This window comes from Sitophilus oryzae, unplaced genomic scaffold (assembly GCF_002938485.1).
Source record: "Sitophilus oryzae breed Bouriz unplaced genomic scaffold, Soryzae_2.0 scaffold_1693_pilon_pilon, whole genome shotgun sequence".
NCBI classification, from domain to species: domain Eukaryota; kingdom Metazoa; phylum Arthropoda; class Insecta; order Coleoptera; family Curculionidae; genus Sitophilus; species Sitophilus oryzae.
In genome coordinates, this window is record NW_022146383.1 from 2,672,350 (window position 1) to 3,611,554 (window position 939,205).

At 32.2% G+C, this 939,205-nt stretch overlaps 8 protein-coding genes and 1 long non-coding RNA gene across 12 annotated transcripts; 4 read left to right on the top strand and 5 right to left on the bottom strand.

The window, feature by feature from the left end:
* Positions 1-9,102: 9,102 nt before the first annotated feature.
* On the top strand, positions 9,103-12,196 carry LOC115881042 (gastrula zinc finger protein xLCGF3.1-like). The gene has a single exon (XM_030898403.1). The coding sequence runs from the start codon at positions 9,201-9,203 to the stop codon at positions 10,083-10,085; it is 885 nt and encodes a 294-aa protein (XP_030754263.1). The 5' UTR covers positions 9,103-9,200; the 3' UTR covers positions 10,086-12,196.
* Positions 12,197-12,352: 156 nt separating this feature from the next.
* On the bottom strand, positions 12,353-28,453 carry LOC115881009 (GPI inositol-deacylase). 2 transcript variants are annotated; one of them, XM_030898361.1, is made up of 16 exons: positions 28,288-28,453; positions 28,022-28,169; positions 27,712-27,935; positions 27,395-27,649; positions 27,168-27,341; positions 26,849-27,108; positions 24,705-24,855; positions 24,337-24,599; positions 22,427-22,537; positions 22,147-22,368; positions 18,647-18,838; positions 18,428-18,590; positions 15,678-16,186; positions 14,946-15,047; positions 14,524-14,807; positions 12,353-12,708 (listed from the first exon to the last, which is right to left on the bottom strand). In XM_030898361.1, exons 1-15 carry the CDS (start codon positions 28,426-28,428, stop codon positions 14,573-14,575), a joined length of 3,150 nt encoding a protein of 1,049 aa, XP_030754221.1. In that variant the 5' UTR covers positions 28,429-28,453; the 3' UTR covers positions 12,353-12,708; positions 14,524-14,572. The 2 variants fall into 2 exon arrangements, with proteins under 2 accessions (XP_030754221.1, XP_030754220.1); XM_030898360.1 differs by having other exon boundaries at positions 12,353-13,489.
* A 434-nt stretch (positions 28,454-28,887) lies between these two features.
* LOC115880991 (amyloid protein-binding protein 2) lies at positions 28,888-35,454 on the bottom strand. The gene is made up of 6 exons (XM_030898339.1): positions 35,189-35,454; positions 34,768-35,123; positions 34,536-34,704; positions 31,634-31,689; positions 31,239-31,574; positions 28,888-30,180 (listed from the first exon to the last, which is right to left on the bottom strand). The coding sequence occupies exons 1-6, from the start codon at positions 35,333-35,335 to the stop codon at positions 29,376-29,378; spliced, it is 1,869 nt and encodes a 622-aa protein (XP_030754199.1). The 5' UTR covers positions 35,336-35,454; the 3' UTR covers positions 28,888-29,375.
* A 308-nt stretch (positions 35,455-35,762) lies between these two features.
* LOC115880992 (hydroxysteroid dehydrogenase-like protein 2) lies at positions 35,763-54,918 on the top strand. The gene is made up of 7 exons (XM_030898340.1): positions 35,763-36,004; positions 36,223-36,386; positions 39,899-40,112; positions 44,130-44,335; positions 44,388-44,533; positions 48,941-49,212; positions 54,483-54,918. Exons 1-7 carry the CDS (start codon positions 35,991-35,993, stop codon positions 54,703-54,705), a joined length of 1,239 nt encoding a protein of 412 aa, XP_030754200.1. The 5' UTR covers positions 35,763-35,990; the 3' UTR covers positions 54,706-54,918.
* Positions 54,919-58,563: 3,645 nt separating this feature from the next.
* LOC115881017 lies at positions 58,564-59,694 on the bottom strand. Its single transcript, XM_030898369.1, has 5 exons — positions 59,517-59,694; positions 59,310-59,456; positions 59,166-59,253; positions 59,004-59,111; positions 58,564-58,806 (listed from the first exon to the last, which is right to left on the bottom strand). Exons 1-5 carry the CDS (start codon positions 59,556-59,558, stop codon positions 58,682-58,684), a joined length of 510 nt encoding a protein of 169 aa, XP_030754229.1. The 5' UTR covers positions 59,559-59,694; the 3' UTR covers positions 58,564-58,681.
* Positions 59,695-59,981: 287 nt separating this feature from the next.
* LOC115881046 (DNA polymerase subunit gamma-2, mitochondrial) lies at positions 59,982-71,420 on the top strand. 3 transcript variants are annotated; one of them, XR_004049971.1, is made up of 6 exons: positions 59,982-60,397; positions 60,458-61,068; positions 64,145-64,306; positions 64,378-64,564; positions 70,801-71,024; positions 71,309-71,420. XR_004049971.1 is itself a non-coding variant. In XM_030898408.1 (6 exons), the coding sequence occupies exons 1-6, from the start codon at positions 60,747-60,749 to the stop codon at positions 71,366-71,368; spliced, it is 885 nt and encodes a 294-aa protein (XP_030754268.1). In that variant the 5' UTR covers positions 60,626-60,746; the 3' UTR covers positions 71,369-71,420. The 3 variants fall into 3 exon arrangements, 2 of the variants coding, with proteins under 2 accessions (XP_030754267.1, XP_030754268.1); XM_030898408.1 differs by lacking the exon at positions 59,982-60,397 and having other exon boundaries at positions 60,626-60,749; positions 60,820-61,068; XM_030898407.1 differs by lacking the exon at positions 59,982-60,397 and having other exon boundaries at positions 60,623-61,068.
* A 20,076-nt stretch (positions 71,421-91,496) lies between these two features.
* Positions 91,497-104,381, top strand: LOC115881038 (tryptase alpha/beta-1-like). Its single transcript, XM_030898399.1, has 7 exons — positions 91,497-91,560; positions 93,581-93,753; positions 94,749-94,903; positions 95,047-95,139; positions 95,230-95,366; positions 101,984-102,181; positions 104,248-104,381. The coding sequence occupies exons 1-6, from the start codon at positions 91,504-91,506 to the stop codon at positions 102,161-102,163; spliced, it is 795 nt and encodes a 264-aa protein (XP_030754259.1). The 5' UTR covers positions 91,497-91,503; the 3' UTR covers positions 102,164-102,181; positions 104,248-104,381.
* Positions 104,382-162,897: 58,516 nt separating this feature from the next.
* Positions 162,898-836,705, bottom strand: LOC115880997. Its single transcript, XM_030898346.1, has 7 exons — positions 836,412-836,705; positions 685,787-685,957; positions 684,856-685,053; positions 444,695-444,812; positions 424,459-424,622; positions 179,736-179,819; positions 162,898-163,218 (listed from the first exon to the last, which is right to left on the bottom strand). The coding sequence occupies exons 1-7, from the start codon at positions 836,440-836,442 to the stop codon at positions 163,208-163,210; spliced, it is 777 nt and encodes a 258-aa protein (XP_030754206.1). The 5' UTR covers positions 836,443-836,705; the 3' UTR covers positions 162,898-163,207.
* On the bottom strand, positions 545,159-545,997 carry LOC115880998. The gene is made up of 3 exons (XR_004049964.1): positions 545,780-545,997; positions 545,621-545,728; positions 545,159-545,568 (listed from the first exon to the last, which is right to left on the bottom strand). It is a non-coding gene; the product is annotated as an uncharacterized LOC115880998 (long non-coding RNA).
* Positions 836,706-939,205: the final 102,500 nt, after the last annotated feature.

Sequence of the window (939,205 nt, forward strand, 5' to 3'; positions counted from 1 at the left end):
TATTTTTAAGAAATTATGATACAAACATAATCAAAGTAGGTAAAATGTCAAAAAACCTATAAAAAAAGGTAAAAAACCTCTATCTCCCATTGACGTACGTGTGTATTGTTCTATAAGAACTCGTCATGGTAGTACTTCAATACATCAATATATATAATCAAAACTATTGTTGCCTGTAAACAGCAATATAGACTTATAATTCTAATAAGTTTAAAACCATTAAGAAAAAATCCGTAAATGATAATATTTAATTCTAATGTAAATATATAAATAAATGTTATTATTATTACAATTTTATATACTCATAATAAAGACTCATAATACTTTCATTTCACAATTTTCATTATCCTTCTTACCTTAGTTTTGGATATCAAGATAAATCTGAAATTATAAAATTAATTATAGAATTTGTATTTTTATTGATTAATTAACACTCAAAAATTAGAAACTTCTTCTAATTAATCTAAAAAATAAAAAATCGTTAAAAAACGAATTAAGGCGGGCTCTTAATAAGCATATTAATTTTTTTCTTGACAACCGTTTGATGAACAAGAAAAACTCAAAAGATCAATTTTGTTGAAAAAGGATGGCCAGTCAAGAAAAAATAATTTTTCTTTAAAAAAGCAGTGGTGTACCATTTATGTTAAGCAAAAAAATCGATTGTAACTTTAAAAATAAAACCTTTGAATTCAAATATAAACATAAAAAATATTTACAGCAGAAAAGGCGAAGGCGCTGGGTTAAACGCAGTCTCTAGTAAAAACACGGAGGGGCGCTTTGACCCAAAATTTTACAATTAAGTTTCACATCTATCTTAATCTTTGAATAAGAAGACCAGGGCCAGTTAACTGAGATATACGACCTTGAACGATCTTTTTTTGGGGTAGTAATTTCCTGGGGCGCTAGATGGCGTATTTTTTATTTTAATTTTTTTAGTTGCCTAACAATTGCGTACAAAATTGTTTTTATAGTTGCCTAAATAGGCCTATTAATTATGTTCTGTCATTGTTCTGTATGTCAAATCAGTTTTCCGTTTCCGGCTTCCTCCTTCCTCTTCAGTCAGAGACAACTTCGAGACGTGAAAGTAAACGTAAATAATTTGTCCGCGAGAGAGACAGACTATTTCCTCTCTCTCCCTCAACTGCAAGGCAGGTGAAACCAGAGGGCGCGCGTGAGGTCGATACAGGCGTCTGCCCGCGAAATTCAAACTGCACTCCTTTTTATTCCGTACTTTAAATTATTTTATAGATCGCAGGCAAAATGAATGGAACACTACATTTTCGAAAAAAATTAGTAGTGTTCCATTCATTTCAACCACCGATCTTCCTGATAAGAATAAAAACTCCGAAGATTAATTTCAAAACTTATTTATTTTTTATAGTAAATAAAAACAAATATAATTGGAAACATCATGTACAGTGGAAACCAACAATATTTGGACTGGAATAAAAACACCTCTGTGTATAGCAAAACTGTTTAAATGAATAGACAAAAATTGTAAGCGATAAGAAAGTTACAAAAAGTTATAGTACCTATTTATATTTAAGTACAAGTACAAAGTATACACATTAAATACAATGTGTTTACTTTGCACATATTACCGTATGATTGAAAAAGAAAGAAAAAAAATGGTGTCCAATTGGCTTGGAAATGAACATCGATGACATTCCCCATATAATTTTAAATTTAACAAAAAAAATAGTGTTTTTATACAAGTCCATAAATAACAAGATTAATAATTCTCTGTGTTGTAATATACATAATATTGAATTACGAGGAACAAAATAAGAAAAATTTAAAAAATGGCAAAGTTTTAATAAACAGTTATAATTTACTTAACCAACCACACTCCATATTTACAAAAAAAATCTAGAGGGGGGCTAGTGTTGCAACCAGGGAAGAAAAAAAAAGATTAAAAAAATGAAGAACAAAACGTTTACATGAATTTCTCTATAAAGAAATTTGATAGACTTAGTGATCAACTCGTGTTTCCATAAATTACTTACATACCCGCAAATTTTTAAAAAAAAAATAAAAACTAACACACACTATTTGAACAACACAAAATGTTAACTAAACAAAACTAGAAAAAGTAATTTTAACTACATCACAAGCAAATAAAAATTAACAGCTGCAGTGCGATTCTGCAAACATATTTTCTTTCTAGTGACTCATCAATTGTATAAAAAAAGAATAGGCTAGACAGGAAATTTCTTGCTACAGAGCTTACAGAATCCCACTGCCGATCTTTATGGAAATATTTTAAAACCGGTTCAATATCCACACTTAATAGAACAAAATTAAAACACTAGTTCACCAATACACCACACTACTACATTTAAAGCTGAACGCGCTACCACTTTTAAAAATAGTAGTTTGATATATTATGGTGAACTAGTGTTTTAATTTGCTGTTGTAACACCAACGTCAACAATATTCTACACTTGCTCTATAAAAAAAGGACTGCTATGAATTATTGTTAACAGAATGTGCCACTTTGTTCAAAACGAAGAAATGAACATGCATATACATATATACAAAATACAAACGAAAAATTAAAAAAAAGTTAAACTTTTTTAATATGCAGTATTAAACGAAACAGCATCAAATCAAATGCAAAAATATTATACAACCTTTAACATTGCCTAAAGAATTAAAGTTATATAAAAATTATTCAATTATTCAAAAGCATTTAGCAATTTTTTTAAAATAAGAAAAAAATTATGAATTCAAAATCGTAATCAATTAATTCCCCACAACAAAATATAAAGTTCAAGCATCTTTAATTATTAAAGATGCTTGAACTTTTTTACTTTCTTTTTTGTAGATCTTTTTTCTTTTTTTAATTCCTTTAAATACTGGTTCTGTCTTCGACACCACCAAGGAATGCCAATTCTGCATATAGATTTAATTGTAAGGGAAGCAATAATACTAGTATGATTGCTGCATGTGAGCCAATCAAAATTTGTATTACTCATTAAGTGGTGTTGTGCTTTAGACATAATTCCTTTTTGGGATGCAAATTTGTCCAGGTAGGATTCCAAAAGTGTCACACCATTTCCAACAACAATGGTAAATGCCTCTGAAGGATATATTAGTGACTTTTTGGAATCCACCCATTCTTTGTTTGATATATATAAATTGTGCAACTCAAAGTCATGTGACACCAATAATGAGTTGCACAATTCACAATTATGATTTTTAAAAATTGTTTTAACAATAAAGCCTGCGACATATGCCACTGATAATATATTTATATTGCCTGTACATACATCTGCCGACATATTAACTACTAATTCATCTAAAACGTTTTCATCAGAAATTTCCGATTTTTTTTGGCCCTGGCTATGTCCTTCTTCAAATTGTTCGGTAGTTATATCTAAAAATGATCGAAGATTAGACAACAAAATGTTGTCGTCCTCTTCACAATTTGTTCCAGAAAAATTTTGATTTGTTAATCCATTTAAAATCTGCGTTTTCAAACTTCCAATAAATTGCTTCACATTTGGGTTATCATTGCAACCACAACCGTTTCGAATAGCCCCAAATAAATTTTCTAGGGGGTCCTGGTTTAGGGACCTGGGACGTAGCATGGAGATACCTTTTGAAGCCAATTCCTTCCAAATTCCTTGAATAGCATTTAAGGAAACCAACCATCCAATTTGTGAAGGGGGTCTTGATGATTTTATGGAACCACTTTTGTTCAATCTTTTAAATGTCCAATTTTTTACAATATCTGATGCTTCGAGCCAATATTTGTGGTGAGGAGAACCTTCATATACCGCAGAACGAAGCTTTTTTCCTTCAGGAGCATTTTTCGACCTTCCATTGAAGCTGTCAAAGAGTGTGTCCACCTCTTTGACAAAAGTTGCGGTAGCAACAGCTCTCGACTCCAAAACACCTACAAAGACAAAAAATCTGTTGAAAATATGCAGTGTACAGGCTGATTAAAACTTGGAGCTTTGCGTTAATAAAAGGAAAATGATAAATATAAATATACAATTTGGTGACACTATTCAAAAGGACTGGTTAAGTTAGGTTAGATTGACTGGTTAAGTTATATCTTTTTTTGTAGTAACCACCTTAGACTTATATAAAAGTAGCACATTAGCGCAAGGTGCCAAGCTTAAATCGCAATAAAAAAATAATTAATAAAATAAATACCTAGACTAACTAACGAATATAGGAAAGCTCCAGTTGTGTGACTAAGGACTTGTGCTGCCACACATACCTTCATTGCATACTTCATTACTGGTTCTAAATGCGTATCTTTAATTTTGTGCATTGTCCTGAATACATATGGATTATTTTTGTCGATAAGGTAGGCTTTTCTAATGTCCTGAATACGAGCTTCCATCATGGTTTTTGTTTCCTCATTCCCAATTGAGCACGGTAAAAGAATATTATGCTTTCGAAATAACGAAAATGTGCATTTCAGCAAATGAGGAGGATCGTAGAGGGTATATACTTTTTTGCTCTGAAACATAAAAAAAGGTGTCTCTACAGTCACACCCAATTGCTTCATGCATTTTACATTGCTGACACCCATGTCACACACTGTTGCAACAACATTCAAATTTCCATAGTTTTTTGCAGCTTTTAAAACCGCAAGGATACATTGTTGCAATATGGTTGAATTACAACCATTACAATTAAAATAGAATGCCACTGGTTGCTTCCACTTCATGTTCAGCCCAACTAACATAAAAACTAGAGCTTTATTTGCAAACTTTCTCTCGCCTGGACTGTCAATAGAACCGAAATCTTCAAAGCCCAGTATTTTATCTGCAGCCAGATCATACTGGACATTCTCTTGGAGATCGCATTCGTCAAATAATAGCACACAGCTTCTATCCAAACCCTCAGGGAGCTTTTCATTTAATTGCTTAAAGATATGGTTGTTAATTCCTGCATCAAATGGTATTTTTTCTAACAATGCCAACAATGTTCTTTTGTGTGGAAGTGCAAAAAATCTTCTTAGCAAACTATAGCACCTAGGGCTTCTCTTAAAAATACAGAGAGCTAAAAGCTTATCCTCCAACGTCCATCTTCTTCCCATAACACTTTTTGCTCTTGAGTTTTTAATTTGCGATATCATAAAATTTGCTGTTACAGATGACATATTTTCAAATAGACTATGTACCACATTAGAGTCAGCAAGATTCGAAACAGATTTCATATCAAATAATCTTTTCTTACAAAGATATTTAACTTTTCTGAGTTGGTCAGTTTTCTTGTGAATTATATCTACAAGTTTTTTCTTTCTTGGTGTAAAATCTTTTAATTGCAGATCTCCAATTGTTTTAAATATTTTTTTCCTGCTTTTTGTGAAACCAGATATCACTGGTTCCATGGTCAATGAAGAAGATGCTACAGGTGTGGAAGTTGAAGGAGTTGCACATATAATACCGCCGCTCTCATCTGGTCCCATGATCGATGAAGATGCCTCAGGTACAATTGAAGTGCAAGGATCTGTACAAATAATGCTGTTACTCACATCTAAAATTAAAAAGAATAGTTTAGAAATTATTATCTGCCCAATAAATATAACATGTACATGTAAAAACCAAAATAATTTTTATTAAAAAAATCAGGAAAATATTAATAAATAAAGATATTTTTTATGAGATGATTACCAAAATATTAAAGTAGAATTCGAAACACTAATAAATAAATAAGTAAATAAATAATACAAATTTAATTTACAACATGCCAAGCAATAATGTCAATATAAAATAAGACATTGCGTAAATATCTAAATTGTCTACACAAACACTATACAAAAATGTTACTTATAACAGGCCACATGTATGTAGGTCATTTTTTATATTTGACAAATTTTTGTGACTGGTTGTATGACAAAGTAAGGATAAATTAATTTGTTTTAAGGTTCATAATTTTTTTCTTTTCATAGTATTATTAGAATAAAAAATTAGTTCTTTCCAGACCTGTTTCTAGACCTGTAGATTAGTCAGATTTAGTTTGATTATTAACTTGATCTACTGTTTATCCTTGTTATTACTATTTACAATGTAATATAAAGGTTACTATGTTATTATAATTACCAATTATTGTTATAGTAGTAGTGTCAAAGTAGATAACACCACAAAAAAAAAAAAAAAAAAAAAAAAAGTTGTCACCGACAAAAATATTTTTAAGTATTTTTTGTGGTATCCAAAAAAACAACTAAAATTTGAAAGGCCACTCGTATTAAGACCTCTTGTATTATCTACTTTAACCTAGCTAGAAAGCGTAAAAACAAATTATTTTTGTGTAATCAAGTTTCACCCTTACATGCGCAAATTAAATCTGTAAGGTCAAGGTGATTAACCCTCCCATTCTATATTCACCCTTACATCACAAAATTGACACCTATGCTGTAATTTGTATGGTATTGGTGACATAAAGGTCAAACATGAATACACAACATTATGTTAGTAACTAATGAATACCTTGACCAACCGTATATGTTTCTGTCAACTCATCATTTTTAATAGTTTCCTCCGAAACAGGTATTACTTGAGAAGTTGAGGTGGTGGTGGCTGGACTGACGGATGTAGACGGAGTACCTACAAAAGGATTTGGAACTGCATCCCTTCGAAGCTGGTATGTTGCCCTGTTTATATAAGCATCACTTGAAAAATGGTTGGAACAGATTCTTCTGTTTTTCAGTGACTGCCCAGTATACTTAAAGCCTAGCGTCACTTGCCAAATTCTAGACCTACAAATAAAACAGGGTTTGAAAATATGATATTTATATAAATATCATATCACATGGTATAGGTATATGGGATATATTTATATCCTAAATCTAAATACTACATAATAAACTAAGAGTATTTGTATTTTTTTTTCAAATCTGTCAAAATCTTCACTGTATCATTTGACAGGCTTAAATTATTGCTTAATATCATATATTTCAATAAAATTAAAGAAAAAAAAATATTACAGAAATGTTGCTTTTTTAGAATGATTTGGGGTAGGTATTTTTTAGTTTTCTTTTGTATAAAGAAAATAATCAATAACTTTAATAATTGCTAGTGCTACTTTTTTTTATAATTACCAATATTTTCTAGCTAATTGCTAAATACTCTGACTTTATTCCAAACATGCAATATTTAAAATATGGCTCTGATGTGTTCCTCGTATTGAAATCGCACTTGAGTAAGATAAGCGAGTATCGAAGTAGGCACAAAGTGTTCCATATAAATTGTTGAGTTGACTAGCTGTCTATGAGTAAGCCGTGGTATCATGGTAGTTATAGGTTCTTACATTGTATGTCTAGATTCTAAATATATTTCTATAATTACACTTGGGTAACTTAATCACTGTGTACTGTGTGTAAAAATATAACTTAACTCCTCAGCTTAACTCATAATTTTATTATTTGGTAAAAAAGCATAGTTTTAAATTATATTTTATACCGTATAATCGAAAAAAAAATAGCGTCCAGTTGGCTTGAAAATGAATATCGATGACATTCCCCATATAATTTTAAATAATATAAAATGACAGCGATCTTCATTTCATAGCCATCACTGACGCCGTTTCTTTTTCGATCATAGGGTACATATACCTACAAGCACATTGGAAAGCGGATGCCAATTAACATTAGCTGACTGGCGAGGATTATATTTACATTAATAATTTTGCAAGCAAAGTAAATATCTGACTGCCTTTAAAATAACTTTGTCAGCAAAGTAAATTATATTAAACATTTTGCGGCACAGTCAGCTAAAGTAAAAAGGAACTAGTGCCGAAAGAAGTGTATTTTTCGTTTACTCGAAGGAGATAGGAAAATGAAAAAATATTAATATTTACCTTTCTAGATTCGCAGGAAAGTAATGCATTTTCGCAACTTCGTACTCCTTAGCACCGCAAACTAAGCATGTATGAGCTCCCATAATAGTAATAGCAGCAGCAGTTGGCTAGGTCCTAATGTATAATTAAAAAAATATTAAACATTTACACATTATCACCATTTACCGTTGTTACCTTTAATAGTTTTAGAATAAACACACACTATTTCACTAAATCACCACAAAGAGTCAATGTCTCAAAAGAAAATCCGGGAAAACACAAAAAACGTAAAAAACACACACGAAAAAAAGAAAACCACAAACAAAACTGTTCGAAACGAAAAGAAAGACAAAATGGCGGAGAAAGACCCGGAGACGCGGAGTTCGATCCGTCCGTAGAGTCACGTGTTCGTCGATATCGATATTTTCTACAGCGTTGCCAAATTGAAGTAATTCAAAGCATAAATATTTTTTTAATTCAGAAGTCTGAGTGAGAAAGACAAAGATAACAAATTTAATGTACTTAAAACGAACACAATTTGACAACAGGGAAATGGGCGACAATTGCGCCATCTAAGTTCCCCTGCCTTGATGTGATAAAAGGACATATTTATTGGGGAATATGCGAGGTAAATAGAGAGGAAAACTCTGGACAAATATTCCTATCTACTTTCACGTCTCGAAGTTGTCTCTGCCTCTACACTCCATACAACGGAATTTACGGAATATATGGCACGTCAACGTTGTCAGATTGAACACGTGTAAAACAGAATGGTCAATTTTTCTGCACAAATAATGCTGTGTCTAAAAGAAAATATATTATTTCTACCGAAACAAAGTTTGTATTAAATGTATATTAGATTTCTCAAGATTTTGTAACGGTTCAATTTATTTTACATTTTAGACTTACAAAAATATTGATTTAGATTAATTTCAGGATTTTTCTAATATCTTGGCAACCTTGGAAATACATTAGTTCAAAATTTTCTCACTTTTTCCACATTAGCGCCACCAGCGTTCTTCTTCTTTTTCGTATTTTAGGTCTAAAGAGATCCGTAACCACAGAATAAAAGTAACATTCTTCTTCTTTTTAAGAATTACGGATCGAAACATGGACAACCACAGATTAGACATAGATTTGCTCTTCTTTTCCTTTTAAATGGCATGAACTTCTTAAATCATATGGCCAGTTCCCAGAAAAATAATCTAACGAGATTCAAAATTTGAATCTGTGGTTAATTATTAGACAAGGACAACAAAAAAAAAATAAACAAGGACAGAAATAATAAACACGATTTGACATTTCGGACAGTAAACAAAAAAGCTAACCTACGAATTTCGATTTAAAATAGTTTTAAAAGATTTTATTATTGTGATATTCTAACGTATTAGTTTTAAAAAATGAATGAGAGTCTAGATATTTCCTTCGTGGATATTAACAAATTTATAAAAACCGACATCTTGGAATCGCCCGAAGGCTGTGAATTTAATCAAAGTGCTACAAATCCGAACCAAACAACCGCAGTACAGGATGTAGAAACATCTGTAAGTACCGGCGAACGGTACGAAGTTAAATGTGAAGTGTGCCGAGTCTCTTTTAGCTCGAAAAGACTATTTCACAAACATTCAGAGACACACTTGACCGAGAAAGGGATTAGCGAAGCTAATTCAGAAGCAGAGATTGAATTAGATGTGCAAAAATACGAGTGCACCCAATGCGGTAAATGTTATAAGCACAAAACAAATTTAATTGCGCACACAAAGATTCACCAAGGATACACGTATCGCTGTGATATATGCGGTCAGACTTTCAATTATAAACAGCAATTGAAGATTCATCAACTCAAACACAACGATACCAGACAGTTTGTTTGCAACACTTGCGGTAAAGGATTCAAATTAAAACAACAGTTACAAAGGCACCAACTTACACATCAAGATTATCGACCCTTTCCTTGCGATCAGTGTGAAAAATCCTTCAAACTCAAGCAACAATTACAAAATCACCAGGTTATACATTTGAATATAAAGCCTTTTGAGTGTAGTCAATGCTTCAAAAGATTTCGTTTGAGACCACAGCTAGATATCCATTATAGGGTGCATGATAAATTGAAACCTTACGAATGTGAAGTGTGTGGCAAGTTTTTCTCGTTGAAGCAAAACTTAAATGTACATTTATTCAATCATACCGATGACAAACCGTTCAAATGTGAGCATTGTTTCAAAGGGTTTGCTACTAAACAAAATTTAACAGTTCACCAAAAAACTCACAAGAAAGGAAAATGAATTTTAGGATAGTTGTGATCAAGTTATAAAACAATACAGTTTCTCATTGAAGGGAGATATTGTGGTTCTTCTGGTCATCATTTTTCAGTAAATCAGATGAACTAATGTACAAAAATCTGTTCAAAAAAAATTGTGTGCACTATGTGCGCATATTTGAGTGAAAATTCTTACTAACAGCTATTAAACTGAAGAATTTAAAGGACATTTTGAAAGTGTAGTTTGAAATGTCGAAAAAGTAATAAATTAAAAACTTGCATAATATGCAATTTGTATTAAATTATCAATATTTTTGATTAACACGTGGGGTCTGGTCCACTTTAGGTACGTAAAAATTTAACAAATTTTCTATACAGAATTGAGAAGAGGAACACTTATAATGACATTTTCTAACAAAAAAAGTGCGGATCGTCCATAAATAACACCAAAAACAAACCCCCCAAAAAGAATGTTGTAACCAATGCAATAAAAACTCAGTTACGGCGGACGTTTTTACCATTGTGATCCTCTTCTCAACCTTTAACACAGATCAGAATATAATATCTATTCTTATCAGCTTAATATCGCTACCGCTATTTTTCAAAATTAATATGAAAGTATAAATAAAACAAAATTCCGATTTTCAATATTTCATTATTACCGCCAGCGATATACGCAGACGCGAGCAAAAGACAAATAAACCTAAATCTGCGTCTTCCTTGTCACTCTTATTAAACTTAATAAGGAAAGCTAAATTCTAACCTCAAAAAATAAATAATTTTATTGCAGAAATCTCAAACATTTAGCCGAGTATCCGTACGATCCGTACTTAAAACGTTAAAACATTAATTGTAGAATATATTAATATCAAATTTATATCAATAACTTCAAGATTGACGACGTACCTAAAGTGGACCATTACCAACTAAGGTCCTAAGGACCATCACCAACTCTAAGCCGTAGGCTGTATCTCACTAGCTTCTGTGTCAAGGCCTTGAATTTTTATTCCCGGCGTGCGTAAAGAAATTCAATTTAATAGCTGTTAGTAAGAAGTTTCACTACATAATTTTTCTACACGTATCTCTAGGCTGAAAATAATTTAAAATATGGCTTTCCAAAATTAGTTTGTTGTGTCAAAGTGTCAAATGCATCATAAATACCTACTATATCTTCGTACTGGCAACATTGTAAAATCATGACGTCAGTCGTTTGTAAGTGGCACTAAAAAGATTTCAGAAATGTTTCCTAAATTAAGTCTTTACTGACTGATATACATATTTCTAGTCAAAAAATATATTAAAAATCTAGTTTTCGTAAATTAATTTTGCTGTAATAACAATGTGCGCGTTCAGGGAACACAGCGGCTGATTGACCGTTGAGAATTCAGCGGCGTTGAGAGCTCAGCGGCTGACCGATTTTGTGTGTCAAAATAGACCGTTTAGCGAACTCGCTTACTCAGTTTCTCAGCCGCTGACCGTCCCTGAACGCGCACAATATCTTAGAAAGTAAAGTAAAAATCCTCATACTGGCAACGCTGTTCAGATTTGTCAGTGGCACTAAAAAGTTTTCAGTCGTTTTTAAAATAGGGGCTTTAAAAAAGGATTTATTACCTTAGATTAAAAATATAAAAGTTATTATAGTCTGTCGAAGGAGAGGACACATGACAGTGACAGTCGTGTCTGTCATTTTCCTTCACAGGTAAATTGTATTTTCTGTCATTTTTTGGATGTAGTCTGTCGAAATCTTCCCGGACTCGTTGGCCAGACTTTAGTATGTACTGAAAGTAGAGATTGAAAGACAGAGAAGAGATTTCTGTTATCTGTCTGTCATACTTTAAAATAAATAAGTATTTATTGGTGTATAAATAAATGCTCTGTAGAATTCTACAAACAATGTGGTTTATAAATTTGTAATAGGACTTTTAATGGACTCATTGCTTGTAAAAATTTTATTTTTTATTTTATACCGCGAGTTTCAAATCCGACTCGTAATAATACGAGAGTTAAATTTGAAACCACCGGTATAGAAAAATTAAATTTGCCTATAAAAAAGTGTCAAATAATTTTTAAAAAATAATAGCCTGTTTCATGTTGTATTTTTTTCCAAAATTTGTATATTTTATTAATTGTTTTTTTTTAATATTGTACCATCATGTGATGTAATTTATTGAAAATAAAGAAAATATAGAAGAACATGTTTTTTTCTTCAAATTTTGTAGTTATTATATTAATAAATAATCTCTTAATCATATTACTCTAACAGCCATATGATCAAAAATCAAACACGCTAACTAACTTAATTATACATATATTACAGTGAACTTTATAAATCTAACGTTCCGGTTAAAGATATGATTATGTCTAATTTTACAACAATTATAGACGCTACATATCACAGAAAACAGTAATTTGGTGTTTGTCAATAAACTTTACTTTCACATAAAAATACTGCAATGCAACTCTTTTTTTTACATCTATTAGTTATTTATACCTATTTGTGCAGGATATATATTATAGGTATATATGAATAGATTTTTTTTCATCAAATTTATATACAATATTAAAGTTTCTGCTTTTAAAAAAACAGTATTAGGCAATTTACAGGCTTAAGTATATTTAGTTCTTGCCTTTGAGCGAATTTGTGAAGTCTATAAATAATTAAAAATATGTTAAATTTTTGGTAAAAAAAATTAGACCTAAACATCTTAGTTCCTATAAACCGCGTGGAAAAAGCTATACAATAAGTGTATTACATACAACTTTGCTTTTATGAGTATATGACATGCATTTTTCTTTTTTTTATAGCTTTATCAACGAAGTTTATAAGGATCTGATGCTCTAAATTACTTATAAAAGCACTACATTTCTAAGGCATGGCAAAAATTACAAGCAACTTTTTAAGAAAATATGTAACATTAATAATGGTTTACATACTTTGACGAACACTTAATATGTCTAAGAAATAAAAATAATAACACAAAACACAACCATATAACTTACTAAGAAAATATCAAAGTAAAAAAATCGTTAACTGAAACTTTATAAAAGAAATTCCTAATAAAAAATTAAGAAAAAAAAACCTTAATTAACATTAAACCAATTTATATAGTAGAAGAATAGAATTTTTGGTATTTTTACATTTTCTAAACTATCTTAAACAATTCCGTACTATATACAAAGTGTTGGAAGCACTTTCTGTAATTTACTGCTAAAATATATTGATTTTTTTAAATACCTCAGAAACAGCTATAAAAAATATAGTTTATCTCACTGTACTTTGAGTAATATTGAAATATTTTTTACTTCCTTTTACTATATTATTTTTAAAGGTTCAAAAATTGAAAAACTTTTCTGAGACATTGTATAGTAAGCAGCTGAGAATAATCAGTTTTTTAGTAGTTGTTAGTAGCCTGTGGAGTTCTCACTTAACTGAAAACAATTTATTTATTAAACAACGAATATACAGAGTGGTTGCTTTTTGGTGTGAATTTTTTTATGAATGGTGTAACGCTATGTTTAGGGAAAAATCATTCAAGTGAATTTGATTCTGATGAAACCGAAAAACGGAAAAAAATTGTCCAAAGTGGCAACGTTGCATGATAGTGATGTTAGTCGGTTACCTAAATCAGTGGCTCTAAAAAGTTTCTGATGTCAACGGGTATAAATATTATGTATTTTAATATTTAATTAAATAATAATTTAATTAATTACATTATTGTGTTTTATTGAATTCTTGTTCTGCCCTGAATACTTGATGTACTAAAAATATTTCTTAATAAATCCTTATTCAAAAAGTTAAATTTTCTAAGATCTATCCTATCAATTGGTAAGAAATGGCAACATTGTCGGTTGTGACATCACTCAATTATCTAAAACAGTGGCACTAAAAAGTTTACTGAACTTTTCGAGAAGTAAACCTATCTATACAGGGCGTCTTATAAATTTTCAGGCATAATTAGTGGAAAAAGTTACAAATTTGTTAACTTTTTTTACTAATTAAAAAATTACTGCTACTAATTTTGACGTATTGAATGTTTTACATTGAAATTAGAGGAACAAACTTCTAAATGAAGCTTGTTATACAAGGTGTCCCAGAAATAAGTGCAAGTATTTTAACTGGTAGTATAGTTCAACCCCAGAAACTATGAGGTCTTTTCGCGAAAAAAAATTTGAAAATTCGGAATTTTTTGAAAAAAATTTTGGAATTTTTTTTAGTTTTTAGTTAAAGAACATAATTTCTTGATAATATGGCAACATAGGTAGTAGATTAAATTTACAAAAAAGAAAATCCAGAAAAGATCCAGTGGTTCTCAAAATTTGAGCAAAAAATATTTTTTTTGGAAATTTTCAAAGTAAAATAACTCCGTTATCTACCATCCCTTAAAATACTTGCACTTATTTCTGGGACACACTGTATAGCAATGTCTCATCGATAATATATTAATCAAATAAATTTAACTTACCTTTTTAAATATAATTTACGTATAATCCGCCATTTTGTTCCCTCGCGAGTCAGTCCATCTTCATTTTCATTTCTTCGTATTTGTCTTCGTGCTGCTTTGTGTCGTCACTATCCGAAGGTTCCTGCGCGGTTTGCGCCGTTGCCAAATTGTAATACTGTTGCAGAACGACGAGCACAAACAGGATGGTCAGGAGGTAGTTGACTACGTATACCGAGACAGTGGCGTACACCAGTAATATGATGGTAAAATATAAGGTTATGAGGCGTAGCTCGTGAGTAAATCTCCTGAAAAGATGGAAGTAATATATTTTGAATTATTTTTTTAGCTAAAAACTTTTTTGAAGCAGAAATATTGCACGTATTTTATAAAAGCGATAAAAAATAAATTTTAAACTTTTATTAATTTTTTTTTTGTTCACTTACCTATTGTTTGAGGGAAATTCAAACTGCCATAGAGGAAATGCGCCGATACTGAGCAACAATCCAGGTAAAAACGATTCGTCATGAGGCAAATGTTTACTATACCTAAAAATGATACATATTCTTGAAATCCTAACCACAGATAAAAGAAACAAGTTTAGATTGGAATGCTCGGCTTGCCGCCAAAAGTTATAATTGTTTTGGTGCGCATACGTTGTAGGGCGCTGCTATAGCGGTTGCTAAGAACAACCGCAAACAAGAAAAAAAATAATTTTCTTTTGTCAAAGTCGGAATCTTCAAAAAATATGAAATTTTTCAAAATTTAAACCGCCCTCATTGAAAAAATAACCAATTTAAACCGCCCTCATTGAAAAAATAACCAAAAGTTTAAAGCGTCAATTTTCAAAGTAATTACTGCCATCTTGTGAGTTTAATTTAAATTTTATTTACTCAAACCCGTGATAATTGTGAAAAAGTGGCATTAAAAACTTAACCTAATCTAACATAACGTCGGTTTCCAATGTTTCATAGGTATTTCATACGTCTTAAAAAATTACAATATATATTATATCGTAATTTTTTAAGCTCGTTTTTTATTTATGAATTGAATAATGACAAGTGGCATCTGTCTAAGAAAGACAGCAATTTAGAGTGACAATTTGGTTATGTAAAATTTAGAGTGATAAAAAAAGTAAACAATGGAACCCTAGAAAACCATAAAGTTCTTTGACTTACTTAAAATTATGCGCCCATGTCAACACTGCTGGAAAATTCAAACCCATCACCATCACCCAAATGAAAAACATGGAGGAATGGAAGAAAATGGCGTTGTTCGTCTCGGACAACCCCTCAAACGAAAACCCTTTTGAATTTTCCGATTCTTCCTTTTGTTCTGGCTGTTCTTCATTAATTTCCTCACTAGTTGAAGGATAGTTAGGTTGTTCCTCCGAGTTTTCTTCAACCTTTTCCACTATTTCCATTGTATTCTCTTCACTGTCGTCATTTTCTTCATTTGCTTCGACAGTTTTAGGCGTAATATCGGTGTCTGGCTCTTCTTCCTTGTCTTTTACGCTTAGTTCTATCTCTTCTCGTTCATTTTCGATCTCTGAACGTTCGGTGAGTTGATTATTGGTAATTTGTGGTGGTGGCGGTTTTTTACTGAACAATTTTCGTATTTTTCTTGCTACGTTTTTCAGTATGAACCAAGTGACGTGTTCCACGTAATCTTGTGACATTTTCGTTAACTAAAACAGATATATCACATTTTGTTATACTCAATGCAAAGGTACTTAAGAGACACAATCCACATGTAAACCGAAAAAATGCTAGGATGCAAGTTATTTATTAAACAAATATTAAATAATTAAAATGTTGCGCGAAAATTTTTCTATTTAAAGATTTATAGATTTTTTGTATCTATTCTACACGTTACTTACTACTACCACAGATTAGGTATCCTATAAATATACAGATAAAAATCTTGTCCGTAATTCGTGGTACGAAAATTGTTTTTTATGACGTTGTGCAAACGAGTAAAATTTCGTGTGCGCAAAAATAAACTCGCGTAAAATAACAATAAACAGCGTAATAGAGATATCGCTAAACCGAATAGCGTGCATGGACGTTATTAAGGCCAGGTGTTATTTCCTTTACGTGAGGTGCTATTAACTCTCTTCATTTAGAGTTATCGGATCGGAAAGAATTCTGTTCGCGTCGCGTCCGCTATTTAAACTTAACCTAACTTTGAATTTAAAACTTTGAAATTGTTTTCTTTACTAGATATTTTAAAACTAAAGGGCTAAAGTGCTTATTTTCAGTGTTTTATTGTTCAACGTCTGCCAGTGGGTTTAGGGAAACAAGCAACAAATTCTCTTAGAAGGGCTAAGTCGTCATCTGCTGTAAACCTAAGCCTCTTTATAGGTTCTTTAATATTGGAAGAGGTGGAATCCATATTTTGGGCCATATTTATTCAATTAAAACTAATCCCAGCTACTTAAATATCAAATTACCTAATAAAACTAAAGTAATAATTCAAAACAATTCAAACATAACCTAAAATAAAAGATCTCGCCGGCCGGCCCCGGTTGTCAAATACCCGCACATGCCCATTTTTTTAAACGTTATTTAGAAATAGCGCTTGGTGTAATTGATCCACAAATTACGTCAGGCGGTAACGTTATTAGCGGGTGTTGCGTTAAAAACTGACTCGCGCATATCGCAACCATGATAAGGTACGCGTAAATACTGCATGACGCTATTCGGTTTTCCGATATCTCTCTAACAACTGTGCCGGTCAGGCGTTGTGCACAATTTTAGAGGCCATAAGTGGGCGTGCTATGTGCGCAAACTAGTAACCTAACTAGTGCCCGATTCCGAAAATTGGAACCACGAAAAACAATAAAGAAAAAACAAAGTTTATAATCTGTATAATCTGTGCTACTACTACACGTTAGACCTTCTGAAGATTATCAAAAGGTTTACCTCTCTATTTTTTAGAATTTTCCCAAATTGCACTTATCAAATTTTTCGTGTACTTGCTATTTAAGCTCGTGTATCCTTTGAATAAAAAAAATAAAAAAGGAGTATAATGCTATCATGTAATCATGCATGGTAGACAGACGTAGACAGACAAAGGGCCCTAGGGTGGGGATCCTTGACAATTCTGTTTGACGATTCATTTGACACATTTGAATATGATTTGAAATTTTGTGTATTGCTGTGTCTTTACTGAGCTTATTTTATGTTATTTATTATTTATTCTACAACTGGTAGTTGTTTAGAGGGAGTAACTCTACAATAAAATTGTGGTAGAACTCAAATTAACAGCGACACTATTGCGATCTATCGAAAAACACTGTAAAATAGTTGATTGTGTAGCGTGCGGTAGATCTCGGTCAAAAATCGAGAGAAATAATGGAATAACTTTCCGCTAGTAAGTGACTATATAACATACATACGTGTAGTAAACCGATCATTTATGAAGTTCACTTAAAATTAACTAATGATATATTTTTTCTTGCATTTTTGTTTTTATTTATATCCTACTTGTCAAAGATTAGATGTCAAAGAATTTAGATACGTCAATCTGACTTACCTGTTTCAGTAGCGTATCGGATGTTTGTGTTAATAAATTTTTATTATAACTTATCTATTTTTATTAGAATTATATATTTTTATAAAAATTATAAACTATCAACATTTATTGACAACGTAAAATAAAACAACAAATTATTGAGTCTACCCCACGTCTACCCTACATCATAAAATTAGAACGGCACTGATAAACCGGAATTTAATAAGTCGGCCATTTTAGGAGCCCGTCGCGTTCAGTCTAAGATTTTTGATATAAGGAGTATATATTAAGCTTTTTATTCAAAGTCGTGTATCTGTATAAGTCGGTTTATTATGAGATTTTCCGTTGGTGGCAGCACCGTCGGATAATGCACCAAGCCTATAAAAATAGAGTATAAAACATTCATATTTACCTTCAAGAAATAAAAGACAGTTCCAACACATAGAGCTAAACCGCCGCAAGTAGAAAAACACAATAAAATCAAAACAGTGGCTACTATAAAGGGAACTTTTTGTAAAAAAGCCATAAAATAATCCGAAAATCGAATAGTCATTGTCACTGTTCTGGCCAACAATCTAAAACAACCAAAAAATTAAAAATGGATTTTGTTACACTAAAAACTTAAACTTACTTAAGTGTCAATTTATGTACAGTCGATTCCAGAGTGAACAAAGAAACACAGTACGTGCACACTAGCACAAACACTACCACAACGGATATAATGTGCAGTATCAAAGGCATCACTATTAAATCGATGAAATCGCCTTTGTTTGGAAATGAGGTTACCTCAGGTTTGGGTAGAAACCTTGTCCAAAATGGGTAACTAAAATTAAAATTTAAAATGAACAAAATTAATAAAACTCTTAGTTAAAAATTACAACAAAATGTTGTAAAAAATATTTAATTCCAGATTTGTTTTATTTAATTTTTTTTAAATATTTTACTATATTCGAAACCAATTAAACTTTTAATTACATAATCGAGGGCGCGATTTTTAAATTCATTGTTGCCAACCATGGACATATTCGGCGCCGGGTTGACTAACTGGAATTTAAATTTCGCGCTGGGGATTCAGGTGGTACCTCTGCTGTAAAAATCTCGAGTTGTCACATTTATTTATTTATTTCCCGGCATTGTCATTCGTTTTGACATTTTAGTTTTGTATTACGAATTTTTGGTTTAGATGAATTATGATGTGATTAAAACCTCTTTTAGTGCAAAGTGTACAAGATAGCTTAATAGCCGTAAAAAACTCATCGCAACTTTATTAGAATATTCTGAACGAGAAAGCGGTATAATGGCCCTTTGTGCCACCTAAGTGCTGTTAGGAAGGTGAGTTTTGTTGATGTAAATAATAACTGTTTATATACACTTCCCCAATAAATTAACGCACCACCAAAAAATAACCACAAGTTTAAGTTAAGTTTTTGTCAAAACCACTTATCCGATTTGGACGATTTTTTTTTGAATGATAGGTTATTCTTTCCACAGTGTTGCTATACTAACTTTATTTTGATAGGAACCCTTTTTATACTTATACCAGGTGTAGCAATTATAACGTGTTTTTTTAATAAAATTTGTGACACCCTGTAGAGTTGATCAGTTACAGTATCAAGTAAGTAAAATTAAAATCACATTTTAGCCTTATCTTTTTTTTACATTTTGTTTTTTTATTTACTCCATTATCTTCCTTATTACACGAGAAACAACATTTTATAGGATGGCATGATTTAATATTGGTTTTAATTAACATTTTTCCATTTTACTCACTAAAATAAGTAGCAGGCTATGGAAAAACACGGATTACCAGTAAATGTCAAATAGAGATAATAGAGATGCTAGTTTCTGTGCAAACTTGTAGACCATTAGTATCTCTGAGCTGAGTTTGAAGGGTCCGAACTGTTACGAAATGTTGTCTTAATGTTGAGAGTTTTAAAAAACGTTCCTGAATCGGATTGGTTCTTAGATTCCTGCCTTGTCCCGGCCTGCGATAATTACTCCCAGATCTCTATACCGTTGTATAACTCGTGAAATGGTTGAGTGAGTTACATTAAATTGTTCACCAATTCTTCGGTAGCTCCAACCTTCCTCAGACAATATTAATGCTTGAGCACATTCTTCGCCAGTAAGATTTCTTGTTTCACGTGCACGTTGCATATTTTTGGTATAATAAAAGGACGAAAGCGACTGACACTGACAACAAGCATCTCTATTTGACATTTACTGGTAATCCGCATGGTACAAAGAATACAAGGTATGATCGATAGCGGCTCCAATTTCGTTCAGTTCGCGCATACCACCTGTGACGTCACTAGGAAAATAATGAATAAATAAAAAATAAAGAAAGTTGACAGGAAATTTGCATTTTTTGGGGTTATGGTTAAGAATTGTTTATTTTTAAGACTTTTTAGTTCGTTTAATTTAATAATTACTAAAACCAGCAGTTCCAAAAATATATTTAAAGATAATAATTATATATTAACATGGATTTGGACGATAATAGGTAAGAATACTAAATTTATTTCTATATTCGGTATAAAATTGTTTATTAGGTTTTTAGTTTGCGATGTTTATGGTAAATAATTTTCATGTTCATTGCCTCTGAATTCACATGAGGACAGAGATGAGGATATCTATGGAAAAGTAACCACAAGAGGAATTGTTACATCATTTAAAAAATGTTGGGAAGTTGAAGTTTCCCATTGAAAAGTAGAAAATGCCAATGCAAATGAATGTATTGTAATTGTGATAGAAGTAATTCCAAGGGTGAAGTTTGTTATAATTAGTGGAAGTAATTTCAAGGGTGAAGAGTTTATTATAATTAGTGACCTGTGCTTCTTTTTATATGTAGATGTTTCAGGTTTTAAGAATAAATCGGTTGAACGAAACCTAAAATTTAGAGGAAGTATTTGCATACCCAGAAAATGCCCATCAAGTATTATATAGCTCAAATTTCCTTTAATGGTAGGCAATTATTCAATGCGAATTAACTTTTTAAGTGACTGAAATATTAAATAGTTTACAATATGATATATCACTAAAAATATATTGCTTTTAGGTACAATTAGGGCCCGATACATTTCAAAAAGTAGAATATTATTTTATATTAAATGAGGTATTGTACCAACAATCAATTTATATTAATACCGGAGATTAAAAAATAACAGAATAAATAGTTCTTTTTTTATACTATAAAAATAAACTATAGAATACAACAGTATTTAAAAAAAAAATAAAAAGTTATGTCCCGGCCGAGATTCGAACTCCGGTCTCTCGCTTCCTAGCCCGACTCCTTACGCACTGCTCCACAGTAATTTGCTTAGCGATAATTCAATGACGGTATATAAACAAAAAAACAGGTTTATATCAATATCTTAACGATTTGAATTGGCGCGCGGAGCGTGCTGACCAATAGCGTCTGTTATCACCTGTGACGTAGCGACCAACCTGCGCAATATCATACCTTGTATTCTTTGTACCATGGGTAATCCGGGTTTTTCCATAGCCTGCTAGTTACTTTAGTGAGTAAAATGGAAAAATGTTAACTAAAACCAATATTAAATCATGTCATCCTATAAAATGTTGTTTCTCGTGTAATAAGGAAGATAATGGAGTAAATAAAAAAACAAAATGTAAAAAAAAGATAAGGCTAAAATGTGATTTCAATTTTAACTTGATACTGTAACTGATCAACTCTACAGGGTGTCACAAATTTTATTAAAAAAACACGTTATAATTGCTACACCCGGTATTAGTATAAAAAGGGTTCCTATCAAAATACAGTTAGTATAGCAACATTGTGGAAAGAATAACCTATCATTCAAAAAAAAATCGTCCAAATCGGAAAAGTGGTTTTGACAAAAACTTAACTCAAACTTTTGGTTATTTTTTTTTGTGGTGCGTTAATTTATTGGGGAAGTGTATTTATAATTAATTTATTTTTATTTCCTAAAATATTTTGATTAAAAGAAAATATGTAAAAGTGGGCAACGCTGTGCCGGACAAGCTTAATCACGTGACTAAAAGTTTATTTGGTATGAACTGTATATGGATGGAAAATACTGAATGTAACAAATAAAAAAATACCGTCATAGCAAGGATGCATTTTTACCCAAAAAACTGCGTTCTTACCTTAAAAATATTGACAAAACACCAGCCAATACAATCACTAGCCAACTGTACTTGACAATCTCCAACAAAGAGCTAAAAAATAGCGGCATAGCACCCGTCTTGCCCAGACGATATATTTGGTTTTGAAAGGCCAAAAGAAACACTACTGCCACATTTGTTATGATGAACGTAGAGTAATATCTGGCTATATGGCTGAATACTCCGAACATATTTAGCTTTATGCTTAAAAAAAAATGTTAAATTAATTATTTTTGAAAGTTTTTTCAGGAATATAACCTACCTTATTTGATACGTGCATGAAGGTTCCAAAATAAGTCTAACTTTCGCGTGAGTTGCGTTGGGTGGTTTCACGTTTTGTATCCTCAGATTAAAAGGCTTTTTTAACGTCTCCCTGTAAATAATTCTGACTTTAACTCACCTACTATACCGGGTGCGGTTCGAAAGTGGCTCACATAATTTTTATTTTTTTGGATAAAAGAACGATATTTGGTATGTTTGTATGTATATGACATAAATTAAGATCGATTGACGTATTCAATTGTTTTTGGTCACTTCCTGTTTAACCGGAAATGACTACAACTTTGGATTTTTAAATGGCACCCTCGGTATATTTCTACTTTATTCGATAGAAAATGACACTCGGAATAGAATGACATATCATATGTCAAATTTTGACATTTTCGCTTTTTAAAAAATTGCATTTTAAATTTCAATGCCATATGTGCCATGACTGTGTTAAAACACTAATTTTTAATCAAGCAGTTTTGGAAAAATAGAAAATTGCTTACTATGTAGAAAAATGTTTTTCGTGTCTTCTCCTGGTTGGTTAAAAAATGCACATAATATCGTATTTTTAATCATATCTCAATTTTTTCAAATGGAACAAGGGTGGCTCATTAGCCCATATTTAGAAAAAGCATTTTTTAAGAATAATTTGATACCATACACTTGGTATTTCAAGTCAAATTGTCGTTATGAACCGTATGGTACAATTCCAAATAAACCATATGTGAAAATGTCAAAAGTTGACATATGATATGTCATTCTATTCACACTCTAAATATTCTATCGAATAAAGTAAAAATATACTGAGGGTGTCCAAGAACGGTAAACTAATAGGATTGCTCATCCTCATAAGACGTACGTTTACCTCTTCCCGCGCTTCAGCTGACAGTCGTGACGTTATTGTAGTACTTGTCATGATAAGGTGTATTATTAGTTGCCTATGGTAAACTTATAAAAATAATAATAATAAAAAATAACAGCTGAGAAATTTTGCGTTAATTATTTTGTCAATTTTAAATGTGAAAAAGCTGTTTTTAAAGTTTTTAGAGCTATAGAGTGTATAAATACGTTCATTTTGTGTTGTGGATTGTGACAAAGTGTTTACTAAGTGCCTACGATATTGTTTATTATTTTAAAGCAAAATATGGAAGTACTCTAAAAAGAATGCCTGCAAAAGGTGATGCTGGGAACTGCTGTTCTTAAAAATGCATTATCCGAGTATTTAATATGATTTATACAGTTAATTTTCTAAACTGCATACATATAAGGTGTAAATAAATAAACTAAATAATGAACTTTTTGCATCCGGCAACCAATAATGAACGTGTGTGTATTATTGGTTGCCGAATAAGGACTAATAACCAAGACAAGGACTACAATGACGTCACAAAGCGAGGAGTTTTCGCATGCACCTGGCAGACACTTTTGGCTGAATGAGCAGTCCTATTAGGTTAACTGTTCTTGGAGGGTATATCGTTATTTATCAAAAATATCGTTATTTATCAAAAAAAAATAAAGTTATAGAGTAAATCACATAATTAAAGTGACGCTATAAAGTTTTACCATTGCTTTATACCGTATGATCGAAAAAAAAACGGTGTCAAAGACAGCTAGGGAATGACAACCGATGAAAATTTTGGCAACGCCTATCTCTAGATGTCATTTACTAAAAATTGGCATTAAACTTGTCAAAAATTAACACTAATTATAGAAAGACTAAAAATTTATTTTAAACTATACTATTTCAAAATCATTTTTACTCAATATAAAAATAAATTACAATGGCTTGACCTTGCCAAAATTAACATCGATTGTCATTATCCAGCCGTCTTTGACACTAGTTTATTCACTCATGCGGTACTTTTTAATACAATTATTAACAATTCAAAATAGACTTCTACTTACGTAAAATGTGCGTAAACCATTTCATTTGCCCAAGGAATAATCAAAGTAGCTGTGGCATGGTGCTGTTCACTCGCACAGCTCACTGGCTGGACGAACAAATGGTAAGACTGAAGCAAATTATCAAGTTCTGGAAAAATAAGCTCTACGTAAACCGATTTTTCTGGAGTGCGCCATATCACTGTGTGTTTCCTTAGGGAATACTTGGGCAAGGTTACTTCCATGCGCCTTTCAGCGGAATTATATATGTCTACATGAAAAACTACCTAAATAAAAGTAACATACGGTTAACCTTATTGAAACACGTTATTAAAAAATAAGTAAAAAACATTAAAAGATATTTATATCTAAATAGATCCATTACTACTTACAGGTTCTGATGTAGGTAAAGCTTTGAATACCACGTGCGTATATTCTGAATGATTTCTTTTAATTTCGTTCAAATTCAAAGTCACTAATCGTCTTTTGTATCTACTTGTTGCGGCTATTTCTGAATACTGAGTCAAATGCTCTCCTTCAACACTACAACGAAATTACACTACAGTTTATCCAGCGAAAGAATATATGACAATTACAGTTATCTGTCACTTTAATTTAAAAATAAACTGCAATTTTCAGCGACTCACTGAAAATGACGAAGACCTTAAATAAAAAAGAACGAAAATTTCTCATTAAACATTGATTTTGGGCATCTATATTTTATACACATATTTATGATATAAAATAAAGAGCCTTATTCTATTGGAAATATCAGAGAATTCATTTTATCTAATTTTGACTCACCCTGTATAGTACGTATATAGCAATTTAGCCTATCAAAATCTATATAAAAAAATCACTCGGTATAGATTTTGACATTACGGTATTTTTGGAATGAAAATTTTACAGCAAATCTACCAACGAAAAATTAGACTAAGTATTCCAATAATTAAAAAAATACAATTTTAAGGAAAAAAAATGGATTTGAACCACTCTGTATATATGAAAAAGTTTTGAAAATGTGCTTCCTACATAAGATTTTGAAAAATTAGAGTAAAATCTCAAATTTAAAACCTGATATAGGGCATTTTTAGTACAAACAGGTTACACGGTACATTTGAACTACTCAATGTGCATTACTATTTAAATGTATAAAAACCATTAAAATTGTATTTTATATACCAAGACAAGAATTTTATTACAACTATACAGCCATTCCATTGAAAAAACTACAATTTTAGTAAAAAAATATGTTTGAATCACTCTGTATATGTGACAATATTTTTAAAATATGCGTTACTATTTCCTGATTAAGTTATAAAAAATTAGAGTAAAAATCTCAATTAGAAAACCGGATATAGAGATTTTTTGGAACACTGGGTCTCAATACATTTGAACTACTCAATGCACGTTACTATTTTAATGAATAAAAACAATATAAAATTACATTTGATAATCCAGTCCGTATAGATTTTAAACTAAATTTAAAAAATTACAACTCTAGCACAATAATACATTTGAATACCTCTGTATACCGGGTGCGTCTCAAAAGTGGCTCACCTGTTTCACCGGAAATTACTACAACTTTTGATTTTTCAATAACACCCTCGGTATTGTTTTACTTTATTGGATAGAATATGACACTCCGAATAAAATGACATAATATCATATGTCAACTTTTGACATTTTCGCATAAGGTTTATTTGAAATTGTAAAATGCGGTTAATAACAACAATCTGACTGTGTGTGTGGTACCAAATTATTCGTAAAAAATGACTTTTTCAAATATGCTAATGAGCCACTCTTGTTCAATTTGAAAAAAATATGATTAAAATACGATTTGGACATCTTTTAACTGGTCAGGACAAAACACGCAAAACATTACACGGTTAAATCTATTTTTCCAAGGCTCCTTGATTAAAAATTAGTGTTTGGCCATTAATAGTCATGGCACTCTAGATTGAAATTTAAAATGCAATTTTTTAAAATGCGAAAATGTCAAAATTTGACATATGATATGTCATTCTACTCAGAGTGTCATTTTCTATCGAATAAAGTAGAAATATACCGAGGGTGCCATTTAAAAATCAAAAGTTGTAGTCATTTCCGGTGAAACAGGAAGTGACCAAAAACAATTGAATACGTCAATCAATCTTAATTTATGTCATATACAAACATACCAAATATGGTTTAAAACAAACAAATTAAACAAACAAACACACAAAAGAGAATACAAAACATTATACAAATTACATTGTGAGTAATTTGCTTACAATGTCAAAGAATAAAAAAATAAAAATAAGATTCAAAAATATTTAGTAAGTTTTTATAGTTTACTAAAAATTACGATTAAAAATCTAAAATAGAAAACTTGATGTAGAGCTTTTTTGGAACACTACATCACTAGGTACATTTGAACTACTCGATGCACATCGCTATTTAAACAAATAATAACAAGAAAAAAAGTAATAAAACACTTAGAAAATATTTTGTTAATATTAAACTTTCTTTAAAATACCACATTAACACTACTTACCAAACTCTACTGGGTCCTCTTGGATAAGCAGCACTGCACGCAAAAATCCAATCGGTCACTTCCAAATTTATAGCCAACACTGTCAACATTTCGTAGGTGTGCTGCGTTGTAAGCCCAACCATATACCAATGGGGCTGTTTCAACCCTTTCTTCAGATCTACTGTATACTGTTTCGAAATACTTTCAACCCATTCACCTCTATAATCTAATTTTGTTACCAGGGATTCTTTTGGGTCTAATTCTAATTTGGTACCAGTATTCTAAAGAACATTAAACATTTGTTTAGAAATTAATAAAAAATATGCTAATATCAACTTACATGAACCAAATGATGGTGAAAAACTTGTTGAACAAAGGTACTGTTTGAAGAAATTTGAGATGTTTTTATATCAACACTACCAAACAATGCTCTGTTGATAGCTAGAACTGTTTGCTTGCACCAAAGAATTTGAACATGGTTGGATTCGACCCATGATAATGGTATATTAGTAGCCTGATAACAAATATATCATAAAAAAATCATTAAAAATAGATTTATTTACTTACCACAACATTTAAGGTGTTATTTTCTTCAATATTTGTCAAATAGGATGGAACTAAAAAGTCGCTGTATCCACCAGCAATGTTTATTGTACTGTATGTTTCATGTTTTAAGTAAATATTTTTATAAAATTTGCTTGCATATCTGTCGAAATACAGAGGGTTCCTTTTCAGAGGTGCTGCCAAAGTGATAAGAACTGATACCAAGTCTTGCTTATTTGCTTCAAGATAAGATATAGCTCTTCTTGCTACTACACCACCCTATTACGTAAGAAAAATAGTCTGTTAAGTCTTTCAATCAAGCACTTCATATAGTCACTTACAACTGAATGTCCAATAAGAATAATTTTCTGAGGTGCATTTGGTTTATTTTTATACAGTTCCAAGATCGTTCTTATTGAACTGTTTACGTACATTAGCTGTTCGTATAAAATAGGGCCATACAAAGCACTGAATTCGTCATTTAAGTCAACAGCAAAGTAATCAAAGTGATAAGGTGTGCCAGAGTTTAGAGATTTTCTCAATGCGACAGAAGCTAGTGATCTTACTAAAATATATATATAATATTATAAGTAAACTCAATAAACTGATGCGATATTTCAATATTTTAGGTCATAAATGTGTTTAAAAAACCTTGCTTGTATGATCCTGCGTTCCCGGGTACAAACAGTACAGGAATACCATCAAAATACATGTTCCTAGCTTTCTTCGTGGTTCTACCTTCTCCGTAAGCATACAGACCATATTTTACATACTGTTCGTCAATTTCCTGAGATATCCTCTATAAAAATCGAAAAAACGTTTAGTATGAAACAAGAAAACTAAAGAAAACAGACATATACAGGCTTAATATATTTATAGTTTTTGAGTCATTGAATAGTCGGTGCCAAGAAACTCACCACATACTGAGGATACTCGAACATGTACGTCATTTCGCAATTGTTGCCTGGTTCATGGTCCGTTAGAAACACTAACAGACCAACAATATAAAATACGGTCAATAATAAACAGAAAAATAACAACAAACTGGAGAATCTCATCCTTAAACAATTAGGTTAGAGATGTTTTTCGAAAATTTCGAATAAAATATTTTTGACAACTTTGTCAAATTTTGTTTATTCGTTGCTATAGGCAACTAAATATACACAACAGAAAATTTTTAATTGTCGAAATACTTGCTTTATTTATATATTTCAAAGTCTCATAAAAATTCACAGAGACGAAATAAATCAGAATTTAGTTTCATAACTCCAAATCCCTTTATTCTTTTGAATAAAAATATTGAAAAAGTTAATTAATCGCTATAGACAACTAAATATAAACAAGATTTTTATAAATAAACATTCAAATATCAAGAAATTCAAAAGGACAAAATAAATCAAAATATAGTTTCTTAAAATGTATTACATAGCTAAGAATTTGACTAAAATTAACCTATATTATAAATAATAATTCTAAACGAATAGGTATCTAAAATAGTTCTCACAAAATCATTTACCTACAAATAAGTTGATTTATTTACAATTAATTAATTACATTTCAAGACATTATCTAAAAGCACCTAAATTCTTTGTTGACATAATTAAAATACTAATTACAAATATTTAAAAAAAAGTTAATTTTTGAATACATCAAAGACATTAATATATTAAAAATAAATAGATTTATAAATAGCACATAAACTGATCAAAAGATTATTTATTTTTAAATCGAGAAGGCAATGAACGTTTGACAGCAGAGCTCAACTGGAATAAACGAACGTCGCAGCGTTGTCAGCTTTCCGGTTTCTTCAGTAGATTTAAGGAAAAACCGTATTAATACAAATAAGGCGTTAAAAATTATCAACACTGAAATTGAGCGACCGCATTTAGTTATCAGTTATAAAAAGAGCCTGAAATGTTTATTATTTTTAAAATCATTTTTTTTAACCTTAAAATTATTGGACAGCCTGTTGTAAATCAAAGCATTTTTTACGTATTTCTTATTATTATTCACTTCCACTTTTTACTTGACTATTTTTTGTTAGATCACTCAAACTTTCCATAGTTTTCTGCGATATAGTCTGACTGTTTTTATCCGTTTCACTATTACTGACATATCTGTCGTTCTTGTCAAAATTCTTGTTTCCGTTTCGAGCAAAAGCAAAGAATTTAGTGGATATTTCTTCAGGAGATAACAGAGGTTCTTTGTATTTCACAGTGGAGACTTTCTCTCTAAGATTTTTCCATTCTCTCATCTTCCTGTTGTATTCTATTGACTTTTGATGGTCTGACAGCTTGTTGTAAACGTGCGATAAGCCTCTGTAATCGTATTCTAACCCTGAATACGCCGTGCCGAACAGTTTTACGTTGATATCTATCGATCTCAAGTACAGTGTCTCCGCTTCCTTGTATTCCTTCATGTGGTAGTTGTACAACGATGCCAAATGTCCTATACTTAACCCCACTTCGTAATCGTCAGGACCGAGGAGTTCTTCCTTAATCTTAATAGCTCGAAGGTGCATTTTTTCGGCCTCATCGTACTGTCTCATGCTTTGGTATAACCTTCCTAAATTCCCGTAGTGTTTGGCTGTTTGGACGTTCTTTTCTCCGAAATTATCTCTACTAAGTTTCAAGGCTGCGATGTGGAGCATTTCGGCGGCTTCAAGGAGACCTTTCTTCAACTCGTCGGTTCTTTCGTCTAAGGCTATTTCCTCTAGAATCAGGGCTTTAACACGCTTGGCCGAGGCCAACATTAAGTGGTCTTTGGGAAGGAGTTTTTCCATCATGGATATAGATGTTTCTGCGTGTTCCCTACAAAATATTTACGAGTTTTTAATTTATAAAGTGTGCCCGGTAAACGAGTCGCATAAGATTTCGACAGAAAATACAAATTATCTACGAACTAAAATGACAGACACAAATTATAAGAGTGCGTCATAAAAAAATAGTGTTCATAAGCTTCTTGACGGTCATAATCTTAAAAATATTGCATCATGGTATTTAGAAGACTATAGTAGTATACTAGCCCTGGTCACTTTATATCTGTGGTCTGTATTTTACGACACGCTATAATAAAAAACGAATTTAGCACGACAATATTTTATATTATTCCATGACATCTGCGGCCATTATTATATGATATTCGAACAATTTAATTTTTGAAATAGATAGCCACATGCCTTCTCTTTATAGTTCAGTGTCTGTGGTTATCACTAAATTTAACGTTTAGGCTATACAAATATTTTTGACAGGCGGTTTTTTTCGTCCAAAAATTTTAAATATTATTTTCTCAAAAACGGTTAAAGTTAGGTATAGAGAATTTAATATAAAAAAAAGTTTTACAGAGAATTTAAGTATGTAATAAAAAATGGAGGCACCCATTTAAAATAAGATAGTTGGTGTCAACTTCCGGTATTTCCGGAAGTGCCGCCATATTGAATAAATTTTTAATCGATAGATCTCGTTGTGAAACAATGATGTGCAAAAAAACTCCGATCTAGATTGTGTAGTTCTCTAGAAACTTCCAATGCACGCTCAGCCTGGGACACCCTGTATATAAATTATATATGATATCATATATAAATTTTATATATTTTATCTACAATCGTCATACATAAAAAATATCATATATAAATTATATATGATCATCATATATAAGTTATATAATCATCATATATAAATTATATATGATCATAATATATAAATTATATATGATCATAATATATAAATTATATATGCTCATCATATATAAAGTATATGACGATCATATATAAATTATATATGATCATCATATATAAATGATATATGATCATCATATATAAATTTAGGAAGTTAAGAGTCAAAATAAAAAAAATAAGTAAATTACTTACTCGGCAGTTTTAAACCGTCCAGAACTATATTCGGTAACGTAGAGGACGTAGGCGAAATCCTCGTGGGCTAGCGCAATATAAATATTGTTCCTCTCGAAAATATGCAAGCGATAATTCAAAGCTCTTTCGTACGCCTGCATACTTTCCGCCATTGCGTCCGAATACAGCAGATAAAATCCGTAGTCGGCCAGCACGTTAGAGAAGGTAGGCAACTGGTCCTTGCCGTGCAGAATTTCGCCTAGGTTCATGGCCTGACGAATGAGCAGACCGCTTTGAAGAAATTCTCTTTTCACCACGCACGATTTCGAGGCTTGTCTCAATACTTCGATGACATCCCTAAAATAGTTTAAAAAATGATAATTTTGAGTCTATCTATAAACTGGAAAGCGAAATACCTTTTCGGGAGATCGTTTGTTAACAATGATACAGATTTTTGTGCCCATTTGTATGACTAAAAAAGAAAATTAAATTTAAGTGAAATTTTATTATTTACAAGGGACCCAATATTTCAAAAATGCTCCATATGATGTTGCTTATTCGAGATTTTCGTTTAGATCTTCATTATAAAACACTTAAATATCTTATAAACATCGTGGATCAAGCTAATACAAAGGGATGTAATAAGTAACTACAATTAACATTTTACCAACACAATAAAGTTTTTTCTTTTTTTATTAAAATTTGTAATTTTAAAGTTTTTTTTTGTTTTTTAAATAAAATACAGAAAAAATAATAAATAAATAAAAATAAATAAAATAAAATAAAATACAGAAAAACTGCAACAGGTTAAAAAAATAATCAAATCAATTTAAAAAAGAACTAAATTTAGGTAAAAAACAAAGCTGTGAACGTATCTGTTGATTACTTTGAATAAGTAGACTAAGGAAGGAGCATAATGCTATCCATGTATTCATGCATGGTGGGCGGAAAAAGGACTGTAGAGTGGGGATCCTTGACAGTTCTGTTTGACGATTCATTTGACACATTTGAATTTGATTTGAAATTTTGTGGATTTGTCAGTCTTTATGGAGCTTATTTTATGTTATTTATTATTTATTCTACTACTGATAGTTGTATAAAGGTAGTAAATCTAGATAGAAATTGTGGTAGAACTTAAATTAACAGTGACACTATCGCGATTTATCGAAAAAGAGTCTAAAATAGTTTATTGTGTAGCGTGCGGTAGATCTCGGCAAAAATCGAGTGAACTAATGGAACAACTTTTCGCTAGTATGTGACTATATAATATACATATGTGTAGTAAAACTTAAATTAACTAATTATATATTTTTTCTTGCATTTTTGCTTTTATTTACTACTTGTCAAAGATTAGTTGTCAAAGAATTTAGATACGTCAATTTAACTTATCTGCTTCAGTAGCGTATCGGATATTTGTGTTAATAAATAATTATTAAAACTTATCTATTTTTATTATAATAATATGTTTTTATAACAATTTTAATAACTACCAACATTTATTCACAACGTAAAATAAAAAAAAAATTATTGAGTCTACCCCACGTCTACCCTACATCATAGTTTTACATTTTTTAAATAAAATTAGAACGGCACTGATAAACCGGAATTTAAGTCGGCCATATTTGAGTTCCATCGCGGTGGACCTAAGATTTTTGATATGCTCCTTCCTTAGTCTTCTTATTCAAAGGTTGATTACATATCTGATTTTAAATTTTAAAATTAAGATCAATTCTTCTAGTATTTTTTTATTATTTAGTTTTGTTTGATTATAAAATGTGTGTTGACACTATGGTCCAAATATTTTATAAAGATTGCATTAAAAGTCTCAAAATATGATATGGACCTTTTTGAAAATGGTGGCTAACGCTGCACAGTGTTGTTATTTTATTTTGTCCCTATTTTAAACAGGCTTTAGTTTCTCTTTAGCAGGCTAGAACATTCGTTTAAAATAAAATTGTAGGGTCCTTCAAATAGTAGGTATAGATTTTAATAATGATATAAAATGTCAAATATTGCTGGCAAATATTGATATCAACTATATGTTTTAAATAGGTCACCCTGTATATTAGTGTGAAGTGGATAAAATAATCATAAATTTTTCATTTCAAACATATTTCACAAGTTTCATTTAATGGTTACATGATAAAAAAGATGTTAAAAAAAAACATAAAAAAAACGTAAAAATTTGACGAAAAACAAATAATTCTTTCTTCTCAACATATACTATTTTTGTAATTTTTCACATTAAATTTCAATTTCCACAAAAAATATCAATATACAGGGTGGTCCAAACTATACTCCGGAAACTTTGGCAGTATATTTTGCAAATAAAAATAAGTAAAAAAGTTTGTACAAATGCATGTCCTGAAATGCTTAGTTTCGGAGATACAGGGTATAGAAGTTTCATCAGTATCTGTACAAAACTACTGAGTAAAAAAGTAAGTAGGAGTTAAAATCAAATTTCTTATGTCAAAAAACCCCCAGACACCAATTTTCATCCAGATATTGACGTTACTTCAATACGTTTCCTTGTCTAAGAACTATTCACTCAACGTGTTTATTTTTTGTCAATAATAACATGTATTACCTATTTCCATTCTAAATATCTTGAGAACGGTTGCTCATGGCGATTTTTACCAAGAGACATTTTTTACGCAAAAAAATTACGGAAATGTATATTTTTTCACTCAGTAGTTTTATACAGGTACGGTCGAAAAGTTATTCCTCTTCAAAAGAGTTAAAACACATGTAAGTGGCGCACCCCTACAAATAGGAGTCATATTGACATCAATATAAAACTTCTTATGTCAAAAAACTCCCAGACCTGTTCTGTGTCCCAGACACTAATATTCATCCAAACATTGACGTTACTTCGGAAATTACTTGAAAAAAATCGAAATAAAAATGAAACTTCTACACCCTGTATCTCCGAAACAAAGCATTTCAGGACATGCATTTGTACAAACTTTTTTACTTATTTTTATTTGCTGCCCAAGTTTCCGGAATATAGTTCGGACCACCCTGTATATCATAAATAAAATGATCCAACATAGTGAAATAAAATAAAATACCTCTTTTACAATTGTTATTAATAGTTACCTATTAGCGTTTTTAAAGTAGTTTTACTAAACTCTTATTAAAAACCTACAGCATAAAAAACTGTATTTTTAAACGTAAAAAACGTCAGGATTTTCATTTGCCTATTTCTGTCAAAAAAAAGTTTAAAAAGCCTATTAAAAGTGGCACAAAATAAAACGCAAATATACATTTCAACTACTTCAGTGAATATTACTACCTCTACATTCTATCAGTACAAACCTCATCATATTCGCTGCAAAGAAAATAGAACGCAGAAAAATTCGAATAGAGCACTGCTAAATTAGGAACCGATTCCAAGTCCTCCAGCTTTTTCACAACATCCTGGGCAGCTTTCATCGTCGACTTGGCTGTATTGAACTTACAGTAAAGGGATTCTGCATAGATTTTCCTTCAAATACATTGAACAGTAACCTGTTTCTTATACGGACAAAAAATTAACAGGCATACTTACAACTTATAACATTCTAAAAGATTCTTAAGCATCTCCTTAGATTCCTCTAGTTTTAAAATTAAAGTGGCAGTGAGAGTTAGAAATATAAGACTGTAAACAAACCATCCACCGTCGCATAGGAAACTACCTATTCTCAATCCCATATCGATGAGGATTTTGTCGGGTCTGCTTTGTAACTTGATGTATTGCGTAAAGGTATTTACTAAAGTTGTGGAAATATTTGAGCCGTGATTTAATATTGTTTGGTAGCATCTTAAAAGGAATGATCTTTTGCCTTTAACGTGCAGTAATCGAGAGAATACGTCTAATTCTTTAAATTCTATCGTTAGAACACATAACCTTCTTTCTTGGAATAGCTGAAAGTAAAAGGAGTGATATTTATAGTAGATACAAACAAAAAAAAACAAAAGTCCTTTCTTACCCTTTCATAAAAATCCAAGAGAGTTGTGGATGGCAGTAGTCTAAAATCCTTGCTCCACAAAATACATGCTGGCGTCGAATCCACAATCGCGGCGTTTATACATAAATCGTATAGTTTTAACGGAGGACCATACCGTATTTCGTCCATATTTTACTAAACTATTTAATTAAATATTGTAACTAGTTGTTATTTAATTTTGTCACATTTTAAAATCACCTCGTCAGCTGACTTAAATCAAAATATCAACAAAGACAATCGTACCACGTTGCCAAATGACACGTGATTTAAAAAGAATATAAAAACATGATAAAAACTATTTTTAAGCCTAATTAAGCTATAAGGGTTATTTAGAATTAACAGAACTCCAAAATCAATTATACTACTGAATATAATGAGTAAAATAGTCTAGCCAGTGTAAAAATAAATATGAAAAACCAAGTTGTGTTTTTCTGGTTGCCTATATAGTAATAAAAGAAAATTTTCCTTACTAATGAAAATATCGATAACTCAAATTTATTAAGAAAAATCACGATAGTCGCTCCCATTCCTCGCATTTTTTTACTTAACCTACTCAACAACAAACGTCACCAACTCACCAAACAGCACCTAGGTTTTATTTTTATTTTACATATTTTTTGCAGTAGCTTTTAGAACTTTGGACTTTGATTTGTGTTTACATTATTCCAGGATAAAGTCTAAATACTCCCATTTAAATTAGATTAGATACTCCTTTTCTGTCGCCAAACGTTATATTATATACATTTTTTCCCAAATTAATATTACTTTCATCAGTATTCCGAAAATGATTAACACTGGGTAAGTAGCGTTATTTTGAATTCATTATACATTTCTGAATTAATGATCTGTTAGTTTGTTATTTTTCGTGCTCCTAAATTTAAATTATGCCTTGAACAGTTAATATGAATCATTAGAAAATCATTAAGTGTGTCACATTTAGCAAAAATATTTTGATGGAATATAACGAATAATTAACTGATATAGAAGTGTGTTTTTTTGTTTGTTTGTTAATTTAGGAAGTTAGCTGGTCGAACAGTATTCATTACAGGAGCTAGTAGGGGCATCGGCAAGGCAATTGCCCTCAAGGCGGCCAAGGATGGGGCTAATGTTGTTATCGCCGCTAAAACGGCAGAACCACATCCAAAACTGCCTGGGACAGTATATTCTGCTGCTGAAGAAGGTATTTTTTCTTGAATAATATTAGTTTTTAACATTAATCTATTAAGTTTAAGCTTATTAGTGTTGGTATGTTTACTGGGGCTGATTTTTCATATTTTTCTTCTTGTTTGGGCTTGGTACAAGTTCATTTTGCATATGTTAGCCTTGTAAATGATTTTATTTAATACCCCTACCAAGGATAATTAAATTACCATATTTAGTTAATTTTTTATTACCTATTAGTGCTGTAAAATTCTTGATAATTATTTAGAAAAAATATAATATAACTGTAGTTGTTATAATTTTTCTATTAAAAACTGTAGTTATAATAAAATAAAACTATAAAAATAGAAATTTTTTTATTATTAAAACAATAACTGAAGTTCTTCTAGAATTACAGTATTTTTAGCAGTCAAACTTTACTATAGTTTTTTTTTGTCATTGTAATTCTATTGAAATAAAAGTATTAAAATAGAAATTCTAATAGAACTACAGAATTATCTATCAACTCATTATTTTCTAAAAAAAACTGTAATTTTATATAGCAACAATTTTATTGGGAAATTTCGGCAGCATATTTTCCAGATAAAAATAAGTAAAAAAGTTTGTATGAATGTATGCCCTAAAATGCTTAGTTTCGGAGATACAGGGTGTAGAAGTTTCATTTTTATTTCGATTTTTTTCAAGTAATTTCCGAAGTAACGTCAATGTTTGGATGAATATTAGTGTCTGGGAGTTTTTTGACATAAGAAGTTTTATATTGATGTCAATATGACTCCTATTTGTAGGGGTGCGCCACTTACATGTGTTTTAACTCTTTTGAAGAGGAATAACTTTTCGACCGTACCTGTATAAAACTACTGAGTGAAAAAATATACATTTCCGTGATTTTTTACGTAAAAAATGTCTCTTGGTAAAAATCGCCATGAGCAACCGTTCTCAAGATATTTAGAATGGAAATAGGTAATACATGTTATTATTGACAAAAAATAAACACGCTGAGTGAATAGTTCTTAGACAAGGAAAGAGAGGGGACAGCCATACTTTGGTGACAAGATTTCGAGGTGACACCAAGCGAATTTTTATGTTTTTTGTGAATACTGTTTTGTTTTAAATTTATAAACTGTGTTGTTTAGTATGGTGAGATGTTCGGCGTATGGCTGCAAAGGCTGAAGCGAGAAAAAAATGACTGGAATTACATTTTACAGGTAAAAGTTGATACACAACTTGTGCTATGTAGTTATAAAATGTACATTTTTTTCATTATAGCAGTAAAAATAGGTAAAATGCTTTTAATATGTCTTGTACCACATCCAAAGCAAACTATTTTTATTAATTCCAAGTAGTATTTTCAATATCCTATATTATAATTAATGTTTGAAACTATAAATAATGCTACTGAGACAGGATTTCCCCAGTGGCGTAGGGCATTATAATCAGAGAAATACAATTTCTGCAATAAACATTTTTTTTATATATTTTACATGTAAAAAAATGTATAAAGTATTGTTATCAAATATGTAAAATAATAATTGTAAACTATAAAAAAAAACATGAACCTGCCAAGTTTTGCTGGGGGTGGACAAACTTGTGGTGGGATACTTATAATATTTTTTTATATATCCTTTCAAAAATTTGCTAGTTTAGGTGTATAATAATAGTTTCAGTGAGTAATTAATAAAAATTTAAAAATAAATAAATAAAATAGTTTATTTTTTTGCGGAAAATTAGGATATTCTTATGATTGAAGGTAAGAAATATTAAAAATTACATTATTCATTGAATCCGTAGGCAAGTGCGAAGGGGATTGGCTAGATTCATTATTAAACTGTATGATCGAAAAAAAACGGCGTCCAGTTGGCTTGTAAATGACTGTCGATGACATTCCTCTCACTATTTTTTCGGTCATTTTATATAGTTTTTATGTCATTTTATATGTAGAATTATATGGGGAATGTCATCGATCGTCATTTCCACCCAAACAGGATGCCGTTGTTTTTCAAACATACAGTATAATATGTATACAGTTCGTCTGTTGGATCTGTGTCTATGAAAGGAATGCGGACAAAAAACATCTAAATAAACAGCAATATATTTTATACGTCGACTTGACGAGTACGTCACCGCAAATCGCTCCGCCCACTCATTTTATTGGCTACTTGCAAATTTGTCGAATTTTTATTGATGGGACGCGTCGTCTAATTTTTTACGAAAAACATCGAGAGAATATCGTTTCCCCTCTCACGGATACCCCGTAGCCCCAGAACGGACAGACGTACTGTATACACGTTTAAAACATATATATTTACATTATTTTTTATTTAATTATACATTATACACACGTTAATCAATAAATAATTGTCTTGATGATCAGTTTACAGTGACTGTTAAATAAATTTTGCATTATCAGCTTAGATATTCTAATATTATAAAGGTGATACTATAAAATACAAAATTGTATATGCATTACTCAAAAATAAACGATATATTAGTTAACGTTTTAATAAATATTTTTTATCGTCTAGGTACAAGCTAATTTCTGATGCTACGCCATTGGAGAATTTCGAGTGGTGACAAGTGGCCTCACTTTCAGCTGCCGTGTTACTTAGATCTTATCCGTGTTACCTGTCCCCTCTCTTTCCTTGTTAAGGAATAGTTATTTGACTGGAATGATAAATTCGGGAACTTTTTATTGTTTTAAATTAATTATAAATTTTTCTTCAAAAAAATGATGATAAAACAGTTTCTGTTGAACTTTCGGCGCAAAAACATTTCAAATTTATGATTTCAGTCTAATAACTATTTAGTCAACATGTTTATGTCAATGATGACAGGTATTAATAATTTAGATTCCAAATATCTCCAGAACCATTACTTGTAGCGATTTTTCTCAAGAGATCTTTTTTACGTAAAAAACGTCGTAAATGTTTATTTTTTTACTTAGTAGTTTTATACAGGTACGGACGAAAAGTTATTAGTCTTCAAACCAGTTTAAAAATATGTAGGTGGCGCCTTCTACAAGTAGGAGTCATAATGACATCAAAATAAAATTTCTCATGTCAAAAAACAACCAGATACCAATTTTCATCCAAATATTGACGTTACTTCAGAAATTATTTGGAAAAACTCGAAATAAAAATGAAACTTCTTCACCCTGTTTCTCCAAAACTAAGCATTTTGAGACATACATTTATACGAACTTTTTTACTTATTTTTATCTGTAGAATATGCTGACGAAGTTCCCGGAATACAGTTCGGACCACCCTGTATATGCGTAACAACTACAGTTATACAAATATAACTGTAGTAGTTATAAATTTTTCAATTAAAATCTGTAGTTCTAATAAAATAAAACTGTGAATCTACAAAATGTACATAAGTACATCTTCTTAGAAACTCAGTATTTTAAATCAGATATAATTATGTGATATTCTATAAGGGTATTTTTCTATTAGAACTACAGTTTTTAATAGAAATAACAAAATTTTTACCTATAAAGAGATTTATAATTTTTAATAAATTCCTGTGCTATAGTTGAGAAGGCTGGCGGAAAATCGTTGCCCTGTATAGTCGATATTAGGGATGAGGGCCAAGTGAAAAAAGCGATACAGGATGCGGTGAACAAGTTCGGCGGTATCGATATTCTTATCAACAACGCATCCGCTATATCTTTGACTGGAACTGCTGAGACTGATATGAAACGATATGACCTGATGAATAATATTAATACTAGAGGAACGTTTTTAGTGTAAGTATAATTTGGTATAAATATTATACAGAATATGCTCAGGGGTTGGTTATACAGGGTGTCACTACGTATTTTTTGAATCAAAATAAGTTCATTGGACACAATTTACCTCTATCAAACTTTAAAAAATAAACACATTTTTAAATACAGGGTGGCCCACCTCATTCACCTCGGTTGATTATACGAAAACGGAAAGATGTAGAAACAAAATATTTTATGGGTATATGTAGAGAGGTAATGTGCATAATTTAAAATTATTTTGAAGTGTACAGGGTGTCAGAACTAAGATCCTTACCAAAGTTATATATTTTGTCTTATGGAACACCCGGTATTTTATATCATTTTTGGACTCTTGGGCATAAAATAAGGCATTTATCGTAAGGGTTTAATATGTTTAAAAGCTTTAGTTTTTGAGATATTTAAAGATTTTTAAATATGCATGCTTTAATAAAAAAAAGTTTGTCAACACCCTGTACATTACTTTTCAGAGTTAGTTCTTGTGCTGACTTAGAATCCAGAGAAATAAACTTTACTAACAAAATGTATTGCTTCCGTAAATGTATACAGGGGTATCAAAAATTGCTAGTCTATTTTAAATATTTCTTTTACATAATAACTTCGCGTTATTTCAAATACAACTATATATTTTTTTAAATAAGTCGAAGCAGATTTAAATGCTCTTTCAAACTATATTAGGGTTTTCTATACCTATCTGGCTCAGATTTTGAATAAAACGCGATTTTTCAATAAAATGGCCATCATGATGGCTTGTGTTGCCATGGCAAGTTGCTAGTGACAGTTAAGTAACTATTTTCAAAATCGACATTAGTTTATGGACCTTATTTAAATTTATAACAGTTTATTTTTATTTAATTTATCTACAATCATAGACTTAAAATAAAATATAGACTACACTATTTACATATGAACGCGGTCAAATAATCATTTTTGTACACATGTTTACTTCTGGGTACACTCGACCGCAGCCGACCAAACCTTCCTCGTCCAGCCTATGTTGTCACGTCTTTAATATTATCAATATTTTTTTACTTATTATACACATATATTGAGATATTAATATTGCACTTTAATAAAGTAGGTTTTAATATTCCATAGATGTATTAAATAGTCCTTATACTACTTAATTATAAGTCGAATACTATGTAAAAAGGATAAATCCTTTACAATATAACAACACCGATTAGCGGCGAGGTCGCCTGTTCATTCATCTATTAACTTGTAGTACGCGTCGCACGTGTGTAGTAAAGCATTGTTGCCGCTACTTCTTTCTGGTTGTATTATTGCATTTTCTTAGTTTGTAGTCCTTAAATGTTTATTTTATTTATTTTTTTGTATTCAACAACTATAAAATATGGTTCATCAGTGTCAAATTTGCAAGAAATTTGACTTAAATAATCCATTTGAGTCTCGAAGCGACTTTCGACCGGTAGGCAACTCTCAATTTACCAATTGGGAGCCAGTGGCGTTGTTGTAGAAAGGCGCTTATTTATATAATATTTTAGTAAAATGTAAAATCTCAATTTTTTCTATTACATAATCATTTATATAAAAGTTTTTGTAACAAAATCATAATTATAACCCTGTTATTATACAAGATAAATGATATTAGGCATCGGTTAAAAAATTAATAATGTTTTTATTAAAAATATATTCCGGTTTATTCTAAAACTATCTTCAGAATCTAAAATAACATACAAGAATTTTAAAATGATATTACATTATGAAACATTATTTTTTAATATACCGGGTGCGTCGCAAAAGTGGCCCCCTATGACTTTTCTATTTTTTCAGATAAACAAAAACAGATTTGTATGTTAGTATATGACATAAATTAATTATTTTTAATTATTATTAATAGAATGACATATCATATGTCAACTTTTGGTATTGTCGGATAAAAACAAATCGTATTTTAAATTTCAATCCAGGGTGCCATGATTGTTTTGATCGTCTAATGTGTAGTTTCGTGTCATGTCTAGGCCGGTTAAATTAGATGCACAAATCGTATTTTTAATCATATGTCAATTTTTTTCAAATGGAACAAGGGTGACTCATTAGAAAATTTCGAATGTCGTTATGAACCGCGTGTTATAATTTCAATTAAACCATATGAGAAAATGTCAAAAGTTGATATATGATATGTCATTCTATTCAGAGTGTCATTTTCTATCGAATAAAGTAAAGATATACCTAGGGTGCCATTTAAAAATCAGAAGTTATAGTCATTTCCGGTGAAACAGGAAGTAACCAAAAACAATTTATGTCATATACTAACATACCAAATCTTGTTTTTTTATTTGAAAAAATAAAAAAATTATGGAGGTGAGCCACTTTTGGGACGCAGCCGGTATAATAAAGACAGTAGCGAGTTAAATAAATGTAGTCTTCATTTTATCCACTTCCTAAAAGCATGCTTTAAAGGAACAGATTTTTGTTTTCCCTAATTTACATAATAAGACATCACTTACCAGAAAAAAAAATTACAACAATCTTGAAGTTTTTTCTCCTTTCCATGTCGCCGATTCTATTATATCTATAGAATAGTTCCTGTTTTGATTTTTAGATAATGTTTGACTAGTGATAAATTATTAATTTCAAAAATTAAATACGTAATTTCGATTATTAAATTTTTTTCTATAACATGTATTTTATTATTTTTATCGTTTTTGGACGTTTTTTCTAAACTTTTATTTAAAAAACTTCTTCTAAATCGTAATAAAATATAAAAAAGTTAAATACGATATATTTTTAATTGAATTATAGCTTCATTAAAATAAAAAAATTACCCGGCTATGGTACGGAGAGTTCAGGTGTACTGAGGAACGAAAGACAGTGCTGCATTCTTCGTCAGAGTAGTCAGAGAACGACCGTTACGACGGAGACAACTTATCTATCGCTCGTGTCGCACTTGTTAGAGTCTAAAACAATAACACAAAAATAACAAGACATTGTCTGACCGCATGTTCCAGCTATTTATGAATGAGATGCTCAGTCTATATTTTATTTTAAGTCTATGTCTACAATAGTTTAATAAGTAAGTATATTTATTATTTTATCAAGAAAAATAAAGAAGTAGTTCTTTGATTTATATTACGATGACTTGTAGATATATTGGATTTTCTATAAAAGAGCCAATTAAGAGAAATTCATTTTCTTCACTTCCAACGACAGGTTTCTGCGTAATAGGGTTTTCATATACTATGTACACACCACACTATTCTATCACACTATTATTTTTCTTGATAAAATAATAAATACTTACTTATTAACCTTGTTGTAGGTAAATTAAATAAAAATAATCTGTTATAAATTTAAATAAAGTTCATAAAAAAATGCCATGGCGACACCAGCCATCTTGATTACAATTTTATTCAAAAAACGCTTTTTATTCAAAATCTGAGCCAGATAGGTATAGGAAACCCTAATATAGTTTGAAAGAGCATTTAAATCTGCTTTGACTTATTCAAAAAAAATACATAGTGTTGTATTTGAAATAACCAAGTTTTTATATAAAATAAATATTTAAAATAGACCAGCAATTTTTGATACCCCTGTATACATTTAAGGAAGCAATACATTTTTTTTAGTAAAAGTTTATTTCTCTAGCTTGAAAGTCAGCACAAGAATTAATTCTGAAAAGTAATGTACAAGGTGTTGACAAACTTTTTTGTTATAGCATGCATATTTAAATATGTCAAAAACCAAAGCTTTTAAACATATTAAACCCTTATAATAAATGTCTTATTTTATGTCCAAGAACCCAAAAATTAAATAAAATACAGGGTGTTCCATAAGAAAAAATATAACTTTGGTATGGATCTTAGTTCTGACGCACCCTGTAGATTTCAAAATAATTTTAAATTATGCATTTTGCCTTAACACATATACCCATAAATATTTTGTTTCTACATCTTTCCTTTTTCTTAAAATCAACCGAGGCGAATGGGATGCGTCACCCTGTATAAAACGTTTTATTTTCTTTTTTTTTGTAAATAGGTCTAAGGAATGTTTACCATATTTAAAGAAAAGCAATCACGCCCATATCCTGAACCTCTCGCCACCTTTAAATTTGAACCCGCAGTGGTTCAAAAATCACGTGGCCTACACCATGGCAAAATACGGAATGTCCATGTGCGTCCTAGGCATGCACGAAGAGTTCAAACCGTTCAATATTGCCGTGAACGCGTTATGGCCCAGATACGGTAATTATTAGCAAAATTAGTTGATGTATGTGATGGAGTATGGGTGTTTTAGCTATCAAGACTGCAGCAATCGATTTGATTGCTGGCGCAGAAACAGGAAAGTATTGTCGCAAACCGGAAATTTGTGCTGACGCAGCCTATGCTATTATCACTAAAGACCCTAAAGCAGTGACTGGTAACTTTTTCATTGATGATGAGGTAAGTGATCTGTCTTTATTAGCGATGGGAACTATCGAATGAATTAGACTATCGAATGGTTACTGAATGAATGATTTCAACTATCGAATGGTTTTATTCGAATAAAGTCATTCATTCATTTGTATACTAAAGCATATGTGACAACCTCGCCGTGCGACTTAATGGTTATCGTTGAGCCACGACTATCGAATGTTTTTGATAAATGAAATTTAGTATTCGTTTGATTTTTGTGTGCGTCAGTGCATTATTAGTTCTTCCAAATTTTTATAACTTCGCCTTCTAAATACTGTGCTATTTTTGCGTTTATTAAAATATTTAAAATACTGAAATAATAGTGTTTTTTTTTTAAATTGACGATTGTGTGGCGTGTGCAGGTGGTCAAAATTTTTCCGAAAATTTGTGTGATTTTCCATTGCCAGATCTTTCAATTATTTAATTTTATATGGTATATGGTCTATTTTTTTAAGTAGCAATTTTTAAGAGAGGTGAGGTGAACTTACAATTAATTTTAAAAATACATAGGTATTTGTATTTTAGATGTAATAATATGAATTAGTTGAACTTAATAATCATATTTAAGTAATGTGGTTTAGTAAATGTGGTTATCGAACTCAAATTTTGGGATGAGAAAATTAAATTGATTGATTAAAGTTTTATACGTGCCAATTTAAAAAAAAGTTAACGATATTTGTATTTTGTTTATGCTAATTCTCTTACATATAGTTTTTTGAGAAGAAATATTTCATTTATTTTTTAAAGTAAATGCCAGTAAAAGCAAATATTATTTTTAAATAGTAATACAAAGTAATATATATAATTTTGATTTCTAATTCTGCAGTAAGTACTTTACACTTAGATAATACATACTAATTTCATTCCCGACAAGACTATTTCCGAACAATAGTATATTGTTTTATTAGGAGTAAAAATTATACTTTTTTTGAGGTTGCTGTACCTTTGCAGGACCATCGTAAAGCTATTCCGATGTTACAGGGAGGTACAAAAAGTACTTTTTACTCCGAATAGAACATACTCTATTTCTTTTAAATCATTACAAATATTTTTTTAATTAATTTCAAACATAATGCAAATAATATGAACAGTAATCGAGCAACAATTTGTACAGGGTGTCCCACTAAGAATAGCTCTCGGCTGTATCTCGGAAAGTATTAGCCGTAGGGGCTGCGGAAAAAAATATTTATAACTAAAGAGGCTATGAGAAATTGCTGGAAATTATCTCCAAGTTTGTAGAATGACCGCTAGGGGCCCCAACTGCAACAAAAAATAAGAAAATGGAGTTTTTACACAATTTTGCCTAGATAAGGTGTACTATAAATAATAGCTTCTTAATCTTCAGTAAATTTTGAATAATTTTTGTTAGAGCTATTTTCCCCTATCTACCAAAATAAAGTGGTGGGGGAAGGTTAGATCTGTTTTTATTTAAATATTAATAACTCTGGACTGGATGATCGGAATCCAACAAGCGAGGGCTCGTTTAAAAGAGCGTTTCTTACTCTATATTATACCATATAAACAATAATAATAAGATTTTGCACGTAGACGCTAGGGGGCGTTGTCTTACAATTTAACAAACATTGCGCGTTTTTTCAAAAAAATTAAATGCAGTAGTATATGTAATTTTAGCTGATCGGAAAGAGTAGTAAAAGCTTAAAAAGTCAGCGAAAACCGCATCTTGATATCTTCTTTCAAACCGAAGATAATTAGCAAAATTATAATAAATACCAAAAATAAGCCTTTAATTACCTTATTTTTAGAACACGGTATCAGTAGTCCTCTTGTTTAGGCCCATTCTAACAAAAAATAAGATAGAAACAGTTAGTTTATTATAAAATCGACGAAATACCAGAATACCATAATACCAGAGGTATTAATATCTAATAATTAAGATATTAATAACAGTGGACAAGAAACGATGATTCAGTGAAGTCATGGTATGCTTTGGAAAAAAGTTGCTTTTGACGTAATAGTATAAACGTCAAATTGTTATTAGATCAACATTTTGATAGTCTTATGAGCGTTTTTTATCGTTTAATTTTTTCAAAATGCCAACAACTTCAACTACTTCAAATAATAAAAGCAATAAAAAACGCTGCTGTGTCAGGCAGAGTTATAAAGATTTAGCTATTTAGGATAAGACTTTAATTGGAAATAAGTCCTAGTCATTTGGAAATCCGATTTAAATATTGTTTTAAATTAAAATCAAAAAAATCTGATTTACATAAATAAAATCTGAATTTTTTTATTTTTTTTTAAATCATGATTTTTTCCAACCCTGGTTTGAATTAATACCAAAGCCAAATTTCACCTAAATCAATTTAAATTTTCCAAAAAATTACAAATATTTTATAACTACAGTGTTTTTACAGTTTGTAGTGCAATTTTTTGCATAAACATTTGAAAATTTTTCTTATTGAAACTACTTTGGTTAGAAATACTGTTTTTAAGACTCCTAAACCCTGTTGTTTTATTGGAACTACAGTTTCCAATAGAAAAACTACAATTTTGTTACAATTGTGGTTTCTTCTATTAAAATCAACAGTGAAACTGTAGCATGTCTATTGAAAATTACAAATGCTTAACTTATTCATTGATGATGAGCTAAGTGGTGTTTGTTTATGGTTTGAATTAATGTCAAAGTCGAATTTCAGGTAAATCAATCTAAATTTTCCAAAAAATTAAAATCTGTTAGAACTACAGTTTTTTACAGTTCGTAGTGCAATTTTTTGTGTAAAAATTTGAAAATGTATCTTATTGAAAGAGCAGTTCTGTTAGAAGTACTGTTTTTAAGAGTCAACTGTTGATTTATTGAAACTACAATTTCTAAAAGAGAAACTACAGTTTTGTTATAATTGTGGTTTCTTCTATTAAAACCAGCAGGTTAAACTGTGGCATTTGTCTTTTCAAAACTACAAATAATTCACTTAGTCATTGCTGATGAGCTAAGTGATGTTTCTTTGATGGTTTGAATTAATACCAAAGCCAAATTTCACCTAAATCAATTTAAATTTTCCAAAAAATTACAAATATTTTATAACTACAGTGTTTTTACAGTTTGTAGTGCAATTTTTTGCATAAACATTTGAAAATTTTTCTTATTGAAACTACTTTGGTTAGACTACTGTTTTTAAGACTCCTAAAACCTGTTGTTTTACTGGAACTACAGTTTCCAATAGAAAAACTACAATTTTGTTACAATTGTGGTTTCTTCTATTAAAATCAACAGTTAAACTGTAGCATGTCTATTGAAAATTACAAATGCTTAACTTATTCATTGATGATGAGCTAAGTGGTGTTTGTTTATGGTTTGACTTAATGCCAAAGTCGAATTTCACGTAAATCAATCTAAATTTTCCAAAAAAATAAAATCTGTTAGAACTACAGTTTTTTACAGTTCGTAATTTATCTTATTGAAACTACAGTTCTGTTAGAACTACTGTTTTTAAAACTCAACTGTTGTTTTATTGAAACTACAATTTCTAAAAGGAAAACTACAGTTTCGTTAGAATTGTGGTTTCTTCTATTAAAACCAGCAGTTAAACTGTAGCATTTGTCTATTGAAAATTACAATAATTAACTTAATCATGATGAGCTAAATGATGTTTCTTTTACGGTTTGAATTAATGCTAAAGTCAAATTTCACCTAAATCAAATTAAATTTTCCAAAAAATTTAAAATATTTTAGAACTACAGTGTTTTACACTTTGTAGTGCAATTTTTTGCATAAAAAGTTGAAAATTATCTTATTGAAACTGCAGTTTTGTTAAAAATACTGTTTTTAAGACTCCTAAAAACTGTTGTTTTACTTGGACTACAATTTCTAAAAAAAACTACAGTTTTGGTAGAATTGTCGTTTCTTCTATTAAAACCAGCAGGTTAAACTCTGTCATTTGTCTATTGAAAATTACAAATGGTTAACTTTTTAATTGACGGTGAGGTAAGTGATCTTTCTTTTATGGCCTGAAATTTTCCAAAAAATTAAAAATCTTTTAGAACTACAGTTTGTAATGCAATTTTTTCATAAAAAGTTGAAAACTTGTATTATTGAAACTGTAGTTCTGTTAGAAATACTGTTTTTAAGACTCCCAAAAACTGTTGTTTTACTGGGATTACAGTTTCCAAAGAAAAAATTCAGTTTTATAAGGATTATGGTTTAACATCAGCTGTTAAAACTGTTGCATTAGTCTGTTGAAAATTACAGTTCTTTGGAATGTCTGCTTTTCGAAAACTGTAGTTCCAGTTTTCTTTCTTTATCTGTAACACTGTTACAGGTGTAGAAAGTATACTAGGTGTTTTAGTTTTTGTAGATCATTAACAAGAAAAAAAAAAGAAAAATACTTTAAGGACCATTTTGTAGTTTGTATTATATTTCTCTATAATTTTTTCTAGGTGCTTCAAAAAGAGGGTGTCACAGATATGGTCCAATACGCGGTGGATCCAGCCAACATTGACAGTCTACTACCTGATGCCTTTTTAGACAACGTCACTAGTAAAAACATTTTGGGACAGACTGCGTTCTCTGACAAACCAGCTGCCGCAGAGCCAGTAGGCGAGGTTGCCAAATTGTTTAAAACGATAGGAACGAATTTATCGTCCGATTCCGTTGCTAAAACCCAGGCAGTTTTCGCTTTTGTCGTTACAGGAGATGAAGCTGGCAAATGGTAAGTTACATATTAATAATTAATAATTTTAATATTAATTTCTTTTTACAATGTCAATCGCAATGTCAAGCTTTAAGAGAACTATTAGTTTAATTTTTTAAACTGTAGTTCTATTAAAATTGAACTATGAATATAGAAATTAAATACAATGCTTTTTAAAAAACTCTATTCTCTGTAAACTCCCAACCTTGCATATATATATTTTTAAAGTAGATCAACCTAAGACGTTTATGGACTAAGACTACTAGATGGCAGGACCGGTTTCCCTACAAAAAAATATTTTTTGTTATTCTGAATTTTGAAGCTACCAATAAAAACAGAGAAAATAAAAATCGATAATTTTCGAAATGTGCCAATTGGTTACTAATCGACCAGATACTTTTTGTCTATTAGATATGCTATAAAAGCTGGCAATTATACAATTCGACCATTGTAAATACCCGACAAATTCTTCAAGGCCGACGAGGCTGATGCTTCTCACTGATAAGAAATAAAAATGTTTGTTTCGAGAAATAAAAATGATAATTTTCGAGGTATTTTATATTCTTTGTCCCTTTGACCTATTATCCTGGTAGCACGTATGGAAGTTCTGTTTCTTCTAGTTTTAGAAAATGTTCTTATTTCTTTTTTCTTTGTAGTTGTAGTGTAAAATTAGATTAATTTATTAAGTTTAATTATAGTGTTTAGTGTAGTCTACCAAAAATAGTTTAGTAGTGTTTTTATAGTTTATTTTGTAGTTAAGTAGTAGGTGAAGGGATAATTTTGTTATTTTTTCTTTTTGTTTGATAAATTAGTAAGTTTGATAATTTGTTCAGTGTAGAATACAAGAATAAGTAGTTGTGTAGTGTTTTTAAGAGATTATATTCGTTTATTTTGTAGTTGAGTAGTAGGTGAAGGGGTATTTGGGTATTTCTTCTTTTTGTTTTTCTTGTAATAATTGTAAAAAAAATTGTAAAAGTGCGTTATCATATAATCTTGGTTTTCTGGTAGCAGAATATACGAAAAAAAAGCTGATCAAATTTATTTGAAATTAAATTAATCTAGGCTTATTAATCAAATTAAACTAGTCAAATAATAATAATAGTTAGTTTCAAAATACTATACAGGGTGAGTTTCCTACGATATGTTCTCTATGGGTATCTCGGAAACTACTGGAGATAGAGAGTCGGTTAATGGAGAAAGAATTGCAGTTTTGTGGGGTCATAAATATGCGCCTTCCGGATTTTTGAAAAAGTTCGCTTACTAGATATTTCGAAAAAAAAACAAATTTTGGCTATTTTAAAACTTGACAAAATTCCATTATAATCTATTTTAGACAAAAAGTTGTAGATAATCACATACCTAATGAGTTTGTGTTTTCCGATTTTTTCTAAAGCCTGTAATTTTTGCCATAGTTGGCCATGACTTCATAAATAAATAAATAAATGCCTTTATTGTCAAAAAATTTTTCAATTTGTAGACAAAGGTAAACTAACAAACAAAGTAAAAAAACAAGGTACACAAACAAACAAACAAAAGATAATACAAAACATTATACAAATAATATTGTCAGTCTTATTGTTTAAAATAAACATTTATAAATGTTTACAATGTCAAAGTAAAATCACATAAAAATCGCCATTTTTAAGCTTTTCGGCGATATATATGTTTTTTTCGAAAAATTACAGTTAGATACAGAGTTATAGTTATAGCCAATTCTTTTCTTTCTTGGCTAATTTCACTTAGTTAGCATGGTATTCTTACTATATTATGATTTATAACATAAAAACATAGAATATATTATTAAACGGTTCTTTACGATTTACATTACGCAAACTAAAACTTCATAATATCACTACCCCATACACTTAAGTTATTTTAGAAACTGTTCTCCCGTACCGCCTCTTCGAGGGGGCCCATGCAATTGGGCCACCTCTTCCGATCCCTGAGTTTGCATAATTGTGATATAAATCATTTTTAACATTTCTTTCATTATGGGGGGGGAGAGGTGTCATAATGAAAGTCATGTTGGAACCACCCTATTGATGCGCGACTATCTAAATTTAACTTTTCTAACATGTCTTGAAAACCGTTCTCTAAAAAACGTAAATAACATTCACCGGTCAACGTATCCTGGAAAATGTATGGCCAACAAAAGTTGAACCAATAATCCTACACGCTTTTCTTCATTTAAAAAATTCATATTTACAATTTTTGTTTAAGCAAGTTGCAATTTTTTGAACATTTAATTAAGAATGTAAAAAGTTTTATGTTTTCAAAAAAAAAATATCGTAAAGTTCGTAAAACACTCAATTTAGAATAAAATAATCTAAGAGTGAAATGATTCTTTTATAAACTTGCATTAAATCAAATTAAAGTAGGTATGTAACTTTTTTTAAATATTAACTAACAGTAATTAGCATTATCATAAATTATAAAAAATGTACCACCATATCGAAATAATAATTTCTTTGTTAATACGGTTTAGAATTTTTAAAATAACAGGCAAAAATAATCCACAATCTACAATAAAATAAAAGTTTCGTTTAAATTTCTGAATCAACTGATCACTATTAAAGATGCAGAAACCCGGGCTATATTATTACATTACTCTGAGGAAAATAACGAAAATAATCGATATTTTTGACTCCGCCCCGAAAGGTTCACGATTTGTCCTCCAGCTGGCAGCACATTTTGTCTAGCCGGTTGTGAGCAACTTAAAGAATATACACACACCGGAAAAATCTAGGGATATCATTTTATTAAAGTTAAAAATAAATGTTTTGAATAAGCAACCACATATTTGTAGGCCGATTCTTTCTACTTCGATTGAAACGAAGTAGTCACACTAGTTATTTCTAAATTTGGGATATTTGCAGAAGTATTTCTGCATTTTTTGTCAAATGTATAAAAAGCACCAAGCATCAATTGTTCGAATTTAACCTGTACTGGCTATGTTTCTATGATAACTGACCAGAATTCATTCAAATAACTCTGTTTAGTATTAAACGACATTATGGAGCGTAGACATCTTAACAGAGACGAAATGCTAAGGGCCATGGGTATGCTCGAAGCTGGAATACGCCAAATCGACGTAGCTAGAGTATTAAATACAACGCAAAGTGTAATATTGCGATTAAGTGCACTCTACCGTGAAAGTGGTGATGTTGCTGAAAGGCACACAGGGCGACATCGCATTACTACCCCTCAGCAAGATCATTTTTTACAATTAAATGCTCGAAGCCGACCGACTCTTACAGCACCAGAGCTTAGTTTAATTCTCCAGGAAACACATAATGTAACCGTTAGTCCTGACACTGTTCGCAATAGATTAAGAGAGGTCAACTTAAGAAGCAGACGCCCCTGGAGAGCTCAACTCTTAACGAGAGGAAATCGAGAGGTACGATATTTGTGGGCTCAAGATCATGTTCAGTGGTCGAATGAACAATGGGCCAATGTTCTCTTCACGGATGAGTCACGCTTTGGAATTCATCCGGATTCGAGAAGGCTTTGGGTATGGAGAGAACCGGGAAATCTTATTCGGTTGGATCATGTTCAGGAAGTGCACCCTTATCAAGGTGGAACAGTTATGGCCTGGGGAGGAGTCCAGTTAGGCCGAAAAACCGATCTCGTTTTTCTTGAAAGGTTTCTAACAGGAATCACATATCGTGATTTAATTCTTGAGCCTATCGTGTTACCATATGCCAATGATTTTGGGAGAAACTTCATTCTCATGCATGACAATACACGGCCTCATACAGCCAGAGTGGTAAGTGAGTTTATCAATGCTCATCAATTAAACATCTTACCCTGGCCGGCACAATCTCCTGACCTCAACCCCATCGAGCACGTATGGGACGCGGTCCAAAGAATTTTGAGAATGGGTATGCCTCGTGAAACTCGTAGGAATCTGGTTCGGGCCGTGAATGCAGCGTGGCAGGCTGTACCTCAAGAAGAGATCGACAACCTGATAAGGAGCATGGAGAGACGATGTAGGGCTGTAATGAACAGTAGAGGAGGCTATACCCTTTATTAAGTAAAAATGGTTTTATCTTTTTTTTTAATTCACAGTTTAAAATTAAAAAAAATGTGTGTATTTTTTTGAGTTCAATAAAAATCAAGGTAAATTTGAAAAATTCGGTAAATTTCGCATTTTTATTTCCAATACGTCCTGTAAACTATTTGTTTATTTTAATTTTATTATATCAGAAATGCAACTAATAAAATTACTGACGATGGCTGGATAAAATTGTAATATCCCTAGACTTTTCCTGTGTGTGTATAAACACTAGACATTAAAAGTCTAAATCCTAAGATAACTATAGTTCTACAGTGGTTCAAAACCACAGGTTAGGTAGAAAATTGAGAGTTTAATTATAATACTGTAGTTCTATTAATATACCTTTATTTTTCTATTTTCATAGAACTACAGGTCTCTTTAACTTTTAAGTAACTGTAGTTAACAGAATTACGGAATTTAACTATAATTCAAAATATTGAAGTTCTATTAGAATATTTACTTTTATAGAACTACAGTTTTAACAGAACTGTAGTTAAAAATATAGTTAAAACTAAACAGTAAAAAAACAGTTTTAACTAAACTGTAGTTCTTCCAAAAAATGCTAGTTGGGAGCCTAACTAGCATTTTTTGGAAGAACTACAGTTTTAATACAAAAACTACAGTTTAGTTAAAACTGTTTTTTTACTGTTTAGTTTTAACTATATTTTTAACTACAGTTCTGTTAAAACTGTAGTTCTATAAAAGTAAATATTCTAATAGAACTTCAATATTTTGAATTATAGTTAAATTCCGTAATTCTATTAACTACAGTTACTTAAAAGTTAAAAAGACCTGTAGTTCTATGAAAATAGAAAAATCAGAGGTATATTAATAGAACTACAGTATTATAATTAAACTCACAATTTTCTACCTAACCTGTGGTTTTGAACCACTGTAGAACTATAGTTATCTTAGGATTTAGACTTTTAAAAACTACAGTTTTATTAAAATAAAGCTATAAAAATAGAAGTTCTAATAGAACCACAGTATTATCTGTTAATTCTTAAATTGTAATTCTGTTTTTAAATTTAATTAGAACTACAGTTTTCAAATGAAGAACTACAGTTTTGTTAGAATCACACTTTCTTATATTAAAATCAGCAGGTAAAACTGTAGTATTTATCTATTAAGAATTAGTTTTGTGGAAACTCTGCTTTCTTAAAACTGTAGTTTTCTTAGAACTACATTTTGGTGAGGTAAAACTTAATTTGTAATATGTACCTTATTACAGGTACATAGATCTGAAAAACGGCCAAGGTGGATGTGGTCAAGGTGAACCACCATCTGCTCCAGATGCTACCTTAACCATGGACAGCAAAAACTTCTTCAACATGTTCTCGGGCAAGTTGAAACCAGCGACGGCGTACATGATGGGCAAACTGAAGATCAAGGGCAACTTACAGCAAGCAATGAAACTGGAGAAGCTCATGTCTAGTCTTAAATCTAAATTATAATAATAATAATAAGGCAATTTTTAAATATACACACCCATTGAAACAATTGACTTAAATAATGTATCATTATCATTATATTATATTTATAAGATGTTAATTACTGTACGGTTTAAGTTTAACCTCATGTTTTTTATTGTTGATGTCATTTTTATACAAGTACCTTTTTATACAAATCATAGTTTCATTATTTTATTCATTAAAGATGGTTAAAGTTCATAAGACTATTTTTATACCCATCACCTTGTTCAACTGTAGTTTGAGTAAAACTACAGTGTCTTAGGAATCAAACTTTTAACAATTACAGTTTTATAAAAACTGTAGTTATAAAAACGCTTTTGTAAAAACTAGTTTAATTAGTATAAAACTGGAAAAGGCTGAAATTTTAATAGAGTTATAGTTTTATCTAACACAATTTATCTTTTAAAAAATTGTAGTTCTTGTTAGAACTACAGTTTTCTTAGTTGTTAGGCACTTTACAACTACATCTATATACTAATATATAAAATCCTTAAGTGACTGACATACTGATTAATCACGATCCTGCTCAAACCACTCAACGTAAGAAGCCATAGATAAATGCAACAAGTTTAGATTGGAAAGACCGTAAAAATTTTGGGTCGCGACCGTTATACGCGATCTGGCGCTGCTATAGCGGTCGCTAAGAACAACGGCAAACAAAAACAGAAATAATTTTCTCTTGTCAAAGTCAGAATCTTCAAAAATCGTAATAATCTTTCAAAACCTAAACCGCTCTCATTAAAGAAATTCCGAAAAGGGTTTATAGCGTCCATTTTCGAAGTAATTATTGCTATCTTGTGAGTTTAATTCAAGTTTTATTTACTCCAACCGGTGATAATTGTGAAAAAGTGGCATTAAAATCTTAAAAAACTGTGCTGTGAACTGTGAACTGCAAAAACCATCGTAGATCGTGGCATAACGTCGGTTTCCAATGTTTCATAGGTATTTCATACATGCGTCCTTATATAAAATAAAGTTTCTTGTATGCAACACACTGTATTTTATTTATAAAATTAAACGAAAATAATATTAAATTTGAATAAACAATATCTGGCGATAAAATTCCGGAAGAAGCCGAACCGCTCCGAAATTTTCAAAAGTTTTGGGTCGCGACCGTTGCAAGAATAGCGCCAAATAGTGTTTACATTGTCCTTATGGGCACTTTCCAATCTAAACTTGTTTCATTTATCTATGTAAGAAGCTCAATTTTGGCATACAGGGGGGCAATTTTTGGCTATTCGTTTCCTTGCAAATTGTTCGCAACTTTTCGATCAACACTAAAATCCAATTTTTAAGTGTTCGTATTTTTGCGTATTAGCAAATTTCCCTGCGTTCTCTTGCGAGCGGATCGACAGCATCGTAAGGGTATGTTTTCTAAGTGCGCTTATTAGATTTGATAGTTCCAAGTTTGTAGTTGGGTTTAGGTGTATCAATAATAGTAGTGATAATGAATGTTTTGGCCATTCGAAACCTAGAAAATGCAGAACTGCAATACCGCCCTAATGTTTTGCGCAATCCGGGGAATGCGTTCATAGAACTGAGTGAAAGGTAATTTATTAAAAATAAAAATATTTCGGTTATCCAAAGACTTGTGCCGTTTTTTAATTCAGTTACTTGAGCCGTACATGCGACCACAAAGAAGACTGATTGGGATGTGCAAAGCCGGGTAACATTTTTCTCTATTATTGTATATCTATGAAGTAACATTAAATTTCAGATTTTAGCTTTAGCTGCTTTGAAATTTTACGGAAGTGGTTGTTACCAGCCCGGATATTGCTTTAAATAAATACATCGATATGTACCAAGCCTCGGTTTCTCATTCAATTGATGAAGTTACCAACGGTCTAAACCATCCAGAGATATCCGATCAATGGGTTGAATTTACAAATAATTTTGAAAAACTCAACAGAATAGAGAACAGTATGGTTTTGCAATACGGGTATTTATTGCATTGCCTATTGCAATTGCAATTTCTTTACAAATATTAACGTTACTTTTTGCTTTTCTCTAACATTAGTTCCACGTTTTTTTTCCATTATTAACCCACTTGACCAACAACACAACAAACCTCGATTATCGATACCAAGTAATGAAAAGTAAATAAACAGTAAAAAATACGGTTAAACTGGAGAGAATTTAGTTTTTCACTGTGATTTGCGACGTTGCCACAGTTCCGGCTCGTAATTTTGCGTACGCTCACGACGATCGCAAATTAAGATGCGAAGATGGCTGAAAAATTGAATTTTTAAAACGCATTCGTTTTCTAACACTCGCAAAGTTGCGCGTTCGCATGTAAACGATCAATTCCAAAAATTGCCCCCCAGGTTGATTCTAGGGTGTAGAGGTTCGATAAGAAGGGATTTTTCGAAATTCCAGTTCCAAGAGGGTGTAATGTTGTAATATTTGAGGAACCTCTTGGAAATTCCAGTTCCAAGAGGATCCTAAAATATTACAATATTTTTCATTTAAAAAACGGTCAAGTTTCCAAAAAAAACGCTTAAACACGTATATTTTATTTTGTTTTTTACATATTTTAAGATTTTTTAAAAATGTATACAGGGTGTTTCGAAAAATCTGGTCATTGATTAATCACGATGATCCTGCTTAAAGCGCTTGACGTAAAAAGCTGATTTTTGGAAAACAGATTAACTTTAGGGTGTAGAGGTTCGATAAGAAGGGATTTTTCGAAATTCCAGTTCCAAGAGGGTGTAATGTTGTAATATTTGAGGAACCTCTTGGAAATTCCAGTTCCAAGAGGATCCTAAAATATTACAATATTTTTCATTTAAAAAACGGTCAAGTTTCCAAAAAAAACGCTTAAACACGTATATTTTATTTTGTTTTTTACATATTTTAAGATTTTTTAAAAATGTATACAGGGTGTTTCGAAAAATCTGGTCATTGATTAATCACGATCCTGCTTAAAGCGCTTGACGTAAAAAGCTGATTTTTGGAAAACAGATTAACTTTAGGGTGTAGAGGTTCGATAAGAAGGGATTTTTCGAAACTCGAATTCTATGGGGGTGAAACTATCCCTCAAATATTAAAATATTTTTTATTTAAAAACCGGTGAGTTTTTCGGAAAAAACTCTTAAACACGTATATTTTATTTTATTGTTTTATATATTTTAAGATTTTTATAAATTTATACAGGGTGTTTCATAAAATATGACCATTGAGTAATCACGATTCTGCTTAAACTTCTTGACGTTTAAAGCTGATTTTTGGCAAACGGATTGACTGTGGGGTGTAGAGGTTCGATAAGAAGGGGTTTTTCGAATCTCAAATTCCAAGAGGGTGAAAAACGCCCCTCAAATATTACAATATTTGTTACTTAAAAAAAGGTTAGTCTTTCGGGAAAACGCTTGGACAAGCATAATTTATTTGTTTTTTTTACATAATTTGAAAAAATCATACAGGGTGTTCCAAAAAGTAGGGTAATTTCTTAACCACGATTCTGCTTAAACTGCTTGACGTAAAAAGCTTATTTTTATCGAAAGTCAATTTCCAACAATATGAAACTACCCCTCAAATATTACCAAGTTATATAATAATATCGCCATATTGTTTTTTCTCATGCTGACATAAATGTGAGAAAATTTTATCCAGTTTGTATGTTAATGGAAATTCTTGCTTTGCTTTATCATCACCATTACAAATGATTAATTCGACGCGAACGGTGTCGCTGGCAAACGCTAGTTTTATTATATAATATTAAAAAACTTAATAACAGCATATTTATTTTATTGACTATCAATAATATTTATTACAGCCTTATATACATAATTATAAAACTTATTTTTAAGTTATTTGCTTACAAATAAAGACACTTTTTACATATTCTATTTGAGTAAAATTATTTATACTATTCATATAATGTAATGAAGAAATTAAACTTATATTCTTATTAATATAAATGAAAATTAGTTATTTGGTAGTCTAAATAAAAAGATACAGATTAAATGGGCTGAGCTGATGCAAAAGTATACCCATCTTGTGCAGTATTTTGTGAAGCAGGAGATGGTCTATCTATATCTTCGTATGATTCAGTTCGATTAGCAGCAAACATATTTGATATAGTTCCTAAAAAAAGTTATAATTTGGAAAAGATCCTTTAAATAAAGGAAAAATCTAATTCAATCTTAATATATATAGTAGCAAGCAAGGGTAAAAAAAATTAAAACAAAATATATTACCTGAAAAGCAACACAATTGGAACGGTAGACAATTATTACACTTAGATTACGAGCTATCAAAAATAATGCTGAATTAAAATATACCTGTGTTTCCTCCTCTATCTTCGAGATTCCTTACTAACAGGTAGGTTAATACTGGTCTTATTAGCAAATGTATTATTGCTATTGCTGCTGAAAATGTATTACCTGCACCTATAAAAAATATATTGATATACCAAATTTAGATTGTTTTGAAAATAGCCTTACTATAATGGAGAATATCATCACGCGTTGGGAAGTTCATAATTAGTAATATTATATCTAACATTACTGAAAATCCATCAATAACAATAGCCTAAGGAAATAATAGTTATAGACAATATTATATTCGTTTTGTATTTCTATACTGACCAACTGTAAGGGCTCTTGACTTTCAGAATGGAATATACTCCACAGCAGGAGAAATATTAATAACGAGTTATAGAATAAAAAGCCGTTGCCTGACCACGATCCCATACAACTTATTGAAATAAATAAGAAGTGTACTAAGAATATTACCTAAAGCAAAAATAAAATAATGTAGGTAATTGCATGCTTTACAAAATTATATTTCATTACCTTGATATTAAAATTTGGAATTTGTGGTATCCCTGAAGGCATCCTGATTGTATTGTTATAAAATCTAAGATATACTTAATGTAATTTAAATACTCTGGTTATTATTAAAACAACAAAATTAGAATATTTATCATAACAAAGCAGCTTAATCATCCAAAGACCAAAAACAAATGGAAAATGGAATGAGATAATCTGTCAGCTGTCATGAATCTGTCACAAAATCATATATATTCGAAGAGGTTTCATATAATAATAAATTTTAAAATAAATTCAATCTAAACTAATTAAGAAGATTCTTGCTTATAATTTAAAAGGAATTTAAAAATAATTAAGTACTTCAATTTTCTATTACAGAATCTTACATATTTTCCTACATTTTAGTAAAATTTAATTTAATATGATGTCATATTCTTGAAATACATATACCAATTGAAACACCTTAAGTCAAAGCGACACAACTTTGTTAGGTTATGTTATTTTTAATTTTCAGAGGTTATAATTTTTTAAATATTGTTATATTATGTTTGAATAAAATTAAGTATAACTCGGCTTTATAAACGAATAGTAATGAATCGTTTAAGATTCTATACGTTCTCGCAAGTAAGGCATTATTGTATAGCAAAAGAGTCGACGAAAAACTTGTTAAATCAGAAGCAGCTCGTTCCAAAGAATCCTGTCTCTTCCAAAATTGATCCTACAAAATTACCCGAAAAGACTCGAATTGATGCGGACACTATCGCACTTTTAGAACGGTTGTCTTTGGTAGATTGTGCTAATAAAGAAGGAATTGCTACTTTGGAAGCTGCTATAGAATTTGCTGATCAGATTCAACAAGTCGATACTACGGGGGTTGATCCTTTAGTTACAGTTCTAGAAGACGTGTATGTATTAATTTTTTATTTTAGAGAGGGGTTTATGTATTAAAATACTTGTTTTTTTAGTCATCTAAGATTAAGAGAAGATATAGTTGCCCAAGACAGCACAAAGGCTGATGTTCTGAGGAACGCTGCCCTAACAGAGGAAGAATATTTTGTGGCACCTCCAGGAAATATTGCACTGGAACCTAGAGAGGATCTTCTTTACGAAAAAGATCAGAAAAATGTTTAATTCTATTATAAATTTATCGGAAAAGCATGGTTTTGTAAAAAAACTAGTTTTTCCCACATTAAATTTTTTTCAATTAAAAATCGGACCTGTTGGAAACTTATTGATGCACAATCTAAGAAACGAATGGTATAACAATATTGTTATTAACAATGATATAAGTATGTTCCTGGATGAGGAGTTTGAATCGACTTTTCAGTTTGGTAGAAAATTATGTCTTGAAAAACTACCTTTTGGTATATGTCAGAATATTGTAATAAACAATAAGAGGTCACAGACTGTAGATGAATTAATGGAGACCTATAAGGAATCAGATAAAATCAATTTTGAAAAAATGTTTGATGATAACGATAAAGTATTATTAAAAAGCACAGTTTTTGTGTCGAGTAACGAATCTCAGAGTTTCTTTTATAAATGGCAAAGACATAGAAGAATGTGGTGGAGAAAGGTGAGACATTTTCTTTTTTAGTATTTTAAGTATCTTATATTTTTAACATGTTTTTACTGTATTTTGTATTTTTTTAATTATACTGGACCAGTTTTTGTTTTTTTTTGTTTCTGTATATATGAAATTTATAATATTGTCGATCTCAAGTTAAGGGCTTTTCAGATTTTCATATTTTTAGTCGACCATACCTACAGGTATGGTAGGCTATTAAGATAGGCCAAAAAAAGTTATTTTAATTTCACTCAAAATGAGTTATTTGGGTCATAAATGACCTAAATACAAAATATTTTCATGGTGTCTGTCTGTTTGTCCGTCTGTCCGTCTGTCTGTAACACGATAACTCAAAAACCGCTAAACCAATTTTAACCAAATTTGATACAAAAATACTGTAGCACCCGAGAATCTGGCCATTAGTTTTTTGTGGGGGTGGGGGGTTGGTAAGGGGATATGGGAGGGGGTTAAAAATTTTAAAAAATCGTAACTCCAAAATTACAGTAGCTAGCGAAAGGCGGTTTTCAATTTAAGATTAGGAATAATATTTGCAGCAAAATTTGTAACAACATCAAAAACAGATTACAGTTGAGGGTTGGAACCTTTGGTGTTGCACAGCAAAATAAAAAACATTAAATCACCACAATACACCAAAACACTTTTACTTTTACACTAGACGTGCGTTTCGCACACCATGTTAGCATCATCAGCAGATGATTATAAACTAAAATACAATCTACAAGTTGAGCGTTTATATACTCGCTCAGTGGGCACCGAGTGGGCGTGGTAAGATCTAGCCAACCGAGTCAGAGCCCACCGAGCGTAACTGTTAAATTTCCGCCACTAGAGTAGTAGGAACAAAGAACTTGAAGGAATTGGACCGTTGTCTCTGTTTATACTATCTTTACATTTATTAATTCTGATGCTTTCATATGCATCTAATTGCCTGTAATTTGAGACTTGATTAATTAACATTAAATTATTAAGATCTATACAATATTCTTTATCAACAATATGTTCGGCAACGCAAGATTTATCCGGTCTACCATATCTTATTTGAGCTAAATGTTCTTTAAATCTAGTTAATATTGATCTTCTAGTTTGCCCAACATATTTCTGATTACAATCTTTACAAGAAATTTCATAAATACCAGACCTTTCCAGTGGAGGCGTTTAATCCTTTGGATTACCTAATAATTGTTGTAATTTATTATTAGTACTATACACAAGTTTATAATTGACATTCTTAAAAATTCCTTTTAGACCACGGGATAACTCCATGGTACAAAGAAAACAAGGTATGATCGATAGCGGCTCCAATTTCGTTAAGTTTGCGCATACCACCTGTGACGTCATACGCCATACAAAAAATATCCCTGTTGAAAGACATAACCCCCAAAAGTTATGTCAAATCATCGAGCTTGACATTTGAAAAATTATTTTCACATTTATTATGTCAACTGTTTGACAATTTGAAACTGGCGCGCGGAGCTTGCTGACCAATGGTGCCGTTTATCACCTGTGACGTAGTGACCAACCTGCGCAATATCATACCTTGTATTCTTTGTATCATGTGATAACTCTCTATCAAACGGTATTGAAAAATATTTTGACGTATCTTTCTCCACTTGAAAAGTCGAATTTTCAGAAATCATTAACCTATACCTACGTTTTCTATTATTTTATCAACTAATGAAGGAGAATATCCATTACACTCAGCTACATTCCCAATGTAATCTCTTTCTATTTCATATCTTTCGCTGGAAAGTGGAAAACTAAGTAATCTATGAACTAAGAAATTTAAACTAGCCATTTTATGTTCAACACTATGATATGATTCATTAGGAATATATCTGCGTGTAGTGGTATTTTTCCTATAGATATCAAATTCCAGGCAATTATTATTATTTCTAATAACTAATACATCTAGAAATGGTAATCTGTCGTTGTTCTCAATTTCATGCGTAAATTTAATGGAAGGAGAACGATTATTTAACTTAGAAATAAAATTATCTATGGTGTCTGAATGTGTGTCAAAAACAGCAAAAATATCATCCTCAGAAACTCATCCAATCAAAAACAGTCAAAGTCGCAGTTTTTGAGATAAAAAAAAATGGAAAAATTTCTTTACTTTGAAACTAAAAGAATTGCTTACCAAGTTTTTATTAACATATTTTAGTATGGGCGGCTATACGTGCCTCCCGACGCCAATTTTTTGTATATTTCTATATATTTTTCAAATACTGTATATTTTTCATAAAATTGCCAACCCAAAAATTCAATCATATTATAATCTGTACTGGGTGTTTTTTTAAGTATTACTTTTTTTTATTAAATTGCCTAGTTTTATTTTTTAAGCTTTTTAAAAGTTTAAAAATTGCTATTATTGCTGATTTTTAAATAACGGTATTTTCTTAAGCAGTAAGTGTATAGTAAGTTTCTTGGTGTATACAGGTTGATTCAGAACTAGATATGATGATTTTCTGTGCTATTTCAAATGGAACATACTGTAGGTACTTTATATTAAAACAACTTTTATCGAACATTTTGTTTTGTTAAGCATTTTCTCTATTACCTAAAATTGATAACTTTTGCACTGTTTGTTATTACCAATATAGTTTTTTTATAGAGCTTTAAATTTGCAGAAAAGTTAATATACAGTATGTCCCCGGATTGTCTTTACAACAGGAAAAACTTTTTTATTTTTGACATTTTCAGAAAAATGCATTCTCCATAAAAAAATTCTTGTTCTAAAATGGTTAATCCCTTTTATACTTTTCCAAATTTCCATACCATTTTATTAAAAAAGGCATGAAAATATGGTTGATTTTTTCTAAATGTCCTAAAAATCAAAACGCTCTGTAGTAATATAATTTCGATTTCATTCTTTGATAGATGGTTATTAATTTTGATTAACGTCATATTTTTAGTATTAAAGTATCACATTTTCCAATAACTATAACCCTTTCCCAAGCTTTGAACTAAATAAATTTTGTGCTTCTTTAATATTTGAAAACAGCAAAAAATATGACGATAATTAAAATTCTATCGTTTGAAACACCCGGTATAGTATTATTTTGTTTAGTTTTCTCCAAACCCCGGAAGATATTCACTCTCCGACATAAAAACCAACAGTAATAACATCCAAACTGTTGAAATTGTTGCAAAATACCCTTGGCAAGACGAAATAGTAGAAACATTAACTCTATATCCATCTTGTAATAATTTAACCATCAAAGATCAACAGGTATAATGAAATAATATAATATTAGACTAAATTAGATTTTACTTAATATATTTTTTTTTAATTTGTAATAGTTTAAAGAAGGTAAAAAGACAATTCAAGCTCATAACGTTGTTAGTGAAGTTAGTTTAACCAGTTTATTTCTTAATACCATTTGCGATGCTTACGACCAATCAGCATATAAGGGAATTTCAAGAACTTTATTAAGGTTTCACAGGAAATTAGCTCCATACAGGATAAGTTTTGCCATTTCCACGTCAAGTGAGTATCCAAATACCATTTTTATACAGGTCAAACTATATACAGTTGAGGGTGCATCCACACTATCCTAAAAACGGCGTATCGGTGTAACGGCGTAACGACCTTGAATCGATTTCCAGTAATTCTATTGGCTGCAATTTTTGACAGATGAATTTGACAGATAAAATATCTGACAGATGAATTTTTCAGCCAATTACTGGAAATCTATTCAAGGTCGTTACGCCGTTACGCCGATACGCCGTTTTAAGGATAGTGTGGATGCACCCTCATCAAAATAAAATTACACTAAATCACCACAATACACCAAAACACTTTTACTTTTACACTGGACGCGCGTTTCGCTAACCATGTTAGCATCATCAGCAGATGATTATAAACTAAGTTTATTCATTTTATTTAACTCATCTTTTTAACAGCACTTAAGGGACATAAAGGGCCATTACTACCGCTTTCCCGTTCAATATATTCTAGTTAAGTTGCGATGAGTTTTTTACCGCTATTGCACACTATCATGTACACTTTACACTAAAAGAGGTTCTAAAAAGAGCAATGTTGGACTGCAAGGTTTACTAGTAAATATTTTTAAGCTTAAAATATCACAACATTATACCGTGCTGGCAACTGTTACTTTTGGGTCGGCATATACATGTGTTGAAGTAAATCGCATAGGGATCTTATTAAGTCGGAGTGAGAGAAATGCGAATGACCAACGCGACGCACAGTGCTTCGAACATATGGCTCTAGAGGACAAAAATGCAAAACTTCTCTTTTATTGTAGGCAATTTATTCAAACTAGGTTTATTTGATACAAATGATGAGTACTCTCATTGTACTAAATGATGATGTGCTTAGTCCCACGTTTATGAAAAAAAATTTTATAAATAATAAAAATGTTGTAGCTGTGTTCCATCTAAGGAAATAATAATTTATAGTATGAAAACGGTGTAAGTATTAAATAAATCCCTGTGATAAAAAATAATTGAAATAATATTAGAACATGAGATAAAAATTTTTTTCTTTAATGAAAAAGAAACATTAATGCTATATTTAATTAAAAAGAAAACTTAAGATATTATAAATTTACTTTAGGACAACAAAATGTATAGATCGTAACTACTCTGATTCAGAAGAATCACTGCTGACAGAATCTTCCAAATTTATAGTACCCAAATCACAGGTAGATGAAATATCCTCACATATAAGATATTTCTGTACATCATTTTCTAATATGTTACTTTTTCGCGTTGTTACTGTTCTTTTTGTTGGTATGAGGGGTTCGGATGTTAATTACCTCTTTAATAGACCATATCCATATATTATTTTTTCCTTTTTTTTGGGTATTAGGTTTTATAATAAATTGAAAAATGGAAACTTTTTTATGCGATATTTCGCTCCAATATAGTGGACTTTTTCAGGCACAAGTGGTGTCTCATTTGACTGGAAGGTTCATCAATATCTAATAAAGAACATATTTTTTGAAATACAAATAATTTTGAGTTCTTGTCCTTATGATCAAGCCAAGTATTAACCAGATCGGCATTGCTAATCAATGTTACTCCATCTGAAAAGTATTATAAAATAAAGTTCGTCGCAAGCAGACGCAGGTGAACTATACAAAAATTAAAAGTGTATGAATATGACAACACAAATATTCAATAAATACGATATGTTTTGATATGTTTTTTTTAAATGCCTTTTCATCATCTAAGAATCATCTTAAAAAATAAATAAAAACTAAACAATCACGAACTTGTTTAGAAATAAATTTAAAGCACATACCTTGTTTAACAATATCCATAGTGGCTTTCAATTAAGTACGTACCGTTTAACTCCATATACAGAACTACTATGAATGCTATTCTTTTCACTGATATAAGATAATGATCGCAAGATTTATTTTTAGTGAAAATATTTGCTAACAAAAAACGCTGTTTATGAAAAATAATATACAGGATGGCTGAACATTTCTATAAGTATAAAATTACATATTCAGATATTATTAAATTTTAACTTTTTTTTTCGATTTTTGTCCATGGGGCGAAGCACTGTGCGACGGTGTGCTGTCGCGGCGTTGCCGATACACCTTTCCCTATCAAGTAAAGTAAAATCACGATCGCAAACCGCTTATTTTTAAAAGACTTTTTTTCAAAAGGTAACTAGATAAAATCATTAGACATGTTTCTCAGCATCTGAAATGGAATTATAAGGATATCGTTAGGATGTCATTTTTTTTATAACGAGAAAACGTCAGTAATCGCGATAATTTAAAAACTCAAATTTTTAACACATAACAGGCCATAACTCAAGAACCACTTTAGATATTGAAACTTTTTTTTTATTTCCAATATCGGATATTTTAGAATATGTTTACATAAGAAAAATTCGATAAGGTTGTTTTTTCCATTCAAAAATTGTAAACAATCCATCCATTTACTTTTAGAGCATAGCAATTTTCAGCAATCGTGTAATTTTTTTACTGATAAAGATTTTCACATACTGTCTACAAAGAAAATACAGCAGAAATATTAACAAAGTTCTTGAAAAAACTACAATCTATTATTTCTAATAGATTTCGAGATATCGATTTTTGAATTCAGAGTTCTAATAGCGCGACCACTATCGAACACCCACTCAATTCCACTTATTTTTACCAAAAATGCAAGTGTTTCTAGCTTGCACTTAAAAAAAATTCAAGCTATAGGGAAAATTACAACGACTCGTTAATAAATAAACAAATCAAGTATCACGAGACGTAATTAAATCGTGAAGCCGAACGCATGACGTACACCTTTCCCTAGAACTTTAAGTACTGACAGAGGTAATTGGGTCGACCGGTCAACTGCGACAAATCTGCTATATCCCCTTCCACGTCTCTTGGCGATGTGCACAGTTTCTCGGTTTATTTCATACGTTTGGCAACGTGTTTACTGTCCTTTCTTTGTTCAGTACATTATATACGCATTGTACTCTTCTTACATACTAAAAGTTTAATTGATATCGAATATACATTTAATAAAATAAAATAATATTAAGTTTACTGGAAACGTTACAGAAATTTTTGATATATTTTTATAAAACGCCACACGCCTTGGGATATTTTATGAATGAAATCGGCCATGTTTTTAGAAAACTACGTTCTCCTTACCGTTGTCTTGTTGTTTCAAATCCGTTTGTCAGGTTTATTTTTAACTATAGTTTCTATGACATAACTTTTCCTTGAAATATTGAAAGAAATACGCAAGAGCAACTGTACAGGGTGCAGTCCCAAGTAGCATCTATCTGACTTCGAACTAAATCTGACCTGAAGCGACGTCAGACTTTGTGCAAATTTAGGTCGGGTGCTCGTGATACGACCTGTGACGTCGCTTTCCTATTAAAAGCGACGTCGTTGGATCCGAGTCGGTAAATCCAATGATCTGTCGACGTACAAAATAACAACGTACCATTTTTATTAATTTCCCAACGTCGTTCCCACGTTGGCTTGCACGACGTACATATACTTGAACTAGCCCGACGTCTACCCGTTGTCCGAATAGGATACGTCTCACTGATAATCCCTAAACTAACGTCCAATTATATTTTGTTGTATTTTATGTTCATATTTATAACCTAATTTACCTATCTCTATTTAAGTCCGTAAATACAACCCATTAAGTAGCATTTGCGACCTAATGTACATCATGAACATAACCTAATAAAAAGTTTTTGTAAACAAACTTATTTTTTTTATTACGCCTAAAAAAACACTAAACAGGCATTTAGACATTCATCTACATTTTACAGAAAGAGGTCGAGGCTTTTGCAAAATAACAATAGTAGTAGTTTCATCTTGCCTCCACCCACGAATGTTTTTTTATCCGGAAGTGATGCTGCATTACACTAGTGCATCTTAATTTCATTTTTAAGCTTAGGAAACTAGCAGACCCCATCCTCCTCCCTCATGTGAGGTACTGGTTCCAATTCTTTTAAATTTTGTATTGTATATACTATCTTAAAAAAGTGGCTGCCCATTTTTTTAAGGAGAAAACAAAAACTAAAATATAGTTGCACAAATCCACAAATCACTGATACGCAAAGTGAGGTTACGTGGCATACGTCATAATACGATTGCCGGTCGTCCGGTTTGATGACTTCGGTCGTGTGAGACGATTAATGTTGGAGATCCGGTCGGAATTGGTATATTGGTAGTTCATATTAAGTCGGACACAGAAATCCGCCATTCTTAACAAGTATCCGATTGTTAGCCATTTTAAAATCGTTTTTTGTGTTTAAAATTTATATTCACATTCCGATTTCTAGTAGAATAATATTGATAAGGTTGATTTTGGAGGGAACCACCGTACAGTTTTATGATTAAACCAGCTTGAAAATAAAAAAAATATTTTGCGAGTTACTTTTTTATAGATATTTTTATTTCATAAATCTACGTAATTTTGAAGGCGCTCGTTGTTTTCCGGAGTATTTTAATCAGATATATAAAAAAAGTGACTTCCGTTGAGAAAACTGATGTCTGGATTAATGATTCACAATTATTATAATATGAAATTAGGTAGGCACTTATAGTTATATTCGAGGAGTTATTATGAATCCATTGGTAATTAGGTAGTTTGGTTAGGTTTTTATGTATTCTTGGTAGCGAATATGAAACCAAAAGTAACGTAAGTGCTTAGCGACGAATTTTAAGTAACTAAAATCCAACGTAATATGACGTTGGTAATTGGTAGAATTAGAATCCCTATTAGGTCAGATACCGACGTCGAGGCGACCCGAATCTGTATTCCCCATTTAGGTGCAAATAAGGGTCGTCAGGCGGTCGAACCGACGTTGGTACCCGACGTCGGGTTTATTGAACGCGACGTATACCCGACGTTAGATAACGTCCAAATGCTACTTGGGAGGGGGGGGGGGTTTGGTTTGGTCACTGCGACCTCAAAGAATACTTAAATGCTCCTGATATTATTTAGTCTGGATTTTTTATGGGGATATGTTAAAGAGAGTGTTTACAAAACTCGACCAACTATTGTCTACAACATGAGAGAAATTATTGTAGCTGCTTTTGAAGGTAGAACTCCACATATGCCTTTTAAAATGAAAAGATCCTTTTGAAACGACAATCATTTTATGTAGATAACAGGAAAGGATATTGAGCACTTGATTTCATGTAGCTAATTTTTGTCACATAATTATAGGTTTATATTGTCCCATTGCTGCCAAAAGTCACTAACTTACTTTTTATTACTTCCGAGAAAAATGCGTCTAAAGATGAATTGCATTGCATAAAGATGTTATAGTTAGTAACTATTCGGTATTAAAATAAAACATAAATAGCCAAAAATCGTAGTTAATGACTTTTGCAATCGATTCTCCGCTTCAAAACATAGTTAGTGATTGAATTTGGTTGTTCGGAAAAATGTTAGTTAGTGACTTTTGGCAGCAATAGAACGATATCTAGTTTTTATTCTGTAATAAATAAAATATGTTTTAAACGTGTATCTTTTTATTACAGATGAATATTTTACTTTGAAATCTTTAATTTTTGTTAAATTAACAAAAGTTATATCACCCAGCCACCTAGATTTTTTCAAATAATCAATATCTACTGACGCAAAATCATAAAAATTAAAACATCTAGGAAAATATTTGTGTGGGGGTAGGCAACCTTAATAATATTTTGAAGATATATAAATTCCCCATTGAACACCGGAAAAATATACTGGGTGTTCCATTTAAAATAAAGGAGTAACTTGCTTTTAAAAGTGACTAATGTTCCATATTAATTTTGTCTCACCCTGTATAACTTTTCGTGTCAAAATTTAATTTGGTCTAACATAGAATGGTTACTGTAATTAAATATCGGGCTATACAAGGTCAATTAAAATTTAGGTAGCTGTTACCGAAATTTAAAATTTACTCTTCATTTTCACAAAATGTGAAATATGTCGAAATCCTTAGATTTTATGTATATGCTTCTTTAATAAAACTCACCTTAATTTTTTTCCTAGAATCCGAAAATCAATTATTATATAGGGTGTTCCATTAGAAAAAACATAACTTTGATGTGTAACTTTTTTTGGGGACACCCTGTATAATTCTATATATTTTTATAAAATGCTTTCAGTTAACCTATATATGCCGCCAAAATTTCATTTCGATATAAACTACCGTTCTCCTTGGAGCTTCCGCGGCGTATGAGAGGCCAGCCTGTATATATTTTTTTAAATATCAATCATTTGTAGCATATTCTCTTATACCTGAACTGAGTGACCTGGCTCTATATTTGACAAAACAATTAAGAGCAAATCAAGTTTCAACGCTTTATATACCGAGCAGTTCAAAATTGTCTCTAGAGGCTCAATGGAGGCAGTACGATGAAATGGGAATCCCATACAATATTATTTTGAACGAAAATACTTTGAAAAATGGCATTTGTTTGATGAGAAGTAGAGACACAACTTTGAAGGTATGTAAAATCAGTTTATATGCTGTTTTTTCATATTTTTTAAATTTGTGGATTTAAAAATTCAATTCCTTTTGTATATAATCCCTTATCTAGCTATTTAATATAAGATAGATGTTTTTATTTTTGTGTATTTGTGCTTGATAATGGTCTTTCTTACTATTCATTATTTTTATTTACATCTTTGTCTTTATAATTTAAATATTAATTATTTTTTTTATTGATTAGTTGTTTTTTTGTAAATTTTAGTTTTCAAATATTTATATTTTGTTTATTTTTCTTTTCAGGAGCAGGTACATGTGGCAGATATAACCAAATATGTAGAACAGTTATTTAAGAGTTATTGAATGGTAGTTTATTTGTAGGAATATTTTTATAAGTAAAAAATGTTGTTAATTTCCTGTTTTGTTTTACTTAATGATCTTATGAATAAAAATGAACGAATAACTTGTTTTTTGGCAACAGAAACATTAAGAATTGGTGAAAATATTTGATTTAAATTAATGGTAATTTTCAAGGGTTTTTGATTATACAGGGTTGTTCACCACATACGACACGGAGTATTGTAGCTAAACGACTAGATTTTTACAAATTGTAAGTTTTGGGTTCGTTGAAGAACTATTAGAGCTACAATTTAAAAATATTTTTACAAGATACAGAGTGTCCCAAATAAATAAAAAATATTAAAGTTGTATTTTTTTAAATGGAACACCCTATATATTATTACATTTTTAGTTTCTACGATTAAAATAAAGGAAAATTTGATTAAGTTTATTACACTTAAACCTTACCGTTTTTGAAATATTTTTAATTTTGTGAAATTGCAGTATAAATTTTAAGGCTTCATTTCTCCGAGGGTACCAAAGTTTTTAATACTAAATATTTACTGAAATTTATTTATTGATCAGTTATTGTGTTGCATTAATAAAAACTTTACTACCTTATACAGAGTGTCTAAAAATTTATTTTAAATAATGACTAGCTTTAAATGGCAATAACTTGTTTAATTTAAATGGAACACCCTGTATATTTTATGAGAATCAGATGCATAATTTAATTGTCTATCAAATTGTATTATACCATGTTGTACCTATCTCTTCAAGTTTCCGTAGAAAATGCATTTTCTTGTAATTTAGCTCATTTATCAATATACCCATGGAATACTAACATTTTAGATTATTTTTAAAGATGTAATTTTGAGTTTATAATCATCTGCTGATGATGCTAACATGGTTAGCGAAATGCGCGTCCAGTGTAAAAGTAAAAGTGTTTTGGTGTATTGTGGTGATTTAGTGTTTTATTTTGCTGTGTAACACCAAAGGTTCCAACCCTCAACTGTAATTTAAATATGTACCAAATTTTTAAAGAGTGCAGATACTAATATTGTCGATATAGTTCGATTATTTCATTAAAAAATAAAAAAAAACTTTGTAAATAGGTATTTGTTAAAGAGGACCAATTAATATGATTCCAGTATTCAAACTACATTAATTGACTGTTTGCGTTGATTAATAATAATTGCTCCAAATACTAAAAAACTGAATTATGTATGTGTATTAGACAGTGTGGTAAAAAGTAATACCTTAAAAATGATATTTAATTGTTTGACAAATGCTTAATTATAACAACAGAGACGTTCATTTTCATAACTTATTATTATATTGATTTCTGATTCAAATCCACATTTATTTAGAATAATTTATTAACGAACAAAATTAAGTATGTAGGTAATTATTATTTGGGCGGAAATACTGGTGGTATATTTAATTAATGGTATACTCTTTTATAAAGATTTAAATAGTTTTCTTTTTGCATACAAATGGGCTAGTAATATTATCGTTCTATTAAAAACAATAATATTACTAGCCTGTACATTTTGTACATTTGTTGTTTTAAAAACAATCGAAAATGTCAATATTCCATAGGTAGGTATATTGATAAATGAGGTCTAAATTATAAGAAAATGCATTTTCTACGAAAACTTGGAGGAATAGGTAAGAAGTGGTATAATACAATTTGATAGACAATTAAATTGTGCATCTCATTCATAAAATATACAGGGTGTTCTATTTAAAGTAAATAAGTTATTGCCGTTTAGAGCTAGTAATTATTTAAAATAAATTTTTAGACACTCTGTATAAGGTAATATAATTTTTATTATTGCAACACAATAACTGATCAATAAATAAACTTCAGTAAATATTTAGTATTAAAAACTTTGATATCCTCGGAGAAATGAAGCCTTAAAATTTATACTGCAATTTCACAAAATTGAAAGTATTTCAAAAACGGCAAGGCTTAAGTGTAATAAACTTTAATCAAATTTACCTTTATTTTAATCGTAGAAACTAAAAATGCAATAATATACAGGGTGTTTCATTTAAAAAAATACAACTTTGATATTTTTTATTTATTTGGGACACTCTGTATCTTGTAGAAATATTTTTAAATTGTAGCCCTAATAGTCCTTCAACGAACCCAAAACTTACAATTTGTAAAAATCTAATCGTTTAGCTACAATACTCCTGTCATTGTTATTTCTAGTAAAAATAGTGTAATTTAGGTCTAATTAAAATTCCTACTACTAATTATTATAAATATTAATAACACATTTTTTACACTTCTTCAAAACAATTCCTGCTGTTGATGATGATGACGGTGATAATAGTGAAGGTCTAACTGAAAGGTCTAAGGTCTGTCTGTCACAATTATAAATAAAAAAATGTGAAAAATGTCATAGTTAAAGGTGTTAAAGGTGGGCGACAAATAAACGAAAATGAAAACATTTTTTTTCTTATTTTTCGGTTGTAGATAAAACGTTGTACATGACACGTGCGTTTAATAGTTATTTACAGTACAAGTGTGTTTATGAAGATGACTACAACAACGAGTGTGAACAATTAGAACGACGAGGTCGTAGACCGAGTCGTTCTAATCACACGAGTGTTGTAATCATGTTGATAAACACCCTTGTACTGTAAATAACTATTATTAAAAGCTATTAAAAAGTAGTATAAAATCTTCCTATAAACCAAACAACGAGCTCCGAACTTGTTAATGAAGAAATAATAAACGACTCCAGCTAAATTCCTTGCTTCTATACATTCTAACCGTTTACAAACACCGCAGAATACACGCCAGCTTAATTTGGAGCAAACATATCTGGGCTCGGAACCGCTTAAACTTTTCCCATACACAATCTATCAAGTTTCACTCTGGAAACTGTCCCCTATCCACCCACCAGGCTGGTGGGGGATGCGTTAAAAGTTCGATAGATTGACTTCGGGGGGCAGCAGGGCATCGCCTGATTGCTATGTGTAGTTCAGAGTGATAAATAAGATAAAAAAGACATCATCCTGTATACCGGGTGCGTCTCAAAGTGGCTCATACCTATAACTTTACATTTTTTCAGATAAAAAAACGATATTTTTTTTCCCACTTCGGGGACCTAGTGATTTTCGCACTGTAGGGACCTAGTTATTTTCCCACTACGGAGACCTAGCGATTTTCCTACTGCTGGGACCTTGTGATTTTCCCATTGCAGAAACCTGGTGATTTTCCCACAGCAGGACCTGGTGGTTTTTACACTTCAGGAACCTGGTGATTCTCCAACTGCAGGGACCTAGTGATTTTCCCACTGCGGGACCTAGTGATTTTGCCACTGCGGGAACCCGGTGATTTTCCTACTGCAGGGACCTAGTGATTTTCCCGCTGCTGGGACCTGGTGGTTTTGGACCACTAAATGATTTTCCCACAGCAGGACCTGGTGGTTTTTACACTTCAGGAACCTGGTGATTCTTCAACTGCAGGGACCTAGTGATTTTTCCACTGCGGGACCTAGTGATTTTGCCACTGCGGGAACCCGGTGATTTTCCTACTGCAGGGACCTAGTGATTTTCCCGCTGCTGGGACCTGGTGATTTTCACACTGCGGACACCTAGCGATTTTCCTACTGCGGGACCTAGTAATTTTCCCACTGCGGGGACCTGGTAACTTTTCCACTGCAGGGACCTAGTGATTTTCCCACTGTGGGGAACTGGTGATTTTCCCACTGCGGGGACTTGGTGATTTTTGAACCGCGAGCACCTAGCGATTTTCCCACTGCTGGACCTAGTAATTTTCCCACTGCGGGGACTTGGAGATTTTCCCATTGCGGGGACCTGGTGATTTTCCCACTCCGGGGACCTGGTGATTTTCCCACTGCAGGGACCTAGTGATTTTCTCACTGTGAGGACCTGATGATTTTCCCACTGCGGGGACCTGATGATTTTCCCACTTCGCGGACCTGGTGATATTCCCACTGCAGGGGCCTAGTGATTTTCCCACTGCGGGGACATGATGGTTTTCCCACTGCGGGGACCTGGTGATTTTCCCACTCCGGGGACCTGGTGATTTTCCCACTGCGGGGACCTGGTAACTTTTCCACTGCAGGGACCTAGTGATTTTCCCACTGTGGGGAACTGGTGATTTTCCCACTGCGGGGACTTGGTGATTTTTGAACCGCGAGCACCTAGCGATTTTCCCACTGCTGGACCTAGTAATTTTCCCACTGCGGGGACTTGGAGATTTTCCCATTGCGGGGACCTGGTGATTTTCCCACTCCGGGGACCTGGTGATTTTCCCACTGCAGGGACCTAGTGATTTTCTCACTGTGAGGACCTGATGATTTTCCCACTGCGGGGACCTGATGATTTTCCCACTTCGCGGACCTGGTGATATTCCCACTGCAGGGGCCTAGTGATTTTCCCACTGCGGGGACATGATGGTTTTCCCACTGCGGGGACCTGGTGATTTTCCCACTCCGGGGACCTGGTGATTTTCCCACTGCGGGGACTTGGAGATTTTCCCATTGCGGGGACCTGGTGATTTTCCCACTTCGGGGACCTGGTGATTTTCCCACCGCAGGGACCTAGTGATTTTCTCACTGTGAGGACCTGATGATTTTCCCACTGCGGGGACCTGATGATTTCCCCACCTCGCGGACCTGGTGATATTCCCACTGCAGGGACCTAGTGATTTTCCCACTGCGGGGACCTGGTGAGTTCCCACTGCGGGGACCTGGTGATTTTCCCACTGCGGGGACCTACCGATTTTCCCGTTGCGGGGATCTGGTGATTTTCCCACTTCGGGGACCTGGTGATTTTCCCACTGCAGGGACCTAGTGATTTTCTCACTGCGAGGACCTGGTGATATTCCCACTGCCGGGACCTGGTGGTTTTCCCACTTCGGGAGCCTGGTGATTTTTACTCTGCGGGAACCTAGTGGTTTCCCACTGCGGGGACCTGTTTATTTTCCCACTATGGGGACCTGTTGATTTTTCCACTTCGGTGACCTGGTGATTTTTGCACTGCGGGCACCTAGGGATTTTTCACTGCGGAGACCTTGTGATATTCCCACTGCGGTGATCTGATGATTTTCCCGCTTCGAGGACCTGGTGATTTTCCCACAGCAGGGACCTAGTAATTTTCCCACTGCGAGGACCTAGTGATTTTCACACTCCGGGGACCTGGTGATTTTTACACCGCGGGGACCTAGTGATTTTCCCACTGCGGGACCTAGCAATTTTCCCACTGCAGGGACCTAGTGATTTTCCTACTGTGGTACTTAGTGATTATCCCACTGTCAAGAACAGCAATTTAAGAATTATCATTAAAGTAAATCACCCATTATAGTAAATAAGATATATTTCTATAAACAAATTATTTGTACAATGAAAATTAAACTAGAACAAGTTTACGTCAGACTAAGCTCTGAAGGTGAACTTTGTTTAATTGTTATTGTTGCAAATATCAATATGATCGAGAGTACGGGGAGAATGAATCAAGAAGTTATGCTGGTTAGTTGAGTTGAGTTCTCAAAGTATTATAATGACAGTAAAGTAAGTTTATCATTTTTTATATATTTTCTCTTAGTAATAAAATTATTGGTCAAAAGATATTGTATTTGACATTTGTCCTAAATAAATTTATGTATTTAATTCTGTAATAAATTTGTATTTTGTTTTTATATTGATTGTTTTACTGATCTTCGATACCTAAAACGTCCTTAGCCGCAACCCTCTAAATCAGGGTCAGTATGTTAGTATATGACATAAGTTAGGATTGATTGACGTATTCAATTCTTTTCGGCCACTTCCTGTTTTACCGGAAATTACTACAACTTTTGATTCTTAAATGGCACCCTCGGTATTTTTTTACTTTATTCGATAGAAAATGACATTCTGAATAGAATGACATACAATATGTCAACTTTTGACATTTTCGCTTAAGAGAAAATTGAATTTTAAATTTCAATCTAGAGTGCCATGGCTGTGTTAACACCAAATATGTTTAAAAGGATTTGACTAAACAAGGATGAACCTATGTCTTGAAACCATTCGACTTGATTTTCTGTCATCCTTCAATACTGGGACATAAATTCTCTCATTGCTCTTATGGGGAGGCCGCGGTATAGGTAATTTAAACGTATTTGGTTAACACTAATCTTTAATCAAGGAGCTTTGGAAAAATAGATTTGATCGTCTAATGTTTTTCGTGTCTTGTCCTGACCAGTTAAAAAATGTTCAAATCGTATTTTTATTCATATCTCAATTTTTTCAAATGGAACGCGGGAAATTCATTAGTAGGAGGTATATTTGGAAAAGGCATTTTTTTACGAATAATTTGGTACCACACACTTGGTATTTCGAGTCAAATTGTCGTTATGAATCGCATGTAGCAATTTCTATAAACCATATACGAAAATGTCAAAAGTTGACATATGATATGTCATTCTATTCAGAGTGTCATTTTTTATCGAATAAAGTAACAAAATACAGACGGTGCCATTTAAAAATCAAAAATTGTAGTCATTTCCGGTGAAACAGGAAGTGACCGAAAACAATTGAATACGTCAATCAATCCTAATTTATGTCATATACCTACATACCAAATCTCGATTTTTATCTGAAAAAATAAAAAAGTTATAGAGGTGAGCCACTTTTGAGACGCACCGGGTATATAAAAATGAATTCCAAACACACAATAAATTGAGATTATAGTTCACCCTGTACATACAGCATATTTTTCTCTCTGGAAATTATATTTCTGTTCATTTAGTTTCTCATAAAAATCACGTAAATCTCTAAATAAAGACGCTCTGTATATATCTTCAGCACATTTTTTCTCCAAAAATTACACTACTACTACTTCCTGTACTCCCCCTCAACTTCTCTCTATAATTACCAACTTCACACTTTGCCAAAACCTAATAACTTAACCATCCCAAACAGTGTCGTCCTACAAGGACATGTTTCTGTTTCATAGCAGGGTCCCAAATTAGCCCAATCTTCCAGAAGGGGCGCTCATTTTCGACCTGGTCTCTTTCCCGGGATATTCTCTGGACGATTCTTAGATAATGTGCTTGCAAAGTAGCTGTTTAGGTCCTGGCCTGATATACTGGTCCCGCGGGATACCAATAAAATCCTTTAGGTACTAATAAGGCACGACGCTGGTTTATTTATGAGCCCCCGGATGCGGCCATGATTTAACTGGGACTAGGAGACGTGACGGAATAATAAAAAGAGTTTAAACGTCGTATAACTACTATACAGGGTGTAAAAAATGGTGTACCACATTTCAGTTGGGTAATGTTACAGACAAAAATAACAGAAAAAAAAATAAAAATTCCAAAACAAAGCCTGTATTGAACCCTACTTGTATACTAGGGTGGGTCTAGGAGGAAAAAAAATAAATATGCGAAAATTTTCGTTTTCTGTTTTGGCATTTCCATATCTATAGCTACCGGTACCAGTGGTTGTTATGGCGCAAGCCTTCAACAGCAAAACAAACAACTAAGTGACAGTTTTGAATTTCTCGTTCGCTTTTTATATAACATAGAAAGCCAGAATATTGTCGGAAAGTTCTGATAATGAAGACTACTTTAATATTGGTACTCCACCAGAACCTACAGAAGCTGCAAAAAGAGCAGAAGCCAGTTTACTTTCAGAGAAAAGTAGGGGGCGATATGAAATAGCACTGAAAGTATTCGAAAAATGGCGTGCCGAAAGAAATGCTAGGAATATTGCTTCGGAGACTTGATGGCATATTTTAGCGACATGGCAAGGCAGAAAAAGCCATCTACTCTTTGGGCTACGTACAGCATGATACGGACAATGCTAGAATTAAGGGAAAAGACTGACATATCAAAATATCACACTTGTCGTTTTTTTAAAACGCCAGAATGTAGGTTTTAAGCCAAAGAAGTCTAGCATTTTTACCTTCAACAAATAAATGTATTAAAATCTTCAATTATTATTGTTAATCTGCTTGTTTATTTTTGTTGATATTAGATAAGTATTTAATAAAGATATTACAAGAATATTTTGCTTAATTAATAAGAAAAACCGAAATGGATGAGGAAAATGGGCGAGGGAAATGCAAGAGGGAAGAAATGTAGATAGTTTGACCCATAAAATAATTAACTAGAAAGAAGTGTCAACTCTGTGTTAAATCGTGGAAACACGATACGGCACCGAAAGCCTTCGTTGTCGTCTGGAGAACTAATTTTCCAATTGACAGGTTAACATGATAAGGACATGATGGCTTAATTTTCATTTCCGTTTCCGGTTATTCAATGGCGGGTCCTCTTTCAGTTCAAATGTATTTTGTATTTTTTCTTTTCATAAATAAAACCAAAAAATAATTTATTCACATATATTTATTTGAAATATGGAACAACGTGACTAAATAAATATAAAAATATAGAGGATTGTATTGTTTCAATACCAATTAGTTAATTATATGTACTTTTAACGTAAATTAGTTAAGGTATAAGCATGACTCAAGTAATTTGTAAATAAACACACGTATTCGCAGACTTCAAGGACAGAAAACGGACACAGGAACATGAAAACGGAAGCCTTATACAAAAACCTGAAAACAGAAAAACAATTTTTTTTATACTAAAATTAACAATGTAAAAATATCAATAGGTATAAAATATAAATATACTGTTTAAAAAAGCGTCCATTATTCCCAAAGAGGCTTATAAATCAAAAAGAAGCAAAAAGAGACTTTTAGTCGGATAACATAATCAGATTATCAGTCCGATTTATTGCATTATTGACAATAAATCGCACGTACAGGAGATAACTAATGTAGGCTATAGTTAAAAATGATCTTACCTTGCTGTAAATTGCTTCTATTTTCAAAAAAATCGCCGATCAAAGAGATTATAACACCATTTTCTTGCATTTAAAAAATGTAAAAACAGTGTTTATTTACTACCTATTTTTCATATACATGGGACATACCTACTACTGCAGAAACGTCATTTTCTCCAGGATTCTTCATGTAATATATATTTTATATACTTTATTACCATTATATTTATAAATTTCAGCCGAAATATTAAATTGAACTTCCAAAACGAAACTAAACGGAATGAATTAAAATGGCGTCGAATATTTTCGAATTTGTTCTAGAACAAATCTGAAGTTGTCTCTGAAACTGAAATCTGTCAATTCTAAACTGTGAAGTTAGACAATAGTTAGACAAAAACAATGCTGTCCTTGTCTAGGCGGCCATACTTGTCGTGAGGAGAATGACAGGAATGACACTAATGACTGTTTCCAATTTTCCTATTTCACTGTCACCTCCCTGGTTTGACCCTTTCAAATTTTTTAAAAGTCAGTAATACGGTCAGTAATGTCAGTATTACATATGTCGTCGGCTTTATGACGAAAAGGCGTATCTCGATTTTTGGCGATTTTGAGATATCAACGTCATGACATGCTCAATGGGCCATATTTTAACATAGCGAATTTGCGCATCTCAATATTGTACCTTTTTCATTTTATATTCGTTTAAAAATTTGTCCCATTTCAAATACTACAATTTTTCGTTATGACGAAGAGACGTATGTTAAGATAGAGCTCTTTGTTATATCAATTGTTATACCAATTGTTATACTACAAGAAAGATGGAATTTGAGATAGGGCCTTTTGTTTTAAGTTATGAAAATGCATGCGAGAGAAAAGCACACCATTCTACCTAATTATTTTCTGATGGTTGCTTGGGACAAAATAAAACTTCTATCGTGGCAGCAGCTCTCTTTTACAGTGTGTTTTTGAGTCTGTTTTTTTGCCAAAAACCATTGTTAGAATGAGCTAGACTCTGCACATAACTGTATCGGGTATGCAAAAGATTGTCCGAGAATAAATGGCCGAAGAAAAATTGATCGAAAGCAAAACAACGAAACGAAACGAAATTGCCCTAATGGAAAAATTCCCGAAATTATAATTTCCATAAGAACATTTTAGCGAACCAAAAACTTGCCCGAAAAATACAATAATTTTTATCTCATTATGATTGTCAGGCCATTGGCATTGTCATCCCTGTCAATTTCTGGAAAATTTTATTTATTGTGCCTATCATCATCCTGCATAAACACGTAGAATGGAAGTCGAATTTGTTATCATTGAACAGGGAAAACAGAAACTGTTAGTCCCCAGTTATTTGTATCAAAAAGGCGCGAATGAAGAAACATGTTTTGTTTTTGTTTAGTTTGGTTTTTATTAAATGGATCGTGAGTTTAAATGCCTTATATTAATGCCCTCAATTAACTGAATAATTACTAAAAATATATTAGTTAAAAAAATGTATTTTGTATAAAAAACAATATTATTAAAATAAGCTAGATAAGTGTATTTTAATTGATTATTGTCTTTGCTTCTGGAATGAAATTGTCTTTGTTTTCAGTTGATCTAATTCAACGCGAATAAAAGTATTTAAAAATATTTGTGTCTGATTTTTTGGTGTTTTTCAGATTTTTTTCTGTATGTATGTATTGTATTTTCTTGTATGTATTCCATAATGTGAATATTGTATTTTTTTCCCTTATTAAGAACACTTTACCATCATTTTTAAATTTATTTTACATGGGCGTATGTATACTATTCGTTCGGAAATAAATTTATTATTATTATAACAAAAAGCCCTATCTCTATTAAACAACTAAAAGAAATTATTTATTAGAATTTTCGCACAATTTATCTTCAGAACGTTTCCTCAATGTCTCCGTTTAAGTGTTAATACAAAAAAAAAACTATTAAAAAATTAAAGACTTTATATTTATTGGCCGAATAAAGTAAGTGATTTTCTTTAAATTGCTCTCCTGAAATGTAGCAAAAATCGAGATACGCCTTTTCGTCATAAAGCCGACGATATGGTTGTAAATAAAACATGTTTGGATTCATTAATGCCGAAATTCATAATTCCCCGAAACTGATAAATGAAATTGAAATTGTTCGAATTATTAATGAAAAACTGTTAAAATTATTGGGCATTGAAGTTTGACGTTGAATATCATTTAAACATGTTTATCTTCAAAACACTTTTGTAAACCAAGTACAATTACAACACTCTACTACAATTTGTTGACTATGCTAGTTTCAGGCTATTTTTTAATTTGTAGAAAAAGGAATGTAATTTTATCTTTTCGAACTTAATGAAAATATTAATATTAGATGTAGAAAAAACCCGAAAAATCCCTAGAACAAAAGCAATTCCGTGTTTTCACGTTTACATTGTCTGGACGGCAGAATAGAAATAACAAAACTAATAATAGTTTTTATCAGGAACCTGCACGTGTGCATCAACAATGGCGTTTTCCAAAATTAAAAATGATATTAAAATGTTTCCAGTTCTTTGTTTCATTTTTCTCCCTATCTACAGAGTGTACATTTCCTTGAGTCATCACACAGTCTATAACTCATCATACCCTGTTGTAGAGGGGACATGGTATTTCCCATCCTTCTCTGACGACAGTTCTTCCTCCGAGGGTACACACAGGGGGGGGTGACAGTGAAATAGGAAAATTGGAAACAGTCATTAGTGTCATTCCTGTCATTCTCCTCACGACTAGTATGGCCGCCTAGACAAGGACAGTATTGTTTTTGTCTAACTATTGTCTAACTTCACAGTTTAGAATTGACAGATTTCAGTTTCAGAGACAACTTCAGATTTGTTCTAGAACAAATTAGAAAATATTCGACGCCATTTTAATTCATTCCGTTTAGTTTCGTTTTGGAAGTTCAATTTAATATTTCGGCTGAAATTTATAAATATAAAGGTAATAAAGTATATAAAATATATATTACATGAAGAATCCTGGAGAAAATGACGTTTCTGCAGTAGTAGGTGTGCCCATCTATATGAAAAATAGGTAGTAAATAAACACTGTTTTTACATTTTTTAGATGCAAGAAAATGGTGTTATAATCTCTTTGATCGGCGATTTTTTTGAAAATGGAAACAATTTACAGCAAGGTAAGATCATTTTTAACTATAGCCAACATTAGTTATCTCCAGTATGTGCGATTTATTGTCAATAATGCAATGAATCGGACTGATAATCTGATTATGTTATTTGACTAAAAGTCTCTTTTTGATTCTTTTTGATTTATAAGCCAGGTCTCTTTGGGAATAATGAACGCTTTTTTTAAACAGTATATTTATATTTTATACCTTTTGATATTTTTACATTGTTAATTTTAGTATAAAAAAAATTGTTTTTCTGTTTTCAGATTTTTGTATAAGGCTTCCGTTTTTATGTTCCTGCCCCCGTTTTCTGTCCCTGATGGCTATGAATACGTGTATTTATTTACAAATTACTGTAAGTCATGCTTATACCTTACTAATTTAGGTTAATTGCTGCAGAAATCATTCAATTCTTTATTTTTTATATTTATTTAGTCACGTTGTCTCATATTTCAAAAAAAATGTGTTTGTATAAAATTTTGTTTTGTTTTATTTATGATAAGAAAGAGTACAAAATACATTTAAACTAAAAGAGGGCCCGCCATTGAATAACCGGAAACGGAAATAAAAATGAAGCCATCATGTCAACCTGTCAATTGGAAAATTAGTTCTCCAGACGACAACGAAGGCTTTCGGTGGCGTATCGTGTTTCCACGATTTAACACAGAGTTGACACTTCTTTCTGGTTAATTATTTTATGGGTACACACCTTTCCAGGTGTCCGAGTTTGGCCCTCCGTGCCTTTTACAGTCGAGGAGCTTGCCTCCGGCTGAGGTACCCGTGAGGTGGAGGCTGAAGAATCCGTCTCCATTTTCTCCACCTCTTTAACTTTGTCTCTCCTTAGATCTGATACCGGTGTTGTCCCGTATCTGAAATAGAGGATATGTCCCTCTTTCTCTATTGCCTCCTTGGATTTGAGGTCAATTCGTATTGTGAGGCCCTGATCATGACCCTCCTCCCTCGAGTTGATGACTCGCCAACTCGATGACATTGAAGTTCTGACCATGGATAAGACTCAGTAGGTAGGTGGTGTCTTTCCCCTTGCTCCTCGGCAGAAAGACAATGGCCGCTCCTTGAGGGATGTTTTCTCCCTTCACTGCAACCAGTTTCGGCCCTTGCCAATTTTTAAGCTTAAGTGCGATTTCCACCAACCAATTCGCCGATTCTTGAGATACACAATCTATGAGGATCATGCCCACAAAATCAAAGATTTTCTTGATTTCAGTGGGAAAATCTTCGGATTGTCACGGTTTTTTTTTAACAGGACACTGTCTCCTCAACGAACACCTCCGTAGAATGAAGCTAAGAAACAACGGCGAATGCAGATTCTGTGGGAAAAAATGGGGAAACACCAGAACACCTTATCACTGAGTGCGCCGAGACGAGAACCATTCGTGCCATAAACTTTGGTACGTCTAGTATCGTAGAAGGAGAACTAACCTCTATAAAACCGTCTCAGGTACTGGCTTTTCTCAAAGCCCTAGGACTGAGTGATACCCAATAAAGGGGAACACAATAGATCTCTAAGGTCGCGCTGAAGCCATTTCTAAATATCTCAAATAGTATTTTTTTTATGTAAAGCTTCTTTGGAACAGCAGTATCACCCTGTACGTTTCTACCTATTTATGTGTGTGTACTCTGGCGTGAGTCTGGCAGATGAAACGGACCTTTGTGCAGTCGAAAATGAATAATTTAAATGTTTATTGTTCCGCTACAGACAGCTTTCCGTTAATTTTTAATCGTTTAATTAGAAAAATGAATACGGACCGGTCCGCGGCTTCTCTCGCTCTACGTCACGCTTTTTTTGTTCTTGTTTAATTAGTTTTAAATTGGAATGGGCTTATTTCCTATTTTAGTCTAGTTCTCTATTTACCCACCTGAACGAAGAATTGTTAATCGCTTTAGGTAGTTGATAATGAGAAATATGACGAGAGTTGCCCTAACTGTTTAAAGATTCTCTCTATAAAAGTAACTTCAAAAATGTATACTAGAAATTTTTCTTGCTAAAAAAAAAGCTGTATAATAATAATAATAATAATAAATAAACAGAAACGGAATTATAGAAAGACCAAACTTAACTCCAAAATTTTTGACCGAAGGAGTAACATATATTAAACCAAAAAATAATGAAACACAAAACCCCGCCAATTATAGACCTATCACTTGCTTACCAACATTATATAAAATTATTACAGCAGTCATATGTCAGAAGATAAATCAGCACTTATCACAGCATAATATCCTTACAGAGGAACAAAAGGGATGTAGAGAACAGAGCCAAGGATGCAAGGAACAGTTAACCATTGATGCGGTAGTAATGGGCCAAGCTGTCAAGGAATGTAGAAATCTCCACGTAACTTATATCGACTATAAAAAAGCGTATGACTCCATCCCACATAGCTGGTTAAAAAGGGTTCTTCAAATCTATAAAATCCATCCAATGCTTCAAAATTTTCTCAATCAAAGTCAAACAATGCAGTCATGGAGAACAAGCATCCATCTAACAACCTGTAATGCAAATATACAAACAGATACAATCCCAATCAAAAGAGGAATCTTCCAGGGCTATTCCCTAAGTGCACTGTGGTTTTGTATATGCCTTAACCCACTCTCCAATACTTTGAACGAAACAGCATATGGCTTTAACATTAAATACGAAAAATCAGTAAGACATAAAATTAACCATCTCCTATACATGGACGACATAAAACTATATACAGCGACAAAAACAGAACACACCGAGCTACTTAAAATTCTAGAAAAATCCACAAACGACATAAAAATGGAATTTGGGATGAACAAATGTAAAACACTACACATAAACAGAGGTAAATGGCAAAACGAAGAGCAGGCATCTACATTAAACAATGAACACTTAGACAACATGCAACCCAACGAATATTACAAATACTTGGGAATTTTACAAAACAGAAAAGTTGACCATACCGCACTCAAAACCCAACTAAAAGAACAATACAGGAAAAGACTAAGTAAAATACTGAAAACCGAACTAAATTCAAAAAACACAGTTAGAGCGATTAACACCTACGCCATACCGCTGCTCACCTATTCATTTGGAATCATTAAATGGTCCAAAACAGATCTGGAAAATTTAAATATTCTGACAAGAACTCAGCTAACTAGATTCCGACAGCTGCATCCCAACTCTTGCAAGGAGAGGCTGACCATTGAAAGAAAAGAAGGAGGTAGGGGCCTGACAGATATTCACGAAATACACAACAAACAGATTAATTCACTAAGAAAATACTTTAAAGAAAAAAATACCTCATTACACCAAGCAGTAACTATAGCGGATGCTAACTACACACCATTAAATCTTAACGCAGAAAATATTCCTGTTTCAAATATACTCACATTAGAGGAAAAGAAAAACAAATGGTCCCAAAAGCAACTACATGGAAAACACTGTCATATTATGAACAACCCCGACATCGATAAAGAACTGTCATATTCATGGCTACAAAAAGGGCAACTGCAACCGGAAACGGAGGGATTCATTATAGCGATACAAGATCAAGTAATAGCAACGCGCAACTACAGGAAATACATAATAAAAGATAGGGCCCAACAAACGGATACCTGCAGGCGTTGCCACCTCCAAAGTGAAACAATAGAGCATATTACAAATGGTTGTAAAATACTCACTGGTACAGAATACACTCTAAGGCATGACTTTGTTGCGCGTATTATACATCAAGAAATAGCAAAAACATATAAATTTATACAAGAAGAACAGCCCTATTACAAATACACGCCGCAATCTGTCTTTGAAAACGACACTATAAAACTCTACTGGGACAGAACGATCCATACTGACAAGACAGTAACATGCAATAGACCTGATATAACGTTAACACTAAAAAAAGAGAAAGTAACATATCTAATAGAAATCAGTGTTCCGAATGACAACAACATAACAAAGAAATATGAAGAAAAAATTAGCAAATACATTCCACTAACACAGGAAGTAGAACGAATATGACAACAAAAAGAAGTTAAAATCCTACCATTTATTATATCTAGCACGGGCCTCACACACAGGAAATTTAAAGAAAACCTCGATATTTTAAATTTAAAAGGTCATATTCACACACTTGCTCAAAAAGCAGTAATCATTAAAACCACAAACATAACCCGCTCCTTAAAACAATAGAAACAAAACAATAGAAACTCTGACAGTACTTGGTAATGAACACCCGTCTGTCAGAATATACCACCAAGAGTGAGAAAAAAAATAAAAAATAAATAAAGCTGTTTTCTTCCTCTTCCGGAGACTGAAGCTTTTATGGTCGCTATTCAAGATCAAGTTGTAAATACACTTAACTACAGAAAATACATCATAAAGGATCGCACAGTTCTGACAAATAAGTGTAGGAGATGTGGAAAAACTGCCGAAAGTATATAATATATCATAGGTTCGTGTAGCATGATAGTACAAACAGATTATAAACAGAGACACGATAATGTAGGTAAAATAATTCACAAGATACTGATACAGCTACAACGTAAAAGCAGATAAAACTAACTAATCTTACTACAACTACATACCCGAACCAGTCCTAGAAAACGAAATACATAGAATCTGTTGGGATAATACTGTAATAACAGATAAACACATTGAACACAACAAACCGGACATAATACTGACGGATAAATTTAAAAAAAACGTACGTTCCTTATAGATATAGCTATTCCAAATAATAACAATTTGCAAGCAACATACCGAAATAAATTCGAGAAATACATAGATCTGGATAACGAAATAAAGGAACAGTGGAGACAAGAAAAAAATTCCATAGTTCCAGTTACAGGAGTGATTCCAAGAAATATCCTAGAATCAATAAAAATAGTAGACCTCCCATCAAAAATATATATAAACTTGCAGAAAGCGGCCATACTTAGTCCGTGTAACATAGTTAGGAAATTTTTAGGCTAAAAACACAAATTGACAGATTTATGCCGTAAAAGGCCGATTTGACAAAACGGCTTAAAATTTAAGAACGCTTTAAATACAAAAAATGTTTACCTTTTAATTCTACATCTGAAAGAAAAATAATATACAAGGTGTTGCATTTAAAAAAAAATGAGGTACAATATTTTAAATATTACGATTTTGGTGACGCCTTAAAAAATATCCTGTATACGATAAAGTAAATTTTTCTATACGAATTTATTTTGGTATCCTTCGTGTTTAAGAAAACATAGTTAAGTATTAATAAAGTTATATTCACTCTAGTTTTTTACCACCTTTCGTATATAATGTTTTTAACCAAAGTTTTAGTAAATAAGAAATAGAATGGCCACACCGCAGTGTGCTTCTTTTGAATCCAGTTATGTACAAAAAATTAAACTTGTTTTAAATCAAAAAAAAGTTGTAGAAAATCTCTGAAATAGATAATAATATAAAAATATGTCATTATATATTTTTCCGCATTTCTTCCAATCAGAAGATTTTCAGATACAGAAGAATTTTTACCTACGCGAAATGTGAAAATATTCTGTTTTCAAGCAAGTTTTTACTCGATGATCAATTTTTTAATTTTATTTTATTGTGAACTCATATTTTCCTAAATACATATCTGTGAAACTATGGCGAGTGCCACGACTATATAGTGTGACCAACGGATCTGTAGCTACGGGGTATCGGCAGGGGAACGCAGTTGTAAACAAAACACGCCCAATTTCATTCATAAAATAGGCATGGGCGTACGGTGTTTTATGAAAATAATGTGTATCATAAATATAAATTCTGATTAATAATTTTTTTTCAAAAAACTTTATCCTGTTTGAATCGTTACTGTTGACTTAGCAGATAAACACACTAAAAGCTTTTATTAAAGCTCCCTTAAATATTTTGAATAATTTTATTATTATGTGTTGTTAATATAATAGAAGAAATAATTACAGCTGGGGGTTGGAACCTTTGGTGTTACACAGCAAAATAAAACACTAAATCAGCACAATACACCAAAACACTTTTACTTTTACACTGGGCGCACGTTTCGCTAACCATGTCTGCCATCAGCAGATGATCAAGACTGAGTTTTGAGGTATATTTATTTATATATCTGTACTAGCTATATTTTTTTCTACAATACATAATTTTAGATATAACTATTTCCAGCAAAAAAAAATCTTGAAAGTAGTTAACTTTGGAAGCGCAAACAAAACATAATTTTACTCACCAGTAGATCCAATATTGCCTATTACACCAGATATGGTATCGCTCCGCTAGCACTTTTTAAAGGTTAGGTCATTGTCTACCCATGTTTCATCCAAATAGATAATACTTGGCGATATTTTCGAATTTCGCGTGTATATTTATATCTCTCTCTGCAATATAATGGGCCGCTCCATTAATATTTATCTGTTATTTTGTTATTTTAACATTTACGCCAAAAAATCTATTTGATTTTAATAACCCCCTAAGCGTTTCCCTGCCAAAGAAAAATTCGATTCTTCCTGCAATTTTTGCAAAAGCTTTCTAATTGTGGGGATGACTATGAATTCGAGATAAAATCTATTTATCAAATTCCTGACCACTTGGAAATCAAAGTCGTCGAGCTCACGTAGCCGTTTCTTTCTAGGGCTGGATATCATTTTATCGGGGTTAGTTTCCAGTCTTTTTTTATGTTCTGTGTGAATTTTTTTATATCCGATACGCTAACTCCGGTATAAAGAGATATCCGCTCAAGTTTACGTTTAAGCGGCAACTTAAGCGAACTCTGTGTAGCTTCTTCGTCGCAAACCCTGTTATGAACACAAGGAAATAAACCAAATGAGATTTCATCCACGTTTATTTACATTTATTTTAGTTTAGCTAAAATATTTAGGTAAATGGATGCTTTTCATTTTAGCCAACATTTAATTTTAGTATTCTAATAATTACATTATTATTATTCTACTTACCTATATAAATTAGCTATTATTTCTCTTGTCTATGTAGCGTCTTACCCTTAACAAATTGATTCATTTTAAAACACAAATATACGATCAAACTTAATATTAATAATTAAAAACTACGAACGAAAAACATTATAACAAGATAACAAAACAATAAAACACATTTTAACTATTAAATATACGAAAAATATAGGAATAAAGTTTAGGATAACCGGTATTAAATAATGAAAGAAAGTAATAATGATCAAAAGAATGACACCGCCACTGGATATTTCAATAGTATTCAATATTTCTACTCTTTTCAGAAGTGACCGTGAAGTTGGGGATAAGGCTAGCGAATAGGAAAGGCATAAAAGTCATGGCAACCGCGTGGTAACAAATCCTGTGACGTACTCTCGCCAATCATCTTCGATGAATAGGCGGCCATGCGCGGCGATGCCGGTTTGCCAATGATATCGTTGAAATATCTTCACCTTTCGTAATAAGCAGATTATACAGAATGAAAGAAATAAGTTATTAAATAAAACATATCCAACAATATGAACTACTTAAAATTCCTTAGTAATATACGTCAGAATATATGCTAAACACATTATATATAATAAAAATATATTACATTTATAGTTCATGTCTGGCAATTTTGCAATTTTATAGATAAACGTGGCAATATCGATTTTTTTTTCTTGCATTCCTTCCGTAGCTTCAGATCCGCTGGTCAAACAGTACTTTGTCTAGTTAATAGACCACGACTATACAGCTATGTCAGTTGTCACGGGAGGCGAGAACAAGGTCATATAAAGTGGCAGAAAAAGAACAAAGGATTTGACAAGGAGTAAAACTACTAGTTTCCTTATACTATGGTATTATTAGCGTCTCTAGGTTTACCTATTTCTCTAGGATTTAATTCTCTGAAAAAATTAAATGAGAAAAAAATTTGATATTTTTTTATTTATTAAAATCAATAAATTTATCAGTAAAATTAAACTACATAGTTGAAATTTAATAACAGGATTTTATTATTCTGTCTCCGAATATCCTTGAATGAAGCCATCCGAGCTTAATTATCCGTTAAAAAAGTCATCATAATCTAGCTTTCATTCACAATGAAGACAGACAGGCATTTGAATAATTTAAAAATTTGTATTGTCACACTGAAGTCGTTAGGAATAACGTTTATGCTCTTGGGATTTTTAAAAATAATACCTATTAGAAATATAAGTTTAAATGAACTCATACATTGTTGCTTTAATAATTATTGTAATGTGGACTTGTGAAAACAGCCAAGGGACAACTGGAAACGGAAGATTTATTGTGAACGTAAGTTTATATAAAAATTAGGTATACTTAGTTTTATTTTTAGTAGCTTCTAAATTTATTATTTTAAATAGAATATCCTCTATATATTTTTTTATTTTTGAATTCTCAAAAATTCTGAATGGATGTTTTTATTGAAAAAAAATTGTGCGTACACTATGTGCATATTTGAAGTGAAACTTCTTACCAACAGCTATTAAATTGAAGGATTTGAAGAGCATGTTTGAAAAACTGTAGTTTGGAATGTTGAAGAAGTAATAAGTTAAAAAATATATTTCTTACGCGTAAAAAATAGTTTTTACGTGTAAAAAATAGTTTTTGACTGTAACCAATAGTTTTTTACGAGTAAAAATACTTTTTAATCTGTAACAAATATATTTGTACGTACAACCAATAGTTTTATACGCGTAAAATAAAACATTAATAAAGTAGCATAGGATGCAACAGGGACAAAGGGCCCTAGGGTGGGGATCTTTGACAGTTCTGTTTGACGATTCATTTGACACATTTGAATTTGATTTGAAATTTTGTGGATTTGTTAGTCTTTACTGAGCTTATTTTATGTTATTTATTATTTATTCTTCAACTGGTAGTTGTTTAGAGGTAGTAAATCTAGAAGGAAATTTAGTGGCAGAACTTAAATTAACAGTGACACCAGAGTGACACTATTGCGATTTATCGAAACCTTTAAATAAGAAGACTAAGGAAGGAGCATATCAAAAATCTTAGGTCCACCGCGATAGGCCTCAAATATGGCCGACTTAATTTCCGGTTTATCAGTGCCGTTCTAATTTTATTTAAAAAATGTAAAACTATGATGTAGGGTAGACGTGGGGTAGACTCAATAATTTTGTTTTTATTTTATGTTGTGAATAAATGTTGGTAGTTATTAAAATTCTTATAAAATATAAAATTGTAATAAAAATAGATAAGTTATAATAATTATTTATAACCATAAACATCCGATACGCTACTGAAGCAGGTAAGTCAAATTGACGTATCTAGATTCTTTGACATCTAATCTTTGACAAGTAGTATATAAAAGCAAAAATGCAAGAAAAAATATATAATTAGTTAATTTAAGTGAATTTCATAAATGATCGGTTTACTACACGTATGTATATTATATAGTCACTTACTAGCGAAAAGTTGTTCCGTTATTTCACTCGATTTTTGCCGAGATCTACCGCACGCTACACAAACAACTATTTTAGAGTCATTTTTGATAAATCGCGATAGTGTCACTGTTAATTTAAGTTCTGCCACAATTTCCATCTAGATTTACTACCTTTATACAACTATCAGTAGTAGAATAAATAATAAATAACATAAAATAAGCTCCGTAAAGATTGACAAATCCATAAAATTTCAAATCATATTCAAATGTGTCAAATGAATCGTCAAACAGAACTGTCAAGGATCTCCACCCTAGAGTACTTTTTCCGCCCACCATGCATGAATACATCGATAGCATTATGCTCCTTCCTTAGTCTTCTTATTCAAAGATTGAAACAGACTGTAAAATAGTTGGTTGTGTAGCGTGCGGTAGATGTCGGTCAAAAATCGAGGGAAATAATGGAATAGCTTTTCGCTAGTAAGTGACTATATAATATACATACTGGTAGTAAACCGATCATTTATGAAATTCACTTAAAATTAACTAATTATATATTTTTTCTTGCATTTATGCTTTTATTTACTACTTGTCAAAGACTAGATGTCAAAAAATTTAGACTTATCTGCTTTAGTAGCGTGTTAATAAATAATTATTATAACTTATCTATTTTTATTAGAACTGTATATTTTTATAACAATTTTAATAACTACCAACATTTGTTCACAACGTAAAATAAAACAACAAATTATTTTGAGTCTACCCTACATCATATTTTTACACGTTTTGAATAAAATTAGAATGGCACTGATAAACCGGAATTTAAGTAGGCCATTTTTGATTGTTCCTTCCCTAATCTTTTTATTAAAAGCACTTTATCCATGATTCTGTCACATTTCCATCTTGCAGGGCCATGGCAAACCCATCCACCCACCTAAAGGCGTTTTCCCATACCACGCAGCTCTCACCCTCATTCACCCCAACGGCACTCACGTGATATTCTGCGGTGGCAGCCTAATACACCCCGCCTGGATCCTAACGGCGGCTCATTGTCTGGAACGGGACAGTAAACGGTTTCCAGAGTAAGTTTAAACAGCCCCTCTTCAGGACTCTTGCCCTCCGCGCCCTCTGGCTTCGTTTTAAACCAATTAACGTTGCAACAACAGCGATTTAAACTTTGGCGCCAAACGGGATTAAGTCAACTTTACAATAAGTTCGGAGCGGGACGGATGTGATTTACTCTGTGGTTGTTTGGCTCCGTCTAATAACCGTTGCCAGATATTAATGATGCGGGTAGTTTGGTGTAAAGAGGGCATTAGTTTGTTAGTTGGGGTTTGTAAAAAACCTTTCCAAGAAACAAGAAATTACTCTATTTCTGATTTTTTTGAATTCGTCTTCGCATGGCAACTAATAAAATATCGAAAACATACAAAAAATATTACAGAAATATAATTTTTACACAAATTACGTTTGGAACACCGCCATCTTCCTCAACTGACCAGCATAGATAAAAGAAACAAGTTTAGATTGGAAAGTGCCTATAAGGATAAGGTAAATACTATTTGGCGCTATTTTTACAACGGTCGCTCTCCACAGCTTTGGATAATTTCGGAGCGGTTCGGCTTTTTCCGCAATTATCTCGCCAAATATATTATTTATTCAAATTTATTATTATTTTCTTTTAATTTTTTAACTAAAATACAATATGTTGCATATAAGAACCTTTATTTTATATAAGGACTTGTATGAAATACCTATGAAATATTGGAAACCGACGTAATGCCACGACCCACGATGGTTTTTGCAGTTCACACAGCTTTTTAAGTTTTCAATGCCACTTTTTCACAATTATTACGAGTTTGAGTAAATAAAATTAAACTCACAAAACAGTAATAATTACCTTGAAAATGGACGCTTTAAATACTTTTCGGTATTTTTCAATATGCTTGAATCCATTTTTGCTTTTGATCACCGGAATCAGCGTTACATCACACAAACCTCATACCTGAGTTTTTTGTGTTATAGAATATAGAATTTTATGTATGATATTATGTAAATACCTATATTTGTTTTATAGAAATATGTTAAATATCGCTTTGGGAACAATCTACTACAGTTTGAAAGGAGCTGAAATATTTTCCAGTAAAAAACTCTTAATTCATCCTTTGTACTTTTCTTCTGGAAGACGTCATGATATTGGCCTGATCCAACTTGAAGAAGAAGTTACATATAGTAAGTACCTGTAAGTACAACCTTCTTGGATATGCGTAATTTTTTAAAATTTATTTTTTTGAAAGTATTGGATTCAAGTATTGAGAATACAGATTTAGGTAAAATATAATGTATTATATTAAAAAATTTTTTTTTGCATTTAGGTGATTCAATAAAACCGGTAATATTACATACAAACATGGAGGAATCTTTAATGAATGACGTGGTATATCTTACAGGATTTGGGATTGTTAATGGTAAGTGTAATTTTTTTTAAACCTTTAATGTAGAGTTTGAATTGATATTATTTATTTTTTTAAAAAATAATTTGCTTAAAAATATTTTAGATTTTTATAAGAAACCGACAAGATTGAAACAAGCTATTCTACATGTAAATACACCAGACACATGTTTTCTAAACCAAAACGACACTATTAATACCTTGTGCTGTACATCAACTATTACAGAGGGCAAAGCCTGTAAAGTGAGTAATATTTTTGACTTATTTTATTAATATAATTTAAAATTATTATAGAATACCCAAAATACAATTTTCGAAATTTATTTTATAGAAAATTATATTTATAGTAAAATAATTATTTGCACAGAATATGCAGCAAGGCTTCGATAAAACCAGTAAAAAAATGTTTCAGGATAGTGAACCTACCAAATCGCATTTTTTTTATCAGCGAGCCAATTTGAGAAACACCCGGTAGAAAATACTTAAATTGAAATTTAAAACAAAATATATACCGGGTGCGCCTCGAAAGTGGCTCAGCCCTATAACTTTGTTATTTTTTTTTCAGATAAAAAAAAACGAGATTTGGTATTTTAGTATATGACATAAATTAGGATTGATTGACGTATTCAATTATTTTTGGTCACTTTCTGTTTCACCGGAAATGACTACAACTTCTGATTTTTAAATGGCACCCTCAGTATATTTTATGACGCTTGAGAATGACGCTCTGAATAGAAGGACATATCATGTGTTAACTTTTGACATTTTCGGTTAAAATCGTATTTTAAATTTTAATCCAGAGTACCGTGGCTGTGTTAACAACACTAATAATTTTTAATCAAGGAGCCTTGAAAAAATAGATTTGATCGTCTAATGTTTTTCGTGTCTTGTCCTGGCCGGTTAAAAGATGCCCAAATCGTATTTTTGATCATATCTCAATTTTTTTTCAAATGGAACAAGGGTGGCTCATTAACATATTTGAGAAAAGCATTTTTTTAAGAATAATTTGGTACCTCACACTTGGTATTTCGAGTCAAATTCTCGGTATGAACCGCCATGTTACAATTTCAAATAAATTTTATGTGAAAATGCCAAAAGTTGACACACGATATGTCATTCTATTCAGAGTGTCATCTTCTATCGAATAAAGTAAAAAATATCGAGGGTGTCATTTAAAAATCAAAATTTATTGTCTTTTCCGGTAAAACAGGAAGTGACCAAAAACAATTGCCAACATATACAATATATATAAATTGCCAAAACAATATTTTGCAAAATTGTCTACTTAAAACTACATTTTCCTTAAGCTTATAAACTTTTATGAATAATATAAGAGATGCGTACACACATACAAGCAACCCAAATAACAGAAATCGGGAATCTCGTCCCATTTAAACGCCTCCTCCTCTGAATAAACAATAGGCAGTTGTGTTTAATAAAATATCAACGCGGAATGTGGGGCTATATTGGTTTTTATTGCGTAAATAGGTCTGGCAAGCATCGCGTGATGCTTTTTCTCCCTTATATTCGTTTTTCTGTTCAATTTCCACACGATTACGAGCTGCTTTTCTGCTTTCCTTTCCCACACTTTAATTAAGCAATAGAGTTTTAGCTTAGACGCGACAGAAAAAAAAAGAAGAACATAACAACGTAATAAAGAAATGTGTCAAAAGGATCTTTTAGTTAATAGCTGTTTCAAGATCATTTATATACAGTGTGTCCCTGGATCGTGTTTGAGGAAAACTGCTGGAACTTTTTTATTATTAATTCTTTGAGGAAAATATATTATTGATAATAGTTATTTATGTACAGTTCATAGTGATATAAAATTTCCAGAAATATATTTTCGGAAATATTTCCTGAAACATTGGAAATATATGGAAATATTGGAAATATATGAAATATTTTAAAAAATAAGAAAAACTGAAATATTTATTTATAAAAATCATAACAAAACATCGCAAAACACAAAATGCTTATACATAAACACAAATAAAGAGTTATTCTTCAAATTAAAAAATAAATTAAAGTTAAATTTGTACAAAAAAAAATATTTTTGGCACACTAGTCGAGCAAGAGGCATATCTTTATCGCTGTCATCAGCATCACACTCAAAAACATCTTCTTGCCAGTCTACTTCCTCAAAATCTTCAATAGTATCGGAAATAAAAATTAATCTATTGCCGTATCCTATTTTCTTCAGCAAGTTTTCATTGTGGGAAACATAGAGTACTTAGCGGCTCTATCATAAGTAAGCCTGTTTCTCTTTTTTGAATGAATATGACTATAAACGCTAAAACTGCGTTCCGTGACAGTCGAAGATGCTGGCATCATCAACATTCGTGAAGCTACTTGTGATAATGAAGATGAAGAACACAGTCCTTTCCACCAGGAGACTGGGTTATTAAAACTACTTTTCCATATGAAGTTATTTCCAAATAACTTGCCACTTCTACAACGGTAATCTGATATTTCATCTATTATTTCTTGCTCCTTTATATTGAGTTTATTTTTTGATATATTAAGCATTCTATGGCAGAAAGAATTTGGGTTTCATCAAGTTCAGAACCTTGTGATTTTGGATTTAGTAATTCTGCAGCATAATGAATGGGTTTAATAGCAAATTTTTCTCTGCTTCTTGACTAACTGGAACTCTTTGTAAACTGAGCCTAGTATTGTATACACTTTTTAAATTGGTTAAAATTGAAGACCAGCGAGTTTTTACTACGCTACGACTTACGAGCTCGGGACTTTCCCGTAGAAATGCGAGATTGCAAATAATTTTCATTTTAAATCATTTAGAAAAAGTTCAATCGTATTTTTATTAGCGATGGGATCTATCGAATGAATTAGACTATCGAATGGTTACTGAATGAATGATTTCAACTATCGAATGGTTTTATTTGAATAAAATCATTCATTCATTTGTATACTAAAGCATACGTGACAACCTCGCCGTGCGACTAAATGGTTATCGTTGAGCCACGACTATCGAATGCTTTGGATAAACGAAATTTAGTATTCGTTTGATTTTTGTATGCGTCAGTGCATTATTAGTTCTTCCAAATTTTTATAACTTCACCGTATAAATACTGTGCTATTTTTGCGTTTATTAAAATATTTAAAATACTAAAATAGTAGTTTTTTTTTAATTGACGATTGTGTGCGTGTGCAGGTGGTCAAAATTTTTCCGAAAATTTGTGTGATTTTCCGTAGCCCGATCTTTCAATTATTTAATTTTATATGGTATATGGTTTATTTTTTAATGGGAAATTTTGAGAAGTCGCAATTTTTAAGAGAGATGAGATGAACTTACAATTAATTTTAAAAATACATATTTGTATTTTAGATGTTTTAATAATATGAATTAGTTGAACTTAATAATCATATTTAAGTAATGTGGTTGAGTAAATGTGGTTATCGAACTCAAACTATGGGGTGAGAAAATTAAATTGAAGGTTTTACACGTGCCAATTTAAAAAAAAAAGTTAGCGATGTTTGTATTTTGTTTATGCTAATTCTCTTACATTAGTTTTTTGCGAAGAAATATTTCATTTATATTTTAAAGTAAATGCCAGTAAAAGTAAATATTATTTTTAAATAGTAATATAAAGCACCTAATATAAATAATTTTGATTTCTAATTTTTTATTTATATTTTCCTTCCAATACACTGCATGCCTAGAAAATTGATAAATGTTTATATTTCATGATTTTAAAATTTGTTGTTAATATAACAAATTAGTTAGTAAAAAAAATGTAGAGACTATATTATTTTTAAATAGGATCTAATATAAATAATTTTGACATCTAATTTGTTGTTTATATTTTGCTACTACCTAAAAAAAATGTTTATATTAAATGATTTTAAATTTTGTTGTTAATAGGTATAACAAATTATTACTGTTATTATTATTTATTAAACCAGTCTTTGCTTAAAAACATTAAAAATAATTTTCCTACATCCAAAATAACAAGTATTATTGCAGTGTAACAGAATATTAATAAAAAAATGCAAAATATATAGACATACTATCCCTAACTAACTAAAGCCAAACAATAATATTCCTTGCTAATATCAACTAATACCAATATATGGCAACAGCGCTCTTCATAATGTATTTTCTGTGTAAATACTAGCACCTCAATAAAAAAATAATGTGTCCTTATCTTTATCGGACTCCGCAAAAAATCAAAGATGCCGGCTTCTTTCATAGCATTGCCACCGACCGCTGTCGGGTTTCTCGGAAAGAAAACTTACGTCGCCGGGCGACAACTGAAATTCAGTTAATATTTTATTATATTCGATCCTGACGAATAAATGAATGAATTTTATAAATGGATGGTTTTTGCTGCCGAATTACCAGAATACATTATTTCAAGGCAGATGACGCATCTATTCGATAAGTTCTATTCGAATAGTTTTCAACGAATGTTTTCTTACTAGCTATCGAATTATTCGAATGAATTGCAACTATCGAATGTTTCATTCGATAGTTCCCACTACTAATTTTTATATATTTTTATTTTTGTCTAAAACGGTAGAGAAATGTGAAAAGTAAACAAAATTAACTATTTTAGAGCACAAGCAATTTTTTATAAATTGATTAATAATTACATTCTTAGAAAAACTTATAAACTCCCACACTCCATTCTCCTGAAAATATATCAGAAATAGATTATTTCCCCGGAAATATGTATTCCGTCGCATATCCCAGCCTGCACGTGCACACATATACCGCGGATTTTAATATCCAGTGCCAGATAGGTTTGTGAGAGGTTGATAGGTGCACTGAATTCTCGTTCCTTCGGAATGAAATAGATATGCCGGGCTAGGAGTCGATAAAATTTAACATATAATACCTAACCTATAAGGTAACTTCGGGGATATTAGGTCGTGGATTTTGTCGTAAATATTACTAGCAGGTTCGTAATATGATCTTGGATATAAATTGGATAGTTTTTGGCAATGTTTAGTTTAAATTAAAGAGAATATTAGAGACTAGCGTGTACCCGCGACTTCGTTCGCGTCGAATTAATCATTTGTAATGGTGATGATAAAACAAAGCAAGAATTTCCATTAACATACAAACTGGATAAAATTTTCTCACATTTATGTCAGCATGAGAAAAAACAATATGGCGATATTATTATAGAACTTAATTAATATTAAGTAATATTTGAGGGGTAGTTTCATTTCGTTGGAATTTGACTTTCGAAAAATCCGTTTGCCAAAAATAAGCTTTTTACGTCAAGCAGTTTAAGCAGAATCGTGGTTAATCAATTACCCAACTTTCTGGAACACCCTGTATAATTTTTTAAAAAATTTCAAAATATGTAAAAAAAAAACAAAATAAGTTATGCGTGTCCAAGCGTCTTCCCGAAAGACTAACCGTTTTTTAAATAACAAATATTGTAATATTTGAGGGGCGTTTTTATCCTCTTGGAATTTGAGATTCGAGAAACCTATCCTTATCGAACCTCTACACCCCATACAGTCGATCCGTTTGCCAAAAATCAGCTTTAAACGTCAAGCAGTTTAAGCAGATTCATGATTACCCAATGGTCATATTTTATGAAACTGTATAAATTTTTAAAATACTGTATAAATTTTTAAAAAATCTTAAAATATGTAAAACAACAAAATAAAATATACGTGCTTAAGAGTTGTTTTCCGAAAAACTAACCGGTTTTTAAATACAAAATATTCTAATATTTGAGAGGTGGTTTCACCCCCTTAGAATTGGAATTTTGAAAAATCCTTTCTTATCGAACCTCTACATCCTAAAGTCAATCCGTTTTCCAAAAATCAGCTTTTTACGTCAAGCGCTTTAAGCAGGATCGTGATTAATCAATAACCAGATTTTTCGAAACATCCTGTATACATTTTTAAAAAAATCTTAAAATATGTAAAAAACAAAATAAAATATACGTGTTTAAGCGTTTTTTCGGAAACTAAAATAAAAAATATTGTAATATTTGAGGGGTGGTTTCACCCCATTAGAACTGGAATTTTGAAAAATCCTTTCTTATCGAACCTCTACATCCTAAAGTCAATCCGTTTTCCAAAAATCAGCTTTTTACGTCAAGCGCTTTAAGCAGGATCGTGATTAATCAATAACCAGATTTTTCGAAACATCCTGTATACATTTTTAAAAAATCTTAAAATATGTAAAAAACAAAATAAAATATACGTGTTTAAGCGTTTTTTCGGAAACTAAAATAAAAAATATTCTAATATTTGAGGGGTGGTTTCACCCCCTTAGAACTGGAATTTTGAAAAATCCTTTCTTATCGAACCTCTACATCCTAAAGTCAATCCGTTTTCCAAAAATCAGCTTTTTACGTCAAGCGCTTTAAGCAGGATCGTGATTAATCAATAACCAGATTTTTCGAAACATCCTGTATACATTTTTAAAAAATCTTAAAATATGTAAAAAACAAAATAAAATATACGTGTTTAAGCGTTTTTTCGGAAACTAAAATAAAAAATATTGTAATATTTGAGGGGTGGTTTCACCCCCTTGGAACTGGAATTTCGAAAAATCCCTTCTTATCGAACCTCTACACTTTAGAATCAACCTGTTTGGCCAAAATTGAGCTTCTTACGTTGAGTGGTTTGAGTAGGATCGTGATTAATCAGTGAGTTAGTATAGATTTTTGCTGATAAAATATTATTAGTTTATAGAAATTTGCGAATTGAATAATGTCATCGAAGACATTTCAAAGTAAAGATGCGATCAAAGAAAATGTAATGCGGTAGCTAAAATTTTATACAAAAGCAACAATGATTTAATCGAATTTTGTGTAAAATTAACTTTTTATAATAATATATTTTAAGTTTTGTTTATTTATTTTTAGGGAGACAGTGGAGGAGCTCTAGTCCTAATTAAAAATGGAACTATTATTCAAGTTGGAATTACCAGTCATTTAGCTCTGTTAACATCATGCAAGATTACTTTCAATCACTCTGTATATACTAAAGTTGCAGCGTATATTGATTGGATATCAGCAGAAACTGGATGTAACTTTCTAACTTGAAGAGACAAAAATAGCAATGTAAGAAATTTCGATGTTCATAATCTTTTTGTACGTGAGACACCTTTCTTTATTTGTGATATATTATAATTATAATATTAAATATTTAATGACTCATATTATCCGGTTTCTCTAGGAAATATTCCCTTTAAAATTAACGCTATAAAATATAAGACTATAGATTTCTAAAGAACCGGTCACAAACCAAAAACTCATCCTTTCCGACATCATAAAACGTTTAGAGGGCCATCAAAACTTTTAAAAGCTTCTCCTAAAACTATGTTCCGTAAGATCCAATTTCTATTTTTAATAACTTTGCGGAAACTCGAACATATTGATCTCGCTATCTTAATAGCCGACTTTAAAATTCATATTAAAAGCGAATCAAATGGGAATTTAACTTATCTGAAGGGTACAAAACCGATAGAAAAAGAACGAAATGAGCAGGGAAAGAAAGTTTTCAAGTTTTCGAATTAGATTTGCTGTTAGTCCCCTAACTATTTATTTCTTTTTTCAACAAGAAAACAAGACGTCAGTCGTTAAAAGTTTATTAGATTTGTTGGAAAGTCTCGAACTTGAAGAGGAACTTACAGTTTAAACGTTTATTTATATTATATATTTAGCTGTAAGTTGCAAGAATAAAGACTTGTAAAATTTTTAATTATTCTCATTTGCATTTCACAATTATTTTGTATCTGATACACATTTCTTTATTTTTTTAAGTTATCTAGTAAAATATTATAATTATAATATTAAATATTTGAGAACTCATATTCGTTTTTTTAGGAAATATTCCCTTCAAAATTAACGTTTTAAAATACCAGGCAATAGATTCCTAAAAAACCGGATACAAACCAAAAACTCATCCTTTCCGACATCATAAAACGTTTAGAGGGCCATCAAAACTTTTAAAAGCCTCTCTTAAAACTATGTTCCGTACGATCCAATTTCTATTTTTAATAACTGGGCGGAAACTCGAACATATTGATCTCGCTATCTTAATAGCCGGCTTTAAAATTCATATTAAAAGCGAATCAAATGGAATTTAACTTATCTGGAGGATAGAAAACCGATAGAAAAAGAACGAAATGAGCAGGGAAAGAAAGTTTTCAAGTTTCCGAATTAGATTTGCTGTTAGTCGCCTAACTATTTATTTCTTTTTTCAACAAGAAAACAAGACGTCAATCGTTAAAAGTTTATTAGATTTGTTGGAAAGTTTTGAACTTGAAGAGGAACTCACAGTTTGAACGTTTATTTATATTACATATTTAGTTGTAAGTTGCAAGAATAGAGACTTGTAGAATTTTTAATTATTTTAAAATATATTCCACAATCTTTTTGTATCTGATTCGCATTTATTTATTCTTTTTATTGTCTAGTAACATATTATAATTATAATATTAAATATTTAATAACTCATATTATCTCTTTTTCTACGAAATATTCCCTTTAAAATTAACGCTATAAAATATAAGACCATAGATTCCTAAAGAACCGGTCACAAACCAAAAACTCATCCTTTCCGACATCATAAAACGTTTAGAGGGCCATCAAAACTTTTAAAAGCTTCTCCTAAAACTATGTTCCGTAAGATCCAATTTCTATTTTTAATAACTTTGCGGAAACTCGAACATATTGATTCCGCTATCTTAATAGCCGGCTTTAAAATTCATATTAAAAGCGAATCAAATGGGAATTTAACTTATCTGGAGGGTAGAAAACCGATAGAAAAAGAACGAAATGAGCAGGGAAAGAAAGTTTTCAAGTTTTGGAATTAGATTTGCTGTTAGTCCCCTAACTATTTATTTCTTTTTGCAACAAGGAAACAAGACGTCAGTCGTTAAAAGTTTATTAGATTTGTTGGAAAGTCTCGAACTTAAAGAGGAACTTATAGTTTGCATGATTATTTATATTGCATACAGCTCTGGAAGTTGAAGGATTAGAGACTTGAAATTTTTAATTATTTTAATTTATATTTCACAATAATTTTGTATCTGATTCACATTTCTTTATTTTTTAAATTATCTAGTAAGATATTACAATTATAATACTGAACATTTAATAATTCATATTATCTCTATTTTTAGGAAATATTCCCTTCAAAATTAAAGCTATAAAATATCAGACAACCGATTCCTAAAGAACCGGTCACAAACCAAAAACTGATCCTTTCCGACATCATAAAACGTTTAGAGGGCCATCAAAACTTTTAAAAGCCTCTCCTAAAACTATGTTCCGTACGATCCAATTTCTATTTTTAATAACTTTGAGGAAACTCGAACATATTGATCTCGCTATCTTAATAGCCGGCTTTAAAATTCATATTAAAAGCGAATCAAATGGAAATTTAACTTATCTGGAGGGTAGAAATCCGATAGAAAAAGAACGAAATAAGCAGGGAAAGAAAGTTTTCAAGTTTCCGAATTAGATTTGCTGTTAGTCGCTTAACTATTTATTTCTTTTTTCAACAAGAAAACAAGACGTCAGTCGTTAAAAGTTTATTAGATTTGTTGAAATGTCTCGAACTTGAAGAGGAACTTACAGTTTTAACGTTTATTTTTAATATATTTAGCTGTAAGTGGCAAGAATAAAGACTTGAATAATTTTTAATTATTGTAATTTATATTTCACAATATTTTTGTATCTGATTCACAGTTCTTTATTTTTTAAATTATCTAGTAAGATATTACAATTATAATAATAATATATAGTTAGTCCCCTAACTATTTATTTCTTTTTTCAACAAGGAAACAAGGCGTCAGTCGTTAAAAGTTTATTAGATTTGTTGGAATGTCTCGAACTTGAAGAGGAACATCTACATACATTATATATTTAGCTGTAAGTTGCAAGAACGTAGAATTTTTAATTATTTTAATTTATATTTCACAATCTTTTTGTACCTGATACCCATTTCTTTATTTCTTTTTTAACAACCCTATGCGCATTTTAGTTTCGAAAATTGCGAGACGTTTAGTGAAAAACTAAAGTTTCTTAATTAACAAATAGTTTAAGCAGCAAAGTTTCACTATTATATTAACAATATTTTGATATCCCGCGCCGGGGAACATTTAATGAAGTTACCTTGAGTGCAGCCACTTGCGCTCCAACTGCACATTCGCCAAAATCATTTCGAAACTTAAAAGTTTATTAAAAACTTCGGTTAGATGAGACGTCTGGAAATTCGGAGTTTTTGCAGCTCGAAATTATAATTGGAAACTTTTTAATTAAGGATAATAATTTGGAAAAAATCCTGAAACTTATTGCGGGCGAAAGAAAAAATGGTTTTATTTTTATCAAAAGATAATTAGGACGTCGTTCATGCTAACGAAGGATTTATTTTTTGTTTCTCCTTGATTTAGTTTTATCCGACTTAACTAATAATTAGATTTAGCTAAAATTAGAAGATTATCTAATAAAATAGATAACAAAAAATATTAAAAAAATGATTAAGAACGATTGGACGCATTTTAATTATTTTATTATTCTCATTCTCTCTGATTTCAGTATTATGTAGTGTTTCAGTATTATGTATTCTTTATTGCATATCTTTTATACCGGGTGTTACTCAAAAGTGAGACTTACCCTTATAACTTTTTTATTTTTTCATTAAAAAAACGAGGTTTTGTATGTTAGTATATGACATAAATTAGGATTGTTTGACGTTTTTTTGATTGAATGAACTTTTGATTTTAAAATGGCAGCCTCGATATATTTTTGCTTTATTTGATAGAAAATGACGACACTCTGAATAGAATTATTTCATTTCACGTTTGATATTCTCAAGACGCTCTACGCCATCTAGCGGCAGCTGTGACAATCACAGATCGTACCGGTAAAATTAAAACCAGCGGCCTACTGGAAAACATGCTTGCTTCATCCACGTTACCGTAGATGGAGCTAAGAAGGCTTAGGTATGGTATATATAAATAAACAAAATACGAGTAGCGGAAAAAGGGGCCAAAATTCATTTCGTTGGTCGGATCGAGGGTTACAGCAAAGTCGGCCTGACGATGGAGAAAAATCTCCGAAACCGGTCGTCGAATGGCTGTTCCCTTCGGTCTGATGAACTTAATGCTGAGAATAAGCATATATGTAGGGTTTTTTGGCCCCTTTTTCCGCTACTCGTATTTTGTTTATAAATATATTATACTTTAAAATACATGAAAATTTTAAGGTGCCCGTTTTTCGTGCCGGTGAGTTGTTTTTGACATGTCTCTTTAAAATGAACGAATAAAGTTAAAGAACAAGAGCAAGAGAATTTTTATCAATTATGGCATTAAAATTAAAAGCATCCGTCATTTCGCTGGAACCTCATATCACTCTCATATATCACTTTTACACACTTCCCACCCTAACTTCTCATCCGAAACTTAGAGCAAAGTTAACGGGTAATTTATGAAACGAGGGTGTCGGAGTGCTTAACGAAAGGGCCAACTTTTAATAGGCTTTTAGATGTGCCCCTTAACTACGGTGTTGCCACATATTATTAAGCTTACGGGTTTGTTATTATTCAGCTTGTTTCTAAATGTATATACTTGTGGAAAGTAAATCTTAAATATAATGTATAGTTTGTACCGGGTGGCCAACCAAGAATGGACGCCGGCTGTATCTCAGAAACTACTTATCGTATAACTTTGGGCAAAAAATTCTAATAAGTAAATCGACCAAGAGAAATCGCTGAAAATTATTTTTAAGTTCGAAAATGCCCGCTAGGGGGCGTTTCTCTAATAGCCAATCAGAAAACAGGGTTTTTTTCAAAAATATGCAGGTGAACAGGTATTTTAAATATTACTATTGTAATCATCGATAAATTTGTAATTTTTTTGATATAGAGTATTTTGCTCCATCACATAAAGTAAAGTGGTGGGGGAAGGTTGAACTTGCTTTTATTAAAATAAGGATAACTCTGGTTTAGGTTACGCGATTTAAACAAACTAGGGCTCGTTTAAAAGAGCTGTTCTTCCTTAATGACCTCCAGTATAAATTTTGTTTCCATAATTTTTTTCGTGGTAGCTAGAGGGCGCTGTTTGGTTTGGTTTGGTAATTATTTTTGGTAATATGTTTGGTTATCAACAATATGTTCGGCAACGCAAGATTTATCAGGTCTACCATATCTTATCTAGCATTAAGATATGAAATGGAAAGAGATTACATTAGGAATGTAGCTGAGTGTAATGGATATTCTCCTTCACTAGTTGATAAATTAATTAGAAAACATAGGTATAGGTTAATGATTTCTGAAAATTCGACTTTTCAAGTGGAGAAAGATACGTCTAAATATTTTTCGATACCGTTTGATAGAGAGTTATCCCGTGGTCTAAAAGGAATTTTTAAGAATGTCAATTATAAACTTGTGTATAGTGCTAATAATAAATTACAACAATTATTAGATAATCCAAAGGATAAAACACCTCCACTGGAAAGGTCGGGTATTTATAAAATTTCTTGTAAAGATTGTAATGAGAAATATGTTGGGAAAACTAGAAGATCAATATTAACTAGATTTAAAGAACATTTAGCTCAGATAAGATATGGTAGACCTGATAAATCTTGCGTTGCCGAACATATTGTTGATAAAGAACATTGTATAGATCTTAATAACTTAAAATTACTTAAACAAGTCTCAAATTACAGGCAATTAGATGCATATGAAAGCATCAGAATTAATAAATGTAAAGATAGTATGAACAGAGACAACGGTCCAATTCCTTCAAGTTCTTTGTTCCTACTACTCTAGTGGCGGAAATCTAACTGTTACGCTCGGTGGGTTCTGACTCGGTTGGATAGATCTTGTCACGCCCACTCTGTGCCCACTGAGCGAGTATATAAACGCTCCAACTGTGGATTGTATTTTAGTTTATAATCATCTGCTGATGATGCTAACATGGTTAGCGAAACGCGCGTCCAGTGTAAAAGTAAAAGTGTTTTGGTGTATTGTGGTGATTTAGTGTTTTATTTTGTTAAGGAATCTATGCTAACTTAATTCTTCTGTTGATTTCTGGTAGTAGAGATCCCGAGCTGTGTATTAGTTGTCCTAAATATATATATTTTTCTACTATTTCCAGTTGTAACAGTCTTTTTTTCTAGAGAACCATTACTAACGCCGAGCAATCGGTCTTTTGCTTCTCGGGCGCCACCCTCAAAATTTAAAGTGTTTGAGACACTACTGCCAGTACGGGTAGCTTTTCTACAATGGAGAATCCAGGGAAATGGGGTGAAAGCCAGTTAAAGTCGAATATATCCCATAACGAAGTTTATTTAAATAAATTAAATATGAATACAATATATTCAGGTTCAACGTACTCAAATTCAAATATGAAAAGAAATATTATAATGGTAAAATAAAATAGAAACTTTAATTAAATTCACATCTGTAAAGAATGCTGTGCTGAATCTAAAATTTGCCATTACTAGAATTCTAATGGGGTATCTGGCGGTTAAAAAAATAGAAAGAATGCGATTACCTTTTTTTCTGAGGAAAATCGGCGTCGTAACAAAACGATTCGGTCTGGTTGTATGAAGAAAATGGGCGTCGGACCTAAACGAATCGGTCTGGTTGCGGGATCGCCTACAGCAGCCCGGAATTCGGTCACACTAATTATTCACGGTCAGGTATTAAAAAAAACTTAAACGCTCGGTATTTAACTATTTATACTCAGAAATCAGAAATACGGTTTATACTTATTTAAAATCAAATCTCTGGAACCACGATTTATACTTAATAACTACCAAAAACGGAGATATGGTACTTTTACTTATTTAAACTCAAAGATTTAATTTTTTACACCATCGTTGATAAAAAAAAACGGATCAGAATCGACTTAAACTCACGAGGTTTACTCGTTAAAATTCACCGGCACTCAGTCTCAGCAGGAAGATCCCTGTTTTCACGCTCCCCCCCGTCTCTTAAATAATCTTTCCCGTCGGGAACCACGAACCACGTTCGGCTATCATCGTTCTACGACCCATCAAAATTCCTTACAGTACAAAAAACGGTTTTACCCGTTGATTCTACAAAAACCTTCTTCAAAAAAATTCTTAGGGCTTGTTGTGGACAATTCTCTGAAATGGGACATACATATCGAAGCTTTATCAAAAAAATTGAGCTATGCCTGTTTTGCATTAAGGTCTGTTTCTAAGGAGTTTAACTTGTCAGTGGCTACTCTAACTTTATTATGCACTTTTTGAGTCGCACCTCAGGTATGCCCTTCCATTTTGGGGTACGTGTCGTGCGACTCAATTTGACCGCATTTTCAAGCTCCAGAAGAGAGCTGTTCGATATTCACTGGGACTAAACAGCAGAACTCATTGCCGGGACTTTTTTAAAGAATTAAAAATATTGACTCTTCCTTCCTTATTTATATTTGAATCCGTTTGCCTAATACGTAAACATGTATCAGCTTCTCAAGAAAATCCATCTCACACTTATCCACTCAGGAACGCGGAGCAAGGTCTTTACCTACCTACCCCACGCTCAGAGTTAGTTAAAAGTTCAATATTATACAACTCGAAAAAAATGCACAATCACCTGCCATTTGAAATCAAATCCATAACATCATTTTTTTCATTTCGCAAAGCATTGAACTCATATTTACTAAGCAAGGCTTTCTACGCCGTAAATGAATTATATTTTGAAAATCGAAATTGATCTTGTAAACACTGGTCTAATGTTTGCTATTGCTATATTTACTAATGACATCGAAATAAATTTATTTAGGGGTCATTGATATTTTACTATAAACTAATTATTTTTATTTTTTGTTCTTTGACATTGTTTATTTTATACAATAAGGCTGACAATATTATTTGTATAATGTTTTGTATTATCTTTTGTTTGTTTGTTTGTGTACCTTGTTTTTTTACTTTGTTTGTTAGTTTACCTTTGTCTACAAATTGAAAAAAATTTTGACAATAAAGGCATTTATTTATTTTATTTATTTATTTATTTAATTTAATACATTTAAATTACGGGTCCTAAGAAATTTTAACATTTTTTTAATTAACAGGTGGAAAAATTAAAAACGAAAAACACAACTCAAGCTATAATTAATGCCGTAAACGTTAAAGTCTAAAGCTTAAGTAGTTTTCCTTAACAAGTCGCTCCCAACACCAAATAACTTATAATTAGGTTCTTTTGAAAAGGCGCTCCGTAAAGCAGGGAAATTACTTTAATTATTTTATTTTAATTATTTTCGCTCGTTTTTAATAAGGCTTGAAGGCTGATTATCCAGCGCTAAGCAGAGATTTTTCATAGTTATTAAGTTTTCTAGAAAGAAAATTTAATAAATTTTTTAAAATTATTAGTTGCAAATATCAGTGTATTTTCAAATGAATGTCTACTATCATTTGAAAAGAAATGTCTGTCAGATAGCACGCGATTGTGAAAAATCTCACATTGAAGAAAAATCAAAGAGACTACTATTATTAGTAGTCTCCTTGATTTTTCTTCAAATTAACTGTAAGAGAATAACACTAAAGGAGTGTTTAGACTTTCAAATAATTTGGTAAAATTGGTTTTAAGTAATCTATGACTATTACTTAGTTTTTCACTTACCAACGAAAGATATGAAATAGAAAGAAATTCATTAGGAATGTAGCTGAGTGTAATGGATATGCTTTTTCATTAGTGGATAAAATAATTAGAAAACGTAGGTATAAGTTTGCGGTTGCTGAAAATTCGACTTCAAGTGGAGAAAGATACGTCAAAATATTTTTCAATACCGTTCGATAGAGAGTTATCCCGTGGTTTAAAAATAATTTTTAAGAATGTCAATAATGAACTTGTGTATAGTGCTAATAATAAATTACAATTATTAGGTAATACTAAAGATAAAACACCTCCACTGGAAAGGTCGGGTATTTATAGAATTGCAATTAGATGTATATGAGAGCGTCAAAAATAATAAATGTAAAGATAGTATTAACAAAGATAATGACCCAATTCTTTACAGGTCTCTGTTCCTCCTGCTCTAGTTTCGGTAATTAATTGTTTTGCTCGGTTGGTTTTGACTATTAAATATGATTATCTCTACAGAAAAAACTAAATGCTTAACTTTCTCTAAAGAACCGGTAAGACGCAAAATGGTAGTAAAAATTATTGAGCAAGTATCACAGTTCAGATACCTAGGAATAGATTTGTCGCACTACCATGAGCCAGAGAAAGATCTGAGAAGCCAGATAAACAGAGCAACGGCCATGTCAGGATGTCTGAGACAAACCTTGTGAGGTTCTCTTCCTTTTTGAGAACGCTTACGGACGCCGAGTTGCCTTGGTTCGGTACCTCGGGCGCCGTCCTCAAAATTTATAGTGTTTGAGAGACCACTAGTGCCAGTACGGGTAGCTTTTATATAGTGGCGATACCGGGGAGTGATGAGATGAAAATAAAATAAAACACACAATTAACTATAACGTAACACTAGGTTTTTATTTAACAAATTAATTATGTACAAAAGTAATCAAGGAAAGTTCACGTTCTCGAATTGTAACAATAGTAAAATGAAATGAATGTTTAGAACCTCGTAAAGCAAAATTTACAATAACAACCGTGTACCTCTAGAGTTCTGATCGATTATTCCCAATACGCAACTCTCTGACTGACTCTATCACTCGAACTCAAGACGCGTTCCCGAAGTGACGTTCCGTTAGACACGACGACGCGAGTTCCAGATCGGCGTCGAAGTTAGCGGCGTCCCATTGGGCACAGACACGTAGGTACCGGAGCAACATACTCTACCGCGACGCGACTCTCTAAACAGCGGCGACTTCGTTACAATCGTCCCGATGGTCACAGCAACGTATTTATAGGAGCGGCGTCCTTTTTGACAGCGAAACACGGAACACACCAGTTGGACACGGATGTGAGTCCCGGATCGATCTCCAAGTTAACAGCGTCCCGTGACACACAAACGCGAGTCCTGGATCGACGTCGAAGTTAACAGCGTCCCGTGGCACACAGACGCGAGTCCTGGATCGACGTTGAAGTTAGCAGCGTCCCGTTGGATACAGACGCGAGTCCCGGATTGACGTTGAAGTTAGCGACGCCTCGGCGAGTTGTACGCCGTTCGGATAAGCGCAGCACGCATACACACAGCCCGGTCAGGACAGCCTCGGGATTTCGGCGAGATCCCGTCCAGCGTCACTGTCGCAGGGTGCCGTCCGGACGACACACCTAGAGAAAAGCGGGGCGACAGAACCAGCCTCGGGAGTTGGGCGAGGTCCTGTTCAAGCACTACAAACATTCGCGACCCGTGCGTTTACTGAACCACTTTAGCTGTCCCTTAATAAATAAAATAAAAAAATATTAAAGATTAACCCTTAACTAGCTTTTCCCGAGAGGTACGTTATACCTGAGCAGTTGTCAGACTACCCTTAAGGGACATATTTTCCTGCACCTGCCCTAGCACCCCGTATTTCCTCTTTTGCCTGCTCGGCAACCTTCGCTCTCCCTTATCCCCAAAACGCGCCTAGGTGGTACAGTAACCGCTAGTAATCATAACAAGAATACGACCTACCTTCGAACACTTCGGTGGCTGGTGCTTACCTAACGCAGTACGGCGGCGATCGGCGGCTGGCAGCTGGTCACTTGGCACTCCGGACTCGAACTCACTGTTTCGCGTGCGACCATAAACTGTGGTTTTGAACTGCTGCAGCCAAGGTACTCGACTGGCGCTCCCCTCCACTCAGCCTGCACTAGCAGAGTAGGGCGAGCGGCGTAAACGGTTCGTTTTCTCGCATTAAACTATAGCGACCAAAACCGATCAAAACTCTCTTACAATATGGCAATTAAATATTTAACTTATTTAATTTAACAATCGGAACACTAATGAAGTTCATTACAATAATGATTTAATAATTAACAATAAAATACATTGACTGTCATTATTAAAAGAAAATGAAGTCCCTTTTATTCTAGCATAATGTTGCGGGCCGGTGTGGACTCGACCTAACCTCACAATATGGCCCGCCCTCGGATGACCTTAACATCGCATAGACACCGCAATGATTCATTCGTTCGAGAAGAATCGAGTCCCACTGGAATGGACTAGTACATACGAGAACATTCGAAAACCTTCTCTACGCACCTAACGATCTATGGACAATTCTAGAGTTCTTTACCTGTCGGTATAAAAGCCGGCGGCGGTGGCCTACAGGGGGCAGTTATAAATATACCCGTGCAGTTGACGCGCTAAAATTCAAAATAAATTCTTAGTTATAAATCGTTTGTAAATAGTTCTCTAAGTCTTTTATCGTTATTGTTTTTGTTAATTAGTGTTAAATAAATAGTGTTTAAATAAATTGTGACTTTCTATCCACACGGAACCGACGAAAAACGTAACAATAATATTAATTAACACAATATACAGGGTCTCCCAGGAATAAGTGCAGAATCTTTTATGAACTTCATTACAACCTCTTCATGCGAACAGACAGAAAAATTAAAATTTATAAGACCTGCTTCAGACGAATAATGACATATGGCATAGAAATCCGGGAGGAAACAAACAAGACCAAAGGCATGTTAAGAGTCGCTTAAAGAACCTAAGAACCATAATAAGGGAAGACTAGAAGAGACAGAATTAGAAACACAAATATCAGACAACAATGTGGAATACAGGACGTAGTGAGATAGGGTAGGCAAAGAAAGTGGTTCGCACACGTAAAGCGCATGGAACAGGCTACCACGCATAACTCTTGAAGGGAAACCCATGGGCAAGAGACAACCGGGAAGACCTCCAAAAAGATAGAAAGACAGTTGGCAGTCCATCTCCCAAGAACTCCTACAGAGGCAACCTTAAAACTAAGAGATCGAAAGGTCTCAAATAAGTAAAAGAAGAAGAAGAAGGTTTTGACTCTCTTGGCTAGTTTTTGCCATGCCTACCCGGAGCCAACTGAGCGAGTATATAAACGCCCAATTTGTAGATGCTAGTTTAGTTTTAATCATCTGCTGATGCTGCTAACATGGTTAGCGAAACGCGCCTCCAGTGCAAAAGTAAAAGTGTTTTGGTGCATTGTGGTGATTTAGTGTTTTATTTTGTAGTGATGGGTTGTTATTTAAATACCTGTTATTTTATAACAATTATTTATAAATAACATAACGCAACCGTTACTACTTCTAAAAAATAACAGATATAAAATAACGACACGTAGAGATCGGCCGCTCGTGAAACGAAAAACGAAGTCGGCGCTCTGCACCGCCACGAAATTCTATGCTGCTCGAAGCAATTCCAAAAAACAACTAGTATGGATGGAAAACATGTTATTTCGTCAACCATCGATACAGGCGGCGAGACAACGGACAACGGAGTGGAGAATGCGCTACGGCAAACGTAGCTGCTTCGGTCGATGCCGTCGATGGTCGTATTGGGTTTGCAACAGCTTAAAAATAATAGAATATAAAAGAAGCAGGTTTTTTGAAACAGTTGCGGGCATAACGACTGGCGGTCGAGATAACAGGAGTGGGAAGGAACGCTGCTGCATCGGTCGATTGTCTATGGAGGCTCGCATCGGGTTGGAGAAGCAGTCATTTTAGATACGTTGTTTTTCAACCTGTTACGAGCATAACAGGGCGGCGGTCGAGATTTTATCCAGTTTGTATGTTAACGGAAATTCTTGTTTTGCTTTATCATCACCATTAGAAATTATTAATTCGACGCGAACGAAGTCGCGGGTACACGCTAGTTTAAGTGTAAAATTAATTCGAACTCTAGTGTGTAGTTGGTTTACTTATGAAGAATAGACTACACATTTTCTTATATTGCTATTTTTTGACCGCAAATGGTAAAATCATAACTAAGAGCTTCTCGCCCGTCGAGTCAGATGCACCCTGTACACTGCTACGCAATTCAGGATCCACGCGGATCGAGGGGCAGGGCGTAGGTAGATCGGAATGTATAGGTATAGACGAGTGGCGGAATTTTGGCTTTTTTTATATCGCAATTTGTAAATAGCGTTTATTTGCAAACAACCACCGTTTTTAGAAAGGTATTTTAGATAACAATCGATATTAGGAATGTTTTGACACCCTGGAAATACTACCACCGAGCACGTCATTGTTGCAACTTTCAACTGCGTTAATACGCCTGGCGATGACCGCCTCATACTCTTTCAGATATATAGTAGTAAAATAAAGAAACCTGTTATTTTTAAGTTGTTATTTTAAGCTGTTTTTTATAAATAACTATTCTCTAAAAATAACAGTTTTGCCCATCACTATTATTTTGCTATAGTATAACCAAACAAACAATATTCTTAATAAAGCAATTAAGAATTGTCGAGAATATTTTATGTTGAGCAAACGTATATCCGACTGAGTTTATATTTGAAGCGACCCAGTCAGAACGAAAATAATTTATTAAAAACAAATTCCTCCTTTTATATTTAATGAGAGCCAGCCTCTCCCTTTGTAACCCCTTGGAGCAAATTATGTTGTTCCTCCGTCCGAGAGCCAGTCGCTCTAATTAAGATGGGCAAGAGATGAAACAAATTTGCCTCATTCCAGACTCTAAAATTATGAGAATTCAGCTTCCCTCATTCCAGTGGCGTCTCATATAGTTTCTGTCGGGCATTTAAAACTGTAATTAACTTTTTGATATAGGCTTGGTGCATTCTCCGCCGGTGCTGCCACTGCCGGAGAATATCGTAAATAACGAATACATACAAATACACGGATTTAAATGGCGAGTAAACGAAAAAATTAGTATATGAATATCCGGGAAAGTTGAGTTATTGAATGTTATTGTACTCAACAATACCTTAATTACGCTCTCCTTTACGCGTTAACATTTTTTGGGCAATTTTATTAACATTTGAAATTGTCACAACACAAGAAGACGCCTAGTTCGAATTATAGATTCGTAATAGATTCTTAAATGAAGGAAATTCTTTGACTTTTTTCAGTCATAGTCCTCAGAAATTTCCGCGAGTGTCTTAGACCGTTAGAGGATTCCCATTCAACGGTCTAAGACACTCAAAGAAATTTTTCGTACTGAAAACTATACGCCACTGTGTTCCTCTGTTTTTCCCGGAATTGCCGAATTTTTGAACGCTCCGGAAAAGTTATATACTTTTCTTTGCCTGCGCGGATTTTGCCCAAACTTATAAGCTAAAGTTAAATATTAAATTAAATTCTATGCTAACTTCTTCGGGTTCGATTTTAGGGAGGGTAGCACCAACTTAAACTCCGGGTAGGATCGAAAATATTAATTATAAAGTTGGTTAATTCGGAACGGAGAAGGAAATATCGTCGCAACTATAAAGCCTCACTTTTATTTATTCAAAGGTTTAATGAGTTTCGCCGCGACTGGTGGTGGTTGTTTACCACAACAGGACCAGAAAGTCTATTTACCCTAAACTTAAGCAATAAATGTCTGATATAACGACCTGGTCATTCTTGATCTGTGCTTTGTATTTCAATGCATAAAATAAAGATATATTATCATCGTCTTATTATAACCAGTTGATGTAGAATGTTTAGGAGGGGATCTTACAGATCTATTGTGTGTTCCCCTTTCTTGTGTTAGAAAGAGTTATAACTCATCATGTGGTGGCTGGCCGTAGTGCAAGAAGTAGTGTGTCGATCTGCGGCGAGAGAGGTATCTACTGGGTTCGATCCCCAGACAGTACGGTCGCTTTATTTATTTAAATAAAAATATTGATTTATGTAAATAGAGCTACCAGTGATCCGCCACCTCAAGGAAGGCAACGTCAAACCACCTTGAGTACTGAGATGAAACGTCTATTTAAAAATAAACATATTTCTTTAAATTCAAAACATTCAATTTTAGGGCACTCTGTATACATACATAAATAAAATTATTGGTTTTTATAATATGGTTCGCAAAACTAGGGAGAGGGAAATCAGGCGACGACCAGATATAATAATTGTTAAGGGATAGCTGGTTGTTGCAATGTTGACTATAATTAAAGTTGCTAGACGTCTAAACCAAGGGGGTGACAGTGAAATAGGAAAATTGGAAACAGTCATTAGTGTCATTCCTGTCTTGTTCCTGTCATTCTCCTCACGACAAGTATGGCTGCCTAGACAAGGACAGCATCGTTTTTGTCTAACTATTGTCTAACTTCACAGTTTAGAATTGACAGGTTTCAGTTTCAGAGACAACTTCAGATTTGTTATTTGTTCTAGAACAAATTAGAAAATATTCGACGCCATTTTAATTCATTCCGTTTAGTTTCGTTTTGGAAGTTCAATTTAATATTTCGGCTGAAATTTATAAATATAAAGGTAATAAAGTATATAAAATATATATTACATGAAGAATCCTGGAGAAAATGGCGTTTCTGCAGTAGTAAGTATGTCCCATGTATATGAAAAATAGGTAGTAAATAAACACTGTTTTTACATTTTTTAGATGCAAGAAAATGGTGTTATAATCTCTTTGATCGGCGATTTTTTTGAAAATGGAAACAATTTACAGCAAGGTAAGATCATTTTTAACTATAGCCAACATTAGTTATCTCCAATATGTGCCATTTATTGTCAATAATGCAATAAATCGGACTGATAATCTGATTATGTTATCCGACTAAAAGTATCTCTTTGCTTCTTTTTGATTTATAAGCCAGATCTCTTTGGGAATAATGGACGCTTTTTTTAAACAGTGTATTTATATTTTATACCTATTGATATTTTTACATTGTTAATTTTAGTATAAAAAATTTGTTTTTCTGTTTTCAGGCTTTTGTATAAGGCTCCCGTTTTCATGTTCCTGTGTCCGTTTTCTGTCCTTGAGGTCTGCGAATACGTGTGTTTATTTACAAATTACTGTAAGTCATGCTTATACCTTAACTAATTTAGTTTAAAAGTGCATATAATTAACTAATTGGTATTGAAACAATACAATCCTCTATATTTTTATATTTATTTAGTCACATTGTTCCATATTTGAAATAAATATATGTGAATAAATTATTTTTTGGTTTTATTTATGAAAAGAAAAAATACAAAATACATTTGAACTGAATGAGGGCCCGCCATTGAATAACCGGAAACGGAAATGAAAATTAAGCCATCATGTCCTTATCATGTCAACCTGTCAATTGGAAAATTAGTTCTCCAGACGACAACGAAGGCTTTCGGTGGCGTATCGTGTTTCCACGATTTAACACAGAGTTGACACTTCTTTCTAGTTAATTATTTTATGGTCTAAACTTGCATTACCCAGTAAACTTAAATATACAGGATGGGCCATTGAAAACTTACAATGGCTATAAGGGGAATACATATGACGTATTTTTTGAACCACCCCGACCTACCCCTTAGGCGGTACCCCTACTCACTTGAAAATCTTAAATGGCAATACCCCACTTGTGGCGCCTTTTTGGAAAACCCATGAAAAATGCTAAACAACGATCATAACGTTTTTAGGGTGAAATTGAAGAACTACCCCTAACGAAAAAAGTAATTTTTTCAGCGTAAGTTACAATTTGGGACCCAGCTAAATGAGGCAAATGAGGCATTGTTTAAACCACCCCGACCCACCCCTAGGTGCCATCCCCTCACTTCTAATCTCATTAATGCCATTTTTAAATGTAGATAATAAAAAAGGCAACACAAAGATGTTTTTACAGCCTAATTTTGCGATAACGCAAATTCTTTCTTATCATCTATTTTTTTACTTTCAACAAACAGGAATCTTCAACCGGCATATCTTTGCGTTTTTGCACTGTCTTCTATCGATTTTCAATCGTTTGCAAATTTGGTGGTATTTTAAACGTTTATTTGATTCGCTTATTTGAAAGAAAAATGGTTTATACTGTGGAAGAAAGAATTCAAATAGTTTTTCTTTGTGGTGCTGAAGGTATGTGTTATTTGAGAACGGCCCGTGCTTTCAATGAGAGAAATCCCGATAAAAACGTAAGTCACGTTTATGTTAGAGATTTGATTTTAAAGTTTCAAGAAACTGGTTCGGTCAAAAATAAAACAAGGACAGGGCCCAGGGTACTGAATGAACAAATGCAGATGGAAGTTATTGGTCAGGTATCGGTCAATCCAGAAGCATCAACACGCCAGTTGGCATCAATCACAGGTATACCTCGAACATCTGTCAGGAGAGTATTGAAAATGCACAAATTCCATCCCTACAAAATGAAGATTCTGCAGGAACTTGGCGACGACGATCCAGATAGAAGGATTCAGTTCTGTGAACTAATGACGGAGGAAATTCGAAGGGAACCTTCACTTACTAAAAATATTTGTTTTAGTGATGAGTGCTCATTTTTTTTAAACGGAATTGTGAATAAGCAGAACTGCAGATACTGGAGCGATGAGGATCCACATATTGTTGTGGAAGGACACACCCAACATCCCCAAAAGCTCAATGTTTGGTGCGGAATACTAGGCGATAAAATTATAGGTCCATTTTTCATCGACGGAAATTTGACTGGTGATGCTTATGTGGAAATGCTGAACAATTTGATAGAGCCAGCCATTGTAAATGAGGTTGAAAATCAAAGAGATTTGGAAGGAAATTTAACTCTTAATGAAGACCTCATACACTTTCAGCAAGATGGAGCCCCTCCGCATTATTCTATTGTCACAAGGCGGTGAAACTTGGGTTGTTATACTACAGTATATTTGCCTTTTACAGCCTCTGAAATAGTGCTGATGCCGTTCGGATTCGGCAATAAACATGTAGATCCCGCGTACTTGTGAAACACTGATGACACAGATCACGAGTACATGCGAGAGGTAGCCCACGCTCTGTATAGAGTATGGCACTGTAAGGAGATAACTCATCATACAGTCTTAGGGTTTTGAGAAATATATTTTCTGTTAAGAATCTAATCTTATATTTTTTAGACTTTTAATAGTAGTACCAAAGCGCCGCATATCAGGGTTCCGCTAGGTGTCACTTCTCTCCTAGAATGCCATCGAACCCTAAATAAGGCACTGCAAAGCACGACACAGAATTGCTTGGAAATGCACCCGCAGCGACGTTAAAGTGCATTCCAACAAACGGGAACGTACAGGATATTATTTTGAGTAGGAATTTTTATTCCCCTTTTATGGTAATTCTTGTCGACGAGATGTCTGTATACAGAGTGGCGCCATTGAATTGCATTTTAAAAAAGAGTAAACGCAGTATTAGACCAAATAAAGAATTAATATTATTTCGAATTGTTTTTTTTATTTTGTTTTATGTGATATAAATTATGAGATGAGATTTGATTGAGTTGACTGCAGGCTCAATTAATGTTTAAGTTATATTTAGGTTTTATTTTACTTAATAACGCAATACATATTATGATATTAAATATTTATACTTAGCAGCAAAATAGAGACGTTAAACACCATTTTGAACTTTACTTTGGATTTTTACTTAAGAAAGTTGTTATAAACGTCAAAATTCACACCTGTAGGTTATTTCCACAGCGAATAGTCACAATCATATCTATATTTGAGAATGTGAATGCACGTTTAAGTCCATCTCTAGTATTAATAATAGTACTCATAATTAAACTGCATATGGAAGGCATTTCTTTATTTTATACATAATATTTTTTTCGATATTTATTTGTAAAATATTTTGTTACTTTTAATGTTTTTTGTTAATTCAATTTTATGAAATTTTTAACATAAAATTTCCTAATTTTCTGTTAATTTCTTTTTAATTTTATGAGAGAAATAGTAATTATATAATAGATTTTTTGAAGAAAAATTATAAATAAGAGAGAAAGAAGAAAATATGTTATAGAAGAAATATATTATATTTATAGAAGAAAATATCTAAAGAAGAAAATATGTCATTAAACTGACATAAAGTGTCAAATTTAACGAGCATAGCTATAGTTTCTCGATATATAATTACTTACAAGGTTTTACTATTGAATCTTTTTATATTATTTGAAACGTTTAAAATTGTTTAAAACATTATTTGTGATGTTTGAAAAAAATTTGCATGTTCTATTCGGAGTAAAAATGACTTTTTGTGTTTCGCCTCTAATGTCAAAACGTACAGCCTCTCCACAAAAATTATTAATTTTCCTCTTAATAAAACAACATACACACACCGGAAAAGTCTAGGGATATTACAATTTTATCCAGCCATCGTCAGTAATTTTATTATTTGCATTTCTAATATAATAAAATTAAAATAAACAAATAGTTTACACGTATTGGAAATAAAAATGCGAAATTTACCGAATTTTTCAAATTTACCTTGATTTTTATTGAACTCAAAAAAATACACACATTTTTTTTTTATTCTAAACTATGAATTAAAAGAAACAAAGATAAAATCATTTTTACTTAATAAAGGGTATGGCCTCCTCTACTGTTCATTACAGCCCTACATCGTCTCTCCATGCTCCTGCTCAGGTTGTCGATCTCTTCTTGAGGTACAGCCTGCCACGCTGCATTCACGGCCCGAACCAGATCCCTACGAGTTTCACGAGGCATACCCATTCTCAAAATTCTTCTTTGGACCGCGTTCCATACGTGCTCGATGGGGTTGAGGTCAGGAGATTGTGCCGGCCAGGGTAAGATGTTTAATTGATGAGCATTGATAAACTCACTTACCACTCTGGCTGTATGAGGCCGTGCATTGTCATGCATGAGAATGAAGTTTCTCCCAAAATCATTGGCATACGGTAACACGACAGGCTCAAGATTTAAATCACGATATGTGATTCCTATTAGAAACCTTTCAAGAAAAACGAGCTCGGTTTTCGGCCTAACTGGACTCCTCCCTAGACCATAACTGTTCCACCTTGATAAGGGTGCACTTCCTGAACATGATCCAACCGAATAAGATTTCCCGGTTCTCTTCATACCCTAAGCCTTCTCGAATCCGGATGAATTCCAAAGCGTGACTCATCCGTGAAGAGAACATTGGCCCATTGTTCATTCGACCACTGAACATGATCTTGAGCCCACAAATATCGTACTTCTCGATTTTCTCTCGTTAAGGGTTGAGCTCTCCAGGGGCGTCTGCTTTTTAAGTTGCCCTCTCTTAATCTATTTCGAACAGTGTCAGGACTAACGGTTACATTATGTGTATCCTGGAGAATTAAACTAAGCTCTGGTGCTGTAAGAGTCTGTCGGCGTCGAGCATTTAATTGCAAAAAATGATCTTGCTGAGGCGTAGTAATGCGATGTCGCCCTGTGTGCCTTTCGGCAACATCACCACTTTCGCGATAGCGTGCACTTAATCACGATATTACACTTTGCGTTGTATTTAATGCTCTAGCTACGTCGATTTGGCGCATTCCAGCTTCGAGCATACCCATGGCCCTTAGCATTTCGTCTCTGTTAAAATGTCTACGCTCCATAATGTCGTTTAATACTAAACATAGTTATTTGAATGAATTCTGGCCAGTTATTGAACAATTGATGCTAGGTGCTTTTTATATATTTGACAAAAAATGCACAAACACTTCTGCAAATATCCTAAATTTAGAAATAACTAGTGTTACTACTTCGTTTCAATCGAAGTAGAAAGAATCGGCCTACAAATATGTGGTTGTTTATTCAAAAAATTTATTTTTAACTTTAATAAAATGATATCCCTAGATTTTTCCGGTGTGTGTACTATTACAGTCTGTTTCAAATATTTATAGGTAAATATATTTAACCATTATTATTTAATGTTTATTAGGGCATCTTTCGGTAAAATGCAATTAAGGAAATTTACTAATGCAAATAGGAAGCTCTCAATTTCAATCGGAACGTCAAGAGGTTAATTTTAATAGGTCGATTGCAAGGGTCGCTAGAATGCCCTACGGTGATGTTTACTCCGGTCAAAAGGCTGTCTAACGCCAAGCCGGTAACTGGAAAAGCCACATAGGGTCCTGTTGAAATGCAGCTGTAGGTACATTAATGTGTATTTTACTGGACGAAATGGAACTTAACAGAGTTTGGTTTGGTCTTAAATATGTGCAAATATTTTCAGGGTTTATATTCAGAGTTATTTTACTTTGAAAATTAAAAAAAACTTATTTTTTGCTTAAATTTTGAGAACCACTGGATTTTTTCTGGGTTTTCTTTCTTGTAAATTTAATCTACTGTTTATGTTGTCATATTATCAAGATATTATGTTTTTAGCTAAAAACTAAAATAAACAAATTTTCAACTTTTTTTTAAAAGTAAACTAAAGAAGTAAAGACCTCTCCTTTTTGCTGCCAGGGCTAATCTGGACGGGGCCTACTTTTTTTTACGCGGAATCCGAACCGCGGTCCTCGGCATATCATGGTCAATGGCCTACCGACTTGGCAAGTGTCTAAATCAATTCTTATTCACGAATTATCCGATCTCATCCGGCCTTGAACCGGCGTGAATGAGCAGTGTGTGTCAGTAGATTTTACACTTTTCCCTTTATTGGATAACGGCACGATATAGAGTTTCGAACCGGTCACCCGTCCATCCACTAATATCGCCTTCCGTCGCTTAACTTCGGTGTTCTAATGGGAACCGGTGTTTCGACGTATATAGCTGGGCCGTTGCCAATTTTTTTTAAAAATAAACCTTAAATTACTAATATACTACCGCTCAAAATATTTACACTTATTTAAGATTCACCCTGTATATTAGTTTTTCCCAAAGCAGAAAAGTCAATAGTCAATATAGTCCGTAATAGTTTATATAACAAATGATGTCCTTTATTATTATTGTTATATTCTTTGTTCTCTCCAAAAAATCCTATAAGGGTATTTTGCCATTACAAGAAAATCTACAAAATAAAATAGTTATTTTTTGTAACTGCGTTAATCCAAACGGATTTAACTTGTCAGAAGTTAGGTTTACAGATATACAAATTTGCCTAACGAACAAATAAATGCTTAACGTTTCGGAAAGTTTATCTCTTTCCGTCGTCGGAAGCAAAAAAAAATACAAAGAATAAAGAAAAAAATCTATTTAAATTATTTAAATTCAACTATTTGAGAACACTTTAGTTTTTTAAAACAGGTACGTCTACAAAACCCGTTGACGTTCTGTTAAAATGACATTATATCATGTTAAACTTCAAAATTAACAATTACTACCTGATTCTTCTTCTTAAGGTGCCGACTTCTTGCGAAGGTTGGCGACCATCATGACTAATTTTATTTTGTTGACTGCTGCCTTGAACAGGTCGTTTGATGTACAGTTGAACCACGTATGTTATCTTTATTTATGTTATGTTCTTTAAAATCAAAGAAGCGATTGTCATACATTTCTAATATCTACAGATGCATGAGCAATACATTTATTTTTATTAGATTGAATTAAAAAAGCCTCTTTTCTTTTAGAGGCTATTGCTTCTTTCATTATAATTTTAGCTTTATTAAAATTTATTCTGAGCCCTGTGTTCCATGAATGCTGAGAAATCTTAGATTTGTGAAAATCTCCCTTTCTTAAATTAATCTCTATGTTCTTTAATTCGAACATTTAAGGGTCTAGATGTTTCACCAATGTAAAATTTATCGCATTCACATGAATTATATGAATTATTATTATTATTACCATCAATCAGGGAAACTTAACGCTTATTTCTCGCATATTTTATCATATTCACTTTTTCTTTATGTGTATAACAATAAATTATTACTAGTAGTGAATATTAAAATTTTATTAAAATTACGTTTGAAAATGACGCTGGCAATTTAAGGAATGTCGGTTTTTGACTGGTGTTTGATTGTTACCTATTTGTTTGATTGTTACCTATAAAAATGTTTTTCTCAAATTACTCAAAATCGGCTTGCCCAAAATTGTTTAAATTTGGCATGTGTGTTTACCAAACTTAGACCTTTAAACAGACCTTTTTTTTATCTATTTACGACTTCGCTATAAAATCAATAGGGAAGCCAATATCTGTTCAAATCACAGTTCATTTGCATGGGATTTCCTATGTTTCCAAGATAATGCACCACCCGGTATAAAATCAAAATACACCGTAATATTATCATAATTTATTTGTACACGATAAACTTTTATTTATATACCTTCAAATTTTTGCTAGATGTTTATCATTAATCTGAGATATCAATAATTTTACTATATATGGGTCAGCGTAGCTTAAACCGAGAAAACATATTACATTTTTATGGCGATATTAAAGACAAATAAAGAGGGGAATATCCGATAGCAATCTAGAAATCAATAAATTATTTCTGGTTTTATTGCTTATGGCTCGTTTGTTTTTCTCTTTTATTATGTTTGGATACTTAGGGGATATAATGAAAAACGATTTCGAGCTTTCGCTAATTAAAAATATATTAGGTATAAAACTAGCTCTTGAAGTTTAATGGTAGATATAAAAATAATTGTGTGCACTATGTGCCCATATTTGAAATGAAACTTCTTACTAACAGCTATTAAATTGAAGGATTTGAAAGACACGTTTGAAAAAGTGACATATAATGCTGTTTTAATATAAATATTATTTTCAATTTATTTCTGAAATCTGTACATTTTCTGTTTTCTCAATAGCACCAAAACTGTAGCTGTTAAAACAACGCAAGGAACTCCACAAGGTGGAGTAACCTCCCCTTTGCTGTGGAGCTTGGTGGTGGATGAACTACTAGATGAATTAACTCTAGCGGGAATACACTGCATTGGGTATGCAGATGACATAGTCATGATCTCTCGGGGGAAACATACAGGCACCTTGTGTGATATTATCCAAAGAGGACTCCGCATCACTGAGAGATGGTGTCGGGCTGAGTATCAACTCAGACAAAACCGCGATAGTGCCATTCACCAGAAGGCGAAGTCTGAAAAACTTGAAAAGAATCCAACTAGATGGAAAAGAAATACTGCCAACACAGGAAGTTAAATACCTGGGAATAACCCTGGACAGTAAACTCCTGTGGAACAGGCATATTAAGAACACTACCAGCAAAGCCATAAAGGCTCTCATATATACTCTATATACTCTCATATATACCATGATAGTAAGACCCATGATTACTTATGGAGCAGTTGCCTGGTACACAAAACTAGAGCAACGGACGGCAAGGCTAAACCTATGCAAAGTCCAGAGACTAGCATGTGTTTGCATCACAGGAGCCATGAAAACCTGTCCAACAGCAGCAATGGAGGTCATTCTAGATCTAACACCACTGCACATTGTCATTGGTAGATATGCCAATGCGACAATGATTAGAATGGTCACTAACGGAATTAGTACTGGGAGAATTGTCAGATCAGGGGCTTGGAACACCCTCAAAAAGGAAATACCACTCCTGCAACTCCCAGTGGACGATATGCCAAGAACGTACAACTTTGACAAACATGTCAATGTAGTATTGAACAATAAGAAGGATTGGAAGAGCGAAACGCTTGCCCAGCAGTTAAAAGACCATACCATAACTTGGCATACTGATGCTTCCAAAACCAATACGGGAACATGGATCGGAGTGTTTGGGCCGAGAGCTAATTACTCGCATAGAGAAGCTGAATAAATTAGGCAAAGAAAACAAAGTCCTCCTACACTGGGTGCCTGCTCACCAAGGGATAGAAGGCAATGAAAAAGCAAATAATCTAGCTAGAAAAGGAGCGAACACTCCACTAACTGGACCAGAACCGTTCTGCTTTCCAAGTGGTAACCAACTCAAGGCGGAACTCAAGAACTTGGAAGATTCCATCCGCAACCTGGAATGGAAATCTTGCAATGGTCTAAGACACTCGAAGAAGTTTCTGAGGGCTTATGATCAAGAAAAATCACAGATCTTCCTGGGTCTGAGTAAGAACAATCTTCGGATTGTCACGGGGTTTTTAACAGGACACTGTCTCCTCAATGAACACCTCAGTAGATTGAAACTAAGAAGAAACGGCGAATGCAGATTCTGTGGGGAAGATGGTGAAACACCAGTACACCTCATCACTGAGTGCGCCGAGACGACAACCATTCGTGCCATGAATTTTGGTACGACTGATATTGGAGATGGAGAACTACCCTCTATAAAACCGTCCCAGATACTGGCTTTTGTCAAAGGGACTGTATGATGAGTTATGATTCAAGAAAGGGGGACACAATGGATCTGTAAGGTCGAAGTGATTAACCCCCCTCCCACTCATTCTAAATTCTAAAAATTGAAAAAGTGACATATAATGCTGTTTTAATATAAATATTATTTTCAATTTATTTCTGAAATCTGTACATTTTCTGTTTTCTCAATAGCTTGCAAATTTTGTGGAATACCACCAAAAATACACACTTTTATGCAAATGTCTAATAATGTTAACGCATAAATTTATTTAAGAAGAGAAAAATTTTTGATCCTAACCAACAATTCGTACTTATAGTGGTTTACAGTAATTTTATTAAATTATATGAATATTCTCATTGATTATTGGTTTGAAATAAATATAACAATGTCCTCCAATGAAAATGCGAGTTGCTTAGCTGTAATAATTCTAATTCTGAGCTAGGAAATGTGCTAGATGCTTTAACCTAGACTGTTATTCAGCAGCTTGAAATTTATCGATGAAAATATGCATGAACATTTACTTCCTACTCCTAAAACATGTCCCTCAAATTTTTCAATTTAATAAGCTGTTAGTAAGAAGCTTTACTTCATTATCAGTTATTTTTTAGACAAGACGATAAAATGGTATATTTTTTTCCATAGCGAGTTACGTTTTAAAAAATATTCAGAAATTATTATTTCAAGGAATTTATTACGAGTAGAAAAAACATTGTGCTGGATTGGCGTTGGTTTCTCTGTAATTTGACAAATAAATAAAGCTGTCTCTTTAGTTGTCAGTTTTGAATCAATCTTTTTTAATTCTCTTTCGTGCCGATTGCTGACTGAATTGGAGCCAGAAATAGCTCAAACCGAAATAAGTAAATTACCAACAGATATTCAGGCTGAGGCGACAAACGCCATATCCAAACTACTTTCATTTAAATCCCGAATAACTAAAAGGAATACAAAAAATTTCAACAATTTAAGCAATTAAAAAACGTGCGAGAAGAAATAAAGTTTTTAACCTATCCTCGCTGTTAAAGTATCATTTAATCTACCCTTGGGGTTAAAGTACTATTTTATCTACTATTTTTGATAGATATAAGGCAATTTTAACAGTTACTATGGAAAAATATTTTTTTAATTTCAATTTCCATTGATTGCTCAGCAATAATTTTACCATTCAACTGATTTTTTCGAAAATAATTACGACAAATTCTTTAATTATTAGTCGATTCCTAATTACCAAACAACCTTATACAAACAACCTTTTCCTTCCTACCTGTTAATTAAAAAACTTGAGGGTCCCGTCGAAATTGGAAAATTTAAACAAATAAAATATTTATACCTCAGGAAACAGAACAAGAAGAAAAATAAAGACAAATAAAAGAAAAAAAGCAGCGGGAAACAACTTACATACCGGATTGCTGATAATTAGGAAAAAAAAGAACCCGAAAAACGTACTTTTGATAATTTAAAAAGGGTGAAAGGGTCCAGAGAGCACTGCCCGTCCTGTCTTTTGTTTCTTTTCCTGCCGTTTTCAGATTAATGAGTTTAATTTAAACGGTATTAAAAAAGGCTTCGGAGCGGGAAAGCAGTAATTAATTGGAGAAAGTGCGTGGGATACCTTTGCGAGAGGGGAATGGTTATTAGATATTTTTAAGCCATCCATTGTTCTGCCTTGGATAGTTAGGCAGATTTTTTATATGTAACATTATAAGAAACAACATAACAAGTGAAAAATAATGTTTATGATTTTAATATCTAACTTATACATATATAACATATGCAATATATTATTTAGGGATATTCTATTTTTTAACTTTGTTTACATGTTTATAATGTTCTTTTTTCTATTATTTTGGTCTAACGGTCAATTAGGTTTGTAGGTGTCCGAAAAAAAGTTACACATCAAAGTTGTGTTTTTCCTAACGGAACACCCTATATATTAATCGATTTTTGGATTATAGGAAAAAAATAAAGGTGAGTTTAATTAAAGAAGCATATACCTAAAATCTAAGGATTTTGACGTATTTCACATTTTGTGAAATTGAAGAGTAAATTTTAAATTTCGCTAACAGCTATCTAAATTTTAGTTGACCTTATATAGCCTGATATTTAATTACAGTAACGAAAAAATTTAATTACAGTAAAGAAAAGTTATACAGGGTGAGACAAAATTAATATGGAACATTAGTCACTTTTAAAAGCAAGTTACTCCTTTATTTTAAATAGAACACCCAGTATATTTTTCCGGTGTTTAATGGGGAATTTATATATCTTCAAAATATTATTAAGGTTGCCTACCCCTCGGACAAATATTTTCCTAGATATTTTAATTTTTATGATATTGCGTCATTAGATCTTTATTATTTGAAAAAATCTAAAGCTGTGTGATATACCTTTTGTTAATTAAAAAAAAAATAAATATTGTAGAGTAAAACACTCAACGGAAATAAAAAGATACACGTTTAAAACATATTTTAATTTTTAAACAATTAAAATTAGATATAAACCTATAATTATGTGACAAAAATTAGCTAGATGATGTTAAATATGCCAAAAACCTTACATTTTAGTCATATACTTTTCTTATAAAACCCACCTTAATTTTTTTCCTAGAATCCAAAAATCAATTAATATATAGGTTGTTCCATTACAAAAACCACAACTTTGATATGTAACTTTTTTTGGGGACACCCTGTAGAACTCTCCATATTTTTAAAAAGTGCTCTGAATTAACCTACATACGCTCACAAAATTTCATTTTAATACAAACTGTCGTTCTCCTTGGAGCCTCCGCGGCGTATGAGAGGCGCCACCCTGTACAATTTTCAACAGTTTGTCAACTTTTTTCACCCATGTCTAAGAGCTAGCAACGTTTTCGAGAAAGTATTTTAAGACGTCTGGCTCTTTGGTATATCTTTTACTATGCTCTCTGGAACAGCATGCGGCCCGTCTTGCTGCCGATTCGCGGTGAGTTCACTACTGCGCATCGGAGGAAGATCCTATATTTTTTATTAATTTGGTCCTATAAATTCTAGTATTGAATATAAATCGAACATATCTACATGACAACATGGACAAAGACTTTGAATACTTTACTATCAGAATATAAACGAAAATAAAACAAAAAAGTGGTTGCTCTGACCCAGATTCGAACTCTGAATCATCGTTTCGTGGCCTGAAACTCTACGCACTGCGCTATGGAGACATGTTCGATTTATATTCAAAAATCAGGAAATCAAAATAACGTGGAAATTTGAATAATATTCAAAAATCAGGAAATCAAAATAAATTCAAATCAGGAAATCAAAATAACGTGGAAAACTATCGTCCCATCTCAATCTTATCAAATTTTGCTAAACTGCTAGAAATAATTATGTATAATCGAATATATAGTTCAGTACGTGGTGTAATATCTAGTAACCAACATGGTTTTATGACGGGTAGATCTACCGTTACGAATTTAGCATGTTTTACGCAATATGTATCTGAATGCATTGATAGTAATGGGCAGGTGGATGTTATATATACGGACCTTGCCAAAGCATTTGACAAACTAAATCATTCTATATTACTGGACAAACTTAACTCTATGGGTTTTACTAGACCATCTTTATTATTTTTAAAATCTTATCTCTCTCAAAGAAAGCAATTTGTCTCATATAGTGGCTACTGTTCGACTGACTATATTGCTACGTCAGGAGTTCCTCAGGGATCAAACCTGGGCCCACTTTTATTTCTATTATTTATTAATGATCTAGATAATATCCTTAAGTGTTTTAGACTATTTTTTGCTGATGATTTAAAAATTTTCTTGCGTATATCGGATAGAGCGGATTGTAGTTTCTTGCAGACACAGATTGATCGCGTTGTAGAATGGTGTGATGGGAATAAACTAAAGTTAAATGTTGATAAGTGTAAGATAGTGACATTTTCCAGAAAAAAGAATGTACAGTATTTTAATTATAATATAAATAATACCGAATTGGAACGACTTAGTGTAATCAAAGATCTTGGAGTTTATTTTGATTCGTCTTTTTCATTTAGTGATCATATTATAACCAAGGTACGAGAGGCTCTTAAATTTTACGGCTTTATAGTTCGCAACTGTGCGTCTTTTACTGACTCAAATGCATTTTTAATATTATACTCAGCATACATTCGATCTAAACTGGAATATGCTTCATTGATTTGGTACCCTGTGTATACCTGTTACAGGCAGCTTATTGAGAGAGTACAGAGAAGATTTTTGAAATTTGTTTCATATAAAGTTAGCGGAGTGTATCCTGAAAGGGGTATTCCCTACATTAATTTAATTAGCACCTTTCAGTTGCAAACTCTCGATTTGAGAAGAAAGTGCGCATCAATAGTCTTCCTGTATAAGCTGTTGCATAATGCGATAGATAGTTCTGAGCTTGTTGCACATATAGATTATTTGGTTCCTTCTATATCGACTAGATCGCATAGAACATTTTATTGTGCTAGAGCCAGAACTAATTTGTTGCTTAAATCTCCAGTTTATGTCATGTGTAGCAATTATAACGTAATATCTGATAAATGTGATATTTTCTTTGATAACTTAAGTCACATAATTGCTTTAGCTAATAATATGCTGCACAGCGGTGTGATTTGAGTTTTTTTTGTTTATATAGTGTTTTGTTTTTATAGTTTGTTTAATTTGGATTTTTTTTGTTTTGTTCATCTGTACTTGGTATCTGATTTTTGTATCATTCACCTTTCAGTGCTTTTTACTTCTGTTAATTTTTAAGATTTAATTTACATTGATATGTTTTTTTTCATTTATTTTTTATTTAGAGGTTAGTGTATTACTAATTTATAGATATATATTGTAAAATTGTCCTATAATTGGTTTGTAACTGTTGGGCAATAAAGATATTATTATTATTATTATTATTATTAATACTAGCATTTAAAGGACTAATAAAAATATAGGATCTTCTTTCAGTGCGCAGTAGGGAAGGCAACGTTTACCGGCAGTCAGACGGGCCGCATGCTGTTCTGGAGAGCATAGTAAAAGATATATCAAAGAGCCAGACGTTTTAAAATACTTGTTTTTCCGACGTTAGCTAGCTCTCGTACTACTACATTCAAACTTAATTCCTTAAAAACATATTGCTAAGTTTATATGTTTAAATAAATATATTTTCTTGGTTTAAACGAATTTTATCAAAGCGATCCCTAATTTGTTTTGACTAGTTTAGAACAACTGACCTAACCAACCTGTTACGTTATTATTAAGAAAGCATCGACGTTATCTCTGTCTGGTAGAACGTTTGCCATTCGTTAAAGCGAATAAATAGAGGGAATTAAGGTAACGCGGCGGCTCTTTAGGGCCGGGAGCTCGTTTTATTTCCCCACTAGCAGCGCGCGAGAAGGGGCAAATTGCATAGAAACGTTATTTAATTATTTAACCTCGCTGATATCTCGTAATCGGGTTGATGATTCGCGGCGAATTTGCGTCTTTATCGTTCGGCCGGATCTGGTGGTAATTTCCGCAACTGAGAGACGGAATTATTTCACCTGTTTATTCAGACTAGGGTTAATATGTACAGGGTAGGTTAAGGATAGAGGACGTTGCGTGGCGCACACACGGCAAAATATTATATTTTGTTGACAAGCTTGACAAAAATCCAGATTAATTTTTTTATCGTATGGTTTTTTCACACACTGTTTTTCTTGTTACATGTAGGGCTAATTTTAAATATTATAATTTTTTCCATTCAAATAGAGTAGTCTAAGCGTTACCGAAAATTGATGCAGTTCGCACCTTTCGTGTAGCGCAAAAGAATGTTATTTACACCCAGCACAGCCATTTGAATTTTTTTCTACTGTCAAAAATATATGAAAAAAGCTTGTAATAAATTTAGAAATTCATAATTTAGTATATCTATTTTCTTAAAACTAGAAAAAATTTTTCTTGATATTACAGGACCGGTATAGAAATTAGTGCGACTCCATACAAATAAAGGGCTATTTCAAAAAAAGGGCAGATTAACCAAAATATTGTGTTTAAAATATATCTTATAGTCTATAAAATTAATAACTTTGAATTTTGACCGTTATTTTTTACCAACATGGCAAATATAAAATCCCTCTATCAAAAAAGTTACTGATATTCTTTAAATTGAGTGCCTGAACGAATCAGATAGCTAACTCTGTTTACTTTTGTGAAATAGAAAAGGAAAATAATAAAACAAGTGACAGTTCTCCTCTTCTTGCAAAAATCAACACGAAATGTCAGAATTGTCAAAAGTAACATGTCATCAGCTTTTGACATTTCTAAATATCAGACCGATGCCGTCTCTAATAGAACAGCCTCGGAGCGAGATTTATGACGTCATGCTAGTTAGATATATATACCTATTTATAGTAATAAATACTTTAGTAAATAAAACTATGAACCATACAAATGCAGCAAATGTTTTACAATATACAAATAATGAATAGGTACATAAGATAATGGGTAAAATGTAAAATATATTTTAAATTTTGGGGTTTGAAAATCGATCTAATTTAACAAAAAACATTCAATATCTACTAATAGTGATGTATTATTTGCATTCACAAAAATTTATATGTATATTTTGCAAGTATCAATGTTCGAAAAATTATATTTGCAAATATTACAATATCATAGAAAAAAAAGGCGTCAGCGATGGCTATGAAATAAAGATCGCTGTCATTTTATATGTAAAACTATTCTAAAATTTTTGATTTTCTTTGAATTTATGTTCGTGAAAAATGCTGATTAAGTTTTCATTTGGTTTATCATTATTTTTATTTGGTTAAAAAAACGTTTCGGCTAACATTATAGCCTTCATCAGGACACATCGTTGTGTCATATAAAAAAGATAGTGTCTGTGAATATAATTAAAAAAATGTCAATTTTATATGTAATTTTTTGGATATATGTTATGATGTTAGTGCAATAATAATATCTATAAAAAAGTAATACTATTACAAGACATAATGCAATGAAACCCAAGATCTAAATTATATTTTAACTACTAAATCGACATGAATGTTCTTAACAATCTAACCACTCGACATAGTCTATACGATATTATTTAAGATGTACGTTATTGTTTAAGACTGTAAATGTTTTCAATGTTATATGCAAAACTATAACTTAAATCTACACTTAGCTGTTCTTATGCAATCCTGCTTTAAACAGTAACAGCGTGAGGTGGTCTCGCATCTCTGTACTCAGCCATCCAACACAACCAAAGGGGCCAGAATGAGGGCACCATGAATTGGTATAGCCGTAACGAACTAGCTTACAGCTGGGAACGAAGCAGCATGGGACTCAAGCTACATCCACGCTGTGACACTTTTATGTAAGAAAAAATCGTTCTTACTGGGGACACTCGTCCACAGGACATCCGTACATAAGATAATGTCCGTACATAAGACACTACCCGTACCTTGGACACAGTCCGTACCTTGGACACAGTCCGTACCTTGGACACAGTCCATACCTTGGACACAGTCCGTACCTTGGACACAGTCCGTACCTTGGACCCTAAAAATATGAAACTCTTGTTTAAAACCAAACAAGGTCTAATAAACAAAATAAACCTACCTCGAAATACTTCCGAGGGCTCAATAAATAATAAACAACCTGTCCTTTCTTCCATGTGACATTCTGGAGGACAAAAGAAAAGGGACGCCAACGTGCCAGCAAAATACAAATACAAGTTGGGACATCTGTAACTCTACCCTAAAAATATTCAATAATAATATCGAATCTAAAAGGATAATATTTCATCTTTACCTGTTGCTTTGAAATAGCAGCTGATTCAGATTATACAGCAAGATTTAAATAATCACCATTTCTAAAAGCTGGGATACAACAGAGCGTCAAAACAAAGTGAGGTTAAGCACGGAGAGAGTTGACAGAAGCGATGTTGACAGCGCCTCCTCAGAGCGATAACAGGGTTGTGTCGAACGATAACAGGGTTGGTGACTAGGGAACGTAAAAATTACACGTCAAATAAACTATCCGGCCTGAACGAGAGGGAATCCGGTGATGATAGGCCAGACATCATATATTATATATAAAAAAGACATGTAACAAACTAAAAACGTTACAGTATATTATGTATATTTCATGTAAACTATATCATTTTTAAAATACAAACCAAAAATACTGCTTTTCCTAGAAAGTGCGTACTCCATCAACTTTCGGTAGCGCTTGCACTGTTATAGTTGCTCGGAAAAAATTATAACATTTAAAATTAAGTCCACAGGTTTTATAAGAATAACAGTGAGTGGATGAACACACGAAAAGAAGTTTTTGTAGAGCTAAACATAGCATTTTGCCGTATGTCGGCTGTAATTGAATGTTGTAAGATTTTTTCATAATAGGTAAATCCATGATTGTCATTTTATATACAGGGTGGTCCGAACTGTATTCCAAAAGCTTCGGTAGCAAATTTTGCAACTAAAAATAAGTAAAAAAGGTTCGTATAAATGTATGTCCTAAAACGCATAGTTTCGGAGATACTGGGTGTAGAAGTTTCATTTTTATTTCGATTGCTTCCTAATAATTTCTAAAGTAACGTCATTATTTGGATGAAAATTGGGATCTGGGAGTTTTTTGTCATGAGAAATTTTATTTTGGTGTGAATATGACTCCTATTTGTAGAGGGCGCCACCTACATATTTTTTAATTGGTTTGAAGAGTAATAAGTCCGTACCTGTATAAAAATACTGATGATTTATGATGTTATCTCTCTTCCGCACTCCAGACATTCAAAAATCTCATTAGTTTGTTGCCTTTTTACTTTTTGGTTGTCGCTGTTAACTGAGTTTACAATTCTTCTCCATTACATTCTATTGTGCGCTGCTTCCTTCTACTGATTCTGCATGCTTTATGGAAAATATCCTTTTGAATTGTCAGAAGATATTTTGGTAGGCGGTTTTTTTGCATCCTACATTCGCGACCAGCCCATCTTAAGAGGGATTTAGTAATCATAACTTCAACGTTCTAGCAGCTAGTTTTTTGAAGGACCTATACGTTAGAAATATGGTGGAACCATTTTAACCTTAAGAGTTATCTAAGGTGTCTGTTGTTGCCATTTGTTTAATGTAAAAAAAGTAAGTTAAAAATTTGCTAAACAAAAAACTTTAACAAAAAAATTACTTTTCTCTTTTATTTGTAAAATACCCAGTCTTTTTTTTCAAGAAACGAATACGCAACAAAGGCATACACATTTTTTAATCAATTTTTTCCTTTACCTATAACTAAATTATAAAGTTATAATCCCGAAAAGAAACCAAAGAAAGAAAACAAGATAAAACTGGTAAGAAGAAGCAGCGAACACGTTCCAAAAGTAATAAAGACTAATCTGATTCCGAGGTGGAAACAAATAACACCTGCAAAAGATGGGGCGCTAGGCAAAGCGGGGCAGAATCGCGCCTTTTTCCATTAATACGCCCCTACAAATCATTTTGGAAAGGGGGGGGGAAACGGCTGGCTTATTAAAAGTTCCAACGCGAACCGATTCTTGGATGGCGGCCGCTAGGTGGCGTCTTAAAAGCTGGATCATGCCCATAATTCAGAGTAATTTTTGATTAGGTCCTTGCATTCTGCGTTCGCAGCATCCTCGTTAAATTTTATAGAAGGAATTTTGGTGAATGAAAAGTTTTAAGCTCTATAACACAAACTAATATTTTAATAATGAAATAAATATCTGTTTGAAATACAAAAACACATTTTTGCTTGAAAATCGTTCTCTTTTTCTTTTTCTTTTTTTTTCTTTTTCTTTCTTTTTTTTTTCTTTTTTTTTCTTTTCTCTTTTCTTTTTTTCCTCTACTTTGTATTTATTATTAGTTAATTATTTATATAATTAACTAATAATAAATAAAATTATTTATATATTAATATTTATAATAAATAGCATCTCACTAACTGATTATGTTTATAAATCGATAAGATGGTTATCTTTACCAAATACTATTCTAACTATTCAGAATTTCCTTTGGCATACAATAGATATAGGAGGCACTGGCGTAGAAGTTTCTGTCGAATGTGTGAATAATTCAAGTGAGAATGTTTAAACGCCGCATTCCTTATTTTAAAATTTCACAAACTGTTAGCGGAATTTAATCAGCTCAAGAGCTTTTATCACCGCACGATGTTGCCGGTGTTGCCGTGATTATTTATGTATTCCTTTTCCATGTTGCAGACACTATAGTTGTAATGGAAAATAGTATTTTTTACATTTGAAAAGTATGTATTGTATTTCACAAATAACAGTCAAAAGTTGTAAATTTCCAGGAAGACAAACAAGATGACCGAAAAATGATTTTTGCTGAAAAAATTTATCCTATAATTTGATTTAGTATTAGTAATCCTAAAGTAATTCCAAAATAGTAAATAAAATCCTAAAGTCCTATAACACAGTCATCTATTTTATTGATTTTATGATCTCTTTTATTGATGCCCTGTGACAGGGTCCGGCAACAGGGCAATGCCATGTAATTGAATCTATACTAATATATAAAATCCGTAAGTGACTGATTCACTGATTAATGACGGTCCTGCTGAAACCACTCAAAGCTTATTTTTGGCAAACGAATTTTTCGAAAGTCAACTTCCAACGAGATAAAACTACCCCTCAAATATTACCAAGTTATATAATAATATCGCCATATTGTTTTTTCTCATGCTGACATAAATGTGAGAAAATTTTATACAGTTTGTATGTTAATGGAAATTCTTGCATTGCTTTATCATCACCATTACAAATGATTAATTCGACGCGAACGAAGTCGCGGGTACACGCTAGTTATTGTATATATAAGAATATTACTATTCTTAATAATAACTAGATACCAATATAAAATTATTCATATGCTTTATAACTTTTTATAAGCAATGCCATGAGATTTTGGCACTGTTACTTATAAACTGGTTAAAAATGACTAATAAAATTTAACATTCATTTATATGGTATTTTTAAACTATCAAAATTATTTGGAATTGAGTATCTGGTCGATAATGTTAATATGGTAATACAGAAACACCATGGCATAACCACTGGCTAGACATGAAAGCATTTATTCAAAACAGGGCCAGGCTCGCTGCGGCTTTTTCAAGAAAATAAATACTTTTATGACGTGACGAAAGCCCGATAACGTCACAAAAAATTTAACAAATGGCCGAATGAAACGAACAATCGCACTCCGCTATGTGGCCGCGTCGAAATCATTTTCATAAAAATCGTATGAGTCCACTTCTTTTCCGCCTTACAGCTCTTTTTTCCATTTTCTTTCTTGTTTCCAAGAAGTTTCTTGCGGTAATTTGAATATTTCTTTGCGAAGGAAACAGTGATAATTTGTCTACGTTCGGTTTTGTACGAATTTTCAGTTCAGAAAAGACATAAATTTTGTTTCTTTCATTTCCTCTCCATTATGCGGATCATAAATTTGCTAAGTAAAACAAACTTTTAGTTTCCATAATACGGTATAGCTAAATATAAAGAAAATTAATTGATTCAAACACAGAAATATATTTAGGATATTTTTTGCACTGATTTTTTTTGAAAAAAAAAATTGCGAGTTTACTGAGTAAGTTCTCAACTGAAATAATAAGAAATAGAAGAATAATTATTTAAGGGTCTATTACACTGTACTTTCGGGTTACTCTCAGGGGTCGGGTAAAGCGGCTATGTGGCTGAAAGAAATATATATAATACTAGCGTGTGCCCGCGACTTTGTTCGCATCGACACCATTTGTAATGGTGATGATAAAGCAAAGCAAGGATTTCTATTAACATACAAACTGGATAAAATTTTCTCACATTTATTTCAGCATGAGAAAAAACAATATGGCTATATTATCGTCGCGACCTAGCTGGGGGTTGTTTGCTAGGGTCGCTATACCAGGTTCTCTCTCTCTCTCAATCAAAACAACTATTGGATAAAATATGCATTTATTTAATATAAGGTTTACAGTGTATAACAATTTTGGGGAATGCCAAGACTTAACGGTTTACTTAAAGAAGTACTTACAGGAACATCTTCACTCTGTGCTGTCTTCTACTAACGGACTGATAACGCGAATTACTGACCGTAATAATGCGACTCACATCGACGGACTAACTCTCGACTCTCTTCAGCATACATTTTTATATTTTCTATCCCTCGTGGTCATCGCCGGTTACGTCGTTCAATCTGTTTTCATCTAATTACATTCACGCGGCTATGACCATGAGGAAATCGAACTTTGGTAGCCTGCGTTTGATTATCGACCCGAGATTGTTGTATTTTAATTGTTTAATTATCAATGTTATTTTAAAACATATCTGGGTCGATGTCATGCAGGTAACCGATCTCTTGGGCCTATATCAAATTGGTTTACTCGAATTATATTTTATTTACTAGAATTATATTATTTGTGTTTTTTTCCCAATTTGATCTAAATGACTTGACATTATATAACTTGGTAATATTTGAGGGGTAGTTTCATCTCGTTGGAATTTGACTTTCGAAAAATCCGTTTGCCAAAAATAAGTTTTTTACGTCAAGCAGTTTAAGGAGAATCGTGGTAAATCAATTACCCAACTTTTTGGAACACCCTGTATGATTTAAAAAAAAATCAAAATATGTAAAAAAACAAAATAAATGATGCGATTTCCCGAAAGACTAACCGTTTTTTAAATAACAAATATTGTAATATTTGAGGGGCGTTTTCACCCTCTTGGAATTTGAGATTCGAGAAACCCCTCCTTATCAAACCTCTACACCCCATAGTCAACCTGTTTACCAAAAATCAGCTTTAAATGTCAAGCAGTTTAAGCAGAATCGTGATTACTCAAAGGCAATATTTTATGAAACACTCTATAAATATTAAAAAAATCTTAAAATATGTAAAACAACAAAATAAAATATACATGTTTAAGAGTTTTTCCGAAAAACTCACCGGTTTTTAAATAAAAAATATTTTAATATTTGAGGGATACTTTCACCCCCTTAGAATTCGAGTTTCGAAAAATCCCTTCTTATCGAATCTCTACACCCTAAAGTCAATCCGTTTTCCAAAAATCAGCTTTTTACGTCAAGCGCTTTAAGCAGGATCGTGATTAATCAATGACCAGATTTTTTGAAACATCCTGTATATATTTTTAAAAAATCTTAAAATATGTAAAAAAACAAAATAAAATATACGTGTTTAAGCGTTTTTTCGGAAACTTGACCGTTTTTAAATAAAAAATATTGTAATATTTGAGGGGTGGTTTCACCCCCTTGGAACTGGAATTTCGAGAAATCCCTTCTTATCGAACTTTTACACCCTAGAATCAACCTGTATGCCAAAATTGAGCTTAAGTCACTTAAGGATTTTATATATTAGTATAGATTTTAAATACTATACTATACAGGGTTGTTCATCACATACGACACGGAATATTGTAGCTAAACGATTAGATTTTTACAAATTGTAAGTTTTGGGTTCGTTGAAGGACTATTAGAGCTACAATTTAAAAATATTTTTACAAGTTAGAGAGTGTCCCAAATAAATAAAAAATATCAAAGTTGTATTTTTTTAAATGGAACACCCTGTACATTATTGCATTTTTAGTTTCTACGATTAAAATAAAGGTAAATTTGATTAAGGTTTATTACACTTAAACCTTACCGTTTTTGAAATATTTTCAATTTTGTGAAATTGCAGTATAAATTTTAAGGCTTCATTTCTCCGAGGGTGTCAAAGTTTTTAATACTAAATATTTACTGAAGTTTATTTATTGATCAGTTATTGTGTTGCAATAATAAAAATTTTACTACCTTATACAGAGTGTCTAAATATTTATTTTAAATAATTGTTAGATTTAAACGGCAATAACTTGTTTAATTTAAATGGAACACCCTGTATATTTTATGAGCATCAGATGCACAATTTAATTGTCTATCAAATTGTATTATACCATTTTTTACCTGTCTCTTCAAGCTTCCGTAGAAAATGCATTTTCTTGTAATTTGGAACTCATTTATCAATATACCCATGGAATACTGACATTTTAGATTATTTTTAAAGATGTACCAAGTACAGATACTAATATTGTTAATATAGTTCGTTTATTTCATTAAAAAATAAAAAAAGACTGTTTAAATATTTGTTAAAGAGGATCAATTAATATGATTCCAGTATTCAAACTACATTAATTGACTGTTTGCGTTAATTAATAATAATTGCTCCAAATACTAAAAAACTGAATTATTTATGTGTATTAGACAGTGAGCTAAAAAAACCAACACCTTAAAAATGATATTTCATTTTTTGACCAATGCTTATTTATAACAACAGAGACGTTCATTTTCATAACTTATTATTATATTGATTTCTGATTCAAATCCACATTTATTTAGAATAATTTATTAACGAACACAATTAAATATGTAATTAATTAGTATTTGGGCGGAAATACTGGTGTTATATTTAATTAATGGTATACTCTTTTATAAAGATCTAAATAGTTTTCTTTTTGCATACAAATGGGCTAGTAATATCATCGTTTTACTAAAAACGATAATAGTACTAGCCTGTACATTTTGTACATTTGTTGTTTGAAAAACAATCTAAAATGTCAATATTCCATGGGTATATTGATAAATGAGGTCTAAATTATAAGAAAATGCATTTTCTACGAAAAGTTGAAGGGATAGGTAAAAAGTCGTATAATACAATTTGATAGACAATTAAATTGTGCATCTGATTCTTATAAAATATACAGGGTATTCCATTTAAATTAAACAAGTTATTGCCGTTTAAAGCTAGTAATTATTAAAAATAAATTTTTAGACACTCTGTATAAGGTAGTATAATTTTTATTATTGCAACACAATAACTGATCAATAAATAAACTTCAGTAAATATTTAGTATTAAAAACTTTGATACCCTCTGAGAAATGAAGCCGTAAAATTTATACTGCAATTTTACAAAATTCAAAATATTTCAAAAAGGGTAAGGTTTAAGTGTAATAAGCCTTAATCAAATTTACCTTTATTTTAATCGTAGAAGCTAAAAATGCAATAATATACAGGGTGTTCCATTTAAAAAAATACAACTTTGATATTTATTATTTATTTGGGACACTCTGTCAAAAAATATTTTTAAATTGTAGCTCTAATAGTCCTTCAACGAACCCAAAACTTACAATTTGTAAAAATCTAATCGTTTAGCTACAATACTCCGTGTCGTATATGGTGAACAACCCTGTATATGTTTTAAATAAAACTAAAATCACTAAAAAGGAGTACAAAAAAGAAAAAAAAAACATAAATTAAATTCTTCTTGACAAACAGCTTATTACAAAAACTCTTCAGTGGCTGTTTATATCCCATCGCAAGCCAAACTTTGTCCCACAACTTTCCAGGCACCCCACAGAGCTTCCGAAGTTCTCGAGCGAAGAATCCCGAGATATATTGGCGTGTTACAGTTTGATAAAATCCCTAAATCAGAGTTAATGGGTCAGTCACGAGGGCTATAAGTTTGCCCTTTACACCGAAATTGAAAGTTTGGAGGGCCTGCTAGTGTCAGTAGTGTCACTCTATACGCCGAAGAATCGGAATTAATCATTGAGGGATTAACTAAAGGTTTCCGGGTTACTGTGTAACGCCATAATTATTCGAATGTAATAAAAATAATTTGAAGATAGGGCTTATACAAGGTTCGGCAATAGTGCGTCGGGCATCTGTAGCTCCTAGAATAAAAAAAACTTAGGAATTTTGTTTAAGTGTAAACCTTAAAGTATGTACAGGGTGGGTTAAATTCGACGCCTTTAAATGGAAACACCCTTTTCTATAGGAGATAGACGAAAACTAATATCGGTGTCTGGAGCTCAATTTTCATCAAAAACATGATGGTGAAAACCGTACATCAATATCTGTTACCGTTTCGGAGTTACGGGGTGTTTTTCAAAAATGTGCATTTTTAACAAATCGCTGTAACTTTTTTGCTATGGAAAATTTTGTATTTCTATGAAAACATTTCCAAAGCACCTTTTCACGTAGAATTTAATGCTTTAAGTATATTTTTTTTAAATTAATAATTTAAGAGTTATCAACAGAATAATTGATTTTTTATTTGGGACACCCTCTATATTTTTAATTAACTGAAAAGAATTGAAAATTACCTTTCCAAAAATATAGCAGACTTGATATTTTGTTATAATCCCATTCGAAATACAGAATTTTTAAAAGTTCGCCACTTTTAACTAGTAGGCTTTGGACCCCTTATTGATGGATATGCTCTTAATGGAACCCGAAAACATATTTTTCCAGCAAGACGACGGACGCACCGCCTCTGAACGCTGAAGTTATCAGCAAATTTTTGTAGCCAATTTCAAGAATAATTGAATAGCTAACAAAGATCCCAGCCGTTGGCCGTCGAGGCCGCCTGGCTTAGTGCCCATGGATCTAATCCTATGGATATATTTGCGGAAGAGTAAAGGTTCCTTATTCTTCCATATAATCTAGACAAAAATTAGAAATACTTAGCAGTTATGAGAGGGTATCTTTCACCCCCACTGAGTTAATGAATTCCGCGAGAAATGTTCAAAAACTGCCCCGTCTGTCCATAACAGAAGACGGTGGATATGTCGAACACCTGTAGCAAAATCTCATGTCTTGGTTTGCTATTTACTTTTATTGTTATTAGATATAGTTTAAATGTGTTGATGTTGGTTAAATATATTTTAAATTGTTATAAAATTCTGCATCTCTCATAGCAAATATTATTTTCGTTTTAATTGATGCTCACAGCTAGATTTTTTTTGCATTAAAGCCGGTGCCGTTCAAAGCCTACTTATTTAAAGCGGGCGAATTTTTATATACCCTATATCTCGAAGAGGAATTGAGCAAAATATCAAGTGTGTTATATTTTTAGAAAGGTAATTTTAAATTCTTTTCAATAAATTAAAGATATACAGGGTGTCTCATATAAAAAATCAAATTTTCTGTTGATAATTCTTAAATTATTAATTTAAAAAAAAACATACTTAAACCATTAAATTCTACCTAAAAAGGTGCTTTGGAAATGTTTTCATAAAAATACGAAATTTTCCATAGCAAAAAAGTTACAGCGATTTGTTAAAAATGCATATTTTTGAAAAACACCCCGTAACTCCGAAACGAATCAAACGAAATGCGGTTTTCACCATCATGTTTTTGACAAAAATTGAGCTCCAGACACCGATATTATTTTTTGTCTATCTCCTATAGAAAAGGGTGTTTCCATTTAAAAGCGTCGAATTTGACCCACCCTGTACGAGAATGTATTTCAGGAAAAAACTTCTATATGGTGGTCAAAAAAGTGTGAGTGGATCGGCATGATTTTTTTTAAACCGAACACTCTGTATATTATTGCATTTTTGGCTTCCTTTTATATCATTTCACATAAAACACCCCAAAAACAGTTTAAATTTGGGTTATAAGTTATGGAAAGTCGATATATTCGATCTGTCTAAAGCAACCGATGGAATATCACACAAGGAGATAAAAAAATTATGTTTGCACTATGTGTGCATATTTTTTGAAGTGAAACTTAAAAAAATAGTAATTAAAATTAAACATAATTAAGGAAAATCCTGATGATTTCGTCCATTTAGAGGCATATCGATTCGAAAATTCGAGGGCGTCATCCTCTAGCCCGTCCCCAATTATGCCGAAATCGACTCACATTTCTTCAATATCAAATTGTTAGCTCCTCTCTAATGAAGATGTAAATGAAACATCGTATCAAACTTTGCAGGGTGCCCACCATAGAATAACTAACTGAAAGAAATGAAAACTCCTGTGTTAAAGCCTGGAAACACGCGCTCGACGCGATCCAAGCGGGCTACTGGCAGAACTAAAAGTTCGCGCCATATTTTTAAATGGACCTTTACTGCCAGTTCATAAGTTTTTTACTTATATTTGGTAATTTCAATCTAGATTATGAACTTATTTGTAACAAAACATTTTACAAAAATAAAATAATGTATTTTGATACAAATAAATTAATAATTAGGTTGAAATTATCCCTGAAATTAGAATAAAACACGAAAAATTTGTAACTTGATTATTTTATTATAACATTGTTAATAAAATTACATATAACACATTCAACACTATACAAGTATATATAAAAGTTATCAGAATTTATACAATCAGTTATAAGTAATTATAAAAAAGGTTATAAATTATAAATAAATAATTCATTATATAAAAGACATATAGTTACCGTGAATATAATTTGGTATAACTTTAATCTCAACTTTAATGACCTATTCAAATAGAAACATCTTACAATTCACATTATATAATACACAAAGCCAAGGGACAAAATTGTTATTAAATCTATTCTCGATGACTCGAAGCATTTTTTTTTCAAATAAAACAGGACATATAGGGCTTATAAATAATACAAGGGTATAGAAAATATATAAATAAGTAAATACAAATATATTTTCAACCTAATGATTAATGATTATACTCGTTTAAATAAATAAATGATCTTTTTAAAATTACTTGTTTGTCTTTGCAAATTTGTATATTTAATATTTATCTAAAAGCGTACACTTACATAAATTACTGCACAACCTTTAAAATTAAGCTTTTAATATGTTATACAAATTCTTGATTCGATATAAATACACTTAAATAAAACTTTAAAATTAATGATCTTCCAAATTTCTGAGACAGCCATTTTTTGAAAGAATTTGTTTTGATTATGAGAAATTTCATAAAAATTATCACAGGGATCAATTAATCTTATATATTGAACTACTTGGCTCTTAAATTTCACAATCCTATCGTCCAAAATACTCTAAATTCGCGAAAATCCGTAAAATATTCCCATAAAAACAAATCAGAATTCACTTTCACTTCACAGAAACTGACATACTGGCCAAATATGGAATGACGTTTATTTTTCAATTTATTTTACAAATCTAACTGATCCGGGTCACTTAGAAATTAAATTTTTATTAAATTATTTAATTATAATTGTTTCTGGCGAAAGCAACTTCACACCAATATTTATTCATAGAGTAACAAAGCACATCACTGTTAAATTATCAACATTTTATATAAATATTTATATTTTTCAACTACTCCAATTACTCCAGACAATCAAACGAATTGTTAATTAAACTATACTCTGTGGATAACTTGATAAAATCATGATGAAATTAAAGTCCCTAGATGAATATCTAGGGACTTTAGATGAAATTTCTACGCAGCGTCATCTATCCCTCTACTGGCAGAAACTCCGCCGTGTTTCCAAAATTCAAATAACAGTTTCATCCGCCTGGTGCCCACCAAATTTAGTCGCAACTGGACGACATCAACTTTTGATGTTTCTTACGTCAAAACTAACTGTCACAGTATACACGATCAAGTGAGCTTTGGTCCAATCCAGAGAGAACACTAATAACTAAAGTGAGAGAGACCGATCAACGTTAATTTTTGAAAACTGTGTTAGTGGCGCGGCCTTTGGCGTCTAACCCGAACTATGAGCGCATTATCGATATAGTAGGTTGCATTCATGCCTATATACTGGCGCCAAAAATTTAAAATTTGTATATTTGAACCGAATTTTAATCTTTCAAGTTTATAATAAGAAATCTTCGTAGTTTTTTTAGATTATTTTGTTGACAATGAAAATTTATTATTAGACTTTAAAGCATTAAAACCTATAAATAAAATACTTGTTAGGAACATATATATATATATATATATATATATATATATATATATATATATATATATATATATATATATATATATATATATATATATATATATATATATATATATATATATATATATATATATATATATATATATATATATATATATATATATATATATATATATATATTTTTTAATTAACTTTTCTTTGACCAATCTAATATATTTTTTATTTATAGGGTTCTTGGCTTTTGGTCAATATTAAACTTTTTCTGGGTTTAGGAAGTGTTTATTATATAACTAACGTTTCGGTTCAGTTTTAACCTTTTTCAAAGCCTACAATACGATATTATCAAACTACAACTGTGTAAAAAAAAATATAACTAAAACTTACCACAAAACGTACATTTCCTTCGTCAAACTTGTATTAAAACATGGGTGCATAAAATAACAGGTGATAACACATAACATTTAACTTAAAATTATACTCATACAATATCACCCACATGACACAATAATTAACATATACAGTTTAAAATTTTAATAAATTGTGATAGCCGGCTCAATGTATTTTCTGTACTGAAGCGTTTCTATTTACAAGATTGGTGTGTATATTCTACTTAGCTTATCGACATCTTTTTTTTCGTTAATTGCATTTTTGTTTTTTTGTATCTGAATCATTAATATATATATATTTGTTTTTTGTATCTGAATCATTAATATATATCATATCACCTAACAACGCCAAACAACTCAAAATTAGGAACGCTCTTCCACCAAAAATATATGGTTTACCAAAATTACACAAGGATGGCATACCTTTACGACCCATTGTATCATGTGTACAATCCCCTTTTAGTTCGTTATCCAAATTTTTAAAAAATATTCTGAAGAATGTCATTTACAAAAATCAATATTACATAAAAGATTCTTTCCATTTTAAACAAAAAATTAAACATATTAAGGTTCCAGTTAATTATAATTTAATCTCTCTTGATGTCACGTCATTATATACAAGCATACCCATAAAATTAGCAACAAAAGTTATCAACAAAAAATGGAATGAAATACAAAAATTCACCGATATACCAAGAGAAGAATTTATATATGCATGTGAACTAACATTAAACTCAACATATTTCCAATACAAAAACAATTTTTACAAACAAATCAAGGGTTGCGCAATGGGATCATCCATCTCTAGTGTAATAGCCCAACCCGTTATGGAAAATCTAGAGGAATCTGTATTAAAAAAAATTTAAATTTGAAATACCGTTATACTATCGTTATGTAGATGATTGTATTATGCTAATTCCTAAAGAAAAAAATGAATACGTTCTGAAGGAATTTAATGCATTCCACAAACGAATCCAGTTCACCATCGAAACACAAAAAGATAATTCAATCAGTTTTTTAGACACCATAATCTATAATACCCAGGGAACTCTAAAAACTATGTGGTACACTAAAAAAACATGGTCCTCCAGATATCTGAACTATAATTCAAACCACCCAAAAAAACAAAAAAAATCAGTTATCATAGGTCTCGCTGATAGAGCGATATCATTATCTGACCCGGAATACAGGGAAAATACAATAAAAAAAGCAAAAGATGCACTAATTTTAAATAATTACCCTACTCAGCTTATGAACAAAACATTTAAACAAAGAATTCACAAATATTATAATTCTGATACAAAAAATAAACAAAAAATTCTTACCAATACCATATATAGAAGGCTTATTCCATCAACTAAAAGGTCTATTTAAAACAGATAATATTGAAGTGTGTCACAAAGGCTTTAATTTATTATCGGAATGTTACACAAAATTAAAATCAAAGACTTCTAAAAACAAAAAGAGCAACATAGTGTACCAAATTCCTTGTAATAATTGTGACGCTGTATATATAGGTCAGACAGGCCAATATCTGGAAAATCGTCTAAAGAGTCATAAATATGACAAAAAAAACATTACAGCACTTGTTACTCACGAAAAAAATAATAATCACACCTTTGATTACAATAAAACAAGAATTTTAAACACCGAAATTAATTTGAAAAAACGAGAATTCCTTGAAATGATTCAGATACAAAAAAACAAAAATGCAATTAACGAAAAAAAAGATGTCGATAAGCTAAGTAGAATATACACACCAATCTTGTAAATAGAAACGCTTCAGTACAGAAAATACATTGAGCCGGCCATCACAATTTATTAAGATTTTAAACTGTATATTTTAATTATTGTGTCATGTGGGTGATATTGTATGAGTATAATTTTAAGTTAAATGTTATGTGTTATCACCTGTTATTTTATGCACCCATGTTTTAATACAAGTTTGACGAAGGAAATGTACGTTTTGTGGTAAGTTTTATTTATATTTTTTTTTACACAGTTATAGTTTGATAATATCGTATTGTAGGCTTTGAAAAAGGTTAAAACTGGACCGAAACGTTAGTTATATAATAAACACTTCCTAAACCCTGAAAAAGTTAATATTGACCAAAAGCCAAGAACCCTATAAAAAATATATATATATATATATATATATATATATATATATATATATATATATATATATATATATATATATATATATATATATATATATATATATATATATATATATATATATATATATATATAGATTTGGCTTAAGTGATGGACACTCATTTCCAACTACAGCCTATTCCTGCCTTCCTGTTACCCTACGCCACACATCTCGATTTAGAGCGTCAGCTTCTAGGTTACGAGCTTCCATTGCTTCCTGCAATCGTTCCGTTCCAGGATTTCTAGGTCTACCTCTCTTTCTTCTGCCCTGGGGAGCCCATTGAAAACTCTTTTGGCCACCTGTTCTCCGGCAAACGCAGAACATGTCCAAACCATTTTAAGCTGGATTTTTCGATTCGATCCAGTACTGTCTCCTCCGATGCATTCATGATACGCCTGACCTCGATGTTTGTCTTTTTTTCCATCCTAGATATATCTGCACTTCTTCTAAGGTAGTCAACAACATTTCAACAACTTGGCTTCGCGTCTGCACTCAGAGTCTACAGCTCTGAACCATAGCAAAGAACTGACTCCACCAATGTTCTTCCAAGTCTCTTTTTAGTTGTTGCAGATAAGTTTCGGTCCCACCAGAGGCTGTTAAGACATTCAATAACTTGCTTGCTCTTCTGAATTCGGGTTTGTATTTCTTCTTTGCCCAAACCCCGTTGTTGATAGTAGCACCCAGGTATTTAAATTTGTCTACTTTGTTGAATCTGGACGTTATCATTAATGAAGACTTCAAACAAGCGTTGGAATTGATAGCTAAGTATTCGGTCTTCTTTTTAGACTAACCTGAAGTCCCCATTTGTTGTATTCTTGATAAAGCCTCTTAGTCATGAACTCTAGATCGTATGAGTCCTGCGCAATCACGACCTGATCGTCTGCAAAGCTCAGGGTAAATAGTGTGTTGTCCTCAATGGGTATTCCCATACCTTGACATTTCGTCTTCCATTCCCTAAGGGCTACTTCGACGTAAGCGTTGAAGATCAGAGGAGATAAGCTGCATCCTTGTCGCAACCCTTTTGTGGTGTTAATTGGATTAGATAGCCTGTGTCCTATCTTAACGTACGATTCATACGTTAGGAACATAATAATTTATTTAACTCCATACTCCTTGCCATACTCGAACTCAAGGCTGCAATCTTGAGTATCTTTTTTATCTAACTTGGTTGGGAGTGAACAGGGAAGCACGGTTGGGAGCTTGAACAGAGTATCAGTAGGTATCCCGTAGGCATTCAATGTTTTTGATAGTCTTTATTCTATCACAAGAACCTAGCAGTTGAAGAAAATAATTTGTATTACTGGAAATAATACCAGGTATAATACCTAGTCGTTCCATAGGTATCAGAAAAGAATGTGATGTTTTAAATGAAAAAAATTAAATTAACAATGTACGATTATTATGTGCATTCACTATTACTATTAGGTATGTTAAAATAATTACCGAGATAAAACTTACCTTTAAAGGAAACGTTTTGTCTGGGTCTCAACCACAAAACAAAAATTACAAAAATGCCGAATAATCCTGGAATCTGAAATAATCAATAATGACAATAATCTTCTTTTCTGACAAGCTAAAAGAACAGCTACATTCAGTCAAAAACACTTTATTACTCCAATTTGCTCCGATTATCAACAAATTTTAGTTATCTCCTTCTAGAACTAAGAAATAGAAAAAGCTACTGACAATCTAATTAATCCTGTCAAATGTTTAACTTGCAAAGTTGAAAACTCCCTTTTTTGACCGCCTAAACGCTATGCGCGTCTGGGATGCGCGGTGACAAAATAAACTTGTCTAAGAAATGCCCTATTCCACAAGCCCTCTCACTTTAGTTATTAGTTTCTCTATGGTCCAATCTATCCACATACCAAATTCCATTTAAAACGGACGCCCAAATTCCATTAAACGGTTTCGTAGAGCACGAAACGTCGTCAAAATATAATGTTACGATGCTCCAAAGACCCATTAAATCGGACCATCTTTTTGCCATTGATGATGGGGTTTCATAATGCATGAAACGTCGTCAAAATATCTACACAGCTCAAAACAACTAAAACAGTCTTAACCTCCGATCGTTACCACTTTTCCTGACGCCTCTCGTGTGTCACGGCCTTGAATTTTTACTCCCATCGCGCTAAAGAAGTTTCACTTCAACAATATATTTATTTTCCTTTGTTATAAAATTATTTAAATCTTTGTAAATTTAAGAACTGAAACGACACGTGTGAATAGACCTTAAACGATGTTTTTTATATACGTTTTTTTGTTTCCCTTTTTTCTTGTCTTGTTAAATAATATTTATTTATAAACCTGATCGTTATCTTATACTAGAACATTAAGAAAAGCTAGGAGAGAAGTAGGCTTTTGTATCCGGAATGTTTAGCTCGCATGCCAAGAGGAAACTTGCCTTTTGATTTAGTACATCTATTAATACGATTATTAGTTTTATTTTTTAGTTAAATACCTTCTGAAGCACGACACTTACGAACAAAGGGATACATCAATAACTATCTTCCAGTTTAACTAACAATTTGTTCGGTTTATTTTTTATTAAAAATATGTTTTGTAGTGATGCATTTCTGAATTTGTGGAAACTGTTTAATAGTAAACAGTATCTGAAGGTTTATCTTAAGATCAGGTACTATGCAATTGTGAAAATTCTTTTAACCTAAAATAACATTTCCAAAAAATGTTAAGTTCTTGAACCCTGTATCGATATATTCTTAAATTAATTTTCTAGTATTTTTCTTTTTCTTGTGCAAATTTATATCGTTTGACTAACTTTAGTGAATATTATGTTGTTGTACTGTGATAGATTGTATGTTTTTGGATATTAATTTTTTGTAAATTCTTTTATGATATACAGGGTGGTCCGAACTGTATTCCGGAAACTTCGGCAGCGTATTCTGCAGACAAAAACAAGTAAAAAAGTTTGTATTAATGTATGCCCTATAATGCTTGGTTTCGGAGATACAGGGTGTAGAAGTTTCATTTTTATTTCGATTTTTTCCAAATAATTTCTGAAGTAACGTCAATATTTGGATAAAAATTGGTGTTTGGGGTTTTTTTTACATGAGAAATTTGATTTTGATGTCAATATTACTCCTACTTGTAGAGGGCGCCACCTACCTATTTTTTAAGTAGTTTGAAGAGTAATAACTTTCGCCCGTACCTGTATAAAACTACTGAGTAAAAAGATATACATTTATGACGTTTTTTTACGTTAAACAGGTCTCTTGGTAAAAATCGTTATGAGTAATGGTTCTCGAGATATTTGGAATCGAAATTATCAATACCTGTCATCATTGGCATAAATTAAACCTGTTGACTAAATAGTTATTAGACTGAAATCATAAATTTGAAATGTTTTTGTGCCAAAAGTTCAACAGAAACTGTTTTATCGTCATTTTTTAGCAGCAAAATGTATGATTAATTAAAAAAAAACAAAAGTTTTCTAGATTTATTATTTCAGTCAACGTTTATTTTTTGTCAATAATAACATGTATTGACTATTTCCATTCTAAATATCTTGAGAACGGTTGCTCGTAGCAATTTTTACCAAGAGACGTTTTTTACGTGGAATTTCATAAAATATATATTTTTTCACTCAGTAGTTTTATACAGGTACGGACGAAAAGTTATTACTCTTCAAAACAGTTAATACACATGTAGGTGGCGCCTCCTACAAATAGGAGTCATATTGACATCAAAATCAAATTTCCCATGTCCAAAAACTCCCAGACACCAATTTTCAACGAAATATTGACGTTTTTTCAGAAATTATTTGGAAAAAATCGAAATAAAAATGTAATCTCTACACCCTATATCTCCGAAACTAAGCATTTTAGGACATTCATTTACACGAACTTTTTTAATTATTTTTATCTGCAGAATATTCTGCTGAAGTTTCCGGAATACAGTTCGGACCACCCTGTACCTATAACACTGATGAAGGCTGTATTGTTGGCCCAAACGTTTGTCTGGAGACTAAATAAACATTTTTAAACAAAACCTAATGTCTCATGAAAATTAATTAGAAATAATATTTTTATATAATAAACATTTTTATATAAATTTGGACATTATAATTGTAATATTTTAGTAAACTTATTCTTTAATATGAAACTGGATTACATCAACAATTCCCAGTCCCAAAGCAATCAATTATCGAACATTCCAACCTCAATTCAAAGCAATACCATTAATTATTAACACCCAATACACCTGTAAAGGAGATTTACGCCTGCACACAGCCCGAATTGCTTCTTATTTCGCCGACCTCCGTATTTCAATGATCCGAAAACTACCCTCCTGAAAAAAAGAGAGAAAAAAGAGTCGGTGTATCTGCCGCAAAAACCATTAAGGTTTCATATTGTCCCTGGGGAATAACGCTGTGGATTTCTGGATTCCGCCGGGATACCTTTGCTGCGGAATAGACGTGTCGAAATAGAACTAACATCGGTCTAATCAAAAACCAATCGGGGCGACGTCAATTTAGCTGTGTTTTCACAAAGTAATTGTTTTCTCTGTTCAGTGCGTTTGAGTTTTTTTTTCTGGTTTTGGATAAGATGGAATAAAGAAATAGGTATAATATTGTCAAATACTAGTATTTATCCTAGATCATATAAACTTACGTGGATAAGTAAATCACTATGGAAACTGTCGCAAACATATCAACGACTTTTGTTGTTTTTTTTGGTGCACACGCGGTGCTTCTACTCTATCTATCCTTGTCGAGGACCTATCGTATGCGCGCCAAGTTTGAACATTAATTTTAAAAATCTAGTTTGTAAAAAACTTATATTTGAACAATAAATTAAATGTTTAATGTCACAGAAATTAAATTATATAGAAAATACAATTAGCCACTCCGTACGAATATCAATATTCTTAGGAAATCTAACCAGAAAGTATCCATGTGGTTTAATATCAATAAAAGAACAACTGAATACTTTACTTGCCTATGAAAAGATAATTCGGGGACCTTTATATTAGAACTTCTACACACCAAACACTTTCTAGTCATTTTTACGAGTATTTAGGAAGTCCAAAGAAAAAATAAATAGAATTATAATTGCACAAACTTAAAATTAATTTCTTACTGAACACACTTGCATCCTTGGCTATACAGGGTGGGCCACTGAAAACTTACAATGGCTATAATTTTTAAACCAAAAAAGATATCAAAAAAATACAAAATACCGTTTCTATAATATCGAGGGGGAATACATATGACGTATTTTTTGAACCACCCCGACTTACCCCTTAGGCGGCACCCCTACTCACTTGAAAATCTTAAATGGCAACATCCCACTTGTGGCGCCTTTTTGGAAAGCCCACGAAAAATGCTAAACGATGATCATAAAGTTTTTAGGGTGAAATTGAAAAACTACCCCTTACACGAAAAGTTAGGTGGACATTAATGAAAAAAGTTATTTTTTCAGCATAAGTTACAAATTGGGACCCAGCTTAATGAGGCAAATGAGGTATTTTTCAAACCACTTCGACCCACCCTTAGGTGCCACCTACTCACTTCTAATCTCAAGATAGCGATACACCACTTGTGACACTTCTTTGGAAAGCTAATTGAAATTGCTAAGTCATACAGATTTCAACTTCTGTCTTCTTTCAACAATTACTGGTAAATAGTGATAAGAAATGTAGGTTTGACAATTTGAAAGAAATTTAAAATGATAATTTATTTTAACAATTGCTCAAAATGACAGCCGTTTTGTTCCATACAAAAATACAAACGATTTTCAAATTCTTCTCTCACTTTTTGGAAAGTCTCTCTCGGAATATTTCGACATGCTTCAGTTATCCTCTGCCGCAATTCTTGGAACGAACCTGGTTTTGTCTTGTAGACTATGGATTTAGTGTAACCCCACAAGAAAAAGTCTAAAGGAGTGAGATCAGGTGACCTTGGCGGCCACTCGATTGGACCCCTTCTGCCAATCCAATTGGCTTGGAAAATATCTATCCAACCACCGCCTTGTGACAATAGAATAATGCGGAGGGGCTCCATCTTGATGAAAGTGTATGAGGTCTTCATTAAGAGTTAAATTTCCTTCCAAATCTCTTTGATTTTCAACCTCATTTACAATGGCTGGCTCTATCAAATTGTTCAGCATTTCCACATAAGCATCACCAGTCAAATTTCCAGTCGATGAAAAATAAACCTATAATTTTATCGCCTAGTATTCCGCACCAAACATTGAGCTTTTAGGGATGTTGGGTGTGTCCTTCAACAACAATATGCGGATTCTCATCGCTCCAGTATCTGCAGTTCTGCTTATTCACAATTCCGTTTAAAAAAAAGAGCACTCATCACTAAAACAAATATTTTTAGTAAGTGAAGGTTCCCTTCGAATTTCCTCCGTCATTAGTTCACAGAACTGAATCCTTCTATCTGGATCGTCGTCGCCAAGTTCCTGCAGAATCTTCATTTTGTAGAGATGGAATTTGTGCATTTTCAATACTCTCCTGACTCTCCTGAGATGTTCGAGGTATACCTGTGATTGATGCCAACTGGCGTGTTGATGCTTCTGGATTGACCGATACCTGACCAATAACTTCCATCTGCATTTGTTCATTCAGTACCCTGGGCCCTGTCCTTGTTTTATTTTTGACCGACCCAGTTTCTTGACACTTTAAAATCAAATCTCTAACATAAACGTGACTTACGTTTTTGTCCGGATTTCTCTCATTGAAATCACGGGCCGTTCTCAAATAACACATACCTTCAGCACCATAAAGAAAAACTATTTGAATTCTTTCTTTCACAGTATAAACCATTTTTCTTTCAAAAAAGCGAATCAAATAAACGTTTAAAATACCACCAAATTTGCAAACGATCGAAAATCGATAGAAGACAGTGCAAAAAGGCAAATATATGCCGGTTTAAGATTCCTGTTTGTTGAAAGTAAAAAAATAGATGATAAGGAAGCATTTGCGTTATCGCAAAATTAGGCTGCAAAAACATCTTTGTGTTGCCTTTTTTATTATCTACATTTAAAAATGGCATTGATGAGATTAGAAGTGAGGGGATGGCACCTAGGGGTGGGTCGGGGTGGTTTAAAAAATGCCTCATTTCCCTCATTTAGCTGGGTCCCAAATTGTAACTTATGCTGAAAAAATTACTTTTTTCATTAATGTCCATCTAATTTTTCGTTTTTCAATCTCACCCTAAAAACGTTATGATCGTCGTTTAGCATTTTTCATGGGCTTTCCAAAAAGGCGCCACAAGTCGGGTATTGCCATTTAAGATTTTCAAGTGAGTAGGGGTGCCGCCTAAGGGGCAGGTCGGGGTGGTTCAAAAAATGTATGTCATATGTATTCCCCTTTGATATCATAGAAACGGTATTTTTTATTTTTTTGATATCTTTTTCGGTTTAAAAATTATAGCCATTGTAAGTTTTCAGTGACCCACCCTGTATAAAAGCGGTCGATAAAAGAGTAATTAATACAATTTCTAAATTAAAAAACGCAAAAAACAAAAGCGTCGTTACACAATGGAAATAAGATATATGATTATGACAATATGATGACAATGAAAAGTTGGTTTCCATAACAATTTACAATTTGTACTTTCTAAACCGTATAAAATTGTGATTATTTTGGAAATACCTGCAACTTTTAATCTAATTTTACCTATTTTTTCTCTTCCTATCTTTACTCTACTTTCAATTTTTCGAAATTAGAAAAAATACACAGCTAAAAGCAAGAAAATATTATTTATTAATAATTTTACCTTATAGATTATCAATTATCGCTAGTTAAAGTTCTTTAATTTCGATAGTGACACACTTCTAGATCATCGAAATTTCTAAGGTACTTCTAGAAGTCTAAAAAACTTCAAATTTTAAATTTTAGTTAATGTTAAACCTTCATTAAACTAAACGAAGGAAAACATTAGAAATATTCAGAAATTTCGTTATTTACCAAATCAACAATAATACATATTAGAATTTATTTAAAAATTATAACAATAAAATAAGCAGTTTAATTTTATTATTATATATTTTTTTTAATTATTATAATAACTCTAAACAGGTGGAAATAAAACAGCAGTCATTGTGTTTATTTATAATTGTTTATTTCATTAAGCTACTCAATATAATATTTACAATGGCCAACATATAATAAATGAGAATTTCTGTCGTTAATTTATAGTATATTTATACAACATTAATCCAATAATTTTTTTATCACAAATAGATTCATGAGACATTCACACACCTTTCTTGACATCTATGAAATATCGATTTCTTGATTGGCATTTTGACAAATCAGTGTTTTTCTTTCTTGTACAGTGCGTTAAATAAATCTCGACATTTTTTATAACATGTATAAGTTATTTATTTCATGATTCTTATTAGTTTTTATTCTTTATCTCAGAATTTTTATTTCAGCAGTATTAAGCTTGATTCCACCGATTTTCAAAAACGAGGCGGGAAAATATAGAGAATAGAAAGCTCTTTTCATTGCGGCGCCACTTGGGGGGTCAAGTGGCGCCGCCGCCCCATTCAAGTGGCGCCGTTTCCATTTGAAAAAAGTTGGGGGATGACACCCTCGCTTAGAGGGTTGAAGATTTTGCAATCATTTTTGGAGCAAAAGTTGCCCCCCTCACAAACAAAATTGGCGTGTTTTTGGATTTTTGGATTTTTTGAAAAAATAAATACCCTGGCCGTTATGCCTTGCGGAACGTTTTCGATGGGCCACCCTGTAGATACAAATGACTATAAAGTATAATTGAAACCACTAATTTATTCCCCTAATTTTGTGGTTCTGAATAAGGTTTATTAAAAACAACTTTTCATGAATATTTTGATTTAAAAATGATCGTAATTACAAGCTACTGATTTGTCAAAACGTACATTTTTAATAAATATACAATATTTGCTATACGAAAATAAATAAACGATATACCAGAATAAGCTTTTTTATAATTAAATTATATTATTTAGATCGATAAGAAATATAAAAATTCGAATTCTCTTATTTAATATGTACAAATAACTTTATTTTAAAATTTTTCTCTTTCAGTTCTGTGCTTAAATCTCAATATAATATAGCTAGTTTTCTTTTCTTTAGTATTACGTATATTTTCTTTGTGTATATGTTATAGTGTTTGAGGAATAGAAATAAATTCGAGAGCACAAATAACACGAACAAAGATTCATTAGTTTGAGTTAATAATAATACTTTGGTTGAAGTTAGAAAAAAAAAATTGTTATTGAAGCATTTTTCGTCGGTTAGACAAATTTAAACAATTACTAGTAAAAAGTTACTAACGATACTGATATACTGATATACAGTGTCAGAGAAAAAGTCTGCATTATATGCGAATTTATTCACTCAAAGGTACAAAAAAACATGTACCTTAAAAAAAAATTAGTAAATTTTGATGTAATTTAAAGTTTTATATACTGTGTTCTAGTGGGCCAATTTTGAGGATTTTTTAAGTTGTTTGTAGGTAAATTATTTCACTTTTTAGTATCTCATTCTAAATTTAAAATGAAAGTTCCCATTTATCTATTATACGAGGGAAAACAAAACGTTCATATATTGGTGAAAGTTTGACACACCCTGTGAAATATGTTAACAAAGCAAGGAATTTAAATTAAAAATATATTATTAAAAATGATTAGCTTTTGTAGAACACACTCGCATTTTTTTCGTAATTTTTACATTAAAACCATATGACTTTGCTTTTGTTCCTAGTCAACAGACATATAAAATACACACACCGGAAAAATCTAGGGATATTATTTTATTAAAGTTAAAAATAAATGTTTTGAATAAACAACCACATATTTGTAGACCGATTCTTATTACTTCGATTGAAACGAAGTGGTCACACTAGTTATTTCTAAATTTGGGATATTTGCAGAAGTGTTTGTGCATTTTTTGTCAAATGTATAAAAAGCACCTAGCGCCAATTGTTCGAATTTAACCTGTACTGGCTATGTTTTTATGATAACTGGCCAGAATTCATTCAAATAACTCTGTTTAGTATTAAACGACATTATGGAGCGTAGACATCTTAACAGCGACGAAATGCTAAGGACCATGGGTATGCTTGAAGCTGGAATGCGCCAAATCGACGTAGCTAGAGCATTAAATACAACGCAAAGTGTAATATCGCGATTAAGTGCACGTAAAAATGAAAGGCACACAGGGTTACATCGCATTACTACCCCTCAGCAAGATCATTTTTTACAATTAAATGCTCGACGCCGACCGACTCTTACAGCACCAGAGCTTAGTTTAATTCTCCAAGAAACACATAATGTAACCGTTAGTCCTGACACTGTTCGCAATAGATTAAGAGAGGTCAACTTAAGAAGCAGACGCCCCTGGAGAGTTCAACCCTTAATGAGAGGAAATCGAGAGGTACGATATTTGTGGGCTCAAGATCATGTTCAGTGGTCGAATGAACAATGGGCCGCCAATGTTCTCTTCACGGATGAGTCACGCTTTGGAATTCATCCGGATTCGAGAAGGCTTAGGGTATGGAAAGAACCGGGAAATCTTATTCGGTTGGATCATGTTCAGGAAGTGCACCCTTATCAAGGTGGAACAGTTATGGTCTGGGGAGGAGTCCAGTTAGGCCGAAAAACCGATCTCGTTTTTCTTGAAAGGTTTCTCAGAGGAATCACATATCGTGATTTAATTCTTGAGCCTGTCGTGTTACCATATGCCCATGATTTTGGGAGAAACTTCATTCTCATGCATGACAATGCACGGCCTCATACAGCCAGAGTGGTAAGTGAGTTTATCAATGCTCATCAATTAAACATCTTACTCTGGCCGGCACGATCTCCTGACCTCAATCCCATCGAGCACGTATGGGACGCGGTCCAAAGAAGAATTTTGAGAATGGGTATGCCTACTGAATCTCGTAAGGATCTGGTTCGGGCCGTGAATGCAGCGTGGCAGGCTGGACCTCAAGAAGAGATCGACAACCTGATCAGGAGCATGGAGAGACGATGTAGGGCTGTAATGAACAGTAGAGGAGGCCATACCCTTTATTAAGTAAAAATGGTTTGGTTTCACAGTTTAGAACAAAAAAAATGTGTGTATTTTTTTGAGTTCAATAAAAATCAAGGTAAATTTGAAAAATTCGGTAAATTTCGCATTTTTATTTCCAATACGTCCTGTAAACTATTTGTTTATTTTAATTTTATTATATCAGAAATGCAAATAAGAAAATTACTGACGATGGCTGGATAAAATTGTAATATCCCTAGACTTTTCCGGTGTGTGTAGTTTTTATGATTTATGTACCTAATGTCACTGTTATTGAAAATAGTTAATTATGGTACTAGTGTGTTATCTTACATACTGAGGGCTGGCAAAGGTTAGTCTTGGGTCGAGATTTCCGTATGTAAGAAGAGTACAATGGCGTTTTATAATGTACTAGACAAAGAGAGAACAGAAAACACGTTGCCAAACGGATGAAATAAACCGAGAAACTATAGCTTTGTTCGGGTTCTTGTTATTACCGACACTGAACCGTCCTAGAACTCTGCAGCGCATGCGCAATTGAGTTAGTTGAGTTAGTGTTCGACAGTGATTGCGCTATTAGAACTCTGAATTCAAAAATCAATATCTCGAAATCTATTAGAAATAATTGATTGTAGTTTTTTTCAAAAACTTTCTTAATATTTCTGCTATATTTTCTTCGCAGACAGTATGTGAAAATCTTTATAAATAAAAAAGTTACACGATTGCTGAAAATTGGCACTAAAAGTAAATGGGTTATTTAAAATTTTTGAATAGAAAAGATCAACCTTGTCGAATTTTTCTTATTTAAACATATTGTAAAGGATCCGATCTTCAAAATAAAAAAAAAGTTTCTAAAGTGGTTCTTAAGTTATGGCGTGTTATGTGTTAAAAAGTTGAGTTATTAAATTATCACAATTACTGATGTTTTCTCGTTATAAGAAAAATGGATACCCAAACGATATCCTTATAATTCCATTTCAGATGCTCAGAAACATATCTAAAGATTTTCATCTAGTTATCTTTTCGAAAAAAAGTCTTTTAAAAATAAGCGGTTTCTGATCGTGATTTTACTTTAATTGATAGGGAAAGGCATACCGGCAACGCCGCAACAGCACACCGTCGCACTTATCTCACTCCGACTTAATAAGATCCCTATGCGATTTACTTCCACGCATGTAAATACCAAACCAAAAGTAACAGTTGCCTTAAGCAGCTGTACTTAAACTGCCGTTAAACGGTAGCTTACTAAAATGCCGTTAATAGGTATGACGTCGTTGATGTGACGCACTTGACGGCTTTATGAAATATAGAAATTTTATAAGGACTAACCAACGCTATCCACCCCACCAAATAACCAACTTAACCAACGCAACTAACCTCGACACTGATAAAAAATATAAAAAAACAAATATAAATTAGTAAAAATCAACCAACCCCACCAAATAACCAACTAACCAATGAATTAACACCCTCCAAATAACCACGCTAACCAACCCGCCAAATAACTAAACCAATCTAAATAAAAAGAGTGAAACCAATGCAATAAGATCACGCTATAAGCAAAAAAAAATATAAAAAAGTCTTGGTCGGCGTGAGATTTGAACCCGAGCATTCGCTTAGGAAGCGATAGCTTCAGCCACTGACCCACAGGTGCTCTTGCAGAAAGCTTAAGTCCAGGCATTACTTTCCGCCGACCTGAACGACGTCACAATATCTATTAACGGCATTTTAGTAGGCTACCGTTTAACGGCTGTTTAAGTACATTGTAAATTATATTATTATTGTCTGCTCGGCAGTTACTCTAGCAGATATGGCTTTAAATTAGGAAGTTGCATTTGCTATAGTTGCTTTAATTGAAGATGTTATAGATCAAAATTATGGCCTTAATAGATTTATGTATTAGTATAATTTTTTTTGTTATATTGGTTTGTGTTTTTTTCCTTCATTTAATCAGAAATTCTGTAACATTTTACTGTTAGAACAAAAATTAAGATAAAATGTTAAGATGTCTTCTTCAAAAGGGAATATATTCAACAAAAATAAAGCTAATGAGATGAACCAAAAAACAAACCATCAAGAAAAGATGTACCTAGATAATAAAATTATTTATAAATTTCTTGCTGTGTTAACGTATTCCACAGAGTGTTTCAAACTTTAACCAATAACTCAATATTTTGTTTCCCTCGTATAATTGACAGATGGTAACTTTCATTTTCAATTTAGAATAAAGTACTAAACAGTCAAATAATTTAGCTACAAATTGCTTAAAAAATCATCAAAATCGGTACACTAGAACACAATATATTAAAATGTAAAATACATAAAAATTTTAAGGTGTTCGTTTTCCGAGCCTGTGAGTGTATCACATTAATCGGCTGTTATTAGTTAAAAATTATTATTTTTTTTTATTTAAGTAGGTGAAAATTAGGGTTCATGCATGTTAAATATGTATATGAAACTAATTTTTTTGCTATTTATTACTTTAAATGTCAAATTTGATAGATACCCGAGAGCAATATCTATTGCCGAAATCAATTAACAAAATAAAACATATATGCGGATTTATATGACTGTGTGACACTGTAGAAACACGTATTTTTTCTTCTAACTTCATTGATAAATAAAATATAAAGAACAAACATTGAAACAAATGGACCCATATTTAAACCTCTGCACGTCGTCATTTACCAGTAACAATATTACATTAAACACGGATTATTTTTATGACGGTAAAACATTTAATGGATTTGGATAATTTATTTATAGTTTTTTTTAATTTTTTTAGATAAATCTACCCTAAGAAATGTGGAAGATTGCCGGCCGATCTTCTGGGGTAATCTTCTTCATTTATTTCTCTTCATTTTTTCTAAAATTAATGTACACCTGGAAAAAAAAGAAAAAAATATTAGTTTTATGAAACCATACCAAAATATTGCATGTGATCAATGGAAAGATGATATAAAAATGATATCTCAAAAAAAACTGGAGGAATTGTCACAGAGTAAACCATATACAGGGTGTTTCAAAACAAATGCGAAAAACTTCAGCAGGCGATTTCTTGTTCAAAATAAAGGGTAGCCATTAGGGAGATATCGCGGTACAAAGATGGCGGAAAAATAATGTTTTTATTTTTTATCTTGAAAACGAAAAGAGATACACTAATCGAATTTTATGGGAGCATTTCTGTTATGAAAACACACTTTCCAGTAAATTTTTCACTTTTTTAAAATGAGTGGAAGGGGTTGAAATAAACTACCCCTATGATTCTTGTTAACGAAATTTAAAGAAAAATCTTATCAAACACATGCAAAAAAATTAATTTGGATAGCTTGGTTTGTTTAGAAACTTTTTTATCTCTCGTGTTTTTTTGATAAAACTCACCGATTTGAAATTAAAAAATAAAATGTAAAGCATTACATGTCAGGACAAAAGACATTTTTGGATAAAGAATCTAGTGGGCTGCTCTAATTTTTTTAGGAAAATATCTAGTCCGCCGCTGTCACTTTTTAGGATGTTTCTAATATTATTTTATTGACATTATTCTACTGCAATACATTATTATCTAGATTCTTATTATTATCGCTATTATCGCTAGATTCTTTATCTAAAAATGTTTTTTATCCTGACATGTAATGCTTTACATTTTATTTTTTAATTTCAAATTGGCGAGTTTTATCAAAGAAACACAAGAGATAAAAAAGTTTCTAAATAAACCAAGCTATCTAAATTAATTTTTTGCATGTGTTTGATAAGAATTTTTTTAAATTTCGTTAACAAGAATTATAAGGGTAGTTTATTTCAACCCCTTCCACTCATTTTAAAAAAGTGAGAAAATTACCAGAAAGTATGTTTTCATAACAGTAATGCTTCCATAAAATTTCATTAGTCTATCGTTTTTCGTTTTCAAGATAAAAAATAAAAACATTATTTTTCCGCCATTTTTGTACCGCGATATCTCCCTAATGGTTGATTTTTGACCCAACGTTTATAAAGCAAACTACCCTTTATTTTGAACACGGAATCACCCCCTGAAGTTTTTCGCATTTGTTTTGAAACGCCCTGTATATTTCATATCAATTAAACTTTTAGTTACGCAATCGAGGGCACAATTTTTAAAATCATTGTTGCCAACCATGGATATATTCGGCGCCGGGCTGACTAACTGGAATTTAAATTTTGCGCTGGGGATTCACGTGGCAGCTCTGCTGTAAAAAATGTCAAGTTGCCGCATTTATTTATTTATTTTCTGACATTGTCATTCGCTTTGACGCTTCGGTTTTGTATTACTTGAGTTTTTGGTTTAAATAAATAGTGTTCTGCTACTTTAAGCTTGAAAATGTTTACTAGCAGACCTTGCAGTCGAACATTGTTCTTTTTAGAACTTTTTTAGGTGTACAAGATAGCTTAATAGCCGTAAAAAAATCACCGCACTTTTATTACAATATTTTGAACAGGAAAGCGGTAGTAATGGCCCTTTATGTTCTTTAATTGCTGTTTATATATTTATAATTAACTTATTTTTGCTTTCTAAAATATTTTGATTAAAAGAAAATATGTAAAAGTGGGCAACGCTGTGCCGCACAAGCTTAAATCACGTGACTAAAAGTTTATTTGGTACGAACTGTATATTTTTGAGTTTTGTTGTTCTCTCTGGTATGGTTTTTAATAAATTTATTTTTTCCTAGCCAATTTTAGTTTTGGCATGTGGAGGCCCACATGGATGGGACCTAAATTATTTCCACTAAACTAGTCCTGAATTATGGAAAGTGTTTAATATTTAAAGAGCGGATCCTGGAAAGGTTTATGGTTTCTAAATCGTTACCCTGGATTCGATAACGCTATTAATAATTTACAGCGTCTTCTAGGAATTGGGGGTTTCACCTTAACCCACATGACCCTTGGAGTTATTATCAAAAAGAAAAATATATTAATAAGTATAATCTTAGTTTCAGAATATTATAAACAAAGTAGAATATAGATAGAGATAAATATAGTAAGATAGAGTGATGCTATAACAAATTATTGGTTGAAACATTTTCTTAAATTATGTCAATTCATTGTCGATCTTTTTTGCTTTTTTTTTATTAGTATAGTATTAACACGTAAAAAAAACTGAAATGAGATCAAACTGAGGAAATGGAGGTAGGGCTACTGAGTGGAGTCCACAAGGCAATAGAAGAACTAGTCGCCCAAGACACACATGGCAAAAGACAATTAAAAAGGAGATCGAAGTAATAAACCGATCATGGCGAGATGTCAAATCAATTGCAAACAACCGAACTCGCTGGAGCATTTATTGAAACCCTATGCTTCACGTAGGAGCAAAGATCAAAATAAAATGAACCTAACATAAGTATATTTTTTAATACATTAATTCAATTGTTTATTTTGTTTTGATTATTCCGAAATTACGGAAAACGAATTTACATATTATTAAAGTAAAACCTCTGAAGGCGGGTAAGTGGACAAATATTAGTTATAATTAATATTATAATTAGAGAACGTTTAGTTTTAGAATTTACATATATATGTATAGCTGCGTATTATGACATATATGACATGCGCATCATACATACAAAAATTATGTCACAGTGTAAAAATTAAGTTAATTAATCTCTCCAAAAAATAGGTACTTGCACCACAGTAAGAAAATCTACAAAATGTAATAGTTCTTTATTGTAAATACTGTTGCGTTAATACCAAAAAATCATTAAACGAAATACAAACCCCAAATCATAAACATAATCATACAATTCCATACATACGAGGCGTTTTGGAAAAAATAAGAATAGGAAAACAATATAACATACGAACATCTTTCAAAACACAAAATATAGGTTCTTAGATCCATTTTAACACACACTAAACCATTGAACACTGGGCAACAAACAAAAAAATACAATAGTAATATACAAGATACCATGTGAATGTGATCAATTATATATATCCTTTTTTTGCCCAGATGTTTAAATGTTCGAATTAAAGAACTTAAAGATTAAGAACGACGAAAGAAAAGGCGGCTTTCACAAATCTAAGATCTGTTAGCATTTATGGGACACAGGGCACAGAATAGATTTTAACAATACCAAAATTATAATGAAAGAAGCGCTAGCCTCTAAAAGAAAAATAAAAGAAAGTTTTTTAATATAATCTAAAAAAATAATTTGAAGATTTTTGGTTTTTACCTTATTAAGTATTGTTATCAGGTAGTAATTGTTAATTTTGAAGTTTAACTTGATATAATGTCATTTTAACAGAACATCAACTGTTTTTGTAGACGTTCCTGTTTTAAAAAAGTGTTCTCAAATAGTTGCATTTAGATATTTTAAATAGTTTTTTCTTTGTTCTTTGTATTTTTTTTCGCTTCCGACGACGGAAAGAGATATATTTTTGGAACGTTAAGAATTTTTTTGTTCGTTAGGCAAATTTGTTTATTAGTAAGTGACTGCTGACAATTAGTCTCCGTTGGATTAAGGCCAGCAGTGTTTACAAAAAATAACTATTTTATTTTGTAAATATTCTTACAGTGGCGAAATACCCATAGGCCTTTGTTGGAGAGATAAATCCGCCACAGATGTATAGACATTTTTTAAAGTTAATTAATAATTACAGTAATAAAACGTAAAAAAAAACAAATATTTTAATAAAATACAGATAAACAATACTATAACTAAAAAAACGAGGTTTTTACTCTACGATATATCCCCGGAAAACGAAATGATTTTACCATAGAAACGCGTTTTGATTTTTAAGACTTTCAATGGTATTTTAATTTTTTTTATTTTGCTCAAACTAAAACGGTATGGAAATTTGAAAATGTAAAAACCGGATTAACCATTTTAGAACAAGCAAATTTTTATAAAGAATGCATTTTTCTCAAAATGATAGATATTAATAGTTTTTCCCTTATAAAGATCATCCGGGGGCATACCGCATACCAATTATAATAGACAAAACTACTTTTAACTACGCTAGACAAATAAAATTATTAATTAACTCAAACTAATTCCCTCAAAATTTCCTCTCCTTTCATAAAATAAGCGCCTGCAAGTCATTACCGAATTCAAATTAGCTCCGCGACCTTAAAACAACCTACTTATGACATAAATTAGCGTGTTCCTGCGTGTATTTTGCTTATTTTATCGTTCCACCTACCTATGCACGTCTTTTGATAGAGGATAGAGACTCCTAGGAGGTAAAGGAGGCAAGCGATGAGGGAACGAACAAAAGCGCCACCAGCGGGAAGTTTGCTTACTAAGCGGTAACGATGACAGCGTCGGTTAATTAGATACCTAATAATACGCCTTGTTTGTTCGGGCTCGGGCCAATAGAGAGCGCTCGGAGAGCAGTGGCGTAGAGAGTTAAATTGTTGATTGAAGTTTATATTTTAGACGTTAATTTAATAACATAAGAAGTCTGTTCGACATAAAAAGACACGTATAAAATTAATCTTCTTCTTCTTCCTGTGCCTTGTATTTAACCCCACGTTGGCGATTGTCTGTACTCTTCATACAATATGTAGAGTGCCGTTTTCGGGTCTTTGAAATATGGTGGCTACGTCGTTGATGTTACACCAATCCCGTACGTTTCTTAGCCAGGAATGTTGTTTTCTTCCTGGGCTTCGCCCTCCCTCAATTTTTCCTTGTAGAATTAGTTTCTTCTTCTTAGTGTGCCGTATTCATTTAATGAATGTTGGCGACAATTCTGGCAAATTCGTCTCGATCTTGGGCGACTCTAAAGAGTGAATGGGCATCGAGACCAGTCCAGTCTCTGATGTTCTTAAGCCAAGAATACTTCTTTCTTCCGATGCCACGTTTTCCTTCAATCTTCCCCTCCATAATCAGTTTCAGGAATTGATATTTGGTGTTTCTAAATATGTGGCCCAAGTAAGCTGTTTTCCGTTTTTAACTATTTGAAGCAACATTCTTTCCGTTCCCATACGTCGCAGAACTTCGTCATTTCTCACGCGATCAGTCCAAGGAATCCTGAGCAATCTTCGAAATATCCACATCTCAAAGGCCTCTAGTCGGTTCATAGTTTTTGCCTTGAGGGTCCAGGTCTCCACGCCATATAGTAGTACTGAGTATACGTAGCCTTTTACAAAACGGTAACGTAGGCGTAGACTCAGGCTTTGGTTACTCAACAGAGTTCTCATGTTCGTGAATATTGCTCGGGCTTGTTCGATCCTGCTTCGAATCTCCGTGTCTGGATCTAGGTCTTCGGTAATCCAGCTGCCGAGGTACTTAAACTTCGGGACCTGTTGAATCTGTTGGCCGTTTACCGAGATGTTTAGACGGTCGATCGGGGTTCTGCCAACCATCATAGTCTTCGTCTTATCGATGTTGATTTTAAGACCGAAACGATTTCCCATGTCCTCTATCTTATTTATTATTTCCTGGAGATCCTCTAAAGTTGGTTCTAGGATTGCCGTATCATCTTCATATCTTATATTGTTAATTGGTACTCCGTTAATCTTAATTCCTTCACTTTCTCCTTCCAGGGCCATTTGAAATATCTAATAAGAATTAGTTTAGGAATGTAATATTTGTCTCCTCTAAGGATGTGGCCGAGGTAGGAAACTTTTCTTTCTTTAACTATATTAAGTATTTCTCGTTCATTGCCTGCAGTTCATAAAAATTCTTTGTTGGTGGCATGTGCGGTCCATGACACGTAAGAGTCTTCGGAGAGTCCACATTTCGAAAGCCTCGCTGCGGTTCAGGGTTCTAGCCTTTAGAGACCACGTTTCTGCGTCGTATAGTAAGATGGGCCATATGTAGCATTTTACTACCCGTAGTCTAAGTGCTAGCGGGAGACTGCGTGCTAATAGGAAGTTTTTAAGTTTGAAAAATGTAGTTTTTGCATAATTCGTTCTAAGTTTAACTTCTTCATCGCAGTCCCATCGATCATTGATCATGGCAACTAGATATTTAATTCGTGGTACTCGCTTTATAATATTTCCATCCACCGTCAATGCGGTGTTGATTATAGGCTGGCGTCCTATTACCATAAGTTTGGTCTTGGTAGGGTTGATTTTAAGACCGAAACGATTTCCCATGTCCTCTATCTTATTTATTATTTCCTGGAGATCCTCTAAAGTAGGATTGCCGTATCATCTTCATATCTTATATTGTTAATTGGTACTCCGTTAATCTTAATTCCTACACTTTCTCCTTCCAGGGCCATTTGAAATATCTTTTCGACGTATGTATTAAAAAGTATTGGTGACAGTATACAGCCCTGGCGGACTTTACTTTCTTTACACACATTGAAGGTGTCTGTGGATAAGTTTTTGTTAATTCCTATCTCCGCTGTTTGGTTCCAATATAGTTTCTGTATAATTCTAATGTCTTTGGCGTCTATTCCTATCTCGAGTAGTCTATTTAGGAGAATATCGTGTTTAACGTTGTCGAAAACCTTCTGATAATCTATGAAGCACACAGAGACATCTTGGCGTTGATTATAACAACTTCTGGATCAGTAGCTTGACCGAAAACAAAGCCTCTCTCGTACCCAGCCCCTTGATGAAGCCGAACTGTGTCTCTCCGCTCTTTTCTTCACAGTTCGAGTATATACGAGCATGTATGACTCGAAAAAAAGGTTTCAGGGCATGGCTCATTAGACTTATCAGTCTGTAGTCACTACAGTCTTCTTAAAATTCATCACAGAACTTCAATATGCTGATGACTGCGATCTAGTTGCAAAAACGTTACACCAATTACAAGAAATGCTGAACACATAATATACCTGAGATACGAGGCTTTGGGCCTGCCTTAAGTTGGACATCGATAAAACTAAAATCATATGCACTCTCCCGGAAAATCACAACAATTAAAAATCGGAGGGGAACTATTGGAATATGTAGCGGAATTTAATTACCTTGGCAGTCTGATTTTCGGAAAAGGCCAATATCGACTCTGAAATTCAGCACAGGATTAGCAGCGCTTCAAGAGCATTCCGGAAGTTAAAAGACAGGGTTTGCTACAATCATGACTTGAAATAGAAACTTGCAGGGTACCGAGCAATAATAATCCCCACCATGTTAGATGCAAGCGAAACTTGGGTGCCGTATCGCCGTGCCGGCACATGAACATATTAAACAAGCTGTAACAGTATATATCAAATGGTTTCACCATATCTGAAACGTATGAGCGCTGAAGTTATGATTACTAAATCCTGCTTAAGATGGGTTGGTCACGTATACAGGATACAAGAAAACCGCTGTAGGGTTTTTGAAAGCCGTACGACGTACGATGCGTACAAGGCCTTAGCGCAGGACCTTGATCGCCGCCGGCGGGGAGCGCGTCGCTGGCAGAAGGCAGAAGTCACGTAGGCCCACAGCGCAGCCGAAAAGCTTACAAAAACTTAGTATTGCCTGGTGTTTAAGGGGGAGTGCATCGCACTACCATTTTTCTATTGTCGTGTTATTCAGTAAATTAGAAATAAAGACCATATTGACAAAGACACGCGATTTATTGTCTGTAGCCGTATATAAAAAGTAAACATCATTGAAAAAGACGCTCCAACCGCCTACCAAAATCTCTTCTTTACGGCGAGCTTGTAGGGTAAGAGGAAACCGGGTGGATAACTCAAAAGGTACAAAAAAAATGAGAAACATGCAGAATCAGTGGAAAGAAGCAGGGCACAATAGAATGCAATGGAGAAGAATTGTAAACTCAGTTAACAACGACAACCAAAATGTAAAGAGGCAAAAAAGTAATGAGATTTTTGAATAGCTTCGCATAATTAATAATAGCTTAGAAAAGCTTAGAGATAGTTAATAATTAATGATCTTATATCGCCTTAGATATTCTCACTCCTAGACATGATAATATGGACCTAAAACTTCTCTTGCCGATATGGTATTTGTTTAATTATTGGGAAAATTGGAAATCGTCTGATTTTCACCAAAATTGGTATAAACCCTATTTTGAGGTCGTAGATTACGAATCTGAACTTTTTTTGGCGGTCTCTTACCGTTTTTTAGAAAAACGGAAAATTATTTCAACATCGATTTTTTCTTAATTTCTCATATTTTTCAGGTTTTCTAGGACATATTTTGTTAGGTATTCAATAAAAAATGAGGTTTTTGTTATTTCCTGTTAGTTTTTTAACCAATTCTATGCATAATAGAAGAAAATTTGCTAAAATAATTGTTTCTATAACACAGTTTCTATAACATTGAGGTCCGGACTACTTGCAGGATGGGATAGAACTTTTATATTATTATTACCGAACCAATTTTTAGTTGATTTTGCTGAATGGCACGATGCTCCATCTTGTTGGAAAATATAGTCTTCGTTTGGAAACAATTCTTGAACACTAGGCAAAAGTGAGGTCTCAAGTATATGTTGATATTTTTGGGCGTTAACAGTGCCATCTATAAAATTTAATTTGCCCAAACCTCTTGCTGACATGCAATCCCAAACCATAATCCCCTTAGGAAATTTAACAACCATCTTTAAGCAATCTTTATGAAAGGCTGCTGCTTTATTTCGTATTATTCGTTTTCGATGATTTCCAACGCAAACATCAAATTTAGATTCATCGCTAAATATGACCTTATTCCAATCATTTTGTGTCCACGATAATTTAGATTTTGCCCAATTGTACCGATTTTTCTTTTGAATTTCTGGTTTTTTTTCGGTTTGTTGTTTTCTGTCGGTTTTTCTTTGGCCTAAATAAGAATTTGTATCAATAATCTTCAGATAATTGATTATCCACACAAAATAAAGTTTACCTTGTAAAACCCCAGACCGTATTTACGGATATATTTTCGGCAACATTCTCTTGATATATTTAAACCAGTTACAGTATTCCATTTAACTGTTACTTCGCGAAGAGTACTTCTTCTCACAGACTTGCAAATTTTAACTAAATTTCGTAAATCTCTCTGAGATACAACTTTTGGCCTTCCCGAACTTTTACTTCTAACGTCTATATTGGCAGATTCGCCATATTTTTTTATTATATTAAAAACCGTGGTTTTTGGAATACTTAAATCATCAGAAATTTTTCGAATTGTTTTTCCCGTACTGTATTGACGAATGATAATTTCGGGTAGTTTTTGATTTGTAGCTTTTCTACGGATCATTGCTTTGAATTAAATTAACAAAATTGAAAATTAAACAAATTAAAATTACTTACAATAAATCTCACTACTCAAAGTATCGAGTAACAGACGTTTTTCAGAAAAACGGAAAATTATTTCAACATCGAATTTTTCTTAATTTCTCATATTTTTCAGGTTTTCTAGGACATATTTTGTGAGGTATTCAATAAACAATGAGGTTTTTGTTATTCCCTGTTAGTTTTTTAACCAATTCTATGCATAATAGAAGAAAATTTGCTAAAATAAATTTGTAAACAATCTGAAAATGTTGGGTTATGTGTTTCTGGCATTTAAAGCAACGTTGTCAATGCTAAACCTAAATTTAGCGCGTTTTTTTGCTCATTCTGGGATTACAAAAGGCGGTCGCCAGAGGAACGGCTCCTTCCCATAACTGCTATTTTACCAACGAGATCTAACTATTTATAACCACGAAGTTGCCCGAAAGAGTTTTGATTGCATTGGTTACAACTTCTAAGCGGAGGGGGTTAGTCTTTTTTTTTGTTATATTATATCAAAAAAAGATTAAACCCCTCCGCAAAGAAGTTGAAACCAATGCAATCAAAACTCTTTCGTGCAACTTCGTGGTTATAAATAGTTTTTATGTAACTTCTTTGCGGAGGGGGTTAATCTTTTTTAATGTAATATAACAAAAAAAAATTAACCTCCTCCGCATAGTTGAAACTAATGCAATCAAAACTCTTTCGCGCAACTTTGTGGATATAGGCAAGATATAGGTATATTTAATGTTTAACTATTGTCAGGGTATATAATTTATTAAAAATCACTCAAAAAATACAAGATATGGCAACGTTGCAAATTTTCAAATTTTAAGATTAGTTCTAGAATATATTTGTCTCTCTCATTACATAGGAGAGAGAAAGAAAGATATATGAAATGTCAAACTTCCATCTGGTCTTAATTTTCTTTGTTATTTTGTCAAGAAAAGTGCTTTTCAGTGAAATTTTGGATATTTTTCGATCCTCAATCAAGTGTGGCTTTTAGATAAACTATAATATAATGAAAATATAATGAAATTATTACTTTATAGGGCTGAGATAAAGGAAAATTCGATGTTGAAATTATTTTCCGTTTTTCTGAAAAACGGCAAGAGACCGCCAGGAAAAAAGTTCAGATTCGTAATCTACGACCTCAAAATAGGGTGTATACCAATTTTGGTGAAAATCAGACGATTTCCAGTTTTCCCAATAATTACCTTTAATTATTTCTCAGACCCTATAACCCAGCCTCACGAGACGGCACTGGAGATGCCTTTTAACGCCGCGTCGTCGAATGTTAAGGCCCGGTACACAGCTTGCTCTCTATTGTCAGGCGTTATTATTGTGTTCGGTATTAACTTATTTACTAATTACGTAACTTCATAAACAATGGGCGGGGAGTTTGGTTCTTCGGCGGGTAGGTAAGTTAAGAAAGTTGCCGTATAAGGCTTTTTAATCGTATTCAGTTCGTTGTGTTTCCTTGCGGGTTAATTAATATTTCTTGCCAGGTTGTGCGTAAAATAATTACGAAAAGATTGTATAATTTAGCGCTTAGTTGAAACAAATTTGTTTTTAGAATTTCGGAACAATAGACATTGTAATTTAATCAGTTGTCTAATAAACATATAGCAAATAAAAGCAACAAGGCAGCAAATTAAAAAGTTATAATTATTAAAGCAGTTATTGATATTTAGATACTCTCTTTGTAGTTGGGTCCATTGCTGTCTATTGTTCGCTATGGGTATCTAAGTTATCACTGACCTCAAAATCAAATTTCTCATGTCAAAAAAGTCCCGGATACCAATTTTCATCCAATTATTGATGCTACTTCAGAAAATATTCGGAAAAAATCAAAATAAAAATGAAATTTCTACACCCTGTATCTCCCAAACTAAGCATTTAAGGATATACATTTATACGAACATTTTTATTTATTTTTAAATTCAGAATATGCTGCCGAAGTTTCCGGAATACAGTTCCGACTACCCTGTATATTGTGAAGCGTTTCTATACAGGGTGAGTTTTCTACGATGTTCTCTATGGGTATCTCGGAAACTACTGGAGATGGATAGTCGGTTAAATGCAGAAAGAATTGCAGTTTAGTGGGGTCATAAATATGCGCCTTTCAGATTTTTGAAAAAGTGTATGGCTTACTAGATATTTCGAAAAAAAACAAATTTTGGCTATTTTAAAAATTGTCCCTAATTCCATTATAATCTATTTTAGACAAAAAGTTTTCAGATAAAAGTTGTAGATAATCACATCCCTTGTAAGTTTGTGTTTTTTTCTAAAGCCTGTCATTTTTGACATATGACATAAACATATGTTTTTTAAATGGAAACCATAGTTGGCCATGACTTCACAAAAAGTGGCATTTTTTAAGCTTTTCAGTGATATAAGCTATAATAGTTTTTTTTTTCAAAAAATTACTGAGTTATTATAGCCAATTCTTATCTTTCTTGACTAATTTCACTTAGTTGGCACGGTGTTCTTGTTTTATTATGATTTATAACTTATACTTTACTCCTTACAATTTACATTACACAAACTAAAACTTAAAATCACCACATATACTCTAAATTATTTTAGAAAACGTTCAAAACTTCTCTTGAACCGCCTCTTCGAGTGACTCTTTTAATTCATAAGTTCTTTTGTAAATCTTGATGTTAACTGTACCGCAAAAAAATCTAAAATGGATAGGTCAGGTGATCGAGGAGGTCCATGCAATTGGTAATTGGTCCATCTCTTTCTTATCCCTGAGTCTACATAATTTTATGATATAAATAATTTTTAGCATTTCTTGTGTCATAATGAAAGTCATGTTGGAACCACTCTATTAATGCGCGAGTATCTAAATTTAACTTTTCTAACATGTCTTGAAAACCGTTCTCTAAAAAACGTAAGTAACGTTCACCGGTCCACGTATCCTCGAAACTGTATAGCCAAGAAAAGTAGAAGTCAAGAAAGATAAGATTTGGCTCAGTAATTTACTATCAGATAACTCTCTAACATATTATAGCATATATCGCTGAAAAGCTTAAAAATTGACGCTTTTTATGAAGTCATGGCCAACTATGGTTTCCATTTAAAAAACATATGTTTGTGTCATATGTAAAAAATTACAGGCAAAGTCGGAGAATACAAACTCATTGAGGATGCGATTATCTACAACTTTTATCTGAAAACTTTTTGTCTAAAATAGATTATAATGGAATTAGGGACAATTTTTAAAATAGCCAAAATTTGTTTTATTTGGAAATATCTAGTAAGCCATGAACTTTTTCAAAAATCTGAAAGGCGCATATTTATGACCCTACAAAACTGCAATTCTTTCCCCATTTAACAGACTCTCTATCTCCGGTAGTTTCCGAGATACTCATAGAGAACATCATAGGAAACTCACCCTGTATAAGGCCTGTCTATTACTTTTTTCGTTAGGCTTCGTTAAGGCTTCTACGAGCCCTAACAACTATATGTTGGGACAAGGTCATATTTTGGAATTATTGCCCTGGTTTTTCAAAATGACTGAAAAATATATGTTTAATTTTTTAAATATAAACATAGCCATATATCCTAAACAACTTGACAATATTTTTATGAATTTGTAAATCAATCCATATTTATTGTAGCGGATTTTGTTCATAAAAGGGACACATTTGCTGACAACTAAACGTTGGGACAAGTATTTTTAAATAATTAATATCATCATAGGCGGCTTTGCTATAAACGTCACAAATGTCGCAAACTGTTTACTTCAGCATTGACAGCTTGTAAGTTACTCGATACTTTGAGTAGTGAGATTTACTGTAAGTAATTTTAATTTGTTTAATTTTCAATTTTGTTAATTTAATTCAAAGCAATGATCCGTAGAAAAGCTACAAATCAAAAACTACCCGAAATTATCATTCGTCAATACAGTACGGGAAAAACAATTCGAAAAATTTCTGATGATTTAAGTAATCCAAAAACCACGGTTTTTAATATAATAAAAAAATATGGCGAATCTGCCAATATAGACGTTAGAAGTAAAAGTTCGGGAAGGCCAAAAGTTGTATCTCAGAGAGATTTACGAAATTTAGTTAAAATTTGCAAGTCTGTGAGAAGAAGTACTCTTCGCGAAGTAACAGTTAAATGGAATACTGTAACTGGTTTAAATATATCAAGAGAATGTTGCCGAAAATATATCCGTAAATACGGTCTGGGGTTTTACAAGGTAAACTTTATTTTGTGTGGATAATCAATTATCTGAAGATTATTGATACAAATTCTTATTTAGGCCAAAGAAAAACCGACAGAAAACAACAAACCGAAAAAAAACCAGAAATTCAAAAGAAAAATCGGTACAATTGGGCAAAATCTAAATTATCGTGGACACAAAATGATTGGAATAAGGTCATATTTAGCGATGAATCTAAATTTGATGTTTGCGTTGGAAATCATCGAAAACGAATAATACGAAATAAAGCAGCAGCCTTTCATAAAGATTGCTTACAGAGGGTTGTTAAATTTCCTAAGGGGATTATGGTTTGGGATTGCATGTCAGCAAGAGGTTTGGGCAAATTAAATTTTGAGATGGCACTGTTAACGCGCAAAAATATCAACAAATACTTGAGACCTCACTTTTGCCTAGTGTTCAAGAATTGTTTCCAAACGAAGACTATATTTTCCAACAAGATGGAGCATCGTGCCATTCAGCAAAATCAACTAAAAATTGGTTCGGTAATAATAATATAAAAGTTCTATCCCATCCTGCAAGTAGTCCGGACCTCAATGTCATAGAAACTGTGTGGCATAAAATGATCAATATTTAAGAAACCTCACTAACAAAAAATCGCAAATTTGTGAGAGATGAACTTCGCTTAAGGCCCCCTAACCATACTAAATCACTCATGCAGATTTAACTGAAACTGGCAAGGTATTAGACTAAATTAAATTATACCTCCGGAGCTGGTGTAGTTTCCGTCTGAATATTGATAATATTATGCCCGATAGCGAAATTGGCAGCGTCTTCGTACGTGAGTCGCAGCCCCAAACATTTTTAGGCTCATGTTTATTAAGGCCTTGATTAAAAATTTAACGTCTTCGCTCAAGTTTATGGATACGGATCTGTGTTGGCTGAATATATATTTCGGATCGATCGATGCTTTGGAATAATAATAAGTCGAAAATAAAAAAATGAAAGAAACTTTATGTGACGCGAAGCGAATTGGTATCTTGCTGTTAAAATATTGATTGTTTAACTAAATTTATTTACTAGAAAGTGCTTAGCTTGTCGAAAATTCTTGTCTTTGGGATATATCTCAGTTATATCTCAGCGCTGTAAACAGAAATCCTAGGTTGTCTTTAAATGTTACTTAAAAAGTTTATTAACAAAGATCGTTATTGCTCATTAAAGTTCTTTAATTGTGACAGTGACACACTCACCGATACTTCTAGGGGTCTCATAAACTTTAAATTTGGAATTTTATTTGGCGTTTATCCTATAAAAAATAAAATAAAAAATCCCGAAATTTTATTATTAATTAAGTAAAAAATAACCCTTATTAAAAGTCAAGTATCGAGCTGCTACCGACACTACTACTACTGCCATTACTCTCTGACGAGTATTTGACATGCATCAGAAGATGGTTATGCAAGGCGTTTTCTTTCATGAGCTTTTCTGTGACTGAAAAGCCCGATACGTGATGTTATCTCTCTTCCGCACTCCGGACATTCAAAAATCTCATTACTTTGTTGCCTCTTTACTTTTTGGTTGTCGTTGTCTGAGTTTACAATTATTCTTATAAATAAATGCCTTTTTTGTCAAAAAAATTTACAATTTGTAGACAAAGGTAAAGTAAACAAACAAAGTAAACAAACAAGGTACACAAACAAACAAACAAAAGATAATACAAAACATTATACAAATAATATTGTCAGTCTTATTATTTAAAATAAACATTTATAAATGTTTTACATTGACACATTAACACAAATGACATTTACAATGTCAAAGAATAAAAAAAAATTAAAATAATATTCAAAAATATTTACTTAGTTTATAGTAAATATCAATGACCTCTAAATAAATTTATTTCGGTGTTATTGGAATATATAGAAATAGCAAATATTAGACCAGTGTTTACAAGATCAAATTCGATTATCAAAATATAATTCATTTACGGCGTAGAAAGCCTTGTCTAGTAAATAATTATAATAAGTTCAATGCTTTGCGAAATGAAGAAAATTATGTTATGGATTTGTTTTCAAATGGCAGGTGATTGTGCATTTTTTTCGAGTTGTATAATATTGAACTTTTAACTAACTCTGAGCGTGGGGGAGGTAGATAAAGATCTTGCCCTGCGTACCTGAGTGGATAAGTGTGAGATGGCCTTTCTCTTGAGAAGCTGATACATGCTTACGTATTAGGCAAACGGATTCAAATATAAATAAGGCAGGAAGAGTTAATATTTTTAATTTTTTAAAAAAGTCCTGGCAATGAGTTCTGCTCGGTACGCTGCAAGTTTCGTTTTTGTGCTCAAGTCATGATTGAAGAAAGCCCTGTCTATCAATTTCCAGAATGCTCTTGAGGCGCTGCTAATTCTGTGCTGAATTTTAGAGTCGATATCGGCCTTTTCCGAAATCAAACTACCGAGGTAATGATGTCGAGGTAAGTTTTGATTTATTTGTTTTTAACTGTCTTTAATGGTTCACTGTTTTTTTAGTTTTGATGTTTTATGTCAAATTTTTATTCAGCTGCTGCGCTGTAGCGATCAGATAAAATAGCTTAAATTGATACATTATTACCATTAATTCATTTGATCATATATTTACCTATACTATAATCCATATAATTATTAATCTATACGAGTATATTAGGTTTGAATACCCAATTAATACTGCTTTTATGCCAGTCGCGTCTATTGGAACACGTTAGAGCATGCAAACATTCTAAAGAGATATAATATAATTAAATTCAATTCATCATTCGGTGTATTTACTAAATTGAGATGAAATTGTGTTGGTATAGCTATCAAAGTCTTTAAACGCCCGAATAGCAATTAATTTTCGTAATGTAAACAAAGATAATCAGCCCATTATGTCTGAAAATCCTTCAAAATTAGTAGGTGACATTATAATAATAAGATAAAATACGAACACAAATAAAATCAAAAATATCATTTTTTTTCTAACTTATTCTAAATTATTTTTTATTTTATTTTACGTCTGAACGTTCATAACATTATAATATATGAAACCCACTTTGTTATAATATAGAAAAAATATTTTAAAGTATATTATTAACTTTAACTTACCGAGATAATGTAGGCCCATAATACAACTGACTAGTGACATGGATATTGTTAACCAGTAGTTGTTTGAAGTTGCACTAGCCAAACCTGCAAACAGAAAAAAAATGTAGAATTTCAGTATTCTCAAATATAAAATACAATTGAAAATGTTTGTGCATTTTCTTTTTTCATATTGTCATTTTTCATGACTTTTATTTATGATATTTTTTATTGTAATATTTAGTATACTGAGCCACTCAGAATTTTTTGGTTATATTTAATTATAAGTGATCTCTGAATTGAAGTTATATTTAATTATAAGGGTCTCTTTTTTTATCTAAAATTACAAAACCCTTTTTTTGCTTCACTTATATCAAATTATTCAATAATTATATTTTTTAATAATCTATCTCTAAAATAGAGCATAGCCTATAATAAACATAAAATACCAATTAAAAATACCAATTTAAGTTTTCACAAAAGATTTATTGTTTATTCTTAGGATTATAAGGGATATTTGGAATGGCATTAGTACCATATATAATCTTTCCTTCACAAAATGGCTGTAAACAACTACAATGAACTTTTAAAGTAGGTTTCTCTATTACTCTACATCCATTCAGACCACAAATGTTGTATCTACACAATGAATAAGGCAATGGAGGTATATAACAAGTTGGAAACCCCACAACTTGCTTCATATCTTCACCAAAAAGTGTTGGAATACAATGACAGTCATCATAGTATCGTATAATATTAAAATCACACAATCTTCTATGCACTCTGTTATGATAATGTCTGTTATTTTCAAGTTTTAACCGGCATTTCTTCTTGTTAAATCTCGTGACTTCATCAGAACATAACTTCCAATCTTCTAAACTACTCGTATGGCAGATTCCCAAAAAATGATGTTCAGTTTCTTGAATATCATCGTTCTGAAGCTCAACAAACATGGCAAAATATTTTAGGCCAATTCCAACAAACACGCACACTTGTAGGTCTAAATTATTTACAAAGTCTCTAACATCATACGGGGCATCTTCGAGTTGATTATTCTCTTCAGATTGCACCAAAAAATTCTCGTGAAAAGAAATTGCGTGGAAAAGAGTTGTCAAAAGTGTCAAAGTTTGAAAATGCATTGCGTGTCAGTTTTCATTTTAGGTTATATGAATTTAGGTACGTGGTGTTACCTGAGATTGGCATGTTGTTTTAAAAGAAGACACCATACCGGGTGTTGCATCATCGAGCGGGATATAGAAAATCCCATGTAAATTTTAATGGGGTCAATTATTGGCTTCCCTAATTATTTTAGAGAATAATTCTATTTAGGTTTATTGAAGAGCACTAAAACCCAAATTCAAAAGAATAACTTTAAATATTTTTGATTAGCCCGTTTACGAGTTATCGTCGATTTCTTTTTAATTATTTCTCCTTTCTTATAGCCCTGTATTTACTTAGTAGTATAATTTATCTATTTAGTGCTTTATTATTATTATTATTAAAAACTCATACCTGCATCGAAAATATTAGCCATAAATTACACTACCGAAGAAAAAGTATTGATGATTAAATGGTATTATCAAGGAAACAGTTATCAAAAGGTGTCGGACATGTTTGCTGCTCTGTATCCAAATAGACCGACACCTGGAAAATCTAGAATCGCAAGGAATATCCAGAAATTTGAGACCAAAGGTACCCTAATAAATAACTGCAGATGTGAAGCAAGGCAGGAACAAAGAGAAGGAACAAAGAGAAGATTTTTGGAATCATACGGACTTGGAAGTTTTATTGTGCGTGGAAGAGAACGATGGAAAGATCAGCACAAGGAAACTTGAGGATGAAATAGGAATAGATCACACTACAGCGTTTCGAATTTTGAAACGACATAAATACTATTCCTTCAAATATGAAAAGCACCAAGAGCTACGAGATGGGGACGAAATACGGCGGCAGGCGTTTTGTTTTGATATGATGGAAAGAGCAAACACGGATAGGGAATTTTTAAAAAACATATGTTTCACTGACGAATGCACGTTTACCTTAAATATTGAACCCACAGTTCAAAATTATCGATATTGGAACAAAGAAAACCAACACAGGTTTGTCGAAACAAGGACGCAATATCCACAGAAAGTAAATGTTTATGCAGGGATATTCGGATACAATATTATCGGGCCATTATTTCTTACGCAAAATTTAAATGCAGAATATTATTTGGAACTACTCGAAAATCATATTTTACCTGCTTTACATGATGCCGCTAGAGAAAATCAGGAAGTTTGGTACTAAATTGATGGCTGCCCGGCACATTAAAAAGAAATCGGCGATAACTTGTAAACGGGCTAATTAAAAATATCTAAAGTTATTCTTTTGAATGTGGGTTTTAGTGCTCTTGAATAAACCTAAATAGAATTATTCTCTAAAATAATTAGGGAAGTCAATAATTGACCCCATTAAAATTTACATGGGATTTCCTATGTCCCGTCCGACGCGACGATGCAACACCGGGTATACCGAGTGACCCAATGTTAAAAAAGCTTCAGACCAGGATTTCTTAAACATTTAATGTGTTTGAATAAAAATATGAAAAAAAAAATCAAATTAAACACTTCAAAATTAAAAAATCTCAACTCGTTGCTAATTTCAAACTAGAAAAGTACTTTCATTTAAAAATCATTATAAATACATTTGCGTATTGAAATTTATAATGAAAAAATTGCAACTGCATGCTGAAATTTAAATTAAAGTCAATAACAGTTTACTTTAATCGTTCCTTTAATTAAAATTAATTAATATAACTTTTTAAGAAAGCGACAAAGGGAGAAAAAAAGAAGAGCGTGGAGCCAACATAAAAACTTTTCCCGGCCATCTGCGATATAAGGATATTGTTCTGAAAGTTTGCCTCTCTCAGCTGCAAAGTTATAAAAGTTTTGCACTAATTGCCGGACCAGTTAAGAAAGTGGCCGGCCTTCTTATAAACTATTTTAAAAATTGGTCTTTTACAGTTTCGATATATTTAGGAAATTACCTTTTCAACGTTTACCCGGAGTCGCTCTGGGAAAATATAAGGAGTTACTTAGTCGGAGTTTGTTTCGAGTTAAGAATTAAACTTTTTTCGTGTTCTTAATTGGAACTAACTTAAGGGACGTCAGCGTTTAATTTTTAAGCTATTATATAGGGTTCTGTAATAGTGCGTCGGGCATCTGTAGTAGTGATGTAAACTTTAGTTACTTTTATGGACTCGTAACTACTAGTTACTTTTGGTAATAGGATAGGACTCGTTACTTTGGGCTCGTTACTTTAGTTACTCGTTACTTTGGTACTTAGTATCGTTACTTTATAATCGTTGTTTTGTGTACAGGTTGGAAGACTTGGGCTTGACGTGGAACTTCGTTACTTGTTGTGCGCGGCGATCTTCGTTGCATGCTCGGTTTAACCTATAAGGGGTTTCTACTTTCTTCTAGTGTAAGGGCTTAATAGGATAATTTCAATACTCGGTATTCAAGTACTGAATAATATGTTTTTAATAATATGTATAATATTTTTATAATGATATGTTAAATAAAACTATGTACTATTAATAAAATTAAAAATAAAAGAAACCAAATCAAACAAAGAAAATATGTGTATAATAAATATAAAGTATTTTTCTATATTTTCTCTCTCTCTCTCTCTCTCTCTCTCTCTTTGTATTACATTAATAAATAGGCAAACATTAAAGAGTAAAAATAAAAAAAATGTATATATTTTTGTTAAAATGTAAAAATATTAAAAAAATGTATATTCCTCTGTGGCGGATTCAACTCTTCAAAAAAGTTCTTTGGATTGCAGCAGTGTTTACTAAAAAACTATTTTTATTTTGTAGATTTTCTTACAGTGTATGTGGCGAAATATGTATTCTCTTTTGAGGAAAAAAAATATTTGCTCTGCTTTTTCAGATGTTAACATTTTTTGTGAATATAACGTGAATCCATTTTTAATTAATATCTAAGACATGTTAATCTAAATAACCAATTCTATTCTATAAATAAAAAGCGCCAACAAACGGCAAAGGGACAGACCGCCTCCGGGTCGGCATGAGCCAATCATAATAATTGTAATAAAAATATCACACATTTGCCATCCAAAACACCGGCCGGCGCGGCGTCAAGTCAACACTTTAAACATAAACATATTGATAACAACTAGACCTACGTCGGAGTAAGGAATATTTCAGTATCGAATTTCGAGTCCTCGGTTCGTGCATTTCCAGGGATTACGATTACTGCCGGCGCAAAGGTAACGAATTAGCTTAGTAACGAGTAACGAGTCCTAAATTCAAATAGTAAGCGTTACTTCGAGTCCTCGTAAAGTAACTGTTACTTTGTAACGATTACTTAGAATTTTTACATCACTAATCTGTAGCTCCTAGAATAAAAAACTTGAGAATTTTGTTTAAGTGCAAACCTAAAGTATGTATTACGATGTATTTCAGGAAAATATTTTATCTTCTACAGGGTGGCTCAAAAAAGCGTGAGTGGATTATGATGATTTTTTTTAAATAGAACAGCCTGTAAAATCTCGTGTAAAAAAAGTGTGCGATCTAATAATATGCATAATATTAATCGTAGTTATTATAAATAAACCAACTTCTACAAACTAGATTTAATGATCTACATGTTCGAAAAGGATACCACCTTCCCTATTGCACAAATTTATTTTTTGTTAAATTTTCTTTATAGCTCTTTGAACTTTCTTCTTATACTTTCGAATACATTTTGTACTCTTTATAGCAAGTGTTGAGACGTATTGATTCCACTTTTACAAATGACGTTAAGTAATGTCCCCGATATGTACTCAGCAATCCTTGAAATTTTTAAACCTTTTTTGATGGCATCTTGGTGAACATCCCAAAGCGCAACTTGCCCCAATTTAACCATGTTCGTATCTCTTACAGTTACCGAGATACCAATGTTCGTTCCCCGAATTGTAGCACTCTGTATAGTTTTTTCCATTAAATTAATTAATATAGCCGAAAACGTAATTGAACTTCAATCCTATGAATTAGTTAAATTCATAGGATTGAAGTTAGTCAGAAGCTGTCATTACCAAGGATTATTAAAATCTTATGAATATATAGGTCCCTTTTTTGTCACTCGAGTATACAGGGTTGTTCACCACATACGACACGGAGTATTGTAGCTAAACGATTAGATTTTTACAAATCGTAAGTTCTGGGTTCGTTGAAGGACTATTAGAGCTACAATTTAAAAATATTTTTACAAGATACAGAGTGTCCCAAATAAGTAAAAAATATTATAGTTATGTTTTTTTAAATGGAACACCCTATATATTATTCTATTTTTGGATTCTACGATTAAAATAAAGGTTAATTTGATTAAGGTTCACACACTTATACCTTACCGTTTTTGAAATATTTTCAATTTTATGAAATTGCAGTAAAAATTTTAAGGATACATTTCTCCAAGGGTATCAAAGTTTTTAATACTAAATATTTACTGAAGATTATTTATTGAGCAGATATTGTGATGCAATAATAAAAATTTTACTACCTTATACAGAATGTCCAAAAAGTTATATTAAATAATTACTAGCTTTAAACGGCAATAACTTGTTTATTTAAATGAAACACCCTATATATTTTTCATGGATCAGTTGCACAATGTAATTGTCTATCAAATTGTATTATACCGTTTTTTACCCATCTCTTCAAGTTTTCGTAGAAAATGCATTTTCTTATAATTTAGACATCATTTATCACTATACCCATGGAATATTGACATTTTAGCTTATTTTTAAAGATGTAACAAATTTTCAAAAGGTGCAGATACTAATATTGTCAATATAGTTCGTTTATTTAATAAAAAAAATAAAAAAACTGTTAAAATATTTTTTTGTTAAAGAGGACCAATTAATATGATCCCAGTATTCAAACTACATTAATTGACTGTTTACGTTGATTAATAATAATTGCTCCAAATACTAAAAAACTGAATTTTGTGTGTGTATTAGACAGTGCGTTAAAAAGTAACACCTTATAAATTTTATTTCATTTTTTGACGTATGCTTATTTATAAAAACAGAGACGTTCATTTTCATAAATTATTATTATATCGATTTCTGAGCCAAATCCACATTTATTTAGAATACTTTATTAATTAAAACAATTTAAAAGCATGTAATTAACTAAATTTTGGTATTTTTGGTCGGAAATAATGGTGGTATATTTAATTGGTATACTCTTTTACAAAGATTTTTTTTCGTATGCCAGTGGGCTTGCAATATTTACTACCTGTACATTTTGTACATGTACAAATCTCAATATTCCATGGGTATAGTGATAAATCAAGGCTAAAGTATAAGAAAATGCATTTTCTACGAAAACTTGGAGAGATGGATAAAAAATGGTATAATACAATTTTATAGACAATTACATTGTGCATCTGATTCTCGTAAAATATATAGGGTGTTTCATTTAAATTAAACAAGTTATTGCCGTTTAAAGCTAGTAATTATTTCATATAACTTTTTGGACACTCTGTATAAAGTAGTAAAATTTTTATTATTGCAACACAATATCTGATCAATAAATAATCTTCAGTAAATATTTAGTATTAAAAACTTTGATACCCTTGGACAAATGAAGCCTTAAAATTTTTACTGCAATTTCATAAAATTGAAAATATTTCAAAAACGGTTAGGTTTAAGTGTGATAAACCTTAATCAAATTTACCTTTATTTCAATCGTAGAATCCAAAGATAGAATAATATATAGGGTGTTCCATTTAAAAAAACACAACTATAATGTTTCTTACTTATTTGGGACACTCTGTATCTAATAAAAATATTTTTAAATTGTAGCTCTAATAGTCCTTCAACGAACCCAAAACTTACAATTTGTAAAAATCTAATCGTTTAGCTACAATACTCTGTGTCGTATGTGGTGAACAACCCTATATAATGACAAATTCTATGTTTTACTAGTACAAAAAAAAATAAAAATAATAATTTTTTATACAAGACGATGAAATTGTATTTTATTGTCGAGCGAAAAGATTAATTTCGGGAGACGATAATACAATTTTATCGTCGTGTATAAAACAATATTTTTTTTCCATAACGAGTTACGTTTTAAAAAATATTCAGAAATTATTATTTCAAGGATTTTATTACGAGTAGAAAAAATATCGTGCTGAGTTGGCGTTGGTTTCTATGTAATTTGACAAATAAATAAAGCTGTCTCTTTAGTTGTCAGTTTTGAGTCAATATTTTTTAATTCTCCTTCGAGTCGATTGCTGATTGAATTGGAGCCAGAAATGGTTAAAATGAAATAAAGTAAATTACCAACAGATATTCAGGCTGAGGCGACAAATGCCATATCCAAACTACTTCCATTTAAATCCCGAATAACTTATGAAAAGGAATACAAAAATTTTCAAAAATGGATGCAATTAAAAAACGTGCGAGAAGAAATAAAGTTTTTAACCTATTCTCGCTGTTAAAGTACCATTTAATCATCTACCCTTGTGGTTAAAGTACTATTTTTGATAGATATAAGGCAATTTTAACAGTTGCTATGGAAAAAAATATATAAAAGCATCAGTAGCTATTCTCTATATTTTACAAAAGAAATTCTGTTATCTCTTCAAATTCATACCTTTCGATATGTCTGGCGTTGCACGTGTTCCCGCCACGTGACATGCTAAAAATATGACAATAAAACCGTCGGGATCGGTTCACGTATCTTATAAAACCGACGAAAAAAAGAGATTTAAGCAATTGCCGCGAGCACGTGTTAGGGACGTATGTGAGGCCGATAACCTAAGTTGACGTGAGTAATAAAAATCCAATTTTACGTATTCCCTTTCACTTTTATTTATTTCCACGACTCTCCTTCTCACTTATTTCTGTCATTTTCCCTTTCATTTTTCTACACGGTGTAGTTTTATTTATTATTCCTTAGTCTGAAATATACTGAGTTTGACAAAAAAAGGAGTACATCTATATAATTTATAAGATTTTAATGGGCAATGGCCCAATTATTATTTTAGAGATCTGACGACCATTAAAGAGCTGACATAAATGCAGTTAAAGGTTTTTTTTACATTCTAAATTCCACTGTTAAAAAAGTTCTATCTTTGATTGAAGAAATAAGAACGCCAATCTTATTACAACGTCAAACGTATTACAGATATTACAAATTTTAATATGGCAACACTGTCGCTTTCAACACTATGCCTTCGCTAGCCGAATGGGCTGTTTCACTATATGTTGGAATTAGCATAATTGAATAAAGCAATTAATTCTAGAATTTTCTGCTATCTCACTTTCGAAAAATTTGAAGTCGTTCTTACGAAAATAAATAAAAACAAAAAAGCTCAGAATAAAAATCCGCACTTTATTTTTAATACGTCACACCTGGCATGCTGAAAAGCGGCAACACGGCCGGGCAACCATGCTGACTGCTGACCCGCCACCACCTCCACACAACCTTTTCCAATATGGCGGAGATAGAAGTGCTTTATTTGGCGCGTATTTTAAAACATGTTTTATTTCTAAATAGACATTTTTCACACAAATGTCGGGTTAGATTACGTAATATTTCACTAACTTTTTAATATACAGGGAGTCTAAAGCTCTCCACATAAGTATGGAATTTTTTGTATTATTACTTTTATGAAAACATCAGTTAGTTACTTTTTATAAAAAGGTCTGATTTCTCAGAAAATAAGTAGGTAGTGTACTAGTGTGTAAATATTCAAACTTGAGGTAGCATATATAGGGTGTTCAAAATCATCGGAAAAAGAAATAACCAGAAATATATGACAGAAAATAGCAATATAAACTAAATATTCAATTGCAAACACTTACCTACCATAGTTTAGAATTTACTGCACGTTTGATAAATATATATACTATTATGGACAGTATAGGAAGTTACTTGTATTACTAAAAGCCTTGGTAAATACTCTTGGTGTAAACTACACTGGCTTGGGTTAAAAAATATGGAATATTTTTCCTATGTTTTGCAGCATTACACAAATGGAAATAAATTTAAACTATAATAGGTGAGGATAATTAAAAAATATAATATGTGTTTCAAGATTTCATATAGAAAAAAAACTAAATACCTTTTTATAAAAAAAAATATTGGATATTCTGAACAAGATGGATTTAATAATAAATTCTGACGTATGTGAGGGTCAATTGTGACCTGAAAAAAGACTTACATCCAGGCCACTTATATTTTCAAATGTGAATGTTGTCAATATCTGGTAAGGTAAGTGTAAGCAGTAGCCATAACTACATCCTCACTAGGGTATCAAAGGCTTTGGAGCCTTTGGCCTTTTGGAGGCATATTTAATGTACTTCTTACCCGAGAACTACTAGTAGGAGTAAAATTATCTCTTTTAATAGCTGTCAACCATTTTTTACGAAGCTCGTCATTTTTGGGAATATAAAAGCAGAAACCTTGGGACCCCCTCTATAATTCTCGTGACAATTTGGAACAGAGCATGTAAAAGGTATGCTACAATAAAATGTTAATACCTACCCTTTAATACCTATCTTTTGATTTTTGTAAGTAACCATTATAAAGTACTATGCAGACTGGCGGTGAAGGCTTTTTACTCATTTAGGTGTAATAAATTGATAAATACTTCTAGTTCTTACCTTAAAATAATTAATAATAGAGGAGTACAACAAGCACAAAAGTTTGAAGTTCCCTATGTGGAATGTCTGGTTTGGATTTTTATTACATTTTTTTGTTATTTTATCACAATTTTCTGATCACACCATGCACTGAACACTAAGAACTAAACAAACGTGTTGCAGAAGCACAACAAACTACAGATAATTAATTATTTCTGGTATGAAATCGGAACGAGAAACCACTACCGGCTTTTCAGTTTAAAGGTAAACAATTTAATAATGCGCTGCCTTCGCCGTCATATTTGCCTTGCCCATATCATGTTGATTAGCCTTGAGTTGAGGTGGTGCTGGTCAAATCAAATCGCAATGTTGCCAGTTGTTGGCTGGCGCACGAGCACGGTTCTGCAATGCGATTGGGCGTATTTTTCATACGTCATCAATTGGCGCTTTAAAATTATTTCAAATTAAAGCAATTTTGAGAGCCTATAAAAAAATATTCAATGTCATGGAACTATTTTTTCTGGATAAATATACTGAAAATAGTCTTCTATTTCAGATTTTGTCCTTGAATTGGGTATTTTATTTTTTGTAAAAGAGCCCATTAGAGCTCCACCGAGGCGGCAAGGGAGGCAAACCAGCCTTGTCACGAATTTGCCCATTAGGTAGCGTATCTTCCCAATTCTTTCAATCAATCGTTTTATTTAAATAAACTATTAATAATATTTTTCTCTAAAATTTTCTATATTATCGATATTATAAGTTAAAATTAACCACCCAAACGATATTCAGGACCGGCTTTGGAAATATAATGAACAAAATCCAATAAAATAACAAGGGATGATGAGCAGCAAAGTAGCGGGAGGTGGGGAAGGTTATGTTGAAATGAATTTACATGAATTTGACTGAAACGAAAACAATTTTACTGGAATTCGTTCGACAACAATTTTGTTATCCGGCAAAAACGGTTATTTACGTTATAAAAATTGCCATTATTCGCTTATCGAGTTATTATTTAAATGAGGATTGTCTGTCTTGAAAATTGGATTATAAACGACGGATGACGGTATAAGGTAATTGTGTTAACGTTAATTTTTTCTAGAATAAATGTCAATTAAAGTTTTAATTGTTATCGTAAATACGTCAACTGTAAGCTTATTAACTTCAGTACTATACGTTATCAGCATTAAAACGTTAATTAATGAAAATAACTGTATTTTCTTTAATTACTTTAATTGTTAAGTGTTTTGTATTAGGGAGAAAAATTTGTATTTGTACAATAATGTAGGTCAAAAATATCAATATTATATGACCGACAACTTAAAGTTTTCATGTATTTTAAAATTCAACATATTTTGTTCTACTGTTCCGATATTGATCGTTTTTAAAGCAATTTGTATTTAATTTTTTTTTTATTTTTTAACTTCTTTAGTAGCTGCCTAGGCTTATACTGTTCTAGTAGTAGTAGTAGAGGAGAATATAGTAGAGATATATAGGAGTAGTAAAGGAAATATATTGTATTAGACAGGTTTCTAATATAACCTGTTTCTTAATTTCCTCCATAGAAAGAAAAAAAAAGAAAGTTGAGTTTTATTGGTACTGACTTCTCCAAAAATTTTTTGTTCCACTTAACTGTGCAAACGCTTCAGCTACAACTCGAAAACTGTGGCCAGTGGTAGATAGCAAAATCACAAAACAACTACTAAAGCACAAAAAGAATCTAGTTCCTATGCATAACTGAGGTGTCATCACTGAAGACTGCCCCACGGGGGTAAACCTCGTGAGATGGAAGATTTCCAACGACAAGTACTGCAGAGAATGCGGAGAGGAAGAAGAAATCATAGAGCATCAGCTGTGCCACTTGTAGCGTTTTTTTAAACAACTACCACTGCGAACGGCAGCTTTTCATCGGAGAGCAGTCGTGGATAAGGTATTTCACTAGAGAGAAAACTAATCAATAACAATAAACAAAAAAATATAGATATTGGGCGCCAGGCATGTACAGAGAAAGAAAACACAGTTGTATATTACTTAAAACTAATGACTATATTTTATGATGTTGGTACATGACATTGTAGAATTCTAATAAATACATAGTGGTTATATGTCAAAAAAAAATGGTGTTAAGAGTTGTACTAAATATCTATGAAAGTAATACCATTACAAGACGTAATGTAATGAAACCTAAGATCTAAATCATATTTTAAATATTAAATCCACATGAATGTTCTTAACAATCTAACCACTAAACATAGTGTGTACGATATTACTTAAGATGTACGTTATTGTTTAAGACTGAAAATCGACTGAAAACCAGAACCTAAATCTACACTTAGCTGTTCTCGAGGCAATCCTGTTTCGAAGAGTAGCAGCGTGAGGTGGGCTTATATCTCTGTACTGTCTGTCGGCGATCCTGTTGGCCAAAACAACAAAAGGGGCCAGAATGAGGACACCATGAATTAATACAGCAGTAGCTACTAACTAGGCTTAGATATGGGGGCGAAGCAGCATGGGGCTTACGCTGTATCCATACTGTGGCAATATGGGGACACTACCCGTACCTTGGAACACTACTAGGACGTTGGATAATGTCCGTAACTTGGACCATAACCTTGGACATAGTCCGTCCATAAGATAACGGTACAGGGGAACACTACCCGTACCTTAGACACAGTCCGTCCATAAGACCCTAAAAATACGAAACTCTTGTTTAAAAAACCAAACAAGGTCTAATAAACAAAATAAACCTACCTCGAAACACTTCCGAGGGCTCAATAATAAACAAAAGAACTGTCCTTTTTTCCATTTAACATTCTGGAGGACAACAGCAAATGTACACCAACGTGTCAGCAAAATACAAATACGAGTTAAGGTGGGTCAATCCAAAACTCTACCCTAAAAATATTCAATAATAATACCGAATCTATAAAAGATAATAACTCATCTTTACCTGTAGCTTCGAAATGGCAGCTGATTCAGATTAAGCAGCAAGATTTAAATTGCCATTTCTAAAAGCAGGATTTGCAACCGTGCCGCAAACTGGCTAAAAAAAAAGTGAGGTTAAAACGCAGAGAGGCGCCTTGACATATAACAAGTATCTTGACAGCGCGCGCCTCCACAGAACAGTGAAACGATAGCAGGGTTGGCGACTAGGGAACGTAAAAATTACGCCAAGCGTGTCAAATAAATTATCAGGCCTGAACGATACGGAATCCGGTGATGATAGGCCAGACATCATATATTATATATAAAAAAGACATGTAACGAACTAAAAACGTTACACACTGTTCGCACAGACGCTTTAAAATTTTAGGACAAGGTTTTTTGGAGGGACTAGAATTTTGCAAAGAGCTGGAAGTGATTTGACGCAAAGAAAGAATGAGAGGAAGGTTTGGTACAATAACAACAGGTGTATCGCAATGGGCCCAAGGCCTCCGAGTTAAAGTAATTTAATAAAAGTATAACTACAAAATAAATAATACAGGCGTATAACTTTAACCACACTACTTTATGTTATGAGATTCGCAAAATGAGAACAGGAAAATTCGTTATATACCAGAAAAATTAGAAATCGACTACAATATTTAAAGGTGCACATTTAAAAAAAAACTTTCTGACTGGCCATAACAGATGCGCCATCTGGAGAATATTTCTCAAATTTGAAATTAATTTCCAAAGATTTTTCTTGACCGATTTACTTATTAGTCTTTTTTTCCCAAAGTAATACGTTGTTGGATTTTGTATTATGTTTATCTGTCACGCCACTGATCACATTTAATAATTTATTTGAGTACACCACTGTACACATTTTTTGACATAATTCATTCTTGATAGGTTCTTGGTAGACGATAAAAGTACACGGTGAAGAATTACGTTATATTTATAAAATCAGTGTAAATATTGTTAGTTTGTAATACCCAAATAAATAATCCAGTCCACTAGAAGAGAAGTTTAATTGGTACCATAACCAGCGCAAAAGATACAACATAATTTTTGGTCCAAACGAGCCGGATTTCAAGGTACAATTCAGTTATCAATCCAGTTATTTCCGGATCAGATCAAGGACGACGCCGTGCAGCCGTGCGACGCCGCATTAGCAAGTATTCTACCCACAATACACGAAGAAAATCGTATCCTTACCTGGCGCATTCGCCATATATCAACATATTTTCGCCATCTTAATTGCCTTGCGCAGTCAGCATTTTTAAGAATATACAGATATCAAGTTTGGTCCCGGCGCATTCGGCAGATTCAAGAAACTGAAAAATATCCATTTCATCATTTTGTCCTCAAGCAGACCATTTACCATATATTATCAAGCATATCATCAATCAGTCATCATATTATCAAGAAGCGATCAAAGTCATTCACCACATTCATCATCATTCACCATTTCTGCATACATCAAGTTCGTCACCAACAACCAACATCAGTTCAAGCACTCTACCAAGCAGCTCAAGCAACATAAACCAACCAAAAGCAAGCACATACATGTAAGTCACTTCCTTTATTTCTCCTTAACATTCTCATTCCTTTAACATTCTCAATTCTAGTTATCAGTCTATTAAAACAATAACAAACAATAATCATAATAATATAAAAAACTAATCATATCAATACGTATAAACATATCATACAAAATTAATCATTTTACATTTCAATCATGTCAGAACTAAAGAAATTGAAAGCTAAGCGTACCAGCCTGTTCAATCAACTGGAGCGTCTTAAAGAATTTGTTATCAGCTATACAGATAGCAGCGCATCTCAACTTCCAGAACGCATCAAGCGGGGTGAGGAGCTATGGGATTTATTTGACACTGTACAATTTGATATTGAAACTTCAGACAAGTCAGATATACAAGTAAACGAGCGCGTAAGATTTGAAGACATTTATTTTAACGTTATATCTCAAGCGAAAAGTTTAATTCCAACTCATGCTGCTGATGTCACTAATACTGCAAATTCTGATTTACTTACTGATCAATCATTTCAAAATTCAAACAACATAAAGTTGCCTGCAATTGAACTCCCCAAATTTGGAGGGTCTTATGAGGATTGGTGGCAATTTTATGAAACGTTTAATTCTTTAGTTCATAGTAATCAAACTTTAAATGATATTCAGCGTTTTTACTATTTAAAATCATATTTAAAAGATGAAGCAGCAGATGTAATTCATTCACTTGAGGTCACCTCCTCAAATTACATGGTAGCTTGGAATCTTCTGAGGGAACGTTTTGAAAATAAGCGTTTAATCATTCATAGTCATGTGCGATCTTTATTTGAATTAAGTCCGTTGGATAAGGAATCAGTAACAGGTTTAAAAAGAATGCTGAATGATATTCGAAAGAACTTGAGAGCTCTAAAAGCGTTGAAACAACCGACAGATCAATGGGGTACATTGTTAATACATTTAATTTCAGCTAAGCTAGACGCAACGACAAAACGCGAATGGGAATCGCATAGTCTTACCATAAAGACAGATTTACCTGATATGAATGATTTTTTGAGCTTTCTTTCAGATAGATGTCAGCTATTAGAGACGCTAGAGAGCAAGCTAGACAAAATAGACACAAAACAAGGCAACAAGCCACGCATTTCAACAAAGTCAGGAGGACATGCAATGGTGGCAAACATCAATCAACTCATATGTACTTTTTGTAAAGGCAATCATACTATTAACAACTGTGAGTCATTTTTATCAAAGCCTGTGTCCACGCGTATCAACGACATAAAGGCACTACATCTGTGTTTAAACTGTCTAAGATCGAATCATAGTCTTGAAAATTGCAGAGCAGGAACGTGCAAAAAGTGCGGAAGGCGTCATAACACACTGTTACATATTGAACGTCAACTGCAATCAGGTAGTTCATCGAACAATCGTTCAGATCACAATCATCATACCAACAGGTCAAATTCCCAACACAACACTCAAAATAGATCAGGTCATCTAGAGGAATTGAAAGTTATACCAGTCAACAAAATCAGATAACCATATCAGGTTATGAAAACAAAAAGGAGACAGGGAGGTTCTGTTATCTACTGCTATTGTAGACATCATGGATTCAGCTGGTAAATATATCATAAAGCCAGAGCGTTACTCGATTCAGGATCGCAATCATGTTTTATTTCTTCATCACTTGCAGATAAACTACAGTTACAGAGAACACCTGTGAACGTACCAGTCTCTGGAATTAACCAAATTAGCACATTTATAACAAATAGAGTATCAACAATTATACAATCACGATTCAATAATTTTTCTGTTAAACAATCATTTTTAGTTCTAGACAATATAACAAATCATATTCCATCAGTTAGTTTTAGCAAATCTAGATTTGAAATTCCGAACAACATACAACTAGCAGATGAAAACTTTAACATAGCCAGTACAGTTGATTTATTATTAGGCGCTGAAGTATTTTATGAACTTCTTTGTGAAGGCAGGATTAATTCTAAACCAAACTCACCTATCTGGCAGAAAACGAAGCTAGGATGGATAGTTGCAGGATCCATACCAGAGAGGCAAGGAAATAAGATCATATGTAATCTAGCAACTAATGATATCAACAAAGAAATTCAATCACAACTACAGAAATTTTGGGAAATCGAAAATTATCCTGAAAGAACCACATCATACACAATGGAAGAGCAGTATTGCGAAGATTTGTTCTCTGAAACCACAGAAAGAAATTGTAAAGGACATTTTATTGTAGAGTTACCTTTTATCCATAAAAAACATGATCTAGGTGAATCAAAAGAGATAGCACTAAAGAGATTTAGTCAAATTGAGGAAAGATTTAAGACAAACTCTGAATTTCAAGAGCAATATCATAATTTCATGAAAGAATATGAGGATTTAGGCCACATGTCCTTAATCGACCAAGAAGATGATGAAAACTTAAATTTTATTCCACATCATGCTGTACAGAAAGACACCAATAAGTTTAGAATAGTATTTGACGGATCGGCAAAAACATCTAATGGTATTTCTCTCAATGATATTCTCATGGTAGGACCTAAAGTCCAAAGAGATTTATTTGATATTGTTTTACGATTTCGACAGTATAAGTTTGTATTAACTGCAGACATAGTCAAGATGTACAGACAAGTATATGTCAAACCAGAACATAGAAAATTTCAGTGCATTGTGTGGAGATACAATAAGTCAGATCAGATACAAACATATAAACTCAATACTGTAACATATGGAACAGGTTCTGCACCTTTTCTGGCAGTGCGATCACTACACCAACTTGGGATTGAAAACGAAGTTAAATACCCAACTGCCAGTAATATCATTAAAAATGATTTTTATGTAGACGATGTTCTTACAGGATCAAACAGCCTACTGAAATTGTCTCAGACAAAACAAGAACTTGAACAAATTTTACAATCAGGTGGATTCACATTGTCAAAGTGGAAATCAAATCATTCCTCACTTATTGAAGAACATGGCACAGGTGAGAAAACAATCTCTGATAAAATTCAGAAAACTTTAGGTATAATCTGGGATGCCACCTCAGATACCTTACAATATTCATTCAATCAAACAAATACGAACAATCGGATCACTAAGCGAACTATTCTATCAATGGTATCGAAAATTTATGACCCTATGGGATTGATAGGACCAGTTACAGCAAGAGCAAAAGAGTTTTTACAGCAACTGTGGTTATTATCCTTATCATGGGATGATGAAATTCCTGCAACACTGAATCAAGAATGGTCTCACTATAGCACACAACTATGCGAAATCACTAATATCAAAATTCACAGACAAACAATTTGCAGCAATCCAGTTAAGATTGAGCTACATGGGTTCAGCGATGCTAGTGAAAAAATATACGGAGCAACAATTTATATTCGATCAACCAATCAAACAGGTCAACATACCATTAATCTTATTTCAGCAAAATCAAAAGTAGCACCAATAAAAACGCAAACAATACCTAGGCTTGAACTTTGTGGTGCATTAATATTATCAAGATTAATGCAGTCTGTTTTAAATTGTTTATCGGTACATATTGATAAAATCTACTACTGGACAGATTCATCAATAGTTTTAGCTTGGTTAGAATTGGAACCTTGTAACTTGCAAGTGTTTGTAGCAAACCGTATTAGAGAAATACAAGAAATCACAGAAAATACTAAAGGTGTATGGAATCATGTGTCAACAGAGTGTAACCCAGCAGATATTATATCCCGTGGTGCAACACCATACGAACTGAGTCATTCAGAACTATGGTGGTATGGACCAAAGTGGTTGAGAGAGAATTTCGATACATGGCCTTCAACACACACTCAACTCGCCACAGAAGAAATTCCTGACAAGAAAAAGTCATCAATAGTATGTTTTAGCAAGCAGTTAGACACCACTTTATTAACAAGATTTTCATCACTTATGAAACTCCAAAGAGTCACAGCATACATTTTCCGATTTAAACATAATATATCAAAAACAACTATCAAGCAAACCGGAGAACTAACTGTTGCTGAGCTACAGAATAGTTTATGGTTCTTATTAAAACTTGTGCAGCAAGAATGTTTTGCAGCAGAACTACATGCATTACAGAATGGCAGATGTATTCCCAAACAAAGCAAACTACTAAGCTTAAACCCATTCTTAGATAACAACAATATTATCCGAGTAGGAGGAAGATTAAAACATGCCAAAGATATTATCTATGAACAAAGACATCCGATAATCCTTCCGGGTAAACATCATTTTACTAAGCTTATTATCAGACATGAACATTATAAAATGCTTCATGCAGGAACTCAAACCCTATTAGCTACTATCAGAACGAGGTATTGGCCTTTATCAGCAAAAAACACTATTAAAGGCATACTAAGAACATGTATTGTTTGTTTTAAACAAAAGGCCAACAATGTAACACCTATAATGGGTAACTTGCCTATACACCGAGTTACGCCATCAAGACCTTTTCAGAATTGTGGAGTGGATTATGCGGGTCCATTTAACATAAAACTACATAAATACCGCGGTAATCGAACAGTCAAGGGTTACTTATGCATATTTATATGTTTTTCAACAAAAGCTTGTCATTTAGAATTGGTAAGTGACCTCAGCAGCGAATGTTTTTTAAACTGTTTAAAGCGTTTTATATCCAGACGTGGAAAACCTACCAATATCTATAGCGACAACGGCACAAATTTCGTCGGTGCTCAAAATAACTTACAAGAATTTTTTAACTTTATTAAATCAAGACCTGTTCATACCTCATATACAGATTACTTAACTTCTGAATTTGTACAGTGGCATTTTATTCCTGCACGATCGCCTCACTTTGGTGGGTTGTGGGAAGCTGCAGTCCGTACTGCTAAATATCATATTAAACGAGTTCTAGGTAATTTAAATTTAACGTTCGAAGATTTTTCTACAATCACTTGTCAGATAGAAGCATGTATGAACTCACGACCTATTCATCCTTTGTCAAATGATCCTTGCGATTTTTCCGCACTGACTCCTGGATACTTCCTACTTGGTTCCCCCCTTTCTTCCCTACCCGAGAGTGACTTACGGGACACACCAACAAATAGGTTATCAAAGTATCAGCAGTTTGCCCAGGTGCTCCAACATTTCTGGACCAGATGGTCAAAAGAATATATTTCCACACTCCAAGAACGGGGCAAGTGGAGAATCAACCAAAATCATCAACTGAGCATTGGATCTCTGGTTCTACTGAAAGAGGACAACCTTCCCCCTCTCAGATGGAGGTTGGGGAGAATAGCACTGCTTCATCCAGGGTCTGATGGTGTCGTGCGCGTTGTGACGGTGCGCACATCGTCTGGTGAGGTGAAGAGATCAGTGACAAAAGTGTGTGTCCTACCAGTGGAAGAAGATGGAAGAGAGCTGTGACCGCATAATGACATTATATTACTCTGAATGTTTATTTCGTGCTTATTATCACACCATATATGTTTTTTAAATCATGTTTTTCTTAATGTTCATTGTTTAACTTAATGTTCATTGTTTTCCTTTTTTGTTTAACTATCTAAGATAGTTCAAGGCGGGCGGTATGTTGGATTTTGTATTATGTTTATCTGTCACGCCACTGATCACATTTAATAATTTATTTGAGTACACCACTGTACACATTTTTTGACATAATTCATTCTTGATAGGTTCTTGGTAGACGATAAAAGTACACGGTGAAGAATTACGTTATATTTATAAAATCAGTGTAAATATTGTTAGTTTGTAATACCCAAATAAATAATACAGTCCACTAGAAGAGAAGTTTAATTGGTACCATAACCAGCGCAAAAGATACAACATACGTTAAGTAGTTTTTGATATCCAGCCGGCGCGGCGCGATGTCTATTCTTAGTTGGCCACCCGGTACATGAAAATTTTACTCATAGACAACGATAAGAGCTGTAAGAGTTGTCTGGCTCGATGTCCAAGAAAAATGCAAATACCTCTATTAAAAATGATTTAAAGACAATATATCTACTAGAAATTAATATTAAAAGACGAGAACATACATAAAATAAATTATTTCTTATTTCGTAGTGGTCCAGGGGTGAAATAAAAGTAAACAAAATAATTTGGAATACATTTAAACGTCAACCGTTTTAAAATTCGCTTAATTTCTTTTGGGGGGTCACTGGGTGGGGGGTCACAGGGTGGTCACTGTCATTGAAAAAGCATATTATTACTCATTATTATTACTGTTTATTGGCAGCATTTGGCAGTAACTCTAGCAGAGATAGTTTTAAGTTGTATCAGCTATTGTTGCTTTAATTGAACATGGCAGATATCAAAATAAAACACTAAACTAGCTCCAAATAAACCATAAAAAATCTACTGGCATGCTGAAAAACAGCGACTGTATAAAAATAAAGCAATTTTGCGGTAGTATACTACCAAAAACGGGAGACAAATGCTCTTCCTGTGTTTTCACTCGCCTCGCAAGCGAGAACTAACATAAAAATAAAGGGATTTTTATACGACGTTTGTCTACTCATACCCAGTCGGGTGGGCAAAGCCAGGAGACTGAGGATGAGAGAAGAAAGTAGAAAAAAAAAACGTATTACCGAGGCTTTATAACGGGGAAAGGACCCGGAAAAAGTTATTGCTGTAAATATTTGTCTTGCCGGAATACGGAATTAGATGTGGGAATATGGGCTCTCTTTTTATATCAACTTTCGTTGCTCGCGTCGAGTTTCGGGGCCCTACGCGTGGGGGATATTAAACGGGAACCGCAGAATGACGTAGCGCCGCAATGCTATTTATACAAAGCAGCCAATTGTGGCGTTTACAATTTTGGATATACAAAATTGGCTTTATAAAAATAGATTTGCTTCAGAATGTCCTCCTTTCTTGAGTTATGACTGATCATACAGTCTCAGGGCTTTGACAAAAGTCAGTATCTCAGACGGCTTTAAAAAGGTTAGTTCTCCATCTCCGGTTTCAGTCGTACCAAAGTTTATGGTACGAATGGTTATCGTTTTGGAGCACTGGAAACACCAGGTGTTCTGGTGTTTCCATTTTCCCCATTTTTCCCACAGAATCTGCATTTGTCGTTGTTTCTTGGCTTCAATCTACTTGAGGAAACAGTGTCCTGTTATAAACCCCGTGACAACCCGAAGTTTGTTCTTACTTAAATCAAAGAAAATCTTGAATTTTTCTCTGTTGGAATGTCACTGGCCATCAGTTGTAAAGCTTCATTCAGAACTTCGCAATTAGTGGAATAAATTAGTGGTTTAAATTACACTTTATACTTGTAGCATTAGAAGTTATAAAAAAATGATGGAATGTTTTTTTTATAAGAATTTTCTTTTAGAAAAAATATTAAAACAACTAATACTATGCGACGGAGCTGTTCGCCGGTGAGCAATGGTTCGTAAGCTAGTGAAAATTAAATTGTGATAATTACGTCTTTATAATATACTGGGCGCCACTCTTGGGAACTGAGAAATCAACTCAGAATATAGGTATTACTTATTTTAGGAATTACACAAATGAAACGCTGAGATAAACTAACAACTAAGTATAATTAATAATTAAATGTTAATTAGAATAAAATAAGACTATGAATAATTTGATGTTTGAAAATGTTGGTTGGTAAATAGTATGTATTAAAATAGATCACTCAAGATGGTAGTTAAATCTGCACGCTTCTGAATATTAATATTTTATTAATTATTCCGCAAAAAGTCTGGCGATCTTGGTACCAAAATATAAGGACTCTTTATATTAAAAAAAACCGTACTATGTAGATATCAGAAATATGCATAACATGAATAAAATATTTCAAGTGACTCTAAAGTAATAAAATATCTAATATGCCTGAAGGGCTTAAAGCATTAAAGTGAACTTAAATTATATAATAAGAAATGATCTGGCCTTTTATATCCGTTCTGGTCACAAGCTGGTTGTGGTGAACTGCTGGAACTGGATCGTTATTATAACGTCTCCACACAGACAGGATCGGAAAATGCTGTATATTCAGGAGATTCCTCCGTTATTCAACGTGTATATTGTAGGGACAAACGTGGCCCAAATGTCAGATACAATAAACAAAATGGTACCAGAAATGCGTACCATAAAATAAAACCCTGTACAAATAGAAAAAGGGTATTAGGAAACGTTATGTAAAAAAAATAAAAGTCTTACCTCCGCTCAGAGGGTTTTCCCACACAAATTTCAAAAATGCCAAAAAAAACGCCGATAATTCTATCGGGTTCAGCTTCAACCACCAATATAGCGATAAAGGTAGGCACGAGGTATATACCTATACCGTCAGAAATAAAGTGACGAACAACTTCGACCGGACTGAAATAACTAGCCAGAAATAAACTTGTAGAAAAAATAAAAGATAATAACAATACTTATAATGCCATCTCGGTGCGAGGACTTAAACTTGAATTGTTTAAATAAAATAATTCTGTACATTTATTAAATTGTGTAAATTTTAAATAAAATGCTACATACTTTTTAGTTTACGATATATTAATAAATATTCTAAAGCCCCATACTCACACTTTGTTCCTTCCTCGCGTCCCTTCCTCGCGTTACTTCCTCGCGTTACTTCCTCGCGTTACATCCTCGCGTTACTTCCTCGCGTTACTTCGTCACTTCGCTTCCTTCCTTCGTCCATTCGATGCTTGGAAATTAGTCAATTATGCAACAACACACCACAAAATATTTTTAATATAGCAGCTACATGTTTATTACGAAATATCTAGTAACCTCTAAAATTTTTAAAAAATCCGAAAGGCACATAATTTTTATTTTATAAAACTGCAATTCTTTGTCGTGTCAAAAATAAAAATTCAATTTTAATAATATATATGTTTTTTTAATAAATCCGAATATTTCAGTATCATGTACAAGGTATATCAGTACGAATGTACAAGGCGAGTCAACAATAGAGTAAAGTTTATTATGTAATTTATATCGAAACTATGAAATATGACATATTAATTAAACGTTGATGTCAATCCCCATTTCTTCAGATATTTTTGTAAAGGCATCATGCACACTATTTCTATTTTTTTATTTTTGTCGCTACGATTACATAAATATGGACATGTATTTTTTCATAAATATGAAGACAATGTTGTTTTTTTCTTCCATTTTTTAGACTACTGTGTGTGAATTATTTTTATATCGACTGGCGATTGCTAGATGTACAGGATGTCCCATTTTTGTGTTTTTATGGGGTTTCTGGTTTATGAGTAGAGATATAAAGATGCCGTTTTCACATCATTGTTCTACTTATTATGAAACTAAATATGCTACACACAGATTTATCCTAACCTTCTTAGTTGAAAGTTATTCCTCATTTCTTTCTTTTACTTTTTATTTTTTTAATTAGCAGAAATTTTTGCAATTTTCGATAACCTTTGGATCTCAATTATCTAATAACTTATCGAAAAGGTGAAAATGATCAGCGATGGGCGGTGGGTAAGTACCTACCCAATTTGTAGATAAATAAAATCTGGGTATATATGTATATACCTACCTGTAGATTTAGATGAACATCCTAATTTTAATAAAATGAGTTTCCGACGACCGCATAGGTGTAACCCGGTAGGTATATACCCGGTAGGTATAATACCGGGAATAGAAATATATATAAGGAATATTGTAGATATACTCGTATCCTTGATATTACTGGTATTATACCGGGTATTTACTATGCGGTCGTTGAAAATACCTTTTATAAAATTAGACTGTTCATCTAAATGTACAGGTATATACCGGATACCCTGATTTTGTTTTGTTCTACCTATTGAGTACTTACCCACCGCCCGTATCTCATTTTTCAGGTAGAATTCAGTGACGAAACTAGTTTTTCGTTGGGAGCTGTCTATTTCGAAAAATGACTCAAACTTATGTTCTTTTTTTTTTAAACAGGACACTCTATATATTATTTTTTATTTTATTTGCCTTGTTATGAGCTTTCTAAAATTATAATATACTCTATATTTATTTATTTAGGTAGTGGTAAACTGCTAATCGGCTCTTATTTTATTTAACTTAATTTTACCAGATAACTTTGCTTTGCATCGTGATATTTTGATAAACTACACGGAAACTGAAGTCGTGCTACTTTTAAATAACATGCCAATAACCAACATTTTACATCGAATAAATTAGTTGATTGTTCTGATTACCTAATTTAAACCGGCCGACTATGTAATAAAGTTAAATAATGCATTTTTACCCCGTTTATGAAAATAAGTATTTTAGAAAGCCCGTAACAAGGAAAATGAAATAATATTCAAAATATCGCATAAAAACATATAAATTTTAATCTATTTAAAAAAGACAGATTCCAACGAAGAAATGGTTACGGCACTACATTCTACGTGAAAAACTGTACGGGAGACCGTTTCCACCTTTTCGAGAAGTTAGGATAAAAAGGGGATCGAAAAATGCAATAATTTCAGATTGACCCTGTATTTTAGGAAGTAAGAGAGCTAGGACATATCTGTATGTAGCATCTTTAGTTTCATAAAAAAGTAACAGCGTAATGTGAAAACCGCATCTTTGTATCTCGACTCATAAACGAAAAACCCTGCAAAACACACGAAAATGGGATACCCTGTACATTTTATTATCTACGAATGAAATCCAAGATCGATTTATATATTTTATATATTTTAGTATTTTTTTGTGTTCGTGATAATTCCTTTGCTACTTCCTCCAAAAACCGACAGTTACGTGGAAGGAGCGTTTCGAGGAAGTAAACGGACGAAGTAGTGTTTTGACGAAAGAGGAAGGAACACACACTCGCATAAAATCGACATTTTCCCATAGTAAATATATGATTTTTGGACGAAGGGACGCGAGGAAGGAACGAAGTGAAGTAGCGAAGTGTGAGTATGGGGCTTAACGCATTTGAAATGGTAAATCGATTGTCTTTACTACAAAATATTATGATTATGCAATCGTCTTCTTTCCTGATTCAGAGTTTATATGATACTAGGATAATACATATATTATTATCCTAGCAACAGCTTGCGTTAATCAGTTGTATCCATAGAGAAAGTCTAATATTTAGCTTATAAAACAATGAACTTTTGATTTGTAACCATTTATTTATTTATTTATCGTATGGTTCATATACATGCAAGAAAACCAGACTCTTAAACATAGACATAAAATAAACTACAATATAAGTGAAAACATTACAATGTAAATATAAAAAAAGCAAGTATATGATGAAAAAGCAACATAAAAAACGTATTTACGAACACTATATATTAACATCTAGATGCCCTATCCATTCCAAAGCTGCTGGAGAAGCCTCCAGAAAGTCCTTCCAGTTTTCATCATAAGCGCGTAGGTTGCACTCTCTAGTTATGTGATCGATTGTTTGGTGAGGGGATCCGCAATCATATTCTGGGGAAGGTATTTTTTCCCACTTATAAAGGGAATCCGCACATCTTCCATGGTCAGAGCGTATCCTATTCAAAATTGACCATGTTTTCCGGTTTAGATCGATACCCGCGGTGTCTGGCAATAGTTATTTTTGAACCAGGAGTATAGGTGCGCATCGGCCACTTCTCTCCATAACTGAAGCCACTGTTCTCGAGAATTGTAGTTACTGCTTTTTAGTTGTTCAGCTCTTCGCAAAGGTGGATTTCTCGACTTCAGTCTATTCACCCGTAAAGCAGGAAATGTTTCATGAACAGGTAGCGTTGGGTAGTATTTTATCAAATTCTCTAAGAGCCTCGTTTCTGCGTATATTTGGAGGTAGGATGTTACTCAGAACTGAAAGCCAGTAACTAGGTGTGCATCTGATTGTCCCTGTAATCAGACCCATGGTGTTGTTCAGCTGTCTGTCTACGAGATTTGTGTGGTGGCTGTTGAACGACACGGGGGCACAATATTCTGCCACAGTGAATACCAGGCCAAGGGCGGAGATCCGAAGTGATTGATTTGTAACCATAATTTCTCTTGAAGGAAGATAATCAAAGGCCAAAATAACATTTCTCGCAAATTTTGAAGTATAATTAGTGGAAAAGTTAAAAGTTTGATAACTGTTTCTACTAATTGAAAAAAAGTCTACCACTAATTATGACGTTCTGAATGCTTACATTGAAATTAAAGGAACAAACCTCTACGCTAATTGAAACCACTAATTTAGTCCACTAATTGCGAGGCTCTGAATGAAGCTTAAGTCTTGAAACATTTTTTTGAATGTTGGAGGATTCCTATTCCAGGTTACAGATAGAGTCTTCCAGGTTCTTGAGTTCCGTCTTAATTTGGTTAACATGGGAAGCAGAACGCGCGCGCGCGCGGTTCTGGTCCAGTTAGTCGGGAGTGTTCTATTCCCCCACCCAGAGTAGGAGCACTTTATTTTCTTTACCTGGTATATTCTTGGCATGTTATTTGGCACAGTATTTTGGTTTTAACTTTTTTTAGTAATATCAGGAAAATTTTCAGGGCAATTCAAAACAAACGCAAAACATTTTAAAGGAAAATAATTTTGAATTTTGCTCCACTAAAAGAAAATCTATAAAATGAAAAAGTTATTTTTTGTAAACACCACTGGGCGTTGATTTTACAGAGACCAATTTGAAAGTGCAATTTTACTAATAAAACAAATTTGCCTAAAGGACAAAAAATGCTTAACGTTTCAGGAGTTATACCTACTCCCGTCATCAAACAGACTTTTTTTAAAATTGAAAAATATGTCGATTGCACAAATAGTAAAGTCAAAGTTTTTCAAAATCAAAAAAATAAAGAACTTTTAAAAAATGACTCCTATGATTTGACTCTTATGATATGATCCTATGATATGACATAATTTGCGAAAATTTTTCGATGGATAATTCGTTTGACCATCAGTACCAATCATTAATCTTAAAATTATATAATACAGTCATTATCATTTAGTTTGTTTTCTTATAACGTCTGTTTTAAGTGTCCAGGTTTGGAATTATTACCCCCACAACCGAAGAATTATAATTCTTCAGTTAATGGAAAACTGCTGATGGACACATGCATTCCAGTTTGAAAGGACCCAGTCCAGGAAAGTTTTCTCGTTATAATTCGGTTTTAATATATTCTTTTGATGGTAATAATTTTATTTAATAATGAATTTATACCCCACAACCGAAGTATCATACTTCTTCAGCTAATGGTAAACTGCTGATGGACACATGCCATCCAGTTCAAAAGGACTCCGTCCAGGAAAATTTTCTTGTTATAATTCGGTTTTAATATATTCTTTTGATGGCAATAATGTTACTTAATAATGAATTTATACCCCACAAACAAAGAATCATACTTCTTCAGCTAATGGTAAACTGCTGATAGACACATGCCATCCAGTTCGAAAGGACCCAGTCTTGGAAAGTTTTCCCGTTATAATTCGGTTTTAATATATTCTTTTGATGGTAATAATGTTATTTAATAATGAATTTATACCCCGCAACCGAAGAATCATACTTCTTCAGCTAACGGTAAACTGCTGATGGACACATGCCATCTAGTTCGAAAGGACCCAGTCCAGGAAAGTTTTCTCGTTATAATTCGGTTTTAATATATTCTTTTGATGGTAATAATGTTATTTAATAATGAATTTATACCCCACAACCGAAGAATCATACTTCTTCAGCTAATGGTAAACTGCTGATGGACACATGCCATCCAGTTCGAAAGGACCCAGTCCAGGAAAGTTTTCTCGTTATAATTCGGTTTTAATATATTCTTTTGATGGTAATAATGTTATTTAATAATGAATTTATAACCCACAACCGAACAATCATACTTCTTCAGCTAATGGTAAACTGCTGATGGACACATGCCATCCAGTTCGAAAGGACCCAGTCCAGGAAAGTTTTCAATCATACATCTTCAGCTAAATTGTAAACTGCTGATGGACACATGCCATCCAGTTCAGCTGAAAGGACCCAGTCCAGAAAAGTTTTTCTCGTTATAATTCGGTTTTGTTTTAATATATTCTTTTATGGTAATAATGTTATTTAATAATGAATTTATACCCACAACCGAAGAATCATACTTCTTCAGCTAATGGTAAACTGCTGATGGACACATGCCATCCAGTTCAAAAGGACCCAGTCCAGGAAAGTTTTCTCTCGTTATAATTTCGGTTTTTAATATATTCTTTGATGGTAATAATGTTATTTAATAATGAATTTATACCCCACAACAGAAGAATCATACTTCTTCAGCTAATGGTAAACTGCTTTGATGGACACATGCCATCCAGTTCGAAAGGACCCAGTCCAGGAAAGTTTTTCTCGTTATAATTCGGTTTTTTAATATATTCTTTTGATGGTAATAATGTTATTTAATAATGAATTTATATCCCACACCAAGAAGAATCATACTTCTTCAGCTAATGGTAAACTGCTTTGATGGACACATGCCATCCAGTTCGAAAGGACCCAGTCCAGGAAAGTTTTCTCAAGGTATAATTCGGTTTTAATATATTCTTTTGATGGTAATAATGTTATTTAATAATGAATTTATAACCCACAACCGAACAATCATACTTCTTCAGCTAATGGTAAACTGCTGATGGACACATGCCATCCAGTTCAAAAAGGCCCAGTCCAGGAAAGTTTTCTCATTATACTTTGGTTTTAATATATTCTTTTGATGATAATAATGTTATTTATTAACGAATTTATACACCTCAACCGTATAATCATACTTCTTCAGCTATTGGTAAACTGCTGATGGACACATTCTATCCAATTCGAAAGGACCCAGTCCAGGAAAGTTTTCTCGTTATAATTCGCTTTTACTATATTCTTTTGATGATAATAATATTATTTAATAACGAATTTGTACCCCCCAACCGAAGAATCATACTTCTTCAGCTAATGGTAAACTGCTGATGCACACATTCCATCCAGTTCGAAAGGACCCAGTCCAGGAAAGTTTTCTCATTATACTTTGGTTTTAATATATTCTTTTGATGATAATAATGTTATTTATTAACGAATTTATACACCTCAGCCGTATAATCATACTTCTTCAGCTATTGGTAAACTGCTGATGGACACATTCCATCCAGTTTGAAAGGACCCAGTCCAGGAAAGTTTTCTCGTTATAATTCGCTTTTAATATATTCTTTTGATGATAATAATGTTATTTAATAATGAATTTGTACCCCTCAACCGAAGAATTATACTTCTTCAGCTAATGGTAAACTGCTGATGGACACATTCCATCCAGTTCGAAAGGACCCAGTCCAGGAAAGTTTTCTCATTATACTTTGGTTTTAATATATTCTTTTGATGATAATAATGTTATTTATTAACGAATTTATACACCTCAACCGTATAATCATACTTCTTCAGCTATTGGTAAACTGCTGATGGACACATTCTATCCAATTCGAAAGGACCCAGTCCAGGAAAGTTTTCTCGTTATAATTCGCTTTTACTATATTCTTTTGATGATAATAATATTATTTAATAAGAACTTATACCACCCAACCGAAGAATCATACTTCTTCAGTTTATGGTAAACTGCTGATGGACATAGACCATCCAGTTCGAAAGGACCCAGTCCAGGAATGTTTTCTCGATATAATTCGGTTTTAATATATTCTTTTGGTGATAATAATGTTATTTAATAATGAATTTATACCACCCAACCGAAGAATCATACTTCTTCAGCTTATGGTAAACTGCTGATGGACATAGGCCATCCAGTTCGAAAGGACCCAGTCCAGGAAAGCTTTTTCGATATAATTCGGTTTTAATATATCCTTTTGATGATAATAATGTTATTTAATAATGAATTTATACCACCCAACCGAAGAATCATATTTCTTCAGCTTATGGTAAACTGCTGATGGACATAGGCCATCCAGTTCGAAAGGACCCAGTCCAGGAAAGTTTTCTCGATATAATTCGGTTTTAATAAAGTCTTTGGATGATCATAATGTTATTTAATAATGAATCTATACCACCCAACCGAAAAATCACACTTCTTCAGCTAATGGTAAACTGCTGATGGATACATGCCATCCAGTTCAAAAGGACCCAGTCCAGAAAAGTTTTCTCGATATAATTCGGTTCTAATATATTCTTTTGGCGATAATAACGTTATTTAATAATGAATTTATACCGCCCAACCGAAGAATCATACTTCTTCAGCTTATGGTAAACTGCTGATGGACATAGACCATCCAGTTCGAAAGGACCCAGTCCAGGAAAGTTTTCTCATTATACTTTGGTTTTAATATATTCTTTTGATGATAATAATGTTATTTATTAACGAATTTATACACCTCAGCCGTATAATCATACTTCTTCAGCTATTGGTAAACTGCTGATGGACACATTCCATCCAGTTTGAAAGGACCCAGTCCAGGAAAGTTTTCTCGTTATAATTCGGTTTTAATATAAATTCTTTGATGGTGTATAATGTTATTTAATAATGAATTTATAACCCACAACCGAACAATCATACTTCTTCAGCTAATGTAAACTGCTGATGGATTTATGCCATCCAGTTCGAAAGGACCCATCCAGGAAAAGTTTTCTCGTTATAATTCGGTTTTAATATATTCTTTTGATGGTAATAATGTTATTTAATAATGAATTTATAACCCACAACCGAAGAATCATACTTCTTCCAGTTAATGGTAAACTGCTGATGGACACATGCCATCCAGTTCAAAAGGACCCAGTCCAGGAAAGTTTTCTCGTTATAATTCGGTTTTAATATATCGCTTTTTGATGGTTAATAATGTTATTTCAACAATGAATTTATACTAGCCGAAGAATCATACTTCTTCAGCTAATGATAAACTGCTGATGAACACATGCCATCAGTTCAAAGGACCCAGTCCAGGAAAGTTTTCTCGTTATAATTCGGTTTTAATATATTCTTTTGATGGTAATAATGTTATTTATTAATGAATTTATAACCCACAACCGAACAATCATACTTCTTCAGCTAATGGTAAACTGCTGATGGACACATGCCATCCAGTTCGAAAGGACCCAGTCCAGGAAAGTTTTCTCGTTATAATTCGGTTTTAATATATTCTTTTGATGGTAATAATGTTATTTAATAATGAATTTATAACCCACAACCGAAGAATCATACTTCTTCAGTTAATGGTAAACTGCTGATGGACACATGCCATCCAGTTCAAAAGGACCCAGTCCAGGAAAGTTTTCTCGTTATAATTCGGTTTTAATATATCCTTTTGATGGCAATAATGTTATTTAATAATGAATTTATACCCCACAACCGAAGAATCATACTTCTTCAGCTAATGATAAACTGCTGATGGACACATGCCATCCAGTTCAAAAGGACCCAGTCCAGGAAAGTTTTCTCGTTATAATTCGGTTTTAATATATTCTTTTGATGGTAATAATGTTATTTAATAATGAATTTATACCCCACAACAGAAGAATCATACTTCTTCAGCTAATGGTAAACTGCTGATAGACACATGCCATCCAGTTCGAAAGGACCCAGTCCAGGAAAGTTTTCTCGTTATAATTCGGTTTTATTATATTCTTTTGATGGTAATAATACTATTTAATAACGAATATATACCCCACAACCGAAGAATCATACTTCTTCAGCTAATGGTAAACTGCTGATGGACACATGCCATCCAGTTCGAAAGGACCCGGTCCAGGAAAGTTTTCTCGTTATAATTCGGTTTTATTATATTCTTTTGATGGCAATAATATTATTTAATAATGAATTTATACCCCACAACCGAAAAATCATACTACTTCAGCTAATGGCAAACTGCTGATGTACACATGCCATCCAGTCCGCATAGGTCACGACTGGTAGTACAGATTGGTCGAATGTTTTCTTCTTTTGATGCAACCCCTACATGAACAACAAATCTAAACATACCAAAAGAAAAAAAAACGATATTTAGGCACTTAAGAAAAAACCTTTTCCTCGCAACAAAATAAAAACATTAAAACACTTTTACGCAAAACACATCCATCCCGAACCGTTTTAATAACGCTTCGTGTTGAAAAAGCTCGGTATTTTCTCCGTTTCTCTAAAAGGCTGATAAATTAAAGAAACAGACCCTAAACCCTTTATCGCACCTTTTAATCTAAATACAGTAATCCGCTTGGGGAATATTTCCACGAACGGCATATCTGCGCCGTGTAAATCGTAAAACTTCAATTAAATCGCGACATTTTACGCCTGGACAAACAACACGACTCGATAAGGTTGCGGATAAAAGTATACACAGGGTGGTCTAAATATACAATATGTCCCAGGATTGTTTTTAGAAAAGGAAACACTTTTTTATTATTGGCATTTTGATTCCTCCTAAATTTTTTGCTTGTTCTAAAATAGTTAATCCCGTTTATACTATTCTAATTTCCCATACACTTTTAGAGAAAATAAAAAAAACATGAAAATATGGTTTAATTTTTGTATAAGTATAAAGTTAGTGGAATAATTTAAATTAATCTGATGCTCTTTAACCAAAAATAAATTACACTTTCATCATCACCTGGAAAAACACATTGAAAAACTGATTAACAGCAAAGCAGCGATAAATAACAGACTTTCTCCTTGTTCTCAAAGACCTGGTCTTTGTACCGTTCTGCTATCTCCCAGTTTGTCTTCTGAATTTAAAGGAGTCCTTTTGGCCGTGGCAAAAGAAAACATTTTTAACGACTTTACCTCCAGTTCGACCTTCTTCCCTGTTTGGTTTGGGCGAAATAAGAAAAAAAAATGGGGAAAGGAGAGAGGCATTCGATAAAAAGTTTTCCTTTTGTTATTTTTTCTCCGCGAATACGTTGTTCTATATCTAAGTACTTTTCGGTAGACGATAAAAAGTTGGTGTTTTCTTAGTTCAAAGGGATCTTTGTTTTGAATTATTTGTATATTTAGGACAAAAAAATAAGTTTGATGCTGTTCCAGGCATTCTGAAATGGCTTTAAAGCCGAAAAATTAGTTCAAAGTGTTTAATAAAATAATTTTACAGGATGTTCAAAATTCTCCGCCATACTTTCTAAAATATAAAAGAATTTTTCTTCAGTTGTTTAAAAGAAACACCCTGTATATTATTTGTTCAATAGATGGAGAATTAAAAAATAAACATTTTTTTTATTTAGAGTATATCACAAATTTTAATGGTTTTGCAGATATTTTCGGTATTATATTTTATATGGCATTTTCCACAGTAAATTTTTATTAAAGCCAGTTAATGATTTTTCTCTCGTATTTTACCGTTGAAAAAGCCATATGAAATAAAACTGCCCAAGTAGCATTTTCACGACTTGCGACCACATGTTTACTAAACACAACGTTGGATTAGTTACAAAAAATAGTTAGCTCCCTACCTTGGGTATTAAAATAAATTTGAACGTTTTTATAACGTTGTGCCGACGTTGGACTAGTACTACAGCAAAGTAGAAGCTTCTGCGACGTCGAATAAACGTTGTCTTGTAACCTTTTTTGCTTAAGTGATCTTTAGGTGATTCGGACAACGTAGTTACAACGTTGGACAATATAGAGTTTTCCGACGTCAGTTTCAGGACCTATTCCAACGTTATGCAAACGTCGTCTGTTTTACTAATTCCAACGTTGTTTAGATTTCCTTATTCTTACGTTGGTAGGACGTCGAGTCACTACCTTTTTGCAACTGTATTGAACCATAACCTTAAATTTTAAATTTTCACTTCATTGTTCTGTTCAGTCAGACAGTTCAGTGCTGTTTTTGTTTTTATAAAAAAAAACTTAATTAAAATGGGACATAAGAAAGGTACATATAAAACTAAATTTAAATATACATCGACATATATTACCGATAGTTTATCCACTCCCTCGTTTATTTATATTATAGAGGGCGGCACAAGCTAGACTCTAGGATGACTAAATTAGGCAATCTTGCGACTAGTATACTACCTGTTAAGGCCGAACTGCGACTTTATTAGTCAGTATGCGACTACTCGAACTACTCCATCTTAATCTCAAAAACAACAAAGTGAAAGCCGCCATGTTGTTAAATAAGAAAATGTTTCGTTCCTAAAATAGCAATTCCTGCTTTTTGAATACATTAACTTGAAATATTTGACCCTAAAAAACACGCGGAAACAATTTTTTCGACTGCGAATAAATTATTCTCATTTTACTAAAAAAACATTCAAGAAAATTTTTAAAACTTCTTTAATTTTAAGGCTGATTAGTATTTTTCAAAGTAGAAACAATACATTTATCAATAAAGTTGTTTGCGTTTAGCTTTTTTGCCTTGGGTAACGAGTTACAGAGTCGGTTAAAGTGTTTCAATAATTAACATCCTCCACACTTAAATACTTTTGTTTTGTTTTTCTTCACTGCCATCTGACATATGTCTCTAACTATATCACAAAAGTAATATTTTTACTATAATTATCCCAATTTAGGATAAAACGCGACTTAGACGCCATATTAGTTTTGTATTTCTGTGAATTAGGATTTTAAACAACGTTGCAGTTTGTACTAAATTAGGCTTCTAGACAACGTCGGTATCCAACGTCGTTTCGACCCAAACATTATTCTCCAAACTAGTGCAGACTAGGGTTGGCACGAGGTAGTGCCGACGTTGCGCCCCGACGTTTGGTCGCGTGACACAACGTTGTCCCGACGTCCAAATGCTGCTTGGGTGCGTGTATCTACGAAACCATTAAAAAATTTAAGATATTTAGATTAAATACAAAAAATGTTAATTTTTAAATTTTCTATCTAATAAAAAAATATACAGGATATTTCAATAAAAAGAAACAATGAAATACCCGACATTTCATCAGCCGACTATTTTTATTAAAATAAAAATAGTTTGGGTATAGTCTGTGAAATGATTAACTTTGAATTTGACAGTTCCCGCGGACTTTTTTAGTGTTTATTTTATTAGGTTAGCAACTTGCGGCCATGCTGACGCAATGCCGTCTCTAATAGAACAAACTTTGAGCAAGATTTATGACGTCACGCTAGTTAGATACTACAGATTAATAAATATGTTGTAGAATACATGAAAAACATAATTATTCCTGGTATTTTTGGTTTGAATTTGAAAAACAAACTTTGATTTTAAAATACAAACCAAAAATACGAGGAATAGTTATGTTTTCCATGTATTCTACAACATATTTATTAATCCGTAGTATTTAACTAGCGTGACGTCATAAATCTCGCTCCGAGGCTGTTCTATTAGAGACGGCATTGGTGTGATATTTAGAAATGTCAAAAGCTGATGACATTTTACTTTTGACAATTATGACATTTCGTGTTGATTTTTGGAAGAAGAGGAAGAACTGTCACTTCTTTTAATATTTTCCTTTTCTATTTCACGAAATTAAAAAGAGTTACCTATCTGATTCGTTCAGGCAAAGGTTCAGGCACTCAATTTAAAGAATATTAGTAACTTTTTTGACAGAGGGATTTTATATTTGCCGTGTTGGTAAGAAATAAAGGTAAAAATTCAAAGTTATTCATTTTATAGACTATACCTAAGTCGACTCAGCCTTAAATGAGTACTTGGGATTCACAATTCTGAAATAATAATAGGCGGTTGAAGCGTAGTGCTAGCCACAATACCTTCCTTGAATACCAAACGGCTCTAGTATGGCAAGCTGTACCTTGCTACTCCCAAGGCGTTAAACGCTATATACGGGAGCTATTATTATCATAATTTCTATTGAACACCCTGTATGATTTAAGATTACGATATTTATAGCAAAGTAAGTATAGATAATCTAAAGTAAATACTTAATAATATAATTTTGGTTTCAGGACAGTTTTTTATTTGTAATAATTTTTTTCAGGAAGGTTAAAAAAATATTTTTTTTATTTATTATCTTGGGAATTATCGAAATATTACTCATTATTATCTTAGGATTATGTAAAGCGATCTGAAAAGAAGGAAAAAATGCAATAATATACAGGGTGTTCCATTAAAAAATTATCCCGATCCACTCACACTTTTTTGAGCCACCCTATAGAAGTTAAAATATTTTCCTGAAATACATTCTAGTACATACTTTAAGTTTGCACTAAAAATTCTCAAGAAGTTTCTTATTCTAGGATGTACAGGGTGACTCGAATTCCACGCTCATCATTGGGATTTCGGAAACCGTAAGAGATACAGGATCGGTTAAATGGAGGCAAAGTTGCGCAATTTGATGCTCAATAAAATGCCGTATTGCATTTTGAAAAATTCCGAATACTTCCGAATAATTCGAAAAAAAAACGGAATTTTTAATTTTGTTTTCTATTGTTTCCTGGCTTTATTTGTTAAGATAACTTAAAATGAAAAACACATTTTCATGGCCACCTTTTCTGCTCTTAAACTAATGTGTGATTAAATATTGACTCTGACGTTTCTGCTTCTGGCGACCATCATCAACTTAATTTTTTTAAATACGGACCCGATTTTTTTTTCAATTGAATTAAATCCTTTCATCACTCTTAAAACACTATATAGAGTCACTTTGATATTTGCCGACGTTTCGTACAGAAAATTCCATCACCAGAATATTTTATGCAAAAAAATAAAAAAAATAAAAATGCAATACGGCATTTTATTGAGCATCAATTTGCGCAACTTTGCCTTCATTTAACCGATCCTGTATCTTTTACGGTTTCCGAAATCCCAATGATGAGCGTCGAATTCGAGCCACCCTGTACAGATGCCCGACGCACTGTTGCCGAACCCTGTATGTTCTATGTATTTTATGAGTCATAATATTATGAATAATTGATGCCAAAACAAAGAAACTTCATAAGTGTATCAACAAATAAAAATAAAAATACATACATTTTTGTACCTTTGTTTTATATGTACAGGGTGGGTCAAATTCGACGCTTTTAAATGGAAACACTCTTTCCTATAGGATATAGACAAAAACTAATATCGGTGTCTGGAGCTCAATTTTTGTCAAAAACATGATGGTGAAAACCGCATATCGACATCTGTTACCGTCTCGGAGTTACGGGGTGTTTTTCAAAAATATGCATTTTTAACAAATCGCTGTAACTTTTTTGCTATGGAAAATTTTGTATTTCTATGAAAACATTTCCAAAGCACCTTTTTACGTAGAATTTAATGGTTTCAGTATAATTTTTTTAAAATGAATAATTTAAGAATTATCAACAGGAAATTTGATTTTTTATATGGGACACCCTGTATATTTTGAATTTATTGAAAATATTTTAAAATTACCTTTCCAAAAATATAACACAGTTGATATTTTGCTCGATTCCTCTTCGAGATATAGAGTATATAAAAATTCGCCCGCTTTAAATAAGTAGGCTTTGAACGGCACCGGCTGTAATGCAAAAAAATTCTAGCTGTGAGCATCAGTTGAAACGAAAATAATATTTGCTATGAGAGATGCAGAATTTTATTACAATTTAAAATATATTTAACCAACATCAACACATTTAAACTATATTTAATAACAATAAAAATAAATAGCAAACCAAGACATGACATTTTGCTACAGGTGTTCGACATATCGACATATCGTCTTCTGTTATGGACAGACGGGGCTGTTTCTCATAACTGCTAAGTATTTCTAATTCCTGTTTAGATTATACGGAAGAATAAGGAATCTTTATTCTTCCGCAAATATATCCATAGGATTAGGTCCATGGGCACTAAGTCAGGCGGCCTCGATGGCCAACGGCTGGGATCTTGGTTAGCTATTCAATTATTCTTGAAATTGGCTACAAAAATTTGCTGTCTTGCTGGAAAAATATGTTTTCGAGTTCCATTAAGGGCATATCATCAATAAGGGGTCCAAAGCCTACTAGTTAAAAGTGGCGAACTTTTAAAAATTCTGTATTTTGAAGGGGATTATAACAAAATATCAATTGTGCTATATTTTTGGAAAGGTAATTTTAAATTCTTTTCAGTTAATTAAAGATATAGAGGATGTCCCAAATAAAAAATCAATTTTTCTGTTGATAACTATTAAATTATTAATTTTAAAAAAAATATACTTAAACCATTAAATTCTATGTAAAAAAGTGCTTTGGAAATGTTTTCATAGAAATACAAAATTTTCCATAGTAAAAAAGTTACAGCGATTTGTTAAAAATGCACATTTTTGAAAAACACCCTGTAACTCCGAAACGGTAACAGATATTGATGTGCGGTTTTCACCATCATATTTTTGATGAAAATTGAGCTCCAGACACCGATATTAGTTTTCGTCTATCTCATATAGAAAAGGATGTTTCCATTTAAAAGCGTCGAATTTGACCCACCCTGTACAGTTACCTAAGATTTATTTATTTATTTATTTTATTTGTCTAAGCAAATACCTTTCATCTGTTGTTTCCTCCATGATTCAAAACTTCAAAAAGATAATTACGTCAACACACTGTGTCGTTTTTAAACACTTCCCTTACACACTGAAGTGTCTTTGAGCCTTTCGAAAGTTTTGTCTTTCTGTTAGTGTTTGTCGTTCTGTTGTTCTCTATAAATTTTATTCTGTCAATAGGGGCCCTAAACGCTCTTCCGTTCAGGATATTTGCAAAATTCGTTTTTGTTTAGAGGGATGTACCAAACAAAGACAAAATAAAACTTTATTCGATTTGTTTTGGAGAACAAAACTCTGAAAGGGTGTATAAGGGTTTGTAGCGTCAGAAACAACCCTTATTTTGTATTAAAATTGTTTGTCTTTGAATTATAGGTTTGTTTGTTAATTAAAACGTTATTAGTTTCAATCATCAATAGTAGAAATAAAATAGAGATATTCGCTTTTAAAGAAGACAGTTACTTTTTTTGAAATTGCACTTTTAAGCACAAACATTGCTTTTAAGAATTAAATTTTCGAGTTTATGTATTACATTTTTTGAAATTTGTGTATTGAAAATATGGCGAAGCACTTAAACAGTCGAAGGAAAGAGCTTGTAGCTTCCCTGTTTTTTCAAAACTATTTTGAACGAGTACGTGATTATAAAAGTCCTTTATTACCCGTGAATGCAGTCAGACAAGTAGGTTTGATTGATAAGCACATTCTACCACTTTCAAAGTTAGTTTTTATTAAATTCTGTGATTATTAGTTTGTGGATTAATATATCCTCTTACTTGTTATTACCACTTATGGCGTTGTAAAATGTACATCAATAAATAAGTAACATAATCTTCATAATGGACTAGTTTTGCCAATATGTAATAAGTAAAATAAGCTATAAAATAAATAAATCAATTAATGACTAAAATATTAGTTATTAAATTAAAAATAAAACCTAAAACTTAAAAATTATATAATAAATATGTTGTTTGTCAATTTTAAATCAAGATTCATCACATAAATACATCACAATCTGGCATCGCTGTCTCCATCGCTTGTCACTCAAAGTTGATCACGTGCATCGGAAATTGTTTTGCGATTACTATAGTTATGATTTCAGGACATTTCTTGTATTTTAAATATTTTTTTTATAAAAGGCTGAATTTTTATTTTATTATTAATTAATATTTCTGAAACTATTTCATAAAATCTTAGGATTGTGTAAAGTGATCAGAAAGAAAGACAAAAATTTAATAATATACAGGGTGTTTTATTTAAAAATAATCATCCCGATCCACTCACGCTTTTTTGAGCCACCCTGTGGGAGTTAAAATATTTTCCTGAAATACATTCTAGGTAGTTTTGGTTTGCACTTATACAAAATTTCTAAGTCTTTTATTATAAGAGTTACAGATGTCAGACAATGCAAATGATCTCCAAATCCTTCTAAATAAGGTTAACAGTGAAAGTCAAAGAGTGGGTTTAAACATAAATACTACAAAAACTAAATTTATGGCTGTTAGCAGAAACAATATTCCGAACACCAGAATTTACTTAAATGGAGAGGTCATCAAGAAGGTCACACAATTTAAATATTTGGAATGCATGGTTAACGAAACGTGGGATCCGGATCAGGAGATCAAATGCAGGATCGAACAAGCAAGATCTACTTTTCTGAGACTGCGAAGATTTCTCACAGATAGGAATTTGAACTTCGGCTTTAGATACAGAATGGTGAAGTGCTATGTCTGGTCCGTTTTGTTATATGGTGTGGAAGCATGGACACTGAAGGTAGCAACAATAAACCGAATTGAAGCCTTCGAAATGTGGACTCTACAACGAATGCTAGGAGTGCCCTGGGTCGACCGTGTGAGGAATGAAGACATTCTCAGAAGAGCTGGACTGGAACAACGTGAACTCTTCGAAATCATCAAGAAGAGGAAAATAGCCTATTTGGGACACATACTACGTGGAGAACGCTATTACTTTCAGCGTCTAATTCTCCAGGGTAAAATAGAGGGGGGTAAAAGGAAAATAGGACGAAGGAAGCTGTCCTGGCTGAGAAATATTCGTCATTGGACAGGTATACAGGACTTCCAAGCACTCCAAGTCGCGGCAGTTAACAGAACCCTCTGATGAGGAAGAAAAAGATGAACGCCTACGCATAAATCTGCACGGCACCTTAAGAAGATGTCCGACGCACTATTGCCGGATCCTGCATATGGTTAGTCTATCTTTTATACATACCAATGTTATTTTCTATAAACTTACAATACAATGTTAACTAAGGACACCCTGTATACATCTAAAAACATCCACGTTTATCAAGCAAAACATGAAAAGTTAAACATTTTCCTTCATTTTCCTCATTAATTAACCAGAAAGATAAGATAATGAAAACATGTGGGATGCGGGAAAATTAACTAAACGAAAAACCGTTTTCCTTTTTAAATTATGTTTTACATAATAAATCTGACGTAAACAGATTACGTAAAATGTCGGGCGGAATTTCCTTTCCGCTGCTGCTGGGTTGCGTAATTGTTTCTTTAAAGCGAGTTTCTGATTGGCTCGAATTTAATTATGTTATTATTTTTATCGTTTGTTCGGGTTCAGCCGGCAAATACCTGAAACGTTGTTATGAAAGAATATGTTTGTGACGTTATCATTAAGTAAATGAACGTTGATTTCTCTTTACGTTATATTTTTATGTTAAGAATACAGTTTATAATGATTAAGTATAATAATTCATAAGAGTATAATAATAAGCATAATAATGACAAGATTTCCGAACCGCAGTCTTTAAATTCAATTACCTATAAAATTTAAATTGTATCACCGTATCGTCGGATAACGGATGTATGAAAATCAAGCTTTAATCATAAAATAAATTAATATATCAGCATAATACTAAAATTTATGATTCACATTTCGTTATTTTAATAAAGTCTCAATATTTTCTAATATTCCTCCTTAGGTAATTGTTTATTATCCTTTTTAGAACATTTTCCATTATCTTTCTTACTAGAAAATTATTTTCTAACGGCGGAAGAGCGAGCGGGAGAAACGAAAGACGAGGAAGGCGAAGCATAAAATTTAATTAAACTTCAACATTTAATGGCGCGAACTTTCATCAAATGTAAACAATTGTTTTCCTTCCAGTACCGGCTCTAAGGTAATTGAATTTCGCAATTTATCAACTGGGTAAACAAATATATATCATTCGGAGATATAGATATGGATGGAGTTTACTGGAAGAGAGAAAGACAGAGAGTGGTAGGAGAGTTTAACAAGTTTTTGTTTAACTTTGCGGTTTAATGGAATCCAGAGGGTCTCTGAAAGTGCAGTTGGGGTTTTTAGGAAGTTCTGATTGATAATTTGGGTTTATTGGAAAGTTATTGTTTATATCTATATAATCTAGTGTAATTATTAAATTATTTCCATATATTTTAAAATATTCAATTGCAAGTACTTAAAAACTATTTAAAATATTTAAATTGAACTATTCGAGAACACTTTAGTTTTTTAAAACAGATACGTCTACAAAAACCGTTGACGTTCTGTTAAAATGACATTATATCAAGTTAAACTTCAAAATTAACAATTAATTACTCCCTGATAACAATTACTTAATAAGGTAAAACCAAAGAGCCTCAAACTTTCTGTATGATTATTTTTAATTTTTACGTATGTTATGTTTATTTATGTTATATTCTTTAAAATCAAAGAAGCGATTCCATACATTACTAACATCTACAGATAGTAGATTATTAGTTTTTTCTTTGTTCTTTGTATTACTTTCCGAAACGTTAAGCATTTTGTTGTTCGTTAGGCAAATTTGTATATCTGTAAACGTAACTTTTGACAAGTAGTTTCAGTTTGGGTTAACGCAGAAATGTTTACAAAAAATAACTATTTTATTTTGTAAATTTTCTTGTAGTGGCGAAATACCCATATAGGATTTTTTTGGAGATATCATTACCTAATAAAACTATTCATAAGTTACATTTCTTAAAAATTGAAATATTCTGGTGACTACAAATCCAAACAAAATGCCACACAAATATAAACAAAAATAAAATCATTTTTGGTAAAAGTTTCCGTGAAAGTCTAACGAGGTTTTTCCACTGAGCTCATTGTTATTCTTCAAAACACATAAGCGACATAAAATTTTGGCGACATTTTTTTGTCTTCACTGCGCTGCAGTAAAGAGCGAGGTAGAGATATAAAGACGAGACTAGAGGTCTACAGAGTGTCCCACTCTCTTTTAAATGTTTACTGTTATTATATCTTTTTGGTTGATTTAAAAGCTTTAGTGGGGGTTAAACGTATATATATATATATATATATAATAAAGTTAAGTTTTTTATATAGAATAAAGTTAAGTTTTTAAATAGAATAATATTCTTTTTTTCCATAGAAACTGTTAAAATTGCCTTATATCTATCAAAAATAGTAGATAAAATAGTACAAGGTAATAGTGGTAGATTAAATGATACTTTAACAGCGAGGATAGGTTAAAAACTTTATTTCTTCTCGCACGTTTTTTAATTACTTCCATTTTGGAAAATTTTTGTATTCCTTTTCATAAGTTATTCGGGATTTTAATGGAAGTAGTTTGGATATGGCGTTTGTCGCCTCAGCCTGAATATCTGTTGGTAATTTACTTATTTCGTTTTGATCCATTTCTGGCTCCAATTCAATCAGCAATCGACACGAAAAAGAATTAAAAAATATTGACTCAAAACTGACAACTAAAGAGACAGCTTGTTTTATTTGTCAAATTACATAGAAACCAACGCCAACCCAGCACAATATTTTTTCTACTCGTAATAAATTCCTTGAAATAATAATTTCTGAATATTTTTTAAAATGTAACTCGTTGTGGAAAAAAATATTGTTTTATACTATAAAAAATAAATAAAAGACTACTGGAAATGAAGTTCGTCCATCAATTACCTTAGTGAATTTTTCAAACAGCGACATTAAAATTAAAATGTTCAAAAAAAAACTCAAAAAAAGTTATTAAAAAAATAAAAATAATATTTGTTTATAGTGTCACTATTAGTGGTAATATTATTCTGTAAATTACTGTAAAAACTTTTTAATAAACATTTAAATAAGAATTTAAATTCGATCTGAAATGTTGTGTGCAACATGTGCAAAAAGCTATTTCTTGCACTCAGCATGATTGCAGCTCCCTCTCTCTTTTGCACTAGTTACACAAATAACTATTTAGCCAGGTTTGATATAAATTACTCTACAGGGTCCGGCAATAGTGCGTCGGGCATCTGTAGCTCCTAGAATAAAAAACTTGAGAATTTTGTTTAAATGCAAACCTAAAGTATGTACCAGGATGTATTTCAGGAAACTTTTAACTTCTATAGGGTGGCTCAAAAAAGTGTGAGTGGACCTGGATGATTTTTTTAAATAGAACACCCTGTATATTATTGCATTTTTGGCTTTCTTTCAGATCACTTTACATAACCCTAAGATATGAATAAATAAATTTCGATAGTTTCAGAGATATTAAAAAATAAATCAAAAATATATATTTTTCAGCCCTTCAAAAAAAAATTATTAAAAATACAAGAACTGTTCTGAAATCAAGACTATTTTAGGTATTTACTTTAGATGGTCTGTACTTACTTTGTTATAAATATGAAAATCGTAAATCATACAGGATGTTCAAAATTCTACGCCAAACTTTCTAAAATATAAAATAATTTTTCTTGGTCTTTTTAAATGTAACGCCCTGTATATTATTTTTTCAATAGACGAAGAATTAAAAATTGAACATTTTTTGTATTTAGAGTATTTCAAAAATTTTAACGGTTTCGCAGATATTTGCGGTTTTATATTTTATATGGCATTTTCCACAGTAAAGTTTTATCAAAGCCAACCAATGATTTTTCTCTCGTATTTTACCACTGACAGCGCTATATGAAATAATACTGCGCGTAGATTAACTTTACTTAGATTAAAATTACAGTGCTCTATAAAGACAAATAGACAGGCGGTATTGGAAATTAAAAGAACCACCCTGTATAAAGGGAGAAAAATGGGAAATCTCTGGTCACGTTTTCGGTCGTCTCTTATTTTCTTTTTCCTTCCTGTTTTGTCTGTCGTTTTCTCGCTAGTCGCACGTGCATTTTCCACGTGCTATCGTAAAAATAGCGCAACGGGACCTTCTTGAATTGGTTCACGTAACGTGTTTAATAGAAAAAAGAAAGCACTACAATAACTGCACAAAATATACGATTTTGTAATAAAAATAATAGTAATGAAGAAAAGCTGTTTTAATAAATATTTATTATTACTCACTGAAATTTAAAAAGTTTTTTTCGCTTTTAATCTATACCAATATATATAATCCTTAAGTGACTGACTCACTGATTAATCACGATCCTGCTCAAACCACTCAACGTAAGAAGCTCAATTTGGTTGATTCTAGGGTGTAGAGGTTCGATAAGAAGGGATTTTTCGAAATTCCAGTTCTAAGGGGGTGAAACCACCCCTCAAATATTACAATATTTTTTATTTAAAAACGGTCAAGTTTCCGAAAAAACGCTTAAACACGTATATTTTATTTTGTTTTTTACATATTTTAAGATTTTTTATAAATGTATACAGGGTGTTTCGAAAACTCTTGTCATTGATTAATCACGATTCTGCTTAAAGGGCTTCATGTAAAAAGCTGATTTTTGGAAAACGGATTGACTTTAGGGTGTAGAGGTTCGATAAGAAGTGATTATTCGAAACTCGAATTCTAAGGGGGTGAAACCAATCAGTCAAATATTAGAATATTTTTTATTTAAAAACGGGTGAGTTTTTCGGAAAAACTCTTATACACGTATATTCTATTATGTTGTTTTATATATTTTAAGATTTTTTAAAAAAATATACAGGGTGTTTCATAAAATATGACCATTGAGTAATCACGATTCTGCTTAAACTGCTTGATGTTTAAAGCTGAATATTAATTTGCAAATATTTTCAAAACTATTTGTTAAAGGTTAACAACTTTAAAACCTTTTTAACTTTGTGACTTTATTTTTGACGGTTATTAAACTGTGTTAATGTGTGTTTTCATTGGATTATAGAACACTTTTAATATACACACACCGGAAAAATCTAGGGATATCATTTTATTAAAGTTAAAAATAAATGTTTTGAATAAACAACCACATATTTGTAGGCCGATTCTTTCTACTTCGATTGAAACGAAGTAGTCACACTAGTTATTTCTAAATTTGGGATATTTGCAGAAGTCTTTGTGCATTTTTTGCCAAATGTATAAAAAGCACCTAGCATTAATTGTTCGAATTTAACCTGTACTGGCTATGTTTTTATGATAACTCGCCAGAATTCATTCAAATAACTCTGTTTAGTATTAAACGACATTATGGAGCGTAGACATCTTAACAGAGACGAAATGCTAAGGGCTATGGGTATGCTCGAAGCTGGAATGCGCCAAATCGACGTAGCTAGAGCATTAAATACAACGCAAAGTATAATATCGCGATTGAGTGCATGCTACCGTGAAAGTGGTGACGTTGCTGAAAGGCACACAGGGCGACATTGCATTACTACCCTCAGCAAGATCATTTTTTACAATTAAATGCTCGACGCCGACCGACTCTTACAGCACCAGAGCTTAGTTTAATTCTCCAGGAAACACATAATGTAACCGTTAGTCCTGACACTGTTCGCAATAGATTAAGAGAGGGCAACTTAAAAAGCAGACGCCCCTGGAGAGCTCAACCCTTAACGAGAGGAAATCGAGAGGTACGATAATTGTGGGCTCAAGATCATGTTCAGTGGTCGAATGAACAATGGGCCAATGTTCTCTTCACGGACGAGTCACGCTTTGGAATTCATCCGGATTCCAGAAGGCTTAGGGTATGGAGAGAACCGGGAAATCATATTCGGTTGGATCATGTTCAGGAAGTGCACCCTTATCAAGGTGGAATTGTTATGGTCTGGGGAGGAGTCCCGTTAGGCGGAAAAACCGATCTCGTTTTTCTTGAAAGGTTTCTAACAGGAATTACATATCGTGATTTAATTCTTGAACCTGTCGTGTTACCATATGCCAATGATTTTGGGAGAAACTTCATTCTCATGCATGACAATGCACGGCCTCATACAGCCAGAGTGGTAAGTGAGTTTATCAATGCTCATCAATTAAACATCTTATCCTGGCCGGCACAATCTCCTGACCTCAACCCCATCGAGCACGTATGGGACGCGGTCTAAAGAAGAATTTTGAGAATGGGTATGCCTCGTGAAACTCGTAGGGATCTGGTTCGGGCCGTGAATGCAGCGTGGCAGGCTGTACCTCAAGAACAGATCGACAACCTGATCAGGAGCATGGAGAGACGATGTAGGGCTGTAATGAACAGTAAAGGAGGCCATACCCTTTATTAAGTAAAAATTGTTTTATCTTTTTTTTTTAATTCACAGTTTAGTTTAATTTTAATTTTATTATATCAGAAATAATATAATTACTGACACTGGCTGGATAAAATTGTAATATCCCTAGACTTTTCCGGTGTGTGCATATAAGCCAGTTGCACGAAAAACCCTGTATAGTTTTTGTGGACTTGAAATTTTAACTATATTTTGTATTTAATTGTTTTAATTATTTGTACTTTATTACAAAATTTTACTTGGTATAAACCACAGAATAATTAACATGCTATATAAAAGTTTTAGGTTGACGAAGCATATTTTTATTTGTATGCAAACGAGGCAAAGGAAATTATCAAAACAGATGCCTGTAATCACCTAAATGGAGAGTTTTATTACGCAACTTCCGTGCCAGCGTCGAACGCTGGGCTTTTTTCAATTTTCGTTTTAGTTAATTGCAGCGTTCGTTAATTGCAACAATTCCTGCCTTTTTTAATGACCCAATTGTTTCTAATTTTGGCTAAATTGCGTTATTGATGTAGGCCTAACCAAAAAAGTTGATTTTCGTGCATTTTTGGAAAACTAAAATTTATTAAGCGACACTATTGAAAGATGCGTACCGGATGGCCAACTAAGAATGGCCGCCGGCTGTTTCTCAGAAACTACTTACCGTATAACTTTAGGAGAAAATTATAATAAGTAAATTGGCCAAGAAAAATCTCTAGAAATTATTTTGAAGGTCGAAAATTTTCCGCTAGGGGGCGCATCTGTGATGGCCAATCAGAAAACAGGTTTTTTTTTTCAAAAATATGCAGGTGAAGGGGTGTTTTAAATATTACCATTGTAATCATGGGACATTTGTAGTTTTTTTGATACAGCGTATTTTGTTCTATCTCATAAAATAAAGTGGTGGGGAAAAGTTAAACTTGCTTTTATTAAAATAGGAATAACTCTGATCTGAGTTAGCCGATTTAAACAAACTAGGGCTCGTTTAAAAGACGTTTTCTTCCCTAATGATCTCCAGTATAGATTTTGTTTCCATAGATTTTTTCGTGGTAGATAGAGGGCGCTATTTGGCATCATAACAAATATAGCGCTTTTGCATAAAAAATGTAAATAGAAGGTTGTGTTTTTCTTTGAACAGTAAAATAGAGCACACAATTTTCAAAATATCAGCACAAACCGTAACTAACTAAGAAACAAAAAAAGGTAAGTTGGTTAAGTCAAAATATCAAAACGTATGCTTTAGTTTCATTTCAATGTCATTTAATTGTTATTTATTCATCTTTGTTCTTGATTCTACCTCCTAAATAAAAAGCCAGGCATGTTAAACCCGGTGACCTAGCTGGCCACGGAAATATGCCGTTAGAGCGTTTCTATCTACTAAAGTAAGTGGTATCCAAGAAGCCCCACACATTGACCACACAACTGCACCAATTCAACCATCTTGCTGAAATGGCAACAAATGCAATTGCATCATAATGTATCCCCTAACAAAATTGGCAATTCCTTTTTTAGAAATTGTGGATAGTTCATTCCATTCAGATGATTAAAAAAGTCCAATCATTCACGCTCTTAGAATTCCTGCCTAAACCTTTACCGACTAGCGGTTTTGGTGTTGAACTACTTGCATCAAGGGTAGATTTGGACCTGTCGTGCATATTGTTAAGGAAAAGTGCCCTGAACAATACAAACTTAACAATATAATAATGAAAAACGTAAATAACAGATAAAATAGTAAAATAAGTGAAATCAAGGACGAACTTGGATTAATAGCTAAATGTTGATAAATTTAGTTTTCGGCCATACGAAATTCGGGCGTTTTCTGTTAAAATCAATATAGCGGCACAAAATACCTAAAAATTTAAATAAAACTATTATGTCCGACTTTCGGATATTTTAATCTGACAACTACCTACATAAAATTAACCAGGAAATTCGTAAAACCTATATGGATGGAGGATAATGTTAGATACTACTACTACTGCCATTACTCGCTGACGAGTATTTGACACGCATCAGAAGATGGTTATGCAAGGCGTTTTGGTACACTGTTGTTGTGGTACAATGATAAAACGTTTGAACAGAGAATAATTAATCGTGCAAGACGCCATGATCAGCTGACTTCCTACTGATGTTTTTCGTTTACCTATTATTACCTTTTTAACATCCAGAACTTTAATTTAGTTATGGTATGTGTATATGTATAATAAAACGTGTTGAAAGATAAACTGTACCTATTAATTTTTTTGATAAATGTTAAAAGCTTTCGAATTCTTGACAGCAACATCGCTTTAAACTGAGACATCCTTAACAAAACACAGTCAAAATAAAGAAAATTGAAGTCCAAAATTCTTATAATTACAATACTAAATCATTATCTACCATATTCAAACATTAAAAAAAGTCACTTGTTTAAATTTAAATTCTATTATAATTATTATAAGATACTGGTTGTTAGAAAGTCACAAACTAACAAGCTAGAAATCGAATTTGTTCTTATCGCCGCTCTCTGTCGTTTACTCGAAAACGTCTTTGTCTAATCAGATTGTTCGGCAGGAAATTAAGCATTCCTCGGATTTTCTCCCGGAAGAAAACCTCCCTAAAAAGACGTCGGGGATGGATTCAAATCAATGTATTATTTAAATTCGGTCTGTTTTAATCAGTCAGTTTTCTGCTCAATTTGTTTTGCAGGAAATCGACTTTGGTTTAAATGAATTTCTAGTTGAGCAAACGTTTTCTTTTAAATAGATTTTTATTTTTTTCTAAGGTTTTTGTTTACTGTAGAATTTGTCAGTTTATTTTTAGTTAATTTTGTCTTTTTATTTTGTCTTTTTTTTCTTTTATTTAGTTTAGTAATTGTCTTTGACTTTCTATTCATTAAATTACAGATCAATCAAGAACGATTGAAATAGTTTTTTATTCTATTTATTCGGATAAAATTAAATATACTCAGATCCAAAAAAAACGCAATGAAAATTTTTTTTATCAAATTTAAAGTGTTATTTTTTCTTATATTTAGCTCAAATTTCGTGATTTTTTTGACAAACTGTATACAGGATCCGGCAATAGTGCGTCGGGTATCTGTAGCTTCTAGAATAAAAAAAAAACTAAAGAATTTTGTATAAGTATGTACGAGGATGTATTTCAGGAACATATTTTAACTTCTATAGGGTGGCTCAAAAAAGTGTGAGTGGATCAGGGTCATTTGTTTAAAATAGAGCACTACAATAGAGCACTAAAATAGAGCATTTCTTAAAAATTATTACAAATTGTCATGAAATCAAAACAATATTAGGTATTTAATTTAAATGGTCTATAATTACTCTGCTATAAATATCGTAATCTTAAATTATACAGGGTGATTAAAATTCTACGCTAAACTTTCTAAAGTATAAATTAATTTTTCTTTGTTTTTTTAAAGGGAACACCCTGTATATTATTTTTATTAGATAGAGAGTTAAAAAATGAACATTTTTTGTATTAAAGTATTTCAAAATTTTCAATGGTTTCGCAGATACATAGCTAGTATTATTTCATATGGCTCTTTCAACGGTAAAATACGAGAGAAAAATCATTGGGTGGCTTTGATAAAAAATTACTGTGGAAAATGGCATATGAAATGAAATGAAACTAAAAACCGTAAAAACCTTCATTTTGTAATTCTCCATCTAATAAAAAATAATATACGTGGGTGTTCCATTAAAAAAAAACCATTTATTTTATATTTTAGAAAGTTTGGCGTAGAATTTTGAACATCCTGTATGATTTACGAATACCACATTTATCACAAAATTAAGCACATACTATCTAAAGTAAATACCTAATATAGCTTTGATTTCAAGACAGTTCTTGTATTTTTAATAATTTTTTTAAAGGCTGAAAAAAATTATTTTTTATTTATTTATTAATATCTCCGAATTTGCAAATTCAGAGGATTGCAGTATAGGCAGTCTGGTAGGCATCACTGCTGTCTAGTAGGCGTTGGCATCAGTCTAAACGGCAGTCGACTATAATTATGGTCCAGACATAGGCAGTCTTCATGGCAGTCATTGGCAGTCGCTTGACAATAAAATTATATTTTGGCAGTATGTACATCGACATTTTTTACCCCTGCGAGACACTGCTCGAGAAACTCCTCGATAGAATCATTAAAGGACCCACATAACAAACAAACGTCTCAGAGTTCCCAGAATGTCAGTCCTCAGTTCAATAGATTTTTTACTCTATCTCAGGTTATATTCCGTCGATCGCCATAATACCCAATCGGCAAATGTATCCAGAGGCAGCCATAAATAAGTCAGCTTAACTAAGCAAAAAACTACGCTTGAAAATTTCAGTTAACTGTTACCTAATTTAAATAAACAGAATCTATTACAAAGAGTGTTTGAAATGTAGAATTTTATTACAAAGAGTGTTGAAAATCAGTATTTTTCTTTCTATAAACAGTCACCTTTGTGACGCTTCTATATTAATTACTTAGTAGTAATTAAAAACTTCAGACTATAAACAAAAATAAAACGATATTCTCATTGTTGTTTCATCAACGAACAAAACCACCAATGTTGTATTATTGAGAACGCTTCAGAAGTCCACAACAAACGATCTTTCGTTTATGAAAACCTCTAGAACTAATCCATAAAGATTAAAACCCTTTCGTTACAGAACAAGCGTTGAAATGTTTTTCTTTTTCTCGAAAAAACCTTTTTCTTAATTAAGCATTCTCTTTATTCTCTTAAAAGGGGCTTTTCTACAAAGAAAATCTGAAAATTGCCTGCCAAAAATCGATAAGTCTCTCGATACTTTTATCCATAAAAACCGCTCGCGATTTTTCAAAGAAAATTGTTTATTTTTTGCGAAGGGTTTTGGGCGCCTAATCTGCTTTTGTCGAGAAGAAAAGATGGAAAGTTTGGTGGGAAAACCACGACAAAGAGCGGACAGAAACAAAAGAACGGAGCCTCGTAGTTTTAGGGATTATGCAAACACTTCGTCCTGGCTTCTTTTTGGTCAGTGACAATGGAATCATTTATTCGGTTTTAGAAAGTTTGATGCAGCTATCTATAAATATCTTGAAAAGACTTCTGGGCTTTAAAAAAAAAATTACAAAATAAAATATTTTATTTATTAATTAAATAGAATTCGCATTACAAACTACTGTCAACTTTGAAAGCACTGTTTGTGCATTAAATTAAATAAGCACACAATTTTCCATTAATCTTAACCTTTATTACAGAAGTTTTTATATTTACAGTGCCTTACAAAGTTCTGTATTTCCTATCTTATTAAATTTGCTCAAAAATTTAAATATTACGTTACCATCATTATTTCTTTGTCAACTGTCTGTCCTAACTGTTCTAATTTGGCAAAGCTACGAAATATGACCTCGGAAACCCCAAATAATCCTGAAAGGACGCACTTAACACTAACGAACGAACTTCTAGCCAGATACGTGCAGTTCGTACAGTTGCAGGGAGTTCCCAGTTTGAGAGATTTACTCTAATCTCAGGTGATATTACGTCGGTCGCCACAATACCCAATCGGCAGCTATATCGGGGTCAGCCATAGATAAGTCAGCTCATCAATTTAATTGGGTTGCTTCTCAATGTCACACTACTAAATTCTATACGGAATCGATTGAGTTCTATTCTGACAATTGGCTAGAGGTTGCCGTGTATGTAGGTCTTGCTCCTGTATATGGATAATTAATTGGTAATTATAGTGTTAATTAATAGAGTCTAACAAACCGCGAACGACCCATTCGGATCAATGCATTTATTTATTGATATTATTGATATTAAATGTATGGTATCTAAGTTAATAACGGTATTAATTATTAAACTAAGTATATATATCAGAGTATTACAATTAGAGACAAAAGCAAGTCTTAGTTTTGTGTGTCATTTGTCTAACACAAGACGCTGTTTTAACAAAAAGAATTAGGCATCCTAGTTTTTAAGATTATGTAAACATTATAATTTAGCCTCTTTAGTCAACAATAATAAAAACTTTATCTTTGATCATAAAAAGTATCACTCTCTGTATTATATTTGTCACTCTCTGTATTATATTTATAACTGTATTATTAGAATTTATTATACCAAAATTATATGTACTAATGTATAAATGTCATTGTTATCTTAATTATACAGTCTATTTTAATTTAAAAATAAAAGTATAAACATATTTAATTATAGTCTAGTTCGCAATACAAACCAGTGTCAACTTTGAAAGCATTATTATTTACGTCAAATAAAATAAGTACACAATTTTCCATTAATTTTAACTCTTATTACACAAGTTATTATAATTTATAGTGTCTTACAAAGTTCTGTATTTCCTATGTTACTAAATTTACACAAAAAATTTAATATTACGTTACCAAGCATAATTATTTCTTTGTCGACTCATTGTCCTAACTGTTCTAATTCGGCAAAGCTACGAAATATAACTCCGGAAACCCCAACTAATCCTGGAAGGACCCACTTAACACTAACGAACGAACTTCTAGCAGGATACGTGCAGTTTGTGCAGTTGCAGAGAGTTCCCGGTTCGAGAGATTTACTCTAATCTCAGGTGATATTACGTCGGTCGCCACAATACCCAATCGGCAGCTATATTGAGCTCGGCCATAGATAAGTCAGCTCATCAATTTAATTGGATCGCTTCTCAACGTCACACGACTAAATTCTGTACGGAATCGATAGAGTTCTAATCTGACAATTGGCTAGAGGTTGAGGCGTATGTTGGGCTTGTATCTGTATATGGATAATTAATTAGTAATTATAGTATTAATTAATAGAAGCTAACAAACCGAGAACGACCCATTCGGATCAATGCGTTTATTTATTGATATTATTGATATTAAATGTATGGTATCTAGGTTAATAACGGTATTAATTATTAAACTATGTACATATATCAGAGTATTACAATTAGAGACAAAGGCAAGTCTTAGTTTTGTGTGTCATTTGTCTAATACAAGACGCTGTTATAACAAAAAGAATTATGTATCATAGTTTTTAAGATTATGTAAACATTATAGTTTGGCATCTTTAGTCAACGACAATAAACACTTTATTTTTGATCTTAAAAAGTATATTGTTACTCTGTATTATAATTTATAACTGTATTTTTAGAATTTATTATACCAAAAATTTATGTACTAATATATAAATGTCATTGTTATCTTAATTATACAGTCTATTTTAATTTAAAAATAAAAATGCAAAAATATTTAATTATAGTCTAATTCGCATTACAAACCAGTGTCAACTTTGAAAGCACGGTTTTTGCGTCAAATAAAATAAGTACACAATTTTCCATTAATTTTAACTCTTATTACACAAGTTTTTATAATTTATAGTGTCTTACAAAGTTCTGTATTTCCTATGTTACTAAATTTACACAAAAATTTTAATATTACGTTACCAAGCATAATTATTTCTTTGTCGACTCATTGTTCTAACTGTTCTAATTCGGCAAAGCTACGAAATATAACTCCGGAAACCCCAACTAATCCTGGAAGGACCCACTTAACGCTAACGAACGAACTTCTAGCAGGATACGTGCAGTTTGTGCAGTTGCAGAGAGTTCCCGGTTCGAGAGATTTACTTTAATCTCAGGTGATATTACGTCGGTCGCCACAATACCCAATCGGCAGCTATATTGAGCTCGGCCATAGATAAGTCAGCTCATCAATTTAATTGGATCGCTTCTCAACGTCACACGACTAAATTCTGTACGGAATCGATAGAGTTCTAATCTGACAATTGGCTAGAGGTTACAGTGTATGTTGGTCTTGTATCTGTATATGGATAATTAATTAGTAATTATAGTATTAATTAATAGAGGCTAACAAACCGAGAACGACCCATTCGGATCAATGCGTTTATTTATTGATATTATTGATATTAAATGTATGGTATCTAGGTTAATAACGGTATTAATTATTAAACTAAGTACATATATCAGAGTATTACAATTAGATACAAAGGTAAGTCTTAGTTTTGTGTGTCATTTTTCTAATACAAGATGCTGTTAAAACAAAAAAATGATGCATCATAGTTTTTAAGATTATGTAAACATTATAGTTTGGCCTCTTTAGTCAACGACAATAAACACTTTATTTAAGATCTTAAAAAGTATATTGTCACTCTCTGTTTTATAATTATAACTGTATTTTTAAAAATTTATTATATTAAAAATATATGTACTAATGTATATATGTGATTGTTATCTTAATTATACAGTCTATTTTAATTTAAAAATAAAAATGCAAAAATATTTAATTAAAGTCTAATTCGCATTACAAACCAGTGTCAACTTTGAAAGCACGGTTTTTATGTCAAATAAAATAAGTACACAATTTTCCATTAATTTTAACTCTTATTACACAAGTTTTTATAATTTATAGTGTCTTACACAGTTCTGTATTTCCTATGTTACTAAATTTGCTCAAAATTTTAATATTACGTTACTAAGCATCGTTATTTCTTTGTCAACTCATTGTCCTAACTGTTCTAATTCGGCAAAGCTACGGAATATGACTCCGGAAACCCGAAATAATCCTGGAAGGACCCACTTAACACTAACGAACGAACTTCTAGCAGGATACGTGCAGTTTGTGCAGTTGCAGAGAGTTCCCAGTTCGAGAGATTTACTCTAATCTCAGGTGATATTTCATCGGTCGCCACAATACCCAATCGGCAGCTATATCGGGGTCGGCCATAGATAAGTCAGCTCATCAATTTAATTAGATTGCTTCTCAACGTCACACGAGTAAATTCTATACGGAATCGATAGAGTTCTAATCTGACAATCGGCTTGAAGTCACAGTATAGCTATCGCCTCTGTATCTGGATAATTAATTGGTAATTATGGCGTTAATTAATAGAGGCTAACAAAGCGTGAACGACCTATGCGGATCGATGCGTCTGTTTACCGATATTGTTGATATGGTATTTGTGGGTTAGGCTTGATAATCATATTAATTCTGAGTAGCATACGCACATATATTTAATACTAAAACGCGAGGCAACAACAAATGAGTATTATCTATATGTTTTACAGTTTTGTATTTTACGAGCATAAACGTTTTTAATAATTAATGAATTTTAATTTTCATTTTAATTAATAAGCACATTTAGGCCTGGTTTTATATAGCTTAAACTTGAGTTTATGTGAACTGTAACAAACGCTAACCTTGGCAAATTTTATTTGGATATATTTTTCTTTGGGGCAACTAATACACAGATCGGGATCTTTACTACCAGAAATTAAAAGAAAAATTAAGTTAGCATGGAGTACTTATGAAAGAAGCTCAATCTTATTCAAATATAGAATGCCACTTTATCTAAAAATATATCGTTCGACCAATCTGTACTAACCAGTCATGATCTATGCATGCAAAATTTGGACACTTAAAACGGACATTATAAGAAATCTACAGGTAGCACAACGTTCAATGGTACAAAACATGCTTGAGGCTCTTTTGTGTGCCATGGACCGCAAGAGCTACCAACGAAGAAGTTTTAAGAACTGCAGGCTATGAACGAGAAATGCTTAATATAGTTAAAGAAAGAAAAGTGGAGACAAATATTACATTTCTAAGCTGATTCTACAAGGAAAAATAGAGGGGGACGCCGAGGCGCAGGAAGAAAACAACATTCCTGGCTAAGAAACATACGGGATTGGTGTAACATCAGCGACGCAGCCACAATATTTCGAAGAGCCGAAAACGGCACTCTACACATTGTATGAAGAGTACAGACAATCGCCAACGTGCGGCTAAGCACAAGGTACAGGAAGATGCTGGAAATAACCATGAAGCCATAAAAGAATGAGTGGATACGACGAAAAATCCAGGTAATAGATGTCATCCACAAAATCAAATCCCTCAAGTGGCAATGGGCAGAACACCTGACAAGAAGGACGGATAACAGATGGATTACAAAAATTACAGCATGGTACCCACGAGGAATCAAGAGACCTAGAGGGTAATGTGATACTGAGATGGGACCCCCCAATGATATTAGAGAATTAGCAGGGATAACTTGGGCCCACAATAAACAAAAATGTGCTAAAGAATATTTTTATTTATATCTATCTTATTTATAATATATATGAATTCCCTTCTTAAGGTAAGTGTCGATGGAACTCTCTTATCTTATGCCGATGACACGGTTTTGATTGTCAATGGTAATTCCTGGGAAGAGGCTAAAGAAATAGCAGAAAATAGCTTCAGTAAGGTTTACACTTGACTGAACAATCTTCAACTTACTATTAATATTGAAAAAACAAAGTTTGTAGCATTTTCATTAACCGAAAAAAACAGACCTGAATTTGACACTATTAATACAAATCAAAACTCAAAACGAATACAAGGAGTCAGCGAAGTAAAATACCTAGGAGTTATTATTGACGAACATCTGAGATGGGATAGACACGTGTATAAAGTTGCAAAATCAGTTAGAATTTTGATTTATAAATTTTATCTATTGAGAGAATTTATGAACACATCTCTGATGATCCTAATATATAGATCATTTGTTGAGTCTATTCTGAGATATGGCATTCTCGTGTGGGGAAATGCATCCAAAACACTTTTAAGGCCTTTGAACATTCTACAAAATTATATATTAAAAGTAATATTTAGAAGACCGAAGTTATTTCACACTGAGTTGCTATATTCGGAGACTGTTCCCAATCTTAGACATATATACATCCTAAATGTCGTTAGATTCATGCAATTGGACACCAAAAGGAAACAATACATCATAACACAGGCCGACAAAAAAAAATTTTTTCGATGTAACACAAAGCTCAATAGGATATTGTGGTAGAATGAACCTATCTAATCACGAAAGTGGCAAAAAAAAAGTCGTAACACGTAAGGTTTTTTTGTTACATTAATAAAACATCATTCAATATTACAATATTCAATATATTAAGATAGCTATTCAAAACATGATTTAAGAACTTCTTAAGCCTATATACCGATTATATTTTATAGTTTACACTCCTCAAACATTACTTATACCTAAAAAGTACAAAAACAATCGAAACGAGATCAAAACATAAACAAAAACTTTTACTTTTCCTTTTATGAGGGACCGCGTCTTCTCTCTTCAAAACCAACAGTAATCACCCATCATGGCTGGATCCCATCGTCCTTGATAACGAATTTCCATTGTCCTTATGTCTTGATGGAATCTCTCATCTTGCTCATCACTGACAGCACCCATATTTTCAGGGAAAAATGACAAATGAGAATGGAGAAAGTGAATTTTTAAAGACATTCGGGCACCAAGCGATTTATAAGCATCTAAAAGCTCATTAACCAATTGTTCGTAGTTCGCATCCTTATTGTTTCCCAAAAATCCCCTCACTACACTAACAAATGAGGTCCATGCTCTGAGTTCCTGCCTGGTAAGCGTGTCTGTGAAATTTGTGTCGTCCAACAATTTCCTGATTTGTGGTCCAATAAAAATACCCTCTTTCAATTTGGCATCACTCAACTGGGGAAAGACTTGCCTTAGGTATTTAAATCCATCACCTTCTTTATTCATAGCTTTCACGAAGTTTTTCATGAGGCCAAGTTTGATATGAAGAGGAGGCAGGAGGACGTCTTTGGGGTCTACAAGAGGGATATACTTGACATTTTGGGAACCCGGTTGAAATTCACTTCTTTCTGGCCAAATTTTCTGTACATAATGATGATTTACTGCACGACTGTCCTACAAACAAAGAAAACAGCAATATTTTGTAAATCCTCCCTGAAGTCCCACTAAAATTCCTATAACTTTCAAGTCCCCACATATCTGCCATTTATACCTGTTGTAGTTGATTCTATCTAAAAGCATGCGCATATTTTCATAAGTTTCCTTCATTGTCACTGAATGGGCAACTGGTATAGAGGGTTTTAAATTTCCGTTATGCAATAACACAGCTTTTAGGCTATATTTCGACGAATCTATGAATAAGCGCCACTCACAGGGAGAATGTTCTATAGAAAGTTCCTGCATTAAGCCATCGATATCAGTACATGCACACAACGAATCCTCCATACTGTAGAATGCAGAGAACGGAGCATTTCTTTTTCTAAAAGTGGTGATTTTTGTTTCATTGGCTAACAGATTCCATTCCTTAAGCCGGGATCCAAGAAGTTCTGACTGCTGCTTTGATAACCCCAAGTCACGCACTAAGTCATTCAACTCGCTTTGAACAATCAAATGTGGCTTGTCGGAACCGCCCTCTGGGGTAAAGGTAGGATCAGTACACTGGTCTCCAGAGCTGTTTGATTCAATATCTTCCTTATCTTTCAAAATAATACCTTGCCAGTCTAAGGGCGCGATCGGCACTGGGAGATCTGCACCATGAAGAACAGGTCGTATGGCAGACGGCAAATTGGGATACTCGATCTTGTGCTTTTGTTTTTTGGAAAAACCTTCAGTTTTCGTCAGGCAAAAATAGCAATCGTCAAAATGGTTAGTTGGTTTTCGCCATACCATTGGAACCGCAAATGGCATTTTTTCCTCTTCCCTTTCATCCACTGCACAAGCGACACGCTACAAGTAACGCAGCACACATGAGGAGCCCACTGCTTGTCTTGATCTCCAACCAAAACTCCAAAATACTTGAAGTAGGCTTTCTTCACATTTTCAGAAAATGGTCTGGCTTGTGATTGCACCATAAATTCTCCACAAATGTAACAAAATCGATCAGGAGACACTTTACAACTGCGGCGCGTTTGACTTGACATTTTCGTACTATTTATCTACACGCATAGAACAACTCACGTCGAAAATCAACTGAAAACTGAACTCTCTTATGTTTTTCACAATATATTATAGTGCACAAAATGCGTCCCTTTCAATCATCCCATCATAAAATTTACCTGTATGTAAACGAATCTACCTAGACTTAATACCTGACATCTATAAAATTGACTACCTGCAAAAAAGAGGCGTAATTAGGCAACTGAAAAGTGGTACGTGTAGGAGCTTCAGGAGTATTTTTTCTGTTATTAGAAGCATATTTTTATGAAGAAATTCTGCAACTGACTCGTGTTACAAAAATCATGTCGGCCTGTGTAATTATAGCACTAGAGCTAATACAAAAAAAAAACACCTTATGCTCCCGGAAAACAGAACTGCGATGAGTCTAAACGATATACACTACATATTAAAACTAATTTTGAACTAATTTCAAAGATAAAAAGTCATTGAATAACCTATTAAAATTTTTAACTTGGTTTAGTTCTGAACATATCCTGAACCAAGTATGTACCAGCGAGTCATAATATTCTTAGAACATTTTCTCAGTTGTGTAGGACTACAAATTAATATCTTCACATCTTTATTGTCACGGGGTTTCTAACAGGATACTGTCTCCTCAACAAACATCTCAGTAGATTGAAGCTGAGAAACAACGACAAATGCAGATTCTGTGGGGAAAATGGGGAAACACCAGAACACCTTATCACTGAGTGCGCCAAAACGATGACCGTTTGTGCCATGAACTTTGGCACGGCAGATGTCGAGGATGGAGAGCTGGCTTGTGTGGAGCCGTCTCAGATATTGGCTTTTGTTAAAGCCCTGAGACTGTACGATGAGTTATAACTCGTTATAACTCAAGAAAGGAACAATAGATCTGTAAGGTAGCGGTGATTAACTCTCATTCTAAACATTTTCCATTCTGCAAGACTACAGAGACCGAATGGTTATAAACAGTTAAAAGTCTAACTTTTCCATCCCTAGGGACAGGGTCTCAGAGTGAGTGGTGTCAAAACGACAATTCTGCTAATTGGAGTTTGACAAGCGGTCGCACTCGCCACTTCAATCAACCAAGCAAGACTACGAAGAGCCGAAATGACCTAAAAAAATCTAAAGAATTGAGAATCGTATCTCTAAAAATTATGCGGAAACTTCTGACAAAGAAACTAAAAGAGCTGAGAATCATACTTTTAAAGATTATGGAAGAACTTTTTATTGACTTTTTTTAAACCAAACCTTTTATTTTTTTAAATATGAGTATAAATTAGGTTTCATTTTAAGTGCTTATTATTACAAAGAATATCTATTGTATGTAATCTACTAATAATTAATCATATAATTTATTTTTTTATTCTCCTGTCGAATTATCGAGAGCAGAAAACTATCCGACGCCCTGACCGACGAAGATTAAAACCCTTAAACTCTTCCTACGTTCTCTAATTTAGTTTTTTTATTTCTTCCCAACTGCGGTCTCTCTCTCTCTCTAATCACATTAGCGCACACCGTTTTCTACTTCCGTTCTCTACTTCCGATGGCCCGTTTTTTTCACCCCCACACCCCGTCGGCAAGAGTTAACGTCTGCAGAGACACGTACATGCATCGATTCTTCTAATTCATTTCTCGGTCGAGAGAGCCGGCGCTGGCGGTTCGCTATCGGACAAACCTCGTTTAGTGAGCTTCGAAATGGCCGCGCGAGTGTTCTTTTTTCCTTCTTTTATTGTTGCCCGGCTAAAAGAATCGACTCGGTATTCGGATTAAATGAAGTTGGCACATGGGGTCAAGAATTAAGAGAGTTAAAATAGCTAGACTAAATTATACAAACTTAGTTTATCTAGATAGAGATTACAGGGTCCTGCAACAATTCGTCAAGCATCTATAGCTCTTGTAATAAATTGAGGGATTTTATTTAACAAACAAACAGACAAACAAACAACGCTTTATTGTGCAAAAAGCCAAAACAGCTTCATCGACAAAGCACTCACAAACAACAAAATCGCAAGAAAAATACAAACAACAAAAAATACACAATACAAATAATACAATTCAAAAAAAAATTACGTCTTTAAAATTACAAAAAGGATAAGAAGTGCTGACTGGCCTCCGGAACGGCTGCTATTCGTTGACAATGGAGAAAATCAACTAGATGTCTGAAAATTGGTACACAATTTATTTAAATAATGTTTTTCAAAATTCCTAATTTATTTCATTCAATGTCGAATATAATAGATATCCCAAAAGAAATAGGTTAATTTTTTATATCATTTTTAGCACAATTTGTAACGGAATGTAATAATAAAATCGTATAAAATATTATTTCATTAATACATTACGGCGATGGTGCTGTTCGCCTGGAGAGCATTATAGGGTGAGTAAGGTTCGTGCTCAAATGAGCGCCACTGAATCTACCTAATAGTTAAATAACATTAAAGATTCAGAAAACTGTTATTAGGAAAAGATATTTGCCAAGATGGAACCTCATTCATGCAATAAAACAAAAAAGTTTCTACTCTACTAAATCTAAATATATTAATTAAAATTAATATTTGGTTATAAAATATGTTTGTTTTATAACAACCAAAAAAAGTAAATAAATAGTTAACATGTTACTTAAATTTGTAATTAAAGTATATAATTAAATTGAAAAGTATATAATTAAATGAAATATTACAGATGTTCAGAACTACTTATAAAAAAATTAATAAAATTAAATCAGACTTTACTATCTATACCTTTTTATAGTGTACCCCAAAATAAAAGTATACAAGCCTGGGTAACTTATCCATCAGCACCAGCTGAGCACGGCAATGTTGAATAGGGTTGAACAGGGTGAACACTAGGAACTACAGTTGCATCAACAAAGCCACAAATCTTTGTTGAGTTAAAAGACAGAGTGGATGTCTCGACACCATGTAATCACGTGCAAGAGAATAATTACGTGCAAACAAAACCATCCAAAGCAAGAAAGGAAAACCAGGAAAAGTAAAAAGCAAAAGGAAATAACCAAAACCCTGTGAACAATATTTAAATTAATATTTGTGGATTTTAGATTATGATACCTTACCCTAAAGCGTAACTAACAATTCATCCAGTTACCATTGACAATTAAAAAAATTAGTGAATCCATTCCAAAATTATTGTCTAAATCTAATGAAAATTATTAAGAATCAGAATTGAAAAGGTAAAAAAAACGTAAACAAGTTAACTTACCCAATATCTGGCCACATGGCACACAAAAAAATTTATACTATTTTGTTTCAATGTTTCTTTGTAAAAATTTGTAAAATTATTCAACAGCATCTAAAAATTAACCTGGTAATCCTCACAGGAACCAACAGGCAAGGATTCCACCTAAAATGACGATTTCCTCCCGATCGCTACGTCTATATGGCGATCGGAGGGAAAAGAACAATCATCAACCAGAAATGAACCTCCAAAGATTTTGACAATCCAGAAATGACATCAGAAAACGGAAGTTAGCGGCGTTGCCGTACTGACCAAATAAACAGGTATTTTGGAGAAAAATATTAGAAAAATAAATTGAAAAGAAACTGTCAACACTGCGTAGCTCACTCGCTGCTGCTAAATATATATAAAATAGTTATAAAGACATATTTAAATATTATATTTTTTGAAAAAAAGGTAGCAAGTTTAAAAAACATGCTACAAATTCAGAACAAAAACTATAGCCGTAATCAAACTTCGTCTGAAACAATAAATAAAAATCAATCAGGAGTGTTTGCATAATTTTTAAAACTATGAGACCCACTTTTTTAGATTTTTTTAGTTTGCTATTCGTAGTCTCACAAAACTAAGAAAATTTTCTAATTATATTAAATGTGCTTATCACAGACAAAAATGAATATAACTGCTTTCATTTTTTTTATTTCAATGCATTGCTTAAAATTAATTATTAACAAAACTGTAAAACTTAATAATATTAAATATATGTGCGTATACTACTCAGAACTAATATGATTATCAAGCCTACCCCACAAATTCCATATCAACAATATCGGTAAACAGACGCATCGATCCGCATAGGTCGTTCACGCTTTGTTAGCCTCTATTAATTAAGCCATAATTATCAATTAATTATCCAGATACAGAGGCAATAGCTATACTGCGACTTCAAGCCGATTGTCAGATTAGAACTCTATCGATTCCGTATAGAATTTAGTCGTGTGACGTTGAGAAGCGATCCAATTAAATTGATGAGCTGACTTATCTATGGCCGACCCCGATATAGCTGCCGATTGGGTATTGTGGCGACCGATGTAATATCACCTGAGATTAGAGTAAATAAATCTCTCGAACTGGAAACTCTCTCTAGCTGCACAAACTGCACGTATCCTGCTAGAAGTTCGTTCGTTAGCGTTAAGTGGGTCCTTCCAGGATTATTTCGGGTTTCCTAAGTCATATTCCGTAGCTTTGCCGAATTAGAACAGTTAGAACAATGAGTCGACAAAGAAATAGTGATGCTTGGTAACGTAATATTAAAAATTTTCAGCAAATTTAGTAAGATAGAGAATTTTGTAAGGCACAATAAATATAAAAACTTGTGTAATAACTGTTAAAATTAATAGAAAATTGTGTGCTTATTTTATTTAACGAAAAAACAGTGCTTTCAAAGTTGACACTGGTTTGTAATGCAAATTAGACTATAATTAAATAGTTTTCCACTTTTATTTTTAAATTAAAATAAACAATATAATTAAGATAACAAACGCATATAGTAAACATTGTTAATTAAAACGATTAAAATCAGGTCGATGTGGCGTGATGTTTGAAGGCAAGCTCGTACTAAAAATAGAATAAAAGAAACTTTTTACGACGATGATTGGGACAAGCGGACAAATATAAAAGAGCATGCTGAAGACAGTCAAGTGGTTAGTCAGATGTCAGTCAGTTCAAGGGTTAGTCAGTTCATAGCGAGTTAATAAGCAGTTGGTGAGTTAACCAGTCAGCCAGTCAGCTGAAGAGTCAGAAGTCAGTCCGTCAGCTAAGGAAGTTGTTGTTTTGTAAGTACCATCTCAGCATACTCTGTAAGTATTGAAATTTCCAAGAATTGTTTCTATATTTCTAAAACTGTTGTATATTTTATAATAAATAAATATATTTTTTATAATGGTTGTTTTGATCAAAAGAGGTATAAGCGAACCTAGAAAGCAACCTTCAAGCTAGGTTGCGACAATATACAATAAATATTCCTTTTGTAATAATAAGCATTTAAAACAAAAACGTAATTTATACTTATATTAATAAAAAATAAAGAATTTGGCGTAAAGAAAAGTCAATCAAAAGCCTTTTGATCATCAACCTTTTCGGTTCCTTTGTCAGTGTTCTCTGCATAATTTTTAAAACTCTGATTCTCAATTCTTTAGATTTCTTTAGTTCATCTATGTTCTTTCTAGTCTCAAAAGTCTAAAAAAAATTCCTGAAATTATCAAATTTGCACATTATAGACAAAAATATATACAGTGTCGTAAAGAAAGTCAGGTTTTAGTGGAATCATCATATCGTATTAAATCCAGTTAGTTTTTTTTGAAAAAACACTCAATTTTATCGATTAATTTTATAAAGGAACGATAAAGATCTCGTAATTTTTGCCTAGCGAGTTATTTCTAGAGAGCTTTTTTATCAAATTACCTAGACAGCTAACCTAGACTTCTTTGTCTGGAGATTAAGCTCCGGAATATGTAATTTTCAAGTTTGTCTACGGAGTACTCTAATTCCGCTTCATTATTCACGATGCATATAAGCAGAAAGTTACGGGGCCACAAAGGAAATTAGATCCATTATAAGTAAATTTAATTGAATAAATTACTATTCGTCTGCAATTCGTAATAACTTTGTCGTGTCTCTAACGAATTATTTTCTCTAATTGGGCCAGAGTGAGACTTCTATTACTATTTTCATCAGAATAATCAACCTTTATAAAGACTAAACAATATATTTATATACATAGTAAAGTAATAAAAAAATCTATACTAATATATAAAATCCTTAACTCACTCACTGATTAATCACGATCCTGCTCAAACCACTCAAGCTCAATTTTGGCATATAGGTTGATTCTAGGGTGTAGAGGTTCGATAAGAAGGGATCTTTCCAAATTCTAGTTTCAAGGGGCTGAAACCACCCCTCAAATATCATAATATATTTTATTTAAAAAACGGCCAAGTTTCTGAAAAAAACGCTTAAACACGTATATTTTATTTTGTTTTTTGCATATTTTAAAATTTTTTAAAAATGTATGTCGCGGGTATACGCTAGTTATAATTTATCAGACAAGGCACAAATGAATAAGTGCGAAAAAATTCATGAGTATTTCCTCAACATTAAAATAATGAATTTTGATGTGTTACTGTAGCAGATTTCTGTAATTTTCTTTAATTAATTATGAGTTAAAAAGTCAAAGAAAAACCCTATTTATTTTCTGATATAAACACAAATGGAAAGTCAGATGGTTAAACATAGTTATTAAATAAGGTTAGGTTTATTAGATACTTAATTTTACTACAGCACTCCATTAATTAAGCACGAACATATTTCAAAATTATAAGGTAATTATGTTTTATGGATCTATTAGTTTCTTTATGAATGTTGTTATGAAGTTAATTGTAACTTTGAGTTAAGTGATTAAATGAATTTAATTTTCATTAAATTACGGTGTTCGTTTATTCTAATAGTAGGTACTCTTAAAATTTTATACAGGGTGGTCCGAACTGTATTTGGAAAACTTCGGCAGCAGATTTTGCAGATAAAAATAAGTAAAAAAGTTCGTACAAATGTATGTCCTAAAATGCTTAGTTTCGGAGATGTTTATTAGATTATCAAAGCTATGTATAAAAAAATATTCTTTAAATTCCTTTCCGTATATTTGCTTGCAATAATAATAAAATTTAATACCGTATGATCGAAAAAAAACAATGGCGTCCAGTTGGCTTGGAAATGACGATCGATGACATTTCCAATATAATTTTACATATAAAATGACAGCAATCTTCATTTCATAGCCATCGCTGACGCCGTTTATATATATATATATATATATATATATATATATATATATATATATATATATATATATATATATATATAGTTTAGTTATATGGTTTAGAACGTCTTGCGACTTCCACGTCTTCCGATCGTTCCATTGTCCCTCGCTTAGATTTCTGGCACTCATTGCTCTTGTGACACCCTCCTTCCAAGTCTTCTTAGGTCTTCCACGTTTTCTTCGATATTGGGGTATCCATTGCATAATTTGTTTTGGAAGTCGTGTGTCATCCATCCTCTGGACATGTCCGTACCACATAAGTTGTTGGCGTTCGATGTCGGTTGCCAAAGATCCCTCTATTCCTATCCTCTGTTGGATTTCTTCGTTTCGGACTCTATCTTTTCGGGAAATTCCTAAGGTTCTTCTATAGGCATCCATTTCTACCGCTTCCAGTTTTTTTTCGGTTGGCTTCCGTTATTCGCCAAGTCTCTGCACCATAAAGTAGACTGCTCTTTACCAGGGTCTCGTATATATTGATCTTCCGTTTCTTCCCTATTTCATTACTCCAAAATACTCCATTCAGACAGTCAATTGTTCTTCTAGCTTGTGATATTCGTTTTTTAATTTCTTTGTCATCTTTAACTGTTGTATCAAATATCACTCCTAGATAGGTTTGGTTTGGTTTGGCAGGTCATTGCAGGCTTCTATCTCTTCATTTTCTAGATGTACGCTAGATAGTTCTGCACCAATAGGTAGATATTTAGTTTTTCCTGTATTTATTTCTAAACCCCATCGTTGATATTCCTCTTGTAGTTTCCTTGTCATGTACTCCAAATCATCTTTATCGTTGGCCATAAGAACTTGATCATCTGCGAACTGCAGGGTATATAGACAGGTATCTCCCAGATTAATGCCCATTCCATTACATTTTCTCTTCCATTGTCTCAAGGCCTTTGCTACATATATTTTAAATAATGTGGGAGAAACACAGCATCCTTGTCGTATACCTTTATTGACAAAGAATCTTCCAGATAATGTGTTGCCTATTTTAATTTGTGATGTCGATTCTTCGTACAAGTTTTTCAGAGCTCTAATTAAGGTGTAGTTAATGTTGGTGTCCTGTAGTACCTTGAATAGTCTGTTAACTGGAACGGTATCATATGCTTTGTGAAGGTCAATAAACATGAAGTGTGTCTCCTGATCAATACTACTTTTTTTCTCTATTAGTTGTTTCAGACAGAAAATATTATCGGTACAGGTTCTCCCAGTCCGAAAACCAGATTGTTCCTCTTCTTCTTGTTGTTGGTATTCCTGTTCTATTAAATCTCTAAGGATCCGTCCGTATAATCGACTTAGGGTACTTGTTACTGATATACCTCTATAGTTGGAGCACACTTGTTTATTTCCCTTTTTGTGGATTGAGGATATATAGGCGATTTTCCACTCTTTTGGTATTGGGGCGCCGTTCAAGAATCTATTTATACACCAGGTTAAGGCTTTAAATAGTTTTTCTGTTCCACATTTTACCAATTCACCTGGAATATTCTCCGGTCCCGGGGTTCTGTTATTTTTCAGTGCTGCCACTGGCTTTTTCGTTTGCGGTATGTCGATGTTAATAACTTCTCCGGAAATATTTATCTCTGTAAGTGATATTGTGGCGTATTCCTGCCGTTAAAAGTTCTTCGTAGTATTCCTTCCATTTATTCATTGGTATTAATTGTAGCTTGGCCGTCTATTTTTCTGAGGTTTTGACTTGGTTTATGAACTTCCATGACTCGGCACACTTCCTTCCTCCCAAATAGGCATTTATTTCTTGACATTTCTTATCCCATATTTCTCGTTTTGCAGTTCTTATTTTTTGTCTTGTTGTTCTTTTAACTTCTAGATATGCGACTCTATCTTGTTGTTGTTTACTACTTAGCCATTTTTTGTACGCGTTTTTTTTTCCTTAATTAAGCAATCTATTTCTTCATTCCACCATACGTTGTTACTTTGAACCTGAGCTCTTGATCCAAGAGCTTCTTCCGCTGCACTGTGAAGACTGCTTAGAATATTTGCGTATACTTCTTCAACGCTATTGTTCTGAGTTATACTTATTAGTTTTTCATCCAATCTTTTATGGTAAAGTTGCCTGGTACTCTCGGTTGTTAGGCTATCCAGATTATATCGCTTAGATTCAATACGTTCGGTATGCTCATAATTTCGATTGGTTTCCTCCCTTTTGTCGCGTCTGAATGGGAATATAATTTTGCTTTGACTAAGTAATGATCTGATCCACATGTAATGCCTCTATATGGTCGTACATCATTTATCTGAAGTGTCGTTTGTTGTCTTACTATGACGTAGTCTATTATTGATTTTAGATTCCTGGTTGGTTGTGTCCAAGTGTATTTATGTATATCCTTGTGCTTATAAAAGCCATTTGTGAGTTTGAATAGGTGACTTTCACATATTTCTATTATTCTTTCGCCATTATCGTTTAGATTTATTTCTCCATGTGGGCCCACTACTTTATGGTTTGTCCTTCGTCCAACTCTACCGTTAAAATCGCCAAGGATTATAAGTTCTCTGCCATTCCCTATTTTTGTTATTTCTTCATTGAGTTTTCCAAAGAAATCGTCCTTCTTATGATAATAAAAACAACTTTATTCAATATTCAACAACAATCTTATTCGATCATACGGTATAATATAATAATAACGATATATTATACATAGCAATAATTTAGGCTATGTGTGTATTTATTTTAATGCTCAATGAAAAATTTATTGGTACTATCTAAATATCCAAAATTATTTAAAACGCCCTTTTAATATTCTTGCTAGCCGACGTGGGAATTTTTCAAAGTTTTCCGCAAACCTGGAAACCGCCCCGGAATGACTAATAGTCCGGCGGCGAATTTGAAATGGTAATAGAACAAATTCTGTTCTCACCGGAAACCCCGGAGCCAGACAAACTATCGGTTTATGCCCGCCACGGCTCGATAAAAATACGAAAATTCCGGTCTAAGTCTGGCCGATCCGATTTTAACATAATCGATATTCGGAAACATTGCAAAAGCGAGTCGCTATGAAGTTCTTTACGGCCTGTTGAATCTATTATTCGCATATTATGTTATTTAAGAGTTTCGGGATGGTTTCAATGGAAAACTTCCTCAGGAAAGTGTCGGGAAAACGGTTTTAAAGTTTCCACGGAAAGTAGATAAATTAATAAGTAAGAGTAACTTTGAATAAATACAAAAAGTTTAAAAATAAATAAGGAAATAATAGACCTAACACAACAACTTGAGTTTCTGTTTTTTTTTAAAGAATGAAATATTCATATTTCAGTCAGTCTCTGTTCAATTGAGTTTTGTAAACTTACAAAAACATACAGGGTGTTTCAAAAAACATATGCCATCTCTCGTGGGGAGATTCTTCACGTAAAAATAAAATTTATTTTTCATATGATGATATGAATGAGGTCCGATTCTGCTGTGTTTCTGCAGGGTGTTTGTCTTAATAATCTATTGATTTATTATAATTTTCCTCCAAGTACTTTTAGAGATTCTTATGAAATTTTGAGGGTAAAAGTAACTATAAGTGCTACATATTTTCATGCTAAAAAAGTGTCGATAAATTCATCAGAGACGTGCATATGGGTTATCACTGGAATATTTTTCAAAAAAAAACATGCATGCCACTGACTTTTTTCTTTTGATGTAAAAATTATGTAGGCCGATGTCAATTAATAGTTATCTCTTGATATTTTGTCCAATTTGGCCTCCTTGATGAGATAAACGCAATTTTATTAATCACAATTAATAAAATTAAAATAAAAATAAAATTAATAAATTATATATTCACCTAATTTATTATTAAATATTGTTATTATTAGTTATTATTACTATTAGTCCAACCTACAGAAATTTCAAATAAAAAAATAATGGTATTTAAGACAATTACAAAAAATCTAATTTTACAAAGTTTTAACATCCTGTAGTCATGGCCGGAACAGCGATTTTTTAGTAACAGGTACAACCTGTTCCAGTTGCAAAAGATACCTGTTTCAAAAAGCCTGTTCAAATTCCAAACTGTTCCAAATCGTAACTTAATACCGTACTGGTATCATTCTGTTTCGGTTCTCCCTGTTTCGCAAGTAGAGTCTTCTCCGAATTTTTGCCGACGTTTCCTTTATATTACACGCGTTGTGTTTTAAATAAGTGCACATTTTCTCTTTATCGTTTTTCAAATAAATCCAAAATAGTCGAGTTATTTTTCTTTTTAAATGTATATAAAAAAATATTTGTTCTTAAATAATGAAAACTACTGAATTTTTTCTTTGTTTTCGTTCCTCTAATCTACTATCTGTGTTGCTAGATTAGCAAATATAATGTATTTTTTAAATAAAAATTTAAAAAAAAACCTAACCTAATCTAACAAATTTTCGAAAAATATAAACTTTTCAAAAACATTTTTTCGCGAAAAACTTCATGAAAATCGAAATATACCACCCCTAAAAATATGTGCACTTATTTAAGACCCACCCTGTATATGAATAAATATAGATTTATAATTCTGTTATATATTAAAAAATAAATTCTGGAAGTGTTTAAATTATATTTACAATATTTATGAGAGATGCAAAGGAACAGTGGATGACCGAGAAGTGTAGTGAAATCGAAAATCTTCAAGAAAAATACGACACATTCAATTTACACAAGAAGGTGAAAGAAATGGTAAACTGTAACAAGAAACGTTCCACAGCTATCTTACGGGACCAAAATAATGACATCATCTTAGGAATAGAGAATAAACTACAACGATGGAAGGAATACGTAGAAGAACTATTTAATGATAGCAGACCGAACACTCCACCGAAAGCGGATGAAAACATGAACGAAAAAGGACCTGAAATTACCAAAGACGAAGTAATTCACGCAATACGATCCCAAAAAGGCGGAAAAGCAACTGGCCCAGACAATATTCATGCCGAAGTTATAAAACTGATGGCTGAACAGGACAGAAGGGGGTTGCAACTGCTGGTATTCATATTCAATAAAATCTACCGTACAGGGACTATCCCAACGGATTGGCTACGCTCGACATTTATTACCCTTCCAAAGAAAACCCACGCTTCGAACTGCGATGAATACCGCATGATAAGTCTGATGTCCCATGTCCTCAAAATATTTCTCAGAATATTCACACCAGAATTTATAAAAGATGCGAATACCAACTAGACGAAACTCAATTTGGATTTCGCAGTGGCCTAGGTACTCGTGAGGCGTTATTCGGATTAAACGTTATCACTCAGCGTTGCAGAGACATGAATGTCAATGTAATCGCTTGTTTTATAGATTATAGAAAAGCCTTTGACTGCGTTAACCATCAAAAACTTATAGAAGTCCTCAAAACAACCGGAATAGATAGAGAAGAAATTCGATTGATTACAAATCTCTACTGGCAGCAAAACGCAGTGGTTAAAATTGAAGGAACATCGTCAGAAGAAATCACGATTAAACGAGGTGTAAGACAGGGCTGTGTGCTGTCACCGCTCTTATTTAATATATATTCAGAGGCTATCTTCAAAGAAGCTCTAGAAGGAATCGAATGTGGAATTAAGATTAACGGGAAAGTGATCAATAATATCAGGTATGCCGACGATACAGTTGTGCTGGCCGAGAATGAACAAGATTTGCAGAGGCTAATGAATGAATTAGTTCGGCATAGTGAAAACTGCGGTCTCCTCATAAATACCACAAAAACGAAGGTTCTTGCATTCACCAAAACACCTGTGCAGATTCACCTGGATATCAACGGTGACCCAGTAGAGCAAGTGTCTTCATACAAGTATTTGGGGTGTATTGTAAATGATAATGCGACCCGAAGAAAGAAATTAGAAGCCGCATAGAACAGGCTAGAAAAACATTTATAAATATGAGACAATTTTTCACAAGGTCAGATTTGAGTTTGGAGCTACGGGTACGCATGGTCAGATGCTACATTTTTTCAGTTCTCCTGTACGGGTGTGAGAGTTGGACTCTTGACATATCGTTAGAAAAGAAACTAGATGCCTTCGAAATGTATATTTACCGCCGTATATTAGGAATATCATGGGTCCAAAGAGTTTCAAATGTGGAGGTTCTTAATCGAATGAGAAAACAGAAAGAACTCATGCTTACCATCAAAGAAAGAAAAACACGCTACATAGGCCACATAATGAGGGGTAAAAAGTATTAACTTCTCAGATTAATAATTGAAGGCAAAGTCCAGGGCAAAAGATCTATCGGCAGACGCCAGAATTCCTGGCTAAAGGACATTCGTAGATGGTTTGGTTGCTCATCAATCGACATATTTCGTATGGCTGTATCTAGAATGACGTTAGCTATTTGGATCGCCAACCTTCAAAAGGAGACGGCGTCGTAAGAGACAATATTTATTGTAAAATACAATAACCAACTGTTCTACACTGTATTTTTCAAAAAACGTATTGCATTTGGCAACATCACCAGCACTTTTTTTATTATAAAAAAAATTCTTCACCTATTCTGTTTACATTAAAAAAAACTCTTCCTATTTACAATTATTTACAATAAAAATTTAGTTGAATTTCAATTAAATATACTAAATAGCGGCAACGCCGCGCAAATCGTCACACTTGTTTTTTAGGTCTCTCTTCTCTATCTCGATAACAGATAACAGGTGAACGGTCCCGTCCGCTAAACTAGCGAAAGCGATATACGACCTCGATTCTCAACTCAAACCAGTTCTTTTTACTTAAATGTTCGAAACAGTTCCAGGTCCCTAACTGTTCCAAGTCCTAAACTGTTCCAAGTCCCAAGCTGTTTCACATCTGAAACTGTTCCAAGTCCCAAACTGTTTCACGTCTCAAACTGTTCCAAGTCCCAAACTGTTCCAAGTCCTAAACTGTTCCAAGTCCCAAACTGTTCCACTTGAATAAAACAGTTCCAGTTACACTCGTCTTTATATTTATTTTCCTATGCTAATTTATTTGTGCCGCAGTGTTTTAAAACAGTTGGAACTGGAACTGGTACAGGATAGTACATGAACCTGTTCCAAGCTCGTTCCAAAACAAACCTGTTTCGAAAATAACAGATCCTGTTCCAAAGCATCATGACTAACATCCTTTCATTTACCCATAATCATAGGAACTTATTTTTAATATTTTTTGATGGGGAATCAATGAGTACTTATTTAAAACTTTGGCAAGTTAATGATATTAAATTTTTTAAAAAATTGCTATGAGACTTGTATCAAAGCAAATTAATAAAATTGCGATTATTTTATCAAGGAGGCCAACATCGACAAAAAGGATACACCTTTATAAGAATTTTTTACTGATTTTTATCTGCAGGATATGTTGTCGAAGTTTCCGGAATACAGTTTGGACCACCCTGTATAGTCAGCAAATAACGATTGAGAATGTTGTTACCTTAGAAAAATATCTTGTCAAAATCACTACAATGCCTTCAAAACTGAACAGTTTTCTCTTAAGTTTCTATAAATAATTATAATTTTGCAGATTTAGTATTACCTAAAAATTTGAAATTAATCAAAATAAAAGTTCATTTCGCAAAGAAATCAAAAGAAATAGTTATTTTTTATACAAGACAATTTTATCGTCGTGTATAAAACAATATTTTCTTTCATAGCGAGTTACGTTTTAAAAAATATTCAGAAATTATTATTTCAAGGAATTTATTACGCGTAAAAAATATTGTGCTGGGTTGGCGTTGGTTTCTATCTAATTTGACAAATAAATAAAGCTGTCTCTTTAGTTGTCAGTTTTGAGTCAATATTTTTTAATTCTCTTTCGTGTCGATTGCTGATTGAATTGGAGCCAGAAATGGCTCAAAACGAAATAAGTAAATTACCAACAGATATTCAGGCTGAGGCGACAAACGCCATATCCAAACCAGGGGGGTGACAGTGAAATAGGAAAATTGGAAACAGTCATTAGTGTCATTCCTGTCATTCTCCTCACGACAAGTATGGCCGCCTAGACAAGGACAGCATTGTTTTTGTCTAACTATTGTCTAACTTCACAGTTTAGAATTGACAGATTTCAGTTTCAGAGACAACTTCAGATTTGTTCTAGAACAAATTCGAAAATATTCGACGCCATTTTAATTCATTCCGTTTAGTTTCGTTTTGGAAGTTCAATTTAATATTTCGGCTGAAATTTATAAATATAATGGTAATAAAGTATATAAAATATACGTATATATATATAAAATATATGTATATATATGTATATGAAAAATAGGTAGTAAATAAACACTGTTTTTACATTTTTTAGATGCAAAAATATGGTATTATAATATCTTTGATCTGCGAGTTTTCTGAAAATGGAAGCAATTTACAGCAAGGTAAGATCATTTTTAACTATAGCCAACATTAGTTATCTCCAGTATGTGCGATTTATTGTCAATAATGCAATAAATCGGACTGATAATCTGATTATGTTATCCGACTAAAAGTCTCTTTTTGCTTCTTTTTGATTTATAAGCCAGGCCTCTTTGGGAATAATGGACGCTTTTTTAAACAGTATATTTATATTTTATACCTATTGATATTTTTACATTGTTAATTTTAGTATAAAAAAATTGTTTTTCTGTTTTCAGGTTTTTGTATAAGGCTCCCGTTTTCATGTTCCTGTGTCCGTTTTCTGTCCTTGAAGTCTGCGAATACGTGTGTTTATTTACAAAATACTGTAAGTCATGCTTATACCTTAACTAATTTACGTTAAAAGTACATATAATTAACTAATTGGTATTGAAACAATACAATCCTCTATATTTTTATATTTATTTAGTCACGTTGTTCCATATTTCAAATAAATATATGTGAATAAATAATTTTTTGGTTTTATTTATGAAAAGTAAAAATACAAAATACATTTGAACTGAAAGAGGACCCGCCATTGAATAACCGGAAACGGAAATGAAAATTAAGCCATCATGTCCTTATCATGTCAACCTGTCAATTGGAAAATTAGTTCTCCAGACGACAACGAAGGCTTTCGGTGGCGTATCGTGTTTCCACGATTTAACACAGAGTTGACACTTCTTTCTAGTTAATTATTTTATGATCCAAACTACTTCCATTTAAATCCCGAATTACTTATGAAAAGGAATACAAAAATTTTCAAAAATGGAAGCAATTAAAAAACGTGCGAGAAGAAATAAAGTTTTTAACCTATCCTCGCTGTTAAAGTATCACTTAATCTACTCTTTCAGTTAAAGTACTATTTTATTTCCTGTTTTTGATAGATATAAGGCAATTTTAACAGTGGCTATGGAAAAAATAAACAAAACTAATATCTGTAATTTTTTAAACCTCGGAGCGTTCAAAAAAAAGAATCCCCGGATTAATTGAATGTAGAATATATGTTTTAGATGGCCGTGGACGATATGAGGAGCGAAAAAAGCGGGGAAACAGAGGGGAAAGTCCGGGAAAACTCGGAAAACTTTTCCGGAGAGCGGAGCCTCTAATTTATTGGTCGTAAATCTAGCGCGAATAAAAAGAGATAACTTATGTCGGCGCTCTTTGATTACGCTAGTTATTATCTTAAGTAATTTCAAGCTAGATATGACTTCGAGTTAATAATGTTCGTCATCTGTTACTTTTTATGTCTATTATTTCCCTGATTACTACGATTTTTCTTTTTAATTCATCTTTAAATTTATCAAGTAAGTATCCTGAACGAATAAATTGAACTAAATATACTCAGTTATAAGGGTCTGTTAATCTTCACAAACTTGTTTTTGATAAAACTTAATGTGATAAAAAAAATCAATGCCAAACCACTTTAAAAAAATGTTTGTGCGCTATGTGTGCATTTCTGAAGTGAAACTTCTTACTAACAACTATTAAATTGGAGCATTTGAAGGACATGTTTGAAAAAGTGACATATAATGCTGTTTTAGTATAAATGTTATTTTCAATTTATTTCTGTAGTCTTTACATTTTCTGTCTCCTCAATAGCCTGCAAATTTTGTGGAATACCGCCCAAAATACACACTTTTATGCAAATGCCTAATAATGTTAATGCTTAAATTTATCTGGAAATGAAAAAAAATTGAACCTAGAATTTTTTTTTAGAATTTAGAATGAGTGGGAGAGGGGTTAATCACTGCGACCTTACAGATCTATTGTGTCCCCCTTTCTTGAGTTATAACTCATCATACAGTCCCAGGGCTTTGACAAAAGCCAGTATCTGGGACGGTTTTATAGAGGGTAGTTCTCCTTCCCCAATATCAGTCGTACCAAAGTTCATGGCACGAATGGTTGTCGTCTCGGTGCACTCAGTGATGAGGTGTACTGGTGTTTCCCCATTCCCCCACAGAATCTGCATTCGCCGTTTCTTCTTACTTTCAATCTAATGAGGTGTTCATTGAGGAGACAGTGTCCTGTTAAAAACCCCGTAACAATTCGAAGATTGTTCTTACTTAAACTCAGGAAGGTCTTTGATGGAGTCTTCCAAGTTCTTGAGTTCCGCCTTGAGTTGGTTACCACTTGGAAAGCAGAACGGTTCTGGTCCAGTTAGTGGAGTTTTCGCTCCTTTTCTAGCTAGATCATTTGCTTTTTCATTGCCTTCTATCCCTTGGTGAGCAGGCACCCAGAGTAGGAGGACTTTTTTTTTCTTTTGCTAATTTATTCAGCTTCTCTATGCATTCTTTGACCAATTTCGAATTGATTGATACTAAGTTGATCGCTTTTAACGCTGCTTGACTATCAGATAAGATGGCTATTTCTTGTTTCCAATAGTTCCTATCTAAGATAAGTTATCTATCTTTCGATAGAGTAGATTTCTGCCCATATTCCCCTGGAGGAGGATGCTAGGGTAGGTGCCCATTGGTTCGGAGTATTTAGTCCTCGACCCAAATACTCCGATCCCTGTTCCCGCATTGGTTTTGGAGGCATCAGTATACTAAGTTATGGTATGGTCTTTTAACTGCTGGGCAGATGTTGCTCTCTTCCAATCCTTTTTATTGCTCAATACTACATTGAGATGTTTCTCAAAGTTGTACGTTCTTGGCATATCATCCACTGGGAGTTGCAGAAGTGGTATTTCCTTTTTAAGGGTGTGTTCCATGCCCCTGATCTGACAATTCTCCTAGTACTGATTCCGTTAGTGACCATTCTAATCATTGTCGCATTGGCATATCTACCAATGACAACGTGCAGTGGTGTTAGATCTAGAATGACCTCCATTACTGCCCTTGGACATGTTCTCATGGCTCCTGTGATCTAAACGCATGCTAGTCTCTGGACTTTGTACAGGCTTTTAGCCTTGCCGTCCGTTGCTCTAGTTTTGTGTACCAGGCAACTGCTCCATAAGTAATCATGGGTCTTATTATCATGGTATACATCCAGCGCAAAATGTTAGGGGAGCAGCCCCATCTATTTCCGGCCAGTCTTCTGTATATCATGAAAACCTTTGTGGCTTTGCTGGTAGTGTAGACAACCTACCAGCAAAACTGATATTTAACTTCCTGTGATGGCAGTATTTCCTTTCCATCTTGAACAATTGAACCTAACCAACAATTCGTATAAGTGGAGGGAGATGGGTGTTCTCGGAGGAGGAGGAGGGAGTGAATTGGCTAATAAACAAGAATAAACAGGTTTAAACAAGAAACAACCGCTTTAAAAGAGAAATAAACAGGTTAGAACATAAAATGAACAGGTCTGTTGTTTTAAGATAAAAAGCGGTTCAAAGTAGTTCAAAAGCGGTTCACAGCAGTTTAAACCTGTTTATTCTTGTTTATTAGCTTATTTTACATATTCCTAGCTGATGACGTCAATCCCTCCTCCGAGGAAGAGGATGCAGAAACCCCCATCTGTGTCTTTACTCGAATTTATATTGGTTTACAGTAATTTTGTTAAATTATACGAGTATTCTCGTTGATTATTGGTTTAAAATAAATATGACAATGTCCTCCAACGAAAATGCGAGTTGCTGAACTCTAATAATTCTAATTATGAGCTAGAAAATGAGCTAAATGCTTTACCTAGACCCTTTTTCAGAAGCTAAAAACTTATCGATAAAAATATGTATGAATATTTTACTCATGTACAGAAAATCTCATATGAAGCAGGTAATTTTTGGCGAAAATTGGCCGCTAAAATCGAAAATTACCGGGCGAAAATTTTCCGCAGATTGTCTAAGTGACAATGACACATTTGTCACTTAGACATAAATTATTTTTAATAGGTATTCTAAAAGTGTCTCGATTTGGAAACGATTTTTTAAGTGCAATTGAAGAAAAAGTTGCCGAAAGTAAGCCGAAAAACACTATAATTAATCACCAGTATGTATGGAAACAGTTTATGAACTTTATAAAAGATAGAAACTACATTTTGGATGCAAACATCTCAATCAATAATAATATAAGTTTCATTTTATTGTTTCATTTTTAAATAGATTTTTTCAATATGTTCAAATAAATGTTTTTAAAAAATCTATGTATTTTCATGTTTTTCATTCGGCAAATATTCTACCGAATTACACTCGTGCATCAAAATTAACGTGATAATTTTTCATTTAAGCATGTTGTCAATAAAAAACAGCATTCTTTTATATTCATATTTTTGGATCTTATGGCAAAATGTGAATATAAACTCATGCAGGTTTTAGACAACATGCTTTCATGAAAAATTATCGGTAATTTTGATGCACTTGGGTAATTGCTTCCGAAAATTTACTTTCTAGCACACAACCAGAGGATATTGGAACCCAGGTATAGTATCAACTTTATTATAATGCTTTTCTTAGCTTTAAATAAAATGTTTTTGGTGTTTGCGAGATCCTTAACACTTTTTTTTTTCTCAAGTTCTTCTTGTTTAATTTTCATTATGCAAATAATTTGTTTATAGAAATAGAAATATATTTTATTTAATATATTAAATGATTTATTTTAATGATAATTCTTAAAATTTTTGTTCTTGACAATATCTTTGACTCAGACTCAAACCTACAATAAAATTTTTTGTCGACTGTAACTTAAATATTCAATATCTGCTTCTATACAACGCGATATTTTTTAACGATTACCCTCACGGAGACTGTTAGAGCCTCAGGTGTTTTTACAAAATTTCTAAAGGAGTCCCGGATGATAGCTTTGAAGGGTCTTAAGTCTGTCGAAAAACTTTACCCCGCTAAAGTGGGTAAAGGCGCAGCATAAAAGGTATTTTCTCTCGTTTAAATTTGATCCCGTGAAATTTTTAAGCTTTCACAATGGCTTTCGAGAGGCGATATCGACGACATTTTTTTCCTTAAGTGTAACAGTAATTTTTTGATCCACTTTGCTCTCAAGACGAAAGGGTTCGGGAGCTTGGGATGATTAAAAATTCATGTTTTGAGTGAAGGTAACAATAGCAATATTTTATTCCTCGTTCTTTATTTTCTTTGACAAAAATTTTGAAAAACTCGGTCTACGACCTCGTCGTTCTAATCGTTCACACTCGTTGTTGTAATCATGTTCATAAACACACTTGTACTGTCAATAACTGTTATAACAAAATCCATCATGATATAGTATTAGGGCTTTATTTATAGCCTATGTATAACTTAATTTAGAAAGTTGTTTTTAACTTTGCTATAATAAAACTGTAAGAAAATAGTCGAAAATATTGTTTTCTTTTTGAGTGAGTCAGCAGGGTGGGTATATTTAGCAGCCCCAGGATGTGTTCTTTCTTCAACAAATCAGAGAACCGTTTAACAAGTTCTGCATATATACACAATCAGTTTTAATAAACTTTGCGATCTTTCCGTTTCGCGTAGGGAAAACGAGGCTTTCCGAGGGTAATACACAGGAAATTTTCATTATAAAGTGTCTTCCATTATGCAACAAAGGGAAAACTTTTAATAACTTTCCGCCCGAGCCTCCTTCGACGAAATGAAGAAAAGCCGAAGGGAAAAAATATCGTAAATTAATATTGAAGCTGATGCAACAGCGATGTTTTAGCGTCGTTGAGACAAGCGGCTTCGATGTTAAACTTTATAAGCTTCTGTTCTTTCTCGATGTGCATCCAGTTACTTTAGAAAACTTAATTAAAGGTCTAAAATAAAATATGTTCTCAGAACTTCAGAGATTGCCTTTAATTTTTACATGTTGTGGAATATAGAATGTTTGTAGGGGGGGGGGGTTAATCACCGCGACCCTCCAGATCTATTGTGTCCCTTTTTCATAAATTATAATTCATCATAAAGTCTCAGGATATTGACAAAATCCAGTATCTGAGAGGTTTACAGAGAGGTTAGTTCTCTATCTCCGATATCAGTTGTACCAAAGTTTATGACACTGAATGGTTGCGTTTTGGCGCACTCATTGATGAGACGTTCTGGTGTTTCCCATTTTCCTCCCAGAATCTGCATTCGCCGTTGTTTCTTAGCTCTAATCCTTGTTTATATATTTTTAAAGTTGCTCAACCGAGTAGACAAAATGTGCTGCCAACTGGAGGAGAAATCGTGAACCTTTTGGGGCGGAGTCAAAAATATCGATTATTTTCGTTATTTTCCTCAGGGTAATGTAATATATAGCCCGGGTTTCTGCGAACTTTAATAGTGATCAGCTGAGGGCAACGAAACTATTTTATTGTAAATTGTGGATTATTTTTGCCTGTTATTTTAAGAATTCTAAACCGTATTAACAAAGAAATTATTATTTCGATATGTTGGTACATTATTTATAATTTATGATAATATTAATTGCTGTTAATTTTTATTTAAAAAAAAGTTACATACCTATTTTAATTTGATTTAATGCAGGTTTATTAAAGAATCATTTCATTCTTAGATTATTTTATTCTAAATTGCTTTACGAATTCTACGATATTTTTTTTTTGAAAACATGAAACTTTTTACATTTTTGATAACAGTATTATTTGTATGGAAATTAGCCAAGAAAGAAAAGAATTGGCTATAACTTGTAATTTTTCGAAAAAAACATATACCTATATTGCTGAAAAGCTTAAAAAATGGCGCTTTTTATGAAGTCATGGCCAACTATGGTTTCCATTTAAAAAAAAACATGTTTGTATCATATGTCAAAAATGACAAGCTTTAGAAAAAAAACAGAAAATACAAACTCATTAGGTATGTGATTATCTACAACTTCTATCTGAAAACTTTTTGTCTAAAATATTGTATGATCGAATAAAAACGGCGTCAGCGATGGCTATGAAATGACGATCGATGATATTTCCCATATAATTTTACATATAAAATGACAGCGATCTTCATTTCATAGCTATCGTTGACGCCGTTTTTATTCGATCATTACAGTAGATTATAATGGAATTAGAGACAAGTTTTAAAATAGCCAAAATTTGTTTTTTTTAAATATCTAATAAGCCTTGAACTTCTCCGAAAAATCCGAAAGGCGCATATTTATGACCCCACAAAACTGCAATTCTTTCCCCATTTAACCGACTCTTTATATCTGCAGTAGTTTCCGAGATACCCATAGAGAACATCGTAGGAAACTCACCCCGTATAGTATTTAGAAACTAACTATTATTATTATTTGAGTAGATTAATTTGATTAATAAGACTCGATTAATTTAATTTAAAATAATTTTGATCAGATTTTTTTTTGTATATTCTACTACCAGAAAATCAAAATTATATGATAACGCACTTTTCAACGAAGCTGAAGGAAGATATAGTGTATCACAATACTTAATAGAATTACTACAATTAGAAGAAAAACAAAATGAAAAAATACCCAAATACCTTCACCTACTACTCATCTACAAAATAAACGAATATAAGCTCTTATAAAAACACTACACAACTACTTCTTGTATTCTACACTGAACAACTTATCATCAAACTGACTAATTAATCAAACAAAAAGAAAAAATAACCAAATTATCCCTTCACCTACTACTTAGCAACAAAATAAACTATAAAAGCACTACTACTAAAGTATTTCTGGTATTCTACACAACATTATAACTAACTTAATAAAATTAATCTAATTTTACACTACAACCACTACAACTACAAAGAAATAAGAACATTTTTTAAAACTAGAAGAAACAGAACTTCGATACGTGCGACCAGTATAATAGATCAAGCGGACAAAGAATATAAAATACTTTAAAAATGTGCATTCAGAAAGAAAAAATATCTCGAAAATTATCTAAACAAACATTTTTTTTTCTTATCAGTGAAAAACATCGGCTTCCTCGGCCTTGCGGAATTTGTCGGGTATTTACAATGGTCGAATTGTATAATTACCAGCTTTTATAGCATATCTAGGAGACAAAAAGTATCTGGTCGATTAGTAACCAATTGGCACAGTTCGAAAATAATCGGTTTTTATTTTCTCTGTTTTTATTGATCGCTTCAAAATTCAGAGTAACTTTTTTTTAGAGTATTTTTCTGTAGTAAAAGACTGTGAGATACGCCCCGCCATCTGGTGCTTTACATCCATAAACGTCTTAGGTTGAGCTACTTTAAAAGATCATATACAAGGCTCTAATCTACTGAGGTTTTCATTAAGGTTAAAATGAAGGTAAATTTGATTAAGGTTTATCACACTTAAATCTTACCGTTTTTGAAATATTTAGATTTTTGTCGAAATACAGTAATAATTTTAATGCTCTAAGCGTATTTGAGTTTTTAAAACCAAATATTGTACTCAAGTATTTCTACTTACTGAATTTTGTATTGCAATAATAAAAATTATACTAAGTAATACTTAATAAATACAGAGTATCTAAAAACTTATTTTAAATAATTACTAGCTTTAAACGGCAATAACTTGTTTAATTTAAATGGAACACCCTATATATTTTATGAGAATCAGATGCACAATTTAATTGTCTATCAAATTGTATTTCGCCACCTATCTCTTCAAGTTTCCGTAGAAATTTTTTTTGTAATATAGAACCCATTTATCAATATACGCATGGAATACTCACATTTTAGATTATTTTTAAAGATGGACCAAATTTTTAAAGAGTGCAGATACTAATCTTGTCGATATAGTTCATTTATTTCATTAAAAAATAAAAAAAAACTGTTTAAATATTTGTTAAAGAGGACCAATTAATATGATTCCAGTATTCAAACTACATTAATTGACTGTTTGCGTTGATTAATAATAATAGCTCCAAATACTAAAAAACTGAATTTTGTATGTGTATTAGACAGTGTGGCAAAAAGTAACACCTTAAAAATTATATTTAATTTTTTGACAATTGCTTATTTATAACAGAGACGTTCAATTTCATAACTTATTATTATATTGATTTCTGATTCAAATCCACATTTATTTAGGATAATTTATTAAGGAACACAATTAAGTATGTAATTAATTTACTAATTAATTACATAATAAAAAAATACGTTGGGCGGAAATAATGGTGGTATATTTAAATTATGGTATATTCTTTTATAAAGATTTAAATAGTTTTCTTTTTTCATACAAATGGGCTAGTCTGTACAACATTACTAGTCGACAATATTACTCGCCTCTACATTTTGTACATTTGTTGCTTTAAAAACAATCTAAAATGTCAATATTCCATGGGTATATTGATAATTGAGGTCTAAATTATAAGAAAATGCATTTTCTACGAAAACTTAAAGGGATAGGTAAAAAATGGTGTAATACAACTTGATAGACAATTAAATTGTGCATATGATTCTACTGAAATATACAGGGCGTTCTATTTAAATTAAAGAAGTTATTGCCGTTTAAAGCTAGAAATTATTTAAAATAATTTTTTAGACACTTTGTATGAGGTAGTATTATTATTATTATTGCAACACAAGAACGGATCAAAAAATAAACTTCAGTAAATATTTAGTATTAAAAACTTTGACACCCTTGGAGAAACAAAGCCTTAAAATTTTTACTGCAATTTCACAAAATTGAAAATATTTCAAAAACGGTTAGGTTTAAGTGTAATAAACCTTAATCAAATTTACCTTTATTTCATATTTCAATCGTAGAAACTAAAAATGTAATAATATACAGGGTGTTCCATTTAAAAAAATACAACTTTGGTATTTTATATTTATTTGGGGAACTCTGTGTAAAAATATTTTTAAATTGTAGCTCTAATAGTCCTTCAACAAATCCAAAAATTACAGTTTGTAAAAATCTAATCGTTTAGCTACAATACTCCGTATCGTACGTAGTGAGTAATAAGCAACCCTGTATAATTAACATATTGTACGTATAATTATAGCAGTAATAATACTTTTAATTAAAGATAACATTTTAAAATAATTAAGTAGTGCAGTATAAAGGGTTGTAAAATATTATGTACCCTTGGACTTTAACTACACACATAAAGCAACAAATTCCATTAACGGTATATTAAAAGTCATAATTTTTCAAGACACATTTCAAATATTACGTAAACTTCGTGGGTTACGAGTTGCCAACGACAATGCGAAATGGCCCATAAAAGCCAAACGAAAAAAGTCCATCAAAACGGGAATTTTTAGTTTCCATTAGGTTACAAAAAGGGTAATTTTGAAGTTGACTCGAGTTCATATACGAGACCTAAAAGCTTTAATAAGAGTCCATTCGTTATTTATAGTGTTCGATTTAAGGTTATATAGTTTGGGTGATATATAATTTTTTTATTGCCTAATAAAAGGTGAAGGTGGGTGAAGTAAAAGAGTGTTACTTTAGGTTAAAGCATAAATATTGTTAATAAAGTCTGTCCTATATGACATATTTCAGTTATTATTTGTTTTTCAGGATATAATTTGTAAAGTAAAGAAGTTAATCACATCCTAGGACTGATATCTAAGCTTGGTGCATTTCAGCTGATTTTAACAAATTCCGACCGCAGCGCTTCGACGGCGAAAATCAGAAATTATCAGTATATAGTTCACGCCGCCGCGCCGTCATGTTGATCGTATTAAAATTGACGAAAAAATGTTAACGCGTAAAGAAGAGTGTAATTAGAGCGTTGTTGGATGCAATAACATTCAAGAACTCAACTTTCCCGGATATTCAACTCTCCCGAAACAACATTTTATAGCTTCATAGTTTCTCACACCGATTTGATCAATAGCAAAAATGTATTCAAGCAGTTTGACGAAGCGAGTAAACAAAGTGCTTGTTACATAATAAAAAAATTAAATAGACGTTATACTATAAAGCCCCATACTCACACTTCGCTACTTCACTATCTTCCTTCGTCGCGTCCCTTCGTCCAAAAATCTTATATTTACTATGGGAAATGTCGATTTTATGCGACTGTATGTTTCTTCGTTCCTTCGTCAAAACGCTCCTTCGTCCGTTTACTTCCTCGAAACGCTCCTTCCCCGTACTGTCGGTTTATGGACGAAGTAGCAAAGGAATTATCACGAACACAAAAAAATATTAAAATTTATAAAATATATAAATCGATCTTGGATTTCATTCATAGTTGATTTCTTGATTTGGCAGTACGTCTGTACAGGGTGTCCCATTTTCGTGTGTTTTGCAGGGTTTCTCTTTTACGAGTCCAGATACAAAGATGTGGTTTTCACATTACGCTGTTACTTTTTTGTGAAACTAAAGATTCTACATACAGATATGTCATAGCTCTCTTACTTCCTAAAATACAGGGCGAATCTGAAATTATTGCATTTTTCGATCCCCTTTGTATCATAACTTATCGAAAAGGTGAAAACGGTCTCCCGTACAGTTTTTCACGTAGAATACAGTGACGTAACTATTTCTTCGTTGGAATCTGTCTTTTTTTAAATTGACTAAAACTTATATGTTTTTTTAAATGCGGTATTTTGTATATTATTTTATTTTCCTTGTTACGGGCTTTCTAAAATACTTATTTTCATAAACGGGGTAAAAATGTATTATTTAACTCTATTACATAGTCGGCCGGTTTAAATTAGGCAATCAAAACAATCAACTAATTTATTCGACGTATAATGTTGGTTATTGGCATGTTATTTAAAAGCAGCACAAGTTCAGTTTCCGTGTAGTTTATCAAAATATCACGATGAAAAGCAAAATTATCAATATAGGTAAAATTAAGTTAAATAAAATAAGAACGGTTTAGCAGTACCTAAATAAATAAATATAGAGTATATTATAATTTTCGAAAGCTCATAACAAGGCAAATAAAATAAAAAATAATATATAGAGTGTCCTGTTTAAAAAAAGAACATAAGTTTGAGTCATTTTTCGAAACAGACAGCTCTCAACGAAGAACCACTTTCGTCACTGCCATTCTACCTGAAAAACGAGACACGGGCGGTGGGTAAGTACTCAATAGGTAGAGCAAAACAAAATCAGGGTATTCGGTATATACCTGTACATTTAGATGGACAGTCTAATTTTATAAAAGGTATTTCCAACGACCGCATAGTAAATACCCGGTATAATACCAGTAATATCAGAAATACGAGTATATCTACAATATTTCTTATATATATATTGTAGATATTATATATTGGTATATTTTTATTCCCGGTATTATACCGGGTATTTACTATGCGGTCGTCGGAAACTCCTTTTATTAAAATTAGGATGTTCATCTAAATCTACAGGTATATACATATATACCCAGATTTTATTTATCTACAAATTGGGTACTTACCCACCGCCCATCACTGACCCTTTTCACCTTTTCGATAAGTTATAAGATAATCGACATACAAAGGTTATCGAAAAATGCAAAAATTTCTACTAATTAAAAAATAAAATGTAAAAGAAAGATATAAGAAATAACTTTGAACTAAGAAGGCTAGAATAAATATGTGTGTAGTATATTTAGTTTCATAATAAGTAGAACAATGATGTGAAAACAGCATCTTTATATTTCTACTCATAAACTAGAAACCCCATAAAACACACAAAAATGGGACATCCTGTACATCTAGCAATCGCCAGTCGATATAAAAATAATTCACACACAATAGTCTAAAAAATGGAAGAAAAAAACAATATTGTCTTCATATTTGTGAAAAAATACATGTCCATATTTATGTAATCGTAGCGACAAAAATAAAAAAATAGAAATAGTATGCATGATGCCTTTACAAAAATATCTGAAGAAATGGGGATTGATATCATTAACGTTTAATTAGTATGTCATATTTCATGGTTTCGATATAAATTACATAATAAATTTTACTCTATTGTTGACTCGCCTTGTACATTTATACTGATATACCTTGTACATGATACTGAAATATTCGGATTTATTAAAAAAAATATATTATTAAAATTCAATTTTTATTTTTGACACGACAAAGAATTGCAGTTTAATGAAATAAAAATTATGCGCCTTTCGGATTTTTTAAAAATTTTAGAGGTTACTAGATATTTCGTATTAAACATGTAGCTGCTATTTAAAATATTTTGTGGTGTGTTGTTGCATAATCGACTAATTTCCAAGCATCGAATGGACGAAGGAAGGAAGCGAAGGGACGAAGGAACGCGAGGAAGTAAGGCGAGGAAGGAGCGAAGTGTGAGAATGGGGCTTTAGAGCATAAAATATAATTTGCAATATTAATGGTATACTTTTTTTAACTAGTGATTAAATGTTTTATGAACATCTTCTAAAATTATAATTACGTACCTTTAAAAAAAATCGTTATAGCCGAAATAGCCCCAATTATGCCTCACTAGCAAAACCGGTGATTAAAACTATGCTCGCTACCGTAGTCGAACTCATCTTAAAGTTTTTTAACTGGAATAATAAATTACAATACAAGTTAGAGCTGAAGGTATCAAAATATTTACTTTTTATTTTTATTTTTAGAATTTTCACAAATTCTACTTTCTAACATTTTTGAATAATTACATAATAATTTTTTTTATTTTTGCTATTTAAACCCGTGTATTTGGAAGTACTAGTTGTTTACGATATTCTCCGATAGTGGCAGCACCGGCGGAGAATGCACCAAATCTATAGACATTTCTTAAATGTAGGAAGACTTAAGGAAGACTTATTAACCTAGGAAAATTATTTGGAAGATCGACCGTGTAAATCGATGATTTAACGTTAGATTTGGGGAAATTTATGGTCCTCGGGGCATATTTAATATCGACTTGAAGCCTTCGCGCCGTTTATCTTCGGATTACATCGCAAAGGTAAGTTGGCAGCTGCTGTTCCAACGACACACATACGCTCCCAGACACGTCCACTTAATAATGTATGCAATCCGGCCGATTATACTGCGCTATTAGTGCAATATGTATGCGCCCAGTATCTGAACGGGTTTCAAGCTATTATGCATTTTAATAGTGCTTTTGGTTAGTGTGGATGGTGCTCCCGTCAATATATAGTTAAAGGTGGCTTAGAAGGTGATGAATATTAATTTGCTTATGCTAGCACTATTTTCTAAAAATAATAATAATAATAATAAATAATAGTGTGTGCACTATGTGTATATATTTGAAATGAAACTTCTTCCTAACAGCTATTAAATTGAAGGATTTGAAGGACATGTTTGAAAAAGTGACGTATAATGCTGTTTTAATATAAATATTATTTTCATTTTATTTCTGTAATCTGTACAGGGTGGGTCAAATTCGACGCTTTTAAATGGAAACACCCTTTTCTATAGGAGATAGACAAAAACTAATATCGGTGTCTGGAGCCCAATTTTTGTCAAAAACATGATGGTGAAAACCGCATATCGATATCTGTTACCGTTTCGGAGTTACGGGGTGTTTTTCAAAAATATGCATTTCTAACAAATCGCTGTAACTTTTTTGCTATGGGAAATTTTGTATTTTTATGAAAACATTTCCAAAGCACCTTTTTACGTAGAATTTAATGGTTTAAGTATCATTTTTTTAAAATTAATAATTTAAGAATTATCAACAGAAAATTTTATTTTTTATATGGGTCACCCTGTATATTTTTAATTTATTAGTTACGTTATTAAGAATTTAAAATTACCTTTCCAAAAATATAACACACTTGATATTTTGCTCGATTCCTCTTCGAGATATAGGGTATGTAAAAATTCGCCCGCTTTAAATAAGTAGGCTTTGAACGGCACCGGCTGTAATGCAAAAAAATTCTAGCTGTGAGCATCAGTTAAAACGAAAATAATATTTTCAAAGAGAGATGCAGAATTTTATAACAATTTAAACTATATTTAACCAACATCAACACATTTAAACTATATCTAATAACAATAAAAATAAATAGCAAACCAAGACTTGAGATTTTGCTACAGGTGTCCGACTTATCGACAGTCTTCTGTTATGGACAGACGGGGTAGTTTTGAACATTTCTCGCGGAATTCATTAACTCAGTGGGGGTGAAAGATACCCTCTCATAACTGCTAAGTATTTCTAATTCTTGTCTAGATTATACGAAAGAATAAGGAACCTTTATTCTCCCGCAAATATATCCATAGGATTAGATCCATGGGCACTAAGTCAAGCGGCCTCGACGGCCAACGGCTGGGATCATGGTTAGCTCTTCAATTATTCTTGAAATTGGCTGCAAAAATTTGCTGATAACTTCAGCGTTCAGAGGCGGAGCGTCGTCTTGCTGGAAAAATATGTTTTCGAGTTCCATTAAAGGCATATCATCAATAAGGGGTCCACAGCCTACTAGTTAAAAGTAGCGAACTTTTAAAAATTCTGTATTTCGAAGAGAATTATAACAAAATATCAAGTATGCTATATTTTTGGAAAGGTAATTTTAAATTCTTTTCAGTTAATTAAAAATATAGAGGGTGTCCCAAATAAAAAATCAATTTTTCTGTTGATAACTCTTAAATTATTAATTTTAAAAAATTATACTTAAACCATTAAATTCTACGTAAAAAGGTGCTTTGGAAATGTTTTCATAGAAATACAAAATTTTCCATAGCAAAAAAGTTACAGCGATTTGTTAAAAATGCACATTTTTGAAAAACACCCCGTAACTCCGAAACGGTAACAGATATTGATGTACGGTTTTCACCATCATGTTTTTGATGAAAATTGAACTCCAGACACCGATATTAGTTTTCGCCTATCTCCTATAAGAAAAGCGTCGAATTTGACCCACTTTGTACATTTTCTGTTTCCTCAATAGCCTGGAAGCCTTTTGTACCTAACCAACAATTCGTATTTATAGTGATTTTCAATAATTTTCTTAAATTATACGAATATTCTCGTTGATTATTGGTTTGAAATAAATATGACAATGCTCTTCAATGAAAATGCGAGTTGCTTAACTGAAATAATTCTAATTCTGAGCTAGGAAATTAGCTACCTAGACCGTTATTTAGAAGCTCTAAAAACCTATCGATGGAAATATGCATGACAATGTACTTCCTAGCACACAGCCAGAAATAATTCTAAATTATTTGTTAGTAGAAATAAAGGATCTATTGAGATCAAAATAAGTGTAAAATAAAGACAATGGAAGTCCAATTTTTTTTAGTTTTATTGATATAATTGAAATTATATATATTATATGATATTATATGATAGTGCAACCTTCCAAGTTAAATTAGATGATGACCTCAAAACAGAAAAAATACCACTCGGCAAGGGCGTGAGACAAGGAGATACCATCTCTCCCAAGTTATTTACACTGGCACTGGAAAATGTCTTCAAGAAATTAGAATGGGAAAATAGAGGTCTAAACATCGATGGGGTACACCTTAGCCATCTGAGGTTCGCAGACGATATTGTCTTGCTGAGCACCGACATTCAAGAACTAAACACCATGCTAAATGAGCTAAATGACCAATCCCAGAAAATTGGCCTTAAAATGAACTCGAAGAAGACCAAGATAATGAGCAACAATATCCATAACATTACCGTTGACAACGTTATTATTGAAAACGTAGACCATTATATATATTTAGGTCATAAAATCAAGCTGGGCAAGGAAAACCAAAATACGGAGATCAAACGCAGGATCCATTTGGCATATGTAGCATTTGGAAATATGAGCAATATTTTCAAGGATGAAAAGGTGCCCATGAACCTAAAGAAAAAGGCTTACGACAGCTGCATTCTACCTATGCTTTCGTATGGCTTAGAGACTATGGCAATTACCCGAAAAACAGCAGAACAACTACGTGGCACAAAGAGCCATGGAAAGAATCATGTTGGGAGTCACCATTAGGGAAAAAATACGGAATACCCACATACGTCAAAAAACAAAATTAATAGATGTCGTTAAAAGAGTGGCAAGTCTGAAGTGGCAAAGGATGTGTAACATGTGGCAAGGCAGGATCGAGACCGATGGCCCCAAAAAGTAATCCTATGGAGACCTAGGGGAACAACAAGAAGTGTGGGCCGACCAAAAAAGAGATGGGTCGATGACGTCAGGGCAGTGGCGGGAAGACAATGGATAAGATTGGTTACAGATCGCGAAGCATGGAAAAACCTAGAAGAGGCCTATATCCAACACTGGATGGAACCAGGCTGAGAAAGAAGAAAGAAGAATTGAAATTAGAAAAAATATTATTTCATCCAGTATACAAGGTGGTCCGTACTGTATTCCGGAAACTTCCACAGCATATTCTGCAGATAAAAATAAGTAAAAAAGTTCGTATAAATGTATGGCTTCAAATTCTTAGTTTCTGAGATACAGGGTGTAGATAATAATCTGTCATCATTTTTTTGAAGAAAAATTTATGATTAATTAATAAAACTTCTACACCCTCTTTCTCCGAAACTTAGCATTTTCGGACATACATTATACGAACTTTTTTATTTATTTTTATCTGCAGAATATGTATGAAGTTTCCGAAATACAGTTTAGACCACCCTGTATAACGGAAGTAGTTGTTTTGCGAACGAATAATAAAAAATGGCGGAAAGTTGAGTGCAGGACCCGTTGACAAATTGAGCCGTAGGTGTTTCCGGCAAGTCGACTGCTGAAATTTAAACGCAACCATAAAATGCAGAAGCCAAAAGCATCATATATACCGTTTTGTTTCACGGGCAGAGGCCAAATAATGCGGTTTGCACTAGGCGAGGCTTCCAGCGCACCGTATGACCATAAATAAACATCAAAAAGTCGCTCGTGATTTAATCCGCCTTCTTTTAAAAGAAATCAGGTCATACACAATGGTACACTTAGGAAAAGTTTAAAATAAAATGTATTTTTCTACGATCGTGCAAAAAGTAACTACTTTTTATACTATCTACTGTATTAAAAGGCAAATTTTTTACACTAATGCAATAAACACCTTCATATCATTAATGAAGAGTTTAAATAAAAAGATAAAAATTGTAATTTTTTATAAAAAATTGTCAAATTCTAGAAGGTAAACAAAGTACCAGAACTGGACACCTCGCAGCAACATTCTGGAAGAAAGTTTTGAGTGAATAGCAAGAATCCGCGACCTCCACGAGCAGAAATAAGAATAAAATTCAAAAAAATTACTGGAAATGAAGTTTACCCATTTCCTTAGTGAATTTTTCAAATTGCGACATTAAAATTAAAAGGAACTGAAAAAAATTGTATTAAAAAAATAAAAGTGTCATTGTTAGTGGTAATATTATTCTGTGGATTACTGTAAAAACTTTTTATCTACGACAGTGAGTAAAGAAGCTCTTAACTCACGCATTTTGTGTGAGTTAAGAGCTTCTTAACTCACGCATTTTCATTACCGCACTCCTTGTTTAGATGAAACCAAAGAAAAAAAAATATTTTGTAAAACATTTATTTTGCACTAAATTGGAAAAATATGTTATGAATACCTTTTCATTTCCATAGTTGTGTACTTTTTTTTCGGTGCACTACTTCTCATTCTTAGAGTATGTATATTCATACTTCTGTTTCGATCTTACTGGTAGCAATCCAGAAATGGCTCTGGATGCCCCTTCTTCAATGTCAGAGGGAATACTTTCCGAATCGCTCATTTTTTAAACTAGTGACATCAATATTATTTACTGTCGTATTGGCATTGCCATGCATGGTCTTATTTGAAGGTATTAAGGTAATTGATACAATGATTTTTGAAATACAATAATTTTTAAAATTCATTGCTCGTGTTTTTATAGTTAGATGTAGATAAAATATTGTACAATACGCGTAAGTTAACTCCATTAAGATACTTGTGTGGTTACACAACTCAGACAACTAAGTCACACGCTTATATTAATGACGCTGTTAACTCACTTGTATAGTAAATATCTATTAATAATCATTTAAATAAGGATTCCAATTCGATCGTAGAAAAAATATTGTGTGCAACATGTGCAAAAAGCATATTTGTTGCACTCGAAAGCATATGATTGTAGCACTCGATTCTTATTCGTCTCAAGTTGCAAAACTCTTGCGTCGTGCAACAAATATGCCCTTTTTACACTAGCAAAGGCAAGTCTTAAATAAGTGCAAATATTTTAGGGGTAGTATATTTCGATATCAGAAACACGATTATGAGGTTTTTTCGCGAAACATTTTGGAGATTTCTTTAGTTTTTAGTTGAAAAACATGATTTCTTGATAATATAGCAACATAGGTAGTAGATCTCCAGCTAAATGCGACAACTTTCGTACCATTGCGCTAATTTCACATACCAGTAAGATTCTTCTTCATATCATTAACGAAAGGTTAAAACCGTATATTCAACCACAAATCCCTCCAGAGCAAGTAGGATTCACAAGAGGTCGAGGAACACGTGAACAAATTTTGAATGTCCGTCAGATTATCGAAAAGGCCCGAGAATTTAACAATCCGCTCTATATTTCTTTCATAGACTATCGAAAAGCTTTTGACAAAGTCAAATGGTCAAAACTTTGGATGGTTCTTAATGAAATGGGCGTGCCTCTTCATTTGATTTCATTGGTCCAGAATCTCTATGTAAATACCAAAAGTAGAATTACCATCAATGGCGTTACTTCGGAAGACTTCCAGCTTACCTGTGGTGTTAGGCAGGGGTGCATACTATCTCTTCAGTTATTCAATATATATACTGAATATATCATGAGAAGGGCATTGGAACATTGGCAAGAGGGGACAACAATTAATGGTCACAAAATTACCAACCTCAGATTTGCAGACGATACGGTTCTTCTTGCAGGAAACGAAGAAGAGTTACTGCAGCTTCTAAAATTGGTTGAAGACGAAAGCGAGAAACTTGGACTTGAAATTAATCCCTCTAAAACAAAAATTATGATTATCGACAGGCAAAACAACAACAAACCTGATGTAGAGAGCATTGGTCGTTTTGAGGTTGTAAGTCAATATATATATCTTGGGTCACTTATAAGCAAGACGGGATCGTTAGAAGGGGAAATAAGAAGAAGATGTGAAATGACAAGAGTGGCAGTGCGAAAACTCTCAAAGATATGGCGAGACAAAAACATATCTAAACACTTAAAAAAAAGGCTTGTTCACTGCCTAATATTTCCTATATTAATGTATGGCTCCGAGTCCTGGACGATGAGACAGTCAGAAATCAAAAAAATTGACGCAACTGAGATGTACTGTTGGCGGCAAATGCTCAGAATTCCCTAGATTGCCCGGCGAACCAATGAATCCATAATCCAAGAACTGAACATCACAGAACGCCTCTCAACTTCTATACAGTCACGTATACTTAAATATTTTGGTCACGTTATGAGGAGGGATACTGGCTTTATGGAAAAACTCATTATACAGGGCAAGGTTCCAGGAAGAAGACCAAGAGACCGCTCGCCCTCCCGATGGATAGACCAGCTATGAAAGATAACCCACAAGCCATTGCACACGCTTGTACATGAAGCACAAGACAGGGAATTATGGAGACAAACCTCACACATCACCTAGCCACTACATTCCTCTTATAGGAATAAAGACACAGAGAGAGAGAGGTAGTAAATTAAATTTACAAGAAGGACAACCCAGAAAAGATCCAATTTAATGCTCTCAAAATTTAAGCAAAAAATCAGTTTTTTGGAAATTTTCACTTATAATATCACAAGAGTTTAAATTATTTTCGGAAATTTTTTTGAGGGCACGAATATTTTGTAAATTATCCCGAGTCGAAGACGAGGGATAATTTTCCTAAAATATTCGTGCCCGAAAGAAAATTTTGAATGTCCTTCAGATTATCGAAAAGGCCCGAGAATTTAACAATCCGCTCTATATTTCTTTCATAGACTATCGAAAAGCTTTTGACAAAGTCAAATGGTCAAAACTATGGATGGTTCTCAAAGAAATGGGCGTGCCTCTTCATTTGATTTCATTGATCCAAAATTTCCAGGAATAATTTAGGCTTGCGTGGTATTCGGTAAGAAAATTTCACACCTAAATTTGAAAAAAAAAATATTAATCCAACATGACATTTTAAAATAATTTCAATTTGTTAAGTTGGCCAAGGTATTGCTAAAACTCAAATGGGTAATATTTCAATATATAGACAATGTAGTTCATTCGCATTATGATTGTAGATCTTATGTTTACCTTTTCAACTGTCAAAAAATTTCCACTAAAGTTTCGTGGCGCCTCGAAAAAATTTCCGGAAATTTTTTCAGTTGCCATGGTAACTAGTCAACATTAAAGCATGTTATTGGTTGAAAAGTAGAGGTGTGAAATTTTCAAAGTAAAATAACTCCGTTATTTTGGACCTATTTGAAAAACGGCTAAGAGAAAATATGTTTCTTTTATCGAGATCTACCAGCCCTGAAAATATTTGTAATTATTTAAGACTCACCCGGTTTATGGTAGATTTTAAGTTATAACTCATCATACAGTCTCAGAGCTTTAACAAAAGCTAATATCTGAGCAACTTTTATTTTGTATCAACGCAAATTTTGTTGCAAATTTTTTAAGTTATTTTTTCTGGAACAAATAGAGGCATATAAAGAAACACCCCATTTACTGAAATCTGATTTTTAAAGTTCTACAATTTATACAAATCATACAAACCACAAACAGATTTAAACAAACGATATGCCTATGTCCTTATCATATTACACAGAGGCCCTTACAAACGCGAAGAAAAACCTTTATATTTGATCTAAAAGTTGACATAACCTTTATATATCATATTACATTATTACGTACGCTTTCCAAACAGACTATAACAAGCCGCTTGTGTATAACGTTAACCAAGTGTTTACTTTCCTGTCGTTTTGTATTATATTCCTACGCAATGGTGTGTGTGTTTTCCATCAAAACTAAATAAAGTAAAAATGTCTGCTTAGTTGTGTTTGTTACAACAAGATTAAACCGTTATTATGTTAGAAAGAAGAAACAAGGGTTTTTTAAAATAAATGTTAATAGTTTTATAAATAAAAGGTATATCTTGATAAAAGAAATATGTTTTCTATTAATTAGTCTTTTTCTTATTTTATTTCTTAATATAATTGACAAGCTATATTTGATACCAACTAAACTTTTAGTTACGTAATCGAGGGCGCGATTTTTGAATTCATTGTTACCAACCACCCAAGTAGCATAATTACGTTGTTCAACGTAATCACAACGTCGTCAGGAGCAACCCAACGTTGCTGGACAACGTCGAAGCGACGCACAGTGCTTTGAAGGATAGGGTTTCCGGACAAAAATGAAATAAAGTATAAAAACGGGTTTTTAAAAACATGTTTAATTAAGAAAAAATCTTGATTGTAAATAATAAATCAAATGAACTCAATTGTGAACGAAAACTAAATAAACTGTAAGAAAAATTATCTTCTGTCTCAAAAACCAATCACAAATCACAAAATTCTTTGCTCTAAAAAAATATACACACACTAACAAAAAAAATCAGAAAACTTTATTGTAAAAAATGTAAATTACAGAACACATTCGTAAACTATAACAAAGTTTAACAAAGGCCTCATAAGAATATTGACCGACGTTCAGTAGTGATTGGATTTTCAATGAAATTTTATTTTTTCGGTCACCTTTACCACTTGCAATCCACTCTTCTAATAGGTCAATATTTTTTATGGTGTGGTCAGCATCTAAAATAAATGGATCCATGACATCACACCTCCCTAGTATGCTAGCAGAGCGCAATATAATTTGAATCTGTCAAAAACAGGTTTTTGTGAGAACAAAAACTCCTAATTTTTTTTTGGTATAACATACTTAAATAGTTGAAAAAAATACGTGTTATTATAATCTAAAAACCGCATATTTTTTGTTCAAAAGTCACAAAACTTTTTGAAATTTTAACTGTAAAAAATTTCTTAAAGTTGATGAATTTTAACTAAACTTCATTCGGCTTCTTAGAAGCCCCAACAGTATTCTCCCTGAAAATTTCATCACAATACCTCCAGCGGTTTCGGAGCTCTCGTGACACAGACATACAGACAGAACAAAAATCATACAAGCATAAGTTGCCAGTAGTTGCAAAAAACCTTTACAATTTCAATAGCCCAAGGTCCACATTATTTAATAAAACTGAAAGTACAAGATGTTTGGTATAGTTTGGCTCAATAAAAGTTTAATCAAAGTTAATTACAACAAAAGACTAGATTATTTTCAGTCATTTTTTACTGCCGTATAACGTCGTACCCAAAAATAAAATTGTATATTTCATAATGTACAAAAATAATACATACCTTGGTTATAAATAGCTTCCATGGCAGGTTTAGTTTTTTTTAATGAAAAGGCACTTGTTGGTACGATTTCGTTTTAATCACAGTAAACGATTGATAAGACAATTTTATTTCTTCTACATTTTTATCATTTTTCATAATGTTTTGTAACGATATCGAGTATCCTAACAATAAAAGTAATCCTGTTTGTGGAATTTCGATTATTTATCTCTAATATGGAAGCAAAAAAAAATTATTTTGCACTCAGAATTTTGATTATTGTCCATAGGCGAAGCACTGTGCGACGCGACGTCTAAGCGACCTATATTTGTACCAAAATGGTGGATGTTTTTAAGGTCGCTACAACGTCGCCAACGTTAGCGACGTTGTTTGAGGCGACGTAGTACGTCGTGTGCTAAAAGTTTTTTTCATGCCGATTCGCGATATTTTGAGGTTAGAGTTAAAAATATTCGTCGTCAAATATTACTATATTCAACAATGGGGAAACCAAAACATTGATTTCGATTAACTTGGTGATGGCTGATGATGTATGAATTAGAAATGGAATATATTATGCTCCATTAAAAAATAACGTTTAAGGTTAGGCTAGGTGTAGATAGTTCCGCTTCCACAACAAAAATCGATATGGCGCTCGTCGCCGAAATCCAACGTAGTAATTGGTTATAATTTTGAAGTTGCTTTGGGTTGTTTAATGAAACGTTGTATTACGTTGTAGTTAGCATGTACTTACACTCGTAATTTAAAAGTAAGTTGCACAACGTTGTACTACGTTTGTTATTCTATAGTACAATAAACATGCCTTCTGGCGACGTAATGACAACGGTATAAAACCCCACTTCTAACAACGTTGTGCCCTACAACGTGTACCAACGTTGTTAAGGGTCAAAATATACAACTGTTTTAGTGCAACGTCGTAGCGACGTTTTGGCTACGTAATTTGAGGTTTGGGTATGCATAGGGTAGGGAAAAGTACGAATTTCAACGTTGCGCGTAGTCAAAACTAGTCGGAAGTCGGAATTTTGTTACTTGGGCATGGACATATTTGAGGCCAGGCTGACTAACTGGAATTTAAATTTCCCGCTGGGGATTCAGGTGGTAGTTCTGCTGTAAAAAATACGAAGTTGCCACTTATTTCCTGATATTGTTATTCGTTTTGACACTTTAGTTTTGTATTACGGGTTTATGGTTTAAACAAATTTTGTTGCTATACTTTAAGCTTAAAAATGTTTACTAGCAGATCTTGCAGTCGAACATTGTTCTTTTTAGAACCTTGTTTAGTGCGAAGTGTACAAGATAGCTTAATAGCCGTAAAAAACTCATCGCAACTTTATTAGAATATTTTGAACGAAAAAAAAAATGTTTATATATTTATAATTAATTTATTTTTGTCTCCTATAATATTTTGATTAAAAGAAAATATATAAAAACGGACAACGTCAGGCTATCATACTGACATTAAATGTGTTTTCTTAAATTCATTGTTATTTGAACACCTAGTGTATAATTTACACGCGCGGGTATTTCTTATTTAAACCAAACGAGGTAAAATATTCTACTCATTTGTATTTGTGACATCAAAATAGATTCAATATTCTGCTGGAAAATTGTATATATTTTTCTTCCCTTATAATAGGATAGGAAAGTACACGGAAAATAAAAGGAAACTTTCCCAAACTGTGTTAACACTTTGCTTAAGTTTGTGAAAACTTGTTTCCTAGAATATGTCCTTGTAGTTCCTATGTGACGAGAAAAGTTTTTGTATTACAGGAGAAATATGTGCCTGTAATATATTTTTTGTTCGATTCAGCTAAATTTGGATTATTATTTCGACTAAATATTAAGTAAAGTTTTGTTTTTCTTGAATATAATACTATTTTATTTAAAATTTGATATTTTTAATCTATACTAATATATTAAATCCTTAAGTGACTGACTCACTGATTAATCACGATCCTGCTCAAACCACTCAACGTAAGAAGCTCAATTTTGGCATACAGGTTGATTCTAGGGTGTAGAGGTTCGATAAGAAGGGATTTTTTGAAATTCCAGTTCCAAGGGGGTGAAACCACCCCTCAATATTACAATATTTTTTATTTAAAAAACGGTTAAGTTTCCGAAAAAACGCTTAAACACGTATATTTTATTTTGTTTTTTTAAATATTTGAAAATTTTTTAAAAATGTATATAGGGTGTTTTGAATAATCAGGTCATTGATTAATCACGATCCTGCGTAAAATACTTGACGTAAAAAGCTGATTTTTGGAAAACAGATTGACTTTAGAGATGCGATAAGAATATTTTTAAGGATTTTTAAAATTCGAATTCTAAGGGGATGAAACTACCCCTCAAATATTAGAATATTTTTTATTTAAAAACCGGTGAGTTTTTCGGAAAAACTTTTAAACACGTACATATATTTTATTTTGTTGTTTCACATAGTTTAAGATTTTTTAAAAAAATATACAGGGTGTTTCATAAAATATGACCATTGAGTAATCACGACTCTGCTTAAACTGCTTGACGTTTAAAGCTGATTTTTGGCAAACGGATTGATTGTGGGGTGTAGAGGTTCGATAAGGAGGGGTTTCTCGAATCTCAAATTCCAAGAGGGTGATTAGGGTCAATAATATTCAAATATTACAATATATGCCCTCACATATTACAATATTTGTTATTTAGAAAACGGTTAGTCTTTCGGGAAAACGCTTGCACACGCATAATTTATTTTGTTTTTTTACATATTTTCAAATTTTTAAAAAAATCATACAGGGTGTTCCAAAAAGTTGGGTAATTGATTAACCACGATTCTGCTTAAACTGCTTTACGCAAAAAGCTTATTTTTGGCAAACGGATTTTTCGAAAGTCAAATTCCTACGAGATGAAACTACCCCTCAAATATTACCAAGTTATATAATAATATCGTCATATTGTTTTTTCTCATGCTGACGTAAATGTGAGGAAATTTTATCCAGTTTGTATGTTAATGGAAATTCTTGCTTTGCTTTATCCTCTCTGTTACAAATGATTAATTCTACGGGAACGAAATCGCGGGTGCACGCTAGTATTATTATAAATTAAAATCTCTTTACAAAGATATGTGTATCATACTTTTAAAAGTTGTGAATACATATTTTTATTTGTTTTTGTGTTTCTTTATTGTATATAATTAAATTTAATTTTAAAATAGTTTGCGTTTTAGAACAGATTTAATAATAATAATTGTAGCTTTGACCGAGTGCCACAAAAAAAATGAGGAAAAAAAAAATGTTATAATAAATTAGATTTCATTAAGTTTTTCGTTTAATAAAATTTTTATGAGCACATAAAATGGCGGCTGGACCGGAAATAAAAACTTCCCGTTAAAAATTACAGCTAAAAAACTTTCTAAAAAACCTCTCACTTTTATCGGCTCGACTTAATGCCCCAGACTCTCGAAAATCGGAGGTACAAAGACGATTGATTGAAATTTCTTCTATAAATTTTCTCGGCTTTCGCAAACCTGAGACGATCTTTATTATTAAGGGATAAAACCAGCCAGGGCTGCATGTTCGAGTCGATAATAATAACGAATAGTTATTATTCGTTATCGAGGAATTTCACTTACCGAAGACCTTTCTTAATTTATTAACTAGGTAGTTATAGAGGAACTTTATAAGATTTAGTTTTCAGAAATTATGAATGTGCCCAATTTTTTAAAAAGGATTTAAAAAATTAACTAGGAATTGCGCTTTTGCCAGGCTGTTGTAATAATAATAATAATAGCTCCCGTATATAGCGTTTGACGCCTTGGGAGTAGCCAGGTACAGCTTGCCATGCTAGAGCCGTTCGGTATACAAGGAAGGTAATGTGGCTAGCACTACGCTTCAACCGCCTATTATTACCTCAGGATTGTGAATCCCTAGTACTCATTTAAGGCTGAGTCGACCTAGGTACCCAAACTATTTTTATTTTAATAAAAATAATCGTTTGATGAAATGCCGGGTGTAGGATTCGAACCCACTACCTTGAGATTGGTAGACGAGAGCCTGTACCTCTACGCCACCGGGCGCCGTTGGGCTGTCGTACTGACATAAAATGTGTTTTATCGTTTTTTCTTCTGATTGACACTAATTTACATATGCCTTTTTTTGGACACTGTCTTCTCAATGAACCTCATTGGAGCAACACAATGTGGCTAAAACGATGAAAAATGTCAATATTACGTAAATTTCATAATCTATTGTTGAGTTATGTCAACTTATTTTTCTATCGATATGTCATTATTCTTATTATATTGTAGCGTTTTTTATAAACATTACCACTATGAACGGCAGCTTTTCGTTGGCAGAGCAGTCGTGGATAAGGTATATCACTGGAAAGAACTAATTAACAATAATAACTCGAAATTATAAATATTGGGCGCCAGGCATGAACAGAGAAAGAAAACACAGTTGTTTATTACCAAAAACTAATGACTATATTTATTCATGATGTTCTTTGCTGGTACATGACATTGTAGAGTTCTAATAAATATATAGTGGTTATATGTCAAAAAAAAAATGGTGTTAAGAGTTGTACTAAATATCTATGAAAGTAATACCATTACAAAACGTAATGTAATGAAACCTAAGATCTAAATCATATTTTAAATATTAAATCGACATGAATGTTCTTAACAATCTAACCACTAAACATAGTCTGTACGATATTACTTAAGATGTACGTTACTGTTTAAGACTGAAAATGTTTTAAATGTTAAATGTAAAACTAGAACTTAAATCTACACTTAGCTGTTCTTTATGTAATCTTGCTTCAAACAGTAACAGCGTGAGGTGGGCTCGCATCTCTGTACTGTCTGTCGGCGATCCTGTTGGTCAAAACAACAAAAGAGGCCAGAATGAGAGCACCATGAATCAATACAGCCGTAGCTACTGACTAGGCTTAGAGCAAAGCAGCATGGGACGCTGTATCCATACTGTGGCAGTATGGGGACACTACCCGTACCTTGGAACACTACTAAGACCTTGGATAATGCCCGAACCTTGGAATCAATATATAGATATGGGACACCTGCCCATACCTTGGACACAGTCCGTCCAAAAGATAACGGTATAGGGGAACACTACCCGTACCTTGGACACAGTCCGTCCATAAGACCCTAAAAATACGAAACTCCAAAAAAATCCGTTTAAAACCAAACAAGGTCTAATAAACAAAATAAACCTACCTCGAAACACTTCCGAGGGCTCAATAATAAACCAAAGAGCTGTCCTTTCTTCCATTTAACATTCTGGAGGACAACAGCAAAAGTACACCATCGTGTCAGCAAAATACAAATACGAGTTAAGGTGGGTCAATCCAAAACTCTACCCTAAAAATATTCAATAATAATATCGAATCTATAAAAGATAATAACTCATCTTTACCTGTAGCTTCGAAATGGCAGTTGATTCAGATTTTGCAGCAAGATTTAAATTGCCATTTCTAAAAGCAGGATTTGCAACCGTGGCCAAAAACAAAGTGAGGTTAAAACGCAGAGAGGCGCCTTGACATATGACAAGGACCTTGACAGCGCGCGCCTCCACAGAACAGTGAAACGATAGCAGGTTTGGCGACTAGGGAACGTAAAAATTACGCCAAGCGTGCCAAATAAATTATCAGGCCTGAACGATACGGAATCCGGTGATGATAGGCCACATCATATATTTTATATAAAAAAGACATGTAACGAACTAAAAACGTTACAATATAATAGCTCTAAAAGCCTAAAAGGCTCATGGTTCTTTCTCCATTTGTTTCTGTCTTTCGCCTTTATTCTCCACCCATCCACTGTTATCCTTCTCAAGTCCTCTTCTACATCCTTTTTCCATCTGATTTTTGGTCTACCCCTCCTTCTTTTCCCACCTATTTCACGTTTCATTATCATATTAGGAACTCTTGCTTCAGCCATTCTTTCAACGTGTCCCAGCCATCTCAGTCTTTGTGCTCTTGCTACTCCCGTTATACTCGGTGTCCGATATAGTTGCTTTAATTCTTCATTTGTTCTTCTGGTCCATATGTTGTCAATCTTCTTTCCTCCAAAAATCTTCCTCAGTATTTTTCTTTCCCAAATCTCTAGCCTCAAACTTTCCGTTGCATTGAACGTTCACGTTTCACATGCATACATCACTATTGGTCTTATTCTTTGGTACATTCTGATTTTTAACTTCTAGAAATGTTCTTGCTCTTAATAATTTTCTGTAGTGCGCTGACACTTCTTGCAATAATTTCTTGAGTTACATTTGGATTCCTTAGAAATATGGTTCCTAGATATGTGAATGTATCTACTTCCTCAAATTTGTATCGTTTAATTCTCTCAGAATTCAATTGTAGAAATCTTCCCTTCTCAAAATCCCAACAATATTTTTGATGTTTTGAACAATATTTATAGCTGCCAAGTCGTCAATTATCAATTATTTATTGAGGAATTTATAGAAGAAGAAATAGTTTTTACTAGAGAGCAAGAGAACGCATAAAATCACAATTTTTTCTATTTTTACTGACAGTTCGGCAAGTAAAACGATCAATAAGGCAGTAGTTTTTAACCTTTCCGGGACCGTGCTACAAAAAGTTACGTTTCAGGCCGTGTGGGGTAACTACGATACCCCACTGAAATATTTCAAAAACTATTAATATTTTGTCACTCAGGTAAATTATTAGTAATTATTTGTAAAGTTTAATAATAAAACGTCAATAAATAATTTAAATATTTTGTGTTTGTTTAATATAAAAAACATTTAATTTTAAAACTAAACTTTTATTAGTTTTCTACACATTATTTTGGAAAAACGTTTTAAATTCTTTGCCAAGAATATTAAAAATGGAGTTTTTACATGTATTACATATTTCTGTTTTTCTCTTACGTGATCTGGCGCAAAAGCCGCATCTTCGGTTTGAATTAGGTTGAATCTCTTTAGCAGGATTTATAGGAACTGTGCTTGTGACAAGAAATAATTTTATTGCTGTTTTTACAGTTTCGTAAAATTTGTTACTATTTTATTTACTTTTAAGGACGTTTAGAAGTACAAGTCCTTGTGCTGAAGGATTGCTCTTCGCAGCTCTCGAAGCGAATTCGGCAGGAATTCCTTTTTTGTTAGCCCATCATCAGTATATTCCTTTTGCGCCATTTTCCAATAAATACACACACTAACTTACTACATCACAGTAAATACCCATACTAAACTGAATATAGAACTTGTTTACGAGTTCATACAAAGTCACCAACACAAAAAAACATGAATAGTGCGTGTAGGACATCGAATCACTGCAGGCCGTGCGGGGTAACGGAGGTACCTCAGGTAGTAAATTTCAGTTTTTCGCCGAAAATAAAAAAAATTATTTGGCTATTTTTGTTAAAAAAGGGTTTTGTAATATATATTCTAGGATTACCTGATTAAAGAAAAAACGCATCTGGGGTACCTAAAATACCCCGCACGGTCCCGGAAAGGTTAAAACAGCTTAGCGCAATGGGTAAAGACGCTAAGCGTATCAAATGAGAATACCCAAATCGGTAGTCAAGTGCGAGATAAGCGAAAATTAACGTCAGCTGAGTGTCTAAAAGTGCTTAGCGTTTTCAAAGTTACAGAATTTGAGCCCTGCATTGTGTCTGTTTCTGTAATTATTAGATAATTAATTTTCTTAAATATTTCGCAAAATAAATTCCTTCTCTTTCTAGAACTACACCGTTTTACTAAAACTAATTTAATAATGTTCCCCAACATTTTTCTACAACTTATAAGATCCCAAACTATTCCATTACTCCTTTATAATTGCGCTATAAAAGAAACAATTACACAGATATAATAAACAGACTTAAAAATAAGAAACGATCCTGTAGAGACCAAGGACTACAGCTCTCCGAGAGCGCATAAAAGGAGAACGAAAAGCTATTCAAACCAGTGGGGGCGTTTATATTTTTGGGACGATTTATTTTTCTTTATTACCGGGCCACGCTGACCCCACTCGGCAATTGTTTTTGCTTTTATTCACTCCAATAAACTTTAGTGGACCTAAAGGAGTATTTTCGGCGTGACTGATGCAAAGGGAACGGTTTAATGGTATTGTATATTTATCAGAGAAGAGGTTGGGTTTTTATAAAGATCAATTTAAAATTCATTTACCTATAGATATAAGGCAATTTTAACAGTTGCTATGGTAAAACGTAAAAATACAATAGTTGTTGGTAAAGTCTTTTGTAAAATGCTTTCGCTTTCAAAATTTATTAGTTGTAATACCGGTGGAACACTGACATTTTCAATTAATTTCACACCATTATAACTTCATTAGCTATTACGGCAAACTGAAAATACTCTAAAAGCCATTGTTTGGCAATGTGCTATCGCTAAAGTCGGCAACTATAACGACCTTTCTAATAATTTAGTTGAAAATTATCGCACAAAAGGCTAATAATTTCGATTAAGTTATCGCAGAGAGGTCGATAAATCATGTACAGCCGATAATTTAGTACACAGAGAGCCGATAAAACCTTGTTACTAACTCTAATATATTTCAGTAATATTTTGTATTTTTTATTATAAATGGTGTTCGTAATAAACAGAAAATTATATTAAAATAAATAATATAGACAGGTAAAATTATAAAATTATTGGAATGATCTCTTAAAGAAAATGACTATCCTATATTACTATGTTATGATAAGTTAAAAAAAATATATTTATTAATTATTAAACAGTAGTTTAATAATTACCTACCAATTGTTATTATTTCTATCTATTGATTATTATTAACCTTCTCCAAAGTAAATTAAAATGGTAGTTTTGCGGTTCTTATTTATTTGCCATATTATGAAAAATGACATTTGTATCTTCGCTTGGTGCTAATGGCAACATAGGCGCTAGATTAAACCTATATGGACGAAAAAAAAAGAAAAAAAATCCAGTGGTTTTCAAAATCTAACTAAAAAATAACTTTTTTTTAAATTTTGAAAGCAAAATAACTCGGATCTTTTGGATTTATTTGGAAAACAGTAAAGAGAACATATATTTCTTTTATCTAAATCTACCAGCTATAAAAATATGTGCACTTATTTAGGACTCCCCCTGTATAACATTCCCGTATTCGTTTTAATGTATAAAATTAACACATGTCGACAGAATGTTTTTGCCCTGATCAGATTAACCGTAAAATAATGTAAATCGGCCTCTCCTTTGCGAAGGGAGGGGGTTGTTAAGGGATTTGCGGTGCCAGTTGAAGGTCAGCAAGGGCCTTTAAGGGTTAGGCCCTTAAGCCTTTTGGATTTGCGGCAATTTGAAAATAAAGTAACGGATTAGACATACAGACACATATTAAGTAAAGTAATCTTTAGAAATATCATCGTTTTTAGTAATATATTTTTTTCTATAGATTCAGCATAATAATTTTTAAAGCATACTTTCAGTGTCTAAAATCTCATTTTATGTTATTCTGATATTAGAGTAACTTAGTTTTAGCATTGATTTGAAGTTAGGAACTATCGGAAACAAGAAATAGCCATTTTATCCGGTAGTCAACCAGCCTTAAGAGTAATCAATTAAGTAACCATCGAAACAGTAACTTGCGAAAGTTTTAAATAAGTAATAATAATACTCAATGATTCCCCATCAACAAATATGAAAAAAAAAGTTCCTATAAACATGGGTACAGGATGTTAATTTTTTTTAAAAGTAGTTTTTTTGTAATTTACTTAAACACCATTATTTTTTATTTGAAATTACTGTAGGTTGGGCTAATATTAATAATAACTGATAGTAATAGTATTTAACAACAAATTAGGTAAAATATATAATTTATTAATTATATTTTTATTTTAATTTTATTAATTGTGACTAATAAAATTGCGTTTATCTCATCAAGGAGGCCGAATTCCACAAAATATCAAGAGATAACTTTTAATTGGCATTAAAAGGCCTACACAATTTTGACATCAAAAGAAAAAAGTCAGTGCACATTGCAGTTTGCAGTTTTTTTTTGTAAAATATTCCAGTGATAACTCATATGCATATCCCTGATGAATGTATCGACACTTTTTTAGTGTCGATACTGTATATAGTACTTATAGTAACTTTTACCCCCAAAACTTCATTCAAACGATAAAAGTACTTGGAAGAGAATTATAATAAATCGAAAAAATATCCAATCTTTAACACCCTGTACCTACGATACAAAGCAGAATTATCAATAGTAAATTTTTGTCAAAGCTTCATAATAATATTTTACCATATATTTTACTATTATATTTCCACATAATATTTTGTTTATTATAGTTAGTAATAACAATGTTTACTATTGTTCTCTAAATCTCAAATTCCCAAACATCATAATACAATACAAACAAGCCAAATTTAAACAAAATATTTGCAACAGTATAAATTATCGTAGTCGTACGTATATATTTTAAACTGGTTTAATTTGTGATATTTTAGTTGTGTAATTACATAATTTCGGTAAACTTTACTTTAAAATGTGTACAAGCGCACATACGTGAATAGGGCTAAAGCGAATAAACAGAAACTATGGCATGGAGGCATCCCAGAGGTCATTCCGGTTATTTAAAACTCGTTTTAGCTATGCTTTCGAGCGCTTTTAGTTGATGCGGAAGCTCGAACTAAGCGTAACTATTTAAAATGTTCATACAAGCTTCGTAGGAAATTAGTATTTAACTCGTTCTCTATTTTAAAATCGGCTACTTCTAATTTTAAATTTCTTTTATAAAAACCTTACAGAGTCTTAAATCCTCATTATTCCTACTAGTTTCTATAAGAGTATAGTGACATATTATGAGGCAATAGCATCTTATTTGAAAGTCAAGCAGCCTTAAAAGTGACCAAATCAGAAATTATCAATTCGAAGACGGTCAAGGAATGCCTAGAGAAGCTGAACAAATTAGGATCAAGAACCTGTTACTGAAGAACGACAATCATAATAACGACAAAACTATAAATTACTTATAATTTGCAAATAAATTATTTATTATTGATCTTGGAGTTGGCTCGAACCGCAGTAACCGCATAGCGACTTGTTTCGCTCCTATGGTCGCGATTTCGTCGGTCGCCAACAGTAGTAACTGAATTGCGTAGCGACATGTTTCGTTCCAGCTGTTGCGCTCCTAGAGTTGCGTGTTCGTTTGTCGCGAAGAAATGTAAATGGTAACGACCTATACCGCGACCTGTTTCGCTCCAGTGCCAGTGGTCGCGCGACTGCTGGAGCGCTCGTAGGGTCCAGTTTTTGTCAGTCATGCATTGGTCGGTTGTTGTTGGCGTTAATGCTCCCGTTAAAGTCATTACGTTACTTTCGAGATAGCGATATTCTATAGGTCTAGGTACTAATAAATACATGTTACGTACATTAGATAGTTAGAAATACACACTTTTATAAAAATAAGAAAAAACAAAGAAGAAATATTTGTGATGGGATTGAAATAAAGGTAAATTTGATGAACGTTTATCACACTTAAACCTTACCCTTTTTTGAAATATTTTCTCAATTTTATAAAATTGCAGTAACATTTTTAACGCTTTATTTCTCCAAGGGTATCAAAGTTTTTAATACTAAATATTTACTGAAATTTATTTCTTGATCAGATATTGTGTTGCAGTAATAAACAAAATACTACTTTATACAGAGTGCCTAAAAATTTATATTAATAATTACTAGTTTTAAAGGGCAATAACTTGTTTAATTTAAATGGAATACCCTGTATATTTTACTAGAATCAGATGGACCATTTTATCGTCTATCAAATTGTATTATATCATTTTTTACCTATCTCTTCAAGTTTTCGTAGAAAATGCATTTTCTTATTTTTAAGAACTTATTTATCATTATATCCATGGAATTTTGACATTTTAGATTATTTTAAGATGTAACAAATTTTCAAAGAGTACCAGATAGTAATATTGTCGATATAGCTATCGCTTATTTCATAAAAAAATAAAAAAAAACTGTTTCAATATTTTTTGTAAAGGGGACCAATATGATCCCAGTATTTAAACTATATTAATCGACTGTTTACGTTGATTAATAATAATAAAATTGCTCCAAATACTAAAAAACTGACTTTTGTATGTGTATTAGACAGTGTGGTAAAAACAACAAACACCTCATAAATTTTATTTCACTTTTTGACGAATGCTTATTTATAACAACAGAGACGTTCATTTTCATAACTTATTATTATATTGATTTCTGACTTAAATTCACATTTATTTAGAATAATTTAGTAATTAAAACAATTAAGTACGTAATTAATAAATTTTTGGGCGGAAATAATGGTGGTATATTTAATTGGTATACTATTTTTCAAAGATTTGAATAGTTTTATTTTTGTAAACAAATGGGCTTGCAATATTATTATTTTTACCACCTGTACACTTTGTAAAAAAAAAAAATCTAAAATGCTTGCTTTAAAAAAATCTAAAATGTCAATATTCCATGGGTATAGTTATAAAAAATTATAAGAAAATGCATTTTCTACGAAAACTTAAAGAGATAGGTAAAAAATAGTATTATACCATATGATAGACAATTAAATTATGCATCTGATTTACGCAAAATATACAAGGTATTCCATTTAAATTAAACAAGTTATTGCCGTTTAAAGCTAGTAATACACTCTGTATAAGGTAGTAGTAATTTTTATTATTGCAACACAATATCTGATCAATAAATAATCTTTAGTAAATATTTGGTATTAAAAATTTGATAGTCTAGGAGAAATGACAATATTGAAAATATTTCAAAAACAGTAAGTGTGATAAACCTTAATCAAATTTACCTTTATTTCAATTGTAGAATCTAAAAATAGAATAATATATAGGGTGTTCCTTTTAAAAAAAATACAACTATAATATTTTTTACTTATTTAGGACACTCTCCTTGTGACGACTTTTCTGTCGTTACCCAAATAGAATGAAAAAAGAATCCGTTGCTCAGGGTTAGAGGAAAGCTGGGTTCGTAGGTAAGGCTTCTGACTCACAGTGACTTTCTAATGTTGTTAAAAAATAAAAAAATGATAATATGTAGGCTGCAGAGATTTTAATAATGATGTTAAGAATTCAAATAGGTATGGTCAAAGACAGTGAAAAGGGCGCCACTTACTTTGTTTATGAGAGTGGTAAAGTAAGAAACCAAAAAGAAAAATACGATATCACAACATAGCTAAAATAAAGTAATCAACAGCATTAAGGGTCTATTATGTTTATCAGGAATAAAAGTCAGAAATATAACTATCCTACATTAAACATTTATTGAAAACGAATACAAGTATCATCAATTAGTCACAGTGATCCCAATAAAACCGCAAGTTATTTTAAATAGATTCGAATTTAGTAACTCTATTCTTTGAACTAAGTAAGCTACTTGATAAAAACAGGTGAAATTTATGTATGTCTCAATACGATGATGTTTCGAAACATGTCGTGTACAAAAACCTTTAAAATGAATACGTGTTAATAATTTTCATATAAAATATCATATAGTAAGTAAGAGTGTACTGTACGAATCAAATTATAACTTATAACGTTAAATAAAAAATAATTTTGACTACAATATGTGGGATAAATAGTGATAATTTACCAGGTTATTAAATCTGTTGTCTCAAAAATTATAAAATAAAAGCGTACCTTGTGTATCAAACTTAAGAGAGACTTATCTGTATATAGTTTCTTATGATGTAAACAGGTAGGTAGGTATTCTCCAGACTAACAGAAGTGGATGCAGATGACTATGGCAGGATAAGTCTTCGATATCAAACCAAACCAAACCAAAAGAACGACTGTAATGTCAGGAACACTGTCTTAAGGTCTGCATAGGTCCATACAAAATGAAAGTGGGTGAAACATACAATAATTACTGCATTATAACTGCATACCATGTGGTAGTTACTGAGTACCAGGTGGTAGTTACTGAGTACCATGTGGTAGTTACTCTATAAATAAAAAAAAATAGTTCTCAGGACAGATACTCAATAAAAGAAACAACTTACGGTCTGAAAATCAGCTTTACATAAATATATTCAAACCATATGCCGATCCAAACCAGTAATTAAATACTCAAGTAAACGAAATAACAAACGGAAATAACTGAAATAGAATTTAGTTAGATAGGGCTATATAAAATGGCGGATAAACTTACGGTGATCATTCCAAGAAGAAACCAAACAAATACGATCTATACTCTGGATTGCATACTTTACAAGGTTTTCAAATTTCCAAATCGGATACCCATGCAATCGAAATCGAAAAGTGGATGCAGAGTGCTTTTCACTGGAAAATTTGTCGGACGCCGAAACACGCATCTTCTTCAGATCCAAATTCCCGGAAAAAAAAGAGAGAGAAAAAAGTGATATCATATGATCGAAATCATTAGAACAGAAAATCGCAATCCACAGCGAAGTGAGATTCAGACAAGTGAAATGCAATTAAGGAAGTTTGGCATATAGCGAATAGATGGCGCTAATAAACAAGACAAGTAAACTATAAGAAATGAAGTTTGACATCTAGCGAATAGATGCGCTAATAAAAATTAAATATCGAAACAAGTGAGCTGTAACAAATGGAGTTTGGTATCTTTGGCATCTAGCAAATAGATGGCGCCAATACTAAGAAATTTAAATAAAAATAGATTTTTAAATTCAATTTTATTAAAGGAAATAAAAAATGCTACATCCTTTAAACAATTTTAACACAAAATTTACAATTTGTCAAAATCTAATCGCTTAGCTACAATACTCCGTGTCGTATGTGGTGAACAACCCTGTATATTAACGCTGCTTTAAACCCAACCAGGATGTTTCTAATATTCAACTAATTTCATAGAACCTTTCATAACTAAACAACGCAAACTTTCCGCTTCTCGTTGCAAATCTGCATAAAGTTCACGCTCCGCATTGTCGGCGAGCCTTTCTTTGCTCCCGAACGCCACCTCTACGCTATTATTATATCTAACTTCGCAACCTACTCGACGCGATTGTGGCCAACTTCACTCGGTCGAGGTGAATATTTGACGTCGCAGCGAATATGCTTTGCGGCGTTGCGTTGTTGAGCCAACGCAAAAATAACGGCTATTCTCTCTGACCGTGTATATCCGGATCCGGTGTTTGTTACCGTTTGTGGTAAGCTGTGTCTTTTTAGGTTGTGGCTGGTAAAGGGGAAAATTTAATTGAGTTAGTTGGCTTTAATATAACAACAGGCAGAAAGAGTAATTAAAATCGAGTGTAGGCTGTCCTGGAATATACGGTGGATTATTCAAAGTTTGTTTGAAATTATATTTAGTATTATTCCAAATTATTAATGTCAATATCAGTAGAGGTTTCTCTATAAGTGAGTTGTTTTAGGTGAATCTGCAAGTTTAATGTCTCTTATTGAGAGAAAAAAAAACTGACTACGATTTTCTTTACCTATAATGAGATTGTGTTCTCCGTTTTTTTCTAACGCCTGTCATTTTTGATATACAGGGTGGTCCGAACTGTATTCCGGAAACTTCGGCAGCATATTCTGCAGATAAATTTAAGTAAAAAAGTTCGTATAAATTTATGTCCTTAAATGCTTAGAGTTTAGTACAGGGTGTAGAAGTTTCATTTTTATTTCGATTTTTTCCAAATAATTTCTGAAGTAACGTCAATAATTGGATGAAAATTGGAGTTTTTTATCATGAGAAATTTGATTTTGATATCAATACGACTCCTATTTGTAGAGGGCACCACCTATATGTATTTTAACTTTATGAAGAGTAATAACTTTTCGTCCATACCTGTATAAAACTACTGAGTGAAAAAATATACATTTCCATGCTTTTCTACGTAAAAAATATCTCTTGGTAAAAATCGCTGCGAGCAACCGTTCTCAAGATATTTAGAATAGAACCAGTCAATACATGTCATTATTGACAAAAAATCAACATGTTGAGTAGATAGTTATTTGACTAAAAAGATAAATTTGGGAACTTTTTATTTTTTTAAATTAATCATAAATTTTTCTTGGAAAAAATGATGGTAAGACAGTTCTGTTAAACTTTTGGCACAAAAACATTTCAAATTTATGATTTCAACTATTTAGTCAAAATGTTTAATTTATGTCAATGATGACAGGTATTGATAATTTCGATTCCAAATATCTCGAGAACCATTACTCGTAGCGATTTTTACCAAGAGACCTGTTTTACGTAAAAAAAGGTCATAAATGTATATCTTTTTAATCAGTAATTTTATACAGGTACGGGCGAAAGTTATTACTCTTCAAACTAGTTAAAAAATAGGTAGGTGGTGCCCTCTACAAGTAGAAGAAATATTGACATCAAAATCAAATTTCTCATGTCAAAAAAAAACCAGACACCAATTTTTATCCAAATATTGACGTTACTTCAGAAATTATTTGGAAAAAATCGAAATAAAAATGAAACTTCTACACCCTGTATCTCCGAAACCAAGCATTTTAGGACATACATTTATACGAACTTTTCTACTTATTTTTATCTGCAGAATATTCTGCCGAAGTTTCCGGAATACAGTTCGGACCACCCTGTTTTATGATACAAACATACTGGGTGTTCTAGAAATAAGTGCAAATATTTTAAGGGGTGGTAGATCTCGATAAAAGAAATACATTTTCTCTTTGTCTTTTTTCAAATAGCCACTCGATCTTTTCTGGATTTTCTTTCTTGTAAATTTAATCTACTACCTATGTTGCCATATTTTCAAGAAATTATGTTTTTAACTAAAAACTAAAAAAAAATCCAAAATTTTTTTCAAAAAATTCCGAATTTGCAATTTTTTTTTTCGCGAAAAAAATTTCATAGGCGTGTTTCTGGGGTTGAACTATACTCCCAGTTAAAATACTTGCATTTATTTCTGGGACACCCCAAACCAAACCATACCATGGCTTCATAAAAAGCGCCATTTTTTAAGCTTTTCAACGATATAGCTAGAGTTATAGCCAATTCCTATAATTTTTAAACAATTTCACTTAGTTGGTATAGTATTCTTATTCGGTTATGATTTATAACTTGTAAAAAGACACAATATTTTATTAAACGGTTCTTTACAATTTCCATTACACAAACTAAAAATTACACAAAACTGAAAAGAACTATGCCTTTCCTCCTCAGTTGGTTGAATCAATGAGTCGGTTTTAGAAGTTGATATAATTTTGTCTCGGACTTCTCAGGGTAACCATTCTAAAACAAATTCATTTTAATATTATTTAATTCAATATTAAGTGATGCTTGGCCACTGCATATGGTGTTTGCTCGATGATATAAAGTTTTAATTGTTTCTTTCTTTCAGAATGGTTTGACTGAAAACTTAAATATTGTTGTATGTGTGTAGCTTTTTTTTAGAAGCTTTAATATATCCCCCATTACTACTAACAAGGACATCTAGAAACGATAGAGAAAGGCTCTTCTCTAATGAAAAAATTTCAATCTCTAACTTAAAAATGTACAGTAAATATAGATAATAATATAAAATTTATTGATACAAAAACTTATTTAGTATAATTTTGCAAGAAAGTAGCTCAATTTCAGCATGGCAAATTGAAATTTAACCGTATCAAGTTGTCTGTGATGAAAATTCACGATTAAAGTTATTATTTCCTCTAACTTTCGGTAATTATAAGTTGCAAATACACTGGTAGCACGCTCATTGGTAAATAATTTCGCGTGGAGTAGTTTAATATTACTTCAGTAGTTCGAAGTTATCTGGATTATTAATGTTTGTTCTGGAAGGTTTAGGCAGAGCTACATTAATCGGCAGAGGTTCATGATTTGTCCTTAATTAAAATCGAAATTAGATTCTGCGTATAAAAATATTTTGATTTTTTTTGTTGATATTTATTTTTTTCATTAATTTTCTATGTAAAGCCTGTATCGCCTAAGAGTTGAAAGTTAGAGTTTTTTAGTTAATCTTGTGGTATGAATGACCGAACGATCTGTAATGATTAAGTCTTAAGTCAGCTTTAATAAGTAATAATAAATAACGCTTTATTGTACAAAAAAACAAAATAGCTTCATCGACAAAGCATTTACAAACAAAGAAAAACCTAAAAAAATATACAAATAATAAAAAATATTATACAATACAAATCATGCAATTCAAAAAATTTACGTCATTAAAATTACAAATAGAACATACATGGATATTGCAGAACACAAAAAAGGCGTATCAATAAAATTGTACAATAGGAAAATTGTAAATGGATATAATCCTTTAAGAGTTATACAGAGAAGACCAGGCTACTAGTAACATAGCAAGTTGCCGGACGAATTTACGTTTACCCGTTTTGCGTCCGTACTCGAGACTGCTCGAGATTCACTGCCGGCTAGTCGGCTGGTCAGTTGTGACAGACTAGGAATACGACGCGAAGAGTGTCGAGTATTTATTATTTTCATTTTAAGTGTTTACCTTCACTTAAGGTAACATTAAAAATGAAAATACTTAAATATTTATTATTTGAGTGTGTTTACAAGCCAAAACTAAAAATAAATAAATTCTCTAAACCCAAAAAAAAAACAAAATATTACTCTAAATAAAAAAAACGTTTTAACAAGTGTTCAAAAAGACCATCTTCTTGTGCTAGACAGAAGCCTAGGCGGTCGTAAAATCCCCGTCTGACATATTAGGGCTAATAGTTTGGAAAAGCCTCTCGTATTTTTACTTGAAGCTCATCCAGATTATTAGCCCTATTATGACCATACACTTTGGATTTTATATAACCCCACAAAAATAAGTCATTGGGAGAAAGATCTTGTGATCTAGTGGGTCACAAAATAGTTCCATATCCACTAATTAAACGGTTGGAAAAAGTATTGTTCAAATATTCTTGAACAATACGGGCATTGTGGGCAGGATAACCACCTCAGCAATTTGATTACTTGAAAACGTGGGATTTTGATCCGCGGTACACTTGCTTTAACTCCTGTTCTTCATTAATCAACACATCAGGCTTTTTGTGTTTTTGTGGGAACACGCACCCATGTGTTTCAAAATTATTAATACCTCTTGATACAGTAGGTAAAGGTGGAATTGGCCTGTTTACAAAAGTTTGTGGAAAAATTGTTTGTATATCCCGATAAGAGCTATTTTGGAAATACCATTTTACAATTTGAATTTTCTTACGAACTTCGTAAACATCCATTATTTTACTTAAAAAATAAGTTTTACACGAGAATTGTCTCGAGAATCTGTGTATTCGTTTTGGCTATTAAAACACGTATAAATACAAATTCTGAAACATTCTTATTACACTATTTTTTCGCCTGCTTTTTATCCGGCGGACGGGTATACGCTAGTTTGTCCGGTTCTGCCTATGTTACTACTACGGTGGTCTGGTCTGTATAATATTAAAAACTAGACTTTTAACCAGTGTGTGAGATGATCCAAATTTTAAAACTCAAAATTGTTAATGATTAAACATCAACAAAAATGACTAATAATCAAACGAATTTAAGTAATGAAAATTATAAACTAGTAGTTTATAATCATCTGCTGATGATGCTAACATGGTTAGCGAAACGCGCGTCCAGTGTAAAAGTAAAAGTGTTTTGGTGTATTGTGGTGATTTAGTGTTTTATTTTGCTGTGTAACACTAAAGGTTCCAACCCTCAACTGTAATGACAATTATTACTAAAAGGAATATGCAGTCACCGATCTTTTTCATTTGGTTGGCAAGTGATTGAGAGAGTTCGACAATATATGACGTGACTTTTGATTCAAGAGTGACTCAAGATTGTAAAAATATCAGTACTTCATTTAAAAATGTGTAGCTCGTAAAAGAATATTTTAGATATAAATAAATTAATTTTCTGTAGTTATTCAAAATTTATTAAAAACGTTTCTGCACAATATTGTCGGATACGATTAACACGTTATTATTTTTTCTTAGTTTTATTTTTAATGCTTATTAATCTTTCTGTAATATTAAAAAATAATTGTAAAAATAAAATACTATCTAAACCCAACAAGTATTTCTGTGTTACGTATTGTAAAACTTATCACAAAACATGATAAGAAGCTTAAAACAAATTTCTCAGTAAATACTTTATAAATAAATCTCTGCAAATACTTTCTCTAAAATCGATGTTATAATCTTAACACCCACTCCAATGCATCATTATAAATTTAAAGTCATATTACGAGCAACAACTTTCTCGAATATTGTGCGAAGCTGTGTATTAAGCCACACCTTACTAAACTATTACTGAAGCTAAATGATGGTTTCGGCAAAGTTTTCGACACATGATAAAGCTTCTCGCAAACTTTAAGTATTGATTCTACAAGTTGTTTATTACAGTTTGATTTGGCACGTAGGGTCTTAGCGAGAGAGTATGTGTTATAATTTTTTTAACAGAAACACATTAATTTGATTAAATTATTTTTGCCCAGCATCTTTTTAGAAGGAGAAATTCTTTTGTAATAGGGCAACGGCCCAGCTACGTCGAAACACCGGTTCCCATTAGAACACCAAAGTTAAGAGACGTAAGGCGATACTAGTGGATTGACGGGTGACCGGTTCGAAACTCTGTATCCTGCTGTTGTCCAAAAAAAGGCAAAAGTGTAAAATCTATTGACACACACTGCTCATTCACGCCGTTCCAGGCCGGATGAGATCGGATATCTCGTGAGTAAGAGTCAATTTAGACACTTGCCAAATTCGCATACTTGGGACATAGTCTTAAGAACGACAAATACCACTTACTACACCTTATCATAAAGGTAGATTGGACAAGAGTAAAGGTTCAGAAACTCATCATAATAGAGACGAAAAAATTTTTTTGTGATTATAACCGCTCTTCCTTGAAAAGATATATATCAATTTTTTTTCTTTTTGATTGACTTTCCTTGTATAACTGTAAGAATGTTTTCCTTTGGTTGTGGTAGACAATGATTCAATATTGATACGGAAACAATTTTTAGTTTATGTGAGAGCAAGAGTGAGAGCATTATTTGATAGAGAAACAGAACCTTTTTTGGTTTTTGTTTGATATTAGAAATTATTAATATTAAAATTAATTTGTAACAGATTATTTCCTTTATATTATTATTTATATTATTAACAGATTATTTCCTATGTCCTTTACGTTCAAGTCGATGTTTTCGGTTGTTAGTTTCGGGAGAGGGTCTTTTTAACAGGAAGTCATAAAACAAACATCTTTCAAACGTGAATACTTTTAAATTCCCAAACTTATAGAAGGACAAAGCAAATAAACTGTAGAACTTAGAAGTAAACAGAAAAATTGTAAAGATAGACCTTAGATAAAAACGTTGGGACGTTGTAAAACCAATAACCACCCTTGATAACATGCTTAACTATCGCCGGATGTTTGTAATGGATCTGGGAACTTTAGAAAAGCACGTATCTAGATGTAAATGGCGCCAAATGAAGATTAAATATGTAAAAAGGTAATAGTACTGCCATCTAACAACGGGAGGTTGAACCAAACTTGGTTTGAAGGGTGGTGTCAAGCTGACCAATCAAACAAAGAACAGTACCTTCAGGGATGACCTCATTGGCTAAGTACCGGATGCACCACCCTTCAACCCTGTAATGTTGGAACCTTGGAGCTATTTTTAGGCAGAAAATTTAGTTCGCTTTCAGTTTCTAAAAGAGACGGTTCTCCCTGGGGTTCGCAAAACTCGGTAAAATTCACGATGTGACCCCCTCTATTTTTTAAGTCTGGTGTCTGCTAATGTTTTTTTAAGTCCTTTTGTCAAATATTCTTAATTTCTGTTTTATTATCCTTCTTTAAAATTATTTTAGTGTGTAATATCTAGTAATAAAAGATTCAATTGATTAGGTAATTATCATATTTCTCAATAAAAGCAGACACCAGACAATTTTCTTGTATTTTTCTATCTATTTTCTATTTTGAGTAGTAACAAGTAACTTCGATCATTTTTTGTTGTTCTTTATTTTTTTAATATTAAATTTAAATGTTTTCCTACAAACTGGGCGGTTTCATTTCTATAGTAAAAATAACCAAGTGTTTTAAAAGTATATAAATAAAATCATTATGAACGGGCAGAATATCTCAAGAGCAGCCCAGAAAAGACCCGAGTAAAGAGCTACAGATTTTCGGGCAGAGGTTGGGCCGCAATTAAGGTAAGTTATAATAGATTTGAGAGACTCACATCACTAAGACAAAGCATTAAACATACGTCCCAAAGAGTCGGTGTACTTCTTATTCAAGTTTGCCTTCCGCTCAACTTTATTGATTTTTTTATAATAATTATAAAATAGTCACGCTACCCATAACAAAAAATGATGAATCTGAAAAGATTTGTCACAAATTAAATGTCAAAATATTTTAAAACAGATGAATTTAACCGCCTACTAGACGAATAACATTAGCAAATTTATAAATTTACAACGATAATAGTAATAGTCTTGTTCGAGTAATAGTGATAATAAAAAAACTATTTGATAATTTTGTCCACGAGTGTATAATTAATCTGTTACCATTTATTTAAATATAGATTTTATTGACAATGTATATGAAGAAGAAAATAAACAAAATTACTTATAACAAATAGTCCAATTTACTCATTACTGTACCAGCGACGTTTTATATATTTTTGTAGAGCAAAAATCGACAGAATATAAACAGAATTAATTGTCTATCGGACGAGAAAAATTATTGCATTATTTAAAACGAACAACAATGGCATCGATGTTACTAAAACATCCGAAATGAAATTAAACCAAAAATTATGGAGCTCGAAAATAAATCGTTCGTTTTTCGTTGAGTTATATCTCGATCGACTTTAAATTTAAAATATCGACAACATTATTAAAACAGCCACGGTATCTGCGCTTAAAATATGGCCAGCGCAATTCGATTTGGCCATGTTTCCATGTTTTGCTTGAACCAATAAACTAGATTCTTTGTTGTCATGAATTAATGATAAAATCGAATCCTACTAGATTTTTTATTAAATTTAAAATTACTATTATCTGAATGATTTTAAATTTCTATTTTTCATATTTTATGTTTTTGATGGGATGCGGCTTTACTATACTTATTTTTTCCAAAACGCATCGGATGTATGGAATTTTAAGTTGTATACAGGGTGTCCGAACATTCGGTGTACATACACTACGTATACATACTACTACTGGAGATAGAAAGTCGGTTAAATGGGGGCTTGACCAATCAGGTTGTTTAGCGTGGTTATTTGGAGGGTGTTAACAAGTGTTAATTCATTTGTGCTTGTCAAAAACTCTAACGTGATTGGTCGGGCTTAATAGTTGCCTGCTGGGGCTAGACACAAGTGCAGTTTTGTGGGGTCATAAATATGCGCCTTTCACATTTTTGAAAAAGTATGGCTTACTAGATATTTCGAAAAAAACAAATTTTGGCTATTTTAAAAATTGTCCCTAAGGTAGATAATTATATCCCTAATGAGTTTGTGGTCTCCGATTTTTTCTAAGACCTGTCATTTTTGACATATGACACAGACATATGTTTTTTAAATGGAAACCATAGTTGGCCATGACTTCATAAAAAGCGCCATTTTTTAAACTTTTCAGCGATATAAGCTATAATATGTTTTTTTTCTTCAAAAAATTACTGAGCTATAGCCAATTCTTGTCTTTCTTGACAAATTTCACTTAGTTGGCATGATGTTCTTATTTTGTTATGATTTATAACTTATAAAAAGACAAAATATATTCTTAAACGTCTTTTTACAATTTACATTCATTCAAGTTCTTTTGTAAACCTTGTTGTTAACTATACCACATAAAAAATCTAAAATGGATAGGTCAGGTGATCGAGGAGGCCCATGCAATTGGTCCACCTCTTTCTATCCCTGAGTCTACATAATTATAATATAAATAATTTTTTTCATTGTGGTCATAATTTTGGTGTGTCATAATGAAAGTCATGTTGGAACCAAATAAATAAATGCAATCAATTTTGAAAATGAGCTTTCAGAAAACTCTTGCATGTTTTTGCACTCGGCTCTTGGACTATTACATAGAATTTTTTGACCCAGGGATCATAAAAGTTAAATAAAAAAGCTTTAGCTTCTGTCAACAGTGCCCCAAATAAACTTTGATTTTAAACCTGCATAAAAGTTATATGAACGAGGCAGAAAAGAACAGAATTTCTAAAACAAAACCGACACCGGATTTGCAACCAAACTCTATCCGGCACAATTTATATCAATTTAGCCGGTGCAATGTTGGGCTAAGTTAATAATTCTCGATATTTAGCGTCCCTGGGGCGCGGTGGCCATTTTAAATATGTTCGGGGAACCATAAAGTTGGCCGCGCCGGCCGTTCCTAATCCCGTTAGTGTTTTGTTTAGGGCCAGTTAGTTAATACGCTGGATAAATATCGGATTTAGTTCACTTCGGTATAAGTAAACGAGAACGAGATCGTGTTTAGAAATTTAATGGTATATTTAGGTGAGTGAGCGGTATTTTTTGTCGACCATAAATTAAAATAACAAAAATGTATCTATTACAGTCAATGACAACTAAAACTAAGTAAAATCCTATATGGGTATTTCGTCACTGCAAGAACACTTGTCAGAAGTTAGGTTTACAGATATACAAATTTGCCTAACGAACAAAAAAATGCGTAACGTTTCGGAAAGTTTATCTCTTTCCGTCGTCGGAAGCAAAAAAAATACAAAGAATAAGGAAAAAAACTATTTAAAATATTTAAATTTAACTATTCGAGAACACTTTAGTTTTTTAAAACAGATACGTCTACAAAAACCGTCGACGTTTTGTTAAAATGACATTATATCAAGTTATACTTCAAAATTAACAATTACTACCTTAATTACTTAATAAGGTAAAACCAAAAAACCCCAAACTTTCCATTTTTAATTTTTACTTATGTTATGTTCTTTAAAATCAAAGAAGCGATTGCCATACATTACTAATATCTACAGATGCATGAGCAGTACATTTATTTTTATTAGATTGTATTAAAAAAGCCTCTTTTATTTTTCTTTTAGAGGCTATCGCTTTTTTCTTTATAATTTTGGCGCTATTAAAATTTATTCTGTGCCCTGTGTCCCATAGGTATAGACACATATGTATACAGCTGATAAATGAGCTAGATGCTTCACCTAGATTGTAATTCAGAAGCTACAAACCTATCAATGAAAATATGCATGAAAATTTACTTCCTATTACACAAGGTTGGTACAATATCAAGGCACAGATCATTGCCACAAGCTTATTTTTCATAGGGGTAGATTATCACGAGATAGCGGGGTTAAATTGTTTTACAAAGGGGTAGATCTACCCCAAGTGGGGTAGCTGTGGCAACACTGCCGCTATCACTTTTCCTCTCGCTAGCTCGAAATATTTCGTGAAACACTGTAAATTATTTTAAAAATGTTCAGATCTAATACTCCTTAAGACACTTCCATTTATTTCTGATGCACCTTGTATAAAACTCTACCAAACATCAGACAAATTAATGTCCGTGAAAACCCTCTAACAATAACCTTTTAATGGTTATTAAGATCTTTTAATGTTCGATAGGAGCGTAATTAATATTGCGGCGCGCACTTTACAAATTGCCAATAAACATTTTACACAAAAGCATCCAATTAACTGCGGGCCTTACAAAGATTAGCTCAAAGGCCTCCATTATGTGACATAATTCCGAAAATATTACCCCGAGTGTATGCCGATTAATGGCGATGTAATTAAACCTTATGCAGGCAACGAACGGCTGGCACAGCTATACGTATTCATACGTTACGTTTGTTCGGTGCAATAAAATGGCAAAGATAATATTAAAATTGATGCATAGAACGTATTAGGTAGTTAATTTTAATTATTGCAATTTTTTTCAATGTTTGTTGAAAATATGGATTTTTGGAACTGTTAGTGTCTTCCAGTTATAATATAAATAATTTGAAACTTGATATAAATGGAAATAAATATGGTCCTTAAAGATATTCAAAATTTATTGTAAACATGTGTGCATAATATTGTTGTATCTGATACACACTTTCTTATTTTTTGTTAATTTTAACTTAATTTTTTTATTTGAGGAGCAGATTTACTAAATACATTGTGTCCATTTTTTAAGATTTTCAACCAAAGGTAGCATAGCAAACTACATACAAAGAGTTACAATATTACGTAATTTTTCAAGTCTATTAGTTTTTCAGCAAGTTTCCTGAAAAAAGCGTATCAGATTTCCTTTGTTTCCAAAATTTGAAAAAAATGGACAAAAATGCGTCTCGAAAGTCTACTCCTTATTTATTCCTTCAGTAATGTTAAAATCTGTTCCTAATTACGGAAATACGAGTAATAATAAATAAACATAATTGTAATAATCAAATCATTTTTAGCAATAAAAAGTATAGAAATTTATACAATATGGTAACCGCTTATAAAATGTACCAGTGTTAGTTGGAGTCCTCAGTGAATGGTGGCATCATATTACTTTGATTGCATCTCACTCCATCACAGGTGAATATACAGGGTGGCCCATCGAAAAGTTCCGCAAGGCATAACGGCCAGAGTATTTTTTTTTCAAAATTTGTGAGGGGGACAACTTTTGCCCCAAAAATGATTGCAAAATTTTCAACCCTCTTAGCGGGGGTGTCATCCTCCAACTTTTTTCAAATGGGAAGGGGGTTCAAGTGGCGCCGCAGTAAAGAGAGCTTTCTATTATCTATATTTCCCCGCTTCGTTTTTGAAAATCGGTCGAGTCAGTGAAAAAATATGAAGGATTGAAATTTGAAAAATTTATTTAAACATTTATCAGAATAAATGATAAGGATAAGTTCCTTCGACTAATTTGCTGTTTTTTCTTATTATTTCTAGATGTTTACGCATTTTTTCACTTGCCACAAGGTTGAACCATCAGGTGCGGTAGTTGCTAGATAGCTGTTTTGTGACTTTTGCGTTAAAGTTCTTCTCAATATCGTTAAACTGACCTACAATAGGATTTCCAAAAATACCAGCCCACACGTTCAATTTCTGAGGGTTTTGTGTGTGTACCTCGTGAAAAACCCTGGGGTTGTCCTCAGTCTAGTACCGACAGTTGTGCCGATTAACTACACCGTTCAAAAAGAAAGTACACTCATCCGAAAAACACACATTAAATAGGAAATTATTATCATTCGCCACTCGTTCACTCATAGTTTCACAAAATTGCAAGCGACGATCAAAATCGTCTTCGTTAAGTTCTTCTACCAACTGAATTTTGTACGGGCAGAACTTGTGTTTTTTTAGTATCCTTTGGACACTTGTACGTTTCACGCCGGTCTTATTGGCTAATTTTCTTGTACTCAGCTTACTATCCATGGCAACTTGGCCCAATACGAATACCTCCATAGCTTGATTTACTACAGGATTTTCCCTTTTTGCCTCTTTTTATTCATAACGGAACCAGTTTCGCGAAATTTTGCTACTAACTCTCGAACAATTTTGCCATAAAGTTGTTTGTCAGTACATTCATTATTTTTAAAGTAAAGTTTGATTATTTCCACTTTTTCTGCAGGTGAGTACACCATAATTGTTAAAAAGTTTAACGATATTGAAAAGAACTTCAACGCATAAGTAACAGAACAGCTATCTAGCAAGTACCGCACTTGATCGTTCAACCTTCTGGCAAGTGAAAAAATGCGTAAACATCTAGAAATAATAAGAAAAAACAGCAAATTGGCCGAAGGAACTTATCCTTATGATTTACTCTGATAAATGTTTAAATAAACTTTTCAAATTTCAATCCATATTTTCTCAATGACTCGACCGATTTTCAAAAACGAAGCGGGGGAATATAGAGAATAGAAAGCTCTTTTCATTGCGACACCACTTGACCCCCCTACCCATTTGAAAAAAGTTGGGGGATGACACCCTCGCTTAGAGGGTTGAAGATTTTCCAATCATTTTTGGGGCAAAAGTTGTCCCCCTCACAAACAAAATTGAAGTGTTTTTGAATTTTCTGAAAAAAAAATTACTCTGGCCGTTATGCCTTGCGGAACGTTCTCGATGGGCCACCCTGTATTGCTCTGGTATACTACTACCTCATTAGTTAAAAGCTCTATATTTGTTAACACTTGATAACGGTTAGTGTTACATCTGATCGAATCGTTGTAAAAATTTATTTATTTTATTTAATTGAATATTTTAAATATTCACAGGAGGTGGAGATTTGTAAAAATGAATCAATCCTTTTTTTTTGAAAAATGCAAAGGTATTTTTAACACTGAATATTGCCAATCTTATCCGGTAGTCAAGCAGTAAAAATAAAAATCGATTTAGGGTGGCTGCAACGACGCATAGTGGATCGACGCAATGCAATTTGCTGGACATCCAGCAATTATGCAAAATTTCTAACTTAAGACATTTTTTTGAATAAATGTGTTCTAAAATCTTCAAATTTGTTAAAAATAGTCATAACTTTATTATAGATAACTTACTGAATAGTGCAGGGGTGTTTTTCCAGGATATATATTTTATTTGAATTTCCGTATTAAATTGACTATTACAAATTAAACTGCATAATTTCATACTTATTCCAAAGCTTAATGAACTTTTTATCATATTTTTATTCTATATGAATTATGACCTTGCAATTTATCCAGTTCTTTAATACCAACATGTATTCAATAACAATAATTCCTTAATTAATGTATAGTGTATCACAAAAAAATAAATTTTAAACAAAATTTTCCATAGACATCTTTGCTGCAAGCGGCTGCAATAAAACTTTGTATTCATAAGTTTAACATAAAATAGGGAAGTCATACTCACCAACAAATAATCGGGACTCGGTGGGACTTTTTGATAATTACGAAAGAAAAATGCAAACTATAATAAATTTTGCTGAAAAATGTATATTTTTACGGAGAATAGAGTCAAATAAACACCCAAGTGTTTCAAACACATGAATTAAGTCATTTATTTAATCCATAATTTGCTCTATAAACTTCCCACATATTAAATATCTTTAACAGGAAACGTATATATTCTATACCATAATATATGGCTTTGGGTGAATTTTTCAATAAAATGCGATTTTCGTTTATTAAATTATGGCCTTCTAAATATGTATTTGAAGAAATTTGTATTAAAAGTTTAAATATGATTTTAAGTGTTATGTCCAGCATCAAACATACGATACGATGGTTCTACTGTGCGACGTCCCATAATCCTGCTGCTGAAACATAACAGCTGTTTTTTATATATAAAAATCAATTGTTATGTTTTAAAAACAGGATTACGGGACTTCGTTGGAGCCATCCTAAGCCAGTAACCATCAATTCGAAGTTGGTCCAATAATTCCTAGAGTGCCAGCCCATCAAGGGATAGAAGAAAATGACATAGAAGCAATTAGATCGAAGCAAACGATCTAGCTAGAAAAGGAGCGAACACTCCACTAACAGGCCCAGAACCATTCTGCTTCCCAAGTGAAAACAAATTAAAGAGAAACTTAAGAACCTGGAAGACTCCATCCGTAACCTGGAACGGGAATCGTGCAAGGGTCTAAGACATTCAAGGAAATTTCTCAGAACTTACAACCGAAGAAATTAAAGATTTTGAACTTTCATGAACACCTCAGGAGATTGAAGCTAAGAAATAACACCGAATGTAGATTCAGTGGGGAAAATGGGGAAACACCAGTACACCTCATCACTGAGTGCGCCGAGACGACAACCATTCTTGCCATTAACTTTGATACGACTGATATCGGAGATGGAGAACTAACCTCTGCAAAACCGTCTCAGATACTGGCATTTATCAAAGCCCTGAGACTGTATGGTGAGTTATAACTGAAAAAGGGAACACAATAGATCTGTAAGACCGCGGTGAAACACTGAACATTTGAAGCAACATGTTGACATAATTAAAAATAATATTTTTGAAATATGTTTTGTAGCGTTTTTTTAAAACATTATCACTGCGAACGGCAGCTTTTCGTTGGTAGAGCAGTCGTGGATAAGGTATTTCACTGGAAAGAAACTAATTAACAATAATAACTCGAAATTATAAATATTGGGCGCCAGGCATGTACAGAGAAAGAAAACACAGTTGTATATTACTTAAAACTAATGACTATATTTATTCATGATGTTCTTAGATGGTACATGACATTGTAGAGTTCTAATAAATATATAGTGGTTTATGTCAAAGAAAGTGGTGGTAAGAGTCGTACTAAATATCAATGAAAACAACTACGATAAAATACAAGACATGTAAAGTTTAAGAGAATATATGAAATGTAGCATTACTTTAATTAATTTGATATATTCCATATGATGCTAAATCGAAGATGTTGCAACCTGTAGATTCTAGAATCTATGTTTGGTTATTCATCTGTTAAAATAGTGCGATAATAATATCTATAAAAGTAATACCATTACAAGATGTAATGCAATGAAACCTAAGATCTAAATTATATTTAGTATTAATTATTATATTAAATATTAAATCGACATGAATGTTCTTAACAATCTAACCACTAAACATAGTCTGTACGATATTATTTAAGATGTACGTTATTGTTTAAGACTGTAAATGTTTTAAATGTTAAATGTAAAACTAGAACTTAAATCTACACTTAGCTGTTCTTTATGTAATCTTGCTTTAAACAGTAACAGCGTGAGGTGGTCTCGCATCTCTGTACTCAGCCATCCAACACAACCAAAGGGGCCAGAATGAGGACACCATGAATTGATACAGCCGTAACTAACTAGCTAATAGCTGGGAACGAAGCAGCATGGGACTCAAGCTACATCCACGCTGTGACACTTATATGTAAGAAAAAAACATTCTTACTGGGGACACTCGTCCACAGGACATCCGTATATAAGATAATGTCCGTACATAAGACACTACCCGTACCTTGGACCCTAAAAATATGAAAGTCTTGTTTAAAACCAAACAAGGTCTAATAAACAAAATAAACCTACCTCGAAATACTTCCGAGGGCTCAATAAATAATAAACAACCTGTCCTTTCTTCCATGTGACATTCTGGAGGACAAAAGAAAAGGGACGCCAACGTGCCAGCAAAATACAAATACAAGTTGGGACATCCGTAACTCTACCCTAAAAATATTCAATAATAATATCGAATCTATAAAAGGTAATAACTCATCTTTACCTGTAGCCTCGAAATAGCAGCTGATTCAGATTATACAGCAAGATTTAAATAATCACCATTTCTAAAAAACTGGGACTAATGGCGTCTGACAGGCCAAACGGTCAAACCAAAAGTGCCGTTAAATCACAGAGAGTTGACAGAAGCGATGTTGACAGCGCGCGCCTCCACAGAATAGTGAAACAATAGCAGGGTTGGCGACTAGGGAACGTAAAAATTACGCCAAGCGTACCAACAAAATGATCAGGCCTGAACGAGAGGGAATCCGGTGACGATAGGCCAGACATCATATATTATATGTAAAAAAGACATGTAACGAACTAAAAACGTTACAGTTTTTTAGAAAGAAACAAAATGCATTAAAAAAAACTAAAGTAAAAAAGAAAAAGTGTCATCAAACTAGAAAAAAAAAGAATTAGCCCTAATTCGAAACTGACGTTTAACAGAGCTAAGTTTCCAACAATCTTTCCAGGAACTTTTCGAATCTTTACGTTTCTTTCCTGCGTAATAAGGTCATCCAGAACATGGATTTTTCGCTTTAAACTTTTTCCCAGTCGAAAAAAAAACGGCTAAAACTACTTTCTCTCTAATTTTTTTCGTTTCCCGCTTCTTTTATCACGAATTCAATAGATTTTTTCCGAAAATATTCTAATTAAAATGAAATTTGCACTCATCTCCTTTTATTCCTGCAGTTTATAGCCTAGAAAAATGGCTCGGGGAGCTATTAGTGACCGGCTATACCGGTCTTTCAAACCGGGAAACTCAGTTTTCTTCGATTTTTCTTGTATTTAACGAGGAACAATAGATTCCAATTTTAGAGCGGGAGGAGAATTGAATATTAGGACGGAGTTTCTTTAAAACGCAATTAAAATGTAAATTAAAAATTTTAGAGAAGCGGTGACTGGAAAGGATTCTAATTAAATATTTTTAATAAAAAAGGGTCTAAAAAAACTTGATTTTTATGAAAATTGTACTCTGAATTCTGTTTTATTTATTAACTAGCTGATTCGGCCAATTTCGTACGGCCTAAATGTTAAAACGGTTTGTAAAATTCTGTGAAGTGATATAGAATTAATGTAGAGGTTTATTTTATTAAGTAATTACTGGAAAATTTGTTTTAAACTTTATTAAAAAGCAGATATATTAAGCTTAAAAAAATGTTTGTTTGAGAAAGTGTTTTATTTTCACAATTAGGAACAGATTTTAATTTTACAGAAAGCAAATACAACAAATAAAGATAAAATTAATAAAAAAAATAATAACGGTCGAATCATATCCAAAAATATTGTGCAGCCTTGTTTTTACAGGGTGTCATGTTATATATAACATGTTTTAAGTACTCTGGTAAATCTGGTCAAAAGAAACATTTTTTAAAAAATGCCTATACCTATGTGGCGGATTCATCTCTCCAAAAAATCCTTTATGGTTATTTCGCCACTGCACTGCAAGAAATTCTACAAAATAAAATAGTTATTTTTTGTAAACACTTCTGCAAACTTCACTAAACGGACGCTGCTTGTCAGAAGTTATGTTTACAGTAATACAAATTTGCCTAACAAAGAAAAAAATGCTTAACGTTTCGGAAAGTTATTTCTTTCCGTCGTCGGAAGCAAAAAAAATATACAAAGAATAAAGAAAAAAACTATTTAAAATATTTAAATTCAACTATTCGAGAACACCTTACTTTTTTAAAACATATACGTCTACAAGAAACCGTTGACGTTCTGTTAAAATGACATTATATCAAGTTAAACTTCAAAATTACCAATTACTACCTGATAACAGATTACTTAATAAGGTAAAACCGAAAAGCCCCAAACTTTCTGTATGATTATTTTTAAATTTTACGTATGTTATGTTTATTTATGTTATGTTATTTAAAATCAAAGAAGCCATAAAAAAGAAAATGAAAGAAAAATTGTGATGAATTTTTTTAGAAAGTTTGGGCCTTTTTGGTTTTACCTTATTAAGTAACTGTTATCAGGTAGTAATTGTTAATTTTGAAGTTTAACTTGATATAATGTAATTTTAAGAGAACGTCAACGGTTTCTTGTAGACGTATATGTTTTAAAAAGTAAAGTGTTCTCGAATAGCTGAATTTAAATATTTTAAATAGTTTTTTTCTTTATTCTTTGTATATTTTTTTTGCTTCCGACGATGGAAAGAGATAACTTTCCGAAACGTTAAGCATTTTTTTCTTTGTTAGGCAAATTTGTATAACTGTAAACATAACTTCTGACAAGCAGTGTCCGTTTAGGTTTAACGCCAGAAGTGTTTACAAAAAATAACTATTTTATATTGTAGATTTTCTTGCAGTGCAGTGGCGAAATACCCATAAAGGATTTTTTTGGAAAAACATTTTTTCTCTTACAAAAAGAAAAATATAACGTCAAATTTATAAAAACTAGACTTACGCTATAAGCGTGCCTGACATGAGCTGTCAGTTGCGGAAAATGGCGGAATTCTACAATTAAAATTTGGTAAACAATATATATAATATATATATTTTTTTATATTTGGCCAATATCTACATATATAAAATCCTAATGGTTATCTGTGTCGTCTCTACTGAAGTAACGACTTGCTCTAGAAAGTTGTTTTTTTACTAAAAGAAAGCTAATTGTCTCTTCTAAAAACTGTCGTCGCCGGATTTTGTATTTTTTATTTAATTAAAAAAAATAACGTATTTTTTCCTGATGTCGTGGCGGATGCGCCAGGCTTCAACTAGTTCTATTATACAATGTTCAATACATGTTCTTGTATAATATCTATATTTTATTTTACTGATAATGTGAATAAAGAATAATTTTGATAAAAAATGATTAATATTTTTTCATTATACAGAGTGAGTCCTAAATAAGTAAAAATATTTTCAGGAAAGATCTCAGTAAAAAAAAACATTTTCTTTTTACCATTTTTTAAATAAGTCTAAAATAATCGAGTTATTTTACTTTGAAAATAAAAAAAATATATTTTTTTGCTAAAATGTTCAAAACTACGGCTTTTTTTTTCGGTTTTGTTTATTGTAAATTTAATCTACTACCTATGTTGCCATATTAACTAAAAACTAAAGAAATTTCTAAAAAAAATAAAAAAAAGTACAAATTTTCAAAATATTTTTTTGGCGAAAAAAACCTCAGACGTGTTTCTGTGGTCGAAATATAATACCACTAAAAATATTTGCACTTGTTTAAGACACGCCTTGTATACTTTAAAATAGACTTATGAATTAGGAACACACTAAATATTATTATATACACTTAGATACATCAGGAATAAAAAAATAAACAGTTCATGTCAAAAGCATTTCTCGATCGTTATATACTTAATTTTATTCCATTTCCCACAATTTAATTTATATATAAAAAGAAACCTGTCAAATCAATCATCCGAGTTTATCCAGTGAAGTTATTTACGGAAAACCGGCACTGAAAGTTTGCCAATAATATCAGTAATATTTCGGTAAATAAGATAAATTATATCAACTTCTAATTTTTTTTTACATAAACATGTAAAAAATAATGTGAAATAATGGAAATCAACGTTATATCCTATTCATAAATTTTAATTATTCTAATTACATTTTGTTTTAACAGACACACTTTTTATAGACGGAAAATTATAAAAAACATCCAAGAAACTTTTTGTTTCTATATCAATTTTCAGAATGTGTGGGGACACACTGTATATAGTTAAATAGATTCTTCGTATGAATACTCTACTTAATGAGATACTGCGTGGTCGTTAGTATAATAAAAAGAAAATAAGTAATAATATTCTGTTCATATAAAAAATACACCAAATTGATGACATAGATGATTAGAAAATTATCTGAGAAGTTAATGGGGTTCAAGAAGGAAACGATAAATTTTCCTTTATGTGTACATTTTCTAATGAATTTCGTGTTTTGTCGTAGTTAATTTTGGTTTATAGTACATTCTGGTATTAGTTTGCTAAAGAGTCATTGTCTAAACACTATACTTACTGGTAATAATTCTACGAATTGAGTATATTGCTTTATATAATTAGTTCTAGGGTATTATTAGAAAATCAGTCAATGTCTAAAAGTCTTAGTTCAGTGTTTTTAAGATTTACCGATATTAGAATATACTTGTATTGTATATAAAGTAATCGCAAAACAAGCTTCGTAACTCACGCATTTTCATTACCACTCCTTGTTTAGATGACTACCAATGAGAAAAAATATTTTGTAAAACATTTATTTTGCACTAAATTGGAAAAATATGTTATGAGTACCTTTTCATTTCCATAGCTGTGTACTTTTTTCGGTGCACCATTTTTCATACTTAGGGTATGTATATTCATACTTCTGTTTCGATCTTGCTGGAAGCAATCCTGAAATGGCTCCGAATCCCTCTTTTCAATGTCAGAGGGAATACTTTCCGAATCGCTCATTTTTTAAACTAGTGACATCAATATTATTTACTGTCGTATTGACATTGTCATGCATGGTGTTATTTGGACAAAGGTATTAAGGTAATTGATTTTAATGATAGGTATACAGGGTTGTTCACCACATACGACACGGAGTATTGTAGCTAAACGATGAGATTTTTACAAATTATAAGTTTGGGGTTCGTTGAAGGACTATTAGAGTTACAATTTAAAAATATTTTTACAAGATACAGAGTGTCCTAAATAAATAAAAAATATTAAAGTTGTATTTTTTTAAATGGAACACCTTGTATATTATTACATTTTTAGTTTCTACGATTAAAATAAAGGTAAATTTGATTAAGGTTTATTATACTTAAACCTTACCGTTTTTGAAATATTTTCAATTTTGTGAAATTGCAGTAAAAATTTTAAAGCTTCATTTCTCCAAGGGTATCAATGTTTTTAATACTAAATATTTAATGAAGTTTATTTATTGATCAGATATTGTGTTGCAATAATAAAAATAATACTACCTTATACAGAGTGTCTAAAAATTTATTTTGAATAATTATTAGCTTCAAACGGCAATAACTTCTTTAATTTAAATGGAATGCCCTGTATATTTTACGAGAATCAGATGCACAATTAAATTGTCTATCAAATTGTATTATACCATTTTTTACCTATCCCTTCAAGTTTTTGTAGAAAATGCATTTTCTTATAATTTAGACCTCATTTATCAATATATCCATGGAATATTGACATTTTAGATTGTTTTTAAAGCAACAAATGTACAAAATGTACAGACTAGTAATATTATCGTTTTTAGCAAAACGATAATATTACTAGCCCATTTGTATGCAAAAAGAAAACTAAATAAATCTTTATAAAAGAGTATACCATTAATTAAATATAACACCATTATTTCCGCCCATATACTAATTAATGACATACTTAATTGTGTTCGTTAATAAATTATTATAAATAAATGTGGATTTTTGAGTCACAAATCAATATAATAATAAGTTATCAAATTAAAGTCTTTGTTGTTATAAATAAGCATTTATTAAAAAATGAAATATCATTTTTAAGGTGTTACTTTTTATCACATTGTCTAATGCCCATACAAAATTCAGTTTTTTAGTATTTGGAGCAATTATTATTAATCAACGCAAACAGTCAGTTAATGTAGTTCGAATACTGGAATCATATTAATTGGTCCTCTTTAACAAATATTTAAACAGTTTTTTTTTATTTTTTAATGAAATAAACGAATTATATCGACAATATTAGTATCTGTACTCTTTAACAATTTGGTACATCTTTAAAAATAATCTAAAATGTCAATAGTCCATGGGTATATTGATAAATAAGTTCTAAATTACAAGAAAATGCATATTCTACGAAAACTTAAAGAGATAGGTAAAAAATGGTGTGATATAATTTGATAGACAATTAAATTGTGCATCTGATTCTCGTAAAATATACAGGGTGTTCCATTTAAATTGAACAAGTTATTGCCGTTTGAAGCTAATAATTATTTAAAATAAATTTTTAGACACTCTGTATAAGGTAGTATTATTTTTATTATTGCAACACAATAACTGATCAATAAATAAACTTCATTAAATATTTAGTATTAAAAACATTGATACCCTTGGAGAAATGAAGCTTTAAAATTTTTACTGCAATTTCACAAAATTGAAAATATTTCAAAAACGGTAAGGTTTAAGTATAATAAACCTTAATCAAATTTACCTTTATTTTAATCGTAGAAACTAAAAATGTAATAATATACAGGGTGTTCCATTTAAAAAAATACAACTTTGATATTTTTTACTTATTTGGGACACTCTGTATCTTGTAAAATTAATTTTAAATTGTACCTCTAATAGTCCTTTATCGAACCCAAAACTTACAATTTTTAAAAATCTCATCGTTTAGCTACAATACTCCGTGTCGTATGTGGTGAACAACCCTTTATAGTTAAGTACAATAGTTTTTAAAATTAATTTTTGTGTTTTTATAGTTAGACGTAGATAAAATATTGTACAATACACGCGAGTTGTACAATACACCAATATTGTACAATACACCAAACCAAACCAAACCAAACTCCATTAAAATACTTGTGCGTTACTCACTTGTATCGTAAATATCTATTATGGCTTTTTTGTGCACATCTTATCTCCTAATTCAGTACTACTCTATTTTTAACAAATTACCAATGTATATACCAAAAATATCGCCCTCTTTCATTATCTCATTACTGAGTTAATTAGAAATAGCAAACTTTAGCTCTCGGACGTTTAACGAGATTAGCTTCGAGACAAGGAACACCTAGTTAATTCGATCAGGCTGGAAATTGGGTCTCCGCTTGTCAACTAATTTGTAGCCAAAACGGCGCGGATTTGAATATTCACGGTGGAAATGCGAGGCGGGACAAAGCCAGACACCGGTCGCCGGTAACAAGGGCCGACTTCCGGTAACTATATAATTACCCGGGTTCAATTTGAGACTTAAAACGGTGTCTGAAAGACAGGTAAATGTCCAGCGGGCGTCAAGAGTTTAGATTTAATATAATATAAGAACGGTAATTCGATACTAAGGAATTATGCAACTATTAATACTGTCGCGACCCTGGTCTAGAGGGTTGCGGTTAGGGATGTTTTTGGTATCGAAGATCATTAAAAAATCAATATATACAGGGTGAGCCTTAAATAAGTGCAAATATTATCAGGGCTGGTAGATCTTGATAAAAGAAACATATTTTCTCTCTTTGCCGTTTCTCAAATAAGTCCAAAATAACCGAGTTATTTAAGTTTCAAAATTAAAAATAAAATGATTTTTTTGGAAAAATTTTGAGTTACCGGATTTTTTTCTGCAATTTGTTCCTATCATTTTAATCTACTATCGATGTCACGTTTTTAAGATATTAAATTTTTTAACTGAAAATTTCAAAGTTTCACCGTTTGATAGACAGTTATCCCGTGGTCTAAAAGGAATTTTTAAGAATGTCAATTATAAACTTGTGTATAGGCTAATAATAAATTACAACAATTATTAGTTAATCCAAAGGATAAAACACCTCTACTGGAAAGGTCGGGTATTTATGAAATTTCTTGTAAAGATTGTAATCAGAAATATGTTGGGCAAACTAGAAGATCAATATTATCTAGATTTAAAGAATATTTAGCTCAGATAAGATATGATAGACCTGATAAATCTTGCGTTGCCGAACATATTGTTGATAAAGAACATTGCATAGATCTTAATAACTTAAAATTACTTAAACAAGTCTCAAATTACAGGCAATTAGATGCATATGAAAGCATCAGAATTAATAAATGTAAAGATAGTATGAACAGAGACAACGGTCCAATTCCTTCAAGTTCCTTGTTCCTACTACTCTAGTGGCGGAAATCTAACTGTTACGCTCGGTGGGTTCTGACTCGGTTGGCTAGATCTTGCCACGCCCACTCTGTGCCCACTGAGCGAGTATATAAACGCTCCAATTGTAGATTGTACTTTAGTTGAGTTTATAATCATCTGCTGATGATGCTAACATGGTTAGCGAAACGCGCGTCCAGTGTAAAAGTAAAAGTGTTTTGGTGTATTGGTGATTCAGTGTTTTATTTTGCTGTGTAACACCAAAGCTTCCAACCCTTAACTGTAATATTCATCTAAATGGTAGATATTATGGTAATATGATGGTAAATTCTGTAGTTGCCAGGTTTACGACAGAATTGTTACTGAACCAAAAGACTACAACCCAAAGTGACAAATATTGCTAAATAAGCACATTAAATGGCACCACCGATCTACGTCCAATGGATATTTTGTTTGAAATAAATTAGTAAAATTGCGGTACAAAATTCCGAATACGCCCGCTGCGCTCGAGGCTTAGTCAATGTCAGTTTAAGTAGAAAAAGTCTTCACGGAAGATTTTTACAAACAGACATTCAAAAAATGACAGAAAATAAAATCTGTCCTGAATTATAATGAGAGATAACTGTGATGTATCTACTCGTTGTATATACAGGGTGAGACTTAAATAAGTGCAAATATTTTTAGGGGTAGTATATTTCGACCCCAGGAACACGTCCATGAGGTTTTTTTGCAAAAAAAAAGATGTTGAAAATCGTACATTTTCTTTTAAATTGCCCTGTATATTTTTCGAAAACTTTTTAGAACTGCCTGTTCACCGCCAATTTTCCCACGGTATTATTTCTTAATCTCTGATATTACCATAGTTACGGCTTTACTCTATGGTTACTGTACTAAAAGGGATGCAAATAGAGAAAAATCCGGTGGCTCTCAAATTTTTTTCAAAAAAAATCATTTTTTTTTAAATTTTCAAACTTAAATAACTCGGTTATTTTGGACTTATCTGAAAAATGGTAAAGAGAAAATATGTTTCTTTTATCGAGATCTACCAGCCCTGAAAATATTTGCACTTATTTAAGACTCACCCTGTATATGGTTTCTTCAAAAAAGTCCTATCGAAAATAAAATAATTAATTTTTCTAAACACTGCTCCGTTAATCTAACGGAGACCGAAGAGTAGACGTTAAAAACGCAAAAATTATTACGAAAGAAGCGATAGCCTCTAAACGGAAAATAAAAGATTTTTTTAATACAATCTAATATAAATAAATTTATTGCTCAGGCATCTGTAAGGATTAGTAATGTATGGCTATCGCTTGTTTGATTTTAATGAACATAACATAAATAAACATAACATAAGTAAAAATTAAAAACAAATAAATAAATCGTATACAGGGTGAGTTTTCTACGATGTTCTCTATGGGTATCTCGGAAAGTCTGTAATTTTTGACATATGAGACAAATATATGTTTTTTTTTAAATGGAAACCATAGTTGGCCATTACTTCATAAAAATAATTTTTTAAGCTTTTCAGCAATCGGTCGTTCTGCGAGAACAGGTAGTAATTCAGTTTTAAATAGATGCATTTATGTACTCAAAACAATGACGGATTTTTTGAACGGTTTCTAAAATAACTTAAAGTGTATGCTGTGATATTATTTTCTTAAGAGTTAGTTTGTGTAATGTAAATTGTAAAGAACCGTTTAATAATATATTCTGTCTTTTTATAAGTTATAAATCATAAAAGAATAATAAACCATACCAACTAAGTGAAATTAGTCAAGAAAGATAAGAACTGACTATAACTCAGTATTTTTTCAAAAAAAAAATAAATATCGCTGAAAAGCTTAAAAAATGGCGGTTTTTTATGAAGTCAGGGCCAACTATGGTTTCCATTAAAAAACATATGTTTGTGTCATATATGTCAAAAATGACATGATTTAGAAAAAATCGGAGAACAGAAACTCATTAAAGGGATGTCTTTTATTTTTTTTAAATTTTTTTTATTTTTACGTTTTTAACGATTATCTACAACTTTCATCTGAAAACTTTTTGTCTAAAATAGATTATAATGGAATTAGGGACACTTTATAAACTAGCCAAAATTGTTTTTTTTCGCAATATATAGTAAGCCGTGAAATTTTTCAAAAATCTGAAAGGCGCATATTTATGACCTAACAAAACTGCAATTCCTCCCCCATTTAACCGACTCTCTATCTCCAGTAGTTTCCGAGATACCCATAGAGAACATTGTAGGAAACTCACCCGGTATAGAGGATTTGAGGCTTTTTGATTTTACCTCATTAAGTAATTTTAATTATGTAGTAATTGTTAATTTTAATGTTCAACTTGATATAATTATGTCAGTTTAACAGAACGTTAGCGGTTTTTATGGGACTTTTCTAAAGATATGAATCCGCCACAGAGGTATAGATATTTTTTAAACTTTAGTTTATTTTAACAACCCATTAGTTGAAGTTCGTTAAACATGACTTCATTTTGTACAAAGAATATTTTACATTTAAATTTATATTATTTATAATTTATATTACAGACGTTTGAGTATACTTTCCAACGTAATATTTCATCCTTCAACGTGCCCTATATCGATATTATTTCCCCTTCAAGTATTACACGGAATAGGATAGTTTAAACAAAAGGAATCGAAGGGAAAATTTTATTGAAAATCCCCGATCTCCGATCCTAAAGTTGATGATTGAAGTTACGAACAGACAGAGATCGGGCGCATGTATATACATATACCAAAGCCCGTGTGTGCATCTAGTGAAACGTTCAATTTTCGTACGGTCGAAACACATTTTTCGATATTGCCTTTTTCATAAGAATGGAAATGCATGTTCTACCGATATGAAAGTTTATAGGTTTGCGTCAAAATGTTTGCAGCAGGCAACATAGTTCGAGAAAATACTGCTTTGACTTGGCTTTCGAACTTTTTGTTATTAAATTTTGCATGCAAAAGGAAAAACTAGGGAATATGTTTTAGTAGATATAAAAAGTATTTCTCGTGATTTTGAGTTATATTTTTTTATTTTTGTCATACGCTCCCAAAAACAGCTATTTTACGGACTCATTTCAGTCCGTAAAATGTTTCTTTTTCGGCCTAGGCCGTAAAGGTCGTCATGGCAACCTTTATGGACTAAAATGTCTAAATTCGTTATTTGGTTGTTTTATTTTGTCATTCGAAATTTGTCACAAAATCACATAAAATTATTACCTCCAACCTCCTAGGCGTTTCAGCGATGTAAAATCCACATCTGCATCTGCAGCAAGAGTAGCAGAACTACGTCGGAAACAATGACCTGTATATTCGTTTGGGTTCGACAACTTTAAAAATGCTGCTACAATCGATGGCATCTTCCCCAAATGAATGAATGCCGACTTCGTTGCACGGTGCATTTTCCTTTACGATAAGAGATGAAGACATAATCATGTGGTACATTTTTGGCCTAAGACAAGCATATTTTCTATACAACTCAACTGATTGACAACGTTCCTTCTGTTCACCACCGGAAACACTCTTTTGATATTAGTTTTTGTATCCGCAAGGGTAACTAAAAGGCAGCTGTTGTCTTTTTTCTATGATGTCTTGCACTCGTAGAGAGTACAATTCTTCTCTTCTACATGCTCCACAAAGGCCAATGACAAGAGCTACCTAAAAATCAAATACAATGGAATAAGAAACCATCTATATATTTTAAAAATCATTATCGCAAACTTACCTTAGTAAGTAAATAAGTTTCATCACTAGCCGTGGCCAAAAAATCACCGATCTCTTTTATGGACAAAACCTTAGACTTTTTAGGCTCGTAACCAACCGAATTCCTCTTCAAAAAGCAATAAGTTTTGGAAATTTGTCAATATAAATATCTTCTTTAACACTTAACACTGCTCTCAGCATGGAATATTTCGACCAAATTGACGATGGTTTGAATGTTTGTGACTGTAATTTAAGAATATTTTAATTTAAAAGCCTCTTTTAAATAGGTACCTAGGTACTTACTTTTCGTGGAAATAATTTAGCAATACATCTTCATTTACAACGAATACGCCATTTTTGTCTTTCCATTCATTAAAAACATCATATTCTTTCTGGTAAATGGCACGAGACTTCACAGGAAGTAAATCCAACACGATTTCTTTGGCCTTATTAGCAATATGTTCGGGATTTTGGAACATTTTAAAATTGTTGATGAATTTGTGTGATTTTGTGACAAATTTCGAATGACATGTCAAAATGCGATGAAATAAACAAACTCGTTACTAAGATATGAATTTATAAGCCAACTTTTTTCAAACATTATAATTTCAAATATGGAAAATTTGCAAATATGCGTTCTAAAAAACTGTAAAAAGCGTATGACAAAAAATAGTGTATGTAACACGTACCTAAATTATGTTTTTTAGGACTCATCTACTATTTCGGACTCGGCTAACGCCTCGTCCGCAAACAGTAATGATTCGTCCTAAAAAACATCATTTTAGGTACTAGTTACATAAATAGCTATTAAAAGATATTTTTTGAATATTGACTACATTTATTTGTTGTAATCTATAGTGATTGTATCCTCTATATCATATAGAATATGTTACAATACCTAAAAGAAATTAATATAAAAATAAAAATAAAAACGTTAATCATAGCCCAACAAATTATGTTCATAATTAGGTCTTATTTCCAAAGTCTAACTTTTACAGTATGAGCAAGTGTTTATTTCAAAATTTGAAAAGAAATACAATTAATTTAATTATTTAAGACCGTGACACACGCTGTGACGCAAGCTATCAAGAGGAAAAGTGATAGCTACTCCATTCAGGGTGGATCTAACCCTTTGTTTAACAATTTAACCCCGCTAACTCGTGATAATCTACCCCGATAAAAAATAAGCTTGTGGCAACACTGGGTAACGATCTGTGCCATACGCGGCTAAGAAAATCACTATAATAAACTTGATACTGTACCAATCTTGATTTCATGCATATTTTCATCATCGATAGGTTTGTAGCTCCTGAATAACGCTCTAGGTAAAGCATCTAGCTCATACTTACTACAACCACCTCAGAACTAGAATTTAGAGTTAGTAACTAGCATTTTACAGCTCGAAGACTATGGCCAGTGGTAGATAGCAAAAAGACAAAACAACTACTAGAGCAAAAAAAGGACCTAGTACGCATAATTAAAGGTGTCGTCACTGGAAACTCTCCCACGGGGGTAAACCTCGTGAGATAGAAAATTTCCGACGACGACTACTGCAGAGAATGCGGAGAGGAAAAAGAAACCATAGGGCACCTACTGTGCCACTGTCCGGCATTGGAATACCGACGCTTTAAAACTTTAGGGCAAGGTTTTTTGGAGGGACTAGAGGAAGCAGCAGAAGCCAATATCAGCGACATCGGGAAAGAGCTTTGCAAAGAGCTGGAAGTGCTTTAACGCAAAAAAAGAATGAGAGGAAGGTTTGGTAAAACAATACAGGGGTATCGCAATGGGCCCAAGGCCTCCGAGTGAGGGATCCAATATGAACCCCAACAACCTAACCTAACCCAACTTAACTCGAATTTTTATTGGAGGACACTATCATACTTATTTCAAACCAATAATCAACGAGAATATGCGTATAATTTAATAAAATTAATGTAAATTACTATAAATAATAAATTGTTTGTAATTGAGCTCTAATTTCTGTATTATTAATCCAGCAAATGATGAAGATAAACAATTGTGATTGATTAAAATTTTAATTTAAGATGATACTTCTGTTAACAACATTCTGAGAATTCGAATAATGAATTGAATAATAACAAGTCAAGTGACATCTGTCTAAAAAACAGCGATTTAGACTGACAATTTGATAATGTAAAATTTAGTGTGACAATTTTGATTATGCAAAAAATATACATATTCTATGAGTTTACCTGTTGCCTAACGATTATCATTAATTTAAAAATAAATCCCCAACATGAATATTGAACAAAACATTTAAACAAAAACATACCATAGACCACACAAAACAAATCGTTGGTTAGTAGCAGTTAATAGTAGTCACAGATATAGATGTAGTAGTACTTTCGTTTAATGGCCCCAGCTATCCGGCCGGGTAATAGAATTATCGTTTTTTAATAAAAATTAAAGAAACATGATAAAATTATAAAGCTAGAGCTAGATTGACACGGATAGTGAAGCACGATCGTGGCCCACACTTTCGTGGACCACGCCTCATGTCAACAGTAGATTCGTGAAAGAAGAATAGAAACGAATCAATACGAAAAACGCCACGATCGTGAATAAGCAAATCGAACGTATTAGATATTTCACGAACCAAATCGATATTTCTTATTCACAAATTGCAGAGCAAGTTGAAGTAAAAAAATATTTTGCACTATTCTCGCATTAGAAAAAATTGATTGACTTCAGATTATAATCTTTGTTGCAAAAAAAAGTTCGAATATTTAATTGTAACCTTTTTTTTAATATATTTTAGTATGATTATAAAAATTAACTTTATATGCCTAACAAAATCATAATTAAAATAAATATAAATTCAATTTTTATATACAGTAATGACTCGCATGTAAATTAGAAATGTCTGATGAAAAGACGTAAAATAGTAAATATTGGCAAACTCTGTGAAGAGATATTGACATGAATGCCACAATTAATTACTTTCACTCGTCTTTTAATGCAGTAATATTTGGCATATTAGTGTACAACCTTCCACGAAAAGGACTTTATAGAAAATTGAAACGTTTGCCGTGTAAACAGCCTACGATCACTGGATGATTTTCGTTTTTCACGAATGGCTTTTTGGTACTTTTGTAGCTCACTAAAGTGTGGGCTACGATCGTGCTTCACTACCTAGCTTAATACACGGTTTTATATTAACAATATTAATTTTTTTAAAGTTTATAAAAAGCATTTATAAAAAAATATATATCCTTCAAATCCTTCAATTTAATAACTGTTAGTAAGAAGTTTCATTTCAAATATGCGCACATAGTGCACACACAATTTTTTTTATTTGGTTAGTAACAAATCACATTAAGTTTTATTTTCTGTATTTATACCTTTTAATATAAAGTTCTACCTTAAAATTTTCGGGATTATTCTATCTTTATTCTAGATTATTTTAGACCATTCTAAACCTACAGAGCTGCTATCTGGACACATTCCCCGACATAAACTCTAAACTTAAAATAAAATCTGTAAAACAGCAAGATATCTCTATCAATTTATCTTAAAACGCATCGTTCTAGCTTCGATTTTCTTTGTTGGCACATTTTGTCACGACAGACCTCCTCTTTGCATAACAAAACTAGAATTATTTAACGTGCCTGCATCCTCCTTTTGTTTCCGCCATCTTTACAGTCCATTTTTCTGGCGTCTGTCATTTGCATTAACACAACCCGAGCGCGAGCGGCATCATTTTCAACCGGCGACATTCTGCCGGGGTAAAACATAAAATTTATAATTTTGCTCCTCTATCTCTTTGTTTTTGTTTCGCCGCTTTTTTTTCACTCGCTCACTCGTCGTTTTTATTTTTCACTTGTCAGCGAGATATTTTAAAATGAATATTTACAATAATGGACCGAAATGCGGGACAAGGCTTTGTTTTAAATAGATTTTTTTATGTTTTTGTGTCTGGGAAATTAATATATGGTATCACCTGGTCGTGTAGAGGAATTTTTTTTTGTAAATATGTTAAATAATGTATGCTTTGTTTTCAGCTAATGGAAAAAAGGTGTAGGTGGGTTATCATTATTGTCAGAGATAAACAGAGAAGAGACAGAATACTAGTGTGTAGAGGTGGGGTGTAGAGGTTCGATAAGGAGGGGTTTTTCGAATCTCAAATTGCAAGAGTTTGAAAACGCCCCTCAAATATTACAATATTTGTTATTTAAAAAACGGTTAGTCTTTCGGGAAACGCTTGGATACGCATAATTTCTTTTTTTACATATTTTGAATTTTTTTAAAAAAACCATACAGGGTGTTCCAAAAAGTTGGGTAATTGATTAACCACGAGTCTGCTTAAATTGCTTGACGTAAAAAGCTTATTTTTGGCAAACGGATTTTTCGAAAGTCAAATTCCAACGAGATGAAACTACCCCTCAAATATTACCGAGTTATATAATAATATAGCCATATTGCTTTTTCTCATGCTAACATAAATGTGAGAAAGTTTTATTCAGTTTGTATGTTAATGGAAATTCTTGCTTTGCTTTATCATCACCATTACGAATGATTAATTCGACGCGAACGAAGTCGCGGGTACACGCTAGTATCATATAGAAATAGAGGTCAGAAAGTCTTTACATGGAACAGATTACAGAAAATAATACGTAGTTGACTATTCATAACCTACAGTGTTAAAATTGTGTTCAAATAATTTATTTTGATTCAAAAAATGCGTAGTAGTTCTATGTCCACGGAATATTGGGACACCTTGTATATTGCACATAATTTGAGGGGTCATGATAACCCGTTTTTTAAAATTTTTATTTACGTTTGGTATCGTATCTTACAGTTATGTTTGGATGTTGCAATTTTTAATGAAATGCAGTATTGTGTATCTCCCCAAACACAGATAATACTTTGCGACGCACGTAATCAAGTTTCTTTAATAAACAGAACGCTAACCACAGATTACCCACGGGAATTCACGCGATGCCATCTACCTAATTAAACGAAACTCAGAACAGACCCTAAACGTTCCCTAAACTACACCGGTGCATGTTTTCAACTAACGAGAAAGAAGGTTCTGGGCCTTTAACGCGTTGTTTTGAGAAATGGTCGCCTTGGTGTCGCCATTGTTCGAGCGACGGGAACAAATGTTGCAAGAGACGCGCCCACGTAATAAATTGAAGCCTTGTCTTGATTAAATTTCAGCAAATTGTTCTCGCTTTTTTTGGCTGTCCAAGGGTCAAACAAATCGTTGTCGTCGTCCGGTCAATCGAATCATGATTCTTGAACGAATTTTTGTACAACGTTATTTGTTTTTTACGAAATAGAGAGATGATTTGAAAAACAAGTGGCTTGAAATACTGGTTTTCCTGAAACGTGTTTGAATATCTGTTTTTGTGATGAATGTTCATTTTCTCTAAATGGAAATGTTAACAAATAAAACTGTTATTTATTGAAAGAAACTTGACAAATGATCTGTATCTTAATATGCTTCAATAGATTATTGATCATCTTATCACCCAAAAACTAGAAACTCAAATTGATGCAGAGGGTAATCCAGTTTTACAGGAGGATTTGTTAACATTCCAGCAGGTCGGTGCTCCACCTTGTTATTATCTTCCTGTTCGACGGTGGTTAAACGAGAGATTTCCGGGTACATGGATTGGAAGAAAGGAACCAATTGAATAGCCTCCGAGATCACCGGATTTAACACCCTTATACTTCTTTCTTTGGGAACATCTTAAATCCATTGTTTATAAAACACATGATTTGTAAAACACATGATATTGATGACCTTAAAAGGTCAATTACAGAAGAATGCCGGTCAATTCTTGGTGAAGTTTTCCGAAATATTGGGGAGGAGTGTGAAAACAGACTTTATTATTGTTTAAAGGAAGATGGACAATATTTTGAACAACCTATAAGATAGGGCGTAAGTGATGTAACATAATCTTTTAATCATTTGTACTACAAGGAGATTCAAGAATATAAGAATATAACAAATGGGCACTTCAAGTTGGTCTAGAAAACGGAACACTTAGCTGTCAATTCCAACGTTTGTTTTGAAGTTTTCATTGATGATAACGTCCAAATTCAACAAGTAGACACATTTAAATACCTGGGTGCTACTATTAACAACGAAGGTTTGGGCAAAGAAGAAATACAAACCCGAATTCAGAAGAGCGAACAAGTTATTGGATGTCTTAATAGCCCCTGGGGGGACCGAAACTTGTCTGCAACAACTAAAAAGAGACTTGGACGAACATTTGTGTAGTCAGTTCTTTCCTACGGTTTAGTGTATATACACTTTCGTTAACTTATAACTCAAATTTCACGTTTTAAAATGTTAAATTCATGATTTTAGCAATGCTTATTTAAGATCAATTTTTTATTTATAAAATTCTTTTTCAGTTGCAAAAAACAGTGTTTCGATACACAAATTAAAATGTTTGCACTTTTTGAGATTTTCAAAATTGGGATTTTAAACGTTATACACTACTGAATTCTATGTTTCTTCACGTGCTTCATATTATAATTTTGTACGTTTAAAATAGATTGAATTGGATTAATTTCAGGGTAGTTTATACGGTATCTACGAAATGTTGTTTTAACATTGTACAACATGCGGAACGCTGTGTTAAATTGAATGGTAAATTATTAATTCTGTTGTAACAGAGGCCGTATGTATGTCAGTAATGCATTTGAATATGGGGTTATGTAAAATTCGCCATAACATTTGCGGTATTCGCACGCCTCATATAATCACTGTTATTTGAAGGAATATTTGCTTTGGCTGTTATAATTCAATTTATCGAAGATTCAAAATGCATGAAAATATGTATTTCAATATTGTTAGTTTATGATTAAAGCAGATTACAGTGTTTAATAATATATACAATGTGTCCCAATATTCCGTGGACATAGAACTACTATACTCTGTTTTTTTTTTCTCAGGTAAAATTTCGACAGACGATGATAGAAGAAAAGCAGATGACGTCCCATACTAATCTATTTATTTTACTAAAAAAGTTTTTAATGTTTTTTAAGTTAACTCTGGATGGGTTTAAATATAAATCCGTCATGCGTCGTCTCCTGTTGTTTTAACCAGTTTTATTGGTTTCTTTCAAAAATGACAGATCATATTTCAATTTTATTGGTTTGACGGAACGATGAACGACAAACGGACGCCGATGCGTACGAACTCGCCTTTAGATTTTTGAGGCTTGTCAAAGTCTTGCCAAATTATAAGTTATAATTTTGTGTCAACCTATGTCAAATACCCTGCGTTTTGGAAGATGATGCATTTTAATTCGTGTTATTAATTGTTTTTTGTATCTTTTGAGGTCAAGCGGAGGAAAAATCGAGGGAAAATTAACTGTAGACCCAGAGCACAGTTTATAGTTAATACTTGCTGCCCAGGCAGAAAGTGTTATACACCAATAAAGTTTGTATACCATCTCGTCGTAGATAAATGCATCCCGTATATGTTACAAGGATTGTACTAAACATATACTACTGGAGTAGCTGTAAAATATCGACATCACACGGTAGGTAAATAATGGATTTTAGTACTGCAGAAAAATAATGTCAAAAGGTACTGGTTTAAAAAAATAAGATTAAAGTTAATTAATCAACCTTTAAGGTATAACATTTGGTAAGTGTTATTATTAATAAAATAGTTTGTTTTATTGATGTTGTTTATTTATTCTTGTGGAATATTACAAATTTGTATTGGTACATAAGTGATATTAATAAATATAATAATAAATGCGGGAACTTTCTTGAAGCTTGAAAGTAAGAAATAGCTCTTTTTATATTTTTTTGGTACGTGGTGTTTTGTTTTTGTGGTTTGTATTAACATATACCGTTTTTTTTTAAATAAAATAACTCGATTACATTTTTTCAGTTTTATAGTGTTTTTCACTATATTTTGAAGAAATAACTTATCAGTCAAATTTTAAATATAATAATTTCCTGATATGCGTTTCAGTTGTACCAACTTATTGCTTGGTGAAATAAAATAAACTACTTTAAAATTAAAATGACAGACACATCTATCACTGTCAAAGATCTTGTTGGACAGACTATACGTATTTCGGAATCTAAATAAGTTCATTGGATACAATTTACCTCTATACAAAAGTGTTTCCTTTGTCCGTTAGAGGGCGCCAAACTTAAATAAAAAAAAATAAACACATTTTCTCAGATATTTTAAGAACCCTTATCCCGATTTGAATGAGATTTTGGGTGTCTATTGTAACGTTTTTAGTTCGTTACATGTCTTTGTATATGATATATGATGTCTGGCGTATCATCACCGGATTCCCTATCGTTCAGGCCGTATAATTTAATTGACGCACTTAGCGTAATTTTTACGTTCCCTAGTCGCCAACCCTGTTATCGTTTGACACAACCCTGTTATCGCTCTGAGGAGGCGCTGTAAACATCGCTTCTGTCAACTCTCTCCGTGCTTAACTTCACTTGGCTTTGACCGTCCGACTGTCACCGTCAAAAAAATCCTTGCTTCGAGAAACTGCAATTATAAAAATCTTGCTGTATAATTTGAATCAGCTGCTATTTCGAAGTTACAGGTAAAAATGAGATATTATCTTTGTTGATTCGTTATTATTACTGCGTATTTTTAGGATAGAGTTTTGGATGTCCCAACCTAACTTGTATTTGTATTTTGCTGCCACGTTGGCGTCCCTTTACTTTTGTCCTCCAAAATGTCACATGGAAGAAAGGACATGTTCTTTATTATTTAGTGAGCCCTCGGAAGTAATTCGAGGTAGGTTCATTTTGTTTATTAGACCTTGTTTGATTTTAAACAAGAGTTTCGTATTTTTAGGGTCCAAGGTACGGAATATTTACAAGGTACGGGCATTATCCAAGGTCCTAGTAGTATCCAAGGTACGGGTAGTGTTCCCCTGTACCGTTGTCTTATGGACGGACTGTGTCCAAGGTTATGGTCCAGGTTACGGACATTATCCAAGGTCCTAGTAGTGTTCCAAGGTACGGGTAGTGTCCCCATATTGCCACAGTATGGATACAGCGTAAGCCCCATGCTGCTTCGCTCCCATTTCTCAGTCTAGTCAGTAGTTACGGCTGTATTGATTCATGGTGTCCTCATTCTGACCTCTTTTGTTGTATTGGCCAACAGGATAGCCGAGAGACAGTGCAGAGATATGAGCCCACCTCACGCTGCTACTCTTCGAAACAGGATTGCCTCAAGAACAGCTAAGTTTAGATTTAGGTTCCGATTTCCAGTCGATTTTCAGTCTTAACTTAACGTACATTTTAAACGATATCGTCTAGACTATATTTAGTGGTTAGATTATTAAGAACATTTATGTCGATTTAGTAGTTACAATATGATTTAGATTTTAGGTTTCATAACATTACGCCTTGTAATAGTATTACTTTTTTATAGATATTATTATTGCACTAACATCAAATAAAATATATCAAATTAATTAAAGTAATGCTACATTTCATGTATTCTCTTAAACTTTACATGTCTTGTATTTTATCATAGTTGTTTTCATAGATATTTAGTACAATTCTTAACACCACTTTCGTTGACATATAACCACTATAATAATTATTAAAATTGTACAATGCTATTTACCATCACAGTCCATCATGAATAAATATAGTCATTAGTTTTAAGTAATATACAACTGTGTTTTCTTTCTCTGTACATGCCTGGCGCCCAATATCTATATTTTTTTGTTTATTTATTGATTAGTTTTCTCTCTAGTGAAATACCTTATCCACGACTGCTCTCCGATGAAAAGCTGCTGTTCGCAGTGGTAATGTTTTATAAAAAACGCTTCACTATGTTTTGAGTGTCTAAGTGTTTTAATATTTGTGTTTTAATCTAACTGTTCATAAGCCAAATACTAGTGTCAGCAAAAAAAATAAAATAAAAATCCTAATTCCATTGAAACGATTAAAATAGGTGCACGTCGCATATAATACGGCCAGGTATTCGGCCGTCGCCATTGAAAACTGCGTCGACATTTCAGCTATTTGTTAACGGAGCACTTTAAATCCCACATATCGACATTCCTGCTCTTTTATTAAAATTCAACAGGGCGAAATACTGTCAGTGTCCGCCTACATATTTCTATGTACAAAACAGCTACGAAACATTGATGCTGAAGTTGCCAAGTTTTAAGCGGAATTTCCTGATTTTGTTATTCGAAGTCTTATTCTGGGTTTTAGTTTTAACGCAGATTATCAATTATTTTAATTACTGTTGTCCAAAAGTCGCTCGTCTATATATCCTATAGAAGAAGAAGAAGAAGGAGATGCACTTCCCCTAGGAGATGAAAGACCTTGTCGTTGGTGGGGAAGCTCCTGGTCAGGTGCCGGGGGGAATCCCCCCTAGCACTTGGCTTGGTCTAAGAAGCATCTCACTCATCGTCTTATCCCTGACTGTAGTGTCGTGGCCAGGGAATTGCACCAAGACATATAACGATACCGGGCGGGGCTACGGACAGCCTCAACCTTGGGGCATCGGGGGGCACCCCATTGTATTTTACCCCTTACTTCTACATGCGGGGCTCTGTAGAAGTGGACCGACTGTCCCTAGCGACTCATGGGAACACTATGAGATCTGGTAATAATAGTAATAAAAACATCACCGGTGAAGCTGTGGGGAGACCCCCTAGCAACACTGGGAACAGTAACAATGAAAGTTCCAAGGGGCCAAACCCAAAGAGAACTGCAGGAGAGGTGGCTGACACTTGCGTGAGACCATCCTCCGCAAGTGGCATACAAGTTACCACCTCCTCCAAGGGTCGGGAGCCTACCTCCTACCTCTAAACCCAACAGGCGACACAAGCTACCGTTTCGTCTACCCGGCCTGGGTCGTAGCTCCTCGACTGTGAAGGACACGGGTCTTCGTAGGAAGTCCTGAGACTGTATGATGAGTTATAACTCAAGAAAGCGAGACACAATAGATCTCTAAGGTCGCAGAGATTAACCCCCCTCCCACTTATTCTTATTCTATATATCCTATACATTATACGAAATTCTCAAAAATACTACAAAGTGGGAGTACTTTGTAGTAGTGATGTAAACTTTAGTTACTTTTATGGACTCGTAACTACTAGTTACTTTTGGTAATAGGACTCGTTACATTGGACTCGTTACTTTAGTTACTCGTTACTTTGGTACTTAGTATCGTTACTTTATAATCGCTGTTTTGTGTACAGGTTGGAAGACTTGGGCTTGACGTGGAACTTCGTTACTTATTGTGCGCGACGATCTTCGTTGCATGCTCGGTTTAACCTACAAGGGGTTTCTACTTTCTTCTAGTGTAAGGGCTTACTAGGATAATTTCAATACTCGGTATTCAAGTACTAAATAATATGTTTTTAATAATATGTATAATATTTTTATAATAATATGTTAAATAAAACTATGTACCATTAATAAAATTAAAAATAAAAGAAAACAAATCAAACAAAGAAAATATGTGTATAATAAATATTAAGTATTTTTTATATTTTCTCTCTCTCTCTCTCTCTCTCTCTCTCTTTGTATTACATTAATAAATAGGCAAACATTAAAGAGTAAAAATAAAAAAAAAAATATATATATCTTTGTTAAAATGAAAAAATATTAAAAAAATGTATACAGTGCAAGTATACTTACAAAAAAGTCCTTTGGATTAACGCGGCAGTGTTTACTAAAAATTACTATTTTTATTTTGTAGATTTTTTTACAGTGTAAATGGCGAAATATCTATTATCTTTTGAAGAAAAATATTTGCTCTGCTTTTTCCGATGTTAACGTTTTTTGTGACTAACGTGAATCCATTTTTAATTAATATCTAAGACATGTTAATCTAAATAAACAATTCTATTCTATAAATAAAAAGCGACAACAAACGACAAAGGGACAGACTCCGGGTCGGCATGAGCCAATCATAATAATTGTAATAAAAATATCACACATTTGCCATCCAAAACACCGGCCGGCGCCAAGTCAACACTTTAAACATAAACATATTGATAACAACTAGACCTACGTTTTGCCTACGTCGAAGTAAGGAATATTTCAGTATCGAGTTTCGAGTCCTCGGTTCGTGCATTTCCAGGGATTACGATTACTGCCGGCGCAAAAGTAACGAATTAGCTGAGTAACGAGTCCTAAATTCAAATAGTAAGCGTTACTTCGAGTCCTCGTAAAGTAACTGTTACTTTGTAACGATCACTTAGAATTTTTACATCACTACTTTGTAGTACAGGGTTGTTCACCACATACGACACGGAGTATTGTAGCTAAACGATTAGATTTTGAGAAAATATAAGTTCTGGGTTCGTTGAAGGACTATTATAGCTACAATTTAAAAATAATTTTACAACATAGAGAGTGTCCCAAATAAGTAAAACATGTTATGGTTGTTTTTTTTTAAATTGAACACCCTATATATTATTATATTTCTAGATTCTACGATGAAATAAAGGTAAATTTGATTAAGGTTTATAACACTTAAAACTTACCGCTTTAGAAATATTTTCAATTTTGTGAAATTGCAGTAAAAAAATTAAGGCTTCATTTCTCCAGGGGTATTAAAGTTTTTTATACTAAATATTTACTGCAGATTATTTATTGATCAGATATTGTGTTGCAATAATAAAAATTATACCATATTATACAGAGTGTCCAAAAATTTATATTAAATAATTACTAGTTTTAAACTACAAACTAGATTACTAGTTTAAAACTAAACTTGTTTAATTTAAATGGAACAGCCTGTATATTTTACGTAAATCAGATGCACAATTTAATTGTCTTTCAAATTGTATTATGCAATTTTTTACCTATCTCTTTTTCGTCTATCGCATTTTTTTTGGCCCTGTTTTTTGGCCTCTTTTTCCGCTACTTGTATTTTGTTTATTTATATATATACCCTACCTAAGCCTTCTTAGCTCCATCTACGGTAACGTGGATGAAGCAAGCATGTTTGTCCAGTAGGCCGCTGGTTTTAATTTTGGCGGTACGATCTGTGATTGTCACAGCTGCCGCTAGATGGCGTAGAGCGTCTAGCACTCTTGCCATAGTAGTACGTTTTGTACTCAAATGCTATTCTCTGCTTTTCGTTGGTCAGATCGAGGGTTACAGCAAAGTCGGCCTGACGATGGAGAAAAATCTCCGAAACCGGTCGTCGAATGGCTGTTCCCTTCGGTCTGATCAACTTAATGCAGAGAATAAGCATATATGTAGGGTTTTTTTGGCCCCTTTTTCCGCTACTCGTATTTTGTTTATTTATATATACCCTACATAAGCCTTTTTAGCTCCATCTGCGGTAACGTGGATGAGGCAAGCAAATATAATAATAATTTATGAAAATGAACGTATGTTGTTATAAATATGCATTCGTCAAAAAATAAAATAAAAATTATAAGGTGTTACTTTTTACCACACTGTCTAATACACATACAAAATTCAGGTTTTTAGTATTTGGAGCAATTATTATTAATCAATGTAAACAGTCAATTAATGTAGTTTGAATACCGGGATCATATTAATTGGTCCTCTCAACAAAAAATATTTGAACAGTTTTTTTTTATTTTTTTAATAAAATAATAGAACTATATCTACAATATTAGTATCTGGTACCCTTTGAAAATTTGTTACATCTTTAAAAATAATCTAAAATGTCAATATTCCATGAGTATAATTATAAATGAGGTCTAAATTATAAGAAAATGTATTTTCTACGAAAACTTGAAGATATAGGGAAAATATGGTATAACACAATTTGATAGACAATTAAATTGTGCATCTGATTCTTGTAAGATATACGGGGTGTTCTATTTAAATTAAACAAGTTATTGCCGTTTAAACTAGTAATTATTTAATATAAATTTTTAGACAGTTTGTATAAAGTAGTATTTTGTTTATTACTGTAACACAATATCTGATCAATAAATAATCTTCAGTAACTATTTAGTATTAAAAACATTGATACCCTTGGAGAAATAAAGCCTTAAAATTTTTACTGCAATTTCATTAAATTGAAAATATTTTAAAAACGGTAAGGTTTAAGTGTGATAAACCCTTGATTGTCTTTATCTCAAACGCAGAATCTAAAAGTAGAATAATATACAGGGTGTTCCATTTAAAAATATACAACTATAATATTTTTTTCTTATTTGGGACACTCTGAAAAATATTTTTAAATTGTAGCTCTAATAGTCCTTCAACGAACCCAAAACTTACAATTTATAAAAATCTAATCGTTCAGCTAAAATACTCCGTGTCGTATGTGGTGAACAACCCTGTATATGGAATAGTCAAAAGAGAGTACTAATATAACCATTAATTAAAAATAAGGTATTTTTTTTAAGCCTGTCGAGATTAACAGATTTGAATAATACAGGCAGGTACACACCGTACGGGAACGATGACTGAATACATTTAGGGTTTAGAGCGTTACAGTTGGAGAATTCTCCATGTTATATTTATTGGTCTGGAGTAGGTTCCATTTAGCTGTGCAATTTCGGCCTTGTTAGACAAGTGGGATTGAATCCGACTAGATATATCGGATCCCCTATTGCAAACAGAAGCGTCTGTTTAATGTAGAAGCGGGCTGATTGAGTCATAAATATATCTGGCTGGAGCAGAAGTCGTTGGAATTAATCTCCTATTCGAAATTATATGGTTATTTAAATTATTATTAGTTAATTAAGTTTTATTTAATTATTTATTATTATTATTTTAATTTTTTTTTATTTTTATTCAATTAGAAATTCTACGGAAGACAGTGGGAAAATAGCAAACTCAAATGAGAAAGATATTGAAATAAAAAGAAAATTAAAAGATGGCTCTATAATTATTAAATCAAAAATAAGAATAAAAATAATCATATTCAAAAAAGTCATAAATGATATTTAGGTTGTTTTTTTCCATAGCAACTGTTAAAATTGCCTTATATCTATCAAAAATAGTAGATAAAATAGTACTTTAACCGCAATGGTAGATTAAATGATACTTTAACAGCGAGGATAGGTTAAAAACTTTATTTCTTCTCGCAGGTTTTTTAATTGCTTCCATTTTTAAAATTTTTTGTATTTCTTTTCATAATTTATTCGGGATTTAAACGGAAGTAGTTTGGATGGATATGGCATTTGCTGCCTCAGCCTGAATACCGGTTTTACAGAGGTTAGTTCTCCATCTTAGATATTAGTTTATGTGATGAGGTTGAATGGTGTTTCCCAATTCTCCTCACTGAATCTGCATTTGCCATTGTTTCTTAGCTTCAATCTACTTAGATGTTCGTTGAGAGGGAGAGGGAGAGGGAGAGGGAGAGGGAGAGGGAGAGGGAGAGGGAGAGGGAGAGGGAGAGGGAGAGGGAGAGGGAGGGAGAGGAGAGGGAGAGGGGAGGAGAGGGAGAGGGAGGAGGGAGAGGGAGAGGGAGAGGGAGAGGAGAGGAGAGGGAGAGGGAGAGGGAGAGGGAGAGGGAGAGGGAGAGGGAGGGAGAGGGAGAGGGAGAGGGAGAGGGAGAGGGAGAGGGAGAGGGAGAGGGAGAGGGAGAGGGAGAGGGAGAGGGAGAGGGAGGGAGAGGGAGAGGGAGAGGGAGAGGGAGGGGAGGGAGAGGGAGAGGAGAGGAGAGGGAGAGGAGAGGGAGAGGGGAGGGAGAGGGAGAGGGAGAGGAGAGAGAGGGAGAGGAGAGGGAGAGGGAGGGAGAGGGAGAGAGAGAGGGAGAGGAGAGGAGAGGGAGAGGGAGAGGAGAGGGAGAGGGAGAGGAGAGGGAGAGGGAGAGGGAGAGGAGAGGGAGAGGGAGAGGGAGAGGGGGTACTATCCACTAAGTGGACATTTTAAGAAAAATTTGAAATATTGAGGTTAATAGTGAAAATAAATATAGAGTGTTATATATTTTCGAGAAGCCCATGCCAAGCTGAATAAGAAAATTTAAAAATATACAGGGGGTTCCATTAAAAAAAAAACATAAACATAGTTAATATCTCAAAAAATATTTTTTACGAAAAAAGTCTGACTACGCCACTGCATTGTACACAGAAAAGTGCCTTTAGAATGTATAATTCATTTTTCCGTGGTTGCTGAAATAAACAAACTATCGAACATCTTCAAAAAGTACAAAATTTGAGAATCCCCCTGTAGCTTCGAAACCGATCAAGATAGCCACGATCCGTTTGCGCCATTGTAATTCTTTCAAAAAAATAATCCGAGACTGCAGTATCAAAATTTGAATATTTCTTACGGTTTCCTAGATACCCTATAGAAACAATCAAAATGGTCCACCCTGTACAAAATATATCCTTCTTATCTTAAACATAAAAATTAAATAATAACATTTTGTAGTAAGAATTGACGGGATATTTTCTGGAACTGACAGAAATGACTTCTGAATTAATATTTCAAAAAATAACAATTACAATATGGCCACCAAGCGATAATCACTTATTAATCACATCCTTCTATATAGCAAAATATACATAGAGTTGTATAATCTTATGGATCTAAAATCAGCAGGTATTAAATAGCTACATTTAAAAGTTAATTTACGCGAACAGAAAAAGAAACTAATTTTTTTTTCTTTTTATTGCGAACAGAGAGAAAGTTTGTTTTCCGCTCTCGGGAACAAGTAAAAGCCACGTGAAAACCCTTATTACTCTATTGTCTCAATTTTCCCGGTCGTTTTCCTGCGCCCCCGCTCGAAGAAAAGTTACACATTGTCCTCGAATTATTTAATTTAATTAGGACGGCGAAGCAAGAAAGTTCCGCCGAAGAAAGCGCTCCCCGAGGACGGGGACGCTTTCCCGACCGAAACGCTGGCAGAGAGAAAAAACGCGTGATTTATTTAAGCCGATGCTATTACGAAATAAAGGCGAGGTATTAAAAGTTGGGTTTGCCGGACAAAAAGTTAAAAATTCTCCCGGGGAGACAGAATCAGGAGGAGGTTATGGAGCGAGAAGGAAGCCAGAGATGTAGGGGTTTGAAGAATGAGCTTCCACGAGTGCGCATCCAAAAATTTTCTTATCCCATTTTTGAAGTGAAACTTCTCTACGCGCGATGGGAGTATAGTGTGACCAACGGATCTGTAGCTACGGGGTATCGGCAGGGGAACGCAGTTGTAAACAAGACACGCCCAATTTCATTCATAAAATAGGCATGGGCGTACGGTGTTTTATGAAAATAATGTGTATCATAAATATAATACTCAGATTAATATTTTTTTTCAAAAAACTTTATGCTGTTTGAATCGTTACTGTTGAGTTAGCAGATAAACACTAAAAGCTTTTATTAAAGCTCCCTTAAATATTTTGAATAATTTTATTATTATGTGTTGTTAATATAATAGAAGAAATAATTACAGCTGGGGGTTGGAACTTATGGTGTTACACAGCAAAATAAAACACTAAATCAGCACAATACACCAAAACACTTTTACTTTTACAATGGGCGCACGTTTCGCTAACCATGTTAACATCATCAGCGGATGATCAAGACTGAGTCTTGAGGTATATTTATTTATATATCTGTACTAACGAATTTTTTTTCTACAATACATAATTTTAGATATAACTATTTCCAGCAAAAAAAAATCTTGAAAATAGTTAACTTTGGAAGCGCAAACAAAACATAATTTTACTCACCAGTAGATCCAATATTGCCTATTACACCAGATATGGTATCGCTCCGCCAGCGCTTTTTAAAGGTTAGGTCATTGTCTACCCATGTTTCATCCAAATAGATAATACTTGGCGATATTTTCCAATTTTGCGTATATATTTATATCTCTCTCGGCCGCTCCATTAATATTTATCTGTTATTTTAACATTTACGCCAAAAAAATCCATTTGATTTTAATAACCCCCTAAGCGTGTCCCTGCCAAAGGAAAATTCGATTCTTCCTGCAATTTTTGCAAAAGCTTTCTAATTGTGGGGACGACTTTGAATTCGAGATAAAATCTATTTATCAAATTCCTGACCACTTGGAAATCAAAGTCGTCGAGCTCACGTAGCCGTTTCTTTCCAGGGCTGGATATCATTTTATCGGGGTTAGTTTCCAGTCTTTTTTTTATCTTCTGTGTGATTTTTTTATAGCCGATACGCTAACTCCGGTATAAATAGATATCCGCTCAAGTTTACGTTTAAGCGGCAACTTAAGCGAACTCTCTGTAGCTTCCTCGTCGCATACCCTGTTATGAACACAAGGAAATAAACCAAATGAGATTTCATCCACGTTTATTTACATTTATTTTAGTTTAGCTAAACTATTTAGGTAAAATGTGGTGCTTTTCATTTTAGCCAATATTTTAGTATTCTAATAATTACATTATTATTATTCTACTTGCCTATATAAATTAGCTATTATTTCTCTTGTCCTGGCTATGTAGCGTTTTAAAACACAAATATACGATCAAACTTAATATTAATAATTAAAAACTACGAACGAAAAACATTATAACAAGACAACAAAACAATTAAATATACGAAAAATATAGGACTAAAGTTTTGGATAACCGGTATAAAATAATGAAAGAAAGTAATAATGATCAAAAGAATGACACCGCCACTGGATATTTCAATAGTATTCAATATTTCTACTCTTTTCAGAAGTAACCGTGAAGTTGGGGATAAGGCTAGCGAATAGGAAAGGCGTAAAAGCCATGGCAACCGCGTGGTAACAAATCCTGTGACGTACTCTCGCCAATCATGTTCGATGAATAGGCGGCCATGCGCGGCGATGCCGGTTTGCAAATGATATCGTTGAAATATCTTCACCTTTTGTAATAAGCAGATTATACAGAATGAAAGAAATAAGTTATTAAATAAAACATATCCAACAATATGAACTACGTTAAAATTCCTTAGTAATATACGTCAGAATATATGCTAAACACATTATATATAATAAAAATATATTAAATTTATAGTTCATGTCTGGCAATTTTGCAATTTTATAGATAAACGTGGCAATATCGATTTTTTTTTCTCGCATTCCTTCCGTAGCTTCAGATCCGCTGGTCAAACAGTAAACATTCAAGGCCGCGACTCGGCCTTGATTGACGGCTGCGGGACGGCATGACGCTAAGGCCATGCGAAGCATCAGATCGAAGAAGTAATCGGAGATGTAAGATCGTGCGGTATCGATGATGTTCAGTAAACCGGGAGAAAATTGACAGGAGATATATGCCTTATTTTGATTATTTGATAGGGTTATGGCACAGGTTATGGCTGAGAATTGTTTTTCTAGTTCGTTTAATTTAATAAATAATAAATAGAAATACTGTTAAAATTGCATAGCAACTGTTAAAATTGCCTTATATCTATCAAAAATAGTAGATAAAATAGTACTTTAATCTCAAGGGTAGATTAAATGATACTTTAACAGCGGATAGGTTAAAAACTTTATTTCTTCTCGCACGTTTTTTAATTGCTTCCATTTTTCAACATTTTTGTATTCCTTTTCAAAAGTTATTTGGGATTTAAATGGAAGTAGATTGGATATGGAGTTTGTCGCTTCAGCCTGAATATCTGTTGGTAATTTACTTATTTCGTTTTGAGCCATTTCTGGCTCCAATTCAATCAGCAATTGCCACGAAAGAAAATTAAAAAATATTGACTCTAAACTAACAGCTTTATTTATTTGTCAAATTACATAAAAACCAACGCCCACCCAGCACAATATTTTTTCTACTCGTAATAGATTTCTTGAAATAATAATTTCTGAATATTTTTTAAAACGTAACTCGCTATGGAAAAAAATATTGTTTTATACACGACCAATGAAAATAACTATTACGCAATATTTTTAAGATTAATTAAGATGACCCTCAAGACACTTATAATCGCTAGTACTTTCTGACCTCCCCCTATATATCTAAGCGCGGCCTTCCTATCTCTATATCTCTGAAGACAGCAGTGAAAGTCTAACTTTCTGGATCACGTGGAGCGCTGTGGTTAGCCTTAAATTATGACGGTGTAATATTTTCCAGACCAAAAACGTAAAAAATACGTTAAATTTATCCCCGCGTTTATGGCTTTTAATATACTAAGAGAATTATTAGTTTATTTACAGCAGCGTAACGGGAGGTAAGGGTGTAATATAGAGAAGGCAAAAAGTTCGGTTTTACCTTTAACTTAGACCATGTAATAACTAGAAAAAAAATTGGCAAAGAATCTTTATAATTTAATTAAATATTCTAATCCTTATATAATAATCATATACGATCTTCATTAAACCTTTTTTTGATAAATAAGTATTAACCTAGATCATTTTTCTGTTTACATCTGATTTCTGTTTACCTTGGGCTCCTTCCTTTTATATAGAAATTTTTGTCTAATTATATTATTTATCTGAGGGTATTAGAAATATCTTGCTTAACTACGCCGGTAGGAGAACTTAAAAAAACCAGCTGTATAAGGAGAAAATATATACCGCAAGACTGGAATAGCGCCAACATAATTCTAATTCATAAGAAAGATAGCAAAGAAGACATCAGAAACTATAGACCAATAAGCCTACTACCAGTAACATCCAAGATATTCACAAAAATAATAAATAACAGAATAGAAAACACGCTAGACGCTGCAAAACCATGAGAACAAGCATCAGGCTTTAGAAGCGGCTTCTTTAGAATTTAGAATGAGTGGGAGGGGGGTTAATCACTTCGGCCTTACAGATCCATTGTGTCCCCCTTTCTTCATCAATCAATAACTCATCATACAGTCCCAGGGCTTTGACAAAAGCCAGTATCTGGGACGGTTTTATAGAGGGTAGTTCTCCATCTCCAATATCAGTCGTACCAAAATTCATGGCACGAATGGTTGTCGTCTCGGCGCACTCAGTGATGAGGTGTACTGGTGTTTCCCCATCTTCCCCACAGAATCTGCATTCGCCGTTTCTTCTTAGCTTCAATCTACTGAGGTGTTCATTGAGGAGACAGTGTCCTGTTAAAACCCCGTGACAATCGAAGATTGTTCTTACTCAGACCCAGGAAGATCTGTAATTTTTCTTGATCATAAGCCCTCAGAAACTTCTTCGAGTGTCTTAGACCATTGCAAGATTTCCATTCCAGGTTGCGGATGGAATCTTCCAAGTTCTTGAGTTCCGCCTTGAGTTGGTTACCACTTGGAAAGCAGAACGGTTCTGGTCCAGTTAGTGGAGTGTTAGCTCCTTTCCTAGCTAGATTATTTGCTTTTTCATTGCCTTCTATCCCTTGGTGAGCAGGCACCCAGAGTAGGAGGACTTTGTTTTCTTTGCCTAATTTATTCAGCTTCTCTATGCATTCTTTGACCAATTTCGAATTGATCGATACTGAGTTGATCGCTTTTAACGCTGCTTGACTATCAGACAAGATGGCTGTTTCTTGTTTCCGATAGTTGCTATCTAAGATAAGTTGTACGCATCTTTCGATAGCGTAGATTTCTGCCTGTAGGATACTAGGGTAAGTGCCCATTGGTTCGGAGTATTTAGCTCTCGGTCCAAACACTCCGATCCCTGTTCCCGTATTGGTTTTGGAAGCATCAGTATACCAAGTTATGGTATGGTCTTTTAACTGCTGGGCAAGCGTTTTGCTCTTCCAATCCTTCTTATTGCTCAATACTACATTGACATGTTTGTCAAAGTTGTACGTTCTTGGCATATCGTCCACTGGGAGTTGCAGGAGTGGTATTTCCTTTTTGAGGGTGTTCCAAGCCCCTGATCTGACAATTCTTCCAGTACTAATTCCGTTAGTGACCATTCTAATCATTGTCGCATTGGCATATCTACCAATGACAATGTGCAGTGGTGTTAGATCTAGAATGACTTCCATTGCTGCTGTTGGACAGGTTCTCATGGCTCCTGTTATGCAAACACATGAAGCGGCTTCTTACATATACTAGAATGTAGAATGAACGAATTTTAACCACATCTAAGATTCGCTGATGACATAGTCCTGATTTGCCAATAGTCTTAAAGAATTACAAACACAAATAAACAAACTAAATACAGCCAGCAATACGGTAGGTCTTAAAATGAATTTAGCAAAAATTAAAATAGTGTAAAATAACTATTACAGTTGGAGGTTGGAACCTTTGGTGCTACACAGCAAAATAAAACACTAAATCACCACAATACACCCAAAACACTTTTACTTTTATACTGATGGACACGCGTGTCGCTAACCATGTTAGCATCATCAGCAGATGATCAAGACTAAACTAAAAAGTATATAAACACTCAAATTGTATATTTTAGTTTATTAGCCTCGATCATCTGCTGATGATGCTAACATGGTTAGCGAAACGCGCGTCCACTGTAAAAATAGAAGTGTTTTGGTATATTATGGTGATTTAGCGTTTTATTTTATAATAAACTAATTGACAGAAAAGACATTCTAATAAATAACAACTCTGGAAATAGAAGAATATAATATACAATGTGTTTGGTTTGGTTTATTCAACCATTAGGGAGATATCGCGGTACAAAGATTGCGGAAAAATAATGTTTTTATTTTTTATCTTGAAAACAAAAAGAGATAGACTAATGAAATTTTATGGAAGCATTACTGTTATGAAAACACACTTTCTGGTAATTTTTTCACTTTTTTAAAATGAGTGGAAGGGGTTGAAATAAACTACCCCTATCATTCTTGTTAACGAAATTTAAAGAAAAATCTTATCAAACACATTTTTCCGTCACCTTTGTACCGCGATATCTCCCTAATGGTTGACTTTTGACCCAACGTTTATGAAGCAAACTACCCTTTATTTTGAACAAGGAATCACCCCCTGAAGTTTTTCGCATTTGTTTTGAAACACAACCTGTATATTTGGGACAACTAATACACAGCTCGGAATCACTAACAGAAATCAACAGAAGAATTGAGTTCCCATGGAGTACTTATGAAATCCCAGAACTTATAATTCTAGTTAAATTTTGTTTTGGCCAAAATGGCAACAACACAAAAATTACAAAAATTACATTCCTTTTTTTTACACCCTGTATATAAACTAAATCTCATACAAAATTTAGAAAAATCAGATCAATCTACGAAGAACGATCTTTAATATGCTAAAAAAATCAATAAAATTGGTCCATTTTTTTCAAAGTTACAATTCTTTGAAAATGAGTAAAAAAATCGCCGTGGTATTTAATTTGACAGGCAGTTTAGTATATTTAATAAATCAAGTTAGGAAGCAAATAACGTATGATCGAAAAAAAAAACGGCGTCCAGTTGGCTGGGAATTAACGATAGTTGAGATTTCCCATATAAATTTAGATATAAAATGACAGCGTTTTTCATTTCATAGCCAATATGTATCATACTGCAACGAAACCCGCCTTATCCGAATTATTTTTGTGTTTTTTCTGTTTAAAAATTTAATATTAATTTTTATTTCTAGTAAAACGAGATACAAAACAACGATTCAACTCAATAGACACGGTTTTTTTTCTAAATTAACTCTTCAAACATTTGCTAAAACAGTTTTTGCTTATTATCTTTGTGGGATAAGGTCGGTTTTGCAACTTGACGCCCCATTTACTTGTTATAACACGTAACATAATACATTAATACGATAAAGAAACAATACACAAATTAATAGCAATCACCAATATAAATTTTATAATATAAAAGACATTGAACGATAAAAAATCGAAGCGAAAAAATAAATTTTCGAGCGAAACAGCTCGCGTGCTTAATAATGATACCTCTTCTTTGAAAAAAAAGATAAAAATTGGTTTTCCAAACTCAGAAGTAGCAAAACTGCATGCAGACATGCAAAAAATGCATAAGTATTGATTGGGTAGCGAAACATATGGCAAAATGCTTTTCTTTTATCAAGCCAAAGCAACCAACCTGAAATATCTATAGATTTAACTGAAAAAATAAGGTTTAAAAGGTGTGGCATAAGTTCAATTCATTTATATTTAATTTAATTTGGTCTTTATCTTTTTTCAAGATTCATTCAATTCTGTTACAAGGGTTCTGCAGATATTTATTGAGGGTAAAATACATAAAATCATAAATAAAACAGAATCAAATAAAATAAAATTGCCAATAATGTTTATTTTTACATTTTTATAGAGGTCAGAGATTTATTGGGATGTAAGACATAAATACTTTAATGCCTTTCTATCAATAACAGATGTAAGTAAAAGATGGGGGGTGTAATAAAAGGATATTTATGAGAAAAATCTTTTTATTATAAGTGCTGGGACCATAGGTGAGTTTTTTTATAGAAATATATGAGTCAAACGAAAGTTTATACAGTATGTCCCCGGATTGTCTTTACAAGAGGAAAACCTTTTTATTAATTAAGACATTCTTCATAAAAAAATTTGCTGGTTCTAAAATGGTTAATCCCGTTTATAGTTTCCCAAATCTCGATACCGTTTTCGAGAAAATTTATCAATTAATCAATCATTGCTTTATTGCTATGAAATTTCTCTTTTGTTACAAAGCTGTGGCAAATAATAAATAAACATAAAACAAATACAAAAATATACAAAACTTTGTCAAAATAATAAAAAAAAACAAAAATCTTACAAATACTTTAGTTACAAATAAATTATTTTCTGTTTTTATTTAATTTCTTGCAGTATTGATACATCAATTATAAAAATTATTTGGTAATATTTCTACCGTTATTGAATTAAAAAGGGCTGATATATTTAAAAAATAAGCAAACAAGCCTATAGTGGCTATGCCATTGGTAAGAAAACTGTACGTGATGGAATTTTTCTACTATTTTTGCCGTAATCAGCGCTAAAAATACTACAAAAATCACTGGTAATAGTTCAGACAATTTTTTCGTCGCAGACCTGTGTAATAAATATGTAAAAAGTAAAAATAAATATGTAAAAATGAAAAACAAAACGATTAAAAAAAATCGCCTTGACTAGGATTCGAACCTGCCTTACTACGGCTCCAACGTCATAGCAGCGTAAAGTCCTAACCATAGACTTAAAATAAGATATAGACTGAGCATCTCATTCATAAATAGCTGGAACATGCGGTCAGACAATGTCTTGTTACTGTTGTGTTATTGTTTTAGGTTATAACGAGTGCGACACGAGCAATAGATAGGTTGTCTCTGTCGTAACGGTCGGTCGTTCCCCGACGACTCGCAACACTGTCTTTCGTTTCTCCAGTACACCTGAACTCTCCGTATCATAGCCGGGTAATTTTTTTATTTTAATGTAGCTATAATTAAAATAAAAACATATCGTGTTTAAACTTTTTTATATTTTATTAAGATTTAGGAGAGGTTTTTTTTTAATAAAAGTTTAGAAAAAACGTCTTGAGTCCAAAAAGGATAAAAATAATAAAATACATGTTATAGAAGAAATTTTATAATCGAAATTACGTAATTTTTGAAATTACTAAAAAAATATTAATTTGAGTCAAACATTTACAACCCCTAATATTAATCAAAACATGATCTATTCTACAGATATAATAGAATCGGCGACAGGGAGAAAAAAAAATTATGATTGTTGTAATTTTTTTTTCTGGTTAAGTGATGTCTTATTTATGTAAATTAGAGAAAACATAAATCTGTTCCATTTAATCAAGGAAGGTGATAGGAAGTAGATAAAATGAAAAACTACATTTATTTAACTCGGTACTGCCTTTATTATACCGGGTGCGTACCAAAAGTGGCTCATCCCCATAATTTTTTTATTTTTTCAAATAAAAAAACAAGATTTAGTATGCTAGTATATGACATAAATTAGGATTGATTGACGCATTCAATTGTTTTTGGTCACTTCCTGTTTCACCGGAAATTACTATAAGTTTTATTTTTTAACTTCATTTTGGCACCCTCGGTATATTTCTACTTTATTCGATAGAAAATGACACTCTGAATAGAATGACATATCATATGTCAACTTTTGACATTTTCACATATGGTTTACTTGTAATTGTAACACGCTGTTCATAACGACAATTTGACTCGAAATACCAAGTGTTTGGTATCAATATATTCATAAAAAAATGCTTTTTCCAAATATTCTAATGAGTCACTCTTATTCAATTTGAAAAAATTGACATATGATTAAAAATACGATTTGTACATCTTTTAACCGGCCTAGGCAAGACACGAAACCCATTAGACGATCAAAACTATTTTTCCAAGGCTCCTTGATTAAAACTTAGTGTTTTTAACAACACCATAGCACCCTGGATTGAAATTTAAAATACGATTTGTTTTTAAGCGACAATGTCAAAAGTTGACATGATATCTCATTCTATTCAGAGTGTCATTTTTTATCGAATAAAGTAGCAATATACTGAGGATGCCTTTAAAAATCAAAAGATGTAATCATTTCCGGTGAAATAGGAAGAGACCAAAAACAATTGAATACGTCAATCAGTCCTAATTTATGTCATATGCCTACTAACATACAAATCTGTTTTTTTATCTGAAAAAATAAAGTTATAGGGGTGAGCCACTTTTGAGACGAACCCGGTATATTGAAAAATATTGTTTCATAATGTAATATCATTTTAAAATTCTTGTATGTTATTTTAGATTCTGAAGATAATTTTAGAATAAACCGAAATATATTTTTAATAAAAACGTTATTAATTATTAACAGGGTTATAATAATTATGGTTTTGTTACAAAAACCTTTATATAAATGATTATGTAAGAAAAAAAAATCAAATTTTACATTTTACTAAAATATTATCTAAATAAGCGCCTTTCTACAACAACGCCACTGACTTCCAATGGGTAAATTGAGAGTTGCCTACTGGTCGAAAGTCGTTTCAAGACTTAAATTAGACTTAAAATGGATTATTTAAGTCAAATTTCTTGCAAATTTGGCACTGGCGAACCATATTTTATAGTTCTTGAACAGAAAAAGTAAACAAAATAAACACTTAAGGACTACAAGCCAAGAAAATGCGTTAATACAGCCGGGGAGATAGCGACAACAAAGCTTTACCGCACACGTGCGACACATACTACAAGGTAATAAATGAATGAATAGGCGACCTCGCCTCTAATCGGTGTTGCCATATTGTAAAGAACTTATCCTTTTTAAATAGTATCCGACTTATAATTTAGTAGTATAAGGACTGTAGTAGTTTAGGCTTTCGCGGCCATCGTTTGAAGAATTTTGGTTTTTCGGGTTATTAGGCCGTCGTCGGTTAGATTTGCTTCCTAACGTTTCGCTAGCACGAGTGGCTAGCATCTTCAGAGGTGTGTTTGCTCCGATTGAGCAATCGATTGAGCAATCGGAGCAAACACACCTCTGAAGATGCTAGCCACTCGTGCTAGCGAAACGTTAGGAAGCAAATCTAACCGACGACGGCCTAATAACCCGAAAAACCAAAATTCTTCAGTATAAGGACTATTTAATATATCTATCGAATATTAAAACCTACTTTATTAAAATGTAGTATTAATATCTCAATATATTATGTGTATAACAAGAAAAAAAATATTGATAATATTAAAGACGTGACAACATAGGCTGTATGAGGAAGGCTCGGTCGACTGTACCCAGAAGTAAACATGTGTACAAAAAAGATTGTTTGACCGCGTTAAGATGTAAATAGTGTAGTCTATATTTTATTTTAAGTTTATGGTCCTAACGCTTTAATCATGCGGCCACCGAGGACTTGAAAGATTCTATGTAAAATTCTTACTTAAAAGATAATGTTTAGTGAAAGTACTTTTTTATTTATAAATATTTATTTAATTCTGTTTTTAGTATTTGTTCTTATAGCGGCAACACACATACATTATCTGTAAAAATTTCAACTGTCTAGCTATAACGGTTCATAAGATAGACCTTTGTGACAGACTGACGGACGGATAGCGAAGTCTTAAGTAATACGGTTACCGTTTTTACCCTTTGCGTACGGAACCCTAAAAAAGAGTAATCTACCATTTGGATTACGAAGTAAATCTAAACAGTGCCCCTAAAAATAAAGTTGTTTTAATTAGTATACAATATCATATCGTTCATTTGAAAAAGTCATTATAATTATTACAGAAATAAAGTTCTCTATGTTTTTGATGGGATATTACACTTTATATTTGTAATAAATTAATAGATTTAAACAAAGATTGTTTTAATTAATTATTTAATTTCAGTAACAAAGTTTTGAAAAAATACAGTCAAAAACTGGCCGATACTAAGACCAAACTCGAATTTTAACCTGGCAACTTCTGTAACGCTGTTTCTCCTATTGACTGCAAACTTTCTTCAATCCAACTCCCTAGACTTCTCGAGCGGAGGAGTTTTACCCGGGTATACTTTAATAAATTTAACACCTTTTTGAATTTTTCACCGTTTTACTTTGCGCCTTTCGGCAAAGTTCTCGTTACTTTGTTGCCCCTTGTATGTGGGAGTGTGTTGGGAAAGTTTTTTCGCGAATTTTTGAGAGCTTGATAAAGTTCAAAGAGCGTTTTCGCGACGGAGGTAGTGGTGAGGCGGAGTCGGGCTGTTAAAAATTCAGACTTCTCTCTGAAAAATTATAAAAGTTTTTTGTTCCCGAATGCGATAGGTTGAGAAGAGGTAATTTGCTTTCTGGTATTGTTTAGTTTTTCAAGTAACATTAGGGTATAAAAAAGTTTAGCAAGATCCTTTTTAACGTTTGAATTTTTAAATTAGATTACCGTGGCCCGGTGGCGTAGAAGTACAGCTCTCGTCTACCAATTCAAAGGTTGTGGGTTCGAATCCTACAGCCGGCATTTTATCAGCCGACTATTTTTAATAAAATAAAAATAGTTTGGGTACCTAGGTCGACTCAGCTTTAAATGAGTACTTTGTAACAGTCAAATTTCCTCGCAACGACCTCTGTGTGCTAGCTCATAAAATATCGCAAATAGCTATTATTTTTGCATCATGTTTACTATAATTTTATTGTTAAATATTATTTTATTTAAATTTTACGATTATGCAACCCGATATACACCGCGCTATAGAGCCACAGAATATTATCACTGGATGCCGCCCAGCATTAGAATTTTTGTCCATCTCTCTAAATCTTTGGTTATCACTTGTCCCTTGTCACTGTCAGATCAAATCAGATGTTTTTGGATTTATTTATCCTTTGTTTTGGTTATTGAAATTTTATAATTATCAGATAAAATTTCGTAGTTAAATTGGTTATTTTTGATGTGGATCGCAGTGTGCAATTCGTTCATTTAATGGTGGGAATTTGTGAATAAGTTCGTTCATTGACCGGATATGAAATATGACAATGAAAAATATCCTAGAACGTCGTTTTTTATTTATGCCTTTTTGTGAGTTGGACTAGTCGAGATATATAGTTCTCTATCTATATCCTGGAGGGAGATTTCCGGTTGAAATCTGATTTTGTGAAGGAAATCGAATCCTTGCATCACTTCTTGTGCACCCACCGTCCGAATGTCGTCGTGAAGAACTGGCTGCCGTTTCGTGAAGCTTTCCCTGTTGGTGAATAGCAGGTCTTCGTAAAGAAGGATTAAGGCTTCCGAAACACATTTGGTCAGAGACGTGGTTGGATTGTGTTGAGTTTACATGGACCACCGACCAATCTCCGTAAGGGATTAAATAGCCAAATTTTTCCGACCGATATTCCGATTCCACGTGCCGAAGTCCACGTGCAGAAGTCCCCGATTCCACGTGCAGAAGTCCCCGAATATTTCCAAGGTATGCTATAATTCTTCTGCCTATTCCAAGTCAATGCTCAACTGATTTTTGTTCATATTGTTGTCTGGTTTTCGACTTTTCCACGCCCACGTGGTGTAGAAAGATTAGTTGAGTGTTATCTTTCTTAAATCTTATTTGGTTGTTCGTAATTGTAGAGCAAGAAGACCGATCCAGACCGTAGCACAGAACAGTCCAGAATTCCATCCGTTCCTGTTGCCCGTGTGTAGAGTTACCCGTTGGACATCATAAACCCTCATTGAGGTAAAGTTCAGATTTGATTAGTCCTTCTTTATTACCTTTATTAACTCCTACACGTTGTGCTAGTCCTTGTTCTATAATTGAGGCTCTTTTCTAAGACAACCAATATTATTTAGGGTTTTTATGTTCACCTTTTGAAGTCCTACACCTGGCCGGCATCCGTACGTCTGCTGAAATCCGTGGGCTCCAGTGACAGTACACCGAGCTGCTGTGCACCGCCGTAGCCACCCTGTAGCTATACACCGTAGCTCAGCCGGAGGAACTTCCGAGTTGTTTCAAGATTATACATCGATTAGAGTAAGACTGTTTAGATTTAGATTTGCTTATTGTAAACCACCCTGTTTATATCTAGTATTAAGTTAGATAAGGGCGTTTGACGTCATAGGTTTAGTACTTTTCATTTAATTTTTTTTTTAGTACATTATTTCATTTAACTTCAATTTCATTTCTTTAAATATAAACTTTTTGATATTTTAATAAATTGCTTAAATATTTTTAGTAGTATTATTTACAGTCTGGTCTCATAGTTAAGTTAGAGTCACTTAAGTTTAACGAATTATAGTAATATTTGAAGTCCGTGGTAGTTGCACTCAACAGTTCGAGGTTAGTGTTGAAGTCTACTTAATAGTAACATCTTTTATGCCGAGTTCATAGAGTATAATCTCGTGGCGCCCTTTTATTAATATCTTTGAACCCCGACCACCCGGCTGTTAAAATTAAAAAGCTAGTGGCCTCTATGTAACTCATTCAGATTAAGTAAACTTTGTGTTTTAATGAACTTCGAATAAGAAAGGGCGTGGCAACTTGGGATTCACAATCCTGAGATAATAATAGGCGGTTGAAGCGTAATGCTAGCTACATTACATTTCTTGTATACCGAACATACAGCAGTCAACAACGTCTGTGCAAAAAGATAGTTAACCAGGGATCAGAGGATATACCGGAAATAACCACAGAAGAAATCAGAAACTCCTTAAAAGAAATGAAAAATAACAAAGCCCCGGGCGAGGACGGCATAGTGATTGAGGCTGTAAAACTCGGAGGAGGAACACTATTAAAATGGATTAAAGACTTTTTTAATCTATGCCTTGAAAAAGGAATAATCCCGTCTCAATGGAACAACGCCATAACGATACTTCTCCATAAAAAGGGCGATATCACCGAGCTTGAAAATTATAGACTTCTTTGTCACTTGTATAAGCTGTTTATCAAAATCATTGCCAAACGTCTCGAACGTAAACTAGATGTCTATCAACCAAGAGAACAGGCAGGCTTTAGGAATGGTTATGGAACAAACGATCATCTTCAAGTAATTAAAGTCCTGATAGAAAAATCTGTGGAATACAACAGGCCCCTAGCATTGGTGTTCGTTGATTTTCAGAAAGCATTTGACACAGTAGAATTAACATCAATAATAGCAGCATTGGAGCAGGGAAGAGTAGATTATAGGTATACAAGGCTTATAGAATACATATATAGTAATGCCACCACAACTGTAAAACTTCACGAAACAACAGATAAAATTGAGGTAGGCAGAGGAGTTCGACAAGGGGATACTATTTCGCCTAAACTTTTTACAGCTGTCCTTGAATACGCAATGAAATCACTCTCTTGGGAGAATAGGGGTATAAATATCGATGGTGAAAGGTTGACACATCTCTGATTCGCAGATGACATCGTCCTTGTCTCAGATAACATCGGAGATTCAAAGCAGATGCTCGAGGAATTAGTGCAGGCCTCATTAAAAGTCGGTCTCCGGGTAAATACGAGTAAAACGCAAATAATGACAAACTTACCGCTGACACAGAACATCAGAATAGGTGACGCCGACATAAAAGAAACATATATACAAATATCTCGGGCACTAAATACAAATCGGAAAGAACAACCAAACACACGAGATACAGCGCAGAATAGGTTTGGGTTGGGCTGCTTTTGGCAAACTGCGGGAGACCTTTAAAAGTGATATACCCATATGCTTGAAGAGGAAAGTTTATGAACAATGCGTCTTGCCGGTAATTACATACGGAGCGGAAACTCTAACATTAACGAAAAAGTCAGCAGAAAATTTAAGAGTAGCCCAGAGAGCCATGCTTGGAATAACTAAAAGAGACAAAATTCCTAATAACACTATCAGACAAAAACCAAAATTAAAGACATAGTGGAACACGTAACTCGAATGAAATGGAGATGGGCAGGTCATGTGGCGAGAACATCTAAAGACAGGTGGACTAGAAGATTGTTAGAATGGCGACCTCGAGCAGATAAACGTAGCAGAGGCAGACCACCGACACGCTGGACCGATGATGTAAAGAGGATTGCTGGAAATTGGATGATGACGGCACAAAATCAAGAGACATGGAGAAATATGGAGGAGGCCTACGTTCAGATCGCCTTTAATGCTGCTTGACTATCCCATAAGATGGATATTTCTTGTTTCCGCACATAAAATACGAAGTTTCCAAACCATATTAAATAATGAAATAACGTAAAAACTATTTTAAATTTGTTATTTTTACATAAAGTCAAACAACGATAACAATATTTATTATACAGACAATATAATACGACATAATAATTCAATAAGTTTTAATAATGCCCCATTTGTTTGCTCTTTGTAAAAAATGTCATTACCAATTTTACGATCATAAAATAATGGAAACGTACATTAAATTAATTTTATGTGATAATATTGATCTGGAGTGTCAACACAAAAACGAATAATGGTATTGTTTGTTGTAATAATTTGTTTTAAGCATGGCGACCAGCAAATTGTTAATTTACTCGTGTTTTGTTGAAGCTGGAGTTTTGTGTTAAACAATAGTTAGTTATAAATATAGTAAAAAATTTAACTAGTCTATTAATATGTAGGTAGTTATTTTATTTTATAAAATTTATTAATGTAAACTGTCAAGTTTCTTATGGAATCTATACTAATGTTGCGAGCCGGTGTGGACTCGACCTAACCTCACAATATGGCCCGCCCTCGGATGACCTTAACATCGCATAGACACCGCAATGATTCATTCGTTCGAGAAGAATCGAGACCCACTAGAATGGACTCGTACATACGAGAACATTCGAAAACCTCTCTATGCGCCTAACGATCTTTTGGACTATTCTAGATTTCTTTTACCTGTCGGTATAAAAGCCGGCGGCAGTGGCCTAGAGAGGGCAGTTATAAATATACCAGTGCAGTTGACGCGCTAAAATTCAAAATAAATTCTTAGTTATAAATCGTTTGTAAATAGTTCTATAAGTCTTTTATCGTTATTGTTTTTGTTAATTAGTGTTAAATAAATAGTGTTTAAATAAATTGTGACTTTCTATCCACACGGAACCGACGAAAAACGTAACACTAATATATAAAATCCTTAAGTGACTCACTGATTAATGACGATCCTGCTCAAAACACTCAACGTAAGAAGCTCAATTTTTGCATACAGGTTGATTCTAGGGTGTAGAGGTTCGATAAGAAGGGTTTTTCAAAATTCCAGTTCCAAGGGGGTGAAACCATCCCTCCAATATTACAATATTTTTTATTTAAAAAACGGCCAAGTTTCCGAAAAAACGCTTGAACACGTCTATTTTATTTTGTTTTTTTATATATTTTAAGATTTTTTAAAAATGTATACAGGGTGTTTTGAAAAATCTGGTCATTGATTAATTACGATCCTACTTAAAGCGCTTGACGTAAAAAGCTGATTTTTGGAAAACGGATTAACTTTAGGGTGTAGAGATTCGATAAGAAGGGATTTTTCGAAACTAGAATTCTAAGGGGGTGAAACCATCCCTCAAATATTTGAATATTTTTTATTTAAAAACCTGTGAGTTTTTCGGAAAAAACTCTTAAACACGTATATTTTATTTTGTTGTTTTACATATTTTAAGATTTTTTAAAAATTTATACAAGGTGTTTCATAAAATATGACTATTGAGTAATCACGATTCTGTTTAAACTGCCTGACATTTAAAGCTGATTTTTGGCAAAGGGATTGACTGTGGGGTGTAGAGGTTCGATAAGGAGGGGTTTCTCGAATCCCAAATTCCAAGAGGGTGAAAACGCCCCTCAAATATTACAATATTTGTTATTTAAAAAACGGTTAGTCTTTCGGGAAAACGCTTGGATACGCATAATTTATTTTGTTTTTTTAAATATTTTGATTTTTTTTTAAATCATATAGGGTGTTCTAAAAAGTTGGATAATTGATTAACCACGATTCTGCTCCAGTTTGTATGTTCATGGAAATTCTTGCTTTGTTTTATCATATCACCATTACAAATGATTAATTCGACGCGAACGAAGTCGCAGGGACATGCCTAGTACTTTTTATAAACAAAATAACAGAATATGACGCTCAAACCAACACGGCATAATTCGTTATGGATAAAGCAATCATCTTAATTTATATAGTGATCAAGTGAACATACTAAAATATGATAAAAAAAACGGCATCGGCGATGGCTATGAAAGGAAGATCGCTGCCATTTTATAGGTAAAATTATATGGAGAATGTCATCGATCGTTATTTCCAAGCCAACTGAACGCCGTTTTTTTCGACCATACGGTATAACTGGCTACATTGACAGTTCAGTGTATACCTTAATCGTACAGTGATACCCTAATCGATTATCAAAATTCTAAGGTACCTCTATAGAAGTCTCAGAAACAGCACATTGTGAATTTTTTCTACTTGGATTGCTAAAAATTATATTGTTTGATATAAAAAAAACAATTTCTTTAAGTTTACGTCTTTTTCAAAGATGTTCTTTGTGAACAACCCTGACTAGTTTATGATTTATTAATTATTCAGATTGTATATTTCTAATAACTTACCTTTCTGTAATGTTCATGATAGTTTGTTGTTAACACTCACCTAAAACAAAAGAAAAAAAAAACTAATTAGATCAATTGAAGACTGTGTTTCTTTAAAAATTATGATATGAGCAATTAATATACAGGATCCCCTGTGTGTGTTAGGTGTAATAGTTAGTGTTAGGTTGTGTTAGGTATAATAGTTAATAAGATGTGTTAGTTAATAATCCATTAGGTAGTAACATACAGTTCATACCAAATAAACTTTTAGTGACGTGATTAAGCTTGACCGACACAGCGTTGTCCACTTTTACCTATTTTCTTTTAATCAAAATATTTTAGCAAACAACAACAAATTAATTATAAATGTACAAACAGTTATTATTTACAGCAACAAAACTCATTTCCCCACCTGTATATTAATTTACACAAAAAGAATACATAAACATGTATTCTAAAGCACAAAACAGACCTTTATTTATTTTTGGTATCATTCCAACCACGACACTAGCAATTAATAATGCTTTTTGTTCCTTTTCAAAAAACGGCGCGAATATATTTAACGTTGCGGAAGAATAGAGGAACAAAAAATGAGGGAAGCAACAAGCTCTAATGGTTTTTAAGCGAGAAGCGTAAGCCAGTGTTCCTTAATGCGCTACTTATCAACAGCTTTAATGTCTTCTAGCCGGGAAACAAATGTCGAGAGATTGATGTTGGCCCGTTCTTTGCCCTTGTTCGAAGAACGAACAAAGGAAATCACTGTGTTGGATAAAAGGATATAAGTAAATTAGAAGTGGCCTGTGTTTAAATATACCGGGCGCGTCCCAAAAGTGGCTCACTCCTATAACTTTTCTTTTATTTTTTGAGATAAACAAAACGAGATTTGGTATATTAGTATATGACATAGATTAAGTTCATTTTGATATACTTATAAAAATATTCTTTGGAGCCTCTATGTCGTATGAGAGACGCCACCCTGTATAATTTACTGGTATGTCAATCAATTATTACACTGAACCAAAAGTCGACATAAATATAATGAAAAAGTTCATTAATATAATGAATTAAATCATTAATTTTGAGCCGATGAACGATTTCATTGGCACAATGAAAAGTAATGCATTAACTCTATGAACTTTAAGTTCATTAAATCAATAAACAGTGTTCATTAATTTGAAGAACACATTCATTGGTGCAATGAACAGATTTCATTAATATAATGTACCTGAATCCTTATATTAATGAACCGTATCATTAATACAACGAAATAAATAATATGGCAACATACGGAGTAAATTAAATTTACAAAAAATAAAACCCAGAAGAGATCAGAGTGGTTCTCAAAATTTAAACAAAAAAAAATTATGGAAATTTTCAAAGTAAAATAACTCAGTTATTTTGGATTTAGTTGAAAAACGGTAAAGAGAAAATATGCTTCTTTTATCGAGATCTACTATACTTGTTTTCACCTAAAACTTCCCAATATGGCGGACTTCAGTATAGGAGGCTTAAAAAACGAAAATCTCTAGACTGGAATCGACTGTAGTTCAAATCGTTCAAATTGATAATCTGTGGTAAATCTAATTGAGCTCTGACACTTGGCTGACTGACGTTTACGGTTGCTTTTTCTAAATATTTTCATTATTTTTTGAGTTTTTATTCACAAATTCTACTTGATTTTGTTCTTTTATTTAACCTGCAGCCTGCAGTACTAATTATATACGTATAAATAATCTTTTCACCGATCAAGAACTGTGGAATAGGCTGGAAGATATTGAAAAAAGGTGTAAAACGCTTAAAAACGTATTAGAAAACATTGACTCGTCCACAAGTTCGTGAAAATAAATTAGTCCAGATGTTTGTAAAAAGGTCTCTAATTATTTTGAGAAGTTTCCTCGTATCAGTAATTTTCAGGTTTGTAATATGTATATGATAATAAATAGATTAAAACTTATACTAATTTCAGGAAACAGCGCGGGCATTACAGATTGTTGTAAATTAGTTTTAAAATATAAAGAAGGTTTAAAACAGGTTTAAAAGTTGAGTTAGTAGAGAAGACCTGAATAAGGTAATGTTGGTAATGAGAGACCAAAGATCAAATAACACTTCAAATATATAATATGTATAATTGTATGTATTTACAAAATGTAGTTTTTATGAATCTGTTTGATGTCTATTGCATTGTTTTTATATTTCTTGAAATATATATTTTTTTACTTTACAGGATTCACAAACAATAATAAAAAATACAGTTACTTACTAAAAGCACTTAAGGTTTGTAATAGATGTAGTTAGAATATCAAACACCAAACCAAACCAAAAATTATGTTTTATTTTACTGGTATTCCTCACATCGTATAGTACACTCTATATTAATAATTCTTTTATATCCTATACTTGTTAGTTGACGCATCACTAGGTATAAAATTTAGTACTGATTCCAAACCTATAGTTGTGGTTGTGACATATTCTGATGTGTTTCTGGCAATTTAAAATAAGTTAATATTTAAACGAACATTTCTGGCTTTCCTGACAGGTGTGTGAACACAAATTTAATAAAGGTATAATGTGGATAATGTTCTGATTATTACAGTTTGCATGGATGACTGTTTTTGTATGTTATTTTTAATAAAGTATATTTAATGAGTTTTTCAGTATTTCTTTTTCCCTCAGAGGTTTGTGTTCTAATCTTTATATATAAAGTTTCATGAATTATATCTACAAAATTTATTACATTATTACTTTTTGCTAAAGACTTTGTAGTTGATACATTTTAACAGTATATAAAAGAACTATTTAAATAAGATGTTTGAAAATATATAGCTGTTTTTGCACACATCAATTCAATTTGTGAATAACTGTACTAAAATAAAAACAAATTAAGAGAAATGGGGTGATCTATCAACTATAACATGAAACGCATCATCCTATTTCCAAGTCTTCTATTAATTTCACTTATTAAACAACTATAATTATTCAATAATCTTGATAATTCTAGGAACTCTCAGATATCGTCAAAACATGACAACAAAAATTCACTTCCTATAGTTCTTACGTCCCTTTACTTACACTGAAATATAAGAAACAGGGGAGTTAATATTCTGACTGAAAAAGTATATAAAATACCTTTAAGCAAAATCTCTTCGGATATGCGGTAAATACTTTTATTCTTATTAAATAATTTCAATAATCTATGTTTTTATTTATGATTTATGACAACCACCTAATAACCTAACTTTAACGTCAACTTGACAATCCTGAAAAATGTTATTGTTAACCAAAGAGTAAATAAATTTCTGAATTCGCTAACGCCAACTTATTTTTCATTAAAAAAAATACCAATTTTCGTAACTAGGTCGGCCATATTGAGAAACTTTTAAAAGAATTGTACTATAGCCTTTCAAAATATTTGCACTTATTTAAGACTCACCCTGTATATCCTTATACAAACTAAAAGACCAATTTTAACATCAAACGAACGCTGTTTATTTTAAAAACTCTATAAGAAAATTTTATTTACCTATAAAAATGAACAGCAAATGAAAACTTGTTCTCAAAGGTCGCCCAAAGCTCAAGCAAAGCAGTTTTAATTAATTACTTTTACGTAATTTCTTATTTAATACTATATCAAAGGTGTTTAACTTCTTTTTTAATTAATTTATGAATAGAAACACCTTTTTACTTCGTTTTTACTCTCCTTTGGGCGTTGCAAAGAGCAAATAATGAAATCTTAATATTTCAGTAAAGGGGCTTGAAAAAACAACGTTAATTAATGATTTATTAAGGTTTCGTCTCCTTCTTCAAAATATCAAATAAACAATTCAAATTAAATTTAAAGCGTTTTATATATATTTTTCAGTTATATTAATGTTAATTTTGTTAATGATGTTTGTTTTGATAAATATTTTGGATATTATTTATTAGTATATAAATTTTATTTCTGTTTAAACTTAATTGTTTTATATGAACTTGGAGTGATTACTTTCTCTAACTGGTGAAGCCCAAGTTAAGAAAAAGTTATCAAAAAAGAAACATACCTTTTTTTAAACAACTCACAACACTTTTGACCCCCTTGTAATTTCGTTGTGGATCAAGAATCTTAATTTCTAGTGATTAAGAAGATATACTATAATTGGCTATATTGCTAATATTATCTAATAATTATACCACATAGTTTATTCAATTTTCAATAGCTAATCAATTTTCAATAATTTTGACAGTGATCATAAAGGAAACAAGTTTAGATTGGAATGCTCGGCTTGCCGCCAAAACTTATAATTGTTTTGGGGCGCATACGTTGAAGGACGCTGCTATAGCGGTTGCTAAGAACAACCGTAAACAAGAACAGAAATAATTTTCTCTTGTCAAAGTCAGAATCTTCAAAAATTACAAAATCTTTCAAAATTTAAACCGCCCACATTGAAAAATACCGAAAAGTGTTTAAAGCATCCATTTTCAAGGTAATTATTACTGTTTTGTGAGTTTAATTTAAATTTTATTTACTCAAGCCCGTGATAATTGTGAAAAAGTGGCATTAAAAACTTAAAAAGCTGTGTGAACTGTGAACTGCAAAAACCATCGTGGATCGTGGCAAAGAATATACCTAACTAGAAAAAGAATGGACTCTGCCATACTGAAAAACGGTCCTACAGAAGTGGCGCCATCTATTGAGTAGGGCTTGTTTTAAATGGATCGAAGCGCGGGCTTTTTAAATGAGCCCGCGCTGAATGAATTTTATTCTAAAATAATTAAATTTGATTATTAAATCTTATTTTTTACACAAATTCAACAATACTAATAACAAGTATCGTTGTGATGTGTAAAAAATAAGATTTAACTATTAAATAAAATTAAAGCCAAACATGTGTAAATATTATTTATTATTTAAAGTTTTTATTTATAAGTCAAATATTTAAACATCGTTTATTATAATAAAACAAGACCAACCTAATATTAATAAATGATGGCAAAAATAAAAGACTTACATTATATTTTTAGGGCCACAAACAAACGGAATTGTTTAATAAAAACACATATAACAAATTATAGTCTGAAAAACGTTTTGATAATCATTTTTGATAATATTATGATTGGCGCTATGACAACGACAATATTTTTTGAGAATTTGACAATAGTATGACAATGGCCGTTGGAAACTATGGAAACTACAAAAAAAATCTGATTGAACGTCATCTGGTAATAACTAGTAGCAACTTCTTAACCTAAAAATTAATTGCACTACCACCTAGCGCTCGAGGCTGGAACTATTTTATTTGAAATTTCCATGGAAACGGTTTTTTTTCCAGAGCGGTATTTTATTTCCATAGCAAAAGCGGTTCCACCGCTTTTGCTATTTCACTTTCCGGCCCCTGGATCGTGGCATAACGTCGGTTTCCAATGTTTCATAGGCATTTCATACATGTTCTTATATAAAATAAAGTTTCTTATATGCAACACACTGTATTTTATTTAAAAAATTAAAAGAAAATAATAATAAATTTGAATAAATAATATTTGGCGACATAATTCCGGAAAAAGCCGAACCGCCCCGAATAATATCTCCAAAGAATAACGCCAAATAGTATTTATAGACCATTAAATTATGCATTTGATTCTCATAAAATATACAGAGCGTTCCCTTTGAATTAAACAAGTTATTACCGTTTAAGCTAGTAATTATTTAATACAAATTTTTAGACACTCTGTATAAGGTAGTATAATTTTTATTATTGCATCACAATATCTGATCAATAAATAATCTTCAGTACATATTATATATAGTATTAAAAACTTTGATACCCTTGGAGATATATCAAATTTACCTTTATTTCAATCGTAGAATCTAAAAATAGAATAATATACAGGGTGTTCTATTTAAAAAAACACAATTATAACATTTTTTACTTATTTGGGACACTCTGTATCGCACTCTGTAGCTGTAATAGTCCTTCAACAAACCTAAAACTTACAATTTGTAAAAATCTAATCGTTTAGCTACAATACTCCGTGTTGTATTTGGTAAACAACCTTCTGTAGTACTTGTAACCAACGCAAGATTTTTGTAGTTTTTTAAAAAAATAATTCTTACTATGACTCTCTAAGATGCTTTTTAATTCGTTTATTGTATAGAAAGAAAATAACCCCATTATTGTAGCTATAAAATAAAGCTTGCAATAAATGCGACAAGCATTGCTTTATATCTAAAAGCAAATCTTTGTCACAAATAGTAATGTTATTGCCGGCCATAAAAATATTAACGCCTTGTACTAATACAAATCGCGCCACGGCCATAAATTCCTAAAATTGTAACCGTTAAACTTGTTTATAAGTTAATATATGTCCGGGACAATAAAACTATTCGCTTAATTTGCTCTCTCGTTTTATTTGTCTCCAGTGGCGTAGGTGTCATAAGAGCTGCAGAGCTCTTACGCACTTTATTTAAGATAAATATCTTATTAAATTAAGTGAGATGGAAGATTTCCAACGGCGACTACTGCAGAGAACGCGGAGAAGAATAAGTTCTGAACCAAACAAAACTAACTGTTCCGTACTGGAATACCGACGTGACACGACGCTTTAATACTTAAGGGCAAGTTTTTTTGGAGGGATTAGAGGACGCAGTAGAAGCCAACAAACCGTTGCAAAGAGCTGGAAATGCTCTAACGCAAAGAAAGAACCAGAGTTTCAAACGGAAAGTCAGAGTACCAAACCAAGGTTTGGTAAAATAATACAAAGATATCGCAATGGAGCCAAGGTCTCCTAGTGAGGGATCAAACAGGAACCCAAACTCCAGCAACCTAACCTAACCCTTTTATTAAATTATTATTAGATTAATTTCGTCATGATTTTATCATGTTCATTAACATTTTCCATTGCATCTCTGTTCGGGGCGGTGTGTATTAACGACTGAACATCGTGTAGCCCTGTGCACTGTTTAATATCCCTCAGCCAAGACATTTTCTTCTTTCCGATACCCCTCCGGCCTTCGATCTTGCCTTCGATCAACAAATGCAAGAATTGCTATTTGGGGTTTCGCATTATGTGCCCCAGGTATGCGGATTTTTCTTTTTAATCAATTCAAACAATTCACGCTATTTGTCAACACGTCTGAGAACTTCCTCATTTGTCAACCTAGCCGTCCAAGGTATCTTCAGGATTCTGCGATATAGCCACATCTCGAAAGCCTCCAATTTGTTGATGGTTGCTGCTTTCAATGTCCAACCTTCCATACCATAACGGAGCACCGACCACACATAACACTTTACGAATCCCGCAGTAGCTAAAGTTTGCTAATAAGTACAAATTAAATAATTATTGTGGTATGTTTTTCATAATTACTTAGTGTACGATCCACGTTTTTTTAATATATTTATTGATTTTTAGAAGGCTTTCAACTTAATATATCCTAAGGCAATAATATATGCTCTAACAAAACAAGGAATTGACATGCTTTATAAAGAAACTCTAGTCGATATATACAAAGAAGCCAAAGCAAGAGCAATGATATATATAATAACCCCGGAGATTTGAACTGGCAAAGGAGTACGACAGGGAGACGCAATATTCCCAAAGTTGTTTACTGCAACACTAGAAAAAATCTTCGGTCCACTGGATTGGACCAACAAATGATTAAAAATATACGGAGAATATCTTAACCATCTAAGATTTGCTGATGACAATAGTCCTGAAGGACTACAAGCACAAATTAACGAACTAAATTCAGCCAGCAATAAAGTAGGTCTCAAACTAAAGTAATGTACAATAAACTAGTAGACAGAAAAGACATTCTAATACATTCTAATTCTAATAAAAATATATATTGTTTATATTTAATTTTTTACTCAGGGGTCTCCAAAAAATCTTGCACCGAGGCCCCCGGTTATCAAGTTACGCCACTGTTTGTCTCCCGGTTTTGTTGCAACAGCGCGGAGGGTCTGTTACGGCAACAGCCACTTTTATTGACTACTACTTAAAACAATTACTTTATGGCAGTAAAATTAAAAGGCGTGCGGAGAGTACAGTGGCGTAACTGAGTTAATCGGTCGTTAAGATTATGTTTACGATTTGGAGGAGATCGGCCTGAGCTTTTTATGATTTTGACATGGTTTGAAGAAAATGTAGTAAAATAATGATTTTTATTTTAATTAAGTTGTCTCGTCATCGTCGTAAAATGTCATTTAATCATTGTAATTTTGTGTCAAGACTTTGAATTTTTAGTCCCAACGCGGCGTTAAGAAGATTCAAAAAAAAATTACCCCCCTAAGAAAACCCTGTACAGGGTGTTCCATTTTGGTTGAAATTATACGGTATCTCCGTTTTTAGTGAAGATAGAAGGGTGCGGTTTGCACAAACCTGTCCCACTTTTTTTTGTCAAACGGTAGATGCTGTAAACAAAATTTTCATAGACCTTTTCGTTTCTGAGCTACAGGGTACAAAAATTCTGCAATTTGGGACACCCCTGTAACGATGTTACTTAATTTTTGTGATGATTAATTTGTAGTGATTAAATTATTTAGCTTTTAATTATCAAATTATTTATAAAATAATTATTTTGTTACTTGCTTTGTAGAGTCTTGGTTCGTATCGATCGATACTCGAGGGGATACGGCGCGCGCCGTTGTCCCTACTGTGTGCTGCTTTCCCCACTCCTGTAGACGAGAGCAGTACCGTTAGAAAATCAAAAGTTGTCAGTTGCTTGGTACCTGGGTTGGCGATTAGACGACAGCTGAACTCCGCTCCTCCGAAGGTAAAAACTCGACAGAAAGCCTCGCTTTCTAGAAAGTGCTTAGCCGACCACTCCCCGCACCTTTCGTAAAAACCTGCCATCCTGTCTTGCGCAGGGTCTGTTCTAGTGTAGTGCTACGCCACGTTGTTCATCAAGTGAAGCTTGTCCTTTGAAAACTTTCCTTTCAGTTTTCCTCGCTCAATCACGTGAACGTGTCTCTTAGCTAACGCCTTCGGAAAGCGGTGGGCGGCTTTACATTAAATTGTGAATGGCCGTTCTCTGTCTTTCAAAAGGTGTCTGACTATGAAGAGCAGTATGTAGCGTCCTCTGGTCAGTATTTTCACAAGTACTGTCGGGAGGCGTTTCCTGTGCCTAATCCATTGAAGGGAAAGCGTGAAAAACCTATAACTTTGACCGTGGGGTGCTGTTTTCACGTACGGTTGGATTGTGGGCTAGTGAACAAACGAAAGACAAGTCTCGCGCTTGCGTAGGATCTTACTCCGCGTCATTTTGCGCTAAACCCCTGAGCCAAGACGGCTGACTTTACGACTGATTAGCCTGACTTTACGGCTGCTTCTCAACCAATTTTAGTTTAATAAAGATTGTTTATATTATTTTAATTTAAACTGATTGTTTTATTTTGACTTTACCTGCACCCCTTCATACGTGGAGTCTCCACTGTTTAAAGGCTACCCGTACTGGCAAACGTGGACCTTTACCACTATAAATGACAGAGGTGGCGCCCGAGAGATCTATATTTACCACTGGGCGTCAATAAGGCTATTTTTCACAGAACCAAAGAAATAGCCTTACACCCCCTGTATCTTTGTTATTGCGGTAGAATACAGTGGCGTCTGTTATTCTACAAAAATAATATTTTTAAAAATATGAACTAAAGTTATGTTTTCTTAAATGGATCACCCTGTATATTTATAAATTATATGATATGGCTTGCCATAAGCTTCTCAAAAATATTATATCACTCTATATTTATTTTCACTATTTATTGCAATATTTAAAAGTTTTTATTAAAATATCACATTTTATAGGCCATGATTGATAATAAAAGAAATTAAAGAATTATTAAAAGTATACTGCTATCTGTCTCTTGGTTTATTTTGGCAGCCACTAATAAATTCTCTATATATTAGGGAAACTTTACTCTCTACCGCTGTTTGTAAATCTTGGAAGCTATCGTATCGGGACTTTTAAATATTCCTTTAGCTAATATAGGGGAAACATTTTAGGGGAAAATTTTTAGAGAAAATTTCTTAATTTCTGAAAGAAAAGTTAGTTAGGTTCCCTTTTAATGTAATTTTAATATAATTTTTGTAAAAAAACTGTTGTTTTCTATTTGTGATTTGTGATTATCTTGAACTTTTCTTTTTGTTAAACTTTTTTCATCATTATTGTTATAATTTTTTGTTGATTGCATGGAAGAGCAGCAATTATGCTGAATGTCGCTGTATTCTACGTAAAAAGTTCTACAACAAACAGTTTCCACCTTCTCGATACCTTTAACAATAACAGGGATACAGGGGGTGTCCCAAATTGCATAATTTTCAAAAATACCCTGTAGCTCTGAAACGAATAGGGCTATGAAAATTTTGTTTACAGCATCTACCGTTTGACAAAAAACAGGTTTGTACAAACCGCACCCTCCTATCTTCACTAATAGCGGAGATACCGTATGATTTCAACTAAAATGGGACACCCTGTACAGCGCCGCGGTCGGGATTTTTTGAAATCAACTGAAATGCACCAAGCCTATACTTTTCTATTAATTTTCATAAATAGCAGTAAGGATAAAAAAAACCATTGAAATTTTATCCCCAAAAAAATTTACCTCCCAAAAAAAAACCTGTACAGATTTTTTCTCCCTAAATTTAAGGAAAAAAACCCTAACTTGGTAACATTGAATACACACGCCTCTACAAATTTAACTAAAATTCCCTCTACTTCCGCTGAACGCATCGCACACAACCGAACGAAAATTACAACCGAGGATATAAATTTCGAATCTTTCCTCGACATTAACTTGGAGTAGTTTTAGTCCGTCTATTTTCCCAACTAAATTAGGCAGACGCGTTAGGAGCAATTTAATTAAAATCGGAATTAAACAAATAGGAAAGCTGCAATTACACGGAATCCCGATTCGAACTGGTGTTGGGGGGGAGAGGGGGGTGGGAGTTACTTGCTCTTCTCTCTGGCCCGGATCATAAATGTAAACTTTCCGGAATTTCGAATGGAATGGGAAAGAATCTATCGGAAAGAATAATTGGAAAAGGCAAAAAAAGAGGGAAAAAAGGAAGTGGAGGAATCAATTTGCTTTGTTGAATGGAATGGATATTCATTAAAAGAGTTTTGTAGAATTTTTATTGTTTTTAATATAACATTATGAAAAAAGTTATATTTAAAAAAAGTTGTGTGTGCACTATGTGCGCATATTTGAAGTGAAACCTAGTACTAACAGCTATTAAATTGAGAAGGGGGGGGGGAAGCGGAGAGATACCTCAGGACTTTTGCAACGCGAATATAGTGAATATATTTAAGAACAAAGGAAGTGCATCAGACTGCGGAAACTACCGAGGAATTTCACTACTGGCTATCGGAGGAAAAATTCTTGCAAAAATTATGTCAAACCGCCTGCACCCACATATAGAAAAAATCCTCCCAGAATCGCAAAGGGGTTTTCGCATCAACCGCGGTACCGTTGATTCCATATTCTCCTTCCGGCAACTACAGGAAAAAGAAAAAGAGCAGCAGTCTAAACTTTACGTTGCATTTATCGATCTAACAAAAGCCTTCGACTCTGTGAACAGAGATGCACTTTGGGCAATTATGAAAAAGTTCGGAGTACCCATCAAATTTCTTACAGTGTGTAAAAGCCTCCATAACAACAACAAATCAAGAGTGTCATATCATGGATCACTTGAGCGATCCCTTCCTAACAAACACAGGCGTTAGGCAGGGATGTGTCTTAGCGCCTCTCCTATTCAATATATTCATGGCAGCTCTCTACATTATAGTGGACAGCAAACTGCAGGAGAGAGGTTTGGGCATTAGGTACAGATACGATGGCGGTCTGTTCAACATAAAAAGACTCAGGGCAAAAACACGTACAAAATTCATCACAGAACTTCAATACGCTGATGACTGTGCTCTAGTTGCAAATACGTTACAGCAATTGCAGGAAATGTTGAACACATATACATGGGCATACGAGGCCTTGGGAGTTCAGCTGAACATCGAAGAAAAGGCCAATATTGACTCTGAAATTCAGCACAGGATTAGCAGCGCTTCAAGAGCATTCTGGAAATTAAAAGACCGGGTTTTCTACAATCATGACTTGAGCACAAAAACGAAACTTTTTGAATTTGGTCGATAGATTGGATCAAGACCAACTTAACCCTGTACGACACGTGTCACTGTGACAGTTAGTTTTGACGTAAGAAGCGTCAAAAGTTGATATCGTCCGATCGCACCCAAATTTGGTGGGTAGGCTATGTAAGCGACGGTGTACACGGTCACGCCCTGCAAAGTTGGATACGACGTTTCATTTACATCTTCATCGGGGTGGGAATAACGATATGATATTGAAGAAAAATGTGGGTCGATTTCGGCATAATTGGGGACGGGCTACAAAATGACGCCCTCGACGTTTCGAACTGATGCCTCTAAATGGACGAAATCATCAGGATTTTTCTTAATTATGGGTCGATTGGAACCAAACTCAGCACGTGGGTAGAGGTACCCGAATGAAGTCCTCAGATGGACAGACAGACAGAAGGAAGTTTTGCTTCAAATATGCGCACATAGTGCATACACCATTTTTTTATATTCCGTTTTTTATTTCACTTACGAAGGCTTATAAAATATCAATTTAATTACACGATCAAAAAAAAGCTTCGAACTAACGATGGAATATCAGGTAGACGTCGCATCGAACGATGAAAAATTAAACGCAATTTCCTCACAACATCCACTAATAAATCTACATCAAACACGCGCCATGAAACTTTGAACGAGAGCCCGACTAGCTGAGCCGGCTGACGGACTAAATATTGCACAAGTAGTGTCTGGATGGAACCGCAACTCAAGGCGGCAAAGCCTCATTAGGAATTCTTATTTGAGGTTAGAAAGGAATCTTTAATACACCGCAGGTTTGTTTGCGAGTTGAAAAGAAACACAATGCTGCAGTTCCAGGCTTATTTTCTTGAACTGAAGAGAACTGTATAAATTATTCAAACATTTAATCGTTTTGAGTTAGTTTTAATTTTTTACGAATCTAATTTCTTTCAGAGAGGCTACACGATAATTTGAAATGTTTGAATAAGCTGAAAATGACGATGATAATGATAATGATGATAAAATATTGACAGATCATTACTATAGTTTGTAGATTGTATGGGAGTTTTGTTTTATCCTTATTTCTAAATTTGAATGCATAAAATATCTTACTGGTAATAAATAATTAAAAAAACGATTCGTTACCTGAGGTATACTTGAAATAAAGTATATAGAGATATTTGATAAATGGCAACAGTGACAACTTCGCTTCTTCGTATGACAGATAACCTACTTATTTCGCGCAGCCGCAAAGAAAATTGAAAACGGGACTGTCGCTACTCGTCGGTTTAGATACTCTGCTCGAAAGTATTCGACTGTAATTCTTTATCCCGTATACAGAATCTCGCATACAGTATCCTCGTCTGAAAGAGCTCTTAAACGGGTTGCAACAGAGACACCTTGGACAACTCTTAAGAATCAAATGGTTCCACCATGTCTCAAATGTTTGTGATCAAAAAAGTTGAACAGCGGGAAGGTACAGCAATGGGTAATCCATTGTCTCCATTTTTGGCTAATTTATTCATGAGCAGGTTTGAAGTGGAGGCTAAGAATCAGTTTGAGTATTTTCCAAGAGTATGGTTTAGGTATGTGCATGGTATTTTTGCTGTTTTTGACACACATTCAGATACCATAGATAATTTTATTTCTAAGTTAAATAATCATTTTCCTTCCATTAAATTTACACATGAAATTGAGAACAACGACAGATTACCATTTCTAGATGTATTAGTTATTAGAAATACTAATAATTGCCTGGAATTTGATATCTATAGGAAAAATACCGCTACACGCAGATATATTCCTAATGAATCATATCATAGTATTGAACATAAAATGGCTAGTTTAAATTTCTTAGTTCATCGATTACTTAGTTTTCCACTTTCCAACGAAAGATATGAAATAGAAAGAGATTACATTAGGAATGATTAATAATTAGAAAACGTAGGTATAGGTTAATGATTTCTGAAAATTCGACTTTTCAAGTGGAGAAAGATACGTCAAAATATTTTTCAATACCGTTTGATAGACAGTTATCCCGTGGTCTAAAAGGAATTTGTAAGAATGTCAATTATAAACTTATGTATAGTGCTAATAATAAATTACAACAATTATTAGGTAATCCAAAGGATAAAACACCTCTACTGGAAAGGTCGGGTATTTATGAAATTTCTTGTAAAGATTGTAATCAGAAATATGTTAGGCAAACTAGAAGATCAATATTAACTAGATTTAAAGAACATTTAGCTCAGATAAGATATGGTAGACCTGATAAATCTTGCGTTGCCGAACATATTGTTGATAAAGAACATTGTATAGATCTTAATAACTTAAAATTACTTAAACAAGTCTCAAATTACAGGCAATTAGATGCATATGAAAGCATCAGAATTAATAAATGTAAAGATAGTATGAACAGAGACAACGGTACAATTCCTTCAAGTTCTTTGTTCCTACTACTCTAGTGGCGGAAATCTAACTGTTACGCTCGGTGGGTTTGGTTTGGTTGGCTAGATCTTACCACGCCCTACTCTGTGCCCACTGAGCGAATATATAAACGCTCCAATTGTAGATTGTATTTTAGTTTATAATCATCTGCTGATGATGCTAACATGGTTAGCGAAACGCGCGTCCAGTGTAAAAGTAAAAGTGTTTTGGTGTATTGTGGTGATGTAGTGTTTTATTTTGCTGTGTAACACCAAAGGTTCCAACCCTCAACTGTAATATATAATAAGTAAAATAAGCTATAAAACAAATAAATCAATTAATCACTAAAATATTAGTTATTAAATTAAAAATAAATCGTAAAACTTTTTAAAAATTTATATAATAAATATGTTGTTTGTCAATTTTAAATTAAGATTCTTCTCATAAATCCATCACAATCTGGCAGCGCTGTTAGCATCGTTTGTCACTCAAAGTTGATCACGTGCCTCGAAAATTGTTTTGCGATTACCATATGTAAGTATTTTCCCAAAGTTATCCTCTAGCTAGCATTTCTAAAATTGGTATGATTGAATCTTAATCCCGATTAATACAAATTTCCTGACTTTTATGATTTTAACTTTAATTTAATTTAACTCCAGATCCCTTTCCAGTTGAAGTTCGTTCCCTCTCGACCTTATCTAAAACAAATAAAGTTTATCAAGTAAAAACTAATTACAATATTAATTCGGAATTAAGCTCGCCGCCCTGGAAAAACTTAAGCTTCCAATTTCCATAAAATTAATTCGATTAAGGAAGTCTCATTTCGAGTTGAACGACGGCAAAAATATTTATTTTAAAATTTTAGCTTGGAAAATTGAAAAGCTAGGTAGAGAAGCTTTATTGAACGTTTTAGTTCAGGTATATAATCCGTGTTTATGCAGTCCCACACGTAAAGGCTATCATACTTTACTCCTTTAATTATTGCATTAGTGAAATTTGACTCGGATCTTTGTGTCATCATTTTTTAATTTTACACAAGTATCCAATTTTTGACGTCATATGTGCCAAAGGCTGGACAGCTTAAACCAGAGGGATGTTAAAAATTGTTCCGGTCAAAAAATACACCCGACGCAAATTGATTGATGTACGTTGGCCCCTATTTCGAAGGGTAATTGAAAAGGGATTAAAGGGCTGAATATGTTATTTTGCTTTTTGAAAAATCAGAGGGATTTTACTTGCGCGCGTCTGTTTCAAAAACATTTCTAAAAATTTTTACTATTGATTTCATTCTTTTATTTATCCAGTATTTAAATCAAAGTCAGGTTAGATTTTTTAATTTTTAACCACTTTTAATTCAAAATATGGCTTAACCGATTTTAATGGTCAATGATTTGTAGGATATTACTTTGAATGTAGTAAACAATAAATCAGTATTAAAACTAAAAGAATTTCGGACCTCCATTGTCTGTCTGTTGTATAGAGGTAAATTATGTCCAATGATGTCGCGTCCTTTTCTTATTCGAAGTTCAATAAAACAGAAGTTTACTTAATCGAGATGAGTTGCATAGAGTCCACTAGTCTTTTAATTTTAATAGCCGGGTGGTCGGGGTTCAAAGATATATATATATATATATATATATATATTAAAGGGCGCCACAAAATTATACTCTATGACTCGGCAATAAAGATGTAACTATTAAGTAGACTTCAACACTAACCTCGAACTGTTGAGTGCAACTACCATGAACTTCAAATATTACTATAATTATTTAAACTTAAGTGACTGTAACTTAACTATGAGGCCAGACTGTAAATAATACTACTAAAAATATTTAATCAATTTATTAAACTACGAAAAAGTTAATATACAGGGTGCAGGTAATTCTACAGATAAAAATAAGTAAAAAAGTAATATAAATGTATGTCCTAAAATGCTTAGTTTCGGAGATACAGGGTGTAGAAATTTCATCTTTATTTCGATTGTTTCCAAATAATTTCAGAAGTAAAGTCAATATTTGAATAAAAATTGGTGTCTGAGAGTTTTTTGACATGAGAAATTTGATTTTGATGTCAATATGGTTCCTACTAGTAGAGGGCGCCACCTACATATTTTTTAACCGGTTTGAAGAGCAATAACTTTTTGTTCGTACCTGTATATAACTACTGAGTAAAAAAATATACATTTACGACATTTTTTACGTAAAAAAGGTCTCTTGGTAAAAATCTCTACGAGTAATGGTTTTCGAGATATTTGGAATCGAAATTATCAATACCTGTCATCATTGACAATTAAACATGTTGACTAAATAGTTATTAGACTGAAATCATAAATTTGAAATATTTTTGTGCCAAAAGTTCAACAGAACCGGCGCCCTCTACTAGTAGGAGTCACATTGACATTAAAATAAAATTTCTCATATCAAAAAACTCACAGACACCAATTTTCATCCAAATATTGACGTTACTTCAGAAATTATTTAGAAAAAATTGAAATAAAAATGAAACTTCTACACCCTGTATCTCTGAAATTAAGCATTTTAGGACCTACATTTATACGAACTTTTTTACTTATTTTTATCTGTAGAATATGCTGCCGAAGTTTCCGGAATACAATTAGGACCACCCTGTATATTAACTTTTTCGTAGTTTAATAAATTGATTAAATATTTTTAGTAGTATTATTTACAGTCTGGACTCATAGTTAAGTTACAGTCACTTAAGTTTAAATAATTATAGTAATATTTGAAGTTCATGGTAGTTGCACTCAACAGTTCGAGGTTAGTGTTGAAGTCTACTTAATAGTTACATCTTTATTGCCGAGTTCATAGAGTATAATCTCGTGGCGCCCTTTTATTAAGATCTTTGAACCCCGACCACCCGGTTATTAAAATTAAAAAGCTAGTGGACTCTATGCAACTCATCTCGATTAAGTAAACTTCTGTTTTATTGAACTTCGAATAAGAAACGGACGCGACATCATTGGACATAATTTACCTCTATACAACAGACAGACAATTGAGGTCCGAAATTCTTTTAGTTTCAATACTGATTTATTGTTTACTACATTCAAAGTAATATCCTACAAATCATTGACCATTAAAATCGGTTAAGCCATATTTTGAATTAAAAGTGGTTAAAAATTAAAAAATCTAACCTGACCTTGATTTAAATACTGGATAAATAAAAGAATGAAATAAATACAGGTTGATTCTTGGGTGTAGAGGTTCGATAAGAAGGGAATTTTCGAAATTCCAGTTCCAAGGGGGTGAAACCACCCCTCAAATATTACCATATTTTTTATTTAAAAAACGGCCAAGTTTCCGAAAAAACGCTGAAACACGTTTATTTTATTTTGTTTTTTTACATATTTTAAGATTTTTTAAAAATGTATACAGGGTGTTTCGAAAAATCTGGTCATTGATTAATCACGATCCTGCTTAAAGCGCTTGACGTAAAAAGCTGATTTTTGGAAAACATATTGACTTTAGGGTGTAGAGGTTCGATAAGAAGGGATTTTTCGAAACTCGAATTCTAAGGGGGTGAAACTATCCCTCAAATATTAAAATATTTTATATTTAAAAACCGGTGAGTTTTTCGAAAAAACTCTTAAACACGTATATTTTATTTTGTTGTTTTACGTATTTTAAGATTTTTTATAAATTTATACAGGGTGTTTCATAAAATATGACCATTGAGTAATTACGATTCTGCTTAAACTCCTTGGCGTTTAAAGCTGATTTTTGGCAAACGGATTGATAAGGTTCGATAAGGAGGGGTTTCTCGAATCTCAAATTCCAAGAGGGTGAAAACTGCTTGACGTAAAAAGCTTATTTTTGGCAAACGGATTTTTCGAAAGTCAAATTCCAACGAGATGAAACTACCCCTCAAATATTACGAAATTATATAATAATACCGCCATATTTTTTTTTCTCATGCTGACATAAATGTGAGAAAATTTTATCCAGTTTGTATGTTAATGGAAATTCTTGCTTTGCTTTATCATCACCATTACAAATGATTAACAAGCTAGTACTAAATAAAATAATATTTAACAATAAAATTATAGTAAACATGATGCAAAAATAATAGTTATTTGCTATAATTTATAAGCTAGCACACAGAGGTCGTACCGAGGAAATATTTGACTGTTACAACATAACATACTTTATGTGCACGGTAAACTATAAAATAACTATATTTTAATTGAATTCTAAAAATTTATATAATTACAATAATTACTTTTCGTGTAATTTGAATTAAAACAATTATAAATTAAATCAAACCTTATAATTTATTAAATTAGCTTTCAAAACAGGCAGCGGAATAAATTAAAAGAATATAAACATTCAATGTTCTGTTTTAATTTCCTATATAATGGCCAAACCGGAAGGGCGTATTATATAAACGACCAAATAAATGTTGCCCTTTGTGTTTTTAAGGTTCGTTAAGTATCGAATTTTATTATGAAAAGAAATGGGGAAGAGGGATATTGAAATTTACTGCCCGGGGCTATTATAAACGGCGGACGTAGCACGGATCTATTGAAAGGATTTAAACACAAATTAAGTTTTTGATAATACGTTGTGAACTTGATATATTTCGCATGAAAAAAGAATTAGGCGATGCGATGGCGATTACTTTTTTGCGTCAAAATAATGGAGAAATTTGTTATTTTCAATTAAAAAAAAACATTTTGCTTTCAATAGTTAACATTATTTTAACATAAGACTTAAAATACTAATAATTAGATATTAGATTGGTTGCAGTAGCTAAAGCTTGATAATAAGTACAGATTAATAGTATATTAAATACCGTGGAGGGAAGTGTTTCATTACTGTCGAGAGATTAACTAAATCTCGAGACAATAATGAAAACTTTCCTCCGAGGTTTGTATACTATTTTATTTTCAACCACATCATTAATTGAAAGATAGGGACAGTATTTTATTTTGAGAAAAAAAATAAATATGCTAAAATTTGTTGTTTTCTGTCTTGGCATTTCCATATCTATAGTTACCGTTTGGTTGTTATGGCGCAAATGCAAACGGCGCAAACCAAGCGCAAACCTTCAACAGCAAAACAAACAACTAAGTGACATTTTTGAATTTCTCGTTGAATTTATATAACATAGAAAGCCAGAATGTTGTCGGAAAGTTTTGATAATGAAGACTACTTTAATATTGGTACTCCACCAGAACTTACAGGACATTGTAGCACCGATTGTAGTTTGCTTAAAAGAGTTTTCTATAAAAAAGTTGCAATTAAAGCAGCATTTTATCAAAATAAAATCTTTAAAAAAATGTTTTCGTCCTAACTTAAAAATCTCTATTTGCTTCCCGCCCACGGGAGGGAAGTAAACTTTCCACCCGTGAGTGGGAAGAAAAAGTTAGAAAACTGACATTTTCCAACCTTCAAAAAGTCGGAAATATCAACATTACTTATATAGTTGTAAATAAATAATTATTACAAAAAATGTTTGTCATAATTGCTTGGTATACGATGAACGTTTTGTTTATTTTTTTATAGATTTCTATAAGGCTTTCAACTCAATATATCCCAAGGAAATAATATATGCTATAACAAAACAAAGAATTGACATTCTTTAAATAGAAACTTTTCCCTATATACAGGGTGTCCCAGACGGAGAGTGCATTAGAAGTTCTCTATTAGAACTCTGAATTCAAAAATCTATATCTCGAAATCCAATTAGAAACAATTGATTTTAGTGTTTTCAAAAACTTTCTTAATATTTTTGCTATACTTTCTTCGCAGACAGGATGTGAAAATCTTTATAAATAAAAAAGTTACATGATTGCTGAAAATTGCCATGTACTAAAAGTAAATGGATGTGGAGCATCTCTATTTGACATTTACTGGTAATCCGTGTTTTTCCATAGCCTGCTATTTACTTTAGTGAGTAAAATAGAAAAATGTTAATTAAAACCAATATTAAATCATGTCATCCTATAAAATGTTGTTTCTCGTGTAATAAGGAAGATAATGGGGTAAATAAAAAAACAAAATGTAAAAAAAGATAAGGCTAATATTTGATTTCAATTTTAACTTGATACTATAACTGATCAACTCTACAGGGTGTCATAAACTTTATTAAAAAATACGTTGTAATTGCTACACCCGGTATTAGTATAAAAAGGGTTCCTAGTTATATAGTTATCGATATATCAAAAAATAAACTCATCCCTATTTATAAAAACACAGTCACATCATTTTTAATTCAAATATTATATATTTTTTTAAATAAATCCCCGCTTTATACTAAAACATTTTTTCCTAAAATAAGAGAGCCTTTTGAACACACAACTCTAATAAATATGATTTGATTTCGCTGTTCCATCCAAATTACGCACATCAAATATTAATTATGATTTAGTTATAGACATATTATTTTACTGAATCAATGCAAATACCAGCGCTAATTGGCTGGAGCTTTTCATGGTGCTAATTCGCTCGATCCGTCGCATAAATATAAAATGGATTTTAAATCAAATTTAATATTTACACGGTTCCGTATTTATGCTCATATTTTATGGATTTCGATATGACTCTGCCCTGTTTTTTCTATATAGTTAATATCAAATTTTCATGTTAAATGTTTATTTTTCAAATTTGGTGAAGGATAGATTTAGAGCATCAAGTAAATAAACGTTAATTTATAAACAAATAAATAATAACTATACTTGGTAAGCTCTGAAAAAATTTTATAATCTATTTTATTTTTTTTAAATAACATTTGTTATAAAAAAACATGTCATTATCATCATCATTAAAATTTCCAGCTAATTCAGCAATTTTCAATTATTTTTGCCTATTGTTCGCTATGCGGGCCCAAGTTATGGCTGCTAATTGCCCAATATCATAGTCCCATTTTACCAGCACGTCCATGCATCGTTCATCATTACGTTACGCCAATAATATTGAAATAAACTCACCGGCAAAAAAAACCGGCCACTAAAAACTAGTCCCAATTTCAAAGTTGGATTTCTCGCGAACCTCTCATTAGATTTTGATGATTCTTTTTTAAATTGTAAATTAATTTCTTCTTAACGGATGCTACGTCAGAAATTTTTATTCCGAATTTATTTTGAGCATATACAGGGCACAACAATAAGCTGAAGTTTTTTGCCCGAACATTGTAACACCCTGTAGAGTGCAGCAGGTGTAGTAGCTATTGCTAAATCAAATAACATTGTAGCCTCATCTTTTGTGAGCATTTTGTTTTTTTAATCACGACGTTATCTCTCTTTTTATTGTGGATGCGCTGCTTTAAAACGAACGTCTCGGAAAAAGCTTTGCAGGCAGAAAGTTTTATGTTCAAGGCGACATAGACGAAAACGGATTTATGAGTATTTGCAATATGACAACAAAGGTTGTCAAATTAAAAAATGCCATTATCTGTGACGGATGTTGCTCGTATTGTGGCTTTAATTAAGGATGGCCGAAGTCAACGTTATATGTCCGATACTCTGGGCATACCTCGAACAACAGTCCAGGATGCCTGTAATCGGTATATGTATGGAAACGAGAAATTTCACCAGGCGAGTGGGGTCCGGAAGAAAACGGAAGAGAAATGCAATTAACGATCGCTTTATTCTGTTATCGCTCTGAGGAGGCGCTGTCAACATCGCTTCTGTCAACTCTCTCCGTGCTTAACCTCACTTTGTTTTGACGCTCTGTTGTATCCCAGCTTTTAGAAATGGTGATTATTTAAATCTTGCTGTATAATTTGAATCAGCTGCTATTTCGAGGCTACAGGTAAAGACAGTTATTACCTTTTATAGATTCGATATTATTATTGAATATTTTTAGGGTAGAGTTACGAATGTCCCAACTTGTATTTGTGTTTTGCTGGCACGTTGGCGTCTCTTTTCTTTTGTCCTCCAGAATGTCACATGGAAGAAAGGATATGTTGTTTATTATTTATTGAGCCCTCGGAAGTATTTCGAGGTAGGTTTATTTTGTTTATTAGACCTTGTTTGGTTTTAAAGTTTCATATTTTTAGGGTCCAAGGTACGGACTGTGTCCAAGGTACGGGTAGTGTCTTATGTACAGACAATATCTTATGTACAGATGTCCTGTGGACGAGTGTCCCCAGTAAGAATGATTTTTTTTCTTACATATAAGTGCCACAGCGTGGATGTAGCTTGAGTCCCATGCTGCTTCACCCCCATTTCTAAGCCTAGTCAGTAGCTACGGCTGTAGTGATTCATGGTGTCCTCAATCTGGCCCCTTTTGTTGTTTTGGCCAACAGGATCGCCGACAGACAGTACAGAGATGCTAGACCACCTCACGCTGCTACTGTTTGAAGCAAGATTACATAAAGAACAGCTAAGTGTAGATTTATGTTCTAGTTTTTATGTTTTAGATTTTCTATATTTTCAGTCTTAAACAGTAACGTACATTTTAAATAATATCGTACAGACTATATTTAGTGGTTAGATTATTAAGAACATTTATGTCGATTCAGTAGTTATAATGTGATTTAGATTTTAGGTTTCATTATATTACGCCTTGTAATAGTATTACTTTCTATAGATATTATTATTGCGCTATATTAACAGATGAATAACGAGACATAGATTCTAGAATCTACAGGTTGCAACACATCAGATTTAATACCACATAAAATTTAACAATTTAAATAAAGTAATGCTACTTTTCTTATATTTTCTATAACGTTACACGCATTGTATTTTTTCATAGTCTTTTCATAGAACATATTTAATATTATTTACATACATAGTTTTACTCAACAAATAACCACTATAATAATTATTAAAATTGTACAATGCTATTTACCATCAGAATTCATCATGAATAAATATAGTCATTAGTTTTAAGTATTATACAACTGTGTTTTCTTTCTCTGTACATGCCTGGCGCCCAATATCTATTTCTTTGGTTTATTGTTATTAATTAGTTTTCTTTCTAGTGAAATACCTTATCCACGACTGCTCTCCGATGAAAAGCATGCCGTTGCCGTTTGCAGTGGTAGTTGTTTAAAAAAAACGCTACAGGGTGTCACAAAGTTCGAGCAAAAAACTTCTTATTGTTGTGCCATGTATATGCTCAAAATAAATTCGGAATAAAAATTTCTGACCTAGCATCCGTTAAGAAGGAATTAATTTAAAATTTAAAAAAAATCATCAAAATCTAATGAGCGGCTCGCGAGAAATCCAACTCTGAAATTGGGACTAGTTTTTAGTGGCCGTTTTTTTTCCGGTTAGTGTATGATCTGTCATTTTTGAAATAAACTAATAAAACTGGTTAAAAACAGCAAGAGAAAACTTAAAAAAATATTAGAAACTTTTTTTAGTAAAACAAATAGATTGGTATGGACGTCATCTGCTTTTTTTCTGTCATCGTCTGTCGAAATCTTACCTGAGAAAAAAAACAGAGTATACTTAACCATACATATCGATGTAACGATAGTTAGAGATATATTGTGTTACCGATATATCGATATCTGAATTGTCGGCCATCCCTAACTTCAAATATTTAAGTCATTCAATATTTGAAAACGACATGCATTCAAATTGCTGGTATTCCCCGAGAACGACAATAAGGAAGTGTCAAACTGAAGAGATATACATGACCCGATCAAGCGAGAAGCCGTTTCGAATATATATTTTAAAAAACTTTAAGGGAATATAAATGAAATTCAGCGACAAATACATTATAAAGACAAACGGAGATCTGTCAAAGAAAACATAACAGTCGTCGATACGACACGGAGGCCTCCGAACGACAATTTGTCACGGAGAATAAAAAACCTGGCACGTACTTATTTATCAACCTGCCACTCCGACGATAACATGTCTGGAAAAGCCATTTTCTTAATATACATGCGGGAAAAGCGACAAAAGGAGGGGAAAAGGAACAACAGAACAAATCGATAAAAGTTAGAAAAACGTATTTTTTAGATTATTTAACTCGGTTGTTATACATTGAAGAAATGTGCTGCTCAAACTATTTGTAGAATATAGATTGTATAGAAGTGAAGATGTTAATTTTTCTTGAGATATAACTCGTCAGACAGTCTCAGGACTTTAACAACAGCCAGTATCTAAGACGGTTTTACAGCGGTTAGTTCTCCATCTCCGATATCAGTCGTATCAAAGCGCATGGCACGGTTATCGTCTCGACGCATTCAGTGTGATGAAATGTTCTGGTATTTCCCCATTTTCCTCACAGAATCTGCATTCGCTGTTGTTTCTTAATTTCAATCTACTGGGTAATTCATTGGGGAGACAGTGTCCTAACCCCGTGACAATCTGTAGATTGTTCTTACTTAAATCAAGGAAAATCTTTGAATTTTCTCGGTCGAAAGTCCTGAGCGATTTCTTCGAGTGTCTTACACCGTTGGAGGGAGGATTCCCATTCCAGGTTCTTGAGCTCTGATTTATTCCTCATAAACACAGGATATAAAGTACTTTCTGTAATCCTATTGGAACAATTAACTGCGTATATGAATTACCAAATAGAAGATTACCAATGTCAGCATCATGATCATCATTAATCGGCCACTAAAATCCACTGCTGGACGGCCTCTGCTCCTGAATGCATCATGTCTTGGTCTCCATTCTATTATTTTCTTCGTTCATCGGTCATCGTTTAGCCTTGCAATGTGCCCTGCCCAATTTAAAAGTAGTTAATTTCTCTATGGCATCTATGACTTTTGTTCTGTTTCCCCCGTACTTTGATATTCGGTACTTTGTCTCTCAGAGATAGCTCCAACATTGATCTTTGCGTTATTCTGATTTTGCTTACAGTTTTCTTGGTTATTATTAGGGTCTCCGCACCATACGTTAGAACAGGTAGTACGCATTAATTGAATACCTTTTTCTTCAAACATATCGAAAGTGCTCCTTCGAAAATGTGTTTCAAACGTCCTGTAGGCCTAAGTCAATCCTGTTCGTCTGTTAAGCTGGCAAGTTTGGTTATCGCGGCTTATACGTATTACCAATGTAGGTTTAAACATACGATAGCTTCATAAGAGTAGAATTGTGAAACCCATGGCAGAACTGGGCATACCGAAAAACTTAAATAATCTTAAAAAAACTTGTATAGAAGAATCTACAAATGTAGTAAAAATTATCAATCTTCTTTATAATCAAGAGTGACCTCAAACAGGAAGATGCTTTATCTCCACTCCACTTTAATATTGCTTTAAAAAGTATTGTGAGAAAAGCCAACACAAAAATGCTTCTGTTTAGAAATTGAGATCCTTCCACTTTGTTAGTTTTCGCCGATGAAAAAGATATAGAAGGAAATACAACAATTAATGTGAAGAAAAGTTCATTAAGATTTTTTATGTTCGAATCAACGAAGATCAAAAAAAAAATATATGACTTCAACAACGTGACTATAGACCAATACAATTTTGAAAGAATTTGCCAGTTTAAATATTTGGGAGCTACTATCACTTCTGATAATAACATAACACAAGAGATTAAAAACGGAATGTAAGGAGGAAATCGCTGTTGGTAATGATCAAAATAAAAACAACTTTCGCTTTTGAAACCCGACTCTTTTAGCTGCTCGAACGCAACGATAAACAATTTCTATCGCGATTACAGCTTCGACTTTTTCACTGTTTGCTTAACCATTTTTGCGTGATGTCATTAAAACTGGTAACCACCATTACCTCCTCGAATATAAAGCCACAGAATTTTATTCAGAAAATTTACTTAGGCAATTTAAAGCAAACATTGGGATTTTAGTCTAATTCTAATAATTAGTTCTGATTTTATTTATTACTCTGGGTGCCAGCCCATCATAGAATAGAAGGCAATGAAAGAGCAAACGATCTAGCTAGAAAAGAAGCGGACACTCCACTAACTGCACCAGAACCGTTCTGCTTTTCAAGTGAAAAGCAACTTAAAGCAGAACTGAAGAACCTGGAAGACTCCATCCGTAACCTGAAGAGCTGTCGTAACTTACCGATACCGACGATTTTACAGAATAGCGCCTCTGGAATGGGAATCCTCCGACGGTTTAAGACACTCGAAGAAATTTCTCAGAATTTACGACCGAGAAACATCAAAGATTTCCCTTGATTTAAGTAAGAACAATCTTCGGATTGTCACGGGGTTTCTAACAGGACACTGTCTCCTCAACGATCACCTCAGTAGGCTGAAACTGAGAAACAACGGCGAATGCAGATTTTGTGGAGAAAATAGGGAAACATCAGAACACCTTATCACTGAGTACGCCAAGACGACGACCATTCGTGCCATGAACCTTGGTACGTCTGATGTGGAGGATGGAGAGCTGGCCTCTGTGGAGCCGTCTCAGATACTGGCTTTTGTTAAAGCCCTGAGACTGTATGATGAGTTATAACTCGTTATAACTCAAGAAAGGGGAACACACAATAGATCTATAAGGTCGCGATGATTAACTCCCCTCCTAAACATTCTACATTCCACTTTCTACATCCGGCTACTACGACCTGCTCATTATCCAGCTAAAATATTAATAAAATATATTTAAATTGAGTGGGTAATGCAAGTTTAGACGTCTAGCAACTTTAATTATTATAGTCACCATTGCAACAACCAGCTATCCCTTAACAATTATTATATCTGGTCGTGGCCTGATTTCCCTGTCCCTAGTTTTGCGAACCATATTATAAAAACCAATAATTTTATTTATGTATTATCAATCTTCTTTATAATCAAGAGTGACCTCAAACAGGAAGATGCTTTATCTCCACTCCACTTTAATATTGCTTTAAAAAGTATTGTGAGAAAAGCCAACACAAAAATGCTTCTCTTTAGAAATTAAGATCCTTCCACTTTATTAGTTTTCGCCGATGAAAAAGATATAGAAGGAAATACGGATTAGGATAAAGAAATATGTTTTTTTTTAAATAGGCGTTTCATCTCAATACTCAAGGTGGTTTGTCATTGCCTTCCTTGAGGTGGCGGATCACTGGTAGCTCCATTTACATAAATCAATATTTTTATTTAAATAAATAAAGCGACCGTACTGTCTGGGAATCGAACCCTCTCGCACTGCAGATCGACACAAAACTTCTTGCAATACAGCCGGCCACCACATGATGAGTTATAACTCTTTCTAACACAAGAAAGGGGAACACACAATAGATCTGTAAGATCCCCTTCTAAACATTCTACATTCTACATCAACTGGTTATAATAAGACGATGATGATATATCTTTATTTTATGCATTGAAATACAAAGCACAGATCATTTGTGTCCGGGAAGGGATCAAAGTTTCATAGTTGTCGATTATTTTTAATTTTATTGATTTTATGGAAAGTATGTACGATGAATTATACCTCAAGAAAGAGGAACATGATAGATCTATAAGGTCACGGTAATTAAATTATCCTTTACTATACAAGTTACAATCTACAACTATTTTCATGTAAAATAGTTATTTTTTATACAAGACGATTCATTATATCGTCGACCGAAAAAGATTTTCTCTCCCTCTTTTTTAACATTGAAAATGTTTCTGTTATCCTATATAAGGGAGCCCAAATCGAATTAAAATGCTACATTTGCCACACCATGACGTCATATATACAAGGGTATAGGAAATCTCGGCGCAGCGGCGGCAGTCGGCCAGCGCGCGCGCAAAAACCATTACATCGCTAATTGTTTATTGATATATGTTTGCTTTGATACCTTGTCAAGACATACGCGAAACTTTTAAATTGTTTCTTTTTTCATTTAGGCCTTCGTTTTTCGTTAAATGAAAGTTATATTAAAAAAATCTATTTTTAAACCAAATTTTCGCATGATTGAAATGATTATTCATGTTTAAAGTTTTTTTTTGGTCATAAGCGCTAATGGAAATGTTTTTTGTAAATAATTATAAAAAATTACTCCCTACGAAGACTTATTGTGTACTGGATCAAAAATAAGTATTTGTTTTCTATACGGTGGTATTAATATATCGATTTTTGATGATAGTGCCCTTTTACCCGGTCTAGTTTTGTACTACTTTCGGAATAAGGGTCCCCATATCATGTACTGTACTTCCATCCCTGAAAAATTCAGCTTGTGACACCGAAGTGAGAGGTAACGTCAAAATAAGCTTTAATCTACCTACATCATACTTAGGTGTAGGTACTCTAGGTATATTCAACCTAGATAGTAGCTGAACTAGCTGACAGTAGTAATTAATTTGTTATCCGATAAGTAGTTGTCATTATATAAGTTTAATCATTTTATACCTCCTATAACGGTAGGTTTTGGATTTTTCCTGATTGGTTTGTTAAACAAAAATATACTGGGCATATAAATGTCTGTTACAGGTTAATTCGTTAAAGAAATATGTTACACACATATTATTTTAATAATAATAGTATAATAGTAATGGCTATATTATGTTATAACACATACATAAAAATTGGCACAAAGGTAAAGCGAATTTATGAAATTTATACCCTTAGGGAGTAGAATAGGGAATGAAAGTTTGCTGTACGAAAATGCAATACTATAACATTATAAACCAGACAGTATAAAATTTTATACAAGGGTTTATTTAGTGACATCATAACGAAATATATCTTCCTCAATTATCCTTCAAAGAATAAAATAACCTATAAAGAGAGTATTAGTGCTCTTAATAAATAAAAAAAAAAAGATGAAAAATAAAAACATCTATGCTCACTAGCTCTCTATAAAAAAGTAAAAAATCATTTAAATCAATGCATGAACGATTCGAGGTGTAACGCGAACGTAGTCGCGAGAAAAAGCTAGTAATTTATTAAATTATTTTATTTAGCTCATTCATTTTCATTGAAAAGGAATTTTTGTAATTCGCCACTATATCAGTTAAAAACTAAGAAACTCATATCAAATTTAAGTTTTGCGATTTTGACTTATACTTTTTACAAAATCTGAACACATTTTAAAAGAAAAAAAGTTTTTGATAATATTTCTGTAGATTGACTACAAGTTGTATACCATAAATTTCTACGACCGGTCTACCTAGTGGTCTGCAGCATCGCCTTGTGGTGCAAACGTGGGCCTGTTAATCTGTGACGTGACGCACAACAGCCAAGAAAAACAGAAACGTGGTTAAGAATTTAGTAATTTAAAAAAAGTCTTTTAGATACAGTAGTAGGTATTAAAAAGTTTTGTGTTTAAATGGGGTTTGCCTTTAACTTAAGTAAAACTTTCCGTAAAAATTCTTTATCTGTCATTGATCATGATCTGTCATCATGTTAACCTGATGTTTTGTATGTTATTTTGTTTTTTTCGAGGTTTTTTTGCTTGCTTGTTTTACGGATAGGTGCGATCGCATAATTATTATTGATAATGTTTTATTTAATGTTAACACTACTACTTTTTCAGTGAATCTTTAAATCAGTTGTTTTTTGTTAAGTTCGTTATTTAAACATATGTATGTAATACACTTATATTAACACTAATCATATTTTTACGTTTTTATTCATCATTTTCAATGCCCCCCCGGTTGCATCTTTGTAAAGGACTGTGAATTTTTATTTACGGAAAGCCGATAAAGTCGATGTGATATATTTTTGGAGTAAAATCTACAAAGAGAAAGCGAAATATAGTATTTTATTGTGAGAAGGAATGTCCTAAAGTGAATAGTTTTATTCACTTTAAGACAATAGTTATTTTTTATATATTTTATCGTCGGAAGACGGTAATGCAATTTTATCATCGTGTATAAAACAATTTTTTATTCCATAGCGAGTTACGTTTTAAAAAATATTCAGAAATTATTATTTCAAGGAATTTATTACGAGTAGAAAAAATATTGTGCTGGGTTGGCGTTGGTTTCTATGTAATTTGACAAATAAATAAAGCTGTCTCTTTAGTTGTCAGTTTTGAGTCAATATTTTTTAATTTTCTTTCGTGTCGATTGCTGATTGAATTGGAGCCAGAAATGGCTCAAAACGAAATAAGTAAATTACCAACAGAACAGATATTCAGGCTGAGGCGACAAACGCCATATCCAAAGTACTTCCATTTAAATCTCGAATAACTTATAAAAAGGAATACAATATTTTTCAAAAATGGAAGCAATTAAACAACGTGTGAGAAGAAATAAAGTTCTTAACCTATCCTCGCTGTTAAAGTATCATTTAATCTATCCTTGCGGTTAAAATACTATTTTATATACTATTTTTGATAGATACGAGGCAATTTTAACAGTCGCTATGGAAAAAAGATACATAATATAAATAACTAATAAAGTTAGTTATAAAGAATGGATCAAGCCTTAATTTTACAGGAGGTATTTGCCAGTGGCCGATTGCTTTTTAGCAAAAACCTTTTAATTTATTTCGGCCAGAGAGCCGATTTAATTCTGAAGCCGCGGGCGGTAAAAAAACACGACAAAATAGTGGTTGCGGCTGCGGCTGGATAACGCGGTAAATGAAATAAGTTCGCCAGGAATTGGTATATTTCCGCATTTTTTCTGGATTTCTAGCAAAAACGCTTTAAATTTAATATCGTTTCATTAATGTATTATAAATATTTACCTGACTGACATTTTTAATTTATGATTCATTGTTTACTTATATTATTTTATAAAAATCAATAGAAGAATGTAGAATGTAGAATGAATGAGAGGGGGGGGTTAATTACTGCGACCTTAAATATTTATTGGGCTTCCCTTCCTTGAGTCATTACACAGTCTATAATCCATCATACCCCTGTTGTGGAGGGGACAGGTTATTCCCCATCCTCCTCTGACAACAGGTGTTCTTCCTTGAATGAGGGTACACATCCTTCCATGGTTGGAGTTTGGCCCTCCGTGCCCTTCACAGTCGAGGAGCTTGCCTCCGGCTGAGGTATCCGTGAGGTCTAGGCTGGAGGATCTGGCTCCATTTTCTCCACCTCTTTAATGTCTCTCCTTAGACCTGATACCGGTGTTTTCCCGTATCTATAATAGAGGATATGTCCCTCTTTCTCTATTGCCTCTTTGGATTTGAGGTCAATTTCTATTGTGAGGACCTGACCATGACCCTCCTCCCTCGAGTTGATGACTCGCCAACTCGATGTCCTTACATTGAAGTTCTGACCTTGGATAAGGGTTAGCAGGTAGGTGGTGTCTTTCCACTTGCTCTTCGGCACAAAGACCGTTATGGCCGCCCTTTTAGGGATGTTTTCTCCCTCACTGCTACCAGTTCCGGCCCTTGCCAATTTTTAAACTTAGGTGCGATTTCCACCAACCAATTCGCCGATTCTTAAGATACACAATCTATCAAGATTATGCCCACCCGAAAGTGTATCCCCGCAAAACGCACCTGACCCACATTTTGTAGATCGTTATGTTGCGATCCGATCGCCACTACATCTCCAGTAAAACCTCTTCTAGAGACGTTTGCTGGTCGGTGGTCAGAGCAACTTCTGGGAAATCCTTTGGCAGCACCGCCATTTCACTTGTCTAGCAATAGCGGCAAAGCTGGTGATACGTCCCTGCTTGCCTCCCGGTGTTGGACGACTTTCCATCCTGGCTTTTTTCTCTCCCTGCCGGAGAAGAGGTGAGAGGTTCTCGCTCCCTCTCTTGCCCTTTGATGGAGATGAGTCAGGTTGTTTCTTGGTTTTTTTACTCTCCCTTTTTCGGAGGAGTGTTTTTGTTTTTACTTCCTCTGGAGCAAGTCCTTCGTGGAGCAGTTGCATTTTTTCCATATATTCTGAATTCGCCGTTGTTTTTTAGTTTTAATCTACTGAGATATTCATAGAGGAGACAGTGTCATGTTAAAAATTCCATGATAATCCGAAGATTTTTCTAGGTCGTAGGTCCTATTATCGTAGGTAAATTTTTTCGAGTGTCTTAGAATCGTTAGGGGATTCCCATTCCAGGTAACGTATAGAGTTTTCCAAGTTCTTCAGTTCTGTTATAGGTTGGTTTCCACTTGGAAAGCACAACGGTTCTGGTATAGATCCTGGAGTGTTCGCTCCTTTTCTAACTAGATTGTTTGCTTCTTCATTACCTTTTATCTCTTGGTGGACTTGGGTACCCAGAGTAGAAGGAGATTATTTTCTTTGCCTAATTTGTTCAGTTTCTCTAGAAATGCATGTTACTTATTCATTAGATAAAAATTGTTGATTTGATTCTTAATTGAAATTGTTAAATGTGATTCTAATTATTTTATTTTTATCCTGTAGCGTTATGTACATCATACGGATTATCACAAAACTACTAATTTGTCACAGCATATTACTCAGTAAAGTGGTTAGTTAAGATAATTAGAATTTAAAAAAAAAACTAAAAATAGAATGGATTGAAACAAGAAAACAACAGAATACAATGGTACAAATAAAAATAAATTTAAAAGAAAAACGTCAAAATACTGTTTTTATTATAAAGTGTGAATCATAAATATACAAATTATGTTAAACCAAGTTTTTTCACTTAATTCATCTTCCATGTAAATTATACTACCAATTTTATGAAACTATTTTAGAAGTTGATATTACACGGGTATTATAAACTATAATACTAATATTGTAAGTACCAAAAACTCGGAGTTAATATTCCGTGTAATTTTGAAACTGGGAAACCGGAGATTATTGAAAATTTATTAAAACAGGTTGTTCTGCTTCACTGCGCTTAGTTGCATAATCGTAATGCCCGTGCAAAGTTAAACAATATGATCTGAGGTGGTAAGTTTCCATTAAACGTTGCTGAATATTCAAATATCGAAGTTATATGTACGTTACGTAATATTGGAGAGATAATTATGTTAGTAATACTCTTTGGAGAAAAGAACTTGAATGTTGGCGGTTTTCGAATAGCATATTATTGAACATTAAACATAACAGAATAGTTATTTGTGTAACTAGTGCAAATCTTTGTATATCATGCTGAGTGCAACAAATATGCTTTTTGCACATGGGGCACACAACATATTTTCTACGATAGAATTAAAATTCTTACTTAAATGTCTATTAAAAAGTATTTACAGCATATTTCACAGAATAATATTACCACTAACAATGACACTATAAACAAATATTTTTTTTATTTTTTAATAACTTTTTTTTGAGTTCATTTTTATTTTAATGTCGCAGTTCACAAACTTCATTTCCAATAGTCTTTCAAATTTTAATTTCATTTCTGCTCCGTGGAGGTTTCGGAGGTTTCGTGGAGGTTTGTTCTTCACTTAAAACTCTTTCCCAAACCTAACTTAACTGTATGTTAAGTTATAACTCAAGGAAGTTATTATACAGGGTGGCGCCTCTCTTACGCCGCGGAGGCTCCAAAGAAAACGACAGTTTGTATTGAAATGAAATTTTGTGAGCATATGTAGGTTAATACAGAGCACTTTTTAAAAATATAGAGAGTTCTACAGGTTGTCCCCAAAAAAGTTACATATCAAAGTCGTGTTTTTTTGTAATGGAACACCCTATTTATTAATTGATTTTTGGATTCTGGAAGAAAAATTAAGGTGAATTCTATAAGAGAAGTATATGACTAAAATGTAAGGTTTTTGACATATTTAACATTTTCTAGAAATAAAGAACAACTTTATTACAATAAAAGCTACCTAAATTGGAATTTACCCGGTATAGTCTATTATGTAATTAAATTAACTATTGTACTTTAAATCAAATTTAAACTTGATTCAAAAAGTTATACAGGGTGAGACAAAATTAATATTGAACATTGGTCACCTCTAAAAGCACGTTACTCTTTTATTTTAAATGGAACACCCAGTATATTATTCCGATATTCAATGCAGAATTCATGTCTCTTTAAAATACTATTAAGGTTGCCTACCCCTCAAACAAAGATTTTCTTAGATATTTTCATTTACATGATTTGATCTCAGTAGATCTTTATTATTTGATAAAATCTAGGGCGACTGTGATATATGTCTGACGTTACTTCAACATAGCTGTCTAATTAGTCCAACTTTAACAACTAGTTATCATTTTGTGTCAGTTAAAACAAAAAAAAAATCTTAGAAATTTACCGAAAATGCAAACTTATTCTACATCAGAGAGAATTGATATGATTCTATTAGTTTGAACTAAAAAAAAGTCAACTAAAAATTACTTAGCTGCTATCGAAATTTAAAATTTACTCTGCATTTACACAAAATGTGAAATATGCCAAAATCCTTAGATTTTAGGTATATGCTTCTTTAATAAAACTCACCTTTATTTTTTTCCTTGAATCGGAAAATCAATTAATATATAGGGTGTTCTATTAGAAAAAACACAACTTTGATGTGTAACTTTTTTTGGGGACACGCTGTATAATTCTATATATTTTTATAAAATGCTTTCAGTGAACCTACATATTATGCTGCCAAAATTGAATTTCGATATAAACTACCGTTCTCGTTGAAGCTTGCGCGGCGTATGCCTCTACATTTAGTACGCCACCCTCTACATTTACAATCTACAATCAAACTCTCTTTGAGTCTCTTGTACTGTAAACACGCTAGGTACTTGTAATCTCCCTGTTTTTCCAAACATACAGCCTTTTAAACTATGGTTATATCTATTCAACATAATATGTTGATTAAGCCTGCCCTGTTAAAATAGAGAAGCCTTTTATACTAAACTCATTACATGAATATATAAAAAGGGAATTCATTTTATCTAAACATTCGGCCTCAAATTACACATCCTGCAAATAATTAGTATTTGAATGCCTCTAAATACCATCAAATAGAAATGAGAATTTGAAAGCCAAACGCTCATTTCCAGTTACAGTCGATTTTCTGGATGTTTTGCTGATATGACGTAGCAATCAAATTTGACCAGTGAAAATCAAAACTATTGTTTGAAATTAATTAATCAAGCTGGAAAGTTTTTTCAATTAAATTAGAGTATTCATGATCAAATTACTTTATTTTAATTTTAGATTAATACAGCATGCACGAAAAATTTACGTAGGAGTACGTGGCATTATGGTCATTATTAAATTATTAACTATTTTAAATATTTATACAGCAGTTTTAATATTCAATTTTAAAGAAAAGTAACCTGCTGATAATTTAATTAATAATTATATACCGAAGTAGTATACAACAACAAAAAAAAACATAAAATACACTTTCAATTTTAATCTATTTTAACCCACACTGAACCAATGAATACTGGACAAGAGACAATAAATGTAATATATAAAATACCATGAAAAATAAAATATAAAATACCATGAAAAAAAGAGCGATTTTCACAAATCAAAGATTACTCAACATTCATAGGACACGGGGTACAGAGTAGATTTTAACAACGCAAAAATTATTATGAAAGAAGCGATAGACTAAACGAAAAATAAAGCAGGCTTTTTTAATATAGTCTAATAAAAATAAATGTATTGCTCAGGAATTTGTAGAGGTTAGTAGTGTATGGCTATCGCTTCTTTGATTTAAATGAACAAAAGTCAAAATTAAAAACAAATTAAAAAAAATAATCATACAGAAAGTTTGAGGCTTTTTGGTTTTAACCTCATTAAGTAATCGTTATCGGGTAGTTAGTTAATTGTTGTAACTTGATATAATGTCATTTTAACGTCAACGGTTTTTATAGGCGTATCTGTTGAAAAAAAAATTGTTCTTGAATAGTTGAGGAAGAGGAAGAGGAAGAGGAATAGGAAGAGGAAGAGGAAGAGGAAGAGGAAGAGGAAGAGGAAGAGGAAGAGGAAGAGGAAGAGGAAGAGGAAGAGGAAGAGGAAGAGGAAGAGGAAGAGGAAGAGGAAGAGGAAGAGGAAGAGGAAGAGGAAGAGGAAGAGGAAGAGGAAGAGGAAGAGGAAGAGGAAGAGGAAGAGGAAGAGGAAGAGGAAGAGGAAGAGGAAGAGGAAGAGGAAGAGGAAGAGGAAGAGGAAGAGGAAGAGGAAGAGGAAGAGGAAGAGGAAGAGGAAGAGGAAGAGGAAGAGGAAGAGGAAGAGGAAGAGGAAGAGGAAGAGGAAGAGGAAGAGGAAGAGGAAGAGGAAGAGGAAGAGGAAGAGGAAGAGAAGAGGAAGAGGAAGAGGAAGAGGAAGAGGAAGAGGAAGAGAAGAGGAAGAGGAAGAGGAAGAGGAAGAGGAAGAGGAAGAGGAAGAGGAAGAGGAAGAGGAAGAGGAAGAGGAAGAGGAAGAGGAAGAGGAAGAGGAAGAGGAAGAGGAAGAGGAAGAGGAAGAGGAAGAGGAAGAGGAAGAGGAAGAGGAAGAGGAAGAGGAAGAGAAGAGGAAGAGGAAGAGGAAGAGGAAGAGGAAGAGGAAGAGGAAGAGGAAGAGGAAGAGGAAGAGGAAGAGGAAGAGGAAGAGGAAGAGGAAGAGGAAGAGGAAGAGGAAGAGGAAGAGGAAGAGAGGAAGAGGAAGAGGAAGAGGAAGAGGAAGAGGAAGAGGAAGAGGAAGAGGAAGAGGAAGAGGAAGAGGAAGAGGAAGAGGAAGAGGAAGAGGAAGAGGAAGAGGAAGAGGAAGAGGAAGAGGAAGAGGAAGAGGAAGAGGAAGAGGAAGAGGAAGAGAATGTCGAGTATAAAAATTGACTTCACCATATCATTTGTCTCAATCTCGGCCTTTAGTTTTGGAGATATCGTGATAAAGGCGGACTCGTGTACTTGTACAAACATTGGTTATTGGCATATACTTGCCATGTCGTGTGAGCGGATTTCTTATGCAATTATCTGTCAATCGCTGCGCCGCGTGAGCGCCAAGCTTGTTGCAAAAAAATGTTGTTTACAGAGATAACATACTTGCCAAGTACACGAGTCGTGAGAATCCATCTTCAGTTAGTAAGTGCCAAGTAGCCTGGTATATAAATACACATTTAAAATGTATATCTGTTATATATTTTATATAGGGTGAGTTTTAAATAAGTGCAACCATTTTCAGGACTGGTAAATCTCGATAAAAGAAACATATTTTCTCTTTACCGTTTTTCAAATAAGTCCAAATAACCGAGTTATTATGCTTTAAAAAATACCAAAAAAAAATTATTGATTACATTTTCAGAACCACTGGATCTTTTCTGTGATCTCTTGTAAATTTAATCTATTACCTATGTTGCCATATTATCAAGAATATATATTATGCTTTTTAACTAAAAACTAAAAAAGAAAGAACCATAATCGCGTTTTCGGGTAGGAATATAAAAAAATTGCACTTACTTTAGACTCACCCTGTATATTGTTCCAATTTAAGCTAGAGAAAGCGATATATTTGTATTCTATTTATCCCGCCGTCGTAAACAGAATTTTATCCGTGTATATATTCAAAAGTTCGCAAACATTATCGCATTATCTGGCAATACGGATCCACGGGCCCATATTGCATTATCTTTGCAAACACTTTACGATATTCCTTCGCGTTCGGCTTACTCGAAAGTGACACGTTAGACCGAACCGTCCGGACGGATACACAAAACGAATTACAATAAAATATTTATGTGTTGTTTATGCGATCCGTCTGCTCGCCGAAACGAATACGCTATATCTAATATCTCGCTTGATTGTTATTCGTTATATTGGGAATAGCAGTTTTACGTTATATACGACGTAGGATATATTTTAATAAATCATATTGAAGTTTAATATGAATATTACAGTTGGGTGTTGAACATAAGATGCTAGTTTAAATTTCTTAGTTCATAGATTATTTATTTTTCCACTTACCAGAGAAAGAGATTATATTAGAAATGTAGCTGAGTGTAATGAATATTCTCCTTAGTTAGTTGATAAAATAATTAGAAAACGTAGGTATAAATTTTTGATTTCTGAAAATTTGACTTTTCAAGTGGAGAAAGAAAATATATTTCGATACCGTTTGATAGAGAGTTATCAGTTATTATGTACTCCTAAGGATAAAACACCTCCACTGGAAAGGTCGGGTATTTATGAAATTTCTTGTCAAGATTGTAATCAGAAATATGTTGGGCAAACTAGAAGATCAATAGGTATTAACTAGATTTAAAGAACATTTAGCTCAGATAAGATATGGTAGACCGGATAAATCTTGAGTTGCTGAACATATTGTTGATAAAGAATATTGTATAGATCTTAATAATTTAAAATTAATTAAACAAGTTTCAAATTACAGGCAATTAGATGTATATGACAGCATCATAATTAATAAATGTAAAGATAGTATGAATAGAGACAAAAGTTCTATTCTTCCTACTCCTATTCCTACTACTCTAGTTGCGGAAATTTAATTGTTACGCTCGGTAGGCTAGGTAGGCTCTTGCGATGCCCACTCGTTGCCCACTGAGCACGCTAAAAATGTAGCCCTGCCCCTCGATCCGCGTAGATCCTGAATGGCGTAGCAGTGTACAGGGTGCATCTCACTCGACGGGCGAGAAGCTCTTAGTTCTGATTTTACCATTTGCGGTAAAAAAATCGCAATATAAGAAAATGTGTAGTATATTCTTCATAAGTAAACCAACTACACACTAGAGTTCGAATTAATTTTACACTTAAACTAGCGTGTACCCGCGACTTCGTTCGCGTCGAATTAATAATTTCTAATGGTGATGATAATACAAACTGGATAAAATTTTCTCACATTTGCCAAAAATAAGCTTTCTAACGTCGAGCAGTTTAAGCAGAATCATGGTTAATCAATTACTCAACTTTTTGGAACACCCTGTATAATTTTTTAAAAAATTTCAAAATATGTAAAAAAAAACAAAATAAATTATGCGTGTCCAGGCGTTTTTCCGAAAGACTAACCGTTTTTTCAATAACAAATATTGTAATATTTGAGGGGCGTTTTCACCCTGTTGGAATTTGAGATTCGAGAAACCCCTCCTTATCGAACCTCAAGCCCACAGTCAATCCGTTCGCCAAAAATCAGCTTTAAACGTCCAGCAGTTTAAGCAGAATAGTGATTACTCAATGGTCATATTTTATGAAACACCCTGTATATATTTTTAAAAAATCTTCCTCGAGTTTCGAAAAATCCCTTCTTATCAAACCTCTACACACTAAAGTCAATCGGTTTTCCAAAAATCAGCTTTTTACGTCAAGATCTTTAAGCAAGATCGTGATTAATCAATGACCAGATTTTTCAAAACACCCTGTATACATTTTTAAAATATTATTCTGAAAATTTTTCAGAATAAATAAATACCTAAATATTGAAACTTAATAAGTAAGTACTGAAACATACAGCGCCATAATATCTCGACCTGCGTCCTTTATGCTCGTAACAGGTTGAAACAGAATGTATCTAAAACAACTGATGCGTTATTCCCCAACCTGTTTCAAACCTCCATCGACAATCGACCGATGCAGCAGCGTTCCTTTCCCACACCGATTATCTCGACCGCCGCCCTGTTATGCTCGTAACAGGTTGAAACAGAATGTATCTAAAACAACTGATGCGTTATTCCCCAACCTGTTTCAAACCTCCATCGACAATCGACCGATGCAGCAGCGTTCCTTTCCCACACCGATTATCTCGACCGCCGCCCTGTTATGCTCGTAACAGGTTGAAAAGCAACATATCTAAAATGACTGCTTCTCCAACCCGTTGCGAGCCTCCATCGACAATCGACCGATGCAGAAGCGTTCCTTTCCCACTCCTGTTATCTCCACCGCCAGGCGTTATGCCCGCAACTGTTTCAAAAAACCTGCTTCTTTTATATCCTATTATTTTTAAGCTGTTGCAAACCCAATACGATCATCGACGGTATCGACCGAAGCAGCTACGTTCGCCGTAGCGCTTTCCCCACTCCGTTGTCCGTTGTCTCGCCGCCTGTATCGATGGTTGACGAAATAACATGTTTTCCATCCATACTAGTTGTTTTTTGGAATTGCTTCGAGCAGCATAGAATTTCGTGGTGGTGCAGAGCGCCGACTTCGTTTTTCGTTTCACGAGCGGCCGATCTCTACGTGTCGTTATTTTATATCTGTTAATTTTTAGAAGTAGTAACGGTTGCGTTATGTTATTTATAAATAATTGTTATAAAATAACAGATAGTTAAATAACAACCCATCACTATTGTTCATACATAACTCGAGAAAAAATTTTGATTTTTCTCAATCGTAAGTCCTGATCAAACAAATCATTGAATCTAGAAAAAAGTAGAAAATAAAATAACTTCTTAAACTACTTTACAATCATTAAGAAATACACATGATATATTTGTAATCTTTTAAAACTGTGTCGTTTATTAAATATCCCATTTACAACTTCATACGTCGTTAGGCCCCCACCCTTCGTTTTACTGCCACCCTCAACCCTTTAATATTAATGCATTTTACACACCGTGCGGGTAAACATTTCGAAGTTTAATTTAAAACCACTTAGTTTACATTACGCCCCTGGCGCCGGGGACGCGACGTGTGTTTCTTTATTTTGAGAAATTAAATATTCCTCAGACATACCTTGGCTACGTTCCGAATTTACGATGAGTTTTTTATTTTGGCCGAAAAAGGTAGAAAAAAGATATAGAAACAAGAAAGGGTGGTGCATATACAGAGTCTATTGTTTTCTATGATAACAGTTGTTCAAAAATAATATCTGTATTTAAAAAAGCCTGAATATTTCGCCACTGAAAGAAAAAATCAAACCAAATCAAACCTTGTTGCAAATTGCAAAATTTTTGAAAAGACCCTGTAGCTCAGAAACGAAAAGGGCTATGAAAATTTTGTTTACAGCATCTTCTGTTTGACAAAAAAGTGGAACAGGTTTGTGCAAACCGAATTTTTCTATCTTTACTAATAACGGAGAAACCAGTATGATTTCAACCCGGTGCTGCCACCATCGAAGAATATCGTAAACAACTAGTACTTACAAATACACTGGTTTAAATAGCGAGAATAATATAAATTTATTATTTAATTATTCTAAAAGTGTTAGGAAGTATAATTTGTGAAAATTCTAAAAATAAAAATAAAAAAGTAAATATTTTGATATCTTTAGAAGGTCTAATTTGTATTATAATTTATTATTCCTGCTAAAAAAACTTTTTAGATGAGTTCAACTATGGTAGCGAGCATAGTTTTAATCACCGGTTTTGCTAGTGAGGCATATTTTTTATTTGAGCTATAACGACATTTTTAAAAATACATAATTATAATTTTAGAGCGTTTGACGCTTTGGGAGTAGCAAGGTAGAGCTTGCCATACTAGAGCCGTTCGGTATACAAGGAAGGTAATGTGGCTAGCACTACGCTTCAACCGCCTATTATTACCTCAGGATTGTCAGAAGATGTTCATAAAATATTTAATCAGTAGTTGATTAAAAAAGTATACCATTAATATTGCAAATTATATTTTACCTTCTCATGGTATATGTCTAATTAATTAATTTTTTGAATATGTAACAAGCACTTTGTTTACTCACTAGTTTCGTCGAACTGCTTGAATCCAATTTTGCTTTTGATCAAATCGGTGTGAGAAACTATGAAGCTATAAAATGTTGTTTCGGGAGAGTTGAATATCCGGGAAAGTTGAGTTATTGAATGTTATTGCACCCAACAACGCCCTAATTATTCTCTCCTTTACGCTTTAACATTTTTCGGCAATTTTATTAAAATTTGAAATTGTCACAACACAACACGAGGTCTAATTCGAATTTATTTTCGCTTATTTTTTTACTACCCGAAACAGCGTTACATCACACAAACTTCGTACCTGTGTGTCTTATATTCTCAACAACAGCACTAGCAAAAAACTAAAATACTTGAATATTATGACAAAACCACGATTTCAATATTATTTTAATGCGATCAACATGATAGTGGCGTAAAATAAATACTGATAATTTCTGATTTTTCCCTTGAAGCGCTGCGGTCGGAATTTGTTGAAATCAACTGAAACCTTTAACGCAACGGCAACGATACCCGACACAATCCAAGTTACACATTTTTATTTTATTCTCGCTTTTTTTCAAGTCGACAACTTGAGTATATTAAACATAACGCTCGTGAATATTCTACTGGAAGGTGCTACGTAACGTGAGAGTAAAAAGAGGGGCGAAACACGACCTCAAACGTCTAGAGTTTTAAAAACCGTTTTAGGTAAAGTGCTTGTCTGGTGTCGTTTAGGCGACGCGTTAAAATATTATTCTGTTTCCAGGATCGTCGACTTCCGTTGACATTATTATTATTTGTACTTTGTGTGTATTCAGACAAGGTTTCGGTTACATCTCTTTGTGTTGCTCGCTTGAACTTATCTTTTTAGCAGAGAAAGCTTCTAGATTACTGTTAAACATAGAAAAGAATATTGTATGACAAAAAAATAATATTGCCGTTTTTAAAAACAGCAAGTTTCTTGTAGCGTTTTTTAAACAACTACCACTGCGAACGGCAGCTTTTTATCGGAGAGCTGTCGTGGATAAGGTATTTCACTAGAGAGAAAACCAATCAATAACAATAAACAAAAAAATATATATATTGGGCGCCAGGCATGTACAGAGAAAGAAAATACAGTTGTTTATTACTTAAAACTAGTGACTATATTCATTTATGATGTATCCTGATGGCAAATAGCATTGTACAATTTTAATAATTATTATAGTGGTTATATGTCAACGAAAGTGGTGTTAAGAATTGTACTAAATATCTATGAAAGTAATACCATTACAAGACGTAATGTAATGAAACCTAAGATCTAAATCATATTTTAAATATTAAATCGACATGAATGTTCTTAACAATCTAACCACTAAACATAGTCTGTACGATATTACTTAAGATGTACGTTATTGCTTAAGACTGAAAATGTTTTAGATGTTAAATGTAATAAACTAGAACTTAAATCTACACTTAGCTGTTCTTTATGTAATCTTGCTTCGAAGAGTAGCAGCGTGAGGTAGGCTCATATCTCTATACTGTCTGTCGGAGATCTTGTTGGCCAAAACAACAAAAGGGGCCAGAATGAGGACACCATGAATCAATACAGCCGTAGCTACTGACTAGGCTTAGAAATGCGAGCGAAGCAGCATGGGGCTTACGCTGTATCCATACTGTGGCAATATGGGGACACTACCCGTACCTTGGAACACTACTAGGACCTTGGATAATGCCCGTACCTTGCAAATAGTCCGTCCATAAGACAACGGTACAGGGGAACACTACCCGTACCTTGGATACCACTAGGACCTTGGATATAATGCCCGTACTCATATGCCCGTACTAATATGAAACTCTTGTTTAAAACCAAACGAGTTCTAATAAACAAAATAAACCTACCTCGAATTACTTCCGAAGGCCCAATAATAAACAAAGAAACTGTCCTTTCTTCCATGTAACATTCTGGAGGACAAAAGAAAAGGGACGCCAACGTGCCAGCAAAATACAAATACAAGTTAAGCTGGGACATCCAAAACTCTACCCTAAAAATATGCAGTAATAATATCGAATCTAAAAGGATAATATTTCATCTTTACCTGTTGCTTTGAAATAGCAGCTGATTCAGATTATACAGCAAGATTTAAATAATCACCATTTCTAAAAGCCGGGATGGTTAGGTTAGGCTACAGAGCGCTAAAAGCCAAAGTGAGTTTAAAACGCAGAGAGGCGCCTTGACATATAACAAGGATCTTGACAGCCTCCACAGAACAGTGAAATGATAGCAGGGTTGGCGACTAGGGAACGTAAAAATTACGCCAAGCGTGCCAAATAAATTATCAAGCCTGAACGATACGGAATCCGGTGATGATAGGCAAGACATCATATATTATATATAAAAAATACATGTAACGGACTAAAAACGTTACATTCTTAACATATTTTGATATTTTAATTTTTTCATAACCTTTAAGTATAGGATACACATTTTGTTGTTTGCAAACAATATCAAAAATAAAATATCATTTTGGATAACATTCTCTCGATATTTTAGATTTAATAAAAATGTGTGTGCACTATGAGCACATATTTGAAGTGAATTTTCTTACTGACAGTTATTAAGTTGAAGGATTTGAAGGGTATATATTTTTTATGAATGCTTTTTATAAATTTCAAAAAATAGAGTTAATATAAAACCGTATCCTAGCTTTATAATTTTATGTTTTTTTAATTTTTATTAAAAAACGATAATTCTATTACCCAGCCAGATAACTATCGCTATTAAACCAAAATACTAGTACATCTATATCTCTGACTACTACTAACTGCTACTAGCCAACAATTTGTTTTGTGTAGTCTGGGTTTTTTTTTAGCTTAAATATTTTGTTCATTATTCATGTTGGGGATTTATTTTTAAATTTAAGTTAATCGCTAGGGAACCAGTAAACTCATAAAATATGTATTTCGTTTGCATAATCAAAATTGTTACTCTAAATATTACTTAACCAAATTGTCACTCTAAATCTCTGTCTTTTTTAGACCGATGTCACTTGCCTTGTCATTATTCAATTCAATATTCGAATTCTCAGAATGTTGTTAACAAAAGTTTCACCATAAAATAAAATTTTAATCAATCATAATTGTTTATCTCCATCATTTACCGGATTAATAATACAGAAATTACAAAGTAAAACCTCTGAAGGCGGGTAAGGGGACAAATAACTCACAATCTTTAAGATGTTTATTTAAATTTAAATGCTTCAAAAAAAGCAGGGGGGGGGGCGGCATGTTTCAGGACTTAAACAATTCCCATCATCAGGCCTAGAAAGCTAAAGCAATTACAATCAGAATAATAGAAAATTCCAATAGTCAAACAGAGGTCAAAATTATAAAATACGATCATAAAACAAGTTAAAAAGTTATTTTTTTAAAAGGTTTAAAGGTTATATCTATCACAATAATTGTTCAATCACAGATAACAATATGGTAAGCTTAATTTGAAAATTAAAAAACAACTAGACTAAAATCATAAGATGAGGGGAGCCGTATAATCCACTATAATTAGATAAATTGACAGATAAACAAACAAGGCAATAATCAAATCATACCATACAATGCACAATTCAAAGAAATTTACTTAAACATTAGTAAAATGTATTTTGAGGGATAATTTTTTTGTTTTTTTGTATTAGTCATGTAAGTTAAGAATTATGATTATTTCAATTTGTATATGTAGATATTTAATTTTGTAGGATAAATTTTTTAGTTATGTTAGTTAGGAGGAAGTTCAGAATTATGTTTATTTTTATTAATTTGTACATGTAGAATTTTAATTTATATTTCAATTTATATATTGTAGAAAATTAATTTTTATTTTAATTTACATATGTGGAAATTACAGTTCAGTTACAAACAATTCTTTATTTATAGTGATTTACAGTAATTTTGTTAAATTATACGAATATTCTCGTTGATTATTGATTTGAAATAAATATGACAGAGTGTTCTCCAATGAAAATCCGAGTTACTAACTCCAAATTCTAATTCTGAGCTCGTAAATGAGCTAGATGCTTTACCTAGACCGTTATTCAAAAGCTACAAACCTATCGATGAAAATATGCATGAAAATTTACATATTTTTACTTATAGTGATTTTCTTAGCCGCGTATGGCATAGATCGTTACCCAGTATTGCCACAAGCTTATTTTTCATCGGGGTAGATTATCACGAGATAACGGGGTTAAATTGTTTTACAATGGGGTAGATCTACCCCGAATGTTATAGCTGTTATAGCAACACTGCCGCTATAAATTTTCCTCTCGCTAGCTCGCGCATCACGGTCGTCTCGTGGCCAAAAGTTAATTTTCCTGGTAATTTTATGTACCTAATTTGTTTGTAAACTAAACTTAAAATTATAGCAACAAAACGTAACATTTAAAAAACATATTCTTCCAGAATTAAATCACGTTTTCACTCGCAGTATGACGGATGGATCCATTCCAAAAGCGCCATTAAAAAACCGACGCTCCGTCCATTCGAACGGTTGTAATTTGCAAATACCCACCGATTTCAGTTCACAAAGTAACAAACATAATCGGTTATACGTTGCGCGGCGGCTCGTTCGCGTGATCCGGCATCGTTTCATGAATTTGCCTGGCAAATTTCAAAAAATTGACACGCCACGATGATTCCGAACCGTATCTTTTTTATTTGCCACCACTCTTTTTAATTTTCGTCGTGTTTTTTCATCGCAAAGTTTTTTTTTTCTATTCTAGATAAAATTCGGCCTCGGGCTGGCTTTGGCCGGCATTCGTTTGGAACGCATCGGTAAACAGGGCTTTTTGATCGGGCCACTTGCCATTTTAATTCCACATTAATTGGATTTTTGTGCTGCGGATAAAAAATCGTGTCGGTTAACGTATGATGGTTTAATCAGGGCTATTATTGATAACCCGGACGTTGGACGTTGGACAAAAAATTGCAAAACAGGTAAATTGAGTGATTAGTACAATAATACATGGATTATTTTCTAATTAGTTTTTCCAGTTTGTAGATTTTGTATTTTTTAATGAAAACTGATATGATTATTTAATTTTTAGATTATCATCATCATCAATCTTTGCTTATTCAACCATTTAAAATTATGGTGTAGCTTCCCTCACATATTTAGGTACTCTCTTTGTAGTTGGGCCCATTGTTGTCTATTGTTAGCTATGCGGGCCCAGGTTATCCCTGCTAATTTTTTTTCGCATCCACTCTATTCTTTTAGGTCTTTCTTGGATATTCCCAGCATATTTACTTCCATTGAGGATTATGCGACCCACAGTTTTCTTATAATGTCCGTTTTAAGATTCCAGGTTTTGCATGCTTAAATCATGACTGGTAGTACACATTTGTCGAATGTTCTCTTCTTTAGGTAAAGTGGAATTCTAGATTTGAATATGACTGAGTTTCTTCTTCGTTTTAGTAACATACAGACGTTCATCCACACAGCCGGAGATAGGGAAGCCATGGAAAGTGTGGTCGCAAACATCCATTAATGGATAGGCAGAGAAAGAAGAAGAAGAGTTTCTTTCATAAGTACTCCATGCTAACTTAATTCTTCGGTTGATTTCTGGTAGTAGAAATCTCGAGCTGTGAATTACTTCCAAATATATGTATTTTTCTACTATTTCCAGTTATATTTTATTTAATAGAATGTCTTTTCTGTCTACTAGTTCGTTGTAAACCAAACCAAAACTGAAGTAATGCAGTTTTGGCTAAATTCATTTTGAGAGCTATTTTATTGCTTGCTTTAGTTCGTTAATATGTGTTTGTAGTTCTTCAGGGCTATTGGCTATTAGGACTATGTCATTTGCGAATTTTATATGGTGTTAGAGATGTTGAAATAGATGGAGAATTTCTTAACCATTTTAATTTTTAAATTATACACTTCTTTAAACCAAACCAGTTTGATTATTGCCACTGGGAAGTATTAGATCTAGAAAATAAAATTTTGAATGTGGAAGAAAATGATTCAGTATTGATACTGAAAGGACTTTCATCGTCTTTTTAATTTAACTTACACATCCTTTCTGTCAGATGTAGTACTGGCCCTTATTAAATGTGATCTAATCTATATCCTTAACAACTGAGCTTATACATATACTAGAGAGAGGCATTTATTTGTGATGGACTTGGGTGCAGTCAAGCGTGGTGTTATTTACTAAAAAAACCGTATTGATACGTTTCATAAGTTACTGCTACTGTTGTAGATAATTTAATGCTTAGACTGCTTAAGATGTTATTATTGTTTGCTTTAAAAATCGCTTATTTAAATCTGCTCTTTTTCCAATGGGTTTCTAGTTGACAACCTTAGTTTTAGACCACTTTCTGTTATGTTGCTGGGACCATGCATGGTCTACAATAATAATTATTTTTATACAAAACGATAAAATGGTATTTTATCGTCGTGTATAAAAAATTGGGTTGGGTTGGCGTTGGTTTCTATGTAATTTGACAAATAAATAAAGCTGTCTCTTTAGTTGTCAGTTTTGAGTCAATATTTTTTAAATTTTCTTTCGTGTCGATTGCTGATTGAATTGGAGCCAGAAATGGCCCAAAACGAAATAAGTAAATTACCAACATATATTCAGGCTGAGGTGACAAACACCATATCCAAACTACTTCCATTTAAATTCCGAATAACTTATGAAAAGGAATACAATTTTTTTTGTATTTCTTTTTAGCTTTAGACCACTTTCTTGCTTGGACCACACATAGTCATAGCAATAAAAGTATAAAAAACTACTTTTGTTAATCTTCTTTGTTAGTTAAACTTTCTGTTAAATTTGGCGCCCAACGTGGGGTTTAAAATAGAACAGAAAAGTTTGAAATGCTGGTCAATTAACAAACAAAAAGTTTAAGCTTCTTCTTTTCACTCCATTAGGTATTTGTTATCAGATAATTATTGTTAATTTGAAGTTTGACTATATGTAATTTTATTTCACCAGAACCAAACCGTTCTTGAGTAGTTGCATTTAGATATTTTAAACAGTTTCTTCTTTTTTTGTGTATTTTTTTTGTTTCTAAAGACTCGAGAAGATACTTGTGTAACTTCATGTTAAACCAACTAACAAGTTGGTTTCCGCCTAGATTCAAAGCAGTACTTTTCTAGTATCAAAAAGCCCAGACTTTTTTCAAGAAACATTACCTAATTTTAAAATCTCTTTTTAACTAGCGATAGAGTATTGATGATAACTTTAGTATTTCCGTTGTTCCCGCTATCTACATGCAAAGCAACAACGTAAACTAGCGCTGCTAATGCGATAGCTACATAATCCCGACAGCGTCGAAAATCGTAAACATACACGTCGGCAAACAGACGAACAAAAGCCGGGTCGAAGCGGGCCGCGCTTTTTAATTCGGCAAATCGGGACCGGATTAGATGCGAAACGCCAACCGAAAAAGCGATCGGAGCCGCATTTAAATGGCAAATGCAGCACGGCTTTCCTTCCGTAAGCGATAGTTTTGGATTTTAAAAAGCTTTTACGTCCAAATAAATTAGGGAGGATTTGTTTGCAGACTTTTCCGGATGCTTTTCTAAAGGTTCGTTTTGTTTTTGGGCTCTTTTGAGTTTATATAGATTGAAACGTTATTGTTGGTGTATCGTAGAATACCTCGAAGCTTACTTATTATTTATATTTTTGTGACAAATCTTGATGTGAATTCTTCAATATTTCGACTTATTTTGAAGACGGATCCAACACTAATTACAGATAATTAAACAAAAAAAAACAGTTCTATAAAATACAGAAAACCAAGACCGACTAGTCCGATACTTATGCAAGACCAAGACTAAGGCCAAAACTACTTATTAACTGCAAGATCAAGATCAAGACAAAGATAGTCTTGGTTTTCATCTTGAATTTGTTCATCACTCTTAAGTATAGTATAAAACACTGTTTTGGTTAGCCTTCTAAACCTTTTCTTATATTCTGGTGCCCAACGTGGGGCGCCAAAATATAACAGAAATGCTCGTTATTCAGAGAAATAGTGTGTATGCTATAATTTAGCAAAAGATACATAAAATATTTAAACTCATTAAAAATAAATAGAATTTCTAATGTTTCTTTATTATGCTCACGGGTAATCTAAGATCAAAATATTTAATTTTATATATTTTATATTATTATATATATGTTGTCTTAGCTTTCACCCAAGGTATAGTAATAATAAAATACAGATTGCTGTGTCAATATGTCTTTGGTTATGCTTTAACTATTTACTACTAGTACTTAACTACCAAACAAGTTACAAATAAAAAAATAAATTATGCCTAATCAATAAAAAATAAAATTTAAAATAATACAAAATTTGTTTAAGCAGGATTAATTTTGGAGAGCAATAATCTAAACAAGTTATCATTTTAGCTTTGCGGTTATTTTATCATACCATTCAAAGAAAAAATATTAAAATAATTTGTATGCACATTATTTGTATAGGTTGTTTATTTATATTTAATATATTTATTTATCTATTTCATTTCAATATAAAAGAAATATATACGCTATTTAAAAAGATATTAATACGATATACCCAAAAATTATTGAGTTAATGAAAATATCTATTTTGTTTATAGGTTTTTGTATATTTTTTCATATTTTCAACAAAAGTCTTTATGTTTTTAGAATCTCTTTTTATTATAAAAAATCTATAAAAGCGTCAATTTTTTTGTAATACACTGCCAAAATATATTATATACGTCTGTGAAAGAGATAGCGTCTTTATTTTCATTATCTCTAAAACGTTTTCGCTATATATCATAGACGCTGTCTTCTCTCGACCAGAATCATTGTGTTCCTTCACGAAAATCCATTTTTATTTCTCTGCTTCGTATATTTTCTAATTTGTAGAGTGGACACTTGTTATTGGAATAAGGGAAATAATTATAGTTCACTGTATGTGGCAACATAATTCAAAAGTTTTGACTGTTTAGCCAAAGTTTTAGATGATTTAATAAGTCACGCTACTAAACAATACCAAAATTTTTGCTAATGAATGATGAGAACTACATTATTTTGAAATAGGAATAAAACATTAATTAAAGGTTTTCTTTGTAAGAAAATGCTGGAAATTTCAATAGTAACAACCTTGTTTTTGCGAAGTAAATTATAAGCGCATTATTAAATTTTTTAATGTTTTTGTGCCAAAAGTTCAACAGAAACTGTTTTATCATAATTTTTTGAAGAATTAATTAAAAAAAAAATCTTTTAAAAAAAAGTTTCGAATTTTGTCATTTCAGTCAAATAACTATCTACTCGACACATTTATTTTTTGTCAATAAATGACATGTATTGACTATTTCCATTCTAAATATCTTGAAAATGGTTGCTCGTAGCGATTTTTACCAAAAGATATTCTTTAGGTAAAAAATCACGGAAATGTATATTTTTTTACTAAGTAGTTTTATACAGGTACGGGCGAAAAGTTATTACTCTCCAAAACAGTTTAAACACATGTAGGTGGTGCCCACTACAAGTAGGAGCCATATTGACATCAAAATAAAATTTCTCATGTCAAAAAACTCCCAGACACCAATTTTCATCTAAATATTGACGTTACTTTAGAAATTATTTGGAAAAATTCGAAATAAAAATGAAACTTCTACACCCTGTATCTCCGAAACTAAGCATTTTAGGACATACATTTATACGAACTTTTTTAATTATATTTATTTGCAAAATAGGCTGCCGAAGTTTCCGGAATACAGTTAAGTTAAGTTACCCTGTATAAAGAAAAAAAAAGAAAAAATCTATAATAAATATTTAAAAAACTACAAACTTCTAGATGTACTGTTAAAAACATACCATTAAATTATTTTGTTCACTACGTATGTTTTAGTCCCATTTACACTCTCTCCGTTTGATTACAACTAACGTAATTGAAAGAAATAAAAAAACCTTTTGCATAGAGCAGCACGAAATTCTCGCCTGTTTTATCGGAAAACGTTTGATTCGATTAATGGACACCGAACACTGGGAACAGTTAAAACACACACCCGACACCCATTACAGGCAACGCTGAAAGAAGAGAACGTCAAATCACCAATGAAAGACCGACTAATGCAATTGTTTTCGCTTTGCGAAACAATTTCGTCACGTTTGTCGTGTTTTTTTTCTATTTCAGTCTCGCTCTCTGTGTCTCCGTCTCTTTCCAGTTAACAAATTGACAGTCGGTTGGCTTTTCATTTGTTCCCCCTGGAAAATTGACGCTTGATGAGAGGGCAAGTTGGGAAAAACTGGATAGAGCAGATACATCGGGAATTTAATTCCTAAATTATTCCTGTGAACTTGGAATTTGTTGAGTAGTACAATTCATCACGCAAACCTTCGTAAAAAATCAGCCAAAATAAAATGATGAATTTCGAGATTATATTAGAGTTGATAATCGTAAGAAAGGCAGCAAAGAAGAAGCCTACTACCGTAGCATACAAGATATTCATAAAAATAATAAACAACAGAATACAAAACACACTAGACGTGGCACAACCACGAAAACAACCAGGCTTTAAAAGCGGCTTCAGCACGATTGATCACATACATATACGCTAAGAGAATGAATGTAGAATGAGTAAGAGGGGGGGGGTTAATCACTACGACCTTAAAGATCTATTGTGCACCCCTTCCTTGAGTCATCACACAGTCTATAACTCATCATACCCCTGTTGTAGAGGGGACATGGTATTTCCCATCCTCCTCTGACCACAGTTCTTCCTCCGAGGGTACACACCCTTTCACGGTTGGAGTTTGGCCCTCCGTGCCGGCTTTCACAGTCGAAGAGCTAGCCTCCGACTGAGGAACCCGTAAGGTGGAGGCTGGAGGATCTGTCTCCATTTTCTCCACCCCTTTAACTTGGTCTCTCCTTAGACCTCATACCGCGGTGTTGTCCCGTATCTATAATAGAGGATATGTCCCTCTTTCTCTATTGCCTCCTTGGATTTGAGGTTAATTCCTATTGTGAGGACCTGACCATGACCCTCCTAACTCGAGTTGATGACTCGTCAACTCGATGTCCTTACATTAAAGTTCTGACCCTGGATAAGGCTCAGCAGGTAGGTGGTGTCTTTCCCTACGCTAAGAGAAACTATCAGCCAAACAAAAGAATATGAACTTCCACTAACCGTAGCCTTTAGAGACTTTGAGAAAGCTTTTGACTCCATATATCCTAAGGCAATAATGGAAGCCCTAGCGAATCAAGGTATTGACAGGTCTTATATAGAAACTCTCGCCAATAAATACAAAGAAGCCAAAGCAAGAGTAATGATTTGGCTTCAAAAGTATATATAATAATCAAACAACCCCGGAATTACCAACTGGCAAAGGTACGACAGAGAAACGCAATATCCCCAAAGCTGTTTACAGCAACACTAGAAGAAATCTTTCGTCAATTAAACTGGACCAACAAAGGATTAAAAATAGATAGAGAATATCTTAACCATCTAAGATTCGCTGTTAACATAGTCCTAATAGCCAATAGCCCCGAAGAACTACAAACACAAATTAACGAACTAAATACAGCCAGCAATAAAGTATCAACTCAATCAAACAAATCAAACATGTCGAGAATGTAACAGAGTTTACTTACCTGGAAAGTATTGTAACAGCAAACGGTGGCGCAGACGCGGATATTATCAGCAGGATCAGAAAGGCGCAGCGAGCCTTTGGCCAACTGAAATCAGTTTGGACCTCCCGTCAACTCTCCATACAAACAAAATTAAGAATATTCAATTCCAACGTCATACCAGTTTTATTATATAGCTGCGAGACATGGAGAGTGACAAAAATATCCATTAATCGTCCACAGGTGTTTATCAATCGCTGCTCGCGGAAAATACTTAAAATCTTTTGGTCATACACTATACGTAACACCGACCTGCTTCATCTTACAAACCAACAAGAAGTAGGCATTGAAATCCGCAAAAGAAAATGGGGTTGGATAGGTCACACTTTGCGGAAACCTGATAGTAATATAGCGAAATCAGCGTTGGAGTGGAATCCCCAAGGAAAAAGAAAGCAAGGACGACCTGCTCAAACATGGAGACGTTCCATACTGGATGAGCTTCAACAAGTAGGGTCAACATGGATGGAAGCAAAAACAACTGTATACAATATATAATAGATAATATAAAAATAATATAAAATACATAAATAATAGATTCCACAAACTAAAAAAAATATTAAAAAAATAAAAAAGGCCAAGCACGTTCTACAATTCATTTTAGAAAACAATTACATTTTTAGGACAACTTAAATATACCTAAGGAATTACAAAAAAAATCCCATTCACACTTTTGGAAATTCTATTTGCAAGGCAATTTTGTGCATAACATGTTGATCTTAAGTGTAGCAACGATTGTGACCTCAAAAAATGTCGAGAAATGTGAAAGTCTGCCAAACAAAGAGACAAAAATAGATTTGTCAAACAATCTGGTGACAAGCGTGAAAACAACGCTTTATTGTATAAAAAGCCAAAACAGCTTCATCGACAAAGCATTCACAAAACAAAAAAGCACAAAAACAAATATACACATAATAAAAATAATGTCATACAATAAAAATCAATTCAAAAAAATTTACGTCATAAAATTACAAATAAAACATATATGGACATTGCAGAACACAGGTGTATCTAGAAAATTTTACAAAAGGAAAACTGTAAATGGATAAAATCATGTTATATATCATTAAATCAAGAGTTATAAAATATTAAATATTAAATACTAGACCTTTAACCAGTGTGTGATATGATCAAAATTTTAAAATTCAAAATTGTTCATGATTAAACAACAACAAAAAAGTCGTTTACCGCATATAGGGCTCTCTCCAGTAAGTGTGATTTCAAAGCTTTGCGAAATGCGGGAAAGAATGAAAGTGACTTGATATTCGAAGGCAAATGATTGTACATTTTCCTGGCATTGTACAGTATTGAGCCCTTAACTAGTTCTGAGCTCGGGGTTGGCACATAAATATCAATACTATCGATAATGAATCAATAATAATCAAAAACATACAGCTAGACAATCCCATCTAAGCTCCAACTTTTGGAAGTTTAGATACCATAAAGTCTCAATCACATTCTACAGAATGTTATTTTTACAAAGAAAGAAATTCATATATTTTAAAAACTCAATTTGAAAAAACTTATTTTTATGTGTTTCATGCTGTGGCATCCAGATTATGGAAGAGTACTCTAGTGATGATATAGTGTTATATAACGTTGTTACCGAGGATATCGCATGGAACACAAAAATCACATCATAGTACCTACAAGGAATCAAGAGACGTGGAGGAAGACCAAACTTGAGATGGGACCATGATATCAGAAAATTATCAAGGATAACTTGGGCTCGCATAGCCAACAGTAGACAATAATGGGCCAATAATATAGTTAACAGATTAAACTGGATGGAGAATAATCTGTTATTACTGACCAGAAAAAAAAATATCCCCGGTGCAGTTTTAAATACTAGGAGTGTGGCTGGATACCAAATTGAATTTTGCGGACCATATTACTAAAACCATCACCAAGGCCGAGAAAACTGTCACCGCTTTAGCCTTACTCATGCCAAATGTAGGATGTGCTAGAGCGTCCAAAAGAAGAGTATTTGCTAGTGTTGTACACTCACAGCAGTTGTATGCTGCACCGGTATGGCATAAAGTCACTAACAATCGCAAGCTAATGCAAAGACTACGCAGAATACAACGCATTATGTCTATTATATTAGGGTATACAGCACATACAAAACTATATCTGGAGAGGCTATAGGAGTTATAGCTGAAACAGCGCCTATTGATCTGCCCATACAGGAACGATATGATAGATACCATGGGATGGATAAAAATCTAGCCAGGACCAAACTTCTCCAACAGAAGCAAGAGAAATGGAATAACGGAATATATGGCAGATGGACTAACAGGTTAATACCCTACAAACAACTATCGTTAAACAGACAATATGGAGAAATCGATTACTTCATGAGTCAAGCATTGTCCATGGGTGTTTTAGAAAATATTTATACGATCGTCGTAGGGTTGATAATGCATCATGCATCTACTGTGGTCAAGATGATGATGTTCAGCATACACTATTTGCGTGTGAACGATGGCAGGTCCGTAGGGAACAATTCCGTATAGAAACCGACAGAGACTTTGACTTACCTGCCTTTAGGATGTACCTAGTTAAAGGGGAACTAGAATGGAAGCTAGTATATCATTTTTAACACACATTCACTAAATTTTAACACACATTCACTAAATTTAAGAAATGATTTTGTTTTCTATCCATTTAAATTTAGTATTGACATTATATACAGTTGTTTATGTATGTTTATATTTTATTTATATTTAATTAAATAAATTTTTGACAATGTACAATTTCTATAATTGTATAAAGTATTGTTTTAGTTTTGTATGTTTGCTGTTAGTTTTATATGTTTTTTTTTTATTGTTAAGTGAAGTTTTGTATGTTTTTTATATTCTTTTTTTTAAGCTTTGTCAACAAAATTGTTTAATTTTTTTATGACAATAAAGCAATTTCTTTCTTTCTTTCTATCAGATAGTCCGAAATATAATAAGTTCTAAAGAGATGGAAGAGAGACAACGAGCATCATAAATCTCTAGACACCTTTTGCACTGAAGCAATGCGAGAGCGGATTCCAGTGTAAAGCGGTAGTTGGAGGAGGGTTTTTTAGCCGGTAAGAATCCGGCACTACCCAACTGTGGGTGTCTTATGCAAGATTTTTTCCCTCATCACCAAAAAAAAAGACAATAATGGGCCCATCTGTAAAGAGAATATCTAAATATGCGAGGGAGGCTACCCCATAATTGAAAATGGTTGAATAATCTGAAAATAATGATGACTTTCTTAAGAAAATAAATAAAGAGAGTCTTTTATAAAATGCGATGTTGCGACAATGTATAAAAATATTCTCTATTTCCTCAAAACATCTACTAATAAATTTACATTAAAAGCAACTATGAAAATTTTAACACAGAGCATGTCTGGTGGGTAAACTGGGATTATAAATATTGTAGAAGTACTGTCTGGGAATAAACCGCAAGTCAAGGAAGCACCTCGTTAAGAATTCCTATTTGAAGTAATAAAGGAATCCTTTATACGCCCGTGCTTATCTATTAGTTAGGAGTGTGCGGTTTAGGTTTTATTTCTCGAGGAACTATAAAAATTACTACAGTTTTTGAATAAATCATGCACTGGATTTTTTGTACTATATTTTTGCATCAAAAAATATTTTTTTAAGGTTTTTCTCTATATACAAGATTTCTAGTATTTTATATATTAAACCATACTAACATTGTATAAAACCTTATTTAAATAAGCACAATAAGTTTCCATTATAATATTTTAAAAATCTGTTTTCATAAAGACATAATAAGTTTCAAAAGAAAAGAGTACTATATACAATTATATAGTTAATATCATCAATCGTTATTTCTAGCCTAGTTGACGCCGTTTTTTTTATTATACAGTAGTTTTTTTATTTTTCCCCTATTTTTTTTTCATAGCGGTATTATTTAAAATGTACTGACCTGAATAATTTAAAATTCCAAACTAAAATAATTTTATCATAATTTTTCTGGATATGAATAACCTTTTATATATATTTTTTCTATTTTCATTTATTTAGTGTCTTAAGAGACCAAATTCTTTTCCGATTTAACAAATTAACCTTATTAACTGCATTTTTAGACTTATTACTTCTTCGGTTGTAGAATGTAGAATGTTTAGGAGGGGAGTTAGTCACCGCGACATTAAAGATCTATTGTGTGTTCCGCTTTCTTGAGTTATAACGAGTTATAACTCATCATACAGTCTCATGGCTTTAACAAAAGCCAGTATCTGAGACGGCTCCACAGAGGCCAGCTCTCCATCCTTGACATCAGCCGTATCAAAGTTCATGGCCCGAATGGTCGTCGTCTCGGCGCACTCAGTGATGATGAGGTGTTCTGGTGTTTTCCCATATTCCCCACAGAATCTGCATTCGCCGTTGTTTCTCAGCTTCAGCCTACTGAAGTATTCGTTGAAGAGACAGTGTCCTGTTAGAAACCCCGTGACAATCCGAAGATTGTTTTTACTTAAATCAATGAAAACCTTTGATTTTTCTTGGTCGTAGGTTCTGAGAAACTTTTTCCAGTGTCTTAGACCGTTGGAGGACACCCATTCCAAGTTGCGGTTGGAGTCTTCCAGATTTTTCAGTTCCGCTTTCAGTTGGTTTCCGCTTGGAAAACAGAACGGTTCTGGTCCAGTTAGTGAAGTGTTCGCTCCTTTCCTAGCTAGATAATTTGCTTTTTCATTGCCTTCTATCCCTTGGTGAGCAGGCACCCAGAGTAGGAGGACTTTATTTTCTTTGCCTAATTTGTTGAGCTTCTCTAGGCATTCTTTGACCAACTTCGAATTGATGGTTACTGAGTTGATCGCGTTTAGTGCTGCATGACTATCGGATATGATGGCAATTTCCTGTTTTTGATAGTTCCTATCTAAGATAAATTGTACACATCTTTCGATAGCGTAAATTTCTGCCTGAAGGATACTGGGGTAGGTGCCCATTGGTTCGGAGTATTTGGTTTTCGGCCCAAATACTCCTATCCCTGTCCCTGCTTTGGTTTTGGAAGCATCAGTATACCACGTTATGGTATGGTCTTTTATATGCTGAGTAAGCGTTTCTTCCTTCCAATCCTTTTTATTACTCAATACTGCAGTGAGGTGTTTCTCAAAGTTGTAAATTCTTGGTATGCCATCCACTGGGAGTTGGAGAAGTGGAATTTTCTTTTTGAAGGTGTTCCAAGCCTCTTTGCTATCGGTTAGAATAAACCTATTTTAAAAGGTAAGAACATAATAATAAAGGCTTGGGGTTCATAATAATATATCACTGGATTTTGCAGGAGCTTAACTTATTTATTTTTTTAAATCCTTTCAATCCAAAAAAATGTAGATGTTTACAGAAAACCCACTAATACAGACAGATACTTAAATTTCACATCTAATCTATTAGTGTAAAAAAAGGGATATAAAAAGTTTATATGATAGGGCAAAAATAATATGTTCAGACGACAATTCACTAAACCTACCCATCATCTTTTATTGACAAAACATTAACCGAAATACCAACCCCAAATGATAGACAGAATACACACAATGATAACCAATACACAATATACAGTATGTCCACGGATTGTCTTAACTATACCTGTAAACTTGTTTATTTTCGATTTTTCGAAAAAAAGTCATTCTTTGTAACTTTTTTTGCTTGTTATTTATTTAAATATGATTGAAGTTGCGAAATATAAATTTTAAGAAGACCAAATGTAAAATTGGAGATATGAAAAATTTAAAATTCTCGATCAGACTTTTTTGAAACATTAAAGTAAAAGAGCATTGAAAAACAATTCGAAATACCAAATAATTTTTTTATACGAGTTTTAGTTAGTAAGATATTTGATATTGAAAATAAACTAGGATTTTTTTTTATTTCTATATCATACGTAAAAATTAAAAACAATGTAAGTAATTGTTATCAGGTAGTTAATTGTTAATTTTGAAGTTTAACTTGACATAATGTCATTTTAACAGAACGTCAACGTTTTTTGTAGACGTATCTGTTTAAAAAAATACTAAAGTGTTCTCGAATAGTTGCGTTTAAATATTTCAAATATTTTTTTTTGTTTTTTGTATTTTTTTGCTTCCGACGGACGACGAAAAGAGATAAACTTTCCGAAACGTTAAGCATTTTTTCGTCCGTTAGGCAAATTAGATTTTTAGTGAACCACTGCTGACAATTAGTCTCTGTTGGATTAACGCAGCAGTGTTTACAAAAAATAACTATTTTATTTTGTAGATTTTCTTACAGTGGCTTAATACCCATAGGACTTTATTGGAGACAAAAAAAATAAAATTTAATCTGCAAATAGTTCTCTACTGATAAGTATGTAACAAATTAAATGAAATATTTTCTTTTTATGATTTTTTTATTTGTTTAATAATTTATTTTCCAACATAAATTATCACAAAAATTTTTGTACAACAATCCAGAAAATCAAATTAAACTGAACCTATTAATAACACATAATGACATAAATATCTTAAACGATAAAATTCAGGTAAACATTCCATTCTCCCATTGGACCGGAACAAATTTCGAACTATTTCATTTATTCAGATCCCCAAATTAATACTACCCCTCTAATTCCTCTTCCTTTCACCCCGCTAACACCCCCCCCCGCTCACTGTCCCACCTTAACTGGCCAAAATAATGACCGTAATAGGTCACTGCGAGTAATGCGACCCAAATATTAATCATCGCAAAATGACCGAGATATTTCCCTAAAGGGGGGAATTCCCTAAAGGGACTGGAGAGTATAGATGGAGAAGGAAACGGCGGTGGGGAAATAAAAACAAGGGGGAGGTTAAATAGGGGGTAAAAAGACGTTCGGGAAAGGAATTCTAAAATAATTTTCAGCTTTTTGTGGTGGAAGAGTGAGGAAAAGGGAGTGAAATAACGAAGGGATGAGGGAGTTAGAGGGGTTTAGTTTATCTGAAGAATTTTAATAAGGGCGGGATTTTTTAGGGATATCTGGGTCGATGTGTTTTTGCTTTTGCTACAAAAATAACCTGATATTCTTTGCTTAAAAATTGACTCGTATTAAAGATTTATATTTGAAACTTTAACTAAATATTAATATTTATTAAGTTCTTACAGTTTATTGGTAGTTAAATAGTGTCTTAATACTTCGTACAATTTACTAGATTTTCTAGATAAATCATTAGCATATTTAGAAAAATATTTCTTACGAATAATTTGGTACCACATACTTGGTATTTTCAGTCAAATTGTCGTTGTGAACCGCATGTTACAATTTCAATTAACCATTTTTTTCAAAATTCAATATTTTTCAAATATCAATAAACAATTTCAAATGAACCAAAATTTCAAAATTTGACCTATGATATGTCATTTTATTCACAATGTCAATTTCTATCGAATAAAGTAAAATATACCGAGGGTGTCATTTAAAAATCAAAAGTTGTATTCATTTCTGATGAAACAGGAAGTGACCAAAAATAATTTATTATGTCTATCAATCCTAATGTAAGTGATATACTAATATACCAAATCTCATTTTTTTATATGAAAAAATAAAAAAGTTATAGGGGGTGAGCCACTTTTGAGACGCACCTAATTGTTAAAACGCGCTTTTAGTATTATTTAGTTTTGATTCTTTGATGATCATTAATAATTTAGGATTAACATCATATTTCTTTGCTGTTTTAAAATTTAAAAAAAGCACAAAAATTATTTACTTTGATTACCAAGAAAAAGGTGATACTAGTTCCTCCAGATTGGAGATGGGTGTAGTGAGAAAAATGAATCTATTACAACTTGTAACGATATGGAAATTTGAAAAAATATAAACGAATCTATCTATTTTAAAAGAAACAAAATTTTTTATGAAAAATACATTTTTTTCAAAAAAGATAATAAAAAAATCTATTGAGAATACGATTGGTTAAGTAGATAACTGTGTTTAAAGAATTTTTGCTTTGAATGACAGAGTAAGATCTAATATTTTTTTGAAAATTTAAGAGTCTTTCATTGGTTAGGCATATTTGTGTAAAAATAAAGAACTACTGTGAATCTGTCTCTGTAAATTCTGAATACAGTGACATTTACACAAAACAGCTGTTTCGATTTTTAATTTTAATTTTAAAGTATTTATTATATTCTTAGAATTTTGTAAGAATAAATATATAGTTTTGTATATACTGTTTTCTGTTAGTAGTCACGACCTATGCATGCGAAACCTGGATAAAAAACATTAGAACGAAAAGCAGATCGCACAACGCTTGATAGTACTAAGTATGCTGGGAATAACAAAGAGACTCTAAAAAATAGAGCGGATACGACAAAAAAGCAAGGTAATAAATGTCATTTATAGAAGTGACACTGGACAGGACACCTGACAAAAAGGATGGACAACAGATTGACCACAAAAAGTACAGCATGGTATCCATGGGGAATTAAAAAGACCCAGAAGAAGGCTAAACTTGAGACTATTAGGAAATAAGCAGGGATAACTTGAACCCGCATAGCCAACAGTAGACAGCAATGAGTTCAACTGCAGAGGGAGTATCTAAATATGTAATGGAGGCTCCACTATAATTAAAAATGGTTGAATAAACTGGACATGATAATGACGATAATTTAATTCTCGTTATTTACAATACATTTAAAAGAAGTAATAAAAAAAACTATCAACGAGAAAGGGTTTAAATTAAATTAGAGAAATTTTCTACAAACATTGGACCTTATTTTAATTCAACAAACATATTACTTCTCCTTTGTCTTCCTCCAAATTTACCTTCAACATAATAATCCACATTAGAGTGCAGATATATCCAGATGAGACGCGCTTCCCCCACTGTTACTTATGAATATTAATTTAGTTTACGTAGATATCGACACGTAAAGGAAACATAAAAGGAGATTATCTAGCGCGGAAGCGCGCGGGCTAGACAGAGAAGGAAGATGTGTCGTGCGATGATTATATTAAACTATTCGGGACCGGTAACAAATCTAGGACGGCTTTGATACTAATGCTTTTTCGCTAATTTGTCTCTGTTGGGAGTTACTACCTTGTATGGATTGTTATATAAAATATAGTTGCGCATATCTGAAGTGAAACTTCTTTCTGACAGCTATTAAACTGGAGGATTGGAAGGACATGTTTGAAAACGTGACATATAATACTGTTTTAATATAAATATTATTTTCAATTTATTTGTCTAATCTGCACATTTTTTGTTTCCTCAGTAGCCTGCAAATTTGGTGAAATACCACCCAAAATACACACTTTCATGCAAATGCCTAATATACTTTATTCTTCTATGTGTGACGACTTTTCTGTCGTTACCCAAATAGAATGAAAAAAGAATCCGTTGCTCAGGGTTAGAGGAAAGCTGGGTTCGTAGGTAAGGCTTCTGACTCACAGTGACTTTCTAATGTTGTTAAATATTAAAATAAAAAATGATAATATATAGGCTGCAGAGATTTTAATATTGATGTTAAGAATTCAAATAGGTATGGTCAAAGACAGTGAAAAGGGCGCCACTTACTTTGTTTATGAGAGTGGTAAAGTAAGAAACCAAAAAGAAAAATACGATATCACAACATAGCTAAAATAAAGTAATCGACAGCATTAAGGGTCTATTATGTTTATCAGGAATAAAAGTCAGAAATAACTATCCTACATTAAACATTTATTGAAAACGAACACAAGTATCATCAATTTGTCACAGTGATCCCAATAAAACCGCAAATTATTTTAAATAGATTCGAATCGAGATTCGAATTTAGTAACTGTATTCTTTGAACTAAGTAAGCTACTTGATAAAAACAGGTGAAATTTATGTATGTCTCAATACGATGATGTTTCGAAACATGTCGTGTACAAAAACCTTTAAAATGAATACGTGTTAATAATTTTCATATAAAATATCATAACTAAGTAAGAGTGTACTGTACGAATCAAATTATAACTTATAACGTTAAATAAAAAATAATTTTGACTACAATATGTGGGATAAATAGTGATAATTTACCAGGTTATTAAATCTGTTGTCTCAAAAATTATAAAATAAAGGCGTACCTTGTGTATCAAACTTAAGACTTATCTGTATATAGTTTCTTATGATGTAAACAGGTAGTTAGGTATTCTCCAGACTAACAGAAGTGGATGCAGATGACTATGGCAGGAGAAGTCCTCGATATCAGCCAAAAGAACGATTGTAATATCAGGAACACTATCTTAAGGTCTGCATAGGTCCATACAAAATGAAAGTGGGTGAAACATACAATAATTACTGCATTATTACTGCATACCATATGGTAGTTACTGAGTACCAGGTGGTAGTTACTGAGTACCATGTGGTAGTTACTGAGTACCATGTGATAGTTACTCTATAAATAAAAAATAGTTCTCAGGACAGATACTCAATAAAAGAAACAACTTACGGTCTGAAAATCAGCTTCACATAAATATATTCAAACCATATGCCGATCCAAACCAGTAATTAAATACTCAAATAAACGAAGTAAAAAACGGAAATAACTGAAATAAAATTTAGTTAGATAGGGCTATATAAAATGGCGGATAAACTTACGGTTATCATTCCAAGAAGAAACCAAACAAATACGATCTATACTCTGAATTGCATACTTTACAAGGTTTTCAAATCTCCAAATCGGATACCCATGCAATCGAAATCGAAAAGTGGATTCAGAGTGCTTTTCACTGGAAAATTTGTCGGACGCCGAAACGCGTCTTCTTCAGATCCAAATTCCCAGAAAAAAAAGATCTTCTTCTCCGTTTCAGAAACGAAAACAAAAAACCCTTTTCACCACAGACAAGTGAAAGAAAAAAGTGATATCATATGATCGAAATCATTAGAACAGAAAATCGCAAACCACAGCGACGTGAGATTGGGACAAGTGAAATGCAATTAAGGAAGTTTGGCATATAGCGAATAGATGGCGCTAATAAACAAGACAAGTAAACTGTAAGAAATGAAGTTTGATATCTAGCGAATAGATGCGCTAATAAAAATTAAATATCGAAACAAGTGACCTGTAACAAATGGAGTTTGGTATCTTTGGCATCTAGCAAATAGATGGCGCCAATACTAAGAAATTTAGATAAAAATAGAATTTTAAATTCAATTTTATTAAAGGAAATAAAAAATGCTACAATGTTAACGCTTAAATTTATTTAAGAAGAGAAGAAATTGTGAACCTAACCAACAATTCGTATTTATAGCAGACTTGGGTAGTATTCGAATACTCGGTATTCTGAATCCTATTCAGAATACTTTTGACTGGTATTCGAATACTATTCGAATACATTTGTGTATTTGGTATTTGATATTCGACTGAATACTTTTTTGGTCAGTAATGAGTATTCTGGATTCTGAATACCGTTTTTGAATCCCAGTATTCAAATCCTGTATTCGAATCCCGGTATTCGAATCCTGTAATGGAATCCCGGTATGTATTCGAATACTGTATTGAAATCCCGTACTCGAATCCTGTTTGATTTTGTTTATGAAGATTGCGTTACGCTTTACGCAACTTAAGCTTGTTAAAACACGTTAATTAACGTTAAACACGTTACTTGTTTAAACTTGTTAATTATTGATGTTCTTCGCAGAGACAAGACTGTCTCTGTGCTTTGCCTGTTTATATCTATGTAAGTAAAGTACCAATGCGCCGTTAAGAGTTTTTTTTAATTAAAATTAAAATATTTTTGTTTTAAGTTTTATTTATTATTTAAGATTTTTTTAAGATAAGCTTTTTTTGCTATATGTACAGTTATTTTTTGTTACCTTATTGTGTTCCATATTTTTATAACTTAAGCACGTAAATAAAAATCAAGTTCAAAGTACGGATATGTTTTTTTTGTTGGAATATTTAAAAAGTATTCGTATGTAAATGAATCCAGGTATTCAAATACAGTGGTATTCGAATAATTTTTTTCTTTATATTCGAATCTTGAGTATTCGAATACAATTTAGAATACAGTATTCAGGATTCATATTCGAATACCGGATTTCAGTATTCGGCCCAAGTCTGATTTATAGTAGTTTACAGTAATTTTGTTAAATTATACGAATATTCTCGTTGATTATTGGTTTGAAATAAATACGATGATGTCCTCCAATGAAAATGCCAATTGCTTAACTCTGATAACTCTAATTCTGAGCTCGTAAATGAGCTAAATGCTTTACCTAGACCGTTATTCAAAAGCTAAAAACCTATCGATGAAAATATGCATGAAAATGTACTTCCTAGATCACAACCAGAGGATATTGGTACCCAGGTACAGTATCAAGTTTATTATGTTTTTCATAGCTTTAAATCAAATGTTTTTGGTGTTTGCGCGAACCTTACCATTTTTCTTCTGGCTAGTTTATGTGTCAAGGCATGGTCAAGGTCATGTAGTGTTATGGGAGTAAAGAAGTTTCATTTATTGTATTATTACAAAAAAAGAAAATTTATTTAACTTGTTACATACTTATTAGTATAGAAGCGATTGATGTGATTAAAAATATCTTGTTTTATTTCTACTTAAATTTTTCTTAGAACTGATATAATTTACTACTAAGCTATCTTTCAAATATTTATTTACTACTTGTCTATATTTATGTAGTTTAATCTTGCCTAACCTAAATTTTATCTTTAAACTAAGCTAAAAATACGTTTCATCTAAATTTAAACGACAGAAAATCTTTTCCTAGATCTTTTTCATTAACTTTCAGCTTTCTATGTCCTGTAGCCTTATCTTAAAACATTGTATAAAAACAAGTCACATTGTAATGGAAACTATTCCCGGATAATAGAAAAGTTCCTTTATCTTGCGGGTCTTTTAGATATGGAGGTTGTAAAAAAGTTTGGTCGGAGTTAAGCTCCTGCGAAATCCGGTAATATATTATTATGAACGCTAAGCCTTCATTATTATTTTCTTATCTTTTAAAATAGTTTTGTCCTAACTGATGGCTTGTAGTAATAACTAAAAGTGGATTTAAGAAGGTTTATTTGTAAAATCCTGTAAAAAATTGGTCTATTAGAACAGTAAATGAAAGGAAATCAAAAGGATATAAAAATGTTTATCGTAGCCAGAAAAATTATGATAAACATTTTCTGGTTGGATTTTTTTTAATTTGAGACTTAAGAAAATTTAAATCAAGACTTTTTAAAATAATACTACTATAAAAAAACGGAGAATAACATAAAATAAAGATCGTAATGAAAAAATAAACGAGTTACATTTTTTTTGGATATGGTTCAAATAAAACTCAAGTTTTTAGTTTAGAATGAAGTTAACGTTTCGACAAATATATTATTTTTCAAAGCACTATTCTATTATGATATTGTCTTGCCAAAGTATTTCACAAAACTTTATGACATGTTACTAAACTAAAAATCTGAATTATTTCACCCGAATTCTACAAAAAAAAACAACTTTTTGAACCTTTTTGACGTAACATAATTTTGTTTCACTTAAAATCCGTGACCTAAATTTTAGACACCAAATTGCCCTTTGTGATTTTTTAAACCACATTAAAAATAACCCTTTTTTTCTTTCCCCGCAGGCCTCTGTTCATTTGCACCCTTATTTCCCTTTATTTGTCCTTCTTTCCTTACTCCCATTACACTCCCCAGTGAATCACTCTCCAGTTTAAAGTTTCATTTCTGCGAAATGTGATACACGAGGTCATGAGACAGCAACATTGAAGTGCGGTAGAAAGCAAGAAAAAGACAGAGAGGGAGAAACGCGTCAGCTTTGGCCGGCAAGGCTGCCCCCAGCGCCGAGCTTTATTGTGATTAAAGTCTTCTGGTGTTTGCGAACGTAGCGCCGGACTAGGAAGAAATTGGATGGAGCAACTGGCCGGGCCAGATTGGACCGAGGATACGTCTCGTGTGACGTGAGATTGTGTGCGGGAGAGGAACAGCCTCGGGACCGAAAAAAGGGAAAAATAAATAAAGGAGGATTATTAGATTTGAAAATGGAGTACGCGGACTTGATTGTTCTTGTTTCTTTTCTATTATTTCCTGGTAAAAATCTTTATGGCGCGGTAAATCGCTATAGATAGAGAAGAAGGGTTGTCCGAACTGTATTCCGAAAACTTCGACAACTATTCTACAGATAAAAAGAAGTAAAAAAATGGTCGTGTAAATGTGTGTCCTAAAATATTTAGTTTCGTAGATACAGGGTGTAGAAGTTTCATTTTTATTTCGATTTCTTTCAAATAATTTCTGAACTAACATCGATATTTGGATGAAAATTAGTGACTGGAAGTTTTTTGACATGACAAATTTGATTTTGATGTCAATATGACTTCTACTTGTAGAGGGCGCCACCTACATATTTTTTAACTAGTTTGAAAAGTAATAACTTTTTGCCTGTATCTCTATAAAAGTACTGAGTAAAAAAATATACATTTAAGACGTTTTTTATTTGAAAAAGGTCTCTTGGTAAAAATCGCTACGAGTAATGGTTCTCAAGATATTTTAAATCAAAATTATTAATACCTGTTATTGATATACATTAAGCATCTTGACTAAATAGTTATTAGATTGAAATTATACATTTGAAATGTTTTGTGCCAAAAGTTCAACAGAAACTGTTTTATCGTCATTTTTTCGAAGAAAAATTTACAATTAATTTAAAAAAACAAAAAGTTCACAAATTAATCATTTTAGTGAAATAACTATCTACTTAAAATATTTATTATTGTCAATAATGTATTGACTATTTCCATTCTAAATATCTTGGGAATGGTTGCTTGTAGCGATTTTTACCAAGAGACATTTTTTACGTAGAAAATCATGAAAATGTATATTTTTTTACTTAGTACTTTTATACAGGTACAGACAAAAAGTTATTACTCTTCAAACAGTTAAAGCACATGTAGGTGGCGCCCCCTACAAATAGGAGTCATATTGACATCAAAATCAAATTTCCCTTGCCAAAAAACCTCCAGACCCCAATTTTCTTCCAAATATTGACATTAATTCAGAAATTATTTGAAAAAAATCGAAATAAAAATGAAATTTCTAAACCCAGTATCTCCGAAATTAAGCATTTTAGGACACACATTTATACGAACTTTTTAACTTATTTTTATCTGCAGAATGTGCTGCCGAAGATTAAGAAATACAGTTCGGACCACCGTGTATATTAGAACTGATATATTTTCTGCTCTAAAACATCTCTTTAGAGTTTCTCTATATTTTTTGTTTTGTATTTAGTTAAATCTTGTTGAAATTTAGTTTTATCTCTAAAGCAAGCTCTTAATATATTCCAGATAAATTTAAAATATATAAAATCTCATCATTGATCTTTTTCATTAACTTTCTACTTTCAATGTCTTGTAGCTTATCTTAAGAACATTGCAAGGGAAACTATTTCCGGATAATAGAAAAGTTCCTTTATCTTACTGGTCTTTCAGATATGGAGGTTGTAAAAAAGTTTGGTCGGGGTTAACCTCCTGCAAAATCCGGTAATATATTATTATGAACGCTAAGCCTTCATTATTATTTGCTTATTTTTAGTTTGCATAAAATAGTTTTGTCCTAACCCATGGAATGAGGTAATAACTAAAAGTGGGGGTTTAGAAGGTTTATTTGTAAAAAATTATCTATAAAAAAGAAAAAGAAATAAGATTGAAAAGATGTAATAAAATGAGGATCATAGTCAAAAAATTATAATAAAATTATTTTTATCAAAAATTTTTGTAATTTCAAACTTTAGATGTTTTAGATGAAAACTCTATAAAATATATGGGTGTTGTTTATTATTTAAAATACTCGCTTTATAAAGTAATAGTAGTTGGTTTGAACACAATTTTTAGCTTTTCTAAAAACATTTGAAATAATTAGCCCAATTATTAAAGTATAAATTATAAAGCGTATAACTTAAAACTTTACTGTATAATTTTAATCATCGCAAAGAAACTCGCCAGATTTTACTACACTGCATCTTTCAAACACGCCCCCCAAAAACTATATAATTATTTTTACGCTGCTCTCGAAAGTTAGTTTGCGAGAAATCGGAGCCTAATTACTAATTATTCTCTCTATTTTCGTAGCCAACCCATTCGTCAGTCACCCTAGAACCCACCTGGATAAAAGACTGTTTCTCTGCGCGTCGTGTAATTCGCCTGCGGAATATGAAGCTTGCAGGAGAACTCTTCCGGCCTCTCTAATTCGGGCATGGTAACCTGAGCCGAGATCTCGTAGAGGTGGTTTAGTTTTCGGGATTCGACGGCTGCTTCGGGAATCTCTCTGAAAAAGAAAATCAAGATTATTAAAAACAAAAACAATTTTTTTTATAAAAGAAATTTAAATGTTTTTCGCATTGAAAAAGAAATCTAGAAAATAAAAAAATATTTATTGTCAATATCACTGACTATTAGGGTGTCCGTTATTTACGAAGTTGATTATTTCTCCCACGACGCCCTTTAAATTTTTAGTTTAATGTCTAAAAAATATTGTAAACCCTTAATATTCACAATAAACCTTACCTCAAAGACGATTTCCCATTTAAATTACATGGGATTTTGCTACTTTTTGCAAATAATTTTTTTTCTCTCGATTTTGTTCTCTCATAGCCATGAAATTACATATTCTGATACAGAATTGAACTCTCTACAAAAAAGGTATCTTACAATTTTAACATTTAAAATGTTTCTGTTATCCTATATAAGGGAGCCCAAATCGAATTAAAATGCTACATTTGCCACACCATGACGTCATCACACGTATAGGAAATCTCGGCGCGGCGGCGGCAGTCGGACATCGCTAATTGTTTATTGATATATATTTATTAGTTTAAAAGCAAAAAATATGGGGTTTGCTTTGTTACCTTGTCAAGACATAAGCGAAACTGATAAATTGTTTCTTTTTTTTTATTTAGGCCTTCGTTTTTCGTTAAATGAAAGTTATATTTAAAAAAGTTAATTTTTAAACCAAATTTTCGCATGATTGAAATGAGTTATTCATGTTTAAAGTTTTTTTCGGTCATAAGCGCCAATGGAAATGTTTTTTTGTAAATAATTATAAAAAATTACTCCCTACGAAGGCTTTATTTTGTACTGGATCAAAAAATAAGTATTTGTTTTCTCTATACGGTGGTATTAATATATCGATTTTTGATGATAGTGCCCTTTTTCCGGGTCTAATTTTGTACTACTTTTGGAATAAGGGTCCCCATATTATGTACTTGTACTTCCTTCCCTGAAAAATTCAGCTTTGGACACCGAAGTGGGATACATATACAAAAGCTCAAAGGGTTTTTTTGTTACATCCATCCCGCCGAAACTGCCTCACCAATCTTGATGATTCTTTTTTTAAATGAAAGGTATATATGTCTAGATTTGTTATGAAGTATTATTATATCGTTTAATCGGTATTTCTTTATGTAAAACGAATAAATATTAAAACATACCTGAAAAACACCTACACAAAATACCTCTAGAAATAAATTATTTGTCATTGTCAGTGGTGTGTCAGTTAGATTATAGAGATTATATATCAAGTTTTTAGATATTTTAGGGGTCAGTTCATACCACCAGCTTTAGATACATCAATATTAGCACAAAGGTTCGTTCAAAGAACATTAGTGATTAGTGAATTAGTTATGCAAAGCGATTTTAGAAAATTCATCCTCTTAGAGTGTAAAATTATGTCGAACGATTTGTTGTATGAAAATCATTTACTATCTGGTCTAGAAGAATGAAATTCTACAGAAAGAATAAGAAAAGATTTTTGAAATTCATCAACCAAAAGGGTAAAGTTAGTAAAAAATTATATAAACCTTCGTGACCTCTGGATTATACACATAAAATTTTGCACAAAGGATCATTTAAAAGACATGAGTTAATTATTTGGACATAGGAATTTATGAAATTCATACCCTTAGGGAGTAGAATAGGGTATGTAAGTTTGCTATACGAAAATGCATTACTATAACATCTAGAAGTATAACATATTATACAAGGGTTTATTTATAGTGACATCGATAATATGAACGAAATATTTCTTCTTCAAATCATCCTTCTAGGAATAAAAAATAACATATAAAGAGAGTATTAGTGCTCTGGAAAAATAAAATAAAATCAGGGCAGTATATCAAGAAAAGCGACAATTAAAAACTTTATATGTAAAAGCTATTTATTTTAGTAATACAGTTTATATGGGACCATAGGTAGGGTTTTATCCATAGAGGGTAAATGTCATTTCACTATTTATTATTTTCGAGAGATCTTTTTTGAAATTTTGCAAAATCTCGACTTTGGTTAGGTTAGGTCGAGTTCTAAACTACTTTTCTTTACTACTACACTTTTTCAGTGAATGTTTAAATCTGTTGTTTTTTGTTAAGTTCGTTATCTAAACATATGTATGTAATACACTCATATTAACACTAATCATATTTTTACGTTTTTTATTCATCACTTTCAATGCCCCCCCGGTTGCATCTTTGTAAAGGACTGTGAATTTTTTGATAAACCTACTCCTTCAAATGTTATTCACTGTTAAAATTAACCACTCGGTAAATTCCTAAATCTCACAAATATCTTCAAAAAACCTCTAAAATATATGACTCAAAAATTCCATACATAGTCACTTCCTAAAACAGAAAACCGCGTAATTATTAAAGAATGTCGAGAGGTCCTTGAGGTGGTGCACCAGCAACACCTATAGGCAACGACGCCGGCCCTAAACAACTTCCGCCAGACCTTCAAAGGACGACAGAGAGACCTTCAAAGAAAGACAGGGAGAAAACGATGAAGTCGAGGGACATTTAAAGGTGCAGGGACTCTATTGTTTCCTTGATAGGCAACAGGGATAGGGCCGCGCCGAGCCGAACGACTTTCATGACATTTTTGTAACCTTGTTTCGTTTTAGACGAGGGATTACGGGAAAGGTTGGGTCAGTGACAGGAGATTATCAGTTGTTTTAGAGGTCACTGTGTCAGAAAAATTAAGAAAGTTTTCTTAAGTGTGATTTGGTAATAATATTTCTGTGTTAAAATTTGATATAAATAATATTAATGATCTTTATGACATATATCAAAAAATATAAATGTATCTATTAAATACAGGATTGTTCACCACATACGACAAGGATTATTGTAGCTAAACCTTTGAATAAGAAGACTAAGGAAGGAGCATGTCAAAAATCTTAGGTACACCGCGATGGGCCTCAAATATGGCCGACTTAAATTCCGGTTTATCAGTGTCGTTCTAATTTTATTTAAAAAATGTAATACTATGATGTAGGGTTGAGGTGGGGTAGACTCAATAATTTGTTGTTTTATTTTACGTTGTGAATAAATGTTGGTAGTTATTAAAATTGTTATAAAAATATATAATTCTAATACAAATAGATAAGTTATAATAAGTATTTATTAACACAAACATCCGGTACGCTACTGAAACAGGTAAGTCAAATTAACGTATCTAAATTTTTTGATATCTAATCTTTGACAAGTAATAAATAAAAGCTAAAATGCAAGAAAAATATATAATTTAGTTAATTTAAGTGAATTTCATAAATGATCGGTTTACTACACGTATGTATATTATATAGTCACTTACTATAGTCTGTAAAACTAATAACTTTGAATTTGGCAGTTCCCGCGGGCTTTTCTAGTGTTAATTTTATTAGGTTAGCAACTTGCGGCCATGCTGACGCAATGCCGTCTATAATAGAACAGCCTCAAAGCGAGATTTATGACGTCACGCTAGTTAGATACTACGGATTAATAAATATGTTGTAGAATACATGGAAAACATAATTATTCCTCGTATTTTAGGTTTGTATTTTAAAAATGATATAGTTTACATGAAATATACATAATATATAGTTAATAAATACAATAATATACCTATTTATAGTAATAAATATTTTGGCAGATAAATTATGAACCATACAAATGCAGCAAATGTTTTACAATATGGCTGAAATCGTACTCCATAGTCACTGTAGATAGTTTTTGTGTTAAGAATAATAATTTTTTAAAAATATGTGGTCGACTTTTGACAAGTTTGTATTAGTTTATTAATTGCAGTAAACATTATAATATATAAATAAATTTTGTGAATGTAAATAATAATACATCACTATTAATAGATATTGAATGTTTTTTGTTAAATTAGATCGATTTTCAAACCCCAAAATTTAAAATATATTTTACATTTTACCCATTATCTTATGTACCACCTATTCATTATTTGTATATTGTAAAACATTTGCTGCATTTGTATGGTTCATAGTTTATTTGCCAAAGTATTTATTACTATAAATAGGTATATATTATATTGTATTTATTAACTATATATTATGTATATTTTATGTAAACTATATCATTTTTAAAATACAAACCAAAAATACGAGGAATAATTATGTTTTCAATGTATTCTACAACATATTTATTAATCCGTTGTATCTAACTAGCGTGACATAATAAATCTCGCTCCGTGGCTGTTCTATTAGAGACGGCATTGGTCTAATATTTAGAAATGTCAAAAGCTGATGACATTTTACTTTTGTCAGTTATGACATTTTGTGTTGATTTTTGCAAGAAGAGGAAGAACTGTCACTTGTTTTATTATTTTCCTTTTCTATTTCACGAAAGTAAAAAGAGTTACCCATCTGATTCGTTCAGGCACTCAATTTAAAGAATATCAGTAACTTTTTTGAGAGGGGGATTTTATATTTGCCATGTTGGTAAAAAATAACGGTCAAAATTCAAAGTTTTTCATTTTATAGACTATAGCGGAAAGTTGTTCTATTATTTCACTCGATTTTTGCCGAGATCTACAGCACGCTACACAACCAACTATTTTAGAGTCTTTTTCGATAAATCGCGATAGTGTCACGGTTAATTTAAGTTCTGCCACAATTTCCAACTAGATTTACTACCTCTATACAACTATCAGTAGTAGAATAAATATTAAATAACATAAAATGCGCTCCGTAAAGACTGACAAATCCACAAAATTTCAAATCAAATTCAAATGTGTCAAATGAATCGTCAAACAGAACTGTCAAGGATCCCCACCCTAGAGTGCTTTTTCCGCCCACCATGCATGAATACATGGATAGCATTATGCTCCTTCCTTAGTTTTCTTATTCAAAGAGCTAAACAATTAGATTTTTACAAATTCTAAGTGTTGTATAAATTAGTTGTGTCCCAAATAAATAAAAAATATCAAAGTATTATTTTAAATGGAACACCCTATATATTATTACATTTTTAGTTTCTACGATTAAAATAAAGGTAAATTTCATTAAGGTTTATGACACTTAAACCTTACCGTTTTTGAAATATTTTCAATTTTGTGAAATTGTAGGAAAATTTTTAAGGCTTCATTTCTCCAAGGGTATCATAGTTTTTAATACTAAATATTTACTGAAGTTTGTTTTTATCGAAGTTTATTTATTGATCAGTTATTGTGTTGCAATAATAAAAATAATACTACCTCATACAGAGTGTCTAAAAATTTATTTTAAATAATGTCTAGATTTAAATGAAAATAAATAATGTTTAATTTAAATGGAACACCCTATATATTTTAGGAGAATCAGATGCACAATTTAATTTTCTATCAAATTGTATTATACCAGTTTTTACCCATCCCTTCAAGTTTTCGTAGAAAATGCATTTTCTTATAATTTAGACCTGATTTATCAATATACACATGGAATATTGACATTTTAGATTGTTTTTAGAGCAACAAAATGTACAGGTGCTAAAAACTAGTCCATTTGCATAAAAAAAAGAAAAGAATTTAAATCTTTATAAAAGAGTATACCATTAATTAAATATACCACCATTATTTCTGCCAAAATATTAATTAATTACATACAAAAATTGTGATAGTTATTAAATTATTCTAAATAAATGTGGATTTGAATCGGTAATCAATATAAAAATAAGTTATGACTTGGTTATTTTAGTATTTGGAGCAATTATTATTAATCAACGCAAACAGTCAGTTAATGTAGTTTGAATACTGGAATCATACTAATTTTTTTTAACAAATATTTAAACAGTTTTTTTTAATAAAATAAACAAACTATTTTAACAATATTAGTATCTGTACTTTTTGGTATATCATTAGAAATAATCTAAAATGTCAATATTCCGTGGATATATTGATAAATGGGGTCTAAATTATAAGAAAATGCATTTTCTACGATAACTTGAAGAGATACGTAAAAAATGGTATAATACAATTTGATAGACAATTAAATTGTGCATCTAATTCAGTAAAATATACAGGGTTTTCTATCTAATTAAATTAATCAAGTTATTGCCGTTTAAAGCTAGTAATTATTTAATATACATTTTTAGACACTCTGTATAAAGAGTTATACTTTTTATTATTGCAACAAAAAATTTTGTAAATAGAAATACTTCTATACAATATTTGGTTTTAAAAACTTAAATACGCCTAGAAAAATGAAGCATTAAAATTATTATTGTATATCGACAAAAACCTAAATATTTCAAAAACGGTAAGTTTAAAATGGGGTAAACCTTAATCAAATTTACCTTTATTTTAATCGTAGTAACTAAAAATGTAATAATATAAAGGTTCCATTTAAAAAAATACAACTTTGATATTTATTTCAGACACTCTATATCTTGTAAAGTTATTTTTAAATCGTAGCTTTAATAGTCCTTCAATGAACTCAAAACTTACAATTTGTAAAAATCTAATCGTTTAGCTACAATATTCCGTGTCGTATGTGGTGAACAACACTGTATAGGGTCGCGGTGATTAACTAACCCTCTTCCCATACAATCTACAAACTAATGTTATCAATTAGTATTTGCCAATCCTATTTCGTCAAACTGCACTCTGTCAAAATGCAAAATAGTCGTCTCCCATAATAAATTGCCAGCGACAACATTTCTTTCCGAAACCGTCAAAAAACCCAGACGTAACGGACGGATTCCGTTCGTTCCATAATAACAGTTCGATTCAGCGGTGTGTGAAAAGATAAGAGCGCGCCCTGCGGCCACTAAAAGCGTCCGCCGTCCGGCTGCGGCGGCCATAATTCGACGGGAGCGGCCAACGACAAAACGGAATAAGGAGGTGATGTATGGGGACAGCGTCCGAAAAATACTTCCTAGAAATTGTATGTGTGTCTGTCGGTTTGTTCTATTTTCGGAGAAAAGTGGTCGGGCCAAAGAAATGCTTTTAGTCTTGGCCGAGCGACCGCCAGCGACATAGCACTAATAACGAGAAAATAGATCCTGTCAAGATTATGATTAAATTTCGGTCTGGGAGAATAGAACAAAAGAAAGAAATAAAAATGTAATAAGACAAGTATTTCGTTCGTCTGGTCTGGAAAAATAAAATAGTAATAGTTTTTAATCTAGAAATTGCGTATCATATGTTGGATAATTGTAAATTCTAAAATTGTGATCCTATTATCTATTATAATTTACCAGTCTATAAGTATCATATTATTATATCTATATATCCGTTATTATATATATATACAGGGTGTCCCAGAAATAAGTGCAGATATTTTAACTGGTAGTATAGTTCAACCCCAGAAACACGCCTATGAGGTTTTTTTTGCGAAAAAAAAATGTTGAAAATTTAAAATTTTTCTTGACATTTTCCGGGAAATTTGAAAAAACTTTTTAGTGCCACTTGTTTATTCACCTGAGATTTCTCTACGGTGTATCTAAACCATGCAGTGTTGTAACCTCCTATGTTATCCACATTCTACATAGTTCTACATTTATAAATTCATAGAAAAATTTCTACTCAAAAATTAAGAATGTTAAATTTTCATCAGTGCTCATTATTAATAATTATTATAGAAAAAAAACACATTAATTATTTTTAGTACTTACCCTTTCAATGAAAACTTAACAAAAACCACCGAAAATTAACTAAAACATTACGTTTATGACGTTTACGAAAATGATTCTTCATATTATTCACAACCAGGCCACAAAAAAGAAATTCCTAAAATGTTTATTGTAATTTAGAATTCAATATTTGTTTTCTTTCATGTTTCTCTGTTTTATTTGAACCACTGATTTACAAAACACCTTGAAAAGCGCACATTACTTTGAATACCGTCTCTTAACGCCACTTTACGAACTACTTTCAATTTAAGACATGTTTCATTCAACAATTTTAAATACGTATTTTGTTTTTTCGATGTATTTTGACAGCCCGACCGTCGCGCGTCGACCAAGAGTGCCACGTGTGAACTGGTCCTTTGAGCCGCGCCGTCGTGGCAGGCTTGCGTCAGACGACGATGTTAAGCAACGTTGCCGTAGTTACAACAATTTCAAATTCAAGAGATTTGAAGCAATCAAATTTGTATTAAATTTTAAAAATAAAACAGAGAAACATGAAAGGAAACAAACAAAACGAAAATGAATTGATTATTCGTCGGGCTGTTTTCGATATATTGAATTCTGAATTACGATAAACAATTTAGAAATTTCTTTTTTGTGACCTTATCAATTATCAATTCATTTGTGTTTTGTTTGTTTCCTTTCATGTTTTTCTGTTTTATTTTTAAAATTTAATAAGAATTTGATTGCTTCGAGTGTCTTGAATTTGAAATTGTTGAAACTACGGCAACCTCGCATGACGCAAGCTCGACACGCCGGCGCGACAAAGAAGCAGTGAGCAGTTACCAACCAGTGATGCGTGGCTGTCTAGGCCGACGGATGGTTGGGCTGTTGACGGAATTGTCGAAATACATCGAAAAAATAGCGAAAAAGCAAAATACGTATTTAAAATTGTTGAGTGAAACATGTATTTTCTTAGATTGAAAGGAGTTCGTAAAGTGGCGGTAAGAGACAATAATTCTCAACATTTATTCATTCAGAAAGATATTCAAGGTAATGTGTAATGTGTGCTTTTCAAGGTGTTTTGTAAATCAGTGGTTCAAATTGTGATGAAGCCTATACGAAAATAATGTGTTAAGTTAAAAATGGGGACTGTTATTTTAGCAGTTTTTATAATAGCACGTACAAGTAAAGCAGCACAATGAAGTGTATTTAGTTAAGTGTGTATCGAAAAAGAGAACTGTCGCAGTTACATCGATCTGTCATAAGTATCTTTTTAATGTTGGGTAAGTTTTTTAATTTAACTTTTAAACATTTAACTTTTAATTTATTTTATGTAATAATATCACAATCTTAAAAATGTAATGCATCTCTGCAAACTCCTCAGGTGTTGTGATTTTATGACTTACTTGTAAACATATACTTTCTTGTCCATATGGCAACACAGTGCGTCGAATTAACTGAAATCCGGGCTTGATCCGGGTAATTGGATGTAGTTGGCAATATCTGCCGGCGGTTCTCAAAATGTTGCGATTATTTTTTTAAATTTTCAAAGTTAAATAACTCAGTTATTTTCAATTTATTTTAAAAATGGTAAAGATAAAATATGTTTATTTTGACCAGATCTACCACCTCTTAAAATATCTGCACTCATTTCTGGGACACCCTGTATATATAAATCCGTTATTATTTGTTATTTATATTAACGATCTACTTACAATTAATACAAAAGCAGAAATTTTTAGCTACGCAGACGATACAGCGATATTTTATAAATCTAACTCTTGGTCGAATTTGAAAAGATTAGCAGAGGAAGACTTTCAGACAATTAATACTTGGTTTATCAAAAACAAATTAACATTAAACTATGACAAAACCAAATATATATCCTTCTCTATTTATAAAAATAATGAACCAGATTGGGACAGATTACAAATAACCAATAATAATGTAATACCGGAATGTGATTTTATAAAATATTTAGGGGTTACAATCGACAAACATCTTAAATGGAATATTCATATTAATAATGTAACTAAAAAATTGCGAGGATTGTTGCCGAAATTTAATTATTTGAAAAGTTTTTTGGACGTCAAACAGCTTAGAATCCTGTACTCATCCCTTGTACAATCTCATTTGACATATGGAATTCTAGGGTGGGGTGGTGCGGCTGAATGTCATTTAAAGAGCTTGTATTCTGTTCAAAAATGGTTCATAAAAATTATTTACAATAAAAAGAAAACTTTCTCTTCAAACGTTCTCTTTAAGCAGGCGCATCTACTGGATATACGTCAGCTATACTGCCTAGATGTTTTAAAATTCATTTATCAGGGGAAAATATCTATTGAACATGTTGACCATGAATATGAAACTAGACATAAGGCGTTTTATCCTAGTTTATGCTCTAAAACTGTTGGACAAAGATCTTCAAAGTTTTTTGCACCTCGATTATATAACATCTTACCAACCTTCCTAAAGGATGTTAAAAGTTACTCTGGTTTTAAAAAAGGGGTATGCAAATGGATGGTTGATCGAGGTAGAGATATATTTAATGACCTAGTTAACTTAAAATATACAAAATAAATTTTCATAAGTGCCAGTGAACATTATATATTGTCATAATTAAATTGTATTCCTTTCCACATACAAGTAATTCTATTACTTTGTGGTAATTCTTTTAACGTTTATTTTGATTCTTAAAATTTAAATATAGTCTTAGTTAAATTGTACTTAGATAATGTGCATTAGATATAGTAGCATATTATGTTGTATTGTACTGTACTATTTTATATCTGTTTTAATTTCAAGAGAAAATGTTTAATAAACGTTATTATTATTATTATTATTATTATTACAGTGTGTAAAAGCCTCCATAACAACAAGTCAAGAGTGTCACATCATGGATCACTGAGCGATCCCTTCCTGACAAATACAGGAGTTAGGCAGGGATGTGTCTTAGCGCCTCTCCTATTCAACATATTCATGGCAGCGCCTCCATTATAGTGGACAGCAAACTGCAGATGAGAGGAATGGGCATTAGATACAGATACGACGGCGGTCTGTTCAACATAAAAAGACTCAAGGCAAAAACACGTACAAAATTCATCACAGAACTTCAATACGCTGATGACTGCGCTCTAGTTGAAAACACGTTACAACAATTCAAGAAATGTTGAAAACATATACATGGGTATACGAGGCTTTGTGCCTTAAGCTAAACATCAACAAAACCAAAATCATGTGCACTCCCCCAGAAGATCACAACAATGCTATAAAAATCGGAGAACTATTGGAATATGTGGCGGAATTCAATTATTACCTCGGCAGTTTGATTTCGGAAGTTTTCTACAATCATGACTTGTCACTGAAACACGTGTCACTGTTTAACTTAATATAAACGTTGAGACCGAAACTTTGAGTGTTTTTTATACTTCTTTTTAATAATTAATTAGAATTTTCGTGACGGAATAAATAACGATATTTTACCCTTTTAATTTAGCGTTACATCACACAAATCTCGTACCTACGTGTTTTATAGTCTTAAAAACTGCACCAGCAGAAAGTATAATACTTAAATATTATGACAAAACCACGATTTCAATATTATTTTAATGCAATCAACATGAACTGTAAACGGGAGGGCGTAAAATACATAGTGAAAATTACTGATTTCTGCCGTATACAGCGCTGCGGTAGAAAACTTTTGAAATCAGCATATCCTTTAGTTTACCAACGTGAAACACAAATTTGCATATTTCTACTCATAACTAGCAAAACTATGATATCAAACTGTTTGATTTGTGACGTCTTTGCCACAATAAGTTTCTCCTTTGTAAGAAACGAATTATAACTACTTTAAACCCGAGTAAATATTCAAAAACACCGGTAATCATAAATAAACTCGCCCAGTTATTCATTTCTATCCGGGATCGGGAATCGCTTTAAACTGATAATGCTGATTTAGCGAGCGGCTAGCTTCATTTCGGCTCATTTTACGAGCTCAGTCGCTTAATACCGTAACTTTTTAGATATAATCTGAGGTCCTAAATCGTAGAAGGGATAGAGAAAGGAAAGGGGAAAGTAAACAGGGGTAGAGTATGGGTTGGCAGAGGATAGAAGTGAAGTAAAAAATATGTTCGAGGTTAGAGCAAGTCGACTTTTTTTAGTTAATTTAAAATATTTTTTGTTAATTGGTAAAAATTTACGTTTTTTAAATTACAAAAAAAATATTTTATTTGATTTTGGTCAATTACCTTGAAATTTTCAATTTTAACGTCTATTTCCAAGCCAACAAAAACCAAAAAAAAAAGTGTTAAGCAAACAAAAACAAACCCGATCGATAAAGAAACGCAAAAAAATTCTTACGTGCTTTTAAAACGCTCAGCCCGATTCAAAGTCGCCGCCACCGTCTCTATTTTCCGCAATTAACCGACGAGACGGGTTCGGCCCGCTACAAAAGAGCATAAATCTGACCTCTGCCACCCTCTAACCTCCCTCCTCCAGCCCTTTCTCACTCCGTTTGTTTCGTTCTCCATGTTTACTTCCTTCTCGTACTTTATACTCGGTTTCTTTCTGTAACCCGCACGATTTAGGGTTTCAGATTTTATCTGGAAAGTTACGCTATTAAGGGAGGGTCGTTATTAAACGTGCGAAAATGAATGTTGAAGTCCGGTTAGTTTATCAACATTATCAGAGTTTGGCAATATGGGATAGGATGAATATATGAAATATGTTTATTCCTATCAGTGTTTTTGTGTATATGCTTGGACATTTTTGCTCTTTTAACTTTTTATACAGGGTGTCCCAGAAATAAGTGCATGTATTTTAAGGGGTTTATCTCGATAAAAGAAACATATTTTCCCCTTATAGTTTTTCAAATAAGTCCAAAATAACGGAGTTATTTTACTTTGAAAATTTCCAAAAATGTGATTTTTTGCTAAAATTTTGAGAACCGCCGGATCTTTTCTGGATTTTCTTTCTTGTATATTTAATCTAATACCTATGTTGCCATATTATCAAGAAATTATGTTTTTTTTAACATAAAACTAAAAAAAATTCCAAAAAAAATCAAAAAATTTTGAATTTTCAAAAAAAAAACTCGCGGCGTGTTTTTAGAAAAAAACAGGCGTGTTTCTAGGGTTGAACTATACTACCAAATAGAAGGTATAGTCCAAAAGCCGGTGAAAAAACATGCAAGAGTTTTCTGAAGGCTCATATTTTCAAAATCGATTGCATTTTAATGTTAATACTAAATACTAAAAATAATTGCTACATTGTTGTTTCGAGCTTGATCAAACAGTGTATTGTATTGACCAAGAGTGGGTCCCGTGGGACCCTCCACTGCGGCCGCGAGCGCCTATTGTGGCTCAGTTTCTACAAGCTCTTTAATATACAAAGAGCGTTAAAGTTCACCCTCAAGACCCAGCCTTTTAACATAGGCCGTTATGTCCGAGGGTGATATGTCTCTTAGGTCTGATAGGTCTAGCATGGGTTTGCCAAACATCTCAAACCTGGTCCTGCCCCCAGCGGAGCAGGTACACATAACGTGCTTATTTGTTTCGTCATCTTCCATACAGAGTCGGCATTCGGCGTCTTCCACCAGTCCCATCCTCTGTAGGTGTGATCTCAGCCGGCAGTGGCCCGTGTACACTGCAGTGAGTGTACGCGTTCTATTCCTACCAGTCTTTAGGAGTTCTCCTGTTCTATGTTTGGATGGCCCTGCTAGGATTTTTTTGGTATGTTCCATTCCGGGACTGTCATTCCAGTCCCGGAACGTCGTACCCCTAACCCATTCACAGAGCATGTCGCTTGCGAGATTTTTAGGAACGCTAAGTGTAAGTTCTGTGCTCACAAACGGCGTGTCTGCCTCAATTTGCCGAGGGAATCAGCACGTTCATTTCCCTCTAGGCCGACATGTCCCGGTATCCATATTAGCGACACGTTGTTCCTATCTCCTAATGTATTGAGTAGTTTCTTACAATGAAGAATCGTCATAGACGTGCTTTTCGTTGCCTCAAGTGCTTTCAGCGCGGCTTGACTATGTTTTCCCGGTGTATTGCTGTTCTACCAGTAGTTGCACACAGGTTTCATTAGCATATAGCTCAGCTTGGAAAATTATCATCATTATTATCATCATATCATTATCAAACAGTGACTCCTATAAGTTTGAATATTTATCATGGCAACGATTTTCTTTAAACAAAATAATTATAATAGAATTATTATCTTTTAAATGGTATTTACTGAAGAAACCAGAAAGTTAGGTATAGAAACATGATATATCGTTGAAAAGCAATTTTATTTGGGTTTTGATTTTTTAAATAATATTCATAGGGTTGAATTTAAAATAACAAGATTTGAGTAATTTATTTTCAGTATTTATAGCAAACGAAAATAATAGTTTTTTTTTATCTCCCTGTTTGATATCCAATCAGTTGATTTAGATAAATTGGATATACCGACTTTCCTTAACCTGTAAACCAAATTTCAGCTTCCAATATGCCGAATTTATTATTTAACTAATGATTTTTCAAAATCATGTTTTTGTCAATTTTACACATTTTTTATTTTTTATCTCGAAAACTATCCGAGCTAGGTATAGGTTATTATAATATAACAATAATGAGATATCCATAAGGGTGTTCCATTTAAAATAACAAAGATGCTACCACTTTTTAAATGATATGGCAACATTGTAACTATGAAAATATTTTAGACAGATGGAGCAGGTGCCTTTATGCAAAAATCCCAGTTTTCAGGTTCTCCATAAACGTCGAAAGTGCCATGGCCGTGAATCATCCTGTATATCTGTTAAAAGATAGAACATCCCGATTTTTGAAAGATATTTATTGCCTCGTTGCCGTTCACGTGATCCAGGACCGTATATATGTAAACGCGGCCAAATTTACGACGCAGATCCGCCCACTTCCTTGGCAGGAAGTCTTTAATTTCTTCCGAAACTCCAGCGTCGGCGGCAACGCAGCGTACAATGCGAGCGAAGGAAGCCAATTAAGTAATTAATGGCCGATATATGTGGCTTTAATGGGAACTTATTAGACGGTCTGGGGGCGAAATTAGAGCCGTGTTGCCGCGTTCTTTCCGGATTTAATAAGAAAATCGAGCTATTTAAATAAATTCAGAGGTGTTTTGCTTGTCGTCCAATTAGGCGAGAGGATAATTCGTTGGATTTACGATATTAACTTTGTTTCGTAAAGAACCTTGAATTAAAAATGAATGATAAAATAATTATTAAAAACATTTACTTTAAAGTTAATAAAAAATCTATTTGTTTATTTACGTTTTTGTTTAAATAAAAGGATGTTGGATAATATACGGAGCAATCAGTAATGATTTAAATTGTTGGCAATACGTATTCTCAGGGTATTTTAGGATTAAAATACGCTAAGATAAATAAATATCAGAAACGTATAGTTATACCGTGCTGGCAACTCTTACTTTTAGGTCGGTATTTACATGTGTGGAAATAAATCGCATAGGGATCTTATTAAGTCGGAGTGAGAGAAATGCGACGAAAATTATAAGATACTAGCGTGTACCAGCGACTTCGTTCGCGTCGAATTAATCATTTGTAATGGTGATGATAAAGCAAAGCAAGAATTTCCATAAACTGGATAAAATTTTTTCACATTTATATCAGCATGAGAAAAAACAATATGGCGATATTATTATATAACTTGGTAATATTTGAGGGGTAGTTTCATCTCGTTGGAATTTGACTTTCGAAAAATCCGTTTGCCAAAAATAAGCTTTTTACGTCAAGCAGTTTAAGCAGAATCGTGGTTAAGAAATTACCCAACTTTTTGGAACACCCTGTTTGATTTTTTAACAAATTTCAAAATATGTAAAAAAAACAAATAAATTATGCTTGTCCAAGCGTTTTCCCGAAAGACTAACCGTTTTTCAAAATAACAAATATTGTAATATTTGAGGGGCGTTTTCACCCTCTTGGAATTTGAGTTTCGAGAAACTCCCCCTTATCGAACCTCTACACTCCTCAGTCAATCCGTTTGGCAAAAATCAGCTTTAAACGTCAAGCAGTTTAAGCAGAATCGTGATTCCTCAATGGTCATGTTTTATGAAACACCCTGTATAAATTTTTAAAAAATCTTAAAATATGTAAAACAACAAATTAAAATACACGTGTTTAAGAGTTTTTCCGAAAAACTCACCGGTTTTTAAATAAAAAATTCACTCCCTTAGAATTCGAGTTTCGAAAAATCTCTTCTTATCGAACCTCTACACCCTAAAGTCATTCTGTTTTCCAAAAATCAGCTTTTTACGTCAAGCGCTTTAAGCAGGATCGTGATTAATCAATGACCAGATTTTCCGAAACACCCTGTATACATTTTTAAAAAATCCTAAATTTGTAAAAAAACAAAATACAATATACGTGTTTAAGGGTTTTTTCGGAAACTTGACCGTTTCTTAAATAAAAAAATATTGTAATATTTGAGGGGTGGTTTCACCCTCTTGGAACTGGAATTTCGAAAAATCCCTTCATATCGAACCTCTACACTCTAGAATCAACCTGTATGCCAAAATTGAGCTTCTTACGTTGAGTGGTTTGAGCAGGATCGTGATTAATCAGTATGTCAGTCACTTAAGGATTTTATATATTAGTATAGAGTATAGATTGTTAGGGTACCATATTTTTTATAGCGACAGAACGTCAGTAACCGCTATAATTTAAAAACTCTTTTTTAAATATAGCACGCGATAACTCAAGAACCACATTAGATATTGAAACTTCTTTTTTTATTTTAAAGTTCGGATCTTTTATAAGATGTTTGAATGAGAAAAAATTTTAAGGCTGTATTTTTTTCCTTCAAAAATTTTGAACCCGTCCATTTACTTTTAACTTTAGTGCATAGCAATTTTCAGCAATCGTGTAATTTTTTTATTTGTACAGATTTTCAAATACTGTCTGCAAAGAAAATATAGTAGAAATATTAAGAAAGTTTTTGAAAAAAACTACAACGAATTATTTCTAATGGATTTCGAGATATCGATTTTTGAATTTAGAGTTCTAATAGCGCGACCACTGTCGAACAACAACTCACTCATTTTTACCAAAAATGCAAGTGTTTCTAAACTTGCACTTAAAAATTTACATACTATAGGGAAAATTACAACGACTCGTTAATAAATAAACAAATAAAGTGTCAAAGGACGTAATTAAATCGTAAAGTTATAAATTTATAACAAAATGTTGAAATTCTTACTAATAATTTCATATGTATTTCATTATAAAGTATATCCACGGATTGTTTTTACAAAGAAAAACTTTTTTATTATTGATCTTTTGAGAAAAATGCATTCTTCATAAAGCTTGTTCTAAAATAGTTAATCCCGTTTATACTCTTTCAAATTTCCATACCTTTATAGAGAAAATAAAAAAAAACTAAAAATATAGTTGATTTTTTTCCTAAAAATCAAAACAGAATTTTGTTTCTATGGTAAAATAATTTAGTTTTTATTCTTTGATAGATTGTTATTGATAGAATTTTAAGTAACGTCATAATGTAATGATTAACAACAGCGAAAAATATGACGATAATTAAAATTAATATCTACTAAAGAAAAAAATTAAAATGATATTATCACAGAAACGACTTTAATAATTTTTAGGATTTCAAAAAAATTCAACAATATTTCCATGTTTTTCTTAATTTTCTCTAAAACAGTATGGGAAAAACAGTGGGAAAGTTTAAATAGGACTAACCATTTTAGAACAAGCAAAACTTTTTATGAAGAGTGTATATTTCACAAAATATAAATAATAAAAAAGTTTTTCATCATGTAAAGAGAATCCGGGGATATACTGTATATTGGATACCTTCTTACAAATATTTTTTAATAAAAATAATTTATGATACCTTAGTATGCGATATATAATCAAAATTCTAAATAGAAAACAATCTATATAAAAATATAAAGACAAAAAAATGTAATTTTGCTTTTAAATTAAAGGAATTTCAATTATAGGAATGCTTGCAAGAATTAATTTCTCTACGCTTCAGTAACGCCAGCTCATTTTCATTTTCCATGATGTGCTTAATTTGATTGCTCTTGCCATTATACAGAACTATTATAATTTTACATTGCAATAATTGCTAGTGGAAAACGAGGAGTACAGTTCTATACTAGAAACAAACGTAAAAAAGTATTAGAGAAAGATATGAACTCCGTGTTTTTATATTTGTAATTTTGTACAATTTACTATAGTTAAAAAGGCAAAAAATCGTTCTGTTTTTTACCGTTTCGTATAACGAAAATTGTAATGTGAATTATTACATTTTTATTTGTTTTTAATATAATTTTTCTAATAATAAACGTTTAACTTTAGATTTTCAATTATGTTTTTTAATTATCATAATGACGTTTAAAATTTAATTCGTAATTAAGAAATATATTAATTTTAATCAGTTACAACTGTGTCAAAACTTAATAATAACTAAAATAGTTTGTTCTAGTGGGTCCATTTTGGTAATTTTTTTTTATTAATTTGCAGCTGGGTTATTTGATTTTTTAGTAAAATGGGTTAACAAAGTAAAAAATTCAAAGCCAATTTATCATGATTTTGTATTTTTTTCCATAATTTGTTTCTTGTTTCATCTCAATAGTTTTTTTTTGTTTGAGATATTTGCTTCTGAAAGAGACTGTAACAATTAAAACTATTTCTTTGTTGACTTTGAAAACACAAACTATTAAAAAAAGATGCAATTCCTTACTTTGTTCAACCATTCTACAGAATGTTTCAAACTTTCTTTAATTTATGTCTATTTTTGTTTTACATTGCAATCGAATGTTAAGCTTCTTTACGCGAGTTGGGGGTAAAAATTTAAGGAATAATTAATAGAAAAGTGATAGCGCGGCAGTGATACCACACCTACCCCGTTCGGGGCAGATCTACGCCTTTGTCAAACAATTTAACGCCGCTACTCGTAATAATTTACCCAGATAAAAAAAAGCTTGTGGCAACACTGGGTAACGATCTGTGTAATACGCGGCTAAGAAAATCACTATAATAAACTTAATACTGTATCAACTTTAATTATTACCACCAACCTGTATTATAAATCTGGTATATGATGGAGATAAACAATTGTGATTGATTAAAATTTTATTTTAAGACGAAACTTTTGTTAACAAAATTCTGAGAATTGGAATAATGAATTGAATAATGACAAGACAAGTGACATCTGTCTTGTCAAAGAAGACTGCGATTTAGCACGATTTAGGTATAGCAGATTTAGCGCTATACTTGAAAAATTTACCTCGCTTTTCAGCGGTATTCATGTTAAGAAACATGTAAAACCGTCTAACGGCGGTGGTTTTTTAGTCAGTTTTTTATACCGCCGTAAAATAATGGCGGTATTTCTAAATGAAAAAATAAGCTATCGAAAGAAGATGCTTCTTTTTGGCACCAGTAGTTTTTATACTTCTTACTTTGTTAAAATCATTCCAAAAAGTGTTTTAAACTGTCGCCAAAACATGAACATTTTGTTTTTCCTCGTATAATAGACAGATAGGTTCTTTAATTTTTAATTTGAAAAATGAGGCTCGAAAGTCAAATAATTTAGCTACAAATTCCTTTAAATATAATATATAATCAAAATCGGTATTCATATTAATAAGTATATAAAACCGTTTAACGGCTGTTTTTTATTCGTCAGTTGTCTATACCGCCAGCGGTTATTTAGCCAGTTCGTATTTATTAACTCAACACATAAAATTTAAATTAATATGGGCGGTATTTCTGTTCTTTAAGAAAATATACTGGCGGTATTCTTAATATATTAACAATCGCTATACTTGAAAAATTTACCTCGCTTATCAGCGGTATTCATGTTAAGAAACATGTAAAACCGTCTAACGGCGGTGGTTTTTTAGTCAGTTTTTTTATACCGCCGTAAAATAATGGCGGTATTTCTAAATGAAAAAATAAGCTATCGAAAGAAGATGCTTCTTTTTGGCACCCCCCAGTAGATTTTATACTTCTTACTTTGTTAAAATCATTCCACAAAGTGTGTTAAACTGTCGCCAAAACATAAACACTTTGTTTTTCTTCGTATAATAGACGGATAGGTTCTTTAATTTTTAATTTGAAAAATGAGGCTCGAAAGTCAAATAATTTAGCTACAAATTAATTTAAAAATCACCTAAATCGGTGGGCGAGTTCAAAATATATTAAACTTTCAAATACACTAAAATTTTAAGTAGTCTGTTTTTCGTACTATATTAACTAGCTTTATTAGACTAAAATGCAAAACCATTAAATTCAACAAACGCCCAAAACGAAAACCATACACCGAACTTAAATTAATTTTCAGCCGACATAAAAGCTAACGGTCTTTCCTCGGTGTGCACTACACACACAGGCATACTCATCCTGCTAGGCTACACTATTATTCCTGGGAGGTCGATAAAAGCAATAAGGTGCAACATAAGGTGTTTATTAGACCCTTTAGGTTGTCTCTTTGTTCTCTATTAAAATTACCTCTGTTGGGAGTGGAGGCTGATGAGGGGCGCGGGGTAGATGCCGTCTGCGCGGCACTGAACTCTGATGAAGCCCTCGTCGGCTTTCAAGCGTTTCAGCTCGAAGTATTTCTCGGAAACTGTAAAAAAAAGAAAGAGTATTAAGGAGACTGTTAGGAATAATCGTCATAATTTTAAAGTACAGTAGTGACACAATAACTGGGATAAATTAAAGCTAGGGTTAATAAAAAATCCGGATTATCGCTTCTTGCATTTTTGAATAGGTACATTATACAGGGTGTGTCTTAAATAAGTGCAAATAGCCTAGAGCTGGTAGATCTTGATAAAAGAAACATGTTTTCTCTTTACCATTTTTTAAATAAGTCCAAAATAACCGAGATATTTTACTTTGTAAATTAAAAAGAATGATTTTTCGCCTCCATTTTGAGAAGTGCTTTCTTTCTTGTAAATTTAATCTACTACCTACGCGGCCATGTTATGAAGATATTATGGTTTTACAAAGAATTCCAAATTTTCATTTTTTATGCGAAAAAAAAATTGGTGAAACACAGGTGTGTTTCTGGGGTCGCAATATACCACCCATAAAATATTTCCATTTATTTAAGATTCACCCTGTACAATACGGTTGAAATAAATAACCTTTCTTCAGAAATGTCCTCCGGTTATTTCGCCACTTGCTCTGTAAAAAAATTTACAAAATAAAATAATTATTTTTTGTAAACACCGCTGCGTTAATCCAACGTAAACCAACTTACCGGCGGTATTTTTCTAATATAACAAATTTCCCTAACGGACAAAACATGCTTAACGTTTCGGAAGTATATCTCTTCCCGTCATCAGAAACAAAAAAAAAACAGAAAGAACTAAGAAAAAAACTATTTAAAACATCTAAATTCTACTATTCAAGAACACTTTAGCTTATTATACTTTATATTTTTAAATATACTTGGTATTTTTTTATATACTTGGCAACAACCGCCGTATTTGAAAAATTTACCTTCGGTGGTATTCGACGCGGAAGTCTTTCTTTTGTCAGTTGTGTATACCGCCATCGGTTATTTAGCCAGTTTGTATTTATTTTTTGTGCTGAGTTAAGCACATAAAATTTAGTAAAATAAGGACGGTACTTCTGTTTTTTAAAGTATACTGGCGGTATTCTTTATATATTTGGAATCAAACACCATACTTGAAAAAATGACATCGCTGTTCGTTGGTATATATATTTAAAAAATATACCGGCGGTATTCTTTATATATTCGGCAACAACAGCCGTACTTGAAAAATTTACCTTGCTGTTCAGCGGTATTTATATTAGTAAATATATTAAACCGTCTAATGGCGGTCTTTCTTTTGTCAATTGTTTATACCGCCGGTGGTAATTTAGCCAGTTTGCATTGATTAACCCAACACATAAAATTTGGTAAAATAAGGACGGTATTTCTGTTTGTAAAAAAAGTATACCGGCGGTATTCTTTATATATTTGGAACAACCGCCGTACTTGAAAAATTTACCTTGCTGTTCAGCGGTATTTATATTAATAAATATATTAAACCGTCTAATGGCGATCTTTCTTTTGTCAATTGTTTATACCGCCGGTGGTAATTTAGCCAGTTTCCATTTATTAACCCAACACATTTTGGTAAAATAAGGGCGGTATTTCTGTTTGTAAAAAAAGTATACCGGCGGTATTCTTTATATATTTGGAACAACCGCCGTACTTGAAAAATTTACTTTGCTTTTCGGCGATATTCACGTAAGCAAATATGTAAAACCGTCTAAAGGTGGTATTTTTTCCGTCAGTTATCTATACCGCCAGCGGTAATTTATCCAGTTTGTATTTAATAATTCAACACATAAAAGTTGGTAAAATAAGGGCGGTATTTCTGCTTCTAAAACGAGTATACCGGCGGTATTCTTTATATATTAGGCGATAATAAAAAATATAATAATCATTATAATTGAAAAATTTACCTCGCTTTTCAGGGATATTTATGTTAAGAAACATGTAAAACCGTCTAACGGCGGTCTCTCTTCCGTCAGTTGTTTATACCGCCAGCGGTTATTTAGCCAGTACTTATTAACACATAGGTAAAGTAAAAGCGGTATTTCTGTCTTTTGAAAAAACGGTACCGGCGGTATTTTTATATATTTGGCAACAACCGCCATACTTGAAAGACTTACCTCGCTTTTAATAAATATGTAAAACCGTCTAACCGCGGTCTTTTTTTTGTCAATTTTTTGTAACAACCGCGATAATTTAGCCAGTTTGCATTTATTCACTCAACGCATAAAATGTAGTAAAATAAGGGCGGTATATATGTTTAAAAAAAGTATACCGGCGGTATTCTAATTAAAAAATTTACTTTGCTTTTTGGCGGTATTTGTGCTTGTAAATAAGTAAGGCCGTCTAACGGCGGTCTTTCTTTCGTCAGTTGTCTATACCGCCAGCGGTTATTTAGTCAGGTTGTATTTATTAACTCAACACAAAATTTTGTAGAATAAGGGCGTTATTTCTGTTTTTTAAGAAGTATATCGGCAGTATTTTTTTAAATATTTTGCAACAACCGCCGTACTTGAAAAATTGAATCTCCTGCTCGGCGGTAATCATATAAATATGTAAAAACCGTTGAACGGTGGTGTTTCTTTCGTCAATTTCCTATACGGCGGGCGCTAATTTAGCCAGTTTATTTTTATTAACTCACCCTGTAAACGTTGTTTAATTTATTACTCCAATTAGCCGTATAATAAATCGGTAAATCGAGATGACGAGCGGCAAAAATTATATAAAATAAATCTCCGCCCGTTCGAATTACCATTTAGAATAATTGTTAAAGCCCACCGGAGCGCGTTCTTCAAACAAAATATTCCGAATTCGACTAACCGACCCTCGAAAATGAAAAATTCAGTATATTCAGCCCGATTCGGTTTGTTAACTTATTTATAAAATCGATGAATTTTGCCACGGAGTTAATGGAGCGAAATTTTTATGTTTATTTATACCGAAACTTGATTAAAAACAATACTAAATCTATATAAATAAATTTTTATTGCTATAATATTGAAATAAAATTCAAAATAATTCGGTTATATGACGTTATACAGAGTATAAAAGAAGTGTGAAGAATTTAAAATTTAATTTTTAATGAGATGATAATCAATCAGATGCTTAAAAAACAAAAAAAATATCCATATATGGACGTGTAATATTTATCCCTAGAAAAATATTGCAGTAGAATAAAAATATATCTCAATAAACTTGATAGTAACTTAATCTTCATATAACAAGTTCGTTACTCCTTTCCATAAGTAAACAAACTCACAAATATCCCCTTTCATGCTCTTTCTTCATAACCTCAATCACTCTTTCCTTACTTATCAATCTTATTTCTTCTACTTTTATTATTGCTATTACGTTGCTTTGAATATTTAATCCGATTCGCCGTTGCAAGTTTATTGTACGTCTTCAAGTCAACGTCAGAACTACAGCTTTTAGTAGAGACTCATGAAACCGTATCGTGCGGCAATATTTTTTACTGTTTTGACATAAATTCAATTTGTTCCGATTTTACAGGCAAACGAAACTTATTCGGAACGATTTAAATGAAGACTCTCGAGAAAAATAATTTGCAATTTGTATATCTTGATGTTTCGTTACTTTATTGATGATGTTTTAATTTATGTTTACTATAGATAAATCTATATCTCTTAGAGCGTATTTCGAAAATAATTTATCTATTAGATGCGATATCTAACTCTATTTAGTTATTTATAAAATTGACGAATTTTGTCACGGATATGATAGAGCGAAATTTTTATGTTTATTTATACGTATCATCATCATTTTCAGCTTATTCAACCATTTAAAATTATAGTGTAGTCTCCCGCACATACTCTCTTTGTAGTTGGGCCCATTGTTGTCTATTGTTGGCTATGCAGCCCTAAGTTATCCTATATTACTAAAGTTATATAGTACTTTTAGTACTTTTAGTACTTTTAGTACTTTTAGTAATTTTAGTAATTTTAGTAATTTTAGTAATTTTAGTAATTTTAGTAATTTTAGTAATTTTAGTAATTTTAGTAATTTTAGTAATTTTAGTAATTTTAGTAATTTTAGTAATTTTAGTAATTTTAGTAATTTTAGTAATTTTAGTAATTTTAGTAATTTTAGTAATTTTAGTAATTTTAGTAATTTTAGTAATTTTAGTAATTTTAGTAATTTTAGTAATTTTAGTAATTTTAGTAATTTTAGTAATTTTAGTAATTTTAGTAATTTTAGTAATTTTAGTAATTTTAGTAATTTTAGTAATTTCAGTAAGTGGTGAGCTGGCACTGGAGGACTTTATTTCCTTTGCCTAATGTAACGTACAACAATAAGTTTGTATCTAACTTTAACTGTATAAACTTTTCTGTTTTTCGTTCTTCTTATACTATTACATATGTTATTTTCGTAAATGTCAAGGTTTAAATTCTATTGTACTCGTGTATAAAAAGTCTTTTCCTTTGCATATACCTAAAAGTGAAAGAGAAAAAGGTTTGGCATTTTCCGCTTAAATCATTGCGCAACGTTTAAACCCCGCTTTGAGCTAAAACAGTGTATGTAAGATTTTATAAATAACTTATTCATGAGAGAGGAAAATAGTTTGCCTTCTGTAGGCATTCGCCTTGCATAATTTAATGGTTGGAAACGGTTCCATGTAAATTTGCCCCTTTTTCGGCTGAAGGTTTACTTAGCTCGTTGGTTCTCTTCAAAAAAGACTAGCAGTGAAATCGTTATATATAGCTGGATAATACGTACGTAGTTGTAAATGGCTTAGTTTGCGCTGCTCCCGTGCATACTGATTTAATAGAACTGTTTTAATTAGAATTAATATCTTTGCTTTAATTATAACTGCTGACTGCTGTAATTAGGACGATAATTAAAATAAACATATCCCAGTTTCAAGTGTATACACTCACCGCATCGTCACAAAAAACGGACAGCTTAAAATTTTGACTTAATTTAAATTTCCAAATTATGTGATTTTTTTAAGCAATATGTAGTTAAATTATTTACTTTTTACTATCTCTTTCTGAATTAAAAATAAAAGTTCCCATCTGCAAATTATACTTGGGAAAACAGAATGTTGATATTTTGGTGAAAGTTTGAAACAACCTGTGGAATATGTTAAAAGAGCAAGGAAGTTACAAATTATAGGATTGAGCCGATTTTTTAAAAACACCCGGTATACGTTCATCTTTAAAAAATTATATTTTAGTTTCCCTACTCTATGGTTAAAATTTTTTATCTCGCCATTTTTCTCTAACTATTATTATAGTAATAGGTACTAATACAAAAATTTTCAAATTCCTTTAATATAATTTATCACGTACAACAAAGACCTGGATATCGACCAAGTTAACAATATCGTAATCCCCCCGTATGATGAACGATCCGAATTGAATGGGCCGAAGAACTAAGGACAGAGCAAAGGAGAAACGTCTTAGGCTAATGTATATTGAATCCTTGGCGTCAGCAGACAGTACGACGTGACAACGAGCCCACAAACCGTCCTTTTCGGACAATATTACGGCAGCGTCTTTGAGCCGGGACCCTTGTTCTTGTCCGGTGTCTTAAATAGTCGCTTAAATAATTAAAATCTAGGAAGAAAATAACCTGTCAGGTATATAATAGAGAATTTGGGAAGATTGTATAACAGTATTTTTCTTATTTAACCCTCAATTGGCGTGGTGGGGTCCAGCGGACCCCAAGCACTATTTAAACCTCTATAAAATGTTTACGTTTAAGAATTAGGCCTCGCCGCACCATTTACCTTTAAGTTAGGATACCAATATGCAACTGTTAAAGGCGCACTTGATTTTATCAAGTATTGTTCCTACCAGCGGGGACTAAAGTTTTATTGGGATCTCTGTGGCACCACCACGCCAAAAATGTTTCATTATTAAGATGGTGGGTAGTCTAAAAAGTGTGCCTCACTGGGACGCTAATTTTGAGGAAGCATTAATTAAGTGGTTTGATCAACTTAAAGAGGCTTAAGTCAGATGAAGACCATCAAACCGAAGAGTAACCATAGCTCCGATTCTGAATCTCTTACTTGGCCCTATTTTATTTCTGGTGTTTATCAATGACATTGCAAATCTAGACATTAGCGGTAAAATCTGTCTTTTTGCGGACGATACTAGTTTCACTTGGAGCGGCCCAGATGTTACGGCACTATATAATACTATATCCAGTGACTTCTTTCTCTTTCTCGGCCTGGTTCCATCCAGTGTTGGATATAGGCCTCTTCTAGGTTTTTCCATGCTTCGCGATCTCTAGCCAATCTTATCCATTGTCTTCCCGCCACTGCCCTGACGTCATCGACCCATCTCTTTTTTGGTCGGCCCACACTTCTTGTTGTTCCCCTAGGTCTCCATTTTTTTTCCGACTTCTTGGGGCCATCGGTCTGGATCCTGTCTTGCCACATGTCCTATCCATTGCCACTTCAGACTTGCCACTCTTTTAACGACATCTATTAATTTTGTTTTTTTCCAGTGACTTACGCACCATTAAATCTCGGTGCGATTCTAATCTCCTATGCCTCAACCTTTCAAAAACTACAGTTTTGTCATATAAAAGTACTATACAACCTTTTGTACTTAATAACACCACTATTGACGTCGTGGACTCTGTGAGATTCTTAGGACTTGTTGTAGACAACTCGTTAAAATGGGACTTGCACATCGAAGCCTTATCAAAGAAACTAAGCTCTGCCTGTTTTGCGCTAAGATCAGTTTCTAAGGAACTTAACTCATCAACCTCTAGAATGGTCTATTATACCCTTTTTGAGTCGCATCTTCGTTATGCCCTTCCATTCTGGGGTACTTGCTGCGCGACAAAATTTGATCGTATTTTCAAACTTCAAAAGAGAGCAGTTCGATATGTATTGGGACTAAACAGTAGAACTCACTGCCAGAATTTCTTTAAAAATTTGAAAATACTGACTCTTCCTTCCTTATTCATTTTTGAATCCGTTTGCTTAATCCGCAAGCACATATTCTCTATTCCGGAAAGGCCTTCTCACAACTATCCACTTAGGAATGCGGAGCACGATATTTATCTGCCAACCCCGAGCTCAGAACTAGTTAAGGGCTCAATACTGTACAATGCCAAGAAAATGTACAGTCATTTGCCTTCGAATATCAAGTCACTTTCATTCTATCCCGCATTTCGCAAAGCTCTGAAATCATACTTACTGAAGAGAGCCCTATATGCGGTAAACGACTTTTTTGTTGATGTTTAATCATGAACAATTTTGAATTTTAAAATTTTGATCATCTCACACACTGGTTAAAGGTCTAGTATTTAATATTTTATAACTCTTGATTTTATGATATATAACATGATTTTATCCATTTACAGTTTTCCTTTTGTAAAATTTTCTAGATACGCCTGTGTTCTGCAATGTCCATATATGTTTTATTTGTAATTTTATGACTTACTTTTTATTGAATTGATTTGTATTGTATGACATTTTTTTTATTATTTGTATATTTGTTTTTGTGCTTTTTTGTTTTGTGAATGCTTTGTCGATGAAGCTGTTTTGGCTTTTTGTACAATAAAGCGTTGTTTTTTTTACTTATAGAAGAGAGAAAATTGAATAATCAATACCAGAAAAGAAAGAGATGTGGTATATGGCAACCATATGTCAATGAAGAAATGGCAAAAAACAAAAATCTCATGAATCAAATGTGCACGATCCATGTGCGGCAAATGCAGATACTATATTAACATGAATTATATTTGAATAAGTTATGTACATTCAAGGTTTGCAGTTTTGTTGAAAATAATTTATGTTTAATACTTTAGCTTCACATTTCAGTTGTTCGTACTTTTAGTAATACGGTAAAATCATAAAATATATGTTTTTAATTTCTATGGGTTTCTTAGCCAAGTTATATTTCTGTTGTCAAAAATTCCTAAAAGATGCGTTTTACTTTATTTTTGTGTCCGTTCGTATTAATTTGTTCAAAATTAGTGAAATTGTTTGTTCACAAGTTTGAATATATTGTAAACAGTGTTAAAATAACAAGCTTTTTGTAAAATCTCTTCATCATGTATTTTAAACTGAAAGGACTTGAGGATGAAATAGGAATAGATCACACTACAGCGTTTCGAATTTTGAAACGACATAAATACTATTCCTTCAAATATGAAAAGCACCAAGAGCTACGAGATGGGGACGAAATACGGCGGCAGGCCTTTTGTTTTGATATGATGGAAACAGCAAACACGGATAGGGAATTTAAAAAAAAACATATGTTTCACTGATGAATGCACGTTTACCTTAAATAATGAACGCAATGTTCAAAATTATCGATATTGGAATAAAGAAAACCAATACAGGTTTGTCGAAACAAGGACGCAATATCCACAGAAAGTGAATGTTTGGGCAGGGCTATTCGGACATAATATTATCCGGCCATTATTTCTTACGCGAAATTTAAATGCAGAATATTATTTGGAACTACTCGAAAATCATATTTTACCTGCTTTTCATGATGCCGCTAGGGAAAATCAGGAAGTTTGGTACCAAATGGATGGCTGACCGGCTCATAGTACCCTGGCTGTTCGGAAATATTTAGACAATAGTTTTAACGGAATTGGCCTAAATCATACAGTAAATTGGCCAGCAAGGTCTCCTGATATTTCGCGAAATGATTTCTTTCTCTGGGGCCATTTAAAAAACATGATATACAAGGATAAAAAATACCCAAATCTAGACGAGTTAAAAAATGCTATTTCTGCCGAATGCAATAGAATTTCAGTTTACCAACTAACGAATGTAAGAAGAAAATTTTATGATCGCCTGGGTTATTGTCTAGCAGTCGATGGAGCAATATTTGAACATCTTCTTAAATCCTAAAGTTCTAACAATTTAATAGTACCTAAATTAATAAGTTATTGAATATTGTAATAATACTATTATAATTAGCCTTGTAATTGATTACTTTATTTTACTTTAATTCATATTAATTTGTATTTATAAATACATCTTTAAGATTTCCGATGTAGGAATGAGTTTTCAATAATAATAAAGCACTAAATAGGTAAATTTCTGAAAATGACAACTTCATTTGACAGTTATTTTTTACCTTGGCTGGTGCTCATAAGTAAATACAGGGCCATAAGAAAGGAAAAATATTTAAAAAGAAATCGGCGATAACTCGTAAACGAGTTAATCAAAAATATCTAAATTTGTTCTTTTGAATGTGGGTTTTAGTGCTCTTCAATAAACCTAAATAGAATTATTCTCTAAAATAATTAGGGAAGCCAATAATTGACACTATTAAAATTTACATGGGATTTCCTATGTCCCGTCCGACGATGCAACACCCGGTATGTGCAAAAGTTTTGCTTAAAATATCCACAAAATTATAAGAATATGGATGTAATAATCTGTAATAAAAGTATACCGTTCTATTACTTCACTTAACGCATTCCATTTCAGAAGCCACATAAAATTACTTACACAAATTTTAATCACACAAACACAACAATAATTTTTAACACCAAACCACACACCGACAGCAAAAACAATAAATTAACCAAAAAGCTTAACAAACATAAATTATTTAAAACGATTTCTTCACAACGCCCCTGCCCTCTGTCCTATTATTAATACGTCAGGACCGCACTCGACCCTGACCGCCGCCAAGCCGTACCTGTATGCATAAATAATTCCCAAAATGTAAATTCAAGCGCGCGGCAACGGCCCTTGAGGTCGCCCAGCGGAAAGTTACGACCGAGGAATTTACGATTTTTTTATTTTCCGGTCTCTGAGGCCGGCAGGGGTCAATTCCGTACCCTCGGGGAGGTTAAATGGCCTTAAAAGTGGTTTATAATTTAAAAGAAAAGTTGCCAGAGTTCCTCTTTCTGTGCTAAACGAGCGGTTAAATTAAATGGTTTGGAATGGTACGGATCTGTTTGGAATGTTTTGGGGTGGTTTTGGTTTACTGTCTTTTTTATTTTGGTTTTGTGTTTTAAAGGAAAAAAAAAATTTGGTAAAGGCTTTAAGGCTAAGGATTCATTCATGTGACGCTTAAAATATAATTTGGTTCGAGAAGATTTTTCGTTATCAAACAAAATTGCACTCATAGATAAAGGCAGCAAGTTTAGATTGGAAAACCCGTAAAAATTTTAGGTCGAGAAATTATTTTGGGTCGCGACCGTTATACGCGATCTGGCGCTGCTATAGCGGTCTCTAAGAACATAGACAAAGAAATAAAAAGAGACTGACAAATCTGATGGTAAAGATTGGGACCGTGTTCCCGTAGCGCAACTCAGAATAACAATTTTGAAACCAATTAGCAGGACCATGGCAGGACGTACGTCTTTATTGCTAACTTTCTTTATTATGTGTGCTTTATATGAAAAAGAAACAGATACGTATAAAACGTATCGTAAGACATTATCGCACATTCTGGCTGGCGGAAAATTTAAATTAGCCATTATTAGTAGTATTCTTTCATTCTGAAACTGAAAATTTTCACTTAAACTGATTTATTCCCTATACCACGTAAAGGGAACGTGGTGTAGGGAATAAATCAGTTTAAGTGAAAATTTGCAGTTTCTTTCATAACGAAAGAATACTACTATTATAAGGGAAATTATAAAAAATGCAAAAATTGTACTGTTTTATAGACATATTTATTTATACATAAAAATAAATAAACTTTTTATAATATAATAACAAAAATAACAGTGTTTATTCCACCCACCTACCAATTTTAAATGCAGAAGAACTGACTGTTGCAGGAAACGATCGGCCAATTTTTTTAAAGGGCATTAAAAATCTCATTTTCGAAAAAACTGCCTACTTAATTGCAATAACAAAGTGAATATCCAAGCAAAGAAGACTTTACGAGAATCATGATCCTGAACCATTTTCAAGTCCAGTTTTAATCCTAAAGCAAAAGTAAAATAGGTATATTAATAATGTTTCTGGTTACTATAAACCAGCTATAAACTACCTACCCATAAAATGAAAAAAAATAATTTTATTAATTTGTTATGTTAAGAGAGATTCGAAATATTTTTGACACTACTACTTCTACTTTTTTCTTAATAAGATGATAAATATAACTACTTACTTTTATTTTGCCGGGTGTCTTTAACATATCTATCAGAGAAAGGGGGCAGCGATACATATAGAAAATAGATGATACTGGCTCCTGCAGCAAATAAAATAACAAATAGTATAACCTAAAATTATAAGTAACAAAATATACATACCTATATGGAACAAAGGAATTTGTTCCCTATCCATATTCATAAGTCAATAAAATGGAGAGTTTAGAAAAAAAGGTAAATCACCAAAAGAAAAATTAACAAACATGACGAATTGTCATGATGTTGTCATCTTGGTTGTCATGATGACGAAAACGAAAGGCGATTGTTCTAATTTCTATTTAGAAATTACGTTTTATATGGCTGCTTCTTTCTATCTTGTTATATTAGAATGAGATAGTGGGCCCAATAGACGCAATGCGCAGATCAACATAAATAGAACGAAATTTTGCGTTCTGAGTTGCGCTACGGAAACGTTGTCCCTCTCTTTGCCATTTAATTTGCCAGTCACTTTTTATTTGTTTGTCTATGGCTAACAATAACGGCTAACAAAAACAGAAATAATTTTCTCTTGTCAAAGTCAGAATCTTCAAAAATCATAATAATCTTTCAAAATCTAAACCGCTCTCATTAAAGAAATTCCGAAAAGTGTTTATAGCGTCCATTTTCAAAGTAATTATTGCTATCTTGTGAGTTTAATTCAAGTTTTATTTACTCCAACCGGTGATAATTGTGAAAAAGTGGCATTAAAAACTTAAAAAGCTGTGCTGTGAACTGTGAACTGCAAAAAACCATCGTGGATCGTGGCATAACGTCGCCGTCGGTTTCCAATGTTTCATAGGTATTTCATACATGCGTCCTTATATAAAATAAAGTTCCTTATATGCAACACTGTATTTTATTTATAAAATTAAACGAAAATAATAATAAATTTGAATAAACAATATTTGGCGATATAATTCCGGAAAAAGCCAAACCGCTTCGAAATTTTCAAAAGTTTTGGGTCGCGACCGTTGCAAGAATAGCGCCAAATAGTGTTTACATTGTCCTCATGGGCACTTTCCAATCTAAAATTGTTTCATTTATCTATGATTGCACTGTGCTAAAAGTAAATGACTTACCATTACTAATATAACGTCACATTTTAGGCACTGACAGCAGGCGTTAAAAATGACATTTTTACTGACGTTTGTAGAAAAAAAACTATTTTTTACCTTTAAATTGCTTTAACACAAATCGTCACAAAAATATTTAAAAACTATTTTTTCTCAATCATTTTAAATTCACAGACATTTAAACTTACCAATTGGCCAATCTGCAGTCACCCGAAAGATTAATATCGTTTCGAATTTTAACGCGAGCAATAAACATCCTAATTAGTTGTTTCTATAATACGGCTGAGGTAAGTTTAAATAGTCATAAACGAAGTGCAGAGGCAGGTAATTACGAGCGCCATCGCTGTGTTTCGTTTTGATATTCACCGAGGCGCGCTGTGGAGGTAAGTTGCTAATTTGTCTGAATAATCGTGCGCGGTTTGCTGTTAAATTCAGAGTGGGTGTCGCGAAATTATAGTCGTAACAAGTTTTCCCTGGGTTTTTACAGACGAAGATAATGTTGATAAAGCCAAGAATTAAGTTAAAAAACACGTCAAAGATCGGTTAAGTCGATTAGGTTATACAGGGTGTTTCAGAAATAAGAGCGAGTATTTTAACTGGTAGTATATTTTGACCTCAGAAATACGCTTATGAGGTATTTTTTTTTTTAAATTTGGAATTTTACGAAAAAATTTTGGAAATTTTTTTAGTTTTAAGTTAAAAATTTAATTTCTTGATAATATGGCAACATAGGTAGTAGCTTAAATTTACATGAAAGAAAATACATAAAAGTTCTAGTGGTTCTCAAAATTTTAGCAAAAAATCATTTTTTTGAAAATTTTCAAGTAAAATTACTTGGTTATTTTGGACTTACTTGAAAAACGGTAAAAGGAAAAAACGTTTCTTTTGGCCAGATCTACCATCCCTTAAAATACTTGCACTTATTTCTGGGACACCCTGTATACAGGGTGGTCCGAACTGTATTCCGGAAACTTCGGCAGCATATTCTGCAGATAAAAATAAGTAAAAAAAAATCGTATAAATGTATGTCCTAAAATGCTTAGTTTCGGAGATACAGGGTGTTGAAATTTCATTTTTTTTTCAATTTTTTCAAAATAATTTCTGAAGTAACGTCAATATTTGGATGAAAATTGATGTCTGGGAGTTTTTTGATTTAGAACGTTTTTTGATTGAAAGACTAACCGTTTTTTAAATAACAAATATTGTAATATTTGAGGGGCATTTTCACCCTCTTGAAATTTGAGATTCGAGAAACCCCTCCTTATCGAACCTCTACACCCCACAGTCAATCCGTTTGCCAAAAATCAGCTTTAAACATCCAGCAGTTTAAGCAGAATCGTGATTACTCAATGGTCATATTTTATAAAACACCCTGTATAAATTTTTAAAAATCTTAAAATAGGTAAAACAACAAAATAAAATATACGTGTTTAAGAGTTTTTCCGAAAAACTCAGCGGTTTTTAATTAAAAAATATTCTAATATTTGAGGGGTGGTTTCGCCCCCTTACAATTCGAGTTTCGAAAAATCCCTTCTTATCGAACCTCTACACCCTAAAGTCAATCCGTTTTTCAAAAATCAGCTTTTTACGTCAAGCGCTTTAAGCAGGATCATGATTAATCAATGACCAGATTTTTCGAAATACCCTGTATACATTTTTAAAAAATCTTAAAATATGTAACAAAACAAAATAAAATATACGTGTTTAAGCGTTTTTTCGGAAACTTGACCGTTTTTAAATAAAAAATATTGTAATATTTGAGGGGTAGTTTCACCCCCTTGAATCAACCTGTATGCCAAAATTGACCTTCTTACGTTGAGTAGTTTCAGTCACTTAAGGATTTTATATATTAGTATAGATTGTAATTAGCGTATTTTTTAACGCATCTACATTTATTGATTATTGAAGTTATTCCATTGTGCTGATATATAATTTAGTAATAATTAGGTTGTTACATTAAATGTATTGTTAACGCGCAAATTCCAAGCCTTAATCCGTAGCGATTAATAGGACACGAATCTGGTAACAGCTCTAGTATTTAATTAAATTTACTAGGAATATATTATTAATGTCGGTACACAGACGTAGTGCATAATAATTAAACCGAACCCAGTGTCGTACCCACCGAAACAGATGAATAAATCATGTAGCTACGTGTGTATTTAGTTGACGCTGGTGTAACAAAAGGCCGTAAAATACGTCCTTTGGCTCATTGTGCAGCAATGGAAAATTTGTTTAATCAATGCGGGGCAAATCAGAAGTTCGTTTTGCAGTTATTACAAGCTTTTACTTAACTTAGCATGTTAGTATGTTTGTGTATGCTAATGCGACAATTATTAGAATGGTCATTGACGGAAACAGTACTGGGAGTATGTTAGATTAGGAACTTGGAACACCCTCAAAAGGAAAATTCCACTCTAACTCCCAGTGGATGACATACTAAGAATGTACAGCTTTGAAAAACACCTCACTATAGTATTGAACAACAAAAAGGATTGGAAGAAAGAAGTTTGTTTAATTTAAGAATTTTTCCAAAATTAATTCTAAACAAAATAGTTTAATTTTCCATTTTTTTCATCCTTATCTATGTAAAGAAAGAATAACCCATAAAATTTGTTAATCTAAAATTTAAATTTTCAATTTTAATTAGAGTTTACAATATAAAGAAACTTTCCGAAACTAAGCACTTTTGGACATACATTTATACGAATTTTTTTACTTATTTTTATCTGCAGAATATGCTGCCGAAGTTTCCAGAATAGAGTTCGGGCCACCCTGTATTATTTTGCATCTAACAGGCCCTCTATTAAAACGCTTATTTTTGTATGCAATATAATATAGATTTATATTGACAACGGTACCTAATAGCGGAACTACTTTGGAAGAAGCTATAACCCATAAGATTTGTTAAAATACGGGCGGTATTCCTGATTTTTAAAATAGTATACCGCCTGTATACTTTTTTAAAAATTACAAATATATATATATATAAAATGTCTTATAATTTAGTCAGTTTGTTTAGTTTAAGAATTTTAACAAAATTAATTCTAAACAAAATTTTAAATTTCCATTTTTTCATCCTTATCTACGTAAAGAAACAATAACCCATAAAATTTGTTAAAATACGGGCGGGATTTCTGATTTTTAAAATAGTATACCGCCGGTATACTTTTTTAAAAATCACAAATACATATAAAATGTCTTATAATTTAGTAATTTAATCAGTTTGTTTAGTTTAAGAATTTTTCCAAAATTAATTCTAAATAAAATATCATTTTTCCATTTTTTCATCCTTACCTAAGTAAAGAACTAACCCATAAGATTTGTGAAAATACGTTTTTTAAATAGTATACCGCCGGTATACTATTTTAAAAATCACAAATACATATAAAATGTCTTATAATTTAGTGATTTAATCAGTTTGTTTAGTTTAAGAATTTTTCCAAAATTAATTCTAAATAAAATTTTATTTTTCCATTTTTTCATCCTTACCTAAGTGAAGAACTAACCCATAAGATTTGTGAAAACACGGGCGGTATTCCTTTTTTTTTAAATAGTATACCGCCGGTATACTATTTTAAAAATCACAAATACATATAAAATGTCTTATAATTTAGTAATTTAGTCAGTTTCTTTAGTGAAAAATTTTTTCCAAAATTAATTCTAAATAAAATTTTAATTTTTTTTCATCCTTATCTACGTAAAGAAACAACAACCCTTAAGATATGTTAAAATACGGGTGGTATTTCTGATTTTTATAATAGTATACCGACGGTATACTTTTTAAAAAATCAGAAATACATATAAAATGGCTTATAATTTAGTAATTTGGTCAGTTTGTTTAGTTTAAGAATTTTTCAAAATTAGCTAAATAAAATTTTAATTTTCCATTTTTTCATGCTTGTCTACGTAAAGAAACATAACCCATAAGATTTGTTAAATTACGGGCGGTATTTCCGATTTTTAAAATAGTATACCGTCGGTATACTTTTAAAAAAATCAGAAGTACATATAAAATGGCTTATAATTTAGTAATTTGGTCAGATCAGTTTGTTTAGTTTAAGAATTTTCCCAAAATTAATTCTAAATAAAATTTTAATTTTCCTTTTTTTATATTTATCTACGTAAAGAAACAATAACCCATAAGATTTGTTAAAATACGGGCGGTATTTCTGATTTTTAAAATATTATACCGCCGGTATACTTTTTTAAAAATCACAAATACATATAAAATGTCTTATAATTTAGTAATTTAGTCAGTTTGTTTAGTTTAAGAATTTTTTAAAAATCAATTCTAAATAAAATTTTAATTTTCCATTTTTTTCATCTTTATTTACGTAAAGAAACAATAATCCATACGATTTGTTGAAATACGGGCGGTATTTCTGATTTTTAAAATAGTATACCGCCGGTATACTTTTTTAAAAATCACAAGACCATATAAAATGTCTTATAATTTAGTAATTTAGTCAGTGTGTTTAGTTTAAGAATGTTAAAAAATTAATTCTAAAAAACATTTTAATTTTCCATTTTTTTATCTTTATCCACGTAAACCCTCTCACCTCTTTCGATGCTTCGCATCCGTAATATCATTTATGAATTTGCCCCATGCAAATATATTGCCACCGTACACGCACATGCATCCACACACACAGATACACGCCGCCACAACGGCCAGCCATTTTTATTGATATTAATAGATAGGTGCAGGCCGGAAACTGCAACCATTTGCAACTCTATTATTTATCGTTTTCCCCTGATAAACATTGGTTTAGAGACGGCCAAAGCTGTGTGCGGCTGCAGCGTGCGTTGCTCTATCGAACTATGCGCTCGATAGAGGGCGATATCGGTTTAGTCAGAAGACCGATATGTTTTCATTCAATTTGGTTCGTTTAACGTCCCTTTCTAGATCGTTATTGAACGGCGATGTAATAAAATTAGTTCATAGTTAAGCTCAAATTCCATTTAATTTTAACTAAATATCAGATTTTTGAGGTGCCCTATTCCACTGCGATCTTTTTAGAAAAAAAAAATTATACACCAAACTCAAAATCTAAAAAATATTCGTCTATGGCCACAATTCTCAATAAAATTGTTATTTTGGCAAAAACGTGTCTTTCGCTACTTCCACTGGTTTGAATAGAAAATACATTTTTATGTACAGGGTGGTCGAAATTGGTCTGTTTTAACAGAGAAAACCTATTTCCTGACTAGATAGAGCAAAACCGACGTAGATGTCATGGACTCGGTTTCTGCGACACGTTTAATGGCATAAACCGCCTGTTGATATTTTCACTGCCAACTGAGATACGGGAGCCATACGGACCATTAAAGGTGTGGCCATACGGGCCATTAAAGATGTCTCAGAAATCGAGCTCATGATATCTATGTTGGTTTTGCTCTGTCTAGTCAGGAAATAGATTTGCTCTGTTAAAGCAGACCAATTCCGACCACTCTGTACATAAAATATTTGTGGATGCGATAAAGGTGTTTAGCTTTTTCTTGTTCAGTGATGTTAACTTATGTTTTGAAATAAAAAGTTTTGCAGATTTTTTTTAGGTAAAGGTAATAAAAGGCATTTAAAGGTTATAAAAATTAGTAAAAAGTAATAAAAACAATAAATGACAATAAAACACAATAAAGGTAATAAAAGGTAATAAAAGGTAAAAAGGTAATAAAAGGTAATAAAATGTATTAAAAGGTAATAAAAGGTAATAAAAGGTAATAAAAGGTAATAAAAGGTAATAAAAGGTAATTAGGTAAAAGATATACAATTTTTACTTCAGTTTAATTTTATGATTATTTCAATTTTTTTTCAATCTACTTTTTTAAGATTTAGCTTTATTTAAAGAACGGTAACTGTATTAAAATATGGTAATAAAATCCAGACCATATAATTCCAAAGCATTTCATTCAATCCACTTTCCTGCCGTTGTATGCAATTCAAATAGAAATGAAATTTAAATTAAAAAAAAAAATGAAAGGGATTCGAAACAGACGGAAAATTACTAATTGCTCTTAAGATATTTATGACTTCTTTATTATACAGTTGAAACATAAAATTTTACATTTTTTTTGTAGACCGAAATAAAGATCCCATCAAAAACATAAAATGTAAAAAAATGCCATGTTTCAAATCGCGGGCAAGTCGCGGAAATATCATCGATCGTCATTTCCTAATCAACTGGACGGCATTTTTCCACATATCTGCCAGATATTGCCAGAAGAACGGACGATAGATGGACCAAGCTAATACTTGAATGGCGGCCAAGACAGAATGCTCTCAGAAGCCGAGTCAGATCTCCGACAAGATGGTCAATTGACTTAAAGATATTTTATTACAAATAAATCAAATAAAATATCATCATCATTATTATCAGCTTATTCAACTATTTAATATTATGGTGTAGCTTCTCTGACATATTTAGATACTCTGTTTGTAGTAGGGCCCATTGTTGACTATTCTTGTTGAATATGCGAGCCCAATTTATCCCTGCTAATTTCCTAATATCATGGTCCCATCTCAAGTTTGGTCTTTCTCTAGTTCTCTTGATTCCTCGTGGGTACCATGCTGTAATTTTTGTGGTCCATGTCTTGTCTGTCCTTCTTGCCAGGTTTCCTGCCTATTGCCACTTGGGGGATTTGATTCTGTGGTTGACATCTATTACCTGGGTCTTTTGTCGAATTCACTCTATTCTTTTACGCTCTCTCTGGGTTATATCCAGTAAATTTCGTCCAATTGAGTGTTGTGCGACCTGCAGTTTCCTCATAATATCTGTGTTCAGTATCCAGGTTTCATATGCATAGGCCATGATGACTGGTAGTACACATTGGTCAAATGCTTTTTTCTTTAGATAAAGTGGCATTGTAGGTTTGAGTATGATTGAGTTTCTTCCATAAGAACCCCACGCTAACTTAAGGTAGTCGAGATCTCGAGGTGTACATTGGTTATTCCCAAATATATATATATACATATATATATATATATATATATATATATATATATATATATATATATATATATATATATATATATATATATATATATATATATATATATATATATATATATATATATATATATATATATATATATATATATATATATATATATATATATATATATATATATTCCAGTGTTGTGTATATATATATATATATATATATATATATATATATATATATATATATATATATATATACAATGTGTCCGTAAAGTAACGGATAAATTCATTTAAAATTCAACCGTTTTTTTTTTGAAAAACGCTCGACACGTCAATCTTAATTTTTAGTGGCGCTACTTTTAAACTAATTTGCTGTTATACAGGGTGGCCCAAAAAAAGATATCACGTGACACTTCAATTTTTTAAATGGAATGCCCCGTATATATTGATGAATATCGATAGAGCTCATCGAGACGAATTCAACGATATATGGGTTAATAGGTCTATCTTGAACCGTTTGTTTACAAAAAATAAAAAAAACTTTACACTATCAAAAAACATCTTAATATTTTTTTTTGACTAAGTCTTATTGTTAGCCTTGTCACTTGAGTGTCAGAGCATTTTGTTATCAATTAAACATTCCTTTGCCTTGAAGTACAATGCCGTTATCACTTACACAAAGAATTGAAGTTTTAATGATGATTGGATATGGGGACCGAGTACGCACACAGAAAGAAGTATGCGTTTTGTTCAATAATAAATATCCTGAAATGAACATATCTCAATCAACAGTAAGTAGAATAGAAAATAAATTCCGAGAAACCGGTTCTGTTGATAATTTGTCAAAAAGCGGACGTCCTTCTGTCAGTGAGGAAGCCAAAACGAACATTTTTTTATCTTTCGAAGAAAATCCACATAATAGTGTCCGTCAGGTTGGTCGAGAATATAATGTTTCGAAAAGCTGTGTTCACAGCTTGCTAAGACTGGAGAGGTGGCACCCATACAAAATGAAGTTAGTACAGGAGTTATCCGAAGATGATCCAGATCGTAGAATGCAGTTTTGCCAAATATTGATGGATAGGTGCAATAATGATCCATTATTCGTAAAACGTATAATCTTCTCAGATGAATCTACATTTACTTTAAACGGAGAAGTCAATCGCCAAAACGTACGATATTGGTCCAACGAAAACCCTAGGTGGATGAGAGAAAGCCACACCCAATATCCTCAGAAAATCAACGTTTGGGCGGGCATTGTAGAGAATCGTATTATTGGGCCTTATTTTTTTGACGACACTCTAACTGGGATCAGGTATCTTCAATTTCTGCAGACTTATCTTATACCTACACTAAGGGGATTATTTCCAAATAGAAATAATCCTGAAATGTCACACGAAAATTTGTGGTATCAACAAGATGGCGCACCGCCACATTATGCAGTTTATGTGAGACGTTTCCTAGATCAAGTTTTTCCAGGGAAGTGGATTGGAAGGCGAGGAAGTATCGAATGGCCGCCAAGGTCACCTGACCTCACACCCCTTGATTTTTTCCTCTGGGGTCACCTGAAGAACGTCGTATTCAAAACTAAACCTGATAATCTCGAAGAACTAAAAAACAGGATTCGAAGAGAATGCGATAACATTTCTCGAGAAACTATAAGCAGGGTTCAAGAGGAATTCATTAACCGCTTAGGTTTCTGTCAAGCTCAAGAGGGATTTCAATTCGAACACTTTATTAAATAATAAGTTATTACCTTATCACCATTTCTTAGCACTGTCATTAAAATAAATCATAATTGCTGAGCGTTGCAACAGCTGTAAAGTTTTTTATTTTTTGTAAACAAACGGTTCAAGATAGACCTATTAACCCCTATATCGTTGAATTCGTCTCGATGAGCTCTATCGATATTCATTAAAATATACGGGGCATTCCATTTAAAAAATTGAAGTGTCACGTGATATCTTTTTTTTGGGCCACCCTGTATAACAGCAAATTAGTTTAAAAGTAGCGCCTCTAAAAATTAAGATTGACGTGTCCGAGCGTTTTTCAAAAAAAACGGTTGAATTTTAAATGAATTTATCCGTTACTTTACGGACACACTGTATATATATATATATATATATATATATATATATATATATATATATATATATATATATATATATATATATATATATATATATATTCCAGTATTGTATTTCCAGTGTTGTGTTATTTTCTAAAACCCATGCGTAAACAAATAAAATATATCTCTAATAAAACTTAAATAGTTATTTAAAAATATTAAATTTTATTCTACGTCGTACGATTTTACATAATTCAATTGTTCATGAGGGGCATTTTATAAAACATGACTTTCGAGATAAACAAGTAAATTACTAATATAAAATTTGCCGGCGTATTGCGGAATTAAAATTTAAAATATTTAAAGTTGCGTTTGGCGTTGAAGCGGGACTAATTTTTGGTGGCTCTATATTATAAATGAGTTATTAATTCGGCTTTATGGCTATTCGCTTTATGCCGTTCAAAAGAAGCTATTAAAGTGCTTTAAATGCGTTTTATTTTATGGCGAGTTGATTCATTTACGAACCTTTAAAAGAGTTGTTTGTTTTTGACGTTTTACTTGACGTGATTTTAAACGCTAATATATAAAAAATATGTCTCTCCGAATAAATAGATAATTAGTTCTTGTCAGTTGTTGTAGTTAGAGAGTGTAGTTTAGTTAACAGGCATCTATTCAAGCCCTCCCCCTTTGTAGCTTACCCATTTTTTTTTTCGATGCTTTTATTTTTTTATTTTAGTAATTTTAGTAAATTCTTAATTATTACCTTCCTAATTTTTTGATTTTTTTAATTCTTTTTCTAAGTAAATTTATTGAAATAAATAAATCTAATGCATAAACTATACATATTCTGCTTACATTCTAATCATTCCAATTTTGATTGAAATCGAATTATACAGGGTGGCGCGTCATATACGACGCGGTTTTTGCAAGGAGAACAAAAGTTTATATTGAAGTAAAATTTTCTGAGCCAATAGTAAGTCAATTTAATGCATTTTCTAAAATTATGTAGAACACATCCAAGTTATGTTTTTTGTAATGGAACACCCTATATATTAATTGATTTTTGGATTCTAGTAAAAAATAAAAGTTTGTTTCATTAGAAAAGTATATAATAAATGTATTTCAAAAACTATACATTTTAGTTTTTGAAATACATTCACCTGCACCAAAAATGGGCACCTTAAAACTTTGATGTATTTTAAAAAAGTTAATATATTTTGTTTTGATGGACCGATTTTGATGATTTTTTAAGCAGTGTGTAGCCAAATTATTTGAATTTTTAGTATCTTTTGTTAAATTAAAAATGAAACTCCCCATCTGTTAATTTTACGAGAGAAAACAAAATGTTGATAATTTGGTGAAAACTGCAACCAAACACCCTGTGGAATATGTTAAAACAGCAAGGTATTTAAAAATCGTTTTATCATCTAGATACATCTTTTTCGATGGTTTGTTTTTTGGTTCATCTCATTAGCTTTACTTTTGTTGGAAATATTCGTTTTTGAAGAAGATACTAACATTTTTTCGTAATTTTTACATTAAGACCATGCCTTTGTTTTTGGGCCTAGTCAACACATTTAGTAAGTTCTAGTCCCGAAGTAGGCATTTTTGACAGAAGATTTGCTTCATTTAATCTTCTTCTTATATGTGCAATTCATTATCAATTTGAAAAGCTGGCAAGCGGCGGTTTCTTAGCGATTAACTTACAATAAGTCGATCGTCTCGATTAGAGGTTCTCATACGAAGGTCCCTGGACGTCTAGATTGACATCCTCATGGACGTGGTCATAATTCAAAACCGATTTTGGAACCGGAATTTTATAGCAAATTCACTCACCCTGTATATCTATAAAAATATTTTTGAAATGTGAACTTTCAATAAACACATATTTTGTAAAAGGTTTGGAGTGAAAATCTCAAATATGAATCCTAATACAGAGCTTTTGCGGAATACGGAGCCATCTTGTATGTATGCATTGGTATATGTTTTTTTTTTAAATACTAAAGTAAAAGCAACGAATTTAAATGGGTAAATTTTGTTATATATCTTATTAACAATACAATACAAAAAGTTTTATAAAAATTCGTTCACAGTAAATGAATTCCGAGATTTGTATCCTATAAGGGCTTAAAGCACTCCACTATTGGTTTTAGTGAAGTAATACGATATTGTTAATATATTTTGTCACAAATGACTCTAGAGTATGTACTTTCAGTAAAATTTTAAGCCTAGCCGCAGTGGTCCGCAATAGCTGACTTTATTGTTTCACCTTTACACATACATACATACATACAGCCGTTACTCGCTGACGAGTATTCGACACACATAAAGAAAATGGTCACGCAAGGCGTTTTCTTTCATGAGCTTTTCTGTGACTGAAAAGCCCGATACGTGATGTTATCTGCCTACCGCACTCCGGACATTCAAAAATCTCATTGCTTTGTTGCCTCTCTACTTTTTGGTTGCCGCTGTTAACTGAGTTTACAACCCTTCTCCATTGAGTTCTATTGTGAGCTGCTTTTTCCCACTCATTCTGCATGTTAATTCCCTTTAAATTTTCGTGGAAAATGTCCTTGTATCTTTTCAGTTGTCCACCCGGCCTCCTCTTACCGTCCACAAGCTCACCGTAAAGCAGAGATTTTGGTATGCGGTTTTCTTGCATTCTGCATACGTGACCAGCCCATCTTAAGCGGGATTTTGTGACCATGACTTCAATACTCTCGCAGTTAGATTTTTCAAGGACCGATACGTTTGAGACATGATGGAACCACCGGACTCTTAAGAGTTGTCTAAGGTGTCTCTGTTGCAACTTGTTCAATGCGTTCATGTGTCGGCGGTAAGGCACCCAGGTTTCGCTCCCATATATCATGGTGGGGATTATAATTGCTCGGTATACTGCAAGTTTTGTTTTTGTACTCAAGTCATGATTGTAGAAAACCCTGTCTTTTAATTTCCAGAATGCCCTTGAGGCGCTACTAATCCTGTGCTGAATTTCAGAGTCAATATTGGCCTTTTCCGAAATCAAACTGCCAAGGTAATTGAATTCCGCCACATATTCCAATAGTTCTTCTCCGATTTTTATAGCATTGTTGTGATCTTCCGGGTGAGTGCACATGATTTTAGTTTTGTCGATGTTTAGCTTAAGGCTCAAAGCCTCGTATGCCCAGGTATATGTGTTCAACATTTCTTGTAATTGTTGTACCGTGTTTGCAACTAGAGTGCAGTCGTCAGCGTATTGAAGTTCTGTGATAAATTTTGTACGTGTTTTTGCCCTGAGTCTTTTTATGTTGAACAGACCGCCGTCATATCAGTATCTAATGCCCAATCCTCTCTCCTGCAGTTTGCTGTCCACTATAATGGAGAGCGCTGCCATGAATATGTTGAATAGGAGAGGCGCTAAGACACATCCCTGCCTAACTCCTGTATTTGTTAGGAATGGGTCGCTCAGTGATCCATGATGTGACACTCTTGACTTGTTGTTATGGAGGCTTTTACACACTGTAAGAAATTTGTTGGGTACTCCGAACTTTTCCATAATTGCCCAAAGCGCATCTCTGTTCACAGAGTCGAAGGCTTTTGTTAGATCGATGAATGCAACATAAAGTTTAGACTGCTGCTCTTTTACTTTTTCCTGTAGTTGACGGATGGAAAATATGGAATCGACGGTGCCGCGGTTGGTCACCTTTATATAAATTTAAAGAAGTACAAAAACATATCTAAGCACTTAAAAAAAGGCTTGTTCACTGCCTAATATTTCTTATATTAATGTATGGCTCCGAGTCCTGGACGATGAGACAGTCAGAAATGAAAAAAATTGACGCAACTGAGATGTACTGTTGGCGACGAATGCTCAGAATTCCCTGGACTGCCCGGCGAACCAATGAATCCATAATCCAAGAACTGAACATCACAGAACGCCTCTCAATTTCTATACAGTCACGTATACTTAAATATTTCGATCACGTTATGAGGAGGGATACTGACTGTATGGAAAAACTCATTATACAGGGCAAGGTTCTAGGAAGAAGACCAACAGGACGCTCGCCCTCCCGATGGATAGACCAGCTATCAAAGATCACCCACAAGCTAATGCACACGCTTGTACATGAAGCACAAGACAGGGAATTATGGAGACGAACCTCACACATCACCTAACCACTACATTCCTCTTGTAGGAATAAAGACAGAGAGAGAGAGAGTCTTTCCAATATACGACTCACCGCATTCACAAATTACCTCGTTACGCTTTCCAAAAACCTCTTTATTGCGTACGTAAATCTAAATTATTAATTCAAAAATAATTGATGACTTTCTGTTAAATTAGCCCAACTTTCCAATCTCCTGCATATTTTATTCAACCGACCATACCGAAACATTTTTCTTCATCGCAAAAATTGCCTTAATAACTCAGCATTACACTTAAGCTTTAAAAATCTATAAGCTTTTTTAAGCCGCCTTTTTCAAGATTTATACCGAAAAGCACTGCCCCTATCCTGTTAATGTATTTCAAAGTGCGATTTACTGCCTCACTCTTTTAAATGCCCCCTCTCTCGCCGTGCCGCCGCCATATTTCTTTCGCTCTTGCATGAAATTTAAATTTATATACTAAGAAAAAGAGATAGGACGGGCCCGAACTTTCGACCGGTATAAATTCAAAAAATGCACGTCTTTATTTTTCCGTGGGACATAATTTGCGTCCTCTTACTGGGAATAATGTCGGCATTTTACTGCGAATATCTGAGATTTATTTAAAAGGAGTTTGTTTAAAAAGGTAATAAGGTATTTTTTCAACGTACTGATAAAGGTTTTGAAATTTTATTTGAGTTGTGTCTAGTTTGAACAACGAAGCATAAAATTCCAACGTTTTCCCGTCTTCCTATTCCTAATCTCTACCTCTCTCTATCTCCCGATTCATCTACTTCCAAACCTCTGTACAACACTTCTTTATCAATACCCTTTCTCCAGCTCTTGCGTGGTCTTCCTCTTTTTCTTCTACCTTGAGGGTTCCAATTTAATATTTTCTTTGGGATTCGATGTTCTTCCATTCTTTGCACATGCCCATATCATATTAATTGCTATAATAGTTGGTGTTATTGCTCAGACAAATCACCATCGCATTGCCGTCACTGGTCACTACGGAACATAGACCTCTTCTGTGTTCTTTCATGTCTTAAGCTATTCTCTTTATGTCATCACTCAAGCGCGTCGTTACGTTTATATATCTCTAACTAATATATAAAATTCTTTTGTCACGGTTTTTGTTACCATACTCCTACGAAACGGCTTGACCGATTTTGATGACATTTTATATGTATATTCAGTAGGTCTGAGGATAGGTTGTTATCAATTTTTTATACCCTTAGGTGATAAGGGTGGCCCACCCCATTTATTTTTAATTTTTGGATTTATTATATAAAAATAAAAATTTTAAGATGAACCTTAAAATTTTAAGATAAAAAAATAAAAATTTTAAGATGAACTTTAAAATTTTTATTTTAATTTTTTTTATGATCTGGCATTAAAAAATAAATACAACCCTAAATTTTTTCTTTTAGCACCCTTCTACCATCAACCGCTATATTTAAATAGCAATATTAGTAGGTCTGAGAATAGGTTGTTATATATTTTTTATACCCCTAGGTGAAAAAGATGGCCCACCCCAATTTTTTTTTAATTTTTGGATTTATTATATAAAAATAAAAATTTTAAGATGAACCTTAAAATTTTAAGATGAAAAAATAAAAATTTTAAGATGAACCTTAAAATTTTTATTTTTATTTTTTTTATGATCTGGCATTAAAAAATACATACAACCCTAAATTTTTTCTTTTAGCACCCTTCTACCATCAACCGCTATATTTAAATAGCAATATTAGTAGGTCTGAGAATAGGGTGTTATATATTTTTTATACCCATAGGTGATAAGGGTGGCCCACCCCAATTTTTTTTAATTTTTGGATATATTATATAAAAATAAAAATTTTAAGATGAACCTTAAAATTTTAAGATAAAAAAATAAAAAATTTTAAGATGAACCTTAAAATTTTTATTTTAATTTTTTTTATGATCTGGCATTAAAAAATACATACAACCCTAAATTTTTTCTTTTAGCACCCTTCTACCATCAACCGCTATATTCAAATAGCAATATTAGTAATTCAATAATTTTAATTTAATAAAATACATGCTGATCCTTTACAATTTCATGTATTTTATATATCTCTAATGATATTCCGCTGGTGCATCATTTCTGGGGTTATAATCATTTTAATATGCCAGATACAAATGTGCGTCTCCGTGTTTCTTCAACATTCTACTATAATATAATGGAAGAAAAATCTAAAATTTGAAATCGGTTTATTTTCCACAAGTTGAGTTATTGAAGGGCAGGTCGTACCTAATATATCTAAACAATAGAAGACTTCCGCGAGGTAATTATAATAACGGTACTGATGGTCACATGTTCACATTGGTAACAAGTAGCAAGATGAAATTTTCCCATGAACACCCTTGATGAAGTTACAAGACTTGATGAAAGTTTTAAAACTGATGAAAACAGTAGTGTACACGAATTTGTAAGTAAAAATATAATAAAAGAGTAATCAAATTTTCAGTAATTTTACTTAAATCGCCCCAATATAAATCTTATCTAACCTATAGATTTGATAGGCGTCCTTTACAAAATATGTATTAAAATATATCTAGAAAATTTTTCTTTGCTTTTTAAAAGTGTTACCTGAATTAGAAAAGTTATGTTTAAGTAAATACTTAAACATATCATTTTTTTATGCCTTATCTTTTTATATCGTAGTATTTTATACCTTTAGAATATTTATATTAATATTTGGAATATTAATACTACAAAGTATATGTTTAAGAATTTACTTAAACATAACTTTTCTAATTCAGGTAACAAGAAAAACTTTCTATAGGATATATATTTTAATACATATTGTGTAAAGGACGCCGCGCCGTCAGCATGTATATCGGTACGATAACGAACCGACAAATTAACTTTATTCAATCTAAATCCAGAATGTATAGTGGCGGTAAAGTATCAATACAGGCAAACTTTATTCAGTACAGGCTAGACTGTATTCAAGCACGTATCGTCGCTGTACCAAAAGAATAAAGGCTGCCTTTATCAACTAAAGATTTTAATATAGGCTCGATAGAGGTATTATGCTGTTTAGTTATACGGGTAGCCTATGACTTTAAACGTCAAATGATGTAAAACGATATATTTGGTTATGTCACGCTTCAGAATCATATGTGGTCATATTGTGACACTTCAGAATCAGTGTCGATTGTCATTTCCAGACCAACTTTGCGCCGTTTTCCTTCGAACCTGCGGTATATTATTAATAAAATCATTGATTAGATATCACTAAGGAGCAAAAATATAAGATATATTTTTGTAAATACACTTTATAAAGCCTTAAACAGGCAGTATTTATAATATATGAAATTCAAGTAATTAGTTTTTTGACAGAACGAAAGAATTTATCTGATTTTTTGACATTTAATGTCAAAGGAAGCTAGATAAAATCAAGAAAAATATACGCTTTGAAACTAAATCTTACATAACTTAAAAACGATTAATTTTAGGTATAGGAACATGTATACCTAATAAAAAAGTAACGAATTGAAAACCCTTTTTACTAGTGAAATAAAAAATAGTGTTCCATTTGAAAGAAATGGTTTATGATAATTTTTTAATCGCTCAATGTCTTGACAGCTACGGCCTATATTATATAACATTCGAACAATTTAATTTTTGAAATAGGTAGCTACATGTCTTCTCTTTATGTCACAGTGACTGTGGTAATCACTAAGTTTGACGTTTAGGCTAAACAATTTTTTTGAGATTACCTTTTGAGATCTTTAAATATTCAGCTCAAACTTTACCATATTTTTTTTTTCATCGTCCTGAACGATATTTTCACGGTAACTTAACAGAAAGAAAATCATTTTTTTTTGCTAAATCTACCTAAAATTAAATCTGCCTCAACATAAAAGTAAATTTTTCAAAATTTTAAACTTTAGTTTTAAACAAAGCAGCACATTTTACGTCTCTAATTTATTTCCTTATCTTTTAAGTCATGTATTACAAAGTGAGCATCGTAAACAATACAATTATGTAAAACATCTCAGGGGAATGAAATTTTGCGTTTTTAAATTTTATCTAAACAATTTATTCACAAACGTGGATAATTTAATACTCCTTGGAGTTTACTTGTGGCTGGGCACCTATTAAAATTATTAGTACGCAGTATAATTTTACTGCAACCAGGAAAAAGTTATACTTTAGCATATTTTAAATGAGTTATCTCTTGGCGAGACTTTTTTTATTTCGTTGAAACGCAAAAGCTTTAATTGAAGCTGTATAATAGCAAAGTCAAAAATATATTAAATGCAATTTAATATATTTATAAGTATAATATATTTATACATATTTAGAAGCGTTTAAAGATTGCTGAATTTTTTTCATTTCATTTGTAAACCAGAAGTTTTAATACAGGTTCAACAATAAGGCATTTATTTTTATCTACCTAAATTTGGATGTAAAATCTTATGGAGTCCAGATAAAAACACCGAATCGGAGCAATTACACGATTCCATGGCCAGAAATTGTGTCCCATTCTGTCCGAAAAAGGGCAGAATGACCCTATTGATCGACCTCAGCGATAAGCCTCAGCAACGGCTCACACAACATCTGATAACTGGAAATCCAGCGACAAAGTTCAAGCCAACTGGGTCAGATGGGGCTTTGTCCGAAATTTTCCGATGGTTTTCTCTTTCTGTCGGGGGATTTCGCAAAAATATTTCCACCACACTGTTAGTTGGTATCTTTTCAGGTCGAGAAGGTAATAATGCAGAAGATATATTTATATATGTCAAATAATGTCAACAGTACTCGTTTTTCAATAATTATTTTCCTTTTTGAGAGAGAAACTAATTTAAATTTTATTAAAGCATCTTTACGCGCGTTGAAAGTAAAAATTTACCTCTCCAAAAAGTTCTAAATGCGTATTTTTGCCACTGCAAGAAAATCTACAAAATAAAATAGTTATTTTTGTAAACACTTCTGCGTTAACCCAAACGGAAACTACTTGTCAAAAGTTAGGTTTACAGATATACAAATTTGCCTAACGAACCAAAAAATGCTTAACGTTTCGGAAAGTTTATCTCTTTCCATCGTCGGAAGCAAAAAAATACAAAGAATAAAGAAAAAAAACTATTTAAAATATTTAAATTCAACTATTCGAGAACACTTTAGCTTTTTAAAACAGATACGTCTACAAAAACCGTTGACGTTCTGTTAAAATTGCATTATATATCAAGTTAAACTTCAAAATTAACAATTACTACCTGATGACAATTACTTAATAAGGTAAAACCAAAAAAAGTAAAGTAAAGTAAATATTTCAGTTAAAGCAAAGAGTAGATAAGACAAGAGACGACAGTGAACAAAGAAGTCGAATTTCGCGAGAGAGACGCAGATATATTAAAATTTAAAGGTCCGATCAAGTCCCATTTTGTCTGTTGCCAAGTATATTTCTTTGAAAAATAAACAAGATTTTCTGAAAATAAATTAATAATATAAGAAGGATATAAGTAACGTATGTTAATACGGAAATGTAAATTTTTAGTTTAGGTTGGTTTAGGTTCTTTTTTCGCAATGTACTGATAATATCAAAGAAACAGAATGACTAAGTTGATCGATTTCAAAGATAAACAAATAAAATCTCAAAATCTGACAACGGCGTATTTTATCTAATCTAACCTATGATTTTAGGACGCTAATCAGCTGTGCTAACCAGGCTTAAACATAAACAAATCTGATTAGTTGTTTTCTTGCATTTTTGCCTTTTTAAAGTGTGTTTTCAGAGTTTTTCGATATATTATCGTTTTGAGAGTTTTTAAGGTTTAATTTTAGTATCGTTTTTGTTGCGTACTAATTTGTAAATAGTGTTAAATATGAATACTGAACAGGACACGAGTAGCAGGAAAAGACGAGATGGTGGTAATGTGTGTGCTTATAAAGACTGCAAAAATAGGTCTTATTCTTCAACAAACATAATATTTCACTCTATTCCAAAGGATCCTGAAAAGAATTTTTATAGAAATATACTATATAATTATGTTATTAAACTCAATGTAATCCATAGATCGAAGACATGGTTAGAAGCTTGTAATATATTTTTACAAAAAAAATTGAGCAACTCTATTTTTTTGTACATAAACTCCACATTGTGATTTTACACTTGTTCAAGTCCATATATGTAAAAAAATACACGTAAATAAAACATTTCTTACAAATCGACTTGGTCACTTTATTTTGTTTACCAACGATATACAAAATATTGCTTTTATTATTTTTATTCCCCGACAAATATGTTTCTAATTATAATTTATTTTATATAATATTTAGAAAACTCATTTTTTTTTTCGTTTCTATTTATTTCTTTACCCATACAGTAACTATTTATAAGCTATACAGGCAAGTTTTAAAAATAGTCTATTTCAAATTTCCTGCGAAATAATTACGAAAATTTAAAGGGACAAGCGAGACGAGGTCACTCTCCCCACCACTCAAACATGAAAGGTACCGCGCGAACTGTCGTCTCTTGTCTTATCTACTCTTTGGTTAAAGTCTCATTTTTGCTGCCAGGTCTAATCTGGACGGGGCCTATTTTGTTTACGCGGAATCCAAACCGCGGTTCTCGGCCATATCATGGTCGAAAAAAAGTGTCTAAATCGACTCTTACTCGCGAGATATCCGATCTCATCCGGCCTCGAACCGGCGTGAATGAGCAGTGTGTGTCAATAGATTTTTCACTTTTGCCTTTGTTTGGACAACAGCACGATACAGAGTTTCGAACTGGTCACCCGTCCATCCACTAGTATCGCCTTACGTCGCTTAACTTCGGTGTTCTAATGGGAACCGGTGTTTCGACGTAGCTGGGCCGTTGCCCTAAAACCAAAAAGCCCCAAACTTTCTGTATGATTATTTTTAATTTTTACGTATGTTATGTTTATTTATGTTATGTTCTTTAAAATCAAAGAAGCGATTGCCATACATTGCTAACATCTACAGATGCATGAACAATACATTTATTTTTATTAGATTGTATTAAAAAAGCCTTTTTTATTTTTCTTTTAGAGGCTATAGCTTCTTTCATTATAATTTTGACGATATTAAAATTTATTCTGTACCCTGTGTCCCATAAATGCTGACAAATCTTAGATTTGTGAAAATCTCCCTTTCTTAAATAATCTTTATGTTTTTTAGTTCGAACATTTAAGGTCTAGATGTTTCACCAATGTAAAATTTATCGCATTCACATGGTATTTTGTATATTATATTTTTTGTTGGTTGTTCTGTATTCATTGTTTTAGTATGTGATAAAATGGATTTAAGTGTATTTTGTGTGTTGAAAGAATCCTTCTTATTTTTTCCGTAATGCCTCGTATGTAAGGAATTGTAAGTTGTATATATATATATTGTGTATTATTAACATTGTTTCTATGATTTGGGGTTTGTATTTTGTTTAATGTTTTGTCAATAAAATGTGGTGGTTAGTCGTTTTTTATTAATGTATTTTTTATGCGATTTATATCTCTGTTTAGTGAAATGTCGTCTGAATATATTATTTTTGCCCTATCAAATAAACTGTTTAAAACACCTTTTTTTACAGTTATACTGTGATTAGATGTGAAATTTAAGTATCTATCTGTATTTGTGGGTTTTCTGTAAACATCTAAAACTAGTTTATTTTAAAACTTTGACACTAAAACATCAAGAAATGGCAAACGATTACCTCTCTCTACTCCTAAAGTAAATTTTATGGTAGGTTCGTGACAATTTTGACTATGCAAAAGAAATATTTGTTGCCTAACAAAAAAATAAATCCCTAATATGAATAATAAACAAAACATTTAAACAAAAACAGACCACAGACTACACAAAACAAATTGTTGGTTAGTGGCAGTTAGTAGTAGTCAGAGATATAGATGTAGTTGTATTTTTGTTTTTATACAGGGTGATCCGAATTGTATTCCGGAAACTTCGGCAGCATATTCTGCAGATAAAAATAAGTAAAAAAGTTCGTATAAATGTATGTCCAAAAGTTTCATTTTTATTTCGAATTTTCCCAAATAATTTCTGAAGTAAGGTCAATATTTGGATGAAAATTGGTGTCTGGGAGTTTTTTGACATAAGAAATTTGGATTTTGATGTCAATATGACTCCTACTAGTAGAGGGCGCCACCTACATGTGTTTTAACTGTTTTGAAGACTAATTACTTTTCGTCCGTACCTGTATACAACTAGTGTGTGGAAAAATATACATTTGCGACGTTTTTTACTTAAAAAAGGTCTCTTGGTAAAAATCGCTACGAGTAATGGTTTTCGAGATATTTGGAATCGAAATTATCAATACCTGTCATCATTGACATAAATTAAACATGTTGACTAAATAGTAATTAGACTGAAATCATAAATTTGAAATGTTTTTGTGCTAAAAGTTCAATAGAAACTGTTTTGTCATCATTTTTGCAGAAAAAATTATGATTAATTTAAAAAAATAAAAATTTCCCAAATTTATTATTTTAGTGAAATAACTATCCTCTCAACGAACGTGTTTATTTTTTGTCAATAATGACATGTATTGTCTATTTCCATTCTAAATATCTTAAGAACGGTTGCTCGTAGCGATTTTTACAAAGAGATATTTTTTACGTAAAAAGTCACAGAGATGTATATTTATTCACTCGGTAGTTTTATACAGGTACAGACAAAAAGTTATTACGCTTCAAAACAGTTTAAACACATGTAGGTGGCGCCCTCTACCAGTAAGAGTCATATTGACACCAAAATCAAATTTCTCATGTCAAAAAACTCCCAGGCACCAATTTTCATCCAAATATTGACGTTACTTCAGAAATTATTTAGAAAAAATAAAAATAAAACTTCTACACCCTGTATCTCTGAAAGGAAGCATTTTAGGACATACATTTATAAAAAAAATTTTAACTATTTTTATCTGCAGAACACGCTGCCGAAGTTTCCGGAATACAATTCGGACCACCCTGTATATTCTTTTATATTGTATATTGCGTAATAAATTTAATATTTTCGTATAACACTGGAGCTTCCAAACTAAAGTATATTATTTGTACGAAATATGGCAAATAAAATTTGAGTTAAATGCTCCCAAACGGACAATACATTATATTTATCACCACCCTCCTAGTGTCAACTGAGGACGATCAAACTTGTTCCAACTTTTATCTATTCCAAAGTATATTTAAAGTGCGAGACAATTTAACTTTTGATGAACAACTTGAAAAGTCGATAGTTTAACGATAAAAGAGCAACTTTAGACAAATGCGGCAAAAGAACAAAAACAGAAGAGTCAAAAAGAGATAGAGCAAGACTCAACTGTCTACACTTTACCATCCATACGTTCCGGGGAATTTTAAGTTTTGATATAGCACCAAGGCTTCAACCCGCTCGAAGGTTTGATATTGGAAAAATTACAAAACTTTTACACCAAGAACATTTACTTTTTCTTTTGAGTTAAGTGCATTCGCACGTAAAGTTTATATGTAACGTGTCAAGTCAACAAATATAGACTTGAGGTAAACTTACTTTCGATATTGATGGTTTACAAGTTTTGTAAATTTCTGAAAAAGTTTTAACATCTTTAAAAATAAAGACATTTTAAAGTTTTTGCTTTATCTCTATGTTAGTTTATTTGCACAGTAACAACAACAGATGGACTACAAAAATTACAGCATGGTACCCACGAGAAATTAAGAGACCTAGAAGGAGAAGAAACCAAAGGTGGGACCATGATATTAAGAAATTAGCAGGTTTTGACTACGCGCAACATTGAAATTGGTACTTTTCCCTACCTTATGCATACCCAAACCTCAAATTACGTAGCCAAAACGTCGCTACGACGCGACGTTGCACTTAAAAAGTTGTGCATTTTGACCCTTAACAACGTTGGTAAACGTTGTAAGGCACAACGCTGTTAGAAGTTGGGTTTTATACCGTTGTCATTACGTCGCCAGAAGGCATGTTTATTATACAGAATAACAAACGTAGTACAACGTTGTGCAACGTACTTTTAAATTACAAGTGTAAGTACATGCTAACTACAGCATAATACAACGTTTCATTAAACGACCCAAAGCAACTTCAAAATTATAACCAATTACTACGTTGGATTACGGCGACGAGCGCGATAATATCGATTTTTGTTGTGGAAGCGGAACTATCTACACCTAACCTCAAAAAATTCTGTACTGTACTGTCACAGAGCAATTGGTTGGTATTTTTCTGCGGTACTTACTGTGAAAAGCGAAAAGAAAATATATAGGAAAAAAGTATATAAATACTATACAACTTTTTATAGAAAAAGGAAAAAGTATTTAGAAGAAAGTCAGCGAGCAAGTCGGTGTACAAAAAGCCAAAACAGCTTCATCGACAAAGCATTCACAAAACAAAAAAGCACAAAAACAAATATATAAATAATAAAAAAAAATGTCATACAATACAAATCAATTCCAAAAAATTTACGTCATAAATTTACAAATAAAACATATATGGACATTGCAGAACAAAGGCGTATCTAGAACATTTTATAAAAGGAAAACTGTAAATGGATAAAATCATGTTATATATCATAAAATCAAGAGTTATAAAATATTAAATATTAAATACTAGACCTTTAACCAGTGTGTGAGATCATCAAAATTTTAAAATTCAAAATTGTTCATGATTAAACAGCAACAAAAAAGTCGTTTACCGCATATTAGGGCTCAATCAAGGCTCTCTCACCTTTGCGAAATGCGGGAAAGAATGAAAGTGACTTGATATTCGAAGGCAAATGATTGTACATTTTCTTGGCATTGTACAGTATTGAGCCCTGAACTAGTTCTGAGCTCAGGGTTGGCAGATAAATATCGTGCTCCGCATTCCTAAGTGGATAGTTGTGAGAAGGCCTTTCCGGAATAGAGAATATCTGCTTGCGGATTAAGCAAACGGATTCAAAAATGAATAAGGAAGGAAGAGTCAGTATTTTGAAATTTTTAAAGAAATTCTGGCAGTGAGTTCTACTGTTTAGTCCCAATAAGTATCGAACTGCTCTCTTTTGAAGTTTGAAAATACGACCAAATTTTGTCACGCAGCAAGTACCCCAGAATGGAAGGGCATAACGAAGATGCGACTCAAAAAGGGCATAATAGACCATTCTAGAGGTTAATGAGTTAAGTTTCTTAGAAACTGATCTTAGCGCAAAACAGGCAGAGCTTAGTTTCTTTGATAAGGTTTCGATGTGCAAGTCCCATTTTAACGAGTTGTCTACAACAAGTCCTAAGAATCTCACAGAGTCCACGACGTCAATAGTGGTGTTATTAAGTACAAAAGGTTGTATGATAGTACTTTTATATGACAAAACTTTAGTTTTTGAAAGGTTGAGGCATAGGAGATTAGAATCGCACCAAGATTTAATGGTGCGTAAGCCACTGGATATAGTATTATATAGTGCCGTAACATCTGGGCCGTTCCAAGTGAAACTAGTATCGTCCGCAAAGAGGCAGATTTTACCACTAACGTCTAGATTTGCAATGTCGTTGATAAAAACCAGAAATAAAATAGGGCCAAGTACTCAACCCTGAGGGACACCACATTCTATAGGCTTACAAGAAGACATAGACGTATCAATCCTCACAAGCTGCCTTCTGTTGCCAAGATACGACTTAAGCCATTCGAGCGGCACTCCCCTGAATCCATAGTATTGCAATTTGTTAATTAAGATACTATGATTTACACAGTCGAAAGCCTTAGAGAAATCACAGAAAATTGTAGCTGTAGATTGATGGTTATTCAGGCTAGAGTATACATTATTAAAAAGGTCGAACATAGCATCATTTGTGCAACTGTTACTTAGAAATCCAAATTGATGGGTAGAAAGTACTTTATATTTAAGGAGAAAAGATAGAAGCCTTTTTTTAACCAATCTTTCAATGATCTTAGATAATGTGGGCAGGAGAGCAATTGGGCGATAGTTCGAAGCTTGATCTTTATCTCCTCCTTTATGCAGAGGAATAATTATTGCTGTCTTAAGGCAGTTTGGAAAATGAAGTGGAAATAACGAGTTTAGGTTCGTCATCCACATCCTCGCAATCATGTATCGAAGGAACGTCCACTTCAATTTTGAAAAGTAATAGTGCTGCTAGTGGTAGCTTATCATCAATGGATACTATAGAAATAAATAACAGTACACCTGAAGTCCATACAACAGAGAAAAAGTATGAGTATAATGATCCTTCAGCAGAGCAGTCAACTGAAGTTCATTATAATTTTCAAATGAGTGGTAAAATCAACAACGCTTCCTGTACGGCTTTTTTAGCAATAAATAAATAGAAATACTGATCTAATGTCAAAGATCTTATTAACGAGTATTTGACCATAACCACCAAAAGATGACCCAGATTTCTTCTTTATTTTATTGTTCCTAAGTAAAAAAGAGTACTGTAAGAAGGAATTTTCTTATTTCGCCATTTTAATACGATTTATCTTTTCGTGCGTTGTAGACGAAATAAAAATAAAATATTAGAAACCATAAAATACGATTGCCGACATCTCAAAACTTTGCAGAATTTTCGAAGTTAAATTCACCTAGTTATTTCTTAATGGTGCATAATATATTCAATTTCTAATTCATACATCATCAGCCATCATCAAGTTAATCGAAATCAATATTTTGGTTTCCCCATGGTTGAATATAGTAATATTTGACGACGAATATTTTTAACTCTAACCTCAAAATATCGCGAATCGGCATAAAAACAAATTTTAGCACACGACGTACTACGTCGTCTCAAACAACGTCGCACAGTGCTTCGAACATATGGCTCTAGAGGACAAAAATGCAAAACTTCTCTTTTATTGTAGGCAATTTATTCAAACTAGGTTTATTTGACACAAATGATGAGTACTCTCATTGTACTAAATGATGATGTTCTTAGTCCTACGTTTATGAAAAAAAGTCTTATAAATAATAAAAATGTTGGAGCTGTGTTCCATCTAAGGAAATGATAATTTATAGTATGAAAACGGTGTAAGTATTAAATAAATCTTTGTGATAAAAAAGAATTGAAATAACACTAGAACATGATTCCTACAATATAAGTCTAATATAAGATAAAAATGTTTTTCTTTGAAAAACAAACAATGAAATAATGAAAAAGAAACATTAATGTTATATTTAATTAAAAAAAAACTTAAGATACTATAATTTTACTTTAGGAAAACAAAATGCATAGACGTAACTACTCTGATTCAGAAGAATCATTGCTGACAGAATCTTTTAAATTTATAGTATCCAAATCACAGGTAGATGAAGTATCCTCACATGTAAGATATTTCTGTACATCATTTTCTAATATGTTACTTTTTAGCGTTATTACTATTCTTTTTGTTGGTATGAGGGGTTCGGATGTTAATAGTTACCTCTTTAAACCATATCCATATAATATTTTTTCCTTTCCTTGGGTATGAGGTTTTATAATACATTGAAGATGGAAACTTTTTTATGGGACGTTTCGCTCCAACATAGTGGGTTTTTTCAGGCATAATTGGTGTCTCATTTGAGTGGAAGGTTCATCAATATATAATAAAGAACACATTTTTTGAAATACAAATAATTTTGAGTTCTTGTCCCTATGATCAAGCCAAATATTAACCAGCTCGGCATTGCTTATCAGTTTTACTCGATCTGAAAAGTATTGGAAAATAAACTTCGTCCAAGCAGACGCAGGTGAACTATACAAAAATTAAAAGTGTATGAATATGCCAACAAAAATATTCAATAAATACGATATGTTTTGATATGTTTTTTTTAAATGCCTTTTTGAAGTTTGAAAACGTAAAATGTTTATACCCATTTAAGCATCATCTTAAAAAATAAATATAAACTAAACAATCACGAACTTGTTTAGAAATAAATTTAAAGTACATACCTTGTTTAACAATATCCATAGTGGCTTTCAATTAAGTACGTACCGCTTAACGTACCGCTTTTCACTGATAAGATAATGATCGCAAAATTTATTTTTAGTGAAAATATTTGCTAACAAAAACGCTATTTATGAAAAATAATAACAAGATGGTTGAACATTGTTATAAGTATAAAATTACATATTCAGATATTAGTAAATTTTAACTTTTTTTTTCGATTTTTGTTCATGGGACGAAGCACTGTGCGTCGCCCCAACGACGCACACTGGTCGATTTTCAAAAATAAGTGGAATTAATTAACGATATTATAGTTTAACGCATGCAATTAAAATTCCATCGGACGTAGCTCAATCTCTTGATAATAGTTGGCCATGACTTCTGTCATATTCCGCAGATTTTGTTTTATTGGCAGGAGACGTCAGTTTGCTGATAAATTTAGTTAGGTAAAATATTATTGCTTATTAAAAAGCATAATTGTCCATCACACCTTTGCGCAACAATATTGCAGATATATAAAAATATAATTAATCAAGCTGTCTTCACTCCTAAAACTTCAATGACAAAATAAGATTATATTTTATAACCTTCCGCGTCTCACGCGAAAATTAGCAGCGGCACCTGTGCTTAAAATATTGCCCGTCTCCAAATCATAACTCCGCCCCATTTCTTAATAGAGTCTCGGCAAAAGTTTGCCCATTTAAGTGGAAATTTCTCGGCACGAGGAGTTGCATTTATTTTGATAGAACAATTTAAATCTGGATAGAGAGCGCGCGCTTGACGAAACCCACCGAAAAATGAGACTTTGTTAATTAAGAAGTTTTGAATATAATTGAGTTTGTTGGGGCGGAATTGAGCAAAAGAGCCTCGCGGTTGAGTTTTACGATTTTGGCTTGAGATCGTGATGAAAGAAAATTGTGAGGAGTATTGGAGAACCGCCTAGTTAGAAGTTAAACGGCCTACACAATTTTGATATTAAAAGAAAAAAGTCATATATATATATACTTCCTAATAGTCCATATTTTAACAATCATGAAGATTTTTTAATAAAAACGGGCTCATTATTAATCCCTGATAAGAAATGTTTGAGCTTTTAAGATTATTAGCTGAAGCTAAAAATTTTGATTAAAGAAAATTAGTGCGTTTAACGTAGGTGATAAATTAGCTAAAAACTGATGGTACTCTGAGAAAGTAGAATTTTTTTTAACTGTTTTTTCTTTCCAGTTCATATACCGTGTGATGCATCGGAACACGGGACATAAAAAATTCCATGTTAATTTTGAAAAGATTGTAGCGTTTTTTTAAAACATTATCACTGCGAACGGCAGCTTTTCGTTGGTAGAGCAGTCGTGGATAAGGTATTTCACTGGAAAGAAACTAATTAACAATAATAACTCGAAATTATAAATATTGGGCGCCAGGCATGTACAGAGAAAGAAAACACAGTTGTATATTACTTAAAACTAATGACTATATTTATTCATGATGTTCTTAGATGGTACATGACATTGTAGAGTTCTAATAAATATATAGTGGTTATATGTCAAAGAAAGTGGTGGTAAGAGTCGTACTAAATATCAATGAAAACAACTACGATGAAATACAAGACATGTAAAGTTTAAGAGAATATATGAAATATAGCATTACTTTAATTAATTTGATATATTCCATATGATGCTAAATCGAAGATGTTGCAACCTGTAGATTCTAGAATCTATGTTTGGTTATTCCTCTGTTAAAATAGTGCGATAATAATATCTATAAAAGTAATACCATTACAATATGTAATGCAATGAAACCTAAGATCTAAATTATATTTAATATTAATATTTATATTAAATATTAAATCGACATGAATGTTCTTAACAACTAACCACTAAACATAGTCTGTACGATATTATTTAAGATGTACGTTATTGTTTAAGACTGTAAATGTTTTAAATGTTAAATGTAAAACTATAACTTAAATCTACACTTAGCTGTTCTTTATGTAATCTTGCTTTAAACAGTAACAGCGTGAGGTGGTCTCGCATCTCTGTACTCAGCCATCCAACACAACCAAAGGGGCCAGAATGAGGACACCATGAATTTATACAGCCATAACTAACTAGCTTATAGCTGGGAACGAAGCAGCATGGGACTCAAGCTACATCCACGCTGTGGCACTTATATGTAAGAAAAAATCGTTCTTACTGGGGACACTCGTCCACCGGACATCCGTATCCGTATATAAGATAATGTCCGTACATAAGACACTACCCGTACCTTGGATACAGTCCGTACCTTGGACACAGTCCGTACCTTGGACACAGTCCATACCTTGGACACAGTCCGTACCTTGGAGCCTAAAAATATGAAACTCTTGTTTAAAACCAAACAAGGTCTAATAAACAAAATAAACCTACCTCGAAATACTTCCGAGGGCTCAATAAATAATAAACAACCTGTCCTTTCTTCCATGTGACATTCTGGAGGACAAAAGAAAAGGGACGCCAACGTGCCAGCAAAACACAAATACAAGTTGGGACATCCGTAACTCTACCCTAAAAATATTCAATAATAATATCGAATCTATAAAAGGTAATAACTCATCTTTACCTGTAGCCTCGAAATAGCAGCTGATTCAAATTATACAGCAAGACTTAAATAATCACCATTTCCAAAAGCTGGGATACAACAGAGCGTCAAAACAAAGTAAGGTTAAGCACGGAGAGAGTTGACAGAAGCGATGTTGACAGCGCCTCCTCAGAGCGATAACAGGGTTGTGTCGAACGATAACAGGGTTGGCGACTAGGGAACGTAAAAATTACGCGTCAAATAAACTATCCGGTCTGAATGAGAGGGAATCCGGTGATGATAGGCCCAGACATCATATATTATATATAAAAAAGACATGTAACGAACTAAAAACGTTACAAGATCAAATATTATCACCCCAGATTATGTAAATGTTGTATTAGACTTTTTTGAAGAGTTATTTGCAAAAATCTGCCTTCAAATTAGTAAAATTTATAATACGGCCCAGAGAAAGTTACAATTAAAATACCAACAAAAATGTGATTGTGTCATTGTCAAATTCCATGTCACATTTTGTTTACAAAAATTTGAAGGTACCAAACAGAGTGATCTATACTAATATAAAAAATCCTTAAGGGTTAGGTTTATTTGACACAAATGATGAGTACTCTCATTGTACTAAATGATGATGTTCTTAGTCCTACGTTTATGAAAAAAAGTCTTATAAATAATAAAAATGTTTGAGCTGTGTTCCATCTAAGGAAATGATAATTTATAGTATGATAACGGTGTAAGTATTAAATAAATCCCTGTGATAAAAAAGAATTGAAATAACACTAGAACATGATTCCTACAATATAAGTCTAATATAAGATAAAAATGTTTTTTCTGAAATTTGAAGGTACCAAACAGAGTGATCTATACTAATATAAAAAATCCTTAAGTGACTCACTGATTAATTCAAATTCAAATTCAAATTCAAATTCAAATTCAAATTCAAATTTCTTTATTAGACCCCATTAAGTTTTACAGAATAATATTAGTATTAATAAATGTGTGTCTAAAGGGATCGCACCGCAATTAAAAAACCGATACAATGGTACAAAGTGCCAGAGTGGTGCGACCCCATATACAAAATAGAAATAAATTAAATTATAGAAATAAACAGAATTAAAATTATATAAAAAAAGTGAAAATATAATTTTATCAGGGACGAGCGGAGATAAGCAGAGAGGCACAATGAAACAGTGTAAAAACCGGAACAGCAACCAATGACGGGCATATCAGAAGAACAAGATCTCACAAATCAGTGGAAGAAATTATAATATTTACGAATTTAGTAAATCATTTTTAATTTGTTTTTTATAATCTGTAAATGATTGAAATTTAAAGTTATTAGAAATATTATTCCACAAATGTGGCGCCATGAAACTGAAAGATTTTTGGAAGTTAGCTGTTTGGTGTTGAGGAATTTTAAAATAATGCACTTGTCTAGTCGAATGATCATGGTCAACGTAGTGAAACAATGAGAACAAATAGGGAGGCTGCTCTGTAGTTAAAATTCGATAAATGAATGTCATTAAATAAAATTGTCGTCTGTTAGTCATGGATAAAATATATAAATTTTTAAGATGTGGCGTTATATGATCTCTAAAAGGAATGTTAAAAGAAAACCGTAGACACGAGTTTTGAAGTATTTGGATTTTTCTAGAGAATCTAGCGTTTATGGATGTACCATAAACAACATCGCCATAATCAAATAAAAAGATAAAATAAGTGTGTCACATAATTGATACTTAGTCTTTGATGGTATATATTTCTTAAGAGACGAAAAATTCTTCAACCGTATATAAGCAGCCTTTAATTTAGTAGTTATATGTGCCTGAAAAGAAAGCTTCGCATCAAAATAGACTCCAAGATTTTTAGTCTCTGTAACAATGGGTATCGCAACATTATTAATCACGATCCTACTCAAACCACTCAACGTAAGAAGCTCAATTTTGGCATACAGGTTGATTCTAGGGTGTAGAGGTTCGATAAGAAGGGATTTCTAGAAATTCCAATTCCAAGGGGGTGAAACCGCCCCTCAAATGTTACAATATTTTTTATTTAAAAAACGGTCAAGTTTCCGAAAAAACGCTTAAACACGTATATTTTATTTTGTTTTTACATAATTAAAGATTTTTTAAAAATGTATACAGGGTGTTTTAAAAAGCTGATTTTTGGAAAACGGATTGACTTTAGGGTGTAGAGGTTCAATAAGAAGGGGGTGAAACCACCCCTCAAATATTAGAATATTTTTTTTTATCTAAAAACCGGTGAGTTTTTCGGAAAAACTCTTAAACACGTATATTTTATTTAGTTGTTTTACATATTCTAAGATTTTTTAAAAATTTATACAGGGTGTTTCATAAAATATGACCATTGAGTAATCACGACAAAATAAAACACTAAATCACCACAATACACCAAAACGCTTTTACTTTTAGACTGGACGCCCGTTTCGCTAACCATGTTAGCATCATCAGCAGATGATTAAAAATTGAGTTAATTGGTTATTGGCCTTAGAGGTGTGTAGTTCGTGAACGAACTAGTTCCAATGAACTATTCCGACCCCGGAACTAGCTCCTGGTTTCTCAAAGGACTATTTCCTCAGGACCTATTCCGGGATCGAAACTGTGTCCGATATAGAATAATATGTGAAGGCGACGGATCGGCTAGCGCGCGTAGCCCGATGGTTTGAAACCTAGAGGAACTAAACTAAATAAAAGACTAGTTTACGTACGAACGGATCGGACCAGCGCGATCGATGCTAGGTAGGAGTGGGGAGTGTCAGCCTTATGCCGTATGTTATCGGATCCGGACTTAAAGGAACTAGACGAATTAAATAAAAGACTAGTTTACGTATGAATCAGCCAGCGGGATTGATGCTAGGCAGGCGTGGGGAGCGCGAAGCGTATGTTATCGGACCCGGACATAGCGGAACTATTAAAAGACTAGTTCACGGGAAATATCTTATAAAACGAAGTAGATATTCTGAAATTTTAGACAAAAACAAAAAGCTTGAAGTGGGAAAAAATGCATTTTTTCGTAAAATTTTTGTAATATTTGCTCTAATTGATTTGTGATATAGTTTTTTATATTCTGATTTGAGTCTTTTTTTAATTTTTTTTTATCTGCTATAAAACTTACCTATATGTTTTTAGCATACACAATTATACGTCTCGTTATATCTCCGTACATTATAAAAATTATACAGATCATACTGTGAATAGTTCTGACTGACAACGAATCGCATTAGCAAGCAAGGGGGATGTCAATGTTAGTCGGGAACTATTGTGAACTAAAGACCTAGTTACTAAGGAACTAGTTCCTCCCAAGGAACTAGAATTCCCACCTCTAATTGGCCTGATAACAGATGGATCACAAAAATTACAGCATGGTACCCACGAGGAATTGAGAGACTTAAAAGAAGACCAAACCCAGACCAAATCAAAGATGATTTTGTTTGATTGAGACCATGATATTTTAGCAGGGATAACTTGGGCTCGCATAGCCAGCAATAGACGACAATGGACCCAATTAAAAAAAGATTATCTAAATATGTGAGGGAGTCTCATGTTACTGATTTGCAGTAAACAGTGGACATTTAAATTATTTTTTTTTCTCAAAAAAGCAATAAATTTAGGGGGTACATGTGTATTTGACACTTATCGACGAACTGCCGCTGTTTAACATTTAATTTTAATAAAAACTTTTGTTTTAAAAAAGATGGAAAAGTATGAATAATGACTGCAAAAATCCGTCTCGCAAGAACGACGGCAAATTCTCGAAATCGATGTAATAATATAAAGCTAAGGCAGTGTATGGAGTAATACATTTAGAAGCTGTACTGAGATATAGCCAGGAAATTTAAAATGCCAATTGTAAGAACGGGAAATTGAAGTTTTAAATCCGAACAAGATGCAATTTCTTCTCTCTCTCTCTAGGCAGACAGCATCGCTTTTATCTTTAGCGCAGATTTAGGAATTTCTTTTGCTTTATACAAAGCTGAAGACGGAGTAGTTTTTCGTACGTATTTTTATTTTATTAAGAAAATTATATTAAGTTTTATAATGTTTGACTAAGGAAATATATAGAGTTTTAAACTTGTACTGCGAGTTTTATATAGTCGATTTCGAAATTTTTATTCTCATCTTAATAAGAAATAAAATGTAAATAAATAAGTCGGGTTTGGTTTGATTTATTTATTTATTTTTTTTGAGTTATTTTACTTTGAAAATTTCCGAAAAAAATAATTTTTTGCTCAAATTTTGAGAAACACTGTAAATTTAATCTACTACCTGTGTTGCCATATTATCAAGAAATTATGTTTTGTGACTAAAAACTAAAAAAAATTCCTTGAAAATTTTTTGAAAACATTTTTGGATTTTTTTTTAGTTTTTAGTCAAAAAACATAATTTCTTGATAATATGGCAACATATGTAGTAGATTAAATTTACAGTGGTTCTCAAAATTTGAACAAAACATAATTTTTTTTGGAAATATTCAAAGCAAAATAACTCCGTTATTTTGGACTTATTTGAAAAACCATAAAGAGAAAATATGTTTATTTTATCGAGATCTACCATCCCTTAAAAACTTGCACAACTAAACAAATACTTGCACTTATTTCTGGGACACCCTGTATATTATTAAGGACATGCATACAAACCCTAAACCTTTTATATAAATACTTTTGTGTTTTTTTCTCTCATAGAAATGGATCCAAAAACAGTCAAGGTCTGTTTATCCTAACATTTGTTTTCATTGAAAACCAACTGGCAAAAGAAAACAGACAAAAACAAACCGCTTCGACCTAAAAAACAAATGTATTAAAGCGGGGAAAGATTTCCTATATTATTCCTGGTTTCCCTTTTCCCAATCCTGGAATAAAGATTGAGGAAAGCCAAAGAAAATAAGAGGAAAGTAGTCGCTTGTCGCCTTTTAACATTTCTAAATATTTCAGCGAATGCTTTTTGAGGTATAAAAATACCGGTTTCTTGGGAATTAGGGATTAGGGTCAATCCATTCAGAATGACAATTGACATTCGGCAAAATCTCAGACAAATTAATATAAGTATTAGGGTCTCCGTTATTTACAAACTTGATCATTTCTCTTACAACGCCTTCTAAATTTTTAGTTTATTGTCTAAAAAACAATATCAGATCTCTGTAAAACCTTAATAACAATAAACCTTGCCTCAAAGACGATTATTTTCCCATTTGAAATTACATAGGAATTTGCCACTTTTTGCAAATATTTTTTTTCTCTCGATCTTGTTCGCTTGTAGCCATAGCAATTACATATTCTTGTACAGAATTGAACGCTCTACAAAAAAAATTTCTTACAATTTTTTGATAAACCTACTCCTTCAAAAGTTATTCACGGTTAAAGTTATCCACTCGGTAAATTCCTAAATTCTTCAACTTTTTTGACAAAGTTATGATTATTTTTGAAAAATTTAATCCATTACTGTAAAAATATACAATTCTGATTGTGTTAAGTTTGGGAATAAAGAAATCTTCAAGTCTAATAAAGTTTAAACCATTTAAGCCGATGCAATGATGTAATAATTCAGTAGGCAGGCGAGACAGCGACGCGCCGATTTAACAAAATAAATAATTTTAAACCTGTCGTCATTTCGTTAATAATTATTGTATCATGTTGATTTTTGCGTAGAAATACTCATGAGTCTTTAGCGCTTCCGACAAGCCTAAATAACTGGATTATTTTTTATATTTTCGATTTGTTTACATTGCCCGAGCATATTATAACTTTGAGATAAAAATCTATGTTATACATTTTAAAACTGACAGATATGAATACTATCATTTAATTAGTTATACATTTAGTTACAACATATTCAAAATTTAGGTCTATCGGTTTATGCTAGCAGTAATAACGAGTATAAATAAAAAAATGGTCAGACAACGCTCGCCGTTTTTAGTGCACGTTCAGCTTTGGTTTTAGTTTTAACGCTATTTTTACAGAAAATAAATTCTGAACTTTGATCAAATGACAAGAACATTATCATTGCCGATGTCTCCTGGTTATAATGTAGTTCTTTTTTCAAAATATTGAATTGTTTTAGCTTAAACAAACTTGAATTATGCGGCTTTTTTTTCTAGAGCTACCGGAGCTGCGTTAATAAAGAGATGGCTATGTTATGTATGTATGTGTAATTTTACCTCGTCATGAGATTTTTTGGAAATATTGCACTTCCATTTATCCGGATTTCTACTAACTTTTGACCTTTCTTTTCGGTCACATTTCCCTCTATTTAATAATAAATAATTTAAAAAAACGCACAAATACTACTGGTAGTAAACAAGCTGTAGCAAAAATTTTCTATACTCCGTGTAAAGAAAAGACTATCGCAAATACTGTCTTTCGATTGACGTACATAGTCATCTTTTTATTAACGCAGCGCCGGTAGCCCTCGCAAAAAAGCCGCATAATTCAAGGTTTTTTAAGCTAAAACAATGTAATATTTTACAAAAAGAACTACATTATAACCAGGAGATATCGGCAATGATAATGTTCTTTTCATTTGATCAAAATTCAGAATTTATTTTCTGTAAAAATAGCGCTAAAACTAAAACCACAAAAAGACGACCAAAGAAATTCTTTGGCCGAAAAATTAAGTAATTAAACCGTTTTTCCATCGGCATAGAAAAGAAAGCGAACCAAAAGAGGTGTTAGTCAATTATAATAATTTCAGTGAAAATATTGCGTGACACAATTCCTCCAAATAGCAATTTCTTTACAACGCGTCGGCCGTTAAAGCTACGACACGCCATTTCGTTTCTTTGTCAGGAAAAAAAAACAGTCAGTCCACGATACAATAAGTTCTCTAAATGTAACTGTATAGAGATATAAAGCACGCGAATGTTTGCCAGACCAACAAGAGGCAAAATTCTCGTTTTAAATATTATTTGAATAATAATTTCTTTTTTTCAAACGTCACAAAAGTATTCATTTTTGCCACCTGATTGACAATACAAAAAAGCCATTTTGACAGCCTAGGCTAAATGTATAGCACTTTTATTCCTAAGCATAAAAGTACCAAAATATATTATTAAACTGACATAAAATTATACGATCAAACGAACTTACCTGAAGTGAAGTTCGATCGTAATTATATGAGGCGTCCAGTCCGATTGTATTATCTTGATTTTTCATATACGTAGTAACGTCCCTGCGTGCACAATTTTAAAACTATAAGCTAAATCCCCTCCCGTCGCTAGTCTAGGTGGCGGCGCCGGCCCTGGCGCGGCGGTCGGTATTCATTTTTCGAAGATTTATTCATTAATTCAAGCGACCATGGGGCAAAACGGGAAGGGTGGGAAGATAATACATTCGGACTGAATGCCTCATATAATTACGATCGAACTTCACTTCAGGTAAGTTCGTTTGATCGTATAAAAATTATATTCGCGTCCAGTCTGAATGTATTATCTTGATTTTTCATATACGTAGATGTTTAAAGAACTGATGGTTGCAAATTAATAATTGCGGTGCAGAAAGCATTTTTTTTCTGAGACAAAAATAGCTGAAATTATAAATATATTTACTGAATGCAACCAAAATAAAACATTTTTAACGGCCATCAATACATGGATTTATCAAATTGTGACAATTTAACATATACATATATGCATACTAAGCAGAGACAGAAACCCATAAGATGACACTTTCATAAAGGATTCTGCCAAAATTGTTCAATTATACTTTATAAACTAGTTAACTCATCGTGTCGATAGAAATTTCTGTCTCAATGTAGAACTGCGTGGATAACTCGACTATAGTGAGGTTTAACCGATATATATTTTTTAAGGTGTTTCTAACCCATTGCTTAATATTTAAAAGGCCTTACTTTTTAAGACATTAATATTAGACAACATTTGAATGACTTTGGTAGTAAGAAATTAAGAGTCTTAATAATTTATTTCCCAAAATTCTTTAATTACGTCAATGAATTAAACCAGAGTAATCATATAGATTAGATTTCTATCCATACTATCCATGTTTCCATATTTTACCAATTCCATATCTATATTTTACTATCCATACTAGTAGATTCAGATATTGATTTGTGTCAATTTTATACCAAAAGTTTTTTATTATTATTTTTATTATATATATTTTTTTTTGATAATTTTCAGTAACTATGATATGCATATATAATTATATACTGAATAAAAACAAACTGACATATCTTTCTGATAACTAAAGTTAAACGTGAAACCAATTTATGATTTATTATTTTTCATAGCAGTTCACGGCAAGAATTATATAATCTATTTATATACGTAAAACTGCAAGAAAACTATTTCCACTTTATGATTTAATTGATATGTCTATTCTTTCCGCAATTTCTGGATCAGAAAGTAGAACTGTTAGGGAACATTTATGGTTAAATTTTGATGCAGTAAATCTTAGACACATCATATCTTACAAAAGCCTCTTTCAAAGAGAAACCATCCAGAGATATTTAAGAAAAAATTCAGTCAGTGAAAGTTTACATTAATGTTATTATAATCATCTCTTTCGAAAGTGCATTGTAGAGGACAAAATATATATTATATACTGTAAGGAAAAACTAACTTTTTGTTTCGATAATTCGCACAAAGTCTGTCACTTTGTCAAAATGTATAAAGTATTGGCCAAAAGCACAACACTGCTTTTATAGACCGAAACGGGTAAATATAAACTCTAAATGTAAATGGTGAGTATTCCAACATATGAAAGTCAAAGATTTACATAGACAAATTAGCTATGTATTTTTGCTAATTTCGAAAAATCGAAAGGAGAGAAAAAATAAAATGTAAGAAGAAAATTGTTCATTAAATAATATTCTCTTGAGAGCGAGATCTAAAATCTCATAAAAAAGAAATCCCTCTCATACAGAGATAGGCATTCTCTAAAAGTACAAAATTTTGTTTCACTAGGGAAACAAAAGTATGTTACATATTATGACATTCCCTATACCATTGCCTCCAATTTTCACATTTCGAGATTTCAATTATTTCCATACATTATTTCATTGCTGGGAGATAACAAAACTTCGGCATTTATAGTACTCTGTTGATTGAGAGATCTAGAACCCCATATAGGAATCCCTCTCACAAAGAGAAGGGCATTCTCTGTAAGTACGAAACTTTGTCTCACGGAGAGGACAAGAGTTCGATATATATATGTTATTCTCATTTTTTTTGTCTAATTCCATTGTTTTCTCCTTGCCTCTAATTTCCATATTTCAAAATTTGCTTTTACTTTAATTATTTCCATCCATTATTTAATTTCCTAAAAATAAGTATTATAAGATACTTACCGGTAATACGTGTTATTAATATCTCGATAGGGGATATCAACAATGACTTATAAAAGGAATCCCTCTCACACGGAGACGGCCATTCTCTAAAAATTTGAAATTTGACTCACTGGTAGATACAACATTTCGGTATTTATAATATTCTCTTGATAGAGAGATTTAGAACCTCATACAATAGGAATCCCTCTCACGAGGAGAAGGGCATTCTCTATAAATAGAAACTTTGTCTCGGTGCCCGGACATGCCTCGAAAATGCCCGGTGTATTTTTCTGGATTCAGAATATTCAGAAATTCGGCGATTTTTCTTGCCATATTTCCTATTTTGTTGATACCAACAACCTGTTTTGTGCATTTACCATTGCGATAATTAAGAAAAAAACTTTTTTTTGTTAAATTTCCGGGATGAAGACTAAGATATTTCTTGCAAATTTTATAAAAAGTACCTGTAATGGTAAAGGATCTGGGTACTTTTGTTTTTGTGTGTTTTATTTTCACCAGTATTGCTGAATAAAGGTCTTTGATATCCTCAGTTGTTAATCTGCAGAGCTCGTCCCGCCTGCAAGCTCCTCTTAATCTAATTGCTACGACAGTCTAAGAAGTTAAGATATACTATATTATTTTCTAATTTATTAATATTATTATCTGAGTACCTTAACAAGCAAATATTTATTGTCTGGAGCAGTAGATAAAAACTGATAAAAATCCTTTTGAGTGAGAATGTTGGACTTCTTTGGAACATAATTTTCTGATTTTCTCTTTAGGAAAGCAACCAATTTCATATAATTACCCAAATCGACGTTGTGTTTTATCTTCAACGTACTTTTCAACATTGAGTATTCGGACCAGAGAATGGACGACTTATATTTCTTCGAAATTTCTTGAAAATAGACTAGCGCCACATTTTCAAAAAGGGATTTAATATTTTTGTTGTCTCTCCAAACCATAACCTTGTTATATGCAGTTTCATAACGTTCCCGAGATTTTTCAGGTAATAGACTCAAGGATATAATTGCGGCTTGCTGCGTCAATTCTAAAGGATCGGTTTGGTTTGGATTCACTTATGTGCTCCATTGCCCGAAGATTAAGGGAAAAAATTAAGGAAAATCTGATATTTAAGTTGAATTACTTTTCAAACAATATGACACTGACAAATACGTCGCCAGAGACAATGTTGGCAATGTTGTTGTCTCTCGTTACGCGGCGACAACTTTAGATACCAATTATTAAGAGGACTTTCACCTTTAAGGTAAACTTGCGCAAAGATTGCACACTACAAAATTTGCGCACGGTGTGTGAAAAAGGTCACTTTCAGATTGACCTTGGCGTGCGTAGTATAATTCATTGTCTACATTTATCAGACAAAGACCAATCGAGCTGTGGTCTCCTCGGGCGTATTCCCTCGCCCTAACCACAGAAGAAATGTTTAATATAGTCGATCGTAAAAATCCGACAAGCGTAACATAATGTGCATACATTCGATTGCAATTCCGTCGTTCACCCACACATATGCACCGCCGGCGGCTGCACATTTTTATCATTCTTACCTGAGCCACGCCGTCTCGTAACAAATGTGTGCCAGTAAATGTAGAGGAAAATAACGAATTTGTCGATTCTGAATTTCAAATGGCGGTAATTTTTGTCTAGGAGGGCTGAACACGAAATTTACGAACTTATGAAGAGGAATAAATCACCAATTGTCATGTAATATTTGAAATATTTATTATTTATGAATAGAAGAATTTTAAAAAGACTGATACTCTATATGGAGAGACAGGATATACAAAGAACAATAGTATATTGTTTTATTAGGAGTAAAAATGATACTATTTCTATCAGGTGAGGCACAAAAAGTCATTTTTCTTCCGAATACAACTTTGAATAAAAATATTTAGGAAGGATTATATAATGCTATCACTGCATTTATGAATGGTAGACGGACAAAGGGCCCTAGAGTGGGGATACTTGACAGTTCTGTCTGACGATTCATTTGAAACATTTGAATTTGATTTAAAATTTTGTGGATTTGTCAGTCTTTACTGAGCTTATTTTGTGTTTTTTATTATTTATTTTACTACTGATAGTTGTTTAAGGGTAGTAAATCTAGAAGGAAATTGTAGCAGAACTTAAATTAACAGTGGCACTATTACGATTTATCGAAAAAGACTGTAAAATAGTGGGTTGTGAGTAGAATTTTTTAGAATTTAGAATGAGTGGGAGGGGGGTTAATCACTTCGACCTTACAGATCCATTGTGTCCCCCTTTCTTGAATCATAACTCATCATACAGTCCCAGGGCTTTGATAAAAGCCAGTATCTGGGACGGTTTTATAGAGGGTAGTTCTCCATCTCCAATATCAGTCGTACCAAAATTCATGGCACGAATGATTGTCGTCTCGGCGCACTCAGTGATGAGGTGTACTGGTGTTTCACCATCTTCCCCACAGAATCTGCATTCGCCGTTTCTTCTTAGTTTCAATCTACTGAGGTGTTCATTGAGGAGACAGTGTCCTGTTAAAAACCCCGTGACAATCCGAAGATTCTGTGAAGTAAAAGGGTTGTGAGTAAGTAAAGTTCATTTATTTTTTTGTAGACCTTAGATATAAAATGTGTTCTTTTTTTATAAATTGGATTAGGATCGAAAGAAATCAACAGAAGTCCTTTGTTTTAAATTTGTCGACGTTTCGCAAAATTTATTTGCATCTTCAGGACACTACACAGTTAAGAGAGCAGAAAATACAACCAAATAAAAGTTTTTTCAAAAATTTAACAAACAACCCAAAACACATATCAGTGGAATTCCACACATATACAATTGGTAAAACTACCCTAATGTTAACAATTAAATAAAATATATGTATATGTTACTCACATTTAAATCTGGACTTTCTTAGTCATATCCATTAATACACGGATGGTATAGAGGGGAGTGGTATATATCCCTTTTTTCCTTTTAAAACACATAACACACTTACATAAAAAAAAACATATAACACAATTATGTATAGAGAAATATCACGAAAATCTTTTCCTTTCACAGACAAGCAGTGCAGATGTACCTACGTTGACCGTATACAGAGAGCAACTAATTCTAGTTGATAAAATACTAATATAATTTTTACCTGGAGATAAAGAACAGTTGAAAAAAGAAACATATAAAAATATTATTTGGATTTAAACCATTATCTTGAAGTTATATTATTTAATTTTTGAAAGAATATTAAAATATGCTGTACTCAGGTTTTCTACGTCTGTTCTTTTATTAACGCAATTTTTGTTTTTTTGGATTTCTATCATCTCTGCAAGTTTTACCAATTGTATATGTGTGGAATTCCACTGATATGTGTTTTGGGTTGTTTGTTAAATTTTTGAAAATACTTTTATTTGATTGTATTTTCTGCTCTCTTAACTTTGTAGTGTCCTGAAGATGCAAATAAATTTTGCGAAACGTCGACAAATTTAAAACAAAGGACTTCTGTTGATTTCTTTCGATCCTAATCCAATTTATAAAAAAAGAACACATTATATATTATTGGATCGACAACAATTAAAATTATACTTAGATATAAAGTCTATCTTTATCAAAGATCCACTTTTTGATATTATCGTCTAATAAAAGTTCAGGTCCACGGAAAGTGTCTGATGCCTTTGATACTACTTCAGAGAATTATTCTACAATATTTATACAATTTGAAATCAGCCATACAAATTTAAGTTAAGTAACTCGGGACTCTTTCGAGTTACCGTTCTCACCCTGTATCTGCCAAGGTGTCACATGGCGAACTCCCCAAACAAGCCGGTATTCAAAGCACATGAGGGCACTACTGAGAGCCTAAGGTTTCATCCTTGTGAAAATGTCATATCGCTCTGGGATCTTGGACTATTATAATTATTTCGGGGTGCATACGTTTTACGGGATCTGGCGCTGCTATAGCGGTTGCTAAGAACAACCGTAAACAAGAACAGAGATAATTTTCTCTTGTAAAAGTCAGAATCTTGAAAAATTATAAAATATTTCAAAATCTAAACCGCCCTCATTAAAAAAATACCGAAAAATGTTTAAAGCGTGCATTTTCAAAGTAATTATTGCTATACTCTGTTTTTTTTTCTCAGGTAAGATTTCGACAGACGATGACAGAAGAAAAGCAGATGACGTCCCATACCAATCTATCTATTTTACTAAAAAAAGTTTCTAATAATTTTTAAGTTAACTATGGATGGGTTTAAATATAAATCCGTCATGCGTCGTCTCTTGTTGTTTTTAACCAGTTTTATTGGTTTATTCTAAAAATGACAGATCGTATTTCAATTTTATTGGTTTGACGGAACGATGAACGACAAACGGACGCCGATGCGTATGACCTCGCCTCTAGATTTTTGACGCTTGTCAAAGTCTTGTCAAATTATAGGTTATAATTTTGTGTCAACTTTTGTCAAATACCCTGCGTTTTGGAAGATGATGCATTTTGATTCGTGTTATTACGTGTGTTTTGTGTCTTTTGAAGTCAAGTGGAGGAAAAATCGAGTGAAAATTAACTGTAGACGGAGCACAGTTTATGGTTAATACTCGCTGCCCAGGCAGAAAGTCTTATACACCAATAAAGTTACCATCAATAAAGTTTGTATACCATTTCGTCGTAGATAAGTGCATCTCGTATATGGTAGAAGGATCGTACTAAACACATACTACAAACTGGAGTAGCTGTAAAATATCGACATCACACGATAGGTAAATAATGAATTTTAGTACTGCAGAAAAATAATGTCAAAAGGTAGTGGTTTAAAAAAATTAAGATTAAAGTTAATTAATCAACCTTTAAGGTATAAAATTTGGTAAGTGTTATTATTAATAAAATAGTTTGTTTTATTTATGTTGTTTTATTTATTCTTGTGGAATATTACAAATTCCAAATTTGTATTTGTACATAAGTTATATTGATAAATATAATCATAAATGCCTGAAGTTTCATGAAGCTTGGAAGTAAGAAATAGTTCTTTTTTATATTTTTTTGGTATGTGGTGTCTTGTTCTTGTTTGTTTTGTATTAACACACCGTTTTTTTGTTAAATAAAATAACTCGATAACATTTTTTCAATTTTATACAGTTTTTTTCACAATATTTTGAAGTAACCACTTGTCTTGTCAGTCAAATTTTGAATCACAGTTTTGAATATATTAATTTCCTGCTATGTGTTCCAGTTGTACCAACTTATTTCTTTGTAAAATAAAATAAACTACTTTGAAAATAAAATGACAGACACATCTATCACTGTCACGGATCTTCTCGTTGGACAGACTATATCTTGTGACTTTTACACTGGACGCGCGTTTAGCTAACCATGTTAGCATCATCAGCAGATGATTATAAACTTTTTGTTTTGCTGTTTAACACCAAAGGTTCCAACCCTCAACTGTAATAAGTTATCTTGTGAGTTTAATTTAAATTTTGTTTGCTCAAACCCGTAATAATTGTAAAAAAGCGACATTAAAAACTAAAGAAGCTGTGTGAACTGTGAACTGCAAAAACCATCGACTTGAGACATAATTCTGGAAAAAGCTGAATCGCTCCGAAATTATCAAGGGCTTTGGAGAGCAATCGTTGTAAGAATAGTGCCAAATAGTGTTTATTTACATTGTCCTTATGGGCACTTTACAATCTAAACTTGTTTTTTTTATCTATGCTCACCAGATATTCCTTTTATATTTTTTTTATGTTATTTGGAAAGTTTGAAATTGTTTAAAAAATAATTGTGAACGTTTGAAAAACATAGACTGTTCTATTCTGAGTAAAAATTATTATTATTATAGTTCAGCAATATAAGGCGGAAAGTCCGATAAGTCTATTGCTTTTTCTCTAGATTTAAAAATTAACGTTTTTGTCTGATAGTCGCACTGACAGTCACTATATTGAAGTTTACTGCACATAATGTATAAAACAAGTTCTGAGTGTAAGGAGTTCACTGTCCAATTTATTTTTAAAGGAATTCACAGTAGGTGTCCTCATGGAGTCGATTCCAGTTATACTCAACTCTGTTGGAGATGAAGTTTCTTCTTATCAGCAAAGAGCATTTGTCCTCATGAAGTTTCCTGGAGTGTCCTCTTAGCTCTCGAAAAATGGGCAAGTCGATATTTGCACTGTAATACTCACAGATGATTTTGTAGGTTTGAATTAGGTCTCCTCTTTCTCTTCTCTCTTTAAGAGTTATCAAATTAAAAACTTTTAGGCGATCGGGATAAGGGGGAGCTTTTAGTAGCTGCTGGAATTTTGGTGATTTTTCTCTGTACACGTTCTAGTAACTCGATGTCTTTGATGTAGAAGGGACTCCATACAGCGTTAGCATACTCAAGTTTTTCAAGATAAAATCAACTGTGTTGTTGGAGAAGGATTTTTGGATTAGGTATATTAGTGAGTTGCACTTTGTTACTATGCCGGAGATATGCGGTTCCTACTTCAGATCAGATGAGACTCTGTAACTCCAAGATCTATTTGATGTTGAGTTTTTAGCACAGGTACGTTGTTTATTTGATATTGTATCTTGGAATTATTACGGCCTATATGCAAAACTGAGCATTTGGTGTCATTTAGGCTAAGCATCCAAGTTTCTGTCCATTTGGTGATTGTGTTTAGGTCATTTTGAAGAATTTGGTGTTGCTGGTTGGGGTTGCAAAAAAGTTTTGTGTCGTCCAATGCTTGAATTCACCGCATCATCTAAGTCACCAATATAGGTAATAAACAGCAGTGGACCCAGTACTGAGCCCTGAGGTACGCCATAAAATGCCAGCTTTGGTAGAAAATTAAGATTATAAGAGCATCTAAGGCCATAAATACATGCTGATCTAAATAAGATCTAAGTAATTGTCAAGGGGTGAAATAGTCATATACTAATAACTTTATTAACTGACGGATTTTAATAATTTATACGTTAAATATGTACTCTGATATCGTGTCTAAATTTATACCTATTTAGTTATACATGATGATTAAAAATTTACACACACATCAAGACGTTTGACATTGTGAAGCGAACAAAGCCGATGTAATTAGAGAAATCCTAATTAACTAAGTAGCTTAATACCTTTGGAATGATAGAAAATTTATGGTATAATTTGTCTACTATTAGGTGAATTATAAATCGGATAGTCTATAAAAGTGTTATCAACCTTATATTGTGACCTACATATGCTTAGTAATTGAGATAAATAAACTTTAGATAAAGTTTTTTTTGAGTCGCATCTCCATGCCCTTCCATTCTGGGGTACTTTTGCTGCCCGACAAAATTTGATAGTATTTTCAAACTTCAAAAGAGAGCAGTTCGATATTTATTGGGATTGAACAGTAGAACTCACTGCCAGAATTTCTTTAAAAATTTCAAAATACCGAGTCTTCCTTCTTTATTCGTTTTTGAATCCGTTTGCTTAATCCGCAAGCACATATCTGCTATTCCCGAAAGGCCATCTCACAACTATCCACTTAGGAATGCGGAGCACAATCTTCATCTGCCAACCCCGAGCTCAGAACTAGTTAAAGGCTCAATACCAAAAAAATGTATAATCATCTGCAGTACAATCAAGTCGCTTTCATTCTTTCCCGCATTTCGCAAAGAATTCTGAAATCATACTTACTGGAGAGTATATGCGGTAAACGACTTTTTTGTTGATGTTTAATCATGAACAATTTTGAATTTTAAAATCTTGATCACTCACACACTGGTTAAAAGTCTAGTATTTAATATTTTATGACTCTTAAATGATTATATCCATTTACAATTTTCCTATTGTAATAGTTATTAATGATACAAGTTCGATACGAACATCATAATGCACTAGTGCTATTATGAAAGACATAATGACATCCAAATGACAATGTTAAATGTGTCATAATGACATTGTCGTAGATTAAAATTTATTAATACGCCTTTTTTTGTGTTCTGCAATGTCCATGTATTAATGAACTAATTTCAATGACGAAAATTTGTTTGAATTGTATGATTTGTATGGTATGATATGTTTTAATATTTTTTTTATTTTTTTTTATTATATGTATATTTTTTGTTTTTTTTAGTTGTTTTGTAAATGCTTTGTCGATGAAGCTATTTTGGCTTTCTGTACAATAAAGCGTTGTTTATTTATTTATTTATTTATTTACTAAATATGATTTATGATTTTTTTTATATGATTATTTTTATTCTTATTTTTGATTTAATTATAGAGCCATCTTTTATTTTTGTTTTTATTTCAATACCTTTCTCGATTTGAGTACGCTATTTTTCCACTATTTTCCGTTGAATTTCTAATTGAATGCTAATTTATTTTCACATCCAATCAACTCATTTCATGAAAATTATTGTCAATAATTTTTAAAATCGCAATTAACAAATTAATGTTTGCTTTCCTCATCTACATGGCTCGTGTTTGTTGTAAAAATTCTGTTACAAAATAACTAATATTTGAAGTTCATTATCGATATAGCCATATTAATTGCTAACTTGTTTAGCTCGTTCTTTTTATAAACACACAGCCAGATGTCGTTGTTTATTTTTTCTGCAGTAAATTAACAGAAATATAATTGGCAGATCAATAAGGTCTGTTACAATCAACTAAAATATAAGTGTCTGTGTGTTAAAAATATTTTTTTTGTTGTATTTTAATGACTTACTCTGTTTTTTTTTCTCAGGTAAGATTTGGCAGATGAAATTCTTTTAGTTGCAGTACTGAATCATTGTTTACCACATTCAAAATACATATCTATACTAATATATAAAATCCATAAGTGAGTGACTCACTGATTAATCACGATCTTGCTCAAACCACTCAACGTAAGAAGCTCAATTTTGGCATACAGGTTGATTCTAGGGTGTAGGTGTAAAGGTTCGATAAGAAGGGATTTTTCGAAATTCCAGTTCCAAGGAGGTGAAATCACCCCTCAATTATTACAGTATTTTTTATTTAAAAAACGGTCAAGTTTCCGAAAAAACGCTTAAACACGTATATTTTATTTTGTTCGGGTGTTTCGACAAATCTGGTCATTGATTAATCACGATCCTGCTTAAAGCGCTTGACGTAAAAAGCTGATTTTTGGAAAAAGAATTGACTTTAGGGTGTAGAGGTTCGATAAGAAGGGATATTAGAATATTTATTATTTAAAAACCGGTGAGGTTTTCGGAAAAAAACTCTTAAACAAGGAGGTGTTTCCTGAATCTCAAATTCCAAGAGGGTGCAAATGCCCCTCAAATATTACAATATTTGTTATTTAAAAAACGGTTAGTCTTTCGGGAAAACGCTTGGACACGCATAATTTATTTTGATTTTTTACATGTTCTGAAATTTAAAAAAAATATATACAGGGTGTTCCAAAAACTTGGGTAATTGATTAACCACGATTCTGCTTAAACTGCTTGACGTAAAAACTTTATTTTCGGCAAACGGATTTTTCGAAAGTCAAATTCCAAGGAGATGAAACTACCCCTCAAATATTACCAAGTTATATAATAATATCGCTATATTGTTTTTTCTCATGCTGACATAAATGTGAGAAAATTTTATCCAGTTTTTTTGTTAATGGCAATTCTTGCTTTGCTTTATCATCACCATTACAAATGGTGATGATTCGACGGGAACGAAGTCGCGGGTACACGCTAGTCAGTTATATAAGAGTAATTCCATTTCTTGTTTCTATTTAAAACGGCTTTCAAATTATTAAACCAGTTCAAGCAGAGTTATATTTTTTTCTTTATTTCTTCTAATTTATGTTTGAATTTATTAACTTATCACGCAGACAAAAGAAAACAATCCTTTTATATTTTTCAACAAAATATAATTTAACAAGTGTCACGCTTACATGATCTGTCTGCCTTTACCATTAGTGGTTTCTGTCATCCGAATATTCGTGACAAAACATAATTACCAACACAACCCCTTACCCTCTACCTCGCCTTTCTCCCTTTAAACTACCCTTATTTGGCTCTCAGGCCGGACAAAACCACCCTTTTCATCTCATAACAGGGCAGTTTTTGTTGGGTAAGGACGCTGTAGGACGCGGTTAGCCACAAAGTCGAGTTCTTTGAGGTCTAGCAGTGATTGTGTTTTGTTGTATATTGAGTAAGGGTAATAAAAGAGTCTATTCAATATGTGAAAAAAAAAAAATCATTTAATTTCCATAAGTAGATAACCAGGATATTTGAAAAGTCTTGCTGTAATAAAGAACTTATAATTATTTTTTATACAAGACGATAAAATGATTAAGTCGACAGAAAAGATTAATTCACGAGCGATGAAACCGCGAGTGAATTAATTTCGGGAGACGATGATGCAATTTTATCGTCGTGTATAAAACAATATTTTCTTCCATAGCGAATTATGTTTTAAAAAATATTTAGAAATTATTATTTCAAGGAATTCATTACGAGAAAAAATATTGTGCTGGGTTGGCGTTGGTTTCTATGTAATTTTACAAACAAATAAAGCTGTCTCTATAGTTGTCAGTTTTGAGTCAATATTTTTGAATTATCTTTCGTGTCGATTGCTGATTGAATTAGAGCCAGAAATGGCTCAAAACGAAATAAGTAAATTACCAACAGATATTCAGGTTGAGGCGACAAATGCCATATCCAAACTACTTCCATTTAGCAGTTGCTATGGAAAAAAGGAATATACAGGAACTTATCGATCGAATCGATTTTTTTGAGGAGGGGAAACATCTTGCATAAGACACCGTTGGGTAGTGTCGGATTCCTACCGACTAAAAAACCCCTCCTCGCATTCCATCGCTCTATCCAGCTGGAAACCGCTTGCGCATTACTTCAGCTGGAAGGCTGTCTATGCGGTTAGGACCCGCATTCTTTCATTCTTTCATTTCCTATGGTTTCAATTATTTCTCGAATGCATCTATATGTAATTTTCCATGATGTTTCACCGCTTAGCAGCTCTTGCATCATATTTTTAGCATTAAAGACTTGTCCACCACTGTCCCGTTGGAATGACTCTCTAAACTGCTTCCGTTCATTGCAGAGGAATAGTGTGTGTTCGACACTGTCAACTTCCTTGCAATACATACACAAATTTGAGGTGGATCTCTCCCTTTCATGCAAATAGTTGTTAAAGCATCCGTGCCCTGTCAATGCCTGAGGAATTAGCCCGTCTCTCCAAAGCTTCTCTCTAACCAGGTTTGGACATTAATATCCAAACCATATCTATCTAGATCCCACTCCTTTTGCCATTCAATGATCAGTATGCTTCTTGCCTCCAGTTTTGATGTCCTTTTGTATCTCTCTCTTCTCTCCTCTACAAGTACGTGAATAGAAGAGAGAAATACAAAGGGACATGGTAGCACGAGTTGTGTAACCAAACAAGTATCTTAATGGCGTTAACTCGCGTGTATTGTACAATGTTTTATCTACGTCTAACTATAAAAACACCCAATGAATTTCAAAAATTATTGTACTTAACTATATTAGTGATGGGCAAAACTGTTATTTTTAGAAAACAGTTGAAACTGTTATAGTTATTTATAAAAAACAGCTTAAAATAACAGCTTAAAAATAACGGGTTTCTTTATTTTACTGCTAAATATCTGAAAGTATGAGGCGGTCACCGCCAGGCGTATTAACGCAGTTGCAAGTTGCAACAATGACGTGCTCGGTGGTAATATTTCCAGGGTGTCAAAACATTTCTAAATATCGATTGTTATCTAAAATACCTCTCTAAAAACGGTGGTTGTTTACAAATAGATTAATATATATATATATATATATATATATATATATATATATATATATATATATATATATATATATATATATATATATATATATATATATATATATATATATATATATATAAACAAAATATATATTTTGTAAGAAATTAACTATTTACAATCAAAGTTCTCCAAAATTTTATGGTTTACCGAAAATCCATAAAGAAAATATACCTTTAAGACCAATCGTTTCTTCAATAAATTCTCCTAATAGTAAATGGTCTCAATATGTTACTAATGTTTTAACCTTGTCTTATAATCAAGATAATGAATATTTTACTCATGATACTTTTAAATTTGTTGATTTTATTATGAATAAAAGAATTCCTCAAAATTATGTTCTGATAAGTCTTGATGTTGTTTCATTATTTAGTAACATTCCTTATTGTCTTATTAAGAATAGTATTGAGAAGCATTGGTTGGATATTTCTAGTAACACATTATTAAATAAAAATAATTTTTTAGAAATTGTTGAATTTATTTTTAATTCAACTTATTGTAAATTTGAAGGAAAATTTTACAAGCAAATTTTTGGTACACCAATGGGTGCTACTGTTTCTCCAATTATTTCACAATATGTTATGGATGATTTATTAAATGAGTGTATACCAAAATTAAATTTTCAATTACCATTTTTTAAAAAATATGTAGATGATATAATTACATCTGTACCTTTTGATAAGATTGATATCATTATGGATATTTTTAATTCATATCATGAAAAAATACAATTTACTATTGAAACAGAAACTGATTATAGCGTTCCTTTCCTTGATACAAAAGTTATTAGGACATTTGATAACTTTATCTTAGTAGATTGGTATACAAAACCTACTTATTCAGGCAGATATTTGAATTTTAACTCATACCATCCACTAAAAATGAAAATTAATTTAATTGTCGGATTAAATAATAGAATTAGAAGAATTTGCCATCCTCAATTTTTGTCGAAAAACTTAAAAAGAATTTATAATATTTTATTACAAAATTCATATCCTGAATTATTATTAAAGAAATTTTTATATAATAATTTGTTGGTTAATGATCAATCAAGTTTTGGAGAAAACTTACATAATAATGTTATTTCGAGTAATAATGTTCTTGCTTATGATGTTCAACTTTGTGATAATATTGATAACAATAATGTTAACGGTTATTATTTCTCATTACCGTATGTAAATTCCTTAAATAATAATTTAACAAAGATCTTATCTATTCCTCAACAGGTTAAAATATGTGGTAAACATATATTAAAGATTAATAATTTATATACTAAATTAAAAGATTTAGATCTTCCTTTATATAAATCTGGTGTTGTTTATAATATTAGTTGTCTTGATTGTAATCTTTCTTATATTGGACAAACTTCTACTGTTCTTAAAGAACGTATTAATAGACATATTAGTGATTTTAGATTATGTAAACGTAGTTGTGCATTATCAGAACATGTGATTGATACACTACATAATATTGATTTTAAAAATGCAAAAATTTTGGATACTGAATTTAATACTAATAAAAGACTTTTTCTTGAAATGGTAGAAATTTACATTAATGATAATTGTATTAATAAAAGAAAAGATATTGAGGATCTTAGTAATATATATTCTTTCTTACTCCATTTTATTAAAAATAAAAATAATATTTAAAATTTGATTTTTTCTTTATTTTTATTTGTAACTTGTGATTAACCTTATATGTTTTTTACGTGTTTTTTATTAATAATTAAATTTACCTTTCTATGTCAAAATAATTTTTAGTAATGTCAGAAATCATGAATATTTAAGAAGATTTTAACTTTTATACAAAATTTTAGTTCCTTTCTTCCATATGGAAATTGATATATTTTTCTATTTTTATAATTAAACTTTTTACACGTAAGTTTATATAATATTATATTATATTCAGTTGACTTTTGTGATATGTTTTAGCCTTGAAAAAGGAAATATATTTTCCGAAAGCTCGGCGTTTGTTTGATTTTTTGCCTCTAGACCGCTATCCCCAAGAATTTTCTTCTTAGTTTTGTTATATATATATATATATATATATATATATATATATATATATATATATATATATATATATATATATATATATATATATATATATGGGCGATTCCACAAACAATACACTTTTTTTGTTAATTTTATGAGACATAAAATATTTGTACTTTTTTATTTGTAGTATACTGCCTATAGTACATAACAAAACTAGAATAACTTAACTTTCTAATCTAGTGCTCCTTGAAAATAGTCAGAACAAAATAGTTTTGGTTTTCACAGTGAAATTCCAAAAAATCGCTTTGTTTTATCAAGGTGGCTATGGATAAAAAAGCTGAGCAATGCGCTAACGCTGTCAGTTTTCTTTGCGCTTCTGTTTGAGTGATAGAATTATTGTGTTGTTACTCTTTCCAAGTAAGTATATTTTGTGATAAAATATTATAAGTATATCTAAATTTTATGTCCCGTTAGTAAACAAAATATACAATAAATTGATATATAGCGATACTTCAAGCCAAGAGGTTTTTACATAAGATAAAAAATATAAGTTTTGTGTGAACAAATTCTAATGTTTTAACTGTTTCTTTTTTAAAGGTTCTAGCTTTGTAGTTTTTTAAAATTAATTTTTGTCCCGTTAGTAAACAAAAATTATATTTTAGGACGGGAAAAATAGTTTCGAACGCAAACAAAAAATCAAAGCCTGTGTTTCGAATTACAGAAAAAAGATTTATGAAAATGAAAATTTAAAACAAAATTATTTGAAAAATTATGCTAAAAATCAGATAAAATACAGGAAAAAACTAAAAGATTTGGCCAAAAATAATATCGCATTGAAAGTGGAACTGAACATTAATGAAAAACATATTGCCCTATAAAACGGCTCAACGCCTTGGAAAAGCTGTAAGAGCGGCAAATAAATCACTTCCTTTAGATAAAAATAAGAAAGTGGCCGTTTTAAGAAAAATTCTGGAAAAAATTGAGGCAAGTTTAAAAATACAAAATATTGGCAAGTTTACCAGTCCGTCAATTGATAACAAACGCAAATTATCACAGGAGACAATTGAAAAAAATCAAAATTTTTATTTACGAGAGGATATCAGCAGGGTGTCTCCTGGAATGAAAGACCGGGTGAAAATAAAAAGAGGCGATCATGTCGAATACGTTCCAAAAAGATACATACATGTATCTTACTATAAAAGAAGCCTTCCAGATTTTTACAGAAGAGAATCCAAATACTAAAATAAAACTAAGTTAATTTTATGAGCCCAGACCATCATGCATCCTGCTTAGCAGCGCAATGCCACATAATGTGTGTGTGTGCAAATATCATGCAAACGTTTTTTACATTTTGGAAGTTCTTCAGAAAAACATCACAACTTTTCCTAAAGACCACAAAAGTTTGATTTCTGAAATATCCTGCAATTGTACACAGGGATTTTGCATGCTGAACGAATGCAGTAAATGTAAGGAAATTGATTTAACCTTTTCCTGTTAGCTGATAGCAAGCTCACATTATTTCAGATCCGTTGATTAGCACCATATATTGATTAAAAAATAGTGAGATTAGAAAAAAATACAATTTTCAAGTGCTTTTAGGTTAAGGATTAGGCTTTGACAGTTTTTCCTATATGTTGATATTATTTGGTTGCATTAAATTAGGTAATTTTTGAATGTATTGTTTTAAAAATAATAATATATCCTGTTGGAAAAAACTGTCCCGTTAGTAATGTCCCGTTAGTAAACATAAATTACCACCAAGAACCTATACACCTGATAAGTAAATGAGAGTAATATGCTTAAATATTTTTTAGATGGGACCTTTACCATCCTATATTTTTACATTTTGTGTAAGGCGTTCAAATTCACAGGTCTGTCTCTCTGAATTATTTGAAAAAATGTCTGAAGTTTTTTTTGTCCCGTTAGTAAACACATTTTTTTGTAATATTTCCGCCAAGCTAATAAATATTCAAGTATAATTTTTTTGGCAAATTATTACTTAAAATCATTGCTAACAAATATTACAAGGTCGTTGTTATATGAACGATATAAGATATAAATATTTTTCGAAAACATTCTATTTTTCGTTCAGTTTGTCCCGTTAGTAATCATGGAATCGCCCATATATATATATATATATATATATATATATATATATATATATATATATATATATATATATATATATATATATATATATATATATATATATATATATATATATATATATATATATATATATATATATATATATATATATAAGAAGTTTTACTTAAAATATAAGCACATAGTGCACATACATTTTTTCATATGAGTAACACAAAAATGTAAAATGTCTTGTATCTTGTACTTTCATCTCTAAATCAAACTTTAAAAGTAACGTAATTAGAAAAACAAAGCCTCAAGGCATAGAACAACACAGAAAAACGTACATGCTTCATTTTCTTCTCAATATTAATTTCCAGGAAAGCAAACTTTAACTCGAAATTCAACTAAAAAGGAAACAAGCACACCCTCTGGCTGGCATTCTGCATTTGATTACAAAAGATACACAAAACTTTATTCACTGCCGCCGTGCCGCCTTTTTATCCCCGTTGTTCTTGCTGCTGCCGCCGCCTATCGGTCGATGCTAGCGTCAATAATGAATTATTCAACAAATTAAATTGGCTCCTGAAAAATTATCGATCGAGCCAAGAGACCCGGTTACGGAGAGGGTAGGCAATCTCCTCCTATGAATATTCATCTTACGTCATTTGGATTTTAAGCTTTATTGAAAACTGTTGTATTAGAATGTTGGAAAGTCATCGGAGGCTATTTACCATATCGGAGTGCGCCAAGCCATTAAACTGTTTTCTTTTTTCTCAAAATAGAACAGAAATATTCAGTTTTCAAGAAGGAACACGGTTAAAATAAAAAAATTGTGTTGTAACGTTTTTAGTTCGTTACATGTATTTTTTATATATGATTTATATGATGTCTGGCGTATCGTCACCCGATTCCGTATCGTTCAGGCCGGATAGTTTATTTGATGCGTAATTTTTACGTTCTCTAGTCGGCAACCCTGTTATCGTTTGACACAACCCTGTTATCGCTCTGTGGAGGCGCTGTCAACATCGCTTCTGTCAACTCTCTGTGCTGTCGACTGACTTTTGCTTTTAGCGTTCTGTAGCCTAACCTAACCATCCCGGCTTTTAGAAATGGTGATTATTTAAATCTTGCTGTATAATCTGAATCAGCTGCTATTTCAAAGCAACAGGTAAAGACGAAATATTATCCTTTTAGATTCGATATTATTACTGCATATTTTTAGGGTAGAGCTTTGGATGTCCCAACCTAACTTGTATTTGTATTTTCTGGCACGTTGGCGTCCCTTTCTTTTGTCCTCCAGAATGTCACATGGAAGAAAGGACATGTTCTTTATTATTTAGTGAGCCCTCGGAAGTAATTCGAGGTAGGTTCATTTTGTTTATTAGACCTTTGTTTAATTTTAAACAAGAGTTTCGTATTTTTAGGGTCCAAGGTACGGACTATTTACAAGGTACGGGCATTATCCAAGGTCATAGTAGTGTTCCAAGGTACGGGTAGTGTCCCCATATTGCCCCAGCGTGGATGTAGCTTGAGCCCCATGCTGCTTCGTTCCGATCTATAACTTAGTAGTTACGGCTGTATCAATTCATGGTGTCCTCATTCGGGCCCCTTTTGTTGTATTGGATGGCCGAGTACAGAGATGCGAGACCACCTCACGCTGTTACTGTTTGAAGCAAGATTACATAAAGAACAGCTAAGTGTAGATTTAAGCTCAAGTTTTACATTTAACATTTAAAACATTTTCAGTCTTAATTTAATAACGTACATTTTAAATAATATCGTACAGACTATATTTAGTGGTTAGATTATTAAGAACATTTATGTCGATTTAGTAGATGATTTAGATTTTAGGTTTCCTTGCATTACGCCTTGTAATAGTATTACTTTTTTATAGATATTATTATTGCACTAACATCATATAAAATATATCAAATTAATTAAAGTAATGCTAGGTCATTTCATATATTCTCTTAAACTTTACATGTCTTGTATTTTATCATAGTTGTTTTCATAGATATTTAGTAAAATTCTTAACATCACTTTCGTTGACATATAACCACTATAATAATTATTAAAATTGTACAATGCTATTTACCATCACGGTCCATCTTGAATAAATATAGTCATTAGTTTTAAGTAATATACAACTGTGTTTTCTTTCTCTGTACATGCCTGGCGCCCAATATCTATTTTTTTTGTTTATTGTTATTAATTAGTTTTCTTTCCAGTGAAATACCTTACCCACGACTGCTCTCCGATGGAAAGCTGCCGTTCGCAGTGGTAATATTTATAAAAAAACGCTACAGTGTGCATGTTTGAAGTGAACTTCTTACTCACAGCTATTAAATTGAAGGATTTGAAAGACATGTTTGAAGAAGTGACATATAATACTGTTTTAATATAAATGTTATTTTCAATTTATTTCTGTAATTTGCACATTTCCTGTTCCCTCAATAGCTTGTAAATTTTGTGAAATACTACCCAAAATACACAATTTATGCAAATGCCTAATAATGTTATTGCAGTGTGATAAAAAATTGTCGGTTATGGCATTGTTTCTGAAGTTGGACAACTAAAATTTGGTAGGTGAATTTTATAGAGATATAGAAAAAGATCTGTGTAAAGATATTTTAGTTAGATGCTACAGGGTGTTCAAAATATATTTATGAATTTCAACTACTTAAAATTAAGAAGTTTAAATTTTTTTAAATGGTACACCCTATATATTAACATTTTTTCTGATAGATTTTACAAAACTCTTCAACTTTTATTAAAAATGTCATATACCGATTTTTAATAGTTTGCGATTTATTCCAATTTTTTCTATTTTTACTCATATTTTTAATACAATTACGCTATACCATCATAGTTACCATGACAAAAAGTGATAATTATCAAAATTTCTTGTCTGTTAAGGACAAAATTTGAATTTTAATTTAATTTGTTGTAATAAGAAGAAATTGTAGAGATAATAGTTACAGATTTTCCTGAAATGAATTAGTCAATATGACTGATATACACGAACAAGCCAAGAAAAATATATTTTTTGGTTCAGTACTATATATTATATAGTACTTTGCTTGTATAAGAATAGATGTAGATTATCTAGAAAACATCTTCAGTGTATGGGACGGTTTCGCCGCAGTAGGACTATTGGATATTGGCTTTACCAAATGAATTATAAACCAGAATTACTACGAGAAAAAAAACTTTCCTGTATGTCGAAAAAAATTCCTATCAGTAGTCTTCAACAGTTAGGTAATCTAGTATTATCTTAATCTGTGGCTATTCGCCCCGACGCGCGACGGAAAATCCAAGTGTCCTCTTTTATACCAAGAAATTCGCGACTGCGATTTTGGTTTATTTGAGTAAAGATAATTAATTTTAACTAATACCAGCAATTGTAACTAATTATTAAGCTATTTGTTGAAGTTAAGTAATAAATAGTTTGTTTTGTCATGGCAACTATGATTTCATAGGGTAATTGTATTAAAAATATGGGTAAAAATAGAAAAAATTGGAATAAATCGCAAACTATTAAAAATAAATATATGACATGTTTAATAAAAGTTAAAGAGTATTGTAAAATCTATCAGAAAAAATGATAATATATAGGATGTGCCATTTAAAAAATTTGAGATTTTTTAATTTTAAGTAGTTGAAATTCATAAATATATTTTGAACACCCTGTATTATTTAATTAAAATATCTTATATTATATATATATATATAGTATATATATATATATATATATATATATATATATATATATATATATATATATATATATATATATAATATATATATATATATATATATATATATATATATATATATATATATATATATATATATATATATATCTTTTTGTCATTTCTATAAAACTCTCCTACCAAATTTTAGTACTCCAACTTCAGAAACAATGGCACCACTGACAATTTTTTACCACACTGCAATTTAACATTTGTTTAAACAAACTGAAATATTACAAAAACTATTAATTTTAGGTATATAATATTATATATAAAAAAGTTATGGAATTTTACACAGAATCTAAAAATAAAATAAAAAATAGGGTGTTGCATTTAAAAAAACATATGTTATATCCGCCACACTTTTTTGAAGCACCCTGTAACCTTACCTATAACTTTTATATAAGCATTTTTTTGTAAACCTCAAAACAAATGAGATAATGGACTTTATTCTATCGTTGACTCACCCTGTACATTATAAAAATTATACAGATCATACTGTGAATAGTTCTGACTGACAACGAAACGCATTAGCAAGCAAGGGGGATGTCAATGTTAGTCGGGAACTATTGTGATCTAAAGACCTAGTTCAAGGAACTATTCCTCTGGAGGAACTAGAACTAAGGAACTAGTTCCTCCCAAGGAACTAGAATTCCCACCTCTAATCCACATATCTTAAAATTACAATTTACTTCTTTAGTATATTTATTAAAAATTATAGAAAATAACGACATAACCTTCCAAATGTTAAAATGAAAAACATAGTAAACGTTTTAAAACGTACAAAACAATCAACAAAACATTTATAAAAATAAGATTACTTATTGATACAAAGTTTTTTTAATAAAGTTCTTCATGGTGGACAAAATAAAGTATGCCTGAATTTTCTTCAAAAGGAAGTTATTCGTCTTTTCAAACCTGGTACTTAAAGCATATCAAAACGTTTAATAAGTTCATAGTCACTAGGTTTCTCAAAATATATTTTTCTTTTGCATGCTTAACTTTTGCTATGACTTCATTATATTGCAAAAATGAAAAACAAGCACTATTACATTCTTGCGAGTGCCTAGTTTACCTTAATTTTTCACAGAAATTTTTTTCCGCACGGCACTCTTTACAAAGATAACAAAAAAAACATAACATTTTTTGAGGTGCACTTAAAAATAAGGTATTTAAATTAAAATATGTTGCCGTGACACTAACCCAAGCAGCATTTGGACGTCGGGACAACGTTGTATCCCGCGACGAAACGTCAAGGCGCAACGTCGGCACAACCTCGTCCCAACCCTAGTCTGCACTGGTTTGGAGAATAATTCTTGGGTCGAAACGACGTTGGATACCTACGTTGGCTAGCAGCCTAATTTAGTACAAACTGCAACGTTGTTTAAAATCCTAATTCACAGAAATACAAAACTATAATAATATGGCGTCTAAGTCGCGTTTTATCCTAAATTGGGATAATTATAGTAAAAATATTATTTTTATGATTTAGTTAGAGACATATGCCAGATGGCAGAAAAGGAAAACAAAACAAAAGTATTTAAGTGTGGAGGATGTTTGAAGATCATAATTATTGAAACACTTTAACCAACTCTGTAACTCGTTACCCAATGCAAAAAAGTTAAACGGAAACAACATTATTGATAAATGTATTGTTTCTACTTTGAAAAATATTAATGGGCCTTAAAATTAAAGAAGTTTCAAAAATTTTCTTGAATTTTTTTTTAGCAAAATGAGAATAATTTATTTGCAGTCGAAAAAATTGTTTCCGCGTGTTTTTTAGGGTCAAATATTTCAATTTAATGTATTCAAAAAGCAGGAATTGCTATTTTAGGAACGAAACATTTACTTATTTAACAACATGGCGGCTTTCACTTTGTTGTTTTGGAGATTAAGATGGAGTAGTTCGAGTAGTCGCATACTGGACTAATAAAGTCGCAGTTCGGCCTTAACAGGTAGTATACTAGTCGCAAAATTGCCTAATTTAGTCATCCTAGAGTCTAGCTTGTGCCGCCCTCTATAATCTAAATAAACGAGGGAGTGGATAAACTATCGGTAATATATGTCGATGTATATTTAAATTTAGTTTTATATGTACCTTTCTTATGTCCCATTTTAATTAAGTTTTTTTTTTTTATAAAAACAAAAACAGCACTGAACTGTCTGACTGAACAGAACAATGAAGTGAAAATTTAAGATTTAAGGTTATGGTTCAATACAGTTGCAAAAAGGTAGTGACTCGACGTCCTACCAACGTAAGAATAAGGAAATCTAAACAACGCTGGGATTAGTAAAACAGACGTCGTTTGCATAACGTTGGAATAGGTCCTGAAAGTGACGTCGGAAAACTCTTTATTGCCCAACATTGTAACTACGTTGTCCGAATCACCTAAAGATCACTTAAGCAAAAAAGGTTACAAGACAACGTTTATTCGACGTCGCAGAAGCTTTTACTTTGTTGTAGTACTAGTTCAACGTCGGCACAACGTTACAACAACGTTTACATTATTTATTTCAATACCCAAGGTACGGAGCTAACTATTTTTTGGAACTAATCCAACGTTGTGTTTAGTAGACAAGTGGTCGCAAGTCGTGAAAATGCTACTTGCCAAAATTTGGCACAGATTTTTACGCATATGAGAAGACGCACAGTATCATCTTGATAAATAAGGCATTCAGAACTTTTTTTATGCATTAAACATATGAAAGAATGTTTTTATACTTTTCCTAGGGCAAAAATTCGGAAACTTTGGCAACTTTTCCAGTCGATATCCGATCGACTATGTCTTCGGGAAATTAATGACGCAAAAAATTTCATATTTGCCGGGAAGGCGATGCCTGATACAACAATGGCCGAGAATTTTTCATATATGTCTCTATCCATCTGTATATACATACCGACCGGCGTTCCGGAGCAAACTTTTTACTCCGGTAACAATTTCCAACTTTTCTCCGGTAAAGGAATTTTTCCGGATTTTTGTTAAGGTTCGCGCAAACTTTTTTATTATGGGGAGAGAGACAGGGGGAGGAAACGGAAAATTGCTTTTTACTTTTTAAATTTTTGATGGAGTTTTGGAACGGAGGTACCCGTGTTATATTACGTGACCAGCACACAGGGGAGTATTCTGTGTTAAAATATGGCCAAAAATAATTTGTGTTTCTTCTGCATTAATCATAGACAGTTATTTGGAGGCCTAAATCAGTTTTATTTTTTATGCACTGATAAAAAAATATAGACTTGAACTAAAGTCGTCATCGTTCTTGAAAAAAAAAATTAGTGGCAAGAGAATTTATTTTAGCGAAAAAGAAAATATTTAGCCTGAAAAAAACTCTCTTAACTCAAGAAAACTTGTTCTCTTGATAAATTCGAAAATTTCTCTTGAATCTATTTTCATTCAACCAAGTGCAAGTTACTTTGTTTTAAGATAATAACAAACATTAGCTGGGAAGTACTTCATTCAAGAAACATGGCCATTTTTCCAATAACTAAATACTCTTTTGATGAAAAATAATAACGACACGCAAAGACGATGATGAAGAACGGTATATACAATCAGTCGGCAGTCCGATCAGTCGCACGTCGCATTTCATAGGCACATCGTAGTAAGCACGGGTTTTGTTGCTTGGATTTTTCCACTTGGAATTTTGCATAATTTGCTTTTTAAACGCATATCGTATAACAAATTAGTGATCGTTATTAACATGCATTTGTCATTTTTTATGGACAAATTTTAGGATATATGGATTCTTGAAAGGAGTTTCTGAAAAAATGGAAATTAGAGTATTTGCTATATTTGAAGGTAAGAGACATTTACCTAAGCCACCTCTTTAGATAATGCATGCGTGACTATAGATAGAATAAGAATATAGGTATCGATTTTTTTCTGCAAATAATTACAAAAATTTTAGAATTTCAAGTCGTCATATTAAAAAATTCAAAATATAACCAAAACTTATAATTTTAATAATTTGTTTGCTTTACTTTGATTAATCGTGATGTACCATTTTTTTGTAATTTCTAGAGTGATGAACCACCACAAAAAATACCAAGAAGTGAAGAAGCAGAAATAACTACTATCGAGGAAAATAATATCACTTTACTTGTAGTAACCAGGAAAACCTAAATTTATCAGAAAATAATATACCTCGTAATATGCCTGTATATGATGTATAGACTTCTCTTAGATCAAAATAAATTTTAGTCGAGTCAATGGTATTGGCTATTGGTTTAAGAAAAGTGTCTCTTTAATCAAGAAATGCCCCTTTTCAATCAAGAATTTTTGCATGAATCAAAGAGACTATTGTTCTTGTAGCAAGAACTTCTTTGCATATTAATTTTGGATCAAGAGTGAAATACTTTGGACAGATAGATTCTTCTATTCTCTAAAGTAATTTTTTAAAGCTTATGGAAAGATAGCTAATGCTTTGGGCAAAGAAATGTCGTTCATGGCCCTATTGAAAAGCGCCAATCTTTTGGGTCATATTCATTTCGACTGAGAGGTCCTTTTTTTCAGTGTGATCGGCAATGAAAAGTAATTATGTGAGCAAAATATATGTTTTTTTCTTTATACAGGGTGGTCCGAACTGTATTCCGGAAACTTCGACAGCATATTCTGCAGATAAAAATAAGTATAAAGTTCGTATACATGTATGTCCAGAAATGCATTTTCATTTCGTTTTTTTCTAAATAATTTGTGGAGAAACGTCAATACTTGGATGAAAATTGGTGCCTGGGCGTTTTTTGGTAAGAGAAATTAGATTTTGATCTCAATATGACTCCGATTTGTAGAGGGCGCCACCTACATGTGTTTTAACTATTTTGAGGAGTAATAACTTTTCGTCCGTACCCGTATAAAAGTACTGAGTGAAAAAATATACATTTTCGTGATTTTTTACGTGAAAAAATTCTCTTGGTAAAAATCGCTACAAGTAACCGTTCTGAAGATATTTAGAATGGAAATAGTAATAACAATACATATCATTTTTGACAAAAAATAAACATGTTGAGTAGATAGTTATTTGACTGAAGTGATAAATTTATGAACTTTTTAATAATATTAAGATATGAGTAAATATTTTTCGATAGTTTCAGAGATATTAATCAATAAATAAAAAATACATTTTTTTCAACCCTTCTTAAAAATGATTATGAAAAATAAAAGAACTGTTTGAAATCAAAATTATACTGGGTATTTACTTTAGATGGTCTGTTCTTACTTTGCTATAAATATGGTAATCGTAAATCATACAGGATGTTCAATATTCTACGCCAAACTTTCTAAAATATAAAATACATTTGCTTTGTTTTTTTTAATGGAACACTCTGTATATTATTTTTTTATTGGATGGAGATACTTATACCAAACCAAACCGTTCTAATAACGATCATAAAATTGCTTGGAACACAAAGAGAATCCTTCGAGAACGATCCCCATTAAGGTTGGAACGCTTTTAGCCCTATGCGCATGAACGGAACCATTCCTGAACGGTTCTCAGCGGGGTTGGAACAAACCTATTGTGCTCTGTTGGCGTTTGTTGGTTTCTATGTAATTTGACAAATAAATAAAGCTGTCTCTCTAGTTGTCAGTTTTGAGTCAAGTAGAGGTAGAAGGGGGTTTCACCATCAGTGGAGGGTGGAGGGAGCGCACAGCGCATGCGCGTAAATCAGCTAGGAACATGTAAAATAGGCTAATAAACAAGAATAAATGGGTTTGAACCGCTTTGAACTGCTTTTGAACAGCTTTGAACGGGTTTGAACAAAAACTGAACAGGTCTGTTGTTTTACGCTAAAAAGCTGCGGTTCAAACCCATTTATTCTTGTTTATTAGCCTATTTTACATGTTCCTAGCTGATTTACGCGCATGCGCTGTGCGCTCCCTCCACCCTCCACTGATGGTGAAACCCCCTTCTACCTCTACTGAGTCAATATTTTTTAATTCTCTTTCGTTTCGATTGCTGATTGAATTAGAGCCAGAAATGGCTTAAAACGAAATAAGTAAATTACCAACAGATATTCAGGCTGAGGCGACAAACGCCATATCCAAACTACTTCCATTAAAATCCCGAAGAACTTATGAAAAGGAATACAAAAATTTTCAAAAATGGAAGCAATTAAAAAACGTGCGAGAAGAAATAAAGTTTTTAACCTATCCTCGCTGTTAAAGTGTCATTTTATCTACTATTTTTGATAGATATAAGGCCATTTTAACAGTTTCTATGGAAAAAAGAAAATTTTCACGTGTCATGCAATAGAAAACGTGTCTCAAACTACACATTATATTCCAACCATTTTAAAAACAAAAATACCCTCATTAATACATATCTCAACCAGTCTCCGTTTCGCATATCGTACAACTTGAAACACGCCTCCATTACACAGCACACACACCCGAGCCATCCACCAACTGCATATCGTTTGCATTAATTACTTTTGACATCTACAAGACCCATAACGCGGCTAACACGTTGCCATATTTCACGGGGCGCCGACAAAAAACGGCGGCAAACACGCGTCCCCGCTACTAATTCACCATTATTACGGTCTATTTGAGCCAGGGGCGATTCGGCAACGCCGCCGCGCCGCCGTGGCACAATGGCCAATTGCGAATCTGGCCCGCAATGAATTTCTAGTTTGTGTGTATGTGCATTCCAGCGCAGTCACGGGTTGGGTAATTGATGACGTACGCATTGTTTAATAAGTTAATTGACCATTATCATAGCAATGTATCTCTCTGTGTATCTACAAGGTATTTTATATGGTACACAGATAGATACATAACAAATATAGATAATAACAAATAACATTTTTAGTCGCCTGATTAAGCTTGACCGGCACTACATTGTCCATAGTTTATAATCATCTGCTGATAATGCTAACATGGTTAGCGAAACGCGCGTCCATTGTAAAAGTAAAAGTGTTTTCTTTCTCAGTTAAAAATAATATTGAATTCATTAACAAAATTAAAGATATAACATTGCATGAAGTTGAAATTTTGGTCTCCTTTGATGTATCTTCGTTGTTCCCAAGTGTTCCAATTCCACATACTTTAGGCTACTTGAAGGAATTACTGAACGCAAATGGTCTCGACAACAAAACTGTGATTGAATATATTGAGCTTACCTCGTTATGTATGAAACAAAATTGTTTTCAATTTAATAAAACTCTTTTGAACAGCGGGAAGGTACAGCAATGGGTAATCCATTGTCTCCATTTTTGGCTAATTTATTCATGAACAGGTTTGAAGTGGAGGCTAAAAATCAGTTTGAGTATTTTCCAAGAGTATGGTTTAGGTATGTGGATGATATTTTTGCTGTTTTTGACACACATTCAGACACCATAGATAATTTTATTTCTAAGTTAAATAATCGTTTTTCTTCCATTAAATTTACGCATGAAATTGAGAACAACGACAGATTACCATTTCTAGATGTATTAGTTATTAGAAATACTAATAATTGCCTGGAATTTGATATCTATAGGAAAAATACCACCACACGTAGATATATTCCTAATGAATCACATCATAGTGTTGAACATAAAATGGCTAGTTTCTATTTCTTAGTTCATAGATTACTTAGTTTCCCACTTTCCAACGAAAGATATGAAATAGAAAGAGATTACATTAGGAATGTAGCTGAGTGTAATGGATATTCTCCTTCCCTAGTTGATAAGTTAATTAGAAAACGTAGGTATAGGTTAATGATTTCTGAAAATTCGACTTTTCAAGTGGAGAAAGATACGTCTAAATATTTTTCAATACCGTTTGATAGAGAGTTATCCCGTGGTCTAAAAGGAATTTTTAAGAATGTCAATTATAAACTTGTGTATAGTGCTAATAATAAATTACAACAATTATTAGGTAATCCAAAGGATAAAACAGCTCCACTGAAAAGGTAGGGTATTTATGAAATTTCTTGTAAAGATTGTAATCAGAAATATGTTGGGCAAACTAGAAGATCAATATTAACTAGATTTAAAGAACATTTAGCTCAGATAAGATATGGTAGACCGGATAAATCTTGCGTTGCCGAACATATTGTTGATAAAGAACATTGTATAGATCTTAATAATTTAAAATTAATTACAGGCAATTAGATGCATATGAAAGCATCAGAATTAATAAATGTAAAGATAGTATGAACAGAGTCAACGGTCCAATTCCTTCAAGTTCTTTGTTCCTACTACTCTAGTGGCGGAAATTAACTGTTACGCTCAGTTGGCTCTGACTCGGTTGGCTAGATTTTGCCACGCCCACTCGGTACCTACTGGGCGAGTATATAAACGCTCAACTTGTAGATTGTACTTTAGTTTATAATCATCTGCTGATGATGCTAAAATGGTTAGCGAAACGCGCGTCCAGTGTAAAAGTAAAAGTGTTTTGGTGTATTGTGGTGATTTAGTGTAATTTTATTTTGCTGTGTAACACCAAAGGTTCCAACCCTCAACTGTAATCGTAGTTGTCATATTGCAAATATTCATAAGTCCCTTTTCGTCTATGTCGCCTGGATTATTTACAGATAAAACCGAGGATAACATTTTCTGCTTGCGAAGCATTTTTCCGAGATGTTCGTTTTAAAGCAGCGTATCTCCAATACAAACAGAGATAATGTCGTGATTAAAAAAACAAAATACTCACAAAAGATGAGGCTACTATGTGATTTGATTTAGCAATAGCTATTACAGCTGCTACACTCTACAGGGTGTTACAAACTTCGGGCAAAATACTTCGTCTTATTGTTGTGCCCTGTATATGCTCAAAATAAATTCAGAATAGAAATTTCTGACGTAGCATCCGTTAAGAAAGAATTAGTTTACAATTTAAAAAAAATCATCAAAATCTAATGAGTGGCTCTCGAGAAATCCAACTTTGAAATTGAAACTAGTTCTTTAGTGGCCGGTTTTTTTTGCCGGTGAGTTTACTATCATTTTATATTTTTATTTATATAAAAATATATTGGTTTACAATATAGGTATTTGTTATATTCTTCTAGTTTGCAAAACCTTTGTAGTATACATTCTTATATAGAACACCGTGTATGTGTGTATTTTTCTATACTATCAGATAAAATAAACGAAATTTTAAAAAAATATGTGACATTTTAAAGGAATCTCGTCCGTTTTAGCGCCAGGCGCTTCCATGGCGCTGGCTGGCATAACGGAATCCGGAATACATACATTTTGCCGCCATACACCGGGAAAATTACGGTCTCGTGATTTTATCGCTATCGCATTTTATTTCGGGAATTTATACGCGAATTCGCTTCCCCTGGCTCTATCTGTGGAATAGATTGGCACTGTTGTATGTACTGTGTGTCCCATTGATCGGAAAATGTTCAATAGGAAAATTTCAGATTTTTTATTTTGTTTGAAATTTAAACCTTTATATTGTCAAGATTTCAATGTAGGTAACGTCGATATAGATATGTTTTATTTGATAAATATTATTAATTAAAAAAATAAAGTCGGGTCAACGTAACGTGATAAATTCAAGGCGAAGTTCGTCACGGGCATCGGTAGTGGAAATGTACAGAAAACTTTTTAACTACGTAATTAAAAGATGTATGTAGAAGAGAATAGATGGTACAGATAGTTAGTTAGTCAAATTGTGAAAGTCAAGGGTCAGTAGTCAAAGTAGTCAATAGCTAATAGTCTTAAAGATAGTTTGAAGTAAAGGACGTCCCAATAATATCTAAGTTACAGGAAAATGTCTGTAGACATTTCTTAATGAACAGTGCTTTCCAAAAAATCAATAAAATGAAAAATATACGAAGTAATATACTTGTTCTGATTTCTTTCGAAAATCGACATCTATGAAACTATGAACCCCTCCCCGTCACAAACGGTACATTGTGGGACAAGAAATTGTAGAGAGAAACAAGCCCTATTACATAGGATACAACATTTTAATGAACAGTGCTTTCCATAAAATCAATAAAATTAAAAATATACGAAATAATATACATGTACTGATTTCTTTCGAAAATCGAGAACTATGAAACTATGAACCCTTCCCGGACACGAACGGTACATTGTGGGACAGGAAATTGTAGAGAGGAACAAGCCCTATAACATAGGATACAACATTTTAATGAACAATGCTTTCCATAAAATCAATAAAATGAAAAATATACGAAATAATATACATGTACTAATTTCTTTCGAAAATCGACAACTATGAAACTATGATCCCTTCCTGGTCATAAACGGTACATTGTGAGACAGGAAATTGTAGAGAGAAACAAACCCTATATCATAGGATACAACATTTTAATGAACAGTGCTTTCCATAAAATCAATAAAATGAAAAATATACGAAATAATATACATGTACTAATTTCTTTCGAAAATCGACAACTATGAAACTATAATCCCTTCCTGGTCACAAACGGTACATTGTGAGACAGGAAATTGTAGAGAGAAAGAAGCCCTATAACATAGGATACAACATTTTAATGAACAGTGCTTTCCATAAAATCAATAAAATAAGTCTTGATATTTCTCAAATTACCTATTTTTAAATTATTTTTCTATATTTTGTTTTGTCCGAACTATATTCCGCAAACTTTGGCAGCATATTCTGCAGATAATAATAATTAAAAAATTCGCATAAATGTATATTCTAAAATGCTTAGTTTTGGAGATACAGGGTGTAGAAGTTTTATTTTTATTTCGATTTTTTCCGAATAATTTTTGAAGTAATGTTAATATTTGGATGAAAATTGGTGTCTGGGATATTTTGGCATGAGAAATAGAGATTTTGATGTTAATATTACTTCGAGATTACTATAGAGAGCATGAGAAATTTGATTTTGATGTTAATATTACTCCTATTTGTAGGGGGCGCCACCTACATGTGTTTTACCTGTTTCGAAGAGTAATAACTTTTCGTTCGTACCTGTATAAAACTGCTGAGTGAAAAAATATACATTTCCGTGATTTTTTACGTAAAAAATGTCTGTTGGTAAAATCGCCACAAGCAACCGTTCTCAAGATATTTAGAATAAGGGGCGCCACCTATCAATACATGTCATTATTGACAAAAAATAAATATGTTGAGTAGAGGTAGTTATTTGACTGAAATGATAAATTTGATAACTTTTTATTTTTTTAAATTAATCATACATTTTTATTCAAAAAAATGACGATAAAATAGTTTCGGTTGAACTTTTGGCAGAAAAAGAAAATGAGCTAGATGTTTTATCTAGACCGTTATTCAGAAGTTACAAACCTATCCATGAAAATATGCATAAACATTTACTCCCTAGCACACAACCATTGGTACACATCAAGGTTGGTACAGTATCAAGTGTATTATAGTGATTTTCTTAGTTGCGTGTTGCATAGATCGTTACCCAGTGTTGCCGTGAAGAAGTTTCACTACAAAAATAATTTTATATTTTTATATTCTTAAAATATTTCTCTAATCCTGTCATTATCATACGTTAGTTGAAATGTTCAGCAAAAATATGTCTGTCTTATCAAGCTTTAGTACATATCACTCTTTTAGAGAGCCACCTACATCATGAGGTGTAAAGTATCAATTCAAAAATTTAAATTGAAAAACTGTGCCACAATACCACCTTGCTAACGCTGTGGATGGTTTCCATCATTCACTTTGGTGTTACTGCTGAATCATTGTTTACCAAATAACAAAAAATAAAAAAACTACAACATACATTCTGAATTAAATCACGTAAAAAGCTCCCCAAAGCGAATTTTGTTGCTTTTTATCCTATTTACTCTACTCCCTTCTATCAGTGCGAAGTGTTAGTTTAAATAATGCTCCGCTGCCAGCGGGACAGACAAAGACAGACTGCAGTTGCCTTAATGCATCGGATACTTCATTCAGAATTTAGAATGGGATTCGCGTACAGGCGCGTTTTCGTCTGACTGAACCCCGAGCTGGACGTATGCTCTATTTAAATTGAAACGGACAATTCCAGCAAAAAAGCCAGGAAATTAACAAAGCTGATGCAACTTTTAATTATAATTGAATTTGGTTTTGTACCGATTGCGTTAATTTAAATTGTTCGGTATAAAAAGAAAGGTAAATCATAGTTTGGAAGGTTATGATAAATAAATAAATGACATTAAATTATCATTTTCAAATCTAGAAAGATATTGAAATATATAGAAAATCATCATCATCATCATCATTTAGATCATTCCGTCCACTGCTGAACACAATCCTCTTTTCATTATAACCATTTCTTTCTATTATCTGTCCATCGACTAGGAGTTCGTCCTCTGCTTCTATAGGCCTCGTGTCTTGGTCTCCACAAGTCTCTTTGTCCTTAGATAGTATAGTATAAACAAATTAAAATGTTAGGCGGTATGAAAGAGTCTGGTTAGATAGTAAACAGATTAAAATGAATACTATTTCTTGTCTTATGTGGGTATTTGAAATAGGTTTTACAAAATACACATCTTAAAATAATACCATGTTTAGCTTCTGATTTTGGGCAATTATTAGGGCTTATTATGGAAATAGTTCACCATCTGTTTTATTATTTTTCCTGTTAGTATAACCCATCGCCTCTTATACATCTATAAATTGAGAGTTAAAACATTAAAACAGATAAAAAAATAGTAAAGGAAACAAAAACAGTAAACCCCACATCAAAAAGAGTAATGGTGATAGTAAAAACAGTCAAAAGCAAAACGAATACAATAAAACAGAGAGGAAAGTCGGTAAAAAGCTGTTGCCTGTCTTGATTGCTCACATTTTCCTAACCTACGTTTAGTGTAAAAAACGTGCGTCATATATTGAAATATTATGTAAATTATCAGTTGAACTAACATAATATATAAATAAAGTTATTATTAATTGTAGTATAAATTGTATGTATAATTCGCCAGTTTTTGTATATACATAGATATTATAGAAATTATCTATTTCTCAAACATATATATTCAGTTTAAAAAAAATTCTGTTTTTTATAAATGAAATTTATGTTCTAGCCAAATATGTGCTCTAATTTTTTATTTTACTTCAGTGAAATAAAAATATACATATTGTGTTTCTACAATAAACACTTTATAAAAACGTTGTCAATTATAAAATTTTTTTTATATGCAACATGACATTGAAGACGGCTGTTTGGAAATTTCCTCAAGTAGTAAACTTAAAATAGAAATAGACTAAGTAAACAAATTTATATGCTTAAGAACTAAAACATAGATTTCTAAAAATATACAAAATAAAAGAAAAATTATAAACCTTTGAGTCGCGTATGAGTATTTCTAGAAAAATATGTTATATTCTTTGATGTTTTAGAGAAATGGCAAATATTGTTATTCTATAAATAAAATATAATTGGAAAATAATTTTAATAAAAATAAAAGAACAATAATTTTTTAAGCAAAATTTTTATTATTTGTCTCTGGAAGAATTGTTTTAAAATTAATTAAAATATATAATAATTTTATCGATAATACACAAATACAATAATCTTGTTGCAGTAAATATATCTACGCGTTGTTTATATATTTGATTAAAACGGCATTTTAACAATTAAAGTAAAAACGTGTGTATCATAATCAATAAAATTATGAAACGATATACACAATATTGATTTATTATAGTTATTATGGATATGGAACTCCCACTTAATCGTAATAGCATGAAGCAAAATATTTACTTGCAAGTTATTTGTTATTTATGATATTGTATATACGTTTGAAAGAGGGTTAATATTAAATAAATTACCTTAATAAATAGGTAATATATTCGAAGAAAATATATTATAATAGATATTTTTATAGCAAACCAACTGTGTTCTCAATATTTTTAGTATACAGGGTGTGTGACCTTATTACTGAGTGCGCCGAGACGACAACCATTCGTGCGATAAACTTTGGTACAACTGATATCGGAGATGGAAAACTAACCTCTGTAAAACCGTCTTACAGACCGTATGCTGAGTAGGGTTCACATAAAAATATATTTTTAGTTACCGTGAAAATATCGTTCACGATGATGAAAAAAAAATCTGGTAAAATTGGGTTTATATCAAATTGGGAAAAATCATGTAAAATATAATTCTAGTAAACCAATTTGATGTAGACCCAAGAAAATCGTTCACGTCGACCTAGACATGTTCTTATAGTAAACATTGTTAATTAAAACAATTAAAGTCAGGTCGATGTAGCGTGATGTTTCAAGGCAAGCTCGTACTAAACATCGGTGCTGGATGATTGGGACGAGCGGACAAATATAAAAGGGTATGCTGAAGAGAGTCAGGGGATTAGTCGGTTAGTTGCGATCAGATCAGTTAGCAGTCCAATGGTCAGTCAAAGTTGAGAGTCAGTTAATCAGTAGCTAGTGAATCGGTAGAAGACAGAGAAGACAGAAGTTAGCCAGTTAATTAAGATGCTGTTGTAAGTACCTTTTTGAGTCTTGAACCCTTAAGTCCTAGCATTCTTAAAATTGTTATTTACACTTATTTGTTGAAATTGTTAGTACGCTTTTATTTAAATAAATGTATATTTTTCTAATGGTTGTTTTGATTAAAAGAGAGAACCTGGTATAGCGATCCTAGCAAACAACCCCCAGCTAGGTCGCGACAATATATTTGAAAATTTGAAATTTATTATTCTTATAATATTGTTACTTTGTAGGGATATTTTGATTTTCCAGACAGAGATTGAACAGCCGTTGAATATTGGTCATTAATACTGTTTCTCCCATCTTTATCGCTTCTGTGACGACACCATTATCCCCCGGGGAGCTTTATTGTTCTTCATATTTTTTAAAGCATTGTAAATTTCACTTACAGAGATGTCCGGAACATCCTCTAGAATATCCCTACAAAGTGGAATAACTCAATAATTATCCTCTTACATAAAAAAAGGAGACATAGCAGACCTGGAAAATTACAGACCAATTAGCCTTCTTAACCATCTTTATAAACTATATACCCGAATTATAACAAATATACTAGAGGCAAAATTGGACTTCTACCAACCTAAAGAGCAAGCTGGTTTCCGTTCCGAATTTGGTACCAACGATCATCTGCAGTGTTTAAAAACCTTAATAGAAAAAACCATCGAATACAATCGTCCCCTAGCACTGATATTTGTCGATTTTAAAAAAGTGTTCGATACGGTAGAATTACCGACCATCCTAACAGCGCTACAAGAATGTAGAATCGATCATCGATATTGTAACATAATAAAAAACATATATGACAATGCTACAACAACTGTAAATCTACATTCCACAACTAACCAGATAAAAATAAAAAGGAGAGTTAGGCAGGGCGATACCATGTCGCCAAAATTGTTTATTACTGTTCTTGAGCATGCATTCAAAATGCTGGCTTGGCAACAAAAAGGAATAGTTATCGATGGAGAGAGACTCAACCACCTACGCTTTGCGGATGATATCGTTATAGTGTCAGATAGTCTGGGAGAGATCAAAGACATGCTTCAAGAATTTAACGATGCATTACACGAGATTGGACTAACAATAAATTTTGACAAGACTAAGATAATGACTATGGTGCCCAGCGAACACATACAAATTCACAACAACAGAATAGAATTAGTCCACAAATATGTAAACTTGGGCCATGAGATCAAAATAAGCAGAGATACCCAAACCTGTGAACTGGCTAGACGAATTACCTTAGGATGGGCGGCTTAGGGAAAAATGAGGGACATCTTTAGAGCAAATATCCCAATACAGCTGAAAAGAAAGGCATTTAACCAATGTATCCTCCCGATTTTGACCTATGGCGCAGAGACACTCACTCTAACAAAAGCAACCGCAGAAAAATTGAGAGTGACACAGAGACGGATGGAGAGATCTATCATTGGCCTCACTTTGAGAGATCGAGTAAGAAATGAAAAGATACGCCGACGTACGGGAGTGGATGACATTATCCAGCGAATCACAAAACAAAAGTGGAGATGGGCTGGACACATTGTTAGAATGGCAGACGGGAGATGGACCAAAAGACTTATAGAGTGGAGACCAAGAGCCGACAAGCGTAGCCAAGGCAGACCTCCCACCCGATGGACCGACGACCTGAAACGAATAACAACTAACTGGATTGCAACAGCTAAAAACCGCGAGAACTGGAGACGTTTGGAGGAGGCCTATGTTCAACTATGGACGTGAAAGGTGGCTGCGTGATGATGATGATGATTAAAATTGTTACGGATTCTGTGGGCCCACTAATTTAAACTCCCGACAAAATACTTAACAAATTAATTTTCTCACTACATACAAAATACTTAACATACACATTTTCTCACTATACTGATGGCCCTGTCGAGCGCGTGAAGCCCCTTATATACTGTAGCGTCTGCTTTTAGTATTTTTGGAAGTAGCATTCTCCTCCAAACCAATAAATTCTGCTGTCTGGCTTGGAATTACAGAACACGCTTTTCTTCAACTTGGCTCGTTCCACGACTGATAAGAGAAAAAAAACTGCCTTCTTTTTCTTATCACGCCCTCTCCTGTCGAAGGTTGGTGATCCAAATGGCAATTGTGCCTCTAGAAACTGCGGCTCGGAAGATTTCCGCAGACGAGCGTTCAAACGATCTCCTGATCTTTATCCCTTGTACTTTGCCCTCTATTATGAGGCGCAGTATTTCGTATCTATCACCCCTCATCACAAGACCCAGGTATTGCATTTTTCTTTCCTTGATGGTGTTCAGTATCTCTTTTTGTTTCTGCATGCGCTGGAGTACTTTATCGTTGGTGATCCTTTGTACCTATGAGATTCGCAGCATCCGTCTGTACACATACATTTCGAAGGCTTCTATTCTCTTTTCGGTCTGTAAATCCAGTGTCGAGCTCTCACATCCATAAAGTAACACAGAGAAGACGTAGCATCTGGCCATTCGAGTTCTGAGTTCCGCACTGGGGTCTCGTCTTGTAAAAAGTGATTTCATACTCACTAAGATTTTTCGAGCTTGCTCAATTCTTGAAAATATTTCTCTTTTCGGGTCGCACTGACTATTGATGTTAGCTCCTAAATACTTTATTGAGGTCACTTGTTCGATTGTTTGTCCCTTGACACGCAGGTGTGCATTTATTGGAGTCTTAGAAAAGACCAATAGTTTGGTTTTGGAGACACTGAGATGCGTCTCACTATAGTGGAATCTACGATGCTTTGCAGTTCTTGTATATCGTTGGCTATTATAACGGTCTTTACTAACTGCCTTACTTAAAATATTCAAATTTCAACCGTTAATAACTTTCGAACGGCGAGGTTTACAAAAAAAATTGTAAGGGCCTTTTTTGTAGATAATTAAATTTCCTACAAAAGTCTGAGACGAGATATTTTTTCCAAAATAATAGATACAGAGATATAAATTTTTCTTTCTAATAATAAGGAATAAATACAAAACTGAAAGGCAGATAACCCTCCTATTAAAATTAAGAGCTCATACTTGGAGAGATTTTTTTTTGAGGTGTGGTTGGAGTATAAAGTGGAAAAAAAATTGTAAATTTTTTTTACCCACCATCTCTATCTACAAACTAAGGCGTTATACTTTGTTCCTCCATAAAAACATTAATGCAAAAATTCCACCATATTTATTCGCATTACACTTTAAAATCCACCGGCGAAGAGCGGAAAAATATTTTGCGAAAATAACGTTGTATTGTTTCAAAGGATACAGCGCTGCGCCGTATATCTTCTTAGTACTTTTCTCGGTCTCCCGTTTCAAGATTTAGTTTGCTAATAAACTTTTACGACTTAGAGATGCAGAAAAGTAGAACAGTTCATACTTTACAAGTCCGCATCGAGAGACACATCCACGCTTATTTACATAATGCAGCGCGAGATCTTTTTTCTCTCTTTTGTCACTTTTTATTTTTGTTTTATTTCGCTTGCATTATCGTCGCCCTTCTTCAAATGATCTGTCGTTTTTAGCAGTTGTGTTGAAGAAAATATGTATGGAAAATATATTTCTTCTTTTTCTTTCTCAGTGTTGAATATAGGCCTCTTGTAGGGTTTTCCATGCTTCTCGATCTCTAGCCAATCTTATCCATTGTCTTCCTGCCACTGTTCTGACGTCATCGCCACTTTTTTGGTCGGTCCATACTTCTTGTTCTTCCCCGAGGTCTCCATAGAATTACTTTTTGGGGCCATCGGTCTGGACCCTGTCTTGCCACATGCCCTATCCATTGCCACTTCAGACTTGCCACTCTTTTAACAACATCTATTAGTTTTGTTTTTGGACGTATGTCTGTGTCCTAACATGATTCTTTTCATGGCTCTTTGTGCTACTCGTAATTGTTCTGCTGTTTTTCGGGTAATTGTCATAGTCTCTAAGCCATCCGGAAGCTGTCGTAAGCAATTTTCTTTAGGTTGATAGGCACCTTTTTATCCTTGAAAATATCGCTCATATTTTCAAATGCTACCCATGCTAAATGGATCCTGCATCCTGCGTTTGATTTCCGTATTTTACGTTCTACCCAGCTTGATTTTATGACCTAAATATATACAGGGTTGTTCACCACATACGACACGGAATATTGTAGCTAAACGATTAGATTTTTACAAATTGTAAGTTTTGGGTTCGTTGAAGGTGTATTAGAGCTACAATTTAAAAATATTTTTACAAGATACAGAGTGTCCCAAATAAGTAAAAAATATTTGTATTTTTTTAATGGAACACCTTGTATATTATTCTATTTTTAGATTCTACGGTTGAAATAAAGGTAAATTTGATTAAGGTTTATCACACTTAAACCTTACCGTTTTTGAAATATTTTCAATTTTATGAAATTACAGTAAAAAAATTAAGGCTTTATTTCTCCAAGGGTATCAAAGTTTTTAATACTAAATATTTACTGAAGATTATTTATTGATCAGATATTGTGTTGCAATAATAAAAATTTTACTACCTTATACAGAGTGTCCAAAAATTTATATTAAATAATTACTAGCTTTAAACGGCAATAACTTGTTTAATTTAAATGGAACACCCTATATATTTTACGTGAATCAATGCACAATGTAGTTGTCTATCAAATTGTATTGTTCCATTTTTTACCCATCCCTTCAAGTTTTCATAGAAAATGCATTTTCTTATAATTTAGGCCTCATTTATCACTATACCTATGGAATATTGACATTTTAGCTTATTTTTAACGATGTGACAAATTTTCAAAGGGTACAGATACTAATATTGTCAATATAGTTCGCTTAGTTAATTAAAAAATAAAAATAAAACTGTTTAAATTTTTTTTTGTTAAAGAGGACCAATTAATATGATCCCAGTATTCAAACTACATTAAAATTGACTGTTTACGTTAAAGTAATAACTGTTCCAAATACTAAAAAACTGAATTTTATGTGTGTATTAGACAGTGTGGTAAAAAGTAACACCTTATAAATTTTATTTCATTTATTGACGAATGCTTATTTATAAAAACAGAGACATTCATTTTCATAACTTATTATTATATTGATTTCTGAGCCAAATCCATATTTATTTAGAATAATTCATTAATTAAAACAATTTACAAGCATGTAATTAACTAACTTTTGGTGTTTTTTTGTAGGAATTAATGGTGGTAGATTTAATTGGTATACTCTTTTACAAAGATTTAAATAGTTTTTTTGTATGCCAATGGGCTTGCAATATTTACCACCTGTACATTTTGGACATATTATGGTGCTATAAAAAAATCTGAAATGTCAATATGCCATGGGTATAGTGATAAATGAGGTCCAAATTATAAGAAAATGCATTTTCTACGAAAACTTCAAGAGATGGGTGAAAAATGGTATAATACAATTTCATAGACAATTACATTGTACATCTGATTCACGTATATAGGGTGATTATATAGGGTGTTCCATAATATATAGGGTGTTCCATTTAAATTAAACAAGTTATTGCCGTTTAAAGCTAGTAATTATTTAATATAAATTTTTAGACACTCTGTATAAGGTAGTAAAATTTTTATTATTGCAACACAATATCTGATCAATAAATAATATTCAGTAAATATTTAGTATTAAAAACTTTGATACCCTGTGAGAAATAAAGCCTTAAAATTTTTACTACAATTTCATAAAATTGAAAATATTTCAAAAACGGTAAGGTTTAAGTGTGATAAACCTTAATCAAATTTACCTTTATTTCAATCGTAGAATCCAAAAATAGAATAATATACAAGGTGTTCCATTTAAAAAAATAAAACTATAATATTTTTTACTTATTTGGGACACTCTGTATCTTGTAAAAATATTTTTAAATTGTAGTTCTAATAGATCTTCAACGAACGCAAAACTTACAATTTGTAAAAATCTAATCGTTTAGCTACAATACTCCGTGTCGTATGTGGTGAACAACCCTGTATAATGGTCTACGTTTTCAATAACAAGGTTGTCTACGGCAATGTTATGGAGATTGCTGCTCTTTATCTTGGTTTTCTTCAAGTTCATTTTGAGGCCAATTTTCTGGGATTGGTCATTTAGCTCCTTTAGCATGGTGTTCAGTTCTTGAATGTCGGTGCTCAGCAAGACAATATTGTCTGCGAACCTAAGATGGCTAAGGTGTACCATTTCATTTTGTTGTTATAGTGGAATAAATTCAGTTGGTCTATTATACATCTTTTGTTGATCTCGTAAATATAAAATGTCTAGAAAATTAAAATCATTTGTTCAAGAATTTTCTTTAAAATTAGCATATGAGTATTTAATTTGGTTTATAGGTTAAAGAAAGTCGATATATTCGATCTGTCTAAATCGACCTTTGAACTTAACTGATTGGATATCGAACAGTGAGACAAAATATTATTTTTTTCGGTTAAATCGTTCAAATCATAATAATTGTTTTAAATTTAAACCTATACAGGGTGATTCATGGCCATGGCTGCAGACTCTGCGATAAAGATCCTGGAACAGCGGAGCACATAATTTGTCACTGCGAAGCTCTGGATCGCCAGCGACAATTTTTATTTAGAAAAGCTAGTCTAGAACCGGAGGAACTATGCTCCCATCCCACCAAAGACCTGCATAAGTTAGTGCAGGGCACAGGGATAGGAGAATGGGTGCAATGAGATATTAAAGTAGTTTTCAAAAATGTAATAACATACCGGGTGTTCTATTTAAAATAAGAAAGGTGCTACCTCTTTTCAAATGATCCGGTAACATTTTAACTATTTTATCACCCGCATTCCATAAACATCCATACAGGGTAAGTCTTAAATAAGTGCAAATATTTTCAGGCCTGGTAAATCTCGATAAACGAAACATATTTTCTCTTTACCGTTTTTCAAATAAATCTAAAATAACCGAGATATTCTACTTTGAAAATTTCCAAAAAATATTATTTTTTGCTAAAATTTTCAGAACCACTGGACCTTTTTCGAGTTTTCTTTCTTGTAAATTTAATCTACTATCTATGTTGCTATATTATCAACAAATTGTATTTTTTTAAATAAAAACTAAAAAAATTCCAAAATTTTTTTCAAAAAATTCCTAATTTTTAATTTTTTTTTTCGCGAAAGAAACTTCTTAATCGTGTTTCTATGGTCGAAATATACTACCCCTAAAAATATTTGCACTTATTTAAGACTCACCCTGTATAAAAAATATTGGTTATATCAAATAAAACAAAATCCAATATCCCCCTTTGAGACTCCTGTTTACTTGGTTTATTTGGTTTCCCATCTACTTTAGCAGCTCTATTAATTTCCCCCCTCCCCTCCCCAATACGTCTCGATCATTTGATCAAAATCCATTTTCTATTAGAGCTCCATAATTTAGCCTTAAATCCCGCGTACCACTCGGTAGAGTGTGCGAGAGAGAGGGAAGCTTAAATCGAATCGAGGTAGGCGTCAGAATTAATTTCATAACGGTGGCGAGGAAATATATAAATTTTTACGCAGGAAATTGGAACGATAGAGGCTAATAAACGATCGAATAGAGCCACAGCTCCAGGGTGGGCGTCAATCGATTCCAGAGATCTAAAAATATAGAGAGGATTTATTTCGTTTCTGATGCCTGTTTTTTATGTAAAAAAAATTGTGCGTTGATTAGGGTGATTCAAAAAAAAAAAATAAAAAAATTGTTGTTGCAGAAAGGCTCAAAAGTTTCAAATTGACGTAAAATAATACCACTTAAAATTTCAGGTCTTTATATTAATATTAAAACTGCCCACATCACGTTTTTCTATTTTCCATAAGAATACCATAGAAAAATTTTGTTCTGCACCTTATGAATTTTATTGCTAGCCTGTCGTGTCATAAAAAAGAATCTTTTACTCTCTTTTGTAGAGAATTGAACGTTCTACAAAAAAGGTCTCTCATGATTTTTCGAGAAACCTAACAGTTTAAGAGTTATTTGAGGTCAAAGTTCAATTCATCGCAAATTTTACGGTTTTTGATGCATTACAGCAAATTTGATGGTTTTATTGGAACAAATTATCCAAAAAATTCATGCTTATCTTAAATTTAGTTTCTTAGACAATAATTATTAATATTTTTCTGCAATAATGAGACCAGTGAAACTCTTTGAGATCATTTTTAGCACCAAATGGCTTCTAAACCATAGTTTATCTTGTTTTTGTTTATTCTATAGATTAACAAAATTCTGCAGTGATTTGAAATACTTACAATAGGAATACATTAACTGACAATTGCTTTTGTTTAAATAAAAAAAATATTTACTTTTTCTTTAAGCAGTTTTAAATTACTTAAATTTAATCTAAATCAATATTATTATTGAACAGTCTGGATGACGGTGCCGATGTTCTCAAACTACTTGTAACAAATACTGTAGTTGCTTTTCATCTTTAGTGAGGTAATTGTTATATTCTTTGATTAACGCAACTCCTCTTTCAGATACGACATTCGTTACTTAATGTTTTAAAAAATTCACCACACTTAGAGTAACTGTCATCACTAGACCAAGTTGAAATGTAATTTTCTAAAAAAATCGCTTGGTAAATAAAATTTCATTCACCACACCACAGAGTAGCTGTCATCACTAGACCAAGTTGAAATGTCATTTTCTAAAAAAATCGCTTGGTAAATAAATTTTTTTAAATAAATCCAACGATTTTTTTTGTACAACATGATTTGTTGTAAAAATAATTCGTGCTTATTATACACTTGATACCGCGGATTTATTGTTGTAGAAGCTGGTCGAGAACCAATTTTCTCAATCATTTTTCTTTTTATATCTACGGAAACATTGGAATCAAATAAAGAGATAACAGCTAATTCCTCATTTAAGTACCACAAGTGGTCACTCATATAGTTAAAATGACTTTTAAAACATTTACAGACTATTGGATGAACAGAAAAACAATTTAACGTGATTTTTGTTTTCATAAAAAAATATAATAAATCTTCAAATTTACTTTTAGGGATTTATTTTTAAATTAATGTAAATTGTTAGGCAACCAATAAACTATTAGTATTTTAATAAAGCACGCTTTTAGATGTTTCAAAAAACTTTTAATAAGAGTAACTTTAACTCTACATATATGTTTCGGCTTGTTAGGCCTTTTTCAAGAGTTTTTTAAGAACTAATCGTCTAACTACACTGTAACTATATATATATATATTTGCTATGGGGGTGGGTTCAGAGAGTTTACAATAGGGGTAATAAAAAATGTGTTTAGAAATCCTTGTTGGTCGTTAACATTATTTTCGTTTTTAACAGATTTTAGTATTTCTAACTGTTCAATGTAATTTAAGCGTCTACCTTTTGTTTCTCTGTGTAGTAACTTAATTGAGTTTTCATTAATTTTGTGATTATTTACTATACAATGAGTTGCAAGAGCAGAACTATGCTGGAGATTATTAATAGACTTTACATGTTCTTTAATCCTTATATCTAAATTTCTACCTGTTTGGCCTATGTACACGGCATCACAATCATTGCAATCCATCCTATATACACCCGACTTATTTTTGACATTAGTTTTGTCTTTATTATTTAATAAAATTTGACCTAAATTTCTTTTATTTACGTTAATAGTTTTACATCCTATTTTATTGAGATTATTTGATATTTTGTTAGTTAAATTAGGAATGTAGTTTAAAAGTCGATAATTGTTATTGTCTTTAGAATTAGAGGAATAAAAATTTTTCATTAATATTTTCTTTTGTTTTTTCTTTAGCATATTATCAATAAGGGAACACTTATATCCATTGTTGATGGCGATTTGTTTAATAGAAATTTAGATATAAGGATTAAAGAACATGTAAAGTCTATTAATAATCTCCAGCATAGTTCTGGTCTTGCAACTCATTGTATAGTAAATAATCACAAAATTAATGAAAACTCAATTAAGTTACTACACAGAGAAACAAAAGGTAGACGCTTAAATTACATTGAACAGTTAGAAATACTAAAATCTGTTAAAAACGAAAATAATGTTAACGACCAACAAGGATTTCTAAACACATTTTTTATTACCCCTATTGTAAACTCTCTGAACCCACCCCCATAGCAAATATATATATATATAGTTACAGTGTAGTTAGACGATTAGTTCTTAAAAAACTCTTGAAAAAGGCCTAACAAGCCGAAACATATATGTAGAGTTAAAGTTACTCTTATTAAAAGTTTTTTGAAGCATCTAAAAGCGTGCTTTATTAAAATACTAATATTTCAACGATGTTTCACAAGGAACCAACCACAGCTTCAGTACAACCAGTAAACTCATAAAATATGTATTTCTTTTGCATAATCAAAATTATCACTCTAAATTTTTCATAATCAAACTGTCACTCTAAATCGCTGTCTTTTTTGACAGATGTCACTTGTCTTGATATTATTCAATTCATTATTCTAATTCTCAGAATGTTGTTAACAAAAGTTTCATCTTAGAATAAAATTTTAATCAATCACAATTGTTTATCTCCATTTTCGGATTAATCATTTTTCGGATTAATAATAACAGAAATTACTATATTACAGAATTTATAATGATTTACAGTAATTTTATTAAGTTATACGAATATTCTCGTTGGTTATTGGTTTGCAATAAATATGACAGTGTCCTCCAATGAAAATGCGATTTACTGACTCTAAATTATAATTCTAAGCTGGCAAATGAGCTACCTAGCTTTACCTAGACCGTTTTTCAGAAGCTACAAAGCTATCGATAAAAATGTGCATAAAATCAAGGTTGTCATATACGTTTTCAAGTTTATTATAGTGATTTTCTTAGCCGTGTATGGCACAGATCGTTACCTAGTGTTGCCAAAAGCTTATTTTTCATCGGGGTAGATTATCACGAGGTGACGGGGTTAAATTAATTGTTTTACAGAGGGGTAGATCTACACCAAACGGGGTAGTTGTGGCAACACTGCCGTTATCACCTAGTGAGCTCGTGCTTTAGGCCGTCTCGCGGCCGCCAATATTTACTCCCAGCGCGTGTAAAGAAGTTTCACTTTAAAAATTAAAAAATTATAGGGGTAAGGTACTTTTAAAAAACACCCGCTATAAGTAATGTACCTAATTCCCCGAAACTTGCAGTGTATCGAGCAATTATAATCTCCACCATTACAGTTGGGGGTTTGTACCTTTGGTGTTACACAGCAAAATAAAACACTAAATCACCACAATACACCAAACACTTTTACTCTTACACCGAAATTGTAGTGTAAAAGTAAAAGGTTTTGGTGTATTGTGGTGATTTAGTGTTTTATTTTGATCCCCACCATGTTATATAGGAGCGAAACCTGGGTGCCGTACCGCCGACACACGAGTGCATTAAACAAGTTGCAACAGAGACACCTTAGACAACTCTTAAGAATCCGATGGTTCCATCATGTCTCAAACGTATCGGTCCTTGAAAAAGCTAACTGCGAGAGTATTGAAGTCATGGTTACGTAATCCCGCTTAAGATGGACTGGTCACGTATGCAGAATGCAAGAAGACCGCATACCAAAATCTCTGCTTTTTGGTGAGCTTGTAGACGGTAAGAGGAGGCCGGATGGACAACTAAAAATGTACAATGACATTTTCCACAAAAACTTAAAGAGGATTAATATGCAGAATCAGTGGGAATGAGCAGCTCACAATAGAACTCACTGTAAAGTAATCATCAAAAAGTAAAGAAGCAACAAAGCAATAAGATTTTTGAATGTCCGGAATGCGGTAGTATCGTATCACAGAAAAGCTCATGAAAGAAAACGTCTGGCGTGACCATCTTCTGATGCGTGTCAAATACTCGTCAGTGTATGTACCTAATCCCTAGATATTTTCTAGTAGTCTTAAATAAATATGTAATATGGACTGACGTACAAAATATAAAGCAATCCCATCTCTTCCACCAATCCAAACGAGACTTTAGAGTATTTCCAAAAGTAAATATGAAGTATTCTCATCCGCGTAATAATATAGATATCGAGCAACGGCATTTTTCATTTCTCCTCAGTCCACAGATACGTACAGATATTTGTATCGAACTGTAGCTGAATGCGGCATCCGAACAGTTTTTCCAAATTTATCAGAGAACGCCGGCTTTATGACCAGCGACATCAATACAGTCCGATTTTATTCGAACTACGTGAAGGGCAAGCAAAGAAGCGAAATAAATATAAAATATTGCGGAGGGCTGTGTCTCGAACAATCCGCGGGATATATAAGGGATTTCTACGGCAATTCCATCAGCGGTAAATGTTTCATTTATACGATAATAAAATTGGAATTTGTGTGGATTGCAGTACTGTAAATACGGACAAGGTAAATACGAAAAATTATATATCTACAAACAAAATACAAGAAGCGCAAAAAGAGGGCCAAAAACCCCTTTTTTGGTCCCCTATCAAAACCTTCAGCTCCATCGACGGTAACGTAGATGCAGCAAGCATGTTTGTCCAGTAGGCCGCTGGTTTTAATTTTGGCGGTACGATCTGTGATTGTCACAGCTACCGCTAGATGGAGAGAGCGTCTAGCACTATCCATATTAGTACGTTTAGTACTCAAATACTATTCTCTGCTTTTCGTTTTGTCAGATTGAGGGTGACAGCAAAGTCGGCCTGACGATGGAGATAAATCTTCGAAACCGGTCGTCGAATGGCTGTTCCCTTCAGTCTGATGACAGAGAATAAGCATATATGTAGGGTTTTTTGGCCCCCTTTTTCCGCTTCTTGTATTTTGTTTGTTTATATACATGGTACAAAGAATACAAGGTATGATCGATAGCGGCTCCAATTTCGTTCAGTTCGCGCATACCACCTGTGACGTCACTAGGAAAATAATGAATAAATAAAAAATAAAGAAAGTTGACAGGAGATCTGCATTTTTTGGGGTTATGGTTAAAAATTGTTTATTTTTAAGACTTTTTAGTTCGTTTAATTTAATAATTACTAAAACCAGCAGTTCCAAAAATATATTTAAAAATAATAATTATCTATTAACATGGATTTGGACGATAGGTAAGAATACTAAATTTATTCCTATATTCGGTATAAAATTGTTTATTAGGTTTTTAGTTTGCGATGTTTATGGTAAATAATTTTCATTTTCATTGCCTCTGAATTCACATGAGGACAGAGTTGAGGATATCTATGGAAGGTAACCACAAGAGGAATTATTACATCATTTAAAAAATGTTGGGAAGTTTATTGTTTCCCATCGAAAAGTAGAAAATGCCAATGCAGATGAACGTATTGTAATTGTGATAGAAGTAATTCTAAGGGTGAAGTTTATTATAATTAGTGGAAGTAATACCAAGGGTGAAGTTTATTATAATTAGTGACCTCTGCTTCTTTTTATATGTAGAAGTTTCTGGTTTTGAGAATAAATCGGTTGAACGACACCCAAAATTTAAAGGAAGTATTTGCATACCCAGAATATGCCCATCAAGGATTATATAGCTCAAATTTCCTTTAATGGTAGGCAATTATTCAATGCAAATTAACTTTTTAAGTGACTGAAATATTAAATAGTTTACAATATGGTATATCACTAAAAATATATTACTTTTAGGTACAATTAGTGCCCGATACATTTCAAAAAGTAGAATATTATTTTATATTAAATGAGGTGTTGTACCAACAATCAATTTATATTAATACCGGAGATTAAAAAATAACAGAATAAATAGTTCTTTTTTTTATACTACAAAAATAAACTATAGAATACAACAGTATTTAAAAAATAAATAAAAAGTTATGTCCCGGCCGAGATTCGAACTCAGGTCTCTCGCTTCCTAGCCCGACTCCTTACGCACTGCTCCACAGTAACTTGCTTAGCGATAATTCAATGACGGTATATAAACAAAAAAACAGGTTTATAACAATATCTTGACGATTTGAACTGGCGCGCGGAGCGTGCTGACCAATAACGCCTGTTATCACCTGTGACGTAGCGACCAACCTGCGCAATATCATACCTTGTATTCTTTGTACCATGGTTTATATATACCCTACCATAAAGTCCCTAGATATATAAAGTACCGCAATTGGTTTGTTCAATGTTATTGGCGCCAAAATGGCGGATTTTTGGGGTATTTCTGGAAAAACTGTAGTGGTAGGACTGTTTAAATGTCACATTTGTCTGAATTTGTCATGTCAAATGTTGAGAGGCTGTCAATTTCAGGATAAAAATATTTATCCACATATTTTAAAATAATTATAAAACCACTAAAATGCTACAAATTTATTAGTTAATAATGTATAGGCGTCGATATCTTTAGTGAAGAAATATGTATTACAAGAAAAGGCCGCCATTTGATGTGTTTTCTAACATCGTCGATATTCAATACAGGTTAGGTAGTGGATTGAATTTATTTATGCTCCAGTGAATATTTTTAACAATCTTATTTGTAGTATAACCTATTGGTACATAAAACTTCATTGTAGAACAAGACAAGATCACAATAGATCTGGGAAGGTCGCAGTGGGTCAGGCCCAGATCCACCTCTAGAAATCTAATATAGAACAAGACAAAGACCTTACTTGCAAACTACCATACATATCTTTTAAAAAGGATGCTAAGTGTAGTGTAAGTGAAATCTTTACGTAATCATTCCCTAAAATGTTTAGTGTAGTTTAGTTTTCAACATTTTGCAGTAAGAAGTTTAGATAAATCTACAATATATTATCATCAGACCAAAGGCAGGATAATTACTTAATAGAATAAGTTATGTTATGATACATATACAGATTTGTATGACATCGCTTCAGGTGGTTTTACCAGTCAGGACTAACAGGGATATTAACCAAAACAATGAAAAAAAGCTCAAATAAATTTGATCCTAATAACAAGAATGTTGTTTATGCATATGCTAACTATATAGTTATTTTCATGGACTTAAATAGATTAGTTTTTATGTATTTATTGATAGTAATTAATATTTTTTGGTTCATATTGTAATTACTAATAAAAAGTAAACAATATAATGTAAGCATGTGAAGTTATATTTAAAAATTTGGTCTTATACTGTCAGTTATAAATAAAAGTGTGTGATTTAAATTTGATTTTTATACATGACATAAAATTGTTAAGATTCATTTGAAGAAGAATTTGAATTACATATTGTCGAGGTAAAATTATGCCTACTTAATTTATGTATAACAATAATTACAGTTATTTCAATGTTATATTTATATAACTTTTTTATTATAATGATACTTAAACATCATGACACTTGTTGTTTTAAAAATATAACATTAAATTGCAGAGTAAAATATATTTTAATTGTATTATGTGGTATTAACTTGCTTTTATTCAACTAATAATAAATTTGTTGTATAAAAACCACTCCATTACAAACCTTAATTATACAGCATACATAAAGAGCTCTTATGCATTTCAAGCTTCTTTCTAAGTTATTTTTAAATTTAGTGCACAATTACATACCGAAACTACCTGAAGTAATACTAATTGAAACAATCTTTCTATCAATATATTAATATATTTCAAAAATAGCAGGTATGTATCATATCAATGTAATTATTACATTTATTTGTTTCAACCATGGTTCAAAATTTTCTCGTATAAAAGCCGGCCTTCAAATTTAAGTTTGTAGCTTATTCATAGTTCCAAAGACTTTCGTTAAATCATGCTTATTTGTCAAAACTAACTACAGCATAACTGGTATAATAGGGAAAGTTTACTTATGGTATAGGTATCCCGTTCTCATCAACAAACAAAGTTTTTCCAATTGTTTCGACTGAATTAAGTACTAAAATTCTAAATGTTATTCCAACTTTATTTCTTCTTACCTATTAACTTACTTCTGTTGGCGTACTTTGCGCTAAAAGGTAACATAAAATAAATGCTAATACAAATGAAAAACACTTGTACGGAAACCATTCGTTTATAACCTCTTAACATATATAGGCCTAAAAAATTAAATTTATGAAATTGAATATTAATATACCACCTGATATTACGTTAAAATGAAGGTAAACTGTAGATAATAAACGTAATTCTATTACAATTAATAAATATTTTATTTTACGGCTTGCCTGTCAATGTTGGTCGGCCATATTGGCGCCGGACCGACCAGCTGCTTAAAAAGCCGAAACAGCGAAATGTTGGCCTCCTTTTTAAATTTGCCGCTAGTTTTGGCGCCAATATGGCGGTAATTGCGGTACTTTATATATCTAGGGACTTTACCCTACCAAAACTTTCAGCTCCATCTACGGTAACGTGGATGAAGCAAGCATGTTTGTCCAGTAGGCCGCTGGTTTTAATTTTGGCGGTACGATCTGTGATTGTCACAGCTACCGCTAGATGGAGAGAGCGTCTAGCACTATCCACATTAGTACGTTTTGTACTCAAATACTATTCTCTGCTTTTCGTTTTGTCAGATTGAGGGTTACAGCAAAGTCGGCCTGAGTCTGATGACAGAGAATAAGCATATATGTAGGGTTTTTTGGCCCCCTTTTTCCGCTTTTTGTATTTTGTTTCTTTATATATACCCTACCAAAACTTTCAGCTCCATCTACGATAACGTGGATGAAGCAAGCAAAATTATATATCTGTTTATAAGATTGGTGAGAGCATTGGTATCTCGGTAACAATAATAGATACGAACATGGTTAAATTGAGGCAAAGTTGCGCTTTAAAGAGTTTTAAAAATTTGAAGAACTGCTGAGTTTTTTGGAAAAAAAGTTTTTTTTTTTGAAAATCAATTTTATTTTTTCCTGTCGTTACATTTTAGAAAATTAAAAAACAAATTGCACCTTCTCATTGCCACTTTATTAGGGCTATCTGATAGTATTTTTAGATTTTCAAAGTAACTGATAATTTATGAGATACAGATATCAACTTATTTTTTTTAAATACGGACCTGCATTTTTTATTTCAGGTTTTGAAAGAACTCGGTCTCCTGGGTACAATGATATGCCACACTTATTTTTTTTTGTGTCGGACAATTGAACACAATTTATTTAAAATAATTTCAAGTTCGGGTCTGTTTTTTTTAATATTCAATCTATTCATCGTTACAATACTGATAAGCTCCTAAACTTAACAATAACGTGGTGTAAAACTTTGAATACGGAAAATCAAATGCAATCAAATATTAAAAAATAATATAAATATAATATAATATAAATAATCAAATAATTTCAAATAGTGAAATCAATAATTTCAACATTTACAATAAAAAGTACAAAATATATTCAAAAGTATAAGAAGAAAAGAGCTATAAATAAGATTGAGCAAAAAATAAATTTGTGCATTAGGGAGGTTGGTAACCCTTTCGAACATGTTGAGCATTAGAAACTAATTTGTGGAAGTTGATTTATTTATAATAACTACGATTAATATTATGCATATTATTAGATCGTACACTGAGATTTCAAGTTCACAATAAAAAAAGTTAAAAATAAGATCTTTAAATTGCTGACCTGGATATTATTTATTTGAATCTTTCAATTTGCTGGATTTATATATTTGATACGTATTGTTGCGATGAATATAATCAGATGAAATAATTTCAAAGCCCCGAGTTGGACTTGAAATTATTTTAAATAATAAATAATTTAATAGTTTTGCTATTGTTAAGGTACCCAGAACAAAAAAAGTATCAAGTGTTGCATATCATTGTACTCAGTAGACCGAGTTCTTTCAAAACTTGACATAAAAAATGCAGGTTTGTATTTAAAAAAGTTAAGTTGGCCTCTGTATCTCAATTATCAAATTATCAGCTAATTGAAAAACCTAAAAATACTATCACATAGCCCTAATAAAGTGGCTATGAGAATGTGTAATTAGTTTTTTTTTAATTTTTAAAAAGTAACGACAGGAAAAAATAAAATTGAGTTTCAAAAAATTCGTTTTTTTCAAAAACTCGGCAATACTAGAAATTTTTTAAACTTTTTTGATGGCATCTTGGTGAACATCTCGAAGCGCAACTTTGTCCCAATTTAACCATTTTCGTATCTATTACGGTTACCGAGATACCAATGCTCGTACCTCGAATTTGTAGCACCCTGTATACTTTTGATAAATAGCAATTAAAAAACACACAAATGCATGATCAAATCATGAATAATAAAAGATAAAATTATTAGTAAAATAATAATTTAATTTTACAGTACGTCCCTGGTGATAGAGGCAGATAATTGCCAATTTTGGGCCTGATTTTCACTTGCGTCAATTCAAAGAAAAAAAAGTAGGGCGGCAATATTGTCGGTAGCAGGGAGACATAATTGTATTTACAGACTCTCTGGGAAGATTTTTAGAAAATCCTTTTTTCTCTCCTTATCAGATTTTTTTCCTGACATAATGGAAAAAGAAAATTATCAATTTTATTAAACCAATGTAACTTGAAGGAATCGGACCGTTGTCTCTGTTCATACTATCTTTACATTTATTAATTCTGATGCTTTCATATCCATCTAATCGCCTGTAATTTGAAACTTGTTTAATTAATTTTAAATTATTAAGATCTATATAATGTCATTTATCAACAATATGTTCGGCAACGCAAGATTTATCCGGTCTACCATATCTTATCTGAACTAAATGTTCTTTAAATCTAGGTAATATTGATCTTCTAATTTGTCCAACATATTTCTGATTACAACCTTTACAAGAAATTTCATAAATACCCGATCTTTCCAGTGGAGGTGTTTTGTTTTATCCTTTGGATTACCTAATAATTGTTGTAATTTATTATTAGCACTATACACAAGTTTATAATTGACATTCTTCAGAAATATTCTATTCAAAAAATTCTTCTAAAAATTCCTTTTAGACCACGGGATGACTCTCTATCAAACGGTATTGAGAAATATTTTGACGTATCTTTCTCCACTTGAAAAGTCGAATTTTCAGAAATCATTAACCTATATCTACGTTTTCTAATTATTTTATCAACTAGTGAAGGAGAATATCCATTACACTCAGCTACATTCCTAATGTAATCTCTTTCTATTTCATATCTTTCGTTGGAAAGTGGAAAACTAAGTAATCTATGAATTAAGAAATATAAACTACCCATGTTATGTTTAACTACTTGGGCTACTGATCTTAAGCTTCTGCTTCTAAAATTTTTTTTGCCTTTTTGAGGTAATAACTTACAAAAACAAAGTATGTTAATAATTTCCTAATACTCTAATATTACAAGCTTACGAAACACAAATTCGGTAGCGAAAGTAAACCGCTGAATATTTAATAAGTTTTCTAGCTAGACTTAATAAAAGAAGAAAACAGAGACGTATTAAAAATATTATTTTAATATTCCATCCTGGGGAAATAGCTCCGCATTTTATACGTCTATTTTCCGTTTCATTAATATGCGGCCTGTTCGTCTAAAAGGAATTTCATATAACGAATGTGTATGAATAAGGCATATATTACGGTAAAAGGCTTTTGAACTTTTTCGGTTTATGCATTCGGATTAACTGTGACTTCGTCTGTGTATGTGAAAGAGCTTAGTTTAAAAATTATATTTTTGTAATTATGTATTTCTGGATAATTACGTATATTCGAAGCCTGAAAGTATTTTAAGTAATTAAGTTTTAGATGTTTATCGCAGTTATGTTAAAAAACTACTAATAAATAAAATATTACACGGTATTTTCAATTAATTGAATCTTTTAATTTTAGTAAAATCACATTAGATCGAGTATAAATTGATATGAATTCTTTTTGAATATATTTTTTTAATATATTTCATGTACTAAAATTTTAATAAACCTGGTATCAAGATTTATGTTTAAGATTATTAAATGCCAGGCATTTTTTAGAAATACAGGGTGGCTCACCTCGATTATACGAAAACGGAGAGATGTAGAACCAAAATATTTTTGGGTATATGTAGAGAGGCAATGTGCATAATTTAAAATTATTTTCAAATGTACAATCAGAACTAAGATCCGTACCAAAGTTATATTTTTTCTTCTGGAACACACCCGGTATTTTATATAATTTTTTCATTCTTGGCCATAAAATAAGGTATTTATTATAAGGGTTTAATATGTTTAAATGCTTTGGTTTTTGAGATATTAAAGATATTTAAATATGCATGCTATAATGAAAAATTATAATGAGTTAATTCTTGTGCTGACTTTGAAGCCAGAGAAGTAAACTTAAAAATTACACTACTTTTAAATTAAATAAAAATTATTGCCTTCTTTAATGTACACAGGGTTATTAAAAATGGCTGGTCTATTTTAAATATTTAATATAAAACAAATATTTAAAATAGACCAGCCATTTTTAAAAACTTCGTTATTTCAAATACAACACTATGCATTTTTTTAAAATAAGTTGAAGCAGATTTAAATGCTCTTTCAAACTATATTAGGGTTTCCTGTACCTATATGGCTCAGATTTTTCTAAAATTTAATAGTATTTCAAAATATAAAATTAAAGAAAAGTCAGTCATATGTCTAGATATTATGAAAAAAAATAAGAAAAAAGTTAAATATTTGGCTTCTGATTGTTAAAATAGTAGATTAATATTAGTTTAATTTTATTGTCTATTTAGTTTCTATTCCAACTAAATAAACACAAATAACTTTTACTATCTTGTTTGTATCAAATCTACGTCAAAGTTCTCTTGTTGTGAGTCGCGTATATCATACGTATTAAGTAAACTAGGAACTACACAGAGAAAGCAATCAAGTACATGGATCGCATTCACGCTAAATTATGGAAAGATATACGAAGCAATCAGCCTTTATCTCGTTTCTCAGCTATTGCCCTACAGCTTTTGATACATTAAAGTAATGCAGCGCAGCTCGACTTGTCTCTAGATCTGAATACTAGACAAGATAATTTATGGTGGATATTTTTATTTACTGTATAGAACTTCAAAAATATCTAACAGTATCTAAATCAAATCATTTGTTGCATGTTAATAGATACAAGTATCCTTACACAAAGTCATATTTTGTAAAATGCAAATTTATAAAATAAGTTGTTACAACAATTATCAAACAGTAATTTAAAATACACAAAAAACAATAACGCTATAACCCTTCACTGCTTTCTAAAAAATCAGTAACACTAAAATAAGCCATATCAAGAAGGTAGCTTTTAATTGTCGTTTTAAATTGATGTCTTGGTAAATTTCTGACATTTTGAGATAATTTATTAAAGCATGCAGGAGCATAATGAAGGCTGGAGTTCCAAGATCTTCCGAGGCGCAAATGAACAGGCTTTATATTCATTCTGTTTCTGGTTGCATAATTGTGTTGTTCATCATGCGTAGTATATAGTTCTAGGTTATCCTTCACAAATAAAAGACACTGGAGGATATAGCAATATGGAAGTGTCAGTATTCCCATTTTTTTGTAGGCGTTTTTTGTATCTGCTTGATAACTTAAATTTGACATAATTCTCAATGCTTTTCTTTGCAGTCCAAACAGTCTGTCAGCATGAGCTGAGTAACCCCAAACAAGTATTCCATAAGTAAGCACCGAGTGAATGAGAGCATGATAAGCAGCTACTAACACATCCCTCTACACACACTTAGCCAATCGCCGAAATGCATACCTGCTTATGGAAACCTTCCCTGCCACATAGACTACGTGACTTTCAAAAATCAGTTTTGTGTCAAATTTTATTCACAGAAATCGGACACTGCAGAAATCTATTTTATATTTTGTTTTAAGAGAAAAAATAACTCTTTCTGTTTTAGTGTCATTCAGGCATAATCGGTTTGCCTGAAACCAGTCACAAACATTTAGCAAAATCGATTCAAAATCAGTTTGAATTTCTTCAGGGGATTTCCGAGCACATAAGATAGTAGTGTCATCGGCAAACAAAATCATTATTCTGAAGTGTAGCCACGGGTAAATCATTAATGTAAATTAAAAACAATAAGGGTCCTAATACTGAACCTTGCGGTACCCCATATTTTACAACACTCACATCAGAGAGCGTACCGTTGGCTAATGTTTGTTGAGATTGGTTTACAAGATAATCAGCCAATAATTTCGAACTCAAATTATTTACTCCACAATATGAAATTTTCTGTAAAAGTATAATCAACACAATCAAAGGCCTTGGTAAGGTCACAGAAGATCGAACCAACATAGTTACCGCTCTTAAAACCCTCAATTATATCTTCCATCAAACGAATGCAAGCCATTGTTTTAGATTTTCCTTTACGAAACCCAAACTGATTCTCTATGAACAAGTTATTAGATTCAAAGTAATGTGTTAACTGGTGTTTCAATAAATATTCAAAATTTTTTGAAAGTGTGGGTATTAAAGCTATAGGTCTATAATTATTCACACTTTCAGGATCACCTTTTTTAAATACTGGTACGATTTTGGCAATTTTTAAACAACTGGAATACGTACCGACTCTTATACATCTATTGAATAATTTAGTTAGAGGATATATTAATAAATTTATTACTTTTTTAACTAGTGGAATGGTCATGTTATAAATATCTTTACTATGCTTATTTTTTAACGAATTTACGGCGTTTCGAGTTTCTATGAAAGTTACCTCTCTAAAGGAAAAATTTAGATTTAAAGGTTTATTAGAAAATTTTGTTATATAGTCAAGCGCTGTGCGATTTTCTACGCTCAGAGACTTTACAATATTTTCGGTTATATTCACAAAAAAATCGTTAAAATCATTTGCGCTACCATTCGTACTCACAGTATATTTTATAGGACTTCTGTTTGAATTTATTATATCCCATGTAGCCTTCACCCTATTGTCAGCGTCTTTAATATATTTCGAGTTTGCTTGTTTTTTGCATTCTCTAAGAGAATATGGACAAAATATGCAAAATAAAAATATTTATCTATTTTTATATACCGTATAAATTATTAGGGTATCATCATTTTCAGCTTATTCAACCATTTCCAACCATGGTGTAGTCTCCCTCACATATTTAGATACTCTCTTTGCAGATGGGTCCATTGGTAGTCTATTGTTGGCTATGCGGGCCCAAGTTATCCCTGCTAATTTTCTAATACTGTGGTCCCATCTTAGGGTTCGGTCTTCTTCTAGGTCTCCTAATTCCTTGTGGGTACCATGCTGTAATTTTTGTGGTCCATCTGTTGTCCGTTTTTCTTGCCAGGTGTCCTGTCCATTGTCGTTTGATGGATTTGACTCTATTACCTCAATCTTTTGTCATAAATTTATTAGGGCATAAATAGTATTAAATGTTATTATAAAAAATTGAAATAATTTAAAAAATGACGTCAATATTTGACATTTCTACTTTTCTGTCAGCCGTATTTCACCGATATTTTTCAGCTCTTTTTTCAAGCCAGGTTAACTTATTTTACAACGGAATATAGCACAAGATTTGGTACTTTAGTATATGACATAAGTCAGGATTTTTGGTCATTTCATGTTTCACCGGAATGTGAAATGTATTAAATGTTGTATCCTATGTTATAGGGCTTGTTTTTCTTTACAATTTCCTGTCTCACAATGTACCGTTTGTGTCCAGGAAGGGATCATAGTTTCATAGTTGTCGATTTTCGAAAGAAATCAGTACATGTATAATATTTCGTATATTTTTTATTTTATTGATTTTATGGAAAGCACTGTTTCATGAAAAGTGACATGTAGTATGCCATTCTGTTCAGAATGTTATTTTCTATCACAAATAGAGTAAAAAACTACCAAGGGTGTCATTTAAAAATCAAAAGTAGTAGTCATTTCCGTTGAAACAGGAATCAATCCTAATTTATGTAATATACTAACATACCAAATCTCGTTTTTTATCTGAAAAAAAGTTATAGGCTTGCTGCATTTTAGTTGTTTTCAAAAAATTCCGACGGTAGCGCTGTATACGGCAGAAATCAGATATTTTCGCTATATAGGTATAGCACGCCATCCCGGTTACAGTTCAAATTGATCGCATTAAAATAATATTGATATCGTGGTTTTGTCATAATATTTAAGTATTTTAGTTTTTTGCTAGTGCAGTTAGCTTAGCGTCGTGTTGTGACAACTTCAAATGTTAATAAAATTTCCGAAAAATGTTAACGCTAAAGGAGTGCGTAATTAGGACATCTTTGGATGCAATAACATTCATTAACTCAACTTTCCCGGCTATTCAACTCTCCTAAAACAACATTTTATAGCCTTCATAGTGTCTCACACCGATTTGATCAAAAGCAATAATGGATTCAAAAAGTGCTCGTCACATAATCAAAAAATTAAATAGACATATACTATGAGAAGATTAAATATAATTTGCAATATTAATGGTATACTTTTTTTAATCAACTAGTGATTTAATGTTTTATGAACATCTTCTAAAATTATAATTACGTAACTTTAATAAATTTTTTGCTTTATTATTTTACAATTATATTTAATTTGAACCAACCAGCATATCCATCCATTGTAATCCTTAACGAGCATTGTAATAGTCTGCCAAAGGTTCTACCGTTCAGCTCCGCTCCTAATTTATAATTCAATACGTATTATTGCCCGATTCCCCGCAATCAATTCAATTGGAAGGATAATTTTATTCACTTTGGAGGCATCCATGACTGCACCAATTATCGAACACATTCAATCATGAAAACGCTGCTAGGCGAGAGGGGGAATTATGCACATCGATTTAGCCAGCGAGAGGGTATCTAAACAAACAAATCCGGGCGGGAATATTTCAAAATGTCAGATATTCGCATCGCAGAATAGAGAGAGGTGAAATAGTAGCTTGTAATAGTTACGGTTCGAACATTTTCATAACTCAACCTAAATCAATATAAGCTGAAAACAAAGAAGTGTTTATTTGAAAATGATTGTGAGTTGATTATTAAAGATTGCTAACTGTAAATACAGGGTGGTCCGATCAACTGTATACCGCAAACTTCGGCAGCATATTCTGCAGATAAAAATTAGTTAAAAAGTTCGTATAAATGTATGTCCTAAAATGCTTACTTTCGGAGATACCGAGTGTAGAAGTTCCATTTTTTCCAAATAATTTCTGAAATAACGACAATATTTGGATAAACATTGGTGTCTGGGAGTTTTTTGACATGAGAAATTTGATTTTGATGTCAATATGACTCCTATTTGCAGGGGACGCCACCTACATGTGTTTTAACTGTTTTGAAGAGTAATAACTTTTTGTCCATGTCTGTATAAAACTTCTTAGTGAAGAAATATACATTTTCGTTATTTTTTACGTAAAAAATGTCTCTTGGTAAAAATCTCAAGATATTTAGAATGGAAATAATCAATACATGCCATTATTGACAAAAAAAATAAACATGTTGAGTAGGTATGGTTATTTGACTGAAATAACAAATTTGGAAACTCTGTTTTTTTTTTAATTTTTCTTCGAAAAAAAGATGACAAAACAATTTCTGTTGAACTTTTGGCACAAAACATTTCAAATTTATGATTTCAGTCTAATAACTATTTAGTCAAGAAAGTTAGTTAATTTATGTCAATGATTACAGGTATTGATAATGTCGATTTCAAAATATCTCTAGAATCATTACTTGTAGCGATTTTTTTCAAGATACCTTTTTTTACGTAAAAAATGTCGTAAATGTAGATAGATAGATAGATAGATAGATAGATAGATAAATCTTTATTAGTTCCAAGTAATACAATTACATAAATTGACCCAAGATGGGTGTGGAACATGTTAACAAAAAACTCAAGATACTAAAACACTCAAATACTACTAAATGTATCGTAATATAAACATGATTCCTAAAATACTTTTCTGAAGAGTCTTTATACTGTATTACATAACTATAATTTACAAGTTTCAATATTTATATAATTTTAACAAGAAAATAAATTGAAAACACAATAATACTTACTACAAATAATATTAAATGCTATAGTAACAGCTTACCCTTGTCTGCATAGAATTCATCTAGCGTATAAAATGCCTTGTCTAATAGATAATTTTATAGGGTTAACAGTAATCTTGGTCTAGGTAAATCAGTAACTGAGAGTGGGAAAGCATTATATAACTTTACAATGCTGTGCTTCACATTCTTCTGCACATACGTGTAGTTGCTCTTATTGGTTTGTAACATATCTCTATTTCTAGTAGAGTATTGATGTTTTAACTCTGGTTCTTTAAAGAGACTTTTATTGTCGTAAACAAATACTACCGAATCCAGAATATACATAGAGATTATTGTTAGTATTTTCTTTTCTATGAATAATTTGCGACAACTTTCACGATAACTTAATTTGAAAATGTTTCCAATACAGCGCTTCTGTACAATCATTATCCTATTAACATCCGATGAGTTCCCCCAGAAGATCAAGCCATAGCGTATTACAGAGTTTATGTAGGCATAATATGCTGTTATTGCAACGTCTTCAGATATATTTTCAGAGATAATTTTCATTGCGTAACTAAAACGAGCTATATTAGAAACAACACATGCTATGTGATATTTCCAATCTAACCTTCTATCTACATTAATTCCCAAAAGTGATACATTTTCGGCAGAAACAATTTCATTGTCATTATAGAGCAATTTAATAATCTCCCTTGTTCTCTTTCCGAATAATAATAGCTGTGTTTTTGAAACATTCAGTAAAAGGTCATTAGCCAAAAAGTAATCATTTAGGGTTTCCAAAGTATTAACAGCCTTTAACTCCAGTTCATAATTATCTTTCTCACTAAAAACGATGTTTGCATCATCGGCATAAAGTGTAATATATTCAGAGGATACCAGTGGGAGTTCGTTAGTATATACTATATATAAGAAAGGACCGAGAATAAAGCCTTGTGGAACTCCATGACTTACAGAAAGTTTTTTTGACCTCCATAATGTACCATGGTCGTTATATTCTATTACTTGCTGAGTTCTACCCTCTAAGTAACTTCTAGTCAAATCCAAAGCCACCCCCCTAACACCGTAGATTTCCAACTTTTTGCATAGAATTTGATGGTTCACTCTATCAAAAGCTTTACAATCAATCAAAATCTTTAGCTTAGATATTACTCTTCAAACCAGTAAAAAATATGTCAGTGGCGCCCTCTACAAGTAGGAGTCATATTGACACTAAAATCAAATTTTTTATATCAAAAAACTCCCAGATACCAATTTTCATCCAAATATGGACATTCAGAAATTATTTGAAAAAAATCGAAATAAAAATGAAACTTAAGGAATACATGTCATTAAGGAATACCCGGTATATGTTTTAATTATTTGTAGAATTGTTTGCGAATCACTGGTTGAATTTAATTTGCATTGAATATGCAACAGCTGAATTTTAATTATAGAAATTTTAAAACATTTTCCGATGCACGTCAGCAATCACATCGAAATTGAGACTAAAGCCTATAAACCTGGGTAAATGAAACTTTAGCAAAAATGTTTAAATTTGTTGACTAAACTAAAATACCAAGCAGCTCTTCATTATACTTTATAGAGCAAATGATTGTAACAGATATTTTATTTAGATTAAAGCTGCAAAAATTAGTTTAAACCGATTTTTATTATCGCATAGTTGGTCACATTGCGCCATGTTCAGCAATGTTGTCGTGTATAATTTGACAATTATCCTAGTGTCAGTCATTATTTTGTATAATATCGTGTTGTTGAATTTTTGGGAGTAATTCTCATTTTTTGCCGTTTTTCATAGTTTTTTTTCTTAAAGTGTACTTCTAAGCACAAAAAGTTCTTTTAAGAACTAAATTTTCAAGATTTTTTACTGCATTTTTTGAAATTGTGGATTGAAAATATGCCGAAGCCTTTAAACAGTCGAAGCAAAGCGCTTGTAGCAAAACAATAAAGGTCCTTTATTACCCTTGAATGCAGCTAGAGAAGTAAGATTGATTGGTAAGGACATTATACCACTTTCAAGTTATTTCTACTTATTTCAATTTGTTTCAATTTGTTTCAAGGTAGTTGCTGCCTTAAAAAAATTATGTATTAAATATATATTGTTTGTCACTTTTAAATTAAGATTCATCTCATAAATCCATCACAATCTGGCAGCGCTGTCACTCAAAGTTGATGACGCATCGGAAAATGTTTTAAAATTTCTATACATCGTTTGATGTAGCGTACGCGCGCCACTGTGTTATTAATAAATAACTTGAACGCTTCAAAGTTGAAAAAAAAACATTTTTATTAGTATTTATTAATTATCTTTGGTTTATTATTGATCGTACGCATTTCTATCTTTTATTAATATATTATGTACTGTGAAAAATAAAATATTAAATATTATAATAGTCATTTAATACATATAAAATTAATTGTGTAATATTAATTACTTGGTGTTTATAGCATTATAACTATTTTATATGTGTGCTATTTTTGCCAATTCATTTATTAAATGATATATTTAGTTTTTTAATTAAGTTATGTTTTTTTAAATATTATATATGACATATGATAATGTTTCTAATTTAGTTACACTATTTCTTTAGTAGTATATTTTATTTTTTCCTTTATATTTTATATTATACTTTATATTTATTTATAATAATATATAAATTGGAGGGCTTACCTGAAATACATATCTTAAATCTATGTTGTGTGTTTTAACATACCTGTAACAAATAAAAGTAATTTTATATTTTATATTCTGATAGTTTATTAAAAATATTTTGGTTTATAAAATTAAGATATAATGTGTGTTAGTGTAGTACGGTGAGCTTGTAGACGGTAAGAGGAAACCGGGTGGAAAACTCAAAAAGTACAAAGATATTTTTCACAAAAACTGTAGATGAGTGTTTTTTTTTTGTAAATTATAATTAGCACTGATATTAAGACGTCGCTTACATAAATGGCGATTTTTTAACCATAAAATAGTGAATTATCAACCAGCAAGTCAGATTTTAAAGAAAAATTATTCAGAAAGATCTTCCGCAAGTACTTGGGCCTAAAACATCCTAAGCAATACAATGGCCATTGTATGAGAAGATCATCCGCTACATTACTGGAAAATGCAGGAGTGAACATGACAACGTTAAAAAGACACGGAAGATGGCAATCTGCAACGGCTGTGGAGGGATATATCAAAGAGTCCATCAACAATAAAATATAGATTGCGAAAAAGATTCATGGTGCTGTAAGTATTCCAGAACGAGCCGTTGTAATGACAGAGCCTATTTCAAGCAGTGGAGGGACAGCATCTGCAGGCATACAAGGTTTTACAATTTCTGAATCTACAAAAAAAATCATTTCCATTTAATGTTAATTTAAATAAATAATTGAATTAGTAATTTATGAATAAAGCAGAATAATTTCTATAAAATAGTGTGGCTTTGAAGATATAACACAATAGTTTGTTATACCTTCAAAAAATCACGCGTGTGTTATTATAATACTGCCAACACAGGAAGTTAAATACCTGGGAATAACCCTGGACAGTAAACTCCTGTGGAACAGGCATATTAAGAACACTACCAGCAAAGCCATAAAGGCTCTCATGATATGCAGAAGACTGGCCGGAAATAGATGGGGCTGCTCCCTTAACATTTTGCGCTGGATGTATACCATGATAGTAAGACCCATGATTACTTATGGAGCAGTTGCCTGGTACACAAAACTAGAGCAACGGACGGCAATGCTAAACCTATGCAAAGTCCAGAGACTAGCATGTGTTTGCATCACAGGAGCCATGAGAACCTGTCCAACAGCAGCAATGGAGGTCATTCTAGATCTAACACCACTGCACATTGTCATTGGTAGATATGCCAATGCGACAATGATTAGAATGGTCACTAACGGAATTAGTACTGGGAGAATTGTCAGATCAGGGGCTTGGAACACCCTCAAAAAGGAAATACAACTCATGCAACTCCCAGTGGACGATATGCCAAGAACGTACAACTTTGACAAACATGTCAATGTAGTATTGAGCAATAAGAAGGATTGGAAGAGCGAAACGCTTGCCCAGCAGTTAAAAGACCATACCATAACTTGGTATACTGATGCTTCCAAAACCAATACGGGAACAGGGATCGGAGTGTTTGCGCCGAGAGCTAATTACTCCGAACCAATGGGCACTTACCCTAGTATCCTACAGGCAGAAATCTACGCTATCGAGAGATGCGTACAACTTATCTTAGATAGGAACTATCGGAAACAAGAAATAGCCATCTTATCTGATAGTCAAGCAGCGTTAAAGGCGATCAACTCAGTATCAATCGATTTGAAATTGGTCAAAGAATGCATAGAGAAGCTGAATAAATTAGGCAAAGAAAACAAAGTCCTCCTACACTGGGTGCCTGCTCACCAAGGGATAGAAGGCAATGAAAAAGCAAATAATCTAGCTAGGAAAGGAGCGAACACTCCACTAACTGGACCAGAACCGTTCTGCTTTCCAGTGGTAACCAACTCAAGGCGGAACTCAAGAACTTGGAAGATTCCATCCGCAACCTGGAATGGAAATTTTCCAATGGTCTAAGACACTCGAAGAAGTTTCTGAGGGCTTATGATGAAGAAAAATCACAGATCTTCCTGGGTCTGAGTAAGAACAATCTTCGGATTGTCACGGGGTTTTTAACAGGACACTGTCTCCTCAACGAACACCTCAGTAGATTGAAACTAAGAAGAAACGGCGAATGCAGATTCTGTGGGGAAGATGGGGAAACACCAGTACACCTCATCACTGAGTGCGCCGAGATGACAACCATTCGTGCCATGAATTTTGGTACGACTGATATTGGAGATGGAGAACTACCCTCTATAAAACCGTCCCAGATACTGGCTTTTGTTAAAGCCCTGGGACTGTATGATGAGTTATGATTCAAGAAAGGGGCACACAATGGATCTGTAAGGTCGAAGTGATTAACCCCCCTCCCACTCATTCTAAATTCTAAAATTCTATTATAATATGTGAGTAATGTCTGTATAAGCAGTGGCTGATGGATAAAATTATTTAAAAAAATTATTTGTGACGTTTGACAAAAATTATTTTCAACAATTTCTATTAGGAGTAAAAATACATTTATGTGCCTGGCTTGTAATGTCAAACGTATAGCCTCACCACAAAAACATTAGCATTTTTAGTTCTAATAAAACAACATACAATTATCTATAAAAAAACTGGAAATCACTTCAGCAATCCAGAATCAAATACTCGCTTTTTTCCTACACTGACAAATCTCTAAAAAAGCAATTATCCAGATAAATACGGGAACGTAATCCGGGAAATCCGGCCCGCTCCAGAAATGGATATCGTATGTGATTCGCGCGTCTTTCGGACACAGTCCGGTCTCGTCTGATTGGGCCCATAATTTAGCCCGGAATCCCGGAGCCCCGGACCCATTTTCCGGGGAGGTAGTTTTAATTTGTCTTGGATAAAGCTGATGCGGTGCACGGAGCGAGTAGGTGTCTTTTTATTGGAACGGTTGATCGATGGAATTAGAAAAAAAATGGTACGAATTAGTGATATATTTTATTTTTTTCATAGCAACTGTTAAAATTGCCTTATATCTATCAAAAATAGTAGATAAAATAGTACTTTAATCGCAAGAGTAGATTAAATGATACTTTAACAGCGAGGATAAGTTAAAAACTTTATTTCTTCTCGTATGTTTTTTAATTGCTTCCATTTTTGAAAATTTTTGTATTCCTTTTCATAAGTTATTCGGAATTTAAATGGAAGTAGTTTGGATATGGCATTTGTCGTCTCAGCCTGAATACCTGTTGGTAATTTACTTATTCCGTTTTGAGCCATTTCTGGCTCAAATTCAATCAGCAAATCGGCACGAAAGAGAATTAAAAAATATTGTCTCAAAACTGACAACTAAAGAGACAGCTTTATTTATTTGTCAAATTACATAGAAACCAACGCCAACCCAGCACAATATTTTATCTACTTGTAATAAATTCCTTGAAATAATAATACCATTTTATCTTCTTGTATAAAAATAACTATTATTTATTTCGCTCTTCCAATCCTTCTTATTGCTCAATACTACATTGACATGTATGCCAAGAACGTACAACTTTGACAAACATGTCAATGTAGTATTGAGCAATAAGAAGGATTGGAAGAGCGAAACGCTTGCCCAGCAGTTAAAAGACCATACCATAACTTGGTATACTGATGCTTCCAAAACCAATACGGGAACAGGGATCGGAGTGTTTGGGCCGAGAGCTAATTACTCCGAACCAATGGGCACTTGCCCTAGTATCCTACAGGCAGAAATCTACGCTATCGAGAGATGCGTACAACTTATCTTAGATAGGAACTATCGGAAACAAGAAATAGCCATCTTATCTGATAGTCAAGCAGCGTTAAAGGCGATCAACTCAGTATCAAGCAATTCGAAATTGGTCAAAGAATGCATAGAGAAGCTGAATAAATTAGGCAAAGAAAACAAAGTCCTCCTACACTGGGTGCCTGCTCACCAAGGGATAGAAGGCAATGAAAAAGCAAATAATCTAGCTAGGAAAGGAGCGAACACTCCACTAACTGGACCAGAACCGTTCTGCTTTCCAAGTGGTAACCAACTCAAGGCGGAACTCAAGGACTTGGAAGATTCCATCCGCTACCTGGAATGGAAATCTTGCAATGGTCTAAGACACTCGAAGAAGTTTCTGAGGGCTTATGATCAAGAAAAATCACAGATCTTCCTGGGTCTGAGTAAGAACAATCTTCGGATTGTCACGGGGTTTTTAACAGGACACTGGCTACTCAATGAATACCTCAATGGATTGAAGCTAATGGTGCGTATCCAAACAGCGAATGCAGATTCTGTGGGGAAGATGGGGAAACACCAGTACACCTCATCACTGAGTGCGCCGAGACGACAACCATTCGTGCCATGAATTTTGGTACGACTGATATTGGAGATGGAGAACTACCCTCTATAAAACCGTCCCAGATACTGGCTTTTGTCAAAGCCCTGGGACTGTATGATGAGTTATGATTCAAGAAAGGGGGACACAATGGATCTGTGAGGTCGAAGTGATTAACCCCCTCCCACTCATTCTAAATTCTAAAAATTCTAAAACTATTATTTAAAATTCGTTGTTATACAGTTGGTCAATTATTTACTACCTCTTCAACTTTGTTGAAAAACCAAATGTGTTGCAATAGGTTGCAATGATATTAATTTAAAGCCTGTCTGTGTAACGTCCAAGCAAAAAAGCGATTTTGTATTAATAGAATAGAAGCACTTACTCTTCCGCTTATACCCTCCTTCATAGGGCAATAAATTCAGAGCCGTATAGGTGTGGCTTTCGATTGGTTTTGTTCGATTGATATATTTGCCTCTCGAACGTATGAGGTTGAGTGGTTCCGCTTGTCCTAATATTTATTGCTTAGCGGCAATAAAAGAAGTTGAACGATGGTTTTCGAATTGATATACCGAAATAGTTATCTATAAAAAAATTGTGTGTGCAATATGTGCGCATATTTAAAGTGAGACTTCTTACTAACAGCTATTAAATTGAAGGATTTGAAGGATATATGTTTTTTTATAAGTGCTTTTTCTAAGCTTCAAAAAAATAAGAGTTAATATAAAACCGTATACTATTCTAGCTATATAATTTTATAATATATTTTTTTAATTTTTATTAAAAAATTAAAATTTTAGTAACCAACAATTTGCTTTGTGTAGCCTGTGGTAGGTTTTTGTTTAAATGCTTTGTTCATTATTCATTTTGGGCATTTATTTTTATATTAATGTCAATCGTTAGGCAACCAGTAAACTCATAGAATAGAAATTTCTTTTGCATAATCAAAATTGTCACTGTAAATTTTACATAACCAAATTGTCACTCTAAATATCTGCCTTTTTAGACAGATGTCACTTGTCATGTCATTATTCAATTCATTATTCGAATTCTCAAAACGTTCTTGACAAAAGTTTCATCTTAAAATAAAATTTTAATTAATCAAAATTGTTTATCTCCATCATTTACCGGATTAATAATCCAGAAATTACATCTCAATTACAAACAATTCATTATTTATTGTGATTTACAGTTATTTTATTAAATTATACGAATATTCTTGTTGATTATTAGTTTGAAATAAATATGACAGTTTCCTCCAATGAAAATGCGAGTTACTAACTCTAAATTCTAATTATGACCCAGCAAATAAGCTAGCTGCTTTACCTAGACCGTTATTCAGAAGCTGCACATCAGGTGTGTTAAGTTAGCACAACCACTTAAAAAAAATTATGAAATTATGTGGAATAATTGCCGTAAATTAGCAGTAAATTTGCCGTGAGAACAAACAATTTGCCGCTATTCTCTAAATTTGTTAAATCGATAGTTGTGCTAAGTTAATATTAAGTTGCACAACTACCATTGGAAATCAGTGAAAGAACATAGTTAGGAATTTGCCGTTTTTTTTGCCGTTCTTAGATATAATTAAAAAAAATTTCCTCCGAGCATTTTCTATCTCCCTGCATCAAAAAATGTAAATCAAGTATGGCACCAAAGTGGCATCAAGGCCACACATCAAGTTAGAAACCAAACTAACCATGGCAGAACCCGCTACTGGACACACAAATGGGGACTAACCGACAGTCCTAACTGCGATTACGGACATTCTGAACACTGAGTGCCCATTAACAAAGGCGCAGTTCTCTTTAAATCGTATTCATGAGGCTGACCTGGATGCTATAGAATGGATCGCAGAGCTAAATCTTGTAGTGTAAATTTATAGTTGTTCGTTTTTACTGTAACATTGTGATATGTCTCTTACACATCTGATTGTTGATTTTTGAATAGTTTGTATTTTTGTATATCAAGTTAGCACAACCATTCCAGTAAACCTTAAGTAAAATGTCTGAAATTAGGTGGAACAATTGCCGTAAATTCAGTTCATTTTTTTACATAATAAGGGGTCAATGATGGTAAGGCACATTTTGAAAATATTTCTGTCAGCATACTGCATAGGCATAGGCAGCAATTTACTGCCTATTAAAAGCCCTCTTAAAACTCCAAATTCGAAGAAATTTAAATTTTTTTAACAAGGTAGTAGTGTCTTCTTGATGATAAATTCTTTTTGCTAAAAAAATATTCTCAGCTGCTCCAATACAATAAATCATATTTATTAATTTTTCACCTTAAAAAATTGATTATTCAGATAATTAAAAGGTTTATCTACTTTGTTGTAGATAGGTATGGCAGTTTTAATGATTCCTAAGAAAAAAATATTTGGACGTCATATCGCGTGGGGTATTTTATTACCCCAATACATTTTTGATGTATTCAGGTAATATTTTTTTTTTAAATTGTACCATATTTGCATCTAATGTAACCGACGGCTAAGACCTCAATACTGTCCACACACATTTGAACTTCTCTCAATCTTTTTAAAAATTTGAAGATAAAGTAACAAACAACACAAGGAACCTAGATAGAAAAGAGCGGAACTCCGGCCCGATAAAATCTATCTGATTAAGTTTCATGACCCAATTGGCAAAATGTTATTCCGAGAGTCGGATACGGGGAGAGCGTCACGGTGTAATGAGTCTCCTTTGTTTGGATTCGTGGCGATAGAGGAACGTGTTATTGCGGGGCTTTGTTCGGAAAGGAGACATGTAATGGGCCGAGGATCGAAGCAGTTGTTTGCAAAGTTTATGTGATGGAAAAGGCGTCTTCTGCTAAACGTGTCTCAGGAGGAGTTATCGCACTTTGTTGGATAATATTATCATGTCATAATTCAAACGGGTCTGTTTTTGTATTTGTAGTTATATAAATTTATGCTGATTAATAAAATTTTCTGTGCATAATGTATCACGACATGAGACGCATTTCTTTAAAAAAAATATTTTTAGTTATAGTATTAAAGTTAATGTTTGTGGAGAGTGTATTTCTAATAAATATATTCGTTTTTACTCACACAAAACTAAACAAAAAAATGATATATAAATTATTATAAAAATGAACTAGTTCCAATGAACTATACCGACCCCGGAATGAAAGGGACTAGTTCCCGGTTTCTCAAAGAACTAGTTTCTCAGGACCTATTCCGGGATCGAGTGTGACCAAATAATATGCGACGTCGACGAACCGGCCAGCGCGATCGTAGCCTAATGCTAGGCAGGAGTGGGAAGTGCCAGCCGTATGTTATCGGATCCGGACCTAGAGGAATTAAATAAAATATTAGTTTACGTACGGATCGGCCAGCGCGATCGTAACCCGATGCTAGGCGGGAGTGGAGAGTGCCAGCCGTATGTTACCTGTCCCGGACCGAACGAACTGAGAGGAACTTATTAAAAGACTAGTTCACGGGAATATATCCAGGTGGCAAATCCCAGATATAATAAGTAGTCATGGGGTCACTAGAGACAGACAGCCACTTCCGGTCCAGACACCGAATTCCAGAAACCCAATCAGATAAGAACATGGAAAATACGTTTTAGTTTAAAATAACAGACCTGTTCATTTTTTGTTCAAACCTGTTTATTTCTGTTTTAAAGCGGTTCACCGCGGCCCAAACCTGTTTATCCTTATTTATTAACGTATTTTATATGTCCTTATCTGATTGGGTTCCTGGAATTCGGTGTCTGGACCGGAAGTGGCTGTCTGTCTCAAGTGACCCCATGACTACTATAATCCAAGGCGACGATGATGGATTCCGCCATATCTATTGCGACAGCTGGCGTAATTACTACAGAAAATTGTCGTGGATACTGTTTTTGATTTTTAGTTCTTTGAATATTTTATAGGAATGTTTCACTTTAGGTCTATAAAATTAAGAAATATCTTATAAAACGAAGTAGATATTCTAAATTTTTAAACAAAAACAAAAAGCTTGAGGTGAGAAAAAATGCAATTTTTCGTAAAATTTTCGTATTATTTGCTCCAATTGATTTGCGTTTTTTAAACTCTGATTAGAGTTTCTTTTTTATTTTTTTACCTGCAATAAAACTTACCTATGTTAGTCGGTAACTATTGTAAAGACCTAGTTCAAAGCACTATTCCTCTGGAACTAGAACTAAGGAAGTAGTTCCCCCCAAGAAACTATAATTCCCATCTCTAAATTATTATGCGAACGTGAGTAATTGTTATTAAGAAAACATCTAAATTTTTAAATGATCAAATTAAAGAACAGAAAAATTATTTTGAATTTTCTTTATTCTAGAATAGATTAATATTCATGGAACACAGCTCATAAAGTAGACTTTAATACTGCAAAAAATATAACGAAGGAACTTTTAGCTCCTAAAAAATGATAAAAGAGGCTTTGTATTGGAGGCGTATATTGAAAACGGTAAGTGCAAAGTATACTAAACTATATATTTTTGAAATTATTAAAAATTGTCTACCGAACGATGTTAAAATATGTGGGGGTTTCTATTTAAAAAAACAAGATGGCGTCTTATCTTTCAAAATTTACGTCTAAAAAAAATTTAAGAGAAAATCGGTACTGTCGCTAAAAATGACATTAAAAAATCTTTCTACTAACTTTAAATAGGAAACGTAAATTGAGTGAGATACTTAAAAAGATGTTCCTGTACATAGCTATTTTTTAACATACGGCATTTATTGTGTTGTAATACTACTATATTTTTATATTTAATCAAAATTTCTCTACAGGGTTGTTCAGCAAATTGTAAGTTTTGGGTTCGTTGAAGGACTATTAGAGCTACAATTTAAAAATATTTTTACAAGATACAGAGTGTCCCAAATAAGTAAAAAATATTATATTTGTATTTTTTTAAATAGAACACCCTGTATATTATTCTATTTTTGGATTCTACGATTGAAATAAAGGTAAATTTGATTAAGATTTATCACATTTAAACCTTACCGTTTTTGAAATATTTTCAATTTTATGAAATTGCAGTAAAAAATTTAATGCTTTATTTCTCCAAGGGTATCAAAGTTTTTAATACTAAATATTTACTGCAGATTATTTATTGATCAGATATTGTGTTGCAATAATACAAATTTTACCACCTTATACAGAGTATCCAAAAATTTATATTAAATAATTACTAGCTTTAAACGGCAATAACTTGTTTAATTTAAATGGAACACCCTATATAATTTACGTGAATCAGATACAGAATGTAATTGTCTATCAAATTGTATTGTCTCATTTTTTATCCGTCTCTTCAAGTCTTCATAGAAAATGCATTTTTTTATAATTTAGGCCACATTTATCACTATACCCATGGAATATTGACGTTTTAGCTTATTTTTAAAGATGTAACAAATTTTCAAAGGGTACAGATACTAATATTGTCGATATAGTTCGCTTATTTAATTAAAAAATAAAAAAAAACAGTTTAAATATTTTTTCGTAAGAGGACCAATTAATATGATCCCAGTATTCAAACTACATTAATTGACTGTTTACGTTGTAGTAATAATTGCTCCAAATTCTCAAAAACTGAATTGTGTGTGTGTGCATTAGGCAGCGTGGTAAAAGGTAACACCTTATAAATTTTATTTCATTTATTGACGAATGCTTATTTATAAAAACAGAAACATTCATTTTCATAACTTATTATTATATTGATTTCTGAGCCAAATCCACATTTATTTAGAATAATTTATTAATTAAAACAATTTAAAAGTATGTAATGAACTAGTTTTTGGTGTTTTTGGTAGGAAATAATGATGGTATATTTAATTGGTATACTCTTTTACAAAGATTTAAATAGTTTTTTGTATGCCAATGGGATTGCAATATTTACCACCTGTACATTTTGTACATATTATGGTGCTATAAAAAAATCTGAAATGTCATTATTCCATGGGTATAGTGATAAATGAGGTCTAAATTATAAGAAAATGCATTTTCTACGAAAACTTGAAGAGATGGGTAAAAAATGGTATAATACAATTTGATAGACAATTACATTGTGCATCTGATTCATGTAAAATATATAGGATGTTCCATTTGAATTTAACAAGTTATTGCCGTTTAAAGCTAGTAATTATTTAATATAAATTTTTGGACACTCTGTATAAGGTAGTAAAATTTTTATTATTGCAACACAATATCTGATCAATAAATAATCTTGAGTAAAAATTTAGTATTAAAAACTTTGATACCCTGGGAGAAATAAAGCCTTAAAATTTTTACTGCAATTTCCTAAAATTGAAAATATTTCAAAAACGGTAAGGTTTAAGTGTGATAAACCTTAATCAAATTTACCTTCATTTCAATCGTAGAATCCAAAAATATAATAATATACAGGGCGTTCCATTTAAAAAAAAACAACTATAAAATTTTTTACTTATTTGGGACACTCTGCATCTTGTAAAAATATTTTTAAATTGTAGCTCTAATAGACCTTCAACGAACCCAAAACTTACAATTTGTAAAAATCTAATCGTTTAGCTACAATACTCCGTGCCGTATGTGGTGAACAACCCTGTATATGTACGGTTACTCAAACTTCAATAATCCTTCTAAATGGAGTGAACAAAAAATGCCAGAAAAACAAACCGAACAATAAATGTAAAAATTTAAACAAATTGCCACTGTCGGAACCTGTTCCTGATAAAAATGAGAAATTGGACCAAACGGTGGGCTAACATATATATAAATAATAATCGTTCGATAGAACTGCGTTCGTATCAGTCTAAACTGTTCGGACAGGAAAATATTTTATTTTTCTCCCCCTCTTTTTTTATTTACGGAAAGCCGATAAAGTCGATGTGATATATTTTTGGGGTAAAATGCACAAATAGAAAGCCAAATCCAGTATTTTATAGAGAGAAAGAATATCTTAAACAACCTCTACATTATTCCCAAAATGTTTTATGAAATATTTCTAGAAATATTTCGTAAAACATTTGGCAAGACATTTCTGGAAATAGTACAATAAATATAAGCACGTGTCATAAAAATTAGTTCCCACGTTTCCTGAAATAGATCGAGACCCGCCGTAATTGGTTGTTAATTTTTTATTGTTAACCCAGATTAACAATAACAAGTCAAGTAACAAGTGACTTGTTAATAAGCCATTTCCGGTAAAACAGGAAGTGACCAAAAACAATTGATTACGTCAATCAATCCTAATTTAGCTCATATACTAACATAATGAATCTCGTTTTTTAGCTGAAAAAATAAACAAATTATAGAGGTGAGCCACTTTTGAGACGAACCCGGTATATTTAAAACATATTTACCCCTGTTATAAATTTTATAGATCGTACTAAGATCGTACTAAGTGCGAAAACTACAGGGGAATATCAGTAACAGCCACCGTGAGTAGAATATATGGAAAAATTTTGAGAAATAGGATCGAAAACGAATACCACGAAATAGAAGCCGAAGAACAAGCAGGATTTAGAGTCGGAAGATCGACGGTGGACCACTTATTTACAGTCACTGAAGTAATAAGTAAAAAGAGCAATCTAAACCATGAGCTACATCGTGGACCTGCAGAAGGCATACGACAGCGTTCCCCTTGTGAGACTTTGGGAAGCTATGGAAAAAACCAATATAAATGTAGAGCTAATAAAAGCATTATATAAATAAACAAAAACTAGAATAAAAGTCGGCAAAAAGTTAACAACATGATTTAATGGAACCAAAGGTCTGAAACAAGGGTGCTGTATTTCACCAACACTGTTCAAGATATATCTCGAACAAGTTCTCAAAGGTTGGAAGCAAAAATGTAGAAATATGGGAGTACTCATAGGGGATAACATGCTCTACACACTTTGCTTCGCGGACGATCAGGTGATCATAGCACAAGATTACGATGACATAAATTATATGACACGTAAGCTTAAGAAGAATATTAGAAATGGGGACTCGAGATCAATACTAATAAAACAGAATATATGTGTATCGGGGGAGAACAACAAGATCTAATACTAGAAAAAGGGAAGAAAATTAAGTGCTGCACAAAATACAAATATTTGAGTATGCAAATCACAAATGATGGACTGTTGGATACAGCAATTAAAGAACAAAACCAACTTGGAAGGAATGCTACCACGGTATTGAATGGGATACTGTGGGACAGAAACATAAACAACAAGAACAAAACTCTAATATACAATACCATCATAAAGAGTATAACCACGTACAGCTGTGAAGTGTGGCCAATGAAGGAAACAACAAAACGAATGCTGGAAGCTACAGAGATGGATTTTTGGAGAAGATCAGCAGGCAAATCAAGACTCGAGCGAATAACTAATGAACGCATAAGAGAGATTATGGAAGTTAAACATACGATAGTGGACGACATAAAGAACAGTCAACTAATGTCGTACGGGCATGTCCAAAGAATGGCAGAAATAAGAATCTCAAAGCAAATTATAAACTGGAAACCTGCAGGAAGAAGAAAACCGGGTAGACCGAGAAGAAGTTGGCAGGAAGGGATTGACACGTTTATGGAGGAAAGATCTCTCGGAGACGGTGCATGGAGAGACAGACAGGCATGGAGAGATGGCATCGGAAGACGTAGAACGTTTTAAACCGATTAATATATATATATTAAATATATATATATATATATATATATATATTTAAATTTTATTTTGTTATATATTTCAATCAAATACAATTAATTAGTATAATTTTTGAGAATATTTAAATTTTTAACTTTTTCGACAAATGCTACAGTTACAGAATACAAGGGTGTGCACAAGAAGTACATATCTTCAGATGAACATGAAATATGCCATCAAGATGTGTGTCTTGATCATTGTGTATGTGTTGAAATTGTATTTATATACTTTTTAACATTGCTAAATTGTCTTGCAGACGCTTTGTTCTGTGCGCTCGGGGTTTCTTTTTGCTTTGCCGGTGGTCCTCCGTTTTTCTTACGGGTTTATTTGTTGTTGGTATATTATTGTATTGAAAATGAAATTCTGTTTAGTTATTTTTTACAGGGAGTGTGCCACACTGATGCCTTTGGCAATCAGTGAATTGATTTTATAATCGCGGTGCACTCCTTATTAGGCTATTAGTCAGCCAAAGTATGGTGTGTATTTTGTATATTTTTTATATTGGGGCCTAATAAAAAGATATGATTTGATTTGATTTGAAGATTACTATTAAGTTTAGAACCTCGCTTGTTAACCTACTTACTCAAAATATTGGACAAAAATAAAATTTCAAACGACTTGTTAGACAAAAAAAAGTTTTAATTATTAACACCTTACTTTGGGTGTTAAGTCACACCCAAAATTCCAAACACACGTGCTTTGATTAAGGTTTACAGAGCTTCAGCATTTGCCATAAAATAGCGAGTAATTTGTTACAAAACCATATCAATTATATCACTGTAATCACAAAACTTCAATCTTTTCCCGTATTGTAACGGAATTTTAAATTATGTCTTTATTTTCGAGAAAATTTAGTCCAAACAAAGGAATATTTTGTTGATGTTATAGCAGCAAAACTTTTAAAATTAAGAAGTTGTCTAAAAATGTGCTACAATACGGATATAGTATAATTCTTTATTTTTAATTTCCTCCTTCATTTGTGTAAAAATTCCTAGTCAGTTTTACATAATATATATATATAAGTCCGGTTCTACAGCGTACTTTCGGTTCCTTGCCGCTATTGCCTTTTGTCCATCCAGTCATCGGCTTGTAAATTGCGCAATGACATTACCTTTGTTATCCCCTTTAACCATGTCTCTCGGGATCTTCCTCGTTTTATTTTTCCAGCTGGGATCCATTTCATTATATTCTTTAGTAACCTTTCTTCTCCCATTCTGTTTACATGCCCATACCAGATTAATTGTTCTTTTTGGATTTCTTCTATGAAGGTGATCTCTTTCTTCGTTATTCTTCTTATTTTTTCATTTCGCACTTTTTCCAATTTTGATTTTCTTGCCGATCTTCTGAGGAAGTCCATTTCAGTTGCTAAAAGCTTTCCTTCCATGGACTTGCTCATCTGCCATACTTCAGCGCCATGAGTAAGTGTGCTCTTAACTATAGTGTCATATATGCGGGTTTTTGTTGTGGTATTTGTATTTTTTTGCCAAAGAATAGAATCTGGTGCCCCTGTAATGTTTCTGGTTTTGCTGATTCTACAATCGATTGATATTGGTATTTTCGCTTTTTCCATTATTATGTATGTTAGTACCTAGGTATGTGAATTCTGTACATGATTTTATTTTGTTTCCGTTTTCCATTTCTAGGTCTTTGTCTTTTTAAAATTTATTTGTAAACCCCATCTATCATACTCCTCATTTAATTTTCTAAACATGTACTCAATGTCATCTACATCTCGGGCCAGTATTACTTGATCGTCGGCGTAATGAATGCTATATATTGTTTTATTTTCGAGAGGTATGCCCGTTCCACTACATTTTCGTCTCCATTATTGCAATGTTGCATCTAAGTAAATATTGAATAAAATTGGAGATAGACCACATCCTTGTCGCAGGCCCTTATTTATATTAAATGATGTTGTGAGTTCGGCTCCAATTTTAACTCATGCTAGCGGGTTCTTGTAGATTTCCTTTATTGCTTTTATTAGGGTAATATTTATTGGGGACCGGTCGAGTACGTGAAAAAGTTGTTTGATTGGGATAGAATCATACGCTTTGGTTAGGTCTACAAAAATCATGTGTATCTCTCCACCTATTAAGTTTTACATAATAATAATAATAATAATAGCTCCCGTATATAGCGTTTAACGCCTTGGGAGTAGCAAGGTACAACTTGCCATACTAGAGCCGTTCGGTATACAAGGAAGGTAATGTGGCTAGCACTACGTTTCAACCGCCTATTATTACCTCAGGATTATGAATCCCAAGTACTCATTTAAGGCTGAGAAGTCGACCTAGGTACCCAAACTATTTTTATTTTAATAAAAATAGTCGGTTGATGCAATGCCGGGTGTGGGATTCGAACCCACTACCTTGAGATTGGTAGACGAGAGCCTGTACCTCTAGGTCACGGGGCGCCGCCAGTTTTACATAAAACGTTAAATGCCGAACGCCTAAATATCCCACAAAAATTCTTTTAAACAATAAAAAACATGTTTTGTTTAAAAAAATCCGAGCCTGGTTTAAAATGAGTATACACGGAAAAAAAGCTAAACTGGCTTAAAGATGATTAATCTTGAACCAACGATATGCTAGTTTCCCCATTCCGCAAATCTAGTTATACTTCTTTTCAAGAAAACCTTATTCTTAGAAGCTAAGAAAATTTATCTTTTATTTAAGATTTACCTAGTATTGAAATTAAGATTATAACTACACTCCAGACAATTCGAGATAAAATCTTGTTTCGAGTACTACTTATACATATTTGTAAATTAGCAAATTATTGCATTAAGTATAGAAATAATTTGTGCATGTAATAATTACTTTATTCAAGTGTAATATCACCTACTATAAAATAAAGCCTCTTCTTACTTTTAGGTTAGTTACTAGACGCGCCGACTAGGTAGTTTATAAAATTATAAAGTTTTTTTGTTATCGTTTGTGCCTGTGATATGTGAAAATGGAGGACCTTCTTCAGGCATGGGAGATGACGATTTGATCCCAAAATTTCAAGGTAAGTTTAGCAAAAATCCTACATTATTTGATGACATTGGTTGGAGGTTAGGGGGAATTTAAATTAAAATGAATATTAAAATATCACCAGAATAACCCCGAATATGGCTAATACTTTTTAAATTAGATTAGCCAAACATCACCTACCAAATTATATGCTTTTCGTAATAAGAAAATACAATAAAACTGTGTAGTTTCCCAATATAGGTAGATATTGGACAGCGGCATCGCTAATTGAAAACGAGAAACGATAATAAACATTGTTAAAACATAATTGAATCATTCCAAACGCGTACATACCTAGTTTACCACCAATGTATAAGAAATAATGCATATTAAAATGGAGTCCCCCTAACCTCAAACCAATGTCATCAAATAATGTAGGATTATTGCTAAAAATACCTTGAAATTTTGGGATCAAATCCGTCATCTCCCATGCCTGAAGAAGGTCCTCCATTTTAACATATCACAAGCACAAACGAAAACAAAAAAACTTTATATAAAGTACCCGGCCCGTCTCGTGTCGCAGAGGAGAAACAGAAACCAAATGAAAATAGGAATCAGGAATGTGCACTGTTGCGTTGTTGCTGTTGGGGATGGTCACTTAATATAAGGATAGTAACTCTTGGAAATGGGGTGTTATTCTCGCGCCGAGAATAATATACTTATTTAAAGTCTTAATACACCGATTTCAAGTAAAAGTTTTGAAAAAGTTAAGAATACTACTTATTATTATATAAAAGCATTTGTACTTCATTTAATAATAGTTTCTTCGTTGCTAAAGGATTTATTCACTTGATAGTAATATAAGTTTTTCTTAAATATAAGTCATTTTATTCTTTTTTTTAGATTCAAAATTACTTAAAGTGACTATAACTATATTTAAAAAGCAAGTGTAAAAGTAAAATAGTTCCAAATATATGTTGTACTCATGGAAAGAATACTATCCTTAAAGAAAGTGTAAAATTTTAAGTGTATGATTATTCTTGAATATAGAAATGATTTTTTTCCGTGTAGCGTTATCTCTCAATTATTATCTTTTATAACAAAAATAAAGAAAAAGAAACAAAAATAAATTCTTCTAAAAATAAAAGAAAGTTTCACAATGGGTCTCATGTCCGGCTATTTTCGAGTCCGTATATTTTTCCCCAACTTAAACAAAAGGTTAAGTTTTCCAGAAAACAACCGACTACACTAAACGGTATTAATGGCAATTAAGGAAACTAAGTTAGAATTGTTGCCCCGCGTAATTTGCGACGTTCCGGTCCTGGCTTGCCGCCCCGCAGGAAGTACAAAAGTTTAAACTTCCGCGCGCGCCATTTTCCCGGCCAGTCTCTTTTAATTAATTTGGGACGGTTAGAGTGCGCGGCGATATTTCGCTGGCCACAGAAAAATAAAGCCGCTGCTGCGGAATGTCCGGGATTAAATTCGGGAACGTTTAGTGCTTAATTTCGGGAGGAAATAAAAGTTTCCCCGGACCACGATGTTCAGAGTTATTCGAAAAGGACCTAATAAAAGTAAAAGCCATTTGGTCTAATTGTTGTATATTTATTTTGACTATGCCGAGGACAGAAAGCCGAAGACCAAAAGATTAGATAATACAAATTAGCCTTATTAGCACAAAAAGGAGACGTGACCTTAACATAGTTTACTTTATTTTTCCTCTTGGTAGTGTTTTTTTAAAAAAATGTCGTTGTTAAAAATAGGCGTCCCCTATAAATAGGAGTCATATTGACATCAAAATTAAAATTCTCATGTCAAAATATTCCCAGACACCAATTTATAATTGACTTTACTTCAGAAATTGTTTGGAAAAAATCGAAATAAAAATGAAACTTCTACAAACTGTATCTCTAAACCTAAGCATTTTAGAACATACAAGGTTGTTCACCACATACGACACGGAGTATTGTAGCTAAACGATGAGATTTTTACAAATTGTAAGTTTTGGGTTCGATGAAGGACTATTAGAGGTACAATTTAAAAATAATTTTACAAGATACAGAGTGTCCCAAATAAGTAAAAAATATCAAAGTTGTATTTTTTAATGAAATAAAACACCCTGTATATTATTACATTTTGCTTCTACGATTAAAATAAAGGTAAATTTGATAAGATTTATTATACTTAAAACTTACCGTTTTTGAAATATTTTCAATTTTGTGAAATTGCTGTAAAAATTTTAAGGCTTCATTTCTCCAAGGGTATCAAAGTTTTTAAAACTAAATATTTACTGAAGTTTATTTACTGATCAGTTATTGTGTTGCAATTATAAAAATAATACTACCTTATACAGAGTGTCTAAAAATTTATTTTAAATAATTATTAGCTTCAAACGGCAATAACTTGTTTTATTTAAATGGAACACCCTGTATATTTTACGAGAATCAGATGCACAATTTAATTGTCTATCAAATTATATTATACCATTTTTTACCTATCTCTTTAAGTTTCTGTGGAAAATACATTTTCTTGTAATTTAGAACTTATTTATCAATATACCCATGGACTATTGACATTTTAGATTATTTTTAAAGATGTACCACATTTTTAAAGAGTACAGATACTAATATTGTCGATATAATTTGTTTATTTTATTAAAAAATAAAAAAAAACTGTTTAAATATTTGTTAAAGAGGACCAATTAATATGATTTCAGTATTCAAACTACATTAACTGACTGTTTGCGTTGATTAATAATAATTGCTCCAAATACTAAAAAACTGAATTTTGTATGGGCATTAGACAGTGTGATAAAAAGTAACACCTTAAAAATGATATTTCATTTTTTAATAAATGCTTATTTATAACAACAGAGACTTTAATTTGATAACTTATTATTATATTGATTTCTGACTCAAATCCACATTTATTTATAATAATTTATTAACGAACACAATTAAGTATGTAATTAATTAGTATATGGGCGGAAATAATGGTGTTATATTTAATTGGTATACTCTTTTATAAAGATTTAAATAGTTTTCTTTTTACATACAAATGGACTAGTAATATTATCGTTTTGCTAAAAACGATAATATTACTAGTCTGTACATTTTGTACATTTGTTGCTTTGAAAACAATCTAAAATGTCCATTCCATGGATATATTAATTAATGAGGTCTAAATTATAAGAAAATGCATTTTCTACGAAAACTTGAAGGGATAGGTAAAAAATGGTATAATACCATTTGATAGACAATTAAATTGTGCATCTGATTCTTCTAAAATATACAGGGCGTCCCATTTAAATTAAAGAAGTTATTGGCGTTTAAAGCTAGAAATTATTTAAAATAAATTTTTAGACACTCTGTATAAGGTAATATTATTATTATTATTGCAACACAATAACTGATCAATAAATAAACTTCATTAAATATTTAGTATTAAAAACATTGATACCCTTGGAGATATGAAGCTTTAAAATTTTTACTGCAATTTCACAAAATTGAAAATATTTCAAACACGGTAAGGTTTAAGTATAATAAACTTTAATTAAATTTACCTTTATTTTAATCGTAGAAACTAAAAATGTAATAATATACAGGGTGTTCTATTTAAAAAAATACAACTTTGATATTTTTTATTTATTTGGGACACTCTGTATCTTTTAAAAATATTTTTAAATTGTAGCTCTAATAGCCCTTCAACGAACCCCAAACTTACAATTTGTAAAAATCTCATCGTTTAGCTACAATACTCCGTATCGTATGTGGTGAACAATCCTGTATATGTTATTCACTAAAAAATATTAGGGCCCTTTTTTATATGGCCAACCTTATCCCTTTATCAAAGGAAAAACGGCCAAGTTTAGACCTTTCTAAGTCTATCAAAAAGTTATTTATATGGGAAAATGCAAATGCGAGGATAGTTAGGATGGCATACATATAAATATATTTTTGCTCGTGTGTGATGCCCCCAGAATAGGACTAAATTTTATACATTCGAATAAAAAATAAAACGTTTCTTATTTTTCGATAAATATTTACGAAAAAAAAAACTATGATAATGTAGAAACCAGTATTGGCATAGAAGTTCTATTAATTTTATTTAGATTGGTTTTAGAATCGTTCTTTAAAAAATATATAAAAATTAGGAAAACAAAACTTATAAAATATGGAATTTTACCTTTAACATTTCTAACACTTTTTTAATAGATCAATGGTTTATGATAGATGGATCTGCTAAAAAACTAAAATGTTCTTAAATAGTTGTTTTTAGACATTATTAATTTTCTTCGTCTGACGGTGGAACAATAATATCATGTTTTATTAGGAGTAAATATGACACTTTTTGTTGCGAGGCCCTACGTTTGACATACAGGCAAGCCACAAAAAGGCATTTTTACTCTTTTATTTTTTTTCAAACGCCACAAATAATTTTTTAAACAATTTCAAACGTTCCAAATAATATAAAAACATTTAAAAGTAATACCACAGCACATAAAACAATCGGCACGCCAACTCTTCTCAGATTCCATTGTTTAAAATTTCTATAAAATTTGACCTTGACAGCGCCATTATCGTTTCCTAGTCAGGGCCGGATTAAAACGTATCAAAAAATTTCTCAGAAAATACGACAGGGTCGTATGAAAAAAATACTGTAATTGACTGAAACTGAATTTTATTTACACAATACTTTTGTCCAAACAAATGAATCGTTAACCGCGCATACTTCTCAAAAAGTAAAAATGAAAAAATCAATTAAATATTTCACTGTAGAGAATAGACAATTAAAATTAAAAAACACGCAACTAACAAAAACATGCCAGGAGTTACAAACAAGAATTAAAGAAATACCAATAAAATATTTATTGAACAATGTAAAGCGATTGGCGTAGCAAATTTTATTAATATTCAAATTTCACAAATTAATAAATCCACAATTTTTCTTCAGAAACTTCTATTTTTTTCATGGCAGGAAACAAAGTAGGTACCGCATTGTATTTTATACGGTTACAAAGTGAATTGGTAAACATTTTAAATTCAAAATGAACAGAACGCAACTTGTACCTTTTGTAAGCCTTATTTATATCTTCAATCAAGTCTTCTCTATTAGCTGCAATTGCCCATGTTCTTGCCCTAAAAATGTATTGTTAACTTATTTTCGATTTACTCATTTTATTTACTTTTATAATTATATTTAAATTAATAGTACAATGATTTTTAAATTTAATTTTTAATGTCTAGATACAACATTAAATTTTCCTAAATATTTAACATTAAATCTAACTAATATTAAAGTTTGTTAAGATTTTTAATTAGATATTCCTATTTAGCTGAATGTCCTAATATGTATACTACTGTTTTTTTTTTCACAACTAAAATATGTTAAAATAATTAATCACATATATACATACCTAATAGAATCTCTAGGAAACAGAAAGAAACTTTTATTGAACATCAAAAATAAAACTACTAAAACAAATTATATTACATAATAATAATAATAATAGCTCCCGTATATAGCGTTTGACGCCTTGGGAGTAGCAAGGTACAGCTTGCCATACTAGAGCCGTTCGGTATACAAAGGAAGGTAATGTGGCTAGCACTACGCTTCAACCGCCTATTATTACCTCAGGATTGTGAATCCCAAGTACTCATTTAAGGCTGAGTCTACCTAGGTACCCAAACTATTTTTATTTTAATAAAAATAGTTTGCTGATGAAATGCCGGGTGTGGGATTCGAACTCACTACCTTGAGATTGGTAGACGAGAGCCTGTACCTCTACGCCACCGGACACCTATTGGCAATTATATTATATAAAAAACGAAAATAAAACTAGAAAAACCAAATACATCACATAATAAACAAAAATAAAACAACAAAAACAAAATATATCACTCAAGAAAAAATCAAAATAAATTAAGCCGCACGCTACTGACTCGAATCTGCCGTAACTGTGTGTTGTCGCTGAAAAAACTACGACACTGGTTACTTTCTGTTGATGGAAACGCAAATGGCGGTGTGCGCGAGGATATGCGCGTAGCGTTCCCGCCAAAGCGAGTCGGCCTGCCGTGTGATTTATATGCCGTGGTAATACCTTGTATGTAATTATATATCGAGAAACTATGGTGACGCTCGCTGAAATTGACACTTTATGTCAATTTAAAAATATATATTCGTACTTCTGTGCTTAGGCGTAAAAGTGCTTTCCTTTTATGCCTAGGCTTTAAAATGCCTTGTTTATATTGTCAATCACGTTATTGAAAAAACTACAAGAAATTATTTATAACGGATTTCGAAATATCAATTTTTGAATTCAGGGTTCTAATAGCGCGACCACTGTCGAACACCAGCTCAATTCCACTTATCTTTACCAAAAGCCATGTGTTTCTAACTTGCATTTAAAAATTTACAAGCTATAAGGAAAATTACAATGACTTTTTGATAAATAAAGTATCATGAAACGTAATTAAATCGTAAAGCTGAACGCATGATATACGTCCTTCTCTAAAATTTTAAGGACTGATTAGGTCGACCAGTCGACCGCGACGAATCTGCTGTATCCCCTTCCACGTCTCTTAGCAATGTGCACAGATTCTCTGTTTATTTCATACGTTTGGCAACGTTTTTACTGTTCTCTCTTTGTTGAGTACATTATAAACGCATTTTGCTCTTCTTACATATGGAAAAAATTATTCTCTCGTCAGAAGAAGCAACAAAACTCTTTTAATAATCCACTGCACTCAGCAAATCAAGACAATCCACTCCAGGTGTCTCTACATCACTGTTCCACTTGTAAGAGCTCTAATTAATTTTTCCATTAATTTTCTTTTCGCCCAAGATCAAAGCCGGTAAAAAAATGGACGAGCAAAAACAGCGAATAATTAATTACAAAGGAGCCTCAGAGAGGGCGTGCGTAAAATTAAATGGCTTCGAATTTCCCTCCTGCACCGAAGAAGAAAAAACAGAAAAAAATATACCGGGGGAAGAAATGGAAAGATTACTGTGTAGTGGAGATAATTAAAATGGACCTGAGTTGCATTAGGAATTAGGCGCGCTGTGTAACTAAAAGTTTAGGTCCGTGACTGATTTTCTAAACGGGTTAATTAGGATTTAATTAACTTTGTTGTTAATTCTGGCTTTTACGCCAAGTGTGCGCGCACTTTGGGGTTGGTTTATTAACTAAATACAGAATAACATAATGTACCAAAAAAAAGCGACATCAAGTTTTGATATGGAAGTTCTACAGACAATTAACTTATATTGTCGCGACCTAGTTTTTTTTTTGCGCTTAGGTCTCTTAATTCCTCGTGAGTGCCATATTGTAATTTTTGTGGTCCATCTGTTGTCCATTCTTCTTGCCAGTGTCCTGTTCATTGCCATAGTATCTACTCTATTGTTTTGGTTTGGTTTGGTTTGGGTTTAGTTTTCTCAAGTATATATATATTTTTCTACTATTTCCAGTGCTGTTTTATTTATTAGAATGTATTTTCTTTCCACTAGTTCGTTGTATATTACTTTAGTTTTTGCTAAATTAATTTTAAGACCCACTTTATTGCTGGCTGTATTTAGTTCATTAATTCGTGTTTGTAGTTCAGGATTATTGGCAATTGGAACTGTCATCAGCGAATCTTAGACGGTTAGGATATTCTCCATCTATTTTTAATCCTTTATTGGTCCAGTCCAGTTGAAGGAAGATTTGCAAGTAGAAATATACCGAGGTGCCATTTAAAAATCAAATGTTGTAATAATTTCCGGTGAAACAAAAAGTAACCAAAAACAATTGAATACGTCAAACAATTCTAATTTATGTCATATACGAACATACCAAATTTCGTTTTTTTATCTGAAAAAATAAAAAAGTTGTAGGGGGTGAGCCACTTTCGAGCGCACCCGGTATAAAGACTGCGAAAAAATGAGTTATTACCAATTAGATGCATTTAGATGCTGGAAATTATTTTCAAATTCTTAAAACTTATACAGCTGATGAGGATATAGAATTCTTGCAGAAATTTTGCCTAAATAAGGAGTATTATAAATATTGGTATTATATAATTTTCATCAAATTTTGGATTTTTTGTTTGTACAGTTTTGCCCTATCTACTAAAATGAAATTGTTATTTATTAATTGATTATTTATTAATTGATAAAAAAAGATCGCTGTCATTTTATATGTAAATTTATATAGGAAATATCATCGATCGTCATTTCCTAGCCAACTGGATGCCGTTTTTTTCTATTATATGGTATAACTGTATTACTCGGTATTTTTTACTCTGTCTAATAGAAGATAGAAAATTACATTTGGAATAGAGTGACATATCAAATTTTAACTTTTGACATTTTTATTTAAAAAAAAATGCATTTTAAATTTTAATCTAGATAGCGATGGCTGTTTTAAAACCACTAATTTTTCAAGTAGTCTTGGAAAAATATATTTGATTGTCTGATGTTTTTCATGTCTTTACCTGGCCTGTTAAAAATTACCAAATCGTATTTTTAATCATAACTCAAATTTTTCAAATGAAATGTGGGTGGAAACTCATTAATATATTTTGAAAAAGCATATTTTAAAAATAATTTTGTATCACATACTTGATATTTTGAGCCAAATTGTTGTTATACTTATTATTATGGCACTATAGATGGAAGTTTAAAATATTTTCTTTAAAGAAAAAATGTCAAATATTAATATAATATAATTTTCTATTCATTTCCAGTGATTGCGGGTAGTTATTAGGGGTGAACCCAATTTTAAAAAACACCCGATATATACTTGTATTAATAAATCTTCAATGATTCTTTTTATAAACTATCAAAAAGAATAATAATTTTTCGTCAGCTAATCGATCCTCCACTCCTCCTTGAGCGGTGCCCGATAAAAATAAAACACCTCCCCACAAAGCTCAGAAATCTAAAGCGGCAAGCTGCATATTGATTGAAGTTTTCCTTTAAGAAAACTTCATCAGCGAGTTGCATAATGTGCAATCTATATGCAAAAAAGAGAGAAAGGCATTGTGTTCTCTCTGGTTGCGTTGCTTAGTCTGCCCTGGAATATTTTGTACGGCAGCTCTTATATTATTATTGCCTTGTTATAAATAAGGCAGCGGGAAATCTGCTTAAGTGAATTTTGTAGAGAGTAAAAAGGACCAAGGGCTTCATTGTGCAAAGAAAATCAATTGTACGCGTGGTATAGGAATAGTCTATCATCAAACATAATGGACATATAACTTATATAGTCTGTGAAACGAATAACTTTGAATTTGACAGTTCCCGCGGGTTTTTATAGTGTTAATTTTTGTTAGGTTAGCAACTTGCGGCCATTCTGACGCAATGCCGTCTCTAATAGAACAGCCTCGAAGCGAGATTTATGACGTCACGCTAGTTAAATACTACGGATTAATAAATATGTTGTAGAATACATGGAAAACATAATAATTCCTCGTATTTTTGGTTTGTATTTTAAAAATTATATAGTTACATGAAATATACATAATATACAGTTAGTAAATACAATATATATACCTATTTATAGTAATAAATAACTTTCGCAAATAAACCAAATAAACTATGAACCATACAAATGCAGCAAATGTTTTACAATATACAAATAATGAATAGGTACATAAGATAATGGGTAAAATGTAAAATATATTTTAAATTTTGGGGTTTGAAAATTGATCTAATTTAACAAACAACATTCAATATCTACTACTTACTATGGCTGAAATCGTATTCCATAGTCAATGTAGATAGTTTTAGTTTTAAGAATAATAATTTAAAAAAATACGTGGTCATCTTTTGACAAGTTTATATTAGTTAATTAATTGCAGTAAACCTTATGTGGTGTGAATATTTTATATGTAATTTTTTGGATTATATTCGACACTATTTTTTTCATATGACACAACACTGATGAAGGCTATGATGTTAGCCGAAACGTTTTTTTAACCAAAAAAAATAATGAAAAACAAATGAAAACTTAATCAGCGTTTTTCCCGAACCTAAATCCCAAGAAAATACAAAATTTTAGAATAATTTTACATACAAAATGACAGCGATCTTTATTTTATAGCCATCGCTGCAGCCTTTTTTTCTATGATATTGTATTATTTGCAAATATAATTTTTCGAACATTGATACTTGCAAAATATACATATACATTTTGTGAATGCAAATAATAATACATCACTATTAGTAGATATTGAATGTTTTTTGTTAAATTAGATCGATTTTCAAACCCCAAAATTTAAAATATATTTTACATTTTACCCATTATCTGATGTATCAATTCATTATTTGTATATTGTAAAACATTTGCTGCATTTGTATGGTTCATAATTTATTTGCCAAAGTTATTACCGTTACTACCGAAACCGCCGCGGAGGCGTTCCAACACACCTCGCCGCTATCACCCTGGCCCAGAGAAAACAATAAACAAAGGAAGTTATCGTGGAAACTATAAAAAAAACGAAGAAGGAAATTTATTGGGCAAGTCCACAGAAAGATTAGTCATGATACATGACTAAAACATGACTACCCGTAGACACTCAGTGTTTCTGCCTTCCGGCTTCATCAATACGGGAGGAATCAGCAACGATGAACTAGCGATCCTGAAAAAAGAGAAAGAAAAGGAGAAGCGAACGTATTAGTATATATATATATATATATATATATATATATATATATATATATATATATATATATATATATATATATATATATATTGTATTTATTAACTGTATATTATGTATATTTCATGTAAACTATATCATTTTTAAAATACAAACCAAAAGTACGAGGAATTATTATGTTTTCCATGTATTCTACAACATATTTATTAATCCGTAGTATCTAACTAGCGTGACGTCATAAATCTCGCTCCGAGGCTGTTCTATTAGAGACGGCATTGGTCTGATATTTAGAAATGTCAAAAGCTGGTGACATTTTACTTTTGACAATTGTGTTGATTTTTGTAAGAAGAGGAAGAACTGTCACTTGTTTTATTATTTTCCTTTTCTATTTCACGAAAGTAAAAAGAGTTACCTATCTGATTCGTTCAGGCACTCAATTTAAAGAATATCAGTAACTTTTTTGACAGAGGAATTTTATATTTACCATGTTGGTAAAAAATAACGGTCAAAATTCAAAGTTATTCATTTTATAGACTATATAACCTTTTCTTTTGAGGTACGGAACCCCAAAAATACAGAAATGCACAGGAAACTTTAGAGTTATCATATTTAGGCACCCATTTTTTTAATCTTATATAAAAGTGTGATATTTAATAAAAACTAAAGTAATGTACAACGAACTAGTAGACAAGCCAAACAAAAACCGAAAATGTTCTAATAAATAATACGAAACTGGAAATAGAAGAAAACATATAGGGACAACAACAAAACATATTGGGACAACTAATACACAGCTCCAGATCTCCACTACTAGAAATCAACCTAAGAATTAAGTTCATCGGAATGCTTATGATAACTTATGATATAAAAGATAGAACCATATGATATAAAGATAGAATACTTATGATATAAAAGATAAGACCTCAAGAAATTCTCTGGAACACAACATTACAAATATATTAAACTAAATATGTAAGCATAATTGGAAATAGTTAAATGAGTTGAAAATTATGATGATGATAAATATATTTTCTAGCAACTGTCAGTAATGTAGAGCAAATTGGGGACTTAATTTATCATTGTAGTGAAACAAGTACGACTTGCGCATTTTTATCACCATATTCTATTGCTCCCCATTCTTCAATAAATGCATTTTTAAAAAATCTTTTTTAATTAACAAAATTTCACGATTTTATTTTGTTACAAACTCACTTACTTTGTCTAGATCCTCGGCATACAAACAAAGGCATTCGTGCCAAAAATTATTATTAATTTGATTTTCTCTCAGCTGCAGCAAAAATTACGGACACTTAATGAATTTTTCCATTAATTTCTTTCCGTTGGAAAGCAAGGAGAAAAATAGGAGAATAAACGAAGAGAATAATTAATTATAAGGAGGCTCTGGACGACGGTATGCGTAAAATTTTACCAATTCGAAAAATTCCACTGCAAAAAAAATTGTGAAAAAAATGGAAAGATTTTTGAACAGAGGAGATAATTAAAATGGACTTTAATTGCATTAAAAATTAGGCGTCCTTGTTCGAGCTTGAACAAAAGTTTAAGCTCTTGATGAAGGTCCAAACAAGCTAATTAAGATTGCGTATTTCGCTATCAACACAGCAATCTAAAAAAATAAAAAAGTTATTTTTTTGTAAACTTGTTGCCTCTGCTTAGAATCCCGACAGAAACCAGATTATTATTTGCTTTTAACTTGCAAATAAATTTGTCTAACAGAAAATGTTGTCAGGATGTATACCGGGTGTTTCTCAAAATTTCTCAAAACCACAATAACTTTTATTATTTTTGAAGTGAAACTTTTTTACTCGGGCTAGGAGTAAAAATTCAAAGCTGTGACGCACCATCTAGTAAGACAAAAAGTGTAAGAACAGTATACGGTTTAGAACGGTGCCACGGTAGTGTTAAAACATAATATATAATCATAACTCAATTTTTTCAAATGGAACGAGTGTGGCTCATTAGCATATTTGAAAAAAAAACATTTTTAATGAATACTCTGGAACCACTTTGATATTTTGAGTCAAAGTATCGTTATATTGGACACTCTCAACTGAAATATAAAATGCCATTTTTTTAATTGAAAATGTCAAAAGCTGACATACGATATGTCATTCTATTCAGAATGTCATTTTATATCAAATGAAGTAAAAAATACCGAGGGAGTCATTTAAAAATCAAAAGTTGTAGTCATTTCCGGTGAAACAGGAAGCCACCAAAAACAATTTAATACGTCATTTAATCCTAATTTATGTCATATTACTAACACGCCAAATCTCGATATTTTATCTAAAAAAAAAATAAAAAAATATAGGGGTGAGCCACTTTTGAGGAACACCCTGTATACGTTTTTTTTGTCACTCAGTATACTACATTAATTTTCTCCTCAAATTTATTATTCTCTTAAATTAATTTAAACAATCCACCTTAAGGATTTCTTTTTCACATTTCACTGGTTTTGATGCCTTTTCCTCAAGACTTGTATTCTTAATTGCAATTTGAACAAACGACCGTAACCAAAACAAAATAAAACAGTAAAAAATAGAAGGAAAAAAAGACAAACAAAATGAAGAAAAATAAAAACAAAAAGAAAAAAACCAACAAATCTCAGCGGCTGCAAATCTTGTCGCTGCATTGCTTCTTTCTCTCTCTCTCTTGCTCCCGAAATTAAATGCGGGAAGTTAAATATTTTCCACTCCGGCTTAATTAAAACGAAACCAAAGCTATAAATTTTTATTTGCTAATTCTAAGAAAAGTCTTTAAATCTTGGCCAGGCGGCGTTGCAACGCCTCGGAATTATTTAGAGTTTATTAAACGAACAACGAATGAATAAATCAGTTGTGATTTACTGCGTTTAATTTATAATTAATTTCCTAGAGATATTTCATTTTGTTCTTGTTTTTTCTTCAATATTAGGAGCCGTCCTATGTCAAAAACACTGCGACCTGTGAGGCCCATTTTATTTGTTCCCTTTCTATATTTGTACCTAGTTTTCTATTCCTGTGCCCTACCGTCCAGGTCCTTGATGTGGATGGGAGCATAGTTCATCCGGCTTTAATCTTGCTTTCCAAAATAGAATGTGTTCCTTGCGACGAAGTTTGCGAAAATTTGAAGTAGGGTAGTGTCAAAAGATATTTAGCCATTTCTGAGCTATCTGAGTCATAACCAGAAATATCAGACGCGTGCAAAGTAACGTCTTGTGTAACCGTTTCCTTGTTTTGTGCAATCAGCTCAGTAACCATCAATTTGAAATTGGTAAAACAAATCCTAGAGAAGCTGAACAAGTTAGTAAAAAAAAAGAGGTGGCTTTATCCTGACGAAAGTTCAAACTGACGAAACTTTCGTGTAATATCGGTGGCGGTCGTGCGGAGCCGACTGTAAACCGCTTAAACTCCTCCTCTTTTCTTCATGTAGGATATGTCTAGGCCGAAACAGAATATAGACGTGTTCTTCTTTAAAACTTTTGGGCAAATAGACAAAAATTTGACGTTTATCCCTAATCATATACATTTATAAGATATTTGTATATAAACTATATATGATCTAGGCATTTATCATGTGACGAGAAGATTTTATTCAAATATTAAATTAATTTTTGTAATAGTTAAATCTTTTATGTAAATATTTTTTAACAATGAATAATTTTGAACGTAACATTGATTTTTCATTCGGTACTGGTTGATTTATAATGTTTTCATACTGTTTTCCGTCAGAAGAAGTTAATATTTGTGAATTGGCTTTCAGCGGAGGGCTTTCTTTAGCCTTGTCTATATATCATCCATAATTAAGGGCTTTAGTAAATAATTTGAACCTTAGTAACTGTTTCCTTTTTGCCAAAAAAGAAGATAATTTTTATGTTAGAAGTTAGAACTTAATTGGGCATCAAAATAAACATGTGAATATCTTGACTTGGTGTTTGTTGTCTACTTTAAGTGGCATTGAATTTATTAAAATAAAACGTTGTTTTCTACATTTCTGTCTTATTTTAATATATTGTTTTGTTTATTAACCACTCTTGGTAAAGTTGTTAATAGTTTAACCACTTTCAATCAATCAATTTCACAAATCAATAATAAAATAAACTATAGTAACAAACTCTGTTTAGTATACTAAAAAGTAGGCAAAGATCAGTTATAAAAAAGCATTAGAAATTTATACAGTAAGTTAATAATAATAGTTATAATAATAGTAATTAAGCTAGGCTCATGTTTTTCTGCAGAAATAAGTATTTCAATTCAACGCATTCACTATCACAGTAACTATACACTCAACTACCAACTGGTTAAGCTCCGCATTGTGAATATTCTTCACCCGGTCCTATTTTCAAAGCGAAGTACCTAATGTAATTTTGATCCTAATTTATAAACAATATTATTTCAATGAAACTTTTGCTTTTAATTTTCCTGTCATGCTGGTAAATGCTTTGGATTTGTATTAACATTTTCAGGGTTAGAGTTCAGTATAGTTTGATGTTGAAACCCTTTCTAACACAATCTCAGCTTCAGGTTTACATACTATTCATACGCTGTAGATTTTTGACCTAAAATAATCATTAAATATAGAAAAACTATGGGGAAAAAGTGTTTATCATAAGTCTTACTTTTGCTTTGATAAGGATATGGCCTGCAACTTTGAGGCTTCCATAATCACTAACAAAATTTTGCTTTAAAATATTTGAACACACGCCTTTTATATCCTTTTAATTTCTGGAAATTTGTAAGAATTCATGGTAAACACTATACTAATAATTTCCGTGTTTCTTATATCTTTGAAAACTCCACTGGGCAGTCTGGGCTAGCATTTAAAATAAATAACAAAATTAAGAGCTTCTATTTTCTATGTTATTCACAAGTTAAATTTTTGGTTTGTACCGATTCCGTATTTCTAGGCTTTCAGGTTCTAATTTTGCAAGATAATTTTACATTTTAAAGTATTTTAAGTTTATATTTCCACCAAAAACAAATTGCGTTGACTTTTGTTTACAAATTAAAAGACAAATAGCGAGGGGAGGAGCCGAGATTCGATAAGTTCCAATCGGGACCATTCGGTTTACCGTTCGCTTCCGTTCGGATTTTCGGTAACTTGGGCTTTCGAAAGTTTGTGGTTCTCCCAAAAAAAAATAAGGTCCTCCTACTCTGGCTTCCAGCTCAGCAAGGGATAGAAAGTTATGAAAAAGTAAAGGATCCAGCTAGTAAAGAAGCGCACACCCCTGCCTGGACCAGAACCGTTCTGCTTCCCGAGTGGCAACCAACTTAAAGCAGAACTCAAGAACCTGGAAGACTACCTCAATGAACTCCTCAGTAGATTGAAAAATGGGGAAACACCAGAACACCTTATTTCTGAGTGCGCAGAGACGACAACCATTTGTGCCATAAACTTTGGTACGACTGATATCGGAGATCGAGAACTAACCTCTGTAAACCTGTCTCAGATACTGGCTTTTGTCAAAGCCCTGAGACTGTGTGATGAGTTATAATTCAAAAACGAGGAACACAATAGATCTATAATAGTGGTGATTAAATTCCTCATTTCTATACAATTTACAATCTACAATTTAGTCTTATTTTTATTACAATCAATTAAAAAAATGAAAACAACACAAACAACAATAAATAACAAACACGTAATCAAAGAAAATAAAAATTAAAATTAAACATAACATAAATATTATTTCCAGTTTCATAAAAGGCTCCTGTTTTTACCCTGTTTTTTATGAAAATTAATTTGCTCCAGACAAAAAAGGATTAATCTGTTATAACGAGGTAGCTAAATTTTATTTTTTACCTCGAGGATTTACGGTAATGAGACGGACGGTTTAAAGAAAAGGGTTATCGATAATGAAACAAGGCAAGCCACGCAGTTAATGCCTCGTCTGCAGTTCGGAGATAGGCCGGAAATTGTACTGCTTTCGGTAATACGTTTAACCTGTTTCTTCTAGAGGAAACGGATTAGTCTGGAATAATCAAATAATTCTGTACCTAATTAAATTTATAATAAAATTATATAAGGATTCTTGCCATTTAACAGCGCTTTCAGATGGAGCGGACCGTACGAGCGGACGATCCGCGCGGATGTTTTTTCATTTCAAATTGTTCATATAAGCTCATGGTACTTGCTCGAAGTCGCGGACGGTCCGTCGCGGACGCTCCGCTCCATCTGAAAGCGCTGTAACTGCTGATAGAGAAATTTAATTCCATGCTGTGTGTTTGTCATAATGTGGATCAACCTGCTCTCACTACCGGTTTCGGAGCCCTACTCCATCATCAAGTGAGTTTGGGTAGATTCCACAAAATGACAACCACAGCGTAGAGTAGTTAATTCCGACTTGTCGGAAAGTATCGGTTAGATATTAAGTCCCGCACGGGAGATAGTGGCCTGCGTGCAATGGTAGTACTTTCGTACCACCGACGCGCAACTATCGATAGTAAAAGGATGGTAAAAGGCTTTTTTTCAGGCAAGCCAAATTATAAAATAGAAAACAAAAATAGAAAAGCCCTAGTCCATCGTCAGGTGAGCTTGGGTAGATCCTAGATCCCTATCCTGGCTGTCATTTTGTGGATCTACCCAAGCTCACCTGATGATGGAGTAGGGTTCCGAAACCGGTAATGAGAGCAGGTTGATCCACATTATGCCAGATACAGCGTAGAATTAAATTTCTATATCAGCAGTTAAGTGGCAAGAATTCTTATATAATTTTAGTTACTTTTAAATGCACGGTAGTAACAACTACATAAAAATATCTCTCTCTTCATATCTATGTTTCTAGTTTTAAAATCAAATTTTACGTTATTGCCAAATATACACTAATGAAAATCCGCGTCCCAACGAGTCTCCACAGAAGAGAAATAAACATTCACAGTCGCAAGTTCCTACAATGACTGTCGGGACGTAATGAACCCGGCGCATATAGAGAGCGTCTCTAACTAATCCCGGACCTGATGTTTTGTTTCTATTTCCCTCAGTCGCCTTAAACGTACCGCGTCGGACAGAGACAGCAAACGGTGAAAAATAGCTCGCAAGTTGACAGTTAACCGGGCCAAACGGCGCGACGCGAGCAAATTAAAATGGCGGGAACTGGTTGGAATTAAAAACTGACTAAAAAAAAGAAAAAAATCATAATACCAAGCCAGGTTAGTGAGGAGATTTAACCAGTTTTTTTAATTTTGTATTTTTTATTGCTGTTGTTGTTGGCGAATGAGGACGAGAGAAAGCAACAGAGAGATTTTTTAATTTGTAATGATGCTGTTAATTTTAATTAACAAAAGAATTATTTTGGTCGAAACGGGGTGCGGTAGATTTTCGGGTTGTTGTGTGAAATGAAATAGCGTGCAGCGAAATAGAATTTTAAATATGTCTGTGGTGTTACGTGTTTCACATGAATGTTTTAAAGGATTTAATATTTAAGTGTGATATTAATTTGTTTAATTTAGCGTTAGTGGTTGGTTAAATTTGTTCTTAAAATTGAATTACTGAAAACGCGATGTCAACAACGATTAGTCTAAGGGATATATCATTCAAACTGTATGGTACAATCTTCGTAAAAACCAAATCCATTTTGTCTGCATAAAGTCCAAAAAGGTAATAAACAAAAGTGGTTAGAGAAGTAAACACAGTTGGTTCAGATCGAAATGATCCATTTAATTTATTAATGAAAGAAGTTACTTTAGAAAAGAAGAAAAAAATAAATTCTCCATAAAAAAATGATCTTTGAAGGAAATAAATACCTCAGTAAATTTAATAATTTTTATTATGATGCATACCAAATAAATTGAAATCTAAACACTTAATTATTGTTTTTGATGCATAATATTACTACCTTTGATACGCATTATGCATTTTTTTATAATTTCCATAAATTGAGATCTTATCGACTTAAAATATGTATAAAAAATTTAAATTTATATCCAATTTGACTTTGTCTAAAGAGGTTCTATCAAAATACATGTCAGTTTTTAGTTTCTTGTTAAAATCTAACTTTTTTTCTGTATATTATACAGGGTGGTCAGAATGTACCAGAATACTGTACTTGAATACCATAATACTAGGTGTATTAATATCTAATAATTAAGATATCAATGACAGTGAACAAGAGACGACGCCTCAGTGAATTCATGGTTGGCTTTGGAAAAAGTTTCTTTTAAATGGATAGTTTAAACATCGAAATATTATTGTATCAACATTTTGATAGCCTTAGCAGCGTTTTTTTTATCTTATGATTGCTTTTCTAAAAATGCCTTTTTTCAAAAGAGAAAAACGCTGATAAGACTCTCAAAATGTTGATCTAATAACACTTTAACGTTTATACTATTACGTCAAAAGCAAATTTTTTCCGAAGCCTATCATGACTTCAGTGAGGCATTGTTTCTTATTCACTGTCATTGATATCTTAATTATTAGTTATTAATACATCTGGAATTATAGTATTCTGGTATATTGTCGATTTTAGAATAAACTAATCGTTTCTATCTTATTTTTTATTAGAATAGTCATAATCAAGAGGGCTACTGTAACCGTGTTATAAAAATAAGGTAATTAAGAGCTTATTTTTTCGTTTTTATTATAATTTTGCACTATCTTCGGTTAGAAAGAGGATATCAAGATGCGGTTTTCTCTGACTTTTTAAGCTTTTATTATTTTTTACTATCAGCTAAAATGACATATACTATCGTATTTATTTTTTTTTTAAAAACGCGCAATACTTGGTAAATTCTAAGATAGGGCCCCCTAGCGTCTACATTTAAAAGTTTATTATTATTGTTTATACAGTATAATATAGAGCAAGAAATACTCTTTTAAACAAGCCCCCGTTTGTTGCGTTCTTTTTATCCACTCCGGAGTTATTAATATTTAAATAAAAACAGATCTAACCTTTCCCCACCACTTTATTTTGGCAGATAGGGGAAAATGGTTCTAACAAAAAATATTTAGAATTTAGTGAAGATATGAAGCTGTTATTTATAGTGCCCGTTATCTAGTCAAAATTGGGCAAAAACTCATTTTTTGTATTTTTTTTATAGCAGTTGTGCCCTCTAGTGGCCGTTCCACAAACTTGAAAATAATTTCCATCAATTTCTCATGGTCTCTTTAGCATTAAACATTTTTTTCCGCAGGCCCTACGGCTAATACTTTCCGAGATACAGCCGAGAGCTATTCTTAGTGGGACACCCTGTACAGGGTGGGTCAAATTCGACGCTCTTAAATGGAAAAACCCTTTTCTATCGGAGATAGAGAAAAACTAATATCGGTGTCTGGAGCTCAATTTTTGTCAAAAACATGATGGCGAAAACCGCATATCAATATCTGTTACCGTTTCGGAGTTACGGGGTGTTTTTCAAAAATATGCATTTTTAACAAATCGCCGTAACTTTTTTGCTATGGAAAATTTTGTATTTTTATGAAAACATTTCCAACGCACCTTTTTACGTAGAATTTAATGGGTTAAGTATACTTTTTTCCAAAAATATAACACACTTGATATTTTCCTCGATTCCTCTTCGAGATATAGAGTATATAAAAATTCGCCCGCTTTAAATAAGTAGGCTTTGAATGGCACGGGCTGTAATGCAAAAAAATTCTAGCTGTGATCATCAATTAAAACGAAAATAATGTTTGCTATGAGAGATGCAGAATTTTATTATGACAATTTAAAATACATTTAACCAACATCAACACATTTAAACTATATCTAATAACAATAAAAATAAATAGCAAACCAAGACATGAGATTTTGCTACAATAGGTGTTCGACATATCGACCGTCTTCTGTTATGGACAGACGGGGCAGTTTTTGAAAATTTCTCGCGGAATTCATTAACTCAGTAGGGGTGAAAGATACCCTCTCATAACTGCTAAGTATTTCTAATTATTCTTGTCTAGATTAAACGGAAGAATAAAGAACCTTTATTCTTCCGCAAATATATCCATAGGATTAGATCCATGGGCACTAAGTGAGGCGGCCTCTCGACGGCCAACGGCTGGGATCTTGGTTAGCTATTCAATTATTCTTGAAATTGGCTGCAAAAATTTGCTGATAACTTCAGCGTTCAGAGGCGGTGCGTCCGTCGTCTTGCTGGAAAAATATGTTTTCAAGTTCCATTAAGGCCATATCATCAATAAGGGGTCCAACGCCTACTAGTTAAAAGTGGGGAACTTTTAAAAATTCTGTATTTCGAAGGGGATTATAACAAAATATCAAGTGTGCTATATTTTTGGAAAGGTAATTTTAAATTCTTTTCAGTTAATGAAAAATATGGAGGGTGTCCCAAATAAAAAATAAATTTTTCTGTTGATAACTCTTAAATTATTAATTTTAAAAAAATTATACTTAAACCATTAAATTCTACGTAAAAAGGTGCTTTGGAAATGTTTTCATAGAAATAGAAAATTTCCCATAGCAAAAAAGTTACAGCGATTTGTTAGAAATGCATATTTTTGAAAAACACCCCGTAACTCCGAAACGGTAACAGATATCGATAAGCGGTTTTCACCATCATGTTTTTGACAAAAACTGGGCTCCAGACACCGATATTAGTTTTTGTCTATCTCCTATAGAAAAGGGTGTTTCCATTTAAAAGCGTCGAATTTGATCCACCCTGTACATGTTTTAATGGTACAGGATAGTATAATATAAAAATTATGAGATATGAAAATACTCTCCAAAAATGTATTAATATACCGATTATTTTATTAAAAATAACAAAGATGCTACGCATTAGATAGATGAAGCAGGTGCTTTATGTAAAAATAAAATTTTTCCAAAAAAAATTATGACCGCTTCTCCATGATCGTCTAACCTACTATCGTCATGAACCACCCTATATGTCTTACCAGTTACTTTAACATATTAAAAGCCGTCGTATCTTCGGGACTCCCAACAGATGTTGGCAAATCTGAGCCAAACACTCTACCAGCTAATAACGGAACGATTGTTCCTGTGTCAGAGCGGTCCTAATTCGAAATGGCGCCAGTTCCGGCTTATTTATGACGGCAACGGTGCAACAACACAAAGGCATTTTAGTTTAATGAGAGCCACTTAAACAAAAAGCGAACGGGCGGAACAAAGAGGGCCAGATACATAAAGAAGAGAAAGAGAGGGAAACTGCCAGTCGGCGGCATTAAAATGCGCGCGTTGATTATTCGCGGCGTCACAAAAGATTTTTTGATTCGTCAAAGGGATTTTTAATGTAAGGCCCTTTGACTGTTAATTAAAGGGTTTTTTATAGGCCGGCTCAGTCCCTTATTAATAGAGAGCTAAATGAAGGGAAAAAAGTAAATGTTCTGGAAGTTTTTTTCCCAAGTTCACGTTTGCAGTATTGGAGGTAACTTACTGTCTCTCATTAGAGCTAAATAAAGTCATACATAAATGAATTCTAGTTTATTATGTTTTACTAAGTTGTGTGAATAGGAATTAAGAAGAGGAACTAGAATATAACTCGACCTATCCCCAGCTTGATCAGTTGATATCACAGGTTGCTACAAAACTAGAAAAGCTGCTGTAGCACTTATAGTAAAACTCTAGGTAACACAAATAAATATGAAGCAATATTTGCTTCCAATAACAAAGAAGAATTACTAAATAGAGCGAATACAGGGCGAGTCTTAAATATAATTTTATATTGTCAATCACGTCGCAAAAACTAATACTTTTGTGACGTTTGAAAAACATATTTTCTCTTTACCGTTTTTCAAATGAGTCCAAAATAACTCGTATATTTTACTTTGAAAATTTAAAAAAAATGATTTTTCGCTTAAATTTTAAGAACCGTTGGATCTTTTCTGTTTTCTTTCTTGTAAATTTAATACACTGTTTACGTTTCCATATTATGAATGTAATATAATATGTTTATTAACTAAAGATTAAAAAAAATCCAATAATTTCAAATTTTCAAAAAAATTGCGGAAAAAACCTTATAAACGTGGTTCTGCGGTCAAACTATACTACCCCTAAAATATTTGCACTTACTTAAAACTCACCCTGTAAGTCGTGTTGTCCGAAATTAAATGCCAAATGTTAATGAGCAGATCAAAAATTGAGAAGAGCTGACAAAAAATGGGCTACTAAAATTACATACGGTTAACCAAGATACATGAGAATGCTCAATTTGATGAGGTTACAACATTAAATATTAATACAGAAGAAAATGATATAAAACAATGCCACAACAAAGTCTATAAATGCAAATAAAAAAATATACAAGGAAAGTAGCATAATAATTACTAAATTTTGATTAACATACTTATAGATAATAATGAAACCACTGTCAGGTTGTTCTAATTTGACTATACAGCATAATCTTGGACTGTACAAAAAAAAATAGTTATTTGTCGGTTTAAAACATAATTTTGTTGAGTATGATTCTCATTTCTTGAAAAAAAGTGTGTGTTTATCGCCAATACAAAAAAATTGAGTTATATATTTTTTCTAATAGCTTTCTAAAACATTATATTATTTTTGTTGTTTAAACAACTTTCTTTTATAAGTAATGAACCACCGAGAAGTCTATTTTGTACATGTTTGGTTAGGATATGGATAGCATAAAATAAAAATTATGAGATATGAAAGTATTTTCTAAAAACGTATTTATATACCGATTATTTCATTAAAAATAACAAAGATGGTAAGCTCCTAATTTTCAAATGAGACGGCAACACTATAACCCTGAAAATAATTTAGAAATATAAAGCAGGTTACTTCATGTAAAAATCTTGTCAAACTTTCCAAATAATTCTATGGTCGCTTCGTCATAACCGTCTAACTATCGTATGAACTTATATGTTTTACCAGTTACTTTAACATATTAAAAGCCGTTGTATCTTCGGGACTCCCAACAGATGTTGGCAAATCTGAGCCAAACACTCTACCAGCTAATAACGGAACGATTGTTCCTGTGTCAGAGTGGTCATTAAAAAAAAAATCCAAAAATTTCAAATTTTCAAAAAAAATTGCGAAAAAACCCTTGACGTTTCTGAGGTTAGAAATATACTACTCTTAAAATATTTGCACTTATTTAAAACTCATCCTGTATAAGAAAGGACGTGTTGTACTGAAATTATACCCAAATATTAATGAGCAGATTAGAAATTGAGAAGAGCTGACAAAAGATAGACCACCAAAATTACATAGGCTTAACCAAAAGGCATGAGAATGCTAAATTTAATGAACTTACACTTTTAAATATTGATACAAAACAAAATTATATAAAAAATGCACAACAAAGTCTACAAAAACAAATAAAAAATATACAAGGAAGATAGCAGTATAATTACCAAATTTTAATAAACATATAGTTAATAACTTAAGTTCATGTTAGATTGTTTTAATTTGTCTATAAAGTATAATCTTTGGACTGTACAGACAAAAAAATCAGTTATTTTTCTATATAAAACATAATTTTATTGACCATGATTCACATTTCTTTAAAAAAGTCAGTTTTTTGCCACTGCAAAAAAATTATAATTTTTTTTGTAAACCATAGTGCTAAACGGAACCAACTTTTCAGTGGCTCATTACTACTAAAACAAAGTTGCTGAACAGAGATAGAATGTTTAGCATTTTAGGAGGTATATCTCTATTCTGGTCTATTATAAACCGATGAATTTCTTTAAACACAACTTCAAATTAACAATAACTACCTGATCTCAATAACTTAATTAGGTAAATCCAAAGGTCTTAAAGTTAGAGTAAGTTATTTTTTGGACAAAAATAATTTTTTCAATTTGTAGATTCCTTTTCCACTGGCAAAAAAACATCCCTTTTTATTTATACAGGGTGAGTCGTTAAATAAGTGCAAATATTTTTAGAGGGCTGGTAGATCTCAATAAAAGAGACATATTTTATCTTTACCGTTTTTCAAATATGTTCACACTAGTTTAAAAATTTCTAAAAAAAATGATTTTTTGTTGAAATTTTGAGAACCACTGGATCTTCTTTTGGGTTTTCTTTTTTGTAAATTTAATCTACTACCTACGTTGTCATTTGTTATATTATCAAGAAGTTATGTTTTTTAACTTAAAACTAAACAAATTTCTAAAAAATTACAAATTTTCAAAATTTTTTTTCGCGAAAAAAAAATTCTAATCGTGATTCTGAGGTCGAAATATATTACCCCTTTAAATATTTGTATTTATTTAAGACCCATCCTGTATAATATATTAATTTTAAATTTACTAATAATGAAAAGATAATGGATATTATTATTTTACTACTAATATAAGTATATCCAATACTTATTTGAAAAAACTGAGAAAATAAATTATGGTAATCCCAATTTCACGCAAACTACGTTAGATGGAAATAATTTTGGACTTTGCCGCATTAAAGTTATAAAATTTAGATATCCCCAGTTCCGAAGCTTATGCATGGGAGCATATTTTTTCTTTTTCCCTCAAACAAAACTTCCGGAAAAGAGAAGAGAAGTTAGAGGGAGAGGAGAGAGTTTTGTCTCTCCGGAGGGTCATTATTCAAATGTTGCCGAAACTAACTTGCTCTGCCTTCCTGTCTTTATAATGAACTTGCGGATTTCTTAATTTTCTGCTATTTAATTCGTCTGGTTTCAGTTCACATCCGCGAAGACAAAAAGTTTCGTTCCGTGCGATAATTTATATTGTTCTGACCGCGTCGTTTCCGTACGGTAGTAATAGTTATTTTTATACAAGACGATAAAATGGTATTTTAATGACAATAATGCAATTTTATCGTCGTGTATAAAACAATATTTTTTTCCATAGCTAGTTACGTTTTAAAAAATATTCAGAGATTATTATTTCAAGGAATTTATTACGAGTAGAAAAAATATTGTGCTGGGTTGGCGTTGGTTTCTATGTAGTTTGACAAATAAATAAAGCTATCTCTTTAGTTGTCAGTTTTGAGTCAATATTTTTGAATTCTCTTTTTTGTCGATTCCTGATTGAATTGGAGCCAGAAATGGCTCAAAACGAAATAAGTAGGTAAATTACCTACTAAAAAATAAAAATATACTTCTGGAGATAGCAACCTGTATTGTATGAAATGTTGAAAATGGAATTGAATATTATCCAAACAGATTTAGAAATAATCAATTAAATTTAAAAAATATGATATTCATAACCATATATTTATAATATCGTCGGTCTAGAAGCAAAACATACAAGTCCAAAAACGAATAAATGTTTAATGCATTTTTAAAGAACTGAAGTAGCAGCATTTTGGACTTAATGGATATGAAAATAATTTAAAAATTAAACTTATAATTCTTATAAGATATGGTAGAATCCTTTCATGCTTATCATAATTTTTATCCAACGGTAGTAGACGGAGCTTGGAAAACAGTGCGTGATTTTATTAAATTTTTATTACGTTTCTCCTTATTTTTTTAATTTTTATAAAAATTATGTATCATTTACGTGGAAAAACGTTGAAAAAAATCAAACTGATTAGGTATTATGGAAATTCTTGTACAAGTAAGTAATGGTTACTTAAACTATTTATAGCACGCCGATGAATTGCTCGTATATAGAGAATTTTCTTTTTCCCCTTACCCTTTACGGATACCCCGTATTTACAGAACGGATCGACGCAGGGTCGGACTGGCCATATCATAAACAGGGTGAGTTTCCTACGATGTTCTCTATGGGTATCTCGGAAACTACTGGAGATAGAGAGTCGGTTAAATGGGGAAAGAATTGCAGTTTTGTGGGGTCATAAATATTCGCCTTTCAGATTTTTGAAAAAGTTCATGGCTTACTAGATATTTCGAAAAAAACAAATTTCGGCTATTTTAAAAATTGTCTTTAATTCCATTATAAGCTATTTTAGACAAAAAGTTTTCAGATAAAAGTTGTAGATAATCACATCTTTAATAGGACCGTGTCCTCCGTTTTTTTCTAAAACCTGTCATTTTTGATATATGACACAAACATATGTTTTTTTAAATGGAAACCATAGTTAGCCATGACTTCATAAAAACGCCATTTTTAAGCTTTTTAGCGATATAAGCTATAATATGTTTTCTTCGATAAATTACTGAGTTATAGCCAATTCTTATCATTTTTATACAATTTCACTTAGTTAGCCATGGAAACAAGTTTAATCGTCTTTGCTCTCATAAATGTGAAGCTGTCACATCCAATCTTTGTAAATTAAAATAAACAAAAATTGTAAATATGAATTTTTCAAATGAAGAAAAGCGTGTAGCATTATTGGTTCAACCTTTCTTGGCCATACATTTTCGAGGATACGTTGACCGGTGAATGTTACGTTTTTTAGAGAACGGGTTTCAAGACATGTTAGAAAAGTTAAATTTAGTTATAGCCAATTCTTATCTTTCTTGACTAATTTCACTTAGATTTCATGGTATTCTTACTCTGTTATGATTTATAACTTATAAAAAGTCAGAATATATTACTAAACGGTTCTTTACAATTTACATTACACAAACTAAAACTTAAAAAAATAATATCACTACGTACCTACACTTTAAGTTATTTTAGAAAATGTTAAAAAAATCCGCAATTGTTTTAAGTTGCATTTTTTTAAAACTGAATTACTACTTATTCTCACAGAAGGACCGGTCGACTTAATTAAACGTTTCTCGTACGACCACTTCGAGTGCCTCTCTTAATTCATAAGTTTTTTTGTAAACTCTTATTGTTAACTATACCGCATAAAAAAATTCTAAAATGGATAGGTCAGGTGATCGAGGAGGCTCATGCAATTAGTCCACCTCTTCCTATCCCTGCGTTTGTATAATTATGATATAAATAATTTTTAAAATGTCTTTCATTATGAAGGGTGGGGGGTGGTGTGTCATACTGAAAGTCATGTTGGAACCACTCTATTGATGCGCGAGTATCTACACGCTTTTCTCCATTTGAAAAATTCATATTTACAATTTTTGTTTATTATAATTTACAAAGTTTGGATGTGACAGCTTAACATTTCTGAGAGCATCGGCGATTGAACTTGTTTCCATGCCTAACTAAGTGAAATTGTTTAAAAATGATAAGAATTGGCTATTACTCAGTAATTTTTCGAAGAAAAGATATTATAGCTTATATCACTAAAAACCTTAAAAAATAGCGCTTTTTTTGAAATCATGGCCAACTATGGTTTCGCTTTAAAAAAACATATGTTTGTGTCATATATCAAAAATGACAGGCTTTAGAAAAAACGGAGGACACGGTCTCATTAAGGATGTGATTATCTACAACTTTTATCTGAAAACTTTTTGTCTAAAATAGCTTATAATGGAATTAGAGACAATTTTTAAAATAGCCGAAATTTGCTTTTTTCGAAATATCTAGTAAGCCATGAACTTTTCCAAAAATCTGAAAGGCGAATATTTATGACCCCACAAAACTGCAATTCTTTCCCCATTTAAACGACTCTCTATCTCCAGTAGTTTCCGAGATACCCATAGAGAACATCGTAGGAAACTCACCCTGTATATAACTATTAGGGGGGCCCCAGGCCTTTGCAGGCCCCCTTTATAGTTCATTATTTATTGTTAACAATATTTGCTTTTGCATTGCATTATGGCATTCGTTTTCAAGATAAAAAATAAAAACATTATTTCTCCGCCATCTTTGTACCGCGATATCTCCCTAATGGTTGACTTTTGACCCAACGTTTATGAAGCAAACTACTCTTTATTTTGAACAAGGAATCGCCCCTTGAAGTTTTTCGCATTTGTTTTGAAACACCCTGTATACTTCTAGAAACGTTAAGCATCCGCCTCAAAGGTTTAGAGATTTTTTAGATCTTATTTTACTATTTTCAGGTAAATATCAAATTTTATATGACTGAACAAACTTATAAATGTTCGCCTATATTGTCTTATTTAATTAAATAACCTTCCTCAACCTCAACCTAATAAGAAACCTGTAATGTTCATTTTACGACATTTAATCCGCAATTTTTATAGAAGCCGAGAATTTAATATTGCCTTGAAGGAAGCCTGGAGGAGAAAACCTCCTTTGACTGCGAATATATATTCATCAAACGGTATTAAGCGTAAAACGCAGCCGTAACGAATACGTTAATATTTTAAGAGGCCTGATATTTTAATGGTACCGGTAATTATTCAGTATAAAACGTTTAGCGAGTCTTTATAAGCTGGCGCTAAGGAGTCGCGGCCCTGTCATTCTTTAATACGTTCTATAACGAGTTAATAATTAAAGTAATTTTACGCTTGTCGCAATTACATTTTTAATGGGTTTGCACTTGGATTGTAATGTAAAAGAAGCAATTATATTGTAGCATGTACTAGCTATAACTGTGTATCGGTGTTGATTTTTATAACAAAGAAAATATTAGATTTGCAAGATTGATACACACACCGGAAAAATCTAGGGATATCATTTTATTAAAGTGAAAAATAAATGTTTTGAATAAACAACCACATATTTGTAGGCCGATTCTTTCTACTTCGATTGAAACGAAGTAGTCACACTAGTTATTTCTAAATTTGGGATATTTGCAGAAGTGTTTGTGCATTTTTTGTCAAATGTATAAAAAGCACCTAGCATCAATTGTTCGAATTTAACCTGCACTGGCTATGTTTTTATGATAACTGGCCAGAATTCATTCAAATAATTCTGTTTAGTATTAAACGACATTATGGAGCGTAGATATCTTAACAGGGACGAAATGCTAAGGGCCATGGGTATGCTCGAAGCTGGAATGAGCCAAATCGACATACCTAGAGCATTAAATACAACGCAAAGAGTAATATCGCGATTAAGTGCACGCTACCGTGAAAGTGGTGATGTTGCTGAAAGGCACACAGGGCGACATCGCATTACTACACCTCAGCAAGATCATTTTTTACAATTAAATGCTCGACGCCGACCGACTCTTACAGCACCAGGACTTAGTTTAATTCTCCACGAAACACATAATGTAACCGTTAGTCCTGACACTGTTCGCAATAGATTAAGAGAGGTCAACTTAAGAAGCAGACGCCCCTGGAGAGCTCAACCCTTAACGAGAGGAAATCGAGAGGTACGATATTTGTGGGCTCAAGATCATGTTCAGTGGTCGAATGAACAATGGGCCAATGTTCTCTTCACGGATGATTCGAGAAGGCTTAGGGTATGGAGAGAACCGGGAAATCTTATTCGGTTGGATCATGTTCAGGAAGTGCATCCTTATCAAGGTGGAACAGTTATGGTCTGGGGAGGAGTCCAGTTAGGCCGGAAAACCGATCTCGTTTTTCTTGAAAGGTTTCTAACAGGAATCACATATCGTGATTTAATTCTTGAGCCTGTCGTGTTACCATATGCCAATGATTTTGGGAGAAACTTCATTCTCATGCATGACAATGCACGGCCTCATACAGCCAGAGTGGTAAGTGAGTTTATCAATGCTCATCAATTAAACATCTTACCCTGGCCGGCACAATATCCTGACCTAATTTTGAGAATGGGTATGCCTCGTGAAACTCGTAGGGATCTGGTTCGGGCCGTGAATGTAGCGTGGCAGGCTGTACCTCAAGAAGAGATCGACAACCTGATCAGGAGCATGGAGAGACGATGCAGGGCTGTAATGAACAGTAGAAGAGGCCATACCCTTTATTAAGTAAAAATGGTTTTATCTTTATTTTTTAATTCACAGTTTAGAATTTAAAAAAAATGTGTGTATTTTTTGAGTTCAATAAAAATCAAGGTAAATTTGAAAAATTCGGTAAATTTCGCATTTTTATTTCCAATACGTCCCGTAAACTATTTGTTTATTTTAATTTTATTATATCAGAAATGCAAAAAATAAAATTACTGACTGGATAAATTTGTAATATCCCTAGACTTTTCCGGTGTGTGTATATATGCTTAAAGTTGTTTCATATTTACCTTTACCTTGTATCAATATTACCCCTGTGTGTGTCTTAAATTTACTTTTCCAAAAAATAGCTTCTCATACCAACAAAATTTATCTGATATTATTGAATTATTGGATAATAATATAAATAAAATTATTGGATAATTATCTACAAAATAAAATGTTATTTTTTGTAAACACTGCTGCGTTAATCCAACGGAAACTACTTGTTAGCAGTTAAGTTTACCGATAAACAAATTTGCCTAACGAACAAAAAAAAATGCTTAACGTTTCGGAAAGTTTATCTCTTTCCGTCGTCGGAAGCAAAAAATAATAAAAAAGAATAAAGAAAAAAACTATTTAAAGTATTTAAATGCAACTCTTCGAGAACACTTTAGTTTTTTTAAAACAGATACGTCTACAAAAACCGTTGACGTTATGTTAAAATGACATTATATCAAGTTAAACTTCAAAATTGTGGGCCCTGTGTCCCATGAATGTTGACAAATCTAAAATTTGTTAAGAATAAATTTTAACAATGCTAAAATTATAATGAAAGAAGCAATTGCCTCTAAAACAAAAATAAAAGAGACTTTTTAAATACAATCTAATAAAAATAAACGTATTGTTCATGCATCTGTAGATTTAGTAATGTATGGCAATCGCTTCTTTGATTTTAAAGTTTTTGATTTTTTGTCAACGCAGCGAAAAAACGCTCCAAGTCAGCATTCTCGTCTAACATCGTTCTGCGCATGCTCAGTAGCGTATTCACAGAGAAGGGTAGACTTATACTATAATCTTGCTCTAAAAATAAAGAAATAGAAAAATGCATCTGGAAGTCCCGAAAAATAAAGTCGTAAACCTCAAAACGAGACAATGAATTTCCTCAATTTAGACAATACATAATACAAATGTTAAAAACATTATGGGGAGGATTTGTTAACAATGATTATTGGTAAATATTCCTAACAAGAAAACTAACTCAATATAAGGTTTTAGTACCTAGTTATCTCATTTTCATCTAAATATGGCGTGATATACGGTGTCTCAATATTACTCTACTTGACCCTACTAAAATTACTAAGATTGTAGACTAAAACACTATACCAGAAAAAATCCAGAGTAAAAAAACTTTTATCTATGTATAATCTGATAAATAATAATATCTGCATCAATTCAAACAAAGCAAAATACAATGCAGACATTATTAAAAGGATTTTTAAGACCCCAGAACAGGGATTATAAAATCACGTTACTGAAATGCAAGCTTAACCCAAAATTTACATAACATCTGAAGACCGTGGCCAGATCCTAAATAAACTGTAACAAAACTGTTTTAACAGAAATCCTATGTAAGCAGAATCATTTATTCCATATTTTATGTGGCAAATTTAAGCGATTCGGTGTTGTAACTATGCTGATTCTGTTTGTTTTACGTTTTATAAACAAACTGTATCAGGATTAATTTGGTAGGGCCATAAAACAGAGAAATGTGTCTCATATACATGCAAATTATGATTAAAAAACGTTTTATTACATTTAATACAGCCTGGCCCTGTTAACTTTGTACCGTCTATCAGTGGAATAAAGTGAATTGAGAGTTTTTTTTGTCAATCTGGTGGTATAGATGACTGATTGACAGAATGATCTGGTATGCTTGATACCAACCGAGTTGACACATATTATTTGTTCTTTATATGATTGTCCTTTATATTTATTTATCTACGTCAGTGAGTTAAGAAGCTCTTAACTCACGCATTTTGAGTGAGTTAAGAGCTTCTTAACTATATATTTAACTTATAGTTAAGTACAATAATTTTTAAAATTCTTTGTGCGTTTTTATAGTTAGACGTAGATAAAATATTGTACAATACAAGCGAGTTAACTCCATTAAGATACTTGTGTGGTTACACGCGTATCTAAATTATGCTGTTAACTCACTTGTATCGTAAATATCTATTAATATCAAATATACTATATATAATGTTTTTGATGTTATTAAAAAAAATAGTTTTCTATAATAATGTGAGACTAATGAAAAGTTGAGGAGAAATAAATGAACTAAATCTCAAAGTTTCCTTATTTCATTATTAAATAACTGTATTAAAAAATAAGGCCCTACCAGCGCAAAAACTGCCTAACCCCAAAAAGCTTCTTTTAAAAAAAAACTTATAAATTATATATAATAAAAAAAATATAAACTTATAAATAAAGTTTAGTGACAATAATGCTACTAGTTTAATTTTCGAACAATATTTTTATATTTTGCAGCAAATATTTGCATAAACTCATAACGAACTAAAATTTAGACATAATTATATGTGTATTAAATGTTGATTATTAAAAAATTGGAATTAGATCGTTTTTCTTTATGAATTTATTTGCAAAGTTGGTGGGCCAATATTAATAATCTATATAGATATGTTTCTATTTCTTAAAATCTTTATTCGATGTTTCAATTGTGATTTTCATGGGTATAGGTATATAGTTTGGAAACGCTCCTGCCATGCCAAAAAGATAGACCCGATGCTGAACCAATCGTACCGTCTAATCACCGGATGCCTAAAACCCACATCGGTTCAACAGGTACACCTCCTCAGTGAGATAGCTCCACCCCACATAAAGAGACAAGTTTCCAGCATGAAAGAAAAACAGCAAGCTCTTTTCGATAACCGGCACCCGCTCTTCGGAGAATACACCGCTGGACCTAAGTTGAAATCTCGAAAAAGTTTTCTTTCTGCCGTCCAGCCACTTGATAGCAGCACGGCATCCGCAAAAAGACTAGAGTCGTGGTCAGCAACTTCAACATTTCCAAACAATTTTGCTCTAAGGCCAAAAGAGAGCCTACCACCTGGTGCGGAACAGGCATGGTCGGTGTGGAGGAGTCTGAACCGTTTGCGTACTCAGGTTGGCAAATGCAAGACAAACATGAACCAGTGGGGCTACCTTGACGGACCTGTATCCTGTGAATGCGGAGAGGAACAAAATATGAGGCATCTTCTCGTACGCCCAAATCTCCCAAACATATGCAATCAGAGTGATCTGGCGGAGGAAAATACCAACGCTCTGGAGTGTACCAAGTACTGGATATCCTGTATATAACCGCTGTGTGCATATATATTTTTTGTAGTTTGTCTAATTCTGTACAAGTTTTGGTTCCTATTTATGTTGATTGTTTGACTATGTTTTTTTAAATGTATGATGTACCTTTTTTATTAAATTGGCTGTTTTGTATATTTTATATATGTATTTTTGTGTTTCTTGATTTTTTTTTCATATACTGAGTTAATAGAGAGAGACACGAATAAATCAATAAATGGGTATAGGTTTATTTATTAAAAACTAAATGATTTCTGGATGTTTTTAAATCATTTATTTGCCGGCGCTTCGATTTTTTATGCAAATCTTTCTCCAGGCATCTCAGATGTTTCGGCCGTTGCATTCCTATATTATTCGTAATTAGATTAACTAAGAAACCTATACCCAAGAAAATTACAATTGAAATATTAATAATTGTATAAAATTATTAATGAGGCAAATTTTGTAGCTTAAAACTTTTATTTTAGTTTAGATACAAAATGAATTTAATAAAATAAATATTGTTCAGGTCAAATTTGCGAGTTTGTGGATTAGGCTGTTTTTGTAAGTAAGTTGGGTTACGTGTTCCTAATAAATTTTGATAAAAAAAGGCAAATTAAGGGATCATAAACTAAATTTATTAAAAAAATCATTGTTAGGTTATCCAATATACAACAAAATATATTTAAAATTATTAGAAAGTACCGTATGGTCGAAAAAAAATGGCGTCCAGTTGGCTGGGAAATGACGACCGATGACATTTCCCATATAAATTTACATATAAAATGACAGCGATCTTCATTTCATAGCCATCGTTGATGCCGTTTTTTCTCGATCATACGGTAGTTCTACATATTATTATAAATTTAAAGGGCAAAAGGTACCTTTATATTGACTTTTTATATTGTTCAAGAACATTCTGGCAACTAAAAGACAGGGTTTTCGACAATCATGAATTGAGCACAAAAACGAAACTTGCAGTGTACCGGGCAATAATAATCCCCACGATGTAATATGGAGGCGAAACCTGGGTGCCGTACCGCTGACACATAAATGCATTAAACAAGTTGCAACAGAGATAACTTAGACAACTCTTAAGAATCAAATAGTTCCACCATATCTCAATCGTATTGGTTCTTGAAAAAGCTAGTTGCGAGAGTGTTGAAGTCTTGATTACTAAATTCCGCTTAAGATGGGATGGTCACGTATGCAGGAAGCAAGAAAACCGCCTACCAAAATCTTCTTTATTGTGAGCTTTTATATGATTAGCGAAATCCTGGTGTATTTAACACGCGTCATAACAGTATGGTTACGTAAGGATAATGAGCTTTTCTGTTACTGAAAAGCCCAATACGTGATGTTATGTCTCCTCCGCACTCCAGACATTCAGAAATCTCATTGCTTTGTTGGCTCTTTACTTTTTGGTTGTCGTTGTCAATAGAGTTTACAGTGCTTCTCCATTGCATTCTATTGTGCGCTGCTCCTCACTGATTCTGCATGCTTGTCCCCTTTAAGTTTTTCTAGAAAATATCCTTGTTCCTTTTGAGTTGTCCACCCGGTTTCTTTTTACCATCTACAAGCTCACCGCCAAGAAGAGATTTCGGTAGGCGGTTTTCTTGCATCTTAAGTAAGTAAGTTTTTTGCATCGCTAGTTTCCACAAACTCCCGCTTAAGATGGGCTGGTCACGTATGCAGAATGAAAGAAAACCGCATACCAAAATCTCTGCTTTACGGTGAGCTTGTAGACCGTTAAAAGGAGGCCGGGTGGACAACTCAAAAGGTACAAGGATTTTCCACGAAAACTTAAAGGGGATTAACATGCAGAATCAATGGGAAGTAGCCGCTCACAATAGAACACAATGGAGAGGAATTGTGAACTCAGTTAACAGCGACAACCAAACAGTAAAGAGGCAATAAAGCAATGAGATTTTTGAATGTCCGGAGTGCCGTAGACAGATAACATCACGTATCGGGATTTTCAGTCAAAGAAAAGCTCATAAAAGTAAACGCCTTGCGTGACCATCTTCTGATGCTTGTCAAATACTCGCCAGCGAGTAATGGCAGTAGTTTCCAAGAAGAAAAGTATTAGTAAAACACAGTGTTACCAACTATTTCAATTAATGTTGATCAATTCTTATGTAAATGAATGAATATTTATGAAATAAAAATAATAGATCTTCTGGTTTTTCTTGATACCAACAAAACACCTCTGAAAACGCAAATAGAAAACGAATAAATCACAGTGTTCTAGCTTTACAATTATAAAGTCCCCGACACGTGTTCCTTTTTGATTTTAATAAACACCCCGCCGGAAAATTTATGTATACGAATCGCTTATGGCGCGCACTATGCAATTTTCTCGTCAAATTTCTTTCTCCTATATATTCGTTTCGCATTCGCGCGGCCCCGATTGAAATTTCCACCACGTAAAGCGACTTATAAATCACAGAGCGGAGTCGCTTTTAGCTCGTAATTCTCCGCCAGAATCCGATATAAATTAAAACAATATAACGGTTCCAACCGCCAAGCCGTAACGTGAATTTAAATAAATCTGAACGGGGTTAAAATATCGCGATTTTATTTTCGAATATTTCAAAATAGCTACTAAAGGTAAGGAATTATTTTGGATATATCTTTTATTTATATATTTTATATCAAGAGGGCTAGCGACACCAGCCCCCTTGATTGCAATTTTATTGAAAAATCGTTTTTTATTCAAAATCTGATAGGTACAAGAAACCCTAAAAAAAAACAACGCTTTATTGTACAAAAAGCCAAAACAGCTTCATCGACAAAGCAAAACAAAAAAAGCACAAAAACAAATATACAAATAATACAAAAAATGTCATACAATACAAATCAATTCAAAAAAAAAATTTACGTCATAAAATTACAAATAAAACATATATGGACATTGCAGAACACAGGCGTATCTAGAAAATTTTACAAAAGGAAAACTGTAACTGGATAAAATCATGTTATATAATAACATAAAATCAAGAGTTATAAAATATTAAATACTAGACCTTTAACCAGTATGTGAGATGATCAAAATATTAAAATTAAAATTCTAAATTGTTCATGATTAAACATCAACAAAAAAGTCGTTTACCGCATGTGACTTGATATTCGAAGGCAAATGATTGTACATTTTCTTGGCATTGTACAGTATTGAGCCCTTAACTAGTTCTGAGCTCGGGGTTGGCAGATAAATATCGTGCTCCGCATTCCTAAGTGGATAGTTGTGAGAAGGCCTTTCCGGAATAGAGAATATGTGCTTGCGGATTAAGCAAACGGATTCAAAAATGAATAAGGAAAGAAGAGTCAGTATTTTGAAATTTTTAAAGAAATTCTGGCAGTGAGTTCTACTGTTTAGTCCCAATAAGTATCGAACTGCTCTCTTTTGAAGTTTGAAAATATGATCAAATTTTGTCACGCAGCAAGTACCCCAGAATGGAAGGGCATAACGAAGATGCGACTCAAAAAGGACATAATAGACAATTCTAGAGGTTGATGAGTTAAGTTCCTTAGACTGCTATAGTTTGAAAGAGCATTTAAATCTGCTTTGATTTATTTAAAAAAAATACAGGGCGTTGTATTTGAAATAACGAAGTTTTTATGTAAAATAAATATTTAAAATAGACCAGCAATTTTTGATACCCCTGTATGCATGAAACGAAGCAATTAAATTTTTCAGTAAAGTTTATTTCTCTGGCTTAAAAGTCAGCACAAGAATTATTTATGAAAAGCAATGTACCGGGTGTTAATAATCTATTCTATTTTGGCATGCATTTTTAAACATCTTTAAATATCTCAAAAACCAGAGATTTGAAACACATTTAACCCTTATAATAAATACCTTTTTTGGGCCGAAGAATCCAAAAATGAAATAAAATACCGGGTGTTCCATAAGAAAAAATATAACTTTGGTGTGGATCTTAGTTCTGAAACACCCTGTACATTTCAAAATAATTTTAAATAATTATGCACATTGCTCCACCACATATACCCATAAAATATTTTGTTTCTACATCTTTCCGTTTTTGTGTATAATCAACCGAGGCGAATAAGATGTGCCACCCTATACAGGGTTGTTCACCACATTTTTTTGGAAATTTTCAAAGTTTCCGTTATTTTGGACTTATTTGAAAAACGATAAAGAGAAAATATGTTTCTTTTATGGAGATCTACCACCCCTTAAAATACTTGCACTTATTTCTGGGACACCCTGTATTAGTCCAAGAAAATAGGCCTTTAAATACGAAATTTTGGTATTTTTTTTTAATTCACCACCGAGAAGGGGTGAAATAAATAAATAAAATTATTTTTTGGAAATATCAGAGAAACGGTTAGAACTAGAAAAACAGTTGAAATAAAAGCTATGGAGCGTCAAATTTTACATAGAAATGATCTCTATACTTTTTTTGTTCATATCAAAATTAACGGCGATAGAGTGGCTAGAAGCTATGGGATGATAGTAGAAATGAAAAAAAATTATAAGTTGCTGAAAAATTTATATATTTAACATTTTTATTTAATTTGTTTGACAAATTATAAATTTCACGTAAGGTTTTTAAAATTCACCCCGAGGAAGGGTAAAAATATAAATAACGTGTTTTTTTTTCTATATTTTAAAGAAACGGAAGGACTTTAAAGAACGGAAAATAAATGTAGTCTCCTAGCTTCTAGCCACCCTATCTCGGTTAATTTTGATTTGAGCAAAAAAAGTATACAGACAGATATACAGGGTCGTTCACCACATACGACACGGAGTATTGTAGCTAAACGATGAGATTTTTACAAATTGTAAGTTTGGGGTTCGTTGAAGGACTATTAGAGCTACAATTTAAAAATATTTTTACAAGATACAGAGTATCCCAAATAAATAAAAAATATCAAAGTTGTATTTTTTTAAATGGAACACCCTATATATTATTACAAGTTTCTACGATTAAAATAAAGGTAAATTTGATTAAGGTTTATTACACTTAAACCTTACCGTTTTTGAAATATCTTCAATTTTGTGAAATTGCAGTATAAATTTTAAGGCTTCATTTCTCCAAAGGGTATCAAAGTTGTTGATACTAAATATTGACTGAAATTTATTTATTGATCAGTTATTGTATTGCAATAATAAAAACTTTACTATCTTATACAGAGTGTCTAAAAATTTATCTTAAATAATTACTAGCTTTAAACGGCAATAACCTGTTTAATTTAAATAGAACACCCTGTATATTTTATGCGAATCAGATGCACAATTTAATTGTCTATCAAATTGTATTATACTATTTTTTACCTATCTCTTCAAGTTTCCGTAGAAAATGCATTTTCTTGTAATTTAGAACTCATTTATCAATATACCCATGGAATACTGACATTTTAGATTATTTTTAAAGATGTACCAAATTTTTAAAGAGTACAGATACTAATATTGTTATAGTTCGTTTATTTCATTAAAAATAAAAAAAACTGTTTAAATATTTGTTAAAGAGGACCAATGAATATGATTTCAGTATTCAAACTACATTAATTGACTGTTTGCGTTGATTAATAATAATTGCTCCAAATACTAAAAAACTGAATTATGTATGTGTTTTAGACAGTGTGGTAAAAAGTAACACCTTAAAAATTATATTTAATTTGTTGACAAATGCTTATTTATAACAACAGAGACGTTCATTTTCATAACTTATTATTATATTGATTTCTGATTCAAATCCACATTTATTTAGAATAATTTATTAACGAACACAATTAAGTATGTAGTTAATTAGTATTTGGGCGGAAATACTGGTGGTATATTTAATTAATGGTATACTCTTTTATAAAGATTTAAATAGTTTTCTTTTAGCATACAAATGGGCTAGTAATATTATCGTTTTAGTAAAAACGATAATATTACTAATCTACATTTACATTTGTTGTTATAAAAACAATCTAAAATGTCAATATTCCATAAGTATATTGATAAATGAGGTCTAAATTATAAAAAAATGCATTTTCTACGAAAACTTGAAGGTATAGGTAAGAAATGGTATAATACAATTTGATAGACAATTAAATTGTGCATTTGATTCTCATAAAACATACAGGGTGTTCTATTTAAAGTAAATAAGTTATTGCCGTTTAAAGCTAGTAATTATTTAAAATAAATTTTTAGACACTCTGTATAAGGTAGTAAAGTTTTTATTATTGCAATACAATAACTGATCAATAAATAAATTTCAGTCAATATTTAGTATCAACAACTTTGATACCCTTTGGAGAAATGAAGCCTTAAAATTTATACTGCAATTTCACAAAATTGAAGATATTTCAAAAACGGTAAGGTTTAAGTGTAATAAACCTTAATCAAATTTACCTTTATTTTAATCGTAGAAACTAAAAATGCAATAATATACAGGGTGTTCCTTTTAAAAAAATACAACTTTGATATTTTTTATTTATTTGGGACACTCTGTATCTTGTAAAAATATTTTTAAATTATAGCTCTAATAGTCCTTCAACGAACCCAAAACTTGCAATTTGTAAAAATCTAATCGTTTAGCTACAATACTCCGTGTCGTATGTGGTGAACGACCCAGTATAAATATTTATATTAACTTTAATTTGTAAACACTCTTTCTTATAAACTTTAGTATTTGACATATTATACTGGGTTAATCGAGGGATTGTTTTTTTACCTTTACTTTTTTAAACAGCGGTCTCTACACGTTTCAAAGAAAACCAAGAAATATTGTCAATTTTCTAGATTTCCACGCACATTCTTATTTGCGTAAAAAACTAACCCAAATACCCCATACATTGAATTGCTTTTAGTACAAAGATTTATTCTTTTGGGCCTTGCTTAACCTATGTGGGACGCGGCTTTGGCGCAAAATAAAAATGGAAATTTTTCTAATGCGAAAGGCATGCAGGACGGAGGGTGTCCGAATGTATATAAACTTGCTGATTTTGCAAAATAAAACCGGCACAAGGGGCAATAACGTACGAGTTTTATATTTATTCTGGTCGTAGAAAAAGTATATTTTTTTATTGAATAAAATTTTAAATTGTTTTCTGTTTTTATTTAAACAAAAGATACTAAACTTGAATTTTAACTAAAAGAACTAATTCTACATATAAACTAGCTTCAAAAGTAATTATTTTTTATAATTCATATTCATTACCATATCCTACCAAAAAGATACATTAAATTTATATATTCTCGTTTAATCACAAGGGTGTGTGTATGTCAACAGGTGGCATTAAATTGAAAACGACTTTACGGCTTTATGCTTCATTACTTTTTATATCTTTACCGTTTATGTGGGGCTTTTTAATATCGAATTTAACAACCTTTTAATTAGCAATGTTTACTACTTTAAATTAACAATGACTAATATCAATGCTACTACCTTTTTCCTATGATTCGTGTTATGTGGCATGCTTTTTTAAACTATTGCTACTTAAAAAATTTTAACTGACTATTTTTCAAACTAAACATATTTAAACTTCAATCATTCAGATTAACAACTTTCAACTTCAGCTAAACTAGTAAAAATGGGGTTTGAAAATAGGTTGTTATCTATTTTTTATACCTCTAAGTGATAAGGGTGCAGACCCCATTTTTTTATTTTTTAGACAAAAATTTTGTTAATTTTATTTTTTATGATTTGGCCTTAAAAATACTTACAACTCTAAATTTTCACCCTTCTACCATCAACCCCTATTTTTTAGTAGGGGTTGTTTTTTTTATTTTTTTACCATACTCCTCCGAAACGGCTTGACTGATTTTAATGAGATTTTGTACGTATTTTCAGTACATTTGAGAATGGGTTGTTATCGATTTTTCCAATCAACCCCCCAATTTTTCATGATTTGGTACTAAAAAATACACACAACCCGAAATTTTCACCCTTTTACCATCAATCCCTATTTTTTAATGAGGGTTGATTTTAAATTTTTTTTTAGCATATTCCTAAGAAACGGTCTGACCGAATAATGAAATTTTATATGTATATTCAGTAGTATTTTTTAATTCAATCTAATAAAAATAAATGTATTGCTCATGCATCTGTAGATGTTAGTAATGTATGGCAATCGCTTCTTTGATTTTAAAGAACATAACATAAATAAACATAACATACGTAAAATTTAAAAATAATCATACAGAAAGTTTGGGCTTTTTGGTTTTACCTTATTAAGTAATTGTTATCAGGTAGTAATTGTTAATTTTGAAGTTTAACTTAATATAATGTCATTTTAAAAGAACGTCAACGATTTCTTTTAGACGTATCTGTTTTAAAAAGTAAAGTGTTCTCGAATAGTTCAATTTAAATATTTTAAATTTTTTTCTTGATTCTTTATATTTTTTTGCTTCCGACGACGGAAAGAGAAAACTTTCCGAAACGTTAAGCATTTTTTTCTTTGTTAGGCAAATTTTATAACTGTAAACACAACTTCTGACAAGCAGCGTCCGTTTAGGTTTAACGCAGAAGTGTTTATAAAAAACAACTATTTTATTTTGTACATTTTTCGAAATACCCATAAAGGATTTTTTTGGATAGATAAATCCGCCACATAGATATAGACATTTTTTTATATTCAGTAGATCTGAAAATACTTTGTTATCTATTTTTTATACCCCTAAATGACAAGGGTGGCAATAAAAAAATACATACAACCCTAAATTTTCACCATTCTACCATCAACCCATTTTTTTTAATAGCGCTAATTTACTAATTTTACTTTAAGAACAAAATGTTTTTAAAATTTGTCAGAAATTCTTAAAGCAAAAACGTGAGTATGATTGGGCATATAACGGTATTCAATATACCATTTATTGATCCTTTTGGCATATACCGGATGCAAAAACTTGGGTATTTACCCAAATTTATATATATTCCGGGTACTTGCCTACCACTGACCCTAGCCACAACAACGCGTGACCGGATCTGCTAGTAGAATATCTAAATATCTTCTTTATCACGCCCTCTCCTGCTGAAGGTTGGCGATCCAAATGGCAATTGTAGCTCTGGAAATTGCAGCCCGGAAGATTTCCGCACACGAGCGTTCAAACCATCTTCTTAAATCCTTTAGCCATGAGTTCTGGCGTCTTCCTACTGATCTTTTCCCTTGCACTTTGCCCTCTATTATGAGGCGCAGTATTTCGTATCTACCACCTCTCATCACATGGTCCAGGTATTGCATTTTTCTTTCCTTGATGGTGTTCAGTATCTCTTTTTGTTTCTGCATGCGCTGGAGTACTTCATCGTTGGTAATCCTTTGTACCCATGAGATTCGCAGCATCCATCTGTACACATACATTTCGAAGGCTTCTATTCTCATTCGGTCTGTGAATCCAGTGTCCAGTTCTCACATCCATAGAGTAATACAGAGAAGACGTAGCATCTGGCCATTCGAGTTCTGAGTTCCGCACTGAGGTCTCGTCTTGTAAAAAATGATTTCATTCTTACGAAGATTTTTCTCGCTTGCTCATTTCTTGAAAATATTTATCTTTTCGGGTCGCACTGACTATTGATGTTAGCTCCTAAATACTATATTGAAGTCACTTCTTCGATTGCTTGTCCCTTGACACGCAGGTGTGCGTTTATTGGAGTCTTAGAAAAGACCAATAGTTTGGTCTTGGAGACATTAAGATGCAGTCATCTATAATGCTTTGCAGTTCTTGTATATCGTTGGCTATTATAACCGTATCGTCGGCATATCTGATATTGCTTATTGGGATTACATTGAACTCTAAATATGTAATAAATCTAAAGAAACCCGCGTAAACAAACAAATGATTGTCTAGCATTCGTGGGTCAATTAAAAACCCTACGTAGGTCAGTGTTTGACAGACGGGTCATAGATTCGTTATGTCATCACTGTGTTTCACAATCGACATATTTCTCACATTATCAGATTTTTACAACTGGAACAAAATAACAAACTCTAATAAAATAATTTGTTATTATTTTAATTTTTCTTGAATAATGAACAAAATATTACAATGCGGTAAACATGTTTGGTCTGGCAACAGACAGAGAAAGACACGGTGATGGGGATAGGCAGGAGCTTATCGATCGTTCAAGTTTAACAGGTTTACTAATTGAACCTGACTTTGCATTTAGATTGGCGCAAATTGAAGCTATTTGATTTATCGAAACTCCGACCTGATTTATTCATGTAAAAAGCAGAGGCCCCACTGTTTACCTTTATGAATATTCATTGCGTAATGTAGTCGCTGGCGCTATCCCGAGTAATTAAAATTTTGAAAACTGTAAGAAATTAAGAAAAATAGAATAAATACACTCACCGATTTGGATGATTTTTTAAGCAATTTGTAGCCAAATTATTAGAACTTTTTAGTATTTCTTTTTTTTAGGAATTTAAAAATCTTTTTATTATCTAGGTACCTACATCCTTTCTTGATAGTTTGTTTTTTGGTACATCTCAATAGCATTATTTTTGTTGGAGGCTTTTGAAGCAGACACTAACATTTTTTCGTAATTTATGCATTAAAACCATGCATTTGCTTCTGATCCTATTCAACAGACCCAGTAAGTTGTGGTCCCAAAGCAGACCTTCTTTACGCAAGATTTGCCTCGTTTAACTTTTTCTTTCTTCCTTAGATTAGATTAGATTAGATTCTTAGAGGTGGCTTTCGGCCTGATCCACTGCGACCTTCTCAGATCTATTGTGGTCCTCTTCCGATCCTTAGATTACATTCTCTAGACCTATCCTTCTCACAAAGTTTAGCAACTTGGAGACTGAACCCTCTATGTAGCTCTTTGGCAATGGCCTATCATTGCCTATTACCGGGAACCGCACATTTGCTAGGCTGTCACACCGACATAAAATGTGTTCTGACGTTTCTTCTTCAGATTGGCAGAACCTACACATAGCTTCGTCTATCAATCCCATCAGCTTTAGATGCCTATTTAGCTTACAATGCCCTGTTAGTAGACCTACTACAGCTTTGACTGTCTTTCTGTCCTTGCTTATCAAGTCTACCGTAAATTTTGGCGAATGTTCTACAATGAACCTTTTCGCCTGTCTCTGCCCTGGTGAGTTTCTCCACCATTCTAGAGATTTGTTGGCCACCCATCGTTCCGTGGCCATTCTCGTGACCGCCTTTGCAACGCTGCAGAAGGGTTCTGGGCCTATGAATGGCATTGATGAGCCTTGCTTGGCCTTTTCATCTGCCTTTTCGTTACCCTCGTGACCCTCGTGCTCTGGCACCCAGGCCAACGTAACAGTGCTACGTTCGCCCAAAGTATTCAGAGCACGCACACAGTCCCACACTAGTCTAGAATTGACCTCCGCGGAGCTGAGTGCCTTTAGCGCCGCTTGGCTGTCTGTGAAGATGGCCACAGAACGATTTGTTCTTTGTTGCCTTATTATTTCTTCTACACAATAGTGGATTGCCGTTATTTCTGCCTGGAAAATTGTGACGTCCTTGGATAGGCTTACGTAGAAGAATCTCCCTTGTTTCGGCCCTACTATCCCAGCTCCTACGCCTTCTGACGTTTTTGAGCCGTCTGTATACCAGGTTGCCTCAGCTTGAATGGGTACACCTTTACTCCAGTCTTCCCTTCTTGGTATGGTTATATTAAATTTGTTGTTGAAGCTATACCTAGTGGCTGTTGCATCAATTGATAATCCCAATACTTTGTCTGCTTTTAGCTCTTCGATTAGCTTCTGGTTTGCAGCACTATGCGTTTGGCTTATGTGCTGCTGACCGTGAATTAACCTGTGCATGACAGATCTGGCTTCGCCTTGTATAAAAATATGTAGTGGTGGTAAGTTCAACAAGACTTCCATCGCATTTGTAGGAGTGGTTGTTATGGCCCTAGTTACACACAGGCATGCAAGCCTTTGTGTGGAACTTAACAGCCTTACCGCACCCACTTGCGATGTCTTTGTCCACCACGCCACCGACCTGTAGGTTATCATGGGTCTTACTACCCTTGTGTATAGCCATAGAGTCATTTTAGGGTTAAGTCCCCAGTTTTTTCCACACATCCTTCTGCACCTACCTAATGAGATGGCAGCCCTCTGTGTTGCTTTCGCTATGTGAGTATTCCATGTAAGCCTTTGATCAAAAAATATCCCAAGATACTTTGTTTCTTTGGCAAATGAAATCTCCGTTTCTCCTAGCACTGGTGGTTTTAGGCCTTTTGGTGCTATCTTTTTTTGTAAAATTGACAATTTGTGTTTTCTGAGCATTGACTGTCAGTCTCTCTTGTTTGCACCACTTGTCAACTTTGTTTAGGGCTGTCTGCTTTCTTTCTGATATCATACCAGCAAACTTGCCCCTGACCACAATTACGATATCGTCTGCATATCCTAGGCAATAAAAGCTTTGTGTGGACAGTTCGTTGAGGAGGTTATCTACCAAGGTTGCCCAAAGTAGAGGAGACAACACTCCTCCCTGTGGACAACCTCTATCCGCTACTGCTTTGATAGTAGCTTGCCCCAGAGTGGAAGTCACTATCCTGTTTTCTAAGGCGGCCCTTATCCATCTACATACCACTTCAGGTGTACCTCTTCTACTCATTGCATTTACTAGTGAGTCGGTAGTAGCATTATTGAATGCTCCCTCAATATCTAAAAAAGCGGCCATTGCTATTTCTTTGTCCTCTATCGACTTTGAAATAAGCCTATTTAAATAATCTAATTCAGCATCCGTGGATTTACCTGGTTGGTATGCATATTGACGATAGGTGCAATTCTTCCTTAGGTGCAATTCATTACAAATATGAAATTCTGGCAAACATGGATTTCTTAGCGATAAACTTACAGTTAATTGTTTGTCTCGATCGTAGATTGTCTCGATATCAAGATCTATCTCGTATGAGAATTTCGATCTCATACGAAGGTTCCTGGTCATCTAGCATATGACCTTGTCTCGTTGAAGCGACTGTACTATACTTCGTGTACACCTAAAACTATTAACGACATAATTTTGATCTCTATTATTTTCAAATAAAGCAACTATAGCGGATGCAACTTCTGGACTTAAAACTATCTCTGCTAGGGAACCCTACAGACAACAGATAATAATAATCCATAGACCCCAGCAAAGGCATTGTTTTAATGTAAAAAATACAAAAAAATGTTAGTGTCTTCTTCAAAAGCCAATATCTCAAAAAAAAATAAAGGTATACAGGGCGAAACTCACAAACAGGCCGGTATTCAAAACACATGAGAGCACTACTGAGAGCCTAAGGTTTCAGCTCTATATGTTTTAATCTCCTTACCACACTATTAATTTCGAGATATTCAAATACGCCATCTATATACCCACACCCAAAACACGGCGATAATACACGTCCAATTAGCATTTCCTGTTTTACCGACTGCAGCCTGCACCGCCTTCATCTCTCTTCAGCACTAATTCGCCTCTTCTTTCCTTAATTAACCTCAATTCTGCGCCCAGCCCGATACTCCTCTGCTCCGCTCCTAATTTCGTTTTAATTCGGTTTATCTGTCCCGTACGAGCGCTGGATTATACCTTAAATAATAGTTTGTGAGAGGGCATAAGGTCGGCCGGCTTTTGCCTCTGCAGCGACGATTACTGCAATTTATGCAACCGCGATGCATCTTTATATAAGTAAGAAAAATAAATTGCCTTTAACTTAACATTTTTTATTTCAGTTAACGTCTCCTTTTTGCTGCCAGTGCTAATCTGGACGGGGCCTACTTTGTTTACGCGGAATCCGAACCGCGGTCCTCGGCCATATCATGGTCAATGGCCTACCGAATTGGCAAGTGTCTAAATCAACTCTTACTCACGAGATATCCGATCTCATCCGGCCTCGAACCGGCGTGAATGAGCAGTGTGTGTCAATAGATTTTACACTTTTGCCTTTATTGGACAACAACACGATACAGAGTTTCGAACCGGTCACCCGTCCATCCACTAGTATCGCCTTACGTCGCTTAACTTCGGTGTTCTAATGGGAACCGGTGTTTCGACGTAGCTGGGCCGTTGCCTCAACATTTTTTAAACCATTATTTTAACTTAATTTCTTAGACCATTAGAAGTGCATAACATAACAAGAACGTATAACTTTAGCAAATACCTCACTGTAGTATTGAGCAATAAAAAGAACTGGAAAAGAGTAACGTTTTGTTCAGCAGGTAAAAGACCATACTATAACGTTGTATACTGATGCTTCCAAAACTAAAGCATGAACAAGGATATGCAGGGTGTCCCAGGCTGAGCGTGCATTAGAAGTTTCTAGAAAACCACAATATCTAAATCGAATTTTTTTGTACATCATTGTTTTACAACGAGATCTAGCGATTAAAAATGTTTTCAATATGGCTGCACTTCCGGAACGAATTACCTTGGGATGGGCGGCTTACGGAAAAATGAGGGACATCTTTAGAGCAAATATCGCAATACACCTGAAAAGAAAGGCATTTAACCAATGTATCCTCCCGGTTTTGACCTATGGCGCAGAGACACTCACTCTAACAAAAGCAACCGCAGAAAAATTGAGAGTGACACAGAGGCGGATGGAGAGGTCTATGATTGGCCTGACTTTGAGAGATCGAGTAAGAAATGAAGAGATACGCCGACGTACGGGAGTGGATGACATTATCCAGCGAATCACAAAACAAAAGTGGAGATGGGCTGGATACATTGCTAGAATGGCAGACGGGAGATGGACCAAAAAACTTATAGAGTGGAAACCAAGAGCCGACAAGCGTAGCCAAGGCAGACCTCCCACCCGATGGACCGACGACCTGAAACGAATAACAACTAACTGGATTGGAACAGCTAAAAACCGCGAGAACTGGAGACGTTTGGAGGAGGCCTATGTTCAACTATGGACGTGAAAGGGGGCTGCGTGATGATGATGATGATGATGATGATGGTGACCTCATTTTTTATTACATACTTAAATTCTTTGTAAAATTATATGAATATTGATGTTAAACACTCTTTATCTAACATAACACTCTATATCTAGAAACTACCTGTCAAAAAAAATTGTATAGCCTAAAAGTCAAATAATAATAATCGTCTTTATTGAAGAAAAAAGATGTGTAACATTACATATATTATTACACATCATGCAATAAGGGTGGCGAAATTTAACAAAAAAGTTATTCTTAAATTTAACCACCCATAGCTGCCATAAGATATTTTGTGAAAAATATGTTTAAAAGACAAAAAAAAATAGTGATTACCACAGCCAATGTGACAAATAGAGAAGACATGGGGCTATCTATTTCAAAAATTAAATTGTTCAAATATCATATAATAATAACCGCAGATGTCATGGAATTGACCCCAAAATCTGCCGATTCTTTAAGGAGAACATGCCTTCATGGACGACCTCCCTCAACCTCAGGTCTGCTCCCTTTGACATAACATCGCCAAAAATTCCAATTCGTAGAGGGATATTCCAAGGGGATTCTTTTAGCGCCCTTTGGTTTTGTCTAGCCTTAAATCCACTATCGCGGATAATCAATGAAACAGGTTATGGATTCTCACTACGAACGAGAAACAGACGTCATCTCATTACACACCTACTATACATGGATGACTTGAAGATATATGCTGCAACAAAAAACCAACTTGAAAACCTTCTGCGTACCGTTCATAAAATCAGCGCAGATATTGGAATGACCTTTGGTACGAGCAAATGTCAGACTGTTTCAATCATAAGAGGAAAACTATGCGAAACACCAGAATTGAATCTAGATGAGAAAACTATTATCTCCGCAATGTCGACTGAGCCGTATAAATATCTTGGAATGCTACAAACACACAAAATAGAACATGGAATTATTAAAAACCGCCTATCGACCGCCTTCCGACTGCGACTTACCTCCCTTCTAAAGACAGGTTTGAATTCTAAGAACCTCTTTAAAGCAATAAACACTTATGCCCTACCGGTTCTTACATATTCTTTTGGAATAGTCAAATGGACCCATACAGACTTGGAATCCCTAAATCGCCTGGTACGAACAACCTTAACCAAATTTAAAATCACCACCCAAGAAGCGCTACGGAACGGGTGACCCTCCCTCGAAATCTTGGAGGTAGAGGTTTACTGGATGTTGTTAATGTCTGTCGGGAGCAAATAAAGAGCCTCAGAGAATACTTTTATACCAAGAACAGCAACCTTTACGTCACGGTGTCTTCAGCTGATGTCAAATACACCCCCTTGAACCTCAGTAGAAACAATATGGTGCTTTTCCAACTCCTACATCAATCACTAATAAAATAGCTACTTGGGGAGCCAAGGAGTTACACGGACGGTACCTAAATGAGCTAGATCAACATCACATTGAAAAGGTGGAATCATTGCACTGGTTAACATCGGGTTATCTCTACTCAGAAACCGAGGGATTCATAGTGGCTATGCAAGACCAAGTTATTCCAACACGCAACTACCGGAAACTCATCCTAAAGGAGAATATATCAGACAAGTGCCCTAGATGTGATTCTGGAAGTGAAAACATAGAACACATTTTATCAGGGTGCAGTAATCTTGCGAGTACAAAGTATCTGGAAAGACACAACAGAGTCGCATCAATCATCTACTTGGAGATCCTCAAACAATTCAACATTGACCGAGAAATCCAAGAGCCCTACTACAAATATCATCCACCACCCGTAGTCGAAAATAATAGTTTCAAAATATACTGGGATAAAACAATCTTAACAAATAAAACCGTTAGAAGTAACAGACCGGACATCACGCTTATAAATAAAATTAAAAAAAACAGTTTTACTAATTGATATTTCTATTCCTAACAACAACAATATACAAAGCAAGTTTACAGAAAAAATAACAAAGTATCAAGATTTGAGAATAGAAATAAAAAATATATGGCAAATGGAATCGGTCCAGGTAGTCCCCTTGATTGTCTCAGCCATTGGAATTATCCCGGTCAACCTGAAAGAACAATTAGAAGTAATTGGAATACCTGAAAATACTTACCGTCTAATGCAGAAATCTGTACTGCTTGATGCTGCTAACATTGTTCGTTCCTTTCTAGGTGATTAACAATAGCACCTTATCTTGTCCCCATGGACCGATGAGGCAGATTTAAACTTGTACGGAGCAGTGAAAAAAAAATCCTCTTTATTGATTGAAGAAAAAAGATGTGTAACATTACATATATTATTACACATCATGCAATAAGGGTGGCGCAATTTAACAAAAAAGTTATTCTTACATTTAACCACCCATAGCTGCCATGAGATATTTTGTGAAAAATATGTTTAAAAGACAAAAAAAATTAGTGATTACCACAGACAATGTGACAAAAAGAGTAGACATGGGGCTATCTATTTCAAAAATTAAATTGTTCAAATATCATATAATAATAACGGCAGATGTCATGAAATTGAGCCATAAAAAAATATCATAAATCACTTTTTTCAAATGGAAACCCACTTTTTTTATTTCACTAGAGAAAAGGCTTTTCAATTCGTTACTTTTTCACTATTGTTTCTATACCTAAAATAAATTGTTTTTAATTTATTTAAGATTTAGTTTTAAAGCGTATATTTCTCTTGATTTTAACCAGTAGTGACTTTACACGTCAATTGATGCAAAACATAGATCTGGCCATGTCATATTGTAACACTTTGTTCAAAAAACAGTATGTTATCGATCATCATTTTCAAGCTAACGGTGCGCTGTTTTTTTTTCGATCATCGAACATCAAAGAGCAAAAATACGAGATATATTTTTATAAATACACTTTTCAAACTCTTAAACAGCAGGAATTATAATATAGAAAATTTCAATAATTCGTTTTCTGACAGATGGAAATAAATTGTCAGACTGTTTCACACTTAATATCAAAGGAAACTAGATAAAATCAAGGAAAATATACGTTTTCAAACTAAATCTTAAATAACTTAAAAACGATTTATTTTAGGTATAGGAATTTATGTCACGCTTTGAGACTATACAACTTTTTTTTTAAAGTTAGCTTTTTTCGTCAAAAATTTTAAATATTTTTTTCTCAAAAACGGTTAATGTTAGGTACAGAGTGTTTAACATAAATATTCATAGAATTTTACAGAAAATTTAAGTATGTAATAAAAAATGGGGGCACCCATTTAAAATAAGGAATCTGTTGTCAACTTCTGGTATTTCCGGAAGTTCCACCATATGGAAAATGTATTTAATCGATAGATATAGTTGTGAAACTATGATGTGCAAAAAATCTCCGATGTAGATATTGTGGTTCTCGAGAAACTTCTAATGCCTGGGACACCCTGTATAAGGTCACTGTGATTAACTTCCCTCTTCCCATACAATCTATATTTTACAAACTAGACCATTAGGTGTGTATATAAAACATTCAGACTTAGAATTACTCAATAAAACTAGTTTTACTTAGTTTTTTTTCAGAAAAAAAAACAATATAGAACGAAGTAAGTTTGAGATTTAAGTACAAATAGAGACTGCTTTCTGAAACATGATCCAGTCGAATTGTTTAAACATTTACTTGCGAAACAATATCTCCAAAACAAACTGTTCAGGTTGAACAAACACTCGGAACAATACTCGTACGGTAAATATAATATGAATGCGCACCGTTGTCAGATTGTTCCTAGCTTGTGTATACCGTGAATATCAGATGTTAACTTACAAATAAAAACGTTTCTAATAATCTTATTAAACAATATTTTTTTATCGTTAATTATAGTATGCATTTAAAAAAAATTACAACCTTAATATTCTCCTATAATTTTTCATTATATAGGGTGAGTCTTAAATAAGTGCAAATATTTTCAGGGGTAGTATATTTCAATCGCAGAAACAGGATCATAATTTTTTTTCGCAAAAAACAAATATTGAAAATTTTGAATTTTTATTTATTATTTTTCCATGAAAGGTCGCGCGCGGACTCTGAGTCCGCATGCTAAATTCAAGAGGTCGTTGGTAGTGGTGTAAAGACATAAAATAATATGATAATCAAAATAACAATTATTTATTGACTTGCTTCATTACAAATAGCAAATATAAACTTAAAATATATAACAGAAAACAACATAAAACACGCAAAAAAAAACAAATTTATAAATAAATATATATTGTTCAAAAACAAAAATAATTAATAATAATGAAAAAAATAAATCCGTATAACAGTGATTAATAGGTCCCTGTGGATTTTCGGTTTGCGCGCGATCTACGGAGGTTTAAAAAAACTCTGGGAATTTTTTTAGTTTTTATCTAAAAAATATAATTTCTTGATAGCATCGTAACATAGGTAGTAGATTAAATGTACAAGAAAGAAAACCCAGGAAAAAACCAGTTGTTGTAACCTAACTTACATCCCTTTGTAACCTAAATTTAGGTACAATGTAATAGAATAATATCAAGCTTTGTAAAATTTTATCTTTTTGGTTTGTTATTCTAAGATAAAAAGGCAAACGAATTTTAAAAGGCCTAAGCAAATAATCTAATGATATTCAAGACACATAAACTCTCTAAAAGTACGCATATATCCTGAGAAACTAACTAAGCAAATAATACAATCTTCTAAATAACTTAAAGTCACATAAACGAGGATAAAGTAGAACAAACATTCATCCCTTATTATCAAAACTCTATTTGACAGAGTGGTACCAATTGTGTACCCTAGGGATATCTTAAAATAAACAACGCAGAAAAAGCACGTAGGCATGCTTAAGGAAATAAGTAAAATTAAATCATCCCCTCGCTAGAGGTTTTACATTGAAAATTAAAAGTATTAAATATATGTTTTAAAATCAGAATCCAAAGGTTCACGAGATGAATGTCTGAAAATGATAGAAATAGGATTATCTTTTTTTCCGTTCCTAGAGTTAAATAGAAATAGGCAAAAATGTAAAGAAATAAAGAGTTAATTTCTAGGCGGTTTTTTTTCTAAGGAAATCCTATGGCACGATATCATTTGTATTAGTTAATGCTTAGATTATGAATATTATCCAGCAAATTGGTAAAAGAGTAAGATTTACACGGAAGGGTTTAAAAATTACATTTAATTAATAAATAGGACATGCTGATGCCCTCTCGGGATAAGGACCAGAAACAGAGGTGAAAGAAGTCTAGGGATCTTTTCGGCAAAGGAACCCTTCGGCCAATTAAAAAGGTGCAAAATATGCATTTGGTTGGGTATTCGAAGGTTCCTCAAACAGGGGCGTGCCGGAAGATGTAGTAACGCCTTTCCGAGATAGTACCAGCATCAGTATTTTCATCTTCAAAGTTAGTTCGTTGACTTTTAAATAGACAGTCGAATTTACTCCGTGTAGATCTTAATTATCCAGTGGTCTTTTTAATTGTTTTAGTAAGTTCTCTATCTAAAGATTGTCTCAAATAAATTCTCAAGTTAGGAAATTCTAAACTATTCATGCTTAAAGTATTTTAATTGTTGTTTTTGGATTTTCTCTAATATTTTTCTTTATTAATGATTTAAGACTTTCTGTTTGTTCTAAAGGCTTTAGTAAAATTTAGATGTCATTGCATAAGTGATTATTTTGCAATTGTTCTTTTTATTAAATTCTAATTTAAATTTAATTGTTCAGTGAATATTTTTTTTAACATATTAATTTTCTGCCAACGATAATTCTAAGAGAGATTTGAAAGTGCATGCTAATTGTAGATAATTTAAATTGGACTAATAAGAAGAATATTTTGTATTTTTTTTAACTTTATCATCTCTGACTTTTAATTTCAATTCTCTAATTGTCATTAATTATTTTTGATTCAATTTCTTTCTTTTTAATTAATTAAATGTTTTGTTGTTAAATCTTTTTCTTTATTTTTTATTTATTTATTTCTTTATATTAAATATAGTTAGGTGTTGCGAAAAATCGGCATTTTATTTCTTTATTTCACCTAATCACTAAAATATTAAGTTATTTAAAAGAACACTGTGATAACCGGTCGAGTGGTTCAATCCAAAGTATGAGTCCAAAACCGAAGAGGTAGATCTACAAGGGGATCAATGAAATCTTCGACAGGTTCCTGTTGTTGATGTATTGCTGATGGATGTTGACGTAATAAGGTAAGTGGCAATAGAGTTTATATTAACTGAATTTAGAAAGAACCCTTACCATAAAAGTGCGATGCCTTAATTTCTATTTTTAGCGGTTTATATTTTGTTTTTATTTGTAAACGATAAACTATATTTACGCTCTGAAAAAACGGTGCTCTCATTAATCCAAGTTCTGCCTACCGCTCAATAAATTATTTTAATTATATAAAGGCCACACTACCATGATAACGGAAAAAATCTTGAAAGTTTTCTCGCAACAAAAAATAAGTTAAATAACTTTAGTGAGGGTTCCATTTTCTTTATCACTTTGCCTGTAGATTAACTCTTCATTTTTTTTTGCTTCTTTCATAGCGATAACTCAAAACCTACCGAAATTCATACAAATTGATACACGGCAACTACTAATTAATTAATTCATCGAGGGTTAAATAACGTACCGTGTGTCACATTATTCCGTCTGTCACCCGACTCGCTCGGAATCTGTAATCGTGCCGCTACATAAATTGGGCGGTAGTTAGATTTCACTTTAATTATATATTATATTCGATGAACGCAGCTACGTGCAGGCACATATTGCAATTGTACGATATTCGAAACTCGGTCTTGCTAATTAAAAGGGAGGTAAGGTTAATTAAGCATTGAGATACTCTACGCAGTATCCTGTATGAATGTCATGATGTGACTATAAAAAAATATATTGTATTATCATCATCATCATCATTTTCAGTTTATTCACCCATTTCTAATCTAGTTGCCCAAGTAGCATTTTTAGACACAAAATCGAAACAAAATTTCTGCTGAGAAACATTGCAAAACAATTTTGTTACATTTTTTTGATGCATATATGTTTCATAACATAAATCGCTTTTTGTTTCGAAACATTTTACCAAAATATGGTTTCTCTACATAAACTATAAGAATAAATATCTTAGTGTCACAAATTTTTCGAAACTTTTAAGAAACAAATGTGGCTCACATTAACAAAGATTTCGTACCCGTTTTGCGCCTGGAAAGTTTCCATAATTTATTTCATGTTCTGTCAAATATGAGAACATAACCTTAGTTTGTTGTTGCGGATTTATCCAATTCCTTAATTGCTATTCCTTAATTCTTATTTCTTAGTCTCTAATTTGTAATTCTATATATTACAGTTGAGGGTTGGAACCTTTGGTGTTACACAGCAAAATAAAATTACACTAAATCACCACAATACACCAAAACACTTTTACTTTTACACTGGACGCGCGTTTCGCTAACCATGTTAGCATCATCAGCAGATGATTATAAACTGAGTTTATAATCATCTGCTTATGATGCTGATGATATAAATTGAGTTTATAATCATCTGGTAATTTAGTGTAATTTTATTTTGAATTCTATATACACAATTCTTTATCCCTTATTTTTTTATAGACAGTTATGCAATATCTTAATCCTTATTTGTTACTTCTTAAAATTAATTGGATTTTTCTATAATGGAGGAAATTGTATCCCATAATATATACCTGGTGTTGCATCGTCGAGCGGGACATATGAAATCCCATGTGAATTTTAATGGAGTCAATTATTGGCTTCCCTAATTACTTTAGAGAATAATTCTATTTAGGTTTATTTATAAGAGCACTAAAACATGGCTAATATTTTCGATGTAGGTATGAGTTTTCAATAAAAATAAAGCACTAAATAGGTAAATTTCTGAAACGACAACTTCATTTGACAGTTATCTTTTACCTTGACTGGTGCTCATAAGTAAATACAGGGCATAAGAAAGGAGAAATATTTAAAAAGAAATCGGGCGTTAACTCGTAAACGAGCTAATCAAAAATATCTAAAGTTATACTTTTGAATGTGGGTTTTAGTGCTCTTCAATAAACCTAAATAGAATTATTCTCTAAAATAATTAGGGAAGCCAATAATTCACCCCATTAAAATTTACATGAGATTTACCGAGAAGTCCCGTCCGACGATGCAACACCCGGTATATGTCTTGTGTTTTTTGTCCCACAAGTTGGGGAATTTTTCGAGCAGGTCTATTAGAGTGCATTGCTCTTCCAAATCTATTTTTATTGATTGCTAGATTTTATTTTACACAATATACTGCTTACAGAGCTGATTACTGCATTTTTTTTAGCTTGAGTGGTATGTGACGCCGTTTACGTTTACAAAAACCTTTGAATAAAAATACTAAGGAAGGAGCATAATGCTATCCATGTATTCATGCATGGTGGGTGGAAAAAGCACCATAAAAGCACTCTAGGGTGGGGATCCTTGACAGTTCTGTTTGACGATTCATTTGACACATTTGAATTTGATTTGAAGTTTTGTGGAATTCAGTCTTTACGAAGCTTATTTTATGTTATTTATTATTTATTCTACTACTGATAGTTGTATAAAGGTAGTAAATCTAAATGAAAATTGTGGCAGAACTTAAATTAACAGTGACACTATCGCGATTTATCGAAAAAGACTCTAAAATAGTTGGTTGTGTAGCGTGCGGTAGATTTCGGCAAAAATTGAGTGAAATAATGGAACAACTTTTCGCTAGTAAGTGACTATATAATATACATACGTGTAGTAAACCGATCATTTATGAAATTCACTTAAATTAACTAAATTATATATTTTTCTTGCATTTTAGCTTTTATTTATTACTTGTCAAAGATTAGATGTCAAAGAATTTAGATACGTTAATTTGACTTACCTGCTTCAGTAGATGTCGAATGTTTAATAAATACTTATTATAACTTATCTATTTTTATTAGAATTATATATTTTTATAACAATTTTAATAACTACCAACATTTATTCACAACGTAAAATAAAACAACAAATTATTGAGTCTACCCCACGTCTACCCTACATCATAGTTTTACATTTTTTAAATAAAATTAGAACGACACTGATAAACTGGAATTTAAGTCGGCCATATTTGAGGCCCATCGCGGTGTACCTAAGATTTTTGATATGCTCCTTCCTTAGGCTTCTTATTCAAAGACAAAAACAAAAACGTTTATTTGTCTGTGTTTTATTTTAACATTCCTAACCTAACTCTAACCGTCCCGCGGTCCCGCCAACGAAGTCGAGTGTCAGTGTGTCAGCTGTCAAAAAAATTGACACTTCAAAATTTCACGCATGCGCATCTACACGTTTTCCTTAATCGCTAATTCGTAATCGCTAGAAAGTTAAAAGTTGGGAACTTTCAAAATAAAGAATTTCGAACCGTGGTTAACAATTAAGGATTAAGAAATTGTACAACCCAAACTAACTGCATAACACGTTTTTTATCTTTTTATAATTTAGCGAATAAGAAATAAGAATTAAGAAGCAATTAAGGAATTGGATAAATCCGCCCTAAGCATTCTTCAAGTTTCTATAGTACTATAATTAAAAAAGCAGAAGGAAGGACATATAGTGAGTACAAATACAGATATTCTTTTAATGCGATTTTATAATAATTTATTATACGCACTACAGAGATGATTATTTTTAGGAATAAATAATGTAATAACATCCACTGCGCATACCCAGTAGGAGATCAAAGAAAAATGTTACTAGTAAAGGTTCTGTGTTTTCCACACATGTTTTACATGTTCTTAAATGTTTCATGTTCATAAAACATGTTCCACATGTTTTTATTTTTTAATTGTGTTATATAATAAGTAAATAAAAATGTTTTAATTATTTTGACCAGAAGTTTTGATTGGCTCGAAATTTCTACACCCATAGCGCTAAATAGAAATAAGAAGACATGACAAAGTTTCCATTTTGTGTCAAGGAACAGAGACACGATTATTAGAAACATTATTTAAAATGTGTCCAAAAATGCTACTTGGGTTGGCCCATGGCTTTTACTCACTGTAATTACTACCTAAGTAATTTCAGCTAATTGCATGCAAGAATTTAGAACATGTTCTATTTTATTGCATGCAATTTGACTAAAAATGCGCGCGCAACAAATTGTATACAATTTAGGCTGGAATATTGTCCCGTGTCAAACGGTTCTAATCATGTATTGTGACATACATACATATTTCTTGCAGACAGTATTTTATAAAATATAACCCAAACTACTTTTCAGTTCTTAAATTTAAGTTCCGTGTCAAACGGTCCTCAGGTATGGTTTTCTTTTAGGTCATTTAATTTCTTGTGGGTACTATGCTGTAATTTTTGTGGTAAATCTATTGTCAATCCTTCTTGACAGGTGTCCTGCCCATTGCCACTTGAGGGATTTGATTTGGTGGATCCACTTTTACGGTCTTTCTTGGTTATTCCCAGCATACTTCTTTCCATTGAACGTTGTGCGACCTGCAGTTTCCTTACAGTGTCCGTTTTAAGTGTCCAGGTTTGGCATGCATAGGTCATGACTGGTAGTACACATTAGTCGAATGTTTTCTTCTTTAGATGATTGTGGTGGTATTCTAGATTTGAATATGATGGAGTTTCTTGCCTAAGTACTCTATGCTATTAAGTTAGCATAGAGTACTTAGGCAAGAAACTCCATTAGCATCTTCTGTTAATTTCTGGTACTAGAGATCCCAAGCTGTGTATTATTTGTCTGTTGAAGACGATCTAACTATCGAAAGAGGATTTTAGATGTCAACCTGAACTACTATAAACCAGGGTCGCAAAAATATTTATTTATAAAATTTATTACTATTTATTTCAACAGGCTCCCGAAATATATGTGACAAAAACTACCACTTAATTTATACTGTCTAGCCAAGTCGACATTATATCTACCGCAGGCCACGTTCTGTAGCGGCTCTATATTTACAGCAAAAACGTATCATTTTTATTGCGGAAAGCTTAAAGGGAAACGTCGAGCGGAAATGTTCTTTTTAAGAGATCGAATATATCATTTTATCGAATGCGGAGAAGTTCTATATCGCAGATCCTTATAGAGACCTCATGCCGCTCTATATACTGTTAATCTGACGTGACAGTTCTGAGGGGAATCCCGCAGGCTTTGGCTTACACAGAATTAATAAGTCGCTTTAGATTAGATTTATTATTTAAAGACGTGTTTATCGTAACATGGCAAATTATGTATCATGACATATTTGAAGTCTGTAATATTGCTTAATATTTAAATGCAATCTAATTGGATACTAATTATTAGTAAAATCAAGCCCTAGTTTACAACAATACAGTAAAAACACTTTACTTTGGACAGTGGATGTGAGTTTTGATAATCATGACACCGTCATCAGCAGATTATTGAAACTAAACTATTATTTAGAAATTCAGCATTTATAAGAGTGATTCACAACGTTGGACGTTTTTGGAGAACCGGTGATTTTTTTTGAAAATTTAGATTTTTACATAAAGGCGCCTGCTCCATCTTTCTAAAATATTGTCAGCATTATAGCGTTGCCGTATCATTCGAAAAGTGGTACTTTCTTAAGTGGTAATTTTAAACGGAACACCCAGTATATTATTACATATTTGGATACTACTTTCATAATATCTCAACATTTTTCCATTATACTCTCGAATAATTTTTGAGATAAAAAATAAAATATGTGTTAAGTTTACAAAAAAATGATCCTGATTAAGCATTGATAAAATCATGAAATGGACATTTTAAAAGTTGAAATTTGGATTATAAATTAATGAAATTCGGTATATTTGATCTGTCTAAACCAACTGATTGGATACTACACAGGGAGAGCAAAAAAACAATTATTTCCGATTATAACAAAATTGTTCAAATTATTGACAATTATTATCATGACAATTTTAGAAATTTTGCACGTAAACTCTAATTGATACTAATTAAGTTTTATTGCTGTATTATTACTTATTAAGAATATTTGTCATGGTAACGATTTTTTTTAAACAAAGCAATTATAAAAGAAGCATTATCTTTTAAATGGCTTTACTGAAGAAACCAGAAGGTTTAGGTATAGAAACATGATATATCGTTAAAAAGCAATTTTATTTGGGTTACGATTTTTTAAATAATATACATAGGCTTGAATTTAAAATAACAATAATTTGAGCGATTTTATAACAATCGGAAATAATTATTTTTTCTATTCTGTCGACTTTTCTTAACCTATAAACCAAAATTTAGTTTTCAATATGCCGAATTTGTGATTTGACCAATGCTTATTCAAGATCAAGTTTTTGTCAATTTTACATATGTTTTATTTTTTTATCTCGAAAACTATTAGAGATTGATATAGGTTAGTACAATAGAAAGTTTTTGAGATGTGGAAGTAGTTTCGAATATAATATTCGGGGTGTTCCATTTAAAATAATGGAAGAATGGAATAAGTGGATGTTACCACTTTTAGCATGAAGTAGCTGTAAAGCTGAAAATAATTCAGACAGATGGAGCAAGTGCCTTTATGCAAAAATTCAAATTTAAAATAAAATCCTATCACCGGCTCTCCATAAACATCTAACGTGCTATGACCCTGAATCACCCTGTATAGGTTAGTACACCGGGTGGTACATCATCGTTGGAAATACAGAAAATCCTATGCAAATTTCAAACTGTCCAAATATTGACTCTCCTATTAATTTTACAGCTCTTAATTTTATGCTATGTCCCTGATGAATCTGTGGACACTTTTTTAGCATTAAATTATTATTATAGCAATTATATAGTAACTTTTACCCTCAAAATTTCATTGGAACTAGTAAAAGCACTTTCTTATCAAATTATAATAAATCGAAAAAAATTAAGAATTTAACACCATGTAGGTACGAAACAAAGCAAAATCGGAACTATGTTGGTAGGAAAAATAAATCTTATTTTTACGTGAGGAATTTCCCCACGAGAGATGGCAAATGTTTCTTGAAACACCCTGTATAAAGCGGGATCACTTTAAAGCTTAAAATAATTTCTATCACCGATTTTCTACACACATACCATTGTCTTGAATTACCCTGTATTTAATCAAAAATTTAGTTGTGTTCAGAGTCAAAAATACTTTTAGACACCGACATCGACACAAATGCAAATTATATCCAGTCTACAATAAAACTTCACAAAAAACACTACCAAACCCCTTGAAAGGAATCCACGAGAAACCACTTATTATTATAACTCCCCCGACGACGGACATAGAGACACCAATAAATAAAATAATTTCACATTTTCAAAATTGAAAAATAAACGAACCCATCGCCAGCACGACACTAAGATGAAATTTGTCGTTTCCTCTTTATTTTTATCCTTTTCTCTCCTTTCTCGTTCTACGTTATTTGTATTCCTCTCTGTTTCGCACCCGATTCTTTTTTAGATGTGCTGGTCGAAGAATTATGGACGCGGCGAGGCAACTGGGGAAAATGGGAAAAATAAATAAGAATTCAAAAAACGGAGAGGCGCGAAATGTTGTCTTGATGATCTATGGTGATTTGTCATGGGACTGTTATGATTAATTTGATGAAATATTACGAAGTTGTACTATTAAGAATAATAAACATTAAGTTTAATTGAGTTTCTATGATTTAAGAAATATTTTAGGTCTCTTATGCAAAATATATTATTGTTTAACATTTTTATAAACGGTGTCACTGATATAATTGATTTAAGTGTCTTACTGTATGCAGACGACATAAAGATATTTTCCCGCATTGATTCGCCTCATGATTGTGAACGGCTTCAGAGGTGTGTTGATCGATTTGTTGCATGGTGTTCATATAATAACTTACCATTGAACGTTGAAAAATGTAAAGTCATGTCTTATACCTTGAAATCGGAAACACAAATTTATAATTATTCTATCGGTGATACGATGATAGGTAGAGTATCTGTTTTTAAAGATTTGGGTGTCACATTTGACAGTAAACTATCTTTCGTTCAGCATATCTGAAGTCGTTCAATCTTCGTTTAAGGCCTTGGGATTTATTACAGTATTACTAGAGATTTTAGCAATAGTAACACGTTAAAACTACTCTATTATGCTTTTGTAAGATCAAAGTTTCAGAGTATGCATCAATTGTATGGTCGCCGTTTATGCGGCACATATTAATGCACACACTCGAGCAGGTACAGCGTCGTTTTCTGAAATATCTGTGTTTAAAACTGATAGGGTTTACTGGCAAATTGGCTGCTGTCACAGCTCTTTATTGCAGAAACATTCTCTAGATTCCTTGAGGTTCGACGGACAAATTCAGAGCTGAAATTTGTATACAAGTTATTACATAATGAAATTGATAGTCCGGATGTTCTCAGTCAAATCAATTGTCTGGTCCCACGTAGTTTCCGGTATAGCTTTCTTACATTTTATGTGGCCTCCTCGCGCACAAATGTAAGTAAATATTCGCCATTGAAACGTATGCAGGATGCATATAATTTATATCAGTGTAATTTTGATATTTTCAGCTGCAGTTTGGTTTCGGTTGTGAGTTCAGTTTAGTGGTTTTTCTTGGTTTATATTGTTGTTGTTTTTTTTCATTGATATGTATTTTTTTCTCATTGATGTTATTTTTTGTTTAATTTAATTATTTTGTATTGAATTTTTTTTGTGTGTAACCCACTCTGTAATTGGCGTAAGCTGTAGAGTGTTGTAGAATAAATAAATAAAATAAAAATAATATAATAAGCCCTATAACATGGAATACAACATTTTAATGAACAGTGCTTTCCATAAAATCAATAAAATGAAACATATACGAAATAATATACATGTACTGGTTTCTTTCGAAAATCGACAACTATGAAACTATGATCCCTTCCCCGACAGAAACGGTACACTGTGAGACAGAAAATTGTAGAGAGAAACAAGCCCTATAACATAGGATACAACATTTTAATGAACAGTGCTTTCCACAAAATCAATAAAATGTAAAATATACGATATAATATACATGTGCTGATTTCTTTCGAAAATCGACAACTGTGAAATTATGAACCCTTCCCGGACACCAACGGTACATTGTGAGACAGAAAATCGTAGAGAGAAACAAGCCCTATAAGATAGGATACAACATTTTAATGAACAGTGCTTTCCATAAAATCAATAAAATGAAAAATATACGATATCTTACGAATACATGTACTGATTTCTTAAAGAAGAGACCTAGAGGATGCTCAAAACTGAGATGGGATCATGATATTAGAAAATTAGCAATAATAACTTGGGCCCACATAGACAACCATAGACAGCAATACTGAAACTAACTACAAAAAGAGTATCTAAATATGTGCGGGAAGCTACACCAATATTGAAAATGTTTAAATAAGCTGAGAATGATGAAATTACAAACAATATTTAAGCTGAATTTATTTTCTAATATGTTGTAATAAATAAATGTTGTAATAATCCTCAGCAATATATTATATATTAACCTCGCTAATAAGAACAGAGAACTAGAAGAATTGGAACCATTACTGTGCATATTGTCTTTACATTTATTTATTTTAGTACTCACATAGAGACTAAAAGTAATAATTGTTAACTATACTAATTTAAAAACATGTCATATTTTGCAATAAAAACATTTTGTGGTATTATGCTGGTTTTGTGTAATTTTAATTTTTGCACAATTTTCCAGTTTATGATTGACTTTTTATAATATTTTTTTTTTATTTATTTATAAGAGTCGAGGTAGATACTCGCCAAGTCGGTAAGTTAGTTTCTTACCAGACGTTAACTTAAAATATTGTTTGTTTATGTTATTTATTTTTTAAAGAAACTTTCCGGTGGTAAATATTTATATAAACAAATAAATCGATTACTTTACTCACAATATATCATAAAAAGCAATTTCCTTCTTTTGACCAGTACACTCTAAAATCTCCCCCCTTGGTATTGTTAACAACCGAATATATTTTAAAGCGTGTCATTCCCGAAATAGGGGTTAAAAATTATGCTGTTTCGGTGGCGGTGGTATTTACATAGTCATTTCGGTTCAAAGGGTGAAACAGGAAGTTGAAAAAGTGTTTCCCTCACCCTAAAACCGTAAATATACCGTCTCCCCTTCTTCCCTCTGTGCCCCCTCGCGTCGGCACGATCGAAACGCACCCTTTCGGTTGCTCATTTCCCTTATTAATCAAAGCTAACGCCCCCGAAATTTCCGCTCTCTGACCTGTTGAAAATTATTTTAAAACTTGTTTGTCTTCGGGTTATGCGCTGATGGGGACCTGACGAAGATCGACAGGCTATAAATTAGAGGAGTATGTGTTAAAGAATTTAAAGTATATAGAATGTAGAATGTTTAGGAGAGGAGTTAATTACCGCGACCTTACAGATCTATTGTGTGTTCCTTTTTTTTAGTTATAACGAGTTGTAGAGCAATTACACATCATACAGTCTCAGGGCTTTAAAAAAAGTTTGTCCATAAATTACCTTAGTAAATTTTTCAAACTGCGCCATTAAAATTAAAATGAACTCAAAAAAAGTTATTCAAAAAATTTACATATTTGTTTATAGTGTCATTGTTATTGTTAGTGATAATTTTATTCTGTGAGTTACTGGTAAAAACATTAAAAGAAGAGTTTCAGTTCAATCGTAGAAAAAATATTGTGTGCAACATGCGCAAAAAGGACATATTTGTTGCACTCAGCATGATTGCAGAACTGCAAAACTCATGCGTCGTGCAACAAACATGTCCTTTTTGCTCTAGTTACACAAATAACTATTGTACGAACCTCACACAATAAATGATAATTAAAACAACAATTTCATTCACAAAATATAAATGTCATGGTAACTGATAACGCTTAACTACTGAATGATAAATATAAACGTGACATCCGTCTATTATAATCTATTACAAAACTCAAGTGACACTGAAAAATGTACGAGAGAAAATTGTCGACAACTTTTGAAAAGTTTGGAAGTGAATTTGGGTCACGTGTCTGTTACGGTTTACCTTTTCCAGTTCTATTTTCCTCCAGTCTCGGAGTTTTCGCCGTGTTCTATTCAAGTTTGTTTTGCGCCAGCGACGGGCATTTGCTAATAGATTAAGCTGTCTCGAGTCCGTTCATTATTCCAAAGCAATTAATAAGTCAATCGACTTGTTATGACTGTATTGCTAAGTTCTATTTATCCGTCTAGTTAAGCAAAGTAACTATTTATTTTTAGAGTAAAATGGCCATGAGTGTTTTTGTATTAAATATTAAAAGAAAATTAAATCATATCCAGGCAAATTATGCTTTGGTTTAATTATAATAAAAAAATTATAAAGCTTTATCACGTTGTACTAAATTCCATTTTTTACTCTCTATATAGAATTTATTAATTATATCAGTTAGTTTTGGTATAAATAGCAGATTATTAATAATAAAGTTTTAATTTAAATAATGATTGGCGTTCAATTTCACAGTTTCAATTTACACTTTTAACAATTTTGTTTTACGTATAGACTTTTGTTTTTCGACAATTACTAGAAACTTATAGGCTAAGAGCTAGCAACGTTTTTGAGAAAGTATTTTAAGACGTCTGGCCCTTTGTTATTGTCAAGAGCAAGAATTTAAGAGTTATCATTAAAATAAATCACCCAATATATTAAATAAAATATATTTCTATAAATATAGTATTTACACAATAAATATTAAACTAGAACAAGTTGACGTCAGACTAATATCTGAAGGTTAACTTTGTTTAATTCTTATGGTTGTAAATATCAATATGTAGAATAATTAAAAAGTAAATCAAAAGAGAGTCTTAGCTCGCTCGAGGGGAATGAATTAAGACGTCACGCTGTTCAGTTGAGTTAAGTTCTCCAAGTATCATAATGACAGCAAAGTAAGTTTATAATTTTTTATATATTTTCTCTTAGTATAATTTATTGGTCAAAAGGTATTTTACTTGACATTTTTCCTACCTAAATTAAGGTCGCGACCCTGGTTTAGAGGGTTGCGGCTAGGGACGTTTTAGGTATCGAAGATCATTGACACAATCAATATATACAGGGTTGTTCACCACATACGACACGGAGTATTGTAGCTAAACGATGAGATTTTTACAAATTGTAACTTTGGGGTTCGTTGAAGGACTATTAGAGCTACAATTTAAAAATATTTTTACAATATACAGAGTGTCCCAAATAAATAAAAAATATCAAAGTTGTATTTTTGTAAATGGAACACCTTGTATATTATTACATTTTTAGTTTCTACGATTAAAATAAAGGTAAATTTGATTAAGGTTTATTATACTTAAACCTTACCGTTTTTGAAATATTTTCAATTTTGTGAAATTGCAGTAAAAATTTTAAAGCTTCATTTCTCCAAGGGTATCAATGTTTTTAATACTAAATATTAAATGAAGTTTATTTATTGATTAGTTATTATGTTGCATTAATAAAAGTAATACTACCTTATACAGAGTGTCTACAAATTTATTTTAAATAATTATTAGCTTCAAACGGCAACAACTTCTTTAATTTAAATAGAATGCCCTGTATATTTTAGGAGAATCAGATGCACAATTAAATTGTCTATCAAATTGTATTATACCATTTTTTACCTATCCCTTCAAGTTTTCGTATAAAATGCATTTTCTTATAATTTAGACCTCATTTATCAATATATCAATGGAATATTGACATTTTAGATTGTTTTTAAAGCAACAAATGTACAAAATGTACAGACTAGTAATATTATCGTTTTTAGCAAAACGATAATATTACTAGCCCATTTGTATGCAAAAAGAAAACTATTTAAATCTTTATAAAAGAGTATACCATTAATTAAATATAACACCATTATTTGCGCCCATATACTAATTAATTACATACTTAATTGTGTTCGTTATTAAATTATTATAAATAAATGTGGATTTGAGTCAGAAATCAATATAATAATAAGTTATCAAATTAAAGTCTCTGTAGTTATAAATAAGCATTTATTAAAAAATGAAATATCATTTTTAAGGTGTTACTTTTTATCACACTGTCTAATGCCCATACAAAATTCAGTTTTTTAGTATTTGGAGCAATTATTATTAATCAAAGCAAACAGTCAGTTAATGTTGTTTGAATACTGGAATCATATTAACTGATCCTCTTTAACAAATATTTAAACAGTTTCTTTTATTTTTTAATGAAATAAACGAATTATATCGACAATATTAGTATCTGTACTCTTCAAAAATTTGGTACATCTTTAAAAATAATCTAAAATGTCAATAGTCCATGGATATATTGATAAATAAGTTCTAAATTACAAGAAAATGCATTTTCCACGGAAAGTTAAAGAGATAGGTAAAAAATAGTATAATATAATTTCATAGACAATTAAATTGTGCATCTGATTCTCGTAAAATATACAGGGTGTTCCATTTAAATTAAACAAGTTATTGCCGTTTGAAGCTAATAATTATTTAAAATAAATTTTTAGACACTCTGTATAAGGTAGTATTATTTTTATTATTATGCAACACAATAACTGATCAGTAAATAAACTTCAGTAAATATTTAGTATTAAAAACTTTGATACCCTTGGAGAAATGAAGCCTTAAATTTTTTACTGCAATTTCACAAAATTGAAAATATTTCAAAAACGGTAAGGTATAAGTATAATAAATCTTAATCAAATTTACCTTTATTTTAATCGTAGAAACTAAAAATGTAATAATATACAGGGTGTTTCATTTAAAAAAATACAACTTTGATATTTTTACTTATTTGGGACACTCTGTATCTTGTAAAATTATTTTTAAATTGTACCTCTAATAGTCCTTCATCGAACTCAAAACTTACAATCTGTAAAAATCTCATCGTTTAGCTACAATACTCAGTGTCGTATGTGGTGAACAATCCTGTATAAAAACAAAATATAAATTTATTAAAGAATTAAATACATTAATAATTAGATAAAAAAGTAATCAAAATGTCAAGATTTCATCACAGGATTTTTTTAAATTGATATTATATTAAGTCAAATTTACAGGATATTTTTATTTAGGAAGTGAAAAGTAACTCTAAAATTTTAACGAAATGTGTACTTTCCAACAATTTCGGGGGGATCCAAAATGGCGACAGGAAGCAAAGACGCTTCAGAACAACATGTAAGAAAATTTTACAAAATGAATGATGATTTTTTTCTGTTTGTTTTTAGTATGTATGTCAGTTTGTGCCTATATGTTTTATGTTAGAAATATAACGAATGCGTTTCCTTTAAAAAAATATTGTATAATATTATAATACGAGTATAAAAAAGGTTTTTTTTTAAAAATTAGAACAAAATTATCATTTGTTGAGGGCACACGGGACCCAAAAATATTCGAACACTGGCCAGCGACTTACTCGCTACGTCACTAATCTACAAAACAAAGCAGAATCCGACCTATATTAATATAGAAATAAATCCTATTTTTACGTGAAAAATATCCTCAAATTAAAGATAAAGGATTATACTATATCCGTATTGTAGCACATTTTTAGACAACTTCGTTATTTTTAAGATTTTGATGGTCAAACATCAACAAAATATTTCTTATGTTTGGACTAAATTTTCTCGAAAATAAAGACATAATTTAAAATTCCGTTACAATACGGAAATAGATTGAAGTTTTCTGATTACAGTGATATATAATTTATATGGTTTTGTAAAAAATTGCTCGCTATTTTATGGCAAATTCTGAAGCTCTGCAAACTTTAAACAAACCTTAATCAAAGAACGTGTGTTTCGAATTTTGGATGTGGTTTAACACGACAGGATCAGCGAAGTACAGCGTAATAGACTTTTAAAGATCGACTTAAAACACCGCTGAAAAACGACAATAATTCAACTGACAATTAGACGAAAACGTTGGTGCGGAAGCAACGAAGAACAAGATCTATTTCCCAAGGAAGATGCAAATTAAACGAATTATTTAAAACTCAGTACAATGTAAGCTCGCGTTCGCGCTACAACAAAGAAAGGAATATTATCGGTGAAGTGGAGTAACGTCTGTTGAAATTTATTAGCGCTTCGCGGCACTTCTGTTTATATTCAGTTTACGTAGCCGAGTCATGAGAGCGTTCCTTGAAAGGTTAATTAGAAATTGTCTGTGTTTTTTTTGTTTTATTTCCGGAAAGGTTACGATTCGTAAAGGGTATTTAATTTGAAGATGTTTTGAATAGAATCGTGAATTGTTAATAAATGTGTTTCTTGGTTTCTGTTTTATCATAATTTATTAAGTTCTAGAGATTTGTTTATTAAGTATTTTAGTTTTTTCTAGTACAGTTATTGAGACTATAAAATACTCAGATACGAGTTGTGTGTGATGTAACGCTGTTTCGGGTAGTAAAAAATAAGTGAAAAAGAAGAAGAAGAAGAAGAAGAGGGAGAGGGAGAGGGAGAGGGAGAGGAGAGGAGAGGGAGAGGGAGAGGGAGGGAGAGGGAGAGGAGAGTGGGAGAGGAGAGGGAGAGTGGGAGAGGAGAGGGAGAGGGAGAGGAGAGGGAGAGGAGAGGGTGAGGAGAGGAGAGGGAGAGGGAGAGGAGAGGGAGAGGAGAGGAGAGGGGAGAGGAGAGGGAGAGGGAGAGGGAGAGGAGAGGGAGAGGTGAGGAAGAGGAAGAGGAAGAGAAGAGGAAGAGGAAGAGGAAGAGGAAGAGGAAGAGGAAGAGGAAGAGGAAGAGGAAGAGGGAAGAGGAAGAGGAAGAGGAGGAGGAGGTGAAGAGGAGGAGGAAGAGGAATAGGAAGAGGAATAGGAAGAGGAAGAGGAAGAGGAAGAGGAAGAGGAAGAGGAAGAGGAAGAAGTGAAGAGGAAGAGGAAGAGGAAGAGGAAGAGGAAGAGGAAGAGGAAGAGAAGAGGAAGAGAAGAGGAAGAGGAAGAGGAAGAGGAAGAGGAAGAGAAGAGGAAGAGGAAGAGGAAGAGGAAGAGGAAGAGGAAGAGGAAGAGGAGTGAAGAGGAAGAGGAAGAGGAGGAAGAGGAAGAGAAGAGGAAGAGGAAGAGGAAGAGAAGAGGAAGAGGAAGAGGAAGAGGAAGAGGAAGAGGAAGAGGAAGAGGAAGAGGAAGAGGAAGAGGAAGAGGAAGAGGAAGAGGAAGAGGAAGAGGAAGAGGAAGAGGAAGAGGAAGAGGAAGAGGAAGAGGAAGCCTCTTAGAAATAAGTCTAAGACAGTTATTTTGAATTACATCAAGTTTAGAAAGATATGATTTTGGACTAGATAAATAGACTATGGATCCGTAGTCCAATTTAGATCTTATCAAAGTGATTTGTAGCCAAATTTTGGGTGGATTCGAACTAGGTGTTGTGTTGTGACAATTTCAAATGTTAATAAAATTGACAAAAAAAATGTTAGCGCGTAAAGCAGAGCGTAATTAGGGTGTTGTTGTGTGCAATAACATTCAAAAACTCAACTTTCCCGGATATTATAACTCTCTCCAAACAACATTTTATAGCTTCATAGTTTCTCACACTGATTCGATCAAAAGCAAAAATGGATTCAAGCAGCTGGATCCAAGTGAGTAAACAAGATGCTCGTTACATAATCAAAAAATTAAAAAGATAAATACTATGAGAGGCTAATATTAATGGTATACTCTTTTTAATCGACTAGTGATTGAAATGTTTTATAAACATCTTCTAAAATAATAATCATGTACCTTTAAAAAATTTCGTTATAGCCGAAATAGACCCAATTATAACCCCAGTAGCAAAACAGGTGATTAAAACTATGCTCGCTACCGTAGTTGAACTCATCTAAAAAGTTTTTTTAGGTGCAATAATGAATTATAATACAAGTTAGAGCTTCTGAAGATATCAAAATATTGCGACTAAAAAAAAACAAAATATTTACTTTTTTATTTTTAGTTTTAGAATTTTCACAAATTTTACTTTCCAATACTTTTAGAATAATTATATGTATAATAAATTTTTCATATGCTTGCTATTTAAAACCCTGTATTCGTATATACTAGTTGTTTTCGATATTCTTCGATGGTGGCAGCACCGACGGAGAATGCACCAAGCCTATAGAGATATATGTATTTTATACAATATAATATAAATTTTAGGTAAGTTTTTACATTAACGAGTTACTCTCCGCTACGTAAAGTCAACGAATAAAGGCATCCTCACCACAAGTTCAGACAAAAGTTACTCAAAGTTAGAGTTCGTGTGTAGTAGGCATCCCGACTTGCTCTCCAGCGCGCCATATTAAAAATTTATGCACTTTTAAAGTCGGACTACTGGAACAGTCATTTAGACAAACATTCGGATGGCAACTTACCTAATAAATGCGCGAACAAACGAAACTTCCACCGGGCAAAGTTTAAAATTTTAATTGAGCACTAGATAAGGAAGGAGGAGAGTTAGGAGATCTTCGGTTTTTATATGAAAAGTCGGATTATTTGTGCCAGAGATAATTCTCTCGACGAAATTGAGTTATTAACGGGTACGTTTCTAAAAGTTCAGATAACGATAATAATTAATGAAGGGGATTTGGTATAAAGTTAAGGCTTATCGTACTAATTCAGAATTTTAATTATTTTTCGTAGTCGTTATGTAGCAGAGAGGGATTATAATTTTGACGGGAAAAGTATTTGGTTGTTTTTGGAGGTTTTAAATGTATAAATTGGAGATAGTATGCTGACATCTCAATTCAAATTTTTACTAGTAATACTCGTACCACTAGAGGTCAAATTATTTTCGGAAATTCTTTCGAGAATACTTTGAAAATTATCCCGAGTCGAAAACGAGGGTTGAAGTTAAGCAGTTCACACCCGCGAATAGCAGGAAGTCGAAGTCAAGCGCATGGAAGCAGTTTACAAACTTTCATCTCAGCTTTGTAATTGAAATGTATCAAAATTATCATGTAAACAAATAAAAACCAGACTCTCAAAACGATATTCTGTCATTATAAACGTCAAAAAATTTCCAGTATAATTCGCTGTTGGGTGCCCACAAGGAAAAACATTTCACTAAAATTTATCCGTTGGGTGATTCGAAAAAAACATGTTTTGATTGGTTAAAAATTACAGGTGTAAAAGTTTCACTGTTAAGAGTAAATTTTTCACTGCAATGACAAAAAATATAATAAAATCTATAAAAGAAATAAAACATATTTTCTAAAGCAAAATAAAAACACTAAATCACCACAATACACCAAAACACTTTTACTTTTACACTGGACGCGCGTTTCGCTAACCATGTTAGCATCATCAGCAGATGATTATAAACTAAGTAACTTTAGTTTATAATCATCTGCTGATGATGCTAACATGGTTAGCGAAACGCGCGTCCAGTGTAAAAGTAAAAGTGTTTTGGTGTATTGTGGTGATTTAGTGTTTTTATTTTGCTGTGTAACACCAAAGGTTCCAACCCTCAACTGTAATATTTTCTAAAATTCTGACGTTGTAATTTTAAGATTCCCATCTTCCTCCACATGTAAAAAAACGTCGTTTATGATTCAACAGGTAAAATATAACTGACTTAAATAAAACTCACTTTCAAATAATCCTAACAAACATGTTATAAGATGTCTTTTTTTAGCACTATCATAACTTATGCTGTTAAATCAGTCTTGGGGCACACTGGGAGACAACCCAATATATTGTATATTTATATTTATTCTGGGGTACGTGTTGAGCAGAGCCAATTTAACCGCATTTTCAGGCTCCAGAAGAGAGCTGTTCGATATTCACTGGGACCAAACAGTAGAACTCATTTCCAGGACTTTTTTAAAAAATTAAAAATATTAACTCTTCCTTCCTTATTCATATTTGAATCCGTTTGCCTAATACGTAAGCATGTATCAGCTTCTCAACAAAGGCCATCTCACACATATCCACTCAGGAACGCGGAGCAAGATCTTTATCTACCTACCCCACGCTCAGAGTTAGTTAAAAGTTCAATATTATACAACTCGAAAAAAATGCACAATCACCTGCTATTTGAAATCAAATCCATAACATCATTTTCTTCATTTCGCAAAGCATTGAACTCTTATTTACTAGACAAGGCTTTCTACGCCGTATACGGCTACTTATATTTTGATAATCGAATTTGATCTTGTAAACACTGGTCTAATATTTACTATAAACTTACTAAATATTTTTGAATCTTATTTTTATTTTTTTATTCTTTGACATTGTAAACATTTATAAATGTTTATTTTAAACAATAAGACTGACAATGTAATTTGTATACTTGTTTTGTATTCTCTTTTGTTTACTTTGTTTGTTTAGCTTACCTTTGTCCACAAATTGTAAAATTTTTTGACAATAAAGGCATTATTTATTTCTCCTCTTCCTTACAGTTACTTGTAAATGTTATCACACAATGGAACAATTTTTAAACATTTCTGAAATAGTTTAAATGCAAATTTAATTTAAAATATGTCATTTTCACATTGAGTGAACGACAATGCTGCCAATGTCATAAAACTCACCTAAGGGAAACAAGATTATTTCAAGATGAAAACCAACCAATCCTATTAAAAAAGTATGAACTTCTACATCTCATAATAGAACAAGAGATTGAATCTTAAATAAGACATTCTTAGAAAACTTTTTAGAATATTTTTTTAGAAAGACTGTATCATAACTTAGTATTGTATGATACCCATTATCTTAGTTTTAGTATTCAGTAACATAAAATTCTAATTTTTCAATCATGAAACATTATTGCTTAAAAATTGCTTCTATAATAATTTACCAGACACTTCTATTTCCAAAAAATAGACATTTATACTCGAAAGAACTCGTTATCAAATCACTCAACTCCTCCTCCAGGTCAGGCGACCGTCTGCGCCCACCTCCAAGAACAAGTCACGTAGTTACAAAAGCAAAGAGCCAAATCCACTTCCTTGTGTCGGTCTCTACTTAACACTTAATTTGACCCTTGTAGAGCTGCAACATACTCTCAAAGCCCTCTAGATTCTTCGAGGGCACTCGCTCCGACTGGCAGGTCGGGAAAAAAGAAAAAGACAAAAAAAGTTCCGCCCGACACTAGAGACAGGCCGGGCTTTTTTTTGCGCGATTCGCTTTGTTGGCTTTGTAACGTTGTTCTGTTCCTGTTGACAAAACAACGATAAATACGGTTATAAAGCAAGTTTTTTGTTGTATCTACTTGTAACATTATAACAGTTTGCCTAATATAAAATAATGTATGAAAAAACGATGATACTAAGAGGTGTCGAAATTACATTACAGCTATATTTTTTTTCTGTGTTAGAATTTTATACAGAGTATCTCAATATTTTATGGACAGAAAAGTACAATAACGTAACCAAATATGAAATAGTATCCCTAACATGGAATACAGCCATTTTTTTTGGAAACGAATACCTCTAATCGCAAACAGAGTGATTTTTCTACTTTATAATGTCTACTATGACACTGATTGGCAGTGAACATCAATTATAAACATGCGTGACGTGAGCTTCCACGTGAGGTACAAAGAAGAGAGAAGTTTTATATTTTTAAAATATTTTCTCAAGGACTTGAAGTAAAATTTGGAAACAGGAAACCTAATATGGTAAGTATTAAAATTAATGGGTCACTCTGTATACAATTTACATAATATTACATTATAGATATATTAACTGTATTATTAGCTGAACATTTGCTAATAGAGATCAATTTGAATTTCAATTATGGATCAATCTATCTGGTAACAATGTTAACATCACTAAAAGTCATCTAAAATTGATTTACTAATAATTTTATTCATAATGATATAACTTATTAAATATATCATTATATTTTAAAATATATTTAGTATATCAAATATTAATTTATACAATTTTATAAATGAGAATAATTTAATTTAACTCTAAATACAAATAAACTGTTCTATTGATAAGAATTATATAAACATGAAAACTTATTTATTATGATATGTTAAGAGTACCTTTGCATTTCCATAGTTGTGTACTTTTTTTTCGGTGCACCACTTTTCATACTTAGAGTAACTAACAACTAGTAAACTGGACAATCATACTTCTGTTTCGATCTTGCTGGAAGCAATCCAGAATTGGCTCTGAATGCCTCTTCTTCAATGCCAGAGGGAATACTTTCCGAATCGCTCATTTTTTAAACTAGTGATATCAATATTATTTACTGTCATATTGACATTGCCATGCATGGTATTATTTGAATGGTATTAAGGTAAATGGTTTTTGGGATAGTTATATAGTTAAGTACAATAATTTTTAAAATTCATTGTGTGTTTTTATTAGCGATGGGAACTATCGAATGGTTACTGAATGAATGATTTCAACTATCGAATGGTTTTATTCGAATAAAATCATTCATTCATTTGTATACTAAAGCATATGTCACAACTACGCCGTGCGACTAAATGGTTATCGTTGAGCCACGACTATCGAATGCTTTTGATAAATGAAATTTAGTATTCGTTTGATTTTTGTGTGCGTCAGTGCATTATTAGTTCTTCCAAATTTTTATAACTTCACCTTATAAATACTGTGCTATTTTGGCGTTTATGAAAATATTTAAAATACTAAAATAGTAGTTTTTTTTAATTGAATGCACACGCACACAGTGTGCAGGTGTCAAAATTTTTCCGAAAATTTGTGTGATTTTCCGTAGCCCGATCTTTCAATTATTTTATTTTATATGGTATATATGGTCTATTTTTTAATGGGAAATTTTGAGAAGTAGCAATTTTTAAGAGAGATGAGATGAACTTAGAATTAATTTTAAAAATACATATTTGTATTTTAGATGTTTTAATAATACGAATTAGTTGAACTTAATAATCATATTTAAGTAATGTGGTTAAGTAAATGGGGTTCTCGAACTCAAACTATGGGGTGAGAAAATTAAATTGAAAGTTTTACACGTGCCAATTTAAAAAAAAAAGTTAACAATGTTTGTTTTTTGTTTATGCTAATTCTCTTACATGTAGTTTTTTGCGAAAAAATATTTCATTTATTTTTTAAAGTAAATGCCAGTTAAAGTAAATATTATTTTTAAATAGTAATATAAAGTACCTAATATAAATAATTTTGATTTCTAATTTTTTATTTATATTATATCCATTACACTGCATGCTTAGAAAATTAATAAATGTTTATATTTCATGATTTTAAAGTTTGTTGTTAATACAACAAATTAGTTCTGTAATTATTATTATTTAATAAACCAACGTTGCCACAAAAAATTTAAAGACTATATTATTTTTAAATAGGATCTAATATAAATAATTTTGACATCTAATTTGTTGTTTATATTTTGCTACTACGTAAAAAATGTTTATATTAAATTATTTTAAATTTTGTTGTTATAGGTATAACAAATTATTACTGTTATTATTATTTTTATTAAACCAGTCTTTGCTTAAAAACATTAAAAATCATTTTCCTACATCCAAAATATTTTATTATCTAACCTAACCTAACCTAACAACAGAATATTAATAAAAAAAATGCAAAATATTTATACATACTATCGCTAACTAACTAAAGCCAAACAATAATATTCTTTGCTAATATCAACTAATACCAATATATGGCAACAGCGCCCTTCATAATGTATTTTCTGTGTAAATACTAGCACCTCAATAAAAAAATAAGGTGTCCTTATCTTTATATGACTCCGCAAAAAATCAAAGATGCCGGCTTCTTTCATAGCATTGCCAACGACCGCTGTCGGGTTTCTCGGAAAGAAACCTACGTCGCCGGGCGACAACTAAAATCCAGTTAATATTTTATTATAAGCGATCCTGACGAATAAATGAATTTGATAAATGAATGAATTTTATAAATGAATGGTTTTTGCTGCCGAATTACTAGAATACAATATTTCAAGGCAGATGGCATGAATCTATTCGATCATTTTTATTCGAATAGTTTTCAACGAATGTTTTTTTACTAGCTATCGAATTATTCGAATGAATTGCAACTATCGAATGTTTCGATAGTATTCATTCGATAGTTCCCACTACTAGTTTTTATAGTTAGACGTAGATAAAATATTGTACAATACACGCGAGTTAAGTCCATTAAGATACTTGTGTGGTTACACAAACATATCTTAATGATACTGTTAACTCACTTGTATCGTAAATATCTACAAAGAATTAATTAAACATTCTCAAATTACAAGCAACTGAATGCATATGACAGCATCAAAATAAATGCAAAGACAATATGAACGGAAAAAATAGTCTAATTCTTTTCAGTCCTCTGTTCCCATTGCTCTCTATTTTGTTTCTCTATAAAATATCTGATAAGGACACAAAATCAAGTTTACTTTACTGCACTCTCCTAAAGCACAGCCACATTTTATTACTTCAACTTCCCCAAATATAACCTGGAGGCATTCCTTGGTGGTCTCGCTCCGCCCGCGACATCTTCCAAATAACTTTACCAAAATACCTTTTAATTTGCATTAATCTTCCACATATCTTGTCTTTGCATTTAAACGACTCAAAAGTAGCTCGCAAGACGTGGAAAACTTTTAAAAGTATGCAAATATGCATTAGATTGCCGGCAATGTGTGGTCTGGCTTGGCCTCGCAACCGAAAAATACGGCCGCACTTTGCCGAAATAATACGTTAGGAGGAGAACAGCAAAGATTGTAAACTTGGCAATTTTCGTTTAATTTAAGGAGAGTAGCTTTTCGGAATTAACTTGTTTAGATAAAATTTTGGATTTCATCAAAATTTAACACATTCTGCAAAAAAAAATAAGTAAAAAAGTTCGTATAAATATATGGCCTAAAATGCTTAGTTTTGGAGATATAGGGTGTAGAGTTTTTCTTTTAATTTTTTCCAAACAATTTTTGAACTAACGTCGACATTTGGATGAAATTGGCGTCTGGTAGTTTTTTGACATAAGGAACTTGATTTTGATGTCAATATGACACCCACTTATAATAGAGGGCGCCACCTATACAGGTTTGTTCACCACATACGACACGGAGTATTGTAGCCAAACGATTAGATTTTTACAAATTGTAAGTTTTGAGTTCATTGAAGGACTATTAGAGCTACAATTTAAAAATATTTTTGCAAGATACAGAGTGTCCCAAATAAATAAAAAATATCAAAGTTGTATTTTTTTTAAATGAAACACCCTGTATATTATTGCATTTTTAGTTTCTACGATTAAAATTAAGGTAAATTTGATTAAGGTTTATTATACTTAAACCTTACCGTTTTTGAAATATTTTCAATTTTGTGAAATTGCAGTATAAATTTTAAGGCTTCATTTCCCCGAGGGTATCAAAGTTTTTAATACTAAATATTTACTGAAGTTTATTTATTGATCAGTTATTGTGTTGCATTAATAAAAATTATACTACCTTATACAGAGTGTCTAAAAATTTATTTTAAATAATTACTAGCTTTAAACGGCAATAACTTGTTTAATCTAAATAGAACACCCTGTATATTTTATGAGAATCAGATGCACAATTTAATTGTCTATCAAATTGTATTATACCACTTTTTACCTATTCCTTCAAGTATTCATAGAAAATGCATTTTCTTATAATTTAGACCTCATTTATCAATATACCTATGGAATATTGACATTTTAGATTGTTTTAAAACAACAAATGTACAAAATACAGTCTAGTAATATTATCGTTTTTAGTAAAACGATAATATTACTAGCCCATTTGTATGCAAAAGAAAACTATTTAAATCTTTATAAAAGAGTATACCTTTAATTAAATATACCACCAGTATTTCCGTCCAAATACTAATTAATTACATACTTAATTGTGTTCGTTAATAAATTATTCTAAATAAATGTGGATTTGAATCAGAAATCAATATAATAATAAGTTATGAAAATGAACGTCTCTGTTGTTATAAATAAGCATTTGTCAAAAAATGAAATAAGATTTTTAAGGTGTTAGTTTCTTTACCACACTATCTAATACACATACATAATTCATTTTTTTAGTATTTGAAGCAATTATTATTAATCAACGCAAACAGTCAATTAATGTAGTTTGAATACTGGAATCATATTAATTGGTCCTCTTTAACAAAAATTTAAAGAGTTTTTTTATTTTTTAAAGAAATAAACAAACTATATAGACAATATTAGTATCTGAACTCTTTAAAAATTTGGTACATCTTTAAAAATAATTTAAAATGTCAGTATTCCATGGGTATATTGATAAATGAGTTCTAAATTACAAGAAAATGTATTTTCTACGGAAACTTGAAGAGATAGGTAAAAAATGGTATAATACAATTTGATAGTCAATTAAATTGTGCATCTGATTCTTATAAAATATACAGGGTGTTCCATTTAAATTAAACAAGTTATTGCCATTTAAAGCTAATAATTATATAAAATAAATATTTAGACACTCTGTATAAGGGAGTAAATTTTTTATTATTGCAACACAATAACTGATCAATAAATAAACTTCAGTAAATATTTAGTATTAAAAACTTTGATACCCTCGGAGAAATGAAGCCTTAAAATTTATACTGCAATTTCACAAAATTGAAAATATTTCAAAAACGGTAAGGTTTAAGTGCAATAAACCTTAATTAAATTTACCTTTATTTTAATCGTAGAAATTAAAAATGTAATAATATACAGGGTATTCCATTTAAAAAAATACGACTTTGATAGTTTTTATTTATTTGGGACACTCTGTATCTTGTAAAAATATTTTTAAATTGTAGCTCTAATAGTCCTTCAACGAACCCAAACCTTACAATTTGCAAAAATCTAATCGTTTAGCTACAATATTCCGTGTCGTATGTGGTGAACAACCCTGTATATTTTTAACCGGTTTAAAGAGTAACGACTTTTCTTCCGTAGCTTCATAAAACTACTGAGTAAAAAAATATACATTTACAACGTTTTTTACGTAAAAAAGGTCTCTTTGTAAAAATTGCTACGAGTTAGGCTAAGAACATAGTGGAGCGACGAGCAAGCAGCGCAATACCGCGTCGAGCAAGCTTCGAAGAGAAGTGTCTAGCCCTAGCAGTCAACTATTAAGCTTGACCAATCAGGTTGGTTAGCGTGGTTATGTGGACTGTGTTAATTCATTTGTGTTTGTCAAAAACTCTAACGTGATTGGTCGGGCTTAATAGTTGCATGCTAGGGCTAGACACAAGTCTTCGAAGTGCTGAAACATAGTAGAGCGGCGAGGTATATCGAGGTACTTTGCATCGTGGTGCAACTTTATTATTTTCATTTGCTTATTGATAATTTAAAATGTTACCAGTGCCTAAAATTCTGGACAGTATTGTCGCAAACATTTGGTTTATTCGAAACTAACAAACCAGAAGATATAGTCCATGAAATTTTGAAAAACCGGAGAGAGTGTGGCAAGTTTCATAACCTTTATGAAAATTTGTTTCCACTTCATCTCATAACTTCTCAAAATTGTACGGTTATGGTGATTACTATCTTTTTGGTCCTATAAAATATCTCTTACAAACACTAAATCTCTTAGTATTTAGGAATCCATCGTTTTCTACAGCGCGACAAAGCGACGAAAACAACATTATTTGAATCGATCTAACCGCTCGAGCAGATCGCTTTACTATGTTCACACGAATTTGTCTTCACAGGTTTGTGTTAGAAGCGATGTCTCGCTGCTTGCTCGCCGCTATCCTCGTCGTTCCACTATGTTCTTAGCCTAATGGTGCTGGAGATATTTGGATTCAAAATTATCAATACCTGTCATCATTGACATAAATTAAACAACTGTTGACTAAATAGTTATTAGACTGAAATAATAAATTTGAAATATTTTTGTTCCAAGAGTTTAACAGAAACTGTTTTATCATAATTATTTCGAAGAAAAAATTAAAAAAATTAAAAAAGTTCCCAAATTTATCATTTCAGTCAAATAAATATCAACTCAACATAATTATTTCTTGTCAATAATGACATATATTGACTATTTCCGTTCTAAATATTTTGAGAACGGTTGCTCGTAGCGATTTTTACCAAGGGACGACAATTTTTACGTAAAAAATTACTCAAATGTAGATTTGTACCTAGTAGTTTTATACAGGTACGGATTAAAAGCTTTTACTCTTCGAAACTGTTAAACACATGTAGGTGGCGCCCCCTGCGAATAGGAATTATACTGACATTAAATATAATTTCTCATGTCACAAACAACCAAGGGAGAATCCACGTGGACTTGACGAATGTGTCACTCATTACATTTGCCACTTGCAAACTTGTAGTGTAAAACTTGAAAAATAAGTTGGTTATAATAATGGTTTTATAATTCGGAAACTCTCTATTTATTTATCTACTAATGCTAAAACACTCTATTTGAAAGTCGATTAGAGAAAATAGTTTGATTCATTGGCAAGCGATGTAAATATTTGTAATCAGGTAAAATTGTGATGTAAGAGGAGGCTTAGCTTGCCGGCGGCAGATCAGTAGTAGACGGGCCGGCCGGCTGTTGTGTTGTGTTTTGTCACAGAGCTGACATTTGGGGGTTGCGAGCCTTTTGACTATAAACGTTGCATGTACTGTAAGGCAACGCGTCGTTTGACCGGAAGAATACCTCTTGTGACGTCTTGCCTCCGAGGTTGGTCTTGAGAGTTTGAGGTCTCCCTTGTCTTCTCGATTGACACGATGCGGCGTTGGGGTAGTGAGGTACCCCAATTAGCCTATTCGATTGGGATGCGAATCTGTTTAGCGGCAGATTTGCGTCCGGGGAAAGCCCCTATACTATTTCAGGTGACACTAGCTAGTTGTTGAAGATTATTAACCAATAGATCCGAATAATATTTGAATTAGATGGAAGATACGGAATGTGATATATTGAATAGAATGTCAATGATGTCAGTGGTTAGGGGGCGGAGTACCCCCGGGTGAGTCTTACTATTTAACTATCAATTTTATCCAGATCAGTAAATGTTTGTTTTGTTATTTTTATGTACGATGAGAGAGTGCTTGCCAATGTTGAAAAATGTTGAAAAAATAAAACTGATCTGGTATTTTTGAAATTTTTGTATAAGTAAGTAAAGTTACGTAAGAAGAAAATATTTTCGATAGGTACTGCATTTGTATTTTGGTTTGTGTTATTATGAGTTTTTTGTGTTGTTTTTTAATGTTAAATGTTTAGGTAGTAGATGTAAAGCATTCTTTTGGTTTTATAATTCTACATTTTAGATAATTTCGCTGTACTTTAACGTTGCGCAAGTATTCTAATTCATTAATTTTAGAACTTTAGCACAAAGTCATATTTTTTGGATGATGGATTCAAGAAATTCATAATTTAAATTCGCATATACAGTTTTGATAGGTATGCAGGGTGGCAATTTGAAAACGAACAGTATTTAATATTACCTCTACCGATAATGGTATGAAAATTTGGCGAAATATGTCAATTTACATATCAAGGGGGACAATTTTTGAGGCATTTGTTGTCGTGTTACTTTCAACCCTTTGACCCCCAGGGCAAAATTTTAAATGGCAACCCCTATTTCTTTTACCATTTTTTTGTGTTCTATATAAAATTCTAAAAAGAATAGTGCAGCTTATGTAGAATTCTATAAAAAACACAAAAATGGTAAAAGAAATAGGGGTTGTTATTTAAAATTTTAGGGGTAGGTGCCCTGGGGGTCAAGGGGTTGAAAGTAACACGACAAAAACTGTCTCAAAAATTGTCCCCCTTGATATGTAAATTGACGTGTTTCGCCAAATTTTCATACTATCATCGGTAGAGGCAATATTAAATACTGTTCGTTTTCAAATTGTCACCCTGTATAATAATATATTTAACTTCCCTGTTTTTTATTACAATTGCACAAACTTATATCTTTCTAAATCAAAATAAACTATTCTAAAACTGAAATGACTATATACCACAACAACTATTTATTTTTTAGAAAAAAAATCAGAAAATTACAATAAACTACTCTAAAACTGAAATGCCTATATACCACAACAACTAGATATTCGTTTTTTAGAAAAACAATCAGAAAATTACAAAACACATTATTTTTGACATGAACTATACTTAATAAACAAACAAGATTTACAAAATCATAGCTGATTACATAGTCAAATTCCAAAACCAAATCTCAATACCCTTAAACTGTTCCTTTTTATAAAACCAGACCTGTTTATCAAAACTGGAAGCAAATGTTATTGCGTTCCCGTGTAAAAAGGCCAATGAATGGACTCTTTGTGACAAATGGATCAGATAGGCAGCTGACATGAAAACGCCACTGCATATACAGGTTTGGCATGCGGTGCATGCCATGTTCACATTAATACAGAATAATAAACACGTCTATGACGTTTAGCTTTATCTGGTTAGCATCAGAATATTTTTTCATTCTTTTTTACAATGGTGGTTTTGTTTTTAAACTGACCTAGAAAGTCATAACTCTTTACAGCATGATTCTCACTTTGTAATTTTTACTTTTATTTTAATTTGGTTAAAGTAATTTTTGTGCGTTTTTTTCTTATTTATATGTATTTTTAAATCTAATTAATATTATTTTGATATGTGATTCCTGTTAGAAACCCTTCAAGAAAAACAAGATCGGTTTTTCGGCCTAACTGGACTCCTCCCCAGAACAGAGATAACTCTTACACCTTGATAAGGGTGCACTTCATGAACATGATCCAACCGAATAAGATTTCCCGGTTTCCCCTAAGCCTTCTCGAATCCGGATGAATTCCAAAGCGTGACTCATCCGTGAAGAGAACATTGGCCCATTGTTCATTCGACCACTGAACATGATCTTGAGCCCACAAATATCGTACCTCTCGATTTCCTCTCGTTAAGGGTTGAGCTGTCCAGGGGCGACTGCTTCTTAAGTTGACCTCTCATAATCTATTGCGAACAGTGTCAGGACTAACGATTACATTATGTGTTTCCTGGAGAATTAAACTAAGCTCTGGTGCTGTAAGAGTCGGTCGGCGTCGAGAATTTAATTGTAAAAAATGATCTTGCTGAGGGGGAGTAATGCGATGTCGCCCTGTGTGTCTTTCAGCAACATCACCATTTTTACGGTAGCGTGCACTTAATCGCGATATTGCACTTTGCGTTGTATTTAATGCTCTAGCTACGTCGATTTGGCGCATTCCAGCTTCGAACATACCCTTGGCCTTTAGCATTTGGTCTCTGTTAAGATGTCTACGCTCCATAATGTCGTTTAATACTAAACATACTTATTTGAATGAATTCTGGCCAGTTATCATAAAAACATAGCCAGTACAGGTTAAATTCGAACAATTGATGCTAGGTGCTTTCAGATGGCTTTTTATACATTTGACAAAAAATGCAATTTTACACTTTCAACACTTGTGCAAATATCCCAAATTTAGAAATAACTAGTGTGACTACTTCGTTTTAATCGAAGTAGAAAGAATCGGCCTAGAAATATGTGGTTGTTTATTCAAAACATTTATTTTTAACTTTAATAAAATGATATCCCTAGATTTTTCCGGTGTGTGTAGTTATTTGACTGAAATGATAAATTTGAAAACTTTTTATTTTTTTAATTAATCATAAATTTTTCTTCGAAAAAATGATGTTTGAAAAACAGTTTCTATTGAACTTTTGGCACAATAACATTTTTGGCACAATAACTATTTAGTCAACATGTTTGTGGTCATTATTATTTTGTATTTGTTTTTTTTATATTCCATATTTAGGTGCCTTTATGTTCAATTTGTTTTTGAGAAAATGTTTCAGTCTAATAACTATTGAGTTAACATGTTAATTTATGTCAATGATAAGAGGTATTGATAATTTCAATTCCAAATATCTTGAGAACCATTACCCGTAGCAATTTTTACCAAGAAACCTTTTTTACGTAAAAAACATTGTAAATGTATATTTTTTTACTCAGTAATTTTATACAAGTACAGACGAAAAGTTATTTCTCTTCAAACCAGTTAAAAAACATGTAGGTGGCGCCCTCCACAAGTAGGAGTCATATTGACATTAAAAACAAATTTCTCATGTCAAAAAACTGCCAGACACCAATTTTCATCCAAATATTGACGTTACTTCAGAAATTATTTAGAAAAAATCGAAATAAAAATGAAAATTCTACACCCTGTATCTCCGAAATAAAGCAATTGGGACATAAATTTACAAAACTTTTTTACTTATTTTTATCTTCAAAATATGCTGCCAAAATTTTGCGAATACAATTCCGGACCACCCTGTATAAAACGAGTGTTTCCCAAATTTAACATTTCTTGTAATAAATAAACAAAGCTAATTTATTTTGCAATATCTCTATCAAAAACATTACAAGCCACAAAAGCCCAACTTCTAATGCCCAATAAATATTCTTATAAACTTCTGCTCGTACGCTACGTATGAAGAAACCATAAAAGCTTCTTACTTTTATTTTTACGGTGCCATATGCCTCGCTCTTATACATGAATAAGAAGGAGAACGTTACATAAAGAACTTATAACTTTTATAGTTATGTGGACTGCGCCATATCGCAGTTCGATTCAAAAATATATTAGGGTATTTCTTAGGTTTTGTAGCTTTATTTCAAGGCGTTTCGAACGCTTTCCACCAATCAGCAATCGCTTTAACGGCCAAATGGAAAATTTAACGGTAACTGGCAAAGTTCGGAATGGAAAAACGATAACCTTGCTTTAAAGGACTAAAGAAACATAAAGAATAATTGCCGCAAAGTGGTCTTTGGAGACTTTGGGTCACGTAAAGTGAAAATATTTAATGATGAAAAGTTTGTTCTATATAAATGTAACGAAGTGTGATTATATATTTAAATTAGTTGAACGAGTCCCTCTTGTAAATAACAAAATACTTCATAATACAATCAGATTCAAAAAAAAGCAACAGAAAAATTTTTGGTATATAAAGTTTAAAATGTTATATTTTTTTATTTTTAGCCCTATTTTCTTGATTTTTTTAGCAAACTGTATATAAATATATCAACTTCAATTTGTAAACTCAGTTTATTTTAAACTTTAGTATTTGACTTATTATACAGGGCTTATCGAAGGGTTGTTTCTTACTCTAACTTTAAAACACCCTGTGCAATAATTTCATGAGCAACTTTTCCTAAACATTTCTCGGTTAGAACCATATATCTCCTGAATATTTTGTTTTTTGACTCAAGTCAATACATGCCTTGGTTAATTTTTAAGAGCAAAATGAACTTGCTACAAATTTTTTTCAATGTTTTCAATTATTGTTACTTTTTGATGTTATTCTTGCAGCAGGTGATGGAAAAAAAGATAGCAGTAGATCAAGAAGTCCATCTACACAGCAAGATATGGGAAGTCTTAAATATCTTAGAAGTAGATAGACCCTTGCTTAAGATAATAAAAGAGCTATATAAAGAAAATAATCGTACGTTAAGATAAGACAGAGGCTATCTAATCCAATTAACACCACAAAAGGGTTGCGACAAGGATGCAGCTTATGTCCTCTGATCTTCAACGCTTACGTCGAAGTAGCTCTTAGGGAATGGAAGAAGTAAATGTCAAGGTATGGTAATATAGGGTGACCAGACGTCAGGATAAAGCCGGACATGTCCGGCTTTTTCGCTTAAATGAAAACGTCAGGCCGGCTTTTTGTCGTGTCCGGCTTTTTATCAATCGAAAATTCTAAATAACTAAAAACGCACATTATCATTATTCCTGGTTCCGACTTTCTCAAGCTGGCAACGCCGCGCCGCGTCGGTCGTCGCGTATATCGATACCGACCCGACACAACCAAACCCATACCGATCGACACAACCAGAGAGCGTGCGTAAAATCGAAATCGCTTTTAATTGTTTTGTTTTGACTTTTGACTGCGGGTTTCCCCCGAGTATATAAAAACCGACGTTTCACCTGGTTTCACTTCACAGTTTCACAGTTGAGTATTCATAGTTCAGTTTAAGTTCAGCAGCAGCAAGTAAACATCATGTCTAAAAGAAAGTGTAAATTTACCGAAAAACTGGCGACAAAATACAAACTTTTTGTAAAAGGCCGAAACGAAGAAGAAGCCAAATGTGTGCCTTGTGATTCGTTTGTTTCTGTTGGCAGCAAAGGAGCAGCAGATTTGGAAAAACATATTTCTACGGAAAAACACAAGAAAAGTCTTCAAGCCTCTTCCTCTTGCATGAAACTGGATAACTTTTTCGTCCAAAAGAATAGTTCAGTTGATTTTAAACTTAAAGCTGCAGAAGGTACATTAGCATATCACACCGTTTCGCACCATCAGTCTTATAGATCGTTGGACTGCACTTCATCTCTTCTTAAAAAGGTAGGTACCCAATTTTGCAGTAAAAAATATATACAGCGTGTTTTAAAAACACTTCTTCACCTTCGAGTTAAAAGTCAGAAATAAATAAAAAAAAATAAGCTTAGACATTTTTGTGATCTGATAATAAAAATATTATGTACTTGGCTGTACTAAAATGTATTTAAATATTTATTTATTCAATTTAGTAAAAACAGCTCAGCCAAAAGTTACTAGGAAAAAAAATACCGTTATTAAAAAAGGTACCTATGCAGTTATTAATAGCAAATTTTAAGTTTTAACATATTCTTTGTGTTTTTTTAGATAATTCCGGATTCAGAAATAACTGCTAAATTTGGATGCGGAAGAACAAAAACCGAAGCAATTGTTAATCATGTACTCTCACCTCACGCACAAGAAACATTAATATCAAGTCTAAATTCTGTAAATTTCTATGGTATCGGTACAGATGCAAGTAATCATGGAGCTACTAAAATGTTTCCTGTTGTTGTCCAGTACTTTCAATGGTTCAACGGAATTCAGACACAGGTATTGGAATTATCTGCCCTTTCAAGTGAAACGGCTGAAGCCATATCAAAATATCTGATAACAACCATAAAAAAATTTAACATTACTTCCAAGTGTATTGCTTTTTCCGGTGACAATGCTAATGTAAACTTTGGAGGTCTCGCAAGACGAGGACAGAAAAATGTTTTAAGCAACATGAAGCAAGACTTAAATTCAGATATAGTTGGTATAGGTTGTCCAGCCCATATTCTTCATAATTGTATACAGCATGGAGCTGATTCACTGCAGTGTGATGTGGACTACATCATCTTCAAAATATTTAACTACTTTTCAATCTACACGGTAAGAACGGAAGCATTAAAAGAATTTTGCAACTTTGTTGAAATATCCTATCAACCACTTTTATATCATAGCAAAACAAGATGGCTATCCATGTTCCCAGCCATTGAACGGATTCTTAAACTCTATCCGGCACTTAAATCCTACTTTGAATCTCAGCAAGACTGTCCAGCTATGCTAAGAAAATTTTTTGAGAGTGAATTTTCAGAAATGTATTTGTGGTTGTTAGATTCAACTATGCACATTTTCCATGTAAACGTTGCGTTAATTGAAAAAGAAAATATTTCCATTTTGGAAGTGCAGGACATTCTTGCATCAGTCCTCACAGCACTACAAGGAAGGCTCTCCGAGCAATTTATACCATTAAAAGTAAGAAGTCAGTTAAATGTGTTAAGGGAAAAGGGATTACAAAAAGAAGTTAATGATTTTAAGGAGCAAGTATGGCAATTCTATACTAAATGTATAGACTATTTAGAAAAATGGGCCGCTCCATTGGCAGAATTTAATTCATTTCAATGGATGCTTTTAAATGATACAAACTTTAAATTTAATGATATTTTGCCCTGTATTGAATTTTTATCCAAAAAAGGGGTAGAAATTAATGACACAAAACTAATTGATGAAATCATTTTATTAAAAGACAGTTTGACAACAAAGATTCAAAATGAGGAATTTTTATCATTATCTTTAGATAAAAAGTGGTCTTACTATTTTAAGCAATTAAAACACATTGATTTATCATCAGAATTGCTTAAAATTTGTGAATTTTACTTTGCTATTCCGGCACATAATGCTGCCGTCGAGCGAATTTTTTCTTTAATCGCAGCGCAGTGGACCAAAGAAAGAAACCGTTTATCTATCGAATCAATAAAAAGCCTCATAGTGTTAAAATTTAATTTAAAAATGTCTTGTGAGGAATATTATAATTATTTATGGACAATCCCAATATTTTAAAAGAAATTGGTTCTTCTGAAAAGTATAAGTAGTTTTTACCTAAGTAGAAATTGTTACATTTTTTTATATAAATATATTTGTTAAATGTCAGGTTTTTTTATTAAAAATCAGGCTTTTTTGTCCTGGTTGTCCTACTTTTCTGCAAATAAATCTGGTCACCCTAGGTAATACCCATTGAGGACAACACATTATTTACCCTGAGCTTTGCAAACGATCAGGTCGTGATTGCTTAGGACTCATACGATCTAGAGTTCATGATTAAGAGGCTTTATCAAGAATACAACAAATGGGGACTTCAGGTTAGTCTAAAGAAGACCGAATACTTAGCTGTCAATTCCAACGCTTCTTTTGAAGTCTTCATTAATGATACCGTCCAGATTCAATAAGTAGATAAATTTAAATACCTGGGTGCTACTATCAACAACGAGGGTTTGGGCAAAGAAGAAATACAAACCCGAATTCAGAAGAGCAAACAAGTCATTGGATGTCTTAACAGCCTCTGGCGGGACCGAAACTTGTCTGAAACAACTAAAAAGAGACTTGGAAGAACATTGGTGGAGTCAGTTCTTTGCTATGGTTCAGAGCTATGGACTCTGAGTGCACACGCGAAGCGCAAAATCTAAGTTGTTAAAATGGACTACCTTAAAAGAAGTGCAGGTATATCTAGGATGGAAAAAAGACAAACATCGAGGTCAGGCGTATCATGAATGCATCAGAGGAAACAGTACTGGATCGAATTAAACTGAACGAATGCGGTGAACAGTTTGTGGGCTTCATATTAACGTTGCGAAAACTAAAATGATGGTGCTGCAGCAGACACCAGTACAACACTCATCTTAACATCAATGGAGAGAACATCGAACGGGTCACAAATTTCACCTATCTTGGCGCCTCCCTAAATGAACGGTGGGATTGTGATGAGGAATGAAAATATTTTGTATTTAGGTCATTTATGACCCAAATAACTCATTTTGAGTGAAATTAAAAAAAATATAACACTAACTTAAACTTGACGAAAAAATCATTAGAATATAACATAATATTTTAGTTAATTATCTTTTTACTTTTGAGAAATTATTCTATTCTATTATTTAAATTCGTCTGGTAAAACAATATGTAGAACTGACAAGCAGGAGATTGCTAAAATCTTTTTTCCTGCTCCCATGTTATCTCAGCAGCAGGAATTAAAATAGAGGTTTTTGTTAAATTAAAACACAAAATTCCCTAAGCAGCAGGAAGGGCTATAATACTTTCGATGTATAAAATATCAATAAAAAAAGGATTATAAAATTTGTAAATAGTAACAAACCAGAATACCTTTAGCATTTCCTTAAAGTTAAGTTTTTTACACTTGAGAAATTATTCTAATCACTTAGAAATTCGTCTGGTAAAACAATCTGCCGGAGTAACATCGACTGGAAGTTGACGAGATTGCAAAAATCTTTCTTCCTGCTCCCCTGACATCTCCGCAGCAGGAAATAAGAAAGCGGTCTCCGCTAAATTAAAACACGAAATGCCCTCAGCACCCGGAAAAACCATCACCCCATCCCTAGAGGAAACGTTATGTTTCATTTTAAAGTAATTACAATAAGGAAAAAACGTCTATTTTTAGCGTGGTCCCAGTAATTTCCTTAATCGAGGTAAAATTGCTTTAATTTTATTACGTGGTTTCGGGTTTTCTTTTATTTTTTCCCGCCGGTTTATTTTGTGGTTACCTAATGGCTTTGTCGAATTACTTTGTCCCAACCTGTTACGTGATAAATGTCGCTGGTTTTTAAGGGCTTCGTTACGTGGCTAATTGCGTGTCCCGAAGATTTCTTTGATTATGTCGTTTAATTAAATTTGTGCAATGTCTTTTAATTTAATTTAATTTAGTTTAGCAGCGTCTTTTAATTTAACTTTAATTTAATTTATTAATGCAAATTAATGTTTAATTATATTTTTTAACCTTGTAATAAACGCATTAGAAACTAAAAAAAAAACAAAGGTAAGACTTAAAAAACTTTAAAACTTAAAAAACTTACTTTCTTTAAAGTATGACTGATTTAGTGTATATTTATTAGTATTTTAATAAAGCACGCTTTTAGATGTTTCAAAAAACTTTTAATAAGAGTAACTTTAACTCTACATATATGTTTCGGCTTGTTAGGCCTTTTTCAAGAGTTTTTTAAGAACTAATCGTCTAACTACACTGTAACTATATATATATTTGCTATGGGGATGGGTTCAGAGAGTTTACAATAGGGGTAATAAAAAATGTGTTTAGAAATCCTTGTTGGTCGTTAACATTATTTTCGTTTTTAACAGATTTTAGTATTTCTAACTGTTCAATGTAATTTAAGCGTCTACCTTTTGTTTCTCTGTGTAGTAACTTAATTGAGTTTTCATTAATTTTGTGATTATTTACTATACAATGAGTTGCAAGACCAGAACTATGCTGGAGATTATTAATAGATTTTACATGTTCTTTAATCCTTATATCTAAATATCTACCTGTTTGGCCTATGTACACGGCATCACAATCATTGCAATCCACCCTATATACACCCGACTTATTTTTGACATTAGTTTTGTCTTTATTATTTAATAAAATTTGACCTAAATTTCTTTTATTTAAGTTAATAGTTTTACATCCTATTTTATTGAGATTATTTGATATTTTGTTAGTTAAATCAGGAATGTAGTTTAAAAGTCGTTAATTGTTATTGTCTTTAGAATTAGCGGAATAAAAATTTTTCATTAATATTTTCTTTTGTTTTTTCTTTAGCATATTATCAATAAGGGAACACTTATATCCATTGTTGATGGCGATTTGTTTAATAATATTTAACTCTTTTTTAAAATTCTCTGGGCTCAGTGGAAACATTACTGATCTATGAATTAAACTATGAAAGGGTGACATTTTGATTTGCCAGGATTGGTGTGATTGACTATGTATTACAGTGTCTGTGGTAGTGGGTTTTCTGTAAATATCAAATTGTAATCCATTAGACTGTTTTATAATTGTAACATCAAGAAAATTGATGGTATTAATACCTTTTCAATAGTGAATTGTATTCTCGGGTTAATTGAATTTAATAATGTTAAAAAACTGTTTAAATTTCTCTCGGTGCCTGACCAAATACAAAAAATGTCATCTACATATCTTGCCCAATAATTTATTTTTGATATTAAACTACTCTTGTTTTTAAATAGCTTCTTTTCAAAATCTGCCATAAATATTTCTGCGAATAACGGTGAAATTGGGGAACCCATCGGTAACCCATCTTTCTAAAAATCATGAAACATCCAAAAGCGTGCTTTATTAAAATACTAATATTTCAACGATGTTTCACAAGGAACCAACCACAGCTTCAGTACAATTTATTAGTGTATATTTATACTTTCCGTGAAACTAAAAGCTAGTTCTACTTTTGATCATTTTAGCTGAACAGTGAGGTTGTATGATGAAAACTATATACTGTGCAAATATTTTTACAGGGAGTATATTTCGACCCGAGAAACACGACTATGATTTTTTTTATAGCGAAAAAAGAATTTTAAAATTCGGATTTTTTTTTAATTTTAAGTTAAAAAACATAAAAAAAACATAATACCTTGATAAAATAGCAACCTAGGTTGTAAATTAAATTTACAGGAAAGAAAACTCAGTTAAACGTAAAAAATCTCAGTAAAAAACTCAAAGTTATAAACAGTAAAAAACTCATAGCTAAAAGCCTCTCATACAACGCAGAGGTCTCTAAGAAAAACGGTAGTTTATATCAAAATTAAATTTTGGGAGCATAACATGTAGGTTAACTGAAAGCATATTTTAAAAATATAGAAAGGACTACGGGGTGTTTCCAAAAAATGTTACACATCAAGTTTGTGTTTTTTTTAATAGGCTTATATATTTATAATATGGATTTTTTTGTATTAGGAGATTTTTTTTTCATTTTTGAATTCTAGGAGAAAAATAAAGGTGAGTTTTATTAGGCAAGTATATGACTCAAATGTAAAGTTTTTGATATACCGGGTGCATCTCAAAAGTGGCTCACCTCTATAACTTTTTTATTTTTTTCAGATAAAACAACGAGATTTGGTATGTTAGTATGACATAAATTGGGATTGATTGACGTATTCAATTGTTTTCGGTCACTTCCGGTTTCACCGGAAATGACTACAACTTTTGATTTTTAAATGGCACCCTCGGTAATTTTTTACTTTATTCGATAGAAAATGACACACTGAATCGAATGACATATCATATGTCAATTTTTGACATAGTCACTCAAAAACAAATTCTATTTTAAATTTCAATCCAGGGTGCCATGGCTGTGTTAAAAACACTAATTTTTAATCAAGGAGCCTTGGAAAAATAGATTTGATCGACTAATGTTTTTAGTGTCTTGTCCTGGTCGATTAAAAGATGCCCAAATCCTATTTTTAATCATATTTAATTTTTTTCAAATGGAACGAGGGTGGCTCATTATCATATTTGGAAAAGCATTTTTTTACGAATAATTTGATACCACACACTTGGTATCGTGAGCCAAATTGTTGTTATGATCCGCATGTTACAATTTCAAATAAACCATATGCCAAAATGTCAAAAGTTGACATATGATATGTCATTCGATTTAGAGTGTCATTTTCTATCGAATAAAGTAAAAAAATACCGATGGTGCCATTTAAAAATCAAAAGTTGTAGTCATTTCCGGTGAAACCGGAAGTGACCGAATACAATTGAGCGTCCGGATTGCACAACGACCTCAGCCCAGTAGACAAGCGAGACAGCGACGCGCCGATTTAACAAAATAAATAATTTTAAACCTGCCGTCATTTCGTTAATAATTATCGTATCGTGTTGATTTTTGCATAGAAATACTCATGAGTCTTTAGCGCTTCCCACAAGCTTAAATAACTGGAATATTTTTTATATTTTTGATTTGTTTACATTGCCCGAGCATATTATAACTTTGTGATAAAAATCTCTGTTATAAATTTTAAAACTGACAGATATGAATACTATCATTTAATTAGTTATACATTTAGTTACAACATATTCAAAATTTAGGTCTATCGGTTTATGCTAGCAGTAATAACGAGTATAAATAAAATAATGGTCAGTACAACGCTCGCCGTTTTTAGCGCACGTTTTAGCCCTATTTTTACAAAATATAAATTCTGAACTTTGATCAAATGACAAGATCATTATCATTGTCGATATCTCCTGGTTATAATGTAGTTCTTTTTTCAAAATATTGCATCGTTTTAGCTTAAAAAAACTTGAATTATGTGGATGTTTGCGAGAGCTACCGGCGCTGCGTTAATAAAGAGATGGCTATGTACGTCAATCGAAAGACAGTATTTGCGCTGGTCTTTTGTTTACACGGAGTATAGAAAACTTTTGCCACAGTTTGTTTACTACCAGTAGTATTTGTGCGTTTTTTTAAATTATTTATTATTAAATAGAGGGAAATGCGACCGAAAAGAAAGGTCAAAAGTTAGTAGAAATCCGGATAAATGGGAGTGCAATAACCTAACCAAAAAATGTCGTAACGGGGTAAAATTACAGTCTATTGTGGCTATGATTGACGTACATAGCCACATTATAGCTGTTTATTAACGCAGCTCCGGTAGCACTCGCAAAAAAAGCCGCATAATTCAAGTTTTTTTTTAAGCTAAAACAATGCAATATTTTGAAAAAGGCACTACATTATAACCAGGAAATATCAGCAATGATAATGTTCTTGTGATTTGATCAAAGTTCAGAATTTATTTTTAGCTAATATGTTGTTAAAATTACTATTGTTTAAATTAAATTAAAACTTGACCCAAAAAGATATACAGGATGAGACAAAATTAATATTGAACATTGGTTACATTTAAAAGCAAGTTACTCTCTTATTTTAAATGAAACACCCAGTATATTATTCTAGTATTCTACGGGGAATTCATGCCTCTTTAAAATATTAAAGGTTTTCTACCCCTGAAACAAAGATTTTCCTAGATATTTTAATTTTCAGGATTTAGTGTCAGTAGATATTTATTTTTGACGTTAACAGCTTTGTTCAGAACGGCCGCGGCAATGAACAAAATAATATGGACCAATGTGATAGACAACATCCAAAGAGGATAGGCACTTTAAGAAGAAGAAGAAGAAGAAAATCTTTATTATTTGATAAAATCTAGGTGGCTGTGATATGCCTGGTGTTCCTTCAACATAGTTATCAAATTAGTTCAACTTTAACAACTAGTTATCATTTCATGTCATATAAAAAAAAAAAAATTCTCAGAAATTTGCCGAAAAATTAAAACTTATATTAAAACAGACAGAAAGTGATATGATTCTATTAACTGATGTCTGGAGTGTGCATTGACCCATTCATAGAATGCTTAAGTGTTCCTGATTTATCTAGTCTGTTTTTTTTATGGGGATATGTTAAAGACAGTGCTTAGAAATCTCGACCAACTATTATCCACAACATGGAGAAATAAATGTGGCGGGTTTTCAAAGTAGAACTCCGCATATGCCTCTTAACATGAAAATTCTTTTTAAAGGAGACACATTTTATGCAATGAACAGGAAAGAAAGTATTTTGAGCATTAGATTTCAACTAGCTAAAATTTGTCATATACGCTTATATCTAGTTTTAATTCTGTAATAATTACAATATGTTTTAAACGTGTATATTTTTATTACCGTTGAGTATTTTACTCCAGATACTTTAATTTTTGTTAAATTAACGAAAGGTATATCACAGTCTCCTAGATTTTATCAAATAATAAAGATCTGACAAAAAATCACAAAAATTAAAATATCTAGATAAATATTTACTAAGGGGTAGGCAACCTTAGAAATATTTTGAAGATATATGAATTATTTATTGAATATCGGAATAATCTACTGGGTGTTCCATTTAAAATAAAGGAGTAATTTGCTTTCAAAAGAGACCAACGTTCAATATTAATTTTGTTCCACCGTGTATAACTTTTTCGGTTAAACTTTAATTTTGTTTAACAGACAATGACTATTTTAACCAAATATCAGGCTATACAGGGTACATTCCAATTTCGGTAGGTTCTATTGAAATTTGAAATTTTTTCTTCATTTTTAGAAAATGTCAAATATGTCATAAACCTTACATTTTAGTCATGGCTGGGAAACTTAAATTGAAATGACGGTTCATTAAAAATAGTTTTTCCTCCAAGATGCAGAGGCGCAAAATATCAAAACTGTCAATATTAACAATGCAAATGTCAATATCTGACAATAATAAAATTTGATTTTTAACTGTCACTCAGAGACGCTTTTGTTATAATTTTACGGTTTGATTTCGTTTTGATTTGTCGAATTATTGTAAAATTAAATTCCTTCAGAGTTTTTGCCAGTATTCTGTTTTTAGACAATGTTTTTTAAAAAATGGTGGGACAATTTGTGTTTTGTATAGACTCTTAATTATTTTTATCATGGAGTTTAATTGTTGTACACCTGGTTTCCGAAGGATACAATGGTAAGTAAATTAAACATATCTACTTACAGTTATAGATTTTTTAAATTAGTACTGCTAATAAATGCTACTTGCTAAGCAGTTATTTAATTAGTATTTTAATAAAGCACGCTTTTAGATGTTTCAAAAAACTTTTAATAAGAGTAACTTTAACTCAACATATATGTTTCGGCTTGTTAGGCCTTTTTAGGTCTCAAACGGAAACAAACTGGGAATCTTGCCTACACCAAAATTATATAGCCGTTTCCAATTCACTTCAAAGGGATTAACAAAGGGAGGAAAATGATGTAAAACTGCCTGGTATTTGCTGAAAACCGCCAAAGATTAAATTATAACTGTAACAACTTAATATATATACTATTTTTCTAGTCTTTTTAATATATTTTTTAATTAATATCCGACATATAAGAACACTTTGTATGCTTTTAATTAAGTTGATTTATCGTTTATAATATGTTCGACCTAATTAAAAGCACACAGAGTGTTCTTACATGTATGTCTAAATTTATTTTAAATTAACTAAAACAGCCCCCCTTCCCCGCACCCCTCACTTCCGTTAGTATTTCTTCCTCCGACTACCAGAGGCGCCCTTGTATAATAAAATTGAAATGTATTATAAGTTGCTTATCTATTTAATAGTATAAGTCTTTTATCTATGATTTTAGTCATATACTTCTTTAATAAAACTCATCTTTATTTTTCTCCTAGAATCCAAAAAAAATTTTTTTACATACCTATGCTTCCAAGATTTTATTTTGATATAACTACCGCTCTCCTTGGAGCCTCCGCGTCGTAGAAGAGATGCAACCCTGTATGTAAAAATTATTAAATTTAATATAAGATTGTACGGATACAGTGTCTTTTATTGCATCATTGGACGATATTCATTTTTTAGTTTTTGTATGTTTATTTCCAAACCTATTTTTGCTAGACTACTAATTTATAATACCTGGAGAAAATCTCCTTATACGAAAACATAATACATTCGAAAACATCAAAGCAGAAACTTTAACCAACAGCTCCGTATTCTAGGTACGTAGTAATCGATTCGAGGAACAATCCGGCAAAGTTTTATTTTAATTAAGCGCGCAAGTATTCGATACCGATCCCAACTATCCAAATACCAATAGTCCGCGGAACAAAGGGCGGGCGTAGTGGCATTGCAACGTAATCCGCACCACTTTACACAAAACCGCCGGCCCTAAATCCACTTTGAGACAATTGCGTTTGATATCGATCACTTGGGGGGCCTCCCCGGGGCCCCGTTTGCGGTCCCGGAGCTCCTCGGTCAGTTATATCGTCTCCGCCAGTGGCTTTCGGGACCGTTTCGAGAATTATTCGAGGACAGTGGAATTAAGTGACCGATTTGGCGATCGGTCTTGGACTGTCTCTGTTCTATTAGAAAACGATTAATTAGATTTGAGTTTGGTAGGTATAGTCTATAAAATGAATAACTTTGAATTTTGACCGTTATTTTTTACCAACATGGCAAATATAAAATACCTCTGTCAATAAAGTTACTGATATTCTTTAAATTGAGTGACTGAACGAATCAGATAGGTAACTCTTTTTACTTTCGTGAAATAGAAAAGGAAAATTATAAAACAAGTCACGGTTCTGCCTCTTCTTGCAAAAATCAACACGAAATGGCATAATTGTCAAAAGTCAAATGTCATCAGCTTCTAAATATCAGACCAATGCCGTCTCTAATAGAACAGCCTCGGAGCGAGATTTATGACGTCACGCTAGTTAGATACTACGGATTAATAAATATGTTGTAGAATACACGGAAAACATAATTATTCCTCGTGTTTTTGGTTTGTATTTTAAAAATGATATAGTTTACATAAAATATACATAATATACAGTTAATAAATACAATATATTATATACCTATTTATAGTAATAAATACTTTGGCAAATAAACTATGAACCATACAAATGCAGAAAATGTTTTACAATATACAAATAATGAATAGGTACATAAGATAATGGATAAAATGTAAAATATATTTTAAATTTCGGTTTGAAAACCGATTTAATTTAACAAAAAAACATTCAATATCTACTAATAGTGATGTATTATTATTTGAATTAACAAAATTATCAATGTTCGAAAAATTATATTTGCAAATAATACAATATCATAGAAAAAAAGGCGTCAGAGATGGCTATGAAATAAAGATCGCCGTCATTTTATATGTAAAATTATTCTAAAATTTTTGATTTTCTTGAGATTTAGGTTCGGGAAAAACGCTAATTAAGTTTTTATTTGGTTTTTCATTATTTTTGTTGGTTTAAAATGAAAAAAAATCATATGACAGAGCACTAATTAAGGCTATAATGTTAGCCGAAACGTTTTTATTAAACCAAAAAAAAATAATGAAAAACCAAATGAAAACTTAATCAGCGTTTTTATATATTAACTGTATATATATTTTTTTATATTAACTTATTTATATTAACTGTATATTATGTATATTTCATGTAAACTATATCATTTTTAAAATACAAACTAAAAATACGAGGAATAATTATGTTTTCCATGTATTCCACAACATATTAATCTGTAGTATGTAACTCCAAAAGTACAGTAGCTAGCGAAACGCGGTTTTCAAATTAATATTAGGAATAATATTTGCAACAAAATTTGTAATAACATCAAAATCAGTCAAAGTCGCAGTTTTTGAGATATTAACATATTTTAGTATGGGCGGCTATACGTGCCTCCCGGCGTCAATTTTTTAGTTTAAATATGAACAGAGTTAAATACTAACCAATACATTTACTGACTATTTTTCCCTGTGTAACCAACTCATTTTCTAGGTGTGATCGTGTGAAAACTAATATGTATCTTCCTCGCAACGTCTTAAAGGGAAACTTCTGGGAAGTAATTAACATTTAATGCTAGACGACCCATTTCCTGGTTTTGAGGATAATGAAACAAGGAAAGGTATAATGAGAAACAACCCCAATGGCGAAAGTGACAAATAACTGTTTACCGCAAGTGTGCTTCACGAAATTATATACAATTTATATTTTCAATTCTATATAGCAGTAAAGGAAATTGTATAGTTAAAAGATTTATTTATTCACACCCAATATTTACTAATATTTTTTTTTATTCAGAGGATCTGTTATTATGTTCTAGAAACAATAACCTTAATATTTTAATCTAAGTATTACCAAGTCCAAAAAAGATTCTTTCTATAATTTTTTTTATTTAATCCAGAACATTACAAAAATTATAATTCAAAAGAAATAGTGTATTAACTTAACTAAAGTCTAAATATTTACTCAAAAGGAATTAAATGGTAAAATTATTGATTTTTGAAGTAAAACTTCTTTACGCGCTTTAGGAGTAAAAATTCAAGGCCGTGACACACGAGTTAGTGAGACGAAAAGTGATAAGGATTGCGCAATCGCAACACCAAAGAAAATTTGGTTTAAAGCTATGAAAATCATTATATTAGACTTGATACTGTACCTTCTTCTTCTTCGTCTTCTTTTAGAAGGCATATCGCCTGTTTAGTTCCGCTTTCCTCCTCGTCTAAGCAACTCTTGCGAGGTTGACTGCCAACTGTCTTGCCAACGTTTAGGTGGTCGTCCAGTAGGTCTTCTGCCATGGGGTACGTTGTTGCGAATTATTATGGCTATTCTGTCGGGGCCCATTCTATTGACATGCTGGTTCCATTCTCTTCTTCTCTGCCTTATCCATCTGACAACGTCGTTTGTTTGGCACTTTTCTCTTATGTCTACATTTCTCTGTCTGTCCCTCAATGTGTATCCAGTTATCATTCTTAAGGTCTTCATTTCAGTAGTTCGTAGGATTCTCTTTGTTACTGATGTTTCAGCTCTGGTTTCCGCACCATATGTCATCACTGGTCATATGCAGGTTTTGTATATTCGCACTTATATCCTGTACTCAAATGTTTGTTTTTCCATATGGGATATTTAAGATGTCCTGATATTGCGGCAGCTTTATTGGCTTGTTTCCTTACTTCTTCTTCCAGGAATCCTGAGCTTGTAATTTTGCATCCGAGGTATTCGAATGACATTATCTGATCAATAGTTTTGTTTTTTTATTACCAATTTGCACCGTAGAGGCTCCTTTGTAATGGTCATGCATTTGGTCTTATTTGTGGAAATTTGCATGTTAAGTTTTTCTGCCTGTCTGTTAAAAGCTTGTAGCATTCTTTGGAGGTCGTCCTCTGACTCTGCAAAAAGTACTGCGTCATCGGCATAGCATAATATGTTTACTTTATGCATTCCCATTCGATATCCGAATTCAGTATTCTTGACGGCTTTTATTACTTCATCCATGATTGTGTTGAATAACAGAGGGCTGAGACTGTCGCCTTGGCGAATACCAGTTGTAGTTCGAAGATGCTGCGTTAAGGTAAAGTTTGTTCTTATTTGGGTTGTTGTGTTTGTGTTTAAGTCGTGTTACTGTACCTGTGTACCAATATCCTCTGGTTGTGTGCTAGGAAGTAAATTTTTATGCATATTTCCATCGATAGGTTTGTAGCTTCTGAATGACGGTCTAGGTAAAGCATCTCCTTTGCTAGCTCAGAATTAGAAGTATTGGAGTTAAGCAACCCGCATTTTCATTGGAGTCATATCTATTTCAAATCAATAACCAACGAGAATATTCGTATAATTTAATAAAATTACTGTAAATCACTATAAATAATGAAGAAAACATGTAAACAAAAACAGAACACAAACATTGTTGGATAGGTTCAAAATGTCTTCTCTTTTTAAATAAATATTAAGGGACGTTAATATTATTAGGCATTTGCATAAAAATGTGTATTTTGAAAAAAAAATGGCGTCCAGTTGACTGGCAAATGAACATCGATGACATCTCCCATATAAGTTTACATATAAAATGACAGCGATCTTCATTCCATAGCCATCGCTGACGCCGTTTTTTCTCGATCATACAGTATTAAAACAGCATTAAATGTCACTTTTTCAAACCTATCCTTCAATTTAATAGCTGTTAATAAGAAGTCATTTCAAATATGCGCACATAGTTTTTTCTTTCATAGATTTTCTCCTAGTGGCGAAAAACCCAGTTTGAAAAACCTAGTTGTTTTTTCTATCTTGAAAAAACTTGGTTTTATAATGTATATGACGATAAAATAAAAAAATAAATACTATTTTTTCAAAGAATGAAAATTAAATGATATTACCACAAAATATACAGGGTGGACCGAACTGTATTCCGAAAGAATATCATGCAGATAAAGTAAAATGGGTCATCGACCGCGAATCTGACGTTTGTCTTAACCAAAACCGGCGTAGAGTTTTCTTGGGTCGCTGATTATGGACCTGACATGTGACTGGCAAAATTCAAGATAGCGGATTCCATATGACCGGTGATCGATGACCCATTTGACTTCAGATTCGCGATCAGCGACCCAAAAAATTCCCATTTACTAATTTTGTTCGGATCCGTGGTTATTTTGAAATTCGGGTCGGTCATATTTGATCCGCCATTTTGAATTTTGCGAATCCGACGCCAGATTCATGATTAACGACCCAAAAAAACCCTACGCCGGTTTTGTTTAAGACCCTTGCGATTTTTGAAATTCGCATCGGCCATATTGCGTCCGCCATTATGAATTCTGCTAATCTGAGGTCAGATTCATGCTCAGCGACCTAAAATGACATCAAAATCAAATTTCTCATGTGAAAAAACTCTCAGATACCAATTGCCATCCAAATATTAACGTTACTTTAAAAATTATGTGGAAAAAATCGAAATAAAAATGAAATTTCTACACCCTGTATCTTCGAAACTAAGCATTTTAGGACATACATTTATACAAACTTATTTACTTATTTTTATCTGGAGAATATGCTGCAGAAGTTTTCGGAATACAGTTTGGACCACCCTGTATTTTAATTTTTAGGTCTTGAAACGTTTGATAACGTTTCTCGAAAAAGGTATAAAAATTTGGTAAACTATAAAAACAGCAAAAACTTCTATGCAGAATGCATTTTCCTCAAAATAATAATAATAAAAAAAGACAACTTGGTCCATAGTAGAAGACGCAGACAAGCTTACCCGCTGAAAAGAAAAGGCTCTACACTGACCAAGACACTGTCGACAAACAAGCGTCGTACAATTGGTTAAAACGTGGAGAGCTACAACCGGAAACTGAAGGTTTTTTTTATAGCCCTCCAAGATCAAGTGATTAAGACCAATAACTATCGAAGAAAGATCTTAAAGGACGGAATTGAGCCTGACTTATGCCGAAGGTGTAAGAAAGCAAGTGAGACAATACGTCACGTCATAGGAGGATGCCAAGCTATAGTGCAGAGTGACTACAAATTTAGACACGACCAAGTGGGAAAGATCATACACCAAGAACTAGCATTGAAGTATAAACTCATAGAGCATAAAGTTAACTATTATCAGTACGAACCTGTTACAATCCTTGAAAACAATGAATATGAAATGTACTGGGACAGAACACTTATAATAACAGATAAAAAACTAGAACACAATAGACCGGACATAGTAGTGAAGAAGAAAAAAGAAAATGAAGTGTTGCTAATGGATTTAGCGGTGACAAACAACAATAACCTAGCACAAACATACAGAGAGAAGATTACCAAATATATTGATTTATGCTTTGAAATTAAGGATATGTGGAAATACGATCGAGTCCGGGTCATCCCATTAGTAGTATCGAATATGGGTGTAATACCAAAAACACTAATTGAATCGCTGAAGGCAATAGACTTAGAACCATACCAGTACCAACTTATGCAAAAATCTGTAATCCTTAACACCTGCCATATAGCAAGGCGATTTCTATACATGTAACTTAACCGGGAACGTTTCTAAGCCAGAAAAGTTATCAAGATCATGGTTGAGACGAGTCACTCCTCCAACCACGAGAAACCAATGGATGTAGTTGAGATAAAACGACATAAAAAGACAATAATATACGAGTATAAAGGCAGTCCAGGGATATACGGTAAAACTACGTATCTTTTTACAATTTTCTATAGTTTACCGTATTTAATACACCCTTTTGTATTATTACACAGTACACAGCGTTCTCCACTAAAACAATACAGCTTTATACGCTATAAACTACAATAATACATTCGCACGGTTCATTATCTCAATTTAGAAATAGAACGGTTAGTTTAATGCACATCTTGATCGTAAATTCATGAAGCGAGCTAAACCGAAACGGTCCGTAAACCTCCTTTAACTTTCCAATTTCATGTTAATTCCGCGTAATTAGCGAAGATATAAAACCGGTCGGCTTTAAATTGAATGACAATGTACAGTTTCCTTAGCGAGCATCACAGTTAAAACGGTAGTTTTGTTTTATGGCACGTTTTGATTATGATCAATTTAGTTTGCTAATTGATTGTATTTCTTTAGTACGTAGCAGTAAAAGTAACAGTAAATACAGTAAAATAATGCTTTTCAACTAATTGAATCACATCAATAATACTAATCTACTGAGGATCATATATCTTCTACGCGGAGTAAAGGGCTTCGGTGAAAGCTCTCCATCGGGTTGTATTTTTGGCAGTTGTTTGCTTCCTTCCATGTTGATTCTACTTGTTGAAGCTCATCCAGTATGGAACGTGTCATTTTTCGTTTGAAAACATTTTATTTTACCCATTTTCTCTACTGCCGGTCAAAACTTCATTTTGTCCTTCGTTCCCACCATAGACAAACAGAAAAATTAAAAGACTGCCAGAAGACATACGACGGGCAGGCAAATGTTCCTGTAGCGCATCGACGCAAGTGCCGAAATACGTCCATCTAGCTATCTGTGTTTCGACACTAGTCCGGTAGTCTTAGCATATTCAGAAAGAACACGCTAACCTCCAGCGTTGCCAATTTGTGGGGAATTCCCCAAATTTTGGGGAATCTGGAGCCGATTGGGAATTTTGTGGGGATTAGCAATAGGCGGCGAGAATAAGGGGAGTTTCAACATTTTATTGCTGATTGAAAATGGCGTAAAATTTTTAGCTTTAAAAACGGAGCGGGACGATATATCTTTCCCAACTTAAAAATTATAATCTGCTTTTTACTTGTGCTTCCCTTTGCAAATGCTTCATCTGAAAGAAAATTTAGTGACCTCACATTATTTAATGACTATTAGGGAAGGGATTAAAAAACAAGGAGGTAATTTACAGTTTAATCCCTCTAACATATATAATAAATATTGTATTTTTATTAAAATTATTTTTTTTTTGTTAAAATAATCATATGGGGAATTTTTGGTGAATCGGGACATTTTTCTCCCCAAATTGGCGAATTTAATTTAGATTTTTGGGTAGTTTAGAAAATTGACATTGGCACCGCCGCTAACCTCATTCTTTTGTTTGTTGTTTGTTCAAAAACCGGCACACGGCGTAGTACAAGGCTTGATCATCTTTTAAGAAATTTTTGATTGTTAATTTTATTTTTGTGTAAACTAAACAGTTGTTTTTTATTAAAAAATAGCAGACAGAGGTAAGAAAGATAATGCCATGCAGAAGTTTTTATTTCACAGGCTGTTCTTTCTAGAAATTATACCATCCAGCCCTCCTATTTAATTATTAAATGAAAGTGTGAAAGAGATATCAATGGCTATTCTGTTAAAATATCATCCGGCCAGTCTAGGCCCTGTTGTGAACCAGAAGGTCTGCTGTCTGCTAAGTTGGATGTTGGATATAGAATGGAAGGAATATCATGGCCGAGAACAAGGCATAATTATATGTCCCGTGATGTAGGGGGGTAGGTTTGTTTCTAATAGGCAGTAAAACCAAAAATTCTACTGTGAATCTTCATATTCTAGGCCTGTAAAGATAAATAATTCCTGGAGCCATCTCGAGGTATAGTACTCAAGTCGGAGCGAATCAATTGATAGCACGATGAAAAAAAATAATAGCCATCATAAAACAGTAAATATGTATATAACTAGTACAATGTAGAATAGAGGTATTATAAATTAATACAAAATACAATAATTAGTCATTCTTTCCATTCCCAATTAATCGTTCTTCCCATAAAAAAAGAAAAATTAAAATTAAGAGTGCCCTTAACCAAAAATAGTGAAATAAATGGAGATAGTCAAATTTTATATTAGCGTGTAAGACTTTGAATAAAAAGGTGTAAAAGGATTATAAATGCTGTATTTATATCCTTTAATATCATGATAATATAAAATTTCAGTAGGTATCTCCATTTATTTCACTGTTTTTGGTTAAGGGCGCTCTTAGTTTTAATTGCCTTAAAAATAATAAGTATAATAATAATTTAAATCACCCGCTCTTTCATAGTTCGTTCCTGTAGCCAACTAGAGGGCGCCAAAAGCGCAATCTCCCAACATTTTACCACGCGATTCACCACTCTCTAAACTATTAACTTTCTCTATGATTCCCACTATGTTTTACATGTATTATAAACTCCAAGTCCCGCGGCTCGTGACGCCAACAAGGTGAGGTATACTACGTATAGAAAATATAATGGGTTAAGGTGCGATAGATATAGTTTATATTGGCCATTCTCCGCGTCATTCATAAAAGGATTTGTAAGGTAGGCAACTTTATATACACTTGTATTTGGTAGTTTACTGACAGACAATATAAAAAGTGGCGGTTTTTGTCTCTGTCCAGAAACCAGCCTGTTATTATTGTAATTTGTAATATTGTTTATTAGTTGATTAAGAAATATCGACTGCATTATTTCTATATACAGGGCTTCTCACAGTAGCCGTTCGTTAGAAGTTTTTGAGGTTAGAAGAAACTTTTTACATTTTTACCCCTATTTTTAACAGTGGGTCTTTTACTCATTTTGAATTGGTGATAACCGATTCTGCGGTAAACGGGAGCAGAGGACTAATACTTTCGAAGTCCATATTGACAACTAATTTATCTCATACTGGGTGTCCAAAATTCGATAACTGATTATATTATTTTCAAACTCAATAAAGTCCATTTTTTCAAAAGAGACACCCTATATATTTTTCTATAGTTGGATGCAAAATTCAATTCTGCATCGATTTGCTATAACTTTCCCTATACCCATTTTCAACAATTTTTCTTTTTAATCCGTATATTTTACTTATAATTCAATTTTTGGCAGAATCGACAATATCGTTTGTGTTTATTAAAATAAAATAATTATGTTAAAGTAATGAAATTGAATGTAATTAAAACATACGAACAAAACAGGAACGAAACAAAAGTGAAAACGTATCATAACAAAACAAACGTATAACGGTCAGGCATTAATTATTAACACTAGACGTTAGTGTATCGCTTAATATAATGTGTAAACACAATAATTACAAAAATTATTCTTCGAAGTGACCGCTATAAACGAAAATTTTTGTAATTATTGAGTTAACTTTTTTTATTATTGAGGGATACATTAACGTCTAGTATTAATAATTAATGCCTCACCGTTACTGTTGAAAATACGTTTGTTTTGTTATGTTATATTATATTTTATACGTTTTCACTTTTGTTTTGTTCCTGTTTTGTTCGTATGTTCTAATTACATACAATTTCTTTACTTCAACATAATTATTTTCTTTTAAAAAACACAAACGATATTGTCGATGCTGCCAAAAATTGAATTAGAGTAAAAAATACAGATTAACAAGAAAACCGCTGAAAATGGGTATAGGGAAAGTTATAGCAAATGGATGCAGAACTGAATTCTGCATCCAACTATCGAAAAATATACAGGGTGTCTCATTTGAAAAAATGAACTATTTTAAGTTTGAAAATAAGCTAATCAGTTATCCAATTTTGGACACCCTGTATGCAATAAATTAATTGTCAATATGGATTTCGAAAGTATTAGTCCTCTGCTTCGGTTTACCGCAGAAGCGTTTATCACCGATTCAAAATGAGTAAAAGACCGACTGTTAAAAATAGGGGTAAATCTGTAAACATTTTCAAATAAATCAAGATATCTGATAACCAGTTGAAAATAGGTATAGGGAAACCTAATGAAACTCATCATAAAATTTTCTTAGAAATCCAAAAATAAAATAATATACAGGGTGTTTCATTTAAAACAAGGGAGTTAATGGCGACTTCCGGTGTAACCGGAAGTGGTGTGACCTTGAAAATATTATTAAATGAAAGGAAAGGTTAGATAACCCTAAGTCTCAAAATTACAAACTTCTAAGTTTTTCCTAAGCTCAAAAACTTCTAACGAACGGCTACGGTGAGAAACCCTGTAAATATATTACAGGATTTTAGTCATATCGCTGGAAAAATTTCTCCGTTTGGGCAGTTTGGGTGTTAACAACTTAGGTTTTTGTATCGTTTATCGCGTATCGCGTATAATGTTTGGTATAGTCAATTGTAAATAAATATCAAAAATAAATAAATTTTTAATGTCGAAAAAAAATTAGTTTTAGTTGCCGTAGCTTTGTCGTAGCCGAAGGTTTGAGATGCAGCGCAAAATTTGTGTAGGTAATAATTCATAATTTTCTGGTTCTGGATAAATGATGAACTCTTGTTGCCTGATTCTGGAATAGATATTTTCAAATGGACAACATATGCTGTTTAGTTTGCAAAATTATGCGGTTAAAAGAAAATAATTGCTTAAATTTCAAAAAACGTTTAGAGAAATAATTGACTGAAAAAATAAAAAAATGTGAAATAAAACTTTTAGAAATGTGTATGTGTATATATGTATTTTTATTTTTGTGACATTATTATTTAAGTGTCTTTTAAATCCTACCTTGGAAAATTTGTGTAAAAAACATTGACTGGATTTTTAGTGAAATGGCACTAGACCACCTATTTAAAAACGTAAGAGTAGATTTCATTTTAACATAATTTGTATTTATTTTTAGATTTATTTTTCTTTAAATAAACGTACAAGTTCCTTGTAAGAAACCAATTGAATTTGGTCGGGTCTTAAAAAAAATCGACGCAATATTTTTAAATATTGACCTCTCTACACTAATAACCACGAGCCGCCATTGGTATGACGTTGGAATTGAATATTCTTAATTCTGTTTGTATGGAGAGTTGACTGGAGGTCCAAACTGATTTTAGTTGGTCAAAGGCTTGCTGCCTGATCTTGCTGATCCTGCTAACATTATCCGCGTCTGCGCCACCGTTTGCTGTTACAATACTTCCTAGGTAAGTAAACTCTTTTACATTATCGGTATTTTTGATTCCTACATTAAATGAACTGTTGTTATTTGTGTTGATTCGCATTATTTTGTTATTTCGATGTTTATGCTTAGTTCTAATTTATCTGCTTCTGTTTTTAGGCGTCTGATCATCACTTTCATGTCTTTGAAGGATTGCGTTGTGAGACAGATATCAGCATAATCAAGATCCGTCAGATGCGATGTCAGAGTCCATTGCACTTCCGTAATATATTCTGTGGCTTTAGTCAATACGCTATCGAGCATGCTATTAAATAGAAGCGGCAATAATGTGCAACCCTGTTTTATTCCTGTTTCTAAGTTAAAACTGTTGCTGGTCCTACCGTTGTGCACATCTTACTAATAGGGGCTTGCAAATGATAATAATATTTCATTAAATTATAGATAATTTGCCACAATTTTTGATTTAAATATTCATAGTTGAATGTGTGGCAAAATGTATTTCTAAAGTATTTAAAATATTAGAGAAACACTATTAAAACACTTTTTTTAACTATACCAGTATTATCAGAAAATTACGTTGTATGTATTTGTTCATAATTAGTGTGTACCTGATGTACACTTTTATAGTAATTTTATATAACGATAAAAACTAACCCCAAAAAAATAATCAATAAATATAACTGTGAAAAATACAGTTTGTATGTGCATCGTTTGTTTAATAATTGTTGTTTAACGTGTACCTACTATTTTAATACCCTTTGTAATAGATATTATAAAAGATGAAAATTTGGTTTGTTAAAATTTAGTCACTTTTATTATACAGATTGATAAGTAGGGGTATGTTTATGGTTTATATTGTATTTGTATTTGTATTTGTATAAAGTAATTATAATTTTCACAACTTCAGAAAAAGTTACGATGGTTAAACGACATTTTGATGGAAACATCATCCACGCTGTGTTAGACAAGTTAGCAGCTTTAGTCGGGACAGCCCTATACCGAATAATTCAAGAGTTTAAAGAATAAACCAGAGGTTGGAAACTAAAAGCTACGGTATTAAGCACATGAAAGTGTAAAGGCAAAAATAATGAACAGGAGGAAAACAACTATAACGACTATTCTTCTTCATGTTGAAGAAAAGAAAAACATTGATTCTCGTCTATTGGGGATACAGTAGGAAAAGTCTACAGGTTCTTTCACCGAACGACTTCTTCTTGTGAAGCACACTCAAAAGCCGTTTTTATGGGGCATTTTAAATACAGAAATTTAGATGAACTGAAAACGATTTCTCTGTGGAATGCTAAAGATTATCTCCTTAACAGCTTTGTATTTTGAGGCGTGAATTTTACAGTCATTTTTGGTATTGTTTGGCTGTGAATGAGGGATTACATGAACGTTTTATTAATTAGTATAGATGTTTAATAAAGTTCCTTTAGTTACAAATATTTCGATTTTTCTTAAATAATTGTGGGTGTATGTAGCAAAGCCCGAGAGTTATAGAGTAATGAACATCATAAAACCGCGAATACTATTCTCAGTTCAACATGTTCTTTTGTAGATAATCATTCCAATTGAGAAAAAAATTAACCAACCTTTTCAAACCAATCAATTTCTTGTAAACAAAATGTGATATCAAATTTGACAATGACAAAATCATATTTTTGCTGGTATTTTATTTGTAGCTTTCTCTGTGCTGTATATTTTTTGTGAAATAGTCAAGCATAGTCATTGTACTTACCTAATACTAGCATTCCTTTTGTCTGTCTGTCTTCACTCTCCATCGTAGAAACTGAACACGTGTAGTCTCCAGATAAATCCGGTCCTGTCCTAACGATGTGTATAGCTCTATGTTTGCTGTTCGCGTCTGGGCTAGCTTGGTATTCTAAATTGACTCGGTCTTTCAAAACTCCTAAACTTTGAGGCCGATTTTTCGTTCCTACAATGGAATATATATAAAAATTAATAACTGTGGCAATAAAGAATTATTCTATTTTTTTTTACTTATTTTAGATAGATGTATGACTGACGATTGTTAGTTTGAATTAATCTAAATTTTAAATATACTGAACTAAGACGGAGTTAGGTACTGTTAAGCATGGGTTCTTCCACTAAGGACGCCAGCATTGATACATGTATAAATGGTTGTCATAATTTAGAAATTTCCATATTAGATATTTAAAGTTATCGTTATTTTTTTTTAAATTTACGATTTTTTTTTGTACTGGTTAGATCACATATGGTCTGTAATACCTGACTTCATTGTTTCACCTCTTTTCGTATCACTTTTATGTTCGTTGAGTCATAAATTTGGAGGTCATTTTGTCTTTCCAACGTAAGACATTACAGCATTCACAAGGTAGATGCACTCTAACTTTTGTTCTGATGTCAACTGCTTGACGTAAAAAGCTTATTTTTGGCAAACGGATTTTTCGAAAGTCAAATTCCAACGAGATGAAACTACCCCTCAAATATTACCAAGTTATATAATAATATCGCCATATTGTTTTTTCTCATGCTGACATAAACGTGAGATAATTTTATCCAGTTTGTATGTTAATGGAAATTCTTGCTTTGCTTTATCATCACCAATACAAATGATTAATTCGACGCGAACGAAGTCGCAGGTACACGCTAGTAAATCATATTTTAAGAGCTATTTTTCAACTTACCGGGTATCCACTGGTAAACCAGAGATTTGTTGAAGTACCATTTGACCACCAGGTCTGTCTCGCTGTCGTCCAACGTGAAATCGCAGTCTAGGATGGCCTGCGATCCGTGCTTGATTATGTCGGGCACCCGCAATTTGTTTATTTTCACCGCATCCCCCAAGTTCGTTACGACTGCAATAAAAAGAAACTGTTAGTGTTATTTCGGCTACTCGGGAGAGAGAAACTTTTATTATCGTACGTCGATGTATTCTAGTAGGTCTATTAGATTTTACGAATAGGGTATAGGTGTTTTTAGTAGCAAGATTCTTTTGGAACAATCGATAAAAAATATATTTTAAGAAGAAAATTTTATGTCAACAACACCACAATTATCTCTGTTAAGAAAATAATTAATTTCGGAAGACTGTAGCGTTTTTTATAAAACATTACCACTGCGAACGGCAGCTTTTCCTCAGAGAGCAGTCATGGATAAGGTATTTCACTAGAGAGAAAACTAATCAATAATAATAAACAAAAAAATATAGATATTGGGCGCCAGGCATGTACAGAGAAAGAAAACACAGTTGTTTATTACTTAAAACTAATGACTATATTTATTCATGATGTTCTTTGCTGGTACATGACATTGTAAAGTTCTAGTAAATATATAGTGGTTATATGTCAAAGAAAGTGGTGTTAAGAGTTGTACTAAATATCTATGAAAACAACTATGATAAAATACAAGACATGTAAAGTTTAAGAGAATATATGAAATATAGCATTACTTTAATTAATTTGATATATTTTATACGATGTTAAATCGAAGATGTTGCAACCCGTATATTCTAGGATCTATGTTTGGTTATTCATCTGTTAAAATAGTGCAATAATAATATCTATAAAACTAATACCATTACAAGACGTAATGCAATGAAACCTAAGATCTAAATTATATTTTAAATAATATTAAATCGACATGAATATTCTTAACAATAAAATGTTAATTTTTATATATTATGTTTAAATTTTTAAAATGAAATTATAAACGAGAAATCCCAAAAAAACGCACAAAAATGGGACACCCTGCACACATGTGATGCGCAGTAGTGAACGCAACCTACTGGCGCGGCAGCCGGACCATTCTAAACCTGTCTAATAATTAATTACCACAATAATCCTTCAAAACAAATGAAAGTATCAAATTCTACTTATATACACTACGGATCATAAACCCATAAGCGCCATCCGTTCTGGTGATAAAAAAGAAAATATTTAATACTTTACTATCAGAATATAAACGAAAAAAAAAATAAAAAAGTTGCACCCCCAGCCGGTATCGAACCACTGACCTTCGCTTCATAGGCGAAGGCTCTACGCGCCGAGCTAATGGAGACTTGCCGCAATTCAAGCCAAGCATAGATATGTTTTCTCCGTCAACCGCAGAGTTCGCGTCAAATTCGTCTACCTTCTTACAAAAAAGAGCTCAAAAAATATTGCACCGAGCGAGGCCCCCAGTTGTCAATCTACACTACCGTATTCTTAGTATACATTTAGATCGAGACTATTTAAATTTACCTAATGCTTTCAATATTTGCTTGATTTCTGTCACATAAATGACATTGATTGACAAACGAAACCAGAAAAACCAGCCTTCTCGCGCTGGTTAGTTTGGTGACAGTTATAACCGAATTTTTCAGAAACCGTGTTCCGTAATAAGAAAACTTTCAGGAAACCGATAGAAACGGAACATAAAACCATAACCAAGGTAAGCACCGGAATACACCCGAATACAAATCTCCGATACGCTACTGAAGCAGGTAAGTCAAATTGACGTTTTTGCAAAAATGCAAGAAAAAATATAGTTAGTTAATTTTAAGTGAATTTAGCACCATTTTCAAAGAAAATCAATGATTATTTACGAATACTAATGCTAAATTTTCTTTCTTTCTTTTTATTATTTTTTAGCGTTGTGTTTGACGGCATCACGAAAGCTGTACTGCTATTTCCGTTATGTAATATCCTAATTATTTTGAAACGCCGCACCGTTGTACAGCCAATTTTCTAGATTAAAGTTCAATCGATTCTTTGAGCGTCCATTTGATGAAACACTTCTTTCAGCATTTCGAATTCGCAAAAACGCAGCGCAATAATCGAAATTGTTTTTTAATTGAAAGAGAATACCAAGCAACTTAAAACTAATTGCGTACTACTTCTACATACCTTTTATATTATACCCATTTTAAATACAAATATATCGTAATAGTTATAGTTTAGGATTGTAATAGAAATTAATGCAGATATTGGTTATTTATGATAACAAAATTAAGAGCAAATTGACTTTACCGAGACTACATCTTCATCATAATCAATCAGCCACTAAAGTCCACTGCTGAACGTAGGCTTCCCTAGTTGGCTTGTATAATTCCTTAAACATCTTAAACTATTTGTATACAGTTACTGTGGATATACCTTAAGTCGTAATGCCATCTGGTTGGTAGACGGCGTCTGCTCCTGAATGCATCATATCTTGGTCTTCATTCTATTATTTTCTTCGTCTATCGGTCATCATTTAGCCTTGCAATGTGCTCTGCCCAATTCCATTTCGAAGTAGTTATTTTCTCTATGGCATCCATGACTTTTGTTTAGTTAGGTTAGGTAGTACGAGACAGTACTTCGATATTCGGTACTTTGTCTCTCAGAGATACCCCAAACATTGATCATTCCATTGCTCCTTGATGATATTTACCCACTTTACTGAAAATGCATTAAAGTGACATTGAATTGTCTATCACATGGAAAACATCATTCTAGTTAGGAAAAATGCAACTAAAGTTATATTCCATAATGCTCTTCAGTGTCCAAGAAAGGTATCTTCCCATTCCATCCACCTTGTATGAAATTACTGGAAAAATGACGAAGATGTCTTTGCGAATCAAAAATCCAGTGGCTTCTCGCCACCAAGATTGCTAACAAGACAAATACGACAAAGGACGTTTTTATCATCTCTTAGTTATACTGCAATAATTAAAAATTCTTTGATGACCAGGTTTTCCAAAAAATGGAAAGTCGTAATCAAGATCTATCTATAATACCACTCTATAAATTATTTCATACAGAGTTGGTAGGAATGGAAGAGAAACTCTCTTAGACACTGAAGGGCATATGGCTAATTTCGGAATATTTTGATTTACTTGATCAAATTGAAAATTTAACGTAACACGTTAGATGGTCAAGTGTGCAGGACTAATTTGATGTTTTATAACTTTAGTTGCCTTTTTTCTAATTAGAATGATATTTTCCATTTGATGGACAATTCAATGTCACTTTCATGCAGTTTCAGCAAAGTAGGTAAATATCACCAAATTCATTAGACAGAGAATCTAATTTTCTTTAATTTACATTATAAAGAAAAACTAGTACTACTACTGCCATTACTCGCTGATGAGTATTTGGCACGCATCAGAAGACCGTTACGCATCGCGTTTCCTTTCATGAGTTTTTCTGTGACTGATACGTGATGTTGTCTCTCTTCTGCACTCCGGACATTCAAAAGTCTCATTGCTTTGTTGCCTCTTTACTTTTTGGTTGTTGCTCTTAACTGAGTTTACAATCCTTCTCCATTGTGCTCTATTATGCGCTGCTTCTTCACACTGATTCTGCATGTTTATCCCCTTTAGGTTTTCGTGGAAAATATCCTTGTACCTTTTGAGTTGTCCACCCGGTTTCCTCTTACCGTCTACAAGCTCACCGTAAAGAAGAGGTTTTGGAAGTGGTTTTCTTGCATCCTGCGCACGTGACCAGCCTATCTTAAGCGGGATTTGGTAATCATGACTTCAACGCTCTTGCGGCTAGCTTTTCCAAGGACCGATACGTTTGAGACATGGTGAAACCATTTGATTTTTAAGAATTATCTAAGGTGTCTATGTTGCAACACGTTTAATACATTCATGTGCCGGCGGTACGGTACTCAGGTTTCATTTCTATATAACAGGGTGGGGTTATTATTGCTCGGTACAGTGCAACTTTAATTTTTGTACTCAAGCAATGATTGTAGTAAACCCTGTCTTTTAATTCCCAGAATGCTCTTGATGGACTGCTAATCCTGTGCTGAATTTCAGAGTCGATATTTGCCGTTTTCGAAATCAAACTGCCGAGGTAATCGAACTCCGGTACATATTCCAATAGTTCTTCTCCGATTTTTATAGCATTGTTGTGAACTCTCGGAGGAGTGCATATGATTTTAGTTTTATCGATATTCAGCTTAAGGCCCAAAGCTTTGTATGCCCAGGTATATATGCACAGCATTTCTTGTAATTGCTGTAACGTTTTTTTGCAACTAGAGCCCAGTCATCAGCGTATTGAAGTTCTGTGATGAATTTTGTACGTGTTTTTGCCCTGAGTCTTTTTTGTTGAACAGACCGCCGTTGTATCTGTATACAGGGTTGTTCACCACATACGACACGGAGTATTGTAGTTAAACGATGAGATTTTTACAAATTGTAAGTTTGGGGTTCGTTGAAGGACTATTAGAGCTACAATTTAAAAATATTTTTACAAGATACAGAGTGTCCCAAATAAATAAAAAATATCAAAGTTGTAGTTTTTTAAATGGAACACCCTGTATATTATTACATTTTTAGTTTCTACGATTAAAATAAAGGTAAATTTGATTAAGGTTTATTATACTTAAACCTTACTGTTTTTTGAAATATTTTCAATTTTGTGAAATTGCAGTAAAAATTTTAAAGCTTCATTTCTCCAAGGGTATCAATGTTTTTAATACTAAATATTTAATAAAGTTTATTTATTGATCAGTTATTGTGTTGCAATAATAAAAATAATACTACCTTATACAGAGTGTCTAAAAATTTATTTTAAATAATTATTAGCTTCAAACGGCAATAACTTCTTTAATTTAAATGGAATGCCCTGTATATTTTAGGAGAATCAGATGCACAATTAAATTGTCTATCAAATTGTATTATACCATTTTTTACCTATCCCTTCAAGTTTTCGTAGAAAATGCATTTTCTTATAATTTAGACCTCATTTATCAATATATCCATGAAATATTGACATTTTAGATTGTTTTTAAAGCAATAAATGTACAAAATGTACAGACTAGTAATATCATCGTTTTTAGCAAAACGATAATATTATTATATTATGTATGCAAAAAGAAAACTATTTAAATCTTTATAAAAGAGTATACCATTAATTAAATATAACACCATTATTTCCGCCCATATACTAATTAATGGCATACTTAATTGTGTTCGTTAATAAATTATTATAAATAAATGTGGATTTTTGAGTCAGAAATCAATATAATAATAAGTTATCAAATTAAAGTCTTTGCAGTTATAAATAAGCATTTATTAAAAAATGAAATATCATTTTTAAGGTGTTACTTTTTATCACACAGTCTAATTCCCATACAAAATTCAGTTTTTTAGTATTTGGAGCAATTATTATTAATCAACGCAAACAGTCAGTTAATGTAGTTTGAATACTGGAATCATATTAATTGGTCCTCTTTAACAAACATTTAAACAGTTTTTTTTATTTTTTAATGAAATAAACGAATTATATCGACAATATTAGTATTTGTACTCTTTAAAAATTTGGCACATCTTTAAAAATAATCTAAAACGTCAATAGTCCATGGGTATATTGATAAATAAGTTCTAAATTACAAGAAAATGCATTTTCTAAGGAAACTTAAAGAGATAGGTAAAAAATGGTATAATATAATTTGATAGACAATTAAATTGTGCATCTGATTCTCGTAAAATATACAAGGTGTTCCATTTAAATTAAACAAGTTATTGCCGTTTGAAGCTAATAATTATTTAAAATAAATTTTAGACACTCTGTATAAGGTAGTATTATTTTTATTATTGCAACACAATAACTGATCAGTAAATAAAATTCAGTAAATATTTAGTATTAAAAACTTTGATACCCTTGGAGAAATGAAGCCTTAAAATTTTTACTGCAATTTCACAAAATTGAAAATATTTCAAAAATGGTAAGGTTTAGGTATAATAAATTTTAATCAAATTTACCTTTATTTTAATCGTAGAAACTAAAACTGTAATAATATACAGGGTGTTCCATTTAAAAAAATACAACTTTGATATTTTTTACTTATTTGGGACACTCTGTATCTGGTAAAATTATTTTTAAATTGTACCTCTGATAGTCCTTCATCGAACCCAAAACTTACAATTTGTAAAAATCTCATGGTTTAGCTACAATACTCCGTGTCGTATGTGGTGAACAACCCTTTATAATGCCCATTCCTCTTTCCTGCAACTATAGGCAAAAAATCTCAAAAAATATTAAACATTTTACCATCTTTTGGGTTTCCTGAGTCGAGTGGCGGTTAAGCAATCATGCAAATCTAGGAAACTTTCACGCCAAATGAATCAATCAAATCAATAATAAGCTTTCCACCACTTTTTTCCAACTGACCCCTCTAATTTGATTTGCCTATCAGTGACTAATAAAAATAAGATAATATTATGTTTTGTTGAAATTTATTTAACAAAAATTACCTACAGCACAGAATCATAAATGACAACTTTACAAGCTTCTCCTAAGAACAAAAGAACCCTTTTTAATCCAAAAACTTTTTTGTTGGGGCTATTCTCGTGGAAAAAATGGCGTCACCGTGAAAGCTCGCGCCCGAAGAGAAATTCACACCCGGGACCGAATGAATTCGAGATAAAGAGAGGCCAACTAAAGCGGCTCATCCATCATCCGGGCGCTCACAAAAGAAAAATATGAAATTATTTGTCCTGCGAATGGACGGGGTGGGATTGGGAAGAACGGCACGATTTTTTACGTTTGGGGAAATAAAAGGGCGAAATTAGGTTTGTTACGGCGACGTTTTGCAGGAGAAAAGGTCTCATTTATTTCAAGTAGAGTTTTTTTTAATATTACATTTATTAAATTGGTCAAAGAATAAACAAGCTTAATTACATCACAAATTTTGAATTTAATAGTATATTGTTTTATTAGGCTGTAGGTTGTATAATATAACAAAGTGGGTTTCATATATTGTAATGTTATGAACGTTCAGATGTAAAATGGAATAAATTAAAGACATCTTAAATTAGAATAGTATATTGTTTTTTAGGAGTGAAGACGACACCTTTAGCAACGAGGATGTACGTCGAGATAGAGAGTCGGTTAAACAGGAAAAGAATTGCAGTTTTGTGGGGTTATAAATATTCGTCTTTCAGATTTTTGAAAAAGTTCATGGCTTACTAAATATTTCAACAAATTTTGGCTATTTTAAAAATTGTCCTTAATTCGGTTATAAACTATTTTAGACAAAAAGTTTTCAGATAAAAGTTGTAGACAATCACATCTTTAATAAGATTGTGTCCTCTGTTTTTTCAAATGCCTGTCGTTTGTGACACATGACACAAACATATGTTTTCTTAAATGGAAACCAGTTGGCCATGACTTCATAAGAAGCGCTATTTGTTTAAGCTTTTCTTTTTTTATGTTTTTTTTTTCGAAAAATTACTGGGTTATAGCCAATTCTTATCATTTTTAAACAATTTCACTTAGTTAGCCATAGAAACAAGTTCAATCGTCGTTGCTCTCAGACATGTGAAACTGTCACATCTAAACTTTCTAAATTAAAAAAAACGAAAATTGTAAATATGAATTTTTCAATTGAAGAAAAACGTGTAGGATTATTGATTTAACTTTTCTTAGCCATACATTTTCAAAGATACGTTGACCGGTGAGCGTTACTTACCTTTTTTAAAGAACGGGTTTCAAGGCATGTTAAAAAAGTTAAAGTTAGATACTCGCCCAACAATAAAGCGGTTCCAACATGACTTTCATTATGACCCCCCATAATAAAAGGAATGTTAAAAATTAATATAGGAAGAGGTGGACCAATTGCATCGGCCTCCTCGATCATCTGACCTATGGATTTTAGGTTTTTTTATGGGGTATGGTTCTCTGGCAAAAAGGTTTATAAAAGAACTTATAAAATAAGAGAGGCATTTGAAGAGGTGGTACTTGAGAAATTTAATAAAGTCGACCGGGGGTTCTGTGAGAATAGCAAAACAATGGCGGATTTTTACTTTGTGTAATGTAAATTGTAAAAAACCATTTAATAATATATTCTTTTTATAAGTTATAAATCATAACAGAATAAGAATACCATGCCAACTAAGTGAAATTTGTCAAGAAAGATAAGAATTGGCTATAACTCAGTAATTTTCCGAAAAAAAAACATATAGCTTATATGGCTAACTATAGTTTCCATTTAAAAAAAATTGTGCCATATGTCAAAAATGACAAGCTTTATAAAAAATCCGAGAACACAAACTCATTAGAGATGTGATTATCTACAACCTTAATCTGAAAACTTTTGTCTAAAATAGATTTTAGTGGAATTAGGGATGATTTTTAAAATCGTAGTAGTCTCTCCCTGTATATCAAGAAACTATGGTTATGCTCGTTGAATTTGACACTTTGTGTCAGTTTAATAATATATTTTCGTACTTTTGTGCTTAGGCGTAAAAGTGTTTTACTTTTGTGCCTAGACGTTAAAATGACTTTTTTATATTGACAATCACGTCGCAAAAATTAATAATTTTGTGACGTTTGAGAAAAGATTTAGAAGTAATACATTGTAAGTAATTATGTATCGAGAAACTATGATTACTCTCGTTGAATTTGGCACTTTTTGTCAGTTTAATAATATATTTTCGTAATTTTATGCTAAGGCGTAAAAATACTTTTTTATATTGTCAATCATGTCGGAAAAACTAATACTTTTGTCTCAAATATCAATCAATATTAATTCAGACAAATATATAAAGTTTATATTACCCAAAAAATTCTGCTAATTATAACTATAGACGTGAAATAAACATGATAAACGACTGCTTTATTTGACTTCAATATCCAATCGATCATCACTGTTCCCATCGGACTTTAATTTAAACATAAAATTTCACTTTGTTCTCTGGGCTCCGACGGAAAATCAATTTTTTCGAAAAGTTGACACGTATTACAAAATCGAGGACGTTGCAGACTAAGCGGATGAAACTAGAACCGGTTGCAATTTATCACCAAATCGTCATGGTTTTGTTTTAATATTCTTTTCTTAGAAAGACAGATATGTCCATCTTTCTGTTGGAAGGAAGGATTAGCATCTGTGATATAGAATATTAAATTTAGGTTTCCATCTGGAATAGTACTAAACTGATAAATTTTGCGTTTTTTATAGTCCAATCTGTTCCAACAAAGTTGGTAAAAAAATTATTTATTTTTCTGCGAATAAAACACTGAAAATTCTAAATATTTGTTATAAAAAGCTAAAACAAAACGTTGATATTTTGGCGAAAGTTTGAGACGTCCTGTAAAATTGTTTAACAAAAGTAAGTGATATCCTATCAAAAACATAAATATTTATATTTAATAAATTTTTAATAATATTTTTTTGCGAAATGTTCTTTTTGCTTATCTCAAACAAATTATTTTTGTTGGAGATATTTCAACATACTAAATCAGCGTCAATACCGTCTAACAACTATTGTATTACCAAATAATTTATAGACCTCCCAAGTTGACTATTTCTCTGAGGACTTATCAAATATATAATCCCCCGCTCTTCGTAACAACGACAATGCCACTAAAGTCAAGCTCGCTAACAGGTTTACAATATCCGAACGTCCGGCAACAGTTCCATTCCGATCAATTGTCGATGAAGAGGCCCATTAGCTGCGCAAACTAAACCACTTAATGCCAATTAAGTTGCCCGCACCGTCCATCCCCGATCCAAATTTAATGACTAAACTTTAATAATGTAATGTTCTGTCTATTCGTGACCGAAATGCTTCTGATATAGGTCGGCGTTCGCTTCCGGTAAACCAATATTCGGAAGTTAGAGGATCGACATCGGGTAGAAGAAGAATAAAATAAAAATTTTTGGTGGAACTTCTTACTATATATATATAAATTCGGGTCAGAACGTCCTACGACGTTGTCCGATGCCTAACTTCCACCCTGTGCGATTTTCCCATCGATCTTCGGTCAGATTTTTCTCGCTCATCGACCTTCTTATACCTTCCATCCATGTTTTCTTGGGACGTCCTCTCTTTCGTTTACCAGGTGGTATCCAATGAATGACTTGTTTTGGAATTCCTTCATTGTGCATTCTCTGAACGTGGCCGTACCATATTAATTGTTTTTGTTCTATATCATTTACTATTGTTCCCTCTATTCCCATCTGTTGTCTAATGTCTTCATTTCTGATCTTATCCTCCGTGAAATTCTCATTGCTCTTCTAATCGCGTCCATTCTGTTGTCTCTAATTTCCTTTTATTTCTTTCAGTGAGTCGCCATGTTTCACATCCATAGAGTAATATGCTTTTAACTAGTGTCTCGTAATATTATATTTCCTGTTTTTTGTAATTTCAGTGCTCCATAGAATGCCATTTATGCATCTGATAACTCTTCGTGCCTGTATTACTCTGTTGTTTATTTCTCTATCGTCCGTTCCATCTCCTGTAAATATCGATCCCAGGTACCTGTAATTTTCACATGCCCTAATTTCCATATTATTGTCTAAAATAAGATTTTCTGTATTAGCTCCAATTGGAAGGTATTTTGTTTTTTCTGTATTTACTGTGAGACCCCATTTAGCATATTCTTCAATTATTTTCCGCACCATATATTCCATGTCATCTTTGTCATTTGCAATTATGGCCTGGTCGTCTGCAAATTGCAAGGTGTATAGGCATATGTCATTTAGTTCTATACGCATTCCGTTACATTTTCTTAACCATAGATGTAAGGCCTTGGCAATATAAATTTTAAATAGTGTTGGGGATATACAACAACCCTGTCGGAGCCCTTTAGTGATAGAAATTTCCTCTGAGAGACCGTTGACCGTTTTTATTTGTGATTTTCCTCCATGGTAAAGATTTTGTACAGCTTTTATCAGAGCTGGCGTTAATTCTTGATTAGTGCAATACTTCCCATAATTTTATTATTGGCACTGTATCATATGCTTTTTGTAGATCGATGAATGTTATATGAACTTCCTGGTTCATTGCAGATTTCTTCTCGATGATATGTTTCTTCTTCAACCATATTATCTGTACATGATCTTCCGCTAGCTCAACCATTCTGCTCTTCTTCTTAAGTTGGAGTATTCTTCTTCAATTAAGTTCCTCAGTATCCTCATAGAGGCGACTCATAGTGCTGGTGACCGAAATTCCCCTGTAGTTATTGGGATCCTTCCTTGAGCCCTTTTTATATATTGAGGAGATATATGCTTTTTTCCACTGTCAGGTACTGGATGACCATTTAAGCACTGGTTAACTATGTTTGTTAACATTCTAAACAGTTTTTTGCTTCCAGATTTTATGAGTTCCGCATATACTCTCTCTGGGCCACATGCTCTTCCATTTTTTAAAGACATTATAGCGGTCTTTATTTTGTTGGTATCCACGTACATTTCCTCTCCTTCAATGTTTATTTCTGGCTGTGGCGGTTCTTGATACTCAGGTCTGTTCTCTGACAACAATTTGGAATAATATTTCACCCATTCTTTGTTGGTTATTATTTCTATAGGGGCTCCTGTTTTTCAGTTGTTGTTGTTTTTATAAATCTCCATATTTCCGTATTCCTTCTTCCCTCTATATACGTATTAATTTCTTTGCATTTGTCATCCCACACTTTATTCTTTTCTTCTTTTACCATTCTCCTCGCCTCATTTTTCTTGTCATTATAAGTGCGCTTGTCTAGTTCAGATTTCGAATTTAGCCATTTCAAATACAGTATCTTTTTTTCCTCTACAAGTTTTTCAAGTTCATCAATCCACCACAACTTTCTGCTCTTTCGTCTCGCTTTTATTCCTAATGCTTCCTCTGCGGCTCCATGAATATATGATATATATTTATATACTAAAAAGCCTAAACTTCTTACTAACAGCTATTAAATTGGAGGACAGTTTTTATACATATAAGATATTGTTTTAGCTAAAAGTCAAAAACGCTAACAATAATAAAATTACCTAAATAATATAAAAAGGTAGAATAAAACAGACTTTAAAGATTTTAAATGTACGCCTCTTTTTGTTATAAATCTACTCAAAGTTATAATTCAAAGAATACATTTTGTGAGCAAAATTCATCAAATTATGCCTTTGTATTTTCCGAGAAATATTCCCTTCTGAAAAAACAATGTGAAAACAAACAACCTCGGATGAGGAAAGAAATCTCTGGAAAGATCTGATTGGGCCTGTTTACTCTATAAAGCTAATAAATAAGATTGCCGGGAGAGTTTTTCGTTTTCGCAAATCTTTAAATATACATTTCCACGCAAACTTGATTTATGCCTTTACCGTGGAAAGCTCCTAATTTTACGTTGCAGCAGTATTCTCTACCAAACAAATCTCATCTTTTGATTTGAATTTCATCTTTTATTTTTTATTAAATTTTTTCTTTCTTTCATTATTTTTGTTGATAAATGTCATGTATATGAGATTATGCAAAATATGTGTTTTTTTAATTTTCGTTACAGCCTTTTTTATCGTTATACAGGCTGTACTATAAAAATATTATTATAATTAATATTTAATATAATAAAAATATTATTTTAAATAATAAAAATATCATAATTAATTATTGAATCCATACCAAAGTTATGTTTTTTCTTATGGAACACCCGGTATTTTATTTAATTTTTGGATTCTTGGCCATAAAATAAAGCATTTATTATAAAGGTTTAATATGTTCAAATGCTTTGGTTTTTGAGACATTTAAAGATATTTAAATATGCAAGCTATAATAAAAAAGTTTGTCAACACCCTGTACTTTATTTTTCAGAGTTAATTCTTGTGCTGACTTTGAAGCCAGAGAAATAAAATTTATTGCTTCCTTAAATGTATACAGGGGTATCAAAAATTGCTGGTCAATTCTAAATATATATTTTACATAAAAACTTCGTTATTTCAAATACAACACTATGTATATTTTAGAGATTTAAATGCTCTTTCAAACTATATTAAAGTTTCCTATACCTATCGTACAGGGTGGTCGAAATTGGCCTGTTTTAACAGAGAAAACCTATTTCCTGACTAGATAGAGCAAAACCGATATAGATGTGATGGGTTCGATTTCTGAGACATGTTTAAGGGCGTAAACCGCCTGTTCATATTTTCACTGCCAACTGAGATACGGGGTCTTTTTGAATTTTTTACCATTTTGAAAATTGCCCATAACTTTTTTATTTCGCGGAATAATAAAATTCTGTCAAGACGTTCTTAAGGCACTTTTTTAAGCACAATTCAGTGGCGTAGTCAGTTTTTTTCTATACTTGCTCTTTTCATCAGAAATGATAAAAAATATAATTTTTTAAATGGAAATCATAGTTGGCTATGAACTTAAAAAAATGGTGGCGTTTAACCCTTTCCATCGATATAATGTTATGAGTATCTATTTCTAAGAGTGAGAGAAATATTAGCTATTTTTTATCACAATTTATATTCTATATTAATATTTATCTGCATAATTAAAGAGTTTTGAAAAGGTAAATTAACATTCTATATTAGTATTAGTAATTACAACTGAAATCGATACAATTAACAAAGAACAAAACTAAAAAAACCTATTTTTTGAGTGACGAATATAGTTTTCTAAAAAAACCTCAAAGATGTTCAAACAGCACCTCCTTGTTGAATACACAATAAACATCTTTTGCGCCTAGAGTTTTGCGCCTAGCGATTTATTAGGCGAACTGGTATAATAAGTCCAAAAGCTAGCCTATTAGTCTTCTGCAATTCTTCTCTCGTCCCAATGGTTCTTTCCTTACCTATATAATATAAGTTATTTTAATCTTCGCATAAAAAAGTCGAAAGGGGTTAATTATAACTGGTAATACTAATAGAGAATGTGATTTATATGATTTACCTTTTCAAAAGTCTTTAATTATGCAGATAAATAAAAATATAGAATATTAAATTGTGATAAAAAATAATTAGGCAACTAGGTTAACACAAAATCAAGGCCCGCTTCGATACAAAGATAAAAAACTTAATATTTCTCTCATTCTTAGAAATAAATACACATAACTTTATATCATTGAAAAGGGTTAAACGCCAGCATTTTTTTAAATTCATAGCCAACTATGATTTCCATTTTAAAAATTATATTTTTTATAATTTCTGACAAAAAGGGCAAGTATAGAAAAAAACCCACTACGCCACTGAATTGTGCTACTTGTGAAGTAGGTTTACTCAGTTAAAACCTTTGAATAAGAAGACTAAGGAAGGAGCATATCAAAAATCTTAGGTACAACGCGATGGGCCTCAAATATGGCCGACTTAAATTCCGGTTTTTCAGTGTCGTTCTAATTTTATTTAAAAAATGTAAAACTATGATGTAGGGTAGACGTGGAGTAGACTCAATAATTTGTTGTTTTATTTTACGGTGTGAATAACTGTTGGTAGTTATTAAAATTGTTATAAAAATATATAATTCTAATAAAAATAGATAAGTTATAATAAGTATTTATTACCACAAACATCCGATACGCTACTGAAGCAGGTAAGTCAAATTAACGTATCTAAATTCTTTGACATCTAATCTTTGACAAGTAATAAATAAAAGCTAAAATGCAAGAAAAATATATAATTTAGTTAATTTAAGTGAATTTCATAAGTGATCGGTTTACTACACGTATGTATATTATATAGTCACTTACTAGCGAAAAGTTGTTCCATTATTTCACTCAATTTTTGCCGAGATCTACCGCACGCTACACAACCAACTATTTTAGAGTCTTTTTCGATAAATGGCGATAGTGTCACTGTTAATTTAAGTGCTGCCACAATTTCCATCTAGATTTACTACCTTTATACAACTATCAGGCCGGCCGCACATTGAGACGTAGGTGACACAGGCGACGCAGTACAGGGCAGTGCAGGTTTTTGTATTCTATGGAATTTAACGGACCCGCGCGAATTGGGACGCGGTGTAGGGTAGCACAAAACTGCGTTGCGTTAAACCTGCGAAGCGCAGTGTACCGGACACAGTTTGCTGCGCCACGTGTTGACAGTTTCTTTACGCGATCTCGGAAGTTTTGATTTATGTGCAATATGTATTAACAATTAATTGAATTGGTAAGAACGCATACAGTGATGTACGATACAAACGATGCATCTTAACAAATCGCTAGTTTTTCTTTACTTCCTATTGGTTTATGGGCGTTACAACCATCTGAATGAATACTGTTTTCTATATTATGATGCACTTCATTAAATTGCTCTCTGCTTAACCGAAAATAGTTTGAAAAAATAGGGTCAGAAAATTCGGACACTAGCGCAAATTTCCCATGAGTACTTCTCTTTTTCATATAATTGCTCTTCAAAAATGATTTTTTTCTCTTTGTTAGGCTGTATAACAAAACTATTTCTTCAAATTCTGCATCAAAATCTGATTCGGAACTGCCCAGGAACAAATCCATGATAAAAACAATTATTTAAATAAGTTGAAACTCTACCATCTCATCAACTATAGGACAGACTGCGACTCAAATGTGCGTTCACACTGCGTGACACGTATTTTTTCCTGAACTACGTAAACTGCCCTGTACTGCGTTGCCTGTGTCACCTACGTCTCAATGTGCGGCCGGCCTCAGTAGTAGAATAAATAATAAATAACATAAAATAAGCTCCGTAAAGACTGACAAATCCACAAAATTTCAAATCAAATTCAAATGTGTCAAATGAATCGTCAAACAGAACTGTCAAGGATCCCCACCCTAGAGTGCTTTTATGGCGCTTTTTCCGCCCACCATGCATGAATACATGGATAGCATTATGCTCCTTCCTTAGTCTTTTTATTCAAAGGTTAAAACAGACCAATTTCGACCACCCTGTACACTAATGCAAAACATTAATAATTACTGACATTTTGATGTTTTCCTTCAAATAATTTAGTCCAAACCCTGTATATTACCTGAAACAAGCAAACACTCACGAAACTGTCAGTCATCCTAACCTAAACCGTCCAGGCCATGTCAACATCGTTATTCGTCAAACATGTCAAAAGATAAAATTCTTCACGTAGCCACAGCCGCATTGGAAATAACGAAAATGGTTCTGATCATAACGGCGCGGACCACCTGCAAGCTGGTTTCGGTCGGTAAGAGCGAAATAACCAAACAGTACGCGGACTACACGCAAAAAGCTACACCACAGCAGTTGGAAGCTTTAAAACTGTTGCAAAACTTGACGCAGAAAGGCTTAATGTCGGTGAAGAAACCAAACCTGGGAGCGGCGCAGAAGAAAGTCGAAGATCTGAAGAAAAAAGCGCAGGAAATAAAAGATACAAGTAATCCGACGAAGAAATGAGATGGTCTGTCAAAATTGCAAGTAAAGTCACAGTAGTGCACTGTATAGAAACCTTTTATAAGTTTTAGTTTTTAAAATACTGTATCTATACTATTTTTTTGATAAATTATTTTATCAAATATTATTTCTTCTTCATTTATTTCTCTGTTTTGTATTCTTCATATTTAAAATACAGAAAAATGATTTTTTTGATAGAAAAAACTAAAGAGATTCATTCGAATGCTACAAAAGATGCTGTTATTGAAGAAATATCTTAAGATATACTTCCTACAGAGACTAAACTAAAAACCTCGAGACTTAGAAACCTACTGTAATCAGGCTATACAAGGTTAACTAAAATTTAGGTAGCTGTTATCGAAATTTAAAATTTACTCTCATTTTCACAAAATGTGAAATATGTCAAAATCCTTAGTTTTTAGATATATACTTCTTTAATAAAACTCACCTTTATTTTTTTCCTAGAATCCGAAAATCAATTAATATATAGGGTGTTCCATTAGAAAAAACATAACTTTGATGTGTAACTTTTTTTGGAGACACCTTGTATAATTCTATATATTTTTATAAGATGCTTTCAGTTAACCTACATAAGCTGCTAAAATTTAATTTCGATATAAACTACCGTTTTCCTTGGAGCTTCCGCGGCGTATGAGAGGCGCCACCCTGTACAGGGTGGGTCAAATTCGACGCTTTTAAATGGAAACACCCTTTTCTATAGGAGATAGATAAAAACTAATATCGGTGTCTGGAGCTCAATTTTTGTCAAAAACATGATGGTGAAAACGGCATATCGATATCTGTTACCGTTTCGGAGTTACGGGTGTTTTTAAAAATATGCATTTTTAACAAATTGTTGTAACTTTTGCTATGGAAAATTTTGTATTTTTGTGAAAACATTTCCAAAGCACCTTTTTACGTAGAATTTAATGGTTTAAGTATATATTTTTTTAAGTTAATAATTTAAGAATTATCAACAGAAAATTTGATTTTTTGTATGGGACACCCTGTATATTTTTAATTTATTGAAAAGAATTTAAAATTACCTTTCCAAAAATATAACGCACTTGATATTTTCCTCGATTCCTCTTCGAGATATTAGAGTATATAAAAATTCACCCGCTTTAAATAAGTAGGCTTTGAACGGCACCGGCTGTAATGCAAAAAAATTCTGGCTGTGAGCATCAATTAAAACGAAAATGATATTTGCTATAAGAGAATTTTATAACAATTTAAAATATATTTAACCAATATCAACAAATTTAAACTATATCTAATAACAATAAAAATAAACAGCAAACCAAGACATGAGATTTTGCTGCAGGTTTTCGACATATCGACCGTCTTGTGTTATGGACAGACGGGGCAGTTTTTGAACATTTCTCGCGGAATTCATTAACTCAGTAGGGTCATACCCTCTCATAACTGCTAAGTATTTCTAATTCTTGTCTAGATTATACGGAAGAATAAGGAACCTTTATTCTTCCGCAAATATATCCATAGGATTAAATCCATAAGCACTAAGTCAGGCGGCCTCGACGGCCAACGGCCGGGATCTTGATTAGCTATTCAATTATTCTTGAAATTGGCTGCAAAAATTTGCTGATAACTTCATCGTTCAGAGGCGGTGCGTCGTCTTGCTGGAAAAATATGTTTTCGAGTTCCATTAAGGGCATATCATCAATAAGGGGTCCAAAGCCTACTAGTTAAAAGTTGCTAACTTTAAAAATTCTGTATTTCGAAGGGGATTATAATAAAATATCAAGTGTGCTCTATTTTTGGAAAGGTAATTTTAAATTCTTTTCAGTTAATTAAAAATATAGAGGGTGTCCCAAATAAAAAATCAATTTTTCTGTTGATAACTCTTAAATTATTAATTTTTTAAAAAATATACTTAAACCATTAAATTCTACGTAAAAAGGTGCTATGGAAATGTTTTCATAGAAATACAAAATTTTCCATAGCAAAAAAGTTACAGCGATTTATTAAAAATGCACATTTTTGACAAACACCCCGTAACTCCGAAACGGTAACAGATATTGATGTGCGGTTTTCACCATCATGTTTTTGATGAAAATTGAGCTCCAGACACCTATATTAGTTTTCGTCTATTTCCTATAGAAAAGGGTGTTTCCATTTAAAAGCGTCGAATTTGACCCACCCTGTACAGGTACAATTTTCAAACAATATTATTAAAACGCAGCGTCTATAGTTCCTAGTGCGGACCTAAACTGTGTACTTTATTACAGGAAAATATGCCCATTTGTACAGGATGTCTAAAAGTGTATGAGTGAGTGAAAGTGGATTTATATCTTTAAATTTATTGATCTGTATACTACAATATTTTTGGGTCCCATCCTGAAAATTTTACATAATTCTAAATAAATATCAAATTTGCTTTGACACTTGCAGAATTAAAAATTGAACATTTTTTGTATTAAAAGCGTTTCGAAATTTTTTGCAGAACAGTTTTGCAACAACTGTTTTTAGAAAACAGTTTTGCAGAAATTTGAGGTAATGTTACATATAGCTGTCCTTACAGTAAATTTTTATCATAGCTACATGACGAAGAGCATCTAAATCTATATGAGGAAGGTTACACCATAATTGGAAATGGTTGAATAAACTGCAAATTATAATAATATTGATGAAGACTAATATTAAAATGTCTAGAAAAGACCATTCTTAAACATAAAAATATTTTAAACCACCGAACAACAAAAAAATCACATTCAAAACTACTATCCACAAAATCCAGGATCCCAAATATATTTCCTCTTGCAATGTCCTCGAGGTACGTTTACACAGCGCTACATATATTTCTCGTTCGGGATGGCTTTACTCCACCCCAGCCAAATCCTCGGGAAATACACTCTCAGCCTCGCCTACGTAAACAACCAGCCGAATATTTACTGCAGATTAAAATGCTGCCGACCAAAAGGAGGGCACAAAAGACGAGATAACAGCGGCGGAATACTCCCGAGGCCGAAAAACGATATGAAGAATTAACTTAAACACTCCCCAGCGGCTATTTAGTGGTCTGCGGGGGTTAAACTCCTCTTTAGACTTATCTTTTACGGCTTAAATGGGGAGTTGCTGTACTCAAACCGTATTATACCTGTCCTGCAAAAAGATTTTTGAAAAGAAACTGCAGAAAGTTTTATATTTTATTTTTATATGTTTAAGCTATAGAATAATTAAATGAAATGAACAATACAAATGAATAATTAAATTTGGTATAGTCTGTGAAACGAATAACTTTGAATTTGACAGTTCCCGCGGGCTTTTCTAGTGTTAATTTTATTAGGTTAGCAACTTGGGGCCATGCTGGCACAATGCTGTCTCTAATAGAACAGCCAATATATAAAATGAGAGCGAACTTTATTTCATAGCCATCACTGACGCCTTTTTTCTATGATATTGTATTATTTGCAAATATAATTTTTCGAACATCGATACTTGCAAAATATACATATAAATTTTATGAATGCAAATAATAATGCATCACTATTAGTAGATATTTTTTTTAAATTAGATCGATTTTCAAACCCCATTTACATTTTACCCATTATCTTATGTACCTATGCATTATTTGTATATTGTAAAACATTTGCTGCATTTGTATGGTTCAGAGTTTTATTTGCTAAAGTATTTATTACCATAAATAGGTATATATATATATATATATATATATATATATATATATATATATATATATATATATATATATATATATATATATATATATATATATATACTATATATATATATATATATATATATATATATATATATATATATATATATATATATATATATATATATATATATATATATTTATTAACTGTATATAATGTATATTTCATGTAAACTATATCATTTTTAAAATACAAACCAAAAATACGAGAAATAATTATTTTTTCCATGTATTCTACAACATATTTATTAATCCGTAGTATCTAACTAGCGTGACGTCATAAATCTCGCTCCGAGGCTATTCTCTTAGAGACGGGATTGGTCTGATATTTAGAAATGTCAAAAGCTGATGACATTTTACTTTTGACAATTATTACATTTCGTGTTGATTTTTGCAAGAAGAAGAAGAACTGTCACTTATTTATTATTTTCCTTAACTATTTCACGAAAGTAAAAAGAGTTACCTATTTGATTTGTTCAGGCACTCAGTTTAAAGAATATCAGTAACTTTTTTGACAGAGGGATTTTATATTTGCAATGTTGGTAAAAAATAACGGTCAAAATTCAAAGTTATTCATTTTATAGACTATATCTCACCTCTATCAGTAATTTTTTTTTTCTAGCAGACTTTGCAGTCGAACATTGTTCTTTTTAGAAGTTCTTTTAATGCAAAGTATACAATATACCTTGATAGTCGTTGCAAAAAACTCACCGCAACCTTATTAGAATATTTTGAACGGGAAAGCGGTAGTAATGGCCCTTTATGTCTCTTAAGTGCTGTTAAGGAGGTGAGTTTTGTTGATGTAAATAGTAACTGTTTATATATTTATAATTAATTTATTTTTGTCTTCTAAAATATTTTGATTAAAAGAAAATATGTAAAAGTGGGCAACACTGTGCCAGTCAAGCTTAATCACGTGTCTAAAAGTGTATTATGAATTATATGTCAATTTTTTATGGTGCTAAACCATGATTTTTATTGTAAAAACTATGGCAATGCCTATAAAATCCGAAAATATTAAAACTAGAAACATATAGATAACCTATAAACCCGATAAGCTGAAAATATCAAAGCGTTTAATAAAAATTTGTCGGTGCTCTAAAAGCCGGGCGCTCAAAAAGCACATAAAACCATTAAATTTTGCATCGGCTCAGCTTATACGCCGCCGGTTTTATTTAAATTCCCTATATTCGATATAGTATGTTCCTATAAATAGCAACAGCGCCAGGTTTAAAAATTCCCAAAAGATTAAAAGATTTGCTCCACGTATCGTAGGGTTAATAAATAAAATTGGAAATTTATTATTTATTATAATTTATTTTATAACAGGTTTTATTTTAAAAATATGGGAGTTTTCACTGGTTAACCTATGTATTTTGTCACTAGTACAGAAAAATTAAAAATATAAATAATTAGTCTGATACTAGTTGGATACTAATTACTAAAAGTCCTGAAGAACTACAAGCACAAATTAAGGAACTAAAGGCAGCCAGCAATAAAGCAGGTCTCAAAAGGAATTTGGCAAAAACTAAAGTAATGTACAATGAACTAAAAAACTAAACAGAAAAGATATTCTAATAAATAACACAACACTGGAATTAGTAGATGAATATAAATATTTGGGACAACTAATACAAAGTTCGGGATCTCTACTACCTGAAATCAACAGAAGAATTAAGTTAGCACGGAGTACTTGTGGAAGAAAATCCCACAAATGGCAATGGCCAGGACACCTGGCAAGAAGAACGGACAACAGATGGACTGTAAAAATTACATCATGGTACCCACAAGGAATTAAGAAACCTAGAAGAAGACCAAACCTGAGATGGAATCATAATATTAAGAAATTAGCCGGAATAACTTGTGTTCGCATAGCCAACAAGAGAAAACAATGGACCCAACTACAAAGAGAGTATCTAAATATGTTAGGGAGGTTACACCATAATTGGAAATAGTTGAATAAGCTGAGAATGATAATGATGATCAGTAGACAGCACGCCAATCGAAAAAGTCCAACACTACAAATACTTGGGCACAATAATAAATGAAACTACCGCACTATTATGCGTATTTCTTGCAATTAGTGATGGGTTGTTATTTAACTATCTGTTATTTTATAACAATTATTTATAAATAACATAACGCAACCGTTACTACTTCTAAAAAATTACAGATATAAAATAACGACACGTAGAGATCGGCCGCTCGTGAAACAAAAAACGAAGTCGGCGCTCTGCATCACCACGAAATTCTATGCTGCTCGAAGCAATTCCAAAAAACAACTAGTATGGATGGAAAACATGTTATTTCGTTACAGGCGGCGAGACAACGGACAACGGAGTGGGGAAAGCGCTACAGCGAACGTAGCTGCTTCGGTCGATACCGTCGATGGTCGTATTTACAACAGCTTAAAAATAATAGGAAGATAAAGAAGCAGGTTTTTGAAACAGTTGCGGGCATAACGCCTGGCAGTGGAGATAACAGGAGTGGGAAAGGAACGCTGCTGCATCGGTCGATTGTCGATGGAGGTTCGAAACAGGTTGGAGAATAACGCATCAGTTGTTTTAGATACATTCTGTTTCAACCTGTTACGAGCATAACGGACGGAGGTCGGGATATTATGGCGCTGTATGTTTCAGTACTTACTTATTAAGTTTCAATATTTAGGTATTTATTTATTCTGAAAAATTTTCAGAATAATATTTTAAGATTTTTAAAAATGTATACAGAGTGTTTTGAAAATCTGGTCATTGATTAATCACGATCCTGCTTAAAGCCCCTGACGTAAAAAGCTGATTTTTGGAAAACGGATTGACTTTAGTGTGTAGAGGTTCGATAAGAAGGGATTTTTCGAAACTCGAATTCTAAGGGGTGAAACTACTCGGAAATATTAGAATATTTTTATTTAAAAACCGGTGAGTTTTTCAAAAACTCTTAAAACACGTATATTTTATTATGTTGTTTTACATATTTTAAGATTTTTTAAAAATATATACAGGGTGTTTTATAAAATATGACCATTGAGTAATCACTATTCTGCTTAAACTGCTGGACGTTTAAAGCTGTTTTTTGCAAACGGATTGACTGTGGGGTTGAGGTTCGATAAGGAGGGGTTTCTCGAATCTCAAATTCCAACAGGGTGAAAACGCCCCTCAAATATTACAATATTTGTTATTTAAAAAACGGTTAGTCTTTCGGGAAAACGCCTGGACACGCATAATTTATTTTGTTTTTTTACATATTTTGAAATTTTTTAAAAAATCATACAGGTTGTTCCAAAAAGTTGAGTAATTGATTAACCACGATTCTGCTTAAACTGCTCGACGTTTAAAGCTTATTTTTGGCAAATATGAGAAAATTTTATCCAGTTTGTATGTTAATAAAAATTCTTGTTTTGCTTTATCATCACCACTAGAAATTATTAATTCGACGCGAACGAAGTCGCGGGTACACGCTAGTTTAAGTGTAAAATTAATTCGAATTCTAGTGTGTAGTTGGTTTACTTATGAAGAATATACTACACATTTTCTTATTGCTATTTTTTGACCGCAAATGGTAAAATCATAACTAAGAGCTTCTCGCCCGTCGAGTGAGATGCACCCTGTACACTGCTACGCAATTCTGGATCTACGCGGATCGAGGGGCAGGGCGTAGGTAAATCGCAATGTGTAGGTATAGACGAGTGGCGGAATTTTGGCTTTTTTTATATCGCAATTTGTAAACAGCGCTTATTTGGAGCGGTTTTTACCACCATTTTTAGAGAGGTATTTTAGATAACAATCGATATTTAGAAATGTTTTGACACCCTGGAAATACTACCACCGAGCACGTCATTTTTGCAACTTGCAACTGCGTTAATACGCCTGGCGCTGACCGTCTCATACTCTTTCAGATATTTAGCAGTAAAATAAAGAAACCTGTTATTTTTAAGCTGCTATTTTAAGCTGTTTTTTATAAATAACTATAACAGTTTTAACTGTTATCTAAAAATAACAGTTTTGCCCATCACTACTTGCAATACGCATAAAAGCCCAGGACTGAGATAGCCAGCAATTCTTTTTTAAAACTAAAGACATTTCTTTGCAGTAGAGATATAAACTTAGATTTAAGAATAAGAATGCTCCGATGCTACGTGGTTTTAACCTTATTGTATAGTGCCGAAGCGTGGACCCTTAAAACAGCCGAAATTAACAAACTGGTGGCTTTCGGAAGGTGGTGATAGCGTCGCATGTTACGGATTTCTTGGGTCGATAGAGTTACAAATATCGAGGTGTAGTGCCGTATGAACAAGGAAGAAGAAATACATAAAACCCTTAAGAGGAAAAAAGACGAATGCCCTGGCTAAAGAACCTCAGAGAATGGTATGGAATGACGTCGAATGGATTATTTAGAGCAGCCGCAAATTAAATCAAAATTGCCATGATGATTGCCAACCTACGTTAGGAGACGGTACTTGAAGAAGAAGAAGATTATGATGATGATAGTTATACACACTAAGAGTTATACACGCAGACGTCGAACAGAATGAACAGAATAACACCGTTAATAAGGCCTTCCTTCCATATGTTTCCCAGGTCACCGATAGGATTGGAAAAGTTCTCAGGAAGCACAACATCAAAACAATATACAAACCTACCCGGAAAATAAAGGACAGCTTGAGACCAGCCAAACACAAAAGGGAACAACATTATCCTCTGCAGGGATCTATCGTATACCTTGTTCCTGCGGTAGCGTATATATTGGAACTACCAAACGCTCAGTAGGAACGAGACTTACGGAACACAAGAGAAGCTGCAGGTTGGGGCAAACAGACAAGTCGGCCGTAGCAGAATATGCTCTAAGAGACGGTGACCACAAAATCCAGTTCGAAGACACCCAAGTCATTGCCACAGCATCTGGATATCATCCTCGTCAGGGAAGCTGTTGAAATTCACAAACATCCAAATAATTTGAACCAGGAAGGAAGAAACTTTCTACAACAGAATTTGGCATCCAGCTATATCTAGGACCAAGGTAGCAGCACAGAGAAGTAGACCAGTTCCGGAAGAACCACCACCGGAACAAGCCACGCCCCCTCCGCCGACGCCTAAATACGCGCTACGCAGACGCGGAGACCATGTGTGAGCAGTCGGAGCAAACACACCTCTGAGGATGCTAGCCACTCGTGCTAGCGAAACGTTAGGAAGCAATTCTCACCGACGACGACGGCCTAATAACCCGAAAAACCAAATTTCTTCAAACGATGGCCTTGAAAACCTAAACTACTACGTTATACATACTGTTAATTTTAAGGTTTTTTTTGGAGAAATATTTCCTAGTAATCTAACTACAAAAAAAGACACATATTCCTGCCAATTGCAGATGTGTTAAATGGCCAAATTAATGGCGCCTGTTTCAATTTCCTCCCAGCTGGAAAATTTTATCGCTTTTGCGTAAAATAGCGGAGAAAAAAGGCGTGTCGCTGCAGTTAAATTCCGACGACCGTACGGCTTATAAAATTTTATTTGAATCCCCCGCGCTATAAATTCGATATTGGCCGATGTTTCTGGGCTATTCCGTGCCGCCTCGTGGACCTGAACTATAGACTATGATTAGTTTAGTAGATAGATCTCCAGGTCTTCAACTCTGATGTTAACATGTCAAAAATAGTTTATTTTTCAAACGTTGTCAAAGTATTAATTGTTGCATCATTGACGTTATAAAGAGGTCTTTATAACTCCTAGGTATAATTTCCAAATTTAATAAGTGCACCCATTGTTCGATATACAACTACTTAAACGGTAATATTGTCGAAAAAGATATTTCTTTTGCAAAAGTCACGAAAGTATTAGTTTTAGCGACATGATTGATAATAAAAAAAACAGTCATTTCAATGCCTAGGCACAAAAGTAAAGCACTTTTACGCTTAAGCATTAATATATAAAAATATATTATTAAACTTACATAAAGTGCCAACGTCAACGGGACAGTTTCTCGAGCGTTATAATTATAGTTCATAGTTTCTCGGTATATAATTACCCTAGATCATATATACCGTATGATCGAATAAAAACGGCGTCAGCGATGGCTATGAAATGAAGATCGCTGTCATTTTATATGTAAATTTATATGGGAAATGTCATCGATTGTCATTTTATAGCTATCGCTGACGTCGTTTTTATTCGATAATACGGTACTTCCGTGGATAAATCAACGCCATAAGTTTAGCATTAAAAAATATGTCTCCAAAATCACGACGTGCCATTTTCAAACCTTCTTTATTGCACCTATGAAACGTTCAATAGGTTTGTCTTTCTCGAGGACCTTACTTTGCGCCATACGCATTAAAAGTTGCACGTATTTCCAAAATAATTACAATTTTATAGTCTATCCAACGACAAAATCCTTAGCAGTGATAGACGTGTCTGTCATTTTAATTTCAAAGTAGTTTATCTTATGTTACAAAGAAATAAGTTGGTACAATTGGAACGCATAACTAATATATTTAAATTTTGAGTGGTTACTTCAAAATATTTTGAAAAAAAACTGTATAACACTGAAAAAAATCTAATCTTTGTTAATTAACTTTAATCTTAATTTTTTCTGCAGTACTAAAATGTATTATATCTATCGTGTGATGTTATTTTACACATACTTCAGTTTTTAGACCATATACGAGATGGTATACAACTTTATTTGTGGCTAATACAACTCTCTGGCCATAGTCTCTGACAAACTGTTTTTGGCGGTATCTGGGCACTGAATATTAACTGTAAACTGGGTCAACACTTAATTTTCCTTCGAGTTTTCCTCCACTTAATTTAAAAAAACGCGAAACACAAGTAACAACAAAGTCCAAAATGCAAAATGCAATATATTTATCATTTCTATTTGATATAATTTGACACAAAATTATAACCTATAATTTGACAAGAGTTTGACAACTCTCAAAAATCTTAGGTCGAGTTTATACGCATCGGAGTCCATTTGTCGTTCATCGTTGTGTCAAACCAATAATATTGAAATATGATCTGTTGTTTTTGAAATAAACCAATAAAACTGGTTAAAAATTATTATTTACATTACACATTGTTATGGAAACTAACTTTTCATTGTCATTATATTGTCATAATCATATGTCATAATCTTATTTCCATTGTGTAACGACGCTTGTTTTTTGCGTTTTTTATTTAAAAAATGGTATTAATTACTCTTTTATCGACCGCTTTTATATAGCCAAGGATGCAAGTGTGTTCAGTGAGAAGTTAATTTTAAGTTTGTGCAACTATATTTCTATTTTTTTTCGTTGGCCTTTCTAAATACTCGTAAAAATGATTAGAAAGTGTTTAGTGGGTGAAAGTTCTAATATAAAGGTCCCGGAATTATCTTTTCATAGGCAAGTAAAGTATTCAGTTGTTCTTTTATTTATATTAAGCCACATGCGTACTTTCCGGTTAGATTTCCTAAGAATATTGATATTCGTACGGAGTGGCTAAATGTATTTTTTTTTTATTTTATTTTACTTTTTGTGCCAGTAAACCTTCAATTTATTGTTCAAATATAAGCATTTTACAAATTAAATTTTTAAAATTAATGTTCAAATTTGGCGCGCGGACGATATATAGGTTCTCCACAAGGATAGATAGAGTAGAAGCACGGCGTTTGCAACAAAAAAAGAAGATAAATCGAAGTCGTTCGTGATGTAGTTGGCCACGTTAACTAACGTTCCCGATAATAACCGAAGTTAAGCGACGTTAGACGATACCAGTGGATTGACGGGTGATCATCTGAAAACTGTCGCTGTTATTTCATGACTTAGCAGCAGAAAAGATAAACACCACTTTGAGCATCGAATGTAAATAGAAATTTATATAGCGGTATCTATGATGTTTATATGGTCTAAGGTCTGCACACTGTTCCCATATTTCCATTTTCGGTCAATTTAACACTCGGCAAAACTAAGCGATTGGAAACTCGAAATATTAATAAACTCAAACAGCTATTTCGGTGTTTGATGTACATGTAAATTAATATTCTCTCCAGTTTCGATAGTTAATAATATATTTTTTTGTCTTTTTCTGTATTAATTATAGGCCAGAAATTTTAAAGTTAAATTAATTTGTTACCATATAGCTATTCATATTCGACAAAATTATTTTTTTTAAATTGATACAGAGTTTACAGGGTGAATCTTAAATAAGTGCAAATATTTTTACAGGGCTGGTAGATCTCGATAAAAGAAACAATTTTTTTTATTTATAGCTTTTCAAATAAGTCCAAAATAACAAAGTTATTTTACTTTGAAAATTAAAAAAGTACGATTTGTTGTCCTAATTTAGAGAACCACTGGATTCTTGCTGTTTTTTTTTTGTAAATTTAATGTACTACCAATGTTGCCATAAGATATATTGTTTTTTTACTAAAAATTCTCGAAAAATAACAAACTTTCATTTTTTTTCGCTAAAAAACTCATAGACGTGTTTCTGATGTCAAAATATTCCACCCCTAAATTTTTTTGCATTTATTAAAGACACATCCTGTATATAAATAAAATTAATAGTTTTTTGTTGTTCTTCTTTTACTACATTCTTCTAAACAAAATAGCAGTTATTATTCTCCCAAAAACAATCTTAAAAGAATAAAAGCAGCTATACAGTGGCAATTGTATAATCCCCTCCTCCGTTTAAATTATAAGCTTGTCGAGGTTTTGGGGGGATTACCGTTATTATTCCCCCGGATTTTCCTTGCAAGACGGAATTTCCTCCAAGGTGCCGGAGCCAAGAGAATCGCCGACAGGAAGTGACTATTGTCAACGAATGTACCGTTTTCTCTGAAACGGATTTCATCAGCAATTTGTTTTATTTTTCTCTATTAAAGTTAATATTAATGGTCGGTTTCACGTAGCAAAATAATTTCGACAGGGTGTTTTAAAAAAATCATGTGCCATTTCTCATGGGGAAATTCCTCACATGAAAATAAGATTTATTTTCTTTTTTTTATTAAAATACGTCCGATTCTGGTTAGTTTTGTAGGTGCAGAGGGGTAAAGTCTTTTTATTTTTTCGATTTATAATAATTTTCTTCCAAGTGCGTTTAGTGATTTGAATGAAATTTTGAGGGTGAAAATTACTATAAATGAGCGACATGTTTTAATGCTAAAAAAGTGTAGACAGATTCACTAGGGACGCGTATATGGGGTATCAATATGAAATATTAAAAAAAAGTATGTGCATCACTGACTTTTCATTTCTCTTGTTAGCAAAATTGTGTAGGCCATTTAGTAAACGTGAGTCCAGTTATCTAGAGAGCTTTTTATCTACTAATTTTGAATTCAAATATTATATTTTATTTATTTGGAGAAAACCACGAATTCAATTGTTCTGCTAATGAAAATTTCATGTAATTTGTTTTAACACTAATACGAACCCGCTTAAAATGTTCATGTAAGTCATCTTTAAACCTACTGACAAAATCACACATGTAAAACTTGGAAAATAAGTTGGTTATAATAATGGTTTTATAATTCGGAAACTCTCTATTTATTTATCTAGTAATGCTAGAACACTCTATTAATTTGAAAGTCGATTAGAGGAAATAGTATTATTCATTGATAAGCGATGTAAATATTTGCGATTAGGTAAAATTGTGACGTAAGAGGACAGGCTTAGCTTGCCGGCGAGTTAGTAGTAGACGGGACGGCCGTCTGTAAAGTAGTGTTGTGTTGTGTTTTGTCACAGAGCTGACATTTGGAGGTTGCGAGTCTTATGACTAAGATTACGAGTCTTATTGACTATTAGGATGCGAGTCTTATTGACTATTAGGATGCGAGTCTTATTGACTATTAGGATGCGAGTCTTGTTGACTATTAGAACGCGAGTCTTTTGACTATTAGGATGCGAGTCTTTATGACTATTAAGGATGCGAGGGATGCGAGTCTTTCTGACTATTAAGAATGCGAGGGATGCGAGTCTTTATGACTATTAGGATGCGAGTCTTATTGACTATTAGGATGCGAGTCTAATTGATCATTTGGATGCGAGTCTTGTTGACTATTAGAATGCGAGTCTTTTGACTATTAGGATGCGAGTCTTTATGACTATTAAGGATGCGAGGGATGCGAGTCTTTCTGACTATTAAGAATGCGAGGGATGCGAGTCTTTATGACTATTAGGATGCGAGTCTTATTGACTATTAGGATGCGAGTCTAATTGATCATTTGGATGCGAGTCTTGTTGACTATTAGAATGCGAGTCTTTTGACTATTAGGATGCGAGTCTTTATGACTATTAAGGATGCGAGGGATGCGAGTCTTTCTGACTATTAAGGAGGCGAGTCTCTTTGACTATTAAGGATGCGAATCTGTTTAGCTGCAGATTTGCGTCCGGGGAAAGCCCCTATACTTATTTCAGGTGACACCAGTTAGTTTTTGAAGATTAACCAATTTAGAATTTTAGAATTTAGAATGAGTGGGAGGAGGGTTAATTACTGCGACCTTACAGATCCATTGTGTCCCCCTTTCTTGAGTCACAACTCATCATACAGTCCCAGGGCTTTGACAAAAGCCAGCATCTGGGACGATTTTATAGAGGGTAGTTCTCCATCTCCAATATCAGTCGTACCAAAATTCATGGCACGAATGGTTGTCGTCTCGGCGCACTCAGTGATGAGGTGTACTGGTGTTTCCCCATCTTCCCCACAGAATCTGCATTCGCCGTTTCTTCTTAGTTTTAATCTACTGAGGTGTTCATTGAGGAGACAGTGTCCTGTTGAAAACCCCGTGACAATCCGAAGATTGTTCTTACTTAAACCCAGGAAGATCTGTGATTTTTCTTGATCATAAGCCCTCAGAAACTTCTTCGAGTGTCTTAGACCGTTGCAAGATTTCCATTCCAGGTTGCGGATGGAATCTTCCAAGTTCTTGAGTTCCGCCTTGAGTTGGTTACCACTTGGAAAGCAGAACGGTTCTGGTCCAGTTAGTGGAGTGTTCGTTCCTTTCGTAGCTAGATTATTTGCTTTTTCATTGCCTTCTATCCCTTGGTGAGCAGGCACCCAGAGTAGGAGGACTTTGTTTTCTTTGCCTAATTTATTCAGCTTCTCTATGCATTCTTTGACCAATTTCGAATTGATTGATACTGAGTTGATCGCTTTAAACGCTGCTTAACTATCAGACAAGAAGATTAACCAATAGATCCGAATAATATTTGAATTAGATGGAAGATATGGAATAGGATATATTGAATAGAATACGAGTGGCTAGGGGGCGGAGTACCCCTGGGTGAGTTTTACTATTTAACTATCAATTTTATCCAGATCAGTAAATGTTTGTTTTGTTATTTTCATGTACAATGAGAGCCTGCTTGCCAATGACCAACTAAATGGATATTTGAGGTGAATTTGCATTGTGAGACCCGGTTGAGTAAGCCCCAGGAATAAGATATTTTACACACATAGGATATTTTTTTCTAATATTTTGCACAGGGATATTGGTATTATTTAAACCCATCACGTAAAACAGTTCTATTATTATCCCTCAATCAAGGATATTAAAATCAAATTTTCCATTCTTAAAGACGACAAAGAAAGACACAGTCAAAGTCTATGCGCCATCATTACTAATATCCTAAATAACAATGCTTACACTTGACTCAACTTCACTTCTTTGATAATTTGGTCAATTACCTTTTGCCAAATCTTTTCTTTGTACTAAAATGTTTATTACAAAATTTACAAGTAAATGCATATACTTTAGTTTTTAAATTTGCTATTTCCTCTATCTGATTCGGATGAAAATTTTGAAATCGTGTTTCCGAAGCACACTAAAACACACAAAACTGCGATTACATTCGCAGCAAACACTGGTATTGGAAATATTGGTGTTCATTTCACTTATTTATTAACCGTTAATTACATATTAATATAATTAAAAATTATATGGAAAATGTCATCGATGTAAAAGTAAAGTGTTTAATGGAAATTATCGCACTTGTAAGGATTAAGGCCTTTTATGCTTGTGTATACTAAATATGTTGTATTTAAAAGTGTTTTAGTGTATTGTGGTGAATTAGTGCTTTATTTTGCCATATGTTCATTAAAAAATAATTAAATAAACTAATAAAGCCAATTATACAGATTATACACCTGAAACTTTTGATTTTGTTTAGGTTTTGTTCTAGTTGTTTTAGACTTAATTGATTGTTTAATAATTTTCTTTTCAACTTTTCATTTTTTATTTTTACATAATTATTTATAAATTTCGAATAGTTTTTTTAAGTTAACGCAAAAAGGCATAAAATATTGTTTCAAAATCAAATGGGCACATAAAATTTTACATTTAAAAAAAAAGGTTGCACCAGTGTTCATAACCCTGCAGCAAACGGCAAAATTGTTGGATATGCGAGTTGACTAGTGCGATGTAGAAGCAGAAATATCCCACAGGAATAGACTATGATTACTTTTTATATACCTACTTAATAAAACATCAAAGAACAGTTCATTTTTTGAAAAAATATTACTTGGTCTATCAAGTTGGTACACAAATATATCCTTGGTAACAATCGGTTTTAATACACTTATTCAATAATTAAATTAGGAAACCTTCACATTAAATCCATTTTTGATAAGGGATAACCCATTTGAATAACCTAAAATTATACGAAACTAATTATTGTTTATTTAGCGCCATTTTGTCGTTAAAATACCACCGGCCGGGTAATTACATTCTAGATTTATTTTAATTTCTCAGCAAATACGAATTAAACGTATTTAATTACACTAATTATTAATCTAGCCAACGAATCGGTGTATCTATTGAGGGTAAATAATAGAATGCTGTGAAATAATAATTCAAACATCCATTCTCTATGTTGGTTTAACAAAGAATACATAACGGAATATGAATTGTTGATATTGTTTGTCAATACATTTTTATTAGTGTTTTGTCGTAAAAATTTATTTTGGGTTTGTGAAAAATTCAGAACATATCTGTCAATTTTCAATGAGATTTATAAAATAAAATTAAATGATGGCTTCTATAATATTTCCCCTGATAAAAAATAGTATATTGCTTTGTTAGGGGTAAAAATGATACTTTTTGTGGCTAAGCACAAAAAAAATATATTTTTACTTCGAATAGAATATGCATTTTTTTTCATACGTATATTCATTAGTATTTGACATTTTATACATACATACATAAGACTGCCAATAACTATCAGCGACTGCCATAAAATATACGTGTAATTCCAATAGTGAGACACACCTCGATTATACCGAATTTTTATTGAAAACGATAAAAAAGTTATAGGAGTGAACACTTTTGAAAAACACCCAGTATAATATAAAATTAACTCAAAATAATTAACGCTTAGATTCAAATATAAATAATCTTTGTAACATCCCATTTTGAAATATATATTTGAACAGATAATACGCATTATGCGTATTTGGCGTAAGTAACAAAAACAAAGCCATATTAATTATTTAAATAATCAAATTTTAATTGAAACGAATATTAAAATTATTGCTACAACTGTTGGTGCTTTGTTAGCAAAACAATCAGTTTATTGCATAACGTTTTTGTCTGAATGCATGCAATGATGCTGTAAATATTTCATATTTGCTGGTTTATTTTTATTATTTATAATTTACCACAGTTATTATATTAATGCCGAATAAGGTGTTATTGTTTTTTTTTTAATTTCACGAATTACTTGAAAACTTAAAAGATTATTCTATCAGTATAGTTTTAACATCATTTTGACATATCGGGTGTTTCTCAAAAGTACCTCTATAACTTTTATTTTTTTTTTAGATAAAAAAACGAGATTGTAAATTTATTTTTTCACCGGAAATGTGTTTAGCCTAAACGTCAACTTTAGTCAGTAGCAGATTAAGATTACAGTTGAGGGTTGGAACCTTTGGTGTTACACAGCAAAATAAAAACACTAAATCACCACAATACACCAAAACACTTTTACTTTTACACTGGACGCGCGTTTCGCTAACCATGTTAGCATCATCAGCAGATGATTATAAACTAAAGTATAATCTACAAGTTGAGCGTTTATATACTCGCTCAGTGGGCACCGAGTGGGCGTGGCAAAATCTAGCCAACCGAGTCAGAAACCACTGAGCGTAACAGTTAGATTTTCGCTACTAGAGTAGTAGGAACAAAGAACTTGAGGGAATTGGACCGTTGTCTCTGTTCATACTATCTTTACATTTATTTATTTTGATGCTTTCATATGCGTCTAATTGCCTGTAAGGTTATTTTGGTTATTGATTACAGGCGATTAGATGCATATGAAAGCATCAGAATTAATAAATGTAAAGATAGTATGAACAGAGACAACGGTCCAATTCCTTCAAGTTCTTTGTTCCTACTACTCTAGTAGCGGAAATCTAACTGTTACGCTCAGTGGGCTCTGACTCGGTTGGCTAGATTTTGCCACGTCCATTCGGTGCCCACTGAGTGAGTATATAAACGCTCAACTTGTAGATTGTACTTTAGTTTATAATCATCTGCTGATGATGCTAATATGGTTAGCAAAACGCGCGTCCAGTGTGAAAGTAAAAGTGTTTTGGTGTATTGTGGTGATTTAGTGTTTTTATTTTAGCAGATTAAGACATAATTGCGCCCTAGACTAATAAAAATTTGGCGTCCATAACCCCCCATCCCCCGGAATTTTATTCTTAAACAATTTATTGTTATTGAGGTGTAGCTACAAAAAGAATATTTAATTTTTCACTGCTTATTTAAAATGGACCTGCATTTAATTCGTGTGGATTAGCTCAGTGGCAGACTAAGGATATTTGTGACCCGAGGCGGACTTTATGTGGAGCCCCGCACAACCTCACATTTAAAGTTTTGGCCCTGGCGAGACCGGGTGATGATGTAAACTTGACGGTCACTGGAGAGGAAAAACTAATAAATAGTAATTCATTTTTCACTACTAATGGGTTACAATTTATTTGTATTTATCACCTTCTAAAAAAATTATCATTTCACTATTTAATTTACAAGGAAACTATTCCTGTGTGGTGTAGCAAAGCGCCTACAAACCAGGGATAATTATGCCGTCGCGTCGCCGCACAGTGTAACGAAATCAGGAAATGCGGGACATTCGCACAAAAAACAAAACAATTAATTCATCAAGTTTTCTATATAGATGGATAAAGGACATCCCAGAGCTCCACCATGTGAGATATTTCTTGAGTTGACCTCTTAGTCGGGGAGTTAGGGCGTTAGAAAGTTATAGTTTCCTTACCAAATCTGTACAAAAATTTCATACAATGAAATTTATTATTTTCAGAAGTTTCTTGTGTTGTTCAATTCCAACAATTTTTTCTGTAAAGAAAGGTCTTTTACCAACAACAAACCTGAAAAAAATGTTTCAAGAAAATTTCAAGTCTAGTTTCTATATGTTTATTATGACTTCCAAAAAAACGCTTACATTCGCGCAAGGTTATATATACAAAATATCATAGAGTGAACCTTCTAGTATACTGTTACATATAAATTTCATCCACCTAGATCCGAACCTGGAAGAAAAAAAATAATTTCTTCGGCAATAATTGCGTTTTCCATTGATTCGACCGTAGTTTGGTGACATGAAAGAGACAGCAGAACTATTTGTTTCCCTTTACGGGTAGTATTCATATGCTTTTGATTCATGGTGCAGATATCTGTGAACGTTTTCAATTTATACCCATCGGCAAAATGTTCGAAGAAGCATCTGAATCAAGAAACAAAGAATTTCGATCGTTCCGCCAAAAATTTTCCAGGAAGAGTGGTCGTAAGGAAACTATTGAAGATATATTGCACAACTTATTGATATATTCAGATCCTCAACTTTCACATCTGCGACCAAAGCACTCTAAAAATAAAAAAGTAGGCTTGTTTCCGGAAGCGAAAGAGCTCTTGTATATGGATGGAGAAGAAATTGAGAATGATTTTTAAGCATGTTTTATGTAAGTGCCTTACATATTATGTTATTTTGGAATAATATACACCCCACATAAATTATCGCATCACTTATTAATTTGGAAAACTGCAAAGTATTCTTAAATTCTCTTGGTTAACAATAATTTCAAAAGTTATTTGCTTAATAGCAACTTGTTAAGGAATGGAAAGTATATCATAACTCAGGCAGACCTTAGATTTAAGTTTTTCACATAAAAATGTTTGAAGCGTTTCAAGAATAAATACTACGAAAAATATAAGTGTTGCGAAATTTTTTGTGAGATGTGTATTATGGTTTCTTTTGTTGAAGTTGAATACGTTTTTTTCGCATATTATTATATTATTTAATACTGTTAAAAGATATTTGCCACTTGCGTCGTTCTCTTTGAGTTTTGCAGTCTTATCTAATTTATCCCTGATTATTTGAATATTTAGGAATGATGATTGAGTTTTGACATATTAGCGGGAGATAAATGATTGTTCGACAGTAATTTGTTAACGTTTTTGGTCCATAAGAGTAAAGTCCTTTTATAAAACTTCGTATTTTTTGACCTTCCATTACGCCTTTTTTACTCTTTTCGCCCTGTAGCAAAAATTCCTAGTCGTATTATTTACTTAAGGCTAACTGGCAAATATGGTAAATTCTGACGTCATTTTTCTTTAGAAAACAATTCATTTCAATACATTTGGCATCGTCTATTTGCTTCAAACAGTACAGATACACTGTTATGTAGGTCTTTCCGCTACGTCAACCACCTAACGCAATCTCCAATTAGTCCATTGGCCTTGTTATCGCATTACCATCGCCTGATCGGAGCGACAGCAAGATCGAAAGGTCGAATATCGAAATTCTGTGCCGTTGCTGTCCAAATAATGCCTCATCTCTCTTTGTCACATCGATGTAATAACGAAACTATTGTGCCACTCACGTCACACAGAGACGAGAGTGCAGCTAAACGCTATGGTATTCGGTATCCGGTTTCGAATGTAAATCTACTGACCAAAGTGAAGGGTGCATAACTGTAGAGTCTCTAACTAACGTGCAGAGTTAGGAACTGTGTACAGGGTGGGTCAAATTGGACGCTTTTAAAGAGAATACATTTTATAGGAGATAGAGGAAAAGTAATATCGGTGTCTGTAGCTCAATTTTTATCAAAAACATGATGGTGAGAGCCGCACATCGATATCTGTTACCGTTTCGGAGTTACGAGGTGTTTTTCAAAAATGTGTATTTTTAACACATCACTGTAACTTTTTTGCATGGGAAATTTTGTATTTTTATGTAAACATTTCCAAAGCACCTGTTTACGTAGAATTTAATGATTTAAGTATAATTTTTTATAATTAATAATTTAAGAGTTATCAACAGAAACATTGATTTTTATTTGGAAGACACTCTATATATTATTAATTAATTGAAAAGAACTTAAAATTACCTTTCCAAAAATATAACACACCTGATATGTTGTTATAGTCCCTTTCAAAATACAGAATTTTTATAACTTTACCTCTTTAAAATACACACACCGGAAAAGTCTAAGGATATTACAATTTTATCCAGCCATCGTCAGTAATTTTATTATTTGCATTTCTGATATAATAAAATTTAAATAAGCAAATAGTTTACAGGACGTACTGGAAATAAAAATGCGAAATTTACAGAATTTTTCAAATTTACCTTGATTTTTATTGAACTCAAAAAAATACACACATTTTTTTTTTATTCTAAACTGTGAATTAAAAAAAAGATAAAACCATATTTACCTAATAAAGGGTATGGCCTCCTCTACTGTTCATTACAGCCCTACATCGTCTCTCCATGCTCCTGATCAGGTTGTCGATCTCTTCTTGAGGTACAGCCTGCCACGCTGCATTCACGGCCCGAACCAGATCCCTACGAGTTTCACGAGGCATACCCATTCAAAAAATTCTTCCTTGGACCGCGTCCCATACGTGCTCGATGGGGTTGATGTCAAGAGATTGTGCCCGCCAGGGTAAGATGTTTAATTGATAAGCATTGATTAACTCACTTACCATTCTGGCTGTATGAGGCCGTGCATTGTCATGTATGAGAATGAAGTTTCTCCCAAAATCATTGGCATATGGTAACACGACAGGCTCAAGAATTAAATCACAATATGTGATTTCTGTTAGAAACCTTTCAAGAAAAACGAGATCGGTTTTTCGGCCTAACTGGACTCCTCCTCAGACCATAACTGTTCCACCTTGATAAGGGTGCACGTCCTGAATTGTAAAATTAAATGTTAAATTAATTACAATTAAATGTTCCCATTTAATTGTAAAAAATGATCTTGCTGAGGGGTAGTAATGCGATGTCGCCCTGTGTGCCTTTCAACAACATCACCACTTCCACGGTAGAGTGCACTTAACCGCAATATTACATTTTGCGTTGTATTTGATGCTCTAGCTACGTCGATTTGGCGCATTCCAGCTTCGAGCATACCCATGGCCCTTAGCATTTCGTCTCTGTTAAGATGTCTACGCTCCATAATGTCGTTTAATACTAAACAGAGTGATTTGAATGAATTCTGGTCAATTATCATAAAAACATAGCCAGTACAGGTTAAATTCGAAAAATTGATGCTTGGTGCTTTTTATACATTTGACAAAAAATGCACAAACACTTCTGCAAATATCCCAAATTTAGAAATAACTAGTGTAGTGTAATAACTAAAGAATCGGCCTACAAATATGTGGTTGTTTCTTCAAAACATTTATTTTTAACTTTAATAAAATGATATCCCTATATTTTTCCGGTGTGTGTAATAGGCTTTGGACCCCTTATTGATGATCTGCCCCTAATGGAACTCAAAACTAATGTTCAAAAACGGTCCCGTCTGCCCATAACAGAAGACAGTCGACATGTCCAACACCTGCAGCAAAATCTCATGTCTTGGTTTGCTATTTAGTTTTAAGATGAAACTCTTTTGTTAACAACATTCTGAGAGTTGGAATAATGAATTGAACAATGACAAGACAAGTGACATCTGTCTAAAAAGACAGTGATTTAGAGTGACAATTTTGACTATACAAAAGGAATGTATATTCAAAGAGTAGATAACAAGAGACGACAGTGAACAAAGAAGTCGAATTTCGCGAGAGAGACGCAGATATATTAAAATTTAAAGGTCCCGTCAAGTCCCATTTTGTCTGTTGCCAAATATATTTCTTTGAAACAGATTTTCTGAAAAGAGATTTTCTGAAAATAAATTAATAATATAAGAAGGATATAAGTAACGTATGTTAATACGGAAATGTAAATTTTTAGTTTAGCTTGGTTTAGGTTCTTTTTTCGCAATGTACTGATAATATCAAAGAAACAGAATGACTTAAGTTGATCGATTTCAAAGATAAACAGATAAAATCTGAAAATCTGACAACGGCGTATTTTATTTATTCTAATCTATGATTTTAGGACGCTAATCAGCTGTGCTAATCAGGCTTAAACATAAACAAATCTGATTAGTTGTTTTCTTGCATTTTTGCCTTTTTAAAGTGTGTTTTCAGAGATTTTCGATATATTATCGTTTTGAGAGTTTTAAGGTTTAATTTTAGTATCGTTTTTATTGCGTACTAATTTGTAATTATTGTTAAATATGAATACTGAACAGGACACCAGCAGCAGGAAAAGACGAGATGGTAGCAATGTGTGTGCTTATAAAGACTGCAAAAATAGGTCTTATTCTTCGACAAACATAATATATCACTCTTTTCCAAAGGATCCTGAAAAGTATTTTTATAGAAATATACTATATAATTATGTTATTAAACTAAATGTAATCCATAGATCGAAGACATGGTTAGAAGTTTGTAATCGCGAGGATTTATTAAATAAAAATTGAGCAACTCTATTTTTTTGTACATAAATTCCACATTGTGATATTACACTTGTTCAAGTCCATATGTAAAAAAATGCACGTAAATAAAACATTTCTTACAAATCGACTTGGTCACTTTCTCTTGTTTACCAACGATATACAAAATATTGCTTTTATTATCTTTATTCCCTGACAAATATGTTTCTAATTATAATTTATTTTATATAATATTTAGAAAACTCATTTTTTTTTGTTTCTATTTATTTCTTTACCCATACAGTAATTATTTATAAGCTATACAGGCAAGTTTTTATAATAGTCTATTTCAAATTTCCCGCGAAAAAATTACGAAAATTTAAAGGGACAAGCGAGACGAGGTCACTCTCCCCACTACTCAAACATGAAAGGTACCGCGCGAACTGTCGCCTTTTGTCTTATCTACTCTTTGGTATATTCTGAGTTTACAGGTTGCCTAACGGTTAATATTAATTAACATCCTTCAATTTAATAGTTGTTAGTAAGAAGTTTCACTTCAGATATGGACACATTTTTGCAGAGTATTTGCCGTTTCAAAACTAGATTAGATTCCTAGAGGTGGCTATCAGTCTGACCCACTGCGACTTTCTCAGATCTATTGTGGTCTTCTTCTGATCCTGAAACTGTTGCTTACTATACAAAGCCTCGCAGTAACATAATGTGCTCTGATGTTTCAGGAGAGATAAAAGACTTACTTTGATACAGATTGAGATTGATGAAGTAGCATTTGATAGCTATACCGTGTTGGCAACTCTGAATTTGAGTCGGTATTTACATCTGTTGAAGTAAATTGCATAGGAATTTTATTAAGTCGAAGTGAGAGAAATGTGACAGTGTGCTGTTGCGGCGTTGCCACATTTCTCCGGTACGCCTTTACCTATCAAGTAAAGTAAAATCACGATCGCAAACCAATTTTTTTTTCGAAAAAAATACTTTTTTTATTCTAATTTCTAATAACGAAGATACCTTATGATTTCAACCAAAATGGGACCCCTGTACATTTTTTCCCAAATATCTTTTCATAAATATAACCATCTTCGTATCTCCTCAGGTTTACGAAATCTCTCTAGAGTGTGCATTTCTTATATGGAACACCGTGAATATCAATAACTCTCTAAATTATAATTTAGTTATCAAAATAGGAACAAACGTTTCGACAATAATTTGGAAACTCTTCATCAACCTCCAAATTGATATCTACGACCGGCGAAATACGTACGGCCGCAAAATTAACTTCGACCCAAATATCGCGTGATATTTGTCAAAACCAACCGGATGGCGCACCGATTTTTCCCTAAAGACCGTCGGCCATATTGATTGGTCGTTTGTCCTAATAAGCGCCGGTGATATACGGCCTCGTAAATACGTTACCTAACGTTGTAACTCCACTTTCATTGCCAGTGGATACTCGCCTGTCCGGTAAAAAATCGGTTTATAGGTTTTTATTTGCTCTACAGACCTATTCGTCATCGTATTATGTTAGCGATAGTTTTTTTGTCGCCCCAGAGTGTACCTGTGACGCTTTTAGACAACCGATTTTTATAAAATACCAACCAAAAGTTTTCAAAACTTTTTATCAATGTTAAAGATATATTACAATAATTTTTTTTAACATGCAAATATCCGCGAAAAAAACAAAATCCCTTACAATATCTAAAGAGCCTAGAAGATGCAAACTCGCAATCTATGATCAGAGTGTAGAAAAAGTGATGTCATTTCAATATCTAGGGGCAAATATACTAACAAGCACTAGGAGTCTCAAAGAGGAAGTAAAAACCCAAACAACAAAGGCATCATTAATATCAGGATATTTGAGGAATATAATTTGGCGACATAAATATATGAGCATCAGAAGCAAGGTTAGAATTTAGAGACTAAAGAACACAACAACAAAACGGGTCCTGAGAACAACAGAAATGCGAACACTAAGATCAATTACAGGATATACCTTATATGACCGGAAGAAGTGAGGATATAAGGGAAGCATGGATGTACAGGGTGGGTCAAATTCGACGCTTTTAAATGGAAACACCCTTTTCTGTAAGAGATAGACAAAAACCAATATCGGTGTCTGGAGCTCACTTTTTGTCAAAAATATGATGGTGAAAACCGCATATCGATATCTGTTACCGTTTTGGAATTACGGGGTGTTTTTCAAAAATATGCATTTTTAACAAATCACTTTCCCCTCGTGTTCTACGGAAAATTTTGTATTTTTATGAAAACATTTCCAAAGTACCTTTTTAGGTAGAATTTAATGGTTTAAGTATAATTTTTTTAAAATTAATAGTTTAAGAATTATCAACAGAAAATTTGATTTTTTATATGGGACACCCTGTATATTTTTAATTTATTGAAAAGAATTTAAAATTACCTTTCCAAAAATATAACACACTTGATATTTTGCTCGATTCCTCTTCGAGATATAGAGTATATGAAAATTCGCCCGTTTTAAATAAGTAGGCTTTGAACGGCACCGGCTGTAATGCAAAAAAATTCTAGCTGTGAGCATCAATTAAAACGAAAATAATATTTGCAATGGGAGATGCAGAATTTTATATATTTAACCAATATCAATACATTTAAACTATATCTAATAGCAATAAAAATAAATAGCAAACCAAGACATGAGATTTTGCTACAGGTGTTCGATATATCGACGGTCTTCTGTTATGGACAGACGGGGCAGTTTTTGAACATTTCTCGCGGAATTCATTAACTCAGTAGGGGTGAAAGATACCCTCTCATAACTGCTAAGTATTTCTAATTCTTGTCTAGATTATACGGAAGAATAAAGAATCTTTATTCTTCCGCAAATATATCCATAGGATGAGATCCATGGGCACTAAGTCAGGCGGTAACTCTTACATTTATTTACAATTTTCCTATTGTAAAATTTTATTGATACGTCTGTGTTCTGCAATGTCCATGTTTGTTTAATTTGTAATTTTAATGACGTAATTTTTTTTGAATTGATTTGTATTGTATGATATTTTTTATTATTTGTATATTTTTTTGTGCTTTTGTTTTGTAAATGCTTTGTCGATGAAGCTATTTTGGCTTTTTGTACAATAAAGCATTGTTTATTTATTTATTTACTTACTTGATGTTAAGAAATTAATTAAATATTTGTTCCATTACTGAATGCAGTTACATTATTTGTCTTTTTTCTCATTCTTACCTCTGCAAAGTAACACAATAAATCAAAGAACTGAGCCGAAGAGGCATTTTCGCCCCGATATCTTGCTTAATTCGACGCCCCCCCCCCTCAACTCGTCGTAGGTGGCGCTACAATCGGTTTTAATTAATTTGATTTATTATTTTGTTTCGCAATTTTCGTTTTATGCGCTGAAAATAACACGGGTGCCGGCATAAATTATTCCCATTTTAATTGGCGCCGTGGACGGGAACGCAGCGGAAATAAAAACATTTTTCGATATACGTTCGCGCTATAGAGAGCCGTGTTTGTATTAGCGATAAAATTAAAGTATTGTTAATTTATATGCGCGCCATTTAAATGGTACTAGTTTCGCTAATTTCATTTTCGAAGAGGATTTAATGGGGGTAAGCAATCAGTGAAGGTTCCTCAATTAGTGTACAGGGTGGGTCAAATTCGACGCTTTTAAATGGAAACACCCTTTTCTATAGGAGATAGACGAAAACTAATATCGGTGTCTGGAGCTCAATTTTCATCAAAAACATGATGGTAAAAACCGCACATCAATATCTGTTACAGCACATCAATATGTTTCAGCGGAGTTACGGGGTGTTTTTCAAAAATGTGCATTTTTGCGCTGTAACTTTTTTGCTATGGAAAATTTTGTATAAAACATGTCCAAAGCACATTTTTACGTAGAATTTAATGGTTTAAGTATATATTTTTTTAAATTAATAATTTAAGAGTTTGTAGCAGCCTAAAATAATTTTTTATTTTTGCGTTACATCTCTAGCAGAATTTAAGCAAATAATGCCCATCCCTAGTCGGTACCGCTGCAATTTTGGTAGTACCATGAATGCCGTTCGATGTGGTGGCGCAGCGTTGCCATTTATATTGTTATTTAAATTTTTCTTTAAATGTTATTAATAAGTTTCCTGAAGTTTCCTTATTTCGAGCACAGTTTGGTGTGTATTTACTTTTTGTCGTCAGAAGATAATCTCTGGCAGAATTTTAACATTTTATTCGGATTTTCAGCAAATTTTGCAGCCAATTTCAAGAATAATTGAATAGCTAACCAAGATCCCAGCCGTTGGCCGTCGAGGCCGCCTGACTTAGTGCCCATGAATCTAATCCTATGGATATATTTGCGGAAGAATAAATGTTCCTTATTCTTCCGTATAATCTAGACAAGAATTAGAAATACTTAGCAGTTATGAGAGGGTATCTTTCACCCCACTGAGTTAATGAATTCCGCGAGAAATTTTCAAAAACTACCACGTCTGTCCAACAGAAGACGGTCGATATGTCGAACGCCTGCAGCAAAATCGCATGTCTTGGTTTGCTATTTATTTTTATTGTTATTAGATATAGTTTAAATGTGTCGATGTTGGTTAAATATATTTTAAATTGTTATAAAATTCTGCATCTCTCATAGCAAATATTATTTTCGTTTTAATCGATGCTCACGGCTAGAATTTTTTTGCATTACAGCCGGTGCCGTTTAAAACCTACTTATTTAAAGCGAGCGAATTTTTATATACTCTATATCTCGAAGAGGAATCGAGCAAAATATCTAGTGTGTTATATTTTTGGAAAGGTAATTTTAAATTCTTTTCGATAAATTAAAAATATACAGGGTGTCCCATATAAAAAATCATACTTTCTGTTGATAATTCTTAAATTATTAATTTTAAAAAAATTATACTTAAACCATTAAATTCTACGTAAAAAGGTGCTTTGGAAATGTTTTCATAAAAATACAAAATTTTCCGTAGCAAAAAAGTTACAGCGATTTGTTAAAAATGCATATTTTTGAAAAACACCCCGTAACTCCGAAACGATAACAGATATCGATATGCGGTTTTCACCATCATGTTTTTGACAAAAATTGACCTCCAGACACCGATATTAATTTTTATCTATCTTCTATAGAAAAGGGTGTTTCCGTTTAAAAGCGTCGAATTTGACCCACCCTGTACATGTAGTTAATGTTGACATTTTTTCCGTAATTTTATTATCGTCGTGGACTCTGTGAAATTCTTAGGACTTGTTGTAGACAACTCGTTAAAACGGGACTTGCACAACGAAGCTTTATCAAAGAAACTAAGCGCTGCCTGTTTTGCGCTAAGATCAGTTTCTAAGGAACTTAACTTATCAACCTCTAGAATGGTCTATTATGCCCTTTTTGAGTCGCATCTTCGTTTTGCCCTTCCATTCTGGGGTACTTGCTTCGCGACCAAATTTGATCGTATTTTCAAACTTCAATAGAGAGGAGTTCGATATTTATTGGAACTGAACAGTAGAACTCACTGTCAGAATTTCTTTAAAAATTTGAAAATACTGACTCTTCCTTCTTTATTCATTTTTGAATCCGTTTGCTTAATCCGCAAGCACATATCTGCTATTCCCGAAAGGCCATCTCACAACTATCCACTTAGGAATGCGGAGCACGATCTTTATCTGCCAAACTCGAGCTCAGAACTAGTTAAAGGCTCAATACTGTACAATGCCAAAAAAATGTACAATCATCTGCCTTTGGATATCAAGTCGCTTTCATTCTTTCCCGCATTTCGCAAAGCTCTGAAATGATACTTCCTGGAGAGAGCCCGATATGCGGAAAATTACTTTTTTTGTTGATGTTTATTCTTGAACAATTTTGAATTTTAAAATTTTGATCATCTCACACACTGGTTAAAAGTCTAGTTTTAATATTGTATAACTCTTAAATGAGTATATCCATTTACAATTTTCCTATTTTAAAATTTTATTGATACGTCTTTTTTGTGTTCTGCAATATCCATGTATATTCTATTTGTAATTTTAATGACGTAAATTTTTTGGAATTTTATTATGATTTGTATTGTATGATATTTTTTAATATTTGTATATTTTTTGTGCTTTTGTTTGATTTTTTAAATGCTTTGTCGATGAAGCTATTTTGGCTTTTTGTACAATAAAGCGTTATTTGATGTTATTGTTATCATTTGAAATTGTCACAACATAACGTGTCGCCAAGTTTGGGTTCTTTTTCCCTTAGTTTTTGCTACCCGAAACGGCTTTACATCAAACAAACTTTGTACCTGAGAATTCTACGGTTTCAATAACTGTACTAGTAAAAAACTAATCATTTTGAGCTTGTTCAACCATTTCCAATTATGGCGCAGCCTCCTTCGCATACTCTATCTGTAGTTGATCCCGAAAACTAGATTTTATATTTTACTCGATTGATCGACGTATAAATAATGCTTTATTATTTATTGTATAATAATATATTTCCATTGTTTTTTAATAAATGAATTTGATAATTATATTAACATTTAATCTCTACTATTTGCATTAAATTTTATGTCTTTAGCATAATTTGTATGAATATGATATACATTTCTTAAATTGCAATAATAATGCAAGTATTTTTTTTCTCTTGATCTTGTTCTCTCGCAGCCATGACAATAATACACTCTTCTGCAGAATTGAACGCTCTACAAAAAAGGTCTCTCACAATTTTTCGATAAACCTACCCTTTCAAAAGTTATTCACGGCTAAAGTTAACCACTCGGTAAATTCCTAAATTTTTCAACTTTTTTGTCACAATTATGATTATTTTTGAAAAATTTAATCTATTACTGTAAAAATATACAATTCTAATAGTGTTAAGGTTGGGTTAAAAGCCTAAAATTAAGAAATATTCAAGTCTAATGAAGTTTAAACCATTTAAGTGTAGCTGATTTATTTTTTGATAAACATTCTTGAGTTGGATTTTGATATTTCTTCTTTTTCTTATACAGTCTGAATCACATATTGTTTTTTATATTCACTTCTAGATACAAGATTAATGTATTCTTTTGGCAATTTAACAGCTCTAATTTTCTGCAGTATCATTAACTACCTACTCTAAATTTTTTCACAATTTCTAAGCCTCTGCACCTGGCAAGAAGGACGGAAAACAAATTTTCCACAAACATTACAGCATGGTACCTACGAGGAATTAAGAGACCTAGAAGAAGACCAAACCTGAGATGGGACCATGATATTAAGAAATTAGCCGGGATAACTTGGGCCCGCATAGCCAAGAATAAACAACAATGGGCCCAACTACAAAAATAGTCTCTAAATATGTGGGATACACCATAATTGGAAATGGTTGAATAAGCTGAAATCCAAAAAGGTTAACTTTTTTTCATTATTTTTTTGAAAGATTTCTTTTTTTAAGTTTATTTTGTAGACTTTGAATATGTCCTATAAAAATCTTTATCTAAAACTAACCACGAACTACCTTTCGACTACTCCTTCGAAAAGGAAGGAGAAAAATCCGAGGCCATACAAATAAAAATCAAATAGAATCCGAAGCCAAAAGGTAGCAGTAATATATTCCATCCAGTGCCAGCGAAACCGCTACCTTTTTCTCATTTTGCTACTCCTTTGCCATGCAAATCGATCCTCTGCGGGCCGGACACGTCGCACCAACTTGACTGGCCCAAATCCCCGCCAGCCCGCCTCACTCTAAACGTCTCCGGGGATGACCTAATGCCCTTTCCGTGGGGAGGCGGTGTTGCCGGACGCGACACCCGCGAGGCCCAGGCCTGGCAACGTCGATACGGTGATTTATGGTCTCGGGGATTTTGTTTTTCGCTTATTTGGACGGTGGCGGCCTGTGTTGCGGGATTCCTATGTCTTATTTCGAGTTATTTAGTGGTAGAGGAGAAGCGTGGTTTAATAGTTTGGGGGGGTTATTAAATTGTCAATCAAAGATTGAAAATTAAAGAATCTTATTTTATTAACCTTTCGGCGGTCGCGCTTTATTTTATACATGAAAGGTCGCGCGCGGACTCTCAGTCCGCATGCTAAATTTAAGAACGATTAACATAACAATAATTAATATAACATTTCAAAATTAAAGACAATGTATGATCATAGAAATACTATATTTCTAGTATCATTTTTAATACCAAATCAAGAATCTTTTTACCATAGACATATATTATTACCTCAGCTTTTCACCAAAATTTCTCAAGACCAGACAATTTTAATACATAAATAACGTCTAAAACTGAAAACATTTCAAATTCCTTTACAGAAACCTCCTTTAAAATCCTCTGAAGTACATCAAAGCTCACATACAACTAAACAAAGAAAGCCCGACCTCATCGAATTTTGCAAACAGCTTTTTCAAAGCCGGGAGTCGAACAAACCCCCAAAACGAAAACTTTGTAAGCTTTTGTAATAAATTTCCAACAACAAAGGCGTTAATCGTATGAATAGAAAAACGGACAAAGGGCTATTTTATTCTGTCCAAAAAGATAATTTGAAGTTTAAAACCGTTTAAACAGTTTACCAAGGAAATTGCCCTTCGGAAATTCAAATTGCTAATCGTGTTGGGATTAGGAAATTTATTAATTTTGATGGGAAAACTGTATGGCTTTTTGTTATGAAATATTTTACAGAAGCTGTCTTGATGGTTTTGATTGATAAGTGTTAATAATGAAGTTCGCTGTCATTTTATCTGTAAAATTTTATGGAAAACGTCATCGCTGTTCATTTCCAAGCCAACTGGATGCCTTTTTTTCGATCTTACGGTACAGTACCTACCTGGTGGCGCCTCTCATACCGGAGGCTCCAAGGAGAACGACAGTTTGCATTGAAATTAAATGTTGTGGGCATATATTGGTTAATTCAGAGCACTTTTTAAAATATAGAGAGTTCTATAGGGTGTTCCCAAAAAAAGTTACACATCAAGCTTTTGTAATGGAAGACTATACCGGGTGCGTCTCAAAAGTGGTTCACCCCTATAACTTTTTTATTTTTTCAGATAAAACAACGATATTTAGTATATGACATAAATTGGGATTGATTGATGCATTCAATTGTTTTCGGTCATTTCCGGTTTCACCGGAAATGACTACAACTTTTGATTTTTAAATGGCACCCTCGGTATTTTTTTACTTTATTTGATAAAAAATGACACTATGAATCGAATGACATATCATATGTCAACTTTTGACATTTTGGCATATGGTTTATTTGAAATTGTAACATGTAGTTCACAACAACAATTTGACTCAAAAAACTGTCTGGTATGAAATTATTCGTAAAAAAATGCTTTTTCCAAATATGCTAATGAGCCACCCTCTTTCCATTTGAAAAAAATGAGATATGATTAAAAATACGATTTGGGCATCTTTTAACTGGCCAGCACAAGACACTAAAAACATTGGAAGATTGTGTTTGAGTGACTTGTTGATTTGTTTTTGAGTGACTATGTCAAAAATTGACATATGATATGTCATTCGATTCAGAGTGTCATTTTCTATCGAATTAAATAAAAAATACCGAGAGTGCCATTTAAAAATTAAAAGTTGTAGTCATTTCTGGTGAAACCGGAAGTGACCGAAAACAATTGAATACGTCAATCAATCCCAATTTATGTCATATACTAACATACCAAATCTCGTTATTTTATCTGAAAAAATAAAAAAGTTATAGGGGTGAGCCACTTTTGAGACGCACCCGGTATATATTAATTTATTTTCGGATTCTAGGAATAAAATAAAGGTGAGTTTTATTAAAGTAATTATATTAATTTTAATTATATTAAAAAAATTAATATATAAGGGGTTCCATTACAAAAAATACAACTTTGATGTGCAACTTTTTTTGGGGACACCCTGTAGAACTCTCTATATGTTCACTCTATATTTTCATATTAACGACAGCACCTAAATACTTAGATGAGTTTTTAACATACTTTATTAATTTTAATATATTATTTAATTAGGTTAAATTTGAATAAGCTGTTTATCTTTTCTGAAACTTCTATCCATTTCGATATCTCTTTTATAAAAATTGAAACCATTTCAAATCGAAATATATTTCCTGCAATGATCTCCGATTCCAAATATTCAAATATATTTCTCTCCGAAAGCAACAAACACGAAATTTTATTGACGCTGATTGATGACGGGGCTTAAACGGAGCGAACAAACGCGGAATCTTTGGAAAAATTAAAGTTCGCGATCGTTTCCACGATAATAAATTCACTCTGGTTCCGTTGGCATCGCTGAACGACTTCGAACCTTGAAAAACATAAAACAAGCCATATTTTATTGACATGTTTGGCTGTGGGGTGTTTGATGGATCTGGAAAATATCGACCAGCAGGTAATACAATAGGGAAAGGAAGATTGTATTGTTATTTTATGCGTTTTTTTTATAATTAAAATTGTATTAATGCGAACTAGTAGACAGAGAAGCATTCTTATAAATAACACAACACTGGTAATACTAGAAGAATATACAGGGTCCGGCAATAGTGCGTCGGGCATCTGTAATTCTTCTTCTTCTTCTTCTTTTAGAAGGCGTATCGCCTGTTTAGTTCCGGTTTCCTCCTCGTCTAAGCAACTCTTGCGAGGTTGACTGCCAATTGTCTTGCCAACGTTTAGGTGGTCGTCCAGTAGGTCTTCTGCCATGGGGTACGTTGTTGCGAATTTCTGTCGGGGCCCATTCTATTGACATGCTGGTTCCATTCTCTTCTTCTCTGCCTTATCCATCTGACAACGTCGTTTGTTTGGCACTTTTCTCTTATGTCTACATTTCTCTGTCTGTCCCTCAATGTGTATCCAGTTATCATTCTTAAGGTCTTCATTTCAGTAGTTCGTAGGATTCTCTTTGTTACTGATGTTTCAGCTCTGATTTCCGCACCATATATCATCACTGGTCGTATGCAGGTTTTGTATATTCTTGACTTACATTCTGTACTCAAATGTTTGTTTTTCCATATGGGATATTTAAGATGTCCTGATATTGATCTGTAATTCGTAAAATAAAAAACTTGAGAAGTTTGTTTAAGTGACTAGAATAAGTATGTACGAGGGTGTATTTCAGGAAAATATTTTAACTTCTATGGGGCGACTCAAGAATGATTTTTTATAAATTGAACACTCTGTATATTATTGCATTTTTGGCTTCCCTTCATTATCCTAAGATATGAGTAGATATTAATACATCTGGTATGAGTATTCTGGTATTTCGTGGATTTTAAAATAAACTAACGTTTCTATCTTATTTTTTTTAGAATGGGCATAATCAAGGGGGTTACTGATACCGTGTTGCAAAAATAAGGTAATTAAGGGCTTATATTTTGGTATTTATAGGCTACTAGGTATTTGGTAGGCTACTAGGATCGGCAAAAAAAAAGTTTTTTTAATTTCACTCAAAATGAGTTATTTGGGTAATAAATGACCTAAATACAAAATATTTTCGTGGTGTCTGTCTGTCTGTCTGTCCGTCTGTAACACGATAACTCAAAAACCGCTGAACCGATTTTAACCAAATTTGGCATAAAAATACTGTGGCACCCGAAAATTTGGCCATTAGTTTTTGGTGGGGATGGGGGGTTGGTAAGGGGGTATAGGAGGGGGTTAAAATTTTAAAAAAATCGTAACTCCAAAATTACAGTAGCTAGCGAAACGCGGTTTTCAAATTAAGATTAGGAATAATATTTTCAACAAAATTTGTAATAACATCAAAATCAGTCAAAGTCGCAGTTTTCGAGATATTAACATATTTTAGTATGGGCGGCTACACGTGCCTCCCGGCGCCAATTTTTTTTTGAAAAACCGCGCTATGTTTGTTAAATTGTAAGAAAGCACCCCCTAGCGTCTACGTTCAAAACCTTATTGTTATTATTTTTATGGTATAATATAGATTAAGAAACGCTCTTTTAAACGAGCCCTCGTTTGTTGAATTCTGATCATCCAGTCCGGAGTTATTAACATATAAATAGATATAGATCTAATCTTGATCTAATCTTCCCCCACCACTTTATTTTAGCAGATAGGGGATAATAGTTCTAGCAAAAAAAATCCCAAATATGCTGAAGATTATGAAGCTATTATTTATAGCACCCATTATCTAGGCAAAATTCTGTAAAAATTATATTTTCCATAGCAGTTGCGACCCCTAGCGGCCGTTTTAAAAATTTGAAAATAATTTCCAACAATTTTTCATTCAGAGAGAGCCATTCTTAGTATGACACCCTGTACAGGGTGAGTCAACGATAGAGTAAAGTCCATTATCTCATTTGTTTCGAGGTTTACAAAAAAAATATTAAATACAAAAGTTGTAGAGACGGTTAAGATACACATTTTGAAATTATTATAGAGTATACAGGGTGCTTCAAAAAAGTGTGGCAAATATAACATATATTTTTTTAAATGGAACACCCTATTTTTTATTTTATTTTTGGATTCGGCGTAAAATTCCATAACTTTTTTATGTATAATATATATATATATATATATATATATATATATATATATATATATATATATATATATATATATATATATATATATATATATATATATATATATATATATATATATATATATATATATATATATATATATATATATATATATATATATCCTAAAATTAATAATTTTTGTAATATTTAAATTTGTTTAAACAAATGTTAGACTGCAATGTGATAAAAAATTGTCAGTAATGGCATTGTTTGTGAAGTTGGAGAACTAAAATTTGGTAGGAGAATTTTATAGAGATATAGAAAAAGACTATGTAAAGATATTTTAGTTAGATGCTACAGGGTGTTCAAAATATATCTATGAATTTCAACTAATTAAAATTAAGAAATTTCAAATTTTTTAAACGGTACACTCTATATATTATCACTTTTTCTGATAGATTTTACAAAACTCTTCAACTTTTATTAAGTATGTCATACACCTATTTTTAATAGTTTGTGATTTATTCCAATTTTTTCTATTTTTACCCATATTTTTAATACAATTACCTACGCTATAACATCATAGTTGCCGTGACAAAAAGTAATAATTATCAAAATTTCTTATCTGTTAAGTAAATTATGAACAAAATTTGAATTTCGGTTTAATTTGCTGTAATAAGTATAAATTGTAGAGATAATAGTTACAGATTTTCCTGAAATGAATTACTCAATGTGACTGACATACACGAAAAAGCCAAGAAAAATATATTTTTTGGTTTAGTACTATATATTATAGAGTACTTTGCTAAGCACTATAAGAATATGTGAATTATCTAGAAAACATCTTCAGTGTGTAATGGGATGGTTTCCATGGCAGTAGTAATATTGGCTTTACCAAATGAATTATAAACCAGAATTACTACGAGAAAAAAAAACTTTACTGTATGTCGAAGAAAATTCCTATATCAGTAGTCTTCAACAATTAGGCAATCTAGTATTAATTAATTAATCTGTGACTATTCGCTCCGACGCGCGACGGAAAATCCAAGTATCCTCTTTCATAATATAGAAATACACCAAGAAATTCACGACTGCGATTTTAGTTTATTTGAGTAAAGATAATTAATCTCAACTAATACCACCAATTGTAATCAATTATTAAAAATTAAGCTACTTGTTAAAGATAAGTAATAAATAGTTTATTTTGTCATGGCAACTGTGATTTTATATCACACCAAAACACTTTTACTTTTACACTGGACGCGCGTTTGGCTAACCATGTTAGCATCATCAGCAGATGATTATAAACTAAAGTACAATCTACAAGTTGAGCGTTTATATACTCGCCCGGAAATGAATTACTCAATGTGACTGACATACACGAAAAAGCCAAGAAAAATATATTTTTGGTTTAGTACTATATATTATAGAGTACTTTGCGTAACAGTACTATCCGCCAATAGATGTAGATTATCTAGAAAACATCTTCAGTGTGTAATGGGACCGTTTCGCGGCAGTAGTAATATTGGCTTGACCAAATGAATTATAAACCAGAATTACTACGAGATAAAAAACTTTACTGTATGTCGAAGAAAATTCCTATATCAGTAGTCTTCAACAATTAGGCAATCTAGTATTAATTAATTAATCTGTGACTATTCGCTCCGACGCGCGACGGAAAATCCAAGTATCCTCTTTCATAATATAGAAATACACACCAAGAAATTCACGACTGCGATTTTAGTTTATTTGAGTAAAGTTAATTAATTTTAACTAATACCACCAATTGCAACCAATTATTAAAAATTAAGCTACTTGTTAAAGATAAGTAATAAATAGTTTATTTTGTCATGGCAAATATGATTTTATAGGATAATTGTATTAAAAATATGAATAAAAATAGAAAAAATTCGAATAAATCGCAAACTATTAAAAATAGGTATATGCCATACTTAATAAAAGTTGAAGGGTTTTGTAAAATCTATCAGAAAAAATAATAATATATAGGATGTCCCATTTGAAAAATTTGAGATTTTTTAATTTTAAGTAGTTGAAATTCATAAATATATTTTGAACACCCTGTATCATTTAACTAAAATATCTTTATATATATCTTTTTTTTCATCTCTATAAAACTGTCCTACCAAATTTTGGTACTCCAACTTCAGAAACAATGGCACCACTGACAATTTTTTACCACACTGCAATTTAACATTTGTTTAAATAAATTGAAATATTACAAAAACTATTAATTTTAGGTATATAACATTATAATACAAAAAAGTTATGGAATTTTACGCAGAATATAAAAATAAAATAAAAAATAGGGTGTTGCATTTAAAAAAAACATATGTTATATCCGTCATACTTTTTTGAAGCACCTTGTATACTCTATAATAATTTTAAAATGTGTATCTAAACCTTTTTATAAACCTCGAAACAAATGAGATAATGGACTTTACTCTATCGTTGACTCACCCTGTACAATAACAAGTATGGAACTGATACGTAACGGAAGCATTACGTATAGCGTGAATACAATCAAAAATACGGAACGGATATGGAATGGAAACGGAAGGTATAGTAAGAATCAACCTCAAGCTGGAAACTATGATGTTGATGATGATCATGATGATGATAATAATCTCGAAAAAAAAGTTTCAAAATTTAACTAAAATAAGTTTAGTTTAATTTTTCAAGACACATGAACGGAAAAAAGATTTCTGTTGTACTCATATTACGACAGATTTGAGAACTCCACAAGGTGGAGTAACCTCCCCTTTGCTGTGGAGCTTGGTGGTGGATGAACTACTAGATGAATTAACTCTAGCGGGAATACACTGCATTGGGTATGCAGATGACATAGTCATGATCGCTCGGGGGAAACATGAAGGCACCTTGTGTGATATTATCCAAAGAGGACTCCGTATCACTGAGAGATGGTGTAGGACTGTCGGGCTGAGTATCAACTCAGAAAAAACCGCGATAGTGCCATTCACCAGAAGGCGAAGTCTGAAAACCTTGAAAAGAATCCAACTAGATGGAAAGGAAATACTGCCAACACAGGAAGTTAAATACCTGGGAATAACCCTGGACAGTAAACTCCTGTGGAACAGGCATATTAAGAACACTACCAGCAAAGCCATAAAGGCTCTCATGATATGCAGAGACTGGCCGGAAATAGATGGGGCTGCTTCCCTAACATTTTGCGCTGGATGTATACCATGATAGTAAGACCCATGATTACTTATGGAGCAGTTGCCTGGTACACAAAACTAGAGCAACGGACGGCAAGGCTAAACCTATGCAAAGTCCAGAGACTAACATGCGTTTGCATCACAGGAGCCATGAGAACCTGTCCAACAGCAGCAATGGAGGTCATTCTAGATCTAACACCACTGCACATTGTCATTGGTAGATATGCCAATGCGACATTGATTAGAATGGTCACTAACGGAATTAGTACTGGGAGAATTGTCAGATCAGGGGCTTGGAACACCCTCATAAAGGAAATACCACTCCTGCAACTCCCAGTGGACGATATGCTAAGAACGTACAACTTTGAGAAACATCTCCATGTAGTATTGAGCAATAAAAAGGATTGGAAGAGCAAACGCTTGCCCAGCAGTTAAAAGACCATACCATAACTTGGTATACTGATGCTTCCAAAACCAATACGGGAACAGGGATCGGAGTGTTTGGACCGAGAGCTAAATACTCCGAACCAATGGGCACTTACCCTAGTATCCTACAGGCAGAAATCTACGCTATCGAAAGATGCGTACAACTTATCTTAGATAGCAACTATCGGAAACAAGAAACAGCCATCTTGTCTGATAGTCAAGCAGCGTTAAAAGCGATCAACTCAGTATCGATCAATTCGAAATTGGTCAAAGAATGCATAGAGAAGCTGAATAAATTAGGCAAAGAAAACAAAGTCCTCCTACTCTGGGTGCCTGCTCACCAAGGGATAGAAGGCAATGAAAAAGCAAATAATCTAGCTAGGAAAGGAGCTAACACTCCACTAACTGGACCAGAACCGTTCTGCTTTCCAAGTGGTAACCAACTCAAGGCGGAACTCAAGAACTTGGAAGATTCCATCCGCAACCTGGAATGGAAATCTTGCAATGGTCTAAGACACTCGAAGAAGTTTCTGAGGGCTTATGATCAAGAAAAATTACAGATCTTCCTGGGTCTGAGTAAGAACAATCTTCGGATTGTCACGGGGTTTTAACAGGACACTGTCTCCTCAATGAACACCTCAGTAGATTGAAACTAAGAAGAAACGGCGAATGCAGATTCTGTGGGAAGATGGGGAAACACCAGTACACCTCATCACTGAGTGCGCCGAGACGACAACCATTCGTGCCATGAATTTTGGTACGACTGATATTGGAGATGGAGAACTACCCTCTATAAAACCGTCCCAGATACTGGCTTTTGTCAAAGCCCTGGGACTGTATGATGAGTTATGATTCAAGAAAGGGGGACACAATGGATCTGTAAGGTCGAAGTGATTAACCCCCCTCCCACTCATTCTAAATTCTAAAAAAAAAATTCTACGACAGATTTCTAATTAATATAATAATACTTCACGAATAAATTAAGGATACTTATGTAAAACTACAAGATCTGCTACAGTTTTTTGTGTTATTTAAAGCTAAAATGAAACATTTTTACGGATTTCGAGGGTCCTTTGTTTTAGAAGACCCACGAACTCCGTAAAAATATTGTCTTATGTCTTCAACTAATATACACTCGTATTATCTGGTAGAATAATAAAGACACAAGTATAAAAATATTATTTTAAGAATATCTAAGCCGCGTGTAGAAAAATATTTCAGCAAATTTGAGAATTATTCCAGCTATATAAACGTATCGGTGTGAGAATGGAGCCAAAGAAGAAATATTTGGCCGCGGAAATGGCTTGGAAAATGTTACTTTTACATTCCTCCATTTTTACGAGTACTTTGCAAACTTTGTCGACGCAAGGAGACGAGATACTGCCCTATATAAAAAAGGAACGAAAGAAGAAAGTACGTTGGGTTTTGTTATGTAAATATAAATGGATTTAAGAAACATTGTTATATTAAGACATCACAATGAGGTTGTTGATTAAATTTATAGAGAAATGAATAATTGTTTAACCAGGCTTAATATCAGGTTTTTTACTTTTCCTTAGTACGGTTACATGACAAATTCAAAATCATTTAAAATATACTAAGGGCTGGCAAAGGTTAGTCTTGGATCGAGATTTTCGTATGTAAGAAGAGTAGTACAATGCGTTTATAATGCACTGAACAAAGAGAGAACAGTAAAAACGTTGCCAAACGTATGAAACAAACAGAGAAAATTTGCACATTGCTAAGAGACGTGGAAGGGGATATAGCAGATTCGTCGCGGTCGACCGGTCGACCCAATTAGTAGTTAAATCCTAAGAAATGGTTTACATCATGCGTTGAGCTTCACGATTTAATTACGTTTCGTGATACTTTTTTTGCTTATTTACCAAACCAAACGAAACCAAACGAGTCGTAATTTTTCCTATAGCTTTCAAATTTCAAGTCCAAGTTAGAAACACTTTTAGTAAATATAAGTGGAATTGAGTTGGTGTTTGACAGTGGTCGCGCTATTAGAACTCTGACAATTAAGTGTAGTTTTTTCAAAAGCTTTCTTAATATTTCTGCTATATTTTCTTCGCGGACAGTATGTAAAAATCTTTACAAATAAAAAAATTACACGATTACTGAAAATTGTTATGCACTAAAAGAAAATGGATGTTTTTTTTAAATTTTTGAATGAAAAAAAAACAAGCCTCTCGATTTTTTCTTTATTTAAACATCTTGTAAAAGATCCGAACTTTAAAATTAAAAAATCAATATGTAAGGTGGTTCTTAAGTTTCCGCGTGTTAAAAGTTGTGTTTTAAATTATCACGATTGGAAAATGGACACCTTAACGATATCCTTATAATTCCATTTCAGATGCTCAGAAACATATCTAATGATTTTTTCTAGTTATCTTTTCGAAAAAAAAAGTATTTGAAAAATAAGCGGTTTGCAATCGTGATTTTACTTGTTACTACTTTTTAAAGGAAGTTTTTTTAGGAGTTACAGATGCCTGACGAGTTACAGATGCTTGACTCACTGATATTACTTAACGTACTGGAGAAATGTCCATCGCATTTATCTCACTCCGACTTAATAAGATCCCTAGAGTATTTAGATTAGTGTCCATTTTCATTTAATATTATTACTCAAAATCTCTATTGTATTTAATCTACGACAATGTCATTATGACACATTTAACATTGTCATTTGGATGTCATTATGGCTTTCATAATGGCACTAGTGCTATTATGAATTCATAATAACACGCAAATTTTAAAATAAGAAAGAAGCAAAAAAAGGTACCTAAATACGTTTATTTATTGTAAACATTAATTATAATATCAGTACAATTGGTTAAATTAATTCCAGACGATGACAGGTGAGTTGAATTTTTAAAGAGTAAATTTATTTCCTGAGTGCTTGAACTTGTTGAAGACCCATCATTGCCAGAAATGTTACCCAAAATATTACATGACACTTTTTTCTTATTTTCTTTGGAATTTTCTATATAGCTCTCTGCCACTGTGTTAGAGCGCCAACCACCATGTCTTTTAATAGTTAATAAATCCACTCCTGAATCTGCAAGCAACGACGCAGGCGATCTACGGAAACAATCTCCAGTGTATTGTTGTGGATTTAGAAGACTTAGGAACAATGCTATTTTATACGGCATTTTCCTTAAAGTATTAATGCCAACGGGTTCCTTAGTACATTTTCCATTTCTGTACCCCACAAAAATCGAGTATGCTCTGTGTTGCTTGGCCGCATAGCTATATATCTTCGAACCATTTCCACCATATTTATTACTTCAACAATCCCTTTCGTTATAAAAAAAATTTCGTGATATCTTTGTTTTCGTAAATGGAATAATGTCATGAATGCATTGTCTTTCATCTTTAACATTTTGCAGCTGCAGATTTGTCAACTCGATACGCCGGCGGGCTCCCGCAAGTCCCAATGTGAGTGAAACTTTTGTCAGGAAATAAGTTTTATCATCGGCTTCCAACAAAAAACGAATTATGTCTTCTTTTCTTAAAACTCTCGATTTTTTTGACCTAAATCCTTCCGATTTTCTTTTTAGAAATGCAATTAAATGGACGTACTTACTAATATCTATATTTTTCTTCACTGATATAACTGAACGTAGCATGGAATAATATATCCAAAGTGATGAAGCCTTCCTATGTTTTGAAAGATGTTCAAAATATGCCAGGAGAACCTTTTCGTTACTACTATTCTCGATTCCTTTCCCTTTACACAAATCTTCAAGTTTTACATAGGCTTGCTCGTACGTTTGTCTTGATTTTTCGGGAAGTAGGGAATCGACAACGTTTTGCGCAATGCCTTCAATATCCGAAGGGACACTTTCAGAATCAGAATCACCCATATTAATATTATTTTTTGCTTTTTGCTAAAACTGAACGTTTAACTCAAAATTGAACATCAATAATTGAGTTGTCAAAGTCAAAATGGAAACAATCAACAAGCACGGTTACCACGGCGTCGACTAATATGTGCACCTGATAATTTTGAATTTTCATTTTTATGAGGATATCTCTGATATTTTAAATTAAATCAAATCTCTTTGGATCGTCCCTCGTGTCGCGTCGTAGATTAAATTTTGAATGATACACGTTCGATACGAACTTTTTAATGAAACTTGTGTAACTCGGCTAACGCCTCCTGGCTTAACGTTACACGCGTTTCATTATGATGTTCGTATCGAACTTGTATCATTAATAACTATAATGGTTGTTACCTATAAAAAGTAGAAAAAATTATAGCATCTATTTATGGTTAGTGTAACCAAGGCGATATAAGCTAATATTATTATTTAAAAAAGGAATAAAAACAGTTTTTATGTATTTAAAATTAAAATTTTTATTTATCGAACTCACTGCTTGGTGTTGACACTGAACCATAGAACGTTTTTTTTTAATCATTTTATTTTTGCATTATTCGGGCACATTTCAACGCGCTTCTGTCAGTATTACCGTGCTATATTTGTTCAGAACTTCACAAACAGAACGTGCTGGTCGGCGTAAAATAAATTATAATGTAACCACATCGATTTAAAAATAAAAAAAAACTAACAGGAACTATGAGTAGGGCTGCTAGTAAAAAAAAATCTAGTTTTCTAGAAAAAAAATTGTCACACTACTAGTTTCACAATTCTGGAGCTAAACATATGAAAATATCTCTGTATTAAGCTTTACAGGATTTTCAATTATAAAAATTGCATTTACTTTTAAGGGTTGCGTATCCGAAGGGCAAAAACGGGAACCCCATTACCGTCCGTCAGTCCGTCTGTCACAAAGGTCTATCTTATGAACCGTTATAGCTAGACAGTTGAAATTTTTACAGATAATGTATCTATGTTGCCGCTATAAGAACAAATACTAAAAACAGAATTAAATAAATGTTTATAGATAAAAAAGTTCTTTCACTAAACATTATCTTTTAAGTAAGAATTTTACATAGAATCTTTCAAGTCCTCGGTGCGATTTTACCGTTTTAAGCGTTTTTATCGATTTGTGTCCATTAAAAACACGCAAAAGACGCGGCAGGTCTGCAGTTTCTATCAAGAGGTCAATTAGTAAAGTCGCAAGCTCGTGGATTCCCGGCCCGTCCAACAATCAATCCTGTGAGAAAGAGATAGGCAAGATCGGCGCCGTTAGCGTTGAAAAGACGAAGATAAAAGATGCTGGGATTGAATTGTGGACGGGCCGGGGCATATATTCGTAGACAAACACAATATACTGCTAGTGCCAGTGGTGTGTGTAAAAATAATAATTATTATTTGCCATTTATATTACCAATTTTAGTTTATATGTGTATAGTTTTTTTATATTGTAGTGTTGTGGTTAGTACTTGTCATAATTATAATATAATGTAATAAATAATTACAATTATATAATAGAATAGTAAATATTTCTAGTTGCTAATGCAATTTTAGGACATTTATGAAACATTTTGGAGTAAAACTTCTTTACGCGCTCTGGGAGTAAAAATTCAAGGCCGTGACATACGAGCTAGTGAGATGGCCTTGACACACGAGCTCGTTGTAACGAAACGTGTTAACGGCTTAGAAATACGTAGTGACGCGACGTGTATTTGTGATCAGTACACGTGTTTATCAAAAATATAATATAAATTTTGTAAAAGTGAATCAAAATTACGTGTAAAAAAACATTTGTTACACGTAAAAACTATTTTTTACGAGTATAAAAGTATTTGTTACTGGTAGAAAACTATTTTTTACGCTTATAAAACTATTTGTTGCTGGTAGAAAACTATTTTTTACGCATATAAAACTATTTGTTACGTGTAAAAATATATTTGTTACACGTAAAAAACTATTTTTTTCGCGTCAAAAACGTATTGTTTCTGGTAGAAAAACTTTCTTACGCAAAAAAAAATATTTTTTACGTGTAAAAAATTATTTGTTACACGTAAAAAAATATTTTTTTACGCGTCAAAAACTTATTGTTTCTGGGTTTCTGGTAAAAAAACTTTTCTACCCCAAAAAAAAATATTTTTTACGTGTAAAAAACTATTTGTTACACGTAAAAAAATAATTTTTACGCGTCAAGAACTTATTGTTTCTGGTAAAAAAACTCTTGTTAGGCAAAAAAATTACGTGTAAAGAACTATTTGTTACACGTAAAAAACTAATTTTTACCTGTCAAACTTTTTCACCCCAAAAAAAAATTTACGTTTAAAAAAACTATTTGTTACACGTAAAAAACTATTTTTTACGCGTCAAAAACTATTTGTTTCTGTTAAAAAACGTTTTTACGCAGAAAAAACACTTTACGCATATAAAACTATTTGTTACGTGTAAAAATATATTTGTTACACGTAAAAAACTATTTTTTTTCGCGTCAAAAACTTATTGTTTCTGGTAGAAAAACTTTCTTACGCAAAAAAAAATATTTTTTACGTGTAAAAAATTATTTGTTACACGTAAAAAACTAATTTTTACCTGTCAAACTTTTTCACCCAGAAAAAAATTTACGTTTAAAAAAACTATTTGTTACACGTAAAAAACTATTTTCTACACGTCAAAAACTATTTGTTTCTGTTAAAAAAACTTTTTTATGCAGAAAAAACACTTTTTACGCATAAAAACTATTTTTTACGCGTAAGAAAATATTTATTTTATTACTTTTTCAAGATTTCAAGCCACACTTTTTCAAACATTTCCTTCAAATTTTTGAATTTAATAGAATCTTCCTAAACAGTAGATGTTCTTTATAAAAATATTTTTAGACAATACCCTAAGATGAAAAAAAATGCATACTATTTAATTTGTTTTTATTGTATTATCAAATATAACGTCCGCCTATGACGGGGTCTCATCTTAGAAAACGCTAAAGACGCTACAGAAAACAAACTGATTTGTTTTCATTTGCGTTTTTTGCGAGACCTGTCGAACGTTACATGCTTTTGATGTGGCCACTCATATATAATCCTGTTATTTTGTTTTAGTCGCTAAAGACGCTTCACGCTAAAAACGCAAAAAACGCTTTCTGTGTGGCCGTGGGCAGTAATGTGTTTCTTCATTTTTTTTAAATTACTTATACGTGCATTCAAAACTTCAGCTAAATCGGAAAAAAAAGTTTATAATAATATAGTGTCTAATGTATAAATAATGAATGGTACGGAACCTTTGGTGCGCGAGTCCGACTCGCAATTGACCAATTTTTTATTATTTTCTTAAATTGAAATATTTCTTTTAAGGAAAAGTGTTTCTATATTCTATTAATGTTTATTAATGTTAGTTTAACTGAATTATACACATATGTGCAGGCTTAATAGATTTACGGGAAGCTCTATATAGAGATAATGTCATCGATAATTGTTTTATAAGGTTAGAAGCCCTGTAACGCCTCTAAGGGTATTAACGTCTTGGGAATATCAATTCATTAGAGCTGATATCAGTGTTATTAGTGCATGTTCTCGTTAACATAATTCAGAAGCCGTGCATAATTCACTTTATTGAATCTTTAGAAGGTCTATGACACTACTTTACAGAGTAAATTATTAGTTTTTTTGCATAGATACTTTTATTTACCTATAAAGAAGAAAGAATCAGAAATAAATCAAAATTAATTACCACAACTAAATAAGAAAAACAATAAAAAATCAAAAAAAAATCCAAACAGTGTTTATACTCACACTAGCGACTTCGTTCGCGTCGAATTAATCATTTGTAATGGTGACGATAAAGCAAAGCAAGAATTTCCATTAACATACAAACTGGATAAAATTTTCTCACATTTATGTCAGCATGAGAAAAAACAATATAGCGATATTATTATATAACTTGGTAATATTTTAGGGTTATCGTTGGAATTTGACTTTCGAAAAATCCGTTTGCCAAAAATAAGCTTTTTACTTCAAGCAGTTTCAGCAGAATCGTGGTTAAGAAATTACCCAATTTTTTAAAACACCTTGTATGATTTTTTTAAAAAAATTCAAAATATGTAAAAAACCAAATAAATTATGCTTGTCCAAGCGTTTTTCCGAAAGACTAACCGTTTTTAAAATAACAAATATTGTAATATTTGAGGGGCGTTTTCACCCTCTTGGAATTTGAAATTCGAGAAACCCCTCCTTATCGAACCTCTACACCCCACAGTCAGTCCGTGACGCAGAATCGTGATTACTCAATGGTCATATTTTATGAAACATCCTGTATAAATTTATAAAAAGTCTTAAAATAATTAAGATCAAAGAATTAATCTTAAAACTCACCGGTTTTTAAATAAAAAATATTTTAATATTTGAGGGATGGTTTCACCCCCTTAGAATTCGAGTTTCGAAAAATCCTTTCTTATCGAACCTCTACACCCTAAAGTCAATCGGTTTTCCAAAAATTAGCTTTTTATGTCAAGCGCTTTAAGCAGGACCGTGATTAATCAATGAACAGATTTTTCGAAACACCCTGTATACATTTTTAAAAAATCTTAAAATATGTAAAAAAAGAAAATAAAATATACGTGTTTAAGCGTTTTTTTCGGAAACTTGACCGTTTTTAAAATAAAAAATATTGTAATATTTGAAGGGTGGTTTCACCCTCTTGGAACTGGAATTTCGAAAAATTCCTTCTTATCGAGCCTCTACACCCTAGAATCAACCTGTATGCCAAAATTGAGCTTCTTACGTTGAGTGGTTTGAGCAGGATCGTGATTAATCAGTGAGTCAGTCACTTAAGGATTTTATATATTAGTATAGATTATAATAAAAAATCGACTTTTCTTAATAATTATGGATCGATTGGACCTCAGAGGGACAAACGTTCTCAGACGGACAGACGGAGAGATAGACAGATAGACCGACAGACGGAAGTAAGAAGATGTTTCACTTCAAATATAATGTCACTTCAAATATAGTGTATTCACAATTTTTTTTGCTATTAAAAATGTCTAATGCCATAGTAAAGAAATAAAGCTTATTTATAATCATTTTTTAGTGTAGATTTTTTGGAACCAAATTTCGAATTCTAGGCATAAACTAAAAAAAAACAAAGAAATCATAATTTTGATAACAAAATTGCCCCGCTCTTGACCAAATTAAAAATTAATTATTTACAAAAGGCTGTTCGTTTCTCCGACAGGTTATTTACGAGTTATTCCGAATTCCTATAAATAACTGATATAAAGGGTAATCGATCTGCCATGAATTACAGAGAAATAAACATACGAATTTCGTCGTTACTTATTTTGATTATTTATACTTTTTCTACCTATATATTTTCAATTTATCTATTTCTATATATTTTTAAATTACATATCAACATAAGTTATGTTCAGTTACGTCGCAGCGTCGATTCCCGATACATCATCAAAGTCAGGCAACATTAGACCATTCATTGAAAGAATTGGGAAGATATTCAACGTAATGAGCGAATTCGTGACAAGTGCTGTACGGTATAGACACCAATCCTTCTGCAGCCGACGCATAAAACACTCATTTTCTCTAATTCGGCCAGCGAAGACATATCAAAGACGGAGTGGAACTGAAAGCGACAGTGTTGCCATATAAAAATGTGTAATATCTGTAATACGTTTGACGAAAACATCTTTGGATGAAAGATCCCCTTTTATGTATTGAAAATTTATTCGTGTTAAACATAGAATAAACAACAAAAGTAAACATTCTTTTATATGTACTGAATATGTCGTATGATCGAAAAAGGGCGTTTAGATGACTTGGAAGTGACGACTATTGACATTTACCATAATATTTTACATATGAGATAACAGCGATCTTGATTTTCAAGCCAACTCTGATGCCGTTCTTTGTAGAAAATCCGTATTATTAACGTACTGTACCCAAAATCCGTAAATCTACGGATTTTTCAGTAGTTCTGGCAATACTGTCTTCGGCAAACGCCCACTTTGTCGACTGAAAGCAGAACTACGGCACAGTAACTGCGCTGTAAACGACACGGCGCGGCGCAGAGCTAAATTAAATCTCCGACAGATTTTGTGCCACGAAATCGCACATAAGTTTGCGCATCTTCTTATTTCTTCAATCAACGGTTAGGCGATGTGAGTAGATGACAGTGATGCCTGTGAATGCCTGTCATGACAGGTGAACTCCATCGTGCTGTCGTTCCATGACAAGAGTGTAAAATATTTTTGACGTACACTGCTCGTGAGTTATAGTCGATTTGGACAGTTGCCGAATCGGTAGGCCATTGACAATGATATGGCCGAAGACCGCGGTTCGAGTTCCGCGTAAACAAAGTAAAAAGAAAGAAACGAGCAAACAAAAGGATACGCTAACTTAAAATAGTTTACTTTTCCTCTTCTGATTTACGAAATCTCTGTAATGTTCATTTTCATATAGGTATTCCCGTACGACAAAACGTCGAAATAGCTATTTAAGTTGATAAATAAATGTTTTAAGCACATGACGTAAAATTTCGAATTTCGCAAATCTTTTCGCAACGAATTTCATACAAGATTTTTTGTGAAAGCGGATAATTTGAGATTTTCATGCTATTATTATTTACTTTTAAATATTTTTTAAAATGTTCAGGTAATCGGTTTCTAAGGCATTGTTTATGCATTGTTTAATGACAAAGTTCTCTCAGGTTCAAACATCGCCCTATTTCCTACAAAGTTTTGTGAACAAATGAGTGATAATGACGAGTCTTTGGATATTCAACAAGCTGCTGAAACTGCGCTATCCACGTTAGTGCCCGAGAAGTGGAAAAACTTATACGAGACCACCTACAACAACTTTGAAACCTGGGTCAAAGAAAAACATGTTGAGAATTTCACAGAAAGGGTATTGCTAGCCTATTTCCTGAAGTTATCCACTACCTTAAAGCCTTCAACTCTATGGAGTAAATATTCGATGCTCCGCACCACGATTTACCTGAACAGACGCGTAGATATTAGCAAATTCACAAACCTTAGTGCATTTTTAAAAAGAAAAGCTTCCGGATATCAGGCAAAGAAATGAAAAGTATTTACAAAACGGGAAATAGAACGCTTTATGAGAGAAGCCGATGACAAAGAATTCCTGTTAGCTAAAGTTGTCTTAATCGTATTTATAATAAATAAATATTTTCATTGTTTCTAACGTTTCATTTTTTACTTTTAGGCACTAGTGCCTAAAGAAGTGTCACTTTTAGATACTAGTGCCTAAAAGAATGTCATTCCGAATCTCAAATAAATATCAGAAACTGTCAATTTCAAAACGCTTTCACAAAAATACAATTTTGTCATTCGTTTTCAATAAAACACTTCACTTTATCGATAACTTTATTTGACTGGATGAGAAATATATTGAAGTATCGTCAAAATAAAATCTTTTACTGTACAAAACAAGATTACAATACAGGGTTAGTCTTAAATAAGTACAAATATTTTAAGGGCTGGTAGATCTCGATAAAAGAAACTTTCCAAAAAAAATATTTTCCCTAAAATTTTGAGAACCACTGGATTTTCTTTCGACTTTCTTTCGTGTGTTCAATTTAATCTGCTACCTATGTTGCCATATTATCAAAAAATGATTTTTTCTAACTAAAAAAAACATTTTTTTCATAAAATTTCAAATTTTCAATTTTTTTTTGCAAAAAGAACCTCATAATCGTGTTTCTGGGATCGGAATATAAAAAGATGGGGATCGGAATATGGATTTAATAAATTTTAGTCTGAAAAAGTGATAAAAAGGTTGAAACATTAACAGAAATATAGAATTATTTTTTATTTATTACCGCATGAATTATTAGTAATTAAATTTGAAAAAGGAAACAAAACGTATTGCACGCAGGCAGAAAATGATATGGAATAGAATGCGTGACAACAAAACATTAAACAAAAACTATTCGATGAAAGCTGCTAGATAAAAGAATAGTTAGAATAAATAATTACAAAATAAACAGTTTACAGTATGCTTTTGGTGTATATTTCCACACATTGAATTTTGTACCTGTACAAAAAAAATCATACTAATTAACACTAATATTTAAAAAAAAACTTGTTTTTTTAAGTGAAAAGTGATTACAGTTGAAAGGTTGGAAAATTTTTATATCTATACTAATATATAAAATCCATAAGTGACTGACTCACTGATTAATCACGATCCTGCTCAAACCACTCAAAGCTCAATTTTTGCATACAGGTTGATTATAGGGTGTAGGGGTTCGATAAGAAGGGATTTTTCGAAATTCCAGTTCCAAGGGGGTGAAACCAGCCTTCAAATATTACAATATTTTATATTTAAAAAAACAGTCAAGTTTCCGAAAAAACGCTTAAACATTATATTTTATTTTGTTTTTTACATATATATTTAGATTTTTTAAGATTTTTTAAGATTTTTTAAAAATATATACAGGGTGTTTCGAAAAATCTAGCCATTGATTAATCACGATCCTGCTTAAAGCGCTTGTCGTAAAAAGCTGATTTTTGGAAAACGGATTGACTTTAGGGTGTAGAGGTTCGATAAGAAAGGATTTTTCGAAACTCGAATTCTAAGAGGGTGAAATCACCCCTCAAATATTAGAATATTTTTTATTTAAAACCGGTGAGTTTTTTGGAAAAACTCTTAAAACAGGTATATTCTATTTTATTGTTTTACATATTTTAAGATTTTTTTAAAATTTATACAGGGTGTTTCATAAAATATGACCACTATTTATTTTTTATTTATTCGTGTCAGAAGCATCATCAAGATTATATTTATATACATACATACATACATACAGCCGTTACTCGCTGACGAGTATTCGATACACATAAAGAAAATGGTCACGCAAGGCGTTTCCTTTCATGAGCTTTTCTGTGACTGAAAAGCCCGATACGTGATGTTATCTGCCTACCGCACTCCGGACATTCAAAAATCTCATTGCTTTGTTGCCTCTCTACTTTTTGGTTGCCGCTATTAACTGAGTTTACAACCCTTCTCCATTGAGTTCTATTGTGAGCTGCTTTTTCCCACTCATTCTGCATGTTAATTCCCTTTAAATTTTCGTGGAAAATGTCCTTGTATCTTTTCAGTTGTCCACCCGGCCTCCTCTTACCGTCCACAAGCTCACCGTAAAGCAGAGATTTTGGTATGCGGTTTTCTTGCATTCTGCATACGTGACCAGCCCATCTTAAGCGGGATTTTGTGACCATGACTTCAATACTCTCGCAGTTAGATTTTTCAAGGACCGATACGTTTGAGACATGATGGAACCACCGGACTCTTAAGAGTTGTCTAAGGTGTCTCTGTTGCAACTTGTTCAATGCGTTCATGTGTCGGCGGTAAGGCACCCAGGTTTCGCTCCCATATATCATGGTGGGGATTATAATTGCTCGGTATACTGCAAGTTTTGTTTTTGTACTCAAGTCATGATTGTAGAAAACCCTGTCTTTTAATTTCCAGAATGCCCTTGAGGCGCTACTAATCCTGTGCTGAATTTCAGAGTCAATATTGGCCTTTTCCGAAATCAAACTGCCAAGGTAATTGAATTCCGCCACATATTCCAATAGTTCTTCTCCGATTTTTATAGCATTGTTGTGATCTTCCGGGTGAGTGCACATGATTTTAGTTTTGTCGATGTTTAGCTTAAGGCTCAAAGCCTCGTATGCCCAGGTATATGTGTTCAACATTTCTTGTAATTGTTGTACCGTGTTTGCAACTAGAGTGCAGTCGTCAGCGTATTGAAGTTCTGTGATAAATTTTGTACGTGTTTTTGCCCTGAGTCTTTTTATGTTGAACAGACCGCCGTCATATCAGTATCTAATGCCCAATCCTCTCTCCTGCAGTTTGCTGTCCACTATAATGGAGAGCGCTGCCATGAATATGTTGAATAGGAGAGGCGCTAAGACACATCCCTGCCTAACTCCTGTATTTGTTAGGAATGGGTCTCTCAGTGATCCATGATGTGACACTCTTGACTTGTTGTTTTGGAGGCTTTTACACACTGTAAGAAATTTGTTGGGTACTCCGAACTTTTCCATAATTGCCCAAAGCGCATCTCTGTTCACAGAGTCGAAGGCTTTTGTTAGATCGATGAATGCAACATAAAGTTTAGACTCCTGCTCTTTTACTTTTTCCTGTAGTTGACGGATGGAAAATATGGAATCGACGGTGCCGCGGTTGGTACGAAAACCCCTTTGCGATTCTGGAAGGATTTTTTCTATATATGGGTGCAGGCGGTTTGACATTATTTTTGCAAGAATTTTTCCGCCGATAGCCAATAGCGAAATTCCCCGGTAATTTCCGCAGTCTGATGCACTTCCTTTGTTCTTAATATATTCACTATATTCGCGTTGCGAAAATCGTGAGGTACCTCTCCGCTTTCCCATACGACATCAAAGAGAGCCTTAAGATGATCCATAATTTCTTTACTTGCACACTTATAGATTTCCGCCGGAATCGCGTCACAGCCAGCTGATTTGTTGCTGTTTTATGGAGGTCTTTATTTCTTGTTCTGTTATTGGGATGTCTAATACATCGAGGCTGTTATACTGAGGTATTGTGTTTAGTGCTTCCATATTGGGGTTGTTTTCTTGGTTAAGGATATGGCTGTAATGTTCTTTCCAGTGATTTCTGATTTGTTCTTCCTCTTTTAGAAGTTCGCCATTTTGAGCCATGATTGGGCAGCTTACCTTCTTAGTTGGACCGTATACTTCTTTTACAGCCTCGAAGAATTTACGATAATCGTGATGAGTGGCGTACTCTTGAATCTGATTCGCTTTTTGTGACCACCAGTTATCCTTTACTTGGCGCAGTTCTCTTCGAAGGGTGTTGTTGGCTGCTTTAAAGTTATCTACCAGTCTTGGATTAAGTGGATTTGCAGTGACGGCTTGATGTGCTCTATGCTTTTGTTCCAAAAAAGCCTGTATATGCTGTTGATTTTCGTCAAACCAGTCTGGTTGTTTCTTTTTGTTCGACTTTCCCAGTACTGCTTCGCTGGTTTTATGAATCGCATCCCTTAATTGTGTCCAGTCTTGTTCAGCTTCCAATATTGAGATTGAAGTTATCGGTGGAAGTGATTCTTTGATGGCTTCCCGGAGGGCGTCGGCGGTATTCTTGTTCTCTAGATCCCGTACGTTCAATCTGGTCATGTTGTTTTGCTTTTTACAGCGTGGATGTTTGGGTTTTAACTGGATTTTCATTTTTGAAATTAAAAGTCGGTGGTCAGTGCCGCATTCGGCATCTATTCTAGCTTTTGTGAGCCTAACATCTTTTAGATGCATCCTTCGAACGATTATGTGGTCCAATTGATGCCAGTGGCCTGATCTAGGATGTTTCCAGGTATCTTTAAACTTGTTCATCAACATGAACCACGTATTGGTGATGCAAAGATTATACTCTGCGCATGTTGTTAATAAGCGTTCACCATTGCTATTTGCGTTTTCCATTGTTTTCCCAATACGTCAGGCCATATTTCCTGTTGTTTGCCTACACGGGCATTAAAGTCACCTAGCAAGATGATTCGTTCGTGCTTTGGAATTCGTTGAAAGGCATTTTGTAATGCTTGGTAAAATTTATCCTTATCTTCAATTTTAGCGTCAAGGGTGGGAGCGTAGGCACTAATGTTGTTGACGTAAGTTTTGTCTGATATGGGGTACCTTAGGGTCATAAGACGTTCGGAGACACCAATAGGTACTTCTGTTAACTTGGTGGCGATTTCGTTTTTGATCGCAATGCCTACACCATGAATTCTCCTGTGTGTTGCGGGGTGACCTTTCCAAAAGAAGGTGTAATGCTCCTCAGTGAGACTACCTTATCTGCAAGCGTGTTTCGCTTAGAGCGGCAACATCTATATTTAATCGGTGGAGTTCCTGTGAGACCAGTGCTGTTCTTCTCTCTGGTCGATTTGAATTTATCTTGTCCAGTAGAGTGCGGACGTTCCACGCCGCGAACGTGAAACATTGATGTTTTTTGTTTCTCCGATGATACGCTCGAGTAGGCACCCCCTCCCGGAGATCCGATTGATCCGATTTATATACATATAATATAATATCACACATTATATTCATATACATATAATATGACATATAACAACAATAACAACAATAATTACATGAATATGACCACTGAGTAATCACGATTCTGCTTAAACTGCTTGACGTTTAAAGCTAATTTTTGGTAAACGGTTTGACTGTGGGGTGTAAAGGTTAGGTTAGGTTGGGTTAGGATAAGGAGGGATTTCTCGATTGTTTTTTCTCATGCTGACATAAATGTGAGAAAATTTTATCCAGTTTGTATGTTAATGGCAATTCTTGCTTTGATTTATCATCACCATTACGAATGATTAATTCGACGCAAACGAAGTCGCGGGTACACGCTAGTTGTTTTATATAGGTCTTTTCGTGTCCTTATTTACTGGACTAGTTGTTTGAGTCATAGGTTTATGATACACGGTGTTAAATGAGGAATAATTACACGGGAAGCATTGTACAAATCCTGAAAGCGATGAAAAATTATTCGTGAGTTTACCGAAACTTCGTGTGAAAAACGTTCCGAATTGAAAAAGGAAAAGTCCATAATCGATTACAATTTTCAAACAAAACGAACAACGCGAAAACGGTTTATCAAAATCCAGCCTGTCAATAAAAGCGGCGATAACAACAACAGCTCTATGGGAATCAATCTTTGTTTAAAGTAAACAAAAATAAACGATAGTTTCAGTCATCTATTTGTATTGAGTTGTTAAGCGAAATAATGTGTTTTTGATGTGAGTTACCATCTTAGATCATATACATATACAGGGTGTCCCAGGTTGAGCGTGCATTAGAAGTTTCAAAAACAATGACATCTATCAATTAAAAATATTTTCAATATGGCGGCACTTCCCGATATACCGGAAGTTGACAGCAACTTTCTTATTTTAATTGTGTACCCCCATTTTTTATTACATACTACATAAGATATCTGTAAAATTTTATGAATTTTGATGTCAAACACTTAATACCTATCATTAACCGTTTTTGAGAAAAACAATTTTAATTTTTGGAGGAAATAAGCTTGTCAAAAGAAATTGTACAACCTAAACGTCGAATTTAGTGATTACCAGAGTCATTGTGACACAAATAGAAGAGATGTGGCTAACTATTTCAAAAATTAAACTGTCTGAATGTCATATAATATTAGCCGTAACTGTCACGGAATTGAGAGATTAGAAAATTATCAAAAATCATTTTTTTCAAATGGAAACCCACTTTTTTTATTTCACTAGTGAAGAGATTTTTCAATTCGTTACTTTTTGATTATATATGTTCTTGAAATTAATTCTTCTGTTCATTTCAGGAAGTAGAAAGCCTGAGCTAGATATTAGTTATCCTAAAAGTATATACTCTTCTACTATTTCTAGTGTTATTTATTAGAATATCTTCTCTGTCTACTATTTCGTTGTAAATTACTGTAGTTTTTGATAAATTCATTTTAAGACCTACTTTATCTCTACTTTTTCTTATTATCCATATATTTTGGTATAGCTTTCTTATAAATCAGTAGGTACAATATGATCGAAAAAAAAAACAGCGTTAGCGACGGGTATGAAATGAAGATCGCTGTCATTTCATATGTAAAATAATATGGGAAACATCATCGATATTTATTTCCAAGTCAACTGGACGCCGTTTTTTTCGATCATTATGGTATTTAAAATACGGGGGGTGGGGTTGGCTAGAGTCCATAAAAATAACTTAATTTTTATTAAAAAATCTGCCATTTAATTTTTCAATTTTGATAGCAGAATCACAAGCTACAAAAACCTCAAAATACTTTATTAGAATCAATAAGCGACTTTCACAAATCTAAGATTTGTCAGCAGTCATTGGACACAGGGCACAGAATAGATTTTAACAATGCAAAAATTATAATGAAAGAAGCGATAGTCTCTAAAAAAATAAAAGAGGCTTTTTTAATACAATCTCATAAAAATAAATGTTTTGTTCATGCATCTGTAGATGTTAGCAATATATCAATATACGGCAATCGCTTCTTTGATTTTAAAAAAAAACATAATATAAATAAACATAACATACGTAAAAATTAAATATAATCATACAGAAAGTTTCAAGCTTTTTGGTTTTACCTTATTAAGTAATTGTTATCAGGTAGTAATTGTTAATTTTGAAGTTTAACTTGATATATAATGTCAGTTAACAAAACGTCAACGGCTTTTGTAGTCGTATCTGTTAAAAAAAAAGTGTTCTCGAATATTTCAAATACTTTTTTCTTTGTTCTTTGTATTTTTTTTGCTTCCGACGCGGAAAAGAGATCTACATTCCGAAACGTTAAGCATTTTTTGTCCGTTAGGCAAATTTGTTTATTAGTTAGTCACTGCTGACAAGTCTCCGTTGGATTAACGCAGCAGCAAAAAATGCCCATCCCTAGTCGGTACCGCTGCAATTTTGGTAGTACCGTGAATGCCGTTCGATGTGGTGGCGCAGGGTTGCCATTTATATTATTATTTAAATTTTTCTTTAAATGTTATTAATAACTTTCCTGAAGGTTCCTTATTTCGAGCACAGTTTGGTGTGTGTTGATTTTTTGTCTTCAAAAGATAATCTCTGGCAGAATATTAACGTTTAATTCGGATTTTTCGACACTTCCATTTCAACCACTGGTGATGTCCCAGGGTGGTTCTCGTCTTCTTTGAAAAGTTTTTTGGTACATCGTATGTGGCGGAGAATAGCCCTGCGAGTATGTCCCTTACCAACTTAAGGGGAAGATTTGACATTTTGGGAGTTTTTTGGAGTAATTTTTTGGAGTAGATTTTGGGAGCAACTTTCGTTTTGGAAACGAGAAGTTTTTTTGAGAACATTTTGGACGAGTTTTTTTAAGGGGATTTAGCAGTAGTTTTTTTTGAGCCGAAGTTTTGAGCAGTTTTTGGTTTTTATGAATGGTTCCGTGAAGGTTCCCTGTTGGAGGCTGGTGTGAAATTGACGAGTTTTCCCTTTTTTCGTAAATTTACAAGTTTTCTGATGGTTTGAAGCAGTTACGTAATGGATATGGGCCCCAGTACGACACCAAATCAACACTGATTGACTACAGCTTCAGAGCAAAAGCTAAGTACTCATTTACGTTTTGCTTTAGAATCTTTTTGCCTTTTTCTTAACTTTCTACTGAAACTTACCTTATATTGAAACCTCTTTTTTGATGAAGCTTAAACAAACGATTACGTTTGATGATTTATATTTAGTAATATTTAATTTAAGTTTCGCTATATCAATATAATATTAATTTATTGTTTTTTTAAATGACCTTTTAATTCACTTTCAAACTGGAGTTATTTAATTATTAATAAATGTACATAGTTTTTTATTAAATTTTGTTGTTTTAATTTGAGATATATCATTACTGAACATCTTTAGCCTGTGGTAATTTTCTTAATTTTTTAAATATCACCTTAACTTGGCTTAAATTAAGTGGTGCCCAACAATATGCAAAAATAATTAAATGAACCTACACTTATTGTTCACTAGACGAAGAGCAGCCGTACGCTGCGGTTTTCTTTTTAATTTTTACCATCTTTTTTTATCATTTTTCCTAACCTTTTAAAAAGTCGCCGCAGTGTTCACAAAAAATAACTATTTTATTTTGTAAATTTTCTTACAGTGTACAGTGTACATATCCATAGGACTTTTTTGGAGATTATGTATTTAATTAATATTATTAATTCTTTAGGAGTTTTGGCTACGTTTTCGAGAGTATTCCTCTCTGTGCTGCGAGGTGAGACTATGTGAGAGTTATAAAATGGGAAAATATTTAGCCAGGAACGGAAAATTGCCGCTGCACAATACGAAAATGATTTAAATCGTGGCGAGGCATTTAAGTTTTCTGAATCGCGAGACGGAATGTGACAGAAATGAACTGGGAAAGCGAATAAAAGGTGACAAGTTATTTCAGAAATGTTTTTATTTAGGAAAATTGCGTGTTTAATGTTTCTGACTGCTAGTGATTTATATTAAACTCAAATTAAACTTTCAAAAACACATATTTGTTGCTATGGAATGTTTAAAAACCAATATGAATAATATATCGATGATAAACAGTTTTTGTGTGTGAAGTGAAACTTCTTTACGCGCGTGGGAAGTAACAATTCAAGGCCGTGACCCGTGACACACGAGCTAGCGTCAGGAAAAGTGGTAACAGCATAGTTGCCACTGTTCCTGATGGCTGTGAATACGGGTATTTATTTACAAATTACTGTAAGTCATGCTTATACCTTACTAATTTACGTTAAAATTGAACATAATTAAGTAATTGCTGTAGAAATCATTCAATTCTTTATTTTTTATATTTATTTAGTCACGTTGTCTCATATTTCAAATAAATATATTTGAATAAAATTTTGTTTTGTTTTATTTATGATAAGAAAGAGTACAAAATACATTTAAACTGAAAGAGGGCCCGCCATTGAATAACCGGAAACGGAAATAAAGTAGTAGCGTGTTTCCACGATTTAACACAGAGTTGACACTTCTTTCTAGTTAATTATTTTATGATTCCAACTACTTAGTGGTTTTGGAATTTTATTTCATTAAAAATCGCAATTTTAACTGAACAAAACGCAAATTTAATCCCAAATTTGTCAAACAAAACTCAAAATTAACTTGAAAATTACAAAAGTCAGTTTAGAAAAAAATAATATCAGAGATGACAAATATCTGACTTGTAAAAAAATCTCACGACAATCGGAAACATTTGCCATGACTACCAACATAAATATATTTTTATTCGCCAGTTCCTTTACTTGATGGGAAAGCGTACCTCTGTTTTTAACCAGAATATAATATTATAAAAAAATGATTCGACTGGTGATTAAGCTTGACCGGAACAGTGTTGCCCACTTTTATATATTTTCTTTTAATGAAAATATTTTAGGATACAAAAATAAATTAATTATAAATATATAAACAGTTATTTTAACATCAACAAAACTTACCTTCTTAACAGCACTTAAGGGACATAAAGGGCCATTACTACCGCTTTCCTGTTCAAAATATTCTGATAAAGTTGCGATGATTTTTTACGGCTATTAATCTATCTTGTACACTTCGCAGTAAAAGAGGTTCTAAAAAGAACAATGTCCGACTGCAAGGTCTACCAGTAAACATATTTAAGCTTAAAGTATCACAACAAAAACTCGTAATCACAGACTTAAAATAAAATATAGACTACACTATTTACATCTCAACGCGGTCAAACAATCTTTTTTGTACACATGTTTACTTCTGGGTACAGTCGACCGAGCCTTCCTCATCCAGCCTATGTTGTCACGTCTTTAATATTATCAATATTTTTTTTCTTGTTATACACATATATTGAGATATTAATACTACAGTTTAATAAAGTAGGTTTTAATATTCCATAAGATGGTATTAAATAGTCCTTATACTACTAAATTATAAGTCGGATACTGTTTAAAAGGATAAGTTCTTTACAATATGACAACACCGATTAGAGGCGAGGGAGCCTATTCATTCATTTATTACCTTGTAATACGCGTCGCACGTGTGCGGCAAAGCTTTGTTGCCGCTATGTCCCCGGCTGTATTAACGCATTTTCTTAGCTTGTAGTCCTTAGTGTTTATTTTATTGACTTTTTCTGTTCAAGAACTATAAAATATGGTTCGACAGTGCCAAATTTTCAAGAAATTTGACTTAAATAATCCATTTAAGTCTTGAAACGACATTCGACCGGTAGGCAACTCTCAATTTACCCATTAGGAGTCAGTGGCGTTGTTGTAGAAAGGCGCTTATTTAGATAATATTATAGTAAAATCTAAAATCTGAATTTTTTCTCTTACATTACATTATTTACTTACTTACATTGTAACAAAATCATAATTATAACCCTGTTAATAATTAATAATGTTTTTATTAAAAATATATTCCGGTTTATTCTAAAATTAACTTCAGAATCTAAAATAACATACAAGAATTTTAAAATGATATTACATTATGAAACAATATTTCTTAATATACCGGGTCGTCTCAAAAGTGGCTCGCTCACCCCTATAACTTTTTTATTTTTTCAGATAAAAAAAAACAGATTTGTATGTTAGTAGGTATATGGCATACATTAGGATTTATTGACATATTCAATTGTTTTTGGTCTCTTCCTGTTTCACCGAAATGATTACATCTTTTGATTTTTAAAGGCACCCTCGGTATATTGCTACTTTATTCGATAAAAAATGACACTCTGAATAGAATGACATATCATATGTCAACTTTTGACATTGTCGCTTAAAAACAAATCGTATTTTAAATTTCAATCCCGGGTGCCATGGTGTTGTTAAAAACACTAAATTTTAATAAAGGAGCTTTGGAAAAATAGTTTTGATCGTCTAATGGGTTTCGTGTCTTGTCTAGGCCGGTTAAAAGATGTACAAATCGTATTTTTAATCATGCATATGTCAATTTTTTCAAGTGGAACAAGCATACTTCATGACAGGACTTAGCATATTTGGAAAAAGCATTTTTTTATGAATGTATTGATACCACACACTTGGCATTTCGAGTTAAATTGTCGTTATGAACCGCGTGTTACAATTACAATTAAACCACATGCGAAAATGTCAAAAGTTGTAATATGATATGACATTCTATTCAGAGTGTCATTTTCTATCGAATAAAGTAGAAATATACCGAGGGTGCCGTTTAAAAATTAAAAGTTATAGTCATTTCCGGTGAAACATGAAGTGACCAAAAACAATTGAATGCGTCAATCAATCCTAATTTATATCATATACTAACATACTAAATCTTGTTTTTTTATTTGAAAATATAATAGGGATGAGCCACTTTTGGGACGCACCCGGTATAATAAAGACAGTACCGAGTTAAATAAATGTAGTTTTTATTTTGTCCACTTCCTATCACCTTCCTTGCTTTAATGGAACAGATTTATATTTTCTCTAATTTACATAATAAGACATCACTTAACCAGAACAAAAATTACAACAATCATATTTTTTTTTCTCTCCCTGGCGCCGATTCTATTATAACTGTGGAATAGATCCTGTTTTGATTAATATTAGGGGTTGTAAATGTTTGACTAAAATTAATAATTTATTATTAATTTCAAAAATTACGTAATTTCGATTATAAAATTTCTTCTATAACGTGTATTTTATTATTTTTATCCTTTTTGGACTCTAAGACGTTTTTTCTAAACTTTTATTTAAAAAACCTGTCCTAAATCTTAATAAAATATAAAAAAATGAATGAAATGAATATGAAAGTTTAAATACGATATATTTTTAATTTAATTATAGCTTCATTAAAATAAAAAAATTACCCGGCTATGATACGGAGAGTTCAGGTGTACTTGAGAAACGAAAGACAGTGTTGTGTTTCTCGGCATTTCTCAGTCGTTAGGGAACGACCGTTACGACAGAGACAACCTATCTATCGCTCGTGTCGCACTCGTTATAACCTAAAACAATAACACAACAATAACAAGACATTGTCTGACCCATAGACTTAAAATAAAATATAGACTACACTATTTACATCTCAACGCGGACAAACAACCTTTTTTGTACACATGTTTACTTCTGGGTACAGTCGACCGAGCCTTCCTCATCCAGCCTATGTTGTCACGTCTTTAATATTATCAATATTTTTTTTCTTGTTATACACATATATTGAGATATTAATACTACAGTTTAATAAAGTAGGTTTTAATATTCCATAGATGTATTAAATAGTCCTTATACTACTAAATTATAAGTCGGATACTGTTTAATGAGGATAAGTTCTTTACAATATGACAACACCGATTAGAGGCAGAGGAGCCTATTCATTCATTTATTACCTTGTAGTACGTGTCGCACGTGTGCGGTAAAGCTGTTGCCGCTATCTCCCCCGGCTGTATTAACGCATTTTCTTAGCTTGTAGTCCTTAAGTGTTTATTTTATTGACTTTTTCTGTTCAAAAACTATAAAATATGGTTCGCCAGTGCCAATTTTAAAGAAATTTGACTTAAATAATCCATTTAAGTCTTGAAACGACTTTTGACCGGTAGGCAACTCTCAATTTACCCATTAGGAATCAGTGGCGTTGTTGTAGAAAGGCGCTTATTTAGATAATATTTTAGTAAAATGTAAAATCTGAATTTTTTCTCTTACATTACATTATTTACTTACTTACATTGTAACAAAATCATAATTATAACCCTGTTAATAATTAATAATGTTTTAATTAAAAATATATTCCGGTTTATTCTAAAATTATCTTCAGAATCTAAAATAACATACAAGAATTTTAAAATGATATTACATGATGAAACAATATTTTTTAATATACCGGGTGGTCTCAAAAGTGGCTCACCCCCTATAACTTTTTTATTTTTTCAGATAAAAAAACAGATTTGTATGTTAGTAGGTATATGACATAAATTAGGATTTATTGACGTATTCAATTGTTTTTGGTCTTTTCCTGTTTCACCGAAATGATTACATCTTTTGGTTTTTAAAGGCACCCTCGGTATATTGCTACTTTATTCGATAAAAAATGACACTCTGAATAGAATAACATATCATATGTCAACTTTTGACATTGTCGCTTAAAAACAAATCGTATTTTAAATTTCAATCCAGGGTGCCATAGTGTTGTTAAAAACACTAAGTTTTAATCAAGGAGCCTTGGAAAAATAGTTTTGATCGTCTAATGGGTTTCGTGTCTTTTCTAGGCCGGTTAAAAGATGTACAAATCGTATTTTTAATCATACATATATCAATTTTCTTAAATGGAATAAGGGTGACTCATTAGCATATTTGGAAAAAGCATTTTTTTATGATATATTGATACCACACGCTTGGTATTTCGGGTCAAATTGTCGTTATGAACCGCGTGTTACAATTACAATTAAACCATATGCGAAATGTCAAAAGTTGACATGTGATATGTCATTCTATTCAGAGTGTCATTTTCTATCGAATAAAGTAGAAAAATACCGAGGGTGCCGTTTAAAAATTAAAAGTTATAGTCATTTCCGGTGAAACAGGAAGTGACCGAAAACAATTGAATGCGTCAATCAATCCTAATTTATGTCATATACTAACATACTAAATCTTGTTTTTTTATTTGAAAATATAAAAAAAATTATGGGGATGAGCCACTTTTGGGACGCACCCGGTATAATAAAGACAGTACCGAGTTAAATAAATGTAGTTTTCATTTTATCCACTTCCTATCACCTTCCTTGCTTTAATGGAACAGATTTATGTTTTCTCTAATTTACATAAGACATCACTTAACCAGAAAAATAATTACAACAATCATATTTTTTTTTCTCTCCCTGTCGCCGATTCTATTATATCTGTGGAATAGATCCTGTTTTCATTAATATTAGGGGTTGTAAATGTTTGACTAAAATTAATAATTTATTATTAATTTCAAAAATTACGTAATTTCGATTATAAAATTTCTTCTATAACGTGTATTTTATTATTTTTATCCCTTTTGGACTCTAAGACGTTTTTTCTAAACTTTTATTTAAAAAAACCTGTCCTAAATCTTAATAAAATATAAAAAAGTTTAAATACGATATATTTTTAATTTAATTATAGCTTCATTAAAATAAAAAAATTACCCGGCTATGATACGGAGAGTTCAGGTGTACTTGAGAAACGAAAGACTGTTGTGTTTCTCGGCAGAGTCGTCAGGGAACGACCGTTACGACAGAGACAACCTATCTATCGCTCGTGTCGCACTCGTTATAACCTAAAACAATAACACAACAATAACAAGGCAGTGTCTGACCGCATGTTCCAGCTATTTATGAATGAGATGCTCAGTCTATATTTTATTTTAAGTCTATGGTCTGACCGCATGTTCCAGCTATTTATGAATGAGATGCTCAGTCTATATTTTATTTTAAGTCTATGCTCGTAATAGAAAACTAAAATGTCAAAACGAATGACAATGTCAGGAAATAAATAAATAAATGCGGCGACTTGACATTTTTTACAGCAGAGCTACCACCTGAATCTCCAGCGCGGAATTTAAATTCCAGTTAGTCAACTCGGCGCCAAATATGTCCATGGTTGGCAACACTGAATTTAAAAATTGCGCCCTCGATTGCTTAATTAAAAGTTTGATTAATATAAAATATATATTATAACTATTACTCGCAAAAAAGTTGCCGTAAAAACCTCAAATAAGCAGCCTTATTGGAGCTTTTTATGTTACCATGTATAAATTATTAATCATATTAAAAAAAGAGCAAAATTTCGAGCTTGGTTATACCAATCTCTGTAGACAATGTATGACATTTAGTCCCCCGTTTTCCGTTTTCCATAATTCTATTTAACCATATTAATAATAAATGGGCCTTTCCAAAAATATGCATATACAGGCGAGCGCGCTGCTCAAATATTTATTGGCACTCAACAGCCATTAAGAGCAAACGCACCCCCGGTATAAATCATTGAAATTATCACGAATCACGTGTGTTTTATTGAAATTAGGACAGTTTATAAATTTCATATTTCATTAATAATTAGGCTTGTAGAAACGACTGCCAACTGGACGATAATTGAATAGAGAATTATTATGAAATAGAGAAATAATGTTTTTCATGTCGTATTTTATAATTTATCGTTTAAATTTTGTTACGTAATTTTATAAAAAACATATCAAATTAAAATAAAATTTTTGTAATCACAATTTTTCTTTATTTTATGATGACAGAAATTTTTGGAAAATTTGGAATTTTACATTAAGAAGTTGCCTTTATCTTTCTAAAATACTTTCAGCATTACACTGTTGACAAAAACATGATCGTGAATAAGCATTGGTAAAATCATGAATTAAACATTTTTAAAATTGAAATTTGGGTTATAAGATAACGAAAGTAGATATATTCGATCTGTCTAAATAAACCAATTGGATATTACACAGAGAGAACAAAAATATTATTTATTTCCGTTTGATATAAAATTACTTTTGTACTTAACAACACCACCACTGACGTCGTAAAATCTGTAAAATTCTTAGGGCTTGTTGTACACAATTCTCTGAAATGGGACATGCATATCGTTGCTTTGTCGAAAAAATTAAGCTCCGCCTGTTTTGCATAAAGATCTGTTTCTAAGGAGCTTAACTTTTTAGTGGCTCGAACTGTTTATTATGCACTTTTTGAGTCGCACCACAGATATGCCCTTCCATTCTGGGGTACGTGTTGCGCGACTCAATTTGACCGAATTTTCAAGCTCCAGAAGAGAGCTGTTCGATATTCACTGTGACTAAACAGCAGAACTCATTGCCAGGACTTTTTTAAAAAATTAAAAATATTAACTCTTCCTTCCTTATTTATATTTGAATCCGTTTGCCTAATGCGTAAGCATGTATCAGCTTCTCAAGAAAGGCCATCTCACACTTATCCACTCAGGAACGCGGAGCAAGATCTTTATCTACCTACCCCACGCTCAGAGTTAGTTAAAAGTTGAATATTATACAACTCGAAAAAAAAATGCACAATCACCTGCCATTTGAAATCAAATCCATAACATCATTTTCTTTATTTTGCAAAGCATTGAACTCTTATTTACTAGACAAGGCTTTCTACGCCGTAAATGAATTATATTTTGAAAATCGAATTTGATCTTGTAAACACTGGTCTAATGTTTGCTATTGCTATATTTATTAATGCCATCGAAATACATTTATTTAGGTCATTGATATTTACTATAAATTAACTAAATATTTTTGAATGTTGTTTTTATTTTTTGTTCTTCGACATTGTAAACATTTATAAATGTTTATTTTAAACAATAAGACTAACAATATTATTTGTATAATGTTTTGTATTATCTTATATTTTGTTTGTTTGTTTGTGTACCTTGTTTTTTTACTTTGTTTTTTTAGTTTACCTCTGTCTACAAATTGAAATTTTTTTTTGACAATAAACGGCAATGAACATTAATATTACTTTTCATCCTCAGTTAAATTTGTTAGTAAAAAAGTTATCAGTGATGCAAGGTACATTTATTCTGAAATAGAAAATATATTTTACAAAATATTTCTAAAACTAACTGTCCTCTTCTTCATCATCCATACCCAAACAATCCTTTCCAAAAATCTTCTCAGCCACAAGCTGTGTGTTCGTATTGATTGTTTCCTTTCTCGAATTGACGTCGTTTTTCATACATTCATTAATTTTATCAAAATCATCTTTAGCTTTACTCAACAAATTATTTAAATTTCTTTCCAGAGCACCTTTCGAAGGAAGACCAGTCAAATTCTCTGGACTTCCGCTAGTTTTATCTCTCTTAATATCTGGTATGTTCTCGTTAACTGCTTTAGTAATTAGGTTTCTTGCTTCATCAACTTGCGAGGTTAAATTTTTATTTTGTTTGTTAAAGTCGTTTTGAAACTGGCTTTTATAATCGAGCAATTGGCTTTCAAAATACTGTTGTAAAAGTTTTTCAGCCTCGATTTCTTCAGGGGGTTTGGTAGTTGGCAATACGAAAATGTTGCTATGACTACTGACCAAAGTTTCAGTTGTATTATCAAATTTTCTTGATTTTTTATAGAAATCGTCCATTACTTTTTGATGAACACCCACTAACATACTTTCTGCAGTTTTGGAGAACTCTTTTCTGGAATTTTGATCTTTTAAACCATGACTAACAATACTGTGTATGTTACTTTTTGCATCTTCTATTAACTTTTTAGTGTCTTCATTAGATTTTTTGAAATCTTCTTGTGCTATATTTTTTAATTTCTCCATAGCATCTCTTAAAATTCCTTCGTATTCTGACAGAACATCATTTTGAGGATCATCATCCTCATGTTTCTCCAATAAGTTGTTTTTAAGCTGTTCGCCTTTTTTCACGAAGTTTTTTTGAAGATTGTTTATATTGTTTGTGGCAAGATTTTGGAAATTCTGATAAACGCTTGATTTTTGTTCCACAATATCCGTCGTTAGTTGTCCAAGATCTTTCCTGACATCTGCGACTTGATTGTTGACTTGTGTGGCACTTTGGCTTGCTGATTCCTTGAGGCTTTTGGTAATTTGTTCCATTAGTTAGGAATGTTTACTGAAGATTTTGATTCAGTGACAAATCTTATAATATATAAGTCAAATAATATAACCTATAATTCTCGTGTCAAATTTATATCTTATATATCCTTTGAACAAAAATATTAACGAAAGAACATATTAACAAAATTTCAAATTTTTCTTTTTTAAGTTGTTATTCTTGTTATATTCTATACAGGGTGCGTCTCAAAAGTGGCTCACCCTTATAACTTTTTTATTTTTTCAGATAAAAATTCGAGATTTGGTATGTTAGTATATGACATAAATTAGGATTGATTGGCGTATTCAATTGTTTTTCTTCACTTCCTGTTTTACCGGCAATGACTATAACTTTTGATATTTAAATGGCACCTTCGGTATTTTTTTACTTTATTCGATAGAAAATGACACTCTGAATAGAATGAATATGTCAACTTTTGACATTTTCGCATATGGTTTATTTGAAATTGTAACATGTGGGTCATAACGACAATATGACTCGAAATACGAAGTGTGTGGTACCAAATTATTCGTAAAAAAATGCTTTTTCCAAATATACTAATGAGCCACCCTCGTTCCCTTTGAAAAAATTGAGATTTGATTAAAAATACGATTTGTGCATCTTTTAACCGGCGCGGACAAGACACTAAAAACATTAGACGATCAAATCTATTTTTCCAAGGCTCCTTTATTAAAAATTAGTGTTTTTAACACAGTCATGGCACTCTAGACTGAAATTTAAAATACAATTTCTTTTTGAGCGGACATGTCAAAAGTTGACATATGATATGTCTTTCGATTCAGAGTGTCATTTTCTATGGAATAAAGTAGAAAAATACCGATGGTGCCATTTAAAAATTCCGGTAAAACAGGAAGTGACCGAAAACAAGTGAATACGTGAATCATTCCTAATTTATGTCATATACTAACATACCCAATCTCGTTTTTTTATCTAAAAAAATAAAAAAGTTATAGGGGCGAGCCACTTTTGAGACGCACCCCGTATATTAAATTTACTAATACTACAACATATTTGCTCTTTACCGTTTTCAAAATAAGTCCAAAATAAACTAGTTATTTACTTTGAATATTTGCAAAAATATTTTTTGTTTAAATTTTGAAAACTACTTGAATTTTTTCTGGGTTTGCTTTCTTCTAAATTTAATCTATTATCTATTAACCTAAGAGCTGACGACATATTTAGAGAACATATTTTAGGCAAGCTAGAATAACTAAAAATGTATAGTTTATTAACTGGTGAACTCAGAATCCGAAGTCTGGCTGGGGGGTTGGGGGTATTTCGCTACTGTGCAACCCATAACATTTGCAAAAACATAAATCCAAAAAACATTCTTTCGGCAACTTGAAATTTGTTTATTCTTAAATTTTAGCATCTATTTAACCTAGAAATAAATATGTCAGACTTTTTTTTCGGGTTACACTTTAATAACCCGACCATTCCAAATATGTTTAATTATTACACCTAGAAAACATACTTTAGGCATTCTAAAATTTTTACGGCGTGTTTATTAGATGATATTAAAAAATATGTGTTAATTGCCAGACGAATTCAATGGGATTTAATACTTGCCAGACGCGAATGAAAATTTTAAATGAGCGCGATAAGAAAGTTTTATAAGTAGATACTCATAAGACTTTCTTATATCTTCGCGCTTATAGATTCTCGCGCTTATAGATATAAGCGCGAGAAAGATAGTTTATTGAGACCCGGTCGGCAGCCGATGCGGCTGACGTAACAGCATTTTGGAGTCGTAAAAACTTACTAATATTGAATAAATAAAAAGAAACATTTTTTAATAAAAATGTATGATTGAAATCCTTTCAATAAAAAGACTTTTTAATTTAAGTATTCTGTATCTGAAAGAATAAAAAGACGAATAATTATTTAAAAATTAGCATAATATAAAATATATTTTTTTCAAACGTCACAAAAGTATAATTATTATTATACTTTTGTGTGATATATTATATTATTATTAATTTTTGCGACCTGATTGACAATATAAAAAAGTCATTTTAACGCCTAAGCATATAAAAGTAAAGCACTTTTACTCACTTTTGAATCTATTTAAAAAGATTAACAATGGTACTTTAATAAAATTCCGGAATACTTATTTTTTAGCACTGTACATGGTACCCTTTTGTCGGGACTACGTTTTCTGGTAAAACCACTTTTTAAAATTTTAAACCATGTTGTTGGTGCACTTTTAAAAATTCTTTGCATTTTTGTAGTCTGCCTTCATCAAGAACAATAACTTTGTCACTAGTAACTTTTTTACAAACTACACAACTTAAATGTTTTTTATCCATTGTGATTTAGTAGTTCGTAGCGAAATTAGTAGTTACTAAAATATTTATTTGCAGTAATTATTCTAAACTATTTACACTATGCACGTCCAATATTTAATTTATAAATACATATTGGTACATGGTAACTTAATTCCAACAAAATAATCTCTGAATTAAAAGCCTGCAAATAATTAATAATAATAATAATAATAATAATCGTCTTTATTGAAGAAAAAAAGATGTGTAACATTACATATATTATTACACATCATGCAGCAAGGGTGGCGAAATTTAACAAAAAAGTTATTCTTACATTTAACCACCCATAGCTGCCAGAAGAGATTTGTTGAAAAATACGTTTAAAAGACAAAAAGAGAAAAAAATATGTTCTATAAACTAACAAATTAAAAATATACATAGTTAATTCTTATACACATGGCATAATAAATAATTTAAAAAATAAACAAAAATACAAAACCATTATCATTCTTGTGAAGATAAAAGAAACATTTTTATATTTTTTTCGCAATTGGCCAAAATTACATTGTTTAAAATCATTATCAAGGGAATTGTAACTAGTGACGGCCATATAGGTAAAACTTCTTTGAAAAAGGGCGGATCTATGTTGAGGCATGGTCAGTTGATTATGGTGTCTTATATTACAATTATGCATGACATTACGAGGAATAAGTTTTTCACTCAGATATATAGGGGTGGATGTGCTACGAACTTTAAACAGAAACATGACGAAATGCAGCCTGACAGTGTTTGAAATCTTAAGCCACTTTAATTCATTAATACGAGCAGAGATATGATCGTACTTCCTCAGACCAAAAATGAAGCGACAGCAAACGTTTTGTACATACTGTAATCTGTTTTTAGAAACCAGATCCAAACATGGATAAAAAACAATATTAGCATAGTTGAAAACAGACAGTACCAGGGATTCACACAGTTTTTTTCGCATCTTAAAGTTTAAAATGTATCTATTGGAATATAATATTTTGACTCTCGTGTAAGTTGTTTGCAAAAGTTTCTTTATATGTTCTTTAAACCTAAGATGCGTGTCAATATATAGTCCCAAGTTCCTAGCGGAAGCTGAGTAGCGTAGATTTTCATTAGCTAATCTTAGTGTTATGCTTCGCTGTAAAGTTGCTCTTTTCTTCTCTGAACAAAACAAAAGAACTTCAGTTTTATTGGCATTTATTTTCAAATTGTGTTCAGTAGAATATTTTAAAATAGACTCCAAATCTAGGTTCAATAGAAGAGAAGCCGTATCAGAATTTACTGGATCAAAATAATGGAGAAGCTGCGTGTCATCGGCGTATGATTGTACGTGGGAATTAGAGACACTATCAAAAATGTCGAAGGTATATATCAGAAATAGTAGTGGTCCTAGAATGGAGCCCTGTGGGACACCCGATATTATTCTGCCGGCGGATGACAAACCACCATTTAACCTTACTCTCTGCGTTCTATCAGCAAGATACTCTCCAAGGAAAGTTTGAGACAGCTCGTCAAAACCCAAATAATGCAACTTAGCACACAGAAGATCATGGTCCAATACGTCGAACGCCTTGGAGTAATCCAAAGAAACGGACAGAACAGCCATACCCCTATCAAGAGCCCTGAAAATGTTATCTGTCAAGTTCAACATGGCTGTAGTTGTACTATGCATTTCACGAAATCCTGATTGATGAACTGGATAAAGTTTATTTCTTAAAAGAAAGTTGTTAATCTGAGCATACACTGCTCTCTCCAGTACCTTGGACATGACAGGCAACAAACTTATGGGCCGCAGATCGGTAACACTACCAGGGTATTTCACTTTCGGTATTGGGCAAACAATAGACTCCTTCCAGCATTTGGGGAAATACCCTGTTTCCAGGCAACAATTAATAATATGAGTAAGAGGATACAAGGTCGCAGGCAAACTGAGTTTCAACATGTGTAGAGTGAGATCATCACAACCTGCAGCATTAGATTTTATTTTGTATATATACCTAAGAATTGCTTCGGGAGACTCCATGGAGAAACCAAAATTTAATCCCACTCGGTACTTATTGTTCCTATAGAATGTGGTTTTATTAATACAAGTATTAGTTTTGTTAAATACGCTCAAGAAATATGTGTTCACATCTTCTGGACTATGCAATGAAGTAGAAAGATCATTAAAATTGCTTGACCCAGAGGAAACGCCCATATCTCTTAGACCCTTCCAAAGGATCCGTGCATCCCCTCGGCGCTCTAAATATTCCAAGTAACCAGACTTTTCCCTACGAACTGACCTCAGAGTGAGGTTTCTAAGATTTCTGTAATTTTCCAAGTTCTCTGGTGTGTTGTTTTTCTTATAGTTCAAAAGAGCTTTATCACGTTCGCCCATTAATAGTTTTAAAGCTGGAGTTAGCCAAGGCGCGGGCGGCTTAGTTACACGAACTGTTCTTAAAGGAACATGCAGTTCGAATAAGGATTTTAATTGAAAAGTGAGAAAATCGACTTTTTCATCGATATCTGTCATATAGTAAATGCTGTGCCATGGTACATTATGCAAATCACTATAGAATAAGACCTCATGAAATTGCTTGTAGTCTCGAAATGTAACAAATTTTAGAGGATTTTCTTGTATAGGTAACTTCATATTACAATATGTTAGTCTATGATCGCTTATATGCTGAGCATCAAGGGTACCACCAGACGCCACAATACTAGAGTCACTGACAAAAATCGGGTCGAGCAGGGAAGATCGACTATTGGAAACTCTAGTAGGTTCATCTATAACTTGAACAAAACCAAATGTATCAAAGAAATCCGATATTGGGTTTGATATATTATTGGAACACAAAAGATCAATGTTTAAATCACCCAAAACTGTAATATAGGTACATGAAGACAACATGTCTGGTAGAAATTTATCTAGAGCTTGAACACAATTCAAAACATTCATCTTAGTTCTGTAAATGACGCCTAATCCAAGACATATCCTATGGTTAATTTTAATCTTTAACCAGATATTCTCAAACCCATCCACCTGATCCTGTAAGTAAAGTCTTTCACACTTGTATACATTTTTTACATATATCCCAACACCTCCACCTCTACCAGTCAAGCGATCGCAGCGATGGAACGTGTAACCCGGAACAACACAAGAGTCAGACGCAATATGAGCACCTAGCCATGTCTCTGTTGTTGCTACAACATCAAAATTATGTTGTGTCACAATATCTGAAAAGTAATGAAATCCTGCGAAAAGAGATCTTACATTCAAATGACCAAGCCTAAACATAATTTATCTTTGATTTAAGAAGGCCCACTTTGGATTTATAAAAATTACAAATACGATCACTGGCCGAATGATCCATATCCCAATTTGTTTTGTATTTTTCATTGTGGAATTTACAGTTAGGGCAACATTTATTTATATCTGTAGTACAATTCTTACTGATATGATCACCTGCACAAAATTGACAAACAGGTTTATTTCGACAGTTTTTACTTAAGTGGCCGAATCTACAACAATTGAAACAACGGACTATATTAAAATGTTCACATACTTGGCACTTTATCCATCCAATATAAACATATCCTTTGTTCATTAGCGAACAGTAAACAGATGGAGACACATTTAATATAACATTAAGAGAAAATTTCAATGTAAAGGTCTTAACCACTTTTATGTTGTTTTCATCTTCTTCAAGTTTATTATCGTAAATTAATGATTTTATAAAACTATCGATAAGTACATCGGACGCATTGCCGGTACTACCATCACTATTTAAGTAGCTAGAAGGAACACCCTTTATCATAATTGTTGGATTTATTTTCTTTTGATCATAAACTTGATATTTCTCACCAATTGTGTTTACAAGATTTTGTTTTAATATATTAAGGTCATCCTTATCTTTACAAGCAATTAAAAATCCGTTTTTTGTAACTTTCGTATTTTTAATTGAAATGAAACCGAAAAAAAATTGTTTTTATGAAAATTTGAAGTACTCCAAAATACTGTTACGTCAACCGCATCGGCTGCCGACGGGTCTCAATAAACTATCTTTCTCGCGCTTATAGATACTCATAAGACTTTTTTGTCGCGCTCATTCAAAATCTTTATTTGCGTCTGGTAAGTATTAAATCCCTTTGAATTCGTCTGGCAATTAACACATATTTTTTAATATCATCTAATAAACACGATGTAAAAATTTTAGAATGCCTAAAGTATGTATTCCAGGTATAACAATTAAACGTATTTGGAATGGTCGGGTTACACTTTAAACCAGAAAAAAAAGTCTGGCATACTTATTTCTAGGTTAAATAGATGCTAAAATTTAAGAATAAACAAATTTTAATTTGCCTAAAGAATGTTTTTTGGATTTATTTTTTTGCATATGTTATGGGTTGCGCACTAGCGAAATACCCCCAACCCCCCAGCCAGACTTAGGATTCTGGGTTCACAAGTTATTAAACTTTTTTTTTGTTATTCTAACTTGCCTAAAATATGTTCTCTAAATATGTCGCCAGCTCTCCGGCTACTTCTCTCATACAATCTAGTTGATTACAATTTGGATTACCCTGTATAACAAATAAAACTAAACCTGGAAAAGAGTTATATAAAATGCAACGCTTTCGAATATAAACAAAATAAACGACCTTTGTTCGCTTGACCAATATATTTAATGTAAATTGAACCATCGAGCTACAAATAAGTTTAATCGGTCGATCTATAAATGGCGCAAAATCGAACGGTTTTCTAGTCCAGAGTTCAGCTAAATGACTCTTTTACTTATTCTGTGTAATATGAAAACGTAATTGCGGTTGGACAGCCGTAAAATATTCCTGTGCACGAATTTGCGAGGCAAAAGTCAAGTTTGGCAGACAGAGTGAGGTTACGTTCCGGATGTATTGGAGCGGCATGCTGGTTATTGCGGTTAATGTATGGTTTAGCACAACGGATTTATTTATATTTGTACTGGCTGGGTGTATTGAATTTTGTACAGTTAGATAACCCGTCCATTTAAAAATAAATATGTATGTATGTATGTATATCCGGTTTTTATAGCGTCTTTCGTCGCCCTCCGGTCTCCATGCGCCACCCTTGTCTGTTGTCCCAATCTCCTGGTAGTAAGTTCCTGTCCGACATGGTTCTGTTGATTCCTTCATTCCAGGAAAGTTTAGATCGGTCTCGTTTACGTCTGTCTGTTAGTGTCCACTGCAACACTTTCTTTGGTATTCTGTCGTCAGCCATTCGTTGTACGTGGCCGTACCACTGCAGTTGTTTTTCTTGTACAGGGTGGGTCAAATTCGACGCTTTTAAAGGGAAACACCTTTTTCTATAGGAGATAGACGAAAACTAATATCGGTGTCTGGAGCTCAATTTTTGTCAAAAACATGATGGTGAAAACCGCATATCGATATCTGTTACCGTTTCGGTGTTACGGGGTGTTTTTCAAAAATATGCATTTTTAACAAATCGCTGTAACTTTTTTGCTATGGAAAATTTTGTATTTTTATGAAAACATTTCCAAAGCACTTTTTTACGTAGAATTTCATGGTTTAAGTATAATTTTTTTAAAATTAATAATTTAAGAATTATCAACAGAAAATTTGATTTTTTATATGGGACACCCTGTATATTTTTAATTTATTGAAAATAATTTAAAATTACCTTTCAAAATATATAACACACTTGGTATTTTGCTTGATTCCTCTTCGAGATATAGAGTATCTGAAAATTCGTCCGCTTTAAATAAGTAGGCTTTGAACGGCACCGGCTGTAATGCAAAAAAATTCTAGCTGGGAGCATCAATTAAAGCGAAAATAATATTTGCTATGAGAGATGCAGAATTTTATAACAATTTAAAATATATTTAACCAACATCAACACATTTAAACTATATCTAATAACAATAAATAGCAAACCAAGACATGAGATTTTGCTACAGATGTTCGACATATCGACCGTCTTCCGTTATGGACAGACGGGGCAGTTTTTGAACATTTCTCGCGGAATTCATTAACTCAGTAGGGATGAAAGATACCGTCTCATAACTGCTAAGTATTTCTAATTCTTGTCTAGATTATACAGAAAAATAAGGAATCTTTATTCTTCCGCAAATATATTCATAGGATTAGATCCATGGGCACCAAGTCCATGTGATCTTGGTTAGTTATTCAATTATTCTTGAAATTGGCTGCAAAAATTTGCTGATAACTTCAGCGTTCAGAGGCGGTGCGACGTCTTGCTCGAAAAATATGTTTTCGAGTTCCATTAAGGGCATATCATCAATAAGGGGTCCTAGCTAATTTACTAAGCCTACTAGTTAAAAGTGGCGAACTTTTAAAAATTCTGTATTTCGAAGGGGATTATAACAAAATATCAAGTGTGCTATATTTTTAGAAAGGTAATTTTAAATTCCTTTCAGTTAATTAAAAATATAGAGGGTGTCCTAAATAAAAAATCAATTTTTCTGTTGATAACTCTTAAATTATTAATTGAAAAAAAATATACTTAAACCATTAAATTCTACGTAAAAAGGTGCTTTGGAAATGTTTTCATAGAAATACAAAATTTTCCATAGCAAAAAAGTTACAGCGATTTGTTAAAAATGCACATTTTTGAAAAACACCCCGTATCTTCAAAATGGTAACAGATATTGATGTGCGGTTTTCACCATCATGTTTTTGATGAAAATTGAGCTTCAGACACCGATATTAGTTTTCGTCTATCTCCTATAGAAAAGGTCGTTTCCATTTAGAAGCGTCGAATTTGACCCACCCTGTACATATTAATTTTTGACTGACTTTATAACAGTAGATATTTTTAACTAAGTACAAAAAAAATACAACACCAAAGTATTAAAAAAAACGATTTTAATTAAAGTTGTTTTGTTTACTTTCATTCAAAATATTTTTGTTTCCATAACATTTAAAAAAAGATAGGATTAAAATCCTATCTGTATAATTGCGGAAATGAAAGTTTTTTCATTTGGTGATGCAAACATTTTTTTTTCGTAATAAAAAAAAATAATTAAAAACTCTCATTTTGCGGTGACCTCGTGTCATATATCGCGTCGATCCGTCATAATAATTCCGCTATCTCTTCCACATAAATATAATTTGCGTGCAAGGGTCTGAACAGAACCGGATTCAGTCCAATATGAACGTAAGTTGTCGAAGTAAAATTGCAAGCAAGGCCATAATTATAAAAAATAATAATCTACTATTTCGATTCCTAAGTAAATCTAAACGGTGCACTTAAGAATAAAGTTTTTTAATTACTATAGGATATCATATCGTGCAATTGCCAAGTCATTATAATTATTATTACAGAAACAAAGATGACTATAATATTGATACCAACAATTTATAACAAAATTGTTGAATAGGTGCTTAAAGGGAGACTAAATAAAATAAACTGAATTGGTTTTACATGAAATCTCACAACTTTTTATAGCGGAGGAATTGTGTTGCGGGACTTTTTACATTCTATGTTTTTGATGGGATTTTTATTTCCATAACGATTTCGCTGTTCTACTGACATATAGCCTAAGAGCTAGCAACGTTTCGAGAGAGAATTTGGTTTTTAAGAAAGATTGTTCTTTAATATATCTTTTGTTATGCTCTCCTGAACAGAGTGTGGACCGTCTGGCTGGCGGTAAACGTTGGGTTTACTACTGCCCATCATATCTGTTTAATACATCTGTTCACTACTGCGCATCATAAATTTGCTCTATACAGGGTTGTTCACCACATACGACACGGAGTATTGTAGCTAAACGATGAGATTTTTACAAATTGTAAGTTTTGGGTTCGATGAAGGACTATTAGAGGTACAATTTAAAAATAATTTTACAAGATACAGAGTGTCCCAAATAAGTAAAAAATATCAAAGTTGTATTTTTTTAAATGGAACACCCTGTATATTATTACATTTTTAGTTTCTACGATTAAAATAAAGGTAAATTTGATTAAGATTTATTATACTTAAACCTTACCGTTTTTTAAATATTTTCAATTTTGTGAAATTGCAGTAAAATTTTTAAGGCTTCATTTCTCCAAGGGTATCAAAGTTTTTAATACTAAATATTTACTGAAGTTTATTTACTGATCAGTTATTGTGTTGCAATAATAAAAATAAAACTACCTTATACAGAGTGTTTAAAAATTTATTTTAAATAATTATTAGCTTCAAACGGCAATAACTTGTTTAATTTAAATAGAACACCCTGTATATTTTACGAGAATCAGATGCACAATTTAATTGTCTATCAAATTATATTATACCATTTTTTACCTATCTCTTTAAGTTTCCTTAGAAAATGCATTTTCTTGTAATTTAGAACTTATTTATCAATATACCCATGGACTATTGACATTTTAGATTATTTTTAAAGATGTACCAAATTTTTAAAGAGTACAGATACAAATATTGTCGATATAATTCGTTTATTTCATTAAAAAATAAAAAAAAACTGTTTAAATATTTGTTAAAGAGGACCAATTAATATGATCCCAGTATTCAAACTACATTAACTGACTGTTTGCGTTGATTAATAATAATTGCTCCAAATACTAAAAAACTGAATTTTGTATGGGCATTAGACAGTGTGATAAAAAGTAACACCTTAAAAATGATATTTCATTTTTTAATAAATGCTTATTTATAACAACAAAGACTTTAATTTGATAACTTATTATTATATTGATTTCTGACTCAAAAATCCACATTTATTTATAATAATTTATTAACGAACACAATTAAGTATGTCATTAATTAGTATATGGGCGGAAATAATGGTGTTATATTTAATTAATGGTATACTTTTTATAAAGATTTAAATAGTTTTCTTTTTTGCATACAAATGGCTAGGTAATATTATCGTTTTGCTAAAACGATAATATTACTAGTCTGTACATTTTGTACATTTGTTGCTTTAAAAACAATCTAAAATGTCAATATTCCATGGATATATTGATAAATGAGGTCTAAATTATAAGAAAATGCATTTTCTACGAAAACTTGAAGGGATAGGTAAAAAATGGTGTAATACAATTTGATAGACAATTTAATTGTGCATCTGATTCTCCTAAAATATACAGGGCATTTCATTTAAAATTAAAGAAGTTGTTGCCGTTGAAGCTAATAATTATTTAAAATAAATTTTTAGACACTCTGTATAAGGTAGTATTATTTTATTATTGCAACACAATAACTGATCAATAAATAAACTTCATTAAATATTTAGTATTAAAAACATTGATACCCCTTGGAGAAATAAAGCTTTAAAATTTTTACTGCAATTTCACAAAATTGAAAATATTTCAAAAACGGTAAGGTTTAAGTATAATAAACCTTAATCAAATTTACCTTTATTTTAATCGTAGAAACTAAAAATGTAATAATATACAGGGTGTTCCGTTTAAAAAAATACAACTTTGATATTTTTTATTTATTTGGGACACTCTGTATCTTGTAAAAATATTTTTGAATTGTAGCTCTAATAGTCCTCGAACCCCAAACTTACAATTTGTAAAAATCTCATCGTTTAGCTACAATACTCCGTGTCGTAAGTGGTGAACAACCCTGTATATTAGGAGCTAAATAGGTTAGGACAAATTTATGTGTAGCATATTTAGTTTCATAAAAAAGTAGCAAAGCAATGTGAAAATCGCATCAATGTATCTCTACTCATAAACGAGAAATCTCAAAAAATACACGAAAATGGGTTACCCTGTACAGATATGATGCGCAGTAGTGAACCGCGATAGTCTACTGGTAAATTTCTCGCACTTTGGTCAGGAGAGCACAGGAGAGCATAACAAAAGATATATTAAAAAACCAGTTTTCTTAAAGTTAATGACCGACGTTGCTAGTTCTTGTACTGTTATATTTTTATTAAGGTTAGTTATTGAGTTTTTAGTTTAAATGAATGATAGTTTAAGCTTAAAAAATTTTACTAGCAGAACTTGCAGTCGAACATTGTTCTTTTTAGAACCTCTTTTAGTGCGAAGTGTACAAGATAGCTTAATAGCCGTAAAAACTTATCGCAACTTTATTAGAATATTTTGAACGGGAAAGCGGTAGTAATGGCCCTTTATGTTCCGTAAGTGCAAGAAAGTGAGTTTTGTTGAGGTAGATAATAATAACTGTTAATATATTTATAATTAATTTATTTTTGTTTCCTAAAATATTTTGATTAAAAGAAAATATGTAAAAGTGGGCAACGCTGTGCAGGTCAAGCTTAATCATGTGACTACAATTTGTTTGATATGAACTATATAGTAGAATATTTTGCTGTGCAATTGCCAAGTCATGCTGTCATAATTATTATTTAAGATTTACCCTCTATAATTGTCGCTTTTAAAAGAAGCAATATATTCTAAAATTATACCTTAAGCTCTCAATTACACACTACTTGTATTTTTCTACGCCTTTCAGTAATTATATACCGCAAACTGAACTTTACAACCCATCAAACATATGTCAATATTACTTTTTTTTCTTGTGTCACAATATACGTAGCGTAGATACTAATTAAACAGGACAGATAGCACGAACGATATAAAACCACCCAAACTTATTAATTATTCTCCACGACATCGCTTGGATATCGACTTTTTTGATAATGGTCAAATTGAAAATGAAACACCTGGTAGCGTAGACCGGCTTGCTTAATTCATATTATTAATGCAAGAGAGAACTATCTACTATAATGCGTTTTATAGCCCGTCATTTAGATGGAATTGATCAATTTAACAGATAATATATTAATGCTGATGTTTAAGAATGTTAAATTGTCGAATTTGGTAGCAGAAGTTAACGAAGCTCAATGTTATATTTATAATGTTATATAATTTTATGTAAATGATACTAATAGGAGTATTAATTTTCAACCAAAATTTAGCTATTTGATAGCTTTAGTAGTAGGTTATTTTCCAATATTAATAACTGTTATACAAAAGAATTTTTTTTGAAATTATATTTGAAACCAGCAAGAAAATTAGAGCAACGTACAGGGTAGCCAACTAAGAATGGACGCCGGCTGTATCTCAGAAACTACTTATCCCGTATAATAGTATATAATAATAGCTCTCGTATATAGCGTTTAACGCCTTGGGAGTAGCAAGGTACAGCTTGCCATGCTAGAGCCGTTTGATATACAAGGAAGGTAATGTGTCTAGCACTACGCTTCAACCGCCTATTATTACCTCAGGATTGTTAATCCCAGGTACTCATTATTTAAGGCTGAGTCGACCTAGGTACCTAAACTATTTTTATTTTAATAAAAATAGTCGGCTGATGAAAGTCCGGTGTAGGATTCGAACCCACAACCTTGAGATTGGTAGACGAGAGCCTGTACCTCTACGCCATCGGGCACCTTCTTGAACTTCGTATAACTTTGGAAAAACAAAAGAGAAATCGATGGATTCCTCTATATATCGATTTAAAACGTTCTACGTCTTCCGATGCCATCTCTCAATACCTGGTCTGTTTCTCCATGCACCGTCTCCGAGAGATCTTTCCTCCATAAACGTGTCAATTCCTTCCTGCCAACTTCTTCTCGGTCTACTTGGTTTTCTTCATCCTGCAGGTTTCCAGTTTATAATTTGCTTTGGGATTCTTATTTCTGCTATTCTTTGGGCATGCCCGTACCATATGAGTGACTGTTCTTTATCTCGGCCACTAACTATGTTTAACTTTCATAATCTCTCTTATGTGTTCATTAGTTATTCGAGTCTTGATTTGCCTGCTGATCTCCTCTCCAAAAATCTATCTCTGTACCTTCCAGCATTCTTTTTGTTGTTTCTTTAATTGGTCACACTTCACAGCTGTACGTGGTTATACTCTTGATGATGGTATTATATATTAGTGTTTTGTTCCTGTTGTTTTTGCTTCTGTCTCACAGTATCCCATTTAATACCGTGATAGCATTTCTTCCAAGTTGGTTTCGTTCTTTAATTGCTGTATCCAACAGTCCATCATTTGTGATTTGCATACCCAAATATTTGTATTTTGTGCAGCACTTAATTTTCTTCTCTTCTTTTATATATATATATATATATATATATATATATATATATATATATATATATATATATATATATATATATATATATATTCTGTTTTGTTAGTATTGCTGGATTCCTCTAGGCGTCTTAATTCCTAGAGGGTATCATGCGCTATAATTTTTGTAGTCCATCTGTTGTCCGTTGTTCTTGCCAGGTGTCCTACCCATTGTCGTTTGAGGAATTTGACTCTGTAGATGACATCTATTACCTGGGTCTTTTGTCGTATCCACTCTATTCTTTTACGGTCTCCCTTGGTTATTCCCAGCATATTTCATTCCATTGAGCCTTGTGCGACTTGCAGTTTCCTTATGATGTCCGTTTTAAGCGTCCAGATTTCGCATGCATATGATTTCGCATGCTGTTAGGACACATTGGTCGAATGTTTTCTTCTTTAGATTAGGTAGAATCCAGGATTTAAATATGATTGTGTTTTTTTCCATAAGTACCCGATGCTAACTTAATTCTTCTGTTGATTTCTGGTAGTAGAGATCCCGAAATGTGTATTAGTTGTTCCAAATATATTTTCTTCTACAATTTTCAGGGTTATTTATTAGAATGTCTTTTCTTTCCACTAGTTCGTTATACTAAGGGCTGGCAAAAGTTAGTCTTGGGTCGAGATTTATGTATGTAAGAAGGGTACAATGCATTTATAATGTACTGAACAAAGAGAGAACAATAAACACGTTGCCAAACGTTTGAAATAAATCTAGAAACTGTGCACATTGCTAAAAGACGTGGAAGGGGATATAGCAGATTTATCGCAGTTGATCGGTCGACCCAGTCAGTACCTCTGTCAGTACTTAAAGTTCTAGGGAAAGTTCTTCATCATGCGTTCAGCTTTACGATTTAATTACGTCTCGTGATATTTTATTTGTTCATTAATTAACGAGTCGTTGTAATTTTCCCTATAGCTTGAACATTTTTAAGTGCAAGCTAGAAACACTTGCATTTTTGGTAAAAATGAGTGGAATTGAGTTGGTTTTCGACAGTGGTCGGCCTATTAGAACTCTGAATTCAAAAATCGATATCTCAAAATCTATTAGAAATAATTGATTATAGTTTTTTCAAAAACTTCCTTAATATTTCTGCTGTATTTTCTTGGTAGACAGTAAGTGAAAATCTCTATCAATAAAAAAATTACACGATTGCTGAAAATTGCTATGCTCTAAAAGTAAATGGATGCGTTGTTTACAATTTTTGAACGGAAAAAAACAACCTTATCGAATTTTTCTTATGTAAACATATTGTAAAAGATCCTATCTTCAAAATAATAAAAAGTTTCAATATCTAAAATGTTTTTATATTATCGCGATTACTGCCGTTTTCTCGTTATAAAAAAAATGACAAACCTTAAAGTCAAAACCTTAAAGATATCCTTATAACTCCCCCATTTCAGATGCTCAGAAATATTTCTCTGTATTTTATCTAGTTATCTTTTTGAAAAAAAAGTCTTTTAAAAATAAGCGGTTTGCTATCGTGATTTTACTTTACTTGAAAGGGAAAGGCGTACCGGCAACGCCGCAACAGCACTCCGTCGCATTTCTCTCACTCCGACTTAATGAGATCCCTATACGATTTACTTCCACACACGTAAATGCCGACCCAAGAGTAACAGTTGCCAGCACGGTATATCATTTTAGTTTTTGCTAAATTTATTTTAAAATCCACTTTATTGCTGGCTGTATTTAGTTCGTTAATTTGTGTTTGAAGTTCTTCAGGAGTATTAATTTCTCTACTTTAATTTTTAGTATATAAATAATTATTATGTTGAATTTCTGGTTTCGAATTCGTTTAAAGCCGGCCCTGGTGGCATTTCTGGAACGGTTTTCCCTTCCAGAAATATGGATTCTAAACCCCCAGGCCGTAAAACGATATAGTGCGATAAAAGATTAGGGCGAAACAGACCGAATTCAAAAACGGTTTTATGCGTTTGGCGCCTAGAGCTGAAAGCTTCCAAGATGCCTAACATTATTTTTGTTATTCAACGGTTGAGAGAATAAAGAATAATATGTTTTTTAATCAATTCGTTTATATTTTTTTTAATTATATCTACTTCAACATCAAATGAACTTGACTTTCCTTGTAAATAAATAAATGTACACTTTCGGCACAAAAAAAACTAAAAATTTTGATGTATTTTAAAGTTTTATATATTGTGTTATAGTGGACCGATTTTGATGATCTTTTGGGCATTGTGTAGCTAAATTATTTGAATTTTTAGCATCTCTTTCTAAATTAAAAATGAAAGTTCCCATCTGTCAATTATACTAGGGAACACAAAATATTGTTATTTCGGTAAAAGTTTTGAACACCCTGTGGAATATGTGAAAAAAGCAAGCAATTAGAAAATTATTTTATCCTCCAGGTGCATCTTTTTTCGATAGTTTATTCTTTGGTTCATCTTAATAGCCTACCTCATCTTAATCCTACCATACCAACAGGTATGGCAGGCTATTAAGATCGGCTAATTTTTTTTTATTTCACTCAAAATGGGTTATTTGGGTCATAAATGACCTAAATACGTCCGTCTGTCCGTCTGTCCGCCTGCCCGTCTGTCCGTCTGTCTGTAACACTATAACTCAAAAACCGCTAAACCGATTTTAATCAAATTTGGCACAAAAATACTGTAGCACATCTGCATCTGAGCATATCTGGAAGTGGTTGAATAGGCTGAAGATGATGATGATGATACACAATTCCTTTTAAAAGTAGTAGCAAATAAGAACAGCTGAACCATCTAAAACGTACTGAGGACATTGTAGTAATCGCTGATAGTCCTAAAAAGAATTAAAAAAGAAATTATATTCAGAAAAAACTAAGCTATAATGGCTAGATAAAACGTGCGATATGTTGATATGCCCATATCAGTTTGACTGACTTGCTACCTTCCCGTTTGGGAGGTGGGTTCAAAATTGTACCTATATAAAACACCAAATTTTAGTTCAATGTAATTACACAATAAAACACAGATTAACAAGACAGACGTTTATTCAGAGTAGGGTAGCTCATCATTTGAAACAATACAATTTAAAATGGTTTAAATAATTATTACAATAATATAGAGAAATTAAAATGACTATATTATAAATTAAATATTTGCAACAATTGATAATACTGGTTACCCGTTAGATGACCAGTTAGTGTAACCTAGACTAAAAAAATTACCTACTCTACTAAAATTTAATATAAATGAAAAACGGGGTACCCACGATATAAATGATACTTATAATTACTAAATAAATGGTCTTTAACTAAAACTAATCAGAAGCAACAAAAAAAATAGGTACAATATTTATTAAGTACGCAGGAACGAGAGGGAGCTAATAAAGAGTTTGGTACTTAGCTTTTTATTCGTAAGGGTCCCAAAATCCCCTACGCCCGGATATGCCGCACAACCAGAAGGCCCAACCACGTGGCTTCCCTTAGCTGATCAATTGGTTTGAACAGGAACCTCGCTAGCCAGTCGTGAAAACCCTCGTGGAATCAAGTTGGTGCGTAAAAGAAAAAAACAAAACCAAGGTGCCCAAACTGTGGGCGATTTCCTTGGAAATAATACAAAAGATGCAACGCTATTAGTTTCGTCTCAATCCAGCCGTAGCTGTATGATATAAATAATATCAATTAAACCTGAGAATTATTAACCTTTCCCAAAATCAAATGAAAGGATTTTTCCAACTCAAAACGTGACTTCACTGCCAGCGTGCCGAAAAGAAAAGAAAGGAAATCACCAGACAGGTGGGCGCTTGGAATTTTAATATCGATACCCCTTCCTGATATAAATTTAGCTATAAAATCCCTAGGTACATCCGCAACCAGTTAAGTACCAATGTTGCCAGGAGTAATCCGATAATAAAAGAAACTTAATAATAAATCAAACAATAATAATAAGTTAAATGCAATTACAACTAGATACAATTGATAAGAGTTTAAGATCATTAATAAATAAAAGTATTAAAATAAGTTAAATGCTAAAATTAATTATTTAGAGACTAAATATGAATGAGGTGAAATATGATTTAAGAAAACTTCAAGAAGCTGGCAACACCGTTAGACCCGTTGATGATTTGACGTTTCTGCCCTAACCACAAATTAATTAATCTAAACAAAAATCACAATCAGATTATTTATTAATAATAATTATTGAAGGTATTATTGTTATTAAAAAGGTATGTACATCGTTTCGTATAATATAATTAATATAATATGGTTTCCCTTTGTAGCAACCAAACAACTAACAAAATGCAATGAATATTTCCACTTGAACAGAAGTAAACAAATACCAAAAGTAAGTATATAAAGTGGTTATTATTAATATTACTTTAATTAACGTTATTTTAGATAAATAAGAAGTCTTTACACGATGCATTTACCCTTCCATAACCTGAAGAATAATACCTCAAGATCGAGTCAAAGATATTATTTACAAAATATTACATTTGGCTAAAAATACAACAATATGAAGTTAAATTATGATTTAAAGTTAATGCACATTTACTTTACTTGTAAATAGAAAATAAATAAATAATTAATATGTATTAAGAAATGTATTGTTATATTTTATTAAAGTGTCATATCTTCAAGGTTATAAATAAAATAATAAATCACCACATTCACCATTTTGTCAAGATATATCAATTAAAATAAATATAAGAAAATCAACTCTCCTTTAAAATATATAACCGTAACAGACTGCAGAATTTCCGGTTTAGATTTTTTTGTTCATCCAAACAGCGCATCGGGATATCGAATAGGCAACCGACACCGCTGCTAACAGTAGCGACACCTGTCGCAAATAAAACCCGATTTTTAGCGTCGCTTCAGTCTATTTAGTTTGACGCGTAAAATACACCCTTCCCCGCTTTTTTTCCTCCCCTTTGTCTCAGCGTTAAAACGAGGAAATTGATGTTTTAATGCCGATCATCGCTTACACTGAATTAGACCGTTGTTTCAGTTTTGGTGTTTGCCTTTTTAGGTGTGTTGGGCGATTGTTAAAAGCCAATTGGGTGTGAGTGAATAAAAAAGAGAAAAGTGTAAACATTAATAAACGTCAAATTTAAAAAAGGGCAGTATTAGTCTGATAAATGTTTTATGACGGGTAGCTTTTAAAATATCTTGTTTCATGGATTTTATAATGTTACATCTTATAGAGGTGTAAAAAAATATGATAAATAAAAGGATACACCCCAAGAACACGTAAAAAATTTTCATTTTTAAATGTTATTTTGAAAATTTGAGTTTTTTTTCATCGTAAGAAATTCTCTTTACCCTATTCTGTTTACATTAAAAAAATTCTGCGTAAAAAATGTATACATACCGACAAGTTATGATAAAGGCAACGACCTTTTTTATAGGCATGATAATTTTCGAAAGACGTATAAATCGGAATTCACTTTAATTTTTTTTTGTTTTGGCTAATTCGTGCTACCGAATTATTATCTATAGAGTTACTTGGTGCAGTACACAACAATCATCATAATTAAGCGGGAATTTTTTTAACCGATCGCCGAAGAAGACTTAGTGCAAACAAATTAAAACAATTGTTATTTATAAACGTTAACAATTCCTTCCAAGATTCTTCGTGTTAATTTGTAATTAGACGTTTTTTTCTCATTAGCAAAATAGTATTATAACTCTTTGAGCAAACCAAAACATTTTAGTCTATCTCTGTTATAATTTTGTTTAGTTGTTTAATTTAGGGTATAAATATTTATAGGCCCGTTGAATTTTTATTATTACAAGAATATATTTTGACTTTAGGTTTAATATCTAGGAATGTAAGTTGTTTTTATTTTATATATGTATTTTACTATTTTACATATATAAAATAGTAAATATTACATATTCTTTTCTTTCTGTATTTTTAAATATTGATTTTCTATTTAAAATTTATAATAAAGGTTTAGTTGAATTTTAATTCTAGTGGCGATACTACTTCCACTACTGCCATTACTCGCTGACGAGTATTTGACACGCATTAGAAGATGGTTACGCAAGGTCTCCTCTTTCATGAGCTTTTCTGTGACTGAAAATCCCCGATACATGATGTTATCTCTTTTCCGCACTCCGGGCATTCAAAAGTCTCATTACTTTGTTACCTCTTTACTTATTAGTTGCCGTTGTTAACTGAGTTTACAATTCTCCTCCATTGCGTTTTATTGTTCTTATGCTTATCCCCTTTAAGTTTTCGTGAAACATATTCTTGTAACTTTTGAGTTGTCCATTTTTTGTAATTGTTAGTTAAAAACATATCTTGATTATACGGCAATATAGGTAGTAAATTAAATTTACAAGGAAGAAAACCTAGAGAAGATCCAGTGGTTCTCTACCAACCCTGAAAATATTTGCTCTTATATAAAATATAAAATCCATCTAGTACTAAATTTACATCGCTCTGTATAAAGGAAATGTAGTAATAAAGTAAATTTACCATAAAAAAGGTGTCACTTATTTTTTTTAATATGGGCAGTGGTCTATTTTGTTGCGTATGTCTATCAATAAAAAACTTTTTATACAGGGTTTCACGTTTAATGACTAATAGCACTTTTCTAATTTTTAATAGAATGCCCTGTATATAATTATATATTTCGATTTATAGGCTAAATTTGTAAAATAATTTATAATATATGCATTAACAATCCAATATCTTACCATTTTATAAATATTTCATCATAATTTGTAGTTACATGATTGACCAATTCTTATCAGTAATTTGAAACCAATTTCGCGATTTAAATTTCTTCGATAAACTCAAGAAAATTATAAATATTTCGCATTAAAAGCTCCAAGACCTAGAATTCCCTAGTATGCCCTAACCTAGAATTACCTAAACGGGTAATTTCTTTATTAGAGCAGTTTTTCTATAACGGCAAAATTTCGCAACTTAATTATAACTGGTACAAATCAGCACGCAACTTTTACACCCTTATTTGAAAACTTTATTAAAAATAACATACACTTAGGGTCAGCGCAAAAGGCAACTTGGTTATGTGACGTTATTAAAGTTTTAGGTTTTTTGTTTTCTTATTTTTTGTTCTGTATTATACGATATTCAACACGCAATGCTGCAAAAAGTTTATATTTTGTTATTTTCCTTAGTTTAGTAGGCTGAATTGAATAAATTAATACGTAAGTGGGTAGGTATCTAAAGAAATTTTAACTATATTAGAATTTTTTGTTCAGGTTGAAGCCTTCCAGTTGGCCTTTACTATTACATTTATTTTGCTAACAAACAAACAGACAACATCTTGATGTCTTAAGGAGTTTACAACTCCCCTGCATATGAAAAAAAACTAGTTAGACTTTATAATTCCCGTGGTACATAGATAATCTTTTTTATTACTGAATTTTGTACATTTTGTCTCATTTTAAAACGACAAAAATGTTGCATTTATATATTTGTTTTGACGCTGCTGGTAGGTTTTCTTTGTTGCCATGTTACTATTGTATTAAATGACCTGTTGGTTATAAATTTGTTTTGTCAATCGAGTTCATGTTTTTGTCAAAAAAACCTTCAGTGGCTAGGTCAGAAAAATATTGTAGCAAGGGATGTCAACAATTTTGTTACAAATTTATTATATGTTACATTAATGATGTAAATAAGTAAAATTAGAGTAGTTAGGTGTGTGTCCATTTTTATTTTATATAGAGATGTAGATTATAGAGCGGTTATTATGTAGAGGAAATTATGATCCCTAAATTCCCGTTAGAAATGTCCCAAGGGAGCCATGATTCTAAGCTTATATTAATTTTAAAAATAAAACTTTATAGTACAGCAAATTTTAGCATCCTTAGATACCTTGGAAATAACAAGCTAATAATAACTACCTCTATGCTACTTGTTAAACATTATTTAAAAGTTTGTTTTAAAGCAAAAAGACATATTTCATCTGTTCTCAAAGGTACACAAAGCTGTAGATGTTTAATATCAATGAAAAAACTTTTAAATAAATTTCATAACTTTTTGCCTGCTGCTCGTGGAAAATATGAACTTTCATTAACAAGATGACTTTAGGCAATTTCAGTAGGAAACCTGCAAAATTTACAGAGTTTTATGGAAGATTTGTAACTTAATTATTGACATGGGCAATTTATTTTATCGTCTTCTACGATAAAATCATAAGAAACTTATATTGCTAGAGTTCGAAAACTCGGATTATTAAAAGATTGATTTTATGGTAGCGGAATTCTAAAAGTGTTTATACAAGTTTTAATTAAATGCAATAAACTGAGATTTAAACATTTTCTTATGTATTATTTATTTTTCTCGTCATAATTTTTGAAATCATGAGAGACATTTTTTTGTTAAGAACAGAAATAATAGTTTATATCAATTAAGCATTTTTGTGGCAGCAATTTGAAAACCATATCTAAAGATATACAGTTTAAATCACAAGAAATATTCGGCCTATATCTTATCTTGAAGGTATAATTATAATAACAATGAAAAATATTAAATGAACTTTATATATTTTTACTTGTTTTTGAGAAAAATATGAACTTCTATTAACAAGATGGCTTTCGGCAATTTCAGTAGGGAAGCAGATACTTTCCAGAGTTTCCTTAATTATTGGCATGGATAATTTATTTTATAGTTGCTAAATCTCGTTTGTCGAAAAAATTCCAAGAAACTTGTGTTACTAGAGCTGGAAAACTTGGATTATTAAAAGAGTTTATAGTTAATGTATGTTTAAGTTAAATGAAATAAACAAATATATGAAAATTTTCTCACGTAGTTAAAATTTATTTTTGTCATCATAACTTTTGAAGATCGGAGACACTTTTTTATTATTATTAACGTTAATGTTTTGTAACACTTAAGCATTAATGTAGCAACAGCTTCAAGCACATTTCTAAAGAATAAAGAATATGTAAAGGGGTAAAAATAACATTGAAACTACAAGAAATATTCGACCTAGATCTTTTCGGAAACACAAAGCATTAGAAATATAACAACAATGCAGAAACTTTTAAATGAATTTTCATAACTTTTTGCCTGCTGCCCGGAGAAAATACGATGGTTCATTAACAGGATTGCTTCAGGCAATTTCAGTAAGAAACCTGCAAATTTTTTATGGGAGAATTGTAAATTAATTATTGACATAGGTAATTTATTTTATCGCTTCTAGATCTTCTCTTTGGTTTGATAATAAAATAATTAACGTAACTAACTTATATTACTAAAGTTTGTAAACTGGATTTATTAAAAAGTAAACATTCCTAGATTGTCTAGAAGTGTTGAAAGTATATATAAGGTTTAATTAAATGAAATAAACAGAGATTTAATTTTTTTCTCATGTTATTAATGTTTATTTTTGTTATCATAATTTTTGAAGATATGAGACACGTTTAATAAACACTTTTATAGGTTTAAACATTTTTCTTAACTTGTGATATAGTCTTAAAAATATTTGACTATTCTCTTATATTCTTAGCAACTGGAACTGTTTGAACCTCAACATTATTCATAGTCATCCTGTATATTAACATCTAGATAACACAGATATTTAAATTAGCGTCTTTTGTTCACGACATTGCCACATCTTATTATAAAACCTTATAAAAGTATATCGTATACAATAGCTTTCTCGTTACTAGCCCTAAACAAGACCAGACTTTGCTTTATTGCATTACTAACCCCGCTAGAATCTACTCAACATTCCCAGCTTCCTTATTTTATCCAGAGCAAGTGCATCGCATCGATAGCGACACCCAAACGATTATTATTCCTTAAATCCAACCCTGTCGTCCCCATACATTACCGCCAGCCGCCAATTTCCCTAAAATAGACCCGGGGCAAGACGAGACCTGCATGAGAATCCGCCCCGACTTATTAGACAACAACAATTTGCATATTTACATATGGTAATTGGACTGGATGCCAGATAACACGCTGTACACTAATCTACCGACTCGGTCCGGGCCTCAATTTTAGAGGTTATGTAAACACGGAACTCCGGCTTTGAATAAGTTTACGCCTTCTTAGACTGTTCTCTCTGTCGGTGTGTATGTGTGTTTCAGTGGAACGGTTAAACAATGGGAACAAGAAGTTTGTGAATTAATAATCAATTTATAGTTCGGTAGTTGTTGATTGTTGTTTGGATTTTAATCGACTGTTGTGAAAGAATAACATTTAAATTATAAGAGTTCTTTCACCTACATCTTTTCTGGAAGGTACAAAATGCAATAGAAGTATAACAACAATGAAGAAACTTTTAAATGAACTTTTTGCCTGCTGCCTGGGGAAAATATGATAGTCCATTAACAGAATTGCTTTAGGAAATTTCAGTAGGAAACCTACAAAATTTCCAGAGTTTTATGGAAGATTTGTAACTTAATTATTGACATGGGTAATTTATTTTATCGTCTCTAGATCTCCTCTTTGGTTTTGTAATAAAATAATAAACTTAACTAACTTATATTACTACAGTTGGCAAATTGAGATTATTAAAAGGTAAACATTCTAATTTAGATATATTAGAAATGTTGGTAGTTTATATATAAGTTTTAATTAAATGAAATAAGACTTGAATTTTTCTTCATGTAATTAATATTATCATAATTTGTGAAGCCATGATACACGTTTAATAAACACTTTTGTAAGTTTAAACATTATTCTCAACTTATAATACAGCCTTAAAAATATCTTGCTAACAGTGCCTTAAATTTTTACCAATTGGAGGTGTTTGAACTTGAAATTTATTATGTCATCCTCTATATTAATATCCAGATAACTTAGACATATAGATTAACGTTTTTCGCCCAAGAAATTGTCACATTTTATGTTTGTTTGATTCGTTATTTCTAAAAGAAACTGAAGATAATACGTAAAAAATTGTATAAAATAAAGTCTTAAAATAATATTCAATTTTAAAAATGTCAGGTAGAAAGAATAATCCCCGCAGACTGTTACGTCTACCTGGAGTGCTGTTTAGCGTCTAGTTAGTCAGAATGGTTTATTAAAAATCCATTATGTTGAATCGCGTGCCTCATAAAATATTTAGTTCTTGTAAGATGTTTGGCGCTTCCGTAGTAGCTTCTATTTTATACTGTATTATGAAACACACATTGATATACTTGATTTCAGTCCAAAAATAAGGTGTAAAATCTAAATTTATCTACATTGTAGAATTACAGTTTTGTACACCGAGTCACAGTTTTTAAATTTGTCGTAATTATAAACATATAAAAAATATACATGCCAACTATACATTAGGGAGTATACAATCCCAATACAGGGTGGCGCACGTCATTCGCCTCGGTTGATTATACGAAAGCGGTAAGATGTAGAAACAAAATATTTTATGGGTATATGTGAGGAGGTAATGTGCACAATTTAAAATTATTTTGAAATGTACAGGGTGTTTCAGAACTAAGATCAATACCAAAGTTATATTTTTTCTTATGGAACACCCGGTATTTTATTTCATTTTTGGATTCTTGGGCCCAAAAAAAGATATTTAGTATAAGGGTTAAATATGTTTAAAATCTTTGGTTTTTGAGATATTTAAAGATATTTAAATTTGCATGCTACAATAGAAAAGATTATTAAAACCCTGTACATTACTTTTCAGAAATAGTTCTTATGCTGAGTTTAAAGGTAGAGAAATAAACTTTACAGAAAAATGTTATTTCTTTCTTAAATGTATACAGGGGTATCAAAAATTGCTGGTCTATTTTAAATATTTATTTTACATAAAAACTTCGTTATTTCAAATGTAACTCTATGTATTTTTTTAAATAAATCGAAGCAGATTCAAATGCTCTTTCAAACTATATTAGGGTTTCCTATACCTATCTTGCTCAGATTTTGAATAAAAAGCGATTTTTAGATAAAATTGCAATCAAGATGGCTGGTGTCTCCATGGCAATTTTCTAGTGACAGTTAGTAACTATTTTCAAAGTCGACATTAGTTTATGGACATTATTATTTATAATTTATAACAGTTTACTTAAATTTACCTACAATAGTTTAATAAGTAAGTATTCATTATTTTATCCTAGTAAATCCTAGAAAAATAAAGCAGTATCTGCTAGCGAAACGAATAGATATATTACTAGTGCTATTATTTTGTTACTAGTGATAATATTATTATATATTACATGTATATATTATATGTCAGTTTTTCAAACATGCCTTTCAAATCCTTCAATTTAATAGCTGTTAGTAAGAAATTTCACTTAAAATAGTGCACACACTGTCTTTTTTTAAATATTCTTTTTCTCTAAAAAAAATTCAAGCTGATTGTAACGTTTTAATAAAACGATACTATTGGCAACCCAACATACAGCCTACCGAATTAGTTCTGATTAATTTCGGACACTGTGTTGATCTACTTGCCCTTGGCGGCACAGAACTAGAGCATCTTTTTGAACATCGGAAGTCACAATTTTTGATTCAGATTTCGTGTCTTAAACATCAACCCTACTTATCTGAAGTCATCCGAGAAAGTTTCAACCTTTTTATTCTAATAAACTTTGGAATGTAGTCCTAATGGTTCCTGGCATTTGGGGAAGAAATCAATTTTTAATTTTCATGGGTATTTTTGTGGTAAGTTTGATCTTCATCACATTTTTATTCTTTTGATTCAACCTTATCTCTTTACAGATTTTCTAAACGTGATTTTGGTTGTCCTGTCATGAATTTAATTTTTGAGTAAACCCTCAGTATCGTGAGGTAAGTTCTAAAATTGCTAAAATGCATTTTGTACATAAGTTGTGTCGTTTCCAGGGTTTTACCGTCCAGTTACATGGCGAGTTATATGACGTGATTGGTGGTTTGAGGTACGAGAATCTGTATCTATGACCCATGTTTGATTTCCACATGGCTGGTGGTATTGTAAGGGGCTGTTCGAGGCTGTGGTAGAATAGGGATGAGCTCCCACACCTAACGTTCTGAAACCATCCAGAAGAACGAGCCAAAGCCTAGAATTGCACCGGATAATCAGGCCAGATTTCATACATATTTATTTTTATTAACTCATTTCAAACCTATTTACTTACTGTTGATAAATTGCATAAATAATTATGTAATTATTAAATATTTTTGAATTTCATTATTAAAATATATTTTTCTTAATTTTAAATATACAATTTTTTGATATATATTAATATCTTGTCAAGTATTTTGTGATGGTGTCGCTTGACTTATTTATTTAATTAACTTTTGATTGATTTACGGAATTATGTGCGCATACAACAAGGTTCATGAACTGCGTTAGTTTGAGGTACTTATTTAATTTTATTTTGCGTAATTTAATATTAATATATCAATGATTTTTAATCAACAAAACAAGTGATACTATTTTTTTATCATACATTTAAATTTTGATTACTTATTATTCTTAATTATTAATTCATTTTAAAAACCTAACTTATTCCATCAATAACTTTCCTTGTCTAACATTTTTTTAATTATAAATAAATTTAAGTTGGGGTAAACAGATCTATTATTTCTGAGTGAATGTCCTGGCGCCCAATTATTTTTGTTTTAATTGTTTAATTATCTAACCTAACCTAATAAAAAAAAATAAACAACAAACCTACGACTGCTCGCAAAGACGAAAATCTGCCGTTTGCATTGTGTCAAGAAAACGTTACATGATGATACATCAATGCCTAGCTAATAGAAAATATTCTCGTTGTTGTCAATAAATAAAACGGTAATCGTGATTTCAAAAATTATGATGACAAAAATAATTATTACTTAGTATACTGCTGTAAAAAAAAGGTCAAGTCTTATTTTATATCATTTAATTAATACTTATATAAACTATTACAACTGTTGTATGTAATGACTAAATAAAAAGAAGATTATAGAAATGTGGTATATACTTATATTTACTTACAGCAAGGTATATTAAAATTCGATATAACTATAACACAAATTCTGCACGTGTTTTAAGTACAAAACAACAAAGAAAGAACTCCAAGCACTGTTACCGACTGGCATTCGGGCGCAATTGCAAATCAAAGTTATTAATTTCACCCAAGTCGAAACAAAGGCCCCGTTTAACTGTGGCCCTTTGCAGCTGAATAGGTTTTCTGATTTGTACTCCCAGTCCGTGGATGTGTACAGATTTAATTAAATATGCGGTAAGGTTTCGGAATTTCTCGTTAAAGTGTAAAATGGCATTATTCCCCCTTTCGTAGTTTCTCGAGAAATCTACGAACTGCTTAAGGGTAAATACATTTCGGTTATTGTTCGCTCCTATTAGGTTTGTATGGATCGAATTAAGAGCAGACGTTGCTTTAGTCGAATTTAAATTTCATTCCATTAGTTTCTAAGTTGCTGTTTATTATTTCCACCTTTATTAAATTTTTTATAGTTTTTTTTGTTATTCTAGGTTTACTGTAACAACTATCTGGACATACTGTGAGGTTCTCTTCCTTTTTGAGAACGCTTACGTCAAAGTTTATAGTGTTTGAGAGACGACTAGTGCCAGTACGGGTAGCTTTTGTACAGTGGAGATACCAGGGAGTGATGAGATGAAAAGAAAAGAAAACACACAATTAACTATAACGTAACACTAGGTTTTTATTTAACAAATTAATTATGTACAAAAATAGTCAAAGAAAGTTCACGTCCTCGAATTGTAACAATAATGAAATATAATGTATATTTAGAGACCCGTAAAGTAAAATTTATAATAACAACCGTGTACCTCTAGAGTTCTGATCGATTATTCCCAACCCGCAACTCTCTGATTGACTCTATCACTCGAACACAAGACGCGTTCCCGAAGTGACGTTCCGTTATACACAGAGACGCGGTTCCCGGATCGACGGCGATGTTAATAGCATCTCGTTGGACGCAACGACGCGGGTCCCAGATCGGCGTCGGAGTTAGCGGTGTCCCATTGAACACAGATACGTAGGTACCTCTCGAAGCGGCGGCGACGTCGTTACAGGCGTCCCGATGGGCACAGCAACGTATTTATCGGAGTGCCGTCCTTTTTACAGCGAAACACGGACCCCGGATCGGCGTCGGAGTTAAAAGCGTCCCGTTGGACACGGGTGCGAGTCCCGGATCGATCTCGAAGTTAATAACGTCCCGTCGCATACGGACGCAGGTCCCGGATCCGCGTCGAAGTTAGCGACGCCTCGGCGAGTTGTACACCGTTCGCATTAGCGCAGCACGCACACATCGCCCGGTCAGGAGAGCCTCGAGATTTCGGCGAGATCCCGTCCAGCGTCACTATCGCAGGGTGCCGTCCGAACGACACACCTAGAGAAAAGCGGGCGCGACAGAACCAGCCTTGGGATTTGGGCGAGATCCTGTTCAACCACCATAAATATTCGCGACCCGTGAATATTTAACTTATTTAATTTAACAAACGGAACACTAATAAAGTTCATTACAATAAGGATTTGATAATTAACAATCATTAACAGTCATTATATAAAAGAAAATAAAGTCCCTTTTATAGTAATTAACAAAATATACAGGGTCTCCCAGGAACAAGTGCAGAAATTTTTATGAACTTCATTATAATACGTAATATAAAATTAAATTATTTAAAAATTTATAAGTATATCTGTTTTATAAAAAAACACAACACAAATTTTTTAAAATCTACAAAGATAAATTACTCAGTGGTTTTTATTTGTCCATAGATTGTATAATGTAGAATGTATGGGGAGGGGAGTTATTCACTGGGACCTTACAGATCTATAATGTTTCCCTTTCCATCATATAGTATCAAGGCTTTGACAAAAACCAGTATCTCAAACGGTTTTACAGAGGTTAATTCTCCATCTACGATATCAGATAAACCAGAGTTTATGGCGCAAATAGTTGTCAAACTTTTTTACATATTTTTATCTGCAGAATATGCTGCCGAAGTTTCCGGAATACGGTTCGGACCACCCTGTAGATCAAAAAGGTTCTAACCCAAAATTTTACATTTTACTCTGTATGGAACTCATTATAACACGTCGGGGCACTTTTTGCTATTAAAATTTATATAAATTTTTATTAAACGATCCTGCTTCTTCCAACCTCATCCTCTTATTGCAATTTTTTATTCCTGCCGCTTGGCGCGGCCGACGACGCCGACGTTCTAATCTATATCCCGTTATTTTGATAAATTGAGCGGGAATTTAACTGAAAAACCATTAATTCCGGAAATTCAATTATGCGTCGCCCTTGGGTTCAGCGGAAAATGTAGATTTTTCCCCGGATTTATGGCGAAAAGAGTGGAAAAACGCCGCCATTTACAGAGAAAAAAGCACAGGTTTAACTTCTGTTTTATGGTTTTTAAGATTTTAAATATTTTTCACAAACAAATCTATACACCCAGCTTAAAAATAAAAAAAATAAAAATAAAAAAAATTGTGTGTGCACTATGTGCGCATTTTTGAAGTGAAATTTCTTCTTCTTCTTTGTCTGTCTGTCCGTCCTGAGGACTCCATTTCCACACTTCTATCCAGGTGCCAAGTTTGGTTCCAATCGACCCATAATTAAGAAAAAATTCCTGATAATTTCTTCTATTTCGAGGCATCGGTTCAAAACCTCGAGGGCGTCATCTTCTAGCCCGTCCCCAATTATGCCGAAATCGACCTACATTTTTTTGTAATATCAAATCCTTAGTCCCACCCTGATGAAGATGTAAACGAAACGTCGTATCCAACTTTGCAGGGTGGGACTGTGCGCACCGTCGCTCACATAGCCTACTCACCAAATTTGGTCGCGATCGGACGACATCAATTTTTGACGTTTCTTACGTCTAAACTAACTGTCACATTGACAGATGTCATACACGGTCAAGTTGGCCTTGGTTCAATCTATCGACATACCAAATTTCATTTAAATCGGATGATTTTTTCGCCATTGATGATTCCATAATGCAGAAAACGTCGTCAAAATATCATGAAAAAATGCATTCCCAGTTTCAGTCCCCTAGCTCACATTACTTACTTACTTACTGCCATTACTCGCTGACGAGTATTTGACACGCATCAGAGGATGGTTACGCAAGGCGTTTTCTGTCATGAGCTTTTCTGTGACTGAAGAGCCCGATACGTGATGTTATTTCTCTTCCGCACTCCGAACATTCAAAAATCTCATTACTTTGTTGTCTCTTTACTTTTTGGTTGCTTCCTCCCACTGCTTCCTCCCACTACTTCCTCCCACTGCTTCCACCCACTGCTTCCTCCCACTGGTTCCTCCCACTGCTTCCTTCCACTGCTTCCTCCCACTGATGCTGCATACTTATCCCCTTTAAGTTTTCATGGAGCATATCTTTGTATCTTTTGAGTTGTCCACCCAGTTTCCTCTTACCCTCTAAAAGCTCACCGTAAGGCAGAGATTTTGGTATGCGGTTTTCTTGCATTCTGCATACGTGACCAGCCCATCTTAAGCGGCACTTTGTAATCATGACTTCAATACTCTCGCAGTTAGCTTTTTCGATACGTTCGAGACATGATGGAACCATTTGATTCTTAAGAATTGTCTAAGATGTCTCTGTCGCAACTTGTTTAAGGCGTTTATGCGTCGGCGCCGGCGCCGGCGCGGCGGTACGGCACCCAGGTTTAGCTTCCATATAACATGGTGGGGATTATTATTGGTTGGTACACTGCAAGTTTCTTTTTTATACTCAAGTCATGATTGTAGAAAACCCTGTCTTTTAATTTCCAGAATGCTCTTGAGGCGCTGCTAATCTTGTGCTGAATTTCAGAGTCGATATTGGCCTTTCCCGAAATCAAACTGCCGAGGTAATTGAATTCCGCTACTTGTTCCAAGAGTTCTTCTCCGATTTTTATAGCATTGTCGTGATCTTCTGGAGTCCTATGTTCACAGTAAAGATAAAAGCACTGTATATTAGTATAGGGTTGTATCTCTAGGTATATATTTAGATTAATAGTAGTAGTAATAGAGTAGCAGAGATTCCAGTAATATTATACTTCAAACCCCTGTGACTCTACTACTAATTAAAAAATACTACAATTTAATCCTGTATTGTATATATTTTTTGTTGCAGTTCCCAATATACGCTCAGTAAATAACCATCTAAAAATAAATTAAAAAACAGAAATATAGAAATGTCGCCAGAAAAGGGAGAGACGAAATGAAATCCCACGAAATACAGAATATTAGTTTTTCATATTTTTATGAGACTGCCTTCTTTCTGCAACTACACAAAGTGTTACAAGATTGCAAACGTGACCGGACACCCAAAATAACTTTACGTGTCTCTGGGAAAAGATTCCCCCAAGAATTTTCTAAATTTCAGGAAGATTTTCCGTTTGGCGTGGACAAAGAAAATTGTTTTTAGAAGTTGAAATTTTTAACCTAACTAATAAGAAAAACTCACTAATTTACGAATATTAATATACGGATTCTCTCCGACTAAAAAATATTTACTTTTTTATTTCTATTTTTAAAATTTTTACAAATTATACTTCCTAACACTTTATAATTATACCGGGTGTTACATCGTCGAGCGGGACATAGGAAATCCCATGTAAATTTTAATGGGGTCAAATATAGGCTTCCCTAATTATTTTAGAGAACAATTCTATTTAGGTTTATTGAAGTGAACTAAAACCCACAAAATAATAACTTTAGATATTTTTGATTAGCCCGTTTACGAGTTATCGCCGATTTCTTTTTAAATATTTCTCCTTTCTTATGGCCCTGTATTTACTTATGAGCAACAGTCAAGGTAAAAGATAACTGTCAAATGAAGTTGTCATTTAATAGTACCTAAATTAATAATTTATTGAATATTGTAATAATACTATAATTAACCTTGTAATTGATTACTTTATTTTACTTTAATTCATATTAATTTGTATTTATAAATACATCTTTAAGATTTCCGATGTAGGAATGAGTTTTCAATAATAATAAAGCACTAAATAGGTAAATTTCTGAAATGACATGTCCCGTCCGGCGATGCAACACCCGGTATAATAAATTCTTCGTATACTCTCTATTTAGACCCTTTTATTTGTATATACCAGTTGTTTACGATATTCTCCGATGGTGGCAGCACTGGCGGAGAATGCACCAGACCTATATTGACATCACTGTTGAAGGATTCTTTTATGTAGAACAAAGTAAGAAACAGAATTTTACATTTCTATACTTTCTATGTATTCTTTTAAATGATATTGATTTTGGAAAAATAAAATTTGCTGAATTTCTAAAAGACTCTTATAGAAATGTTCTATATTAGAAATGTGGCCGGCTCATTTTCCCATTATGTCTTTCCGTTTTCTTTGCAGGAACAAATGGAATTGTCTTTTCTAATAAGAACATAAAAAGTAATGGTATATGATGGCCTGAAAGTTATCCAAGATATCGAACGAAAGATATTGTTTGCTTTACTATCGAGTAACATACTATAAAATATAAAATGGAATGGCTTTAAAATGGCTTCATTACATTTCTGTAATGACTGCCATCCTGACCGATATGTCTGTATCCATCCCAGAAAATAATGGGTCAAAATAACATTTTGTTAAAAAAATATATCTACCTTTCTGGCGGATTCATCTCTCCAAAAAGGTTCTATGTGTATAGATAACAATGTGATGTTAGTAATGTATAGCAATTGCTCCGTTGATTTTAAAGTACATAACGTAAATAAACATAACATACGTAAAAATTAAAAACAAATTAAAAATAATCATACAAAAAGTTTGAAGCTTGCTTTTTTCCTTATTAAGTAATTGTCATCAGATAGTATGTAAAATCGTTTATTTCTGGGGCATACTCAACCGGGTCTCACAATGCAAATTCGTCTCAAATATCTATTTAGTTGGTCATTGGCAAGCAGCCTCTCATTGTACATGAAAATAACAAAACAAACATTTACTGATCTGGATAAAATTGATAATTAAATAGTAAAACTCACCCGGGGGTACTCCGCCCCCTAGCCACTGACATTCTGTTCAATATATCCCATTCCATATCTTCCATCTAATTCAAATATTATTCGGATCTATTGGTTAATCTTCAACAACTAGCTGATGTCACCTGAAATAAGTATAGGGGCTTCTTCCGGACGCAAATCTGACGCTAAACAGATTTGCATCTCTAATAGTCAACAAGACTCGCAACCTTAATAGTCAAAAAGACTCGCATCCTTAATAGACAAAAAAACTCGCATCCTTAATAGTCAAAAAGACTCGCATCCTTAATAGTCAAAAAGACTCGCGACCTCCAAATCTCAGCTCTGTGACAAAATAATAGTCAAAAAGGCTCGCAACCTCCAAATGTCAGCTCTGTGACAAAATAATAGTCACAAAGACTCGCAAGCTCCAAATGTCAGCTCAGTAGGAAAATAATAATCAAAAAGACTGACAAAACACAACACTACACTACAGCCGGCCGGCCCGTCTACTATTGACCCGCCGGCAAGCTAAGCCTGAGAAGTGTCTAGCCCCAGCAGGCAACTATTAAGCTTGACCAATCAGGTGGGTTAGCGTGGTTATTTGGAGGGTGTTAATTCATTTGTGTCTGGTCAAAAACTCTAACGTGATTGGTCGGGCTTAATAGTTGCCTGCTGGGGCTAGACACAAGTCTAAGCCTGTCCTCTTACATCACAATTTTACCTCATCGCAAATATTTACATCGCTTGTCAACGAATCGTACTATTTTCTCTAATCGACTTTCATATAGAGTGTTTTAGCATTACTAGATTAATAAATAGAGAGTTTCCGAAGGAATGCATATTTTTTATTAGAATAATGAATAATAAAACCATTATTATAACGAACTTATTTTCCAAGTTTTACAAGTAATTGTTAATTTTGAAGTTTAACTTGATATATTGTCATTTTAACAGAACGTCAAAGGTTTTTGTAGACGTATCTGTTATAAAGTGTTCTCGAATAGTTGAAGTTAGATATTTTAATAGTTTTTTTCTTTGTTCTTTGTGTTTTTTTTTGTTTCCGACGACGGAAAGAGATATACTTTCCAAAACTTTAAGCATTTTTTTGTCCGTTAGGTAATTTTATTTATTAGTAAACCACTTGTTGGATTTACGCAGCAGTCAGGAAAAAACAGACACGTGTTTCATATAACTGGTTTCAGCTATTCTGATGTTGAAAAACTGAAAATTATACATTTCCAAAAAGATTGTGACATGCTATTCGAAAAGGTTTCCATATACTAAATAAACAAATATTTTCTTAAGTAACTCGTTTCAAGTAAACGAAACTTGAGCCTAGTTTGAATATATCTTGGATACATTCTTTTTGTAAATTATTGTCTATCTCTCTTATTTATTTGTCTAAAGGCGCACTTTCACGACTCGTCTACTTGTAGAGTACATAATATTTGCATTAGCAAGTATCACCTGTCTCCACTTTTAAACAACATTGTAGTGTGTTTCATCAAGTTGTGCATTTCAACAAGTTCGCCAGTATAAATTTGTTTAAATCCTTGGTAAGTAAAAAAAATGTTGTTGCTAATTGTTCTTTGTTCTTTTTAAAGTTCTTTTTATTGCACTGCAATTACGATTTTGTATGTTCTTTATGTTTGGTTTTTTTGTTTCCGACGACGGGAAGAGATATACTTTCCAAAACTTTAACCATTTTTTTGTCCTTTAAGTAATTTTATTTATTAGTAAACCACTTGTTGGATTTACGCAGCAGTCAGGAAAAAACAGACACGTGTTTCATATAACTGGTTTCAGCTATTCTGATGTTGAAAAACTGAAAATTATGCATTTCCACAAAAAAATTGTGACATACTATTCGACAAGGCTTCCATATACTAAATAAACAAATATTTTCTTAAGTAACTCGTTTCAAGTAAACGAAACTTGAGCCTAGTTTGAATATATCTTGGATACATTCTTTTTGTAAATTATTGTCTATCTCTCTTATTTATTTGTCTAAAGGCGCACTTTCACGACTCGTCTACTTGGCAAGTACGCCAATATTTGCGTACTTGGCAAGTATCCCCACCTGTCTCCACTTTTTAAACAACATTGGCAAGTGTGTTTCATCAAGTTGTGCATTTCAACAAGTTCGCCAGTATAAATTTGTTTAAATCCTTGGTAAGTAAAAAAAAATGTTGTTGCTAGTGATTCTTTGTTCTTTTTAAGTTCTTTTACTGTACACTGCAATACGATTTGTATGTTCTTTATGTTTGGTCATCCATATGAAGGGCTCATTTTCGTAAAAATCCATAAATTTCAAAACAACATCATTTGAAGACTACACGGGAAAAACCAGCTTTATCCATTTTAATTGGAGCCGAAAAAATGCAATTTAGCGAAAAACCAGGGATGTCCAACTAAGAGTTGTATAAAACCTAAATCTAAACTATTATTTTTTTTGTTGTAGAAAGAAAATTAATATTTAAGTAGGTTTTTATTAGAATACATAAATTTACTATTTACTAGATGTAATACTAATTGCAAGATGCATGCTTGTCGCCTATGCGTAAGGACATCTCTGGTTTTTGCCATTTACGCGTGCACTAGTCTGTTTTTTTCCTTGTAAAGCAAAATACCCAAGCTGTAATATCTCTGTGACTAAGCATATTATTGCTTTCTTTTTTTCTCGAATGACGTTAAGATATGTCTATACAGGGTTGTTCACCACATACGACACGGAGTATTGTAGCTAAACGATGAGATTTTTACAAATTGTAAGTTTGGGGTTCGTTGAAGGACTATTAGAGCTACAATTTAAAAATATTTTTACAAGATACAGAGTGTCCCAAATAAATAAAAAATATCAAAGTTGTATTTTTTTAAATGGAACACCCTGTATATTATTACATTTTTAGTTTCTACGATTAAAATAAAGGTAAATTTGATTAAGGTTTATTATACTTAAACCTTACCGTTTTTGAAATATTTTCAATTTTGTGAAATTGCAGTAAAAATTTTAAAGCTTCATTTCTCCAAAGGGTATCAATGTTTTTAATACTAAATATTTAATGAAGTTTATTTATTGATCGGTTATTGTGTTGCAATAATAAAAATAATACTATCTTATACAGACTGTCTAAAAATTTATTTTAAATAATTATTAGCTTCAAACGGCAATAACTTCTTTAATTTAAATGGAATGCCCTGTATATTTTAGGAGAATCAGATGCACAATTAAATTGTCTATCAAATTGTATTATACCATTTTTTACCTATCCCTTCAAGTTTTCGTAGAAAATGCATTTTCTTATAATTTAGATCTCATTTATCAATATATCCATGGAATATTGACATTTTAGATTGTTTTTAAAGCAACAAATGTACAAAATGTACAGACTAGTAATATTATCGTTTTTAGCAAAACGATAATATTACTAGCGCATTTGTATGCAAAAAGAAAACTATTTAAATCTTTATAAAAGAGTATACCATTAATTAAATATAACACCATTATTTCCGCTCATATACTAATTAATTACATACTTAATTGTGTTCGTTAATAAATTATTATAAATAAATGTGGATTTGAGTCAGAAATCAATATAATAATAAGTTATCAAATTAAAGTCTCTGTTGTTATAAATAAGCATTTATTAAAAAATGAAATATCATTTTTAAGGTGTTACTTTTTATCACACTGTCTAATGCCCACACAAAATTCAGTTTTTTAGTATTTGGAGCAATTATTATTAATCAACGCAAACAGTCAGTTAATGTAGTTTGAATACTGGAATCATATTAATTGGTCCTCTTTAACAAATATTTAAACAGTTTTTTTTATTTTTAATGAAATAAACGAATTATATCGACAATATTAGTATCTGTACTCTTTAAAAATTTGGTACATCTTCAAAATAATCTAAAATGTCAATAGTCCATGGGTATATTGATAAATAAGTTCTAAATTACAAGAAAATGCATTTTCTACGGAAACTTAAAGGGATAGGTAAAAAATGGTATAATATAATTTGATAGACAATTTAAATTGTGCATCTGATTCTCGTAAAATATACAGGGTGTTCCATTTAAATTAAACAACTTATTGCCGTTCGAAGCTAATAATTATTTAAAATAAATTTTTAGACACTCTGTATAAGGTAGTATTATTTTTATTATTGCAACACAATAACTGATCAGTAAATAAACTTCAGTAAATATTTAGTATTAAAAACTTTGACCTTGGAGAAATGAAGCCTTAAAATTTTACTGCAATTTCACAAAATTGAAAATATTTCAAAACGGTAAGGTTTAAGTATAATAAATCTTAATCAAATTTACCTTTATTTTAATCGTAGAAACTCAAAATGTAATAATATACAGGGTGTTCCATTTAAAAAAATACAACTTTGATATTTTTTACTTATTTGGGAGACTCTGTATCTTGTAAAATTATTTTTAAATTGTACCTCTAATAGTCCTTCAGCGAACCCAAAACTTACAATTTGTAAAAATCTCATCGTTTAGCTAAAATACTCATACTACGTGTCGTATGTGGTGAACAACCCTGTATAGTTGTATCGTTATCTTAATTTCTATGAAAATGTGACATATCTATTTTTTCCCCTGCAGTCTTCATTTGGCCACTCCATTTATTGCTGTGGGAACGATTTAGGTTTGTCGCCAATATTGAAGTTATTAATGTAAATAATAACTAATGTAAGTAATAGAGTCGTGAAAGTAAATAATTAAGAATTATTGATAAAAATCAATAATTGAGAATTATTGTGAACATATTTTATCACTTTTTATAGAGTTGCTTGATATAGTATATGAGTTGCTTTCCAATTTAAAATTCTAGCCTCTCATCAACAAACAATTAATTCATTTATTCGTTTTTTTGAATATCGAACACAACAACAATTATTTAACTGAAATTAAAAAATACACAGGAGCCACATAGACACAACATTAACTTGTTATTGTTAGGCCCAATAACGGCCGCCTATAAATCATACATTTTGCGCTCCGTTTACTGTCACATAGATTTATATTTATCAATGTTTTTGTATAAAATTACGACTTTATTTCCATGAAAAAATCATAAATTACTGTTAAGCGAAACAAAAAACTGAAAAATAGAGTTCGCAATTTTTTTTAATTTGATACAGTTCGTTTTTAAAAAATACGTTGTATCCGGTGATAAAATTGTTTAAATAAATATCCGATTTTTACTTGCAAATAGAGATGTTATGATGCTTAAAATAAAAAAATATGAAATGCGAAAAAAAGCGAAATAAATCGGGATAACAATATGTATAAACTGGGTTTTGTATTTCGCAGATAAATTTAACGAATATAATAAAATGCGTTTAGGCTGTTCAAACAACCAGATAGCTACAGTGTACTGGTCGAACTCTCAGCAAACTATATTTACAAACCTATCATATTTTTATGAAACATTTTTTTTTAATATAACGAAACACATTTTACATCTGGCATATATTATAAACGTTACTCTTTCACTGAACTCAAAAACTACTGAATGGATTTTAATTAAACTTTTCAATAATATTGCTTATACATCAGAATAACATATAGGCTATAATTTCTTCTAGGCTTTGCTAATATTATGGAAACATATGTAGTAGATTAAATTTACAACCAGGAGAATCCAGAAAAGATCCAATGGTTTTAAACATTTTAGCAAAAAATATATTTTTTTTTGGTATTTTTAATAATAAGATATCTTGGTTATTTTAGATTTATTTGAAAACCGGTAAAGAGAAAATATGTTTCTTTTATCGAGATCTACCAGCTTTGAAAATAATTGCACTTATTTAAGACTCACCCTGTATATAATACCAAATAGAGTGTTTTTTCCACAAGTACCTATTTCTTAATTGCATGGACGATTTTTACCAATTTACTTGTCACATATTTCTTACACTATTAACTTTAACCACTAACAAGATTTAATTCGTCATATTTGCCTGACATTAGCTCTCAGTTAAAAAATATACAGGGTTGTTCACACTATTCGTAGCCAAATTATTAGATTTGTGGAAATTATAAGTGATAGGATTGTTGATGGACCATTAAAGCTACACTCTAAAATTATTTTCAAAACGCACAGAGTATCCCAAATAAATAATAAATATCAAAGTTGTATTTTTTAAATGGAACACCCTGTATATTATTACTTTTTTAGTTTTTACGATTAAAATAAACCTAATTTAATTAAGGTTTACCGCACTTTAATTGGACTTTGGACGATATTGGACTTTCTCTCACTAATGCACTACCCTGTATATTTTCCAAAGGGGCGCCTAGTGGCAGTAAATCTTTTTATATTTTTTTTAAGAAGCGTTTAACCCAATAACTGGTATAAAAAAAGGTGAACTCAAGGTGAACATTTTTTTTTGTGATACACTATTAATAAGACTGTGAAAATTATTGTTATTGAATACAAGTTGATACTAAAGAACTGGGCAAATCGTAAGGTCATAATTCAAATAGAATAAAAATATGGTAAAAAATTTATTAAGTTTTGGAATAAGTATGAAATTATGCAGTTTAATTTGTAATAGTCAATTTAATACGGAAATTCAAAATAAAATATATATTCTGGAAAAACACCTCTGCACTTATCAGTAAGTTATCTATAATAAAGTTATGACTATTTTTAACAAATTTGAAGATTTTAGGATACATTTATTCAAAAAAATGTCGTAAGTTAGACATTTTGCATAATTGCTGCATATCCAGCAAATTGCATTGGGTCGATCAACTGTGCGAGGGTACCATTTGAAAATCAAAAGTTGTAGTCATTTCAGGTAAAACAAGAAGAGACCAGAAACAATTGAATACGTCATTCAACCCTAATTTATTTCATATACTAGCATACAAAATCTGTTTTTTTTTATCTGAAAAAATAAAAAAAGTTATAGGGATGAGCCACTTTTGAGACACACCAAGTATGGTTTTTTTCGGAAGCCTGAATCACCCTGTATGCAAATTTCTACGCTCATGTTTGCAACATAACACACGGTATACGTATCGCTAACAAAAATAAACTACGACATTTTAGAGACGACAAACTTTAAATTATGATGAAGCTGTTGCGAAACGGAGCGTCGCGGCTTCTTGACAGCGTTGCCAAATTATTAATCGCCTGGGCCATCCCTTAATGGCCCCTGTCTGCAGCGGAAAGAAACCGGGCTGAATTTTTTAGCGCCGCCGCAAGAATTCGGCAACGTAGGCGTGGACGACGACGTGACAAAGGCCGCTGAATTATACAGGCTTATACAAAGTAGTGGGAGCGGAGGGATTCTACGTGGGCAGGTCGTGTTCATATAAAGTTTTTTTCTTATTTAAATATTACGATTTAGGTTTATACACTCAGATGCGAAAAAAGCAACGTAGAAAATTTTGGTTAAATATAAAGTAGTGTTATATTTTTTATCTTTAGCCCTATATTCATGATTTTTTTTAGCAAGCTGTATAAAATTATATCACCTTTTATTCGTAAACTCAGTTTTTTATAAACTTTAGTATTTGGCATGTTATACAGAGTTAATCGAGGGTATTTTTACTCTAATTTTAAAACACCCTGTGCAATAATTTCGTTTGTAAATTTTTCTAAAATATAATTTTACGGTTAGAACCATTTGTTCTGAGCATTTTGTTTTTTGGATCATGTCCATACATGCCCTGGTTATTTTTTAAGGGCGAAATAAGCTTGCCACCAACAATTTGCAATATTTTCAATTATCGTTTCTTTTTTGAAATTATTTTTCAATGTGACAAAGCGTGATTATTGTGAAGTATATGGCAAATGCTGGGCAGGATCTTATAAATCTCTTATAAATTTAGTGGACTGTATTTTTTTATGTTTTTTTTTATTTATTTTTTATTATAAGTGGTCGTAATATAACAATATTCAAAATATTATAGACAAAATATTGAGTTTATATTTGAGGGTAGAAAAGTGCCACACCTAGCTTTAAACCACCGTAAATATACAGGGTGGCCCATTAGTGCGAGGAAGTCCAATGTCGTCGTTGTCGAAGATGTGAAAAAAGTTTTATTCATATGTTTCAAGGTTTATAAAGGGGTGTATCCTAAAATAATTTGTTATATACAGGGTGTCACAAAAAAGCTATGGTAAAGTTAGTTTGATTTTTTTATTATTTGACATAATTCTATATACATTATTCTATATTGGGTATTTTTTATGGCGTCACCAAAATCGCAATATTTAAAATGGTATATCTCAACTTTTTTAAATGCGAAATTCTGTATATTATTTTTTTGTCAGATGCAGAATTAAAAAGTAAACATTTTTTTATTAATTTAAAGTGTTTCTAAATTTTTACCGCTGTCGCAGATATTCGCAGTATTATATTACATATGGCTCTTTCAAAGCCACCTAATATGATCTTTGTCTATCTTGTCTTATCAAAAAATGTTTACCTTTTAATTCTACATCTGAAAGAAAAATAATATACGAGGTGTTGCATTTAAAAAATGAGATACAACATTTTTAAATATTACGATTTTGGTGACGCCATAAAAATATCCTGTATACGATAAAGTAAATTTTTCTACACGAATTTATTCCGATATCCTTCATGTTTAAGAAAACATAGCAAAGTATTAATAAAGTTATATTCACTCTAGTTTTTTATCACTTTTCGTATATAATGTTTTAACCAAAATTTTAGTAAATAAGAAATAGATTGGCAACACCGCAGTGTGCTTTAAATAAAGACAGTGTACTATAGCATAATTTTATGCCGAATCCAGTTATCTACAGAAAATTAAACTTGCTTTAAATAAAAAAAAGGCGTAGAAAATCTCTGAAATAGATAATAATATAAATATATGTCATTATATATTTTTTCCGCATTTCTTCCCATCAGAAGATTTTCAGATACAGAAGAATTGTTACCTACACGAAATGTGAAAATATTCTGTTTTCAAGCAAGTTTTTACTCGATGATCATTTTTTTTATTTTATTTTATTGTGAACTCATATTTTTCTAAATACATATCTGTGAAACTATGGCGAGTGCCACGTCTATACTTTGCCTAGTTAATAGACCACGACTATACAGCTACGTCGTCGGCTACGGAGGCGAGAACAAGGTCATATAAAGTGGCAGAAAAAGAACAAAGGATTTGACAAGGAGTCAAACTACTAGTTTCCTTATACTATGTTATTACCTTAGGATGATGTTTTTATATTGTCGGTCACGTCGCTAAAATTAACACTTTTGTGACACTTGAAAAAAAAATATTTGCAACAATTATTATTATTTTCTTAAGTTAGTAGGATTCTGCCTTTCAATAGGATCCATTATTAAAATTAATCCATTATACCGCCCCGGTCCTTAGTACTCTACAATTAGAGTTATATCCTTCGGATAGTTACTTCTAGGAACATTAATAGGCGCTATTAGAGGTGATAATTAAGCCTCCATGCATCCAACTTTATTCCACAGCAAAGTTCGGTCGTTAAGGGACCCATAAGGGCGGGCTTAATATACGTACGGACGGTGTTGGGAAGGCTTAAGCCACACACTCCGGCTAGACTTTAGTTTATTATGTAACCGGACTGTTAACCTTGGGTTAAGGTAGAGTTTTTTTAAGTTATTCCAGCTAGCAAAACGTAATTCTAAAAGGATTGAATTATTTTATAACATCTGTAGATGTTAGTAATGTATGGCAATCGCTTCTTTGATTTTAAAGAACATAACATAAATAAACATAACATACGTAAAAATTAAAAACAAATTAAAAATAATCGTACAGAGGTGTATCTCTTCCCGTCGTCCGAAGCAAAAAAATACAATGAAAGAAAAAAACTATTTAAAATATCCAAATGCAACTATTCGAGAACACTTTAGTTTCTTTAAAACAGATACGTCTGCAAAAACCGTTGACATTCTGTTAAAATGACTTCTCACACAGAAAGCTTGAAGCTCTTTGGCTTTACTTTATTAAGTAATTGTTATCATGTAGTAATGTTAATTTTGAAGTTTAATTTGATATAATCCATTCTTTAATTATTAACAAGTAGTTAATTTTAGCTACTAAATAGTTTAGCGTTTAATAAATAAACCTTCTTTATTAAAGCGGAGTGTTTTCTTATCTACAAAATATATTTGATTTTAAAAACTCTATTATGTTCAATAGACTTGTCATATTGTGACATAACTTGTGATTGCTATGTCTGTTTTGTCTGTTGACTAGGACCGGATTCTTTTAAATTTTTGTCTAATTTAGTAATTTTGTATTTCTTATAGTGATGGGAATATCCATACCACATGAGTCGCGTTAAAATAGCGACCGTTTTAGAGAAATACCGCGATTTTTTAACCGAGATTTCGGCTTCCAAAGAGTTGCTGTTCTCGCCTATGCAGTATTTCTGGTTACTGTACTAACCTAGTCCCCATCCCTGATATTATCTCTTTGTCCGTGCAAATTCGTAAACATTAAAAATTCATTAATCAAAATAAAAGCAGTCTTACTTTATTCGTGTGTTAGTTAAACCTAATTTTCTTTCTTTGCAGACTATACAGGGTTGTTCACCACATACGACACGGAGTATTGTAGCTAAACGATGAGATTTTTACAAATTGTAAGTTTGGGGTTCGTTGAAGGACTATTAGAGCTACAATTTAAAAATATTTTTACAAGATACAGAGTGTCCCAAATAAATAAAAAATATCAAAGTTATTATATATTATATTATATATTTTTTTAAATGGAACACCCTGTATATCATTACATTTTTAGTTTCTACGATTAAAATAAAGGTAAATTTGATTAAGGTTTATTATACTTAAACCTTACCGTTTTTGAAATATTTTCAATTTTGTGAAATTGCAGTAAAAATTTTAAAGCTTCATTTCTCCAAGGGTATCAATGTTTTTAATACCAAATATTTAATGAAGTTTATTTATTGATCAGTTATTGTGTTGCAAAATTAAAAATCATACTACCTTATACAGAGTGTCTAAAAATTTATTTTAAATAATTATTAGCTTCAAACGGCAATAACTTCTTTAATTTAAATGGAATGTCTTGTATATTTTAGGAGAATCAGATGCACAATTAAATTGTCTATCAAATTGTATTTTACCATTTTTACCTATCCCTTCAAGTTTTCGTAGAAAATGCATTTTCTTATAATTTAGACCTCATTTATCAATATATCCATGGAATACTGACATTTTAGATTGTTTTTAAAGCAACAAATGTACAAAATGTACAGACTAGTAATATTATCGTTTTTAGCGAAACGATGATATTACTAGCCCATTTGTATGCAAAAAGAAAACTATTTAAATCTTTATAAAAGAGTATACCATTAATTAAATATAACACCATTATTTCCGCCCATAATTAAGTATGTCATTAATTAGTAAATTAATGACATACTTAATTGTGTTCGTTAATAAATTATTATAAATAAATGTGGATTTTGAGTCAGAAATCAATATAATAATAAGTATCAAATTAAAGTCTTTGTTGTTATAAATAAGCATTTATTAAAAAATGAAATATCATTTTTAAGGTGTTACTTTTTATCGCACTGTCTAATGCCCATACAAAATTCAGTTTTTTAGTATTTGGAGCAATTATTATTAATCAACAACAGTCAGTTAATGTAGTTTGAATACTGGAATCATATTAATTGGTCCTCTTTAACAAATATTTAAACAGTTTTTTTTAATTTTTTAATGAAATAAACGAATTATATCGACAATATTAGTATCTGCACTCTTTAAAAATTTGGTACATCTTTAAAAATAATCTAAAATGTCAATAGTCCATGGGTATATTGATAAATAAGTTCTAAATTACAAGAAAATGCATTTTCTACGGAAACTTAAAGAGATATGTAAAAAATGGTATAATATAATTTGATAGACAATTAAATTGTGCATCTGACTCTCGTAAAATATACAGGGTGTTCTATTTAAATTAAACAAGTTATTGCCGTTTGAAGATAATAATTATTTAAAATAAATTTTTAGACACTCTGTATAAGGTAGTATTACTTTTACTATTGCAACACAGTAACTGATCAGTATATAAACTTCAGTAAATATTTAGTATTAAAAACTTTGATACCCTTGGAGAAATGAAGCCTTAAAATTTTTACTGCAATTTCACAAAATTGAAAATATTTCAAAAACGGTAAGGTTTAAGTATAATAAATCTTAATCAAATTTACCTTTATTTTAATCGTAGAAACTAAAAATGTAATAATATACAGGGTGTTCCATTTAAAAAAATACAACTTTGATATTTCTTACTTATTTGGGACACTCTGTATCTTGTAAAATTATTTTTAAGTTGTACCTCTAATAGTCCTTCATCGAACCCAAAACTTACAATTTGTAAAAATCTCATCGTTTAGCTACAATACCCCGTGTCGTATGTGGTGAACAACCCTGTATAACTCTAATTGGGATTATATTTTTAATCAATTGAAAGTAGCTTTACAAATTCCTTTTTTTTCGGTCATACTTCTTCTTTGTTTTTTCTTATTTTTGTAAAATATTTATTTGTAACTATCTAATGTACCTAACATGTATTTATTTATTATCAATCAAAAATGCCTAGTACCTAGACCTACAGAAAATCGCAATCTCGAAAGTAACGTAACGACTATAACGGGAGCATCAACGCCAATAGTGACCGACCAAATCATGAAAGACATAACTTGATCCTAGGAGAGCTCCAGTAGTCGCGCGACCACTGCAGCACTGGAACGAAACACGTTGTGGTATAGGGCGTTACCAGTTACATCTGTTTGCGACAGACAAACCCGCGACTGTAGATGCGCGACACCGACGGCTGGAACGAAAGACGTCGCGATCAAGGTCGCACGTCGCTACGTAGTTTACCAGTTACTACTCTTCGCGACTGACGATATCGCGACCCTAGGAGCGCGACGACTGGAGCGAAATGCGGTTACTGCGGTTCGAGCTAACTCCAAGACTGATTATAAAAATCATTTATTTGAAAATTATAAATAATTTATAGTTTCGTCGTTATTATGATGTCGATAATCGTCGTTCTTTAGTAACAAGTTCTTAATTCGCTGTGGAGCGCGATACGACGTTTAGAATTAGAATAAGTGGGAGGGGGGCTAATCTCCGCGACCTTAGAGATCAATTGTGTCCCCCTTTCTTGAGTTATAACTCATCATACAGTCCCAGGACTTCCTACGGAGACCCGTGCCCCTCACAGTCGAGGAGCTACGACCCAGGCCGGGTAGACGAAACGGTAGCTTGTGTCGCTTGTTGGGTTTAAAGGTAGGAGGTAGGCTCACGACCCTTGGAGGAGGTGGTAGCTTGTATGCCACTTGCGGAGGATGGTCTCACGCAAGTGTCAGCCACCTCTCCTGTAGTTCTCTTTGGGTTTGGCCCCTCAGAACTTTCATTGTTACTGCTCCCAGTGTCGCTAGGGGGTTTCCCCACAGCTTGACCGGTGATGTTTTTATTACTATTATTACCAGATCTCATAGTGTTCCTATGAGTCGCTAGGGACAGTCGGTCCGCTTCTACAGAGCCCCGCATGTAGAAGTAAGGGGTAAAATACAATGGAGTGCCCCCCGGTGCCCCAAGGTTGAGGCTGTCCGTAGCCCCGCCCGGTATCGTTATATGTCTTGGAGCAATTCCCTGGCCACGACACTACAGTCAGGGACAAGACGATGAGTGAGATGCTTCTTAGACCAAGCCAAGTGCTAGAGGGGATTCCCCCCAGCACCTGAGCAGGAGTTTCCCCACCAACGACAAGGTCTTGCATCTCCTAGGGGAAGGCGATATGACGATACGACGTTACAAAAAATTCCGCTCTAAAATCGCGTTATTGAACATCTTTAATTTCTAATAACTCAAAAACGAATTCGTATAAATTATTCCAAATAAACAAATATTGAGTTCTTTAAAAAGTTTTAAATAAATATTTCTGTAAACTTATGAGAAAACTTATTAATCATTTTCAAAATTTAAATACACGGTATAGATGGCAGTTGAAAATTAATACAATCAAACCATATAAAATAAAAAGACCAAAAACCATACTGCAGAATTAACAATTTATTTTAATAATCACCTTAACTCCAAAACCAATTTAAAGCGAGCGGTCGTTTAACATATCAGTCGCCACTGTTGAATTTAATTTAGCCCCTATAGCTTTTAATTAATTCTCTCCTAGTGCGCATAAAATTCAATTAAAAGTTCGGTTTATCAGTCTGGATATTTAGCCGAAGGCTCTCGGTCCTACATTTTTTAAAAGAGCTTTGCGCTCTGTGTCTTATTTTCGTCGAACTATTGTAAAAGCTATTTCTTTTTCTATAATGTTAAAAAAAATCTTTTAAGAACTTTTTAAAATGAAAGTACACATACTTTTTAGGGTTCCCTACCCAAAGGGTAAAAACGGGAACCCTATCCGTCCGTCCGTCTGTCACAAAGAAAAAATCTTATGAACCGTTATAGCTAGACAGTTGAAAATTTTACAGATAATGTATCTATGTTGCCGCTATAACAACAAATACTAAAAACAGAATTAAATAAATGTTTATAAATAAAAAAGTACTTTCACTAAACATTATCTTTTAAGTAAGAATTTTTCATAGAATCTTTCAAGTCCTCGGTGGCCGCGTGGTTAAAGCGTTAGGAGTTTACGCTGCTATGACGTTGGATCCGTAGTAAGGCAGGTTCGAATCCTAGTCAATGCGACTTTTTTTAATCGTTTTTTTTTTCTACATATTTATTATTGATTAATACAATTTTTAGTACTGTGTTTCTTCATTTTTTTTTAATTACTTATACGCGCTTTCAAAATTTCAGGTAAATCGGATTTTTTTTATAATAATATAGTGTCTAATGTTGTATAGATAATGAATGGTAAGGAACCCTTCGTGCGCGAGTCCTACTCGCACTGAACCAATTTTTTCTACTTTCGATTTTTCAAAATTGGAAAAAATACACATCTAAAAGCAAGACAATATTATTTATTAATATACACTAAAGCTGGAAAAATTATATTATAAATCCTAAAAATCTCTAATCTATTATACATTCTAAAAATAAGAATTATCAAATAGTCACTATCAAACGCTGCTAAATCACTATCAAAAAATTTTATATTACGAGCTTACAGAATCCCACCCTAGCTAAATATATAAAAAAAATAAATCATATTTTTTTTGTACTATTAAAATTCCGTTTTAATTTAATGTTTTTTTTATTATCTATTATCCGAAATTCTAAAATGATAAAACACAAAAACATTTGCCACAATTTTATTCCAAACTTTGTTGTCGGATTTTTAACGAGCTACTCTTGTTTACAGGCAAAAATAAAATTTGTAAATAAATATCGAACTTTTTTGTGCCACACCAAAATTTAAGTAAACACGATCTGAACGTGCTTTTTTTACGCAATGTTTCCACAAAGCATGCATATCGATTTGGAACACAATTATATTCAAACATGATGCACAAATTCATTTCGAAAACTAGATTTTATATTTTACTATATTGATCGACGTATAAATAATTCTTGGAAATTATTCGTATAAATAATATTTTATTATTTACTGTTTAATAATACTTATTGTTTAATAATATATTTCCATCATTTTTTAATAAGTGTATTCGATAATTATATTAACATTTAATCTCTCTTATTTATATTAAATTTTATATGTTTCTAGCATAATTTGTTTGATTATTATCTGCATTCCTTAATTTTTAAGGGTTTTTAAATAACTATAAAATATATATTATTTTGCAGGTCGCACAACGCTCAATGGAACGAAATATGATGGCGATAATCAAGAAAGATCGTAAAAGAATAGAGTGGGTACGACAAAAGACCCAGGTAATAGATGTCATCCACAGAGTCAAATCTCTTAAAGGGTAATGGGCAGGACACCTGGTGAAAAGGACGGAAGACCGATGGACCACAAAAATTACGGATTATTATCCACGAGGAATTAAAAAACCTAGAGGAAGGGGTAGGTTTTGAGATGGGACCATGATAGAAAATTAGGATGCTCGCATAGCCAACAATAGATAACAGTGGGCTCAACTATGAAGAGCGTATGTGAGTGAGGCTACACCATAATTGGAAATAATAATAATAATAATAATAACGTTTATTAAACATTTTCTCTTGAAATTAAAACAGATACAAAATAGTACAGTACAGTACAACACAATATGCTACTATATCTAATACACATTATCTAAGTACAATTTAACTAAGAATAAATTTAAATTTTTAGAATCGAAATAAACGTTAAAAGAATTACCACAAAGTAATAGAATTACTTGTATGTGGAAAGGAATACAATTTAATTGTGACAATATATAATGTTCACTGGCACTTACGAAAATTTATTTTGTATATTTTAAGTTAACTAGGTCATTAAATATATCTCTACCTCGATCAACCATCCATTTGCATACCCCTTTTTTAAACCCAGAGTAACTTTTAACATCCTTTAGGAAGGTTGGTAAGATGTTATATAATCGAGGTGCAAAAAATTTTGAAGATCTTTCTCCAACAGTTTTAGAGCATAAACTAGGATAAAACGCCTTATGTCTAGTTTCATATTCATGGTCAACATGTTCAATAGATATTTTTCCCTGATATGCCCCTGAACTTGAAGAAGAGGCATTCAGAGCCATTTCTGGGGATTGCTACCAGCAAGATCGAAACGGAAGTATGAATATACATACTCTATGAAAAATGGTGCACCGAAAAAAAATATGGAAATGAAAAGGTACTCATAACATATTTTTCTAATTTAGTGCAAAATAAATCTTTTACAAAATATTTCTTTCAATGTCATCATGTCATAGTTTTTTCATTATCATTCATTGTCATCTAAACAAGGAGTGCGGTAATGAAAATGCGTGAGTTAAGAAGCTCTTAACTCACTCATTCTTAACTCACTCAAAATGCGTGAGTTAAGAGCTTCTTAACTCACTGACGTAGGTTAACGTTTTTTGCGACATAAACGGCTTTACCTTTTCTTACGTTAGGGCAACGGCCCAGCTACGTCGAAACACCGGTTCCCATTAGAACACCGAAGTTAAGCGACGTAAGGCGATACTAGTGGATGGACGGGTGAACGGTTCGAAACTCTGTATCGTGCTGTTGTCCAATAAAGGCAAAAGTGTAAAATCTATTGACACACACTGCTCATTCACGCTGGTTCGAGGCCGTAAGAGATCGGATATCTTGTGAGTAAGAGTCGATTTAGACACTTGCCAAGTAGTAGACCATTGACCATAATATGGCGGAGGACCGCGGTTCGGATTCCGTGTAAACAGAGTAGGCCCCGTCCAGATTAGCCCTGGCAGCAAAAAGGAGATGTTAACTGAAATCTTTATTTTACTTTTTTTTCTTACGTTAACTTAGCTTGATTTACTTGGTTTGATTTTTTCATAACTTCAAGGGATTGTAGACCTAAGTATATAGGTTTAATTTCAACTCAATACCTCCACGTGTTCCCGAGGTAAAGGGCCTTTACATTCAGATGGAAGGACAGACAAGGCTTCCTTTTTTTCCTTTTGAGGTACGGAACTCTGAAAAGGTGTAATAATTATTTCTCTTTCGTCAAAATAAATCGGGTGTCGTTACCAGGACAAGATAGAACCGATGATACATTAGAAGAAAATTATTCAGCCGGAACAAAATGGCCGGTCATTTGTTACTGTCGCTCTCGGCCCTCCTTTTAAACGTTTTCTTTAGTTTCATACTTAATTTGTATTTAATTATATTTTTCCTTTGGAACTTTAATTAAGTCTGAAAATAAATGGCTCTTGTTCAACGAAATTAAATAAATATAAAGGGTTGATCTTAAATAAGTGCAAATATATTTAGGGGTAGTATATTTCGACTCCAGAAACACGTCTATAAGTTTTTTTTTTCGCGAAAGGAAAAATTTTGAATTTTTTAGTCAATTTAATTTTTAGTTAAAATAATCTTCATTATATGGCAACATACAGTGTGACCCACTCAAGACCGGGCACCCTCCATAAAATCTGTGTTTATAGTCCGATTTTGATGATTTTTTTTTCAAATATAAAGTTTCAAAAAATGTACTTTAGGGCTCAATGTCATGTTATTTCACAAAAAACAAGGCCTACTTAATAAAGTTTTTGTGGTGAAAAATTTTGCAAAATCATATTAGCGATTTTTTTTTTCAAAAATTTGAGTACACCCTACATTCGGCATCCCCAAAACAGTTCTGTACCAAATTTCGTTTAAAAATATTAATTATTAATAATTCTGCAGTTAAATTAAATAATTCCCTATTTTTGCCAAGTTAACGATGAGTTATCAAGTAACCCTTGAAAAAAACAATCCACGACAACGAGTTTTATTACAAACAATGATAAAAATACTACAAACAACACAATAACCGAATAATAAGTTAAACATATTCAAATAATTCTAGTTGCTTCTACCAGCCCTCCATTCAGTTCAATACATTTGTCGCATCTTTTTCTTAGATTAACAGTTACATTCCTAAGCTGCTGTGGTGTAATATTTGCAGAAGCCTCTGTAATTCTAATACGTAATTCATCTACAGATTGAGGTCTAGACTTGTAAACTTGTTGCTTTAAGAAACCCCAAAGAAAGAAATCAAGGGGTGTTAGGTCCGGCGATCTCGGTGGCCACTCAATTAGCGGGCTATTTCGACCTATCCACTTATTTTCAAAATTTTCATTTAACCATTCCCTGACAACTGCCGCGTTATGCACAGGTGATCCGTCCAATTGAAATTTTAAATTCAAACGGGTTTGGCATGGTAAATTATGTATTGCATCCCAAAAGTCATTAATCAGAAAATTCAAAAACGTTGGACTATTCCAACCATTGTATTGATCACCCATTCAGGGTTTTCGACTGCCCAGAATCTCGAATTTTGAGAGGATACTACTCCGTTTGTACTAAATGTTGCCTCATCACTAAATAAAATTTCTTTTAAGAAATTTCTATTATTTAAATACTCTGCTTGAGCCCATAAGCAGAATTCTAATCGTCTAACATCATCTCCGTTTTTCAAAGTGTGTAAAATCTTTGGTTTAAAGGGTTTAACTTTATTAGTTCGCAAACATCTCCTAATATTTTCCCTTGGTATATCCAAATCAACACTGGCGCCTCTAATGCTTGCACGAGGATTGTTACGAAAATATTCTGATATTTCCTCATTCCGCCTATTTATTCGATGTTCCGGCCTTCTGTTTTTTAGTAAGTATTTTGACACACAACCAGCTATTAAATTAATATTCAATTCTACGCTGCAAGAATTGACAGCTAATAAATCCCATTGTTGTGGATTGTTTTTTTCAAGGGTTACGTGATAACTCATCGTTAAATTGGCAAAAATAGGGAATTATTTAATTTAACTGCAGAATTATTAATAATTAATATTTTTAAACGAAATTTGGTACAGAACTGTTTTGGGGGATGCCGAATGTAGGGGTGTACTCAAATTTTTTGAAAAAAATCGCTAATATGATTTTGCAAATTTTTCACCACAAAAACTTTATTAAGTAGGCCTTGTTTTTTGTGAAATAACATGACATTGAGCCCTAAAGTACATTTTTTGAAACTTTATATTTGAAAAAAAAATCATCAAAATCGGACTATAAACACAGATTTTATGGAGGGTACCCGGTCTTGAGTGGGTCACACTGTATGTAGTATATTAAATTTACAAAAAATAAAACCCAGAAAAGACCAAGTGGTTCTCAAAATTCAGCGAAAATCTTTTTTTTTTAATTTTCAAAATAAAATATCTCGGTTATTTTGGACTTATTTGGAAAACTGTTAAGAGAAAATATGATTTTCCTTGATTAAAGGAAGATCAAACTTCGGCTTGTCAGAGGGTTTTTACCAGGAGACTGTTTTCTCAATAAATATCTCAGGAGAATAAAGCCAAAAACAACGACGAATGCAAATTCTGTCGAAGAAAATAGGAAAATATCAGAACATCTTATCACTGAGTGCGCCGAGACGATTACCATTCTTGCAATAAACTTTGGTACGACTGCTATCGGAGATGGAGAACTACCTGTGTAAAACCGTCTCAAATAATGGCATTTGCAAAAGCTGTGAGACAGTATGATGAATTATATCTTAAGAAAGGGGGGCACAATAGATCTGTAAGTAAATTAAACATATCGTATATGCAGTTTTATACATTATATTTTTTTTTAAATCTCCTGAATGTACAGTACTTATATAAGGTAATATAAAAAGATTTTCTTCTTTCTAACGTTTTTAAAGGTGAGATTCATTTATGACCCGAAGAAAATATATAAAAATCACGACAGGAAAAAATCGGATGACGAAATAAGGGAAAGAAAAAACGTCGAGAGTTATATTTTCCTCGTGAAAAGCGTTTGACAGTGGAAAGTGTCTCTTCCCCCAGGCGCAAATTTGTTTTGATTTAGTGTCAACAAGTTTTAAGAATTTACACGCTTGATTTGGGTTATTTTTTACGATCTTTTTATGCTTGACGAAGTACGAAATTTGTTTTTTGCTTTTTGAAATTATTTGATATCCCAGGTAGATTTTTATACAAAATTTATTAAATAAAAAATACAATCCCGGTGGTATATTATCAAAAAAAATAACGTTGATCTATCACTGTACAGAGCGAGTCTTAAATCAGTGCAAATATTTTGAAGGGTGGATATTTCGGCTCCAGAAATACCTTCGAGATGTTTTCTTCACAAAAAAATGTTTAAGAATTTGGTATTTTTCATTTTTTTAAATTTTTAGTTAAAAAACATAAAACTTTGATAAAATAGCAACATAGGAAGTAGATTACATTTACAAAAAAAAAACAGAAAAAATTCAGTGGTTCTCAAAACTTAAGGAAAAAAAACATTGTATTTTAAAATTTCAAAAGTAACTGCAGATTTTTTTAAATTCTTTTAACCTACAAAACCAAAAATAAAAACGCCATCATAGCAACTCAAGACCTGACGTTATTAAAACTCGAAATAAAAGCTTCCGGCACCGATCTGGCGCCACCTTTTTATCCTCCCGTCATCAGGAAAAAACTCAACACTAAGAAAAATTTAAACCTGCTTAGTTCCAGGCGAGAAAAGATGACACAAAGGGAGGACTATAGACCTAAACTACCTTCGTTATAGCCACCAATAACGCGCGAATATCTCTCTCATTTCGCCAGAGCTTTATTCAGACCCCGTCTCTGTCTCTCTGTTTCCTTTCAAAGCTCCCTATTTATTCAAATTCCTTTACCGCAGCGGCGATGGCCTTTTCAGAGCGGCGACGTTTTTGTGCCCTCTTTAATTTAGCAGCAAGGCGACTCATTCTTTCCGATAACGAGAAGCTTTGAGCTGCTGCTAAATAGTTTTTTTGTGCTCTGTGTGAAAACGATTCAAAAAAAATTAGAGATAAATATATTTAAATTTGATTATTTTAGATAATAGAGTAGTCACAAGTAAAGACCGAGTCAATTTTACTGTTGCCTACTTTTTTGTTTATACTCTTACAATTAGTGTTTCAATTTTAATATTGAATATATTATGCATAATTCAACTGGCTGCATACTTAAAAGACAAAAGAAACCATCTAATTATTTTAATGTAAATACTTAAAAGACAAAAGAAAATCTTGAAAATTAATTCGTTTCTTTTGTCTTTTAAGTATTTACAATAAAATAATTAGATCGTTCATGAAGCAGAATTAATTGCTATTGTATTTTAAGATTTTTGACATGCAATTTTCGTGCTTTGACTTTGTACTCACATACACGTTGTATTGTTTTTTATAAAGTTTTTGTAGTTAGTTTTCACGTGTATTTTAAAAGTTGATTTTTACTACTGCATTTAAGAAATGAGGATTCTTTTGATTGTTGAGCAATGTTGTAAACTTTACCATAATCCCACTTTGGTGAGTTGCATTTTAATAGTTTTTTACAAGAATAGAAATTGTATTTAATTACTATAATTGTAGAAGAGTCCTGAAGAAGAGAACAACTGAATTCCCGAAAGCTTGACTAAACAATAAAGGGTTTTTCCTTGAACTAACGGCCTTCTTATTAGACTGCATCCTAATATATATATATATATATATATATATATATATATATATATATATATATATATATATATATATATATATATATATATATATATATATATATATATATATATATATATATATATATATATATATATATATATATATATATATATATATATATATATATATATATATATATATATATATATATATATATATATATATATATATATATCTCATTAGACTGCATATATATATCTTATTAGACTGCATCCCCAAGACACCTGTTTGAATATATATATATATATATATATATATATATATATATATATATATATATATATATATATATATATATATATATATATATATATATATATATATATATATATATATATATATATATATATATATATATATATATATATATATATATATATATATATATCTCATTAGACTGCATATATATATCTTATTAGACTGCATCCCCAAGACACCTGTTTGAATATATATATATATATATATATATATATATATATATATATATATATATATATATATATATATATATATATATATATATATATATATATATATATATATATATATATATATGTATATAATATATATATATATTCTTCTACAATTTCTAGTATTAGTATTGTCTAGTGTCTAGTGTTATTATTAGAATGTCTTTTCTTTCCACTAATTTGTTGTACATTATTTAGTTATTGCTAAATTTATTTCGAGACCCACTTTATTGCTGGGTGTATTCAGTTCGTTAATTTGTGCTTGTAGTATACAGGTTGTTTCAAAAAACATGTGCCATCTCTAGTGGGGACATTTCTCACGTAAAAACAAGACTTATTTTTCATATCAACATAAAGTTCATAACAACATCACTAAAAGTACTTGGAAAAAAAAATTAATACATCAAAAGATTATTAAGATTTTAACACCCTGTAGCTACGAAACAAAGCAGAAATAAGACTTATTTTTAGTAAAGACTTATTTTTACGCGAGAAATCTCTCCACGAGAGATAGCACATGTTTTTCGAAACACCCTGTATAAGATATTCTCCATCTATTTTTAATCCTTTGTTGGTCCAGTCTAGTTGACGGAAGATTTCTTCAAATGTTGCTGTAAAAAGCTTTAGGGATGTCGCGTTTCCCTGTCGTACTCTTTTACCAGTTGGAATATTGAATATGTTATGCATAATTCAACTGGGTGTGATCTACACGTTCTTGTTTTTCATTAAATAAAGTACATGTTTACTAAATATCGGATAATTTGCTATTTTATTGACTAAACTTTAGTTATAAGTTATATTATTAAAGAGCATCTAAAATTATCCAATTAAACGAATTTGTGAGTAATATTTCTTTTTTAAGTAAATTGAAATAGTTGAGTATATTAACATTAATATAAAATTATGAACACCTGAAATGTAAACAGCAAAAGAAAAACTAAATATTATTCAATTGGAAATACGAATATTAAAGAAATTTTAAGCTAAAAAATTACTTCATCTAGATATATCAAACACAAAAGCCTGCAGAGAGTTAACATAAAAGTGAAACATATTTCGGTGTTTCGTAAGGAGTCCTTTATACTTTATTTTATTTAGCCAGCTTTAAAAGCAAACAAAACATTTATATTTTGTCATTTTAACAAAACGTCAACGGTTTTTATAGACGTATCTGTTGAAAAAAAACTAAAGTGTTTTTGAACAGTTGTATTTAGATATTTTAAATAGTTTTTCTTTGTTCTTTGTGTATTTTTTTTATTTTGACGAGAATATATTACCTTCTGACACGTTAAGATTTTTTTTCTCCGTTAGACAAATTCGTTTTATTAGTAAAATACAAAACTGGTATCCAATGCGATCAACTTGTTGGTGTTTACAAAAGTAACTATTTGGTTTTGACTTTCTTTTAGTGGCGAAATATCCAGAAGACTTTTTGAAAAAACTTTAATATTGTTTTGTATGCCAGCTTAAACTCACAATACGCAAATATATGTAGTATAATATTAAAATATTTGACTGAAAATAATAATGAATGACTTTGGTGTTAGAATGAAACTGACTTTTATATATTTATCTGAATAATACAAACCACTCTTAATAAATATTCTGCTAAAAGCGCAGCTGGTGGCAAGCCCAGAAACGACTTATCTATTAATAAAGACAAGTTATTTCGTGGAATAAAATAGGAAATACGAGTCGATTTCTACCCTGGCACGCAACGGCTTCCGTTACGTAAGCCGATTAAACCGTAAGCCGATGCCAATCGAAAAAAGCGAAAATTACTTACTTTTAGGTAAATATTTTATTTTATAAAAAGCCTTAAAACCATTAAAAAGAAATTTAACAATAAAATAAAATAAAAAAATATTTACTTTAATATCGAAGCTGGCAGAAAAAATGAGATGCTAAATTAAAAAACCTATATTAGATTAGACTTGATATTGTGGTTCCTCTTCTGATATCTACAGTTCATACCAAATAAATTTTTAGTCACGTGATTAAGCTTGACCAGCATAGCGTTTGTTCACTTTTATAAATTTTCTTTTAGTCAAAATAGTTTATTAATTAATTATAAATATATGAACAGTTATTATTTACATCAACAAAACTTATTTTTGTAACAGCACTTAAGGGACATATAGAGCCATTACTACCGCTTTCTCGTTCAAAATATTCTAATAAATTTGCGGTGAGTTTTTTTACGGCTATTAAACCAGCTTGTAAACTTTGCATTAAAAAAGGTTCTAGAAAGAACAATGTTCGACTGCAAGGTCTGCTAGTGAACATTTGTAAGCTTAAAGTATCATAACACTATTTATGTAGACCAAAACTCGTAATACAAAACTAAAGTATAAAATAATTAAATGCAACTTGACAATTTTTACAGCAGAGTTACATTACATTTACAACAGAGTTCATAGTGACATCAAAACCAAATTTTTCATGTCAAAAAACTCCCAGACAGCAATTTTCATCCAAATATTGACGTGACTTCAGAAATTATTTGGAAAAAATCGAAATAAAAATGAAACTTTTACACCTTGTATCTCCGAAACTAAGCATTTTAGAACATACATTTATACGAACTTTTTTACTTATTTTTATCTGCAGAATATGCTGCCGAACTTTCCGAAATACAGTTCGGACCACCATGTATATTAAGATTTAAGCTTCCGATGCCCTTTTAGCAGACCCACTAGAGATCTGCCCCAAATTTTGGAAAATGCCCTATTAAATTTTCATTGAAATCAGAAAATATTTTGTAAAAGTCAAAAAAATTAAACACCTCAAATTTCTATTAAACCGAAGTACCAGTTTTCAAAATATCTTATAAAACATGTTTATTTTACGAAAATTCGATGCTTTCGAACGTACACACAAGACACGTTTGTATAAAAAAAAATTGTGCCCATTTAACATGTTTTGATGCCAAAAATACGCAGAAGTTCTATGTGTACGGAATATTGGGACATCCTATATGATAAAGTACCATATATTTTTACCATGAAATTACCGCTTAAAGTTTTCTGCTTGTATTCTTACATACTGTATAGTAATAAACATAACTTCAGTTTATATGATACACATTTTCTTGTTCGAGTCATTCAAGAAAATACGAAGCGCTATTTTTATCCTCTAACATATCATCCTTCTTGTCCCTTTGAGTATTCGATATCCCTACATAACCCATTCATTTCCATTGCCGCGTAAAATGACCGTTCCGATTTCTCCAATGGCCCGAATTATTTTATATTCACTGTCGTTTGTCACGTGTCAGTTGAGGAACAACCTCAATCCCTCTCCGCTGGTCAGATTGGCCCAGTATCCCCGCGGTCTTTTCTCTAATCGAGCCCGGCGATCGGGAGTTTTGACGGCTGACCGATGGCCGGCAATTTCCAGATTTGGCCAATCCGATTAAGTGTTGGTTCTTGCTCTCGTTAGTTTCACCCCCGGTCTGTCCCTTTGCCGGTAAGTAATTTGTGTATGCTGCTCGGATGGATTAGTGGAAGGTAAAATGGAATGGTGCTGTGGTTAGGTCTATTTAGAACGTCTACCGAAAATAAAATATGCTTTTGAGGTTTTTAATAAGTATATTAATTAAATCATTTGTGCGACTCAATTTGACCGTATTTTCAAGCTCCAGTAGAGAGCTGTTCGATATTCACTGGGACTAAACAGCAGAACTCATTGACAGGACTTTTTTAAAAAATTAAAAATATTAACTCTTCCTTCCTTATTTCTATTTGAATCCGTTTGCCTAATAGTAAGCATCTATCCGCTTCTCAAGAAAGGCTCAACTCAGGAATGCGGAGCAAGTTCTTTATCTACCTACCTCACGCTCAGATTTAATTAAAGGTTCAATATTGTACAACTCGAAAAAAATGCACAATCACCTGCCATTTGAAATCAAATCCATAACATCATTTTCTTCATTTCGCAAAGCATTGAAATCTTATTTACTAAACAAGGCTTTCTACGCCGTAAATGACTTATATTTTGATAAACGAATTTGATCTTGTAAACACTGGTCTAATGTTTGCTATTATTATATTTACCAATGACATCAAAATGAATTTATTTAGAGGTCATTGATATTTACTATAAACTTACTAAATATTTTTGAATATTATTTTTATTTCTTTATTCTTTGACATTATAAACAATAAGACTGACAATGTAATTTGTATAGTGTTTTGTATTCTCTTTTGTTTATTTATTTGTTTAGGTTAGTTTTGTCTACAAATTGTAAAATGTTTTGACAATAAAGGCATTTATTTATTTATTAAAATACTAGGGTCTACGTCTTACTAGTCTACTCGGCCACCCAACAATGTTGCCGTCTGTTGTCCATAATTTCATGATTTTCAATTATTAGATAAACTAAAGGCGTTTATTTTTACGGTTTATTTTATTTCAAAGTTTGATTGTTATTTGGATTATTTTGTAGAACGTTCTTAATAGCACAGATTAGTTATTAGGTATACTTATATTAATAGTAATCAGAATACTAAAGAAAGCAAAAAATAAGTGCTTCGGAAACATGTTAAAAAATTTCATCCTAACCAGATATAGGAAATCCTACATTTACTTAGACTTTACATTAGCAAAACTAAAATATCGCATGCGAATTCTGTTTCAAATTTTAGTGCAAAGAGACAAGGCATTTAAAATCACATTCACAAGTGGCACAAGATAATTGAGCAAATTATCAAAGAAATAAGGCAGATTCAAGTGTAAAAGATCGCTGCATATTATCATACACGAAGCGTTTCAGTTTGCTTTGGTAAAGTCAGAAATCACACGCTGTGATAAAGCGATGTTTTTCCATTTTTCTTGTAAATAACATATGCAATTGTCTTCCTACTAGATGTAAATTAAACAAGACAAGCTTCTATTGGACCTACATTAAAAGCTCTATAGTGTATAGAATACCACATTTGATAGAATATTATAAAAGAGCCCAACAAAAATACAATATGATCGAAAATTCACCACCCATTTCCAATTATAACAAATTGAGTTCATTATTTTTTTCTTTGCGTGTTTTTCAGGACAACCAGAATATCTGTACTCTTCTTGGATTTTTGTGAAAGTCAAATGTTAAAGCGCCTAGCACCCCAAATCTCAGTCAAATCAAAGTACCACTTTTTAGAATATCTTAGAAAACATAATTAGTTTATTAAAATTTTATGCAGGGCGTAGATAGAAAGGGCGTAGATAGAAAGACCTTTTATATAAAGATAAATTGATGCCAATTAACTTGTTTCCATACACAAAAATACGCAGTAACTCTATTTAATAATGAGACATCCTATATAATAAAGTACCATTTATTTTTACCATGGAATTACCGTTTAACGTTTTCTGCATTTGTTTTGTTCCATACTGTCTTGTATACATAATATAGATTTTTTGTATTTTTTTAGAATAAATATGTATCTGAAAATGCTTAACGTTGGGTAAAACGTTGTGATTATATCAATCTAAACCAAAAAAAAAAGTCCTCCTATTCTTGGTGTTCGCTCGCAAAAAGATAGAAGGCAATGAAAAAGCAAACGATCTAGCTAGTAAAGGAGGGAACACTCCACTAACGAACACGAACTGAAGAACCTGGAAGACTCCTGGACCTTCAGGAAGGAACCTAGACCTTCAACGGTCTAAGACACTCAAAGAAGTCCATCAAAACTTATAACCGAGAAAAATTAAAGATTTTCCTTGATTTAAGTAAAAATAATCTTCCGGATTGTTACGAGCATAGAAGATTGAAGCTGAGAAACAACGGTGAATGGAGATTCTGTGGGAAAAATAGGGAAACACCAGAACACCTTATCACTGAGTGCGCCGGGACGACAACCGTTGCCATAAACTTTGGTACAGCTGATGTCGAAGATGGAGAGCTGGTCTATGAAAATCCGTCTTAGATACTGTTTTTTGTCAAAGTCCTTAGACTGTATGATGAGTTATAACTCGTTATAACTCAAGAAAGTGGAACACGCAATATATCTGTATGGTCGCTGTGATTAAGTCCACTTCTAAACATTCTACAATTCTACAACGATACCATCACCCGGTATATAGAATATAATAATAATATTACAAACCCTGATATTATATAAAATAATAAATTACGTATAAAAGATACTAATTAATAATGATTTAAAAAAATATATAAGTTATTTCCCTTAAGTTTTATACATTTTTAATTCAATTTCACCACTTTGATATAATAACAAACATCGAAGAAATAAAGTAATATTATATTGTTTTAAACTAATAGTTTGTGGTTCTGTAATGACCGTTGTATTATTAATGATAGCCGTATTCGTTGTCTCTGAATGCTTGAAAACACCACGGAATTGATTTATAAATAGTAAATAGCGGTATGTCCCAATGACACATACTAATGATTATTGTTTCTGGAATATAACGGGGGCAGAATGTATATATGTAGATTAGTAATAGATTTTGTAGGGTCTGTTATTAGTTAGAGAAATGTATTTAATATTTCATTACGGTATAATGTGTTTTGTTCTAACGGTACTGTTTTGTGATGGGTATAAAAAATAAAAGAAAAATTTCAATACTTTTAGTGTATTGTTCAAATTATTTTCTCCGAGATATTTTTATTACTATTTTTATATCTTGGTAAAATATAATATAACTTTATTTTTGATAATTCGGAATAATGTATACAAAATTGATGCTTTAATGAAGATAATTACAGTCCATGGGGATCATTATTACTCAAAACAGAATTATACATATTTACTCAATAATATTAATACACTTTTTGTTTGTTGGTAATCTTAGTACAGTTTCTATTTTTATCGAAATTTTCCTGACTAGAATTAGACTTATTTTTTTAGTTTAGACTATTTTTAGGTTCTTTTTATATTGTAAATAAAGAGACGAATATTTTATTTATTTATAATTATATTTATTCTATTATTCTTCAATTCTTTTATGGACACTTTTTTATTTTAAGTCTATTTTAGTTTTAGTGGTTAAAAAAATGTGTACGAGAAAAATGAGTTATAAAAAATGTCTATGCATGTGTGGCTGATTCATCTCTCCAAAAATGTCCTATGGGCATTTCGCCACTGTAAGAAAGTCTACAAAATAAAATAGTTATATTTTGTAAACACTGCTGCGTCAATCCAAAGGAGTCTAATTGTCAACAGTGGTTTGCTAATAAACAAATTTTCCTAACCGACAAAAAAAAGCTTAACGTTTCGGGAAGTATGTCAAAAAAACACGAAGAACAAAAAAAAACTATTTAAAATAACTAAATGCAACTATTCACGAACACTTTAGTTTTTTAAAACAGATACGTCTATAAAAACCGTTGACATTCTGTTAAAATCATAATTAAAATCAGAAGATTTTTTTTGGGCGATACCAGGATTTTTTCCCCAAAGACTTAGAAAGACCATAAATTCTAAACAGTGACATTTCACAAAAAATAAATAGGTATGATGATATTGTGATTGGAGTTTCTTATATCAGTAATTAGTAAATACAAATTAGTAATAGATAATAAACAATTTAATACTAGCAAAATATTTATAAACATGAAATAATTTTTTACATGCCATTTTTTTTAAGAATTAGATTATAGGGTATTGACGAGTATTACTCTAACAACAAGACACAATTTTTAATTTATGTAGTTTTTAGGATTTATTTCAGAAATACTTAGTTATATTTTTACCAAATTTTAAATCAGAGATGGAATCATGGATTTTAAGCAATGCTTATAATTTAGGTATTAAGGTACTGGATACCTGCAATTTTATTTTTGAATGATATATAGGTATATTCCTAATGATTCTTATCATTAGTAGTATTAAACAAAAGACAGTTAGTTTAAATTTCTTAGGTCATAAATTATTTCGTTTTCTATTTACCAACGATAGATATGAAATACAAAGAATTTACAATAGTGATGTTTAAATTTCTTAGTTCATAAATTATTTAGTTCCTTCCTTTACCAACGATAGGACATATAATAGAACAAAATTATATTATGAAAGGAATTGAGTGTAATGGTTAAGCTCCTTCACTGTTTGAAAAAAATGTTACAAAAAAAAGTTCCTTGATTTGTGTGAATTCAAATTTTCAAGCGGACATTGTCTTTAAAGACAAGACATTGTCAGTGTTTCAAGTGTGTTTTAGTCTGTTAAACTAATTTGTTAATTGTTTTCCACTGTTAAAAAAAATAATGTATATATAAGAAGTAATATTTTGAAAACCATAAAAAGAACAGTTTTTTACATTTTATCGACCAACGAAATATAAATTAGGTTTAGTACGATTTCAGCCGTAGTCAATATACATAGATAGTTTTAGTGTTACGAATAATAATTTTAAAAAAATATGTGGTCATCTTTTGTTTAGTTTGTTAGTTGTGTGTGTTTGTGAATATTTTGTATGTAATTTTTGGATTATGTTCGACACTGTTTTTTTGAAGTGTTGTAAGATTTTGTTTTTAACTTTCAATAGCGGGTAAATAAGTATGAAAAAAAAATGTTTTGTAAATAATTATTGTTTTTATAACATAAACTTTGTCACACTAAGCTTCTTAGGGTTTTTTATATATAAACTACTTGACTTTTAATTTTAACTATGTATTCGTGATTTGTATAAATGTTGTTTCTCCAAAAAAAACATTAACATAGATTTTTGTGATAAGTTAATTTGAAATTGGTATTTTGTTATAGACACTACACTGATGAAGGCTGTAATGTTGGCCGAAACGTTTGTTTTTCCTTTAAAAATGAAATAAAGATATGAAAAACCAAATAAAAACTTAATCAGAGTTTTCCCGAACCTAAATCCTAACAAAATAAAAAAATCACAACTATATTCTATTATTTAAATAAAAAAGAACTTACCCCAAACAAGAACCAGCAAAATGACCTTCATCTTTGCACAAAACTCACTATTTACCTAGTTCAACTCTATACAGGCACTCAGATTAGTTTATAAAAATAGTTCACTACAAATATAAGTTCTAATAGTCTAAATTTCAAGCTATACTCATTATCTAAAACGCATATTGGAAATACTAGGTTAAAAAAATGATTTACAAAGAAGTGCGAATCATAGCGCGAAGAGTTATGAATTTATTTACGTAACTGTCACGTGAACCGACGCTAACCGGCGCTGAGTACGTCCTTCCCTAGGCGTCGCGACGCTTCGACTGCCTGTAAGCGCCAACGCTGTTGGCGAACTTAAAGTTTGTTGAGCTTTGCGAGAGCGCAGCGATTAGGACCCGTGACATGCGCCCGATTTTTTGTAAACAGAAGTTTAACAAGAAATTTTATTTGATTACGGCGAAAGTAGTTTAGAAAAAAATTGGGGGAAATAAACTGTTTTAAGTGGTTTGTTTGATAACCTTTTGGAATGGAATTTTATGATTTTTTATATACAAATAATTGTAGTATTAAGAGAAAAACAACTTTCGGTATTTTTTCCGATATAATTTTTTTTCTTTATTTCATGTCAATAATATGCTGAGGCTAATCTGGAGGAGGCTTACTTTGTTTACGCGGAATCCAAACCGCACTCCCCGTTCATATCATTGTCAATGGCCTACCGACTTGGCGAGTGTCCAAATAGTCTCTTACTCACGAGATATTTGAACTCATCTGGCCTCGAAGCTGCGTGAATGAGCAGTCAAGAGATAATACACTCTTGCCATGGGACAATCTCAAGTAGCATTTTTAGACACAAAATCGAAACAAAATCTCTGCTGAGAAACATTGCAAAATAGTTTGGTCACATTTTTGATACATATGTTTCGTAACATAAATTGCTTTTTGTTTCGAAACATTTTACCAAAATATAGTTTTGCTACATAAGCTATAACAATAAAGATCTTAGTGTCGAAACTTTTAAGAAACAGATGTGGCTCACATTTACAGATTTCGTACCCGTTTTGTGTCTGAAAAGTTTCCATAATTTATTTGATATTCTGTCAAATATGAGAACATAACCTTATTTTATTATTTGTTCTGCAGTTTTTGCATTTAAGCTGGAATATTTTTTTGACAAAGATAGTTTTGGTTACTTCAAATGGTTTGGTTTGGTTTGGTTCCAATATAGTTTTTTTATGATTTGGATGTACAGGGTGTCCCATTTTAGTTGAAATCATACGGAATCTCCGTTATTAGTAAAGATAGGAGGATGTGGCTTCCAGAAACATTCCCCACTTTTTAGTCAAACGGAAGATGCTGTCAACAAAATTTTCATAGCCCTCTTTGTTTCTGAGCTATAGGGTCTTTTTAAAAATTTTGCAATCTGGGACACCCGCCGTATCTCCGTTATTGTGGATGATATCGAGAAGGTGAAAACTGATTCGTGTAGAACTTTTTACGTAAAATACAGCGGCGTAGTCTGTTTTTCTACGAAAAAAATATTTTTGAAAATCTAAACTAAAGTTATGTTTTTTCAAATAGAACACCCTGTATATTTATAAATCATATGATCTGCCTTGCTATGAGCTTCTCAAAAATACATATCACTTTATATTTATTTTAACTATTTACTGCAATATTTAAAATATATAATTTTCTTAAATAGACCGTGATAAAATAACAAAAAATCAAAATGGTATTTACTAAAATAGTCATACAAATATTAAAATTTTATTTGGAATTGATATATTTTACTTTTGAACCGGCACCAGGTTCCCTAATATATAAAGAACTTATTAGTAGCTCTCAAAATAAAACAAGAGACAGATAGCAGCATACTTTTAATTATTCTTTAGTTTCTTTTATTATCAATCATGACCTACTAATAAATTTAATTTTTAATATTTTTAGTATTTAAAATACTTCTGGATGCGTTTATATGGGACCCATCTTTGAAAAAACGGCAAGCTCGATGCCACACGAGTTCAATAACCTGCCTAATCAACTTGTCAACACGTAAGTCGATAGTTTAGCCGGCGTTGATCATCGAAGGACGTTTGAGGGCCGAAATGAGGTCTTATTAATTTATCAGTGTGTGTGTGTGTGGGCCAACTATTTTATGGATATGGATGTTTGTCTGGGTCGGCGGATAAAGAAAGCCCATATTATAATGCTATGAGGAGTTTTAAATAATTATTATATTATTCCGAGATATTATTACATACGTGTTTTACAATTATTGTAATACAGTAGCATTCCTTCAAATAAATTTTATTCATTTAACAATAAGTTTCAATCATTTATATTTAAAATGTTAGGAAAGACAATATAGATTTTTGGCAAGAGGGAAGCCAATATGGGGGGAAGGACTGCGTAACTAGTAATTAAAACTTAACAATTTTTTTTACTTGATATTTTTCTGGTCGTTCACGTTGCACTTTAACTCTTCGTTGTGTCACACACAATCTAAATTTCGGATATGATGCAGAACTGATAAATTGGATTAAATATATTAATTGCAAGGTATGCAAAGAAATATTTTTGTTAACTTTGCAAATACATAAGGCATGCAATAATTTTAAAAAATTTTGACTTGAGATTACTTTATAATTCTTGGAAGTATTGAATGATAAAGATTTGAATTATAATGGGTCTGTTTTGTTTAAGAAGCTAACAAATAATTTCAAAAACTCAACTATCAAAATATATTGGTAGCAAATTTATAAAAGTATGCATAGTTATAATGTTCTATATTAATTGGACATACTGAATGTAAACTAGGTATAGTTGTTGCAATCGATAATATATTTTGCTGCTTATTTTCAGCACAACAAAATCCGTTATGATGAAACGAAAAAAAAATACCGCTACTCATATTATGGGCACCTAAGTAATCGTGACCAATCACGAATCCGCACACGTTCATATCCATCATTAATACTTTCCTCACTAAATTCTTCACTTTTACAAAAAATCATCACGATAAAAATCAAATATCAAAATTATTTAACATTGCGAACGTTAAACTTGTTCACTATACGTATCTGGAATATATTTGTGAATAGCGATCAATGATACGTTTACGTTAGACTGTCGGAGTGCTGACGTCATGAATGTCAAATTGCTTTCCAACGAACAAGGTTTAGTTCTTTTATATTTCTATTGAGCTCTTCCAAATGACGCCACAAGTTAATATAAAATGTAAAAAACAGGTGATTGTCGACAACCGCCGACTTGTGTCTGGTATTTTCAATACGCCTATGATGGTTGCGCATGTTGCAAAATCTGTGAATTTTTTTAATATTGCACTAAATACTGAAAAAATATAGAATGATATATATTTTTGAGAAGCTTATGGCAAGCCAGATCAAATAATTTATAAATATACCGGGCGTTCTATTTAAGAAAACACAACTTTAATTTATATCTTTAAAAATATTTTTTTCGTGGAATAACAGACTACGCCACTATATTCTACGTAAAAAGTTCTACAATAAACAGTTTTCACTTTCCCGATACCTTTAACGATAACAGAGATACAGGGAGTATCTCAAATTGCAACATTTTCAAAAAGACCCTGTAGTTCAGAAACGAAGAGGTCTATGAAAATTTTGTTTACGGCATCTTTTGTTTGACAAAAGAGTGGCACAAGTTTGTGCAAATAGCACCCTTCTATCTACACGAATAACGTAGATACCGTATGATTTCAACTAAAATGGGACACCCTGTAGTTCTCATCTACCCCGATTTCCCGTAGTTATACCAGAAGTAAGTAAGCAACCTTCATTTACTAGACTAAACGGAAAGTTGAAAATTATTTTAAAATCATAACAGTTTTCTTTCAATAAGCTTAAAACTGAAAATTTCTATTTCAGAAATATAAATCACCCTTTCTTACAAAATATCACACTAAAACAATATTAAAACTCCCAAACTCAGTTATCTGCTTAAAACTGAACTCTCATCACGACTGGAAACTTAAAACGCTTTCTATTTGAGGGCGGTATTTCCGCTTTCATCGTTTCGGAATTGTCGGGGAATTTTTGTTCTTCGTCATCAGGATCGTGGCCCGAACAAAGAGTTTCGCTTTTCAGCGGCTCGTTCAGAGTCGGTACAATGAATAAAACTGCCATACGCGTAAAACTTTTGCGGTAGTTCGTTCTCTTCCGAGAACATTGAGGAATTTAAGACGTCCCAAAGATTATTATTCACTATATTTAGTCGTAAAATGTTCTTGAAGAGTCTGCTTTGCTGGAAAAGCTAATGAAAGCTGCTCTTTAGAAGAATTTTTTTTATATATTTTTTTGGTTAGTTTATTTGTGTTTTAAAAGTACCACATAGTTTTATTAAATCTAAATAATATTAAACAGAAGTATCCTACTTCATGGACTAAAAATATTCAATATTTAAATTATTGTAGTTAGATTGTAACGTTTTTAGTTCGTTATATGTATTTTTTATATATGATTTATATGATGTCTGGCGTATCGTCATCGGATTCCGTATCGTTCAGGCCTGATAATTTATTTGGCACGCTTGGCGTAATTTTTACGTTCCCTAGTCGCCAACCCTGTTATCGTTTCACTGCTCTGTGGAGGCGCTGTCAATATCGCTCCAAGGTTAGGTCGCTCTCCGCGCTTAACCTCACTTTTGTTCACCCGTCTTTTAGAAATGGTAATAATTTAAATCTTGCTGCAAAATCTTAATCAGCTGCCATTTCGAAGCAACAGGTGAAGATGAGATATTATCTTTATTAGATTCGTTATTATTATTGAATATTTTTAGGGTAGAGTTTTGGATTGACCCACCTTAACTCGTATTTGTATTTTGCTGGCACATTGGTGTTCTTTTGCTTTTATCCTCCAGAATGTTACATGGAAGAAAGGACAGTTAGTAGTTACGGCTGTATCAATTCATGGTGTCCTCACTCTGGCCCCTTTTGTTGTATTGGATGGCCGAGTACAGAGATGCGAGACCACCTCACGCTGTTACTGTTTGAAGCAAGATTACATAAAGAACAGCTAAGTGTAGATTTAAGTTATAGTTTTACATTTAACATTTAAAACATTTTCAGTCTTAAACAATAACGTACATCTTAAGTAATATCGTACAGACTATGTTTAGTGGTTAGATTGTTAAGAAAATTCATGTCGATTTAATATTTAAAATATGATTTAGACCTTAGGTTTCATTACAATACGTCTTGTAATGGTATTACTTTCTTAGATATTATTATTGCACTATTTTAACAGATAAATAACCAAACATAGATTCTAGAATCTACGGGTTGCAACATCTTCAATTTAACATCATATAAAATATGTCAAATTAATTAAAGTAATGCTACAGTTCATATATTCTCTTAAACTTTACATGTCTTGTATTTTATCATAGTTGTTTTCATAGATATTTAGTACAACTCTTAACACCACTTTCTTTGATATATAACCACTATATATTTATTAGAACTCTACAATGTCATGTACCAGCAAAGAACATCATAAATAAATATAGTCATTAGTGTTAAGTAATATACAACTGTGTTTTCTTTCTCTGTACGTGCCTGGCGCCCAATATCTATATTTTTTTGTTTATTGTTATTGATTAGTTTTCTATCTAGTGAAATACCTTACCCACGACTGGTCTCCGATGAAAAGCTGCCGTTCGCAGTGTTAATGTTTATAAAAAACGGTACAAGATTAGCTTTTTTTATGAGTTTATCGACTTGTTTAACATTTACACAATTTACACAATTGTGTAAATTTACACACAATTTACCCCTATACAAAGGTGCTTCGTTTGTCCGCTAGAGGACATCAACCATTAAAAAAATAAACACATTTTTTCAGGTAATTGATTTTCGTCCATTTGGAGCCATTTTTTGGCTCGAATTACGCCGAGACTTGGATCTTTTCGTGTCCTTATCTAGTGGACTATTATTATTTTAATTCATTCTTCATAAACCTAAAACCTTAAAAACCTAATTACATCAAACCAATTAAAAGAAACGTAGAAATAATTAAAACTAGAAGTATTCCAATTGATTGTAAATAATCAGAGACCGAATTCAATCGAACGTCTTTAACTAAAGAAACGTGAAATTAAAGCTGAAAGGCTGCAGGAGGCTCGGCAGGGAATAAAGGAAGCCAAAGAATCGGCTTTGTTGAATAAACATAAACCAATTAATTAGGCATTGCGCATTGAAAGAGGCCGGTCGGAGCCGGCAGGATTATTTTGTAATTCAAAGGATTTGCGGCCGCACGGAAACAGCGTCTACTAGGACCGATCGATGACGTTTGATCTGTTCGATTTCTCCTGTTTTGTTCGTTAAATTCGAATAATTGCAGGGAATTTAGAAAAAATGCTTAGTCAAACGATATAATTAATGGAAAACGAAAGAAATCCTGTTAGAAGAAAGAGAATTTTTTGTTAGTATGGATTTAATTCAATTTAAAGGGCTTGATAACTGTGGTGCGATTCTGTATCGTCATTTACGTGCTATAAATGATGTAATGATATAACCTTGATGCAATGTAGAAAATGTTAGCTAGATAGCAATTCTGTAACTTACATTACGCTGTAGGAGTGCTTACATTCGCTGTAACTATACATCCTAGAAAATGCAAATGTAAATCTTTACAGTTGAGGTGAATTTATCATAATTTGGAGTTTTATCATAGGGTCATATTCAAATTCAATAGAAAATAATTATTTGTATAAAAAGTATAAAATACATACATTGTTTTTAATATAAACAAATCTTAATAGTCACAATTATTGCTTAATTTTTTAAAGACACAATAAAGTTAATTTTTTTCCATAGCAACTGTTAAAATTGCCTTATATCTATCAAAAATGGTATATAAAATAGTACTTTAGCCGCAAGGTAGATTAAATGATACTTTAACAGCAAGGATGAGTTAGAATTAGAATTTAGAATAAGTGGGAGGGGGGTTAATCTCTGCGACCTTAGAGATCTATTGTGTCCCCCTTTCTTGAGTTATAACTCATCATACAGTCCCAGGACTTACTACGAAGACCCGTGTCCCTCACAGTCGAGGAGCTACGACCCAGGCCGGGTAGACAAAACGGTAGCTTGTGTCGCCTGTTGGGTTTAGAGGTAGGAGGTAGGCTCCCGACCCTTGGAGGAGGTGGTAGCTTGTATGCCACTTGCGGAGGATGGTCTCACGCAAGTGTCAGCCACCTCTCCTGTAGTTCTCTTTGGGTTTGACCCTTGGAACTTTCATTGTTACTGTTCCCAGTGTCGCTAGGGGGTTTCCCCACAGCTTCACCGGTGATGTTTTTATTACTATTAATACCAGATCTCATAGTGTTCTTATGAGTCGCTAGGGACAGTCGGTCCACTTCTACAGAGGTAATGCATGTAGAGGTAAGGGGTAAAATACAATGGGGTGCCCCAAGGTTGAGGCTGTCCGTAGCCCCGCCCGGTATCGTTATATGTCTTGGTGCAATTCCCTGGCCACGACACTACAGTCAGGGAAGACGATGAGTGAGATGCTTCTTAGACCAAGCCAAGTGCTAGGGGGGATTCCCCTCAGCACCTGACCAGGAGCTTCCCCACCAACGACAAAGTCTTGCATCTCCTAGGGGAAGGAGGATAAGTTAAAAACTTTATTCCTTCTCGCACGTTTTTTAATTGCTTCCATTTTTGAAAATTTTTGTATTCCTTTTAATAAGTTATTCGGGATTGAAATGGAAGTAGTTTGGATATGGCGTTTGTCGCTTCAGCCGGAATATCTGTACGTAATTTACTTATTTCGTTTTGAGCCATTTCTGGCTCCAAATCAATCAGTAATCGACACAAAAGAGAATTAAAAAATATTGACTCAAAACTGACAAGTAAAGAGACAGTTTTATTTATTTGTCAAATTACATAGAAACCAATGCCAATCCAGCACAATATTTTTTTACTCGTAATAAATTCCTTGAAATAATAATTTCTGAATATTTTTTAAAACGTAACTGGCTACGGAAAATATTGTTTTATACACGACGATAAAATTGCATTATCGTCTCCCGAAATCAATTCTTTGCTCGTGAATTAATCCTTTCGGTCGACAATAAAATACCATTTTATCGTCTTGTATAAAAAACAACTAAAAGTTCATGTAAGCTATAAAAAAATAGGTGCATCATAATGTTTTTTTTTTCCGAAAGAATAAAATATTGATAAAAATACATGTGAAATAAAACTCCTGGGTTTATCATAAATTAAAAATATAATTTTCATAAAACTCGGTCCCTATGTAAAGTTACACCACTGTAAGTTTACAGCGGTGTAATAAAATATTACAGAATCGCACCATAAATCTCGTAAATAGTTCGAGTATTTGTTTCATTTCAACAAGTAATATTATATATAATGATTATCATGGATTATATACAGAAGAAACTCAATCATCATATTTAAATCTAGAATAATCTAAAGAAGACTAATGTGTACTACCAGTCATGATCAATGCGTGCGAAACCTGGACAGTTAAAATCCACATTATAAGGAAACATATAAGGGTGATTTTCATAATCGCCAAATGGCAGATTCGGTTCTTAGCTAAAAAAATAATCCTTATTCTTATTTTTCGTAAAGTTCTTTATAAAAACAAACCAATTGGGACTATTCGAAATTATGCCATTTTCTTTTGTTTACGACACTTTCCGGAAATCCTCAAAAAGCGGAAAAAGCCATTCACGAATAGTCGTCTTTTATTAAAATGTGATTAAACTAACACTTCAAACTTTCTGAATTGCTCAAAGAGACCTGTTAAGAACAACTGTTAAAAAAATCTTGACAAATAAGCTATTATTAGTGAAAATATGAATAAGTTTGTAAAAATCTTAAACTTTTTGGGCTAAGGAATGGTTGCCCGGTTTTTTATTATCACAAAATATAATAAAATTTAAACAAGTTCCAAAATGTGATAGCTGTTTATCTTCGAAGCCGTTAAGTTGGTTAGGTTCTTCTTCTTCTTCTTCTTCTCATCCATTACTCATCCACTGCAGAATGTAGGCCTCTCTCAGTTTCTTCCACTCGTTTAGATTCTGTGCTCTCCTCATCCAGTTCTTACCAGCTACGGTTTGGATATCATCAGTCCATCTTTTACGAGGTCGGCCGACTGGGCGTTTTGCTAGGCGTGGCCTCCAGCACAGAAGTCTTTTTGCCCATCTTTCCTCGGACTGTCTGGCCAAGTGTCCTGCCCAAGACCATTTAGAGTTAGCTATCCTCTCTACGATGTCCGTTATCCTCGTCTGTCGGCGAATGTCTTCATTTCTAATGTGGTCGCGAAGACTGATACCCCTCATGGCTCTTTCCATAGCTCTTTGGCTCACTCGCAACCTGTTCACACTTCGTGCCGTCATCGTCATAGTCTCCAAACTATAGGTCATGACAGGCAAGACGCATTTGTTGTAAACGTCTCTTTTTAGGCTATTTGGGATTTTGCTTTTGAATATAAAGTTAAGTTTACCGAAAGCTGCCCATCCGAGTTTGATCCTTCTAGAAATTTCGGTTGTTTGATTTTCCTTGCCGAGTTTTATGGCATGACCTAGATATATATACTCTTTAACGTTCTCAGTCCTTTGTCCATTAACATTAACTTGCTCTTCATTTTCATTTAGGGTTTTAGTTTTAGACAAATTAATTTTTAAACCTACTTGCGCAGATGTGTGGTGAAAGTTGGTTAGGTTAGGTTGTAGAAACTAAACTTCGTGCATATTTTGGCAGATATTTGAGAAAAACTAATTTTTGGGCCATTTGGGGACATTTTTTTGTTAGCCGAGCACGGTGTTACAATTTTCTCCCTAAAACTACTCTTCAAAAGGTACACAATGAGCCTAAAAAGTCCCGGTAGACCAATTAGGCCATGGTTTCAATCTTTATTTACTGGACTATACATTTTAGACATTATTTTAGTTATGAGTTGGTTTTCAAATATATAGAAATAAGCAGAACTGCGATTCTCTAATCGCAATTGAAACTGTGATTTTTTTAAGTGATTTTAAGTAAATAAAACTTCATCCGATTAGTGTTAGCGGCAAAACAAAGATGTTTACTTAAAATACTTTATCTACTCAGTGAGTTATGAAACTCTTAACTGACGCATTTTGAGTGAGTTAAGAGCTTCTTAATTCACGCATTTTCATTGCCGCACCCCTTGTTTAGATGACTACCAAAGAGAAAAAAATATTTTGTAAAACATTTATTTTGCACTAAATACCTACTAAAAACAAATAAACTGTTCTATTGATAATAATTATAAAAACATAAAAACTTATTTATTATAAATGTTAATGATACAGTTTGAACAATCTTTAAAAATATTAATAAATAATCTTTACAAAGGATAAATTAGAAAAAAAATGTTATAAGTTAATGATGCTGTTAATTCACTTGTATCGTAAATATCTATTACTTTACTTTTTTATTGAAAGTATAAATCCATAATCTTAACCTAAAAATATTTATCCTAGGTGTGACAGAATTGAAAAAAAAACCTAATAGAAACTAGAGCCGTAAAATCATTCTTCTCGAAACGATATAGTTAAAAAGTCGTCAATTTCCTATTGAAATAGCTAGAGGCAAACGTGCCACTGGCGGCCATCATCAATCTTCCGGCACAAATCAACAATCGTCTATCAAAAAAGCCATCAGTTATCATTAGAAAGCCCGGGGGCTCCGGACCCGATAGAACTAATAAGAAAATATTTATATCGGAAATAGGCCACTGAGAAGTTTCCATTTAGTCTGTATTACGGCTTTTAGGTCTTTTTATCCAGCCTGTTCACCCTTAATCTTATTATTATTTGATATGGACTAGACGAGGATTTTCTTACGAATTTTCTTTCTTGATTTTGATTAATGATCTTTTACATAGTTTGACGTATTTATACTAGTAAGTTTTCTTATGTAATTTTTGTTATACTCTGTTTTTTTTTCTCAGGTAAGATTTCGAGGGACGATGACAGAAAATAAACAGATGACGTCCATACCAATCTATTTATTTTACTAAAAAAGTCTCTAGTATTTTTTAAGTTAACTATGGATGGGTTTATACATAAATCCGTCCTTGGTTATTTTTAACCAATGGTTTATGTCAAAAACGACAGATCAAATTTCGATATTATTGGATTGACGCAACGATAAACGATATGCATATGCGTATGAACCCGACTTAAGATTTTTGAGGCTTATCAAACTCTTACCAAATTATATAGGTTATAATTTTGTGTCAAATTATGTGAAATACCGATTTGCGAATTGCTTTTGCATTTTGGTTCGTGTTATTAGATGTGTGTTTTTTTAAAGTTAAGTGGAGGAAAAATTGAGGGAAACTTAACTGTAGATCCAGAGCACAGTTCATAGTTAATATTCGGTACCCAGACAGAGAGTTTAATACAGAAATAAAGTTACCATCAGTAAAGTTTGTATACCGTCTTGTATATGGTACTAAAAAGTGAAGTATCTGTAAAATAACAACACACAATAGGTAAATAATAGATTTTAGTACTGCAGAAACAATGTCAAAAGGTACTGGTTTAAAAAATTAAGATTAAAGTTAATTGATCAGCTTTTAAAGTGTAAAACTCAGTATGTGTTATTATTAATAAAATATTTTGTTTAATTTATGTTGGGTTTTATTTATTACTGTGCAATATTAATGTTTTTTTATTTGCATATAAGTTATATTGATAAATATATTAATAAATGCAGGAAGTTTCTTGAAGCTTGAAAGTAAAAAATAGTTCTTTTTTATTTATATTTTTAAACGATTTTATTTAGCTCGACCCATACGGTATTTATTTATTTGTTTGGGTCAAAATTAGAAATTGAAATTTAAATACCTTCCTGTTGTCAGATTCATCTGAAATTTGGTACACACCTTTAGTTCCGATGACAATACAATATAGTAATATCAATAACATTGTAAATCTAAGATGGCCGCCGGTATAAAATGGCGGATTTCATATTTTTCCACAACCCCCTCAATATGGGTATCAAATGAAAGGGCTACACTAGTAGAATAGTGTGATTATGACAAAATTTAAAATCTAAGATGGATGTCGTTACAAAATGGCGTATTAGGTGAGGGCATGAGTAGTCGTGTCCAGAACAGTTGTGTCCAAGATTGTGTGACGTTAGAAGGACAGATAAAAAAAAATAGGTGATTAGATGTACCTACGTAGTTAGCGGTAGCTTTACCACCCAAGTTAAGGTAATAGGTTAAAACGTGCTGAGGACTGTATGGATTAGGGTGGCTAAAAATGTAATGTCGCAAGCGTTTTCCCCTCAAGATTGGGCGCCTCTTGTTGTATATTATAGTCTTGCCCCTCTACTGAACCTCTGGGGGGGTCGACCGTTAAAATGTCCATTACTCGTGGGAACAACATGGAAACAATAAATAAAAAACAAACAAAAATAAAAAATCGGTAAAAAAACTTTTAAGTTAAATGGTTTTATCTTATGTGAACTGAAAACTAGAAAATAATAATAGCAATTAGGTATTTTGAACTTCTAGTTCAGAAATAATTTAGTATTAGGCAGAATAGCTTTACGCATAATAGACTAAAATAAAAACGTGGGGCCCATTAACTATTGCTGTAATACTTTCTTCTATACTAAGTGTGGATTGCATCGACTTACTATAATCGTAACTGGAGATTTTGACAATCAATAACCAGCCGTGGCGGCTTCACCAGCGAACGCCGAGCTCATGATCTACCAAAGTATAAAGATATGCTTTGCCATAGGTAGGATTTCAGAGGGTCCCAACGTTTTTATTTTAGTCTAATATGCCTAAAAGCTATTCTGCCTAGTACTAAAATATTTCTGAACTAGAAGTTCAAAATACCTAATTGTTATTATTATTTTCTAGTTTTCAGTGCACATAAGATAAAACCGTTTAACTTAAAAGTTTTTTTACCAATTTTTTTTTGGTATGTGATGTTTTGTTTAAAATACATCCTTGTTTGTTTTGCACATATATATTTTGCTTGTACACATATTGTATTTTTTAAATTAAATAACTCGATTAGATTTTTACAGTTTTATACAGTTTTTTCACAATATTTTGAAGTAATCACTTGTCACTCAAATTTTACATATAGGTACTCAATTGTACCAACTTATTTCTTTGTATAATAAAATAAACTACTTTGACATTATAACGACAGACACATCTATCACTGTCAAGGATTTTGTCGTTGGACAGACTATATACTATATTGTGTATAATAATATTTTTAGGGTAGTATACCGGGTGCGTCTCAGAAGTTGCTCACCTCTATAGCTTTATTTTTTCAGATAAATAAATCGAATTTGGTTTGTTAGTATATCATATAAATTAGGATTGATTGACGGTTTTCAGTTTTTTTTCGGTTACTTCCTGTTTTAACCGAAATGACTACAACTTTTGATTTTTAATGACACCCTCTGTATTTTTTTACTTTAATCGATAAAAAATGAGACTCTTAATAGAATGACATATACGTCAATTTTTGATATTCGCGCTTAAAAAGGAATTGTATTTTAAATTTTACTCTAGAGTTGGTGTGTTAAGACGCTGTGTTAAAAACACTAATGTTCATCAAAGAGCCTTGGAAAAATAGATTTGATCGTCTGATGTTTTTCTTGCCTTGGCCGGTTAAAAGATGCCCAAATCGTATTTTTAATCAATTAATCTCAATTTTTTCAAACGGAACATGGGTGGTTCATTAGCATATTTAGAAAAAGCATTTTTTGACGAATAATTTCGTACCACAAATTTGGTATTTCGCGTCAAATTGTCGTTATTAACAGCATGTTACAATTTCAAATAAACCATATGCCAAAATGTCAAAAGTTGACACACAATTTGTCATTCTATTCAGAGTGTCATTTTCTATCCAATAAAGTAAAAAAATACAGTGGGTGTCGTTTAAAAATCAAAAGTTATAGGCATTTCTGGTAAAACGGGAAGTGACCAACAACAATTGAATACGTCAGTCAATCCTAATTTATATCACATACTAACATACCAAATTTGATATACAGGGTGTCCTAAAAATTAGTGGAAGTATTTTAAGGGGTGGTAGATCTCGATAAAAGAATCATATTTTCTCTTTATCGTTTTTCAAATAAGTCCAAAATAACGGAGTTATTTTACTCTGAAATTTTCCAAAAAAAAATATATTTTTTGCTAAAATTTTGAGAACAGCTGGATCTTTTCTGGATTTTCTTTCTTGTAATTTGGTCTACTACCTATGTTGCCATATTATCAAGAAATTATGTTTTTTCTCTATACTTACTATATATATATATATATATATATATATATATATATATATATATATATATAGTATATATATATATATATATATATATATATATATATATATATATATATATATATATATATATTAGTCGGTTTAGAACGTTTTCTACGTTGTCCGATACCCAATTTCCAGCCTGTTGTATTCGTACAATCCTCTGTTGACAGGTTTCTTTCACTCATCGCTTTGTGTACGCTTTTTTGCCATTCCAGTTTTGGTCTTCCCTGTTTTCTTCTGCCCTTTGGTTGCCAATTGATTATTTTCTTGGGCCATCTAGTGTCCTTCATTCGCTCTACATGTCCGATACCAGATCAGCTGCTTTTTCTCTATATCCTGTGTTATCGTATCTTCTATACCCATTTGTTGTTTTATGGTATTATTTCTTATTCGTTGTTGTCTTGAAATTCCCATTGATCTTCGAATGACATCCATTTCTACGGCCTCTATCCCCTTCTTGTATCTCTCAGTTATTCTCCATGTTTCTGCTCCATACAGGAGGTTGCTCTTTATTATGGTTTCATATATATTGAATTTTCTTCGCTGTGTTATTGATTTGCTCCATAAGATTCCATTTAGACATCCGATTATTTTTTTCGCGTTGATAATCCTTTTCTCTATTTCTCTGCCGTCAGTTCCAGTGTTATCAAATATAATTCCCAGGTACTCATACTCTTGACACTGCTTAATTTCGTGACCGTTGTCCAAGTTCAAGTTTCCTTCTTGTGCGCCTATACATAGATATTTTGTTTGGCTATGTTAACTGTCAAGCCCCATTCTCCGTATTCTTCAATAAGTTTTCTTAGCATATATTGCATATCATCTTTGTCATTGGCAACTATTATTTGATCGCCTGCGAATTGAAGTGTGAACAAACATTCATTGTCAATCTCTATGCCCATACCACGGATCTTTCTTTTCCAATTTTTTAAAGCGACTGCAACGTATATTTTAAAAAGATTAGGGAAGATGCAACAACCTTGACGCAAGCCTTTGTCGGTTATAAATGTTTCTGTAAGCTCTTTTCCTACCTTTATTTTTGATTTTGCGTCCTTATATAGTTCTTTAAGAGCTGTTATATAAGTATAGTTGATTGTTCTAGTACCCTCCATAGTCTTGATATTGGGACAGTGTCGTACGCTTTCCATAAGTCAACAAATGTTATATGTGTGTCCAAGTTTCTTGCCGATCTTTTTCTATAACTTGTTTTAAACAGAACACGTTATCTGTACACGACCTTCCTGCTCTAAAACCATTCTGTTCTTCTTCCTCCTTTTCTTTATAATCTTCTTCTATGAGATTACCTAAAATTCTACCATATAACCTGCTCATTGTGCTCGTCACTGATATACCACGTAACTACTGCAGTCCAGCTTATTGCCTTTTTTTATGGATCGAAGATATATAAGCCAGCTTCCAGTCTTCTGGAACGGGATGTCCGTTTAAGCAAATGTTGAAAATTAATGCCAAGCTTCTAAATAGTTTCTGCGTACCATTTTTCAACATTTCGGAGTATATTCCTTCTGGGCCGCTTGCTTTGCCTGATTTTAAGTTCTTGGCAGCCATTCTTATTGTTTCTTCCGATATTTCAACTACTTCTCCCTGTACGTCGATGTTTCTTGTTGAATCAATTAAGTACTCTTGTCTAGATTCCTGAAGGAGGCCCCTATAATGTTCGAACCATTGTTCAGGTTTAATTAAATGTATATTACCTTGTTTTTTCCTGGGTTCTTAACATTTAAAATAAATTTCCATATTTCTGAGCATTTTCTTCCACCTATGTAGTTATTAATTTGCTCACACTTTATATTGCTATGCTTTGTTCTTAGCTCCGTTAATATGTGTCCTTAGTTGCCTTTTTGAATTCTTGTATTCTTCAAGATCGCGTTCTGCTTTAGTAGATAGCCATTTCAGATATTTTTTTTCTTGGACATAAGACTCCATCTCATCGTTCCACCAGTATTTCTTGTTAGTAGAGTATTCTTTTGTTCCTATTCCCTCTTTGGTAGCGGCAATTAGACTACTTTTAATGTTCTCGTAGATTTCATTAAATGTGCATTCCTCAGGATCCAAGAGCTTACTATCGAGTCGTCTTTGATACAAAAACACAGTACTGTCATCATTAAAGCTGTTAAAGTTATATTGTACTGTATTCATTGATTCCATTGGTATCCCAGTGTTATGATTTTCTTGGAGCTTATCTAATGTTTTTTATCTAAAAGCTACAAAAATTTCCAAATACATTTTTCAAAAATTCTGAATTTTCAATTTTTTTTTTGTGAAAAAAAACTCATAGGTATACTACCAGTATAATGCTGCAAGACTTGGAAAGGATTATAATAAATCGAAAAAAATGAAGACTTTGTAGCTACGAAACAAAGCAGAATTGGACCTATGTTAATATAAAAAATAAATCGTATTTTTACGAGAAAAATCTCCCTAGGAGAGATGGCACATGTTTTTTGAAATACCCTGTATTTGTATTAATAAGTTCTCATGTCTTTTTAAAACTTTATTTTGTACCTCATTATACAAAAGTACCTATTTTAAATTACATTAAAAAAATTAGCCCCATTTTCATTAACCTTCTCTTGAACTATAAAAAAGTAATAAAAACCCCTAAAACTATCCACCACAATGCTCCAATTTAATTGTTGTTTAAGACAACAAAAGCCGGGGCAATTCCGAGCCAGCTTTTTGCCCTTGCCAACAAAAAGCTTCGCATGTTCTAATCGAAATAAAACGTTGGAAAAGGTGGGTCAGCTTTACATGAGAAACGCTAATATAACAATTAGTCGAGCTGATAAGGAAGATTTGTTGGTCGCGGCTCCAACCACCTGCTGGGCATTTCATATACTAAGCAAAAAGCGTGCTTGGAGGACGTTTACTTGGCCAATGAGGAAAGAGTTTTTGATGAGGAAGTGGAGAAAAAAAATGGTTTAATAAACTAACAATGAAATGAGGGGTGATATTTATTTGTATTGTGTATTTCTAATATTTCTAATATTCAAATTTGACACTGCAAAGACTCGGTCTATGTTCGTTTTTGTATCGGGTACTTTAACAAACAAAATTGAATCTTTATCTTCTATGTTATCGACCATCATTTTAGTAAGTTCCTCACGGCGGCAAGCACCATAAATACCAAGTATTAAAACGACCTAAAAGGAAATCGATGACGATGTTCAGTAATAAAAAAACATACATTCCAAGCTCACGCTTTCTTTTTCGAAGCAATAATATAATAATAATAATTTTTAGGGATATCTCGATTTTAATGTTTGTTGAAAAAATGTTGTTTGCAACTCATGCGCGAACTACTTTGGTGATCTTGACTAATTCTTCATTACGGCTACGCCTCGTTAAAAAAATCAAGTATCGATCACCAAAGTAGCACTTCGCGCACTAGATACAAAAATAACTAATAAATCACAATATTTTGCCGAAAATTTAAAAGAAACTGTAAGCTAATATCAAGATAAATACGACAAAATAATACTACCCAATTCATAATCTCTAAAACGCTTCTTATTAGTCCTACAAAAACAACACTGGATGGAATAAATCAAATTTCTTAATATTCCAAAATTTGGACTAATACAATTTCTCTTCTTTATCCTTTTCCTTCTTCATCGCCCACCTCCTTCTCTCCAATGGAAATGAATAATTGCTTTTTCCAAAGTTTAATTGAAATCAGTTCTGGTGTCGTCTTGTTCCGATTAATTACTGAGTTTTGTGCCCGTAGCTATTTTCTCACTGTATCGTTATCGTTTAGCTCCTGATTTTACACGTTTAATTAATATTCTCCAGAAGAGATGGCGTTAAAAGAAGTGATTTTGCCAGTGGAGCAGGTATTTTCTTATCTATCTCAAACATAAGCGACTTCAGTAGTTGGAAAACTGATTTTATTTATACTAAATTCGATTTTATTTGACTTGTTGAGGGTAGATTAGATACTGTAGATTTTGTATGAATATACCGCGTGGTGCATCGGAACACGGGCACAGGAAATCCCACGTAAATTTTGAAAATGTCAAATATTACCTCCCCAGTTGTACTTTTCACTAGAATTTCATTTCATTTGGAACAGTAATTTAAAAGTTATTTGCAATAGAAAATTGCATAAAGTGTCAAAAAAATTAAATTGCATAAAGTGTCAAATTCAACGCGTGTAACCATAGTTTCTCGCTATATATATATATATATCAGATATTTACGATACCAGTGAGTTAACAGCATCATTAAGACACGCGTTTGAAAGTTGCACAACGAGTGCGTAGCACGAGTTGTGTAACCAAACAAGTATCTTAATGGAGTTAACTCACTGGTATTGTACAATATTTTATCTACGTCTAACTATAAAAACACACAATGAATTTTAAAAATTATTGTACTTAACTACCCATACAGCACATCAAATCACATTTACAATGTGTTTACATTATTAGATGTAGACACAGGGTGACACAATTCCCCCGATGTAAATATGCTACGTTTACACATTGTAGTTCAACACGTATGCACAAAGGTTAAACGTCCGCCTCACAATGTAGCCACAGTATAGCATTACGTATACACAAAGTAACGGATACACAGTGTGCCGTAGGATACACAGTGCTTGTGTATTACGTTTAAACTATGTTTACACATTGCAGTTGTGACTACCGCGTGTATACGTATGTATTTTGCTTCGTATATACATCTTGTGCTAGATAAAACTACTTCTTATGAACGAATTTAGGAAATAATACAAGTTTTGATGCCTAACTTTTCGTTCTTTTTAAGAAATATCTATTCAATGATACCAATTAGGATCTTCTTAGAACGAAAATTAGAAGGCAAAACTTTGTATTTTCCAAAAGTATCTCGATCGTAAGTTCAAGAGAAGTAGCCTTAAAATTGTTCCATTTTTGTTTTGTATTAAATCTACCATTTTTCTTCCATAAAATGGATTAAGTGGTTAAAAAATAAAATTCTTATATTTCTTTATATAACGCAATAGCGCAAATAACACAATAATAATAATTGCAGAAACTGCAGAAAACAGAAGTAAAGAAAACACTGTAAAAAGAACAGAATTTGTATCAAAATGTATTAAAAATATAAGTACCTAGTATAACAACATACTAAAATGGTAAACACTGGTATATCGCCACGATTTGGTGGACCTCGTTTAGTCATTTTTTTTTCTCCTCTTTTCCCTCCAAGCATTTGGTTTATTAGCATACTCATTCATCGAGCACTCTGTTGGACTTTGTTGTATTTTATTTCCAGATTAACATCTCACCCTTAAATTTTATATGAAACTGATTATTGAATATTAAACATATCTGTATATTGATCCATCAATAACTTACCGAATATCAGTGTAAGAAGTTTTTTGAAGTGTTTAAATCTTTCTTTCTCTGGTCCATTTAGATTTTTATTATTTCCAAATTAAAAAAAATTTTATTGCAGAGCTAAGTCAGCTAACCTCTTTATCATTATACGAGAATATTTGTAGTTTTCATTCATTGAAGTCAAAATTTGGTAAATTGGGTATCGAGTAAGGGAAGAGTCGCTGCTATAATATTAATAATACTCTTAGGAAGGTGTAACAAGGTAATTAAAAACTTGTACTTACCTTAAAATCTCTTTTACACTACAAACAAACAGAACATTTATATAGAGAATGATAAAACAATAATGGCTGCTAAACACATACCACTCCTAGAAAGGAGAAAGGAGAGAGGACACATAAGATACACTTGGTCGGTGTATCTACGCTGAGGCTATCCGCGCATGCGCACACCTTCATTTCATGCTAGAATGTAGACACAACAGTACACTATTACAAAGTGTCTATATAGATATTTATATTATGTGTATACGTCACATTTTTACAAGGTGTGTACTATAGGCACAACTATGATACGAAGTATCACACATACATATGACTTATACATTGTATGTCTCATATACCGACGTCAGATTTCATCATTTTAATAATTATTTGTTACGTTACAAAAAACTCTTTAGAATCTTGAGTGCATACGGTATACAACTAGTAAATACTGTATCACACAATTCTATCAATATAAACCTGCGTGTGTCTCATATGTATATGTTAGAACTAGATGAACACTTAGGTTCACTTTAACATATGTTGTTTCTCATGTGTCTCCCTTGTAGAAACGTAATTTCATTTGGACGTGCTAATACCTATCCTAAAAATCAATTATCTTAATACCTTTGTTCAAATGACACCATGCATGGCAATGTCAATATGACAGTAGATAATGTTGATGTTACTAGTTAAAAAATGAGCGATTCGGAAAGTATTCCTTCTGACATTGAAGAAGAGGCATTCAGAGCCATTTCTGGATTGCTTCCAGCTAGATCGAAACAGAAGTATGAATATACATACTCTAAATATGAAAAATGATGCACCGAAAAAAAAGTACACAACTATGGAAATGAAAAGGTACTCATAACATATTTTTCCAATTTAGTGCAAAATAAATGTTTTACAAAATATTTTTTCTCTTTGGTAGCATTTAAATAAAGAGTGCGGTAATGAAAATGCATGAGTTAAGGAGCACTTAACTCACTCAAAATGCGTGAGTTAAGATCTTCTTAACTCACTGACGTAGATAAAATTATTTACAAGGTATTAATTTTAAATCTTTACAAAAAGTATTATTTTTAATCCTAATAAAACAATACACTATTTTAATAGAAAAAGCACACTATTAAAACTTTGTTCTCGCAACTCCTCTCCCTGATAAAACTTTTTTAACTAACTTTTAGTCAACACAACATACATTCTAGAAAACTGAAACCGGGCAAAACCCATTCGCACTAAATACCATTAAAAATGAGTGTTTTACAAGCCACTTTAAAAAGTTTCGCATTGCCTAGTACGACAATAAATTTACGGCTCCATTTTCGATACATTATGGCGTAAGAGGACCCAAGTTAAACTGGAACGGTTGGCTGCTCGTAAATATTGCAGATACGTTGGCAACTCTAATGTTGAGATAACATTTTTGCGGGCGGTTTAAATAATATACAACAGCTTGTCCTTTTCCGTAATGTGTTTGGTGGTTATTTATGATCAGTTTATAAAAGTTTCTACGAAAAACTCAACAAAGTAGTTAATTGGTTTATTACAATTTTTATGATATATCTGCAGGCACAGCATGGCAGTGCGACCATATAGATCTATCACAGATTTTTCAGTAAGACGGTGAAACTAAATTAAACAAGGATGCATTCGGTCCCTTTAACTCACCGATTTAAAAGTGTATGTAAATGACTGGTGGAGTTTTTTTTATAAAAACTGGAATAATACTTTCCCCATATGTGGAGGAAGTGGAGTAAAATTTTTTGGAGTACCAAAGGACTAATCAAATCTGAATTTTACCTCAACCAGGGTTTATGATGTCCAACGGGTAACTCTACACACGGGCAACAGGAACGGATGGAATTCTGGACTGTTCTGTGCTGTACGGTCTGGATCGGTCTTCTTGCTCTACAATTACGAACAACCAAGTAAGACTTAAGAAAGATAACACTCAACTAATCTTTCTACACCACGTGGGCGTGGAAAAGTCAAAAACCAGACAACAATATGAACAAAAATCAGTTGAGCATTGACTTAGAATAGGCAGAAGAATTATAGCATACCTTGGAACTATTCGGGGAGTTCTTGGGCACGTGGAATCGGAATATTGGTCGGAGGATTTGGCTATTTTAATCCCATTGCGGAAATTGGTCGGCGGTCCATACAAATCAACAAAATCCAACCACGTCTCTGACCAAAGGTGTTTCGGAAGCCTTAATCCTTCTTTACGAAGACCTGCTATTCACCAACAGGGAAAGCTTCACGAAACGGCAGCCAGTTCTTCACGACGACATTCGGACGGTGGGTGCACAAGAAGTGATCATAGACTAATGTCACGTACTAGAGATAGATTCGACACTGATATAAAACAAATGGGTCCGTCATTTAGAGCCACCTGGTGATCCGGAAGAAACTAATGGAGAGTTTTGGCATAACATAATTTTAGCGTTCCGTTACTTATTAACGCTAATTAAAACGTAACGTTATTCAAGCGCAAAATTATTCCTTGTAAAATATAAAATAATAAATATAGACTTTTTTACTGCATTTTATGTTTTATTAGATCATTAGAAGTGTAACATAGTTACAACAAAATTAAAATTATAAATACATACATTTTAAACACCAACAATAGATCACATGGCGCCTATTTTTTTTTGATTTAACAACTAAATTATAATATATTAAAAATTATTAGACTACTAATTAACTGTTACTAAAAATACTATATATTACCAACTATGTACTTACTTATTTATTATTAAACTATTTTTTTATTTGGTTTATAAATTATTAGTTCTAAAATGTCAAAATGACTTTAATAAAAAAAATGTAGTATCTAACACGAAAATCATGATCGACTGTAAATACCAGAATGCACCAAAGGAATGCACAAACTAATAAAAACACAAACTATAAACACAAATCACACAAATCACTGAACTTTCCAACAAATCAGGAATATCTGGGAATATCTGAATTAATAATTATTTAAATAATGATTTAAAAATAACTTGACGGATCACCAACATTTTGTCAACTAGACAAAAACTAGACCATAGACAGTAGTTAACATAGAGACTGTCATGTCATCTTCATAATATAAATTAGAAACCTGTAATTTAATGTCTTTTGCGCCGTCTGGCGATGCGGAAGAAACTAAACTTGTAGTTCTATAAAATTACCATTGAGTGTCTAGGGCATGGAAGTGATGCAAGGATTCGATTTCCTTCACAAAATCAGATTTCAACCGGAAATCTCCCTCCAGGATATAGATAGAGAACTATATATCTTGACTAGTCCAACTCACAAAAAGGCATAAATAAAAAACGATGTTCTAGACTATTTTTCGACAGCCATATTTCATATCCGGTCAATGAACGAACTTAACTCAGAAATTCCACAATTAAATGAACAAATTGCACACTGCGATCCACATCAAAAATAACCAATTTAACTACGAAATTTCATCTGATAATTATAAAACTTCAATAACCAAAACAAAGGATAAATAAATCCAAAAACATCTGATTTGATCTGACAGTGACAAGTGACGGACAAAAGTGATGATCAAAGATATAGAGAGATGGACAAAAAGCCTACTGCTGGTCTGCCTGGTCCAGTGACAATATTGTGTATCTATAGCGCGGTGTATATCGAGTTGCATAATTGTAAAATTTAAATAAAGTAATATTTAACAATAAAATTATAGTAAACAGGATGCAAAAATAATAGTTATTTGCGATAATTTATGAGCTAGCACACAGAGGTCGTTGCGAGGAAATTTGACTGTTACACTAGATTTAAATATGATTGAATTTCTTCCCAAAGTACTCCATGCTAACTTAATTTTGCTGTTATTTTTTGGTAATAGAGATCCCGAGCTGTGTATTAGTTGTCCCAAATTTATATATTTTTCTACTATTTCCAGTGTTGTGTTAGCTGTGGAAATAAAAAGAAACAAATACAATAAAATTTTATATTTCAGTAATTTTATCTAACAAGTTTTATATAGAAGAGTTTATATATTTGTCATCTAGGTAAAAATCGTTTGGTCGTAAAATTCCGTGTACAAATTTTCCTGCGATAATCAACTGAAAAGAAGTTGTAAAAATGTTGCTTACGTATCTCCCTCGGCTCCGTATTTCAGTATCGGCATTTATTCATACTCATCACGTACCGGCGTTATATTACTATTTTACTAAAACTCGTACATGCAACTACATAAAATAACTAGAATATTCGCGTTCGCTCACTTCTACACGTGCGCTTATCCAAAAAGCGGCGGATAAATTCGCTTGTTTACCGGCGCGCACGTACTTACAATATGCCAAACTTCGAAGATATCAAAGATGTAACCTACACGCTTGTATCGCTTTCGGGTGGCGGCTATACGTGTTGCGCTGCACATCATTTCGCCTCGATAAATTTTAAAGAAATCATATTTTAGTTATACGAGCGGAACATGCTCGGTGCACTGCTTTATTATGATTTGCGGTCGCTGGAAAATGCATGCGGGAGAGCTTCGACATTACATAAAAATATTTTATAAAAATATTATACCCAGAACCGGGTCCTCAGTAAGTACACAGTGCACGTAAATTTTTCTCTGAATGTTGTATACAATGATTTAGTGTTGATGCTAAAAAAGTTTCAGACTACCATTTTGGTTGAAATTAGGGAATGCAATCCCGCACGAAAATCTCAATCCCGCAAACCCGCGGGATTAAAGCAATCAATCCCGCGGATCCCCAAAATTGCGGGACTGTAAACAATAGTCGTACATTATTTGGTCCTAAATGGTACAAAAGGCATTGTACATTTTGCATAGACCCACAATATATTGATATAGGGTGTATCTTAAACTAGCTGTACAGAAATTGAGACCGATTTATACAGGGTGTTCAAAAAATATATTTAATATTAAATAAACTTAAATTTTATTATAATTTATCTACTTATTTTATAAATAAAAATATTATTCTGATGTTGAAGTTTTTTTTAACTTGTGTTAGTTATCTGCTTTTAGATACACTCTATATCAATATTTTTTTGGCATATGCAGAATGTACAAAGCTTTTTGTACCACTTCATACATATGACTATAAATGCATATTTTTCGAAAAAAAGTCAATTTTCCCTAAAACAAAAAAAAATTAAAAAACCGATCAAATTTCAATACAGATTAGTCGTACTTGGTAAAAATTTCGATTTTTTAAAACTCGTAAATTTGCGGTAAAAACAAGATTCTTGACCAAATTTTCACTCTCTTATAAAACACCCTGTATACGAGAATTCGCTAAATATATTTTTGAAAACCACATAGCATCTTAATCACAACAGATGCATCTAAAACCTGGTCCAAACCGCATCCCAAAATTTTTTTTAGTTCAAGAGATTTTCAACTTTAAATTTACCCTAAAATTTTGCTTGTCCCGATAATTATGTACGGCAGTTTATTTGACGAAATTGTCCACAAGTACTAGTTAAACGGGTCCCCGGGTTTCGAGCATCGACTGATCGGCCCGTGAATGAAGGGGTTTGACCTTGATCGAGATCCATTCGGTTACCCAGTAGTAATGTGTCAATCCCGCGAATCCCGCACGATAAATCCCGCAACTTCGATCCCGCGGAATCTCAGAGGAATCCCGCATTTGCGGGATTGCATTCCCTAGTTGAAATCATACGGTATCTCTGTTATTAGTGAAGAAAGAAGGGTGATGTTTGCACCAACCTTTCCCACTTTTTTCTCAAACCGAAGATGCTGTAAACAAAATTTTCGTAGCCTTTTTCGTTTCTGAGCTACAGGGTCTTTTTGAAAATTTTGCAATTTCAGACACCCGTATCTTTGTTATTGTGACGTGGACGGTGTTGTTTCACGTGGAATACAGTGGCGTAGTCTAGCCCAGGGAGGCCTAGGGCTTTTGTTTTTTTAAAAATGAAAAATAATTTAAATAAACACATTTTTTGAATAAAACGTTTACATGAATTTTTCTATCAATTTCATAGACTTGGTATCAAACCGTGTTTCCCTAGATTACTTATATACCTACAAATTTTCTAAAAAAATAAAAATTAACACATTTTTTGAACACAACAAAATAATATTAACTAAACAAAACTAGAGAACGTAATTTTTACTGCATCACAAACAAATAAAAATTAATACGTACCCAAGAGTCATAATACAGGATTTCTCTGGTGGGTGCCCAGCAGTACCTGGAGGGGGCCCGGCACCCCCAGGCACCCCTGTAGTTACGCCAATGCTCATCCCGTTATAAAAAATTAAGAAAACATATTCAAAGATTCAGTGGCAACAGTTTAAAAGTAAAATATTTCAATATCAAATAAAATTATTTTAATATGTGTATGACTATTTTAGTAAATACCATTTTGATTTGTTTGTTATCTATCACGGCCTATTAATAAGAAAATTATATTTTTTAAATATTGCAGTAAATAATGAAAATAAATGACATGAAGACAGTATTGGTGTTATTATTTCTCTTTTATTAAAGTTCAGAACAGTATAACTGGATTTTTTTGGAATAGTGATTAAGGTTTCCTCTGCCGTGCTTTTATACTTGTGAATTCTAGGCAGAGTACGGCACTATACTGAAACTAAAATCGATAGAATTGCGAGTTTGCAATTAATTTTTAAATTATCTCGACATTGCATCGAAAAATTAATTAAAACCGTCTTATTTCAGAAAATTGATTTTATTTTTAGATATTTTTACTTGCGGAGTGTCATCACTGTCGCCTTATTTTGCCCTGACCCATTTCTTTGCTTTCAGATTCTTTTTTAAATTTTTATGATTTCATTTAGATAGAGTAGTCAACTGCTCGTATTATATTATTGACAATATCTGGAGTTTTTAAATTTTTGTGTAATGTTTATTCATATTTTTTATTATTTTGTAGTTGAACTAAATATATAATTTTTAAAAAACTAAGCATTTAAAATATATAAGGTTTAAAGGATAATGCTTCTTTTTAAAACAACCGTTAATTCGAATTGACATCAATCATTGTAATAGACTTAAGGATTTTTTTCTTAAGGATATTTATACTAACAAAAAAGGAAATATTCCAAAAATCAAGTATGGCATCAGACCATATTTGGTCCAATCAAGAACTCTTCTCGTGGCTAGAGGCTAAAGTTGAATACAAAAACATGGACACCACATCGAACATCCCTCAACTGACACAAACAAATGGTGCGGATGATCTTGGTCCAGATCTTGGTCCAGCTCACCGAAAGTTAGAAGGCAAAGAAAAAGCAAACAATCTAGCTAGAACACTGCACTGACTGAATCAGAACGGTTCTACGAGAATTACTAATCGCGATAATTTAAAAAATCAACTTTTTATCACATAACACGCGGTACCTCAAGAACCACTTTAGTTATTGAAACTTTTTTTTTATTTTAAAGTTCGGGTCTTTTACAAGATATTTAAAGGAGAAAAATTCGATAGGCTTGTTTTATTTCCTTTCAAAAATTTAAAAAGCGAACCGTCCATTTACTTTTAGTGCATAGCAATTTTTAGCAATCGTGTAACTTTCTTATTTGTAAAGATTTTCACATACTGTCTTTGAAGAAAATATAGCGGAAATATTAAGAAAGTTTTTGAAAAAAAAATTCAATCAATTATATCTCGCAATCTGATGGATTTTGAGATATCGATTTTTGAATTCAGAGTTCTAATAGCGAAACCACTGTCGAAAACCAACTCAATTTCACTTAATTGTACCAAAAGTGTCTGATGATGCTAACATGGTTAGCAAAACGCGCGTCCAGTGTAAAAGTAAAAGTGTTTTGGTGTATTGTGGTGATTTAGTGTTTTTATTTTGCTGTTTAACACCAAAGGTTCCAACCCTCAACTGTAAGAGACGTGGAAGGGGATATAGCAGATTCCGGTCGACCCAATCAGTACCTTTCAGTACTTAAAATTCTAGCGAAAGGTGTACATCATGTACACCTTTTGCTAGAATACGTATATACGTTCAGATACACGATTACATTTCGTGATGCTTTATTTGTTTATTTATTAACGAGTCGCTGTTATTTTCCCTACAGCTTTTAAATTTTGAAATGCAAGTCAGAAACACTCAATAAAATTATCTATGGTGTCTGAATGTGTTTTTGACACACATTCAGACACCATAGATAATTTTATTTCTAAGTTAAATAATCGTTTTCCTTCCATTAAATTTACGCATGAAATTGAGAACAACGACAGATTACCATTTCTAGATGTATTAGTTATTAGAAATGCTAATAATTGCCTGGAATTTGATATCGATAGGAAAAATACGACCACACGCAGATATATTCCTAATGAATCACATCATAGTGTTGAACATAAAATGGCTAGTTTAAATTTCCTAGTTCATAGATAACTTAGTTTCCCACTTTCCAAAGAAAGATATGAAATAGAAAGAGATTACATTAGGAATGTAGCTGAGTGTAATGGATATTCTCCTTCACTAGTTGATAAATTAATTAGAAAACGTAGGTATAGGTTAATGATTTCTGAAAATTCGACTTTTCAAGTGGAGAAAGACACGTCTAAATATTTTTCGATGCCGTTTGATAGAGAGTTATCCCGTGGTCTAAAAGGAATTTTGAAGAATGTAAATTATAAACTTGTGTATAGTGCTAATAATAAATTACAACAATTATTAGGTAATCCAAAGGATAAAACACCTCCACTGGAAAGGTCGGGTATTTATGAAATTTCTTGTAAAGATTGTAATCAGAAATATGTTGGGCAAACTAGAAAATCAATATTAACTAGATTTAAAGAACATTTAGCTCAGATAAGATATGGTAAACCGGATAAATCTTGCGTTGCCGAACATATTGTTCATAAAGAACATTGTATAGATCTTAATAATTTAAAATTAATTAAACAAGTCTCAAATTACAGGCAATTAGATGCATATGAAAGCATCAGAATTAATAAATGTAAAGATAGTATGAACAGAGACAACGGTCCAATTCCTTCAAGTTCTTTGTTCCTACTACTCTAGTGGCGGAAATCTAACTGTTACGCTCAGTTGGCTCTGACTCGGTTGGCTAGATTTTGCCACGCCCACTCGGTGCCCACTGGGCGAGTATATAAACGCTCAACTTGTAGATTGTACTTTAGTTTATAATCATCTGCTGATGATGCTAACATGGTTAGCGAAACGCGCGTCCAGTGTAAAAGTAAAAGTGTTTTGGTGTATTGTGGTGATTTAGTGTTTTTATTTTGACGTCTCTTAGCAATACGCACAGTTTCTCGGTATATTTCATACGTTTGGCAACGGTTTTACTGCTCTCTCTTTGTTCAGTACATTATAAATGCATTGTACTTTCCTTACATACGGAAATCTCGACCCAAGACCCCTTTGCCAGCCGTTAGTATCTGCTTGGTATACATATATTAGGCACACACGTTTTGTACAGTATAGCTTTTCTGTCTATATAATTTATCTGAATACCTGGCCGAAAGTATCTAAAAATAATAACCAGTTATTGAGATCAATCAAAACATATTTATTATGAAACGAGTTATTCCGTATTTCCATTTCGTAACTGATATTTCTCATAACTTAATCAGGTTGGCGCATTAAATATTCAGGGTGTTTTTGATCGCGTGGCATAGGTTTGAAGCTAGATTATCGATTCCATCACGGAATGGCTCACGATATTATCAGTATTCCGAGTACAAACCTTGCGATGTGTTTGAAAAGTTTTTCAATTAAAAATATATTTGTTTACTAAATCATTGTTAAAACTTTATTGTTTTAAAATAAAAGCCGGGATCTTTTTTTTTCTAAACCTATCTGTTTTATTATTGAAAATGTTATCTAAATTTGTTTTGTGTTTCGGGTTTATTAAATATTAAATTCTGTTAAAAAAATATTTATTTAAACGAAAAGAAATTTTGAAATTTATTAAAAAGATATAGTTTAAATGGATTAAGGAAAAAAAGTTATATATTTTTAAATAAATCTGTTCCATTGATATTATTTCCATACACATCCAGAATAATTTTAGTTCCTTTCTGCCAGAGCTCCCAGTTCATACTCACGTATTCCCAGAAGAGTCTCGACCAGAGGTGGATGGGCCATATGGGAAAACGGGAAAATTGCCGGTGGGCCTGTAAGAAGATGGGCCGGTAGGCCGGTCTCGATCAAAGTTCAAAAAAAGATTGGATTAGCAAAAATTAGATGGTTAATCTTCTAACTAAAGTGACGTAAGATTCTTAGTGACTCCATAACTAACTAATCAATTTGGATCAGTATAATCTTCAGTTGCATATTTGCAATTTTTATTATACAAGGTGAGTCTATTAAGTGCAAATATTTTCAGAGCTTGTAGATCTCAATAAAAGAAACATAATATATTCTCTTTACCGAGTTTCAAAGTCCAATCGAGATATTAAAGTTTGGGAATTTTAAAAAAGTATATATTTATTTTTAAAAAATTTGAGCCACCTCAATTTTTCGGTATTTTCATCTCTTTTAGTGCCGTAATATCAGAGACTAAGAAACTATACCGTGGGAAAATTGGCGGTGGAAGTTCTACAAAGTTTTCTAAAATATACAGGAAAATTTAAAAGAAAATGCTCGATTTTAAACATTTTTTTTTGCAAAAAAAACTCATAGACGTATTCCTGGGGTCGAAATATACCACCACTGAAAATATTTGCACTTATTTAAGACTCACCCTGTATAGTTTTACTACTATTCTTTTATTGATACTGATTTATTGACTGGCAGTAGAAAAAGAATGAATAGCATTACGTAAATTTAAATAGTCTCGATCTAAGTGTATACTAAGGTAAGAATGCGGTAGCGTAAATTGACAACTGGGGGCCTCGGTGCAATATTTTTCGAGCTCCCCTCTGTAAAAAGGTAGACGAATTTGACGCGAACTCTGCGATTGACAGAGAAACCATAAACATGGCTTATCATGCTTGGTTTGAATTGGGGACGGACTAAAGGCCAAGTCTGAATTGTTGCTTAAAAAGTTGCTAAAATGAATTTACTAAAAATTACTAAGACACCAGAGAACAGTTAAATAAGGTTTAAACTAGATTAGGTAATAAAATATTAATATGTCTCGAAAATCCAAATATTCTTATTATGGCCTGTAACATACCATTACATCAGAACACATTTATATCCACTGCCTAGGTATTGCCTAGTTTTTTTTCTTTTGAGTTATGGTATTATCATACAAGATGCCAAATGTAGAAAAGTAAGAGGAAAAGTTTCGTGATCAGAACTATATCATAACTTGAAAAATATAGCAAAATGGCGATCGCGGTTCATTCAGTTAAAAACACGTATACCTACACGACACGGCTGCTGCTGTACCATAAAAGAGGGAATTTCTTTCTACAATTTGTAAGAAAGTATATACCTGAAAATCTAAAAATAATGTATTTCACAGGGGATTGGATCAGCTGAACTGAATGAATCAGGAAATTTTAAAGTTTCTCAAAATAGTGACTCAAAATCGTAGCCTATTCAAGATCAAATTACCGTCATCGATAATGGAAATAAACCAGTAGAACCCTGTAAAACTGAGCCATTGTGTAGTAAAAATTCAGATGTCCGACCCAATAATGATCTTTATCAAAATTTTGATGAAGACAATTAATTTTTTCAAACAGGAGGCAAGAGAGCTTTTTCGCACGAGCGAGAAACACCTTTACTTATAAGAAATGAGTGCAAATATTTTAACTGGTAGTATATTTCGGCCTGAGAAACACGCCTATGAGCTATTTTTTGGAAAAAAATGAAAATATGGAATTTTTTGAAAAAAAAATTGGATTTTTTTTTAGTTTTTAGTTAAAAAACATAATTTCTTGATAATATGGTAACATAGGTAGTAGCTTAAATTTACATAAAAGAAAATCCAGAAAACATCCAGTCGTTCTCAAAATTTTAGCAAAAAATCATTTTTTTGGAAATTTTCACTTATAATATCACAAGAGCTTAAATTATTTTCGGAAATTTTTTTGAGGGCACGAATATTTTGAAAATTATCCCGAGTCGAAGACGAGGGATAATTTTCCTAAAATATTCGTGCCCGAAAGAAAATTTCCAGGAATAATTTAAGCTTGCGTGGTATTCGGTAAGAAAATTTCACACCTGAATTTGAAAATAAAAATATTAATCCAACATGACATTTTAAAATAATTTCAATTTGTTAAGTTGGCCAAGGTATTGATGTTTTTGACATATTATGTGTTTTGTCATTTTTGTTTGCGATTCTGTCATTAAGCTATTACTAGTTTTAAAACGTCTGTACGTAGAGTAAGAAGTGTATAGCGAAATGTCGCGATTTGGAAAAGTAAACCAACAAGTCATTAAAGAAGAAATTGAAAATATAAAACCAGATAACACCCGAAAATCAAAATCAAGTGTATGGAAACAGTTTGTTGAATTTTGTGATGAAAAGTCGTATAATATTCATGAGTGTATGAGTGTAGTACAGCTGGCTACTATACTGGAGGACTACGCATTTAATATGAAAAAGAAAAATTTTGAAGATTATAAGGAAAGTGTGGTCAAAGTGATGTGGAACTCTACTGCTAAGCAGTTGCAAGAAATTTATTACGAAAAATATAAAATAAAATTTAATCCGTTTTCTGATGTGGAATTTGTGACCGCCAGAGCTGCACGCGATGCTAAGCGCAAAATACTACAGAGAGATTCAGCAAAAAGAAAAGTGAGTGCTTCAGCCTTAACCAGTGACGAATACAAAAAAATTATTGAAATGTGGGATGAAAATACTCCAGATGGGTTGCAGCGTAAATTTTTTCACATAGTTTCACATGAGCTGGCATGGAGAGGAGGGGAAGGACATTCTGCTTGTATCCAATACTTCAAAGAAGAAACTGATAATTTCGGAAACCCAAAAGGTCGGATAGAATATAATCCAATTTTCTCTAAAACCACACAAGGTGGTTCTAAAAAACTGTCGGATAGTAAATGGTTGATTAGAAATTTCGAAAATCCACAAATGTGTCCGGTTCGCTTGTTTAGAAAGTTGATGGAAAAAAGGGGAAATCTTATTCAAACCGACAGACTATTCTTAACACCAAACCCATACTGGAATCAACCCAATTCGAAAGGATGGTACAAGAATAGCCCAGTTGGTAAGAACATTGTATCTTCATGGTTTAAATCAGCAGCTTCAGATATAGGAATTGACACTAAAAAAGTTAAAATAACCAATCATTCTGCAAGAGCAACAGCTGTTTCGAATTTGGCCAAGAAAGGAGTTGGTGAACAACAGCTCATTAAAATTACTGGACATAGTAATAGTCAGTCGATCAAACCTTACTTACAGTTGGACGCTGAACATCATCAACAGATGATTGAATCCATGAGGAGCATTTCATCAAGTACTAGCCAGTTCAATCATGATCAGAGCACAATGCAAAATAAAACAGAAAATACCCAGATTCAAACCACCAATTCAAGCCAGCCTACAAACATTTACAATAATTGTGTTTTTAATATTAATAAAACCTATAATTACTAAATGTGTTTCGTTATTATTTTGCTATATTAGTCGATATCATTAAAGATTTGGCATTGAAGATAATTCAACATGAAATAAATTCTAAAAAAATCATATAGATATATCCATCATATTTCGTTAAATAGAAAAATACCAGCTTTAGTTAAATAAAGGCGGCAGAACTATATTTTTTAGAACATGGCAATTTCGAAGAAATTCATATGTAGGTATATCTAACATATTTCCTTAAATAAAAAATATTACCAACCTTAGTTACATCAAATGCTAAAACTCAAATGGGTAATATTTCAATATATAGACATTGTAGTTCATTCACATTATGATTGTAGATCTTATGTTTACCTTTCCAACTGTCAAAAAATTTCCACTAAAGTTTCGTGGCGCCTCGAAAAAATTTCCGGAAATTTTTTCAGTTGCCATGGTAACTAGTCAACATTAAAGCATGTTATTGGTTGAAAAGTAGAGGCGTGAAATTTTCAAAGTAATATAACTCGGTTATTTTGGACATATTTGAAAAACGGTAAAAAGAAAAAAATGTTTCTTTTGACCAGATCTACCACCCCTTAAAATACTTGCACTTATTTCTGGGACACCCTGAACATTAATAAATAAAATATGTTTCTTCGTTATGTTCATTTTGTTTTTGTGGATTTGGGCCGGTTGCCTGTTTTTCCCGGGCCGGTTTCCACTTCCCCATCCACCCCTGGTCTCGACAATACTTTTATGCTCATAAGCGCCTTAAGTGCCACCTTCAGTGAGCTCTTAAGCTATTCTCTACTCTCTCAAACAAACAAGGTAATAGATTACATCCACAGAATCAAATATCTCAAGTCATAATGAGCAGGACACCTGGCAAGAAGGACGGTCAACAGATAAACCACAAAAATTATAGCATGGTACACACTAGTGATGGATTGTTATTTAACTATCTGTTATTTTATAACAATTATTTATAAATAACATAACGCAACCGTTACTACTTCTAAAAAATAACAGATATAAAATAACGACACGTAGAGATCGGCCGCTCGTGAAACGAAAAACGAAGTCGGCGCTCTGCACCGCCACGACATTCTATGCTGCTCGAAGCATAATTCCAAAAAACAACTAGTATGGATGGAAAACATGTTATTTTGTCAACCAGCGATACAGGCGGCGAGACAACGGACAACGGAGTGGGGAAAGTGCTTCGGTCGATACCGTCGATGGTCGTATTGGGTTTGCAACAGCTTAAAAATAATAGGATATAAAAGAAGCAGGCTTTTTGAAACAGTTGCGGGCATAACGCCTGGCGGACGAGATTACAGGAGTGGGAAAGGAACGCTGCTGCTTCGGTCGATTGTCGATGGAGGCTCGCAATGGGTTGGAGAAGCAATCATTTTAGATACGTTGTTTTTCAATCTGTTACGAGCATAACAGGGCGGCGGGCGAGATAATCGGAGTGGGAAAGGAACCCTGCTGCATCGGTCGATTGTCGATGGAGGTTCGAAACAGGTTGGAGAATAACGCATCGGTTGTTTCAGATACATTCTGTTTCAACCTGTTACGAGCATAACGGGCGGACGTCGAGATATTGTGGCGCTGTTTCAGTACTTACTTATTAAGTTTAAATATTTAGGTATTTATTTATTCTGAAAAATTTTCAGAATAATATATTAAGATTTTTTAAAAATGTATACAGGGTGTTTTGAAAAGTCTGGTCATTGATTAATTACGATCCTGCTTAAAGCCCTTGACGTAAAAAGCTGATTTTTGGAAAACGGATTGACTTTAGTGTGTAGAGGTTCGATAAGAAGGGATTTTTCGAAACTCGAATTCTAAGGGGGTGAAACCACCCCTCAAATATTAGAATATTTTTTATTTAAAAACCGGTGAGTTTTTTGGAAAAACTCTTAAAACACGTATATTTTATTATGTTGTTTTACATATTTTAAGATTTTTTAAAAATATATACAGGGTGTTTCATAAAATATGACCATTAATTCGAACATTTAAGGGTTTAGATGTTTCACCAATGTAAAATTTATCGCATTCACATGGTATTTTGTATATTACATTTTTTGTTTGTTGTTCTGTATTCATTGGTTTAGTATGTGATAAAATCGATCTAAGTGTATTTTGTGTTCTGAAAGACTATTTCGTATGTTATATTGTTTTCCTATCTTTCTTATTTTTTTATGTGAGGGATGCTACACCATAATTGGAAAAGGTTAAATAAGTTGATGATGATGATAATATATCTAGAAACCTCTATAGATGATTAGAGATACAAAAAATATTTGTTTAAGCAACTTAAATATAAAAAACTTGCTCGTTTTAACAATATACAGCAATAAGTGCACACGATCAAAATAATAAAAATCATCAAAACAGAAATACGGAAGTTGTCCTACTTTATCGTGGCCCGATTTAAAATCCAGACATGAAATCCACTAAAACTGGAAATATATATTCGAGAACGCCGCTAAAATAATTATTAATACTCGGAGATAAAAGCTCTTTTTAAGTGGAGCTGCAGCGGCATCCGAAAAACTAGAGTAACATCTGCCATAAATAAAAGTGGAAGTACGTGTCCGACATTTTTATATAATCACTGGCTCGTTTAGGGACGTTGCTTGATGATTTAACGGCCAAACAGAGTCTTGATAACTCTTCTAGCGAGAGAAGTTACAGTACAATTTTTGTTTGACCACCGTTATCTGTTATTTGACCGACGTACTGTAACTTCCTTTCCTTCACTGTTGTTAGGAGCTCTTTATCTTTGCCCATCCGCCTGAGTACCTCCTCATTTGTCACTCTATCCATCCAGGATATACGTAGCATACGAAGATACAAGTACCATTTTCGCCAAAATTTCAGTTTTGGGGTTGGAAGCGTCGTTAGTTCGTCTCCTAGATATTTTATGGACGATACTCACTACCACCTTTCTTTCCTGGTGTTTTGGCGGTCCTAGTGGCGGTCCGCCCCGGACCCCGTCTTTTAGGGGGCCTCCAAATCTTAATAAGTATAGTTTTTTATTCAACTGGCAAACAAGGCCAATATGTGTTCAGTAGTTATAAAGCAGATTATAGGTGGAGTATGCAAACCATACGTATACGCCAACTATAAACAGTATAAATAGAAGCAGATATTTACTTAATTATCAATTATCAGGCCCCAGTAATTGTAAATGGCATGTTCTATTTAGGAAATTAAATCAAGGAGTAATTTGTTTAAAACGTCTTTGTTTAAAATATCGAATATATATTATTTTTTATATATTTTCAGACTGAATTTATTTATTTTAGCTTTTAAGTTATTTTTCAATGGTTTCATTATTTATTTTTACTGAATAAACATTTTAAATTACAACCAATGCATAGCATAACTTGTATTCTAGCTTCATTACTGATGATGAGCAGTGAAGTCTTTAGTATAACGGGGGCCACGGGCCCGAGACAGCGAGGGGGCCCCTCGGATCTTGGAAAAATCGCGATATTTTGTCGCGGTATTTCCCTGGAAGCATTTTTAAGAAAAAAATATTTAGAATTTTTGGACGAAAAAAACTACCTGTCAAAAAAATTTGTATAGCTTAAAAGTCAAATCTAGTGAGTATCACAGTCCCTGTGACATAAAGAAAAGCCATGTGGCTATCTATTTCAAAAATTAAATTGTTCAAATGTCATATAATAATGGCGGTAGCTGTCATGGAATTGGGCGATTAAAAATTATCATAAATATTTTATTTTCAAATGGAAACCCACTTTTTTTATTTCACTAGTGAAAAGGTTTTCCAATTCGTTACATTTTAACTAGACATATTCCTATATCTAAAATAAATCGTTTTTTAGTTATTTAAGATTTAGTTTGAAAACGTATATTTTTCTTGATTTTATCTAGTTTTCTTTGACATTAAGTGTCAAACAGTCAGACAATTTATTTACATCTCTCGGAAAATGAATTATTTGAATTTCCTATATTATAACTACTGCTGCCTTAAAAGTTTAAAAAGTGTATTTATATAAATATATCTCGTATTTTCGTTCTTTAGTGATATATAATAGTTGATATTTTAATAATATACCGATAATATAATACTATCGAAAAAAAAACAGCGCCAAAGTTAGCTTGGAAATGATGATCTATAATATACTGTCATAGACTACTGGTTAAAATCAAGAAAAATATCCGCTTTAAAGCTAAATCTTAAATAACTTAATAACGATTTATTTTAGGTGCAGGAACATGTATAGTCAAAAAGTAACAAATTTAAAAACGAAAGTAACGAAAGCCTTTTCACGAGTGAAATAAAAAAGTGGATTTCCATTTGAAAAAAAAATTATTTATGGTAATTTTGGGACACCCTGTATAAATACTTGAATTTTGTCAACCATTATATATACGTCAGTCAATTTTTACATAATGTGCATTAGAAGTATATCATTATCTAAACAGACCGGGGGCCACATTTAGCTTCGCCGCCCCGGGCCCCCGACCAGCTTAGTCCGCCACTGCATCTGCGAAGCGAATTTTGTTAATCAGGGTACCATTGATTTTGATACCATCCTCAACGATCTCTAGTGCCTCACGGAATACCGCCTTGGAGTAGAAGTTAAAATGGAGTGTGGATAATACACACCCCAGCCTGACGCCCTTCTTAATTGCTACTTCATCAGATGTTCCTACTATTGATATCGGAGATGGAGAACTAACCTCTGTGAAACCGTCTCAAATTCTGGGTTTTGTCAAAGCCCTGATAATGAGTTACAACTCAAGAAAGAGGGACACAATAGATTTATAAGGCAGAGAGAGAAGTATGTTTAATATCATATTTTAAACCATTAATAAAATTTGTTTCAATAAATATTTTATTTTGTTTTTTTTCCTTAAGAAATCTACTTTAATAGAAAATAATGCTATTTAATAAATTGTGCTTTTTGTAATAATCAACAATAATAAATATTAATATTTAAATAGGCTTTTAAAAAATACCCATTAACTAAACACACACCTGTCATTACTTGATATGCATTAACCTTCTTTTTGATCAGTGGTAAACATTTGTACATTTAATGTGTTAATTTGACATACTACAAATATGTATGACCATAATGTATAGGCAAATAGAAAGTAAGTACTTAGTCAAAAGGAGATATATTTAAAGATAAAAAATATGTTTATATGTCAAATGTGCATGAATATATATTTGGTTTTTGTATATGTACCGTGTGTCTCAGAAATAAGTGCAAGTATTTTAACTGGTATATACTACCAGTTACTTTTTTCACCACACCAGTTTCGGACCTCAGAAACACGTCTATAAGTTTTTTTGCGAAAAAAATTGTTGAAAATTTTATATTTTTCTTGACATATTTCAGGAAATTTTAAAAAACTTTTTAGTGCCACTTGTTCATTCACCTCATTTCTCTACGGTGTATGTAAACCTTGCAGTGTTGCCACCTCCCACATTATCAACATATTATTACATTATTTATTACGATTATTATTACAAATAGTTATCTAGGATTTGATACATTGATAAATAAAAATAATTTTAAGATCGCACTATTTTTGAAATAAATTTCTTCATGGTTAAAAAAAATAATAAAATTCTGATGGTTTCTTTAAATGTTCCTAACTTTAAGAAACAATGGCTGCATGATATGTTTAGATAGTCCTAAAAAGTCATTCTATTTAGTTAATGAAATTAATTTACCTTTATTATCTACCTCCGTTGCTTTTGGATATAAATACAAAATATTAAAAATTTTAGAAATTAAATGAGAATTTCACTCGAACTTCCAATATTTGCTTGATTTCTGTCACATAAATGACATTGATTGACAAACAAAACCAGAAAAATCAGCCTTCTCGCCCTGATTAGTTTGGTAACAGTTATAACCGAAGTTTTCAGGAACCGTGTTCCTTAATAAGAAAATTTCAGGAAACCGATAAAACGGAACATAAAACCATAACCAAAGTAAGGAACAGAATACACCCAAACAATTATTGTACAATTTCACAAATTTCAACGCTTTCTCTGGACAGCAATTTCGCTTTTTCTTCCCCAATCGAATCCTGTCCCGTCCACTATTATTTATAACTATCCTGTTTGCTGTGCGAACGCCTCTTTGGACGTCCGTCTGTGTACACTCACGACCGGTGTCCGGTAAATTAAATCGAAACTCCATCGGAAATAATATTTGCTCTTACTCTCACACAAATTAAATCGACTCTGGCGGACTATTTGTGTGGACGAACGGGCCGCTCTTTGTTTATTCGTCGGGAATAATTGAGGAGAGTCGACTTTTTTACGGAAGATATGTGGAGAAATGTTGGATTGTTTAGCGAAATATACTGGTTTTAATAGGACTGAATCAGCAAAGAATTAAAATAGATGGAGAATATCTTAACCATCTAAGATTCGCTGATAACATAGTCCTATTTGCCTATAGTCCTGAAGAAATAATATACAGGTTGGCGCCTCTCATACGCCGCGAAAGCTCCAAGAAGAACGGTAGTTTTTATCGAAATGAAATTTTGGCAGCATATGTACTACATACTCACATTTTATAAAAAATATATAGAATTTATACAGCGTGTCCCGCAAAAAAGTTACACTTTAAAGTTGTATTTTTTCTAATGGAACACCCTATAAATTAATTGATTTTCGGATTCCAGGAAAAAAATAAAGGTGAGTTTTATTAAAGAAGCATATACCTAAAATCTAAGGATTTTGACATATTTCACATTTTGTGAAAATGAAGAGTAAATTCTAAATTTCGATATCAGCTACCTAAATTTTAGTTGACTTTATTTTTACCTGATATTTAATTACAGTAACCATTGTATGTTAAACCAAATTAGAATTTGACCCGAAAAGTTATACAGGGTGAGACAAAATTAATATAGAACATTAGTCACTTTTTTATATTATTCCTTTATTTTAAATGAAACACCCAGTATATTATTCCGGTGTTCAATGGGGAATTTATATATCTTCAAATATTATTCAGGTTGCCTAACCCTCAGACCAAGATTTTCCTAGATGTTTTAATTTTTATGATTTTGCGTCAGTAGATCTTTATTATTTGAAAAAATCTAGGTGGATCTGATATACCTTTTGTTAATTTAACAAAAAATAAAGATTGTCAAAAAGGTCCGATTAAAGTTATATCTCCGAAACTAAAGTTCCAAAAAAATTCGTAATATATCTAGAAATTCATTTACCCACTAGTAGTTATACAAAGCATTTGTGGTAAACTCTGTCCCTAATAGTTTCTGAAAAATAAAATTAATTTTTTTAAAAAGGTCCGATTAAATTTATATCTCCGAAACTAAAGTTCCAAAAAAATTCGTAATATATCTAGAAATTCATTTACCCACTAGTAGTTATAAAAAGCATTTTTGGTAAACTCTGTCTCTAATAGTTTCTGAAAAATAAAATTAATTTTTTTAAAAATGTCCGATTAAATGAATATCTCCGAAACTAAAGTTCCAAAAAAATTCGTAATATATCTAGAAATTCATTTACCCACTAGTAGTTATACAAAGCATTTGTGGTAAACTCTGTCCCTAATAGTTTCTGAAAAATAAAATTAATTTTTTTAAAAAGGTCCGATTAAATTTATATCTCCGAAACTAAAGTTCCAAAAAAAAATCGTAATATATCTAGAAATTCATTTACCCACTAGTAGTTATAAAAAGCATTTTTGGTAAACTCTGTCTCTAATAGTTTCTGAAAAATAAAATTAATTTTTTTAAAAAGGTCCGATTAAATTTATATCTCCGAAACTAAAGTTCCAAAAAATTCGTAATATATCTAGAATTTCATTTACCCACTAGTAGTTATAAAAAGCATTTTTGGTAAACTCTGTCTCTAATAGTTTCTGAAAAATAAAATTAATTTTTTTAAAAATGTACGATTAAATGAATATCTCCGAAACTAAAGTTCCAAAAAAATTAGTAATATATCTAGAAATTCATTTACCCACTAGTAGTTATAAAAAGCATTTTTGGTAAACTCTGTCTCTAATAGTTTCTGAAAAATAAAATTAATTTTTTTAAAAATGTCCGATTAAATGAATATCTCCGAAACTAAAGTTCCAAAAAAATTCGTAATATATCTAGAAATTCATTTACCCACTAGTAGTTACAAAAAGCATTTTTGGTAAACTCTGTCCCTAATAGTTTCTGAAAAATAAAATTAATTTTTTTAAAAACGTCCGATTAAATTTATATCTCCGAAACTAAAGTTCCAAAAAAATTCGTAATATATCTAGAAATTCATTTACCCGCTAGTAGTTATAAAGTTGAGTAAATACTCAATGGCAATAAAAAGATACACGTTTAAGACACATTTTAATTATTACAAAATTAAAACTAGATATAAATCTATAATTATGTGACAAAAATTAGCTAAAATGCTTCCTTTCCTGTTAACTGTATAAATTTATTGTCTTTTCAAAAGGATCTTTTCATTTTAAAAGCATTTATGTGGAGTTCTACCTCGAAAAGCAGTTACAATAATTTCTTTCATATTGTCGACAATAGTTGGCCCAGTTTTGTAAACCCTGTCTTTAACATAAAAAAACCCAGACTACATAAAATCAGGAGCATTTAGCATATCAGTTCTCTCTGATGTACAAGTTTGCATTTTCGTCAAATTTCTGAGATTTTTTCTTGTTTTAACTGACACAAAATGATAACTAGTTGTTAAAGTTGGCCTATTTAGACAGATATGTTGAAGTAACGTCAGACACATCACAGCCACCTAGATTTTATCAAATAATAAACATCTACTCAGATCAAATCATGAAAATGAAAGTATCTAGGAAAATCTTTGTTTGAGGGGTAGGCGACCTTAATAGTATTTTGAAGAGACATGAATTCTCTATTGAATATCGGAATAATATACTGGATGTTCTATTTAAAATAAAAGAGTAACGTGCTTTTAAAGGTGACCATTGTTCAATATTAATTTTGTCTCACCCTGTATAACTTTTTGGATCAGGTTTTAATTTGTTCTAAATTACAATAGTTAATTTAACTACATATTAGGCTATACCGGGTAAATTCCAATTTAGGTAGCTTTTATTGTATTTTAAAAGTTGTTCTTTATTTCTAGAAAATGTTAAATATATCAAAAATATTACATTTTAGTCATATACTTCTCTTATAAAACTCTTTTCTAAACCTGCTGTGCCACTGTCTGGTACTGGAATACCGGCGCTTTAAAACTTTTTAAACTCGGGCAAAGTTTTTGGAGGGACTAGAGGAAGCAGCAGAAATCAACATCAGCGACATCGGGAACTTTTTAAAGAGCTGGAAGTGATTTAACGCAAAGAAAAAATGAGAGGAAGGTTGGGTACAACAATAACAGTTATAATTAAAATTTTAGCAGTCTCGTGGGTTACCCATATCGTTTTTGAAGTGAAACTTCTTTACGTGCCCTGGGAGTAAAAATTCAAGGCCGTGACACACGAGCTAGCGTGATGAAAAGTGGTAAGGATCGCGCGATCAAACCAGCCCAACTCAACTAAAACACATTTGATTTAGAGCTTATAATAAACTTAATACTGCACCTGAATACCAATATCCCCTGGTTGTGTGCTCGGAAGTCAATTTTCCTACATATTTTTCTTGTTAGGTTTGTAGCTTCTGAATAACGGTCTAGGTAAAGCATCTAGCTTATTTCTTAGCTCAGAATTAGAATTATTAGAGTTAAGCAACTCGCATTTTTATTGGAGGACATCGTCAAATTTATTTCAAACGAATAATCAACGAGAATATTCGTACAATTTTTACAAAATTACTGTAAACCACTATAAATACGAATTATTGGTTAGGTTCAATAAAATTTCTTTTCTTAAATAAATTTAAGCGTTAACATTATGAGGCATTTGCATAAAAGTGTGTATTTTGGGTGGTATTCCGCAAAATTGGCAGGAAATAGAAAATATACAAATTACAGAAATAAATTGACAATAATATTTATATTAGAACATCATTATATGTTACTTTTTCAAACATGTTCTTCAAATCCTTCTAATAGCTGTTAGTAAGAAGTTTTGCAGTACTAATGGTCACATCTGTGTTTTAAGAACAACTAATTTCAAAAACGAACAAATTAAATATAGAAAGGTGTAACGGACTCAAAATTGAATTTCAGATTTGAAAAAAATGTTTAAAATGTCTGGCATGAAGTCTCTTTAGTTTCCTTAACGCATTGCTTTAAAAGTTGTATTCGACTCCACTCCTAGTATTTATATTCTATGACGTAAACAGAAAGACGAATTTTACGTTAAGCAATATTACTGGAGATATATCAAAAGGAAAGAAACTCCATTTTCTAGCGTAAGCAAGTTACGCTTGCAGTATTCGAAATAAAGTAAGGAGTTCTCTTTTAACGCCATGACAGAAATAAATTCTAGTGTGTGTAATAATGTCATGGTTGTCACAGGCAGAGAGCTATTCCCCGAAGAAATCAAACTATACGGAAGGCAAGAAGATGAGATAAAATTTTATTTACATTTCGTTACCGTTTTTGGTGGAAAATATCTCGCGCTCCGAGCGACAAGTTCGACTATTTTCTTAAAGGAAGGAATTTTCTCTATCGCTGCTCTAAGTTACGGATTATAAAAATTATTTAAGTTCATCCTCAGTAATATAAAAAAAGGTTTGCAAAATATTCCTACTAGACCAAGGGATCGATGTAAACAACCACTCTATTTAAAAGAGCCAAATTGGCGTCATGTAGTTGCCATAAAAATTACTTAAGTTACTATGGATCTTAAATAAATTGCAAAAAATACAGTGACCGGCCTTCTCAGTATACAGGGTGGTCCAAATTGTACTCAGAAAATTTTGGCAGCATTTTCTACATATAAAAATAAGTTAAAAAGTTCGTATAAATTTATGTCCTAAAATGCCCCATTTCGGAGATACAGGGTGTAGAAGTTTCATTTTTATTTTGGTTTTTTCCTAATAATTTCTGAACTAAAATTGGCGTCTGTATTTTTATGACATTACAAATTTGGTCTCGATTAACAAAAAATTGAAAAAGTAATTTTTAAACTAATTGAAAGGTTGCACATAATACAAAAAAGTTTTAAAGTAATACCTTGTTAATAATTATTATATATCGAGAAACTATGGTTACACTCGTTGAATTTGTGTCACTTTATGTCAGTTTTGAACACTTTATGTCAGTTTAATAATATATTTTCGTACTTTTGTGCTTAGACGCAAAAGTGCTTTATTTATGTGCCTAGGCGTTAAAATTACTTTTTTATATTGTCAATCAAGTTTCAAAAATTAATACTTTCGTGGCGTTTAAAAAATATCACATCTGTTTTTGTATAACTTAGAAACTTATTAAAAATATAATTCTATATTAATGTCGGGTAAAATATATCAGTCCCACAATAAAAAAACATGATAAAATAATGACCATATCTCCTTTCGTGTCAAACTTCCTTACAAAGTAACACCCCCTCGGCCTCGGTCTCGCCATATTATGTTCTATACATATACACACGTAGTACGCACCCATATTTATGCATATATAACTAATCGGTCAATGTCAGCCATAATGAGGGTTCGTGGTGCGAAATTCGACATTTGATAACTTATTTTAAAGTCACGAAATGTTAGCTTTAATATCCCTGACCAGAAGACTTTTGTTAGCTGAAATATGGCAGTGCGACTTAATCATTCTTTAGTTAAAACAATTTTAATATGTGTATCTGTTAAATAGTATTATCCTTCATACAGGGTTGTTCACCACATACGACACGGAGTATTGTAGCTAAACGATTAGATTTTTACAAATTGTAAGTTTTGGGTTGTGAAGGACTATTAGAGCTACAATTTGAAAATATTTTTACAGATACAGAGTGTCCCAAATAAGTAAAAAATATTATAGTTGTATTTTTTTAAATGGAACAACCTGTATATTATAATATTTTTAGATTCTACGATTAAAATAAAGGTAAATTTGATCAATTATCGTTTTTGAAATATGTTCAATTTTATGAAATTGCAGTAAAAATTTTAAGGCTTCATTTCTCCAAGTTTTTAATACTAAATAATTACTGAAGTTTATTTACTGATCAGATATTTTGTTGCAATAATAAAAAAAAATCTAATCGTTTAGCTACAATACTCCGTGTCGTATGTAGTGAATAGGGAATGCAATCCCGCAAATGCTGGATCCCGCAAATGCGGGATCCCGTAAGTAAAGAAAGTGTTTTACTTGTGGACAATTTCGTCAAATAAACTGCCGGACATAATTATCGGGACAAGCAAAATTTTAAGGTAATTTTAAAGTTGAATGTCTCTTGAACTAAAAAAGATTTTGGGATGTGGTTGGGACCAGGTTTTAAATGCATCTATTGTGACTAAGATGCTATGTGGTTTTCGAAAATATATTTAGCGAATTGTCGTATACAGGGTGTTTGACAAGAGTGTGAAAATTTGGTTAAAAATCTTTTTTACCGCAAATTTACAATTTTTAAAAAATCGAAATTTTAAGAAGTACGACAGTACGACTAATCTGTATTGAAATTAGAAAAAACAATTTGATCGGTTTTTTAATTTTTTTTTGTTTTAAGGAAAATACGACGTTTTTTCGAAAAATATGCATTTTTAGTCGTATGTATGGTCCTAAATGGTACAAAAAGCTTTGTACATTCTGCATATGCCAAAAAATTATTGATATAGAGTGTATCTAAAAGCACATAACTAACACAAGTTAAAAAAAACTTCAACATCAGAATAATATTTTTATTTATAAAATAAGTAGATAAATTATAATAAGTTTATTTAATATTAAATATATTCTTTGAACACCTTATATACATCAGTCCAAATTTCTGTACAGCTAGTTGAAGATACACGCTATATCAATATATTGTGGGCATATGCAAAATGTATAATGCCTTTTGTACCATTTAGGACCAAATGTATGACTATAAATGCATATTTTTCGAATAAACCTCGTATTTTCCTTAAAACAAAAATTTTTAAAAAACCCACCAAATTTTTTTTTCCAATTTCAATACAGATTAGTCGTACATAGTTAAAATTTCGATTAATTGCATAAAACCATTAAATTAGCAAGTTTAATAGGTTAAGTACAAAGAGGAGCATTTATTGCTCACAATCCCGCAATTTTGCGGATCCCGCGGGATTGATTGCTTTAATCCCGCGGATTTGCGGGATTGATATTTTGGTGCGGGATTGCATTCCCTAGTAGTGAACAACCCTGTATATTTAAATACAGAAATTTATACCGGGTGGTGCATCGGTATTGAAAACATAAGCTTGGCTCCCCTGTTGATTTTAAAGGGATGTCGTAAATAGGTTTGTTAAAGACCTACGTATGGCTGAATATGCATGTCAAATTTGAACAATTTTGGGCAAGTTGTTTTTTACTAATTTAAGAAAACTGCACTTATTTTTAAATTAACACTTAACAGATAAAAAATAAAACTTAACAGATTGCCTAAACTTTAGAAAATATAATCGACATTGAAAAAATTATAAGTTCACTAACTTAAGGTATGTTGGCATTGACTGGGTTTTGCATTGTTAGTACCTGTTCAGTTTTAATTTAAAAATAGATGCAGTTTTAGGGAAAATTAAAAGAAAACATGAAATATAGTTGAATGTTTTCCTTTATGAAGTCCTAAAAATCAAAACGCGTTTCTATGGTAATATAGTTTCGATTTCATTCTGTGATAGATTGTTATTGTTAGAATTTTAATTAACGTCATATTTTTTGCTGTTAATATACATTTATTTAGTTCAATGCTACGGAAAGGGTGATAATAGTTACTGGAAAATGTGATACTTTAACAACAGCAAAAATATGACGTTAATCAAAATTAATAATAACCATCTATGAAGCAATGAAATCAAAATTATATTCCCATGGAAACGAGTTTTAATTTTCTCAAAATGTCAACAATGGCTCAGCAAATAAGGCCAAAGCAGTTTCCGAATCCGAAAAATCTTGAAAAATCAGATAATTAATATTTAAAAAATGTATATAACTATGTAGCAGATTCATCTCTCCAAAAAATCCTTTATGGGTATTTTGCCCCTTCACTGCAAGAAGATCTACAAAATAAAATAGTTAATTTTTGTAAACACTTCTGCGTTAAACCTAAACGGACACTGATTGTCAGAATTTATGTTTACAGTTATACAAATTTGCGTAACAAAGAAAAAAATGCATAACGTTTCGGAAAGTTTATCTCTTTCCGTCGTCGGAAGCAAAAAAAATACAAAGAATAAAAAAAACTATTTAAAATATTTAAATTCAACTATTCGAGAACACTTTACTTTTTTAAAACAGATACGTCTACAAGAACCCGTTGACGTTCTGTTAAAATGACATAATATTACATATTACATAATTACTACCTGATGACAATTACTTAATAAGGTAAAACGAAAAAGCCCCAAACTTTCTGTATGATTATTTTTAAATTTTATGTATGTTATGTTTATTTATATTATGTTCTTTAAAATCAAAGAAGCGATTGCCATACATTACTAACATCTACAGATGCATGAGCAATACATTTATTTTTATTAGATTGAATTAAAAAAGCCTCTTTTATTTTTCTTTTAGAGACTATCGCTTCTTTCATTATAATTTTGGCGTTCTTAAGCAGTGTTTGTTTAGGTTTAAGGCAGAAGTGTGTTGAAAAAAATAACTATTTTATTTTGTAGATTTTCTTGCAGTGCAGTGGCGAAATACCCATAAAGGATTTTTTTTGATTAATATTTAGTTTCAATTTACAAGTTTTTCAATGTTTACAATAATTGTTAAAATTTAAATAAATGGGTATATTTTACATAATTACTTAAATGACATCCTTTTTTCATGTTTCTCATCAAAAATTAATTGGGGTATTAAAATACCCAACGCGAGTACTTATTTAGAAAAATAATGCGCGACAAACGGAAGTTTAAAACAAAATCTTTCTAGCCTTCTAAAGGAAAAAGATATAATTGATATTTTAGAGATATCAATTATGCACCTGGTCTGACTTTCTCTAAATGCAAAACCGTGTAGTACATAAATATAACATATCTAACTGAGTTTTATTGGAGATGCACATTACGTGTATGTTTATCTGTGTGCATTCAGGAAATGGAGCGACGGCAACAATTTTAGAACGCAAACATAACACGCTGCTTTAAGAAACGTATAATGCAGATACTGTGACAATATTTATCATTTTAAATTTATTTTCCAGACACCAGTACACTGAGCATCAATCTGGTTTATGTGTGAAAAGCGGTAGGTAAAACATCTATTTGCTTTATGCATAATCTCATAAGATATGATAGTAATTTCTTATTTTTTTTGTATAATTAATTATTTTATTTTTAGTAGTATTTGTAAAACTTAAACAAACAACAAACAAACAGTGCTTTATTGTACAAAAAGCCAAAATAGCTTTATCGACAAAGCATTTACAAAAAAAAACAAAAGCATAAAAAATATACAAATAATAAAAAATATCACACAATACAAATCAATTCAAAAAAATTTACGTCATTAAAATTTCATGGACATTACAGACCACAAAAAAGGCGTATCAATAAAATTTTACAATAGGAAAATTGTAAATGGATATAATTATTTAAGAGTTATAAAATATTAAATACTAGATCTTTAACCAGTGTGTGAGATGATCAAAATTTTAAAATTCAAAATTGTTCATGATTAAACATCAACAAAAAAGTCGTTTACCGCATATAGGGCTCTCTCCAGTAAGTATGATTTCAGAGCTTTGCGAAATGCGGGAAAGAATGAAAGTGACTTGATGTTCAAAGACAAATGATTGTACATTTTTTGGCATTGTACAGTATTGAGCGTTTAACTAGTTCTGAGTTCGGGGTTGGCAGATAAAGATCGTGCTCCGCATTCCTAAAGTGGATAGTTGTGAGATGGCCTTTCGGGAATAGCAGATATGTGCTTGCGGATTAAGCAAACGGATTCAAAAATGAATAAAGAAGGAAAGGTCAGTATTTTGAAATTTTTAAAGAAATTCTGGCAGTGAGTTCTACTGCTCAGTCCCAATAAATATCGAACTTCAAAAATAAGTAAGTTTTTTTTTCTTAGTCGTATTCTCATGTCATGACATCATGAGAAATCATGATGTCATGGAATCAGGTACATCCATTTACTCTCGTTTTCCATGTTTGTCGGTCCATTGCTTTTGTTAGTAGAGTCTGTAGTGGTATATTGGTAATTTTCTTAAATTGGTCTATCCATCTAACAGGTGATCTATCTCTCGGTCGTTTTTCTTCTACCTTTCCCTGTACTATTAATTTTTCTAGATTGTTTCCCTCGCGTCTTGTAGTGTGTCCAAAGTATTTCAGTATTCGTCAATGATATATTGTGGACAATCTGTCTTTGACCTCCAACTCCTTAAGTATAGATGCATTTGTACATTTATCTGCCCATGATATTCGTTAGTTTAGTTCAAATGCTATGAAAAAGCTGATAATAGATATCGGTAAATGTGATATTTTAACGTCAGTAAAAAATATGACGATAATTAAAATTAATAATACTCATATATCAAAAAATAAAATCGAAATTATATTATCATAGAAACGCTTTCTGATTTAAGATTCAATCATATTTTGTACAATTTATATCATTACGAAAGTTTTATTTTAAAAGTTTGTATTTTTTGAAAATTGTAATAGATTTAATTAAGAGGCGAAAGAATAAATAAATAAATATCAGTAAAATTTTAACAGAGCTGGTACACATGTAAGGACTTGACAACGCTGTTTCCGACACGCTTCAGTCCGTCCGCCAAAAAAATATATGGGAGGAAAGGATATGGAACGGAAGGGAAACGGAACGGATAGTGTGCATTGTCCTATTCATTTACATGGTATAATATTTTATGTAAACGGAAGGGAAACAGAAGGGAGCTGATATGAAAGGTATAGTGAGAATCAACCTTAAACGGGATTAACTATTTTAAAACAAGGAAACATTTTGATGAAGAATGCATTTTTTTTTAAATATTAAAAAAAAATCATCTTTTAAGGACAATCCGGGGACATACTGTATATTTTTTTGTTAATTTTCTAAAATGGTAGTTATTTTAGTTTGCCAGTAACCTCACAAAATATACTAAACATTATTTAAAAACAATTAAAAAAACTTGAAAGTCTATTTATAAACAACAATGGAAGATAAAGAGCAAAAAAGCTTATCTTTGTTTCAGAAGGTCCGTGTTTACGTTTAACTTCGAGCTTTATTAAATTAAACTGCATTTAACTGAATTAATCTTTTCCAAACTAAACGAACCAACTTTGCATATACGTTTCCAACAAGCAAGCAATTACAAACGCACTTTGGTAAAATAACGAAGTTAATTTTGTGTATTATGTTCCCTTTTCATGTTAGTCATCTATGTTTATTCAAAAGATAAAAATATATGTTAATAAAATACATTTGTATTTAAATGTTGCTAAAACAAAATTTTACACAAAACTTGTCAGAAATTAGCACTATTTATGGAAAGATTAAAATGGATAGAACGTTTCCAGACACACAAATCTATTTCCAAAAAATTTAATTTTAAAACTAAAATTTCTAAAAAAAAGAAATTCTAAAAAAAATTAATAATAAAATAAGTAGGGCAATTTACAAATTTAGCGTTTGATTTACATAACCTATCCTCATCAAATTTCCCAAAATATTGCTTCTGTTGAGCGCATCCGAGATAATCACAATAATAGTTATTTTTTATACAAGACGATAAAATGGTATTTTATCGTCGACCAAAAAGATTAATTCACGAGCGATGAAATCGCGAGTGAATTAATTTCGGGAGACGATAATGCAATTTTATCGTCGTGCATAAAACAATATTTTTTCCATAGCGAGTTACGTTTTAAAAAATATTCAGAAATTATTATTTCAAGGAATTTATTACCAGTAAAAAAAATATTGTGCTGGGTTGGCGTTGCACAGTGATAGAAAACGCGAATCTAGAATTCCAAAAGTCCAATTTTTGGTTGTAAGGTAATAACGAATCAATCACCGTTTTATCTTTAGAAATATTCAGGAATCACAAAAAGTTGAAATTTGAATTTATATCTCCGTAAACAATTGTTTTACAGAGTTCCAAAAATGGTATATTTAATTAGTAGGCATGGAGACATTATCTCTAGTTATTTACGCGAACTGAAAAGAGCTGTCAGAGGTGTGTTGGGCAAACAAGTGTTGAGTTTACCAAAATTAAGATGGATATTTACGGAGGTAAGTATTTTACTTTTTTCATGATTTGTTTATTTTTAAAATAAAACTGCTGACAGTAAACACCAACAGTAATCTGGAAAAAATTAAACATAATAATCAAATTTATATAAATTGGAGCAGAACTTTTTTGCTACTCGTTCCGAATCGGACCTGATGTCTTGTATAATCATTCTTCTTTTCACATATCCATAAACCTTTTGCGTATACGTGCGTTTGTATAGGGTGTTCACAGTTAAATGGGCCCCTCCAATAACTTTTTAATTTGACGTTTTATAAAAAAACTGTCTCACATAAAAGTTTATTGGTTTTAAATGAAGTTTTCAGAGAATCTGTTTTCACATATACAGGGTGCTCCAAAAAGTCTGTGCGTAGTTAAACTTTCTTATTTAAAATTATACCCTTTTTTATTTTATATTTAGATTCTCCCTAAAATAAACCCTTTAAGGGTTTTCTCTGTAGCCTCCCAAGTAGCAAATTTTATTTTATAAAGGCTGTATAAACAGCTATGTGATAATTTTTATAGGATATCTCAATTCATATAACGTGCTATAAGACCGTAATATGATAGCTTTAAAACCAAAAAAGGCCCATTTTTATACAACCGTTTAGTAGTATAGAAGTTCTATAAAAAAGGTATACAACTCTTATGCAACTTTATTACACAGCGTCATATAACTATTATAAAACTAGTTTTATTGTGTATTACGTGGTCACATCTAAGAAACAGAACAATAAAAACATTTGATCATTTATCGAGGTAAAAGAGTATTTTATTTTTTACCGAAGAATATTAGTTATATTTTAAGTGTGTCATAAAATGAATCTAGAGGATGTGGATTGTTAAAAAGGAGACTTTACTCGACAATGAAAATGGCGGGTAGAGCCAGAAGGTACAACAAATATGTAATATAAAAAATCATTAATAGGGTTTGAAAAGTAGGGACAATTTTTGTTGCGCCGAAAATTTTACTGGTAGATTATAGGTATGTATTTGACAAAAAATTAAAGCGCTTTAATTTCCATTAAGGTTTACGTATAAATTTAAACAATAAAATAAAATAAAATTTTCAAGAATTCTTGTTTTTAATTTAATTAAACACTTTATTACTGTATGTGGGAATCTTATCACAAAATAGTTCTCAAAAATAACATTTAAAATTTATTTTGATGTTTTTAATTTTGCTTCATATAATGGCGGCCATAGGCCATACAAAAATTCTGCCTTAAACATGGCGAATTATAATGCAACCATTTTATTATAAATGAATCCCTTAAATAAGTCTTTGTTGTAAAACAAAACGGTATAGGATAAATATCTATCATTACGCAGAATTTCCAGGCACTATAGAACTATTTTGGACATATTCAGATTTGTGACAAATAGATGTTGCGAAATCTCATTTGATTAGTATTTAAACTAACAAACATGATCAGACTTTCATGGATTCATGCACGCAATGCATTTCATGCATGCCCGACGAGTGAGTGGCAACCTAAGGACTTGGAAAAACAACAATAAAACAATACAAACATTACTACAGTAAAACTTTTACATCAACGTGGCAACAATGTTTTGAAGAAGCCAGACAACCCGAGATATTTTGGCTTTTGGGAACCCAGGGAATTCTCGGGATTATTTGCCGAATTTCGAGGAATTTTTTCTTACATGCTCTTTATAACTACCACTGCGTTTGTTAACTTTTTTCCAATTTTGTCCAGAATTCATAATAGCTGTGATTGATTAAACTCGTACGTAGATATTACCTTTGCAACAACAACAATAACAAAATAAATAACTAGGTATACCATTTAATTTAAAATGAGGTTATATTATACATTACCAGTTCTATAATACAGATATTACAGCGAATTTACTTTGTTAATCACAATTTTATCATATAAGGCTATATAACTGGTGTTGTATACAGCACCGTAGTTTAACGCAATAAAACATTCTATCATACAACGTAATAAAACTTTAATAAGACAAGTTTAAGTAACTATTATATGATCTTGTGACCACTAGTTATAAAATATTATAGAACTCTTACACGGTGGGTATAAGAGTCTAATAAAATAATATGTTTGTTATCATATAGCATTGTCTTATTAAGTGTTATATCACACTAAAAGAAATTATCGTTTAATGCGTTATAGGATACGTTGTAAAAACCACTAGAAAATAGTTTAATATGACAACTTTTATTAAAAAGCAGAATGGTCGAAACCAAACGCTTAATAAAATCAAGCAGTCCTTAAGACAACTCTATTCGACTGTTATAAAATAATTCAATCCTTTTAGAATTTCTTTTTGCTACTTGGGCTATAGGACATTATACATAAAAATAACATGCAACATAAAAATGTATAATGAAATATGTCTAGAATTTTATATAAAATCCGAATATGGAATAATATAGAGGGTGTTCTATTTAAAATAAGCAAGTTGACATCTACTTCCGGTATAACCGGAAATGTCAGTATCTTGAAAATAATTTTAAATTATGCACCACCAATTTACCTAACAACTTTTGTATTTAACATTTTTTTGTATTACAGTAAATAAGGGAAATATCTTCCCGCAAGACATCGTTGACCTACCCTGTGCATTATAAATTTTACTTTAAATATCAATGGTTATTTTTAAACACAAAAAGAAGAAAATAGAATAATTTTCGTAAGAAATAAAATATATTTTCTTACTAAGAGACTTTTGGAATTCTAGATTCGTATTCTCTATCACTGTGCGTTGGTTTCTATGTAATTTGACAAATAAATAAAGCTGTCTCTTTAGTTGTCAGTTTTGAGTCAATATATTTTTTAATTCTCTTTCGTGTCGATTGCTGATTGAATTGGAACCAGAAATGGCTCAAAATGAAATAAGTAAATTACCAACAGATATTCAGGCTGAGGCGACAAGCGCCATATCCAAACTACTTCCATTTAAATCCCGAATAAATTATGAAAAGGAATACAAGAATTTTCGAAAATGGAAGCAATTAAAAAACGTGCCAGAAGAAATAAAGTTTTTAACCTATACTCGAGGTTAAAGTATCATTAAATTTAATCTACCCTTGCGGTCAAAGTACTATTTTATCTACTATTTTTGATAGACATAAGGCAATATTTTAACAGTTGCTATAGAAAAAAAAAATTAACACCTAGGTTCCTTTATTTCATTTAAATTGTTTGTTATACAGTTGGCCAAAATATTACCTCTTCAACTTTGTTGATCGAATTTGGGTTGTTATACTACAATATAATTAAAAATAAAAAAAAATATTAATTTTACGATAATATAAACTTATATCAAGTTTGTTGTTAGTCTTTCTTAATTTCGCCCAGACATGGCAAACATGCAAACCCATCGCATGCATTTCCACGAGAATATCTAAACCGACAACATAAAAAAAAACATTTTCAGGCCCGCCCAACTCATATAACGAGCGTCTCGCCCGCCAGAGGTCGTGGCTGCGGCTATTTAGATATTTTCCAACGTTGACACGTTAATAGACTTATTAGAATTTTCGACGCTGATAACTATTGTAATAAGGGGGTTGTGTCGCTGGGTATTTTTCACAAGAGAATTTAAATTATTGTTACGTACAGTGTGACACATTGTTCCAAATAGTTTCTGGCAAAGTTTTGTAACATTCTTTAAACAAACTGGTTAAATTACCGCCGGCCGTATAAACTGAAATTGACAAAAAAAATACCGCCGTTAGACCGTTCTTATATATATATTATCATAAATACTGCCGGAAAACGAGGTAAAATTTTTAATTACGGCGGTTGTTGCAAAATATATAAAAAAATACCGCCCGTATAATTTTTTGATAACAGAAATACAGCCTGTATTTCCCTAAATGTTTCCCATTTTTTAAACAAACTGGCTATATTACCGCCGGCGGTATAAACTGGAATTGACAAAAAATACCGCCTTTAGACCGTTCTTACATATTTACTATCACAAATACCGCCGGAAAATGAGGAAAAATTTTCAAGTACGGCGGTTGTTGCTAAATATATAAAAAATACCGCCGGTATATTTTTTTGAAAACAGAAATACCGCCTATATTTTACCAAATATTTGCCATTTTTTATTTTTTGCCATTTTTTATAGGCTAAATTACCGCCGGCGGTATAAACCGGAATTGACAACAAAAAATATATATATATATATATATATATTTATTATCATAAATTCCACTGTAAGCGAGGTGAAATTTTTAATTACGGCGGTTTTTGCTAAATATATAAAAAAATGCCGCCGGTATATTTTTTTGAAAACACAAATATCGTCTTTATTTTACCAAATTTTATGTGTTACTGCTTTTCCCAATTTTCGTTATTGCTGCAAATAGTTTATAGTGAGTTTTTTTTAACATATTTTAAACAAACGAGTTAAATTACAGCCGGCGGTATAGACTGGAATTGACAAAAAAGACCGCCATTAAACTATTATTACATGTTTGTTATCATAAATACCACCGAAAAACGAGGTAAAATTTTCAAATACGGCTGTTGTTGCTAAATATATAAAAAGATACCGCCGGTATATTTTTTCAAAAACAGAAATACCGCCTGTATTTTACCAAATTTTGTGTTACCGTTTTTCTCAATTTTCATTATTGTTCCAAATAGTTTATAGCGAGTTTTCTAACATATTTTAAACAAACTAGTTAAATTACCCCCAGCGGTATAGACTGGAATTAACAAAAAAAACGCCGTTAGACCGTTTTAATATATTTATTATCATAAATACCGTCGAAAACCGAAGTAAACTTTTCAAGTACGGCGGTTGTTGCTCAATATATAAAAATACCGCCGGTATTTTTTTTTGAATAGAAATACCGCTTTTATTTTATCAAATTTTTTATGTTACTGTTTTTCTCAACTTTCATTGCGTACAAAACGACTGGAATTGACAAAAAAACCGTTGTTACACCGTTCTTACATATTTACTATCATAAATACTGCCTGAAAACGAGATAAAATTCTTAGGTTCGGCGGTTGTTGCTAAATATATAAAAAATACCGCCGGTATATTTTTTTGAAAACAGATATACCGCTTTTATTTTACTAAATTTTATGTGTTACTGTTTTTCCCAACGTAAGTTTCTCGATTAGGTGCTGTTGTCAAATTAAGTTTTTTTTATTGGATACAAAAATAAACTAAATATATAACTTTAGTTTTTGGCTCCACTTTTTTGTCTTTATTCTCTGTTTGATTAATGCAAATCCGATTGCTTTAAGTACTTTGATTTTAAAATTCAATGCTTTCCAACTATCATAATATATCAACGACAGCTCAATTCAAGTTAAAAAATAAAAATGCAATGATATTAGATAATGTTATCATTTCGGCATTATTTGATGTTGAAAATAGAGTATGCCGCCGTTGGACGGCGTTTGTCTGCCAAATTAAGTGCATAACGCCGGCATGCCAACAAACTAATTTAATTTTCCACCGGCATTTACAGATATAGAAATATCATTCTGGCGGACAACGGTGTTTTTTGTATACACTAACAATACTGATCTGCTGTATATGAAAATTTTCTTTCAGCGCTGTCTCACTCTGTATGTTTAGGCTGCCTGTTCAAGTCCTTTGCATGCGTCATATATACTTTTGTCACGTGATAATCTGAGAAAATAACGAATTTCAAAAAGGCTTTTGTTGGATTTTTGATCGTTTCAAGCGATATAATTGTAAAGTACGTGATTATTGCGGTGTGTGTAAAATTGTAAAACGGAATAGGCATATTGTTTGTGTCAGCATGTAATTTAAAATTTATATTTATTATAACGTTTTGACCTGATAATCAACTTCTGTTGTTAAAGTATGACTGTATACAGGGTCGCTGTTATGTATAGAAATGGTCGATTATAATTATTAGGCAAAATATAGGAAGTCCACGCAAGAGCTGTTAAATGTAAAAGTTATAGGGTATATAAATATCTATTAGCGGGTAATAAATTTAAATATCAGGATCGGTCATAAAGTTGTGGCACATTAAAGGTTTGATTATTTAAATGGAACCCCCTGTATATTATTGCATATTTCGGTTCTTCCTTCAATTCTAAGCAAAAATCGAAATAACACACAATGTACCTCAAACCAACCGTTTCCGAGTTATTGACTTTTGAAAATATCACTTAAACAATTTGATTTAATTAATTTCGATATGTTCAATTCATTTAATGATGTCATTTTGCCGAAACTGAAGTTAGCATTTATAGATGTATAAAATGAGAGTATATCAAGTCTGGAAATTACAAAATTTTCGTTTAACATTTCAATTCTTCACTTTATGTACATTGTGTATTACGATTATTGCTTAAAATTGAAGGAAGAATTAACATATGCAATAATATACAGGTGGTTTCATTTAAAAAAAAAGTTTGATGTGACACAACTTTATGATCAAGCCTGTATACTTAAATTTAATAGTAGCTAATAGGAATTTAAAACCCCATTACAACAGTATCACAGTTTCGGCAGAATAGCATCATTAAATCATTATTTTGCTAGAAAAATCATGAAAATGGGGCTAAAAAAAACATACAATGCTTTAAATTTGACTAAACAAAAAATCCGTTTGTTATTTTTTTAATCTGTGTGTATATTTTTTAATAGAGTTATCCAATAGTTAAATTAGAAATCTTCAGATTAAATCCATTGGTTTATCATCTCGTTTTCAGTATTCTAAGGTTATTATGGAAAACGAATTTATACAGGGTCCGGCAATAGTGCGTCGGGCATCTGTAGCTCCTAGAATAAAAAACTTAGAATAGAAAACAAACCAAACCAAACCAAACCATTTAAAAAAACAAAGAAAAATTATTTTATATTTTAGTAAGTTTAGCGTAGAATTTTAAACATCCTGTATGATTTACGATTTCCATATTTATAGCAAAGTAAGTACAGACCATCTAAAGTAAATATCTAATATAGTTTTGATTTCAGGACAGTTCTTGTATTATTAATTATTCTTTTAAGAAAGGCTGAAAAATATATATTTTTTATTTATTTATTAATATCTTTGAAATTATCAAAATATATTTACTCATGTCTTAGGTTTATGTAAAGTGATCTGAAAGGAAACCAAAAATGCAATAATATACAGGGTGTTCAATTTAACAAAATGCATCCCAATCCACTCACACTTTTTTGAGCCACCCTATAGAAGTTAAAATATTTTCCGGAAATACATCCTGGTACATACTTTCAGTCTGCACTTAACAAAATTCTCAAGTTGTTTATTCTAGAAGCTACAGATGCCCGACGCACTATTTCCGGACCCTGTATACTCAAAATATTGCTTTTTGTACAATACCAAGCCAAAGACCAGTCTCGCTGATCACTATGGCCAACTATTTTACAAATTATAAAGCATACATAACTAACGAACTAAACAAAACAATTCAAATTGAAAATCTAGTTTTAAACACAAATTCTACTGCAATATCCATTAGGTAATTGAATTGTTTATTAAAATTACATTTATAAATTAATAAAAACATTGCATTGATTTCGGTTACAAACCATCCGCGACAAACGACGCCCTCTATCGTTTAATACGTTTATCGACTGTATGCATATTCAGCATAATGCGTTAATGCCCTTTTCATTATACAGCTGTCATATATAATTGTGTACTAATTAATAAATTGATGTTGCCACACATCACTTTTGTAACTGCATTAATTTAATAAACAAATTAACCTAGAAAATGATTTATCAATACTATACAGAACAGAAAATACTGTCATTGAATTTAATTGAAATAAATCAATAATTTGGTGTGTTTTTTTAACCTTCTGTTAATCGTGCCTCCTTTTTCCACGTAAGTAGGTACTTGCGTTTTGTCGACTAAAGTATGATTTCAGAGCTTTGCGAAATGCGGGAAAGAATGAAAGTGACTTGATATTCAAAGGCAGATGACTGTACATTTTTTGGCATTGTACATTATTGAGCCTTTAACTAGTTCTGAGCTCGGGGTCGGCAGATAAAGATCGTGCTTCGCATTCCTAAGTGGATAGTTGTGAGATTGCCTTTCCGGAATAGCAGATATGTGCTTGCGGATTAAGCAAACGGATTCAAAAATGAAAAAGGAAGGAAGAGTCAGTATTTTGGAATATTTAAAGAAATTCTGGCAGTGCGTTCTACTGTTCAGTACTGGCAGTGAGTTCTACTAATCAGTTCTACTGTAAGGTACAAGGTACAAGGTACAAGGTACAAGGTACAAGGTACAAGGTACAAGGTACAAGGTACAAGGTACAAGGTACAAGGTACAAGGTACAAGGTACAAGGTACAAGGTACAAGGTACAAGGTACAAGGTACAAGGTACAAGGTACAAGGTACAAGGTACAAGGTACAAGGTACAAGGTACAAGGTACAAGGTACAAGGTACAAGGTACAAGGTACAAGGTACAAGGTACAAGGTACAAGGTACAAGGTACAAGGTACGAGGTACAAGGTACGAGGTACAAGGTACAAGGTACAAGGTACAAGGTACAAGGTACAAGGTACAAGGTACAAGGTACAAGGTACAAGGTACAAGGTACAAGGTACAAGGTACAAGGTACAAGGTACAAGGTACAAGGTACAAGGTACAAGGTACAAGGTACAAGGTACAAGGCACAAGGTACAAGGTACAAGGTACAAGGACCTACAGTTTATCGCCGAATCCGAACGGCAGTATTTGAGAGGCTGTACAAGGCAAATATACTCAAGGTGGTTTGCCATTGACTTCCTTGAGGTGGCGGCTCTATTTAGATAAATCAATAATTTTATTAAAATAAATAAAGCGACCGTACTGGCTGATGATCGAACCCAATACCATCCCATCTCTCGCACTCTCATCTACAACTCCTTGCGCTACAGCCGACCGTAATATAGATCTACAATTCTAGGCTACACTACAAGGCTCTACTAATCTAGGCTACAATAAATCTATAAGGCGGTGATAAATTTCCCCCTCATATACTACGACATGAAAAAATTTATTTTTCATGTAGTCTTTTACCAAAATAACCTGAATTAAAGGCTGTTATTATTAAGTTATCGATATTTGCTAACGTTATTTCGTAATAATTCAAGTAAGCCAGTTAATAAAAGTGATGGCGTGCGAAACCCCTAATGACAAATACGTTCCACACATGCGGACAAATGACGGAACGTCAGCACAATGACACCCCCGCTTTAAACAAATTGTTCGCCTGCTGGAAGGTATAATGATTAATGCGCCGTATAGAAATGAGGCCCGACATCAGAAAGGGTGCAATAAAAAAAGGTGACTAACAAAATTTCCATTCCTTTAACTCGAAAACGGAAGATTTACATATTACTGTAAAGTATTAAGGTATTTTTATTTCACGTAGGTTGATACCCCTACATTTATTTATTAGCATTTTATATATGTTATTTTAAATTAAATAAATATTTGGACATATAAAAGCCCCTTGAAATGTGTCCGTGAAATTATAGACTAGTAATCTTATTGATTATTACTCTATATACAGTCCCAAAAATAAGTGCAAGTATTTTAAGGGGTGGTAGATCTCGATAAAAGAAACATATTTTCTCTTTATCGTTTTTCAAATAAGTACAAAATAACGGAGTTATATTGCTTCGAAAATTTAAAAAAAAAATTTGCTAAAATTTTGAAAATCACTGGATCTTTTCTAAATTTTCTTTCTTATAAATTTATATAACATAATTTTTTGATATTATTGCAACACCTATGTTGCAATATTATCAAAAAATTATGTTTTTTAAATCAAACTAAAAAGAATTTCCAAAAAATATTTCATAAAATTTCGAATTTTCAATTTTTTTTTTCGCGAAAAAACCTCAGGCGTGTTTCTGGGGTTGAACAATACTACCAGTTAAAATACTTGCACTTATATCTGGGACACCCTGTATAGGGTGAGTTTTAAATAAATGCAAATATTTTTAGTGGTGGTATATTTCGACCCCAGAAACACGTCTATGATGTTATTTTCGCAAACATTCTTTTTGCTAATTATATATTTTTCGATGTTTTTTAGTTTTTAGTTATAAATCATAATATCTTGATAACATGACAACATAGTTAGTAGATTAAATTTTAAAGATCGAAAACCCAGAAAAGATCCAGTGGTTCTCAAAAAATTTAAACAAAACAATTTTTTTTACATTTTGAAAGTAAAATAATTTGGTTTTGTTGGACATTTTTGAAAAACGATAACGATAAAATATGTTTCTTTTCTCGAGATCTACCAGCCCTGAAATAATTTGCACTTATTTAAGATTTACCCTATATATTTTATCTTAACATAATGTATTATTATGTTTTTTGATATGCCATTACATAAATTGTGTTAAAAACTTCATATGTATGTATTTATAACACATAATTATTATAAATACTTATGTTAGGCAACGGCCCAGCGACGTCGAAACACCGGTTCCCATTAGAACACCGAAGTTAAGCGACAGAAGGCGATGCTAGTGGATGGACGGGTGACCGGTTCGAAACTTTGCATCGTGCTGTTGTCCAAGGGAAAAGTGTAAAATCTATTGATACACACTGCTCATTCGCGCCGGTTCAAGGCCGGATGAGATCGGACATCTCGTGAGTAAGAGTTAATTTAGACACTTCCTAAGTCGGTAGGCCATTGACCATGATATGGCCGAGGACCGCGGTTCGGATTCCGCGTAAACAAAGTAGGTCGGGACCTACTTTGTTTTTTACCAGTTTAGCCTACCAGTTTAGCCATTGCAGCAGAAAGGAGACGTTAACTTGAACCTCACAATACTTATGTTTATAATGCATAATTTTATAAAATATGATTAGCATTTCGTTATTATTAAATTATTTTTACTTTTGTTCTGAAAGAAATACCTGCAGTGATGTTTTATCAAAAAAATTGTATGATAGAATCATACAGTTTGCTTATTTTATACTTCTTAGGATGACTATATTTTTACGTCCTTTTACTTAATGTGAGTCAAATCTTGCTTAATATGTTTTTGTCAATTTTACACATGCTTCCTTTTTTATCTGAAAAACTATTAGAAATAAGTACAAATTTACTTTTTACCAATTTATTTTTTTAAATAATTTTAAAACTTATGAGACATGAAAGTAGTTTTCAAAAATATAATAATAAACTGGGTGTTTCATTTAAAATGATAAATATGCTTTCTCTTTTCAGATGATGCGGCAATATCGTAACGCTGAAAATATTTTAGATAGATGGATGAAATGATGGATATGGAAAAATCAATTCTATCTAAAACAACGATATACCGGGTAATTTTGTATGGGTATTAGACAGTGTGATAAAAAGTAACACCTTAAAAATGATATTTCATTTTTTAATAAATGCTTATTTATAACAATAGAGATTAATTTTGATAACTTATTATTATATTGATTTCTGACTCAAATCCACATTTATTTAGAATAATTTATTAACGAATACAATTAAGTATGTAATTAATTAGTATATGGGCGGAAATAATGGTGCTATATTTAATTAATGGTATACTATTTAATAAAGATTTAAATAGTTTTCTTTTTGCATACAACATTATTGTTTTTAGCAAAACGATAATATTACTAGAATGTTAATATATGATGTCAATATTCCATAGGTGTCAATAATAAAATGTCAATATTCCATGGGTATATTGATGAATGAGGTCTAAATTATAAGAAAATGCATTTTCTACAAAAACTTGAAGGGATAGGTAAAAATGGTATAATACAAGTTGATAGACAATTAAATTGTGCATCTGATTCTCCTAAAATATACAGGGCGTTCCATTTAAATTAAACAAGTTATTGCCGTTTGAAGCTAATAATTATTTAAAATAAATTTTTAGACACTCTGTATGAGGTAGTATTATTTTTATTATTGCAACACAATAACTGATCAATAAATAAACTTCAGTAAATATTTAGTATTAAAAACTTTGATACCCTTGGAGAAATGAAGCCTTAAAATTTTTACTGCAATTTCACAAAATTGAAAATATTTCAAAAACGGTAAGGTTGAAGTGTAATAAACCTTAATCAAATTTACCTTTATTTTAATCGTAGAAACTAAAAATGTAATAATATACAGGGTGTTCCATTTAAAAAAATACAACTTTGATGTTTTTTACTTATTTGGGACACTCTGTATCTTGTAAATTATTTTTAAATTGTACCTCTAATAGTCCTTCATCGATCTCAAAACTTGAAATTTGTAAAAATATAATCGTTTAGCTACAATACTCCGTGTCGTATGTGGTGAACAACCCTGTATAACTCTAAAACAGATTTGGTATGTCAGTATATGACATAAATTAGGAATGATTGACATATTCAATTGTTTTTGGTCAATTTTTGTTTCACCGGAAATGACTAACACTTTTGATTTTTAAATGGCATCCTCGGTATTTTTTTACTTTATTCGATAGAAAATGTCAACCATTGGCATTTTCGCTTATGGTTTATTTAAAAATGTAACATGCAAAAAATGTTAAAAAGAAAAGAAAATGTTAAAAGTTAACATATCATGTCATTCTATTCGGAGTGTCATTTTCTATCGAATAAAGAAAATAGTCATTTCCGATAAAAAGGAAGTAACTAAAAACAATTAAAAACGCCAATCAATCCTAATTTATGTCATATACTAACGTCATATACCAAATCTCGTTTTTTTATCTGAAAAAATAAAAAAAGTTATAACGGTGAACTTATGAGACGCACCCTGTATTCTTAAAATTTTTGACAGCTGTTATTTTTATTGATGTTACTGTACAATATAAGTTATACACATTTTCATGTTGTGATGTTTTCTCCAAAATATTCTTTTATATTAAATTTCTTGTTTTTGAAAGTTTCAACAGGAACAAACCTAACTTAATAGGATGGTTATTTAAGAAAATGTTTCATATTTGAAGTAAACAAATTTTGTTTCTGAAAACAACATCAGTTCGAAAGGTTAAACATTAATTTTTTTTATAAAGCCCACTTTGTTTACTTCTTGTTTACAATATAAATTGTTATACAAATATTTTTTTTGTTATTTGCTATTTACATAAATATATTTCCTTTTCGTTTGAACTATATCATAAAAACCTATTATGTACGTGTACGAGAGTTATTAATTAAAATTCTTTGCAAACCTTTCGTTAAAACTGCCGCGATTAAAATTACAACGGCCTTTATAAATAAATATCCTAACTAGCTTTAATAAGCGTTAGCGTTTCTCCATATAATTACGAATTTCCTCAAGGTTTTAATACAATATAACGTACTAAACAACGTTTATTTATCTAATCTGGAACGATATAAATATTGCGCAACGTCATTAGTTCTCCGGTGCATGTCTGGCATGTTTTGCCTTGTATCAAAATAAACGTAATTTAACAATATTCTAATTAAATGTCAGTTTCGTGCATTCGACATTATGTTTGGTCTTTTTATTAATATTGATTTTTTTATCATTTTCTGTTATGTTTTAAACCTCGTTGGAGGGTAAATTAATGCCGGGAAAGCATGCGAGCAGGTTTTTGTATGCCGTGTCAATTCGAAAACGGCGAGTTTACATATATGCTATAATGTTTTTTTTGTAGATTTTAAAACATTTAAAATAAAATTTTACATTAATAATAACTTTTTCTACAAACGTCAAAAAATGACAAGGTTCGCGAATTGATAGCAATGTGCGAAGTTACACTTTTTTTCATTTTCCTACGTTACCATGACACCTGAAATGCCTATTTAACACACTGTATGTAAATTATATAGAATTTTAGAATTTTTAGTTTTGGAAAATGAAGAACTAAATTATAACTAATTATTTATTTCGAATTATTCAAGAATAAACAACAAATAACAAATATCAAACTTAACACTAATGCATATTGTAGTAATTATTTACAATATTAACATTAATAGTACAACCAGTACACGAACCAATATTTAATCCCAAACTAGATAGCTCTGATTTTTCTTGAGATATGGGGAGTTTGGGACTTGAGACACTATCCAATTTTAATGTACAGGTACTTGATCCCGGTATCTGACACTCTAAAATTTTATTTGATATTTGAATTTTATTGTTGATAGAATCCTCGACGTATCCCTCGGCCACTGTCGAAGATTTCCATCCTCCGTGGCGCTTCAAACTAAATATATTTATCACTCCCTGCATTAGCAAGGAATGTGGCTGAAGTTCTTCGGAAACAATGCCCAGTGTAGGCCTCATAATCTGGCAGCTTCAAGTGTTTTGCTATTATGCTAGGCACCTTACCAATAGAATTTATGTCGACCACTTGGTTAAAACATCTTTTACTTTGATATTTTAAAAACAATCTGCGACTGGTAGCATTTCTTGGACAAAGAGCTGCGTATTTTCTGCAAATCTCAATATAATTCAAATTTGACACTGTAAAGACTCGGTCTATGTTTGTTTTTGTATCGGGTACTTTAACAATCAAAATTGAATCTTTATCTTCTATGTTATCGACCGTCATTTTAGTAAGTTCCTCACGGTGGCAAGCACCAGAAATAGCAAGTATTAAAACGACTAAAAGGAAATCGATAACGATGTTCAGTAATAAAAAAAAACATACATACAAAGCTCACGCTTTTTTTTCGAGGCAATAATATAATAACAATAATTTTTAGGGATATCTCGATTTTAATGTTTGTAGAAAAAATGTTGTTTGCAACTCGTGCGCGAACTACTTTGGTGATCACGACTAATTTTTTAACTCGGCTACGCCTCGTTAAAAAATTCAAATATCGTTCACCAAAGATATAAAAACGTACACTAGATACAAAAATAACTATTTATTTAGTGTTGATACCGTGATAAATGTAACAAATTTAAGGGTCCATTTCACTAGTCCAAAAAAGTAGCAAAATAAACATTTGGCATTTAACGTTTTATGTAAAACTGGCTAGGTATTTTTACACAAATGAAGAAGCAAATTAAAGATAAAGGATTATATTATATCCGTATTGTAGCACATTTTCTGACAACTTCTTTATTTTTAAGATTTTAAAGGTCAAACATGAACAAAATATTCTTCATGTTTGGACTAAATTTTCTCAAAAATAAAGACACAATTTAAAATTCCGTTACAATACGGAAATAGATTGAAGTTTTGTGATTACAGTAATATATAATTTATATGGTTTTGTCACAAATTGCTCCATATTTTATGGCAAACGCTGAAGCTCTACAAATCTTAATCAAGCCTTAATCAAAGCACGTGTATTTGGCATTTTGGGTGTGGCTTAACATGATAGGACCGGGCTAAGCCATATGCAGATTTCTGAAATATAATATTTCGTATATTATATATATTTTTATATTATTTGCAAAATGTAAAATGTTTAAAAACAATTATGAACGTTTGAAAAAAAAAACAGCATTTTATATTCGGAGAAAAAAAATATAAGTATAATTTTTACTCATAATAAATAATATACCTTGTATTATATTAATTATATTTTTAAATTGATAGTTAACAGTGAAATGTAATTTCTAAAAATCCAAAAAGTGATGCTTCTACTTTAATGAGGGCTTTGTTAGCATGCAATTTAAACTTTTTGTTTTTTATTTACCAAATTATAGTTTGCTATTAAGACTTTGTAATCTAAACTAGGTAGCGTGCCGGCAAAAGTAATTTGTAATCGATGGATGTATCTGTGTAATAGCATAGCTATTAATTTGCATATTTCTGTAAAGCATAGATAAATGATCAGAGAAATGATAATTGAGTTCTTAATTATCATTAGAAAGAGATAACCATCATAGAAGAAATCCAAAAAAAAACAATTAATCTGGTATGGGCATGTAAACAGAATGGGAGAAGAAAGGCTTCCAAAGAATATAATGAAATGGATCCCAACTGGAAAAAGAAAACGAGGAAGACCCCGAGAGACATGGTTAAAGGGGGTAACAAAGGCAATGTCATTGCGCAATTTACAAGCCGATGACTGGATGGACAGAAGGCAATGGCGGCAAGGAACCGGAAGGCGAATCACGCTGTAGAACCGGACTTATATATATAATTATCATTAAGAAGAGTGCAAATATTTATAAACTTTATTTATAAAAAATACTATACCAAAAGATAACTATTTAAAAAAATTATAATTAGACTAAATGTTCCAGTATTTTTTTAAACTTATTTGTTTCAACCTTATATGTATCAATTGAAAAAATTATGTACGATTAAAATTATATACTGCATAACTTCAGCAAACATGATCCGCACTTTTTTATATTTTTTGAAGTGAAACGTTTACGCGCGATGGGAGTAAAAATTCAAGGCCGTAACACATCCATGACACGACATGGCCTTGACTATGTCTTGACGCACGAGCTAGGATCGCGCAAACACCAAAAAATATTTGATTTAAAGCTAAAAAAGCGTTATAATGAACTTAATACTATACCTGGGGACCAATATCCTTTGGTTGTATGCTAGGAAGTAAATTTTCATCCATATTTTCATCGATAGGTTTGTAGCTTCTGAATGACAGTCTAGGTAAAGCATTTAGCTTATTTGCTAGCTCGGAATTAGAATTATTAGAGTTAAGCTACTCGTATTTTTATTGGAGGACATTGTGATATTTACTTCAAACCAATAATCAACGAAAATATTTGTATAATTTAATAAAATTACTGTAAACCACTATAAATACAAATTGTTGGTTAGGGTAACATTATTAGGCATTTGCATAAAAGTGTGTATTTTGGGTGGTATTTCACAAAATTTGCAGGCTATTGAGAAAACAGAAAATGTACAGATTATAGAAATAATTTGAAAACAAGATATATATTAAAACAGCATTATATATCACTTTTTCAAACATGTCCTTCATTTAATAGCTCATAAATCCTCCAATTTAATAGCTGTTAAGCGGCAGTCACATGGCAGTCAACTGCCATAGCAGCGACTGTTAGGTAAGGATGGTTTTACTGCCAACTGTGAATCATACGATTGCAATCGCAGTTTTTTGTTATAGCATCTATTGCAATGAGTAGAAGATCTTCTAGTTTTGTTATCGCAGTCGCACACTCGACGAAAACAAAATGGCGAAAAGTATAAAACGAATTGAATCTAAAATTTTACGTAAGGTAAACGGGTAAAATTTTGAAAACCCCTATTTACAGTTAATAACTCGGTTAATAACTTATTTTCCATGCGAAAACGTGGCTTATTTAATAAAGGCATTTTTACCAAGTATATTTTTGCTGTATTTTCGTTTTAACACTAGCTTTTTCCTCAATAATTTTTTTTTGATAACAAAGTATTGCATAATTGAACACTGTTTTGGTATTCGGCGCCATTTAAAAATCAATGATTACCTTGTATAACAGGCAGTAAAAACTATTGCATTTGCCTAATTCACACTACAAAATTGAATTGCTATAGCAAACAACTGCTATGTGAGACTTCCAATTTAGTAAGAAGTTTTACTGCAAGTATACGCACATAGTGCACACACAATCTTTTTTATAACACACTAGCGTGTACCCGCGACTTCGTTCGCGTCAAATTAATAATTTTTAATGGTGATAATAAAGCAAAGCACGAATTTCCATTAATATACAAACTGGATAAAATTGTCTCACATTTATATCAGCATGAGAAAATACAATATGGCGATATTATAACTTGGTAATATTTGAGGGGTGGTTTCATCTAGTTGGAATTTGACTTTCGAAAAATCCGTTTACCAAAAACAAGCTTTTTACGTCAAGCAGTTTAAGCAGAATCGTGGTTAATCAATTACCCAACTTTTTGGAACACCCTGTATGATTTTCTAAAAAATTTCAAAATATGTAAAAAAACAAAATAAATTATGCGTGTCCAAGCGGATCCCCGAAAGACTAACCGTTTTTTAAATAACAAATATTGTAATATATAAGGGGCGTTTTCACCCTCTTGGAATTTGAGATTCGAGAAACCTCTCCTTATCGAATCTCTCCACCCCACAGTCAATCCGTTTCCCAAAAATCAGCTTTAAACGACAAGCAATTTAAGCAGAATCGTGATTACTCAATGGTCATATTTTGTGAAACACCCTATATAAATTTTTAAAACATCTTAAAATATGTAAAACAACAAAATAAAATATTCGTGTTTAAGAGTTTTTCCGAAAAACTCACCGGTTTGGAAATAAAAAATATTCTAATATTTGAGGGGTTGTTTCACCCCCCAAGAATTCGGGATTTAAAAAATCCCTTCTTATCGAACCTCTACGCTTTAAAGTCAATCCGTTTTCCAAAAATCAGCTTTTTACGTCAAGCGCTTTAAGCAGGATCGTGATTAAATCAATGACCAGATTTTTTGAAACACCCTGTATACATTTTTAAAAAATCTTAAAATATGTAAAAAAACAAAATAAAATATACGTGTTTAAGCGTTTTTTCGGAAACTTGACCGTTTGTTAAATAAAAAAATATTGTAATATTTGAGGGGTAGTTTTACCCCCTTGGAACTGGAATTTGGAAAAATCCCTTCCTATCGAACCTTTACACTCTAGAATCAACCTGTATGTCAAAATTGAGCTTCTTACGTTGAGTGGTTTGAGCAGGATCGTGATTATTCAGTGAGTCAGTCACTTAAGAATTTTATATATTAGTATAGATTATTTCCTACAAGCAGTTTTATAAATTTCGATATTAAAAAGATAAAAACATAAAATGTCACAATTAGAAAATGTCAACACTACAAATATTATATAATTTCTGGTTTATGAGATAAACAATCTACAAAACGAAACGGTAAAGACAAAATCTTCCCAATTAACCTTGTTATTTGCGATAATTAAATTTAAACCGGAGCATATCTATTTCTATTAGAGAAAATGTAACTAGAACTATACCTTCCGTCCCCCAAACTACTAGACCGTAAATATTTAACGACTCCGCCGCCGAAGATCCACCTATCCCCCGTCGTAACATTAGATTAACATAAAGGTTATGGTACAGAAATGAGATTTTGCTCTTAGGCAAGCTAAATATCTTATAAAGTTAGATAACGTAATTACCGACCGAACCATACGAGCTTTGGTTTGAACCCGATACCGGAAGATATGCCTAGTGTGTTGCGATTTGCAGGAAACTGAAGCCTCACGCTAGCCGTGAAGAATGCGGGCTCGTACGACACTAATGGTCCCATGTTAATACGACGCTCGATAAATGCTGATTATTTTATTAGGGTAACGGTTTATTGGGTTTGTCAACTAGGGACTTACCTTATTAGACAGTATTAATAAGTTAGGAGATAAGAGATAAGTTATGTTGTGCTTACAAATTTCAGGGTGAGTCAGACTTCAAAAGAGAGCATTTCGATATTTATTGGGATTGAACAGTAAAACTCACTGCCAGAATTTCTTTAAAAATTTCGAAATACTGGCTCTTCCTTTATTCATTTTTGTGAATCCGTTTGCTTAATCCGCAAGCACATATCTGCTATTTCCGAAAGGCCATCTCATAACTATATATTCGGAGCACGACCTTTACCTGCCAACCCCGAGCTCAGAACTAGTTAAAGGATCAATACTGTACAGGGTATGTCAACGATAGAGTAAAGTCCATTATCTCATTTGTTTCGAGGTTTACAAAAAAATGTTAAACACAAAAGTTATAGGGAAGATTCAGATACACATTTTAAAATTATTATAGAGTATACAGGGTGCTTCAAAAAAGTGTGGCGGATATAACATGTTTTCTTAAAGGCAACACCCTATTTTTTATTTCATTTTTAGATTCTGAGTAAAATTCTATAACTTTTTTGTATGTAATGTTATATACTTAAAATTAATAGTTTTTGTAAAATTTAAATTTGTTTATACAAATGTTAAATTGCAGTCTGGTAAAAAATTGTCAGTGGTACCATTGTTTCTGAAGTTGGAATACCAAAATTTGGTATGAGAGTTCTATAGAGATTAAAAAGAAGATATGTGTTAAGATATTTTAGTTAAATGCTACAGGGTGTTCAAAATATATTTAAAAATTTCAACTATTTAAAATTGAAAAATCGAAAATTTTTTAAATGGTACACCCTATATATTTTGATTTTTTCTGATAAATTTTGCAAAGCTCTTCAACTTTTATTAACTATGTCATATACCTATTTTTAATAATTTGCGATCTGTTACAATTTTTTCTATTTTTACCTATACCTACTTATGTCGACGAAAATTTCAATATCAGTAGTCGTCAACAATTAGGTAATCTAGTTAGTATTACAGGGCATTACCCTAATCTGTGGCTATTCGGCCCGACGGAAAATCCAAATGTCATCTTTCATAATATAGAAATACACCAAGAAATCCACGACTACGATTTTAGTTTATTTGAGTAAAGTTAGTTAATTTTAGCTAATGATAACAATTGAAACCAATTATTAAACTACTTGTTAAAAATAAGTAATAAATATGTTTGTTTTGTCAGGGCAACTATGATGTTATAGCGTAAGTATTGTATTAAAAATTAGGGTAAAAATAGAAAAAATTGGAATAAATCGCAAACTATTAAAAACAGGTATTTGACATACTTAATAAAAGTTGAAGAGCTTTGCAAAATCTATCAGAAAAAATGAAAATATATAGGGTGTACCATTAAAAAAAATTGAGATTTTTTAATTTTAAATAGTTGAAATTCATAAATATATTTTGAACACCCTGTAGCATTTAACTAAAATATCTTAACATATCCAAACCAAACCATACCAAATTTTGGTATTCCAACTTCAGAAACAATGGTACCACCTGACAATTTTTTACCACACTGCAATTTAACATTTGTATAAACAAATTTAAATATTACGAAAACTATTAATTTTAGGTATATAATATTATATATCAGTAAGTTATAGAATTTTACGCAGAATCTAAAAATAAAATAAAAAATAGGGTGTTGCATTTAAAAAAACATATATTATATCCGCCACACATTTTTGAAGCACCCTGAATACTCCACAATAATTTTAAAATGTGTATCTTAACCGTCCCTATAACTTTTGTATTTAAAATTTTTTTGTAAACCTCGAAACAAATGAGATAATGGACTTTACTCTATCATTGACTCACACTGTACAATGCCAAAGAAATGTACAATCATCTGCCTTTGAATATCAAGTCACTTTCATTCTTTCCCGCATTTCGCACAGCTCTGAAATCATACTTTCTGGAGAGAGCCCTATATGCGGTAAACGACTTTTTTGTTGATGTTTAATCATGAACAATTTTGAATTTTAAAATTTTGATCATCTCACACACTGGTCAAAGGTCAAGTATTTAAGATTTTATGAAACTCTTAAAATTATATCTATTTACTGCTTTGCTTACTGTTCTGCAATTGTTCATGTATGTTCTATTTGTAAGTTTAATGACTTAAATTTTTTTGAATTGTATGATTTTTATTATATATTTTTTGTTGTTTGTATTTTTTTGTGCTTTTTTTTTGTTTTGTTAGTGCTTTGTCGAGGAAGCTGTTTTGGCTTTTTGCACAATAAAGCGTTGTTTGTTGTTGTTGTTCTTGTAGGGATAATATATTTAGACCTCAGAAACACTATTATTAGGGTTTTTTTGCGAAAATTTTTTTTAGGAAATTTGGAATTTTTTTTCAAAGAAAATTTACTCGGTTATTTGGGACTTTGGGAAAAACGGCAAAGGAAAAATATATTTCTTTTATCGAGATCTCGCAACCAGCCCTGAAAATATTTGCACTTATTTAAGACTCACCCTGTACAGAGATGGAGAGTACACCCATGGAGAACGATACTTTAACGAAATTATCCTTTTATTTTAAATAGAACACCCAGTATATTATTCCGTTATTCAATGGGGAATTCACGTTTCTTCAAAGTACTATTAAGGTTGCCTATCCCTATATGATTCTATTAGTTGTAGAATTCAGTGTGCATTCACCAATTAATAGAATACTTAAATGCTTTTAATTTTATTTAGTCTGGGCTTTTTTATGGGGATATGTTAAAGCCAGTGTTTACAAAACTCGACCAACTATTGTCGACAACATGAGAGAAATTATTGTAGCTGCTTTTCGAAGTAGAACTCCACATATGCTTTTTGAAATGAAAAGATCTTTTGAAAAGGCAATCATTTTATGCAGTTAACAGGAAAGCATTTTGAGCATTTGATTTCATCTAGCTAATTTTTGTCACATAATTATAGGTTTACATCTAGTTTTAATTCTGTAATAATTAATATATGTTTTAAACGTGTATCTTGTTATTACCGTTGAGTATTTTACTCTACAATCTTTATTTTTTGATAAATTAACAAAACGTATATCACAGCCACCTAGATTTACGACTCAGTACTATTAAAAAAATCTTAGTTCGAACAAAACCAAACGCAAATACTGAACTGAACTGCATAAATATATTACAACAAGCCGTTGCCATTATTATCAGAACCCGAAACACCGCAAAACTAACACTTCGACGGTTCTATTCAGACGAGATTCGGTTGGCAAACATGTTTTCTTTTCACCCGAAAACCGAGCCCGCTCTAGTTCTGGCTCTATTCTATTCGATATTCAATTTGGCGAATTGTTCGAGTGAATGGATCACGCGAAACAATGAAGAAATTAGTTCGAATCGACGAAAGGAGAGAAGGGGGGCAGGGACGCCACTGAATGACACTTGGGGCGCTGCTGCATCCAACCTGGCGGTTTAAGCGGCAATTAAAGAACATTAGAAGAAAATTAGTTTACTTAAGCGGGAGTTTTGAACCAATTACATATCGATCGGTTTTACAGAAAACTATAAGCGTTTATTATTAACCTTTTAGTACTGGCGAGGGGTATTTTCATACCCCACACGGTTGTTTTACTTGGATAGATGTCTTTGTGAGGAAATGAATTTAACCGTAGTTTGTTAGTGTATCGCTAACATATCGAAATCTTCTTCTTCTTCTAACCGTGTTAATGTCTTAATATTTTTTCGATTTATTATAAATTTCTTTAAAGTACTTTTAGCGTTTCGAATAAAATTTTGAGGGTAAAGTTACTATAAATGCGACATATCTTAAAGCTATAAAAGTGTCGACATATTCAGCAGGGACGTACATATGGGTTATTAATGGAATATTTTTCTAAAAACAGCATGTACGCCACTGACATTTTTTCTCCTATTAGCAAAATAGTATAAGCAGTTTAATGCCGATTATAAGTTGCTAGTGATATTATAAGACCTTTTAATTGAACTAAAAGATCACACTAAGTAATACAAATAAGCAATAAAATCCCAAATTAAATAAAAGTAAAAAATGTAAATAAATAAAAAACAGAAAATATATTAAAGACAGTTATTCCCCAGAACTTAATATTTTAACTCCTAGTGGTTTAAACTTCAATATGTCGCATTTGCATTGTTTAGATGATGGAACTCTATTTTCTGTATGTACCACTATATACATTTACGTAATGCGAATCCCTAATAAAACCGACAAAATCTCTGCGATACATGGTTTTGCATTCAAGAAAAGTTTTATGCGGTGAATAACAGTCCTTGCCAAAAACACAGACCAAACTGTGGTTTATTATTCATAAAATAATAAAAGGGTCTAAGAGATCAATAGAGATTATATGTTTTAAAAAGGTGTACTAAAGGTTTACAAATAATTCATTATTAACACAGCTTCACAATTTCTTTTGTTATGATTGCCATTTTATAATCCATCTATATAAAATAATGATCTATTAAAACAACTAATAAACTTAAATGAAGCTCTTAATGAAGCTGATCGAACCATGTTAAGGATCTAACTAATATTATTCTTAATGCTGTTATTACAGTTAATGAATTCCATCGACAATTTCCTAATTAAGATGAAATTATAACGGAATTATTTGCAGTGTTGTGCTAGAGTGTTGACAAGAACTTAAGTAATATTGACAAGAATTTTAGACAAAAATAATTTGAAATTCGGTTAAACATACTTTTAGCTTTTATCTTTAATAAAGTTGTATTATTGTCATAAATTATTCCTTTTTAAATGTTGATTTATGGTAGAATAATTTAATTAAATTTATTATTACGTAAAAACAGAATCCATTAAATATATTTTTTAAATACACTTTCAAAGTTTTTGAGGTTAGGTAAAGTTTTTTATATCAGTTTTAAAATGGAGATGCACTATCAGTGTCTTGATATAATCAAATCATATGCATGTACAGCTGGTTCCAAAAAAAATGAATACGACTCTTTACACATTTTTTCGAATATTTGGGCAGTGTATATTTATTTGTCAAGTATTTTGACATGTTAAAGGTTATTGTGACATTGTATAAAGCAACTTTGCTTTTGACAAAGTGAAATTAGAGAAATAGGGGACTGGTGTCATAGAATATACTGCCCGAAATAATAAAAATGTTTTAAATCGTATTCAATTTTATTGAAACCAGCTGTACATGTACGAATGGCATTTTAAAATTTTATCGGCATCAAAATAATCGGCATTTTAAAATTTTAATGTGTCTTAAAGTTTAATATATTTTGTTCTAGTGGGTCGTTTTTATGATTATTTTAAGCAATTTGTAGCTAATTTTTCTTTACTTTTTAATGTCTCGTTCTAAATTAAAAATGAAAGTTGCCATCTGTCAATTATACGAGGGAAAACGAAATGTTGATATTTTGGTGAAAGCTTGAAACACCCTGCGGAATTTGTTAACAGAGCAATGAATCTAAAAATCATTTTATCATCTAGATACGGCTTTTTTCGATAGTTTGCTTTTTGATTCATCTCAATAGCTTTATTTTTGTTGGATATATTCGTTTTCGAATAAGAGATTAACAACTAACAGCAATTTTAGCATTGATTTTGGGTTCTCATCACCACATTTATAAAATAGTATTTATCGTTTTTGTAATCTTTTTTTTTCAACACATTTATAAAATAGAATTTTATTGGTTTTGTAACCTTTAGTAGAGGGAGATGGCCGATTTTGCATTCTCCTCCCGGCGCAAGAAGTGACGTCAGATGTAAATCAGGTAAGAACGGTTAAAATACGCTAATAAACGAGAATAAGTATGTTTGAACCTCTTTGAACTGCTTTTGAACTGCTTTGAACCGATTTTTAGCTTAAAACAGCAGATCTGTTCATTTTTTGTGTTTGTTCTTGTTTATTAACCTGTTGTTCTTGTTTATTAGAATATTCTAACCGTTCTTACCTTATTCACGTCTGACGTCACTTCCTGCACAAGGAGAAGGATGCAGAATCGGCCATCTCCCTCTACTATCTTTGTCACTCTCACTAAAAAGTCATATTGTTATTGTTTATTGGCATTTACTCTATTAGAGTTGATTTTAACTTCTAAAGTATCGGCTATTGCTGCTTTAATTGATCATGGTAGAGATTAACTTTTGGACTTAAAACCATATCTGCTAGAGTAACTGCCCAACAGACAATAATGATATGATTTACAAAGACAGTGGTTTCAAAACTCTGGTCTTGTTTTTGTTAAGACACTTTTGAAAGTCGATCCATATTTGAAGACACTTATTTTAATTTTATACTTTGTTTATTTGACTGATTTTTTCTGACGTTCGTTTTACATATAGAATAGTTAATGAGAGAAACAGAGAGAGAGAGAGAGAGAGAGAGAGAGAGAGAGAGAGAGAGAGAGAGCAACCTCCTCAGGTCGATAAACCAATGAGTCAGTTTTACAATTTGATATAATTTTCTTTCTACGGACTTCAGAGTAACCATTTCTAGTTCTTTTAGTTTCAATACTAAATCATTGTCTACTAAATTCAAAGTTACATTAATAATTCTTGCTGCACTACGTCGCTGAATTTCAAATGTTCGTTAGCATTTCTGTTTGTGCTACTCCTGTTAAAACATTATTAGTAAACCTTTCCTCTTCTCTGCGGTTCACCTCATTAGAGCACAATTATCGCCCTGGTAGTGATAGAAACAGCTAAAGGAGGGCTCTCAGGCGGTCAACCTACTACGTATCTCGAAAGGGCCGCGGCACAAAGAGGCCATGGCGTGCCCTGAAATATGATAGCAGTCTAAATTGGAGCGTCGCGCAAATGAGGTTAGTGAAAGGGTTAAAAAGGAGAGAGCGAGAGATTATACTGGATTAATTCTTCGGGGTGGTGAAATAGAAAATATACGTAGGGTTTATGGGAGAACGACTTGTTAAGGGAAATTTTTATCTGTTGTGCAAGTATACAGTGTTCTGATTCTGTATATCAGTATATATTTGTAAATCTTGTATAAATAAAGTATTTTTTTATTTTCATAATTTTTCTTGTTATGATTAGATAATAATATATATGTATACAGGGTGTTTCAAAACAAATGCGAAAAACTTCAGGGGGTGATTCCTTGTTCAAAATAAAGGGTAGTTTGCTTGATAAACGTTGGGTCAAAAGTCAAACATTAGGGAGATATCGCGGTACAAAGATGGCGGAAAAATAATGTTCTTATTTTTTATCTTGAAAACGAAAAGAGATAGACTAATGAAATTTTATGGAAGCATTACTGTTATGAAAACACACTTTCTGGTAATTTTTTCACTTTTTTAAAATGAGTGGAAGGGTTGAAATAAACTACCCCTATCATTCTTGTTAACGAAATTTAAAGAAAAATCTTATCAAACACATGCAAAAAAATTAATTTGGATAGTTTAGTTTGTTTAGAAACTTTATTATCTCTTGTATTTTTTTTATAAATCTCACCGATTTGAAATTAAAAAATAAAATGTAAAGCATTACATGTCAGGACTAAAAATATTTTTAGATTAAGAATCTAGTGATAATAATGATAATAATAATAATCTAGATAATAACGTATTGCAGTAGGGTAATGTCAAATAAAACAATATTAGAAACATCCTAAAAAGTGACAGCGGCCGACTAGATTTTTTCCTAAAAAAATTACAGCTGCCCACTAGATTCTTTATCTAAAAATGTTTTTTATCCTGACATGTAATGCTTTACATTTTATTTTTTAATTTCAAATCGGTGAGTTTTATCAAAAAAATACAAGAGATAAAAAAGTTTCTAAATAAACTAAACTATCAACATTAATTTTTTTTGCATGTGTTTGATAAGATTTTTCTTTAAATTTCATTAACAAGAATGATAGGGGTAGTTTATTTCAACCCCTTCCACTCATTTTAAAATGGTGCGAAAATTACCAGAAAGTGTGTTTTCATAACAGTAATGCTTCCGTAAAATTTCATTAGTCTATCTCTTTTCGTTTTCAAGATAAAAAATGAAAACATTATTTTTCCGCCATCTTTGTACCGCGATATCTCCCTAATGGTTGACTTTTGACCCAACGTTTATAAAGCAAACTACCTTTTATTTTGAACAAGGAATCACCCCCTGAAGTTTTTCGCATTTGTTTTGAAACACCCTGTATATTAGATAATATTATTAAATTTTGAGAAATATTACTTTTTGTCATGGTAACTATGATGTTATAGCGTAATTGTTATTAAAAATATGGGTAAAAATAGAAAAAATTGGAATAAATCGCAAACTAGTAAAAATAGGTATATGACATACTTAATAAAAGTTGAAGAGTTTTGTAAAATCTACCAGAAAAAATGATAATATATAGGGTGTACTATTTAAAAAAATTGAGATTTTTTAATTTGAAGTAGTTGAAATTCATAAATATATTTTGAACACCCTGTATCATTTAACTATATATATATATATATATATATATATATATATATATATATATATATATATATATATATATATATATATATCTATATATATATATAACTCTATAAAACTCTCCTACCAAATTTTGGTACTTTTACTACAGAAACAATGACACTACTGACAATTTTTTACTACACTGCAATTTAACATTTATTTAAACAAATTTAAATATTATAAAAACTATTAGTTTTAGGTATATAACATTATATACAAAAAGTTAGGGAATTTTATGCAAAATCTAAAAATAAAATAAAAAATAGGGTGTTGCATTTAAAAAAAACATATGTTATATCCGCCACACTTTTTTGAAGCACCTTGTATACTACTACTATAATAATTTTAACATGTGTATCTTAACCTTCCCTATAACTTTTGTATTTAAAGTTTTTTGTAAACCTCGAAACAAGTGAGATAATGGACTTTATCGTTGACTCACCCTGTAGAATTGAAATATAAAGAGCGCAATTTATCTCGGGAATGGTCAATAACATTGGCAATAAAATTTTACGCATAAAATAGCATTCATCATTAATTTTAAGGTAATCTTGACACCGTCTTTTTCAGGTATTTACTTACTCATCGACAAGCAATATATACAATATGATCAAAAAAAAACGGCGTGAGCGATGGCTTTGAAATGAAGATCGCTGTCATTTTATAGCCGGCATTTTTCTATGCAAAATATTGATGACTATTTCGATGAATTTTATAAAATACATCGATATTTTGTCACCGTTCCTAAATTCTAAATTTTTATTAAAAAAATTATGACACTATAATTCAGCCCATAACCAAGAATTTTAATGCCAAATCCATGAAAAAAACAATAAACTAAACGATATTTTTGGCACCTATAGCACGTTTGTGGTATGATAAATCCAATATTTTCAAGAAAAAGGCCGAGGAAGTGTAAGTCACTAGTAAGACATTTCCTTAAGAAGCGCACCCCAGCTTGTCAATGGCTTTTTATTCATAAAAAAATTGCTTAATCTCCAAAAAAGAGGTTTATGTTTGTCAGAAGCCAAAAAAAACTATTTAAAATGTAAATATATTTATTCAGAGAACTTTGATTGCAATTAGTCAAAAATACTCTATTTTTGACTATTTTTTTAGATTAACATTAGATACAGCAATGATCAGAATATTTTTAGTTTTTTATTTCAAGCAAAAATTATTAACAATCTCACTTATCTAAATAAATATTTGGAAGAATAAGAACTATATTTAAGCAGTAATGCACCCTAAATTTGTACAATATTGTGTGTATTAATTAAAATTCTCAAAATTTACAGTATTTATTCTCAAAGAAATGCTTTTTACTTTAACAATTAAACTGCGATAATATCTAACTAAAAGATACAAATTATGTATAATTTGTGGTAGTTTACATTTCAAAAGATTTTAATCTAACATCACGTCGCAACAACTAAAACTATTCACATTTTAGTCATGTCAACGGTTAAAAATGTAACACAATTCCATATTAACAGTGTCGACTCGTTTCATGCAAATACAAGAATGTTTTTGTTTAATATTGTAACGTTTTTAGTCCGTTACATGTCTTTTTTATATATAATATATCATGTCTGGCGTATTGTCACCGGATTCCGTATTGTTCAGGCCTGATAATTTACTTGGTACTCTTGGCGTAATTTTTACGTTCTCTAGTCGACGACCCTGTCATCGTTTCACTGCTCTGTGGAGGCGCTGACAACATCGCTCCAAGGTTTCGCTCTCCGCGCTTAACTTCACTTTTGGTTTGGCTGGTCGGTCGCAATCAGTCCCGGCTTTTAGAAATGGTAATTTAAATCTCGCTACAAAATCTGAATCAGCTGCTATTTCGAAGCCACAGGTAAAGATGAGTTATTATCTTTTTTAGATTCGTTATTATTATAGAGTATTTTTAGGGTAGAGTTTTTGATTGACCCACCTTAACTCGTATTTGTATTTTGCTGGCACGTTGGTGTACTTTTGCTGTTGTCCTCCAGAATATTAAATGGAAGAAAGGATAGTTTTTTTGCTTATTCTTAAGCCCTCGGAAGTGTTTCGAGGTAGGTTTATTTTGTTTATTAGACCTTGTTTGGTTTTAAACAAGAGTTCCGTATTTTTAGGGTCCTATGGTTGGATGTCCAAGGTATGGATGGATGTCCAAGGTTAGAGGATGTCCGAGGTTAGAGCATTATTCAAGGTCCTAGTAGTGTTCCAAGGTACGAACATTATTCTATGTAAGGATGTCCTATGGACGAGTGTCCACTGTGTGCATGGTTTGTCTCATGTACAGATTGTCCCAGTATGGATGTAGCGTAAGCTCCATGCTGCTTTGCTGCTGTTTTTAAGTCTAGTCGATAGTTACGGCTGTATTGGTTTATGGTGTCCTCATCCTGGCCTCTTTTGTTGTATTGGCCAACAATAGAGTCGAGAGAAAGTGCAGAGATGCAAGCCCACCTCACGCTGTACTGTTTGAAGCAGGATTGCCTTAAGAACGAACAGATAAGTGTAGATTTAAGTTCAAATTGTTATGTTTTAGATTTTCTACATTTTCAGTCTTGAATAATTAATATCGTACTAGTGGTTAAATTACTTATATCCGATTAGTATTTAAAATATGATTTAGATCTTAGTTTCATTACGAACATATTTTGTAATGGTATTACTTTCTATTATATATATATATTGCAAAATCTCAGATTTAACATCGTATGAAATATAACAAATTAAATAAATTAATGCTACCCTTCATATATTTTCTATAATTTTACATGTATTGTATTTTATCATAGTCGTTTTCGTAGAACATATTTAATACTACTTTTAAACAACTTTCTTCGCGCATACAACCACTAGAATTCTATAATGTCATTTACTATCAATAGAGTCCATCATGAATAAATATAGTCATTAGTTAATTAGTAAATATACAACTGTTTTCTTTCTCTGTTTATGCCTGGCACCCAATATTTGTATTTTTGATTTATTATTGTTAGTTATTTTTTTTTCCAGTGAAATACCTTATCCACGACTGCTCTACCAACGAAAAGCTGCCGTTCGCAGTGGTAATGTTTAAAAAAACGTTATAATATTTTATGATTTGATTTAGTAATTATTATTTATATTACAATTCAACTCCTGAGGATGTAATTTTTCAGCTTCAACATCAGTTATTTTTGCTTTATACACTGAGTTATTTTAAACTCTTGATATTATACCAACCTTGTGTGCTAGGAAGTAATTTTTCATGCATATTTTCATCGATAGGTTTACAGTTTTTGAATAACGATCTAGGTAAAGCATCTAGTTTTGTCTAGGTAAAGCATCATTCTTTTTTCCAATTGCTATATCTCTACCTAGAGAAGTAAAACCGAAAAATAACCTATGTAAATCTAAATACTATACCAATTACACGTCATTAAAAGAAGATCTCCTGAAGGAGTCCTGGAATGATATATATACAGAAAATAATTCAAACAAAGCTTTTCAGATTTTTATGCGAAAATTAACATTGTATATCGACAAAAATAATAAAAAAGTAGAAATTAAAAAGTCTAAAAACACTCATTTTATAAAAGAGTGGATGACTTCTGGGCTTCTTAAGTCAATAAATATAAAGAATAAATTATATAATAAATTAAAGCTACATCCGACAAATCAAGAATTAAAAGACAACTATAATAATTATAAGAATAAAATTAGGTCACTAATAACAACTGCAAAGAAAAATTACATAAAAAGAGAATTTAACAAAAACAAAGAGACATCTTCTTCTCTATGGAAGTGTATAAATAAAATATGTGGTAAAACACAAAAAAATAAAGATATAAATACAATTAAAACCGAAGAAGGTCACGTATATACTGATAAATTAAAGATAGCTAATGCGTTAAATGATCATTATTGTACTGTCGCAGAAAAACTAGCGGTTAAAATTTCTTCAACAACTAATACCTGTGATATAAACCGCCTGGAAAACAGTCTGTATTTACGTCAAACTTGCGAAGACGAAATAATAAACATAATAAAAAATCTAAAAAATAAAAAAGCTCCTGGTTATGACAATATTAGCTCGGATATTATTAAAATAATTTCGGGAGATATATCAAAGCCTTTAACGTTTTTGATAAATTATTGTATCGAAAGTGGTTGTTTTCCGGACTGTCTTAAAGTAGGTGTAATTAAACCATTATATAAAGGGGGTGATAAGGAGCATATAGGCAATTATAGACCGATATCTATATTATCAGTTTTTTCTAAAATTTTTGAAACAGTTATAAAAAAACGCTTGTTAAAATTCTTTCTAAAATTTAACATAATATCAAAAAATCAATTTGGTTTTTTAGAAGGCAAATCAACACAGGATGCCGTTCATGCATTGACATCATCAATCTATGATGCTCTAGACTCGGGACATCGAAGCCTCTGTATATTCGTAGATCTCGCTAAAGCATTTGATACGGTAAATCACAAAATACTTTTAGACAAATTAGAGAGATATGGAATACGAGGAAACAGCCTTAGTATTTTAAAAAGTTACCTTAAGAACAGATCACAATATGTTAATTTGGGAGATATTAATAGCAAGCCAGGAAGGATTGAGCATGGTGTACCACAAGGCACTGTGTTGGGTCCGTTATTATTTGTTATTTATATTAATGATTACTTACAATTAATACAAAAGCAGAAATTTTTAGCTACGCAGACGATACAGCGATATTTTATAAATCTAACTCTTGGTCGAATTTGAAAAGATTAGCAGAGGAAGACTTTCAGACAATTAATACCTGGTTTATCAAAAACAAATTAACATTAAACTATGACAAAACCAAATATATATCCTTCTCTATTTATAAAAATAATGAACCAGATTGGGACAGATTACAAATAACCAATAATAATGTAATACCGGAATGTGATTTTATAAAATATTTAGGGGTTACAATCGACAAACATCTTAAATGGAATATTCATATTAATAATGTAACTAAAAAATTGCGAGGATTGTTGCCGAAATTTAATTATTTGAAAAGTTTTTTGGACGTCAAACAGCTTAGAATCCTGTACTCATCCCTTGTACAATCTCATTTGACATATGGAATTCTAGGGTGGGGTGGTGCGGCTGAATGTCATTTAAAGAGCTTGTATTCTGTTCAAAAATGGTTCATAAAAATTATTTACAATAAAAAGAAAACTTTCTCTTCAAACGTTCTCTTTAAGCAGGCGCATCTACTGGATATACGTCAGCTATACTGCCTAGATGTTTTAAAATTCATTTATCAGGGGAAAATATCTATTGAACATGTTGACCATGAATATGAAACTAGACATAAGGCGTTTTATCCTAGTTTATGCTCTAAAACTGTTGGACAAAGATCTTCAAAGTTTTTTGCACCTCGATTATATAACATCTTACCAACCTTCCTAAAGGATGTTAAAAGTTACTCTGGTTTTAAAAAAGGGGTATGCAAATGGATGGTTGATCGAGGTAGAGCTATATTTAATGACCTAGTTAACTTAAAATATACAAAATAAATTTTAATAAGTGCCAGTGAACATTATATATTGTCATAATTAAATTGTATTCCTTTCCACATACAAGTAATTCTATTACTTTGTGGTAATTCTTTTAACGTTTATTTTGATTCTTAAAATTTAAATATAGTCTTAGTTAAATTGTACTTAGATAATGTGTATTAGATATAGTAGCATATTATGTTGTATTGTACTGTACTATTTTATATCTGTTTTAATTTCAAGAGAAAATGTTTAATAAACGTTATTATTATATTATTATTATTATTATTATAGTTTATTTGGCAGCACAGAATTAGAATTTAGAGTTAGTAACTCGCATTTTTATTGGACGACACTCATATTCATATTTATTTCAAACCAATAATCAATGAGAATATTCGTATAATTTAATAAAATTACTGTAAATCGCTATAAATAATAAATTGTTTGTAATTGAACTGTAATTTCCGTATTGTTAATTCGGTACAATTGTGATGATTAAAATTTTATTTTAAGATGAAACTTTTGTTAACAATATTCTGAGAATTCGAATAATGAATTGAATATTTATTTTCTTCTGTGATTGAATAATGACAAGACAAGTGATATCTATCTAAAAAGACAGCGATTTAGAATTACTGAATTTGGTTATGTAAAATTTAGATTGACAATTTTTATTATGCAAAAGAAATACATATTCTATCAATTTGCCTAACGATTAACATTAATTGTTAACAATTAACAAAACATTTAAACAAAAACAGACCACGCAAAAGAAATTGTTCGTCAGTAGCAGTTAGTAGTAGTCAGAGATATAGATATAGTAGTATTTTGGTTTAATGGCCACAGCTGCCAGGCCGAGTGCCGTGAATAATCCGGCCGAGAGATAGAATTATCTGTTTTTAATAAAAATTATAAAAACTTTATAAAATTATAAAGCTAACTATTAACTCAATTTTTTTTTGAAGTTTAGGCAATTTCACTTCAAATATGTGCACATAGCGCACACAAATTTATTTTTCTCTGAAGATATTTTATAAAGATTTTTCAATTCTATCAATCATTCTGACTAACGAACCGTCCCTGTTATACTACTTACACCGTGGAGGATTTAAATTCATTTTCCCGACGCATCGCGATAATTTTGCACCACCGGAAAGGCAGCCGGCGAACTATTTCTTGGCAAACGACTCTGCGAACATTAGTTAAGCGGAAAGGCGCTCGCGACTCGGGCGCCATCCATTAACCATTCAGCGCATCGTCGCGCCGTTAACTGACTGCCAGCCAACAACTGTCAACGCGCATTAACAAACTTGAGTAATTTGTTGGACACCTTGGCAAGAGGTGGCGGGCTGAAAGGGGGAGGACTAACTTTGTCGCAACGTACGCCAGGGGGTCGAGTTGGTCGTGAAGGACGTGACTCAAGTCCGAACGGAAACTGGCGGTAAATTGGAGAAAATTACCTTTAGGAATATTATCTCAAGGAAACTATTATTGTTGTCTCTATACAGGGTGTGACAATGCTCCTATTTATCGACTTATAGCAGGCATATGACAAAGCTAAAAGAACGGAGGTGTTTAGAGCATTAACATAATTAGGGGTTAGTAAGAAACTGACCAAGATGATAAAATTGACACTCTAAGAGAAAGTAAATGAAGCCAAAGTAAACAAGAAAACAACGGAAAAGTTTTAATCAGGGACGGATTAAGACAGGGGGATCCATTATCTGTACAGGGTGAGTCAACGATAGAGTAAAGTCCATTATCTCATTTGTTTCGAGGTTTACAAAAAAAAATGTTAAATACAAAAGTTATAGGGAAGATTAAGATACACATTTTAAAATTATTATAGAGTATACAGGGTGCTTCAAAAAAGTGTGGCGGATATAACATATGTTTGTTTACAGGCGACAACCTATGTTTTATTTCATTTTTAGATTCTGCGTAAAATTCTATAACTTTTTTATATATAATGTTATATACCTAAAATTAATAGATTTTGTAATATTTAAATTTGTTTATACAAATGTTAAATTGCAGTGTGGTAAAAAATTGTCAGTGGTACCATTGTTTCTGGAGTTCGAATATCAAAATTTGGTATGAGAGTTCTATAGAGATTAAAAAGAAGATATATGTTAAGATATTTTAGTTAAATGCTACAGGGTGTTCAAAATATATTTATAAATTTCAACTACTTAAAATTAAAAAATCTAAAATTTTTTAAATGGTACACCCTATATATTTTGATTTTTTCTGATAGATTTTGCAAAGCTCTTCAACTTTTATTAAGTATGTCATATACCTATTTTTAATAATTTGCGATTTACTTAATACAAGTTGAAGAGGTTTAATACAAGTTGAAGAGAACAAAAACTATTAATTTTAGGTATATAACATTTTATATAAAAAAGTTATAGAATTTTACGCAGAATCTAAAAATAAAAAAAAATAGGGTGTTGCATTTAAAAAAACATATGTTATATCCGCCACACATTTTTGAAGGACCCTGTATACTCTATAATAATTTTAATATGTGTATCTTAACCTTCCCTACAACAAATGAGATAATGGACTTTACTCTATCGTTGACTCACCCTGTACTGTTTAATGTAGTATTAGAAAAAGTTATAAAAATTGCAGGAATCAACAGAGAGGTCGTCCTTTTCTGCATAAAAAAAGACACCAATGCATAGTGTTTGCCGATGATTTAGTTATCTTAGCAAGAGATCAGAAAGAGCTGATATCGGTGACCAAAAGACTAGAAAAACAAGCGCAAAAAGTAGGCTTAGTGTTTAATGAGAAAAAAACGAAAATTATGGAGTGGTCAGATATAGATTTTGAGAAGGGAAGATATCTACAAATGAATTCTGAGAGAGGTAAACGATACAAGTTTGAGGAAGTAGATACATTCACATATCTAGGAGCCGTATTTCTAAAGAATCCAAATGTAACTCAAGAAATTATGGCAAGAATAATGGCAGGAAATAGGTGTGTCAGCGCACTACAGAAAATTATTAAGAGTAAGAACATTTCTAGAAGTTTAAAAATCAGAATGTACCAAACAATGATACGACCAATAGTGCTGAAGAGCATGTGAAACGTGGACGTTCAATGCAACGGAAAGTTCGAGGCTAGAGATTTGGCAAAGAAAAATACTGAGGAAGAATTTTGGAGGAAAGAAGATAGACCAAACATATGGACCAGAAAAACAATTAAAGAATTAAAACAACTATATCGGGCACCGAGTTTAACGGAAGTAGCAAGAGCACAAAGACTGAGATGGCTGGGACACATGAAAAGAATGGCTGAAGCAAGAATTCTTAGTATGATAATGAAAGGTGAAATAGGTGAAAAGAGAAAGAGGGGTAGACCAAGAATCAGATGGAAAAAGGATGTAGAAGAGAACTTGAGAAGGACAAGAGTGGATGGGTGGAGAATAAAGGCGAAAGACAGAAACAAATGGAGAAAGATAACCAATCAAGCCATGAACCTTTTAGACTTTTAGAGCTATTATATATTTATATACAGTGTATTAATTTCAAGTCTATGAAGCCTCGTTTTTAGAATAAATAGGGTAAATGTAAGAATTGTTAAATTCTCCATAAGTGGCATTAAATTTGGGATTTACGTTCATATATGCTCTTACTGTATCCACCCAACAATGCATTATATTTTCTCTTATCTTTCCATATTCCCAACGTTCAGTCATCGTACGGAAGCAAGGTATATAGATACAGCTCTAGCTTTAGAACGGTAGGTAAATCTGATTTACGCGAGCGGCAATCATTTTCGGAATTTTAAAAGGGAGTTTTTGCCAAATTAAACACGGTAGACGGGAAGTGTGGAACATTTTGAAGTAGGACACGTGCTGATATATCACGCGTGCCACTTTAAATCCTTTCCAGAGCGATATATTATGAAATAAAAGAATTTTAGTTCAGAACAATTTCCGTATATCTGTAGAGTTTTTCAATAATTGAATAAAGATGATAAAATGATATATGTAATGCTTGTTTTGATGAAAATGTATATTTTTCTTATGAGATTTAAAAAAAATGTTGATTATTTTTTTTTAACTTCAAGTTGTAGTTGTAGTATAAAAGAAAAGAACACAGATATGAAACTTAATAGTGAAATTTTCGGCCAAAGCGCTTCTCCGTGTTAATCCTCCGCTATTAATGGTATACTTTTTTTAATCAACTAGATTAAATGTTTTATGAACATCTTCTAAAATTTTAATTATGTACCTTTAAAAATTTTTGTTATAGCCGAAATAGCCCCAATTATGCCTCACTAGCAAAACAGGTGATTAAAACTATGCTTGCTACCGTAGTTGAACTCATCTAAAAAGTTTTTTTAACTGGAATAATAAATTATAATACTAGTTAGACCTTCTAAAGTTATTAAAGTATTTACTTTTTTATTTTTATTTTAGAATTTTCACAAATTATATTTTCTAACACTTTTAGAATAAATAAATAATACATTTTTCGTATACTCACTATTTAAACCCGTGTATTTGTATACAGGGTGTTTCAAAACAAATGCGAAAAACTTCAGGAGGTGGTTCCCTGTTCAAAATAAAGGGTAGTTCGCTTCATAAACGTTGGGTCAAAAGTCAACAATTAGGGAGATATCGCGGTACAAAGATGGCGAAAAAATAATGTTTTTATTTTTTATCTCAAAAACAAAAAGAGATAGACTAATGAAATTTTATGGAAGCATTGCTATTATGAAAACACACTTTCTGGTAATTTTTTCACTTTTTTAAAACGAGTGGAAGGGGTTGAAATAAACTACCCCTATCATTCTTGTTAACGATACTTAAAGAAAAAATTTATCAAACACATGCAAAAAAATTAATCTGGATAGTTTAGTTTGTTTAGAAACTTTTTTATCTCCTGCGTTTTTTTGATAAAACTCACTGATTTGAAATTAAAAAATAAAAAGTAAAGCATTACATGTCAGAACAAAAAACATTTTTAGATAAAGAATCTAGTGGGCTAGGCAAAATAACAAGAATGATAGGGGTAGTTTATTTCAACCCCTTCCACTTATTTTAAATGAGAAAATTACCAGAAAGTGTGTTTTCATAACAGTAGTGCTTTCATAAAATTTCAATAGTCTATCGCTTTTCGTTTTCAAGATAAAAAATAAAAATATTATTTTTCCGCCATCTTTATACCGCGATATCTCCCTAATGGTTGACTTTTGACCCAACGTTTATAAAGCAAACTACCCTTTATTTTGAACAAAGAATCACTCCCTGAAGTTTTTCGCATTTGTTTTGAAACACCCTGTATACCAGTTGTTTACGATATTCTCCGATGGTGGCAGAACCGGCGCAAAATGCACGAAGCCTAGTTTCCAGGCAATGACTTGAAGTAATGTCATTTTAACAGAACGTTAACGGTTTCTATTTGACGTATTTGCTAATCACAACAAACTAATGTATTTTCTGAATAGTTATATTTAGACATTCCAATTGTGTTTTTTTGCTTCTAACGACGGGAATAGATATATCCACTGAAATGTTAATGAAGTTATAGAATCAATTTTACGTATTCTAGTTAGTGGAGTGCCCAGAGACTTTTACCTCGGAATTCAATTACTGTCAATTTATTAATGTGAAACCTTCTGTATTGTGTTTTATAGATAAAATACTAAAATGTTTACCCATTTTTTTTCGTTGCTTTTAATTTTTTATTTTAGTTATTTTCTTCTTATTTTTTTTTCTAAGTAAATTTATGGAAACAAATGAATGTAATGCATAAGTACACCTATTCTGCTTATAACCTAATCATTGAAATTTTAATTGAAATCGAATTATACAGAGTGGTGCATCACATACGACGAGTTTTTGCAAGGAGAACAAAAGTTTGTGAACTTATGTAAGTCAATTTAAAGCATTTTCTAAAATTATATAAAGTTCTACAGAGTGTCCCCAAAAGAAGTTACAGATCATGGTTGTGTTTTTTTAATGGAATACCCTATATATTAATTGATTTTCGGATTCTAGTAAAAAAATAAAGGCCAGTTTCATTAGAAAAGTATGACAAAAATGTATAGTTTTTGGGTTCTAGTGAGCCGATTTTGATGATTTTTTAAGCAGTACGTAGCCAAATTATTTGACTTTTTAGTATCTTTTTCTAATTTAAAAATTAAACTCCCATCTGTTAATTATACGAGGGAAAACAAAATGTTGATATTTTGGTGAAAGTTTGAAACACCCTGTGGAATATGTTATAATAGCGAGAAATTTAAAAATCATTTTATCATGTAGATACATCCTTTCTCGATAGTTTAATTTTTGGTTTATCTCATTAGCTTTATTTTTGTTGGATATATTCGCATTTGAAGAAGACATTAACATGTTTTCGTAATTTTTACATTTAGACCATGCCTTTGGTTTTGGTCTTTGTCAACAGACCTAGTAAGTTCTGATCCAGAGGCAGGCCTTCTTGACAAAGGATTTGCTTATTTACAGTCTGAGAAACGGATCTGAAACAACGGGGCAACGGTAAGGAGATCGCAATTTTGTGAAATCATGACCGATTTCATTCATAAAATATCCAGGAGCGTGCGGTGGAATTTTTATAATATTTTCCAGTAAAGTTTATAATATTATTTTACTTTAAATGTACCTACATTTTGTTTAGTCATTTGCCAAATATAGTAATATTTGTTAAAACGCGTGTACTAATTACAATAAGCAGAAATCAAGTTAAAGTCATAAATAAAGACATTATAAAGATAGACCGAACATCTCATTCATAAATACTCGTTGGTAGTGTATCAAACATTCCAATGTGTCAAACAAGGACAGAAGAGACAGAGAAGTCTAAAATTTCCGACCCCGGCAACTAGGCGCATTTGGATTGTTCTAATGGCCAGTGGCGTATCGTTTTTTGGAACGAATTTAATTAGTAAAGTAAAAGTAAAGTAATTAGTAAAAATTTTTACTCCATATTAATATACTACATTAACTTTTTTTCATTAGATGAGTTTTGTTATAAGGTCTAATATAATAATATAATTAATATCCCACATATACTTATGTTGAAACGTTAGTAGGTAGTTTTCGAAAATCGCTCCAACGTCGATATTCAATTTAAACTTTCAGTTACTTCTATATAAACACTCAGTTACTTTTGAATACTTACAGGGTTTTTCAGGCTTCCGAAACAGTTCTATATTAGGTTTGTGGTTAGTGACTCTTCTTTCAATTTTTTTTTTAGAATATGGAGGCAATGGTAAAGCACGTTTTAGACATTTTTGTAATCATAGGTTGCCGGAACATATTTTCAAACTAAAGTTGTGGATTTGCCATTAAATTTCCATTCCAGAAATACCTAGGGTTGCCACCTGTCCTTTTTTAAAAAGACAGTCCTTTTTGGAATAACTTGTCCTTTTGACTTTTTGACTTAAAAGTCATTTTTATTCACGTATTTTTCCTGAGAGAAGAAGAGAACTTAGAACTTCCCGTTTAATCTCTGAGAAAATTACCTACAGCAAACAGAAATATTCTTTTCGTCCAAATTTAATTAGAGATGTTATAAAACTTATAAATAAATTTTTCTTGTTTAGAATAGGCAACATTATTTAGAATTTCCCGTTTAATCTCAAATGATAGTTTAGGTTTTAGTTTTACCTTTTTTGATCTTAAAAAAAACTTTTCAAAATTAGTAATTAGTAACGATTTAGTTAGTTCGCAATCGATAGCTTCCTGTGAAGTACTGTGTAATAGTTGTTTATTCTTAATAACTTCCTATACCTAAAATCAATATTTATTTTAATCCTTTTAGTCTCTCAATAGAGGGCATTTATCATTAAAAGTATCGAATCTGTGTGCTACAGTATGGGATTTCTGTCGCATAATAATGAATATTACGTTTATTTACAAATCCATTACTTAGGTAGCTTAATCAGACAATCAAATTTTAGTTAAACGTCCCAATCTTCATGAACTGTATCAAGCATATGTATTGCGGTTTGAATCACCCTGTATGTTGACAAAAATATTTTGAAAATGTGCGTTACAATGGCCCCGATCTCATATAAAGATTGAAATAAAAATCACAAACCAAAAACGTAATAGGTAAAAAGCTTTTTTGGAGGCCTGGGTCACTCTGTATATAGGTATGTATAAAACTAGTAGCCTAAGAATTATTTATAGTTCGTCCCATTCTAAAAAAAGGTAAACACACAGTACAAATAACTCTAGGAAGAGGTATTTGTATTGTACGGTGGTAAAAAATTGTTTAAACAAGACCGAAGGGGCAGATATAAGATATAATAAAGCAATAAAATGTAAAAAGGTCGGGTAAAATTCTTTTAGAATATCGTATATAATAACCAAAATATGACGCAATTTAAAAAAATGTCACTTTCTGGCATATAATAAAGTTTCAAATGCAACGTTTATATTCAAATTTGTTATGATCTACAACAGTTAGGTAGTAATTGAGACGAATTATAATTCAATTACCGGCTACTACGTTCTTGTTTTAATAGATCAAAATTCAACAAATATAATTAGAAATTATTTTAATTTTGAGAGGCTCCCTTGTAGGACGCCTATGTACGATTACGGCGGAAACAATACCTACCTGTGAAAAGACAAATTCGGATAATTTGAGCTTATTTTTCCACACATTTGACACTGTCACACACTGTCCTACCATATTGAAAATTCGCAGATTCAAAAGTACGTACAAAAACAAAAACTACTGAAAACCACTGAAAAGTTCACTTCGGCCTTGATTCCGACTTCAAACACACCGTAAGCTAAACGTACTACGCTATAACGGACCAAGGGCCGTCGCGAGGGGTGGTGGGACGGACGGCTCATTTCATTCTGGAAGACTAGCAGCGACGTTGCCAATAGTTCTAGACGTTTCAGCACATTAAACAGTAAACATGTCCTTTAATAGTAACGCATATATTCTCTGGTTAATAACATATTATTAAGCATGCTTCTTTAAAAATAATCTATTAATTTAATTAAGAAATTGAGATTTATTGATATCCGGTGAAGGTTTTAAAGTCACCTTTTCTGCAAATCAAACTAAGTAGATAGGCGCAAATTTGAGATGTGGCAATGTCGCCTTCTCCATTTCAGTTGGTTTTTACAATACGTAGTCAACCTCCGGTTGTTTGATCGGGTTAAAATGCACAATGTGATATCTGTTCTTACTAAATCTATGGTCATAAAACACAATATAATACACCGCCACTGGATTTTTCAGTAGTAGTGGCTGTTTCTACTATTCCTAGAGAGGGGCATAAAGTTGGGGGTAATGGCAGCAAGACGTGCGAGAATCTCGACCAATCAGATTGGTTGAATCCAGGATGCCATGATGAATTTTGTCAGCGTTGCCAGCTTGCCCTAAGCGGACGTTATTTTTAGGAAATACTTTACCTTTTTTAATACTTACTCTAAGTTATAATAGACAGAATGAAGGAGATCAGTTAATTAGATAAATATACATTAATACAATAAGAACAACGTCAAGATATTAGCATATATATAATTATGTATGCTGAAATAAACTAAAATATATTCAATTTATCGGTAATATTGAGCAACTTTGCTTTTCTATTATTAAACGTGACAACGTCGACTTTTTTTGCCCGAATTCCTCTTACTGTTTTAGATCCGTTTGTCACATAATAGTTTTCTTCTTATAGATCGTTAGTTAATATGTACATTCCTTAAGTGCAATTCGTTATAAATTTCGGATTTTTATTTTAACAGGTTCCTGGACGTCTAAATAGACGTCCTTATGGACGTGGTCATAATTCAAAAACCACTCAGAATACTCTACGGTATTAAGTTATTTTTGGAACTGGTATGTTATAGCAAATTTACTGAACTAAACAAATATAAAGCATTTTATTTGAAAAACTAAAACTTAAGTGTAAGAATATATTTTACTCCCCTGTGTATCTAAAAAAATATTTTTGAAATGTGACCTACCATTAAACACATATTTTGTCAAAGGTTTAGAGCTTGCCACAGCCTTTGGCCCTTGGTTTAGAGTAAACATTTCAAATAGGAATCCTGATACAGACCTTTTTCGGAACACGAAGCCATCTTGTATGTATGCGTTTGTATATGTGTATTTATTTAAATACTAAAGTGAAAACAACGAATTTAAAAGGGTAAACTTTGTAATGTATCTTATTGTAACGTTTTTAGTTCGTTACATGTCTTTGATTATGATATACGATGTCTGGGCACAACCCTGTTATTGTTTGGCACAACCCTGTTATTGTTTGACACAACCCTGGTATCGCTCTGTGGGAGCGCGCGCTGTCAACATCGCTTCTGTCAATTCTCTGTGATCTAACTTCACTTTTGGTTGGACCGTTTGGCCTCTTAGACGCCATTAGTCCCAGTCTTGAGAAATGGTGGTCATTTAAATCTGGCTGTATTATCTGAATCAGCTGCCATTTCGAAGCTACAGGTAAAGCTGAGTTATTTTCCTTTTAGATTCGATATTATTAGTGAATATTTTTAGGGTAGGGTTACGGATGTCCCAACTTGTATTTGTATTTGGCTGGCACGTTGGCTTCCCTTTGCTTTTGTCCTCCAGAATGTCATTTGGAAGAAGGACAGATTGTTTATTATTTATTGAGCCCTCGGAAGTATTTCGAGGTAGGTTCATTTTGTTTATTAGACGGTGTTTGATTTTAAACAAGAGTTTCGTGTTCTTAGGGTCTTACGGACGGACATTGTCTTACGGACAAGTGTCCAAGGTATGGACTATTTTTCAAGGTCCTAGTAGTGTTCTCTTGTGCCACTATCTTATGGACGGATGTCCCATGGACAAGTGTCCCCAGTAGGATTGATTTGTCTTACACATAGAGTGCCCCAGCGTGGATGTGGCTTGAGCCCCGTGCTGCTTCACCCCCATTTCTAAGCCTGGATCGCCGACAGACAGTACAGAGATGCTAGACCTCCTCGCCTGCTACTGTTTGAAGCAGGGTTACATAAAAGAACAGCTAAGTGTATATTTAAGTTCTAGTTTTGCATTTAACATCTAAAATGTTTTCAGTCTTAAACAGTAACGTACATTTTAAACAATAGCGTACAGACTATATTTAGTGGTTAGATTATTAAGGATATTTATGTCGATGCAGTAGTAAAAGTGTGATTTAGATTTTAGATTTCATAATATCACGCATTGTAATAGTATTACTTTCTATAGACATTATTATTACGCTATACTAACAGATGAATAACGAGATAGATTCTAGAATCTACAGGTTGCAACACATCTGATTTAACACCGTATAAATTTAACAATTTAAATAAAGTAATGCTACTTTTCCTATATTTTCTATAACGTTACACGCATTGTATTTTCTTTATAGTCTTTTCATAGAACGTATTTAATATTATTTACATATATAGTTTTACTCAACAAGTAACCACTATAATAATTATATTAATTGTACAATGCTATTTACCATCAGAATTCATCACGAATAAATATAGTCATTAGTTTTAAGTGTTATACAACTGTGTTTTCTTTCTCTGTACATGCCTGGCGCCCAATATCTATCTATCTTTTGTTTATTATTATTGATTAATTTTCTCTCTAGTGAAATACCTGATCCACGACTGCTCTCCGATGAAAAGCTGCCGTTCGCAGTGGTAGTTGTTTAAAAAACGCTATATTATTAAAAATACAATGCAAAAAGTTTTATAAAAATTCGTTCACAGGCAATGATTTCCGAGCTTAAAGCACTCCACAAGCAGATATTTTGATTTTATCCTACACGATTGAATAGCAAAAACGCGCCTCAAGGACGAAATTTTCAAAGGATTCACCCGATGTTCGATCGTGTCGTTAAAAAAACTCGATCTACGTCACCAGGGAGATTAATGGCGAAGTGTCGGGCGCATAATTTTTATTATTTAATAAATGGCACCGGCGGGAAAAAATGAGCCGCCAACCCGGATACCGAGATGGCCCAGATTGTTACTGGGGCGATATTTTTTCGATTAGAACCAGTCAGGATGGAAAGAAGAAAGATTAATGTCGAAAGGTTTCTTCCAAATACTTTACTGATAACTGATAAATTGTAACAGTCAAATTTCCTCGCAACGACCTCTGTGTGCTAGCTCATAAATTATCGCAAATAACTATTATTTTTGCATCATGTTTACTATAATTTTATTGTTAAATATTATTTTATTTAAATTTTACAATTATGCAACCCTATATACACCGCGCTGCAGCTGCACTAATTGTCACTGATGCCGACCAGCAGTAGGCTTTTTGTCCATCTCTCTATATCTTTGACCATCACTTTTGTCCGTCACTTGTCACTGTCAGATCAAATCAGATGTTTTTGGATTTATTTATCCTTTGTTTTGGTTATTGAAATTTTATAATTATCAGATAAAATTTCGTAGTTAAATTGGTTATTTTTGATGTGGATCGCAGTGTGCAATTCGTTCATTTAATTGTCGGAATTTGTGAGTTTAGTTCGTTCATTGACCGGATATCGAAGATGGTTGTAAAAATAATCTAGAACATCATTTTTTATTTATGCCTTTTTGTGAGTTGGACTAGTCAAGATATATAGTTCTCTATCTATATCCTGGAGGGAGATTTCCGGTTGAAATCTGATTTTGTGAAAGAAATCGAATCCTTACTTCACTTCTTGTGTACTCCCCGACCGAGAATATCGTCGTGAAGAACTGGCTGCCGTTTCGTGAAGCATTCCCTGTTGGTGAATAGCAGGTCTTCGTAAAGAAGGATCAAGGCTTCCGAAACACCTTTGGTCAGAGACGTGGTTGGATTTTGTTGATTTGTATGGACCGCCGACCAATTTCCGCAATGGGATTAAAATAGCCAAATTCTCCGACCGATATCCCGATTCCACGTGCCCAAGAAGTCCCCGAATAGTTCCAAGGTATGCTATAATTCTTCTGCCTATTCTAAGTCAATGCTCAACTGATTTTTATTCGTATTTTTGACTGGTTTTCGACTTTTCCACACCACGTGGTGTAGAAAGATTAGTTGAGTGTTATCTTTCTTAAATCTTACTACTTAACAGTCCAGAATTCCATCCGTTCCTGTTGCCCGTGTGTAGAGTTACCCGTTGGATATCATAAACCCTCGTTGAGGTAAAGTTCAGATTTGATTAGTTCTTCTTTATTACCTTTATTAACTCCTACACGTTATGCTAGTCCTTGTTCTATAATTGAAGCTCTTTTCTAAGACAACCAATGTTATTTAGGGTTTTTATGTCACCTGTTGAAGTCCTACACCTGCCTGGTATCTGTACGTTTGTTGACGGGCTCCAGTGACAGTACACCGAGCTGCTGTAGCCTGCTGTAGCTACCCCATTGCTATACACCGAAGCTCAACCGGAGGAACTTCCGAGTAGTTTCCAAGTTCTTGTCAAGACATTACACTGTAGAGTAAGATCATTTAGATATTAGTTAGATTTAGTTTGATATTTGTATTCCGCCCTTAGAGCATACTTAGTTTAAGTTAAGGGGGATGACGTCATAGATTTAGTTTTTCTGACTAAATTCTGACTTATTATATTCCAATCATTTACATTTCATTCATTTCTTTTCTTTATAACTTTTTAATATTTTAATAAATTGCTTAAATATTTTTAGTAGTATTATTTACAGTCTAGTCTCATAGTTAAGTTAGAGTCACTTAAGTACAAATAGTTATAGAATATTTGAAGTTCATGATAGTTGCACTCAACAGTTCGAGGTTAGTGTTGAAGTCTACTTAATAGTTACATCTTTATTGCCGACTTCATAGAGTAAAATCTCGTGGCGCCCTTTTATTAATATCTTTGAACCCCGACCACCCGGCTGTTGAAATTAAAAAGCTAGTGGCCTCTATGTAACTCATTCTGCATTAAGTAAACTTGTGTTTTATTGAACTTCAAATTAGAAAGGGCGTGGCAAAATGCCATTTTTAAATCTTCTGATAGATTAAAACTTATTTATTAGTATTAAAAAATTCCTCGAAATTTTTTAATTGTACGACCTTGCAGTAGCTTCCTATAATGTTAAATATCTTGTTTTATAATTATCAACGATACTCGATTCGATCATAACAAGCAATTTAACCGATAAATACGTTCTCGAGAAAATAATATTGAGACGTTTATTGGAAAATTTAATAACTTTTAAGTCTTTCGGGGGCCGCGCGCTCGCAAACATCTCCTAAATAGAGTACATTTCGGTCGATGGGTCTTCGAGAAATTAAAGTCAATCGGAAAACGATTGCCGCTGCGGCCTCGAGACCCAAAAAAATTAATTAAATCGTTTTCGTCTCGATAGAGCCCGCTCTTTTGCAATTGAGAAACACAATTTTATATCTAAACAGGGAGAAATGTAATTTTAAAGTCTATATTACCGTACTTTTGGACAAGAGGTTTCCAGAAAGGTCTTGAAACAAACCTGAAGAATATTTATTTTGAATATCGTTTTTTTTCTTATTTATATTTATTAGGGTGGGTCAAAGAAATCGACTATTTTTTTTTCACTTTATACTTTGAAAAAGAGGTTGGTAGACATTTCAAAAAATTTCTCTCCAAGTATGAGCGCTAATTTTAATAGAAAGGTCCACCGCCTTTTAGTTCTCTATTTTTTCCTCCCGAAGCTAAACATTACTACATTTTTTCTTAGTGTCAATGATTCATTAAATTTGGAGTAAATAACGTTTTTGTAACACATTTAATATAAAAAGTATTGATCTAGAAGAAAAAGAAATCAATTTTTTATCAAAAAGTTTTTTTTTATTTGTGACTAATCATAAGAAACAATTTTTGTACAACCAGTAAATTTTCTATAAAACCATAAGTTGCGCGTATCATAATGATTTTTTGTTAACGAGTTATAAAATTAATTCAAGAAGAAAGAAATCTGCCTTAAGGCGGGACTCTCACGACTTTACTTGGCAAGTACGCCAGTATTTTCATACTTGGTAAGTATCTCCACTTTGTAAACAACATTGGCAAGTGTGGCGCTCACACGACGTGTCCATCTCAAAAAGTACTCCAGCACCAACATGGTTTAAATCCTTGGAAAGTAAACAGTATAGTCACATCCATGGACATCGGTAGTCCCAAAATTGTCGTTGCTAGCGATTATTTTTTTTTCTATTTAAGTTTTTTTACTGTACACTGCAATAAGATTTCTACGTTATTTATGTTTGGCCATCAAATGAACGGCTCATTTTCGTATAAATCCATAAATTCCAAAACAACATCGTTTGAACACTACACGGGAAAAACCAGCTTTGTCCATTTTAATAGGAGCCGAGAAAAATGCAATTTAGTGTTTTTAAAGAAATATGTTATTTTCGATTGAATAATTAGAAAAATATATATGACTACCAATTCTGAATTATTAATATTGTTAATTATCGCCATATTCTGAAATACCGAAATAAAAATGTCAAAATGCAAATCAAAATATGGGAAAAACGGGGAAAAAACAAGTATGTCCAATTAAAGGTTTATAAAACCTAAATCTAAACTATTATTTTTTTGTTGTACGAAGAAAATTAATATTTAAGTAGGTTTTTCTAAGAATACATAAATTTACTATATGCAAGATGCATGCTTGTTGCCCATGCGTAAGGACATCTCTAGTTTTTGCCATTTACGCGTGGACTACTCTGGTTTTCCCTTGTACGGCAAAATAATCAAGCTGTAATATCTCTGGGACTAAGCGTATTATTACTTTCCTTTTTCTGGAATGACGCTAACATTTCCTTATAAAGTTGTATCGTTATATTAATTTCTATGAAAATGTGACATATCTGATTTTTCCCGTTAGTCTTCATTTGTCCACTCCATTTATTGCTGAAGGAACCATTTAGGTATATCGCCAATATTGAAGTTATTGATGTAACTTTGATATGATATAATCCATTATTGTTTTAACTTTTTAAATTATCCGCAATTAACTCGAAAAACACTACGATCCGAAAATAAACGGGACATACGCTATAACAGTACAATTATTTGCGCAGTCGTTTGAGCGCCTCGGCAAGTGTAGCCAAGGCTACATTGGCAAGTGTACAAATAATTGTGATCCTTTGACTCGGGCTATGTTTACCGACAGGGGATGGGAACGCGACGAGTGACAAATAATTGCACAAAGAAACAGTTCTCACGACATAGCGAGTATATTCCAACAACAAATGCTTGTCAAGTACACGAGTTGTGAGAATGGGCCTTTAAAATAATCTAACTTCAACCGTTAATAACTTTCGAACGGTGAGGTTCACGAAAAAATTGTAGAGACCTTCTTTGTAGAGAATTCAATTTCCTACAAACATGCGAAACAAGATATTTTTTTCCAAATGGTAGATACCGAGATTGATGAAGAAGATGAATTTTTCCTTTCAATAATAAGGAAGAAATAAAAAACTGAAAGGTGGAGGACCTTCAACATACTTGGAGAGAATTTTTTGAGGTGTCTACCAACTTTTTTTTCAGAGTATAAAATAAAAAAAATAGTCCATTTTTTTGACCCACCCTAATATACCATATTTTACCCCAAAACAACCCTCCACGTACCATAAAATATATGTGCATATCGTTTACTTGGCCGCAAAACCCTATTAAGGTCCGCTCCTGTATTGACCGTCTTAAAATATGAATCGCTAAGCCTATTAGCGTCCTTATTAGTCCATAATTCATGCTCCTACAATATAATTAAAAGGTTTAAACAAGGGAACAAGCGCGAGGTAAGGAGAAAATGGCTGGAAAAGCGGAATACTGTCGGCGGCGTCTATATTGGTAGGAGCAAATAATTAAATTATGCAAACGTTGATTTGAAAGCTGAGAGAGCGTGGTGTTTTATTGTTTTAAATGGGGGGAATTGGTTTTGTCTGAATTGGAAGAGGTTTAAATATGTAAAGAGCAAGAAATTGTTATTAGATACTTAAAAATTACTTGAAGGGACATTTTAGACATTGTTGAGTTAAATGAAATTTTAAAATATATAATTGTAGAAAATGTAGATTGTATTGAGAGGGAGAAAGTTAAATACCGCGACTTTATAGACCTACTCTGTCCCTCTTTCTTGAGTTATAACTCATCATACAGTCTCAAAAAACTCTTTGTCGAAAGCCAGAATCTGAGACGGTTTTATAGAGGTTAGTTTTCCATCTCCGAAATTACTCATACAAAAGTGCATGGTAAGAATGTGTTGCAAATTGAACGAAAAAAGAGAATTAAAAAAAAGAAACTAAAATGAAAAAAAAAATAAAATGAGAAACAGAATAAATGTCAGGGCACTCAAACGACTTACCCTTTTTGCCCACACTTTTTGGATGCACGGAATGATGTTTCAACAATAGCACTAATGTAAACAGACCAGATGTGTTAGATTTCTGTTCTAGTGTCTCTACACACCGGCTGAATGTGCTCTACTAGTGGGTCTACGCGCACTGAACTGAAATCAGTTTTTGAAAAGCAGTTGAATTTAATTTAAATACGATCATTCTTAACCAAACAATTAAACACTGTCATCCAAGTTGGAAGGAGTGGAATTTTCCTCTAATGGAGTTCCGAGCTTTTGGAACAGTGATACATCTTAAAATCCGAAATTCTTTCAGTATTGTCAAGACTTAAATAGATGTCAACTTGGGTTTATATCAAATTGGAAAAAAATCATCTAAAATATATTTCCAGTAAACCAATTTGATGTAGGACCAAGAGATCAGTTACCTGCACATCGACCCAAATATGTTATTAAATT

Excerpts from the sequence above, each read along its gene's own strand:
- LOC115881017 (XM_030898369.1), bottom strand. The coding sequence starts at position 59,558 with ATGCCTTCAGGGATACCACAAATTCCAAATTTTAATATCAAG. Across the intron at positions 59,254-59,309 it reads GTCAAGAGCCCTTACAGTTG|GCTATTGTTATTGATGGATT; the intron begins GTCAGTATAGAA and ends TTATTTCCTTAG. Across the intron at positions 58,807-59,003 it reads AGATAGAGGAGGAAACACAG|GAACTATATCAAATATGTTT; the intron begins GTATATTTTAAT and ends AACTTTTTTTAG.
- LOC115880991 (XM_030898339.1), bottom strand. The coding sequence starts at position 35,335 with ATGGACGAAATACGGTATGGTCCTCCGTTAAAACTATACGATTTATGT. Across the intron at positions 31,575-31,633 it reads ACAAACGATCTCCCGAAAAG|GGATGTCATCGAAGTATTGA; the intron begins GTATTTCGCTTT and ends AAACTATTTTAG. Across the intron at positions 30,181-31,238 it reads GGACGGTTTAAAACTGCCGA|GGAACACGCAGAAACATCTA; the intron begins GTAAGTAATTTA and ends AATATTTTGTAG.
- LOC115881046 (XM_030898407.1), top strand. The coding sequence starts at position 60,727 with ATGCACAATCTAAGAAACGAATGGTATAACAATATTGTTATTAACAAT. Across the intron at positions 64,307-64,377 it reads TAACCATCAAAGATCAACAG|TTTAAAGAAGGTAAAAAGAC; the intron begins GTATAATGAAAT and ends AATTTGTAATAG. Across the intron at positions 71,025-71,308 it reads GTAGAGACACAACTTTGAAG|GAGCAGGTACATGTGGCAGA; the intron begins GTATGTAAAATC and ends TTTTCTTTTCAG.
- LOC115881038 (XM_030898399.1), top strand. The coding sequence starts at position 91,504 with ATGTGGACTTGTGAAAACAGCCAAGGGACAACTGGAAACGGAAGATTT. Across the intron at positions 91,561-93,580 it reads ACGGAAGATTTATTGTGAAC|GGCCATGGCAAACCCATCCA; the intron begins GTAAGTTTATAT and ends TCCATCTTGCAG. Across the intron at positions 95,367-101,983 it reads CAGAGGGCAAAGCCTGTAAA|GGAGACAGTGGAGGAGCTCT; the intron begins GTGAGTAATATT and ends ATTTATTTTTAG.
- LOC115881009 (XM_030898361.1), bottom strand. The coding sequence starts at position 28,428 with ATGAGATTCTCCAGTTTGTTGTTATTTTTCTGTTTATTATTGACCGTA. Across the intron at positions 27,936-28,021 it reads CGCAGGATCATACAAGCAAG|TAAGATCACTAGCTTCTGTC; the intron begins GTTTTTTAAACA and ends TATATATTTTAG. Across the intron at positions 22,369-22,426 it reads TCATGCACGTATCAAATAAG|CATAAAGCTAAATATGTTCG; the intron begins GTAGGTTATATT and ends TTTTTTTTTAAG.
- LOC115880992 (XM_030898340.1), top strand. Across the intron at positions 36,387-39,898 it reads ATATTCTGCTGCTGAAGAAG|TTGAGAAGGCTGGCGGAAAA; the intron begins GTATTTTTTCTT and ends CCTGTGCTATAG. Across the intron at positions 49,213-54,482 it reads GGAGATGAAGCTGGCAAATG|GTACATAGATCTGAAAAACG; the intron begins GTAAGTTACATA and ends ACCTTATTACAG.
- LOC115880997 (XM_030898346.1), bottom strand. The coding sequence starts at position 836,442 with ATGAAGGTCATTTTGCTGGTTCTTGTTTGGG. Across the intron at positions 444,813-684,855 it reads AAAAGGAATGCTAGTATTAG|TTTCCGAGAAATACTTCGAG; the intron begins GTAAGTACAATG and ends TTTTTTTTACAG. Across the intron at positions 179,820-424,458 it reads AGAAACAGTCTTTTATCCAG|GTTTGGCTAGTGCAACTTCA; the intron begins GTGGGTTCTAGG and ends TTCTGTTTGCAG.
- LOC115881042 (XM_030898403.1), top strand. The coding sequence starts at position 9,201 with ATGAATGAGAGTCTAGATATTTCCTTCGTGGATATTAACAAATTTATA.